At 37.8% G+C, this 1,153,433-nt stretch overlaps 3 protein-coding genes across 8 annotated transcripts; 1 reads left to right on the top strand and 2 right to left on the bottom strand.

Moving 5' to 3' along the window:
• Positions 1-230,593: 230,593 nt before the first annotated feature.
• LOC150089256 (protein FAM219A) lies at positions 230,594-371,554 on the bottom strand. Its single transcript, XM_090389923.1, has 5 exons — positions 370,910-371,554; positions 343,560-343,659; positions 285,492-285,585; positions 264,223-264,303; positions 230,594-230,780 (listed from the first exon to the last, which is right to left on the bottom strand). The coding sequence occupies exons 1-5, from the start codon at positions 371,102-371,104 to the stop codon at positions 230,594-230,596; spliced, it is 657 nt and encodes a 218-aa protein (XP_090246049.1). The 5' UTR covers positions 371,105-371,554.
• A 24,968-nt stretch (positions 371,555-396,522) lies between these two features.
• Positions 396,523-714,369, top strand: LOC150089255 (dynein intermediate chain 2, ciliary). Of its 3 annotated transcripts, XM_090388589.1 has the most exons (21): positions 396,607-396,627; positions 400,254-400,362; positions 417,075-417,118; positions 432,725-432,781; positions 452,902-452,952; positions 453,675-453,722; positions 475,548-475,628; positions 494,799-494,931; positions 512,662-512,885; positions 534,119-534,220; positions 559,298-559,366; positions 584,290-584,374; positions 600,644-600,808; positions 618,574-618,821; positions 623,656-623,745; positions 644,443-644,527; positions 664,911-665,139; positions 676,865-676,964; positions 683,231-683,376; positions 704,933-704,984; positions 714,079-714,369. In XM_090388589.1, the coding sequence occupies exons 3-21, from the start codon at positions 417,092-417,094 to the stop codon at positions 714,172-714,174; spliced, it is 2,088 nt and encodes a 695-aa protein (XP_090244715.1). In that variant the 5' UTR covers positions 396,607-396,627; positions 400,254-400,362; positions 417,075-417,091; the 3' UTR covers positions 714,175-714,369. The 3 variants fall into 3 exon arrangements, with proteins under 3 accessions (XP_090244709.1, XP_090244715.1, XP_090244719.1); XM_090388583.1 differs by lacking the exon at positions 400,254-400,362 and having other exon boundaries at positions 396,523-396,627; XM_090388593.1 differs by lacking the exons at positions 396,607-396,627; positions 400,254-400,362; positions 417,075-417,118; ... (1 more) ...; positions 452,902-452,952; positions 453,675-453,722 and adding an exon at positions 454,107-454,186.
• Positions 705,339-1,055,298, bottom strand: Pi3K59F (phosphatidylinositol 3-kinase 59F). Of its 4 annotated transcripts, none has more exons than XM_090388562.1 (23): positions 1,055,190-1,055,298; positions 1,038,937-1,039,125; positions 1,014,807-1,014,950; positions 1,011,236-1,011,359; positions 999,204-999,386; positions 974,407-974,457; positions 957,742-957,813; positions 945,742-945,846; positions 920,985-921,077; positions 911,603-911,788; positions 885,026-885,174; positions 862,353-862,479; positions 846,513-846,583; positions 821,731-821,833; positions 808,852-808,968; positions 798,854-799,120; positions 793,390-793,459; positions 786,725-786,874; positions 773,783-773,857; positions 748,302-748,470; positions 743,229-743,319; positions 719,584-719,709; positions 705,339-705,365 (listed from the first exon to the last, which is right to left on the bottom strand). In XM_090388562.1, the coding sequence occupies exons 1-23, from the start codon at positions 1,055,276-1,055,278 to the stop codon at positions 705,363-705,365; spliced, it is 2,754 nt and encodes a 917-aa protein (XP_090244688.1). In that variant the 5' UTR covers positions 1,055,279-1,055,298; the 3' UTR covers positions 705,339-705,362. The 4 variants fall into 4 exon arrangements, 3 of the variants coding, with proteins under 3 accessions (XP_090244688.1, XP_090244682.1, XP_090244694.1); XM_090388556.1 differs by lacking the exon at positions 705,339-705,365 and adding an exon at positions 714,689-715,101; XM_090388568.1 differs by lacking the exons at positions 705,339-705,365; positions 974,407-974,457 and adding an exon at positions 714,689-715,101.
• Between the last annotated feature and the right edge of the window lie 98,135 nt (positions 1,055,299-1,153,433).

Raw genomic sequence — 1,153,433 nt, 5'->3', positions numbered from 1 at the left:
TTGAACAGCCTTAGCACATTTATTGGAAAACCAAGGGTTAGATAAAGGACGAGATTTTAAAGTGGACTGTGGGATAAAGGATTCCATTCCTGCAAGAATAATTTCAATGACACGATCTGAGCAAACGTTGACATTAGAAGTTTTGAAATAGTAATCCGACCAATGAAAATAAGAAAAGAAATCTCGCAGGTCATCCCATTTTGCATTCTTGTAATGCCAAATAACACGAGGTTGGGAATTGCCATGAGATAAAGGCTCCATTAGAGAAGAGACAATCACCAAGTTGTGATACGAAGTGCCTAAAGGACCTCTCACTTCGACCGTGTACTTAGAAGGGTTGTTTGTGAGAAAAAGATCAAGCGTGTTGACCGTACGATTAGGATTGTCCGGTATTCTTGTAGGTAAATGAACAATCTGTGGAAGGTCATTAGTAATTGCAAAAGCCTCAGCATCTCGACCAGCTGGATCGGTGTTTCTAGAAAACGGAGGCCAGCTGGAGTTGTGAACATTAAAATCACCAAGGAAAATTACCTCACTGTATGGAAAGTTGGACTGGAGAAAGTCAAGTTGCAAAGAGAGGAAGTCAAAGTGCTCCAAGTGATTAGTGGAGTTGGGAGAACGGTAGAGACAACAGATGAAACTGGCACAATGAGGTAGAGAGATTTTAAGCCACAGAAGATCAAAGAGTGGAGACTCCAAATTGCCAAGCCTGTGACAGGGAATATCAGAACAGACATATGCACAAGTACCACCTTTGTTGGCGAAAGGAATCATACAGCGAATAATTTGGGCATCTGAGATGAGCAATAGTTGAATCAACCGATAACTGAGATTCTGCTAGAAAAAGTACATGGTGTTTCGAAGACTACAAGTGGAAATGGACATCGTTGAGATTAGAATTGAGACCACGTATATTTGTTAAGTGAATTAGGAAATATTTGGGAGGTTTAGATCTTTTAGCAGATAAGCTTGCTCTATTAGTTTGACAATTCATGGTGTAATCAATAGTAAGAAAAAGTGGGTGGGACATGCTGTATGAAGTAACGAAAATTTTGGATATGGCGTACACACGGTAAGAATATATCCAGATCCTTGATATAACGTGACCTCGACAATGCCCCCCGCATACACACTTCTCGGACTCCCTCCAGTGAGTCCGAGAAGTGTGTATGCACTATCTGGCAGAGTAGAGGTAGCAAGATTATACACTAGCTAATCCGGAAGCCTCCTAGAGAGTTACCAATAGGTTCAGTCCGGTGTACTAACTAGCGGCCGGCCTGCGAACACCGTTTTAGAGCTGTGCCCTGGAAATGTAAGGAATATTGGATCTCGCTACGATGTTCATCATAACCTCAAAGTCATCAATCATACTGCATGATGGAAGAGATGGGGAAAGGGTTGACCGGAACTTAACTCTAGAGACTAAACATGGGTTCCACCACCTCAAGCTTCCAATAAGCAAAGTGGTGGTATTTGACCAGTTGATGAGAATCATCTACCACCTAGTACTGCCTGGTAACATGGAGGGGCGGCATTCCTCCATATGGTGTGGGCGCCACACCTCGGCCCCTGCTTACGTTGGTTCACACTTGGGCGGTCACCCACCATGTACTTGTGCATGGAGGTTATACCCAGGATTACTAACAGTCCCACCATCGTGAAGGTGGAAGCATACGTGCTTTATAAGACTTACAACGCTCATTATTAGTCTTTGGCATGTTGAATTATAAATTGTTTTCCGTCGAAATTTTTTATTAAATACGGTGGAGAATGACGAAAGAAATAGCATGACGCAATCAGGAGGGACACTGGCTGCGACATGCGTCACTGGTGCCTGGTATGTAGTGGTAGAATAGTGGGGGATCAATCATTTCGTTCGCTCGCATTTTCTTGGCGATTTTTGTCAACACATGGACACATTGCATGTGTGTGTGTGCTTTATACGCCTTGTTTGTTTGTTTGTTATTTGGTTTTTAGGAGCATTAGCAACTAAGGCCATATTGCTCCGGGAATATGCGGTGGTCATTTCCTGACCTTTCCGCATCCTCCGTATTTGGTGGTGACGGGCTCGAACCGTATACGCCTTCTCATGCTCACTACAGTGGATCCCCGCTTTACGATTGGTTCACTGTACGATCAAATCACTTTATGATGGACACTCCATAACAAAATACCGTTCACTATACGATATGTAGTAAGCTCCGGTCATGTTATCACGTTTACGAATTTAATTTAAATTCTATTAAGAGCAATTTTAATAATCGAAAATTGGAGGAATATTATCTACAGGATATCTTTATTTTTGTAGATTACACTTTAATACCTTATCAGTTAACAAAATTAAATGATAGGTGAAAATCGGAAGAATATTTTCCACATGTTAACAAAAGAAAAAAAAAAAAAAAGAAAGGAAAGCAACCACCCCTGGTATTTTTTTTTATAAAGAATACCGAGGTTTTAAGGCGAGTTTAACTATATTACGAGATATGGCAAGTGCTAGTTGCTTGATGTTCGAAATTTTATGATTTTAATTGACCCTGGAAAATTTCGGAACGATATGTTTTTTTGAAGGCAGTATATATGGTAAATAAATATGGTAAATTTAGGCCAAGTATCTTAGTGTTAATCTAATGTATTTTTGCACCAAGATGTTCAAAAAATCTTTCATAATTGTGTGTATCGATAGGTTATGCTAGGAAAGGAAGAGAAGTGAATGAAATAGTCAGAAAGAGTTTAAAATATGAATATGATTAGTAAAAGACAGAGCTACGATGCTCAATACGTTCTACGTTGTATTTTAATATTTGTAGAAATACAACGTAATAAAATTTGCGTTCAACTTGTTTTAATTTGTTGATTGATTTTTAATTAATTTTATAACTGTATTAATTTGCGTTAATTTTATTTTCGTTTATTAGCTGAAGAGTGTCATTAGGAAGTGTTGTACGTATCATATTGAGGTAAATTTCTCTTATTCTTCTACAAATATTGAAATACAACGAAGAACGTACTGAGCGTCGTAGCTCTGTCTTATACTAATCATATTGGTTACAACGTATTTCTAGTATATGCTTAATCAAGGCAGCAGAACCAGGAGCTCAAAAAAACTTGTTTATACTCCTGCACGAAAAAGGAGTTTACAAAAAATCATGAATAGAATCCTTAATCGTATTCAGCAGTCACATACTAGAACCACGGTCTACTGCACTCTCTCTCCTGATCACTCGGCTACGTCAGACCTGGATATTCTTTCATTAGAAAGTTAATTTTTTTTAAATTTTTGCTTAGTGGTTAGTTGGCACCTCCTTAGCGTCCTTGTAGAAGTTTCAGCAACCTTAACGTGGTTATATTAGTATTTTAAATATGTTAAATCTATAGATATAGCACTAACTTAGGAAATGCAAGCAAGTACTTTTTTCTCTCAAACTTAATCCATTAATTGATGTTATTACATTATTACAATTTTTTTTTTTCCAACCAGGAAAGCCACGGAGAAGAGAATACAGGTTGAGCTATGAAAAAATCAAGACATGTTAGTTATAATTAATCTGGTGGTCAAAAGCATGCACAAGTGAAAACAGTAAAGCCATTTTTGGAAGCTGTGAGAACAAGCTACAATCCAGTTACAGGCCAACGCCCTTTCTTTCGGATCCTATCTTTAATTAAGTGTCAAAAACTAAAGTATGAGAAGCCTATTAACGCAACCCTTTTAAAAAGTCGATTCGCCGTACTTCGCAGAATATAAGGACAGTGACAACAGCCACATGTTTACTGTTCTGATACGTGGCTACTTCACACTGTAATGTTTCTTGTTTTTTAAAAACGAGGAATCTTCCCATTGAAAGCTACCGGCTTTTAGGCGTGTTTAGCATATAGGTGTATGTATAAACGGCCTTTGTTTTCACCATGTCTGCCTGTATTCGATGACTCGACTCCTAATGATGGATTTTCATAAAATTTTATATTTTGCTTGTTTAGAAAAATTCGTTGAGCCATACCAAATTTCATTAAAATCGGACCACTAGAAATCTGGCAGTTATTATTTCTTTGTCCGTCTATCCCCATATGATAACGACTTTCAGTGGATGGATTTCCATGAAATTTTACATTTGGCCCTTTTAGAAATATTTGTTGAGCCATCCTGAATTTAACTGGAATTGAACCAATATAAATCTGGCAATTATTTCATTGTCCGCCCCCATGTAATAACCGAATTCAGTCAACAATTTTTTTTTTTAATTATATTTGGCTACTTTAGAAAGATTTATCCAGCCTTCCCAAATTTCATTAAAATCAGATCAATAGAAATCCCAGAATAGTTATCTCTTTTTTTTTTAACTTATCACAAATTCACAAATTTAACTTATCACGATATATAAATAGCACTGCTATTTATATATCGCGTATTGTAGCTGAAGCAATGGATATTATTCGCTGTCGTGCACTGTTTGGAGAAATAAATGGTCAATATGACGGATGCTCAGAAACAAAATAATGCACTCGGATACAAACAAAATTCACATAAAAGTCGTTGTCGTTGCTTTTATACATGTGCATATGAAACCCCACACAAAAGTTTAGTTTTTTTACTACCCGCTTAAGATACTATCAAAAAATGAAATAAAACAAAATAAAATGAAACAACATTAATTTTTTTAGGTTAAAATAGAAACTAATTTTTTGTATGTGCAATAATAAATAAATTAATATAGAGAATATACACACATGAGTCGCTCAATGTGAATTTGTGGTTGGGCCTTGTGATTTTTTCTGAACATATATAAAAGACTAATTTCTTTTATCGAAAAATTTATTAATTTTTTTACGGGCAGACTAAATTATTTTATAATAACGAAATAGTTAATTACTAAATACTATTACACAAAGTAAGAGAATCAACATAAATAAGTACTATTACTAAACACGGCGAAAATTCTACGTGCATAAAAGCTTAAAAGTAAAAATTTCCATGACCTGTCACAAAACGAGTTAAGAGGTTTCTAAGGTGTTGACGGTTGAATTATTTTAACGGATTTTTTAGGCAGCGGAAGGAGCACTGCTGAGAAGGTTACAGTACTTAAAACAATTACATGCAGCATATGCTTTCGAGTACCAATACATACCCATATCTCCAGATGTGGATGTTGATAAGCTAAAATTTTAAGAACATTTCGTTTCTAAGCATCCATAATATTAGTATTAGTATTAGCAATGGCCACATGGTGCAAGGAAGCCTATGGCTTATGCTGCAACAGTAAAAAAATAATAATAATAAAAAAATAATAATAAATAAAATAAAATAAAATAATAATAATAAGAAGAAGAAGAAGAAGAAGAAAAATTAAAGATTATTAAATAATTAATAAGAGAAAAGGAAATAGACAACCTATGTGTTTACCTTCTCCCGTAGGTAATTATCAAGCTGATCTTTGAATTTCCCCAAATTCAGCCTCTACCGCCCACGTAACTTATTCCAGTAATTTATAACTCGCTGGCTAAAATAAAACTTCCTGCAATTCCAGTCTAAACATCCCCCCCCCGTAACTTGAAATTATGGCCCCTAGTTCTAGAATTATTTATAACCGTGAAAATTTCGTCCTCATCCATTTTACTTATGCCTCTCAGAGCCTTAAACACCTCAATTAAGTCTTCTATAAGGTGTCTAGTTTCCAAGCTATGCAACCCACATATTCGAAGTCTTTCCTCATATGGACACCCTTTTGCCGATATCACTAAGTGAGTTACCCGTCTTTGGGCCCTTTCAAGAAGCACAATGTATTTCTTTAGGTGCGGTCTCCATACTTGAACAGAGTATTCCAAGTGTGATCTAACAATAGCCTTATATAATAAGATTATGACAGCCTTATCTCTACTATCTGTATTTGTGTATATTTGTGCAGCAGTCTTCCATGTTGCACATGGAAGACTGCTGCACAAATTGGAGCAGTGTGGCATTGGAGGCAAATTGCTGCTATGGTTAAAGGGGTGGTTGAGCGGGAGAAGACAGAGAGTGGTAATCAATGGACACTGCTCATCGTGGACTAATGTTATTAGTGGAGTCCCTCAGGGTTCAGTGTTGGGTCCATTATTGTTTTCTGTCTTTATAAATAATATTGATGATGGTATATCAAGCTTACTGTTCAAGTTTGCAGACGATACAAAGGTTGGCAGGGTTGTTAAGGACACTACTGACGCTATGCTGCTGCAACAGGATCTGGAAAGGTTGAGCAGATGAACTGAGAGGTGGCAAATGAAGTTTAACATTGACAAATGTAAAGTACTACATATGGGAAACAGCAACCCCAGGGCAACATATCAACTCTGTGGTACTACACTGACAGTGGTAGAGAATGAAAAGGACCTGGGGATAATTGTGCAGGAAGATATGAAGTTCTCTGAGCAGTGCAGACGAGCTGAAGAGTAGCTCATGGTGTCTTGTGAATGATATACAGGAATTTTTCTAGCAGGGATAAGGAGATGATTATTCCCTTGCATAAGGCAATGGTCAGGCCACACCTTGAGTACTGTATACAGGTCTGGAGGCCTCATTTCAAGAAGGATGTAGAGCTGCTGGAACGAGTACAGAGAATGGCAATAAGATTAGTGAATGGAACAAAGGGTTGTTCTTACGAAGAAAGGCTTAAGTTCTGCAAATTACAGTGTCTGGAGACTAGGCACCGGCGAGGTTATCTGATAGAGGTGTATAAAGCCTTGAATAGTTTGAGCATGCTCAATGCCGATGGGATTCTTCCTCTTGCTCAGAATAATCACCTGAGAGGGCATAAATTCAGATTGAGGAAAGACAGATGTAGGATAGATGTGCGGAAATTTGCCTTTAGCCAGCGGGTAGTTGGTTGGTGGAAGACTTCCATCCTTTGTTGTGGAAGTTTATAGCCTAAATAAATTTAAGGCTCAGCTGGACAGGTATTTCGAACCAAAGGAAGGGTGAAGTGGAAGTGTTTTTTTTTTTTTTTTGTTTTTTTGGCTGATGTAGCATAAGCTTGCTTTCTTGCATCATATGCCTCTACTAATGCTAATGCTAATGCTAACAATTGTTCGATAAATCATCGATAGGACACCATTGGCCTTCCTTGCAATCTGTCTACAATGCTCGGAGAACTTCATGTCTGACCGTATCGTAACACCCAAATCCCTTTCCTTCACTACCGGCTTTAGTTCAATTCCACCAAGTGTACAAGTTATTTTGGGGTTACTCTTTCCAAAGTATAATACCTTACACTCTGCTGGATTAAAGCATAGCTGTAATTTTTCCGACCATCCATGAAGTGTGTCTAGGTCACTCTGAAGACGTTCTGCTTGGCGGTGATCATTAACTACTCTACCAATCTTTACATCATCTGCAAATTTAGACATCACGCCCTCTACCCCTTCATCGCTGTCATTTATGAAAATTAAAAACAACAGCGGTCCTTGTTGTTGTTGTTGATGGGGTTTTAAGTGCAATGGCTACTTAGGCCATATTGCACCACAGCGGTCCTAATACTGATCATTGGGAAAAACCCACTTTTTACATCAACCTAATCTGAGGAATAACCATTTATCACAATCTGCCTCCTACCCTGAAGCCATCTATCTATCCATCTAAGGATTTTCCCTGTGATTCCAACGTGCTCCAGCTTATAAAGTAACCGCTCATGTGGGACTGAGTCAAATAGTTTGCTGAAATCCAAATAATCTATGTCAAAATTATTCCCTAAGTCCAGCTCTTGAGTGACCTTGTCAAAATATCTATCCAGATTAGTTAGACATGATTTTCCCTTAAAAAAACCATACTGTGTATCCTTCAGAATTCCATTTCTATCTAAATGATCCTGAATTCCACTCTTGATCATCTCCATGATTTTCCATACTACTGAAGTTAGACAGACTGGCCGGTAATTTCCTACTTCACTCTAAGAACTGCCCTTATGTATTGGAGATACTCTGGTACTTTTCCAGTCCAACGGAAGCCTCGATGGTTCAACGCACTCACTTGCCGCCTCCCTTAAGATTATAGGGTAAGTGCCATCAACTCCAGGAGCTTTACTGTCCTCTAGGCTCGAAAGTTTTTTCATTAAATCAACATGTGAAATTTCAATATCATTAGTTACATTTTTTTTAACTTCCCTCCCATAATTTCTCATTGACACAAATAGTTTTTCTTCAGTAAATATCGATGCAAAGTAACTGTTGAGTTCATCTGCAACTTCAGCTGGGGTATCTAATACTATCCCACGTCCATTACATAAGGGTCCGATCTGGTTTGTCCTTCTCTTCTTTGCATTTATATATGTGAAGAATTCCTTATCCCCTCTCTTTGCTCTCTTTGCCAGCGATTTCTCATAATCTGCCTTTGCCAGCCTAACCCTTTCAATGGCATTATTACAGATCAATTTATATCTGCTATAGGCTTCAGTACTTTTTATTGCTCTGTAACTTTGCCATGCCATCTTTTTTTCTGCTCAAGTAATCTAGTAACTTCCTTATTCATCCAACTTGCAATATTCCTCGTGGAGTGTTTTTTTAATGGTATATAAGTATTCAAGGCTTCTGTGAGTAATGGTTTAAAGATATAGCATAATTCAATTGTATTCGCTCTCTGTGAGATATCTACTCAGTTAATAGATGCCATGTAGCATCTTAAGCCGTCGTAATTTACTTTCACTGAAACTCCACATGGGGGTCTGTTTAGTTCCCCATATGGAGTTTCCTTCCACTTTGCTCCAAACAATTAGAGGCAAATTAAAATCACCCATAATAAGACACTCATGCTTACTTGTCCATTTATTTTCACGTACAGGCTCTTATAATAATAATAAGATTCTTTATTAACATAAATTTTATACAATAGTGATTCCTTACACAGAAAGCCAGAGGAACCTTACAATTTCTTGTTTATAAAAGTGATTTTGTTTTATAAAAAAAATAAAATAAATAATAACAATAATAATTAATAGATCAAAGCAAAGATGATAATCAAAATGTAAAAATGAAGTATCATAATCTTCACAATCACCTGGCCTGTAGATGACTCCCACTCTCATTATACCTTTCTTCCAACTATCTCACACCACACAAATTCTATACTAGCATGCGAAACGTCTGAATCCGGAAAAACTTTCGTCGCGCTCAGGCTGCTTTTAATAAGAAGCATGACCCGGTCCCCAGTCTATCTCTTCCCTATCCTTCCTAAATACATTATACATACCGTACTGAAACTCATCATCATCCCCTATCTCCGGGTAGCATCACGTTTCCGTAAGCCCTATTATGTCTGCGTTACTTGTCCTAACCAGCAGCATATTGTCAATTCATTCCTCCTCTCAGCGCACGGCAACGAGCAATATCCAATGCTTCAGTTACAATATACATTACTGTACATGGATAGTCTATATGATATTCATGAAAAAATAATAATAATAAATAAATAATAATTGCCGGTTTTCTCTTGGTTCGATTTGAATGAAATTTGAAAAGACTTGACAACCCTTTCCGAAAGAGACAAATATAAAATTTGGCTCTTTATTATATACTTTATATTAGTGGTGCAGCGGAAAATCGGAAGGTTCCTCCGAAAAACTGATCATCCCGTAATCAGATTTTCCAGGAGGCCTTCCTCTGATCTCTCTCTGCATGCAGATTGAAACCTATCATTATGCTACTGCCTTATACGCTATTTTCCCTAGGAATATTAAATAAAATAATAAATAAAATAAATATCATTCTACTAGTTTCCAATTATCAAATATAGTCAACAGATAAGTAACCTACCCTGTACAGTCACAGCAAGAGAAGTTTACATTTTCAGAATTCTAAAATCACACCTAATTCAATACATGAACACGTACACAATAAGTAATATCACAAATTTGACCTAAATCTCAGAGTAAAATACACTTATATTCAAATTGTTGCTATTATATATAACATTGCACATGGAAACTACACAGTGCAACAACGATAAAAATCATATATTTAGCCCTAACTTTTACTTCTTTTGTATGTTTATTAGTATTGGTATTATAATGGCTAAAGGATACAAGCAAGAGGGCTATTTCTGCATCTGCCAAAAAAAGGGGAAAAATTCTCCACTGCCCACCTCCCCCATCGCCAAAAAAGTGGCTATCCAATTCATCCTTGAACTTTGCCAAAATCTCCACTTGAACCACTATCGCAGACAATTCATTACAATAATCTACAACACGCTGCCTGTAAACTTCGTGAGATCCAGCTTCCATCCTTCAGCACAAATTTTGAATTTGTGCACCCCCCCCCCCATGTTTTTCTCTCTTCTAAAAGTGAAAATATAGTTCCTTCATTCATTTTTCTGAGTCCCTTATATACCTCAATCAGCTGCCCCCACCCACCCAAGATGGCTAGTTGCAAGCTTTGCACTCCGTATCTTCGAAAAAAACCGATATCCATTTGGACATCGATTAGCCATTTGAATGGCCATATGGACGACATCGCCATTTGAACCCTTTATAGAAGTTGTCTTTCCTGAAGTGTGGCTCCTAGCTCATTGACGTTCGCATAGTAGCGAGCTCAATGGAAAATTCAGAGCAGGGCTTACGCTAAATTTTACAAGTACCTACTGAGGTACAAACATCCTAATCTACAACAGCTTACACTACGTGGAAAATTTCATGTCTGACTTAATCGTAAGTCTTTTTCGTTCTGGACTACACTACCCAAAAACTTGGATTCAGAAGCATTAAACTTCATAATTAAGAATTTACACTTAGTAGTATTAAATTTCGGTTGCCATTTTTCAGAACATTTGTGCTGATCTAAGTCATTTGGAAGAAAAATGGCCTGATTCTAGTCGTTAACCATCCTTCCTACCTTTAAATCATCAGCATGTTTTGACTGCTTCCGCTGCACTACATCATCAATGTCATTAAAAGAAGATAAGAAACAGAAGTGGCATCAATACTGATCTCGAGGGCAATCACTTGCAACACTATTCCACCCTGAGGAATGTCCATTTATAACAACACTCCATCTCCTATTTTTTAGCCAGCCTTTGATCGAATGAAGGTGCTTACCAAAATCCCAATTTGCTTCAGCTTATATATATAATATCCTTCATGAAAACCGTATCAAAAGGTTTACTGAAGTCAAGGTGTCCCAATTTGAAACTCAAGCTAATTGACCTTCATTGTAGCGACAAGCTTAATGTAAAAAAATTCAAGAGTCCTCGCTAAATTTTAAGTGCTTAGAACAAATATCGTAATGTACACTAGAAGGCAGCACTGTGTAACTATTGTTGTTGTTATTATTATTGTTGGGTGCTTTTAGGTGCATCGGCAACTAAAACCCAAAAACAAGTGTCTGGAAGTATATACACTGACCTAATAGCGAGTAGGTCCCGCCCTAGTCCTCAGAACAACCTAGATTCGTCGTGGCATGGACTAAACAAGATGTTGAAGTTGTTTAGTCCATGGTGAAACAAAGTTTCGCAACTGTCCAATTTGTCGTTGCAAATTACGGATCTCTGCTCCGAAGTGTTCGTTCCACCTCATCGCACGGATTCTCAACGAATCGATATCTTGTGACTGGGAAGGACATTGAAGTTGACTAAATTCACTCTCATGTTCCTGGAACCAGTTCTGGCGTTGTGACATGGCTCGTTATTCTGTTGAAAGAGGCAATTCGCAAATGGGTATACTGCAGCCAGGAAGGGATAGTGTGGTTGGAAACAATTTTGATAACCTGAACCACCCAAATGTTGCTCCAGTGGTATCAAGGGACCAAGCGTGTGCCAGGAAAACACTCCCTACGCCATTACTCCGCACCTACCATCTGCGTGTTTTGTTGACATCTGACAAGATGACTCCACAGAGTTATGCTTTTCGTCATATTCTAACAAGGCAACGTTTTTCCAATGCTCCAATGTCCAGTGTTGCTTTTCCTGAGCCCGCTGTAACCGTACCTTCTTGTTTTTTGCTTGCTGATAGGAGTGGAACCCGCTTCCGTCGTCGGGTGTGAACCCCATCCGTGACAAGATATGGAAATTTGTGCATTCTGAAATACCTCTTTGGTTACCACTATTGTACTGTGTTGTTATTTGACTGACTGTAGTCTATCTCTTACCCTGCACAAGTCTCAAATTTTCTGTCTGTACTCCGGAAAAACCATACAAGGTCAGGGTTCACAAGATAAAGATAGAGAATACAATAACATCATCATATTTAGTAGTCATGTAAGCTTGAACCACAGTCACTTAAACGACTGCTAATGGAGCAAAAAATAAATTTTCTGCTTATACTCTGGAAGATCATATTAGGTCAGGAAAGTTCACAATGTAGAAAGAGAGAGAGTGAGCGAGAGAAAATAAATACAAGAACATCACCCTATTTAGTAGTCACGAGAGCTTGAACCACGGTCACTCAAGCACGTGTACTTACATAACCTTTCGCTTAACCACTCGACTACAAAGTCATGGGTCTCCGTTGGCGCCTCGCATCAACGAGCTGTTCCTGCCTACAGGATTGCCAATAACCTAATAACATCTAAATGGTAAAACATGGAAATGTTATGTTATGTTTTGATACGTTATGTGCGTTACGCTCGAGAAATTAAGCTATTAAGCGTCAATATATCGTCTCTAATTGCATGTTTTGCTGGACGAAAAACTGAGTTTCTAGGAGAAGAACTCATGCAACCATCCTCTGAGAAGAACTAAAACTCATCCGCGTTGTTTGTGTTTGCTTATGGGACAAATCATGATATAACAGAGATACAACTGAAAACCACAACAGGGTTTCCGTTTCTGAAATTCTCATTCTCATAATAATAATAATAATAATAATAATAATAATAATAATAATAATAAGAAGAAGAAGAAGAAGAAGAAGAAGAAGAAGAAGAAGAAAATGCTACCTACCTGATTGACATAGCGGTGCCGAACACTAGCAATGTCCAGAAAACCCATGAGGAAAAAATTAGGAAGTACACGAACCTGAGACATGAGATCAAGAAGATGTGGGATATGCAAGAAGTATCAACCATTCCAATCATCGTGTCAACAGCCAGTATGGTACCAAAGTCTCTACATAGCAGCCTAGCAGCAATAGGTCTCACAGAGAACACCTACAGGGAACTCCAGAAAGTCGCAATCCTGAATACCTGTAGGATAGTCAGAGATTTCCTCGACCGACAGTAACACCAGACATTACAACCACCCTGTGTACTTAGTAGCAGTACCTGTCACGGAGTGGAGTCCCCCAATCAGGGAGAAATAATATAAGAGGAATAATAATAATAGGAAATCAGAGAATAGGAGAGTACTTGAACACAATGAAGCAGAACCTCCTTGCACTCAACAAGAGACTACGCCGATACAAAGAGAGCTCCCAGAGGAAAATAAATAACCGAATCTTCGATGAGGATCAAAGAGGATTCTACAGGAGTCTCGGAGAAGGCGGGAAAGAAGGGAACGGACCACCCGCGCAGATATCCAGGGAAGTAAGACATAACAGCCAAGCCCCCTGGATAGAACTAGAACGCAAGAAAACCAAGGACGTACAAGAAATGAGAGGGTGGGAAATTCGGGAAGAAGAAGTAACAGACGATCAAGAACTCTCACAACTGGCGAACTCCAGGAATAGATAACGTCCACAACTACTGGTACAAGAAGCTCACTTGCACACACAAGCAACTGGCAGAGCAGCTCACCCGAATGATAAGGCACCCAGACACAGTCCCAAAGTTTCTCACTCAAGGAATCACATATCTGAAGCCTAAAGCACAAGGAAATATAGGCCAATCACCTGCCTACCAACAATATACGAGATCCTGACCAGCTGCATAACCAGGAAGATATCAGAACACTTGGACAGCCAGAACATAATGGCCGACAGCAGAAAGGATGTAAGCAGCTGAGCAAAGGATGCAAAGAGCAATTAACCATAGCGCCGCAGTTATAGAGCAAGCCTACAGGAAGCGCTGCACCATGTACACAGCCTACATCGATTACCGCAAGACCTTCGACTCCGTGCCTCATAGCTGGCTAATAGAGGCGCTGAACATTTATAAAGACAATCCGATAGCTACAAACTTCCTAGGAGAAACTATGGCGAAATGGAGTACCACCATTAAGGTCGAAAACGTCACAACCAGGCCAATCCCCATCAGGAGAGAAATCTTTCAGGGAGATGCCCCCACTGAGCCCATTGTTGTTCTGTCTAGCGCTTAACCCGCTATCCACCAAGCACAACAGTAGCAAGTTCGGATATAACCTCAAAGAAGAAAGCAAGAGCCTGTACACCCTCACCCACCTGATGTACATATGTACATGGATGACATCAAGCTCTACGCGGAAACCGAGAAACACCTCCAGCAAGTACTCCAGATCACCGAAGAATTCAGCAATGATATTAGGATGGAAATTCGTCTAGACAAATGAAAGACTCACAGATTGCACCAGGGAAAATTAGTCAACCGAAATTACCAGCTGCAGACTGGTAAAGACATCGAAGCTATGGCAGAGGGAGAGGCTTACAAATACTTGGGGATGATGCAGGCTCAGCAGTTACAGCACAAGGAAATTAAGGCCTGCCTGACCGAAAATACCATCAGAGACTCAGAAGTCTGCTGAAAGCAGAGCTGAACGGAGGGAACACAGTTAAAGCCATAAACCTATGTTTTTTGCTAACATACTTCTTCGGGGTCATAGATTGCACTAACACCGAGCTGGAGGATATCACGAGAAAGATAAGGACAATGATGACCAAGAGCCGCCAACACCACCCGAAATCTGTCGTGGAGAGACTGACAATTGCCCGGAAAGAAGGAGGAAGGGGCCTGACAGACCTCATTGAGTAACAGAAGACAGCAATAGTTAACCTGAAGGATTACTTTCAGAAACACACAGCAGTACTCCATCAGGCCATAAGGAAGGTAGACAAGCGGTATACCCACTCAACCTAAGCGAGGAGTACCCCCCAACCAGGAGACACAAACGAAGCTAGAAAGATGGGCAAAGAAGACACTCCATGACAGACACTACAATGATCACCATCATGATCCATTGATAAAATTGCTTCCAATGCATGGCTCACGAGCGGGACGCTCTTCCCCTAGACTGAAGGATTCATGCTCGCCATCCACACCAGAAACTATAGAAAATATATCTCCAAGGAGCCCGGAGTGTCCGATGATACATGTCGACGATGCCACCTGACCTCAGAAACGATCCAACACATCATCGCGGGATGCGAGATGATCACCCAAACTGAGTACATTCATAGACACGACCAAGTAGCCAGGATAATACATCAGAAACAAGCGAGGAAATTCCAGTTGACCAAAGAAAGTGTACCGTACTACAAGTACGAACCCCAGGCAGTACTAAAGACCCCAACCCACATGCTGCACTGGGGCCGCGCCATAATAACGGATAGGACAATCCCGTACAACAGACCGGACATAACCCTTGTGGACAAGAAGGAAAAGGCTACCTATTTGATTGACATAGCGATGCCCATCACTGGCAACCTACAGAAAACCCATGGGGGGAAAATAAGTAAGTACACGAATCTAAGAAATTACTGAAATTTGTAAATATTTCATATTTATGGCTGTTATTTATGTAAGTTGACCGATTGTTAAAACTGATTTATATTTATCATATATAATGTAAACTTGTTTGTTTATATGGAATGTAAATAATTAATTGTATTAATTATTTGGTTGAATGGCCGTGTAAGGGGTGCAGACCATATTTATAGGGTCAATAAACTAATTTAATAAATAAATAAATAAGACAGGAGATCAAAGATATGTGACATATGCAACAAGTAACAACCATTCCGATCAGCGTGTCGACCACAGGTCTGGTGCCAAAGACCCTACATATCAGCCTAGCAGCAATAGGTCTCCCCGCGAAGACCTACAAGGAACTCCAGAAAGTCGCAATCCTGAACATCTGTAGGATAGTCAGAGAGTTCTTCGACCAGCAGTAACACCAGACATAAAAACAACCACCCTGCGTACTTGGTAGCAATACCCGTCACGAGGTGGAACCCCCAATCAGGGAGAAATAACATACGAGAAATAATAATAATAATACCAACGAGTCTGGCGCCGACTGCTATGCCACATCAAAGTCACTTAAATGTATATATGGTTTTGCCCATTCTCGCCGTGAATTGCGCGCACACACACAGCAACCCTACGTTTCAGCCTCATGTCATATGGTACGAACACGAGATGCTGCTTCAGAAGAAACGCCTTGTTTCATGAAAAGGATAAGTGTACCTAATAAAGTAGCTATTCAATGTATATCTGCGTAGGCTTTCTCAGTGATTAATCGAGTGGTCAAAGCAAAAACGAAGCAGTACGCGCTTTTGTGTTGACCGTAGTTACATTCTACATGACCATTAACCACGGTTGGTGATAATTACCTGTCAAATAACTAGTTCTAAAATATTCTGATCGATGTGGTCATTCCGAAGCATAAATTAAACATTTTTTTAAAACTTTTAAACTGATTCGATATTGTACTGTTTAAAAAATTGTGCATCCATTTATTAGAGAGGTTGCTTTCTACAAGCCGTGAACTTGATAAATAGAGAACATTATTTGTATTACTGAGTAAAATAAAGCAGTGAATTAACAATATAAAGAAGGAATAATTCTTCTTACATATAGACTACACACTACTAAGAAAGAATTCGGACACGTCTGTTTTCCATAGTCCACTGGCTCTTTTTTTCTCCGGCGAGATGATATCTCTGCCGCTTGTTAACCCCTGGCTTAGTGCCATGAAGGGTTTGTAAAGGTAGGGTACCTGCGTGTACCTAGGAACCTTACAATAAAGATCATATATATATATATATATATATATATATATATATATATATATATATAAAAGTGACTCAGACCCGTACACAAGAAAGGCGGCGGCTGTTTTTTATAATATGGCCATGGTGGTTGTACGGGGAATCATGACACAGACGTTTGTCATAATATTTTGAATAATTCCATGTTCCCTGCGATAGATGGAATAGCTCCTTTTTCTGTAGATGGAATTCTACCGAAAAAGGAGCTATTATCAAAAAATTCGTTTGGGAACAAAACGGCCAGAAACAACTAAACAATACAACAACACACACACACACACTGCACAAACATAACATTACACACATTTCTGGCCTATTACAGTGCTCTGTAACCCATCACAGTGTACAAAAACGGAGTTGAACTTTCGTTCAGTTGCCGTACTACATAAGATACTATACATGTCTACATGTTCCCTGCGATGTGGTAGTTCTATCCTACATATTTGTTTCAACTGGTTAATGTCCCATGCCATATTGTTCGAGAGCAGTTCATGGACATTAGCATTAGTAGAGGCATATGATGCAAGAAAGCAAGCTTATACAGCATCAGCAAAAAAAAAAAAAAAAAAAAAAACTTCCCATTACACGCCCATCCATTCGCTCCAAACGTTTGTCCAGTTCTTTCTTGAATTTATTTAAGCTATGAACTTCCACAACGACCGATAGAAGTCTGTTCCAACAATGAACCACCCGCTGGCTAAAGGCAAATTTCCGAACATCTGTTCTACAACTGTCTTTTCTCCATTTGAATTTATACCCCTTCAGATGCGTAATCTGAGCAAGAGGAAGAATCCCATCAGCGTTGGGCTTGCTAAAACCCTTCAAGACGTTATACATCTCAATCAGATCACCTCGTAAGTGCCTAGTCTCCAGACGCTGGAATTTGCAGACTTAAGCCTTTCTTGGTAAGAGCAACATGAATGTACAAAAGTTGAGAGCGCCGATTTTAACTATAGAACAGTCTTTGAGATGAACTGGAACGTCGGTGAAGGTCAGACCAACACGTTCCATATCGGTAGCTCTACTGGTCACTGTTCTGTAGGAAACATGGAGAACTGTACCTGCTACAATCTATCCTTTGTTTGTGAAGAGCCTACCGAGAGGACTAACGTTAGTGGAATGACGTCAATGTGAAGCGATGTGCGTCCGGATACATTGTGGAGGTATCGTATGTGTATTCCTCTGCAGCGATATGCATGTGCATCATGGACTCCTCCAATACGGCACTTCCTTCAATCTTATTCCGCGAAGGAAAAGGTTAAGAGCACCTATGGGCAAGATCACATTTTCGAGTGATTGGGCACCTGATCTCAGAAAGATTAGTATGGCCTCAAAAGAAAACAAAAAATTCTTGCAAATGAACAAAGAACAAAAGGCAAAAATCCTACAGTATACTAATTGGATGTAGATACGTGTTAGAACGAAATCGAAGATCATAATGAGACATTTATTTCAATTTTCTCCTTTTCGGTTTATTCGTAGTGCGCGTGCTGCTTGAAAAGTAAGGTACCATACATATATATTGTTGAAAATACAAATGAAGAAAATTGTTGAAAAGAGATTAATGACACATAAATAAAAGCAAATTAGTGCACTACTTTTCGACATAGTCGCCAGTAACTTTTACGCACCTACACCGTGTTCGTGCGCAGTCAAATTGAGGGACTTTTCCATTCAATGAGATGTTTCGAGGTACTGTTTAGCTTCACCGCTATCACCAAATCGGTTCCCTGACAGATATTTTTTCAAAACTGGAACAGATAAAATTCGGAAAAGGTTATGTTAGGTTAGGTAAGTGGGTGTGCGTTAAGCGCCAAAGCAGCTAAGGCTATGAGGCGTCAATATATTATGTCTGTAATTGCATGTATCTTTGGTTCACCTTCTGAACGAAAAACACGAGTTTCCGAAAGCCAAGAAATCGTCGCCTAAGCCGACTAACGCAGCCACGCTGTGAAACAAGCCCATAAAAATTCCCAGCCTCATAGACGGGATTTGAATCGGCCTTTTCTGACATTACCATCGAAGGCGTCAGAAAAGGGGAAAGTTCGGGATTGTGGTCGATGAGCAAGCACCCACCATCCACAAGTACAAATAGCAGCATTGTTTGTTTGAACTGACTGTATCAAAAGCAGATTTATTTACATTTCATTTAGAACAGCCATTTTGATTTAGTCAACAAAGATGTACAGCGCCTTACAAGAAAAAAAAAGAAAAGGTACATATGTGCCTGTATTCGTGTAACATTTAACCACTGGAAATACACAGTTTTTCTCCAAACATCTTTGAACTGTTTCTAACAGTCCTAGTATGGATGGTGTGACACTTGCACCAGACATTGTTATCATGCTTCTTGGTATATTTGCAGATGCTGAAGGTTATTCTTCTCTGCTGAAGGGTGTAATAAAGATTTATGGTTTTATAAAGTAAAACATCTCAAAATTCCTTGTAATACCTTGCTTCGTGAAGTGCTGTAATGTGCTGTAATAGAGAGGTTAGCCTTATGTTTACAGTTATTTTTTCCCTATTTTATACTAATTCATAATCTAATTTCTTACTATGCACTGTTTTTCATTTAAATTTATTATTTTCGTATTATTATACATGGAGGAAGGGGTGGTTGTTTTATGCTCTGTTTGCGTTCCTTGTTTGAGCGCTTTAGATTTTGGGCCAATACAACTAAGACCATGAGGAGCATTTGTGTGTGTAAACTTGCGTGTACTGCACTGTCAATTTTCCTGAGTAATGGAATGAAAAACATGAGTTTCCAGATAAAAGAACCATCCATCCTGTGCAAAATATGTGCATCCATCCCACAAAAGTTCATCCTGTCTAGACAGGACTCAATTCTAGGTCTTCTTCATTTGGTGTGGGGTCAGCAGCTGTAACCACTGCGCTAGCCACAACAGCATTCGGCACGTAGTCTCACATATAATAGCGCAGCCGAAAACGATTGTATATTTCTAATCCGCCATGTTTGTCTGTCTTCCATCAAAAGGAATAATTTCTGTCTTAATTCTCTTCCATAAATTAGGGAATTTATGGAAGAGAATAACCTTCCATAAATTTCTATAACAATAGAAATTTATGGAAGGTTATTCTCTTTGATCTTGTGTTATAGCTGTACGTTAAATCAGAATCAAATGGAAAATTAAAACATATTTCTTCCCACAGGAGCGATACGGTGTGGCTCACGGAAGTGATGATAAAAGCGCCTCGGAACAAGAGCATGTGGCTCATGTTGCAGAAGTCTGCCGACTCAAAACACCTTCGAAAGTGCCAAATATGAAGGCTTGACACAACTTTATCATTAAAATGTAAAATTAATTTGTCACAAAAAACGATGAATTTTTGAATAATACATTATTACCGACGAAATTTCATTACTTTCGGGAGAAATCACGTCTTTCTATAAGTTGAAGTATTTGCTTTAAATAATAAATCCATTAAGAATGTAAGTGCGACTTTTGAAAGCATAGATTAACGTTGATTTAATGTACTTCACGATCTTGGAGAAGCAATTACTCGAATGAATATCTGAGCTGGATTCCAATAAGCGCTCTTTCGGCAGCGTTCGGCTATAAAGCATTTCGCTTCATTTACTTCAACTGCACTAGCGTAATGCTATTAGGGAACTCGCACAGTTAGAAAGGTCTCAGCGATGGAAGTGGATAGTTGAGTAACGAGAAAAACGTCTGATCATTGCTAGAACTTTCTCTCTTCATGCATTATTAATTGAATCGATTCATTTCAATGAGAAAGGTGTCCATTCCACAATTTCCATGTTTCCTTCGCTATACCCTAACAGAACTGAATGACACGCCTGCACATACAACGTAATTCATACAATGTATTTTGGCGAAGACTGGTTTTCTATTTCCAAATCAACATTGCTGAACTTGAAAAATAAACATAATTTAATCCCACGTATTAATTAAGGCCTGGTAAAGTTGAGATTATGAATCTCAACGGGAAACCATCGTTAAGCCCAAAGACATCATTTAGGATAATAATCATTGTATTCACTGCCTTATTAGAGGAGATGGTAGTACATCCAGACCGTACACGAACCTCCAAGCGCACTGGATGTTGCTGAATTTTCGCGTCGCTTCAGAGAAAATCATCCATTACCTTAATTACTTAATGTAACTAAGGTGAAGAAACAGCTACTAATGAAACAGAATGACGTCTGATGAATATTAATTTTACTATTTTACGACATTCTGAATACCGTTATTCTCTCCAAAAACAAACACTCAAATTATATTAATATTTTAATTACTTTTATCACGAGTGCTTTTTGTATTTAACTACTTTGAAATTTCAATTTACCAACTTCGCGGTTCATCAGTCTCATAACAAACTTTATTTATTTTCCTGTAGTTATATATAAAATAAACTTAATAATATAATCTATGCAGCATTCTAGAATAAAAGAGATAACGAATTCAGAGTGGTAGCAGTTAAATGTATAAGTAAACTGAGTATTTCATAAAACTGGCTTAATTTTAAACTCGTTTTACTCTCTCAATCGGTTCACTCTTTCCATTAATTGAATTAAATAAATATTTACAGTTCATTCAAGAAGTTAACTTTCAGTATAAAAAAATGGTGTTTTTTTTTAATCTAAGACAAATTAAAGATTTCTTAAATCAAACAAACTTTCCAGTTCGCAGCTATCTTTATTCAGAACTCCTGTACTTGTACGCTGGGTTTGCTACCAAGACTCTTTCCCAAAAAAGAAAAAATTTGAACCGTTTTCCATTCAAGAAAAACGGCAAACTTTTCTTCTGTGAAACTGATCTTCGCAGCAAATCTATAGTAGAGAAAGGGGGGAAAATCCAGAAAAACCAAGCGGTCTTCTTGGCCGCCACTAATCCAGAGAACGGATACTTCACTAGTTCATGGAAACAGTGCTTGTTTTTTATAAAATTCCCAAACACGAAAGGTATTAGAACCTACAGTACTTAGTACCGTGCATGGATTATCTCCCCCCCCCCTCTTACATGTTCCCGAATGCCAGGCAGTTCTTGAGAGCAAACTGGTTTCCCTCTCTGGAAAAACTTTTGTGGAATATCAAGACTAGTCAGTACAACTGCAGAATTCGCATGTTGCGTATTTGAATCCAATTTATACCACAAAATAAATACGGTAATGTTCTTTATGTCTATCTTGCAAATTTCTCTGGCTATCTGGAGTATAAAATAGGAATTATATGCAGGTATTCGCAGATTGCACAACCACTATCTCTGATTATCTAGTACACTGTATCCTCTCATTATAACAACTTGAATCACCTGAGTTAGCTTTTTTATCGAGATAACACTCCAACCAATATTATCCTATAACCACAACACCTAAATTATAGGCAGAAGCTCCATACCAAGACTCTTTCCAGCTCATTCTGCTGCCAGGTCAGAAACGACTACGCTCTAAGATGATAGTTATGATAGTGACAATGAAATAGCCACCAAAGTATCACTGAGGCCATACCACCAAGAACTTGCCACAACACATACAGAGCATTCTGAATATTTGTAATGTGAAAACCACTTAAAAGAGTAACTTGCACAATTCAAATTACTGTAATTTTATTTTTTTAAATGTAGTTTCGTTTAACCAAATCTAATATGCAAGTGTCTAAAGTTATATGTTATTTCTTATAACTCTCCAATAGAATTCAGAGAAGGCATAGTGTGGCCAGTTGATAAACAGTAACCTACAAAAAGTATTCTAACACCATCACGCCTGGAAAAACGATTGGATTCACGAATTTTAGTGAAAAAATTAACGAAGTGTAGACCCACCTTTGATGGTAATCGATTCGTCGTGGAACGCTTTCGGCAACTTCTTGTATATGCTGGGAACTTCTGCCATTCCTCCTTCAGTATACTTACCAGTTCAGTTTCAGAAGAGGGTATTTTGTCCGTGCCCTGAGCCAAAGTTCAAACTCATCCAAAAAATGTTCGATCAAATTCAGGTCTCGAGTCTGGGACGAGCAACGAGTTGTTGGACTTTCGTGTCCTATAACCAGATTTTTACAGTGATTGCTCTATCAGATGGAGCATTAAGCTTAATCTAGTGGATATTCCTATTTAAGACACTTCAGTACCAAAAGCGGGCTCTCACAAAGATTTGCAAGTAATTTTTAACAAGAATCTCTCCTTTTCTTGTCACCATGCATATTTGTCAAAAAATCGGAGAACCAAAATGGCTGATCAACCAAGAAACAATTATTAAAGGCAACACAAAAGTCATCACGAAACAAGAATGGCGATGCATCTAACCCATCAATACACACGGAGCAGAAATATTGTCAGGAGACCCACGAACTACATGCATAAAATTCCTCTCCCCTGAATACTGAGTCCTCAGATAGCTAATTCGCAAATTAAGATTTCCATTCACAATATCCAGACATCAAATATACCTGAACCTCAAGCTCAAGCCTTACATCTACTGAAAAAAACAGGCGAATATAGTTCCTGTCCAAGTACTCTCTTAAGTAGCTGTTTCTCCCAGCATCATAACTAGTCACCGTCCATACAGAACATAAGAATCAAGAATTCTACATTTCTAAATTGAACAGGCTGTAACATATGGACAGGTTTTTTCCCATTCCTGCAGGTCGAGTAATTAATTAATATAGAATCGACTGTCATAAACTTGCTGCTAGAAAATCCTAGAGAAATGAAATAGTCAACCTGACCCACAACAGATGAAGGGCTTCATCACTCCAAGTTCTTTCAGAGAAGTGTCACCTCAATCATAATTGCCAGCGATAGCCAACAACAACTGTCTATATGTGAACTTTCGTTCATTAATAAACAATGAACATTTGAAAGTCACTTCAGTTAATAAATAATATTAATCAAAGTTAAGCTAAATATGCAACTAAATGCATATATAAAATATTGCCTTCAAAGTCAATTAAGGTAGAGGAAAAATTATAAATTCTGCTATCCTCCAAGTTGCGAAGCCTCCACGTGATCTTTAAAATCTTTAACAGCCATACAAATCCGGTCGTACTTCCCCTTCCCGCATGATCCTCGGGGTCCTCCGCAGTACAATACCATTTAGGTAGCAAAGATTGCTCATTTGTCATTAATCCATGATCCTGTTTATAGCATATGCAAATTTTGTGAATTCCAGTCCCTGGCCACAAGGATTGCCTGCATTTTTGGCAATAAATGAGTATTTGTTTATTACCGCATTTAGCAGTGACGTAGCTCGAACCACAGTCCGGGTATACTACTGCACTCTCACCAATGATACTTGGAATGATACTTGGCTATGTCAGGCCTTGTAGTATCATTCAGTGTTATTCTAGATAAGTGAATAATTACATAGATCAGCGTTTCCCAAACTGGGGTCCGCGAAATGTTCAGAAGGTATCAAATGATATGTGTTTATTTTCTTAAAATATATATTGATAGAATCACAACGAACTTCATCATAGAACATTACTTATTTTCGATAATATTAGTGTATATAATTGTATACATATTTCAAATTATTCATTCTATGTATAGCAAACTGATGATAAATAAAGTTATTAATATGTATCTGTACAAAAATAAGAATAAAGTTGAGTTATTTCACACATTAAACTTTGAATTTTCTTTTCAGAAAACACAGTGTTCATACTGGGTTTTCTTTTTTGAAGGGGTCTGTAAATCTCAGTAGTTTGATATTTAGTTATCACTTCTATCTAACAGAAAGACTTGCCCTAAAGAGTAGTATAAGCGGGACGCTATTTGAAGGCAATTTTTCATATTTTGCTAATATTTGGCATAACACTGATTTTTCAGTTTTTAGGCGGTTTGTCTGTCAGAATGTCAGCACATAACAACTCGACTCCCAGTAGACGGATTTTCACGTAATCAAGACTTGCGAACATGGTGTCGCTTGTGAAGAATTGCATCACAATACTGAGAGAAAAGAGATTTAAACTAGGCTGGCAAATATTATACAGTTGTAATTAAACTGAAGCTAAGTTTAGAGAACATAAAATGTATAGAGAATTTTTTTTATTTATTAAGTGTTCTATAATGCTATAATCTTAATAATTAACTGATAAGGAAATAACTATATTTAGTTATCACTTCTATCAATCACAGAAAACGAAAAAAAAAAAAAAATCAGTTAATTTAATTTTAAAAATTGAAGGCGCCTGAAATGTAACGCACTGCATACATTAACTTGTTTTTGTAGTGTTTATATGAAGCAATGATTAATATGTAATCCTAATATACGCACTTATGTACCGGGCTTCATTTTTGGCATTTTCAACCTTTTTTTTACATGCTGTTAAAAAGAATAGAAATTTTTAAAAAGGTTTTATGAAATTAATAGGTATTATAGACATGATAAAGCTTGTATTAGCATAATGTCATGTCAATAAAATTTATTGATGGCACGTTGAACCAACACAAAAAATATACCGATTACTATATCATTAAAAAAAAAAAAAAAACGGAGAAGAGCATGCGGATGCACAGATTTGAGGGATCCCCACAGAAAGAAATCAAGCCTCGATAAATCAGGTGAGCGTGGGGGCCACCACGGCCAATCCATCAACGCCCAAAATGCCTGTTCAAATGGTCACGAACACACCTTCCATAATGGGCAGGCACCCCGTCATGTTGAAACCAAATGTTGCGTCTCACATTTGCTGGAACATCGTCAAGTAACCCTGGTAGAACTTGTTCAAGAAAGATCCGATATTTAGCGGAGTTCATGCGGAATGGTAACAGGTATGGGCCGACTAAGCAGTCACAGACCATACCTGCCCACACATTTATTGTGAAGCGATGTTGTGCCGCATGGGAGCGCACACTGTGTGGGTTGTCGTGAGCCCACACATGAGCATTGTGCTGATTAAATAAGCCTTCCCGAGTGAAATAAGCCTCATCCGTGACCAAAACATAGGCTGGAAAATTCAAGTCTTGAACACTTTCTTGGAGAAACCACTGCGCAAAAGCTACACGTGCAGGATGATCTTGGGGGAGCAGTAACTGAACCCTTTGGAGATGAAAGGGGTGTAAGGAATCATCGTGCCAGACACGCTGTACACTGCAACGAGACACTCCTAAGGCAGAGTGTGCTGGTAGTAGGATTATTTTGGACGGCATTCAACACACTTTCTTCCGTGGCGGGAGTTCGCGTCGAACGTGGTCTGCCCGCACTACTCATGTTACCTCTAAATGACCCATAATCGCACAAATTTTGATGCACACGCGCAAACAAACGGTGGTCCGGTACATGTATGTCTGGGAAGCGTTCTCCATAAATTCGTTGAGCGGCTCGTCCATTGCCCTCTGCTAATCCATATACTAGGTGCATGTCTGCCAGCTAACAGTTCGTATATCGATGCATGCTCTTCGTGCGGCGACTACTGCTTGAATGAGTAAACTAGAAATTTTCCCTCTTGTGAACTGATGAACAGCGTCGTCTACCGACTTACGGTGACGTTTCCGGTTATGGGTTCCTATGCGATTCACATTCCTTTAGATGTTACCTACCTCTCCTAAACGTTTGTACCAATATTTTTGAGACACCCTGTATAAGAGTGAAAATTTCACCTTCATTCATTTTAATAATCCCTCTCATAGCCTCATAAACCTCAATCAGGTCATCACTGAGGTGCCTAGATGCCAAGCTCTGTAGCCCACATAATCGCGGTCTTTCCTTGTACGATCGTCCTTTTACCGATCTGACCATTCGAGTTACCCGTCTTTGGACCCTTTCAAGAAGCCCAATGTCTTTTTTCAGATGAGGCCTCCATACTTGAACACAGTATTTTAAATGGGGTCTTACCATTGCCTTATACAGTGGGACTACGATCTCCAAATATCTACAGGATAACGTTCGATAAATCATCGACAGGACACAATGGGCTTTCCTGGATGCTTGTTTACACTGCTTAAAAAACTTAATATCTGCCAGTATTGTAACTCCCAGATCCCTTTCCTCCTCAACTGTTTTTAATTCAATCCCACCAAGTGCATCATTTATTTTGGGTTGCTATTTCCCAAGTGTATGACCTTGCATTTAGCAGCATTAAAACATAGCTGCCACTTCCCAGCCCACCTTGGAGTCTGTTCAAATCATCATGATGGAGCGCTGCTTGACACTGATCATTAACGACTCTACCAATCTTTACATCGTCTGAAAATTTTGACATCTTGCCTTCTATCCCTTCATCGATGTCATTTATGAAATGAGAAACAACAGTGGTCCAAGAACCGATCCTCGAGGAATCCCACTCCTGACGTTACACCAATCTAAAAAAAATATCCATCAATCACAATCCCCTGCCTTCTACCATGCAGCCTCCCAGCAATCCACCGTACAACCTTACCAGTAATCCCAACCTGTTTAAACTTATACAGTAACCTCTCATGAGGGACGGAGTCAAATGCTTTGCTAAAAATTCAAATAAACTATGTTGAAATTGTTCCCTACATTCACCTGATGAATACCTGTGTCAAAATAGCCTACTAAGTTAGTTAAATATGATTTTCCTTTAACAAAGCCATGTTGTATGTCCACAATGCCAAATCTATCTAAATGTCCCTGGATTGGAACTCTTAATCACTGCCTCTAAGATTTTTCCTACAACTGAAGTCAGACTAACTGGTCTGTAGTTACCAACTTCACTCTTAGAACCGCCTTTATGTATTGGCGATACGTTATCATTTCTCCAATCCAAAGGAATCTCCCCTAATGTCATTTATGTCGATCCTTAGGGAAGTCCAAAGATGCCCTCATAATTAACTTCGCTGGAACTAAGAAACCCTGTCTATGCACTAACAAATGTGAGACCTAAGTGAAACTGACAAATCTACTAACCGAAGATAGCGAACCAAAGACAAAGACATTCAACCTGGACGGAACACTGTCCCACGAGAGACTCTACTACCGGACATGATCTTATATGACTACACTACGACTGCTGCAGCCTCGCTGCCATGTAACCAAATGGCGATCTATACCAGCTCCCTTGCCTGGTACCTTTTTTTCCTCTCCCCGGCAGGGGGAGGATGTTTGTTTGTTGTTTGGTTTTTAGGAGCATTAGCAACTAAGGCCATATTGCTCCAGGATATGCGGTGGTCATTCCCTGACCTTTCCGCATCCTCCGTATTTGGTGGTGACGGGCTCGAACCCCGGTCTAATCAAGAAGCGTGTGCTACGCACTACTGCTCCTTCCCACCTGGCTACAGAGGCGCCACAGGGGGAGGAGGAGACAGTCTTCCTGTCTCCTCCCTCCCCTGCCACCCCATATACTTCGCCCGGTGAGGCATGGGCATGCCTTACTGACCACCTGGGGGTGCTCTCCCTATCGACCTCATACTTCTGTCTTCCCCCAGTCTTCAGTCTCTTTCCCCCATACTCTGACTAATACGCCAGCGTAAACCCCACACAACTAATCAAAATTAACGATTTCTAAATCGAAACCTCAACCACATCGCTTTTTCTAAACTAGGTGGCAAGACCTGCCAGATTGAAAACTTAAAATTAGGTGGTACCTGGTCTGCCTCCAGAGGCATAGTGTGGACAACGTTGGGCTCCAGCAGGGGTCTAGCGGCTAAATGGCCAGAGTAACAACGATACATAACACTACACTTACAAAATCTATACACTTTCAAATCTCTGGCTTTTACACTGAACTGTTACACCTACAATGAAAGCAACGCGGAGATGGGGGAAACTCCTGGTGCCGTTAGACACGAACACACTATAGACTATAATTAACTTCGTTGCCTTCATTGTGGCGACAAGTTGCCACTCCTGGCAACCCAAAGGTGTATAGTGTATAGGGTGTTTAGGGTCTAAGCACCAGGGAGTTCCCCCATCTTCGCGTAGTATACATTGTGGTGTGATACAGAACACTGTAGAGACCAGAGGTTTAAAAGTGTATGGATATTGCGATGTGTAATGTTTTGTACCGTTGTTCATCTGGTCTTTTAGCTGTTGGGTCCTAATGAGCCCACCGTTGCCCACACTATACCTCGTGGAGGCAGACCAGATACATCAGTATTTTAGAGATTTACTATTTACTCTGGCAGATCCTGCCACCTAATTAGTATTTAGTATTAGTAACGGCCGCATGGTGCAAGAAAGCCTATGGCTTATGCTGCACCAGCCAAAAAAAAAAAAAAAAAAAAAAAATCCGAACAAAACAATGATAAAAACAAAAAAATAAATAAATAAATAAATAACTAAATAATAATAATTAATAAATAAAAAAAATAATAATAAAATAAAAAATAAATAAAAAGGAAATTAAACCTATCATCCTATGCGCTTCCCTTACCCGAAAGTACTATCCAGATGACCTTTGAATTTCCCCAAACTGTCGGCCTCTACCACCCATGAAGGCAACTTATTCCAGTAATTTATAACTCGCTGGCTAAAATAGAACTTCCTGCAGTCCAATCTAAACATTTCCCCCCGTAACTTGAATTTATGTCCCCTAGTTCTAGCATCATTTATAATCTTGAAAATTTTATCCTCATTCATTTTACTGATGCCTCTCAGAGCCTTAAACACCTCAATCAAATCTCCTCTAAGGTGTCTAGTTTCCAAACTCTGCAACCCACATATTCGAAGTCTTTCTTCATAAGGACGCCCTTTTGCCGATCTCACCAGGCGAGTTACCCTTCTTTGCACCCTTTCAAGAAGCTCGATGTCTTTCTTCAGGTGCGGTCTCCATACTTGAACACAGTATTCCAAGTGTGGTCTAACATAAGCCTTATATAATGGGATTATCACGTCCCTATCTCTACTTGCAAAAGTTCGATAGATCATCGATAGGACACCATGGGCCTTCCTTGCAACCTGTTTACAATGCTCAGAGAATTTCATGTCTGACCGTATCGTAACACCCAAGTCCATTTCCTCCAGTACTGGGTTTAGTTGAACTCCACCAAGTGAATAAGTTTTTTTGGGATTACTGTTTCCCAGGTGTAATACCTTACACTTTGTTGGATTAAAGCACAGCTGCCATTTTTCTGACCATTCCTGAAGTCTATCTAGGTCTCTCTGAAGAAGCTCAGCTTGACAGTGATCATTAACTACTCTTCCAATTTTAACATCATCTGCAAATTTAGACATCACGCCCTCTATCCCTTCATCAATGTCGTTTATGAAAATTAAAAACAACAGTGGTCCTAATACTGATCCTTGGGGAACCCCACTTCTTACCTCAACCCTGAGGAATAGCCATTTATCACCACCCTCTGCCTCCTGCCCTGAAGCCATCCTTCTATCCATCTAAGGATTTTCCCAGTGATTCCAACCTGTTCCAGCTTATAAAGCAACCGCTCATGTGGGACTGAGTCAAAAGCTTTGCTGAAATCTAAATAAACAATGTCGAAATTATTCCCTAAATCCAGCTCGTGAGTGACCCTTTCGAAATAGCGAACCAGATTTGTTAAACATGATTTTCCCTTTACGAAACCATGCTGAGTATCCTTGAGAATTTCAATTCGATCCAAATGATCCTGAATTCCACCCTTGATCATTGCCTCCATGATTTTCCCTACTACTAAAGTCAGACTGACAGGTCGATAATTTCCAACTTCACTTTTAGAGCCACCCTTATGTATGGGAGATACATTTGCACTTTTCCAATCCAAGGGAATCTCCCCAGAGTCTAATGATGCTCGCATAATTAGCCTCAATGGTTCAATGCACTCGCTTGCCGCCTCTCTTAAGATTATAGGGTATATTCCATCAACTCCAGGAGCTTTACTGGTCTGTAATTTCCTGAGATTTCAGTGTTGGGCTTTCAGTGTTGAGATTTCAGTGTTAGGACCTTTAAAAAAATGTGGGGGGGGGGGCGAAACGCTAGAAATTGGGTCAGGCCGAAAGAGATATAAGTTATGCGGGGTAGAGTTATTTTTTATTATTATTTTTTTTTAATGTGGGGCTTGTGCAGTTTTGACAAGGATGAAACGCTAGTCGCAAGATAGCTAGAAAGTGAAGAGAGACTAAAGATTGGGGTGGGGGGTGAAAGACAGAAATATGGGCTCAATAGTGAAGATAATCTCAAAAGTCGGTGGGGCAGGCCCATGCCTCACCAGGTGAAGATAGGGGTGGCATGAGGGAGGGTACAGAGTAACCATCCTCTTGCCAAGGGAAGGGATGGAAAGTGAACCGAGTGAGGGTATCCGGTTCAGATCACCTAATGATGTTTCGGCAGCAAACTGCGCAATGTCTTTGTCGGGTCTTCCTATGCCATTCCTGGGACATGTTGTCCCGTCCGTGTGAGTGGTCAAGTCCAGATAATGACTCCAGTTTAAGCCAGTGGTCAGTTCCAGGTTAAGTTAATGATCAGTTGTTCTTCAGATTGTAGCTGTTAGGTTTTTGTTTGGTTGACGCATCTAAGGATCTTTATTATGGATAACGAGTGGTTGGTTTGTAGGAAAATTCCTATTAAGGTTGTGGGTATGTCCTTCTTCTAGTAAAAAGATCCTGCGCAAACTGCGTTAAGGCTTTATAATTGTCTTCGCTCTCCAAGAGATATTGTTCTTGGTTTATTGGCGAGAAATGTATTCTGGTTATTAAGAGGCAGCGGAGTTCTTCGTATAGTTGGCAGTGGTGCATGAGGTGCTCCCACGTCTCTGGCTGTCCAGTGGCAGAGAGGGGTGTCATTCAAACCGAAACTGGAGAGTTTTGCTCTTATTGCGCCGTGTCGCCTGAGTATGTAAGGTATCAGCAGTCCCGGTGAAAACCAGTTTGGGCTTTTGGGAAACACTAGTTGATTGTCCGGTATGAATCTTCGGGTGACTTCCCCTTTTGTCGAAGTCGTCTAGAGGGTTTGCCAGGCCTGCTGCAGGTGGGTGAGAAGACGTTTTTTTTCTCGAGTCTACGATCGTTCGCCTGATCACTTGTGTAGTCTAGGCAGGTGATTACTCTGCCTTTCGATAGTTGATAAAGCAACCCACAGCGTACGATCTCTAGGTCCAGGGGGAGAGCGCCCAAGAGGACCTGGAGGGCGTGGCAGGGAGGGCGAGACCAGCAGGCTCTCCAGATTGTCAGTAGGATTGAACGCTGAATGGTCTCTAGCTTCCTTTTGTTTACTGCTGTTACCGCCTTGTGGAACCAGACTCCTGATGCGTATGTTATTGCTGGTAAGAAGACTGCTTATAGAAGAGGGCTAGGGTCCTCTTCTTAAGCCCCTAGTCGCGACGAGTAACGCTATCTATTAGTGCGGAATATTTTTTGATTTTGCTTCGGATGTAAGTAAGATGGAGTGTGAATGACAGATTTTTATCTAGCAGAATACCAAGATATTTAATTTCGGTGGAAAGCTTAATTGTTGTTTCCTGAATCTTTATCTGGGAAGGCCTTCTGATATTGAGAGAACCTTTAAGTAGGATGGAGCAGGTTTTCGTTGGGGATATCTTTAAGTGGTTTTGGGTGGCCCAGTCTTGAAGGATATTTATAGCACGGTTTGCAGAGGTCTCTAGTTGAGCTCTTGAGTCTGCCGCCAGCATCAGGATTAGGTCATCTGCGTAGGCCTGTGACCTCACATCACCAAGGTCGAGGTTTAGAAAGCTGTCGAACATCACGTTCCAGAGAAGTGGTCCAAGTACTGAGCCTTGTGGGCATCCTCTATAGACTGGTCGGGTGACTGAGCAGTACGGGGCACTGACAGTGACTGTTTGAGAGATAGGTTTTTATACAATTGTACAAATTAGCTGGTAGTTTTGCTTTCCGGAGTCTGCCGAGGACGCTTGGCCACCAGAGGGAGTCAAACGCCCCGGCAAAATCTACTGAAATGACAAGGAAGTATTTGACTGGTAGCGGTAAAGTGTATAGTGTGTTTAGGGTCAAGCGGCACCAGGGGTTTCCCCCATCTCCGCGTAGTTAACATTGTGGGTGAACCAGTTGACTGGAAAAGCCAGAGATTCAAAAGTGTATGGACTTTGTATATATGTGATGCCTTGTACCGTTGTTCATCTGGTCATTTAGCCGCCAGACCCCTACTGAGGCCCGACGTTGTCTCACTTTCGCCCCGTGGAGGCAGACCAGGTACTCACTAGTATATAGTTCACTCTGGCAGGTCCTGCCACCTAATTTCCTGAGATTTCAGTGGCTAGGACCTAAAAAATATATATATATATATATATATATATATATATATATATATATATATATATATATCGCGTACGCGTCGCGGGGAGCGCTAGAAGTCCAAAATGTTGGGCAAAATTAATTTAGATTGGTGATTTTAGATTGTCTGGGGCATGTTCACGTTGCTGTCAGATAGAGTGGGGTGAAGGCTGAAGACTGGGGGGAAGGCTGAAAACTGGTAGCGGTAAGTGTAAAGTGTAAAGTGTATTTAGGGTCATACGGCACCAGGGGTTTCCCCCATCTCCGTGTTGTTTACATTGTGATGGGTGTGCCAGTTTGCTGGAAATGCCAGAGATTTAAAAGTGTATGGATATTGTTCATATGTAGTGTCGTGTACCGTTGTTCATCTGGTCATTTAGCCGCTGGACCCCTACTGAGGCCCAAACGTTGCCCCACTTTCGCCCCGTGGAGGCAGACCAGGTACACCAGTATTATAATTAATATACTCTGGCAGGTCCTGCCACCTAATTTCCTGAGATTTCAGTGGCTAGGACCTAAAAAAAAAAAAAAAAAATTCGCACGTTGTATGTTGATCACATACATGTTTCCCGGTTTGAAGGGGTTGCATTTGAAAGTTTAATGGCCGAGGAGAGGGCGAAATAATTTAGAGAAGCTAGAATTTTGGTGTGGGTCTTGCGCTGGCATAGAGATAGAGAGGGGAGGAGACTGAAGGCTAGGGGGGGGAATAGCTAGGAAAGACTGGGATCAATAGAGTAGACGACCCCAGCATGTGCCAGTGGGGCATGCCCATGCTCCACCAGAGAGAAAGATGTGGGATGGCAGGGGGGAGGCAACAAGAAGGCTGTCGCCTCCCCCTCTGCCAGGGAAGGGAGGAAAGTGTGCCCGGCAAGGGAGCCGGCACAGGTCACCATATGGCCTGGCGGCTGCATGTCTGCTTGAGTCAGGTCCTTGTTGTCCCATCCGTGTGTAGGCTCCTGTCTGTGGTTGTCACTTGGCAGCAGGACAGGTGCCTTAGTCAGGTCCGTAGTTGTGGGTATTTAGTCCAGTCTGTACTTATGTCTCTATCTGGAGTGATGGTCATTAGTTATTGGATCCTGGGTCCATTTGTTGGATCCGAGTTTGTCGAGTCCGGCTGTTTTTTTTTTTTTTTATGCTGTTTCTTCCTGGGATGCAATCCCTTTGTGGATTGTCTTGATGGTGACTGTCCGTGCACCTTATATGGTTGTTTGCAAAGTGATATACTGTGGGCCTGAGAAACGCTATTGTGGCTGTGGGGGCGGAAGAGTATGCCTTCTGTGAAAAAGATCTTGTGCAAAGTTTGCCAGTGCTTTGTAGCTGTGCTCCTCCTCCAATAAGCGTTCCTCTTGATTCTCTGGTACATAATGTAATTCTGTAATTAGTCGGCATCGGAGGTCTTCATAAAGCTTGCAGTGGTACATTAAATGCTCCCACGTTTCCACTAAGCCACAATGACAGAGGGCAGTGTTGCTCAGTCCAAAGGTCATTAGTTTGAATCTGATGGCGCCGTGGCCAGTTAGGAGGTACGTGGCCAGCAATCCTGGGGAGAGCCAGCTTGGGTATTTTGGGTATACGGCCGAGACAGTTGGGAGGAATTTTCGCGTTATTTGCCCTTTTGTTGAGTTTTGCCACCGTGTTTGCCAGGTTTGCTGAAGATGTACAGTTAGTCTTCTTTTCTCTATTTTCGGTTCGCTGGCTACATTTAATGTGAAATTTAGGCAGGTATCCGGTATGCCTCTGGAAAGGCTGTAGAGGAGTCCACTGCGTATCACTTCCAGGTCCAAGGGGAGGGCACCCGTGAGCACCTGAAGCGCGTGTGTACTCACTGTTTTGCAAGCTCGTGAGATAGTCAGTAAGATGTACCTCTGTATGGTTTCTAGTTTTCTTTTATTAGTTGCAGTGGTTGCTTTCTTGTACCAGACACCGGAGGCATAGAGGATGACTGGTAGCGGTAGCTGCTTTTACGAAATTCTCTAAGGCGTCCACCGTGGAGCATCTAAGGCCGTATTGGTTTTCAGAGTGAAGGCAACTCAAAGGTCGCGGGTTCGAATCCCGCCTCGGGCTTGGATCAGAGTAAAATGCGAAAACTTTGGGAGGTGCAGGTGCATTATGGCCACAGAAGCCGATGCGCCAACAACAACAAAAAAAAAAAAAAAAGTTGCCACTTCTCCAATTCCAAGGAATCTCCATCAATGTAATTTATGTCGATCCTTAAGGAGTCCAAAAATGCCCTCATAATTAATTTCAATGGTTCAATACACTCCCTTGCGGTCTCCCTCAAAAATATCGGGTATATGCCCTCAACTAAGGGAGCCTTGTTGCCTTATGCTCAAAAGTTTTTTTCTAATAAACAATCTTCTGTAATTATGCTCCTCACAACTCTACAACTTAACCTGCAACTACTTTCTCCACCGTTCTGTACAAGTCATTTCTGGAACTCAGCAACTTAGTCGTTCTGTCTTTCGAGGATACCCACAAGTTTCGGTGCTTGGTCCACTCGTCTGGGATTTGGTTCTAGATGAGTGGCTTCTCCCTTCAACTCCCAATGCTTCTAAAATAGCATATGCCGATGATCTAACCTTTCTTGTCCTTGGTAATTCTCGTGCTTCTTTGGAAAGTACTGCCAGTAACATTATGAATGATCTGTGCTCTTGGTCTGCATAGACGGACATCTAAGCTTGTCCGGCTTTCGCATCAATCCTGGGGTATTAACCGTCATACCCTTCGTCTTTTGTACAAAATGGTGTTGGTTCCGATGGCGCTGGTTTTGGTATTCTAAGAAGATTGCCATCCAAAAGAAACTCTCCTCTATCCAAAGATGTATGCTCTTAATGATGAGTCGTAGCTGTCGCACTGTATTAAACGGTTGCCTACCTCTGGATCTCCAAATCGCTTATCGAGGTTTTTGCTATTACCTTAGACATGCCATTCCAGTTGACTTTTTAGACATCACTGTTAATATCCACTGCGATCCTAAAACCGAAAAAAACTCGTTGCTGGAACCACCTGGTTCAACTCTGGCAAGATCGGTGGTCTTCTTCTTCAAAAGGTATGGTCACAAGAAAATTTATTCCATCTGTGTCCTTTGCCTTACAAAATTCTATTCTAAAATGGTTCAGTCCGAGTCTCCGCACTCTTTTTCTTCTAACTGGCCATGGTTCCCTTCGTGCTAAACTTACTATGTTTAACCTGTCTGATTCATCCCTCTGTAACTGTGGCAGCCCAGAAGACTGGCAGCACGTTCTTTTCACCTGTTCGTATTACTTGGATCTTCATCAGCCTCTGTCTACTCTGTGTCAACCATTCTCCCCAGGCAATGAGTCTTCTCTTTTGGACTCCAAAGAAAAATTTAATCTTCTGCAAGATTTTGCACATAAAGCCTTTGCCAGACGTGGACAAATCATCAGTAGTGCCCCAATTTCAGGAACTACTCCTATTCCAGCTCTACCTCCAGTCCAGACCAGCATCTCTGTCATCGCCATCTCGTGATACCACCACCATTGTCACTACTACCATTTTTTTTTAAGCTCAAGTACCATCTTAACCACCATCTTCGACTTGGACAGTTGGTTAACAAACATGTATGACGCCGAGTGACATCACTGTCTTTTTGACTTCTATTTCCTGCTAACCTCAGGCTGGTCCTGAGGCGGGATCTGCATCCTTACACTGGTGCAGGATGATTTTTTATTTTTTATTTATTTTTTATTATTTTTTTTTCCATTTTATTAACTTATTTTTATCTTTATATTTATTGAATTTTATTTTATTTATTTATTTTTTTACTTATTTTTATCTTTAATTTTCTGATTATTTTATTATTATTATATATTTTTTAATTTATTGTTAAAATTAACTTTATTTGCTCATACTTTGAATGATTTCGACATTCAGTACGTGACACTCAAGGTTTGCTGCAGTTCGCGCTCAGTTTTGGCCCGCCTCCTCGTTGCGTAGACGGGTATCAGGACGCACCACCCTGGTACTTGCTGCTTCCTGATAGCAAAGCGGCCAGAAACAACTAAACAACATAACAAACACAAGGCACTAACATACACATACACGGCATAACACGCATTTCTGGCCTTTCTGCAGAGTTTTTGTAACATCACAGTGTACCACGGCGGAGTTGAACTAGCGTTTGGGACCCGCCTTACATAAGATACTATACATGTCTACATGTCTTCTGTAATTATGAAATCACTAATTTCATATGGCTCAGCCTTACTCGCACAGCCTCTTCTACATAAAGGGTCTTTCATCAGTAAAGACTGATGCAAAGTACCTATTCAATTAATCCGCGACATTAACTGGGTTATCTAAGACTTTTCCACACCGAGTGCACAAGGCTCCGATCTGATTAGCTTTCTTCTTCATTGTATTCGCATTCATGAAGCCCTCGTGGGTAGTACAGATGGTAGGATCGCTGTCCTTCCCACACCGGAAGGACAGCGATCCGAAAAGACCTGAGTTCGAGTACCATCGATGACAGGAGAAATTTTTATGGACCTTTTTTTCACAAAGTGTCTGAGTTAGTCGGTCTCAGGCAAGGGTATAATGGTTTTCCTCCGGAAACGCGGGTTTTTCATCCATATAATAAAAAACCGTCCTCAGAACATTCAATTTACAGACTATATATTGGAACCAATATATGCTCTTAGTCGCTGATGCTCCTAAAAACCATACTGCTACTACTACTACTACTACAAACATGAAAAATGCCTTTCCCCATTCTTCTCTCTCTCTCTCTCTCTCTCTCTCTCTCTCTCTCTCTCTCTCTCTCTCTCTTAGCCAATGCTTCCTCATACGCAGCCTTGGCCTCCATAACCATATTTGTGGTACTATTACAGATCAACTTGTATCTCTCTGATTTTCTTGGCTAGGATCGTACTGCTTGGCCATTTTATTTCATTTAAGAAATACTTTACCCTAACAAAAATAAATCGGCAATGACGGGATCGTGCACTTCACTTGTTGGTATTCCACACTTTTGCTGATATGTCATATATTATGTCTGTTTATACGGCGTATTTACACGTGACTGGTTTTTTGTGTGAAACATCTGAGTTTCCGAGAAGAAAATAAAACCACGAAACAGCAATCCGGGAGCAGCTAACACGGCCACGAAGTAGGTTAAGTAGGGAGGGGTAATGGTTACTGCACCAATGGGGCGTAGCCTGGACTTCGGTCAGTAACTGAGAATCGAACCCAGGTCTTTCTCTATGCGCTGTGAGAGAGGAAACGTTCATTAGGACAACCACATTACCAAAGCCTCTGTTTAAGAGTTCCACTAAAGTGATACATCAAACAGCAGCATCCCTTTTGGCATAAATTTTAAAATAACGTACAATGTAGTTAGCGATACTCAAAGATCGTTCCATCCCATCGTCCAAATATTAATATTTTGTTAGCAATTTTTTTAATGTAAACTAGAATTTGCTACTATTTCAATATACAGGTAACCCTCGTATAACACGGTTATTAGGTTCCTGTAAAATATCGTGTTGTGCGAAATCGTGTTATACAGGACTAAGAAAAAGTACAAAAAGGGGAGTTACGTTCCAAAAGCTAACAAAAATACACCATTCTAGATTTCGTGTATCTTCTTCTCTCTTTAAAAAATCAGTAATCTGGGTTTGTTTGCTTTTGCTTGTAGATCTTTGTAAATTACATGGTATGGAACTAAGCATTTTTGAAGCTCCCTTTTGAACTTTCGGCTCCTTTCATTTAAAAATAAGATTCTAATTGTTCGGCTAACTTTATGCCTTCCCCTATGCTTTTTAGTGTAAAATTTGGAAGTTTAGAATTTTTATCTGCGATATCATCATCTGAATTGATTTGATTTTACCTCCAATGTCATCTGCACCCTTATCCTCTACGCCGATTGTTTTTCTACCAGTAATTCTTGAACGTCTTCAGTAATGATATCTTTTTTTAATTTTTTTTAGGAGCATCGGCGACTAAGGCCATGTTACTCTGTGTATATTTTCTATAAATTGCGTGTGTCCTGAGCTCAATTTTCTGTTTTGCTGGACGAAAAACGGGAGTTTCCGGGAGAAAAAACCATGCTTTCCTCACTGAGCCCGACTAACTCAGCCACGTTATGAAAAATACCCATAAAAATTCCTCCCGTCGTCGACGGGATTCGAACTCAGGTCTTTTCCACCCGGTGTGGGGGAGGACGGCGATTCTATCAACTGTGCTACCCACGAGGGCTTCAGTATTCATATCATCAAAACCTTCCCCTCCTACCGATATAACAAGTTCTACTATCGCACCGATTCCGTTTTCTGCCCGTTCGATCATATTTCCTGAATGAACTGACTCTGGCCATACATTTTCCCAAACGCATTTAACGTTGACGGTTTTACTTCTTTCAGCGATGAAGCTATGATTCTGATACAGTCCACAATTGAGAAATGTTTCCATTTCTTCAATAGATTCGGAATCATTTTTTTTTTTTTACCAAAATCCACTGTAACGATTTTCTGCTAGAATGAGATTTAAAGGTGGATATAATGCCTTGATCTAACGGCTGAATGAAAGAAGTTGTATTAACCTAGTACAATTGTGGTGGTAGGAACATAACTTCAACGTTTGGATGACTTAAATCTTTTGGATGGCCTAGTGTGCTATCCAATAGTAATAAAAAATTTGAAATCTAGATTTTTCCACAAGTTCAACAAGCACAAGTTCAATAGCACAGAACGTAACACGGGGATTTCCCAACAAAATAAAATACAGGGATTTCTCAATAATTTTTTTTTGAATAGCGAGTCAACAGCGGGTATTCAAAATGAGTGGAAACGTTGAAAAATTACATCCAACATAATGGCAGGGTTTTCCCCCCCACAAAAGCTTAAAAATAGCCTGTTATGCGAGATTTACCGAAATTCTCTAACCGTGTTAGAGCGAAACCGTGTTGTAGAAGTACCGTGTTATACGGGGGTTACCTGTACTGTATTGTTTAAATTTTTGTAATAATCATTATATTTCCATATTTTTAAATACGGTACGTATTTTTTGTGGATTGCTGCAATTTTAATCACTTTAGCAACTATTTATTTAAATATCATCTACAGTGAATATGCATTCGCAAGTGAATTGTTTTTGTCGTACAATTTCATCTTGTAAAAGAATTATGATTAAATTTTGTTGCTTCAGTTTTGTTTACCGTAAAAGTTGCAGGCACAGACATCCTTTTATTATACAGTATTTCTTTCGAACTATACTTTCTTGGTATTTTTCGCAATTTCAATTGCTACAGTTTTGATTTATTCTCCTTTAAATGGAAGTTCTCCTAACCAAATCCAGCGCAGAATTCTAAAGTTTCAGATTAATTCGAATTATTCCGCTCAGTGGAAGCCCGAGAAGGTGTGCAGTTCGCGTGAAGCTGGCTTGCCTGCAGAAAACTCGATTGCCTTCTACCTATTGATTTCATAGCTGTCAGCACTGCTATTTATGTACACGAAGTCGGCAGCGTGTCCGCTAATCAGCAGCCGGTATTAGTCGGGCAGTTGGGTGTCATTGTTATGGTAAAACATTGTAGTTTGGGTGGGTAATGTAACATTGGGAAGAAACGGTCTCGTACTTGTGCGCAGTTTTAGATGGAGCGCCCAGGTGACACAGGAGCGAGTTGCACTTTACAAAAGAGTAATGTTTATGAATGACAGAAGGAAACAAAAACGCACTTTAAACACACGAGCGCATTCCTAGTCGGAACGAAAATGATAAACGACCGGCCTTAATGGGCTATTTGTGAAATGAAAGGGGTCGATAAAAGCAGTCGAGACAGCGGCAACTGATAACAACAGGCAGAATGATAGCAGACTTTTCCCGAAGTATAAGTTCCTTATTAAAGGAGAAGCACAAGATGTTTGTTTCCTCAGTAATTAGACCCTGAAGGTTTCGGGTTTAGCTACTGGGGGTGGGAAGTCTGCTTTACTTATTTTTTGCTTTCCTCTTCTTCTTTAGACATTTAACTCGTGAGACGAGGTCCAGGAGCAGCTCCATTTCCAGAGGGTTATCGATATGCTTAATCGATTCCAGCGCAGAGATTGTTTGCGAGTGTGGAGAGGTAATGGTGTTCAATTGCTGTGCATCTTTAGACAAAGCCGAAGGCAAGGTAATGCTTTTAGAAGAAGCATACAATGAAAGATAACGATCTGGTCGTTTTATTTCTTTCTTCTTGCTATTATTTTTACAGTTAATTTGCAAAACCCTAAGGCTAAAACTGAAAAGCAACGCGTATTGATTTACAATAAGTTAGTGGACGGGAAGATACAATGAAATTACACCGCGCGAATAAAGAGTTACAAAAAATTATGAAGTCGGCTAATAAACTGCTTCAGAAAAATTCCCAGCTAAAGTTACTTCTCCTTGCTCCTGTTCTCTGTGAATACCTGTTACCATCTTTAAATCGCCTGAAAAATTAATATATTTTACAATTCAGAACACAGATTTGAAAGAAAGAATACAGAAACAAGAAATAACATTTGTTTCGGAAATCCAGTATCACAAGATCAAAACACACATTTCACCGTCTGCTTTCGAACCAGCTTTCTTAGGAGATTAAAGAAACTTTCTTATTTATCAGCGGTTCTTTGTGCAGTAACACGTTTATAAGTTCCCACAGGTTGAAAACCAAAAGGACAAATAAACAAGATCAGCAACTTTTATTTATGATCAAGGGTCACGATCTCGTACAATATTCATTTACATCCGTATTTGTCATCTAACTTCCACTGTTGTGTCTTCAAAAAACAAGCAAACTTGTAGTTCACCACAGAAATAGAACTTCTCTCAATCTGCCTTCCAACTATTTTATCCCATTAATAACGTTCTTAGAAGGAAAATCTGTTGTTGTAGTAGGGTTTCCGGAACATGAGCGACTAAGTCTATATTGCTCCGTATATACTGTCTGTAAATTGCGTATGTTCTGCGGTCGGTTTTCTGGATGAAAAACACGAGTTTCCGGGAGGGAAAACCCATCTTAACCTCTCCTGATACCGACTAACTCAGCCACATACAATTTGCGAAAGAGGCCCATAAAATACCTCACGTCATCGACGGGACTTGAACTCAGGTCTTTTTCACCCGGTGTAGGGAGGACGGCGATTCTTCCAACTGTGCTACCCACAAAGTCAGTAGAGAAAGCACGGTTGGTTTGGAATGAATTTTATTCGCTCTCGTTTTGTCTGCCATACAAAAAAAAAATATATATATATAATAAATAAAATAAAATAAAATAAACTATACGGTGGAAGTGCTCTTTGCTAGTTAAAAATGTGTTGTTCACAAACAACTGTAAGTATTCAGGCACTAAAAAACATTTCTAATTCCTTTTGATTGCAGAATTAGTACTTCAAGTACCTATTATCATCTGGATTGGATTAAGGGTTCTGTAACTTCTACGCACTGTGAACTTCTACGCACTGTGAATAAATTACCGTATGTGTCACATGCGCAGTAGTAATACTCTAGCAGACGCCCGGTGTGTATTAATCACCAAGGCAACTGAGGCTATGAAGCATCACTATATTATTTTTGTAAATTGCGTGTGTGCTGTGGTTGATTTGCCTCTCTGCTGTATGAAACACTCGCGCTTCCGGAAGAAATATCGATGCAACCCTGGCCTGACTAACCGACTAACTCATCCACATTGTGAAAAGAGTCCATAAAAATTCCTCTCGTCATCGACCGGATTCGATCTCAGGCTTTTACCACTCGGTGCGAGGACGGTGACATACCAACTTCAACTTGAATACTATACTAACCTAACAATGCCAAATAACGGAAAAAAATGGTGCGTAAAATTATAATGCAGGAAAAAAAATATTTATATTAACATATTTATTCTCTGAACTTTTCATAGGTCTTATTTTTCTTGAGCCCTATGCGCAGCAGTTATTGTATCTATGAAGTTTGGGACAGATGCAGAGAAAAAAATATCAATTAAGAATTGAGACCAAATTATGAATCGTATGTTAAAACCCTGATATCGTATGCCGTAAAGAATGACGGTTGAAGGACTGCAGAAACGTTGTGGGACTGAAAGTCTACAGTTTTAAGAATGTAGTGTTTTTCCGTTTCTACACTAAGCGTACCGTTTTACCGCTTCTACGCTTAGCGTAGAAACGGTAAAACACACTCCGTGTTGAAAAGACTTGACTTCGAATCCCGTCAATGACACAAAGAATTTTTATGGGTCTTTTACACAACGTGGCTGAGTTAGTCGGTCTCAGGCGAGGGTAGTATGGTTTCCTTTCCGGAAACTGTGGTTTTTCGTCCAGCAAACAAATCTACCACAGAACACACGCAATTCATAGACATGTTATATACAAAGGCCTAAGCTGCTGATGCACGTAAACCCTACAGCAACAACCTACATGTATTTCAACAGAACGATCATCACTAAATATAACTTGATCACAAAGGCATTATTTATTTTCATAAATTCCTTCGCCCATGGCGATATTTTATTTCTTCGCTTACTATTTAAACATAGGCTTTTTCTTTGGAATACAGGTTCGAAATCCAAATTATTTTCTATTTCATGTACAGTAAAGCCATTTTATGAAGTTCCAGTCATTTTCAATTCTGAGGTTGAAAAACGAACAGGAACTTCCATTTTTATTGATTCGGGGGTGATATCTAACTTCTTCCTATGTACAGAAATAATTTGATGCTGAAGACTGTGAAAAATGGAGGCTTTGAGTTCGTTCGGATTCCACCCACTTTGATAAAGCAGGATAAATTTTTTATTAAACTTAAAGGACAAACATTTTCCCTGTCCATTTTTAGACTGCTTCACTGTTCTTCCTTTACTACCTGGTAGACAAATAACAGTCGCTTTGATACATTGAGTTAATTCTATATACATTATAGAATTTTATTATAGAATTATAATTCTATATTAATTCTATATACATTATATACATTGAGTTAATTCTGGAGCTTAAAAACATCCAATAAATATTCTAAATATATGACACAACATTTTATTTTCGCATTTTCGTAAAAATTAATTAAAATTATCTATTTTATTTACGTATTGTTCCAAAACCTTATATGAAAGATATCTGTATTACAGCATTTTCTAATATTTCCAGTATTTTCAACGAACTTCAAATATTTTTAGTAACATTAAAATTTTTGGGACGGAACTGTATAATTATTTGCTTGCTTTAGCTGTCGTGGGATTCGATACTCTTTTTGTGTACTCTGAATTGTATTTGTAAATAAAGGAATAATAATAATAATAATAATAATAATAATAAGTTATTCGTATTTAACTAAAGTTACAGTGTTCCTTGAGCTAACATAACGTTTCAGACAATTTACCTAAACCTGGATGGCATGTAAGCACCACTAGTACTACTGTCCTGGACAATCCACGTTCCCGACTTAGGCGCACACTTGGAATTATATTCTATAGCTCACTAAGCAGTTAACAGTCGTCTAAGTCAGATTATCCGGTCATCAGCCCATTATTTTCCACACATCTGTGGTTCTGTTCGTTTGGTGCCTCTGCTTATTATGCTGCGCTGACTGCTCTGTCCAAAATATGATTTCTACAAAAACAATCGTACAGTATATATATAAACTTGCAATTCGAGTACAGTTAAGGGGAAAAAAAAACTGAAAATATATTCAAACCCCACAGCGAACTAACACAATATGCTATCGCACTGATTTACGTAATTCCTTTCCAAGTAGCTACCGGACTAATAATGCATTAAACAAGTGCAGTAAAGCCCAAACATGCATTAAGTCGATTATATATTCATAAATGCTCATTCAAAAAGCATTATTGGTTTCTATCGAAACATTAGTTCATTGCATATTCAGGAAACACAGTTAAAGCACATTTTTAGAAGATTTTCCGCACATAACTTCCGTCTGCTCTAATCTAGTGACCTTTTAATGATTGAAAAAGAAAGCATTAGTATAGGTTGTGCCAAATAAAAAATACATTAGAAAGAATGAGTAGCTGGAATGAGCTGGTTGAACTGCATTATCGAATTATTTATACTTACGATATAAACTCATGAATAAAACTAGTGGCGAGATTCTATCGAATGAATTAATGGCAGGAAATAGAATTTTATAAAGAAAATTTTATAATATGCTTGCAGTTTGGACATGTAACATTTATGGAGAGCGGATGCTAACTGGATTTTAAAATAAAAACATGCAATTCGAGAATAGTGGAGACTGGTTTTCCCATTTGAGATCAATAACCAACATACTTTTTAGTAATCAGAAAAAAAAATTTTTTTTCCACTACGTGGGGTGAGCTCAAAATAGATTTTGCCATGTGCACATGCACATGACGTTTGAATAAATATAATGACATAAGTACCTCCCGATGTAGTTCAGGCTAAGTTCCGATCAGTACATGTTAAAAAAATTCAAAACAACACTCCAGAATGAACGGTAATTGCTTAAATTAAATACGACACATCAAACGAAAAGTACTGTAATCTTGTAGGAACAGTTTTTGTCACCACTCTAGATGGCATGTGCAAGGACAGCGACTTCAGAAGGTATATGGCCCTAGGCAATCGTCAGACATATTTAAAAACTGTGATGGATCAATAAAATCAAGATATGGAAGAGTTGTTGCGGAATCAGTCGCCACTCTTGTGTACGGGCTGTTTCCATCTGATTAAGTGACGCTAAACAGTACAGTCCAGGAGAGCTACAATGTCTTCCTGGAGGGTTCCGGACGTGCCTGATGGGATTCAGATCAGGGATCAGACAGGCCAATACGCTTATCTTCCAACGTGTTGGAAGATGCCCTATGGGGTTACATGTTATCGTTTATCAGAAAACTTTTCGCTTACAGCAAAAAAGCATAGGAAATGGCCATGGGTCGCAGGATCTCATTTCAGTGTCTGCTTGCAGTCACGATCCGGTTCCTGATGAGTCAGGTCTGTACGGCCAGACAGAAAATTATCACACCATAATTTTCACTGTGAGCGCAAGGACTTATCTGAGCATCGTTACAGTTCAGGTACACTCCAATGTTGCATGTTTATCCTATGGACAAGAGCGCCTTCAAGATGACAATACAACCATATACTGCTTTAAATGTAGGAAACAGTAGTTTGAGAAATAGGGAGAGGACCTCAAGCATCTGTCCTCACAAGTCCAGTTCTCGAATCTCAATCCCAGCAAATATCTGTCGGTCGAATAGGAAAGTCGTGTTCTTCAGCAAAATCATCTGCCCACGCCACTCTGAGAATTGGAGAGTTTGTTACATGGCTTTTCATTTATTCTCGTGTTACATTTCAACCCCTTGTCGACTCCTTACCGCATCGTATCGGAGCACTGATTCGGACCAACGGCAGTCCAACATAATATTAGCTCACGGTCCTAAGAAAGTTACCAGACAGTGTACACTGGTGTTCAAAGAAAGTGCATCGCCCCTTAAAATTGTAATTGTCGTCCGAATAACGTAAGTATATGATAATATTTCTTGCAGATTGCATCAGATAAGATTGACATGCGCAGGTGATGACGTAATATTGCATCAGCTGTTACTTTCAGCTATATAAGCACGCTCTGCAAGAGTTGCAGTCATTCCTTGTTTGTGTCAGGATAGCGAGTTACGTGCAGTTGACGCCACGAAGAAAGAGTGCTATTGTTGCTTTACGTGAGGAAGGCTGTTCTTCCCGAATATTGCTTATAGAGTGTCTGTAACCAGTCGACAGAGAGTAGATTTCTTTCCAAACTCAAGAATATTGGTTCTGCTGATAAGAAAAAAAGGAACCGGACGCAAACGAGTCTCTACGCCAAAACAGGATCGCGTTTTGAAGCGCTTATGCCTTAAAATCTAAAGTCTGAGCTGAAAAGAGAATGGGAAGAACATACAGGAGTGGTAGCAAGTGCAGTAACAGTCCGAAGACGAAATGCACTTGTAGCTCACCCGTCGTCCTAAGAAGAAGCCCCTCCTCACACAAAAAATGAAAAAGGCCCGATTAATTTGGTGTAAGGAACATGTCAAATGTATCCCCAAGCAGTGGAAGTCCGTTATTTTCTCGGATGAGAAGAAATCCAACCTAAAACATTTAGGTGTTGGCGTGTCGGATTAAAGATAAAAATTTCGGTCATACTAGGCATGCATTAATAATTACGCAGGAAGGTACTCTATTGCTTAATAATAATAAATATCAATATTAATAATGATTTTAATATCTTTATTCATATGCAGTCTTCGCTTCGTATCAATTTTCAAAGCGAAAAGTAGCCATTCACTTCGTCATGCCTGTCACTCGCTTGGAAATTTTTTTTCAGTACACATACTCCATCCGATATCGTCGTAATTTAATTTCCCATGCTTAAATTTCTCTACTGACAACCTTCGGTGTTCTGGCGAAACTAAGAGTTCTGAAATTTAAATGTGTGGAATTGAAAACTGAGGATCTTCCCGCCATATATGGGCATACCACATCGCAACGAAAGCTCATTCGGTGTATGCTAAATTAACGCTGACCTTACTTTCGCTATAGTATACACGAGGAACAACCCCAGCTTTATGCAGTACACTGTACTGTATTTGTTCGGTCTCCCCCTGCAATTTTCCGCATGACTTCCATGCACAACTCTGGAGCATTACCCAGCACGCCTCTTCGTTACATGCTTCCAGATGCAGGTCGCAATGTGGTGATTTGCTTCAGACATTAAGAATCGTCTGTTCCGTGCTACGCTTCTGTTTATAGCACCAATGTTCCCTTAAACAACGCTGTTGGACTTCGACGTGCTCACACACAGGGCGCCTCCGTAGCCAGGTGGGCAGGAGCAGCAGTGCGTAGCACACGCTTCTTGATTAGAGCGGGGTTCGAGCCCGTGACCACCAAATAAGGAGGATGCGGAAAGGTCAAAAAATGACCACCGCATATCCCCGGAGCAATATGGCCTTAGTTGCTAATGCGCCTAAAAACCAAATAACAACATAACAACAACGTCCTCACATCTACTACAGTCGCTATAATCGCAGGCATTATTATGAATCGCTGTGTGATTACTTTCATCTGAGGCCTCTGTGCACTAGAAGAGTTACTGCTGACATCGCCCTTCTAGCCAAAGTAATCACTGGAATTTACGAAGCATCTGATATCCTGAGTAAAATAAACTTCAATGCTCCTTGTAGACAAGTCAGGAACCTTACACCGTTTCGCCTTGACTCTGCCAACACGGACTTAATGAAGTTCAGTCCACTGAACAGAATCAGCAAATCAGCAAATGACTCTCGCATTGACTTCTTTGACAACTCCCAATCACTGATGAACTCCATCCACAAGTTTGCCTCTTCACTTAAACTGCAAAGTGACTAGCTCACATCTAATTATTGTAGCTTTTTATTTGTTATATTATTTTTCTATTCTCTAACGGATTAATTATTACTTGTTTTACCGGTAACTTAACTTAATACAATCCTCTTTTGTACATATGCTTTTATTGTTTGAATCTATATCAATGTTTATCGTCCTGTTGGATTTCATATTATTGTTATTATGTTTATTGATCTGATCTCAGATACACTGTTAATGGTTACCTGTTGTGTATCTTGTTATTAATAAAATAAAAAAAAATAATAAAAAAAATAAAATTCCCCACTGTGTGGAAAAGGTCTGGACTCTAGTCTTGTCTCGGGAGGAGGCACTTTACACACTTTTTTTTTCCCACATTGTCACCAAGTTAAATCAGTCTCGAGGTCTGCGTGGTTTTACCCTCAGGGGAAACTCAGGTCTTTCATTTAGAAAAACATGAAAACCAACAGCAGAATACACGCTATTTAAAAATAACAACGCCACAAGGTCTTGGTTACCTCGGCACAAATTGAAAATAACCACCTAACCTTCAACATCTAACACGACACCCGCCTTGATTCCGATGGTAACTGTTTTGGTTACAAAACCTCGACTGGCGTTTAACACCTTTTTGGCGCATGCCGTGAATTTACAACTGTCCTACTCCCAAAGATTTTAACACTTTACAAAGTTCCGAGTCGACCGAATATATTTTCCACAGGTTACAAGTACGGCTTGATCATATACTGAAAGTAAGATGAGCATGTCTGTAATCTTTGTTAGAAGCAGAAAGTAACTAAAGGCCGGGTCAACACTGAACATTCACGAAGGATAATGCGTATTTTGGCAACGAAAAAGAGGATGACGTAGTCGATTGGCCAAGCGCGGGGGCACAGTGCACTTGCGTTTGAGTTAACCGTGATCGAAAACACGTGACTGCTAAATACGATTAACGATTGTGTTCGGTCTGCGAATGATTACATGCAAACTTATCTGACCTAGTGGTCGTAACAGAATGTAAACAAAAATTTCAAACTGATCGTGTTGTTAGGAAAAACCGTATCCGGCTGCCAAATAATTAAAAAAAAAAAAAAAACGTACAAAAGCAGCTGTTAAGTAGGGCGTTGCATCAACAGAAATTCTACGAACGAACTGCTGTATATCAATCTTTCCTCACGGAAGTCAACGCAAAACGATATTTGGCTATTTTTGGCAACATGTACTACATACGCTGTTACAACAGATTTGTCTTAACTGATATTGCATAAAATGGGGCATGCAATGGCAGATATTCGTTATAAATCGCATTAATAATGATAGGCTTTTATTGCATTAGTACAATAGTAATACAGCACTGGTTGTTGCAGGCTACCGTACTGCTGTTGTACCTCTATAGCCTTAAATGGGACTTTTTTAAATTCTGATAGAATGATCGCTAAGACAGAAATGACACAACACATACATACTATTTCGCTCTAAAACTCCGACTGTGCTAATTTACAGACTATTCACAAGTTACGTAGTGTAGCACTAATTTGAACGTTTTGTTCTTCCCTCTCCCCCATAATGCTTTATAATAATAACATACCCTATTATATTTTTATTAGTTTTTTTTATATATCGTAATGGTTGTACATGCTATTCTGAGTTTGGAAAACTAACAGAAGATAATTATCATTTTTAGTGAAGGAAAATATAATTGAATTACGGCTACTAAATTATAGAATGAATGAAAAAATGTCATTTATAGCTAGATGTACAACAGGTCTTTTGTCATGGCTACTGATCAGAGTATCATTATAGAATGTTCTTTAAAGGAATCCACATACAAAGGCGTGTCTAAAGCAAAGAAATTATTTTGGAGATGTTCTTTGAATCAAAGGAGACAATAAAGAATCTAAAATTAATGAGAAAACTCTAAGGAATCTTTAGATACTTTACAAGGTTCTATGCAGAATTTTTTTTTAACATCTCAGAATGACGAAGAGCTTGTAATAGCAGCTTCATTACCAGATATTTTATCCAACGTGGAGAAGAATATGTTTAAAAATACTGCAAAAAGTACATTAATTTGACTTACTTAATGATATGGCAGATAAGAAACCTAATGTTAATCAGTTATGTTCTTCGAAACATTTCGTGGATGATAAAAGTAAATCCATTTCTTTCCTTTCATCATCTTTTGATTCAATGCAGCAGAACATACACTGCCCTTCCATTAATATCCGGACACCTGTATATCTACAAATAACTTTTAATCTACAGGAAAACTATAACGTGTGCTGAGCCCTGAACACTACCAACAGTTTTTTTAGGAAATCTCTGGCTATATTTTCCGCCATTTCATTCGGCCTTCAAATAGGCGACCAGTTCACCTCTGCTTTTTGAGCTGCCTCTTGTCAATGGCACCTGACGATCTAATTCATCCTAGTGGTCCCCTATGGGATTACGGTCAGGGTTTTGGTCCGTGGCTGAGTTAGTTGGTCTCAGCAAGGTTTACCCCCAGAAACTGGGGGTTTTCGTCCAGAAAAACAGACAAATCGACCATAGAACACATGCAATTAACAGGCATAAGACACACAGCACTACATCTGAATTTAAATATTCAGGTATCCTAATATAATCGTTTGTTTGTATTTTTTTTTTTTTTTTTTTGGTTAGGGTTTTGGGCTGACCAGTCCAACTTTTCGACGCTCATGTCCTAAAACCAGTCTTTTTTTTTTTTTTTTTTTTTCTCGGTAGTTGTTGGCGCATCGGCTTCTGTGGCCATAATGCACCTCCCAAGGTTTTTGCAGTACTTTGATCCAAGCCCGAGGCGGGATTCGAACCCGCGACCTTTGGGTTGCTAGGCAGGTACTTTACCCACCCGGCTAGCCCGGTCGGCCTAAAAACCAGTCTGTCACAGCGCGAGCAGTATGACATGGAGCGTGCGTTGTCCTATTGATACAGCTATGAGCCTTCCCCGACGTGCTGCTACAACGTAAGTAACGCATTATTGTCCAGGACGTCTAGATATTCATGGTTTTGTCCAAAACAACTAACGGTCCCAGGCCAAACCATGAAAAACAGCCCCAGACCATGTCGCTACCGCCGGCAAACTTCATTGTCGGGACTATACATTTTGACAAGTAGCTTTCTACAGGCATCAACCACACCAAAGCACGATCATCAGACTGGTAGGGCATGTACTGTGAATCGTCACTCCAAAGCACAGCTTTCCATTGGGATACAATCCAACAATGACCGTGATAACTGATATCATATAGAGTCCTGCGCACTGTACTGGACGTTGACATGTATCCCAATCGTCTCACTGAGGATCTATGTGTGATGCGACAACGTCGACCTGAGCTCCGAATGCATGATTCTTTGCAAGGCTCTCCTAATACTTTCCGGCAGCTTCGGAAGTATTCCAAGTAGCTTCGTGACAGTTTTAGCACTGGTCCGCCTCCAGTGCTAAAACTTTGCGGCCAAGCAGCTTTGCGGCTGCTTGGCCACAAAGCCACCTTCAAAACCAAATTATGATATTAGGGTAACCCGTAAATGACTACATCTACCCATGTATTTATTTTGTCTGTAAATTGCGTGTGTTCTCTGGTCGATTTGCCCGTTTTGCTGGACGGAAAATACCCCAGTTCCTGAGGGGAAAAATCTTGATATTTACGCCTGAGACCGACTCACTTAGCGACAGAGTGAAAAAAGCCCATTAAAGTTCCTCGCTTCATGGAAGGGAGCAAGGCCCCTTCAGTCGATCTAGGAATCTTCAGTGCCGTTGAAATATCATGTACAGATCAACTGCCATGTGGCGCGCGCCGGTGCCTGTTAACTCCGCATCTTGCATTTACAATCAGACTACTGTCTTCTCGAAGACCTATGAGACTATTTATAGTTGGTTCTAACACGTGATGCTTAGATAAGAAGTCATCAACTATCAACGGAAGCGTGTCCAGATATTAATGGTGGGGCAATGTAAGTTAATTGCCAGATTGTTACATATCTGAATAAAAACAAAATATGCATGATCTTGCATTCAAAAGCATGATGAAAGGATCATGACTACTGATCAAAAACTAGATTCTTGAGCAGGATCAATTGATTGTCTGGTAATTTACAGGATTTGGAAGGCTTTATTGTTAGTTGGCTACCTTTCCCATTGCACCTCATAGACATCTTCAAAGGAATAATAAGAATACAAATAATTGTTCTGTGATTTTTCAGTTCAGAAACTATTCTTTGAAGAAACGATAGCTCATTAAGGCAAAAGAATCAAGGATTACTAACAATGATATTCTATACAATTTATACTAATGAACATCTTTCCTTGGCTAATTAAGAAAATATTATGAAATACAAGATAATTTGGGCAATAGATACAAGATAAAAGTTATATGGGTAGCAGGAAGAATTTATATTAAAAAGAATGGACAATCTGGTATAATTAGGATCTACAGGGTGTCTCAAAAATATTGGTACAAATGTTTAGGGGGGGGGAAGGTAGGTAACATCTAAAGGAATGTGAATCGCATAGGAACCCATAACCGGAAACGCCACCGTAAGTCGATACACGGCGCTGTTCATCAGTTCGCGAGGGAAAAATTCTGGTTTACTCATTCAAGCATTAGTCGCCGCACGAAGAGCATGCATCGATATACGAACTGTGAGCTGGCAGACATGCACCTAGTGTATGGATTAGCAGTACGGTGTGCGCCCCCATGCAGCACAACATCGCTTCGCAATAAATGTGTGGGCAGGTATGGTCGGTGACTGCTTATTCGGCCCATACCTGTTACCATCCCACATGAACTCCGCTAAATATCGGATCTTTCTTGAACAAGTTCTACCAGGGTTACTTGACGATGTTCCAGCAATGTGAGACGCAACATTTGGTTTCAACATGACGGAGCGCCTGCCCATTATGGAAGGTGTGTTCGTGACCATTTGAAAAGGCATTTTGGGCGTCGATGGATTGGCCGTGGTGGACCCGTTGCCTAGCCCACACGCTCACCTGATTTATCGAGCCTTGATTTCTTTCTGTGGGGAGGGGGCTCAAATCTATCGTGTATGAATCGCCTTTGGAGACGGAAATGGATCTCGTGGCGAGACTCGCCTGCGCTGCTGCTACTGTCAAAGAAATTCCAGATGTGTTCGACCGTGTCCGCCAATCCATGCTGCGTCGGTGTCACGCATGCATCGCGTCTCATGGTGGAACCTTCGAGCATCTGTTGTAACATCATGAAATGCACCCATCTCGTACTCCATTATTAATATTATGTCAAATAAAGTTTGCCACTAATTACTGTCTTGTGTCATTTCTGCTTCTTGTGCCTCTGCTACTACTTTCCCGTGACGTTTCCGGTTATGGGTTCCTATGCGATTCACATTCCTTTAGATGTTACCTACCTCCCCTAATCGTTTGTACCAATATTTTTGAGACACCCTGTATAATCAGCCAGAGTTTGATAAGATGAAATGGGTTGATTTACGGGTGCTGTAACTATAAGCTGTGGTTACTGAGTGTATCAATCTATATTATCTCGTGGATTTAATGGATCGTTTGCATTTTCAAACTATTTTCACATCTTATTAATAATGAAGAATTTAAACAAATAATTTGGTACAGGCCATTTTAAAATATTGCTCTTAATATAAGATCTGTAAAAATGAGGTGGTTTTCTTTCTTGGATAGCATTTCTTGTGTCAAAGATACGATTGACTACATTGTACTACTTAGGGTTAATATACATGCATATGAAATTTGTAAATAAACAATTGATAGCTTTGTAGTTGAATTTAATCTTAGAGAGAGAGAGTAGAAGAGGTGGTGGATTTATTATATTTTACAGATTATGTTATGGTGCATTAGATTAATCTCGAACACTGCATACTGTGAAAATATATGTAATTAGGCTTGCAGGTCATAATGACAATATGCCAGTTACAGTGTTTGTTGTGTATTGAAGTCCCTGGTTATCATTTATGAGATTTTATTCATGAATTGGAAAACAGAATCTGAATAAACGAAAATTCAGCTTATTCTAAAGGTATTTTGATTGGAGATTTTAATATTCACTTATTTATTTATGTGACAGGAATGCAGAATTATTATATTGTGTTAAATGCTCATAGATATGAACATTATTTGTGGTACTACAAGAAAAACTGGCACAGGTTCACACCCTAACTCTGGTTTGGATCACAGAAATTTAATTTAAATTTCTATGATCCATATATTTATATTTGATCAATTTAAAATTGGATAATGTTACTTCTGTACTTCTTACAATAGAGTTCTCTGGTCGTAATCTCATAGCTTCTATAATTCATTAAGATAAAATCTTAAATACATCAGATGCTCACAGCATTAAATTGAATTATACATCTATTGGAAAATTAAACTCACCAAAGTTAGAGCTTAAATAAATAGGGTATTATCAAAATATAATGGTAATAACAGCAGTATAACATTTGTGACTTAATTAATAGAACACACCAGGCACTTAGAAATGAAAGACAGAGACAGAGAAACTCTGTTGTCAATGTAAGTAGTGGTACAGAAAACTTGAATGTTGATCGAGTTAAGCTCTGGACAAATAATAATACTATTAATACAGTGGTGTCTCAATAAGCTTTTGAAACAGTTTAAAAATCGTCCAGCAGTGAAGTCACACTACAATAAATACGAGATTTTAAAAATAAAATTAATGAAATCATTGTCACACAAAAAATCTTTTTCGTAAAATCTAAATGGCACACGATCAATAAGATTACGAATAAAAAAGAAGGGCCAGCAAATGCATTAAATTAAAAAGCACTTTTAAGAGATGCTTGTGATGAATGCTTTTCTTTAGCTCAGAATTTTGTTCTGCCTTTTAACTTGGATAGATCTGAAGCTTTCAGTTGCGAGTTGACTGTGGGGAAACCTAGTTTGCATACTTGTGTGCCACCAATTCACCTTGTCTCAGTGCAACCTCTCTTAATGAAATTAAAAGTATCATAAAGAACCGTAAGAAAAGAAATCCTTGGGGGTGTAAACAACTTTAACGATTAAAAATTATGTGGATATATTTTGCTAAAAATACTTATACATAGGTTGCGTACTCAATGTCTGGAAAACAGAAGAGTACTGTTAACGTCAGAAATGCAGATATACTCTCTAACTGGTCCTGCATTTTGTAACCTACATAACCGATGTTAAAATAAAATCGCACGCTGATGTGTTGTCGTTATATATTATTAGCCCAAACTTAATATCATGGTAAACTTAATGCAAAAGCATTTTTTTTTTTTTTTTTTTTGGAACTGCAGTATCTCGGGATAATAACCTAGTTACGAACTAAGCTAATGCTAATTAAACTTTCTCACACTTCTTTGACTACTGTTTCTAGCATAATATTTCGTAATCATAAGTGTTTAAATACTAATATACCGTATTAACACAGCACACCTGTGAATCTGTTCAAATTGTCAACTTAAAAATATCGTGGTGAACCACACTTTTGATTGACCCACGCATATAATTATTGGATTTTAAAGGTTACATTTTTGTTTACTTATTTGCTTATCATAATTACGAATAAGTTTCAATGTTACAACTAAAGTCAAGTCACTATATAAAAGTAACTTTAGAGATTTTCTATTAAATTATGCTGCTAACACTTAGACCAAGACTAATCAGTCTGGGCTTAACTTGATTAACTCTTTATTACAGAGAATACTGAAACTCATTATGAGTGAGTAGACATGGCATAACGCTCAAACTCGAAAAGCATTTTTATTTAAATATAAACTGCTATTACTGAAGCAGAACCTAAAGTATAACTTAGTCTTCTCTAATCTACCTCACATCAGAACAAAACTGACTAATTCGGCTTGAAGAAAGCAGAGAACTAGTTTCTATGATTATCCTTTGATTTGGAATAACTTTGGGAAATTACATTATTTGGTAATACTGTATAACCTTGTGATAATGGAATTTTGGATAATTTGAATTTTTGTTGAGATCAAGTTACAAATACTGTACGATATACAAAATGGAGACACAAAAGCACCAATCATCAAAATCCGGCAATCACTTCATTAAGGGCGCGTAATGGTGTAAAAAATGTAATGTCAGTTATACTAAGAAATATACGAATATAACAAACATGCCGCTCCGACATTTTCGATATTTTCACGTAGAAAAATCTGTCAAAATGATCGAGAACAACCATGAAATATGCTGAAATGTAAAAATTATTAAATTTAAAATATATCAAGGTTCCAAAATAAATTGAATAACAACGGTGTCAACAGAAATAGCTGAAACCATGCCACTTGAAAATATGCATGTTAATTAGAACTGATCGACCAATAAGCTGACTAATTAGTTAGTCACGCGGTGCGTAACCAATTATATACATTTCGTTTTGCATAAGAAGGTGACGTAATTACATGTGACGCCTAATAGCGAACAGGGAATATATACAGGGCATTTATGCGGATAAATTAAGTTAAGTATACCGGATTCGATATGCCCGTTCTGCTTTCCATTTGGTAAAGTGGAGCAAACTAACGATGGCATATTTCATATAATTCAATTAGCTAAAATATGTGTAATAGTTTGTCTATTAACACCTGTAGACTGGCTCTATATATAACTAAAACTGCCTACTAAAATGGAAGGCTCACAATTGAACAAATTTTGCCTTTACCACGTGTTGTATTAGTGTTTTAAAGATATGGCTAAGCCGACAAGTTAATATGACTTTTATTTAATTAAGAAGGCATTAGTATGACAGTATGACTCGGGACCCTAGTGGTCCATAATCAGGCAGCAAATGGTATCTAGTGCATACAGTGCATGTCATCTTAATAAATTGCAGATTATAACGTTTCAGAGCTGTGCTTCGTGCTTAGCATACGGAATTAAACCGAATAATGGGAGATCAGTTGAGTCACGCCTACAAATAATAAATAAAAATAAATGTATGATGTTATGTGATTCAGTGAACAGCAGATTTACTAAATCACATTACACTTTTGGCGATACAATTTATTTAAAAGTAGTGCAATACCAATTCCAAGGCAACCAGTGATAAAATACGAAGTTAGTTCTGCCATGAATATTTAAAGCCATTTTTATTTACTAATTTAAATCAGGCAGCTGGAAAAAAAATCGCGAGAAGACGAGAAGGTCCTCCTACTGTTTAAATATATTTTATTATTATTTCATTTTTTTATTCGTTTTCTTTTTTTGTTATTTATTTATTTATGATTATATTAACTTATTATATTATTATATTTATTTATTTATTATTGTATTATTACAATTCGATCACAGCATTTGATAAACTAATTTGAACCATTCACGTGGTATAAGAGTATTTCATTACATTAATTAATCTAATTAATGTATCGTCATTTACAAATTAAATTAAATAATATCATTATTATTCTGCTTATTGAAAGTATATTGATTTATCGAGAACGCAGAGGCGAAACTGGGATATAACGAATGCGGCATCAGCAATAAGCATCGAATAGAGTTAAAGACTTAGAATAACTGAATTTATAATTTATTTTAAAAATATGATAATTGTTATTATCCATATAGATCTATTTATCTAAATTTATTAGTATTTACAATTATCATATTAGATTATATTTATTTTATCATATTAAAACAAAATATAATTTTAGGAAATTTATATCATTTTATAATGAATAAAATTTTATTGTAAAAGTGTATAAAAAAGTCGCTTTATATAAAAGGAACATCTTCTGGATAAAATTTTAATAATTATTTTTATAATTCAATTAATCTTATAATTAATTAAAAGTTAATCGATATAATTTAATTACATTTATGAAAAAAGCGCATTTCGGATATTTGGCCATCAGAATTCCTAGTTTTGCAGAGAGATGTATTTATTTATTAACAGGCTTTTATCTCTGATCATACGGACAGTTTCCACCAAAATAAACAACAAAAACTGCGAATGAATCAGCTTAGATACATTACTAAATCAGAAATATTTAATGTTAAATAAAATAATAGTTTTGCAATAAATAAACTTTCTTACCTATCCTATTAAATATTGGTTTCCTGCCTATGATTCCCCATCTTCGGTCGAGCTGTTAATGTAGAAGTAGATGTTACTCCCGCTGTCAATATTCCATAATCTTCCATAGTAATATTTGCGTTAGAATCACAGAAGACATTCAAAATAACCTCTCTTACTTGAGAATAAAATATTTTTCCTTGTGTAGCTAATTTAGTTGAAGCTCTACCAGTCAGAATGACGCCAGCCAGAAATTATAAGCAATCAGTTTTGCCCATATAAGGAATGCTGACATCACGTTCATCTTTCAGCAAATGTGCTTTCGTTAAGTTTAGAGACTCGTTCCAGCATCGTCTGCTCACACAAAAATTCTCTAAGACTAATCCGTAATCTATAGCCGGTTGAAACGAAGGACGTCAGTTGTAATTATACAAAGTTAACGTTACAAAGAAGAATAAAATATAAAATGAGCTGTACGTTAAAGTATTCAACAGTACGCAACGGAGGTAAAACTGATTAAAGTGAATAAACTAAAATAACCAAAATAAAATGGAAACCTCATTAGCCATAACCACATTACGCACTGAATGATGTTTACAGACGTATCTACTGGCACAGCTCGTTAACCAATCAGCGATTTTCACTACATATATGATTATAGTGCCCTCTGCGTAAAATTAAATAAATTAATATAATTTTATAAGTATCTATATGGAATGTATATATAAGATAAATAAATGCTTAAAATGCATTAGTAATAACACAAAAATTTAAATTCATTTTTTGAAGATTCATTAAGTTCTTTTTAAAAAATGCAAAATAATTTACAAAATTTGTTAAATAGTAATTTTTTTGTGTGGATTGTCCAAAAAATACTTAAATTCTAAACACAAACAGATGTATACCAAGTTCTAGCGATGAAGATAAAAACAAAATTCAGTTTTGACTTTTAACTCACTCAACTGTTAAATTTCCGTTTATACTCCACTTCAGTCTGGTGGGGTATAAACTGAAAATTTTCAGGAAAATCGAACAGATTTCGGCTTCGGTTATCCGACAATTTCGTTTATCCCTAATTTCCTATTTACTGTTTTGCGTGATCGTATCAATCACTTCAAAGTAGATGTTTTCAAAGCATAAAACAATTTCAGTTTTAACTACTAGTGAAGTGAAAACAATCTAACCCATTTTGAAGTGGGTTAAATTGTTTTGCGTCGACGCAAATTACCGAAATTTGTTAATGAGGTTTAGACACGTTTGAAAGAATACACTACGCAAATAGATCATTATAATTTATTTGAGCGGAAACTTCTAAATTACACACTTCTATGAATATCTCTACCACGAGCAAACCTACAACCGTACGCCTACTTCTGTATTCGTTCGCTCCTAACGTTGCCTTAACCTTTGTTCTTTTAAAAAATTCCATTTAGTCGAAGTTTAACAGAACTCTTTTCTTAATAAATATTTTTAATTGTCGGTCGCATCATTTAAATCAGCGTTTCCCAGTCTGTGGGACGACGATAAAACAGCTTTTTTTCGGTAGATAGCAATCCTATAAAAATTGATGGCAAGCCGTACCTGTAACAACCTGCTTCTTTTTTTTTTTTTTTTTTTTGGTAGTAGTTGTTGGCGCATCGGCTTCTGTGGCCATAATGCACCTCCCAAGGTTTTTGCAGTACTTTTATCCAAGCCCGAGGCGGGATTCGAAGCCACGACCTTTGGGTTGCTAGGTAGGCACTTTACCCACCCGGCGTAACAATCTTCTTTGCATATGCTTACTACATATGCTAAGCAGTACTGCACATATTATATTAATGTATTTAAAAAATAGTTATTAATATATTTTCGCAATGTAATTTTAAATTTTTGTTGACCTTGGCGTCTGTCTGAAATATAAAAGTGGGGGAGAAAATGGTTGGAAAAACTGATGTACACTGGTGTGCAAAACTTAAGGACCAACGCTATTTCTAAAGGTTACAACCACAAAATCTTTACTGATGAGAGTAGATTCAGTCTCAGCAGCGATTCTGGACGTCAGCTAATCTGGCGAGAGGTTGGCTCACGGTATCACCCCGCAAACATCACTTAAAGGGATCGATATGGCGGTCGAGGTGTTCTCGTCTTTGGAGGCATTATCTCGGATGAACGTACACAACTTTAGATACTGAAAGGCCGTACTGTAACCGGTGATCGATACTGTACTGAGGTAATCCTTCCCCATGTGCGTCTGTTCCGAGGTGCCATTGGCCCCAAGTTCGTGTTTATGGATGATAACGCCACACCCCATTGCACTGCAGCTGTGATATGCTTTTGGAAAGTGAGGACATTGTTCGTACGGATTGGCCTGCCCGTTCAACCGATCTAAATCCCATCGAACACATATGGGACGCTCTGGGTAAACGCCTCGCGGCACGTCCACACCTACCAGAAAATGTTCACCAGCTGAAGATGGCACTGACAGAGGAATGGACGATGTTACCGCAAGGACTTATCAACAACATTGTCCTAAGTATGGACAGGCGGTGCAAATCCTGCATCGACAGTAGGGGTGGCCATATCTCCTACTGAGGATCACCTCTTTCCTTTGTTCCATCTTTGGCAGTGATGCATCTGTATCATGACAGCTAGTGCTATGTTGTCATTTTTAAATAAAGTCGCTCTGTACCGTTGTTTCCTTTGTTGTGTCCTTCAACATTTCTGTACCTCACGAAGTTCCTTTGGTACGCTTTTCCCACATCCAGGACACTCCTATGAGAAGCTACAGGTGAAAACCTGGTCCTTAAATTTTGCACACCAGTGTAGCTGTTCTGATTTAGATATCTGAATGAGCGGAAAATTATAGGATAAGATTAAGACCTCCATAGCAGCCTATTCGGCATGATACATCGCCGTTTGCATTTTTTTGGAGAGTTCTGAGTTCGATTCCCTTCGACGACTGTGGGAATTTCTAAAGTTCTCTTCATTCGAAGCTGCAGTTAGCTGATCACAGGCGGAGGGTGTAGGATTTTTCACAATGAGTTTGTCTGAGTTTTTCATCCCGAAAAGCATGCAAATCGGCCAGTAAATACACACAGGCGCGCGCGCGCACACACACACACACACACACACCTGCAGACATAGTACACTTACGGTTGTGAGCGTAAGTGTACTATTGTGACCCGTTAATACCATTTAAAAAAATATAAAGGATAAAAATCAGATTAACTGTTTATACACACACATGCATTGCGAAAGCCTGGACCCTATGTTTATTGGCAAACTTTGATTGCCTCTACTTCGATTGTCTTTTCATATTTTTGGGTTGCAAATTAGCTGTAATTAAAATTCCACCTTTTTTTTATGCTGACCCAATTTTGGGGGACGATCTATCTAGCCCTAGTGTTCCAGGGCGGCATTTCCTCGCTGATACCATTCGTTTGGGCTACCAGTAGTACGGGATTGCCAGCATCCACAGATTATTAGCTTCTGCCTTTCAATGAATGAAGGATTATAGACTAGTCCTCATGGACTGTTCATTATGCGTACACTCTCGTGGGTAGCACAGTTGATAGGATCGCCGTCCTGCCCACACCGGTTGAAAAATACCTGAGTTCGAATCCCGTCGATGACGGGGAGGATTTTTATGGGTATTTTTTCACAACGTGCCTGAGTTAGTCGGTCTCAGGCGAGGATAGCATGGTTTTTTCTCCCGGGAACTCTGGTTTTTCGTCCAGAAAACAGAAAATCGACCTCAGAACACACGCAATTTACACACAATATACATGGGGCATGGGCTTAGTCGCCGACGCTCCTAAAACCCAACACAAGAACAACAAGAATTATGCGTACAGTTGTTGCCCACTAGGGTACTGAGAAACAGCTTTCCTGCTGATCGTTGCCTCTGGTAACAAAGAGGCCAGAATCAATTAAACAACACATACACACACAAACACAGCACCACATTTATATCTGGCCATTTTACAACAGTGTCATGAATCCTCACAATGCACAAACAACAGTGTCATGTCTTATCACAATGGAGCTGAACTAATGTTCAGAAACCGTCCAAAACAGGACACAGTACATGTCCATAAGATAAAGTTAGAATAGATGACGCACTTTTTCAAAGAAAAAATATTTATTCAAGAACGGAAATTTTAACAAATTAATTTTCACACTATGAGATTTTATGTAGCAATATAATAATAATAAGCGTTGAAAATAATATTCATTTTCAACAAAAAAAGTAAATAAATAAATAAAATCTCGACAAAGCCGATTTAGCAGTTTATGAAATATATAATTTGTACATATTTTAGCAATAAAATCATTCAAGTATATTCAAGCGAATTATATATCAATAAATATTTACGCTATGCATAATATATCAAGGAGCAAAGCGTGATCTATTCGAAACGCCAAATGACGAACAGCAGTTCCGTTTTCGCATATGAATTCTGACGACAAACTTTTCTAAAACCCACAGTTTTTATTCTGCTGTATTTTTTGAGACTCTCAATGAAATAGGTATGATGTAGACTTCCACGTCTATCTGCTTCAGTTAAAGCCAGAGGTATAAAAAGCGGAAAAAGTGAGTCCAGTTCAAAGTAACAGTTTCAACTGGACTCACTTTTTTCCTCAATTATAGCGAGGCTTTAAACTGCAGCAACAGTGTAATTTTTCTCATACATGTTTTGCAAATACATGTCTTTAATTTTAATTGCTGTTCACCCTACTGTGCACGTGCTACTAATGTCTTAAAAGTTATGGAAAAGTTTATATGACGGCAACGTGAGAAATTGAATTTGTGACCACTTTTGCTGGTCGGAAGTTAGAATTTAGTTGTGATTGTGCACTTGGTGGTTGCGTAGTGAAGTATCCACTTGGAAAAGCGAGGCAATTGCTACTAATTCTTACACTAAGAAGTTAACAGCTTTTTGTGCCTACCTTCACAGTGTGAAAATTGGATCTGATCAAATACCACCGGGGTGAAATGAGATCACAGAACAGGGTGCGACCAGTACGTCCTTCTTCTGAAGTCGAACTGGCCACTGTACTGAAGAAAGAATGCATACAAATTCCTGCTATCTACTACAAGGAACTGGTCGAAAGCGTTCCACGACGGATCGATGCTGTCGCTGGTGCCAAAGGTGGGCCTACACCTTATTAATTTGTTCATCAAAACTCGTGCTTCCAAACGAGATGATGCCTGAGTACTTTTGGCAGCGTAAAGAACTCTGAAAAAAGTGAAATTTAAAATTAAAAGTGAAATTCTAAACTGGATTCTGCCTAAATATCAGATCCCAAACTGGAATTTAGAAATCTATACAAGTATATAGTTTCCAAAAAATAATTCCTTGTAGCTATTTTTCTTCATGAATAACATTTAATAAATTATTATTTTTTTTAAATTACGAGGTAATCTAAACATGGGTATACTCCCCCCCCCCCCCCAAAAAAATCAACTTTCGATCAGAAATTTTGAAAAGCAGTAACTCTAAGTGTAACTCACTCGCGTAGTTTCTTAGGTTTGAAAATAAAAATAAAAGATAATTAGTGTAATATTAATAATCCTCGCTTAAATGTTGAAAATTAACACAATTCGAGTTCTAGTAGAAATGCAGACTTTTTCTACGGCGTAAATGCCTCAGTACCCCTCTAATTCTTAACTTTGTAGCTACATATCAGCACTAATTCTCCTGCAGTAGATTGTCTGTCTACATAGAAATGGCACGTCTCTGTTTTGATGTACTACTTAATGAAGCTCTATATTTTCTTTCGAATTCCCCGGGAGGCATATCTTTCGTCGATGGCAGCCACGGAATCTACAATTTCCGCCTAATTCTGCTTGGTCTCTAGACCCTAATTAGTCTCTATTTATCACAAAGCTTTACCTTCTCTGTTATTATCGTGGCAAGTTTTACTTAATCTTTGATATCGAACGTCACTGGCCTAGCTGCAGAAACCTCATTGGACTCGTGAGAACTGTCATTATCGTTGTTCAGTTATAAATGATAACAGTGAGGTGGTGTGGAGGAAGGCTAAGCTTTAATTTGACTTGGACAACGAAATGTTTGAAAATAAACTCGAACATAACCCAGACAGCGAAATTATTCATGTTTAATGGAACGAGAATTCTTTTTTGCTCTGTAAAATACACATAATACCATAAAAAGACGCGTTCATTGTCGTTCTACAAAGTTTCCATTATCTGTTACTCTGCTGTTTTACTGCAAGTTCATATTCATCATGGTAGTAGCGGTAGGAGAACTGCGCCATCAGCAACAGTAAACGCTCTTTCACGTGCGTTATAGACAGCCCTCTTTGTATATCTCTTTCTTTAAAATGTCGGCTTTTGCTTCTTCAAAATACCACTCCTAAACTCCCCTGATACCAGATGGGCATTGGAAAACAAGTGAGGCATGTAAACGGCTTCTTGGCCTGTTAAATTTCCTATGAATCCTGAGAAAATGAGCATCCAAATAGCGCCGCATCTATAAACTCCCGGAATATCGGTCGCTACGAACGATTTTCCTCTACAGACTATTTGCGACGTTATCGATATTTATTCTCCAGTCAACGCGAATGCACGTTTCCCTAAGCAAGAGACAACCGATCAGCACTAATTTGCGACGCTGTCGCTTTTATGCGGATAATAAATATTTCACACGAATCCCGAACACCAAATATTAACTTTACCTTTAAAAATCACGTGCGTAATAACCCGTTACAATACGTATCCGCTACATCGATGGGATTTTTAAAGCGTTCATGAAATGCTTCTAAAGATCCGTTTTGTCATTTCTCCTCTACATCATAGATTATTTCAATACTGCTTCGAATAATATTATTTTATGATTTTACGCCAACACATTTATAGAGGTGTACACAATTTTGGTTATAAATAAAGCACAAGGGTTTTTTTTTATTATTATTTAATTCGGGGCCAATAAAACGGAATTTCGTGTTTTTCCATTGTATAATCGAAAATAACCGGTTTTTATTCTTAATTTGGAAGCCATGATGAGACACAGATGAGAATCTCGTTTTAAAATTAACACGCTGCTTATAAGTAAAGCAAACGATATAAAATTTAATGATACAAAGCAGGCCAAAGTTATATATCAAAATGTTGCCATACAACGCCTTTGTACAGTACTTAACTCTCCCGGTCTAACTTAGAGAAAACAGCAATAACGAATAAGCAAATAATATACACGTTGTCATAAATAAATAGGGCATACAAAAGGTAACGTTCCACATTGATCTGTGGGGGGCGGGGTAACGTTTATTACTTATGGGGTTATTTTTTTTGTATATCTTCCTTTTGTATTAATATTTTAATTTTTTTTAATACTTATATCCCCTCTTTATATATGTATATCCCCGTAGTCCAATCCTCCCACTTAGCATCTGACTTGTTTGTTCTCAGAAGATTACCTGACTCGTAGGGGACCTTAATTATTTTAAGTATTTCTCCACAGGATTGGCTGAGTTTCGGAATGACAGACTCCAACACATGAATGTAAAATAAAACAATGTTTATTAACATATCATACAGAAACTAATAATAGTGACTTGTTATTTCATTAACCTTTATATGTGTAAATATCTTGTTCAAACTCAAATGTTTCATCATCAGATATCCTATTCTAATACACATTATTATTTATTATGCTATGGTGTCTCTTCATGTTCTTCACAGGGACTTCGATAGGTCGTGGCATACACTTTACATAGATTCTTCCAACTCTTCTTCTGAACAGTCTATATAATACACCAACAACTACCAGCCAATGAACTGGCTCACAAAAACCTTCAGAGTTCGTGTCTCAATTTGTAAGAAAATTTCATTTATTCAATTAGACACCTTTACTGCAATCAGGTTAACAGGAAATATTAATCAATTCAATTTAACATTACCCTTCAGGACCGTTAATCCCCTATACCTTTATATATATCACTTTTAATTAGCCCCTACTCAAATCAGAAATACTCTCCACAAATCAACTCATTATAAATCAAAATTTCAACCTTTAACTTCATATATAATATAAAGAAACTTTCCCAACCTTAAACAATTCTCAGTTATCTATTATACCCTCTCCTTCCATCAAGCATTATTATGAGGAGCTTCACTTCAAATTATAGGCTACGTCCGTCTTAAATACATTACACTTTTATACATATATTCATTGCTTAAATCCCCCTCTTTAATTATATATACATATTTCTCCTAAAGTCCTCTCCTTAATAAATTAAGTACACCTATTTCGGTAGACTCTATAGCACTTACATGTTTGGCCTGGAACTTTCCTCTCTGCTCGGCTTCCTTTCATATAGGTCATTCAGGTACTGGAATGCGGGGGCGCTCTTTTGGGGATCTCGGTGATTTATGGTGTCTCCCTACCGGATACTGCACGGCTGGAATCAATCAGGGTCGCATACCCTTTACCGGTCAGCATTTCTTCTTCCGTGGATAGAGGAGTTGTCTAGTAGGTCAATGGTTCGACCACTCATTAGACTGGCTTTGCCTATATAATTCTCAGGGTGTGATTCTTCCTTGCTACGGCCTCCATGCTTACGGGTGAACATTCCTACGGGCTGTCGGGATACGCAGAATTTCTATCGTTGCTTCCATCTACCTCAGGGCTGCAGCTATCACCCAAAGTAGACTACTGCTCTGCTTTGTATCGTTCTCCAACTCATTCAAATCATTCTCCAGACCGCTCCGAGAACTTCTTCCGACTCCTCCGAAAACTTCTTCCGAATGCCCCGAAACTTCTTCCGAATGCCACGAAAGCTTCTCCCTGAATGCCACGAAAACTTCTTCCTAATCTCCCTCTCAAAATTCCCTCCACTTTCTTCCTGGCCAATAGGAGATCTGCGCATCCCTTTACCTGTGCTCTCATTTGTCTCCTCTCATCTTCCGTGGGCGGGTCTTCTTCCCAACTTCCGTGGCCTAGAATATACGAGAACCATCTAGAACGAGAGGCGGAAGTTCAGGTTAACTGAGAAACGTCACAGCTCTTCCCGTGACCTCACGCGCGCACACCTGGTGACGTCGCCCACCTCTAATGGCGTTCCACTGTGAAATTTCTAAGAGAGCCAACTTAAGTGCTCTTGGCCCTTACTATGGTGCATCTGCCTCTGTCTTAATGGGGATTTGTCACGGTTATTTACTTTTACTGACTCGTCAAAGAATTTCCATACAAACAAACTACAACTAAACAGGGAGTGACTGGAAGGTATTTTTGAATTCCAGTGCTACTTAACTGATGTTGTTTTTACCAGAAAACCACTATTCATATTACAGTTAAATTCTCATAATATTTAACAATTTTTATTAATTAATGTAAGGACGGGTCCTTACATAGCATTCCTCTTCCCCTAAAAAAATTTATATTCCATATATAAATTTTTTTCTTTTCTGTCCTCAGACGGATTTTCCTTTATCCCAGATCCACTTAATCGACAGCCAATCTCCTCTAATTGCCTTTTTATATTTTCTAATTACACTTATATACCAGACATTACTTAAACTTATATTAAGCTTCATTAACTACTCCCATCCCATATTTTCGTCGAATACTGCTCCTAGATACATTTGCTGCATCCTGTTTATTTCCTTCAGTTTGTGTGCCTTCTCCTCACTGGAAGCTTCAGTTCTGTAATTTCCTAATCCTTCGATTCCTTTAATTTCTGTTGCTCCATTTAATTTGCGATCCTTCTCATCACAGCCATTCTCTCCCCCTTCATGTGTTTTCTCTCCCGAATGTAAACCGACCCTTTCTCTCGTTTCCAAAATTCCTACGTGTAACACCCTCCCCTTCTCTTGGCACCTTCCCTCATTATTCCTATTTGTTTTGGTGTTCATATTTAATTCCCATTTGTTTTGTGTAACCAGAACTTTATTATCTGTGCTTGCCTTACACCCTTCTAATTCTTTCCCACTAGCTTCCTTTGAAGTTTCCCCTTTCTCTGGCTCATACTGGGCTCTGCCGCCTGCCTTTCGCCTCCTGTCTACCTTTGGACTCGCCTGGGTATTACTGCCGAAGGTAATGCGGCCATTTCTCACATCTATCTTGGCTCTTAACTTCCTTAGGAGGTCCGTGCCTAGTATTGCGTCGTGTCGACGACTGTTTATTCTGTTTGCCACAAAATATGAATGGGCCACCAAGTTATCACACCCCTGTATTCTTACCTTGTCTCTGACAATGTAATCGGTGTGAATTTCTCCAGCACCTACCCCCTCCACAAGAAAATCGCGGCAACATCTTATATCTCCCTTACTCGGCCTTTTGCAGTATTTAATGAGGTAGTCCCACATTAAAATAGACCTCGAGGCTCCTGTGTCCACCAGAAACTTACCTGGTACCCCTCCTAAGCTGCCTCTCACATATAACAGGTCGTTTCTACTGCCCTTAGCACTTACCGCACCTAAAGATATGGCCTTTCCTTTGGCGGTGTTTAAGTGTAATGATGGCCTCCCGCAGCGGGCATGTCTAAAAGATCCATGTCTCTTGACTACGGCATTGTTGATGCGCTCTTGTTCATTCCGATACCCCCCTTGTTTTGCGCAATGCCTTTCCTCCCTGTGCTTGTCCATGTTTCTGGGGTTTTTTACGTGTGGGTACCTGTCTCGTTCCCAATACTCTTCTCTTTCCCAGCTTTCTTTAGCACCCTGTTTCACTTTGCAGTAGCGGGTCCAATGGTCTGAGTCCTGGCACTTATAACACCATTTACGACCGCTATCCTTGTCTCCCCCCTCGTATGTTCGTGAAACTGTACCCAATCTTTGTTTCACTTCCGTTTGTTGCTGATTTTCTCTAGCATCATTGCTTAAAGAGAGCCTTTCCATCATCCACTCCATCTTTCTTTCGATGCTATTTAAATGTTTAGCTAACCCTTCGATTTCGCTTCTCCCAAAATTTTCGCAGTCCTCGCCGCGTTTCCTACCCTTTCTTGGCATTTTCTTATTTTATATCTATTAATCTCTAGCTATCAACTTTAACTAATCAATATGTCTGCCGATTAATCTTTCTACAATTCTTTAACTATATTAGATAATCCAATTCAATCTATCATTAACATTTACCTGCTTGATCAATAATCAATTAGTAAAATTTCAACACCCAATAATTATAAAACTTATTAATTTTTTACCTATCTATCCTTGAAGTTTCCCTGTCCGGTCTCACTAATTAATTCAATTGTACATAAATAATAATTTCCAGTTCAACACTAAATCAATACTTGCCTCTAAAATCCACCATTATTTACTTGTTCAATCTAAATTCATTCAACAATAATCAACTCAGTAATACATATATAATTCTAACTTACGCTTTCTGGCTCGCCAGCTGAATTTTTTCTATCAGTTTCAGCAACTGGATTGCATGTATATATACATGTATATATATTTTCCTGTCGTTCTGAACTCAGCCTTCCGTTGTGCAGAATTATCCTGGCTGGCTCGCCAATTGTGGGGGGCGGGGTAACGTTTATTACTTATGGGGTTATTTTTTTTGTATATCTTCCTTTTGTATTAATATTTTAATTTTTTTTAATACTTATATCCCCTCTTTATATATGTATATCCCCGTAGTCCAATCCTCCCACTTAGCATCTGACTTGTTTGTTCTCAGAAGATTACCTGACTCGTAGGGGACCTTAATTATTTTAAGTATTTCTCCACAGGATTGGCTGAGTTTCGGAATGACAGACTCCAACACATGAATGTAAAATAAAACAATGTTTATTAACATATCATACAGAAACTAATAATAGTGACTTGTTATTTCATTAACCTTTATATGTGTAAATATCTTGTTCAAACTCAAATGTTTCATCATCAGATATCCTATTCTAATACACATTATTATTTATTATGCTATGGTGTCTCTTCATGTTCTTCACAGGGACTTCGATAGGTCGTGGCATACACTTTACATAGATTCTTCCAACTCTTCTTCTGAACAGTCTATATAATACACCAACAACTACCAGCCAATGAACTGGCTCACAAAAACCTTCAGAGTTCGTGTCTCAATTTGTAAGAAAATTTCATTTATTCAATTAGACACCTTTACTGCAATCAGGTTAACAGGAAATATTAATCAATTCAATTTAACATTACCCTTCAGGACCGTTAATCCCCTATACCTTTATATATATCACTTTTAATTAGCCCCTACTCAAATCAGAAATACTCTCCACAAATCAACTCATTATAAATCAAAATTTCAACCTTTAACTTCATATATAATATAAAGAAACTTTCCCAACCTTAAACAATTCTCAGTTATCTATTATACCCTCTCCTTCCATCAAGCATTATTATGAGGAGCTTCACTTCAAATTATAGGCTACGTCCGTCTTAAATACATTACACTTTTATACATATATTCATTGCTTAAATCCCCCTCTTTAATTATATATACATATTTCTCCTAAAGTCCTCTCCTTAATAAATTAAGTACACCTATTTCGGTAGACTCTATAGCACTTACATGTTTGGCCTGGAACTTTCCTCTCTGCTCGGCTTCCTTTCATATAGGTCATTCAGGTACTGGAATGCGGGGGCGCTCTTTTGGGGATCTCGGTGATTTATGGTGTCTCCCTACCGGATACTGCACGGCTGGAATCAATCAGGGTCGCATACCCTTTACCGGTCAGCATTTCTTCTTCCGTGGATAGAGGAGTTGTCTAGTAGGTCAATGGTTCGACCACTCATTAGACTGGCTTTGCCTATATAATTCTCAGGGTGTGATTCTTCCTTGCTACGGCCTCCATGCTTACGGGTGAACATTCCTACGGGCTGTCGGGATACGCAGAATTTCTATCGTTGCTTCCATCTACCTCAGGGCTGCAGCTATCACCCAAAGTAGACTACTGCTCTGCTTTGTATCGTTCTCCAACTCATTCAAATCATTCTCCAGACCGCTCCGAGAACTTCTTCCGACTCCTCCGAAAACTTCTTCCGAATGCCCCGAAACTTCTTCCGAATGCCACGAAAGCTTCTCCCTGAATGCCACGAAAACTTCTTCCTAATCTCCCTCTCAAAATTCCCTCCACTTTCTTCCTGGCCAATAGGAGATCTGCGCATCCCTTTACCTGTGCTCTCATTTGTCTCCTCTCATCTTCCGTGGGCGGGTCTTCTTCCCAACTTCCGTGGCCTAGAATATACGAGAACCATCTAGAACGAGAGGCGGAAGTTCAGGTTAACTGAGAAACGTCACAGCTCTTCCCGTGACCTCACGCGCGCACACCTGGTGACGTCGCCCACCTCTAATGGCGTTCCACTGTGAAATTTCTAAGAGAGCCAACTTAAGTGCTCTTGGCCCTTACTATGGTGCATCTGCCTCTGTCTTAATGGGGATTTGTCACGGTTATTTACTTTTACTGACTCGTCAAAGAATTTCCATACAAACAAACTACAACTAAACAGGGAGTGACTGGAAGGTATTTTTGAATTCCAGTGCTACTTAACTGATGTTGTTTTTACCAGAAAACCACTATTCATATTACAGTTAAATTCTCATAATATTTAACAATTTTTATTAATTAATGTAAGGACGGGTCCTTACAGATCCGTGTGTCAACATAGAATGAGAATTTAACATTCACTTCATCACCACTTTCCACGCGTGCTGGAAAGTGGTTGGTGATGAAGAAAGAAAAAGACACACGTGTGCAGCAAGCACTGTGAAAGATACGCCAAAAATCACGAGCATTTCGAATGAAAAGTTAATGCCCCACTATCATCAAGAGATGCATCTGAGAGATGGTCATCGGTGGCAGAGAGCTATAGAGCAAAAGTGTTCTTCATAGAATACTGGATTCTTGAGATGGCCGAACTGGATTTGTGGCCTCCCAGTTACCATTTCAAGACCAATATTTCTTACGAATCTCGATCTCCAGCCCTGGAAGCATAAGACAATGGTGAAAATATCCTCAAACTTCTCACGGGAAAGTTGAATGCTCCTCGACATCAAAAGCCATCAAGACACCCAAAACAAACAGTAAACAACATTCGTTTAATACTCACTTGCCACTTTATTTCATCTCTTCAAATCTCGCTGTTATAAAAGAAATGCTCCCAGCAAATATATTATCAGTGGGTGGTCGACCTCTATACGTACGCACAGGACAATAAATACAGAAAAGAAATTCAGGAAAACATGTTCAAGTACGTTGCGCCCTCAAAAGTCATAGAATGACTTAGATCTTTGCCATATTCATAGAACTTTTGGAACATCTCGTGAACAAATGATCTCACAGCAAGACTACCAGGTTCCGTTAGTATTAATACAATTTAACACGAGCTTACACATGTGAGTAATATAATATCATTAAAAAAAACTTTAAGCATTTTTGACATATTTTAGCAGGAGGTAAGTGAAACAAAACAGTAATCCAATGGTCTTAGTGTTAATTTAATCGTACACTTAGGAAATATGTCCAATATATATTTATACTACAGATCACATTTTTGTTGTTCATACCATTGAGCAAGTCGAAAAATAATCATTCTGTTTACAGCGTGTTGAGTGTTCGTTATTCTCATGACCTCAGTTGATCAGGTCACGCTGGTGATTCTGAAGATGTCTCTTCCTTGTTAGTGACCTGGGTTCAATTCCAGTTCTGCGTTGCACTTTATTAGGCTTAGTTGTGTTAGGTTTGACACTCCTCCAATTGCCCATTCGTTGACCCTTCACTATCAAAGCCGAAGAGGTTTCTTTTTTAAGAGTTTTTTTGCTATTGACAAGGATCTGCAGAGTGAAAGAAAACTTTGTTTTCATGACAACAACGTTGCTTGCTTGATTAAGCCTATTTGACTTTCACCTCGAGGCCCAGGCGATTAGTTATAAAGTGGTGAGAGCCTTTCTTTCTTCCCGGTTACTTTCTAAGTTGGTAAAAAATGACTTTAAGGTTGTTTGAGGATTATAGTTCTGTCTGTGGAGGAAGTTTTGCTCACTGTCTTCCTCCTGTCTATTACATGCTGAAGAATTTGTTGGCTTCTATTTTCAGGACATTATAGATTTCTGTTTTAGCGGAGAAAAAATCTTAAGACTATTTAGGTTGTAGAGTGTGCTGTGCAGGAGAATGTTGTGATCTTAAAGATGCCTTTCCGTTGCGCACGGATCCAACTTTGTAATATTTTCATATTAGGAGAGATTACGAATGTATGGGTTACAGAGCTCTGAAACAAACCATCTCAGGAGCCGATTGGGGTGTAAATAAGACACGAGAGAGATGGGAAGAAAATTGAATCAAATGAGACGCAAAAATCAGGGGGCATAAATATAAACTAAACTTCAAGAACTTTACGTTTCGTTAGTCGACTATTGAAGTAAACTGCGTTTCTAGGTGGTTGAAGTTATCATTAATGATGAGATTTAGGGGATGACTGGATCGGTACCTTCTAGCGGTGGGACGAGTTTGATAAAAGGGACACATGCTGTGTACAAAGAGTTTTTTTTTTTCTTTTGGGCTGATGCGCCTAGTTTTTACGTATCTTTTATCATTTAATAATATTGAGGAACCTGTCCAAACAAGCTAACTAGGCAGTTGTCTAGGACGCCAGAAAACTTTAGCATACATCTGCCCTTGAAGTTTAGGCGAGGGGGAGGTGCTGACTGCATGGCTCGTCTAGAGCGCCAGTTGCTGGAGACTACTTTATGATCGTATTTGCTAATACTAATACTAACTATCACAGTTACATAGATAAGCTAGCACACAACTTCAAGAACATAAGTCTATTTTTGACAGTGTTGTGAACAGTTAGACATGTTCATTTCCTCAGAAATTGATCGGATCTTTACTCCCCTGGACCACCAAGAATGCTCTACTCAATGTGTTCAATGCTGCGATCTGTGTTGCTTGTAGAGGATCCTCCATTTATTGGTTCATCTGCAAAGTTGTTCATCCTTCTTCGAACTGGTTGAATCAATAACACTTGTTTCTTGGATGTAACTCCTGAACGTACACAGCTAGGAGTTGCTAATTTGTGTGGGCTTAGTCCCCTGTGATATGCAGAAATCGAACAACTGCAAGCTGTTCTTCTTTTTCCCATATTTCAAGCAGCCATTTTGGTTTAGCCACCTAATATTAATAAAAGTACACCGGGTTCTGTAACAAGAAGAGATTTGTGTGCCTTTATTCCCGGTTCTTTATACTACTGGGGAAAACCAAACTTCTGTTACCTTACTTTTCAAACAGCTCTCAATAGCGTGTGCTCTATTGGCGGTGTTTTCAAGTTCTCCTGACTTTTGGTTCATAACTGCATTTGTATGAAGGTGCGAGACCTAAATGCAGGTGATAGAACTGGATTTTGTAATTCCTCTAGAAGCAAATAATTTTAGAGGATGAAACAAGCAATATCCATCAAGCCTCTTCACTTTCTTAAATGTAGGGCTCGCCGTTAGCACAAAATTTTCCTTGTAATATAGAAATGGTATATACCCTTGAGGCAAGGGGTCTACTTGCCTCATCCCATGTTTATGAATCCGTCAAGTCTGGATTGGATTCTGAATGTGGCTACACTACAGTTTCATCTTCTGGTTTCCAGGGTTTAATTATTAAGCTTAATTATTCCCGTGTAATAAAAAGTTGGAGAAAGATTTTTACTGAATATATCTTATGCGAACTACAGATAAACTGTTGGTAAAAAAAATAGAAAAAAAAACCTTACATAATAGCAGAACTTCTGCAAACAGTTGGAGTGCATACAAAATCGTGTGATATTAATTTCCTGAAGCCAAACAATGCTTCTAATCAAGTGTCAACGTGTACAAAAGAAAATAAGGTAGCAGTTTCACTTGCGATTCCAGAGAAGGAAAAATTTATCACTTCTGTTAATTACCTTTCAAAAACAGAATTGGACACAACTTTTGCAATTTTTAAAATTTCTTCTATTTGCACTATAAATAGGGTGAAAAAATATAGGGGGTGTCACCATAAAATATGAACGTGCTCAGAGAAAGGGGGTGATAAATCACTTGGAAAGTCCAACAGCAGAGCAGAAATGGCTCCGTAGCAGGTGCAACTTATTTCTGTGATTAAGGGCAGATGTTTCCTTCTCTTGCAACGAATGTGTGACATGGAGAAATGAAGGAAAAAACTCGCTTCATATTTGCTGAGTGCGCCATGAATCCACCGGACATCTCCCACGGTACATAACGTGGAAAATAAGTTTTTGCATGAAAACTCACAAAACGTAGGCGCGTGCATCCAAACTACTCCAAACCACGCTCCCATTCTCCAAGGTCAAATATTAACGAGCCACGGCATACACGTAGCGTGTCGTGAGGTTATTATTTAAACAGGAAGGAGTAGAGATTTAAACGCGCCTTTTTCTGTCAGCGGTTAAATATCCAAGTTTGTCTCCGAACAGAGCGCGCCTTGCAGCCGGATCCTTGTGAGATTTTCATTTACGGATAAATAATCGTCGGGAATTTCCATCGTCTTACTTGGTAGAAGAGCATTAACAGTTTTCGTCGGTTTTGTTGAGGCGTACCTTCAGAAATCACATTACGCTATGAATTAAAAACTCCGAGAAAAACAAAAATGGACAACATTAAACACCTTTTGAAAAGATGTCATTAATTTTTGAGGTATGCAAGCACATTCAAGAATGGTGTGTGATCAAAAGGCACTTGAATCCGAAGATGCTTGCTCACCACCATAGATGCTTGCTCAGGGCATTACTTAGTATTAGTAATAATAGTGGCAAGTAGTACAAAGAAGCAAACTTATACAATATAAACCAAAAAAACATCGCTTGTTCATTCCCTCCGTTTCCTCCTCCTCCTCCTCTCTCTCTCTCTCTTCTCACTCGATTGGCTGCTATGTTCACTTCTGTTCGGCAAGCTTCTGTAGCTGTGCAGGCACTACGACTGCAGTTGGGTCGCGCCCTTTTCAAGAAACAACCGTTATATTATTATTTTAGGCAAGATCAGTTTACGTTCGTTTCAAAAGAACATCAATGACGTTTTTAGATTAAACAGAGAGAAAGGATAACTCTTTTAAAAAATGAGAAGGGGCAAATTTTAATTTAAAAATCGTGAAATCTAAACAGTAACACTTAGTCTAATTTTAATATTAAATTCAAAATTTCAGCTCAAATATGACAAAGATAAAGGTCCAGACGACAAATAGCTTATATCTGAAAACAAGCGAGGTGTACCCGACGCCTTTTAATTGAACTCAGAGTAGTGGAAAATGAAAAAGACCTAGGGTTAAATGTGCAATCAGATATAAAAATATCTTAGCAGCGCAGACAGTTGCCAGGACAGCACATGGCGCTTTGTCAATGATCTACAGGAATTTTGCTAGCAGGGATAAGGAGATGATTATCCCAATGTATAGGGCCACATCTTGAGTACTGCATACAGGTCTGAAGGCCTCATTTTAGGAAGGATGTAGAACTGCTGAAATGGATGTAGAGAATGGCAACGAGATTGGTGAGTGAAACAAAAGGGTGCTCTTACCAAGAAAGCTTCAGTCCTGCAAATTGCAACGTCTGGAGATTAGACACCTAAGAGGCGATCTGATTGAGGTGTTTAAGGCTTTGAATAGATTGAGCAAGCTCAATGCCGATGGATTCTTCCTCTTTCTCAGATGAAGGGGAATAAATTCAAATTGAGGAAGGATGGTTACAGAATAGATGTGCGGAAATTTGCCTTTAGTCTGACTGCACAGTTATCTCCAGGTCTTTTTTTTATCCTGAGTGTAGTACCACACAGTTGGTACGTTAGTCTGCGATTACTGCTATCCACATGCATACCTTGATTTGTCAATGTTAAACGTATTTGTCATTTCTCCGTCCATCTGCCTAATTTTTCCTGATCTTGTTGCAGCAGCTTACCTTGATTACTGTCATTAACCACCCTGCCAACTTTTGTATCATCTGCAAACTTAGACATTAAGCCTGATATACCTTCATCAATATCATTAATATATACAGAATACAACAATGGGCGCAGCACCGAACCCTGTGGGAACTCCACTAATAACACTATTCCACGAAGAGCAGTGCCCATTGATAACGAATCTGTCTTCTCCCACTCAATCATCCTTTAATCCTTAACGGTAACTTGTCCTTAATGCCACACTTCTGTTTGTGCAGCTGTCTTTTATGTGCAACAGTATATCAAAAGCTTTCCTGAAATCCAAGTATAAGATATTAAAATTATTTTTTTGCATCCAGTTTCTTTGTTACTGAATCATTATATCCGATCATATTAGTCAACGAAATTGGATGCAAAAAAAATAATTTTAATAACACAGCTATTAATAATTACAGCTAACAGGTCTGTAATTATTCTTGTCACCTTTTGATCCCCGTTTGTGAATTGTGGATACATTCGCACATCTCCAGTCTACGGGGACTTCCCTTGAATACGAAGATGGCTCGTAATTGTGGCTAATGGTTTGCTTACCTCCTTTGCTGCCTCCCTAATTATAATTAGATAAGTTAGATGAATTAGAGGGACAAGAATTAAAGGTGGTTCCGGAAGAAAAATATTTAGGAGATTATGATCAGATATGATATGTACTGTGTAGTGTAAGGCGGCGACTAAGAAGAAAGCATTAGTCTGTCTATGGTTTTCAGGACGTGTGCAAATAAGGAGAAGGATTATCCATCTATTTCACACGATGGTCAGACTGCATTTGGTAGATTGTGTTCAGGTTTGGAGGCCACACCCGAAGGTCCTTCGTAAAGGCATTAGTAGCTGCAAATCACGCAATATTTATTATTTTTCGACAATTTTTACTCGTTTAGAGAGGTCTATCTTTGAATTCCGTTATAGACTGGGGGATATCTAAATGCTTCTTCATTTGGAATTTGCCGATCTCAGGAGGAGCGAGTACTGCTTTCCGCCGCTAGTTATTACAGAGTTTTCAGCCCGCCCAACATGCAAATCGTCTCGTGAACATACAGTTGCGCAGACATAATGGTGAAATGTGGCATAAGTTGATGCGCTTAAAAAACGACAACAGCAAAACATCTGATAAAAGATAAAGAGCTGGAGACAGGCGGAACTGGAGGGGTTCAGAGGAAGGCGACCACATTTGTGGGAGGCACTAATTGATGCCTATACGAAGCTACCGTTTGTAGCTTCATATAGACATAGTTTGTAGCGTAGAAGCTACGGATTGCAAGCTTAGCAAGTAGACATCTGAGGGGTGCACCTGACTAGGGTATATAAATTCCTGTCGAGGATCAGTAAAATGAATGAGAGATGTATATCTTCACTTGAAGGAGAAAGACAAGAACCAGGGGACATAAATATAAAACCTTGGGGGTAACAGAACTTCGTGCAGCGTATCGTAGATCATTGGAATAAATCACCTGCTAAGCTGATTTTAATATTTTTGTAAAATTCAGAGCGGAATTAGATAATATATATATATATTTTGTGATGGAGAAATATAAGTAATTTGATTTTTATTTTAAATACAGTAAAAGTGCATCCTTATATCACTTAGCCATTCTAATAACAATACTAAATAATCTAACGATCTTAGAGGGAAGCTTAATTAACCGTAAGGATCAGGCTCAACAAAAATCGGTCTGCACCTTTCTCTAATATAATCACAGAAGATATTACATGCTGATTCATCAGCACCCACCGGTCTTACTCCGCCCTCGTGGATAGCACAGTTGGGAGGATCGCTATCCTCCGACGCCAGGTAGAAAAGACCTGAGTTCGAGTCCCGTCGATGACGGGAATAATTTTTATGGGCCTTTTTCACAACGTGGCTAAGTTAATCGATCTCGGGCTGTAATCGATACACGGAACAATATGGCCTTAGTCGCTGATGCTCCTAAAACTATACTATAACAACAACAAGTCGTACTCCAGCAGATGTCCGTAAGGTCTTAACTCTCAAGAACAAATCAAGAAAATATTTAAGAACCAACTAATTCTGTCTCGCATAATTCGTGCGGTCATTTATAATGAAAAATCAGCAACAGTCAAATTGCAACAAAATTCGTAAGCGTAACATTACAAAAGGAACTACGTGCAAACTGTACAAGATTAATTACAGTTCTACCGCAATATGTTAAACACAGATGGCAAAAAAGCATTCGACCTAACGCGAAGAATTTTTTTTTTTATTTTTATTTTGGCATACTACCAGTTGAAATCACTCGGATACTACTGGTTTACATGATGAATAAATTAAAACAAGAGGGTTCAAATCTCCATACCGAAAAGCATGTGCTCAATATTGCATTTACACATTGGGAGGGTTATTAAGCTGTCCATTTAAGCAAATATTTTAGTGGAACCAAACTTCGAGAGGTAGTCATTCCAAATACCCCATATAGGATTAACGTGGTTTTCCATAACAGGTATTAGCTCCTGTTCCATGTTTAGTAACCTCCCCCCACTTCACTGTTCTTGAAATAATTCCAACCGATAAATAAATAAAATTATGTATTTCCAGAAGCCCGTCGAGGCATTCCACTTAGGAATGTGCCGAGAGATTTTGTGATGGTTTGAAGAAAGATATCGCTAGCCGCACGTAAACAGGTGGCTTATAATGCTTTGTTCCGTTCTCAATTTCCGATGTTCATTAGTGAATGTTTTGCGGGTTTTTGAAAATATTCAATTTTATGTGTTTTTATGGTTGTGCCCTCTGACCTTATCCAGAATACGTTGCGTGTCTCATGAAGATAAAAGTTAAATCCCTGTTATATCTTGAGTACTGCACACAGGTTAGGAAGCGTCATTTTAGGAATGACGTGGATACGTTGGGATGGATACAGAGAAGAGCAACGAGATTAGTGAGAGGAGCAAAAGGTGCTTTTACCAGGAAAGGCTTCAGTTCTACAAATTGCAGAGTCTGGAGGCTAGGCACCTCAAGATCTGAATGCGGTATTTTAGGCTTTGAATGGATTGTCGTAGCAAACTTCCATCTGATGGTTATATAAGTGGTAGTTTGAATAATTTCAAGGAAGAACTAGACAAACGATTAGAAGGGATGGACAGATGATATGGGAAGATGCTATACGAGCTTGCTTTCTTGCATCATTTCCAATACTAATACTAGCCAACACCATGAACTGTGTGGTTTATTGAATAGAGTCGACTATTAAAAACACGCTTGGCTCTGGTTGTTTAGAAAAGACATCGAGGCAATTAAGACCACGAGGAATCTATATTTCGTCTATAAATTGCGTGTGTTTCTATGTTTGGTTTGCCTGTTTTTCCGATAAATTATTACTCTACCCTCGTCCGGCTAATTAGTTTACGGAATATTAAAAAAGTTCTCCTTAAAAGTTCCTCCCTTCTCGACGGCAATATTCTTCATATTACGCCTGCAAGGGGTATCGAATCCAGGACTTTTAAACACAGTCTGAGGGAGCAGAAATACATTCAGCCAAAAAGTTTAGAAATACATTCAGGTGAGGAGAAATTGTTATGGGCTTTCTCACGTTCGTGGCCAAGTTATTCCGTCTCGAGCGAGAGTTACATGAATTCTCTACCTGAAACCAGGGCTTTTATTTAGCAAATTTGATAAACTGGATCTTAGAATAAACGCAACCACATTAGCACAAATTCAAGAGCAGGGACCAGCAAACCAATCTTTAGTAAATTTGGAACATATAAAGAACGTGTCCCAAAGAATAATTTCAGTAGCCCTAAGGACATCCTCCTTAACGATCAGAAAGCTACAGATCTTCCATGCCGTGCGATGTGCGATTAATGTTGTTTCCTGCACGGAAAATATCTGCAGAATTCTGGAGATTTTTGGACGGCAGCAAAATGTGTTTTTCATAAAGTGAACTTTTCGCACATGTGACCAATTCTTAACGGTTTCAGAGCTATGGCAGTTTGAATTTAAAAAAAATAAAATTGGTGTGGAGATTAAGTGGTAAAGAAAAATAAAATAATAAATATGAGTTAAGTAGATACTTACCTATACGTTTGTTTATCCTATTTTTTTATTATTTTAATTATTTCTGCCGTTGAAAACTCCTCATCCATTTTTCAACAGCCAAAGTTCAAAATCAGACAGATTTATTGAAACTTTTTTATTGTTTTCTGCCACTGAATCGATTCTGAAATTTCGGCCCACATGTTATGAAAACACCCCGAATAACGTAATATATGCATAAAAAAATACTAACATATGCAAATACGTGTACGTGACAGTATGATCAATAGCCAGCAATCTAAAAATATGGCGGTTTCCTTTTTTTTTTTTTGAGAAATTTGTTACAATTTTCCCCGTTTTTCTTTCAATTTCCTTTTCTTTTTAATGAAAAGCAACACCCATTACACCTGTAGACCAGTTATGTGAAAATCATGTTTCGATTCACTTCAACGTAAAGTTCAAGTAGCGGTTAAGATTAACGTCGTTCGTTAAATATTACCATAAAAACCAAATTAGGTAGAGGAAATACGAAAATATTCTACTGTCACGAAGACGCAAATGATATACTCGCGTTCGTGTTATTTAACCGTAATTAGGGCCCCCAGCTGCGTGTTCATCGTAAACAGGCGTAAGTCGTTTATTATGCGCAGATACATCCCGAAGTTCCCAACCCGTTTGGACTCCAGCGATCACCCGCTTAATCTCAGAGCGAAGTAAATTTTCAAAGGACACTTGGAGTACGATGAGGGGTAGACCCACAGAAAACAGCGCATTTATTTAAACCTCTTAGAATTCGAATTCAGCTCAAATCAAAGTGCAATGCATGCTATCGCTCAGGGTTGCTGGTTAAGCGCACGATGATCCACAGCGTGCGTGCGCTGTCAATTTAATTGCATTAAATACTACTCTCCGAAGCTCTGTGTTTTGTAATGGAAAGCAAATCTAGCGCACTGGCATAAAAACATGTACATAAAAGCCATAAAAACGATCTGCTTTCAAGAGACAAACCAAGTGCTCTCTGGGAGAAAACAATGAAGACTTTTCGTTAGGGAAAGTTCTTTAACCAGTGTGCAAAAATATAAGGCAGCGTTATCCAGTTTCCATGATTGGAAGACAGTTTTACTCCCTTTATAAGAGAATTGCAGTGTATCTGGAACCTCTTGGCTGCGAACGATTGTGCACTGCCATCTAACACTTCAATGCAAGTCGGTTTTAGCCGCATTAGCCACTAAGACTATATTGCGAGGATGCAGTAGCGCACATGCGTTTAAATGAACCGTGGTTCAGGCTCGCGTGATTGCTAAATACTGTACTGTTAATGATTGTATTCATTGTCGAATTAATCGTAAATTCCTCTGATGTGGTGGTGGTGGTTGTACCGGAGTAGAAATAAGAACATTTTACTGCCATAAAATTTCAAATATTTCTGCGTGACACGCTTGACACAGTGCCACGAGTGACTAATGTTGACATCGCCACGAGGTCGCGCTGTGACGTCTGGCAATCAAAGACCTGCCTCACAACGCGTAAAAAATTGCTTATGACACGAAGTATTAGTAGACACTGTGGGTTCAAAATGCATTTTATTGTGAGTATAATGCGATTGGCACTGTTTTATAATTATGTAAAAGGGTTATACGATTATAATACTCTAAAATAATTATTAAACGATTTCATTAATCGCATTAAATGCAAATATACATTTTATTACGAGTATAATGAGAATGGACTTCTGTATAGCATTACATATATTGTACACTAGGTGATCACTGATTTATAACCACCTACCTAATACTTCGTAGGCCCTCCTTTTGCTCTCAGTACAGCAGCTATCTGACGTGGCATTGATTCAACAAGATGTCGGAAGCGTTCGGGAGGTATGGCCAACCAAGCTGTGTAATGCGGTCGGCAATGCAGGTATGGAAGTGATTGGTTATCCAGACGCCTGATATGCCTTTCCACAGTGTCCCACAAGTGCTCTATGGGATTGATATCGGGGAAGTTCGGAGGCCAATCGATATGCTGGAAGTCAGAACTGTGTTCCTCAAACCATTCCTGCACAACAAGTGCCCGATGTCATCTTGGAAGACACCATCGCCATTCGGGAAAAAGTGTAACATAGCGGGGTGTACACAGTCAGCAAGCAGTTGACCATAGCGGAGACCACTGATACGTTGTTTCACATGCACAAGGGGTCCAAGTTCCTGCCAGTGAAACATGTCTCACGCCATACAACCACCTCCCCCGGCCTGCACTTTGATACCATGCATGATGGATGAAGACCGTCATGTTGTTGATGCCATATCCGTACACGACCATCCACGGTGTGGAATAAATAACATGATTCATCCGACCAGCACACCTTCTTCCAGTCTTCTAACGTCCAACTTGCATGCTCTTTGCACCAGGTGAGTCTTTTACACTGATGAACCTTGGTTAGGAGAGGATGCCGTTGGGGTCGTCTGCTGGTATAGCCCATACGTGGGAGCGTGTGACACATGTTGTATTGGGTAGTCAACTCTTCAACAGTGCTGCGCCTCTTCGCCTGTACGAGTCGTCGGACCTGGCGCTCGCCTCTAACATCAACCTTTCGTTGACCTTTGCAGTTTTGCTGTCGGGTCGTTGTTTGACCATTTTGACGCCAATCCTGATACACTTTAACAACGGCGGCTCACGAACACCCCACCAGTTCAGCCGTTTGGGAAATCGAGGCACCAACTCGTCGAGCACCCGCAATCTGTCCTTTATCAAAGTCCGATAAATCCTTCCTTTTATCCATCACGCTCGGAATTTTACTACCTACTGAACCACTGACACCTTATCTATGCTAAGGTGTCAGTGGTTCAATTGGTCGACTAACTCCGCACTTGCGTCCCTGACGTGGTGAACGGGTCGCATTCACTTTTCATAGGGGAGTCATAATTTAGCGATCATTCAGTATATACTGTACTCATAGTGAGCATTATATTCACAGGGATTAAAGAAAAAAAAAAAAAACCTCTCCCGAAGAGTACTGATATTGAAGTGGGCCCCCTTCTTAAACATCACAATCCTCCCTTACTAACAAAATGGTGGGACAGATACAGCTACTATGCTACCAACCACCATGAACATCAGAATGGCTCCCAGGTGGGAAGGAGCAGCAGTGCGTACCACACGCTTCTTGACTAGACCGGGGTTCGAGCCCGTCACCACCAAATACGGAGGATGCGGAAAGGTCAGGGAATGACCACCGCATTTCCCGGAGCAATATGGCCTTAGTTGCTAATGCTCCTAAAAACCAAATAACAAACAAACGAACAGAATGGCTCCAACTACCACCAAGCTGTTCACTGGCGTCATTTCAACCCAAAACTTTTGGGTTCTCTGTACCCAATACATCCCTGCACAATTCTTTAGATCAATCCCAATGCTCAGTGACAGGTTCACACCTGTGCAGTTTCTAAAAAAAACTACCAAACTATTATATTTAAGCCACCCGAATAATTAAATTCATCTGCCGTGCTGTCTCTTATGTCTGTTAATTGCGTGCGTTCTATGGTCGATTGGTCTGTTTGCTGGACGGAAAACCCCAATTTCTGGGGAAAGAACCTTGCTGTCCACGCCTGAGAGAGACCGACTAACTCAGCCACGGAGTGAAAAAAGCCAATTAAAGAATCGAATGACGTGGACATTGGCAAATTTGCAACCAACTCCACATGTAGATGTCGAATTGCAGAGAAGGTCCGCCATTCTCAATAAATGAATGTCTCGGAATATCTGATGTAAACACCGAATGTTCTCGTCAGATACTCTGATCAGATTCTAGTGATGATAATCTATATCGAAACACTGCTCACCAAAATATCATGCTTGGAGGTGTCCCACAGGTTGTAAAACTGTTGCCCGAAAAACTAAGTGTCTAATACTTCTCAGCAGTACAAAATGCTCAAGTGGAAAACTAACAATAACTGAGATGGACTGCAACATTTAGTTTGCATTTCAAATGAAAAATCTTGACTATGTTGTTTGGCTCTAATGAGCATTATAATTGCATTTATGACTGTTGTATCAGTTGGTACCGATTTTTTACGGATATATTTAAACTCCTATCCCTATATGCCATTGAATGGATGTTGTAGGGTTTGGGGTGCATCAGGAACTCAGGTCATATCGCGGCGTATATAACGACTGTAAATTGAGTGTGTTCTGTGGTCAGTTTGCGTTTCCGGGTGATAAAACTACGCTACTCTCGCCTGAGAAAAAGGACATGAAATAATTTCTACGCGTCATTGACGGGGTTCGAACTCAGGTCTTTTCCAGCGTGTGGGGAGAGAACAATGATTATACCAACTGTACTGCCTACGAGGGCCCACCTCCTGTATTTATTGCCCACTAGTTGTGCGCAACCAAAAGATTATTTATTTTCGACGATGACCCAGAAACTTCTACATGCCTTTTAGTCGATCATCGGCGGAGGGGTGGGCCTTTTTCCCGACAGTTCGGTTTGTTCATCACGCAAAATAAACCGATCAAAGATTACACGCAATTTACAGCCATAAAGCACTGACGCCTCACAACCTTGGTTGTTTTGGCACAAAAACAAAAGAACATACCATCTGAATACGTTCCGGCTTAATTTGAAATTTCGTCAGGAAATGAGGAAGGAGCAGAAAACTTATCTCATCTCTTTAAGCATTTCTGTATTCCATGTGGTGATAAAGCGGCTGACCGAGAATGCCGAGAAGTGCACATAACACAATCAGTTAATACAAGACCAACTTTTTGGCCATATCTAATACACACTGCACTATCATTAATAACTGGACACCTGCATATCTACAAATATCCTGTATATGCGAGGTCAAGACTCTAGACTGGGCAGTCCAACTTTTCGGTGCCATGGCATCAGACCAGTCCGTCACAACAAGAGCAATATGACATGAAGCGTTGTCTTTCTAATAGAGGTATGACCTTCCCCGACTTGCTGCCACAACGCGAGATGCATTATTGTTCAGGACGTCTCGACGACCTCAGCATTCATGGTTTTGTCCAAAACAATCAATGGCTCCGGGCGAAACCGTGAAAAACAGACTCATCCGTCCCGCTCGAAATAACTGGAAACGGGACTCATCGGACCAGGAGACCCATCTCCAGTCATCCAAGGTCCAATGCCGATGTTCTTTCGTCCAATTGAGGCGTAGAGTCCTGTGTCGTGGTGTTAGCAATGGGACTCTGGTGGGTCGGTGGCTCCCATAACCTATTGCGGCTAATGATTGCATGATAGTCTTGGTGTACACGTTTGTGGCACCACCCTCGTTGAAGTCGGTGGTGATTTGTGCCACTGTCGCTCTCCAGTTGGCTGAAACAATGCAAGATAGACGTCGACGGCCACGTTCATCCATCACCTTTCTCCGCCCACCGCGCTGTCCACAATGAGATGTATTCCGGAAATGGCGTATTCCCGATACATCCTTGATACTGTCGAACGGGGATAGTGCAATTTCTGTACCACCTCCGCGACAGAGTGACCCATGCATCGGGCACTTACCATCAAAGTCAGTTAAGTCACGACGTTTATCCATACTGACATCAAATTACCGTCTACGTGATTGCAGCGTATCTATATACCTGCCAAGCGGTGGGTTCGTTCACTAGCGAGAGGGGTGACAGCGTCGCGTTGCCCAGGAACCAGATATCTCATGAATTCTGTCATTTCAGTGCAGATGGGCAATACAGAAATCCTCGTACCGATTCAACTAAATAGTCTGATCTTTTACTAACCGATTTAAAAAATTCTTAATTAAAATGTTTGTGTGGAAATTCGGATGCTCTGATCTGTACGAGGATATCTCTTCCGAGGCGGAGTCTTGTGAAAGTTTTTTTTTTTTAGTTTTTTATCTCTTGGAGCAAATACTTTCGAACATGATTTACTGGTCGAAAAGTGGACTGTGCAGACTCTTTCATTTTCGAGTTTATCAAAAATAAGGTTTTTTTTTTCTTCGATATTTTTGCTGCAATTACTCGCTCTCTTGTCTACTCTTTCTTTGCCTTTGAAGGAAGATTTCTTCCCACATGACTGGACTTCTAACATCGCATTCGAAGCTGACGTAGTTCACTGACGGTGCGATTGATCTAGGATTTCTTCGGTCTGAATAGATAGCCTTATCAATAATTTGTTTCGAAAATAGCTCGAGAAAAGTTTCTCTATTTGTGCGCTGCCTGAAGAAAATTTAATGATGTTAGGATTCGTTTATCAATCTGAACAGGTGCATTTCATCCGAATGCAGAAGGGATGTCTCTGGGAGGCCTTCGCGCAGAGATAGATATCGTGTGTCAGTTCGACGAGTTCGCTTAATTTACAAACGAGTCCAAAGAGATTTTGTTGCCATTTCCATCGGATAAAAAAACTTGTGTTCGGAATAATGCAAACAGCAGACATACAATTTCAACTTTTTCGTGTTTTTATTTGTGGAAACTTCAGGCTACCGGCAGTTAAACGGTTGCTCAACACACCTCCAAATGACTGTATGGAGATAAGCACATGTTACCAAAAGTAATAGGACATTAAATAATAAGAGCAACTGGGCAAAGGGGAAAAGGCGTCAATCCATGATGAAATTATCTCAGCGAATTTAAACATGGACAGGTGGAAAGGCACCATTTGCTCATATTCGCAGTAGTGACGAGACGTCTCTACTCTTCATGTTAGCAATCTCTGAAATCCCGACAGGTTACCAAATATCACAGAACTATTTATTTTTATTTGTAAAGTATTCATTTTTTTTTCTATCATGTAAGTTTAAAGTTATAAAGCTTTTCCATAATAATACAAAAATAATACATAATTATTATTATTGTTAAAGGAAATATAACGGAAAACTTACAAAGGAAGAATATTGATATTGACTGAATATTCATCGGCCTTTATCCTGACTTTCTTTGTCAAATCTGGTTTTTGTTCTCCTGAAAGCTGCGTTTTTCTGCTTTTCTTTGCGATGTTGTTATTTGGCATTTTATGACACAAAAGCGGCTTTGCTATTTTTCACTTTTGCTGCCTTTCTTTTTTATTACTCTTGGAGTAATAGCAAAAAGAATTCAACAACATTCAGTCATCATACCGTTGTTTCACCATTCCTGACACCTTCTCTCCATTTCCGTGATTTAGGTCCTTGTTATTTCCTAAAAATGCGTTAATGAGTTAGGAAATCCATGTTTATCTTCCTTTAAGTCTTCATTATTCTTTCGAATTGTTCATCCAAAGTCATCCTTATGTGAGGCCTACAAAAAATCCCTTTAAGTTTTTAAAAGACCAGGGAAATACCACAACAAAAACCTGGAACAGTTTCCATCTTTTACTAACACTTTTTAACTGCCTTAGACAAAGATTTCCCTCTTCCAGTCTTCCGATCTCTCCTCCGAGCGCTTGGAGACTTGTCGGAATATTGTAGACCGGAGTCACAATGCCAAGTTGCGGAAAATGGACTGTTGTGTCACAGTATCATTAGCAGATTCTGGAATTGGTTCCAAGAAACCCAGACTGTTCGTCGACGTCCAAGTTAGAGTTGTAGACTATCAATAACGCCGATACAAGATCGCTCTCCCCTCCCCCCATTGGTCATCACAATCGACAGATGAACGTATGGAGATAAGCACCTGTCGTTGCTGTCAGTAGTCCAGCCACTCGGACTACTGACAGCAACGACAGGGATATGGGTGCCAACTCAAACCATCCAAAATCATCTGCACAAACAGAATTTATGCGAGAAGACCTAAGGCGGGTGTTCCATTGAGTGTCGACATTGCAGGGCCGGAGAAATGTGGACACTGGAACATAGTACGACTGATGAGGAACAAGCCGTGTGGTTTTTATGGATGAGTCCAAATATTGCTTGCAGTCGGATTTTCTTAGGTTCCTAGGGTGGCGCGAAAGAGGAACCCGAAACCTTGTCTATGTACAGGAACGCAAGTTCGGTGGAGTTAGGTTGCTGGTATGGGGGCCGCACTATTCTCTGTAGTCATACAGACCTCCATATCATCAGAAACAAGACCATGACTGCAGGCAGGTATTGAGATGAAATCCTGCGACCCATGGTAGGAAACTAGCATAGGAAACTCCTTTCCTTTGCGTGCTATAGGCAAAGGGTTCGTTCGGATTGACAACAACGCTTAACCCAGTAGGATGCATTTGGTCAGTAGTATGTCGGAAAACGAGGGCATCGTCCTTATGGATTTTCCTGCTTGTTTCCGAACCTGAATCCCGTTGAGCACGCCCGAGACGCTCTAAGCAGACATAATGCAGCTCGCTGTGAATATACAGTTTGGTGTTGCTTAAGAAGCTGGAAACAGCAGTTACACAGGAGTGGAAACTGATTCCACAACAACTCATCCATATCTTGAAGTTATCGATATATCGTAAATACAAAGCATTTATATCGGTGGCTACGACCCATTCACCATAATAAAGCATTTGTGCACATTTGTTCACAGAAGGTAACAAGAACTGCTCTTAGAAGCTTACCATTCTTTCCTTATGATGTGTCATGTGCCAATAAAGCCGCAATTACTGTTCATTGTAGACTTTATTTGAAAGATATCGACATATCATCAAACGTTTTACGTATATCGTCATATTTATGCAAATATCGTTTGCATATGATCTCGTAATTATTTTGACTACTGTATATGCGCTACTGAGCTTTGTGACCAAGTATCGTAAAAGGACCTTATTGACATATATACAGATCTGAGAGGGGATAATAAAAATGAACGAAGGTGAAAATTTCGAAGTTATAAATGATACTAGGGACCACAAATTTAAATTAGGGAGGAAGTTTTAAATGGATTGTAGCAAGTTTTCTTTTAGCTAGAGAATTGTTAATTACTGGAATAAGTTATCTCCATGGGTAGTTGATGAGCACACCTGAGCTATATGAAGAGTGAGACATATAGGTGATTTTTCTTTCTTTTTTTTTACTTTTTGGCTGGTGCAGCAGAAGCGTGGTTGCTTTCTTTAACCACTAATGCTAATATCAACTTTGTATAACTGGATCGCTGATTCAGCAATCCATATCTGTTACACTTATCTTTTATTTTTATTATTGTAGTGGTTTTTAAGCCAATAGCTGTTGCCCTTAAAAATCTAAAGATTCGGTAAAAATAAAATACAAAAAGCTGTGGAAGAGGTGCACTGCTCGCGATAGTGCAGTTGGTAGTGACACCAGGATTCGAGTCCATAACAGGTGGAATCGAATCCCGTCTCCAGCTTGGAAATATTTCTGGTCAGGACTGGAGGAAATTGTGGAATTTTTTCCATTTCGAAGGCGAGTTATTCTGTCTCTGGTGAGGATTGCATAATTTTCTCCTGTGCTTATAAAAAAACAGATTTTTTTATGTTTCCTGTTATGCTGGATTGAACCAGTAGCACAACATGCAAATTGACAAAGGAATACGTGTAGTTTATGGGTATATTATGCCGATATCTCATGGAATTAGCGACCACACAACTTAATCTAAAACAGAAAAAAACAACATGGTGTCTCGGCCCTTTGGATATCCCCCCTTCTTTTTATTACATCATTCGCATAATAGTCCTACATAAAATAAATAAATTTATTTTATGTAGGATTATTTGGATGTCAGATTCACTCTGGACTGGGAATATCTGATGCCAGTGGTGAATATTTGAAATCGAAGATATGTGTAAGTTAAATATCTTGCGAACTCCTCTGATCGTCTTGGAGTATAGACAATTTATTTGTTTGTTTGTTTTAAATAACTACTTGCTGTTATTTTGCAAAAATCGATGCACACCGCGTGCATAGGATTCGGCGGTTGACATACATATGGGGAACTTCATTTTAAATTTAAATTGGAACAGTGTCTCCTTGTCTACCTTCGTTATCACTTTTATAGCAATGTCGTTTTGATAGGACTAAATGAAATTGTCTCGTGGTACCATTCGGTCGGTCTCTGGGTCCTCCTTTGGCACCAGAAGATGTGTTGAATATACTTGTATGTTTGCTTACAATTGTATTCTCGAGGTTTACATCGAAAAAAGACATCATATGTCATTCAAAAGACCTTGATGAGAACCGAATTTATGGTAGTAACTAGAACTCAATACATTAATTTTTAATTAATAAATTACACGATTGACTAATCCTTTTTTATTGCCAAGTTAGGCTGCTTCACTAATGTGGCGTGTCATGAGATCTCAACGTACTATGGCATAATGAGTTATATGCGTTGCCCTCCTTTCTTTGTACATTGATGAAATCCAACTAGGGACGACGAATGTTTCCTGTTTTTTACTCTTTTGATAGAAATAAAAAAAAATCAAGGGATATAAATAGATACAGTGATAAAGCTTATCACAAGAACGAAGTTTACGGATTAAATATGTTAACCACCGAACGCTATAAGTTTCTTGCATTCTAATAACCAAAGTAATACTGGAAATGAGATCTGTTTGTTTTATATTTCTGAAGAAAACATCCTAAAACTAACCTACATAGCATTTCGAAAGCGAGGACGATAACTTTTATATCTTGAAATAGCTTTAAGAACTGTTCAATAATAAAGTTAAAGCTACAAACCTCCTACCTTTCGTTTCAGCGGATTTTTGGCATTTGCTTCAGATTACCTGTTTGGAAAGAACGTTTTTGTTATCATATTCCATGTTTGAGTGACATCGTCATGAAAAGGCTACAGAAATGGGTACAGAAGCAGCCAACATACTGATGGCGGGTGAAAAACTGCAGTTGTCGAAACCAGATATCGATATCAGGTGCCTCTCAAGTGAGGGCTTCAGCTCTCGTGACAGCCTGTTTCGATCGTCATTCAGAAATGTGCAAATAAATGCAGAAGACGTTAACGATCAGAAGGAAGATGCAGGAAAAGGAGAGAAGTAACAAAAGCCCTAAGCAATGTAGTTATCGAGACAGTTGAATATCGGAAAACTTTGTTGAAATCTCCTTTGATCAAGGTGTAAAAAAGATACAGATGTGGTTGCAAAAGGAAATTGCCGCCTTTTCTGCATGAATTGTACTCCACCTGATTTAGGAACCTACTAATTTGCTTCTTACCTTAATCTCTCACAGTTTGGACGTTTTATATAGAAGAAAGGCCACGAGATTTAATCTCAAGGCAATACCGCCGACAATAAATGTTCTCCTTTAATCAGATTAGCAAATAAATACACTTAAATATTAATTAGAAGAAATATTTTACTTGTTAGTGGATAAGTAAGAAAGCTTCGTCAATCAATGGTGCCAACCGCAGTTGCTTTTTAATGTTGCCGACTTCTGGTTATTAAGGTTTACATTAATAACATCATTTCAGCATAGAGGCTTCGCTATCTGCTATCCATTGGAAACTTCAGTGCATTATGTACGTAATTGTGTGTGTGTGTGTGTTCTTACTAAAGAATACACACACGCAATGTGTGTGTGTGTAAATTGCGTGTGTTCTGAGGTCAAGTTTCTGTTTTCTGTTTGCACGAAAAGTCCGAGTTTCCGAGAGAAATAACCATGCTACCTCACCTGAGACCGACTAACTCAGCCACGTTGTGAAAAGGACCCATAAAAATTCTTCCCGCCATCGACGGGATTCGAACCAGTGGGCGCCAGAAAAAATCCCACACCCATAGCCGCCGAGGGTACAAAAAAAAGTATATATAGTATAAAGAAATGTACATATAATAAAAAAGAAAAAAAAAAAGGTGCGTGTGCCGAGCACTCGCGGTAGATAGCTTTCTGGCAAACATCCGTGAGTATTTTAACAATGGAATGTAACAAAAATGCGAGACGAAAATAAAAAAGAAATTATTGACAAATACTTGTATTGTTGCAATCATACTATTCAACAAATGGCTGCAATCCAATGGCTAATTAGGCTATTGGCTTGGTTATTTAAGTAACCTCTTCCAAACTAAGGATGCTATCATATAAAATAAAACATCTTTCGTGCGTACAAGATACACATGTGGTTTGAAAGAGGTCGGTAAAATCCAAGCCAATGGCCTAATTACCCATTTCCTAATTACTTTTTTCGTCAAACTGCATGTCTAATGCAGGTCGACGAAATTCAAACGAATGGCGTTTGAATTTTGTAAATCGGTTCAGTAGAGCTCGAGATATCCTACCGGTCACGAAAAATGAGTCACGCACTCTAATCACACTACTAGTGAGTGGTTGGCATAGACTAGTGGTTGGAACGTGGGGAGCGCCTCTGGCGGAAGCCGTGGATGATGTCACTTTCGTGACATATTTTTCGTAACCAATCCGATTTACTCGGTTGTAGGTGACCCCAAGGATGTTTTATATCAAAAATTTATATATAATTTAAAATATACGAACTGCCAGGATTTCGGACATCATCATCATAACTTGAATACCAGACTAAGAAGTGAAACATCCACACAGAGATGGGACCAGATCAAGTGGTGAATTCAAAGTTCAACATTTAAGATCATCAGTAGGAATTTATCCAAGATTTAAGAGAACATCAGCAGACGCATTTTAATAAATGGTCATACTTAGGCGCGGAACATCCAGTAAACTATGGCACGAAATAGAGTCACCATGGCAAAAAGTATATATAAGCATCATAATCATCATAAACAGATAATAAGCACCATAAAACATGGTGAAGTAATTGAGATTTTAAAATCCAGAAAAGGATCTTGCAGTCGTAGCTTGAATTTGTGTTCTAAAAGTACCAGGAAGCAGTAATTTCCGTTTGTTGGAAACTTCAGTAGAAAATTGCTGTAGGGCTTGAAAGTATGCAGCGTTTTCAATAAAAACTGATTCATTACCTTCAGAATAACCTATCACCGAGTTCCTTTAATTATTACTTGAATCAGAATAACTGTTGCACTGATACAATATATGAGATCATGTTTCTTCTTCTTCTTCACCACAAGAGCATAAATTAGTGTTGACGAGGCCTAATTGGAATAACTTAAAGTTTATGTACCCGTGTCCTGTTAACAGATAGGTGGTGGTTAGATTTGGAGAGAACCAGCAGTTTACATTTTTATTTGTTGCAAAGGTGACTTGCGAGATAAATGAGCGTGTAACCTGTCTTGTACTAGTCTCCCAAAGGAATTTTCCAAAAGTTAACTAGTTCATTCCAGATGCGACGTTTTTCGCTTTTAATATCGACCGTTACACCGCAAGTAATGCCTAAAATTTCAGTTGGAATTGAATGCTTTAATCTGTAGGAAAGGCCTTTACATATTACATGGAGGTCGAGAGGTAAAATTCGGCTGTGAGTTCAGCAAAACTGTGAGTAAAACTCCGGCTGTATGTTGTGAGTGAAAAGCCCATTAAATTCCTTGAGTCATTGATGGGATTTTAACTCTGGCCTTTTCTACGCAGTGTAGGAGGACGGCGATTTTAACCACTGTGCTACCTGAGAGGGCCATTTGGAAAATGTTCAATCGAGAGGGAAATAGGAATGGTTAATAGAAACAGAAATCATTCTTAGTTAGCGTTAGCCGTAGAAATACGTTCTGTCAGGTGGAGAGGAGGAGGATGAGGAGTTTTTATATGTTTTTCATACCATTACCGAGTTAATTAATCTCAGTCGACGGTTCCATGGATTTTTGTCACGGGAGCTCAGGTTTTTCATCCCAATAAACAACCAACTCAATCGCAGAATACGCAGTTTACTGTACAGACACGATATATTGACGCCTCATATCCTTATTTACATTGCCGTATATTCTTAAATAAACATCAGACTCCAGGCCATTTCCTGGATGTTCTTAAGAATCATTTTCCTAAAAATTCACCGGTGCTCGAAAGCTAAGGAACAGACAGAAAACACGGATACAAATAATTTTTAAATATAAATTTAATACTTTTTTAAATAGTTATAAATTTTTAAGTACAAATGAAAATAGAACCAATAGTTGTCATTTGTGAAAGAAAACCGTCTTTGTCTAACCCTGTAAACAAAGTTGTGCACAACCCATTATAAGAACTTTGCAAATAGAAAAAAAAAAAAAGACACAAAAGTTTGTTTTCGATAGCTCTCTATTTCTCATTTATTGCCTGCACTGTCCATTTCGAGATAGCCATAATTTGAAAACCACACAAAAGACTGTTTGGTGATTCGTTGAGGTGGAGAGCAATAGAAAGAAGGGCGGCAGATAGAACCAGTTCCGCAACTCCCAAACTGTTTCTCGAAGACCGAAGTCATCTTCATGTCATCTCCATGTAATATGACCGTTATCTCTCTCTATCTCTAACATCCAGGAAGCTCTGAAAACGTTGACATGTTGAAGAGCATGGTGCCTCGAAGTTAGAGATAGAGAGAGATAACGGTCATATTACATGGAGATGACATGAAGATGACTTCGGTCTTCGAGAAACAGTTTGGGAGTTTCGGAACTGGTTCTATCTGCCGCCCTTCTTTCTTCGACCATTTCCAGTGACTCAAGCCAACACCAGGAGGGCTTGTAACCAGGCATACTGACTACAAAAGACTTCATTAAAGGATCTGTATGCACGATGACCAACTATTGGTGTTGGCTTGAGTCACTGGAAATGGTCGAATATCTCCATGTGTTCCTCTAAAGAGTTTCACGATTTTCTTCTGTGGAGATAGGATCTGTTATCCATATTGTTTATGTTTATGCATGAGCAGTTTGTACAGACTTTCTTTTAATAAACAGAAGACAATGCATGTTATTATAGAGTATCCCTGGTGAATCAACACCTTCAGAGGAAGATGCCTGTAAGATCCCCCCACACGCACACATCAATCCAACCAAAAATGCCTAGGATGCTCTTGGTTGTTGTTGTTGTAATAGGGTTTTAGGAGCATCGGGAACTAAGACCATAGTGCTCAGTATATGCTGTCTGTAAATGGCGTGTGTTCTTTGGTCGATTTTGTTTGCTGGACGAAAAACCCAAGTTTCCAGGAGAAAAAACCATGTTACCCTCGCCTGAGACAAATTAACTCAGCCACGTTGTGAAAAAGTCCCGTAAAAATTCCTCCCGTTATTGACTCGACCCGAACCCCGATGTGGGGGAGGACGGTAATTCTACCAACTGTGCTACTCACGCGGGCGATGCTCTAGGTATGAGGGTTTTTGGAAAGGGATCTGTATTTGGCTCCCTCCCAAAATCCTCACGACATTGAGTCAGTCCTTATAAGACACTGGGAGTTAACATCTTGAACACCAGTTAACAGAACAATAGGGAAAATGAAGGCAGGAGGTTTACAGGAATCAACGTCACACATCTGTATGGCTATTCATGGAGGTCACGCGTCTTATCAGGGTAATTTTTCATGTATTATAGACACTCAATTGTTGTCTGTTCATGAGCTCATTTGCGTGATTCTGTAATATCAGACATGTTTCTCCAGTCTTTGTGCATGATTAAAACATTAAAAGTAATATTTCAAGAACGTTTTGTTGTAATCAGGTGTTTGATTTATTTACGTTTTCGTGTGTATCAATTTTGAGCACCAGCATATGTCGCTAAATGCTTTTGTGCCATTTACAGAACAGACTTTAATACTTTGTGTCCAGGAGGGGAGGGGAGAAAACGCCCACAAGCATGTACTCCGTCTCCACCTCTTCCATGCAACGATTATGTCAAACCTGATACCGGAATTAATGAGTTTTCGGAAGGCTCTAAACAAAAATAAAAATTACAAGAAGTGAATGGCAAGAAGGATGCAGAAGAAAAAAATAAATAAATTTGTTATTACAAGACACGGCAAAAAAGGCGTAAATTTGATACTTGTGAATTTAAAATGGAAATGTCAGTGTTGTACATATACATATGCATTAACAAAGCCATTTCGTCGCAGATATAGTTTCAGACATTATGCAGGCGCCACATAAGTTTGAGAACTTTTCAGACATGCGCATTGAAACGGCTTATCACTTTTCAATTATGATATTGGCTGGCCATATCCATGATGTGATGTCTAGAGGTCTCATTTTAGGAAGGATATGGAGCTGCTGGAACGAGTACAGAGAAGGGCAACGAGATTGGTGAGAAGAACAAAGGGATGCTCTTATCAAGAAGGCGTCATTCAGTTCTGCAAATTGCAGCGACTGGAGACGAGGCACCTGCGAGGTGATTTGACTGAGGTGTTTAAGGCTGGGCATGGATTGAGCAAGCTCAATGCTGATGGGATTCTTCCAATTTCTCAGACTACGCACATGAGGTGGGCTTAGATTAAAATTGAAGAAAGACATTTGTAGAATAGATGTGTGGAAGTTTGCCTTTAGCTAGCGAGTGGTTCATTGTTCGAAAAAACTCCCATCTGTCGTTGTGGAAGTTGATAGCTTAAATAGATTCAAGGAAGAACTGGACAAGCTATAGGAGTGAACGGATAGATGCAATGGGAAGTGTTTTTTTTTTTGTTTTTTTTTGTTGTTGCTGTATGAGCTTGATTTCATGCATCATTTGTCATTACTAATGCTGCACTTCTTCGAACGGAAGCAGTTGGTAAGGTGACAACAAACAAGCATAAGTTGTTTAAAATTGATAAGCATATCAAGGTAGTTAGGCTACAGAAATTGAACTGTTACGTGTACGAGAAAAAATATACCTTCAGTGAACTCCAACCCACTGTCGCAGCGCTCTGCTGACAATTCTTGGACATAATGGGATTTCAAAGTCTTCCACTTCGGGCTTTTAGTTTTACTCTTCAGGGCAGAATGATACTTCCCTTCCCCTTTCTCACACATTGCTTTATGGATTTCTAGGCCATCTTCCGAACGCCACTTCAGCCGCCCCAGTATATTCTGTAGAATGTGAATAGTCGTCCAATGCGTTTAGCATCAGTGACTGATCCTGTTGTCATTAATTTTCTTGACATCCCTTAATGGTTTTTTGGTCCAGTGTTTTATGAAGAAGGACGCGTTCTGTACGCCACCATCTCTACACAGCTATTCCACAATCCCATATTTCATATCTGCAGCAGTTCGGGCTCTTTCACTTATGTTATATCTATTGGGCATTTTTTGCGTAGAATGAAAGAGTAAAAGGAAATTTAGCATTGTACTTATGGCGTGAAACGCTATACTTAGTGCACAGTGAACGATGGCTTTATCTTGCATACTAAACAAGTAGGAGAAGCTTTCAAATAGGCAGTGATTTTCCAATTACTCTACACACACGTACTTTTCAAAAACATCATGTAGTCATGAACAAAACAGGTGACAGTTCGAAGAAATTAGTGGGTTGTTGACCTTTCAGAGCCTCATGGAAGATTCTGCTAATTTCTGGCTGGTGGTATTGTGCTCAACTCTACTCCTTCGAAGCATTCATGAGTTCTACTGACAAGGGGACTTGGCTCAGCCCTAATTTTCAGTTCCAGTTCGCACCAACAATATTCTGTTAGGCTGAATCTGACTCTGGGCTGAAACCTCAAAGTCCCGATGTTATTTTCTTCAAACCACGCGCTCACAACCGTTGCTTTGTGATGTGGAGCGTTATTCTGTTATCAGGGCGTGCAAAAGAGGGGGAGTTCGAAGCGTTTCTTAAATGGTATAACAGCTATAACAAAAGAAAGTGGCCACCACAAACCAACCATGTATCCGGGCTCCCGGATACCATTGCACATTACAGCTTGTTGTAAGATGTAAGGGACGATATACGAGAAGTTGAGGTTAAGACCTGTTTGAAGAATTAAAGCAGTGTTTCACCTGCATCTATAATTTAATGGGATGCCACACGAATAAAATTCACTTTCGAAAAGGCAGAATCCTTACACACTGCTCGACAAAATTAACAGAACATGTAGTAAACGTGGTGTGATTCGTACAGCTTGCAATGAAGGGGGGGGACAAAATTTGGTACGGTGGTGTAATAAGGAATAATGATAAAATGAGGAGACAGCTAGAAACTTTGGACAGGTATAAGGGACATTTATAGGAGTTGCATAAGAATTACCACAAGGTGCTCTAAAATATGGTCACATGACATCAGTATGGCGTATGATCCCCTCCAACGGCTAAACAGGCCTGACAGCGTATCTATAAGATTCTGTGGCAAAAAATCACATTCCGCTTACCTTAATAGACTCCACCCAAAGAACCATACTACTGTCCATCACCCGTGCGTGCAGTACTGTCAGTACCCACGCCTCCAAGTCATTGCAGGAGTACTCCCACTGGACCTGGAAATAGTCAGACGAGGACTTCTATTCCACCATACCAAGGGCATCTCAAAAACCTGCCTGGACTTCACAACAGACCAGGACGCTAATCAGAAAACAGAGAAGAAGAGACTGAACGCGCACCTAATACAGGTGTGACAGGAGAGTTGGCAAAATCCAGTACTGGGGACATCACGAGAAAATTCATACCTAATGTGACTCGGGTATACCCCACGTCACCAAACTGGTTCTCCCCTGGCTTACAATCAATCTATCTATTCACAGGCCATGGGGCCATTAATGCAAAGTTATCACTCCTTGGGATCCAAGACGACCCCACCTGTGTTTGTGGAGGATTAGAGAGCTGGCAGGTAGCACCTCATGTATGACTGCCAGCCTAATCACTAAGATCAGATATTTACCAAGAGGCCTTGAACAACATCTCCTGGACACCAAAGATGAATACCTAACGTTCACTGATTTTGCCCATAAATTGTTTGCAAGACGGAGCGCCAACTACGCCATCGCCCGCAACTGACAACACTCCCAAGATAAATTCAATCCTGACTAAAGTAACTGGATCAGGATAAATCTAAGCCCCAAGGCACTGTTTAAAAATATGGACAGTAACCGACGAGAAAAGCCTGGAACTAATCAGGCGAAATGAAAAGGAAACCCCAGTGTCCTATCACAGACGACCCCGACTGAGGACAAATGCCAATTTACAAAGCAGGCGAACAGCCTTCTACTATAAACACAACAAAAGAACAAATAAACACTGGGGGATTGCCCGCAAGGACCAAACTCCGACTAAAAAGAAACAAACCGAACTGGACCATAGGAACATCGACTGTGACAACGAAGAAGGAGGAACAAGAAGTGAACTTAATAATGAACATCCACGAGGTACACGACTAGTCGCCTACAACCACAAGCAGAGCCTGAGAACATTCACGTAGCTGGAACAAAGGGATCCTTGCTCCTGTTCCAGGACAAATACCGGACGGACAACTCAGACGGAGTTGACGTGTGTGACATGCAGCTCAGCTGCCGACGCCACATGGCGATCTGAGCCGAGCAACCTAGCCCGACTCTCCTTAAATCCTGGGGTGGGAGGGGGGGGAGGGTCACACCCCACCCCTCCTTTCCTTCTGGTGAGGCATGTGCATGCCTCACTGATCAACTGGGGTCGCCTACTCTATTGTCCCCATACTTCTGCCTTACTCTCCCCCCCAGTCTGCAGTCTCCTCCCCTCTATATTTACGCAAGCGTATGTCCCCACACCAAAACCTTAAACAACTCCAAATTAACCACGCCCACTTTCGGCCTTTTTACATCTAAGCGATATTTTCCCACGCAATTGAAGACACGCACATATGTACATATACACACACATATATATTTTATATGTACGTGTGTATATGTATATATTTATACATTTATATATATATATATATATATTTTTTTTTTTTTTTTTTTTTTTAGGTCCTAGCCGCTGAAATCTCAGAAAATTAGGCGGCAGGACCTGCCAGAGTAAAAATAGTCTACTAGGTTCTTGGTCTGCCTCCACGGGGCGTAAGTGGGGCAACGTTGGGCCTCAGCATGGGTCTAGCGGCTAAACGACCAGCTGAACAACGGTACACGACATAACACAAATTCCATACCCACACACTTTTAAATCTCTGGCTTTTCCAGCAAACTGGCACACCCACAATGTAAGCAACGCGGAGATGGGGGAAACCCCTGGTGCCGCTAGACATCAACACACTTTACACTTTACCTTAGCTCACCAAGTGACGGAGCAGTTGGCTGTTGGCGTGCAATGAGACAAAAGTTTAAGTTGAAGGAAGTCCCACACATTTCGATCGATTTAAGTGTGAGATCGTGCTGGCCACGGCAGTCGTTGGTTATCTTCAGTTTCAAGATATTCCTCCACCACTTGAGCTCTGTATGTGCAGTGGCATTATCGTGCATGAAAAGAAAATCTAGTCCAACTGTACCCCCTAAAATGTCGCACATAGGGTTCCGGGATCTGTTCTCGGTACCTCTGCGCAGTTACGGTATTCCTATCAAACCGCATGAAGAAGGGTGCAGCCGTTGATCATTATTCCACTCCACACGAGAACATCGCCTCCACTCAAGCGTCCATTTCTCTGATGGAGGGATGGTACCGCATTTCTCGTTGTCTCCAGATGAAATAACGTATAGAATCTGTTTGTAGGCTAAAACGGGACTCATCGGAGAACCGAGCTACACCATGTTTTCTGTTAATTTTCTCGAGCAGTGTACGCAAGGCTCGTGAGGTCCTTAATGTTTTTCAGCTTTTTTTCTGTTCCATTCGCATAGTTTTTTTTGCTTACTGAGTGCCAAGTATTCGCAATAAATCACACAGCACACACGCAGTTCCCGAAGGCATTATAATTATCTGATTCCTTTGTTCTGGGCTAATATAACGGAAGCGAAGCAAAGGCCTTTTACAACGTACCAACGTGTAAAGAACAAACAGCCAAACGAGTGAAGTCTCCTTATTCTCGATCCTCTTGTACCTTCTTTCTTACACAGTTCGTAAAAGTTTAAGTTGAACTTTTTACGTATTCATTGGAGACTAAAACGCACGTAGTACAATCAAAACGTTGTTCGCGACAGGAATAAAACGCAAAAAAAACCTACTCGCGCACAGATAGTTAGATTAAAGGAGAAAACACGCGGCTCTTATCAGAAGAAACGCAATAAGTAGTTTACGGTTACGTAAAATACAATTATCGTAATTTCGTTTTTCTCCTTTCGTTTTGTTTCCTTTAATCTCTGCCCGCCAATAGTTTACTAGAAACAAAACGGAACTCGATTCGAAACTCGGTAATAACGGACTAAGTGGCAAGTTCAGTTTAAGTGCATCGCGGCCCCGTTGTGACGAATTGCTTTTAAAACAATGCATTCGTCTAATGAGAAACCACACATATCCATTAACACTTATAATTCCCCGAATGGCTGCATATTAGAAACAGGTGGGAATGAAGTCATAAACACAACTGCGAACATCGATTACTGCCTTTCGCTGTTTTCGAAAGCGCCACCTAATTTAGCCAATTCCCACAGCGTCAATCCCGAGCTTTTACGTAATTTGTAGTTCATTGTGCGCGCATTAACACCGAATTCACCAGACACTTCCTGTCCTTCTTTCGTTCTGCTACGAACGAACGAAAGTTGCATTGTATTATAACTTAAAGGGCGATCGTGTGTGATTTTAAAAGTCCGTAATTCGTTTATTCCGTAGTTGTTAATAATTAATGACGCCGGCGAACGTCTACACCGAGAAGAAAATGTTCGCGCACTACGAATTTCTTTCGTGCGGTAAATAATCGTGGCGAAGTAATTACGCAAGATGCGATCTACAAGTCATTACTGCTCCACTTTGTCTTGCCTAAGAACGATCGATTTGCCATCAGATTCATCTTTGAACCTTCGCCAGCAGCTGGAGAAGTGACAAACGGTGGTTCTTTGAACGGGTCGTGCCCCGATGGAAAAAAACAAACAAATAGTTCGATAAAAGGCTATGAGGTAACTTGTGAGGTACCGCGAGAGAAATATAGCAGATCATAGGTACACATGCTCTCACATAATATCTTTATAACCCTCATGAAGCGCGTTATTAAAAGTGATAATCTGAATTGAAGTTTAGTGCTATAATCGAACGATTTTCCATAATCGAATGAATGGCATGAGTATAATGGAAATAATTGATTAAGACCTCTCGGTTACGCCCATCACTAGATTATACCTGCAGAAGGCACTAAACTTATAAACCTTGAAAAATAAATAAATAATAATATGCGAATAATAAACCTTGTTTTATTTATTGATTATTCTCACGGATTTATCAAGGGTCGTTCCACCTGCACAGATATGATTTCGTTTGTCTCGAGTATATCTCAGGCGCTTGACGAAGGAGAACAAGTCGACTCCATCTTCCTTGACTTAAGCAAAACCTTCGACAAGGTAGTTCATCAGAGACTAATTAATAAACTGCATCGCTAAGGCCTCCAGAGGACAGGCGCTAAACTGGATTGCAAACTACTTGGAAGGTAGAGAAATGTCGATGACATTTAAAGGCAAAATATCATATCCTTTTAAACCTGAAATTGGTGTCCCACAGGGTTCATCCTTAGGCCCGATATTATTTCTTATCTACATCAAAGACCTGCCAAGTATCCTTGGCGACCACCAAATCAAATTAACAAATTTGCAGACGACATAAAAATTTATAAAGCAATTCGCAATACATCCTAAACGAAGCTCTTCAACGAGTTATTCATTGGCTGAAGGAGAACAAAATGGTAGTCAATGAAAATAAGTGCGAGCTGCTGAGTTCTGGAAATGTACACAAAAAAAAAAAAAAAACAATTTTTCTTATTCTATTAACAACAAGGCAATCAAAAAAAAGTTAGTACAACCATAAATTTAGGTATCTTTCTATGCATTAAAATAATTTTTATCTTAGTGATATTTATTCAGCCAATGGAAGAAGAGAGATGCAGGTTACGTGGTAATACGTAACAAATACTAAAATACGTAACAGAAGCTTGTTTTACTGTGGTAAAACAAGCTTCTGTTACGTATTTTAGTATTGTATTTAGTTTTACCACAGTAAAACAAGCTTTTGTTTAAGCATGATCACGCGCTATGTTTATCTAACATGACCACGTGGTACCATGCTTGATTCCATATATAACGTATTTATGTATTCATAGCAAAGAGACACACACACAGTGTCGAAAGCTTCTATAAGTATTTTATTTTACTTTATCAAAAGAAGCGAGCGCACCCCTAGTCTTTATTAAAGAATCGCTTTCATTTGATGTTCATGTCTCAAACATTGTGAAGGCAGCTAGCAAAAAACTAGGTTTCCTTAAAAGAATTAATCGAGACTGCAATCACTTTTTCAATTGGCACTTTTCATCTTTCTTTACAAAATCTATGTTAGGCCAGCCCTAGAATTTGCCTCACGGGTCTGGTCCCCACATGCACCTTATCAAAAATTAGAAATATTCAAAAAAGAAGAATACAGTACGTTTGCTTTAAAAGTGGCCTTGAATACAATGAGAAATCTTACCAAGAGTGGTCGGTATGCTTTGGACTTAAAACACTAGAAGAAAGAAGAGATAAAGCCGACTTACTCCTTTTTAACCAGCTGTTAAATGGTACCCTGAATTGCCCTCATCTCGTCTCACAAATAACTTCAACGCACCGACAAGAGCTTTAAGAAACCATCCACTGCTAAAACCATCCTATGCAAATTATCGATACTACAACTTCTATAACAGGGCTGCAAGATAAATCAACAAAGCAAATCTGGAGATATTTGACACCCCTGGACACTTCAAGAGGAAACTGAAATTGCTGACCTCATCCGTTATCTGAACCTTAAAATTGACTCTTCTTGCAAGTTTTAAGACTCTGATTCTGTAATGTGTGTGAAGAAAGACCAGTGCTCAACCTATCTCCTATCTGTTCACTTAAATCTGACTGATCGCTCTCTTATTTATTTAGTTTTATTTTTATCTGTACATTTAAATTTACTGTTTTGTGTTCTCTTTATGTACATTTACTTTGCTCTCTATTTTGGAAATTTATACTCCAAGCTTCAGCTTTGGAGCTGTGTAATAATGATTTGTAGTTGCACCCTCAGGCATATTTGATTGTTGTTTTTGTAGCTGTTATTAATAATAATAATAATAATAATAATAATAATAACTAGGGGCTTCGCCCCCTACTCGCTTTGCTCGCTCATCCCCGCGTGCGCTTTTCTACGTAAAATGTAGAAGTATACGGAGTAAGTTAAATCTTTTATACGTAAAAGACACACGTGTCGAAACGCACTGGTCTATATCTAATCAGGAAATGACCTATGTAATTATTTACCTGTCCATTTGTAGTGCGCGGCATTCTCAAGGTCGAATAAATATCACGATAAACTCCAGAACAGTGTACACCCTCCAACATGGCGGCAGGCATAACAGTGGGAAAGCAGTGATTGACAAGTTGTGACTCCCATATTTCGACAAACGGGCAGGAACAAAGCAGTGATTGGCAGATGCCACTGCTTTTACTGCCCATTCTAGGTTGATATGCATAGGGTGCTTTTCCCCACATTCGCCACTGTTTTTAAATTGGGAACTCGTTTTTCCATTTTAAAACAGCAGGATGGAGAGATAAACATCCTACCTAAGCTAAGCCCTCCCTCCTTGACGACACAAAACAATCAGAAAAGTGAGGTGCCTTCGTCTGTCAATTATCGCCGTCTTCCTCGCTTTCATCGAACTACCTGCCTGTGTATACCATGCTGGACTTCAGCCAATATCACTATGCAGTTATTTACCTGCGTTTACCTAGGTCACTTAGGAAAAGGCCTTTTGCTTCGGGTTTCATAATGCATGAGAAATATTGTTGCATCCCAAAGAGCAGGACTAAAATATTTAACTGAAATATTTGCAAAATACGAAACCACAGTATTTACAAATATACAAAAAAACGTTACAATGGAACATCAAATGTTAGACAGCGAATCACGTGCACGAGGTTGGTGAACGTTATGGAGGCAGTTGTCAATAATTAATTGCATTTGTAGTGACGTAATTGCCTCGCCTTCTTCTCCCATTGGCTCGAATAAATATCACTAGGAGAAAGACTTTTTTTAATGTATGCATAGATAATAATCAGAAAACATAGAATGAATATTTAATCTTAATTATATTTTTCCAGTATCGTAAAAGCGATAGTAATTAATCCTTATTAATGAAGTTACAGGCTTCGGTAGCCATGTTAACAAGAGCGCAAGGCTGTACTGAGTGGAATGTGAGGAGTTCGAGTCAGTAATCGTGGATTTCCTCCACAGTATCTTGAATTAGTCAGTCTCAAGGCCGGGTGTTATTTGCAAGTCAAATCCAAGGATCCTGACTAGAAAATGCATTCGAAATAAATGAAGTTACAACCGAAAGCCAGGTGCGACCGATCACGCCATTTAGCTTCTTTTGTGAGGTGCTTCAAGTATGTGCAGTGGCAGACATCAATGATCTAAAGACACGAATGACGGCAGCGATACGGACTAAGAGTCTGCCAGGAGGTTGACACTAATCCGGTTGGAGATCATTTCTCTTTTAGAAGTGCATGTCGAATGCTTTTAACGTATAATAAATCAGTTGGTGCTTTTCTACACAATGGGACAACCTGTTTTTCTCTGTCTCATCTGCGTTACTTTTTAAAATCTAGCAACGAAGCCGTAAAAATAATTGTGCTCACCCCTATACTTTTAATCATTCTTTCTCCCCTCAGATTGTTCCGTTTTTCGCACCATTCAAAACTCAGAATTGTCTGCAGCGATTCTCCTCGGCTCATTCAAACATAAAATCACGATCCACTATCTGGAAATCTGTTCCTCCCCCTCCCCCCAGATCTTTCTCACTTTAAAACATCAGATGGCAGCGTCCCTCTTTCTCTCCGCACACCGTTCTACCTAGTAAATCCGCCGTGAAAGGCTAACTCATCAATCTGTTACTCGCTCTGCCTAATCTACGGCTTTGAACACACAAATGTTATTATGGGAGTTAAACAATAAAAGAAAAAGGAATAAAAAAGTGTTAAAATATGGCCGTGGAAAATCGAACTGCTCTTCGACGTGCTGATGTGTGGAAAGGCCTCAGAAGGCAACCAAAGTGTTTCTTTTGTGCATTTCTGAATGTAATCGATCTGCTTAAAGAGAAGATACGGTCGTGCCTGCAGAAAGGAAACAAAGAGGGAGCAGCAATATGTTTCTTTGCGTTTTAATTTATTATTTCCGTGTCTGCGTGCAGTTTCTGTCAACAACTGCGAACTTCTTCTGGAGTCTCCCATCAGCAAAGTCATCAAAAGAAAGCTTTCTTCGGAAGAATCGAAATCCCACCGTTAATTCATTAGCGTGGGAGCATCGCGCAGCCAGAAATGACAGACGAAAAAGGCGCAATGATACGTTATTTTTATGGAAATCAAAATTCATGTAGCCATTTCATTTTCTCCTATTATCATCAATCTCTCTGACAACTCCGCTTCCGTGAACTCTGCATCTTCTCCGCCGGAACATTAGATTCATCTTGACAGGGGTGCCCATCAACTTCAGTTAATATCAGCTTACACACACTTCGCACTTTTACCATTCTATTCGAGTCATTATCCGTATTACTGCGCGTGTATTTTTTTCCTCGCGCATCATTAAAATATTTTGTTTCTGCTCCTTGTCGATATGCTGATTTTTGCCGAGCAGAGGAAAAAGTGGGTTTACAAAATCTTAAAAATAAAAAGGAAGAAAATCAGAATGGGATGGGGGATGATGTATTATTGCAAACACGGTGGAAAGAAAGTGGCGCAAGAAAGAGGGCAACAGTAACTCAAATGCTTAAGAAGAAATTAAAATTAAATCCACTTGAAAAAAAAGTATAGTAATATTCAGTTATCATCCCCTGGTATGCATTAATTTCCCTCTTAACGCGAAAAATATGTATTTATCTGATAGGAACATTTTCATTTAATGAGAAACACACTGGTTACGAGTGGTCGTTGCCAAAATGATTCCTTCTGCGCTGATCTTTGATGGCTTTCATAACTTACTCAATGTAAGTTGCATAAGCCAGCTGTCTCTTTGTCTATCAGTCACTTCCATCATGTAATGCAAAGCAGTGTTTTGTTAAATCTGGTTGTATTATCATTCTTTATCTCATAATGAACCGTTTCCTGTAATACTAAAGAAGCCATATCGTTGCATCATTGCAGGGCTGAATGCAATATTTTAAAACGGATCCTGAAACATTATGGATTATGAAAAAGATCGATAGAAAAGGAAATAAATCGATAGAAAAGGAAATAGATCTGACCAGGAATTTATAGGCTCCGAGATAAATTTATGGTAAAGAGACCCGGGTATAGAGGCCCAAGTTCAGGTCCTGGCAACTTATTCCAATGTTCTACAACATGAATGTAAATTTCGCTGTGCCCGCTGATTGTTATCGCACTCACCAGTGAGAATGTCCCTTCCTCATTCATTTTACTAAGCCCCCACAGAGACTTATACACTGCAATCTACTCTTCCCTCAAAGTGACTAGATGTAAGATCTGCACACCGCATCTTCTAAGCCGTTCCTTGTAGGGACAATGCTTCACGCTCTTTACCAATCTGGTCTCCCGTCTTTGCACCTTGTCCAGAAGTTCTATATCTTTCTTTAGATGTTCTTCAGACATGTATAGTCTTTGTGGGTAGCACAACGGGTAGGATCGCCATTCTCCTCACACGGGGTGGAAAAGACCTGAGTTCGATTCCTGTCGATGACTTGAGGAATTTTTATGGGCCTTTTTCACAACGTGGCAGAGTTAGTCGGTCTCAGGCGAGACAGCATGGTTTCTTCTCCCGGAAACTTGGGTTTCTCATCCAGCAAACAGAAGATCGACCCCAGAACACATGCAATTTACCGACAATATACACAGAGCAATATGACCTTAGTCGCTGATACTCCTAAAAGCCCTATTACAACAACAACAGACATATATACATGTACGGATGTCCCATGTGCCATGGCTCCATCTTCTCATAGAGAAGGACAATGACCTACTCTCCACTTCTAGAATTCTGATGGATCATAGAGAGAGAACACCAGGTATCCTCCTTGCCACCTGATTGCACTGCATTCTGAACTTCATGTAATTCCCAAATATTTCTCATCCTGAACAATCACTTAATCCTCTCCGTGCAGTCTATAAACTAAATCTGGGTTTCTGTTCCTTGAGTACAATATAATATCTTTCATTTGGAAGCATTACACTTTAGTTTATATTTTTTAGATCATGCTTGCAATCGGTCCAAATCCCTTTTTGAAGCAGCATAGCTCGGTTTCGATCCTAATCACCTTTCCAACCTTTAGATCATCAGCCAACTTTGATAGCTTCCCTTGTATTTCCTCATCAATGTCATTCAGGAACGTGAGAAATAAAAGAGGTCCAAGCATTGATCCTTGTGGTACGCCCAGTTGATACTCCAGTCCACTCTGAAGAATGCTCATTTATGACCACCCCGTTACCTCTCCTTCAACCAACCTCTAATCCACTGGTGGATCTTCCCTGCTATTGTGATCTGCTTCGATTTATACGATAACATTTCATGAGGAACCGCATCAAAAGCCTTATTAAAATATAATATGAAAGCTCTTTCACACATCCTACTGCTTTATAACCTCGTCATAGTAATTTAGCAGATTAGTCAGGCATGACCCCTTCACGAAATTTAGGACTCATCTAGGAGGTTATTCTTATGAAGAGGGTTCTGTATAGCGTCTTTAACCATATACTCAGTCTTACCAATCGCTGACCACTCACTAGTCTCTAATTGGCCATCGCTTCTTTAATTCCTACTTAATGGATTGGGAGGACGTAGGCACTTTTTCAATCCAAGGGAATAATCCTTGAATCTAATGATGTTTTCGTTTGGGATGAAACAAGAATAGACAGGCCCTGGAGCAAGAAAGCGTGTCCGTCTGCGCCAAATGTATTTTAATTTAATATTACTTTTAATATTATATTAATTTAATTTAATTTTAATAATAGGTTTAATTGTTGTTAAAGGCGTAAGAAAAAGTCCGTTCACCGTTGGATTATTAATCTTGTTCCAGCATAACAATAGACAATAACATGACTTCCTAACAAAGTTGCCCATGTTATATGTTATAAAAGAATTATTTGGGACTTGAAAGTGTTTAGGATGGTGACGTAAGAACTTTTATGACGCTGAGATGAAATCTCTGCCCGCGTATTGCATTCAAGGGTATTATAAAAATGGTGTGTTTGTATAACAGTGTGCGTGCGTACTTCTTTTCATTTTATGGCTTTTTGTTTTATTAAGTGCAATAGTATTGATTTCTATTATTTTTCATTGTAAATGAAACATAACAAACAGAACCCTATAGTAGTATTTTAACCAGGGATCATTTTAGGGGTGTAGAGGGCTCCCAGTAGGATAGAAGAAGACCCCAAAATGTATTTATATTACAATTCATTTACATATTCCATGTAATTTAAATTTCATGGAATATGTAAATTCGGGTTAGTAAATTCAATTTCATGAGAAACGTCCACCAACATTGTTTCTTTAGGAAAATGCATTCAGAACAATCAACTTAGGAAGAGCTTTTGAGACAGAACCCGTTCATAATCGTGGTATGTCAAATGTAATAAATTGTGATATCCAAGCTAGAATAAAATTCCAGAATAAGAATAATAATTTCAGCCAAATAGCTCTTTCTATTCTTCCCTTTTTACTGGCCACATGTAAAGTACAGATCCCCGGATGCTCCATCTAGTTCCTGTTAACATTGCTGATGTTTGGATGCGCTCACTTTTGCTCCTTCAGTATAACTGGATGTACACATTTATGCTCTTTCAGTCTCGGTACCTTTTCAGATTGGCGCTTCTCTGATATCATTTTGTCACTCATTTTACAACGCTTCAACTGGACTTCATGATTCCTTCGTGGTACCAATATTGTTTCACTAGTTAAGAATTTGTAATATACTGGATCAGCTCGGCCAGATCGTCGATTATACCACCTCTTTGATTGACCTTGTGAGCGGCCTATCAAATTTGTTCTAAGCATTTTTTTCATCCATCCACATGTGAATAGAACTGCATTTTCTGGTTCTTAGCTTTCTTTGTCAGCGATTTTCCACACTCTTCTTTTGCAAGTCTTACCCTTAAGACTTGCAAAAGCGTTGTAGTCGTAAAATTAGCAAAAGGTATACTCTATGAATATTGCGAAAATCAGAGAGGACATACTGTGCATACGAGGCTTTTTAATCGAATTTGGCATATATATAATAAAACTATAAGTATTGCCTAATAGTCAAATTCTAATAAATTTGTTTTTTAAGTTTTAGTAAATATTTTAATAATATTTGTTTCTTGAAGTCTTTTAAAAACAAGAAGATATACGCTATTCAGCTAACAAAATCCAGAGGATATACAGCGTATACCCTCCACTACAGCCCTGCCCCTAAGTGACTTTATTACATGTCTGCTTATAGTTATCGTATGAAGCATTTTCACACGATAGCCTATAACCACCCCGTGTTTCTTTTTTATTTTTTGCTCAAATTAAGTCTTTCAGCTCACATGGTTTCCATTTTGGCATCTTTCTTTTCCGGTACTTCTCAGCCAACAGGAATGTGTTTGTGACCTCCAGGATAAATCCATTTAACACTTCCAGGATTCATTAACATCAAATAACGTAATTCATTAAACGTAAGGTTAAGAAACCTTACGTTTCTTAACCAAGTCGTCAGTTCGCTTTTGAGTCTGTAAGTGCGGGATTCAATGCAGTCAGACCGTTGTCACAGCCATCAAACCGGCCCCGACGACAAAAAAACCATTATGAATAATGTAAAAGACCTCCTCAGTGTCATGCGTGTAGCTTAGAAATTCGGATTGAAGGTCTCTGCTACGTTCATTAGAAATAGGGCGCCACCCTTTTAATTTCAGATACAACTAATTTTTTTTTTTTTAATAGGAAATGTACCGAGCATGTACATTATTCCTAAATATCATTAGTGTGATGCAAAATATAAGACTGGAATGAAAGAAAAGGAGCCGGACTAATCTTTCGCACAATTTCATAGACAGGTGTTGTTCTGCTTTCAGTGATTTCGGCCGTTAAACCTGCATCGTCTCTCTCTTTACTTTCCACCCCTTTAAATCAGTAATTCGGAAGCTTGGACAGCTAGATTCGTTCGTGTTTCGCCATGGAAAAAAGAACTTCAGTCATTCTTTGTTCTCGAGACATCGATGAAGAGTGTTTTCTTCGTGTGGATAAGTTTGCTTATTATGAACTGAGACTGTGTTAAAGTGAACTTGAATCTATGAAGATGTGACTTTGTGGTCAAGTAAAGGCCGGTCGCAAACTGCAAGAATTTGTTAGTAAGTACAGAGTTCTAGACTTTTGCTGACGTAATCTAAATAACTATGCTTATTATCGTTAGGTGTTTATTATTCTGTAACAGGAACCAGTGGTATGCAGCTGTGTGCCACAGGGGGATTACTTATAGTCCAGAGTGCAAGGGACACGTGCACTACGGGTTACATTACATGCAGAGCACATGAGGGCTCGACCCAGAACAGATATTTAATTTTTGGATGCGAAAAATGTTTTTGTTATCAATTTATTAATCCAATAGGATTCATCCTTGGACAACCACAGGAGGGTGATTTAAGGTTCGCGGCTCATTTTAGTTCCTCATTCGTTAACCACATGAGAAACGCTACATAGTCGAACGCTTCGCTGACCATACTTTTGAACCATAAAGTGGTATTGGAATGACTCTTTTTAAAATGTACTCCGCGGCTAGAAAATATTTCCTAATTCCCACCGGCTCCTGGTGTAATTTAGTAATTTTAAACTATTATTATTATTTAATAATTAAATTCAGTTATTTAATCACTAATTAAATAATTTAATAAAAATTAATTCTAAATGTAATCAAGGTATTGTACCCTGGTCTTATTAATGACGCCTGCATTCAACAGGTATGCCGGGATTCTCCGGAAAGTGGGGGACTGCAATAATTTCATGCATGCGCACCCTCATGTTCTTGGCGCTAAGTTGCATCTATCGCTTTGATGTGGTACATAATTTCAGGTCTTATCCTTTGGAGAGGCAGCTCATTTGCAGTGATTTGTACCCTTCCACTCTTTGATGCTGTTTGCTACCACTTTAGTGAAGTACAAAAGTTAAACGTAAAGGTCCCTACGGTACAAAAAAAGAAAAAGCCACATCGGGCTGCTGAAGAAGGGGAAAAAAATCCGAATATGGGAACTTGGTGAAAGAATAAAGACAACATCGAAATTTTAACTTTTAGTAATTCTCCGAGGTACCCTCTGCCAACAAAGAATACTCGTTCTCCTTACTGTTGAAATCCCGATAGCTGCGATTGAGAAAATGTTCTCTTTCTCCGCCTCCATTTTGAAAGCCACCGGCGAAGTAGCGCAAATACTTGATTTATCTCTTCCATTCCCATCGTCTCCTCTAGCCACCCCAGCTTAACGGCAGACAGGAAGGCGAGATAGAAATGAAAGGAAGAATCTGTGAAGACATCAGAAAATCCCGCTGATTTCTCAAAATGTTTCTCGCGAAAAGAAGGGTTGCCGAAGGATGACAAGTGTACAGGCAGCCGTCTACGTATTAACGAATACTTCTCCTTCGGTTACTCGGAAAAGTTTAATTTTTATAGCGAAAGCGGTGGAAGTAATGCGTCCAAATAAATCTCAAGTGAAAAGGAACTCACGTTTAGAAAGATAAATTCGAGAAAGAAAAACAAAGCGGTCCAATAATTGCGAGCCAAGTGAGCTCTGTCATCAGAGGGAACAATTCGGTCCCCAAATATGAAACTACATCCACTACATTTACCTTTTTCTTCGAGCTTGCATTACATGATTGCAATTACGAACAAAGGAGACCAGCAAAATAGAAGTAACTGGGCTTCCTCCCAACAAAGAATGGACGACTACCTGAATTACTTGTTCATCCATCGGATGTTTGTATTTGATTGTATTTCTTCGATGGTAACGAATTGTTAAGCGCAGATTTCGACTGCGTACAAAAACGTTTCACTTTCAGTTATTAATTTCAGCAACAGTCCGCTCGAACGAAACTTAACATGCACCATACGGCCTTTGGTACACATTTATCTTTTACCTCTGACTGACTGACTACTCGTGCGTGCACCGGGCTCTGTTTCAACAGAAGGAGAGGCACCGGGAGACAAATGGAGTTTCCATATTCATTTCGTTAAAATATAGTCGCTCTCATTAGCCAACAAGGCTGCATTAGCGTGGAATTACAAGGTGATGACGACACAGAGTAAGATGAATGATAACGCAACAGAGTTCAAACAGGCAGTTATAACGAGGCTAAGTTAATTTTCGTAATGGTAATACGTAAGGTTTAGTTCTAAAAAGCGTGGACGTTTTTGTACAGCTTCCAATGCTAATGTGCCATGGCGAAATACTTTCGCTCACTGAATTATACAAATAGGATTTTCGGCAGTTAGGGGCTGACTTATTTTTTATGTGGAACCGTTTACAAATAACGTAAAGCGATTTGGTAAATTTAACTCCCACCCTCTGCAACAACTTTGACTCCTTTTCCTATTATCACGCGAAGAAATACTCCAAATTATTCGTACTTTTTAACGAAAAGATCTCTTACGTAACGCTGTACGATGGCATCATTTTTTTTTACCCTTATCTCCTCGCGTTACGTAATTTGTAAATGACTCCATAATGGAGATAATCCAAGGAGAAAAATGGGTGAGAAAGTAGATGGGAAATTCAAACAGTAATTGAAATCTCAAACTTCATTACGGCATCCGAGTTGATTCGTGCAGGAAACGTAACGCAGAAAAGGCGATCATTTCAGCTCTAGGAGCACTTCAGTGAATTGGCCTTCTTGATATTGACAGGAATTTGTTCCACAATTTGTGATTCTGAATTTTCTGTCTGCTGTCCGATGGCTTTTCTGAAAAGCAGAGTCATGAGGCCTGCTTGCTTTCTTAAGTTGTAGGCTATTTCTTCTTCTGTTGTGAAAAAGGATCTCAAAAGAGGAGGGAAGTTTGGTATTTTCAGAGAATTGTAGACAAAGACAGCCTCAGCTTTGTGAAGCAGTTGGTACAACTCCTACTTGCTTGTACTAATGCTCACTGACGCACTAATTTCAGGGGCTGCCTGAAATTCAACGCACATATCTGCTAAGAATGAAGTTGATCCTTGCAAAGTTGCAGATGGCTTCCCCAAGAGATTATTCCATGGGTGAGGTGGGGTGGGGCTGAATTAAGGATAGAAAGACCAGTCTGAGAAATGAAGGATCTACCCAGGCAGAGGCTAGGATAAAGATTCCTACAAGTGATGAAGTTTTGTTGCGTATGGTAATTTGTTTATCTCAGCTTGGCTCTCGAGTTGCTTTTCCTTACGGATCATCTCTAAATCAGTATTTACTAGTTTGTTTTTAGTTCTAAAGACAGTAATTTGAATTTTTCCATATTAAGAATGAACTGATTTTTATGAAGACAACTATGCATTGTGGAGAGCAAGGCGCATATTTGGAGTTGGTTAGGATTAGAGTGAAAATCTTACTTGTGATTAGAGTGAAAATCTCACCAGGAGAAGAAGAATATGGATAAATTTATTGATGGAAAGAATAAATAGGGTAGATCCGAAAAACTAGCCTTCAGGTACTTTCCTGGAGAAATAACAAATATCTGAATTTTTTTTATTTTTTACAACAAATGGACGAGCGATAAGGTAATCATCAAGAACAAAGTTAATTTTTGACTCTCAGGCCAAGATTACTGAATTTGTTGAGGAGCAGATTATGCGATCGAACGCTTTAGACAAGCCTGGAAACTGCCATTGCGTAGTGGCTGTTTTCAACGCTCAATACTTTGGAGCAAAAGACACAAAGCCATTGGTTCTTTTTGAATGGCAGGCATACTGTTGTTGATGGATGACCTGATTAATTTAAAGGAAATACAAAATTCTGCCATGAAGTTTTTAAAATAATTTTGCAAAAACTGAAATAAGATGAGAGTTATTGAGAGAGTTGCTATGTTGCACCCTTTAAAACAGAAACGATGACTGCCATTTTAAACTGAGCGAGAGATTTACCAGATTGAAAGGAGAGATTGAATATATATTTAAGGGACAACAGAATTGAGATAAGGATCCTTTTATTTCAGCGCAGAAGCAGATATTTCTCCAGAGCCAGGGATTTCCCTTTTTCTTTTAATTGATGCCCTGATTCTATAAATCTCCAGATGGAAGAGTGGAGCAAGGGAAAAAAGTTCTGATTGAGTGTTTAGCAGATTCCCTTATGTCACTATCTGGTGTTAACTTCACCATCTCCAATGAAGTTCTTAGATTTCATTTTCCTTCCAGGCTTAATAGCTTGCTCAAAACTGTCCATTTTTTCCTTGCTTGTTATGATGTTTGTAAGCTGGGATTAAAGGCAAACCCAAATTTTCCATAATGAGCCTAGTGTCTTCACCATGCCCATTCGTCCTTCCTAATGCAATAATTCGGCTCCCAATGAATGGATTTTCATGAAATTTTATATTTTGGTCTTTTAGAACGATTTACCGAGCCCTCCCAAATTCTAATTGGACCAGTAGAAACCTGAGAATAATTTACTTTTTTTTCCATAAATATTATACATAGGCTATCCATATACTGTATATATATTGTAGACGAACCACTGGATATTACTTTCCTTAACATTTTCTTGTTCTCGGAATGAATGAGCAATTTGGCAGATACGTAGAAACTTTCTCGGTTCGTATAAAAGTCAATGCTTTTTTCTGATATATCATGAATGATTACTATTTGCTAACTCGATAAATGTAACTCAGTACATTAACTAATATTTCCCCCCCCCAGATGAACTGGAACGTGTATTATCTATGTGGGATAAATTTCAGGCCTTGTGAAATCTTAAATGGTGCTGTAAGAAATTCACTTCACTGTGAATCGTCTTATTTGACCCATTTAGTCACTGTGCGGAAGACGGCATCCAAAACAGCTAAATGAAAAACCTCTCAGTAGCAGCTTAGCGACCCTAACAGACCCCGGGTATCTGACCAGCATCCGTTTTCCGAATGAAATCATGCTTCACAAGAAATGACATTCGGAATATTTGGACAAAGGAAACTCATATATGGTCAAAAGACACCCGCATCAGTTCTCCATGAATGTGAGTTTGTTTTTCGATTGGTCGTCTGATTGGGCCCAACTTGTTTGGGCTTCCGTACAACAGCGCTAGAAAAGAATCCTATTGGTCGTGCATCTACGTTTCACTCATGCATGAAGGATCACCGTCACATTGTCACCAGGTGTGCACAAATTCGCACCTGGACCTTCACTTTTCTCAACGGCGGTGGATTGGCTGGTAGGAAAGGGGTGCACAAGGCATGACCAGCTCGTTCCAGACGTTAAATCCGGTGGGCGTTCGCTGCTTAGTAACTGGAAAGGCATTGTACATGTCAGAGAAGTTAACGCCGAGGCGTACCTCGAATGCAGAATGCTACATTACAATTCACTCGAAATCAAAAAAGAACAGGAGCAAGTTCTAAAACCCCACACTTCGGCGAAGTGTGCGTAGGGTTTAATTTGTTCTTTGCAAAATATACAAGCACGGGTTCCCGCAGTGGAGATGGGAGAGGATGGTTACAACTAATTTACAGCCAAAAACTTAATTAGGGGACCTAGACAATCATCTTATTTGTTTAGGGATAAGTTCGCCACAGTATTTTAAAGCTATACGTTGAATTAAAAATAATGCGAATAAGACGCCGTGATGGACAGCCTGTGTTCGTTGACTACATCAAGTGGACAAACCCTTGTGCACAGAAATGATGTATTTGAGGGGGTTCAATTTCGACTCGATTATCTCTCAGTGTATCTGCTCAGATGTCATTTTCTGAACTTGGCTTTCTCGCAACCCTGAATTAATATTTCTTTGCCTTTCCCCATGTGTATAAGTATTGCAGGTTCGACTTTTATAGAAAATAATTTCAGAAAATTGAATTCATGATAGCGCATTTAACTGAGCGAATATAGTAAGCCCATCCAAGTCGTTAATTTAAGTCATTTTTTAATATAATCATTAGAGATTGAAAGTGTAAATTTTGTTGTCTTGAAAACAACGCTAATTTAGTTAAATGTTAGTTAGAATTTTGAAAGTTTAGCGTTTTCGCCTGTTTTAGTTAGTTTGCATTAAAAATGAAATTAATAAAAATATTTTTTTGTTGTTGTTTTATTCTAACAGTTCGTGTTCTCTTAATTTCTTGCGCTGTACAGTTTAGGAAGCGCTGCACTAAATGAATGTATAGTGAAGAATTGCCGCGTGTACAGACTTTGAGTGGTGGGCAAATAAATGCATAGAACGGCGAGATTGGACAGCAGTTGGTGTCTAACAAATGACTGACCCTACCGGGGATCTGTAATTGAGAAAGTGAGTGCACTTAACCGAAGCCTCTGAAAGAGGTTTCGCATGTCTGATCCCAGTGCTACGATCAGACATTTTGCCGTCTGAGATATGTGAATATGGCGTCTTTAAACATCAACATGGCAGGTAGACTAAGTGGAAAACTTTCCACCAATTTTTAGCGAGTTTTGCCATTCCTCATGCAAACTCTTTTTTTCTTTTTTTTTACGCAGCTTGTAAAGTTGCCTTCCTGGTCTATTTCGTACAGAGACACCCCACACCCCTTGGGTAGTTAGTAGAATAGCCGTCCTTCCCCACACAAGTCCTGAGTTCAAATCCCACCAATGACGCGACGAATTTTAAGGTAATTTTTCACAACGTGCTTAAGTTAGTCGGTCTAAGTGAGGACAGCATAGTTTTTCCTTTCGAAACAGTTTTCGAAAGGAAAACTGTTTCGAAACAGTTTTCCTTTCAGCAAATTAACAGCAAATCGGCTATGGAACACGCGCAGTTTATAGGTATATTATATACGGTGCAGTATGGCCTAAGTTGCTGATGCGCCTAAAACCCCACAACAAAACCAAGCGCAATTGGGGGTTCACATTAATCTTTAAAGCTGGTCATTCCACTGGTGGCACGATGTTCCCTTCAAACAGGTCCTCATACGCGGATAGCACGGTAGTTGCAATTACCATTATTCCGCACTGTATGGGAAAACGCCTGGTTGTGAATCTAGTCTCAACAAGAGGAACCTTTTGCCGATTAATTATGAAACACTTATAGCACATTAGTAGCAGAGTGCGTATAATCAGCCTGGTGAGAAATGTCTGGGCTCGAATTACGTTATCGATACCAAGAATTTTTATGGGCTGTTTCACAATGTAGCTCAGTTAGTTGGTCTCAGGCGAGGGGTACGTTGTTTTTCATCCAGCAAACAGACAAACCGACCACAAAATATACGCAATTTATAGAATATACTCTCTCCAGATAGTCTTAGTTGCTTTGGTGACACGTCTGAGATCTATGCACATAATATGTACCACCTTCTGCCCTCAGATCATCATATTCGCAGAGAACAGTTCAAATCGATTAAAAAATCTGTAACAGGTTCGTTCTGAATGAAGCTCTCTATCGATTCAAATACTCTTCAGCCTTGAAATTTATCTCGAGAAGATGGCAACTGACACTCGCTATAAAAGAACTATTGTTGGAGGTTTACAAAAATCTCTGAGGCGTAGTACCATACTTACGTGCAAACTCTTACTATCAAGAATGAAATTGATGCTTTGTCCATCCAAATTTCTAACTGTTCTTACCCCTCCTCCTCCCCAACTGTTATAAGTTCCCCTAACTACAGGGTAGCTTACAGATGAGAAGTTCTTTATGCAGAGGGACGTTTCCTCTCCGTGTTCGAAGTTTGGATATCAGTCTGAGTTGCTGGAACAATCGATAGACTTGAATGCAACCAAACGTCTGCAGTTCAGCTTTGATTGCGACCAGCGACTAAGTCTTGATTGACATTTCTGGAGTTTGCACTGTTAGTAGATTGCAATCTGCGAGTCCGGACGATGTAAACTGTGACAGTGTGTAATTGGACGTAGTCGTCTACCGTAGCGCAAATAAATTTAAGTCATTATTTGCTCTGTAATAGGAAATAAAAGACATTTCTCGCTTTTGAATCTTTGTTGTTCCCTTAGTGGAAGTGTGCCCGAGAATGCAGTGCAAAGAGATGCATTCAGTCATCTATCGCAATACTCAGGAAAACTAGTACTTATTAATCCCTCTGAAGTTTTTTGTACTGTGCTTTTTGAGCAATCGATCAGTCCCATGTACGGATGGAGCTATTTGACGATGCGACAATTATAAAAGCGTTTTTCACTTTTATAATTGCCGTAATTTTCTATGAATAGCAATTTTTCTTGGACAGCAGCCCCCTTAGAAGACATAGAAGCAGGAAGATCCCCCCCCCCACCAAACAAATGCACTTACTCAGTGAATTTCGTTTTCTTTCGGGACGTTCCATTTTTAAAATATAATAAGTCGGTCAACCACTGAGGTTTTTTTTTTTTTTTTTTGGTAGTTGTTGGCGCATCGGCTTCTGTGGCCATAATGCAACTCCCAAGGTTTTTGCAATACTCTGATCCAAGCCAGAGGTGGGATTCGAACCCCCGACCTTTGGGTTGCCAGGCGGGCACTTTACCCACCCGGCTAGCCCGGTCGGCAACTACTGAGTGCTGGGCACTCAGAATGAAAGGTACGTAGTCACGAATGGTCGTTATTGTAGTATCTCAAATAGAGAGCTTTATGGTAACTGAAAAAAAAAGGTTTCTGGTACCCCCCCGGCTTGGCCTAAAACTGAGGAACTAACGAAAACGTTGTCCATTTGAGTCTTTCCGGTTGTTGCGAATGACAAGGGTGGGAGAAGCGACTCCGACTTCTTCCTGAAGAAGCGACTGGCAGGTGAAGGCCGTGCAAGACTCCGCTCAGGCGCCTCCCCACCGCCTCGACAGTGGCTCTCTGAGTACCTCCTTGCCAGGACAACTCCAGCTTTGAAAATTGTTAAAAAATACTTCTCATCGCAAAATTTATAAATTACCTTTATAGAATTATTAACTTACTATTTAGCAGCCTTTTTGTCAACAAAAGGAGAGTTACTTAGTACAAAGAAGCGCGCTATCGAAGTGCAATAAAAATTGTTTTTTTTTTTTTTAATTTTAACACAAAAAGTAAATGATAGCTTTCAATCGGAATAGCTTTCCCTTGATAAGCATCGAATAACGCATAGCTAATATTATATTTAAATTTTTAGCTCCATTAACGACGGAAATAGAGGGGGGACACGAAAATTACTCACATTTTCCTGTTTGTCGCCGCCATTTTTAATTTTTTAAATATTTTAAAATTATATTTTAACCCTATTCGTTGAGCTCTTTCCAACGGTGTATAATAAGCTATAGGTTGTCGACAACATTTTACTCCCCACCCCATTTCTCAGACAAATTTTTGTTAACAACGATCAATATGGCGTTATGTTGGCCCACATGATGTACAAACCCACGCAAAATTTCAAGTTAATGGGTTGAGTGGTTCCAGAGATACAATGCTGTGACAAACGGACAGACAGACAACCGAGTTAAATTTTTTTTAAAAAATTTTTAGGGTCCTTCGTTAGACTAGGACCCTAAAAACTGACGTTCGTTTTCTGAGTCATGAATTTTAATAATGCCAAAAGGGTAACCTCAGAAATATCGCAACTTTAAATTCTCTATTTTGACCCCATTTGAGATAAAGGCGTTACTACAAGCTGTGCGGTGCTGAATGTGAGGAGATATTTGTTCGTAGTTTCGCCTCTTCTAATTATACAAATCTACTGTTATAGGTCGGCTTTGCAAATGTTTGGATATATGTCAGCAACACAGCTTTTGTTCACGAGCGGTCATTATTCCTACACGAGGCACAGTCCCTCCCATTCCCGCTCCCTGTTCCTGTCACTTGGTCACACTATTTGGCACTTGAACGTGCGAGATTAACGATACATGGAAATGCAACTTCGTTTGCACGCCGGAGGATTAGAAACAGAGTATTTCCCACAAAATGAAACATTAGTTTCAGTCTGGAAGTGAACTCTTCCAGTGTTGTGTGCAGCGTTGCAATTACGGATATCCGATTGTACAACATTTTCCAATATCCTGCAGAAGATTGATTTAAAATGCTCTTTGAATAAGTTGGATCGTACTGTAAGTACTGTCGTAAGAGTTCTTAGTTGTTTCGCCTATTACAGCTCATCAGCATTGACCTTTCGTTTAGTAATAACCTGGTTAGCGAAAAGCTGCCTGACAGTTCTTTGAAGAACAGCATCAAGATGGCAATGCACGAGTGCTACTTGGAAAGCGGAAGACAGTCTGAATCGAATTAATGGAGCCCATTTCAAGTGTTTTATATGGCAGATCGAAACAGATCCTGGCCTATTCTAGGATCGCCTATACTCTACTCGAATTTGAGTTTTAAATGACTTAACAGCTTGAGTAGCGATGGTTTCAAATAAAAATATTCCTCTCAGACTACCCTGAGGCCGAATCACAGGCTTTTGTCAGACTATTTATCAGTCTCGGCCTTAACGTTTGTGGGGGTCCAGGGCAGCACGCTGACAACGTTTTCTTACTGAAAGGTAAAACAATGTATATCAATCCCAATTGACCTCGTCGTCCTACCGCACTATCACTTGCAATGGAGGAGGTTTGCTTGACAATTTTATTTTTAACAAAAACTTAGTTTAAAATGAGCGAAAACATTGAATTTTTGGAGTAGGTGTGGATCAAGGAAGGACAATGATTGACTAATTCCAAAAAAAAAAAAAAAAAGTAATAATTTAAAGCTTCTTAAAACTGGTACTGATATTCTAACTCAGGGCTAGTCTGTGTCAATAAATACAGCCAGCTACCCGAATATGACACAGGTTCAGTGAGGATGAACCTGACCCCGCGTTCAGGAGGAGAGGCATACGCCTACACTCACAAGGCATTAACAGCCACTGCTAGGCATGCTTTTATGCTGTGGCTATTATGCACTCACCCTTGAACAAATGGCGCCACAGAATAGCGTGCAATACTCTACCATTGTGATTTGCTCCCGCTATTTGTCCTCCTTGTGCCTTCAAAGCAGACGCTATCTCAGAGCATGTGATCCTGCGTCCCCTCAAAGAGGTTGCCTTCTCTGTCTCACCCACTGACCAACCTCAACTGTAACTGCCTTCAACCAACCAGACTTCTCTTCATACAATTTTTAAGGGCTTGCCTACTGGAACCTCAGTGTCCAGAGGGCACCCGAGTACAGAACCTCACTGATCGGAATAGAGGGCCCACATACACGTGGCATGAGATGGTGAGCTCGCCAGGGAATTTCCAGGTAAACTTGTGCTGGCTGACTGCTAAAAGAGGTAATACATAACGCTAAACACAGAACTGGCTATACGGAAATGCTGCAACACGTAGGGTTGTAGGGGAACACTTGGGAATCATCAAGACAGTAAATGCATGTCTCATGTGAACTCGCATCAAAACAACAAACTAGTAGGTAGTGGAGAGAAACTACGTAAAAATACGTGGAGGCGATTTTCCCCATGATCGACAATAATAGGTATTCACATCACCGCTTAGCCAGAAATGAGCTTCATCAGTCCACGAGATGGCCCAATATCACGTGTCATCCACTGCCATTCTAGCCAGAAAGCATAGAATGAAGTTGATGCCTTATTGGGGATCGAGTGGAGTTATCTGGTGCAGTGCATGACTCTTGTAAGGACAGCATTGTCTGAGGGATTGAAGCAGTTGGCGGTGAAGATACCACTGTGTGGTATTGTCACCGCCCTCCCCACACCGGGTGGAAAAGGTCCGGGTTGGGACGGGTTATTTTGACTGGTTGAACCAAAGTGAAGGCTGCTTTCATCTATATTCTGTGGTTCTATGTGACCAGTCCCCTTTTGACACTCAACATTTTGACTATCAAAAAGTGAGGAGTTAGCTCTGTTTTGTGTTCTTTCCATATCACTGGTCTGATTTCCTGGTAGAAGAAGAAGAATCTTTATTGCAACAATAATAATAAGATACAAAATACAGTTTGTATTTTATTGATCAAATTCATTGATCCCTGAACATGTAAACCCCTGAACAGGGGTTTACATGTTCGGGGATCAATGAATTTGAATTATAAATGAAGAGGTAAAGGGTATTTACAAATATAATATACAAAGCGGCTAATATTTAAATAGGATTGAAATAAATAGGATAATTTAATAGGTTTGAAAAACAAGCAATGAATGAAAAAGACTGTCCACCTCTTCAGGTTGAAATTTCACTCGTCTGTTTAACAAAGTATAAACTTAAGAGCTTGTTTTTAGACCTGAGACAACTTCAGTAATCAACGGATTTGTTAAATAACATATGTCCACACTACTGCAAAGCAAGGCACAGTTTTAAATTTTGATTTAAAACGAAATCCTCGCCGATTTAAATTTTAAATCGGCGAGGATTCCGTTCTGTATCTTTTATTGTTGACCACTTTTTTGGAGGTCACTGTCGATCGCTTGCAATGAGGGCAGCATTTGCTTTGGCAGGAATCTGTCGGTAAGTACTAGCCAGTTACGGTCGGCTAGCAGCTGTGCTGAAGACCGGAGATAAGGGGGAGGAATGCGTCGAGAGCAGTGATCCCAGAAATTCGACTCTGTAATTTTTACTGGTAGCCATCTTGATCGTGAATAGCAGCCTTCTTTCTCCGATGTAAGATCGGAACCTGCGCAGTTGGACATCTGCTAACTGTGTTGATCTGTGAGCTGGGAGGAAGGTGGAGTTTGGTGTTGCCCCATTTTAGAAGCCAGAATTCGTCAACAAATATCCTTTTAAGCTTGGATTCGGCAGCCAAGGCCCATATCTCTGAAGCATACAGTACTGTCGGGTATAGATTGGATATGATATACCTTTTTATCAAGTGTGGGTCGTTAGTGTGGGGCAGCTGTTGCTTGGCAACCCAGCGTATTGAAGTCAGCCTAGTATGTATAAGGTTAACGTGATCGGTGAAGGACAGCTTGGAGGAAAATGACTGCATCTTTGTGCGTTTGAACACTTGGAACTGAGGAGCTATTGAGCGCAGGATCCAGCATTGTTGGACTACCCTTTAGTGAGAAAATGATTTGTGCCGATTTCAGAGGATTAATCTGGAGGTTGAATGCGTTGAGGTAGTCAGCTATGTTCTGTAGTTTCCTGTTGATTTGCTGAGTAGTTTCGGCTTCTGAATCCGGTATTCTAGTACATCGTTAGGCTTGACATCGTTAGGGTCGTATTATGCAACTGCATTTGTTGGGCACAAACGGCACCATGATTTCCGTGAAGAGAACGCCGGTCAGGACCTCTCATTGAGGCACACCACCAGTTATCTGACTCATGAAGGTCTTCATTCCGATCTTTCCAAGGGTCCTTTTGGACAGAAGAGATTCTAGGAACCAGAGAACATCGCCGCGGAAATTGAAATAGCTTTCAAACAGATTTAGGAGTTAGGGTATATAGATGACGTCAAATGCAAAATTGATGTCAAGGAATATAATTGTCTTTGTTCTAAGGCTTGTAAAATGTGCAGTGTGGTCCTTGCAAGATTACTTATAGTTTATCTTCCTTTGGCGGATTAAAGCTGTATAGGTGTTACCTCCACCTCTGGCTGCGGCCATGATCTCCTTGCTCTTTGGAAAGTTTTTCTTTTACTATTTACCTCTCTGCAGAGGCGCTACAGCACTGGGGACCAACAGGGAACAGCGCTGGGGAGCGGATTTTTTCGTTTAAAGGTTGTTGTACCGGCGTTTGTAATGATCCTGGTAACAGTTTTTTCTGGTGCACTTCTGGGAGTTGCATAACAGAGTCCCCCGCTGGGAGTTGCATAATAGAGATATCCAGAGCTGCTAAGAAGTTGTCCCAGTTAGCATTTTCTATTTTAAATCTGTTCAGTGTGGGTTTGGGATTCAATGGTTGCTGTTGGATTCTAGACATTTGGAAGGTTATGGCCCGGTGGTCCCAGTCTCCTGGACACACGAGCCAAGGCGCCTCCGTAGCCAGGTGGGAAGGAGCAGCAGTGCGTAGCACACGCTTCTTGATTAGACCGGGGTTCGAGCCCGTGACCACCAAATACGGAGGATGCGGAAAGGTCAGGGAATGACCACCGTATATCCCGGAGCAATATGGCCTTAGTTGCTAATGCTCCTAAAAACAAAATAACAACAATAACACACCAGCCAGAGATGTAGCCAGCTATCTGTCTGCTAGCCAGGGTGATATCAATATTTGATTCCCAGAGAGTGGATGAGAATGTTGGAAAATTGTGTGATCTATTTAATATGGTAAGCTGTGAATTGGAGATAAACTCTTCCAATCGCTGCCCATTGCGGGTGCCACTATGGTCATCGGACCCCCAAACCAAGCAGGAGAGGGGCAGTTTACATCCGCCCCCACGATAATTTTCTCATTGGGAAAGAGGGTCGCTATGTTTTCCAGATAGTTTATTGTTGGTAGAATATCCTCTCCAGGTCTGTTATATATAGAAATCACATAAAAGGTTCCAAGAGGACCTATGACATGCAGACACAATGTCCATGATGTGCAGAGACTTAATATTTTGGTGGTGGTGGTGAGTTCTGGGTTTCTGTGTTGGAAAGTAATGATCTTCAAGGGATCTGTTATATAGGTTGAGGAGTGAAGATCGATGATGAAGACACTTAAGCATTTGATGATGAAATGGGGCATGCCATCGTCACCCGTGGTTGCTGTGAGTGAGAGAGAGAGAGAGAGAGAGAGAGAGAGAGAGAGAGAGAGAGCATTAATGGCCTGTATCAGTTGTTTCTTGGAAATTCGGATTTTAACGTGACCATCAGTGGGATCAAAGTGACTGAAGCCTGTCAGGGACGTAGTCGAGCCACTCAACCCGGTCGATGTTATTGGGAGGACTAGCCTTCGTTTTGTAGAACGGTTCCCCTTTTTTAGGGTTCTTTCGAGGTACTCCTTGATTGCCGCTGATTTGTGTCTGTTGAATTCGACTCTAGCTCTGGATAATGCAATGTGATCTTGGATGTCGCCGGAGTGTAGTGATTGTTTGGAGTGGAAACTTTGGTTGAGTTGGGGAGTCTACCATGTTCTGGAGCGAGGGGGTGATGGTCGCGGTGTGACGGGCGATAGTATTGACCCATCTGGTCATTAGATCAATTGCGAGATTCAGTTCACAACCATCTAAGATGTTCCATGGGACAGTAGATGCAACTTCAATACGGCACACTGGGTTCAGTAATTTGGGGCGGTGACCTTGCGCAGAGATTTGGTTTTGGGGATATTACATATACATTTTTTTTGTTTGTTTGTTTAGGAGAGCTGTAAATATGATTGGCTGGTAGACATGATCTGACTACAGTTCATGTCTACCATAGACTGGTAGACACGTACTGTCGTTTAAGTAATGGAATACTCTGCTGTTCGCAAGAATGTCTGTACTGAACCATAAAAATACTAACAAAGCACGATCTTTTATTAGCAGTACCATGCCGACTTTTTTGCGACTTTGTTACATCTGCTTTTACCACATTTAAAACATAGTTGTCGCCAGTCATGCCATAAGCTTTACTTTGTATACTTACTGCGTGCAGCGCCATGCGCACTTGGTGTTGCTTTTCGGAACAAATTACTTTTGCCTTTCTTAGCAGTCTAGACACTGTCTGTTCCCAATTTCATCTGTGGGCGATTCACGATTTCCCACCTACTGGCGACCAAAGTGGCGTGTTTTAATTATAACCACCTCGGACACACACACAGTGTGTTTCAATTAAAAAGCAGCACTGGAGTCTGCTTATCTTATTTTTAGAGGCTATTTTGAGACAACAGCGTGTCGTGTCTGAAAATACCGTGGTCTGTTTGCCATTTTGTGGAAAAGTCAGAGTTGCCAGGAGGTGAAAACTCTCTCCCTTTCCTTGAGACCAACGAACTCAGTTATCCTGTTGAAAATCTGAGAAATTTTTGTTACCGTGAGTCATAATTCCAGTATGGCGATCAGGAGTCGAACCCACACATTTTGAATTGACCACTAGCTGTGAAGCTATCAGAACACTTGTTATTTTTTGTATTCAACATTTCTTTTATTCGCAGATTTTCTCTTCGATTCCGGCGAAAGTAATTTTAAAGAAAACAACGAAAAGAAAACTTTACTGTTATTTATAAGAGTTTAAAAAAATTGTAGAGACAGATTGCGCAAACGCATTTTGTATTATCAAGAAAGATTATTATTATTAGCGATTTCGCCCACTTCATTTAAATACTTTCTATTACTGCTGCCTGGTAATTATTCAAAATCTGCACCTCGCTCTGCTAATCCGAACCACGTGGAATACAATTTGAAACACGTAAACTACGACACGAGGCATTTCTTGGTAAAAAGCGTAGCCGAATGATCGCCATTGATTATCCCCTCAAGTGTAGAACGGCCTAAATAATTAGGGAGCATCGCCGTTACAAATTACATTCATCCATCATGGAAACAGGTGGCCAGAATTTGAGGTCGAGGACGCAGGCAAACGAAGGGCTTTATGGAAACGGAAAAAAAATAATAAACTAAATTACACCTGAAGGATCTGATGACGGCTTAAAGAACACCATTATCTGCCGATTTCCTCTTCCTCTTCGGGATTAAATCGTTTATTGTATAAAATAATTACGCGCAGGTAAATTAGCGTGTATGACAAGCGCGAGAATACGAAATGCCCAGCACTCGCCACGCAGGCTAATTTACCTGTACGGTTTACAATGAGGCCATGAAAACCTCTGAAGGTTAAAATGTCCCTCGATATAAAGTAATTAGATTCTGAGAGTGACAGGCAACAGCAGCCCAATTAAAAGACTAAAAAAGAAAGGGAGTAACGTTGTTGCAACATGAGGACCGATGAAATTACGTTTCTTCATTTAAATACGAGGGCGGATCCACCATACCGCAAACTTCGCCAGACTCACAATCGAAACGAACTCGTCCATTAACATCCTAAAATTTATTTCACTCAATCGCATCTGAACCCCTCCTCTTTCTTTAATTTCCCTTCCGAAATGTCAAACTTTATGCAATATACTGCGCGCATTTCTGCTATTAACAAGCGAAATAATTTCACTTTTTGTTAAAGATTTTGGTATTAAAAAGAAGTAATATCGAGGAAGAGGTTTATGTGTCGAACGAAGTTATCCTCATAAAGTTATTCCAAAGAGTATTGTAGCGTGTTTTGTTTTATTTTTGTCAAATAAAAATCGACTTGGAAGAAACACGATTTATTTTACCCGATTTTTGAAAGCAGAATTAGTATACACATTGAAATTCATCTTAAGATAGTTAGCTTGGATTGTGAAAACTGCTTTTCACAAAGGGAAGTGTATGAATGTATCCGAAATTTTAAAAATGGGCTTCGGATCCGGAGGGTTCTAATTGAGCTGGACCATCTAACGGAATTGCATTTCTGATGTCGAAACTTTCAATGGTAGAAATTGGCACATTGAGATGAAGGACACTGCATCTCAATGTGCCATGACATGTTTCACGTTGGCCATAACGAGTTGAAATTCGATAAATTGGGATAAATTCGAAGCAATCATAAGTGTTCTGTATTAAAACTGAAGTTAGTCAGGGAAGTGATGTCCAAAAAGCAGTGCGGGAGTAGTTTAGCAATCCAAAGAAACTGTTCTCTGACTGTATCCAGACATCAGTCTTCGCAATGGAAGACATATTGCAAGAGGAGGAGATTTTTAAAACAGTGAATTTCCTTACTGTTCGTTTCAAATAAAGAATTACTTAACTTTTGCTCTCTTCAGAAACAGCAAAATTGATAGAAGCACCTTCTGAGGTAAATCAATGATTTGTATTACTATTTCGCCTCATTTGAAACAGAGGCAGACTCTGTCTGTCTAGCCAAGAAACTATCCAATATGAATTTTTCAAAATTTGAGCCTAACGGATAATTTTCCATCTGACATCTTTTAACTCTTTATCGGGTTTGTTTAATTTTCACTGGCTATGTAATATTGTTCTGGGGATTCTGGATTGACAAAATATTTCCAGAGAAATTTTTTCCGTCCCTTCCCCCTCAACTTCTCATTTATGTCCGATTTCACAAGAAAAAGCTCAGTAGTCGATGGTAACGAGTCCCTACGTTTTCTTTCTCTCGTCATAAAACCAGCCAATAGATTCGCCGCCGAAGGACACCACGTCCCGTCCTGTGTCATCCCAGAGCCATAAAATTGGATCCGTGTGTGCTCTGTGTTCCACCTGCGATCATGCAATCACGAAAACAGGTATTCATCCGCATCAGGGATAATGTTCGTTTAACATTTTGTCCTGTCCTCCTTATCCTTCCAAGATTTGTAATTTTTACTGATTTGTCCGACGAACATCCTTATTGCGATCTTCGCTACTCCTTGCAGTTACTTTTGTAGTAAACGTTTTTTGTCTCCCATCAATATACTGTGTGGAAAATGTGAAAAACAAAACGCCGGTTGACCGGAGAATTCGTATTGACATGGATTGTGACTTAAAACAATTTAAAGTAGTAAACTAAAGTCCGTCTATATAGAAAATAATAAGAAGAAAAGAAGGAGAATGCTAAACACCAGTGAAATTGGCAGTGGAATTATTTCAATTTATACTTCCAGCCGTTGGTGCCGCCTTTAAAGTACCACAGAATAAGAAGTCGATTTGTCAAAGGCAGTTGGAGTGTTTAAAGCCACCTGCAGAAACTTTAAGCCAGTACAAACTTTCGCTGCTAAAGACGGAGTAGTTTTCTTTTTTTCCCCTTAAATATCGGAAAGGAAAGAAGAAAAAACACTTCGATGAACTTTGTGTTGACTTGAGATTATCAGTCAATAAAGCCAAGCTCTCGAGATTATATATTTCTTCGGCCGTTAGATCAAAAGAACTCTCTTGCGCTTTCACATTTCTACGTGACGTAGGCAGTAAGCCTACCTTTCCGTTTCTTCGCAATTTGGCGTCGGGGGTGATGAAGAACTTACTCAGAAAACCGAACAGCTGCAACATAAATGGAGGAATGATACGCCACCGAGTTTCTCTTTAGAAATCTTACTCGAAGTGAAAATTAAGATTGCCAACACCTGAGATTTGATGAATTTGCATTTGATGACACGCCGCATTTAGAGTCCAGTTTCGCAGATGTTTCAGCAGTTCTTTTTAAGCTTTCTCAGCTTGGCCTGTCGCGACACGAGAATACTCGTTTTCAAAATTGAAATTTTGTATAAAAGAGCCACCTCGGCAACGGAGAGACTTCAGCTTCTTCAGATAGTTGTCAGTGATGGCGATAAGCGCAGTCGCTGCTTCAATGGACACCACAAGTTTAATCGGAGATTTTAGCGAGGCAAGGGCAGGGAGGAGGAGAAGGGTTTCTTTCGTGCCTGCAATTTCTAGAGATAAGCTTACTTGGCATCGGCAGCACTGTTTAATATTCACAGCTGATAATTTTATTCATGTATTCGCCGGTTAACTTCGATATGTGACATAATTTGCCACGAAGCATATGGATCGACATGCGACTGTTTTTTGGTTTTTTTTTTTTTTATATCCAAAAAAAGTTTTGGTCCCTCAAACTCTGAAATTTCGCCCTTACATAACTTTCTATAATGAAATGGTGGAATAAATTATTAATTTAATGCTCTTTCTGTACCATTAATTTGGCCATTTACATTCGACCATTCCATGCTGAAAGCTCTATTTTTCTTAACGTCTTACTAAAAGGGTGATCTCGTGACGAACTCAACGTTCTGCTTCTCGTTCCTGGCGTTCCAAATTGGTTAAAAACTTGTTTGCATAATACCTGCGGAAAAAATAACGTCATAATCCTCCACCTTAATGACAGTACAGTACAGTGGTCTCGTCATTCGTTTGGAGACTGATGGAGGAATAAATTGTTAATCCGGCATTAGTGTAGTGGAAGTGGAAAAATGTAACAGCATTGTTTATTTTCCATTAAAGTTTTAGAAGCCAAAGACGTATACTGTGAACAAAAATATTTTTTATATCAATTAGTACGAAGTGATATTCATTTTCCAAAATGAATGTAGATATTTTTAAATGCAGTCTTTCTTCAAAGAAAAACAAGTGGATTAAAAATTGACAGCGTAATAGAAAGATCGTTTAACTTAAGAAGTAACAAATAAATACTTAATGGGAATGTTTTTCCCTTGAAAAGCAGCGAAAATTTTAAGCATGCTCAAGAAAAGAAAAATAAAACGAGTACTTGCAGCCATATTTATTTTTTGTTCTTGGTTCTGTCACAAAAGTTTTAGTAGCTCATCTTGTGGCTTTCTCTTCAAGCAACTATTTTTTTCTTTTCTTTTTTCTTTTCTGTTGTAAATTGAAAGCGATCTCCATCGAAAGGGATACTTATGTTCCACCTTTTCCTCTTCACCTGCAGAATCACTAGAAATTTTGGCCGATCATTATTTGGCAGAAATATTTTTCTCATAAAAAGTGATCCTCATCACCCCTTATGAGAAAAATAATTCTGCTTCGCCTTCAGCTTATTTCGAAAAAGACAAAAGATGTTTTCTTTCCTCGTATAGAAATTTTGACAGCGACCACGTGTTTAGAATGGAAAAATATCTACCAAATAGACAGCTTAAAAATCTGAACCGAAAAACGCTCGTAAATGTCAAATTTCCCTGCCAGTTACAACGCTTCCTTGATGTACGTTGATGTTGAGGGACGTGACATGTCCCAAAGAAGTTTGGACCTTTTTGATTTTCTAAAAAAGCATCCCGAGTGTGATTTTTCTTGGGAAACTGTTCTGTTTCCCGAGTTAACTGGATTTTTCGGGTTAGGCTTTGCTGGAAACAGTTACTTTCTGCATTAAACTCACGAGCAGCACTCTCAAATAACTAATCAAGTTAGTTAAACAAGATTTTCTCCCTTGAGTACCATTTCTGCTTAGGTATTCCTGTATTGCAATTACTTAATTGCTTCCATGATTTTCCAATGACTGAAGTCGGACTGACTGATCTGTATTTGCCCACTTCGTTCTTAGAACCAACTTAATGGTTGTCGATACGTTATCGCTTCTCCAATCCAAAGGAAGCTTCCCCTGAGTCCAATGACTCTTTCATAAGTGATCTTAATGATTAAAATTTCTCAATCTCATGAGAATACATTGGTCACGTTAAACCCAAGAAACGAGGTAAACTTTTAAGTAACGGGTGGAATCAGTTACGCAGTTTCTCGATAGTCACCGTCATAACAACAAAGAATCGGTATCTGTCTGTGTGTTAATCGGCAAAGCAACTAAGGCTATGAGGCGGCAGTATATTGTGCCCTCAAATGGCTCGTATTCTGTTGTCGATTTGCCTCTTGCTGGATGAAAAATCGAGTTTCTGGGAGAAAACCATGCCCCTCTCGCCTGAGACCGACTGACGTTGTGAAATCCCAGAATTCCTCGCGTCATTTATGGGATTCTAACCCGGGAATTTTTCCATCTGGTGTTGGATGGACGGTGATTATATTCACTGTGCTATCCGCGAGAGTGGTATGTGTGGAAGACTGACTTTCCAGACAGGAAGCTTGTAATAAAGGACGTGTGACCGCTTCCGTGGCATCTCGTCACTGATGCATAATGCTCAGCTCAACCAAATAATTGACTTCGTTCTCTAAGTAAACAGCCCGAAATACTTCGGTCTCCATTTGTAGAGCACTGGCTTTAGTTTGCTTATATCAACGGAGCATTAATAATATAGGTAAAGTATGTACATTGTTCATAGCAATATAAATATCATAATATTACTAAATTCAAGATTTTAGGTATATTCGAAGTCCAAAGATTTTGTCGATGTTTCCCACTGGAAACATAACTTCGGCTTTTCGCGCGAAGCATGACATGATTCGCATTATCATCTTTTTTTTTTTTTTTTAATTGACGTAAGAATAATGTTAATAAACACAAGTGAATCGTTATAAAGTGAATTTTATTGTGTTCAGTGGGCAACAGTTTACTATTCGTAAGCTGAAACTCTAGCACACAGTCCAACCCCTTACAGTTGGTGACGTTTCTGAATTCCATACTGAATTGGGCCCGATGAAAGAATTGAACATGAAACCCAGAAAAGCCCCCAGCTGTTAAGTAGTTGTATTGTGAGAGAGTTTGAGTTTACTGATGGTAAACGGTAATCCTCTGAACACAATAAAATTCACTTTGTAACAGTTCGTGACGTATAAATAGTGTCAGTCTTACATCCCATTAAATCCTTTATGAAATCACGTAATGTTCATCTCAATTTTTGTTTCCTTTTTTCCCATTAACACAAAACTCTGGAGTAATCTGAACAGCAGTTAGAAAGATATTGCATAGATCTACACTACCAACTAGCTTTACCATTGGTTAATTTAATAATTATAAATTGAAAACCCGCTTCAGTCATTAATTAGTTGGCCTTCTTAATGTGAAGAATATCCAGTTCTCATACGACAAGATAAAAACTATTACTCTCTTCTGTCTTCAGATAGTTTAGCTTCACTAAATATTGGTTCTCTATACACTAAGCCAACTTCGATATTTCAAGCCCGTTGGATTTCATTAATGACTTACTCATTAGCGATCTTTCTTAAAATTTTTGTGATAGGCTTAATCTTGCAAATGTTAGGGATCTAATCAATATGTGGCTCATCAAAGTTCTTTCAAAACTAAGTCTACATGAATGTATATAGTTTATCAATATCTCTCATCTCATTGTTTACTGAGGCCCTTCCTTGCGCTATGCACAGATTGTTATGGTCCTACCCATAGGAGTATCTGGGTCGACAAGAGATACCGGCAAGTTTGCTGATAATCCTGAATATGAAAGTCCTAAGGGAGCATTCTCGATTATCTGTTTAAAGGGACGTATCTCGGATCAGCACTGATCCTTTTCTAAGGTTTTACCCAGCTTAAAAGTTAGTGGGCCTCAAACAGATCGTACAGTTTATCCATCGGAGAGACTCCGACTTCTTGTAAAACAGATAAAACGATCTTTAGAACTTGTTGAGTTTGCAGTAGGGTTCGAGATGGACCAGAACACTTTGTTCATCACATGCATCGCTAATGTTATATACAGTATGGTCCAGAATAAAGTATACAGAAACGAATAGAGAAGAATTACCGATGTTTGAATTATCTGAAGCAAAACAAATCACATTACAAATTTCTAACAAATACATGATGCAGACATGCGCTATCATGCTCCAGGCATGTATCATATCAACGTTGCATGGTAGCATTTTTCTTAATGCAATCCTTTGAAATTGACTGCAGCACCAGTCTTATGTCTTTCAACTGCATAACGGTTTTTCCCGGATAATTGTTACATTTTGCCAAACACACTCTGCCCCGCACACTCATGGTGTGCGTGGAAGTCCGTTTTCGTCCACATTTGTTTTTACTGGGTCACAAAATCGAACCCGTCTGTCTAAATTTACTGACCAAAAGCAACACTGTTCGCTTGATTGATGGATCTTTATTGAATTCTTCTTGGAAACGTTAGTGTACAATTTTCACACTAGGTTTAACTGCTCAGCTTACTCCTTATGAAAGGAAATAATGCTCTGCAGTAAATACCTTTTCTGGAACAGTGAGCGCTATCACTGGTAAACTGGCGCACTATGGCCACAGAGCCGATGCGCCTAATAAATCCCCAAACAAACAGCACTGGTAAACAAACATCACAAAGTTTCTCAGCAATAACCATGGTGAGATTAACACAGCGCTTCCGGTGTCTGGGTGCCAACAACAACAACTAACACAAGGTTGCGAAACTTCGGCATACTTTATTTTGGGCCATAATGAACATACGTGATTATTAACTAAGGTGATTATTTTGCATAAACTAATACTTGATTATTAAAAATAATAGGATATTTTATAAACAAGCGTTACGCCTCGTAAAATTTTCCATTTCGACCCCTGGTTTGTAGAGTTGCCTTTGAGTCAATCCACGACCCACCCATAAGCATTATCCAATATTCCTTTAGTTCTCTCGATAAAAAAAGTAAATAAAAAAATTTCTGTTTATACTTCGGGACGACCGCATGGGGTTTGGAGTTTTACAGAATACACAAACATTTTAGCTGTCAAGAGTACAATGGTACTACACATGTACCATTGTACTCTTGTCTTCTGAAACATTGTCTTTTGAGATAACCCCAATGATTAAAATCTCGTTGGTTTTAATCAGGTGTCATTGGAGTCCACGCAACTCCTTTGTATATACTTCAGGGTAGAGGTTAGAAACCATCCTGTCGTTAAAAATTCATTCGGGAAAACAGCTGGAGAGTATTCAGTGTTACCGACCAAATCTTCGTTATTTCAGATATCAGATGTGTGTGAAACGAGTACATTACGTACAAACAGTCGAAATTCTGAAAGAAAACTATGAACCACTACCAAGAGAGAAAAACTTCTGCTCAGACTACTACCAAGTCAAAAATTACCATTTTGCGATAGACAATTATTACGAATCATCTTTTTGTTGAGGATGTTGTTCTATTCGCCTATTTATGAAAACTCATCAAGCATATTCTCGTTATGTGAAGGTAAGAGAAAAATGTACTCGATTATATAAGTGATTTAACCTACGGACTCATGAGATCAATTTTCGACAGAAAGTTAACCACCCGATCTACTCGCGCAGCCTTTTATCTCCCTCAAATCCCATAACGACATACCCTTCACGCTCCCGCAGTACCAACCAGACAGATCGTGTTTCAAATCCCCAAACAAAACCTCCAGATGAGTTGCCATGGTTTCATTCAGACGGTCATGTAATCAATTCCTTGAATCTGTGCTTCAGTTTTTAACAAGTTTTTTTTTTTTTTAACCGACTCGCTACTCGTAAAAAATCACAATGTGCTGTCTCGATAAACTTCAATCTTATATTGTGGGCCTCAGCGTCCGAGACCCGCTAATAAACATAAGGAACACGACAAATGATTGTCCATGTTATTCAAGATGACTAGTAATCAAATATGGAAATTTCCGCCACTTCCCAATTGGCCAACTGGCATCCATGGTTTAGTTTAATTTACTTTTATTGTTCACAGATTACACTAGTTTAGCAAATGAAACCGTTTTTTTTTTTTCATCAAAGATGTAAACATATTTTCAAAACCAATTTTGGTCACCTAGAGGACAGCCAAAGACTTTAATTTATTAACGTTGTGATGTGTTTAGGAGATACTGAGCACACATCAGAATTTAAGATGATTTTTACGTGTTTCAATAGTCTTACCTGAAAAATTTATAATTAAATTATGAAATAGCGAGGAATAAATAATAATTATATTCATGTAGGTTTGCTGAATAGATGAATAGTATAATGTGTTTAGGGTCTAACGGCACCAGGGGTTTCCCCATCTCCGCCCGTAGAGTATACATTGTCGTGTGATACAGAACACTGTAGAGTAGTGTAGCGTTGTGTACCGTTGTTCATCTGACCTTTTAGCTGTTGGGCCCTTGGTAGGGCCCACCGTTTGCTACACTATACCCCTGGAAGGCAGGTCAGGTACAAAGTAATTTTTTTATAGTATTCTGGCAGGTCCTGCCACCTAGTTTCCTGAGATTTCAGTGGCTAGGACCTAAAAAAGAAAAGGGAAACACTAGGATTGGGTTTTGGCGAAAGGAATATAGATACGTAAGTTATGTGATTTAGATTAAAATTTTGGGTGTTGGGCTAGGTAAATTTTGACATGGGTTGACGCTAGTTGTGAAGCTAGAGAGGGAGGGGAGACTGAAGGCTTAGGGGGAAAGACAGAAATGTGGGGGGGCAATAGAGAAGATAACGCCAGGAGTCAATGGGGCATGCCCATGCCCCACCACTAGAGGGAAAAGAAGGGATGGCGGGGGGAGGAGATAAGGAACCGTCTCCTCCCTCCGCATTGGCAGGAGCTGCAAGGTCATAGTTAGGTCTTGAGGTGTCACAGATCCCGGAACAGGTGCCATCCGGGAAAATTGGTGTAAGGACTAAATCAGGTAGGTTCTGTGATGGTGGTAGAGTTCTATGCAGAGGTCTTGGGCGAATTTGGAAAATGCAGCAAAGGTTTCCTCTGATTCCAGGAGATATTGTTCCCGGAGTCTCGGATGAATGGTATAATCAGCCTCATGTTCCTATTGCTAATAATTTATAATCCGACAGTTTTTTTTTTTTTTTTTTTATAACCCTCTCCTACTGCTTTGTACACCTAAATCGCCCTCTTTTTATCTTTTCACTATGTTGGCTACGGCTGACCTTGCGAGGTCCAGGTGTGTGGCTGTTGCACGCACTGACATTGCTGATTGACATTTGATGATGAGCCTCTGAAACTTGGGGAGCTCCTTGCGTACGCTTTTTTGTAGGACATTGGTTATCAGAGTAGTTTTAATATCATTGGAGTATTCTTTAATGATTTAGTCAGAACATCGGGAGGACCTTACCTTCTCAATGGAACACATGGATTTATAGCCATGTGTTCCATAAGATAAAGAGTATTTATCATTTTATATTGCTATTTTATGTTTAAGTAGCCACTGTCGATAAGTATTATTTTAAATGTTCAAAATATGTATCTCATGAATCGGAAGAAAACATTCTGTAGAATATTATCCATATGTTTGAATTTAGTGTGCAATGGGGATGGACGATATTTCCATCCCATTGTAGTAACAGAGATGTCGTCGTACTGATGAGGTATTCGGCGAAGTCAATGTCCGGAAAATCGAGATTCGGAACAGTCTGTTTCAGTGGTCATGGCTCGTAAAACAAGAAATGTGACGAATTTTGTTTGATATCCCCATTATAAGAAATGTAGTAGGTAATTGTGACTAGCTTAGAATCCTACAACTCCAAGCTGGTCGGAAAATCGAATAATATATGAAAGTGCTGTGCCGAGTTAACGAAGTATTGACTTTGCGAAGAACAATAACTCAGAACCAGGAAAGATTTGACAGAAATCGCAGTTAGTGGTGCACGTGCACGAATTAAAGACAGAGAATGGACAAATGTGAGAATACAATGCAATTCCAGTACAAGAGAAACTGTTTATTTTATATCTAGAATACGTCGAGAATGTTAATGATAATGAAAAGTTTGGAAAACAAATGACCGAAACAAGAAAGCCAGATTTATCAACCCAATGCGGTGAAGCTTTCTTTATTGATCTTTACGGATATAAAGAAAGAAAACAAAGCGGTGATAAATTGACATTTGTTTTTTACTTTGTATTTGCTACTGTCATTTCTAGAAACTGATTCAGCTCGAGCTGTTAATCTTTGTCGGACCTACATTCGACCACTTCGGTATCTCTGTGCAATTATCCGCCTAATCTTTGTATTCCACCCTGGCAATATTTAGAAGTATCAAAACGTTGAGGTCTTCGTTGATTGACTCTCTCTTTTTTGGAAGGTTGCTCTTTTTTCCACGTCATCTCTGCTCCAGACTAGGTCGATCGCCGTTAGTTAATTTGTCTGAATCTTCGGATTCGTTTACAAAATCTTCTTTATAAGTGTTACTTGCAATTCTTGAATAAACTCTGGAACGCCTGTGATTAATGGAAAATGGCTATTATTACCTTTTAGAAAAGTTTTCACCGACTATTAATACAGATATTTTAACGAGATTTAATTACCGTTTGTCATCAGTTTTACTATGTGAAGTACAGTTAAGAATCCAACGGGCCATTGAAGTTATTTCAACAGTCCTTTACAGGTACAGTAATCACGTATATTACTTGGAGTTTTAAATCTCCCCATCCAGGGAAGGAATAATTAAAATATGTTATGGTTCGGTAGAAGATAATCGTCCAATTTTCGTATAAAAAGATTTTGGTACATTAGGAAACTTAATTGGAAATCTATTTTCTCAGGCTATCATACATTTCGATTATTTCTCAGACGCGCTCTTAAAACGTTAAACAGGATCATTTCTAGGTAGAGATGAAGTATTGCCGTAGGCTCTTAAGCAGACTGACGTAAATCTCCAAGAGATTTCAGTAAAATCTTGGAAATTAATTGCGGCGAGATTCTTAAATTTCTAATGAAGAAATGTGGCAGTTCCACCTTTTTTGTTTTCTTAGTTATAAAACAAAGACGGCGATATCTTTTCATTAGCGAAGAAAAATTGCCTTAACTATTGCATGAAATCGAAATTATCTGTCCGTTGGGACGCCCTCATAAAGTTGAACGAGTTTTTATAACATTAAAGTACAGCCACAGAGGTTGGCGTTGTTTTATCCACCTGGTTGGAGTCCAATCCTGGGTGGATTTCGTTCAACTATTCTTTCTGAATTAAGACTAGTGCTAACAAGGTCATCCCCCCCCTCTATCTAACTTAATCATAAAATGCAATCGCTTATTAAAAAAAATATCGGATGTGGATCCAACCCCCCACTGGGTTGGATCCACATCCAAATTATTTCCTTGTCGTGATTTTCAACCACAGAGTGTTTCTCTGAAAAATATTCAGATATTTTATGCAAATTGCAACGGTGAAATTATTTGTCACTTCATTCTACGAAAAAAAGAATTTGCTTGAGTTAAATGTATCATTCTACGTATCAAAGACCATATTATCATCGGATCCAATACTCTTCCTTTAATTTTATTTAAAAAGAGTCAAATATCCTTGGCTTCTGTATTCCCCTACCTTTTTTAATCAATGTTTGTCTCGTAGTTCTTTTATTTTTCTCGAAATCCTCATAATATCGGCCAATATCTATTATTAATGTTATGGCCAGAATCTTTGAATCAGCTATTTTTAAAAAATTAAGTTTAGTTTTACAACCTTTTATGTACGAATTTCCGTTTGGTTTTATGCTTATGAAAGGCTTCATTTCTGTAAATTGCAGCGCCGGAATAACATTCTTCCTCTTGCTCAGACAACACGCACATGAGGGGGTATAAATTCAAATTGAGGAAGAATGGTGTGAAGCCTGTTCCAACAACCAATCATCCCCCTGGCTGAAGGCCAGGGGGATGATTGGTTGTTGGAACAGGCTTCCATCTCTTGTTGCGGAAGTAGGTAGTTTGAATAAGAGTAGATATTTTGTGCGCTAAATCGCCTACGAGCTACCGAAACCATGCAAACAAATCCAAGGCGTGCTTGGTAATGTCCGCTGAAAGGCAGCAGTTTCAGGAACATTTTCTCCCTAAAATTTTGTTTACTTTGACACATACAGTCTTTACATATTTACTTGCTGCATATTTATTCATATCTAACCTGAGATGCGTGATAATCTTTTGTTTCTTTTCATGCAATCTGAATTTTTAATGTGTACATTGAGAAAGTGTCAATATCCTGCATCTCATCATGTTTTGAAAGTCATTCGCTGTGTATAACGTTGCAGCTGCTGAAATGTACACTACCTGGTCAGAATAAAATGAACACCCAATCAGTTTAGAAACTTGGTAGTAACTTGGTATGGAGTGTTGCAGTTGAGATATTCCTCTATTTGTTCTTGAGCGGGTGTTTTTGGCTAGCATCAAGAACCTACAAAGCGACCAATACCGGTCGAGACGTCCTCCTAAACGTGAAGAAACAGCGCTTACCTGTGACTCACGCGATCTCGCGGCTATAACAAACTCTTCTGAAACTATGGAAGAGCTGATGTAGCTAAGTAGTGAAAAACTACTCCCGCTTTCTACTCCACAGTGGTTCGTGGCCATATGACCACTAAATACAGTAATGGTCTTGGGTTCTTGCAAGCTCCCTTGATCCTACGTGGGCATCCCAGCGTATAAACAAAAAAATTATTAATTGAAAACAAACGCTTCAAAGCATTATCTCACAGGTGATTGTTGTTGTTGATATGGAGGTTTGATGGCGCATAGGCTACTTTGGCCATAATGCGCCCTCACAGGTGATTAAAACTCTTAAATACTTTTGACAGTTTCTACTGATAAGCTTTTTCCAGCGATCGCTACCATCGAGTATGGGCTGGTAAACGTCAAATACTTTCAAATCTGCTCATTTGCATAGTGTTAGGGTCGGGCGCCACCTGTGGTTTCCCACATCTGCGTCATATGTACGCTGCGAAGAAATATAGAACCCTGTAAATGCCAGAAAAGTGTTGCGTGTTGAATGGGTAGTATTATGTTGGGTTTTGTTGTGTCCTGGCATTTGGCCGCAGGGCCCCCTGATGGGACCTCATGTTGACTGCACACACCACTAGGAGGTAGCCAGACTGCCTATTATTCTCTGGCAGGTCTCTATCAGGGTCGTCTGAGCTTCCTGACAGGACGTGCTACTAATTACTAAAATATATGTGATTTGGTACTGTATTTTAGAGTGAAAAACTAATTTGTAATTGTTGTTCACTTTATTCTGACTGGGCACTGTATGCGTAAGTGAAAAAAGATTAAGATTTGGATGAAAGCAGAAAAAAATCCTCTTAAAAAAAAAATAAGATCATTGTCTGTTTTGAAGTAAGGTAAAACCGGCGAGAGTAGTCTTGCATGTCTGCGAAAAAGCTGCGTTATTCGTGAAAAATAACCCAAAACTCATTACTCGTGATGGCAGTCAGAAAGTGTCGAATATCAAAATTCTGTCCTTTTCTTCGCTTGAAAAGGACGGGCAATGGAACGCTAACACTGCAACGAAAAATTCTTTCTTTGAACATAAAAGAAATCGCAAAAAAAATGCAGGAGTTGTAAAAGACGGCAAAAAAGAAATGGATAGAGAAAGAAGCTTCGCGTTAAACTGCCCAGAGACCGGAAATCAGAGAGAGAGACTGGTTCTGCCATCTGGTGTTCGAAAGCGTTACCATTTCTCGAAGCTAGACAGTTAAGCTAGCGCTCGATTAATAGAGGAAATCCAAATCTAATTCTAATGCAAATTTTTATTTTTTGTAATAGTTGAAACGTGATCACTTTGAGTAACATTAACTTCATTAAAAGAGGAAAAACAGGGTTTAAATAACACGGAATAATTCACTCGCCAGTTTGACACTGTTCATTTTAATTAATATCGAAGCAAAATTTAGTGTGTTAATGACGACTTTTCCCCTGTTGGATTTTTTTTTTTTTTTTTCGGTAAACTGCGCGAAGTAGAAGCTGAAAAAACTCATTTATTAATGGATAAAATGCGTAAAAAAAGGAAAATGATAATTAATCACAGTTAGCACTGCTGTCAGCCTGCATCTAGCAATTAATACTCTTGCCCTTGCATCACCTTCAAAAGCGCTTAAAACTAAAATTTTTATTAGTTTCATTTGAATTTTTGTATCTACAAAATATTTTTGTAAATATTATTATAAGAATATCTACAAAAACATTACTATAAAATATCACTATAAGAATATCTGCAAAAACATTTTAACGTGACTTCTGGAGCATTGTGAAGAAGGACACGATGTCACATAGCATTTCCGAGAACATCTTCGCTGAGAGATAAATAAGCGGAACCAATATCTTGGAAGTGAAGTTAAGAGGAGAGCTGTCCGAGCGATGCGCACAATCCCGTCACGTGTTGTGCTTCTAAAACAGAGATGAAGTACCGCAGCGAACGTGATAACTTTGATGGGCCGTATCCCCGAAGAAAGAGAACGCGGAAGCCGTTTAAAAGGGCATTGAGAACCCGAGTGATATTGACAATGTCAATGTGTGTTGGCTGGCTTTCATATCACTGTAGGGCGTTCTTGTTGCTCTGGACAGCGAGTGCTCGTGTCATTGATAGTGGCGGAATGGAAGATGTAGGTTAGAGCATTAAACTCTATCTGGCATTCCAACGTACAAGAAACGGATAATGCAATGAAGGCCTCCGTTAATGAGTCACGACACGAGGATCGAATTAAAGTGAACTTCCTTGCGTACTACAAATCAAGCTCTGAAGGAAACCATCGAGATCTTCGCCGGATTCTTTATATAATCGGTTAAACAAAAGGAAATATTTCTCCCGTTTTTGTACTCCAAAACACGAAAAGTCGTTGAAACCAGTAATATGTGGATGAGTAGTGAGAGAGAGAGCTGTTTAAATTCAGATTTATCGGTGGTAATTTTCTGGAATTCATTGGGAGGGTGGATGTTTTAAAGAATGTAAGTAAGAGGAAGAGAAGTTCTTTCGGTGAGGAATTTAAATTGGAATTCGATGGTGGTCGGTTGATGCAGGTCTTCGGACTAGTTTTAAAGAAAGTGGAGGAGTGCTACCCATGTACAGGAAAGAAAACTTAAGGCAGGCTGGTAGGGAGTGGCGCATGGGTATACGTTGCTACATTGAATTTGTTCGAATCTACACAACCTCGCAAAATATGCGATCCTTTGTTACCTGCAAGTAACGTATGTAAATCGCTGCACTGGTCCCTTGTTTGAAAAACTAAAATGAATGCTGTGTGGGTGCGAAGAACTTAGTTTGTATGGATTGGGGTAAGGGAAGGCATTAGTTAGCCGATGTAATTTCATGTTCAGCTCAACTTGTAGTCCTTTTTCGCTGTAATTACTACTACATTAATTTTTACATTTTGACTATTATCTTTGCTTTGATCTATTAATTATTATTTAGTTATTATTATTATTTTATTTATTTATTATTTTTTTTTTTATAAATCAAAATCACTTGTATAAACAACTAATTGTAAGATTCCTCTGGCTTTCTGTGTAAGGAATCACTAGTGTATAAAATTTATGTTAATAAAGAATCTTATTATTAATTATTTCCAATGCTCTCTTTTGGACAGAGTCGAGGACTGTTAGCTATTTAGGGCACCTCACCAATATCGCAATAACCATCCTTTAATACGACAGATTTAGGATTTTTACAATGTTCATAGAGGCTCAGAGAAAAATAACTGGAACGAAAAATAAATGCCAGTTTTCCAGATATCGAAGAAGCTGCAGATGTGATATTCTTTGCCAAGGAAAGTTAAATTTAATCCAAGTGGACAAATCTGTTCCTGTTTATTGACCATGGTATTATCCAAAGCAATGTCTGGTGGCGATTACTTTTGGATGGTTCCTATTTCTCACATGACTTACTTTCTGGAAAAATAAAACGAGATTAGTATCATTGGAAAATGTTTCAGTTCAGGTTAACTAAAATGATGACCACAAGAAAATGCGTTCAGTGTGTTAAAGTGCGTTGAAGAACCCAAAATTTTAAGAAAGAATATACGTTTGGTCAAAAAGTTCCGTGAATGCTCATATAATTCTTGAACGCATAATTGTAGCTAAAAGATTTGAACAGGGCTTTTGCAACATCTTTTGAGTGTGCGCACACCAAGTTTTAACTTGTTATGCGCCAGGCTAGAGGGAAAACTGCTTTGAGTGAGAACCTGTTTTTCTCATTGTCGTGGATACTGCACCCATTTTTTCGACGGACAAGTGTGTGGTTGAAGAATATTAACAATATAAACGTTTTATCATTGAAAAAAAAAAAAACCTTTTCTGCAACATCCAGCCACGACAGGACTTAAGTTGAACCTCATCGTTATACCCTATAGGATGTAACAATGAAGTCCAACGTAGGTTAACTAAATACTTTGGTCTTATGGCACTATAGGTATACTTTTACTCTGAATTCCATAGTGTAATATATATATAATTTTGCAATAAGCGTTACTCGAGTGGAGGCCCGGAAACAGATAATGCTACCGTGAAAACAGAAACCTGAATTTCCTTCTAGAGTGGTATTTATGCACTTCGAAAAAATACGTTTTATAATCTGGAATCACTGAGAATAGTATCAGTAGTCTCAAAAGTGCCTAGATGTATTTTTAAGACATAAGAGGATAAAAGCTGCTCTTCCATCTTCAGAATTACTGTCAAATGTTGCGTTTCATAACGGTGTAAACACCCGACTACTAGGAAAAGCTCGTGCAGTCCAGAGTGAAATATATGATTGAAGATTATTAGAATTGAAGAGCGTTGCTCTTTGACTGAATAGGAGGACCTGGATTCGATTCCATAACGCTATTTGGAAGTTATCTGTCTTCTTTCAGTCGGCTTCGGTGTAGATTCGAGGTTTTCCTCCGAGTACTCTTGTGTTCTTTCATATAAAATTAACCACAGAACACTCAGAGTTACAGACCCCTGCATAGTTTCTTAAATTCAGTACACCTGGTTTGGCTGTAATGAATTCTGAAGGAATCAAACGGACTAACTTCGCCCTGTAGAGGGTAGTTCCTTTCCCCAACGAAAACAAAAATTCCGATTTATTCCTTAAAGTTCCGTTGATTGCACTACTTCACCTGACTGGATAATATTCAAATATTTCAAATTTCATCTTAAACACCAGGAGCCAAAGAATTCCATTATAGGTAAAAGGATCAGTATAATTGCGTAAAATTCAATACAGGAGTGATTGAATATTTAGGAAAAGTCTCGATTCTAACATAAAATTTTGTATATTTGCATATTTTAATATACAATTTAATAGTAATATACACTAATATACAAATTAAAGTAGTAACACTGAATAAATAATCGGAATGTTAAAAAGAAAAGTTGACTCATTGTTGAGGGTGTATCAAAACCTATTAGTAGCTGCTACCCAATTGCTGTAAGCTATTTAGACAAGCGAATTGCAAGGCAAAGATGATTCGCAATGGTGGTAGTGGGTTGCCACTAAAGAAAAAAAGTATACTTCCTTGTAACAGGCTTTGATTCAAAAGTCGCAGTGTTATTGTCATGAGTTGTCCTCCGATACAATTTATTTGCAGCATTACACGTAATAAGTTACTATATATTTATAATCTGACCCCCTTCTCCCCCTCAAAACAGCCGCTTCGGTGGTTATTTTCACCTTGTTGGCCAGAGGCAGGAGCCACCTTACGATGATTTAAATCACAAGATGCTGTCACCTCCCCAAGAAGAAACGCTTTAACCACACCCGAGTTCTTCGCCCCCCCCCCGCCCCAAAACATATTTCAGAACTCATTACAGACACATTAGTGGACCTCCCCTTCCCGTCTCTGAAATTTACACTTCGTAGTTGGTTATGTATTCATAGCACACTTCTCTCTAAACGATGTTTTTGGATGGGTAGGGGAAAGAGATCTTACCAGTTCCATGTGGAGGCACCAATATGTTTTGCAGCGATCGAGAAACTCGGGTGTAGCTAAACGTATTTCTTACGCGCGTGGGAGGGGTTCTTTAAAACGTATTAACCAGTTAGTTTTTTAAATAAGAATTTAGGATCCTGATTAATTAATATTGCATTAAATATTAGTTTGAGACTCCTTCCAGCCCTCTAATAACTGTTCAACTACCGATTCGACATTCACCTTCGAGACGATCATGGAATCAGCGACGTATTTCAACCCTAATTACAGACTATACAATTTCAGTAGCGGAAGTTTTGTTTTCAAAAGCGAGACGGGAGACGAGACACTTCTCAATTTACAAAGCGAAAGGTGGCAACAGAGGAGGGTTGGAATAAGAGGCCGTTATAATCATCAGATCACTGTCAATCTGACGATTTAAGTTCGATTATAGGTGTCGGTTCTTTCAACCTTAGGGAAGCAAGATGGAAAACAGACTCGGTCTTTTTCCTCGCGTTTAATCAGAACGTTCCAAATTTTCCAGATATTCTATTGTGGGGATCCATTGAAATAAGATTTTAAAAAAATAGTGACTAGTCTTATGAGATCACAGGAAGGAACTGAAATCGCAAATTCGAATTCAACTTTAAAACTGAAAAATGTTTCGTTTCCTTTTTTTATATACATCGTCTTCCCACGTGACACTCCATCCTTCGCTCCCTAATCTGTTTCCCGTATCTAGCGGATTAATTCGCCCATCAGTATCACGCTAATCCAAGTTTCAGTGTACATGGCGTTGCAGGTCTCCCTCTCAATCTCTACATATTCATTAGCTTTCGCATCAAGGAACTCAATGTAATTTGCTGTCGCAAGCATTTGCAACTTTAATCTCGACGCGGTCGTATACGTCTTGCGTGCAGCAGTTTCATTAATTAAGTTAGGAAATCTCATCGCAAGAGGGAACCACTGCGCAATGGGTTTCCATAAAGTAAGTTTATTACACGTTCATTATCAGTTCTAGTTATGGCGCATTCGACAGAATAAACAAAATTTGTTAAAGAATACACACATCGACAAAATATCAGAGTTTTTAGAAATAACGTTAATATTTGAGAAGCCTGTTCGAATAAAACTGTGGCATTTCTCCAAAGATCTGGCATTACCTCGTAAATTTTATTTTTAGCAATTCGCTAAATTGCAAATAGATGCGAGAAACTACAGCGTAAATTTATTTTTATACAACACAAAAATAACGCAAACAATACGCTAGCAACAAGAACTTGAAATAAATGCTCTTAAAAAAAAATCCAACGCTGTCTCAATATGAGATTGAAAAACTCAGAAACAGATAAAAGCTGACCTAATCTGCAATAGTTCTTGACTTAAAACTGATTCCTTTCGTGTCACTTGAAGAAGAAAACAATATCGAGCACTTTTAATACAGAACAGTGATCCTTTGAAAAAAATTTTAATAGCTTAAGATTGTCTGATAAGTTTTAAGGAATTATTTCAGCTTCCCAAGCTACATGTTGAAATAAAAAATTCAGGAAGGCACTTTAAAAACTGGAAAAATACCATTTACGACGGTGGTACCGGTATTGGTTACATTGAGCATACTCATGATACCGGTACTGGTTACATTCGAGACAATTACGCACTTGAAAAAAAATTATGCTTTTTCTAGTAAAGAAAAACATTTCCAAGTAATTCCACAACTGCGACTTTTTATATGTATATTAAAAAAACTGCTGACTGAGATATCAGCTGAACCAAGAAGCGAAGTCACTGTTGCAGAAAACGAAAAATAATCATACAGTAAGTGAAAAAGTAAAGAATAGATGTCAATATACGATTGGAATTCTGGGTTTTGTTTTACTAGTATTGTTTGTCTTGACTCTTTCTTGTGTTCTCCCATCGCCTTCTTTTTTTACAGTGTTCAGTGAATTAAGACAAAACCGGAACAATGACCATTTTATAGTTATCAACGAAATTAGGAGATGATCTTAATGTCAGCCAGTGTGCATACCACGCATACCTATGCAGAGGTTTACAAAGGGCAGTGCACTTTTTTTTTTTTTTGAGTATGCTCAAGTTATTGGATGGAATGAAGAGCTACAACACATCGCTTTCGGTAGGGCTGAAATGTAGCGATCGTGTTTGCCAAAAACTGTATGGGCGATTCTTCCTCTTGTACTTCTGCCACCCAACGACCTGTGTGGAAGAGGACCATTTTCTGTTTACACTCGAGTACGAGGAGTTCAGTTTTCCTAACACCGCTATGGATTTCCCTTAAGAATAAATGGCGATCGGTGCGCTCAGCCACATAAATTGACTAATTCCAAGTTCAAGTCGGACCACCTTCCAATAGTTTGAATCTGCACAGGCACCTGCAACTTCAGTGAGCAAATCCGTGGACCCGATGCGTAGTGTAACTATGTTCTCAACTAATCTGATCAAGCAAATGTTATCCTTACCGAACTTAAAAGTATTCAATTGGAACAACCTCTACTCCAAACCTGTGGACGAAGCAATAAATGCTCTTTTTAATGAATTGAAACACAGCTCTCATTGGTGAGTCGAAGGCATCTAAAATCTCCTCAAAAACCAAGCGATGGTTCTGCCCTGAGGTAAAACATGCTTTCAATCTAAAACAAAAAGCCTACAGAACATGGAAAAGGTCTGGATCTCCGCAAGAACACATCAATTACAGCAAACAAAGAGTGAATTTCCTGCGAGTAAGGAGGAGGGCCCAACTTCAGTATATTCAAAGAAGACTCACGCATTCTAAACATATTGCTTCCTACACGTGGACGTCAGGTGGTAATGGATGAAGAATCCTTCAAACAGTGGGTACAGTCAACCTTCCACCCTGATCCTTCACTCCCTGTAGCGGCCATAACAGATACAACCAGGACCTCACTTTCGCATGTTACGATCTCGCGAGATATGATAACAAACGCAATTAACAGCCTACCCAACAAACCTACAGTTGGTCCTGATGGATTTCCGCTCTTTATTCTCAAAATTTGCACTGTCTGCGTGATCGACGTTTTGCATGACATATATTCAACCGCATAATCCAGTCTGGTTTCACACCGACAATGTGGAATACCTATCACTCCCTACCAGTACTCAAAACTAACAAACTGAATGTCCTAAAAAACTACAGAGCAATCTCTATAACCTGCGGGCTGCTAAAAGTTTTTGAAAAAACGATCCAGCCCATCTTAGTTGAACACAGTTTTAACGGACGACCACAGCATCTCCATACTGTTATTCCTAGAAGGTCCACACTGTCTAATCTCTTAATGACCAGCTGGGCAATCCAAAAAGCCCTAAATGATAAGAAACAACTCGAAATGGTTTTCCTGGATATACAAGCAGCTTTTGACACACTTTGCACAAGAGAGCTGGTTCAAATTTTGAAATATTACTTCAGAATCGAAGGAAATCTACTTGCTGTTCCAAACCAACTCCTTAACAACAGAAAAATTATTATCAAATATAACCATACATTGGAGAGCACCATTACGACTTCTGTCGGCATCGACAGAAGTCGTAATGGTGCTCTCCAATGTATGGTTATATTTGATATGATTTGGGGGGGAGTTCTTTCCTCGTGGTTCTTTGCCACTGCTTTAGAGCCCTTCCTTGCGAAGCACCCAAACTTCCTCTCATATGCTGAAGATCTCAAGATGCTCGTCACATTAGATAATCCAGCAAAAATAGATGCAGTCGCCTTTGAAACACAGAACGTCCTGGTTGAACTTCAGGAATATTTAACGATGTCTCGGGCTAAAGTTAAATCCTCAGAAAGAAGCCCAGATGACCTTCACGAAAAGGAAGACAAAGAATGAAATTACACTAAAAATCAACGGGACCGTCATTGAAAAGGTTAACCCTCACACCGATTTGGGGTTGAAGTGGGATGACAGACCACTTCAAAGACCACCCCAAATGGCCAGGCAGAAAACGCTTGCTGCTCTCTGGGCAATCCGACAGAAGCTGGTCGGTCTTGGGCCTCGAGGGTTCCTTTTGGATTACGTCCAAAGAAATTTGATCCCCGTACCGCTCTATGTATCTGTGCTTTTGTCAGGGGCCTCCCTGCCCAACTCAAGAGATTCCTTGGGACCAAGTACAGGTTAACTCCTGAGATGGTTAAACAGGGTGGTGGGCCACCCTTTTACCATCCCTCGGAGCGTTCTCTATGCAAACCTCGGCCTGAAACGATAATGAAGGAGAGGAACCTGCACACATGGCTCAACTCCTTTGTGGCCGAATGGATTCGTCCGACATCTGGGAAGTGACGACAAACTCTCGGACCATCCAACGAACCCAGTGCAGTGCATCACCTTGTCCCACGATCTTCTCTACAAAACCTCCAATACCTTGGATCAGTGTTTCTTGCAAATACGGTCAGACCGTATAACTCCTTCGGAATCGATGCCTCAGCTTTCTGCAGCTCGAAGCACTACACACAGGATACCCTGAAAGAACTGTACAAAGTAGAATTATCGACTGTACCACCTTCACATTTTTAAACTTCAGTGTTACTTTATGTCAGCTTACTTGTAAATACAATGTGTTTTCCTATTTTTTTAAACTCAATGTAACCTGTAATCGTCTTAAATATTTATTATATACACCCTTCTAGCCGAAATAGGCTGTTCATTTTATTTCCACATCAGTGGAAATAAAATGATGTTAATAATAATAATAAATGTCTGCTCACACCATCACCTCAGTTTTTGCCAAGTTTTAACAATATTTTCGGGGTTAGCTACTTGCGCAAATTATTCCTTCCTGATACGAACGTATGTGGAATTACATGCAGAAGGCTGAATCTAAACTCATCATTTGAGGTAAGGTCCAGGAGAGAGAGAGAGAGAGAGAGAGAGAGAGAGAGAGAGAGAGAGAGATGGCCTGGGTCCCAAAATAAATATTTGTTCTTTGACGGGGAACAAAATATGAGTTGCAGTGCATAATAGCTTATCAAAATCTTTAGTACATTGTTTTAAGTTGAAAACAGCACACAAGGATCCGTAATCATAGAAATCCAGTTTCTTCTGTATCAATCTGTAAATGTCATAACTGTCTTAAGGTTTTACAGTATTTCCATATATTCTACTGCCAAGGGATTTCTACCAAAGCCTGCAAAAACGTTTAGGTTTGTTTGAGTTCGTCTGAGAGCCTCTGATTGCTTATTTTGCTTCAGGATCCATCTGATCCGATATAGTGCAGCCATGTTTTGGCAACCTTTATCTATAGGGTAGGTCAAAAAGTTCGGGTACCCGTCATATTGTAAGATGTTATTCCTTTTCGTGTTTCCCCTCCTCCATTGATACTTTTTTTTTTCCTTGTCATATTAATTAAAGTCAAGGATAGAGGATTTCGGCAATTTTTTCTTTTAGGCCTCCGTAGCCGAGTGATCAGGAGTGGGAGTGCAGTATGTTGTTTGGTTTTTAGGAGCATTAGCAACTAAGGCCATATTGCTCCGGGGATATGCGGAGGTCATTCCCTGACCTTTCTGCATCCTCCGTATTTGGTGGTCACGGGCTCGAACCTCGGTCTAATTAAGAAGCGGGTGCCATGCACTACTGCTCCTGCCCACCTGGCTACGGAGGCGCCAGGGAGTGCAGTAGCACATGCTCTTTGAGTAGATCTGCGTTCAAGCCCCTGATTTCTAAATACGGTCGATCTGCCAACCCACACTGGACCAGCGTGGCAGATTATGGTCCATTTTTCTCAACATGAATTGTTGAGGAGGCTTCCATCCTGAAGTGGCTGCTACTTATCTTACCTTACCTTTATAACCTTTTTTACCTTGCCTTATAATTTTTTATGCGTCTGCGTCATATAGTAACATTTCTGAAACTAGAACGAAACTAGCTGCACTCAAGGCAAACCAAGAAATGGAAAACCATCCACAAGTTATGAAAGAAGTGTTGTAGTCGAAAATCGGTTGGAAGAGTGCCATTGAATTCGTCAATAGTGATATGAAACATTTAACTATCGACCGGAATGAATTCAAGAGCTTACAATCACTTCAACAAGCAAATTGTTCAAGACTTTTGATTTTACATTGAGGAGTGATGAGTAATCTTCAGTGCACTTTATTGGAATATGGTCAGCAGAGTTCTTCTTTGGATTATTCCGTTTTAATAATAAAAGCACTTTGGATAAGTACTACTTGGTATTTGTACATTAAGAAATAAATAATTTATTATTGTACCGGTACCTCTTTTTGTGAAACTCTACATAGCTGGTACTTCAGTGAAATTAAGTAGCGAAAAGAATGATTTCGAGAGTTTCAGTAGTTTGCAACATGAAACATTTTGTTGGGGGGGGGGAGATGCTGATAAGTTACAGAAGACCTCATAGAGTCAACACGACATGTAAAGAGTCAATACGACAAAAAAAGTGTCAATATGTCGTAAAGAGTTTTTACCAACACTTCCATATTGACTAATGGATAAGTTGGATTAGGAATTTGGAAGCGAAACTTGAGTTTGCTACCACAAAGCTCATTTTTTATCTGCACTTAACTTAGGGTTTTATTTAATAAAACGTGATCCAAGAAATGGAGGAAACTAAGGGAGATTTCAAAGAGAAGATTGTTTGTTCGCAATGAACCACCCGTTGGCTGAAGGCGAACTTCCATACATCTGTTCTGCAACCATCCTTCCTTAATTTGAATTTATGCCCCCCCCACCATGTGTGTAATCTGAACAAGAGGAAGAATACCATCAGTATTGAGCTTGTTCGATGTATTCAAAGCCTTAAAACATCTCAATCAGATTACCTCGCAGCTACCTAGTCTCTGAACGCTTTTATTTGCAGAAATGAAGACATTCTAGGTAAGAGCACGACCCCTTTGTTCCCCTCACCAGTCTTGTTGCCCTTTTCTGTACCCGTTCCAGCAGTTCTACATCTTTCCTAAATTGAAGCCTCCAGACCTGTATGCAGCTCAAGATGTGGCCATCAGTTAAATATAATGAAATCTGCATGGAGATGTTCTTTTTATACTCTGATGATATCAGATATTACAATTAATCATTGCGATAATGATTATTATCCTTTGCTTCAGAGCTTCACTTTTTGTTATTCTTCATTGTTTACGTAACATCGGCCATATGTAGCAGTTCACTCGGGTTTGAATCCACGGTCCACTCAAACGCTTATGCTGTGCCCTCTCGCCCTTAGTTTCAACTAATGCTTACTTGTTTTCGCAATTTGGAAAAAATAGGAAGTAGTTTATCACTATCAAAGTAATGTTACTTTACCCAAACCCGGGGGGAAGGGGAATCCGAAACGCCACGTGAACAGGCTTCATAGCAAAAATACCTTTTGTTATAACAACTTAAACGTTTGAAGAGGCAAGTTCTTTCTGTGCGGAGAAACACAAGTGCTTCGTACCCCATAACTCCCCTCCTCCTCCTTTCGCGATCATTCTAGACCTTGGCCGTCGAGAGACCTATATTGTACTGATTACTTTCTCGCCAGAGTGGGAGTCCAAGAGGTTAGTGGGAACCACAGTTCAGGCTATAACACATAACGTATGCAATACCGTACTTGTGCTTCGCCACGAGGCCACGACCTGCATTAAGAAATGATAATGAACATGGCCCATTATTATATATATTTTTTTATTATTTCCAGTTAAACAAAAACCATACATCATACTTCCCCTTATAACACTCAGGAGGTTCAGAATAAACGGTCGAATAATGACAGAAACAAATGAACGCTGAAGAACCTTGCAGTCATCAGATTAAACAACGATTGCTCTTTTCTGCGACTGGGTAATCGAAGAAGTATTACCTTGGATTCTGACCCCGGCCACATTAATCATTTCACTGGAGGGTGTGAGGATGTATTTCAGTAGAAGCAAATGGAAACAGGTGCCTTGGAGCTACTTGTGGCAGGCGAAAGAGGGCACAGGAAACGAATGGAACGAACGACAGAAATTAACAAAGAGATTAAGTGCACATTATAAGCTTAGCACGTTGAGACGGAGTGGAGGCAGTAAATTTATACTTCCCTCGCAAAATAAAATGTCTTCCATAGTGACAAATGGCCAAACGTTAAAAATGGAAAGCTTGAATATTTCCACGAGACAAATGCTGAACAAATAAGTAGCGTGATAGATGATGGAATCATTTAACAAACACAGATAAATGATGATTAGAAAATCTGCAGGGGAAACGTTTCATGTACGCAACATATGGAATTTTATATGAAGTAAATTAACTCGAAAATAAATGAATAGGAAAGGCCAACAGAAAAAAATCTGATTGCAAACTATTATGTATTCGGAGAGCAGCACCTGAGACAACTTTGAGCGAATTGGTCTATTATTTTTAAAAAATAACTGCCGGCTCTGCCTTAAATTTTTATAGAGGATATAATATCTTCTACCTTATTAAAACCGGAAATAATAGAGAAGCTTTTAAAATAAAATTTTGTGGCAATATTGTCTAATTTAAAAATTTTAAACAGACTTATAAACGTCACTCTATTATAATTAACTTCGGTTAACTTACTTCGTATAGACATGATGCAGTTGCACTAACTTGTGTGTCATCTAATAAATTATTCTTTATTCTGTTTTCTTAAGCCTGAAAAACGTTGTATAAATTTCGATGTATTTCCGTAATTCTAACTTCCTTACTCGAGTACACAACTCCATTTGTCTTTATGATAACATTACTTTTTTATGGACTTAACACGCTCCGTTGTATTTTATTTTGATGTGCTCTTTTGCAAAGTTTGTTTCCTCTGTCCCATTCTTTTGTTTAGTTGATCAACCTTTGGGCCTTCATTTTTTTAAATTTAACCAGTCATTTGGTTTGCGTTAATTATGGTTATTTTAAACATTTATTTGTGTTTGGTATACAACATATACAATGTTGAAGAAAGGAGACAGCAGTCTCCGAAAGCTTCAGGTTTTATCGCTTTTAATCCAGTTTATTTTAGATAATTTTATTGCTTCGGTATTTTTAACTATATTTTTAACGTTTTTATCGTAGTTTATTTTATCGTAATTTGTTGTAATATTTTAGTCTTCCGATAGTGTATCACAGTATTTCATTATATTTTATTTCTGTATATTTTATTTTTATAGTAAAATTTTTAATTCCTTGGCTGGTGTTTGTCTTTAATTATTGCAATATGGAATTTCCCAGCCCCATAGGCCTGTGTTGATCTGCTAGCATCCTATTTTTCTTCAAACTCATGTATTAATGATCTTGGTAAAACTCCCACCATTCCCAACACGCTGTATTCAATGCCTCCTGTGGTCTTCCGCCAAAAAGATATAAGAAGTATTTTGACGAATCTTAATACTTGCTAAGAAAGCTCCAGGTCCTGATGGTATTTCTCCACTTGTTCTCAAAATCTGTGCTCCTGAACTCACTCCTGTTCTTTGCAGCCTTTTTTCACTTTCTTATTCCAAAGGTGTTTTTCCTTCTGCTTGGAAATTTGCTCATATCCAGCCAGTTCCTAAAAAGGGTGACAAATCCCTCCCATCCAATTATCGTTCCATTGCAATTACTTCTACTCTTTCTAAAGTAATGGAGAAATCAATTAACCGCCAACTCTTAAACTACCTAGAAACCTTCCGTCTGATCAACGATCGCCAGTATGGATTCCGTCAGTGTTGATCCACTGATGATGTTCTGGCTTATGTTACCCATTTATGGACAAATTCAATGGAAAAGTTTGGTGAAACACAAGCAGTTGCTCTTGGCATTCCAAAGGGTATCGATCGTGTTTGGCATAAAAGTCTTCTAAAGAAGCTTCCATGTTATAGATTGCCAACTGTTTTTTTCTAATTGGTTATCCAGTTTTCTCTTTGACCGCTCACTGCGGTTGATGGCTCTGTCCTGTAACTTCTCCACTAATGCTAGTGTCCCCCAAGGTTCAGTTCTTTCCCCCACTCTTTTCCTCTTGTATATCAATGACCTTCTTCCATTGACTGGAAATCCTATCCATAGTTTTGCTGATGATAGCACATTGCATTCCACTTTCCAGTTTGAGAAACCTTGCCCTGCTCAATCAGCTTCAACTTCTTGAATATCCACTACCAATTCCTTAAATGCCGATCTACAGGTAATTCTCCAGTGGGGCAAAGAAAATTTCTTTAATTTCAACCATTCTAAAACTCAGTCCTGTCTTATATCTCGCAAAAAGGATTCTTCATCTCCTATGCTTACCTTTGGTGACACTCCGATTTCTAGGCAAGATGATATCTCTTTTGGGCATTACCCTGACTTCTAATCAGTAGCGTAGCTACCCTTTTTCGGGCCCCTACTTAATTAATGAAAATTGCAAAAACAGGAGACAGCCAAAGACGCCGGGCCCCTAAAGGGCCCGACCCGGAAGCAATTGCCTTGCCTGCCTGCATGGTATCTATGCCACTGCTTCTAATCTCTCTCTTGGCACAAGCACATTACAAATATTGCATCCTCTGCTTCTAAAAAACTTGGTTTTCTCTTTCGTTCTCGGCGTTACTTTTGTTTCAAAGAGCTGTTCACTCTGTACAAATTGCAAATCCGCCCTACCATGGAATGTTGTTCCCACATCTGGGGCGGTGCCCCAAAAACCTCTCTCAGGCTTCTAGATTCCATTCAGAAAAGGGCAGTTAGGCTAATTAATGACTCATCTGTAACAGAGTCTCTCCACTTGCTGTCTCGTAGACGTACTGTGTCTGCTGCATGCCTTTTCTACAGATACTTCCATGGGCACTGTTCTTCTGAATTGGCTTCTATAATTCCCGCTCTCTCTTTCAAAATAATCCGAACACATGCTGTCACCAGCCAATATCCTCTTACTGTCCAACTTAACTCACAGAACGAACTTTTCATCTTCCTCGTTTATTCATTCGCTGCTGTTTTCTGAAACAACCTTCCTTCATACGTATTTCCTGAAAATTGCAGTCTACAGAAGTTCAAGTCTAATGTCAACAAATATCTTCTTTCATCTTCTCAGCCTCTAACCCAAGCACGGTGCTTAGTACTATAGGTTCTAATACCTCTCGTGTTTGGGGTTTTCATTAAAAAAAAAAAAAAAAAAAAAAGTTACTGAGTCGTAATTCGAGAGACTCAGGCCAGAGTGTTCGCACTTTGCCTACAAATTAATTTCGGAGAACGGGATTAGCAAACGGGTCTGCACGCTAGTAATTAGAGTGTAGTACACTGCAATTACTGTTGGAATGAAAGTTTACGTTTTTCGAATTAGTAATGTTTGACTTTAAATGAATAATACTGAAAAGTTTAAATGCCTTCATTTATGTTTGCTTTAATGAACAGTCTTTTTTATAGAAAAGTGGAAAGAAATGTTTGTTTTACTTTCATAATCAGGCCTGAGGTAGTCAATGGTCAGAGGTGTGAATGTCCATGCTCTTTGATTGGACCGGGGTTCAAGCTCGTGACTGCTAAATACGATTAACAGTTGTATTGATTGATTTATTGTAAACTCCAATGACCTGGTGGTCGTGCCGGAATATAAACAAGAACATTTTGAAGGAATTTCAAATAGGTGTATTGCTTCTCTACCAGAAAGGATCAGTGCTTTTTGTTTAAGTGTATCATACTCTTATGTTAATTAAAATCTTTTCCTTTTCTCCTTGGAAAGATGAGCGTTTAATGTCTCCAGGTCACATCAAAGGGAAGTTATTGCGCCGTTAGAAAAATAACTTGCCAGTTAAATGTATTGAGGCCATCAACCTCCATTAGCTCTCTTCCAACCCATTTCATATTTTTTGATTCCTGTCGCTAGCTAAACGTAAAAAAGCATCACAGTAGTCTGTTTTTTCCGGATACTTGGACTTTTTTTTTTATCTTGATGACCTTCCCATTAAGACTATCTCTTTATGGTTGCTGCTCAGCAAATCGCCGAGCTACAAACAAAAAAAAAAAAAAAACCTCTTTGGCAAGACTAGGAAAAATTTTATATTAGGGCAAAAAAAATGTATCAACATTTGTTATTACACAGAAGGCTGTGTAAAATTTAACTAGTTCGCGTCTCGTTTGAATTCTATTTCTCTACATTGGTAGGTGTATTTTTTATTTATTTATTTTTTGTTCAGCCTTACTTAAAAAGTGCTATCCCAATGCCTGTAGATCGTGGCCGAGTGGTCAACGACAGGGTGCCTAAATACAGGTGCCTTGAGCGACCGAGGTTCAAGCCCCTGACTGCTGAATACGGTGCTGTTTGTTGTATTCTTCCTGTCTTGTGAACTCCTCTGACCGTGTGGTCGTCCAGGAGTATAAACAGAAAATTTATCTATCTATCTTTTAAAAGACGGTGGTTTTCAAGTCGTAAACAGCGAAATAATGACTGTACATAATTTGGAACTTCTTCAAATGTAGGTTGATACTTATCGGAGAAAATTAGCCATGATGTGGAATCGGTAATTAGGTTAACGTTGAAATATTTTTGTATGGAATATTAAATAAAAGTATAATAATAAACAAACAGTATATAAAGTGAAGAAGTCGCGTAACGTAGGATATGTGTTGCATTTTGCGCATATTCTATTTTAACAATTTTTTGTAATTACTTTCATTTAATTGGTATTAGTTATATTTGGAGTATATATTTCAAGGAAGCTGCAGAAAAAAAAAAAAAATAAAAGTTATTTAGAATTCTAAACAGATGTATTGAGAAATTTAGTGAAAATACATGAAATATAACTGGAGACATTTATTAAAAAATTGTCAGTTTTCTAACCATAAAGGAAATTACGTGCAGTCTTAAATAATGTAATTTAAGAGGAAACTTCCTTTTTCATTTGGATAAAGCATCAAGATCAGAAAGACAGGTTCGGGTTTATTTAGCAATTGCAAATGGGAAGCAATCTATGCTTCTATAGAAGCTACTATGCTTTCTATACCAACTAAGAGATCTTGTTCAAGGTTTAGACCTAAATGGATGTCAGGTGAACCGAAGAGACCAGTAACGCAAAGATTATTGCAGAGCAATAATCCCAGAATAATATACCAGTTCGATGGTATCATACTCAGGGTAGTAGCCAACGAAAAAGATGCAGGGATAATTGCAGTCTGACGTGGAGTCCTCTGAGAAGTTGCAGGCAGGCTGTTAAAATAGCTTATGGGGTTCTGTCAATAATATACAGGAATTTTGCTAGCAGAAACAAGAGGTGATCATCCTGTTCCATTAGGTAATGGTTTGGGGCCGCACCTTGAGTACTATATACAGTACTGGAAACATTATTTTAGGATTTGTTGAAACGGGCGAAGAGAAGAGCAGTACAATTAGTGAGGGACACAAAAGGATACTATTATCAAGAAAGACCAGTTCTGCAAATTACAGTGCCTGGAAACCAGGCACCTGCGGGGAACCTGATTAAATTTTTTAAAGGTTTTAAACACTTCAATCAGGACGAGACACATAGGGGGATATATTTTTAAATTGAAAAAGGATAGTTGCAGGATGGGTGTGTGCAAATTTCTTCTCTGATTTTGTGTAAGCTAGTAATTTGAATAAATATAAGGGTGAATTAAAAGAAATAATAGAGGGGATAGTGAAATGATGTATTTATAATGTTCCGTTTTGCTTTATCTGCCTCCTCTTCCAAACTCGGATCATGCTTCAGTCATTTGTTTCTGAATTTCTTCCTCCACCACAATGAGGTCGACCACGCCGCAATATCAACTGCCCTGACCGAAGTCCATTACTTGTTCTGTGCACAAGGGCCCCATTCATTTGCTGATTTGAATAACTACTTATATTTTATGTATGATATCATATTCATTATTGTGCAGCTCTGTCCCATTCATTAACTCGTATATCGATAACAGGTTCCCTCGTTGGATGTCAGCTAACTTGATTGCGAGTATTAAAGACAAGAATCAGTTACATATAAACGACTTGTCTCATCCAAATCTCCTGACTTGTACTTCTTCTTTTCAGAGTTTAGACATTTTGCGAATATGGAAACTAAATTTCAGTATGCCGCTACATTCAACACATTGGCTTTGCTCAAGAGTTCATTTTCAATCAGACTTTTCTGGGGTCAAGAAAGAAAGGAAGTTTAAAAAAATCAACTCTAATACCAACCCTAGTTTCAAAAAGGCAATATGCCCTGCATCAATTCGAATTACAAACTTATTGCACTAGCCACTACTTCTGACAAGGTATCCCTCCTCCTAATCCTTTTTTACCTAACAGTAATGAACTTCTATGACACCATTGTATCAGTAATATCACCCTCACCAATGAGAGGTCATTAATTCTTCTTAATACAATCCCGTTGGAAATGTTCTCACATGTGGCCGCAGCAACTTCAAGAGATATTTGATGACAGGACATCGTAGGTTTCCGTATTGCTGTTAGAGCCAGATAGCGGTCTGTACATTCTGGTTGACGTAGCCCTTGGTCAGCTATTCTTGTAAGGGTTCCTGTCTCCTGAAACTACTTCCATAGTGCCGAGACGACACTGCGTGACACATTAAGGCGACTGCTCGGCTTAAAGTCGTGCAGCGGCGAGCCATCTCAAAGGATCACCTAAACGGCAATGACTTGCCAAGATGTTGTATATTTCTGAGTACTGGAAATGTGGCTATCCTTCTGAGCAAGCCAAACACGTGAATGAAGTGATAGAAACCAGTGTTTTTATAGGCATGAATAGTTTGAATAATGTGCGGCTCTGTAAGATGGTAGATTTATTTTATTGGATACTCGGAATTCGCATGCCAGGATGAGGATGCCTATTATATCAAATATTCGCCCTCAGCGACACTGTTCACAATAAAATATTCATGAAAAACATTTTGTTTTGTTACTTTTGAGAGCAGTGTATTATATTAATCATTATATTTGTAAAACTTTTTATGGTCCTTTTTCTGAGCTCAGGTGATTTTACAATTCCCTCTAAACTGCTCACATGTGCAGTGGTTTTGGAAATACCGCGCACTAAATTTTTTGAGGGCACACCTGAGTTCCAGACTGCTAGGGATTTCTCAAGAAGGGATTGCATATTTCTATTACTGGAATACAACCTTTATAGTTATAAATTATATGTCCCTACGTAATAAAAGATTTAAATAAGATCGTGAGCGAATTGGTTTCTTCTAAAGTCTTTGGATAGTGTTTATAGTTTCTTCTAAAGTCTTTGGAAAACTCAGTATGTTAAAAAAAAAATCTTCAGGCTGAAGCTTTTTTTTTTTTTTTTAACATACTGAGTTTTCTTTTAACGTACACATGTGTATAAATTACAGTGATTTCTATATACATTGATTCCCCCTTCTCTTCCTGGCATATTATTCTTCTTAAAGAAAGATACTTACATAAGCGATCTATGTGTAGTCCCACCTGTTTATCTTGGGAGGTGCAATATGGCCACAGAAGCCGATGCGCCAACAACTACCAAATCAAATCAAATCAAACCACCTGTTTATCAGTGATGACAAAGGTGATCTTCCGGGAATTATCGACCAATTTATGGTAGTGAGTGGTAGATATTTCGTTTCACTCCTTACAAGAGTTAAAATAGGGAGAAAAACAATGGACAACTCATTATCACTCGCTTGGCGAGTAATCTTGAGTCGTCCGTACTAACGCTGGAAGAGAAGGTCTAGTGAGTCACTTTAAGATTGCAGTATCTGAACAGGAACAGTTGCTACTTTATAATGCAGGACGCATTGCAAAGTACATTAGAAAATACACACGATACATTTCGCTTATAATTTTATTTAAATTTACATCTAATATAAGAGTGGAGGTAAAAAAAGTCAAGTTCCTTTTTTTTTGCAAGTATTTTGCACTGAATTGCATATTTCGTTGATAAAAATGCATCCTTAAACGATTCAGCAAAGTCGTCAAACCTTTTCAGGCATATCAACTTGTTAAAGCAATGGTGGTAGAGTGATGCAGCCTGATACCATAACAATCGTCTGACCTGTGGGACGGCTTCATCCAATGGGAAGCGGTTCCCTCGCAGATGTTTGTTTAAATGTGGCAGTCAGACGGCACCAATATCTGAACGTGTCCTTGGCACATTTTGATGGACGCCCACTCCTGTTGTTTGTCGTCAATTGTGTTCATCTGACCACTGGCAAACTCACGACTCCCTCACATATTGCATCGAAACGACATGGGTGGGGGATATAGATTTCCTGGTGAATTTCTATGGGTGGGGATATGTTTTCCATACACAAACGAAATTTCTGCTCGTACCTCAACTCAACTCAACTCACCTCACCTCTATCGGCTTACACACATTCAGTACAGCCGCTAATGTTGAGTCGGTGCACGGACTAAACTGCGTGTCCAGTTTCCTGCCATCCACTGGCGTGACCACATACTAATGAATCACCAAGTTACAGCGTACTACGATTGTTAGTAACTGAGGCTGAAATAGGGTAACTTCATTTTGATTTAATATTAGTATTGGGCAGTGCTGTTCAGGAAGGACAATAGTTCTTTTGCTGCGCTAGGCAAAAAAAAAAAAATAAATAAAAAATAATAATAAATAAATAAATAAATTCTGTAGGTACCAATCCAATACGCCTTTAAATTTCTCCAATCCATTGGCCGCAAGTGTCATGGGGTAAACCTATTTCAATGGCTAACTCGTAGGCTAGACGAATACGTCTGCAATCCATTCTGATTCTTCTTCTTAGTTTAAATTTATGCTTCCTGATTCTACCATGAAGATTTCTTTCTCTGTAATTCTTTTTACTCTCCTCTCTAAGATATCTAGCTAACTGAACTCTAACACAAACATTCGACTCATCTGATCATCCCTGAAGACGATCAGATAACTTCTCATCTACCACTGTCACCAACTACAAATCATGATGGCATCATGCTTTGTATCCTTTCGTCAATGTCATTTAAGAAAATCAGATATAGGAGCGGTTTGAGAACCGATCGTTAAAAGACCCCACTTTCAACTCTAGCCCATTTGAAAGAGAAACCATTAATTACATTCCCTCGTAGAATAGCCAAACAATGATCCCAATATGTTCCAGCTTATATGCCAATCTCCTGCTAGGCCGAATCAAATGTTTTTCTAAAATCCAAATTAGCAATATCAGAGTTATTTCCTGCATCCAATTCATTAATGGCATTGCCATAATATTTTACCAAGTTCTTTAAAAAATTGCTGATTTTCTTTGTAACTTTTCATGTATTTGAATTGGGAATTTCTACCTTAATGCAAAAGATGTTTCCTGAACCATTTGAAAGGGAAATACGTTACGCAAGCATATCCGAAGTGTTAAATTCCACTTTCTTGATAAGATAAAATCGAGAAGGGGAAAACCTGTATTTGGAAAGTATTTCCTGAGAAATATTAGAAATTCTCGAAGTATTCTTGTTGATGAACACGTTTTGGTGTACACATACAGGAGGATATAAACCATACAAGCTTAATCTTTCACCTGTCCCGAGAAACTTCTGATATTACTCCAAATATCACAAAGACACCGTCTGTGAAATTTCCGAAATTCTTATGATCATCAGATAAGCATTAAAGACTATTGCTGGCAAGACATTACAATGCTAAACGCTTGGAAATGGATAGAAAAACAACGCTCTTCTGTCATTTTTCTCTGTCTTTAGTGTAGCGGACATACACGACTACGAACTACCCTGTTTGTGTGATTGATTGCGCACGAGATTTTGCCCATCTATCATTTTGTCATGTGTCAGTTGCGAAGTGTCTTGAACATCGGTTGCAGATGTAAAAAGTGATCGCGCTTGGACGGAATGTATTGGCGTCAGTCACGCCAGAATAAGGTACTCTTCTCTAAACAGATGTAAAGTGCTCTCATTAATGCTCAACTTCATAATCTGTTGCTAGGAGACGGACTCGTATTTTCAACCTGAGGACTTTATACACATGTACTAATATACTGTTGACTACGTTAAAAGCCTCAAGGTCTCTTGTGATTCTTTCTGCTGTTTTTAGCGTCGTTATACTTGCTGCACTTTATTTAGTATTGACAGTAACACTTCCACTTGTGAATGAACTGGATTTAATGCAGTATTCGCAAATTAACTAAAATATTAGTGGTGTGGGAGAACGTATAAAATTAGGCTGTTACAACATTTCTTTTTAACCAAATCCAGTACGTTAAAATGATTAAAGAAAATGGTAGTAAGTTAGTCTTTTTACTCGTAAGAAAACTGCTGGATTAAAAGGTTGAGGGTAATGAGAAAATTTTTCGGTTTTGTAACTGGATTTATGTATATGAGTGCTCGCTTAATTATTTATGAAGCATTTGCTGATTCCACAAAAGAATAGACATTTGTTACATAAGAAGGATTTAGTGGTGTTAGAGTTGAGTAATCCACTGCTTGCAAATAATTTCATCCATTAGTGTCTCGGGCCCTAAGTGAACCTTCCATCCCAATAATTCACTATTTTATTTTTTTTAAACTCTGCATAAAGGAGAACATGATACTAACTGTATCTTCAGAGGAATGTACACATGTAAATGTTTGTATTAGGAGGAATGCAATAGTTTCCCCATTTCAAAACATTAGAATCTAGAGTTTTACTTCCATTTGGTGAATGTAGAGATGCATTTTTTTTTCGGATCAACTTTTTATAAGTTGTTGTTGTAGCAGGGTTTTAGGTGTATCAGTGACTTAGACCGTATTGCGCCTTATATGATGTGTGTAAGTTAAAAATGCTCTGTAGTCGATTTGTTGGACGAAAAGTCCAAGTTTTGGAGAGGACAAAAAAAAAAAAAAAAAAATCATGCTACTCTTGAATGAGATTAACTAATCCAACCACGTTGTAGAAAGGGCCCATAAAAGTTCCTCCCGTCATTGACTTGAATTGAACTCGAGTCTTTTCCATCCAGTGATTGTACAGAGTCCAGTCACAATATTATGACCACACCAATGCAGACATCACACACGCCTAGCGAATCATACAGTACACGTGTCAAGTTCACATACCGCAAGCATATAAGGCTTGATGTTCGGCATCCTTGAACACAGTAACAGCCTGTCATGGGCAAAGCACGCTACCTATCAGACCTGATAAAAGGCATGATCATCGGCTATCAGGCCAGGGGTGCCAGCATTTACGAAACAGCGGACTTTGTGAAATTCTCACGTGTTGCAGTGGTGAAAGTGTATCAAGACTGGACGAATGGGACAGTTTGGACGACCCGACGTATCATTTGTAGACCCCCATGCGCCGTTGATCCCAGAGGTGAACGTCGGCTGAAATGGTTGGTCAGGACCGATCGGCGCGCTAATGTTGATCAACTGGCCATCCAAATGAACCTGGGGTCACCAGAAAGGTCTCCAACACGACAGTGCAGTGAACCCTGTTGCGCATTAGTCTCCGGAGCAGAGGCTAGGTGACAGCATCCATGCTGACGGCCGTTCATCGCAAATAATTCCGTCAGTTTGCACAGCAATACCGACACTGGATCCTGGCCGAGTGGCAACGGGTGACCTTCTCTGATGAGTCACGGTTTCTGCTCCACCGAGTGGTGGCGTATTAGGCGTGAAACCTCTGAGAACAGACATCCAGACACGATTGTTGGCAGAAGGCAGGCTGGTGGGGGCGGCTTTATGGTCTGGGGAATGTTTTCATGGCATGGCTTCGGTCCAGTGATACCTCTGGAGGACACCCTGAGCGCAAATGGTTACCTATCGATCATAGCCGATCAGGTACACCCGTACATGCTGACCGTGTTCCCTGGGGGTGATGGTATCTATGAGCAAGACAATGCACCATGCCATGCCATGTCACCAGAATTGTCCGTGAGTGGTTTGAGAAGCACGACGAAGACTTCAAGTTACTCTCTTGGCTGCCGAATTCCTCGGATCTTAACCCAATTGAAAATCTATGGGACCACCTCGATCGACACATCAGATAAATTAAATGGATCCTCCACCAAGGAACCTACAGGAACACTAGGATGCACTGCAGTCTGTATTGTCACAGATACCCGTAGCATCCTTCCACGGACTTATTCAGTCCCTCCCACGGCGGCTGGTTGCGAAAAAAAAGTGCATGCTGCGAAAGGCGCATATTCTGGATACCAGGTAGGTGGTCATAATAATGTGACTGGACCCTGTATATACTGACTGTGCTATCCACGAGGGCACTATTTTTGTGAAAATTCATGTTGTAATGGCATGTTGTTGGGGTTTGATGGTGCATAAGCTGCTTTGGCTATAATGCACCTTGTACTGGCATGGTGGATAGTGGAGAGCTTTCGTGCATCATTGAAGAAAGAGTATGAGGTTGAAGTGTGACACGAAACTTTATATCAGATGTTACCTTTGCCACAGGAAGAGATGTTAAGAAATGGTTCAGCCCTAGTCTGCACTCTTCATGCTTAATCACTGGTCACGGATCTCTAAATTCAAAATTATTTCGATTCGGCCTTGTCAACTCACAGCTTTGCTCCTGCGGGTCCGAGGAAACTTGGGCTCATGTGATTTATCATTGCTCCAACTATAATGACCAAAGATCAACAATAAAATCTTATCATAATAATTTTGCTGAGGGAAATGAAGCTATATTCGTGGAAAATGGAGAATCCTTTCAGACATTTCAAAGATTTGCACTAGAAGTATTCACAAAAAGAAAAGAGATGTTGACTGCTCCATCTCCTGCTCCTTCTTCAACTGTCGTACCGCTGGCAAATAAACCTACGCCATCTACAACAACTCTTAAACTTCCGACCTCTACCTTACGTGAACGTTAACTGTACAATAGGCTTTTTGCATTTATCTAGAAATGTATCCTAAAGTTCAAACAATAGAGAAGAAGAAAAAAAAAAAAAAAAAACCTACGCTGATACCTGATTACGCTCTTGGACTCTATTGAAACAAATACTTCGTATTCAGCGCACCTATCACGGTTATATTTTAAAATGGACCTACTTACCTGACAGGACGTACCTAAGATAGAATACTTGCTATGATATTTCTCTTTTCCCAGAAGAACTAATTTCAAACCAGAATGACTTTTCGATAGGACTCATCCGACTGGACTACCTGATTGGACTTTACTGGCTGCACTTACCTGACAATACGAACTTGCCTTCTCCTTCCATGGATCGGAGTTTTTATTTTCTGTTTCTCCACAATTTCTGCCCCTTTAGGGGCAGAAACTGTGGCCTCACGAGGCGAACTCTTTTGCTGGTACCCAGGATTTGGGTCTCCTGTGGTACGGGATTGCTGGCACTCACCACTTTCTCCATATGGATGCGAGATTAATTTTTTTTTTTTTTTTTTTTTTTTTTTGCTGTCACCCAAGGACTCATTACTATCTGTGGGTGCGGGATTTTGTTGGTGCCTGAGGTTGGGCTCCCTAGGTACGGGATCGTAGCATCCACTAGTCTTGCACTTAACCAGTGGACTTTGGATTTTTTTTTCTTTTTTTTTATCTTAATTATTCATTTATTGTTATTATTTATTTATTTATTTATTATTTTTTTTTTTATTATTATTATTTTTTTTTTGCTGGCACCCATTGCCTATGGGTGCGTGATTTCTTTTTTCCTAACCTCTTGCCCTTCTCTAGAGGCGGGAATTTGCTGATGCCTGGGTTTGGGCTCCCTAGGTATGGGATCGTAGCAACTAGTCTTGCACTTAACCAGTGGACTTTGGATGTCTTTTATTATTATTATTATTATTATTTATTTTATTACATTTCTTTTTTCTCTTTGAATGATCCCAAACTCGTTTTGGGCATTCAGTACGAACTACTCGAGGTCCGCCACATTACATGCGTAGTTGTGGCCCACCTCCCCGTGGTGAATACGGACATTGGGCAGGCTTTCCAGGTGATCGCCTGCCTGGTGACAAATAGGCCAGAAACAACTAAATTACACAACGTTACACATTTCTGAACAACAGAACATCAAAACATCTAAACAACATTACACACATTTCTGGCCTGTTACAGTGATCTGTAACCATCAGTGTACAAAGGCGGAGTTGAATTCACGTTCAGGTGCCGTCCCACATAAGATACTATACATGTCTACATGAGGTTGAAGTCTGTTTTTTATTATTATTATTATTATTATTAAAATCCGTTTATTAAAATAGCAAGTGTTTGCTTTCACCCCTTATACACAGCCGACCGGCTAGAAGGGTGTACAAAATGCAAGAATTGCAATTATATACAATATAAAAAGGGTGTACAAAAAGCAAAAATTACAATTATTTACAGTATTTACAATATAAGAAGAGTGTACAAAATGCACGAATGCAATTATTTACAATAATTTACACAAGTGTGTATATTTACAATATTGTTTACAAATTCACTCATTGTCAAGATTATAGTTGAAGTAAGCAGTGCGCTTCTGAGATGCTCTTCACTCTGTACTGCTTGCTTTCGGAGTATTTCACAGGGTCTATTGTCAATGAGTTGAAAAGGTTCACTGCGTTGTTTGGGAAGAAGTTCTTCAGACAGCACAGGTTGGATAGTGTAGAATGCAGTGGTAGGTAGGGACTGTCATTACTGCGTCCAGCACGTGGAGTAGAGATAAGTCCTCGAAGACTGGGGGCGTCAATCACACCGGTAAGCATCTGAGAAAGAAGAAGAATATTCCTGGATGCAATGTGAACTCTCCAGGGAGTGATATTTAAGTTGGTATATAACACAGCCCTGGAGATGGTGAAAGCATTGCCCGTGACCCTGTTCATCCATCGCATTACCCAGTACTCGACTGCGAGGAATCTATTTATATACGACGTCGGGGCAGAAGACCAGATTGATTGCTGATTCATACAGTGCGATAGGTTGTAGGCACCGCTGAACGTATCCTCCGACTACATCTACGTTCAGTAACCCCGTCAGCTCTTGTCGAATTGCCCACATCGCCGAGAAGGTCTTCGTTTTCATGGTCGAGAAATGGGTCTGAAAAGTGAGGCCCTCGTCCCAAGTCAAGCCGAGGTCGGTGTGAGACTTCACTTTCCTTATCTGCACTCCATTGTGATAGGCTGTGATGTCATTTTTTATTCTCTTTTTTGTGAAGGTAAGTTGAGCTGACTTTGATGCATTTATTTCCAGACCTATCTGCAGTAGATATGCTACAAGGCTGTCGATTAGGACTGAGACTCGCTGATTAGTCAGGTGAGTTTGTTCAGCTTCTTTAGACGTTATGTATAATTTGAGGTCGTCTGCATACGATGAAAAATCAGTATACCTTGCGAGGAAGGGTTCAAGGGCAGCGGCGAACAGTACACAGGATAGGACACCTCCCTGTGGGACTCCTCTCGTTATAATGCACTCCCGTTGGAAGGATTTATAGCTGATGATGAGTTGTCTTGGTGTAAGGATGCGGTTGATGGTTTTTAGCAGGCTTACAGTAATGCCAAAATACTTTTCCAGAATGTAGATTAGAGCGGGAATTGAGAGCTTATCATAAGCAGATGAAATATCCAGGAAGATGACGTCTAGCTGCGATTTACTGTTGAGAGTAGTTTGAATTTTAAATAGGGTATCCAGTAGGTTTGTATATGTAGATCTTTTGGGGATCACGGTATGCAGATGTTTCGGTCTATGAGAGAAGCATTGGTCAATCAGTGCTGATAAGATAGCTTTCTCAAACACTTTTAATAGAGAGCAACCCACTGAGATCGGTCTCAAGTCCTTAGGTTCCTTTGGGTTTCTTCTTTTGGGTATGGGTTGTACCCTGTAGTGATTCCACATTGTCGGGATTGATCCGGACTTCAATATGCGATTAAAGATTACAAGAAGGGGCTCCACAATGAAGGCACTACACACTTTAACCATGAAGAGAGGGAAGCCGTCAGGACCAATTGTATATTTATTAGGAAGTCTATTGATGGTATTTATGAGTTGTTGTTTTGTTAGCGTTATGGTTGAAAGGGGCTGTCTGGAGTGCATGATGAAATCACTTAGGTTTGGGGTTTTTGGGTCTAATGGCAACTCGTTGAAAGTCAAAGATAACCATTCCTGAAATACCTTCTCATCGATATGGAAATCTTTGTTGCATTTGGATGTAATACGTTTCGAGTGGTTTATTCTGTTGAGTGCCAGCTGCCGGATTGCATTTCGTTTACATTTGAGGAAGGTTGCCCGCTCTTTCTTGTACATCTGGTAGTCAGCTGAGTTATAGTACTTTTTCCATATTCTGAATGCTTTTTGTTTCTTCTTGAATGCTACCTGGACTTCGGCATTGAACCATGTATTGGATCTATCAGAGAGTTATAATTGTTTGGAAGCTCCTTGGGAGGCAATTTCAAGCAGCTGGTTAGCCAGGTTAGATATAGCAGTGTCTATTGATTCCTGCTGTAGATCCTTCCAGTTTATTTCTGCGAGACGTGCAAGGATGATCTCTGGGTTTAAATATTTAATGGAGAATACTGTTTTGGTAATCTTCTTGTTCCTGAGAGCTTCATCAGTGTTTGAGTTTACAGTGACGTTGAACTCAAACGTGATGGGAGAGTGATCGGAGGGGAAGCTGTGGTGTTCAGCGGTCAGACCTAGGTGTGGAAGATTGTGGAATAATAGATCCAGCATCTGGTTTCCCCTGGTAGGAGGTGTGGTTTGTTGAAATAAACCAAATGTGCCAATGGCTGATATGAGATCCTCAGTGGCCTCATCATGTCGAGGCGTAGGCATGTTGAAATCGCCTATAATGAAGGTGGGGATATTGGGGACTAGGTTGGCTGCTATCCATGCTATCAGTTCATTTCGTGAATCTTCTGTGTGGTCAGGGGGTAGATATACAAGACAAATTTGTAGTTGCATGGCATCCTTTCTTAATGTGGCACATAGGGCTTCGAATTTATCTGATTTGGTCACCTGAAATCTGGACTGCTTGAAACTGGATGAGTACAGTAACGCAACACCTCCACCGCGTCTGCTATCCCTGGAATTATGGAGGCTGAGGTAATCAAGAGGCTGACCTATGACATCCAGTTGCCTTCCGTGAGATAACCAGGTTTCAGTCAAGCAGATGAACTGATATTCAGCTAGTAACATGATGGTTTGTAGGGGGTGTAGTTTATTGCTGATACTGCGCACATTTTGGTAGAAGCATTTAAGGGGAGTTATTGAGACAGGTTGGCATGAGGCTGACATTGGTTGCTATCCCTGTATTATTGTCGATCTTGTGCGGTAGGACGCGGAAGATGTCCGTTCTTTGTACATTTTTACTAGAGTTCCTGGCGGCCAGGTGCTGGTATCTAGCACTTTTAGTTCATCCTGTTTTTCGCAAGTAATTGTGAATGAAGAATAGGAGGGATATCTTGTTTTCACAGGTCTCACAGCCACCTTGATCCCTATTTGTTCCTCAAAGAATTTAGATATATTTGCATCGGTTGTGGACGGTCCAAGTCTCGATATGAAGATTTTCGATTTTGTTTGGATGGATGTTATATTGTACAATTTCTCCAATACGTTGGATTGGTTGACTGGTTTGGCTTTGTTGGGGTATGCTGGTGATGTTTCTTGAGTGGGACCGGCCCCCTGGGCTACCAATCTATTTACAGAACTATCTTGGTGAGAAGTTGGATCGTTGACCGTTAATGACACTTCCGAAGGGGAATTAGGTCGCGATCGTTTGACAGATGACTGCTGTGAGACAATATGTGCATAAGTGGGTTTTTTATTGGTGTCACCACTCATGCTTGAGTGTAGGCATGGAGCATTTTGAGAAGGTTCATTGTGAGAAACGGTTGCTTCAGATATATAATCGATATCACACCTAGGTTCACAAGGGTGCTCTGATACAGGTAATTGACTTAAATCGATTGGGGTAGGCAAGTCGCTGTGTTTCCTATTAGTTAAAGATTGTTTTTCTTTAGTACTGCTGGTTTGAGGTTTAGTGGGTTTCTTCATACTTTGATGACTATCACGATAAGCTGGTATCATGTATTCATTTGATGTAGCTCCTTTGACATTTCGATGGTTTTGTTCTATGACAGAAGGCTGGTTCACAACGGTGAAGTTATTTCTAATTACTTCTGCCTTTAGTAGTTGTACTTCTTCAAGCAGGCTTGAGTTTTGTGCTTTAATTTGCTTAATCTCATTAATGAGAGTATTCAGCTGACTGTTTATGAGAATCACATAATCATTACTTATCCGGGGGTAGTTTTCCCCTTGTATCGAAGTTGTTGCCGTTTGGCAATATTTAGTGGCCGAGGTAGCTACGTCATGCATAACTTCTTCAGGGTGGCATTCAATTGCCCTGTAGTGCAACAGAGAAGTGGAGACAGCATCGTCATCTGTGGGGTATTGATTGTCGCCCTCGGCGATTTGTACCTGTTCATCGGTAGTTTCAGGTGTAGTGCTTCTGCTAGGGTATGGTAGGATAGTGTTTTTTTCCTGTGCAGATGATATAGTTTCAGTCGATGTGCAGGGTATCCCATCACGTTGGGAAAGTGCCCTTAATCCCTCATTGTCAGGTATTTCCTTGCATGAAACACAAGAAAAATTGCGTCTCCGTTGCTTATTCATCTTTTTTAGGTCGATTTTGAGGCATGACCCACAAAAAGTAGAGCAGCACGTAACACAGATTATGCATAGCTCCGTGTTTAATTTGCATAATTTGCATTCGGCTATGGTAAAGACTTCATTCAATTCAGTCATGTTTGAATGTCTGTAGGAGAAAAAACAAATGCTCGTGTTTGAAGGTTTTAACAGGCTAAAACGACGGTATTTGGTTCGGCAAGCTTGACACCTATCTTAGGAATGCAGTTAATCCGTTTGCGTGGGACGTGAATCTCCGGGGATTAGTGATTGACGTGTATCACTAGGGCAATTGACTTTGATCTGTAGCTGGCAGCGATAATACAGCTTGTTAGTGTCCGCTTATGAGATTCTGCAATATGAGAAAGAAAAAAAAAACTGCAAATAATAAATACCTGGGAGCCTTGATCGCCTTAAAGTTGATGTCTTCCTTTTCAGAGTCACTTGACGAGCATAACAACACTAAAATCACCGTATACACTTAGGCATAACTACATTAATATTCATGCTTATTGAGAGCAACGTACATACGTGACCGTACCGTCCGACGCCTGAGAAAAGAAGTTTCTTTATGTAATTTTTAAAAATAGTTCATCCAATTATTTTGTTGGCCCCTAATTTTAAATCCATTCCTAATTATGCGTTCGAAAACGCATTTAAAAAAATGTATCGATGCATTACAATTTCCTGGAGTATTATTGTCTATTAAATGTTCAATCTATGGTGATAGTGCAAATTTTTCACGATTTATTTTAAATATTCCTGTCTGATTTGAACTTTTCATGTAATATATATTTTTTGGAGGTGTCAGACGACATGCAGTAGCACGTCATCTGTCACTTCCCGATCCTGAATGTTACCAACTTCAAATTCTAAATGGGAAGTAGTTGTAGTTTTGTATGCCAACTAAGAGATATCGTGCACAGTTTAGACCTAAATGGATGTTAGATGAACCTAGTGGCAGAGGGTATATATATTTTTTATTTTTATTTAATTCAGATAAAGTAAAAGTTACATTCACCCCTAGACAGCAATCAAATGCTAGGAGGGTAAACAAAACCCTAACATAGCAATACAAAATCTATATTTGGTAATATAAAATATACAAATATAAAATATACAAAGGTACAAGGCGAAGACAGATTATGTTCGACATAAATGCTCAATATATATAGTCAGCGTCTGTCCAAGCAGAATGCGGGGCTGCTGTAGGCTGGCTGCTACAGGAGAAGAAGCACAAATCATCCTCAATTACAGAAGCCACGTAGGTCAATGGTGAAATGAAGGTCTAAACTTGCAATATAGCGTAGGTATCTGCAAAAACTTTTGTTCTGTAGGCCTTGTCAACACAAATTGCCTCAGGGTTGATGTTTAAGTCGTTGAGAAGTCCAATCGTCTTTGCTGGGAACATATGACTGAACGAGCTGATTTAGTTGAGGGCAGGTCGGATCACAGATGTTTGCCGATTACTTATTCTTCTGTTATTCTTGGGCGGGATGATGGCTATCTATGCTGCGAGCGTCTAGTTACCGGAAATGAGCTTAGAAAGGGTAATTACATTCCGAGTAGTGATGATTTGCTTCCAAGGGGTTATTCCATGCAGCGAATGTAGCATATCCCTTTCGATCTTTGAGATAATAAGGGGATGTCTTGAACTCCTATTGAGGGATCGAAGAAGCCAATACTCAAGTCCCAAGAACTGCAGCAGGTAGGTTGGAGCGGCAGAGGACCAGATTTCCGATGCGTAGAGAGCCACTGGTACTGTACAAGATCGGATATACTTAGTTGTCAGCTTGCTATTGCGGTAATACATTCACGCCTAAAGAAGGTTTTGGAGATATGAATTTATTCTCGAAAACAACCAAGGACAGCAAAATGTGTTAGTGGGCTGGTATACTTTAAAGTTGAATAAATAAGTTATAAGTGGGAGCTAAATAATTTTATGATAATTGAGAGGAAAATGGGAAAGATTATTGAAGCTAAAAGTAAACAAGGTACTGGGCTGACGAAATCTGTCCAATTATATTAAAAGAAACAGCAAATATTTGGCCATAACTAGCGAGCGAACAAAGAGTGAGTTATTACTGACCGTAAGTTTGACTTCTGTTCCGGAGGGGGAAAAAATCAGCAGTTAAAGAAACAATGCGTAATGCGGAAATTACAGCGCAGATTTATTAAGGGGAGATCTTGTCTGACCAATCTGTTGGGATACTATGATGCAGCAAAAAAGGAGCTGAAAAAGAGTGAAATTTTTTATTAAGATGTTCCAGGCCTAGACATCAAGGCCTAGGGAGCGAAATGAGAAGACAAATATGATTGAAGAGATTTTTTCGATGAACGCAATCCATATGTGTAACTTATTAAACATTCTTCCAGACAAATTCTGTAAGGAAATAACTTCTGTGACGAATCAAAAAGTCCCACTGTGAAATAATGACTATTTTTATATCTGGAGCTTGTGAGCAACCACGAACATAGTGGACTCTCTCTTGACGACGAATGGTCATGTGACACTCAGGATAGTAGCTATGATTAATGAGAAAGGCAGCTTTTAATGTCTGAGAGTTACGAGTGTTGAATTGCGCAGCAGGAAGAATATTTGGATCGCTTCTTAACTACTTATACATAAGTAAGGAAGTATAGAAAAATGAAAATCAACAACATATTTTTCCAAATAAGGCCTTAAGGCAGAGTTTCTCAAAGTGTGGTGTGCCTGTTGTTTTTATGAAGCATTTTTTAACGAAATATGGACAAACCATCCCAGTTACGAAATTTACTTTTTTCAATCTTTGGGATTACATATATTGAAGTATACATTAATTAATAAAAGTATGTTTACTCATAACTAAATTCTTAAGTGAAATCATATTTCAGAACAAGTGCAAGTTTTTATTATCATTAGTCATATGGTGCAAGAAAGCCTGAAGCTTTTGCTGCACCAGGCAAAAAAAAAAAAAAAAAAACTTTCTAAGTTACCCTGTGAGAGAGCGAGTACAAGAGTCAAAAGCAGAAGGGGATCACCACGAAAGAAAAGAATGATGATATCCAGCTCCTGGACCCTGGGTGTGCCAAGCCCATACTCACCAGATGTTGAGTCTCTAGGGTTTTTTATTTGCATTTGTTTTAAAAGATGGAGGAGGGCGAAAAGTATAAAAGTTTGGGAATATCTGCTTTAAACATTTCACAAAGTGCAGTCTAGAATATTCTTGGATTTTAATTTTTAAAAATTCACGTCGGCTACGCACATTTCGAAAAGAGGATTACTTATTTGATTGGATTATTACTCAGAAAAACCTTGCGGGAATGGGGACATATCCCCCCCCCTTCCTCCATGCCCTTTTTTTAAAATTCGGAAAAGCAAATGAATCCTAAATGTGGAGAGCATTTTTAAAATTGTCATTGCTTCGTTTTCACTTTTCAATTACTATTATCCAACAACCCGAAATTTCGGGAAAAGTTTTCCCTCCCGAATTATAAGTTGTTAATTTTAAGATTAGGAATTAGATAAACAAACCATGCTCATTGTTCAGGAATAGTGAAATGAGAAAAAAAAGAAAAAAACAAAATGATGATATCTAATCACTGTAATATGTAATTCTATTGGATATCAAGTTACACATATACTGAAAGGACAGAATTAATGGTGTTCCTGGGCAACGCGACGCTGTCACCGCTCGCTATTAGACGAACCCACCGCTTGGTAGCTGTATAGGTACATTGCATCACTGCATTCAGGTAGACGGTAATTCGATGTCATTATGGATAAACGTCGTCAGTTAAACCGATTTTGAAAGAGAGATGATAGCGGATGCCCGACGCATGGGTTACTCGATCGCGGAGGTGGTACAGAAATTGCACTATCCCCGTTCGACAGTATCAAGAATATATCAGGAATACGCCATTTCCGGAATAACATCTCATCGTGGACAGCGCTGTGGGCGGAAAAGGGTGGTGGATGAACGTGGCCTTCGACGTCTGTCACGTATTGTTTCGGCCAATCGGAGAGCGACAATGGCACAAATCACCGCCGACTTCAACGAGAGAGGTGCCAGAAACGTCTCCACCAAGACCATCAGGCGATCATTAGCCGCAATATGTTATCGGGAGCCGCCGACACACAAAGAGTCCCATTGCTAACACCACGACACACGACTCTACGCGTAAACTGGGAGAAAGAACATAGGCACTGGACCTTGGATGTTTGGAGACGTGTCTTCTGGTCTGATGAGTCCAGTTTCCAGCTATTTCGGGCAGACGAAGCTATGCACCCGTCATGTCAACAAGGAACTGTGTTCAGGCATGTGTACGGTCAGTAATGGTCTGGGGCGTGTTCAACTGGCACACTTTGGGACCTCTGGTACGTTTAGACGCATCTCTGAACGGTCCAGGCTACTTGTCCATCCTTGCAAACCATCTGTATCCCTTCATAGTCATCGTACACCCACAGGGAAATGGACTCTTCCAGCAGGACATTGCGCCTCTCCACAGAGCCGTGGTGACTAGAACATGTTTGTTTGTTATTTGGTTTTTAGGAGCATTAGCAACTAAGGCCATATTGCTGTGGTCATTCCCTGACCTTTCCGCATCCTCCATATTTGGTGGTGACGGGCTCGAACCCCGGTCTAATCAAGAAGCGTGTGCTACGCACTGCTCCTTCCCACCTGGCTACGGAGGCGCCATTAGAACATGTTTCAAAGAGCATTTCGCAGATTTTACAACAATGGAATGGCCTCCCTGTTCACCGGACACGAACTCTGTGGAAAGATTCCTTCTAGCTTTGATCCTCCACCCAGTAATGCGACTGAATTATGGACAGCGGTGCAGCAAGCATGGATGGATGGAAATACCCGTGGAACGCTTTCGTGAACAAGTGGATTCAATGCCTCGCCGTGGGACTGCCGTTATTCTGGTTAAGGTGGGCCTACCCGTTACTAGGTAGATATTCCATGATTTCTGTCCACTCAGCGTGTAGGTTTACTTGATAAGAAGCAAGTATATGTTAATGTACTGGATGCGAAAAATACCTGTATATCCTGTCTTGTGGGGACTTCCTGCCGTATGAACCTTGTAATATATGTGAGGTTCACTTTTCTGGGATGGGGGCTCCTTGATTATTATTTTGAAGCCTGGTTTTGCTTGTACGTATGATGTTGTGTTTTATTGAAATTTTAGTTTTGATGAGGGTTTGATCTCTTGTTGAAAGAAATCGTTATGTAATGTTTCCTAACACCCAAGGTCTTTTTTTTAGTGTTGGAAGAAGTTGGCTAGAGAGCTGGCCAAGGACCAGTTTTATGTAGTGTTTGGCAAAACTCAAGGAGGAATTAGATAGGAACTTTTTGACGATGATAATAATAGGTGAGGTATTTTAATACCATTTTAATAATAGTCGACGATGTAATATACCCTTATAATCTTCCAGCAGTGGTCCCAATTTTCCTTGTTTGGGATAAAATTAATTTATTATTCTTTAGCGTCAGGGTGAAAACAATAAAATTCTGCCCTTAAACATCAAGTTCCATGTTCGTTTTGCCTACTTCCCTGAGCTGGCGCTTGGACGCGGTAGCTTCTAGGCAACCATATTAGCACGGTTCTGTACTGAACATGGTTCATCCTTGTTTGAGTACTGCCATGTGATCTGCGAACTACCAAATTAGTTCCGCTTTTTTCTTTCTCCCTTTTTTTCCCCCTTTGGAGATGAGGAAAGAGCATTCTACCTTTTAATAAATTAGGGTTTTTTTTTTTTTTTTTTTTTTCAATCGTATTTTTAACTAGGGGTAGTCCCAGGTGCTAAAGCAGTGTTGGGAGAATCATTGAGTTTTCATCATCGTGTAACAGTAAAAAACGCGTTATTTTGATCATAAAGAGTGGGGCTATAGCTCCTAGCTAAGGCCGCCACTGTTTCTAACTGCTGTATTAACAAATACCAAGATGAATGGCCCCTGGTGCCAAGCGTTTTCCGTGGCCAAGCGATTCTCGTGTGTTTAAAGAGCGTCTTTCTCTACTGCGACTGAGTTTTCATTGTTTTTCTCTCTTACTCAATCAACTTTTCTGTTAAGTAGCTCTCTACTTCCTTAAAAGCGTTAAGAAGTGAGCCCAGAAGAAGGAAAGTCCCCTTTCTTTAATTTAGTACACTTACTAATTGTACTAACCTCTATGCTTGGCCACCAAGCGGCACTGCTCTTGCCTCCCCATGACTGGGCCGGTCACCTGGGTGGTAAAAATAAACCCCCAGGGCCAAAAGGAGCCAACATAGATACAAATAATTACCCATCTATAGAGCCAACGAGCTCAAGATAAGAACCTTCAGACGTAGACCATGAATCCAATCAACCCAAAAGATTTCGAATAGAAACAGTGTCATCACGATCTACCAAATTTCCTGGTGATACATTCACTATCCACCCAACCAGTTGTTGTTGTTATGCAAATTTCACGACAGAAGGGCAACTATGGCCAGTATGTGTCTGTCAGAGTCGCTAAGTTCATTTTAATGATTTAAGGATGGATATATCAAAGTGTATTTATTATTATTCCAAGATGTTTAATATATATAAAGATGTTTAATATATATATATATATATATATATCACTTAGGTTTGCTTTATCACCAAGTATATGAAAGAGGGTTAGAGGAGCTTGCAAGTTTGCTAATGATTGGAAGGAAGTGGTTCGAATGGCTGAATAGGATGGACAATCAGGACATCAATCAGGATGTGCCTTACTTTACGTAAGTTGTATCTGCCAGACAGAGCAGAGCGTGAGATTTTCTCTCAGAAGTAAATGTTTGTGAGTGATGAAGGTATGCCCAATGCGCAGTCTTGTCAATACAACATCCTCCTGTCTATTTGTACGTGAGCTCGATCGCCATGAACATAGATCTTTTTTTATTCTGCGGAGTTTATTGCACGGTTGATCCCTCCAAAGTTGTTTCCAAATGGAAGTATATTTTGGTACGAAATACATCCCTATAATCTGTAAATGGTACAAACTGAAAGTTATCTTGTATATTAAGATCTGGATTTTTTGCGGCTTGGTCTGCATGATTATTTCCTGGGATTCCAACATGGCTCAGCCCAACCTGTAGGCATCCCATTAGTTATCCCATTCTTAATCCAAAAAACTTTAGAATCTATTGCTAGATCACCAAAAATGGTGAAAAGACTGCAATCTGGAGACCTCCTGAAACAGCCACGGCAAAACACTCTGAGTGGCTGTTAAAGACCAAAACATTTGCTAGCTTGACAGTACAATTACTCCCCACAAAACCTTAAATTAACCAAAAGGTGTCATCAGCGAGTGGGACCTAATTACAGTGTCCGAAGAACTACTGCAGGAACTCTGCAATAAAAAAGTAATAGATGTGAAAAGGATTATGACGAAAAAAGATGGAAATCTCAATCCAACTAGATCCATCATACTGACATTCAGCACTCAGATTTACCATCCTCAATTAAAGCTGGCTATCTATACTGTCGGATTCGACCTTACATTCCGAATCCTGCTCGCTGCTTTAAATGTCAGAAATATGGTCATTCGCAGCAGGCATGTAGAGGTCCCATCTGCGGCTCAAAAGATCACACTCAAGTGGATTGCTCAGTCATAATCCCCTCAGTCAAAACAAACTGCAAAGGAAGCCATTCAGCCTTTTCCGAAACTTGTGACTATGGATAATAGGAAAGAAAATACAAAACAGAAAATAAAGTGACGTTTCCTGAGGTAAGTAAACAAGTTATGTCGAGCGTGCCTAGTAGTCGTTCTTATGCAGCTCGCACTTGAAACTTTGTTTCTACTGCAACTCAAACAGATGTATCAGTTCCACCTAACACCTCTCTAGCGAATTGGCTTAAATCTACACTTTCAACCTGTAAAAAAGATAATCCTCCAGAAAAAACTAGCGAAGCCACAAATACTCCAATCAGCATCCTTACTCATACCCCATCGGTCCCAGTTGAAAAAGAACAATTAAAATCTGATTCAGGCTCTAAAAAAATGGAATCTCCCACCAACAGTATGGATGTAAATGAGCTGCTAGATAATGAGGAGTCCATTCTAGAACTCCATGCAGATGACACCATGGATATTGGACGCCTCACATTCCCAAAAAAAAAAAAGACCGTAAAAAATGTCCCGCGTACAAAAAACAGTCAGAGGAATCATGCTCAGATAAACCTAAATAATGCATAATATCACACAGTGGATTGCAGAGGACTAAGCAGTCATTCTAATGACTTAAGATATTTACGAGCTCAATTGAATCCCATAAGTGTATGCTTACAAAAAATATCCTTGTCACCTCATGTTTCGGCAAAATTTCCAAATTATACCATGTACAGACGATGTAGGAACTCAGAATCACCTGCACGTGGAAGAGTAGCTATTCTTGTTAACGCTAACATACCATCCAGGCCGATCCAACTGAGAACTACCCTAGAAGCTGTGGCAGCTCGCATTGCAGTTGGTACATCATTTACCATTGTTTCCATTTATATTCCGCCATCTGCACCACTTCTGCTTTCAGAACTTGACAACCTCCTTGCACAACTCTCAAATCCAATTATCTTTTTGGTGACTTTAATGGACACCATCCATTGTGGAGGTCTGCTACAATGCAGAGGTAAATTGATGGAGGAATTCATGAATTATAATGATCTTAATTTATTAAATTCTGGATCTCCTACCTACATCCACCTACCAACCGGATCTGCTTCTGTAGATCCAGTTATAGACTTGTCAGTTTGTTCACCATTCATATTTCCAATCATGACATGGTCGGTATTAACCGATCCCTTTCCAATTATTTGCTCACTGCAAAACAGGAGTAACTCCACATCCTGATCAACGATCCGCTTGGCAGTTAAAAAAGGCGAACTAAGGTGGTTATTCTGCCCAAATACTCTTAGACAGATTTTTTATGTTCAAAAACAACATATTGATGATGTAAACACTTACATAACCAATCAGATTCTGACTGCACCTAAGGTCTCCATTCCAAAATCCACGCCATATCGGAAACACAGAAATTACTGGTGGAATACAGATTGTTTAATTGACAAACAGGGAAAAAACTGTGCTTGGAATAATTTCCGCAAGTATCCCAATTGCTTTTAAAAGACTGAAAGCAAAAGCTAGACAAGTTAGGCGGAAAGCGAAACGGGATTCATGGATTGCTTTTGCTTCAACCATCACCAAAGACACTGATACACAGGCCATCTGGAAAAGAATACAGGCGTTAAATGGCAAATTTGTTCGGCTGCGCTGCCCTCTCCGATACTTCATCGGAAAGAGAAAGACATTTCTACTCCTGAAGAAGTTACTAATGCACTAGCAGAATCATTTGTAAAAATCTCAACCTCTACATTCCAGAAGATCAAAGCAGGTGCAGAACGGTATAAAATCAACTTATTCACGCGCCGTTCTTTCCAGAACAACTAACCCTTTACATTAATAGAACTTCAAGAATCATTAAACAGTTCTTCCAGTAGCGCCGCAGGTCCAGATGGAGTTCATTACGTTATGCTAAAGCATTTACTTGAAGAAGACTTGAGAACCCAATTAATTTTTTATAATAGGATCTTCTCTGAAAATGCCTATCCTTCTTCCTGGCATCATTCGTTCATTATCGCCTTACCAACACCAGGAAAAGATCCTTCCTGTATTCAAAATTACAGGCCAATATCTCTTACCAGCTGCATGGGAAAAATTTTCAAAAGAATGGTTCATACTAGGCTCACTTACATCCTGGAGTCAGAGAATCTCCTTCCAGGTCATCAGTACGGCTTTCGAAAAAAATGATCAACCCTAGACGTGCTCCTCAAAGCCGAATCTCATATCCGCAATGCCTTTGTCATGGTAAATTTAGATCTTGAAAAGGCATTTGATACTACATGGCATCATGATATTATTATGGACCTTTACCATCTGGGGCTTAGGCGCCATTTGCCGGAAATAATTCAAAATTTCCTGCAATTGCGTTCTTTTCAGGTCCGGTATAAAAACGTACTCTATACAATTCAGGAAGAGGGAGTCCCGCAGGGATCAATATTTAGTCCAACACTATTTTCAATCCGAGTTAGCAGCATGACACGAGATATCCCAAAAACCGGTCAAACTTATATGTATGCAGACGACCTTACCATTTCCTGTCAACCTCAAAGTATGAATACCAGCGAACGGCAGTTCCAACTTGCCATAACCAAAATAGAATCCTGGACTTCACAGAATGGCTACCGAGTGTCAGAAACGAAATGCACTGTCACTCACTTTTGCAAGAAATGAGCTCTCCATCCCGAACCTGAACTACAAATAAACAATACTCCAATCCCGCTTGTTAATACCGTTAAATTTCTTGGACTAATATTTAGACCGCAAACTAAATTTCTAAGCACACATCACTTATTTGAGAACTTCTTGTATAAATCATTTGAATATACTTCGATCGGTCTTATCGATGTCATGGGGAGCTGATCAGTATACTTTGCTGCATCTTTATAGAAGTTTAATCCGTTCACGCCTAGATTATGTTTGTCCAGCGTATGATACTGCCAGGAGCACTACTTTAAAACGGCTAAATATAATCCATCATAGTGCTCTGAGGACTGCGCTGGGAGCTTTCAGGACTTCTCCGATCCAGTCTATATATTGAAGCGCATCATCCCTCATTACACCTGTGCAGAAAAACAGTACTTCTCCACTACCCTGCTAAAATCGCATCCAAGCCCCTCGACGTGGGTACCTGTACGTGGTGAGGGGACCTCCCAGTGGTGATGCTGCTGGGCTTCCAGATTAGCATCACTGGGATCTAACGCCCATACCTTGGTTCCAGGGTTACATCTTTGGAATCCGGCGTGTGCAGCCGTGGGCCGCGACCCATGGAATTCGGAAAGGGGGATCCTGGTGGTTGAGGGGACCAGCCTTAATACACCACTTTGGCCCCTGCTTCGACAACAGGTGGTCCCGGACGGGCCCGACTGGGATCAATCGGCGGGTGGTTCTTATTGCTAGGGTCAACTGCGTTCCAATAAGTCTCCCTCCCTCTGGTTCTGGGATGGGAAATGTGCTTATTGGAAACGTGGGTATGGTGCTCCTAAGCGAACTTGGCGTCCCATTCGTGTACACAGTACCTACTAGTTCATGAGTGGGCGTCCCCTCCTAGGGCTCCGTAGTGGATGAGGTACTTAGAGCATCTGAAATTTTTATCTTACTCCTATGAGTAATTTAAATCCTTCCTCAAAGGCCCCTACCTAATCGATCATCAGATGATAATGACACCAATTCTGTTAAAAGAGCCAGAACTGAGGAGAAAACCCCATCTGTGACACCTTTTCCTCATTCTCCATTCCACCGGAGAGCAGTCAATTGGGAAAATGTCACGTTTCTTTATCGAGAAAGGATTAGAAGGGATGACAGGTTCACCTAACTCGGTAAAACGGCTGCGTTCTGGAGATATTTTAGTCGAAGCATCAAATACAAAGCATGCTGAAAAAATTTTTAAAGCCACATCTATAGGGAAATACCCATCATCGTAACCTCTCACAAAACTCTGAAATCGTCACGAGGTGTCATATCAGAGAGGGATCTTCTTCACTTTTCTGAAGAAGAGATCTGCTCTGAATTAAAAGAACAAGAAGTGACAGCTGTGAAGCGAATATCCATGCTAAAGGATGGAATCTCGTCCCTACCCAAGTTCTCATCCTAACATTTAACACCCCATGGCCTCCAAGTTCCATCAAGCAGGGTATTTAAACTGCCCAGTGAGAATTTACGTTCCAATGAGGTGTTTTAAATGTCAAAAGTACGGCCACTCACAAACAGCTTGTCGCGGTAACCCTGCCTGTGCTCGATGTGGTGCTAAAGATCATGAGAGCAAGGAATGTCTAGCGCCTAAGCCTAATTGTACTAACTGCCAAGGAGAGCACACTGCATACTCTCGAGCATGCCAGTAGTGGAAGGACGAAAAGGAGATTCAAAAATTAAAAACTGAGCTGAACATCTCCTACCCAGAGGCCAGAAAACGCATCCAACCAATAAATAGCGGGAAGACGTCATACGCCCAGAAAGTTTCTGGTAAAATTACCATTGGGACCCAAACTTATATGATTGTTCCCCCAAGGGACTCTTTTTTTTACTCCCATTGCCCGCTACTTATTGAGTTCACTAAAGCCCACCCAAAAATCGCAGTCAGCTGCCACTCCAATATCTGTATCTCCCAGTGCTCCAGCATTAACAACAGCGAGTACCAAATTAACATCACAGAAAAGTGAACTGCCCACTTCAGGGCAAGAAATAATGGATGTCGAGACCAAGGAGGTACATGATGAGTCAGCCTTGGAACTCTTTGCGGAGGAAGAAATGGACACAGGACGGCATCCATACTTCCCCAGGAAAGATAAATCCAAGACTGACAAATTTAAGCCCTCAGCACCTGGGAAGCCGCCTGATGGACCCACCAAGTCCAAATAATGGCTAAATTCCTACAGTGGAATTGTCGTGGATTCCGGCAAAATACTGATGACATCAAGGCACTCCTGCAAAAGCACAAACCAGCTTGCTTTTGCATACAGGAGACTTATTTAAAGGCAAATGATGACCCCGCCATGCATAACATTACCATCATTCGTAAGGATAGATTTTTGTGGATGGTCCTGCTCATGGAGGAGTCGCAATCCTCGTCGGCAACCAGATCCCATTTCAGCCTTTGCAGCTTACAACTAGCATTGAGGCTGTAGCAATTCGCCTTACAATAGGGTTCTTATTAACTGTCTGCTCTGTTTATTTGCCACCTGGGAATGACATCCACCAGAATGACCTTGATGATCTTATCATGCAATTACCTTCCCCTTGTTTAATTTTTGGGGATTTCAATGGACATAACACTCTGTGGGGTAGTGCTAACATCAATGGAAAGGGACGCGTCATAGAGCATATGCTCACTGACAATTACCTCTCCCTCCTAAATGTGGGAACAAACACCTTCTTCCACATGCCTACCCGTACATTTTCTGCCATTGATCTTTCTATCTGCTCCCCTTCCTTCACTTACTTGGGAGGTAGAAGAAAACCCATATGGAAGCGATCACTTCCCCGTGATAACTACCCTAACTAGTGGTAGACCGTGTCTGCCACTTAGTTTACCGCGGTGGAAGATTGATCAGGCTGACTGGAATGCCTTTCAACATCTGGGAAATCTTGACATCGCTACAGTCTGTCAGGAGCCAATCAATGATGCAGTCATGTATGTCACAGAAACGATTGTCCAAGCAGCTGCAATTGCAATCCCAAAATCATCCAGCCGGTTCCCACTATTTCCCAAACCTTGGTGGAATTCAGAATGCACAGCAGCAAAAAAAGCACAAAACAAAGCCTGGGGGAAATTCCGCCGATATCCCACGACTGAAAATTTAATATCATTTAAACGTGCACGTGCGAAAGCGCATTATGTACGACATCAGAGCCAAAGGAAATCTTGGATTCGTTTTACATAGGCGCCTCCGTAGCCAGGTGGGAAGGAGCAGCAGTGTGTAGCACACGCTTCTTGATTAGACCGGGATTCGAGCCCGTCATCACCAAATATGGAGGATGCGGAAAATTCAGGGAATGGCCACCGCATATCCCGGAGCAATATGGCCTTAGTTGCTAATGCTCCTAAAAACCAAATAAACAAACAATCGTTTTACATCTTCCATAACTCAGGCTGCTAGCTCAAAACTAGTCTAGGATAAGATCCGGAAAATGAAGGGAAAATATCCACCATGCCCTTCAGTGATCCTCGAGCACAACAGATGTCCAATTGCAGATCGAACTGCAGTTGAAATACTCTAGGGGAAACATTTGCAAAAATCTCTGCAATAGCATCTTTTCCTGCAGAGTTTTTGGCCCTGAAAAAGAAAAGTGAGAAAAACCCACTGAACTTCTATTCAAAAGGGCTTGAATCGTATAACAAGCCCTTTTCACAGGAAGAGTTAAATGCAGCACTCTTTTTCATGCATGCAAGTACTGTGGGGCCAGATGACATCCACTACGAAATGTTAAAACACCTCTCACCACAATCTAAGGATCACCTTTTAATTTTGTTTAACAAAATTTTTATTAACAAACAATTTCCGGATTCCTGGCGAAAGGCTATTGTTCTGGCTTTCCCAAAACCAGGAAAGGATCCTAGAAATCCAAGTAACTATCGTCCTATCGCTCTGACAAGCTGTTTGTGCTAAGTCCTGGAAAGAATGGTTAATGCACGCCTTGTATGGTATTTCGAAATAAATGGTCAGCTTTCCAGGACTCAGTGCGGCTTCCGAAGAAATAGAGCCACTTTGGATCATTTAATTCGATTGGAAACGTCCATTCGTGATGCTTTTATTAAATCCGAGCATCTGGTAGCAGCCTTCTTTGATATTCATAAACCGTACGACACAGCCTGGCGATTTGGAATATTAAAAGACCTCTATAACTTTGGTCTTAGAGGTAATCTTCCTCTTTTTATTAAAAACTTTCTTGAAATCGCCAATTTCAAGTTCGTTTAGGATCCACCCTCTCGCGCGTGTTCTCTCATGAAGAGGGAGTCCCACAAGAATCCGTTCTAAGTGTCACGCTTTTCGCAATCAAAATAAACTCCATCACAGAACAACTTCCACCCGCAGCTAACAATGCCCTCTATGTTGACGATTTTGCTATATTTTGTCATTCATGCAATATGAGGGTCATTCAAAGGCAACTGCAGAAAACCATTGATCATCTTACAGCTTGGTCTTTGGCTAATGGGTTCAGATTTTCATCACAGAAGACTGTGTACACTTCTGTCACAAACGTAATCTTCATCCTGACCCAGAATTAAGGCTTGGGCAAAACAACATCCCAGTTGTAGCAGAATTCAAATTCCTTGGACTTATTTTCGACAAGAAGCTGACATTTTTACAACATATTCGTCAGCTTAGGACACGGTGTGTTAAAGGGCTTAACATCTTTCGTGCCCTTTCGTCAACTCCGTGGGGCACAGATCGTATTAACCTTCTTCGTCTTTACCGAGCACTTGTCTGTTCCAAACACGATTATGGGTCTCAGGTTTATGGTTCTGCTAGAGAGTGTACTTCGGTGGTTAGATCCAATCCGCCACGCAGCCAGTCACTGGAGCATTTCGCACATCTCCTGTCCAAAGCCTTACCGTTGACGCTAATGAACCATCTCTAGCTCTTTGACGTAAGCAGTTGTCCTTACGGTATGCCTTCAAATTGAAATCCCTGCCCGATCATCCCATGTGGGCATCCGTTTTTGAGCCACGCTGGAAAAACCTCTACAACACCCGTCGGACTGCCAACAAACCTTTTGTTATTTGGATTCAAGGGCTGTTGAATGAACTAGACATGACGGTAGACGTTGCCCAGTCACCCAGGCAATTCCTTCCATTCTGGCGTGCCTATTTTCTAACTTGTGACTTCTCCCTTAAGATCTGGGAGGCTACTCTACTGCCATCTGTCTACCAGCAACTCCTTGCATCACATAGACAGCAGTATTCTTTCTGCCAGTCTATACAGATGGCTCAAAGTTAGAATGTTATGTGGAATCCGCTGTTGTTCCCTCACAAAACGTTATCCAATAAGATCCCACAAGAAACTAGCATTTATACTGAAGAGTTGCATGCAATAGAAACAGCCCTAGATCACATAAAAAATCGCTACTGCCAGAGGTATATGATTTATTGTGATTCATTAAGCGTGTTACAGTCTCTAGTATCGGTGAGGTATAACCCTCATCCAATCCTGTCCAGGATCTGGCATTCTTTTTTCTCTCATGGAATTAGAATTTGATATTCGCTTTTGCTGGATCCCAAGCCACATCGGAATCCGGGAAAATGAAACCGCTGCCAAATCAGCCATTTCCCTGGATAATCATTGCCTCTCGGTCCCCTATACAGACTACAGGCAAATAATACATTCTAAATTATATTCCCAATGGCAAGATTCTTGGCACGGACAGGCCACAAATAAACTACATCACATAAAGCCTGTAATTAGCAATGGCAGTCCAGTCTACGCAGGGTTCGAAGAGAGGAAGTTGTTCTTGCTCTGTTGCACATAGTTCATAGTCATCTAACCCATTCCTATTTGCTGAGGGCGAATGACCCACTATGTGCGAGATGTGTAACGTTATTTTAACCGTCAGTCATATTTTTATAGAATGTCGTTTTTATAGAAGCACGACGCTTGTTTTACCGCTTTTAATAATTTGACTGAACCATTTACTCAGTCAGATAATAGGTGACAGAGACAATATGTCTGACGTTTTTAACTTTTTACACTCTATTAATTTGTATACAAATATCTGAGTCTTATATTTTATATGCTTTTACTTATACCTTTTTTTTACATAATAGTTAATTGCTTGATGTGGTAGCCTAGGCTACCAAAATGTTTAGTAGCCTTTTAAATTTGACTTGCGCCATTAAAAACCAAACCAAATCAAACGCATCCGCATCCAAGTTGGGAGTATTTTTATAATACTCGGTGAGAATCCTTCTATGAAAATAGACCTGCCTTGCTCAGGATCAAAGAGCTTGTTCAGAGTTGGAATGTCAATTAAAATGAAAATTTTCAAGAGCTGCATCTGTTCCACCTTGGACACGTGTCTGTCTTTCAAGATATACTTTCTCTTGTGGGGGAAAAATATTATACCTCCCTGCAATATCAGACAGTGACATTCAGCTCATGCTACTGTGAACAACCATGCCTGTAAAATTTATACAATGGTTCCAAAACTGACAATATGGTAGGTGCTGCGGCAGTTTTTCCTTTATGTACAATTTCAGTCACACTACCGCTAGCTGGCGGGGCCTTCACAGCTGAATTATATGCCATTAACGCTTAGTAAGATTATTGAGCTTTCCATCTCATCTGCCATAATTTACACAGACTCCCTCAGTGCTGTCTCTGCCATAAGGAAGAATTTCTCTTCTCATCCTACATTGAAACAGATTCGTTCTCAGCTATTCTCTTGCAGTGTGTTCAATCAGTTTTTGCTGGATCCATGGCCATTCTGGCATTCCAGGAAATGAAAGTGCTGACTTTGCCGCTAAACATCCTCAAGTTCCTTACACTGCTATATGTCTGTCATATGCAAAGCGTGCTACGATAAATGGGCACAGATCTGGAAAAGTAACACCAACAATAAACTTTACCAGATAAAAGATCCAAAGCTGCGACTCTCTGGCTTCCGACAAAACAGACGAGAGGAATTGGTACTAGCAACTCTGAATTGGACACTCTTTATACTCATCTCTTCCTATTAATGGGACAAAACCGATCTCAGTGTTCATCCTATCAGACGCAACTTACGGTCCGTCATTTTCTGGTTGATTGTTGCCAACATTCAACCATCGGGTCAAACACTTTTCAGTCTCTTTCCACTTTGAATATATCACCTGATTTATCTCATTTCTTAGGAAATGAAGCAAATATTGAAAAACTTTTATTGATCTAAAACATATTGGCTTGTACAGAAGCATATAATTTAAAATCTCTAACGATATGCTTATTGTGAATAAACAGACACGATTTGGCCTTAAGTAGCCCTTGTCGTTAAATCTGATACCAACGACCACCAAGATGAATAACTCGAGTTTGAAGCAACAGAAACACTTATGGCTATTTTATACATTGCCTTCCCTTTTTGTTATAGACGTCAGCGTTTCGATATCCTCGCACCTCCCATTGTATTCAAATGAAATAATGTGTGATGAGATAACTGTCAAAGCCCTCGTGGTAGCACAGTTCATATCACCATCTGCACACCAAGTAGAAAAAAACCTGAATTCGAATCCCGTCGATGACGTGAGAAATTTTTGTGACCTTTTGTTACATCCTGGCTGGATTAGCCAGTCTCTCCAGCGAGGGTAGCATGGTTGCTGGAAACTTTTAAAAGTTTCTCTTTCAGCAATTCGATCATACAATACATGCAATTTACAGACATGCTGGAGTTCAACTAACGTTTGGGTGCCACTGTACATAACACATTGCGCTGTGCATATCACATCTGTGATATGCACGGCACAATGTGGCATAAGTCGCCAATGTGCTTGAAATCCTATACCAACATTACTTTGCGTCCGTTAATCCACATAGTTGAAATGCTCCTAGGCAACTAAAAATAGACCAATGGAAACATCATCGAAGACTACCATTACATTGATGGCTTTGTACGATAAGAAAACCCGACATAAAAGGTGTTGACCCATTCACTTACTAGGACCTATTTACCATAGCCAAACAAGGCAATTGTCTAGTGCTCGTAAAATCATAGGAACTCGGTCCCCTCAAATCATAAAAAAAAATTATTTACAATTAAAAAAAACCAAAATTCTACCATAGTGTTCTCTGTGCTGCAAGGACCTTAAAACTACAGATAAGGAGACTCCATTTGTTCTTCCTCGGCGATTACGGCTGCACAAAACGCCTTCTTCCGGAAACTTTCAGTTACTTTCGTATTCATTCAGCACAACTTTGCTTTAGCCATCGGTGAGTCCACTGGAGTCTAGATAAGCGCGCGAACCGAATTATTGCTACGTACGTGAGTACTTGTATACACCGGTGGCATTATTGGACTTTAGCCCAGGGGTTCCAACCCCAAAATTATACACAACAATCACACGCGACCCCATATATTTGCCTTTGAATGCGCCATTGAAGCGACTTCGCATAATGACACCAAACCTATCCATTTATCATCATTAATTCATAAACATTTTTACAGGGACCCCAAAATTACTTTTGCCTAGGGTCCGCATATCCTCAAGTTTGGCCCTGCCACCTACGTGTAATACTAATCTCTAGGCCCCGGGTTTACGTTATGTATTTGTGCCGAATGCACAAGTCCTGCACCCACCGGATGTAGTGCATTCTTACGTAAAATAGTTTTCCAATTTTAAAAATCCAGGAATTGCATGTGTTTGGACACACAATTCTTATAATCCTTCTATTTAGGAATGAAGAAACTATTCTAAATACTTAAAAAAAAAAAAAAAAAAAAAAAATTGAGATCCTCATATGGTATAATGAACATCTATGTCAAAAGACTCATTCCTGACTAACTTGGAAATGTGACTTTTATATTTTAAACAAATAAGATGTACATTGTATACAAAATAAAAATTATTATAACAGATCTGTTAGTAACAAAATTAAATTGATATATTTTAGAAATTTGCAGTCATCTGTTTATCCAAACTTACAGCAGGGGTGATATAATTTTATTGGACACTGACTGAAAATTAAGCTTGAATTTATATAATATACATACAACTTAATATCATAAATATTTTAAAGCTATAGGAGTGGGCTATGCCCCCCCCCACTATAGATTTAAAACTTTGCATTGAAAACACAGACATTTCCTTTGGCTGTTTCAGGTCATTCTGCAGATTTAGTAAAGTGACACTGTATGAAGCCTGATTTCTAAGTGAATTGCTGTTGGTAGTTCTCCCAAGCTAAAGCATTCCTGAAACTAATTTCACAGACTACTGCTACTCTAGTCTGAGGCATGATTTTAGTCTAAATACCTTGTTGGTTGTTGCTTTTAAAAGCTACCGAAGTGGGACGTATGAGCCCCTCTCTCCTAAAACAAAATTTCTGGTTGTCCCTATGATTCCCCAAATAAGTGAATGTTTTTTTATGAAATGCTGGAAAAACAACTTATGTGCATAAGTTCAGCATAAGAAAATAAGGATAACAGCTGGGAATATATTTATCCCTTCTCTTCTATCTACAAGCGGTGCAGATTTTGGGTTAATTGTAAAATATTTGTAGAATTAATTTACAATCTGTGCCGCAATCTCTATTGATCTTGATGATGCAGTATTATTTTCTATTGATCTTGAAGGATACAGTATTATTTTCATTTCAAGTTTTTTTTATTATTATTACTAGCTATATAGTGCAAGAAAGCCTAAGCCTTATGCAGCACCAGCTAAAAAAAAAAAATTTCCGAGTTACCCTGGAAGAGAGAGAGTCAGAAGTAGTAGCAGTAGTGGCATGTGATGCAAGAAAGCAAGTGAGCTTATGCAGCATTAGCCAAAAAAAAAAAAAAATTGCACCATTCCCTCCAAATGCCTGTCCAGTTCCTCAAATTTATTTAACCCATCAACTTCCACGACAGATGGAAGTTTGTTCCAGCAATTAACCACCTGCTGGCTAAAGGCAAATTTCTGCACATCTATTCTACATCTGTCTTTTTTTAATTTGAATTTATGCCCCCTTAGGTTCGTAATCTGAACAAGTGGAAGGATCCCATCAGAATTCAGCGTGCTCAATCAGATCACCGTGCAGGTGCCTAGTCTCCAGCCACTGCAATTTGCAGAACTTAAGCCTCTCTTGGTAAGAGGATCCCTTCATTCCCCTTCTCTGTACACGTTCAAGCAAATCTACATCCTTCCTAAAATGAGGCCTCCAGACCTGTAGGCAGTACTCAAGGCATGATCTGACCATTGCCTTATACATGAGCTGCCCTGGCAGCCTGTCTGCATTGCTCAGAAAACTTCATATCTGACTGCACAATTACTCTCAGGTCTTTTTCATTTTTATTTCTACCCATATACAGTACTTTGAATTTGTCAAGATTAAACTTCAGTTGACACTTCTTGGCCCATTTGCCCAAATTCTCTAAATCCTGTTACAGTAGCACACTACCATTACTGTCATTAACAACCCTGCCAACCTTTGTATCATCTGCAAACTTCGACACTAAGCCTGATATACCTACACCAATATCATTGATGTAGGTATATCAATGGACCCAACATCAATATCATTGATGTAGGTATATCAAGGTATATCAGAGGACCCAACACCGAACCCTATGGGACTCCACTAATAACATTAGTCCACGAAGAGCAGCAACCATTGATTACCACCCTCTGTCTTCTCCCACTCAACCATCCTTTTATCCATTGTAGCAACGTACCCTTAATACCATTCTGCTCCAATTTGTACAATAGTCTTCCATGTGCAACAGTGTCAAAAGCTTTCCTGAAATCCAAATATATGATATCAAAATTATTTCTTGTATCCAGTTCCTTTGTAACCACATCATAATATCCTATCCTTAACAAACCCATGCTGTGTCTGAATTATTGCTGCAATCTTGTCTAGATGATCCTGAAATGCATCTTTCACCAGTGATTGGTTGGTTGGTTGGTTTAGATTTTATTGGTGCATTAGCAACTTAGGCTATAATGCACCAAGACCATCTTTCACCAGTGACTCCATTATTTTATCCGGAACAGAAGTTAAACTAACTGGTCTGTAATTGCTTGTGTCACCCTTTGATCCCCCTTTGTGAATTGGGGATACATTTGCACATCTCCAGTCTGTGGGGACCTCCCATGAGTCCAAGGATGCTCTCATAATTATGGCTAAACGTTTGCTTAGTTGCTTTGCCGCCTCCTTTAATATAACTGGATAGATCCCAAGGTGTCTTTCTTATGTTTAACTTCAACAATTTCTCCTCCACTTTGCTTTCAGTTATTACAAAATCATTAAGCACCCTGCTACAATTTAATAACCTTCTGCCATTTTCAAAGCTTAGCTCCTCATGTGTGAATGTAGATGCAAAATACTCATTCAGTTTATTTGCTATCTGAGCAGGATATCTGAACAGTCAAACCATCGATATCTAGTGGACCAATCAGATTCATCCCCTTCCTTTTAGAGTTTATATAAGTAAAGAAATCCTTGCTGTTTTTCTTAGCATCCTTTGCCAAAGATTTCTCGTAATCTGTCTTCGCCTGCCTAACCTCCTTTGAGACCTGATTACAGACTAGCTTATATCTACCATAGGCTTCTGAGTCACTTGATAATTTATATGCATCCCATGCATTTTTCTTATCTGTCACAAGTCTCATTAGTTCATTTGATAACCATTTAGGCCTAAACCTTGAACAATATTTCTTAATAGGTATGAAACTTTTAGTAGCTTCCACGATTAATTCCTTGAATGCTTCCCACTGTACAGAATTTATGAACTGTCCGAGACCACTGTACTCACCTTTACGGAAGCAAAAACCCTTTCCTTTACCCCTGATGGTCATTATTCTTTAAGTAAATCCCACATCAGTGCACTATGATCACTGCCACCTAGTGGTTCCTTTATCTGCAAATTCTTAATACATGAATGATCACACTGATAACCAGATCAACAGTATTACTGTCTCTGGTTGCCTCTCGAACATGTTGCTGCAGAAAACAATCATCCAATAAATCCACAAAAGTCTTACTAGTGTGTGAGTGACCAACCCACAAGTTCCAGTCAATATCTGGGAAGTTAAATTCCCCCATTATAAGACATTCCGATTTACTAGCCACTCTATTTGTCTGTACAATTGTTCATTATACTCATTAGGCCTATAACACACTCCTACTCTTATTTTTGATTTCGCAATGCTTATGTCACACCAAACTGACTCAACAGTACACTGTTCCATCTTTATCAACTGGATGCACTTCTTTTGATTTTATGTTTTTCTTAATTAACAGCATAATACCTCCTCCCTTCCTATCCTTTCTGTACACATTGTACTCCCCAAATTCCATGCATTCCTAATGTCAGTGTGACACCACGTCTCCGATATCCCAACAATATCTGCCTTTGAAGTCTTGACCAACACTTCAAATTCATCAAATTTATTTACTATACTTCTAGGATTGGTATACATGCACCTATTCCTATTCACCCTGACACATTCCCTCGATAGAAGGCAATCACCAAGAAAGAGAAAAATGATGATATCCAGCTCAGGACCCCGGGTGTGCTATGCCCATACCTACCAGACGTGAACCCCTGGGATTAGTTTGTTGAAAATCTTTGGAAGATGACACATTCAAAAGTTCATTATTTTTTCTTGCAGAAGAAAAATTGCTGAAATTTTTTTTTTTTTTTTTTTTTTTTAACTGCTTACTTTCATATTATCATACTCAATGAAAAAAAAATAATAATAATTGTATTACAGAGGTTATGTCGATTAGACGTTCAAAATGCTGAAATTATGCATTTTAGAAAAATTTTGTTCTCTTTAACTGCTTGCAAAAACCTAGCATAACGGGCTGAACACACTGTAAATTTGGATTTATGGAATGGAGGATGTACAATATTAGTGATATGGACTTTCAAATTGATGAAAGCTATTTAGTTTAATTTTCTTTCAGAGCTGACTGGTTTAATAAACCTTGTTATTGTAAGTGGTCATTTTTTTTTCGAAATATGTATTTCAAGACCATACTTTGGAAAATGAATAAACATGTGGCTAATTGTTTTTCATTCGGCACAATAGAAATGTTAACAGATGGATAAAGCCCTTCTTATGTAAATTTAATGGGTAAATACTTTTCTAAGATGATTAAAATAAGATCTGAACAGGAAGAAGTTCAAAATATATAATTCGATAGAACCTTTGGTTCCTTTCTGTTATTGCAGTGCTGCTTATATACTTTTGAGAAAATATATTAATGTAATTATTTTCTAAGTATGCCAGGTTCAGGTAATATTCGCTGTATAAATGAAAAAGGAATCTTTCTAATTGTCCCAGGTGTAGATCAGCATCAGGTGCAATTTGGCACGGTGTGCATGTTGGATGAAAACCACACTTCGTCCAACCCTGACTGGAGGAATTTTTAGAGGCTTCGTTCCACAAAAAGTGGGAAGATCCCTATACTATCATGAAGGGTAACTGTAGCAGAAGAGAATGGCTTGAGCAAGTAAAATACTATAAACGTAACAAAAAATATAATACATATATTAATATGCAACATCAAGCACAGTACAGAACCATAATTAACTTGAACATCTTATTAGACCATTACCAGCATACAGTAAAAGAGACTAATTAAGATTGAAAGAGTGATAAAGCTCGATATGTCCTACTAATATTACTATTATAAACTATAAAAGGAAACCTCCTACCTTTATGTAGGAACAGAATTCTCTTAACACTCACATTAGAAGGATTATGTGATTATATAATTATACGAATAAATGTCCCATATTTAATATTATAATGGGACATTTATTCGTATAATCCTTCTAACATGAGTGTTGAGAGAATTCTGTTCCTACATAAAGGTATGAGGTTTCCTTTTATAGTTTATAATAGTAAAAGAGACGCATTCAGTAGGTACTGATGATTCCTTTCCGCCCGAAATATCAAAAATAAGTAACTAATAAATGAGAACTTTTACTAATTAATTTTCTGGAGTATAACTGCACACTGTATAATACTGCCTAAATTGCTGATGCACCTAAAAAAACAACAGAACAATTATATTTTAGTTTACACCACTAGATGTGGATGAGAGAACATAAATTTGCATTCGAATTTAAAAAACAAACTTAAGAGTTGGCATGTGTCCCTATTCTTACACATTCTCTATTCATGATGGAGAAAGATTTTTTTTTTTAAAGACATAACTACTCTCAGGGTAAAGGCTGCTGCTTTTGTTATGGTAACTAGAGCAAAGAAGCAAGCTTATGTAGCATTAGCGAAAAAAAAAAAAAAATTAAAAACTGAGAAGTTTTTAAATTCAATGCAGTGGAACTGTCTGATTTTGTCAACAGCAAATTCTAAATGGGAAACCTTCAGGGAAGTAATGATAGATGCTATTAGGCATTTCATACCAACTAAAAAATACTGTTCCAGACTTAGATCTAAATGGATGTATAAAAATTATCAGGTGATACTGTAGATATAAACCAATCTGTAATCAAAGATCAGGTCCTTGAAGTTGTCACAGGCATTCTCCCAGATATGGCACACAAGCTGTACTAGCTACCTGGGAGTCTAAAACGCTGATGGAACTGATATTCGGATGACATTCAAGTCAAGTGGACCCAATTTCAGTGAAGTCCGGACAGTCTGTGACAGCCAAATCCTCTGCTTGCACCTTCACGATGGTGGGACTGTTAGTAATTATGGGTATAACCTCCATGCACAAGCACACTGTGGGTGACCACCCAGGTATGAACCAACGTAAGCAGGAGTCGAGGTGTGGCATCCACACCACACGGAGGAATGCCACCTCATCAACAGAGCAATACCACCACTTTACTTACTGGAGGCTGGAAGTGGTGGAACCCATGTTTAGTCTCCAGAGCTAAGTTCTAGTCAACCCTTTCTCCATCTCTTCCATCATGCAGTATGACTGAACATCATGGCGAGATCCAATCTTCCTTACATTTGAGGGTACAGCTCTAAAACAGTGTTCGCAGGCCAGCCACTAGTTAGTACATCGGACTCAACCTATTGGTAACTCTTTAGGAGGCTTCCGGATCAGCTAGTGATCTTGCTACCTCTACTCTGCCAGATAGTGACTGGAGGGAGTCCGAGTAGTGTGTATGCGGGTGGGCATTGTCGTGCCACGTTATGTCAAGGATCTGGGTATATTCTTACCATGTATATGCCATATCCAAAAATTTCATTACTTCATATAGCATGTTCCCCTGCCACTTTTTCTTATTACTGAATACACAATGAATTGTGAAACTAATAGAGTAAGCTTATCTGAGAAAAGATCTAAACTTCCCAAACACTTTTTAGTTCATTTCACAAATATATGTGGTCTCAATTCGAATCTCAACGACATCCATTTCCACTTGCAGTCTGCCAAACCCCATGTACTTTTTCTGATAGGATCTCAGTTATCGGTTGATTCAACTACTGCTTATCTCAGTTTCCCAAATTATTTGCTGTATGATTCCTTTCGCCTCAAAGGTGGTACTTGTGCATATGCCCATTTCAATATTCCCTGTCAGAGACTTGGTAATTTGGAATCTCCTCTTTTCGATTTTCTCTGGCTTAAATTCCCTCTACCTCATTGTGTCAAATTCATCTGTTGTTTCTGGCGTTCTCCCAACTCCACTAGTCACATGGAGCTCTTTGACTTCCTCTCTCTTTGCAACTTGACTTTCTTTAGTCCAACTTTCCTAACGGTGAGGTAATTTTCCTTGGTGATTTTAATGTTCACAACTCCAGCTGACTTCCATTTTCTCGTCACACAGACTCAGCTAGTCGAGATGCTGAGGCTTTTGCAATTACTAAAGACATTGCACAGATTGTTCATTTACCTACAAGGAAACCAGACCCTCCTAATATACAGCCAACACGCTTGATCTTTTTCTCACAAACAACCCTTCTAAGTACACGGTCGAAGTGCGTTGTCCATTAGGCACTTCAGATTACAACTTGGTAATTGTTTCTTCTCCAATGGAGCCTTTATCTCATGGCTATTCCCAACCTCGTATTATTTGGGATTACAAGAATGCAAAATGGGATGACCTGCGAGATTTCTTCTTTTCCTTGGTCGGATTACTGTTTCAAAACTTCTGATGTCAACGTTTGCTCAGATCATGTCAGTGAAATTATTCTTGTAGGAATGGAATCTTTTATTCCACACTCCACTTTAAAATCTCGTCCATTATCTAAACCTTAGTTTTCCAATAAATGTGTTAAGGCTGTTCAAGAGAAGAACGTTGTATATCGTAATTGGCTTGTTTCCAATTCTTCCGTTTCATTTTCTGCCTACACCAAAGCTTGCAACAATTGTAAAGCAATTATTAATCAGTCCAAACTAGATTTTGAACAGGCTAAGAGTAGAAAACTTGCTTCTTGCCCTAATAGCCGAGCATTCTGGTCTCTTGCCAAAGCCACTGGCCACAACTTTTTCACATCTCTGCTCCCACCTCTGTCAAAACCAGATGGTTCTGTTGTCACTACAGCTAAGGATAAAGCTGACCTGCTAGCATCCCATTTTTCTTTCAACTCGTGTATTAATGATCTTGGTAAAACACCTCCCACCATTCCCAACATGCTTGATTCAATGCCTCCTGTGGTCTTCCATCAAAAGGATGTCAGAAGGATTTTGACGAATCTTGATGCAAAGAAAGCTCCAGGTCCTGATGGTATTTCTCCACTTACTCCTGTTCTTTGCCACTGTTTATCACTTTCTTATTCCAAAGGTGTTTTTCCTTCTGCTTGGAAATTTGCTCATATCCAGTCAGTTCCTAAAAAGGGTGACAAATCCCTCCCATCCAATTATCATCCTATTGCAATTACTTCTACTCTTTCTAAAGTAATGGAGAAATCAATTAACCACCAACTTTTAAACTACCTAGAAACCTTCCGTCTGATCAACGATCGCCAGTATGGATTCCGTCACTGTCGATCCACAGGTGATATTCTGGCTTATGTTACTCATTTATAGACAAATTCAAACACAAGCAGTTGCTCTTGACATCCAGGCTTTCGATCGTGTTTGGCATAAAGATCTTCTAAACAAGCTTCCATCTTATAGTTTACCAACTGTTTTTTGTAATTGGTTATCCTGCTTTCTCTCTGATTGCATGCTGAGGGTGATGGTAGATGGCTCTCTGTCTTCTAACTTCTCCACTAATGCCTGTGTCCCCCAAGGTTGTTCTTTCCCCCCACCCTTTTCCTCTTGTATATTAATGACCTTCTTCCATTGACTGGAAATCCTATCCACAGTTTTGCCGATGATAGCACATTGCATTCCACTTTCAATTTTGAAAAACCTTGCCCTGCTCAGTCAGCTTCAACTTCTTGAATACCCGCTATCAATTCCTTAAATGCCGATCTCCAGGTAATTCTCAAGCAGTGCAAAGACAACTTAGTTGATTTCAATCCTTCCAAAACTCAGTCTTGTCTTATATATTGCAAAAAGGATTCTTCTGCTCCTATGCTTATCTTTGGTGACACTCCGATTTCTAGGCAAAATGATATATCTCTTTTGGGGATTACCCTGACTTCTAATGTCTCTTGGCACAAGCACATTAGAAATATTGCTTCCTCTGTATCTAAAAAACTTGGTTTTCTCTTTTGCTCTCGGCGTTACTTTTCTTCCAAACTCTGTTCACTCTGTACAAATCGCAAATCCGCCCTACTATGGAATATTGTTTCCACATCTGTAGCAGTACCCCCAAAACCTCTCTCAGGCTTCTAGATTCCATTCAGAAGAGGGCAGTTAGGTTAATTAATGACTCCTCTCTAACAGAGTCTCTCCACTTGCTGTCTCATAGACGTACTGTTTCCGATGCATGCCTTTTCTATGGATACTTCCACGGGCAATGTTCTTCTGAATTGGCTTCTATAATTCCTGCTCTCTCTTTCAAAACAGTCCGAACCTGTGCCGCCAACATCCATTTACTATCCAAATTCACAGAACCAACTTTTCACTTCCTCGTTTATTCATTCAACTGCTATTTTCTGGAACAATTTCCCTTCATATGTATTTCCTGAAAATTACAGTCTACAGAAGTTCAAGTCTAATGTGAACAAATATCTTATTTCATCTTCTCAACCTCAGTACTAAGTACTATAGGTTCTAATACTTCTCGTGTTTGGGGTTTTCAAAAAAAAAAAAAAAAAAAAAAGTTAAGGAAATTACGAGAGGGCCAAAAAATGCAGAAAAAACATTTACTTATATTAACAGCAGAAGGAAGTGGTTGAATCAAATTAGATCCACGTGCTAATGGTCTTGCTCAAATTCTTACAAACTGAATAGATTTTTTTAAAATCTACATTCACACATGAGTTCTTTAGGGATTGCAATTGCAGTTTATCAAAATCAAACAAGAAGCTAAATTATCTTGTGATAATTGAGAGGAAAGTGGAAGAGTTATTATTGAAGCTTAACATAAAAAAAAAGGCACCTGGAGCTATCCAATTATATTAAGAGAGGCAGCAAGAGGTAACCAAGCCCTTAGCCATACTTATGAGATGTGCTCATACCATAACATCTTTGGGTTCAGGAGAGGGCCCTCTGGACTGGAGATGTGCAAATGTATCCCCAAAGGGTGACGTGTGTAATTATAGACCTGTTAGCTTAATTTTCTGTGCTGTAAAAAATAATGGGGGCTCTGGTTAAAGAAGTGTTGCATTTATACTGCAGTCACAGCATGGATTTGGTAGGGGGCAATCTTGTCTTCCCAATCTAATTGGATATTATGCAGTAACTAACAATTTTGACATCATAGACTTGGATTTTAGGAAAGCTTTTGATATTGTAGCAGTGTGGCATTAAGGGCAAGTTATTGCTCTGGATAAAGGTGATGGTTGACTGGTTATAATTGGAGTACCCCTGGGTTCAGTGCTGGGCTCATTGTGGTTTTCTGTATTCATTAGTGAAATATATCAGGCTTAATGTCTAAGTTTGCAGATGATAGTAGGGTGGTTAATGACAGTAATCAGGGTAAGCTGCTGCAACAAAATCTAAATAAATTAGGCAGATGGGCTGAGAAATGGATAGTAGTAAACCCAGTTTAATGTACTGTGTGGTACTATATTCAGGCTAGTGGCAAATGAAAAAGACCTGTGGTAATTGTGGAGTCAGATATGAAGTTCTCTGAGCAATGCATATGGGCTGTCAGGACAGCTCATGGGGTTTTTAGCTATGATAAATAGAAACTTTGCCAACAGGGACAAGGAAGTGATTATTCTGTTGCATAAAGCAATGGTCAGGCACATCTTGAGTACTGCATACAGGTCTGGCAGCCTCATTTTACAGTTGCAGATCTGCTTCACCAATCTCATTGCCCTCCTCTGTGGGTGCAGAGAAGGGTGGTTTTACCAAGACAGGTTTCAGTTCTGCAAATTGCAGTAGCTGGAGACTAGGCACCTGTGCAGTGATCTGATTAGGCTAAGCCAGCTCAATGCTGATGGGATTCATGCTCAGACTATACATGAGGGGGCATAAATTAGAATTGCAAAAAAAAATTTCAGCAAAAATGACTGAGATTACCTGTTTGATTATAGATTCATAACTGCAGCACCTTCAAGTTTTAAGTGAATAACAGAGTCACCTCAAGCACTGGTGTCCCCAGACAGTAGCATTGTTTTCCCAAGCCATCAAACAGATGTTTTCTTCACCCAAGAAAGAGAGGTTAACACAGGCTTGGGAAGGATGATATGGAAATTTAAAGGTAATTCTTGGTTCTTATAATAGCCATGAATTGCTTATGGTGTCCAACCTTTTTCTTTAAAGAGACTGGATAAAAAAAAAAAAAAACAAAAAAAAAAAAAAAAATTATCGTTATTATGCAAGGCAAAGTAAAATTGGAGATTTACGTGTGTATACTCTAGGGCAGCAGTTTTCAAATGTTTTGGTCTCAGGACCCCTTTACACTCTAAAAAAATTAAAGACCCCAAAGTCTTAGTTTTATTATTATGAAAATAGTTTTGACCTCAGGAATCCTCAGGGGTACACGCACCATACTTTGAGAACCACTACTGTAGGGATACACAAAATATCCAAATCCTACAAATGTGATGTGGCTTACATTGTTGATTTCCTTTTAAATAATGGCTGAATAAGGAGGCAAAGAAGATACCTGGTCAGGTCATCCCTAAAGGTGAACTCAAGCTGTGGTTGATTAAGGTTTTTCCAACTGCTTTTAAGCAATTGAAATGATAAGATGTATTAAAGTGGCAGCCCAAGGGTTACTTTTACAAGTCTAAGTTAGCTATATTAGAAAAAAAAAAACAATTGGAATAGTATTTTATTTATTATCAGTTCTGTTCATGAATATTCTTTAATTATATGGAGTATATGTAACAGATTAGTGCATTAGCATCGTTTGTATGTACCAAAAATGGGAAACTGACATAGTTTTTATATCTCATATTGTGAATACCTTCACAAGTTGCCCAATATTGCACTACCTCGAATAAGTAACACTTCTCAGTGGACACTACCACACAGATGGCCATTTCAAAAAATTTGTGGGATAAACTCTATTATCCACAGAAAAGGTGTCGAAAAAGGAAAGGGGCAGTTACTCACACTCACTCAACTAGTTCGCTCATAAATCCCTCAGATAGGTAATGCTTCCCCAGTAGTGAAGACTATTCTCAGTAACAATGGAAAACATGATGGATGAGAAGAGATTTGAATGAAAAGAGATTTGTCACCCTTTTAAGGATGCATAAGAGAAAATTTCCAGTGGAATATGAAAACATAAAAATATGACACAGAACAGGAGCATATGTTTTCAGAACAAGTGGAGAAATGCTATCAAGACAGATCCTTCTTGACACCAAATTTATCAGAATTATTCTAACATCCTTCTGCTGGAAGACCATGGGAGACACTGAGTGGAGTGTATAGTAGGAGATCATTTATCAGAAAAGGATGCAAGAGACCAGAATTTTCAATTACCATTTGGATGAGAAGAATTCTGTCCTTAGCCTATCTTACAATTATTGTAGACTGAAAATGAAACTAGAGATTTGGATATAAGCCAATTGCAATGGGTTACACATTTATTAGCAAAGAGATAAAGAATTTCGTTCCTGCAAAATATAATTTCAGTCACATGATCCAAGAAAACATTTGGATCAGAATATTTAAAACAGTATTCCATCCAAGGAAAAAGAAGAATACAAATTATGCAGATCAACCCATTTCACATTCCTTTAATGTCAAATTGCGTGCGGCTGAGAGTGGTCATCGGCAGGTTATGATCTGAGGTGTTTGGAGCAGCATTTCGCAACTAAAAACTAGTGGGCGGACCGGTAAGTTTAGCAAACTATAATCATAATTGTAAAATGAAAGATAAAAAAGACGATTTAAGAATTGTTTTAATGTAATTATTAATAAAATTGACAGAATTTAATGTCAATCAGGCATCTTCTGACAGTTATCTGACTTAGGATGACAATGGAGGTAAACATTCCGCTGTGGTCAAACAGGTAAGGGGTGCTTTCTTTGTTCTGCTTTCAAGTACAGGACTTCAGAGTAGTTCTGTAGACAATACCTGTGGCTGAGAAACACAGGTCTACAGGACCACTAACACTGCATATTCTGAAGGGTTTTTTTTAGCAAGGAAAAAAAGATCAAAAATATATCAGGTATGTAGTTAGGATTCTTAAATGGAAAAAAAATTAGTAACTTTGCTAATTATCCTTACAAAAATACCATCTGTAATTTAGAAATATGCTTATAAACTTATGACACATCAGATATATACTGATTGTTTATGTTAATGCTCTACACAGGTTAAAAGTGAGCACATTCAACCTGCTGTTAATTAATTTCAATATCAATGATCTTATTTGTTTAGAAACAAATGAGGATTTATTAATAATGCTGCAGAATTTATAGCATAAAAACGGTGTATACAAAAAAAAACATACGATCACACAACTATTGTTACATTGCCTTGCAGTCATTATAAAGACAGAGAGACATTTTAACCTTAATAAACTTCCATTTCAACACTGTTACCAGTGAAATGCCAGTGTAGGATTTTTTTATTTATTTTTTTATTGCTCATTTAGGGAAGGCAGGTTCACTGCATTGACTAAGTAGACTGATATCCAGATATATATATATTTTGCCCAGCACTTCAATTGTAAGACAGTGTAAGTTATGATTTTATCCTCTGTGTTTAATTTAGGGACAAATCAATGTTCCATACAGCAATAGCACTAACTGGTAACTCCAGGTTTGAATTTATTTCACAATAACCATTTCTTGTTCTTATTCTGTGTAAAAAAAAAAAAATAATAAGCTTTATGTATAACAAATTGCTATCTGCATAGAACACAGTATCCTGCTTTAATTTTACAAACTAATGTGAATATTTAAATGTTAGCATCTTATTTAGTTTCTTTTAACCTCATTTTTTTTAATACTTTAGGAAGGATGTATATCTGCTCGAACAGGTGCAGAGAATGGGAACAAAAGGGTAATCTTACCAAAAAAGGCTTCAGTTTTGCAAAGCTCACTGAGGTGTATAAGGCCTTGAATAGATTGAGTAAGCTAAATGTTGATAGTATTCTTCTTGCTGGACTATATACAAATGAGAGAGCACAAATTCAAGTTGATGAAGGATGGTTGCTAGATAGATGTGCAGAGGTTTGCCTTCAGCCAGTGGGTGGAAGTGTGAGTTTTTTTTTTTTTTTTTTATGCTGATGCTATATAAGCTTATTTTCTTGTATCATTTGCCAGTACTATGTCATCTCTGCTCTTGTCTCCATTGGTCTTCGAAATTGTAACTGAAGAGGAAGTTACATCTCATATTTCTAAACTCTATCAGTAATGAAGTTGGGAGATAAAAATGCATAATTTTTTCTTTGAAAATCAATTATTAGTTTTTAATGGAGTAATCTTTATTTCTTTCTAAATTGATAAAGGATATTATTTGTGGGCTGTATGATATGTGTTGCATTGAAAATGAAAACCTACAGAATGAAGTGTTTTTTTTTTTTATGGCTATATTTGTTAACAAAATTAAGAAAAGAATTCACAGAATTTTTTTAAACTTCAGATTTTAATGCAGTTTTCCTACTTTTTTGTGAAACAACAAAATCTATGGTACCGACGGTAGTATAATAAAGAAAGAGTCAAAAAATGACTGATTTCCCTACCATCAATCTGGAAAGTTTTCAGCTATGTCTAAAGAACAAGACCAATTAATATCACACTTAGTAGAAGTACCAACTGCAATTGTCCCTCACCCAAAACTTGAACAGGCTATTTAGAGCTATGGTTCCTAGTGTGATATATGTAAACAGTGTTGTGCATGTTGTGAGATGGAGCCTGTGTGCGACTCATTTCTTGTCCACTTATACTTCTGAACCTGCCAATTCTTATAAACACCTGCAAGCAATAGCAGATGATGTACGGAAACTACTACTATTATTTTGTGAACATAATAGCAGCAGAGAAAGCAGATAAGTTGAGATTTCTGAAAGGCGTTTAACCAACTTCATGTGTAACATAGGCATTCCTGTTTGTTTGTTTTCAGACTTTTGTGGCAGAGCCTTGAAATGATTAAATAATACTGTCTTGTTAGCTACTTCAGGTAGTCTTATGCAACCCTTGTCAATTGGTGCTGTAGGTAGTAAAGGCAAACCTACTGGGTCACCTTAAATGAAAGAACAAATTACTCAGGCTCTTGCTATTTCAAAATTTTGCAGTATACATGATAAGAGTTATAAAGGGCATTCATATCACATTGATGCACCCATAAAATATACTTGACACCTTTTGTGCTCTGCAACACAACTTATTCCACTGTTATACCTCACTCGTTTATATACAGTAGACTCAATTTTCCGGGATAGAGGGTAAAAAAACAAATCCTGGATAATCGATTTCCCAGTTAATCCAAAAATACAGAAGTCCCCGACATATGTAAGAGATACATTCCAGGACTTCTTACTTCCTTGAGTTTTACGTAATTCGGGAATGGCTAATAACATAAATCTTATTGACAAATCTGAATTCAGCCAGATAATTGTTAATGTTGGACCATTTTCAGACATTCTTAGTTTAATTTTCTGATCCAAATCGGTCGCTTTCTTTTCCTTGGTAGATTTACTAGTAGCGCTGTCACTTATTCTCTTAGTCGGCACCATGATAACAGTCAAAATTAAATTTTCTTAAAAGAACTGCACAGGGTTAAGGCGAAAACTCACTATCATCACCCCGCGCGAGCTCACATTTTTACTAGAGCACATTTCTGAAGATCAACAAAAAACAATTTGCACTTTCCGTTTTATCGGGCGTTTCTGTTAGCGCAATCTATTATAAATGGGTAGTTTGTTATTGTTATTTGGTTTTTTTAGGAGCATTAGCAACTAAGACCATATTGCTCCAGGATATGCGGTGGTCATTCCCTTGACCTTTCCGCATCCTCCGTATTTGGTGGTGACGGGCTCGAACCCCGGTCTAATCAAGAAGTGTGTGCTACGCACTGCTGCTCCTTCCCACCTGGCTACGGAGGCGCCTAAATGGGTAGTGAACTCGATCTTATTGCATTTGTGATAATACCAATAGCTGGAATTCTGTGGGTTTTTACGTTATTATGGTGAAATGTGTGTCCCCTTCACTGAAATCTTCAGTCATATAAATAAAAAACCATAAATAATTGTTAAGAACCTTCTTTCCTTTTTTTTTTTGCTTGTTACTCCAATCTCACAAATATTATTTTTTTGTTGTTTTAAATTTTACAACCTAAAAAAAAAAAAAAAAAAAAAAATTGAGTGAAAACAAATTTACGTAAGTCAGGGACACTATTGAAAAATGTTCAGCAACCAACGTAAAAAATATGGCGATAGATAAAAAACTTACCATGTACTACTCGTGTGTCCAATACAATACTTCCCTTCATTTTTTTACAATGTCACGTATGGTTTGGTCAACCAACATTATAACAGTTCATTAGAGATTTAATTAACGGATGCACCGTTTTCAAACTTTTGAATAATTTCATGTCTTTGTTTAACTGAAAGTGCAACTCTTTTGCATTTATCCATCATTTTCATGATTTCTAAACAAAAAAAAAAAAAATATTTACTATAAAAAAAAATTTCGACATCCCCAATATAAATAACGAAACAAAATTTGTCTTTTTGCAGTGCAACGGAACACAACAATCGAAGCGACGCACTAAATCATACTAAACATTTGGTCTCGGTTTTTTCCCTTTTTTTGAGCAGAGGGTGTGAAGACAGTGGGGGGGGGTTGCAATAATCTCCCAATGATGACTTATAACACCACTTCTTTTCCCTTATTTACGACTTGCAAAATATCTGTTTATACCTATTCTAGTTATTACTTGAATTTTATGTTTTGGTTGGTTTTTTTTTTTTTTTTTTAATTTGGAGTCTTGAAGTGTCCCAGTTAATCCGATCCCGGTAAATTGAGAGTCTGCTGTATATGTGAAATCTCATTGACAATATTTTGATAACACTGTTAACTGACAAAATATAAATGGAAGGCAATTATATATTTTAGTATTATCAAAATTCCACTAAAAACAACTTACTGTTGCCGTTAGATTGATACTTTAAGATACTTAATTGTCGTTTTATACCTTAGCAAAGAATATTGCAGACAACAATGTTGTGGATTTATTTTATAACTATCAATAAAAGCAGACTATGCAGAATGGGTACAAGAGGTCCTTTCGAGGGTTATGATGGCATACAAAATTCAATTTGTTAAAAAATTACCTATATTGTATATGACATTTTTTTTTTCACTATTGCAACTTTACTTATACATATCTTAAACAGTTAACACTTCTAATATTTAAGCAAAACTCACCTCCAATGGAGGTAAATTTTGCCTAAATCTATATTGTATGTATTTTTGTGTTACTTTGCCATTTACCATCATTCAACAAATACCACTTTTGCTTTTGGAAGTGAATAAAAGTTTTTGCCAGTATCTAAGTCGCACTATATTATTGAACAGAATGTTGGTAATTAAGTTCTCTCTGTTATGTGTCTTCTACTGGCTGCTGCTGTTAGCAAAGGGAAAATTTACACTTAGCACTTGTTTTCAAAAACTTCTAGGCATAAAATTTGATTTCGGACATAAGAATACATCGTCGAAGTGTCCAGTACAGGCAAACCCCACCCCCTTACAACACGGTTTCACTCTAACACGACTGATAAATTGCGGCAATCCTTGCACAACATGGTACTTCTACAACAAGGTATCGCTCTTCTTCATAAAAAAAAAAAAAAGCTCTTTCTGTTATGTCTTCTATTGGCCGCTGATGTTAGCAAAGGGAAAATTTACACTTAGCGCTTGCTTATAAAAAATTATAACAGAGACTCTTTTCAAAAACTTCTAGGCATAAAATTTGATTTCATAGGAATACATCAAAGTGTCCAGTACAGACAACCCCCCCCCCCATAAAACACTACTTCTACAACACGATTTTGCTCTAACATGACTGATAAATTGCAGCAATCCTTGCACAACACGGTACTTCTACAACAAGGTTTCACTCTAACACGGTTTGAGAATTGCTGGATTGGTCCTTGAGGTTGTCACAGACATTCTCTCAGATATGCCAGACAAGCTGTACTTGCTACCTGGGAGTCTAAATGCTGATGGAACCGATATTCGGGTGACATTCAAATCAAGTAGATCCAATTTCGGCGAAGGCCGGATGGTCTGTGATAGCCAAATCCTCTGTTTGCACCTTCACGATGGCAGGACTGTTAGTAATCCTAGGTATAACCTCCATGCACAAGCACACTGTGGGTGACCACCCAGGTATGAACCAACATAAGCAGGGGACGTTGTGTGGCGTTCACACCACATGGAGGAATGCCGCCCCTCTGTGTTACCAGGCAATACTAGGTGGTAAATGACTCTCATCAACCGATGCAATACCACCACTTTGTGTATTGGAGGCTGAAGGGGGTGGAACCCTTGTTTAGTCTCCAAGGCTAAGTTCCGGTTAACCCTTTCCCATCTCTTCCATCATGCAGTATGATTGATGACTTTTGAGGTTATGATGAACATCATGGCGAGATCCAATCTTTCTTACATTTCGAGGGTATAGCTCTAAAACAGTGTTTGCAGGCCGGCCACACCGGACCGAACCTAATGGTAATTGTTTAGGAGGCTTCCAGATCAGCTAGTGTATAATCTTGCTACCTCTACTCTGCCAGACAGTGACTGGAGGGAGTCCGAGTAATGTGCATGCTGGGGGCATTGTTGAGGCCACGTTATGTCAAGGATCTGGGTATATTCTTACCATGTGTATGCCATATCCGAAATTTCATTACTTCATACAGCATGTCCCCCCACCTTTTCTTACTATTGAATACACCATGAATTGCCAAACTAATAGAGTAAGCTTATCTGCAAAAAGATCTAAACCTCCCAAACACTTCCTAGTTCATTTCATAAATATATGTGGTCTCAATTCTAATCTCAATGATGTCCATTTCCACTTGCTGTCAAATCCCATGTACTTTTCCTAACTGAATCTCAGTTATCTGCTGATTCAACTACTGCTCATCTCAACTGCCCAAATTATTCACTGTATGATTCCTTTCGCCTCAAAGGTGGTACATGTGCATATGTCCATTCCAATATTCCCTGTCAGGGAATTGGTAATTTGGAATCTTCTCTCTTCGATCTTCTCTGGCTTAAAATCTCTCTACCTCATTGTGTCAAATTCATCTGTTGTCTCTACCGTTCTCCGAACTCCACTAATCGCTTGGAGCTCTTTGACTTCCTCTCTTTGCAACTTGACTTTCTCCAGTCTAACTTTCCTAACAGTGAGGTAATTTTACTTGGTGAATTTAATGTTCACAACTCCTGCTGGCTTCCGTTTTATAGACACACCGACCCAGCAGGTCAAGATGCTGAGGCTTTTGCAATTTCTAATGACCTTACACAGATTGTTCATTTACCTACAAGAATACCGGACAATCCTAATCATACAGCCAATACGCTTGATCTCTTTCTCACAAACAACCCTTCTAAGTACATGGTTGAAGTGAGTGGTCCTTTAGGTACTTCAGATCACAACTTGGTGATTTTCTCTTTTCCAATGGAGCCTTTATCTCATGGCTATTCCCAACCTCATATTGTTTGGCATTACAAGAATGCAAAATAGGATGACCTGCGAGATTTCTTCTTTTCCTTGGTCGGATTACTGTCTCCAAACTTCTAATGGCAACATTTCCCCAGACGTGTCAGTGAAATAATTTTTGTAGGAATGGAATCCTTTATTCTGCACTCCACTTTAAAATCTCATCCTTTATCTAAACCTTGGTTTTCCAATAAATGTGCTAAGGCTGTTCAAGAGAAGAATGTTGCATGTTATAATTGGATTGTTTCCAATTCTTCAGTTTCATTTTCTGCCTACACCAAAACTCGCAACAATTGTAAAGCAGCTATTAATCAGTCCAAATTAGATTTTGAACAGGCTAAGAGTAGAAAACTTGCTTCTTGCCCTAATGGTAGCCGAGCATTCTGGTCTCTTGCCAAAGCTATTGGTCACAACTTTTGCCCATCTCTGCTCCCACCTCTGTCAAAACCAGATGGTTCTGTTGTCACTTCAGCCAAGGATAAAGCTGACCACCTAGAATCTCATTTTTCTTCCAACTCATGTATTAATGATCTTGGTAAAACACCTCCTAGCATTCTCCATTGAATGCCTTCTGTGGTCTTCCGTCAAAAGGATGTCAGAAGGATTTTGACGAATCTTGATACTAATATTATTTCTCCACTTGTTCTCAAAACCTGTGCTCCTGAACTTTCTTATTCAAAGGTGTTTTTCCTTCTGCTTGGAAGTTTGCTCATATCCAGCCAGTTCCTAAAAAGGTTGACAAATCCCTCCCATCCAATTATCGTCCCATTACAATTACTTCTACTGTTTCTAAAGTAATGGAGAAATCAATTAACTGCCAACTCTTAAACTACCTAGAAACCTTCCGTCTAATCAATGATCGCCAGTATGGATTCCGTCAGTGTCGATCCACTGGTGATATTCTGGCTTATGTTATCCATTTATGGACAAATTCAATGGAAAATTTTGGTGAAACATAAGCAGTTGCTCTTGACCTCTCAAAGGCTTTCGATCGTGTTTGGCCTAAAGGTCTCTAAACAAGCTTCCATCTTATGGTTTACCAACTGTTTTTTGTAATTGGTTATCCAGCTTTATCTCCGATTGCTCTCTGTCTTCTAACTTCTCCACTAATGCTGATGTCCCCCAAGATTGTTCTTTCTCCCACTCTTTTCCTCTTGTATATTAATGGCCTTCTTCCAATGACTGGAAATCTTATCCACAGTTTTGCCGATGATAGCACATTTAATTCCACTCTCCATTTTGAAAAACCTTGACCTGTTCAGTCAGCTTCAACTTCTCGAATATTCATTATCAATTCCTTAAATGCCGATCTCAAGGTAATTCTCAGTGGGGCAAAGACAACTTAGTTGATTTCAATCCTTCTAAAACTCAGTCTTGTCTTATATCTCGCAAAAAGGATTCTTCTGCTCCTATGCTTATCTTTGGCGACACTCTGATTTCTAGGCAAAATGATATCTCTTTTGGGGATTAACCTGACTTCTAATCTCTCTTGGCAGAAGCACATTAGAAATATTGCTTCCTCTGCATCTAAAAAACTTGGTTTTCTCTTTCGCTCTCGGTGTAACTTTTCTTCTAAACAGCTGTTCACTCTGTACAAATTGCAAATCTGCCCCACCATGGAATATTGTTCCCACATCTGGGGTGGTGCCCCCAAAACCTCGCTCAGGCTTCTAGATTCCATTCAGAAGAAGGCAGTTAGGTTAATTAATGACTCCTCTCTAACAGAGTCTCTCCACTCTCTGTCTCATAGATGCACTGTTTCTGCTGCATGCCTTTTCTACAGATACTGCCATGGGCACTGTTCTTCTGAATTGGCTTCTATAATTCCCACTTTCTCTCTATTTCAAAACAGTCCGAACACGTGCCGCAAACATCCATTTACTGTCCAACTTCAAACACACACAGAACCAACTTTTCATCTTCCTCATTTATTCATTCAATTTCCGTTTTCTGGAACAACCTTCCTTCATATGTATTTCCTGAAAATTACAGTCTACAGAAGTTCAAGTCTGATGTGAACAAATATCTTCTTTCATCTTCTCAACCTTCAACTCAAGCACGGTACTAAGTACTATAGGTTGTAATACCTCTGGTGTTTGGGGTTTCCATAAAAAAAAATTTAAAAAAAACTCTCTCGTATATGTCTTCTATTGGCTGCTGCTGTTAGCAAAAGGAAAATTTTTTTTTGCTTATAAAAAATTATAACAGAGACTCTTTTCAAAAACTTCTAAGCATAAAATTTGATTTCTAGTATAAGAATACATCATCGAAGTGTTCAGTACAAGCAACCCCCCCCCCCCCCGTAAAACATGGTTTCGCTCTAACACGACTGATAACTTGCGGTAATCTTTGCACAACAAGGTTTCGTTCTAACACAGTTTGAGAATTGCTGGAAATCTCACATAACACGGCATTTTTGAGCTTTTGTGCTGGGAAAACCCTGCTATTATGTTAGATGTAATTTTCAATGTTTCCATTCCTTTTTGTGAATCCCTGCTATTGACTCGGTAGTTATTATTGCCTTTGTGATATTTTTCTAAAGCACATTTCTGAAGATCACTACCGTAAAACAATAAAAACAATTTGCAGTTTCCGGCTTATTGATCTTTTCTGTTAATGTAATCAATTATAAGTGGGTAGTAAACTTGATATTCTTGCATTTGCTATTGTATCGGTAGCTGGAATTCTGTGGATTTTCACGTTATTATGGTGAAATGTGTTTCCCCTTCCATGAAATATTCAATCATATAAAAAACATTAAATAAATTTTCAGAAACTCATTAGTGTCCTTATCTCAATTGTGCATATAGTGTTTGTAGCAACTTGTGCGTGCCTAATTCTTTATTATTAATTGCTTATTTTTAAAATTTTACAACAAAAAAAAATATATATATATCATTAAGTATGTACGTAAGCGTAAATTTATTTTTATTTTGCTAACTGGAAAATATTCTTCAGGTTTTCACATCATTTAAAGTGGGGGTCCACTGTATTTTGTTGGGAGATCCCTGGGTTTTGCACTTGTTTGAGACCATAAAAAATAATTGTGACTTCAAAGAGTGCAGAAGGTACACAAAATCTAGATGCTGCAGAAGAGATTGTGCTTAACAGCAATGAAGAGGAAGGAAATTAAATGAACTTACATTATCCCACATATAAGTACCACAGTTTGTAAGGTAAGGCATTTGTTTGTTCGATTATTACTACTTAAGTTACAATATTAAGTTATTACTACTATGCAAATTAAGTTTCCAAAAGTTATTTAAACATAACCCCCCTTTTTGTACTGGTTCTTAGTCCTGTATAACATGGTTTCACATTACATGAGATTTTGTTGGAACTAGGCTCCCATGTTATACAAGGGTTACCTATACTATCATACCACAAGTTTGATAGATGCAGCAAACATGTTGCTTTGGGGGTACAAAAGAAACCTGGTAAGGTGCTTTTTTTTAACCCACAAAGTGGGTAAAAAACCCACTTACCTGGTGTAGCATTCTACACTTAAACATCACGAAAGATGAGTTAACAAAGCAGGAATCTAAATAAAACTGATTTGTTGATTTATGGGGAGGAGGTAGAAAGGGCAAAGACACAATTTAAAGTTTTAGTAATGCTAAGAGTAACTAACACCTTTATTGAGAGAAAATCGAGAACTGATAGGAAGAGAAGACCATGGAAGAATGTTTTATAACTGTGTAAATAATTAATTTGGAGAAAGGAAGTGCTCTATAGAGATATTATGTACCAATAATAACCTATGGATTGGAATTTTGGGTAACGTACAAGGATATTATCAGAATGCAAGCAACGGAAATGAAGTTTCTGAAGTGTTTGTGGAAAGACTAGGAGAGAGCCAGATAAATGTGACCATTTGGGAGAAGAGCTTTACAGGAAAAGATTCAAAGGAACAGACTAAGATAGTCTCAACATGTAAAGATAATGGAGGGTAGAAGATACAGTTAAATGGAGGACTAGTTTCCTTATTGACCTGATAAGCTGAAACTTAAGTAAGTAAATAAAATATAATAATAAATAAGAACACAAGGCTACCAATGCAGTAATGTCATACAGAGAATGTACTTCATTCTCTATAAGGCTGATATGTATTTTAAAAACACAACCAAAAAAAAAAATTAGTACTAGAACAAATCATTGGAGTTCATTCCAGTGTGCAACAGTTTGGTTCTTACAAACCCCACTCATATTATTCAGGAATATTAACATTTCAGGAATGCATCTACTGTGTAAACTGAGAAATGACTGTACTTAAAAAAAAACAAAAAAAAACAGCGGCTTTCTTTTTGATAAATGTCAACTTAACATTTAATTATTATGTGAAAGACATTAGCTAGTTAGCACTAAAATCTTTGAGAGAAAGTTTATCAATGCAGCAGGTAGTTAGTTAATTCTTGAGAAATTATTCATAGGAGTAAAAAATACAAAAATTCCTTTCCAGTTAGATATATACTTTTAAAAGTAGCAAGTGTAATAAATTCTTAGGAATACGTATTCCATATTAGCTATAAAAATGACAAAAAGCAGTATTTAAAACACTGAAACAAATAATTAAACTGTAACTTTTAATCCCAATACATAGCCACCTCATTATAAGAATTATTTCATGTTATAATGTACTAATGGCATAAAGTAAAAGAACAGCACCACATTTTGGTGCTAACATGAACAATACATAAATCAAGACAGTCAAAAAAATTTGATTTCTTCCTACAATTACGAAGAAATTTAATACATTTCGGAAATAACACTTTACAGTAGCCTTGCATGGCAACATTCTTTAATTTGCTAATAATGCATCTGTCTCTGAACAAAGAAAACAAAATTAAAATACACAGCATTTTGTTTAAGGGATAAACTACATACTTAATATATTTTAAGCATAGTAGAGCCCACAAATTTAAACTGCTAGTAGCAGCAATTAAAAAGTTCCCTTCTCATTAACATATGAGCAGCTCAGAAATAAACAATGATTGTTGTACACATACACAAGTAGATTATATATTAATTTATTCAAAATACATTATGCTACATAAAATTAAACTGCTGCTTTTTTGAAATGTTTTAATTTTAAAATATTAGTGTCAAGTTGGGCATGAGAATGTTTATTATGCAGGACCTAATAATACATTTATAAACCCCAATATTTGAATTTCTTCACATCCAAACTCCCAAGTGTTTTAAGTTTTCCTTAGCAAGATGGTTCTCCCCCCACTTCTAGTTATGGGCTGTTACATTTTATCTAGGAGACACCTGGCAAAAGCAGTTTTGGTAAATCTACGGGACCGGTATCATTCATTCACCCTACATGAACTGTTCCAGTCAAAAGCTGTTTTCAAATGTATATAACAATAATGAAACATTCTGATTATTTGAGAGGTTTCTTAAGTGAAATAAATATCAAGCCTGATGTGTTGACTGCCTTTGTGTGGGGGGGGGGTGTATTCCAAATTCTTTTACATTAGGGGCTTCTGGATTTACCAGCGGATGTGATAAAACGCTAACATAACATACATCTCAGATGAGTGCATTACTAAGGAAATTCGTTCTGGAATTTCATACAACCACCTGTGATAAAAAATGGCATCCACTGTATTACCAGATAGCAAGGATACAAAACAATATATGAAAAAGATTTTGCCATCATTAATGAATTTCAAATTATAGTTGCTTAAAATGTCATTACTGGGGGGGGGGGAGTGACTCTAATGCCTGCTTTGCTCTGTAAAACACTTAATGAATAATGTATTTTGAATCTTGATGAATGATTTTCAGTGAATTCTGTATGCAGGAGGAGGAATTAAATGAATAATAATTAAAACTGCAGAAGTAAAATGGTATATTAACCTACTTACCTTTCTTACCTTGTAGATATACACAATACTGCAAATTGTACTAGCCTCTGTGAGACGTTTGGCACCGGCATTTTGAATTTTAATGCTGGCCACAGAACCTATATACTGACCATAAACAAAGATTGGTTTCTTCTAGTCTATGTGAAGATCAACATGATTGAAAGCCAACTATTTTATACTAAGAACAAAAGGTAAATCGTGACTTTCCTTTGTATTCAGCATTATATGGAAAATAATGTCCTGTTCAATCTTAACTGATAAGACAGTACCCTGTGTCTTATCAGTTAAGACTGAACAGTAAATAATCAATTTGTTTACTTACCAATGAAGTTAGGCCTGTCACAAACTGTCATCAATACAGATATTTCCTATCAACAACAATGGATCTAATTTTCAATTTCAGTCCTTATAAGCCAAAGTGTGAAGGAAAGGCCAGGTATGCAGGTTGATAGTGCAACATCATTGCTTGGCCCATCCTGATTCACTGTCAGCAACAAGTTACTAACAACCCACTTTCCTGATTTGTTTGTAGCTCACACTGCTGAAACTTCACCTGTGCCTCAATGTTAGTTATTCATGCATTAAGAAAATTATAAAGTCATTAGTTCTGCTACAATTTTCCAAGGCACCTCTGTAGCCAGGTGGGCAGGAGCAGCAGCAGTGCGTAGCACACGCTTCTTGATTATACCGGATTCAAGCCCGTGTTTATGTTTATCTTCAACAATTTCTCCTCCACTTTCCTCTCAGTTATTACAAAATCATCAAATACGAAGGATGCGGAAAGGTCAGGGAATGTTTAACCGCTTATCCCCGGAGCAATATGGCCTTAGTTGCTAATGCTCCTAAAAACCAAATAACAAACAAACAATTTTCCAAAGAGAGAGAGATTCAATTTGAGATTTTTAAGATCATGAGAGCTGGAAGAATATTAAAAAATCCCACTCTAAATGTATAAAAATAAATGTTTAACCATACAACTACTTAAGCACTTGTAAAAATTAAGTCTTACATTCATGAATGTTCTGGAAGACAAATTTAATGTGTACTAAAGGTATTTAGGCTCATCAAATCAGTAATGTCGCAAACGGTATAGAATGAAGCTATTATGGTTTAAAACTGTGTTGCAGTAATTATAAAAGATGTTACAGCCTTAATTTTTTTTAGTATGTCTTCATAATGTTCATTGTGTAAATCAGTAAATCCACATTATGATAATCACCTTGCTAATAACTTGTTCTGAAAAAAAAAAAAAAAAAGTAAATAAAATTAAGTATTCTTAAACCAATATTAATAAAAAAAAATTGTCTTTTACAAGCCTTTAAAAAAGATGATGCACAAACTATCTTTTATTCATATATATCTTAGTCAACAGTAAAATTAACCTAATGCAGTCAAATGTCTCCATATATTAAGTAAGGACAAAAACAAATGAAACAGAACCTGGGGATATACTAATATTGTAATATGTGCACTTATAATTATTATGGTAGAAAGGAAGTTGAAACTGCTAGAAATGGCACAACAGAGGCACTAGTGACAATTAAATTTGCAAATGTTGGAATAAAACAAATGTTGAATGTCTTATAATGGGAGATTTTAACTTTCCCCCAGTTATTACCCCCACAATTACCCCCAGGTCCTTTTCATTCTCTATCACTGTCAGTGTAGTACCACACAGTTGATACATTACTCTGGGGTTACTGCTTCCCATATGCAGTACTTTACATTTGTCAATGTTAAACTTCAGTTGCCACCTCTCAGCTTTTCTAGGTCCTGTTGCAGCAGCATACTGTCATTAGAGTCATTAACAACCATGCCAACTTTCGGATCATCTGCAAACTTGGACACTAAGCTTGATATACCATCATCAATATCATTTATAAATACAGAAAATAACAATGGACCCAACATTGAACCCTGAGGGACTCCACTAATAACATTAGTCCACAATGAGCAGTGTCCATTGATTACCACTCTGTCTTCTCCCACTCAACCATCCCTTTATCCATAGCAGCAATTTGCTCAGCAGTCTTCCATGTGCAAACAGTATCAAAAGCCTTTCTAAGATCCAAATATATGATATCAAAGTTATTCCCTGCATCCAGTTCCTTTGTGACCACATCATAGTATCCAATCAAATTGGTCAGGCAAAATTTTCCCTTAACAAAACCATGCTGTGTCCAAGCTATAACTGAAGTCTTGTCTAGATGATCCTGCAGTGCCTCTATTAATTTTCCTGGAACAGAATTTAAACTAACAGGTCTATAATTACTTGTGTTGCCCTTTGATCCTGCTTTGTGAATTGGGGTCACATTTGCACATCTCCAGTCTATGAGTACCTCCCCTGAGTCCAAAGAAGCTCTCATAATTATGGCTACGGGTTTGCTTACTTCCTTTGCTGCCTCATTTAATATAACTAGATAGATCCCATCCACTCTGCATGCCTTTTATGTTTATCTTCAACAATTTCTCCTCCACTTTCCTCTCAATTATTACAAAATCATCTAGCTCACTGCCAGAGTTTACTTCACCTCTGGCATTCCCCTCCCTGAATAACTCCTCATGTGTGAATGTAGATGCAAAATACTCATTTAGTTTGTTAGCCACCTGAGCAGGATCATCAACGGTTGAACCAATCTGATTCATCCCTTTCCTTCTAGAGTGTGGAAGGATGGATATAGGGAGGGGGATAGCTCATGCCATAAGATTTGCTATTGCATGACATGTTCCCATATCTTTTATTTAAAAATACATAGTACATTGCAAATTACATAGTGCAATGTGTTGATTTTTATACGAAAAAAATTATTACATTATGAATATATAAAGGACTGTAGCAGTTGTAGTTTATATTGTTATGTTTTTAAGGTGAGTTAATTGTTATAAAAATAATATAAATATCATATAATAGGGAAGATCAGCATTTTTACATTCCGTCCAGTCAACCACACAGAATGTGTGGGGGGTAGGTGTATAAGGAATGTATTGTCATCATGAAAATTTTTGAAGTCGAGTTTTTTTTACGTATTAATTAGTAAAAATTAATAAATAAAAATATGTGGGCGGATCTACTGATCCAGATTTTTTTTTTATGTAAAACCAAAAACATTTAGTATTATTTAATATTTTGTTAAAGAAGGTAAAATATTAAAAATTAAACATTTTTTTTTTTAATAATGCATTAAAAATTTGTGATTTTCCTAATATTTTATAATAACTTCATTTACAAAATACAGAGAATTAATAAAATTCTTTAATTTTAAAATTTTTCAGATAGAAAATGTCCGAAAGAAAAACTGAAGGCATAAATACTGTACATAAAAAAACTTACAAAACATTTAAAAAGGATTGGCTTTTAAAACAAAAAGCAAAGCCTAAAACTAGGAGATATGAAGAAAATGGTGTCCTCTTGTGTACTTTCTGTGCAGAAACAAAAGTTGCGGGAGAATTTAGTACAGGAAGAAAATGAGAAGAATGGAAACTAGATTATTTAAAACGGCATCTAAGTCAGAAGATACATATAGATGCAGTTATCAAGTTACGTAATCTGAAAAAAGGTGGAATTTTAAGTATTTTTACAGAAACTGTAGAAGTAATGTAACATAAAAAAAGGAAAGAAATGAACGATTGAAATCAAATTTTGATATGGTTAAGGTTTTAATTAATGATGTGATATTAGCCATAGAAATGAATGCATCAATGAACTCTGTACAAGACATCCATGAATGCATGGAAAAATTTATAGATATACCTAAAAATTGGAGAAGCAAAAATTATTCATTTGAATGTGTAAATTCTGTTCTCATAAAAAATATCCCAAACAAAATAAGAGAATCTACTTTCCACATGTTAATTGTAGACGAAAGTACTGATATTTCAGTAAAAAAAAAAGTATTAATTTTGTATTTTAAATTTCGAGTGAAAAATTAAACATATTACAAAACAGTATTTGGAAGTATTCTGAAGCTTACACAAACTGTAACAGCTGTCCATTTTAGAAAAAAATAAATTTTTACGACAAATATAATCTTGATATTCAAAAGATGGTAATGTTCACATCAGATGGAGCAAGTGTTATGCTTGGAAGGAAAAATGGAGTAGCAGCAATTCTCAAAAAGGAAATATTACATATCTCAACAACATTGTGTTGCACACCAAGAAGATTTAGGATTGGACAACGCATGAAAAAATGTATCTATTATGCAAGATATAGACTGTTTAGAGCTGTATATACACAATGTTTAGCATGTCTAGCATAAAAAAAGGAAAATTAGAAGAACTAGCCCAGGTTACAGAACATCTTTTAGACCATTAAAGGAAGTCAGATGGTTATCCAAATATTTTTCAGTTGATGCTTTAGTAAAAAATTATGAAATATTAATCAAATATTGCAATGAGCAGGTTAACGAATGTAATGATCCTATTAGTAAATACTGTTTACAAATTTTGGCAAATTCACAATATCATGGCATTAATTGTACTCTATATATTAGGAGAGCTTGCATCACTTTGCAAATATCTACAAAAAAGTTGTTTAAACATTATTGATGCACATCAATAATGTTAAAGCTAAAATAAACAAATTAAGAAGCCAATATCTTGGAAAAAATATTTTCTGGAGTGAAAATGTGAAAGAAGTATTATCAAAATTTCAAAGTGATGTTGACACTGCAGCTATAATTCGCTTTATCAAACGTGTATGACTTAGATAACAGATTTCCTGATGATGAATTAAACGATTGGAAAGTATCTGATATTAATGCTATCACAAATGAAAGCAATAATTTTTGACTTTGGGAAACTTAATGTGATACGCCCTGCAAAAAAATATTCACGATTTATTACACATAATGAAAGTGATGTTATTTCTAAAATATCAGAAGAATATTTGGAATTAAAATTTATAATTGCCGAAAAAACTAAAACTGTAACATTTAAAAATTTCAGTGACACTTTAAATTTTGTACTTACAAATTTAGTTTGTAAAATATCCATTCTCTATGATATTATGGAAACATTTCAAGGATCGAGTGCAGACTGCAAGCGAGGATTTAGCACTACGAATTCAATGAAAACAAAAAATCGAAATAGAATACATGAAGATCATTTAAGTGACCTTATGAGAATCAAATTGCATTTAGCTAATGGTGCAACAATAAATGTAGATGATGTCTACAAAAAACAGAAGAGAAAAATTCCAAGAAAAATAAATAACTGTAAAGTGTAAATTTATTGTTAACATTTTTTTTTTATTATTATATATATAATATAATATACTTATAATTAAAACAATCTGTAAAAATATTGCACATATTTAACCTTGTCTGAAATTTTTTTACTCAGGTGCATTTCTACACCGCACAGGCAGATAAGAAAAATTAGAGGGAACATTGGTCTGAGGCCTCGTTTTAGGAACGATGCAGAGAAGGGCAACAAGATTAATGAAGAGAACAAAAGGGTGGTCTTATCAAGACAGGCTTCATTTCTGAAAATTGCTACTGGAAACCAGGCACATATGAGGTGATCCGATTGATGTGTTTAAACTGGAATGGATTGAGCAAGCTTAATGCTGTTGACATTCTTCCTCTTGCTCAGACTACACACAAGGGAACATAAATTCAAATTGAGATAGGATGGTTGTGCATAGGTTTCCCATCATGTTTTGGATAGATGTGCAGAAGTTTCCGTTCAGCCAGTGGGTGGTTGATTGTTAGAACAAACTTCCATCTGTTATTGTGGAATGGCAGTTTGAATAAATTCAACAAAGAACCAGACAGAACCTTGGAAGGGGAGATTGACAGGTGATGTGGGAGTTTTTTTTTGATTGATACTATAAAAGCTTCATATACCACAACTACTAATAATAATAAACTGGAAAAAGTTAGTTTTTTTTGCATATCTAGTTGTAGTTCTTAATGAACATGAAATAAATAATAGAATATATACAGAAGGTACTGTAGGAAGATCTTAGACAAATTTATCTATAGCAAAATTAGCTATTCATAATTCCAGTTTTCAAGCCTATTTTAACTTAAAATAAAATAGGCTTAAAAACTAAAAGCTGAAAAGAAATAAAGGGATTAATCAAAAATTAGAATCTTCAGAAATGAGAACTATGAAAAATAAATGGAACTAACAGATGGAAACAATGGCAAGCCCATATTACAAATAAGGAAATAAAAAAGCTCAGTATAACAGATGTCTAATCAAAAGTGAAGCAAATTTAAGATTGTATGTGCTTGTAGAAAGGATGACAGAAGGTGGTTGTTGTTGTTTGGTTTTTAGGAGCATTAGCAACTAAGGCCATATTGCTCCGGGAATATGCGGTGGTCATTCCCTTGACCTTTCCGCATCCTCCGTATTTGGTGATGACAGAAGGGAGATTGGCTAAACAGATATGTGGCAATAGGCCCCAGGGCCGACCAGTAAGAAAGTGGACTGCTGGTTCAAGCAAGTAGAAGAAAGATGGCTTAATTTATCCAGAGCTAAAATATCAAATAGGAAAAGAGCATAATAGAGAATGGGAGGGTTAATTCAGAAATAGTAGTAGTAATAGAGGCATGTGATGCAAGAAAGCAAGCATATGAGCTTATGCAGCATCATAAAAAAAAAAAAAAATTCACACAACCATTCCCTCTAAAAGTTTGTCCAGTTCCTCCTTGAATTTATTTAAGCTATCAACTTCCACAACGACAGATGGAAGTTTGTTCCAGAAATTAACCACCCGCTAGCTAAAGGCAAATTTCCACACAGCTATTCTACAACTGTCTTTCCTCAATTTTAATTTATGCCCCCTCAGGTTCGTAATCTAAGCAAGTTGAAGAATCCTATCGGAATTCAGCATGCTCAACCCATTCAAGGCCTTATACACCTCAATCAGATCACCTTGCAGGTGCCTAGTCTCCAGCCACTACAATTTGCAGAACTTAAGCATTTCTTGGTAAGAGAGGCCCCTTTGTTCCACTCACCAATCTTGTTGCCCTTCTCTATATTACCTTAGTGGCCTGTATACCTACTGATATAATAAATATGGACGATGATGAACTGACTTCTATTTAATCATTGTACAAATATATATGTGTTTTGCATGGATGGGCTCACTTCAGTATGCACAATTTTTTTAAAAAGTTTAAAAATAGATGTTGGTGTACACAAGTAAAAGGAAATTTTGGTATTGCTTTGATAATATGGTAACCTTGAAAATCTGAGTATAGATACTACCGCAAGTCACCATTTTACTCATGGAAATTTCATGACAATGTGGGCTATAGTGTGGGATTATTATTAAAATCAAAAATTTTAATAATAATCTCAATAGCATTTCAACGAATGCTAGAATATTAAATCAAAATAATAATAAATTTTTATTTAAAAGCATTTATATAGGTACCCCCAATGTTAGGAAACTTGCCTGTATGCTTTAGTTTTAAATACATTGTTCAGCTTTCACTTTATTCCAAAGTTCACGAGCATCACTAACACCAACAGGAGTGCCTTTGTTCCATATTTCATCTTCCTTTGTATTTTAATAGCATTATATCTGCTAGATTATAAAAATAATGGTAAATATATATATTATAATTTAATATTGGTGTTATGTAACTTTTGCTCAAATCCTTTCAAGCAAAAGTTAGTTACATCAATAATTAATTATTTACATTCATTGTCCACTATTCATTTTGCTGTAACATGCAATACCTTAAAAGGGCAATTTTTACTCATGGTTTCTTTATTTAAAAAATAGGGTCAAGATGGTCCTGATGTGCAAATGCTACCTGACTTAAGGTGAGTGATGCACGTATTAGTTTAATACTTAACAATATTTATAATCATTAGCAGGCTTATGATTATAAATATTGTTTTAATTAAAATAATGTATTGCATTACTTTTCACAAATTAGCACCAGTTAATGGACCATAGTCTTTTGACTATAATGAGAGTCAGAGGACTATTCGCTCAATATTCTATTTATATATAATTTAATAAACTAAATGCACACTTTTGCAACCTATGACTGATTACAAATACTTTAAATGTTATAGAGAAGAGCCTTAATAATCTGAGGTAAACAGGACAAGAGCCAACTTGAATTATAAGGATCGACAAAAGATAAGTGTATTTTGTAATTGTACTTCATAAAATTAATAAAAAAAAAAAAACTTTAAATTGATGAAAGAAATGATAATAAAATTATACAATTAAACTCACTCTCTCTCTCTCTCCAAAGCAACTTAAGAAGTTTTCAAAATCTTTTCAACTGATGTTTAATACAATGGCAGTCATCTGAAATATATAAGATATTGCCAAATTTATGGGGTCACATTTTTACCCTGACCAATATAAAAGAACTAATTGTAATTGTAGAGGAACCAAAAAAATTAACTTGGAAAGAGTTTGTTACCCCAGATAAGTCAATGAAGAGGGGAAAAATGGAGGTAGGGGGAGGCCTAGGTTCAAATCCCACATTAGGTATGAAAAACTGGTCTCAGGCAGGACTGTATATCTCCTCCACGGGAAAGTGCTGTGTTTTTATTTCTATCTCTCCCCTCCCCCAAGAAAAGAAGCCAACTGGCTTAAATGTAGTTAAAATATGATCCTGAAGTTTATTTTTCTTTCAATAATAAATTCTCAAGGTTGAAGCAAAAATCATAACACTGACGGTATGCAAAACACTAAATAGGAAATCGTGGCCAATGGTTCAATAAGTACATTCAAATTTCACTTGGAAGTGAATAGAACATAGCATATTTGAACGAACAATTCCTGCTTAGGGAGAATAGCAATCTGAATTTCATGGGGCCATAATTCCCTATGTATATACAGTCATAGTGAATATGCTAACTTAAAAATAGCATGATCAGATAAATTAAAGAATTATCATAGCATTTTAATTAAAAGGTAAAATTACTTTAATGAATTCATTATTAAATTACTTATATCTGAATAATTATAACTTATTTTTAAAGTAAAAATTTAAGAAGTTTAGGCTCTCATTAAACAATTGCAAAAAATTATATTTAAGAAAAGTGTTTTTCAATGAGTTGTGTTTCTCTAATTCTTTTCAATACCTTTCCTTTATACTGAAAGAAAAATATTTTTGGCCATGGTTTACCAAACTTTACTTCAAAGTTGGTTAATGGTAATTGGAAAAAAAAAAAAACTAATGTCCTTTGTGGCACCAATCACAGATAAATTATGGAAAGCTGTAATTTTACTTAAACATACATAAACTTTTGTCTTTCTTCAGGAATATGACTAGAAAAAGGCAGAACATCAAAAAAACTATACCAAGAGCACCTTTTAAACAGGTTTATCCAGACTAAATTTTAATAAGTTCTTTATTGTCGTATATCTGTAATATGCTGATTGAGAAGCATTATTGTTTTCATGATGCAGATACAGGAAATTTGTGTATGAAAACATGCTCTGCATTCTTGTCTCAGAAATCAAATTTATTTATTTAAGGATAACTTAGAGGTTTTAGAAATTACAGTAGTTAGGCCTTTCGTTATATTAATTTTGTCCACCTTGTCCATTTTTAAATAAATTCTAATCACACTAATGCTGCTGTACTGTGAATAGCATTACCAGGCATATGATGCAAGAAAGCAAGCTTATACAGCATCAGCCAAAAAAAAAAAAAAAAAAAAAAAAAAAAAAAACTCTTCCCATTTCACCCATCCATTCGCTCCAAATGTTTGTCTAGTAAGCCTTGAATTTATTTAAGTTGTTGACTTTCACTACAACAGATGGAAATTTGTTCCAACTATCAACCACCCACTGGCTAAATGCAAATTTCTGCACATTTAAAGCATATGAATAAAGCATTTCTAGTTGATCTGGGCTGAGAGGACTGTGGAATCTGACTAATTAAGTAGTATACTTTTAATATATAATACATATTCCTCAATGCTTCTGTTCTCCTCTTCAAAAAGTATTTAAAAAGAATAAATTTTTAGATATTCTGCTTGAATAGCAAACAAATTAGGCTAAGATAAAGAAAACCAACACGAGAACCACTGGAAACGGCTAACTTACCCGGAAACTGCACTCTAGCGATGAATGGTAAACAGATGATAGTAGCGATGAATCTTTTAAGGATGGAAGAAATTGGTAAGGAAAATAAAACATTGCTTGATTTTTTGATGAAAACTAAATTAATAAGATTGAACTTGTACTGTTTTAAGTGCAATGATTATTTTAAATTAATTGAATCACAGAGTGATGTGGAAAGTTCTGGTATTGTAAAATATGGTCTGTGCAAGTTTCTTTATTAAAACATAGTTTTATGGAAAATACAAAACTTATATATTAAAACTACAACAGCATTCCATCTGGAGATTTCGAAAGTAACAGCAATTAAATTTTATAACAAACTAAGAGATATTTGTGAATTGCAGTTGTTAAAAAAAACCCATTAAGTTGAGTGGATTGGGGAAAACTGTAGAAGCAGATGAAACTGTATTGGTAAAATCAAAACATCACAGAGGATGAAATTTAACTGCTAAGAAGAAATGGGTGTTTGGAGTACAGATCGATCGTCACTAATCCGGCAGCGTTGGGACTTGTGGGGTGCTGGATTAGTGAGTTTGCCGGATCACCGGTGGTTATTTTAGCACATACAGTTTACCCAACAGCTAACCACCTCCTTCTACCTTTAACACGTTGACTGCCAAGCCAGTTTAAGAAAAAAATTCCACAGGGGCCAAAAAATATTTAGCAAATAATTTGATCAGTAATTCTAAAATAAATATTGTAATGTCAGTGTTGTCGTTTTTTCGCTTAAAATATATATAAAAAAAGAGAGACTTTTTTTTTTTTATGTCGCATATATGTGGCCGACGTGGCCCAGTAGGTTACTTTATTTCTTGAGAAGCCGTGTCGGCCACATACGTGTGATGCTATTACGGCATACATATGAAGGTCGTTTGTGATTAGTTTATTGAGAGCGCTGCATATCACGCCATGTCACCATATTTGTTTACATCAGTCGGTAAAAGATCGCTTCTTAGTTTCACCGTAAACAGTATCGAAGGATAATAAAAGGGTTATTATTTTTTCCAAAATATGTGGCCAAAACTAGGGTGCGTCTTGTATGCCCGTGCGTCTTATAAGCTGGAAAATACGGTATATGATTTGTATTCATGAATGTTTTTTTTTTCTGAAAAAGTTCCGTTCTGTTCATTTTTATGTTCTTCATTATGTTTTTTTCTCATTATTAAAAGCAGATTTTTCGAGTTCATGAGTGTTTTTACTATATTATTTATTTAGGTTTGGTTACGAAAAAGGAAAGCTTTCTTTACTTTTTGTTTTATTTCATAACCTGACCTTAAATGGTAGGTTAGGAAATAATAGGAAAAGAAAGGTTCTTTATATATATATATATATATATATATATATAGTGAATAGCTATTGATGTATTGATTGACGTTATGATATGTTTGTATCTGCACGAGTGTCTTTAAAAATAAAAATACAGTAATAAAAATATTATTTTTGTTAATAAACAATTTATGCACTAGTCCGCCCATGATTCTAAAGAAAAAAGGTCAGGTAACCCCCTCCACTTCGAGAGGCTTTCAAGCTTCCATGGGATTCAAGTGGAGGTAACCTGACCTTTTTTCACCATTATGAAAAGCGTTCATTAGGTCATGTGGAATTAAGGCAAGTGACTATTAGTGCTTCTGAGATTAGGGCAAGTGATACTAAACCGATGTTATCATCTGTTGTGTTCACACACCAATCAGCTCATTGTTTGCCATGCTTATCTGTCAATCAATATATTGTTGTCGACTTCTGCTCCACACTGATAACACCTACCGTCTGTTTACCAAGTGAGCAGTGCTAGAGTGCGGTATCGGGAAACTAATTTTCCGCACAAGTTAGCCAATGTTTCCCATGGTTCTTGTGTTGGCTTTCTTTACCTTCGCCACAAATTACAATCAAGATTTCTTCAAAAGAAATTCAATAAAATTAGAAAGACCAATTTGAACATATTATTACAGAAATGCTCAAATAAAAGATGCCAGATCATCGGTATGACTTTCGTAAAAGGCTGAAATGATTTAGTTTTTTTCAGAGGCATGTACTTATGTAAGTGAAGCACAAAAATCCCAAGCTCAAAAACACAGATTGGATTTTCTGAAGCTATACATACAGAAATAAACAGTTTGTCAGATGTCATTTTATGTAATAATAAAAAAATAAAGTACTGAACAAGGGCCTACTTAAAAGAGTGTACATATTCACAAAGATTATGTCTTCAAATACACAGTATATAACAAAGTAAAATATTCTCACTGATGCTTTGCAAACATTTATCAAAATTATTAAAGTAAATGACTAGAAGTTAATAGGAAAACATTTCTAAAACAGAAACTAGCAAATATTTTTAAATGACTAGAGCTTTGGAATGTATTTTTGATGGACATTTTCATGTTAATCCTAATGTTTAAAACTGATGTACAGTTTAAATCTATATTACCAAAAATTAAAACTTATGCTCAGCATAATGTACTTAAGGTATGAATTAAATGTGATTTTATCAACTAATAATGTTTAAAATTAAACTCAGTAAATTAAACACTTTTATACCATGTAAATCCCATTGTGCTCCCTTGGGTGAGTAGTGGCTATTGCTTATTAATTTGATTTTCAAATATTTTATTCTATTTTATTTTGTAATTTCATAGTTTTTGTTCATCTGTTTGTTTGAATTGTTTAGCTGCAGGTACCATTCCTGGTGCCGTCAGACAACTAACACTTACCAAGTCTCAAGTATTTCTTTTTAGCATTTAGCAGCAATTTTCATACATGGTATATAAAAATGTTTAATATGAAAGAGCACTTTTCACGGGCATGGAAATAATATGGTCATCTTTTCTGAGCATAATTCACACCTCTTTCTTTTAAGAGATAAAAATTATTTCAAGAATATAGCAATTGTATACCATCACATCATGCTTTAAAACAATTGTACAGAGAAAAGTGATATGCTACTGAATGGCACATAAATAACTCACACTACAACAAGTGCATCGTTGACTTAATGGTTTAGGTGGGATGAGGTCCAAATCTTCATCATCAGGTGTCAGATCTAAATTATAACCATCTTTAATCAATTGCTGGGTAATTTCCCGTGCCGCTGACTTAGACATTGGATGAAATTCAAATTCATCTTCACTGAAATAATATTAAAAAAAAAAAAAATAAATAAATTTAAAAAAAAAATATATATATATATAGTGCACACGCATATACAGGTTGGATACAATTATGCATCACTTTGAAAGCCCACAGACAGAAAATGGCTAATTGCACAGAAAGGAAATTTAGAAAAGATCAGGAAACAAAAATAAATACTGTACATTACTGCAGGAGTCAGCAGCTTTGCAACACATTCATTCATATTGCAAATAGTACCCATGTCAGGAATTGATATTTTGGAACTGCTCAATATAATGTCCACATATTAGCATGAGTGTAGTCCAACTGTGTAGTACTACACTCAGGGTAGTAGAAAATGAAAAAGACCTGGGGGTAATTGTGTTGTTGTTTGAGAGCTATTGGCACAAGAGCAGCTTAGGCTATAATGTGCCTAGTCTGGCTTACAGAGTTTTATACTTCAATAATTTTATTTTTTCTTGATGTTGTTTAGAAGGAAGCTAAGATTTTCCTTTATAATTATGTAGCTTTTTCATAAAAGTTATACCATTAATTTTTATGTTTTGGTAGTATCCGATTATCTTAAGGAAAAAGAAAACATCATTAATATTTGGCTGGTTATCTAAAATTGTTCAAGCATTAGGTTGTTTTGTGCATTCATTATTGTTTGAAAAGCTCTTATTATTATATAACATTTCTCTGTTAAATTTTGGACAGTTCACCATGAAGTGTTGTACAGTGAGCGGAACTCGGCAGTTTTGGCATTGAGGAGGGTCTTCATTTCTGAGTAGGTAAGAATGAGTCATGTGTATGCCCAATTCGTAATCGGGCAAGGATCACTTCTTCATGTCTGCTGGAGCGGCAGCAAGTAGTCCATGGTCGAAGTGTTTGTTTAATTACACAAAGTTTGTTGTTAGTTTCATCTTGCCAGTGTTGTTGCCATTGTTTTGAACTGCTTTGGTGGATTAAGGATGTAATCGGTATATGGTAATGAGAAAAATGCATAGTCAGAGGTAGCAGCTTCTCTTGCCACTTTGTCTGTTCTTTCATTTCCAGTTATTCCTGTGTGGCCTAGGATCTAGTCAGATATGAAGTTCTCTGAGCAGTGCAGATGGGATACCAGGACAGCTCACAGGGTTTAGTCAATGATATAAAGGAATTTTGCTAGCAGGGATAAGAATGTGATTATTCTGTTGTATAAGGCAATGGTCGGGCCATACGTCTTGAGTACTACACAAGTCTGGAGGCCTCATTTTAGGAAGGTTACAGGATAAAGGCAAACTTCTGCACAATAAATTCTGCAACTGTTCTTCCTCAATTTGAATTTGTGCCCCCTCGTGTGTGGTCTGAGCAAGAGAAAGAATCCCATCAGCACTGAGTTTGCTCAACCCAGTCAGTCTTAAACACCTCAATCAGATCACCTTGCAGGTGCCTAGTCTCCAGATGCTGTAATCATAGAGCCATACTGTCAATTATGGCTCATAACATTTATCACACCGTTCCCAGTCTTATGTTCCAGGGTTTCAGTGTTGTCTTGGTACACTTTATTCTCTAAATAATCCTGAAATCAAAAATTGTGAACTAAAGTCAGATAAGTGAGGTCACTGAAAAGTTGAAACAATTTGGAAATTATGTGGTTATCCAGTGAACAAAACAATCAGGTCACTGGGCACGCAATATGCAATGGTGCAATATAACACAAAAGATAGCCCAATGTGGCATGTTGGGAACTTCTGTTGTCCCCAGGCAAACATTCATCTGGGCCCCCCCCCCCCTGCAAAAATTAAAGGTGGAATTCGTAAAATTGAAAAAATATAGGAAACACCCAAAAATTATTCAAATCATAATTATTTATTTAAACTCTAACAACTAGTACATTATTCATATAAACTTATAAATATATTTTCCCCATCATTACCTTACGATATTTACTTGATATAAATTTGTCTTAATGTCTTATGTTTTTATATCTTTTAGTACATCTTGTTCTATTGACATAATAGCCAATCCATTAATTCTTTCTTGGTCAATTGCTGCTCGTGAATATGTTTAATCATGTTAAGTCTTGAAAAACTCCTCTCTCCTGCAACTGCAATTCGTGACATAAATTTTCAAAAAGGATGGTTCATACAAGGCTCACTTGGTTCCTTGACTAACAGAATCTTCTGCCAGATCATCGGTATGATTTTCGTAAAAACAGATCAACTATATGATCACTGGGCTGTATTTAGGGAATAATTTCTACATAGTTTATTTGGATCTTAGCAAAGCATTTGACTTGGTCCCACATGAGAGGTTTATAAGCTTGAACAGGTTGGGATTACTGGTAAGATTCTAAGATGGATCTGGGAGGCTGCAGTGTAGAAGGCAGAGGGTTGTGATTAATGGAAATTGTTCACATTGGTGTAACATCAGGAGTGGGGTCCCTCAAGGATCGGTTCTTGGACCACTGCTGTTTCTCCTTTTCATAAATGATATAGACAAAGGGAGAGAAGACGTTATAATAAAATTTGTAGATGGTAGCTATGTTTTAATGCTGCTAAATGAAAGGTCTTGCACTTGGGAATAGCAATCCCCAAATGAATTATACACTTGGTGGGATTGAATTAAAAACAGCGGAGGAAAGGGATCTGGGAATTATGATATGAAGTTTTCCGAACAGTGTAAACAGGCAACTGGGTAAGTACATGGCGGCCTATCGATGATTTATGGAACGCTATCCTGTAGAGATAGGGAGGACATAATCCCACTGTATAAGGCAATTATAAGATCACATTTGGAATAATGTATTCAAGTATGGAAGCCTCATCTGAAAAAAGACCAAGTTCTTGAAAGGGTCCAAAGACAGGCAACACAAATGGTGAGATCAGCAGAAGGACGGCTGTATGAGGAAAGACCCTGATTATCTGGGCTACAGATACCTCAGAGGTGACCTGACAGGTTTATAAGGCTCCAAGAGAGATTAGTAAAATTCTAATTCCAGAACTAGGGGTCATAAATTCAAATTACAATGGTTGAGGTTTAGATTAAATTGTAGGAAGTTTTTTTTTTAGGCAGCGAGTAGTTGACAGCTGGAACAAATTGCCCTCACAGGTAGCTGAGGCTGACAGTTTGAATAAATTCAAAGGTCTACTGAATACTAACCTGTGTGAGAAGGGAAGCATATAATTTGTGTTTTCTTATCTAATTGGTTAGATTTTTTTTTTTTTTTCTTGGCAGTGCAGCAAAAAGCCTGTGGCTTCCTTGCACTGTGTGGCAAATACTATTACTATGTTAATAATATCGGAAAAGAAATGGTGACGGGATATAATTGAACTAAGTTTTTTTTCTTGAATAAATATCAATAATTCTAAGCAACCAATTGTTTTTTTTCTCATTTTAAAACATGCTGCATTGATTGAATTTCTTGACATAACTCTTTGGTATCAATGTTGCTGCTCCTGTGTTCGCCAGTGAGAATTCCTTCAAGGTGTTGACATTTCGTTTCTATTGTACTTTCTAATAAATTCATAAAGTTTTCTGATTTCCAACTCAGTTGCAATGTCTATCCGTACACAGTTTAAATCCTGATGTTCTAAATTCATTCAGTTGACTAAGAGCACTTGCTATCAATATAATTCCACTGTTCATATCAATTGTACTACTTTGCATGGCTTTACTTACTTTATTGATAATACTTAATATTTCATACCAAACAACTACACTTAGAATAAATTTAAAATAAGTGATTTCTGTTAACATAAATTACTTTCTCTTATTTCAAACTGCAATTGTACATCTTTTTCTTTGACCTATTCCTTGATTTCATTTAATGAAGTTGTAATATCCCATAACTCATATCGTACTGTTTCAACAGCTTTTATCTTTTTTTTTTTTTTTTTTTTTTTAATCTTTCCTTCCCATCTTGTTTCTGGTAGAGATTTCACAGTAATTTTTATGTGCCTTTTTAAAATATCCCTCCTACTTGGCGAAGCAGTGCAAATCACGTATAATCTTTGTAATTTACAAAAAATAATTCTGCTGTTGTTGAAGAATGTCTGCATCAGATACAACTAAATTTAAATTATGAGCGACATATGGAGCATAAAAAGCCCCTTCTATTTTCTTGTAAAATTCTTGCTTGTATGCCATTATATTTACCTTTCATGTTGCTACCATTATCATACCCTTGCCCATGGCAGTTATTTAGGTCGATGTTGTTTGTTTCTAACATTTTTTAGTATAGATTCTGTTAGCCATTCCTGATACTTCAGGAAAATGACTAAGTATCCCAAGAAATGTTCACAAATTTTTAAATGTGAATCTGCATTATTGTGGGGTTCTGTTGCACTAAAAATAGGTTTAAATAATAAAAATAATCAAAAATTAATTACTTTTAACATCTGATTATAAAATAAATAAATGTATTGTAATAAGTCAATACTGAATTTTTTTTTTGTATAATTAGTGTTATATTAAGAAAAAACCATTTTTTTTATATTTAAAAAAAAAAAAAAAATTCAAATATCATCAGAATTCGGGCCCCCCTACATTCCAGGGCTGTGTGCGACCACCCGGTTCACCCATACCTAAGTACAACACTGGTTATAAGCAGCAGTTAATGTGGTTCCACAATTCTATCATATTGCTACATCACACTAGACAACCTGATGGACATTATTTTCTGACATGAGTACTGCTTGAGATCCAAATAAACCTGCTGCATAGCTGTTAACTCTTACATAATGTATAGTGGCATTCATCTCTGATGGCACTTTATAATATGGTGTTTTTCCATGTCCTTCTTTTCCCACATCACCTGATATTCCATTCTAAATTTCTGCTGTGAGGATTGGTCATTTGCTATAGCCCTTCAGTGTTATACAGTTTAATTATAACTACCAAATAGATGCACACAGCACCTCTATATTTTGTGGAATTTAGTTTTTAATAATCTTTAACTTAAACTCTGTTTGATTTTTTTCTACATTTGTTACTTCACTCATTATATTAATTTAGAACAGTGTTTGCCACAATTTTTTAGTCAGAGAACACTTTTTATCTTATAGTATATTTACCAAACACTTAATCACTTTTGTGGCTATTTGGTTTTTTAAAATAAAAAATAATTAATTAATGCTCAAATATATATATATATATATATATATATATTTTTTTTTTTTTTGAAAAGAAAATCAAAATAAAAACAAAATATCGTTGATTCACAATTTATATCAGGAAAAAACACACAAAGTATTATAAAAATCCAATCAAAATTAGCAACTGTGTTCTAGATAAAAAAAAAAGTTATATACATACAAACGTGTTGAGTGAATATGTCATATCCAGTACATGATCTATCAATAACCAGAAAAAATAATGTTAAACTTTACTCATACAAAAAGTGTTTTATGCTTCAGATATGCAAAATTTAAACTGGGGGGGGGGGGATTTTTTTATTAATTATGATTTTTTCACTAAACTCAGTTTGGGAAACACTGCTCAAGATATAACAGTGCTGAACCCAGTTCAACAGCAAATTAAAGTTAAATATTAAAATATCTATTACATTTACATTAGTATTAAATTTATTACACCTCTGATATGGTCTTCAAATTTCAATCTGCATCACTGATTACTTTTAAAATGAAGAAGTACAGCCTTAAAAAATTTGAGACTATAAGGGGCCATAATTTGAATTTATGGCCCCTGGTTCTGGAATTCTTTATAAGAGTGAAAATTTTGTCTTCATTCATTTAACTAACCCCTCTTAGAGCCTTATAAACCTCGATGAGTTGCTAAGGTGCATGGATGCTAAAGTCTGTAGCCAACATAACTGAAATCTTTACTTGTAGAGTCACCCTTTTGCTGATCTCATCATGCCAGCTGCCCATATTTGGACTTTACAAGAAGCTCAATCTCCTTTTTTCAGATAAGTCTCCTTACTTGGACAGAGTATTCCAAGTGTGGTCTTACAGTGGTATTATAACCTCACTATCTCTACAGGCTACTGTTCAATAAATCATTGACACTACACCATGTGCTAGCCTAGCCACCTGTTTACACTGCCCAGAAAAATTCACTGTCTGCACCATAATTCCCAGATCAATTTCTTCCTCTACTGTTTTATACTGAACGTATAAAAAGTAATGCCTCCTCTTTTGCTTTTAAATGCGGTGCCGTAGATCATTTCACATGTCACTGGGTGGTCACTAGAGGTCTCTAGTTTCACCATACTGATTAGTACTGTGATTGACCTTGGGAGTGCAGCACACTGATAGTTCAAAATGGTGGATGTTAGAGATATACGTATCAAGCAAAGGGTGGTGATTGAATTACTTACCAAGGAAGAAGTGATGCCTATTGAAATCCATGTGTCTCAAAAATGTTTATGGTGACAATACTGTAGATGTGAGTACAGTTAGATGTTGTTGGGTAAGACACTTTAAGATTGGGGAAAGTGACATTGTCAACAAGCCCCAAAGTGGCCAGCCAGTAGAGTCAGTGACAACATGAGTTGGATTGACACACTGATCAAAGAGGACTGCCGCAATTCGACATGTGAATTGTGCGATGCAGTAGGTATAGGGAAACTATAACCATCACAAAGGAACTAGGCTACAACAAGGTTTACAGTGAGTCCAGAAAGCTGACACATGAGCACAAAGAAGCCCGGAAAGTCATCTGTACGGAATTTCTCCAGCACTACAAGAGTGAAGGAGAAGTTTTTCTTTCACACATAGTCACAGGTGATAAAACCTGGGTCCACCATTATGACAGTGAAACAAAGAGACAGTTGATGGTGTGGCATCAGAAAAATTCACTGCGCAAGAAGTTGAAAAGACAGCCTTCTGTCGGTAAAGACATGGCGACAGTGTTTTGGGACAAAGATTGGGTCTTGCTTATGGACTTCTTGGAGCATGGCACCACAATCAACTCAGACTGATATATGGAAACATCGAAAGCCCACATTTGTAGAGTTTGACTGGACAAAAACCTTAATGAGGTTCTTCTCCATGACAATAAACAATCCTACATCAGACTGTGCACAATGGAGATCATTGCAAAACTGGGGTGCGCTGCTCTTCCTCACCCCTTCCGACTATTACCTCTTCAGCCCGCTGAAGGATGAACTCTGCAGAACCCATTTTGCAGAAGACGACCAGCTCAAGCACAGTGTTCGTGAAGCTCTCCTGAGCAAGAATAAGGACATTTACAGTACTGGAATACAGCGTCTGACTCAGAGGTGGTGCAAGTACACAGAAAATGGTGACTTTGTAGAAAAACTAACAGTGTTTATTAATGATTGGGGATTAATTGATGTAAAAGGCATAGTTGTAGGAATTAAAAAAAAATTTGTGAGGAAAAAAATAGGAGGCATTACTTTCGTACCGCTCCTCGTATTTTGGAGTTGCTATTCCCTAAGTGCAAGAACTTACATTTTTGCTGCATTAAAACACAAGCTCTTTTCTAACCATAGTTGAAGCCAGTTCAAATCATTCTGAAGGAGCTCTGCTTGGTACTAATTACTAACGAATCTCCCTTTACATCATCTGAAAATTTTAACATCACACCCTTTATCTCATCTTTGATGTTGTTTATGAAAATCAGAAACAAGTGTGCTAAGAACCGATTTTTCGATGATCCCACTTGTGACGTTACACCAATCTGAAGAACATAAAAAATATCATAACAAATACATGGGCTGTGTTAGGGTTTCTAAGAGTTAAAACAGTTGCAGGTACACTCATATGTAAACTAATGCTAGGAGCATAATAAATAAATTTGAAGTACTGATCAAATCATCAAATGAGAACATTGTGGGGATATCAAATACAAGGGATTTGAATGTGGGGAATATAATGTGAACATAAAGGACAGACAGGACAAAAAGGGGGAGGATTATGGTCTTAGTTAAGAAACACAATCTATGACAGTGCATCTATAGGACATGGGAGCCAGTGCAATGTTGAGCAAGTTTGGTGTGGCATAAGCACTGAGAAAACAAAAATGAGAGGAGGAGTGTGTTATAGGGCTAATGGTTATTATGAGTATAACAACCAACCATACAGTTATACAGAGCAGGCCAATAAATCAGAGTATTAGCGATATTAACATTGCAGATACTGATTGGACCGTGTGGGTTGATCACTCACATGGCAGCAAGACTTTGTAGATTTAATGGATGATGTTTCCTGCACCAGCATGTTAGAGGGAAATAAAAGAAAGCTGAGCTGATCTGATTATAAGCACTGATCCCTCAGGCATTAAAAATGTGGGGTTAAAAGAACAAACTACATGGCAGTCATCACAATATGTTGATGAGGGAGTTATTTAATGATGTAACTACTGTCAAAGGCAAGGGAATGGTTTTTAAATTCTATGACAGTGCATAGAAAGCACAGTGAGACCAACTGATAAAGTTACCAACAGCAAATTAACAAATGGGAAGCATTCAAAAATGTTACCATAGAAGCCATTATTTTTATACACCAAATAAGAAATACAGTTCAAGGAATAAATTTTAATGATGTCAGATGAACTGATTAGAATCGTGGCACTGAAGAAAAATGCATTGGATGCATAAAAATTATATGCATCCTATGCATGTAAATTATCCGGTGATGTAGATGCTTACAGTAGATATAAACTAGTCTGCAATCAAGTCACAAACATAGTTAGACAAGCTAAGGCAGATTAAAAAGAGTCTCTGGCAAAGAAAAGCAGCAAATACTTCTTTACTTATGTAAATAGAAGGAAGGGACTGAATCACATTGGTCCACTAGGTATGAAGAGATTAGCTGTTGATGATGCTGCTTAGGTTGTGGTCAAACTGAATTTGCATTTTGCATTGACATTCACACACAAGGAATTTATTGAGGATGGGATGCCAGAAGTGAGTAAAATTCTGGCAAGAAGCTGAATGATTTTGTGATAATTGAGAGGAAAGTGGAGGAGAAATCGTTGAAGCTAAATGTTAAATGGCAACTAGGGTGGATGGGATTCAAGGAGGCAGCAAAAGAGGAAAGCAAACCTTTAGGTATGATTATGGGAGCATTCCTGGATCCAGGGAACGCTCCTATAGACTAGAGATGTACAATTGCATCCCCAATTCACAAAGAAGAATTAAAGGGAGACACGAGTAATTGCAGACCTGTTAACTTGACTCCTGTTCCAAATTATATAATGGAGTCACTGGTTAAAGAAGTAATGCAGGATCACCTAGAGAGAATGCAGTTATACTGTAGCCACAGCACAGATCTATTGAGGGGATGATCTTGTCTGACTAAACTGGATATTAGGATACAGAAACAAGGGAACTAGATGCAAAAAAAATTTGTACATTGTATACTTATATTTCAAAGAGCTTTTCATACTGCTGTACATGAAAGACTGATATACAAATTTGAGCAGTGTAGCATTAATGGCAAGTTTCTGCTTTGGATAAAAGGATGTTTGTTTGACAACAGAGAGCAGTTATCAATGAACACTGCTCTTCTTGGACTAATGTTATTAGAGGAGTTCCCCAGGGTTCGGTGTGCTGGGCCAATTGTTGTTTTCTATATATACAGGGTTGTTAAAATTAAAGTATCCCTATGTAGAGGGCTCTGGAGCGAGTTCTAAGGCTTGTACTGAAGAGAAATTTGGCCAACAGGTACAATAAAGAATGTGCTTGCCATTTATTGGGAAAAAAAATTAGTTATGAAATTTGTCACTGTATGGCGCGTAACTATCTTAGTTACGATTATGCAAATAACTTACGTTATTATGAAAACTTACGTTATGACTATTTTTTTTTTCTTTATGTAAACCTCAAACACGAGAATTATTAGAACCTATAGTACTTAGTACCGTGCTTGAATTGGAGGTTGAGAAGACGAAAGAAGATATTTGTTGACATTGGACTTTAACTTCTGTAGACTGTAATTTTCAGGTAATACGTATGAAGGAAGGTTGTTCAAGAAAACGGCAGTTGAATGAATAAACGAGGAAGATGAAAAGTTGGTTCTGTGAGTTTGAAGTTGGACAATAAATGGATGTTGGCTGGTGGCGGTATGTGTTCGGACTGTTTTGAAAGAGAGAGCGGGAATTATAGAAGCCAATTCAGAAGAATGGTGCCCATGGAAGTATCTGTAGAAGAGGCATGCAGCAGAAACAGTACGTCTATGAGACAGCGAGTGGAGAGACTCTGTTAGAGATGAATCATTAATTAACCTAACTGCCCTCTTTTGAATGAAATCAAGAAGCCTGAGAGAGGTTTTGGGGGGGCACCACCCCAGATGTGGAAACAATATTCCATGGCAGGGCGGATTTGCAATTTATACAGAGTGAGCAGCTGTTTGGAAGAAAAGTAACGCCGAGAGCGAAAACCACGTTTTTTAGATGCAGAGGAAACAATATTTGTAATGTGCTTGTGCCAAGAGAGATTAGAAGTCAGGGTAATCCCCAAAAGAGATATATCATTTTGCCTAGAAATCAGAGTGTCACTAAAGATAAGCATAGGAGCAGAGAAATCCTTTTTGTGAGATATAAGACAAGACTGAGTTTTCGCAGGGTTGAAATCAACTAAGTTGTTTTTGCCCCACTGGAGAATTACCTGAAGATCGACATTTAAGAAATTGGTAGCAGATTTTCGAGAAATTTATGCTGATTGAGCAGGACAAGGTTTCTCAAAATGGAAAGTAGAATGCAATGTGCTATCATCGGCAAAAATATGGATAGGATTTCCAGTCAATGGAAGAAGGTCATTAATATACAAGAGGAAAAGAGTGGGGGAAAGAACTGAACCTTAGGGGACACCAACATTATTGGAGAAGTTAGAAGACAGAGAGCCATCTACCATCACCCTCAGTGAGCGATCAGAGAGAAAACTGGATAACCAATTACTAAAATCAGTTGGCAAACCATACGATGGAAGCTTCTTTAGAAGACCTTTATGCCAAACACGATCGAAAGTCTTTGAGATGTCAAGAGCAACTACTTGTGTTTCCCCGAACCTTTCCATTGAATTAGTCCATAAATGGGTAACATAAGCCAGAATATCACCAGTGGATCAACACTGACTGAATCCATACTGGTGATCATTGATCAGACGGAAGGTTTCTAGGTAGTTTAAGAGTTGGCGGTTAATTGATTTCTCCATTACTTTAGAAAGAGTAGAAGTAATTGCAATGGGACGATAATTGGATGGGAGGGATTTGTCACCCTTTTTAGGAACTGGCTGGATATGAGCAAATTTCCAAATAGAGGGAAAACACCTTTGGAATAAGAAAGTGAAAAAATTCAGCAAAGAATAGGAGTAAGTTCAGGAGCACAGGTTTTGAGAACAAGTGGAGAAATACCATCGGGACCTGGAGCTTGCTTAGCATCAAGATTCTTCAAAATCCTTCTGACATCCTTTTGAAGGAAGACCACAGGAGGCAATGAATGGAGTGTGTTAGGAATGGTGGGAGGTGTTTTTCCAAGATCATTAATACATGGGTTGGAAGAAAAATGGGATGCTAGCAGGTCAGCTTTATCCTTGGCTGAAGTGACAATAGAAATCTGGTTTGGACAGAGGTGGGAGCAGAGATGGGCAACAGTTGCAGCCAATAGCTTTGGCAAGAGACCAGAATGCTGGGCTACCATTAGGGCAAGAAGCAAGTTTTCTACTCTTAGCCTGTTCAAACTCTAGTTTGGACTGATTAATAACTGCTTTACAATTGTTGCGAGCTTTGGTGTAGGCAGAAAATGAAACTGGAGAATTAGAAACAAGCCAATTACGATATGCAATATTCTTCTCTTAAACAGCCTTAGCACATTTATTGGAAAACCAAGGTTTAGATAAAGGACAAGATTTTAAAGTGGAGTGTGGTTTAGGATTCCATTCCTGCAAGAATAATTTCACTGACACGATCTGAGCAAACGTTGACATCAGAAGTTTTGAAACAGTAATCCAACCAAGGAAAAGAAGTCTCGCAGGTCATCCCATTTTGCATTCTTGTAATGCCAAACAACACGAGGTTGGGAATAGCCATGAGATAAAGGTTCCATTGGAGAAGAGACAATCACCAAGTTGTGATCTGAAGTGCCTGAAGGACCTCTCACTTCGACCGTTTACTTAGAAGGGTTGTTTGTTTGTTTGTTATTTGTTTGTTATTTGGTTTTTAGGAGCATTAGCAACTAAGGCCATATTGCTCCGGGATATGCGGTGGTCATTCCTTGACCTTTCTGCATACTCCGTATTTGGTGGTGACGGGCTCGAACCCCGGTCTAATCAAGAAGCATGTGCTATGCACTGCTGCTCCTTCCCACCTGGCTATGGAGGCGCCAGGGTTGTTTGTGAGAAAAAGATCAAGCGTATTGGCTGTATGATTTGGATTGTCCGGTATTCTTGTAGGTAAATGAACAATCTGTGCAAGGTCATTAGTAGTTGCAAAAGCCTCAGCATCTCGACCAGCTGGGTCGGGGTGACTAGAAAACGGAAGCCAGCTGGAGTTGTGAACATTAAAATCACCAAGGAAAATTACCTCACTGTTAGGAAAGTTGGACTGGAGAAAGTCAAGTTGCAAAGAGAAGAAGTCAAAGACTATTCAAATAACTTATGTTATTTGCATAATCATAAGTTATTGCCACAGTGACACTCTCAGCTCTACTGTACTGTATAAAAGCAGAGCAGTCTCTTCAAAATCATACAGTAGATGTTTGCCTGCACTACAGCACTAATGCCCAAAACGTTGCAGGAAAAGGAGCTATTAGCAAAGCTGTACTATCAGAACAGCAACAATGCAGTTGCAGCTATCAGAGAATTCCGGCATCAGAAGCGCATAAGGCCCATGTGGACCTATGACTGTTTGTGCTGTCTGCAAATTGATTGCGAAATTTGAAGCGACAGGACATCTTGGTGTTCAACCAGGTAGTGGTTTAAAACGAGTGGACTCCTCTCGTGTTGAAGATGTGGCTATGGCTGTCGTGGATTTATCAAGTCAATCTCCATATGGTAGCATAAGTGTGCCAGCTGTTTCTCATGAAATGGACATGCTGTATTCCACTGTAAGGCTAGTAATGCATCATGTGTTGCAGTACTATCCTTACAAGATGCTCATGCTACAGCAGCTAAAGCAGGGTGATGCTGATATTCATTTCACATACATACTTCAATTTCTGGTGCGAATGACAGTGGATATTACTTGGCCATGGAACATCCTTTGGAGTGATGAAGACCACTTCTGCTTAAATGGACAGTGAATATGCACAACTGTCGCATTTGGGCAACAGAAAAGCCTCAAGTTATCCAAGAGGTCCCGTTACATTCTCCAAAAGTGACAGTGTGGTGTGGATTTACGGCCACATTCGTGATTGGGCCATTATTTTTTAACAGGTAACACCGATTGGACCCCGCAGCTATTCCGTCATTGGACAGCGATATTATGAAATGTTGGCAAATTTTGCAATACCAGAGCTGCAACAACGTGGGTGCCTTCAGGATACCATATTCATGCAAGATGGTGTGCCACCCCTCATCCACTGTTGTGTCCAAAGATTGCTAAGGCAACACTTTACAGACGAATGGGTCACAGCCGTTGTTTCCAGACATCATGGCCACCCCGATCACCGGACCTCACCCAATGTGGCTTCTGGTTGTGGGGTTTTTTGAAGAACCAGGTGTATCGGGAAGGATGTCAAACTCTGGAAGATCTGAAGACCAGCATTAGACGCCATGTGCTGGCTATTCCAAGTTGACATATTACATTCTGCTGTAGAAAATGCTGTTCTTCGAATGGAAACTGTTGTTGACCAAAATGGAGGACACATTGAACAATTGTAGTGCTGATTGATTGAACAATCGTAGCCCCATATAGTGACAAATTTGTAAGTAATATTTTTTTCCCAATAAATGGCAAGCGCATTCTTTATTGTACCTGTTTTCCAAATTTCTCTTCAGTACGAGCCTTAGAACTTGCTCCTCTACATAGGGATATTCAAATTTTAACAACCCTGTATTAATGACACTGATGAAGGCATATCAGGCTTAAGGTTTGCAAACGATACAAACGTTGGCAGAATTATTAATCACAGTAATGGGGGTATGCTAATAGAACAAGATCTACACAAATTAGGAGGATGGGCTGAGAAGTGGTAATTGAAGTTCAATATTGTCAAATGCAAGGTACTTCATATGGGAGAGCAGCAATCCCAGATTAACTTATCACACTCAGGGCAAGTGAGAATGAAAAATACCTGGGGATAATTGTGCAATCAGATATGAAGTTCTCTGAGCAGTGCAGAAAAGCTGCCAGGACAGCTAATCAGGTTTTTTCAATGTTATACAGGAATTTTTCTGGCAGGGATAAGGAGGCGATTTTCCCATTGCATAAAGCAATATCTTAGGTACTGCATACTGGTCTGAAAGCCTAGTTTAGGACAGATGTAGATCTTTTGGGAAGGATGCAGAGAAGAGCAACAAGATTGGTGAGGGAAGCAAAAGGGTGCTCTTACCAGGAAAAGCTTCAGTTTTGCAAACTGCACTTGGAGACTAGGCACGTATGGGAAGATCTGAGTGACGTGTTTAAGGTTTTGAATGGTTTGAGTAAGTTATATGCTGATGGAATCCTTCCTTTTGTTCAGAGAACACACATGAAGGGGCATAAATTCATGTTGAGAAAGGATGGTTGCAGGTTGTAATGTGCTGAAATTTGCCTTCAGCCAGAGGTGGTGTCTAATTGTTGGAACAACCTCACAGATGGTGTTGTAGTGGGTAGTTTGAATGAATTTGAGGAAGAACTGGATAACTTCTAAGAGGGGATGGACTGGGGAGTAAGTTAAAAAAAAAAAAAAAAAAAGGATTTTTTTTTTTTTTTTGCTGATGCTATATAAGTTTCCTTTCTTCCATTTGTCACTATTACTAGTAATAATAATACCCATTAATCACAACCCTCTCGACAAGTTCCAGCTTATATAATATCTTCTTGTGAGGGACCAAGTCCTCAAAATTTTTGGTCTCTTAGCCAATGATTTCCCATACTCTGCCTTGGCTGCCTTAACCTTTTCTGTGGTATTATTACAGATGAACTTGTAGCTGTTGTAGGCTTCAGTACTTTTCATTGCTTTTCCATCTGATCTTTTTCTGCTCTATTAGGTTGGCCAACTGTGTATTCATCCATCTCAACATCATCCTCATGCTATATTTTCTTGATGGCATATATGGCTTCTATGATTATTGCTTTAAAGGTATTTCATAATCCTAATATATTCCCCTGCCCAATTATTAGATTCATTGTAATGCTAGTTCCCTTTTGCTGAAATTAAAACCTGTGGCTTTACCTCTAACTACTGCAAACTTCCAACTAATGATTGCGTGATGACTACCTGCCTATAACAGATGGTTCCTATAACAGAGGTGGTGAACCTATGGCACACATGCGAATTTTTATGGCACAAGGAATTTAGATCATACCAAAAAAATTGAGTCGAGTCAAGAACTATTGAATAGTTTTCTTCAAGATTTGCAAGTTCAGAGAATTGGAAGAAACTGCAAAATTCATTATTAAGTTTGCAGACAGTGTAAAACTAGCCAAACTGAACCTGAAAATGTTTCAGTGGATCAACCTGAATGATTTTAAGATGCAATTGACTGATTTTCAGAGCAGCTCAGTTTGGAGGAAAAAATTTATCGACCTCAGAGCTGATTTAGAAAATATTGAAAGGGAATGATTAGTAATGAGATTAGCAAAGAAAACTGCAAAAAATGAGGTATTAAAAGTTTGGAATTCCATTCCTGAATCTTTTGTCTGTTTAAAAAATCTGGCAACAGCATTACTAACAATTTTCTCATCAATATATTCTTGAGTCGTTGTTCTTAGTGATGAACTTTAAGTCTAGTCATAGGAGTAATCTAACAGATGAAACTAGTGCTGCATGCATAGCTCTAAAAGTTAAAGTATAAGTCTGATGTAAAGTATCTGTCGTCAATGGTGCAGCAACAGAAGTCTCACTGATTTTTTATAGTTATAATATTAGAGGTTTCTCATTTTATATTAAATTTGTTCTGTAAGCTAAAAGTTACATTTTTGTTATGAAGGATTTTATTTTAATACCTTTACAAAGGGTACTAGGAAAGTTTTGCAATATGACGCAACAATGAATCACAGGAAGCTGCTTGTTGCTGCACGTTGAAACATGTTCATGCGTGCATAGTAGCCGCCGCGCCAAGTTGATGGGCTCAGTTATTCATTAGTAGTGAGAGTGTAAAGTGTTTGCGATGGCATCGTGGTCACGAAATGAGATAAGGACAGTTTTGTGGTATAATTTCGTGCGTGGTTTAACCATAGACCAGTGCTTAGAAGAAATGACTCTTGCACTAGATGATGATTGTCCACATCGTACAACGATATTCAGGTGGTATAGAGAATTCCAAAGGGGAAATTTCACTCTGGAGGATTCTGAGAGGCCGGGAAGGCCACGAATGTCAGTTACGGAGGAAAACGTTACTGCTGTGAGGAAAATGCTTGACGAAAACAGGCGAGTGACCTACCAACAGATAGAGGATACTTTGGGCCTAAATGCACCAGCAATTCGTTCGATTCTGCAAGATCATTTGCACGTGAAGAAACTTTGTTCTCTCTGGGTGCCGCATCAACTGACTGAAGAGCAGATGACACGACGTGTGACTTGGTGCCGGGAGATGTTAAAAAAGTTTGATAAGGAACAATCTCGGTATGTGAACAACATCGTGACAGGTGACGAGACTTGCCTGTACTATTACGATCTGCCGACCAAGGTTCAAAACAAAGTTTGGGTCTTTGATGATGACGACACACCCGTAATTGTCAGAAAATCCCGATCTGTAAAGAAGAAAATGATAGCTGTATTTTTCAAATCGAGTGGGACTGTGGAATGTGTCGTTTTGGACACGCAGAAGACAGTCACAGCTAAGTGGTATACTGAACAATGCCTGCCTAAAGTCATTGGATCTATGAGGAACCTGCGGCCAAAGTCAAGAATGGACACCTGGTACCTCCATCACGATAATGCTGCAGCTCACCGCGCCAAAGCCTGCACCGAATATTTGACCACAACAGGACTGAAACTTCTCGAGCACCCTCCCTACAGTCCAGACCTTGCTCCCTGCGACTTTGCACTGTTCCCGCATGTGAAAATGAAGCTAAAAGGGAGGCGGTTTTCCAGTGATGAGGACCTTCTACGGGCTTGGGACAACAAGTGTGCTTTACTCCCTAGTGAAACTTGGCAGAACTGGTTTCAAGATTGGTTTCGGAGGATGGAGAGGTGTATTGAATGTAGAGGAAATTACTTTGAAAAAATTAAATAAACAAAGCTGTATTGCAAAACTTTCCTAGTACCCTTTGTATTAAAGCATCTTTGAAATAATGTCTATTATTTCATTCTTTTTTTGGTTACGATTTTGTCAAGTAAAACGGGTATAAAAAAAAATAACAATACAGTATAGAATGCTGATTATCCGAACTAATTGGGACCAAGGTTGGTTCGGTTAATGAAACGTGTGAGAATACCCGGTTTATACGAAACATGGTGTAATTAGGCCTACAATTAAATTATTGTATGCACGGTATTTTTAAGTATGAAGTATTATAAAAATTAATTGATTTAGGAAATGGTTTTGTAAATAATAACCAAAACGTTTTGAAAAAACAATGTATATTATATTTATTTTGAACTTACCTAATCGTTTTACATGGTTTCAACTATAAACCACACTTTTTTTTTTACATAAATAGAAATAAACAAAGAAAAGTAATTGCACACAAATAAGAGTATAATGAATCTTGGGAAGGTTTATTTTTTAAAATAAAAATGTGTAATCTTGAATTTTTCTTTGAACCATGCAAGATTGTCTTTTTTTTTTTGAGGCGAGATCTCTCATTCTCTTTAACCCGATTCACATCCTAGCAGTATCTCCGTATAACTGCATTCACACTGTTACTCACACCATGCCATTGCGGTTTCTAGCACAGTGAAGGTCTCTGCATGAGTGGTCCTTCAAATGCATTAAGCGGTAGGAGTAATATTTCAGCATAACAACCAGCACACTAAAAGCAAATACTGTAATTTGGGGAGGGGGAACAACGGTGGTTCGGATAATCGACGTTCTACTGTACTTTGCAAAATTCCAAGTAGCACACGAGGGTAGTTTTTTTTAAAAAGATTTAGCTGATTTTGGCACGCACCCTTAAAAAGGTTTACCACCCCTGCCCTACGATATCACCTGATCCATGAGTAATAGGTCTAGAATTTTCTTACCCCCAGTATTATTTTCTAACATGCTGGTACAAAAAAAAAAATTATAATAATCATCTAATTTATTTAAAAATTGTTCCCCATGGTGAGTTTCTCTCCCACTTATTCCAATCAATTAGGGACAAACTTAAATCACCCATAATAAGACATTCACACTTGCTTGCCCATTCCATCTGCACATAGGGACTAGTCATATTCTTCACAATCTTCTGATCTGTAAATTATTCCCACTCTCATTATATCTTTACTTCAAACTAACTCACATCACACATATCCTATGCTGGCAAGTTTAACTTCTAACTCAGCAAAAGCTTTTTTTGTATTCATGCTTTTGATAAGAAGTATATCACCCCTTCTATTTTCCCTCTCCTTCCTAAATGCATTGTACATACCATAGTGGAACTCATCATCCCCCACTTTGGGTAGCACCACATTTCTGTTAGCTCTAATGTGTCAGCATTAATTCGAATTCATCCATTTTATTGACAACTCTCCTGACATTACTGTAAAAACAGTTGACTAAGTATTCTTCTACAGTTTTATCACCCTGGCACACCTCTAGCTTTATATTCCTGTTCACGTGAAACTTTGCTGCCCTCAGGACATCTTGCTAATGTTGGCTGTTGCAGAAATAAACAAGAATTCTTGAGATGTGTGCAAGCATATTGTCATACAAATGTATATCTGTATTACCTTTCTCTCCCCTAACCACAATTTTCCCTGAACCCTAAAGGTATCCTTAATAATACAAAAACCCTTGACCATCTTTGTTTAAACAAATATCATCTCTGCAAAATAGATTCCTTCTACCTACAAGTGTGGGTCACAATGATAAAAATTTTCCTCCAAAATCCTTGCAGAGTCCTTCAAGTTTTAAGTTAATCCACAAGGCTTTCAGCATATAATCCCTCCTATCGTGTCTGGGCAGAACTGCAGACAAATTCTGACCTAACTCAGCATTTTTTTCCCATGTTCTTCCATTTATCCAACAAATTATCAGGTCATGATTGTTTAATATCATTAATCCCCATATGAATAATAATGCTCACTTTAGCCTTCTAAAAATCTGACAACTGTTGATATCATCATCAATTGTTACTCCAGACAAATGCCTATCTTTATTGCAAAAAATGTTACCTGTTTCTCTGACAATTAAATTTCCCAATAAAACTAAATCTTCAACCATAGAAGTATTCACTTACTCCACTCTTGGACCCAAATCGGGGTTGCATCACATGGCAGGTCATGACTCAAATCCGTGGCAAGCTCCCAGTTACATTTGTTTCTAAAGCAAGTACCCATTTCTTCAGTGACTCAAATTCTAGTAATGCACCAAGTTTTAATTTGAGTTTCTGGATAAGATGAGATGAACAAGAAGTGAACATTGGGAAAGGAAACTGTAGTCACCAAGACAGTCTCTGATATCAAGTTCAAAGAATATTAAAGAGGGACCACTAGTAGATCAAAAAAAAAAATTCTATTACCTCTTCTGCATATAAAGCTAGATTTAATGAAACTGTCTGTCCAAGTCCTAAATAAAGCAGGAAACTGTTTCAAGTATGCTTACACTAAATTCCTATCACTTACATATTCTTTGAAAAAACAATCAAAGAAAGAATTTTTGTTGCACCTCAAATCCTCAAGCTGCTGCTAAACTCTATATTTGAAGAATCCCTGAACCAAACTGAAAGAGATGCTTGGACTGGCTTTAAAAATGTAGTACACAATTTTTTTGAGAAACAAGAAACATCTAGTTTATGAGATGATCATGTGTGACATGCTGGAGAAGTTCAGAAAACTAGGCTGCAATGAGTGTTAAAATATACTTGTACTCTCATCTCAACTATTTCCCAGAAAAGTTAAGCAGTTTAAGGAAGAGCAGGGAGAAAGATTCCATCAGGATACAAAAGAAATGGAATGTCAATATGATGGTTGACTACTGCCGGATACTATAAAGAAGTAAAGAAGAACACCCACTGAAGCTAGCTGCAAGTTAAATACAGGCTAGTATATAAGAAATCCAATTTGTGGATCAATGCTCAACAGGAAGTGCTTTGGGATTTCTGTTTTTATATTTTATCCGTATATTTGTAAAATGTATAAAAATACAAAATAAACCAGAAGAATCTCTGCAAATATTTTTGTTGGCTTTATTTGTAAAAAAATTCTGACAGGCAAATTTCAAGTAGCTTTCACAATTTGCATTAAAAATGTTAATTCAGATTACTAAGTATCAGAAAAACTGTTTGTAAAATGTGATCAGACTAGGTGATAACTGCCTGGAAATACTCAAAAAAAAATCACCATTCAGTATGTATGTTAGGCTTTGGCAATAAAACAAGATGAACAACTCATTTACTGTATATTCTGACTGCATATTTTAATCCGCTAGGGCACTGTACATGTACGATATAGCTTAAATCACAGGTACATGTTCATAAACCTATGGTACAATCTGTACTGCAGGAACAATATGTAGGCTTGTTAGTTAGTTTGTTTATTTGGATTTTAGGAGCATTAGCAACTAAGGCCATATTGCTCTGGGGATATGCGGTGGTCATTCTCTGACCTTTCCGCATCCTCCGTATTTAGTGGTCCCGGGCTCGAACCCCGGTCTAATCAAGAAGAGTGTGCTACGCACTGCTGCTCCTGCCCACCTGGCTACGGAGGCATCTACAATATGTAGGCAATATCTTAGATGCTACTCACAGGGACAACCACACCTGCCAACTTACAGAAATTGAAAACAGAAGACTTGTTTTTACGGACATCTGACTGTAAATGGTTGTTGTTGTTGTTCGGTTTTTACGAGCATTAGCAACTAAGGCCATATTGCTCCAGGGATATGCGGTGGTCATTCCCTGACCTTTCCGCATCCTCCATATTTGGTGGTCACGGGCTCGAACCCCGGTCTAATCAAGAAGCGTGTGCTATGCACTGCTGCTCCTGGCTACGGAGGCGCCGACTGTAAATGGAATGCTGGAACTGTGTTCTGGTGCTGTTCAAATGGCTTCCTGGACTTCCCCCGCCCAAAAATGTATCTACAATGTAGGAGGTAAATTATGCACGTTGCCATAAAATGCAATAAACTCTATTTTAAAAGTTCTTTGCTTCATTCATTTATTTTTATTACTATTATTTTTAAACATTCTGTTCAATTAGATTGCACAGGCTAATGCAAGAGTTTTACATTCCATGACCTGGCCAAAGGTGACAAGAGTGCACCATACCAACTTATGTGAATAGACTTAATGCTACTTATTGGGGGCTACTGAAATTAAGATATAAACTCTTTCTGCAATACATATGCAAATTTAAGATTTGTGAAAAATGTTCATAAATTTATGTGTTGCAAGATTTTCATATACAGTTCAATAATGCATTCATTAACATACAAATCTAATAGTAGACATAGTTTATAGATGACAGCATGAAAATAGCTTTGAAAATCAAAGGAGGGCATTGTTGTTGAACACTGTTGTCCATTAAAAGCCAAAATTCTCTGGAATTCAGATCTAGAAATTAAATGATAAATAGACAGGATTTTATTGCATTAAAAAATAACAACTAAGTTTTTTTTTTATAATTTTTTAAAAAACTTTGTCTTCATTTTTGGCAATAATTTCACTCTATTTATCATCAAAATAAGAAAAAAATTAACATTTAAAATAATTTAGGTGCTAAGTTTTAATTTTTACGAGTTTTAAAAATTTCATGAAAAACTTCACATGGCCAGCAATAGCAGAAACCTAACTACTATGAACTCAAAGACACATTTGGCAAATTCAATAACAAAATGATTGAAATAAAAATCTTATTATAAAAAATTAACTCTCAAAATATATACAAAGTACAGATAAGTTTTATGTTATGAGCACATACTGACACACTTGATTAGCTTGTGTTTAGTCAAAGTTCAGGCTAAACATGAGCAGTGCAACCTAATGTTGACTTTTAAGAGCATATTAAATTCAATAGGTTTAATGCATAAATGAAATTATGCATTAAACCTACTGAATTTAATATGCCCAATTTAATATTTGCCAATAAAAAAAAATAAATAACAAATCTGAATATTTAAAAATTAAGACTAACTTAATGAAAATCTCATTCTTGCCCTGGCTTCCAAAGAGTGAAGATGTCTCTTTATATGCACTTCACAAACCAGTTTCTGAGAGAACATGTATGTCACTGAGTGCAGTTTATTTAAGTTTTAATTATTGTGAAATTTAATATTATAAACATTCTAGTATAAGGTATTTTAAAAGATAATATCATTGAATTATTTGTAATGTATTGAGTATATTATTATATTCTATAATTTTAGGTTTCTTAGATATTGGCTAGGCATAAGTATATCTGTTTCTAGGGAATTAGTTTCTAGACTTGATTTCAAAAGTACGTTACTAGGAATTATCTTTTAGTTTTGATTTTAAAAGCAGACCTCTCACTCTCTCATTGGTAGGTGACTCAACAAGTTGACCTTGACAGAACTTACCAGAACTAAATTTTAACCTTACACAGTATATTACAAAAATTTTTCTAATATACTTAAGCATAATTATCGTTTCAACTGACAAAGGTATGCATAACATATCATAGGATGTAGCGTCATCGGATGTCATGACTGATAAGAGAAATATCATTAACAATTCATCTGTTAGTTACAGTCTCTTTCCTTGTACTTTCGCACATACACAGAACTTTCTCTAGCTGATGGCGATTCATTTTTGTATGCTAGATGTAGGGTGTGTGACAACCTTAAATTATAACTCCGTGTACTGTTATCAGAGATTAGGTCTCAACATGAATTTTTGCCCTAGAGAAAAATTGAACTAGGGGGCTTGACGATGCAGTAAATGCTTTCCCACGTCTAGCCCAAAGACTGAATCTTTTGGTACAGAAGTCTCTAGTTCCACAGAATGTAATCTCACTGGGGAATTCAACTGTAAGGGAAAACGGATAATACAGGGTGTCTCAAAAATATTGGTACTATTGGTACAAACATTTAGGGGATGTTACCTACCTCTAAAGGAATGTGAATCGCATAGGAACCCATAACCGGAAACGTCACCGTAAGTCGGTACACGGCGCTGTTCATCAGTTCGCGAGAGGGAAAATTTCTGGTTTACTCATTCAAGCAGTAGTCGCTGATGAAGAGCATGCATCGATATACGAACTGTGAGCTGGCAGACATACACCTAGTGTATGGATTAGCAGAGGGCAATGGACAAGCCGCTTGACGAATTTATGGAGGACATGTACTGGACCACCGTTTGTTTGCATGTGTGCATCAAAATTTGTGCGATTATGGGTCATTTAGAGGTAACAGGAGTAGTTATTATTAAATTACAGTTGCTCAGAGTGAAACGGATATAAAAATAGATTGTGACAAGTTTAATAATAGGAAAATATACATACAAATAAAAGCTTTCGGTTGTTTAGACAACCTTCCTCAGTTAAACTGACAGTTAAGAATGGAGCACGAGGATGTGTACTGCCAATCTTGTACGTGAAGTGGGTGATTGATTGTTGGATGTTGAAGCATGTGGCTGTGATGTATGCGGACGTGGCCAGCATTTGTCGGTGGACAGGATTGCTGTTTCGGTGATAGGGTGGACTTGACATCCACTGTTCCTGTTCACTGAGGTATTGGAGCATTTGATGTTTAATGATTCCAACCAGGCGCGTTGCTGATAGTGGCGAGACTTATCCACAATCACGACATCGCGGTGTGGGTCAATGTCGTGGTGGGTTGCCCAAATGTGTTCAGCAATAGCTGAGTGCTCCACATCCGCTAAGCGGATTGTTCTTTGCTCGGAAAGGTGTTTTTCGAGCCGTCTCCCAGTTTCCCCGATGTAGCAGCTAGTGCAGTCATGGCAAGAGATGCGGTAGACCAATCCGCTTTGTAGTAGGGTGGGGACAGGTGTTTTTACCTTAGAGATGAGGGATCGTAATTTTCTGCCTGGGAGTTGTATGCATTTTATCCCATGTGATTTTAAGATTCTACAAACCTGTTGCGGGTTTGGGTAGTATGGGATAAAGGTAAGATCCGTACGAGGTGTGGCCATCCCATCAATACCCTTGACAGGTGTGACCTACAGATACGTGGCCATGTAGCGACCAACAGAAACATCCAAGGTGATGACTACTCAGCACCACGTGATGACCACGAGCGCCTGTAAAAAAAAAAAAGAATCTGGGAGACAGCTCGAAAAACCCCTTTCCGAACACAAAAGAGCAATCCGCTTAGCGGATGTGGAGCACTCAGCTATTGCCGAACAAGTTTGGACAACCCACACTGCAATGTCGTGATTGTGGATAAGTCCCGCCACTATCGGCGATGCGCCTGGTTGGAGTCATTAAACATCAAATGCTCCAATACCTCAGTGAACAGGAACAGTGGATGTCAAATCCACCCTATCACTGAAACAGCAATCCTGTCCATTGACAAACGCTGGCCACGTCCGCATACATCACAGCCACATGCTTCAACATCCAACAATCAATCATGCACTTCACGTACAAGATTGGCAGTACACGTCCTCATGCTCTATTCTTAACTGTCAGTTTAACTGAGGAAGGTTGTCTAAACAACCGAAAGCTTTTATTTGCATGTATCTAATCTAATATATGTATATTTTCCTATTATTAAATTTGTCACAATATATTTTTGTATCTGTTTTGCTCTGAGCAACTGTAATTTAATAATAATAATGAATCCAGCGCGCACAGGCCTCTTTAATGTAACAGGAGTAGTGCGGGCAGACCACGTTCGACACGAACTCCCGCCATGGAAAAAAGTGTGTTGAATGCTGTCCAGAATAATTCTACTACTAGCACACGTGCCGTTGCCTCTGCCTTAGGAGTGTCTCGTTGCAGTGTACAGCATGTCTGGCAAGACAATTCCTTACACCCCTTTCATCTCCAAAGGGTTCAGTTACTGCTCCCCCAAGATCATCCTGCACATGTGGCTTTTGTGCAGTGGTTTCTCCAAGAAAGTGTTCAAGACTTGAATTTTCCAGCCTACGTTTTGTTAACGGATGAGGCTTATTTCACTCGGGAAGGCTTATTCAATCAGCACAATGCTCATGTGTGGGCATTGTGCTGATTTCACCTTCCTCGCTGAAGCTGGCTCACAACAACCCACACGGTGTACACCCCCATGCGGAACAACATCGCTTTGCAATAAATGTGTGGGCAGGTATGGTCAGTGACCGCTTAGTCAGCCCATACCTGTTACCATCCCGCATGAACTCCGCTAAATATCGGATCTTTCTTGAACAAGTTCTACCAGGGTTACTTGACGATGTTCCAGCAAATGTGAGACGCAACATTTGGTTTCGACATGACGGGGCACCTGCCCATTATGGAATGTGTGTTCGTGACCATGTGAACAGGCGTTTTGGGCGTCGATGGATTGGCCGTGGTGGACCCGTTGCCTGGCCCCCACGCTCACCTGATTTATCGAGCCTTGATTTCTTTCTGTGGGGGGGCCCTCAAATCTATCGTGTATGAATCGCCTGTGGAGACGGAATGGATCTCGGAGTGAGACTCGTCTGCGCTGCTGCTACTGTCAAAGAAACTCCAGGTGTGCTTGACCGTGTCCACCAATCCATGTTGGGTCGGTGTCATGCATGCATCGTGTCTCATGTTGGAACCTTCGAGCATCTGTTGTAACATCATGAAATGCATCCATCTCGTACTCCATTGTTAATATTATGTCAAATAAATGTTTGCCACTAATTACTGTCTTGTGTCATTTCTGCTTCTTGTGCCTCAGCTACTACTTTCCCGTGACGTTTCCGGTTATGAGTTCCTATGCGATTCACATTCCTTTAGATGTTACCTACCTCCCCTAAATGTTTGTACCAATATTTTTGAGACACCCTGTATATTCTCTAATAAATACAGACAGGTCGGTATCATCAGAATATGTCTGCCAGGTGCAAAAAATAAATGTTTGCCACTAATTACTGTCTTGTGTCATTTCTGCTTCTTGTGCCTCAGCTACTACTTTCCCGTGACGTTTCCGGTTATGAGTTCCTATGCGATTCACATTCCTTTAGATGTTACCTACCTCCCCTAAATGTTTGTACCAATATTTTTGAGACACCCTGTATATTCTCTAATAAATACAGACAGGTCGGTATCATCAGAATATGTCTGCCAGGTGCAAAAAAGTGGTGACGATGATTTACTAAACTGTTATTAGTTTTTAAGGGTACTAAATGATGTACAGTGATACATGTGGGTACTAATCACTTAAAACATAAATTAATTGATGACTTGGCCAATAAAATAAGCAAAAAATATAAATATATACATATTTATATTTTATATAAATATGTTGTGAGAAAGGATAAAATGCAATTTGGCTAGACATGACAGGAGGGAATATATGATGATAACCTTGTGGATTAACTCTATAACCAGAGGGACTGAGCAATGCTTATGAGTGAAATCTTTTTCAGTGTGACTGCCCAAGTTAACAGAAGAAATTTGTTTTTTAAAGTTGTAATTAATTCAAACGGAGGAGGTGCAAAGCTTCCACAGTTCACAACCTCTGTCACAAAGGATACTTTATGGTTTGAATGAAGCAGGTTGATGACATGGGCTAAAATCACATTTGCATCCTCTCTGTAAGTACTTGTGTCTGACCTGTAATTACCTTATGAATAGAAGGAAACAATGAAGTAGGTTCAAAAACCACTACTGCTGGTAAACTGTATGCTCTCAATCATTAGCTTTCCTAGAATTTTTTGTCTTTGGATTTCTGATTGGGTGGTTTGTTAGATATTAACTGATTATGATTGCTTCAAGAAAGGTATTTGCAGAATTTTTTCTCTTCAGAGACATTTCACAAAAATGATCCTACTGTCTAGACTTGGCTATCAGCATTTCCAAAGGTTCACCAGAAATACAATATCTGAACCTCATTTTTGTTTTTCTAACCTGGATGAATCCCACTCAGCACTGCTATGAGTAACTGTTAAAATGCCAAGCACGACTTAAGATAACATGTTATATTTCAAGCTTCCTTGTGCACTGATTACTTTCACAAACAAGGACCACTGTACATCAATTTTTGGACACCAAGAATTACTGGAAAACTGTCCAAAAATTTTCAAATTTGAAAATAATGCATCACCAATTGATGAAATACATTGCGCTCTTGGCATTAATAAGAACATCTTTCAATGCGAACTTGCACATGATGTAATCATATGCAGCAAAAAAGTACTTTGTAACTGAACAAAAGAACAGTCTTCTCCATGACCTTGGCACAAGAAATGTCTGTGACTAAGCCAGACTAAATCAGAATCATTCTTCTAGTTTTGTCTGATATGGGTGATCAACTTCAAAATGGAATGGAAAGATTTAAAAACCTCCAGGTATAATAAATTTGCACTAACATCCTGGTACATGGATATCGTGAGGTACACCAGAGTGAAGCCACTACATTCAGATTTTCAAATGTTGGCATAACATTTAAAATACATAAGCAAATTGCTTTTTTTAAACCAGAAAAAAGGAACATAAACAGACTTTCCACATAAACAAGGAAAACATGCTTAGAATTATCAGCTTATTTGATGAAATACAATCCTGAAATACATTCAGGATTGCTTTCACCATACATTTGTGATTAATAAATTATTTTTTTTTGGAGAATGCATTAAATTGGTTTCTTTCAAAGTTTCCTTTGTATCAGAAATTGGGTTTGTATGAGTCAGTTCTACTTACTAGTGACTGCTTGTTGTACTTTTCAATTTGAAAAGTACAACAAGCAGTACTTTTCAACTTGCTGTAGATATAGATAACTTGCACTGATGTAGATAACTACTGCAATTTGAAAAGTACAGCAAGTGCTCATATGGATATTCTCACCACCTCTAACTTTCTTCTTTAAACAGGTTTGTCAACAGTTGACCCTGTTCTACCAGTTCAGTTACACATTTGCCATAGCAGGTGCATTATGACACTAAGTGCCAAACAGTTTGTTTGAAGGAATCTCACATACTTTCTGGTTGTTCAGAAGAATATGTCAAATGATGAACCATGTAGAAACACCTTCCAGTGTTGGCAGTGAGAGCAAGCTACTTTTGATTTGATAATGTTTCTTATTAGAAATAGTTACCATAATGGGATATAGCTTGGACTCACTTTGATTGTTGCAATCTGTAGCAATTGAAAATGGTACATTTTTCAGAACCATCACTACCTCTTCTTTGCCTATCCATGAAATTTCACTTACAATGCCCATTGTTTTTGTTTTCCACAACAGTTTCTATTTTTTTGATATTTTGCTATGCCAAATATATTTCTGAACAATGTGCCTGAATAATCAGAACAACTTAGAAGAATATTATGTTCTATGACAAAAGAAGCAAACATTCAGTACACATGATATCATTATTACTATGAAATTCTACATCTATTTTTGCATTTCTTTCTATGCACTTTCACACTCTCTTTATGCTTATTTGTTTGCAAATGTTTTATTATATTGCATTTCTTGCCACTTGAAATTGAATAATCACATCTTGTATAGAGAGAGAGTACAAAAAGCAACCATGTTACCCTTCTCGGGTTTTACAACACTTGGAAAATCCCCATGTGTCTTCAGTCTTATGCCGTATTTCTTTGGCATATTACTGAAGGATGTTGCTAATTAAATATGCATGCATTATACAAGTAGTATGAAATTACTGCACATAACAGAGAGCAATGCTATTATCCAAAGTTTCTGTTTTGCAATGTAGACTACTACAGTACACCTGGCAACCAATTTGTTAATGAAAATAAGAAATTTGTTAATGAAAATAAGAAATTTTAAAATTCCAATTTTAATGTAGTTTTATTATTTTTTTTTTGGGAAAATAATAGAAAAACTGAGTTTTTATAAAGATACAGAGAAACTCTTTGTTACCAACTATATTACAATGGTGCTATACAGAACAGTCAAATAGAGTAAAAAAGATGGATCCTTCATAACAAATCAAGAGAGTTGGCAACTATAGGTTAAGGTTATAATAGAAGATCATTCGGACAAGATGATATCCTTAATGGACCATAGCATGGGTTCATGAGGGAAAATTCTTGGCTTATTTAATCATTATGATGAAGTTATCAAACAGTTGGATGCAATAAATAACTCTGACATTATTTACGTTTGATGTAGATAATTACTGCATCTAAGCTTGTCAGAGGGCCCTGGATACAACAGCCATCAACATTACTGCATTTTGAACATAATGCAAGCAATAAAATCACATCTTGAAGGATCTAATGCAATAACTGTAAAAACACATTTTTGATTTTCTGAAACACATTTGGATGCAATGGTCGTCATTTTTTGTTCCTTGCTTTCTTTGTCCTATATCTATTTTCCTTTTGTGGTTGGTTTATCATATCATATTAGTGATATTCCACATTTTTTTTTTTTTTGTCTAGGGAGAGTCAGGTGGCACCAGTCTAAATTTATTATTTTTTGGCTTACAACTTTGGCTGTATTTGCCCCATACTTAATATTTTCCAAAATTTTTAGATATATATTCCTTCTACTCTCCTTCCTGTTCTACTCTTATCTTTGTTATTTATTTCTTCACTCATTTTGCACCTTTTTTTTTCTCCACATTGCCTTTACACACACATATATGTTTGCATTACATTTGAAATGCAGTACTGTTCATGGCTGTTTTATCCAGGGGGACCCTCTGATGAGATTGGATGCAATAGTCATTTATTCTTGTTCCTTATTTTGTTTGTCCTATATCTATTTTTCTTTTGTGGTTGGTTTATTGTGTCATTTTGGTGATATTTCACATTTTTTGGCCTCAGCATTATTTCAATTCAGCACCAGTCTAAATTTATTATTTACTGGCTTAAAATTTGGGCTATATTTGCCCTATACTTAATATTTTTCTAAATTTTTTCGACACATATTCCTAACACACATCTTGTTTCCACCTCTGTATTTGTACAGAAGTGAAGAGGTAAGTACTGAAATAATAAGCTTTTGCTGGAAATTTGATGAATAAATCAGCAGCATTTCAGTTGTAAAATTATATAATTTCTGTATTTATTATTTATTCATTTATTTGTTTCTTCACTCATTTTCTGCTTTATATATATATATATATATATATATATATATAGCTTCTATATATATATACTCACACATATATAAATACACTGAGTGGACAGAAATCATGGAATACCTACCTAGTAAAGGGTAGGCCCACCTTTTGCCTGGATAAGGGCAGTAACATGGCAAGGCATTGAGTCCACTAGTTCATGAAAGCATTCCACAGTTATTTCCATCCGTGCTTACTGCACTGCTGTCCATAATTCCATCGCATTCCTGGGTGGAGGAACCAAAGCTCAAACAGACCTTTCCACAGCATCCCAAAGATGCTTCTGGGGGTTGAGATCCAGTGAATGGGGAGACGATTCCATGGTGGTAAAATCTGCAGAATGCTCTTCAAACCATGTTCTGGTCACCACGGCTCTGTAGGGAGGCGCATTGTCCTGCTGGAAGAGTCCATTGCCCTGTGCGTTCATGATGACCATGAAGGGATGCAGATGGTCTGCAAGGATGGACACACAACCTAGCCCATTCCGAGATGCATCTAGATGTACCAAAGGTCCCAACGTGTGCCAATTAAGCATGCACCAGACCATTACCGACCATCCACCTGCCTGAACAGTTCCTTGCTGACGTGACAAGTGCATAGCTTCGTGCGGTTTCCGCCAGATATGCGCCCTCCCGTACGCTCGAAATAACTGTTTGTTTGTTTGTTATTTGGTTTTTAGGAGCATTAGCAACTAAGGCCATATTGCTCCGGGATATGCGGTGGTCATTCCCTGACCTTTCCACATCCTCTGTATTTGGTGGTGACGGGCTCGAACCCCGGTCTAATCAAGAAGCGTGTGCTACGCACTGCTGCTCCTTCCCACCTGGCTACGGAGGCGCCTTCGAAATAACTGGAAACAGGACTCATCAGACCAGGAAAACCCATCTCCAATCACCCAAGGTCCAGTGCTGATGTTCTTTCGCCCAGTTCAGGTGTAGAGTCCTGTGTCGTGGTGTTAGCAATGGGACTCTAGTGGGTTAGTGGCTCCCATAACCTATTGTGGCTAATGGCAGCCTCATGGTCTTGGTTTAAACCTCTCTCTGGCACCTTCCTCGCTGAAGTTGGCAGTGATTTGTGCACTGTTACTCTGCGGTTAGCTGAAACAATGAGAGACAGAAGTTGACGGCCATGTTCATCCACCACCTTTCTCCGCCCACAGCGTTGTCCACGATGAGATGTTAATCTGGAAATGCTGTATTCCCGATACATTCTTGATACTGTTGAATGGGATAGTGCAATTTCTGTACCACCTCCGCGATAGAGTGACCCATGCATCGGGCACCCACTATCATCCCTCTTTCAAAGTTGGTTAACTCCACAATGTTTATCCATAATGATATCGAATTACCGTCTATGTGAATGCACTGTACCTATATACCTGCAAAGTGGTGGGTTTGTCCACTAGCAAGAGTGACAGCATTGCATTGCTGGGGAACCAGGTATCCCACAAATTCTGTCCTTTCAGTGTGTGTGTGTGTATATATATATATATATATATATATACAGGCTGGCCTCAATTAACACAATTAATTTGTCCTGCAATCGCATCGCGCAAAACGGAAACGCGTTAATTGAATATAATAATCAATAGGAAAAATTATAATTGGTCCTTGACCTTCTGGAATGTCCATAAAGAATTTTAAAAATACCTTTTAAATAACTTTTTAACTGTATACAACGTAAAAGATAATGAAAATAATTATGGAATTAAATGTTTATTGCATAAAACAGCGGTTCCCAAACTGTGCGCCGCGGAATATTTTAAATTTTCGAGGGAAACACAGCGATACTCGACATCTGTCGGACACCGAGCGAACTACTAGCTCGAGGTAGTTCACAGTTTCAGCATTTCTTATTAAGTTGTTTGGACCTAACTACTAAACGGAACTGTTAGATATTTCTTTTGGTCTAGGTGCGCCTTGAAAAAATTACTGAGACACTAAAGGCGCCGTGAACCGAGAAAGTTTGGGAACCTCTGACATAAAATACACAATGAAGAAATGACTGTTGCAGAAATATTTGAACAGTGTTGACTTTCTCTTTTCATCAATCAATTTCCGATAGCCGACAACAATCTTCTCTGGGCCCTGGCGAAATAAATATCGCAGAGAACCTCAAACCTTTTGTTTGAGGTTCTATGCGATACGAAAGATTTCATCTAATTCTTTTATCGTTATCTCCTTCGCGATAACATTTTCATTTGGCTCATTTAAAAATTTGAATTTTTATGCAAGTGTGCATTGACTTTATTAGCAGGAGACAAACAAGTAACAAGTCTTCTTCCGATGGTTGATGGAACACACCGAGGCGGGCAGCAGGCAAACGTTTGTTTATTGACCGTATGACTCGCGGTAAGCTTAATGCGCGATTCAAATCTCTTTCAACTATCGCATAAAAAAAAAAAAAAAAAAAAAATCACATTAACTGAAAATTTGCATCATGTAAAGTGAAAAGTGGTATAATTTTTCAAATAGGGTTAACTGAAAATCACATTAATCGAACTTGCATTATGCGAGGCCTAGCTGTATATATATATATATATATATATATATAGAGAGAGAGAGAGAGAGAGAGAGAAGAGACTTAAAATAAAAAAAAGAGAGGGAGTGTGCAAGAGACAGAGAAGAGACTTAAAATTTAAAAAAAAGAGAGAGAGAGTGCGAGAGAGAGAAGACTTAGAAAAAAAAAAAGAGAGAGAGCGAGAGAGAGAAGAGACTTAGAAAAAAAAAAAAGAGAGAGAGTGAGAGAGATTGTATAGGAGAAAGGAATAAATATTAAAATATTATACAGTTAAACTGAACAGGTAAGTTAAGAGAACGTAAAACTATAGTTTTATTTAGTGTTGAATAAAGTTATAATCTTAGTAATCAACTGATAAGGAAATAATCATATTTACTTTTCACTTCTATTAATCACAGGGAAAAAAAAAAAAAAAAATTGAAGGTCCTTAAATGAGTATGGATGGGTAAAGAAGTGAGTAGTGTTTTTTTTTTTTTTTTTGGGCTGATGCTATACAAGCTTGCTTTCTTGCCACTACTAGTAATGTAATTTACTGATACATTAACTAACTTGTTTTATATACCTACCTGTCACTCTCCCAAGTAACTAATGGATGTTCATCTGCTTTAGTAACAACAGGAGCAAGAGATTTTGTAGGCACTTTCAGTCTAGAATGTCAAAATAATTAAGAAATACAGAGTATTATAATTAGTGTAAAAAGTAAATACAAGGGTGGGGTCAATAAGTAGGTCTATAGGCTGTAACATCTTTATTATCCGAGATATTGTACCATACTTCACATATATAAAATACAATTTTTCAGCTTTGTATAAATATCACTCAATGAAAGAAACCATCATACTTGCTGCATTTTCTCCACCCTTCTTTCCATGTAGTAAATTCACTTTAGTAAAAAAATCAGGAGGCTGGCATTCACACCAATGTTTAATGTCAGAAATGAGTTCCATATCACTCTCAAACACCTTACCATGCACATATGTCTTCAATCTACAAAACAAAAAAAAAAAAAAAAAAAAAACCTGGTAGGGCAAGGTAAGGGATATAGGGTGAGTGAGGCATTATGCTCTACCCCAGCTGGGCAGTCCTTGGCAGTGCAGCCTTCCCTTATCCTAATGAGCTTGATGTCCTATCAGTTCAGTCTATTGGTTTTCAAAGCTCGATTAAGATTTTTTAGGGATAAGCAGTGTTTTTCTTTGTTGATGGTTGTTTCACTTTCCAAAAAATTGACCAAAATGATGCAGTTTTGATCCCAGAAGGTAGCCATAACATGTGTCGATGATTTGGAAAGTTTTGCCTTTTTGTTTACAGGTGATGTCAGATGTGCCCATTTCATGCATTGTCATTTGGTTTGTGGGTCATAAATGGAAGAGCGATGTTTCATCATATGTGCTGACCCCTTTAAGCAATCAGGACCAGCAGCACCAAACCACTCCAGATCTTCACAGATCTCTTTCCTCACAACCGTTGTCATTTTGAATGAGCTGGTCAATGAGGTCTTCATTTTCACTGTTTGTGTCTGTCACAAACAGTGAAAACAGATTTTGTAGGCAGTTTCAGTCTAGAATGTCAAGTTTGTGTCTTCCAGCTCACGATTTGTCCTTGATGTCAAAATCACTTTCCCAAAACCATTGGAGCCATCTCTGGACATTAGTTCGATCAACTGTCTGGTCCCCATAGACTAGTAGGGATTTTCAATGGATAGATGTAGCCAACTTGATCACCAGATTTGAACAGGAATTCCATCACGCAGCATTGCTGGAAATAGCTGTCACACTGTCCATCCATATCTTCAGATATAAAAACACCAGAAGAATACTAGGTGTGTTAAAGGGTAACTAGTAGTACAACAAGTGTACATCATAAATTACCCCCCTTCCACGTGCATGCACGTGTGTGTCAGTAATTGTGCATTACTTATTGACCTGCCCTTGTATATACTTCATTGGGTGATACCTTATTTTTGAACTAAAAAAAGGATGAATATCTGTGGTCTAACATTTATTACAGTTTGTTCAGGAGAAACAAGCTTTCACTTAACAAAGAATACTCAAATTTCACTGCAAGAGGTAAGGAAAGGTAACAGAAAATCCATGTGAAGAAATTAGTATTTAATTTTAAAAAATTCAATGGAATCTCATTATGAGAATTGGGTTGGTTTGAATTTACAGCAAGGAACAACACACCATCAGTGAGCCACACCACCAGTCCATTCTGTCTTCAACAAGAGAAAACCTGGAAAAATCCTGATTGAGGCTGGCTAACGCAATCCTACTAGAAAATATGTCATCTACATTTTTGCCATCGATGAAATTAAACTAAGATTTATATAACAGGTAGTGTGTTAATCTGCTTAGAAGCTTCATTATTATGAAAACTACATGATATCACTAAATAGATAAATGAAATATACTGATATAATTAACACAAGTAATTTTCTATTTAAGTTTATTGAAATTAAAAGCAAAATAAACTGCTCCAAGGCAAAGCCTTAAACTAAAGTAATCAAGCCTGAATATAGCTAATTAACATTTCAAACAACTTTGAACGCCATTTGCAAGACAAAGGAAGCTATTAACAACAAGACTGATTCAACTGATGGATCAAGTTTTCACTGTAATGTTCTTTTACACCCACTGCACAGTTGCGAAAATGCTCAACCAAATGGAGAGAGAGAGATATACACTGGTGTTCAAAAAGAAAGTGCATCACCCCTTAAAATTGTAATTGTCATCCGAATAACTTAAGTATATGGCAATATTTCTTACAGATTGCATCAGATAAGATTGACACGTGTAGGTGATGATGTAATATTGCATCAGCTGTTACTTTCAGCTATATAAGCATGCTCTGCAAAAGTTGCAGTCATTCCCTGCTTGTGCCAGGATGACAAGTTACATGAAGTTGATGCCACGAAGAAAGAGTGCTACTTTTGCTTTATGTGAGGAAGCAACAGTAGCGTTCTTCCGGTCATATTGCTTATAGAGTGTCTTGTAATCAGTCAACAATGAGTAGATTTCTTTCCAAACTCAAGAATACTGGTTCTACTGCTGATAGGAAAAAATGAACCACATGTAAACGAGTCTCTATGCCAAAACAGGACCGCATTTTGAAACACTTATGCCTTAAAAACTGTAAAGCTTCTTCATCTGAGCTTAAAAGAGAATTGGAAGAACGAACATACAGGAGTGGTAGCAAGTGCAGTAACAGTCAGAAGACGCCTCTTCAAAAATGGACTTGTAGCCCGTCGTCCTAAGGAGAAACCCCTCCTCACACAAAAAATGAAAAAGGCCCAATTAATTTGGTGTAAGTAAAGAGCATGTCAAATGGACCACCGAGCAGTGAAAGTCAGTTGTTTTCTTGGATGAGAAGAAATTCAACCTGCATGGCTCTGATGGGAGACAAACGATTTGCCGTAGACATGGTTAAGAATACCATCCAGACTTTATGGTGTATACAGTAAAATTCCCTGCCAGCCAAATGATATGGGAGTGCATTTCATATCGCGGAGTTGACAAAAAGTTCTGTAAATGCCAATGGATACCTGGCTATATTGGAAGGCAAATTGCTGGATGTCATAATTTTTCTCTTGGTGATTCCCTTCCCTTCTACTTCTGACTCTTATTCTCTCTCTCAGTAATTCAATTTTTTTTTTTTTTTTTGGCAGGTGCAATATAAGCCTCAGGCTTCCTTGCACTATATAGCTAATAATAATAATTAGAGACCATTTCAACCTGCCAAGAAACTGCATCTTTCAGGACAACTCTGCTCCTTGTCATTGGGCGAAAAGTGTAAGTAGGCACTTCTGTAGTTACTTTAATTCATTTCTACATTAGAGGTTTGACAGTAATGTTACAGGTGAAAAAATGGTTGGAAGAATGGTCCATTACAACTCTTAGCAGGCCAGGAAACAACCTGGACCTCAATCTTATAGAGAACTGTTGGCATAGTGTGGAATCTGCAGTTGCGAGAAAGAAACCAAAGACAAGACCCTTCGTGAACTTCAGGAAGCCATAATTCCTCTTTGGAACCACGAACTATCAGTTGATTATCTTCAGAAATTGATGTTGTCAATGCCTTGATAGTGTGCTGCTGACATCAGGCCAGAGGCGGTTCAAATAAATATTAGTTTGTACCTGGTGAAGTTTTCATTTTGTTTTCCATTTAAAATGATAAACTGAAAGAAACTGAGGGCTTCTGATAACATTTCAGCAATAATTGTCATGTTTACTAAAACTGTTGTATAAAGGTTTCAAATGATCATTTTGGAATATTTTTAAAGCACCTGTCAAATATTACTTAGCTTTGCCTTAACTATTAATAAATATCTTTTGTTTATATTTATATTTGTGATGCTAGTCATTAATGTAACCTACCATCACAACAAAGGGTTAGAAATGTGAAATTCCTAGGTGATGCACTTTCTTTGAACACCAGTGTAACTTGATATCAATCACAGACTGCTAGAAAACGTACAATATTACTGACTGTATAACAAATATAAAGCAATCTCTAGACAAAATCAAACCACTGACTTGGAATACTGGAAAAAGCTTTTGCTTGATGTAGTAAAAACCCAAAAAGCATCATTTAAAATTCAAATAGGAGAAGAAGTGGCAACTGCAACCCTTCACAAGGAGACCTACAGGGATTTACAAACTAAAATGAGTAATTTTGGACAAAATCCTCCATTCCCATTAAAAATGAACTTGAAACAAAGTTAAAGAAAAGGGCAACCATATATATATATATAAAAATTTTGCAGAAGTTTGTTTCTAACTGATTTGCATGCTTGAGAAAATTAGCCCTGCAACAGTGTAAGGCTTCTAATCAAAGATTACCCTTAATAAATTAATTTGAAACTAGTTAGGGAAATAAAGCATTTTGAAGCTTACCTAACTGAAATTAGGGCAGATAAAGGACACTTAAGTCCCTCGGCAAGTAATTATTCAAGACAAGATTCAGTTGCATTCCATTAGTCGAAAAAACACTGTGGCTCTTTTTGAACCTAATGGTAAAGAACCATTAAGATAAAAGGTCTTTTTCTTGAGTGAAGATGATCAATAATAAACAGTGGAAAAACTAGCAGCTGTGGGCATTATATGCATTGAGAGTGTTAAATTCAGAGCTTACTGATCGAAGACAAGAAATAAGCAGACTTTGTTCTAAAAAAATCACACTGGAAAATATTTTAATTTGAAGTTATTCTAAGGTAACTTTGGTTCCACTGTGGTTGAAAGATTGCATATGCTCAATTCAAAATAACAGTAAAAGTATCTTGAATGAAAACTAATTATGACATGAAATGTGGCTTTATTATATTACTAGAAATTATTTTCTTTGCAAAATGATTATTGTGCTTTATCGCTCTATCTATATAAATTTGAATGTTGTGTTTTACCCACATGCATGAATTCTGTCAGCAGTACAATATAAATAATAGTATATCACATGTTGTTATAAAATGAAGTTGTCATAAAATATGCATATACCATTTTTCATTCCAGGCTATAGTTTTAGACAATTTAAATAATCAAAGCTATATACACAAAATGAGCCTGCAATTCTAGACAGGCATGATAGGAGAGAATATAAGCTGAAAGCCTTGTGGATTAACTCAAGCCTTGGGGGAACCTGAAAGGCTGTGGGGAGCCTTGGTCCAAACTTGTAGGTAGAAGGCATCTATTTTTTAAAAATGGTGGTGCAAAGGTTTTTGTCAGTATCATTGAGAATGTCCCCAAAGATAATATAGTAGTTCTGCCACTTGTTTGGAGAGGGCCAGTCCCTTCACAACTGGAGGAATTTCTAAAGTCCTCTTCAACTGAGGCTGATCTTAAGTGGAAGGAATAGGTTCCCCCTGTGAGTTTTTCAGCCAGCACCACAAACAAATCAGCCCATGAACACACAAGAATTTGGGTAATGCCTGGGGACCATTAAAATAATTATTATTATCATGAAGACACCTTAAGAGCCCTGAGAAACTGCTATGGGGGTGGTATAAGTAATACAGATACGTGTTTATCTGATGATATGGGCCAAAGCAACACTTGTCACACGCACGCATCTCAAGAATTCTTGTTTACTGCAATAAACAAAAACACTGGCATAATTGGAGGGTAATATTTCAAGTGAGTTGGAAGCTCATCCTAAGGAAAATCTTAAATAACTTCAAGGGATGTGTCTAGGTAGTGGAATGTTGTCAATAAAATGAATAAATTCAAACACCAGATTAGGACAACTAATGCTACTTAACAGGACTAATGGAAACCATGGTGCTACCCAGAAATAGGGGATGATGAGTTTCACTATATCATGTACAGTGTATTTAGGAAGAACAGGGAAAAGAGATTGAGGGAGGGGGATCATGCTTCTTATTAAAGATAGCCTGAGCTCGACAAAAAAGCTGTCCCAGGTTCAGAAGTCATGCATTCTAGTACAGAAAATGTGTAAAATGAGTTGGCTGGAAGCAAAGGTATAACAAGAGGAGTAATGTACAGATCAGAGGATTGTGAAGGTTATGGTGAGAACCTCTTCAAGCAAATGGAGTGGGCAACTGTGAATGTCATATTATGGGCAATTTCAATTTGTCTCTAATTGATTGGAGCAAACTGGAGGGGGAAACACACCATTGGGAAAACAAATTTTATATCAATTAGATGATTTTTATTTGTGTCTGCATATTAAGGAAAGTACTTGGGGGAAAAATATTCTAGGCCTGATCATCTCCCATGAACCTGATGAAATCACAGGACTGACAGTCCATCAATCAATAGCAGGTTAAAGGCAAAGGAAAGGGTTTCAATTTGAGTAAAGCAGTAAGGAGATTATTACAGCGTAAGGTGCTATGTGGTCTATCAACAATAACTCAGAGAGTGCAAATACATTAGAATCATGGTATAACTCTAAAGCTACTGTCACAGAAACCTTGAAAGCATATCAGCATTAAGAAAAAATATAACACGAGGATTCTGATATGGATGATATAATGATCTACCAGTTCAACAAAGCAGAAAAAAAGTCAGAGTGATAAAAAGTACTGATGGCTGAAACAGGAACAAATTGATCTATAATAATACAACAGAAAAGGTTATGCTAGACAGATGAGAAATCATTGGCTAAAACATGAAAGAATGGGGACAAGGAGTTCTATGTGAATATTAAGAAGAAAAGAGTGAATCAATCTGCACCTTTGCATAACGGATATGGGGAAGTAATAGAAAACCCTACTGATGTTTCAGATGAACTGTACTTTGCATCAATAGTTACTGAAGAAAGACTCCATGGTTAGGAGAAACTATGCAAGTGAAGCTGGAAAGCATGAAATTAGCAACAATATTAAAATTTCAGAAGATTTATTAGAAAAACTTTCAAGACTAAAGGCAAGTAAGTTTGGAATTGATGCATATACCAAGTAATTTTGAGGGAGGCAGCAAGAGAGTAGATTGAACCATTGAGGCTAATTATGAGATTGTCACTAGACGCAAGAATTATTCCCTTGGATGGGAGAAGTATCAATGTATTGCCAATACATAGAGGTGGAACTAACAGTGAAGTGGGTAACTACTGACCAGTCAATCAGTCTGACTTCAGTGGTATGAAAAATCATGGAGATAATAATAAAGAGTGCATTATATGATTGTTTAGATAGAAATATAATTCTAAAGGAAGCAAGAGTATGGCTTGGTAATGGGAAAACCATGTCTAATCAATCTGGTTAGCTGTTTTGAGAGTCACTCAGGGCTAGATGTAGGAAATTATTTCGACACTGTTCATTTAGATTTCAGCAAAGCATTTGACTCAGTCCCACATGAGAAGTTACTACATAAGCTGGAACATATTGGAATCACAGGGAAAATCCTCAGAGATAGATTGCAGGATGGCACCAGGGAAAGAGGCAGAGGGTTGTCATTAACATTTATTCTTCAGATTGGGTTAACATAATATATGGGATACACCAAGGATTGGTACTAGGACCACTCTTGTTTTTGATTTTCTAAAATGATATTGATGAAAGGGATAGAGGGCATGATATAAAAATTTGCAAACAATATCAAGATCAGCAGAGTATTTAATGATTAGTGACAAACAAAGCAGCAGACTTAGACTTCGGAGAAGGATCAGAAAAATGGCAGCTATCTTTTAATACAACAAAAATGCAAGGTTTCTTGGTTGGGGTTGAACTAAAATCATTAGACAAAGAAAAAGATTTGGGAGTTACGATACAGTCAGGCATGAAGGTCTCCAAGCAGTGCAGACAGGTGGCAAGGAGTACCTATATTGTCCTATTGATGATTTATCAAACATTTGCTTGTAGTGATAAGACGGTTGTAATACTGCTGTATAAGACAATTGTGAGACCACACTTGGCATACTGCATAACCAAGTATTGAAGTTGTACCTAAAAATAGACATGAAGTTTCTTGAAAGATCCCAAAGATGGGCAATGTGCCTAGTGAGATAAGCAAAATGGTGTCCATGTGAGGAAAGACTTAAAATATTGGGCTGCACATCTTCACACTGTAGAGGAGATTTGATTAAGGTGAAAATAAAATGAACAAGGGCAAAATTTTCTGTTATAAATGCTTGCAGAACCAGAGGGTCATAATTCAAATTATGGTGGGAGGAGAGGTTTAGACTGGATTGCAAGAAGTTTTCTTTCAGCCAGCAAGTTGTTAATTATTGAAATAAGTTGCCAACGTGGATAGTTGAGGCTAACAGCATAGGGAAATTCATAGCTCAGTTGAATAGATACATACATGAGGAAGTCAAATAGGTATTTATTATTATAATTTTTTTTTTTTTGGACAGTGCAGCAAAAGTGTGAGGTTTCCTTGCTAATAATAATAATGACTTTCAAGGTGAAGAAAAATTTTCAATTTAATTATTTAATCAAGTTCCTGTTACTGTATTATTAAGGAAGTTTAACTTGTCTGTTTCAAAGCAATTAAATTCATGCATTTTCCTCTTTATATAATGTTGATATATTGATATAAAATTGAATGTCTGCCACCATCTTGTCATTTGTTGATTCTTATTCAATGACATTATTTTATTATATCTAATAATCAAATGAGTTTCCATTATTACATTTTCCATTTAATAGATAATTGTAATTACATATTCAAGAGCCTCTTTAGAAGCTTTAGCTTAGGACCTCAGAATGTTTAAATTAGACCCTGGACACATTTACATGGAAGGCAAGCTAAGGAAGTTTAAATACAGGTTTAGTTACTTTAAGCCTCCATTAAGGAAGGTAGTGGTACTGCATTACACCTCAATCCCTGCCCATGCTACTTCTTACTTGGGAGGTTATCTCCATAACAACATACAGTAGTAACTTAGCCTTTTCCATAGTGAGAAGAAAACACCCAGGGTACTAACACTGTTGCCAGAATGATGGTATACAGAGAAGATTTTGTAAAGACAGAATAACTGGCCTTGATTGAAATTTTATTTCTGTGGTTCACAAATGGCAGTGGTGTTCAGTCCTCCATGGCTATCATCATCGCTGAACAATGTCTACAACTTTCTTCGCCTACAAGAAACTTATACTGATTAATTTAATTTATTTCAGTCTTTCTTTTAAAAGAACTGAGGCTCTGGATTCAATGGTGCAAAAACAATTTGGATGGCTGGACTATAAAAGTACTGCCGGTCAAACATTTATTGCCAATGTTAATTATACAAGTAATTAACTTTGTAGATAGCTGAAATGCAACTTGACACAGTTATAAGATTTATGGTCAAGTACAAAAAAAAAATAATAAATAAATAAATAATAATAAAAAGATTAGGTGTCTTCATATTTATCCACAATAAATATTACAAATGGAACAAAGAACAAATTCAAGTAACTGACTGACAATTTTTGTTTACAAAATATCAGTGTGCAGAAAACTACTCAAAAGCTTATCAAGAGGATCACTTAAAATAACTACACAAAAAAAAAGAAACAGAAAAATGTCTGTAATTGAAAATGTATTACATATTATATAATTAATATTTATTTAAATTTTAGTAATGAAATTATCTGTTTTACCTAGCAAGCTATTTAACACTTTCAATGCCACTTAATGTGAGAACTCATCCAATGTGCCGTAATTTTTGGACTTAAAAAAAAAAATCAACATTCCAACATTATCAGCATTCTAAAAGTTCATACATAATGATTAAAAATTAAAAATTTTGAATTCATTGCTAAAAGTGAACACATACTTTAGTGCAGAGCTGCCAATCAGAAAAAAATCTTAAAAATTTTATAAGTTTATTCATATACATAAACTAACGTCAACACAAGCAAAATATTAAACTGTGACACGTCTATAAAACAAACACAAAGTCCTACTGCAAAGCATTCACAATCAGTGTATCAATACTGAGTAGCTGTTAATTTCATGTGTCTTTACATTTACAACACTCGTTGGTTGACCGCTTAAAGGTGTTATAGTACCTACAAGATACATTTGGGTGTATCTTGAACACATTTGTGCAATGCAGCAAAAGGCTCAGACTGCTGTGTTATGAGGCAATGAATGTGTTAAATGCAGCTATGCTTAAAGGACTAATACATAATGGAATAATATAATACATCTACACTATAAAAGTTATTTACCTGAATATCAAGGAACACATGTAGAGAAGTCAAGCAAGTTATAATATTTTTCTGTGCATGTATAAACATTTTAAGTGAAAGTATTTGGCATTTAATATGTTAGTACCATATTAATAAAATGAAGAAAGGAAGCAAAAAGCCTATGCAATATCAGCTTTAAAGACAATAAAATAAAAAAGCTATTAATTGTAACCAAATTTTTATCTATTTCATTTTAATATTTATTTCATCCTCTTTATAGTTATAATCTTTCTAGTTCTAAAAGATTAGCTACCAGTTTATTCCAGCAGCCTAAATTCCTCCTTCACTAAAGACAAATTTTCTTATATCTAATCTTGTTCATCTTCTGTGTACTGCTTGAGAAAGAGAAGATAATCTAAGTGTTACTTTTAATGTCTTCAACACATCAATCAATTCACTATGCAGATGAGTTTCTAAACATGGTAATTTAGAGAAACTGTCTTCTTATTGTTGTTCCCTGTGCCTCTTTGAAAAGATCCAGTCTTGAAGTGCATTTCCAAAACTACATGCAATGCTCAGTTTAGCAGCACTTCATGCATTATACCAGGGGTATGCAAAGTGTGGGGCATGTTCCCCCCCACAAGGCGTAAAAAATTGGGGAGGAGGGGGGGGTGGACAAATTTTAAAACAAAACATAATATTAGAGAGTACAGTACTATTATTTTAACAGTCCCATTTTAGTGATTAAATTTTTTTTTTTTTTTCCCTTTTGTAAATATATGATTCCGTGTAAGCAGGTACTTACACAGAATTATATATCGTATCAACAAATGAATAAACATAATAAATGCATATATAGTTCCAGAATTTAACTGGTCAGTATATCATAAACTAAGAGTTAATAAATGTCTTACTTGTGAACTTGAAATGAACAATTTTTGAATTCTAACAGCAAGTAATTGTGAAATAAGTATTCATATTTATCCTGTAATGGATTTTCAAAACCATTACCGGGTGTGTATACACTGGTGTTCAAAGAAAGTGCATCATCTAGGAATTTCACATTCCTAATCCTTTTTTGCAATGGTATGTTACATTAACTTATAATGACTAGTATCACAAATAGAAATATAAACAAAAGATATTTATTAATAGTTAAGGCAAAGCTATGTAAATTTGACAGGTTCTCTCAAAATATTCCAAAATGAGCATTTGCAATCTTTATAAAACAGTTTTGGTAAACAAGACAATTATGGCTGAAATGTTATCAGAAGCCCTCAATTTGCTTCAAGTTTATCATTTTAAATGGAAAACAAAATGAAAAGTTCACCAGGTGCAAACTAATATTTAGTTGAACCACCTCTGGCTCTGATGACAGCAGCACACTATCAAGACTATCAAGACAAATTGACAACATCAATTTCTGAAGATAATCAACTGATAGTCCATGGTTCCAAACAGGAATTATGGCTTTCTGAAGTTTCATGAAGGGTCTTTGGTTTCTTTCTGGCAACTGCAGATGCCACACGATGCCAACAGTTCTCTATAGGAGTCAGGTCCGGGCTGTTTCCTGGCCAGGTAACAGTTGTAATGGATCGTTCTTCCAACCATTTTTTCACCTGTAACAAATGTAAACACATTGCTGCCGAACCTCTAATGCAGAAATGAATCTAAAGTAACTACAGAAGTTATTACTTATACTTTTCACCCGATAACAAGGAGCAAAGTTGTCCTGAAAGATGCAGTTACTTGGCCCGCTGAAATGGTCTTTAATGGTTGGTAGCAATTTGCCTTCCAATATAGCCAGGTATCCATTGGCATTTATGGAACCTTTTATAAACTGCAGGTGACCTACTCCAGGATACGAAATGCACCCACATATCATTTGGCTGTAGGGAATTTCACTGTATACACCATACAGTCTAGATGGTATTCTTCACCATGTCTACGGCAATTCATTTGCCACCCATCAGAGCCATGCAGGTTGAATTTCTTCTCATCTGAGAAAACAACTAACTTCCACTGCTTGGGGGTCCATTTGATATACTCCTTACACCAAATTAATCAGGCCTTTTTCATTTTTTGTGAGGAGGGGCTCCTTCTTAGGACTTAGGATGAGGAGCTACAAGTCCATTTTTGAAGAGGAGTCTTCTGACTGTTACTGCACTTGCTACCACTTCTGTATGTTCTTCCAATTCTCTTTTTTTCAGCTCAGATGAAGCAGCTTTACGGTTTTTAAGGCATAAGCACTTCAAACTGCAGTCCTGTTCTGGCGTAGAGACTTGTTTGCATCCAGTTCCATTTTTTCCTATCAGCAGAACCAGTATTCTTGAGTTTGGAAAGAAATCTACTCACTGTTGACTGACATTATAAGCAATATAATGGGAAGAACATCCTTCCTCACGTAAAGCAACAATAGCATTCTTTCTTCGTGGCATCAACTGCACGTAACTCGCCATCCTGACACAAGCAAGGAATGACTGCAACTCTTGCAGAGCGTGCTTATATAGCTGAAAGTAACAGCTGATGCAATATTACGTAATCACTACGTGTGCCAATCTTATCTGATGCAATATGTAAGAAATATTGCCATATGTGTACGTTATTCGGATGACAATTACAATTTTAAAAGGTGATGCATTTTCTTTGAACACCAGTGTATATATTAGATATATTTCAAATTAGTGGGTTTAAAAACTTTAAATGTCTATTTTTATTATTTTAATTATAACCAGTATTTGTGATATATGTTTATATTTTTAATATAATGGCCAAAAATGCTACCATGTGATATTATTCATTTATTATTGTAAGTGATTTCATTTCTTTTGTACTGTTATACACTGTTATTTAATTACTACATACACTGATGACAAAACATTATGACCAGCGAGTCGTTATGCAAATCGAAGCAACTGCAGGTGAACTACAGAGTGTCTGCGGGTCGGGACATGGTATAAAAAACACCTGATACTGAGCTCTGTTAATCAGTGTTACTCTTGTTGTTCAGATGGGAAAGGCAGCAGACTTAGGCGAGTTAGAAAAGGCCAAATTGTAATGGCTCGATGCTGGGTCAGAGCATATCTGAAATGGCACGGCTGGTGGGATGCTCACAGTCAGTCATGGTTAGTACCTAACGAAAGTGGTCCGAGGAGGGGAAACCCACTAACTTAATTACTAGTCCAACACCTCACCGGTCCACCACGGCTCATCAATGCTCAAGGTGAATGCTGGTGACAGGAGTAATGTGTCACAACACACAGTATACCAAACCCTGCTGAAAATGGGGCTGCATAGCCGCATGCCACTCCGAGTGCCCATGCTAACCACAGTTGACCGGCGACAGCGCCTACAATGGGCATGCGAGCATTGAAACTGGACAGTGAGTGATTGGAAGAAGGTCAAATGGTCTGATGAATCACGTTTCCTGTTGCACCATGTGGACGGCTGGGTACGTGTGCGTCGTTTACCTGGGGAAGTGATGGTGCCTGGATGAACCATGGGACGAAAACAAGCCGGTGTCATGCTTTGGGCTATGTTCTGTTGGGATATCCTGGGTCCAGTCATCCATGTGCCAGGCACTCTGACATCTACCACTTACCTAAACATCATTGCTGACCAGGTACACCCTTTAATGGCAATGGTCTTCCCTTCTGGCAGTGCCGTCTTTCAGCAGGATAATGCGGCATGCCACACTGAACGGATTGCTCGAGACTGGCCCGTGGAACATGAGGAAGACTTCCAGGTATTCCTCTGGCCTCCAAATTCCCTAGACATCAATCCCACCAAACATCTGTGGTTTGTGTTGGAATGGCAACTCTGATTTGCAGTGTCTCAACCATGGACTTTACAGGAGTTAAAGGATCTGCTGGTTACATGTTGGTACAAGATACCACAAGACACATTTAGAAATCTTGTAGCATCCATGCCTCGCTGGGTACGAGCTGTTTGGGCTGCACGTGGAGGACCAACATCATATTAGGTAGGTGGTCATAATGTTTTGGCTCATCGGTGTATATTGTTAGTTAGTAAACTAGCCAACAGGATTTTCACCACAAACAACTTAAATGCTGTTTTTAACCATTTTTTATGCATAGATTTTGAAAATCACCATGATAGTTTCACATCACGTCACAGTTATTAAATATAGAAGGAGTTATGTTTACCAAAATATGCCAATTTCACATAAGGTAGCCAGTAATGTAAGACATACTGATTTATTTTAACAGTATAAGCTAATTCTCTTAATTTAAGCAATTGATTCTGGCCGCAGTTTTCTTGTGATAAACATAATCAGACTTCTTCCTATGGTTCTTAGGTTCAAATTCCAATGCAACAATTTAATTCTCTTAATTTTAGCAATTGATTCTGGCCGCAGTTTTTTTGTGATAAACATAATCAGACTTCTTCCTATGGTTCTTAGGTTCAAATTCCAATGCAACAATTTACAATTTGAAGAGAGCACACTTAGTATTTTTGGTGAGGATTTTTGTAGGCTGCACCAAGGTTTTCCAAGTATTAACTGATCATGACATGTTCTCAGGGTTGTAAATCTATCCTCCAAACATAAACAGCCCCTCGAGAGTAGGAGGGTGTGGCCCGCAACCCATGCGGTAGCAATAAAATAATTTCAGGCTCTACCTGCCAATTTGCAAATATTTTTCCTTTCAGTGTTTTCACACAAGTAGAACTAGTAGGTTGCAACGTCTGTGCTGTGCAGTGATAAAAATTGAATTTATGTTGTTTTTATATTGTAGTGTTCAAAACTGAATTTACGTTTCCAGAAATTCATTTAGTGCTACAATGAATAAACAGACACATATGAAGTGTATCAATCGTCCAGACAATTTTTGCTATGTTTGTGGATGGTTTACCCCAGCGATTCCCAAACTGTGTGCTGCAGCGAACTCACAGGGGCATCGCGGGATATTTTAAATTTTCAAGGGAAACACAGTGATACTCGACATCTTTCAGACACCGTGCGAACTACTAGCTCGAGGTAGTTCCAATTTCAACATTACTTATTATATTGTTTGGATCTAACTACTTAATAAACTGAACTGTTAGATATTTCTTTTGGCCTGGGGCACTGTGAAAAAATTACTGAAACACTAAGGGTGCCACAAACAGAGAAAGTTTGGGAACCTCTGGTTTACCTCAAAGAAAAAATATCTATGACATTACAAAACTTTTGTATTCTTTTTATTTTGGATGTAAAATTTGTGATCAAGACAAACCTTGGGTGCCTCACATGTATTTTATTACCTGTACGACAAACTTGAGGAAGTGGTTACAGGACAAACTCAAAGCATTAAGTTTTGCAGTCCCTATGGTTTGGCGATCATTTAAGGTGGTAGTATATGGTTTTTCGGATAATAGGAAAGAAGAAAACTATGAAATGTTGATGTCTAATTTACTGGAGTGCTACAAAAAATGTTGTTGAAAATTCGTTTCCTTCATTCCCAATCTTCAATTTTTCCCTGAAAATCCGGGAGATGTCAGTGATGAACAAGGGGAGCAAGTTTCATCAAGATATTTCCACAATGGAAAAGCAGTACCAAGGTTGCTGGGATCCTGTAATGATGGGGGATTACTACTGGTTAATTGTGAGGGCGAGTAAGCAGAAATACAAGAGAAAATCCCTTAGTAGCAAATATTTTTAAGGACAATTACAGGTATGCTGATTATATATTATTGAAATACAACTATTTCACAATGATTTATGATATTTTTTCCGAAGTTAAATAGAGAACGTATAATATTTTTTTACACTTGTATTACAAACTTAAATTATATGAATATATTCCTTTATTTTAACATTAAACATTGGTACGACTTTTGATGTAGACATGATAGAGACTTTTTATGGTGATTTTCGGAATTGCCGTGTTTATTTCCTCCAGAAGCACATTTTCATTGCAGAGGTATGCAAAAATTTTTTTTTGTTGGCTAGTGTTATTATTTATTTACAGATAAACCAGTTATCTTGTTTATCTGTAGGCCGCCGTAGCCTAGTGGTCAGGCGCGCGGGTGCATAAGTACACGTGCCTTGAGCGACCGGGGTTCAAGCCTGTGACTGCTGAATACGGTGCTGTTTCTTGTATTCCATCTATCTTGTGAACTCCTCTGATCATTTGGTCATCCCGGAGTATAAACAGAAAATTTATTTATTTTATTTGTTTATATGTATATAAATAATCAATAAACAATAGAATGGTTAAATGTTTTTCAAATTGTAAACAGTTATTTTCATAATACATCAGGAATTGTTTCATTATTTACTTTATATTTTTAAAGTAAACATAATCAAAATGTGTCAAATTTGAATTCAAACAGGTATGTTTGGGGGGAGGGGATTACTAATTTCAACAATGGAAAGTGGGGTACAGTTTGCTCACCGCTGCTTTGAACAGAATGATCGCTTTGTCTCTATAGTTTCAGCATATATTATTGATATCAACCTCATATTACTACCCAAGAAGCCCATCTGCATGCTGAAGATTAAATTAATAAATTTAACCTTCATCATTAATTTAATCTTACAACAAGTTGTAGGATTTTAATAAATGTGAAACACCAATCAGTAATTGAATTTTACTACGAGAATGGAATAATTCTTAAATAACTCACAAGAACGTGCAAAATTATCTCACACTAGCAAGGCTTTTGTAGATTTACTGGATGATTGTTTTCTACAGCAGCATGTTTGGGAGACAACTAGACAACTTTGGGAGACAACTAAAGGAAACACTAGGTGGCAGTGATCACAGTGTACTGAAGTGGGATTTACTCAACGGGGTAACTACCATCAGGGGTAAAGGGAAGGGTTTTTGCTTTCGTAAAGGCGACTGTGGTCTGAGACAGTATTTAAATTCTATACGGTGAGACCAACTAATGATGTTACCAACAGCAAATTCAAAATTTGAGATACAGATAAATTAATGGGTGACATGAAAGCCTATGATAGATATAAGCTGGTCTGTAAACAAGTCCCAAAGGAGGTTAAGCAGGCAAAGGCAGATTACAAGAAATCTTTGGCAAAGGATGCAAAGAAAAACAGCAAAGAGTTCTTTACTTATAAACTCTAGAAGGAAGGGGGTGAATCAGATTGATCCACTGGATATTGATGGTTCAACTGTTGATGATCCTGCTCAGGTATCTAATAAACTAAATGAGTATTTTGCATTACATTCACACATGAGGAGTTATTCAGGAAGGGGAATGCCAGGGCTGAATTAAACTCCTGGCAGTGAGCTAGATGATTTTGTAATAACTGGGAGCAAAGTGGAGGAGAAATTGTTGAAGATAAACATAAGAAAGGCACCTGGGGTGAATGGGATCTATCCAGTTATATTAAAGGAGGCAGCAAAGGAAGTAAGGAAACCCTTAGCCATAATTATAAGAGCTTCCTTGGATTTAGGGGAGGTACCAATGGACTGCAGATGTGCAAAAAAAAAAAAATGTGCAAATGTAACCCCAATTTACAAAGGAGGATCAAAGGGGTGACAAGTAATTACAGACCTGTTAGTTTAACTTCTGTTCCAGGGAAATTAATGGAGGCACTTGTTAAAGAAGCACTGCAGGATCATCTAGACAAGACTTCATTCAGTTATAGCTCGGACAGAGCATGGGTTTGTTAAGGGGAAGTCTTGTCTGACCAATTTGATTGGATACTATATGGTCACAAAGGAACTGGATGCAGGGAATAACTTTGATATCATATATTTGGATCTTAGTAAGGCTTTTGATATTGTTGCACATGGAAGACTGCTACACAAATTGGAGCTGTGTGACATTGGAGGCAAATTGCTGCTATGGATAAAAGGATGGTTGAATGGGAGAAGACAGAGTGGTAATCAATGGACACTGCTCTTCATGGACTAATGTTATTAGTGGAGCCCTCAAGGTTCAGTGTTGGGTCCATTGTTGTTTTCTGTATTTATCAATGATACTGATGATGGTATATCAGGCTTAATGTCCAAGTTTGCAGACGATATGAAGGTTGGCAGGGTTGTTAATGACCCTAATAACAGTAGATATTGTTGCACATGGAACATGGAATTCTGCAACAGAATCTAGAAAATTTGAGATGGGCTGAGAGGTGGCAACTGAAGTTTAACATTTACAAATGTAAAGTACTGCATATGGGAAGCAGTAACCCCAGAGTAATGTATCAACTGTGTGGTACTACACTGACAGTGGTAGAGAACGAAAAGGACCTGGGGATGATTATGCAGGCAGATATGAATTTTTTCTGAGCAGTGCAGACGATCTGCAAGAGTAGCTCATGGTGTCTTGTTCCATGATATACAGAAATTTTTCTAGCAGGGATAAGGAGGCGATTATCTCCTCGTATAAGGCAATGGTCAGGCCACACCTTGAGTACAGGTAGTTCTTGCTTTACGAGTTCCAGGGTTTATGAGGTTTTTTTTGTTTTTTTTCAAATTACAAGTGTCAACAAAATTGAAAATATGAACGTTAATTGCAAAAAAATGAATGTTAAACATTCATAAATACTGCATTTCAAACCACGCGCCTAGCCATACAATTCAGTGTACGATATTAATCCGTTACCATCGTAATGTGAACCCAAATAACACATTGTTTTTTGGTAATTCATTCCACGATCTCGAAAGTTCAAATTTTCGCTATATAACTCCCTAAAAGGTCGTTTTTATAATGTAAATTGTATTAATCACCAATTCAAATCATTAAACACACTAAACTTTCAATGCTATCATATGTTATAAGAACCAATTTTGAAAGGCTTTGTGATATCTTTCTAAAGCACATTTCTGGAAGTCACGACCATAAAACAATTTGCACTTTCCGGTTTATTGGGCTTTTCTGTTACTGCAAGCAATTATAAATGGGCAGTAAACTCTATGTTATTGAATTTGTCAAAATACTAATAGCTGGAATTGTGTGGGATTTTACGTTATTATGGTGAAATGTGTTTGCCCTTTACTGAAATCTTCAATCGTATAAAAAACAAATAAATTTTCAGTATCTTCTCTTCATTCTTTTTTTTTTTTTTTTTTCCTGCTTCGTAAACTTGTTACTCCATGTAAATCATGTTAGTTGCAATTTGTGCATTCCGTTAAAATATGCTTATGCATGCTATTGAAATTTATAAAGAAAAGAGAAGATTATTTTGGAAATAAACACCTCTTGAAGCATTTCTGAAGATGACTCCTTGTGCAACAAACCAACGAGTGCCGAGCCAATAATGAGTGATCAACAAGTGTGCATTTAGTCGATGAAGAATAAACATTCTTTAACATTTGTAAGTCATATATAATTTGCTTGATTTTACAGGCTACGTTTTCATTTCTTTGGATAAATCAATCATTGTTTAAATATAAACTAATTAGCTAACTAATTTCATTGTTGATAATGTAACCCTAATTTTTAACATTAGGTCTATGGGAAATAAATTCCCGCTTTACGAGTTTTCGCTTTACATGCACACACTAGGAACAAATTAACTCGTAAAGTTGAGAACTACCTGTACTGTATGCAGGTCTGGAGGTCTCATTTTAGGAAGGATGTAGAGCTGCTGGAGCGAGTGCAGAGCAGGGCAACAAGTTTAGTGAATGGAACAAAGGGTTGCTCTTACGAAGAAAGGCTTAAGTTTTGCAAATTACAGTGTCTGGAGACTAGGCACCTGCGAGGTGATCTGATTATTATTATCATCAGCCATATGGTGCAAGGAAGCCTGATGCTTATGCTTCACCAGTCAAAAAAAAAATTCCTGAGTTACCGAGAGAGAGAGAGAGAGAGAGAGAGAGAGAGAGAGAGAGAGAGAGAGAGAGAGAATCAGAAGTAGAAAGGAGTCACCAAGAAGAGAAGAATGATACCTGGCTCAGGAACCTTGTGCCGAGGCCATACTCACAAGATGTGAGCCCCTGGGGTTGAAGTGTATGAAGCTTTGAATGGTTTAAGCATGCTCAATGCTGATGGGATTCTTTTCTTGCACAGAATAATCGCCTGAGAGGACATAAATTCAAATTGAGGAAAGATAGTTGTAGGATAGATGTGCGGAAGTTTGCCTTTAGCCAGCGTGTGGTTGATTGCTGGAACAAACTTCCATCTGTCATTGTAAATAGATTCAAGGCAGAACTAAACAAATATTTGGAGAGAGTGGATGGGTGAATTTAGAAGATTTGTGGTTTTTTTTTTTTTGGCTGATGCTCTATAAGCTTGCTTTCTTGCATCATGTGCCTTTACTAATGCTAATGCTATTTCCTATTCACGTCTTTTTTAAATTTTTAAATAAATTTTGGACTAAGCAATGCAAACAAGAAAGCAACTCAAGTGAGAATAGTACTTGATCTGAACAACCTGTGCACACAACCCCAATCAACCTAAACTAGGTGTGCATGACAGATGTATGAAAAGTGTCTATACTTGCGAGAAAACACAGCCTAGTCAAACAGCGTCTGGTAAATTTTAAAAGGAGAAAAGCCAAATCACATTAAACTTTCTGAGTGCTGACTCATTTCAGGAATGTCAAATCTATACTACTGTATTAAAAATCCAAGCATCTGACTGGGACTATAGCAAACTGTTGCTAGCAGTGAGACAAAAATGTAAACATTACATAAAACAGTTGTATAAATGTGCACCCACCAACAGCTAACAAACAGTATGTGATACATGAATACATCAACATGGAACAAATTAAACATGGCAAAGTAAATACTGATTTTCAAATCCCACAGAATGCAGTGTTTATTGAATAGAATCATGTCTTTCATTCCCTGTACAACATGTCTTTTAAACAATACATTAGAATGACATTTTCTATTTGGCTCCTTTATGCTAGTGAATCATTCCAAATTCAACAATTGGACAAATACATTAAAGCTCGTCTCTTACATCAGTTGCATTGCTGGAAGAATGTCTTCCAGCAATGACAGTTAGCACTGCTTGGGAGTCTAAAATGCTGATGGAGCTGACATTAATGTCCCACTTGTGAGTAGAGTCAGCTGAATTTAAGAAAAGTCTGATTGTTCTGCAACAACAAACTTCTTTGCTTGCACCTTCATGATGAGATGTTATAACCCATGTTTATCCCCATATGTAAGGTCAAAAACACTGCACCTAGTATACGGGAGGGGACCACTCCAGTGTGAACCAATGTAAGTATGAGCTTGGGGGGGGGGGGTAAACTAAAATAAAATAAAAAATTAGTTTCTACAGTTCCATATTTTTTGTATTCAAGTAGACAACTTTTCTAGCACTTCTCATATATTTCTCTACCTGTTTCGAGGGATCAGAGATTTCTTTGGCTGCAAGTCAATCACACCAACCTGTGCATGTTGCCTGATTTTCTTGGCTTCTTGAATTTGTTTCTCTGAAAGCATGGTTAGATTGCATTAATTTAAAGTGGATAAAAATTATATGTAAATTTCAATTGACAATGATTTCATTAAAAAAGGTAAGCTCTGAACATCAGCAAGGTCATTCCATATACTAGACTAACATATTGGTTTAAAATGTTTTCCCAACAAGGATACATTTCTATTTTGACATACTTATTTACTGTGCAACCCTTTAGCATTTCATACATTGTGTTTGCAAACATTAATAGAAAAAATGATGCTGTATTGCATGACAGACCTTTTCACCGAAGGAAGGAATATCGGGAAAAATAAAAATAGCAATATTTGTGATTGTTAAATTTTTTTTTGTAGCAGTAAAGTACAGGACACTTGTAATTTACAACTGGGTTGAGTTCCTGGAATGCGTGTGTAAACAAAGATTCACGCATATTAAGACCCATTATCCCACAGATTCTGTGAAAACTTAAATAATCACCAACATAAAAATTTTTGGGCTTATTTTATGCAGATAAATTAAAATTAATAGAATTTTTTTTAGTTAATTTTTTTAGAATTTCTAGAATTTTTTTTAATTATAGAATTTTTTAAATTAACATAAACAAGATAGAATTAAATGAAATATATAACAAAAAATTTCATATAGTGTATGCAGAAAAAACTAATTTTGTAAAAAATTCAAGTTACCTGTTATAGCAGTAAAAATATACCAGCAAGGTGAACATAAAAAACTAAAATGAAAAACATTGTACTTGCTTAAATATAAAAGAACTTCACTGACTGTGTTCTTTTGATTCCTTGAGTTAGCAATCAATTTTGTAAATGTTTTTTTTTTAATCCTGCATGAACACTGTTATTTTAACTTTTGTGTATAAGGTTTATTTTACTATTATTATCTATATTACAAGAGTGCATTATTTCAAATTCATACAAAATAAGACTGCATAAATCACCACTGTATTGTATTCATTTGTTATAGTAAGTAGAGATTTTAAAAATACATAGTACCAGTGCTTTTTTTGTATAAAAATAGATGCCGGTACTCATTCTTTGCTATGAGGAAAATTTAAAATTAAAAAGGATATGAAAAGTACTCTGAAAACTTTTTTTTTCCTGATATTGTTACTTTAGTAGTAATGTTTTAGGATTAAGAACAACAAATTTAGTATATTAACAGTTTATTACGCATAAATTTATTATTCAAGTATATAAAAAAAGAATTAAATGTGAGTAAAATAAGTAAATAAATCGGTCAACTACTGAGTGCCGGGCACTCCGGATGAAAGGATCCATAGTCACGAATGGTCGTTAGTGTAGTATCTCAAATAGAGAGCTTTATGATAATAAAGCTCTCTATTTGATAATAAAGCTCTCTCTATTCACGAAAAAAAAGTTTCCAGTACCCCGGCTTGGCTTAAAACCAAGGAACTAATGAAAATGTTGTCTATTAGAGAATTTCCAGTTGTGAATGACAAGGGTGGGAGAAGCGACTCCGACTTCTTCCTGGAGAAGCGATTAAACTCTTGGGGGAGAAGGTGAGGGCTATGCAAGGCTCCGCGCAGGTGCCTACCGACCACCGGCACCTCAATGCTGGCTCTGAGTACCTCCTTGCCGGGACAACTCTGGCTTTGAAAATTTTTAAAAAATACTTTTCTTCTCAAAATTTATAAATGACCTTTATAGAATTATTAACTAACTATTTAGCAACCTTTTTGTCATCAAAAGGAGAGTTACTTAGTACAAAGAAGCTCGCTATCAAAGTGCAATAATTTTTTTTTTAAATTTTAACAAAAAAAGTAAATGATCGATTTCAATTGGAATAGTTTTCCCTTGATAAGCATTGAATAATGCATAGCTAATGTGATTTTTAAATTTTTAGCTCCATAGGGACGGAAATAGGGGAGGACACGAAAATTACTCACATTTTCCTGTCTGGCGCTGCCATTTTTAATTTTAAATTACATTTTAAACCTACTTGTTGAGCTCTTTCCAACGGTGTATAATAAATAAGCTATAGGTTGTTGACAACATTTTTATCCCCCCACATTTTACCCCTCCATTTCTCAGACAAATTTTTGTCAACAACAATCAATATGGCATTATGTTGGCCTACATGATGTACAAACCCATGCAAAATTTCGAGTCAATAGGTTGAGTGGTTCCAGAGATACAATGCTGCGACGGACAGACAGACAACCGAGTGACATTATAAGGTTCTTTCGTTAGACTATGGACCCTAAAAATAATAAGTAAAAATAAATAACATAAGTAAAATTAATTTCATAAAGTTTTTGTAGAATATTCCAAATTTTTATTAAGTTCTCATCCGACACCCTATGCCGACTTCTTTTCTTCCTCTTTGTGTGTCGGTTGCTGAATGACGTTTCTGAAGCAGCCACGAATTGACATATTTTGCTGGATCAAAGCAGGTCAGCGGTTTCTTAAAATTGCAGGTCAGGAGGCCTGCAATTTTAAGAAACAGTAGTGAAGAAACTATTTTTGTCATCAACGAAGCTCTTGTTGGGCTGGCGATAAGATTCATTTGTGAAAATCCTCGTTTACATTGACTCGATGAAATTGGTATCGTACTCAGAGCATCCATCAAATGCAATTAGGTATTCCCGAAATCCACGAATTGTATCTCTTTCATTTAACTGTAACCTAATTAGGTATTCCCGAAATCCACGAATTGTATCTCTTTCATTTAACTGTAACCTAATTGACAACTTTCTAACTTCATTTTCACCAAATGGCAACAATTCTTGTTTAGAAGGTTTAAACCTCCGTTGTCCTTGTTTTCCTTTTCTCGTCAACAATGTTTTCATTCGTTCCTAAATTTGAAAATTTTCTTCTTTCTTTTTTTTTTTTTTTTTTGAAACTGTCCAAAATGTTAGTGTCATTCGGATATTCAGGTACTGTGATCATGTAAACAGAGATAAGGAAAATTTACAGAAAAATGTCGATAATGCACATCCGCAAAAGAACAGATGATTATTTTTCAGGGTAAAAGAAAATTGCTCTCTCCTAATTCTCGAATGGGGCACTTACAATTGATTCGCAGCGGTGTCCAACCTACAGCCTGCCCGGAAAGTCAACTAAATCAGCATAAAGAAATCTACCTTTGAATATGGCCCCAGTACAGGAAACGTTTGAACACCACTGCACTAGGTGGGCCAGAGCCCATTGGGAATACTCCTTGATCTGCTCACTGTTGACCAGCACGAATTCTCCATACGTAGGACAGGTGGTCCGATAGGTTTTACCAGGTATCACTAAGTTGCAGAATCGTAATCACTTTAGCTCTCTTAATTCGCACAGCAGCACTAATTGCCTAAATTGCCCGAAGGCCAGAAATGCAAACAGTGCATAGCGAGTTAATTCTCTCCTAATCTGTTCACTATATGAAAATTTTCTTCGCTCAACAGAAACTGTTTTAAACGTTATTTCCAAGGGGAATTCAAAATAATTCGCTATAAAAGGACTTCGTTAAACAGAGGTCTGACTAATTTATAATTATGAAAAAGGTTATACAGTTTTATGTAGAAAATATCTTAACAACAGACAGTGAAAAATGCAAATTTAGTTAAATAATTTTAAGCCTATTTGAATAGTAGCATTAGCATTAGTAGAGGCATTTGATGCAAGAAAGCAAGCTTATGCAGCATCAGCAAAAAAAAAAAAAAAGTAAAATAAATAAATAAAAAATAACCACTTCCACTTCACCCCTCTGTTCATTCGAAATACCTGTCCAGCTGAGCCTTAAACTTATTTAGGCTATCAACTTCCACGACAAGGGATGGAAGTCTGTTCCACCTACCAACCACCCGCTGGCTAAAGGCAAATTTCCGCACATCTATCCTACATCTGTCTTTCCTCAATTTGAATTTATGCCCTCTCAGGTGATTATTCTGAGCAAGAGGAAGAATCCCATCAGCATTGAGCATGCTCAAACCATTCAAGGCTTTGTACACCTCTATCAGATAACCTCGCTGGTGCCTAGTCTGCAGACACTGTAATTCGCAAAACTTAAGCCTTTCTTCGTAAGAGCACCCCTTTGTTCCATTCACTAATCTTGTTGCCCTTCTCTGTACTCGTTCCAGCAGCTCTACATCCTTCTTGAAATGAGGCCTCCAGGCCTGTATACAGTACTCTAGGTGTGGCCTGACCATTGCCTTATACAAGGGAATAATCACCTCCTTAACCCTGCTAGAAAAATTCCTATATATCATTGACAATACACCATGAGCTACTCTTGCAGCCCGTCTGCACTGCTCAGAGAACTTCATATCTGCCTGCACAACCACCCCCAGGTCCCTTTCATTCTCTACCACTGTCAGTGTAGTACCACAGAGTTGATACGTTGCTCTGGGGTTGCTGTTTCCCATGTGTAGTACTTTACATTTGTCAATGTTAAACTTCATTTGCCACCTCTCAGCCCATCTGCTCAACCTTTCCAGATCCTGTTGCAGCAGCATAGTGTCAGTAGTGTCCTTGACAACCCTTATAATATCAAAGTATATTATAAGGGTTGACAACCCTTATAATATCAAAGTTATTCCCTGCATCCAGTTCTTTTGTGACTGCATCATAGTATCCAATCAAATTGGTCAGGCAAGACTTCCCCTTAACAAAACCATGCTGTGTCCGAGCTATAACTGAAGTCTTGTCTAGATGATCCTGCAGTGCTTCTTTCACCAGTGCCTCCATTAAATTTCCGGGAACAGAAGTTAAACTCACAGGTCTATAATTACTTGTGTCAGCCTTTGATCCTCCTTTGTGAATTGGGGTCACATTTGCACATCTCCAGTCCATGGGTACCTCCCCTGAGTCCAAGGAAGCTCTCATAATTATGGCTAAGGGTTTGCTTACTTCCTTTGCTGCCTCCTTTAATATAACTGGATAGATCCCATCCACCCCAGGTGCCTTTCTTGTGTTTATCTTCAACAATTTCTCCTCCACTTTACTCTCAGTTATTACAATGTTCTCTAGCTTACTGCCAGAGTTGAATACACCTCTGGCATTCCCCTCGCTGAATAACTCCTCATGTGTGAATGTCGATCCAAAATATTCATTTAGTTTGTTAGCTACCTGAGCAGGATCATCAACAGTTGACCCATTGATATCAAGTGGACCAATCTGATTCATCCCCCTCCTTCTAGAGTTTACATAAGTAAAGAACTCTTTGCTGTTTTTCTTCGCATCCCTGGCCAAGGATTTCTCGTAATCTGCCTTCGCCTGCCTAACCTCCTTTGTAACTTGGTTACAGATCAACTTGTATCTATCATAGGCTTCTGTGTCATGTGTTAATTTATATGTATCCCATGCATTTTTCTTCTCTGCCATATGCCTCATTAGTTCATCTAACATCCATTTAGGCCTAAACCTTGAAAAATATTTCTTAGTTGGTATGTAAAGCCTAGTAGCTTCCAAAATAAGTTCTTTGAATGCTTCCCATTTTGAATTTGCTGTTGGTAACATCATCAGTTGATCCCACTGTATAGAATTTAAATACTGTCTCAGTCCATCGTAGTCGCCTTTAAAAGCAATACCCCTTCCCTTTACCCCTAATGGTAGTTACCTCTTTGAGTAAATCCCACTTCAGAACACTGTGATCACCACCACCTAATGGTTCATTTATCTGCAGATTCTTAATGCATGAAGAATCACTACTGATAATCAAATCAAGAGTATTACTCCCTCTAGTTGCCTCCCGAACATGCTGATGTAGAAAACAATCATCCAATAAATCCACAAAAGTCTTGCTAGTGTGTGAGTGACCAGCCCCCAAATTCCAGTCAATATCTGGGAAATTAAAATCCCCCATTATAAGACTCTCTGATTTACTGGCCCACTATTTCTCTGTACAGTTTCTTATTATACTCATCAGAGTCATTAGGCCTATAGCACACTCCTACTCTCAATTTTGATCTCCCAATGCTTATGTCACACCAAACTGACTCGACACTGCACTGTCCAGCGATGTCCACTGGCTTCACTTCCTTGGATTTTATGTGTTTCTTAACTAATAGCATAACCCCTCCTCCCTTCCCATCCTGTCTATCCTTTCTGTAGACATTGTACTCCCAAATTCCAGTTCTGCATTCCTTATATCTGTGTGACACCACGTCTCTGATATCCCAACAATATCTGCCTTTGATGTTTTGAGCAATACCTCAAATTCATCAAATTTATTTACTAAACTCCTAGCATTGGTGTACACGCAAGTATACATGCACTTGCTCTTCCTCTTAGCCACCCTAACACAACCCATGTGTTTACTTGTACCCACATGATTCCCAGCAGTCTCTGAAATATCCTGCATCTTATTTTCCAGGCTGCTGCTCATTCCAATAGAAGCAGTGCAAGAATCACTTTCTTCTCTGCCAGTGGCTACTGTTAATCTATTAGTCCTTGTATCCCACCAATCTAGCAGTTGTCCGACCCACCTAACACTGCCTCGATAGCATCAGCAAACATTCCTGCACCCTTTCTATTTAAGTGTATCCCATCCCTGTAGAAGCAGTCTCTCCTGTTAACAAGTACAGACCAGGCTGAAAAAAATTCTACCCCTTGAGCCCAGCACAATCTTTCCAAGGCCGAATTGATCGACAGGGCTCTCATCATATACTCCCTCCTATCGTGTCTGGGCAGAATTGCAGACACTTTCAAATTCAACCCTAATTTACGGCTTTTTTTCATCAGTGACCTGTACTTGTTAAGTAATTCCGCTGGTCTCCTACTCTTAATATCATTAGTGCCAACGTGTACAACTATATCACCTTTTGTGCCCTTAAAAGATGATATCTGCTCTACAACGTCATCAACCTTTGCCCCTGGCAGACATACCCCTGGTCCTGTTCCACCTATCCTTTTTACAGAGCATGTTCCCCGTTTCCCTGACAATAGAGTCACCAACAACTACTAGTTCCTTTGGGACCAGTGCATTCTGCCTTGGGGGTTGCCGCTGTGTTGCGCGATGACCAAGTGCAATCTCTGGCATTGGTGTGGGCAGCTGAGAGCTTGATGGGCCCCTCACTTGTAATCCTTCGAGGGCATCCACCCTGTCCTTCAAGCTCTCATATAGGCCCATAATGCTGAGTTGTCGCCTGATTTCCTTACACTCCTTGCATCGCGCACATACAAAGACATCCCCCATGGCAGTATCATGTCCCATACCTGACTGCTCCGCAAACATCAAGCAAATAGTGCATCTTAAAAGGCTGTGATTCAGAGGGCAACTGCCCCCCTCAGTTCTCCCCTGAGCCACAGCATTCCCATTAGCTTGAGCCTTTTGCTTTGCTGCTCTGGTTTGAGTCATGATTTCGATTTACTTTCAATAAAATTTCAATTTCAGTACAAAATTAAATCCTAAACTTGTATCCCAACACAGTTATAACGCTATATTTATGTTTCAGTAACGAGTGTTATCTACAAAATCTACGAGTGTTATCTACAAAATCTACGAGTGTTATCTACGAAATATTTATGTTTCAGTAACGAGTGTTATCTACGAAATATGTATGTTTCAGTAACGAGTTATCTACGAAATCCCTTTATATAACTTCCGTATCAAGTTATGTATTAATTATTTATTTTTACTAATTATTTATGTTACGTAACCTAAGTGGTTATATGTATAGTTAAAAGTACAATTTAATTGCCAATGAAGTTCGACAAGATTAATAGATTTTGCTGATTAATTTTCGCGTAACAATGGCGGCTATTTACGAACGGTAAAAACGTGGATTTGATACCCTTTCCGATACTAAGTAATACCTACAAAACCTCTATCTAAGTTACTTTAAACTTAAGTACCGTAAATAGGAATATAAAGCTACTCTAGAAAATAAATCAGAAAAAACTTCTCTGTTCCAAGAGCGGCAGAAAGGCACATCCGCACAGGCAACTCTCGTCCTCAAAACTCATGTGAAAGGTAAACTCATGTGAAATGAAGTAGGTAAACATGTGAAAAAAAATTTACGGAATATTACAAATTTCAAAGTGCACTGCATCCAAATGTCACTGTTAATAAAGGTGCCAGTATGCCGTACCGTTCAAAAAAAAGCACTGCATAGTATACACAATATACATACGACCAGATATGGCACAAGCCTCACCACAGGATGACTAAATGCAGCTAATGGGGAGAAACCCTGGGATCTGCAACAAATACACAAAGAGTACTTGTCCTTTCTGTACAATCTTGTAATTTACAGTAGTACAATGCATGAAAGTGTGATTGATGTAACAATGGCCACAAATGCTATTGCACACAAGTTCATAAATTGAAGGGTGCAGGAAACCTGGACCAAGTCCAACCCACTGTGCAATCACTTTCCAAATGGTTCATCAGTTAGATCTGATTCCCCATCCCCAAGTATGTGATATTGTCAGGTATAATATTAATGAGGCAAAGTGGAACAAATTTACTGAAGCACTGAATTCTAGCTTTCAAAGAATCTCCCTATAACATAATAATTGATTAAACCATGATGAACAGGTGTCTAAATTTAATAAACTAATTATAAAGGCTATTGATGCCACCTTTAGAAAGCAAAGGCCAGAACAAATGCAGTGCCCTGGTGGTGTCCTGAACTGGAAAACCTCTGGTGAATGGTGCACCAGGCAAGGAAGCATTTTCTAAGATCTAGATCTAGTTGGCCTCCAGCTGAGATAATGTCCAAAGGGAAACATATTGCTCCCTGAGAAATAACTATACGCAACTAATAAGACAAAAGAAACATGGAGGGCTCTTGTCGGTACCTCCAGTAATGTGGACCTCTGGGGTGTGATTTTTGATTTGATTTGGTAGTTGTTGGCGCATCGGCTTCTGTGGCCATATTGCACCTCCCAAGGTTTTTGCAGTACTTTGATCCAAGCCCGAGGCGGGAATCGAACCCACGACCTTTGGGTTGCCGGGCAGGTACTTTACCCACTCAGCTAGCCCGGTCGGCCCTCTGGGGTGTTGTATACTGCATAGATACCAACAAGCTGCCAAAAGGTGATGTAGTTCACACCAGTGATACTATGACAGGACTGTCAATATATACTTGGGATGGAACAGTCAATAATATCCTTGATTCTCTGTTCCCAGATAATGACCAAGCACTCACATATGAACAAATCAACATCTGCAATGAGAATGAGGTCTATGTATCTCCAGATATAGAACCCCCCCCCCCTTCACAATAGTAGAACTAACAAACAATCATAATAGAACCAAGGTAAAGAAATGCTCTGGCCACAACTGAATTTAACCTAAATGATAAAAATTCATGCCAAAGGTCAGTCTCAACATTTACTCTTGTTGTTGTTGTTTTTGGTTTTTAGGAGCATTAGCAACTAAGGCCATATTGCTCCGGGATATGCGGTGGTCATTCCCTGACTTTTCCGCATCTTCCGTATTTGGTGGTGACGGGCTCGAACCCCGGTCTAATCAAGAAGCGTGTGCTACGCACTGCTGCTCCTTCCCACCTGGCTACGGAGGCTCAACATTTACTCCAACTATTTAATAACTGTCTAAGTAAAATTATATTTCCCACCACATGGAAACTGGCAAACCTGAGATTAATCTTAAAGAATCAGAAAAACCTCCAAACTGATTCCTAAATCATACAGGCCAATAGCCTTGTTACCAGTTCTGGGTAAAGTATTGGAACGGCTCAGTATACCGCTTAGAAACACATTATCTGAATGCAGACTTCCAGTCGGACAGATAGTTTGGCTTCAAACTAGGATGTTTGACTGAAGATGAAATGAGCAAACTAATGAGTGCAGCTCAAACCACCCATGAAACTTATATGCTGGCCATTTCAATTGACCTTTTCTGGTGTCTTTGATACCTTATGGTGGTCCAGCATCCTCAGGAGAATACACCATACTAGTATTCCATTAGATTTCAATGTATACAGTGAAATGTTACTCGTGGATGCCCTCGGGGTTCAGTGCTGGGTCCCTGTTTTTGGAACCTGGTGCTGGACAAGTTCCTGGACACTGACACAGGCAAAGGTCACCTTTGCAGATGACCTTGTTCTCCTTGTGAAGGGTAATACTAGAAAGGCTCTGGAAGACCAGGCAAATCATGCCTTGAACCTTCTACAGAACTGGGCACAAACCTATAAGATGGTATTTTCTAGTACAAAAACTAAATCCATCCTACTAAAAGGCATATTAAGAAGATCACTTCTGATAGAGATTTCAGGAAAAACAACAGCCCTAACAACAGAACCATAATACTTTGGAATCATCTTTGACTCCAAGCTAACATTTCACCCTCATCTAACAAATGTTGGCAAAAAAGTGAGAAGGTATGCTGGCAGTTATGCCAGCATAAGTAGAGCCAGCTGAAATTTAAAAAGGAAAACTTTAGCTCTCATTTATAAGGCTATCTTCCTCCCAGTAATTACTTACAGGGCTGGCGTCTGGTTCCATAGAATGTTATTAGTCAACAATAGAGCTAAACTAGGATCCATCCAGTGTGTCATCCTACTTACAATTACAATTACCACACGATCAGCATCCTTGCCCTGCAGGCTCTGACTACCATTATATAAATAATTCGAAGAGGCCTCAACTTAGACGGCAGATCCCTACTGATGTCATAAGCCTAACAGAACATATCCTACTAAACAGGTAACCCTAGTCTCCCCTATTTGCTCCCTGAATGCAAAACTATGTCAACTTGGCCTCACACATGACTCAAATTGTACCTGTGGTGCTACTTAGACGGCAGATCCCTACTGATGTCATAGGGATCAACATAAGCCTAACAGAACATATCCTACTAAACAGGTAACCCTATTCTCCCCTATTTGCTCCCTGAATGCAAAACTATGTCAACTTGGCCTCACACACGACTCAAATTGTACCTGTGGTGCTAATGAGGATTAGGCCCATGTCTTATACAACGGCCCCAATTATCATCCCCACAGATGTATACTTGTGACAAAAATAAGACCTATAAGCCGCAGAGATGAACAACTTCTCATCTCTGATGAGATGCATTATATGACTATTTCTGAATTTGCTCAAAAAGCTTTTGAGACTAGGAGAAGCAACCATGCAGTGATAACGTATACTGTGACACCCACCTCTACCTTGAAAAGTTCCTCTCCCTGACTGTGACAACTATTGATAATGACTGGCCAGCTATAATATGTTTCCCACCCAGTGCAAATATGAAAGGAAATGTTTTTTGAGTGAATGTACGTAATAGTGTAAGCAGTGTTGATATGTGTAACTGGCTGGGTGGGAAATGAGTCCACTTAACCTGGGGAGGAAAAATCTATAAAATGTGTGTGTTATGTCTATTCAGGATAGTGTTATAAAAGGGACTGCTGGGTGTGAATTATAAGTGAATGAGAATGTTCAATATATATATATATAATTTCTTTCCAAGTTAGAATGTACAAGTGAGAGTGCAAGTAAACCCATCTGTGTAAACTGTGCAGTGGCCGAGTAAATGTAGTTGTGATGAGTCAGAAAAAAGAAAAGTGTGGAAGTCTTGACAGTTGTGTTTATTTAGGTGGTACCTGTGTCCTGTCTCTGAGTGTATGATGATGTATGAAAGGAGGCATATAAGTGAGTGATTGTTGTCACCTAACAATCTGCCCCTAAATGAGTAAAAAAAAAAAAAAAAAAAAAAAAAAGAAAGAAGTGTGCACACCTGTGTATCTGTAAGAGAAGGTATGCGGAAGGTTTGAACTTATATAGTGTGTGTGTAGTGTTCTGGCAATCCCCTTACTTGGACTACAGTGAGGGTAATCCACAGGGAACCACCCTTGCCTTGCTGATGAAACCATGCATCTTTTCTTTAGGGGAACTTCAGACATTGGCTACAGCTAGTTGGGCACGTGTGAGATTTCATGGAGAGCTGCACTGTGTATCCACAGAGCAGACTCCCTCCCCCACATAGGGCACTCTGACCCAATGACTTCTTCCCCCACACTCTCATCTCCCCTTTCCTCATTTCCCATTCCTAAGGTGGATCCTACCAACACAAACCTTTTACTTTTCCTTAACAGTCCCCGCCCCCCCCTCCTCGTGTGAGAATCTCCTCCCACAAGGGTGTCCCCCTCTATTCTTTTAACTTCCTATTTCCAAGTAGACAGCCTTCCTATTGTCCACCTTAATCTTCTTTGTCTGTTTCTTTCCTCTTCACTGTCATTCCCTTTCATGCTTTCCTCTTCTAGAGGTTCCCCCCCCCAAGGTCTCTCTGACAAGCTCAGGTGCAGTCCAGGGTTCATCACTGCCAAAAAAAGTTCTACCCATACTACACCCAGCTGCCTCCCTGAGGCAAGGACAAGCAATGTGGGGCCCCATGCTAAATGTTGGAGGAACAACAGGTCAACAAAAACCTACACTATGCAAACTAACACTAAAACTATCTCGGGCATTTACAGAGTTATGTGGTTATACATATAATATGTGGTTTGTAGGGGAAACCCCAGGTGCCACCTGACAATATACACAATATCCTTTCTATACACACTCTTACTCCCCAAATTCAAATTCTGCATTCCTTATATCAGTGTGGCACCATGTCTCTAATATCCCAACAATATCTGCCTTTGAGCCATGACCAGCACTTCAAATTCATTAAATTTATTTATCATACTCCTAGCATTGGTGTACATGCAAGTATGCCTGTTCTTACTCTTATTTACCCTAACACAGCCCATGTATTTACTTGTTCAACAATGACTCCCAGCAGTTCTTGAAATCCCCAGCAACTTGCTTTCCAGGCCACTGCTCATTCCAATATAATCAATGCAAGAATCACTTTCACCTCTGCCTGTGGCTATTGTTAATCTATTATTCTGTATATCCCCCCAAGCTAGCAGTTTTCCGACCCACCTAACACTGCCTCGATAGCATCAGCAAATATTCTTATACCCTTTCTATTTAAGTGTATCCCATCCCTGTAGAAGCCGTCTCTTCTGTTAAGCACAGACCATGCTGAGAAAAAGTCTATCCTACGAGTCTTGCACAATATCTCCAGGGCCAAATTGACTGACAAGGCTCTCATCATATACTCCCTCCTATTGTGTCTGGGCAGAATTATAGACACTTTTCTAACTCACAACTTTTTTTTTCAACATTGACTTGTGCTTATTAAGTAAGTCTGCAGATCCCCTACTCCTAATGTCATTAGTGTCAACATGTACAACAGTATCACCTTTTGTGCCCTTAAAAAATTGTCTGCTCTACAATGTTATCAACTTTTGCCCCTGGCAGATATATCCTTGCCTATTCCACCTATCCTTTTTGCACAATTTATTTCCCACTTCCCTGACAATAGAGTCACTGACAACAATTAGCTCCTATAGGGAACAGCGCATTCTGCCTTGGGGATTGCCGCTCTGTTGCCTGATGATTATGTGCAAGCTCTGGCATTGATGTGGGCAGCTGAGAACTTGATGAGCCCCCAATTTAAATCCTTTGAGGGCATCCACCATGTTCTTCAAGCTCTGATAAAGTCCCATAACATCGCTGAGTTGGCGCCTAACCTCCCCACACTCTTTACATCAAGCACACATACAAAAAGATATCCCCCTTCGGCAACATCACATCCCATTCCCGATAAATCCGCAAACATCAAACGAGCAGTACATTTCATAAGGTTGTGATTCAGAGGACAGCCACCCTCCTCAATTATCTCCCAAACCACAGCACTCCCACTACCTTGAGCTTTTTGCTTTGCTGCTCTGGTCTGAGGCATGATTTCAGTGAAAATTTAATATAATTAAAAATACTACACTAAACTTATATCCTAATGCAGTAAGAGCACTATGCACTGGTTATGCTATGAAGTTTGTTTTTGAATATATATATTTCAATATCGAACTTACGGTATATGCATTTCACATCTCCTACCAAGTTTTGTTATATGTATTATGTTATTACATTACATTTGTAAATTCTAAGTAGTTATAACAGATAATAAATTTAACTATCTATTGCCAAATTACATGATTTGAACTCTCGAGCGACCTATTTGCGATACTAATCTACGCATATTAGTGTTGTACATTATGGACTATGTGATAAAGTTAAGTTATTAAAAAAAGTGTGTAGTGTTATAAATTATAGTTTATAAGCCTCTTCTGATACAAGCTACGTACAAACTTCCAGTATCTCCTATATCAATACCACACAATGGTGGCAGAATTGAAACAACACAATGCTGGCAGAAATTGACTGTGGATTCTAAGCAATTACAAAGGCCAAGCAAAGAACAAATATACCAAATTAATCAGGAAATCACAAACAAATACTACACTTAAACCAAAAGTTGGAGAAAAACAATAATTGCAAATCAATAAATAAAGTTCCAACTAGCAACTCTCAAAAAAACATGTAGTTCGCTTCAAGAAATACATAAGATAAAAGTTTTTTCTTCCTAATTACAGTATACCTAAATATAACCATGCTGAAAAAAATTAGAAATGTGTATATTTAATAAAAATGACAATTTTTATTAAATATATTTTTTATTAAAAAATACAATGAATATATAATATTTTTAAATATATTATATCCCTTTAGTGAGGACATATATATACATAACTTGGTGGATATAACGAAAGAGAGCAGGAAATAAGCTAGCAAAAAGAATTGGATCTACGGAAGACACAGAAGGTACAAAATATAATAAAAAATAAAAGTATTTAATGATGAAAATCCTATGATTAAAGGAAAGACAGCAAGAAGCAAGGCCTCTCTTTCTGACATGAAATATACGTAGCACGTGGAGGAATCGATAAAGCAATTTTGAAACTAGCGGAAGCGGAGGTTAGGCCTAAATGTAGTGATCAGAGTAAAGCGTACGTATATTTCATGGCTGACCCGACAAAGGCGGAAAGCAAGAAAGAAAGGTCAAAATCAAATAGGAATAAAGTTAAGGACACTACTGACGCTATGCTGCTGCAACAGGATCTGGAAAGGTTGAGCAGATGGGCGGAGAGGTGGCAAATGAAGTTTAATATTGACAAATGTAAAGTACTACATATGGGAAACAGTAATCCCAGAGTAATGTATCAACTCTGTGGTACTACACTGACAGTGGTAGAGAATGAAAAGGACCTGGGGGTAATTGTGACGGCAGATGTGGAGTTTTCTAAGCAGTGCAGATGGGCTGCAAGAGTAGCTCATGGTGTCTTGTCAATGATATACAGGAATTTTTCTAGCCAGGATAAGGAGGTGATTATTCCCTTGTATAAGGAAATGGTCAGGCCACACCTTGAGTACTGTATACACGTCTGAAGGCCTCATTTCAAGAAGGATGTAGAACTGCTGGAACGAGTACAGAGAATGGCAACAAGATTAGTGAATGGAACAAAGGGTTGCTCTTACAAAGAAAGGCTTAAGTTTTGCAAATTACAGTGTCTGGAGACTAGGCACTGGCGAGGTGATCTGATAGAGGTGTATAAAGCTTTGAATGGTTTGAGCATGCTCAATGCCGATGGGATTCTTCCTCTTGCTCAGAATAATCACCTGAGAGAGCATAAATTCAGATTGAGGAAAGACAGATGTAGGATGGATGTGCGGAAATTTGCCTTTAGCCAGCGGGTAGTTGGTTGGGGGAACAGACTTCCATCCCTTGTTGTGGAAGTTGATAGCCTAAATAAATTTAAGGCTCAGTTGGACAGGTATTTTGAACGAACAGAAGGGTGAAATGGGAGTGGTTTTTTTTTTTTTTTTTTTTGGCTGATGCTGCATAAGCTTGCTTTTTTTGCATCATATGCCTCTACTAATGCTAATACTAACTTACCGAAGTCGGGAAGGTATACAGACTGAGGAGGGTATCCGTACTACAGAGTTATGAAGCCAAAAGATCTGATGAAGCCAAGTCAGTGTTTTATAGTATACCATAACAACCCTGTGTGTCAGAATTTGGAGACCATAAGTTAAACAAAAATTAAAAATTACAAATGTATGTTGAGAAATCAGCATGAAGTAGTACATCCCAGGATAGAAAAGAAATAATAAACTTACAAAGTAGCGATAAATAATTGCTAAACTGTGTAGGCGAGTGAAGTGTATTATAGTAGAAAAACAGCATCTCGATACTGCGTTTGGTAAACTAATGGCTCACAAGAAATAAAAATATAGAGCAGTAGGAAAGTGAAAAGAGTTCAGAATAAGAGGGAAATAGGTTTGGCTCGGGCACTCTGGCGTTGCATATCCCGTTCCTGTAGTTACGTAGTTCGGGAAGTATACTTCATGTGTTTAAGTCAGTTATGTATAAAAGGTATAAACCAAATTAAGATAAAATGAAACAATTAATAAATATAAAAAACTACACTCCTTTGACAGCTGTTATTGTTGTTATTATTTGGTTTTTAGGAGCATTAGCAACTAAGGCCATATTGCTCCGGGGATATGCGGTGGTCATTTCCTGACCTTTCCGCATCCTCCGTATTTGGTGGTGACAGGCTCGAACCCCGGTCTAATCAAGAAGCGTGTGCTACGCACTGCTGCTCCTTCCCACCTGGCTACAGAGGCGCCCCTTTGACAGCCAATCGGTGGGTACAAGTTTTCTAGACTGTAAGACACCAAAAGAGGCTGGGAGTACAATCTGTACAGCCTCTTACAGCTTGCTATTATATTATTGATATCAATCATGTTGTCAGTCATCTTTTTGTCAGCCTTCTGAAATGGTAATAAAGGTAAGCTGGTGGAAACCGGTTGTCTAGAAGCTTGTGGTAGAGATTTTCTGGTGTTATGGATTATCAATGTGTTGCTATTGCATATAGTGGCTATCCTGATGCATTGTGACAGAATGATGTTAGAACATACCTTTTTTGAAATGTTAGAGTGGGTGAAATTAACCACATTGAAGTTGAAGGCATCACGTTTATTGTATATATTTATTATAGTTTGCGAGTTATTAAGATCGATATCCAAATCTAGTTAATTAGCAGTAAGGTTATTGCTGTTGGTTCTTACCAGGGTGAGTTCCGGAAGATATATATTAGCATAATCCTGTAGGAAAGTGGAGCAGTTTCCTACAAAAAAATCATCAGGGTGCTAGTGGTAGTGAGGTTTCTGACCAGTATAGGTAGAAGTTAGCAATGACACAGCTAGCAGGGCTATCCATAGGAGTTCCTATGGTTTACTGGTAAACAGTAGTGTTCTCCCCAGAAAAGTTTGCCAACCGAGTGGGGAAGTGTAATACTTCACAATATTATAAAATTTTCTGTTATTTATAAATGTGACTTAAGTGATCCAGAGCAAAAATTAATTGTATAATTTAACATTACATCCTCCTGTCACATTGACCTCGATTGCATAGCATATTCGAACTAATATTGATTGAGATCAGGGAGCAGTACCGTATGGTACCGCGAAAATCACTTAAATTTTAGCTGAGCGGTCAGTTAACTTCACCGGGTGGTGGTGTGCCCATTCGATAGGTCCTGGGGAAAACATTGCAGTATTACTATCAAAAATGATGTTATTGGAGATACAAAGATTAATTAAATTATTCCAATATCCGATGATTTGCAGTTTATAATATGTTTGTATTTATTGTACAAGTTACTTAAAACAGAGTTCAAATTAATTTGATTAATACTGTGGAATCTCGTAAACACAAAGTTCAAGGGATCTAAATTTTCACATTTTGTAATAACGAGGTCCCCCAAATGTGTCAAAATTTTACCGTTATTTATTATTATTATTATTTTTTGGTACATACTGTATATCTAAGAATAATAATAATATCAAAAATAAATTAATAAAAACAAAAGCCTTGTTTAACAATACAGCAATAGGAATAACATATTTTATTTGTATGATAAACTAAGAGAAAAGCAATATTAACGGAAATGAAAATATTGTACAGTATATATTTTGATATATACAATATTTTAGTATCACAGTAAAAATAATTACAATAATTATAAAAGGAGACATACAAACCATTAACTTTTTAATAAATTAATCTAATTTAAAGAAAGAATCCAATGTTGTTTGCACAGTTTTTGTCCTATATGCATTTCTAACTACAGCACAGGCGTTAAAAAATGCAATAGTAGTTTCTTTATCAATGTTACTGCAGGCCAAGACATTCCCTATTATGCTTAATGCATTTTGGGCATCTTTTTTAGATGGCAGTGTGCGTGCATCTTCACTTTTGCTGTCGCTGGTAACAAAAACAGCATCGTTTTGTTTGGTACCCAGCAGATCTTCTGGTGTTGGCGTTGCAGTGGCAGCAACTTCATCATCCACCTTCACAAACTCTTCAAATTCACCAACAAAATTCATATGCTCCTTCAAATTCCTCCATTCCTCACTGTTGCTATCACATTTGTCTGCTGGACCATGTTTTTCGATGATGTTCTCTCCAAAACCACTCTTTCTGAAGCAGTTGATTATAATACTTGATGTAATACTTTCGCAAGCAATAACAAGATTACGGATAGCATCCAAGACATTTCAATTTGGCTGCAAACTGTTCCCTCCTTCTATGTTGCGGATCAAGTACCTTATCAGGCAGGCTCTATATGCTATCTTGAGGTTATAAATAATGACTTGATCCAGTGGTTGCATTAAACTGGTGGTATTGGGGGTAAAAACAATAGCGTATATTTGTCAACTTAAGTGTCTCTGCAGTACGTGCTGTACAACAGTCTAGAATTATCAAAATGTTCCTTTTTTCTGAAGCCATTCTTCTGTCAATTTTGATAACCAAGACTGAAAAATTTTGACTGTAAGCCAAGCACTTCTATTGGCCTCATAATCACAGGGAAGTTGGTTAACTGCTTTAAAACATCTTGGCTTGGAAAACTTATCAACCACAAGTGGGCATAGTTTTGTACGCCATCTGAATTGCAGCATAACAGAACAGTGAGTCTTTGTTTACTTAATTTTCCACCATGACAAGACTCTCCTCGAACAGCAAATGTTTTGTTTGGCAGCAAATTATAAAATAAACCTGTCTCGTCGAGATTAAAAATATCTTTTGCCTCATATTTTTCAAGGATGGACCGTACAGAACACAACCAGTCTGTAGCCCTTTCTTTGTCGACTAATCCAGACTCACTGCAAACATTTCGCGAAACCGTTATTCCTGTTTTTAAATCTTTGGAGCCAGCCACTGCTGCATTTGAAGCCACTAATCCCATGTTGCTGAGCTAGATAATTTGCTTTTTCTTTCAAAATCGGACCTGATATTAGCAAATTAGATGCTCGCATTTGTTGGTACCACTCGAAAAGTTTTGTTTCAAGCTCTTTGTGCTTTGCACCATGAATTTGTTTCCTGTTTTTCATCGCTGCTCCAGTGTCATGCACTACTTCAAGTCTTTTTCGGTTTTTCAATATTGTAGATAAAGTAGGTAAAGGGATGTTGTATTCCTTTGCAATGGCTGTTTTGCTTCTTTCCATCCTATCAGCCTCTTGTATAATTTTTAGTTTAATTTCAAGGCTTAATTCTGTCTGTCTGTCTACGTTTTGTCGCCATAATACTGCTAGATAACATTTAATATAAACAAATTTTAAAATAATTTAAAGACACAAGTTCCAAAAAAGATATTAGCACAGATAAAATGGCACAAAAAATAGATTGCTGTACACGATAGCAAAAGACTCTTTGAACTTTTTTTTTTTTTTTTGATTTGGTAGTTGTTGGCGCATCGGCTTCTGTGGCCATATTGCACCTCCCAAGGTTTTTGCAGTACTTTGATCCAAGCCCGAGGGGGGAAAAGAAACCCGCGACCTTTGGGTTGCCGGGCAGGTACTTTACCCACTCGGCTAGCCCGGTCGGCCACTCTTTGAACTGGGGTAACAATTGCAACTGACCTTATTCCTGTGGAGAGCGAGGTAGTGCGTGTAAACAACTTGGAAAAACTTTTTATTCTTTTGTTAATTTAACAACTCATCTTAGAGAAAGATGTTTTTCAGAGTGCACCTGATGTTGTAACTACCATAAATTGCTTTTTGTTTACACAAAACTAATTTCTAACAAGTCAGTACCATCCTTCGAGAAGTAGGGAGCCAGGTGGCCAGGGAAAATAATTGGATCGCTCTGCTAGGATTTGTATTAAACATACAAAATGACAATATTTATTTCTCATGGGGTGAAAAAGAACTTTGTAATACATATTAACCGAATTTTGTAATAAACGAATATATTTACATAGAAAAGCCTATCCTTTCGCAGGGGAATGGTATGTGCTTCATATAAATAAGTACTTTGTATAAACCGAGTTTGTATTAATGAGATTTTACTGTACTAGTGAATAGACTAAGGAAATCAAAGGTTTGTATGTGAGATAAATTACTATTATGCAGGGCTTCTAATACAGGTAAATTATTAGTTATAATCCAACTGTCAGGTAGAATATTCATAATAGGTTTGAGTAACTAATGATATCAAGAGTAGGAGACCGGCAGAACTGCTTAACAAGTACAGGTCACTGTTGAAAAAAAGCCGTGAAATAGGGTTGAATTTGAAAGTGTCTGCAATTCTGCCCAGACATGATAGGAGGGAGTATATGATGAGAGCCTTGTCGATCAATTCGGCCCTGGAAAGATTGTGCAAGGCTCAAGGGGTAGAATTTTTTTCAGCCTGGACTGTACTTCTTAACAGGAGAGATTGCTTCTACAGGTATGGGATACACTTAAATAGAAAGGGTGCAAGAACATTTGCTGATGCTATCGAGGCAGTGTTAGGTGGGTCGGAAAACTGCTAGCTTGGGGGGAGACAAAGACGAATAGATTAACAGTAGCCACTGGCAGAGGTGAAAGAGATTCTTGCACTGCTTCTATTGGAATGAGCAGAAGCCTGAAAAACAAGATGCAGGATATATCAGAGACTGCTGGGAGTCATTGCGGTACAAGTAAACACATGGGTTGTGTTAGGGTAGCTAAGAATAGAAATAGGTGCATGTATACTTGCGTGTACACCAATGCTAGGAGTTTAGTAAATAAATTTGATGAATTTGAGGTATTGCTCAAAACATCAAAGGCAGATATTGTTGGGATATCAGAGACGTGGTGTCACACAGATATAAGGAATGCAGAACTGGAATTTGGGAGTACAATGTCTACAGAAAGGATAGACAGGATGGGAAGGGAGGAGGGGTTATGCTATTAGTTAAGAAACACATAAAATCCAAGGAAGCGAAGCCAGTGGACATCGCTGGACAGTGCAGTGTCGAGTCAGTTTGGTGTGACATAAGCATTGGGAGATCAAAATTGAGAGTAGGAGTGTGCTATAGGCCTAATGACTCTGATGAGTATAATAAGAAACTGTACAGGGAAATAGAGTGGACCAGTAAATCAGAGAGTCTTATAATGGGAGATTTTAATTTCCCAGATATTGACTGGAATTTGGGGGCTGGTCACTCACACACTAGCAAGGCTTTTGTGGATTTATTGGATGATTGTTTTCTACATCAGCATGTTCGGGAGGCAACTAGAGGGAGGAACACTCTTGATTTGATTATCAGCAGTGATTCTTCATGCATTAAGAATCTGCAGATAAATGAACCACTAGGTGGCAGTGATCACAGTGTGCTGAAGTGGGATTTACTCAAAGAGGTAACTACCATTAGGGGTAAAGGGAAGGGTTATTGCTTTCGTAAAGGCGACTACGATGGACTGAGACAGTATTTAAATTCTATACAGTGGGACCAACTGATGATGTTACCAACAGCAAATGCAAAATGGGAAGCATTCAAAGAACTTATCTTGGAAGCTACTAGGCTTTACATACCAACTAAGAAATATTGTTCAAGGTTTAGGCCTAAATGGATGTCAGATGAACTGATGAGGCATATGGCAGAGAAGAAACATGCATGGGATACATACAAATTAACACATGACACAGAAGCCTATGATAGATACAAGATGATCTGTAACCAAGTTACAAAGGAGGTTAGGCAGCGAAGGCAGATTACGAGAAATCTTTGGCAAGGGATGCAAAGAAAAACAGCAAAGAGTTCTTTACTTATGTAAACTCTAGAAGGAAGGGGATGAATCAGTTTGGGCCACTTGATATCGATGGGTCAACTGTTGATGATCCTGCTCAGGTAGCTAACAAACTAAATGAATATTTTGCATCGACATTCACACATGAGGAGTTATTTAGCGAGGGGAAAGCCAGAGGTGTATTCAACTCTAGTAGTAAGCTAGAGAATCTTGTAATAACTGAGAGTAAAGTGGAGGAGAAATTGTTGAAGATAAACACAAGAAAGGCACCCGGGGTGGATGGGATCTATCCAGTTATATTAAAGGAGGCAGCAGAGGAAGTAAGCAAACCCATAATTATGAGAGTTTCCTTGGACTCAGGAGAGGTACCCACAGACTGGAGATGTGCAAATGTGACCCCAATTCACAAAGGATTATCAAAGGCTGACACAAGTAATTATAGACCTGTGAGTTTAACTTCTGTTCCAGGAAAATTGATGGAGGCACTAGTTAAAGAAGCACTGCAGGATCATTTAGACAAGACTTCAGTTATAGCTTTGACACAGCATGATTCTGTTAAGGGGAAGTCTTGCCTGACCAATCTGATTGGATACTATGATGCAGTCACAAAGGAACTGGATGCAGGGAATAACTTTGATATTATATACTTGGATCTTAGAAAGGCTTTTGATACTGTTGCACATGGAAGACTGCTGCACAAATTGGAGCAGTGTGGCATTGGAGGCAAGTTGCTGCTGTGGATAAAGGGGTGGCTGAGGGGGAGAAGACAGAGAGTGGTAATCAATGGACACTGCTCGTCTTGGCTAGTGTTATCAGTGGAGTCCCTCAGGGCTCAGTGTTGGGTCCATTATTGTTTTCTGTATTCATAAATGACATTGATGATGGTATATCAAGCTTAATGTCAAAGTTTGCAGACGATACAAAGGTAGGCAGGGTTGTCAAGGACACTACTGACGCTATGCTGCTGCAACCGGATCTGGAAAGGTTGAGCAGATGGGCTGAGAGGTGGCAAATCAAGTTTTACATTGACAAATGTAATGTACTACACATGGGAAACAGCAACCCCAGAGCAACGTATCAACTCTGTGGTACTACACTGACAGTGGTAGAGAATGAAAGGGACCTGGGGGTGGTTGTGCAGGCAGATATGAAGTTCTCTGAGCAGTGCAGATGGGCTGCAAGAGTAGCTCATGGTGTATTGTCACTGATATATAGGAATTTTTCTAGCAGGGATAAGGATGTGATTATTCCCTTGTATAAGGCAATGGTCAGGCCACACCTAGAGTACTGTATACAGGTCTGGAGGCCTCAATTCAAGAAGGATGTAGAGCTGCTGGAATGAGTACAGAGAAGGGCAACAAGATTAGTGAATGGAACAAAGGGGTGCTCTTACGAAGAAAGGCTTAAGTTTTGCAAATTACAGTGTCTGGAGACTAGGCACCAGCGAGGTGATCTGATAGAGGTGTATAAAGCCTTGAATGGTTTGAGCATGCTCAGTGCTGATGGGATTCTTCCTCTCGCTCAGAATAATCACCTGAGAGGGCATAAATTCAAATTGAGGAAAGACAGATGTAGGATAGACGTGAGGAAATTTGCCTTTAGCCAGCGGGTGGTTGGTTGGTGGAACAGACTTCCATCCCTTGTCGTGGAAGTTGATAGCCTAAATAAGTTTAAGGCTCAGCTGGACAGGTATTTCGAATGAACAGAGGGGTGAAGCGGAAGTGGTTCTTTATTTTTTTATTATTTTTTTATTTTTTTTTTATATTTTTTTTGGCTGATGCTGCATAAGCTTGCTTTCTTGCATCAAATGCCTCTACTAATGCTAATGCTAAACTGTTCCAAGATTTATGTGCATAGCTGTTTTTACAAGAAGTGATAAATCTGAAGCCAATGGGATTCTTATGATAATTAGGTATGAAATATATGAAAGGAAATCTATAATTATTGATATTAAGCTTTAATTTTTTGTTGAAAGCTATTTTTTTTGTCACAATATTAGGTTAATACAAGATAAGTTTGTTTCCAGGAATTCCCTTTTGAAGGTGTTTCTTTAAATGATATTGATCATATGCAAGTTACAGTTTAGTTTGAAGCACAAGTGAAGGGTGCATATAATGTTATCTCCTTGATCTGTTACAAAAATTAACTTGGAGAGAATGTCTGGGTGATGACCTAATTCACAAGCCTGAGATGCAACTCTTCTGATATGTGACAGTTTTATAATTGTCAGGAAATTCACAAGTGAACAGTACTTTATGCCAATTATCAATTTTTTGATAATTGGCATAAAGTACTCCAATTACTCCAATTGGCATAAAGTTTCCAATTATCATCAATATAGTGCAACATTAATGTTACTTGGGATATTTATTATTATTGCTCTTATATTATTTCTCCCTGACTGGGTATTCCACCTCGTGATAGGTATTACTACCAAGTACACAGGATGGTTGTCTTAATCTCTTGTGTTACTGTTGGTTGAGGAACTCTATTACTAACCTACAGGTGTTCAGGATTGTGACTCTCTGGAGTTCCTTGTAGGTGTTCGCTGGGAGACCTATTGCTGCTAGGCTGTTATGTAGGTCTTTGGCACCATAGCATTAGCAGAGGCATTTGATGCAAGAAAGAAAGCTTATGCAGCATCAGCCAAAAAAGAAAAAACCCACTTCCACTTCACCCCTCTGTTCGTTTAAAATACCTGTCCAGCTGAGCCTTAAACTTATTTAGGCTATCAACCTCCACCACAAGGGATGGAAGTCTGTTCCACCAACCAACCACCCGCTGGCTAAAGGCAAATTTCCGCACGTCTATCCTACATCTGTCTTTCCTCAATTTGAATTTATGCCCTCTCAGGTGATTTTTCTGAGCTAGAGGAAGAATCCCATCAGCATTGAGCATGCTTAAACCATTCAAGGCTTTATACACCTCTATCAGATCACCTCGCTGGTGCCTAGTCTCCAGACACTGTAATTTGCAAAACTTAAGCCTTTCTTCGTAAGAGCACCCCTTTGTTCCATTCACTAATCTTGTTGCCCTTCTCTGTACTCGTTCCAGCAGCTCTACATCCTTCTTCAAATGAGGCCTCCAGACCTGTATACAGTACTCTAGGTGTGGCCTGACCATTGCCTTATACAATGGCATAATCACCTCCTTATCCCTGCTGGAAAAGTTCCTGTATATCATTGACAATACTCCATGAGCTACTCTTGCAGCCCGTCTGCACTGCTCAGAGAACTTCATATCTGCCTGCACAACCACCCCCAAGTCCCTTTCATTCTCTACCACTGTCAGTGTAGTACCACAGAGTTGATACGTTGCTCTGGGGTTGCTGTTTCCCATGTGTAGTACTTTACATTTGTCAATGTTAAACTTCATTTGCCACCTCTCAGCCCATCTGCTCAACCTTTCCAGATCCTGTTGCAGCAGCATAGTGTCAGTAGTGTCCTCGACAACCCTGCCAACCTTTGTATCGTCTGCAAACTTGGACATTAAACTTGATATACCATCATCAATATCATTTATAAATACAGAAAACAATAATGGACCCAACACTGAGCCCTGAGGGACTCCACTAATAACATTAGTCCACGATGAGCAGTGTCCATTGATTACCACTCTCTGTCTTCTCCCCCTCAACCACCCCATACCTATTGTTGATCAGGATGGTCGTTACTTGTTGCATATGCCACATCTCTTTGATCTCCTGTCTTAGGTTCGCATACTTCCTGATTTTTTCCTCATGGGTTTTCTGCACGTTGCCAGTGTTGGGTACCGCTATGTCAATCAGATAGGTAGACTTTTCCTTCTTGTCCACAAGGGTTATGTCCGGTCTGTTGTGCGGGACTGTCCTATCCATTATTATGGCATGGTCCCAGTACAGCTTGTGGGTTGGGGTCTCTAGTACTACCTTGGGTTTGTACTCTTAGTACGGTACACTTTCTTCGACCAACTGGTATTTCCTTGCTAGCTTCTGATGTATTATCCTGGCTACCTGGTCGTGTCTATGAGTGTACTCAGTCTGGGTGATCACCTTGCTTCCCGCAGTGATGTGTTGGATCGTTTCTGAGGCCAGGTGGCATCGCTTACATGCGTCATCTGGGATTCCGGGCTCCTTTGCGATGTATTTTCTATAGTTCCTGGCATTGATTACCTGGTCATGGATGGCGAGCATGAATCCTTCAGTCTAGGGGAAGAGAGTCCCACTCGTGAGCCATGCATTGGAAGCAATTTTATCTATGTGATCTTGATGGAGATCATTGTAGTGTCTGCCATGGAGTGTCTTCTCTGCCCATCTTTCTAGCTTCGTTTGTACTTCCTGATTGGGGGGGGGTCTCCTCACTTAGGTTGAGTGGGGTATACCGCTTGTCTATCTTCCTTATGGCCTGGTGGAGTGCTGCTGTGTGCTTCTGGAAGTAATCCTTCAGGTTAACTATCAATGTCTTCTGTTGCTCAATGAGGTCTATCAGACCCCACTTCCTCCTCCTTCCCGGACAATTGTCAGTCTTTCCATGGCTGATTTTGGCGGCTCTTGGTCATCATTGTCCTTGTCTTTCTCATGATATCCTCCAGCCCAGTGTTAGTCCAATCTATGACCCCGAAGGAATATGTTAGCACTGGGACTGCATAGGTGTTTATGGCTTTAACTGTGTTCCCTCTGTTCAGCTTTGCTTTCGGCAGGCTTCTGAATCTCTGATGGTATTTTTCAGTCAGGCAGGCCTTAATTTTCTTGTGCTGTAACTGCTGAGCCTGCATCATCCCCAAGTATTTGTAGGCCTCTCCCTCTGCCATAGCTTCGATCTCTTTACCACTTTGCAGCTGGTAGTTTCGGATGACTAATTTTCCCTGGCGCAATCCGTGGGTCTTGCATTTGTCTAGACCAAATTCCATCCTAATATCATTGCTGAATTCTTTGGTGATCTGGAGTAGTTGCTGAAGGTGCTTCTCGGTTCCCGTGTAGAGCTTGATGTTATCCATGTACATCAGGTGGGTGAGGGTGTACAGGTTCTTCCTTCCTTCTTTGAGGTTATATCCGTACTTGCTACTCTTGAGCATGGTAGATAGCGGGTTAATGGCTAGACAGAACCACAATGGGCTCAGTGCATCTCCCTGAAAGATTCCACTCCTGATGGGGATTGGCCTGGTTGTGATGTTTTCAACCTTAACGGTGATAATCCATTTCGCCATCGTTTCTCCTAGGAAGTTTGTCACTATCGGATTGACTTTGTAGATGTTCGGTGCCTCTATTAGCCACTCTTATTATTATTAGCCATATGGTGCAAGGAAGCCTGAGGCTTATGCTGCACCAGCCAAAAAAAAAAAAAAAAAAATTCCCAAGTTACCCTGAGAGAGAGAGAGAGAGAGAGAGAGAGAGAGAGAGAGAGAGAGAGAGAGAGAGAGAGAGAGAGAGAGAGAGAGAGAGAAGAAAGAGAGAGAGAGAGAAGTAGAAAGGAATCACCAAGAAAGAGAAGAATGATGATATCCAGCTCAGGACCCTGGGTTTGCCAAGTCTTCACCAGATCCTTGGTCCTTGAGGTTGTCACAGACATTCTCTCAGATATGCCAGACAAGCTGTACTTGCTACCTGGAAGTCTAAAACGCTGATGGAACTGATATTCGGGTGAATATCAGTTCCATCAGTGTTTGGACCCAATTTCGGCGAAGTCCGGGCGGTCTGTGACAGCCAAATCCTCTGCTTGCACCTTCACGATGGTGGGACTGTTAGTAATCCTGGGTATAACCTCCATGCACAAGTACATGGTGGGTGACCACCCAGGTGTGAACCAACGTAAGCAGGGGTCGAGGTGTGGCGCCCACACCACATGTTACCAGGCAGTACTAGGTGGTAGATGACTCTCATCAACCGGTGAAATACCACCACTTTGTTTATTGGAGGCTTGAAGTGGTGGAACCCATGTTTAGTCTCTAGAGCTAAGTTCCGGCCAACCCTTCCCTATCTCTTCCATCATGCAGTATGATTGATGACTTTTGAGGTTATGATGAATGTCGTGGTGAGATCCAATATTCCTTACATTTCGAGGGTACAGCCCTAAAACGGTGTTCGCAGGCCGGCCGCTAGTTAGCACACCGGACCAAACCTATTGGTAACTCTCTAAGAGGCTTCCGGATCAGCTAGTGTATAATCTTGCTACCTCTACTCTGCCAGATAGTGACTGGAGGGAGTCCGAGTAGTGTGTATGCCGGGAGCATTGTCGAGGCCACATTATGTCAAGGATTTGGGTATATTCTTACCACATGTATGCCCTATCCAAATATTCCATTACTTCATACAGCATGTCCCACCCACTTTTTCTTACTATTGAATACACCATGAATTGTCAAACTAATAGAGCAAGCTTATCTGCGAAAAGATCTAAACCTCCCAAGGACTTCCTAATTCATTTCACAAATATACATGGTCTCAATTCTAATCTCAACGATGTCCATTTCCACTTGCAGTCTTCCAAACCCCATGTACTTTTTCTGACTGAATCTCAGTTATCGGTTGATTCAACTACTGCTCATCTCAGATGTCCAAATTATTCACTGTATGATTCCTTTCACCTCAAAGGTGGTACTTGTGCATATGTCCGTTCTGATATTCCCTGTCAGAGACTTGGCAATTTGGAATCTCCTCTCTTTGATCTTCTCTGGCTTAAAATCTCTCTACCTCATTGTGTCAAATTCATCTGTTGTCTCTCCCATTCTCCCAACTCCACTAATCACTTGGAGCTCTTTGACTTCCTCTCTTTGCAACTTGACTTTCTCCGGTCCAACTTTCCTAACAGTGAGGTAATTTTCCTTGGTGATTTTAATGTTCACAACTCCAGCTGGCTTCCGTTTTCTACTCACACCGACCCAGCAGGTCGAGATGCTGAGGCTTTTGCAATTACTAATGACCTAGCACAGATTGTTCATTTACCTACAAGAATACCGGACAATCCTAATCATACAGCCAATACGCTTGATCTTTTTCTCACAAACAACCCTTCTAAGTACACGATCGAAGTGAGAGGTCATTTAGGTACTTCAGATCACAACTTGATGATTGTCTCTTCTCCAATGGAACCTTTATCTCATAGCTATTCCCAACCTCGTGTTGTTTGGCATTACAAGAATGCAAAATGGGATGACCTGCGAGACTTCTTTTCTTCTTTTCCTTGGTCGGATTACTGTTTCAAAACTTCTGATGTCAACGTTTGCTCAGATCGTGTCAGTGAAATTATTCTTGCAGGAATGGAATCCTTTATCCCACACTCCACTTTAAAATCTTCCTTTATCTAAACCTTGGTTTTCCAATAAATGTGCTAAGGCTGTCCAAGAGAAGAATGTTGCATATTGTAATTGGCTTGTTTCTAATTCTTCAGTTTCATTTTCTGCCTACACCAAAGCACGCAACAATTGTAAAGCAGTTATTAATCAGTCCAAACTAGAGTTTGAACAGGCTAAGAGTAGAAAACTTGCTTCTTGCCCTAATGGTAGCCGAGCATTCTGGTCTCTTGCCAAAGCTATTGGCCGCAACTTTTGCCCATCTCTACTCCCACCTCTGTCCAAACAAGATGGTTCTGTTGTCACTATAGCCAATGATAAAGCTGACCTGCTAGCATCCCATTTTTCTTCCAGCTCATGTATTAATGATCTTGGTAAAACACCTCCCACCATTCCTAACATGCTCCATTCAATGCCTCCTGTGGTCTTCCGTCAAAAGGATATCAGAAGGATTTTGATGAATCTTGATGCTAAGAAAGCTCCAGGTCCTGATGGTATTTCTCCACTTGTTCTCAAAACCTGTGCTCCTGAACTTACTCCTATTCTCTGCCGCCTTTTTTCACTTTCTTATTCCAAAGGTGTTTTTCCTTCTGCTTGGAAATTTGCTCATATCCAGCCAGTTCCTAAAAAGGGTGACAAATCCCTCCCATCCAATTATCGTCCCATTGCAATTACTTCTACTCTTTCTAAAGTAATGGAGAAATCAATTAACCGCCAACTCCTAAACTACCTAGAAACCTTCTGTCTGATCAACGATCGCCAGTATGGATTCCGTCAGTGTCGGTCCACTTGTGATATTCTTCTGGCTTATGTTACCCATTTATGGGCTAATTCAATGGAAAGATTCGGTGAAACACAAGTAGTTGCTCTTGACATCTCAAAGGCTTTTGATCGTGTTTGACATAAAGGTCTTCTAAACAAGCTTCCATCTTATGGTTTGCCAACTGTTTTTAGTAATTGGTTATCCAGTTTTCTCTCTGATCGCTCACTGAGGGTGATGGTAGATGGCTCTCTGTCTTCTAACTTCTCTACTAATGCCGGTGTCCCCCAAGGTTCAGTTCTTTCCCCCACTCTTTTCCTCTTGTATATCAATGACCTTCTTCCATTGACTGGAAATCCTATCCATAGTTTTGCCGATGATAGCACACTGCATTCAACTTTCCATTTTAAGAAACCTTGTCCTGCTCAATCAGCTTCAACTTCTAGAAAATCTGCTACCAATTCCTTAAATGCCGATCTTCAGGTAATTCTCCAGTGGGGCAAAGACAACTTAGTTGATTTCAACCCTTCTAAAACTCAGTCTTGTCTTATATCTCGCAAAAAGGATTCTTCTGCTCCTATGCTTATCTTTAGTGACACTCCGATTTCTAGGCAAAAGGATATATCTCTTTTGGGGATTACCCTGACTTCTAATCTCTCTTGGCACAAGCACATTACAAATATTGCTTCCTCTGCATCTAAAAAACTTGGTTTTCTCTTTCGCTCTCGGCATTACTTTTCTTCCAAAAAGCTGCTCACTCTGTATAAATTGCAAATCCGCCCTGCCATGGAATATTGTTCCCACATCTGGGGTGGTGCCCCCAAAACCTCTCTCAGGCTTCTTGATTCCATTCAGAAGAGGGCAGTTAGGTTAATTAATGATTCATCTCTAACAGTTTCTCTCCACTCGCTGTCTCATAGATGCACTGTTTCTGCTGCATGCCTCTTCTACAGATACTTCCATGGGCACTGTTCTTCTGAATTGGCTTCTATAATTCCTGCTCTCTCTTTCAAAACAGTCCGAACACGTGCCACCACCAGCCAACATCCATTTACTGTCCAACTTCAAACACACAGAACCAACTTTTCATCTTCTTCATTTATTCATTCAACTGCCATTTTCTGGAACAACCTTCCTTCATACGTATTTCCTGAAAATTACAATCTACAGAAGTTCAAGTCCAATGTCAACAAATATCTTCTTTCGTCTTCTCAACCTTCGACACAAGCACGGTACTAAGTACTATAGGTTCTAATACCTCTCGTGTTTGGGGTTCACATAAAAAAAAAAAAAAAAAAAACAGAAAGTTTCCAAATGAAATTTTATAACATTAAAAATATACAAAAGTTATATATACAAAAAAATAAACATTTCTGTTTCATTCACATATCCTTCTGTTGCAACAGGAGTCAGAGAACAATCAGAAGGAACTGCTGTGGATATAACAGTAGCGAGTTATGAACATGTTGCGATTGGTCTAATCTTGTGCAAATCAGTTCCTGGTATTTCATATGAACAGCAGTTTGTTTCTAACTTCTTAAAGCCTTTCTAATTGTTAACTCACTTCACAAATCCCCTACAATTTGTGACTTGCTTCCATGGTCAACTATGGCAGTTCATGCCTACACATACCCGAACTCTACTTCTTCAATGCAACTAAGGAGAAAGGAAGCCCGAATTATCATGCTAATTTGTTTCTGTTATGATACTCTCATTTCATGGCCAAGTTCAACTTGATTGCATTTCATTGCAAAACCAATTCCCCATTTCAACGCGTTTTATTTCGCTCAAATGAAGTTTGCATAAATGTTAGAGTTAGACCAAGAACTTTCGCATCTAGCGATAATCAGGCAGAACTAATTAACTACTAAATGGTTAATACAGTATCTTAGGATATTTAGGATAAATTACCAAAACCATACTCATTCCGAACCCACGCTAATTAAAGGGCCATAAGAGCTCAAAGAACACGATAATCACAGGATGTGTTTACCCAAAATGAACTAATTAGGCGAAAGGAAGGAGAGCAGGAGACTCTGGCTTCTCATGCCAACCGAGGTGCTTAAAGTTACTTTTGTGGCACAGTGGAGACAGAATACAGAGACAATATGGCGAGTCAGTTACCAAAAATAGGTAATACGATGTGTTTTTGAACACTGGTGCCAGAAGCATCATTACAGGCCGGAAATTGGCAATTATCCCCCTTCTTATGGTCGGATAAGGAGGGAGTTTCTCTGGAAAGAGCCAGGACCCACAGAATATATAAAGGGTCTGAAGAGCACCAAGGAGGGGGGGAGAGAAGTGCCCTTGCGATGTGTAGAGGAAGCTTGTGGTCGACATCGTTCCAGAGGGTCGCAGTAGCTGAAGTGGTAAGGGAGAACGAGAAGCTGAAAGAAAGTCTCGAGGCTCAGAGAAGACAACGCCCTAGTATGCCACTGAAGGGTAGGAAGATTGATAACCTGCTCTGGAGGAAAGCAACTGAGCCTGATACACAAATCGTTTATTTTGTTTAAATGGAAATGACTGAGATAGCATGAATAGACTAAACTAAATGCTTGTTTCCTAAAAACTAAAATCCTTCTGAATTCAATAATGTATGGGAATTACTCAGAAGGTTGTTTTGTGAACATTGTAGTTTATTCAGTTTATGGTAATTCAGTAAATAACAAAGTCAATGAATGCATAGTTTCAGAAGGTAGAATATAGAATACAGTAAACCCCCGCTATTCGCGGTCGCTGATTTAATGTAAAATGAAACCTAAAAAAATGTGAATTTTAAAGCGCCGTGAACATTTTCCACCATAAAAAAACATGAGCGTGGCTAAAATTATCTTTCTGGGTCAAAACAGCACTCAGTGGGTGGGGGGAGAGCGGTGACAAAATCGCGATCGTAGATATTTCTCGCTAATCCTTGTTCAGTATGTGTTATGCGCTTGTCGTGGAAGGTTTCGTCGTTTGCTTTTAATTTATATGCTTAAAAATTAAATAAATTTATAAATTGATATGCTTACAAAAGTGATAAATCTACCGTTTTGCAGTGTAAAACAGACTTTTTCGAGTGTGTTAACGGAAGAAAGTGACTTTATTGTGGACAAGTTCTTTCTAACCCGTACAAAAATATGGCTACGAATAACAAGAGAAATGTGAAAATATGAAAGAAGGTGATGACATTAGCGAATAAAATTGAGTTATTAGACAAAATTTCTAATGGTGAAAGTGTCTCCTCAGTGGCAAAACATTATAAAATCAATGAGTCAACGGTACGATCAATCAAGAAATTGGAAGAAAAAATCCGCCGTAGTGTCCGTGAAAACGCACTAATTGCTTCAAAAGTTTGCTCTGTAACTCGTGATGTTAAATTAGAAAAAATGGAAAAAGCTTTAAATCTGTGGAGAGAAGACCGAACTCAAAATAAAGTTCCGTTAAGTTCACTCATCATTCGTGAAAAGGCAAAACTCCTTTATCAACACTTTAGCGAAACTGGTGATAGCACTGGCGGGATAAGTTTTTTAGCTAGCAAAGGCGCTGGTTTGAAATTTCTAATAAATATTACATTTAATATTAAATTGTTTCTTATTTTCATTTCGATGCCATATGCTTGCATTTCACTATGTACTGTCTATGTACATAGTCATATTATGAAGGTACATATAATACATAAATAGACAACATTTTAGACTAGTTTTTCTTATATATTTCATACTTTGGAACGGAACCCCTTTATTACTATGGGAGCCATAACTCAGTATTCGCGACATTTCTCAGGAACGTAACCCCCGCTATTCGTGGGGGTTTACTGTACTATACAGATACTTGATTATATGGTATTATAACCATAATTAAATTCATGCTGTTATTATGAGCTTAAACTTGGAAGCAACGTATATCTTATTAAATTAATAACTAGATGGGATGCAAGTGTACTGTATACATGGTTCTTTTCTTTAATAAATGTTGTGTTATTTCATGTCTCGTCCTCTCTGCCAATATCTAAATACACACCAGAAGAAACAATTGGAAATAGAAAAAGGGTTATGCGGGGGTCGAATAACCCAAAGTGATTGCTCAACCTAAAAACACAATGCAAATCGATAACTGCAGTGATCAAGTGTCTAGAAACCCTTGGTTGCTGAGGGCTTAGATTTCATCCTAACCAGATGATTATCTCATGCAGTATAGATACCACAGACGAAAACCCCAAAAAGGGGGCGACACAAAATAATATGGGACTTCCCCTTTCTCTAGTACCAATCGGGTATTCCTTGTCCATGTATTGTTCTCGACTGCATTATAAACAGTGCCAGATAACTTTATGATCTATGTTTCCTCTATCCCATATAATAATACAAATATTTTTTTTTTTAAATAAAAAATGACTTCAGGAAGTTTGAAATAATTAACGTTTTATAAAATTTTGAACTCAAATATTACTTGACTGTACCTGAACCTAAATGTTATCTGTGCTACTCTATTCCCACCTGAGCCCATATAGATCTCTAGCATCTTTCACTATTGATATGCCAAGATGGTAACAATGCAATAACTCATCCTAGGTGAAAGAAATTGCGACACTTCAGGCTAAAAACTCATGATCTACAACTTTTCTTCCTTTAATTTTTTTGCATTTTTCCATATAACCTAACTCTCCTATGCAGATTCATAACCTTGTGTGCGTGTGGGTGCATAAATAGAGTAGAACTTAATAAATCCTGCAATCTCAAAACTTAGCACATGCCAGACTTGAAAATTTCAGTTTTTTGAAGGTCATACATATGGCCTAAGTATTTAGGGGTAATTCGTTATTTTTATTAGCTAATACAGTAGCTCCGATCCTTATAATCTCTACATCACAATACTGCAAAGCATTAAGCCAAAATGAACCCATACTGCCAGGTTCAATAGGTAACTTACTTGACTAAGAAATAAAGTCCACGAGTTCGAATGCTACTTCCAGTATGGGTGTTGCAATTCTCCAATATTTTTTCTAATATTGGGTATATATAGTGCAATATGATTTCAGAAATTGAAACAACTTAAAAACGAAATATATACTACTGCACTATAAAGTACTATACTGTGAACTAATATTGAATGTCTCACAAAATACACTGCAAATATATTAGATAGTATGAATCAGAGCTGTAATACTCAATATGTTCTATGTTGATAATAATATTAGTAAATTAATAAGGGGAGTTTACCTCAATATAGTACGTACTATATTGAGGTAAACTCCTCTTATTAATTTACTAATACTGCAAATATATAGAGACAATGACATATGTTATAGGAAATATATAAAACAGAAAGAATGAATTATGTTCTAATAATAATTTGGAGATTATTATTAGAACATAACAAATAAATCCACTGTGGTGCTTTTTTGCCCAGCTAGCCTATTTCCCCCCACCTTGTACAGTTGACTACCCTCAGAGAAATATTCAAAAAGTGCCAGATTTTTGAAGTTCTATACAATTTTCACATATGGACTCTGTGCAGTACCTATGTATATACAGGATGCAGAACAAAGCACAGCTACATTAAGTTTGAAAACTGTGCACTAAACATAACCATGTGTAAAGGTCAAAAACAAAAGTAGGATCTTGTATTGTTTCTTGCCATTTTGTACCACTCTGTGAAGGATCAGTGGGCAGTGCAACCACGCACTGCTTGTGTTGAATTATTTCTGAAGAAAGATTCCCTAATAAAAACTTAAAGGTTTCGTCATCAGTTTCAAATCAGCAATACCACTTCCCATCATTCCGTATTAATTATTAACTTGGGTTATGAAATGAAGAATGATGGATTCAGTGAGAGAGATATATTCCACGTGTGTCCTATGACATCATGAGAAAATATAAGGAGAGTTACTGATGTAATTCAGTGGTTCCCAAACTACTGAGATCTATGGACTCCTTCAAAAATAAAAAAGTTTGAGGACCCTATATATAGTTTGGGTCTATATATATATATATATATATCTGAAAAAATATATATATATTCTGAAAAGAATATATATATATATTTTCTGAAAAGGTTTTCTGAAAAGAAAATTCAAAGTTTTATGTTTAAAACTTTCAATTTTCGCAACTTTATTCTTATATTTTGCAGACCCTTGGAACTGGCCCAGGTGTTCGCGGACCCCAGTTTGGGAAACGCTGCAATAATTCATAGCTCATTCAGATCAATTAGATGCCATGCTGCAGAACTTAACATTCTGAACAGGATATGTTCGAAGAATATTACAGAAGAGCAGGTTCCATCAATACAAATATTTGTTGTACAAGAATTGTCAGAACATGAAAATCTTATACCTTTACAGTTCAGTAGACAAATTTTGGAACTGAAACAAATACAGTACTAAAACATCCCAAATGAACTAATATTATCTGATGAGGCTCATGTTAACTTTTTAGTGTTCATAAATAAATAGAACTGCCATCATTAGGCAGAAGAAATGCACCATGCTTCTTTTTATTTAAGATAACCTCTTTAAAATACTAAAAGGAGTTTAGGGCTGAAAGCCTCTGCCTAGATGAACAAGATAGTGCAAAGCTGGCTTTGCACTAATTTGTTCATCAAGTAGATAACCTCTTTACTAAGAAAACTTCATTCATCCGAGATATGTTTTTTCATTTGCTGTAATTCTGTTGTACTTTTCTGAAAAAATAATGCATTACAATGTCTTGGCAAGTGAGTATATATTTGGTTTCAATACGATGGAGCAACTTCCCACATGGCTTGAGTGATAGCTATGTGATCATTATAAAATCTGTTTCCAAGATTCCTTATTTTTCAATCAGGAGACATTTCTTGACCTTTACACTCCCCAGATTTTTAGCATTAGTAGAGGCATATGATGCAAGAAGCAAGCTTATGCAGCATCAGCCAAAAAAAAAAAAAAAAAAAAACTGCTCCCATTTCACCCCTCCATTCGTTCCAAATACCTGTCCAGATCAGTCTTAAATTTATTTAGGCTATCAACTTCCACAACAAAGGATGGAAGTCTGTTCCACCAACCAACTACCTGCTGGCTAAAAGCAAACTTCCACACATCTATCCTACATCTGTCTTTCCTCAATTTGGATTTATGCCCTCTCAGGTGATTATTCTCAGCAAGAGGAAGAATCCCATCAGCATTGAGCATGCTCAAACCATTCAAGGCTTTATACACCTCAATCAGATCACCTCACACGTCCCTAGTCTCCAGACACTGTAATTAACAAAACTTAAGCCTTTCTTCATAAGAGCAACCCTTTGTTCCATTCACTAATCTTGTTGCCCTTCTCTGTACTCGTTCCAACTGCTCTACATTCTTCTTAAAATGAGGGCTCCAGACCTGTATACAGTACTCAAGGTGTGGCCTGACCATTGCCTTATACAAGGGGATAATCACCTCCTTCTCTCTGCTAGAAAAATTCCTGTATATCACTGACAAGACACCATGAGCTACACTTGCAGACTGTCTGCACTGCTCAGAAAACTTCATATCTGCCTGCACAATTACCCCCAGGTCCTTTTCGTTCTCTACCACTGTCAGTGTAGTACCACAGAGTTGATACGTTACTCTGGGGTTACTGCTTCACATATGTAGTACTTTACATTTGTCAATGTTAAATTTGATTTGCCACCTCTCAGCCAATCTGCTCAACTTTTCTAGCTCCTGTTGCAGCAGCGTACTGTCATTAGTGTCCTTAACAACCCTGCCAGCCTTCGTATCATCTGCAAACTTGGACATTAAGCTTGATATACCATTATCAATATCATTTATAAATACAGAAAACAACAACAGACCCAACACTGAACTCTGAGGGACTCCACTAATAACATTAGTCCACAATGAGTAGTGTCCGTTGATTACCACTCTGTCTTCTCCCACTCAACCATCCCTTTATCCCTAGCAGCAATTTGCCTCCAATGCCACACGGCTCCAATTTGTTCAGCAGTCTTCCATGTGCAACAGTATCAAAAGCCTTTCTAAGATCCAAATATATGATATCAAAGTTATTCCCTACATCCAATTCCTTTGTGACCAAATCATAGTATCCAATCAAATTGGTCATGCAAGACTTTCCCTTAACAAATTTGTCAGCACCTGTTTTTTTTTAAATGTTGAAATGCAAAGTTTTATCAGTTACATCTGATCCTGATTGAGAATTTAAAAATCAAAATCAAAGAAGAATAGTTGAAAGAATAGTGGCTGTCTCAGCCACTATTCTTCAACAGATGCTACATAAGGCAATGTCTAGTGTTATGTCACATGTGATGAGTGTCACCTTAATGGCAGTCTTCAAGACACAAGAAGGCTAGCTTATAATATTTTCCACTATTTTTAGTATATGATTATAAATGGATGCTTTTTTGTTGAGGGAATGCACACATATTAAAATATAAAATGTTTCCATACTTTTTTGGAACACCATGTATCTTTTATTTTAAGGGTTATTTAAAATAATGTCTCCTTAATGTAAAACTTACCATAAAATCTTCAAGTAAATGCTGCCACCACTTAAATATTAAATACACACTGAAATATTAAATGTGCTTCCAAGTAGTTGAGGACAGTTTATAATTGATTTATAAACTGTCTTCAACCAAATCCATGCCAGGATATCTGTTATGTTATTTTTTATTTTATTAACTGCCATTTCTAACTCCTCTGTTACCTGGTTCTCATTTCCCATGCCAGAATAGTTCTCATTAAGCAACATCATATCTTCATATGCTGAAATATTATTTTCATTCTCATTGTGGTGGTTCACATCTCCCACCAAATAATCCACTATTAGTGTGATACTCTCTTCCAAAGTACAAGTCATACTTCCTGCAGCCTAAACTGAATGCATAATATTCCCAGCAGGGTGCCACAATTTGTTACTACACAGTTTGTATACCATTCCTCAGGGGTTGTCATTTCCATGTTTGTAGTAGGCTCTTCCATGCATTATATTTTCTGTCTTCCTCTCCTCTATTCATTTTCAAGAGATTGTGTTTAATTGCCTCCACTATGCTTACAATTCTGATACAATTTCCTTGCATTCATGGTTTTTCTTATGGAGAGATGTCAGTCTGATATCCACCACTTTATTGGAGCATGTATTATCTGGGTGCATCTCGTGGCCTTTGCAGACACCTATGGTAACCAATCCTGTAATAATTGGGCAGCTGAATAATTGAATGTCTCAGGTAGTGCACCAATCTCATCCAGCATCACTGCTCCAGTTTTGGAATGGAATTGCTTCCAGTTTTATAGCTCCAATTTTAATGAAAATTTACGTAATTCACTGTGTTCCTAGGTTCACAACAGGACGTCAGTTTCAACTGAAACTTGATTACTCTGCAATCACTGGATACCCAGCCCAGTTTCATAGCTCAAATAGTGATTAAATCAGATGTTTGAATAGTTGATGTCACATCAATATTGGGTTCTCTGTTTACTGTCCAAAATGTGCTGTGTTCAGATTGATGGTTGTGAACAAACAAGTCATACTGAGTAATTAACTCCTAAAACAATCGTCCCCATTATGCAAGTGGTCCAGAAAGCTTTCAATGTAATTCAAGTGTAATGCAATGTCACCATCATGATGAAATAAATGCCACAGATGCACGCGGCATCAAAAGTACAATATTGATGGAGCAAGGTAACAGACAACTTGTGATTAAAAACAAGAACTGCTGCATGTAAATTGTTCTGGATGCATGAGGCATTTCTGGTGCCAAGTGAATAGCCCATGATTCTGCTGTTGAGTTCGTATGGTTCCTGAATATAGGCAAGGTAATTCTTTCACAACTGAAGGCTATTAATAATTCTTTCACAACTGAAGGCTATTAACACAATTCAGCTGCAACATTTCTTGAGATTTGCCCATTAAGTTATATTATGTATGTTAACAGTCCTGTTAACTGTCATTCCATTTTGTGCTATGGATTGCTGCATACCAATATGCCGCATGTTCCTAAGTCCCCTGTTATGTTTATTCCACTGCTACATTATTGTAAGGAGTAATCCATTTGTTCAATTATAAGTTACCACACCTTTTCATATCACTTTTTATCCCTAACCGAGCGGCTTGACAGATTCCCTCTCAATATATATGCAATTGTATATATATTGTATATATAAATACAAATATATACAATATATACATGTGGGCAGTTTATGGATATTAGGATGGTTATGGTATAAGTGTCCATCCTTAGTGCAATGACTGCAGAATGGTTCGCAAAGTCTACACATTTCAAAATGTGTAGGATGATTGTAACAGATGGTTATGAGATGGAATGGATTTACTCTGTACATCATTTGAGGTCATAATCCCACTGTATAAGGCAATTGTAAGACTACATTTGGAATACTGCGTTCAAGTATGGCGACCTCATATGAAAAAGGAAACTGAGCTTCTTGAATGGGTCCAAAGACAGACAACTCGAATAGTGAGATCGGCAAAAGGATGACTGTACAAACACTCAGATTACATGGGCTACAAAGCTTGGCAACCAGGCACCTCAGAGATCACCTGATTGAAGTTTATAAGGCTCTGAAAAGGATTAATAAAATGAATGAAGATAGAATTTTCACTTATAAAGAATTCCAGAACTAGGAGCCACAAATTCAAATTACAGGGATTGAGGTTTAGATTAGATTGTAGGAAGTAGTTGAGGCTGACAGTTTGAATAAATTCAAAGGTCAACTGGATTACCTTTGAAGTTACTGAAGTTACCTGTGTGGGCAGGGAAGCATATAATTTGTATCTTCTTATCTTATCTACTTGATGTTTTTTTTTTTTTTTTCCAGTGCAGCAAAAGCCAGTGGCTTCTTTTCTCTATATGGTGAATACTATTACTATTCCTAAGTACACTGGATTCCGGTTATTTGGACCACCGGTTAACTGGGGGAGCCGTTTATTTGGGGTAAATCTAAAAAAACAGAACACAATCGAGAAAATAGTCAGGGTTTACTTCGCTTAATTGGCACAACATGCTGTTTAATCGGGGCAGGAGACCTCAGCACTGGAGATTACCCTACGATTGTCTCCAACCGTACTATGTGGTTCGGTCGGATTTCTGGAGGTCACAACCATATAACAATAAAAACAATTAGCAGTCACCTGTTTATTGGGCTTTTCTGTTAGTGCAATCTATCATAAACGGATAGTAAACTCGATCTTATTGAATTTGCGATAATACTGACAGCTGGAATTCTGTGAGTTATCATGGTGAAATGTGTTTACACTTCCACGAAATCTTCAATCATATAAAAAAATTAATTTTCATAATCTTTCATAATCTTCATTCCTGTTTTTAAAGCTTCCTAACTTGTTACTCTGTTCTCACTTGCGAGTATCGTATTACTTGAAATTTGTGTGTGTGTGCAGCGTTCTTTGTTATTGATTGCTTATCTTTTTACTGTTTTAAATTTTAACCCCCACCCACAAATGTCAGTGAACAACACAAGACTGTGAATCACTGGAAAATGGACTAGACACCATCACCCGATGGATCACAAAAAATGGTCTAACACTAAACTTAAACAAATGTTGCACCATGTCTGTCGCAGACTATCACAAAAAACACAAGATTAATTATCCCTATAAAGCTAATAATCATGAGCTATTGAGAATACATGAGGTTTCAGATTTGGGAGTATGGTTTTCTGACAAGGGAAACTTCAACACACATGTAAATAAAACTACAGCTAAGGCCTCCAAATCCCTTGGACTGCTTAAAAGAATCTGCTTCGATTTCACCAACGTACAGCTCATAAAAACAGCTTGCATAATGATAATCAACCCAATTCTAGAATATGCCTCACAACTCTGGAATCCTCACACCAAAATTCTTATAAAACAACTGGAACGTATTCAGAAATCCATAGTCAGATTCCTGTTGTACAAATCTAGGTTGGAATTATACACAAAATCCTACGATGAATGGTGCATTCACTTCGGGATTGTACCACTCTACCAAAGAAGAGCTGCGGCAGACTGCAAATTCCTAATGCATCTCGTGGCTGGAAAGTTGGATGCCCCCGAGCTGCTCTACCTCATCAACTTCAGCTGTCCTCCAAGAGCCTTGAGAAGACAAAATATGCTGGCGCAAGAGCCATTCAGAACTGATCAACTCAGATTCCATTACTTCAACAGAACTGCAAAATTACTAAATGAAAACATTAATATCAAAAAAGAGCTACAAAGGTTTTACAATCAAACTACTAGAGAATGAAAATAAATGACTAATTTAATAATAACAACAATAATAATACTATAAAGATAGGTATACTTAGCTTTAACAAAAAAAAAAAAAAAATTTTTTTTTCAATGAACAAAGATAACAAATAACAATTAGGAAAAAAAAAAAAGGGATAACAATAAGAATAATAACACAAATCATTTCTTGCATCGTATGCCTCTACTAATGCTAACTGTCAAAATAAAATTTTAACTCTTATAGTCTATATAGTTACCAATTTCCTGAAATGAAATATCCCTAGCAGAATTTCACTTCTGTTATATCCATATATTAATCATGCTTTTTAAGACTTCATTACCAGGAATAAATTATCAGCTTAAATCGCAGCACAAAGTTATTTGACTTTACTTTTTAAATGCCATACAGCACCCCTATTGGTTGCAGAACTGATATGCAGAAATTTGATTTCAGCCAGAGTGTAGTTGGTGTTTCAGCAAACTTCCATCTGGTGCTGCAGGAAGTTTTTTTTTTTTTGGGCTGATAATGTATAATCTTGTTTTCTTGCATCATTCATTTGTCAATACTAATTCAAATCCAGTTGACACCCTTCTGTAGGGTGTAGCACTGACATTTCAGTCTTCATACAATGCTAATAACACTAACCATCATTAAAATTAGTATCTTCAACTCTTTCCCAACCTAGAAAGATTGACTGCACAGTGGAAAGGCATTGGCTTGCGTGCACACACACACACACACAGTTTCAATTAAAACGTACCATGGTCTACCTTGCTTATTTTCAGTTTTGGGCTATTTGTTATCTAGACCTTTTATGGCATATTTCTGCCAAATTTTTTTAAATTTGATTTTAAAAATATGAATTACCATTTTAATTTTACAAAAACTGCTTTTTTCTCAATGTAAGAGTTGTTCCTGTCATCTGTTTAGTCTAAAAAACATCATCTCTGTATACTTCTGAAATGAATGTAAACCAATTTCATTTAAAAACAAACAACTGCTGTACAACATTTGCCCTTCAGCATGAGCATTTAGCTGTAAACATCTGACAAGCACAGTTCTGTATCCTCACACTAAAACCATTGGATTTGTTTTTATTTTTGTTTAAAATAAAATTGGGTGGCATTCATTTTTGGAATACAGCAATGATGTTTTTAAACTAAAAAAAAAAATTTTATTTTAAATTGAATATAGGGAACCACTTTTCTACTATGATGAAAAACAGTTAATCAGGCAAAATTTTAATTTAGGAATCATAAAATCTAAACAGTAATACTTAAGTCTAATTTTAAGATCAAATTCAAAAATTTTAGCCCAAACATGCCAAAAGAGGTACAGACAACAAATAGTGTAAACCTAATTAAAAATTAGTAAAAGTGTTCCTAATGCCTTGTGTATGGGTATATATACACATGCATATAATTCCCTCCCCAATTAATGCACTAACCTCATGAAAAGGTTACCTGTAAAGTGTGTGCTTGCACACAAATACAAGCATACACGCACACGAGGAATGGAGAATGAATGCATGTAGGAGTGAACTTGCTGAACAAAACTTGATATTAGGAGCAGCTATTAAACACAGCTAAACAAAAGCAACTGTAAGGACAAACCAGAAGCCCTCACCAAAAGTAGCTTTTTTTTCTAATGCAATACTTAGAAGAGACAAAGGCAAGATAAAAGAAAACAGACTGGGAATATAACATTTAGCATCTTGAGCACAGAGATCAAGACCAGTTAGATCCAACCAGGCCAGGTAGAGTGCAGCCTAATACTAAAATTTGGCATGGGTCAATGGGGAAGCATGTGCGCAGTCATACAGCTTGAGCTATAGAATAGCATTCAGCGCACGATTTTAGTTCCATGCCAAGCCCATCCCCTTCCAGGATTTGCCTTATGTCTCAAACCTAATCTAATCCTAACTATAACTATCTCCTCTCCTCTTATCAACCCACATTCCTCTCATACATTTTTTGCTTTTTTAAATTTAAATTTTTGTTATTTTTATTTACTATTATTTAATTTATTTTATTATTTTTATTGTTATTTTTTCATTTATTTTTATTAGAGCTCAGCCTGTAGAACTCTTCGGGGGCCCAGAGAGCAGAGTACGATGGCCTCCCTCCTCATGACAAGTGACAGGAAAACCAGCCAGAATATTATATACAACACAACACTAAACACTCAAGCCTGTATAACACATGGCTGGCTTTGCAAAGATTCTATGACACAGATGACATTAGTAGACTGTAGGGTGATCGCACAGAACTGCTTTCATAGAAATGCATATATACATGCATGCATGTCTTTTCTGTAAAAGAATAAGACACATTTACCTCAATATGATACGTAGAACACTTCTGTATGATACTCCAGAAATTAAAATGAAAACAATTAAAAAATCAAAAATCTTACATTACAGTAAGAAATAATTAACAATTAAAAATCAATTTAACCAATTAAAATTAAGTAAAAAATTAATTTAACAAAAATTGCAAAACGATTTTCCTTCCCGAAACTGATAATGCTTTTCAACCATATGTCATGATCACAGGAATGAGAATTACCGAATAGGGGGAGCATGGAACTTTAAATAGGGATTATTTGTCTTCGCGCATGCGTGTAAAGGACCACGAGTCGGAGATTAGATATGGCTGGAGAACATTAATAGAATTCTCATGCAATTTAATTTCGACGGTTTCTGCAATTAATAGTCTTGTATAATTACATTGGACACTAAGTATTTTGGCCTCATTAAATAAAGTATGTTTTTCATTAACAGCATGAAAGGCTAATTCTGATGCTGCTAAACGAGAAGCACGAACTGAGGCCACGTGTTGATTAACACGAAAATTCAGAGGAAACCGTGTAGAACCTGATAAGACGAGTCGCAATCACCACATGAAATGCTGTATACTAGGTCATTTATTTGTGTTGCGAACGAGGAAAGGACTGAGCCATTGTTCGGTATAGTGTGTAATTTCTGTATTGGCCTGGCTACAATTTTAAATTCGGTATCTTTAAAGAATCTGCTAAGTTGTTTGTGCCGCTGTTCAATGTATGGGACAGAAATAAAGTATTTTTTGATATTACTATTGTTGGTTGGTGTATTTTTTTGTATTCTATCCTTAGCTTGTACCCTAATTCTGTCTATTGTAGCAAGTGGGTAACCCCTGTTTAAGAATCTGCTGGTTAATATTCATATTTCTGAGCCCAAAGCAGATTCCGTCGTTGAATATTTATAAGCATTGAGAAATTGATTAAAGATAATCGATCTTTTGTAGGTTAATGGGTGATAGCTGTTATAATGTAAAAGCATACCGGTGTTTGTAAGTTTATGATAGATGTTAAATTGGATTTCATTTGCATCCCGAGTAAGTGTGAAATTTAGAAAATTTAATGACTTAGTATCCATATTCTCCCTCTCCAATGTAAATTTGAGTCTAGAATGAATATTATTGAATGAATGTAAAATTTCTTGGATAGTGCTACTATCGGTAATGACTAGAACATCGTCTAAATACCTCCAATAGTATGTAATACGGGGTAGAAAAGGTGTCAAATGTATATGTTCAATCGTTGAGAGACAGGTCTCCGATATTAGGCCACTCAGGCTTAATCTCATTGGAAAACGAAAAATTTGTTTGTATCCTTTGTCTTGAAAGGTTCCTATTAAGGAAATTTTTCTTAAGCGAAAAATTTCCTTAATAGGAAGCTTCGTATAATTAATCGGCATCGAGTTATTATTTAACATATCCCAAAGAATATATAATGTGTATTCAACATTTACATTCGTATATAACGAGGTAACATCTAGTGAGAATAAATTATCATTACTGCCAAGTCTACAGTCCTTAAATAGTGTATTGTAATTCTTAATCCCAAATTGTATCACCTGTCTAAAGGGTTTTATAATGCTATATACATGGGTGGCCAAAGATGAAAATGCCGAGTTTCTGTAGAAAACAATAGGCCGAATAGGAAAAATCCGGTCTTATGTAATTTTACCTGACCGAAAAGTGCAGGAATATTGTATGTTCTGGCCTTCAATTCCTTTAACTGAGCAATGTAGTTGATTTTTTGATACTCAGTTAACGTTTTATTGTATTGATTGACCAAATTGGCAAATAGTGCCGGGTCTACTTCAAGATAAGTGGAGGTATCTGATACAAATGACTAACTTATTAATATACAGCAGGCCCCCGTTATAACGCAGTTCGCTTTACACTGATTCGCTATAACACTGTGTTTATATTATAACCCATATCTGACTATAAGGCTGTCACAGATCACTATAACGTTCTTTTACAGATTGCATTTTTGGCATATTTAACGAAATCGTTTCATTTGATGGAGTCGATAGCTTGAAAATGAATAGCAAAACAGCATTAAAACGTTTCCCACGCTCACTGAAATTTTCTCGCACACTAATTTAATTGTAGTACCGTGACTTGTTACGTATTCCGAGATCAACATTTTAAAAAATGATCAAGTATATTGCTTGTAATATTTGCGTTATATGCATTTATCCGAAGTCTAGTCATCACACTGTACAGTATTAGACATCGTGCGTAACGGACAGTTTACTTGAAAATTGTATCTTAATTAATGCAACCAATGCAGTTACATTTTCGAAGAGTTAATAATGGCCGATAAGAATGAAAAAGCAACATCTGGGTGCAGTACGAAGACTATAAATTTAAGAAAAAGACTGAAAATTAAATTAGACGTTTTGAAGCGAATCGATTCCGGTCCAAGACAAGTGGATGTGTGCCATAATTTAGGACTTGCAAATTTAACTGTAAGAACAATTATAAAAAGATAAAGAATTAACTTTAGCAGCGGGAAAGATAGCTGTTCCAATGCAAGCAACTAGGGCTAGGCCGGTTATTAGGATTGAAATGGAAAGACTTTAACTAATTTTATTGAAGATAATATCCAATGCAGAATTCAGTTTAGTTAAATATTATATTAAAAAAGAGAGAGATTAGCCAATATGATGATATGAAGAAAATTCACCTAAAGAAAAAAAAAATGTGGAACCATTCAAACTGGTAACGGCTGGTTGAATAGATTTAAAATCTAGAGAGAAGCAGCAAGTGCAGATCAAGGAGCTGAAACTTTCAAAAAAGAACTTGTTAAAATTATTGAAGAGGGGTATTGTGTGTTATACTTCTCAACAAGTTTATAACATAGATGGACTTTTGTGGAAACAAATGCCTAAAAGAAGTTTCATATTGAAAGAAGGAAAAAACATGCCAGGTTTCAAAGCGGCGAAGGATCGGGTGACTTTATTGTTGGGTGGTAACGCTGCGGGGGATTTAAAATTAATACCCCTTTTAGTTTATTTAGAAGAGGGCCAAAGTTCAAACCAAAATCAACACATTTTTCATGATTAAATTCATCAATTAAAATTGCAGATAAATTAAATTCATGATTTTAATTGGAATTTTAAGTTTAATTTTGATACGTAAGTAGCTACCACATAATTATATACGTATGTAATGCAGAATATTTTATATGAACAAATATTTGAATATTAAATATTTTGACCGACATTTGTGCATCTTTTTACTACCAAAAGAGGCACCGACCGCAACTTACAAATACATATGTTACTTTATGGGAATGCGAAGCTTGGTTAGCGCAGATTCACTTAGCGCTCTGTTTTTCCGGAACGAATTATCAGCGTTAACCGGGGGTCACCTGTAATCGGGTTTATTGAGTATCACCACTGTATCTCCTTTATCAGCTCTCTGAATAATAATGTCTTTTATTTTCCCAAAGCTGAACTGTCATGTGTATTCAATTTAGAAAGTTGCGTTTCTTTTATGCTTTTCACCACCTGGTTAATTTATTGAATAAATAAATCTTTTTGTGGAACATTACGAAGTCCAAATTCAATATCAATTAGGCACTGCTTTTTAGGTAGTTTTCGAAGTGGTAAACTGTAATTTAATCCTTTGGATAAAAGTGAAATATGGTCCTGCGATAGCGTATACGAGGAAAGATTTGTAACCTGTTGATATGTCAGTTCGTTGAATGTTGGGCAAGGGGGTGTTCGCGAACTAGCTGAAGTATTCTGCGTATGTGGAGGGGGGTCATCACGCAACATATGCATTTGGTCGCAAGCTCGCAACAATGTGTTAGACCTTGTATGAACGTGTCTTGACCTTCTCGATAATGTATTAAATTTGTTAACGTGTGTCTATTTTTTTATTTCTGAGGGCTGTGCTTCACGACGCATATCTCTGGAGGTCTTCAATACAAACCAATCGTTAGGATGCAGATAATTTTTTAATTTGTCGCAAAGTTTCCTAACTTGGGAAAGGTATTTTTTTTTATTAGAATACCGAGATCTTAAGGCAAGCTTAACTATATTACACAATGTGGCAAGTGCTAGTTGCTTAAAGCCCAAAATTTTATGATTTAAACTGACCCTAGCAAACTTTGGAATGATGTTGTTTTGAAGGCAATACTTTAGAAAAGAAATATGGTAACTTTGGGCTGAGTATCTTAGTGTTAATCTAATGTAATTTTGCACCAAGGTAGTCAAAAAATCGCCCATAATTGTGTGTATCGATACGTTATAGGTTATACTAGGTTATTCTTTTACAAATATTGATATCAGAGTAGAACGTATTGAGCATTATAGCTCTGGTTCATACTATCAAATGTTTTTTCTGTACACATTTTACTTCACATATTAAAATTTTGCATCCCCTATGTCTCAGTGGCACCATGTTTTTAATATCCATATAATATTCACGTCATGGTTTAGTCAATACTTAAAATTCATTAACTTTATTTACTATGCTCCAACATTTAGTGTATAAGCAAGTGTATGTATGACCATTTTTGCTCTAAGTAACCCTAACACATCACACAGATTTGCTTTTCTCATGAGAACCCCTACCCCAAAAGCCTTGTAATCCTCACACCTTGCTTTTTCAGGTTTCTGCATTATCCAAAAAGAAGAAATGTAAGTATCAATTTCCCCTTTGTTTGCAGTTGTCATTAGTCTGGATATCCCTCAAACTAGCAGTTTGTCAGCCCACCTAACACTGACTCAATAGCATCAGCAAACATTCTTACACCCTAAAAAAAGCAAATAAAGCCTGGCAATACAGCAACGTTGCTTCAAAACTACAGTGCACAAGCTCAATGACTCTTGCAACATTGGCAAGAATTTCATCAGGTTTTAGGAGTTTTGTGTTTTAGGGTTTTAGGAGCATCAGCGACCAAGGCCATAATGCTCTATATGTATTGTCTGTAAACTGTGTTCTGTGGTTGATTTTCTGTTTGCTGGAGAAAAATCCAAGTTTCTGGGAGAAAAAACCATGCTACCCTCACATGAGACTGATTAACTTAGCCAAGTTGTGAAAAAGGCCCATAAAAATTTCTCATGTCACTGATGGAACTCAAACTCAGGTCTTTTCTACCCAATGTGGGGAGGGCAGCGATTCTACTAAGTGTGCTACACACGAGGACACAACTGTTTCTAAATCTTTCCTATTGTTAGATGTGGCTTCAAGAAACTTTTATTTTCTTTTTTTTTTTTTGTTCCTGAAAAAGGACAATAAATATGACCCTAATGAAAATGATAAAGTAGCCATAAATGGATGGATGGGCTCTCGTCCAAAGTTTTACATAAATAGTATACAGAAACTTAAGTGTTGAATGAAATGCATCAATGTATTATTAGCATCAAGTTAGGTGGAGAGTATGTAGTAAATTTATAAATCAAACTAAAGACAACTTTCTCTAGTCCAAGTACTTTCTTTATCTAAAATTACACTTTTTTTACCCCCTTCTTGATTTATCTCTATCCCTTCAAATGTGCAATAAGAAGCATTAATTTTCATTCCATCCTCACATAACAATATACCGGTTAAATTTCATTAAAATGAAACTCTTGGGATTAAACAAATTACTTCATTATACTGGAAGAAAAGAAAACAAATATAAATCCATTTTATTTTAAATTAGTCATACAAATGCAAATAATCATTAAAAAATTTTATTGTTTGATCAAGAAGTCCATTATATCAATTATCTCATATTTTTAGCAGTGCCATTAAAAATGAAATTTGTGATACCATTTAACTGCTGAAAAATATTTTTGGAACATCAGTAGTAGAAGACAACTATCCATGAATTTTTTTCCAGGCTGTTCAAAGCTTCTGAGAGTGAAATTTCTTCATCAGGTGACTCAAAACATTTTCACTGTCACCTTCACTCTCAAATCTCATGTAGGCATTACAGAGATACCTGTACATTTTCATTAATTTCCTGGTCTGTCAACTCGCTTGCAGTCAATAAATTGTCATAATTAATGTATTTGAAATTTCTGTGGCAGCAACCACAGAATTCCACATTTCTGTAATCTCATGTCCCACTTCCATTCCAGTCGTCTATATTAAGTTGTTTGTATTTCAAGATCACTATTTACAATAACTGAAGTCTTCCTCCAACACTTCAATATGGTTGACCTTTTATGGACTACCATGGTGCAAATGCTTCTTTAACATCTATTTTTTCATTATCCTCGGAAACTAATTTTAGTAATAGTATTTTGAAAGTTTGAGTCCTGTAATGCATTTTGTCCACGTGATTTCTAAGTTCAAAGGTTGGAGAACTGTTGTACAATTTGGAGGTAAAAATTCAACTTTAATGTGTTCTAATACATATGTCAAATTATGTGCTGAGCAGTTATCAATTAAGAGGATTTTTCTTGTTTCGTCTTTTCATTTGGGCATACAAATTTTTTAGTTATTTGTAAAATATTGCTTGTCATACAAGCACGTTTGGTTGCACAATAATCGCAGGTAAGTTATAACATTCTTAAAACGTTGTGGATTTGCATATTTTCCAATGATAAATCGTTTCAGCTTTTCTGTTCCAGAACAAGACAGCTAAACAGTGTTCTCTCCTCTGCATAGATCTCCCTTAATGGTAAATATATGATGTGGAGGTAACTGATAGAACATCCCAATCTCATCAGCATTAAAAAATATCAATATTGATCCTGTAGTGTATCATTCTCTTCTCCACAGACTGCACTGGAAGCTATTCCAATTGTTCTTGAAACCCATTGAGCCATCCAACACTTGCTTAAAAATTATGCCCTAAAAGCTTCTCAAAATCTAATGCCTTTTTGTGTATTACTGGACCACTAATTGGGACATTTCTTCATCAAACATTTTGTAAACAAGAAAAAAACAACTTTATCAATGTCATCACATAAAGCACTTCAAATCTTTCTGTGAGGTCCCAAGGCTCTCTCTTTAATTTTGTATGCAATCTTTTAAAATTGTAGACAATGTAGAAGAAGCAATGCCAAATTCTTTTGCAATTTCACTTTTCTTTTTCCAAGAATCTATTTTTGCCAAAATTGATAATTTTTCTTTTAATATGAATTGGCATTGTTTTTTTTTGTACACTTTAATGGTCACCAAAATAAAAAAATTAACTCACTTTATAATCTGCATAATTCTAACTACACGTGGTTCAGTATACAATACACTTGAGAACAGAAGACTGAACAATTCTGCATCAGAGTAACTCTGATTAATGCAAAAAAAATGGCAACGAAGTTGAATTTTCTTCCTTTCAAATTTTGTTTCCTAAAATCTGTCTTATTGATTATTTGTTCATTTCATAATGAATTTGCTAAAACTTTGGGTGACACCTAAACATCATTCAGCAATGTCATTGAACCCAAAACTAGCCAAATTTAGTTGAAGTAGGTAACCTACCTATCTACAGCAAAGATAAATACAATCAATTTGTTTTTGCATAAGTATGGAATTAATTTTATTTTTATTGGAAATAAAAATTTGTTATATTGAAATTTTGATTTCGTTATAAAGAGATCTGTTTAATATACAGTTGTGCCCCCGTATCCGCTGATTCAGTTACCTGCGGTTAACCACGGGAAAAAAACGAAAACACTTAACACGTACTACTCGCGTGTCCAATACGATGCTTCCCTTTATTTTTTATTATGTTGATTTTAAATCGAATAGTTTCCCTTTATTTTTTTACAATGTCGCATATGGTTTGATCACCAACATTATAATAGTTCTTTAAAGTTTTAATGAATGTACCGTTTTCAAACCTTTGAATAATTTCAAGTTTTTGTTTAATTTGAAAGCACAACCCTTGTGTTTTTCTATCATTTTCGCTATTTCTAAATAAAAAAAATTACTATAAAAAAAAAAAATTCCGACATCCCTGCCATAAATAACGAAACAAAATTTTTCCTTTTGCGATGCGACAGAACACAACAACTGACGCTACGCACTAAATCAAACTAAACATTCGGTCTCTCTATTTTTTTGTTTTGAGCAGTAGATGTGAAGACAGTGGGGACTGCAAGATAATAGGTACACTAATCTCCCAATGACGACTTATAACACCGATTCTTGTTGATTATTTACGACTTGCAAAATATCTGTTTATACCTATTCTAGTTATTACTTGAATTTTATGATTTCTGGTTGATTTTTTTTTTTTTTTTTTTTTTTTTTTAATTTGGAGTCTTGAAGTGTACCAGTTAATCCAATCCCAGTAAGTCGAGAGTCTGCTGTACTTTATTATTACCATATTTAATGTTGGTAATATCTCACTGTGTGTTTCATTCATTAATTAAACTTTATTATACGTATGTATGTACAAGAAAATCACGTTATATATGGGGTCAGCAGGTGTTTGCTTATATCCGTGGTTTCAGCCATCCACAGTAGGTCTTGGATTGTATCCCCCGCGGATATGGAGATCTTACTGTATTTCAAGTTACTTCAAACACAAGAAAATTGTTCATTATTCTGACATGGTATTGTGTGGGTGCAGCACTGGAATTTTCGTTACTGCAAATTTCATTATACTGGAATCTGCCTGTATATCCCACATAAAGATGCTATTGCATGATATTTACAGCTAGCCATTCATATAATATATAAATTAAATATATATAGTGAAACGTTGAGAGCTATTAAGAGTTAATATTGAATGAATATTTATACAGAGTTGTTATTAAGAAGTATGAGTAGGTTCAACTATTTAAATTAACCTCACCAGTTCTCTACCACATTATAGAAACTAGCAGATACAAGACCTTTTTATAAATTTACCTATTTCTGAGTTAATCAGTGAAAAAAATAAATGTATACTTATAATATAAGCTGTTAGTCTCTTATAGAGACTAGGGCAACAATAGATGTTCTGGCTTATTTTCTGATACGTAAGAAAGATACGTACCTATGTACCAAAGCACTTACAGGCATGCTGGTAGGTAGGTAGGTATCTTTCTTCAAGCATTTGTTGCCTGTACATCTTATCAACAGAGAATTTATCTGGATTTAATAACCAAGGCTGTTGATATATTGGAGAGTATTTCCTTGGAAACATGCTCTTCACAGACGAGTTTGTAGGTATCACATATCCAGGAGGAAGCACCATTTTAATTAGTCATTCTTTGAATTTTTGTCTAAGACAATGATGTTTAACAGAGGTGGAATCTATCCTGTAGCAGTTTTGCAAGGGTGAATTCTTGGTAAAAATAATGAACCTTCAGGACATCATATTTATGTTTGTCTGTAAGATAGGTCTGTAAATGGTGAATAGATTAACTGTCCTGTGGTTCAGCCATCAGAGAATCTAGTATTCCATTTAAAGGAAACTGTTGTGGTATTATGTGGGTGCACTGGACTAATTTCAGAAGAATAGTGTGGTATAGTTGCAAGACATCTCTTCATATACTGGCTTATTAGCATCAAGACCTGGCAACCGTTAGCTCTTGGTAGATGTCCCAGAAGGCAGTATGTGTTTTCTTCTTACACTGCAAGAAGTGTTCCTGAAAAATGAGGCCTTCATTCCAGATAAGACCCTTTGAATTGTTTTCCCATTTATGATGGTTTTGATATCGTTCCTTGTTTGTCTCTTTGATTTGGGTTGCCAGTTGTTAATTTACTACTTCTGTGTATGCCAAGGGTACTTCAAAGTCACAAATAATTTTATATCTTCAGCACATAAGCTGAAAGGTACACTGCTTGGAACAGTTCTAAACTTGAGGGTAAATGATATATGATTACTAACAACGACTGCTGTCTAACAAGACCCATGCAAGTAAGTCGAGTGAGGAGTTAGATGTTATGAGGTATTATTTCAAGGTAAAGATAAGAGGATGGAATTGATACATGCCAAAATGTTATTTGAGGTAAAAGAAAATAAGATATAACTGGAATTTGTTATTCAGGATTTGGTGGATCCTAAAGAGAGTGGCTAGTAAATCTGAAGTGATGGATTCCTGCAGTAGAAATGAATGAAGATGACAAGGGCATTATTCACAATTTAAAAAAATAATAATAAACCATTAAATGCAATTAAAAAAAATAAAAGTTCTACAACCTGTTTACCCCCTACTCTAACTATTCAAAAATATGACTGCAAACAAGTAGCTCTAGAAATTCACCATCACAAACTTGAAATTTGAGCTGTGTAGTGCTACCTTTTTATATAAAATCAAAAGAAAATATAAATATTATTTAAACCTTGAAGTGTAACACAACTCGGCAGAATTAATAAAAGTGTTATATTGAACAAATATAACACCTTGCTTTTGAAATAAAAAAATTACTTTTCTAATCTCATTCTGATTTGCTCTCTAGTCTTTTATGTGTAAAATGGAAGGCATAAGAAATGTTAACTCAGGAGGCATATATAAGGTATTATGAAGTCTATATCATTTTCTTTTTTGTTCTTCAATGTTCACAAACATTAATTGTATATATTAAGACTCATATCATTTAGAAATGAACTATCTTGAACTAAATTTCAAGATAATTCATATATTTTAAATGGACACATTTTAAATGACCCTCAAAATATTTATACACATTAACATCATAGAGAACACTACATGTAATCATATATATAATGTGTACCTAAATTACACTGACAAAGGGTAGTTTTAAGTACCAAAAGAGTAAAACATTTCGAATGTTCATGAAACTATGGGAGTTTAAATTTAAAATAATTTGAATTTGACATACAGTGTGGGCCACTGTATGTCAAATAAAATTTAGAAAATATGCAACATTCAAATTACACTCTTATCTAAAATAGTGCACATTATTAAACTGCTGAAACTCTTCTCCTGGGGGGGGGGGGGGGAGAGAGAGAGAGAGAGAGAGAGAGAGAGAGAGAGAGGAAAAGGGAAAAAAAAACAACCATATAACAAATGGGAAGAGAACAGCAATCATTTGCAAGGGACAATTACAACTTATACTTTCTTACAAATGACTGTATTCTTGAATTAAATTAATTTGGTGAATGTAAAATTAATAAAAGCCGACACGAGAAGCACAGCAAACTTCAGATAATTTACCGTACAAACTGGTTTCCTGCTACCGCAGTTTCTCCCCACATTCTCGGTAAACAGATGGTGCATGTTATCAGTAGTGGCAGCAGAAGTCAATAACGATGTACTGATTAATTTTTTCTCATTATTAAAAGCAGATTATTGGAGTTCATGAGTGTAATGCCTTCGCGGCTGAAATTTACTTACTGGTAACACCCTCCAGATTGCCTCAGTCTTAGGGTGTTTATCCCCCCTTCCCACTGTTTTAAAATAGGAAAATGACTTCTAGAGATGGTGAGTGTTATCGATAATGGCAGTAGAAGTCGTTTTCCTATTTTAAAACAGCAGAAAAGGGGGGGATAAACACCCTAAGATTGAGGCAACCTGAAGGGTGTACTCATAAGTAAATTTCAACCACGAAAAAAAAAAAAAAAACACTCACGAACTCCAATAATCTGCTTTTAATAATGAGAAAAACTGATCAATACATCATTATCAACTTCTACTGCCACTACCAATAGCACGCACCACCATCTGTTTACTGAGAATGAAGGGAGATTCTGCAGAAGCGGGAAACCATTTTGTCCGGTCAGTTTCCTGAAGTTTGCCGTGGTTCTCATGTTGGCTTTCTTTACCTTAGCCATTAATTCAAGTATTTATGTAATGTTTCCCTGCTCCTATGTAACCGTGCAGTTTCCAAACTTATGCAGGTCTGAAATTACTTTAAAGAAAACACAGAGCATTTTTCAAAAACAAATCACTATTCAGATAAAAAAAAAAAAAAAAAAAAAATGGATAAATATATTTCCTTTTTTTTTTTTTTTGCTTCATTAAATATTGTCTTAGTATCTTTTCACACACAATAACAGAGACTGAAATCTCTAATAACCTATAACCTACAATTATGGTGGCCATCACTTTTGATGTTAATATTCTTTAACTACAAATTAGACCAAATGGCTTATCACTAATTTTTAAAGTTTACATTGTTTGTAATGTAAACATTACAAACAATGAGTTTGCCTTTTCCTCTTCCTTCCTTAACAAAAATTAATTCAGTCATAACAAATGCCTCTAAACAGAGGCCTTTGCTATGACTGGTTTAATTTGGATGGAAAATATCAGAGCATTTTAAACAAAATTCTGTGATATTTTCTTTAGTTATCCTTTGTAGGATGAATAATGGTCCAATGGCATCTTGGTCTGGGTGGCCAAGCAGTATTGGTAAAGAATACTCTGATTTGCTTCACAGTTCACTTAATACAATTGCAAAGGGACCATTAAACTATTTTCTTTTCTTCAGAAGTGACCTTTTATGTTTTTAGAACAACATTATCACTTTGAAAATTCTTCATAGCTAAACCAAAATAATCAAAATCAGTCTTTTAAACTTCTTTAGTACCATACTCTACTTCATATTTTCTGCCATTACTTTATAAACCCCTTGAATATTTTGTTGTCAAGTTCTCATGCTCTTTGACAAGCACTGCAAGCAACAAAGGCAATGGAAGAGTGAAAAGGAACTCTCTTTTGTAATATAACACACTCTGTGAAGCAAGCTAACAGTTACAAAGAACAGAAATGTGAAAATATTTTTTTTCATTGGCAATTAAACAATTCTCTAATAAACTTGCTTTATCAAGGCATGTTCTTACCTCACTCTATCAAACACAAATGAAAAATAGTAATGGTTACAATGCATAAGAAATAATCAGAAAAGTCCCAAAAAATTTTTTTTTAAAATGTCCTTTTACAAAGAAAAGTTTAGTTTTTAGAAGATTTAAGGAATTTCTGCTAAAAATATATTAATGAACACTGTTCTCATTATTGAAAGTAACTGTCCTTATGATAAAATAATAAATAAAAAGCAGACGCATACAAAATAATAATAAAATAAGCAGACATATCTAGTATGAATAAACATTTTAATATTTTTTTCAATTCAAAACTCCACAGCCATTTTTTGAAATTCAAACAGCCATAGCTTTGCAACTGTTCAGAATATAATATATTTATATGAACTTTTTTAATTATTTTGGTATGAAGAACTACCTCTATAACTTTGTCAGTATATTTACAAACATTCTGCATTATATACATACCCTTTACAGGGTTAAACCACCATTTCTTTTTGATTCCTGACCACTTAAGCATGGAATGACCTAGCTTCAAAGCTTTCCTTCTGAGATAATAAAACTGATAATTACAATTTTCTGCTTTCAGAATTTACATTCTGTATTATATACATACCCTTTACAGGGTTAAACCACCATTTCTTTTTGATTCCTGACCACTTAAGCATGGAATGACCTAGCTTCAAAGCTTTCCTTCTGAGATAATAAAACTGATAATTGCATTTTTCTGCTTTCAGAATGCACTTTAATACAAAATCTATACATGTTTTTGATTTTAATTATTTTTTGTAATTTTTCAATTAGATAAAATGTCTGTCTAACCTAGCCGTCTCTGTAGCTGAGCAGAAGAAAGTAATTTTGCTGATGGGATTTGAGGACTACCGTTACTAGTACTGCTGTTCCCAGAATGACTACAGGAAGCCTATTCAAAATAAAAGTTAAAAAATTTCCTCTTAATAATTAATGTGAACATAGCAATCTTTCAAAGAGTATGTTAATTATGAAATCTCAGTCAACCTTATACAAAAGTAATTTACTTAAACTTAGGGATGTCAAACAAACAAACGAAAATAAAATTACTCAGCTAATAGTTTATTAGCTGAATAATTTTATTGGTATAGGAACGTTGGAATAAAGCTAACATTTCATAGAAACATATTAAGGCAATGATCAGGTAACACCTTGAGTACTGTGTACAGGTATGGAAGGCCTCATTTTAGAAAGGATGTAGAGTTGCTAGAACAAGTACAGAAAAGGGCAACAAGATTGGTGAGAGGAACAAAGGGATGCTCTTACCAAGAGAGGCTTAAATTCTGCAAATTGCAGCATCTGGAGACTAGGCACCTGTGAGGCGATCTGATTGAGGTGTAAAAAGCCTTGAATGGTTTGAGCAGGCTCAATGCTGATGGGATACTTCCGCTTGTTCAGATTAAGAACCTGAGGGGGCATAGATTCAAATTGAGGAAAGACAGTTGTAGAATAGATGTGTGGAAGTTTGCCTTTAGCCAGCAGTTAGTTGATTGCTGGAACAGACTTCCATCTGTTGTGGAAGTTGATAGCTTAAATAAATTTAAAGCTGAACTAGACAAACATTTGGAGTGACCGGATGGGTAAAATGGGAAGGTGTTTTTTTTTTTTTTTTTTTTGCTGATGGTATATAAATTTGCTTTCTTGCATCATATGCTTTAACTAATGCTAAGAGACATATTGTTATTTGGTTTTTAGGAGCATTAGCAACTAAGGCCATATTGCTCCGGGAATATACAGTGGTCATTCCCTGACCTTTCCGCATCCTCCGTATTTGGTGGTGACGGGCTCGAACCCCGGTCTAATCAAAAAGCATGTGCTACGCACTGCTGCTCCTTCCCACCTGGCTACAGAGGCGTCTACATAGTAATTACATACATATGCCTAAGGAATGGAGGCAGGTATCTAATGCATATAATGAAATTGTTAAAATTTTCACAGGCTTGGTTTGTCCCATTTTAACTCTTAAGAAACATTAATTGGAGGGATATACACTTGTTTACTATTTTTATTAATGACAAAAGGTGGAAATCTTTTGCCATTAATAAAAAGAAATTCTTACACAGGCAACAAATTACTAATACAGTCGATTCCAGTTATTTGGGACACATTGGGACTAGTGCATTTTGGCCCGATTAAGCGGCTGCCCCAATTATCTGAAGTTTCACGTAAACAGTTAAAAATACAATGCCCTCCCCCTTTTACAATTGGTTCACTGTACAATCAAATCACGTTACGACGAACTCACCATAGTAAAGTACCGTTCACTATACGATGTGTAATAAGCCCCGGTCATTGTGATCATGTTTGTGAATTGACTTTGCATTTGAATTTCTCGCAGTCTGAGGCATAAGCCCTTATGCATTATAGCCTTAATTCATCTTATACACCATCAGGCATCCCTCATATTGTGGAGTTATACTTCATAACTGTTTTGCCATCATTACATCACTTGGGTACCTATCCACCCACCGAAGAAGGGCCAAACAGCCCTGAAACGGTGCCGTCTGGGTGGTGGTATCCACTGAGAATAAGTAACAATAGTCTTCTCCTTTAGGTGAAGCGTTACTTATTCGAAGTAGTGCAATGTCATGGCAACTCGTCGTGAAGGTATTCACAATATGGGATATGACTTAAACGATACCGCTTTTGCAAATAATCTGCTAATCTAGAATTGGCTGTGTACTAATATGATGCATTTGAACTAACTTGTACAATTCCTACAGTATTGTTGATAAGAAAAACTGAAGTGTCAGAAATCGTTCAGAGTCGTATTATTAGCCTTTAAAACATGGGATGTGAAAAATTAGTCAATGAAACTACTATGCAATATGAATACTATGAAAGACAAAAAAAGCAATAATGACATTATGGATAACATATTATTTTTAGGATCATAAATTATCATATTAAATCAAAGTTCACACCTTAGGCATATCTGTCTGTGAAACCTGCTAATAAACATAAGTATCACCAAATTAATCTATGTTATTAACCCTTTCAGGAGTATATTATGTGGATCGATGTTTTACATTTTTCATGTTTGGACTGGGGGAAGTACATATGTAGATCTACTTTTGAAAGCAACATAAAATAACCCCAGGGACTTACATCAGGTGAGTATGGGCTTGGCACACCCAGGTTCCTAGGTGATATAATCATTCTACTTCTCTCTCTCTCTCTCTCTGAGTAATTCAAAAAAAATTTTTTTTGACCGGTGCAGCATAAGCCTCAGGCTTCCTTGCACCATATGGCTAATAATAATAATAAATAAGTTTAATTTGTTAAACTACTAAAGCACCGAAAGATATATGCTCCCAGAAGGGCCTCCCATGGCGGAAAGGTTTCGGTGGAGATGTCAGACGAAACCCGTTTCAAAAGGTCCACACACGACCATTTCAACTAAATTGTGATCCAAGAAAGCAACGGGAAACTACTTGGATTATCCTTCCCTTGAAAACTTCAATGATAGCAAGCAAAATAAACCACGGCCCCGAGTCTCGCGTCCCTTGAATGGGACAGGGGTGCTAAGAATCTCCGAGCTTGCGTCGAAGAATTTTCTGAAACTAGCTACATGGAACGTTAGAAGCCTACTACAACCAGGAAAACTAGCCAATGCTTTACAAGAAATGGAACGCATTAACATCAACATACTTGGGCTAAGTGAAACCAAATGGCCTGGAACAAAGAAGTTTATATCAAACGACCACCACGTCTTCTGTTCCGGAGGAGAAGAGAACACCAAGCAGACGTACGGCGTCGCTTTCGTTGTCCACAAACAACTGGCCAACAAAGTCACCAGTTTCACCCCAATATCGGAACGAATCGCACTACTACAGCTAGCAGGCAACAAGATCAACCTGAATGTGCTCCAGGTCTACGCACCAACAGCGGACAAAGACGATCAAGAAATTGAATTGTTCTACGACAAGCTAAGCAACACTTTAAAGTCGCTGAAGAATCACGACATGACGGTCATCCTCGGTGACTTTAATGCCAAAATCGGTCAAGGAAAGCTACAAAACATAGTCGGAGAACATGGCTTGGGGACACGGAATGAACGAGGCGACAGACTCGTCCAGTTCTGCCAAGAAGAAAAATTTAGCATTGCCAACACTTGGTTCAAACTACCACCTCGACGACTATACACCTGGACCTCACCACAAGACTCTGACAACAATATCGTCAGGAACCAAATTGACTACATCTTAATCAACATCAGATATAAGTCAAGTGTCCTCAAGGCAAAAACTTACCCCGGAGCTGACATATCATCAGACCATAACCCAGTAATAGCAACACTACGTCTCAAATTACGAGCAGTCAAACGCACAAGCACAACAAAAAGAATCGACCTGGAGAAACTGAAGAACAACGCCAACAGGCGACAAGTACAGCTTCATCTCAACACTACAATCCGATCGATCGAAGCAGTAACAACAGACGTGCAAGCATTCGGGCGTTCACTCAAACAGTGCATCAATGAAACAGCAGAAACCCTGCTAGGACATCAGGCGTCGAAAAAGAAACAACGGTGGATGACCCAGCACATACTAGACCTAATGGATGAACGGAGAATATTCAAAAGCAACAGCAACCGGGAAAAATACAAAGAAATACAACAAAAGATCAAACAGGAAATCCGGAAGGTGAAGGAAAAATGGATGGAAGATCAGTGTGCAGAAATCGAAGACCTAATCAAGAAAAATGACAACTATAACCTGCACAAGAAGCTTAAAGAAGCTGGAAACATCTACAAACCAGCTCCTATCCCAAGTTTATATACGGACAACAATCAACCTATACTAAGCAAACAAGCCAAACTCGACACCTGGAAGAGCTATATATACAATCTGTTCGGCACCAACAGAAAACCGGCAGAAACGCAACAACAAACACAGGAAGACAATCTCCACATATTAACATCTGAAGTGGAACATGCCATCCGAATAACAAAGCCAGGCAAGGCCTGTGGACCTGATCAGATTCATGTGGAACTGCTGAAACAACTAGACTACAGCAACATCCAACAACTAACGAAATGGTTCAATCGAATCTACAACAACAACGACATTCCATCCGAATGGCTCCAATCCATCTTTGTGGCCCTACCAAAAAAGGCTACCAGCCAGAAATGCGAAGACTTCAGGCTGATCAGTCTAATGAACCAGGTGCTAAAAGTCTTCCTCAAGGTGATTCAGCAAAGGATAAGATGTAAGTGCGAAAGTGCACTAGGAAACACACAGTTCGGATTCTGCAGGGGACTAGGCACCAGAGAAGCAATTTTCTGTTTACAAATATTGCTACAAAGGTGCTATGAACATCAAAAAGACGTGTATATATGTTTTATTGACTACGAGAAAGCCTTCGATTCAGTAGATCACGACCGCCTAATTGACCGACTGAGAAAACTTGGGCTTGAAAACAATGATATCAACTTTATTACAACTCTCTACTGGAATCAAACAGCCCGGCTTCGCTATGACAACGACCTGACAGACCCAATTCCAATAAAAAAAAGGTGTCCGGCAAGGCTGTCCATTATCTCCCATTCTTTTTAACATCTATTCGGAAATGATCTTCGACCAAACACTGGCTGACAAGAACATCGGCATAAAAGTTAACGGACACTACATCAATAACTTAAGATATGCCGATGACACAGCACTAATAGCGGATTCAGAACAAGATTTACAGACCATCTTGAATGAAGTGGACATAGAAAGCCAAGCATGGGGGCTACGAATCAACAAAAAGAAAACAAAGGTGATGAAGGTCAGCAGGCAAAAGCAAACTGCAAGCAAAATCACGATCAAACTAAACAACGAAAAATTAGAGCAAATACACCGCTTCAAGTATCTCGGAGTACTCATTGATGACCAGCTGAACCATGAGGCCGAAATCAAAAGCAGAATTGAACAAGCCAGGCAGGCATTCACCAAATGGAGAACCCTCCTCACCGACAGAAGCTTGAACATCATGCTCAAATTACGCACATTGAAATGCTACATCTGGCCAATACTGCTCTACGGTGTAGAAACCTGGACTCTAACATCAGCCACTATAAAAAAGCTCCAGGCCTTCAAAATGTGGCTCTACCGAAGAATGCTGAAAATTCCGTGGACAGCCAAGATAACCAACGCACAGGTCCTGCAGGACATGCACACGGAAAGGGACCTGCTCAAAACCATCATCAGCAGGAAATGCAAATACCTAGGTCACATCACTAGGAACCAACAAAAATATCACCTACTACCACTCATCCTGGAGGGAAAGATCGAAGGCAAGAAACGCCCAGGCAGACCGAAAATGGCATGGCTAGATAACATCAACACCTGGCTTCACATGACAACAGCACAAATTCTACACGCAGCGCTAGACAGAGAACAATATCAAAACGAAGTCGCAAACGCCATTCGGCAGCATTAAAGAAGAAGAAGAAATAATGTGAATGTTATTGTATGAATTGTCTTGAAATTTTTTTGGTGCATATAGTTTATAATAGATGGAAGTATGAAAATAGCTTTGAAAATCAGAGGAGGATGAGATTGCACTTGCTGGTCTTAGTTGCCAGTTCAGGCTTAAGGCCAAAATTAAAGAAATTCAGACTGGGAATTTGATTAAACAGAATCATGTAATATGTAAATTGATGCAGAGGATATTACTGCATCATAAAGTGGGGGGGGGGGATAAAGATGACTGGAGATGGATGGGGAATGATGATTTTACTTACAATTTTTTTATCAATTTCTTACAATTTTTAAAAATTCTAATCAAATTTTTGACAATTTTATTCTACTGTTGACCAATAAAATCAGAATAAGAACATATTAATATTTTAAAGAATTTTACTTACAGAAGTGCTAAGTGGCAAAATCACTTAAGAAAAGGCTAAAAGATTAGTAGGGGGCATATGATCCAAGAAAAGAGCTTATGTAGCATCAGCCAAAAAAAAAAAAACCATTTCACACATCCATTCCCTCTAAAAGTTTCTCCAGTTCCTCCTTGAATTCATTTAAGCTATCATCTTACACAACGACAGATGGAAGTTCGTTTCAGCAATCAACTACCCGCTGGCTAAAAGCAAATTTTCGAACATCTATTCTATAACTGTCTTTCCTCAATTTGAATTTATGTCCCCTCAGGTTCATAAACTGAGCAAGAGGAAGAATCCCATCAGAATTGAGACTGCTCAACCCATTGAAGACCTTATGCACCTCAATCAGATCACCTCCCAGGTGCCTAGTCTCCAGATGCTGCAATTTGCAAAACTTAAGCCTTTCTTGGTTCCCTTCACCACCTTGTAGCCCTTCTCTGTACTCACTCAAGCAACTCTATATCCTACCTAAAATGAGGCCTCCAGACCTGTGTGCAGTACTCAAGGTATGGCCTGACCATTGCCTTATACAAAGGGTTATCACCTTTTCCCTACTAGCAAAATTCCTGTATATTGTTGACAATACCCCATGACCTGCTCTTGCAGACAGGCTGCCAGAGCACTTCATATCTGACTATTTTACAATTACGAAGATCACTGCCACTTCCCATATGGTTGTTTCAGTGCTAAGTGATACCTCATCAATAGGAAGTCAGACATTTAAAGGATTCAGGCATCATTAGGAAGTCAAGCATTTAAAGGATTGAAATAAAACAAACCAAAAACTTACATATTCACATTATGCTGGACAAAATCATTCAAACATTGGGCTAACCAGTTAAATTCATTTAAAGCAAGCATGTCCAACCAACCCAATGCCTATTTCATCACATAGTGTGGCCTGGGGCTACCGTCTTAAACAATCATAAGTGTTATGCTTGCTCCCCCTATCCAAATTAAAAACTAGCCTACCACAAAATACAGTTTCACAATGACTTTTTAACATCTATTTTTAGTATTATTCAATTTTTGTATTGCTTTCTTGCGATGTTAGTATTGGCTGAAGCAAGAATGCAAGCTTATACACCATCAGCAAAAAAAAAAAAAAAAAAACACTTCAACCATCCATCCTCTCCACTAGTTTGTCTAGGTCTTCCTTGAATTTCTCTAAGCTACCAACTTATCAGCAGCAGCAAATGATACAAGCAAGCAAATTTATAAAGCATCAACCTAAAAAAAAAAAGAGGGAAAAAAACTTCCCACATCACCTATCCAATCCCTACTAATAATTTCTCTAGTTCTTCCTAATATTTGTTCAAACTACTCACTTCAACAATAACAGACGGTAGTTTGTTCCAATAATCAACCACCTACTGGTTGAGGAAAACCTTCCGCACATATATCCTACAGCCATCCTTCCTCAAGAATTTTGAATTTATATCTCCTCATGTGTAGTCTGAAGCAAGAGGAAGAATGCCATCGGAAGAATGCCATCAGCATTGCACTTCATCAATCCATTCAAAGCCTTAAACACCTCAATCAGATCACTTCGCAGATGCTTAGTATGTTTTATGTATCTTCCTCAATATTCAACAATATTATTACAACTATGTAATAATAATGTTATTAGTGTCATATAATAATAGTGCTGAATTTCATTATTTAATTATTACATGTAAAATATTAAACTGTAAATAAAGCAATGATCAACAAAAGTTTTTGTATGAGGCCTCGGAAGAGCAAGAGCCTTCTGATGGTGGGAAGATGTTCTGATGGCAGAGATATTCCAAATAAATATGAAGTAAAATTCCTGGAAAAAGTAATCCTATAAGCAACTACATGAAATGTAGTTGCTTATAGGATTGAGAGTAGGAGTGTGCTATAGGCCTAATGACTCTGATGAGTATAATAAGAAACTGTACAGGGAAATAGAGTGGGCCAGTAAATCAGAGAGTCTTATAATGGGGGATTTTAATTTCCCACATATTGACTGGAATTTGGGGGCTGGTCACTCACACACACTAGCAAGGCTTTTGTGGATTTATTGGATGATTGTTTTCTACATCAGCATGTTCGGGAGGCAACTAGAGGGGGAAATACTCTTGATTTGATTATCAGTAGTGATTCTTCATGCATTAAGAATCTGCAGGTAAATGAACCACTAGGTGGCAGTGATCACAGTGTGCTGAAGTGGGATTTACTCAAAGAGGTAACTACCATTAGGGGTAAAGGGAAGGGTTATTGCTTCCGTAAAGGTGACTACTATGGACTGATACAGTATTTAAATTCTATACAGTGGGACCAACTGATGATGTTACCAACAGCAAATTCAAAATGGGAAGCATTCAAAGAACTTATCTTGGAAGCTACTAGGCTTTACATACCAACTAAGAAATATTGTTCAAGGTTTAGGCCAAAATGGATGTCAGATGAACTAATGAGACATATGGCAGAGAAGAAAAATGCATGGGATACATACAAATTAACGTGACACAGAAGCCTATGATAGATACAAGTTGATCTGTAACCAAGTTACAAAGGAGGTTAGGCAGGCGAAGGCAGATTACGAGAAATCTTTGGCAAGGGATGCAAAGAAAAACAACAAAGAGTTCTTTACTTATGTAAACTCTAGAAGGAGGGGGATGAATCAGATTGGTCCACTTGATATTGATGGGTCAACTGTTGATGATCCTGCTCAGGTAGCTAACAAACTGAATGAATATTTTGCATCAACATTCACACATGAGGAGTTATTCAGCGAGGGGAATGCCAGAGGTGTAGTCAACTCTGGCAGTAAGGTAGAGAATCTTGTAATAACTGAGAGTAAAGTGGAGGAGAAATTGTTGAAGATAAATACAAGAAAAGCACCTGGGGTGGATGGGATCTATCCAGTTATATTAAAGGAGGCAGCAAAGGAAGTAAGCAAACGCTTAGCCATAATTATGAGAGCGTCCTTGGACTCAGGGAAAGTACCCATGGACTGGAGATGTGCAAATGTGACCCCAATTCACAAAGGAGGATCAAAGGGCGACATAAGTAATTATAGACCTGTTAGTTTAACTTCTGTTCCTGGAAAATTAATGGAGGCACTGGTTAAAGAAGCACTGCAGGATCATCTAGACAAGACTTCAGTTATAGCTCAGACACAGCATGATTTTGTTAAGGGGAAGTCTTGCCTGACCAATTTGATTGGATACTATGATGCAGTCACAAAAGAACTGGATGCAGGGAATAGCTTTGATATTATATACTTGGATCTTAGAAAGGCTTTTGGTACTGTTGCACATGGAAGACTGCTGCACAAATTGGAGCAGTGTGGCATTGGAGGCAAATTGCTGCTATGGATAAAGGGGTGGTTGAGAGGGAGAAGACAGAGTGGTAATCAATGGACACTGCTCATCGTGGACTAATGTTATTAGTGGAGTCCCTCAGGGTTCAGTATTGTTTTCTGTATTTATAAATGATATTGATGATGGTATATCAAGCTTGATGTCCAAGTTTGCAGACGATACGAAGGTTGGCAGGGTTGTCAAGGACACTACTGAAACTATGCTGCTGCAACAGGATCTGGAAAGGTTGAGCAGATGGGCTGAGAGGTGGCAAATCAAGTTTTACATTGACAAATGTAAAGTACTACACATGGGAAACAGCAACCCCAGAGCAACGTATCAACTCTGTGGTACTACACTGACAGTGGTAGAAAATGAAAGGAAACTGGGGGTGGTTGTGCCGGCAGATATGAAGTTTTCTGAGCAGTGCAGATGGACTGCAAGAGTAGCTCATGGTGTATTGTCGATGATATATAGGAATTTTTCTAGCAGGGATAAGGAGGTGATTATTCCTTGTATAAAGCAATGGTCAGGCCACACCTAGAGTACTGTATACAGGTCTGGAGACCTCATTTCAAGAAGGATGTAGAGATGCTGGAACGAGTACAGAGAAGGGCAACAAGATTAGTGAATGGAACAAAGGGGTGCTCTTGCGAAGAAAGGCTTAAGTTTTGCAAATTACAGTGTCTGGGGACTAGGCACCAGCGAGGTGATCTGATAGAGGTGTATAAAGCCTTGAATGGTTTGAGCATGCTCAGTGCTGATGGGATTCTTGCTCAGAATAATCACCTGAGAGGGCATAAATTCAAATTGAGAAAAGACAGATGTAGGATAGACGTGAGGAAATTTGCCTTTAGCCAGCGGGTGGTTGGTTGGTGGAATAGACTTCCATCCCTTGTCGTGGAAGTTGATAGCCTAAATAAGTTTAAGGCTCAGCTGGACTGGTATTTCGAACGAACAGAGGGGTGAAGTGGAAGTGGTTATTTTTTATTTATTCATTTTTTTTTTTTTTTTTTGGCTGATGCTGCATAAGCTTGCTTTCTTGCATCAAATGCCTCTACTAATGCTAATGCGTTAAAATTACAATGAATATAAAAAGGCAGTCCGTCAGATGTTTGTACACTATACTTTGAATACTAAAGACAGTTAATAAATCTGAAGTATTCGCTAAGTCAATAAATGCACACGTCACAGGCATATCAAAAACAGTGTCCTTCTGATATACTACATGCCAAAGTTAAGTACGGCAGATAGAGCAGCAGACAAAAAACTGTATCACCTTAAAAAAAGTAACATTTGTAGTGAAATGTATAAGATATTGTTTGATTACAGTCGTTTTGTTTGTCGCAAAGCAAACCTTAAGCAAAACAAAACCAAAAGGTATTGCATCGGATAACACTTCTATTGCATCAGACAGTAATTGCAAGGTATTGCATCAGCCATTTCTATAAATATGGCACTGGAAGGGTATACACGCTCATTAGTATCCTGTTTTGTGGAGGTGTAAGCATGGCTCCATATGCGCAGTTGACACCAAGAAAAAAAAAAAGCATGGCTTTTTTTTCTTGGTGTCAGCTGCCCCAGGAAGGGCTTTCTATACGTGCTATCGCTGATAAAATAGGCTGCCATCAGTCAACAGTATCCCAGGTGCTAAAATTAAAGCGGGAAACCTGTGATGTGAAGAGAAGACCTGGATCAGGCCGTAAGAGTGACTACGCCTTCCCAAGATCGACATTTCAAACAGCTATGCCTTTGTAATCACCATGGTAGCGCCCTTGATCTAAAACTGGACTTTGAGATGGCCTCTGGTGTTGAAACAAGTGCACAAACCATCCAAAGACAGCTTTCAGAATGAGGTCTGCATGCCAATCGGCCCAAGAAGAAACCTTTGTTGACCCAACAAATGAGGAAAAAGTGACTTGCTTGGGCTGAAATGCATGTTTCATGGACAAAAGAGCAATGGGACACCATCTTTTCTGACGAATTGAAACTCAACCTGCATGGCTCGGATGGGAAGCAATATGTCAGAAGACGAAAATTGGAGGCATACCATCCTGACTGTATAACACGGACTGTAAAGTTCCCCACTGGTCAGATGGTCTGAGGATGCATAACAAGCAAAGGGGTGGGGCGAATAAAGTTTATTAACAGAACAGTGAATGCAGAAACCTACACTGCTATCTTGGAGGAGTGTCTGAAACCCGTTATTAGGAATCACCACACAGACGTCCAAAACTGCATTTTCAACAGGACTCAGCGCCTTGCTACACAGCAAAATTGGTAAGTTTTATGCTATTTAGATTTAATGAGTTTGTCTTCTTGTCTCAAGGCTTAAAACATACACCAATGTTTTCCCTCGTTTTTCTCCCTTAAGGTGCAGTCATACCTCAGAAATGCTGACATTACAGTGTTGGACTGGCCTGGCAAGTCCAGATTTGAATCCTATTGAAAATTGCTGGTACATAATATTGTCTAAAATTGCTTAGAAGAAACCAACAAGTAAAATTCAGCTGCAGGGTGTGGTACCACGAAATTGGGCAACCGTATATATATCCAGAAGTTGATTAACTTTATGCCAGATCGTTGCAAGGCTGTAACTACAGCTCGAGGAGGAACAACAAAATATTGAGGACTTATTTTGCTGATTTACAGTACATAATACTATTACGTTAACTTGTCATTTCAGTTTGTACACGTAAATGCAATAAAATGTATGTTTGGTTGTCATGATTGCCACTTGCATGATTTCTCATATTTCCATTAATTAAGCATTTTACCCTTTGGGAAGATATTTATGGCAATTAGGTATATCGGTGGAGTCTTTTTATTGGATTTCAATCACAGAGATATATATATCCCAACTAACAAATGCATTTTGAACATTTCTGCAACCCACAATACAGCACAAAACACATTTGCAAATTTCACAAGTGATGCAGTTTCTTTGTCCACCGCTGTATATGGTGTACAGAAGGAATATATATGACAGAAGGGGGGGGGAATGCTCTTAATTGCTAAACATATCCAATTTTAGGTTTAGGTTTTATCAATTAAGGCTATAATATGCCAAAACCAAGTCATAGAAAAAGTACAGTTAAAAGATTTCAATGACCTAAAATTAGGTCACTAGGTCAAACAGTATAATGATTTTATACCACTGATAAGGGTATATCAATGGTATAAAATATATTTTTTTAAATAAGACTAAAAATGTTTAAAGACTTAAGTTTATTAATGGAACATAGGAGAGTCATCTCCTATGTGCGAGAAATGTGAAGGGCAGCAAGTTTAGTGAATGGAACAAAGGGTTGCTCTTACGAAGAAAGGCTTAAGTTTTGCAAATTGTGATTAGGCACCTGCAAGGTGATCTAATTGAGGTGTATAAGGCCTTGAATGGTCTGAGCAAGCTCAATGCTGATGGGATTCTTCCTCTTGCCTAGATTAATCACCTAATGGGACAAATTCAAATTGAGGAAAAACAGTTGTAGAATAGATGTGTGGAAATTTGCCTTTAGCTAGCGCGTGGTTGATTGCTGGAACAAACTTCCATCTGTCATAGAAGTTGATAGTTTAAATAAATTCAAGGCAGAACTAGACAAACATTTGGAGCGAATGAATGGATGAAATCGGAAGGGTTTTATAATGCTAATTGTGGCAAGCACAAACATCTTCCTCTCTTCGGCTCTTGCAGACTAGACTGCCAGTGTTGGATTACAGGCTTTATCTGATAGAGTGTTCATGACTTGCCCATGCCAAGATTGTTGCCACTGGGAGAATAGTCTGGAGTGTATTAGCTAAGCATATCCAATAGTAACTATATTGAATCAATATGGTGTGATATAAGCACTGGGGAAACAAAAATGAAAGTAGGAGTGTGTTACAGATCCAACAACTATGATGAATATTTCAATTAAATATTCCAATGTAAATATTTCAAGTTTAATGTCCAAGTTTGCTATGATACAAAGGTGGGAATGATATATAATAGCAGTAATTAGGGTATGCTACTTCAACAAGACTCAGATAAATTATTTAAATAAGATGAGAAACGGCGGCTGACATTTAATACTGGAAAATGCAAGACTTTGCATAAAGGTAACAGCCTAGAGTAACATACTACAAGGATACCAAGAATCTCAAGAGTGTGTATAAAGAAAGGGACTTGAGAATAACTGTACAATCTGACATGTAGTTTTCTGAACAATAAGGACAGGCTGCCAGGTCAGCTCATAGCATTTTATCAATGACATACAGGAATTTTGAAGGAGAGATAGAGGTCATTATTCCAGCATATAAAACAATGCACATACAATATTAGGAATGATATGGAACTGTTGGAAATGGTACAGTGAAGTGCAATGAGAGTGGTTACAAAGGCATAGTTTTATTTGAGCTTCAGTTGTGTAAGCTGCAGTATTTGGAAAACCAAATTTCTATGGGGGTGAACTGATTAGTGTTTAGGGCCTCAAAAGATGTGAGTTACCTAAATACAAAAGAATTAAGATTAGTTATGTGATATACACAAGGAAAGGTAAGCAGAAATTTAAATTGTGAGAGGATAACAGCAAACTGCAAACCAAAACTTCCCTTCAGTAAAAGAGGACCTGACTTCAGGAATAAACTCCCACCTACTCTTATGGAGATTAGAAGTTTACCTAAATTTAAAGAGGGATTGGACAAATATTTGAAAGAAGAAATATGTAAATGAAAGGAGGGAAGGTAGCACTGGTTACTGGCTATTAAAAATAAATTTTAAATTTAATTTAAATTTGGTTTATTTTGATTTAGCTTGCTTCCTTGCATAATTTTTTTCAGATACCAATACTAATACTAAAATTAAATCCTATTTATAAAAAAAAATGTATAATTGGTGCTAAAGTTTCTGTGGCCTGTGACTTGCTGCCCATCTATATCTATTTTGGCCTCTAGCCAAAAAAAAAAAAAAAACATTGGAAAGGCCCTGATTTAAAATATGCAGGAAGGGGGAGAGAGATTACAAGTTAACCCTCCAGAGTATACATTGAAAAAAAAAAATCATGCCAGTGGGTGGATTGGAGTACTGTACAAACTTTACCAATCACATTTTTTTTTTCCCCCAGAATAAACAGCAAGACTGCTAAAAATAGGAAACTTTAAAACTTTATCCTTAAGGCTAAAAAAATCTATTTCTCTGGCTACCTTAAGAATAAACTCTGTGGTGACAAAGTGAGCAAAATCAAGGGTACATTAAAATTAACAGCATAGTAGAGCAGCGCCCTTTTTATTACTACAAAAAGATCCTTGAAGAAGCTTTTTATAGCTATGCTTTTTCAATTAAAAAATAATACCACAGTTGAGGAGTACTAAAATCACACGAATTGGTCTGTTTGTGGTTGTTCATTTTCACCAATGTTCAATGGTGAAAATGAAGCAAAAAAAAAAAAACAAGAAAATGACAACAGAAAAACTCCTTTAGCAAGAAGAGCCTTTAAGGGCAGAAAAAGTGAGACAACTGCCTTCAACTCCAGTTAAAAAAAAAAAAAAAAAAAAAATTTAGATATGCAACTTACCAGAGAGCAATCTGACCAAAAAAAAAAATATACACAAAATAATAACAGAAAGTTAAAGAGAAATAGAACTAAATTTCATGGTTAGTATAGCTTACAGCAGACTCAGTCTTTCCTAAAGGAAATGCACTTGTACATGTGGTCCATAAACTGAAATGTTTATTAATAGAGTGCTTTCAGAATTATTCTGATTTTTTCCTCTTGCTTTGAAATTTGGGGAAAGGTTTTTTTTTTAAACAAAAAAAAATAAACTCAAACAACTTGGCTATTTTGTTAACTGAATATGACATTGCTAGCAAACTGGACTGCAATGGAATTACAGCTGATTTTACATTAAATAAATGCTCATAACATTTCTTTATAAGTTATTATAAACAAATATATAGTTCATAAGTTAGAGTATCATACTATGCAGACTTTTATACATTCCAGCTTTAAAAAGTATTAAATTATTGTTTAATTTTTTTTTTTTTTTTTTTTTTTTTTTGTGGAATTAGTCATTCATTATTCTGCTGTGGTTCTTGGTTATTCCAAGAAGTTCAATGTTTTCAATTTTAAAGGCATTTTCTTTTTTTTGCCAAATTTTCTCTCATTTTAACTTTAATAGCATGCAGATAGTGGCCCCCCCCCACCACCAGTGGCCATAGTTTTCCCATGTCAGTTATTATAGCTTTTTCAGCCAGCACAAAATGCAAATTGACATGTGACTTCACACTTCCACAGACATAATACGCATATATGGATTTGAGCAACAAGCTCAGAGCCATTAAAATAGTAACTTGAAACTGACAGCTGAACATCTCCCCATTTTAGTTAACCTGAAGCCACTACCCTTGATGAGTGGTGCACTATGGCCATAGTTGCCAATGTGCCTAATAAATCCCTAAACAAACAAAAAACCCTTGATGAGAACTGTTCAGGGGAAGAGGTGTGATCAAGTGTAATTTATAAATAAAAAAACGGTGCATGTGCCGAGCATGCACAGTAGATGGTTTTCGTAAAACATCCTTGGCTTGGAAGAAGTTAGTGAAATCCAAGCCAATAACATAATTACCCATTTGAATGGCTACAATAAAATGGCAGCTGCAGGAAGTATAATTGCAATTATACAAGTATTTGATTTTTCTTTCTTTCTTTTTTTTTTTATGAAAACCCCAAACACAAGAGGTATTAGAACCTATAGTAATTGTACCATGCATGGGTTGGCAGTTGATGATGGGAAGATGATGAGAAGTTGAGATGATGAAAGAATGAAAGATATGTTGACTTGAACTTCTGCAGATTATAATTTTCAGGAAATGCATATGAAGGAAGGTTGTTCCAAAAAACAGAAGTTGAATGAATAAATGATGAAGAGGAAAAGTTGGTTCTGTGAGTTCGTAGTTGGACATTAAAAGGATGTCGACTGATTGCAGCACACATTCGGACTGCTTTTGAAAGGGGGAGTGGGAATTATAGAAGTCAATTCTAGAAGAATTGACTTCTTCTAGAATTGAAGAATAATTATAGAAGAACGGTGCCCATGGAAGTATCCACGGAAAAGGCATGCAGCAGATACAGAATGCCTATAAGACAGGGAGTGGAAAGACTGTTAGAAATGAGTCATTAATTAACCTAACTGCTCTCTTTTGAATGGAATCTAGAAGCCTGAGAGAAGTTTTAGGAGAACCGCCCCAGATGTGGGAACAATATTCCATGGTAGTGTAGATTTGTGATCTGTACAGAGTGAACAGCTGTTAGGAAGCAAAGTAATGCAGTGAAAGAGAAAACCCAGTTTTTTAGATGCAGAGGAAGCAATATGTGATCTGCTTATGCCAAGAGAGATTAGAAGTCAGGGTAATCCCCAATAGAGATATATGATCTTGCCTAGAAATCGGAGTGTCATCGAAGATAAGCATAGGAGCAGAAAAATCCTTTTTGTGAGATATAAGACAGGACTGAGTTTTAGAAGGGTTGAAATCAACTAAGTTATCTTTACCTCACTGGAGAATTACCTAGAGATCAGCATTTAAGGAATTGGTAGGGGATATTCAAGGAATTGAAGCTGTTTCAGGAGGACAAGGTAAGGTTACTCGAACTGGTGGAATGCAATGTTCAATCATCAGTAAAACTTTGGATGGGATTTTCCAGTCAACAGAAGGTCATTAATATACAAGAGGAAAAGAGTGGGAGAAATACCTGAACCCTGAGGAACACCAACATTAGTGGAGAAGTTAGAAGACAGAGAGCCAGCTACCATCACCCACAGTGAGCAGTCAGGGGAAGAAAACTGGATACCCAATTACATAAAACAGTTCGCAAACCATAAGACAGAAGCTTATTTAGAAGACCTTTATGCCAAACACGATCAAGCCTTTGAAATGTCAAGAGCAACTGCCTGAGTTTCACCAAACTTTTCCATTGAATTTGTCCATAGATGGATAACATAAGCCAAAATATCACCAGTCAGTGGCAGATTCAGGGTAGGGGCACGTGCCCCCCTGTCGTTTTTTGGAAAATATACACTAATCTTTTAAATTCCCTTTAGCTACAAAAACATTTTTTTTTTTTCATTGTTAACATAGGATTTTATCTATTTTTGCATTGTGGCTCCGCTTTTTTCAACTGACTACAGTTGGCAACACTGATACTAATGTGATTGCCATTGTAGTGCACAAAATGGTCCCCTCTGTCATTTTTTTTCTAGATCTGCCACTGTCACCAGTGTAGCGCATTGACACTGATGGAATCCCTACTGGCGATCGTTGATCAGATGGAAGGTTTCTAGATGGTTTAAGAAAATTGATTTCCATTACTTTAGAAAGAATAGAAGTAATTGCAATGGGACAATAATTGGATGGGAGGGTTTGTCACCCTTTTTAGGAACTGGCTGGATATGAGCAAATTTCCAAGCAGGATAAACACCTTTGGAATAAGAAAGTGAAAAAACGCAACACAGAACAGCAGTAAGTTCAGGAGCATACTGGTGGGAGGTGGTTTAATACAAGAGTTGGAAGAAAAATAGGATGCTAGCAGGTCAGCTTTATCCTTGACTGAATGGGCAAAAGAACCACCTGGTTTTGACAGAGGTGGGAATTATGGGCAAAAGTTGTATCCAATAGCTTTGGAAAGTGACCAGAATACTTGGCTACCATTTGGACAAGTAGCGAGTTTTCTGCTCTTAACCTGTTTGAAATCTAGTTTGGACTGATTAATAACTGCTTTACAATTGTTGAGAGCTTTGGTGTAGGCAGAAAATGAAACTGGTGATTTGGAAACAAGCCAATTACGATAAGAAACACTTATCTTGAACAGCTTTAGCACATTTATTGGAAAACCAAGGTTTAGACAACATTCTTACATTGACCCGAGACCATGTATATTTGTGAAATGAACAAGGAAGCGTTTGGGAGGTGTAGATGTTTTTGCAGATAAGTTTGCTCTATTAGTTTGACAATTTATGGTGCATTCAATAGTAAGAAAAAGTGAGGGGGGGGGGGGACATGCTGTATGAAGTAATGAAATTTTTGGATATGGCTTACACATGGCAAGAATATACCCAGCTCCTTGACATAACGTGTCCTTGACAATGATCCTGCATACACACTCCCTCCAGGAAGTGTGTATGCAGGGGCTTTATATGCATACATAGAGGGTCTATGTATGTATAGGACCAGCAGAGTAGAGGCAGTGAGATTATACACTAGCTGATCCGGAAGCCGCCTAGAGAGCTGCCAATAGGTTCAGTCCAGTGTACTAACTACCGGCTGGCCTGCGAACACTGTTTTAGAGTTTAGAGCTGTACCCTTGAATTGTAAGGAAGATTGGATAGTGCCATGATATCCATCATAACCTCAAAAGACATCAATCATACTGCATAATGAAAGAAATGGGGAAGGGTTTACCGAGCTTTACTCTGGAGACTAAACATGGGTTGCACCACTTCAAGCCTCCAATAAACAAAGTGGTGGTATTGCATCGGTTGATGAGTCATCTACCACCTAGGTATTGCCTGGTAATATAGAGGGGCATCATTCCTCTGTGTGGTGTGGGAGCCACACCTCAACCCCTGCTTATGTTGGTTTGCACCTCGTTGATCACCCACTGTGTGCCAGGTACCATATTTCTGGACTTGCACATGGGGGTTATACCCAGGGTTACTAACAGTCCCACCATCATGAAGGTGCAAGCAGCGTTTTAGACTCTTTAAGTAGCAAGCAACACCTTGGCATATCTGAGAGAATGGCTGTGACACCTTCAAGGACCAAATTTGATTGTGGCAGGGCCAGTATTTGATTACAAATACTTGTATTGTTTCAATCATACAAGTATGATTGCAACAATATAAGTTACGATAATTTGCCTCTGGCGGAAGCTGCAGATGACGTCACTTCTGCGCGAATCGACAAATTTTTTGTGACCAATCAGATTTACTCAGTTGAGGTGCCCCAAGGATGTTTCACATCAAAAAGAATATATGACATATGGATAGCCTGAGTGATATGTATGAAAAAAAGAAATAATTGCCAGATTCCTACTGGTTCAATTTTAATGAAATTTTGAGTGGCTAGACAAATTTTTCTAAAAGTGTCAAATATAAAATTTCATGGAAATTCATTAAGGAATCCAGTTATTACATAAAAACAAATAACTGCCAATCAATCACTCTCTCACTCTCTTTTTTCTCTCTCTCTCTCTCTCTCTCTCTCTCTTCGTGGGTAGTACAGTGGTTATAATCCTACTTTTTATAGAACTGACTTTAATGAAATTTGGGATGGCTCAACAAATCGCCCTGAAAGATCGAAATATGAAATATGAGAATCCATCCACCAAGAGTTAACTTTTACATGAGGATGGATATGAAGACAAAAGGTGCTTTAAACATATATGCTAATGTGCTTAAAAAAAAGCAGAACAATGAAAATAAATGTCAAGTATGCTGAATTTATCAACAGCAGTGGAAGCTGCAATAAAAGGCTTGCTGTTGATCAAAGATAAGAAGTTGGAATGGTAGCAATGTGATACTTGCCAAAAAACTATTTTTGCCAATATATTTTAACATCCATTTGAAATTGTTTTGAAATACTGTATTTGAAATTGATGATACTAAACAAAAAAAAAAAAAAAAAAAAAAAAAAATGCATCTAAGGTGGATTGCATCTATTCAATTATATTAAAGGAGGCAACAAATCCTTAGCCTTAACTATGAGAGCATCTTTGGATTCAAGAGAGGTAGCTGTGGATTGGAGATGTGCAAATGTATTCCCAGTTCACAAAGGAGGATAAAGGGTGACATGAGCAATTATAGACCTGTTAGCTTAACTTCTGTTAAAGGGAAAGTCACTAGTTAAGAGTAATGTGGGACTATCAAGACAGGAATGCATTATACTGCAGTCACAGCATGTATTTGGCTTGTGTGAACAAGCTGATTGGATACTATGATACAATAACAAAGGAACTGGATGAAAAAAATAATTTTGATATCATATACTTAGATTTCAGTAAAGCTTTTGATACTGTTTTACATAATAGATTGTTGTACAAATTGGAGCAGTGTGACATTAAAGTAAAGTGACCAGACATCCTGGATTATGCGGGACAGTCCCAGATTTCAGTCGTTTGCCCCGTACTGCAAACTGTCCCGGAATGGACATGTAGCCTTCATACAAAATAATTGGTTCCCGGCAAACATAATGCAAATCATTTGCATTATGTTTGCCGGGAACCAATGGTACAACGGAAACAGTTTTTTCAATAGTAAATAAGCTGTGGACGTCTACAAAATCTTTCAAGCTGACCATAGAAATGCTGAAAGCAATACTAAAAGTTAGGTGTAATTTTTCTAATTCTTGTGAAGAATTCTATGTAGAAATAGCAAGTAATGAAGAATTATTTGGAAAAATTCACTCAGCAGAAAAATATATTTAATTATATTATTTAATTTCTCGTTTTTATTGTTAAAAGAAGTATGCATTTTTATTATTATTTCACAGAAAAAAAAAAAACAACCTTTTTTTTCACTAGGCAAAATGAAAATCAATTAAAAACATGACCCGACGTTCACATTCTTCACATAACCTTCTATTCGTTACGAAGCATGACACACGAGGGGTACCATATACTGAATTTCAGCCTTTCTGTGGGGGGGAGGAACTATATATATATATATATATAATATATATATACACACACACACACACACAGTGGATTCCGGTTATTTGGGCCACCGGTTAATCGGGGCAGCCATTTATTTGCGGCAAATCTTGAAAAACCGAATCCAATCGAGAAAATAGCCAGGATTTACTTCGCTTAATTGAGACAACATGCCGTTTAATTGGGGCAGGAGATCGCAGCACTGGAGATTACCCTACGATTTTCTCGGACCATACCACGTAGTTCGGTCGGATAACTGGAGGTCACAACCATAAAACAATAAAAACAATTAGCAGTCACCTGTTTATTGGGCTTTTCTGTTAGTGCAATCTACCATAAATAGATAGTAAACTCAAACTTATTGAATTTTAGATAATACCGACAGCTGGAATTCTGTGGGTTATTATGGTGAAATGTGTTTACACTTCCATGAAATCTTCAATCATATAAAAAAATTAATTTTCAGAATCTTCTCTTCATTCCTATTTTTAAAGCTTCGTAACTTGTTACTCCGTTCTCACTTGCGTGTATCGTGTTACTTGCAATTTGTGTGTGTGCCTTTTCTTTGTTATTGACTGCTTATCTTTTTACTGCTTTAAATTTTAACCCCCACCCACAAATGTCGGTGAACAGAAATGTCAACTAGTTAGTATGTACATATTACAGTATGCATTAATTATTCAGATTAGCACGTATATTCTTCCGATTTTTTAATTTTTTAATTGGTAAGGTAATAAAGGGTAAATTTGTGGTTAATATATCTACTTTTATAGCCTGTGATGGATAATATTCCTCCTACTTTTGCTGATTAGAATTGCTGTTTAATAGAATTAAAATTCAATTCACAAATTGGTATAGTACTGTTCTCTATACTACATCGTATAGAGAACAGTACTTTACTATGGTGAGTCCTTGTAACGTGATTTGATTGTACAGTGAACCAATTGTAAAGCAGGAAGTCCATTGTATTTTTAACTATTCACCTGAAACTTCGAATAATTGGGGCAGCCGCTTAATTGGGCCAAAATGCACTAGTCCTGATGTGTCCTAAATAACCAGAATATATATATATATTGGAGTTGTGTCTGAAGACACAATTATTAGGTAGTGTTATTGGAGTGTGTATGAAATTAAGTAGTGTTATTAGAGTATGTTAACGGGTATGTATGAAACATTCTTCTAGTTTGGCTATGTGTCTGCTCAAAGCCCCTGAGGAAGTAGCAGATATATGGCCAAGAGGGAAAATGTTAATTTTCTTTAATTTTTGTCAATTTTCTTTAAATTTTTGTTTAATTTACATTAATTTCTATGTTTTGTAATTATATATTTATATGCATCTATGGTACATTAGGCTATCCATTACAGGGCTAGTTTATATATAACTAATGAGTTGGTTGGGATCACCACAAACCTGATGCTTCCATGTAGAATAAAATTTAATAAGAAATGTAATTTAGTACATATATATACGCTTTATATATACATTTTTTTTTTTTTTTTAAGAAGTTTGATATGTTATTTTATAAGTTTAGTTCAAAGAAGTCAATGTATTTAATTTGTATTTTTTATGTGAATATTTTTTATATATAAAAAATTTTAAAAAATTTGTATATTATTTCTGGGGGTAGGGACATCTTGAATTCCCATATTGACTTAAATAGACACATTTAAATAGGGATACACTTAAATAGAAAGGGTGCAAGGATATTTGCTGATGCTATCGAGGCAGCGTTAGGTGGGTCGGAAAACTGCTAGCTTGGGGGGAGACAGAGACCAATAGATTGACAGTAGCCACTGGCAGAGGTGAAAGAGATTCTTGCACTGCTTCTATTAGAATGAGCAGAAGCCTGAAAAACAAGATGCATGATATTTCAGAGACTGCTGGGAATCATTGCGGTACACGTAAACACATGGGTTGTGTTACGGTAGCTAAGAATAGAAACAGGTGCAGGTATACTTGCGTGTACACCAATGCTAGGAGTTTAGTAAACAAATTTGATGAATTTGAGGTATTGCTCAAAACATCAAAGGCAGATATTGTTGGGATATCAGAGACGTGGTGTCACACAGATATAAGGGATGCAGAACTGGAATTTGGGGAGTACAACATCTACAGAAAGGATAGACAGGATAGGAAGGGGGGAGGGGTTATGCTATTAGTTAAGAAACACATAAAAACCAAGTAAGTGAAGCCAGTCGACATCGCTGGACAGTGCAGTGTTGAGTCAGTTTGGTGTGACATAAGCATTGGGAGATCAAAATTGAGAGTAGGAGTGTGCTATAGGCCTAATGACTCTGATGAGTATAATAAGAAACTGTACAGGGAAATAGAATGGGACAGTAAATCAGAGAGTCTTATAATGGGAGATTTTAATTTCCCAGATATTGACTGGAATTTGGGGGCTGGTCACTCACACACTAGCAGGGCTTTTGTGGATTTATTGGATGATTGTTTTCTACATCAGCATGTTCGGGAGGCAACTAGAGGGAGGAATACTCTTGATTTGATCATCAGCAGTGATTCTTCATGCATTAAGAATCTGCAGATAAATGAACCACTAGGTGGCAGTGATCACAGTGTGCTGAAGTGGGATTTACTCAAAGAGGTAACTACCATTAGGGGTAAAGGGAAGGGTTATTGCTTTCGTAAAGGCGACTACGATGGACTGAGACAGTATTTAAATTCTATACAGTGGGCCCAACTGATGATGTTACCAACAGCAAATTCAAAATGGGAAGCATTCAAAGAACTTATCTTGGAAGCTACTAGACTTTACATACCAACTAAGAAATATTGTTCAAGGTTTAGGCCAAAATGGATGTCAGATGAACTAATGAGGCATATGGCAGAGAAGAAAAATGCATGGGATACTTACAAATTAACACATGACACAGAAGCCTATGATAGATACAAGTTGATATGCAACCAAGTTACAAAGGAGGTTAGGCAGGCGAAGGCAGATTATGAGAAATCCTTGGCAAGGGATGCAAAGAAAAACAGCAAAGAGTTCTTTACTTATGTAAACTCTAGAAGGAAGGGGATGAATCAGATTGGTCCACTTGATATTGATGGGTCAACTGTTGATGATCCTGCTCAGGTAGCTAACAAACTAAATGAATATTTTGCATCGACATTCACACATGAGGAGTTATTCAGCGAGGGGAATGCCAGAGGTGTATTCAACTCTAGCAGTAAGCTACAGAATCTTGAAATAACTGGGAGTAAAGTGGAGGAGAAACTGTTGAAGATAAACACAAGAAAGGCACCCAGGGTGGATGGGATCTATCCAGTTATATTAAAGGAGGCAGCAAAGGAAGAAAGCAAACGCTTAGCCATAATTATGAGAGCTTCCTTGGACTCAGGGGAGGTACCCATAGATTGGAAATGTGCAAATGTGACCCCAATTCACAAAGGAGGATCAAAGGCTGACACAAGTAATTATAGACCTGTGAGCTTAACTTCTGTTCCAGGAAAATTAATGGAGGCACTGGTTAAAGAAGCACTGCAGGATCATTTAGACAAGACTTCAGTTATAGCTCGGACACAGCATGGTTTTGTTAAGGGGAAGTCTTGCCTGACCAATTTGATTGGATACTATGATGCAGTCACAAAAGAACTGGATGCAGGGAATAGCTTTGATATTATATACTTGGATCTTAGAAAGGCTTTTGATACTGTTGCACATGGAAGACTGCTGCACAAATTGGAGCAGTGTGGCATTGGAGGCAAGTTGCTGCTGTGGATAAAGGGGTGGCTGAGGGGGAGAAGACAGAGAGTGGTAATCAATGGACCCTGCTCATCGTGGACTAATGTTATTAGTGGAGTCCCTCGGGGCTCAGTGTTGGGTCCATTATTGTTTTCTGTAGTTATAAATGATATTGATGATGGTATATCAAACTTAATGTCCAAGTTTGCAGACGATACAAAGGTTGGCAGGGTTGTCAAGGACACTACTGACACTATGCTGCTGCAACAGGATCTGGAAAGGTTGAGCAGATGGGCTGAGAGGTGGCAAATGAAGTTTAACATTGACAAATGTAAAGTACTACACATGGGAAACAGCAACCCCAGAGCAACTTATCAACTCTGTGGTACTACACTGACAGTGGTAGAGAATGAAAGGGACTTGGGGGTGGTTGTGCAGGCAGATATGAAGTTCTCTGAGCAGTGCAGACGGGCGGCAAGAGTAGCTCATGGAATATTGTCAATGATATACAGGAATTTTTCCAGCAGGGATAAGGAGGTGATTATTCCCTTGTATAAGGCAATGGTCAGGCCACACCTAGAGTACTGTATACAGGTCTGGAGGCCTCATTTCAAGAAGGATGTAGAGCTGCTGGAACGAGTACAGAGAAGGGCAACAAGATTAGTGAATGGAACAAAGGGGTGCTCTTACGAAGAAAGGCTTAAGTTTTGCAAATTAGAGTGTCTGGAGACTAGGCACCAGCGAGGTGATCTGATAGAGGTGTATAAAGCCTTGAATGGTTTGAGCATGCTCAATGCTGATGGGATTCTTCCTCTAGCTCAGAATAATCACCTGAGAGGGCATAAATTCAAATTGAGGAAAGACAGATGTAGGATAGACATGCGGAAATTTGCCTTTAGCCAGAGGGTGGTTGGTTGGTGGAACAGACTTCCATCCCTTGTAGTGGAGGTTGATAGCCTAAATAAGTTTAAGGCTCAGCTGGACAGTTATTTTGAATGAACAGAGGGGTGAAGTGGAAGTGGGTTTTTTTTTTTTTTTTTGGCTGATGCTGCATAAGCTTGCTTTTTTGCATCAAATGCCTCTACTAATTCTAATGCTAATTGGAATGCTAAGGATCTGGTCACTTTACATTAAAGGCAAGTTAATGCTATGAATAAAGTGATGGTGAGTGGTTATCAATGGACACTGCTCTTCATGGACTAATGTTATTAGTGGCATTGCCTAGGATTCGGTGCTGGGGTCCAATGCTGTTTTTTGTATTTATTAATGATACTGATGCAGGTATATCAGGCTTAATGTCTAAGTTTGCAGATGATTCAAAGGTTGGCAGGGTAATTAATGACACTAATGATGGTATGCTACTGCAACAAGATCTAGAAAAATTGGCAGATAGGCTGAGAAATGGCAACTGAAGTTTTTAACATTGACAAATGCAAAGGTACTACATATGGGTAGCAGTAACCCCAGAGTAACGTACTGTATGGGACAACACACAGAGTAGTGGAGAATACAAAAGACCCAAGGATAAGTGTGCAGTCAGATATGAAGTTTTTAGAGCAGTGTAGACAGGCTGCCAGAGCAGCTCATGGGGTCTTGTCAATGATATACAACAAATTTTACTAGCAGGGATAAGGAGGTGATTATCCCTTTTTATAAGGTAATGGTCAGGCCACACCTTGAGTACTGCATACAGGTCTGGATTCCTCATTTTAGGTAGGATGTAGAGTTGCTAGAACAAGCACAGAGAAGGGCAACAAGATTGGTGAGGGGGAACAAAGGGGTGCTCTTACCAAGAAAGGCTCTGCAAATAGCAGCTTCTGGAGACTATGCAACTGCAAGGCATTCGGATTGAGCTGTATAAGGACTTGAAAGGTTTGAGCAGGCTCAATGCCGATAAGATTCTTCCTCTTGCTCAGATTACAAAACTGAAGGGGCATAAATTCAAATTGAAGAAAGACAATTGTAGAACAGATGTGCAGAAATTTGCTTTTAACTAGCGGGTAGTTGATAGCTGGAACAAACTTCCATCTATTGTTGTGAAAGTTGATAGCATGAATAAATTCAAGGAAGAACTGGATAAATTCAAGGAGTGAATGGATGGGTGAAATGGGAAGTTTTTTTTGGCTGATGCTGTATAAGCTTGCATTCTTGCATTATATGCCTCTACTAATACTAATGCATTAAAGTCTAATTCCATTCTGTAAAACTTACATATCTAAATGAATGGATTTTGAATCTGACTACAATGGAATCAAATATTAAAATGATATTCTCAAATATGAAAACTCATCTACCATTAACAGAAAATATGAAAGAATATGAATGTAAATTACCATAAAATAATTTTTCATTAATACTATATATTCAATCTGACTGTTTTTTTTTATTAAAAATTCTTTATCTTAGCAAGGCAATTTTGGCAAGTACATGTTCCTGTGTGGTATTGAAGAATTTATGTAACAATGATACATAAGATATAAAAAATTTAGGAAATGCTGGACAGCAAAAAACAAACCACGCTATTATCATACTGACATTTAAATAGCATACTAACCTCAGAGTTTTTACTGATGTCAGTATTATCTTCAAAATGCACTTCTTTGTTAAGAGAAATATCTTCTTCTACAGCGTTCAGTATACAGTTCTTCTTGTGTTCATTGTGGAAACTGTGCCCACTTCCGTAAATTGATGAATTCGATCCATTACAATTTGATTTAGAATCGCTATCAATTCCACTGTCTTCCATCATAACAAAGATATAACTTCATATGCTGTCGAAACATATATTACCGAATACATGAAACACTTATAAATGTGCGAGTATGTATAGGGGCAAATATACAAATATCAATAATGATATTTATCGAAATCACAAGGTGTAGCACTGTCACAGAAATCTATACCTGTCATTATTACGAAGCACCTTTTAAGCGACATTTGACCGCATTCTAACGTTACGCATGGCTAGAACAAAATAAACACATTCAGCTATCAAATCTAATTAAAATAGGCCTTAATACAATAGTTCGTATGCAAAAATCGTCAAATTTCTCCATTGTCATTATAAAAATGAATCTATCCGCATCTAAAAAGTTTAAATCCGCTTGCATAAAACCTTAAATATTTATCTCTGCCATATTGCATGGTTCAAGTGTCCGCATTCTATAAACTTACATTTTCTCTACATTTCGCGAATTCTATATAGATTCTTATAAATATTTCCCCTCCCCCTTTTCTTTTCTTTTTTTTTTTTTTTTTTTTTTCTCAATATCCAAAAGTTATGTCAGAAATTTCTGAACTACGTCCCATTATTTCCAAACGTTTCTGAAAAATGATCGTCATGCGCCACCTCGCAAAATTAAATGAAATTAAAAGAGGCGTCACTAAATTGCGTTTACTGATAAAATTGAATTCACAGCAACAAAAATCTGAATAATTGATGTCACGCGCACTGACAAATGAGAAGTGGTTATCAGAAACATTCAAAAAAATTAAACAAAATATTTTTAAAAAAGAATGTATGTGCTATGAATATAGTTTTCCTTTATTATTATTTTACGTTACAGCATTATACAGGGTGATTCACTACCAGTGAGACAACTTGCAGGAGGTGTAGGGGGGAACAAAGAAGAATCGGAATCACATAGCATTGCAGCGTTCGCAATGCCTTCGTCATGCGGGAGGTCGGGTAAACAAAGAAGCAAAGAAAAAGAACAGAAACAGCAACTCGTTCGTGTAACAGAAATCATTTTAATGACAAGTTTTACATTGGCAAAAAGCCATGCTACAGAAGGTGTTCGAAAGTTCGACCAGAAGCAGTCACACAGGCTTCACAGCGCCGCGGCATGGAATCCCTAACGTTCTGGAAGATTTCTGCCGTGTCTCGAATCTCCACAGCAGCTACAGAGATGTGAGCGACGAGATCTTCAACTGAATCAACGGGGGCCTCGTACATCAATGTCTTCATTTGACCCCAGCAGAAGAATTCCAGGCATGATAGGTCCGGCGATCTAGTAGGCGAATGAAGCTGACCACCACGACCTATCCAGTGCTGTCCAAATGTAACTTTAGGTGTTGGCGGACGTCACTGGTGTAATGTGGGGGAGCCCCATCATGCTGGAACCACATTGAGCGGCGCAATGACTGAGGAACATGTGTTCTTCAATAACTTCGGGCAGGACTTGCTGTAGGAAGATCAAGTATGCCCTACCGTCCAGACGAGGAGGCAGAAGGTATGGTCCAATTAGGTGGTCTCCAACAATGCCGGCCCAAACATTGACAGAGAAACGTTGAGTTGCACGTGTTCGCGTACCATGGGGGTTCTCCGAAGCCCACAAATGGGCGTTATGTTGATTGAAGGTTCCCTCTCTTGTGAAACTTGCCTCATCCGTGAACAATACGGACGCAGCAAATGCGCTGTCTGCCGCACTCTGTTGAAGAAACCAAGTAGCAAAAGTCCTCCGGAGTGGATAATCAGCAGGCTCCAATGATTGGACGCGTTGCAGATGGCATGAACTCATTTGGTTTGTTGACCGTATCCTCCATACAGTGGACTGGGAAATACCCAATCGTTGGCCTATCGCTCGGGTACTCGTACTCGGATTGCCTTCTGCAAGACGTAGGACATTCTCTTCATTGTCTGGCGTCCTCATCGTTCGCTCTCGATTCATGGTACCTCTCGTGCAACAACCAGTCTCACGTAACCTTCTGTGCACACGTGCAAAATCGTATGATTACGAGCACGCCTGTGCGGGAAACGTTCCTGGTACAAGCGCAGAGCGGCGCGCCCGTTACAGTCCCCAGCTCCATACACGAGGTGTATGTCGGCCAGTTCAACGTTTCAATACTGGTCCATCCTACTGCCTCGGGAACCAGTTCGCAAATGCTGACTTCCAGCGGGATCGCTGTTCACACGACCTACCGTTCAACGTCCTCTACCGCATGACGAAGGCATTTCGGACCCTGCAATGCTACGTGATTCCGATTCGTCTTTGGCCCCCTACATCTTCTGCAATTTTGTCACACTGGTAGTGAATCACCCTGTATACAGTAGTGGAGGATACACACTACGATGTTGTTGTAAGGTTTTCAGCGTCAGCAACTTAGGCCATATTGTGCTGTATATTATAATTATTAGCCATATGGTGCAAGGAAGCATAAGCATGAGGCTTTTGCTGCACTAGCCAAAAAAAAAAAAATTCTCAGTTACCCTGAGTAAGAGAAAGAGAGAGAGAGAGAGAGAGAGAGTGTCAGAAGCGATCACCAAGAAAGAGAAGAATGATGATATCTAGCTCAGGACCCTGATTGTGCCGAGCCCATACTCACCAGATGTGAGCCCCTGGGGTTATAATATGTCTTGAGATATCAAAAGTAGATAATATGATAAACGACATAAAACAGTATAAGAAAAAAATGGATCAGTCACATAGAAAGAATGAACCCAAAACGGATGGCGAGATCAAGAGCTACAAGAACAGGTCTTAAAAGATCTAAGCTGGATTAAGTTAATGATGATGATGATCAGTGGCGTATCCAGGTATCATCGTAAGGGGGGCATGGCAGCCAGATGCAGGTAACATCGTAAGGGACGGCATGGCGACAGGACGTTTGAGTGTTTTTTAGAACGCCTCCTGCGTTCTGTTTCGTTAATTCCAAATTTTTGGCTAAGAGGAGGGCATAGTCTCTCTCTGCCCACCCCTGAATACGCCCCTGATGATGAAAATATGTGCGAAAATTGCGAATGTTCTGTTGCTCAATGAAAAAAACCGGGTTTCCGAGAGAAAAATCATGCTGAGATCGCCTGAGACCAACAAACTCATCCACGTTGTAATAATATACCCATAAAAATCGCTCGCATTATTGACGGGATTCGCACTCAAGCCTTTTCAAACGGGTGTTGGAAGGACGGTGATTACACTGACTGTGCTTCACAAGAGAGCTTTGTGTTTATAAAGAAAACACGAATTGAAAGCGTAATGACCTACTGTTGTTGCGAAAATTGGTTCAGCGGTGTCGTCTAATTGTATTTCTCTCCTTCGAAGCATAGGTCAGTTTTACAGGCCAACTTGCTTCAATACAAAAGGTATCGTAACTGCTTAGGCAGTTCTTTGCTACAATTTGCAGGATATAATTTTTTGCCTTTAGCCAGCGGGTGGTTGGTTGGTGGAACAGACTTCCATCCCTTGTCGTGGAGGTTGATAGCCTAAATAAGTTTAAGGCTCAGCTGGACAGGTATTTTGAATGAACAGAGGGGTGAAGTAGTAGTGGGTTTTTTTTTTTTTTTTTTTGGCTGATGCTGCATAAGCTTGCTTTCTTGCATCAAATGCCTCTACTAATGCTAATGCTAATGCTAATGCTAATAATACAACCAGTTTATGATGAGGCTTCTTGGCACACGATGTTGGATAAAATGATACAATCGTAATTCACTTATTTGTACTCATTGATTACTGCACCACATACTGAGTTTAGAACAGAACCAACTTATGTGCGATGACAATTATTATATGGGACTGCAGTGAATCAGAATATACAGTAGATGTAGAGCACTATTGGTATTGGCCTTATTCTATACATTAATGTATATAAAAAAGCGTGTTGCGTTTGCAATAGCCTTGCTACACTGTGCTGCCTCTTTATTAGGTGTACCTACCTACTAGTGTGTTGAGCCTGCTTTAGCCTTCAAAACAGCCTGAATTCGTCTAGGCATGGATTAAACAAGATGCTGAAAACGTTGTGCAGGAATGGATTACCATGCAGACATGAGGGTGTTCCGCAGTTCCTTGAGATTCGACGGAGGTGTAGGCCTGCAGCGAACAGCCCTTTCCAGTCCATCCCGAAGATGTTCAATAGGATTGAGATCCACGGACTGAGATCGCCACTTCAGTAAAGAAAATCATTTTCATGTTCCTGGAACTATTCCATAGTGATTCGGGCTTTGTGCACGGGAGCATTATCCTGCTGGAAGTGATCATCTGACTGAGAATAAACTCTCAACATGAACGGATGCACTTGGTCAGCAACGATGTTTAGGTAGGATGTGCAAGGTGCCCCCACCACCTTGCAAAGTAGAGTAGTCAGACAAGACGAGTCCGTGGATTCATGTTGTTTTCGCCAAATTCTGAGCCTTCCATCAACATGATGCACCAGGAACTTCGACTCGTCAGACCAAGCAACTGTTTCAATCCTCGATAGTCCAGTGCTGGTGTTGCTGTGCCCACAAGATGTGTGCTCTCTTGCTCTTCATTGATAAAAAAGATACGCGATGTGGCCATCGGCTGTTGTAGCCCTTTCGCGACAAAGTGAGACTAGTGGTCCATTGGGATATTCTGTTCTGAGCACCAAGTTTGTATTCTAAAGTGATGTGCAACATTGTGGCCGTCTGTTTGCTTGCACAATTCTAGCCATTCTCCTCTGACCTCTCTCATCAACAAACGATTTTTCTTCCACAGGAGTGCCGTTCAGAGTATATTTTCTGCTCGTTGCACCATTCTCATTACACCATTGAAACTGTGTTGCGTGAAAATTTCAGGAGAACTGCCGTTTCAGAGATACTTTGTCAAGCACGTCTTGCACCTACTACCATGCCACGTTCGAAGTCCGTTAGATCACTCCTTTTCCCCATTCTTGCTACGATTTGTACGCTTAACCGATACTAGAAAGGTTGTTCTGTTGCATTTATATCGACAACTATGGTCATGTGACTTGCAATGTTGTGGGATAAACTATTTGTGTAAGCAGCAGGGATGTACCTAATAAAGTGGCAGCACAGTTTAAAAACGGCCCTAATTCAAGAAATTTAAAAAAAAACCATTTTGGCCTTTCCCTAATTCTCTTTCACTTCATCCGAAAGATATTCAACTCCGCTAAATCTGGAGGCTCTGTGCTAGTTCAGCTCTTTCCTTTAGTTTATTACTGTTCTTGTGTCATTGGATGGCGACAGATGAATGAGTTTTTCCCGCAGATTTGGCCACGGTACAGATCTCCGGAGAAAACCGTCTTACTGCCACAAATGCACGCAAGAAATTTCAGGATAAAAATAATAGGAATTGTGTCCCACGTTAAACTATGTGTGTGTAAGTAAAAACTATAGATTGATCAGTTGTAACTTGTAACTATCACAGTTCAAAGCCAAACTAGTTTTTGCAGCAGGCACATTTCTCTGTAATATTTTGAATATGGGTAATAGCTACATTTCGTAGGTAACTTCGTTGACATAAATGCCATGTATCTATATCAGTAAAATAGACTGAACACGTAGGAAACATGGTTTAACTTGTGCGGCTTGCAATGAAGCAGGACAAAATTTGGTATGGTGGGGTACCAAAGAACAACAATGAATGAGGAAACAGCGAGAAACTTCGCATCGGTATAGGGGAAATTAATAGGGATTGTATAAGATTTACCAAAAAAGGTCACATTACAGAAGTCGATACAATTTTCTCGAAAATATGCTCACATGACATCTGTAGAACGTATGTTTCCTCCAACGACAAAACATGCCTGAGAGTGTTGAACCATGTTCGACATAAAGGTGTCTATAAGATTCTGTGACAACAAATCCTATTCTTCCATCAGCACAGACCTTAGCTCACAAGTGACCGAGGAGTTGGCTATCGGTGTTCAATGCCCAAGGGCATCCCATACATTTCGATCGGATTTAAATGATCGTTCTGGCCACGGAAGGCTGTGGATATCTTCAGTTTCAAGATATTCCTTCACTACTTAAGCTCTATATGCAGTTGCGTTGTTTTGCATGAAAAGAAAATCTAAACCAACCGCATTCCCCTAAAAAGTCATACTAGGGTTTGAGATCTGTTTTCGGTACTGCTTTGCAGATACGGTACCCATATCAAAAACATGAAGGGGGGCGTCGTTGATCACTATTCCGCCCCACACGAGAACATCGCTTATACCTTACTTTCTTTGGTGCTGTAGGGATGATACCACATTCCTCATTGTCTCCAGATGGAATAAGTTCTAGACTCTGTTTGTAGGCTAAAATAGGACTAACCACAGAGGCGAATTTAACGGCGGGCGCGCGCCCTGGGCCCCGACTTCTGAAGGGCCCCTCAAAACCCCAACTTTACACTTTTTTCACATATGACACCAAGTTTGGTTTCATATGTGCAATTTTAATTACGTACAACTTTACAATCGGAGGTAAAACGTGATAGTATGTTTATATTTGCTTATTTTCTTTATTTCATTACTACGCTGCATACTATACAAATACTACACTGCATAGGTCCCACACGACTGCGCTACCGCTCATGGAACAATAGAATCGTATTTGCTCCTTTGTACTTACAAAGGTTCTCCTGCAGTGCAGACTTACGATATATGCAAATACGCGTATATGTGTTATATTAAGTAAATTAATAAGAGGAGTATACCTCAATATAAATTTAATTCCTGTTGTTACATCAGCGCCTCCATTTTCGTAGTTTATGAATAATTTTTGAATATTAATTAATCATTAATTTATTGCACTATAACGAAAAATCTCTTCTCTAGTATTCTAATCATTCAGACTGTTAAATTTTATATTTTTCTTTTCATTGATGGGCTACCAATGGTAGCTAGAAAAATGAAATGACATCTATCAGGGGCTGAAAAAAGACAAATTAAAAAAAGACGCGAATATACTATAATACATATATTGTATTTAAATTTTATTGGAAATAAAACATTAATAGTACATAATATTTTTTTATTTATTTTAAAAAATGGTTAACATGTATTTTTATTTTCCCTGTCTCCCTCTTTTTTTTAAGGGGCCAAATATTTTCTTCTGCACCCGGGGCCTCAACCGACCCTAATCCGCTTCTGACTAACCAGAGAAAAGAACTGTACTCCATTTGTCAGGACTACAAGTCACATGTTCGTGGCACCAGTTTCGATCAGCTCTGCAAATTCAAATTCAAATTATTGTACACTGGTGTGCAAAACTTAAGGAACAACACTATTTCTAAAGGTTACAACCAAAAAAATCAAACGAAACAGCTTATGGCGATTTGCATTACTGTGGCCGTTCAGTGGAAAGCTGATTCACGTGCAAAAATTTGAATCGTGATGAGAGAGCTCACATAAACCGAAAAAAGCAGCAGTTCAACAATTATGTGCAAATCACCGAATTGTGACCACGATTGTTACAGACGTTCGATTGGTTTCATACAGCGTTACAGACAACGAAATGGCCAGTAGATAATATCTGCATAATTCTACCCGGGGTTGAATAATTGGGAAGCTCGAGGAACGTCGAAGTGCGAGGAGTGTGGCTGCAGAGTTCGGTCTCGCCCATAGCAATGCCTCACATGCGTGGCCGGCCTTCAGAACGACAGGTACAGCTGATCGAAGGACCAGTGGTGGTCGTCCATGGAAAAGAACGGTCAATGATGACCGCTTTATACACCTACAGGCCAAGAGGGACCGACACCAGACAGCGGGATCCATTGCAAACCAGCTGCACAGGAGCACAAGACGCAGGGTATCGGGGTTTACTGTGGCCAGGCGACTCCTCAAAGGTGTATGGTTTGCCCGACGGCCAATTCGCTGTGTCCCTTTAACACCTGCTCATCGGAGACACCATTCACAGTGGTACATCGAACACAAGCACTGGACAGCAGCACAATGGGGTAAGGTACTGTTTACTGATGAGAGTAGATTCAGTCTTAGTAGCGATTCTGGATGTCAGCTAATCTGGGAAGAGAGTGGCATACGGTATCACCCCGTAAACTTCACTGAAAGGGATTGATATGGCGGTCGAGCTGTTCTCGTCTGGAGAGGTGTTATCTTGGATGGACGTACAAAACTCTAAATACTGGAAGGCGGTACTGTAACCGATGCACGCCACTGTACAGAAGTAATCCTTCCTCATGTTCGCCTATTCCGAGGTGCTATTCGCCCCAGTTCATGTTTATGGATGATAATGCCACACTCCATCACACGGAAGGAAGCTGTTGATATGCTTTTGGAAAGTGAGAACATTGTTCGTATGGATTGACCTGCCCATTTCCGCCGATCTAAATATCATCGAACATATATGGAACGCTCTGGGGAGACACTTAGTAGCAAGACCACACCCAGCAGAAAATTTTCACCAGCTGAAAATGGCGCTGACAGAGGAATGGACGATGTTACCACAAGAACTTATCATCAACATCGTTATAAGTATAGATAGGTGGAGCATAGCCTGCATCGACATTAGGGGTGGCAATATCTCCTACTGTGGACCACCTCTTCCCTCTGTTCCATCTTTGGCAGTGATGCATCTGTATCATGGCAGCCAGTGCTATGTTGCCATTTTTGAATAAAGTCCCTCTGTACCATGTTGTTTCCTTCATCATTTCTGTACCTCATGAGGTTCCTATGGTATGCTATTCACATATCCAGTCCACTTCTATAAGAAGCTACAGGTGAAAACCTGATTGGTCCTTACGTTTTGCACACCAGTGTATTAGGGCCACCTGTAATTTCTTTCATAAACCTTGTATGTATTATGTCTGTAAATTGCATGCATTCTCTGGTCGATTTTCGTTTTGCTGGAAGAAAAACCCCAGTTACTGAGAGAAAAAACCTTGCTATCTTCGCCTGAGACCAACTAACTCAGTGACGGAATGAAAAACGCCCATTAAAGTTCATTGCATCACCAATGGGATTTGAACCTGGGCGTTCTCCATCCCATGTAGGGAGGACTGTGATGATACTGTCATCGCACAGATGATAACGAACTCTGCAGTGGATGGGGATTGATGAGTTGTAGACATGTACACATCTATAGTATCTTCTGCATGGTGCTCCAGGAACATTATGTCAACTCTGCCATACTCTGTGATGATACAAAATCCTAGAACGGTCAGAATGTGTACAGTGTTATGTTTGCGTAGAGTGTCTGCACGTATAGCACAGTGGTATTGTGACAGTGCTCCCCACACTGGGTTTGAATCCCGTAGATAACGCAAAGAGCTTTAATGGGCTTTTTATCACCCAGAAGAAATTCTGGGTGATTCTAATAAAATAATTTGAATTTGTATTTGTTTGCATTGAGTATGTGTTGTCTGGTTGTTTCTGCTCTCTTTGCCACCGAGAAGGCGATCACCTGGAAAGCATACCCATTGTCTATCTACACCAGGAAATGGGCCACAACTAGATGTGTCCCCTAATACCCCTGTCTCCCCTGAAGAGGGCGAAGTCCGCACCAACCGGAGGTAGTTCAATACCAGTAAAATTCCATACCCAAGGCTAACAAAGGAAAATAAATAAGTGAAATGAAAATGAGATAAAATACGATAAAAAAAAATTATAAACAGAAGTAATAAAAGAAAGATTAAATAATAATAGTAAATGTAGAAAAAAATAAAAGGAAAATGATAAATAAAATAAAATCATACCCACTATTCCCCAGACTGGAGTACCGGCTAAAAAAAAAGTTGGTTTTCTATAGCATCTAAATCATTTAACAACTCAATCTGCTATACGATGTTGAGCTGTATCTTTAGTTTTAATATATGCAGCATCATGTTTCTTACAGCTTTCGTCAACTCTATTAATTCCTTTATCTCCTCTAGCTAATCTCTCTTTTAATTTTGTAAAAGGACCGTAGTAGTTATATATTTTTCTACTTTTTTAATACTCCAGGCAACAGCAAAAATCCCAGATTCCTTCTATTTAACTAAAGAGGGAATACTTTATCATTACACTTGATCTGACCATGGAGCTACGCGAGAAGAGCCCATCGAACAACTGGTGGTCCTAGCTAGTCTGAAGACAGAAGTGTTAAAGACATGCCATGATAATGTTCTCAGTGGGGGACAATTGGCATTGCAGAAAACGTTAGAGAAATTGAGAAAAAATTTCTTTTGGATTGGGATGTACTGTGATGTCAAGAACCATGTTGAGTCATGTCCATCTTGTATGGAGCGTAAGGGTTATAATCCTAAGGCCAAAGCGGCTCTGATGAGAGTTCCCGTTGAAAATTCACCTTGGGTACGAGTGTCCTTGGACCTTGTAGGACCTCTTCCAATGACTTTGAGAGAACACAAATATCTATTGTTAGCAGTAGATAATTTCACCCGTTACGCTGAAGTAATTCCACTCCAAACTCAGAAGGCCGATGAAGTGGCCACAGCTTTTATCAACAATGTAATATCCAGACATGGAATAGCTAAATACATTCTCACTGATCAAGGTATGAACTTCATGTCTTCCTTAGTCCAACAAGGGTGTGAACAACTGAATATTCATCAGCTTCACACTTCATCTTTCCATCCTGAGTGCAACGCTAAAGTCGAACGTTTGAATTGCACTTTAGCAAATATTTTGTCCCATGTGGTTAATGAGACCCAGTCAGATTGGGATGTCACAGTCCCACTTGCAGTCTCAGTGTATCATGCTGTCACACATAGCGCAATACAGGAAACCCCAATTTTTTTAATATACGACAGAGATTTAGTGTTACCTTCAGACTTATGGCATTCAAAGGAGAGGCAAACTTATGCATCATTGGAGAATTATTCAGAACAGATATGTGCATGACTAAGGAGAACTTATGAAATTGTCTCCGATCATTTAGAAAGGGCTGTGCAGAAACAGGATCAACGGAGAGCAGCAGTGGCTGTGGATAAAGATATTCGTGTAGGAAATCTTGTTTATCTTTTTACCCTAAATTGAAAGCCTTGTCTTAGCTCAGGTCCCTACCGTGTGATCAGTCTGAGTTCACCAGTAAACTATGAAATACAGAATATAAATAACCAGAAAGACAAGCAGATAGTGCATGTGGACAGATTGACGAAAGTGGTGGATCGAAAAGTTTTTCCCGAACTTAGATTGGAAGAGTCAGAAAACTCAGAGGATAGTGATGTACAAGATCAACCTTGTACCGAGACAGTGCCTAAAGAGACCTGGATTTTTGATGAACCCATAGTTGAGGAATGTGCTTTGATCCCACCCATACACCTCCATCCTGTATATTTTCAGCCAACTAGAACTGCACCTATTTCAGAACGTTTGACGACATCTCCAAAAGAGAGTCGGAATAGACCATCCATGGTAAAACAGTCTGAGGAGTAAGTTGAGTCCACCTGTAGACCAGCACAGACACATGACTACAATTTGCATACTCGTAATCGAGTGACTCAGATCCCACATGTGGTAACCCTGATTCCTACAACACAAAATGAAGTGTTAGTCCCTGAGTCAGTTCCGGTTAGAAGAGAGGAAGCAGAACAAAATAATCCCACCATAGGAATGGAGGTTCAGAGGAGCGAACCTTCAGATCAAAATAGTGTAGAAGAAGGAAGTGCAGACCCAGTCGAACAGCCCAGTGGTATTGATAGGACGATTCAGTGGATGCTTGGAGCTCCACTTGCCACAAGGTTTAATGCACCAAGTAATGACAAAGGCTTTGATTTGGCAGGTCTTACCAGAGATGCGTGGAGAGATTGAAAAAAAAAAAAAAAGGAATCGTAAGGTCGAAAATTATAAGAATGACAAAACAGTATAAAGGGAAGTTTCATTATTTTGTTTCCTCTATCTGGAAGGAAACGACTCTATTTGGGAAAACAGGAGAAGCACATGAAAGTGACATTTCTTTGTCTGCGTTTAAATTGAGCGTAATCAGCAGTTGTGTAAATGGATAACTGAACGAGTGCAGGTTATGAAATGGCACAGGTGAAAAAAAAATAAATAAAATAAATCTCATGCAGAACTTAATGAATCAAAAAAAAAAAAAAAAAAAAACAGAGATTTACTGACAGAATTCTATTCAAAGATAATCATTGAGTTAATACTGTTAAAGCAAATACTTTCATCACACAAATATATCTTGGGTATATAAACTTTGCTTTAATTATGCAGAATGAAATGCAAAGAAGAAGGATGCATTTGGTGGCATGGCCAGTAAGCCCCTAGTCACTTTTTGTTTTCTCTCTCTCATTGCATAGCAAAAATTTGAGTACAAGGGTTAGGATCCAGAGTGAAAGAAAAACAAGTAATATAAAAAAAAAATTTAAAGTCAATTCCTACTTAGGTCAACAAAGAAAAATTTTATTTTAGTTACTTTTATTAAATAATTACAATTAATATAAATATGTATATACATATGACAGAATCACAATATTAAGTGGCAAAATAGAAAGCGAATTTAATTGCAATTTTCCATTTTCCTTTCTATATATGGTGTTGGACTATTATTTTTATTCACATGTTTCATTTTCCAATTTGTTCCCTCCTTGACTCAGACTAGAACCCAGAATGAAAAAAGAATCTGAAAAAGAAATTTTTTTCCAGCGATCTACACGCTCGCTTCGCCACTGACGGTATTTATTCCTAAATTTATATCCTGCTAAATATCTTATACAAAGAGAAATTTTTTTCTCCCATATAAAACTAAAATTAATTAATATTTGAAAAAACTGTATTAACATCAAGTGTCATCCACTACAAGTTTAAAAAAATGTATTTGAACTTGAGTGGATGAATAACAAAAATTTATCAAAAAATTATCGCATTCTTCACCTTCACGTGAAAAATACTGAAATCCTTGCATTTTACCGATTGAGCTACTGCCTGTTGATTTCAATTTTATTCCTAAATTTATATCCTGCTAAATATCTCATATAAGAGAAATTTTTTTCTCCCATATAAAACTAAAATTAATTAATTAAATTTAATTAATGAATTAATATTTGAAAAAACTGTATTGACATCAAGTTTCATCCACTACAAGTTTAAAAAAATTTATTTGAACTTGAGTGGATGAATAAAAAGTATTTTATTAACGATTGAAAATTTGAACAAGATATATAATAAATATATATAGGGAGAGTGTGAACTAATAGTAGGAATTAAAAAAAAAACATTGTTACACTATAGTGATAAAAAGGACATTACACCTCTTAACTCATGTGAAAATATACTTTGTTGTATGTGATTGTGCTTAAAGTCTAAGAGAGACCAGTATGTCTGTTCAACCAAGGTAAGATTGTTGGATGTCAAAATTTACACAAATATTGTCATTATTTATTACCAGATGACTAAGGAGATACAAAATTATGAAGTCAACCTATTATTGTTTTTTTAATATTATGTGTCTAGTTAAGATCAATTTAGCTATATAAGAGAAGAGATGTTTGTTTCTACCTCCCCCACCAGCGTAAGATTTCATGTTTCCACGGTTAAATTAAAAAAAAATTAATATAAATTTCGATAATGTGTAAATTTCTTTCCCCCCTTGCTCGAAATTTATGGCCGTAGACGGAAGGAGTGTTAAAGTGTTAAAAAATGCTATCATTTTTTATCCCTTTCACCTGCTTTTAAGAAGCGTTTATTCTTCAAGGTGTCCAATACTTTTTCCATGGTTTATACAACTAATCTGATAGAATGAACGTCGTTTAACTTTCGATTTCGTGGCTGCAGTCAGCCGCCGCCGTAAGGGAAAGTTGTTGTTGAAACGATATACCACGTTTAGTGCCCAGAGCAATTATATGACGTAAGTCACCCCTCTCCCCGATGGTCACGGGCAGTCCACGTATTGCATAATTGCCTCAGGAACGAAAGAGCAGATTGCGACTTGTGACAGAGGAGAGTGAAAAATTAGAACATGAGACATAATTCTTTACGAGATCGAATCTAATAAACACAATGACTGTCATTCTGAAATTCGTAAAAGTATATCGATTTATGATTTATGTTCGATGACCATGATTTTAAAACAAAAGAAACTGCCTTACACAAACATGGGATTTCCTTTCTTCTTACAATATTTCATTTTTAGTTGCGTAAAATTCCAAAGTTGACAGTCCCCAAGTTATTTCCTTGCCCCACATTATTGACCCGTGAGATCAGAATAGGTAGGGGAATGCAGAGGTATTTATATTGAAAAGGGGAAAGAAAAGAGAGGGTTTTGGCAGTCTTTACGTAGATTTCGGAGTTGGAGAAGTGAGAGTGAGATCTGAGAAACTTAGAGAGCAGTTGAAGATTTCCAAGAGGTTTTTCCAGTATCTTGTATAGTTTTTCTAGAGCCGAAAGTAGTGAAGAGAGAGTTGAAGATCAGCAGATAAAGAAAATCGAGGAAGATAGCCCAAAGTCGTAATTATGGATCAAACAGTAGTACCAAGGAGTGCCGAGAAAGAAAGACAGTTGTCAGTAAGTGATTAGCCTTTTTCTGAAATAACAGAACCTCAACCATTAGAAGTTAATTATACTTTCCCCTTGCCTTAAATTCAACACACACACACACCAACCTCTCTTCTCATAAAAAATCATTCTAACAAATGTGTATCTACTCTTCATAGTTAGAATTTAACAGTTAACGCGACCTGACCAATTAGTTGCTATAATGCCCATTGTAATTGTTAGGTTGACAGATGTATTCTTATTCTAATAATGGAACAATTGTATGACATGACTGTCATCAGTGATTGTGAATTTTCGCAAGAGAAATAGTGGAAAAGCACATGAAGAACATTCCAAACTTCCATACTGCTAACAGTAACATAATGCTTGTTATTCAGTTAATTTACCCAGCAACCACATACCAATTATTCTAAAGCTTTGACCAGTTCAGTTCAATTGTACTCATGTATATGACTTATATGTTTAATAAATCTTGTTTTGTTGATCATTTTCCCTCGTGACAATTCTCTGTTACACATAATTCACATAATTTATTGAGTAGATTTTGAGTTGGAGTTATGCGGGCTCAAAGTTCAACTTAAGGAGAACCTTTGAGTTAATCACAATGCGATCTTGATGCTGCAGGCTTACTCTTATTTAAGTCTGAGTGGGCTTGAGGGTGCAAGATTTTTGTCCTAATCCAACTACTGGACTATCATATAAAACCCAGGTCTTCTGGAAACACATATTAGCATGCAGCCTTGTCGGAAGCCGAGTGATTCATAGAGAACATTATATAGGCAAGCAGGCACACTAAAACAGAAGGAAACCTGTGGAATACAACCAACTAACTATATCACCTCCTACTAATTTCTCATTAAAATCACCAGGTTTTTGAGTAAATAAACAATGAATTATCGGGTAATAGAGGTAACAAAAATTGAAGTATGCCTCCAGTTTGTTGTAATATTTACTTAAAGTAATATTACATCCTTTTTGTGACCATAAGGTGACTTATTCTTATTTCTAAGTTTAATGTATTTCATACAATCATAACCGCACAAAGTTGCATTTGATTTTTTGTAATTGACTTGAGTTTCTTTATTTGAAGTTTTAAATATTTTTTAAAACTATTTTTAAAGCAAATCTACATATTTTGAGTTTTTATTGTAATAACATACACAGTGAATACGCATTCTTGTAATTGAATCCAGACTAATAATACTGCTTTCAATTTTTATTTATTTTATTAGGTAAAGTACTTTAGAGAACATACCTAGAAAATCTTTAACATTTTTCATGTATTTTGCTATATGAAAATTGCTTAAAAGTTTTTTACATAATTTAGCACATTTAATTGATTGATCTCTAATAAAATTTCTTTTACTACTTAATTTATCTATAACTTGCTAAGCTCTATACTTCCTAATGCAACTATGGCTACTATACGTTAGCTATATCAGGTAATAGAGGTAAAAAAAATGAAGAATGCCTCCAGCGTGTTGTTACTGATATGTACTTAAAGTAATATTACATCCTTTTTGTGACTTATTAATGTGATTGTGAGTATGGGCTTGGCACACCCAGAGTCCTGAGCTGGATATCATCATTCTTACCTTTCTTGGTGATTCCTCTCTCTCTCTCTCTCTCTCAGGGTAACTCGGGAATTTTTTTTGGCTCTGCAACATAAGCTTCTGGCTTCTTTGCACCGTCCAGTGTTACTGCTGGTCGGTTCCTCGACCAACAGTAACACCAGACATAACAACAACCACCCTGTGTACTTGGTAGCAATACCAGTCACGAAGTGGAACCCCTAATCAGGGAGATATAATATAATAATTAATATAGGCCATACTCCAATATACGGTGCCCCCTTGTAATTGGCTGTTAGAACGGGGGAAGAAGTGATTGACAGGGTTTGACCTCGCCTACTGACTGCATCCCCTCTTCGTTTCACGCGGTTGTCACGTGATACGACGTCACTGGAGCGGTAAATGCGAAATTCGTTGCGTGTTCTTTCTTTTGAATGCTGGCGTTTGTTGCGTAAGGTGCTAATTGTTGGTTTTAGTTTGTCGTTCTGGTTATTGCCTCGTGGTTTTCTGGTTATTGCCTAATTTGTCGTTATCCCGTTCCATCCTGCGGGTAAACTGTTTCTTTGTTTTTTGCTGCTGTGTGCTGCCGTCACATTTTCTTGTTTTTTTTATTTCTTTGTTTCTTTTTGTATTTTTTGTCTGTTTTGTGTTTTTTTTCTGCCTGTTTAGTCCCAATGGAGCGAGTGAGTGTGAGAATGTTGCATGGTTTAGAAAGGGACGGATGTAAGGCTGTGATTGAATGGTGTATGAGTGTGAATTTGATTGCTTCTGAATATAAGTGTTTTCGGTGTGGATGTGTGATGAGATTGGCCGAGCGAAAGGACATTAGGGGTGTATTTGAGTGGGTGTGCAGAAAGAAAGGGGCCAATTCTCATCACGTTAAAAGGTCTGTACGAAAGGGATCGTGGTTTGCTGAAAGTAAATTAAGAATGATTGAAGTCCTTCTTCTCACCCATTATTGGGCGGAGAAGGTACCATGTGAATATGTTTTGAGTGAGATGGGTGTGAGTCAAACCACGGTGAGTGACTGGCGTAGTTTTTGTCGAGAAGTGTGTGTGCAGCTGTTTTTGAGTGAAAGGAGTATGATAGGCGGCGAGGGTGTTGTGGTTGAAATTGATGAGAGCAAGTTTGGCAAGAGAAAGTATAATAGAGGAAAAAGAGTGAATGGGCACTGGGTGTTTGGTGGGATTGAATGAGGCACATCACGGTGTTTTTTCAGGGTTGTTGAAAGTAGGAGTAAAGAAGTCCTCCTTGACATCATTAAGACTTCCATTTTGCCCGGAACTACTATTGTTTCGGACTGCTGGAAGTCTTATGATTGTCTGCAGGATGAAAGTTTTAAGCATATTGCGGTAAACCACTCGCTTCATTTTACCGACCCTGAAACTGGAGCAAACACCAACAGTATCGAGGGAACGTGGAGTGCCATTAAACGGCAACTGCCATCTAGAACAGTGGATGGTCAGTTCGACTCGTACCTCGGAGAATATATGTGGCGGCGTATGCACTCTGGCAGCGAAAATCGGACCATGGCTTTCCTGCAGGGGGTTCGGGAGGTATATAAGCCAACAGGCCAGGACTGATGAGGTGAGTTTAGTTTGATTTGTATTTCTGTGTTATTTTCACGTGTCATTAACCTAGTATTGTCGGTTGCGTTGTTTTCGGAAAAAAAAAAATTCTATGTTGCCGTTTTGTGCTTATGCAAAGACAAATTTTATTATTCGTGCACGTCTTAATTGACTTTCGTTTCTGTTTAGGAAAAAAAGGTTAGGTTTTTACGCGACTTCGGGAAGGATTCAAGCAAAAACCAGTCGTTGGACGAAAAAAAAAATAGAATGACAGTTACGTTTTTAATTGTCTTTCGTTTGTGTTTAATTAAAAATGGTAGGTTACCTTTTTGCGGGACTTCCCCAGTTATTTGTCGAAAATTGGTCGTTTGCTGCATCTCATTATGTTTTTTTTTTCGTTTTGAAGAACGTTTATGAATTGGGAATTACGTTTTTAATTGTGTTTCGTTTGTGTTTAATTAAAAATGGTAGGTTACCTTTTTGTGGGACTTCGCCAGTTATTTGTCGAAAATTGGTCGTTTGCTGCGTCTCATTATTATTTTTTTTGTTTTGAAGAACGAAATTAGTGTGTTTAATTTGCAATTATTTTGCCTGCTGCTTCGAAAAAATTACTGTTGCCGATAATTTCGTTCTTTTTCGGTTCCGCCATACTATTATGTCGCGTGACATTCGCCGCGTGCAGTTGTCGAGAAGAAGAGGGGGAACGCAGTGAGTGGGCGGAGTTACGAACCGTACGTCACTGCTTTCCCCCTCTTCTTCTCGACGTAATTGTCAAAGGGGCACCGTGTTCTGGAGTATTACCTTAATATATATTATTATAATATATTGTAATATATTATTGTTATTGTTATAATATATTGTTATAATATATTGTAATAATAATAATAGACTCTACATAGCAGCAATACAAACTTTGTAGGTCTCCCAGAGAACAGCTACAAGGAACTCCAGAAAGTCGCAATCCTGAACACCTGTAGGTTAGTCAGAAATTTCCTCGACCAACAGTAACACCAGACATTAAAACCACCCTGTGTACTTGGTAGCATTACCCGTCACGGAGTGGAATCCCTCAATCAGGGAGAAATAATATAAGAGCAACAATAATAATAAATTAAATTTGCGGGTTAAGTTTTATCAATACTTATTCCACATTTTTGTATGCTTAGCAAATTTTTTCTTTAGAATATCGGACAGATTTACATTATAAGATTTATATGTCATTTATTTAAATTAATTTTATTTAAGATATAATTCATACGATCGTCTATGTTCATCTTAGTGAATTCATTATTTTGCAAGAAAATATTTAAAATTTCTACAAATTGGAATTCTTAACTCAGTGTTATTATTTCCAGCTATCTTTGATGCAACATTCATTTCTAATTTTTCGTAGAGTTTATCTATGTTTGAGAATTCTAATCCTGATCCTTTATATTCTATGCTGTTGGTATTAAGCTAATAGCTTTCTTATATTTTCATTAATGTTCCATTTTCTTGATTGATGAGATTCTTGTCACTAGGAGATTTAATCCATCTTTTCTTTCCACCTAAAGATTTTAGTTTTTCAATTATGGCTTTATTTAGTTCTTCTGTTTCAGCTGTTGTTAGTGTTAGTATTAATTCACTAAGGAGCTTTAATTCATTAGCTTCTACATATTCTCTATCTAAACCTTTATCAGTATCTAGCATGAGAAACTCAATGTATTTAATTGCTTAATTGTTTTACCTTCTATGGTAGATAAGCTATTCTTATATAGTTAGAAAACGACATTACATCGTTGTTTTCTATGAAAATTAATTACTATAATTAATAACCACTCTTATACCACGTGAAATTAATAATATAGTTTATTAAGCTTATAGCCCAGACCACCGTACATTTAAGGTGACGAGTCAAGCATCTTATCGATACTGATCGTCAGACCATGCTCCTGTCAGACTCCTGCTTGCTGATGCTTCCAAAACAAAGAGTATGCACATCAGGTTTTGGAAGCATCGGCAAGCAGGAGTCTGAAACGTCACTTTAAGTGTATAAAATGTTTAGGGTTTAATGGCACCAGGGGTTCCCCCCCATCTGCGTTATATACTCTGTTTTTGTGTCACAGAACTCTGATAAGGCTAGAGATATTTCAAAAAGTATAGTCGTATTCTTCTGTTGTGTAATGTCGTGGTATGTTGTTTCTCTGACCTTTTCGCCATTGGGCCTCTGTTGGGACACTCCGTTGCCCACACTTTGACACGATGAGGGAGGTCAGGCACCCAGTAGTGGTTTATATTATTAATACTGTGGCAGGCCCTGCCACCTAGTTTCCGAAGATTTCGGTGGTTAGGTGCAAAAGAAAAAAAAATAGTTTGGCGCTAGTAGATTAGAATAAGGTCAAATGACGTTGAAACGAAGGTTAGGTTGAGTTTGAACATTAGTGGAATTAAATGCATAGTGGTTTGGGCTGTAAGCTTAATAAACTATATATACAGGGTGATTCACTACCAGTGCGACAAACTTTCAGGAGGTGTAGGAGGCACAAAGACGAATCGGAATCACATAGCATTGCAGCGTCCGAAAAGCCTTCGTCATGCAGTAGAGGACGTTGAATGGGAGGTCGCGTGAACAGCGATCCCGCTAGAAGTCAGGATTTGCGAACTGGTTGCTGAGGCAGTAGGATGGACGAGTATTCAAACGTTGAACTGGCCGACATGCACCTCGCGTATGGAGCTGCGGACTGTAACGGGCGCGCCGCTCTGCGCTTGTACCAGGAACGTTTCCCGCACAGGCGTGCTCGTAATCATACGATTTTGCACGTGTGCACAGAAGGTTACGTGAGACTGGTTGTTGCACGAGAGGTACCATGAATCGAGAGCGAACGACGAGGACGCCAGACAATGAGGAGAATATCCTACGTCTTGCAGAAGGCAATCCGAGTACGAGTACTCGAGCGATAGGCCAACGATTGGGTATTTCCCAATCCACTGTATGGAGGATACTGTCAACAAACCAAATGAGTTCATACCATCTGCAACGCGTCCAATCATTGGAGCCTGCGGATTATCCACTCCGGAGGACTTTTGCTACTTGGTTTCTTCAACAGAAAGGGTTCGCAAATGCTGACTTCCAGCGGGATCGCTGTTCACGCGACCTCCGTTCAACATCCTCTACCGCATGACGAAGGCATTTCGGACCCTGCAATGCTATGTGATTCCGATCCGTCTTTGTGCCCCCTACATCTTCTGCAAGTTTATCGCACCTGTAGTGAATCACCCTGTATATATACAGGAATTTGGCTAGCAGGGAAAAGGAGATGATTATCCCTTTGTATAAGGCAATAGTCACGCAACGCCTTGAGTACTGTATGCAGGTCTGGAGGCCTCATTTTAGGAAGGATGTAGATTTGCTCGAGCGTGTACAGAGAATGGCAACAAGATTGGTGAGGGGAAGGAAGGGGTTCTCTTACCAAGAAAAGTTTAAGTTCTGCAAATTGCAGCGGCTGGAGACTAGGCACCTGCGAGGTGACCTGATTGAAGTATTTAAGGCCGTGAATTGGTTGAGCACGCTGAATTCCGATGGGATTCTTCCGCTTGCTCAGATTACGAATCGAAGGGGGCATAAATTCAAATTGAGGAAAGACAGCTGTAGAATAGATGTGGGGAAATGTGCCTTTAGCCAGAGGGTGGTTAATTGCTGGAACAAGCTTCCATCTGTTGTTGTGGAAGTTGACAGGTTAAATGAATTCAAGGAGGAACCGGACAAACTTTTAGAGGTAATGGTTGTGTGAATTTTTTTTTTTTTTTTTTTTTGGCTGATGCACATGAGCTCATACGCTTGCTTTCTTGCATCACATGCCTCTATTACTATTACTATATTAATTTCAAGCGATATAAGAGTGGTTATTAATTATAGTAATTAATTTCATAAGCCATCTTTAGCTATAGCTAAGCTATACTGAGACATATCTTCAATAGTTTTAGCTATGCTCGTAGGTATAGCGTCTAACTTTTCTGTAACTGGTTTCTCAAATTTCATAATAACTCTAATAGAAGTTCTTTTTCTAGAAATTTGTTTTTATTATGAGCTTTAAAATTATTTTGCTTCTGTGCAATAGATTTTAGAATTTTGAATATATCATGATGATTATTCATTTATAAAAAAGTTATAAAATGAACACCGCACTCTTTACTACGTGAATATTTAGGTAGTTTATTTAGCTATTAACTAAGGTAACGTTTCGGGAACCTTGGCAGAACCCATCATCAGACCATACATACACTGAATTCCGATTGAACCTACACTGCAGATTGTAACTGCAGATGTTCGCAGTGCGCAGTCGAAATTGAAACATTCGGCTAGCAGAAGAATGGCAATAGCCTATGTATGATCAGATGATGGTTCTGGAAAAGTTCTCAAAACGTTACTTTAATGTATATTGATTTAGTTACTACTTAAATAAACTATCTTAATATTCACGTGGTATAAGCGTGGTCATTAGAAATTTAGATTCCATGGAAAACCGCCTTGTAATTTCCTTCTCCAACTATATTAAAAAGCAATGTTACTTATTCTCAGTGGATACCACCCCCCGAAAGACACCAATTCGAAGCATGTTGACCTCTCATCGGTGAGCAGTTAGGTACCACTGTGAAACAATTAAGGCGGAAACACACTATTATCACGTCACGGGATTCTCGTCATGTCCCTGTCACAGAGTAGTCCCTGTTTAGTGTAAACTGCGAAATCGGTCGGAAAATAAACGTCACTGTAACATAAGGTGGCCAGATTAAAAATTTGATCTCGAGGTACTCATGCTTATGTTTGAGGTATTCATTCTTCGTTTAGGGATACTCGCATTATATCTTAAGAAAACCCAACAATTTTAATAACAACCATTTTATTTCTATATTTTGTTGATTTTTTCAAGTTCGTGGAATGAAAATTAGTCAAATTTTAATAAAATTAACCGAATTATAGCCGGTGCTTTAATTCTTATAATTTTATTGCAAAAGTTATAAACACTTAAGGAAACTCATAAATATTAACATATTTGATGTTAATATGTTTTACATAATTGTTTACAATACACATTTAATAAACCTGATTTATTTTATCAAAAAGAAAATATTTATCTAGCAATACTTTTCATTTGAGCGAATTCTCTTTGACAGTTTTTCATTTTTTAGTACATAATGCATAAAATTCTTTGCATGACATATTGTGATTGGTTTTCTGCAACAGTTCTCCTTCAACATTCTTTAGGGCTAATTTATTTCTATCCTTTATCCATGCGTTAAACATTGAGCTAAATCTCGCTCATTAATTGCATTTGAATGAGGCAAAGCAAAAACAAAATTAATATTTTTTTCTGTATTACATACTTCGTACGCATTTAAAATTTTTATCCAAACATCTGTGGTATTTTTGAGGTCTTTTGTCTCAATATTTCTACGGAATGATTTCAACAGAACATATATACAGCAAATCGATATTGATATTGGGAATTTTAAATAAAAAAAGTTTGTTGCCTGAGCCTTAAAACCATTACAACGAAATAAAAAAGAAGTCAAGTAGAATGTAAAAGTTACAAAGTTAGCATAATATACATATTCTACAACCGTCTTTGTAAATAGGACAGAATGTCGTATTTGATCTTTAAGGGTGCATTTCAACAACAGCTTTATCGTCAGTTAATTCTTTCTTCCTAAATAATCATTTCAACAGGGTGTTTTATGATTTCTGCTTTTTTTTCAAATGTTCAAAAAGGGGTATCTTGGAAATTTTATAATACTTCCAAAAGGGGTACGTCTGGCAACCTGTAACGTTGTATATGTGTCATTCTCTTTGAGGAAAGCTGAAGCGAAATGAATTGCCAGTTCATCCTCCTCTTCAAATTTTGAAGAAGATTTAGAAAATGTATGAGCCGAATATAGCGGAATTTTCTTATAGCCGAATGGATACACGACATCAACTGGAAGAGAACAGAAAAAGACGAATTCCATCATTTACTGCAGGACTTAGAAGAAGATGAAAATCGTTTCAAGATGTACAAAGGGTACTAGGAAAGTTTTGCAATACAGCTTTGTTTATTTAATTTTTTCAAAGTAATTTCCTCTACATTCAATACACCTCTCCATCCTCCGAAACCAATCTTTAAACCAGTTCTGCCAAGTTTCACTAGGGAGTAAAGCACACTCGTTGTCCCAAGCCCGTAGAAGGTCCTCATCACTGGAAAACCGCCTCCCTTTTAGCTTCATTTTCACATGCGGGAACAGTGCAAAGTCGCAGGGAGCAAGGTCTGGACTGTACGGAGGGTGCTCGAGAAGTTTCAGTCCTGTCGTGGTCAAATATTCGGTGCAGGCTTTGGCGCGGTGAGCTGGAGCATTTTCGTGATGGAGGTACAGGTGTCCATTCTTGACTTTGGCCGCAGGTTCTTCATAGATCCAATGACTTTAGGCAGGCATTGTTCAGTATACCACTTAGCTGTGACTGTCTTCTGCGTGTCCAAAACGACACGTTCCACAATTCCACTCGATTTGAAAAATACAGCTATCATTTTCTTCTTTACAGATCGGGATTTTCTGACAATTACGGGTGTGTCGTCATCATCAAAGACCCAAACTTTGTTTTGAGCCTTGGTCGGCAGATCGTAATAGTACAGGCAAGTCTCGTCACCTGTCACGATGTTGTTCACATACCGAGATTGTCCCTTATCAAGCTTTTTTAACATCTCCCGGCACCAAGTCACGCGTCGTGTCATCTGCTCTTCAGTCAGTTGATGCGGCACCCAGAGAGAACAAAGTTTCTTCACGTGCAAATGATCTTGCAGACTCGAACGAATTGCTGGTGCATCTAGGCCCAAAGTATCCTCTATCTGTTGGTAGGTCACTCGCCTGTTTTCGTCAAGCATTTTCCTCACAGCAGTAACGTTTTCCTCCGTAACTGACGTTCGTGGCCTTCCCGGCCTCTCAGAATCCTCCAGAGTGAAATTTCCCCTTTGGAATTCTCTATACCACCTGAATATCGTTGTACGATGTGGACAATCATCATCTAGTGCAAGAGTCATTTCTTCTAAGCACTGGTCTATGGTTAAACCACGCACGAAATTATACCGCAAAACTGTCCTTATCTCGTTTCGTGAACACGATGCCATCGCAAGCACTTTACACTCTCACTACTAATGAATAACTGAGCCCATCGACTTGGCGCGGCGGCTACTATGCACGTATGAACATGTCTCAACATGCAGCAACAAGCAGCTTCCTGTGATTCATTGTTGCGTCATATTGCAAAACTTTCCTAGTACCCTTTGTACTTATCATTTCAAGGGTACTTACGGATTAATAAAGAAGAATTTAATTTCTATATAATCCAATTAAGGATGACATTCAAAGGCAAAATACGCAATTTCGAAATTCAATCAGAGCTAAGGAAAAATTAGTTATATGTTAAAGGAAAGTTAAAATACTGCAAGTTTAATTTTGAATAAGGACTTATACGAAAAATACGAAACAAAAATTTTTAATGAAATATAATTAATTAAAAGACAGCCTTTTATAGAGCGGTTCAACAGTTAAAACCGACAGCGACCCCTACTTTAAAAAAGTCGTACCATTGCTAGTTGTCATTCAGAAATTATTCTAACATTACAGCCGGGAAATTACTGTACTTCTTAATTGATTCTTTACTTCCCATAATACGCTTAGAGAATTGGGCTAATTATGAATTGAGTCAATGAAACTCTCCTCCTGGCTCATCGTAATTAAATATGAAAACATTGAAATAACGTAATGGATTGCAGCCGTTAGTTGTGTCATTTTGAATTGAGAGCACTGTCATGGCGCTTGTAAAAACATGACTTGGATCTTTCATACTATTTAAATTACTATTTTAATACGATGTGAATTTTTGAAAGCCTTTAATTCCTGTCTACCCTTGGGATTTTACAGGAATTTTGTAGATATAATTTCAAAATAGCATAATTTAATAAATTATACTATTTGAAAGTAACGAGGTGCGTAGGCATTTTATGTATGCGTTTCATTTTATATTTTTAATATATAATATCGGTGTTTAGATACACCATAGATAACTCTTAAGAAACTACAAAGTAGCTGTGGTAGGCATCATTTGCTTTTTCTCATATTGTGCTCTGCCTTCACGACGAGTTGCCATGATATTGCACTACACTACTTCGAATAAGTAACGCTTCACTAATAGCGAAGACTATTGTTACTTATTCTCGGTTGAGTACCACCACCCAGTTATTCTCGGTACTACCACCAGGTACCACCCAGTACTACCACCACTTATTCTCGGTTGAGTACCACCCTAAAGTATTATGCCTTGTGCATTTATTTATTTAAAATATTCACATCTACACCTCTTGGCATCTCTCATATTGTGCGATTAACTTCACAACTGGGTCGTCATGTCTGCAATACCAGGGTACCTGCCCACCCACTGATGATCGGCCAATAGCCGTGAAACAGTGCTGTCTGGGTGGTGGTACTCAACCGAGAATAAGTAACAATAGTCTTCGCTATTAGTGAAGCGTTACTTATTCGAAGTAGTGCAATATCATGGCAACTAGTCGTGAAGGCAGAGCACAATATGAGAAAAAGCAAATGATGCCTACCACAGCTACTTTGTAGTTTCTTAAGAGTTATCTATGGTGTATCTAAACACCGATATTATATAGATACCAAACTCTTAAAGTATTATGCCTTGTGCATTTATTTATTTAAAATATTCACATCTGCACCTCTTGGCATCTCTCATATTGTGCGATTAACTTCACAACTGGGTCGTCATGTCTGCAATACCAGGGTACCTGCCCACCCACTGATGATCGGCCAATAGCCGTGAAACAGTGCTGTCTGGGTGGTGGTACTCAACCGAGAATAAGTAACAATAGTCTTCGCTATTAGTGAAGCGTTACTTATTCGAAGTAGTGCAATATCATGGCAACTCGTCGTGAAGGCAGAGCACAATATGAGAAAAAGCAAATGATGCCTACCACAGCTACTTTGTAGTTTCTTAAGAGTTATCTATGGTGTATCTAAACACCGATATTTATATAGATACCAAACTCTTAAAGTATTATGCCTTGTGCATTTATTTATTTAAAATTTAATATATTTTTAATATACTTACACCTATATACTTGCCATTTTCGAAGATTTTCAGTTTCTGAAAGGGGGCCGTTTGGAAAGGCCTAGTCTTTCCTTTCCATCTCCATTCTGAAGGGGTTCACAAAGGGGGATCGAGAGGTAACATGGATATTACTATCGTAAGGGAGGGAATGACGACCAGGTTTTGAATGTTTTTTTAGATAGACCTAGGGCTATCTTTATAAGGTTTGTGGGGGGGGGGGTTGATGACCAGCTTTTTGAGTATTTTTTTTTTTTTTTAGATGGACCTAGGAACTATGCATGGTTAAGGGGGGGGTCATATGCTACCTCCCCTGAAAATGCCCCTGCTAGACATGAATTCAGTTATAACGGAGTCACAGCATGCATTTAATTAGAGGCAATCTTGCCCAACCAATCTGATTGGATACTATGATACAATAACAGAGCAACTGGATGCAAAAAATAATTTTGATTTCAAGGAAGCATTTGATGCTGTTGTGCATAAAAGACTGCTGTACAGATTGGAGCAGTGTGGCATTAATAACCACTCTGTCTTCTTCCACCCAACCATAGCAATAGCTTTCCCCTTAATGGACACTGCCCATTGTGGAGTAATGTTATGAGTGGAATTCCCCAGGTTTAAGTGTTGGGGCCCATTGTTTTCTGTATTTGATATTGATAAAGATATACATTCTTAATGTAGAAGTTTGCAGATGATACAACGGGCGACATTATTTAATCACAGTAATCAAGGTAAGCTACTGCAATAAGATCTAAAAAAATTAGATGGGTTAAGAAATGACAAAGTACTGCATATGGGTAGCAGTAATCAAAGATTAATATACCAACTGTGTGGTACTACACTCAGCATAGTGGAAATGAAAAAATAACTGGGGGTCAGTTGTGTAGCTGGATACAAAGTTCTCTGAGCAGTGCAGATGGGTTGTTAGGACACCTCATTGGGTGTTGTTAATGATATGTAGAAACTTTGCTAGCAGGGATAAGGAGGTGATTACCTCATTGTACAGGGCAATGATTGGCTGCAACTTGATTTCTGCATACAGATCTGGAGACCTCATTTTAGGAAGAATGTAGAGCTGCTGAAATGGATGTGGAGAAGGGCAATGGGATTGGTGAAAGGAACTAAAGGGTGCTCTTACCAAAAAAGACTTCAGTTTTGGAAATTACAGGATTTGGAGACTAGGCACCTGCAAGGTGATCTGTGGTGTTTAAGGCTTTGAATTGATTGAGCAAGCTCAGTGTTGATGGCATTTTACCTCTTGTTCAGATTACACACAAGGAGGCATAAATTGAAATTGAGGAAGCATGGCTGTAGGGTAGATGTACAGAACTTTGTCTTCAGGCAGTGGGTGGTTGATTGTTGGAACAAATTTCCATCAGTGGAAGTGGTAGTTTGAATAAATTCAAGGAAGAACTAGACAAGCTATTGGAGAGAATGGTCAGGCGATATTAGTTTTTATCTTGTGTAAACTACAATATTGGTAAATCAGCTAAATCTGATTAGCTTGATCATGCTTCCCATGATTTAATTCACCAATGGAAATTTCCTAGACTTCACGTTAAGAAACAGCACATTCATCAAGAACTAAATGGAACTAATGGAGCCTGCTTTATGGTTGAAGTGACATTTGGTAATAAACTAGTTTTAGGATAACCTCTAATCACCTACCAAATTTATTGTTTTTATTAGACTAAATGTTGCCACTTTCATGGTGCATATAATTTGAGTGGTTGCTAATCCACTTCAAGTTGGTAGATCAAGATAAGAACACTCTCCCACTCATGAAGTGATTGAACATCTTTGGTCTGTTTGACATACAATAAAATTTGGTTTTGAATGGAAAGTGATCAGCACCTAGTCGTGTAGTTCAGAGATTTATACTCCTTGTAGAGGTACCTGTACTACACTATTGAAAATATATTTTTGGAGTGATATAGAAGGATTTCTTGTATAGCCCCTCCACTACTTTTCTGTAGGCAGTCCATATGTGGATATTTTTTCTAGGGCCAGCCAGAAAATTGATAAAAAGCCTTACTCTACTCTCTGTTAGTGCAGATTTCTCTATTGCTGTGCTGTTTATTTTTTTGTCATTTCTGTGTGAAGAAAAGGATCCCAAACAAATTTGCTAGCATATCAGCCAAAAAATTCTTAACATTTATTAGTAAAAGTTGCAGCATTATATATCAGTGCAGACTTTGGAATTGTTCAGAAACAACGCATTACTGCATTCAATTTCTGTCAGTAACATTTTAGCCTCTCCAGCGACAGTTGAATGGCTTTGATATAATAGGAAAATTGGGTAGAATCTGAAAATTTTCCAAAATGGAATGCTCTTTAATAAAGTATATTTTTAATTATATGACATTTTTGAATGCCTACAGTGAACTGGAATAGTATTTTGGTGTGCTGTGGTTCATGCTCAGCCCCAAACATTTTATATTTGGATTTAAAACTCTGTTTTCATTCCATCTATTTTCATTGTAGTTGCAGGACTGCATATGCACTTCTTGCACCAGCCTTGAGAACGAGGTTGAAGGCAGCTCATCTCATCGTTTGAGAAATGTATTGCTACTGGATCAGTGACCATTCACAGGTTTCAGTCTATTTTTGTAATATTTAAGGATCCCATAATAAGTTACTCTTATCTATATGCCTACTCTATGTATCTACATAAATATATAAATGATTATTCTGTTCTGATACATAAATAATTATTCTATTCTGATACATAAAGGTTTTTGTTCTGTTCATCATTGGTAAAAAGTAAAGTGCAGCCATTATCAACCCACTGCAGGATGGAAGCCTCCTCAACAATTCATGCTGAGGGAAATGGACTATAATCTGCCACGCTGGTCCAGTGCGGGTTGGCAGATCGACCGTATTCAGCAGTCAGGGGCTTGAACCCCGGTCTACTCAAAGAGCGTGTGCTACTGCACTCCCGCTCCTGCCCACTCGGCTACGGAGGCCGTCTTTGTTATGCACTCCCTAATCTAATTTTCTCACTTCATCAACTCACTCCATTGTCACTGAATATGTCTTACTAAGCTGACTCAATACTAGCTTATCCATTCTTATCCTCTTAGAACTGTTTGCTTCCTCATAAAAAGTATACCCTGCATCCCATTTCTGACATCTTTTTTCTCTGAATACATGCACATGGGACCAGGACTAGAGTATGTCTACCCCTGCCAAAAGTTGATGACATTGTAGAGCAGATATCGTCTTTTAAGGGCACAAAAGGTGATATTGTTGTACATGTTGGCACCAATGATATTAAGAGTAGGAGAACGGTGGCATTACTTAACAAGTACAGGTCAATGTTGAAAAAAAGCCTCCAATTAGGGTTGAATTTGAATGTGTCTGCAATTCTGCCCAGACACGATAGGAAGGAGTATATGATGAAAGCCTTGTCAATCAATTCAGCCCTGGAGAGAGAGATTGTGCAAGGCTCATGGGGTAGAATTTTTCTCAGCCTGGTCTGTGCCTGTTAATAGGAGAGACTGCTTCTACAGGAATGGGATATACTTAAATGGAAAGGGTGCAAAAATATTTGCTGATGCTATCGAGGCAGTGTTAGGTGGGTCGGAAAACAGCTAGAGTGAAGGAATACACGGACTGATAGATTAACAGTAGCCGCTGGCAAAGGTGAAAGTGATTCTTGCATTGCTTCTGTTGGAATGAGCAGCAGCCTGGAAAACAAGGTGTGGGTGATTTCAGCGACTGCTGGGAGTCATCGCGGAACAAGTAAATACATGGGCTGTGTTTGTGTAGCTAAGAATAAGAACAGGAGAATGTATACTTGCATGTACACCAATGCTAGGAGTTTAGTAAATAAATTTGATGATATTGAGGAGTTGGTCAAAACATCAAAGGCAGATATTGTTGGGATATCAGAGACATGGTGTCACATGGATATAAAGAATGCAGAATTGGAATTTGGGGAGTACGTGTACAGAAAGAATAGACAGAATAGGAAAGGAGGAGGGGATATAGATATTAGTTAAGAGAGACATAAAATCTAAGAAAGTGCAGCCAGTTGACATGGGTGGACAGTGCAGTGTTGAGTCAGTTTGGTGTGACATAAGCACTGGGAAAGCAAAATTAAGAGTAGGAATGTGTTATAGGTCTGATGAGTATAATGAACAACTGTACAGAGAAATAAAGTGGGCCAGTAAATCAGATTGTCTTATAATGGGGAATTTTAATTTCCCAGATATTGTCTGGAACTTGTGGGTTAGTCACTCATACACTAGCAAGGTTTTTGTGGATTTATTGGATGATTGTTTTCTACAGCAGCATATTCGGGGAGGCAACTAGAGGGAGTAATACTCTTGATCTGATTATCAGTAGGGATTCTTCATGCATTAATCTGCAAATAAAGGAACCAATAGGTGGCAGTGATCACAGTGTGCTGATGTGGGATTTACTCAAAGAGGTAACTACCATCATGGGTAAAGGGAAGAGTTTTTGCTTTAGTAAAGGTGACTGCAGTGGTCTGAGACGGTTTTTAAATTCTATACAGTGGGACCAACTGATGATGTTACCAACAGGAAATTCTAAATGGGAAGCATTCAAAGAATTAATCTTGGAAGGTACTAGGCTTTTCATACCAGCTAAGAAATATTGTTCAAGGTTTAGGTCTAAATGGATGTCAGAATAACTAATGAGATATGTGGCAGAGAAGAAAAATGCATGGGATACATATAAATGAAATGGTGACACAAAAGCCTGTGGTAGATATGGTCTGTAATCAAGTCACAAAGGATGTTAGGCAAAGGCAGATTACGAGAAATCATTGGCAAAGGATGCAATCAAAAACAGCAAAGAGTTCTTTACTTATGTAAATTATAGAAGGAAGGGATGAATCAGATTGCGCCACTTGTTATCGATAGTTCAACTGTTGATGATCCTGCTCAGGTAGCTAACAAACTGAATGAGTATTTTGCATCAACATTTACACATGAGTTATTCAGGGAAGGAAATGCATTAAATTCTGGCAGTGTCGCCCAATAATTTATAATTGTGTCGCCTGATAATTTATAATCATCCCATGCATTTTTCTTCTCTGCCATGAGTCTCATTAGTTCATCTGATATCCATTTAGGCCTAAACCTTGAACAATATTTCTTAATTGGTATGAAAAGCCTAGTACCTTCCACGATTAGTTCCTTGAATGCTTCCCACTTAGAATTTGCTGTTTTAAATTCTGTACAGTTGGTCCCACTGTATAGAATTTAAAAACTGTCTGAGATCACCTTTACGGAAGCAAAAACCCTTCCCTTTACCCCTGATGGTAATTATATCTTTAAGTAAGTCCCACATCAGTACACTGTGATCACTGCCACTTAGTGGTTCCTTAATCTGCAAATTCTTAATGCACAGATAATCACCGCTGATAACCAGATCAAGAGTATTAAACTGTCTGGTTGCCTCTTGAACATGCTGCTGCAGAAAACAATCATCCAATAAATCCACGAAAGGCTTGCTAGTGTGCGAGTGACCAAACCACAAGTTCCAGTCAATATCTGGGAAGTAAAAATCTCCCATTATAATACAATCTGATTTACGGCCCTTTCTATTTCTCTGTACAATTGTTCATTATACTCATTAATGCCATTAGGCCTATAACACACTCCTATTCTCATTTTTGCTTTCCCAATGTTTATGTCACACCAAACTGACTCAACATTGTACTGTCCATCTATGCCAACTGGATGCACTTCCTTAGATTTTATGTTTTTCTTAATTAACAGTGGCGCCTCCTTAGCCAGGTGGGCAGGAACAGCAGTGTGTAGTACACGCTTCTTGATTAGATCAGGGTCAAGCCCGTGACCACCAAGACCAATAGATTGACAGTAGCCACTGGCAGAGGTGAAAGAGATTCTTGCACTGCTTCTATTAGAATGAGCAGAAACCTGAAAAACAAGATGCATGGTATTTCAGAGACTGCTGGGAGCCATTGCTGTACAAGTAAACACATGGGTTGTGTTAGGGTAGCTAAGAATAGAAACAGGTGCAGGTATACTTGCGTGTACACCAATGCTAGGAGTTTAGTAAATAACTTTGATGAATTTGAGGTATTGCTCAAAACATCAAAGGCAGATATTGTTGGGATATCAGAGACGTGGTGTCACACAGATATAAGGGATGCAGAACTGCAATTTGGGGAGTACAACGTCTACAGAAAGGATAGACAGGATAGGAAGGGGGGGAAGGGTTATGCTATTAGTTAAGAAACACATAAAAACCAAGGAAGTGAAGCCAGTTGACATCGCTGGACAGTGCAGTGTTGAGTCAGTTTGGTGTGACATAAGCATTGGGAGATCAAAATTGAGAGTAGGAGTGTGCTATAGGCCTATATAATAAGGAACTGTACAGGGAAATAGAGTGGGCCAGTAAATCAGAGAGTCTTATAATGGGAGATTTTAATTTCCCAGATATTGACTGGAATTTGGGTACAAGTTGATATGCAACCAAGTTACAAAGGAGGTTAGGCAGGCGAAGGCAGATTACGAGAAATCTTTGGCAAGGGATGCAAAGAAAAACAGCAAAGAGTTCTTTACTTATGTAAACTCTAGAAGGAAGGGGATGAATCAGATTGGTCCACTTGATATTGATGGGTCAACTGTTGATGATCCTGCTCAGGTAGCTAACAAACTAAATGAATATTTTGCATCGACATTCACACATGAGGAGTTATTCAGCAAGGGGAATGCCAGAGGTGTATTCAACTCTAGCAGTAAGCTACAGAATCTTGAAATAACTGGGAGTAAAGTGGAGGAGAAACTGTTGAAGATAAACACAAGAAAGGCACCCGGGGTGGATGGGATCTATCCAGTTATATTAAAGGAGGCAGCAAAGGAAGTAAGCAAACCCTTAGCTATAATTATGAGAGCTTCCTTGGACTCAGGGGAGGTACCCATAGACTGGAAATGTGCAAATGTGACCCCAATTCACAAAGGAGGATCAAAGGCTGACACAAGTAATTATAGACCTGTGAGCTTAACTTCTGTTCCAGGAAAATTAATGGAGGCACTGGTTAAAGAAGCACTGCAGGATCATTTAGACAAGACTTCAGTTATAGCTCAGACACAGCATGGTTTTGTTAAGGGGAAGTCTTGCCTGACCAATTTGATTGGATACTATGATGCAGTCACAAAAGAACTGGATGCAGGGAATAACTTTGATATTATATACTTGGATCTTAGAAAGGCTTTTGATACTGTTGCACATGGAAGACTGCTACACAAATTGGAGCAGTGTGACATTGGAGGCAAATTGCTGCTATGGATAAAGGGGTGGTTGAGCGGGAGAAGACAGAGAGTGGTAATCAATGGACTCTGCTCATCGTGGACTAATGTTATTAGTGGAGTCCCTCAGGGCTCAGTGTTGGGTCCATTATTGTTTTCTGTATTTATAAATGATATTGATGATGGTATATCAATCTTAATGTCCAAGTTTGCAGATGATACAAAGTTGGCAGGGTTGTCAAGGACACTACTGACACTATGCTGCTGCAACACGATCTGGAAAGGTTGAGCAGATGGGCTGAGAGGTGGCAAATGAAGTTTAACATTGACAAATGTAAAGTACTACACATGGGAAACAGCAACCCCAGAGCAATGTATCAACTCTGTGGTACTACACTGACAGTGGTAGAGAATGAAAGGGACTTGGGGGTGGTTGTGCAGGCAGATATGAAGTTCTCTGAGCAGTGCAGACGGGCTGCAAGAGTAGCTCATGGAGTATTGTCAATGATATACAGGAATTTTTCCAGCAGGGATAAGGAGGTGATTATTCCCTTGTATAAGGCAATGGTCAGGCCACACCTAGAGTACTGTATACAGGTCTGGAGGCCTCATTTCAAGAAGGATGTAGAGCTGCTGGAACGAGTACAGAGAAGGGCAACAAGATTAGTGAATGGAACAAAGGGGTGCTCTTACGAAGAAAGGCTTAAAGTTTGCAAATTACAGTGTCTGGAGACTAGGCACTAGCGAGGTGATCTGATAGAGGTATATAAAGCCTTGAATGGTTTAAGCATGCTCAATGCTGATGGGATTCTTCCTCTTGCTCAGAATAATCACCTGAGAGGGCATAAATTCAAATTGAGAAAAGACAGATGTAGGATAGACGTGAGGAAATTTGCCTTTAGCCAGCGGGTGGTTGGTTGGTGGAACAGACTCCCATCCCTTGTGGTGGAGGTTGATAGCCTAAATAAGTTTAAGGCTCAGCTGGACAGGTATTTTGAATGAACAGAGGGGTGAAGTGGAAGTGGGTTTTTTTTTTTTTTTTGGCTGATGCTGCATAAGCTTGCTTTCTTGCATCAAATGCCTCTACTAATGCTAATGCTAATACGGAGGATGCAGAAAGGTCAGGGAATGACCACTGCATATCCCCGGAGCAATATGGCCTTAGTTGCTAATGCTCTTAAAACCAAATAACAAACAACGAACTTAATTAACAGAATAACTCCTCCTCCCTTCCTATCCTGTCTGTACTTTCTATACATATTGTACTCCCCAAATTCCAATTCTGCATTCCTAATATCTACATGACACCACATCTCTGATATCCCAACAATATCTGCCTTTGATGTCTTGACCAGCACTTCAAATTCAAATTTATTTACTATACTTCTAGCATTAGTATACATGCACATATTCTTATTCTTAGTTACCCTAACACAGCCTATGTATTTATTGGTTTCGTGATGACTTCCACCAGTCCCTGAAAACCCGAGCCACTTGATTTACAGGCTGCTACTCATTCTAATAGAAGCAGTGCAAGAATCATTTTCGCCACTGCCTGTGGCTACTGTTCATCTTTTAGTCTGTGAAAACCCCCTAGCTAGCAGTTTTCTGGCCCACCTAACACGGCCTCATTAGCATTATCAAATATTCTTGCACCCCTTTCTATTTAAGTGTATCCCATACCTGTAGAAGCAGTCTCTCCTGATAACAAGCACAGACCATGCTGAGAAAAATTCTTCCTCATGAGCCTTGCACAGTCCCTTTAGGGCTAAATTGACTGTTAAGGCTCTCATCATATGCTCATCTATCGTGTCTGGGCAGAATTGCAGAAACTTTCAAATTTAACCCTAACTCATGACTTTTTTTCAACATTAACCTATATTTGTTAAGTAAATTTGTAAATCTCCTACTCTTAATGTCATTAGTGCCAGCATGTACAACAATGTCACCCTTTGTGCCCTTAAAAGATGATATTTGTTCTACAACATCAACATTTTTTACCCTGGCAGACATACTCTGGTCCTATTCCACCTATACTTTTTACACAATATATTACCCGTCTCCCTGACAATACAGTCACCCACATAAACTAAAACCTGTGGAACCAGCATATTCTGCCTTGGAGATTGCTGCTGTGTTGCTTTTTGCAAAAGAGTGAGCTCTGGCATTGAGTTGGGCATCTGAGAGCTTGATGGGTTCCCCATTTTAATACCTCCAAGCGTATCTACCCGACTTCTCCAACTCTCATAAGTGCCCATCAGAATGCTGAGTTGGTGCCTAATATCTTGACACTTTCTGCACCTAACACACACACACACACACAAAGACATCCTCCTTGGCTAGATCATGTCCTGTTCCAGAGAGTTCCACAAACATTTCACAAGTTGCACATTTTTTTAGGCTGTGATGTGATAGAGAATTGCCCCCCTCGGTTCTGCCCCGAGTCACAGCACTCCTGCTACTTTGTGCCCATTGCTTTGCTGCTCCAGTCTGGGGCATGATATTGAAATGAACAATGAAAATTAATAAGATTAATAAATTTAATTAATTAATTATCAATACTACACTATCTATTAGATTCCTAAATGCAATGATATGTATTATGTTGTCTAGTTTTACGTTAGTTACCACAATTAAAAATTTGAATTCCTACCAGACACTTTATACAAAAACAATGGCTGCAAGATTCGAACAAAACAACGGTTTTACGTATATTAAGTAGTAACCTATAAAAATTCTATCTAAATTAAAAATAAAAATAACGATTGTAACTAGAACTATAAAGTACAATATAATATGACAATTAAGTAAATAAAATAGCAAACACTTATGCTTTTTTGGAGCTTGTAATTCACAGCTGTAACTTTTAAAGACAGTCGGTGATATCATTTAATATAATACTTGTAGTTCAATAGATTTACAGTTTTATTTTCATTTATTGCATCATTTAATTTTAATATAATATTATTACAGATCTCTTTGAGTAATCTGATGTTATAACAGATCTGTTCTTTCCCCTTTAAGGGATTGGAATGGACAAATGTGCATGGAATGCTTGTGGTTCATCTTATGAATTAGTAATGTATATATATTTGATTATTAAAATGGGATATTTTATTGACAAGTGTTCTGATACAGAAATTTTCCATTTTGATCCTTGCATATAGTTGTTCAGTCATTGACTTGTACAGGGTTTTCTATTGAACTACAGTATAACTGTAGTTCAATAGGTGGAGGTAATTTTTTTTTTGGGAGCTTAGGGAGTTAAGGCAACTACAAATAATTGCCTTAACATTTTGTAGTCACTTCCTCATTATTGGAAACAGTCATATAAGATGTAAAAAAGTATAGGCATTTTATCAAATTCTGGTAAGAAATTTAATGTAATGAAGACAATGTGAATAAATCGAAATTATTCAACAAAAAAGTAAAGTAGCTTATAAAAATCTAGCTTGCATCCAAATCTCCAGCTTCATTTTCTGTCTACACTTAAAGCTCGCAACAGTTGTAAAATAGGTATTAATGAATCCAAACTTCATTTTAAATAGGCCAAGAATAGAAAACTTGATTCTTATTCAAGTGGTAGTAATATCATATATATGTTGAGCATTCTAGTCTCTTGATAGAGTTATTGGTTGCAGCTTCTCTCCAGCTACATTTCCTCCATCTGTAAAAATGTGATGGTTTTATTGCATTGTGAGTTAAAGATGAAGCTAACTTACTAGTATCCTATTTTATTTCTAACTCTTCTATAGATTTTCTTGGTAAACCACATCCTGTCATACCCTCTACTAATGCCAAGAAAACTCTAGGTATTGATGGTATTTTTCTACTTGATGTTGTTTTCAAAACTTGTGCTCCTGAGTTTGCTCCAGTTCTGTGTTGCCTTTTTACACTTTTTTTCCCCCAGTGGTATTTTTCCTTCTGTACTATAAATTTGCTCAAATCCAGTGAGTTCCTAAAAAGGCTGATAAATCTCACCAATCCAATTATTGATCTGTTCTCTTACCTGTACTTTTTCCAAAGTAATGCAGAAATCCATCAATTTTCAATTGTTGAACTATCTTGAATTTCCATCTGATCAACAGTATGGATTTTGCTAGGTGATATATTGGCTTATGTTTACTCACCTCTGGACAAATTCAATGGAAAAGTTTTGTAAAACTCAAGAAGTTGCTCTTATATTTCTAAACTTTTTGATCATGTTTGGCATAAATGTTTCTAAACAAGTTCCTGTCTTATTGATTGCCAACTGTTTTTGTGATTGGGTATCCAGTTTTCTTTCTGGCTGCTTGCTGTGAATGAAAGTAGCTGGCTCTCTGTCTTCAAACTTCACTACTGTTGGTGTTCCTCAAGGTTCAGTTCTTTCTCTGACTCCTTTCTTCTTGTATATTAATGACCTTTATCCACTGACCGACCTCTTTATATCATAGTGCTAATGACAGCACACTACATTCTGCCTTCCAGTTTGAGAAGCCTTTGTCCTGCACAAACAACTTCATCATCTTGAATATCCCCCAATTCAGCCTTAAATGCTTATCTGCATGTAATCCTTTAGTGGGGAAAATAAAACTTTGTTAACTTTAATCCCTCAAAATCAGTCCTGTCTTATTTTTTCACCAAAAAGGGTCTACTGAGTAACGTACCAACTGTGCGGTACTACACTCTACACTATAGTGAAGAATGAAAAAGACCTGGGGGTAATTGTGCAGTTAGATATGAAGTTTTCTGAGCAGAGCAGAGCAGATGGGCTGCAAGGGTAGTACATGGGGGTCTTGTCAATGATATACAGGAATTTTGCTAGCAGGGATAAGAAGGTGATTATCCCCTTGTATAAGGCAAGGGTAAAGACACCTTGAGTACTGCATACAGGTCTGGAGGCCTCATTTTAGGAAAGATATATAGCTGCTGGAATGAGTACAGGGAAGGGCAACAAGATTGGTGAGTGGAACAAAGGGTTGCTGTTACCAAGAAAGTCTTAAGTTCTGCAAATTGCAGAGTCTGGAGACTGGGCACCTGCGAGGTGATCTGATTGAGGTGTATAAGGCCTTGAATGGTGTGAGCAAGCTCACTGCTGATGGGATTCTGTCATGTGCTCAGATTACGCACCTGAGGGGGGGGCCATAGATTCAAATTGAAGAAAGACAGTTATAGAAGAGATGTATGGAAATTTGCCTTTAGCCAATGGGTGGTTGATTGCTGAAACACACTTTCATCTGTCGTGGAAGTTGATAGCTTAAATAAATTCAAGGCAGAACTAGACAAACTTTTTGGAATGAATGACTGGGTAAAATGGGAAGGGTTTTTTTTTTTTTTTTTTTTTTGGCTGATGTTATAAGCTTGCTTTCTTGCATCATATGCCTCTACTAATGCTAATGCTACGTAGCTCATCTTTGATGATACTTGGATTTCTAGACAATTTCTTATATCTCTGCCAGGATTTATCCTAATTTCTAATCTCTCGTGGCATAAGCGTGTCACAAATATTGCTTCCTCTTCATCCAGAAAATGGTTTCCTTTTTTGCTCTTGTCATTACTTTTCTTTTTAACAACTACCCACTCTGTACAAATTTAAAATCCACCCTACTATGGAATATTGTTCCCATATCTCATGTGGTGCCCCCAAAACATTTGTTAAGAGGGTAGTCAGGTTAATTAATGACTCATCTCTTACACTCTCTGTCTCATAGAGGTTCACTTTTTGTTGTTTGCCGTGAGCAGTGTTCTTCTGAATTCTGTTTATTTGTAATTTTCTCACTCTCTTCCATGCCCATGCAGCAAGCAGCACTGTCCAACAAAAAAACTCACAGAACCAACATTTTTTCTCTTTCTTATCCCTTCTTTTTCTTTCTCTTCCCTCATCTCATCCCTTCCACTTTTGTTTTCTGAAGCAGTCTTCCTTCACATGTATTTCATGAAAATTATAATCTACGTAAATTTCCTACAACCCATATACAGTATGAAGAACTATAGATTTTAATATGTTTCATGTTTAGGCATTTCATAAAAAAAAAAAAAAAAAGTGTTCCAGAAAAATTTGTAGCAAAACATTCAAAGTGGCTGCCTTGAACCTTGCTGCAAGATCAATAACATCCAAAACATATGCAGAGTGTTACAGATTTTAAGCAGAGTATGCAACCTGTTAATTGTTTTGTATTTTTATTGCTTTTTCATAAACTTTCTCTTCTGTGTAGCTCCGTGTATAAAAATTGATAGGATTGATATCTGCAAATTGTGATGTGTTTGGTCATTGGACCTCCTAGATCGTTGGATATAGTATAAATTGAGTTGCTTCAATGTCTCAGAAGTAATGGGCAGATTCTCTATTATATTTTAGCCATGTGGCTGTTTGCATGCCCAGAAGATCATTATCTAAGAAAATTGGGGAGCATTACCTTACAAAAAGGTTGCATACAAATATGTATTTAAATGATTTATTAGAACATGTGGACCATTAGTTTGGATTATAAACCTGCATAATCTGCTTGGCCACGTAAGTAGATTATGCAGGTAAGTAATTCTTAGTCGGACCAATTTGGGAATTAATTGGTCTGATCAGAAATTGCTGTCTACCCATGCATGCAGTTTATAAATTTGGAATCATCCACAACTTTGTGCTAAAATCAGTGGCAGAAAGGCTGATTCTTTCCTACCTCCAGATGTGCCAGTCCTTGTAACTGTTTTATGTGATAAGGATGTGACCTTTTTGTATGGACAGAGATTCAGTGAATACTGGTTGAATATTGAATCAACAGTCACTTCATCAAGTCAAGAATATATTCTTCTTCTTTGATGGTACTGTTATCAACAAAACTGTTGTATAAATGTGCCATATTCTCTAGAATTTAATGTGTGCATTGATAAACACAGTTTGATATTGGAGATCTGTTAGCATTGGCATTAGCAGAGGCATATGATGCAAGAAAGCAAGCTTATGCAGCATCAGGCCAAAAAAAGAAAAAGAAAAAACCCCATCCATTCCACTCCAAATGCTTGTCCAGCTCAGCCTTAAATATATTTAAGCTATAAACTTTCAGAACAAGAGATGGAAGTCTGTTCCAGCAATCAACTACCCACTGACTAAAGGAAAATTTCTGCACATGTATTCTACAACTGTGTTTGTAGAATACAAACACAGTTGTAGATCTATGCCCCCTCAGGTTCTTAATCTGAGCAAGAGGAAGAATCCCATCAGCATTGAGCTTGCTCAACCTTTTCAAGGCCTTATACACTTAAATTAGATCACCTCGCATGTACCTAGTCTCCAAGCACTTCAGTTTGCAGAACTTAAGCCTATCTTGGTAAGAGCACCCCTTTGTTCCCCTCACCAATCATGTTGCCTTTCTTTATACTCATTCCAGCAATTCTACATTTTTCCTAAAATGAGGTCTCCAGACCTGTACAGTATTCAAGGTTTGGCCTGACCATTGCCTTGTACAACGGGATAATCACTTCCTCGTCCCTATTAGCAAAATTCCTATATATCATTAACAAGACTCCATGACCTGCTCTGGCAGCCCATCTGCACTGCTCAGCAAACTTCATAGCTGATTGCATACCACACAGTTCGTATGTTTCTCTTGGGTTACTGCTACCCATATGCAGTATTTGTCAATGTTAAACTTCAGTTGCCACTTTTCAGCCCATTTGCCCAACTTTTTCAGATCCAGTTGCAGTAGCATACTGCCTTTACTTTCATTAACAACAATGCCAACTTTGTATCATCTGCAAACTTGGACATTAAGCCTGATATTCCCTCATCAATATCATTGATGAATACACAAAACAACAATGGACCCAGCACTGAACCCTGGGTAACTCCACTAATAACATTAGTCCACAAAGAACAGTGTCCATTGATTGTGACTCTCTGTCATCTTCCACTGAACCACCCCTTTATCCATTTTAGCAACTTCCCCTTAATGCCATACTGCTTCGATTTATACAGCAGTCTTCCATGTGCAACAGTATGAAAAGCTTTCCTAAAATCCAAGTATATGATATCAAAATTAATTTTTGCATCCAGTTCCTTTGTGACCACGTCATAGTATCCAATCAAATTGGTCAGACAAGACTTCCCTTTAACAAACCCATGCTGATTCTTAACTACTATTGCAGTCTTGTCTAGATGATCCTACAATGCTTCTTTAACCAGTGACTTCATTATTTTCCCCACAACACAAGTTAAACTAACAGGTGTACAGTTACTTGTGTCACCTTTTGAACCCCCTTTGTGAATTGGGGATACATTTGCACATCTTTAGTCCTGAGTCTAAGCAAACTTTCATAATTATGGCTAAGGGTTTGCTGCCTCCTTTAATATAACTGGATAGATCCCATCCACCCCAGGTGCCTTCCTTATATTTAACTTCAACAATTTCTCCTGCACTTTGCTCTCAGTTATTACGAAATCACTTAGCTCCCTGTTTGATAAGCTTTTGTCATTCTTCTCCTTGAATAACTCCTCTTGTGCCAATGTAGATGCAAAATACTTATCGGCGCCTCCGTAGCCAGGTGGGAAGGAGCAGCAGTATGTAACACACGCTTCTTGATTAGACCGGGGTTCGATCCCGTCACCACCAAATACGGAGGATGCAGAAAGGTCAGGGAATGACCACCGCATATTCCCGGAGCAATATGGCCTTAGTTGCTAAAGATCCTAAAAACCAAATAACAAAACAAACAAGCAAAATACTTATTCAGTTTATCAGCTACCTGAGCATGATCATCAGTAGTCAAACCAGCTATGTTAAATGGACCAATCTGATTCATCCCTTTCCTTCTAGAGTTTACATAAGTAAAGAACTCTTTGCATACTTTGCCAAAGTTTTCTTGTAATCTGCCTTTGCCTGCCTAACCTTCTTTGTGACTTGATTACAGACAAGCTTATATCTGCAATAGGCTTCTGTGTCGCCTGATAATTTATATGCATCCCGTGCATTTTTCTTCTCTGACATGAGCCTCATTAATTCATCTGATATCCATTTCGGCCTAAACCTTGAACTGTATTTCTTAGTTGGAATGAAAAGCCTAGTAGCCTCCAAGGTTAAGTCCCTGAAGGCTTCCCATTTAGATTTCAATGTTGGGATCATCATCAGTTGATCCCACTGTACAGAATTTAAAAACTGTCTGAGACCCCTGTAGTCACCTTTACAAAAGCAAAAGCCTTTCCCTTTAGCCTTGATGGTAGTTACATCTTTAATTGATACCCATATCAGTACATTGTGATCACTGTCACCCAGTCGTTCCTTTATCTGCAAATTCTTAATGCATGAATAATCACTGCTGATAATCAAATCAAGAGTATTACTCCCTCTGGTCGCCTCTCGAACATGTTGCTGTAGAACACAATCCACATTGTAACCAGGCTCAAAATGGAAAATTTTATGAAACAGTATGCTCATCTGCTTATCAGGATAATACATGTTGATAATACGTCATTAATTTTGTTAATCTTGAAGGCACTTAATGCATATACTTGATATTGCTGATGCATACGATGAACCAGAACAATATTCTAGCATCTGTTCGAAGCCCTTTTTCTACCTGGATTGAGGGATTGTCTTTTTGTTTTTTTATTAGCAATGCATCCTGCCTGTTCAAACTTCAACATCGGTTATATTGTTTGGCCACAAATAATGCTCAAAACATTGTCTTTGTAATCAGTAACAGAGACAAGTCCAATTTATGTAATGAAATTATGAATATTGAAGAAATGCTGAATCTCAGAACATGTCAGCTGTTCAAATAAAACATTGCATTGAGCAAGGACTTTTACTTTTCTTCATCCTCTGTTTTCTTCTTTTATAGCTTTCAAGGGCAGGCAAAGGATGAATGGAATGGCATGTTGTAAAAAGGGTGTTGCTTTGCTAACTATAAATTCCTCTGCTTTTCTTTCCATTCCTTATATGAAAATGAAATGTAGACATTTGCTTTCAGCCAGAGAATAGTTGCTTGTGGAACACTTCCTTATGGCTTTGTGGAAGCGAGTAGTTTAATAAATTTAAGGAAAAATTAGACAAATAATTAGAAGAGATGGATGTGGGAAGTATTTTTTTGGCTGATGCTGTATAACTTACTTTCTTGCTTCATTTTTCATTTCTAACATTAATTGGTGATTTTTACCTTTGGCAGTGTTTTTTATTAATAAGCATACAAGTTAATTTGCATGATGTCGATCAATGTGTTTCTTAATTTGCATCTTTTCATTTTCATCATCTTAAAACTTTGTTATTATGTTTTCTTGTATATGTTTTCTTGATTGATATAAGGTATGTTTCAAAAAGTTTCAGGACAGATTTTTTTTTTTAATTGGTAGCTGTTCATGTAATTTCTGACATGAAGCAGATTTAGTTCCATACTACCGTGCCAGTTTTTATACATTTATTCTAGGCACACTTTCCGATTGTCAGTCTCACACTAGCATGCTTTGGTTAATATTAGTTTGGTGTGACACAGAGATGAATGGGTAAACATTAAATAGTTTTTAGAGAGATGCATAATCTGTTGCAAGAGTTTACATTGTTAAAGCTTTATTGGATTATTATATTTGCAGTTAATTTTTGATTGTTTTCACTATGGAAAGGAGAGTGATGAAGATGATTCAAGGTCCAGGCAACTTTGTACTGCATTCTCTTGAGGGATAAGGTTGTGGCTAATTTATTTACAGTGCAGCTGTTCTTCTTACCAGGGCTCAAAATAGAAAATGTTATGAAACAGAATGATCATAAGGATGAAAACATTGACAGAGCCTAGGAATTTTTGTATCATAATTGCTGGGCTGAAGTCATGTAATTTTCTCATCCAGGCTGACTGAAATTTAACCCAGTTGGCTTGAGAGAATTTTCATTTCCTGCAGGGTTGGGCTAATGGTGGTTATGTAGTGAGCAGATCACAGACAATTGGAAAATGGTTACGAGTTCAGACACTATAGCGAGAAAAAAAAAAAGTGCCACAGAAAAACAGTTGTCACCAAATTTTTATTGAGGATTTGGGAAAAAAAAAAAATACTATACAAAGTTAGCTCCTCATAGCCTGACACCTGAATAAAAGGAATCTTAGTGTGCAGTAAGTGCTGACCTGCAAATTTCACTTAATAAATAAATATTTTCTGTTTAAACTCTGGGATGGCCACATGGTCAGAGAGAGAGCATATAAGAAAATTACCTTATTTAGTAGTCAGAGAGTGAACCACGGTCACTCAAAGCATGTGTGCCTACACTTAATGTTATTGCTGGAGATGAAAGCTAGTCTTTCAATATGAACCTTCACTGAAGCATCCGAGTCAAGACTGGAGGAAAGCTTTATCACCCCCCCACCCCACCATCAAAAAAGGTTTGTGCTGAGAAATCTAAAGTGAAATCTCTGTTGAGTGCTTTTTCTTTTTTCAAGTGTAAAAGGGGTTGTGCATAAGGAGTTTCTTCCTGCTAGTGTGACTTTTAATCAAGACTCTACAAGAATGGTTTACAGTGCTTTCCCATGCTTATTCTTCATTACTGCCCCAGGGTGAGGGAATTATGAAATTGGTTCCTCTTGGATGGAAATGCATACTCACACGCATCACTGTATATCTAACTTTTTTGGCTAAAAGACAAGTCAATGTTTTATCTCATCCACCTTATTTTCTGAATTGCTTACCACTAGATAAACAATATTCCGAAAACTGGCTTATGGAGTTGCTTAAATAGCCTCCAGTGATGTTTGCAACTTTAAATTGAAGAAAAGTGAGACTACTTTGAAGGAAAAAATGGCATTAGTTTGTAAATACCTTCTATTATTTTTTATAAGCTCAGTCCTGGTACTGTTTGGACAAGAGCTGTATATTTTATGTCAAAACATACTTTTACATTTAGTGTAATTGTTAATTGTTTTTCTCTGGAAACCCAGTTGTCTGTCATACTGTAACCATATTTATGTGCTTTATTTCATATGTTCTTTTTTACTGCATCACTCTTTTGGAGAAATATCTAATTATATTTTGTTATTTCATATTAACATTATTGTGCAGCAATACTTTTATGATAAATAAACTAATTTTTATTTATTATCATTCTAGATTAGTTCTGAAGAATAATGCCACCACGTCAACCAAAGCAAAGGGTGTGTATTTTAATAACTGATTTTATTTACTACTTTGTGTTCATCTAGCCAAACATAGGATCAGATCCTCTCTAAAAATGTTTTTTAAAACTCCGTCTTTCCTAACTTCTATTTATGATCATCTTAGTGTGTTAATATCTATTTAGTATCATGTATTCATCTTTTTACTGTCTTTCTCTTGGCCTCATAAATATTAGTATTAGTATTAACAATGACCACACACTGCAAGGAAGCCTATGGCTTATGTTGCACCAGCCAAAAAAAAAAAAATAATGAGAAGAAAATTTAAAAAAAAAAATAAAATAAGAGAAAAGGAAATAGACAACCTATACGTTTCCCTCCTCCCGTAGATAATTAATTATCTAGCTGGCCTTTGAATTTCCCCAAGCTGTCAGCCTCTACCACCCATGTAGGTAACTTATTCCAGTAATTTATAACTCGCTGGCTAAAATAAAACTTCCTGCAATCCAGTTTAAACATCTCCCTCGTAACTTGAAATTATGGCCCCTACTTCTGGAATCTTTTATAACCATGAAAATTTCATCCTCATTCATTTTACTTATTCTTCTCAGAGAGTCTTAAACACCTCAATCAAGTCTCCTCTAAGGTGCCTAGTTTCCAAGCTCTGCAACCCACATATTCGAAGTCTTTCCTCATATGAATGCCTTTTTGCCGATCTCATGAGGTGAGTTACTCATCTTTGGACCCTTTCAAGAAGCTCAATGTCTATTTTTAGGTGTGGTCTCCATACTTGAACACAGTATTCCATTGAAGAGGCCTCTGGAGTCAGGAACTCTATAATTCATCTGTGATGCTACTTAAAAATTTCCAGTTCCAATGCACGAGAAGTGAACCATGCACAGATGCCATAGTTCATGTTGCGGACCTGCTGAGACATATGTATATATATAGATTGTCGGATAGCCTGTAACCATTATTGCTGATGAAGGTGGCTGCTGCTGCCAAAAGCTCCGGTTCTAGTGGTTCTTAGTGATTTTAAACATCTTTTTTAGCGTTTTTAACTTTATATTTTATCGCATTTCAGCCACCTTCATCAGTTTATACGATGAGTACACATATAATTTTACGTTATTTTATATTTTTATTTTTACATTATTATAATAAAGGCATTTTATAGAGTTGTCAATGTTTTTTAGTAGCATCACAGATGAATTACAGTATTCCAAGCGTGGTCTAATAATAGCCTTATATAATGGGATTATGACATCCTTATCTCTGCTGTTCGATAAATCATCGATAGGACACCATGGGTCTTCCTTGCAATCTGTCTACAATGCTTGGAGAACTTAATGTCTGACTGTATCGTAACACCCAAGTCCCTTTCCTCCACTACTGGCTTTAATTCAACTCCAGCAAGTGTATAAGTTATTGGGGTTACCATTCCCCAGGTGTAATACTTTACACTTTGCTGGATTAAAGAATAGCTGCCATTTTTTTTACCATCCCTAAAGTTTATCTAGGTCACTCTGAAGAATCTCTGCTTGGCTGGGTGGTTAAAAAGCATAATTATAAAACAGCACATTCAGTTGACCCAGGTTGGCAGTGTAATGTGCAGTCAGTCTTTTGGGATGTAAACACTGGAAGGAAATGAGGATAAGAGTATGTTATAGGCCAATTGATGTGCAGAGTATGATGAACAAGTATGCAGATAGAGTAGTCCAGTTAATCAGAATGTTTTTAACATGAAGAATTTTTAAATTTCCAGATACTGATTCAAACTTGTGGATTGAGTGCTCACTCCATAGCAGAACATTTATAAATTCACTGGTCAACTTTTCTATACTAGCATGTTAGTGAAAGTATTACTCTTGATATCATTATCAGCAGATATGTATCAGAATACATGATTTTTCATGTATTCTTCAGATTAAGGAACAACTAAGTGGCAATGGTAGTATATTGATGTGTGATTTATTTAAAGATAACTACTCTCAAGGATAAAGGGAGGAGATTTTGCAGTGAAGGTAAAGAAAGCCAACACGAGAACCACAGCAAATTCGGGAAACTTACCAGTCAAACTGGTTTGCTGCTCACTCGGTAAACAGACGGTGAGTGTTTATGTTTGGAATAGAAGTTGAGAACGATATATTGATTGACAGGTAGGTGTGGCAGACAATTTACTAATTGGTGCAAGAATGCAACAGACGATAACATCGGTTTAGTCTCATCGTCATAATCCTTTTCAGGATTTAGGCCAGATGGCCTGTTCCGGCCTGTTCCGTTGAGAAGGCTTCTATCCTGCAGTGGGTTGATAATGGCTGCACTTGACCATTTTTTTTTTTTTTACCTAATTCTTTGTGAATATCAGAATTTTTCTTCTTGTCTAGTAATCTATAGCCACTGCTTCAGCGAATAAATTTCAATTCAGCACTTTCAATCATTTTCTCATCTTTTAATTTAATTGTCTGTGTTTCACTTCCATAGAGTAAAGTCAGTCTTGCTATCACCTTATAAGCTTTTATCCTTGTATGCCCCTTGACCTGGGCACCTGTACGTGGTGAGGGGACCTCCCAGTGATGCTGCTGGGTTTCCAGATTAGCATCACTGGGATCTAACGCCCATACCTTGGTTCCAGGGTTACATTGTTGGAATCCAGCGTGTGCAGCCGTGCGCCGCGACCTGTGGAATGCGGAAAGGGGGATCCTGGTGGTTGAGGGGCCCAGCCTTAATACACCACTTTGGCCCCTGCTTCGACAAGACGGGTGGTCCCGGACCGGCCCGACTGGGATCAATCGGCGGGTGGTTCTTACTGCGAGGGTCAACTGCGTTCCAATAAGTCTCCCTCCCTTTGGTCCTGGGACGGGATAAAGACTTATTGGTAACGTGAGTATGGTGTTCTAAGCGAACTCGGCGTCCCATTCGTGTACGCAGTACCTGCTAGTTCACGAGTGGGCGTCCCCTCGTAGGGCTCCGTGGTGGGTGAGGTACTTAGGCATCAGACATTTTTTCTTTACTCTCATGAGTAATTTAAATCCTTCTTCTGGGCCCCCAACAAGCCCCCTACCTAATCGATCAGATGAGAGTGAGAGCAATTCTGCAAAAAGAGCCAGAACTGAGGATAAAACACCATCTATAACACCGCTTTTCCTCATTCTCCATTCTACTGGAGAGCAGTCAATTGGGAAGATGTCACCCTTCTTTATCCAGAAAGGATTAGAAGGGCTGGCAGGATCACCAAAATCTGTAAAACGGCTGCGTTCTGGCAATCTTTTAATCGAAGCTTCAAGTGCAAAGCAAGCAGAAAGAATCCTGAATGCGACATCCATAGGGGGAATACCGATCAGTGTAACACCCCACAAAACTTTGAACCCTTCGCGAGGAGTCATTTCAGAGTGGGATCTTCTTCATGTCTCTGAAGAAGAGATCTGCTCTGAACTAAAAGACCAAGGAGTGACGGCTGTCAAGAGAATATCAATGAGGAAGGATGGGAATCTCGTCCCTACCCGAGTTCTCATCATAACATTTAACATCCCACGGCCTCCAAGTTCCATCAAGGCAGGCTATTTAAACTGCCCAGTGAGGCTTTACATCCCAAACCCACTGAGGTGTTTTAAATGCCAAAAATACGGTCATTCACAAACGGCTTGTCGTGGTAACCCTGCCTGTGCTCGATGTGGTTCGAAAGATCACGAGAGCAAGGAATGTTCAGCTTCCAAACCGATCTGTATAAATTGCCAAGTAGAGCACCCTGCCTACTCCAGAGCATGCCAGCGGTGGAAGGATGAAAAAGAGATCCAAAAACTAAAAACAGAGCTGAATATCTCCTACCCAGAGGCTATAAAACGCATGCAACCAATAAATAGCGGGAAGCCTTCATATGCCCAGAAGGTTTCTGCGAAGTGCACTATCGGTACACAAACAGAGATGACTGTACCACCAAGAGAGTCATTCACTCCGATTGCACGCTATTTATTGAGTTCATAAAAGCCCACCAAGAAAACTCAGTCAGCTGCCACTCCTATATCCGTACCTCCTAATGCTCCACCACTACCAAAACCAAGTGGTAAAGAGCCAACAATAATAACAGAAACAATGGATGTCGAACACAAGGAGGTACCAGATGAATCAGTCTTGGAACTCTTTGCGGAGGAAGAAATGGACACCGGACAGCGTCCATTCTTCCCCAAAAAAGATAAATCCAAGACTGACAAAATAAAGCCCTCAGCACCTCGGTAGCCGCCTGACAGACCCACCAAGCCAAAATAATGGCTAAATTCCTACAATGGAATTGTCGTGGATTCCGGCGAAATACTGATGACATCAAGGCCCTCCTGCAAAAGCACGAGCCAGTTTGCTTTTGCTTGCAGGAGACTTATCTAAAAGCAAATGATGATCCCACCATGCATAACATCACAATTTTTCGAAAGGATAGAATTGCGGATGGTCCTGCTCATGGAGGAGTGGCTATCCTTGTGGGCAACCAGACCCCAGTTCAGCCCTTGCTAGTTACAACCAGCATAGAGGCTGTTGCAATTCGCCTTTCAGTGGGATTTTTACTAACTGTGTGCTCTATTTATTTGCCACCTGGGACTGACATCTCCCAGGAAGACCTTGATGATCTTGTAACGCAGTTGCCTCCCCCTTTCTTACTTCTCGGGGATTTTAATGGACATAACACTCTGTGGGGTAGTGCTAACATCAATGGAAGGGGACGAGTCATAGAGCGTATGCTAAATGACAATGACCTTTCCCTTCTAAATATTGGAACAAATACCTTCTTCCACATGCCTACCCGTACTTTTTCTGCCATTGATCTCTCTATCTGCTCCCCTTCTCTACTCCCTTCACTCACTTGGGAAGTGGAGGAGAATCCATACGGAAGTGATCACTTCCCTGTGATAACCTTGTTACACAGTGGGAGCCCATGTCTTCCCTCCAGGTTACCACGGTGGTAGATTGATCAGGCTGACTGGACTGCCTTCCAACATCAGGCAAATTTTGACCTTAGTACAGTCAGTCGGGAGCTGATCAATGATGCAGTAATGTACATCACAGAAATTATCGTCCAAGCAGCTTCCAAAAACATCTGTCTGGTTTCCACCATTTCCCAAACCTTGGTGGAATTCACAATGCACAGCAGCAAAAAAGGCTCAAAACAAAGCGTGGGGGATATTCCGCCAATATCCTACCACGACCCACCTTATAGCCTTTAAACGCGCACGAGCCAAAGCATGCTATATCCGCCGTCAAAGTCAAAAGGAATCGTGGATCCGTTTTACATCATCTATTAACCAGTCTACCAACTCTTAAGGTAGTCTGGGATAAAATCCGGAAAATGAAGGGAAAATACACATCCCACCCTTCTTCAATCCTAGATTATAATGGATGCACTATTGCAGATCCAACTGCAATAGCTAATTCTCTTGGGGAAACATTCTCTAACATCTCTGCAACATCTTCGTATTCCCCAGAGTTCCTGGTCCTGAAACATAAACTCGAAAAGCAGGCACTTAATTTTAAGTCTAAGAGCGTCTATCCCTACAACGGAGCATTCACTATTCAGGAACTGAAAAGAGCCCTCACTCTTTCCAAAGCAAGTGCTGTTGGACCAGATGGCATCCATTATGAAATGATTAAACATCTTTCACCAAAATCTATGGATTATCTGCTCCTTCTGTATAACAGAATCTTTATTGAAGGGCAGTTTCCGGATTCCTGGCAAAAGGCAATCGTTCTTGCCTTTGCTAAGCCAGGAAAGGATCCAAAAGTCATCACCAATTATCGTCCAATTGCTCTGACTAGCTGTCTGTGCAAAATCCTGGAGAGAATGGTCAATTCTCGTTTAATATGGTACTTAGAATCAAATGACCTTCTCTCCAATATTCAGTGCGGCTTCCAAAGGAACCGGTCCACTTTGGACCATCTTATTAGACTGGAAACATCCATCCGGGATGCTTTCCTAAAACGCGAACACTTGGTGTCGGTGTTCTTTGACATGGAGAAAGCATATGACACAACTTGGAGATTTGGCATCTTAAAAGATCTGCATAGCCTAGGTCTTAGGGGGAAACTCCCCATATTTATTAAAAACTTTTTAGCCAATCGATCTTTCCAAGTTCGTGTGGGATCCTCACTCTCTTGTTCCTTTAGCCAAGAGGAGGGAGTACCACAAGGATCAGTATTAAGTGTCACGCTTTTTGCCATCAAAGTAAATTCAATCACAGAACAACTTCCTCCAACTGTAAACAGTGCCCTCTATGTTGATGACTTTAGCATTTTTTGTCAGTCATGCAACATGAGGGTTATTGAAAGACAACTGCAGAAAGCCATTGATCGCCTCAACTCCTGGGCACTTGCAAATGGCTTCAGGTTCTCGCCGGAGAAGACCGTTTGCGTACACTTTTGTCGTAAGCGTAATCTTCATCCTGAACCTGAATTAAGGCTCGGACAAAATGCTATTCCAGTAGCAGCGGACACAAAATTCTTGGGACTCGTATTTGATAAAAAGTTGACCTTTCTGGATCACATCCGTCAACTCCGCACAAAGTGCACATGCGGGCTTAATATTCTCCGCTCGCTCTCCTCTCCTCTACATCTTGGGGAGCAGACAGATGCACCCTTCTTCGGCTTTACCGTGCACTTGTGCAATCCAAACTTGATTATGGGTCCCAGATATATTCCTCAGCCAGAGACAGTGTCCTTCGATGGCTGGACCCCGTCCATCATCAGGCCCTACGTATTGCTAATGGAGCATATCGCACATCTCCTGTCCAGAGCTTATACGTCGAAGCAAACGAACCATCGTTATTGCTTCGATGTAAGCAGTTGTCTTTAAAGTATGCTTTAAAACTGAAATCCCTGCCAGACCATCCTTTGTGGCCATTCGTTTTTGAGCCACGACGGGAAAATTTATACAATACCCGTAAGACTGCCAATCGTCCTTTTGGTATTCGTCTCCAAGAGCTACTCAAAGAACTTAATATCAAGGTAGACAAGGTTGCCCAAACATCAAAGCAACCCTTTCCACCCTGGCATGCTCGTGTCCCGGCATGTGACTTGTCTCTTAGAAATTGGGGAAAGTCGGACACTCCATCATGTGTCTACCTGCAGCTTCATTCAGCACACCGAACTGAATATTCCGACTTCGCGCCAGTCTACACAGATGGTTCAAAGACTGAATCATATGTGGGATCTGCTGCTGTCTTTACAGACAACACTATATCAGAGCAGATTCCCTCTGAATGCAGCATATTTACTGCAGAGCTGCACGCTGTAGAGTTAGCCTTGGATCACATTAGTAAATGCCAATACCAACGGTTCATTTTATATTCCGACTCTCTTAGCATGTTACAGGCTTTAATATCTGTGAGATATAATCCTCACCGACCGGGCTAGCCGAGTGGGTAAAGTACCTGCCTGGCAACCCAAAGGTCGCGGGTTCGATTCCCGCCTCGGGCTTGGATCAAAGTACTGCAAAAACCTTGGGAGGTGCAATATGGCCACAGAAGCCGATGCGCCAACAACTACCAAATCAAAAAAAAATATATAATCCTCATCCAGTTCTGTCTAGTATTCAGCAGAAGATTCACTTCCTCCATAGACGTGAATATGATATCCGCTTCTGCTGGATTCCCAGCCACATTGGGATTATGGGAAATGATTTGGCTGACGCCGCAGCCAAATCAGCAATTCCCAATAATAACCGCTGCCTCTCAGTCCCCTATACAGACTACAGGCAAATAATACACGAGAAGATACACTCCCAATGGCAGGATTCGTGGAATAGACAGACTGCGAATAAATTATATCATATAAAGCCTGTAATTGAACCGTGGCAGTCTAGTCTGCACAGGAATCGTAAGGAGGAAGTTGTTCTTGCCCGGACCCGCATAGGACACAGTCATTTAACTCATTCGTTTCTGCTGAGGGCCGATGACCCTCCTATGTGTGTGTCCTGTGGCACAATTTTAACAATCAGACACCTTTTAATTGACTGTCCAGATTTTAGCAGCACCCGTTTTACCGCTTTTAATCATCTGACTGAGCCTTATACACTCAGTCTGATTTTATCCGACAATGACAACGTGTCTGCTGTTTTTAGGTATTTTAAATCAATAAAAGTTTTTAATTGTATTTAAAATTTATGTTATTGATATCTGTTTATTGACTTATTTTTTATATATCTGGACATGGTGGCCTAACTACTTAGGTCACTGAATGTTTTAACTTTTTACGTATGACCGGTATTTGGCGCATTATAGCCTCAGTTGCTGATGCGCCAATAAAACCCAAACCAAACCAAACCAAACCAATCATTGTATACTTTTGAACTTTATTTGGGTTTAGGATATTGTTAATTAAACCTTTCCAATCAAAATAAGAAAGATAACATTCAAGATACTTAAATGAATTTACTTATTCCAGGATGGTATTTTCTATTTCTATTTTTCTTCTGATTGGATAATTACCTTTAAATGCCATAACTTTAGACTTTTCATTTGAAATTCACATTCCAAATGTTTTAGCAATATTATTTAAGATAAAAATTGATCTTTGAAGTTCGTCTTCATTCAGTGCTATTATTATTTGATCAATTGCAAATAATAAAGTATTTCATTTAGTTAGTTGATCAATTTTAAAACCACAGTCAAAGAATGGAAGAAAGTATTCTTCCATTTTTTGACTATTGCATTTATATAAATGCAATTTATATAAATCCAACAGCTCTGCATCCTTCTTAAAATGAGGCCTATAGACCTGTATACAGTACTCAAGGTGTGGCCTGACCATTGCCTTATACAAGGGGATAATCACCTCCTTATCTCTGCTACAAAAAAATTCTTGTATATCATTGACAAGACACCATGAGCTACTCTTGTAGCCCGTCTGCACTGTACAGAGAACATCATATCTGCCTGCACAATTACAATTATCTGCCTCCACCAAGTCTGTTCCAACTACCCGCTGGCTAAAGGCAAACTTCCGCACATCTATTCTATATCTGTCTTTCCACAATTTGAATTTATGCCCTCTCAGGTGATTATTCTGAGCAAGAGGAAGAATCCCATCAATATTGAGCATGCTCAAACCATTCAAGGTTTTATACACCTCAATCAGATCACCTCGCAGGTGCTAGTCTCCAGACACTGTAATTTGCAAAATTTAAGCCTTTCTTCATAAAACCAACCCTTTGTTCCATTCACTAATGGTGTTGCCCTTCTCTGTACTCATTCCAACAGCTCTACATCCTTCTTAAAATGAGGCCAACAGACCTGTATACAGTACTCAAGGTGTGGCCTGACCATTGCCTTATACAAGGGGATAATCACTCTCTTATCCCTGCTAAAAAAATTCCTGTATATCATTGACAAGACACCGTGAGCTACTCTTGCAGATCATCTGCACTGCTCAGAAAACTTCATATCTGCCTGCACAATTACTCCCAGGGCCTTTTCATTCTCTACCACTGTCAGTGTAGTACCACAGAGTTGATACATTACTCTGGGGTTAGGTACCTCTGTAGCCAGGGGGGAAGGAGCAGCAGTGCATAGCACACGCTTCTTGATTACACCGGGGTTTGAGCCCGTCACCACCAAATACGGAGGATGCGGAAAGGTCAGGGATTGACCACCGCATATTCTCGGAGCAATATGGCCTTAGTTGCTAATGCCCCTAAAAACCAAAACAACAACTCTGGGGGTTACTGCTTCCCATATGTAGTACTTTACATTTATCAATGTTAAACTTCATTTGCCACCTCTCAGCCCATCTGCTCAACTTTTCTAGATCCTGTTGCAGCAGCATACTGTCATTAGTGTCCTTAACTACCCTGTCAAACTTTGTATCGTCTGCAAACTTTGACATTAAGCCTGATATACCATCATCAGTATCATTTATAAATACAGAAAACAACAATGGACACAACACTGAACCCTGAAGGACTCCACTAATAACATTAGTCCATGAAAAGCAGTGTCCATTGATTATCACTCTCTGTCTTCTCCCACTCAACCATCCCTTTATCCATAGCAGAAATTTGCCTCCAATGCCACACTGCTCCAATTTGTGCAGCAGGATTTCTAAGGTCCAAATATATGATATCAAAGTTATTCCCTGCATCCAGTTCCTTTGTGACCACATCATAATATCCAATCAAATTGGTCAGACAAGACTTCCCCTTAACAAAACCATGCTGTGTCCGAGCTATAACTGAAGTCTTGTCAAGATGATCCTGCAGTGCCTCCATTAATTTCCCTGGAACAGAAGTTAAACTACAGGTCTATAATTACTTGTCACCCTTTGATCCTGCTTTGTGAATTGTGGTCACATTTGCACATCTCCAGTCCATGGGTACCTCCCCTGAGTCCAAGGAAGCTCTCATAATTATGGCTAAGGGCTCGCTTACTTCCTTTGCTGCATCCTTTAATATAACTGGATAGATCCCATTCACCCCAGGTGCCTTTTTTATGTTTATCTTCAACAATTTCTCCTCCACTTTCCTCTCATTTATTACAAAATCATCTAGCTCACTGCCAGAGTTTAATTCACCTCTGGCATTCCCCTTGCTGAATAACTCCTCATGTATGAATATAGATGCAAAATACTCATTTAGTTTGTTAGCTACCTGAGCAGGATCATCAACAGTTGAACCATCAATATCAAGTGGACCAATCTGATTCATCCCTTTCCTTTTAGAGTTTACACAGGTAAAGAATAATTTTCCTGTTTTTCTTTGCATCCTTTTTGCCAACGATTTCTCATAATCTGCCTTTGCCTGCCTAATCTCCTCTGTGACTTGGTTACAGACCAGCTTATATCTATCATAGACTTCCATGTCACCCATTAATTTATATGTATCCCATGCATTTTTCTTCTCTGCCACATGTCTCATTAGTTCATCTGACATCCATTTAGGCCTAAACTATGAACAATATTTCTTAGTTGGTATGTAAAGCCTAGTAGCTTCCATGATGAATTCTTTGAATGCCTCCCATTTTGAATTTGTTATTGGTAACATTAATAGTTAGTCCTACCGTATAGAATTTAAATACTGTCTCAGACCACCATAGTCACCTTTACGAAAACAAAAACCCTTCCCTTTACCCATTATGGTAGTTACCTCTTTGAGTAAATTCCACTTCAGCACACTGTGATCACTGCCACCTAGTGGGTCCTTTATCTGCAGATTCTTAATGCATGAAAAAGCACTACTGATAATGAGATCAAGAGTATTACTCCCTCTAGTTGCCTCCAGAACATGCTGATATAGAAAACAATCATCCAATAAATCCACAAAAGCCTTGTGTGAGTGACCAACCCACAAATTCCAGTCAATATCTATGAAATTAAATTCCCCCATTATAAGAATCTCTGATTTACTGGCCCACTCTATTTCCCTGTACAGTTTTTTATTATACTCATCAGAGTCATTAGACCTATAACACACTCCTACTCTCAATTTTGATCTCCAAGTGCTTATGTCACACCAAACTGACTCGACACTGCACTGTCCAGTGATGTCAGCTGGGTGCACTTCCTTGGATTTTAACTGTTTCTTGACTAATAGCATAACTCCTCCTCCCTTCCTATCCTGTATATCTTTCCTATACACATTGTACTCCTCAAATTCCAGTTCTGCATTCCTTATATCTGTGTAACACCACGTCTCTGATATCCCAACAATATCTGCCTTTGATGTTTTGAATGTTTTGACCAGCCTCAAATTCATCCAATTTATTTACCAAACTCCTAGAATTGGTATATACCCAAGTATACATGCACCTGTTACTATTCTTAGCTACCCTAACACAGCCTATGTGTTTACTTGTACCGCAATGATTCCCAGCAGTCTCTGAAATACCCTGCATCTTGTTTACCAGGCTGCTGCTCATTCCAATAGAAGCAGTGCAAGAATCACTTTCACCTCTGCCAGCGGCTACTGTTAATCTATTAGTCATTGTATCCCCCCAACCTAGCAGTTTTCCGATCCACCTTACACTGCCTCGATAGCATCAGCAAATATTCTTGCACCCTTTCTATTTAAGTGTATCTCATCACTGTTGAAGCAATCTCTCCTGTTAACAAGTACAGACCAGGCTGAAAAAAATTCTACCCCTTGAGCCTTGCACAATGTTTCCAGGGCCGAATTGATCGACAAGGCTCTCATATACTCCCTCCTATTGTGTCTGGGCAGAATTGCAGACGCTTTCAAATTCAACCCTAATTCACGGCTTTTTTTTTCAACAATGACCTGTGCTTGTTAAGTAATTCCGCCGGTCTCCTACTCTTAATATTATTAGTGCCAACGTGTACAACAATATCACATTTTGTGCCCTTAAAAATGGATGATATCTGCTCTACAACGTCATCAACTTTTGCTCCTGGCAGACATACCCTGGTCCTGTTCCACCTATCCTTTTTACACACTATGTTCCCCGTTTCCCTGACAATAGAGTCACCGACAACTACTAGTTCCTGTGGGATCAGCACATTCTGTCTTGGGGGTTGCCACTGTGTTGCGTGATGACCATTTGATGGGCCCTCACTTTCTTTGATGTTTTCTGACATTTGTTCTATTCTCTTTTTATAACGGGTTCAAATACTTTCTTTATCTAATAGAGTAACTTTGAAAGTTCTAATCAAATTTGATTCATTTTTCTGATTTGATTTTTTCCATCTTGTGGCATCCTTAGCTTTCCTATTAGCAATTGGTTTAGTCTCAGTTGCCCTAATCTCAGAACACTAATGGTCACTTGCCCCGATGATAACTTGCTTTAGTTGCACATGCCCTATTGAATGATTTCCATAATGGTGAAAAAGGTCAGGTTACCCACTCTTGAATCCTGTGGGAGCTTGAACCCCTTCCCAAAGTGGAGGGGATAACCTGACCTGTTTTCTTTAGAATCATAGGGTAGACTAGTAGATAAATTGTTTTTATGTAATATTTGTTTTTATATTGTAGAATGTTTTTATGTTATTTGTGATATTGGAAATATTTCATGTTATTTTTTATTAGCAATATTAAAATTTTATCATGAGAAAAATGTATCCATTATATGTCCCTATTTGTAAAAAAAAGAATAAAAAAATGGCGAGTGTGCCCGGCATACACGGTACATGGATTTATGTGAAGGATGCTTCACAAAGGATTCTTGTGAAAGATGCTTCACGTTCCTTTTAGGTATTTTGATTTGTATGTATTGATTACAAAATAAAAGAGCTTTTGTATTGTAAATATTTTATTGATCATTCACAAATTTCCATAATTTCTGGAAGTCAGGACACAATGGATTATGATAATTAAAGTAAGAGATGTATACTTGTGACTGCAATGTATCTAAATGTCTTTGGAAAACAGCAACGATCGAGGTACCTGATCATGTAGTTGAAACGACATAGGGAACTGTTTGGGGCACCTAACAATGAAATGTAATGAAAATGCAAGATGAAAAAAGAAATTGTTGACAAATATTTGTATTGTTGCAATCATACTTACCGCAGTAGTAACTGCAGGAAGTATGATTGTGATGTCATACTTCCTATTAAAAAATTCTAAAAAGTTAGAACTCGAGATATTGTACCAGTCACATAACATAAAATGCGTCACGTGCTCTAATCACACTACTAGTGAGTGTTTGGCACAGACTAGTGGTGTGAGCGTGGGAAGCACTTCTGGCAGATGTCATGGGTGACGTCACTTCCATGACCAAACAGATTTACCTGGTAGGTACTCCAAGGATGTTTCACATCAAAAAGTCCTCAAAACTGCAAGCCCATTATTAAAATATTCACAGCTCATCACTGGTCGTAGCCTTGACCATGGCACAGATTTATATCTAGTCCATCCTTTTCTAAATTATTCAAAATGTCTTTTGTGATTTCGGCAGCGGTATTTCCAACAATAGGGAAGAAGGAGTCAAAAAATGACTCCTTCACTTCAGCCTTGTCACCTACAATGGGAACATATCTAATTACTTCACACATTTGGTCAGTGTGGCATATGTCTGGTGTACTTCTCAAATAGAATACCAAGATATTCAGATATTTATATTATCGGCTACTATTTTTATCTCTCACATAATTTCCTATTTGAAGGTTCTTTCCTATCAGATGAACATTCAATTCTTAAAATATGCTCTTTCAAATGGGGTCATAATTTGATATCCTCTACCATTTCTCTAAAATTTCCCTTATTTGTAGAAAATATGGATTCATCATGTCCATGAAAAGCAAGATTCTGACAAGCCAGAAATTAGATTACATCTAAAAGCTGATGTAAAACATTTCTCCATTTCTTTCTTTCTTTCTTTATCCAGTACTGTATAATGAATGTGGGCAATAGTTTGTTGAAACTTCAACCGTTAAGGTTTTCCACTTCTCCAAGTCCAAGAGAGATGCTGTTCACTGTTTTCAGTCAGAAACCTTTGGGTTTAATTTCCACCAAGTTTTAAATCCTATAATAAAGTTGGATGTTTCAATTTCTTTATTCTCCAAAGAAAATAGTTTGCAGCAAAAACAAAATAAATTTCCTGATGATGGCGAATAAACCATCCATGTTCTTAAAATATTTTTTTCTCTGTTTGGCAATGTCTTATAAAATCAGGAAGTTGTTAGTTGTCAACATTTCCCTTTAATTTTTTCTCTTGCTCTTTCAACAGTGTCAGAAGGTCCATCCTTATTTTGAAAATATTCATTGCCTTTTTTAATAAAATTAATTCTCAGGTTATCTGGTACTGGGATAGGCCAAAAAACAAATTTAGAATATTTAAAAAATATGTTTACTTCCTCTTCCTTTTCAGAATCTTCTCTCTGCTAAAAGTATTTTCACTAGATTCTTCTCCACTAGTGGATGAATAAGTATCTTCTAGATTCTTCTCCACTAGTGGATGCATAAGCATCTTCTAGATTCTTTCTCTGTTAGATCCTCTTGAGAAGATGACTCTTGTACTTATTCTTTTGATTTATCATGCTGAATATCTATTGCACTAGATTTTGAAGGTGTAACATACTTCCTACTTCAACAGTGATCCAGACATTGCTTGATTAACTTCTCTTGCTTTCTTTGCTTTTCTCTGTTGAAATCTGCTGGGTCGATTTCACTTCATTTTGTACTTATATGTAGGGACCTATATAAAGAAGTTCATTAAAAAATGGAAAATATATGTAAAACATAAAATAATTAGAAATCAAAATTAAAAATGAGTTTTAGGAAACACAAAGGCTCGCCTGTATACTTCACATAAATCCACTCACCAAAAATGTGGTTAGACTAAATGCGTTTGTAAAGGCCTAATATTGTTTTGATCCCCAGTTTTATGTGCCCTAATAACATACCAGAAATTTAAACACAAGTATTAAAGGTGCAGTCAGCTAATATAAAAATCAAAGTATCTCATCTTTAATTAAATTGTGTCAAATAGAACTGTTCAACTAACAACAGTAAATTTAAGGCCATCTTTTTGGCTGGCACCCGAGGTAGACTGCCCTCCCCCTTGCCACCACTGTAACCCACGTAACCCTGTAGCAGAAAATTGGTTCTTGCATATGTTTTATTATTCTGAATAAATGCTTGCTCTCACTTGCATTCATATCTCTTACACTTATCAGGTGTATATTTATTTATTAAGTCTGATTGTTTTCTTACAGGGAGGTAAAAGACAGCCTGCCGGTCAAGAACCTAAAGTTGCATCAGATGCTTCTAAGGTATATTAATAGTATGGCTGTTTCATAGCAATGCAATAATAAAGATGCATAGGTTTTTTTTGTGATATGCTTTCATTGAATTTCCTATTAATCTTATTTACTTTAAATTCTAGTTTTTCATTGAAAATATTAATAGTAGAAAGGCATTTATTGTTTGAAGTGGGTTACTGCAGAAGACATGAGTGTTAAGGAATACTACTGGCTTGCCAAAAAAGCAATTTTTTTAAATTGTCAATAATTTTATTATCTTTATTATTCTTGTGGTAACATTTTACAGAAATACATGTAACTTCATCAGGTATGTATATATGTAACTTTTTGTCTACACTATGGCTTCCTCATCTTTGGTTTTTAAAATAAATTTTGGAAACTGCACATATGTTAATTTTCTTCTCCTATACATTTAAGAGATTGTATAATATTTAAGAAATTGAATGATTGCCTATGATAGAAGAAAATTTGCTTCCCATGTAAATCAGGAATAAATATGTAGAACTTAATCATCTATTTCAACTTTATTTTGCTAATACTAAACCATATTTTTAGGATTATATATAAGGTCATTATTGTTCAGACAAAAATGGTATGTATAATGCACTTTTCACAGATTGACAGTTAGGGGTTTTACAGTGATAGGAGATCTGCAAAGTATTTAGGGAGAAATCTGGAATGAAAGATATTACACAGTACTTCATTTGTATATAAAGGTCAGGATGTGTTCATGATGTTTCTTACAAATTAAAATGGATAATATAGTTCTGGGATCATGTCAATTCATTGCAAGGAAATTCGTTGTACGACAGTTTTGTGCATAACAGTTCGGTATAGAAGATTGAAGATAATTTGGTGAATGATATTTCACTGTACGTGACAACTTGGTAAAAGACAGTTGGTGACTATGACAATTCAGTGAGTACGATGATTTGGTGAATTCTTTGGGTGAATTTGGTGTAGCAGAGCAAGATAGAAAATGCAAACTTTTAACGTGCTGTGTTGTAAATGGTGAATTTAGTAATCATGATACAGTTCTCGATATTTTATATTTTTGATGGAGTGTACTATACATCTTCATTTTTTTAATGTACATTTTACTTTTGTTTTTTTTTTAGGACAACCTTTTAAAAGAGTGCCATGGATAGGTTAAAAATTTAGATGCAAAAGAAACTTGTTTGCACTTTACTTCTCTAAGTTGAATTTTTTTTAGGAAAAACATGGGTGGAGTTGGTCAAGAAACCAAAAGCAAAGATCATTAATGGATGCTGGCTGCATAATGTGCAAATACTGATGTTTGGTTTGCAATCCATGCTAAAGTTTTTAGTGTGGATGGGCTAAAGGTAGGTGGGTAAGTTTCCCTGGAGATTGTGTAGGGATTGGAATTTGAGTCCAAGTCCCCTACATGGAAAAGCACTCTGGCCCAGTGAGGCATTTTTGCCTGTGGCAGTTCTCGACATTCCTGACTAAAGGATGATATGATGGTCTGTTCCTTTAACCTTGTTTCCGCACCTATAATTTTCTTATAGCTTCCCATCCCTCAACTAATTCATGCTCCTGGAAAAACAGGATTCAGTTGAACAGGTGTGTTAAAAAAAATTAATAAATAATCTTATCTGGATTAAAGGTGTTACAATATGGATGGAGTTATGCTGAAATAGGCACATACTCACTTTCTAACTTGCCTATGGGAAGGATGCATGAATCTGTTTTACAAAATCAATGGATAAAAAATATATTATTATCTTTTTTTCTAAATTTTTGCATTCCTCCTTTCTAAGTTGCCAAAATTTCTCGTTTTCTAAACCTTTTACTTCATCGATTTTGTTAATTTCTGATCTCTGTGTAATACACTAAATTGTTGTGCATGCAACAAATTGTATTCATTGAATTGTCATAGCCACCAATTGTCTTTCGCCAAATTGTCTCATACACTGAACTGTCACGCACCAAATTGTTCTATACAATGAATTATCATGCACCGAACTGTCATACATTGTCTTGAACAAATTGACATGGATCCTAAAATTCTTGTGTCCAACTTTTAGAGGTTGCAAATATTATCTCATTAGCAATTATTACAAGGCCCTGGTTGTTATTTATTATATTGATCAAGCAACTCTTTGTGCAATTTTAAAAGCCATTTTCTCAAAACTGGGGTCTTGTTCTTGTTTAGTTTTCAGAGTTTTTCTTTCTTTCACCATAAGCTAGTTTCAGAAAGGAAAACTGGCTTTCTTTCTTTTTTTTTTTTTTTCTTTATTACTAACTGATTAACTTCATATTGCTTGGTCATTCTAGCAGCACTGCTCCTGCCTCTTTGTGGTGCGGTTGGAAATTTAAGAAAAGAAATCTGCTCTTCCAGGGCTAAAATGAGCAGCTATGGACTTCAACACTTTTCCTCCACTAGAGTCCCTGAGCTCACGTTGCCCAAACAGACATGATCATGGCAGCCAAAGAGAATGAGAAAGGCTATTATCTAGCTGTTTTTCCTCCTTTCTTAAAATATAATACATTGTCTGATAAATCAGCTTGTGTGTTGTCCCCATTCCTAATTCAAAAATACTTGGAAAATGTTGCTGAAGCTGCTAAATTGGTAAAAAGATTACAGTGAGGAAACTTACCTGTGGAACTCACAAGATCAATCCATTCAAAGTCTTTGCTAAATCTGACTGCCTTCTGAGAAATTTCTGTAGAATGCATCCCACATTCTACTTCTTTAAATACTTCTAAAAGAATCATAGTGGAATTGGATCTGATTGATATAACTGGAGACAAAATAGTTCGGAATTAAAAGATCCAAAAGTTATTCATGCAAAATGAATCTTGAAAGGATGGAAATCTCAGATGATCTGAAAGGATGGAAATCTCATCCCAGCTCATAACATCATATCTTCAGCACCCCAATTTGCTTAATTCTGTGAAAGCTGATTTTTTTAATTGTTCCATTTCTCTGTTGTCCATTTTTCCAAATTTTTCCAAACTTGTAGTCCGGACACATTCACAGACATGTCGAGGTGACTCAGTTTGTCACTTTGGGCAAACTGACTCACCTTGACAAAAAAACAGACTGTACAACAAAATTTCTATGCAGTCATCCAGCCTACTCTAAAGCTTGTGAAACTGTAAACTTGGTTGTTGTTTATTAGTTGTTGCCACATCCGCTTCTGTGGGCATAATGCACCTCTCTTGGTTTTGCTTTCCTAGTCTAGGAAACTTGATACAAAAATACAGAAATATAAAGTTGAACATAAAGTGATGTATCAAGATGGAATTCAGATAATACCAAAGAATAAATACGCTGTTACCACACAAAAATGTCAATTGGTAGTAATCTAAACAGATGCTTCAGTCATACTGAATGTATCTTTAACTGACTGGGCTTAACTCTCAAGTTAGGCCTAAAGTTACAGTGGTACAAGAACAAAAATAATTTGACCAAGCTAATAATACCCTGGTTTTGTACTGCTCAGTATATAATTTACTCCTCAAAATGTGTCTAAACCCAAAGAATCAGAATTATTGGGAAGAAACTGCAAAATACATTATACATGGACACAGATGACATAAGTAACCAGGAAGAACCTCCTCCACAGATTGATGCAGAGAAAGACATGAATACTGTATACCCCATCTTTCTCAAAAAAGAAAAAGCAAAAAAAAAAAAAAAAAAAAATGACAGTCATAAGCAAACTGCCTCTAAAATACAAACAGACAATCGTTCCTCCTTTAAAACCCAATAATGCAATATATCTTGCACTGGAATTGTAGAGGTCTGTGATTCAGCAAAGACAAATTATATGACCTTATTACGTGTTATGAACCTATGAGCATTTTATTCTACGAAATGAACTTGACACTGCAAGTATCTGCCCTAATTAAAAACTTTACATGTCACAGGCAGGATGGGAACATTGCATTGGGCAGTATTTCCATCTAGCCATTCCCCTTGCAGATGTCATTGTAAGTAGTAGCCATTATAATTGCAATAGGAATTTCAGTAAGCCTTCTCTCAAATCTGAAGTATATTTTTAAAGAACTCGATGCATTTATATTACAATTACCAAGTTGTTTCTAGGAGATTTTAATGGGAATCCTCCTTTATCAGTTTCTTCTCACATGGATAATAGAGGACAGATAATTGAATCTTTATTAGATAAGCACAACCCTATGTTATGGAATAGATAGGATGCTTGCTTTCTTGCATCATATGCCTCTACTAATGCTGATACCATTTTCCATACCTATATGTATTTTTCCACAGGAACCACTTTGCCATAGATCTTTCCATCTGTTTCCCCACTCTATATCTAGTTGTAAATTGGTCTATACTTAATGATCTATATGAAGAATCTGCATATACAAGAACTTTTAGGTGGCAGTGATCAGAGTGTATTTATGTGGGATTTACTTAGAGATGTAACTACCAACAAGGGTATAGGGAAAGGTTTTTTTATTTTGTAAAGGTGACTACAGTGATCTCAGACCATTTTTAAATTCTGTGCAGCGAGACCAACTGATTTTTTTTTTTTTTTTTTAATGAAAACCCCAAACACGAGAGGTATTAGAACCTATTGTACTTAGTTTGTTTGTTATTTGGTTTTAGGAGCATTAGCGACTAAGGCCATATTGCTCTGGGGATATGCAGTGGTCATTCCCTGACCTTTCCGCATCCTCCGTATTTGGTGAGCACGGGCTCGAACCCGGGTCTAATCAAGAAGTGTGTGCTATGCACTGCTGCTCCTGCCCACCTGGCTACGGAGGTGCCGTTGTACTTAGTACGGTGCATGGGTTGGAGATTGAGAAGATGAAAGAAGATATTTGTTGACATTAGACTTGAACTTCTGCAGATTGTAATTTTCAGGAAATACATATGAAGGAAGGTTGTTCCAGAAAACGGAAGTTGAGTGAATAAACGAGGAAGAAGAAAAGTTGGTTCTGTGAGTTTGAAGTTGGAGAGTAAAAAGTGGGGCTGTGTCCCCAGATGTGGGAACAATATTCCATGGTAGAGTGGATTTGTGATCTGTACAGCGTGAACAGCTGTTTTGAAGAAAAGTAATGCAGAGAGCAAAAAAGAAAACCCAGTTTTTTAGATTCAGAGGTTGCATTATTTACAACATCTAGGCATGAACTTGCCTAGAAACAGGAGTGTCAGTGAAGATAAGCATAGGAGCAGATGAATCTTTTTACGAGATATAAGACAGGACTGAGTTTTAGAAGAATTGAAATCAACCAAGTTATCTTTGTTCCACTGTAGAATTACCTGGAGATTCAGCCTTTAAGGAATTGGTAGTGGATATTCGAGAAGTTGAAGCTGTTTTTTGCAGGGCAAGGTTTCTCAAACTGGAAGGTGGAATACAATGTGCTATCATTAGCAAAACTATGCATAGGATTGCCAGTCAATGGAAGAAGTCATTAATATACAAGAAGAATAAGAAAAGAGTGGGAGAAAGAACTGAACCTTGGGGAACGCCAGCATTAGTGGAGAAGTTAGAAGACAGAGAGCCATCTACTCACATGCAGTGAACGGTGTGAGAGAAATCTGGATGCCCAATTACAAAAAACAGTTGGCAAACCATTGGATGGAAGCTTATTCAGAAGACCTTTATGCCAGACATGATCAAAGCCTTTGAAATGTCATGAGCAAATGCATGAGTTCACCAAACTTTTCCATTGAGTTTGCCCTTAGATGGGTAACACAAGCCAGAATATCACCAGTGATTTGACACTGACAGAATATGTACTGGCGATCGTTGATCAGATGGAAGGTTTCTAGATAGTTTGAGATACAAGTTGATATGCAACCAAGTTACAAAGGAGGTTAGGCAGGCAGATTATGAGAAATCCTTGGCAAGGGATGCAAAGAAAAACAGCAAAGAGTTCTTTACTTATGTAAACTCTAGAAGGAAGGGGATGAATCAGATTGGTCCACTTGATATTGATGGGTCAACTGTTGATGATCCTGCTCAGGTAGCTAACAAACTAAATGAATATTTTGCATTGACATTCACACATGAGGAGTTATTCAGCAAGGGGAATGCCAGAGGTGTATTCAACTCTAGCAGTAAGCTACAGAATCTTGAAATAACTGGGAGTAAAGTGGAGGAGAAACTGTTGAAGATAAACACAAGAAAGGCACCCGGGGTGGATGGGATCTATCCAGTTATATTAAAGGAGGCAGCAAAGGAAGTAAGCAAACCCTTAGCTATAATTATGAGAGCTTCCTTGGACTCAGGGGAGGTACCCATAGACTGGAAATGTGCACATGTGACCCCAATTCACAAAGGAGGATCAAAGGCTGACACAAGTAATTATAGACCTGTGAGCTTAACTTCTGTTCGAGGAAAATTAATGGAGGCACTGGTTAAAGAAACACTGCTGGATCATTTAGACAAGACTTCAGTTATAGCTCAGACACAGCATGGTTTTGTTAAGGGGAAGTCTTGCCTAACCAACTTGATTGGATACTATGATGCAGTCACAAAAGAACTGGATGCAGGGAATAACTTTGATATTATATACTTGGATCTTAGAAAGGCTTTTGATACTGTTGCACCTGGAAGACTGCTACACAAATTGGAGCAGTGTGACATTGGAGGCAAATTGCTGCTATGGATAAAGGGGTGGTTGAGGGGGAGAAGACAGAGAGTGGTAATCAATGGACTCTGCTCATCGTGGACTAATGTTATTAGTGGAGTCCCTCAGGGCTCAGTGTTGGGTCCATTATTGTTTTCTGTATTTATAAATGATATTGATGATGATATATCAAGCTTAATGTCCAAGTTTGCAGATGATACAAAGGTTGGCAGGGTTGTCAAGGACACTACTGACACTATGCTGCTGCAACAGGATCTGGAAAGGTTGAGCAGATGGGCTGAGAGGTGGCAAATGAAGTTTAACATTGACAAATGTAAAGTACTACACATGGGAAACAGCAACCCCAGAGCAATGTATCAACTCTGTGGTACTACACTGACAGTGGTAGAGAATGAAAGGGACTTGGGAGTGGTTGTGCAGGCAGATATGAAGTTCTCTGAGCAGTGCAGACGGGCTGCAAGAGTAGCTCATGGAGTATTGTCAATGATATACAGGAATTTTTCCAGCAGGGATAAGGAGGTGATTATTCCATTGTATAAGGCAGTGGTCAGGCCACACCTAGAGTACTGTATACAGGTCTGGAGGCCTCATTTCAAGAAGGATGTAGAGCTGCTGGAACGAGTACAGAGAAGGGCAACAAGATTAGTGAATGGAACAAAGGGGTGCTCTTACGAAGAAAGGCTTAAGTTTTGCAAATTACAGTGTCTGGAGACTAGGCACCAGCGAGGTGATCTGATAGAGGTGTATAAAGCCTTGAATGGTTTAAGCATGCTCAATGCTGATAGGATTCTTCCTCTAGCTCAGGAAAATCACCTGAGAGGGCATAAATTCAAATTGAGGAAAGACAGATGTAGGATAGACGTGTGGAAATTTGCCTTTAGCTAGCAGGTGGTTGGTTGGTGGAACAGACTTCCATCCCTTGTGGTGGAGGTTGATAGCCTAAATAAGTTTAAAGCTCAGCTGGACAGGTATTTTGAACGAACAGAGGGGTGAAGTGGAAGTGGGTTTTTTTTTTTTTTTTTTGGCTGATGCTGCATAAGCTTGCTATCTTGCATCAAATGCCTCTACTAATGCTAATGCTAAGTTAGAAGACAGAGAGCCATCTACTCACATGCAGTGAACGGTGTGAGAGAAAACTGGATGCCCAATTACAAAAAACAGTTGGCAAACCATTGGATGGGAGCTTATTCAGAAGACCTTTATGCCAGACATGATCAAAGCCTTTGAAATGTCATGAGCAAATGCATGAGTTTCACCAAACTTTTCCATTGAGTTTGCCCTTAGATGGGTAACACAAGCCAGAATATCACCAGTGATTTGACACTGACAGAATATGTACTGGCGATCGTTGATCAGATGGAAGGTTTCTAGATAGTTTGAGTAGGCAGTTAATAGATTTCTCCATTACTTTAAAAAAGAGTTAGATAGTATGAATCAGAGCTGTAATACTCAATTAAATTTAAAAAAAAGAGTAGAAGTGATTTTAACACATTAGCATTAGTAGAGGCATGTGATGCAAGAAAGCAAGCTTATACAGCAATATGCAAAAAAAAAAAAATAAAATAATTCCCATTTCACTCATCCATTTGCTCCAAACGTTTGTCCAGTTCTTCCTTGAATTTATTTAAACTATCAACCTCCACAACAGTAGATAGAAGTTTGTTCCAGCTATCAACTACCTGCTGGCTAAAAACACATCTCTTCTACAACTGTCTTTCCTCAATTTGAATTTATGCCTCCTCAGGTTTGTAATTTGAGCAAGAGGAAGTATCCCATCAGCACCGAGCCTGCTAAAACCATTCAAGGTTTTATGAGGCCTCCAGACCTGTATGCAGTATTGAAGGTGTGGCCTGATTATCGTGATGTCAATTGTATTGTCAACCTTATACAAGGGAATAATCACCTCCTTAACCATGCTAGAAAAATTCCTGTATATCATTGACAATACCCCATGAACTGCTCTGGCAACCTGTCTGTACTGCTGAGAAAACTTCATATTTGAATGCACCATCACCCCCAAGGTTTTTTCATTCTTCATTAACCCGAGTTTAGTATCACACAGTTGGTACATTTCTCTGGGGTTACTGCTACCCATGAAAAATGCAAAGTTAAACTTCAGTTGCTACTTCTCAGCCCATCTGCCCAACTTTTTTAGATCCTGTTGCAGTGGCATACTGTCATTAATGTCATTAACAACCCTGCCAACCTTTGTATCATCTGCAAACTTGGACATTAAGCCTGATATATCTTCATTAAAATCATTGATAAATATACAAAGCAACAATGTGCCCAGAACTGAACCCTAGGGGACTCCACTAATAACTTTAGTCCACAAAGAGCAGTATCCATTGATTACCACTCTCTGTCCTGTCCCATTCAACCAATCCATTTATCCATTGTAACTTGCCATTAAAGCTATACTGCTCCAATTTGTACAGCAGTCTTCCATGTGCAACAGTATCAAAAGCTTTCCCTCAATACGATGTATACGATATCAAAATTATTTTTTACATTCAATTCCTTTGTGACCACATCATAGTATCAAATCAGATTGGTCAGACAAGACTTCCCCTTAACAACCCCATGATGTGTCTGAATTATTACTTGTCCTAATGATCCTGCAATGCTTCTTTAACCAGTTATTCCATTATTTTTCCTGGAACAGAAGTTAAACTAACAGGTCTGTAATTATTTTTGCCACCCTTCGATCCCCCCTTTGTGAATTCGAGATAGATTTGCTCATCCCCAGTCCTAGGGAACCTCCCTGAGTCCAAGGATGTTCTCACAATTATGACTAAGGGTTTGCTTGCTTACTTTGCCACATCCTTCAATATCATCATTCTATTCTTCCGTTTGGTATGGGTTGAGTCTCTATTTAGATATTGATTTTCCTTAGACATCTCATTTCAAATGCCATTATTTTTTGCCATGTTTGCCCATCCAATGTTCAGTCTGTGATTAATTTGGTCAATATTACTTGGTTTTCCAGTTATTAGTGAGCCCAGGTATACAAATTTTTGTACTTGTTCTCTCTGTTGATTTTCAATGTTTATGTTTGTGTCTTCTATGTTTTTTCTGATTTGCATTACTTTAGTTTTATTTATATTAATATTAATTCCATAATTGTTGTTTGTTTTATTGATGTTTGTTAATATTTCTTTTAGTTGTTCTTTGGTGTCTGTTAAAATCACAATAAAATCTGATCTGCATATTTTATGTGGTTTATATTTTTTCTATTTATTATTGTGCCTCTTTTTTCTTTAATTGATTTTCATTAGTTCTTCTAGGTAGATATTAAATAGATATGGGGATAAAGGGCATCCCTACATGACTCCTTTCTCTGTTTCAAATTTCTCTGTTTTAAGGTTGTTGAATTTTACTACTGCTATTGTGTTTTTGTAGAAATTGTTTACAAACATGATTATTTCTTGATCAAGTGGAATTTTTTGTAGTTGCTTCATTAAATTTTCTGTTTACAGAGTCAAATGCCTGCTTGAAATCGATGAAGCACAGATAAAGAGGTTTCTTCTGATTCCAGTATTTTTCTGCAATAATGTTTATTGTTGATCTGTCTTTTCTAAATCCTGCTTGTTCTTCCCCTATTGTGTTTTCATATATTTTAAGTATCCTATTTTGTAAGATCCTTATAAATATTTTATATATATGGTTTAAAATGGTTAATAGGTCTATAATTCTGGCAATTTTCTTTATCTCTTTTTTTGTGAACAGGAGCAGCAGTGTGTAGCACACGCTTCATGATTAGGCCGGGGTTCGAGCCCGTGACCACCAAATACGGAGGATGCGGAAAGGTCAAGGAATGACCACTGCATATCCCCGGAGCAATATGGCCTTAGTTGCTAATGCTCCTAAAAACCAAATAACAAACAAACAAACCTTTTTTGTGTATAGGTACTATTATTCCACTTTTCCAGTCTTCTGGTATATGACCTGTGAATAAAATTAGATTAAAGAATTGTGCAAGATGTTTTAACATTGCATGGCCTCTGAATTTCCATAGTTCTGCTTGGATACCATCATTTTTCGGGTATCTTGTTATTCTTCATTTGGCTAATTGCTTTCTAAACTTTTCTTTTGTTGTCGATGGTGTTTTATTTCTTTTATTATCTAAGGTAAGAGCATTTTTTCTTTCCCCTTTGAACAGGGTTTGGTAATATTCTTTCCATATTTTTTTTTATTTCTTACATGTTTCCTTTTTTATATTGTTTTCATTTTTCATCGTCAGTGTTTTCGGGATGTATATTTTAGAGAGTTCTTTTATAACCTGGTAAGTTGTTTTAGAGTAATGGCATTTATTTGCCTCTTTGCACAGCTTTTCTTTATCTTCCAAACATTTCCTTTTAGCAGCTTTATATAGATTGTCTATTTTGTTTTTTAGGATTTTATATTTCTCTCTTTTTTTCTTGACTATTTTCTTTGTTTAGGAGGTTTTTCATATGTCTTTTTTCCATCCATACATCTAAAATTTCTGCTGTAATCCAAGGATTATTTGGTTTTGGTTTAGTTCCAAAGGTTTCTAAAACTGCAGCTTTAGTCATCTGTTTTGTTTTCTCCCATGTGTTCCCATGTATATCTTTTAATTTTTCTTGTAGTGTTTTCCCATAAATTTCCTTTATTTTGTCTTCTTCAAACCTTGATGTATTTAGCGTTGTTCTATTGCTCATTGGCTTCATATTTTTAAATTTCCATTTAATTTTTGCTGCTAGCAGTTCATGGTCATTGTCAAAATCTGTATTTCTAAGAGTTTTAACATTTTTAATGGATGATTTCCAGTTGTTTATTAAAATGTATTCGATGCAGTTTTTTGTATTTCCATCTGGTAATGTCCATGTATATCACCAGATGGAAGTTATTTATTTATATATTTATATCGAGATCTATGGTAGAAAAGTGAGTTGGCAATGAATAGTTTGTTTTCTTTGCAGAAATTCAAGAGTTCTTCTTGCTGATTTCGATCTCCTATCTCGAATTTTCCTTACATGTCACTGAAGTCTGTCAAAAAGCCTCCAACTTTTGCGTTAAAGTCTCCCATTATTATTAAAATATCTTTTCTGTTTGTGTTATCTATGGTTTCTTGTAGGTCTGAATAGAACAAAGCTGTCTCTGTGTCATCATGCAAGGAGTCTAGGGCTTATACCTGGATTATTTTTATGAAGGTTCCTTTTTCTTTGCCTTTTATTCTTAAACTTATTATTCTTGATCTGTGTGGGTGAATTTCTATTATTGAATTTAATAGATATTTCTTTATTATGAAAGCAACTCCTTTACTGTGTATGTTGTCTTTTCTCCCTGAGTAAAATATTCTTCCTTCGGTCATATCCAGTGTTCCTTCCTCTGTTCAATGTGCCTCTGACATTCCTACGATATACCATTTGATCTTTTTAGATTCTTCTTCTAGTTTTATTTTCCCGGGCTTGTAAAGTGATCTTATATTTAGTGTTGAGAGATATATTTGAGTTTCAGCTGACCACATAACTTTCTACACAGCTGTTCTCTGTGGTCTAAGAACAGCTGCATCGGTTACCCTGGATGCGGTAGCATGATTGTTTATCTGACAGTGACTGATATCCATAGGGTTTAGAAGGAAGGCAGATAATGCTGCCAACTTGCCATTCCTCTGCTGCAAAGTCCATAATTTAGATGGGACCAGTATCTTGGAAGAGTGACAGACTTCCACTGTGGCTGAAGATAGATCCTCCATCTTCGCCTGTAACCCAGGCAGGGACCCATCCCAGGTACTGTCAGCTGGAGCCAGCCAAGCCTGGGGGTTTTTTTACGAGTTATGCTTCCCCCTCATTTTTATGTTTAACTTCAATAATTTCTCTTCCACTTTGCTCTCAGTTATTACAAAATAATTTAGCCCCCTGTTACAGTTTAATAAGCTTCTGTCCTCCACTTCCATACAGAATTCCTCATGTGTGAATGTAGATGCAAAATACTCATTCAGTTTGTCAGCTATTTGAACAGAATCATCAACAGTTGAACCATCGATATCAAGTGGACAAATCTGATTCATCCCCCTTCCTTCTAGAGTTTATATAAGTAAAGAAGTCTGCTGTTTTTCTTTGCATCCTTTGCCAAAGATTTCTCATAATCTGCCTTTGTTTGCCTAATCTCCTTTGTGACTTGATTACAGACTAGCTTATATCTACAATCAGGTGATAACACCTGATTATGCATGTATTTTTCTTCTTCGCCATGAGCCTCATTAGTTTATCTGACATCCATTTGGGCCTAAACCTTGAACAGTATTTCTTAGTTGGTATGAAAAGGTATGGAATAGTAACTTAATTAAAATTAATTCCTTGAATGCTTCCGATTTAGAATTTGCTGTTGGTAATGTCATCAGTTGGTCTGACTGTATATAATTTAAAAACTGTCTGAGACCACTGTAGTCAACTTTATGAATGCAAAAACCCTTCCTTTTACCCCTGATTGCAGTTACATTTTAAGTAGATCCCACATTAGTAGTCTGTGATCACTGCCACCCGGTGGTTCCTTTGTCTGCAAATTCTTAATGCATGAGTAATCATAGCTGATAATCAGATCGAGTATTACTCCCTCTGGTTACCTCTCGAACATGCTGCTGTATAAAACAGTCATCCAGTAAATCCACGAGTCTTTCTAGTATTCCAGTGACTGACCAACCCATGAGTTCCAGTCAATATCTGGTCAGTTAAAATCGCCCATTATAAGATAATCTGATTTACTGGCCCACTCTATTTCTTTGTATAGCTGTTCGTTGTACTCATTAGAGTCATTAGGTCTATAACACACTCGTACTCTTTGCTTTCCCAGTGCTTATTTCTCACCACACTGACTCAATGCCAACTGTCCAGCAATGTCAACTGGATTGTACTGTCCACCAATGTCAGCTGGATGCACTGTCTTAGATTTTATGTGTTTCTTAACTAACAGCATAACCTCTCCTCCCTTCTATCCTGTTTATCCTTTCTGTACACATTGTACTCCTCAAATTCCAATTCTGCATTCCCTTATATCTGTGTGATACTACGTCTCTGATATCCCAACAGTATCTGCTTTTTATGTCTTGACCAGCACTTCAAATTCATCAAATTTATTTTCTATACTCCTAGCATTGGTGTACATGCAAGTTTACATGCACCTATTCTTACTCTTAGTTACCCTAACACAAAGGAGACCACTGAAGTGTTTAGTGCTTTCTACTGCCAAGATTGTGGAAGGTTTAAAGCAAGAGGAGAAGATTCTTTTCTTTTACTCAGGGAGAAAATACTTAAGAGCTGCATATGACTACATGGCACACAAGTTCCCATTTAAGAATGGTATTCTCATTAATGCTGGGGTAGAACAAAAAAAAATTTCATTTGTCACTGCCAACTGATGAAATGTGATTAAATTGATTAAATCATTTTCAAATAAAAATTTTTTTTTGTTTATATGACAATATTCCAGTCATTAAAGATAAAGAAATAGGTGAAGCAATGATGTTTTACATCATTCCTGTTAGTTTTAGTATGAGTACATACTAAATGCTATTAGGATGAAGAAGAAAGAATTTATGTTATGTACATTTATGTTATTTCTTGGTTGGGGAACTGACATGTGCACAGAGACGTTTGAAGTATAAAAAATTATCCCAAGTCATGCCTGGCATTTTAACAGTTTCTCATACCAGTGCTGAGTGTGAGAAAATAAATAATGCAGCCTGAGTTCAAATCTCTTTCTGGTGAAGGTTTGGACATGCTCCTGATAACCAGGTCTAGGTGGCAGGGCCATTGTTAGAGAATCATTATCATTTTGACTGCTTATTACTTTTGCTGCTTGCCCTGCACTCGATTTTTTTTTTTTGCAGTGTGTTTAACTCAACATTACTCAACATTTTTGAAAAGGGCAACATGTGCAACAGTATCTTTCTTGAATCAATCAAAATCAGCATAAAGTTGATATTTAGTAGAATATCCAAATAGAAATCCACAGACAGAAAAATGTTAGCTAAGATAATTTTTAAATGCATGTACTGATAAACAATTCTATGGCTGTATTTTAATATAAAATGTGTGTTTTGCCAGTGAAATTTAATTTCCAATGTAGTGTGAACTTAAAAAACCTGCTTTTTTTCAATAATTCTCCTAATTTGAAAGGAGAATTAGAAAAATAGGAGAATTTTTGAAAAAAATCTCTGGTTCTTTCCTGCTTCCAACAGCCTGCTCTCCAGCTTTTTGAAAGTTAAAAGTTGGCAGCTATGAATATATATTATATATTTTTCTTTATTTATTTATTTTTCATGTGTGGCTCTGAGTACATTTATATGCAGGGCTTTTTTTTAAGTTTAAGTTTAAAATATAAACTTCTGGAATGCTGAGGAAGTCTCTCTAGGAGGAGGGGGTATTGGGGTCCTTCATTGGGAAAATTTTTAGAAAATCATGGTACCAAATTTTCAAATTTAGTGGGTTTTTACAAAGTTTTAAACTAAATAGTTTTGAATGATTTTTTTTTTTTTTTTTTTCTGAGATCTCAAGAGAATCATTATCATTTTGGCTGCTTATTACTTTTGCTGCTTGCCCTGCACTCGATTTTTTTTTTTTGCAGTGTGTTTAATAAAGTCATATTTTCCTTTATTTGATACTTCAATTGCACTTACACAATAAAACAGTAGCATTCTTATTCCCCAGTAGTGCTTTTAAATAGTGACATCATAAGTGCTAATTTGATATTTCAAATTACAAAAGAATAGTAAATTGGAAAAAAACTAATTAATAAAACTAATTTAGTAGGTATTTATTTATTATTCAAAATGTTTTTATAAAGATTTCCACAGTAAAGGCATATTATCATATTTCTTATTACGATTTTTTTTAAACTGTTTATGTCTAAGGCTGTATGATGGTCCTGAATAAGCCATACTTTTATTAAGCATTTTAATTATTAATTAAGTATTGTATTTGGTGAATGCTTCAATAGATGAGGCACAAAGTCAAGCTGTGCATCTTTTTTTTTTTTTTTTTTTTTTTTATGTGAACCCCAAACACAAGAGGTATTAGAACCTATAGTACTTAGTACCGTGCTTGTGTTGGAAGTTGAGAAGACGAAAGAAGATATTTGTTGACATTGGACTTGAACTTCTGTAGATTGTAATTTTCAGGAAATACGTATGAAGGAAGGTTGTTCCAGAAAACGGCAGTTGACTGAATAAATGAGGAAGATGAAAAGTTGGTTCTGTGGGTTTGAAGTTGGACAGTAAATGGATGTTGGCTGGGCGGCACGTGTTCAGACTGTTTAGAATGAGAGAGCGGGAATTATAGAAGCCAATTCAGAAGAACAGTGCCCATGGAAGTATCTGTAGAACAGGCATGCAGCAGAAACAGTACGTCTATGAGAAAGCAAGTGGAGAGACTCTGTTACATATGAATCATTAATTAACCTAACTGCCCTCTTCTGAATGGAATCAAGAAGCCTGAGAGAGGTTTTGGGGCGTACCACCCGAGATGTGGGAACAATATTCCATGGCAGGGCGGATTTGCGATTTATACAGAGTGAGCAGCTGTTTGGAAGAAAAGTAACGCCGAGAGCGCAAGAGAAAACCAAGTTTTTTAGATGCAGAGGAAGCAATATTTGTAATGTGCTTGTGCCAAGAGAGATTAGAAGTCAGGGTTATCCCCAAAAGAGATATATCATTTTGCCTAGAAATCGGAGTGTCACTAAAGATAAGCATACGAGCAGAACAATCCTTTTTGCGAGATATAAGACAAGACTGAGTTTTTGAAGGGGTTGAAATCAACTAAGTTTTCTTTGCCCCACTGGAGAATTACCTGATCGGCATTTAAGGAATTGGTAGCAGATTTTCGAGAAGTTGAAGCTGATTGAGCAGGACAAGGTTTCTCAAAACGGAAAGTGGAATGCAATGTGCTATCATCGGCAAAAATATGGATAGGATTTCCAGTCAATGGAAGAAGGTCATTAATATACAAGAGGAAAAGAGTGGGGGGAAAGAACTGAACCTTGGGGGATACTGGCATTAGTGGAGAAGTTAGAAGACAGAGAGCCATCTACCATCATCCTCAGTGAGCGATCAGAAAGAAAACTGGATAACCAATTACTAAAAACAGTTGGCAAACCATAAGATGGAAGCTTGTTTAGAAGACCTTTATGCCAAACACGATCGAAAGCCTTTGAGATGTCAAGAGCAACTACTTGTGTTTCACTGATCCTTTCCATTGAATTAGTCCATAAATGGGTAACATAAGCCAGAATATCACCAGTGGATCGACACTGATGGAATCCATACGTGTGATTGTTGATCAGACGGAAGGTTTCTAGGTAGTTTAAGAGTTGGCGGTTAATTGATTTCTCCATTACTTTAGAAAGAGTAGAAGTAATTGCAATGGGACAATAATTGGATGGGAGGGATTTGTCACCCTTTTTAGGAACTGGCTGGATATGAGCAAACTTCCAAGCAGAAGGAAAGACACCTCTGGAATAAGAAAGTGAAAAAAGACTGCAAAGAATAGGAGTAAATTCAGGAGCACAGGTTTTGAGAACAAGTAGAGAAATACCATCAGGACCTGGAGCTTTCTTAGCATCAAGATTCATCAAAATCCTTCTGATATCCTTTTGACAGAAGACCACAGGAGGCATTAAATGGAGCGTGTTAGGAATGGTGGGAGGTTTTTTACCAAGATCATTAATACATGAGCTGGAAGAAAAATGGGATGCTATCAGGTCAGCTTTATCCTTGGCTGAAGTGACAACAGAACCATCTGGTTTGGACAGAGGTGGGAGCAGAGATGGGCAAAAGTTGCGGCCAATAGCTTTGGCAAGAGACCAGAATGCTCGGCTACCATTAGAGCAAGAAGCAAGTTTTATACTCTTTAGCCTGTTCAAACTCTAGTTTGGACTGATTAATATCTGCTTTACAATTGTTGCGAGCTTTGGTGTAGGCAGAAAATGAAACTGGAGAATTAGAAACAAGCCAATTACGATATGCAACATTCTTCTCTTGAACAGCCTTAGCACATTTATTGGAAAACCAAGGTTTAGATAAAGGATGAGATTTTAAAGTGGAGTGTGGGATAAAGGATTCCATTCCTGCAAGAATAATTTCACTGACACGATCTGAGCAAACGTTGACATCAGAAGTTTTGAAACAGTAATCCGACCAAGGAAAAGAAGAAAAGAAGTCTCGCAGGTCATCCCATTTTGCATTCTTGTAATGCCAAACAACACGAGGTTGGGAATAGCCATGAGATAAAGGTTCCATTGGAGAAGAGACAATCACCAAGTTGTGAACTGAAGTGCCTAAAGGACCTTTCACTTCAACCGTGTACTTAGAAGGGTTGTTTGTGAGAAAAAGATCAAGCGTATTTGGCTATATGATTAGGATTGTCCGGTATTCTTGTAGGTAAATGAACAATCTGTGCTAGGTCATTAGTAATTGCAAAAGCCTCAGCATCTCGACTTGCTGGGTCAGTGTGACTAGAAAACGGAAGCCAGCTGGAGTTGTGAACATTAAAATCTCCAAGGAAAATTAACTCACTGTTAGGAAAGTTGGACTGGAGAAAGTCAAGTTGCAAAGAGAGGAAGTCAAAGAGCTCCAAGTGATTAGTGGAGTTGGAAGAACGGTAGAGACAACAGATGAATTTGACACAATGAGGTAGAGAGATTTTGAGCCAGAGAAGATCAAAGAGAGGAGATTCCAAATTTCCAAGTCTCTGACAGGGAATATCAGAACGGACATATGCACAAGTACCACCTTTGAGGCGAAAGGAATCATACAGCGAATAATTTGGGCATCTGAGATGAGCAGTAGTTGATTCAACCGATAACTGAGATTCTGTCAGAAAAAGTACATGAGGTTTGGCAGACTGCAAGTGGAAATGGACATCGTTGAGACCACGTATATTTGTGAAATGAATTAGTAAGTGCTTGGGAGGTTTAGATCTTTTCGCAGATAAGCTTGCTCTATTAGTTTCACAATTCATGGTGTATTCAATAGTAAGAAAAAGTGGGTGGGACATGCTGTATGAAGTAATGAAATTTTTGGATATGGCGTACACATGGTAAGAATATACCCAGATCCTTGACATAACATGGCCTCGACAATGCTCCCCGCATACACACTACTCGGACTCCCTCCAGTCACTATCTGACAGAGTAGAGGTAGCAAGATTATACACTAGCTGATCCAGAGAGTTACCAATAGGTTCAGTCCAGTGTACTAACTAGCGGCAGGCCTGCGAACACCGTTTTAGAGCTGTACCCTCGAAATGTAAGGAATATTGGATCTTCCCACGATGTTCATCATAACCTCAAAAGTCATCAATCATACTGCATGATGGAAGAGATAGGGAAGGGTTGACTGGAACTTAGCTCTAGAGACTAAACATGGTTTCCACCACTTCAAGCCTCCAATAAGCAAAGTGGTGGTATTTCACCGGTTGATGAGAGTCATCTACCACCTAGTACTGCCTGGTAACATAGAGGGGCAGCGTTCCTCCATGTGGTGTGGGCGCCACACCACACCACACCTCGACCCCTGCTTACGTTGGTTCACACCTGGGTGGTTCACACCTGGGTGGTCACCCACCATGTATTTGTGCATGGAGGGTGACCACCTCCATGCACAAATACATGGATTGCTAACAGTCCCACCATCATGAAGGTGCAAGCAGAGGATTTGGCTGTCACAGACCATCCGGACTTCGCCGAAATTGGGTCCACTTGACTTGGGTGTCACCCGAATATCGGTTCCATCAGCGTTTTAGACTCCCAGGTAGCAAGTACAGCTTGTCTGGCATATCTGAGAGAATGTCTGTGACAACCTCAAGGACCAGCTTAAATCTAGCTTAAATCTCTGCTTGTACACAAGATGCCAACGACATTAGTAATAATAAATATTTATTTTAAAACAAATATTTTTTTCGTTTTAAATATATAATTTTTATTTATTTCTTTTTAACTTCCAGTATGCTGTTCCAGCATGTTCCAGCAGAAAAAAAAGCCCTGTTTTATGTGATTTTCAAGCTAATTTCAAATAATAGTTCAAAATATGTTACAAATTTATTAAAAAAAAAAAAAATTGAGCACTTGAACCACAAAATAAATGCAGAAAATTAGTGCTGCTAATAGGGTAAGCCAAAGTATAATTCTGCTCCTGTGAACCAAACCACCCTATTTCACAATAAACATAAAATTATAAATGTAAAAATAAGTAAAGTAATGAAAAACCCAAAGCAACAATTACCTATGTAGGAATGTGCACATGGCTCCTTGTGCCCAAAGAGAGTTAATAAGTGTTGATGTTCCTTTGAAGAGATGGCTTGTGAACTCTATTTTCTAGTTTGTGGAATTTTATGTTATTATGTAAGTAGTACTCAATTTTTGGTGATGTGGGAGTGTATTTCTTCGTAATGATCCTTCCAATTTTATTATTTGTACATGATGGTAAGATTTGTTAAGATTCATAATCATTTTTCATTAATTGAAAAATTTATTTATTAATAATTATTATTTAGAATAATGTTATGCACATTTTTTAGGCTGCTGAAGAACCGTTAGATGCATTTGATTGGGGTGATGATTTGACAGATGTAAGTATAAGTTTGAATATACATTGGATAACACATGGTACCTTCTATCATTGTGTTATTCTTATTATTTATTAATATTACTTTTTGGCTTTACTCAAATGTTAGTTCATTTTTCTTATTAATGAGTTATTCCATTTGATGCTATGATAAATTAAGATAGGTTTACTATTTTATATATTGTGCACAGGGTAACATTGTAATATATAGTGTATGATCAAAAAAAGTTGAATTGTCTACTGCGATTCAACTTTGAATCACTGTAGGCGATTCAACTGAAAAGTTGATCAATTAGGTGAATTGCCTACAGCCATTCCTTCTTTAGCCATGCAATTAGTGTTTTATTATTCCAGCACTTGTATTAACCGTTACCTTAAACTGTAAAAATAAAAATATACAAATTCAGTACTAATTATAATTCTTAAAACTATCCTTTGTACAATTTATAGAATTGCACACCAATTAAAATTTTTCAAAAAAAATAATAAAAAATTGTGTAATGCCATTTTTCCATACTTCACACACTATACAGTTGATAATGCATGGAATATATAGTGATAATTCACCATAAAAGTGAAACACTGTGTTTCACTTTTATGGAAAAACTACCTGAAGTTTAGCAAATTCTAAGATCCAGTTAGTAATTATGAGGTCCCAAGGGCTTCACAATTTGAGAGGTTTGATTGTTGTGTTTATTATATTAATCATTTTTTATTTTGTTTCAGACAAAAACTTTAATTAAGCCACCAAATCAGATTGAGCTGACAGAAGAGGTACATATTTTTTATATATTTTAACTTTGTGGAAATTTTCACCCTTTTTTTTTTCTGATGATTTGATGATATTTGTTATGATAAAATTTGATCTGTAGTTATACACTAAATGTCCATTACTTTAAATATAACAGAGAAATGCACTTGTTATATTTATTTAATATTAAAATACTGTGCATTCTATGTGATAATTAGTGAACTATATCTTGCTGTGTGAAACCTTTGACTTTTTAAAGTGCTTCAAATTGGTGATAGTGTAATTTAGTTCATACTTGTTTTTGAAAACATGCTATTCCGTATCCATTTAATTTTTCTGATAAGTCTTAATATTTCTGATAAGTTTAGTTTTATTCTGGATTTTTAGTCAAATTTGTGTTATTTTTCAGTTACATACCTATTGAATTTTATGATGTATGCTTAAAATCCAGCATCACGTGGCTCAGTTCACATGGCCCAGAAACAAAGTAAGTAGTTGCTTACTTTTTCTGGACATTTGCAGCACATGATGATTTATGTGAGCAGTTGAATAACTAGGGTATGGTGAATGTAGCCCTGGCCATAGGTGCTGATTTAATATAGGCACCAACCAGATTTAAAGATTTAAGATAACCGATTTATAATTCATTTTAAAAATATGACTTCACTCATTATCTAAATCAACTATTACAAAAGCCTATAGCTTTTATATAAAAGATACAGACTTTTGGATAATAATTTAATAATAATTATTTCATTTTGTAAATTTTAATGTAATTATTATTCAGTTAATTAATTAAAACAGAATTAATGATATTGTAATATACTCATAATTTAATAAAAAAAAACAACAGCAAAAGGTACATTTTTCTGATAATTGGCCATAAGTGTCAAAAATCCTAGTTATGCTACTTTAAGTGAATATTCGGTCATTTACCTGCGAATAAAAAATTTCTCATTTTCACATGTAGAAAAAGTGCTATTTATTTTTGTTTCAAACTGTTTTTCATTACATAATTTCTTACAATTTTTTAAATTGCCTTTGACATTGTTATTGGTACTTTGTGATTGTGAAAGAAGTGAAACTCTAGCTTGTAACAATTAAGGTTTAATATCAAAAAGTTATTATGGTTGCCTCAAACACAAACAATGATGTAAGGTAAGAAATTAAGTATTATTTTCAAGAATTCAGGGATGTTTATACTAGTACGTTCTTCTGTATTTTAAGATCTGGAAAATGAGATAGGTTTTGGATTTTACAGTTTATGCTGATGTAACATTAATCAGCAAAAAAGTGATATTAGTAACCATATTAAGTGCATGAAACACATTAGAAACAAGTGCCAAGAAGGAAAAAAAAAAAAAGTGAAGTTTTTGTTGAAAGGGGAAATGCTGATTAGGATGTTTTATTGGATTTTTTAGAACATAATCTTCCTATGGGCCAGTAAATCAGAATGTCTTATAATGGGGATTATAATTTTCAAGTTATTGACTGGAACTTGTGAGTTGGTCATTCGCACACTAGCAAGACTTTTGTGGATTAATTGGATGACTGTTTTCTACAGCAACACATGTTCGAGAGGCAATAAGAGGGAGTAATACTCTTGATCTGATTATCAGCAGTGATTCTTCATGTGTTAAGAATTTAAGAATCTACAGATAAAGGAACCACTAGGTGTCAGTGATCATGGTGTACTGATGTGGGATTTACTTAAAGATGTAATTACCATCAAGGGTAAAGGGAAGGGCTTTTGCTTTCGTAAAGATGACTACAGTGGACTCAGAAAGTTTTTAAATTCTATACAGTGGGATCAACTGATGTTACCAACAGTGAATTCTAAATGGGAAGCCTTCAGGAACTTAATCTTGGAGGCTACTAAGCTTTTCATACCAACTAAGAAATGCTGTTCAAGGTTTAGGCCTAAATGGATGTCATATGAATTAATGAGGCTCGTGACAGAAAAGGAAACTGCATAGGATGCATATAAATTATCAGGCAACACAGAAGCCTATGGCAAATATAAGCTAGTCTGTAATCAAGTCACAAAGAAGGTTAGGCAGGCAAAGTCAGATTACGAGAAATCTTTGGAAAAGGATGCAAAGAAAAACAGCAAAGAGTTCTTTAATTATATAAACTCTAAAAAGAAAGGGATGAATCAGATTGGTGCACTTAACGTAGCAGGTTTGACTATTAATGATCATGCTCAGGTAGCTGATAAACTGAATGACTGAATGAGTATTTTGCATCTACATTCACACATGAGGAGTTATTAAGGTTTGAAAATGGCAGAAGGTTATCAAATTGTAGCAGGGTGCTTAATGATTTTATAAAAACTGAGAGCAAAGTGGAGGAGAAATTGTTGAAGTTAAATATAAGGAAGGTACTTGGGGGTGGATGGGATCTATCCAGTTATATTAAAGGAGACCACAAAGGAAGTAAGCAAACCCTTAGCCATAATTATGAGAGCTACCTTGGACAAAGGAGGATCAAACGGTGACACAGATAATTACAGACCTGTTAGTCTAACTTCTGTTCCGGGGAATGGGGTCACTGGTTAAGGAAGCGATGCAGGATCATCTAGACAAGACTGCAGTTATAGTTCAGACACAGCATGGGTTTGTTAAGGGGCAGTCTTGTCCGACAAATTTAATTGGATACTATGATGTGGCCAAAAAGGAACTGGATGCAAAGAATAATTTTGATATCATATACTTGGATTTTAGAAAAGCTTTTGATACTGTGACACATGGAAGACTACTACTAATTGGACTATATTAAATTAAGGGCAAGTTGCTACAATGGATAAAAGGATGGTTGAGTGGGAGATTGGTACACTTAACATAGCAGGTTTGACTATTGATGATCATGCTCAGGTAGCTGATAAACTGAATGAGTATTTTGCATTGGACATTGCTCTTCATGGACGCTGCTCTTCATGGACGCTGCTCTTCATGGACTAATGCTATTAGTGGAGTCCCCCAGGATTTGGTGTTTGGCCCATTGTTGTTTTCAGTATTTATCAATTAGCATTAGCATTAGTAATCATTCAGGTTAACTATCGTTGTCTTCTGTTGCTCAATGAGGTCTATCAAGCCCCTTCCTCCTTCTTCCTGGGCAATTGTTAGTCTCTCCATGGCTGATTTTGGATGGTGTTGGCGGCTCTCGGTCATCATTGTCCTTGTCTTTCTCATGATATCCTCCAGCTCGGTGTTAGTCCAATCTATTACCCCAAAAGAGTATGTTAGCACTGGGACTGCATAGGTGTTTATGGCTTTAATTGTTTTACCTCCATTTAGCTTTGCTTTCAGCAGGCTTCTGAGTCTTCTCTGATGGTATTTTTTGGTCAGACAGGCCTTAATTTCCTTGTGCTGTAACTGCTGAGCCTGCATCATTCCAAGTATTTGTAGGTCTCTCCCTCTGCCATAGCTTCGATCTCTTTACCACTCTGCAGCTAGTAGCTTCAGTTGACTAATTTTCCCTGTTGCAATCCATTTGCCTAGACCAAATTCCATCCTAATATCATTGCTGAATTCTTCTGTGATCTGGAGTAGTTGCTGAAGGGGCTTCTCGGTTCCCGCGTAGAGCTTGATGTCATCTGTGTACATTAGGTGGGTGAGGGTGTACAGGTTCTTCCTTCCTTCTTTGAGGTTATATCCGTACTTGCTACTGTTGAGCATGGTAGATAGCGGGTTAAGTGCTAGACAGAACCACAATGAGCTCAGGGCATCTCCCTGAAAGATTCCTCTCCTGATGGGAATTGGCCTCGTTGTGTTGTTTTCGACCTTAATGGTGGTACTCCATTTCACCATCATTTCTCCTAGGAAGTTTGTCATATCGGATTGACTTTGTTGATGTTCAGCACCTCTATTAGCCAGCTATGAGGCACGGAATCGAAAGCCTTACGGTAATCAATGTAGGCTGTGTATATGTTGCAGTGCTTCTTGTAGGCTTGCTCCATAACTGCAGCATCTATGGTTAATTGTTCCTTGCATCTTTTGCTCAGCCGCTTGCGTCCTTTCTGCTGTTTGGCCATTATGTTCTGACTCTTCAAGTGGTCTGATATCTTCCTGCTGATGCAGCTGGTCAGAATCTTGTACATTGTTGGGAGGCAGGTGATTGGCCTATATTTCGCCAGGTTTCTTGTATCTTCACCTTTAGGATTCAGATATGTGATCCCTTGAGTGAGAAACTTCGGGATTGTCTCTGGGTGCCTTATCATTTGGGCGAACTGCTCTGCCAGGTGTTTGTGTGTGCAAGTGAGCTTCTTGTAGCAGTAGTTGTGGAGGTTATCTATTCTTGGAGTTTGCCAGTTGTGAGAGTTCTTGATCGTCTGTTTTACTTCTTCTTCCCGAATCTCCCACCCTCTCATTTTTTGTATGTCCTTGTTTTCTTGTGTTCTAGTTCTGTCCAGGTGACTCAGCTGTTATGTCTTATTTCACTGCACCATATGTTTCCCCAGAACTCCTCAATCGTCTTCTTCTTGGGTGGTCAGTTCCCTTCTTTCCAGTCTTCTCCGAGATTCCTGTAGAAGCCTCCTTGGTCCTCATCAAAGATTCAGTCATTTATTTTCCTCTGGGAGCTCTCTTTTTATCGGTGTTGTCTCTTGCTGAGTGCAAGGAGGTTCTGCTTCAATGTGTTCCAAGTACTCTCCTATTCTCTGATTTTTTGTCTCATGTTTGCTGTGGATGCTGTCTCTCTCTTGAGGATGCTCTTCGCTTTTCCAATTAATTTCTTACTCCTATTGCCCCGCTGGTACTAGGTCAATTGGCCTATTTTGACTCTTAATTCTTCTAACTTCTGCTGAAGTCTTCTTTCCCAAGCTGGTGGTTCCTTCTGTTTTCAGTTCTTCTGCTGCTGCTGGTCTCTCGCTTCTCTTCCATTAATCCTCATGGCTGCTACCGCAGCACAATAATCATCTGTGTGGATGGCCTCCAGTGTTGCACCATTGCTGTTGAGGTAATGTGGTATTATGTGCCGATTGACGTTTGTCTGTGACTCTCCACAAGGTTCTATTTGGCCTCTGCTTCAGTATCACATAGTTCGGTATTATTATTATTATTCATATGGTGCAAGGAAGCCTGAGGCTTATGCTGCACCAGCCAAAAAAAAAAAAATTTCTGAAATACCCCGAGAGAGAGAATCACAAGAAGAAGGGAATCACCAAGAAAAAGAAGTATGATGATATCCAGCTCAGGACCCTGGGTGTGCCAAGCCCATACTCACCAGATGAGAGCCCCTGGGGTTGATTCTATAATTGTCTTTCCTCAGTTTGAATCTGTCGCCCCTCAGGTTCTTAGAGGAAGAGGAAAAATCCTATCAGCATTCAGCTTGCTCAACCCATTCAAGGCTTTATACACCTCAATCAGATCACTTCGCAGGTGCCTACTCTCCAGGCACTGCAATTTGCACAACTTAAGCCTTTCTTGGTAAGATCACCCCTTTGTTCCCCTCACAAATCTTGTTGCCTGTCTTTGTACTTGTTCTAGCAACTACATCTTTTCTAAAATGAGGCCTCCAGACCTGTACATAGTACTCTAGGTGTGGCCTGATCATTGCCTTGTACGATGGGATAATCACTTCCTTGTCCCTATTAGCAAAATTCCTATATATCATTGAGAAGATGGCGCCTCTGTAGCCAGGTGGGCAGGAGTGGCAGTCCGTAGCACACGCTTCTTGATTAGACCGGGGTTCGAGCCCGTGACCACCAAATACGGAGGATGTGGAAAGGTCAGGGAATGACCACTGCTTATCCCCGGAGCAATATGGCCTTAGTTGCTAATGCTCCTAAAAACCAAATAACAACAACAACATTGAGAAGACTCCATGACCTGCCTTGGCAGCTCCTCTGCACTGCTCAGTGAACTTCATATTTGACTGCACAATTATCCTCAGGTGTTTTTCTTTTTCCACTTCCGTGAGTGGACTACCACATAGTTGGTACATTTCTCTTTGGTTATTGCTACCCATATGCAGTACTTTGCATTTGTCAATGTTAAATTTTAGTTGCCACTTTTCAGCCCATTTTCTCAACTTATCTAGATCCAGTTGGAGTAACATACTGTCTTTACTGTCGTTAACAACCCTGCCAACCTTTGTATAATCTGAAAACTTTTACATTAAACCTGATATACCTTTATCAATATCATTGAAAATATACAAAACAACACCGGGCACAACACTGAACCCTGGGGAACTCCACTAATAACATTAGTCCATGAAGAGCAGTGTCAATTGATTACCACTCTCTGTCGTCTCCCACTCAACCATCCCTTTATCCATTGTAGCAACTTACCCTTAATGCCATACCTCTCCAATTTGTACAGCAGTCTTTCATGTGCAACAGTATCAAAAGCTTTCCTGAAATCCAAGTACAGTTGATTCTGGTTATTTGGGACACATCGGACTAGTGCATTTTGGCCTGATTAAGCGGCTGCTCCAATTATCCGAAGTTTCATGTAAAAAAAGTTAAAACTACAATGGATCCCTGCTTTACAATTGGTTCACTGTACAATCAAATCACGTTACGATGGAGTCAACATAGTGAAGTACCGCTCCTTATACGATGTGTAGTAAGCGCCAGTCATTGTGATCACATTTGTGAATTGAATTTTAATTCTATTAAACAGAGATTCTAATTAGAGAAAATAGGAGGAATATTATCCACAGGCTATAAAAGTAAAGATATATTAAGCACAAATTTACCCTTTATTACGTTACCAATTAAAAAATTAAATGATATGTGAAAATCGGAATAATTAATACGTACTGTAATATATAATATTGGTGTAAATACACCATAGTTAACCCATAGATTTGAGCTACGATTGTAGCGTAGAAGGCATCGTTTTAATTGTATCTCATAATGTGGTTGCCTTCACAACAAGATAGCTACTATTGAATTACTTCAAATAAATAACGCTTCTCTAGTAGAGAAGACTACTGTTATTTATTTTCAGCGTACCACCACCCAGATGATCGTTTCGAAGCTTTTTGGCTTCGTCATCAGTGGGCGGGTAGGTAATACAACAAGTCATCTCAGTTGAGAAGTTATATCCACATTATGAGAGATGCCAGAAGGGTGTGGTCGAAACGATCGTCTGGGTGGTGGTACGCTGAAAATAAATAACAGTAGTCTTCTCTACTAGAGAAGTGTTATTTATTTGAAGTAATTCAACAGTAGCTATCTTGTTGTGAAGGCAACCACATTATGAGATACAATTAAAACGATGCCTTCTACGCTACAATCGTAGCTCAAATCTATGGGTTAACTATGGTGTATTTACACCGATATTATATAGTTAATTATCAAAACCCATAAGGATTATGCCTAGTGCATTTAATTTTCCAAGTACTGTAATATGTAATATGTACATACTAACTAGTTGACATTTCTGTTCACTGACATTTGTGGGTGGAGGTTAAAATTTAAAACAGTAAAAAGATAAGCAGTCGATAACAAAGAACACCTCACACACAAATTGTTGTAACAATTTGCAAGTTACAAAACTTAAAAAATAGGAATGAAGAGAAGATTCTGAAAATTAATTTTTTTTATATGATTGAAGATTCCATGGAAGTGTAAAAACATTTCACCATAATAACCCACATAATTTCAGCTGTGTTGGTAATACGCAAATTTAATAAGATCGAGTTTACAATAAACAGGTGACTGCTAATTGTTTTATAGTTGTGACCTCTAGAAATCCAGCCGAACCATGTGGTATGGTTGGAGACAATCATAAGCTAATCTACAGTGCTGCGGTCTCCTGCCCCAATTAAACAGCATGTTGTCCCAATTAAGGGAAGTAAACCCTGGCTATTTTCTCGATTGGGTTCTGGTTTTTAAGGTTTGCCCCAAATAACCTGCTGCCCCAAATAACCGGAATCCATTGTATAAAATTATTTTTGGCATTCAGTTCCATTGTGACCACATCATAGTATCCAATCAAATTGATCAGACAATACCTCCCTTTAACAAGCCCATGCTGTGTCTTAACTATTACTGCAAACTTGTCTAGATGATTCTGCAATGCTTCTTTAACCAGTGATTCCATTATTTTCTCTAGAACACATGTTAAACTAACAGGTCTACAGGGTGTTTCAGTTAAACGTTTCAGAACTTCTAAGAGGGGTAGGGTACATCCTGACAACTCGAAATCATATAGCAATGTGGGGTCGGAAATGCTTTCCTGAAGCGGTGTTGTACACAGAAGCACCATAAAGAAAAAAGACCGTAAGTGAGAAATCGTTTTAATAATACATGAAAAGAAGCAAAAGGTACATGGATTAAAGTAAGTGTTCGAAGTTTCTTCCACGGGCTACAATGCACGCCTCACATCTCCGACGCATGGACATCCGAACATTCTGGAATACTCCAGGCGAATTTCGAATTTCTTCGGCAGCTTCTGCGATTCTTGCAACCAGCTCCTCAGCATTGTCAACAGGGGTGTCATAAACTAGCGATTTCATATGACCCCAGAAATAAAAATCAAGACATGATAGGTCGGGTGACCGAGCAGGCCAACGCACGGGACCACCACGTCCGATCCACTGTTGACCAAATGTGACATCCAGGTAGTTACGAACATCTCCGCTATAATGGGCAGGGGCTCCATCGTGTTGGAACCACATTGTCTGTTGCGTCGATGCAGAAATCTGTTCATCTCTCAAAAGTTGTGGCAATACTTGCTGCAGAAAGATCAAGTAGATAGGTCCGGTTAGACCTATCTACTTGATAATCCATGTACCTACGGTAATCCATGTACCTTTTGCTTCTTTTCATGTATTATATTAAAACGATTTCTCACTTACGGTCTCTTTTCTTTATGGTGCTTCTGTGTACAACACCGCTTCAGGAAAGCATTTCCGACCCCACATTGCTATATGATTTCGAGTTGTCAGGATGTACCCTACCTCTCTTAGAAGTTCTGAAACGTTTAACTGAAACACCCTGTATAGTTACCTGTGTCACCTTTTGAACCTCCTTTGCGAATTCGTGATAAATTTGCACACCTCCAGTCCATGGGGACCTTCCCCGAATCCAAAGAAGCTCTCATAATTATGGCTAAGGGTTTGCTGCCTCCTTTAATATAACTGGATAGATCCCATCCACCCCAGGTGCCTTTTTTATGTTTAACTTCAACAATTTCTTCTCCACTTTACTCTCAGTTATTAAAAAATCACTTAGCACCCTGTTAGAGTTTGATAAACTTCTGGCACTTCCCTAACCTTCATCAATGATATTTATGAGGGTTAATGCCTAAGGTTGCAGATGATACAAAGGTTTGGCAGGGTCGTTAATGACAGTAGTGATAGTATGCTACTGCAACAGGATCTGGAAAAGTTGAGCAGATGGGCTGAGAGGTGTCAACTGAAGTTTAACATTGACAAATGTAAAGTATTTTATATGGGTAGCAGTAACCCAAGAGTAATGTATCAACTGGGTGGTACTACACTCAGACTGGTGGAGAATGAAAAGGACCTGGAGGTAATTGTGCAGTCAGATATGAAGTTTTATGAGCAGTGCAAAAAGGCTGCAAGAGTAGCTCACGGTGTCTTGTCAGTGATATACAGGAATTTTGCTAGCAGGAATAAGGGGGTGATTGTCCTCTTGTATAAGGCAATGGTCACACCACACCTTGAGTACTGTATACAGGTCTGAATGCCTCATTTTAGGAAAGATGTAGAGCTCTTTGAACAAGTACAGAGAAAGGCAACGAGATTGGTGAGTGAGACAAAAAGGTTGATGTTACCAAGGAAGGCTTAAATTCTGCAAATTGCAGCTTCTGGAGACTAAGCACCTGCGAGGTAGTCTAATTGAGGTGTATAAGGCCTTGAATGGATTGAGCAAGCTCAGTGCTAATGGGATTCTTACTCATGCTCAGATTAGTTTTTAAATTCTGTACAGTGGGACCAACTGATGATTTCACCAACATCAAATTCTAAGTGAGAAGCGTTCAAAGACTTAATTGTGGAAGCTAGTAGGCTTTTCTTACTGATTAAGAAATATTGTTCACCGTTTAGGCCTAAATCATGAACTAATGAGACTCGTGGCAGAGAAGAAAAATGCATGGGATGCATGCAACCCCAGGGGGGGGGGTGCTTGGCACACCCAGGGTCCTGAGCTGAATATCATCTTTCTTGATGATTCCCTTCAATTTCTGACTCTCTCTCTCAGGATTACTCTGAAATTTTTTTTGACTGGTGCAGCATAAGCCTCAGTCTTCCTTGCACTATATGATTGATAATAATAATAAAAATAATAATAAATTATCAGGCGACACCGAAGCCTATTGCAGATATAATCACATCTGGTGAGTATGGGCTTGGTACACCCAGGGTCCTGAGCTGGATATCATCATTCTTCTCTTTCTTGGTGATTTTCTTCTACTTCTCTCTCTCTCTCTCTCTCTCCCTCTCCCTCTCTCTCTCTCTCTCTCTCTCTCTCTCTCTCTCTCTCTCTCAGGATAATTCAGAAATTTTTTTTTTTTGGCTGGAGCAGCATAAGCCTCAGGCTTCATTGCACCATTTGGCATGGGGTATTGTCAATGATATACAAGAATTTTGCTAGCAGGGAAAAGGAGGTGATTATCCCTTTGTATAAGGCAAGGCAATGGCCAGGCAACGCCTTGAGTACTGCATACAGGTCTGGAAGCCTAATTTTAGGAAGGATGTTGAGTTGCTAGAACAAGTACAGAGAAGAGCAACAAGACTGGTGAAGGGAACAAAGGTGTGCTCTTATGAAGAAAGGCTTAAGTTCTGCAAATTGCAGCTTCTGGAGACTAGGCACCTGCGAGGCGATCTGATTGAGGTGTATAAGGCCTTGAATGGTTTGAGCAGGCTCAATGCTGATGGGATACTTCAGAATGGTCAAATTTTTCCAAACAGAATCACCACCATAGATGCAATAAAATTATGTTGAAGGTCTAGAAGTTGCAGGACGGATTGTTGATATGATTACCATGCACAGAGAGAGAGAGAGAGAGAGAGAGAGAGAGAGAGAGAGAGAGAGAGAGAGAGAGAGAGAGAGAGAGAGAGAGAGAGTCAGAAGTAGAAGGGAATCGCCAAGAAAGCAAGAAAGAGAAGAATGATGATATCCAGCTCAGGACCTTGGGTTTGCCAAGCCCATACTCACCAGATATGAGTCCCTGGGGATCAGAATGACTTACATCTACGAAATAAGGAACACTAACAGACGTCAGCAGTTATAATGCTCTTATACTTTCAGGAAACTGGACATGGAAGGAATGGAAAGGTATTCTCTGGAGTGATGAATCACTATATGAGTAATGATATGCTTTTTAAATCTGATGAAAGAATCAGGATCTGTGGCAACAGCTTGAGGAACGTGTCCATACAGGCTGTATTATCACAGCTATGAAATACAATGGTGTGAGTGGTGTGGTATTGAACTGCCTACTCAATTTTATTAGACAGTTTTGAATGGTGTTGAATGGATTATTTATTATTATTATTAGCTATATGGTACAAGGAAGCCTGAAGCTTTTGCTGCATCAGCCAAAAAAAACCCCCTCCCATTTCACCCCTCCATTCATTCCAAATTTTGTCTAGTTCAGCCTTAAATTTATTTAGGCTATCAACTTCCACAACAAAAGATGGAAGTCTGTTCCACCAATCAACCACCCACAGGCTAAAAGCAAATTTCCACACATCTGTTCTACAACTGTCTTTCCTCAATTTGAATCTATGCCCCTTCAGGTTCTTAATCTGAGCAAGAGGAAGAATCCCCTCAGCATTTAGCTTTATCAACCCATTCAAGGCCTTATACACCTCAATCAGATCACCTCACAGGTGCCTACTCTCCAGGTGCTGCAATTTGCAGAACTTAAGCCTTTCTTGGTAAGAGCACCCCTTTATTCCCTCTTCAGTCTTCTTGCCCTTCTTTGTACTTATTTTAGCAACTCTACATCCTTCCTAAAATGAGGCCTCCAGACCTCTAGGTTTGGTGTGCCTGACCATTACCTTGTACAATGAGATAATCACCTCCTTGTCCCTTCTAGCAAAATTCCTATTTATCATCGACAAGACTCCATGACCTGTCCTAGCAGCCCATCTGCACTGCTCAGCGAACTTCATATTTGACTACACAATTACCCCCAGATCTTTTTCACTTTCCACTTCCCTGAGTGTAGTACTACACAGCTGGTACGTTTCTCTTAGGTTATTGCAACCCATAATGTACTCTCATCAACATTAAGCCTAAAATACTCTCATCAACATTAAGCCTAAAATACTATCATGAATATACTCGATATATATAGAAAACAACGAGCTCAGCAGCGAATCCTGTGTGGAACTCCACTAATAACATTATTCCACGAAGAGAAGTGTTCATTGATAACCACCCTCTTTCTTAGCATTAACATTAGTAGAGGCATATGATGCAAGAAAGCAAGCTTATTCAGCATCAGCCAAAAAAAAAAAAAAAACCAAAACCACTACTCCCATTTCACCCCTCCGTTCGTTCGAAATACCTGTCCAGCTGAGCCTTAAATTTGTTTAGGCTATCAACTTCAACAACAAGTGATGGAAGTCTATTCCACAAACCAACTCTGCCCGCTAGCTAAAGGCAAATTTCCGCACACCGATCCGACATCCGTCCAGCTGCCGTTGCAGATGAACTCAACAGTTATTTTGCATCGATATTTACAAATGAAAAGCCTTTTGTGGCAATGGGAAATTGTGGGAGCGAAGTTAAAAAATATGTAATTAATGATATTGAAATTTCGCAAGATTATTTAATGAAAAAACTTTCAAGCCTACAGACTAGTAAGGCTCCTGGAGTTGATGGAATATACCCTATAATCTTGAGAGAGGCAGCAAGCGAGTGCATTGAACCACTGAGGCTGGTTATGCGAGCATCACTAGACTCTGGGGAGATTCCCTTGGATTGGAAAAGTGCAAATGTATCTCCCATACATAAGGGTGGCTCTAAAAGTGAAGTGGGAAATTATCGACCTGTCAGTCTGACTTCAGTAGTAGGGAAAATCATGGAGGCATTGATCAAGGGTGGAATTCAGGATCATTTGGATCAAATTGAAATTCTCAAGGATACTCAGCATGGTTTTGTAAAGGGAAAATCATGTTTAACAAATCTGGTTCGCTATTTCGAAAGGGTCACTCACGAGCTGGATTTAGGGAATAATTTCGACATTGTTTATTTAGATTTCAGCAAAGCTTTTGACTCAGTCCCACATGAGCGGTTGCTTTATAAGCTGGAACAGGTTGGAATCACTGGAAAAATCCTTAGATGGATAGAAGGATGGCTTCAGGGCAGGAGGCAGAGGGTTGTGATAAATGGCTATTCCTCAGATTGGGTTGATTTAAGAAGTGGGGTTCCCCAAGGATCAGTATTAGGACCACTGTTGTTTTTAATTTTCATAAACGACATTGATGAAGGGATAGAGGGCGTGATGTCTAAATTTGCAGATGATGTTAAAATTGGTAGAGTAGTTAATGATCACTGTCAAGCTGAGCTTCTTCAGCGAGACCTAGATAGACTTCAAGAATGGTCAGAAAAATGGCAGCTGTGCTTTAATCCAACAAAGTGTAAGGTATTACACCTGGGAAACAGTAATCCCAAAATAACTTATTCACTTGGTGGAGTTCAACTAAACCCAGTACTGGAGGAAAGGGACTTGGGTGTTACGATACGGTCAGACATGAAATTCTCTGAGCATTGTAAACAGGTTGCAAGGAAGGCCCATGGTGTCCTATCGATGATCTATCGAACTTTTGCAAGTAGAGATAGGGACGTGATAATCCCATTATATAAGGCCTATGTTAGACCACACTTGGAATACTGTGTTCAAGTATGGAGACCGCACCTAAAGAAAGACATCGAGCTTCTTGAAAGGGTGCAAAGAAGGGTAACTCGCCTGGTGAGATCGGCAAAAGTGCGTCCGTATGAAGAAAGACTTCGAATATGTGGGTTGCAGAGTTTGGAAACTAGACACCTTAGAGGAGATTTGATTGAGGTGTTTAAGGCTCTGAGAGGCATCAGTAAAATGAATGAGGACAAAATTTTCAAGATTATAAATGATGCTAGAACTAGGGGACATAAATTCAAGTTACGCGGGGAAATGTTTAGATTGGACTGCAGGAAGTTTTATTTTAGCCAGCGAGTTATAAATTACTGGAATAAGTTGCCTTCATGGGTGGTAGAGGCCGACAGTTTGGGGAAATTCAAAGGTCATCTGGATAGTACTTTCGGGTAAGGGAAGCGCATAGGATGATAGGATTAATTTCCTTTTTATTTAATTTTTAATTTCATTTTATTATTTTTATTTATTTATTAATTATTATTATTTACTTAATTTTTGTTTTTATCATTGTTTTGTTCGGATTTTTTTTTTTTTTTTTTGGCTGATGCTGCATAAGCCTAATACTAATACTAATACTAATACTTCCTCAATTTGAATTTATGCCCTCTCAGGTGATTATTCTGAGCAAGAGGAAGAATCCCATCAGCATTGAGCATGCTCAAGCCATTCAAAGCCTTATACACCTCTATCAGATCACGTCGCCGATGCCTAGTCTCCAGACTCTGCAATTTGCAAAACTTAAGCCTTTCTTTGTAAGAGCAACCCTTTGTTCTGTTCACTAATCTTGTTGCCTTTCTCTGTACTCGTTCCAGCAGCTCTACATCCTTCTTGAAATGAGGCCTCCAGAATCACATCCCTATCCCTGCTAGAAAAATTCCTGTATATCATTTACAAGACACCATGAGCTACTCTTGCAGCTCGTCTGCACTGCTCAGAGAACTTCATATCTGCCTGCACAATTACCCCCAGGTCCTTTTCATTCTCTACCACTGTCAGCGTAGTACCACAGAGTTGATACATTGATCAGGGGTTACTGTTTCCCATATGTAGTACTTAACATTTGTCAATGTTAAACTTCATTTGCCACCTCTCAGCCCATCTGCTCAACCTTTTCAGATCCTGTTGCAGCAGCATAGTGTCAGTAGTGTCCTTAACAACCCTGCCAACCTTTGTATCGTCTGCAAACTTGGACATTAAGCTTGATATACCATCATCAATATCATTTATAAATACAGAAAACAATAATGGACCCAACACTGAACCCTGAGAAACTCCACTAATAACATTAGTCCACGTTGAGCAGTGTCCATTGATTACCACTCTGTCTTCTGCCACTCAACCTCCCTTTATCCATAGCAGCAATTTGCCTCCAATGCCACACTGCTCCAATTTGTGCAGCAGTCTTCCATGCGCAACAGTATCAAAAGCCTTTCTAAGATCCAAATATATAATATCAAAGTTATTCCCTGCATCCAGTTCTTTTGTGACTACATCATAGTATCCAATCAAATTGGTCAGACAAGACCTGCCCTTAACAAAACCATTCTGTGTCTGAGCTATAACTGAATTCTTGTCCAGATGATCCTGCAGTGCTTCTTTAACCAGTGCCTCCATTAATTTTCCTGGAACTGAAGTTAAACTAACAGGTCTATAATTACTTGTGTCAGCCTTTGATCCTCCTTGTGAATTGGGGTTACATTTGCACATCTCCAGTCTATGGGTACCTCCCCTGAGTCCAAAGAAGCTCTCATAATTATGGCTAGGGGTTTGCTTACTTCCTTTGCTGCCTCCTTTAATATAACTGGATAGATCCCATCCACCCCGGGTGCCTTTTTTATGTTTATCCTCAACAATTTCTCCTCCACTTTCCTCTCATTTATTAGAAAATTATCTAGCTCACTGCCAATGTTTACTTCACCTACGACATTCCCCTTCCTGAATAACTCCTCATGTGTGAATGTAGATGCAAAATACTCGTTTAGATTGTTAGCCACCTGAGCAGGATCCTCAACTGTTGAACCATCAACATCCAGTGGACCAATCTGATTCATCCCTTTCCTTCTTGAGTTTAAATAGGTAAAGAACTCTTTTCTGTTTTTCTTTGCATCCTTTGCCAAGGATTTCTCATAATCTGCCTTTGCCTGCCTAATCTCCTTTGTGACTTGGAAACAGACCAACTCATATCTATTATAGGCTTCCATGTCACCCATTAATTTGTATGTATCCCAAGCATTTTTCTTCTCTGCCATATGTCTCATTAGTTCATCTGACAACCATTTAGGCCTGAGCCTTGAACAATATTTCTTGGTTGGTATGTAAAGCCTGGTAGCTTCCAAGATTAGTTCCTTGAATGCTTCCCATTTTGAATTTGCTGTTGGTAACATCATCAGTTGGTCCCACTGTATAGAATTTAAATACTGTCTCAGACCATCATAGTCGCCTTTACGAAAGCAAAAACCCTTCCCTTTACCTCTGATGGTAGTTACCTCCTTGAGTAAATCCCACTTGAGCACACTGTGATCACTGCCACCTAGTGGTTCCTTTATCTGCAGATTCTTAATGCATGAAGAATCACTACTGATAATCAGATCAAGAGTATTACTCCCTCTAGTTGCCTCCCGAACATGCTGGTGTAGAAAACAATCATCCAATAAATCCACAAAAGCCTTGCTAGTGTGTGAGTGACCAACCCACAAATTCCAGTCAATATCTGGGAAATTAAAATCTCCCATTATAAGACTCTCTGATTTACTGGCCCATTCTATTTCCCTGTACAGTATCTTATTATACTCATCAGAGTCATTAGGCCTATAGCACACTCCTACTCTCAATTTTGATTTACCTATGCTTATGTCACACCAAACTGACTCGACACTGCCCTGTCCATCGATGTCAACTGGCTTCACTTCCTTGAATTTTATGTGTTTTTTAACTAATAGCATAACCCTTCCTCCCTTCCTATCCTGTCTATCCTTTCTGTAGACGTTGTACTCCCCAAATTCCAGTTCTGCATTCCTTATATGTAGGAATGAGTAGGAAACCGGCAGAATTACTTAACAAGTACAGGTCACTGTTGAACAAAAGCCGAGAATTAGGGTTGAATTTGAAAGTGTCTGCAATTCTGCCCAGACACGATAGGAGGGAGTATATGATGAGAGCCTTGTCGATCAATTTGGCCCTGGAAAGATTGTGCAGGCTCAAGGGGTGGAATTTTTTTCAGACTGGACTGTACTTGTTAACAGGAGAGATTGCTTCTACAGGGATATGGGATACACTTAAATAGAAAGGGTGCAAGAATATTTGCTGATGCTATCGAGGCAGTGTTAGGTGGGTCGGAAAACTGGTAGCTTGGGGGGAGACAAAGACCAATAGATTGACAGTAGCCACTGGCAGAGGTGAAAGAGATTCTTGCACTGCTTCTATTAGAATGAGCAGAAGCCTGAAAAACAAGATGCATGATATTTCAGAGATTGCTGGGAGCCATTGCGGTACAAGTAAACACATGGGTTGTGTTGCGGTAGCTAAGAATAGAAACAGGTGCAGGTATACTTGCGTGTACACCAATGCTAGGAGTTTAGTAAATAAATTTGATGAATTTGAGATATTGCTCAAAAAATCAAAGGCAGATATTGTTGGATATCAGAGACGTGGTGTCACACAGATATAAGGGATGTAGAACTGGAATTTGGGGAGTACAACGTCTACAGAAAGGATAGACAGGATAGGAAGGGGGGAGGGGTTATGCTATTAGTTAAGAAACACATAAAAACCAAGGAAGTGAAGCCAGTCGACATCGCTGGACAGTGCAGTGTTGAGTCAGTTTGGTGTGACATAAGCATTGGGAGATCAAAATTGAGAGTAGGAGTGTGCTATAGGCCTAATGACTCTGATGAGTATAATAAGAAACTGTACAGGGAAATAGAGTGGGCCAGTAAATCAGAGAGTCTTATAATGGGAGATTTTAATTTCCCAGATATTGACTGGAATTTGGGGGCTGGTCACTCACACACTAGCACGGCTTTTGTGGATTTATTGGATGATTGTTTTCTACATCAGCATGTTCGGGAGGCAACTAGAGGGAGTAATACTCTTGATTTGATTATCAGCAGTGATTCTTCATGCATTAAGAATCTGCAGATAAATGAACCACTGGGTGGCAGTGATCACAGTGTGCTGAAGTGGGATTTACTCAAAGAGGTAACTACCATTAGGGGTAAAGGGAAGGGTTATTGCTTCCGTAAAGGCAACTACGATGGACTGAGACAGTATTTAAATTCTATACAGTGGGACCAACTGATGATGTTACCAACAGCAAATTCAAAATGGGAAGCATTCAAAGAATTAATCTTGGAAGCTACTAGGCTTTACATACCAACTAAGAAATATTGTTCAAGGTTTAGGCCAAAATGGATGTCAGATGAACTAATGAGGCATATGGCAAAGAAGAAAAATGCATGGGATACTTACAAATTAACACATGACACAGAAGCCTATGATAGATACAAGTTGATATGCAACCAAGTTACAAAGGAGGTTAGGCAGGCGAAGGCAGATTACGAGAAATCCTTGGCAAGGGATGCAAAGAAAAACAGCAAAGAGTTCTTTACTTATGTAAACTCTAGAAGGAAGGGGATGAATCAGATTGGTCCACTTGATATTGATGGGTCAACTGTTGATGACCCTGCTCAGGTAGCTAACAAACTAAATGAATATTTTGCATCGACATTCACACATGAGGAGTTATTCAGCGAGGGGAATGCCAGAGGTGTATTCAACTCTAGCAGTAAATTAATGGAGGCACTGGTTAAAGAAGCACTGCAGGATCATTTAGACAAGACTTCAGTTATAGCTCGGACACAGCATGGTTTTGTTAAGGGGAAGTCTTGCCTGACCAATTTGATTGGATATTATGATGCTTTCACAAAAGAACTGGATGCAGGGAATAGCATTGATATTATATACTTGGATCTTAGAAAGGCTTTTGATACTGTTGCACATGGAAGACTGCTACACAAATTGGATCAGTATGACATTGGAGGCAAATTGCTGCTATGGATAAAGGGGTGGTTGAGGGGGAGAAGACAGAGAGTGGTAATCAATGGACACTGCTCATCGTGGACTAATGTTATTAGTGGAGTCCCTCAGGGCTCAGTGTTGGGTCCATTATTATTTTCTGTATTTATAAATGATATTGATGATGGTATATCAAGCTTAATGGCCAAGTTTGCAGACGATACAAAGGTTGGCAGGGTTGTCAAGGACACTACTGACACTATGCTGCTGCAACAGAATCTGGAAAGGTTGAGCAGATGGGCTGAGAGGTGTCAAATGAAGTTTAACATTGACAAATGTAAAGTACTACACATGGGAAACAGCAACCCCAGAGCAACGTATCAACTCTGTGGTACTACACTGACAGTGGTAGAGAATGAAAGGGACTTGGGGGTGGTTGTGCAGGCAGATATGAAGTTCTCTGAGCAGTGCAGACGGGCTGCAAGAGTAGCTCATGGAGTATTGTCAATGATATACAGGAATTTTTCCAGTAGGGATAAGGAGGTGATTATTCCCTTGTATAAGGAAATGGTCAGGCCACACCTAGAGTACTGTATACAGGTCTCGAGGCCTCATTTCAAGAAGGATGTAGAGCTGCTGGAACGAGTACAGAGAAGGGCAACAAGATTAGTGAATGGAACAAAGGGGTGCTCTTACGAAGAAAGGCTTAAGTTTTGCAAATTACAGTGTCTAGAGACTAGGCACCAGCAAGGTGATCTGATAGAGGTGTATAAAGCCTTGAATGGTTTGAGCATGCTCAATGCTGATGGGATTCTTCCTCTAGCTCAGAATAATCACCTGAGAGGGCATAAATTCAAATTGAGGAAAGACTGATGTAGGATAGACGTGCGGAAATTTGCCTTTAGCCAGCAGGTAGTTGGTTGGTGGAACAGACTTCCATCCCTTGTGGTGGAGGTTGATAGCCTAAATAAGTTTAAGGCTCAGCTGGACAGGTATTTTGAACGAACAGAGGGGTGAAGTGGAAGTGGGTTTTTTTTTTTTTGGCTGATGCTGCATAAGCTTGCTTTCTTGCATCAAATGCCTCTACTAATGCTAATGCTAATATCTGTGTGATACCACGTCTCTGATATCCCAGCAATATCTGCCTTTGATGTTTTGAGCAATACCTTAAATTCGTCAAATTTATTTACTAAACTCCTAGCATTGGTGTACACGCAAGTATACATGCACCTGTTTCTATTCTTAGCTACCCTAACACAACCCATGTGTTCTTCTACCACTTGACCATCCTTTTACCCATATCAGTAACTTGCCCTTAAATGCCACACTGCTTCAATTTCACACATCATCGTATCCAGTGAAATTGGGTAGACAAGCTCTTCCCTAAACCAACCCATGCTGTCATTGAAGTATAACTGCACTCCTGTGTAGATGGTCCTGCATTACTTCTTTAACCAATGACTCCATTATTTTTCTTAGAACAGAAGTTAAGCCAACAGGTCTGAAATAACTCATGTTACCCTTTGATCTCGCTTTGTGAATTGGGAATACGCTTGCATATCTCCAGTCCATAGGGATTTCCCCTGAAGCCAAAGATGCCCTCATAATTATGGCTAAGGGTTTGCTTACCTCCTTTGCTGACTCCCTTAATATAACTGGATAGATCTCATCCATCCCACGTGCCTTTTTTATGTTTAACTTCAACAATTTCTCTTCCACTTTCCTCCCAGTTATCACAAAACCATTCAGGTCCCTATTAGAGTTTGATAAACTTCTGACATCTCCTTCCTTAAAGAATTCTTCTTATGTGAATGTAGATGGAAAATACCTATTCAGCCTTTCAGCATCCTGAGCAGGATCATTCACAGTTTAACCATTGACATTGAATGCATCAATGTAGGCGCCTCCGTAGCCAGGTGGGAAGGAGCAGCAGTGCGTAGCACACGCTTCTTGATTAGACCGGGGTTCGAGCCTGTCACCACCAAATACAGAGGATGCGGGAAGGTCAGGGAATGACCACCGCATATCCCGGAGCAATATGGCCTTAGTTGCTAATGCTCCTAAAAACCAAATAACAGCATCAATGTGATTCAATCCCTTCCTTTCACTGTTAGTATATGTAAAGAAGTCTTTGCTGCGTTTCTCGTCCTTTGTCAGAGACTTTGCATAATCTGCCTTGGCTTCCCTAACCTCATTTGTGACTTGATTTTAAACTAGTTTATATCTACCATAAACGTCTTTATCAATGGATAATTTATATGCATCCCATGCATTTTTATTCTCTACCATGTGTCATAGTAATTCATTTGAAGTCTATTTAGGTGTAAGCATTGAAGAGTATTTCTTAGTTGGTATTAAAACTTAGTAGCTTCTATGATTATTTCCCTGAATGCTTCCCATTTAGAATTTGTTGTTGGTAACATCATTAGTTGGTCCCACTGTTATAGAATTTAAAAACTGTCTGAGACCGCTATAGTTTCCTTTATGAAAGCAAAAACCCCTCTCTTTACCTTTAATAGTAGTTACATCCTTAAGTAAATTCCACAATCAGTACATTCTGATCACTGCAACGTGGTGGCTCTAATTCTATGTTACAGTGATTTTTATTGTCCCAAATATATATTGACTCCAGGGTCTCACATCTGGTGAGTATGGGCTTGGCACACCCAGGGTCCTGAGCTGGCTGAATATCATCATTCTTCTCTTTCTTGGTGATTCCCTTCTACACTCTCTCTCTCTCTCTCTCTCTCTCTCTCTCTCTCTCTCTCTCTCTCTCTCTCTCTCTCTCTCTCTCTGAGTGACTCAGAAATTTTTTTTTGCCTGATACAGCAGGCTTCCTTGCAACACATGGTTCCTAATAATAATAATATGCAGCTTATTCATATACATAATAATATGCAGATTTTTCATAATTTTGTAATATTTTATATAGAATTTCTTTGGAGAAATTTGATTTATTTGACAGTAATTTATAAATTTTACTTTTTATAGGAATTGAAACAAGATGTAACTTGCTTATTAAAAGCTGATAATCCACACATATCTGAATGTTCTGTTTTGTTTAACTTTAAGGTAAGCATAGTTTCTTTAAATCAGTTTAAAATGTTTCAGTTTTATATAATGTTAATGATTCCATTTTAAGTAATAAAGTGTGATGTTAGTTGTTTAGGTTGCACATTTGTAAACCAATATATGAATCATATTGAAACATGATTGTTTCAATATAATCCATACACATATTGGAATTTCAACCTTAAATTGAAGTCACTTACAAACTTACTATTAATAATCAAATCTGAGGGTTCCCCCCCCCTTGTTTTTTAAAAATTATATTAGAAGAGATTACAAAAATAAATCTACTTTTAATAACTAAACAGTTAATTCAAGTAAAATAGGTGCTTCGAACATATTAAGATTGTTGTTGTTATTTGGTTTTTAGGAGCATCAGCAACTAAGGCCATATTGCTCCGGGGATATGCGGTGGTCATTCCCTGATCTTTCCGCATCCTCCATATTTGGTGGCTCATGGGCTCGAACCCCAGTCTAATCAAAAAGCGTGTGCTACGCACTGCTGCTCCTGCCCACTTGGCTACTGAGGCGCCTAACGTATTAGGACTATGTATGACTAATTATAAAATATATATTATAGGTTACTACTAAACGTTTTCTCCCATCACTGAAACTGTGAGTCTAAGTTATTCCTCAAAAACTACAGTTATGACATGAAAAGTGTCTCATTTAATCTTTCCATTATCCATTCTTTAAAAGACTTTGCCTTTTAAAAAATCTTAAAAGTCTTCTTAGAATGAATGAATGAATTCTATAATGAATTTTTTCTATGATAGCACAAATCATGATCTTTACAATACACTTGCTCATATATATACAGCTAATAATGTTACTAATGCTTTGTTCAGCAGTGCATTATTAATGTTCTGTTGAAAGGGCAATTATTATTTCTGGTTAAAATTTCTAGCACAAGATTAATTAGTATTAGCCTTCTGGGATTTTATTTTATGTCATGCCTTTGACTGTATCCCCCCCCCCCTTTTTTTTCATTATTATACAAAACTTCAGTCCATTGCATTAGCATTAATAAAGGCATATGATGAAAGAAAGCAAGCTTATATAGCATCAGCTGAAAAAAACAAAAAAAAAACTAACCCTTCTCATTTCACCTATCCACTCACTCCAAATTTTTGTCTAGTTCTGTCTTGAATCTATTTAAGCTATCAATTTCTACAACAACAGATGTAAGTTTGTTCCAGCAATCAACCACCCTCTGGCTAAAGGTAAACATCCACACATCTATTCTACAACTGTCTTTCCTCAATTTTAATTTATGCCCTCTCAGGCGATTATTCTGAGCAATAAACTATTTATTAATGATCTTGATGTTGGTATATCAGGCTTAATGTCCAAGTTTGCAGGTGATACAAAGGTTGGCAGGGTTGTTAATGACACCAATGACAGTGCGCTGCTGCAACAGGATCTAGAAAAGTTGAGCAGTTGGGCTGAGAGGTGGCATCTGAAGTTTAACATTGACAAATGTAAAGTACTGCATATTGGAAGCAGGAATCCCGGAGTAATGTATCAACTCTGTGTTACTACACTGACAGTGATAGAGTATGAAAAATACCTGGGGGTAATTGTGAAGGCAGATATGAAGTTTTCTAGCAGTGCAGACAGTCTGCAAGAGTAGCTCATGATGTCTGGTCAATGATATACATGAAATTTTCTATAGCTGGGATAAGGAGGTGATTATCCCCTTGTATAAGGCAATGGTCAGGCCACACCTTGAATACTGTATACAGGTCTGGAGGCCTCATTTTAAGAAGGATGTAGAGCTGCTGGAGTGAGTACAGAGAAGGGCAACAAGATTAGTGAATGGAACAAAGGGTTGTTCTTATGAAGAAAGGCTTAAGTTTTGCAAATTACACTGTCTGGAGACTAGGCACCTGTGAGGTGATCTGATTGAGGTGTATAAAGCCTTGAATGGTTTGAGCATGCTCAATGCTGATGGGATTCTTCCTCTTGCTCAGAATAATCGCCTCATCATCAATAAAGGCTTTGCCTTGTTGCTGCAACCATACATCTCTGTCTTCTGCTGAATGTTTCATTTCCTCATATCCCCTAAAGTTCATTTTCCTCAGCAGGTTTTCCAGAATTTTCTTCCTTGGTCATCCCCTTCCTTTCTTTCTCAATATTTTTTCTTCTGAGATATTCACTAAAAATTTGTTATATCTTAGGGTGTGTCCTAAAAATTTAGATCGTCTTTTTGCCACAGTCGTGAGTAGCTGTCATTTTTCTTGCATCTCGTTCAAGACAGATTAGTTGGATCGTCGCTCGGTCCAGCTAATCCTCAAGATCCTCCTCCAGACCCACATCTCCAAAGCCTCCATTTTCTTGATATCTTGCTTGCATAATGTCCAGGTTTCACTTCCATACAGCAGCACACTCCAAACGAATGACTTAGCAAACTTTTTCCTGGTCTCCCTGTCAATGTGTGTGTGCTGGTTAGAATATTTTGCTCATTACTGAAAGCTTGCTTGGCAAGGATGATTCTTCTTCTGATCTCTTTGGTGCACCGGTTGTGCTGGGTAATGAAATTCCCCAAATAACAAAACTGTTTTACTTGTTCCACTTTGTTGTTCCCCATTTTGATATTTGTTTGAGGTTGTTCATCATTCTTGGTGACAACAAGTATTTTAGTCTTTTGTGCATTTATCTTTAGATGTGAATCTTGTAGCCTTAATGATAGCCTTTCCAGCATCTTACACAGCTCCTGCTCTGAGTCAGCTAATAATGCTATGTCGTCTGCAAATCTGATGCAGTGAATCTGTTGTCCATTAATCTTGATACCCTTTGCTTCCTGCTTAATTTTTGTTATGGATTCCTTGATGAACATGTTTAAAAGGTACATGGATAAAGAGCAACCCTGTCTCACACCTCTCCTGATCCTTGCATCCTTTATGATACCATTAATGTCTATTTCAGTATATTGTGTCTTGTACAGATGCAGGATAAGCCTTCTGTCTCTCAAGTCCAGGCCAAAGTTTTTCATGACTCTGAACAACTTCTTCCAATTTACGGTATCAAAGGCTTTTTGTATATCAAAAAAAGCAACCTTTGTTCTCCTATTCATTTCCATTCTTCTTTCAAGGATTGTTCTCATTGCTAGAAGCGCCTCCCTTGGCCCACATACAGTTCTGAAGCCAAACTGATCTTGATCGATGACCTTTTCAATCCTTTTCTTGATCCTGTTCTTTACTACATTCAAGATGATTTTGGATGCATGGGACAGTAGGGTTATAGTCCCGTAATTGGCACAGTCATTAGCATTTCCTTTCTTTGGAAGAGTGATTGTTCTGCTTTTATTAAAGTCATCTGGGATTTTGCCATTTTCATAAATTTTTGTATCACTTGATAAAGCCTATCTTTCATGTCTCCTCCCATATTCTTGAGTTGTTCCACTTGGACATTGTCTGGTCCTGCTGCTTTCTTGTTTCTTAATTGACTTAATGCTAACTCATCACTCCTTGTAATTGTTGGGCCTTTGGTGTCCTCTTCCACCTTGTCTTCTGTTTCAATATAGTCATTCTCATCAATTGTTTCTTCTCCACAGTAGAGTTCTTCTAGATATTCCTTCTAATGCTCGCCAGTTTCCTCTGGATCCATCAGTAGGTTCCCTTCTTTGTCTTTAATCATCGTGCTCTTCGTTTTGGGATTGTATTGTAATGACTTAATCTTCCTATACGCTTTGTCTGTTCTTCCCTTTGTCAAGTCCTCGTCAATGTCTTCTGCCATTTTATTCATCCAGTCTTGCTTTGCTTCCTGACATTTGGTTGTAATTAGGTTCTTTGTGCATCTATAGTTCTCCTGACCTTCCTCTGTAGATATTTTCCTATATTTGTTACATCTTTGTATGAGTTCTAGTATTTCTTTCGTGATCCATGGTTTCCTTGGACCAAAGCTCCTCCTTCCTAATGTCTCCTGCATTACTGTTAATATATCTTGCTTTATCAAATCCCAGTTGATCTCTCCTGTTATGTTAGCTATGATTTCATTTGTTTTCTCTTCGTAATTCCTCTTATCATGTTCATATTGTAATTTATCCAAATCCCAGCTAGTCCTTCCAATTCGATTGAATTTCTTAAATCTAAGATTGCACTTTGCCATCACTAGACAGTGGTCACTGTCAACTTGTGCTCCAGGATAACTGTGGCTCGACTTAAATTTGGTTGCAGTATCTTGTCTTGACTGGTATGTAATCAATTTGATAGTGTTGTACATCACCTGGAGCTCTTCAGGTGTACTGTTTTCTCTATGGTACTTCAAATAAGGTATTAGTCGTCACCATATCGTACTGTTCACAGAAGTCGAGCAGCCTGTCACCTCTGCTATTCCTATTTCCTAGTCCCAACTCCCAACTCCAACTCTATCATATTGCAATCCAACTACAGCATTGAAGTTGCCCATGATTACAACATTGTCACCATCCTTTGTCAATTTCAAAAGATAGTCTCGATTTTCTCATACATCTCTTCTGTTTCCTGGTCCTCACTGTTAGATGTCTGGAAGTACACCTGGATAATTACTAGGTTTCTCGGTGATGTTTTTATTTTCACCATAGTAGACCACTGTAGTCACCTTTGCAAAAGAAAAAACCCTTCCCTTTACCCTTGATGGTAGTTACCTCTTTGAGTAAATCCCACTTCAGCACACTGTGATCACTGCCACTTAGTGGTTCCTTTATCTGCTGATTCTTAACACATGAAGAATCACTACCGATAATCAGATCAAGAGTATTACTCCCTCTAGTTGATTCCCCAACATGCTGATGTAGAAAACAATCATCCAGTAAATCCACAAAAGCCTTGCAGTCAATATCTGGGAAATTAAAATCCCCCATTATAAGACACTCTGATTTACTGGCCCACTCTGCTTCTCTATACGGCTGTTTATTATACTCATCAGAGTCATTAGGCCTATAACACACTCCTACTCTCAATTTTGCTTTCCCAGTGCTTATGTCACACCAAACTGACTCAGCACTGCACTGTTCAGCCATGTCGACTGGCTGTACCTCCTTGGATTTTATGTGTTTCTTAACTAATCCCTTCCTATCCTGTATATCCTTCCAAGTGCAAGTGAGTAGAAGAAATTTCTCATGATCATTAGCTTCTGTTTGATTCAGTCACGAAATAATAAATCAGAATCAAAATATGTATTATTTTATTAGCCTTGCTAAATATCTGCCAACTCTTCGATTTAGTTGAAAATTTTCCAATAACTGGGTGTCTTCTTAAGTTTTCCCCTGTGTCCACTTCCAATTTTTGGTAAGATTTTTCTTATTTTCTAAATACAGGAATACCTCGCATAGCGTGGTTTCGAACAGTGTGGGTTTCGCTATAGCGCTGTTTACAAATTGAAAAAAAATTAACTGCGTTATCCACCAATACATTTGATATGTATGTATGTATGTATTATAATGCCAGCACATAGGCCAATGCGTTATAGATTCAAGGCCATTCTGACTGTTGTCGAAACTCCCATTATATTCGGACTCTGCTAGTATTCATACATTAGCAAACACTCTAGATTCCCAGCGGCAAGGTCGTTGATTGCACGTAATCTGTACAAATATTTTTCACTGTGTATTTTTATTAAAGATTATTTTTTAAAAACGTTACACCTTTATACACACATATGAGTGGAAAGAAGAAATGTAATGGCGCTGAGTGTTCTTCTAGATCCAAACATTGAACGAGGTATGAAAGTAAGGCAATCGTTGCAAAATGACATTCGATTTTATAAAGAGATGTATGCAGATAAAAAGAAGAAAAAACTGTGCAAACTAAGCTGATCAGTTATTTTTCAAAATAAAAATACAGTACATACTTCACTTATATTCTTTTGGTATGTACATACTGCAATAAAAATCATTTATGTACTGTACTTGTATTTTTCATTTTTATCATTTTAGTTTCTTTTTTTTTGAAAGAACTTTGTGTGCATCAATTTATATTTTATTTCTTTTTTTGTCCATATAAGCTGGCTAAGCTTACATTATGTCGGTGGTGTGGCTCAGCTCTAGAGTGCTGTCTGTTCTATATTTTTTTCTCGCTGCATAAGGACCACTGCTATGCAAATATTCTGCATTTGTGGATTGATCGGAGGAGGAAGGGGTGGTTTGGTCTTTCAATCTATTCACATTTGCAATGATTTGTCTAGCGATTGAAATGCAGTGATTCCATGACCATTATTGGCCTCATGGTCCTCTGTTGATATGGGGCATAATGGTCAGTCTATTATTTTTTGGTGATATTTCACGTCTCTTGGAACTGATACCTTACAAGGGGGGTACTGCTCGATTATTATATAATTGGCATTATTTTAAATTTAAATTGGATTCATTATTATTAATTGGATTTAATTGAACTCCAAATTATTTGGGGACTTCCGGCTACGGTTTATGTCTTGTTACCTTTACTTTCCCCCCTCCCTGTTGATTTAATTTATGTTAATTTTTATGTTTTACTTTTGCTTTATAGTTTTGCCAAGCTACTGGCTTATGTATTATTTTTATATGAATTATCTGTTTTATATATATACTCGTGTATATATATAGAAAATTATTTTAATGTTATGTGCAAATCTTTAATTTAACTTATGCTAATAATGAAAATACCGTGTACCCTGGGAGCGATGTATGTTGAATAAAGGGGGGAAGAACGGAAAAGAGTAACGTTATAAACAAAGTGCGAATTTTGAAAAATGTAAAATTTGAAAAGAACGAAAATAGAAATAGCAGATTATTGAAAAGAACGACCAAAGTAGAAATAGCATTGCAGTATCTTTCATAATTTCTGTGTCTTCTTCAGAGGTCATCCACCTAAATTATGAAAAAGAACAGCAATACTCTTACTTCTGTTTCTGACATGTTCTGTATGTCAAAAAAACACGTGTACGCGGACACGTTGTAAAAAATAATTTAGAATATAAATTTTGAAAAAATAAAATACAAGTTAAGCAAAAATATTATTCCAAAGTATAACATACAGAACATGGATGACCTTACAGAAGTAAGTAACCCGCCAAAAAGAGAAGACAAAGGAAGCGAGTGTCCGATTGACAAGAATGACAAGAATGTCAATAACTTACCGCTACGTGACCGGTCGACAAAAAAGAAAGAGCCGGAGGCTAAACAGTGTATATATGTGAAGAAACGCTAGCGGCACCTAGCGTTAGACGAATTTTGGTGTATGTATATTTTGTAATTTACGTAAGCGGTGGAGCTACGCTAGGTTCAAGTTAAGTACATGATACTCAAACTTTCGGGATAGCAAAGAAATATAATTGCTTACAAAGTAGCAGTAGAGTAGCTAAACTTTGTTAAGGCGAAAAATTATGATTTGGTATAGTAAGAAAAATAGTACTCTGATATTGCTTTCGTTACACTAATCGCTCACAGAGCATAAAATGTAGAATTTAGTAAAGCAAAAAGATGATGAAATTAGGGATATAAAGTTGGGCTAGGGTAGTTCGGGGTTGCAAACCCGTTCCTATAGTTAGGACCCTGAACGACTGTCCGAGAGTAGGTGCACCATGTACTTAAGTCAGTTGTGTTAAAGTGTAAGATATATATAAGTTACAATTAACAAATAAATAGATAAATAAATCAAGATATAATCAAAATTAATTACAAGATAATTACAAGGTAATACACTATGTTAGACCAATCGGTGGGTACAAGTTTTCCAGACCGTAAGACACCAAAGAGGCCTAGTGTATTGTATTTACACTATTTACAAACTTGATGCGTATGGGAGTAATTATTAGTTATAAAGTAATAATGCTGTTTATATTGATATCTATTAAGTTTTTGTGCCTTAATATGTTAAGGGCTTTATTGATATGATGACGCAGGTATTTAATAGGAAAAAGATTTCTGGTCAGTTTACTGTACAATGATCTGATGTTATCAATAACTGTTGTTTTGTCGCTGCATATCGTTGCAATTCTGATGCATTGTGCTAAGATAACGTTAGCATGTACCTGTTTGGAAATATTGGAATTCCATTGTGTATAGTTTACTATGCTAAAGTTGAAAGCTTCACGTTTGTTGTACAAATTGATGGAGGCTATACCATTTTTTATATTGATGTCTAGATCCAAAAATTGGGCTGCTGTGTCAGAATTGTTAGTTCTTTCTAGTACAAGTTCGCTAGGGTATAGATGTGCATAATCCTGGATGAAATTCGGGCAGTTAATTACTATGAGGTCATCTATATATCTAAATAGTATTAGTTCCTGTGGAAATGAGGTTTCTGACCAGTATAGATATAGGTTGGCTATTATGCATGAGGCTGGGCTGCCCATAGGTGTTCCATTGGTTTGGTGATATACTGTATCGCCATCATATATGAAATTATTGGAAATACATAAATTAAGTATGTTGTTCCAGTAATAGGTGTTGCAGGAAATAAAATTCTTATGTTTATCATAGATATCTTTGAGTACCAATTTGAGATTGGTTTGATTGATACTGGTAAATAGGCTATGGAAATCAAAGGTTTGAATATTATTGACTGTATTACTTTGCAAAAATTTTAATACAGGTTGGTTGTTGCCTATGATTTTGCTGTTATGTATCTTATTCATCAGTGGTTGCAGTAGTCGTTCAAGTGTTTTTCCTGATTTGTGTACATAACTATTTTTGCATGAGGTTATGAATCTGAAGCCTATTGGTTTTTTATGAAATTTAGGAATGAAGTAGATGTAAGGTAAGCTGTAATTATTTAAGTTGAGCTTTAGTTTTTTGTTGAAGGCCATTAGTTTTTTTGTAATGATATTACATGTACTGGAAATAGGTTTGTAGGTATTGCTTGAGTTAAGTTCATTAGTTAAAGTATATGTATAAAAATATTTGCAAATGAATGCAAAATTATTGGCTGCTTTATCTACCGGTGTGATTACGAAGTTTTTGTGAAAATCTAGCAGTTTTTGTTTTAATGCAGTCAAGTTATAGTATGTGCCCTGATAATATAAATTTGAACTCTGTAATGCATATTTATGTTTGAATAGGGCGAATGTATGGCTAATCCACATATGGTATGCTTCTATAGGCGTGTTATTTTTGTAGGCTAGATGGAAGCAGTAGTTTAACAGGTCTTGATATAGCTGCTTATTGAAGTTGGTTATGTTTATTTTGGTGGGCGGCCTGAATTTGAATCCTTGTGATAGTACATGTCTTAGCATTGGGTCCGTAACTATGTTTAGATTTCCTGTAATGATGTGTCCATAGTCTGGATCAATATATTGCTGCATGTTGGTTTGTTGACAAACGCAGTTATTGGTGTCTGTTATATGTGATGTTAAACTGGTAGCTATAGATTTGTAGTTGCAAGCTAATAATCCAAAGGGTTTATTATACTTATATCTTACTTTAATATGACTGGGACTAGTATTTGGAAGTAGATGATTATGCTGATTTACAATTTTACTGATATTTATGTTATCCATGATATGGTTGTTGAAGTTCAAAATAATAATAGAATCTTTATCATGTGTTGTCGAGCTTATGTTTTTAAGATTAAATTTACAAATATCATTTATTATATGAAAGAGATGTTTGGATTCGAATTTGAAAGTGCGTATGAATTTGTGCAATGCTTTCAGTATACTGTGTTTAGTACTGAAAAGTAAATTATGTATATCATTTACATTTATAATGTTCTTATCCCAGTTTTTAAGTGTGACTTCGAAATCACCTAAAATATTACTGTGTTTGTTGCTAGTATTTTTAGATTTATGAGTACGTTTGCGAGGGTTCCTATGGAACTTTATTATATTAAATTTGTCATATATACAACAATCTGCTAAGTTATTGGTAATAATTTTATGGTTGAATTTATTATTTAGACCATATGGGTATAATGTTTTTAATTTTAACATAAATATTTCCTCTTGTTTAGTTCTAATATTAGCGTTATTAATCTGTGCTAATATGGATATGTATATATTGTTGAAGTTGTGAGATTGAAAATGCATATATTCTATTTCTTGTTCTATATTGTTAATATTTCTTTTTAAGTAGTTATTGATGTCAGATCTATGCTGATTAATTCTTACGTGTAGCTTATTGCTGGTTTGTCCGACGTATTTTATATTACATGTTTTGCAGGTTATGAGGTATATAACATTACTAGTTTTACAAAAAGTAGGTTTTGATGCATCATTTGTAATATGTTGCGGGTGTATGCAGGGACAGGTTAAACAAAGTTTATTCTTGCAGGTGTTAAATTTAAGTATATGGATCCCATATTTATCTAAGTTAGAAGCATTATATGCTGATGTGCTCTGACTTGTGTGTGTTAAATGTGTATGTTCAGAGTTACATCCGTGTTTCGGAGTACAGTACAGAGCATGTGTACCCGGGGTCAAGTTTATCCTACTCTGCCCATGTAGTATTTTGTCAAAGTTACCTGATTCCATTCATATAAATTGCATAAAAATTACATTAAAATTTTAAGTTACAATAATAATTAAAAGGACAACAAAATAAATAAAGTGTATGCGCAACCAGAAGTAAACTGTATTTTCAATATCGGGATAAGAAGGTGAATATATTGCAAGTGAAAATCGAGTAGAAATATAAAAAATGTAAGTGAAGGTGTATATAAGCTGTTCTAGGCGGCGTGAGCTCAACCTGGATAAAGCTTAGGATAATAATTATGAATAAAAATTAAAATTAAGTAAAGAAAGAAAATGGATTTGAATTTGAATAGAGATAAAATGGAATATCAATAATATGAATTATGGATCAGGGACACTGCAAGAGCAAAGGTACCCTACAAACATAATGTATATATAGAAAATTATTTTAATGTTATGTGCAAATCTTTAATTTAACTTATGCTAATAATGAAAATACCGTGTACCCTGGGAGCGATGTATGTTGAATAAAGGGGGGAAGAACGGAAAAGAGTAACGTTATAAACAAAGTGCGAATTTTGAAAAATGTAAAATTTGAAAAGAACGAAAATAGAAATAGCAGATTATTGAAAAGAACGACCAAAGTAGAAATAGCATTGCAGTATCTTTCATAATTTCTGTGTCTTCTTCAGAGGTCATCCACCTAAATTATGAAAAAGAACAGCAATACTCTTACTTCTGTTTCTGACATGTTCTGTATGTCAAAAAAACACGTGTACGCGGACACGTTGTAAAAAATAATTTAGAATATAAATTTTGAAAAAATAAAATACAAGTTAAGCAAAAATATTATTCCAAAGTATAACATACAGAACATGGATATATATATATCCATGTATATATATATATATACATGGAACTCGTGTATATATATATATATATATATATATTCAGCTCAGGGTCCTACTATAGGAACGGGTTTGCGATCCCGGGCATACCCGAGCCACAACTTATATCTTGTAATGTCTTTAAACTGTCCTACACTCTTTATTTTTATTTCTCCGAAATTATTAGGGCAATCCGAGGACGTAGGAGAAACTATTTCTTATCTATACCACTATTTTTCGCCTTTGTGGAGTTCAGGTTCTATTATTCCTACTCCTTTAGTTTTTCTTCTTACTATCTGCATGTTTCTCTATGCGTTAATTTAATTATTTATTTTTACCATATCCATCACATAGGGGGCACCACATATTATTTTGACGACTATTATATTATGTCCTAGATACGGTCAATATGTAGTATGTATTATATATTTAATCTTATTTTAATCATTAAATTACGTTCTCTGTCAGGTCAACGATGATTAATATATGCTTACATTTATATTTTACTTATATTTCTTACCTTTGATTCTAATATTTCTAAATTTTCTTAACTTTTATCATCATTCGATTTATATTTGGCCTATACTGGTTTATATTTGGTTTAGATTTAAATTACTTAGCATATATTGATCATCACAGAAACAGAGAATCTCTTGTCGTTTTTTACCTTCATTCTGGGCAGTTGGCCCCAGTTGAAGTCATCTAGATTGTCGGTAAAAAGCGATAATAATTTTTTTTTTTTTTTTTTTTGCGTTTTCTTAGGTACCTGATGGTATTATTATTGGATTGATTTACTTGTTCTAATAATTCTTTATATTATCCTTAATATTCTATAGACATTATGGGTGTATTGCATGATTGCTTGGAACTGCATTGACTCATATATATTACATATTAGTTACAGTTATTGTGGTTTTAACTTTCTTTCTTTACTTTTTTATCAATAATTATAAATATATATATATATATATATATATATATATATATATACACTCGTGTATATACAGGGTGTCTCAAAAATACACAGCATAACTTCAGAAATGAGTTCCTCATTCCTGAAGACAATAAAAATATTTTATATCAACATAGTTCCGGAAATGCTTGGTTTCCAAGTTTTGCAAGTCTGTTTATGACACTTAACTGTTCACATCACCTTATAGTAATTGTTCAAAATGTTCACCTTGGTGGAGAGTCATTGGTGGAAGTGGTATTTCACCGGTTGATGAGATGACTCTCATCAACCGGTGAAATACCACCACTTTGCTTATTGGAGGCTTGAAGTGGTGGCACCCATGTTTAGTCTCTAGAGCTAAGTTCCAGTCAACCCTTCCCTATCTCTTCCATCATGCAGTATGATTGATGACTTTTGAGGTTATGATGAACGTCGTGGCGAGATCCAACATTCCTTACATTTCGAGGTTACAGCTCTAAAACAGTGTTCGCAGGCCGGCCGCTAGTTAGTACATCGAACCGAACCTATTGGTAACTCTCTAGGAGGCTTCCGGATCAGCTAGTGTATAATCTTGCTACCTCTACTCTGTCAGATAGTGACTGGAGGGAGTCCAAGTAGTGTGTATGCGGGGAACATTGTCGAGGCCATGTTATGTCAAGGATCTGGGTATATTCTTACCACGTGTACGCCATGTCCAAAAATTTCATTACTTCATACAGCATGGCCCACCCACTTTTTCTTACTATTGAATACACCATGAATTGTGAAACTAATAGAGCAAACTTATCTGCGAAAAGATCTAAACCTCCCAAGCACTTCCTAATTCATTTCACAAATATACGTGGTCTCATTTCTAATCTTAACGATGTCCATTTCCACTTGCAATCTGCCAAACCCCACGTACTTTTTCTGACAGACTCTCAGTTATCGGTTGATTCAACTACTGCTCATCTCAGATGCCCAAATTATTCTCTGTATGATTCCTTTCGCCTCAAAGATGGTACTTGTGCATATGTCCGTTCTGATATTCCCTGTCAGAGACTTGGAAATTTGGAATCTCCTCTCTTTGATCTTCTCTGGCTTAAAATCTCTCTCTACCTCATTATGTCAAATTCATCTGTTGTCTCTACTGTTCTCCCAACTCCACTAATCACTTGGAGCTCTTTGACTTCTTCTCTTTGCAACTTGACTTTCTCCAGTCCAACTTTCCTAACAGTGAGGTAATTTATCTTGGTGATTTTAATGTTCACAACTCCAGCTGGCTTCCTTTTTTCTAGTCACACCGACCCAGCAGGTCGAGATGCTGAGGCTTTTGCAATTACTAATGATCTTGCACAGATTGTTCATTTACCTACAAGAATACCGGACAATCCTAATCATACAGCCAATACGCTTTATCTTTTTCTCACAAACAACCCTTCTAAGTACACGGTCGATGTGAGAGGTCCTTTAGGCACTTTAGATCACAACTTGGTGATTGTCTCTTCTCCAATGGAACCTTTATCTCATGGCTATTCCCAACCTCGTGTTGTTTGGCCTTACAAGAATGCAAAATGGGATGACCTGCGAGACTTCTTTTCCTTGGTCGGATTACTGTTTCAAAACTTCTGATGTCAACGTTTGCTCAGATCGTGTCAGTGAAATTATTCTTGCAGGAATGGAATCCTTTATCCCACACTCCACTTTAAAATCTCGTCCTTTATCTAAACCTTGGTTTTCCAATAAATGTGCTAAGTCTGTTCAAGAGAAGAATGTTGCATATCGTAATTGACTTGTTTCTAATTCTTCAGTTTCATATTCTGCCTACACCGAAGCTCGCAACAATTGTAAAGCAGTTATTAATCAGTCCAAACTAGAGTTTGAACAGGCTAAGAGTAGAAAACTTGCTTCTTGCCCTAATGGTAGCCGAGCATTCTGGTCTCTTGCCAAAGCTATTGGCCGCAACTTTTGCCCATCTCTGCTCCCACCTCTGTCCAAACCAGATGGCTCTGTTGTCACTTCAGCCAAGGATAAAGCTGACCTGCTAGCATCCCATTTTTCTTCCAGCTCATGCATTAATGATCTTGGTAAAACACTGCCCACCATTCCCAACACGCTCCATTCAATGCCTCCTGTGGTCTTCCGTCAAAAGGATATCAGAAGGATTTTGATGAATCTTGATGCTAAGAAAGCTCCAGGTCCTGATGGTATTTCTCCACTTGTTCTCAAAACTTGTGCTCCTGAACTTACTCCTATTCTTTGCCGCCTTTTTTCACTTTCTTATTCCAAAGGTGTTTTTCCTTCTGCTTGGAAATTTGCTCATATCCAGCCAGTTCCTAAAAAGGGTGACAAATCCCTCCCATCCAATTATCGTCCCATTGCAATTACTTCTACTCTTTCTAAAGTAATGGAGAAGTCAATTAACCGCCAACTCTTAAACTACCTAGAAACCTTCCGTCTGATCAACGATCGCCAGTATGGATTCCATCAGTGTCGATCCACTGGTGATATTCTGGCTTATGTTACCCATTTATGGACTAATTAAATGGAAAGGTTCGGTGAAACACAAGTAGTTGTTCTTGACATCTCAAAGGCTTTCGATCGTGTTTGGCATAAAGGTCTTCTAAACAAGCTTCCATCTTATGGTTTGCCAACTGTTTTTAGTAATTGGTTATCCAGTTTTCTTTCTGATCGCTCAGTGAGGATGATGGTAGATGGCTCTCTGTCTTCTAACTTCTCCACTAATGCCGGTGTCCCCCAGGGTTCATTTCTTCCCCCCACTCTTTTCCTCTTGTATATTAATGACCTTCTTCCATTGACTGGAAATCCTATCCATAGTTTTGCCGATGATAGCACATTGCATTCCACTTTCCATTTTGAGAAACCTTGTCCTGCTCAATCAGCTTCAACTTTTCAAAAAATCTGCTACCAATTCCTTAAATGTCGATCTTCAGGTAATTCTCCAGTGGGGCAAAGACAACTTAGTTGATTTCAACCCTTCTAAAACTCAGTCTTGTCTTATATCTCGCAAAAAGGATTCTTCTGCTCCTATGCTTATGTTTAGTGACACTCCGATTTCTAGGCAAAATGATATATCTCTTTTGGGGATTACCCTGACTTCTAATCTCTCTTGGCACAAACACATTACAAATATTGCTTCCTCTGCATCTAAAAAACTTGGTTTTCTCTTTTGCTCTCGGTGTTACTTTTCTTCCGAACAGCTTCTCACTCTGTATAAATTGCAAATCCGCCCTGCCATGGAATATTGTTCCCACATCTGGGGTGGTGCCCCCTAAACCTCTCTCAGGCTTCTTGATTCCATTCCGAAGAGGGCAGTTAGGTTAATTAATGATTCATCTCTAACAGAGTCTCTCCACTTGCTTTCTCATAGACGTACTGTTTCTGCTGCATGCCTCTTCTACAGATACTTCCATGGGAACTGTTCTTCTGAATTGGTTTCTATAATTCCCGCTCTCTCTTTCAAAACAGTCCGAACACGTGCCGCCACCAGCCATCATTCATTTACTGTCCAACTTCAAACCCACAGAACCAACTTTTCATCTTCCTCATTTATTCATTCAACTGCCGTTTTCTGGAACAACCTTCCTTCATACGTATTTCCTGAAAATTATAATCTACAGAAGTTCAAGTCCAATGTCAACAAATATCTTCTTTCATCTTCTCAACCTCCAACCCAAGCATGGTACCAAGTACTATAGGTTCTAATACCTCTCGTGTTTGGGGTTCACATGAAAAAAAAAAAAAAAAAAAAAAAAACCTTCTGCCTGAATACAGGCTGCACATCGACATCTCATGGACTCGCAAAGTCGATGCCAAATTCCTGGCATGTTTCTTATTGTCTCACAACCTGCCACAATTTGATTGCAGAAAGTTTCCACATCAGCTACCTGAGTCGAATACACCAATGACTTTAAATGGCCCCATAAAAAGAGAAATCTAGGGGGTTTAAATAAGGTGAGCATGGAGCCAGGCCGTTGGTTCACACCTCTACTTCAGGAGTCATAGATCTTGGTTGTCCTCTGTCGGCAGCACAAGGTGTAAAGGTCCCATGTTTACAAAGGCAGCAGTGGACACCGTCAAACATTTTCCTTTCTGGATATCTTCGTTCTGGGAACCTTTCATGGTACAAATGACGAGCCTCAAGAGCAGTGCTGTCCGTCAAACTGTACATAAAGTGCATGTCTGCTTGCTCCTGATTTGAGTACATGGTCGGAATGGAAAACCACCAGTTTCTGTCAGTACCTTGTGATGAACAAAATCACCTGCGGGAGATAAAACATTCTGGTTAATAACTCGGAAACCAAGTATTTCCGGAACTATGTTGATATAAAATATTTTTATTGTCTACATATGAGGAACTCATTCCTGAAGTTATGCTGTGTATTTTTGAGACACCCTGTATATATATATATATATAATAACAATATACAAAGGGTACTAGGAAAGTTTTGCAATATGATGCAACAATGAATCACACGAAGCTGCTTGTTGCTGCATGTTGAGACATGTTCATACGTGCATAGTAGCCACCGCGCCAAGTCGATGGGCTCAGTTATTCATTAGTAGTGAGAGTGTAAAGTGCTTGTGATGGCATCGTGGTCACGAAATGAGATAAGGACAGTTTTGCGGTATAATTTCGTGCCTGGTATAACCATAGACCAGTGCTTAGAAGAAATGACTCTTGCACTAGATGATGATTGTCCACATCATACAACGATATTCAGGTGGTATAGAGAATTCCAAAGGGGAAATTTCACTCTGGAGGATTCTGAGAGGCCGCGAAGGCTACGAACGTCAGTTACGGAGGAAAACGTTACTGCTGTGAGGAAAATGCTTGACGAAAACAGGCGAGTGACCTACCAACAGATAGAGGATACTTTGGGCCTAAATGCACCAGCAATTCGTTCGATTCTGCAAGATCATTTGCACGTGAAGAAACTTTGTTCTCTCTGGGTGCCGCATCAACTGACTGAAGAGCAGATGACACGACGTGTGACTTGGTGCCGGGAGATGTTAAAAAAGTTTGATAAGGGACAATCTCGGTATGTGAACAACATCGTGACAGGTGACGAGACTTGGCTGTACTATTACGATCTGCCGACCAAGGCTCAAAACAAAGTTTGGGTCTTTGATGATGACGACACACCCGTAATTGTCAGAAAATCCCGATCTGTAAAGAAGAAAATGATAGCTGTATTTTTCAAATCGAGTGGAATTGTGGAACGTGTTATTTTGGACACGCAGAAGACAGTCACAGCTAAGTGGTATACTGAACAATGCCTGCCTAAAGTCATTGGATCTATGAAGAACCTGCGGCCAAAGTCAAGAATGGACACCTGGTACCTCCATCACGATAATGCTCCAGCTTACCGCGCCAAAGCCTGCACCGAATATTTGACCACGACAGGACTGAAACTTCTCGAGCACCCTCCCTACAGTTCAGACCTTGCTCCCTGCGACTTTGCACTGTTCCCGCATGTGAAAATGAAGCTAAAAGGGAGGCGGTTTTCCAGTGATGAGGACCTTCTACGGGCTTGGGACAACGAGTGTGCTTTACTCCCTAGTGAAACTTGGCAGAACTGGTTTAAAGATTGGTTTCAGAGGATGGAGAGGTGTATTGAATGTAGAGGAAATTACTTTGAAAAAAATTAAATAAACAAAGCTGTATTGCAAAACTTTCCTAGTACCCTTTGTATATATAAATTATAGATGTATGAAATATGAAAAGGTTAGGTGTAGTGGTAATGCATAAATTGCCAATACTATTAGAAATATAAGATAGAAGGAAGAACAAGGAGTAAGTATAAAGTATTTAAAGACCTAATGGATTGCATGTGAAAGAATTAGGTACCAATAAATTATAATTGAATGAACAGTAATAAGAAATTATAACTGAATAGACAGTAATAAAAATTAATAAAGTATTATCATAATAAATAAATTACAAATTGACCTGGTTGCTAGTGGGGTTAGTAATATTAATAGTATTTGCCATATAGTGCAAGGAAGCCACAGGATTTTGCTGTGCTGATTATATGCTTTGCTGTGCTGATTTTGCGGATTTTGCTGTGCTGATTATAAGCAGATATTATATGCTTTGCTCCTCATATAAATAACTATCCAGTTGAATTTTGAATTTATTCAAACTGGCAGCCTCAACTACCTGTGAGAACAACTTGTAACAGCAATCAACAATTCGCTGATTGCTGGAACAGGAACGCTGCCTGCAATCTACTCTAAATGTCTTCTCCCTGTAATTTGAATTGTGTAGCCCCTAGTTTTTTAATTCCTTATAAGAGGGAAAATTTCACATTCATTCATTCATTTTACTAACCTCTCTCAGAGTCTTATAAACCTCAATCAGATCACCTCTGAGGCATAAATTCAAGTTGAGGAAGGATGGTTGCAGGATATATGTGTAGAAGTTTGCCTTCATTCAGCACAGCAGGTGGTTTATTGTTGGAACAGGCTGCCATCTGTTGTTGTTGTGGAAGTAGATGGGTTGATTAAATTCAAGGGAGAACTAGACAAATTCTCAGAGGGTACAAATGGGTGAACTGTTTTTTTTTTTAATTCTATCTATGTTTGCTTTCTTGCATAATTTGCCCTTACTACTACTGCTACTACTATTATTAAAAGGAGATCATGAAAGTTAAAAGTAAAGTGAAGAATAGTATGAAAAGAGCAAGCTAGAGGCATGAAATCCAAAAGATTTAAGAAGAAGATAGGTACATCAAACTTGTTTTTGCACTTGGAAAACAGAGAGATATTTTGCAGGTGTATTTCCATGACTTTTTTTTTTGAATGGATACACATTTTCCAGGTATATTTTTTTTTTTTTTTTTTTTTGGTGCCATTATTAAGACCCTTTGAAAAGTATCCTGAATAAATAAATATAATAATAAAAATAAAGAAAAACACCAGCCAGTTTAGTTTTACTGATATTCTGTTCATTTCTAATTGTAGAAGTTAGCTTATTTGCCTGTTGCCCAGCCTAATCACACAGCAGTGCTATATTGCATAACTGGAAGTGTGTTACATAAAAGTTTAGCAGAAGAGGATAGACCAGAATCTGGTAAAACTCCAGTGTCACAGCAAGGTTGGTAATAATAATTGATTTTGTGCAACACAAAAACTTTTCATTTGTTCCTCAGCTTGAACACATATACTGTAGATTCTTAATAACTCAAAGTTGAAGGGGTAAGAAAAAAACATCAAGTTATTGAAAATTCACCTCATTGAAATTTACTGATTTTATATGAAAAATAAGTTATTGTACAAACAAAATTTAAGAAATACACTAGGCCTTATTGATACCTAGTTTTATATTCAAAAATAAAATAAAAAAAAATAGGTTTTTAACTATAGAACTATGTTATACCATATTAAAAATATACTAATTATATTAAAAAATGTAAATTTAAATTTATGCACTTGGTTTATTTTGAAATATTTTGTGTAGTACATTTTCCGTATGAATTCCAATTCCACAATGTCTTCTGTATGGTTTATTTTAGGGAATTTAATTTCTGTAGCAGGGGAAGACCAATAAATCTGTGCAGTAAACCTTTTGACACAGTCCACCAGTTGCAATCAATGCTTATAAAATAACCAAATGAGACTTCTTTGTTTCTGCCAAAAGCAGAAATGGTAGTATTCTGGCCATCACCTGAACATTTAAATCCTCCTCATTTTCTACAACAGAACTTGTTATTGGAAATCCAGCTAACCTGAAACAGTTTGAACATGCATTTTCAGTAGTAGAGTACTGTGCTTTGCTTCCTGTTTCTTACAGCTTGCAGTAAATTTATTTTAAGACCATTGCTAACCTCAGTCAATAAATAAAATAATTTTACTTTATACAAGGGGATAATCACCTCCTTATCCCTGCTAGCAAAATTCTGTGTACTACTGACAAGACCCCCATGAGCTGCTCTGGCAGCCTTTCTGCACTGTTGAGAAAACTTAATATCTGACAGCACAATTATTCCCAGGTCTTTTTCATTCTCCACTTCCATGAGTGTAGTACTGCACAGTTGATATGTTACTCTGGGGTTACTGCTACTCATATGCAGTACTTTGCATTTGTCAATTTTAAACTTCAGTTGCCACCTCTCAGCCCATCTGCTCTACTTTTCTAGACTCTGTTGTAGTGTAATGTCATTACTGTCATTAACAACCCTGCCAACCTTCATATTGTCTGAAAATTTGGACATTAAGCCTGATATACCTTTGTCACTATCATTGATAAATATAGAAAACAAAAGTGGGCCCAACACTGAACCCTGGGAGGCTCCATTAATAATATTAGTCCACAAAGAGCAGTGTCAATTGTTTACCGCTGTCTGTTTTCTCCCACTTAACTATCCCTTTATCCATAGCAGCAACAGGCCATTAATGCCATACTGCCCCAATTTGTACAGCAGTCTTCCATGTGCAACAGTATCAAAAGCTTTCCTGAAATCGAAGTATATGAAATGAAAACTATTTTTTGCATCCAGTTCCTTTGTGACCACATCATAATGTCCAATCAAATTAGTCAGGAAAGCTTTAACGAACCCATGCTGTGTCTGAAACTGGTTTTCGACCTTTTTTTTATTAATGGCACCCTTAAGTAATTTATTTTATTTTGTGACTCCCCTATTCAATTTTCTGCCTGTTATATCTGATTCTCTGTGTGTGTATGTGTATATATATATATATCTAATATTTAAAAAAATATGTTATATGATAGTTATTATAATAATATAATTATGAACAAAATTACAATTCATAATACAAATTATATATACTTATATAATAATTTTATTCTTTATATAGAGGTTCTAAATAAACATCAGTTATAGATCACCACAAAGTTAAAAAGATACTGCACAATGGATACTGTACACCTTTTTTGTAATGAAAAAAAACTATAAATATAAAAAAGTAATAAGTTTAAGTAACTTAAACACAAATTACATGGCACCTGTGGAATGTTTTTACGGAACCAGGGTTGAAAACCACTGGTCTGAACTATAACTGCAGTCTTGTCTAGCTAAGAGGTCTGTAATTACTCTTCACCCTTTGATCCTCCTTTGTGGATTGGAGATACATTTGCACATCTCCAGTCTGTGGGACCTCCCCTGATCCAAGGATGCTCTCATAATTATGGCTAAAAGTTTGCTTACTTCCTTTGCTGCTAATATAACTGGATAGATCCCATCCATCCCAGGTGCCTTTCTTATGTTCAACTTCAACAATTTCTCCTCCTCTTGGCTCTCGTTTATTACAAAATCATTTAGCTCACTGCCAGAGTTTGGTAAGCTTCTGGCCTCCACTTCCTTACAGACATTCCTCATGTGTCAATGTAGATTAGCATTAGCATTAGTAGAGGCATATGATGCAAGAAAGCAAGCTTATGCAGCATCAGCCAAAATAAAAAAACAACAACAACAACAAAAAAAAAAAAAAACACGTCCATTTCACCCCTTCATTCGTTCGAAATACCTGTCCAGTTGAGCCTTAAATTTTTTTAAGCTATCAACTTCCACAACAAGGGATGGAAGTCTGTTCCACCAACCAACTACCCGCTGGCTAAAGGCAAATTTTCGCACATCCATCCTACATCTGTCTTTCCTCAATCTGAATTTATTCCCTCTCAGGTGATTATTCTGAGCAAGAGGAAGAATCCCATCGGCATTGAGCATGCTCAAACCATTCAAGACTTTATACACCTCTATCAGATCACGTCGCCAGTGCCTAGTTTCCAGACACTGTAATTTTCACAACTTAAGCCTTTCTTTGTAAGAGCAACCCTTTGTTCCATTCACTAATCTTGTTGCCCTTCTCTATACTCGTTCCAGCAGCTCTACATCGTTCTTGAAATGAGGGCTCCAGACCTGTATACAGTATCAAGGTGTGGCCTGACCATTGCCTTATACAAGAGAATAATCACATCCTTATCCCTGCTAGAAAAATTCCTGTATATCATTGACAAGACACCATAAGCTACTCTTGCAGCCCGTCAGCACTGCTCAGAGAACGTCATATCTGCCTGCACAACTACCCCCAGGTCCTTTTCATTCTCTACCACTGTCAGTATAGTACCACAGAGTTGATACATTGCTCTGGGGTTGCTGTTTCCCATATGTAGTACTTTACATTTGTCAATGTTAAATTTCATTTGCCACCTCTCAGCCCATCTGCTCGACCTTTCCAGATCCTGTGGCAGCAGCATAGTGTCAGTAGTGTCCTTAACAACCCTGCCAACCTTTGTATTGTCAACAAACTTGGGCATTAACTTGATATACCATCATCAATATTATTTATAAATACAGAGAACAATAATGGACACAACACTGAACCCTGAGGGACTCCACTAATAACATTAGTCCACGATGAGCAGTGTCCATTGATTACAACTCTCTGTCTTCTCCCCCTCAACCACACCTTTATCCATAGCAGCAAGTTGCCTCCAGTGCCACACTGCTCCAATTTGTGCAGCAGTCTTCCATGTGCAACAGTATCAAAAGCCTTTATAAGGCTTTTGATACTGTTGATACTATCAAAAGCCTATAATTACTTGTGTCAGCCTTTGATCCTCCTCCTTTGTGAATTGGGGTCACATTTACACATCTCCAGTCTATGGGTACCTCCCCTGAGTCCAAGGAAGCTCTCATAATTATGGCTAAGGCTTTGCTTACTTCCTTTTCTGCCTCCTTTAATATAACTGGATAGATCCCATCCACCCCAGGTGCCGTTTTTATGTTTATCTTCAACAATTTCTCCTCCACTTTACTCTCAGTTATTACAAGAATATCTAGCTTAATGCCAGAGTTGAATATACCTCTGGCATTCCCCTCGCTGAATAACTCCTCATGTGTGAATGTCGATGCAAAATATTTGTTTAGTTTGTTAGCTACCTGAGCAGGATCATCAACAGTAGAACCATCAATATCAAGTGGACCAATCTGATTCATCTTCTTCCTTCTAGAGTTTACATAAGTAAAGAACTCTTTGCTGTTTTTCTTTGCATCCTTTGCCAAAGATTTCTCATAATCTGCCTTTGCCTGCCTCACCTCCTTTGTGACTTAGTTACAGACAAGCTTATATCTATCATAGGCTTCTGTGTCACGTTAATTTGTATGTATCCCATGCATTTTTCTTCTCTGCCATATGTCTCATTAGTTCATCTGACATCCACTCAGGCCTAAACCTTGAACAATATTTCTTAGTTGGTATGTAAAGCCTAGTAGCTTCCAAGATAAGTTCTTTGAATGCTTCCCATTTTGAATTTGCTGTTGGTAACATAAGTTGGTCCCACTGTATAGAATTTAAATACTGTCTCAGACCATTGTAGTCGCGTTTACAAAAGCAATAACCCTTCCCTTTACCCCTGATGGTAGTTACCTCTTTGAGTAAATCCCACTTCAGCACACTGTGATCACTGCCACCTAGTGGTTCCTTTATTTGCAAATTCTTAATGCATGAAGAATCACTACTGATAATCAGATCAAGTATATTACTCCGCCTTCTGAACATGCTGATGTAGAAAACAATCATCCAATAAATCCACAAAAGCCTTGCTAGTGTGTGATTGACCAACCCATAAATTCCAGTCAATATCTGGGAAATTAAAATCTCCCATTATAAGACTCTCTGATTTACTGGCCCACTCTATTTCCCTGTACATTTTCTTATTATATTCATCAGAGTCATTAGGCCTATAGCACACTCCTACTCTCAATTTTGATCTCCCAATGCTTATGTCACACCAAACCGACTTGACACTGCACTGTCCAGCGATGTCGACTGGCTTCACTTCCTTGGATTTTATGTGTTTCTTAACTAATAGCATAAACCCTCCTCCCTTCCTATCGTGTCTATCCTTTCTGTAGACGTACTCCCCAAATTCCAGTTCTTCCCTGTTAACAAGTACATCAAATTTTTTTACCAAACTCCCAGCATTGGTGTACACGCAAGTATACATGCACTTGTTCCCATTCTTAGCTACCGTAACACAACCCGTGTGTTAAGGTAGCTAATGGGAAGTTTTTTTTTTTTTTTTTGCTGATGTTGCTGAGATTGCTTTCTCGAATCATTTGCCACAACTACCACTAAATACATGATACAGATATGAGCAATCAGTCATTGCAGTCTCCTATTTTAAAACTTAGTAGTAAATTGCCCTACTTTTCATTAAGTTGAACCTTCTAAAGCATTTAGGGTATAAGCCTCAAGCTATGGGAGAGAGGCCCCGCGTGCCAAGCGAATTCGAGGTCAAGCTATTTTTCTGCTATATATAGAGTGCTCATCAAAAGCAATTAAAGTTATTTCTAATTTCGTACGTTTCTGTTAGCAGCTTTATTTTTATATCGTTCTACACTTAAAAGCCACAAGTTAGAACAGAGAAAGGAAACTCAACTTTCTTTATTTATCCATATATTTCTATTTCCACTAACCAACTAACACTTTAACCACTTGGCCTCCTAGCGGCACTGCTCCTGCCTCCCCGTCGCGGGGCCGGAAATCTTGGCAGGTAAGTCCACTTGCCAAGGGCTAAAAGGAGCAAACATGGCAAACACAGACCATCAGGATATTGAGAATGATAATCCAAAGAGACAAAAGGCTGATCGGATGGAGCAACCTTGCCCATCGTTTTTAATTATCCACTCTCTTACTAGTCAGCCCATTAATAAATTGTCTCCGTTTGTCATACAAAAACATCTGGAGAGTATTGCAGGATCTCCCAAGACAGTGAAGAGACTGCAATCAGGAGACGTATTAGTAGAAACCACCAACCACAGACATTCCGAGAAGCTGTTACAACTTACAAGCTTTGCTGGCATTCCAGTTAAAATATCTCCACACACAACCCTAAATTCATCTAAGGGTGTGATATCCAGTTGGGACTTACTAAACGTCACTGAGGAAGAAATAACCCAAGAGCTGCAGGGACAACACGTAATTGAAGCAAGACGAATAATGATTAAAAAAGATAATGAACTTACACCTACAAGAAATATTATTCTCACCTTCAGTACACCCAACTTACCCTCCTCTGTAAAAGCAGGTTATTTACTTTGTCGCATCCGCCCTTACATTCCAAACCCTTTAAGGTGTTACAAATGCCAAAAGTATGGCCACTCACAAACTGTATGCAGAGGAGTTCCTGCCTGCCCTAATTGTGGATCCTCAGATCACATACAAAGTAACTGTACAGCTACAAAAATGACCTGCCCAAATTGCAAAGGTGACCATCCTGCATATTCAAAGACATGTGAAAAGTGGAAAACCGAGAAGAAAATAGTAAAATACAAGGTTGAGAACAAAGTAAGTTACCCAGAAGTGAGAAAATTACTTGCTCCTTCTATAACCAAAAATATGACCTATGCCAATGCTGTAAAAAAATATCAGACAGTCTCCACTCAAACTGATGTAACAGTTCCCACTAACAAATCAATTTCAGATTGGGCTAGAAATGTTCTTTCTAAGCAACAATCTAAGTTCTCTGACCAGGAAAATAATACTCCTCTGACAATACCAGCGGCATCTCCTACTCCAGTCATAGATACCATATCTCATAGTTCAAACGCAAATGTAGTGAAAAATTTTCAGGACACAACCATGGCAGATGGCACATCCATACAGGAAGATCCCCTTCTAGAAATCCATGCAGAAGAAGAAATGGACACAGGCTGGCCAGTTTTCTCCAAAAAAGATAAATCTAAATTAGAACGACATAAGCCAGTAACCTTCAAAAAGCAAGTCAGATACATCTCCATCAATTAAACACAAATAATGCCTTGTATTTTACAATGGAATTGCAGAGGCTTTCGTTGCAACACAGATGATATCCGTGATCTAATTAACCGATATTCTCCAGCTGCCCTTTGTCTTCAGGAAACTTACCTAACCTCGCAAATTTCTCCTTCAATAAAGAACTATTGTCTTTATCGAAGAGATCGTAATACAGCAAATGCTGCCCATGGTGATGTAGCAATCCTGATAAATTCAAAGATCCCAACTAAACATATTCCACTTCAAACTGAAATAGAAGCTGTTGCTGTTCATATAACTCTCCATATTTCAATAACACTTGTCTCAATATACCTACCACCAAACCATACTTACTGTTTAAAAGATCTTGAAGATCTCTTCATACAGATACCTCCACCTCTCTGTATATTAGGGGATTTTAATGGGCACCACCCCTTATGGGGCGATCCTAAACTAAACACACGTGGTCGACTCGTTGAAAGCTTTCTAGAGTCACAAAACCTCACCTTACTCAGTACTGGTGCGCACACTCACAACTCCCAACTGGACACACCTCAGCAATAGATCTCTCAATTTGTTCTCCAATACTCCTTCCAACCATAGAGTGGTACGTTTTAAATGATCCTATGGGCAGTGACCACCTTCCAATCATATGCAATTTTTTAATATCACAGTTTCCTTCAAACAAACTCCACAGGAAATGGAAATTTGTTCATGCAAACTGGGCAAAATTTTGATCATCAATCCCTCTTGACGAGGAAAAAATCCAGCTCCAGAATATTGATAATGTAACAGATTACATCACATCACATCTCCTAAAAGTGGCCAAGGACACAATACCATTATCAAATCCCCCTGGTCGCAAGCATTATAATTACTGGTGGAATGACGAATGCACAAAAGCAAAGAAAGCAAAAATCAAAGCCTGGAATTTATTTCGGCAATGTCCAGCCACAATCAACCTCATTAATTACAAGAAGCTAAAGGCAAAAGCACGTTTTACACAAAGGCAAGCAAAGAAAGAATCCTGGACCCGTTTTGCATCGACCTTTAACAGAAATACTGATCCCAAAATTATATGGAAAAAAATTAGACAGTTATCTGGTAAGTTTCCTACTATACCTTCTCCAATCCTCTCCTGGAAAGGGCAAGATCTATCCAGTTCCTTAGATATTTCTAATGCTTTGGGCAATACTTTTGCTGAAATATCAGCAGCATCGGCATATTCTGCATCATTCCAACAAATTAAAAACTAGAGAAAAGCATGTCATAAACTTTCAAACTGCCCGTCTTCTTCCATATAACAAACCTCTGCAATACTCTGAACTTTTGCATGCCATTAGAACAGCCCACAATGGTTCTGCCGGGCCAGATGGGATTTATTATGTCATGCTACAACATCCTCGATGACAAAGCTTTACGCCTGCTTCTGGTTTTTTACAATTGTATATTTTTAGAAAATGTTTTTCCAGCTTCTTGTCATCACTCTACTGTTTTGGCATTCCTAAAACCTGGGAAAGATCCAACTAACCCCTATAGCTATAGACCGATCTCTCTCTCTCTCTCTCAAGCTGCCTGAGCAAAATCCTGTCCTAGTATGGATCATTGAGTCACAACATCTAATGAGCCATAGCCAATATGGCTTTTGTAAAAATAGGTCTTGCTTAGATCTTATGGTCAAGGCTGAATTCGCCATTCGAAATGCCTTTGTTAAACACGAACATCTTGTAATGGTTTCAGTAGATATCGAGAAGGCTTTTGACACTACCTGGCGGCATGGCATACTTAGTGATCTTTACTCTCTTGGTCTGAGAGGCGAACTTCCTACGTACTAGATCGTTTCAAGTTCAGTACCAAGATGCCCTCTCCAAAACGTTTATACAGGAAGGAGTACCACAGGGATCAGTACTGAGTGCCACTTTGTTTGCTCTTAGAATAGATTCCATCACCAATCAGCTTCCAAATACAGTTGAGACCTACCTTTATGCAGATGATCTTTCCATCTCCTGCCATTCCCAAAACATGAGGTCTGTTGAACGGCAGCTCCAGATATCACTTAATAAAATACAACAGTGGGCCAGCCTCAATGGCTATCGACTCTCACAGCAGAAAACAGTTGCCATCCATTTTTGTAGACAGTGCAAACTTCATCCGGATCCTGAACTTCAAATTTATAATGTCTCCATCCCGGTCGCTAATAGCATCAGATTTCTAGGATTAACCCTTGATAACAAGTTAAATTTTATAGACCACATTAAAAATGTACGTACTTCCTGTCTAAAAAAGTTAAATATACTCAGAGCTTTATCCTCCCAAACATTGGGCGCAGATCGTACATCTCTGCTTCGGCTATATTGGGCTTTAATCAGATCCCGTCTTGATTATGGAGCTCCCATCTATGATTCAGCCAGATTGAGTGCATTGCGCTGGCTTGAACCAATTCAACACAGTGCTTTGAGACTTTCACTCGGTGCTTTCAGAACATCACCAGCACATAGTCTCTACATTGATGCCCATGAACCCCCACTAACTTCACGTAGGAAAACACTGTTATTGAAGTGCTGTCAAGATACAAAGCTGTGCCATGCATCCGACTCAGTCATACCTGTTCAATCCACCATTCGAAAACCTTTTCAGAAATAAACCAAGCATAGTAAAGCCAGCTGGTCTTCGCCTTCTTGAACTGATGCAAATTTGGAATGTTTCCATCCATTCCGTACAACAGGTAACAACTTGTTCTCAACCACCATGGGTTCCACCTGCTATACCGACCTGTGACACTTACCTCTCTCAATGGGGAAAGAACATTTTACAAAGATACATTGACTTTTCTCCAATTTATACAGACAGCTGTAAATCTAAATCAAACGTTGGAGCAGCTGCAATGTTTCCAAATACCATTATTTCAGCATCCTTGCCATCTGAATTCAGTATCTTCTCAGCTGAATTATATGCAATCAGACTAGCTTTACAAAATCTCTCTTCTGACTGTGCTTTAAAATCTGTTATTTACACTGATTCCCTCAGCTCAATCTTGGCTTTATGTAACCCCATAAGATAAAGTACACTCTGTTCTAGACGAAATAAAAAGCATATTACTACAAATTGAAGAACGCCATCAACTGGTCACCTTCTGTTGGATTCCAGCTCATTCTGGAATTTTGGGCAATGAACTGGCTGATAAAGCTGCAAAAAATCCATCTAGCTTCGACTTAACTAATATCCCTGTTCCGCCATCAGACTATGCATTTACCATTCAGGCTGCATGCCTGTCAAAATGGACAACAATATGGCACTCTCAAATTAATAATAAACTCTTTCAATTTAAACATGATCCAAAAATTTGGCACTCCAGTGTCCGCACATCAAGACGAGAAGAAGTAGTCCTCTCAAGGATAAGAATAGGACATACTTATCTGACCCATCTCTATTTACTCACAGGGAACGACCCGCCACAGTGTCCACTTTGTAATATAAATCTGAGTATTAAACACATTCTCATTGACTGCCCTTACTATGAACAAGACAGAACTTCAACCGTGCTATCACTGGTTAATCTTCATAGATCAATAACTTTAGAGAATCTCATTGGAGATGATGCAGATATTTCCGAATTTTTCAACTTCTTAAAGCAAACTGGACTTTTTAATCAATTCTGAATTTATGAAACTTTCTCATTTCTTTTTTATAATAAATGAATAGGCGCATTATAGCCAAAGTAGCTTATGCGCCATCAAACCCCCATATCAACAACAACAACAACAACTATTGAATACCTTCACAATGAGTTGCCATGATATTGCACTACTTCGAATAAGTAACGCTTCACCTGAGAAGAAGAGTAATGAGGAGAAAACATTAGTCTTCTCCTTAGGTGAAGTGTTACTTATTCGAAGTAGTGCAATATCATGGCAACTCATTATGAAGGTATTCACAATATGAGATATAACTTAAAATGATGCCGTTTTACTAATATTCTGATGTATTCAGATATAGCTATGTATTTCTGATGCGCTTGCACTATATTTATACATAGTTGAACCTTCTTATTAAGCTGAATAGCCAAATACACTATATTGCCAAAAGTAACCAGACACCAGTATGCCTCAAAGAACCTTTAAAGTGCATAATTAAGACCAATGTGTTTGGTCTTAATTATGCACTGTTTTCATGTCTGTAGACCCCTTACCAAGCTTTGATCCATTCTTCCTTTAACACAGTGGTCATTTGGGATACTAACAGTGAACACATTGACCTGGCCCAAAGCCAATGTTCCAGTTCATCCTAAAGGTTTTAAGCAAGATAAAGTTGGAGCTCTGGGTAGGCTAGTGAAGATTTTGCAGATGAATTGCTAATATGGCATCTTATGACAAGTCTCTGTTTGATATCTCTGTGCTCAGCACTTTGACTCTACTGTTTTTTGTTGAGTTGCTTACATCTATTGCGAACACAGTTACTTTTATACTTATTCCTGACACATGGATGGCTGGTATGAGTATACCATACTTTTGGCAGCATTGTATATTTAGTTTTTTTTTTTTCCAGAAAGAATTTGAAAGAAATATCAAAGGTGTACCTTACTATTTGAAGTTGAGATTTACTCATTTTGAAATTGGCTACATTTTATGGCATTACACATGATTTTTGAATATTTGATTATATTCAGAAACCAGTAAAACCAAGAAATTATGATGTTAATAATATCATGATACTGTTTATAAGATCCATGCCAACTTCTTGCTGTTTCACTCTGTCAGCAGTGCCTCATCTTCAATGAATAAAATTATGGCAATTTGATTGTGTATTATTCAACAATTATACAAAATTTGATTATGTATAATTGTTGAATTACACATAATCAAATTTTGATGTCTTTTTTAGTTTTCATTTTGTTATTTATTAAAATTTGAATGGCTTTCTTTTTTCTGGACAATCATAAATTCTTGCTGTGCTTTCATGAAAGTTTTATAGGATTTTGAATTTTTACATTGTGTATTTGTTATATTCTTTCATGGGATTTTTTTTGAAGTTTCATGTTTTTCACATTGACCTTAGAAATGTTTTAGGATTACTTCAGTCCTGTAAATGAACAGATTATATCTGAAGAGAAAGATAAGAATGTACTTACTGATATGCATGGATTGAGAGAGAGAGAGAGAGAGAGAGAGAGAGAGAGAGAGAGAGAGAGAGAGAACGAGCACGAGCACAATCTTATATCTCTCAGCGTGTGTGTGGTGTATGAATAGGCTGCAAAAAGCAGTGCTGTTGTCTATGAAAACTATATACCATGGCACAGCTATTCATCGGTAGCCCAAATTTGCTATTGGTCTGGCAGCGATTGCCATCCCTGGTTGGCTTGGCCATTCTGCTCCTGCTCACTCAGGAAGAGAAAGTAATGAAATGTGTAACTGATTTTTTGATTGATAAAGCTGCTAAGTTCTACTCCGCCCAAGTTAAAAGGTGAATCAGACCTTGTGCTCTATACAAGTGATCTAAAATCTGTTACTGTAAGTGGTTTCAAATGCGATGAAAAGTGTTTTCAATAAGCTTTTGTAAAAGTGTTTCCAGTGCTTATTTGAAAAAAGCAAAAGATTTTATATAAATTAAGTTCAACTGAAAATTCTGATTTCTAATGGGCAGTTTTTACACATAAAGGTGTATCATGGGATCAGAAGGCAGGACATATCAGGTCAATAAAATCTGCTAATCACACTGCTAATGAATAATATCAAAGCCACTTGGTGAGTGTGAACAGTGTTAAACTTTTCACCATCCAAATTTTGGTAAATGTGGATGACTGTGTCAAACAGATCTGACAAAGTCTTATTCATTTATTAATAGCTTATTTATTTAATGTTGTGTAATTCTCCTATTTTGTACAGATAAGTTGTTTGCTTATTCTAGTAATGATGCCTAATTCTACTTTGATTTGTATAAAAGGTATGAGTTCTTTGCATTAGAATTTAAAAGAAATAAAGCCCTACAATTATCCTAATCTGTGCAAGAGTGATTGCCAAGTTAATATTGCATGTTTTAGAGCCAATAAAGGATTGATTAAGTTGCTTGTATTTTAATTGCTTGTGTTATAATTCTTGGATAGATAAAAGAAATTTTATAATTGTTTATATAATTCTTTTTTTTTTAACCAGATAACAAAAACTATTTCAGAAAAATTAAAAAATCTAATAATAGCTAAGATAACCAAATTTTTTTTTTTTTTTTTTTTTTATAATTGTATAACAACCTTCTTGAGTATGATTTAAGGTCTGGTAACATTTTTATTGCCCATTTTCCTACTAATGTTACCAAATCAGTCCAACCATGGGCAGTACCATGGTGAACCAGCATTCTGAAAAAACTTTTTCAGAATGCTGCTTCACCATGGTACTGACATGCTTTAAGCCTAGTATTTTTAGTTTCTTTACATCAGAAAATTTCTAATTTTCACCAATGGATATGGATAGAAGTGAAAGATCTCAATGAAAATTGTGACCTAAATTTGCCTCATGATAGGTTTGGCAGTAAGCACTTGATTGATGAGCTCAGTAGTAATTAAATTATGGTTGATAAAATACTTGAGGTGGTAAATGTTGCACTAGAGAAAACTTGTTAAGAATTGCAAAAAGGGTGGTGCAGGAATGAGTGGAAGTAGAAAAAGAGCCAGAAGTTATTTGTCTGATGATAGGTTTGGCAGTAAGCACATGATTGAAGAGCTCAGTAGTAATTAAATTATGGTTGATAATTTTACTACTTTTTACCCCTTAGGTAAAAAGGTAAGGAAAATAAACTTAGTTTCAGTATGCTGTCTCATTGTTTACTAATATTCTTTTTCTTGCAAAATTAAAAACTTGTTTTTCTGTGCAAGAATGTGTACATCTTTGTTGTCTGATTTCAGTATTCTTAAAAGGTGGGAACACAAGAAAATAAGTGATACTGAGAGAGAAAGAGAGAGAGAGAGAGTGTGAGTCATAATATTATTTGTCCTTCCTGGCTGTCATTGCAGTTTTAACTACTTAAGTAACACTATGACTTTAATACTCAAGATTACACAAACTTCCTTTAACAGTGAATTTTCTAGAGAAGCATTACTTTTGAACAGATCATTTCATTGAAAAGCAGTTTTATTATCAGTAGTTTCTGATATTTGTTTAAAATATCAGAAACTACTATGATAGTCAGTTTCTAGACTTAACAAGTCTGAACACATAATAATTAGTAGATAAGTAGGTGTTGGTGATTAATAAATCTGTGAACAAGTTGATTAATGAAGCAATTCAGTGTGGGTTTCCATCCAACATCAAGAAGATAAAACTTTGACTATGTAATATAGAAAAAATGCTGTGACCTACAAAATAATTATTAAATTTATGATTATCTGTTGCCAACTACCTAGGAAGACAAGAGACGCCTGGTCAGCGTGAAGAGGAAAAGACCAAACCCTCCAGCAATGAGAGCACAACAATACAAATGGCCTTCAGTCCCCAGCAGCTTTCACTCTCCCTCTTATGGCAGCGAGAGGATCAGAGTGGAAGCAGAGGGTGCTAAGAATCTCTGGGTACGACCAGGCTGCCATGCACGGAAATTGAACCTGGCCTGTTATAACGTACGATCACTCATCGGTGAAGACAGGATATTAGAGCTGGAAAAGGAATTAGAAAATGTGAATTGGAATATCATCGGTTTGGCTGAAACAAGAAGAAGAAATGAATCACTTATAAGTTTATCAAGTGGAAATCTGCTGTACACCAATGGAAACAGTGAAAGGAGTGAAGGTGGCGTTGGGTTTCTGGTCCATAAAGATTTTAAAAACAACATTTTGGAATTCAAAAGTACATCACCAAGGGTGTCAAGACTAATACTCAAGATTTCTAAGAGGTACAAGCTAAAGATTATAATGATTTATGCACCAACATCGAGCCATGATGATGAAGAGATTGAAGAAATGTACACTGAAATTGAGAGTCTTCTAGATGAGCAGAAAACCCACTACACTATTATTATGGGGGACTTCAATGCTAAGGTTGGAAAAAGGCAAAACAGCGCAGAAAGAGGAACTATAGGAAATTTTGGAATTGGTGAAAGAAATAAAAGAGGTGAAAGACTTGTGGAATTTGCAGAATCTCAAGGAATGTCAGTAATGAACACTTTTTTCAAGAAAAGGGTGAACAGAAAGTGGACATGGAAGAGTCCAAATGGATTAACAACTAATGAAATCGATTTCATCCTCACTAACAGAAGATATATTGTGAATGATGTTACCGTCCTGAATAAGGCAAATGTTGGAAGTGATCACAGAATGGTAAGATGTACACTTGATATAGATGTAGGAAAGGAAAGGAAAAAACTGACTCGAGTAAATAATACAAAGGTCTTTGAAATAACAGAGGAGGAGAAAAAGCAGTATGTACTGGAACTTAAGAACAAGTTTGAGCTTCTGGAGACTGCTCAGGACCAAGATATCGACGAGGAATATTACAACTTTCTGAAAGTGATAAAGCCCAAGAAACCTATAGGGAAACAGAAATCCAAAGAAGAAAAAATTAGTCAAGAAACACTTGTCATGATGAACCAAAGACGACAAATGAAGAGCAAGAAAAACACTGACAGGGAGAAAATTGAGTATACTGAGTTATGCAAAGCCATTAGAAAGAGACTCAGAGAGGACATAAGAAGATTTAACACAAGAAAAGTAGAACAAGCATTAAGGGAAAACAAAGGATTTAAATCAGCAGCCATGAGCAGTAATACAGAAAGACAAATGATACTGAAACTGAAGAATAGCGATGGTGTACTTATAAACAGCAGAGAAGGCATAATTCAAATAGCAGAAGACTACTATAGAGAATTATACAAGGAGCAAGGGAATGATACCAGCAGTGAGGAAGATGGATTGCAAAGTAGCAACACATACGACATACCCGATATTCTTCCTGATGAGGTAGAACATGCATTGAGAAAATGAAGAATCGGAAAGCCCCGGGGGAAGATGAAGTTACTGTAGAGTTGTTAAAATTGGGAGGAAGAGACATAACACAAAAACTGGCAAGGCTCTTCACAAAGTGCATTAGAAAAGGTGTGATGCCTAAGCAATGGAATAATGCAATCATAGTTTTGCTACATAAGAAAGGAGATAAATCAGAAATTGGAAATTATAGACCAATTAGCTTGTTATCCCATATCTACAAGTTGTTCACAAGGGTCATTACTAACAGATTAGAAAGAATACTTGATGAGAATCAACCGAAAGAGCAAGCTGGCTTTAGGACAGGATTCTCAACTATGGATCACCTTCACGTAATATCACAGCTAATGGAGAAAGCAAATGAATATAAAACACCATTATGCCTGGCATTTGTGGATTATGAAAAGGCATTTGACTCCATACAGCATAAGGCAATGTTTCGAGCACTGGAAAGACAAGGCATAGATACTCCATATATTATGATTTTGAAGAAAATATATGAGAGTGCTACATCCTTTATTAGACTAGACAAAGACAGTAGCAAATTTAAAATCGAGAAAGGAGTTCGACAAGGAGACACAATATCTCCGAAGCTGTTTACTGCTGCCCTTGAGGAAGCTTTCAGAAGATTAGACTGGTCGCAGAAAGGAGTCAATGTGAACGGAGAGTACCTAAACCATTTACGATTTGCAGATGACATTGTGGTCATAAGCCACGATCCCAAAGAATTAGAGGAAAATCTTAATCAGTTATGCACAGTTAGTAAGGATTTTGGACTAAAGATGAATATGGCTAAAACAAAAGTAATGATGAACAAGTATGCCACGGAAAGGGAAATAATTATTGAAGGAGCAGTAATTGAAAAGGTGGAGTCATATACTTATCTGGGACAAGTTATTAGCTGTAATAATGATAAATGGCTGCAAGTCAAGAGAAGAATAAATTTTGGATGGATAGCATTCAGGAAATATAGTCACATACTGAAGAGCAATATCCCAGTTTGTCTGAAACGTAAAATAATGAATCAATGTATACTCCCCACCATGACTTATGGAAGTGAAACTTGGGCACTCACCAAAAGAATGGAAGAGAAGCTAAGAACTACACAGCGAAGAATGGAACAAATTATATTGGGAATCAGACTTTTAGATAAGAAGAGAAACACATGGATTAGGCAGCAAACTCAAGTAAAGGACATTCTTATCAAAACTAAAGAACTAAAATGGTCTTGGGCAGGACACATAGCTCGAAGACATGATGACAGATGGACTAAGAAAATAACAGAATGGTACCCAAGAGGAGCTAGAAGAAAACCTGGAAGACAAAGGCGGAGATGGATAGATGAAATTCATGAGTTTTTGAGTAGTAAATGGATGGCCAGTGCTCAAAACAGAAGGAACTGGAAAGTTGCTGGAGAGGCCTTCATCCTGCAGTGGATTGAAAATGGCTGATGATGATGATGACTTTAATACTCAAGATTACACAAACTTCCTTTAACAGTGAATTTTCTAGAGAAGCATTACTTTTGAACAGATCATTTCATTGAAAAGCAGTTTTATTATCAGTAGTTTCTGATATTTGTTTAAAATATCAGAAACTACTATGATAGTCAGTTTCTAGACTTAACAAGTCTGATCACATAATAATTAGTAGATAAGTAGGTGTTGGTGATTAATAAATCTGTGAACAAGTTGATTAATGAAGCAATTCAGTGTGGGTTTCCATCCAACATCAAGAAGATAAAACTTTGACTATGTAATATAGAAAAAATGCTGTGACCTACAAAATAATTATTAAATTTATGATTATCTGTTGCCAACTACCTAGGAAGACAAAAAAAATAAATTCTACTGATTGCATTGGTAAAAAAGAATTTGATCGATTAACACATATCTAGGTAGAATTCGGCAGTAACTAGAATTTCACCTGCCATAATACCTACTGAATATCCCATTTCTAGATATTTCAAAAATCTAGTAAGTGCTAGGTCCATGTGTTGTTGATTTTATTAGATTTTACTGTATATTTTAACATTTATTGATAACTTATTTAATATCATTAATTATATTAAACAGCATTATGTATTATAAATATATATTTTTTTAGAATTTAAAAGGCAAGGTGCTGTGCAAGAAAGTAAAGATGAGACGTTTTCTTCTGAAGGAGAGATTGATGAATCTAAAGAAGAAGATATTTCCCAACAGGAAATAGAATTCCAAAAGGATGAAACGCTGGATGAAGCAGAACCATTAGATCAAGTTGACCAAAAGCGCAGAAATAAATTTAATTACAACGATCGTTCTATCCAAACATTTACTAATCCTCATAGGGTAAGCTATATTGATTTAAATAGTCATGTTTACATCCAGTGCAAGACTGTTTTTGGTGGAAGAGATCTTACATAACACAATCATAAATAGAGAGTTTCTGTTTTATTTTCTGAATCTGAGTGACCTATCTAAGCCTTATTAGTCATTATTGGGGAGATGCCTGAGGTGCTAATAGTTTATTCTAATGAAGAACCAGAAATGCACTGGCTGTATTTCTGTTGCAATGAGAGTATCTGTTAAGGAAAGAAGGAAAGCTTAATAAAGCATATTTGCTGTTGTAAAGATGAGACGACAACAGCAGAAGATAAGTGAGGTGTGTGTGTGTGTGAGAATAAATAAAAATTAAAAAGCAGTAAAAGAAGGTTGTATAAAAGTGGAAGGAAAAAGCAAATCTGCAGCACATACACAGAAAAAATTTGGATAATGTACAACCTCAGTGTCATTATCAAGAGTCAATCACTGAAATTGCGAGGAACGACAACAGTTCAGCTTCTGTATCTGACCTAAATGGTATACAAGTAAATAGTAATTAGATTTTAAATTTAGAATTTAGCAAATAAAGAAGATTAAAGCCAAAAACAAAATAAAACTACAATTAAAACAAGCATGTGGTTTACAGTTGACTCAACAGAGGAACAAATAGAATAAGCAAAAATAAATGTAAAAAAAAAAAAAAGAACTTGCTGTTTCCAAAGTGAAACATTTATCTAAAAATGTAGGAAGTATTTGATTTAATTGTTTAGAATGACTAAAATAAATTTATAGATTCCTTATGTACTGTTACTTGAAGACAATATAAATTAGCTTAAAGCTTAATATACAGTACTTGCCTCGTATAATCCGTTTAGGTGTGATGAAAATTAAAGAAAAAACATGGTTGTGTGAATCAGAAACTTGAATACTATGAACGGAACACGACTGTTACACGGTTGTAATTATGATTGAATTTAAAATTTAAAAGAATTAAAATACTTGCCCAGGAAAGGGAAGTGCACATCCCATTTCTTGGTTGTCATATATAAAAAACCTGTGTGTTAACACCGATAAAGTTGATAAAAAAGCTAATAGCTGTGAATGGGTGACTTTCGAATTTTTTCGTCTTCAGTTACCATTGTGTGGTAGAGAATGCGAAGTATTTAAAGGGAGTTTATTTTCCATGATGCAGCTCAGCACATGTGATATTGTGTGTGCCGTCTATCCTATAAGTGGTGGTGTCTGAAAGAATGTGTGACATTTTGTCTAAATATGTAGTTTTATCCATAATTGCAACAGTGTCTCCTTTATCCGCTTTCTCTACTATGATACTAGAGTTCTTCATTAGCTTGTGAATATTAACTAATTGTTGTTGGCTGATGTTGGGTTTAAAATTTAATTGGGAATTGAAAATGATATTGGTTTCATGCATAATCCAATATCTGTCAGGATGATTGTATCACAAGACTTAAAAACAAATTAGATGGCATATTAAGGAGACTTAGAGCTGACAAACAAATCAGCCTACACACTCTTCAGCAGATAGGTATCCGTAGTAATGTTCTACCTCATATATTCGGAATTATTAAACTCCACAAACAAGATTACCCATTAAGACTGATCGTTTCTTTTAAAAATTCCGCTTTCGCTAATGTTTCTACATTCCTTGTTAAAATTATATCATCTTTCACTAAACAGGGCCAGGAATGCATAACTTCTGTCTCCATTTCAGATAGTGATATTTTAGCATCATTTGATGTCGTCTTCTCATACACAAATGTACACGTTGAATCCACTTTACAAGCCTTGAGACAGTTACTTATCACCAATGACACTTTAATTAAGCGTACAATAGGATAGGAGGGAGTATATGATGAGAGCCTTGTCGATCAATTCGGCCCTGCAAAGATTGTGCAAGGCTCAAGGGGTAGAATTTTTTTCAGCCTGGTCTGTACTTGTTAACAGGAGAGACTGCTTCTACAGGGATGGGATACACTTAAATAGAAAGGGTGCAAGAATATTTGCTGATGCTATCGAGGCAGTGTTAGGTGGGTCGGAAAACTGCTAGCTTGGAGGGATACAAGGACTAATACGAGGACTAACTGGACTTGCTGAGACATGGTGCCACTCAGAGATACAAGATTAAGAATTCCATTTTGGTGAATATTGTGTGTTTGAGAAAGATAGGGAAGGATGGATGGGATGAAGAAATGATACTTCTGATCAAAAACTACCTGAAGGTAGCAAGAAACTTCTCAGAGTCAGATCAAGGTGACATGTACATTGAGTCAGTGTAATGTGAAATGACTTGCAGTAATTGGAAGATAATAATAAAGGTATTTTATAGGCCAAATGACTTTGAGGAGTATGATAGAAACTTATTTGAGCAATTTGAACGGGTAGCGGTACAACTGTCTCATTATGGGTGACTTCAACCCACCTCTTATAGACTGTAATACATGGATCAGAAATGCACTATATGGTTGCAGGTTTTTTTTCAACGATAGAGGTCATCCCTATCTGTTTCTCTAAATCTGTAAAACTCGGTGACTTGTCATTGTTTCTCCCTTTCACTTCCTGGCTGTGTACGTCGCTCCTCTGCTCTACTTAATGACTCCAGGTAACTTTTAGTTTTGGTTTTGATTTCCCTTCTTCTCTACAAGCCTATGGTATTAACACTCATTTTTACTAACGCTTGCTTATACCAGAACCCTTTCTTTAAGGTTGGGCCTTACACACCCAGTAAGTTCAGTATTTTTAATGGCTTTTTCTACACTTTTTTCTTTATACTGTCTTTTTCTGTTTTTTTCCCGTTTGTAAAACTATTAGTGCAATACGAGGGTGATACGAATGCTCCATCTATCCTAAATCCTATCGCTATTTTCGTCTTCTTTTGAACATCTTTTCTCCCCTTTCCATCTCCAGAATTTACTATTCATTATACCATTTGCTTGTTTATACTTTTTCATGCACTTCACATACATTTGTATTAAATTCCACATTACAATTTTGTAAATTTGTATTTATTTTAATTTACATTTTTTACACTGCATAGGGACTACCTTGTCTACTAGTATTACAATAAAAGGCTGCACATTTGCCCCCCTTTTTCTAATACTACAGATATGTTTGGAAACGCAGTGCCTGATACATAGTCAGGAGTAGTCCCCTGATGAATTTTCTGGCTATGTATCATATTTTCATCTACTATATTCAGATTATGCATATTTGCCATCCCCTAATTCGACCTCTTGCTAAAATTGCCCTCCCATATATGAATATAGTGTTATTTATTTATTTATTTACTTATATATTTTTATTCCCCCCCCTCACTCCCAGTTCATTTTTGCACTAGGTTGTACAAATTCTTTCACCTGTTTAACCACTACTTCACTTCCTCTTTCTACTATCCCTTAGATTTCTCTTAGTTCCGGCACCTTGTGGACTTTTCATTTCCATTTTCACAGACACTTTATTTATTCTACAAACCACACATTATTTATATATATATGTTTTAAAGGAAGCAACAGTTTAAGATATTATTAATAATAAAAATAATAATAATGGATTATGGACCTGGGACACTGCTATATGTAGAAAGTACCCAATGACCATAATTGCTACATAAGTTAGCAGTCATGAAAGGCAATGTGCTAACGTTATAGTACTAGTAACGCTAATTATGGACAAAGGGCGAACGGCACAGAAATCGCTATTACGGTGAACAAAGAAGGGAGCTAAGATAAAGGAGAAGTAATAAGCAATAATACGAATTAATATGAATAACTTAGTGCTGTTCGTCCTGTGACTCAGCGCCTTTTTCGAGGGCCAGCCGCCGAAATCAAAGGAGGAAATGGCAATTAGTTGGTATAGCCTTTGTTTCTGACATGAAATACATGCCGCAACTGGTATACGTGAAAAGTAGGTAAAGTTTGTTTAAGGTAGGTAAAGTCAGTTAAAATAATTTTTTAAATTTATTTTAATTTTCCAGTCTCTGACCCAACAGAGACTGGAAGTAAAGATTAAAAGAATAACAAGAATAAAAAGAATAAAAAACAAGAAATGGGATAACTTACTGGGGTCATGGCGATCTGTACTGCTGTGGAGAAATAAAATTTTTATATTATTTCTGAGGTCACAGAACGAACAGCACTAAGTTATTCTTATTAATTCTTATTATTCCATATTACATCTCCTTTATCTTAGCTCCCTTCTTTATTCACTGTAATAGCGATTTCTGTTCCATTCACCCTTTGTTCTCCATAATTAGCGTTATTAGTACTGCAACGTTAGCACATTGCCCTTCACAGCTACTAACTTATATATATATATATATTCGAATAATGGCTTTAAAAGTTAAAATGAAATGAAATGAAATAAGAAAATAAATAAATATAATGCTATTATTAGAGGCAGCAAAATGCACATCCTCCACATGATGCCCAGTACATAATCAATAATTAATATAAAAATAAAAATCAAATTAATACATATGCCAGTAGCATGGCAAAGCTGTAGAGCGAAAAATTAAATCAACAGGGAGGATGAAAATAAAGGTAACAAGACTGAAATTGTAGCCGAAAGCCGATCCCTGTTGATTTAATTTTTATGTTAATTTTTCACTCTACAGCTTTGCCATGCTACTGGCATATGTATTATTTTTATTTTTATATTAATTATCGATTATATATATATATATATATATATATATATACTATCATTGAATTATATTAAATAAAGTTAAATTATAATAAAATGAATAAATAATTAAGCATTCATTAGAGGCAGCGACATGCAATTCCTCCATATGAAGCTGAAATACATCCATTATTTTAAATTAAATAAAACATAAGCCAGTAGTATGGCAAAAACTGTAGAGCGAAAATTAACATAAAAATAACCCAAATAAACAATCGAACGAAAAGAAAGAATAGATATAAATAGTAGCCCAGAAACCCTAATATAATTTCGATCTTTAAATCCAATTAACAAAAACTATACAAATTTTAGGATAATGCCAATTAGTTATTAATTTAGCGGTACCCCCCGAGAGGTACCAGTTCCGAAAAACGTGAAATATCACCCAAAGAGGGTTAAAGGAACTACCAAACGATAACAAAATCAAAATAAACTAAAATAAAATAGAATAGACTGACCATCATGCCCCATATCGACAGAGGACCACGAGGTCAATAATGGTCATGGAATCGCTGCATTTCAATCGTCATACAAAACATCGCAAAGGCGGAAATATCGAAGAACCAAACCACCCTTCCATTCTCCGATAGATCAACCAATGCAGAGGATTTGCATGGCGGTGGTCCTTATGCAGCGAAAATAAACTAGAACAGACAGCACTCTAAAGCAGAGCCACACTACTGACATACTGTAAGCTGAATCAGCTTATATTGAAGAAAAAAGAAAATAGATGGCGGCACAGGCGTTGCTAAATTAGCATATCGACCCATTACTATTGAATTATATTAAATGTTGACGAAAATTAAATTATAATAAAAAATTAAATTAATTAAGCATTCATTAGAGGCAGCAACTTGCAATTCCTCCATATGAAGCCGAAATATATACTATCATTGAATTATATTAAATAAAGTTAAATTATAATAAAATGAATAAATAATTAAGCATTCATTAGAGGCAGCGACATGCAATTCCTCCATATGAAGCTGAAATACATCCATTATTTTAAATTAAATAAAACATAAGCCAGTAGTATGGCAAAAACTGTAGAGCGAAAATTAACATAAAAATAACCCAAATAAACAATCGAACGAAAAGAAAGAATAGATATAAATAGTAGCCCAGAAACCCTAATATAATTTCGATCTTTAAATCCAATTAACAAAAACTATACAAATTTTAGGATAATGCCAATTAGTTATTAATTTAGCGGTACCCCCCCGAGAGGTACCAGTTCCGAAAAACGTGAAATATCACCCAAAGAGGGTTAAAGGAACTACCAAACGATAACAAAATCAAAATAAACTAAAATAAAATAGAATAGACTGACCATCATGCCCCATATCGACAGAGGACCACGAGGCCAATAATGGTCATGGAATCGCTGCATTTCAATAATGGATATGTATTTGGATATAATGGATATATTGGGATGTATTTGGATATATTGGATATAAATGGATATAATGGATATATATAAAATAATGGATATATATATATATATATATATATATATATATCCAAGTATGTAAAAAGAAAATAGGATTGTTAATTTATATATCTATTTTATAATATTATTTCTAATCTGTAATATTATTTTGTCACAGATCTGATTAATGCCATCAAGAATGATTAAACATTATATCCATCTGTATATTATTTGAGTTAAGTTGTAATGTATAACATGAATAGTTACGTTTTAATACATAACATGGCTAGTATAATAGCTACTCAAGAAAAAACAAAAACCTATACGGGTGCTAAACGTAGCCTGGAAAAAATACATATATGCCAAAAATATAACATAAAATAAGCAATACAAATGTACAATTAAAAAGTTAATTATAGGCAATCAGATATATCGAAAGGGACTTTTTCAAGGGCTAACCCTTTCAATGTATCAACCATAATTAACGAGCTATCCGTTTCTGTAGTCATCGTCCAGCATAACTTGTCCGAATGATAGTTAAAAATTAATGAGATAGAGGGCCATAAATATAAAAGGCATAATTATTGATACATTCAAATTTAGCAGTAAGCTAGCGAGATGACTGTTAGACTGACGGATAGCCAAAATTTTAATTAGAGAAGGAGATATATCCATTTTTAGGCCTATGTGTATAGTTTAAAATATATGCAGTCTAAGCACTTACCAAGTAAAGTAGAAGCTTGTGCTAACTAAGGCGAACGGAAAAGTAAAAGTATAGGTATAGTACCTCAATCCCCCTCGAATACTCTAATAGTTCATGAGGTATGAAAAATAGGGATAAAAAAGAGAAAGCTAAAAAGAATAGAAAAGCTAAATCATAAACTAACTTAGGATACAACCGGGAGCGTAAATTCCCGACCCTTATAGTAAGGGATCCTGGGTATGGCAAGCGATGTAAAGACAATAGAATGTGTTAACATTACGTAGAAAATATAAATGCTTACCACGGTATACCCAAAGTACAAAAAGCCCGCGTGAGCATATATATATATATATATATATTCTCTATTTAATTTTGGATTAATTTGATCATTTTATATATATACAAAGGGTACTAGGAAAGTTTTGCAATACAGCTTTGTTTATTTAATTTTTTCAAAGTAATTTCCTCTACATTCAATACACCTCTCCATCCTCCGAAACCAATCTTTAAACCAGTTCTGCCAAGTTTCACTAGGGAGTAAAGCACACTCGTTGTCCCAAGCCCGTAGAAGGTCCTCATCACTGGAAAACCGCCTCCCTTTTAGCTTCATTTTCACATGCGGGAACAGTGCAAAGTCGCAGGGAGCAAGGTCTGGACTGTAGGGAGGGTGCTCGAGAAGTTTCAGTCCTGTCGTGGTCAAATATTCGGTGCAGGCTTTGGCGCGGTGAGCTGGAGCATTTTCGTGATGGAGGTACCAGGTGTCCATTCTTGACTTTGGCCGCAGGTTCTTCATAGATCCAATGACTTTAGGCAGGCATTGTTCAGTATACCACTTAGCTGTGACTGTCTTCTGCGTGTCCAAAACGACACGTTCCACAATTCCACTCGATTTGAAAAATACAGCTATCATTTTCTTCTTTACAGATCGGGATTTTCTGACAATTACGGGTGTGTCGTCGTCATCAAAGACCCAAACTTTGTTTTGAGCCTTGGTCGGCAGATCGTAATAGTACAGCCAAGTCTCGTCACCTGTCACGATGTTGTTCACATACCGAGATTGTCCCTTATCAAACTTTTTTAACGTCTCCCGGCACCAAGTCACGCGTCGTGTCATCTGCTCTTCAGTCAGTTGATGCGGCACCCAGAGAGAACAAAGTTTCTTCACGTGCAAATGATCTTGCAGAATCGAACGAATTGCTGGTGCATTTAGGCCCAAAGTATCCTCTGTCTGTTGGTAGGTCACTCGCCTGTTTTCTTCAAGCATTTTCCTCACAGCAGTAACGTTTTCCTCCGTAACTGACGTTCGTGGCCTTCCCGGCCTCTAAGAATCCTCCAGAGTGAAATTTCCCCTTTGGAATTCTCTATACCACCTGAATATCGTTGTACGATGTGGACAATCATCATCTAGTGCAAGAGTCATTTCTTCTAAGCACTGGTCTATGGTTAAACCACGCACGAAATTATACCACAAAACTGTCCTTATCTCGTTTCGTGACCACGATGCCATCGCAAGCACTTTACACTCTCACTACTAATGAATAACTGAGCTCATCGACTTGGCGTGGCGGCTATTATGCACGTATGGACATGTCTCAACATGCAGCAACAAGCAGCTTCCTGTGATTCATTGTTGCGTCATATTGCAAAACTTTCCTAGTACCCTTTGTATATTGGATCTCCTATGAAGTTCAGCACAGGAAGTGGGTTGTAACATTGGAATAAACTGTCTCCCATTGTTGTGGAAGCAGTGACTCCAGATAAATTTAAAGCAGAATTAGATGACTACCTTTTGGGAAAGGGAGCAATATAAATATACAAGGACAGTTCAATAAAGAATGATCATAAATTTTTTCCCCCACACCATACCTTTATTAGTCATCCTTATTTTGATGGTCCTTTTCAAGTAGTCCCCATTTGATGAAGTGCACTTATTCCAACATTTCTGCATTTCTTTAAAAACATTGTGGAAGCCATTTTTTGACTTGCATTTTAGAATTGCCTCCAATGTCTTTACAACTTCTTCTGACAACTGGAAACATTTCCCTTGTAGCACCTTTTTTAACTTTGGAAATAAAACGAAAATCGCAGGGTGCAAGATAAGAACTGTAGGGTGCATGAGGAACACATTTGATATTAATGCTGGCCAAGTACTCAATGACAGTATGAGGTCTTGCATTATTGTGATGCAACATTCACCTGCCTGTGCACAGTTGTGGTTGTTTGTGACGAATGAGATCCTGCAAAGTGTGCAGTACACTTCTGTAGTAAGGTCCCTTAACAGTCAACCGGTGCAATATCACCATTTTGCTTATTGCAGGCTTGAAGTGGTGGAATCCATGTTTAGTCTCCAGAGCTAAACATGGTTTGAGGTTATGATGGACATCATTGCGAGATTCAAGCATCCTTACATTTCGAGGGTACAGCTCTAAAATGGTGTTCGCAGGCAGGCCGCTAGTTAGTACACCGGACCGAACCTATTGGTAACTCTTTAGGAGGCTTCCTTATCAGCTAGTGTATACTCTTGCTACCTCTACTCTGCCAGATAGTGACTGGAGGAATCCGAGTAGTGTGTATGCGGGAGGCATTGTCGAGGCCACATTATGCAAGGATCTGGGTATATTCTTACCATGTGTACGCCACATCCGAAAATTTCATTACTTCATACAGCATGTTCCCCCTACTTTTTCTCACTATTCAATACACCATGAATTGTCAAACTAATAGAGTAAACTTATCTGCGAAAACAACTAAACCTCCCAAACACTTCCTAATTCATTTCACAAATATACGTGGTTTCAATTCTAATCTCAAGGATGTCCATTTTCACTTGCAGTCTGCCAGACTCCATGTACTTTTTCTGACAGAATCTCAGTTATTGGTTGATTCAACTACTGCTCATCTCAGTTGCCCAAATTATTCGCTGAAGGATCCCTTTTGCCTCAAAGGTGGTACTTGTGCATATGTCTGTTCCAATATTCCCTGTCAGATACTTGGTAATTTGGAATCTCCTCTTTTTGATCTTCTCTGGTTTAAAATCTCTCTATCCCATTCTGTCAAATTCATCTGTTGTCTCTACCGTTCTCCAAAATTCACTAATCACTTGGAGCTTTTTGACTTCTTCTCTTTGCAGCTTGACTTTCTCCTGTCCAACTTTCCTAACAGTGAGGTAATTTTCCTTGGTGATTTTAATGTTCACAACTCCAGCTGGCTTCTGTTTTCTAGTCACACCGACCCAGCTAGTCAACAAGCTGAGGCTTTTGCAATTACTAATGACCTTGCACAGATTGTTCATTTACTTACAAGAATACCAGACAGTCCTAACCATACAGCCAACACACTTAATCTTTTTCTCACAAACAATCCTTCTAATTACACGGTCGAAGTGAGTCGTCCTTCAGGCACCTCATATCACAACTTGCTGATTGTCTCTTCTCCAATGGAGCCTTTATCTCATGGCTATTCCCAGTCTCGTGTTGTTTGGCATTACAAGAATGCAAAATGGAATGACCTGCGAGATTTCTTTTCTTCTTTTCCTTGGTCGGATTACTGTTTCAAAACTTTTGATGTCAACATTTGCTCAGATCGTGTCAGTGAAATTATTCTTGTAGGAATGGAATCCTTTATCCCACACTCCACTTTAAAATCTTGTCCTTTTTCTAAACCTTGGTTTTCCAATAAATGTGCTAAGACCGTTCAAGAGAAGAATGTTGCTTATCATAATTGGCTTGATTCCAATTTTTCAGTTTCATTTTCTGGCTACACCTCCCACCATTCCCATCGTGCTCCATTTAATGCCGCCTGTGGTCTTCCATCAAAAGGATGTCATTAGGATTTTGATGAATCTCGATGCTAAGAAAGCTCCAGGTCCTGATGGTATATCTCCACTTGTTCTCAAAACCTGTGATCCTGAACTTACTCCTGTTTTTTGCCACTTTTTTTTCACTTTCTTATTCCAAAGGTGTTTTTCCTTTGCTTGGAAATTTGCTCATATCCAGCCAGTTCCTAAAAAGGGTGACAAATCCCTCCCATCGAATTACCATCCCATTGCAATTACTTCTACTCTCTCTAAAGTAATGGAGAAATCAGTTAACCGCCAACTCCTAAACTACCTAGAACCCTTCCATCTGATCAATGATTGCCAGTATGGCTTCCGTCTGATCAGTGATCTCCAGTATGCCTTCTGTCTGATCAACGATCACCAGTATGGATTCCGTCATTGTCGATCCATTGGTGATATTTTGGCTTATGTCACCCATTTATGGACAATTTCAATGGAAAAAAATCGGTGAAACACAAACAGTTGCTCTTGACATCTCAAAGGCTTTCAGTCATGTTTGGCATAAAGATCTTCTAAACATGCTTCCATCTTATGGTTTGCCAATGGTTTTTTGTAATGGTTATCCAGTTTTCTTTCTGATCGCTCACTGAGGGTGATTTTAGATGTGTCTCTGCCTTCTAACTTCTCCACTAATGCTAGTGTCCCCCAAGGTTTAGTTCTTTCCCCCATTTTTTTCCTCTTGTATATTAATGACCTTCTTCCATTGACTGGAAATCCTATCCGTAGGTTTGACATGATAGCACATTCCATTCCACTTTCCATTTTGAGAAACCTTGCCCCGCTCAATCTGCTTCAACTTCTCGAATATCTGCTACCAATTCTTTAAATGCCGATCTCCAGGTAATTCTCCAGTGGGGCAAAGACAACTTAGTTGATTTCAGTCCTTCTAAACTCAGTCTTGTCTGATATCTCACAAAAAGGATTCTTCTGCTCCTATGCTTATCTTTGATGACGCTCCGATTTCTAGGCAAAATGAGATATCTCTTTTGGGGATTACCCTGACTTCTAATCTCTCTTGGTACAAGCACATTACAAATATTGCTTCCTCTGCATCTAAAAAGCTCGATTTTCTCTTTCGCTCTCGGCATTACTTCTCTTCCAAACAGCTGTTCACTCTGTACAAATCGCAAATCCGCCCTACCATGGAGTATTGTAACCACATCTAGGACGGTGCCCCCAAAACCTCTCTCAGGTTTCTAGATTTCATTCAGAAGAGGGCAGTTAGGTTAATTAATGACTCATCTCTAACAGCACATGCCTTAACACAGCATGCCTTTTCTACAGATACTTCCACGGGCTTCCAAAAACATACTTCTTCTGAATTGGCTTCTATAATTCTCGCTCTCTCTGTAAAAACAGTCCGAACATGTGCCACCACCAGTCAACATCCATTTACTGTCCAACTTCAAACTCACAGAACCAGCTTTTCATCTTCTTCGTTTATTCATTCAACTGCTGTGTTCTGGAACAACTTTCCTTCATACATATTTCTTGAAAATTACGGTCTTCAGAAGTTTAAGTCCAATGTCAACAATTATCTTCTCTCATTTTCTCAACCTCCAACCCAAGCACTGTATTAAGTACTAGTTTCTAATACCTCTCGTGGTTGGGGTTTTCATAAAAAAAAAAAAAAATGATATGACACAACATGCTGGTAAGCCATTCCTGGAATGTCAAAACAAGAGATGACCATAACCTTTCCTGCAGAAGCCACAACCTTTTCCTTTTTTTGGAGTTGATAATGACATAAGACTTTCAAACAGAGCTTTGTTACGTACTCTCTTGGTTGAAATGATGAAGCCAAGTCTTATCTGCTGTTATCACCTTGTGCAGATCCTCGCCATCTTCAGTAACCATTGATCGCATCTCCTGAAAAACCTCCATATGAACTTGCTGTTGCTCGTTTGTGAAGTGTGAGTAGTCGTGAAACCCAGGGTGCACAAACATGTTGTTGTTGTTGTTATTTGGTTTTTAGGAGCATTAGCAACTAAGGCCATATTGCTCCAAGAATATGCGGTGGTCATTCCCCAACCTTTCCGCATCCTCCATATTTGGTGGTGACGGGCTTGAACCCCGGTCTAATCAAGAAGCGTGTGCTACGCACTGCTGCTCCTTCCCACCTAGCTATGGAGGCGCCTCACAAACATGTGTTGTATGCAAATGATCATGGAGAATACCATGCATGTTTCCTACTGACATTCTTAACATATCTGCTAGTTGTTTCAACTGTTATACAGTGCCCTTCCCTCCCAATTACAGAAGCAGTGTTTTAAATATCCCTACTGTATTTACAAAGGAGTGAATAAAAGAGCAAAGTGAATAATTATAGACCCATTCGTTATCTTGACTTCTGTCCAAGGGAAAATAATTTAGTCCATATTAAGGAAGTATTATAGAATCATCTTGATAGGAATGCAGTTATATACAAATGCAGCTTGGGTTTCTTAAGGGGGAGATCTTATCTGACCAATCCGATTAGCTACTGTGATGGAATAACAAAGGAACTAGATGCAAAAAATTATTTTAACATCATATACTTAGATTTCAGTAACTCTTTTGACATTGTGTAAATTAGAGTACTGTGGCACTGGATACAGTTAGCTACAGATAAAGGAATTTTTGAGTGGTAGAAGCTAAATGTTCTTATAAAAATAGTTATAGCTCTTTTTGGACTAATGTTATTAGTGGATTCACTTGGGGTTCAATGATAGGTCCCATTACTCTTTTCATTATTTTTTAACGATATTGATGAAGGCAGGGGTAACTGTATAGGCTGGCATGGCATTCTCTGAGCAGTGCACATGGGCTGCTAGAACAGCCAAAGGGGTTTTGTCAGTGATATACAGGAAATTTGCCAGGAGGGATGAGGAGGTGAGTAAGGCAATGGTTAAATCACATCTTGAATACTTCATACAGGTGTGGAAGCCTTAAATATGGATGTGTAATTTCAGGAAGATTCTGGATTTGTTGGAATGAGTACAGAGGAGAACAACAAGATTAGTCATGGACACTAAAGGGTACTCTTACCATGAAAGACTTTGGTTTTGCATATTGCAGCACTTAGAAACTAAGCACCTGCAAAGGTACCTGATTGAATTGTTTAAGGCTGTAAATGGATTGATTAAGCTAAATGTTGATGGCATCCTAATTCTTTCTTGAACAACAAATTGAAATACAATTTAGGTTTATGTGGCAATTGATGCAAACAAGCAATCTTATATAAAATCACCTAAAAAAGCAAAAATTATTTTTTTTATAAATCCGTATAATAAATAATACAAAAAATAATTCCATACATTATTTTTGTATGGAATTATTTTTTGAATCCTTATACTTATGGACAGAAATCAACAAATTTCAGTTGGTTGTACTACCTTAGATTTTATGTGCGACTTAACCAAGAGTAACTTCTCTTCTCCTGTTCAGCCTGACTTTTTTTTATATGCATTGTACTCATTGTGTTCAAATTCTATATCCTGTATGTCAGATTGGCACCATGTTTTTGATATTTCCATAATGTGTACATTTTATCACTTAACTAGTACTTCAAATTTATTTTTACTTGCTATTGTGATCAGTGCAAGTACATTGAGTGGACAGAAATCATGGGATACCTAATAATGGGTAGATCCACCTTTCGCCTGGATAAGGGCCGTCACACAGCGAGGCATTGAGTCCACTAGTTCACGAAAGCATTCCACAGGTATTTCCATCCATGCTTGCTGCACTGCTGTCCATAATTCTGTCGTATTCCTGAGTGGGGGATCCAAAGCTCAATTGGATCTTTCCACAGCATTTTAAAGATGCTCTACAAGGTTCATCTCTGGTGACTGGGGTGGTCATTCCATGGTGGTAAAATCTGCAAAATGCTCTTTGAACCATGTTCTAGTAACTATGGCTCTGTGGGGAGGCGCATTGTCCTGCTGGAAGTGTCCGTTGCCCTGTGGGTGCACAATGACCATGAAGGGATGCAGATGGTCTGCAAGGATGAACACGTAACCTGGACCATCTCTGAATGGTCCAGTTATGTGCCCTGTACCATTCAGAGATGCATCTAGATTTACTAGAGGTCCCAACGTGTGTCAGTTGAATGTGCCCAGACCATTACTGACTGTCCACCTGAACAGTTCCTTGTTGACATGATGGGTGCATCGCTTCATGCGGTTTTTGCCAGATACACAACCTCCTGTCCACTCGAAATAACTGGAAATGGACTCATCGGACCAGGAGACGTCTCCAATCATCCAAGATCCAATGCCAGTGTTCTTTTCCCCAGTTAAGGCGTAGAGTCCTGTGTTGTGGTGTTGGGACTCTGGTGGGTCGGTGGCTCCCATAATCTATTTTGGCTAATGATCGCCTGATGGTCTCAGTGGAGACGTTTCTGGCACTTCTCTCGTTGAAGTCGATGGTGGTTTGTGCCACTGTCGCTCTCCAGCTGGCTGAAACAATGCAGAACAAATATCGACGGCTACGTTCATCCACCACCTTCCTCTGCCCACAGCACCGTCCACGATGAGACCGGAAATGTAATATTCCTGATACACCCTTGATACTGTCGAATGGGGATAGTGCTTTTTCTGTACCACTTCCATGATAGAGTGACCCATGCGTCAGGCACCCACTATAATTCCTCTTTCACAAGACACAAACTCAGTTTATACAAAGCACTCATTTATATGAAGCACATACCATTCTACTGTGAAAGGATAGGCTTTTCTATGTAAATATATTCGTTTATTACAAAATTTGGTTAATATGTAGTACAAAGTTCATTTTCACCCTATGAGAAATAAATATTGTTATTTTGTATGTTTAATACAAATCTTGACATAGTTGTCCGATTATTGCCTCTGTTATTGCATCTGGCCACCTGGTTACCTGCTTCCCGAAGGATGGCACTGACTTGTTAGAATTTACTTTTGTGTAAACAAAATCAATTTATGGTAGCTATAACATAAGTGCACTCTGTAAAACATCATTGTGAAGGATGAGCTGTTAAATTAATAAAATAATAAAAACAGTTTTTATAAGTTTTTTACATACACTCCCTTGCTCTCCACAGGATTAAGCTCAGTTGCAATTGTTATGCCAGTTCAAAGAGTCTTGCTATAGTACAGTATAATCTAATTTTTGTACCATTTTATCTGAGCTGATGTCTTTTTTGAAACTTGTGTCTTTAAATTAATTTAAAGTTTGTTTATATTAAATCTCATCTAGCAGTGTTATGGCGACAAAATGTAAACAAGCAGAATTAAGCCTGGAAATTAAACTGAAAATTATACAAGAGGCGGATAGGATGGAACAAAGCAAAATAGACATTGCAAAGGAATACATCCCTTTACCTACTTTATCTAAAATACCGAAAAACTGAAAATAACTAGGAGAAGTGTGTGACACTGGAGCAGTGATAAAAAAACGCGAAAGAGCTTGAAACAAAACTTTTCAAGTGATACCAACAAATGCTTGCATCTAATTTGCCAATATCGAGTCTGATTTTTGCAAGAAAAGGCAAATTATCTAGCTCAGCAACATGGAATTAATGACTTCAAATGCAGCAGTGGCTGGCTCCAAAGATTTAAAGGAGTGGATTAGTCAACAATGAAAAGGCTACAGACTGGTTGCATTCTGTATGGTCAATTCTTGAAAAATATGAGGCAAAGGATATTTTTAATCTTGATGACACAGGTTTATTTTATAATTTGCTGCCAAACAAAACAAAGACTCACTGTTCTGTTGTGCTGCAATTCAGATGGCAGTACAAAACTATGCCCACTTGTGATTGGTAAGTTTTCCAAGCCAAGATGTTTTAAAGAAGTTAACCAACTTCCCTGTGATTATGAGGCCAATAGAAGTGCTTGGCTTACAGTCAACAATTTTCAGTCTTAGTTATCAGAAGTGGACAGAAGAATGGCTTCAGAAAAAAGGAACATTTTGATGATTCTAGATTTAGCATTGTACAGCACATTCTGCTGAGACACTTAAGTTGAAAATATATGGCTGTTGTTTTTACCTCCAATATCACCAGTTTTATGCAGCCACTGGATCATGGCACCATTTATAACCTAAAGAGAGCAAAGAGAGCAAATTGCTTGGGACAGTGTTGCATCAAGTGTAATAATCAGCTGTTTCAGAAAGAGTGGCTTTAGAGAGAATATCATCGAAAAACATGATCCAGCAGACAAATGTGATAGCAACATTGAGAAATGGGGGAATTTTAAGGAGAATATGAATTTTGTTGGCAAATTTGAAGAGTTTGTGAAGGTGGATGATGAATTTGCTACCACAGCAATGCCAAACCAGAAAAATGCATATAGGGCAAACTGTGCAAACAATGTTGGATTCCTTCTTTAAATTAGATTAATTTATTAGAAAGTTAATTGTTTGTATGTCTCCTTTTATATTGAGATTGTAATTCTTTTTTACTGTGATACTAAAATATTGTATACATCAAAATATATACTGTACAATATTTTCATTTCCATTAATTGCTTTTCTCTTAGTTTATCTTACAAATAAAATAAAATCTTTAAAAAATGTGTTATTCCTATTACGGTATTCTTAGACAAAGCTTTTGTTTTTATTACTTTTTATTTTTATTATTTTATTTTATTCATTTAAATTAATTTATTTTTTCATTTATTTTTGATATTATTATTATTATTATTTATTATTATTCTTAGATATATAGTATGTACCAAAAAAAAAAAATGAATGAATGAAACGGTAAAATTTCGACTTTTGCGGACCTTGTTATTACAAACCTCATTATTACAAAACGTGAAAATTTAGGTCCCTTTGTATTAAGGAGATTCAACTGCAGTTAGTAAGGCTCTTACAATGTGCTGTCTTATCATTCCTGGGCAAAATTTCAGACATTTTCAAGTGTAAAAACACCTCAGTACAGTGGTAGCATTTGATACTTGTACTGGTATGTGTACACTGACTATCATACATCATTCAGTCACTCTTAGGTCATAATGTTTACTCATTCACTCACTGATTTGCACACTTGTGCTGTCCTTTTGAATTTGATTGCCTGCTCTGTATGTGCTGGTAAGGACATATGATGCTGTTTGCGACAGCAGAGTTGATACCTTGGATGATGGTATGTGTATCTGATTAACTGGTATATTCACTATCATTGCTTTATAAATTTTCAGTAAATACAGTAGAATTCTAGTTATCCAGATATCACTTATTTTATTTGAAATTTAAATTATCCAATTTTTTTTTGCTTTTATTTTTTTTTCCTAATTTCACTAAAAGAAATTAATGCACTTAATGTTTAACTGCAAGAAATAAACTATCATAAGAATATAATAAAATCATGATTACACTTATATAATGTGTTACAAATGACGCAAAGAAGAATAAATTTTATCTCTGTCACTTCTGTATAATACTGACTAAGTGATATGAAGCATAAAAGCTTCGACTTCAAACCTTTGGTTTAAAAAAAAAGTCTACAAATAGCTACAAATTCATTATTACATAAAGTACTACAAATCACATAAATAATTTGAAGTACCTAGTTCATTAAATTTTTATTTGTACAAGACCTCAGTTTTAACTTTCCATAAACAGGCACTTTCCTCTATGCAGAGTGATGAATTCTATTATACGATGTGCAGATTTGTACAGTAAATCCTCGTATAACACATGTTTACACTACACAAATTCGATCATACATGATTTATAAATAGGGGAACAATGTCGCATATAACACGAACGTAATTCGCTTATGCACAATTCGCCTTTGTGTTTACAAGAAATGGTAGTCGAACGCGGTGGAATCACCCCAACTGAACACAACACAGTAGGAATGAAGAGAAGATTCTGAAAATTTATTTGTTTTTATGATTTCGTGGAAGGGGAAACATATTTAACATAATAACTGTAAAAATCCACAGAATTCCAGCTATCGGTATTATCGCAAATGTAATTAGATCAACTTTTACTACCCGTTTATAACAGACTCCACTAGCAGAAACCACCAATAAACCGTAAACTGCAAATTATTTTTATTGTTTTATGGTAGTGATCTCCAGAAATGTGGTTTAGTAAAACATAAGCATGTAATATGTGAGAATAGCATGTTTCTGCCTTTAATGCATTGTTTATTCAGTTTCTACATGGGCGCTGTGTCGTTTATTCAGTTGCTACTTGTTCACTGTGCGTTTATGTATAACAAGCTTGCCTCCTCACTTTTGTTCATTTTATAATTGTGCTCTATTCTCAAAAAAATGAGTAAAATACTTGAAAAAAGTGTGAAAAGGAAGCGTTCTGGTAAAAATACTTCAGAGAGAAAAAGAAAAGCAATATCAATAGAAGAAAAATATGAAATTGTGAAACGCTTTGACTGGAATGAAAGAACATGCAATATTGTGCATGCTACAGGCCTAAATGAGGGAACGCTGAGAACAATTAGAAAGAATGCAGAAAAAATAAAAGTAATTTTCATACCAGGAACAACACAAAGTGTAACAAAATCAGTTAGATCAAGACACAAAGAATTGGAAGAGATGGAACGTCTTTTATCTGTTTGGATAGAAGATCAAACAAAGAAGAGATCAGGAACAAATTTGCTTACGATAAAAGCAAAGGCATTGGCAATATTTGAAGACCTCAGAAATAAAGCTGAAAACCCTCAAGAAGTGCCTCCCTTTACTGCCAGTAGTGGCTGGTTCAATAATTTCAGGAAACGTCACGCTTTCCATGATGTGAAATTATCAGGTGAAGCTGTGAGTGCAGATGAAGCAGCAGCAACAGCATTTCCGCCGATACTGAAAAAACTAATTGAGGAAGAGGGCGGGCTATACACTGGACCAAATTTTCAACTTTGATGAAACTGGACTGTATTGGAAAAAAATGCCATCACGAACATATATCTCAAGAGAGGAAGCACGAGCTCCAGGCTTCAAGGCTGCTAAGGATAGGTTGACCGTTATGTTAGGAGCAAATGCAAGTGGCGACTTGAAACTGAAGCCTGTTGTTGTTTATCATGCAGCCAATCCACGGGCGTTAAAAGGGATCGTGAGGACTACCCTGGGTGTTTACTTTGGGGGACAGCAGAAGAGGGTGAATGACAGGGTAGATCTTCACTGACCTTCTACTAGAAGTGTTTAAGGATGTGTTTCGAAGCTACTGCAAAAAGAAAAATTTGGATTTTAAGATTTTAATTATTTTGGACAATGCACCAAGTCACCCTCCAACCCTTGCTGAACTGTCACCAAATATCAAAATCCTGTTTTTACCACCTAACACAACATTTCTTATCCAGCCACTTTACTAAGGAGTAATTGCTGCTTTTAAGCACTATTACACAAGATGCACATTTAAGATGCTGATAGCAGAAACAGAGGGTGAAAATGCACCAACAGTTAAAGACTTCTGGAAGCGATTCAATATAAAAAATGCAATTTACATAATTGTGGAGGCTTGGAATGAAGTGACAAAAGAATGCTTACATGGTGTTTGGTGGCCTCCTTTACCAGATTTTATTCGTGATTTTAAAGGCTTTGACTAGCTTCCTAAATTAAAAGCACATTGTGTTGCCCTCGCAAAGCAGGTTTGCTTTGAGGAATTGGAGGAAGATGATTTAGAAGAGTTGCTTCAGTCTCATGAAGAAGAACTTTCAACTGAAGAACTGCAACAACTTGTTGCTGGAGGGCAGGTGGAAGATGAGGAAGATGACGAAGTTGAATGCCTGAACGCCACCATAAAACCACTTTCTACTTCAGAGTTATCTTCAGTTTTAAATTCATTTGAGAAAAGTATACAATGGCTAGAAGATAACGATTATAATGCAGAAAGAAGCAGAAGAGCACTTCATACAATTCGGTCTGCTTTGTGAAAGAAGGAAGATTGCGAAACAACAGAAACTAGATGTCTTTTTTTATGAAAACACCGAAGAAAGAGACAGAAAATGAGCCACAGCCCTGTAGTTCTGGTGTGACCACATTTCGTCCAAAGTCCTCATCGGCATCTCCTCCACCTCCCAGTTCCGATAATGATGACAACCTGCCGCCACTTTCCCCATAATTCCGCTGCTTCAACCCTTTCTCAAGCCTTTTCCTTCAAGCTGTCTTCATTTATTTTTAAGGTAAGAAATCTAAATTTAAATGATTAAATTATTAATTTTACATTTTTCAACTGTGTAAGTGTTTTATTACAATTATTTATTGTGTTTGGTAATGTTTTGGTTACAAATGTGTGTCCAATCTTGGGTGGTCGGCACCTAACCCTATTTTTGCCATAGGGCCTGTTGTTTATATTGCACGATTTTGCATTGCACGAGGGTTTCTAGGAACACAACTATCGTGTTATACGAGGACTGACTCTATTTATCTAAGTTTTATTTGCAAATTACTATAATTTTTTTTCCTGCTTTACTGTTATTGTGTAGATGGATTATATTAAAAATCGACTACCTGAAAAATAGACTGCCTAAAATTAGATTGGTTTCAGTTGTTTCACATGATCAGTTATTTACTGTATATGAAAATGTCTAGAATTGAAATTAGATTTCAAGAATAGCATAACATTTTTAAATTGAGTTTTTATATATTTAAAAACATTTTGTTAACATACAGGATCATGATCTGCAAACGGTACTTCCATCAAGAGTTACTTTTTCAACCCTTGTAACACAATGGGAAATATTTGATGTATATGAAGCTGATATAATAAAACAGGTAATGACGTTCAGTTATATTTATTTTTATATTACATGCTAAAAATTGTTCAGATGCGCTTCACTGCTTATGGGTAAAGTTTAAATAATGCTTGTATTATAAAATAACAACCAGAATGCCAGTGATTTAACTATATGTTAAAAATATTTTTTTATATTTTTTCTTTTTAGTTTAGCCATTGCATGCTTTGAACTTAATTTAAAAAAGTAAATTTATCAGCCTGAACAGTGGCCTAATTCTAGTGTTCAAATAGATTTTTTAGGTTCTATACAGTGGGACCAACTGATGATGTTACAAACAACTAATTCTGAATGGAAAGCATTCAAGGAAGTAATTTTGGAAGCTACTAGGCTTTTTGTTTTAACTAAGAAATACTGTTCTAGGTGTAGAACCAGATGGATGTCAGATGAACTAATGAGACTCATAGCAGAGAACAAAAATCCATGGGATGCACATAAATTTTCAGGCTACACAGAAGCCTTGGGAGATACAAGCTAGTCTGCAATCAAGTCACAAAAGAGGTTAGGCAAGCGGAGGTAGATAATGAAAAATCTTTGGCAAAGGAAAAACAGCAAATACTTAAGACTTATATAAACTCTGAAAGGAAGGAGATGAATCAGTTTGGTCCACTTGATATCAATAGTTTGACTGTAGATGATCATTCTCAGATAGCTGCCGAACTAAATGAGTATTTTGCATCTACATTCACACATGAGGAATTATTCAAGGAGGAGAGGGCCAGATGTTTATCAAACTGTAATAGGGATTTAAATGATTTTGTAATAACTGAGAGCAAAGCGGAGGAGAAATTGTTGAAGTCAAACATAAGAAAAGCACGTGGGGTAGATGGAATCTATCCAGTATTTTAAAGGAGGTGGCAAAGGAAGTAAGCAAACCCTTAGCCATAATTATGAGAGCATCCTTGGACTCGGGGGAAGTCCCCACGGACTGGAGATGTGCAAATGTATCTCCAAAGGGTGACACGAGAGTAATTACAGACCTGTTAGCTTGACTTCTGTTTCAGGGAAAATAATGGAGTCACTGGTTAAAGAAGCATTGCAGGATCATTTAGACAAGACAGCAGTAATAATTCAGACCCAGCATGGGTTTCTCAAGGGGAAGTCTTGTCCAACCAGTTTGATTGGATACTATGATGTAGTCACAAAGGAACTGAATGTCAAAAATAATTTTTATCTCTTATACTTGGATTTCAGGAAAGCTTTTGATACTCTTGTACATGGAAGACTACTGAACGAATTGGAGCAGTATGGTATTAAGGGCAAGTTGCTACACTGGATAAAAGGTGGTTGAGTGGGAGAAGACAGAGAGTGTTAATCAATGGATACTGCTGTATGTGGACTAATGTTATTAGTGGTGTCTCTCAGGGTTTGTTGTTGGGCCCATTGTTGTCTTATATATTTATCAATGATATTGATGAAGTTTAATGCCAAAGTTTGCAGATGGTACAAAGGTTGGCTGGGTTGTTATTGACAGTATGCTGCTGCAACAGGATCTGGTAAAGTTGGGCAGATGGGCTGAGAAGTTTAACATTGACAGTTGTGAAGTACTGCATATAGGTAGCAGTAACCATCCAAAGAAATCTACTACCAGTGAGTGTAACTCATGTTACACTCATGAAAGAGACCTGGGGGTAATTGTGCAATCAGATATGAAGTTTTCTGAGCAGTGTAGACAAGCTGGCAGAATATGTCATAGGGTCTTGTCAATGATATATAGGAATTTTGCGAGCAGGGATAAGGAGGTGATTATCCTCTTGTATAAGGCAGTGGTAAGGCCATACCTTGAATACTGTGTACAGGTTTGGAAGTCTCATTTTAGGAAGGATGTAGAGTTGCTGGAACGAGTACAGAGAAGGGCAGCTAGACTGGTGAAGTGAAGAAAGGGGTGCTCTTATGTAGAAAGGCTTAAGTTCTGCAAGTTGCGGCTTCTGGAGACTAGGTACCTATGAGGCGATCTATTTGAGGTGTATAGGGTCTTGAATGGATTGAGCAGGCTCAATGTTGACGAGGTTCTTCGTCTTACTCAGATTACAAACCTGAAGGGGGCATAGATTCAAGCTGAGAAAAGACAGTTGTAGAATAGATGAGCAGAAGTTTTCCTTTAGCCAGTGGGTAGTTGATTACTGGAACAAACTTCCATCTGTTGTTGTGGAAGTTGATAGCTGAAATAATTTCAAGACAGAACTAGAGAAACATTTGGAATGAATGGATCAGTGAAATGGGAAGTGTTTTTTTTTTTTTTTTGTGGCTGATGCTGTATAAGCTTGCTTTCTTGCATCATGTACTTCTGCTAATGCTAATATTATATTTACAATACATATATAATATGTTCAAATGCATTTTGTCTACATTAGATATAAGATATTCAAATTCATATTATCTACATTAGTTATAACATAGTCAACATCTGTTTTTTATTGATAGGCATACCTAGAATTTCCATCTGAGAGTGTGGCAATGTTTCAAACTTTTTTTATTTTCAAATACCATTAGTTTTTATGAACTAAGAAGGATTTTATTTGTCATAAAATTTGTTTTTCACATTTTTAAGGTGATAGAATGATGGGGGATTAAATTCCCCAATCATTCTATCACTTTAAACCCCACAGTTATGCCCCTACTTATATCTGTATTTCACCTTTTGCATGCATATATGTACAATGGATTCTGCTATAACATGCAACATGTTTCAAAAAAATAATGTGTAGTAGAAATGCATTCTGTAGTACGCACATTTTTATAAAACATTCAGAGATAAGTCACCAAATGTGGAGGATGTGGAAAGGTCAGGAAATGACCACCGCATATCCCCAGAGCAATATGGCCTTAGTTGCTAATGCTCCTAAAAAAAAAAAAAAAAGAAACCAGCAATAACTTCCATAAAAGCTATAAATTGTGAATAGTTACCCATTTATCAGACTTATTTTTATTGATGCTTATTATGCTATGATTGGTAAATATACTAAAACTCAAAGTTTATTAATAATATTTGCATTTTAATATGTTTTAAAACTCAAAATAAAAATTTATTGAAATAAAACATGTATGGGTACTACTGTTTCATTTTTGATGGCTAATGTTTTTTCAGTTGGATGAGGGTTTGGTAGGAAATCTTCTTTTGGGCTGTTTTTTTTTAAAGAATGAAAGAAGACTGGTTGCTTAGCTTGCTTTTCTTTTTTATTCTAAAATAATTCTGTAACTGCTCATCAACCAGTTTTCTTTTGAATTTTTAGCTTCTTTCTATGTCCAAAGCCACATAGAAAATCATTCCTGCTTTAAAACTTCCATTTTTATTTCAATATTTAATGCTTTCCATTTTTATTTTTTGAAAGACTATTATCTTTTCTTTGCACTCATTTGGTTATAGCATGGTAGTAAGAATATATATATATAGATAGATAGATATACAGGCACTCCCCGTCTTACGTAATACTCAACTTACGGAAATTCGACTTTACGTAAGTTTTTGCCGGCAGGTGCAAACTTAAAAAAAATTGTGGAAATGTATTTTGCATCCCGTAGGAATAAATGGAGGTATCGTGAAAATATCATCATGTGAACCCAATAACACACTGTTTTTTTTTTTTTTTTTGTTCCAAACGTTCCAAGTCCTTGGAAGTTGAAAATTTCACTATATTACTAAGCTATTTATCTCTCTAAAAGATCATTTTTATAATGGAAATTGCACTACACTTTCATCATTATCATATGTTCTGTTATAAGAATAAATTTTAAACGCCTTTGTGATATATTTTTTAGCACATTTCTAGAGGTCATGACCATAAAACAAAAACAATTTACACTGTCCGGTTTATTGGGCTTTTCTGTTAGTGAAATTTATTATACTTGATCTTATTGCATTTGCGATAATACTGATAACTGGAATTGTGTGGGTTTTTACATTATTTTGGTAAAATCTGTTCCCCTTCATTGAAATCTTCAATCATATAAAAAACATAAATAAATTTTCAGAATCTCTTCATTCCTATTTATATATTACAATGAAGAAGGCAAAGCGACCAATGAAAAGTGTAAGTGATGGTAGTGCCAGGAACAAAACAAAATTGATTTAGAAATGAAGATTAAAATGATTAAGAAGTATGAAGCTGGACAAAGTTTGTCATCTATTATGAGGGAATTAGGTCTCGCTGCTTCAACAGAGAATACTATTTCAAAGGACAGTGCACATATAAAAGGACGTGTCAAAGGATCAACGCACTTAAGATCAACAGTGATCACAAAACAGCATTCAGGTGCTATATTGAAGATGGAACAGCTGTTAATAATATGAATGGAAAATCAGATTCAGAAGCGAGTTCCCCTAAATCTAATGACCATTCAAGCAAAAGCAAGAATTATTTATGAAGATGTTAAGGATAAGTATGGCGAACCCCAACCCAAGTTCGTGGCAAGCAATGGGTGGTTTAATAGGTTCCAGCATCGTGCTGGTTTCCACAATGTTAAAGTATGCGGTGAAGTTGCTAGTGCCGATTCTGCAGCTGCAGAGAAATTTTGTGATGTGTTTGAAAAATATTATTGATGAAGGCAGTTAAAAATTTGTTGCATTTTTAAATTTTTAACGTTGACGAGGCTGCTCTGTATTGGAAAAAAATGCGGGATCGAACATACATCGACAAAGAGGAAAATACAATGTCAAGTTTCAAGGTGTCAAAAGATAGGGCCACACTTTTGCTTGGAGTTTATGCAGCGGGAGATTACAGATTAAAACCACTGCTTGTGTAGCATTCTGGAAATCCTCGTGCATTTAAGGGCATCAATAAAGACACCCTACACGTGCATTTCTGATCGAACCAGAGAGCATGGATAATAGTATCTCTCTCTTTGAGGATTGGTTTAAATGCTGCTTCATTCCCAAGTTTGAAAAATATTGTAAAGACAACGACATTCCTTTCAAGATTTTGCTTCTATTTGATAATGCTCCTTGACATCCCAGTCATCTAGATGATTTCAATTCAAACATGAAAGTCATATTTCTACTGCCAAACACGACTTCACTCATCCAACCTATGGATCAGGGTGTTATTTCGAATTTAAAAGCATACTATTTACGCACAACATTTCTTCAGGCATTGTCTGCAGTAGATGATGAGAAAAATTTTACGTTAAGAGACTTGGAAATCTTACAATATTTCCCATGCCATCTTAAACATTAATAAGGCCCTGGCGGAAACTACTAAAAGTTGTTTTTCATACGAAGAGGTTACAAATAAGATTGTAAAGGTTGCAAAGCTGCTTCAGTTGGAAGTTGATGCCAAAGATGTGGAGGAGTTAATAGAGGAAGAAGAGAAGGAAATATCTAACGAAGAACTTATTGACTTGCAGGCAGCAATAGTGAAAGAAGAAAATGCTGACAAAGCTCAAGATGAACCAAATGAGGAGCCGAGATGCTTACTCACCAGAGAGATGGCAATGGCATTTTGTGAAATTGCATCGGCAATGGCAAGGTTTGAGAAGATGGATCCTAACAGTGAACGATTCTTAAAAGTTAACAGAGGGGTGAATGATATGCTTGCTTGCTACAAAGAAATCAATGATGAAAAGAAAAAAGCCAGCGTCCAGTCATCCATTAATATGTTCTTTCATAAGGTTGAGCTGCTGACCCTTCTAAATCTCCACAGCTCCCAACCTCTGCAGTGGCATGCTTATCAGTTGAAGATGTTGATTCTGGCAATGATGCTCGAGAGGTAAAACTTACTAATGTTATGCCTGTCTCCTCTCTTTTTTTGTAATTTTATAATTATGAAATTTTTTAAATTGCATGCTTTTGTAATTTTTCCTGTGCATAAGATAAAAAATTTAATAAATACAATAAATAATTTTATTTACATGTTCATTGAACATTTCTTTTTTGATTCAATCAATTCGGTGAGCACAGCTGCGAGTGCTGCACAAGCATGGGGGAAATTGCAACTTATATAAAATCTGACTTACATAGCGTTCCACAGAACGCAACCCTTACGTAAGTTGGGGAGTTCCTGTAGTAAATTAAATTACAAATGTAAAATGGGGGTATGTATTAAACATATGAAGTAATGAATCCCAGGATAGAAAGGAATAACAAGCTTGCAAAGTAGCAGTAAATAGTCGCTAAACTTTGTTTAGGCGAGAAAAGTGTTTTAAAGCAGAAAAGGAGCATTTTGAATATTGCGTTCGATAAACTAATGGCTCATGAGAAATCAAAATATTGGAGTGGGGGTAGGAAAGCATAAGAATACTGAAGAAGACAAAAAAAAGATCGTGCTTGGGCAGTTCGGGGTTGCTATTCCCATTAGGACCCTGAACGTAGCTCTGTGAGCATACTTCCAGTGTTTAAGTATGGTATATAAAGATAATAATAAATAAAAATAAAATAAAAAAATTAAAATATAAAAAAAAAAGTGTCCCTGGTCCATATACCATTATTTGATAATATTTTATACAGATGCAGTCTTATAAAAACTTTATAGATAGATATAGATAGATATATGTATTTATTGTATATGATATACACTGAGTGATCACTGAATTATGACCACCTACCTAATACTTCATAGGTCTTCCTTTTGCCCTCAGTACAGAAGCTATCCGACGTGGCATTGATTCAACAAGGTGTCGGAAGCGTTCGGGAAGTATGGCCAACCAAGCTGTGTGTAATGTGGTCAGCAATGCAGGTATAGAGGTGATTTGTGTATCCAGATGCCTTATATGCCTTTCCATAGTGTCCCACCTCTTGCTCTATGGGATTGATATCGGTGGAGTTCGGAAGCCAGTCGATATGCTGAAAGTCAGAACTGTGTTCCTCAAACCATTCCTTCCTGCACAAGGGGTCCAAGTTCCTGCCAGTGAAACATGCCCTACACCATACAACCGTCTCCACCAGTCTGCACTTTTGATACCATGCATGACAGATCAAGAGCCTCATGTTGTTGACGCCAAATCCGTACACGACCATCCACGGTTGGAGTAAATAATGTGACTGATCTGACCAGCACAGCACATCTTCTTCCTATCTTCTAACGTCCAACTTTCATGCCCTTTTCACCAGGCGAGTCTTTTATGCTGATGAACCTTGGTTAGGAGAGGATGCCATAGTGGTTGGTTGTCTGCTGGTATAGCCATTACATGCGAGCATGGTCACGCCAGATATTGTTCTGGGTTGACCCATGTTGTATTTGGTAGTCAACTCTTCAACAGTGCTGCGCCTGTTTGGCTGCACGAGCCATCAGACCAGGCGCTCACCTCTAACATCAACCTTTCCCTGACCTTTGCAGTTTTTGCCGTCGGGTCATTGTTTGACCATTTTAACACCAGTCCTGCTATACTTTAACTATGGCGGCTCTTGAACACCCCACCAGGTCAGCTGTTTGGAAAATCGAGGCACCAGCTCGTTGAGCACCCACAATCTATCCTTTATCAAAGTCCGATAAATCCTTCCTTTTACCCATCACACTCGGAATTTTACTACCTGCTGAACCATTGACACCTTATAAACGCGTAGGTTGACTAACTCCACATTCTCATACCTCACATGGTCAACGGGTTCACTTTCAGTTTTCATAGGGGTGATCACTCACTGTATTTCATCCCCTTAATGGAAATCCTTATTTATCTCAACTAAACTATCAACTAGGGATTGCAGATTTACCGGTAATTTGGTAATTGTATTTAAATTTGCCATTTTGCAAGAATTTACTGGGAATTTACAAATACAAACATTTTACAATAAAACTAAATTATTGAAAGAGTGAATGAGTAATCATTTCTTTTTGAAAGTTATTTTTATTTTTTTTATGTAAACCCCAAACACGAGAGGTATTAGAACCTATAGTACTTAGTACCGTGCTTGTGTTGGAGGTTTTCTTAAATGAAAGATAAGAAGATATTTGTGGACATTGAACTTCTGTAGACTGTAATTTTCAGGAAATATATATGAAGGAAGGTTGTTCCAGAAAACACTAGTTGAATGAATAAACGAGGAAGATGAAAAGTTGGTTCTGTGAGTTTGAAGTTGGGCAGTAAATGGATGTTGGCTGGTGGTGGCACACGTTCAGACTGTTTTGAAAGAGCGGGAATTATAGAAGCCAATTCAGAAGAACTGTGCCCATGGAAATATCTGTAGAAGAGGCATGCAGATACAGTACGTCTATGAGACAGCGAGTGGAGAGACTCTGTTAGAGATGAATCATTAATTAACCTAACTGCCCTCTTCTGAATGGAATCAAGAAGCCTGAGAGAGGTTTTCGGGGCACCACCCCAGATGTGGGAACAATATTCCATGGTAGGGTGGATTTGCGATTTATACAGAGTGAGCAGCTGTTTGGAAGAAAAGTAACGCCGAGAGCGAAAGAGAAAACCAAGTTTTTTAGATGCAGAGGAAGAAATATTTGTAATGTGCCTGTGCCAAGAGAGATTAGAAGTCAGGGTAATCCCCAAAAGGGATATCTCATTTTGCCTAGAAATCGGAGTGTCACCAAAGATAAGCATAAGAGAAGAAGAATCCTTTTTCCTAGATATAAGATAGGATTGATTTTTAGAAGGATTGAAATCAGCTAAGTTGTCTTTGCCTCACTGGAGAATTTCACCTGGAGATTGGCATTTAAAGAATTGAAATTTGAAATTTAGCGGATTTTCGAAAAGTTGAAGCTGATTGAGCAGGGCAAGGTTTCTCAAAATGAAAAGTGGAAGGCAATGTGCTATCATTGGCAAAACTATAGATAGGATTTTCATTCAATGGAAGAAGGTCATTAATATACAAGAGGAAAAGAGTGGGGGAAAGCACTGAACCTTGAGGGACACCGGCATTAGTGGAGAAGTTAGAAGATAGAGAGCCATCTACCATCACCCTCAGTGAGTGATCAGAGAGAAAACTGGATAACCAATTACAAAAAACAGTTGGCAAACCATAAGATGGAAGCTTGTTTAGAAGACCTTTATGCCAAACACGATCAAAAGCCTTTGAGATGTCAAGAGCAACTTCGTGTGTTTCACCGAACTTTTCTATGGAATTAGTCCATAAACGTGTAACATAAGCCAGAATATCACCAGTGGATCGACACTGACGGAATCAATACTGGCGATTGTTAATCAGAAGGAAGGTTTCTAGGTAGTTTAAGAGTTGGCGGTTAATTGATTTCTCCATTACTGTAGAAAGAGTAGAAGTAATTGCAATGGGAAGATAATTGGATGGGAGGGATCTGTCACCCTTTTTAGGAACTGGCAGACATGAGCAAATTTCCAAGCAGAAGGAAAAACACCTTTGAAATAAGAAAGTGAAAAAGGCGGCAAAGAACAGCAGTAAGTTCAGGAACACAGGTTTTGAGAACAAGTGGAGAAATACCATTGGGACCTGGAGCTTTCTTAGCATCAAGATTCGTCAACATCCTTTTGATGGAAAACCACAGGAGGCATTGAATGGAGCGCGTTGGGAATGGTGGGAAGTGTTTTACCAAGATCATAGGTGCCTCCGTAGCCAAGTGGGAAGGAGCAGCAGTGCGTAGCACATGCTTCTTGATTAGACCGGGGTTCGAGCCCGTCACCACCAAATACAGAGGATGCGGAAAGGTCAGGGAATGACCACCGCATATTCCCAGAGCAATATGGCCTTAGTTGCTATTGCTTCTAAAAACCAAATAACTAACTAACCAAGATCATTAATACAGGAGTTGGAAGAAAAATGGGATGCTAGCAGGGCAGCTTTATCCTTGGCTGAAGTGACAACAGAACTATCTGGTTTGGACAGAGGTGGGAGCAGAGATGGGCAAATGTTGCAGCCAATAGCTTTGGCAAGAGACCAGAATGCTCGGCTACCATTAGGGCAAGAAGCAAGTTTTCTACTCTCTTAGCCCATTCAAACTCTAGTTTGGACTGATTAATAACTGCTTTTCAATTGTTTCAAAGTTTGATGTAGGCAGAAAATAACACTGAAGAATTAAAAACAAGCGAATTACGATATGCAACATTCTTCTCTTGAACAGCCCTAGCACAATTATTGGAAAACCAAGGTTTAGATAAAGGACGAGATTTTAAAGTGGAGTGTGGGATAAAGGATTCCATTCCTGCAAGAATAATTTCAATGACACGATCTGAGCAAATGTTGACATCAAAAGTTTGAAAAAGTAATCCGACCAAGGAAAAGAAGAAAAGAAATCTTGTAGGTCATCCCATTTTGCATTCTTGTAATGCCAAACAGTACGAGGTTGGGAATAGCCATGAGATAATGGCTCCATTGGAGAAGAGACAATCACCAAGTTGTGATCTGAGGTGCCTAAAGGACCTCTCACTTTGACCGTGTACTTAGAAGGGTTTTTTCCGAGGAAAAGATCAAGTGTGTTGGCTGTATGGTTGGGATTGTCTGGTATTCTTGTAGGTAAATGAACAATCTGTGCAAGTTCATTAACAATTGCAAAAGCCTCAGCATCTCGACCAGCTGGGTCAGTGTGACTAGAAAACGGAAGCCAGCTGGAGTTGTGAACATTAAAATCACCAAGGAAAATTACCTCACTGTTAAGAAAGTTGGACTGGAGAAAGTCAAGTTGCAAAGAGAGGAAGTCAAAGAGCTCCAAGTGATTAGTGGAGTTGGGAGAACGATAGAGACAACAGATGAATTTGACACAATGAGGAAGAGAGATTTTAAGCCAGAGAAGATTGAAAAGAGGAGATTCCAAATTGCCAAGTCTCTGACAGGGAATATCAGAATGGACATATGCACAAGTACCACTTTTGAGGCGAAAGGAATCATACAGCGAATAATTTGTGCAACTGAGATGAGCAGTAGTTGAATCAACCGATAACTGAGATTAAGTCAGAAAAGTACATGGGATTTGACAGCAAGTGGAAATGGACATCATTGAGATTAGAATTGAGACCACATGTATTTGTGAAATGAATTAGGAAGTGTGTGTGGGAGGTTTAGATCTTTTCGCAGATAAGCTTACTCTATTAGTTTGACAATTCATGGTCTATTGAATAGTAAGAAAAAGTGGATGACACATGCTATATGAAGTAATGAAATTTTTGGTTATGGCATACACATGGTAAGTATACCCAGATCCTTGACATAACATGGCCTCGAATATGCCCCGTGCATACACACTACTCGGACTCCCTCTAGTCACTATATGGCAGAGTAGAGGTAGCAAGATTATACACTAGCTGATCTGGAAGCCTCCTAGGCAGTTACCAATAGGTTCGGTCTGGCGTACTAACTAGTGGTCGGCCTGCAAACACTGTTTTAGAGCTGTACTCTTGAAATGTAAGATAGATCGAATCTCGCCATGATGTTCATCCTAACCTCAAAAGTCATCAATCATACTGCATGATGGAAGAGTTGACTGGAACTTATTTACCGCCCCTTTGTGTTACTGCCTGGGAGCACAAAGGAGTGGCTTTCCTCCATGTGGTGTGGGTGACACACCTCGACCCCTGCTTACGTTGGTTCACACCTGGGTGGTCACCCACCATGTGCTTGTTCATGGAGATTATACCCAGGATTACTAACAGTCCCACCCTCGTGAAGGTGCAAGCAGAGGATTTGGCTGTCACAGTCCATTCAGACTTCGCCGTACACTTGACTTAAGTGTCACCCAAATATCAGCGTTTTAGACTCCCAGCATTCCATCAGCGTTTTAGACTCCCAGGTAGCAAGTACAGCAAGCTGTACTTGTTACTTGGGAGAATGTCTGTGAGAATCCTTGCTACCTGAGAGAATGTCTGTGACAACCTCAAGGACCAAAATATATAGTAATGTGAAGTACATAATAATGTGAAAAAAGCATTAAATGAGAATTTCCAAAATACAAATTTTACAATAAAAAATAACTTACTGATACAGAGAATGAGCAAACATTTATTTTTGAAAGTTATACATAGAAATGTCTAAGCAGCATTATATGAAAATTATTTCAAAATATCACAACTAAATTTAATAAATACTTAGAATTAATTACTCATTTTTTATTATTAAGAAAATAGCCTCTCATAAAGCATAGTGTATTAAAACTGCCATCGTCTAACCTCGATCTAATTTTAGTGCAAATAGTACCATCATTAGAAATGCTCATTCTGATTCAATGCTAGCTGGATGAATTCTCATTGATGCATCGAAAACTTTTTTCAGAAATTTTCCTTTCAATTTTTGCTCTGTGAAGTAATTTATTTCCTTTTTCACTACGTATTTTCTACTTATCATTTTCTTTACTTTAGTGTGATCAACATTTATGCTGGTTTTATGTTTAATGAATAAATTCAGTTTCTCTTTCATCGTTAAAAGTGTATTTGTAGGGTCTGTGGTTGAATCAGTTGCTGTGGATGAATTGGAAGCTGATGGTGTTGTTCTGAGTGAGTAGCTAACAACATGATCTTCCCTTAATTCTTTATCATTGTCAGATATGTGCTTGAGTAGTTCTACAATTTCAATTTCATTCAACAGTGTACTTTTACTTATAGTATTGAAAATTCCATACTTATCCCCCCTGGTTTAATATTTCTGGGTTATGTAAAAAGCATAAAATATCAGAGTAAATGGTACGTCTTTCTTTCACACGCAAGATAATTTCTTGCTTCAGTTCATTACTTAAAAAGAAATTTTGCTTGGATAGTTCATCTAGCATGAATTCTGTTGTTATATCTACAACATACAAAGTAGTGTTTTCAGAACACAATGATTCTACTGCTACCTTTATAGGCTGTAATATCAATATTGTGTTTGAGAGCAGCACAAGTTCATTTTCAGTAAAGATCACATCTGAATTAATGTCAATGAGACTCTTTCTAATAGAATTTTTTATTTTTGAGAAATGCTCCAACATGGCCAACAAACTGCTTCAACCTGTTTTAGAGTCCAATATCAGAGACAATTCCTTACCCAATTCCTCTGTAATATGCTTCTGAAGAATATAATTTTTTAGGGGTGACTTGCAAAACATTTTGACAACATTTCGTATTTTTGTTATTAAAAAATTCAAATGTTCATCTTGTTGTTGTTATGTTGTTGTTGTTGTTATTTGGTTTTTAGGAGCATCAGCAACTAAGGCCATATTGCTCCAGGGGATATGGCGGTGGTCATTCCCTGACCTTTCCGCATCCTCCGTATTTGGTGGTCACGGGCTCAAATCCTGGTCTAATCAAGAAGTGTGTGCTACGCACTGCTGCTGCTGCTGCTGCTCCTGCCCACCTGGCTACGGAGGTGCCTGTTCATCTTGTAAAACATTCATATCGTAATCACCATCAATAAAACGTTCTTGTGTCACTTTTAAGCCATCGAACACATTTGCAGAGACTTCTGAATCTACATCCTCATTATCAGGTTCAGAATCTATTTGTTCCTCCCTTTCTTGAGAATCACTTTTGTTGTAAAGTATTTTCACTACCACCAACTGAATTCTGTGAGCCATACACAATTGGTTGTTCGCATTAATAATTTTTGCAACTTCCTTCATTTACACATTGACTGCCAAGCTAGTATAAGAAAAAAAATTTCCCCGGAGAATTACTAATCAATAATTTGATTAGTAATTCTAAAATAAATATTGAAATCTCAGTGTTATGTAGTTTTTTTGCTTAAAATATCAAAAAAGAGTATTTTTTTGTGTCACATATATATGGCTAACGTGGCCCAGTAGGTTACTTTATTTCTTTATTTGAGATGCCGTGTTGGCTACATACGTGAGACGCTAATACAGCATACATATGAAGGTTGTTTGTAATTAGTTTATTGCGCTCGCTGCAATAAAATTAATCGCGATAAAATAAACTCTCAAACGTCGCATTACGTTTGTCAGTATTGTTAGAGATTTTGAGAAAACAAGTTCGTTAGTGCACTGTGTTGTGTTTCTCCACAAGTTTCTACAAGTGTGTTGTGAAAAAAAAAAAAAAAAAAAAAATCTAAAAAGCAATGGCTAAAAGAAATTACTAAAAGAAGAGGAACTGAGAGAAATTGCTGAAAATCTTAGTAGTAGTTTTGAAGATGAAAACAATTTTGACTCTGATGATTCGGTAAAAGATCCTGACTGGAATATTTCTTCAAATGAAGAAGGAGATACTGAAATATCAGAAAATGTTGAAGAAGTGCTTGAACACTGGACAGAAGAAGAAAACACGGATGAGCAATTTCTAAAGACTGAAAAACCTGAGATTGAAGCGACTGAAACAAATGAAATGAATTGAATGGACTGAATACAAAGGACGCCAAAAAAGATTTGATTTTACAGGCAAATTGGGACTGCAAATAGACGTATCAAGAAACATTACTCATCTTGAGGCGTTTTCATTATTTTTTGATGAAGAAGTAATAAATCTTATTGTAACGGAAACAAACAGATATGCTGAACAGAAAATTCAGAATACCCGAGCTTTGCGGCATTGTCTAAAAAAGTGGGTTTCGACAACTGCTGATGAGATGAGAAAGTTTTTCGGACTTCTTATATGGATGGGACTAGTAAGATTGGGCAGTATTGCATCTTACTGGTCAACCAAACCTATCTATAAAAATAATTTAGTAACAAAAATTATGTCTCGCAACAGATTTGAATTGTTGTTGCGCCTCATTCACTTTTCAGACAGTGAAGCTGCTATTCCAGGGGACAGGCTCAGTAAGATACAACACCTGATAGATGTTTTGCAGCTGAAATGTCAGAAAATATTTTTCCCTGGTGAAGATTTCGTCATTGATGAAACTCTTATTCCTTAGAGGGGCAGGCTGATATTCCGACAGTATATTCCAAATAAAGCGCACAGGTATGGAATCAAGCTGTTCCAGTTATGTTACACTGAAGGATATACCTGGTCAAGCAAGATCTATTCAGGTAAATTAAAGACATAACTAAATGCTGCAACACAATTTTATCTGAAAAAAACACGTCAAAAAAACAAAAAACAAAAAAAAAAACAACATGATCAACTCCAGATTAATTCTTTATTCGTAAAACTGAAAAATAGTGTAACTTCAATAAGTTTTACTTAACCTTACATTGTGCAACATATAATAAAAAATGTCTAATAAAATAATTTTCTCCTTTTTCAGTTCCTTTATCCATTTTTTTACTATGTACTAGTACATAATAAACATTACTCTATAATATCGGTGTAGGTACACCATAGACAACTCTTAAAGAAAAACTACGGTAGTAGTAGTGTGAAAGGCATAATTTCATGTATCTCATATTGTGCTTATCCTTCACAACGAGTTACCATGTATTGCACTACTGGAATAAGTAACGCTTCACTTAGAGAAGACTATTGTTACTTATTTTCAGTGGGCACCGCTTGCAAAATGGTATGGGATAAGATGCTCTGTTATCTACATACTATCCCTATTAGACTTAGGAAAGCAAAAAGATGTAGGAAAGTGATAGTAGGAGAGGAAGAAATGCTGTTGAAAGAAGAAAGGAACAGTTATTCCCACTCACTGACTGAACTAAATCACTCACAAATTCCTCGAATAGACAACGTTTCCTCATCCTTCACAACGAGTTGCCCATGTATTGCACTATCTTGAATAAGTAACGCTTCACTAATAGAGAAGACTGTTGTTACTTTTTCCCAGTGGGCAGTCACCCAGACGGCATCATTTCAAAGCTAGTTGGCTTTTCATCGGCTTTTCACCAATGAAAAGCCAACTAGCTTTGAAACTGTACCGTCTGGGTGGGTGCCCACCGAGAATAAGTTAAAATAGTCTTCTGTATTAGTAAAAAGCATTACTTATTCAAGGTAGTGCAATGCATGGGCAACTCATTGTGAAGGATAAGCACAATATGAGATACAGATGAAATCATGCCTTTCACACTACTACCGTAGTTTTTCTTTAAGAGTTGTCTGTGGTGTATTTACACTGATGTTATATAGATACAGAATCTTAAACTCTTAAAATATTATGCCTAGTTTCATTTATTCAAATTATAAACATTATGAAAATTTGGTCCCCGTTTTAAGTGGAATTTTCTGGAATCAATTATCCTCAGATAATGAGGATCCCCCTGTATTTGTGAGGTTATCATGCCATGTCATAATACAGATGAGGAACCTGACAGTTCATTCTTTATATGATTTTGTGTTGCTTTATTTGATTTTTTGGTACCTTATTACAAAATTTGCACCTTTTACAAGTGCTAGCTTCAAAGAGGGATGAGAAAGTTTTAGCTAGTTTTGGTTACTTACCTAAGGTTTTTTTTAAATATTTCTTGTGATTTCAGCACAGTGCAGTGTAAATCCTGTACCATATTCTTTTTTTCAGCAGTCTTGAAGCTACAGATATTTATATAAAAGAAACAAAAAAGTGATATTGAATCATCAGGTAGAGATTGTAAAATGGCCTTTTTTAAAGATCTCTTGCAAATATGAAATCCTACAAAAAAAAAAAAAAAAAAAAAAAAAATACAAAAAAAAATTCTAGTAAGTGTATTCTTAGGATGTTAAACAAAAAAGTAGCCAAAACCTTTAAAATTTTCATGGAGCGTGTTTAAATTATATTGATTATAACCAAAATTACCTTGCTATACTTTTTGAAAGGAATCACTTATTGGCAGGATGCCAAGCCTCCTGATAATCAGAGATTCAGTAAGCCAAATAAGGCCTGTTATTGAGCCCCCTGCTGTGCATTTACCTGCTTTTCTTCTCTACATATTCATGTTACATGCCATGTATATTTGATTTAAATGCTGGTAGTAGAATTTGAACACAGTACCATTTTTACCATTGTGCTCCTTTAAGACTACTTTTTTTTTTTTTTTGGTGCATCTGTTTCTGCATGGTTTGGATATCATTAATTCAATTTTTCAGTGCCATTTCTTTAATATGTTTTGTTTTTATGCCTCTGAAACATTTAATATACTTTAATTATTACCATCCTGTATATTTAATTATATGGAATTTTTTAATATTTGTATACTGACATGTGCCTTAGATGATTATCAGGCAGCTTGGATGGTTTATATGAAGTCTTCATTAAGATAGTACTATTTATTTAAGTTACTCTGTAAGCCTTTGTTTAGCATAGCTACAAACAAGAACGTTATTGACTTTTGACCTGAAGTGATTTCCTTGTCATAAAGCTGTTTGTGACCTTGGCATTGTCCCTGCTTGGGTAAAGCCCTGCAGCCCTTTAACAATTTTGCAGTTAGCCACGCCCACCTCGTGTAAGTCTGGAGAAACGCGTGTTTCTCCAGACGTACTCTTCTCTTTGATTTCCTGCTGTGTATGACTGCCCACCTGCTCATTTGTTATATTCTGATTGCTGGTATTCAAAGCCATCCTTAACTCTTCAGCACGCCACCTAAGGAAGCAGTTTCATGCAATGTATGTCAAAAAATAGTACGTAATTAGGTTATCTGTAGAGGAATTTGCAGTATCGTTTTTTGTGATGTGTGTTCTTTAATAATGAACTTTTCTAAGTCATCAAGTGTTTTAAAAAATAATTCAGATGCCCTTCCTGTAAAAGAGCTAACAACGCAAGTTCAAAATTAGTCTCCTTCCAGCCATCATGAGCTGAATTTTCAGGATACCTCAACAGATTCTGATCTCCCTTGCAACTCTGACCATCCTTCATCCCCCACTATCAATTTACTACAGTCTCCTAAGCCCTTGCATCATACAAGGAAGTCAAATAAAGATGCCTCCACCCAAGCAGATGACTCTTCCCACCCAGCCCCTCTGCCTTCAACATCCCCAAACAATTGATTGCTCATTTGCTTCCCTGGAAAAAATGCTGAGGAAACAATTTAGAGAAAATGATGATATTAAACAGCATCTTTTTCAAATAGAAGATCAGCAATGTAAATTCTGTCACATGCTTCTTGAACTAAAGGCTATGGTCGAAAGCCTTCTGCTGCCTCACCCATCTGTTCATCAAGCTGCTGAAGTTCCAGCCCTCAGTTCAGATGCTGAAGAATTTGTTCCAGAAAAAAGCACCAGCACAATCCCTAAAATCTAGCTCTGTCTCTCTCTTTCTGTCCGAGAACACAATCGTGCTTCCTCACAACGTGTTGTTGACACAACTGTGGGTATCAGTTGTGTCAACAACACGTTGTTGACACAACTGATACTGTTGATTAGCAATCAACAGTTTGTATGTGCACTGTCAAAATGATCCTCTGAGCTTTATCCTGAAGTGCCTTCTCATAAAAGCTTGTCTACAAACTCCTCAAGTTTTAAGTTCCCCTGAAAAAGCAACAGATACACTAGCATAATAGGAATGAGAAATATGCAGTCTTGTATTAAAATTAGAAACAGAAATAGTTCGATGTTTAGAAGTAATATTTTTGTTAGCAGGCTTGATCCCAGTACTACCTCTCGGCAGATGGATTAGCTACTATTAGAGCTAGAAATTCCAGGTAGAGCTTTCAAAATAAAAACCAAACATCCCACATACACATCCTTCAGGATTGAGCTAAAGAATTATAACCTCAAAGATTGAGCTAAAGAATTATAACCAGAGTCCTCAGCTCTGGATATCATCATTCTTCGCTTTCTTGGTGATTCCCTTCTACTTCTGACTCTCTCTCTCTCTCTCTCTCTCTCTCTCTCTCTCTCTCTCTCTCTCTCTCTCTCTCTCTCTCTCTCTCTCTCTCTCTCTCAGGGTAATGCAGGATTTTATTTTTTTTTGGCTGGTGCAGCATGGGCCTCTGGCTTCCTTGCACCATATGGCAAATAATAATAATAATAATTATATAGTTAATTTCTACCCATAACATATTATGCCTTGTGCATTTAGTCTTCAACATATTATCATTATCTTCACCATTTGGCATCTTTCATATTGTGGCGCCTCCGTAGCCAGGTGGGAAGGAGCAGCAGTGAAGCACACGCTTCTTGATTAGACCGGGGTTCGAGCCCACACCACCAAATATGGAGGATGCGGAAAGGTCAGGGAATGACCACCGGAGCAATATGGCCTTAGTTGCTAATGCTCCTAAAAACCAAATAACAAACAACAACTTTCATATTGTGGAATTAATTTCGCAACCGTGATGGCATGTCTGCATTATCAGGGCATCTGCTCGCCCACTGATGAGTGAGCCAATAAGCTCCGAAATGCATTTGGGTGGTGGTACCCACTGAGAATAAATAACAGTAGTGTTCTCTACTAGAGAAGTGTTATTTATTTGAAGTAGTGCAATACCTGGTATCTCGTTGTGAAGGTAACCACAATATGAGATAAAATCTAAACGATGCCATTACACTACGTATGTAGTTAAACTTATGGGTAAACTATGGTGTATTTACACTGATATCATATAGTTAATTTCTACCCGTAATGTATTATGCCTTGTGCACTTAGTCTTCAACATATTATCATTATCTTCACCATTTGGCATCTCTCATATTGTGGAATTAACTTCGCAACTGTATTGGAATGTCTGCATTGTCAGGGTACCTGCCCACACACTGATGAGTGAGCCAACAAGCTCCAAAACGTGTCTGGGTGGTGGTGACCACTGAAAATAAATAACAGTAGTCTCCTCTACTAGAGAAGCATTATTTATTTGAAGTAGTGTGATACCTGGTATCTTGTTGTGAAGGTAGCCACAATATGAGATAAAATCAAAATGATGCCATTACACTACGTATGTAGTTAAACTTATGGGTAAACTATGGTGTATTTACACTGATATTGTATAGTTCATTTCTACCCATAACATATTATGCCTTGTGCAGTTAGTCTTCAACATATTATCAAAAATATTCATATACAAAATGCCACCTTTTTCTTATAAAATGGCTCAATGAACTGAAAACAGGATCAGCATCCAAACTGTTAGACTCTTTTCATTCCAAACCTTGGTTCAAATCCCACCTGAAACCATACTTTAAAAGTAAGCAAAAATGCCACAGACAGTGGAAGAAATATGGCACTTCATCAGCACACAAAATATAAAAAGAGCAGAGCATTGTTTCAACTCAAAAAAAATCAGTTGTACAAAAGTTATATTATGTCCACGCTAAAGCACAATAAAAGAGCACTTTTTACAAAAACAACGGCTACCTTACAGCATGAACTAGTTTTAGAATGGATAAAATGCAATATGGAAACAAGCAATTTTTACATCTGCACTGAAGATATGCAAAACAGATTTAAAGAATTCAATTCTTTCAATAGCATGCAACATGAATGCCTCCTGGTCAAGCCCTGCTAAACCAGCTTGTGAACAAGAATACAATTCAACATATAATTAACCAATTACACCTTGATAGTAGCGAAGGCCCTGACAGCATCCTTAGTTTTATTATTAGATTGTCCAGTGCATACATCATTTATTCGTTAGTGCATGTTATTGCCAGGTGCGTTTCCCAGCCATTCCTTCCAAGACAATGGAAGACTTTCAGGATTACGCTGATTCCTAAAAAAGCTTGCAGTAATAACCATACAGGCTATCGACCAATTGCTGTTTTGTCAGTAATTACTAAAATTATTGCAAAAATCATGCTCCCATACCTTCAACATGCAATCTTTGCTAATGCACCTGTCAACGTGCACTTTGGTCCTAGAGGGCACTCCACAATAACTAGCCTAGCTGAAACCATTGTGCGTGCGCATCCAACCTGTGTTTCAAGATAAGGCACAATACAATGTTTTTTACTTAGACATTAAAGGTGCTTTCAACACTGTAGATCTCAAGAAAGCTTTTGAAATACTAAAAAAACCCATTTTCTCATTGACACAATGATTATTTCCTGTCTTCAGTAGCCTAAATCGCAGATTTCTCTTCTTCCTCACTAGTACTGACAATATTCTCGTCACAACCTCAACAGGCATTCCCCAAGGAAGTGTTCTGTCCAGTACTATATTTTCAGCATTTCTACAACCACTTCTACAAGAAAATCCAAATCTACTGGCATATGCCAGTGATTTAAAGTTATTTATTATCTCCAAAGCCAACGATTATATTTGCAAAGTAAGCTAAGATGCGAATTTACAGATTTGTCAAATCATCAAGTATCTGAAAGATCTCAATCTGACTATAAATGCAGGCAAATCTGCTCAAATTACTTATTCCCTTCAGAAACAACCCAACCACATAGAAATAAAAATTGTGGGTGTCCTAATCCCAAATGTCTATGCCCACAAAGACCTTGGAGTTGTTTTTGATAAAAATCTTTCCTTTAATGCGACTATTTATGTTGCTCGAAAAAATTCAAAAAGCAAAATGGCTAATCAAACAAGAAACAGCAGCGATTCAAGACAAAAAAAAAAAAAAAACAATAATTAAGCATGTTCAAGGATACATCTTTCCCATTCTGTCTTATGTTTCCGAAATCTGGTCTGGTGTTCCTCAAGTAACTATTAAAAATTCTTTGCCCTAGAATATTGGGTTCTTAGATGGCTCAATAGTAAGCTTCGTTTTTCCATACAATATCCAGGCAACAGCTTTATGAAAATTTAAAAACAAAGCCTCTGCAACAGATGATCAACGAGTCTGGAGTCATGCTTCTTGCAAAGTTAATTACTTTTGCATGCGATTCACCAAACTTAGCCAAGATAATAGCTGCTCCCAACAGAGAAAATTCAAGAAACCAGCAATTCAAATCCAATCTCACCAGACTCAAACAAATGGACAGAATGTACCCCAATGCATCTCTTCACCTCAAATCATTACACTGTTGATTGCAAAAGGTTACTCAACTCTGAAGCCTACAGGAATCAGATTTCCACTCAAATGAAGGGAAATAAAAACAGCAGCCTGCCTGCAACCCAGTAACTGCAACTGAAAGCCAAATGTGCTGTTCTGCAAAATTTTTATTATTTATTATTATTATTATTATTATTATTATTAGCCATATGGTACAAGGAAGCCTGAGGCTTATGCTGCACCAGCCAAAAAAAAAAAAAAAAAAAAAAAAAAAAAAAAAAAATTCCCGAGTTACCCCCTGAGAAAGAAAGAAGAGAGAGGAGGAGAGAGAGAGAAAGGGAGAGAGAAGTACAAAGGAATCACCAAGAAAGAGAAGAATGATGATATCCAGCTCAGGACCCTGGGTTTGCCAAGCCCATACTCACCAGATGTGAGCCCCCGGGGTTAATTTCTTTGTATAATTCCTACATATTGTTAATATTTATATGAAATCTGCTATGTACTTGATTATTTTATTTCCTTTGTACCATATTATCTGCCCCTAGTCATGTGCTGTAATGGGCTTTCTGTACTTGCAGCAAATGAATATTTATTCATTTATTTTATTTTAATTACAGCTCCTTAAAACCCACATTGTTTGGTTCCAGTGTTGTGCTATATATATACTGAAGAAAAATGCATTCAGCTTATCACTTGATATATGACAGTTAATTATGTTTATGAACAAGTTTTAAATGCCTAGAGTGAAATTTTGGGGGCATATGAATAGAACATATGTTTGTTGATTCAAGGATATATATGCCTAGTGCTGTGCAATGATACACGAAGCTGTTCATTACAGTTAAGATATATGGTAGGCTAAAGTGTCAACACTAACACAAGTGCATTAAAATGTGGAGTAGTCATAACCTGCAGGAAGTGGATGCCAAGAACATCAAAAATTAGTGGTTTTTTTCTGATATATATATATATATATATTTGAAGATTTTAATAATACAGTACTTTAGAAAATAATTTAGTATGCTCTATTTATGTGCGCCAGTAATGCTATTGCTGTTGTATTCAATTAGTCATTATACGCACATAAATTTTGGTATTAAGTATAATTTTTAGGTTAATGCATATTATGGGAAATGTGTCAGATTACATAAACTGCTTAGTTGCACAAAAGCGGATTAAATTTATATGGAGCTGACAAATGACAGGTCTAAAGGCACAATTTAGTAGCAACATTTGCCTATGTTTAATAAACACAACAGCACCCTGTGGTGATGTGGTGGTTTGTTTCCGAGGCCAGGTGGTATCGTCGACATGTGTCATCGGACACTTCGGGCTCCTTAGTGTATTTTCTATAGTTTCTGGTGTTGATTACCTGGTCTTGGATGGCGAGCGTGAATCTTTCAGTCTCGGGGAAGAGCATCCCGCTCGCATCGCATTGGAAGCAATTTTATCTATGTGATCTAGATGGAGATCATTGTAGTGTCTGCCATGGGGTGTCTTCTCTGCCCATCTTTCTAGCTTAGTTTGTGCCTACTGGTAGAGGGGGTGGGACTCCTAGCTTAGGTTGAGTGGGGTATACTGCTTGTCTATCTTCCTTATGGCCTGCTGGAGTGCTGCTGTGTGTTTCTGAAAGTAATCCTTCAGGTTAACTATCACTGTCTTATTATTATTATTGTTGCTCTTATATTATTTCTCCCTGATCGTGGGATTCCACTCCGTGACGGGTACTGCTGCCAAGTACACAGGGTGGTTGTAATGTCTGGTGTTACTGTAGGTCGAGGAAATCTCTGACTATCCTACAGGTGTTCAGGATTGTGACTTTCTGGAGTTCTTTGTAGGTGTTCGCTGGGAGACCTATTGCTGCTAGGCTGTTATGTAGAGTCTTTGGCACCATACCTTTTGTTGACACGGGATGGTCATTACTTGTTGCATATGCCACATCTCTTTGATCTCCTGTCTTAGGTTCGTGTACTTCCTAATTTTTTCCTCATGGGTTTTCTGGACACTGCTATGTCAATCAGATAGGTAGTCTTTTCCATTTTGTCCACAAGGGTTATATTCGGTCTGTTGTGCGGGATGATCTTATCCGTTATTATGGTACGGTCCCAGTACAGCTTGTGGGTTCAGGTCTCTAATACTGCCTGGGGTTCGTACTTGTAGTATAGTACACTTTCTTTGGTCAACTGGTATTTTCTCGCTAGCTTCTGATGTATTATCCTGGCTACCTGGTCGTGTTTATGAGTGTACTCAGTCTGGGTGATCACCTTGCACGCCGCAGTGATGTGTCGGATCGTTTCTGAGGCCAGGTGGCATCGTCGACATGTGTCATCTGATATTCCAGGCTCCTTTGCGATGTATTTTCTATAGTTTCTGGTGTTGATTACCTGGTCTTGGATGGCCAGCATGAATCCTTCAGTCTCGGGGAAGAGCGTTCCGCTTGTGAGCTATGCATTGGAAGTAATGTTATTGATGTGATCTTGATGGAGGTCATTGTGTCTGCCAGTGTCTGCCATGGAGTGTCTTCTTTGCCCAACTTTCTAACTTTGTTTCTTGTGCTGTCTGGGCGGGAAGGGGTTACTCTCTTAGGTTGAGTGGGGTGTACCACTTATCTATGTTCCTTATGGCCTTGTGCTGTGTTGTTCTCTAAGTAATCCTCCAGGTTAACTATTACTGTTTTCTGTTGCCTATTATTATTATTATTTCATCCATTCATCCACATGGACATTCCTCCTCAGGGGCTTTGTGTAGAGAAATAATGAAATGAATGGCTCATGCCTACCTGTCTGTTGTCCCAACAACAGTCATACTAATTACAATACATTTTAGTGCCTTTTAATATGGCCAATTATTTTAAAATTATAATCTATAATTAGTGTGTGAAAATTAATATAGATTAAATTTATCATTAAAGGAGATAATAATGGCATATGGTGCTGACTAACGCTCTATGTGCCTTTAGGCACACCGAGCATTAGTCAGCACCATATAGTCTTAATTTATCTGTAATGAACTGAACAATTCATGTAATTCTCATAATATGCATTAACCTAAAAATTATACTTAATATTGTATATATATATATATATATATATCTTTGATCAGACCAGACCATTTATTTCACATTGTGATATTATCTACCAAGCCTAAACTTTAACATAGTGCATTTGAACTCTAAAATTTGGATTTTATATTTGGACTTTTGCATAGTTTTTTATGTATAAAAGAGAGAACATTTACATTGATTCACCACTTATAGGCCACTCTGTACTTAAGGTTATTTAATTTGGAATTAATGAAGCCATCAGTATTTGGTTTCCAAAACAAGAAATATTATATACCTTGATAAATAGATTTTTATCACTTCAGTGATATCTGAAATTTTTGTGATATTGTGTGTGTTGTTTGTTATAATTCTAAGGATGAAATATGAATTTTGATTTATTAATATTCTTTATTTTGCATGAGACTACTTTAACTTATGTTTTAAATTGTAACAGAAGGAAAAGAAAGAACATGGTAAAAAAGAAGAGGTAAAAAAAAAAAAAGAAAAGCTATTTGATATTCAAGTAAGTCATCTAATATTTTCTAGCTGAATAACTTATATTGTATGTTTGAATTTTTAATCAGTAAAGACATTACTGAATTTTTATTATTTTTGATTTTTCTTCTTATTTGCAAAATTCTCACCATACCGAACCCTTGTGTGTCAATCTTAGCAATATATATGTGTTTGTGGATCAGATCAGGAGTGCATGGATCAATGTTTTACACCCTTTTCTAATTCTTGTTTAGATGTGGGCTACCACCAAACAGTTTTGAATTTTGATGTCATTTATGTTATTCAGTTAAATTGAATAGTGCAACAGTTAATTAGCAGATAATGCCATTATTATATGTTAATCTCTATAATTAATCTCAACGATAATGATTGATAATGAGTTTTAAAGATTTATACAGGGCCATGTGTTACAGTTTACTGAGAAATAATTTGTACAGTTTAAATCTAAGTCAATTTCATCCCCATTGCTTATTGGAGGCTTGAAGTGGTGAAACCCATGTTTAGTCTCTAGAGCAAAGTTTCCGGCAACCTCCCCCCCCCCATACTTCTCTTTCAACCCATGCACGGTACTAAGTACTATAGGTTTTGATACCTTTCGTGTTTGGGGTTTTCATAAAAAAAAAATATATATATATATTATGATATTATTAGTATTAATAATATGAATTGTTCAAATGAAGTGGTGAAACCCATGTTTAGTCTCTAGAGCAAAGTTTCCGGCAACTCCCCCCCTCCCCATACTTCTCTTTCAACCCATGCACGGTACTAAGTACTGTAGGTTTTGATACCTTTCGTGTTTGGGGTTTTCATAAAAAAAAAATATATATATATATATATATATTATATTATGTTATTATTAGTATTAATAATATGAATTGTTCAGACTTCCAGTAATGTACTTATTGATGAATTATATTTCTTCAAACTGACATATCACTCACCCTATATATAAATTTCCATTTTTGTATTCTAGCTGCTGAATGCCTTTAGACAACAATTCAAGTTTACATTGTGATTTGCAGAAATTACAAAAGTTCTTCCCCTGATTAACTGGAGGATTGAGAGAAGCCAGTGGTATTTTGATACATCACATCAATTTGGTGCATGACAATTCATTATGTGACAGTTTTATGTGCGATGGTTTGGAGTGTAATAGCTTGGCATGAGCATGCTACATTATCAACAGAAAATTTACTGTATTTATTCATAATGAACAGGTTGCACGTTGGCAACTCGAAAGTAGAAGAGTAAAATGAAGCTGTTAACGTTATTTTTTTGTTTTTTTTAATGGAAAGTTATTAAAGTATCTGATACTCTGGTAAAATTTTCTACCATTTTTTTTTTCATGAAAACCCCAAACACGAGAGGTATTAGAGCCTATAGTACTTAGTACTGTGCATGGGTTGAAGGTTGAGAAGATGATAGAAGATACTTGTTGACATTAGGCTTGAATTTCTGTAGATTGTAATTCTCAGAAATATGTATAAAGGAAGGTTGTTCCAGAAAATGGAAGTTGATTGAATAAATGAGGAAGAAGAAAAATTAGTTCTATGAGTTTGAAGTTGGACAGTAAAAGGATGTTGACTGGTTGCAGCACGTGTTCGGACTGGTTTTGAAGTGAGACTGGGAGTTATAAAAACTAATTCAGAAGAGCAGTGCCCATGGAATTATCTGTAGAAAAGGCATGCAGCAGAAACAGAACATCTGTGAGACTTTGTTAGAGATGGTCATTCATTAACCGAACTGCCATTCTTTTGAATGGCATTTAGAAGCCTGAGAAAGGTTTTTGGGGCACTGTCCCAGATAAGGGAACAATATTCTATGGTAGAGCGGATTTGTGATTTGTACAGAGTGAACATCTGTTTGAAAGAAAAGTAACACTGGAAGTAGAAGAGAAGTTTTTTAGATGCAGAGAAATCAATATTTGTAATGCTTATGCCAAGAGAGAATAGAAGTCAGGGTAATTCCCAATAGAAATATACGATCTTGCATAGAAATCAAAGTGTCATCAAAGATAAGCATAGGAGCAGAAGAATCTTTTTTGCAAGATATAAGACAGGACTGAGTTTTAGAAGGTAGATAGCTAAGTTATCTTTGCCCCACTGGAGAATTAATTGGAGGTCAGTAGTTAAAGAATTGGTAGTGAATATTCAAAAAGTTGAAGCTGTTTGTGCAAGGCAAGGTTTCTCAAACTGGAAGATGGAATGCAATGTGTTGTCATTAGCAGAACTATTGACAGGTTTTCCAGTCAATGAAAGGAAGTCATTAATATAAAAGAGGAAAAGAGTGGGAGAAAGAACTGAACCTTGGGGAACATCAGCATTAGTGCAGAAGTTAGAAGATAGAGAGCCATTAGCCATCATCCACAGTGAGCAATCAGAGAGAAAACTGGATACCCAATTACAAGAAACAGTTGGCAAAACATAAGATAGAAGTCCTTTATCAAACATGATCAAAAACTTTGAAGTGTCGAGCAACTACTTGAGTTTCCACAGACTTTTCCATTCAATTTGTCCATAGATGGCTAACATAAACCAGAAAATCGCCAGGGATCGACAGCGTTGGAATCCATACTGGTGATCGTTGATCAAATGAAAGGTTTCTAGATAGTTTAAGAGTTGGCAGTTAATTGATTTCCCCATTACTTCAGAAAGAGTAGAAGTAAATCCAACGGGATGATAGTTGGATGATAGGGATTTATCACCCTTTTTAGGTACGAGCTGGATATGAAAAAATTTTCAAGCAGAAGGGAAAACACCTTTGGAATAAGAAAGTGAAAAAAGGCGACACAGAACACAAGTAAGTTCAGGAGCACAGGTTTTGAGAATGAGTGGAGAAATACCATCAGGACCTGGAGCTTTCTTAGCATCAAGATTCATCAAAATCCTTCTGATATCCTTTTGACGGAAGACCACAGGAGGCATTGAATGGAGCGTGTTAGGAATGGTGGGAGGTGTTTTATCAAGATCATTAATACACAAGTTTTTTTTTTATTTTTTTTTATGAGAACCCCAAACACGAGAGGTATTAGAACCTATAGTACTTACTACCGTGTTTGGGTTGGAGGTTGAGAAGACGAAAGAAGATATTTGTTGACATTGGACTTGAACTTCTGTAGATTGTAGTTTTCAGGAAATACGTATGAAGGGAGGTTGTTCCAGAAAACGGCAGTTGAATGAATAAATGAGGAAGATAAAAAGTTAGTTCTGTGGATTTGAAGTTGGACAGTAAATGGATGTTGGCTGGTGGCGGCACGTGTTCGGACTGTTTTGAAAGAGAGAGCGGGAATTATAGAAGCCAATTCAGAAGAACAGTGCCCATGGAAGTATCTGTAGAAGAGGCATGCAGCAGAAACAGTACGTCTATGAGAAAGCGAGTGGAGAGACTCTGTTAGAGATGAATCATTAATTAACCTAACTGCCCTCTTCTGAATGGAATCAAGAAGCCTGAGAGAGGTTTTGGGGGCACCACCCGAGATGTGGGAACAATATTCCATGGCAGGGCGGATTTGCGATTTATACAGAGTGAGCAGCTGTTTGGAAGAAAAGTAACGCCGAGAGCGAAAGAGAAAACCAAGTTTTTTAGATGCAGAGGAAGCAATATTTGTAATATGCTTGTGCCAAGAGAGATTAGAAGTCAGGGTAATCCCCAAAAGAGATATATCATTTTACCTAGAAATCGCAGTGTCACTAAAGATAAGCATAGGAGCAGAAGAATCCTTTTTGCGAGATATAAGACAAGACTGAGTTTTAGAAGGGTTGAAATCAACTAAGTTGTCTTTGCCCCACTGGAGAATTACCTGAAGATCGGCATTTAAGGAATTGGCAGCAGATTTTCGAGAACTTGAAGCTGATTGAGCAGGACAAGATTTCTCAAAATGGAAAGTTGAATGCAATGTGCCATCATTGGCAAAACTATGGATAGGATTTCCAGTCAATGGAAGAAGGTCATTGATATACAAGAGGAAAAGAGTGGGGGAAAGAACTGAACCTTGGGGAACACCGGCATTAATGGAGAAGTCAGAAGACAGAGAGCCATCTACCATCACCCTCAGTGAGCGATCAGAGAGAAAACTGGATAACCAATTACTAAAAACAGATGGCAAACCATAAGATGGAAGCTTATTTAGAAGACTTTGTGCCAAACACGATCAAAAGCCTTTGAGATGTCAAGAGCAACTACTTGTGTTTCACCGAACCTTTCCATTGAATTAGTCCATAAATGGGTAACATAAGCCAGAATATCACCAGTGGATCGACATTGACGGAATCCATACTGGCGATCGTTGATCAGACGGAAGGTTTCTAGGTAGTTTAAGAGTTGGCGGTTAATTGATTTCTCCATTACTTTAGAAAGAGTAGAAGTAATTGCAATGGGACGATAATTGGATGGGAGAGATTTGTCACCCTTTTTAGGAACTGGCTGGATATGAGCAAATTTCCAAGCAGAAGGAAAAACATCTTTGGAATAAGAAAGTGAAAAAAGGCGGCAAAGAATAGGAGTAAGTTCAGGGGCACAGGTTTTGAGAACAAGTGGAGAAATACCATCAGGACCTGGAGCTTTCTTAGCATCAAGATTCATCAAAATCCTTCTGATATCCTTTTGACGGAAGACCACAGGAGGCATTGAATGGAGCGTGTTAGGAATGGTGGGAGGTGTTTTACCAAGATCATTAATACATGAGCTGGAAGAAAAATTGGATGCTAGCAGGTCAGCTTTATCCTTGGCTGAAGTGACAACAGAACCATCTGGTTTGGACAGAGGTGGGAGCAGAGATGGGCAAAAGTTGCGGCCAATAGCTTTGGCAAGAGACCAGAATGCTCGGCTACCATTAGGGCAAGAAGCAAGTTTTCTACTCTTAGCCTGTTCAAACTCTAGTTTGGACTGATTAATAACTGCTTTACAATTGTTGCGAGCTTTGGTGTAGGCAGAAAATGAAACTGAAGAATTAGAAACAAGCCAATTACGATATGCAACATTCTTCTCTTGGACAGCCTTAGCACATTTATTGGAAAACCAAGGTTTAGATAAAGGACGAGATTTTAAAGTGGAGTGTGGGATAAAGGATTCCATTCCTGCAAGAATAATTTCACTGACACGATCTGAGCAAACGTTGACATCAGAAGTTTTGAAACAGTAATCTGACCAAGGAAAAGAAGAAAAGAAGTCTCGCAGGTCATCCCATTTTGCATTCTTGTAATGCCAAACAATACGAGGTTGGGAATAGCCATGAGATAAAGGTTCCATTGGAGAAGAGACAATCACCAAGTTGTGATCTGAAGTGCCTAAAGGACCTCTCACTTCGACCTTGTACTTAGAAGGGTTGTTTGTGAGAAAAAGATCAAGCGTATTGGCTGTATGATTAGGATTGTCCGGCATTCTTGTAGGTAAATGAAAAATCTGTGCTAGGTCATTAGTAATTGCAAAAGCCTCAGCATCTCGACCTCCTGGGTCGGTGTGACTAGAAAATCGAAGCCAGCTGGAGTTGTGAATGTTAAAATCACCAAGGAAAATTACCTCACTGTTAGGAAAGTTTGACTGGAGAAAGTCAAGTTGCAAAGAGAGGATGTCAAAGAGCTCCAAGTGATTAGTGGAGTTGGGAGAATGGTAGAGACAACAGATGAATTTGACACAATGAGGTAGAGAGATTTTAAGCCAGAGAAGATCAAAGAGAGGAGATTCCAAATTGCCAAGTCTCTGACAGGGAATATCAGAACGGACATATACACAAGTACCACCTTTGAGGCGAAAGGAATCATACAGCAAAAAATAATTTGGACATCTGAGATGAGAAGTAGTTGAATCAACTGATAACTGAGATTCAGTCAGAAAAAGTACATGGGGTTTGGAAGACTGCAAGTGGAAATGGACATCGTTGAGATTGGAATTGAGACCACGTATATTTGTGAAATGAATTAGGAAGTCCTTGGGAGGTTTAGATCTTTTCGCAGATAAGCTTGCTCTATTATTTGGACAATTCATGGTGTATTCAATGGTAAGAAAAAGTGGGTGGGACATGCTGTATGAAGTAATGAAATTTTTGGATATGACGTATATGTGGTAAGAATATACCCAGATCCTTGACATAACGTGGCCTCGACAATGCTCCCCGCATACACACTACTCGGACTCCCTCCAGTCACTATCTGGCAGAGTAGAGGTAGCAAGATTATACACTAGCTGATCCGGAAGCCTCCTAGAGAGTTACCAATAGGTTTGGTCCGGTGTACTATCTAGCGGCCGGCCTGCGAACACCGTTTTAGAGCTGAACCCTCGAAATGTAAGGAATATTGGATCTCGCCACGACATTCATCATAACCTCAAAAATCATCAATCATACTTCATGATGGAAGAGATAGGGAAGGGTTGGCCGGAACTTAGCTCTAGAGACTAAACATGGGTTCCACCACTTCAAGCCTCCAATAAGCAAAGTGGTGGTATTTCACCGGTTGATGAGAGTCATCTACCACCTAGTACTGTCTGGTAACATAGAGGGGCAGCGTTCCTCCGTGTGGTGTGGGCGCCACACCTCGACCCCTGCTTACGTTGGTTCACACCTGGGTGGTCACCCACCATGTACTTGTGCATGGAGGTTATACCCAGGATTACTAACAGTCCCACCATCGTGAAGGTGCAAGCAGAGGATTTGGCTGTCATAGACCGTCCGGACTTCACCGAACTTGGGTCCACTTGACTTAAGTGTCACCCAAATATCAGTTCCATCAGCGTTTTAGACTCCCAGGTAGCAAGAACAGCTTGTCTGGCATATCTGAGAGAATGTCTGTGACAACTTCAAGGACGAAAAGTAGGGTGCTAGCAGGTCAGCTTTATCTTTGGCTGAATTGGCAATAGAACCATCTGGTTTTGAAAGAGGTTGGAATAGAGATGGGCAAAAGTTGCGGCCAATAACTTTGGCAAGATACAGAAAAATGACTACCATTTGGACAAGATGTAAGTTTTCTACTCGTAGCCTGTTGGAAATCTAGTGTGAACTGATAAGTGACTGCTTTAACAGTTGTTACAAACTTTGGTGTAAGCAAAAAATGAACCTGGAGATTTGGATACATTTGTTGTGTCTTACGTAAGGCGGCCCCTAAACATTAGTTCATCTCCACCATGATTCTCTGTGATGATATACAAAACTCTGTACACCAAAAACAAGTGTAGTGCTATGTTTGTGTAGTGTTTGTGTTGTTTAGTTGTTTCTGGCTGCTTTGCTACCAGGAATACTGCTTCACAGTACCCGTACACGCCATGAGGAGGCAGGCCCAACTATACATGTACTAAACTAAATGTAATATTTCCGGCACTCATAGGAAGAAGTGCAAGTCCTATGGGTGCAGCAGTCCCCTATAACCATGTATGGTGGTGAATAACACAAAGAATCCTGCATCCACTGAAGAAAGTGTAATAGCAGTGGATGCCAGGAGTTCCCATACCCAGGAAGCCCAAATCTGGATACAATCACGTGAAAATTCTGTCTCTAATAAACTGGAGACAAGTGAATCCTGCTCCTGAGGGGGCTAGCATATAAAAAAAAAAAAAAAAACCGTTCCCACAGGGACTAGCATAATTAAAAATTTTGAAAAATAAAATAAAATAATAATTTTATTGGACAAAATATTATGTTTCAAAAAAAAATAAATAATAACAAAAAATTTAATTAGATAAAATGTTAAAATAATAACTCTCATTATCCCTTGCAAAAATTTCACAATTGGTAGCAGAATTTTTCTCTAGCTGTCCAAAAGAAATGTAGAACCTGTTGTTCATGAGCAGGTAAGCCAGTACACATCAAATCCTTTCTTATTTCTGTAAAATAAAACTATTCTTTCTTTTAATGTAGGCAGTGCTAGCAGAAAAAATTGGCCTGTTCTGTAAAATAAAACTATTCGGATTTTTTACTATTTGGAATTTTTATATTTTCCCATGTTTCTGCGCACCTAGGAAGAAATATCTTCAATTTGAGACCAAATCAGTTAGTCCTATTGTACGCAATGGCTATAGCTAGCTATACCCGTTGTGAAAATTTTGCAATTGCTAACCGAGTTTTTCTCTAGCTGTCCTAAAGAAATGTAGTATCAGTACCCATGCAGTATCAGTATATAGGTGTAAATGTATTCAGGATTGGTCTTTCAAAACGATCTTGAATACATTTTCAGAAACACGGAAAGGTGTGTTTCTCATTTGCCACAAGGTATGTTCAACACGATCAGAGTAGCATTTTAACCGTGACATACTTCTAAATCCTTAAATTACTTACCTTAAATAACCTCAAAAAAATAAAAAAAATAAACTTGAAGTTGATAACGATAAAAGGATGAGTTCTGAATGTATTAAACGTAACGAATGGCAATGAATGTATGAGCTGTGATGGAATCCTAACGATTAGTTCTTTCTTTTAAGGTAGACAGCACTAGGAGAGTATTTCTCAGTTGGTAGCAGAGTTTTATTATTATTATTATTATTATTTTATTTTATTTATTTTATTTTTTTGGAACAAAGGACACAATTGTGCGAATGTGCAAATTGTTAATCAGTTAAATAGTTAAAGTACAAATTGTTAATCCGAAAAAAATGCCTTATCGACTTAGACAACTGTTTGTTTAACAATTAACATCTTCTTGTGGCTCCATCTATGAAGTGAATGTTGAACTATTGTCATTTGTAGTACAAAACTGGCCCATTCCCTAAAATAAAACTATTCAGAATTTTTAAATTTTAATAACTTTGTGCACACCTAGGAAGAAATAGCTTCAATTTGAGACCATTCCCAGCCTGATTGGTTAAGCCTATCATTCACACTGACTGTCGAAAGAAAATGCCTTCTGTATTAAATATATAGATTATTATTAAAGAAAAGAAATAAAATAATTAAGGAAAAAAAAAAAGAGAGAGATAATAAAGCTTAATACTATTCTAGGGAAATAATGATGCTGAACTTCAGCACAGGAAGGTCGTAAAAGTAGTTTTGTTGAGTACAGAGTCAGCTCAGTAATCTGCATCATCTGTTAGAAACGTGTGTAGCAAATTCCTGTAGAGCTGAGAACACATTTTGATTTGCAGTAAGATATCTTTCATTTCCAGGAGAGAAATTATGCACTGTACTAGATAATGTTTGTCTTAAATCTTGGTAAACTGGGAAAAAGAATAAGACATAACTCTAGTCTTCAGAGGCACCGCAGAAACAGGTATCTGATGTAGCTAGATTGAATTTAAGAAGATGATCGTTCAAAGAACCGTGGCCAGTTAGAATGTATGATGTGAGACGGCTTGGGTAGAACTAAACCAAAGCTGATTACTTTTTGAGGAAGTGAATTTAATATCAATTATAAAACATCTGGTCACTACTCCTTTGGTCAAGGAATTCCATCTCACTTGCCATCTTTTATGAAGCTCAGTCCAACATTTTGCTTTTTCATTCTTTGGATCGGCAGTGGATCGTAGGTCAAATTGGAAAAAGTTAAGAGGATATCCTTTATAAATATAGTAGGCAAAGCCTTTGTACGTAAGATACAGATCTAGAGTTAATAAGCCTGCAATAGCTTGTAAAGATACAGTTGAGACTGTTCTACAAGTTCTCAGGAAAGCTAGCAAAAAGGTCTGTTGGACACTGTCTAGTTTGCTTTGAACTGTAATAAGTTTGGTTCTGTGAAATCATATGCTGGCTGCATATGTAATGATCGGAATGAATGCTGTGTAGTATATAATTCTGAGGATTCTCTTTTTCAAACCCCAGTCCTGCCTAGAGATTTTGAATAACATGGCCATAAAACTTTTAACTTTTTTGCAAAGATTCTGAATGTGTGGTAAGAATGACAATTTTTCATCAAAAATTATACCAAGATGCTTATGAGTGATAAAATTATACCAAGATGCTTATGAGTGACTTGTTATGAGTGATAACAAGTGGCAGAGATACTCCATTAAACTTGACAACCCGAGGTCTGTTATGGTCTAGTTTTCTGTGAAATATCATCATCTTGGTTTTAGATGGTGACATTCTTAATTTAGGATTGACACTCCCAATCCAGCAAGTTATTAAGTACAGAGTTAGCCCATTTTTCCAATTGGGACCTGGAGTTACTGTGTACTAAGTTGGAGAGATTGTCGGCAAAGGCAATAATTTGCGCATTGGCCGAGTTGGGAGAAGACAGCCAATCACCAAGGACGAGGTTGCACACAGGGGGGAGGGCAAGAAAAGAACCCTGGAGACACCCTCGAGAAATAGCTTTAGATACCGACTGATGTTTAGTTTGGATGTAGACAGTACATTCAGAAAAGTAACCTTTGAACAGAAGGAAGAGATGTCTAGAACAACATGTGATTCTAAAGCACTGTAGGACACTAAAGCACTCTCCCACCAAACATTGTCGAAGGCTCCTTCAAAATCAATAAAAACTGCCACTATATATTTGTAAGTAGAGCTATCAGTTAACTTTTTCAATTCAAAAAACACATTTTCACCACTATAACCAGGCTTAAATCCATACTGAAGAGAGTAAGATAGATTATTTTCCAAAATAAGTTGATTACATCTGTATGCCATGAGTTTTTCTAGTAACTTGCCTAAGTGGGATAATAAAGCAATAAACCTGTATGCTTTAGGATCACTTGGTGGTTTTCCTGGGTTTGGGATTATTTTAATGAGAGCAGACTTCCAAATAACAGGGAAATTCCCAGTTTCAAGACACTTGTTGAAGAGTTTCGAAAATCCTGGGCATTTGTTATTACTCATAGAAGAAACTGCATTTTTAAGCTCTTCCATAGAAAATAAAGGAGTAGAAATGGGAGAAGCATAATGCTCATTTTCTTTCCCAACTCCAGGGTAGTAGGCAGAATCAAGAGTTCTATTATCATTGAGAAAAAGTCTCTCAAGTATTTGATTGGCAGTTTGCATCCAGTTCAGAGTTTCAGTGTTATTTGAGATTATTGTATTAAAGATATTACCAGTAGTTAATTTATTTCTACTGATTTTATATATAAGACCCAAAGGATCTTGGTTTCTAGTTGTGTACAAAATTCTGCAAAGATTTGACCTTACTATTATATATTGCTTTAGTATATATATCCTCTTCTCATTTTTATAATTTAAGCGTGACCACAAGTAAAGCTATCTATTGTTTTGGTTTTTGATAAAGGCACCTAGCGTGATGAACCTTGCAACGTTGAATCGTTAGCTCATTTGTCCACCACGGGGTAAATTTTGTACTGAAAGCTTTCCTTTTGGTAGATTTTGTGATAGCTGCAAAGATAGTGTTTTTAACAAAATTTGTCAGTTGATTATCGTCAAGATGGTCCACAGAGTCTGTAGAATCAGACAGAAGATCTTTAAAAAATTGATTTATCAAAGTTTTCCTAAATTATATTCCATGGTGAAAATCTGATCAAATTATTAGGTAGAGCTGTAGTAGTTTTAGGAGAACATAGGTCAAAAGATATCAGTCGATGAGTGAAAACTTTCAAATCTGTATGTACGTCCCACTCACAAATTAGAGAAGAGATATTTGCTTGTTGCCAGAGTGACATTGATGTTAGACTGCCCCAGGCTGCTATAAAAGGTAGAAGGCTTATTTGGGAGATTAAGAATGTGCAATTGATGAGCAAAGATTAAATCTTCTAATAACCACCCTCTGTTGTCGGTAGTTGCACTATGCCACAGTGAAGATTTGGAATTTGTATCCATTAGGATAATAACAGGTTCTGGTAAAAGTTTAAGAAGAGCAGTTTCTAGGTACTACAGAAATGGATTAATATCTGAAGATGGCAGACAATATAAAGAAATCAAGTAGAAGGACATAATTTCATTAGTAGCTTGTATACAGGTAGCATGCTGAGAGAAGTAGTAGTAGTAGTAGTAGTGGCATGTGATGCAAGAAAGCAAGTGTTTGAGCTTATGCAGCATTGGCCAGAAAAAAAAAAAAAAAAATCACAGCATTCTCTCCAAATGCCTGTCCAGTTCCTCCTTAAATTTATTTAACCTATCAACTTCCATAACGACAGATGGAAGTTTGTTCCAACAATTAACCACCCGCTGGCTAAAGGCAAATTTCCGCACATCTATTCTACATCTGTCTTTTCTTAATTTGAATTTATGCTCCCTTAGATTCGTAATCTGAACAAGTGGAAGGATCCCATCAGAATTCAACATGCTCAATCCATTCAAGGCCTTATACACCTCGATCAGATCACTGCATAGGTGCCTAGTGTCCAGCCACTGCAATTTGCAGAACTTAAGCCTCTCTTGGTAAGAGGATCCCTTCATTCCCCTCACCAATCTTGTTGCCCTTCTCTGTACACACTCAAGCACATCTACATCCTTCCTAAAATGAGGCCTCCAGACCTGTACGCAGTACTCAAGGCGTGGCCTGACCATTGCCTTATACAGAGGGACAATCACCTCCTTTTCCCTGCTAGCAAAATTCCTATATATCATTGACAAAACCCCATGACCAACCCTAGCAGCCTATCTGCATTGTCAGAAAACTTCATATCTGACTGCACAATTACTCCCAGGTCTTTTTCATTTTCTACCACCTTAAGTGTAGTACCACACAGTTGGTACGTTTCTCTGTGGTTACTTCTACCCGTATGCAGTACTTTGCATTTGTCGAGGTTAAACTTCAGTTGCCACTTCTTAGCCAATCTGCCCAAATTATTTAGATCCTGTTGCAGTAACACACTGCCATTACTGTCATTAACAACCCTGCCAACCTTTGTATCATCTGCAAACTTCGACACTAAGCCTGATATATACCTTCATCAATATCATTGATAAATATACAGAACAACAGAGGACCCAACACCGAACCCTGTGTGACTCCACTAATAACATTAGTCCACGAAGAGCAGCACCCATTAATTACCACCCGCTGTCTTCTCCCACTTAACCTTTTATCCTTTTATCCATTGTAGCAACTTACCCTTAATACTATTCTGCTCCAATTTGTAGAATAGTCTTCCATGCGCAACAGTGTCAAAAGCTTTCCTAAAATCCAAATATATGATATCAAAATTATTTTTTGCATCCAGTTCATTTGTAACCACATCATAATATCCTATCAAATTTGTCAGACAAGACTTTCCCCTAACAAACCCATGCTGTGTCTGAATTATTGCTGCAGTCTTGTCTAGATGATCCTGCAATGCATCTTTAACCAGTGACTCCATTATTTTACCTGGAACAGAAGTTAAACTAACTGGTCTGTAATTACTCGTGTTACTCTTCGATCCCCTTTGTGAATTGGGGATACATTTGCATGTCTCCAGTCCGTGGGGACCTCCCCCGAGTCCAAGGATGCTCTCATAATTATGGCTAAGGGTTTGCTTAGTTGCTTTGCCGCCTCCTTTAATATAACTGGATAGATCCCATCCACCCCAGGTGCCTTTCTTATGTTGAACTTCAACAATTTCTCCTCCACTTTGCTCTCAGTTATTACAAAATCATTAAGCACCCTGCTACAATTCGATAACCTTCTGCCATTTTCAAACTTTAATAACTCCTCATGTGTGAATGTAGATGCAAAATACTCATTCAGTTTGTTTGCTATCTGAGCAGGATCATCAACAGTTGAACCATCGATATCAAGTGGACCAATCAGATTCATCCCCTTCCTTTTAGAGTTTATATAAGTAAAGAAATCCTTGCTGTTTTTCTTAGCATCTTTTGCCAAAGATTTCTCGTAATCTGCCTTCGCCTGGCTAACCTCCTTTGTGACCTGATTACAGACTAGCTTATATCTGCTATAGGCTTCTGAGTCGCTTGATAATTTATATGTATCCCATGCATTTTTCTTCTCTATCACGAGTCTCCTTAGTTCATTTGATAATCATTTAGGCCTAAACTTGAACAATATTTCTTAATAGGTATGAAACTTTTAGTAGCTTCCACGATTAATTCCTTGAATGCTTCCCACTTAGAATTTACTGTTGGTAACATCGTCAGTTGATCCCATGTACAGAATTTAAAAACTGTCTGAGACCACTGTACTCACCTTTATGGAAGCAAAAACCCTTTCCTTTACCCCTGATGGTAATTATATCTTTAAGTAAATCCCACATCAGTACGTGGTGGTGAGAATGCCTAGATTTCTGTTGAATACAATAATAGCTGTTTTTGGATCTTCATGAGGGGATTTTATTATTCTGGTGGATAAAGGATAACCTGCGATTTTACCATGATAGTGATATGGTTCTTGTAAAAAAACAATGTTTGGAGAAAGGATATCTGCAATTCTTCGAATTTCATCAGTTACTGTCTTAGATCTATGGGCTGATTGACTGATTTTTAATTTGGTGGTCAAGGGTAAAAATTCTTCAGCATCATCACTGTTATGATCATTAGGACTGGATGGGAATAGTTCTTTGTCTTACTGTTTCCACAGCTCTCTGGTATGTTGGACACAAGACATCTCTAACAGAGTGATTGGCTGTCTTCTTCTTTCGTTTACAATTGGCACATACTGGAGGGTCACTTTTGTTGGGACACTGGAAAAATATGCCCTGAATGAGCACAGTGTCTGCAAGTCGGTGCTTTATTTTTGCAAGAGTTAGATGTGTGTCCATATGATAAACAACAGAAGCATTTGGTAACTATCGTAAAGATCCTAAATTTATGAGACATTAAGCCTATAAATATCCTGTCTACAGTGAAGATTTGTGAAAAAGTACGTGAGTGGGGAAAGAGCAAGCACCCAGTTTGATGTACACTTAGGCCTTGATTTCATTTTGAATTTAAATACAATTTCATTTTCTATCTGGTCACATGTAAATCCAAGATCTTTTAAATTTTTGAAATACAAAACTTCTTCCTTAGTTAAATCGTTATCTAGATCATAAACAAGTGTTGTAGGCTTTAGTTCCTTCAGTGCCTCTGAAGACAGACCAGCTTCAGAAATAAATTTAGAGGATGCAATAGCATTTGTATCCTCCTTAGAGTTTGTCTTTATTATTATCCCATTGTTCTTGACAGCTCAAAGTGCCTTGATTTAAACCTCTTTTGGAGATTTGGATACAAGCCAATTACAATATGCAACATCTTGAACATCATTGCTATGAGCTTTGGTGTAAGCAGAAAATGAACCTGGAGATTTGGATACAAGCCAATTGCAATATGCAACAAATTGAACAGCCTTAGCACAATTTTTTGGAAAACCGAGGTTTAGACAAAGGACGAGATTTTAAAGTGGAGTGTGAAATGAAGGATTTCATTCCTACATGAATAATTTCACTGACATGATTTGAGTAAATGTTGCTGAGGAAAAGAAGAAAAGAAATCTCACAGGTCATCCTGTTTTGTTCCAATGGGAAAACAACATGAGGTTAAGAATGGCCATGAGAGAAAGACTCCATTAGAGAAGAGACCATCATCAAGTTGTGATCTGAGGTGCCTAGAGGACCACTCACCTCTATTGTATATTTAGAAGGATTGTTTGTGAAAAAAAGATCAAGTGCATGGCTAGGATTGTCTGGTATTCTGGTAGGTAAATGAACAATCTGTGCAAAGTCATTAGTAATTGCAAAAGCCTCAGCATCTTGACCAGCTGAGTCTGTGTGACTAGAAAATGGAAGCCAGCTGGAGTTGTGAACATTAAAATCACCAAGGAAAATTTCCTTACTGTCAGGAAATTTGGACTGGAGAAAGTCAAGTTTCAAAGAGTTCCAAGTGATTAGTGGAGTTAGAGGCAACAGATGAATTTACATAGTGTGGTAGAGAAATTTTAGGCCAGAGAAGATTGAAAAGTAGAGATTCCAAATTGCTGTCTCTGACAGGGAATATCAGAACGGACATATGCACAAGTACCATCTTTGAAGTGAAAGGAATCAAACAGCGAATAATTCGGACACTTAAGATGAGCAGTGGTTGAATCAACAGATAATTGCGACTCTGTCAGAAAAAGTAAGTGAGGTTTGGCAGACTAAGTGGAAATGGATTACTGAGATTAGAACTGAGACCACATATATTTGTGAAATGAATTAGGAAGTTCTTTGGAGGTTTAGATCTTTTCACAGATAGTTTGACAATTGATGGTGTCATGAAGTAATGAAATTTTTGGATATGGCCTATACTTGGCAAGAATATAGCCAGCTCCTTAACATAATGTGGCCTCGACAGTGCCCCTGCATACATATTACTCGGACTCCCTCCAGTCACACTCTGGCAGAGGCAGCAAGATTACACACTAGCTGATCCAGAAGTCTCCTAGAGAGTTACCAATAGGTTTGGTCCAGTGGACTATCTAGTGGCTGGCCTGCGAACACTTAATTGTAAAATGCACCTGCAGACACATAATTGTAATTTCTAAGTGGACAACATTCAGGGAAGTAACTGGGAAGCCACTAAGCTTTTTATACCAAGAGATATTGTTCAAGGTATAGACCTAAATGGATGTCAGCTGAACTGATTAGACTGGCAGCAGAGAAGAAAATGTATGGGATGATTATAAATTATCAGGGGATACAGAAAATTATAGTGAATATAAAATAGTGCAATAAAGTCACTAAGGGGATTAGGCATGCCAATGCAGATTAATGGAGATATTTGGCTAAGAATGCAAAGAAAAGTAGGGAAGAATTCTTTGCTACTTTTCTTTGATTTTTGAAACTAAAAGGAAAGGATGAACCATGTTGGTCCACTGTATATGAAATAAATGCTTAATCATTGATGATTCTGTTTCGGTTACTGACAAATGGAATAAATATTTTGTATCTACATTCATAGTGGAAGAACTTTTTGGGGATAATAATGACAGAAGTATAAATGATGGGAATTAAATGATTTTGTGGTAACTGAGAGGAATTGAAATAGAAATTATTGAAGCTAAATGTGAATAAGACTCCTCAGGCTGATGGAATATATCTAATTATATTAAAAGAAGCAGCAAAAGAGATAAACAAATCTTTACATAACTGCGAGAACATCCTTTTTTTGGAGATATTCAAAAATTTCTGCCCTATTTGCCAAAGGGATCAAAGGGTGAAGTGATTAATTGCATATACCTGTAAACTTGACTTCTGGTTCAAGTTAAATAATGGAGTTACAGATAAAAGAAATAATGCAGGATCGTTTTGATAGGAGTACAGTTATTCGACAAGCGCAGCACAGATTTGTTAAGGGGATCTTGTCTGTCCAATCTGATTAACTATAATGCAGCAACAAAGCAGCTGGACACAAAAAAATATTTGTGACATTATATACTTAAATTTAAATAAAGGTTTTGATGCTGTTCCAGTGAAAAAACTGCCATCCAAATTGGAGCAGTGTGACAACATAAAATTTACTAACTATACTTGCACATTTGGCTTTTTGGTTGACTTTGGTTAATATGGAAATTTACATTTCTTCTTTTCAGATGGTTTGATTTACTTCCTGATTATTGAATTAAACATATTTAATACTTTTTTTCTGTTCAGTCAATCTCGATTTCTTGCTTAGGGACATGGACGGTTCTTTTGTTGTTAGTGGTCCATGATAGAAATTTGAGAGTTTTAGAAATTTCCACAGGTCTGATGCCTCCTTGAAATGATTACTGCAGTTCCCCTAAACTTTCCTGTGTTTTTTTTCTTATGTGGATGTTTGTATCCACCAACATAAGAAGAAAAACACAGGAAAGTGTTTACCCATTTGGTTAGGTGAAGTTGGGGGGGGGGGAATTTTCTTGCTGCAATTCACCATTTGTCATGCAGGAGACTGCCTCTGTGCTTTCCTGGGTGAGTGTGGGGCCCTTGTTTATCTGTTGTATATTTTTTAAAATTTATTAATTTATTAGTTTGATTTTTAAATTTTTGTATGAATGAAGGTGGCAGTTGGCACTTCTTCAGCAATGCCTGTTGCAGTTTGCAAGTCCTTCAACGTAGTATAATAGTGTATAATTTTGTAAATCATTATTTGATAATACTCTGCTTTCATTTATGTTTTTGGATATAATATTAAAATTATATAACATTTTTAAAATTATTTGAAATTGATTTATTATAAATTTTAGTTTTAAAATTTATTTAAAACTAAAATTAGTTTTTTGTATTCTATGAAGAAAACTTATAAATCTGTTTAAAATTAATTAAAATTAATTTAAATTTAATCTGCTGCTTACATTTTATGTTGTAAGAAACTTAGATGCCATTTGCTATATGTATACTCTCTTTGTTATAACCTAAAATATTTTTTCTAGACAATATAACTTTTTATGTTAAGAAACTGTTTTTATTGAAAGTTACATTTGATATAAACCCAAAATAGTAATCATGGTACCCTGACTTGTGTTTGTAATGAGGGAAGCATAAATACCTTTTTATTTATTTAAAGTTAAAAGGGAGTGTAATGAGGTCAAACTGTCTTATCTTATATGACTGATTGTGGGAAATTTTAATTACTTGATAACAAATACAGAAATAATACCAACCACTAAAACCTACCCACAAATCTATTGTGATATCTTGATTTATTTTAATGACACTTATTGGAAAAGATTCTATGGTAAAGTTTAGAGAAACTCATGCAGTTGCTTTCGGTATTGCGAAGACTTTTGATCATGTTTGGCATAATGGTCTTCCAAATGAGTTTCTCTCTTGTGGTCTACCGTCTGTTTTTTCAGTTGAGTAGCCAGTTTTCTTTTTGATCATTTGTTTCATGTAATGATAGTTTTCTCTGTCTTTTGACTTCCCAACTAATGCTGGAATTCTGCAAGGTTATGGTCTACCACCTACTCATTACCTCCTGTGGGAGGATTAACAAATCTTCCATTGACTGAAAATTCTGGTAGACATTCCACTTTACAGTTCAACAAACCCTGCTGTGCACTCAGCACTGGCCTTAAGTTGAAGTGAGTCTTAGTTCAAGTTGCTAATCATGGGGCCCATTTTTCTATGTAGTAAATCAGTATCAATACAAATCTGTATAGACAGTATTATGACACAGCATGTGTAAGACAATTTGGAGTATATTTTTTCTAGACAATACAACTTTTTATGTTAAGAAACTGTTTTTATTGAAAGTTACATTTGATATAAACCCAAAATACAAAGTAATCATGGTACCCTGACTTGTGTTTGTAACGAGGGAAGTATAAATACCTTTTTATTTATTTAAAGTTAAAAGGGAGTGTAATGAGATTGTGCAGAAATGCACAATTCAGTGCATTTCTGCTTACCTCCCTGTGGGAAAAACCAATAAAAAAAGTTACTTAGTTTTAAAAGTTATTTGGAACTACATGAGATATCTCAGGATAAAAGCAAACAATAATACCTTCAAATTTAGGATTGAAATGTATTTTCTTGGGCATTTGTCTGGCTAATTTTGCATTAGCCAGATAAATCCCAAGATTTCTTGGGATTTTCTAATGCTTGGCAGCAGATGACTGGCTTTCATTTTATTTATATTGTACAGCAAGGTCAGAATGTAGTTAGTTCACGATTATTGCTTGTGGCAGGAGGTTACTGCTTGTGTGTTCCACTTGATTTTTTCAATTTATTTATATAATGAGTAGTGAAGAAGAGATTAGTGGTGATTTATATTGTGAATTGGATTCAGATGAATCTGTTTCAGGTTTTGATTCAAATGAAGAAAATGGTGATGTCAGTGTTTTAGACGCTAGACAGTGGTTAAAAATTGACTGCACTAAAAAACTCCCCCCACCACCTCCAAGATTTCCATTTGCTGCACAGTCAGGTTTGTGCATTGAAAGCAATACAGATGCTGAAATGACTCCATAGACTTTTTTTGCTTTATTTTTTGATGAAGAACTAATCAATCTAGTGTGCTCTGAGACTAATAAATTTGCAGAACAAAGTGGCGTTCATGATTCAAGTTGGACTCCAGTGATACATGCTGAATTGAGAGTATTTTTTTCTTTGAAAATGCTGCAAGGTATTGTGAAAAAGCCTGAAGAATATATGCACTGGTTAAAAAAAAGCCATTAATTGAGACACCAGTGTTTCAAACTATGATGACCCTTAGGCGTTATAAAAAGATAAAACAATACCTTCATTTCTCAGATAATCAGTCATTAGCATTAGCATTAGTAGAGGCATACGATGCAAGAAAGCAGGCTTATGCAGCATTAGCCAAAAAAAAAAAAAAAAAAAAAAAAAAAAAAAAACCTTCCCATTTCACCCCTCTATTCGTTCCAAATGCCTGTCCAGCTCAGCCTTAAATTTATTTAGGCTATCAACTTCCATAACAAAAGATGGAAGTCTGTTCAACCACCCCGCTGGCTAAAGGCAAATTTCTGTCTTTCCTCAACTTGAATCTATGCCCCTCAGGTTCTTAATCTGAGCAATAAGAAGAATCCCATCAGCATTCAGCTTGCTCAACCCATTCAAGGCCTTATACACCTCAATCAGATCACCTCACAGGTGCCTACACTCCAGGTGCTGCAATTTGCAGAACTTAAGCCTTTCTTGGTAAGAGCACCCCTTTGTTCCCCTCACCAATCTTGTTGCCCTTCTTTGTATCGTTCTAGCAACTGTACATCCTTCCTAAAATGAGGCCTCCAGACCCGTACACAGTGCTCTAGGTGTGGCCTGACCATTGTCTTGTACAACAGGATAATCACTTCCCTGTCCCTGCTAGCAAAATTCTTATATATCATTGACAAGACTCCATGACCTGCACTGGCAATCAGTCTGCACTGCTCAGCAAACTCCATATTTGACTGCACAATCACCCCCGGGTCTTTTTCACTTTTCACTTCCCTGAGTGTAGTACCACACAGTGGGTACATTTCTCTTGAGTTATTGCTACCCATATGCAGTACTTTGCATTTGTCAATGTTAAACTTCAGTTGCCACTTCTCAGCCCATTTTCCCAACTTGTCTAGATCCAGTTGGAGTAGCATACAGTCTTTACTGTCGTTAATAACCCTGCCAACTTTTGTATCATCTGCAAACTTGGACATTAATCCTGATATACCTTCATCAATAGCATTGGTGAATTTACAAAACAACAATGGGCCCAGCACCGAACCTTGGGGCACTCCACTAATAATATTTTTCCATGAAGAGCAGTGTCCATTGATTGCCACTCTGTGTCGTTTCCCACTGAACCATCCGTTTACCCATTGTAGCAACTTACCTTTAATGCCATGCCTCTCTAATTTGTACAGCAATCTTCTATGTACAACAGTATCAAAAACTTTCCTGAAATCCAAGTATATGATATCAAGATTATTTTTGACATTCAGTTCCTTTGTAATCACATCATGGTATCCAATCAAATTGGTCAGACAAGAAATTTAGTCACATACTGAAGAGCAATATCCCAGTTTGTCTGAAACGTAAAATAATGAATCAATGTATACTCCCCACCATGACTTATGGAAGTGAAACTTGGGCACTCACCAAAAGAATGGAAGAGAAGCTAAGAACTACACAGCGAAGAATGGAACGAATTATATTGGGAATCAGACTGTTAGATAAGAAGAGAAACACATGGATTAGGCAGCAAACTCAAGTAAAGGACATTCTTATCAAAACTAAAGAACTAAAATGGTCTTGGGCAGGACACATAGCTCGAAGACATGATGACAGATGGACTAAGAAAATAACAGAATGGTACCCAAGAGGAGCTAGAAGAAAACCTGGAAGACAAAGGCGGAGATGGATAGATGAAATTCATGAGTTTTTGAGTAGTAAATGGATGGCCAGTGCTGAAAACAGAAGGAACTGGAAAGTTGCTGGAGAGGCCTTCATCCTGCAGTGGATTGAAAATGGCTGATGATGATGATGATGATGTTCCTAAAAGAGACATAACAATAGATGAAAGCTCGATGCTGTACAAAGGAAGACTCGGTTTGGTGCAGTCCATGCCACTGAAGTGCCCAAGGTTTGGCATAAAGTATTATATGCTGTGTGAATCTGAAAGTGGCTATGTTTGGACTTTCATAATATATGTAGGAAAAGGTACAGAAATAGATCCAGACTTTATTGGTCTTCCAATGTCTACGCAAGTGGTTTTGACTCTCATAACGCCTCTGTTTGGAAAAGGATATTGCCTCACAGTTGACAATTATTATACCAGTCCCCAATTATCTGATATTCTCATCACAAAGAAAACTGATGTTTATGGTACAGTGAGACTAAACAGAAAGGAAATGCCCAAAATGCTGAAGAAGGAAAAGCTGAAAAGGCAAGAGGTCATGGGCATCCACAGAGGGGGGGGGGGGCAAATGGGGCATTTGCCCCTCCCTGAGATCAAGTAAAAAATTCCACAAATTATAATCGTAAAAGTGATTGAGATATGTAACCTTACACCCTCGACCATGGGACGCTTTGTCTGCCTTAAAATTTTATTACGGGTTGGCCAGTTTCGGCCCTCGGCGGGATAACCATAGAATACGTGTTTCATCTATTGCAGCAATAAAACAGAGTTCCTGTTTTTGGTTCATCAACTGATATTCCCCAAACTTTACCAGAAGTTTTGGGACATTGCAACTATTTCCCTTCTATTAATTCGGCATTAACTATTGGTATGACATTACCTGTTATGACCTGTACCATTGAAAGAAGTTTCAGCACCTTGAGACATGTGACAACATGTTTAAGATGTCCACTATCTCAGAAACTTGCCTATAAGTTTATGTAGGATTAGTGTGCACAGGAAGAAACTAGAAGAGGAAGCGGTAAAGAAGAAATTTATTGAAAATGTCATCAATAGGTTTGCAAGCGATTGACGGAGAATTCAATTTTTATACGATACATGATTATTGAAATTATTATCATCTATATATATATACAAAGTTATGTAAAAGAATATAAGAAATAGAAAAGGAGAAAGAATGACAGAACAGATTAATGCCATCAAATTTATGATTGTACATTACATCTGTCTGTATATAACAATTTTTTAGTTAATTGTAATACCAACTAGATAAATTGGAAAATTTAGCATAAATGTATTAGGGGTGCAAACTATACTCATTAGTTCAAAGGGCCAAGTTTGAGCAACCTAAGTTGGACTTCTTTGTTGTACCCTGTAAATAAACACATAAAATAAAATAAGATAAAATAGTAAAATTAAAATGATAATATATCTATAAACATTGAATGGATACATCGAATGGAACGTTTATGGATACGTTGAATGGAACGTTAAGTTCCATTCAATGTATCCATATATCCAATGTATCCATAAATGTTGAATGGCAAACAGAAATGAGTATAGTTTGCATCCCTAATACTTTTATGCTAAATTCTCCAATTTATCTAGTTGGTATTATAATTAACTAAAAAAAACTGTTATATATATATATATTAATTCTTGTTTACTTTATATTGTAAATTTATATACATTATGTATGTGTTTTTGTATTGATGCAATACTGTATTCTATAATCTACTTGTTTAATTAAATAATTATTTAAAAAATTAAATAAAAATTTATTGATGTAATTATTTGTCTCCAAGCTTTGACCCCCCCCCCCAGAAAATTTTCTGTGGACGTCCGTGCAAGAGGTTGCTGCTTTTCAAAGAGGAAAAGTCATGGCCTTACGTTGGAAAGATAAAAAAGATGTAGTGTTGTTATCTACGGTCCATAATTCTTCTCAGGAAGAAATAGAAACTCGAACAGGAGTAGTGAAGAGACCCAAAGTTGTTTGTGACTATAACTTTTCCATGGGAGGTGTAGATAAAGTTGACCAGCATTTTGGTGAACTATCCCCTAGCCAGGAAACGGATTAAAAAATACTACAGGAAGGTTTTATTTCACCTAATGGACTAGCTGTGTGGAATTCATTTCTACTGTATAAAACCACAATTTCAAATGGCCAAAAAGCTCTTTCACTCTTGAATTTCAGATTGGACCTGATTGATGAACTTATCAAGAAATATCACCAACAAATTCCACCAGTTAGAAAGGGGAAGACCATCCTCAACATCCCACCCAACTCGCTATTCACCAGGCCATTACCCCATTGATATTCCACCAACTGAGAAGAAGAACTTTCCAACTAGAACTTTCTGGGTATGCTCCAAAAAAGTGGAACATGGCAAGAAAATTTGAAAGAGAAAAGCTACCTGTGTGAAACATGTGAAATTGGCCTTTTCATCACTCCTTGCTTCAAGACCTATCACACCAAGTAAAATTACTGTTTGTTTTTCATGAAATGGCATTTTTTTTTATGGAATTCAATTTGTCTGTCAGGGAATAAAGTAAGTTTGCACTTTTTTGTTCCTTTCTTTTAGCTCAAGCGCTAATTTATTTAAAAAATCTCTATAATTTGCACTTTTTTTTTGGCATACACAAGATAACTCGGGATAGCCCAAATGGGTTAATTACTCCCATGTATTTTCTACTAAAAAATTTATAAAAAACAAAAAAACTATACAATGAGTATTCACATACTTTTAATCTGTAAAATAAAATAAAAAATTATGCATACTTTTAATCTGTAAAATAAAAAAAAGTCGATCTGTTATGGGACATTTTCATGTTTTTCCATGAAGAGCAGTGCCCATTGAGTACCACTCTCTGTCGTCTCCTACTGAACCATCCGTTTATCCATTGTTATTTATTTTTTTTTTTTAGGAGCATTAGCAACTAAGGCCATATTGCTGCGGGGATATGCGGTGGTCATTCCCCGACCTTTCCGCATCCTCCGTATTTGGTGGTCACGGGCTCGAACCCCGGTCTAATCAAGAAGCGTGTGCTACGCACTGCTGCTCCTGCTCATCTGGCTACGGAGGCGCCTGTTTATCCATTGTAGCAACTTTAGGAAAAAAATGTTCTGGGAAGGGGTTGAAACAGCAGGTAAAAATTTCTTGGCCAATGATTTTTTTTTTGCTTGCCTTATTCAGAAGTGTATTAAGTTGCTCTTTTCATAAGTTCTTTTGAATAAGTGAATGATCATTTATTGCTTCTTTTAATACTTTTATTAAAATTAATTTTCTTTCTTTAGTTTCCATATTTTCAGTTGTCTTTTTTATTTCTTTTAATAGGGTGATGAACTCTCTAAAGTTGGAAATGTGATTAAAATAGTAGAGCGAATGATTAACCAAAATACTTTTGATGATATTGCTTTAGGTAAGATATTTAAACTAAAGAAATTTAATTGAAATATGGTTTTTGTATGGTACTACATGATTTCTCTATGGTAGTGGGATATGAAAAAATCATTGACAAAACCCCGTGAGCTGCCCTATCAGACACGCTGATTGGGCAGCTCATGAGGTTGCCCTATACAGGAATTTTGCTAGCAGGGATAAGGAAGTAATTATCCTATTGTATAAGGGAATGGTCAGTTCGCATCTTGAATACTGCATCCTTCCTGAAACGAGGTCTGGAAGCCTCATTTTAGGAAGGATGTAGAGCTGCTGGAATGGGTACAGAGAAGGACAACGAGATTAGTGAGGAGAACAAAGGGATGCTCTTACCAAGAAAGGCTTCAGTTCTGCAAACTGCAATGCCTGGAGACTAAGAATCTGTGTGATAATCTGACTGAGATGTTTAAGGCTCTGAATGGATTGAGCAAGCTCAGTGCTGATAGGATTCTTCCTCTTGCTCAGACACAAAGAGACATAAATTCAAATTGGAGAAGAACAGTTGCAGAATAGATTTGTGGAAGTTTGCCTTTAGCCAGAAGGTAGTTGATTGCTAGAACAAACTTCCATGTGTTCTTGTGGAAGTGGATAGCTTGAATAAATTCAAGGAAGAACTATACAAACTATTGGAGTGAATGGATGGGTGAAGTGGGAATTTTTTTTTTTTTTTTTTTTGGCTGATGCTATATAAGCTTGCTTTCTTGCATCATATACTAAAGTAAAAATTCAGTTATATTTAGTTGCTATTACTTTAAATATGAATGCTTTAAGTTGCAGTCATTGTTTAAAAAAAAGTTTTAATTTACTAATTACTGTCACATAATTGAACAGGTGCCGACCGGGTTAGCCTGGTAGGTCAAGTGCCTGCCTGGCAACCCAAAGGTCGTGGCTTCGAATCCCACCTCGGGCTTGGATATCACGATGGTGCCACACTATCCGGTTGGATCTCACGGCCACAATACATGAAGGAAGCAGGAAAAACTGGTTCCTTCGTGTATTTCTCACATCATAGATAAAAAAAATATATATATATATATATTAACAGGTATAGTAGACAAAGTCAGAATGGAAAGGCTACATGTATTTGCCACTTCCCATTTCAAACTATCCATAACACCAATCAGTGGTTGCCATTATGCCCCTCCTCCTTTCTTAGCCATAGGGATAGTTTTAAAAGATAGTATTATTTCAAACTAAGTTTTAAAATGTTCAGTGCTAGTCTAGTGGTACTGGAGTCTGATCACACTGCAGTGGGACAGCATTAAATGATTAATGTGTGTCTAATTATATCAGTCTATAAGGATATCCACCAATGTTTGATTGTCTTTTTAAGGTAGGGAGGGAGCTGGCAGTTAGCATACTCCAGCAGTAACATAGTGTGAATTTCAGAAATAAGAATTTTCCAGAAACAGCTAGATGTCATTAGCTTAAAAAACAATTTACATAAGCATTCTCAGCTGAATGGAATTAAGTTTCTGTGTCCTCCCAATAAATTTGATTCATTTAATTTAAATACAAAATCGATTTCACTTTCTCTACAACATTCTCTATGAGTAGCAGTAATCTTAATCCATTACATTCAAACTACAAGTTGTTGGTTTAGGAACCATGAGACCTCAAATGACATAATTCTTCTGATATTCTCAATATTCACTCTACCAACTGACTTTTTCACAAGCTTGAAATCTAAGTTGTATCAAGATTTCTGAATATCCACTTTTGAACTGAACACACCACAGTACATCATGGGTTCCACCTCTATGCTGGGATTACTGCTCATTATTTTTATTTTTAATTTATTTAGAGATTTTGTAGGTTACTACTTTTCGTTTGAATCTTGCCACCATTGTTATAGCATAGAGTGAGTGGTAGGGAATTCAAATATTTAATTGTGGTAAATAGGTAGCTCAATTAAACTAGATAGCGTAATATGTATCACTGCATTTAGGAATCTGTTAGATAATGTAGTACTGATAATTAATTAAATTTATTGATCTTGTTAATCAATAGTATTCAATTGGATATCATGCCCCAGACTAGAGCAGCAAAGCAATGCGCACGGCATAACAGGCATGCTGTGACTCAGGGGGAGAACCAAGGGGAGGTGATTCTCCAATGCATCACAGCCTAAAAAATGTGCAACTTGTGAAATGTTTGCTGACTTTCTGGAATAGGACATGATCTAGCCAAGGAGGATGTCTTTGTGTGTGCTAAATGCAGAGTGTGTCAAGAAATTAGGCAGCACCTCAGCGTTCTGATTTGCACTTATGAGAGTTTTAGGAGTCAGGTAGATGCCCTCGAAGGTATTAACGTGGTGGACCAATCGCGCTCTCAGCTGCCCAACTCAATGGCAAAGCTCACTTTGTGCACAGCGGCAATCTCCAAGCAGAATGTGCTGGTCCCACAGCAGCTAGTTATTGTTGGTAACTATATTGTTAGGGAGATGGTTAATATATTGTATGAAAAGGTTAGATGTAATAGGACCAGGATATGTCTGCCAGGGGCAAAAGTTGATGACGTTGTAGAGCAGACATCATCTTTTAAGGGTACAAATATGGTGATATTGTTGTGCACATTGGCACTAATGACATTAACAATAGGAGATCTACAGATTTACTTAACAAGTACAGGTCAATGTTGAAAAAAAGTCATGAGTTAAGATTAAATTTGAAAGTGTCTGCAATTATATCCAGACACAATAGCAGGCAGTACATGATGAGATCCTTGTCGATCAATTCAGCTCTTGAGAGATTGGGCAAGGCTCATGGGGTAAAATTTTTCTCAGCATGGTCTGTGCTTGTTAGCACGAGAGACTGCTTCTACAGGGATGGGATACACTTAAATAGAAGGGGTGCAAGAGTGTTTGCTGATGCTATTGAGGGTGTGTTAGATGGGTCAGAAAACTTCTAGCTTGGGGGGGGGGATTCACAGACTAAAAGATTAATGGTAGCCACAGGCAGAGGTGAAAGTGATAATTGCACTGCTTCTGTTAGAATGGAGGGTGGGGTGTTGGGGGTTTCAGGGAATGGTGGTCATCATCATGGAATATATAAATACATGGGCTGTTGTTCTTACTCTTAGTTCAGGTGCACGTATACTTGCATGAACACCAGTGCTAGGAATATAGTAAATAAATTGAATGAATTTGAAATGCTGGTCATGTTATTGAAGCCGGGATATCAGAGATGTAGTGTCACACAGATACAAACAGTGTTTTGTGGGGAGTACAATGTGTACAGAAAGGATAGATAGGATAGGAATGGAGGATGGTTCATGCTGTTAGTTAAGAAACACATAAAATCTAAGGAAGTGCATCCAGTTGATATAGATGGACAGCGCCTTGTTAAGTTACTTTGGTGTGACCTATGCACTGAGAAAGCAAAATTGAGAGTAGGAGTGTTATAGGCCTAATGACGCTAATGAGTACAACGAACAATTGTACAGAGAAATAGTATGGGCCAGTAAATCAGAATGTCTTATAATGGGGGATTTTAACTTCCCAGATATTGACTGAAACTTGTGGTTGGTCACTCGCACATTAGCAAGACTTTTGTGGATTTATTGGATAATAGTTTTCTTAAGCAGCATGTTCAAGAGGCAACCAGAGAGTGTAATACTCTTGATCTGGTTATCAGCAGTGATTATTCGTGCATTAAGAATTTGGAGATAAAGGAACTGCTAGGTGGCAATGATCACACTGTACTAATGTGGGATTTACTTAAAAATATAATACCATCAGGGGTAAAGGGAAGAGTGGTCTCAGACAGTTTTTTAAATTCTGTACAGTGGGACCAACTGATGATGTTATCAACAGCAAATTCTAAGTAGGAAGCATTCAAGGAACTAATCGTGGGAGCTACTAGGCTTTTCATACTGATTAAGAAATATTGTTCAAGGTTTAGGCCTAAATGATGTTAGGTGAACTAATGAGACTCGTGGCAGAGAAGAAAAATGCATGGGATGCATATAAATTATCAGGTGATACAGAAGCCTATGGCAGATATAAGCTAGTCAGTAATCAAGTCACAAAAGTGATTAGGCAAGCAAAGGCAGATCACAAGAAATCTTTGGCAAAGGATGCTAAGAAAAACAGCAGGGACTTCTTTATTTATATAAACTCTAGAAGGAAGGAGATGAATCATATTGGTCCACTTGATATGTTTGTTTGACTGTTGATGATCCTGCTCAGATAGCTGACAAGCTGAATGAGTATTTTGCGTCTACGTTCACACATGAGGAATTCTGTAGGGAAGCGGAGGCAGAAGCTTATTAAAGTCTAGTGGTGGGGTTTAATGATTTTGTAATAACTAAGAGCAAGGGGGAGGATAAATTACTGAAGTTAAACATAAGAAAACACCTGATGTGGATGAGATCTGTCGAGTTATATTAAAGGAGGCAGCAAAGGAAGTAAGCAAACCCTTAGTCAAAATTATGAGAGCATCAGCTAAAAAAAAAGTCACTTAACATATTAAACAATCCATAGGCAATAAACCGCCACAAAGGCATACATCTACACCCCATCCTAGAGACAACCGTTTTAATGCTAGATGATCAGTGGAGTAGAAAAGCAGTGCACGTCCGTGCAACAACAATGGCACATGATTAACATGCCTCACTCAGCTCACTGCACTTATCCATTGTATTTTGTATTTGAATTTCAGTTGATGAAGAGACACGGCAGTCTTGAAAGCTACTGCCTGTTAGTATATATTTGTATTTTTACATTAAACTGGATTTATAATTTATACGTGTATGTTATGAGAGCATCCTTGGACTCAGAGGAAGTCCACACGGACTGTAGATGTGCAAATGTATCCCTAATTCACAAAGGGGGATCAAAGAGTGACACGAGTAATTATAACCCTGTTAGTTTAACTTATATTCCAGGGAAAATAATGGAGTCACTGGTTAAAGAAGCATTGTAGGATAATCTAGTTAAGACTGCAGTAATAATCGAGACATAGCAGTGTTTGTTAAGGGAAAGTCTTGTCTGACAAATTTGATTGGATACTATTATGTGGTTACAAAGGAACTGGATGCAAAAAATCGCTAAAAAAAGTTGCTGCAATGGATAAAAGGGTGGTTAAGTGGGAGAAGACAGATAGTGGTAATCAATGGACACTGCTGTTCGGGGATTAATGTTATTAGTGGAGTCCCCTAGGGTTTGGTGTTGGGCCACTGTTGTTTTTTATATTTATCAATGATATTGATGAATGTATATCAGGCTTAATGTCCAAGTTGCAGATGATACAAAGATTGGCAGGGTTGTTAGTGACAGAAATGGCAGTAGCTATTGCAACATGATCTAGAAAGTTGAGCAGATGAGCTGAGAAGTGGCAACTGAAGTTTAACATTGACAAATGCAAAGTATGGTAAAAGTAACCCCAGAGAAACATACGAACTGTGCGGTACTACACTTATGGTGGTAGAAAATGAAAAAGATCTGAGAGTAATTGTGCAGTCAAATATGAAATTTTCTGAGCAGTGCAGACAGGCTCCCAGAGTAGGTCATTGGGTATTGTCAATGATATATAGTAATTTTGCTAGTAGGGAAAAGGAGGTGGTTATCCATTTGTATAAGGTAGGGGTGACCAACTGAATTTGTGATGAGATCTACTGTTTTTCGTCAAAATGTACCACGATCTACCATCTGAAGAATTTCATTGCACATGGTTAAAAAAATTAATCAACACATATTGAAAAATGTTTTTCTAAATTTTAAAATTAAATGCAATTTAGAATTCTTATTTTAAATTCATGTGTATTTAAATTTTTAATTTCTGTGAAGTTTGTCTTCATGTCATCTGCAAGCTTTCAAAATCAGGGATATACTGTGATAAGGCCAACCTTAAAGAATCTTCTGTATGCAAGTCCGTAAGAGTAGAGCAATTCTTCATCTTTTTTGGTTGTTTCAAATACGAAAAGGCCGATTCACATAGATATGTGAAACCAAGACAGGAATTTAAAAGTTCACTGCATTTTTTTTTACGTTTGGGTACTTTTCTCGGCAAACATATTTCGAAAAGTCTTTTTCTGATGATCTGACTTTTAGGAAGATGTTGTTTTGCAATGTAATAATTTCATTTTCAAGTATTATTTTCTCCATGCGAAAAATCTCAGCAATTTTCTCTGCAATTTTTTTCTTATCTAAGTCAACATTAAATGGATAAGAAATAAATTGAACAATGTCTTTAATTGTTTTAAAATCACTGAATCTGGTTTCAAAATCATCCACAAGTACGCCGAAGTGCCTTTCTAAAAATCCTTTGTTTGGGTATAGCCACAGAAGCATTGCAAATCAAACAACAACATTTTTCTTTTATCATTACAAAAATGTATTTTAGTTCCCACTCTTGATGAAAATGATATGTTTTATTCTTTTTCATAGTATTCATTTTAAATCACAGGGTATTAAATTGACATATAAGTACTATTCAGTTATTAATATTAAGTAAGCTAAATAAGAATCCGACATATACACTATGCTCTCCGCAATGTAACTGTGTGAATTTTCACAAAAGAAGCCTAGCAGCTGCGTGGCAACAAGAGTAGTCACGTAGTTCAACGGATTTGTAAAAGGCATATGCAGTGGGACGCATAATAATAATAACATTTAGATTTTGACTAATCTGTTTTTTATATATATATTTAAAATTTGTTGTGATCGACTGAAATTAAAGCCGCAATTGGCTTGTTGGCTATCCCTGGTATAAGACAATTGTCAGTTCACGCCTTGAGTACTGCGTACAGGTCTGGAGACCTCATTTTAGGAAGGATGTAGGTTGCTTGATGGAGTATTCAGAAGGGCAACAAGATTGGTTAGGGGAACGAAGGGGTCCTCTTACCAAGAAAGGCTTAAGTTCTGAAAATTGCGGCATCTGGAGACTAGGCATCTGTGAGGCGAGCTGATTGAAGTGTATAAGTCCTTGAATGGGTTGAGCTGGCTCATTTCTGATGGGATTCTTCCTCTTGCTCAGTTTACGCATCTGGGGAGGCATAAATTCAAATTAAATTCCTTTAATGCCACATTGTTCCACTTTGTACACAGTCTATCATGTGCAACAGTATCAAAAGCTTTCCTGAAATCCAAGTATATAATATTAAAATTACATTTTGGATCCAGTTCCTTGGTGATTGCATCATGCTATTCAACAAATTAATCAGACAAGATTTCCCCATTAACAAACCCATGCTGTGATCGAAGTATAATTTCACTCCTGTCTAGATGGTCTTTCATTTCTTCTTTAATCAGCGACTTATTTTCCTTGGAACAGAAGTTAAGCTAACAGGTCTATAATTACCCATGTCACCCTTTGATATTCCCCCTTTGTGAATCGGGGATACATTCACACATCTCCAGTCCATGGGAACTTCCCCTGAATTCAAAGATGCTCTTGTAATTATGGCTGATGGTTTGCTTGCCTTCTTTGCTCACTCCTTTGGGATAGATCCCATCCATTCCAGGTACTCTTTTTCTTTAACAGAGAGCTAAATGATTTTGTAAGAACTAAGAGGAAAGTGGAAGAGAAGTTTTCAACAACTTCTCTTCCACTTTCCTCTTAGTTCTTACAAAATCATTTAGCTCTCTGTTAAAGTTTGATAAACTACTGACATCCACTTTCCAAAAGAATTCCTCATGTGTGAATGTAGATTCAAAATACTTATTCAGTTTGTTATCAACCTAAGCATTTGGCAAATTTAAACAAGCAACATATAAAGAGAAAGAAGAGGATGATTATAAAATAAGAGTCAGGGTTTAAGGAATCTTAAAATTACATCTCTCAAAGTATGAGTACTTGTTGGAAAGAGTTTAAATTTTGGAATATTTCTTTATTGGGTATGCATTCAAATAATATTCAGCATTACTTTTGATAATATCACAGTTTGAGTTTGTGCCACCAACTGGAGGATGACATTCAAATTTAAAGCAATAAAAACTAGAATAGAAGCATTATTATTAGTAATGGAAAACATGAAAGAAAGCAAGGTTATGCAGCATCTGAAAAAAAAAAAAAACCCACTTCCCATTTCACCTATCCATCTTCTCCAGTAGTTTGTCTAGTTCTTCCTCGAATCCATTCAAGGAAAAACTAGACATCCACCTCCATAGCTTCTCAACCTTGTTTCTATATAGTAACCTGTAATGTCCACAAATAGGCTGTCTATAGCTGATCATACACTTGCAGATAGCCGGTAAAGGTCTGGGATTGAATCCTGTCTGGACAAGAGGGATGTTTTCGACTTTCACACCAGTACTGTGCTGCACAGTTTTCCCTCCATGATTAGATGGTATTTCATTTGTTCTTTAATGAGCGACTTATTTTTCTTGGAACAGAAGTTAAGCTAACAGGTCTATAATTATCCATGTCACCCTTTGATATTCCCCCTTTGTGAATCGGGAATACATTCACACATCTCCAGTCCATGGGAACTTCCCCTGAATTCATTATTTGCCTATTTTCAGACAGAATACACTTATGCTGTACAATTATGCAAATTTTAGCACCCTTGAGCACGTGCCTAATATAGGAATATTCCAAAATTTCTAGAGATATAAGGTCTGAAACATTACTGTTTAAAAGATATTAAGTCTCAAGTGGCAGATATGTTTTATAATCACCCTATACATAGAAATTTAACAGTGTTGATTAGATTAAGAATTATATATACACCATCTGCATATATATAGTCAGTTCTGGTATAAAGTGCATTTTTGCAATGCGAATTTGCTCCAACTCGACTGATATATTAGGGAACAATGCAAGTACAGGCAGCCCCCGGTATCTGAGTCCCCGCAGTTAGCATTAGCATTAGTACAGGCATATGATGCAAGAAAGCAAGTTTATGCAACATCAGCCAAAAAAAAAAAAAAAAAAAAAACCCACTCCCATTTCACCCCTCCGTTCATTCGAAATACCTGTCCAGCTGAGCCTTAAATTTATTTAGGCTATTAACTTCCACAACAAGGGATGGAAGTCTGTTCCACCAACCAACTATCCGCTGGCTAAAGGCAAATTTCCGCACATCTATTCTACATCTGTCTTTCCTCAATTTGAATTTATGCCCTCTCAGGTGATTATTCTGACCAAGAGGAAGAATCCCATCAGCATTGAGCATGCTCAAACCATTCAAGGCTTTATACACGTCAATCAGATCACCTCACAGGTGCATAGTCTCCAGACACTGTAATTTGCAAAACTTAAGCCTTTCTTTGTAAGAGCAACCCTTTGTTCCATTCACCAATCTTGTTGCCCTTCTCTGTACTCGTTCCAGCAGCTCTAACCTTTCTTGAAATGAGGCCTAAAGACCTGTATACAGTACTCAAGGTGTGGCCTGACCATTGCCTTATACAAGGGAATAATCACCTCCTTATCCGGCTAGAAAAATTCATGTATATCATTGACAAGACACCATGAGCTACTCTTGCAGCCCATCTGCACTGATCAGAAAACTTCATATCTGCCTGCACAATTACCCCCAGGTCCTTTTCATTCTCTACCACTGTCAGTGTAGTACCACAGAGTTGATACTTTGCTCTGCGGTTACTGTTGCTCCATATGTAGTACTTTACATTTGTTAATGTTAAACTTCATTTGCCACCTCTCCACCCATCTGCTCAACCTTTCCAGATCCTGTTGCAGCAGTATACTGTCAGTAGTGTCCTTAACAACCCTGCCAACCTTTGTATCGTCTGTAAACTTGGACATTAAGCTTGATATACCATCATCAATATCATTATTTATAAATACAGAAAACAACAATGGACCCAGCACTGAACCCTGAGGGACTCCACTAATAACATTAGTCCACGATGAGCAATGTCTATTGATTACCACTCTCTGTCTTCTCCCCCTCAACCATCCCTTTATCCATAGCAGCAATTTGCTTCTAATGCCACACTGCTCCAATTTGTTCAGCAGTCTTCATGTGCAACAGTATCAAAAGCCTTTCTAAGATACAAATATATAATATCAAAGTTATTCCCTGCATCCAGTTCTTTTGTGACTGCATCATAGTACCTAATCAAGTTGGTCAGACAAGACTTTCCCTTAACAAAACCATGCTGTGTCTGAGCTATAACTGAAGTCTTGTCTAGATGATCCTGCAGTGCTTCTTTAAACAGTGCCTCCATTCAGCGATGTTGACTGGCTTCACTTCCTTGGATTTTATGTTTCTTAACTAATAGCATAACCCCCTCCTCCCTTCCTATCCTGTCTATCCTTTCTGTACACATTGTACTCCCCAGATTCCAGTACTGCATTCCTTATATCTGTGTGACACAACCTAAAGTATCAGTTATGAGGATTTGAAATGTAAAGAATTCCAGCTTTTTCCTTTGAGAAAATTGACCAAGCACTTCAATATTTTTTGTGAGAACGATCTTCTTCATGATCGTGCAACAAATGTTAATTGCGAAGTTAAAGACATAACTGAAAGCTACAACACAATTTTATCTGAAAAAATATGACAAATTTGGTCCTTGAAGTTGTCACAGACATTCTCTCAGATATGCCAGACAAGCTGTACTTGCTACCTGTGAGTCTAAAACGCTGATGGAACTGATATTCGGGTAACACTTAAGTCAAGTGGACCCAATTTTGGCAAAGTCCGGATGGTCTGTGACAGCCTTATCCTCTGCTTGCATCTTCACGATGGTGGGACTGTTAGTAATACTGGGTATAACCTCCATGCACAAGTACATGGTGGGTGACCACCCAGGTGTGAACCAACGTAAGCAGGGGTCGAGGTGTGGCGCCCACACCACAAGGAGGAACGCTGCCCCTTTATGTTACCAGGCAGTACTAGGTGGATGACTCTCATCAACCGGTGAAATACCACCACTTTGCTTATTGGAGGCTTGAAGTGGTGGAACCCATTTTTAGTCTCTAGAACTAAGTTCCGGTCAATCCTTCCCTATCTCTTCCATCATGCAGTATGATTGATGACTTTTGAGGTTATGATGAATGTCATGGCGAGATCCAATATTCTTTACATTTCGAGGGTACAGCTTTAAAACAGTGTTCGCAGGCCGCCCACTAGTTAGTACACCGGACCGAACCTATTGGTAACTCTCTAGGAGGCTTCCGGATCAGCTAGTGTATAATCTTGCTACCTCTACTCTGCCAGATAGTGACTGGAGGGAGTCCCAGTAGTGTGTATGCTAGGAGCATTGTCAAGGCCACGTTATGTCAAGGATCTGGGTATATTCTTACCACGTGTACGCCATATCAAAAATTTCATTACTTCATACAGCATGTCCCACCCACTTTTTCTTACTATTGAATACACCATGAATTGTCAAACTAATAGAGCAAGCTTATCTGCGAAAAGATCTAAACCTCCCAAGCACTTCCTAAATCATTTCACAAATATACGTGGTCTCAATTCTAATCTCAGCGATGTCCATTTCCACTTGCATTCTGCCAAACCCCATGTACTTTTTCTCACAGAATCTCAGTTATCGGTTGATTCAACTACTGCTCATCTCAGATGCCCAAATTATTCGCTGTATGATTCTTTTCGCCTCAAAGGTGGTACTCGTGCATATGTCCATTCTGATATTCCCTGTCAGAGACTTGGCAATTTGGAATCTCCTCTCTTTGAGCTTCTCTGGCTTAAAATCTCTCTACCTCATTGTGTCAAAGTCATCTGTTGTCTCTACTGTTCTCCCAACTCCACTAATCACTTGGAGCTCTTTGACTTCCTCTCTTTACAACTTGACTTTCTCAAGTACTACTTTGCTAACAGTGAGGTAATTTTCCTTGGTGATTTTAATGTTCACTACTCCAGCTGGCTTCTGTTTTCTAGTCACACTGACCCAGCTGGTCGAGATGCTGAGGCTTTTGCAATTACTAATGATCTTGCACAGATTGTTCATTTACCTACAAGAATACCGGACAATCCTAATCATACAGCCAAATACACTTGATCTTTTTCTCACAAACAACCCTTCTAAGTATACGGTTGAAGTGAAAGGTCCTTTAGGCACTTCAGTTCACAACTTGGTGATTGTCTCTTCTCCAATGGAACATTTATCTCATGGCTATTCCCAACCTCGTGTTGTTTGGCATTACAAGAATGCAAAATGGGATGACCTGCGAGACTTCTTTTCTTCTTTTCCTTGGTCGGGTTACTGTTTCAAAAGTTCTTATGTCAACGTTTGCTCAGATCGTGTCAGTGAAATTATTCTTGCAGGAATGGAATCCTTTATCCCACACTCCACTTTAAAATCTCGTCCTTTATCTAAACCTTGGTTTTCCAATAAATGTGCTAAGGCTGTTCAAGAGAAGAATGTTGCATATCCTAATTGGCTTGTTTCTAATTCTTCAGTTTCATTTTCTGCCTACACCAAAGCTCGCAACAATTGTAAAGCAGTTATTAACCAGTCCAAACTAGAGTTTGAACAGGCTAAGAGTAGAAAACTTGCTTCTTGCCCTAATGGTAGCCGAGCATTCTGGTCTCTTGCCAAAGCTATTGGCCGCAACGTTTGCCCATCTCTGCTCCCACCTCTGTCCAAACCAGATGGCTCTGTTGTCACTTCAGCCAAGGATAAAGCTGACCTGCTAGCATCCCATTTTTCTTTCAACTCATGCATTAACGATCTTGGTAAAACACCTCCCACTATTCCCAACATGTTCCATTCAATGCCTCCTGTGGTCTTCCATCAAAAGGATGTCAGAAGGATTTTGATGAATCTTGATGCTAAGAAAGCTCGAGGTCCCGATGGTATTTCTCCACTTGTTCTCAACACCTGTGCTCCTGAACTTTCTCCTATTCTTTGCCACCTTTTTTCACTTTCTTATTCCAAAGGTGTTTTTCCTTCTGCTTGGAAATTTGCTCATTTCCAACCAGTTCCTAAAAAGGGTGACAAATCCCTCCCATCCAATTATCGTCCCATTGCAATTACCTCTTCTCTTTCTAAAGTAATGGAGAAATCAATTAACCGCCAAGTTTCAAACTACCTAGAAACCTTCCATCTGATCAACGATCGCCAGTATGGATTCCGTCAGTGTTGATCCACTGGTGATATTCTGGCTTATGTTACCCATTTATAGACTGATTCAATGGAAAGGTTCTGTGAAACACAAGTAGTTGCTCTTGACATCTCAAAGGCTTTCGATCGTGTTTGGCATAAAGGTCTTCTAAACAAGCTTCCATCTTATGGTTTTCCAACTGTTTTTTGTAATTGGTTATCTAGTTTTCTCTCTGATCACTCACAGAGGGTGATGGTAGATGGCTCTCTGTCTTCTAACGTCTCCACTAATGTTGGTGGCCCTCAAGGTTCAGTTCCTTCCCCCACTCTTTTCCTCTTGTATATTAATGACCTTTTTCCATTGACTGGAATTCCTATTCATAGTTTTGCCGATGATAGCACATTGCATTCCACTTTCCATTTTGAGAAACAATGTATTTCCCCACCATGAAATCTTCAATCATTTATTTATGAAAAATGTAAATAAATTTTCAGAATCTTATCTTCATTCGTATTTTTTAAGCTTCATAAACTTGTTACTTCGTTTCTCACATGTCAAAATCAGCTTCAACTTCGCGAAAATCTGCTACCAATTCCTTAAATGCCGATCTTCAGGTAATTCTCCAGTGGAGCAAAGACAACTTAGTTGATTTCAACCTTTCTAAAACTCAGTCTTGTCTTATATCTCGCAAAAAGGATTGTTCTGCTCCTATGCTTATCTTTAGTGATACTCCGATTTCTAGGCAAAATGATATATCTCTTTTGGGGATTACCCTGACTTCTAATCTCTCTTGGCACAAGCACATTACAAATATTGCTTCTTCTGCATCTAAAAAACTTGGTTTTCCATTTCGCTCTCTATGTTACTTTTCTTCCAAACATTTGCTCACTCTGCATAAATCGCAAATCTGCCCTGCCATAAATATTGTTCCCACCCCCAAAACCTCTCCCAGGCTTCTTGATTCCATTCAGAAGAGGGCAGTTAGGTTAATTAATGACTCCTCTCTAACAGAGTCTCTGCACTCGCTGTCTCATAGACGTACTATTTCTGCTGCATGCCTCTTCTACAGATACTTCCATGGGCACTGTTCTTCTGAATTAGCTTCTAGAATTTCTGCTCCCTCTTTCAAAACAGTCCGAACACGTGCTGCCACCAGCCAACATCCATTTGCTGTCCAACTTCAAACCCACAGAGTCAACTTTTCATCTTCCTCATTTATTCATTCAACTGCTGCTTTCTGGAACAACCTTCCTTCATACGTATTTCCTGAAAATTACAGTCTACAGAAGTTTAAGTTCAATGTCAACAAATATCTTCTTTCGTCTTCTCAACCTCCAATCCAAGCACGGTACTAAGTTCTATAGGTTCTAACACCTCTTGTGTTTGGGATTTACATAAAAAAAAAAAAAAAAAAAGGTCTCTGGATGCATTCTTTATTCGTACAACTGAAAAATAGTGTAACTTCAATAAACCTTACTTAATCTTACATTGTGTAACATATTGTAATAAAAAATGTCTAAGAAAATAATTTTCTCATTTTTCAGTTCCTTCATCCATTTTTTACTATGTGTACAAGTACATAATAAACATTACTATATAATATCAGTGTAGATGCACCATATCTACTCATCCCTCATAATGATTTGCCCATGTATTGCTACCTTGAATAAAAAACACTTCAGTTACGATACCAGGGTACATGCCCACCCACCGATGAAACCCAACTAGCTTTGAAACTGTGCCATATCTGTGGTGGCGCCCACCGAGAATAAGTAACAATAGTCGTTTCTATTAGTGAAGCATTCCTTATTTGAGGTAGTGCAATACATGGGCAAAATCCTTTCTACACACACACACACACACACACACACACACACACACACACACACACACACACACACACACACACACACACACACTCTCTCTCTCTCTCTCAGGGTAACGCGGGGAATTTTTTTTGGCTGGTGCAGCACAAGCCTCAGGCTTCCTTGCACCATATGGCTAAAATAAACCTTATAAACGGGTAGTAAACTCAATCTTGTTGCATTTGTGATAATACCGATAGCTGGAATTCTGTGGGTTTTTACATTATTATGGTGAAATGTATTTCCCCTTCCATGAAATCTTCAATCATTTATTTATGAAAAATGTAAATAAATTTTCAGAATCTTATCTTCATTCGTATTTTTTAAGCTTCGTAAACTTGTTACTTCGTATCTCACATGTGCAATTTGTGCATCCCGTGTTCATTGTTATTGATTGCTTATCTCTTTTACTGTTTTAAATTTTATAATAAAAAAAAAATCAGTGAATAGAAATATCAATTAGTATGTATATATTACATTGCTATATTTACTGTAATATTTATTTATTTATTAGAAATTTAAGATGTTTAAACCAGTGTTAGCAATTTTATTGGGTTTCTAACTTGTTTTAGTGTTTTAATTACCAAACTGAACATTTTTTTTTTTTTTTTTTTTGAGTGCTATGCCCCTATCCATATTTTTTCCATAAGCCCTGTTGTTTTTAATGTGCGAAATACCATAATGCAATGGTTTTCAGGAATACATGTAGTGCATTATAGCAGAACTGACTGTATATATATATATATATATAAATGCTTTTATTGTGATTTTTTTAAAAATTAAATGGAGATTATCATTACCCTTGAAGACCTGTGATTTTACATTTGTTTTGAACTTGGTTTCATATGATTGTTAAAACTTACATATAATACAGTCTGCATACAGAAGTTGATCGTGATATAAATCAGGTGAGAATAATAGGAGTATTATAATCTTATATAGAATGTTGCTTCTGTGTATGGAAATGTGCATTTTGTGTTGCAAAATAATTAACATCATTAAGCTTTTCTTTTAACACATTTGATTATTCTAATTTTTTTTTCAAAATTGCTAAAACCTTCACAAAAATTATGTATGTCTTTTTTTTTCTTCTAATGAAACATATCAGCAGTTTTAATATACTGTTTATTGTTATAGGCATTAGGTAAATTCTACCAAATCCCCTAGTATATGGTAGAATTTACTAAATACTAAAAGATTTTGTAGAATCTAATATTTTAATTCACATAAAGCTAATTTCTAATATTTCAGATAAAGCTAATTTCTTCAAATATAGGGAATTTATATAACTTTTATAAGAACAAACATATAATTTCCTAATTTTATTGCAAATAAATGTTGTAGTTATTTATATTTTATTTGAAAGAATATAAAATAAAATTAAAAGTTATAAAAGTCTCTCAATTCTTTTAGACTTCAGGTACTGGGAAGATCCTTCTGATGAATTTCGAGACCGCGGTGCTGGTTCTTTACTACCACTTTGGAAATTTTCATATAAGCCTATTAAACAAATGACTGTGACTTCACTTAGTTGGAATCCACAGTATACTGATATGTTTGCAGTTGGATTTGGATCTTGTGAGTAATGTAGTAATTAATTAGTTATTGTGTAACTGCAGTATGCTAAATAAGCATTTTATATGCTGATTTACTCTATATTGCAATTATCATCATTTAGGTCTTAAAGACTAAGCAGTTATTGCAGTCCTTAGCATTCAATATTTTCAGAGAATGCTAAATTTTAACTTTCATTTTAGTGCATTACTGTAGAAGAGTCTGCACCTTTTATATTATTTTATATGTTGATGCTAATTTATATTTCATAGTAGAGAAATTATCATAAGAGATCAAGTCTGCCTATAAAATTAGCAACATACCTGACTGCTGCTACTGCCATAAGTTCAGAAAAATATTAATCTAGAAATAGGGATAGTGTATTCAGATAAAGCTACTCATCTTTGAGAGATGTACTTTAATAAATTGTTAGAATGAGAAGTTTGTTTTAAAATTTTGAAGTGTATTCTGTGTAAAAGAATTGTTGTTTGCATTAGCATTAGCATTAGCATTAGTAAAGGCACATGATGCAAGAAAGAAAGCTTATATAGCATCATCCAAAAAAAAAAAAAAAAAAAAACCCAAATATTCTAATTTCACCCATCCACTCACTCAAACTGTTTGTCTAGTTCTGCCTTGAATCTATTTAAACTATCAACTTCTACAACAACAGATGGAAGTTTTTTCCATCAGTCAACCATATGCTCGCTAAAGGCAAACTTCCGCACATCTATCCTACAACTGCTTTTTCCTCCATTTGAATTTATGCCCTCTCAGGTGATTATTCTGAGCAAGAGGAAGAATCCCATCAGCATTGGTCATGCTTAAACCATTCAAGGCTTTATACACCTCAATCAGATCACCTCACAGGTGCCTAGTCTCCAGACACTGAATTTGCAAAACTTAAGCCTTTCTTCGTAATAGCAACCCTTTGTTCTATTCACTAATCTTGTTGCCCTTCTCTGCACTCACTCCAGCAGCTCTACATCCTTCCTAAAATGAGACCTCCAGACCTGTATACAGTACTCAAGGTGTGGCCTGACCATTGCCTTATACAAGGGCATAATCACCTCCTTATCCGTGCTAGAAAAATTCCTGTTTATTATTGACAAGACAACATGAGCTACTCTTGCAGACCATCTGCACTGCTCAGAAAACTTCATATCTGCCTGCACAATTACCCCCAGGTCCTTTTCATTCTCTACCACTGTCAGTGTAGTACCACACAGTTGATACGTTACTCTGGGGTTATTGCTTCCCATATGCAGTACTTTGCATTTGTCAATGTTAAACTTCACTTGGCACTTCTCAGCTCATCTGCTCAACTTTTCTAGATCCTGTTGCAGCAGCGTATTGTCATTAACAACCCTGCCAACCTTTGTATCATCTGCAACTTGGACATTAAGCCTGATATGCCATCATCAATATCATTAATAAATACAGAAAACAACACTGGACCCAACACAGAATCCTGAGAGACTCCACTAATAACATTAGTCCACGAAGAGCAGTGTCCATTGATTACCACTCTTTGTCTTCTCCCACTCAATCATCCCTTTATACATTAGCAGCAATTTGCCTCCAATGCCATACTGCTCCAATTTGTCTTCCATACGCAACAGTATCAAAAGCCTTTCTAAGATCCAAATATATGATATCAAAGTTATTCCCTGCATCCAGTTCCTTTGTGACCACATCATAGTATCCAATCAAATTGGTCAGACAAGACTTTCCCTTTTGAATGCACTTTGCATGTAAAGTCTTCACTAGGCATACATAAAATGGTGCCTAACTAAAGTCATAGTACACAAGTTCCAGCAATTGCATCATTCTCTGTGTAAATGATGTAAATGCTGGCCATGGTCGTAATAGAGATTTAAAAAACAAGAATGGAGAGATGTTTTTGAGAGAGAGAGAAATAGGATTTTTTAAAGTTCTTTTCATCAGTTGTTTTCCACAAAAATGCTAGTGGGTAGGGATTCACAGAGTAATAGTTTAATGGCAGCTTCCAGCAGAAATTAAATTGATTCTTGCTCTGTTTCTAACCAGACATGCTACAGTCTAAAAAACAAGGTGTGGGATGTGACAAGGCCTGTTGGGGATCCTCATAGGATAAGCAAATATGTGGACTGGTTAGGACTACTGAAAGCAAAATCAAGCACAAATGTCTAGCACAAATTAGTGCTTTACACTAATCCTAGGAGTATAATAAATAAATTTTGCAAATTTAAAGTATTGATTAAGTCATCAAATGCAAACATTTTAGGGATATCAGAAATCTGGAGCCACTCAGACATAGGAAATGCAGAACGTGAATACATGTACAGAAGGACATAAAAATATAGGAAATGTATAATATGCATATAATTGTAAGTGTGTTATGTCTGTAGAAGTGTGTGTTCATAGGCCAAGTTACCTATTTCGTGGGCTGAAAATCCCAGAATAACTAATGGGAAAAACACCAAACCCTCTGTGAGCTCAGTTATCTACATACTCAGTTGAAGAGGACTTTAGAAATTCCTTCAATAATCAATTTGAATTGAACCCAGGCATCTCCATGTGTGCCAGATGGCACTGCCATGAAGGGCCATCCTAAACAGGACAGACGGGGGGGGGGGGGTATGCCCTTAGTTAAGAAGCACCGAAAATCTAATGTAGTGCATCTGGTTCATGTTTGTTGTGAGTGAAATGTTGAGTCAGTTTTGTGTGACATAAACACTGGGAAAACAAAATTGAAAGCAGGAGTATGCTATAGGTCAATGACCATCATCAGCATAATGCATAGCTGTACAGGCAAATGAATGGGCTAGTAAATCAAGATATCTCATAATGGAGGATTTAACTTCCTGATATTGACTGGAACTTGAGGATTGGTCATGCATGTTGGAAAGTTAGCAAGGTACAGCAATATTTTACCCCAGGGGCTCACATCTGGTGAGTATGGGCTTGGCACACCCAGGGTCCTGAGCTGGATATCATCATTCTTCTCTTTCTTGGTGATTCCTTTCTACTTCTCTCTCTCTCTCTCTCTCTCTCTCTCTCTCTCTCTCTCTCTCTCTCTCTCTCTCTCTCTCTCTCTCTCTCTCTCTCAGGGTAATAGGAAAATTTTTTTTTTTTTGGCCGGTGCAGCATAAGCCTCAGGCTTCCTTGCACCATATGGCTATTAATAATGATAATGATAATGATTCTCTTTATAGCAATGCTTATTATAATATAAAAACACATGAATGCATATCTTATTAAGAGGATGTCTTTTCTCCTTTTGTTGCTAAGAGTATAAGGAGACAAAGGGCATGGCATTCTGATGGGTGAATATGAAAGCCTGAAGAACAGGACTGAAGGTATTAAAATGAGGAATCCATCAAGCACTCAGTTGCCCAATTCAATTCTAGTCTACACTCAAGCATTAGAGGACACAGAAACAATCATCCCAGAGGCAGAATGTGTTGTTTCCACAGGAGATAATTATTATCAGTGATCCTATTGTAACCCTAAGATGTTGATCTCTGCACCAATCTCAACCTCTATGTACAGAATGTACAAAACTTTAACAATAAATTTCTTACCCTACTGGCAGCGTTGAACACCAGCCATATCATTTGTCTTGTCAAAAAACAGACAAATTATGAGCTCGAGGACACTGCTTCTGCTCCGCCAACTCAACTATTCTTCCTTCCTAACTTCACAAATCTTTCTGGTATTTTGAAGGTATCACTGTTATTGTGCAAGTCAATCGCTCTGCTCTGGAGATCTTCAATATCTACTGCCCACCCAGTGTGAAGATATCATCAGTGAAATCCTCAATTGGATCACTTCCATACATAAAGGAGGAAGGAATGTAATCTGTTGATTTCAACTTATCACTCCCCAGATTCAAAACATGCTTACATCTCTTGAAAATTCCCTCTCCAGCCTTGGAATTTATAGAACTAACACTCCATATACCAGAGGTAACCAAATTCTTGAGCTTATCTGTGCAAATATCACAGTATATTCAATACAGATCTCTACTATCAAAAATTGGATCACAACCAGTTTGAACTTCAAGCCATCTTACCACCTATCAAAAGAAGCCCTTTAGTTAAACAGAAGTTAATTACATCATCAAAATTTTTTAATAAAGACAAAATGCTGAAGCTCTTAAAATTCTATCCCTGGGATTCTCTGAACAACTGGCCATTGATTAAGCAAGGCAAATCCTAATAAAATGGCTTGGGTAAAAAACTTTAACCAAGTTTGCAGCACCCAAAGAAGTCACTATAGAAGTCTCTAGCACTATACCATGGTTCACACCTGATTTAAAGTTATATTTCCGAAGCAAACAGAAAAGTCACAAGAAATGGAAGAAAAGACGAATTTCCACCATATTACGAAACTTCAAGAAAAACAGAGCCCTCGTCCAACTCGAAAAAACACAGGTTGAATGTTGAATTTTACTACACTATTCCGATCAGATTAATGGAGGATGATTGGAAAGTGCCTTATACTAGTAATGAAGTTTGGAGGTAGGATTATGATGTGGAGGTGTTTCTTGTGGTGTGGCCTAGAGTCTTTGGCAATTGTGCAAGGAATCGTGACACCGCTGCAGGCCTTAAAAGTTTTGGACTATTTTATGCTCTTTACGATATGGCAGTTCTTTAGCTTAGAACCATGTTTGCTTCAACAGGATAATGCTCTATGCCATACTACTGGTGCAGTTCAAGAATAGTTGATGGACACAAATGTGCAAAATTTTGGTTGGCAGGTACAGAGTTCCAATTTGAATACTATGGAGCACTTACATGGAGTGTAATATGGCCTAAGTTGCTGATGCACCTGAAGCCCTACAACAACCAAACAACTACTTATATGAAAAATTGGAACATCAGGTTAGAGTCAGCCAAACACTTTCCCACATTGGTAGTTCAACTGGTCACTTTTCTGCAGGATGAATGGAGGACCCTATCTGCTGCAGTCTTTCATTCATTATTGGAAAGCCTACCCAGGAGGATGGAGTGTGTTACACTGGCCAAAGAGGATAATAGTGAGATCTCTAGCATGAGCTTAATCCCTACATCTTGATAGATGACTTTCACTTTCCTTTCCCCCCTCCATCATTGGAGGGACCATATCATAGCCAAAGATGGAAAATGAATGTAGAACTGCATATGATTTTCAGGTTACTTCAGTGTTCCCATAAAATTATAACCTTGTAACATTTATTGTTGAACTCTGTAGGGAAAACACAGCTCATCATTAGGGGTGAAAAGTGTATAACTTCTCTGTTATTATATTTGGAAGGATTTTCTTCCGTATATTTGTTTGGTTTCTCACTTACAAATTCTTCAAGTTTTGCTTTTTTATATTTTTGTTTTTAAATATATATTTAAAAATTTTATTTTTTTTGCTTTTGTTTGTTTTATATTTATACAGCCACTCCCCGGCTCGATTTATGGAAATTTGACTTTACGTAGGTTTTTGCCGGCCATTGCAAACTTAAAAAAATCGTGGAAGCGTATTTTGCATCTTGTAGGAATAAATGGAGGTATTGTGAAAATATCATAATGTGAACTCAATAACACATTGTTTTATTTTTTGTTAATTTGTTCCAAGACCTTGGAAGTTGAAATTTTTGCTGTATAACTAAGCTATTTATCTCTCTAAAAGGTCAATGGAAATTGCACTACACTTTCGTCATTATTATACGTTCCATTATACAAATCAATTTTAAATGCCTTTGTGATATTTTTCTTAAACACATTTCTGGAGGTCACTACCATAAAACAATAAAAACAATTTGCACTTTCTGGTTTATTGAGCTTTTCTGTTAGTGCAGTCTATTATAAACAGGTAGTAAACTCGGTTTTATTGCATTTGCGATAATACCAATAACTGGAATTCTGTGAGTTTTTACGTTACGGTATTATGACGAAATGGGTTCCTCTTCACTGAAATCTTTGATCATATAAAAAACAAATAAATTTTCAGAATCTTCTCTTTATTCCTATTTACTTATTACAATGGTGAGAGAAAGGGACCAACGGAAAGTGCAAGTGGTGGCAGTACAAGGAAATGAAACAAAATTGATTTAGAAATTAAGATGATTAATTAAGAAGTACGAAGCAGAACAAAGTTTGTCATTTATTGCAAGGAATTAGGTCTCGCTGCTTCAACAGTGAATACTATTTTAAGGGACAGTGTGCATGTATAAAAGAACATGTTAAAAGATCAAAGCATTTAAGATCAACAATGATCACAACACAGCATTCAGGTGCAATATCGAAGATGGAAAAGCTATTAATAATATGGATGGAAAATCAGATTCAGAAACAAGTGCCTCTGAGTCCAACGCCATTCAAGCAAAAGAAAGAAGTATTTATGACGATATTAAGGATAAATACAGTGAATCCCGAACCAAGTTTGTGGCAAGCAACCAGTGGTTTAATAGGTTCAAGCATCACGCTGATTTCCAAAACATTAAAGTTGAAGTTGCCAGTGCTGATTCTGCAGCTGCAGGGAAATTTTGTGATGCGTTGGAAAAAATGCCTTCTAAATCTCCACAGCCCTCAACTTCCACAGTGGTGTGCTTATCAGCTGGAAAGTTAATTCTGGCAATGATGCTCAAAAGGTAAAACTTGCTGATGTTATGCCTATCTCCTCTCTCTTTTTGTGATTTCATAATTTTGTAATTTTTCCTGTGCATGAGATAAAAAAATTGAATAAATAATTCTATTTAGATGTTTGTCGAACATTTATTTTTTGCTTCAATCAAATCCAACCAAATTTGCAAGTGCTGCATAAACATTTAGGTAAATTCCAACTTACATAGAGTTCCGCAGAACGCAACCCTTACATAAGTCGGGGAGTGGCTGCATATTTTTGTTAGCATATGTTCATAATGCACCTTTTGTCTTCACCATGTCTGTTCACATGTAACAATTCGACTCCCAGCAGACAGATTTTTTCATGAAATTTTATATTTGACCCTTTTAAAAATATTTGCAAAGCCAGATTTCTATATCTGGAAAAATTTGCAAAAATAGAAATCTCGCTGTTGTTATTTTTTCCCCTCATACAATTTTGTGTATAAAAAAGAAATTCATGTATGAGATACATTCAGAAAGTTCCCAGCTCATCAGAATTTTGCAATAAAAGTTTATTGAGTGAACAGTTGGGCATACTAACCTAATCACCTTCAAATTACCTTCCTTCTGCACACACACACACACACGCACACACACACACGCGCATTCACACACACACACACACACACACACACACACACACACACACACACACACACACACACACACACACACACCTACCCTCTCGACGTGGGCACCTGTATGTGGTGAAGGGAGAACCTCCCAGTGATGCTGCTGGCTTTCTAGATTAGCATTAGTGGGATCCAACACCTGTACTTTGGTTCCAGGGTTACATCATTGGAATCCAGTGTGTACAGTCATGCACTTTGATTTGCGGAAACTTGGAAAAGGTGAACATGGTGAGTGAGGAGCCTATCCTGATACACCACTTTGTCCCTTGCTTCAACAAGACAGGAGGTCCTGGACCAGCCCAACTGGAATCAATCAGTGGGTGGTTCTTACTGCTAGGGTCAACTGCATTCCAATAGATCTCCTTTCCTTTGGTCCTGGGACAGGATGAAAACCTATTGGAAATTTGGATATGATGCTCCAAGTGAAGTTGGCGTCCCATTCGCTTACACAGTACCTGCTAGTTCGCAAATGGTATTACCTCATAGGGCTCCATTGTGGGAGGTCCTGGACCAGCCCAACTGGAATCAATCAGTGGGTGGTTCTTACTGCTAGGGTCAACTGCATTCCAATAGATCTCCTTTCCTTTGGTCCTGGGACAGGATGAAAACCTATTGGAAATTTGGATATGATGCTCCAAGTGAAGTTGGCGTCCCATTCGCTTACACAGTACCTGCTAGTTCGCAAATGGTATTACCTCATATGGCTCCATTGTGGGAGGTCCTGGACCAGCCCAACTGGAATCAATCAGTGGGTGGTTCTTACTGCTAGGGTCAACTGCATTCCAATAGATCTCTTTCCCTTTGGTCCTGGGACAGGATGAAAACCTATTGGAAATTTGGATATGATGCTCCAAGTGAAGTTGGCGTCCCATTCACTTACACAGTACCTGCTAGTTTGCAAATGGTATTACCTCGTAGGGCTCCATGGTGGGGTGAGGTACTTATGGCATCAGAAATTTTTATTTTACTCCTATGAGTAATTTAAATCCCTCAGTCTGGTTCCAAAGACCAAAAGGAGTGTTCAGCTTCTATGGTAATTTGTGCACATTGCCTAGGAGTGCACCCTGATTAATCTACTGATCAGTAGTAGAAAGAGGAAAAAGAAATCCAAAAACTAAAAACAGAGCTGAGTATCTCCTATCAAGAGGCCAGAAAATGCATCTAACCAATAAATAGTAGAAGCCTTTGTACACACAGAAGGCTTTGGTGAAGTTTCCATCAATGTTAAGGTGACTTCAATAAATGGTGGGTAAGAGGAGTGAATGACTGATGGTCAGTCATTCGCTCCTCTTGGCCACCATTTATTGATTTCATTAAAACCAATTCAAAAGAGCCAATCAACTACACTAGCTCCTCCAAAAGAGATTGGCTCTTCCAAAAGAGAAGTAAAATCTAGTGCCTTCTCAACCTCAAGAACAAATTGATCTAGAATAGGAGGAGGAGACAGAAGACTTGAGTCTTGGAATTTTTTGCAGAGGAAGGGGTGGACACAGGAGAGTGTCTATACTTCTCCTAAAAAAGATAAATCCAAGGCTGAAAAAATAAAGCCCTCAGCAATTCAGAAGTCTACTGATTAATCTCCCAAGTCCAAGTAATGGCTAAATTCTTACAGTGGAATTGTCGTGGATTCTGGTGAAATACTGATGATATCAAGCCCTCTAGCAAAAGCATGAACCAGTTTGCTTTTGATTGCAGGAGACATATTTGAAGGCAAATGAAAACCCTTCCTTTCACAATGCTGTATGTAAGGAGAAAACTAGGGATGGACCTGCCCATGGAGGAATTGCTACATCAAACTCATTTCAACCTGTGCTGCTTTCTACCAGCATAGAAGTGGTAGTAGTTTGCCTTATGGTAGGATTTTTTATTAATAGTCTGATTTATTTGAACATTTTGATGACTTCATTGTGCAGTTGTCTTTCCCCTGGTCTACTTCTCAGGGATTTCAGCACTACCCCACATAAAACCCTCTGGGGTAGTGATGACATTAATAGAAGGGGTTATGGACATATCATAGAATGTATGCTCACTGGTAATAACCTTTTCCTTCTAAATGCAGGAACTAACACCTTTTTCTATGCCTTAGATTCTGACAAAATACTGATGCCATCGTGGCACTCCTGCAAAAGCATAAGCCAGTTTGCATTTGCTTGCAGGAGACATTTGAAGACATGAAAACCTTCCTTTCATGATGCTGCTGCTGTCTTACATGTGCAGAACTGGGGATGGACTTGCCTATGAAGGAGTTGCTATCCTCATGAGCAACTAGCTCCATTTCAACCTGTGCTGCTTTTCACCAACCTTCCCAGCATTAGAAGCATTAGCAATTCACCCTACGGTAGGGTTTTTATTAACAGTCTGTTCGATTTATTTGCTGTGTGGGGCCAACATCTTCCAGACAGATCTTGATAGCCTCTTTGTGCAGCTGCCCCCTCCATTCTACTTCTGGGATTTCAGTGGTGGGCAAGAGGAGTATTATGCTGACATTAATGGAAGGGGGGATACATCATAGAGATTATTGTCATAGAGGTTATGGTCAATGAGCACGTGCTTATTGACAATAACCTCTCTTTCTAAATATGGGAACAAATATCTTCTACATACCTACTTTTCTATCTGCTTCCCTTCACTTATTTGTAAGGTGGAGGAGAACCCATATGGAAGTGATCACTTCCCTGTGATAACCACCTTAATTAGTGGGACACTGTCTTCCTTTTCGGTTACCACAGTGCAAGATTGATCAGGCGAAATTTAACATCACTACAGACAGTTAACTGCGTATCTAGTAGTAGTAGTAGCAAGTGATGCAAGAAAGCAAGTGTATGAGCTTATTAGCATCAGCCAAAAAAAAAAAAAAAAAAAAAAATCACACCATTCCCTCCAAATGCCTGTCCAGTTCCTCCTTAAATTTATTCAACCTATCAACTTCCACGACGACAGATGGAAGTTTGTTCCAGAAATTAACCACCTGCTGGCTAAAGGAAAATTTCCACACATCTGTTCTACATCTGTCCTTTCTTAATTTGAATTTATGCCCCCTTAGGTTCATAATCTGAACAAGTGGAAGGATCCCATCAGAATTCAGCGTGCTCAGCCCATTCAAGGCCTTATACACCTCAGTCAGATCATCACCGCGCAGGTGCCTAGTCTCCAGCCACTGCAATTTGCAGAACTTAAGCCTCCCTTGGTAAGAGGATCCCTTCATCCCCCTCACCAATCTTGTTGCCCTTTTCTGTACATGCTCAAGCAAATCTACATTCTTCCTAAAATGAGGCCTCCAGACCTGTACGCAGTACTCAAGGCGTGGCCTGACCATTGCCTTATACAGAGAGACAATCACCTCCTTTTCCCTGCAAGCAAAATTCCTATATATCATTATATGATATATTATCTATATATCATATAATCAGCCTGTCTGCATTGCTCAGAAAACTTCATATCTGACTGCACAATTACTCAAAGGTCTTTTTCATTTTCTACCACCTTAAGTGTAGTACCACACAGTTGGTACGTTTATCTGGGATTACTTCTACCCATATGCAGTACTTTGCATTTGTCAAGGTTAAACTTCAGTTGCCACTTCTTAGCCCATCTGCCCAAATTATTTAGATCCTGTTGTAATAGCACACTACCATTGCTGTCATTAACAACCCTGCCAACTTTGTATCATCTACAAACTTCGACATTTAGCCTGATATACCTTCCTCAATATCGTTGATAAATATACAAAACAACAATGGACCCAACACCAAACCCTGTGGGACTCCACTAATAACATTAGTCCACGAAGAGCAGCACCCATTGATTACCACCATCTGTCTTCTCCCACTTAACCATCCATTTATCCATTGTAGCAACTTACCCTTAATACCATTCTGCTCCAATTTGTACAATAGTCTTCCATGTGCAACAGTGTCAAAAGCTTTCCTGAAATCCAAATATATGATATCAAAATTATTTTTTGCATCTAGTTCCTTTGTAACCACATCATAATATCCTATCAAATTTTTCAGACAAGACTTTCCCTTAACAAACCCATGCTGTGTCTGAATTATTGCTGCAGTCTTGTCTAGATGATCCTGCAATGCATCTTTAACCAGTGACTCCATTATTTTACCCGGACCAGAAGTTAAACTAACTGGTCTGTAATTACTCATGTCACCCTTCGATCCCCCTTTGTGAATTGGGGATACATTTGTACATCTCCAGTCCGTGGGAACCTCTCCTGAGTCCAAGGATGCTCTCATAATTATGGCTAAGGGTTTGCTTAGTTGCTTTGCCGCCTCCTTTAATATAACTGGATAGATCCCATCCACCCCAGGTGCTTTTCTTATGTTTAATTTCAATATCTCCTCCACTTTGCTCTCAGTTATTACAAAATCATTAAGTATCCTGCTACAATTTGATAACCTTCTGCCATTTTCAAACCATAATAATTCCTCATGTGTGCAAAATACTCATTCAGTTTGTTTGCTATCTGAGCAGAATCATCAACAGTCGAACCATCGATGTCAAGTGGACCAATCAGATTCATCCCCTTCCTTTTAGAGTATATATAAGTAAAGACATCCTTGCTGTTTTTCTTACCATCTTTTACCAAGGATTTCTCGTAATCTGCCTTCGCCTGCCTAACCTCCTTTGTGACCTGATTACAGACTAGCTTATATCTGCCATAGGCTTCTGAGTTGCTTGATAATTTATATGCATCCCATGCATTTTCCTTATCTGTCACGAGTCTCATTAGTTCATTTGATAACCATTTAGGCCTAAACCTTGAACAATATTTCTTAATAGGTATGAAACTTTTAGTAGCTTCCACGATTAATTCCTTGAATGCTTCCCACTTAGAATTTACTGTTGGTAACATCATCAGTTGATCCCACTGTACAGAATTTAAGAACTGTCTGAGACCACTGTACTCACCTTTCCAAAAACCCTTTCCTTTACCCCTGATGGTAAGTAAATCCCACATCAGTGCACTGTGATCACTGCCACCTAGTGGTTCCTTTATCTGCAAATTCTTAATACATAAATGATCACTGCTGATAACCAGATCAACAGTATTACCGTCTCTGGTTGCCTCTCGAACATGTTGCTGCAGAAAACAATCATCCAATAAATCCACAAAAAGTCTTACTAGTGTGTGAGTGACCAACCCACAAGTTCCAGTCAATATCTGGGAAGTTAAATTCCCCCATTATAAGACATTCCGATTTACTAGCTCTATTTCTCTGTACAATTGTTCATTATACTCATTAGGCCTATAACACACTCCTACTCTTATTTTTGATTTCGCAATGCTTATGTCACACAAAACTGACTCAACAGTGCACTGTTCATCTATATCAACTGGGTGCACTTCTTTTGATTTTATGTTTTTCTTAATTAACAGCATAACACCAACTCCCTTTCTATCCTATCTATCCTTTCTGTACACATTGTACTCCCCAAATTCCAGTTCTGCATTCCTTATATCTGTGTCACACCACGTCTGCTATCCCAACAATATCCACCTTTGATGTCTTGACCAACACTTCAAATTCATCAAATTTATTTACTATACTTCTAGCATTGGTATACATGCAAGCATACATGCTCCTATTCCTAGTTACTCTAACACATCCCATATACCCACCTATTTCATGATGACTGCCATCCATCCCTGAAACCCCCAACACCCCACACTCCAGGTCGCTACTTATTCTAATAGAAGTTGTGCAAGAATCACCTTGACCTCTGCCTGCAGCTATTGTTAAACTATTAGTACTTGTATCCCCCCCCAAGCTAGCAGTTTTCCGACCCGCCTAACACTGCCTCAATAGCATCAGCAAATATTCTTGCACTCCTTCTATTTAAGTGTATCCCATCCCTGTAGAAGCAGTCTCTCCTGTTAACAAGTACAGACCAGGCTGAAAAAAATTTTATCCCTTGTGCCTTGCACAATCTTTCCAGTGCCGAATTGATCGAACAAGGCTCTCATCATACACTCCCTTCTATCATGTCTGGGCAGAATTGCAGACACTTTCAAATTCAACCCTAATTCCTGGCTTTTTTTCAACAGTGACCTGTACTTTTAAGTAATTCTGCCGGTCTCCTACTCTTAATATCATTAGCATTAGCATTAGTAGGGGCATATGATGCAAGAAAGCAAGCTTATTCAGCATCAGCCAAAAAAAAAAAAAAAAAAACACACACCACTCCCATTTCACCCCTCCGTTCGTTCGAAATACCTGTCCAGTTGAGCTTTAAATTTGTTTAGGCTATCAACTTCAACAACAAGTGATGGAAGTCGGTTCCACCAACCAACCACCCGCTGGCCAAAGGCAAATTTCCGCACATCTATCCGACATCCGTCCTTCCTCAATTTGAATTTATGCCCTCTGAGGTTATTATTCTGAGCAAGATGAAGAATCCCATTGGCATTGAGCATGCTCAAACCATTCAAAGCCTTATACACCTCTATCAGATCACCTCGCCGGTGCCTAGTCTCCAGACTCTGTAATTTGCAAAACTTAAGCCTTTCTTCGTAAGAGCAACCCTTTGTTCCATTCACTAATCTTGTTGCCCTTCTCTGTACCCGTTCCAGCAGCTCTACATCCTTCTTGAAATGAGGCCCCCAGACCTGTATACAGTACTCAAGATGTGGCCTAACCATTGCTTTATACAAGGGAATAATCACCTCCTTATCCCTGCTAGAAAAATTCCTGTATATCATTGACAAGACAACATGAGCTACTCTTGCAGCTCGTCTGCACTGCACAGAGAACTTCATATCTGCCTGCACAATTACCCCCAGGTCCTTTTCATTCTCCACCACTGTCAGTGTAGTACCGCAGAGTTGATACGTTGCTCCGGGGTTACTGTTTCCCATATGTAGTACTTTACAATTGTCAATGTTAAACTTCATTTGCCACCTCTCAGCCCATCTGTTCAACCTTTCCAGATCCTGTTGCAGCAGCATAGCGTCAGTAGTGTCCTTAACAACCCTGCCAACCTTTGTATCATCTGCAAACGTGGACATTAAACTTGATATCCCATCATCAATATCATTCATAAACACCGAAAACAACAACGGACCCAACACTGAACCCTGAAGAACTCCACTAATAACATTAGTCCACGTTGAGCAGTGTCCATTGATTACCACTCTCTGTCTTCTGCCACTCAACCATCCCCTTATCCATAGCAGCAATTTGCCTCCAATGCCACACTGCTCCAATTTGTGCAGAAGTCTTCCATGTGCAACAGTATCAAAAGCCTTTCTAAGATCCAAATATATAATATCAAAGTTATTCCCTGCATCCAGTTCTTTTGTGACTACATCATAGTATCCAATCAAATTGGTCAGGCAAGACCTGCCCTTAACAAAACCATGCTGCGTCTGAGCTATAACTGAATTCTTGTCTAGATGATCCTGCAGTGCTTCTTTAACCAGTGCCTCCATTAATTTACCTGGAACAGAAGTTAAACTAACAGGTCTATAATTACTTGTGTCAGCCTTTGATCCTCCTTTGTGAATTGGGGTTACATTTGCACATCTCCAGTCTATGGGTACCTCCCCTGAGTCCAAAGAAGCTCTCATAATTATGGCTAGGGGTTTGCTTACTTCCTTTGCTGCCTCCTTTAATATAACTGGATAGATTCCATCCACCCGAGGTGCCTTTTTTATGTTTATCCTCAACAATCTCTCCTCCACTTTCCTCTCAGTTATTACAAAATCATCCAGCTCACTGCCAATGTTTACTTTACCTACATCATTCTCCTTCCTGAATAACTCCTCATGCATGAATGTAGATGCAAAATACTCATTTAGATTGTAAAAAGTCATTGTAAAAGGTCTACTACTCTTAATATCATTAGTGCCAACGTGTACAACTATATCACCTTTTGTGCCCTTAAAAGATGCTATCTGCTCTACAACATCATCAACCTTTGCCCCTGGCAGACATGCCCTTGTCCTGTTCCACCTATCCTTTTTACAAAGCATGTTCCCCGTTTCCCTGACAATAGAGTCAACAACTACTAGTTGGCATTCTGCCTTGGGGGTTGCCGCTGTGTTGCGTGATGACCAAATGCAAGCTCTGCCATTGATGTGGGTAGCTGAGAGCTTGATGGGCCCCTCAATTTAGATCCTTTGAGGGCATCCACCCTGTCCTTCAAGCTCTCATATAGGCCCATAACAACGCGGAGTTGTCGCCTGATTTCCTTACACTCCTTACATCATGCACACACAAATACATCCCCCATGGCAATATCATGTTCCGTTCCAGAGAGTTCAGCAAACATTCACAAGTTGCACATTTTTTAAGGCTGTGATGTGTTGGAGAATCGCCGCCCTCAGTTCTCCCCTGAGTCACAGCACTCCTGCCACTTTGTGCCTGTTGCTTTGCTGCTCTAGTTTGGGGCATGACTTTTTAAATTAATAAGATCAATAAATTAAATTAATTAAATGTCAATACTACACTATCTAATAGAAACAGTGAAGCGTTTTACGCTATATAATTATACGCTAGAGCTACGTAGTTACCTCAGTTAAAAATTTGAATTCCCTACCACTATATACAAAAACAATGGCTGCAAGATTCGAACGAAATAACGGTTTTACGTATATTAAGTAGTAATCCACAAAAACACTCTATCTAAATTAAAATAAAAATAACCAGCGTAACTATAAGACTACGTATTAAGTACAATATAAAATAACAATTATGTAAATAAAAAGGCAAACACGTATCGCTTTTTCGGAGCCTGTAACTCACAGCTGTAATTTTTAAAGAGAGTCAATGCCCTCTCTTTCAGTGACATACATCCCAGAAAATATTGTTCATGCAGCTGCAACTGCCATTCCTAAAACATCTACCTACTTTCCACTTTTTCCCACTAAGATTATTTCTCAAGTCTCTTGCCTTTTTTTGGATTACTTGTTTTTTGCTATGTTTTCAAATCTCTGTACCTTAACTTGTATTAGACTGATCTGTTATGCCTCTAGAAATTTCTGTTATCAATTCTAGTTTTAATTTCTCATCTTCATAGTGTCAACTGTAACGTTCACAAGCCATTTCCTAACCCCACCTTTAATCCTTTAATTTTTATTTTGTTTATAAATTTTATTTTCATTTTCATTTATTTTACTAACAGAAATTTTTTTTATTCTCATTTTACATCAGAAATAAGGTTGTTTTTGTTATTTGGTTTTTAGGAGCATTAGCAACTAAGGCCATATTGCTCTGAGGATATGTGGTGGTCATTCCCTGACCTTTCCACATCCTCCATATTTGGTGGTCACAGGCTAGAACCCTGGTCTAATCAAGAAGTGTGTGCTATGCACTGCTGCTCCTGCCGACCTGGCTACAGAGGTGCCCAGAAATGAGGATGCATGTTGCTATTTTGCTTGCAATCCTGGCTGTTGATACCTGATGAAAGGTTGGTTTTTTAAGTTTTGTGGCAACATCTTTATTTTGTCAATTTTGTTATTATTTATTTCTTATTGTGCATATTTTATTTGTTATCATCTGTCTCCCTTTTATCACTTTCTGTCTCCCTCAGTTTCTTTCCTTATTTTATTTATTTATTTATTTATTATTTATTTTTTTCACTTTATTGTCCATACTCTACTTAGGTTTAGCATTTGCTGCCGTTGACTTCAATAGACTACTTCCCCATTTTTCTTATTTCCACTTTCTTGTTATTCCACTCAACACATATATTTAAAGATGAAAGTTTAATTAAAAAAAAAAAAAAAAGTTCAAAAGTTCTAATATGCATCAACTTTTCACAATAATAATATTGCATTTTTAATTAATGTATGCATTGTGATAGATTTTTTAAGGTTAAATAAATTTCTGGACTTTTATATTAGCTGGGCTTGAAATTTTTCAGCCGCAAACCCACCCTTAAGGTGTGAGGCCTTGGGTCTGCTTCACCCATGGCCTTTGCTGCCACTCTTCACTTGCATATCATGAGTGAGTTTTATTTATATTTTAGTGAATCAATGTTATCAATGTTTAGTGAATCAACCTTAATATTTAATGCATTAGAAGTAGTTAACATTGATTTTACTTTTTTTATATTTTAACTGATTTCTCTTTAAAAAAATTGAATTCTTGTAGAGATTTTTACTTTACTTTTTATAAGTTTATAAAAAATCACAACAATTAGCATAATACTTAAAGGCATCAGAAATTTTTTATTTGCTATAAAGGTAAGAGGTAAGCAGCAGCCATTATCAATCCACTATAGGATGGAAGCCTCCTCAAATAATTCATGTTGAGGGAACTGGACTATAATCTACCACGCTAGTCCAGTGCAGGTTGGCAGATCGACCGTATTTAGCAGTCAGGGGCTTGAACCCCCGGTTTACTCAAAGAGCGTGTACTACTGCACTCCTGCTCCTGATCCAATACTATACCATAAATATTTGATTTTATTGATAAATATTGGTTTTAACTTTAATAAATTTTATACTTGGTGATAAAGTATGCATAGGAATTTTTAATATTTTTTCAGGAATTATGAAATTTGTTTTTCTTTTTAGATGATTTTCTTGAACAGAGTCAAGGTAAAGTGTGCCTCTTTTCTTTAAAGTGTCCCTCTCATCCTGAGAGAACATTCAACACTGACGCTGCTGTCTACAGCATTGAGTTTCATTGGCAGCAAGCTCATCTCCTTGCTGCAGGATTATACGATGGTTCAGTTCTAGTATTTAACTTGAAGACTAAGAAAATCCAAGCGGCATTTTGTAGTGTTGATGCTGATACAAAACATTTTGATTCTGTATGGAAGGTGAGATTTATTCTGGTAGTGTAATATCCTCACATTAGTAGAGTGACACAGAATTGTAATTTTTTTTCTAGTAAAGAATAATTGAAATGTAATTTTTTAGTCATTGAAATAGTTGACATTATAAAATAATTCAAACAACACACACTATTAGCAGCAGGAAGTATAGAAGTTTTGGATTTAGCAGCACACAGTTACAGATATAGCACTAAATTTAGGATTTAAAAGCTGAATTTGTAGGGAGTGACACAACCTAAACGTGTAGGTCAGTTGAGATGAGGGAACACGAGCTGCATTTTGACTTTAATGAGAGTAAAATTACTAACTGATCTTTTTTAGTTCTTGCAACTGGAACAGCGGCAGTGAACTCTTTTTAGCTCTGTTTTAAAGAGGTCTGTTGTGAACAGAGCTTTTAATATTTCCAAATTTCACAACTCACTGTATAATGTTTACACAGTTTAGCATTACTAAAGGCACATGATGCAAGAAAGCAAGTTTATATAGCATCAGCCAAAAAAGAATAAACAATCTTCTAATTTCACCCCATCCACTCGCTCCAAATGTTTGTCTAGTTAGTTCTGCCTTGAATCTATTTAAGCTATCAACTTCTACCACAACAAATGGAAGTTTGTTCCAGCAATCAACATGTGGTTGATTGCTGGAGCAAACAGCTCTGCAAACTTCCTCACATCTATCCTACAACTGTCTTTCCTCAATTTGAATTTATGCCTTCTCAGGCGATTATTCTGAGTAAGAGAAAGAATCCCATCAGCATTGAGCATGCTCAAACCATTCAAGGCTTTATACACCTCAATCAGATCACTTCACAGGTGCCTAGCCTCCGGACACTGTAATCTGAAAAACTTAAGCTTTTCTTCATAAAAGCAACCATTTGTTCCATTCTCTAATCTTGTTGCCCTTCTCTGTACTTGTTCCAACAGCTTTACATCCTTCTTAAAAAGAGGCCTCCAGACATGTATACAGTACTTAAGGTATGGCCTGATCATTGCCTTATACAAGGGGATAATCACCCCCTTATCCCTGCTAGAAAAATTCCTGTTTATCATTGACAAGACACCATGAGCTACTCTTGCAGATCATCTGCACTGCTCAGAAAACTTCATATCTGCCTGCACAATTACCCCCAGGTCCTTTTCATTCTCTACCACTGTCAGTGTAGTATCACACAGTTGATATGTAACTCTGGGGTTACTGCTTCCCATATACAGTACTTTACATTTGCCAATGTTAAACTTCAGTTCCCACCTGTCAGCCAGTCTGCTAAACTTTTCTAGATCCTGTTGGAGGAGCAGCATACCGTCATTAACGACCCTGCCGACCTTCGTATTGTCTGCAAACTTGGACATTAAGCCTGATATACCATCATCAATATCATTAATAAATACAGAAAACAACACTGGACCCAACACAGAATCCTGAGGGACTTCACTAATAACATTAGTCCACGAAGGGGGTGGTTGTGCAGGCAGATATGAAGTTCTCTGAGCAGTGCAGACGGGCTGCAAGAGTAGCTCATGGAGTATTGTCAATGATATACAGGAATTTTTCCAGCAGGGATAAGGAGGTGATTATTCCATTGTATAAGGCGATGGTCAGGCCACACCTAGAGTACTGTATACAGGTCTGGAGACCTCATTTCAAGAAGGATGTAGAGATGCTGGAACGAGTACAGAGAAGGGCAACAAGATTAGTGAATGGAACAAAGGGGTGCTCTTACGAAGAAAGGCTTAAGTTTTGCAAATTACAGTGTCTGGAGACTAGGCACCAGCGAGGTGATCTGATAGAGGTGTATAAAGCCTTGAATGGTTTAAGCGTGCTCAATGCTGATGGGATTCTTCCTGTAGTTCAGAAAAATCACCTGAGAGGGCATAAATTCAAATTGAGGAAAGACAGATGTAGGATAGACGTGCGGAAATTTGCCTTTAGCCAGCGGGTGGTTGGTTGGTGGAACAGACTTCCATCCCTTGTGGTGGAGGTTGATAGCCTAAATAAGTTTAAGGCTCAGCTGGACAGGTATTTTGAACGAACAGAGAGGTGAAGTGGAAGTGGGTTTTTTTTTTTTTTTTTTGGCTGATGCTGCATAAGCTTGCTTTCTTGCATCAAATGCCTCTACTAATGCTAATGCTAATGCTAAAAGGGCAGTATCCATTGATTACCACTCTCTGTCTTCTCCCACTCAACCATCCCTTTATCCATAGCAGCAATTTGCCTCCAGTGTCACACTGCTCCAGTTTGTTTAGCAGTCTTCCATGTGCAATAGTATCAGAAGCCTTTCTAAGATTAAAATATATGATATCAAAGTTATTCCCTGCATTCAGTTCCTTTGTGATCACATCATAGTATCCAATCAAATTGGTCAGACAAGACTTCCCCTTAACAAAACCATACTGTGTCCCAGCTATAACTGAATTCTTGTCTAGGTGATCTTGCAGTGTTTCTTTAACCAGTACATCCATTAATTTCTCTGGAACAGAAGTTAAACTAACAGGTCTGTAATTGCTTGTGTCACCCTTTGATCCTCCTTTGTGAATTGGGGTCACATTTGCATATCTCCAGTCCAAGTGTACCACCCCTGAGTTCAAGGAAGCTCTCATAATTATGGCTAAGGGTTTGCTTATTTCCTTTGCTGCCTCCTTTAATATAACTGGATAGATCCCATCCACCCTGGGTGGCTTTTTTTGTTTATCCTCAACAATTTATCCACCACTTTCCCCTCAGTTATTACAAAATCATCTAGCTCACTGCCAGAGTTTAATTCACGTCTGGCATTCCGCTCCCTGAATAACTCCTCATGTCTGAATGTAGAATCAAAATATTCATTTAGTTTGTTAGCTAGCTGTGCAGGATCATCAACAGTTGAACCATCAATATCCAATGGACCAATCTGATTCCTCCCCTTCCTTCTAGAGTTTACATAAGTAAAGAACTCTTTGCTGTTTTTCTTTGCATCCTTTGCGAAAGATTTTTCATAATCTGCCTTTGCCTGCCTAACCTCCTTTGTGACTTGGTTACAGACCAGCTTATATCTATCATAGGCTTTTAGTGTCACCTATTAAATTTTATGTATCCCATGCATTTTTCTTCTCTGCCATATGTCTCGTTAGTTCATATGTCATACATTTAGGCCTAAACCTTGAACAGTATTTCTTATTTGATATGAAAAGCCTAGTAGTTTTCAGGATTAATTCTTTGAATGCTTCCCACTTTAAATTTGCTGTTGGTAACATCATCAGTTGGTCGGCGCCTCCATAGCCAGGTGGGCTAGGAGCAGCAGTGTGTAGCAAATGCTTCTTGATTAGACCGGGGTTCGATCCCGTGACCACCGAATACGGAAGATGCGAAAAGATCAGGGAATGACCACCGCATATCGCTAATGCTTCTAAAATCCAAAAAATAACAATAACAATCAGTTGGTCCCACCGTATAGAATTTAAATACTGTCTCAGACCTCCATAGTCGCCTTTACGAGAGCAAAAACCCTTCCTTTTACCTCTGATGGTAGTTACCTCTTTGAGTAAATTCCACTTCAGCATACTGTGATCACTGCCACCTAGTGGTTCCTTTATCTGCAGATTCGTAATGCATGAAAAATCACTACTGATAATCAGATCAAGGGTATTACTCCCTCTAGTTGCCTCCCGAACATGCTACTTTAGAAATCAATCTTCCAATAAATCCACAAAAGCCTTGCTAGTGTGTGAGTGACTAACCCACAAATTCCATTCAATATCTGGGAAATTAAAATCCCCCATTATAAGTCTCTCTGATTTACTGGCCCAATCTATTTCCCTGTACAGTTGTTTGTTATACTCATCAGAGTTATTGGGCCTATAACACACTCCTACTCTCAATTTTGATTTCCCAGTGCTTATGTCACACCAAACTGACTCGACACTGCACTGTCCAGCCATGTCGACTGGCTGTACTTCCTTGGATTTTATGTGTTTATTAACTAATAGCATAACCCTTCCTCCCTTCCTATACACATTGTACTTCCCAAATTCCATTTCTGCATTCCTTACATCTGTGTGACACCACGTCTCTGATATCCCAACAATATCTGCTTTTGATCTTTTGACCAACACTTCAATTTCATCAAATTTATTTACCAAACTCCTTGCATTGGTGTACATGCAAGTATACATTGCTCCTGTTCCTATTCTTAGCTACCCTAACACAGCCATATATTTACTTGATCTGCAATGACTCCCAACAGTGTTTGAAATCTCCTGCACCTTATCCATCTCCTGTGGGACCAGTGCATTCTGCCTTAAGGGTTGCTATCTCTTTTTCCTGATGCGCAAGTGCATTCTCTGGTGTTGAGATGGGTAGCTGAGAGCTAAATGGGGCACATCTTAATTCCTTCGAGGGCATCTACCCTGTTCTTCAAGCTTTCATAAATGCCCATCGGAACACTGATTTGAAGCCTAATATCCTCACAGTCTTTACATTGAACACACAAAGACATTCCCCTTGTCTATGTCATTTTCCATTTCAGATAGCTCTGCAAACATCAAGCAAGTAGTAAATTTTTTGAGGCCGTGATTTGGATGGACAACAACACTCATTCAGTTCTCCCTTGAGCCACAGCCCTGCCACTTCTTTGAGCCCTTTGCTTTGCTGCTGTGGTCTGAGGAATGATTTCTGTTTAAATTCGGTTTAATTGAGAATACTACACTAAAGTAATACAGTGTATACATAAATGCAGTAATAACACTATGCATCATTTTTCTAGTAGTAATGCTAATACTAATATCAATAATAATCAATTTAAGCCAATTTAAAGCTACTAATATAATTTTTTATTATTTCAAAGGTAAGATGGATTCAAGACAATCTTGATGGACACAATAATTTTTGTTCTATTTCTGCTGATGGAAGAGTGGTTAATTGGGCATTAGTAAAGGTAAAATTCCATTTATTGCAGTAAATTTTGTTTTCATTTAGCAATAGTAAAAGTTAGTGAACATTGGTGTAAATGATCATGAAATAAATTTCAGTTATTCAATTTGTTTATTTAGAATTGCAAACCTTGGAATGATATTTATTGTTAGCACTGTTGGATAGCATTATTCCTTTAGTTTGTTGGAAAGTGCAGAAAAGCATACACAAGATACAGTCAGTCCTCGTATAGCACGATAGTTGTGTTCCTCGAAACCCTCGTGCAATGCAAAATCATGCAATATAAATAACAGGCCCTATTGGAAAAATAGGGTTAGGTGACTACCACCCAAGATTAAACACACATTTGTAACGAAAACATTACCAAACACAATAAATAATCGTAATGAAATACTTACGTATTTTATTACGACTATTACGTAATAAAATATTGCTTATGCTTTTGCTTCTATCGTAAGCAGACTTGTTTTATGTTTGATTTTCTATCCACAGATCACAGCCGTTCCATCTCTTATAATTCTTTGTGTCTTGATCTAATGGATTTTATTACACTTTGAGTTGTTCCTGCTATGAAAGTGTTTTTATTTTCTCTGCATTCTTTTTAATTCTCGGCATTGCCTCATTTAGTACTGTATCACATAATATCACATGTTCTTTCATTTTGCTCCATAGGCCTTACCGGGGAAACCCCGGGGGCCAGAGGCTGTATGATTTTGGCCGTAAACACTAGTATGAGGCCGGTACAAATTTTCCCTGGTAAGAATTTTGACCCAATCCACCTCTGTCTATCCATATTGCTTTTCTCTCTGAATCTGTAGTGTCTTCACCAGGACTTTTGACACCTTTTAAGTATCTTACTCATTTTTAGGGAATAAAGCACAATTACAAAACGAGGAGGCATGCTTGATACACATAAACAAAGCTAGCGCATGTAGCAACTGAATAAACAACACCATAAAGGCCGAGACACACTATTAACACCTCACTAGCCCACATTTTACTAAAGCACATTTCTGGAGGTCACTACCATAAAACAAAAAAAAAAAACAATTTCCAGTTGCGTTTCTGCAAGTGAAATCTGTTATAAACTGGTAGTAAACTTGATCTAATTGCATTTGTGACAATACCGATAGCTGGAATTACGTTTTTACGTTATTATGGTGAAATGTGTTTCCCCTTCACTGATATAAAAAATAAAAATACATTTTCAGAATCTTCACGTCATTCCTATCGTGTTGCGTTCAGTTGGGGGTGATTCCACATTGGACTGCTGTTTCTTGTAAACAAAAAGGCGAATCGTGCATAAACGAATTCAGTTCGTGTTATATATGACATCGTTCCCCTATTTATAAATCATGTATGATCGAATTCGTGTAGTATAAACACGTGTTATACGAGGACTGACTGTATTGCCAACTTTGCAGTGCATTTTCACTTATCCAATAGAGACCTTATGATTCTTTATTGAATAAAAATGTTCTAAGTTAATCCGGAATGAACATATTGTTTTCAAGTTAAATCAGAACAAAATATCAAAAAACAAAATGGAGAGGGGATCCAAAATGATCTGCCACATAATTACCTGACAAGTAATCAAATTGCAGGTCATATCCCTTCAATTAGAGAATAATGAGTGACACATCAGTTATTTACACAGCAGCCTTACAATGGTGAGACATGACCTAGCAGATCATCTGAAAGAGCATGACACTATCATCAGAAAAATGGGCTTTTAGAAATCTGAGTAAATGCGCATATATGTACTTAACTCTTCACATTTGAGTAGTAAGGGGCTTCCGTAGCTAGGTGGAAAGGAGCAGCAGTGCGTAGCACATGCTTCTTGATTAGACCGGGGTTCGAGCCCGTCACCACCAAATACGGAGGATGCGGAAAGGTCAGGGAATAACCACCGCATATTCGCAGAGCAACATGGCCTTAGTTGCTAATGCTCCTAAAAAGCAAATAACAACAACAACAATTGAGGAGTTAAGCACATATATGCCATGTTGTGTCATATTTATCAAAGTTCATTTGCTCACAGGAAGCGAATAAAAACATTGTTTATGAACGGGCTACCCTAATCTATTTTGGTGCGCTGGATGGGAAGGCATTCCTGCCAGTTTTCCAATTAGGAAAAAAAAAAAAAAGTTTTAAGGCTTTCATTGTGATAATAAATTTATGTTTGTGATTAATAAATAAAACAATTATAATAAGAAACAATTATAATAAGAAATGTATACAGCATGAATATAATTGGTAAATTTCATTTCACTACGTTACATTAAAACTACATAAAAAAATTTAAGAATTTTTGCTTCATATATAGGATTAGAATTACTGCATTTAAGAAGTAAATTAATGTATTAATGAAAAAAAAAAAAAAATATATATATATATATATACAGGGTGATTTACTACCAGTGCGACAAACTTGCAGGAGGTGTAGGGGGCACAGAGACGAATCGGAATCACATAGCATTGCAGGGTCCGAAATACCTTCATCATGCGGTACAGGACGTTGAACGGGCGGTCGCGTGAACAGCGATCCTGTTGGAAGTCAGCATTTGCAAACCGGTTCCCGAGGCAGTAGGATGGACGAGTATTCAAACGTTGAACTGGCCGACATGCACCTCGCGTATGGAGCTGCGGACTGTAACTGACGCACCGCTCTGCGCTTGTATCAGGAACGTTTCCCGCACAGGCGTGCTCCTCATCATACGATTTTCGCACGTGTGCACATAAGGTTACGTGAGACTGGTTGTTTCACGAGAGGTACCATGAATTGAGAGCGAATGAAGAGGACGCCAGACAATGAGAAGAATGTCCTACATCTTGCAGAAGGCAATCCAAGTACGAGTGCTCGAGTGATATGCCAACGATTGGGTCTTTCCCAATCCATTGTATGGAAGATACTGTCAACAAACCAAATGAGTTCATACCATCTGCAACGTGTCCAATCATTGGAGCCTGCAGATTGTCCACTCCGGAGGACTTTTGCTACTTGGTTTCTTCAACAGAAATGGTTCACAAAATGCTGACTTCCAGCGGGATCGCTGTTCACGCGACCTCCCATTCAACGTCCTCTGCCGCATGATGAAGGCATTTCGGACCCTGCAATGCTATGTGATTCCAATTCGTCTTTGTGCCCCCTACACCTCCTGCAAGTTTGTTCGCACTGGTAGTGAATCACCCTGTATATATATATATAATGACATTGAAAAACAAACAAAACCTACATATGAATTCAAAATGCTTCTGCATGGATTTTAGTGAAAATTATGCTTAATTTCTAATTTTACTGACTGTGAAATGTGGACATAACATTCAGCATTACTGGAACTTGAAATTGTGAGATTTAGTCTGTGGACATTATAGACCAGTGGTTCCCAACTGGTCTGTGGTGTCCATTAGTGGTGTGCCAGGTCTGTGGCATCCATTAGTGGTGTGCCAGTTCTGTGGCCTGGTATGGTATAACCATTTTCAAGTGTGCTGTGAAATTAGGAAAAACTCCATTGAGTTCAATGGCAATCACTATTTAGGTGTGCCATGAATTTGTCTTCTAACTTCAAGTGACAAAATATTAGGAACCACTGCAATAGACAATAACTGGCATTAGTGAAAGCATTATGAGTTGAGGTTGAATTTTGAAACACAGACTCACCTATGCAACAATGAGGCTAGCAATTCTCCTAGATTTTGACTTTGACATATTTGAATAATACCTTATTGTCCCTTTCACACAATTTTGTTGCTTTCTGAACTCCTGCGAAGCTGTTGTTTGTGAAAAGCTTTATAGTAATTTGTCAGAATGACTCTGAACTTCATTTAATCCCGACAAAATTCAAGCCCAGAAACATTTCTTTTATAATTTATTTCTTGATCATGATTTATAGTTAGGCATTGAAATCCCAACGAACTATAAAATATTTTAAGAAATTTAGTAGTGGTGTGGGAGAATTTCTGCCTCAAAATTAAACATGTAAATTAAAAATCTCTGAACAGAATAATCAGTAAATTAGAAATAAGTGGTTATAACCAATTCCTCTAGTCATCAATGGTAATCAAACTCATACCTCTCCAAAATATCTGCTACTTGTTTGGAGAGATGCAGGTTTCAGTTTTCATTGATGACTGGAGGAATTTTTGAAGTCCTCTTCAGTTGAGGCTGTAGTTAGTTGATCTTGATTGGAGGGAATAGGCATCCCCCCATTCTAGATGTTGCAGCCCACATAACATTTAAAACTATCTGTGAACACAGATAGGCATAATATACAGTATATACATATAATAATTATTCAAATTATTATTAAAATAATAATTTGAATTTGACCTTCATGTATAGAAGAAAGGCGGGAGGGTAATCAAGAATGACAATTAAAATTTTGGTATAAAAAAGGATGTCATAAAAATTAAATGTGGTTGGATATTTTTTCCTTTCATGCCACCACTCACTGGTTAAAATTAAAATCTTCACTGCCATTTCACTTTTATTATTTACATTTTCCTTTAAATTATAATCGCTGTTACTGTTAATTTCCTTGTTAACTTTAACTTTGACAACATAACATATTTATTCTAAAGGTCAAGTGATTTTCTTGTATTATTTGTGCCTCTTATGAGTTTACTTCATTTTCAGCATGAAGATATGGTAATTTTCATGCATTTAAAAATACATTAAAATAAAATAATTAATTAAAATGATGCTAATAATTTTCATGTATTTAAAAATACATAAATTACAACATTTAAACTAGAGCAGCGGCCCCGAGTGCCAAGCGATATTAGTGACCACAGCGCCTTTTCATAGTGATTATCTGATACGCTTTACTGTAAATACGTTTCTCCTGAGTTTCGCAAGTCCGTTAACTCTTGAGCATTATAATTAAATAGATCTCTCAATTTATATAACCCAGGAAGGAAAGCACCTTTCTTTAACCCCCTTTTTTATCTTTCGTTAATACTAACCTTCTCTTCGCTTGGGTCACTAGGCGGCACCGCTCTTGCCTCCACGTGGCGGGGCTGGTAACCTGGGAGAAAAAGGAAATCTCCCGGGGCCAAAAAGAGCACGTCATGAGTAAATCAAACTCAGACTTACCTGGGCTGCCAGATGCACCCCAGTCAACAAAAAAGAAAGATAGTTCTATTGCAGGAACTTCAAAACGGCAGAAAACTGACTCTGACATCTACCCTACTCCAACTTTCCTGATCATGCACTCAACTGGTGAAAATGCAATTGGCAAAATCTCGCCATTTAGGGTACAGAAGGAATTAGAAAGCAGAGCTGGAACTCCTAATTCTGTAAAAAGACTTAGGTCAGGAGATATTCTGATCGAGACCTCTAATAGTAAACACTCAGAGCGACTCTTGAATATTAATCTCTTTGCTGGAATACCAGTTACTGTGACACCCCATAGATCACTGAACACCTCTAAAGGAGTGATCTCTGATTGGGATTTAATAGATGTATCCGAAGAGGAGATGCTTGAAGAACTTAAAGAAGAAGGCATTATACAGGTCAAGAGAATTTCCACCAGAAAAGAAGGAGTTCTGACTCCTACACGTAATCTCATTTTGACCTTCAATACACCACATCGCCCAGCATCCATTAAGGCTGGATATCTGGTCTGTAATGTCAGACCTTATATTCCAAATCCCCTACGGTGTTTCCGATGCCAGAAGTACGGACATTCCCAGACAGCTTGCCGGGGAACTCCTGCTTGTGCAAAGTGCGGGTCAGTTGAACACAACTGCGAAGCCTGTACTGCACCCCAACCGATATGCCCAAACTGCAAAAAAGATCATCCCGCTTACGCTAGAACATGTGAACGCTGGAAAACTGAGAAACTTATTCAGATTTATAAAACCAATCATAACGTGTCCTATCAAGAAGCTAAGCGAAATATCTCACCACCAAACCTTACAAATAGATCTACGTATGCCCAAATCACCAAAAAATTCCAATCAACCGCATCGCAAACTGAACTAACAGTACCCCCAAAAGAGTCTTTCTCGGACTATGTAAAAACACTGTTCAATACAACTCAAACTCAGGCAGTCAATACGCCTGTTTCTATACCAATCGAAAATCCCCACCCCCCGGATGAAGGGCACAAAGAAAAACGAATCGTGACTTCTGCTCACCAACAGGAAATGGATACTAAGGTAATACCCACAGATGACCCTGTCCTACACATTTTTGTAGAAGAAGAAATGGAAACAGAAAGGCCCTACTTTCGAAAGAAAGATAAAAACAAGAGTGAAAAACAGAGAACCTCAGCACCAAGAAAACGCTCGGAAAGTCTAACTAGAGATAAACAATGAACACAATAATTCAGTGGAATTGTCGTGGTTTCCGTGCCAATATTAATGACCTGTACGACCTTACCTATAAATATACACCAATATGTCTCTGCCTTCAAGAGACATATTTCAAACCTCAAGACACACCAAAACTGTCTCATTACAATATCTTTAGAAAAGATAGAACCGTTCAAAATACTGCACATGGTGGCGTAGCTGTTATAACGAACCCACATGTTCCCGTCAAACAGGTCTTACTGAACTCTCCCTTCGAGGCAATAGCGGTCCGTGTTGCTGCTGACATCCATATTACAATCTGCTCCCTATATATTCCACCAAGCCTTTCCATCCAACAAAATGATCTAAACAACCTCATAGCTCAACTCCCCACACCTTTCCTCATTCTGGGAGACTTAAATGGTCATCACACACTATGGGGTAACAACAATATTGACCAAAGAGGAAAGCTAATTGAAAAAGTTTTAGATGATAACAACCTTCTCCTTCTAAATGACGGGTCACCTACTTATGTTCACCTTCCTTCTGGAACATATACTGCAATAGACCTGTCTATCTGTTCTGCAACTTTGTATCCTACCCTAAAGTGGACGGCAAACAATGATCCACTGCATAGTGATCACTTTCCCATTACAATTGAATTACTAAATAAACCCTCTTATCATCTTACTAGAATTCCTCGGTGGCTAATTGATAAAGCAGACTGGGAGATGTATAAAAAATTAGCTAAACTGGACCCTGAAATTATACAAAAATTCCCAACCAGGGAAGCGGTTGAGTATGTCACAGAAACTATACTACACGCAGCAGGACAAGCTATACCAAAATCCTCCCCAAAATTACCTGTACACCCAAAAATATGGTGGAATGATGAATGCCGTGCAGCAAAAAGAGACCAAAATAAAGCTTGGAATACTTTTAGGCGCTATCCAACCACAGCTAATCTCATTCAGTTTAAACGCGTTAGAGCAAGTGCCAGGTATGTTAGACGCAGTAATAAAAAGGCCGCTTGGATTCGCTTCACTTCAACCATCAATCAAGCAACTCCCACACATAAAATTTGGAAAACAATCAGGAAAATGAGTGGTAAATATCAAACGACACCTCAGCCTATCATGGAATGGAGAGGGCAGAACATTTCTGACCCTACCCAAATTGCCAATATACTAGGAGAAACTTTTGCCAAAACATCAGCAACAGAAAGTTACATACCAGCCTTCAGAAGATTCAAAGCAAATTCAGAAAAACAAAAGTTAAACTTTTCTTCAAAAGCAGAAGAACAATATAACTTACCATTCACTATCCACGAACTACATAGAGCCTTGTCAACATCTAGGCGTAGCGCTGTAGGACCAGATAATATCCATTATTCGATGATACAGGAACTAAGTGCTGAATCACTGCAGTCACTTCTTGATCTGTTCAATAGGCTCTACCGGGAAGACACATTCCCTGAACAATGGCACCACGCTACAGTCCTTGCATTCCTTAAACCAGGAAAAGACCCGACAAACCCTACTAGCTATAGACCCATTGCCTTGACCAGTTGCCTTTGCAAAATTCTGGAAAAGATGGTGAACCGTCGACTGATATGGTACCTGGAAAATTTCAATCTCTTACATTCTGCACAATTCGGCATTCGACAGAACAGATCAACACTAGATATACTAGTAAAACTAGAGAATTCCATTCGGAATGCATTCCTTAGATCGGAACACCATGTAATGGTTTGCTTTGACATCAGCAAGGCCTATGATTCCACGTGGAAGTATGGAATACTCCGCGAATTACACCGCCATGGACTTCGGGGCCATCTCCCGATTTTCATACGCAACTTCCTAGACAAGCGAACTTTCCAGGTTCGATTTAAAACTTCACTGTCAGAACTATTTTTTCAAGAAGAAGGAGTTCCCCAGGGCTCTGTACTTAGTGCTACACTCTTTATAATTGCAATAAACACCATTGCTGAACAACTTCCAAACACTATCGATAAGGCACTGTTCGTAGATGACCTTAGTATTTCTTGCCATGCGAAAAACATGAATACGATCGAGAGACAGTTACAAGGGGCAATAAATAAGATCAGTACATGGGCACAAACCAATGGTTTTCAGCTTTGTTCTCAAAAAACGTTGTGTATCCATTTTTGCCGACAACGTAAATTGCACCTACACCCGGAACTCCAACTGAACGGAAAACCAATAGCAGTTCAACCCAGCATACGATTCTTAGGAATCACCTTAGATCATAAACTTACATTCCTGGAACATATTAAAAGACTAAGAACATCCTGCCAACAAAAATTAAATATCATCCGGGTTCTCTCAGCAACAAAGTGGGGAGCTGATCGCCTTACCTTATTACGGCTATACAGATCTTTAATAAGATCAAAACTTGATTATGGGGCCCCAGTATATAGCTCAGCAAAGCCTAGTGTCCTTCGCTGGCTTGATCCTCTCCATCATAGTGCAATACGCATTGCTCTAGGAGCATATCGCACGTCTCCAATACATAGTCTATATGCCGAAGCTCACGAACCCCCTCTCTCTATCAGAAGGCAACAACTTATATTACGCTATGCATATAAAATAAGATCTATGCCTGAACACCCAAATTGGGAATTACTTTTCACTCCCCAATACAGCATGTTATACCATAACCGCCTTACTGCTAACAGACCGTTAGGTATAAGAATAAGACATCTCCTAGAAGAACTTAATCTGAGTTTTGATAATATCGCAAATACCCCTCGACTACTCCTTCCACCGTGGAGAATTACTCCACCTTTATGTGATAAATACCTTCATAAATGGGATAAATCTGCACTACATAAAGAAAATTTCTTGCAATTGTACCTTGCAGTGGTGGAGCAGTTTCCAAACTTCATTGTAGTTCATACAGATGGGTCAAAGAATGACGCCCACGTTGGAATCGCCGCAGTTTTTCCGAACATAACATTAGCCTACAAACTGCCACATGAGTTCAGTATCTTTTCTGCTGAACTAATGGCAATTCAGGTTGCACTGAAGCATATCGAGTCCTCCAATATTGAAAGCAGTATAATATTCTCTGATTCTCTAAGTGCACTTCAAGCCATGGAAAACACCATGAACATCACCCACCCAGTCGTTAAAGAAATAACAAACTCTTTATATACCTTATCTGAGCTTGGAAAAACCATACACTTCTGTTGGGTCCCAGGACATATGGGAATTCCAGAAAATGAATTAGCGGACAATGCCGCAAAAGCGGCCGACATACCACCTGATGTACAGTGGAGAGTTCCATATCAAGATTATAGACGAATAATACAGGAAAAATGCATGTACCAGTGGCAATCAACATGGCAAAACCAACTTGAAAATAAGCTTCAAAGTATCAAGCCAAATCTTGGGCAATGGCCTTCAAGCCTCAGTGTAATTCGACAGCAGGAGGTAATACTAGCTCGTCTCCGAATAGGTCACACTAATATTACTCATGGCTATCTTTTAAGAGGAGAGAATCACCCTCAGTGTGCTCACTGTAAAACAGCGCTTTCAGTGAAACATATCCTTGTGGAATGCACAAAATTTGCAATAGAACGCCAAAATATCTTCACTCCAGCCACAACTGAAGACCCACTAACGCTTATTTCACTTTTGGGCAATAAAACCAATGTCTCAAAGATTTTTACCTTTCTCAAAGCGATCAATATATACCACCTCATATAGCTAGTCAAAAATCAGTTTCCTGACTCTCGATGCATAAATACTAACCTATGTATGGCGCACTATGGCCATAGATGCCCATGCGCCAAAAAAATCCCCAACCAAACAAACAAACAAACTAGAGCAGCAAAGCAACATCACAAAGTAGTGGGAGTGCTGTGGCTCAGGGGAGAACCGAAGAGGGAGATTCTCCAACGCATTACAGCCTAAAGAAATGTGCAACTTGTGAATGTTTGCAGACCTTTCTGGGACAGGACACGATGTTGCCAAGGGGAATATCTCTGTGTGTGCTTGATGTGAGCAGTGTGAAGACGTTAGGTGCCAGCTCAGCATTGTTATAGGACTTTATGAGAGCTTGAAGGATACGGTAGATGCCCTCGAAGGACTTAAATTGGGGGACCCACCAAGCTCTCATCTGCTCACATCAGTGCCAGAGCTTGCACTTGATCATCAGACAACACAGCGGCAACCTTCAAGGCAGAATATGCTGGTCCCACAGGAGCTCTTTATTGTTGGTGACTCTATTGTCAGAGAGACTGGAAATATATTGTGCAAAAAAGTAGAATAGGACCAGGGTATGTCTGCCAGGGGCAAAACTTGATGCTGTAGAGCAGATATCATCTTTAAAGGGTACAAAGAGTGATATTGTTGTACACATTGGCCCTAATGACGTTAAGAGTAGGAGATCTGTGGACTTACTTAAATCAGTAGTGATTCTTCATGCATTAAGAATCTACAGATAAAGGAACCACTAGGTGGCAATGATCACAGTGTGCTGAAGTGGGATTTACTCAAAGAGGTAACTGCCATCAGGAGTAAAGGGAAGGGTTTTTGCTTTCGTAAAGGCAACTACGATGGTCTGAGACAGTATTTAAATTCTATACAGTGGGACCAACTGATGATGTTACCAACAACAAATTCAAAATGGGAGGCATTCAAAGTATTAATCTTGGAAGCTACTAGGCTTTACATACCAACTAAGAAATATTGTTCAAGGTTTAGGCCCAAATGGATGTCAGATGAACTAATGAGATGTGTGGCAGAGAAAAGAAATGCATGGGATACATATAAATTAACAGTTGACACTAAAAGCCTATGATAGATATAAGCTGGTCTGTAACCAAGTCACAAAGTAGATTATTCAGGCAAAGGCAGATTATGAGAAATCTTTGGCAAAGGATGCAAAGAAAAACAGCAAAGAGTTCTTTACCTATGTAAACTCTGGAAGGAAAGGGATGAATCAGATTGGTCCACTGGATATTGATGGTTCAACTGTTGATGATACTGCTCAGGTGGCTAACAAACTAAATGAGTATTTTGCATCGACATTCACACATGAGGAGTTAATCAGGGAGGGGAATGCCAGAGGCGAATTAAACTCTAGCAGTGAGCTAGATGATTTTGTAATAACTGAGAGGAAAGTGGAGGAGAGGTTGTTGAGGATAAACATAAAAAAGGCACGCGGAGTGGATGGGATTTATCCAGTTATATTAAAGGAGGCAGCAAAGGAAGTAAGAAAACCCTTAGCCATTATTATGAAAGCTTCCTTGGACTCAGGGGAGGTACCCATGGATTGGAGATGTGCAAATGTGACCCCAATTCACAAAAGATGATCAAAGGGTGACACAAGTAATTATAGACCTGTTAGTTTAACTTCTGTTCCAGAGAAATTAATGGAGGCACTGGTTAAAGAAGCACTGCAGGATCATCTAGACAAGACTTCAGTTATAGCTGGGACACAGCATGGTTTTGTTAAGAGGAAGTCTTGTCTGACCAATTTGATTGGATACTATGATGTGGTCACAAAGGAACAGGATGCAGGGAATAACTTTGATATCATATATTTTAATCTTAGAAAGACTTTTGATATTTTTGCACATGGAAGACTGCTGCACAAATTGGAGCCATGTGGCATTGGAGGCAAATTGCTGCTATGGATAAAGGGATGGTTGAGTGGGAGAAGACAGAGAGTGGTAATCAATGGACACTGCTCTTCATGGACTAATGTTATTAGTGGAGTCCCTCAGGGTTCAGTGTTGGGTCCATTGTTGTTTTCTGTATTTATAAATGATATTGATGATAGTTTATCAGGCTTAATGTCCAAGTTTGCAGATGATATGAATGTTGGCATGGTTGTTATGGACACTAATGACAGTATGCTGCTGCAACAGGATACAGAAAAGCTGAGCAGATGGGCTGAGAGGTGGCAAATGAAGTTTAACATTGACAAATGTAAAATACTACATATGGGAAGCAGTAACCACAGAGTAAAGTATCAACTCTGTGGTACTACAGTGACAGTGGTAGAGAACAAAAAGGACCTGGGGTTTATTGTGCAGGCAAATATGAAGTTTTCTGAGCAGTGCAGATGATCTGCAAGAGTAGCTCATGGTGTCTTGTCAGTGGGATTTACTCAAAGAGGTAACTACCATCGGGGTAAAGGGAAGGGTTTTTGCTTTCTTAAAGGCAACTACGATGGTCTGAGACAGTATTTAAATTCTATACAGTGGGACCAATACAGGAATTGTCCCAATACAGTGGGACCAATACAGGACCAATATACAGCAACTTTTCTTGCAGGGATAAGGGAGTGATTATCCCCTTGTATAAGGCAATGGTCAGGCCACACCTTGAGTACTGTATACAGGTCTGGAGGCCTCATTTTAAGAAGGATGTAGAGCTGTTGGAATGAGTACAGAGAAGGGCAACAAGGTTAGTGAATGGAACAAAGGGTTGGTTTTATGTTTTGCAAATTACAGTGTCTGGAGACTAGGCACCTGTGAGGTGATCTGATTGAGGTGCATAAAACCTTGAATAGTTTGAGCATGCTCAATACTGATGGGATTCTTCCTCTTGCTCAGAATAATCATCTGAGAGGGCATAAATTCAAATTGAGGAAAGACAGATGTGCGGAAGTTTGCCTTTAGCTAGCAGGTAGTTGGAACAGACTTGGTGGAATAGACTTCCATTCTTTGTTGTGGAAGTTGATAGCCTAAATAAATTTAAAGCTGAGCTGGACAGGTATTTCGATCGAACGGAGGAGTGAAATGGGAGCGGTTTTTTTTTATTTTTTTGCTGTGGTACAAACGCTTGCTTTCTTGCATCATATGCCTCTGCTAATGTTAATGTTAAAAATGATGTCAGAAGGATTTTGACAAACCTTGATGCTAAGAAAGCTCCAGGTTCTGATGGTATTTCTCCACTTGTTCCCAAAACCTGCACTCCTGAACTTACTCCTGTTCTTTGCCACCTGTTTTCAGTTTCTTATTCCAAAGTTGTCTTTCCTCCTTCTTGGAAATTAGCTCATATCCAGCCAGTTGCTGAAAAGGGTGACAAATCCCTCCCATCCAATTATTGTCCGATTGCAATTACTGTTACTCTTTCTAAAGTAATGGAGGAATCAATTAACCACCAATTCCCAAACAATCTTGAAACCTTCCATCTGATCAATGATCACTAGTATGGATTCTGTCAGTATCGATCCACTGGTGATATTCTGGCTTATGTTACCCATTTATGGACAAATTCAATGGAAAAGTTCGCTGAAACACAAGCAGTTGCTCTTGACATATCAAAGGCTTTTGATCCTGTTTAGCATAAAGCTTCTATCTTATGGTTTACCAACTGTGTTTTGTAATAGGTCATCCAACTTTCTCTCTGACAGCTCACTGAGGGTGATTTTAGATGGCTCTCTCTCTTCTAACTTCTCCACTAATGCTAGTGTCCCCCAAGGTTCAATTTTTTCCCCTACTCATTTCTTCTTGCATATTAATGACCTTCTTCCATTGACCAGAAATCCTATCCATAGTTTTGCTAATGATAGCACATTGCATTCCGCTTTCCAGTTTGAGAAACCTCGCCCTGCTCAATCAGTGGCGCCTCTGTAGCCAGGTGGGCAAATACCGAGGATGCGGAAAGGTTGGGGAATGACCACCGCATATCTCCGGAGAAATATGGCCTTAGTTGCTAATGCTCCTAAAAACCAAATAACAACAACCACCTGCTCAATTAGCTTCACCTTCTGGAATATCCACTACCAATTCCTTAAATTCTGATCTCCAGGTAATTTTCCAGTGGGGCAAAGATAACTTAGTTGATTTCAATCCAATCCTTCTAAAGCTGAATTCTGTCTTATATCTTTGCAAAAAGGATTCTTCTGCTCCTCTGCTTATTTTTTAATACACTCCGATTTGTAGGCAAGATGATATATCTCTTTTGGGGATTACTCTGACTTCTAATGTCTCTCTTGGCACAAGCACATTACAAATATTGCTTCCTCTGCATCTAAAAAACTTGGTTTTCTCTTTCGCTCTCAGCATTACTTTTCTTCCAAACAGCTGTTCACTCCGTACAAATTGCAAATCCATCGAACCATGGAATATTGTTCCCATATCTGGGGTGGTATCCCAAAAAGCTAATATTACTGTGGAGGCTCTGGAAGAGGACATTAATATTAGCATTAGTAAAGGCATACGATGCAAGAACGCAAGCTTTTATACAGTGTTGAAAAAATTCGCGAGTTAGGGTTAAATTTGAATGTGTCTGCATTTCTGCCCAGACACGATAGGAAGGAGTATATGATGAGAGAGTTATTAATCAATTCGGCCATGGAGAGATTGTGCAAGGCTCATGAGGTAGAATTTTTTTTCAGTGTTGGTCTGTGCTTGTTAACATGGGAGACTGCTTCTACAGGGTTGGGATACACGTAAATAGAAAGGGTGCAAGAATATTTGCTGATTCTATTGAGGCTGTGCTAGATGGGACAGAAAACTGCTAGCTGGGGGGGGGGGTTGATTCACAGACTACAAGATGAACAGTAGCCACAGGCAGCAATGAAAGTGATTCTTGCACTGCTTCTATTAGAATGAGCAGCAGCCCGTAAAGCAAGTTAATGGGGTTTTCAGGGGTTGTGTGGAGTCATCATAGAACAAGTAAATACGTGGGCTGTGTTAGGGTAACTAAGAGTAAGTACAGGTGGATACCAATGCTAGGAGTATTGCAAATAAATTTAATGAATTTGAAGTGCTCATCAAGACATCAAAGGCAGATATTGTTTGGATAATAGAGATGAATACAGATATAAGCAGTGCAGAATTGGAATTTGAGGAGTACTGTGTCTACAGAAAAGACAGATAAGGAGGAGGAGTGGTTATGCTGTAGTTAAGAAACACAAAAACTAAGGAAGTGCATCCAGTTGATATAAATGGACAGTGCAATGTTGAGTCAGTTTGGTGTGACGTAAGCACTGGAAAAACAAAAATGAGTGGAGGAGTGTGTTATATATTCTTAATGACTCTAATAACCAACAATTTTACAGAGAAATAGTGGGCCAGTAAATATGAATGCCTTATAATGGGGATTTTAACTTCCCAGATAGTGACTCTAACTTGTGGGTTAGTCACTTGCACACTAGCAAGACTTTTCTGGATTTATTGGATGATTTTTTTTCCACATTAGTATGTTCGAGAGGCAACCAGAGGGAATAATACTCTTGAACTAATTATCAACAGTGATTATTCGTGCATTAAGAATTTGCAGATAAGTGTACCACTAGGTAGCAGAGATCACAGTGAATTGATGTGGGATTTACTTAAAGCTGTCACTACCGTCAGAGATAAAGGGAAGGGTTTTTGCTTTCGTGAAAGTGGCTACAGTGGTCTCAGAACAGTTTTTAAATTCTATACAGTGATGCCAACTGATGATGTTACCAGCAGCAAATTTTAAATGGGAAGCATTCAAGGAATTAATGTAGGAAGCTACTAGGCTTTTCATACAACTAAGAAATACTTTTGAAGGTTTAGGCCTAAATGGATGTCAGATGAACTAATGAGACTCGTGGCAGAGAGAAAAATGCATGGAATGCATATAAATTATCAAGGACACAGAAGCCTATGGTAGATTTAAGTTAGTCTGTAATCAAGTCACAAAGGAGGTTATCCAAGCGAAGGCAGATTACAAAAAATCTCTGGTAAAGGATGCAAAGATTTCTTTACTTATATAAACTCTAGAAGTAAGAGGATGAATCTGATTGGTCCACTTGGTATCGGTGGTTTGACTGTTGATGATCCTGCTCAGATAGCTGATAAACTGAAAGAGTATTTTGCATCGGAATTTGAAATGCACATAAGGAATTCTGTAGAGAAGGGGAGGACAAAAGCTTATTAAACTCTAACATTAAGCTAAATTATTTTGTAATAACTGAGAGTGAAGTGGAGGAGAAATTGTTGAAGTTAAACATAAGAAAGGTACCTGGGGGTGGACACGATCTATCCAATTATATTAAAGGAGGTTGCAAGGGAAGTAAGCAAATCCTTAGCCATAATTATGAGAGTATCCTTGGACTCAAGGGAGGTCCCCACACAGTGGAGATGTGCAAATGTATCCCCAGTTCACAAAGAGGGATCAAAGGGTGACACGTTAATTACAGACCTGTTAGTTTAACTTCTGTTTTGGGGAAAATAATGAAGCCACTGGTTAAAGAAGCATTGCAGGATCATCTAGACAAGACTGCACTAATAATTCAGACACAGCATGGGTTTGTTAAGAGGAAGTCTTGTCTGACAAATTTGATTGGATACTATGATGTGGTCACAAAGGAACTGGATGCAAAAAAGAATTTTGATATCATATACTTGGATTTCAGGAAAGCTTTTGATACTGTAATGCATGGAAGACTACTGTACAGATTGGAGCAGTATGGTATTAAGCACAAGTTTCTGCAATGGATAAAAGGATAGTTGAGTGGGAGAAGACTGAGAGTGGTAATCAGTGGATGCTCTTTGTGGACTGATGTTATTAGTGGAGTCCTCTAGGGTTTGGCCCACCATTGTTTTTTATATGATACTGATGATGGTATAGCAGGCTTAATTAATTATTATTATTATTAATTATTATTAATATTCATATGATGCAAGGAAGCCTGAGGCTTATTGCTGCACCAGGAAAAAAAACAGAAAGTTCCCGAGTAACCCTGAGAGAGAGAGAGAGAGAGAGAGAGAGAGAGAGAGAGAGAGAGAGAGAGAGAGAGAGAGAGAGAAAAGTAGAAGGGAATCACCAAGAAAGAGAAGAATGATGATATCCAGCTCAGGACCCTGGGTGTGCCAAGCCCATACTCACCAGATGTGAGCCCCCGGGGTTAATGTCCAAGTTTGCGGATGATACAAAGATTGGCAAGGTTGTTAATGATAGTAGTGACAGTATGGTACTGCAACAGGATCTAGAAAAGTAGGCGTGATGATCTGAGAGGTGGCAACTGAAGTTTAATGTTGATAAATGCAAAGCACTGCATATGGGATGGGTAGCAGTAACCCCAGAGAAATGTACCAATTCTGTGATACTACACTCAGGGTGGTAGAGAATGAAAAAGTCCTGGGAGTAATTCTGCAGTCAGAATTTATTTAAGCTGCCAACTTCCACAATGACAGATGATAAATTTGTTCCAGCAATCAACTAGCTGCTGGCTAAAGGCAAATATCTGCAAATCTATTCTACAACAGTCGTTCCTCAATTTGAATTTATGCCTCCTCAGGTGTGTAATCTGAGCAAGAAATAGAATCCCATCAGAATTGAGCCTGCTCAAACCATTCAAGGCATTATACAGCTGAGTGAGATTACCTCGCAGGTGTCTAGTCTCCAGATGTTGCAAATTGCAGAACGTAAGACTTTCTTGGCAAGTGCAACCCGCTGTTCTACTCACCAATCTCGTTGCCCTTCTCTGTACTCATTTCAGCAGCTCTACATCCTTCCTAAAATGAGGCCTCCAGACTTGTATGAAGTACTCAAGGTTTGGCCTGACTATTGCTTTATAAAATGATATAATCACCTCCTTATCCTGCTAGCAAAATTCCTGTGTATCATTGACAAGATCCCATGAACTTATCTTGCCGCCTGTCTGCACTGCTCAGAAAACTTCATATCTGGCTGCACCATTACCCCAGGTCTTTTTTATTCTTCACTACCCTGAGTGTATTACCGCACACTTCGTATGTTACTCTGTGTTTACTGCTACCCATATGCCGTTCTTTGCATTTGTCAGTGTTAAACTTCAGTTGCCACCTCTCAGCCCATTGCTGAACTTTTCTAGATCCCATTGCATTGCTTGCTGTCATTACCAATCTTGCCAACCTTCGTATCATCTGCAAACTTGAGCCTGATATACCTTCATCACTATCATCGATAAATACAGAAAACAGCACAGAACCCTGGGCACAGAACCCTGGGCATAATTTTTGACTTACCATATTTTTTTGACTTCCTCAGTGTGAGTTAGGTTCTGGCAAAGGTTATATGGTCACAAGTGCTGCTCCTTCAATATCTCAATTCCTTGCACTCTTATATCTCTTTTACTATGGAGTTTGAGGTAGATAATGCTCATGCATTGAACCAAGACATCCAGGAATAGGATGTCTTGGTTCACTGTGTGGGTTCCCACCTGATGACCTCAATATATAGAAAATCAGTATGCAATGGACAGTTCACTAGGTATGAGTCGATTCAGCCCTCATTCATCTGCACAGCACTGCATGAGCTATATATAGTTGAGCATGTTCCTACTGTTGTTCCACTGCTCACAGGGATGCCAGTCTCATAGATCCCATGTTCTGGATAGATTCCAGTTGTGCAAGAATAATTTTGTTTCTCAGTAGTGATCTAATTGCTACTGGTTATATTCCTCACTATCTAGATTTTTTGCCTGTCTTGTTAGTGTGTTGCAACACTGCTGCACATAAAAGACTACTGTACAAACTGGAGTAATGTGTCATTAAGGCCACTTTACTGCTATGGATAAAGGATTTTTAAGTGGAAGATGACAGAGAGTGTTTATCAGTGGACACTGCTCTTTGTGAATTAATATTATTAGTGGAGTTCCCCAGGGTTTGGTGTTGGGCTCATTGTTTTTTCAATATTTATTAATGATATTGCTGAAGGTATATTAGGTTTAATGTCTAAATTTGCAGATGATACAAAGGTTGACAGGATGGTTAATGACAGTAATGAAAGTATGCTACTGCATTAAGATCTAGAAAAATTAGGTCAATGGCAGTAAAGTTTAACATTTAAAAATGCAAGGTACTACATATGGGTAGCAGTAAGATAGATATGTGGAAGTCTGCTTTCAGCCAGCCGGTGATTGATTGTTAGTACAGGCTTCCATCTGTTGTTGTGTAAGTGAATTGTTTGAATAAATTCAAGGAAGAACTAGACAAGTTCTTGGAGGAGTATGGATGGGTGAAGTGTGTGGGTTTTTAGTTGATACTATATAAGCTTGCTCTTTTTCATTATTTGCACTACTACTACTGCCACATTGGCTGTATGCAGTTCTGTGGAAGAAAGTTGCAGTGAATAGTTTTTAGAGTTAAATCTATCATTCCCTTGCTGTATTGTGCAGATGCCATTTATTGGATCACTTGCTCAGATTGTGGATGTGATGAGATAGATTTATAGGCTTTGCCATAATATCCCAGAGTGTGAGCGGTGCTATTCATTGAGTCATTTTCTCATGTCATGCTGCCTCTGAGAATTATTTGTGTAAGCAGCATATTAATGGTAATCCGTGTTCCAATGCCAAAATTTTGAACTGCACACAATTGGCATTGTAGCTGTTAGTTAGAGACACTATATAGGTCTGAAAGATCCCAACATTAATTGCAGTAGAGAAACTTGCATACATCCTATTATTGAGACAATTATTTTGCAACTTGATGAATGATAGTGAACTTGTAACATGGCTGATACATGTCCTACTTCCACAGAGTCTGACAGCTGACATTCTCTCCCCCCTTCTCCATTTCTATCTTTTTTAATCACCATTCACAATCCTTGTTGGTCTGTTGATAGCATTTTGTGTCACGTTTTCCAGTCTTCTGCAATATAATGATGGCATGCCTTACTACTTTTATTTAAAGTTAATAAAGGAGCACGTCACTCTGAAAGCTTCTCAATGTGTATTTTGTTTTTATCACTTTTAATACTTTTATCAGTTTTGTTATTTATCTGTATACTATTATTGTTTTTATTATTTATCTGTATATTATTATTGCTTTTATTCTATAATATTTTTTTGTTATACTGTATTTTACTTTTAACTATATTTTAATACAGTTTTATTTTACGTTTCTTTTGTGGTTGCGAGATTTATTTTAGTATAAAATTCACGATGCAAAAACTTACAATTTTAATTGTCAATGCTTGCAAGCAGTTGCAGCAGTTCATTTTTATTATGTTTGCATTATTTGTGTGGAACTTATTGTTCTGTCCACTCCTTTGACAGAAATGAAATATAAGTTCGTTCATCCCAGAATACAATGAGCCTTTCTAAAATAAAAGCTTTTTAAACAGCTTTCTAAACAGCTAATGTGTTTGGGTGTGATGGTTTTGCTCTGTAAGTTATGATTTTTTCAGTTCAGAATTTTCCTCTTTTGATTCCTGAGCTATTATAATTGTATGCATCAATATTTTATGCCCATTTCAGGGAATTAGAATATTTCTGTAAAAATCTTTATCTTTCTGATATTAAATGATTGTGTGAAGGATAAACCATCATTTAAATAATGTTTTATGTATACATCTATGTTTAAAATAAAATAAAAAGTACACATTTATTAACATACCTCTAATTAAGTACACAGTTATTAGCACACCTATAATTAACGATGGATTTATTTATTTTATTTCAGAATGAACTTGTTGCAACAGAAATGATTAAATTAAGAAAAGAAAACATGATTGAAGCACCAGAAGGAATACAACTTGATGCAACCAGTAAGTGAAGTATACTCATTTGTAATTTTTTTTTTTCCCTCAATGCTGAGGATGGATAAGGATGGATTTTCTATCTTTATTGGAAAATCTTGATGAAGTTTTACTCATTCATGTGTTCGGAGGACTTCAGACATTTAACAAGATATGTTTACTTGGCATTTATATTTTAAGGAAGGTGACAGGTTTCCTATACTTTTTTCACCTGTGGAGTAAATAATTGTTAGTGCTATCAGTGGACAAGCATCTGTTTTTAGCCTTTTTGCCGTGTTAGTTGTTGTTGTTATTTGGTTTTTAGGAGCATTAGCAACTAAGGCTATATTGCTCCAGGTATATGCGGTGGTCATTCCCTGACCTTTCCGCATCCTCCGTATTTGGTGGTCACGGGCTCGAACCCCGGTCTAATCAAGAAGTGTGTGCTATGCACTGCTGCTCCTGCTCACCTGGCTACGGAGGCGCCTTTAGTTCTTGTGATCTCCTGTTTGTATGGACTGTTAAAATTAGCTGTCTGCAGATTTTTTGTCATCCCTTGTTGCTCCTTTTAGCTCCAGGAGTGAGGGCAAAAGCTCTTAGTCCTGGGGTGGGTACCGCTCCTACTTCCCCATTATGGAGAGGCTGGAGCAATGTCGCTTGGTTGCCAAGTGTAGTAAAGTAATATTTTACTACACATTGTTAGTGTAGTAAATTATTACTACACTAACAAGCAAGGTGCTGTCTTAGTACTTTTAAGAAAGTAGAGCTATTTGGCTTTAATCACGTTTTTAAATTAGATGTTTTTTTTTTGTTTTTTTTGCAGGTGTTATCTATCTGGAAATAGACTGTTTGCACACTTGGTACACCACAATAAATAATTTTAATAAGTGCACATCACATTATAAACCCTTTAACAGGTTCTTGTTCACATGCATAATGAATCAGAAAAAGGATTATAATTGGCCTTTCTGTAATTGCTAGCATCATATTGTATGAGGCTCTCCAATCCATTGTCTGGGTTCTCACAGCCTCTCATTTCTTAACAATCCTACCATGCTACGTTAGTAATGAAACTTAATCTTCCTACTTAATTTTACTGTTGAAAAGCGCATTCTGTTCCTCTATATTTTTCCTCTTGTTTTGTTTAAAGCTGCAAGGCTAAATTTCTTAATGTAAAAGGCTTCTTTTATTTTCGTTTTTCAAAATCTCTTTCCCTTCATACCACAAAGTTCCTATTGCTGTATTCCTGAATGCATTCCAACGCATGTTCTACCAATTCTGATTCTTTAATGTTTCCTTTGCTATGTGTTTATTGTATTGTTCTACCAATTCTGATTCTTTAATGTTTCTTTTGCTATGTGTTTATTGTGTTCATCTATGTGTGTGTTGTCCTCATGGGTAGCACAGTTGGTAGGATCGCATCCTCCCCACACGAGGTAGAAAAGACTTGAGTTCAAATCCTGTCGATGACATGCGGGATTTTTATGGGCCTTTTTCACAACATGACTGAGTTATTTGATCTCAGGTGAGGGTAGCATGGTTTTTTTCTCCCAGAAAGTTGGGTTTTTCATCCAGCAAACAGAAAATCGACCACTGAACATATGCAATTTACAGACAATTGCATACAGAGCAATATAGCCTTAGTTGCTGATGCTCCTACAACCCTACTACTATGGATGTTTGAAATTTTCTTATGGTCTTGCCATATGTATAAATGCATATGGATAAGCACAACAAGCACGTTTCCTAAGGAAACATTAAAGAATCAGAATTGGCAGAACATGTGTTGAAATGCATTCAGGAATATAATAATAGGAACTTTACAGTAATAGAAGGAAAAGAGACTTCAAAAAAATAAAAATAAAAGAAGCCTTTTGCATTAAGAAATTTAGTCAGGTGGCTTTAAAGAGAAACAAGTGGAGAAATACAGAGGAACCATGGAATGGGCTTTTCAATGAAAAAAAAAAAAACTGTCATATTAGTGCCTCCCAAGAACTGACTTATATGCCCATGTGTATTATGTCCATAAATTTCATGTGTTCTTTGGTCAATTTGCCTATTTTTGTTGGACAAAAGTGCAAGGGGGGGGCATGCTACCATCATCTGAGACCAACTAACTCAGTCACCTAGTGAAAATAGAGACTAATGGAGCATAGCAGTGGGATGTGAGAAACAAACTGCTTGAGAACATAGACACTGGATTGGAGACACTTCATCAGTTAGAGAAAGGCCAGTTTGTAATCTTGGTTCTGATTCATTATGCATGTGAACAAAATCTCAGTAAAGGTTTACAACATAATACTCATTTATTAAAATTATTTATCATGGTGTGCAAAGTGTGTGAATGGTTTATTTCTGAAAAGTGGAGCTACTTAAAAGAAGATTTATAACTGTCAGAAAAAATAAGGAAAGCCATGGAAACACTTTTTTATGCTTAGCTTTATTTTAAATTTTTGTTCAAATGATGGTGGTGGTGGTGGTGATGATGATGATGAGTGGCTGCAACATTTGATTTGAAAGAGAATATTTTATCAAGTTAAAACTTGATTCAGTTTCGGAATTAGTATATATTGTTCATCAACCTTTAACTACAGACTACTTTGAGACAAGTGCAATTTATTTTTTAATGTCCATTCTCTTTATTGGTTGGTTTTTTGAGTTGAGTCTTTAGTACCTTCACATGGCATTGAGCTATATTGTTTCCAATTACTTGTGAGGTAATGCAGATTATGTGAGTGGTAGGTATAAAGAAGTTTGTTTAGTTGCCTCTGAGATGAATGGTTTCTGTTTATGTAAGTTTTGAGCATTCTTTTAAATCTGTATTTTTTTTTTAATATTTCTTCTGGATTTTTCAGAAGACAAATGGATCCTCAAACTGGAATCATAAAATTGGCGTACAGTGCACCCATACAACATTGACTAGATGATCCTGACTAAGCCAAAAAAGTCTATAGGATCTATGCAGGCTATGCATTAGCCCCATAAATTTCATGTCATTTCACCCATATAATTTTGCTAAAAGTAACATAATTTTTTTAAAATATGTATATAATCATAATAGATTGTTTCACTACTTCTAGTACTAACATAATATGTGGTGTGTATTTTTTGGCATTTCATTAAATAAAAATTGTATTGCAAGGGACATTTGAGAAGTTCATGGCATGAACTTTTCAAATGCCCCTGAAGAGTTTATTTGAGGAGTCTGGTTACATTTCAACATCATCCCCTTTGCAGTCAATACAATTACAATTTTACCCTGCAATGCATTGATTTCAGCTGTGAAGAATGCTTTCTTTTGGCCTCCAGGAAAGAATGCATCTACTGCAGCAGTGACATCACTGTTGATGGGAAAATGGATGCAGCCAGGTAGTTTTTTTTAAATTAGGAAATAGGTGAAAGTCTGATGGTGCCAGATCTGGTAATAGGGGGAATGGTCTGAGATTTCAAAGCCACACTCATGCAGTGCAGTCATGGCAAATGACAGACTTGTGAGCAGGCATATTGTTCTTGTTGGAAAAGACTCTAAGGTCTGTGTAATATGCTTGTGTGACAGTCTGCTCATTCTGAATCCACTAGCAACACTCAGCATTCTAAAATCATCACCTTGTCAACAGAAGTAATCACCTAGGCTTTCTTTGGAGGGGAGAAGAAGAAGAAGAAGAGTTGTTTCCACTGTTTGGACTGCTCCTTTGTCTCCTTTGCAAGGAAATTTCCTGGATCTGCTTGAAAATGATGCAAATGTTCTTCACAACTTGTGTGCGCTTTTGATCTGGTGTGTCAACAACTCTGAGAATCATCATGCTGAGACCTTTTTTATAGCTAGAAACTGTTATTATTTGGTACACATGTTCAGATGAGATGCTCAAGATGCTGGCAATATACTAAACTGTCACTTGTCAATCACTCATCACTAGATCAACAACTTTTTGAGTGGACATTGCAGGTCATAGAGTGGGTCATCTTCCAGGCTCTCCATCCGTTGTTTAAATTCTGCTGCCCACTTCTTAACCATGCAGTAGGAAGGGGCATCATCCTCTACTGTTGTAGCCATAACCTCATGAATTGTCTTTGGCATTAGTCCCATTTTTCCCAAATATTGGATGACTGCATGGTGACTGGTTTCTACCAATCTTTCTCATTCAGACAACTTCAGGACCTGTAATTTAAAAAATGATGTTATTGTTGTTGTTATTTGGTTTTTAGGAGCATTAGCAACTAAGGCCATATTGCTCCAGGGATATGCGGTGGTCATTCTTTCCCTGACCTTTCCACATCCTCCGTATTTGGTGGTCACGGACTCGAACCTCCATCTAATCAAGAAACGTGTGCTACGCACTGCTGCTCCTGCCCACCTGGCTACGGAGGCGCCATAGTGTTATTGAAACTGTATTATACTTGGCTGTACAAATGGGCAAGTGTTACCCATTCATACTCAGGCTACGAACTTTTCAAACCCCCTCTCTTAAAAAAATTGAGGTTGACTTTTATGTATATTTTTTATTTTTAATGACTTTGAAAATGATGCCATAGTAATGACTTGTTTAATAAATTTTCTATTCCAAACATGATTCTGTTCAGCAGGATAGATAGCAAACACAGATTATTAGTTTTTAAGGTTTGAGCACACACACACACACACACACACACACACACACACACACACACACACACACACACACACACACACACACACACACACACACACACACACACACACATATATTTATATATATTTATATATATTTATATATTTACATATATTTATATATTTATATATTTATATATATTTATATATATTTATATATATATATGCAAATGTTTATATTCAGTGTATAGGGAAGGGATGTTGACCTGTCAATTGTAATTACCATGATAAAATTGGGAAGGCCTGTAAGGTGAAGGAGATAACCTTCACCTTATAGGCCTTATGTTAATCAAATAAATTGATTAACATAAAAATAGAAATAATAATGAAGATAACAATGTTACCTAAAGTAGTGGGTCCTAAAGCTTTAACTACTTCTTCATAGGGTCGGCAGCCAAAACCATAGGAACCACAACAATAAGCAGGGTCTCTGTTTCTGTTATGATGTATACATGCAAAATGTATAACTCACAGCCGACCCGACAGAGACCAAAAAGAAAAGAGTGAAATTTCAAAAAAAAAAAAAAAAAAAATTTGAAGTCAAAAGGATAGATACATTACAAAAATTACTTCAACTTACTGTGTGTTTGGAACGGAATCTGTGAAATTGTTGCCTGTGGTGTTTACAAAGTAACGTTGGAGAACCAAGGATGAAGCCGATAGATCGCTGTCCAGAGTATTTATATCAGTTGCAGCAACCACATGAGGGGGAGGACGTGGAGTCGTCAAAGTGAAATGTCCCATTTATGGGGAAGTAAGTAAATAAACAAATGAGGCACAGTGCCAGCAGAGGGAGATTATTAATGACTGACAAAGTAGTGTAGAAAGTATCTCGATATTACTTTCGGCCACCCTAATTGCACATGAGAAATAAAATGTAGTTATTAAGGAAAGCAGAAAGTAATTTGAAGAAGAGTAATATAGTTGTGCTGGGTTGTCCGGGGTTGCTGAACCTGTACCATAGTTGGTCCCTGGACAGATGTCTGAACAAATGCCCCATATGTTTAAGTCAGTATTGTTATTGTCATTGTAAAAAAAAAAAGGGACATAACAGAACACGATACCCCCATGTATTGCCAATCCATGGCCACAAGCTTTCTACACCGTGAGCCATGACAAAGGCTAGGGGGGTATATGACTATACATTATGTAAAAGCCTAAAAGTAATATGTAATCAAACAGTAAATATGTTGTCTATATCCAAGTTGTAGTTTATAAGTTTTTTGAATTTTATATTTACCACTTTTTTGAAATGATGGTAAAGGAATGCTGCAGGGAAATTATTGCACCCGCCAATTTATCATGGAGCTGTTTAACATTGTCTGCAAAGAGACTCATTACTGAATATTGTTGCAATTTTGATGCATTGGGAGAGTATTATAATTAGCATGTACTTTTTTAGAAATGTTAGAGTGCCAGTGGGTAAAGCTTACTACATTAAAATTAAAAGCATCTCTTTTATTGTATATGTTGATTGTGGTATGAGAGCTGTTAATATTAATATCTAAGTCTAAGTAATTGGCTAAAGAATCATTATTATTTGTTTTTTTCCAGAGTAAGTTCTAAAGGATAAATACCAGAAAAGTCATGTATAAATGTAGGGTAGTTGAATACCAATAAGTCATCAATATATCTGTAAAGTTTAATATCTAAGGGTAGAGAGGTCTCAGACCAGTATATATATAGGTTAGCTAAGATACAACTAGCGGGACTACCCATGGGGGTACCTTTAGTTTGCAAGTATACAGATTAGTCATCAAAAATGTAGTTATTGGAGACAAAAAGATTAATGAGATTGTTCCAAAAAACTGAATTACAACCAATAATATGTTTGTATTTATTATAAATTTCATTCAGGACCAATTTTAAGTTAGTTAGGTCTATGCTGGTGAATAGACTGTTGAAATCAAAAATTGGCACATGAGAAATGTTGTCAGTACTCGGGGCATTAATGACTGGAATGTTGTTATTAATTATTCTACTATTAGGAACGATGTCCATAAACTCGGCAAAACTTTTCTAAAGTTTAAGGGTTTAGGGGCGTAACTGTATTTGCAGGATGTAATAAACCTAAATCCTGTAGGGTTTTTATGGAACTTAGGTATGAAATAAATGTAAGGAAAGTTGTAGTTATTGAAGTTGACTTTTAGTTTCTTGCTGAAAGCAATTAACTTCTTTGTGAGGATACTCCTGTTGTTAGTGATGGACTTATAGGTGGCACTGGAATTTAGTTTTGTATTTAATGTTTGGAAATAAAAGGCTTTACAGATAATGGCGTAATTGCAAGCGGCTTTATCAATAGGGGTGATTATAAAATGTTTATGCAGGCCCTCCAATTGTTGTTTTAATGAAATTTTAGACCTGTTGATGGTTTTACTTGTGACAGTGATGGCTTACAATGCTGTAGCATTGTAAGGAACCTATAACCTTAGGTTGCCTGTTAAGATATGGCCAAAATGTGTATCAATAAATGGTTGAAAATTGGCTTGATGGCAAATACTTACATTAGAATTAGGTTCAAGGTTAAATTTATCTAAGTTAGTTGCTAGGTGTTTATAATTGCAAACCTTGAGCCCAAAAGGTTTAGTATATCTGAATCTGGAAATAATGTTCAAGTTTTGGTAGCCATCTGGAAGTAGGTAAGTAGATTTATTGATGCAATCATTAATGTTAAAATTGTCCAGGCAAATATTATAATTAAAAATGATGGTGATATTATTATTTTGGCTGGTCAGCTTGCTGTAAGATTTTAATTTAAATTTACAGATATCTAATTTAAATTTACAGATAAGGTCAAGTAAATGTTTAGATCTGAAATTGAAGCTGAGTATAAATATGTAAAGGGCTTTTAAGATGCTTTTTTAGTACAAAAGAGTAAATCATGAATCTTCTGTACACTGAACTGACCATTGTCCCAGTCAGAGATAGTCTGTTTGTCACCTAACTTGTATTTATGCATAGTAATATTGCTACTTTTGGGTTTATATTTCCTATAAGGTCTGGATGTATTTAGGCCTTTAGTAACTTGGAATTTCTTATATATGCACATATCTGTAATATTGATTGAATTTATTGTTGAGTCCATGTGGATAGAGAGTTTTAATTTTAACATGAATAATTCTTTCTGTTGATTTCTGGCATTAGGTTCCAATACTTGTGCTAGTTCTAAGGCTCGTACTGAAGAGAAATTTGGACAACAGGTACAATAAAGAATGATTTTGCCATTTATTGGAAAAAAAAAAAAAAAAATAGTTACAAAATTTGACATTGTATGTCACTGTATGGTGTGTAACTATCTTAGTTACAATTATGCAAATAACTTAAGTTATTGCCACAGCGCCAGCTCTACTGTACTGTATAAAACCAAAGCAGTCTCTTCAAAATCATACAATAGATGTTTGCCTGCACTACAGCAGCAATGCCAACAATGTTGCAAGAAAAGGTGATGATGGTAAGAGAAGTGAAGCTGTACTATCAGAACAGCAATAATGCAGCTGTGGCTATCAGAGAATTCCAGCGGCAGAAGTGCAAAAGGCGTGGACCTATGACTGTTTGTGCTGTCCACAAAATGATTGCAAAATTTGAAATGACAGGACATCTTGGTGTTCAACGTAGATTCGTGCACAAGTTGTCGAGCAGGTAAGACGTGTAGAGGTTCTTCCTCTTGCTCAGAATAATCACCTGAGAGGGCATAAATTCAAATTGAGGAAAGACAGATGTAGGATAGGTGTGTGGAAATTTGCCTTTAGCCAGTGGGTAGTTGGTTGGTGGAACAGACTTCTATCCCTTGTTGTGGAAGTTGATAGCCTAAATAAATTTAAGGCTCAGCTGGACAGGTATTTCGAACGAACGGAGGGGTGAAATGGGAGTGGTTTTTTTTTGGCTGATGCTGCATAAGCTTGCTTTCTTGCATCATATGTCTCTACTAATGCTAATTTGCTGATGCAATTGAGGTGAGCAGCACTTGATTGTTTTGGAGGAAGGCATTCCCAATAATCCACGTTTAGATTTTTTTAGAATTGGCATTTTCCAACATGGACCAGAGGAAACTAAAGGTAAGTATTTATGACTGCAGTTGAAAAATCACAGGTAAGTGTTTTTCTTGTTATAATATTAGCCTATTTACACATTTCTGACCCGTCTGCATTGCTTCGCGATCGCCATATCGCTAGCTGTAGCAATTGCGCAGTAACTACCTACTATTTTGTTAAGGCTCAGAACTGTAGAAATAATAGAAATATTACTATTATAAATGGTGAAATAGAGCTTATCTATCATATAGAGTACATTAATATACTTTATTCGGGGATTTTACACAAAATTAAAATAGTTTTCTTTGTTATAGAACTAGGAATTCCAGAAACCCCATCCCCCACACAACTTTAAATGCTAATATCTCTAGTTATTCTTTGAATTTTAGCATAACTTTAGTATCTCTGGAAAGCTCTCGATGTCTTCTAACATCTTATAAGCTATTAAGGTACAGAAACTCCAAACAAATGCAAAAAAATGCACAAAAATATGCAAGATGCTGATTTCGAAACCGGAACTAAAAATGCACTAGAAACAGACATCGCTCTCGAAACGCAGGAAAACACCCTCGCAGGTGAAACTAATGGCGAAATAGAAAAATGCCCACCTGGGCCTCTTAGTGCTAAGGGAAATAGATAGCCAAAAACTCAAGAAGCAATTGAAATGCATGAAATCCTGGGCAAAGAAGTTGTAGAAAAGCTGGCCTCTATTGCAAACATTAAGGACCTAGTAAGCCAAACAGTAGCTACCGAACTACATTCGGAAGACCTCATGGCTGCTAGCAGAATCACAGTTGCAGTACGCTTACAAATAGTCCAATACTGGACGATATTAGAGAGCACAGTGAACAAAGTGTTAAAAGCCAGGGTTGAGGCTTTGAAAAGGAAGCATATAAAACCATAAATGTAAAAAAACTCATGCACAGGCTGTTAGAGCTGTCACAAACAAAGATCAAACTCAACCTAAAGAGATAATAATAACAAGGACAAAAAAGACTGAACCTCCCAAAAAGGATGCAAATGAAATAATATTAAAGGTTACAGAGAAATCCTCATTAAAAAGTAGTGAAGAAGTCAAAGAAACAGTACTGACTAAATTGAAACCTCACTTGAAGGAAGTGAAAGTTAATAGCTTTAGGAAAACCAGAAACAGTGGTCTTCTGATTTAAGCAGCCACTAAAGAGGATGTAGAAACTGTACAGGGACATCCTGAAATCCAAAAACTAGGATTACAAGCTGAAAAGCCAAAGGGTAGAAACCCAAATATTATTATCTTTGACATGCCTAAGGCTACCCCCATGAGAGAGGTCATGATGGATTTTATTATAAAAATTTCAGTGAGCAATTAATCTTAGATGAAATGGCTAGGGAATTCCAAATCAAACGTGGAACAACAAATAAAAAAAATGGCCAATTAAATGCCATTGTGGAACTTTCTTCAAGGGCATGGACAATCCTAAAAAATCAGCAGAGAATCTATGCTGGCTGGACCAGCCATAGATTCAGGGAATATTTTCCAGTTAAAAATGTTACACCACTGCCACAGATTTAGTCATACAGCCAGGCAGTGCCAGCAAAAAGACCCGATCTGTGGCCACTTCGCGGTCACTGGTCATGACTATAAAAATTGTAACAGTAGAACCACACAACCTACATGTAAGTTGGCCAAAATAGACTCACCTTAGTCTTAGGGACAATAATTGTCCCAGCTATCGAAAAATGGTAAAACAGCTTAAACTGAGAACCAATTATGGGCCTTAATTTAAACCGGACTTGTGACAGGGCTCTAAAGTTCATCAAATTAAATGCTCACAGAGCACATACAGTTGTGGATCAAATCAAGCTTAAAGCAGAGGACAATAATATAGATATCGGGCGCCTCCGTAGCCAGGTGGGAAGGAGCAGCAGTGCCTAGCACACGCTTCTTGATTAGACCGAGGTTCGAACCCGTCACCACCAAATACGGAGGATGCGGGAAGGTCAGGGAATGACCACCGCATATCCCGGAGCAATATGGCCTTAGTTGCTAATGCTCCTAAAAAAAAAACCAAATAACAAATAACAATAACAATATAGATATCCTGATAATCCAAGAGCCATCATCAGGGATACCCTAGAACATACAGAATAATAGAATCTTCACATGAAACCTCACTAACAGCAATAGTAATTAGAAATCCTTCTTTTACAGTTACAAAGGTTAACTCTCTCTGTGTCCCATTAGCAGTTTGTGCACAAATAATTAGTCAAACAGGATCCTTTCATGTTGTATCCCTCTACTATAGGTCAGGAGAGGATATAAATCCCAGCATTCATTATCTACAAAATGTACTGACAGTTCTTCCAAATTCTAAGATAATAGTCTCCATGGATGCTAACTGTCGGTCAAGCCTTTGGTACAGCCGTACAATTGACAGACCAGGAACACATAACGGCCAACTCCTAACAGACTACAAAGCTACTTTTACCCTATAGGTAATAAATAGACCCCACAACCTACCTACCTACAGTAGTACACTAAGGTGTGTTAGTTGTCTGGCGGCACCGGGGGTTCCCCCATCTCCGCATTGTATTCTTTGTAAGTGACACAGAACTCTGTGGAGGCCAAAGATTTAAAAAGTGTGGGGGAGCGGTCTGTTGTTTTTTGACCATTTAGCCTTTGGGCTCCTATTGGGACCCACCGTTGCCCACACTTTGCTACGAGGGGGCAGATCAGCCACCCAGTAGATTATTTAAGCACTCTGGAAGTTCCTGCCACCTATTTTCCGAGGATTTCAGTGGCAAGGTCTAAAAAAAAAAAAATGTGTGGTGGGGGTGAGCACTAGAATTTGGAAAGGCCAAAAGAGGTTTACGAGAAAGCAGTTGAATTTTTTGATGCTGATTAGAATTTGGCTGCATTGTTAGGGGGCATACTCAGTTGGTTTAGTTAGAGTGGGGGTAGACTGGGGGAAACAGGTAGAAGAATAGGGACGATAGAGTAGGCAAAGTATGGGGGAGGCAGGGAGGAGAGGAGACAGAGACCTGTCTCCTCTCCTCCCTGCCTGGGGATGGGGTTTTAAAGGGAACCAAGTTAGAGTACCCAGTTCAGTTCGCCAAATGGCATGTTGGCAGCAAAGCTGTGGTATGTCTTCATTGGTGATAGTTGTCTGGTCCATGTCTTGTAGAATCTGGTAGGAAGGTCAAATTGCCCATCCCACTCTAGGGGTGGGACATGTTAACCATCAGTGGGGGAACGCACCAGGCGGGGGTGGGGGAAGAAACACATTTACTTCATTCATAATCTGCATTCTCATTCTACTTGCATTCTATTTTTATACTTTCTTTTTTTTGTTTTATAGTTTATAATAATTCTTTTTTTTTCTTTTAGATTATATATATATATATATATATATTTTTTTTTTTTTTCGCTCACTCATTCATCTCTTTCTCACACACCAGGAGGGGGATTAAACTAAATAAGAAAGAATATAAAAGATTAAAACTAGGGTTAGTGTGAACTTAACTTTAACATTTATGGTTTGTGTTCTTTTTCTCACACATTTACACTCTCATTCATTCTTCTGGCTTTCATTTCATTTGTTCGACTCTCACACTTTCTGCACTGCACTCTCTGGGCACCTCAACTTACTGTTATTCTTCAGTTGTGGTGCAGGAGCCAATCAGGCTAGCCGGGTGGATAAAGTACCTGCCTGGCAACCCTAAGGTCGCGGGTTCGAATCCCGCCTCGGGCTTGGATTAAAGTACTGCAAAAACCTTGGGAGGTGCATTATGGCCACAGATGCTGATGCGCCAACAACTACCAAAAAAAAAAGTGGTGCAGGCTTAGCCACAAGTTTTTTGCAGGCCAGGGGAGAATGCAGTCATAGTGTTGTTAGTAAATGTTTGTTAGTATATATATAAAGTAGTGTAAGTTATTATTAACTTTGTATTCTTTCAGCCAGCTGCAATTGCTCTTCCACTTATTCCCATTCACCATAAAACTCATTCACTTTCTTTCCCTCGTGCTGAGTCGGTTTTTCTTTCACCAAAACTGACATTTATTCCCTTTTACCATAATTCCTAATTCACTCTTTCACTCAGTAATCAGCCTATTCATTCTGTCTTTCATTCTACTTGCATCCCCTTGCTACCATCTTACTGATATTTTTCAGCTAATCTGCTTCCCTGGCTGCCTTTGGTACAGCCGTACAATTGACAGACCAGGAACACATAACGGCCAACTCCTAACAGACTACAAAGCTACTTTTACCCTATAGGTAATAAATAGACCCCACAACCTACCTACCTACAGTAGTACACATCTCCCTCCCCCACATGGTTACTTATTTGGTGTGGGGCCCCAGGTTCCTACACATGGCAGGGTAATCCTAGGGGGGTACCCAGGTCAATCCGGTTTTGTCATGTCAGGGCATAGAATACTGCTGTCCTGACAGTTATTAGGTCATTGTCTGGGCGTGGTTTGGAGACGTGGGCAATTTTAACTGTTGATTATTATTTAATTTCCGGGGACTGAATTGCCATTCTTTGGATAGTTCTGTGCATTTCAAATACTTTCTGTGTGAAGGTTGTAAAGGCTTTATAATTTTCCTCTTCTATAATGAATAGATGTTCTTCTCCCCCTTGGAAGGGGGCCAATCTGTGCTATTAGCTGTGTTCTGGGGATGTCATAAATTATACATTCATATAGAATGTGTGTCCAGTCTTCACTCTCGCCACAGGTGCAATTTGGATCATCAGTCAGCCCTAGGGAGGTTAGTTTTGCCTTTAGGGAGCCATGACCTGTCAATATGAATGTTGTAAAAAGTCCGGGGGCATACCACTTAGGCGACTTTGGGCTGACCATTGCCACCTGTGGCAGAAACCTTTTGGTAACTAGACCTCTGGTTTCCTGCTCCCATTTTGTTTGCCATAGCTCATGGAGCTTTGTGGCTATTCTTTTTCTTTCAGCATTGAAGGTGCTGGCTGTATCAAGGGCTATCCCCAGAAATTCTATGGGTATGCCATTTTTAAGGGTTTGCATTTTCATAATACATGCCTCTTTTGGTTACTTCCAGGTAAAGTGGGAGAGCTCCAGCCAGCAAATGTAGCGCAGTTGTGCTCACTGTGTGACATGCTCTGGTAATGGTGAGAAGTATTGTCCTTTGTATCGATTCTAATTTATTCCTGTTTCTTACTATGGCCGAGCGGATGAACCACACACTGGCTCCATAGGTGGTAACAGGTAGGAACATTGCATGGTATATGACTGCCAGGATCTTTCTTTTGAGCCTCCAGTCTGATCGACTGATCCTGGCAATCATACCTGCATAATTTCTCACTTTCTTCGCCAAATAGGTCAAATGGGGATAAAAAGTTAATTTAGAATCAAAGACCACTCCAAGATATTTTAGTTCTGTAACTATTTTTATAGTAGTTGTGTTAATTTTAATTTGTGGACGTCTTCTTATGTCCAAATTGCCTTTTAGAAGTATTTCTTTGGTTTTTTCAGGTGATATTTTGAGCATGTGCATTTGTGCCCACTTCTGTAGCTACAAGAGGGCAGCATTTGATCTTTGCTCTACAACTACTCGCATGTTACCTTTTATAAGGAAATCATGTCATCTGCAAAGGCCAGGCTTTCACAGGGCCCAGATCCAAGGCCAGAAATTCGTCCAGAACAATATTCCAGAAGAAAGGGCAAGGATTGAACCTTGCGGGCAGCCTTTATTCACAGGGCGTCAATTCCTGGAACCTTGTGTGCTCTGAGACACTATTGTCTGTGAGATAGCTGTTTATTACCTTATATAAGTTTTTTGGGGCATTTGCCTGGCGGAGTCTCCTAAGGACACTATGCCACCAGAGTGAGTCAAATGCCCTAGCAAAGTCAATAGAGATTGCCAGCTTATATTTCTCCTCTGAGTTTTTAACTGTTGTCAGTAGGTGGTGCATGGCATCCTCTGTAGAGTTGCCCTGCTTAAAACCATACTGATTGTTGGAATGTAAACTGATTCTGTGTAGTATTGAGTTAATCTGCTATATATTAGTCTTTCGATATTTTCCCTAGTACAGGGGTAGGGCTATTGGTCTATATGATTTGGGATCAGTAAGGGGTTTCTCGGGGTTTTTTAGAACTAATTTTAATACAGCTTTTTTCCATATTTTTGGGAATATACCTTCTGTCATACAGTTATTATATAGTGCTATTAATTTGTCTGGTGCTATTTCTGCTAATTGTTTGATAATCTCAACCTCTAAGAGGTCAAAATCTGGGCATTTATTGTTTTTGGTTTTAGATAGTGCTATTTCTAAGTCTTGTATAGTAAACAGAGATTCAATATTGGCATTGTCATATTCAATGTTTTCTTTTATAATGTCCAGCTGGGTAGGGGAATGATCCCCAGTTTCGGTCTGAATAATACTGTCTAGGATGTTATTTACAGAGTCTGCCCAACACAAGGTTGGGTTCCATCTGGTTTGACAGTAGTTTCTAATACATCTCCTCTTGGCAGTGTGTTGGTCCCTATTCTGTAGACAACTCCCCAAGGGTTATTGTTTCCATTGGTTCCCACCAAGTGCCTCCAGCATTCCTTTTACTTGTCTCTTATGAGGGCTGATTCCTGCGAGTTCTATAAGAATCTCTCAGTGTATCCACCTCATTTTGTGGCCAAGATGTTCTGGCTCTTTGAAAATTTCTCCTCGCCTGGTGCACCCTTCTCCTGAGTACAGTCAGTTCAGGGCACCACCAGGGAACTGCCTGCTTCCTCGGTTTTTTCCATGAGATAGACAGTTTTTGTTAAAATGTTTGTCATAGTCAGGCTTGCATGATCTAGACCACTCATTTTCCTCTTTTTGCAGTTGAGCTGCTGTATGTTCTGCAAAAATCTGCCAGTTTGCCTTTTTCAGGTTATACCTTTTGATATCCAACAAGGAGTGTTGGGGTGTTTGTAATTGCCTGTTTAGTTTGAAGGTGATGGCTCTATGATCCGATGTGGTCCAGACCGGCTGGACACACCAGTCTGTAATTTTATAAGCTATTGAATTGGTGGCAAGAGTAACATCAATGTCACTCTCCCACATAGTACTGCTAAAAGTTGGAGGGTTATTTGGTTGGTGCACTTGAAAGGGTGAGGTGGCTATATAGTCTGAAAGTATCTGACCGTTGTGTGTGTGCCTGCCCTGTCTTCCATACGGCTATGCCATAAGGCTGATCGGCAGCTGACATCAGCACACACTATGATATTTGCAGCAGGTAGCAAGTCTATGACTGCTTGTAGGTATTCAATAGCTGGATTTATATCTTCACCTGGTTCAGAATATAGTGAAATAATGTAAAACTGTCCTACAGCACTGGTGATATGGGCACACACTGCCACTGGAGAGCAGAGGTGACCCACTTTTGTGAATGTAAGGTCAGTATTTTTAACTACTGTTACTGTAGAAGGGACACCTGAGGTGTATTCTATTATTTTATAGTAGTAGTACACTGTGGGAAAGTGATATAGATATAACTTTGACCACTGCTTCCATATCTACCAAATTACAGATTGGATGGTCCAAGAAGCTTGGACCACCTCAGACCATAGGGCTATAACTTTTACCTTAAAGAGACAAATAGACAGCCAGATACAGCCACCTCAAGATATAATCAGATACAACTTAAATAAAGCCAACTGGCAGACCTTCAGATGAAATCCAAAACCAAATAGAACAGCAGCAGACTCAGATCCATAACAACTATAGCCCAGATGAACACAACCTAAATGTCACAATTAAGCTTCAAAAAGCATCCAATCTAGCAATACCCAAAAGAAAACCGAAGAAAAATGCTATTCCTTAGTGGTGCCCTGAACTTGATATACTCCGGCAATGGGTGCACCAGGCCAGAAAACACTTCCAGAAAGCAAGGGCAACTTGGCCCCAGACTGAGGTTAATGCTCTGAGAGATTCCTATAGGAATCTCAGAAACTCATATACTGCTCTAATAAGGATAAAAAAGAAGGAATGTGCAGGCCTTGGCGTGGATATCCGGTAACGCCAACCCTTGGGGGTTGGCATTACCGGATGTCCAACTCGACAGGATTGTCACCAACAAACAGTCAAGAGGTGATGCGGTGAACTCTACAATTAAGGCAGATGGAACTGCAACTCATACTTGGGCAGACTCCTTAAATAACATATTAGATCATTTATTCCAGTCTGAGAACCAGGGGTTAACCCAGGCTCAGAGTGACATAATGGTCAGTAACGAAAATTATAGCAATATGTCAATAGAACCACCCTTAACCATGGAAGAACTTCAAGCAGCACTCTTAAAAACCAAAAACAATAAGTGCCCTGGACCTGACTTAATTGAAATAGAAACCATTTAAAAGTTAGCAGAAATTTCTCCTGATACTCTACTGAACTTATTTAATCACTGCTTGGCTGAGGGTTTGTTCCCACAAGCATGGAAACTGGCTATAATTAGATTAATCTTAAAGAATACAGGAAAAAAATCCTACTGAACCTAAATCATACAGACCTATAGCTTTATTGCCTGTTCTAGGAAAAATAATGGAACGCCTATAGACTCCATAGACTTGATTTTTATTATACTGAAGCCAACCTAAATACTGAACAGCAATTTGGTTTCAAGCAAGGATCCTCAATGAGGATCCTTGCTTGAAACCAAAGGATACTTGGCCACCCTCTGGTGGCCAAATATCCTCAGAAGACTCCGCCAGACAAATGTACCAAAAAATCTATATCAGTGTATAAACACGTATCTTGGTAACAGACGTGTAGTAGTTTGCACACAGTTCCAAGAAATAAAATTCCCAGTTACAAAAGGTTGCCCACAGGATTCAGTACTAGGTCCATTCTTTTGGAACCTGTAGACTTGATGAATTCCTGACAAAAGATTTAGGCCCTACAGAACAGGGTCATCTCTGCTGATGACCTTGTCTTATTGGTAAAAGGTAACACTAGAAGGGTGGTGGAAGAAAGGGTAAACGTGGCACTCAAAAATTGCAGGAATGGGCACTAACCCACATGCTCAAAATCTCCGCATAAAAATCTAAGTGTATCCTACTGAAAGGAAATCTAAATATAACACGGTGTTGAGGTTTACCTATAAAAATAGGTAAACCTCAACACCTGGGATACAACAACCAGCACAGCTCAGCTGCTGCCATTAGACATTCCTAGCCATGCTCCCTTTCATGGTCCTTTGCCTCCACTCCCTGGCCAAGAGAGGAGGTTACCCCTGGTCACCTTGCCACCCCTCTTTCCCTTCTGGTGGGGCATGGATCTGCTCCACTGATTTGGGGATCATCTTCTCTATGGACCCGTTATCTGTCTTTTCCCCCAGCCTTCAGTCCCCCCCCCCCAACTTCCAACTATTAGCATTCAGATCTTTGTTAAATTGCTTGAGTCCTACACCCAAAAACTTAATGACATGAAATCGCATAACTAGTACTCCTTTTGGCTGACCCCCATCTGGGTTTTTTTTTTTTTTTTTTTTTAAGTTTCTAGCCACTGAAATCTCAGGAAATTAGGTGGCAGGACCTGCTAGAGTAAATAACTATAATACCAGTGTACTGGTCTGCCTCCACAGGGCGGAATGTGGGCAACATTGGGTCCCATTAGGGGCCCAGCAGCCAAATGACCAGAGGAACAACGGTACACGACACTACACATATACAAGCCCGGCGCCTCTGTAGCCAGGTGGTCAGGAGCAGCAGTGCATAGCACACGCTTCTTGATTAGACCGGGGTTCAAGCCCGTGACCACCAAATACGGAGGATGCGGAAAGGTCAGGGAATGACCACCGCATATCTCCGGAGCAATATGGCCTTAGTTGCTAATGCTCCTAAAAACCAAATAACAAACATATACAAGATCCATACACTTTTAAACCTCTGGCATTGACAGTGTTCTGTTTCATACCGACAATGCATACTATGCAGAGATGTGGGAAACCACTGGTGCTGTTTGACACTAAACACACTCTACACTCTGTTCAACCAGGTAGAGGAAAACAAGTGGACTCCCCGTGTTGAAGATGTGGCTCTGGCTGTCGTGGATTTATCAAGTCAATCTCCATGTGGTAGCGCAAGTGTGCCAGCTGTTTTTTTTGCAGTGCACGTGCATATTCCACTGTAAGGCTAGTAATGTGTCAGGTGTTGAGGTACTATCCTTACAAGATGCACGTGTTACAGCAGTCCCACATCCACTGTTGTGTCCAAAAATTGCTAAGGCAATGCTTTACAGACGAAGGGGTCATCAGGCGTTATTTCCAGACATCTTGGCCACCTGATCACTGGACCTCACCCCATGCGACTTCTGGTTGTGGGGGTTTTTTGAAGAACCAGGCATATCGGGAGGGATGCCAAACTCTGGCAGATCTGAAGGACAGCATTAGATGTCATGTGCTGGCTATTCCAGTTGACGTTACATTCTGCTGTAGAAAATGCTCTTCTTCGAATGGAAACTGTTGTTGACCAAAATGGAGGACACATTGAACAATTTTGGTGCTGTTCAAGTGATTGGAATTGCCACGGTGCCATATAGTGACAAATTTTATAACTAATTTTTTTTTTCCAATAAATGGCAAGCACATTCTTTATTGTACCTGTTGTCCAAATTTATCTTCAGTACGAGCCTTAGAACTCACTTCAGAGCCCTCTACATAGGGATACTTTAATTTTAACAGCCCTGTATTATAAACGGGTAGTAAACTCGATTTTATTGCATTTGCAATAATACCAATAGCTGGAATTCTGTGGGTTTGTATGTTATTATGGTGAAATGTTTCCCCTTCCACGAAAAGTTTCATTCATATGAAGAACAAAAATAAATTTTCAGAATCTTCTCTTCATTCCTATTTTTTAAGCTTTGTAAACTCTTTACTCCATATCTCACTTGCACGTATCATGTTACATAGTTGTAATTTGTACATGCCATGTTCTTTGTTATTGATTGCTTATCTTTTTTGCTGTTTTAAATTTTACAATCCCTGCGCCCATTGGTTGGCTGGGACCACTTTAACTAATAAATGTCAATATCAATTACCCCCCCCCAAAAAAAAAAGTCAGTAAACAGAAATATCAATTAGTTAGTATGTATATATTACAGTATTAATTAAGCTATGTATGTAAGCTTAAATTTATTTGTATTTTGCTAAAATGTGGAAAATATTCTTCCGATTTTCGTGTATAATTTAATTTTGTTAATTGGTAAGGTAATAAAGTGTAAATTTGTGCTTTTTATCTTTACTTTTATAGCCTGTGGATAATATTTCTCTTATTTTCGCTCATTAGAATCTTAGTTTAATAGAATATTCACAAATGTGATCAGAATCACAGTATTGTATAGTGAATGGTATTTTATTATGGAGAGTCCATCGTAAAGTGATTTGATCTTACAGTGAACCAGTCGTAAAGCGGGGGTCCACTGTATATATATATATATATATATATATATATATAATAAAATGGAGTGGTGAAAAGCTCAGGTAATCTGTAAGATGAGTTAGTGTTTTTAGTGTCACAAATCAGTACTGAAGTTTTTTTGTTTTTTTTTGTATAAATTAAAGAACTTAGCTTTTATTTTTCTAAAAGTACTGCTAAAAATCAACACTCAGCTTTGAAACTTAAGAAAAATCTAACTTTTTATTGGACTTGCATTAGCCCAATGATCAACTTAAGAGTTAAATAAGATATTCATTACCTCCATATATGGTAACAATATATTATATAATTATTTCATTTGTTAGGCTGTGGCAGTGCATTGTCATTTAATCGGGAAAACCCTAAATTGTTTCTGGTTGGAACAGAAGATGGATTAATTCACAAATGCTCTACTGTATATGCAAGCCAATATTTGTCAACGTATAGAGGTCATAGTCTTGCAGTGTATAATGTAGAATGGAATCATTATCACCCCCGAGTATTTATTTCATGCAGTGCTGATTGGAAAGTTTGTGTATGGGATCACACTCTTCTGTAAGTGACTTTTGCCATATCATTTTACACTATACGCCGATCAGCCAAAACATTATGACCACCTACCTAATATAATTTTGGTCCTCCACATGCAGCCAAAACAGCTCGTAGCTGCGAGGCATGGACACTACAAGATTTCTAAATGTGTCTTGTGGTGTCTGGTACCAACATGTAACCAGCAGATACTTGAACTCCTGTAAGGTCCGTGGTTGAGATGCCACAGATCGGAGTTGCTGTTCCAACACAAACCAAAGGGTGCCTCCGTAGCCAGGTGGGCAGGAGCAGCAGTGCATAGCACACACTTCTTGATTAGACTGGGGTTCGAGCCCGTGCCCACCAAATACGGAGGATGCGGAAAGGTCAAGGAATGACCACCGCATATCCCCGGAACAATATGGCCTTATTTGCTAATACTCCTAAAAACCAAATAACAAACAAACCACAGATGCTTGATGGGATTAATGTCTAAGGAATTTTGGAGGCAGGGCAATACCTGGAAGTCCTCGTGTTCCGCAAACCCGTCTGGAACAATCCTGGTGGTGTGGCATGCTGCATTAACCTGCTGAAAGACAGCACCACCAGAGGGGAAGACTATTGCAATGAAAGGATGTACCTGGTTCAGCAATGATATTTAGGTAGGTGGTAGACATCAGATTGCCCGGCACATGGATGACTGGACCCAGGGTATCCCAGCAGAACATCGCCCAAAGTATCACACCGCTGCCACTGGCTTGTTTTCTTCCCATGGTGCATCCAGGCGGCATCACTTCCCCAGGTAAATGATGCACACGTACCCAGCTGTCCACATGGTGCAACAGGAAACGTGATTCATCGGACCAGACTACCGATCACTCAAGTCCAATCTTCTTCTTCCAATCACTCAAGTTTCAGTTTCGATGCTCGCATGCCCATTATAGACACTGTCACTGGTGAACCGTGGTTAGCATGGGCACTCGGAACAGCCTTCAGCTATGCAGCCCCATTTTCAGCAGGGCTCGATGTACTGTGTGTGTTGTGACACATTACTTCCGTCACCAGCATTGCAATTACTGGAAAGTTGCATCACAGTCGCCCTTCTGTTGCCACGTACCATCTGGGAGAGCCTTCGCTCACTTCGTGCATTGATGAGCGGTGGTCGTTCAGCATCTCACCGGCGGTTCGTGGATTCCCCCTCCTCAGACCACTTTCGGTAGGTACTAACCATGGCTGACCATGAGCATTTCACCAGCTGTGCCATTTCGGATATGCTTTGATCCAGTTGTCTGGCCATTACAATTTGGCCTTCATCAAACTCGCTTAAGTCTACTGCCTTTCCCATCTAAAGAACAAGAGTAACACTGATTAACGGAGCTCAGTATCAGGTGTTTTTTATACCATGTCCCAACCTGCGCATGTGCCGTAGTTCACCTACAGTTGCTTTAATTTGCATTACAACTCACTAATGTTTTGGCTCATCGGTGTATATCTGTTGTAAATTACATATTGAATTTTGTGAAGATGTTTATTTTGATATACCAGTTATCTCCAAGCACATGCTTCCTGTGCAAATATAAAATCATTTGATGGTGCAAAGTCAAAATTATCGTACCTTGTTTTCAGACAGATGGTTTCACAAATCACCTTCAGTTAACTCTCTTGTTTTTCCCTTCAGATCCTCCACACACCTTTTACACAGTTACTGGTACATGTGTTTCAACTCCTCTAACATTACTTTCATCAAGAGAGAGTATATTAAATGCAGTTATAAAGTAATGAGTGACTTTTTAATAAATATACTTGAAATATTCAAAAGTAAGTGGTGTTCTTTTAAAAGTTGAAGTTAGTTACCGTTTCAAGTTATACAACTTCCAGTAGTGCTGCCATTACACAAAGCATATTGAAAATTTTCTTTTGCAACTGACTTCAGAGCCTATGCTACATTCAATCTTTTGAGTGTAGTGGTAACTGTTCGTCATATGAGGTTGGAATTTTTTTTTTAGCAGCAAAAAAATTCAGGCCAAAGCATGTAAAACAGTCCCAGACCATCATGCTTCCTCTGCTAAACTTTATTGTTGGGATGATACAGTTTGGCATGTTGCTTTCTCTGAGCATATACCATACACATACCCATACCCATCAGACTGGTAGACCATGTATTGTGACTTGACATTGCAATGCACAGCTTTCCATTAGTCTGTGGTCCAAGAATAGTAGACCTTGCACCAAGCTAGATGGTGTCTGGTTAGTCAGAGTGACTTGTGGATAGCTGCATGATAACCAATACCTTTTAGTGTCCTTTGCTAGTGCCAACATGTATCCCTCTTGTCCCACTGAGTGCCTGTGTGTGTGTGTATACTGCAACATGGACCTGATTTCCAAGCAGGTGAGTCTTTGAAGTGCTTTCTTCTCATGTTCCATTAGCCTTGGAGGTTTTATGGGTCAATTCACGATTGTTTCAGCACCAATCCTCTTCCATTTTCAGATCTCATGACCCTAGGGATCTTCAGTGCTGTCAAATGTAATGTACAGACCAATTGACTGTGGCATCGTATCAATCAGTGGAGTTGTCTTCATGCTGGAAGACTCAACTCCATTGATTACAGCATCCTGTATTTACAGTCATACTGCTGTCTCCTTGAAGGACTATGAGCATATTTATAAATGGAAGGGTGTCCAGATATTAGCATTAGTAGCAGCAAAGGATGTAAGAAAGCAAGCTTATACAGCATCAGAAAAAAAAAAAAAAACCTTCCATCCATATCACCTGTCCACTCCTCTAATAGTGTCTAATTTCTCCATCAGTTTATTCAAACTACTGACTTCTACAATACCGGATGGAAAGTTGTTCCAACAATCGACTACCTTCTGGACAAAGGCAAATTACCATACATCTATCCTACTTGTATTGGTCAAATACAGATAGGATAGATGGATAAATAGGATAGGATAAATGTATTAAAAATTTGAATTTATGTTCCCTAGTGTGTAATCTCAGCAGGAGGAAGGACTCCATCAGTGTTGAGATTACTCAATCCATTCAAAGCCTTAAGCATCTCAATCAGATCACCTCAGAGGTTCCTAGTCTCTAGATACTCCAGTTTGCAGAGCTAAAACCTTTCTAGGTAAGAAATGTTTTGTTCTTCTCACTAATATCATTACTCTTCTCTGTACTCATTCCAACAGATCCACATCCTTTCTAAAATGAAGTTTCCAGACCTGTGCCGCATTCAATGCAGTACTCAAGATGTGGCCTAACCATTGCCTTTTACAATGGGATAATCACCTCCTTATCCCTGCTGGCAAAATTCCTGTATATCATTGACAAAACCCCATGAGCTGTCCTGGCAGCCTGTCTGCCCTGCTCAGAGAACCAACTATCTCATTGCATAGTTATCCCCAGGTCTTTTTCATTCCACTAACCTGAGTGTGGGACCACACGGTATGTACATTAATCTGGGATCACTGCTATCCATATGCAGTACCATACATTTGACAATGTTAAATTTCAATTGTCGTTTCTCAGTCCGTCTGCTTAATTTTTCTAGATATGTTGCAGTTGCATACTCTGCTTACTGTCATTAACCACCCTGCCAACCATCATCTTTATCATCTAAACTTGGACATTAAGCCTGATATGCCTTCATCAGTATCATTAATCAATATAGCAAAAAACAGTGGGCCCATCACTGACTCCTCATGATACCCTAACATATTAATGGAGGACAGTGTAGATCTGTTGCAAAAGTGCAGAGAAGAACAACAGGTTGGAATTTCAAAAGGGTGGGCTTACCAAAAAAATATCGGGTAAAAATTTACCATGTAAATTGCAACATGTGCATGGAGAGCTGATGAAGTGTTTAGGGCTTGAAATGGGTTGAATAAACTCAATGCCTATGGTATCCTTATTCTTTCTTGGATGACTCAAATAAGGGAACATAAATTAAAATTGGAAAATGATGGTTGCAGGACACATGCAGAAATTTTCCTTCAGCCAAAGAGTATTAGTGTTAGCCATATAGTGCAAGGAGACCATAGGCTTTTGCTGCAAAGAAACCATAGGCTTATCTATTTTTTTTCCTTTTTTTTTTTGGCATTTGGCCAAAAAAAAAAAAAATAATAAGAAGAAAATACAAAATATAATACTTCCCTCCTTATGTAGGTAACTATCCAACTGACATTTGAATTTCTTCAAACTGTCAGTCTCAACTACCTGCAAAGATAACTTGCTCTAGTAATCAACAACTCATTGGCAAAAAGAAAACTTCAACCTCTTCCCCCTGTAATTTGAGTTTATGGCCTCTAGTTCTGTAATTCTTTATAACAGTGAAAATTCCACTTTCGTTTTACTAACTCCACTCAGGGGGGGTTAGTAAACCTCAACGAGGTCCCCACTAAGGTGTTTAGTTACCAAGCTCTGCAGCCCACATAATCAAGGTCTTTCCTTATACGGTTGCCCGTTTTCTGATCTCACCTGTCTCTGAGTTGCCTGTCTTTGGACCATTTCAAGAAGCTCAATGCCTTTTTTTCAGATGAGGTCTCCTTACTTGACACAATATTCCAAATGTGTCTTATAATTGCCTTATGCAATGGAATTATGACCTGCTATCTGTACAGGATATTGTTTGATAAATTGTCAATAGGACACTGTGGACTTCACAGTGTCCTATTTACACTGCTCAAGAAATGAAAATTCATGTCTGCTTGTTCAAAACTCTCACATCTCTTTCTTCTTCTACTGTTTTTAATTCAACCCCACCAAATGTATAAGTTAATTTGAGATTGCTATTCCCCAGATTAAGTGATTGTTGGAATAAACTTCCAACTAGTGTTGTGTAAGTAGGTAGTTTTAATAAATTAAAGAAGGATTAGGCAAATTATTAAAATGGATGGACAAACAGAAGGGATAATCTTTTATGGCTAAAGATCTATTAGCTTCTTTCTCTGCTTCATTTTGCCACTATTAATGATGATACTAATAGCTTTGTTTCTCTACCATGTGTTTCCTCAGAGCTAGCCCTCTAATTTCTTTTTGTTTCCAAGATGAAAATTTAAACTCAAAGGGAAGAGATTTAGTGACAATTGAGTTTCAACAAAATTCAAAAGATTCACTGCAGAAGATGACAGAATAGGATTCTGGCAAGGTCAAAATTACGAACAAGCCGTATTATCTAAAATAGAAGTGGACTATTGTGGAAAGTTGTGGAATAGCCAGTAATGTAATTTTTTTTATTACAGTGCAAAAATGTTTTGGGATCACCTTATATGTGGAATTCATTTGTTGTCATTATTTATGCTTAAAGCAGGACCCAGTTCTGTCTTCCCTTTATAGTTTCTGTTATTCAGCAAACAGCATAGAAATGAAACTTCTCAATTTCTGTTTTAGACTTAGATGCAAGCATTTTTTCCAACACTTAAAAAAAAAAAAAATTGCATTACTCATAATTCTCTTCTAAGTCTTCACTACTTATAAGGCATTGTTTTTTTTTTTCTCCTTCTAATCTTAACATCCTGAAATGCTTGCTGTATACTTCCATGTGTGCTCACTTGTACATTCTCTGCATATCTAACCAATATATCCCAATACAAGGTGTTTCTGAAGTGTATACAAAAATTTTGAGATATACTGATGAGTCAAAAATAAGAAAAAAATAAAAAAACTGTATAAACCTGCCCAAATCTGAATTTTGATTTAAGCTATGCCTATTTGAATTAAAAAAAAAAAAAAAATTGTGGTTGTGGAGTGTTGAATGATAAAAATAATAAAGTAACGAAAAATAAATGAGAATAAGTAGACACTTACTTATTAAAATATTTATTCACACTAAATATATATCTGTTTATATTCTTATTTAGTTTTTTTATTATTTTTTAATAATTCTCATTTACGTTGCATTTTAGGCCAAAAGCCTCAAGTTGCGTAGTGAGTTAACATGCTTACAAGTTAGTGCAAATGCATCAGATCTGCTCGCAGCTAACTAGTAAATAGTTATATATTGGCATTATTATGTACATCTCATATTATGTTAACTCATTATGCAACTTGAAGCTTTTGCCCTAAAATGTGATGTAATTCAAATTACTACATACCATCAGGCGCCTCTCATATTGTGGAGTTATACTTCACAACTGCCTTGCCATCATTGCAACGCCAAGGTGCCTGCCCACTCACCAAAGAGGAGCTAATGAGCTCCGAAATTGTGCCATGTGGATGGTGGCATCCGCTGAGAATAAGTAACAATAGTCCTCTCCTATGGTGAAAAGTTACTTATTCGAGGTAATGCAATATCGTGGCAGCTCGTTGTGAAGGTATTCACAATATGAGTTATACAAATAATGATGCCAATCTTATAACTATTTAGTAGTTAGCTGCAAGCAGATCTGATGCATTTGCACTAACTTGTAGGCATAATTCTCATTTATTATTTTTTAAAAACCCATTCAAAACTATGTATACAGGGTGATTCACTACCAGTGCGACAAACTTGCAGGAGGTGTAGGGGTCACAAAGACGAATCAGAATCACATAGCATTGCAGGGTCTGAAATGCCTTCGTCGTGCGGTAGAGGACGTTGAATGGGAGGTCGCGTGAACAGCGATCCCGCTGGAAGTCAGCATTTGCAAACCAGTTCCCAAGGCAGTAGGATGGACGAGTATTCAAACGTTGAACTGGCCGACATGCACCTCGCGTATGGAGCTGCGGACTGTAATGGGCGCACCGCTCTGCGCTTGTACCAGGAACGTTTCACGCACAGGCATGCTCCTCATCATACGATTTTCGCACGTGTGCACAGAAGGTTACGTGAGACTGGTTGTTTCACGAGAGGTACCATGAATCGAGAGCGAATGATGAGGAGACACCAGACAATGAGGAGAATGTCCTACGTCTTGCAGAAGGCAATCCGAGTATGAGTACTCGAGCGATAGGCCAACGATTGGGTATTTCCCAATCCACTGTATGGAGGATACTGTCAACAAACCAAATGAGTTCATACCATCTGCAATGCATCCAATCATTGGAGCCTGTGGATTATCCACTCCAGAGGATTTTTGCTACTTTGTTTCTTCAACAGAAACGGTTCACAAATGCTGACTTCCAGCGGGATCGCTGTTCACGCGACCTCCCGTTCAATGTCCTCTACCGCATGACAAAGGCATTTCGAAACCTGCAATGCTATGTGATTCCGATTCGTCTTTGTGCCCCCTACACCTCCTGCAAGTTTATTGCACTGGTAGTGAATCACCCTGTATATCTATTAAAATGTTTATTCATACTAAGTGCGCATATCTATTTATATTCTTATTTAGTTTTTTATTATTTTTTTAATAATTCTTATTCATCATCATCATCATTCTACTCTTCCATTTGGCGCAGGTTGAGTCCCTATTTAGATATTGGCCTCCATTGTTGTCGATCTCTTGAATCTTGCATCATTTGTTGATAATTCTGAAAGCCTGTTTTCCTTTAGGCATTGAAGCCATTCTCTTTTGGGTCTTCCTGGTGGTCTCTTATCTCCAATTCTTCCTGTCAGTACTACATTAGGCAGCCTGTGTTGTTTCATCCGGTTCACATGTCCAAACCACTGAAGTTGTTTTTTTTTTTAGATCTGCTCTATTATTCTGGGTTCAAAATTTAGATCTCTCCTTACTTGTTCATTAGTTTTATGTTCTCTCCAATTTGTTTTGGTTTTCCTCATTTCAAATGACATTATTTTTTGCCTTTCTTTCTTATTTATTCTCCAATTCTCTGATCCATAAGTTGCTGTGGTTAAGACGACATTTTCATATAGTTTAATTTTTAGACTATTTGAGATTTTATTGCTCTTCCATATGTTTTTGAGTTTGTTAATGTTTGTCCATCTGATATTCAGTCTGTGATTAATTTGGTCAATATTACTTAAGTTTCCAGTTATTAGAGCCCAGGTAGGCACCTCTGTAGCCAGGTGGGCAGGAGCAGCAGTGCATAGCACACGCTTCTTGATTAGACCGAGGTTCGAGCCCGTGATCCACCAAATACGGAGGATGCAGAAAGGTCAGGGAATGACCACTGCATATCCCCCGAGAAATATGGCCTTAGTTGCTAATGCTCTTAAACACCAAATAACAATTAGAACCCAGGTATACAAATTTTTGTACTTGTTCTATTTGTTGATTTTGGATGCTTATGTTTATGTCTTCTATGTTTTTTTCTGATTTGCATTACTTTATTGTTGCTTGCTTTATCGATGTTTGTTAATATTTCTTTTGTTGTTCTTTGGTTTCTGTTAAATATCATCTGCATATTTTATATGATTTATATTTTTTCCATTTATTATTGTGCCTCTTTTTTCTTCAATTTATTACATTAGTTCTTCTAGGTAGATATTAAATAGATATGGAATAAAGGGCATCCCTGCATGACTCCTTTCTCTATTTCAAATTTCTGTTTTAAGGTTGTTGAATTTTACTATTGCTGTTGTATTTTTGTTGAAATTGTTTACAAACATGATTATTTCTTGATCAAGTGGAATTTTTTGTAGTTGCTTCATTAAATTTTCTGTTTACAGAGTCAAATGCCTGCTTGAAATCAATGAAGCACAGATAGAGGTTTCTTCTTATTCCAATATTTTTCTGCAGTGATGTTTAGTGTGAATATTTGGTCTATTGTTGATCTGTCTTTTCTAAATCCTGCTTGTTCTTCCCCTATTGTTTCTTCATGTTTTAAGTATCCTATTTTGTAAGATCCTTATAAATATTTTATATATCTGGTTTAAAAGGATAATGGGTCTATAATCCTGATAATTTTCTTTATCTCCTTTTTTTTTTTGTGTATAGTTACTATTATTCCACTTTTCCAGTCTTCTGGTATATCACCCGTTAATAAAATTAGATTAAACAATTGTACAAGGTGTTTTAACATTGCATTGCCTCCGAATTTCCATAGTTCTGCTTGGATACCATAATTTCCGAGTGCCTTGTCATTCTTCATTTGGCTAATTGCTTTCTGAACTTCTTCTTTTGTTATTGAGGGTGCTTTATCTCTTCTATTATCTAAGGCAAGAGCATTTTTTCTTTCCCCTTTAATTTTTAGACTATTTGAACAGGGTTTGGTAATATTCTTTCCATATTTTTTTAATTTCTTGCATGTTTCCTGTTTTTATATTGTTTTTATTTTTCGTCGTCAGTGTTTTCATCATGTATGTTTTAGAGAGTTCCTTTATGACCTGGTAAGTTGTTTTAGAGTCATGACGTTTATTTGCCCCTTCGCACTTCTTTGCTTTGTCTTCCAACCATTTCCTTTTAGCAGCTTTACATAGGTTGTCTATTTTGTTTTTAGGGTTTTATATTTTTCCCTTTTTTCTTGACTATTTTCTTTGTTTAAGAGGTTTTTCATTTTTCTTTTTTCATCCATACATCTAAAATTTCTGCTGTAATCCAAGGATTATTTGGTTTTGGTTTTTTTCCCAGGGTTTCTAAGGCTGCATCTTTAGTCATTTGTTTAGTTTTCTCCCATATATTTTCCACAGATAATGAATAGTTTATATCTTTTAATTTTTCTTGTAGTGTTTTCCCATGAATTTCCTTTATTTTGTCTTCTTCAAATCATGATATATTTAATGTTGCTCTATTGTTCTTTGGCTTCATATTTTTAAATTTCCATTTAATTGTTGTTGCTAGCAGTTCATGGTTGGTTTCAAAATCTGTACTTCTAGGAGTTTTAACATTTTGAATGGATGATTTCTAGTTATTTATTAAAATGTAGTCGATACAGTTTTTTGACTGTTTATCTTACAATGACTGAGATCCATAGGGTTTAAGGCAGATAATGCAGCCGGCTTGCCAATCCTATGCAGTATCTTGGAAGATACTGCATAGTCCACATGTATCTTCCAAGATACTGCATAGTCCTTGGAAGAGTGATAGACTTCCACTGTTATTGAAGATAGCTTCTCCATTTTCACCTGTAACCCAGGCAGGGGGCCCATCCCAGATAGTGTTGGCCGGAGCCAGCTGAGCCCGGGTTTTTTTTACATGAGGTATGCTCCTCCCTCTCCTCCGGGCTTGGGACCAGCAATGGCAGAGTTTAATAATAAAATAATAATTCTTATTTATTATTTTATTATATTTAAAAACCATTCAAAACTAGACACTTATCTATTAAAATGTTTATTCGTACTAAGTACATATCTGTTTATATTCTTATTTAGTTTTTTATTATTTTTTTAAATAATTCTTATTTATTATTTTATAAAAAACATCAAAACCTGACAGATATATTTTAAGATTAATTCAAGCTGCCACAGATGCTCCATAACTGTTTAGAATTTTAAATGTTTTTTCCTTCTTAATTTTGACCCTAAAATATCCCAAAATTTTTCTTGCACATACTGTTGAAACATTATATATATGTCAAGTAGATCCAAACTCTTAATAGGTTTTTGATTACTATCAGCAATTTCATTGTTGGTAATTCCCAGGTAAATAAGCAGGTAATTTCCATGCTTCCTATGAGTCCATAGGAAGCATGGGAATTACCTGCAAACCATGGTGGAACTACATATTTTCTAATGTGGACCAAGAAGGAATTCTTGGTCCAGATTAGAAAATATGCATTTAATGTAGAAAATATGTATGGGGAATATGTTCCTTGAAATTACTGTGTTTTCATATAAAAAATAGGACCTTGGGGAAAAACAACAACTCTGCCAATAAAATATATGAAGAAAATAGTGTAGTAAATTTCGTTCTTCATTTATATGATGATAAAGATGACAATACAGTAAGAAAGAAAACAAATTAAAAACAAGGTGACACACACACACACACATCGAAGGCGTAATAAAGGATAAAATATCCTTCCAGACTTCCAGTGATTTTTCACGGACCACAAGTAATCTGAACCTAATTGAGTAAGTTGTGCATAAAATAATATAATAGTAATTATTTTGGTCTTGCATTTTTGTAAGTTCCTTTAATTTGATGCATAACATTTAAAAAAATCAATCACATGTTCATATCAAATGCACCTTTCTTTGTGTTGTAATAAAAATATGTTGCCATACATTTATTTGATGTTTTATTAATTTTTTGCCAAAAAGTGACCTGGACCATGATGAATTACATTTTTACAAATACAGACCACAGTGAACTGCATATTTTCTAATGTGGACTAAGAAGAAAATTGATCCCTGGTATATATATGGTACTGACAGGTGAGGACTTACATTGTGAGAGTAGAATATAAACATATCCACTCCGTCTGTATCAATCTAGAAAAGTAGATTTATTGAGGATGCAGTAGCGTGGTTTCTCCAGAGTTAAGGTCACAGAGAATCCCAAGCCAGGAGACTTCCTCCCATGACCTTGTTTTAGGCCCTCTAAAAATATATGTACCAAGGTCCCAGACTACCTAAATTCTGCATTGCCCCTAGACCCACCCTGATAATTATTCCTCCTGTATTGCAGACAGGAGCAATAATTATCAGTTTTTTTTTTTTGTTTGAGACTGATTTGAAGCATGAATTATAAAATTTTGGTATATAAATATAAAACCATGGTTGACAAACTCATGGTTTGGAAGAGACTCCTGTATACAAGTATCAGAAACATTTATACTTTTTTCTTTTTTTTTTTCTTTTTATTGCTTGCTTTGAAAATTCTTAAGTCAAACTGATCATTAAAATTAACTGAATTGGAATTGTGTTAAATACATTTCTAGTCATATACTGTGATTGCTACCATTTGTATAAACTTTTCTTGTATTTCTCAGAGATCCAGTGTTTGTTTTTGACCTTAATCAAGAAGTAGCTGATGTAAAATGGGCACCATATTCAGCAACAGTTTTTGCAGCTGTAACTGCAGACTGCAAGGTATGTATTTATTATTGAATTTTAATTTATCATTGTACATTTTTTTTAAAGTTAATTATTACATATCTCAAATGGGCACCATTGGTTGTCTTTGTACACCAAAAAAATAAATATAAATAAATAACAATAATTAAAGTATTGTCCCTTTGGTTTAATTTTTACTTTCAATTAGCATCATTAATTGAATTAGTATTTGAAAAATATGGACATAAAAAATCAGATCTCTCACTTTTAATGAAGCTAGTCTTCCTGAAAAAAGTTACATGAGCTGGTATTTTGGCATACAAAGGGCACCACACCCAGTAAAATTGAGCAAATAAAATTTTTCCAGATATCAAGTTTGAGATATTTAACTGTTATTCAAAATGATAAGTCCTACTCAGTTGACACTGGTAAATACACTGAGTGGCCACTTAATTAGGTACACCTAACTACCTATTAGGGAGTAGGTCCCTTTTAGCCCTCAGAACAGCCTGAATGTGGAGAAAAGACCTTTAAAAATTGCTCCATCTTCCAATGGAATTCAAACTCAGACCCTCCAAACTAGAAAGTTGTAAAACCACTGTACTCCCGCAGCAAACTTAATTCTCGGATTGACAATGAAGCACAGCTGGTTGTGCAGATGGAGATTTTCACTTCAGCTGTAAGTTTTTTTTGTTGTTCCAATGAATCAAGAAACTTGCAGGCTAGGAATTGTCTATTGCTATTTCTGAACAAGATTAGTGATAAGAAGCAATGGATTACTCAAAAAATCTGAGTTTCATGATCTGTTGCACATGAAGCATTGGTTGTCATTGATTGGGTAACATCTTGCTGAATATTTACTGTGAATGTTTTTGCTAGAACTTTTGATCATTTGATTTGTAAACAGCATCAGCACAGCAACTTTCATCCATGTGTTGCCTGGCACCTCCGTAGCCAGGTGGGCAGGAGCAGCAGTGCGTAGCACAATCTTCTTGATTAGATCGGGGTTCGAGCCCATGACCACCAAATACAGGGGATGCGAAAAGGTCGGGAAATGACCACCGCATACCCTGGAGCAATATGGCCTTAGTTGCTAATGCTCCTAAAAACCAAATAACAACAACAGCAATGTGTTGCCTAAAAGAAGATTAAGTCGCTCAGAGAATTGTGGCTGTTCAAAAGGCATACACAAATTATTGTCTGTTGTGGTAAAATCTGTATTGTCAAAGATTCCTGATGCTAAGACTTTGTTGAAGTGAAAACGTTTTGTTGAATTAATGAAAAACAAAGGTACATTTCTGATGTTTTGGTAGGGGCACCAAAAATCCCAGTTACATCACAATGTAAGAACAACAAGTAACAATTATTTCCCCTTCCAAAATATTTTCTACTGTCTATAATATATTTTGGAAGGGGAAATAATTTTATTTTTATTTTACTGCACAATGTGCGTTGTAGAGGGTGTTCATTTTAAAAGTAAACCCACATTATTTGTATTAAGTACAGTGCTACTAAGTAATGTTCACTAGTGCAATTGTGTAAGGGCGTTAGTGAAGCATGTTACATAACTGGAAGAAATGACAGTTTTGCATTTCAAATGTTCATTTTTTCACAATCCAAGTCACATGCATCAGTACTGGTGAATAAATTTCATGTCATGTACCATTGGGTAACATGTTTTTTTAGTGGAATTTTACTTAGAAACAGTCTTCACAGTGAATTTCAACAAAAGTTTGTTGAAAAATTCCCTAACACTAACCATCCAAGCAAAGCTGCAATTCTCAAAGTAATAAACAAGTTTTGTGAGTGTGGATCAGATGGGAATAAGGAACCTGAAAGGAGGAGTATTCATATATGTGACATTTTAAACAACATTAGATGACTTTTTTCATATTGAATCTACAGAATGCATGAACATCAATTTCAGGATAACGTTAAAAGATTACAATACTATCTCTGGTTTAAAAGTTGACTTCACTATGAAGGTATTGAAATTTTGAATAAAATTTATTTCACTGACAAAGGTTTCACCCTAGGGTTTAAGTCAACAGTCAGAATTGGAGAATATGGAGCCCTGAAAATCTGCACTTTTTTTTTTGTGAAAACACCTTTCATGTGCAAAAAATCAGCCCATATTTTTTGAACAAACCATCATATATAATATTTACCGAGGCATCATAATTCAGTTTATTGTACTACTAAAAGAAAATGAAAGAAATATCTGGCTCCAACAGGACAGGAAAACATGTCATACTGCACACACAACTATTGAAATGTGTTGCAAGAGTTTTTAGGGGATCAGATCGTGAGAACTTAAGCCACCTTAGTTAAGTCTTCTGATTTAACATTGTCAACTTTCTTTTTTGTGGGTGTTATTAAATTTGAAAGCTTATCAGTACAATCTAAGAAGCATTCAGCAGCTCAAAGCAAGCATTGAAAGTACAGTCTGGAGTGTATTAACACAAACTTTGTTACATCACTCAAAACATGATCGAAACAGTCAATTTATATATTGCTAACAACAGAGGACACTTCCAGCATTGTTTATAAATTTATTTGTTAATTATTGTGATACTAAATTATATTTTCCTTTGATCATTAGTATTAATAGCGGCAAATGATGCAAAAAGCAAGCTTATAAAGCATCAGCCAAAAAAAACTTCCCGCATCACCTGCCCATACGCTCCAGTAGTTTATCTATGAGGGGGTATCAAAAAGTTCAGTAGGAATCAGTAGAATCAGTTTCAGTAGAAAAGTTCAGTAGGAAGATGCCATTTTTAATATAAGTTGTCTACATATTCAATAACTAACAAGTGAAATTTCATTCCCATAGGTGATGTTACACCAGAGGTGGAACCCGGAATCTGAGGAAGGACGCTATGGTTGACAAAGTGGAGTATCGAGCAGTGATGAAGTTACTGCATTTGCAGGGCAAGGAAGCTCAGGAAATTGACAAAGAAATGAACGCTGTGTATGGGCAGAATTTTCCATCGTATGACACTGTAAAAAATGTAAACAGGAGTTCCAGTGCAGTTGTACAAGTGTTTTTGACAAACCAAGAGAATGAAGGCCATCAACATCCATAGTGAGACTGTTGCAAAGGTTGAGCAGTTGGTGCTGAGTGACAGACATGTGACAATTTATTTCATCGCAAAAGCAGTGGGAATTAGTTATGGGTCTGCTCACAGCATTTTACTTGACCATCAGACTTCTTGTTTTGAGAAATGAAGAAACCTTGCATGGATGCTGCTTTGATTCATCTCAGGAAGTCATCAGTGAAGTGGAATCGTGGTTTCAGGCAAAAAGTGCAGATTCTATGATCAAGGCATTAAACAACTGATCCAAAATGGGAGAAATGTGTTACTATACATGAAGAGTACATAGAAAAGGATTAAAGTTCCTGTGAAGTTTCACCTTTCTAGGGCTATTATTTCTAGGTAAGGGTACGAACATTTTGATACCCCCTCATAGTTCATCTTTTGAATTTATTAAAAATAAACATACACAACAATGGATGGAAGTTTTCATAGTCAAGAACTTACTGAAGTCAAACTTCCACACATCTGCCTTGCAATCATCCTTCATCAGTCTGAATTTATGCTTTCCCCCCATTAGTACAAACTAGGCAATAGGAAGAATCCTATCAGCATTGACTTGCTCAATCCATTCAAAACCTTAAACGCCTCAGTCACTTTGCAGGTACCTGGTCTCCAGATGTTGTAATTTGAAGAACTGAAGCTTTTCTCGGTAAGACCATCCTTATGTTTCCCTCACCAATCTCATTGCCCTCCATTGCACCCACACCAGCAGCTCCACATCCTTCTTAAAATGAGGCCTGCAGACCTGTGTATATTACTCAAGGTGTGGCATAACATTTGCCTTGTATAATGGGATAATCAACTCCTTATCCCTGCTAGAAAAGTTCCTGTGTATTATTGACAAAATCCCATGAACTTTCTTGGCAGCCTGCCTGCACTGCTCAGAGAACTTCATATCTGACTGCACAATTATCCCCAGGTCTTTTTCATTTTTCGCTACTCTAAGTATAATATCACACAGTTGGTATTAATCTGGCATTACTGCTTTTCATATGCAGTACCTTCCATTTGTCAATGTTAAAGTTCAACTGCCATTTCTCAGTCCACGTGTCTAATTTGTCTAGGACTTGCAGTAGTCTTGTCCTGATTACTATGATTACTGCAAACCTTCGTATCATCTGCAGACTTAGACATTACACCGGATATGCCTTCATCAACTTCATTAATAAATATAGAAAACAACCATGGGGCCCAGCACTGAACCCTGGGAAAATTAGCTGATAACATTAGTCCACGAAAAGCAGTGTCCATTAATAACAACTCTTTGTCTTCTTTCACTCAACCTCTCTTTACATAGCAGTAACTTGCCCTTAATGCCATGCAACTTGTACCGAAGTCTTTTATGTGAACAGTATAAAAAGCTTTCTTGAAATCCAACCTATATGATGTCAAAATTATTTTTTGCATCCAGTTCCTATGTTACTGCATCATAGTGTCCAGTCAGATTGGTCAGACAAGATCACCCTTTGACTCCTGCTGTGACTGAAGTATAACCACACTCCTATCTCTGGTCCTGCTTTACTTCTTTAACCAGTGATTCCATTATTTTTCTAAAACAGCAGTTGAGCTAACAGATCTGTAGTTACTGATATCACATTTTGATCCCCCCTGCTATGTGAATTGGGAATACATTCACACATCTGCAGTCTATAGGGATCGACCCTGAATCCAGAGATGCTCTCATAATTATGGCAAATGCTTAACTCTTTTGTTGCCTCTCTTAATATACTGAGATATATCCCATCCACTTTGGTTGCCTTTTTCTCTTTCTTCCATATTCTCACCCTTGAACTAAGCAAATGGGTGAAAAAACCATTTGAGGTTTAAATTTGATAAACCAGTTGGATGGCACAAACTCAAGGTAGTTGATAATGAAAAATACCTACAAATGATTGTACAGTAGAAACATACTTTTAAATGTTTATGTAGTTCTTTCAGTGATGTACAGAAATTTTGAAAGCAGGGACAAAGAGATGATTACCACATCTGGAATATACTGCATGCAGGTTTGGGAATCTTATTTTGGGAAGGGCATAGACCTACTGGAAATGATCCAGAGAGGAGCAGCAAGTTGAGGACACAAAAAAGATATTCTTACCAAGAAAGCCTGGAGTTCTATTAATTGTAATATCTGGAAACTAGGCATTTGTGTGGTGACCTAATTGAAGTGTATAATGCATTAAAAGGGTTGAGGAAACTAAATGCTGATGGTATCTTTACTTTTTCTTAGATGACCTATATAAGGGATATAAATGCGAAAAAGGATGGTTGCAAAATAGATGTGCAGCAATATGCATTGGTCAGAGAATAATTGATTGTTGAAATAAACTTCCACCTATTGTTGTAGTAGTTGATTTTGATATTAGAAGCCAGAGACAAAGGAAATGGATAATTCTTTTGTTTTTTTGTTGTTTTTGGCTGGTGCTGTATGTTTTGCTTCCTTGGATCAAGTTGCCAATACTAATAATAAGTATTTAAATAATTATAATAGTAAAGTATTTTCACTGCAGAACTTGTGTGTGATTTACTGATAAATATCTTATAGGGAAAAAAAAATAATAGTCTTCTTGAATTTCTGAACAAGAATGCAAACAAGCTATATTCTCCTGCCATTTCAATTGGAGCAGATGGTTAATGACCAGAATCATGCAATGCAGTTTCAAAATATCATGGATCAGATACAAATATGTATTGAAAAATGGCAAGTGAGGTTTCACAATACTAAAGTCTTCTAGCTGGGAACAGAAACCTAGAAGTAACTCATAAACTAGAAAGAAAAGTAATTAAAGATGATTTTGAATTAGTTCAGAGGTTATAATATAAAAATTACAAACAAACAATTTTCCATGCAGCATAAACCGTCATCCACGTGTTGGGTCCTATCTGTGATTTAACAGATCTTTTCAAATAGAGATAAATAAATTGTTATTTTTCTGTAAAAGATATTGTGTGATTGCACTTGGAATATCATATTCAGGTCTGGAAGCCACATCTAAAAATGAGAACTTCTAGAGAGATGATTCAAAATAGGGCAGCCAGATTAGGCAAAAAACACTACGCATTGGTCTTATATAAATAGATATAAATTGCATAAATAAATAGTTTCAAAATTAATACACCTCACTTTCTTTAAGTTAATAAGGTGATTAAAATTTTTAGCTTCTATTTTATGTAGATTTATAACTTTTCATTTCATATTTAAAGGTACACATATTTGACTTAATTATGAATCAAAATGAAGAAGTATGTAAACATGAACTGAGCCAGAAGAAGACCAGCAAAGTTTCCCGCAAACCTACTCGTGTGGCTTTTAATTTTGAACATGCAGTTATTATAATTGGTGATGACAGGTGCGATATTTATTGTTGTACATTTTTATACTTTGGTGTTTATTTTTAAATTAAAGAGTTTTAAATGAAATTTTCAGAAGTACCCTTAAAATGTTTCTATCATATATAATTTTCAGAAGCATACTTTGAAAAATGTTGTCATGATGATAGGACAAAGCAATCAGGTTCCATACTGGCTGGGATGTTAACTAGGTCAAGAAGGCCCCCACTGCTTGATGGGGAACCAGGAAATGATGCTAAATATGGTGCTGGAATAACTACCATTGTTATAAGCATAAATAGTAAAGAAGTGGAATTAGAAGAACTAGGTTGATAAAATATCAGAATAGCAGATATCATAGAAACCGATAATTTGAATATAGGTGAGCTGCACCTGAATAATAATAGATAAATTTATTTTGGAAGTAAAATACAGTACAAGGAAGATGCAACAGTAGTTTTTAAAATTAGTTGCCTGGGAAACGTTGTCCGGTTGAGTTACAAAGGCAAAATTTAAGATAGAATGTTGAGTAATGAAATTATTTGGCCAGTTGAAGGATCAACAAAAGGTGAAATAGAAGAATTCTTTAATATTTTAGAAAGAGCAATAGAAACTAAAGACAAAAGGGAAAAAAAAAAAAAAGAAAGAATAATAATCATTTGAGAAGATGACAATTATATCTGTACATATTTTAGGAATTTTTTTTCCCCTAAAATATGTGTGCAGTAATTATGGTAATAGGTAATAATAACAATAATGGTAAAAGGCTACTAAAATTTAGTGCAAGTGCTGCACTCTTAATTACACAATATTTTGTTGTTGTTGACGTGGAATTTATTGGTGCAAGGGCTGCTATGGCCAAAATGCGCCTACACAATATTTTAGCATAAAGGTAACTGCAAGTTTATGAAGGAAGCATAATATAAACAAGAAAAGCATAACTGGGTATATTATTATAGAAATGGATTGTAAACAATTAGTTGAAGATATAAGTGTATATAGAGCTTTTGAGATTGGCGATAACCATTTTCTGTTGAAAAAATTGAAAATGATATCTGGCCAATATGATTTTTACTTCTACTAATATATCAGCTGTTTGCAGTCAATTTTTATGCATAGATTTTGATGATATTTTACATTTATAATAATTATTTTCTACAAATATTGATTATGCCATTCTGCATGGTTTTGATGTTTGTAAATAGCTGTTTTTAACTCAGTTTTTTTATGATGATTTCACAAACGTTGTTAGTTTTTTCCTATCATATACTGTTTTTTCACAATTCACTTAAGTTGATATCATGAATTGTATTATTGAATGTTTTAAGTTAGGAGTAAATGCTAGTAATCTGTAAACTAAATCTTCGCATGTTGGTAGCACTGCCTTCAGGCTTGTTTCTTGACCTTGAGCATTCCATGCAGCAGTTTTATCAGTGTGAGCTTAGTTTATTTTTGAGGTTATCATGTCAAACTTATGCTGAAATATGAGTAAAATGTCTTCACAAAAGTGTTTGAACAATCCAAACTTATTTTGTTGTATTTTTGGAAGTTATGTAATCCTCAAGCAAAGACAAGATACTATAGAATTTGCAAAAAAATATGCATTGTGCTTATTTTAGAGTAAACCTCTAACAGTGGGCATAATGAAATAAATATTGCTTCTACTGACGAAACACAGTCAAAATAAGTGAAGTTTATTAATCATGGCTGGATATTTATTAATCATGTTTATTAATCATGCCCTCCATATTAGGGCTTACAATACCGGTCAAAATCTTAATACCGGTATTTTGGCATTTTTAATTTATGAAACCGGGATACCGGTATTCCAAAAACAAACATTTTTCTCAATAAATTTTAATCACAATTAGGTGCAATAAAGTAAAGAAAAAAAAACAAGTACTGTAATTACTTGAATTCATGTTTTAAATAAACTTTTATTGCAATAATAAATATTCTGAAAAAAATCATTAAAATACTGTTATTCTAAAAACAAAAAAATACATATTGTTACTGCAACGTTTAGTTATGTTTAAGCATCCACACTACTTGTCCGAATAAAGTGAGCTCATAAGCAATCAATAGTATGATTGTTTAAAATGGATCTAATTTTGGTATATACAATATTTGATTAGCGGCAGAAAATGCCCTTTCGGATTCTATTCTGGTACTGAGATAATCGTAGACAATCTCAGTCCATATTTTCTAGGCTTTCAACTTTTTTAGCAAAAATAGATAGTTAAAAGTATTTCATTAATTTCCGACTCAAGTTCATCTTTTAAAATCTCATTGGAGTCAGGCAATTTCTTATTTTGGAAAGAATTTGCAGAACACTGATGATCTGTTCCATGTAGGTCTTCCATGGTTGAATTATGTTCATCATTTTCTGAAGGAGAAAGACGTTTTATTAAGTGAAGTATAATTTTCACTATAGTATCTTTACTGAGTCTGGGAGAGAGCAAAGAGTGGGGATAAGGAATAAAGAAGAGAGCAAAGAGTGCAGTTAAGGATTTCTTCACATATATAAATCAAAGAACAGAAGGACAAATCAGATTGGACCCTTATGTAATGGATGTGGGTTAGTAGTAGATAACATAGCTGAAGTTGCAGATAAACTCAACAGTTACTTTGCATCGATATTTACATAAAAAAACCCCTTTGTGTCAATGAGATATTATGGAAGTGAAGTTGAAAAAAATATAATTAACGATGTTGAAATTTCAAATGATTATTTAATGACAACTTTCGTGCCTACAGGCGAGTAAGGCTCCTGTGGTTGATGGCATATACCCTACAATCTTAAAGGAGGCAGGCACCCAGGCAGAGGATTGTGATAAATGGTTATTCCTCAGATTAGGTTAATGTAAGAAGTGGGGTTCCCCAAGGATCAGTATTGGGACCACTGTTGTTTTTGATTATCTTAAATGACATCTATGAAGGAATGTAGGGTGTAAGGTCTAAACTTGCAGATGATGTAAAGATCAGTAGAATAGTTAATGATCGCCGCCAAGCAGAGCTTCTTCAGAGTGACCTAGATAGACTTCCGGGATGGTCAGAAAAGTGGCAGCTATGCTTTAATTCAGGAAAATGCAAGGTCTTACACCTGGGGAACAGCAACCCCAAAATAACTTATACACTTGGTGGAGCTGAACTAAAGTCAGTAGTAGAGGAACGGAATTTGGGAGTTACGATATGGTCAGACATGAAGTTGTCCAAGAATTGTGGACAGGTTGCAATGTTGTATGGTGTCCTATCGATGATTTATTGAACATTTGCTAGTAGAGATAACGACGTCATAATCACATAAAGGTGATTTTATAATCTTTATGTGAGTAAATTATAACCAATTATTTTTTTAAAATTAGTACCGAAAAACTGATATTTTTTGTATCAATACCGGAAAAAAATGACTGGGATCCTGGTATTGTAAGCCCTACTCCATATAGCTGTGGTGGGTTCCCCATCAAGCACAGTGGGGGCCTTCTTGACCTAGTTGACACGTTATTAATCGCGGGTCTGGCCCAAAATCCTGACGGCCAAAATCCCGACAGCCCAGAATCCTGACAATATCTATTATATTGTAAAAATATATGAATATAATTCTATATATTTATTAGTTTTTTAATAAGTAAAAATTTACCTTATTAGATTAATTTTGTATAGAAAGAATATAAAATATAACAAACATTTTAATGACAAATACCTCTCTCAATTTGAAGATCATGTTTTCTGTTACAGAAACAAACAGTTTTAAAATACTGTCAGCAAATAAAAACGACTTAATTAATTTTATTTTATTAGGTAATTCTTCAAGTCAAATTTTGGTATTTGTATAGGGCATTTGAACAATAATTATAGGTATAGTATTGAAATGCTAAAGATAAAAAACTTGAAATAAGAATACTTTCGGAATATGAAAATTAGAGTAATGTATTTGGCAGCTGCGTAACATTGTCATAAATATCATTAACATAACTAAAACTGTAATTATACAGGTATTTGTTATTAGCTGTACTTTCACAAATTTCTTTGACAAATACATTTGGCAGACCATAGGTACTGGCAAGATATTTTGAAAGGGGTAACAGGAAAAAATATCCTCAAAAAAAAATCCCATTTTCTTCTTATTATAATACTTAAGATTATTATAATACTTAAACGTTTGATTATAATTTGTATGATTTTTTTTTGCAAATTTTGATATCATTAAACTGTGATTATTGTCAGTAATGTGGTTTTTGTGAACTGATTGTGTATATATATATATATATATAAGTGTGTGTTCTTTATTCATTAATATGACATAAAATATTAACATTATCATATACTGTTTGCATAACTGCAATGTACATGTTCCATGTGTTCAAATAAAATTTTAATGTTTTTTTTTTGGCCGTTTTGATTACATTAAAAACATTTTTTGTTGCAAAAACAGTTTCTGAGATATAGACTAACTTTGTTTTTTTAAATACAGTCTGTATGTCGGGATTTTGGGCGGCACCGATTAATCACAGTGATGGGACCACATACATCCTATTATGGAAGCAGTTATTCTACATTGTGATGAGAAGATGGTGGGTTAATAACAGGGCAAGTGTATGCCACACCATTCTCCAGAGTCTATGATTGAGTATTTCATTGTTCCCCATCCCCTACCTCTTTTCCTTCTTTTTGCCACACATGATCCACACCTGTTGACGTTGCATTTGGTATTTGTATAGGGCATTTGAACAATAATTATAGGTATAGCATTGAAATGCTAAAGATAAAAAACTTGAAATAAGAATATTTTCGGAATATGAAAATTTAGAGTAATGTATTTTGTCATACATCTGTCATAAATATCATTAGCATAACTAAAACTATGTAAGTTGATAAAGGGGCTCATCACCTTGAAAGCTTTTTCATGTATATTTTATCACTTTTATTCTTTTTATATAAATTTTTTTATTATTATTATTTATCGGCTGTATATAATTTTGGTTTTAATTTGTATACAGTGTATTTATTTTATATTGTATTTTATGTATCAGTGTCCATGTACTTAATTTATTTTTAATTAACTTTACTTATTTTGACTGTGTTTCATAAGTTGAAACAACATTTATTCCATTTTAAGTATTCCTGGTGCTTAGAGCCTCTTCTCTAATATAAACAATGGGCTCCACATAAAGTTTGCTGAAGTTGTGTTGAAGCATTGAGATTGTGGAAAAATGGTAAAAGAAGGCTATGCCATTTTCAGTTCTCATGATTTTGCGGAAGCCTACAAACCACTGTGACCACTGTTACTTTTACTTAGTTACTGTAGAGGAATATAATGCAAATAGTAAGAAGAGTATTGTGTTTCCTAATACCAAGATCTAGAAAAGTTAGGCAGATGGGCTGAGAAGTGGCAACTGACCTTTAACATTGACAAATGAAAAGTACTGCATATGGGTAGCAGTAACCCAAGAGAAACATACCAACTGTGTGGTACTACACTCAGGGAGGGGAATAATTGTACAGTCAGATATGAAGTTCTCTGAGTAGTGCAGATGGGCTGCCAGAGAAGGTCATGCAGTTTTGTCAATGATATATAGGAATTTTGCTAGCAGGGACAAGGAGGTGATTATCCCTCGAAGGTCATGCAGTTTTGTCAATGATATATAGGAATTTTGCTAGCAGAGACAAGGAGGGCAATGGTCAGGCCACACCTTGAGTACTGTGTACAGAGAAGGGAAACAAAATTGATGAGAGGAACAAAGGGGTGCCCTTACGAAGAAATGCTTAAGTTCTGCAAGTTGCAGCATCTAAATGCTAGGCACCTGCGGGGTGATCTGATTGAGGTGTTTAAGGCATTGAATGGTTTGAACAGGCTGACAGGATACTTCCACTTGCTCAGAATAAGAACCTGAGGGGCATAGATTCAAATTGAGGAAAGACAGTTGTAGAATAGATGTGCAGGATTTGCCTTTAGCCAGTGGGTAGTTGATTGCTGGAACAGACTTCCATCTGTTGTTGTGGAAGTTGATAGCTGAAATAAATTTAAGGCTGAGGTAGACAAACATTTGGAGTGACCAGATGGTTGAAATGGGAAGGGGTTTTTTTTTTTTTTTTTTTTTTTTGGCTGATGCTGTATAAGCTTGCTTTCTTGCATCATATGCCTCAACTAATGCTAATATTCCCTCTGCCATTAGACCAGCCCCATGTGGAGATAACCTGCTGATTCCATGCCTTCCACTTATATTGGAGAAGGTAGCAGCAGAGAGTGCAGAAAGTGAAGCTTCTGAAAATGAAACTGAAGGCTACACACCTGAAGACAGAGTGCAGCCCTAAACTGTTTTCACAGCAGTGACATATCCAGGTATCATCATAAGGGGAGGCATGGCAACCAAGTTCAGGTAACGTTGTAAGGGGGAGGGATGAATGGCAACCAGGCTTTTGACTTTTTCCTTTGAATGCCCTGCATTTTGTTTTTTTAATTTCAAATTTTTGATTAAGGGGAGCATATCCCTCTCTGCCCACCTCTGAATATGCCCCTGTTTCATAGCATGAACTCAAAATGATCTGGTAAGAGATATAAATTTTACAAAAGGAATCTGCAGGACTCCTTGGTTCTAGACTGAAGTCAAAAAATCTAGAACATCGATGCATTTCTCATGGAACCGACACAGAGAACTGGAACTAGTTCCCTATTTTTCTGAGGATGATTCTATGGTTTTTCAGAAATATAAATGACTTAATGAACTATTTAGGACTCATAATAAGATTGGATTAAATTTTGTATAAAAGTATACAAATAAAATAAAATACAATAAAATGATAGATAAAAATAAAATAAAATAAAATATGAAATTACATTACACTATACGGAATTAAAAGTGGTAAAAGCGATAAAAACAACCATAGCTTTCAGAGGTGACTGCCTACTTTATCAACAGTAAGTCTTAACTGTCACAGTACATCCGTAAATAACTCCAGAGGCCTATTTGAATAGGCCTCTGCGGGAATAACTAATTCCCACAAAATGTAGGATTATAACTAATTCCCAAATAATTATTTGGGAATTAGTTATAATCCTTTCAGACTCCCCTTTGACTCATCAAAGGGGAGTCTCAAAGGTGTGTTGCTCCACAATGGAAATAAATATAGGTCAATCTCAGTAGCTCACTCTGTGCATATGAAAGAAACATATGAGAACTCGAAGAAGTTGTTGACAAATATTAAGTATGTTGGGCTGTGCTGACTCTCAAGTGATAAGTATGTTACTTGGACAGCAATCTGGCTGCACAAAAATGCCTTGCTTTTTGTGTGAGTGGGGCATCTGGGCAAAGAAGGGCAGTTTGTTGTCCGGATCAAAGAACATAGTTTGTAAACCACACCCCAGAACTGTCCTCCTTCCACTTTTGCATACTGCATTAATGAAACAGTTTGTGAAATTTTACCTCAGTAAGGTCTTGCTTCAACTACTTTTGTACTAAAAACTACTCTTGTACTAAATTCCCACCGATGACCCAAGAGAAGCTAAAACAAGGTATTTTTTATTGGACCTCAAATTCGCAAACTGATGAGGGACTGAGATTTTGAGAAAACTATGAACTTCTTAGGGAACAACAAGGATCCAGAATATAGTTGAAAATATGTTGACAAACTTCAAAAAGATGGGTTGCAATAAGAGTCAAGGTACATTTCACTCCCACATTGACTAGAAAATCTAGGAAGCATTAGTGAAGAACAGGTTGAGTGGTTTCACCACGACATTAAAGACATGGAGATGGGGAGATGGAATGTCAACATAATAGCTGACTATTGCTGGATGCTGAAGTGTTTAGTGGATTTTTTACCACACTGCCCTCTTTAATAGTGTTTTCAACATGTATTTAAATATAAAAGTGGTAAAAGTACATTTTGTTATAATTTCAGTGTACAAATTCTGCCAAAATTAATAAAAAAATTGTGAATTTTAATGTTAAGTGAATTTTCTGCAAGTTTTGTGAATTTCTATGAATTCTATGTCTGAGTTTTCGGTGAATTTTAATAGTAAGTCTTGTTCTGTGCATGTGTGTGTTTTTTGTATGGTGTGAACATGTCTATACACAGTAAATTAACCAGAGCTATTATAGTGGCATCATTTCATTACATCTCATATTGTGTTGCCTTCACAATGAGTTGCCTATTTGGTTATACTTAAAATTGGGTTGGTAGGTACCCTGATGGTATAGCAGCTATCCAGAAAAGGTTATACATTTGTTTTATGTACTGTCTGTAGTTGTGATTTTAAAATTTCAAGTGGCAGGAAACACGATGCAATGAGATATTTGCAGTATCTAGAAAGAAATGCAAAAATATAGTATTTCAAAGTGAAGATGATGCTGTAATATGTGCTGAATGCTTATTTACATTGTTTATTATAGTTTATCTTCAATGTTTATCTTTCTTTTGAGCTATGCTAATTATGCAGATGAATTTTTCAGAAATATGTTTCCAAATAGTGAATTAGCAAAAAAAAAAAAATGGATGTGAAACAACAAAAATAGCAAGCATTGTTAGTGAAATTGCAGAGAGAGAGAGAGAGAGAGAGAGAGAGAGGAGTTAGTGATGGTGAGTATATCAGTCTTATCTTTACATGAAACAGTAGGATCAGCAGAGTGTAAAAGAGATTAAGTAAAGAGTGGGTAGTTTTGCTGTTTCCTGTCCACACGTGGCAGACATAAAGAACTCTTGACAAAGCTTCCCATGAAAAATATCATGGAGCATCTTGGAGGTCTGTAGATCTGTTTTACAGTTGTACTCTCAAAATGTAAAGGATTGTCATCTTACCATGGCATTCATCATAACCTCCAGTAGTATAACTTAAGCTTTTCTGAAGCCCAAGTATGGTTTCCCCCACCTCAGTCATCCAGTAAACAGATAGTGATCATCTAAGAAATTTGATATCCAAGAAAGTAGTGAAGAATGAAGAAAGTACAAGGAGGGTTTGAAAAGTTGGTGTCCTGAGTATGATATGGTAGTAGTACAGTATTAAAAATTTCTGTACTTAATGAATAATACTTCAAATAGTAACCCGCCAAGTTTCATGCAGTTTTGATAACGTATTTTTTTAATTAACGTATTTTTTTAAAATTTTTTTAATTACATGAAGTCAACAGGGTTGTGTGAATGAGGAAAGATGGACAAATATAGTCCCTGTGCAGTCATCCAGTATTTGTGGAAAAGGGACTAATGGCAAAGGCAATGCACGAGGATATGGTTACAACTTTGGGAGAGGATGGTGCTTTCCTATTCCATAGTTAAGAAGTGGGTAGCAGAATTTAAACGAGGGAGGAAGCTGCTTGGAAGATGACACCCACTGATGAAAATCTGCGACGTCCATCACTCTAGAAGTTGTTGTCAGTGTGCATGATCTGGTGATGAGGGATCAATGAGGAGTTCGGTACATTTCCAGCATCTTGAGCATTTCGTCTGAATGTGCCTACTACATAAATACCGTTTCTCACTATTAAAAAAAGTGTCAGCACAATGGATTTCAAAGTTGTTGACAGCAGATCAAAAACACGAGATATAAAATCAAGTGAATATTTGCATTGTTTTCAAGCAGATCCAACAAATTTCCTTGCAAGCTTTGTGACCATGAATGATATATGGGTCCACACTTTCAGCCAGCAATAAAGGAGCCCTCCAAACCGTGGAAACACAGTTCCTCTTCTTCTTCCCCTCCAGAGAAAGTCAAGTCAATTCCTTCTGCTGGCAAGGTGATGGATCAGTTTTTTGGGATGCTTACAGAGTGTTGTTAGTGGATTACCCAGAGAAAGGGCAAACTGTCACAGGGTCATATTGTGTAGGTCTTGAGAGGCATTTGTGTGAAAATATCCATAAATTCTCAGCAAAGGAGTGTTGTCCCACCAGGGCAGTGTGTCTGTTCACAAGTATGTTATTTGCCATGGTTTTGGAATCTCAGAATATCCCCTATACTTACCAAATCTTCAGCCATTGGACTTTCACCTATTTTCCTAATTTGAAAAGATATCTGGCTTTTATAATATCCAATATTCCTACTGAGCGACATCATTGCTGCAGTGGACGCATTCCTGGAAGCCCAAGAGAAAATTTTCTTCACAGCTGGAATCAACGCATTGCAGCATCGGTGGAAAAAGTATACTGACCCAAAAGAGGACGATTGAAAAGTAACGTGTTACCAGACTCTTCAAATAAACCCTTCATACTAAGGCCACAAACATTTTAAATGCTTCTCATAAAAGGCTGATGAAGTACGTATACATACTGACTTTTGTGTCATTATGATTTCCTTATTAGCTCAAGAAAGGTCAACTAACCATGTATCAGAACTCTTCCACTAAGCAATAGATGCTCTCTTCTGCTGGGAACTTGGGAGCCTTTTACAACCATTAACTCTTCTATTATACAGTCAGTCCTTACAAGCTGAGTTTAGCTCCAGATCAAAAATGGCAGAAATATGCAAGGAAGCAATGATTATGAGCTATCTGCTGTAAAAATGAATAAATGATAATTTTAAAAATCAATAAAATATAAATGAGGTAAAATATTTCATACTTGAATTTTTCTTATCTATCTGCTTCATCAGATATTAGTATTAGTAATGGCCGCATGGTGCAAGAAAGCCTATGGCTTATTCTGCACAAGCCAAAAAAAAAAAAAAAAAAACAAATAAAAAAATGATAATAAAATAAAAATATAAATAATAAAAGAAAAGGAAATTTACCTATCGTCCTATGCGCTTCCCTGACCCGAAGGTACTATCCAGATGACCTTTGAATTTCCCCAAACTGTCAGCCTCTACCACCCACGTAGGCAACTTATTCCAGTAATTTATAACTCGCTGGCTAAAATAAAACTTCCTGCAGTCCAATCCCCCCCGTACATCCCCCCCCCGTAACTTGAATCTATGTTCCCTAGTTCTAGCATCATTTATAATCTTGAAAATTGCATCCTCATTCATTTTACTGATGCCTCTCAACACCTCAATCAAATCTCCTCTAAGGTGTCTAGTTTCCAAACTGTCCAACCCACATATTCAAAGTCTTTCTTCATAAGGATGCCCTTTTGCCGATCTCACCAAGCGAGTTACCAGTCTTTGCACCCTTTCAAGAAGCTCAATGTCTTTCTTTAGGTGCGGTCTCCATACTTGAACACAGTATTCCAAGTGTGGTGTAACAAAAGTTTTATATAATGGGATTATCACGTCCCTATCTCTACTTGCAAAAGTTCGATAGATCATCAATAGAACACCATGGGCCTTCATTGCAACCTGTTTACAATGCTCAGAGAATTTCATGTCTGACCATATCATAACACCTAAGTCCCTTTCCTCCAGTTTAGTTGAACTCCATCAATTGAATAAGTTATTTTGGGATTACTGTTTCCCAGGTGTAATACCTTACACTTTGTTGGATTAAAGCATAGCTGCCATTTTTCTGACCATTCCTGAAGTCTATCCAGGTCTCTCTGAAGAAGCTCAGCTTGACAGTGATCATTAACTACTCTATCAATTTTAACATCATCTGCAAATTTAGACATCACGCCCTCTATCCCTTCATAGATGTTGTTTATGAAAATTAAAAACAACAGTGGTCCTAATACTGATCCTTGGGAAACCCCACTTCTTACACCAACCCAATCTGAGGAATAGCCATTTATCACAACCCTCTGCCTCCTGCCCTGAATCCATCTTGCTATCCATCTAAGAATTTTCCCCGTGATTCCAACCTGTTCCAGCTTATAAAGCAACCGCTCATGTGGGACTGAGTCAAAAGCTTTACTGAAATCTAAATAAACAATGTTGAAATTATTTCCTAAATCCAGCTCGTGAGTGACCTTTCAAAATAGCGAACCAGATTTGTTAAACATGATTTTCCCTTTACAAAACCATGCTGAGTATCCTTCAAATGATCCTTAATTCCACCCTTGATCATCACCTCCATGATTTTCCCTACCACTGAAGTCAGACTGACAGGTCGATAATTTCCCACTTCATTCTTAGAGCCACCCTTATGTATGGGAGATACATTGGCACTTTTCCAATCCAATGGAATCTCCCCAGAGTCTAGTGATGCTCACATAATTAGCCTCAATGGTTCAATGCACTCACTTGCCACCTACCTTAAGATTATAGGGTATATTCCATCAACTCCAGAGGCTCGAAAGTTTTTTCATTAAATAATCTTGCGAAATTTCAATATCATTAATTACATATTTTTCAACTTCACTCCCACAATTTCCCATTGCCACAAAAGGTTTTTCATTTGTAAATATCGATGCAAAATAATTGTTGAGTTCAGTTTCCGGATGGCACCATGTTTCCGTAAGCCCTATATGTCCGCGTTACTTGTTTTAACCAGCAGCTCGAATTCGCTCATTTTGTTGACGACACTTCTAACATTAATATATAAACAATTAAGACTTACTGTTCTTGTATATTTAACAACCCTAACACAACCCTTGAAGTTTTTTAGTCTCTCTTTCCTGGCATTAGCTACCTGCTCCCTCGAAACCTTTCTGTCCCCAGAACACCTAGATAATATGTCCAGTTGGGGTAACAGATAAGAACTCTTGCGGTATATGCAAGAGTTACTTTGACCAATATTATTAGATAAATGCGTGTCAGTATTACCCACATTCCCCCCTAACTAGCAGTTTCCCTGAACCTTTAAGGTATCCTCAATAATACTGGCAAAAACTTTTGCACCACTTTTGTTTAAGTGTATCCCGTCTCTACAAAACAAATTCCTTCTACCTACAAGTGTGGGCCATGCTGATAGAAATTTCCCCCCTAAAGCCTTGCAGAGTCCTTCAAGTCTTGAGTTAATCCACAAGGCTTTTAACATATAATCCCTCCTATCATGTCTCTGCCAAATTGCAGACACATAGACATTGTGGCCTAGCTCGCAGCATTTTCTCAGCATGGTCCTGTATTTTCCCAACAAATCGTCAGATCGTGTATGTTTAATGTCATTAAATTTATCTAATTTGTTTTTTAAATCAGTGGAAGCTCACAGATTTACACAGTTAGGTGTCAATTATGTGACAATTTTTGTCAATAGTTGATTAATCATTGATTAAAGATTAGTTTTTTTTTATATTAGTTTATAATTATTTCTTTAATTTTAAAAAATCGATATATCCCCTTATTTGTATCATCCTAGGAAAAGAAAATGTAATTCAGCACTCTATTTCAACCCATTTAAGACATCCAATGCGGCTTCCAAAGGAACCAGTCCACGTTGGACCATCTTATTAGACTGGAAACATCCATCCGGGATGCTTTCCTAAAACATGAACATTTGGTGTCTGTGTTCTTTGACATGGAGAAAGTGTATGACACAACATGGAGATTTGGCATCTTAAAAGATTTGCATGGCCTTGGTCTTAGAGGGCATCTCCCCATTTTTATTAAAAACTTTTTAGCCAATCGATCTTTCCAAGTTCGTGTGGGATCCTCACTCTCTCGTTCCTTTAGCCAAGAGGAGGGAGTACCACAAGGATCAGTTTTAAGGGTCACGCTTTTCGCTATCAAAGTAAATTCCATCACAGAACAACTTCCTCCAACTGTAAACAGTGCCCTCTATGTTGATGACTTTAGCATATTTTGTCAGTCATGCAACATGAGGGTTATTGAAAGACAACTGCAAAAAGCCATCGATCCTAAATTCGTGGGCACTGTCTAATGGATTCAGGTTCTTGCTGCAGAAGACCGTTTGCGTACACTTTTGTTGTAAGCGTAATCTTCATCCTGAACCTGAATTAAGGCTTGGACAAAATGCTATTCCAGTAGCGGCGGACACAAAATTTTTGGGACTCATATTTGATAAAGAGCTGACCTTTCTGGATCACGTCCATCAACTCCGCACAAAGTGCACAAGAGGCCTGAATATTCTGCGCTCTCTTTCCTCTACATCTTGGGGTGCAGATCGATGCTCCCTACTACGCATCTACCATGCACTTGTACGATCCAGACTAGGATTATGGGTCCCTGGTATACAATTCGGCCAGAGACAGTGTACTTCGATGGCTGGATCCTGTCCATCATCGGGCTCTCCGTATCGCTATTGGAGCATATCGAACATCTCCTGTCCAGAGCTTATACATCGAAGCAAACAAACCACTGTTATCGCTTCGACGTAAGCAGTTGTCTCTAAAGTACACTTTAAAACTGAAATCCCTGCCAGGCCATCCTACGTGGCCATTAATTTTTGAGCCACGATGGGAAAATTTGTACAACACCCATAAGACTGCCAATCGTCCTTTTGGTATTCGTCTCCAAGAGCTACTCAAAGAACTTAAGATCAAGGTAGACAAGGTTGCCCAAACACCAAAGCAACCCCTTCCACCCTGGCATGCTCATGTTCCAGCATGTGACTTGTCCCTTAGAAATTGGGGAAAGTCGGACACTCCATCATCTCCATCACCTGCAGCTTCATCAACCGGTGAAATACCACCACTTTGCTTATTGGAGGCTTGAAGTGGTGAAACCCATGTTTAGTCTCTAGAGCAAAGTTTCCGCCCTCCCCCCATACATCTCCTTCTACCCATGCACGGTACTAAGTACTATAGGTTTTGATACCTTTCATGTTTGGGGTTTTCATTAAAAAAAAAAAAACACCGAGTTGAACATTCTGACTTTGCGCCAGTTTACAAAGACGGTTTGAAGTCGGAATCATATGTGGGATCTGCTGCTGTCTTTACAGACACCACTACATTGGAGCAGATTCTCTCTGAATGCAGCATATTTACTGCAGAGCTACACGCTATAGAGTTAGCCTTGGATCACATTAGTAAATGCCAATAGCAATGGTTCATTTTATATTCCGATTCTCTCAGCATGTTACAGGCTTTAATAACTGTGAGATATAATTCTTATCCAGTTCTGTCTTGCATTCAGCAGAAGATTCACTTTCTCCATGAATAGCAGTATGATATCCGCTTCTGCTGGATTCCCAGCCACATTGGGATTAGGGGAAATGATTTGGCTGACACTGCAGCCAAATCAGCAATTCCCAATAATAATCGCTGCCTGTCAGTCCCCTATACAGACTACAAGCAAATAATACACCAGAAGATACACTCCCAATGGCAGGATTCGTGGAATAGACAGACTACAAATAAATTATATCGTATAAAGCCTGTAATTGAACCGTGGTAGTCTAGTCTGCACAGGAATCGTAAAGAGGAAGTTGTTCTTGCCCGGACCCGCATAGGACATAGTCATTTGACTCATTCTTATTTGCTGAGGGCTGATGATCCTTCTATGTGTGAGTCCTGTGGCACAATTTTATCAATCAGACACATTTTAATTGATTGTCCAGATTTTAGCAATATCCGTTTTACCGCTTTTAATCATCTGACTGAGCTGTATACACTCAGTCAGATTTTATCCGACGATGACAATGTGTCTGCTGTTTTTAGCTATTTTAAATCAATAAAGGTTTTTACTTGTATTTAAAATTGACATGTTATTGTTATTTCTTTATTGATTTATCTTTTCTACATTTTATACCTTTGTTATCTTGACATGGTGACCTAAGTAATTAGGTCAGCGAAAGTTTAAATTTTTATATATCACCTGGTTTTGGCCATTATGTCTTAGAAGTCTTTACAGTGGAAGAAATGCACACAGTGCCCATTTCTTCCCCAAAATAAGTTAAATCTAAGGCCAAGAAAAACAAGCCTTCAGCAGTTCACAGAAGCTGACCTACAGATTCACCAAGTATTTCACCAGAATACTTGGTGAAATACTGACAACCTCAAGGCCCTCCTACAAAAGTATCAGCTAGTTTGCTTTTGCTTGCAGGAGAAATATTTAAAGGCAAATGAAAACTGTTCCAAGTATAATATTAAGATCATATGTAAGGACAGAACTGGAGATAGACCTGCCTCAAAAGAGGCAATCTGTTGCCACACCTTTATCAATAACTCCTGCTGCACCAACTCCTCCAAAAGAGAACATCAAGGAAAAGCAGTAAAAATTGCCTACATCTCAATCACAAGAAAAAATGGATGTTGAGGAGAAAGAATTACAGAAGAATTAGTCTTGGATCTTTTTTTGGAGGAAATGGACACAGGACAATGTCCATACTTCCCCAAAAAAGATAAACCCAAAACTGAGAAAATCAAGACCTCAGCAATTTGGAAGCCAATCGGTGGATCCACCAAGCCCAAGTAATGGCTAAATTCCTAAAGTGGAATTGTCATGGCTTCTGGTGATATCAAGGCCCCCCTCCTGCAAAGCATGCATAATATTACTATCATATGTAAGGAAAGAACCGAGGATAGACCTTTCTCAAAAGAGCCAATAAGTTTCCACATCTATCATACTGCACCAACTCCTCCAAAAGAGAACAGCAAGAAAAAATAGTAAAAAATGAAAAAATAAAGCCCTCTGCAATTTAGAAGCCTGTCGAAAAATCCACCCAGTCCAAGTAATGACTAAATTCCTACAGTGGAATTGTCATGGATTCTGTTGAAATATTGATGATATCAAGACCCTCCAGCAAAAGCATGAGCCAGTTTGCTTTTGTTTGCAGGAGACATATTTGAAGGCAAATGAAAACTCTTCCTTTCACAGTGCCACTATATGTAAGGAGAAAACTAGGGATGGATTTGCCCATGGAGGAGTTGCTATATGAAACTCATTTTGACCTGTACTGCTTTCCACTAGCATAGAAGCCATAGCAGTTTGCCTTATGGTAGGGTTTTTATTAACAGTCTGATTTATTTGACCTCATTGTGTGACTGTCTTTCCCCTGTTCTACTTCTCAGGGATTTCAGTACTACTCCACATAAAACCATCTGGGGCAGTGATGACATTAATAGAAGGGGTCATGGACATGTCATAGAATGTATGCTCACTAGAATAACCTGTTCCTTCTAAAGGCAGGAACTAACACCTCCTTCCTTGCCTACCCATACGTTTTCTGGCGTTGATCTTTCTATCTGCCCCCTTCTCTCTTCCCTTTACTTATTTGGAAGGTGGAGGAAAAGACTTATGTAAGTGATCACTTCCCTTGATAACCATCCTAATTAGTAGGAGAATGTGTTTTCCTTTTAGGTTACCGTAGTAGAAGATTGATCAGGCTTACTGGAATGCCTTCTAACATCTTGCAGTACTTAATATCACTAAAGGCAGTCAGTGATGCAGTAGTGTACATCACAGTAAGCATTGTCTATGCAGCTGCAATCATAGTTCAGAAAACATTTAACCTCTTAGCCTTTAAACATGCATGCACGCACCAAAGCACACTACATTCACCACAAGATCCAAAATGAATTGTAGATCCACATTACATTCACTATCACCCAGTTGACCAGCACTAATGCTGTCTGAGAGACAGAATCCAGGAAATTAAGGGAAAATACACATCCCACCCTTCTGAAATATGAAGAGTGCACTGTTGAGACCTAACTACAATAGCAATGCTCTTGCAAGACTTATCTGCAAGAGCATTGCTATTCAAAATTCTTCACTTTTTTAAAGCCAGCTTTATTTTCATTCTATTATGAAACACAACTATGAAATATCCATTTTCTTTATATTGAAAACATATACAGGAATTCCTCGACTTATGTAAGGGTTGCGTTCCCCGGAACACTACGTAAGTCGGATTTTACAAAAGTCAAAATTTCTGCCATGCTTGTGCAGCACTCACAACTGTGCTCGCTGAATTGATTGAATCAAAAAAGAAATGTTCGACGAACATGTGAACAGAATTATTTATTGTATTTATTCAATTTTTATCTCATGAGCAGGAAAAATTACAAAAGCGTGCAATTTCAAAATTATAAAATTACAAAAAAAGAGAGGAGACAGGTATAACATCAGTAAGTTTTATCTCTTGAGCATCGTTGCCAGAATCAACGGATGACTGGATGGTGGTTTTTTCTTTTCATAATAGATTTCTTTGTAGCAAGCAAGCAAGCATATCATTCACCCCTCTGTTAACTTTTAAGAATCATTCGCTGTCAGGATCCATCTTCTCAAACCTCGCCATTGCCATCTATCTTGTGATGAAGCGTCTCGGCTCCTCATTTGGTTCGTCAGCATTTTCTTCTTTCACTATCACTGCCTGCAATCAATAAGTTCTTTGTTAGATAATTCCTTCTCTTCTTCCTCTATTAACTCTTCCACATCTTTGGCATCAACCTGCAACCTTTACAGTCTTATCTGTAACCTCTTCATATGATTTGTCTTTTTCAAAAGACAAATCATATGAAGAGGTTACCTTTTACGTGCCATGGGCATATTTTCTTCCATGCGCCATTTAAATAACTTTTAGTAATTTCTGCCCAGGCCTTATTAATTGTTTAAGATGGCATGGTAAATATTGTAAGATTTCCAAAAGTCTCTTAATGTAGATTTTTTCTCATCGTCTACTGCAGACAATGCCTGAGCAAATATTGTGCATAAATAATATGCTTTTAAATTCAAAATAACACCCTGATTCCATAGGTTGGATGAGTGACATCATGTTTGGTGGTAGGAATATGACTCTCATGTTCGAATTGAAGTCATCTAGATACGTAGGATGTCCAGGAGCATTATCTAATAGAAGCAAAATCTTGAAAGGAACGTCGTTGCCTTTACAATATTTTTCAACCTCGGGAATGAAGCAGCATTTAAACAAATCCTCAAAGAGAGAAATTGTTATCCATGCTCTCTGGTTTAATCGGAAATGCACGGGTAGGGTATTGATACCCTTAAATGCACGAGGATTTCCAGAATGGTACACAAGCAATGGTTTAATCTGTAATCTCCCACTGCGTTAGCACCAAGCAAGAGCGTCGCCCTATCTTTTGAAGTCTTGAAACCTGGCATTGTCTTTTCCTCTTTGGTATTGTATGTTCAACCAGGCATTTTTTTTTTTTTTTCCAATACAGAGCAGTCTCATCAACATTAAAAATTTGTTGCATTGAATAGCCAACTTCATCAATAATATTTTTCAAACACATCACAAAATTTCTCTGCAGCTGCAGAATCGGCACTGGTGACTCCACCACATACTTTAACATTGTGGAAACAAGCACGATACTTGAACCTATTAAACCACCCATTGCTTGCCACAAACTCAGGTTGGGGTTCACCGTACTTATCCTTAATATCTTTATAAATACTTTTTGCTTTTGCTTGAATGGTCATTAGACTCAAGGAGCACTTGCTTCTGAATCTGATTTTCCATTCATATTATTAATAGCTGTTCCATCTTCGATATAGCACCTGAATGTTGTTTTGTGATCATTGTTGATCATAGGTGTCTTTTATACACGCACTGTCCTTTAAAATAGTATTCACTGTTGAAGCAGCGAGACCAAATTTCCTTGCAATAGGAAATGACAAGCTTTGTCCTGCTTCATACTTCTTAATCATTTTCACCTTCATTTCTAAATCAATTCTGTTTCGTTTCCTGGCACTGCCACCACTTGCACTTTCCGTTGGTTGCTTTCCCTTCACCATTGTAATATGTAAATAGGAATGAAGAGAAAATTTTTCATAACAATCATGTAAAAAAAAATTCCACAAAATTTGTTTTTTATATGATTGAAGATTTCAGTGAAGGGAAACACATTTCACCATAATAGCGTAAAAACCCACACATTGAAGTTATCGGTATAAATGCAGCAATAAGATCGAGTTTACTACCTGTTTATAATTAGATGCATTAACAAAAAAGCCCAATAAACTGGAAAGTGCATATTGTGTTTTGGTCTCACAAATGCGTTCAAAGTTGATTCTTAAAACGGGAACATATGATAATGATGAAAGGGTAGCGCAATTTCCAATAAAAAAATGACCTTTTAGAGAGATAAATAGCTTAGTTATATAGCAAAAATTTCAAAGTTCCAAAATCTTGGAACGAATTACCAAAAAAAAAAAAAAAAAAGTGTTATTGGATTCACAATATTTTCACGATACCTACAGGATGCAAAATATGTTTCCATGATTTTTTTAAGTTTGCACCTGCCGGCAAAAACGTAAAGTCGAATTTCTGTAAGTCAAGTATTACGTAAGTCAAGGAGTTTTTGTATTTTTAATTATTTTTTTAAAATAAAACCCCACTGTTTTAAAATTAAAACCCCACATTTTTTATGCACTTTACATGTTTTTATAACTTGTTTATTACTGTCCACCTATGGTGGAGATTATCTTTGTTGCTTTTGTTTAAGTAAATTATATACTTAGATTTCAGTAAAACTTTTGATTACTGTTTACCATGAATCCTGATAATTTAAATTCTTCTAGGACCTCAACAGTCCCTACTGTCATGCCACTGAAACAGATAATGTCACATTCGTGATGAGGCCCAGAACTGAAAGTTATCAGGTCCCACACCCAGATACCTGATAATCAGCTTTGCATAAGCCACAGTTATCTCTCACATTCTTTTCTGCTGAGGGCTTTAACATTAAGCCTGATATGCCTTCATCAATATCATTAAAGATGATATACATTAGTAAATAAAAGTAGATGATTTACATTAGTAAGGTATTTATTTACGTTAAAATAACTGGGTAAAAAAATGGTAAAATTTTTGTTGGCTATAATGCACTTTGCTTATAACACAAGTATTAAATTTGTCACCTGACACTCATTATGAAATTAACTTTACAGAATTTAAATCGACAAAATATTACATTAATTATGCAGTTATATAAACTTTATCTATTGTGAACTTACAAACTTAGGCTTAGAAGATACCAAAAACAATGTAACTTAGTAGAATTAGTTTTAGAAAAGGTCAAGAATTAAATATATAAATATTGACTGGAAATAAGGTCAGAAAATTACCTTAATTATATTCATAAAATTAAAGAAAGAAATGAATAATAAAAGATATTTAAACATAATAAGGAAAAACAAAAATTTGTCAGCTGATCTCTTAATCTGGTCTTCTGCTGAGCTCACTATTTACTCTCTCTCTTGCTGCTAACTGGCTGCCAACCAAGCATTCTACCAGCAAGTTTTTGAATGTTTATTATTATTATTAGCTATATGGTGCAAGGAAGCCTGAAGCTTATGCTGCACCACCCAAAAAAAATTCTGAAAAAAAAATTCCCATCCAAGAGTCAAAAGTAGAAGGGAATCATAAAGAGAGAAGAATGATGATATCCAGCTCAGGACCCTGGGTGTGCCAAGCCTATACTCACCAGATGTGAACCCCTGGGGTTATTATGGCAATGCTTTGATTAAAAAAAGGATGTCTTTCATTATTTCAGTGAATTTAGCATCCTGACAATACATCTTTCTGCTCAGTTCTTCATTAAGGCAATTCTTAGTCAAAAAAAGTATAGTACTGGAGAATATCCACTACAATCACCTGATCTTGTCCTGTCCAACTCTTCCTGTTCCCAGAACTGAAAAACTCTTTTCAAAGAGTTTTTCAGTTTTGGTCTTTTTTCTTAGAATATTTTAAGTGACAGCACCCACTAATAGTTAAAAAAAAAAAAAATAAAAAAAAAAAAATATTAATCTTTATATTCACAACTATAATTTTATAGCAAGAATTTTGGTTTAGACCCATTTTATATTCAAAATAATAAAGTTTAAAATTTAATTTGTTATTTTTGTAGGGGGAAGATAGCATGTTTCAAAATGTCACCAAATTTACGGATATCACTAAAGGTATGTGTGAATATTGTATATAAGTTATAGAGAAGAAAAACTTTCCTATCTGAATATTGAACACTTGGAAAATTTGTTTCATTGCCCTGACAGATATATCTGAAGCTAATCAAAACACTTTTTCCAAAAAATATGGTGCATTTAATAGAAAAGAGCACAAGCTGTTTTTTTTTTTTCTTACACACTGTATGAAAAAAAAAATTATTAAGATTCCCATACATTATTTGCTGGTTACACAAGCCGTTTCAGTGAGCTAAATGTGTTGAAAATCAGGAATTTTCGACACAGGTAGATAGGGTAGAAAATATTTTAAGGGATACCTAATTGAGACATACCTGGAAAAGACTGAACTCCGTTTCTCCCACAAAACAGCAATTTTTACTGGAAAATTTGAAAAAAATAAAAAAAAATTTAAAAAAATATGGGATTTTTCATATTTTTTTTTTTTTTTTTTTGAAAAAAAAAAAAAAAAAAAAATGAAAAATATGTGTTCAAGAAATACAAATTACTTGCATAAAGCAAGTATTTAACTTTTGGAACTGTTTTTCTACCTCAACTGATAAAACAGTTGTTCTACCGTTTATCTTTATACTTATCCATAATCTCTGAAAATGCTATAACATGCAAAGTCTCCATTGTTTTGCCGTGTAGAATAGCATTAGCATTAGTAGAAGCATATGATGCAAGAAAGCAAGCTTATGCAGCATCAGCCCGGGGAGGGGGGACCCTCACACTTCACCCCTCCATTCGTTCCAAATGCCTGTCCAGCTCAGCCTTAAATTCATTTAGGCTATAAACTTCCACAATAAAAGGTGGATGTCTGTTCAACCAATCTACCTGCTGGCTAAATTCAAATTTCTGCACATCTATTCTACAACAGTCTTTCCTCAATTTGAACTGTGCCCCCTCAGGTTTTTAATCCCATCAGCATTCAGCTTGCTCAACCCATTCAAGGCCTTATACATCTCAATCAGATCACTTCGCAGGTGTCTACTCTCCAGGCTCTGCAATTTGCAGAACTTATGCCTTTCTTGGTAAGAGTACCCCTTTGTTCCCTCACCAATCTTGTTGCCTTTCTTTGTACTCGTTTTAGCAATAAAATGAGTCCTCCAGGCCTTAACAAATCAATGCTGTGTCCGAGATATAACTGAAGTCTTGTCTAGATGATCCTGCAATGCTTCTTTAACCAGTGACTCCATTATTTTTCCTGGAACAGAAGTCAAACTAACAGGTCTGTAATTACTTGTTACCCTTTGATCCCCCTTTTTGAAGTGTAGATACATTTGCACATCTCCAGTCTGTGAGAACTTCCCCTGAGTCCAAGGATGCTCTCTGAATTATGGTTATGGATTTGCTTATGTCCTTTGCTGCCTCCTTTAATGTAACTGAATAGATCCAATCCACCCCAGGTGCCTTTCTTATGTTTATCTTCAACAATTTCTCCTCCACTTTGCTCTCAGTTATTACAAAATCATTTAACTCCCTGTCTGGGTGTGATAAACATATGGCCCTCTCCTCCTTGAATAACTCATGTGTGAATGTAGATGGAAACTACTCATTTTGTTCAGTAGATATCTGAGAATGATCATCTACAGTCAAGCCATGATATCAAGTGATTCTGATTCATTCCCTTCCTTTTAGAGTTTACATAAGTAAAGAACTCTTTGCTGTTTTTCTTTGCATCCTATGCCAAAGATTTCTCATAATCTGCCTTTGCCTGACTGACCCCTTTGTGACTTGGTTACACACCAGCTTATATCTATCAGAGGCTTCTGTGTCACCTGTTAATTTATATATATCCCACACATTTTTCTTCTCTGCCACATGTCTAATTAGTTCATCTTACATCCACTTAGACCTAAATCTTGAACAATGTTCCTTTGTTGGTATGAAAAGCCCAGTAGCTTCTAAGATTATTTCTTTGAATGCTTCCCATTTTGAATTTGCTGTTGGTAATATCATCAGTTGGTCCCACCGTATAGACTTTAAAACTATCTCGGACCTCCGTAGTTACTTTTACGAAAGCAAAAACCCTTCCCTTTACCCCTGATGGTAGTTACCTCTTTGAGTAAATCCCACTTCAGCACACTGTGATCACTGCCACCTAGTGGTTCCTTTATCTGTAGATTCTTAATGCATGAAGAATCACTGCTGATAATCAGATCAAGAGTATTACTCCCTCTAGTTGCCTCCCGAACATGCTGCTGTAAAAAACAATCATCCAAGAAATCCACAAAAGCCTTGCTAGTGTGTGAGTGACCGACCCACAAATTCCAGTCAATCTCTAGGAAATTAAAATCCCCCATTATAAGACACTCTGACTTACTGGCCCACTCTATTTCTCTGCACTTTTGCTCATTATACTTACCAGATTCATTAGGCCTATAACACACACCTACTCTCATTTTTCCTTTCCCAGTGCTTATGTCACATCAGACAGACTCAACATTGCATTGTCCACCAACATCAATTGTATGCACTTCCTTAGATTTTGTGTTTCTCAACTAACAGCATAACCCCTCCTCCCTTTCTGTCCTGTCTATCCTTTCTGTACACATCCCCAAATTCCAATTCTGCACTGCTTATGTCTGTGTGATACCACGTCTCTGATATCCCAACAATATCTGCCTTTGATGTCTTGAATAGCACTTCAAGCTCATCAAATTTATTAACTATACTCCTAGCATTGATGTACATGCAAGTATACAGGGTGATTCACTACCAGTGCGACAAACTTGCAGGAGGTGTAGGGGGCACAAAGACGAATCTGAATCACATAGCATTGCAGGGTCCGAAACGCCTTCGTCATGCGGTAGAGGACGTTGAACGGGAGGTCGTGTGAACAGCAATCCCGCTGGAAGTCAGCATTTGCGAACCGGTTCCCGAGGCAGTAGGATGGACGAGTATTCAAACATTGAACTGGCTGACATGCACCTCGCGTATGGAGCTGCGGACTGTAATGGGCACGCCGCTCTGCGCTTGTACTAGGAACGTTTCCCGCACAGGCATGCTCCTCATCATACGATTTTTGCACGTGTGCACAGAAGGTTACGTGAGACTGGTTGTTTTACAAGAGTACCATGAATCGAGAGCGAACAACGAGGATGCCAGACAATGAGGAGAATGTCCTACGTCTTGCAGAAGGCAATCCGAGTACTCGAGCGATAGGCCAACAATTGGGTATTTCCCAATCCATGGATGTATGGAGGATAATGTCAACAAACCAAATGAGTTCATACCATCTGCAATGCGTCCAGTCATTGGAGCCTGCGGATTATCCACTCCGGAGGACTTTTGCTACTTGATTCTGATTCGTCTTTGTGCCCCCCTACACCTCCTGCAAGTTTGTCGCACTGGTAGTGAATCACCCTGTACATGCACCTGTTTCTACTCTTAGTTACCCTAACACAGCCCATGTATTTACTTGTTCCACTATGACTCCCAGCAGTCCTGGAAATCCCCATTGCCTTGCTTTCCAGGTTGCTGCTCAATTGCATTTCAATAGTAGCAGTGCAAGAATCACTTTCACCTCTGCCAGCGGCTACTATTAATCTATTAGTCCGTGTATACCCCCAAGCTAGCAGTTTTCCGACCCACCTAACTCTGCCTCGATAGCATCAGCAAATATTCTTGCACCCTTTCTGTTTAAGTGCATCCCATCCCTGTAGAAGCAGTGTCTCCTGTTAACAAGCATAGACCAGGCTGAGAAAAATTCTACCACTTGAGCCTTGCACAATCTCTCCAGGGCCGAATTGATCAACAAGGGTCTCATTTATGAAGAGGAATATGAATGATATTTTTCACTCTAAGAGAAATAAAGAAGCAATATAATTGGATCAACAGATTCCAATTTTTTAAATAAAAAAAAAAAAAAAAAAAAAACATTATGATTGGTCTCCATTCAGTTCAATTTATAGTTAAACATTTAAATTCAATTTTGTTTTCAATAAAACATTTTCATAAAATTTTCTTTTTCCTCTAATATCATTAAGTTAACATGAGTTGCTGGATAGTGAATAATTTCTTTATGAATGAAACTTGAAAAAATATATATATACATATAATTATATTTACTAATTCAGATTAATCTCACCACTAATGGGAATTACCAAGCTGGTAGTGCTATTTGTGAAGCAAAACAAATAAACAAAAATTATACAAAGATACTACTCCAGGCTTAGGTGATGAACTGATGATACTTGTAGCAGAGAGAAAAAAAAAAAAAAAAATCTGAAATTCAAGATTTCTGATCCAGAAATTTCAGTAAATGATAACATTTATTTACTGTATTAAAAATAATACCCATGATTTTTTAAAAACTTTTGATTTTTTACAATAAAAAAAAATTCTGATTTGATTTTGGGCAATAATTTTACTCTAATGTTGGATAATCAAGTAAAAGTAAGATAAGGTTAAACCAAGTAAGGTAACAAAAAATTAATATTTAGAAGCATTTACATATAAAGTTTTAATTTTTTTTAAATTTCCACAAAATATTCTCTCTACAGAGTTGACTATAGCTGTTCAGCAAACTCACAAAGGAAAGGGTTAAAAGATGAGTCAGGTAGCAGGTGGTCTCTAGTGATGATACTCAGACAGTACAATAAAGAAGTTGTGTGATGTGAGCTGCCATGCATTAAATGAAATTAGAGCAGAGAAGAGTTTGGAGGATTATTTTGTCCCCTTGTGTTTTTTTTTTTTTTTCTCTTCTAGCAGAATTTAAGCTGCTTAGGTAATGCTGTCAGGTTGCGTGTGCGCGCACCATCCGTAGGTATACAGAAATTTTGACCAGTCTGGAAGTCTTCTGTCAGCTCAAGAACAGCCACTGTGCAAGTACAACCAGCAGTGCATGATCACACAGTGAATGAGCTACTATTGACAGAATCCAGTTTCAGGGTGGCTGATGCTTTTGCATTCTTTGTTCAGCTCTGATCTCTCACCCCAAATCATTGCTCCACCAAAGAGCCCTCTGATCAGCATTTGATAAGAATAAAATTGGGTTACATAATTGGCTGCACAATGTCAGTCTAGGCTGACATTGTGCAGCTATTGTAACATTGAGAAACTTGTCTCATTGAGATAAAAAAGATTGAGTGCTTTGGTGACTATGTTTAAAATTAGTGAATCCAATGCTTTTTATTTTGCATATGACTTGGAGTTATATTTTTCTCATAATAAATCATTTGCAGACTTTTCAGTCATGCCTTTTGTTTTGAATATAACTCCTCCTTTTCAAATTTTTGGGTGATTGGTGTTCCTCAGATAAGAGGCTATTCTCTAGCAGGAGCTGTTTTAACTAAGCAGGTCTAACTTTATAACTGCATTCAGTGCCTTGTTATTCACTACTGAGCCAAAATATTAGAAACCAAAGCTCATAGAAACTGCTTATGTCTGAATTCATCTAGTAGCTTAAAGTTGTGTTGTGTAATTTCGAGCCAGAGCTGTAGCTATAATTACTCTAATTTCCTACTGCATGACCATAAACCATATTTACAAAGGATGGAGTCACATTTTCTTGAAATGGTTGACTTCTTTCTGATGATGCATTTCTTAAAATTTGTTGCCCTTACACAGTGATCCTTGTTAGCTGTTCTTGGGAATTTTTTTGTACATTAACTTTTATGGTACTCAACTCATACAGTTCATTTGTGTACTATGTCTATACCAATGTGTATTCATGGACCAGTTTGCATGTTGCACAAGCTAGAAACTCCTACTTTCTGCATTTGAAATCAGCTTAGCTGCAGCCCTGATTGGTGACCTTGTACGAATTCTCCAGTCTCCAACAAGAGACCTGGAGGAATTCTTAAAACTTAGTTGGTTGGACAAAACAATTATACTGTTTCACTGCATTCTAATCGATGCCACAAAATCATTCCATCTTTTGCAGCTTTTTATAGTAGAGTTTGGTTTATTGTTTTATGTCCCATTGGCAACGAAGGCTATTATAATATGCCAAATCAAAATACACATCAAAAATATATTTGGTAAACTTAAAGGTTACCATGTCAAAAGATGGAAATATATATCAAAATACAAAACTGTAAATTCATATAAGTCTATATGAGCTTAATGGACTGTAAAAAGTTAAAAACACTAGACATACTGTATCTGTCATTTAAAATCTGGCTGAGTGTAAATGGTTCAGCCTGAGTAATAAAAGCTGTAAAATATGAACGATGTGCAGTGGTAAAAAGTGGACATTCAATAAAAATATGAATAATGGTTAAAACAGTTACGGTTCTCACACATAGGTGGGTCATCTGCTCTCAGCAAATAGTGTATCAGATGACTGTGACCTATGTGGAGCTAAGCAAGAACAACTTCCTCTTGTCAGACCCTGCGTAGACCAGACTGCCATTGCCGGATTAATCTGATTTGGTTTATTTTTGCCTGTCCATTCTAAGAATCTTGACACTGGGAATACAATTTAGAACATATCATTTGCCTGTAGTCTGTACAGGAGACTGACAGGCAATAATTATCCAGGGAGTTGCTATTTAGCAGCAGTATCAGCTAATTCATTTTCCCCAATACCAATGTGGCTTGGGATCCAGCAGAAGGGAATGTCAAATTTGTGCTCAAGGAAAAAAGCATCTGCCAAATCTAGGACAGGACTGGATGAGGGTTATACCTCACCAGTAATAGAGCCTGTAATTGTATATCATATAATTTTAGTAATGGCTATTTTTAATGTGCTCAAGGGCAATTTCTATTGTATGCAACTGTGCAGTATATATGCTAGTTTCTTGTGTAATCTTGCATACTGTTTTGTGTGGAAGGACTACAGCTGACCAACTTTGATCCAGCTGTGTAGACTGGCAGTAAATCAGAATACTGCACTCTATGTGATGGTTAAAACAGTTACGGTTAAAACTGGTGGTGTGTTAGCTTTCTCCCAAATCTTGAAGGAGAAGTTGGAAGATGGGCATGCCAGGGTGCAGAGTGCTAGGTCAGGTTAGATGATCTGAAGTGGATCTACTTCTTTGGCTTGGTGGCTGGACAACATTGTCTACCATAACGTTTAGTTCACTTAATAACCGTCGAGGTCAAATACTAAAAGGTCAGTTAGCAGTACAGTGGGTATTGTAGAGATTTTCCCATCATGATTCAAAACTGATGCCCATGTGGGATTGAGACAGATTTTAATTTAATAATGTATTGTAAGGCCAACTCCTTACATCAAAGAGACAGAGAGGGTTCATTTGCTTCAACATAGACAATGTTGAGACAGATGTGCAAAATTCTCCAGTGGTGGTGGTGGACTGGATCTAACCATCAGAGTGTACTGTCTCTAGCAGATGCTTGAGAACTGTAATCAAGTTTAGAATGGACAAAAGCCTGGCAGAGTGATCTGCACTCCAGGAAGTTGATGAAAAGGTCCATAGAATATTTAAGCCCCTTAGCACACCTTGTCCATATCTGATGAATATGTCATAGAAATGTCAGCTTTTTTTGTCAAAAATAAATCCTAAGAATTTGGATTCTGCTGAAGTGGGATTTTGTTTTGTCCAAGCCTTAATTCTGGGTCAGGATGAAAATTACGTTTGCAACAAAAGTGTACAAAAAGGGTTTTCTTTGATGAAAATCCGAACCCATTTTCCAAAGACCAAGATTATATATATAATAATATTCTATATAATATATCTATATAATATTGGTGTGATATTGCACTACTACTTATTTGAAGTAGTGCAATACCATGGCAACTCATTGTGAAGGATGAGCACAATGTGAGATACAAAGGAAATGATGCCTCCCACACTGATATTATATAGATATAAAACTCTTACTCTTAACATATTATGCCTTGTTGCATTTAATTATTTTAAATATTACTATATAAACCTATTAGCATCTCTCATATTGTGTGATTATCTTCACAACTGGATCGTCGTGTCTGCAATACCAGAGTACCTGCCCACCCACCGATGATAGGCCAATAGCTTTGAAACTGCCGTTTGCGTGGTGGTGGTGGTGCCCACCGATAACAATGGTCGGTGGGCACCACCAATTAGTGAATATTAGTGACGCGTTACTTCTCTATTAGTGAAGCATTACTCATTTGAAGTAGTGCAATACCATGGCAACTTGTTGTGAAGGATGAGCACAATATGAGATAGAGGAAATGATGCCTCCCATACTACTATCATAGTTTTTTCTTAAGAGATTTATGGTGTACTCACACCGATATTATATAGATACAACTATCTTATAAATTTTGGATATTACAGCTTCAACAGTTTTAGCTAATGGTGTTGCTTACAAACCAAAATAAATCCAGTTTAGAAATCAGAGTTTTGCCTATTTCTACACTGAGTTTTAGTCATTTACTTATGCTGACAGTATTAAAAGCTTTGTGATTCCCCATTTGAATATACTTCCTTTGCAAATGACACAAGGTTTCTCGTATTTCAATCAGCAGGCATGGCACTCATATTCAAAGGGTTTATGAGTTAGCATTCTGGCATCCATTTTAGCATTTTGAATAAGTTTATTTTGAGATAAATTTGCATTTACTATAATTTTCAAAAACTTGAAAAATTAATATGCAGTAAAACCTTGATTTAATGGCCTGTGCAGGGGATCCAAATCTTCATTAAATTTGGAAAAAAAGTACATACACCAAAGTTGGTTAAATGTAATGAAGAAGTGTTATACTATGAAATAAATGTTAAATATTGTAATACTGTATTTTTGTAGCTCTTATTCAACCTTTTCTACATTGGAGTAAAAGAGCTTTAAATTCTGCTGTATCATATGGGGGAAACTGATTAAAGCTTATTCAGAGTCTGAAGAGCTCTGGAGCAACCTCAGATGATTCCTTACTGATCTCTGACAGTTGGCTGATGGAAGGTGATGGTGAGAAAAGTCCTGGCTGTCTGGTATTCTGCTTTATTGGGAAAATATTTTAGCTGATGGAATATTTTAGCCCATGTTTATATTAACAAAAATATAAACTAGGTCCTGTGTTTACGTACAGTGGTGCTGTCCATTAAAGCGAGAGTTTATTGTTCTAACTTTGCAAATTGAACAGTTCAAGTAAATTACATTTAATATCTTGTGCTAATTTTAGAATTTTTTTTTTTAACAGCACATGAGGATTACAGAAAGAGAAACATTTAAAGCATCTGAAATAGGCAAAATGGATAAATTACTACGTTTAGCTAAAGATCCAGAAAAACAGTGATTTCGGGAGGGGAGGAACTGATAACTTTGAAAAAAATCAATATGATCTTTATCTTGAGTATTCATCTAATCAAAAAATGCTCACAATTTTGGTTGGACTGCTGATACTGGAACTCAGAACAAATATTGAAATTTTTTTGTTATCCAAATTATATCTTGTTTTGTTGTTATTTCCATACATATAATACATAGAAAATCTGGCAAATATAATTAGTTTCTTGATTTATAAATAAGGAAAGATGTTATTTACATTTCATATTGTCATAAAAAGAGTTAATTGATATATTAACTTTGTAAGAATAAATCTTAAAACACATTTAAAAAAGCTGTAATTTTATTTATCTTTTTTATATTCAAATTTAAATTAATACAAGGCACATGTCAATGAAGATTAATACAACAAAGTACAAATATAAAAGTACATTTAAATTAATGAATTTGTATTACCCACTTTATATCTTTGGTACATTATATATCTCCTTCAATAAAAGTATTTTTCCTGCAAAAGTCTGTTATAAACAAGAACATTCATACAGTGCAAGTCTTTACAATGCAAGTAAGAGAAACATTCTCTTCAACTCATTTCTAACACTAGTGTGATTATATTACAGAGTATTTACATTATATAACAATATGTAGGTTATTTTACAAGCTTAATTGGAATGCATACATTTTTCTTCACAATTCTAATGAAGAATTCTGTTCATGCACCTGACTCAAAGATTTAGGGGGTGGGAGGGATGAACTGCCACATTATAAGGTTATTCATATTAACACAAATATTGGACATTTTTTTTTTTTCACTGATAACTATCATTAATCACAATTTCATTTGACTCTGTACAGAACTGGCATTGGCTGAATATAGCTGCTTTCAATAAAGTATTTAGTGCTGCTTTAAACATTTAATATTTCATTTCCTCCAGTACTGAAAGAAAACAAACAGTAATTAGAAAAACTTAAATAATTATTTTTATAATATGGGAAAGTCTCAATTAACAGTTATGCCATGCACTTAGTCATGCAGCCCAAAATTAATTTTTTTCATTATTCCCATTTTTTTTTTACAATACAAGACATTTCGTGTCTTGTATGGTAAAAAAAAAAAAAAAAAAGTTGATCCCTAGTTTGATGATTGGACATTTCATGTCCAAAAACGAGAGAATTGAAGGTGTCCCACATTAAGATATTTGCCCCTTAAGATAGGTCAAATTTGACTTTCAAATTTTGAGTCAATCTTTGAAGGAAAATATCTCAGCCAGAAAACAAGTATAAGAGCTGATATTTAGTTAGGCTGAATTCATGCAGTTGGTAAGTCAAATGTCCAAAGAAGATGGTTTTTATTTCCAAAGAAGATGGTTTTTATTTCAAAGTTATAACTTTCAAAAGTCTTGCTTAAATATGTCGTGACAAATTTTTGGTGCCAGTTTTAGACCACACTGTAAAAAATGTGAACGTTTTTATGCCTGGACACAAAGTGTTGCATTCTCTGCCAAAAGTTAACTAGGTATACCAAGTTTCAGAGCACTACCTCTCACCATTGTGCAACAGTGCAACTTAACTTTGAAATTTTTTTGTGATTTATTGCTGAAATTTTGCACAGCTTCATTTGGAACCTATTTAAACATCAACACCAAGTTTCAACAAAATTGAAGATGGTCAAGCAGGGACCCCTAGGCCACTTGACATGGAATGACCCATTTATAATATTCATATACACCAATTACTTATTTATAAAGACTGGTGTATATCAAATCTTATTTAACCCCTCAGCATGCGCAAAAGGATTGTCTTTCCTCTAACTTCAAAAGGTGACTTAGACCCCATACACCTACATTTGAAAAATCAGCTAAAATAATTAAAACTTTTCACTTATTTGATGCCACCTTTATTTTCAGTCTTTTCTGAACAAAACTGAAAATTCCATTTTTTATATTAAAACAATATTTTGAATTAATTTAGAAATCAAAACCCCCTTTATACCTGTCAGCTATCGCAATGCAAATTAAAAACCATGTGCTTCAACTAATGCCTGAGACTGGGTGCCATCCTGTCAGTAACAGGAGTGCACACTGCATGAAGCATGAGGCAATAAAGCCAACTTTAACAAAGTTGGCTTTATTGCCTCAATAACAAAATAATAGATGCCAATCAACACATGTGTATGACTATATTTAATTCATGAATTTTTCCTGTGTGGATTAATGGATTTCTGGAATGGAGAAATTAAGAAAACGTTTTCAAAAATAATTATAACTATCAGCTCTGTAAATGGAGTAGAAGAGCACGGATTGCTGAAATATAGCTAAAATAGTTAGTCTGCATTTATCTTGCATACCAATTGGGCAATTTGGGATATGCAGGGTAACTGAAAGGATATGAAAGAATCTCCCTTTTTATTAAATAAAGCTAAATTTACATAGTATGGAATGCCTATTACATGATCTGTTTTAGAAGGTTTAGATGTATTGACGTCTATAATTGCTAGTAAAAGAACATTTTTGAAATGTTTGTAATGACTGGTTTATCTAAATCTTATTTAAAACAGTTTCACTTTCTACATTTATTTGCATATTGTAAAGAATACAGATGACCAAATTCATTTGGACTCACTGTACAAAGGGTGGATAAAATTACAGAATTCAGTTATTTTGATAGATTAAGATTTTATAAAATAACATTAAAAAAATATGTTACTATCTCATGTAGTTTATACACTGAGTGGACAGAAATCACGGAATACCTACCTAGTAACGGGTAGGCCCATATTTTGCCCGAATAACAGCAGTCACACAGCGAGGGATTGAGTCCACTAGTTCATGAGAGCTTTCCACAGCATCCTAAAGATGTTCTATAGGGTTTATGTCCAGTGAAAGGGGAGGCCATTCCATGGTGGTAAAATCTGCAGAATGCTCTTTGAACCATGTTCTAGTCACCACAGCGCTGTGGGGAGTGCATTGTTCTGCTGGAAGAGTCCAGTGCCCTGTGGGTGCACAATGATCACAAAGGAATGCAGATGGTCTGCAAGGATGGACACGTAACCCGGACCTGGACCGTTCAGAGATGAATCTAGACTTACCAGAGGTCCCAACGTGTGCCAGTTGAACACGCCCCAGACCATTTACCGACTGTCCATTGCCAGAACAGTTCCTTGTTGACATGATGGGTGCATAGCTTCATGTGGTTTCCACTAGATTTGCACCATCCCGTCCGCTCGAAATAACTGGAAACGAGACCCACCTCCAATCAACCAAGGTCCAGTGCGAATGTTCTTTTGCATGCTTGAGGCATAGAGTCCTGTGTCGTGGTGTTAGCAATGGGACTCTGGTGGGTCGACAGTTCCCACAACCTATTGTGACTAATGATTGCCTTGGTGGAGACATTTCTAGCACCTCCCTCATTGAAGTCTGTGGTGATTTGTGCCACTGTCGCTCTCTAGTTGGCTGAAACAATAAGAGACAAATGTCGATGGCCATGTTCATCCACCGCCTTTCTCTGCCCACAGCACTGTCCACAATGAAATGTTATTCTGGAAATGGTGTATTCCCGATACACGTTTGATACTGTCGAATGGGGGATAGTGCAACTTCTGTACCATCTTCATGATAGTGACCCACGTTGGGCATCCACTATCATTCCTCTTTCAAAGTCAGTTAACTCCATAATGACATCAAATTATCATCTATGTGAATGCAGTGTATCTATATACCTGCCAAGCGGCAGGTATACAGATAAACTGTTTTGTCCACTAGCATTGCCCAGGATCCAGGTATCCCATGAATTCTGTCCTTTCAGCGTAAAATTTAATTTATGTTGTTAGGTAGAAGCAGAATGAATATTCAGCAATCAAATTTTGGACCAAAGAGGGCTAGAAATGCTAGAGAAATCAACAAAAGAATGAGTCAGTTGAGGATAATCCAATGTATAGCTGGTCATTTGAAGCAATCAATTCTGAAACAGTTGCCATTGTTGAAGAAAAAAAAAAAAATTTACAAAACAGAAGAATTAAAATGTCTGAACTTTAACAATTTTAGCAATAAGACATGAGCAATTAGGAACATCTCATGTTTGGGTAAGATGGTTTCTCAGAAACCTCCCATTCGTGACAAACATCACCAAAAGATAATTTAAAAATAATTCTTACTAATCCAGATAGATTTTTATTCTGTTTGGTGACTGATAATGAAAGTTTTATATTTTTTAAAAATACATTTTTATGATCCTGAATCCAAATTAGAAAGCATGCAGTGGAAGCACAAGGGATCTCCAACCTTTAAAAAAGTTTTCAACCCAATCATCAAGCTGAAAAACCATTGGCCTGAATTTTCCAATGCAAAAGGATTGTTGTTAATTGATTATCTTGCACCTAAAATCACAATAACATGGAAATAATATGCCAAAGATAAAAGTTGCAATTCGGGGGGGGGGGGGGTCTCCATGAGAAAGCCTGGGTTGCACAGGCTAAAATTCACGAATATGGATTTGCTGAAGAATGTTTTTTGAAAGGATTAATTCTTTGCTGATTGAATACGAGTGTATTGAACTTTGTGGGGAATACTTTGAAAAATAAGATAACTTAATTTTCTACCCATGTCATTTATACTCCATTCTCAACTTTCAGAGAGGATTTTTAAAATCAAAAACCTAATATATATAGCAAGGACACCTTTGGCTTGTACTATAGTCTCAACCTTCCTGGACATACTTAAGAGATACTGTTCAAGGCTTAGACCAAAATGGATACACACATTTCTGGCCTTTTTGCAGAGTTTCTGTATAATCACAGTGTGAAGTTGAACCAGCATTTGGAGTCACCCTACATAAGATCTATCTTTTGGCTAGCTCAGTAAAGGTACCTTGTGATTTCCTCTTACCATATCTTTCAACTAGTGACATGCTCTGGGGATCATTAACGGTAGCCTGCCTAGTTAGGGATAAATAGGCACATGAGCTTGTCTTTCACTGCAATACAATGTTTTTAATAGTTGGTTCTGGGCATTCCACTCTTTCTGCTATCTGGTAGTATGATAACCTACCATGCTTTCTCTTGTGAAGGGATCTGGGTCCTTTTCTCATCCATTCTGTTCATCTACCTGTCATGGAATATGTGTACCTTTTATATCCTACTTTTAATTGGCCCTCCCATCTATTTGTCACATGATCACTGGAATTAACCATTACTATCCAGAAGAGAAGTATCCCCAATACATATACCAGAGGATAATATGCTTTTAATGATGCACAAATATACAACACTGATGCTCACTTATCACATACAAGTATGCAAATTTTCATTTGTATAATTTAAATTTCTTTTCCATATAAAAAAGTATTTATCTTTCATTCATATTAATCTACTTCTCTCTTTTAAAAAAAAAAAAATTTATTTTATATTTAAATAATTTCTCACCTGGGCAATTTTATGAATTTGTTCCACCAAGGCAGGCATTACTGCTGTAACACTGACATCTATAATGTTTTGCACATAATGGACTGCTTCTTCATCAGTTAAGTCAAGACGGAACTTATCTAAAACCTAATGAATATAAAGTTACAAATTAGATTATCTCTTAAATATAATATTAGTATTAGCAACAAGACAACCTAATCTAACCTACTTCTTTTGTCCATTTTTGACAAACTTCGTTGAACCTTTTTTAATTTATCAAAACTGAAGCAGTGCTTCCACAACAGTAGGTGTAAGTTAATTTCAACAATCAATTACTCTTTGGCATTCAGCCAAAGAGTAATTGATTGTTGAAAAAAAAAAAAATAATTTTCCATTTATTTTCTTGTGAGAAAGAGTAAAAATGCCATTAGTATTTAGTTTACTTACCCTTTTAAACCTTATACACTTCAATTAGGTCACCATATAATTGCCCAGTTTCCAGATATTGCAATTTATAGAATACAGTCTTTCTTGTTAAGAATATCCTTTTGTGCTCCCAACTTATCTTTTTGCTCTTCTGTACATTCTTTCCAAAAGATATATGTCCTTCAGAAAATGAAGTTTCCAAACCTGTATGCAGCATTCCAGATATGGCCTAACCCTTGCTTTTATAAGATAGCATAATTACCTCTTTGTCCCTAGTAGCAAAGTTTGTGTATATATCACTGACAGAATGGGTCCATTATTGTTTTCTGTATTTATAAATGATATTGATGATGGTATATCAAGCTTAATGTCCAAGTTTGCAGACGATACAAAGGTTGGCAGGGTTGTCAAGGACACTACTGACACTATGCTGCTGCAACAGGATCTGGAAAGGTTGAGCAGATGGGCTGAGAGGTGGCAAATGAAGTTTAACATTGACAAATGTAAAGTACTACACATGGGAAACAGCAACCCCAGAGCAATGTATCAACTCTGTGGTACTACACTGACAGTGGTAGAGAATGAAAGGGACTTGGGGGTGGTTGTGCAGGCAGATATGAAGTTCTCTAAGCAGTGCAGACGGGTGGCAAGAGTAGCTCATGGAATATTGTCAATGATATACAGGAATTTTTCCAGCAGGGATAAGAAGGTGATTATTCCCTTGTATAAGGCAATGGTCAGGCCACACCTAGAGTACTGTATACAGGTCTGGAGGCCTCATTTCAAGAAGGATGTAGAGCTGCTGGAACGAGTACAGAGAAGGGCAACAAGATTAGTGAATGGAACAAAGGGGTGCTCTTACGAAGAAAGGCTTAAGTTTTGCAAATTACAGTGTCTGGAGACTAGGCACCAGCGAGGTGATCTGATAGAGGTGTATAAAGCCTTGAATGGTTTAAGCATGCTCAATGCTGATGGGATTCTTCCTCTAGCTCAGAAAAATCACCTGAGAGGGCATAAATTCAAATTGAGGAAAGACAGATGTAGGATAGACGTGCGGAAATTTGCCTTTAGCCAGCGGATGGTTGGTGGAACAGACTTCCATCCCTTGTGGTGGAGGTTGATAGCCTAAATAAGTTTAAGGCTCAGCTGGACAGGTATTTTGAACGAACAGAGGGGTGAAGTGGAAGTGGGTTTTTTTTTTTTTTTTTGACTGATGCTGCATAAGCTTTCTTTCTTGCATCAAATGCCTCTACTAATGCTAATGCAATGGACTGTCATAGTAATCTGTCTGTGCTTCTCAGAGAACTTTGTCAGATTGTACAATTACAGTTAGGTCTCTTAGGTTTCCACTACCTTCAGTGTCGTACAACTGACTGTTGTACCACACTAAACTAGATGTTGTACCAGATGTTATTCTGGGATTACTGCTGCCCATATGCAATACCTTGCATTTATCAATGTTAAACCTCAACTGCCACTTTTCAGCCCATCTGCCTAATTTTTCTACATCATTTTGTAATAGTACACCCTGATTCTTGTCATTAACCACTTGCCAACTGTCACCTGCAAACTTAGATATTAAGTCTGATATGGCTTATTCAATATCATTAATAAATATTGGTAACAATAAAGGCCCTAGAACTAAACCATGAGGGATGTCACTAATAACATTAGTCCAAGAACAGTGCCCATTTATAACCACCCACTGTCTTCTACCACTCAATCATCCTTTTATCCAATAGTAATTTTTTCCTAATGCTCTATTGCATCAATTTATAAAATAATTTTATTTGTGGTACAGTATCAAAGTTACTGGAATCTATGCATATGATATCAATATAATTCTTTTTGACAACCACATAGTAGTTAATCACAGTGTAGAGCTACCACTGAAATTAGTCTATTGGATATAATTTCATAACTATTGATGATCTTGAAGAGACTGCTGATTGGTCAGGCATGACTACCGTTAACAAATCTACGTTGTGATTGTCTTCTGGCTGCACTCCTATTAAGACAGCCCTGTATTACTTCTTTAACTATTGGCTTCATTATTTTCCCTGGCACAAAGGTCAAACGTACAACTCTGTAGTTAGCCAGCTCACCCTTTGAACAATTTTTGTGAATAGGAGATACATTTCCCCTAGGAACTTCTAAATCTAAGAATGCTCTTATTAGCATTAACATTAGTAGAGGCACATGATGCAAGAAAGCAAGCTTATACAGCATCAGCCCAAAAAAAAAAAACCCTTCCCATTTCACTGATCCATTCATTCCAAATGCTTGCCCAGTTCTGCCTTGAATTTATTTATATATTTAAGCTATCAACTTCCAAATATATATTTTCTACAACTGTCTTTCCTCAGTTTGAATCTCTGCTAGGTTAATAATCTCAGCACGAGGAAGAATTGCCTCACAGGTGCCTAAGTCTCCAGAAGCTGCAATTTGCAGGACTTAAGCCTTTCTTCATAAGAGCACCCCTTTGTTCCCTTCATCATTGTTGCCCTTCTCTGTACTCATTCTAGCAACTCTACATCTTTCCTAAAATGAGACTTCCAGACCTGTACGCAGTACTCAAGGTGTGGCCTGACCATTGCCTTATACAAGGGGATAATCACTTCCTTATCCCCGTATATCATTGACAATACCCCATGACCTACTCTGGCAGCCTGACTGCACTGCTCAGAAAACTTCATATTTGACTACACAATTACCCCCAGGTCTCTTTCATTCTCCTCTACCCTGAGTGTAACACCACAAAGTTGGTACATTTCTCTGGGGTTACTGCTGCCCATATGCAGTACTTTGCATTTGTCAATGTTAAACTTCAGTTGCCACTTCTCAGCCCATCTACCCAGTATCAGTCCTTGAGGTTGTCACAGACCTTCTCTCAGATATGCCAGACAAGCTGTACTTGCTACCTGGGAGTCTAAAACGCTAATGGAACTGATATTCGGGTGACACTCAAGTCAAGTGGACCCAATTTCAGCGAAGTCCGAACAGTCTGTGACAGCCAAATCCTCTGCTTGTACCTTCACGATGGTGGGACTGTTAGTAATCCTGGGTATAACCTCCATGCACAAGTACATAGTGGGTGACCACCCAGGTGTGAACCAACGTAAGCAGGGGTCGAATTGTGGTGCCCACACCATATGGAGGAATGCCGCCCCTCTATGTTACCAGGCAGTACTAGGTGGTAAATGAATCTCATCAACCGGTAAAATACCACCACTTTGCTTATTGGAGGCTTGAAGTGGTGGAACCCATGTTTAGTCTCTAGAGCTAAGTTCGGGTCAACCCTTCCCTATCTCTTCCATCATACAGTATGATTGATGACTTTTGAGGTTATGATGAACGTCGTGGCAAGATCCAATATTCCTTACATTTCGAGGGTACAGCTCTAAAACGGTGTTCACAGGCCGGCCGCTAGTTAGTACACCGGACTGAACCTATTGGTAACTCTCTAGAAGGCTTCCGGATCAGCTAGTGTATAATCTTGCTACCTCTACTCTGCCAGATAGTGACTGGAGGGAGTCCGAGTAGTATGTATGCGGGGAGCATTGTCGAGGCCACGTTATGTCAAGGATCTGGGTATATTCTTACCACATGTACCCCATATCCAAAAATTTCATTACTTAATACAGCATGTCCCACCCACTTTTTCTTACTATTGAATGCACCATGAACTGTCAAACTAATAGAGCAAGCTTATCTGCGAAAAGATCTAAACCTCCCAAGCACTTCCTAATTCATTTCACAAATATACGTGGTCTCATTTCTAATCTCAACGATGTCCATTTCCACTTGCAGTCTGCCAAACCCCATGTACTTTTTCTGAGAGAATCTCAGTTATCAGTTGATTCAACTACTGCTCATCTCAGATGCCCAAATTATTCGCTGTAAGATTCCTTTCGCCTCAAAGGTGGTACTTGTGCATATGTCTGTTCTGATATTCCCTGTCAGAGACTTGGCAATTTGGAATCTCCTCTCTTTGATTGTTGTCTCTACTGTTCTCCCAACTCCTTTAATCACTTGGAGCTCTTTGACTTTCTCCAGTCCAACTTTCCTAACAGTGAGGTAATTTTCCTTGGTGATTTTAACTTCACAACTCCAGCTGGCTTCTGTTTTCTAGTCACACCGACCCAGCAGGTCGAGATGCTGAGGCTTTTGCAATTACTAATGACCTTGCACAGATTGTTCATCTACCTACAAGAATACCAGACAATCCTAATCATACAGCCAATACGCTTGATCTTTTTCTCACAAACAACCTTTCTAAGTACAATGCTGAAGTGAGAGGTCCTTTAGGCACATCAGATCACAACTTGGTGATTGTTTCTTCTCCAATGGAACCTTTATCTAATGGCTATTCCCAACCTCATGTTGTTTGGCATTACAAGAATGCAAAATGGGATGACCTGCGAGACTTATTTTCTTCTTTTCCTTGGTCGGATTACTGTTTCAAAACTTCTGATGTCAATGTTTGCTCAGATCGTGTCAGTGAAATTATTCTTGCAGGAATGGAATCCTTTATCCCACACTCCACTTTAAAATCTCGTCCTTTATCTAAACCGTGGTTTTCCAATAAATGTGCTAAGGCTGTTCAAGAGAAGAATGTTGCATATCGTAATTGGCTTGTTTCTAATTCTTCAGTTTCATTTTCTGCCTACACCAAAGCTCGTAACAATTGTAAAGCAGTTATTAATCAGTCCAAACTAGAGTTTGAACAGGCTAAGAGTAGAAAACTTGCTTCTTGCCCTAATGGTAGCCGAGCATTCTGGTCTCTTGCCAAAGCTACTGGCCACAACTTTTGCCCATCTCTGCTCCCACCTCTGTCCAAACCAGATGGTTCTGTTTTCACTTCAGTCAAGGATAAAGCTGACCTGCAGCATCCCATTTTTCTTCCAGCTCATGTATTAATGATCTTGGTAAAACACCTCCCACCATTCCCAACACACTCCATTCAATGCCTCCTGTGGTCTTCCATCAAAAGGATATCAGAAGGATTTTGATGAATCTTGATGCTAAGAAAGCTCCAGGTCCTGATGGTATTTCTCCACTTGTTCTCAAAATCTGTGCTCCTGAACTTACTCCTATTCTTTGCCGCCTTTTTTGACTTTCTTATTCCAAAGGTGTTTTTCCTTCTGCTTGGAAATTTGCTCATATCCAGCCAGTTCCTAAAAAGGGTGACAAATCCCTCCCATCCAATTATCGTCCCATTGCAATTACTTCTACTCTTTCTAAAGTAATGGAGAAATCAATTAACAATCAATTAACCGCCAACTCTTAAACTACCTAGAAACCTTCCGTCTGATCAACGATCGCCAGTATGGATTCCGTCAATGTCGATCCACTGGTGATATTCTGGCTTATGTTACCCATTTATGGACTAATTCAATGGAAAGGTTCGGTGAAACACAAGTAGTTGCTCTTGACATCTCAAAGGCTTTTGATCGTGTTTGGCACAAAGTCTTCTAAATAAGCTTCCATCTTATGGTTTGCCATCTGTTTTTAGTAATTGGTTATCCAGTTTTCTCTCTGATCGCTCACTGAGGGTGATGGTAGATGGCTCTCTGTCTTCTAACTTCTCCACTAATGTTGGTGTCCCCCAAGGTTCAGTTCTTTCCCCCACTCTTTTCCTCTTGTATATTAATGACCTTCTTCCATTGACTGGAAATCCTATCCATAGTTTTGCCGATGATAGCACATTGCATTCCACTTTCCATTTTGATAAACCTTGTCCTGCTCAATCAGCTTCAACTTCTCGAAAATCTGCTACCAATTCCTTAAATGCCGATCTTCAGGTAATTCTCCAATGGGGCAAAGACAACTTAGTTGATTTCAACCCTTCTAAAATTCAGTCTTGTCTTATATCTCACAAAACGGATTCTTCTGCTCCTATGCTTATCTTTAGTGACACTCCGATTTCTAGGCAAAATGATATATCTCTTTTGGGGATTACCCTGACTTCTAATCTCTCTTGGCACAAGCACGGATATGGATTTTATTGGAGCATTAGCAACTAAGGCTATGGCACAAGCACATTACAAATATTGCTTCCTCTGCATCTAAAAAACTTGGTTTTCTCTTTCACTCTCGGCGTTACTTTTCTTCCAAGCAGCTGCCCACTCTATAAATCGCAAATCTGCCCTGCCATGGAATATTGTTCCCACATCTGGGGTGGTGCCCCCAAAACCTCTCTCAGGCTTCTTGATTCCATTCAGAAGAGGGCAGTTAGGTTAATTAATGATTCATCTATAACAGAGTCTCTCCACTCACTTTCTCATAGATGTACTGTTTCTGCTGCATGCCTCTTCTACAGATACTTCCATGGGCTCTGTTCTTCTGAATTGGCTTCTATAATTCCTGCTCTCTCTTTCAAAACAGTCCGAACACGTGCCGCCACCAGCCAACATCAATTTACTGTTCAACTTCAAACCCACAGAACCAACTTTTCATCTTCCTCATTTATTCATTCAACTGCCATTTTTTAGAACAACCTTCCTTCATACGTATTTCCTGAAAATTACAATCTACAGAAGTTCAAGTCCAATGTCAACAAATATCTTCTTTCGTCTTCTCAACCTCCAACCCAAGAACGGTACTAAGTACTATAGATTCTAATACCTCTCGTGTTTGGGATTCACATAAAAAAAAAAAAAAAAAAAAAAAAATGCGGCAGCATACTGTTATTAACAACCTTGTCAATCTTTGTATCATCTGGAAACTTTGCCATTAAGCTTGATATACCTTCATTGATAAATATACAAAACACCAATGGGCCCAACACCGAACCCTGAGGGACACAACTAATAACATTAGTCCACCTAGCAGTCCACATGGACTAATAACATTAGTCCACCCATTGACCACCACCACTGTCTTCTCCCACTCAACCATCCTTTTATCCATTGTAGCAACTTTCACTTAATGCCATACTGCTCAGATTTGTAGAGTAGTCTTCCATGTGCAACAGTATCAAAAGCTTTCCTGAAATCCAATTTTATGATATCAAAATTATTTTTTTGTATCCAGTTCCTTTGTGACCACATCATAATATCCAATCAAATTGGTCAGAGACTTCCACTCGACAAACCCATGCTGTTTCTGAATTATTTCTGCTGTCTTGTCTAAATGATCCTGCAATGCTTCTTTAACCAGTGACTCCATTATTTTTCCTGGAACAGAAGTCAAACTAACAGGTCTGTAATTACTTGTGATCCCCTTTGTGAATTGGAGACATTTGCACATCTCCAGTCCGTGAGGACTTCCCAAGTCCAAGGATGCTCTCTTAATTATATCTATGAGTTTGCTTATGTCCTTTGCTGCCTCCTTTAATGTAACTGAATAGATCCCACCCCAGGTGCCTTTCTTATGTTTAACTTCAACAATTTCTCCACTTTGCTCTCAGTTATTATAAAATCATTTAACTCCCTGTTTGAGTTTGATAAACATCTGGCCCTCTCCTCCTTGAATAACTCCTCACGTGTGAATGTAGATGAAAAATATTCGTTTAGTTCAACAGCTATCTGAGTATGATCATCTACAGTCAAGCCATTGTTATCATCCCCTTCCTTTTAGAGTTTATATAAGTGAAGAAGTCTTTGCTGTTTTTATTTGCATCCTTTGCCAAAGATTTTTCATAATCTGCTGTCGCTTGCCTAACCTCCTTTGTGACTTGATTACAGACTAGCTTGTATCTACTATGCGCATCCTATGCATTTTTCTTCTCTGCCACAAGTCTCATTAGTTCATTTGGCATCTATTTTTGCCTGAACCTAAAGCAGTATTTCTTAGTTGGAACAAAAAGCCTAGTGGCTTCAAAGATTACTTCCTTGAATTCTTCCCATTTAGAATTTGCTGTTGGTAACATCATCAGTTGGTCCCACTGTATAGAACCTAAAAAATCTGAAACCACTGTAGTCACCTTTACGAAAGAAAAAACAATTCCCTTTACCCCTGATGGCAGTTACATCTTTAAGTAAATCCCATATCAGTACACTGTGATCACTGCCACCCAGTGATTAACTAAATTTTCTTTATCTCTAAATTCTTAATGCATGAATAATCACTGCTGATAATCAGATCAAGAGTGTTACTCCTTCTTGTTGCCTCTCCAACATGCTGCTGTAGAAAACAATCATCCAATAAATCCACAAAAGCCTTGTCTGTGTACAAGTGACCAACCTACAAGTTCCAATTTATATCTGGGAAATTAAAATCTCCCATTATAAGACACTCTGATTTACTGGCCGACTATTTCTCTGTATAATTGTTCACTGCACTCATCAGAGTCATTAGGCCTATAACAAACTCCTACATTCATTTTTGCTTTTCCAGTGCTTATATCACCAAACTGACTCAACATTGCACTCTCCATCTGTGTCAACTGGATGCACTTCCTTAGATTTTACGTTTTTTTAACCAACAGCATAACCCCTCCTCCCTTAATTACCTGTCTATCCTTGCTGTACCCATTATACTCCTCAAATTCCAATTGTGCATCCCTTATATCTGAGTGGCACAAAGTCTCTGATATCCCAACAATATCCACCTTGGATGTCTTAACCAGCATTTCAAATTCATCAAATTTGTTTACTATACACCTAGCATTGGTGTACATGCAAGTATACACAGCCCATGTATTTACTACATGGGCTGTGTAAAGGCCCCCAGCAGTTACTGAAATTCCCAGCAACTAGTTTTCTGGACTGTTCTTCATTCCAATAGAAGCAGTGCAAGAATCATTTCCACCTCTGGCTCTGGCTACTGTTAACTTATTAGTCTGTGAAATCCCCCCAATTTATCAGTTTTCCGACCCACCTAACATTGCCTCGATAGCATGAGCAAATATTCTTGCACCCTTTCTGTTTAAGCGTATCTCATCCCTGTAGAAGCAATATCTCCTGTTAACAAGCACAGACTACGGTGAGAAAAATTCTACCCCACGAGCCCTGCACAATCTCTACAGAGCCGAATTGACTGACAAGGCTCTCATCATATACTCCCTCTTATTGTGTCTGGGCAGGATTGCAGACCCTTTCAAATTTAACCCTAACTCGGGACTTTTTTTTCAGCATCGACCCGTACTTGCTTAGTAAATCTGCAGATCTCCTACACTTGGTCATTAGTGCTAACATGTACAACAATATCATCTTTTGCCCCATTGGCAGACATACCCTGGTCCTATTCCACTAATTATTATCACTAAAGGTTTAACTTCCCCTTTTTCAACTTCTCTTAATAGATATAATGGGAGAGAGTCCATCACTTCCAAGTGCTTTACTTGCTTTTAGCAGCAGAAGTTTTTATTCCACCTTGCTTTCTCTTGATAAGAGAATTATTTTAATAATTCTTTTATTACAGAGAAATATTTTAATAAGAAAATTAAATATTTCAAAATGCTATTTTTTTTTTACACATTTTTAAAAAAAATAAATATATTAATTCTATTGAAGGCAAAAAAGTTACAACCATAAAATATAAACATGAAAGTAGTCTCTTCCAGTAATTTTGCATATATATGTGCTTATTAACTATATAGTATCGGTGTAAATACACCATAGTTAACCCATATATTTGAACTACGTATGTAGCGTAGAGGGCATCGTTTTAATTGTATCTCATAATGTGGTTGCCTTCACAACGAGATAGCTGCTATTGCATTACTTCAAATAAATAACGCTTCTCTAGTGGAGAAGACTACTGTTATTTATTTTAAGCGGAACCACCACCACCCAAGATGATAGTTTCAAAGCTGTGCAGCTTCATCATCAGTGAGCGGGCAGGTACCCAGGTAATACAACAAGCCATCACAGTTGCGAAGTTATATCCACATTATGAGAGATGCCAAAAGGGTGTGGTGGTAATGTATTTGGAAAACTAAATGCAAAGGGCATAATCCTTATGGGTTTTGATAATTAACTATATAGTATCGGTGTAAATACACCATAGTTAACCCATATATTTGAACTACGTATGTAGCGTAGAGGGCATCATTTTAATTGTATCTCATAATGTGGTTGCCTTCACATTGGGGTACAAATAAACACACAGGTTGTGTTAGGGTAGCTAAGAAAAAGAACAGGTGCATGTATACTTGCGTGTACACCAATGCTAGGAGTTTAGTAAATAAATTTGATGAATTTGAGCTATTGCTCAAAACATCAAAGGCAGATATTGTGGGGATTTCAGAGACGTGGTGACACACAGATATAAGGAATGCAGAACTGGAATTTGGGGAGTACAATGTCTACAGAAAGGATAGACAGGATAGGAAGGGAGGAGGGGTTATGCTATTAGTTAAGAAATACATAAAATCCAAGGAAGTGAAGCCAGTTGACATTGCTGGACAGTGCAGTGTCGAGTCAGTTTGGTGTGACATAAGCATTGGGAGATCAAAATTGAGAGTAGGAGTGTGCTATAGGCCTAATGACTCTGATGAGTATAATAAGAAACTGTACAGGGAAATAGAGTGGGCCAGTAAATCAGAGTGTCTTATAATGGGGGATTTTAATTTCCCAGATATTGAGTGGAATTTGGGGGCTGGTCACTCACACACTAGCAAGGCTTTTGTGGATTTATTGGATGATTGTTTTCTACATCAGCATGTTCGGGAGGCAACTAGAGGGAGTAATACTCTTGATTTAATTATCAGTAGTGATTCTTCATGCATTAAGAATCTGCAGGTAAATGAACCACTAGGTGGCAGTGATCACAGTGTGCTGAAGTGGGATTTACTCAAAGAGGTAACTACCATTAGGGGTAAAGGGAAGGGTTATTGCTTTCGTAAAGGCGACTACGATGGACTGAGACAGTATTTAAATTCTATACAGTGGGACCAACTGATGATGTTACCAACAGCAAATTCAAAATGGGAAGCATTCAAAGAACTTATCTTGAAAGCTACTAGGCTTTACATACCAACTAAGAAATATTGTTCAAGGTTTAGGCCTAAGTGGATGTCAGATGAACTAATGAGACATATGGCAGAGAAGAAAAATGCATGGGATACATACAAATTAACTATATAATATCGGTGTAAATACACCATAGTTAACCCATAGATTTGAGCTACGATTGTAGCGTAGAAGGCATCGTTTAATTGTATCTCATAATGTGGTTGCCTTCACAACAAGATAGCTACTATTGAATTACTTCAAATAAATAACTTCTCTAGTAGAGAAGACTACTGTTATTTATTTTCAGTGGTACCACCACCCAGACGATCGTTTCGAAGCTTTTTGGCTTCGTCATCAGTGGGCGGGCAGGTACCCAGGTAATAACAACAAGCCATCTCAGTTGCGAAGTTATATCCACATTATGAGAGATGCCAGAAGGGTGTGGTGGTAATGTTACCACCACACGCTTGAGGTGGTAATGTTACCACCACACCCTTGTGGTAATGCCCGCCCACTATGACGAAGCCAAAAAGCTTCGAAACGATCGTCTGGGTGGTGGTACCGCTGAAAATAAATAACAGTAGTCTTCTCTACTAGAGAAGCGTTATTTATTTGAAGTAATTCAATAGTAGCTATCTTGTTGTGAAGGCAACCACATTATGAGATACAATTAAAACGATGCCTTCTACGCTACAATCGTAGCTCAAATCTATGGGTTAACTATGGTGTATTTACACCGATATTATATAGTTAATTATCAAAACCCATAAGGATTATGCCTAGTGCATTTAATTTTCCAAATACAAATTAACACGTGACACAGAAGCCTATGATAGATACATATCAGAAGCCTATGATCTGTAACCAAGTTACAAAGGAGGTTAGGCAGGCAAAGGCAGATTACGAGAAATCTTTGGCAAGGGATGCAAAGAAAAACAGCAAAGAGTTCTTTACTTATGTAAACTCTAGAAGGAAGGGGATGAATCAGATTGGTCCACTTGATATCGATGGATCAACTGTTGATGATCCTGCTCAGGTAGCTAACAAACTGAATGAATATTTTGCATCGACATTCACATATGAGGAGTAATTCAGCGAGGGGAATGCCAGAGGTGTATTCAACTCTGGCAGTAAGCTAGAGAATCTTGTAATAACTGAAAGTAAAGTGGAGGAGAAATTGTTGAAGATAAATACAAGAAAGGCACCTGGGGTGGATGGGATCTATCCAGTTATATTAAAGGAGGCAGCAAAGGAAGTAAGCAAACCCTTAGCCATAATTATGATAGCTTCCTTGGACTCAGGGGAAGTACCCATGGACTGGAGATGTGCAAATGTGACCCCAATTCACAAAGGAGGATCAAAGGGCGACACAAGTAATTATAGACCTGTGAGTTTAACTTCTGTTCCAGGAAAATTAATGGAGGCACTGGTTAAAGAAGCACTGCAGGATCATTTAGACAAGACTTCAGTTATAGCTCGGACACAGCATGGTTTTGTTAAGGGGAAGTCTTGCCTGACCAATTTGATTGGATACTATGATGCAGTCACAAAAGAACTGGATGCAGGGAATAACTTTGATATTATATACTTGGATCTTAGAAAGGCTTTTGATACTGTTGCACATGGAAGACTGCTGCACAAATTGGAGCAGTGTGGCATTGGAGGCAAAAATGCTGCTATGGATAAAGGGGTGGTTGAGGGGGAGAAGACAGAGAGTGGTAATCAATGGACACTGCTCAACGTGGACTAATGTTATTAGTGGAGTTCTTCAGGGTTCAGTGTTGGGTCCGTTGTTGTTTTCGGTGTTTATGAATGATATTGATGATGGGATATCAAGTTTAATGTCCACGTTTGCAGATGATACAAAGGTAGGCAAGGTTGTCAAGGACACTACTGACACTATGCTGCTGCAACAGGATCTGGAAAGGTTGAGCAGATGGGCTGAGAGGTGGCAAATGAAGTTTAACATTGACAAATGTAGAGTACTACATATGGGAAACAGCAACCCCAGAGCAACGTATCAACTCTGTGGTACTATACTGGCAGTGGTAGAGAATGAAAGGGACCTGGGGGTGGTTGTGCAGACAGATATGAAGTTTTCTGAGCAGTGCAGACGGGCTGCAAGAGTAGCTCATGGTGTATTGTCGTGATATATAGGAATTTTTCTAGCAGGGATAAGGAGGTGATTATTCCCTTGTATAAGGCAATGGTCTCGCCACACCTAGAGTACTGTATACAGGTCTGGAGGCCTCATTTCAAGAAGGATGTAGAGATGCTGGAATGAGTACAGAGAAGGGCAACAAGATTAGTGAATGGAACAAAGGGGTGCTCTTACGAAGAAAGGCTTAAGTTTTGCCAATTACAGTGTCTGGGGACTAGGCACCAGCGAGGTGATCTGATAGAGGTGTATAAAGCCCTGAATGGTTTGAGCATGGTCAATGCTGATGGGATTCTTCCTCTTGCTCAGAATAATCACCTGAGAGGGCATAAATTCAAATTGAGAAAAGACAGATGTAGGATAGACGTGAGGAAATTTGCCTTTAGCCAGCGGGTGGTTGGTTGGTGGAATAGACTTCCATCCCTTGTCGTGGAAGTTGATAGCCTAAATAAGTTTAAGGCTCAGCTGGACAGATATTTCAAACGAACAGAGCGGTGAAGTGGAAATGGTTATTTTTTATTTATTTATTATTATTATTATTATTTTTTTTTTTGGCTGATGCTGCATAAGCTTGCTTTCTTGCATCAAATGTCTCTACTAATGCTAATTTTATTTCTGTGCAGTTGTCAGATTAAAAAAAAAAACCTGCAACATTAAGATAATGTGATAAGAAAACTGTTCTGCAGTGTAGTGCCTCAGTGTTATTGGTTTTGTCTAATATTTTTTATTCAGTGAAGAGGAATGTAAAGATCTAGTTGAGTTTCCAGTAGGAAAACAGATCATTTGGTAGCCCTAATTTAGTCACACAAACTCTCCACAATATGCCTATATAAACTATAAACCACAAACATTAAGTGGCTAATAAAAGTTAATTGTTTTATGGGGCTTCCAGTCTTTTCAACTCACATAAATTAAATAACCCCCATACTTTGAAAGGAGCAGTCTCAAACTGAGATCTTGATGGTTCTGAAGAAATGCTAAATGAACATTAACAATAAGGGATAGGAGAGAATAAGAGAATCTCTAGAATTTAAATACTGTCTCAGTCCATCGTAGTCGCCTTTACGAAAGCAATAACCCTTCCCTTTACACCTAATGGTAGTTACCTCTTTGAGTAAATCCCACTTCAGCACACTGTGATCACTGCCACCTAGTGGTTCATTTACCTGCAGATTCTTAATGCATGAAGAATCACTACTGATAATTAAATCAAGAGTATTACTCCCTCTAGTTGCCTCCCGAACATGCTGATGTAGAAAACAATCATCCAATAAATCCACAAAAGCCTTGCTAGTGTGTGAGTGACCAGCCCCCAAATTCCACTCAATATCTGGGAAATTAAAATCCCTCATTATAAGACACTCTGATTTACTGGCCCACTCTATTTCCCTGTACAGTTTCTTATTATACTCATCAGAGTCATTAGGCCTATAGCACACTCCTACTCTCAATTTTCATCTCCCAATGCTTATGTCACACCAAACTGACTCGACACTGCACTGTCCAGCAATGTCAACTGGCTTCACTTCCTTGGATTTTATGTATTTCTTAACTAATAGCATAACCCCTCCTCCCTTCCTATCCTGTCTATCCTTTCTGTAGACATTGTACTCCCCAAATTCCAGTTCTGCATTCCTTATATCTGTGTGACACCACGTCTCTGAAATCCCCACAATATCTGCCTTTGATGTTTTGAGCAATACCTCAAATTCATCAAATTTATTTACTAAACTCCTAGCATTGGTGTACACGCAAGTATACATGCACCTGTTCTTTTTCTTAGCTACCCTAACACAACCTATGTGTTTATTTGTACCCCAATGATTCCCAGCAGTCTCTGAAATATCCTGCATCTTATTTTCCAGGCTGCGGCTCATTCTAATAGAAGCAGTGCAAGAATCACTTTCACCTCTGCCAGTGGCTACTGTTAATCTATTAGTCCTTGTATCCCCCCCCCCCAATCTAGCAGTTTTCCGACCCACCTAACACTGCCTCGATAGCATCAGCAAACGTTCTTGCACCGTTTCTATTTAAGTTTATCCCATCCCTGTAGAAGCAGTCTCTCCTGTTAACAATTACAGACCAGGCTGAAAAAAATTCTACCCCTTGAGCCTTGCACAATCTTTCCAGGGCCGAACTGATCGACAGGGCTTTCATCATATACTCCCTCCTATCGTGTCTGGGCAGAATTGCAGACACTTTCAAATTCAACCCTAATTCATGGCTTTTTTTTTTTTTTTTTTTTCAACAGTGACCTGTACTTGTTAAGTAATTCCGTCGGTCTCCTACTCTTAATATTATTAGTGCCAAAGTGTACAACTATATCACCTTTTGTGCCCTTAAAAGATGATATCCGCTCTACAACGTCATCAACCTTTGCCCCTGGCAGACATACCCTGGTCCTGTTCCACCTATCCTTTTTAGAAAGCAAGTTTCCCATTTCTCTGACAATAGAGTCACCAACAACTACTAGTTCCTTTGGGACCAGCGCATTCTGCCTTGGGGGCTGCCGCTGTGTTGCGTGATGACCAAGTGCAAGCTCTGACATTGGTGTGGGCGGCTGAGAGCTTGATGGGCCCCTCACTTTTAATCCTTCGAGGGCATCCACCCTGTCCTTCAAGCTCTCATATAGGCCCATAACAATGTTGAGTTGTCGCCTGATTTCTTTACACTCCTTGCATCGCGCGCGCACACAAAGACATCCCCCATGGCAGTGTCATGTCCCGTACCTGACTGCTCCACAAACATCAAGCAAGTAGTCCATTTTAATAAGCTGTGATTCAGAGGGCAACTGCCCCCCTCAGTTCTCCCCTGAGCCACAGCACTCCCATTAGCTTGAGCCTTTTGCTTTGCTGCTCTGGTCAGAGTCATGATTTCAATTTAATTTCAATAAAATTTCAATTTCAGTACAAAATTAAAACCCTAAACTTATATCCCAACACAGTTATAACGCTATATTTATGTTTCAGTATCGAGTGTTATCTACGAAATCCCTTTATATAACTTCCGTATCAAGTTAAGTATTAATTATTTATTTTTTACTAATTATTTATTTTACGTAATCCAAGTCGTTATATGTATAGTTAAAGGTACAATTTAATTGACAATGAAGTTCAACAAGATTAATTATCTGATTAATTGACAATATTATGTACTATACTATATTAAGCTTATGCTATCTATTTCGAGATATTATGTATCGCGTAACAATGGCGGCTATTTACGAACGGTAAACACATGGATTTGATACTCTTTCCGATAATAAGTAATACCTACAAAATCTCTATCTAAGTTACTTTAATCTAAATATCGTAAATAGGAATATAAAGTTACTCTAGAAAATAAGTTAATATGCCAATTTAAGCTAATAAAACAGAAAATAAATCAGAAAAAAACTTCTCTGTTCCAGGAGCGGCAAAAATGTACGTCCGCACAGGCTACCCTTGTTCTCAAACTCCAAAATAATAATAATAAGCTAACCATTGAGAGTTCATTCCTTCCAGTGAGCTGCTAGTGTAATTAGATGGCTGGGTTTGCCTAATACAGGGGTCAGCAACCTTTCTGAGTGAAGAGCCATTTTTGATCTAATTAAAAAAAAGAGAGAGAATCCGAAGAGCCACACTTCAGCTCAAGCTGGGGGGGGGGGGAGTTTAAGAAATGGATTAGAGTGGGAACGTGTTTTATTAAAAAAATATATATTTTGAAATATTATTTATTAACAATATTTCTAATTAATGTGACTTTTGCCTCTGAACTTCAGCGAGTCTCTCAACATCAGGGAAGTATGCCGTAATTTTCATCTTTAAACAAGCCAAGAGACTTGCATTGTTCAAACGGTTTCTTGATTTATTTTTAATATAGTTCGTGTTTGAAAATATTTGCCCACAGAAATACGTCGAACCAAAAACTGAGAGAAGTCGAAGCGCAAATATTTTCAAATACGTGTCCGGTAAGCTACACCACGCATCGAACACAATTTGGTCTTGCTTTTTCAACTCATCTATCGGCATCGATTTATGTAGAATTCAAGGGCAGCCTTTTGCCTCTCCAAATCTTCAATTTCAGTTTTAAGGCATTTTAGTCTTGCACTCCACATGTCCTTGACTTTTAAGTCCTCTAATGCCATTTCTAACTTTGCTTCATGTGGGCTAAAAGTTAAAGAGCCGCAGGTTGCCGATCCCTGCCCTAATAGATGCAGATCCTGAAATTCTGTATTGCATCTTTAATTTGGAAGATTTAAAATTTACAGTTAAGTAATGACTAAAAGTTTAATGACTTAAAGTAGTACTTGTAGCTACTACAAGTGACTTGAATTGCATTTGTTAGGCAAGTATGTAACTGTTCACTTGTTGGTTTTGATTGAGAATGTGATTTCACCAAACAAAGTAGCACGAGTGTGAATTATGAAGTTGCAAGAGCATAACTGTAGATAAAACGGAATAGTTGAAAAAAAAAAAAAAAAAAAACTAAAAAGTTCAGAAGTTTAATAGAGCTATAAAAAAGTTTACATTTCGATTGGAGTGCACTATCATTTTGTCTTAAAAGTTGAATATGTTAAAAGGACAAAGGCGAAATACAGTTATAAGTTTATATGGTAGATATAGAAGAATATTAGAAAAAAAAGAAGTTTTTTACTTTTTTTTTTATGATTTTTTTGCTATTTTAAAAATTTTGGTTTGGTTTTATTAAATAATTTCACATTAATATTGTGGCAACCAAGCCAAAATAATAAATTAATATTTAAAAGCATTTATGCATGAAGTTTTAAATTTAAAAATTTTTCAAAATTTCATGGGGAAAAAAATTGCTGTTCAAGATCCATTCAGTGCTCGAACTTACTAAGGAAACAGTTAATATACAAGAGGAAAAGAGTAGAGAAAGAAACTAACCTTGGAGAATGTCAGTATTAGCCGAGGTAGTAGTGGTGGTGGTGGTGGTGGTGGTGACATGTGATGCAAGAAAGCAAGTGTATGAGCTTATGCAGCATAAGCCAAAAGATAAATAAAAATAAATAAATTTACAAAACAAGAAGGCAGAGCCATGTACCATTACCTGCAGTGAGCAGTCAGGGAGAAAACTAGCTACCAAGTTGCAAAAAAGCAGAAGACAAACCATTAAATGGAAGCATGTTTAGAGGATCTCCATGCCAAACATGATAAAAAGCTCAAGACAGACAACACTGCTTGAGTTTTAAACTTATTCACCAAATTTGTCCATAAGCATTGGCAGTTGAATTTCTCCATTACTCTGGAAAAAGAAGAGTTAAGTGCAATGGGACAATAGTTGTAAGGGAAGGATATGTCACGTTTCCCCCCCCCCCCCAAAGAGTCTTACCAGTATAGTAAGACCATTCCAGCTGGCTAGTAAGAGTCAATTTCCATGCACAAGGAAGAACACTAGTGGAATAAGAGTGTAAAAAGTTTAAACACAACAGAGAAGCTCTAGACCACAGGTTTTGAGACAAGTGGTGAAATACCATCATTACCTGAAGAGTGAGTGGATGTGCACTGAGTGGAGTGTGCCTGCTATAGTAGGAGGTGATTTACCAAGACTGTTGAGGCAAGGGTTGGAGGAAAAGTATGAGTCAGCTTATCATTAGTTGAGGATGCAACAAAATCATAAAGGTAGAAGTATGGAGAGATAGAAGTTGTGGTCAACTGACCAGAAACAAAATGCTTGACTACCATTTTGACAAGAAAACGTTTCTTGATCTTAGCCTGTTCAAAATCCAGTTCAGATCAATTAATAACTACTTTATAACTGTTGCAAGTTGTAATGTAGGCAGAAAATAAAACTTGAAACTTCAATACAAGCTAATTACGAGTCCTTATTGGAAAACCAATGTATAAATAAAATATGCAATTTTAGGGTGGAATGAGGAATAAAAAACTACAAGCATAATATCACTCATGATCTGAGAAAACTTCAGGATTAAGATTTAAAACAATAATCCAAACAAAGGAAAAAAGGAACAAAAACATCCCATTTTGCATTCTTGTGATGCCAAATGACACAAGACTCAATGGCCTTGAGAGAAAGGCTTCACTGGAGACAAGAACATCACAAAATTGTGATCTGAGGTACCTAGAAGACCACTAACATTAACTGTGTACTTCAAAGTGAGTTGGTGAGAAAAGGAGTATTTGGTGGGTGGTTAGGATTGTGAAGTATTCTAGTAGGTAAATAAATAAGACATATGTAACTAGAAAGATGAAGCCAGCTGTAGTGGTGAAAATTAAAATCACCAGGTGGGATACTTTATTGTTAGGGAAGGTAGGTTGAATAAAAAGTTTCAAAGAAAGGAAGTCAAAGAGCTCTGAGTGGTTTTTAGAGCTGGGAGAATGATACAGGTAATACATATATTTGACAGAATTACCGCACCTCTAAATAAATGATGCTCCTGTGTAGTAGCAGTTGCCAGAAATAGCAATATGTACCTTCAAGAAGTACCATGGTAACCTTTCGGTTTCTTTACTGTGGCTCCAGGTGATGCTGGCTTCTTTTGTATAACTGGCTCACAGTTATACAGATGACAATTATTCACAGCCTGGGCAGCGAATAATTTTCACTCTACGACTCATGGTAAAAATTTCAGCCAGAAGAGTGGGGGGGGATATAAGTTGTCCGTTTCAAGGACCTTCTTTTGAAAATCTATAGAACTTGAATTAAGCTTGTCCAATATTAGCATTAGTAGAGGCATATGATGCATGAAAGCAAGCTTTTACAGCATCAGCCAAAAAAAAACCTTTCCCATTTCACCCATCCATTCACTCCAAATCTTTGTTAGTTCTGCCTTTTGAATTTATTTAAGTTGTCAACTTCCACAACAGATGGACGTTTGTTCCAGCAATCAACCATCTGCTGGCTAAAGGCAAATATCTGCACATCTATTCTACAACTGTCTTTCCTCAATTTGAATTTATGTCCCTTCATGCAGTTAATCTGGGCAAGAAGAAAAATCATTCACACTGAGCTTGTTCAAACCATTCATGGCCTTATAAGCCTCCCATACATGCTCAGTTAAAATGTGCAGTTTAACAGTGTGACATCATAACTGAAGGAAAAACTGAGTAACTTGTGCATTTTATGCAGGGAATAGCACAGTTCGTAGAACTAAGCAAGCAAGTCATGATTCATGCAGTTAAATGTGCAGATATTTCAGGAAAATACAGTTTGCACCCAGGTTTCATAATGGAATATACAAATAAAAAGGAGAATTCTAGATATTATTGAGTGCTACAGAAGTTTACCAGTACTGTGGGACATGGAACTTGTTTTTTACAGTAACTGAGTGAAAAAAGCACTGGTGTATGATAAACTCGTAGACAAATCAATCACTCATTTTCAAATACCATAGCTTACTCATTATTCTTCTTTTCTGATGTTAATAAAGCCGAGCTCACAAGCAAACAAATGATGTTTTTTCTATTCGTGCAACCCTGAATTCACAAAAACACTGAACAAAATGACAAAACTGATGTGAAACTAGTGCCATGTATGAGAGCATGCTCAATTCAGTTTCTCATTCAGTTTTTTTTTTTTTTTTTTTTTTTACAGTTAAACTGCACATTAACTGAGCATGTATGATAGGCAATACACCTCAATCAGATCACCTCACAGGTGTCTTGTCTCCAGACACTGCAATTTTCGAAACTTAAGCCTTTCTTCGTAAGTATCATAGTTGTTGTTTGGTTTTTAGGAGCATTAGCACACTAAGGCCATATTGCTCTGGGATATGCGGTGACTATTCCCTGACCTTTCCGAATCCTCTGTATTTGGTGGTGATGGGCTCGAACCCCGGTCTAATTAAGAAGTGTGTGCTACACACTGCTGCTCCTTCCCACCTGGCTATGGAGGCGCCAAGTATCATAGTATTCAATCAAATTAGTCAGATTCCCCTTAACAAAACCATCATTTGTCTGAACTATAACTGCAATCTTGTCTAAATGATCCTGCAGTGCTTCTATAACCAGTGCTTCCATTAATTTCCCTGGAACAGAAGTTTAATAGATCTGTAATTACCTGTGTCACCCTTTGAAACCCCTTTGTGAATTTGGGGCAAAACACATTTACACAGCTCCAGTCCATTGGGACTTCCATTAAGTCCAAGGAAGCTCTCATAATTATGGTTAAGGGTTTGCTTACTTCCTTTGCTGCCTCTTTTAATATAACTGGATAGATCCCGTCCACCCTAGGTGCCTTTTTTTTTTTATGTTTAACTTCAACAATTTCTCCTCCACTTTGCTCTCAGTTATTACAAAATCAGTTAGCTCTCTGCCAGAGTTTGATAAACTTCTGGCATTCCCTTCCCTGAATAACATCTCATGTGTGAATGTAGATGCAAAATATTCATTCAGTTTGTCAATTACCTGAGCAGAATCAACAGCCAAACCATCGATGTATCAAGTGGACCAATCTGGTTCAACCCCTTCCTTCTAGGGTTTACATAAGTAAAGAACTCTTTGATGTTTTTCTTTGCATCTTTTGCAAAGGATTTCTCGTAATCTACCTTCGGCTATCTAATCTCTTTTGTGACTTGATTACAGACCAGTTTATATCTACTACAGGCTTCTGAGTCACCTGATAGGTTATATGCATCCCCTGCATTTTTCTTCTCTGCCACGAGTTTCATTAGTTCATCTGACATCCACTTAGTCCTAAACCTTGAACAATATTTCTTAATTGGTATGAAAAGCCTAGTAGCTTCCAAGGTTAATTATTTGAATGCTTCCTATTTAGAATTTGCTGTTGGTAACATCATCAACTGGTCCCACTGTTTAGAATTTAAAAACAGTCTGAGACCACCGTAGTCACCTTTACAAAAGCAAAAATGCTTCCCTTTACCCGTGATGGTAGTTACAACCTTGAGTAAATCCCACATCAGCACACTGCACTGTGTTAAGTGTCACTTAATGGTTCCTTTATCTGCAGATCCTTAATGCATGAAGAATCACTGCTGATAATTAGATCATGAATATTACTCCTGGTTGCCCCTCAAACATTCTGCTGTAAAAAAACAGTCATTCAATAAATCCACAAAATTCTTGTTAGCATGCAAGTGACCAACCCACAAGTTCCAGTCAATATCTGGGAAGTTAAAATCCTCCATTATAAGACAATCTGATTTACTGGCCTAGTCTACTTCTCTGTACAGTTGTTCATTGCACTCATCAGAATCATTAAGCCTATTACACACTTGCTTTCCCAGTGCTTAAGTCACACCAAACTGAATCAACATTGCACTGGCCACCCATGTCAACTGAATGCACTTCCTTAGCTTTTATGCATTTAACTAACAGCATAACCTCTCCTCCCTTCCTACCCTATCTGTACATATGTACATAACTCCCTAAATTCCAATTCCACATTCCTTATATCTGGGTTTATCCCCACAATAAATGCCTTTGATGTTTTGACCAGCACCTCAAATTCATCAAATTTATTTACTAAACCCCTTGCATTGTTGTACATGCAAGTATAAATGCACCTGTACTTACCTTTAATTTCCCATACAGCCCACGTATTTACTTGTTCTTGTTGTTTTTGTTTGGTTTTTTAGGAGCATTAGCAGCTAAGGCCATATTGCTCCGGGGATATGCGGTGGTCATTCTCTGACCTTTCTGCATCTTCCGTATTTGGTGGTCACGGGCTCGAACCCCGGTCTAATCAAGAAGCGTGTGCTACGCACTGCCGCTCCTGCCCACCTTGCTATGGAGGTGCCACATATTTACTTGTTCCACGATGACTCCCAGCACCCCGAGCACCTTTTTTTTCCAGGCTACTGCTTATTCCAATAGAAGCAGTGCAAGAATTACTTTCACCTCTGCTAGTGGCTACTGTTAATCTATTAGTCTGTGTATCTCTCCAAGCTAGTAGTCTTCTGATCCACCTAACACTGCCTTGATAGCATCAGCAAATATTCTTGCACCCTTTCTGTTTAAGTGCATCCCATAAGTGCATCCTCTCCTGTTAATTAGATTTATAATGCCCAAAATATCCTCTGTGAGCAGAGCATAAGATGGCCATTGTAGTATGCCAGGCATATTTCAACTTTTAATTACCACACTGCACAGCAAAATGCTCTCTGCACAACATATCCAAGAACATTCAATAAAAAGGAAATTTTATTGATCAACTAAACAAATGAAAAAAAATAATAATAAAAATAAAGAAAGGCTTACCTTTTTCACTGTTTTATCTGGTTCTAGAGCTATGTCTGGAACACTAGCATCCACCATCAGAGCAAAGAGGTTTAATATAAGGTTGGCATGCCTATATAAGTAAAAAAAAAAAAATAGTTCAAAAAATTTTAAAAGGATCATGAAAGGACAGAGAGGTCATAACCTCTTTAATTGTAATGAAGTCCTGGTATTTGGATGCTTAAATTAAAGTTAATTTCATGGTTAGCCTCGCGTAATTTAGTTCAACTTTGGCTCAACTTTGCTTGATTCAGTTGTTCATGGTTCAACCTTGTATGGCATAAATGCAGAATTCCAAGGGATTTTCTAACCAATCATTGGAAACAATGTGCATGGGAATGAACATAATGAGACACTCTTTTCCCTTAAGTTGGTGTCTCATGGTCATGCATAGCAGTTCATGGTGCTGCCTGATATGGATCCAAGCTGGTTGTGATTCTATTTATTTTGATGGAAAATAGCATGGCACCCAGGACAGATCCTTAATTCTAACCTGAAGTCTTCATGAAATTTTGGATGAATAGAGGTAAATATCCTCTGAGTCCCGCATTGTAGAAGTCTTATTATTATTATTAGTAGTAGTAGTACAGGAAAACGATGCAAGCCAGCAAGCTTATACAGCATCACAAAAAATAAAAAAGTAAATAAAAATACATTATTCATCTCATCTATCCATCCCCTCTAATAATATATCTGATTCTTCCTTAATTTTATTCCAACTATCCACTTCAATGATACCAGATAGTAATTTGTTCTAACAATCACTATCTGGCTGAAAGAAAATCATCAGCCAGCTATCCTTTTTTAATTTAAGTCCTCTCTCTCTCTCTTGTCTGAGAAGTTAGAATACCTTCATCATTAAGTTTAATCAATCCATTTAAAGCCTTAAACACTCCAATTAGATCTTTCAAAGCACTTAGCTTCAAAGCACTGCAATTTTCAGAACAGAAGTCTTTTGTGGTGAGAGTAGCCCTTTATGTTTTTAACTAATCTGGTTCTCTGTAACCATTACAAGACACCCACATCTTTCCCAAAATGAGGCTTCCAGACCAGTATGCAGTACTCAAGATGTGGCCTAACCATTGCCTTATACATTTCTTGTAGGATACTGTATCTCCATGCTATGTCACAGGCTTGCTCAAAACATATAGTCTAAACAGATCCCGTTTCGAGCTTATAAATGCATTTCTAATGTCCGCTTCTATTCTTATTAGGCGATGTAATCTGGTTTTGTTGCATATAAATCCACACTGCATACTGGTAAACCAGATGGTTGACTCTACAAAGCACACTATGTTTGTTGATAATTTTCTCCAAACTTTAAATAGCTAGCGAGGGCCACAAGTTGTTTGAGCTGTTCTGATCTTTACTGGGTTTTGGAAAAGCTTATACTATTTTATGTGATGCCATGCAAAAACATCATATTGGTTCTCTAGGAAAATGTGTTTATACAATTTGAAGTTTCTTTTAGATGTTGAAGCATGTAAGTTTATATGGTCTGGTCTTACTATACTTGGTTTTGCTTGTGTTATTGCTTCAAGTAATTCATGTAGTGTAATTAGTTCATTATGTAGTTAAATTTTTAATTTATAAAAATTAATTAAACTCTTCTCAGTTTTCTCCTTATAGGTCAAAAATTCTGTATTGTACAATTGTTTTTGATATTTTGGCAAAGGTTTCTCCCAATATATTAGCAATATTTCATGGGTCACTGCTTTTTCCATTCCAGTGTAAATGGTTGGTTCCTATATTTCCCAATCATTTTTTTCATATGTAATTTCTTCCACATGATTGCATGTTTGTTGTCCTGTTTATTGAAGATGTAAAATGGGTCCAGGAAGTTTTTCTGGCCTGTTTTTGGTATACCTAGCTTTTGTTCATGCTTGTTTATATATTAGGAGATTATCTTCAGAAGTTACTCAAAACTATTTTGTTGTCTCCTTGTTTTCCTGCAGTCTGCATTCCACTAGCATTTTAGATGCAGTTGAAAATGAGTCGAGGTTGTAGGTATTGTTTGCTCAGCTGCTTAATCACACTGGATAAGTTTGATCACATGCTGACAGTGGGAACAATATGGTAAAAAGGTTATGCATTGTTGTATGGATTTTTTTGTTTTTTCACTGTTGATTGGCAAAAGCCTAACATTCTTCCATCTTGCAGATTATACTAATTACAGTAATCACTGCATACCTCTGCACAATTTCTGGACAGAGGACAAAATCAATCCAAGTGATGTTTGTATTATTGGTTGCTTTTATAGTTTTAAACAAATCAGCAACTCAGATCATAATGTGCCATTTTGTATTATGTTTGTTTGTGTGTTAATGGGCTGATTTGCATGTTGTGTGGGATGAAAAGCTACTTGTGAGATTTCTTCAACTATCAAATACCAACAAAATACACAACATTTTGTTGGTATTTGGAATCACTAACAAAATGTTTTTACCTTTAGAAGATTTAATTAGAGAGTTGTCTAAGTTATGTTAGAAATGATTTTTAGTATTTTGTTGTGCTTAATATGTTTGTCTCAGTATGCATTCAGTTTTAACTCCATGTTTATGCTTTATAAGCATCATATTCTAATTATAAGTTTGGTATTGCATCACACATACAAAGTAAAAAACTGTAAAATTGATAAATACGAGGGCTGTTCAATGAAGAATGATCATAATTTTTCACAAACAACTATCCTGCTTGCTATTTCTAGCTGAGCTGCAGAATTTAAGACCAACCAAATGCCAAACTGCATCACATAGCAACTGCACAGTTGACTCGCTTATGCACAAAGTGTGACCTTAGCAGTCATTTATGCCTGTTCAGTTTTGCTTAAGTAACAATGTGTACGCTTTGGCTTACTAAAAAAAAAAAAAAAATAATAAATAAATAAAATAACAATAATAATACATTCATTTAACATTGGGTATTATTCCTGAATATAGTTTGCTATATTTAACAGTCATTTAAATTAATATGCCAGCTATTTGGACAAAATAGAAACGGGTATTTAATCGCTTAAGAAGGTACGAAAGGGCAAAGAGAAATTTGCAGAAAAGGAGAGAACTTTGACCCAAAGTAGGTCATGACCATTTTTCCTGGAAAAAAGGATTAAGGGAAAACAGGGTGCTGCATAGATATATAAGGAGAAGGGCGCAAAACTGGGGAGTCCTTTTTGCTTTTTTCGTTGTGTAGAGGTGTCGGGTGGTAGGTAGAGAAGTGAGGGTTGTGCACGTAGAAGTTTTTGGTACAGAAATGGTATAAAACGTGAGGAAGGGATCCCCGCTTTTGGGAATTAAAGCCGAAATTCGTTAAAGAAAAGGTTTCCAGGAGAAGGTACAAGAGAATAGATATCCAGAGAATAGAAATTAATTTGGCTGATGAATATTTAACAAGTGGATCTGGAAGTAAGTGGCCAAATTTTCTTTTATAATGTCTCCCGCACAAAATTATTTGAACTAGAAGGAATTAGTATTAACTGGAACTCCCAGAAGGCATTCAGTGTTCTTAAGGAATAATACATGTTACATAAGACGATTGGTAAGGAATACTATAGGTTCATCAGACTATTGTTAAGGATGAATATATTAACTCATTAGAGCGCGGAGTTTGTATGAGTTTTATACTTGGAGTGTACGAGATATTTTAATATGGAGTTGTTGTAATATCCATATTTATTCAGGAAGACTGTATTGTAAAATGTATATGTTACCGATGAGGACTGTGTCTTATAAAGAAAATGTATGATCAAGGCCTAGCAATATTATTATTTGTATATTAAATTGTTCTTTGATAGTAAAGTGTGTCTGGAGTAAAATTTGTCTTCACTCTACTCTGTATCCTAAAAGTATTCTGAAGGGACATGGAGATTTTCCCTGCAGTCAGAGGTCCTATCATATATAAAATGAAGTAGGACAGCAAATATTACACAGCAGTCCTTGCGTAAGTTGTAATAGGTAAAAGTTGGCTTTAATCAGCCAGAACAAACAAGCCCTACAAATGGGTGTGACACATGAGGAACAGTATGCTACTCTCTCAAATTTCGTTTCCATCCCAACAAAACATAATCTAAAGTGTATGAGAGGCTTATGGTGAATCTATGCTTCCTTACAGCACAGCCTGCAGGTGATTTACTATGTTTAAAGGTGAATGTGATTCAATCACAAAAATCAGCAATCCTGGACCTCCAACCATGCTGTCATCACAGAAACCATAAACACTGCTTTTGTAATTGTGAGGATCGTTGTAAGACAACTGGCTGCATCATGACAATGTTGAAAATTTCGATAAGAAGGACGCACAGTATTCTCTGTGACCATTTGCATATGACAAATTTGTTCATGCTGGGTTCCAAGACTACTCACACCTGAGAAACAGCAAGTTCACATGAAGATTTGTCAGGAGCTACAACAGATGGTGATGCTCTGCACAAGGTATTAATGGCAGACAAGGCATAGTTTCATCATTTTTACCCAGAGAGTAAGCAACAAAGCTGTGTTTGGGTTTGGAAGTCTACATTGTTGCCAATTGAAAAAAATTGTGGTCATTCCTTTTTTTTTTTTGACATCCAAGGAATAGTTTATCAGCATGTTGTGCCACGTCATATGACTATTAGAGGACCTTACTACAGAACTGTACTGTACATTTTGTGGGATCACATTTATCGCAAATGACCACAACTATACACAGATGAGTGGGTGCTGCATCATGACAATGCAAGACCTCACATTGCTCATAGTGTCATGAAGTGCCCAGCCAGCATTAAAGTCAAATGTGTTCCTCATCCACCCTACAGCCTTGACCATGCAACCTGGTTTATTTTTTTTTTCCAAGGTTAAAAAAAGGAGCTGCAAGGAAAACATTTCCAGTCATCAGAAGAAGTTGTTAAGACAAAGACTATTCTCAAAATGCATGTCAAAAAATGGCTTCAACCATGTTGAAGCCATTTTTTTACATTTTTGAAGAATCACAAAAATACTGAATTAAGTGCATTTCATCAAATGGGAACTACTTTGAAAAGGATCAACATACCTTTATTTACCTGTGTATGTAAATATTTACCTGCGGAGATGAAGAAAAGCTGTGTAACACTGTGTCCTGAACTCCTGATAGTAATCTGAATTTATGCCCCCCATAGCCTCTACCATTTCCTTACTGAGTTTCATGGGGGGAGGAAGAGGCTTTGGATCTCTTCCAAGTATATAGCCAAAGTCGATATGAAACAACTTTCCTTTGAAGAGAAAAATAATCATATATGATGCATAATTTATAAATGGAAAACACAAATAAGTAAATTAATTTATGATTTGATTTAATTTTTTATGGTGCATTGGTAACTCAGGAAATGGTGTGCTATGTTGAAAAGTAAAAAGATTAAGTGACTTGGGTAAACTATAAAAAGGTCATGACAAAATATAAACAAAAATGTAATAAACATTAATAAAAAAAGTATGAGTATACAATACAAATATTATGAAAAATAATAAAAAATAATAATTGTTTATATGAATTAGGAAAAATTTACAGTTAATATAAATTTCAGATATGGTGACAGATGTTTAAATTAAAGACATTTCTGTCAGATTTTATCTGACAAAAATGTCAGGATTTTAGTCGCAAATGACAGATTGTATCAGATTTCAGAAAAATGTCAGATTTTATCTGACAGTATATATAAGGCTCAGTCAGGTGGCTAAAATGTGCTAAAAACTCTGTGCATGTTTTTAGTGAATTCTTTCACTCAATAAAAACATAACTAATGGTAAAAATATTGTCTGCACATAGGAAGGTCAACAGCCTTCAACAGAAAAAAATGCTTAAGGTGACTGTATCTATGTGGATTGGAGCAAGAACAAATTCCTCTTTTTGATTCCTGAGCAGGGTAGAGAGCCACAGTTTGATTGTTACTGTATCCCAAATGACATGAACCCTGTCATTGGAAATACAGTTTCTTTCACATTACTTGCTTGTAGTCTGTGGGAAGGGTGGTGGCAGCGAAAATAGTTATCCACAGTCTTTGATGATTTAGCTGCATTGCTAAACGAATTTTCCATGGATGAGATATGACCAAATATAGAAGCATTTGGAAAGACAATAGAGATCCCTCAGATAATTCACACTCTGAACCATCACACTTTATTCACACAATAATCCATCTTGCAGAAATCAGAGTATTTGATTCAATTGGTAAAATATAATTGCTGGTAGGCAGAAGATGGACTAAGAGACCTGTCTTGATTTTTAAGGGAGAAGCACAAATTGGCATAAATATTAGTAATTGAAAGATTTAAATAATCAAAATAATTTTACTAAGCAATTATTTAATTATATTTAGTAATAACAATTTAATAATAAACAGCTACTTTACTCTACACAATCTCTCAAATCTGCTTTACCATGGAATATTGCTCGTGCTCCAAATGCATCTCTTGAACTTCGAGACTATACAAAAGGCAACCAGGTTAATTAATGTCCCATCAAAAAATCTCTCCACTATCTCATAGATATTCAGTTTCTGCTGCTTGATTACTTCCATGGCACTGTTCTAAAATTGGCACCTATAATTCCACCACTCCTCTAAACCAGTCCAAACCCATGCTAAAACCAGTCAACAACCAGTTACTGTCCAACTCTAAACTCACAGAACTAATATTTCCTCATTTATCCCTTCTGTTCTCTGAAATGACCTTCGTTCACATGCATTTCTCAAAAATTACAATCTACAGAAACTCAAGCCTAACCTCAAGAACTAACTTTCTTCTCAACCTTTAACCCATGCACAGTACCAAGTATTCATGGTTCTAATACCATTTGTGTTAGGTTCCAAAACAATAAAAATAATAATAATAAAATAATTGTTTAATAAAATTCATCACCAAGTTCATTAGAAATATGAATTAGAGAGATTTTGGCTGGTTTAGTTAAAACAACATACAAAAAAATTCTCTATAAAAGGGTTAGATATATAATAAAACTGAAAGTATAGAAAAATGAATTTTTATAATAATTAATAGAGCATTAAAATCTGTATTAAAAAATAAAATTATGCACAAAAATGTACACCTCCCTATTCCAACAACATTAGTTCCTTATAAATGAATTTTTTCCACATCCAGGAAAATAATGAGTGAAGCAAGAAATCTATTTTATTCCAAACATTTACACAATATTAATTTTTTCCCCTATTTTTAAAACTAATACAGGTTGAGCATCACTAATCCGGCAGTGTTAGGACCTGTGGGGTGCCAGATTAGTGAGTTTGCCAGATCACTGGTGGTTATTTTAGCACATACATTTTACCCAACAGCTAACCACCTCCTTCGACCTTTAACACGTTGACTGCCAAGCTAGTTGAAGAAAAAAAATTCCCCAGGGGCCAAAAATAATTTGATTAGTAATTCTAAAATAAATATTGTAATGTCAGTGTTGTCATTTTTTTCGCTTAAAATGTAAAAAAAAAAAAAAAAAAGTTTTTTTTATGTTGCATATATGTTGGTTACTTTATTTACTTCTTGAGAAGCCATGTCGGCCACATACGTGTGACGCTATTACAGCATACACATGAAGGTCGTTTGTGATTAGTTTATTGCAAGCACTGCAATAAAACTAATTGCCATAATATAAAATCTCAAACGTCGCAATAAGTTTGTCAGTGCGCTGTATTATCTATCATACTGTGTTGTGTTTTTCCACAAGTTTGTACAAGTGTATTGTAAAAAGTAAAAAAAATCTAAAAAGGAATGGCTAAAAGAAAATTACTAAAATAAGAGGAACTGAGAGAAATTGCTGGAATTTACAATTAAGCAGAGTTAAATTTCTCACAGACACACCACTGTCGAGTTTTTTCAGAAGTTCAACTTTATCTGCTATGGACAATGTACGGGAGGCACTTCCTTTATGCACTGGAACCATGGCTGGGGCTAAATGTGAACAGGTTATAATAATATGATGCTGCAACCAACGCCACCAAAACAGTAGCAGCAGGTTGGTGTGCCGACATAGGAAATTTGAAATTACGTTCGCGGAAATTATGTCCGAATTAGCGGTGGAACTGGATTAGTGATGGTCGACCTGTACTTAATTTTTTTAATTCTTTATTTTTATGAGAAACAAAAAATTAGATTTCAACAAAAACTATGGGCGACAGATTTTTTTTTTTTGCAATTTGCATACAATTTAGGCAATTTATGCAAATTTTACATTTTAGGTGCATTCAATGATCAAATACCAAGAAGTACTTAATGTGGCTACCAATCACATGAAAATCACCGTGTGCTGCTTATTTGATGGATAGCTGTAAGATAGGATTTGTGTAACACTTTTTTTTTTTTTTTTTTTTAGGTGGGGGATGCAGGAGATATGTGCCAACCTGTTAATGTCAAATTACATACAAAGGTCCATTAGAATATCTAAATAAGTTCTGAAGTTTTCCAAAGAATTAGAAAAGTAATTCCAAATTTACTGCACTGATTCAATGAAGGGATGGAAGGCTAGGAGTTCTATGGAATCAAAATCACTCTGAAAAGCTTCCAAGGCAGAGGTGTGCAACCCAGGGGTCCTGACAGAAGTTCAAGGGGCTGTGAGGGAGGATTGCCAATTAAGAAATGTTGAAAAAGAAATTTATTATGTTGTGTGATATTGTAGTTCCTACAATGTCACACAATATAATAAAAGTAATATGTATTCTAGGAACTACAATGTCATGCTAAATGATAAACGTTTTATGTTTGGGTCATTTCTTTACAAAATTCCTTAACTGGCAACACTCATGACCGCACTGTAGTTCTACAATGCCTTGCAATATTTTAATCTTGCAAACTACTAGGCTTTCATACCAACTAAGAAATACTGTTCAGGCTTGAATGGATGTCAGATGAACTAATGAGATTCACGGCAGAGAAAAAAAATGCATGAGATGCATATAACTTATCATACAACCCAGAAGCCCATGGTAGATATAAGCTAGTCTGTAATCAAGTCACAAAGGAGGTTAGGAAGGCCTTGACAGTGCCCCTGCAAGTATGCAGGGGCACTGTCAAGGACAAGTTATGTCAAGGAGTTAGGTATATTCTTGCTGTGTGTACACCATATCCAAAAATTTCATTATTTCATACAACATAACACAATTCAAGGATTATGCCTAAATGGATGTCAGATAAACTAATGAGATTCGTGGCAGAAAAGAAAAGTGCATGGGATGCATATAAATTATCAGAAGACTTCTATGCCTATGGTAGATAGAAGTCTGTAATGCTAGTCTGTAATCAAGTCACAAAACAGGTTGGGCATGCAAGCAAAGGCAGATTACGAGAAATCTTTGGCAAAGGATGCAAAAAAAAAAAAAAAAAAAAACCAGCAAAGAGTTCTTTTATGTAAACTCTAGAAGGAAGGGGATGAATCAGATTGGTCCACTTGATATCAATGGTTCAATTATTGATAATCCTACTCATATAGCTGACAAACTGAATGAGTATTTTACATCTACCTTCACATATGAGGAATTCTGTAGGGAAATGGAGGCCTGAAGTTTATCAAACTCTAACAGGGAACTATATGATTTTGTAATAACTAACAAACCTGTTAGATTAACTTCTGTTAAGCTAACAGGTCTGTAAACCTCCTTTGTGACTTGATTACAGACCAATTTATATCTACCATAGGTTTCTGTATCACCTGATAATTTATATGCATCTCATGCACTTTTCTTATCTGCCATGTGTCTCAATAGGTCATCTAACACCCATTTAGGTCATTTAGGCCTCGAACAGTATTTCTTTGTTGGTATGAAAAGCCTAGTTGCTTCTTTGATTACTTCCCATTTAGAATTTGCTGTTGGTAACATCATCTGCTGGTCTCACTGCACACAATTTAAAAACTGTCTGATACCTTTCTAGTCACCCTTATGAAGGCAAAAGCATTTCTCTTTACTGTTGACAGTAGTTGTCTTTAATTAAATTCCACATTAGTAGACTGTGATTGTTGCCACCCAGTGGGTCTTTTACCTGCAGATTCTTAATGCATGAAGAATCACTGCTGATTACCAGATTAAGAATATTGCTTCCTCTCTAACATGCTGTTGTAGAAAACAGTCATCTAAGAAATCCACAAGTCTTGCTCGTGTGTGAATGACCAATCCACAAATTCCAGTCAACATCTGGAAAGTTAAAATCCCCATTATGAGACATTCTGATTTGTTGGCTCAATCTATTTCTCTGTGTGGTTGTTTGGTATACTCATTACAGTCATTAGGCCTATATCATGCTCCTACTCTCAATTTTGTTTTCCCAGCGATTATATCACACTAAACTGACTCGACATTGCACTCGTCACCCAAGTCAACTGGATGTACTCCCTTAGATTTAATATTCTTCTTAACTAAGAGCATAACTGCTCCACCTCTTCTGTCTTGTCTGTCCTTTCTGTATACATTGTACTCCCCATATTCCAATTCACCATCACTTATGTCTGAGTGACACCACATCTCTGCTCTTACTGCAATGTCTGCATTTTGCAAATTAATCAGTACTTCAAATTCGTCAAATTTATTTACAATGCCCCTAATAATTACAGTAAATGCAAGTATACATGCATGAGTTTTTACTCTTGGTTATTCTAACACAGCCCATATATTCATTTGTTACATGATGACCCACAGCAGGACCTGAAATCCCAGACTCCTTGCTTTCCAGGCTGCTGCATGTACCAATACTAGCAATACCAGAATCACTTTCACCTCTGTCTGCAGCTCTAGTTAAACTATTAGTCTGTGTATCCCCCAAACTAGCAGTTTTCTGTACCACCTATCACTGCCTCAATAAATAGTCTTGCACCCCCTTCTATTCAAGTGTATCCCATCTCTCTAAAAGCAGTCTCTCCTCTTAACAAGCACAGAATGCTGAGAAAAATTCTACCCTGTAGGCTTGCATAGTCTCTCCAGGGGTGAACTGATTGACAAGGCTCTCAACATATACACCCTCCTATCATGTCTGGGCAGAATTGCAGACACTTTCAAATTCAATCCTAACTCGTGACTTTTTGGCACTGTTGCCCCGTTTCTTATTAAGTTCTCAGATCTCTTACTCTTAATATCATCAGTGCCAACACGTACAACATCATCTTTTGTGCCCTTAAAAGATATTTGCTCTACGTCATCTACTTTTACCCCTGGCAGACATATCCTGGTCCTATTCCACTTATCCCTCTTGAACAACATATTTTCCATTTCACTGAAATTGAGTCACCAACAATAACTAACTGCTGTGGAACGAGTGCATTCTGCCTTGAAAATTGATTGCCACTGTGTTGTCTGATGCACAAAAGTGGGCTTTGGCATTGAGTTGGGCAACTGAGAGCTTGATGAGCCCCCCATTTTAATTCCTTCAAGTGCATCTACCCTACTCTTCAAATTCTCATAAACACCCTATAGAATGCAGAGTTGAAACCTACGTTATCACCACCTGACTGAATGCATTTATTACACCATTCTAAAAGTCTCTGAAGAGTCAATGAAGGTATCCAAAGTGGTGATGTCAGTTTGGCAGTTATGATTTTCTTTACATCCTCAATATCCTAAAATTCTTTCCTTTGAGGGTAGTTTTCACCTTGGGAAAGAAGAGGAAGTCCGCTGATGCTAGATCGAGACAGTACAGTGGATGGTTATTTTGTACAATGTTTTGTCAGAAATATCTTCACAACAAGAGCAGAATGGTTTGGGACATTGTTGTGCAACAAGAACCAGATGCTTTCCTCTCAAAATTGCAGCTTCTCCTAGGAAATGCACTTCAACAGTTTTGAAGTGTTTGTACACAGAACACAGCATTGACTCTCTCCCCTTTAGGTAAACATTCCTTCTGATGAGTCACACCCTGTTTGTCAAAAAACATTAGCATTAGCAAGGGCACATGATGCAAGAAAGCAAGCTTATATAGCATTAGCCAAAAAAACAAACACGGCCCCCCCTTCTCATATCACTCATCCACCTGCTCCGAATGTTTGTCTAGTTCTGCCTTGAATCTGTTTAAGCTATCAACTTCTACAACAGCAGATGGAAGTTTGTTCCAGCAATCAACCACCTGCTGGCTTAAGGAAAACTTCCACACATCTATCCTACAACTGTTTTTCCTCAATTTGAATTTATGCCCTCTCAGGCGATTATTTTGAGCAAGAGGAAGAATCCCATCAGCATTGAACATGCTAAAACCATTCAAGGCTTTATACACCTCAAATCAGATCATCATGATCAGCAACAGACAATACTTTCTAGGCCTTGATGATGACTTTTTTTTCCCACTCTATGCTCCAATGCTTTCCCTTTTCATCATTGAAACATCCAATGCTCCAGTGAACAATACAGTCGAGACAATTAGGATTGCCTTGAGAAGTCTTCACATAATGACACTGTTGCTTCTGCTCATCTGTGAATCTATGTGGCTCAAATTTTGCACACATCTTTTGTTTTCCTAAATCTTCATGCAGAATTTGATAAATCATCTCCTTATCCAACTCATCAGCCATCATTCTGAGGGTCAAATGATGATCCCTTGCCACAATTTCCCAAACGTTTGCAACAATGTCCTCGTTTTGAGAAGTTGATGGATGCCCACTTCTTGGGTCATCAGGAACATCCTCATGTCCATTGTTGAACCTGGTTCAACAAAGGACATGAGACAAAAATTGTCACACTATCAAACATACTTATACGACTTAATGTTTCATCACCATAAACATCTTTTAACATTTCATATGTTTCTGTTGCATATTTTCCCAGTTTAAAGCAAAATTTGATATTTGTTTGTTGCTCCATTGCAAAATGGAGCAACAAATGAATTTGGTTGTTACCAGTAACCTGTTGGCCTACCAGACAATCTCTCTACCACTATCTGTTGGAGGAAGTCTTAACTATAACATACCACCTCCATTTATTTTCAAACCTCATCAAACATGACTGCAACAGCACTAGTCTAGGTTCTTCATTACCACTTCTCTTATCCTTCTTGTGTGTATGCCATATTCAAAAATTTCATTAATTCATACATCCCCCCTTCCCAAACTTAATTTATCTACTAAATGCATCATAAATAGTTCAAACTAATAAAAAAAAAACCTTATCTACAAAAAGATCTAAATCCTCACCCCCAAAGACTTCCATTTCAAATATACTTACTTGGTCGTAATCTCGATGTCCATTTCCACTTATTTTTTCTGACCAAGTCTCAGTTATCAGTTGCCTCAACCATTACTTACCTTAGTTGTCTTAACTATTTACTCTATGCTTTCTTTCCCTTTGTAGGTGGTATTTGTTCTTATGTATGCCATGATATTCTTTGTCATAGACCTCCTAATTTGAAATCTCCTATTTTTGATCTAATCCAGCTTAAAATCTCTCTGGCCCATTGTGTTAAATTCACCTGTTGCCTCTATCATTTTCCCAACTCTACTAATCACTGAACTTTTTGACTTCCTCTCTTTTGAAACTCAACTTTCCTAATAGTGGAGTAATTTTCCTTTGTCATTTTAAGGTTCCCAACTCAAGCTGACTTCAATTTTCTAGTAACATGTATGCAGCAGGTCAAAATTATTACATTTTTTTCAATCATTAATGACCTGTGTGTGGTCATTACCTCACTCTTGTCATCCAACACTCTTGATTTTTTTCTCCCCAACAACCCTTCAAAGTATATGGTATATGTTAGTAGTCCTCTCGGCACTTCAGACCACAACTGGATAATGACCTCTCTCTCTCTCTCTCTCTCTCTCTCTCTCTCTCTCTCTCTCTCTCTCTCTCTCTCTCTCTCTCTCTCTCTGTATCTCATATCATTTGGCATTTAATTACAGAAATGCAAAACCAGATGATCTGTGCAATTTTTCGTTATTTTTTTCTTGGCTTGATTAGTTTTAAATCATTTGATGTCAAGATTTGGCAATATATTGTCAATAAAATTATTTTTGTAGAGATGAAATCCTTTACTCCATCCTAATATCTCATATATGATATAAACACCTTGGTTTTCCAATAAATGACCTAAGGCTATTCACGATAAGAATGTGGTTTATTCCAACTAGCTTGCATTTAAATCTCCAGCTTCATTTTCTGCCTACAGTAAAACTTGCAACAATTGTAAAACAGTTATTAATTCAAACTTTATTCTAAACAGGAATAGAGTAGCAAATTGTTTCTTGTCCAAATGGTAATCCAGCATTCTGTTTCATTCTCAGCCAAAGTTGACTTAATGGCAATCCTACTTTTCTTCTACCTCATATATCAATGACCTTGATAAATCACCTTCTACCATATCTAATACACTTCACCCAATGCCTCTCATGATCTTCCAATCGAAGGAGATGTTAAAAGAACAATCTCAATGCAGAGAAAGCTCCACGATGACATTTCTCCACTTCTTGTCAAAACCTGTGCTTGCTCTTGTTCTGCATCACCTTATTACACTTGCTGCATTATTATTCATCCTTCTGGTTGGAAATTCGCTCATAACCAGCCAGTTCCTAAAGAGGGATAACAAATCCCTCCCATCCAATTATTTTGTTATTGCACTTCTCTATTCTTTCTAAAGGAATGCAAAAATGCATCAACTGCCAACTCAAACTATATCAAAACCATTTATCTGATCAATAATTGCAAATATAGATTGTATTAGTGTCAGTCCACTGGTGATATATTGCTTTTTGTTACTCCGCTTTGGAAAAATTAAACAGAAAAGTTTGGTAAAACTCACAAACAGTTGCTTTTGATTTTTCTAAAGCTTTTGATTATATTTCACATAAAGGTCTTCTAAAAAAAAATTCCATCTTATGAACTGCCGAATATTTTTTGCCATTGGATATCCAGTTCTCTGTGGACAACAGCTCTCTGTCAGTGAATGTAGATGGCTCTCTAACTTCTCTACTAATGATGGTGGTGGTCCCCAAGATTCAGTTCTTTCTCCCACTCTTTTTCTGTTGTATATTAATAAACGTCTGCTGGCTGAAAATCCTTTCCATAGCATTTTCTGATGACAGCATATTACATTCATCTTCCAGTTTGAAAAACCCTGCCATGCACAAACAGATTCAACTTCTTAAATGAATCCCCAGACAATTCTCCAAAGGGATAAAGAAAACTTACTCCAATCTTTCTAAAACACAGACCTGTCTAATTTCTGCAAAAAAGGAGTGTGTTGCTCCCATGTTCATCTTCAACAGAACAGATTTCTAGATGTGATCACACATCCCTACTGGAGATTACCCTGACTTCTAATCTCTCTTGGCATAAGCATGTCACAAATATTGCTTCCTCTGCTTAAAAAAAATAAAAAGTTCTCTTTATTTTGTTTTCAGCATTACATTTCTTCTAAACAACTACTCAACTCTGCATAAATCTCAAATCTGCCCATACCATGGAGTACTGTTCCCAAAACTGGGGTGGTGAATCAATTCCTGCTGTATGCCTTTTCTATAGATATTTCCCCAGTAAGTAACAGTTCTGTAATTCTCACACTCTTCCAAACCAGTTTGAAGAACCTGTGCCACGACCATTTAGCACCCATTCACTATCCAACTGCAAACTCTCAAAACCAACCCTTTCTCATTTATCCTTTCTACTTCTGTTTTCTAGAACAATTATCCTCCACATGTATTTCCTAAAAATTACAATCTACAGAAATTCAAGTCAAATGTTAATATGTATCTGTCTGTTCAGCCCTCATCCTCATGCTAAGTGCCATAAGTTCTAATATCTTTTGTGCTTTCCAAAAAAAAAATAAATAAATAAAATAATACAGCCAGTCCAAACAAACTACTGATGCACCAAATCAGAATAGGCAAAACTCATATGCATACTGGCAGGCACACAGTGATAAAACCAAGAAACTCATGATTCACCTGCAGATCAGATGGGCTTTTTGTCTCATTCAGATGTCCCCCACTATCAAGCCACATGGGAGCTCATCTTTAAATGAAAAACAAAACACTGATTGCTGGTAGAATTTATCAAGTTAAATTGGAGTCTGAATAATCTGAGACTTTTCTGTGAGCAGGGCCAGCGGAAGAGGGTGTGCAAGGTGTGCGTTGCAGGTGGGCACCAAGCGGGGGGCTTCCAAAAAGTTCGGCTATAAATGTATCATATTTAATAAATAATAAAACATACTAAATTGTGTCCACTAATTATACTATAGTTCAATTATGTGCACTTAGGAACATTGGATTTCTATGAATCAATTTATGGTCTTAGCAACAATTGGTAACAGCAGGGCCATACTTATAAATAGGCGCATGAGGTGCTAGCTTCGGGGCTCGCGATAGAGGGGGGCCTTGTGGGACCCCTATAAACTCAAATTTTTAAAGCAATTTCTTTTTTTAATGCCATGATCTAAACTAGGGCCAAACAAGTAAATAGAGACAGTACTTAAACAATAGACTCCCGATATTTATCAGGACTGAAAATTAACCAGGACACTTCACGACTCCAAAGTAGAAAAAAAAAAATAATAATAATAAATATATATATATTCGCTGGAAATCAAAATTGAAATAAATAGAATAGGTATAAACAGATGTTTTGCAAGTCGTAAATGAGCAACAAGAAGTGGCGTTAAAAGTCGAGATGGGAGATGAACGCACCTATTATCTAACAATCCCTGCTGTCTTCACAACCGCCGCTCAAATAAACAACGGAAAGAGAACAAATGTTTAGTCTGTTTTAGGGCTTAGCATGCATCGAAAAAGACAAATTTCATTTCAGTATTTGTCTGGCGTGTTGAAATTTTTTTATAGTAAATATTTTTTTGTTTAGAAATCGCAAAAGTGATGGGTAAATGCAAAAGAGTTGTTTTCAATTGAACAAAAACTTGAAAATATTCAAAAGTTTGAAAACAGTGCATCTGTTAAATCTTTACTAAACCATTATAATGTTCTTGACCAAACCATATGCACATTGTAAAAAAAAAAAAGTGAAGCTATTGGATTTAAAATCAACATCTTAAAAATTAAGGAAAGCATCCTACTGGACACGTGTAGTGGGTCGTAATTTTTTTTTTTTTTCTTCGTCTTTTATCTGTCATATAAAAATATGACGATAGATAAAAATTTTTGGGTACATTTTTCAATCTTTTGGATTAACTGGGAATTCGATTATCCAGGATTTTATTTTTACCATCTATCCTGGAAAATCGAGGGTGTACTTTGAATTTTTATTATTTTTAAACACTTTTATTAAAATGTGCACACAAACTAGTAATATTCTTTAATTTCTCGCCCAGAGATTTGTTTTAGTTTTGTAGTCAGTTAGTATTGTCACCTATCAAAATGTAAGTGCATTCACGGGGTTTCCTGAACTCCTGTTTCATAAGATGAAAAGATACTATAAAACAGAGCTATGATGCTGGATACAGTCTACATTATGTCTATGGCATTCTGAAAGTGATAAGTACAATGAGACAGACCCCTCTCGTAATTAGCGTTTATCCCTTGGTGTTTAGAGAGCGAATAAACAATTACCAGGCAGAGTACAGCGTTTCTACTTCATTTCGCTCCAAAGCATGCAGTTTGGTTAAATTTATGGCTTTAAAGTTCATTTATGCTTTTTACAACAACATGAGGATACAGACTTTGTCCCTGGCCATGAATAAAAATGTTATAATCCATTTGTATGTATCTGTTATGTTCAGATACATACAAACAGATAAAATACCCACCACTAAAAACAGTGAGTATTTTGGAATATTTTTTAAAAACAATTGGTATTTTGGAGTCTAAAATTTGGAGATTTTCAGTCTAAAAATTTAATTAAAAAATGGAATCGAAGAAGTTATAGGGTGCCCAGAATCGTAAGTGTAAGGCCGCAAATAAAAGTGAAGAATACTGCTGACTTAGACTGTATCCAACTTGACACATCATCAGAACCAATTGTTGATGAAGAGACATCCAATCCAAGTTCATCAGCCAGATTAAATGAGAATATTACAACTAATCAAAACCATGAAGAATTAATTGGTGATCCAGATCTCGAGGTAATTAAATTCTTTAAATCATGACATGGAAAACATCTTAAGTGAAGAATCGTTTTGAGATAATTTGGAGCAAGACATTATTGAAAATGAAAAATCATTATTTAATGCAAATTTAGAAGACCCAGAAAAATGGCCAAATATTGATGAAAAATTACGAATAGTTTTATCCGAAATGGGACCTATTCAAAAGGAAAATTTAATATATCCGAGAGATACAAATGGATGTAAATTTAGCAACATGGACATGGCTTATTTATTTGTTAACTGCAAAATTCTGTTTTGTGTTTTTGTTGTAAGCTTTTAACACCTGCTGAGAGTAGTAGCCTCATAAAAGGATATGATGACTGAGGAAACATATCCAAAACTTTACACAGACACGAGGCCAGTACGACTCGCATGAATTTTTTTTTTTTAAAATGGAAGGAACTTGAGAAGAATCTGAAAAATAAAACAACTGTTGACTTTCAAACACAAAACATGTACGAAATGGAAAAAAAAACATTGGTCAAATGTTTTAGAAAGATTGATTGAAATAGTAAAATTTATTGGCCAACATTTAGCATTTCGAGGATCATATGTCGCTATTTGGTTTTTAGGAACATTAGCAACTAAGGCCATATTGCTCCGGGAATATGCGATGGTCATTCCCTGACCTTTCCGCATCCTCCGTATTTGGTGGTGACGGGCTTGAACCCCGGTCTAATCAAGAAGCGTGTGCTACGCACTGCTGCTCTTTCCCACCTGGCTACGGAGGCGCCTACATTTCGAGAATCATCAGATACATTATATCAAAAGGATAACGGAAACTTTTTAAAATTAGTCGAACTGTTTGCTAAGTTTGACCCGATTATGGAAACCCATGTAGAAAGAGCTCTACAGCAAAAAGGTTGCATTCACTATTTAAGCAAAGACAGTCAAAATTAAATATTGCAAATTTTAAGCGATGGAATAAGGGATAAAATTTTATTATCAATTTGAAAGGCTAAATACTATTCAATTATCTTGGACTGCACACCTGATACAAGTAAAAAAGAACAGATGAGCATTTTCATACATTTTGTTTGCTACACCGATGGAAAAGTTGAAATCAGGGAAAACTTTTTAGGTTTTGGGGAAGTTGATAACTCTACAGGCTATGGTTTATACGAAACCATAATTAAACTATTGGAAAAATGGAACATTCCAATTGAGGATATAAGTGGTCAAAGGTACGTCAACAGAGCGAATATGAAAAGGAAAGAAATGGACTTCAAAGTATGCTCTTAAACACAACTCCTTTTACATCCCTCGTGCTGCTCATACTCTAAATTTAACGATAAATGAAGCAGCAAAAGTTAATGCAGACACAATTAGTTTTTTACAATTGTGCAAGAATTATATTTCTTTTCATCTCTGAAGCGATGGAGAATTCATTTAAAGAACATCTCACATTTAACATTAAAGCAGCTTTCAGACGCCCAATGGGAAAGTAGAATTGAAGTAATCCAGCCTCCACAATATCAACTAGAAGAAATTTATGACACGCACTATGAAATTATGGAACATGACAACTTGAATAAAGAAATACAACACGAAGCACAAAGTTTGTGTTAAAATAAAAGATTATAAATTTATTTGCTCCTTGATAATTTGGCATGTTGTTGTTATTTGGTTTTTAGGAGCATTAGCAACTAAGACCATATTGCTCCGGGATATGAGGTGGTCATTCTCTGACCTTTCCGCATCCTCCGTATTTGGTGGTGACGGGCTCGAACCCCGGTCTAATCAAGAAGCGTGTGCTATGCACTGCTGCTCCTTCCCACCTGGATAATTTGGCACGATATGCTTAACAGAATAAATTCTGTTCGTAAACAACTTCAAGATAAAAATATGTACATTGCACTTGTCTTAGAATCCATCAGCAATTTAAAAACATTCATATTAAAATATCGATCAGATTCAAATTACAAGAATCTTCTTGAAACATCAAAAAAACTTAGTGAAGATGTGGATGGAGAACCAGAATTTAAATCTATAGTCGAAGTTCACCGAAGGGAAAAAACATGTCAATTTCAGTATGATCATCATGACGAATCACCGCAAATGCCAGAAGATAGATTCAGAGTCATTGTTTTTTTATACGATTTTGGATACTGCTTGGGCATCGTTGAATGAACGTTTTGAACAACTGGAAATCCATAGTGAGCATTTCAGTTTCTTACATAATTTTTCAGAAACTGATAATGAAAATCTAAGAAAAAACTGTAATGATTTGGAGAATCTTTTAAAACATGGTGACAACAAAGATATAAATGGTATAGAACCCTATGACAAGATATTTGCTTATAAAGACATTTTCAGTAAAGATAAATTAAAAATCCTTTTGATGTTCTTCAGTTTATTGTATCTAATAATTTATCCTTTCCTAACTTAACAATTGTTTTAAGAATATTATTGACCATTCCTGTTAGTGCAGCAAGGAGTGAATGTTCATTTTCTAAATTAAATTTAATTAAGGCATATTTATGAACGAGTCACAAGAGAGGTTGTAACCTTGCATTAATAGCAATTGAAAATGATGTATGTGCTGAATTAGATGTAAAGGAAATTATTTCTAATTTTGTAAATATGAAATCAAGAAAAATAAAAATTTTGTGAATAAAGTTTAAATAAAATTTCATATTTAGCATTTTGCATAAATAAATATTTAGCATATTTATTTATTTATTCTAATATTCTGTTCATGTTACAATAAAACGTGCAACATATATTTTTCGACTTTTTTTTTTGTAATGGGACAATCACAGCTATTTTGCAGACAGGTGCTGAACAACTTAGCACCAGACTTGTCTATGAGGTTGTCATAAAACAACAGGATGCAAAGAATAAATCTGGAAATCTATTTAAATGATAGTAAGCAAATCAGTACTGAATCTTATGGAACTCCAAACCTATGACCCTAGTTCACTTAGCGTAACAGATATGACCACTATTTTTGCTTCTGCAATTTAGCTATCCTTTTCTCCCCTGGCATATATTTCCATCATGAGTGCATTATTACAAAAGGCACTTAGGTATATATCAAAAGATTTATTAAAATTCATATATAGATTTTCTAAATTTTTCTTTGATATCAAATTGATAACCTTGTATCATTAGCAAAATATCAAATTTTTCTAACAATACAAAGGTTGAGATAGTGTTTAACAATATCTTATGGAACTCCAAAGTAAATGGGTTATGCTGCCAAAGACCCACATAAGTCATTCAAACAGTTTGAAAAATGGCAGTTAATGATGCTGATAAAGCTAAGGTTCTGCATTTGGATAGCATTAATCCTAGATAAATTTATTTGTGATTCAACGGACATACAATAGATGACAAAAAAGTTTTTGGGATAGTCGGGCTGCCAGGAAACTGTTGCTATTTGGAGGTTTATTAGGATGAGGGAACCTATAGATGTGACCACCATATTGTTTTCTACGTAATATAGAATTTCATTGCAAGTCATGATATATAAACTCCAGTTACAGTGCTTTCTAGGAGCTTAGTCCTGAAGTGCACTGAAAGTGACTTCCAAATGCTTTTTACCCCCTTTTTAATATTGTTGTTGGATTTTAAGTGCATCAGTATCTTAAGACCATATTGTGCCATGGTGTATTATGTCTGTACAAGGGCCAATTTTCATGCTGTGCAGGCCGAAATCTAGAGGATATATATACCTGAACAACAAAAGGTGGTTGTAAGAGCAGATATAAAAAAACTTTTATGAAATGAACCACTGGTAGGAACTGCCCTCTAATGCTATAAAACTATATAGCATATGGTAAATCTGGAGAAGCATTGCATCTTAAAGAAAAGTTTTATCTTGTTAAAAGGAGAGAGTGTTTTTACAGGAATGGGATACATTTAAATACAATGGGTGTAAGAATATTTGCTGATACTATCGAGCAGTATTAGGTGGGTCAGAACACTGTCGTCTTGGAGGAGATGGAGGGAGTACACAGACTAATAGATTGACAGCAGCAGCTGCAGCGAGAGGTGAAGGTGATTCTTGTACTGCTTATATTGGAAAATACTGCAGCCTGATAAGCAAGGTGTCATATTACAATGCCTGCTGTGGGGGGGGGGGAGGTTATCATGCAACAAACAAATACATGGGCTGTGTTAAAGTTAATAAGAGCAAAAACAGGCACATATATACAGGTAACCCTAGTATAACACAGTAGTTAGATTCCTATAAAATCTCATGTAGTCCGAAACCATGTTATACAGGATTAAGAACCAGTATAAACGAGGGGGGGGTTACGTTCCAAAATGCTAATAAAACTATGCCATTTTTTTTATAGCTATCAGAAACTTAACTGTTATTAAAAATAGTAATAACTGAACAAATGTCTTACAAACTGTGATACTTATGTCAGATAATCTACGTCCATTTAATTTTCTTCCTCTCCATCGCTGCTAAACACAATCAAATGTTTTCTCTGTTGCAGAATATCTTCACCTTTTGAACTTTCTTCTGCAGCACTTAGATTTTGTGTATCTTCTGCTCTCTTTAAAAAATCAGTAATCTGAGTGTATTATCGATCTTTGTAAATTATTTGGTATGGAACTAACCAGGTTTGAAGCTCCCCTTTGGACTTAGTGCTCCTTTCAGTCAAAGGATCTGCATTCAAAAAATAAGATTCTAATCACTTGGCTAAGTTTATATGCCTTCCCGTATGCTTTTTAGTGTAAAATTTGGACCTTCAGAATTTTCAATCTGAGTTATCGTCTTCTGAATTTATTTGGTTTATCTCGGATGCCATTTCCACCAAATCCACTTCAGCTTCTTTTTCTACCAGTAATTCTTGAACATCTTCAGTAGTCATGTCATCAAAACCTTCCCCTCCTACTGACTTAGCAAGTTCTACTATCGCACCGATTCAGTTTTCTGCCAGTTCGACCATATTTCCTGAACGAACTGACTCTGGCCATACACTTTTCCAACACTCATTTAATGTTAATGGTTTTACTTCTTTGAGTGATAATGCTATGATTCCGATTCAGTCCACAATTGAAAAATGTCTTTGAGCATTGCTTTTTTACTTTCCTTAGGCATAATTTAAGGCTGGAATTTAATTCACAACAAAAAAATTGTTCCAATACAGTTCTTAAAACCAAAGTTTAGTATATACATACCCAGAGAAATTTATAAATGATCAAATAAAAACCAAAATCTTACAAAAACCTTAAAAGTCATGAACTGCACTCCTTGAAGTCACAATGCAATTTTTTATGGTCTCAAACAAGCACAAGTTCAATAGCACAGAACCTAACACGGGGATTTCTCAACAAAATAAAATATTGGCCACTTTATTTTTTTGCTTAGCCACTAGCAAGTCAACAGCAGGTATTCACAAAAAAGAATAGTAATTTTCAAAAATTACATCCAACATAACAGGGTTTTCTCCACACAAAAGTTCAAAAATATCATGTTATGTGAGGTGCCACAATTCTCTAACCGTTTTAGAGTGAAACGGTGTTATATAAGAGTACCGTGTTGTGCGAGGATTGCCACAATTTATCAATCGTGTTAGAGCGAAACCGTGTTGTGGAAGTACCATGTTATATGGAGGGTTGCCTGTACTTGCTTGTACACTAATACTAGGAGTATAGTAAATAAATTTGATGAACATAGTAAGGATATCAGAAACACATTGCCAGTCAGACACATTCAATGCAAAATTTGAATATGGATGGGTGGGGGGGTTAATGCACATAGAATCTAAAGCAATGCTCATGTGAGTGACCAGTACAATGCTGGTTCAGTTTGGAGTGACCAAATGACAATAGGGGTGCTATAAACCAAATGACTGTGTTGAGTGTAATGAACAACTACACAGACAGGTCAAGTGGGCCAGTATATTGAGATGTCTTATAATGAGGGGACTTTAACTTTACAGACATTGACTGGAATTTGTGGATTGGTGAAATAGTGAAATTTTCTGGACTTATTGGATGGCTGTTTCCTACAGCAGCATGTCAGAGAGGCAACAAAAGAAAGCAGTAATCTTGATCTGATTATCAGCAGTGACTCCTGCATTAAGAATATCCAGATAAAGGAACCACTAGGTGGCAGTGATCATAATATATTGATGTGGGATATAATTAAAAATAACTATTGTCAAAAGTAAAGGGAAGGGAATTTTGCTTTCAGAAAGGAGACTACAGTGGTCACAGTTTTTAATTAATTTCAGTGGGAGAACCACATGATGACATTACCAAATGCAAATGAGAGGCATTCAGGAAATGCATTCGGAGATATAGTTCGGGCTTATGAGACTAGTGGCCAAGAAGAAAAATTGTGTGGGATGATTATAAAATGGCGGGGGATATGGAATCCTACAATAAGTAAAAACTAGTCTGTGATCAGATCTTCATTAAGGAGGTTAGGCAAGCTAAGGAAGATTGTGAAAAGTCCTTGGCTAAAAGTGCAAAGAAAAGTAGCAAAGAATTCATTGCTTATATTAACAATAGAAGGGATGAACAAAATTGGCCCATTAGATGGCATACCTAATGATGATCCTGTTCAGATTGCTGATAAACTAAATAAACATTTTGCATCCACATCCATGCATGTAAAGAAATTTTTAGGGTTGGAAATGCCAAAGGTATACCAAGTTATAACTGAAAGATAAATAATTTTGTTATAAGTCATAAGTGGAAGAGAAATTGCTTCAGCTAAAAATAAATAAGGCACCTGCGACTGATAAAATCTAAATAGTTATATTACAAGAAACACAAAAGAAGTAAGGAAACCCTCGTCCATAATTATGACAGATCCTTGGATTCAGGAGAGGTCCCTATAGATTGGAGATGTATTGCATATTTTTAAGTCATGGGGGGGATAAAAGGGCAACATGAGCAGTTAAAGACCTATAAGCTTGACTTCTGTTTCAGGGAAATAATGGAGTCCGTGGTTAAACAGGTACCACAGGATCACCTAAGAGGGATGGAATTATCACAGCATGGGTTTGTTAAAACCAGGAGGGGGGGAATCCTGTCTAACTAATGTGATTAAGTACTGCGATGCAGTAACAAAGGAAGTAGATGCAAAGAATAATGTTGATATTATATATTTAGAGTAAACTTAACACTGTTTCACATGAAACACCGCTGTACAAATTGGAGCAATTTGGTGTTAGGGGCAAATCACTGCTATGGGCAAAGGAATGTTTGAGAGGCAGAATACAGAAGGTGATAATAAACTGGCGGAGCTTGAATTTGACTAATGTCATTAGTGGGGTGTCCCCTCAGGATTCAGTGCTGAGTCCCCTTACTGTTTACAGTATTTATAATTGATACTGATGAAAGCATATCAAACTTATCTGAATTTGCAGTTAATACAAAGGTTGGCAGGGTGGCTAATGACAGAAATAAAAGCATACTACTACTACAGCATGACAGATAAATTAGCCAAATAGGCTGAGAAGTAGCAATTGAGGTTTAACCATTGTTAAATGCAAGGTAATGCATATAAGCAGCAGTAATCCCAGAATAACATACCACTTATGACACAAGTGGAGGACAAGAAATGAGACCTAGGGATAATTGTATAGTCTGACAAAGTTCTCTGATCGGTGGTTTTTTTTTTTTTTTTTTTTTGTTAGTGCATCAGCTTCTGTGGCCACAATGCACCTCCCAAACTTTTTGCATTTTACTCTGATCCAAGCCGGAAGCGGGATTCGAACCCGCGACCTTTGGGTTGCCAGGCAGACACTTTACCCACCTGGCTAGCCCGGTCGGCCTGATCGGTGTACACAGGCTGCTAGAAGAGTGCATGGGGTTCTGTTAATGATATAGGAACTTAACCAACAGGGACAAGGAGGTGATTATCTTGTACACTGAGTGATCACTGAATTATGACCACCTAACTAATACTTCATAGGTCCTCCTTTTGCCTTCAGTATAGCAGCTATCTGACGTGGCATTGATTCAACAAGATGTCGGAAGTGTTCGCGAGGTAGGGCCAACCAAGCTGTGCGTGATGTGGTCAGCAATGCAGGTATGGAGGTGATTGGTGTATCCAGATGCCTGATATGCCTTTCCATAGTGTTCCACAAGTGCTCTATGGGATTGATATTGGGGGAGTTCGGAGGCCAATCGATATGCTAAGTCAGAACTGTGTTCCTCAAACCGTACCTGCCCAACAAGTGCCTGATGGCTTGGCGCATTGTCATCTTGGAAGACACCATCGGCATTCGGAAAAAAGTGTAACATCGTGGGGTGTTCACAGGCAGCAAGCAGTTGATGATAGCAGAGACCACTGACACATTGTTCCACATGCACCAGGGGTCCAAGTTCCTGCCAGTGAAACATGCCCCACACCATACAACCGTCTCCACAGACCTGCACTTTTGATACCATGCATGATGGATCAAGAGCCTCATGTTGTTGATGCCAAATCCGTACATGACCATCCACAGCATGGAGTGAATAATGTGACTTGTCTGACCAGCACACCTTCTTCCAATCTTCTAATGTCCAACTTGCATGCTCTTTGCACCAGGTGAGTCCTTTTATGCCAACGAACCTTGGTTAGAAGAGGATGCTGTAGGGGTTGTCTGCTGGTATAGCCCATATGTGCGAGTGTGCGATGCATGGTCATGCCAGATATTGTTCCGGGTTGGCCCATGTTGTATTGGCTAGTCAACTCTTCAACAGTGCTGCGCCTGTTTTGCTTGTACGAGCCATCGGACCCAGTGCTCACCTTTAACATCAACCTTTCACTGACCTTTGCAGTTGTGGAGATGGGAGAAATCCCAGGTGCCGTCTGACACGAACATACCTTATGACCTTTGCAGTTACACAATAAGGAAATGAACAAACCTCGAAGGAAATCGTCCCGCGGAAGACACCTGGAACCCAATGGCCTCCGATAATCAAGGCACTAAACCCTGAAGTGGACCTAAAGTCGAATCAATGAGAAATGACTCTATGAACAACATTGACGGAAACACCACGTGGATGGGAAATGAAACAAGAAAGACCCCACAAATGCCGACAAGCAAACCCGGACCTTTTGATGGTAAAGACTGCAGAACGGACGGGAACCACACCATGAACGATCACGCTTCGGTCTGATCACTCCTGGGAACGGACTAGGACCACCAGCAGCTCCGCTGCCAAATGCTATATGGCGAGCTGAATGGAGTACCTTACCCTATTCACCTTAAATTCCCTATCCCCGGCAGGAGGGAGAGGAGACATGCTCTGTTTCCTCCTTCCCCTGCCGACCCATCTCTTCGCCTGGTGAAGCATGGGCCTGCCTCACTGACCACTTGGGGTCGCCTTCTCTATCATCCCCATGCTTCTGCCTTTCACCCCTCCAGTCTTCAGCCTCTTCCCTGTATACCTTATCCATGGCAGGAGATAACTCTTCTTCATCTCCCCCCCCCACCATCCAAACTTCCCTCTGGTGTGGCATGGGCATGCCATACTGCCTAGCAGGGGTCATCTCCTCTAACAACCCCTTACTTCTACCCCCCAGTCTTGAGCCTTCCCTCCCTCCCACTTTTATCTTTCATCTAACATATAGCCCACACATCTAAATTTAATAACAAAATATTGCCCTACCTATTAGGCCTTTTATCACATCTCTAGCGTTCAGCCCCAACCAGCGATTTGCTAACAGCAATCTTATTAAGAATTAACATCAAACGCATATATATATTTTTTTTCTTTTTTTTTTTCAGGTCCTAGCCACTGAAATCCCAGGAAACTAGGTGGCAGGACCTGCGGGAGCAACTTGTCATGATTCTGGACACCTGGCTAGCCTCCACGTGGCGAGGTATGGGCAACGTCGGGCCCCACTAGGGGCCTGGCTGCCAATTAGATGGACAAACAATGGGCACAACACATCACACTGCACAGACATGGCCCACACACTTTCAAGTCTCTGGCTTGACAATGTACTGTCCTCGATACAGCGAACACACGCGCGGAGATGGGAGAAATCCCAGGTACAGTCTGACACGAACATACCTTATGACCTTTGCAGTTTTGCCATTGGGTCATTCTTTGACCATTTTGACGCCAGTCCTGGTACACTTTAAGTACAGCGGCACTCGAACACCCAACCAGTTCAGCCATTTGGGAAATCGAGGCATCAGATCGTCGAGCACCCACAATCTGTCCTTTATCAAAGTCTGATAATTCACGTCTGTCTGACCAATTGCATCCTTCGTTTTACTCATCACGCTCGGAATTTTACTACCTACTAAACCACTTACACCTTATCTATGCTACGCAGGTCGACTAACTGGAGATACAGTGGTAATACTAGATAAACCGGATTATATTAATAAGTTAGATTCAGTTGTTTCAGATACCTCCACTTATCTTGAAGTAGACCCAGCACTGTTTACCAATTTGGTCAATCAATATAATAAAACGTTAACCATGTATCGAAAAAAATGACTACATTACTATGGTCCAGTTAAAGGAATTGAAGGTCAGAACGTACAATATTCCTGTACTTTTCGGTCAGGTAAAATTACACAAGACTGGATTTCCTATTCGACCTTTTGTTTCCTACAGGAACTCGGCATTTTCATCCTTAGCCACACATGTATATAACATTATAAAACCCTTTAGACAGGTAATACAATTTGGGATTAAGAACTACGATACATTATTTAATAATCTTAAAGACTAGACTCGGCGACAATGACAATTTATTCTCACTAGATGTTACCTCGTTATATACGAATGTAAACGTTGAATACACATTAGATATTATTTGGGATATGTTAAATAAAAACTCGACACCGATTAATCATACCAAGCTACCTATTAAGGAAATTTTTCACTTTATTAAACTGTTAGTTGAGACCAACTACATCACCTTTCGAGACAAGGTGTACAAACAAATTTTTGGATTACCAATGGGTTTGAGCCTGAGCGGCTTAATGTCAGAGGTCTATCTCTCAACAATTGAACAGATACATTTGACACCTTTTCGACCCCGTATCACATACTATGGGAGGTATTTAGACAATGTTCTAGTTATTACTGATAGTAGTACTATCCAAGACATTTTACATTTGTTTAATAATATTCATTCTAGACTCAAATTTACATTGGAAAGGAAGGATACGGATACAAAGTCATTAAACTTTCTAAATTTCATGCTTACCCGGGACTCGAATAAAATACAATTTAGCATCTATCGAAAACCTACAAACACCGGTATGCTTCTACATTATAATAGCTATCACCCATTCACCTACAAAAGATCAATTATCTTTAATCAATTTCTAAATGCCTATAAATATTCAACGACGGAATCTGCTTTGGACTCAGAAATACAAATATTAACTAGCAGGTTCTTAAACAGGGGTTATTCCATTACCACAATAAATCGAATTAGGGTACAGGCTAAGGATGGGATACAAAATACTACACCAACCAACAATAGTAATATCAAAAAATTCTTTATTTCTGTCCCATATGTTGAACAGTGTGGCACAAACAGCTTAATAGATTCTCTAAAGATACTGAATTTAAAATTGTAGCCAGGCCAATACGGAATTTACGCATTATACTGAACAATTGCTCGGTTCTTTCCGCGTTTGCAACAAATTAATGATCTGATATACAACATTTCTTGCGGTGATTGCAACTCGTCTTACCAAGGTTCAACGCGATTTTCTCTTAATATTTGTGTAAATCAACACGAAGCCTCAGTTCGTGCTTCTTGTTCAGCAGCGTCAGAATTAGCCTTTCATGCCATTAACGAAAAACATACTTTTTTATTTAACGAGGCCAAAATACTTAATGTTCAACGTAATTATACACGACTATTAATTGCAGAAACCATAGAAATTAAATCACACGAGAATTCTGTTAATGTTCGGCAGCCATATTTGATCTCCAATGCGTGGACCTTTACGCACATGCGTGAAGACAAATAATCACTATAAGTTTCAGGTTTAACCTGATTCGGTAATTTTCATTCCTGTGATCACGACATACAGTCGAAAAGCGTTGTCAGCTTCAGGAAGGAAAATCATTTGGAATATTTTCATTAGATTCTTTTAATTGCGTTAATTTGATTTTTAATTGTTTTAAATTGATTTGAATTGTGTTAAATTGGTTTTTTAATTATTTATATTTTACTCTAATGTACCAGTAAGTTGTCGATTTTTTCGTTTTTTTCCATTTTAATTTCTGGAGGGTATCATACGGAAGTGTTCTACGTACTATATTGAGGTAAACTCCTCTTATTATTTTACAAATATTAGATGAATATATGAAATATTCAATAAAGAAGAAAAGTCTATTAGTTTAACAGAAAACCAAGCATTCTAGCCTTTAAAAACTGCTCCAGCCATCTGCAGATTTTATTCCAGACATTCCCTGAACACGTAACAAGTAAAGCAGAACTGCTTTACTCTTGACATTCAAAAGTATTTTTAAATTGTTAGTAAATCAACCAATTTAAAACAGCTTGCAATATATTACAATAGCAAAAATACTAAAAAGATGTAAGGTTTAATACAAAATTAATTTACCCACCTGTTTTAGTTAGCAGAAGATTATCTAGATGTCTGTCTCCAACTCCCAACAAATAAGTTATAATACAGTAGCCAGCTGGAGAGAGAAGGAAAAGCAAATAAAAAAAAGATATATGTTTTGCATATGTGAGAGAGACAGATAGTGTAATGTGCAAAACTTGCAGTTTTCAAAAGAAAATGTAGTAGAACCTATGGTGTCAAAATTTAAAGGAATCAAGTTTTGAAAGATCTCATGCTTTCAGTCTGTCATTTGTTTCTTCTTTTTTTTTTTTTTTGCACAGTGTATGCTGCAACATACACTGCGCTGCCACTTTATTAGGTACACTCTGCTGTGCACACAAATGGTTTGCCCCACAATGTTGCAAGTCACAAGTAGTATTGAAACCATTACTAGATGTTCATGTTTGACAAAAGCATTACGGCAAATTCCGCCTTGACCATAAGATCTATATATGACCTGTTTTGACGAAAGCCACATTGACTATGGCTCATTAGTTGTTCTGACTCAATGATCCAGACGAGCCTTCTGTGGATAATTTTCTCAAGGATTTTACTGAGGCAGCTTGAGAGATATGGGTCTATAGCTATAGGGGTTGGATGGATCTTTTCCAGGTTTCAGGAATGCCAAAACTGTAGAGCGATGCCAAGAAGCTGGAAAAACATTTTCTAAAAATATGCAATTGTAAAAGACTAGGAGGCGGCGCAAAGCTTTGTCATTAAGATGTTGTAGCATGACATAATAAATCCCATCTGGTCCAGCAGCACCATTGCGGGCTGTTCTAATGACATGTAACAGTTCAGAATATTACAGAGGTTTATTATATGGGAGAAGGTGGGAAGTTTCAAAATTAATACCATGCTTTTCTTTAGTGTTTTTAATTCTTTGGAATGAGGTAGTATAGGCTGATGTTGCGGAGATTTCTGCAAAAACATTGCCCAAAGCATTGGCTATATCTACAGGATTAGATAGATCTTTCCCATTCCAGGAGAGGATTGGAGAAGGTATGGTAGGAAACTTACCAGACAGCTGTCTAATTTTTTTCCATATTATTTTGGGATCAGTATTTCTGTGAAAACTGGATGCAAAACGGGTCCAGGATTCTTTCTTTGCTTGCTTTTGTATGAAGCGTGCATTTGCCCTTAATTTCTTATAATTAATGAGATTGACTGTGCTCGGGCACTGCCGAAAAAAATTCCCAGCTTTATTTTTTGCTCTCTTTGCTGTGGTGCATTTGTCATTCCACCAGTAATTATAATGCTTTCGGCCCGGCGGATTTGATAGTGGTATCGTGTCTTTAGCCACATTTAGAAGATGTGACATGATGTAATCTGTCACATTATCAATGCTGGAGGCGAATTTTTTCCTCATCAAGGTCGATTGATGACTGAAATTTTGCCCAGTCTGCTCAGACAAATTTACACTTTCTGCAGGGTTGAATTGAAGGAGTCTTTGCTTTCAGAAAGTTGCACACTATTGGGAAGTGGTCACTGCCCATGGAATTGTTTATTACATACCACTCTATGGTTGGGACTAGTACTGGTGAACAAATTGAGAAATCTATTGCTGAGGTGTGTCCTGCTGGGAGCTGTACGTGTGTCGGTGCACCTGTATTGAGTATAGTAAGATTAAGTGCCTCCAAAAAACTTTCAATTAGTCAGCCTCGTCTATCCATTTTAGGAGAGCCCCATAATGGGTGGTGCCCGTTAAAGTCCCCTTTAAGAGAGGTGGAGGTATCTGTATAAAGAGGTCTTTAAGATCTTTTAAAGAGTAAGTACAGTTTGGTGGTAGGTAGATTGAGACTAGTGTTATTGCACCATGCAGAGTTATACGAACAGCAACAGCTTCTATTTCAGTTTGGAGTGGGATATGTTTAGTTGGGATCTTTGAATTTACTAGGATTGCCACACCACCCACCATGGGCAGCGTTAGCAGTATTTTGATCTCTTCGATAAATGCAATAGTTCTTTATCGAAGAAGAAATTAAGTATTGAATATTGTCTGTGTTGGAACGAAAGCCTCTGCAATTCCATTGTAAGATGCTGTGGTTCATTTTGGTTTAGTTGAGGATGATTGAGGAGGATTTTTTTTCCGGGAAGGTAGGGCTTCCGGTATCCATAGTGTCACTTGCGTGAAGTTCTAGTAATGGTTCTTCATGATCTGGGTTTACATCTACTTCCATACTACTGGTGGATGATTCAGGTTTATTGTTGTTTTTAGTTTTTTCTTTGTCATGCGGGACTGTCCGAGTCTCAATTGGGATACTAATTGGAGTGTTGGTCGATTCACTGATTTTAATTTGATGCGTGTCTTTTACAGAGTTTGATAATGTGTTTTTAGCTAGAGATGTGCTGGGAGGTATTGAAACATCTGTTTGAGCTGCTGTTGAATTAAAGCTTCGAGTGTGAGATGCATATGAACATAAAAACCAAGGTTATGTCGACCATAAAAACATGGTCGACATAACCTGTCTGCGTGCCTCAGGGTATGTAACTTTGTGCTCTATTTTATATTTTTGGATTTTCTTCCCTGTTTTCCACATTTCACAAGATTTGGAAAAGGCTGGGTGACTTTCTTTGCAGTTTGGGCAAATGGGACTTGGGGCTGAACAGTCTGCTTGTGTATGCTCCTTGGAACCACAAATTGGACAAATGGCATCACCTCTACATGCTTGTTGTGAGTGTCCATATTTTTGGCATTTAAAGCAATGCAGGGGATTAGGTATATAAGGCCGTATGCAGCAGTTTAAATAGCCAGCTTTTACTGAGGATGGTAAATCTGGGGTGCTGAATGTTAAAATTATGGATCAGGTTGGAACAAGATTTCCATCTTTTTTGGTCTTTATACGTTTTGCACTAATTACTTTTTGATTGCCCAGTTCCTGCACTAATTCCTTTTCAGATACTGTAATCAGGTCCCACTCTGTGATGACACCTTTTGACAAATTTAACGTATTGTGGGGAGTGATAGATACCGGTAGCCCAGCAAAAGTTGTTGTTTTAAGCAACTCTGAATGTTTTGAGGAGGCTGTTTCGATTAGGAGGTCTCCGGATTGCAGTCGTTTAACCATTTTCGGTGTTCCAGCAATGGATTCCAAAAATCTTTGGATGACAAATGGTGATAATTTGCCGACAGGCTGGTTGGAGAGCGAATGTATTACAAGGAAGTTTGGCATCTCATTGCACAGCACTTCTCTTCGGAGCCTTTTTGGTTGGTTCAGGTCATCATTTCGTTTGTCTGGCCTTGAATTTGAAGGCTCTAGTGGTGGATAGTCATTTATATCCATCATTACTCCTTTTCGCCCTGGAGGGTAACTTTTCCCCCAGGTTACCGGCCCCGCCACAAGAATGGTGCAACAAACAGAAAACATCCTCTCAACGGCACTCCTGTGGAAGAAAATTGCTTGTTGATGAGAGAGGTCAGAGGAGGATGGCTAGAATTGTGCAAGCAAACAGATGGGCTACAACGTTGCACATCATGTCAGAATGCAACCTTGGTGGGCAGAACAAAATATCGCAATGGACCACTAGTCGCACTTTGTTGCGAATGGGCTACAACAGTCGACGACCACATCGCGTACCTTTGTTATCAATGAAGAACAAGAGAGCACACCTCCTGTGGGCACAGCAACACCAGCACTGGACTATCGAGGATTGAAAAACAGTTGCTTGATCTGACGAGTCGAAGTTCATGTTGACAGTTTATCCTCAGACAGATGGTTACTTCCAGCAGGATAATGCACCGGTGCACAAAGCCCGAATCACTATGGAATGGTTCCAGAAACATGACAATGACTTTTCTTTGCTGCAGTGGCCCACTCAATCCACAGATCTCAATCTGTATTGAACATCTTTGGGATGAGTTGGAAAGGGCTGTTCGCTGCAGACCTACACCTATGTCCAATCTTAAGGAAGTGCGTGACACACTCATGTCTGCATGGTACTCCATTCCTGCAGAACATTTTGAGCATCTTGTTCAATCCATGTCTAAACGAATTCAGGCTGTTTTGAAGGCTAAAGGAGGCTCACTTTATTAGGTAGGTGTACCTAATAAAGTGGCAGCACAGTGTAGGTAGGTTGGCACTGCAATTCATGATATGCATGCAATATGTAGGTTTTGGGGGTCTACGTTCAAATGTTTAGTAAAACTGTCATAGTTTAGCCTTACTCCACATTTTGTTTAATCAATGTATTATTGTAAGTTAGCTTATCCCAGACAGTAACAAGTGCTCAACACTTCAGTCTGCCTAGACAGATTATTTAATTAAACATGATGATTTAATTCACCAGATTGAGAGATACCAAAATTTTGTTTTCAAAGTTCCAGAACAAATTATACAGAAATATTATTAATTACATTGAAGCAAATATGCAATATCTATATAAAAAAAAAAAAAGCAAGGTGCAGGATGTCTTCAGAATCTGAAAAACGAACGAACAATATTTCTATAAAAACAAACACAAGGTGCAAGTTTTCATCAAAATCTGAGGTGGCATCCCTCATCCTGTAAGTTACGTTGTCATCATTATGATGAGATACTTCAGTTATGTATATATGCCTTGTCACCTCCCACCAATGACATGCCAATAAACACCAAAAGTTCAGGGAGCAAGACATCATCATCACAGTAAAAACAAGATATTATAGGGATTGTGATATTTTTTTTTTTTTTTTTTTTTTTATGTGAACCCCAAACACGAGAGGTATTAGAACCTATAGTACTTAGTACCGTGCTTGGGTTGGAGGTTGAGAAGACGAAAGAAGATATTTGTTGACATTGGACTTGAACTTCTGTAGATTGTAATTTTCAGGAAATACATATGAAGGAAGGTTGTTCCAGAAAAGAGCAGTTGAATGAATAAATGAGGAAGATGAAAAGTTGGTTCTGTGGGTTTGAAGTTGGACATTAAATGGATGTTGGCTGGTGGCGGCACGTGTTCGGACTGTTTTGAAAGAGAGAGCGGGAATTATAGAAGCCAATTCAGAAGAACAGAGCCCATGGAAGTATCTGTAGAAGAGGCATGCAACAGAAACAGTACATCTATAAGAAAGTGAGTGGAGAAACTCTGTTAGAGATGAATCATTAATTAACCTAACTGCCCTCTTCTGAATGGAATCAAGAAGCCTGAGAGAGGTTTTGGGGGCACCACCCCAGATGTGGGAACAATATTCCATGGCAAGGCGGATTTGCGATTTATACAAAGTGAGCAGCTGTTTGGAAGAAAAGTAACGCCGAGAGCAAAAGTGAAAACCAAGTTTTTTAGATGCAGAGGAAGCAATATTTGTAATGTGCTTGTGCCATAGCCTTGGCACATTATAGCCTTAGTTGCTAATGCTCCAATAAAATCCATATCCGTGCTTGTGCCAAGAGAGATTAGAAGTCAGGGTAATCCCCAAAAGAGATATATCATTTTGCCTAGAAATCGGAGTGTCACTAAAGATAAGCATAGGAGCAGAAGAATCCTTTTTGCGAGATATAAGACAAGACTGAGTTTCAGAAGGGTTGAAATCAACTAAGTTGTCTTTGCCCCACTGGAGAATTGCCTGAAGATCGGCATTTAAGGAATTGGTAGCAAATTTTCAAGAAATTGAAGCTGACTGAGCAGGACAAGGTTTCTCAAAATGAAAAGTGGAATGCAATGTGCTATCATCGGCAAAACTATGGATTGGATTTCCAGTCAATGGAAGGAGGTCATTAATATACAAGAGGAAAAGAGTGGGGGGAAAGAACTGAACCTTGGGGGACACCGGCATTAGTGGAGAAGTTAGAAGACAGAGAGCCATCTACCATCACCTTCAGTGAGCGATCAAAGAGAAAACTGAATAACCAATTTCTAAAAACAGTTGGCAAACCATAAGATGGAAGCTCGTTTAGAAGACCTTTATGCCAAACACGATCAAAAGCCTTTGAGATGTCAAGAGCAACTACTTGTGTTTCACCGAACCTTTCCATTGAATTAGTCCATAAATGGGTAAAATAAGCCAGAATATCACCAGTGGATCAACACTGATGGAATCCATACTGGCGATCGTTGATCAGACAGAAGGTTTCTAGGTAGTTTAAGAGTTAGCGGTTAATTGATTTCTCCATTACTTTAGAAAGAGTAGAAGTAATTGCAATGGGACGATAATTGGATGGGAGGGATTTGTCACCCTTTTTAGGAACTGGCTGGATATGAGCAAATTTCCAAGCAGAAGGAAAAACACCTTTGGAATAAGAAAGTCAAAAAAGGCGGCAAAGAATAGGATAAAGTTCAGGAGCACAGGTTTTGAGAACAAGTGGAGAAATACCATCGGGACCTGGAGCTTTCTTAGCATCAAGATTCATCAAAATCCTTCTGATATCCTTTTGACGTAAGACCACAGGAGGTATTGAATGGAGCGGGTTGGGAATGGTGGGAGGTGTTTTACCAAGATCCTTAATACATGAGCTGGAAGAAAAATGGGATGCTCGCAGGTCAGCTTTATCCTTGGCTGAAGTGACAACAGAGCCATCTGGTTTGGACAGAGGTGGGAGCAGAGATGGGCAAAAGATGCGGCAATAGCTTTGGCAAGAGACCAGAATGCTCGCTACCATTAGGGCAAGAAGCAAGTTTTCTACTCTTAGCCTGTTCAAATTCTAGTTTGGACTGATTAATAACAGCTTTACAATTGTTGCGAACTTTGGTAAAGGCAGAAAATGAAACTGAAGAATTAGAAACAAGCCAATTACCATTCTTCCCTTGAACAGCCTTAGCACATTTATTGGAAAACCAAGGTTTAGATAAAGGACGAGATTTTAAAGTGGAGTGTGGGATAAAGGATTCCATTCCTGCAAGAATAATTTCACTGACACGATCTGAGCAAACGTTGACATCAGAAGTTTTGAAACAGTAATCCGACCAAGGAAAAGAAGAAAAGAAGTCTTGCAGGTCATCCCATTTTGCATTCTTGTAATGCCAAACAATACGAGGTTGGGAATAGCCATGAGATAAAGGTTCCATTGGAGAAGAGACAATCACCAAGTTGTGATCTGAAGTGCCTAAAGGACCTCTTCACTTCGACCGTGTACTTAGAAGGGTTGTTTGTGAGAAAAAGATCAAGCGTGTTGGCTGTATGATTAGGATTGTCTGGTATTCTTATAGGTAGATGAACAATCTGTGCAAAGTCATTAGTAATTGCAAAAGCCTCAGCATCTTGACCAGCTGGGTCGGTGTGACTAGAAAACAGAAGCCAGCTGAAGTTGTGAACGTTAAAATCACCAAGGAAAATGATTAGTGGAGTTGGGAGAATGGTAGAGACAACAGATGAATTTGACTCAATGAGGTAGAGAGATTTTAAGCCAGAGAAGATCAAAGAGAGGAGATTCCAAATTGCCAAGTCTCTGACAGGGAATATCAGAACGGACATTGCACATGTACTACCTTTGAGGCGAATGGAATCATACAGCGAATAATTTGGGCATCTGACATGAGCAGTAGTTGAATCAACCGATAACTGAGATTCTCTCAGAAAAAGTACATGGGGTTTGGCAGACTGCAAGTGGAAATGGAAATCGTTGAGATTAGAATTGAGACCACGTATATTTGTGAAATGAATTAGGAAGTGCTTGGAAGGTTTAGATCTTTTCGCAGATAAGCTTGCTCTATTAGTTTGACAATTCAGGGTGTATTCAACAGTAAGAAAAAGTGGGTGGGACATGCTGTATGAAGTAATGAAATTTTTGGATATGGCGTACACGTGGTAAGAATATACCCAGATCCTTGACATAACGTGGCCTCGACAATGCTCCCTGCATACACACTACTCGGACTCCCTCCAGTCACTATCTGGTAGAGTAGAGGTAGCAAGATTATACACTAGCTGACCCGGAAGCCTCCTAGAGAGTTAACAATAGGTTCGGTCCGGTGTACTAACTAGCGGCCGGCTTGTGAACACCGTTTTAGAGCTGTACCCTCGAAATGTAAGGAATATTGGATCTCGCCACGACGTTCATCATAACCTCAAAAGTCATCAATCATACTGCATGATGGAAGAGATAGGGAAGGGTTGACCGGAACTTAGCTCTAGAGACTAAACATGGGTTCCACCACTTCAAGCCTCCAATAAGCAAAGTGGTGGTATTTCACCGTTTGATGAGAGGCATCTACCACATAGTACTGCCTGGTAACATAGAGGGGCGGCGTTCCTCCATGTGGTGTGGGCACCACACCTCGACCCCTGCTTACATTGGTTCACACCTGGGTGGTCACCCACAATGTACTTGTGCATGGAGATTATACCCAGGATTACTAACAGTCCCACCATCGTGAAGGTGCAAGCAGAGGATTTGGCTGTCACAGACCATCCAGACTTTGCCGAAATTGGGTCCACTTGACTTGAGTGTCACCCGAATATCAGTTCCATCAGCGTTTTAGACTCCCAGGTAGCAAGTACAGCTTGTCTGGCATATCTGAGAGAATGTCTGTGACAACCTCAAGGACCAAGTGATGCTAATATATGTAAACTACTCTTATCTAAGTTAAGTTCAGCTGAATTTTTAATTCCTCCCCTATCAGGGGGCAAGCTCTCAAATTAGATATAAAGTGATGATTTATAAATTAAAAAATAATTAAATAAAAATTAATTCAGAATTAACTTTAAAAAAATAACACAAAAATCATCTAAACTCTAAATAATCAATATTATAGCACATATAAGAATTTCATGCTAAGAATATAAGTTCTGCTAACCAAAAATTAATAACACCATGACTTCCACAGAATGAATGTCATTCTGTGGAAGTCATGGTGTTCACAGAATGAATGTCTCTCTCTCTCTCTCTCTCTCTCACACACACACACACACACACACACACACACACACACACACACACACACACACACACACACACACACTAATAACGATGTGCCACTTGCAAAATATGAAATATTTCAAAATGCACAAAACAAAGGTTGTAGATAAGAACAGCTCTACACAAAGTCAGGGGTATGCATTCATTCAAGGTATGTTTTGAGGTAGAACAGTTTGTGCTGTTTCGTTGAATAAAAATTTAGTGTGCCAAACAGTTTGGGGCACACTACATAAAGAGGGCAGTCAATAATGATGTACTGGACAATCTGATTATAACAGCAAGGACAGAAAGGGTGGGTCTAAGGCAGTAAGGATATAAAAGTGAATGGGCTAATTGAATTCTTGCAAGTTAAGCAGAAATTGGATGTGCAAGACTGAAGGAGTTTAATCTGTAAGAGTTTGTTGCCACCTTGAGATTGGCAGATGTCCAGCCAGTGGTGCACAGATTACAAGCAACTCTCAGTTTATGAACATTACTAGCAACTAGGTCATTACAAGCAACTCTCAGTTTATGAACATTCACTATAACAAACTTCACAATTCATTCAAAATTTCTTAAAGTTGCCAGTAGATAGTTCCTTAAAAAACGAAATGCCAAACTTATAGTGAACATAATTGTATGATTTAAATAAATAAACTTTTAAAAAATTTATTTATTACAATAATATTAGAAAATTATATGATAATTATACTGAACTGTTCTTGGTTAATAAAACTAATCTAGCCAGTAAAAAACATTGGTTTACGTGCCACGCCACGTAGAATGTTTTCTCGTGGGGAAAATAAAAAGGTATTGTGCATCTAAAAATTTACTATTCCAAACTTTATTACTGCTTGATAATGCCCCTCGCCATCCATCCTACATAGCTGATTTCAATGATAAAATTAAGATTGTTTTTTGCTTCCTAATACAACCTCTATTATTCAGCCGATGGACCAAGGTCTCCTTGGTCCATTGGCTGAATAATCGAGGTTGTATTAGGAAGAGGTCTCTTATAGCCTCCTTTAAGGCATATTACCTAAGGCAGACCTTTTCTCAAGCCATTGCTTTTATAGACAGAGAGGAGAACTTAAGGTATTTCTGGAAGGCATACATTTATAATGCATTGCAAAACATTGCTGGTGCCTGAGGGGATATGAAGGAAACAAATTTAAGTGGTGTGTGAGTTAAATTGTCCACAGTTTGTGAATAATTTAAGTGATTTTGAGGAGCCAGTAGAACCAGTGACAAGACGTTGAACTGGGCAATAAAATGGACCCCGAACTTGATGTGACTGATGTGAAAGAGCTTTTGGACTCTCATTGTGGAATTAACAACCGATGAAATAATTGAAATAGAGACATCTAAATTCTGAAGTAACAGAATAACCTGATATTCCACAACTTCCCTCCCAGAACATTTACAAGGCAGAAAACAGCTACAGCTTTTAAATCAATTTCTGAGGGGTTGGCAATCTTTGAAGAAGACGACGCAAATATGGAAAGAATTGCAAAAGTGAAAAGAGGCATTTATGACTGTCTAGCAATGCCACAGTGAGATTTTTGAAGAAAAAAGTAACTAACTGTGCAATCTTCTATAAAAACATTTTAAAAAAGTGGAAAACCCAGCTGTTTCTTCATTATCAGATGTTCTTTCATCTACCTCATCTGCACCTAGTGTCACTTACGTGGAAAATATTGAACTCTGGTGAAAATATTGACAAGTAAAAATTTAATACATATGTATAGTACATATATATTATGTTGGTATTGTACTCATTTTCTTTATTTCTATTTTGTAACTCTTATGTTTTGTAACTCTTAATTAAAATTAAGAAGTATGATATCTTGTTTTTTTATTCTTTTCTTATTTTAAGTTATGTATCGTATAGATCATTCGATGTTTAGTACATGGTTTTAATACTTTAAAATGGCTTCTAACGTATATGATACATATTGTAAAAGCTCAGGAATGCAAGATACACATAACGAACAAAACGTATAACAAACAATGTCTTGGAACGGAACTCGTTCGTAAACTGAGAGTTGCCTGTATTAGACTCTTATAATCCATAAAAAGAACTGTGAGAGTAGTAACAAATTGGCTCTTCAGCAGAGCTGGCAACACAATCAGCCTTTTCATTGACATGTATGTCAATGGAGCTAGAGATTCAACAAAATTTCACAACTTGCATTTTCTTGGTAACACTGATCAGCATTTTCCATCAGCATGATGGAGCTAGAACTTTTATTCATCACCCCAAGTAACTGTATTCCAGTTATACAATGTCAGCAACAGTACTCCTATGCCCACTGCAGGCAGAGGTATTGATGACATGAGCACATGATCAGGTTGCCTATTCTGCAAGCCACAATAGGATGATTTAGTCAGAATTATTTATTCCACAACAGGATGATTTACTCAGAAACATTTCTCTGTGCACATTGGTTGTAATCTGCCAGTAATTGAAAAATGTATTTGTCCCAGCCAGACAGCATGTGCCAACCACCATTTACTTTGACTGTAAACTAGTGGTGGTCTCCTTGTCACAGCACGTTGGATGGTTGTGTGTTCCTCTTTAAACTATTCCCCCCCCCCATACACACACACAGTTTCATCATGGCAGCTCTCAAAGAGCCAATAATGCCTGCAGTTGCTGAAATGCTAGTTCCTGCCTTCCTAGTGCAGCAAATCATACCCCATTTAAACTCCATAAGGTCTTCCCTTTCCCCATTGCACACACACACTCCATACTGAAGAACTGACAGGCACTACTCGTGCTGTTGCTACATATGCTGCACTGGTCGGTGACATCACTCCTAAGTGATGTGGGATGAGTCTAATCATGGAGACGGGGGTGATAATTTTTTGGCTTATGAGTGTAGACTTGTCAATGATTGCCACTGTTCTACTGGTCTCATTCCACAGTTAACCAAAGGCATTCAACGTGTGGAGATACATACTTCAAATCTTTACTTCAGACAGTAAATGTCTACAAAGTATTCACCTTCATGAGTAAATGACTACAAAGTATTACCTTCATGGGAAAGCATGCAGCTCCCTTTTCAGCACACGAATTAATAAGATAACAAAGACAGCCTATTACCACTAAGTACTCAATCTCTTCTCTTAATACAATTGCTATTACAGTTTTTATGCCTACCGTAACAGCTGCATTATCAACTGCATTATCAAAATGTCACAGTTTTTTTTGAAGGAATCCTACATGCTTTCAAGCTATATGGCAAAGTATAAAATTTTAATAGACCACACATTCAGAAATACATACATTAGCTATTTCCCCCCCCCCCATATGTTTTTCATTTGATTTCAGCATTTTTAAACAATTCTCCCTAGAAAAAAGTAACTAAGTCATCACACAATTTTTTTTTGGTCAAAATGTGCTGATACACAACACCACTGCATAATTTGGAAGGGGGGGGGGTATTTCAGCAATCATTCAAAAAATGGAAAGTGTAGTAGAGTGTGACATACCAAATCCCTTTCCCCCATCTTTTCTAATTACCATTTTTTATTCAAGTGCATACTTCAACAGATGTATTATAATATGGGTATGCCATCATAATTTTATAAGTTTTTAAATTCTCTTCTACATAAAAGTTAGAGGTTCACACAAGATATAAATGATACAAGAACATCACCATATTTAGCAGTCATGTGAGCTTGAACAATGGTAACCAAAGTTCATGTACTTCTGAACCCTTGAGCTTGACCAATCAGCTATGGTGGCCATTTTTCCTTCATTGTAAAGGAATACATTTTAGGCATAAATGAACTTTGAAAATAGTTCTGGTGAAATACAAGTCATCTGGGACCTGGAAATACTTTCTTCATAGTGAAATTTTCAGTGAAATGATATTTGCCAGAATGGCATTTTACTTATCTGGCCACCTAACTATTGTTTGAATTCAATTCTTTATTTCAAATATCATGATAAAAATATTTAAACAACACTATAATAAATAAATAATGATCTAACAAAACTGATCAAACTTTTACACAAAGAAAATGGGAAGGGGAAGTCCTTTTCAAACTGTACTGTTACCCATGGACAATCAGTGAACAACATTTTCAAATGATTTATACCATATCAGCTGTAAATGTCACCTTACCACATGACTTAACGTAGGTATCCATGACTTCAGGAGAAATTCCATAGGGACCATTTTCTGAAGGTGAATACTTCCGAAAGAAGTTCTGGATGCTACCTTCTGTTGCTAAAACTTCAGCCACAGCAGCTGACTCAATATACTGCACAAATCCTATTTAAATAATTTATACATTACTGAACAATAAAGTAATAAATATAAATGATGGGTATTATTAAAACTAAATTTCTTTTAAGATCTTTGTAGAAAAATACTTGCATAATGATGATTTTTAGTATATTTACTAACCAAAAAGATGAGGATAATGAGAGGAACAATTATATTTCTACTTTCTAACACATAGAAACTGATATTTATCATTCAGTATCTTTCACCATAATATTGGCCACAGTGTACTATGGCCAATATCATGGTGAAATCCATTCATTGTATTTTCAACACTGTAGAACAGCATACACTCTTGGATGTAAGATCTGCCAGGCTGCTCACAATGATATGCTACATGTCAGTCAACTTACATAGAAGACTTTTTTCTTTCCTTTTTTTAATGCTCAGAAGACTTTTTTTCTTCCTTTTTTTAATATTATGGTAGATAACTGGACCATAATATAAAGCACCACTAAAAAAAAAATAAATATTGGAACATAATATACACAATCTACTCGCAATTTAAATGACATCAAGCTAAGTGTGTGAAAAACATTTTAACTTGATATTATTTAACTCAGAGTTGATTCCTAAAATATTTAAAAATATAATCATCCAAAACTGTTGTAACCAATACCAATTAAGAAGGATAAATTAATTTAGAAGTATATGTTTATATATATACATAAACTAAAATAGAATATATGCCAGTAGCATAGCAAACCAGTAGAGTGAAAACGAACTTAACTAAAAATAACAGAAAAATAAGGGTGGGGGGAGAATTAAATAAGATGAGGGTAATATTGAAGCAACGTTCCTCAAATAATTTAGAAAATTCAAGCCAATTCAAAAGAAATTTAGTGGCGCCCCTAGTAGGCACCAGTTTCTGAATTATGTGAAATCTCACTAAGGTGGAAACGTGGACTAGCAACATTATGTGACCAAATAAACTGAAAATAATTAATAAAATGAAATAAAACAGACTGACCATTATGCCCCATCTTGACAGTTGGTTACTTTTAATTTTTGGGCTAATTATTGGATTATAAATATATATATATAAAATACTTTTGTGATACTAGGAAGTCAGTGGGCCAGCATCTCAGCAATGGTTATATATATATATATATATATATATATATATATATATATATATATAAAAAACCATACAAATAAATTAGAATAAGGATTAAAAAAAATAATAAAAAATAAAAATAAATAAATAAATATTGCCAGCAGCATGGCAAGACAAGAGTGAAAAGTCAAAATTAAACCTAAATTAAATCAAACCAAGCAGGGATGGAAGAGAGGGGTAACAAGAGTAAAAATATTGCAGCAGAAACTCTCTGAAATAATTTAGAAAATCTAAATGCACGAATAATAATTCATTGAGTTTTAAAAGCCAATTTTAAATAGAAATGACGGGCACCAGGTCCAAATTTATGTGAAATATCACCAACAGAGATGTAAACCACTACAATAAAACAAAACAAAAATAAACCAAAAATAGACTGACCATTACGCCCATCTCGACCTGGTGCCCATCAGAGGGGGGCACCGTTAAATTTCTATTTAATTGGCTTTTAAAACTCAATGAATTATTATTCGTACATTTAGATTTTCTAAATTATTTCAGAGTTTCTGCTGCAATATTTTTACTCTTGTTACCTCTCTCTTCCATCTCTGCTTGGTTTGATTTAATTTCCCATGTTTAATTTTGACTTTTCACTCTTGTCTTGCCATACTGCTGGCAATATTTATTTATTTATTTTTATTTTTTATTTATTTTTTTAATCCTTATTCTAATTTATTTGTATGGTTATATTTCAAGCATCATGTAGAGGAATATGCTTTTTGCTGCCTCTGATGTATACTGTACCCCCTTTTTTATTTTTATTATCGAAGATTCCATTTCCAACTATATTTAAACGTTATTCAAATATATATATATATATATATATATATATAGGCTCATGAGCCAAAACATTATGACCACCCATCTCCATGAGTAGATGTATCCCTCAGCACCTTGAAGTTACATCACCAACCAGTACAACATATGCATATGATGGCATGGATAGTGCCTGTACATTTGTCAGTAAAGCCTGTGCAATGAAGAAAGGCAAGGACCTGATGAAGTTTGAACAGGGCATGATTTGTGATACTAGGAAGTCAGTGGGCCAGCATCTCAGCAACCACAGGCACTGTTGGCTGTTCAAGGGCCACTATAATGAAGGTGTGCCAGGAATAGTCCAAAGAGTGACACACAACCACCCATCATGCCAGGACTGGAAGGCCACCACTGGTTAACCGAGGTAGGATCTGGCAGCAAAGGTGTGCTCAGTGTGAATGAAAGGATCCAGTGGTGTTCATGAAAACATTCTACAAACCATGATACCACTGCTGCCAGCTAGTTTTTCTCCAACTGTACAGTATGGTTACAGCTTGCAGGTGAACTGCTGTAACCATATATGTACTCATTCATTGGCAGACAAGGTGGACGCACTTAGCATGTGCTGTCTGGGCAACAGATGGCTCATGATCCCTTGGGTAATGGCAAACTACAACCATGGTGCACATAGAAATGTTTCTGAGCATACCACCCAGTAAATAGGCTTACACAGCAGCAGGTGACCTGTTCATGTGCCCACGTTCACCAACTGTCATCAACACCTCCACCTTCAGTAAGCACGGAAACAAAATTCCTGGAAACTGGATGACTGGGAAAGTATTGCCAGGTCTGATGAATCAAGGTTTCAGCTCCAGGATGCCGATGAACAAGTATGTATTTGACTGCAAGCAGGTGAACAGCTGCAACCATACTCTACAGCTGGACAAAAACTAGCTGGCAGCAGTGGTATCATGGTTTGGAGGAAGTTTTCAGGGACACCACTTGGTCTTTCATTCCCATTGAGCACACCTTCCCTGCCAGACCCTACCTCGGCATTGTTTTGAACAAAGTTCTGCCCTATATGTGACCATTTATCCAGATTGCACTGGACTCTTTCAACAAGACAACACCCCATGTCACAATCCCTGCATTGTGGAGTAATGGTTCAAGGATCATATCCGAGCATTTTGTGTACGTTCCTGGGTGCCAAGTTCCCCTGAAACCAATCCACCAAACATTTGTGTTTGGTGAATTGGTTTCATGGGAACATTTGTGGGATGCATCATTCAACAGTCCACATCAGTGCCTACCTCCACATATTGGAGATAGGCACTGATGTCCTTTTGTCTGGCTGGTCCAGGATACCTGAGGACACCCTCCATAGTCTCATGTAGGGCTTAACAATACCAAGATTACAGTCGTTTTTTTCTGGTATTCAGATCCCGGTATTCATACAAAAATACTGGTTTCTCGGTACTAATTTAAAAATTAATTGTTTATCATTTATTCACTTAAGGTTATAAAATTGACAACAATAAATCATTAATACTGCTGAATTTGCAAATGAGGGATTGTTATATAGAGTACAAATGCAATGGAAACCAGAAAAACATCATGAAACTAAGACAGATTCTTACAAATATATTTCTCTTAGTAAGTAGAGTGCACGTGTGTGGAAGTAAAGCACTTAAGGAATAACAAAAATATCATTACGGAAATATTTCCATTAGTCGCAATAGGCCTGGTAGGGCAATTACGGAATATGGTGAACAATGGTATGGTGGGTGTGAAAGGGGTAAAATTAAAAGCTTCTGAACAATAGTTTATCCCTCTATTACACTGCTACTTCAGGATCTGACACTTAGTGCATTTTGGGAAAGGGTGTCGGTATGGAGCAGTTAAAAGGTATTGTGAACAGGTGATGTAGAGGTAAAAGATGAAAGCGTTTCATTGTGTGGGAAAAATATTTTGTTTTTCCCACCAAAGGAAGAAGATGAGTTTAAAGAATAACATCGTGATTGGCTCAGGTTTAAATTAGATAGGGGGAAATACGTAAATGTGAAATACATAAATGAAAACCCTTCTGGAGTTTGCACATAAGCTTGCGTATAAAAAAGTAGTACAAAGGGGTAATTGTAACTTGCAATCAATTCAATAAATAAATAAATGACAAATTTTATCATAATCAATCAAGTCAGATTTTCTAAATGATTCAAAAGTAGCTTTCCAACTCTGTCAGTTCAACTCTACTGATTCTGTGATTACAAAAATGAAAGTAGTGTTTACATATTGTCAATATAGTGAAGTTTTTGTCATATTTTTACTTCAAGGTGTTATCAACAGGGAGTGCTGATAGAATGTAAACAAAGATGACACACTAGTGACTTATGGCATATTGTATTAAAGGACAACAAATACGGAGAAATTCAGTTATGAGAGGGTGCAATGCATTTTTCTTTTTAAAGAATTCAAGTTTGCAGTGACAATTCAACATATATTTTGTACACACATATGAAAAGAACCTCCCAGTGGATATTCAAACTACAATCATGACAATTCTGTTGAAACCAGTTGTTCTCTATGAGATGACAAGAAAAGAAAACTGCTCTGGTTAAGGGAAGAACCAGTTGAATGTGCAATGAACTTGGAATGCCTTAGTTCACAGCACAGAGAATTTTAAGTAAGTGTTTTGTGTCTCAAATCTTACTTATTTCAAATGCTGCAAGCAGTAACAGTATATGAGAGATCAGGAATTTTGGACAAAAACGCTGGCTCAGATAAAAAAGAACAAAGTTGTATACATGATCTTGCATGATAAGCATATATTCCACTTACGTGGCAAAATAAATAAACAAAATTTAAGAACAGTGGCAAACCGTTATACTGCCAGATCTGGCAGTATAACAGTTTGACACTAAACAGTGACTCAAGGAGTCAGAGGCCCAATGGCTAATTTTATATGGTTTTTAAATATCACAAGAGTCAGTCATTGGACAATTAAATGGAGGGGGGTACCTATAACTTATAGTTTCACTCTTCACTCTGTGTATAAATATGGAAAGATTAAATCCTTAATCAATTTACAGATCATATACAATGTCATTCCAAATTGAATGTATTTTGTGCTCTTAGCTACACTAAAAATTGCAGTCCATTTTTAATTTTGTAGAAAAAATCTTTAGATTGATGTCAAAAGACATGCTAAAAAAATTTCTTCTACAATTAATCCAAGATGACTGAAAAAGAAAAATCATTTTCCAAAAGGATATAATATCTCCTCAGGCATGTTTTTGATTTCATGGATATCAAATTTCACAGCTGGTGGACTGAATGTGATGGTCTAATGGCCTGGCCTCCCTGAAGTTTGGGCTTGACACCTATAAATCTCTTCTTTCTAATGGATCCTTAAGGATAAAGTTTATAACACACTACTTTTACCAACAGACTTGAATCACAACAGTGCCTGAAAGAGTGAAACTTCAGCATGCCAAAAAGTGTGCAAAAAAATTGACTTCCATTGGCATCTGAAGAATGACTGGTAGCAGCCATATTAAGATATCATGAAAAAAACTTGTAACATCCTAAATCCTGTACTACTTTCATTTCTGGAAGCAGAGAATAGAGTTACATATGAAAGAAGTTATGAAAATACTTTATATATATATACTATCATTAAATGTTATTAAATAAAGTTAAATTATAATGAAATGAATAAATAATTAAGCATTCATTAGAGGCAGCGACATGCAATTCCTCCATATGAAGCTGAAATACATCCAATATTTTAAATTAAATAAAATAAAACATAAGCCAGTAGTATGGCAAAAACTGTAGAGCGAAAATTAACATAAAAATAACCAAATAAACAATTTTTAATATAATTTAACTTTCGTCAACATTTAATATAATTCAATAGTAATGGATCGATATGCTAATTTAGCAACGCCTGTGCCGCCATCTATTTTCCTTTTTTCTTCAATATAAGCTGATTCAGTTTACAGTATGTCAGTGGTGTGGCTCTGCTTTAGAGTGCTGTCTGTTCTATATTTTATTTTCGCTGCATAAGGACCACCGCCATGCAAATCCTCTGCATTGGTTGATCTATCGGAGAATGGAAGGGTGGTTTGGTTCTTCGATATTTCCGCCTTTGCGATGTTTTGTATGACGATTGAAATGCAGCGATTCCATGACCATTATTGGCCTCGTGGTCCTCTGTCGATATGGGGCATGATGGTCAGTCTATTCTATTTTATTTTAGTTTATTTTGATTTTGTTATCGTTTGGTAGTTCCTTTAACCCTCTTTTGGTGATATTTCACGTCTTTCGGAACTGGTACCTCTCGGGGGGTACCGCTAAATTAATAACTAATTGGCATTATCCTAAATTTTGTATAGTTTTTGTTAATTGGATTTAAAGATCGAAATTATACTAGGGTTTCTGGGCTACTATTTATATCTATTCTTTCTTTATGTTTGATTGTTTATTTGGGTTATTTTTATGTTAATTTTCGCTCTACAGTTTTTGCCATACTACTGGCTTATGTTTTATTTTATTTAATTTAAAATATTGGATATATATATATATATATATATATATATATGACAACAAAATTTGTCTAATGAATAATTACCATGTCTGCTGCTGCTTGCTAGTACTCTGTATGGTGTTAACTTCAGATCCAAATTTTCTCGCCTTAACAACTAAAGAGACAATTTTAATTCATTAGTATAATTAGCAGGTATACAGTTTAATATAAACAGTTACAACCTGTTCTCACACATTGAGGGTTTAGTGTCAAACAATGTTAACTACAAAATTGCATTTTTGTTTTGAGACAACTTTAGTTTTACTTTATACATAAAACAATGCATATCATGTCATGTCATAGAATTGTATCTCTCTAGTACTTTACAAGTTAGCTTAGGCTATAAGCACATTTCCAGTAAACCAAGAAAATGTCAAATGACTTGCTTAATTACAAAAATGTTTACTACAAAATGATTTTGTAGTTAACACTGTTTGACACTAAATCCATGACATGTATTCACACTTCCTTGACAAGTCCGACTACATGCAGCCTGAATACAAATACTTTGTCATATTTTTACCATTGACTTTACAGACAAAACAGGGGGCGCCTCCATAGCCAGGTGGGCAGGAACAGCAGTGTGTAGCACATGCTCCTGATTAGACCGGGGTTCGAGCCCGTGACCACCAAATACGGAGGATGCGGAAGGTCAGGGGATGACCACCGCATATCCCCAGCCTGGATAAAGCGTTGGCGTCAGGAAGGGCATCCGGCAGTAAAAATTGTATGCCAGAACAGTAAAAACGCTGACCTCATATATATAATGGGAAAAAGGCGAGGACAAAAAAAAAATTTAACAGACAAAACAGACTTTGGATTTCACTGGCACCAGAGTGTATTTTGAGCATTCTCACAAGAGGGGAAAAACTGGAACTCATGTGTCATGACAGGCAAAAGCAAGCATCCCACCCTGTTTATGGATATACTCACTATCATATCAATGATTGCTCAAATGTGTCTTGTTTCTTTATTATAATCTCACAGTGTATCATCATGGGCCACAAAAAAAAAAAAAAAAAAAAAAAAAAGACAGAAGAGAAATCATGTGCATCCGAGTGTTGCACAGAAATTACAGCTGTTACAGAAGTTAGATGCTAATAATTCCTGCTTCCGTGAGGAATATGGCACGGAGGGGGAAAAAAATAATAATAAGCTGTGTCGGATATTGTAAAAAGTAAGCCTAAGCTTAAAGAATTTAAGGAATTCTCTGAAGATTCAACAGTACCTTAATTAACCCTGAATAATGTTTTTCCAGGCACCATTAGATGGTCATAGTAAATTATCCTGTACACGTACCAACCATGTACTATGCATCAACCAATAAGGTCAAGTTAAATAAAAAAAAAAAGCTTGTTTTTGATTGTTTAATTTTGTTTCAGTATTTTTAGTAGATACATAGAGTAACTGTTTAAATTTTCAATTATCTATGAGGTACAAATGACCTAAAAAAATTATTTAACGGGCATTCCACAATAATGGACACCACCTCCTCTAGTTCATAAAATTGAGGGTTTACTATACCAAAATTTGTTGAAAAACAAAGAAACTGAATAAGGAATTCAATTCAACTGATAAAATATATATATTTTTTTAAATATTTCTTATCTATATTTTAAAAAAATTTTCCAAAAGTTGTCAATAATAACGGCATTTACAATATTTACCAAGCTCAGAGAGTACTGACCATAAACAGTTTAACTACATAGGGAAAAAAATCACTTTTTAAGGAATTAAATATCACACTTATTAGGGAAGAATTCAATTAATTCTTTTTTGGCATGCATATATTCAAACAAATGAAAGAAATGGTGCTAAAGTCAAATGGCATGGAGAAAATACATATCTGAATATTTTTTTTAACATTCTCTTAACAGCAATGCATTTTTTTTTTTTTATATAAAATATATTTTAAAAAATACAGTACTAAAATAGTCATGTTGAATTTATTTATCAAATACTTAATAGTTTTGTTTAGCAGCAATGCTCAAAGCATAACTATGTAAAGTTATGAGCTAACCCTAGAGCAAGTTCAGATTAAGTATGCCAACAATTTATTTTAACTGTCAAGTAATTTGTAATGAAAGTGATCATTAGAATCTGAAAATGATATGAATATGTGCACTTGCCTATTTATTACTTTTTACACCTCATATAATGGCAGGCTAATGGTAATTTCAACTGAAATGATCTTTATATTACAAGAAATAGAGCATACTGCATCTACCTAGTTTTAAATGCAAATAAGAGAACCAGATGTGTTGTGTTGGAGGCAGATGAAACACTAGAAAAATAACAAGAGAATAGTTCTAGAAGTCATTACAGAAAGTAAGTGTATTAAGATTATAACATACTAGTTTGTGTCTTCCTTTGGTTTGTGTTATTTTCAGGTTAAGTAACATCAATTTCAAGAAGATAATTTGGTTAATCTGTGCACAATTAATTTCAAAGTGTTTAAAGTAATTCATAAACTGTTAAAAGAAAATGTGCTTTATTTCCTAAAGAAAATACATTTCACACAAATAAATTAAAATACACACATTGGTTTAACATTAGTGGAGTGTTCTCTATTTTGAAATGAATTGACATGAGATCAAATTTAGTTGTTCTTAAATAAAGGAGAAGCAGAGTGTAAGTTTGAGGCTAGATCCATAACAATATTTGACTTTAGTCAAATGTTTATTACAAACATTTTGGTACTTTAGTTAGATGAATATGCGTTTTTAGGTTTGAGTGTTTCTGAAGCAGATGTTTTTATTCTGTGATACAAAGAAAGGAAAGTTGATTTTGGATATTGTTATTTAGTGATATGTTTATGTATTGTATTTTGTCAATATGTCTACCACATCTTATTTATTGCTTCAAAGTAGTAGTTGGTTATTTACTTGAACAGTTATGACAACTTTGCACTTCATATATTTGCACATAACACTGCTGAATACCAATTTGAATTGCCAATCAAGTTTTTATTTGCCAACTGGAAAGTGTGCTCTACAGTAGATGGCAGTATAATTGTAAAATAGTTATCATAGCAGAAATTACTAACCTTGAGAGGGTGCAGTACATATATTGGTTGAATGAATGAGTTTCAGTCTACCATCACTATTACGCATAAATTTCAAATACAGTTTAAAAGAAAGCCACTGAGTAGACCTACATTTCTGCAATGGTACAAAAAATTCATAAAGGATGGCCTGTTTGTGCAATCATCCTGGCAGAGGTGGTGGCTGAACAAAGGTCAGTGAGGGAGCAGTAGACCTGGTTTGAAGTTTTATGCAAAGCCCAAGAAAATCCATGTGATGTACCAGTCATGAGCTTAACGTGTCAGGGTCAAAGTGTGTTTACATATTATGTTGCTGTCTGAGGATGAAACCATACAAGTTCAGCTTGTATAGAAGCCACTGATCAATCACAAAACTGAGAGGGTGGAATTTTGCCGTCAAATTTATCCAAGATTAGTTTTTTGATTGTGCTGCCATATGCACATTACGTGATTATTCTGCCATATACACATTTGTGATTATGCTGCCAGAGAAGTCACTGATCAATGACAATCATTATGCACATTATGTGATTATGCTGCCATATGTGATTATGCTGCCATAGACGCCACTGATCAATCACAAAACTGAGAGGGTGGAATTTTGCCATTAAATTTATCCAAGATTAGTTTTGTGATTATGCTGCCATATGCACATTTTTTGATTGGCGAATAAAAATATGAAGATCTTCTATCACTTGGAAGTGGATTCAAATTTGTATCGTGCACCCTACTCACAATGTTTTAGTTTTGTGAAGGAGGTTTATGGACAACCCATACATTCAACATTCCTATATATTAGATAAAAACACTATGTGATGCTTAATATTATTTTCAAAACTGCTTCAGCAACAGTCCAGCTGTTTGTCTGATGAACGATGACAATTTTTCAGTGCTATCATATACCATTTTCACTTTGCAATGAGAAATGGTGGTTGTTTAAAGAAGTTTGTTCCTGAATGCAATTTTCCCTTGGAAATTTTCATTGATTGCATGCTTAATTTTTAAGAAATTAAATTTCTTGCTGTATACAGCAATTTAAAAAGGGAGAGTTTTGACTCATTAGAGGGTACATCCTATTACATTAAAAAAAAAATGTTAAGTAAGCAAAAACAATGAATATGGAATAAAACTATTAAGTTATCTAATGAAATTGTCATACGAAAATTAAATGCTCTAAAGAAAGCCGATTATATTAATTTTACTAAAAGTTTTTTTTTTTTTTTTTTTTTTTTGATTTGGTAGTTGTTGGCGCATCGGCTTCTGTGGCCATATTGCACCTCCCAAGGTTTTTTTGCAGTACTTTGATCCAAGCCCGAGGCGGGAATCGAACCCGCGACCTTTGGGTTGCCGGGTAGGTACTTTACCCACTCGGCTAGCCCGGTCGGCACTAAAAGTTGTGTTATTTATTAAAAGTTAATTAATTGAAACACATGTTACAATAATGATAATAATAATAAAAAAAATTCTGAATGAACAACCAATTACAGTGAATTTCATTTTTCTAAATGACTGAAACTGGATGCACGGACCTCTGCAAAGGAAACACCTCCCTATAATGGACACCACCTCCAACGTTGCCTGTTTTAAGGAGATTTCACTGTACAGCGGACCCCCATGTGTGTGTGTGTAAGATACAATATGAATTATGTGCTATTACAAGGTTTTGCCTCAGGTGCCACAAACGCTACTGCCAGCAGTACTGTTCTTTACCCATTTAACGGCATTGCACAATTCAGACATGGGTGTTGTGGGGGTTAACAAGCAGAACTGAAGTTCCAATTGTATTTTTATGCCTGGGCTTTATACATTTGAAGGACTATTTCTTATGTAATTAAAACTGAAAGCGACTCATCTAAACACTTGAAAAATTTCTGCTGTTTTCCAACATATATTTTCTTTGCTTCAGTTTTATTTTGCTCTAGCAAAGGAAGCCTAAATTGAATTCTAAAACATAAGATTATCAATAGGCTTACTCAATTGTGTTAGACATTGGGATAAATTTTTCTTTCTTTTTTTTTTTTTTTTTGTGTGTATTTTGACCATTTAAACTCACAATAAATGAATTACATAAAATGTGATGCATAAGTGTTTCCTTAATTTAATTTAAATGTTAACAGCCCACATTATGGCTTTCACACGACACATTAAACTGCGCAAATCTTTGAAAGCTAATAATTTTCTAGAAATCTGTGTCAATAAATACAATTTGCAGATTTAAGAGACTTTCGAGAGATTGGCTAACACAATATGAATTTAAACAGCAGTTATAGCGTTGGTGTAAAAAAAATCTGAGTAAAAACTTTTAATGTAATACATGAAATATGTTATTTCATTAGGATATGTAAGTATAGAGAACAGAAGCAAACTCTGCTGTTTAAAGTTCATATAGCCATATTTATATTTTACTATATAAAGGTGTACACCACTAATAATTATTGAAAATAAAACAAAATCATCTTCATTTACCTTATCCATTAAAGTTATTGTTTGTAGTATTAATTGATCTTGTCTTAAATCATCTCCATGTTTAAATATGGCTACATACTCTGAGTTGTCTGTTGTTAAAAATGTCACTCTGCATGGCATGTGTGCACTTTTGAATAAGGTAGCTTTCTCTGGAATTATACCTTTAATTTTAACTTCAGGATCAAGAGGAAGAGGTAATGGTTCAAAACTGGAAAAGTTTTTCTTATTGGCTTCAGTATCTGATAATAAAGCTTGCAACCTTTCAATCTAAAGTGGAAAAGAAAATTTCCTTTTATAAAGAATTAACATAGGGTAATAACAACAACAGCAATTAAAAACAATGATTTTTAACTCTGCAGCTAGGGTAAGCTGAGGAGCTGCTAGTGAAATATGCTCCTAAAATGTATAATTATAATGGTATACTTACTGTTGTCTGTGACTTAGATTAAAATGGCTCCAACAAATAGATAACAAGTGGATTATGAGATTTAGAGTTCATATGTCTAATGTAATTGTGGTCCCTGGAGTTTAGCTGCCATAGCTTTGTGATGAGGCTGTTAGCCAAATCAGTCAGGTAATTAGCATTGGTTTGATGTTGTGCAATATTGTTTTGTTGTAGTGTCAACTGGCACTTGGCTTAACATGAAGCAGTGATCACCTGGAAGGTTCTTGTTGGTATAAATGTCGGCAGCAAGGAAGCAGTACCCATCTACTGGGTACTCTTGGTTCTTTCAATTGTTGTAGAATAAATCACCAGAAGAAGGTTCAAAGTGTTGGCATTATCCAACCCTGGGAAGAGTCCCCAGGGTCAACAAGTTGGGTTCATAGGAGGTGTGAAGATATTGGACTCAAACAAGTAATGGTGAAATTCAGGACAGTCAGCAGCTTGAAGTGTAGTCCTTCCTTTGAAGGACTTATCTGCAAATCAAGCAAAGGCCATGAAGTTATGCCTGGATGTCAGAAGGACTGCTACCTGTCCTCTATCTAGAACACCAGTAACAGTGTCTAGATCATGGCAAAGTTCAGTGTAATAGATGTTCAGTGTAATACAGTGACATCTACTAGATATGCAAACTATGTAATTTTTATTCAGGATCACAATCCATAAAAAGGTATGTATGTTTGATGAACTGGGACTCCTATTGTTATTTACTGTTGTTATACTGGTATACTCAGACTAATACCATAACAGCAGCTACAAGCAGATGCAATGCAAAACTTATTTTTGCATTGCATCTGCTTATTATTTTTAGGACATGCAGCAATCTTGAAAGCAAGGTGCAGGTGGCAGGGGGAATTAAAGGCCTCCTGATATTTCTCATGTGATAAACAAATATATATGAGTTACATTAACAATAATAGTAAGAGTAAAAACAGGCATACAAATACATAATAGTACAGACATTTCTGGCCTTTTTACAGAGTTCTGTGTCATCACAAAGTACCTTGGCAAAGTTTAACTAATATTTTGGTGACATTATACATAACATATTATAGCATTAGCAAAGGCACATGATGCAAGAAAGCAAGCTTATATAGCATCAGCCAAAAAAAAAAAAAAACACACATGCCCCCTTTTCTAATTTCACCCATACACTTACTCCAAATGTTTGTCGAGTTCTGCATTGAATCAATTTAAGCTATCAACTTCTACAACGACAGATGCAAGTTTGTTCCAACAATCAACCACACACTGGCTAAAGGCAAACTTCTGCACATCTATCCTACAACTGTCTTTCCTCAATTTGAATTTGTGCCCTATCAGGTGATTATTCTGAGCAAGAGAAAGAATCCAATCAACATTGAGCATGCTCAAACCATTCAAGGCTTTAGATGCCTCAATCAGATCACCTCACAGTGCCTAGTCTCCAGACACTGTAATTTGCAAAACTTAAGCCTTTCTTTGAAAGAGCAACCCTTTGTTCCATTCAGTAATCTTGTTGCCCTTTTCTGCACTTGCTCCAGCAGCTCTACATCAAGGTGTGGCCTGACCATCGCCTTATAGAAGGGAATAATCACCTTCTTATCCCTGCTCGAAAAATTCCTGTATATCATTGACAAGACACCATGAGCTACTCTTGCAGACTGTCTGCACTGCTCAGAAAACTTCATATATGCCTGCAAAATTACCCCCAGGTCCTTTTCTACCATTCTCTACCACTGTCAGTGTAGTACCACACAGTTGATACATTACTCTGGGGTTACTGCTTCCCACATGCAATACTTTACATTTGTCAATGTTAAACTTCAGTTGCCACCTCTCTGCCCATCTGCTCAACTTTTCTAGATCCTGTTGCAGCAGCATACTGTCAGTGTCATTAACAACCCTGCCGAACTTAGTATCATCTGCAAACAGACATTAAGTCTGATATCCCATCACCAATATCAATAATAAATACAGAAAACAACAATGGACCCAACATTGAACCCAGAGGGACACCAGTAATAACATTAGTCCACAAAGAGCAGCGTCTATTGATTACCACTCTGTCTTCTCCCACTCAACCATCCCTTTATCCATAGCAGCAATTTGCCTCCAGTGCCACACTGCTCCAATTTGTTCAGCAGTCTTCCATGTGCAACAGTATCTAAAGCCTTTCTAAGATCCCAATATATGATATCAAATTTATTACCCTCCATCCAGTTCTTTGTGACCACATCATAGTATCCAATCAAATTGGTCAGACAAGACTTCCTCTTAACAAACCCATGCTGTGTCCGAGCTATAACTGAAGTCTTGTCTAGATGATCCTGCAATGCTTCTTTAACCAGTGCCTCCATTAATTTCCCTGGAACAGAAGTTAAACTAATAGGTCTGTAATTACTTGTGTCACCCTTTGATCTTCCTTTGGGGAAATGGGTCACATTTGAACATGTCCAATCCATAGGTACCTCCCCTGACTCCAAGGAAGCGTTCATAATTATGGCTAAGGGTTTGCTTACTTCCTTTGCTGCCTCCTTTAATATAACTGGATAGATCCCATCCACCCTAGGTGCCTTTCATATGTTTATCTTAAACAATTTCTCCTTCATTTTTTGCTCTCAGTTATTAAAAAATCATCTAGCTCACTGCCCACAGTTTAATTCACCTCCAGCATTCCCCCTCCCTGAATAATTTCATGTGTGAATGCAGATGAAAAATACTCATTTAGTTTGTTAGCTACCTGAGCAGGATCATCAACAGTTGAAGTATTGATGGCCAGTAGACCAATCTGATTCACCCCTTCCTTCTAGAGTTTAATAAGTAAAGAGGGCGCCTCCGTAGCCAGGTGGGCAGGAGCAGCAGTGCGGAGCACATGCTTCTTGATTAGACTGGGGTTCGAGCCCGTGACCACCAAATACGGAGGATGCGGAAAGGTCAGGGAATGACAACCACACATCCCCGGAGCAATATGGCCTCAGTTGCTAATGCTCCTAAAAAAAATAATAAAATAACAAATAATAACAGTAAGTAAAGAACTCTTTGCTGTTTTTTTTTTGCATCCTTTGCCAAAGGTTTTTCTCGTAATCTATCTTTGCCTGCCTAACCTCCTTTTTGACTTGGTTACAGACCAGCTTATATCTATCATAGGCTTCTGTGTCACCCATTAATTTATATGTATCCCATGCATTTTTATTCTCTGCCACATGTATCATTAGTTCATCCGACATACATTTAGGCCTAAACCTTTAACAATATTTCTTAGTTGGTATGAAAAGCCTAGTAGCTTCCAAGATTAATTCTTTGAATGCTTCCCATTTTGAATTTGCTGTTGGTAACATCATCAGTTGATCCCACCGTAAAGAATTGAAATACTGTCTCAGCCTCCGTAGTCGCCTTTACGAAAACAAAAACTCTTCCATTTACCCCTGAGTAGTTACCTCTTTGAGTAAATCCCACTGTGATCACTGCCACTTTTATCTGCAGTTTCTTAATGCATGAAGAAACACTATTGATAATCAGATCAAGAGTATTACTCCCTCTAGTTGCCTCCTGAACATGCTACTGTAGAAAACAATCATCCAACAAATCCACAGAAGCCTTGCTAGTGTGTGAGTGACCATCCCACAAATTCATGTCATACATACACATGTTAATCACCTGTCCATCCCCTCTAATTGGCCTAATTCCCCCTTACATTTATTCAAACTGCCCACTTCAACCAATACCAGATGGAAGTTTATTTAAAGCAAATTTCCGAAAATCTACCCACAACCACCCCTTCACATGTGTTGCCTGAGACAGTAAGAATGCCATCAATATTCAGATTATTCAATCTATTCAGAGCCTTAGATACTTCAAATCAGATCTCCTCTCAGGCACCTAAGTTTCCAGGCACTGCAATTTACAGAACTGAATTCTTTCTTGTTAAGGGTACCCTCTGTTCCCCCTCACTAATACCATTATTCTTCTCTGCACCCATCCAAACAGATCCAAATACTTCCTAAAGCAGGCTGGTATGCAGTGCTCAAGATATGGTCTAACCATTGCCTTAAACGACAAGGATAATCACTTTGTCTCTGCTGGCAAAATTCTTGTATATCATCAACAAAACCCCCCATGATCTCTCCTAGCAGCCCATCCACACTGCTTAGAGAACTTCATGTCTGACTGTCCAATTATCTCAAATCTTTTATCATTCTCTATCACCTTCATTGTAGTACAAATAGTGCCTCAGCTTGCTGCTGCTTATAATGCAGTACCTAGTGTTTCTCGATGTTAAACTTAGATTGCCACTTCTCAGCCCATCTGCCTAATTTTTCTCGGTTTTGTTACAGTAATACATCTTGATTCCAGTGTCCATTTTTATAATCGCCGCTTGGCTTATCCCACTCAACTGTCCCTTTATCCATGGTAGTAACTTGCCCCTAATGCCACAGTGCTCTAATTTGTACACAAGTCTTTCATATAGAATAGTGTCAAAAGCTTTACTAAAATCTAATTAGATGTCAAAATAAATTTTTGCACCAGTTTCTCTGTTATTGTTCGCATCAGATAATCAAACTGGTCAGACAGGATCTCACCTTAACAAATCCATGGTGAGAATGCTGTATAACTGAATTTCTGTCTAGATGGCCCTGCATTACTTCTTTAACCAGTGTCTATTATTTTCCCTGGAACAGAAGTCAAACAATTTACTGGTCTGTAATTACTCACTTTGGCTTTTGGTCCACTGTGCTTTGGTTATACTGTGCCTGTTCAAATCTTGCTATTACTGGTTATGTTGTTACTGATGTTAGTTGCATTAGATGCAGTTAAGGTTTATTAACTTCAAGAAAGTAAAGGACTCAGTTATGTCTGATTGGTTTCCCAGAATAAGCTGAAGAGTTAATCATTCATGTGCATGTGATCTTAAAGCTGATTGGTGAGCCATTTGTAACGTGAGCACTCTATGATTAGGTGCTTTACTATAAGTTGGGAATGACAATAAGAACACTGTGGAGAATCAGCTTTCATTAGGAGATAATTGCATTAAATGTGTATCCAATATGAAGCTGAGCAAGGGGAACCTCTTTGTGTCCATCAATCGAAAACTTGTTTTCTAGCATTTTTGCTGTTATTTGATCTGGTATAATTTGTTGCTTGTTTGAGATTGCCTGGTTTGAATCCATATGTTTTTAGAGGCTTTTCTAATGACAGCAATAAAGTCATTTTAAGGAACTTTTATGCATGAGAGAGAGTATGTTCTGATGCATGTTCTGCAACTTTATCAGCACATTCATCACCCAGTATTCCAGAATGTTCGAGAATCCAAATGAATCAATTTTTTGTTTTGCTCTCAGGTGAGATAAACAAGAAATTTTCTCAGATACGGATGGGTAGGGTGATCTTCTACCTGTACATTTGCATACACTTTGGATGCCATCTGTGTACATGTATGAATAGTTCGTAAACTGAATTACATAAAAGAAGGTAACTACTCAATATGTTGGTTTGGGATGGAGTTTTGTTTCCATTGTGCAAGGTCCATGTCACAATCAACTGAACTGACTTCCCATTGTAGAAAGGGGGACTATTTAGAAGATTTTATACAAACTTAAGTTCCACTGTGAAATTAACTTGTTTTCTTTGGATACTAACTGATTTGCATATACCAGCTTTGTTATTATATAAGGTTTCCCATTTTGGATTATACAGATATTGCCATCGTTTGGATGAATGGGGAAGGCACTGAATTTTTTGCAGTATAGTTTAGCAGTAGAACTTGTCTGCAAAGAACAAGTGGGAGTCAATTGACTCTGTATATAAACTGTACTGAGGTGATGTACAAAATGTTCCTGAAACAAGAAGTAAAGCACTATGATGAATATGATCTAACCAATTTAAGAATGCACGTTTTTTAGCTGAAGGGTTGAGGGGGAAACCATAATCTAATCTAGATCTTATCATCACATTATAAATGTGTAGAGGTGAATAACAATTAGCTCAACATGGTAGATATTTCTCATGACAGATACTGCTCGAAAAAGTTTCAATTTATCTAGACAGACTGTATGTAGATATTCTGTGTTCTAAGAAAGTTGTTTTGTCATCCATGTTTAATCCGAGATATTTGAATGGAATTTGTTGATTGCTCATTCTTAGTTCTGGATCAGGATGCATTTTCTGTTTTCTACAGAAGTGTATTGCCACTGTCTTTTGTATCGTGATTCAATATCCATTATAGATGGTCCATGGCTATTTTATTTATAGCACCTTAGAGCTGTCTCTATATTATGCACATATTCTGCGAGATATGAAATGATAAGATCGTAAGAATATAGATATGTTTCAATGGTTTCTGGAATAACTTCTTTCATAGGACTGATTTTGATTATAAACAGGGTTGCAATTGAGGACTGAGACTTGGGGTACTCCCTATCCTCGATTGTATGTTTGAGATAGGATATGATGGTAATGGACCTGAAAGGTTCTTTTGGGTAAGAAGGATGGCCTTGCATTCCTAGCTTGTGCAATTCATGTAGAACACCAGAAATGCAAACTGACAGTTCATTTTGTATCTAGTATCATACCTAGAAATTCAGTTTCATTACTCTTAATCAATTTTTCATTTATTTATAAAAACATCAAGATGCTTAACTTTTCCAACTGAAAAAAAATTAGGTATTTAATTTTTGAAATAATGCAGTCAAATTCAAGTGACTGAGTTTAGGCAATAAACATTTGCAATACAGTAATATTTTTTTACTCTTATTCATATATGGATACGGCTCTATGTGGATTAATGTTGTTAGTGGTGTCACTCAGAGTTCGGTGTTGGGCCCATTGTTGTTTTGTATATTTATCAATGATATTGATGAAGGTATATCAAGCTTAATGTCAAAGTTTGCAGATGATACAAAGGTTGGCAGGGCTGTTAATAACATTAATGACAGTATGCTGCTGCAAAAGGATCTGGAAAAGTTGGACAGATGGGCTGAGAAGTGGCAACTGAAGTTTAAAATTGACAAATGCAAAGTACTGCATATGGGTAACAGTAACACCAGAGAAATGTACCAAATGGGTAGTGTTACATTCAGGACAGTAGAGAATGAAAGAGACCTAGGGGTAATTGTGCAGTCTGATATGAAGTTTTCTGAGCAGTGCAGACAGGCTGCCAGAGTAGGTCATGGGGTCTTGTCAATGATATACAGGAATTTTGCAAGCAGGGATAAGGAGGTGATTACCCCCTTGGTATAAGGCAATGGTCAGGACACACTTGGAGTACTATGTACAGGTGTGGAAGCCTCATTTTAAGAAGGATGTAGATTTTCCAGAACGAATACAGAGAAGGGCAACAAGGCTGGTGAGGTGAACTAAGGGGTGCTCTTATAAAGAAAGGCTTAAGTTCTTCAAATTGCAGCTTCTGGAGACTAGGCACCTCTGAGGCAATCTGCACGAGGTGTATAAGGCCTAGAATGGATTGAGCAGACTCAGTGCTGATGGGATTCTTCCTGTTGCTCAGATTACAAACTTGAGGGGCACAGATTATAGATTCAACCTGAGGAAAGACAGTTGTAGAATAAATGTGCAGAAATTTGCCTTTAGCCAGAGAGTAGTTGATTGCTAGAACAAACTTCCATCTGTTGTTGTGAAAGTTGATAGCTTAAATAAATTCAAGGCAGAACTAGACAAACATGTGGAATGAATGGATCAGTGAAATGGGAAGGATTTTTTTTTTTTTTTTGGCTGATGCTGTATAAGCTTGTTTTCTTGCATCATATGCCTCTGCTAATGCTAATATAATATTAATCAACTAATACATAATGTGCATATTTAAACATATCAAAATATAATAAAAGGCTGTCTACATATTTCATTTCTTAAGCTGATAAGGTTCTAATGCTGCTAATGCTCTAAAAATACAAAATTCCCCTATCCAATGCTTTTTTCATATAATATGCCACATACTCACCTTAAGAATAAAAAAAATCATAGTTAAAGTCTTTTAAACTTGAGCAACCTCAATGCATGCTGCCTTGTTTTTTTTTTAAATTTGTAGTAGCTATTAAAAAATTTATAAAAAAACTTCATAATACAAATTATAACATAATCACATATGAATATTTTGATTCTCCTGGTTAGCTGTACTACCACCACTACAAAAGTAAAACAACCTGATGTATATCACAATATTTCTTTCTCAGTTCATCTCACCATTCCACCTTTGCATGTTTATAATGTAGCTTCTAATAAATATTTTAGATGGAATTTCATCCCTGTGAAATGGTATAACAATGTACTCACCAAAATGATAGTCTAGAAGGCACAGAATTTTTTCCCCTTGGCTATAACAAGGTAAGGAATTTTCATTGGAATTGAAAGAAAATTGAAAGCAGTTACCTTTAACATTCACCAGAGAGAGCTATCATTAAGCATTATGTCCCTGTAGCAGAGGAGATGACAATTAGGATTTTTCCAAAACTATGAAATAGTTTTTAAAAAAAATGAGGAACGAGACAATATGCACATGAACAGTTAAAGTGGGGGGGTGAGAGTGCTGATATAAGCACATCTATCTATCCTGATATAAACATATTATCCTATGTATAATCATACCTACATATGGTCACATGAATCATATACAGTATGATTTTTCATTAAGGAAAAATTAATGAAATAAATAATCTTCTCTGAAAGGGAAAGGGTTCCTAACAGTTTTTACGTTGCTAAATCACACTAAACTGAAATAATGCTTTTTTTCAAATAGAAATTTAAAAAATATGAAATACAAGTTCAAAAGTTCCTGTACTGTCTGTGACATCAGAATTAAAATTTTATTGCTAACTTTAGGTAATACCGGCAGTTTCAAACAGACTTTCATTTTTACACATGCAGAAGAAAGGTACTGTCTTAAGAATGGTATTATCTTCAGATAGTGACAAATACAGAAGTATTACTAAAATTTACACATTCAGAACATCACTGCATATAAGCATTCGATGATAACTCATAATGCATACTGCATCTTAAGTAGTCAATATGAGTAGTGTAAAAGTAAAGGCAAAAATGAACTGTTTGATTCTATCAGAACATTGCTTAATTCCAGAGAAATGAGCTATTAGCATTTTTTTTGTAACTTGGTATGCACTTTTATTTGTTTTTTTTTTTTTGTTTGGGTTGAAGTTAGTTTATGTATAAAGAAGAAACTTTCAATAAAATTTTGAGTTTTGTTCTGATTTACAGCCCTAAGCACAAACACGTGTTCACTTTTAGCTATCAATTCTAGACCCTCTTTTCAACTATTATTTAAAAATTTTCAGAATGTTGCAGATTTGCAGCATTAATTACCAGCCAAATTTGCAGCCAAAAATTACAGCACATTGAATGGGCCTCTCAAATACATGTTAATCATCCGGAGCAGATACATAACTTGATCCTAGAAATAAACCAAGCCTGCTATTATGAATGGTTTCAAAAGTTTGTAAACCTCACAAATTGTACTAAATACATCTAAAAGAAGAAAAGGGATAAAGGAGAAAATGCAGTTAGAATAATTTTTACATTTAAGGCTTTAATATAAATGCTAACAGCTTACCTTTTTTTGACGATTACCACTTTCTCTGGCCACTGTCTTCATCAATATTACAAGCTTCTCAACAAAAGCCTGCTGTCTGGCCAAAAGTGAACGACGCAATTTGTATTCTCGACCGCCCTAAAAAATAAATGCATGGATATAAAAAAAAATTCAAAGGTTAATTTTTTAAAAGTTCTGTTGATGTGAATGGCTGGTTGTATGGGTTTTCCCTACTTGGGGTGCCATAGTAGAGAAATTGATTTTATCTTGTTTTACAGATGCCTTAATTTGTTGAAAGACTGGGTTGTAAGTAGATACTGGCAAATGATTTCGCAAAAATGTTTGCTATTTCTGCAGGAGAAGACAACTTCTACCCTTTCTGCATATATTTTCCATTAAGTGCTTGAATTTAGGAGTGTGAGGAAATCAGGCACCAACTCAGCGTTGTTATGGGCCTATATGAGAGCTTGAAAGGCAGGGTGGATGCCCTCAAAGGATTTAAATTGAGGGTCCCATCAAGCTCTCAGCTGCCCACATCAATGCTAGAGATTGCACTTGAACATCATACAACACAGCAGCAACCCCCAAAGGCAGAATGCACTGGTCCCAAAGGAACTAGTTGTTGTTGGTGACTCTATTGTCAGGGAAACAGGGCAAATATTGTGCAAAAAAGGATAGGTGAAACAGGACCAGGGTATGTCTGCCAGAGGCAAAGGTTGATGACATTGTAGAGCAGATATCTTTTAAGGGCACAAAGGGTGATATTAGCATTAGCATTAGTAGAGGCATATGATGCAAGAAAGCAAGCTTATTCAGCATCAGCCAAAAAAAAAAAAAAAACAACCACTACTCCCATTTCACCCCTCAATTCGTTCGAAATACCTGTCCAGCTGAGCCTTAAATTTGTTTAGGCTATCAACTTCAACAACAAGCGATGGAAGTCTATTCCACAAACCAACTGCCCGCTGGTACCATCTGCCAACTCCCAACTGCCCGTTGGGAGTTGGCAGATATTGTTGTACATGTTGGCACTAATGATATTAAGAGTAGGAAACCAGCGGAACTACTTAACAAGTACAGGTCAATGTTGAAAAAAAGCCATGAGTTAGGGTTGAATTTGAAAGTATCTGCAATTCTCCCCAGATGCAATAGCAGGAAGTATATGATGAGAGCATTGTCGATCAATTCAGCCATGGAGAAATTGTGCAAGGCTCAAGAGGTAGAATTTTTCTTGGCATGGTCTGTGCTTGTTAACAGGAGAGACTGCTTCTACAGGGATAGAATACACCTAAATAGAAAGGGTGCAAGAATATTTGCTGATGCTATCGAGGCAGAGTTAGGTGGGTCGGAAAACTGCTAGTTGGGGGGTGGATACACAGACTAATAGATTAACAGTAACCGCTGGCAGAGGAGAAAGTGATTCTTGCACTGCTTCTATTGAAATGCAATTGAGCAGCAGCCTGGAAAGCAAGGCAATGGGGATTTCCAGTACTGCTGGGAGTGATAGTGAACAAGTAAATACATGGGCTGTGTTACCCTATACATGCACCTGTAACTAAGAGTAGAAACAGGTGCATGTATACTCGCATGTACACAATTGCTAGGAGTGTAGTTAATAAATTTGATGAGCTTGAAGTGCTGGTCAAGATATCAAGGGCAGATATCGTTGGGATATCAGAGACGTGGTATCACGCAGACATACGCAGTGAAGAATTGGAATTTGGGGATGAGTACAGAAAGGATAGACAGGATAGGAAGGGAGGAGGGGTTATGCTGTTAGTCAAGAAACACAATCTAAGGAAGTACATCCAATTGATGTTGGGGGACAATGCAATGTTGAGTCTGTTTGGTGTGACATATGCACTGGGAAAGGAAAAATGAGAGTAGGTGTATGTGTGTTATAGGCCTAATGAATCCGATGAGTATAATGAGCAAAAGTGCAGAAAAATAGACTGGGCCAGTAAATCAGAGTGTCTTACAATGGGGGATTTTAATTTCCCAAAGATTGACTGGAATTTTTGGGTTGGTCACTCACACACTAGAAAGGCTTTTGCGGATTTATTGGATGATTGTTTTCTACTGCAGCACGTTCAGGATGCAACTAGAGGGAGTAATACTCTTGATCTGATTATCACTAGTGATTCTTCATGCATTAAGAATCTGCAGATAAAGGAACCACTAGGTGGCAGTGATCACAGTGTGCTGAAGTGGGATTCACTCAAAGAGGTAACTACTCAGGGGTAAATGGAAGGGTTTTTGCTTTCATAAAGGTGACTATGGAGGCTGAAACAGTATTTAAATTCTTTACGGTGGGATCAATAGATAATGTTACCAACAGCAAATTCAAAATGGGAAGCATTCAAAGAATTAATCTTGGAAGCTACTAGACTTTTCATACCAACTAAGAAATATTGTTAAAGGTTTAGGCCTAAATGGATGTCGGATGAACTAATGATACATGTGTCAGGGAAGAAAAATGCATGGGATATGTATAAATTAATGGTGACACAGAAAGCCTATGATAGATATAAGCTGGTCTGTAACGAAGTCACAAAGGAGGTTAAGGCAGGCAAAGGCAGATTATGAGAAATCTTTGGCAAAGGATGCAAAGAAAAACAGCAAAGAGTTCTTTACTTATGTAAACTCTAGAAGGAAAGAGATGAATCAGATTGGTCCACTTGATATTGATGGTTCTACTGTTGATGATCCTGCTCAGGTAGCTAACAAACTAATTGAATATTTTGCATCTACATTCACATACGAGGAGTTATTCAGAGAGGGGAATGCCAGAGGTGTATTAAACTCTGGCAGTAAACTAGATAATCTTGTAATAACTGAGAGTAAATTGGAGGAGAAATTGTTGAAGATAAACATAAGAAAGGCACCTGGGGTGGATGGAATCTATCCATCCACCCAAGGGAAGTGAGAATGGCTCTCAGTGTTCAATTTTATTACTTCATTTATCCTGCTCAGGTAGCTAACAAACTAATTGAATATTTTGCATCTACATTCACATACGAGGAGTTATTCAGAGAGGGGAATGCCAGAGGTGTATTAAACTCTGGCAGTAAACTAGATAATCTTGTAATAACTGAGAGTAAATTGGAGGAGAAATTGTTGAAGATAAACATAAGAAAGGCACCTGGGGTGGATGGAATCTATCCAGTTATATTAAAGAAGGCAGCAAAGGAAGTAAGTAAACCCTTAGCCATAATTATGAGAGCTTCCATGGACTGGAGATGTGCAAATGTGATCCCAATCCACAAAGGAGAACAAAGGAATCAAAGGGAGAGATAATTACAGACCTGTTAGTTTAATTTCTGTTCCAGGAATATTAATGGAGACATTGGTTAAAGAAGCACTGCAGGATCATCTAGACAAGACTTTAGTTATAGCTCGGACACAGCATGGGTTTGTTAAGGGGAAGTCTTGTCTGACCAATTTGATTGGATACTATGATGTAGTCACAAAGGAACTGGATGCAAAGAAGAATTTTGATATCATATACTTGGATCTTAGAAAGGCTTTTGATACTGTTGCATATGGAAGACTGCTGCACATATTGGAGCAGAGTGGCACTGGATGCAAATTGCTGCTATGGATAAAGGGATGGTTAAGTGGGAGAAGAGGCCTCCGTAGCCGAGTGGGCAGGAGCGGGAGTGCAGTAGCACACACTCTTTGAGTAGACTGGGGTTCAAGCCCCTGACAGCTGAATACGGTCAATCTGCCAACCCGCACTGGACCAGCGTGGCAGATTATGGTCCATTTCCCTCAGCATGAATTGTTGAGGAGGCTTCCATCCTGCAGTGGGTTGATAATGGCTGCACTTTACTTTTTTTTTAAGTGGGAGAAGACAGAGTCGTAATCAATGGACACTGCTGATCATGAACTAATGTTATTAGTGGAGTCACCCAGTGTTCAGTATTTGGTCCATTGTTGTTTTCTATATTCATTAATGATATTTATGATGGTATATCAGGCTTAATGTCCAAGTTTGCAGACGATAAAAAGGTCGGCAGAGTTGTTAATGACACTAATGACAGTACACTGCTGCAACAGGATCTAGAAAAGTTGAGCAGATGGGCTGAGAGGTTGCAACTGAAGTTTAATATTAACAAATGTACAGTACTACATATGGTAATGTGTAGAGTAATGTATCAACTCTGTGGTACTACACTGACAGTGGTAGAGAACGAAAAGGACCTGGGGGTAATTGCGCAGGCAGATATGAAGTTTTCTGAGCAGTGCAGACAGTCTGCAACAGTAGCTCATGGTGTCTTGTCAATGATATACAGGAATTTTTCTAGCAGGGATAAGGAGGTGATTATCCCCTTGTACAAGGCAATGGTCAGGTCACACCTTGAGTACTGTATACTGGTCTGGAGGCCTCGTTTTAAGAAGGATATAGAGCTGTTGGAACGAGTACAGAGAAGGGCAACAAGATTAGTGAATGGAAGAAAGGGCTGCTCTTATGAAGAAAAGCTTAAATTTTGCAAATTACAGTGCCTGGAGACGATGCACCTGCGAGGTGATCTGATTGAAGTGTATAAAGCCTTGAATGGTTTGAGCATGCTCAATGCTGATGGGATTCTTCCTCTTGCTCAGAATAATCGCCTGATAGGGCATAAATTCAAATTGAGGAGACAGTTGTAGGATAGATGTGCAGAAGTTTGCTTTTTGCCAGCGGGTGGTTGATTGCTGGAACAAACTTCCATCTGTCTTTGTAGAAGTTGATAGCTTAAACAGATTTAAGGCAGAACTAAATAAACATTTGGAGCAAATGGATGGGTGAAATGAGGAGGGTGAGGGTGTGTGTGTGTGTGTGTGTGTTTTGGGTGATGCTATATAAGCTTGCTTTCTTGCATCATGTGCCCATGCTAATTTTCCTCCATATTAGTATTAGTAACGGCTGCATGGTGCAAGAAAGCCTATGGCTTATGCTGCAAAAGATAAAAAAAAAAAAAAAAAAAGATAAAAAAAAAATAATAATAATAATAAATAAAATAAAAAAATAATAATAATAATAAATAACTAAATAATAATAATTAATAAAAAAAAAGGAAATTAAACCTATCATCCTATGTGCTTCCCTTACTCAAAAGTACTATCCAGATGACCTTTGAATTTCCCCAAACTCTCGGCCTCTACCACCCATGAAGGCAACTTATTCCAGTAACTTATAACTCGCTGGCTAAAATAAAACTTCCTGCAGTTCAATCTAAACATTTCCCCCCCCCATAACTTGAATTTATGTCCCCTAGTTCTAGCATCATTTATAATCTTGAAAATTTCATCCTCATTCATTTTACTGATGCCTCTCAGAGCCTTAAACACCTCAATCAAATCTCCTCTAAGGTGTCTAGTTTCCAAACTCTGCAACCCACATATTCGAAGTCTTTCTTCATAAGGACGCCCTTTTGCCGATCTCACCAGGCGAGTTACCCGTCTTTGCACCCTTTCAAGAAGCTTGATGTCTTTCTTTAGGTGCAGTCTACATACTTGAACACAGTATTCCAAGTGTGGTCTAACATAAGCCTTATACAAATTTGTATAATGGGATTATCACGTCCCTATCTCTACTTGCAAAAGTTCGATAGATCATCGATAGGACACCATGGGCCTTCCTTGCAACCTGTTTACAATGCTCAGAGAATTTCATGTCTGACCGTATCGTAACACCCAAGTCCCTTTCCTCCAGTACTGGGTTTAATTGAACTCCACCAAGTGAATAAGTTATTTTCGGATTACTATTTCCCAGGTGTAATACCTTACACTTTGTTGGATTAAAGCATAGCTGCCATTTTTCTGACCATTCCTGAAGTCTATCTAGGTCTCACTGAAGAGACCTAGATAGACTTCAGATCCAAGACACCTTTCTTTGCTTTTCTTCTTATTTGACAGAACTTGCTTGCCTTTTAAAGTTAATGAAGTTACTAGTTGTATGGAACTTGTGAAATGAAATGAAACTTTTTTTCCTGTTTAGCGTGTATGCATTCCTGATTCCGCCCAGTAATTGCTGTTGTATTTTACTGGGAACGATTTTGGTATTACAGAGGTAGCAGCTTGTAAAATCTGTTTAGTTGTATGACATTATCTATGATCTGGGATTAGACTATATCATCATCAAACTGAATGCAAGAGGCATATTCATTCCAGTGTGCCCTACAAAATGTTCATGTGGTGTGATGCATTGGATGTGAGTTTACCTGTTTGGAGCTTGCAGGGAATCAGTAAACGGTCACTATTTAGTGGGTTATCAAGAACTGACCACTCCATATACATGGATCCTAAAGAAACAATGGATATAGGTAGACCCACCAGCAACAGGGTATGCTGATAAGCATCAAGCAGTGATTTCATTTAACTTATGTTTTTTGTAAATCCCCACAGCAGATAATGAGCATTGAAATCCCCGAGTAAGCAAAATGGATGTGGCAGCTGATCTATTATATTTTTGAGGTAATCTGAAGGGAATGAAGAATTCGGATTGTTTCTTTAGTGGTTTTATGGCGCATAAGCATATTATGCCAAGTCTAAAGGGAATAAAATATAAAAATACAAGAGGAATTATATAGAAGCTTTTGTAAGAGTGATACCAATTATAATATGCACTGCCACTACTCTTAAAGGAATAGGAAAGGAAATATGTTTAGCTGGAACACTGTTTCTAACAAGAATCACCACCCCTCCATGGACTAGCAAATATTCCTATCTTATCTAAAGATAGTATAATTTTTAATGATAGAATACACTTATGAATTTAAGTAAGTTTCCTCTAAGGGTATACCTGCTGGTGAATATCGATGGATAAGATGAGTAAATCATGCATTCTGAAAGCCACTTCAATTCCATCAAAGGATTCTTTACATTCTTGTACTGATCTATTTTTGTTTAGTCTTGCTTGGAAAGAAGGGTCATGTTATGTCCATCCCATCATTCACACTAGAGTTCTAAATTCCATCAGCTGGGTCATTCTGTTAATCAATATCCATTCCAGTGGAGTGCAATGATCGCTGTCACTTCTGATTTTGTCATCAGAGGAATGTTGGCTGGAATGGTGATGTGGTATTAATTGGCTTGTTCACTTGTTTGTTGCAAAAAACACAGTTTGAAATTAGAATGAGGAATGTGCACAATTAAGAACAGATATATCTGGAAGAACTGATATATCTGTCTGAATACCTAATGGCTGAAAATGTTGAGCCATTGTGACATTATTACAGCTAGACTTTGTTCTCCACCATTATTTTTATTTTTAAGTGGTAAATATGCAATCAGATTGTTTGTGTTCCTTTGTTCCACAATTAGGACATATTGCCTCACAGCAACATCCAGTTTGGGAGTTGCTGAATTTTTGCCACTTGTAGAACCTGATGGAGTTTGTGATGCAAGGCCATACACAGCAGATAGTCTGCTAGTCTGCTTTGGCAGATATTGGTAAGTTTAGAGAGCTAAAAGTGAGGATTATGCTCCATGTTGGAACAAGACTGCCACCCTTTCAAGTCATCATTCTCTTTGCTTGGATGAATTTGTTTATGTAGCTCTTGGACAATTTCCTCCTCTGATACAGTTAATAAATCCCATTACATTACTCCCTTTGAGGAATTTAGGGAGCAACTTTTATTGAGTGTCCACAAAAGGTTGCCAACTTTAATAACTTTCAGAATGTTCGGATTGAGTAATCTACCAGAAGATTAGCAAACCTGAGTTGCCTTACTGATTTCAGTGAGCCTGCAATAGACAATGGATTTCTGTACAAGGAAGGGAGATAATTTACTCAGAGGCTTGTCTGATTCGAGTGCAAAATGAGTAATGCTCGTATCCCCTCTTGAGGGGTTGTTTTCAACCTTTTTGGGTTGAGAAAAGTCATTTTTGGTGTCATTTGTCTCAGATCTTGAGCTCATGGATTATTATCCATCTCTGCTCCCTTCAGCCTGGGAGAATGGATTTCTTCTCCCAGGATTCCCACCCTGCCACAGGGAAGCAGGAGCAATACCAGTAGTGTGATCAAGTAGTATTAAAGTTAGTGTATTAGTTTAAAGGGGGGGGGGGGGGGGGAAGGTTGTTTTCCTTTCTAAAACTTACAATTTGTAAGATTAAGAAACACAAGAAAAATTTAACTGAACAAGAACTGTAGCTTTGAGAAAATTCTCTATAAATTGCTCAGAGAATTGCTTGTCCAAATAACACATAGCCCCTGAAGCTAACTTTCTTTGTGACTTGATTCAAGATTACTTTGTCTACTGTAGGCTCCTGTATCATTTAATTTATATGCATTGTATGCATTTTTCTTCTCTGCCACGAGTGTTGTCAGTTCATCTGATATCCATTAAGGTCTAAGCCTTGAACAGTATCTCTTAGTCCAAAAAACACCTGGCGGCTTCTGTGATTACTTCCCTGAATGCTTTCCATTTAGAATTTGCTCTTGGTAATATCAGAATTTAAAAACTGTCTGAAACCATTGTATTCACATTTACATAAGAAAATGATCATTAATGAACTGATTGACAAGGCTCTCAAGTAGCTTGTAGTAGTTTGGTTGATAATTTTATTTTGCATATTTGCATCTGTGTGTTTCGACTCTGTTGATTCACGAATGATATACTGAAAAATTTCGATTTCGTATGTTCGGTTCTTTAAATTAGTTTTACAAAGGACTGCCAAATTTAAGTACATGTTTTTACAAAGAAAACATGATTTATTTGTTCTTTTTCCATTCAGTACAAATTACTTAAAATTTGATTATTTTAACTGATATTTCAAATTTTTGAATGAGGCTAATAGAGACATTAGCTCAGAATATGTCAATCTGAAGAAAGAAGTGAGCTCATCTAATTCATGAAATAATTAATTATAAAAATACTTAATTACGATTAAGGTCTTCTTGCATACCATAGGCAGCAGTATCATGCCAACGTTGCAGGAAGGCTGAGGGGCTTTTCCCCACTGTGAGAGCAGTTATTGTTGTTGTAATATGGTTTTAGGAGCATCAGCAACTAAGGCCATATTCCTCCTTTTTATATACTGTCTGTAAATTACACATGTTCTGTGGTCAATAAAAAACGATTCTACCCTCGCCTGCAACCAACTAGATCAGCCACGTTGTGAAAAAGGCCCATGAATTCCTCACATCATCGATAGGACTTAAAACTCTGGTCTTTTCTACCCGGTGTGGAGAGGAAGGCAATTATGCCAACTGTGCTACTTACAAGGGAAGTGAGAATGGCTCTCAGTGTTCAATTTTATTACTTCATTTATTTATTATTTTTTTTTTTATGTGAACCCCAAACACGAGAGGTATTAGAACCTATAGTACTTAGTACCGTGCTTGGGTTGGAGGTTGAGAAGACGAAAGAAGATATTTGTTGACATTGGACTTAAATTTCTGTAGATTGTAATTTTCAGGAAATACGTATGAAGGAAGGTTGTTCCAGAAAGCGGCAGTTGAATGAATAAACGAGGAAGATGAAAAGTTGGTTCTGTGGGTTTGAAGTTGGACAGTAAATGGATGTTGGCTGGTGGTGGCATGTGTTCAGACTGATTTGAAAGAGAAAGCGGGAATTATAGAAGCCAATTCAGAAGAACAGTGCCCATGGAAGTATCTGTAGAAGAGGCATGCAGCAGAAACAGTATGTCTAAGAGAAAGGAAGTGGAGAGACTCTGTTAGAGATGAATCATTAACCTAACTGCCCTCTTCTGAATGGAATCAAGAAGCCTGAGAGAGGTTTTGGGGGCACCACCCCAGATGTGGGAACAATATTCCATGGCAGGGCAGATTTGCGATTTATACAGAGTAAGAAGCTGTTTGGAAGAAAAGTAACGCCGAGAGCGAAAGAGAAAACGAAGTTTTTTAGATGCAGAGGAAGCAATATTTGTAATCTGCTTGTGCCAAGAGAGATTAGAAGTCAGGGTAATCCCCAAAAGAGATATCATTTTGCCTAGAAATTTGAGTGTCACTAAAGATAAGCATAGGAGCAGAAGAATCCTTTTTACGAGGTGTAAGACAAGACTGAGTTTCAGAAGGATTGAAATCAACTAAGTTGTCTTTGCCTCACTGGAGAATTACCTGAAGATCGGCATTTAAGGAATTGGTAGCAGATTTTCGAGAAGTTGAAGATCATTGAGCAGGACAAGTTTTCTCAAAATGGAAAGTGAAATGCAATGTGCTATCATCGGCAAAACTATGGATAGGATTTCCAGTCAATGGAAGAAGGTCATTAATATACAAGAGGAAAAGAGTGGGGGAAAGAACTGAACCTTGGGGGACACCGGCATTAGTGGAGAAGTTAGAAGACAGAGAGCCATCTACCATCACCCTCAGTGAGCGATCAGAGAGAAAACTGAATAACCAATTACAAAAAACAGTTGGCAAACCATAAGATGGAAGCTTGTTTAGAAGACTTTATGCCAAACACGATCAAAAGCCTTTGAGATGTCAAGAGCAACTACTTGTGTTTCACCGAACCTTTCCATTGAATTAGTCCTATTAGTAAAATAATAAGAGGAGTTTACCTCAATATAGTGCGTAGAACACTTCCGTATGATACCCTCCAGAAATTAAAACGGAAAAAACGAAAAAAATCGACAACTTACCGGTACATTTGAGTAAAATATAAATAATTAAAAAAAATCAATTTAACACAATTCAAATCAATTTAAAACAATTAAAAATCAAATTAACGCAATTAAAAGAATCAAACGAAAAAATTCAAACGATTTTTCGTTTGATTCTTTTAATTGCGTTAATTTGATTTTTAATTGTTTTAAATTGATTTGAATTGTGTTAAATTGCTTTTTTTTTAAATTATTTATATTTTACTCAAATGTACCGGTAAGTTGTCGATTTTTTCGTTTTTTCCGTTTTTAATTTCTGGAGGGTATCGTACGGAAGTGTTCTACGCACTATACTGAGGTAAACTCCTCTTATTATTTTACTAATATTATTATCAACGTAGAACATATTGAGTAGTACAACTCTGATTTGATATGAGCAAATTTCCAAGCAGAAGGAAAAACACCTTTGGAATAAGAAAGCAAAAAAAAAAGCGGCAAAGAATAGGAGTAAGTTCAGGAGCACAGGTTTTGAGAACAAGTGGAGAAATACCATCGGGACCTGGAGCTTTCTTAGCATCAAGATTCATCAAAATCCTTCTGATATCCTTTTGACGTAAGACCACAGGAGGCATTGAATGGAGCGTGTTGGGAATGGTGGGAGGTGTTTTACCAAGATCATTAATACATGAGCTAGAAGAAAAATGGGATGTTAGCAGGTCAGCTTTAACCTTGGCTGAAGTGACAACAGAACCATCTGGTTTGGACAGAGGTGGGAGCAGAGATGGGCAAAAGTTGCGGCCAATAGCTTTGGCAAGAGACCAGAATGCTCTGCTACCATTAGGGCAAGAAGCAAGTTTTCTACTCTTAGCCTGTTCAAATTCTAGTTTGGACTGATTAATAACTGCTTTACAATTGTTGCGGGCTTTGGTGTAGGCAGAAAATGAAACTGAAGAATTAGAAACAAGCCAATTACTATATGCAACATTCTTTTCTTGAACAGCCTTAGCACATTTATTGGAAAACCAAGGTTTAGATAAAGGACGAGATATTAAAGTGGAGTGTGGGATAAAGGATTCCATTCCTGCAAGAATAATTTCACTGACACGATCTGAGCAAACGTTGACATCAGAAGTTTTGAAACAGTAATCCGACCAAGGAAAAGAAGAAAAGAAGTCTCGCAGGTCATCCCATTTTGCATTCTTGTAATGCCAAACAACACGAGGTTGGGAATATCGAATAGATAAAGGTTCCATTGGAGAAGAGACAATCACCAAGTTGTGATCTGAAGTGCCTAAAGGACCTCTCACTTCGACCGTGTACTTAGAAGTGTTTTTTGAGAAAAAGATCAAGAGTATTGGCTGTATGATTAGGATTGTCCGGTATTCTTGTAGGTAAATGAACAATCTCTGCTGGGTCATCAGTAATTGCAAAAGCCTCAGCATCTCGACCTGCTGGGTCGGTGTGACTAGAAAACGGAAGCCAGCTAGTGTTGTGAACATTAAAATCACCAAGGAAAATTACCTCACTGTTTGGAAAGTTGGACTGGAGAAAGTCAAGTTGCAAAGAGAGGAAGTCAAAGAGCTCCATGTAATTAGTGGAGTTGGGAGAACGGTTGAGACAACAGATGAATTTGACGCAATGAGATAGAGAGATTTTAAGCCAGAGAAGATCAAAGAGAGGAGATTCCAAATTTCCAAGTCTCTGACAGGGAATATCAGAATGGACATATGCACAAGTACCACGTTTGAGGCGAAAGGAATCATACAGCGAATAATTTGGGCATCTGAGATGAGCAGTAGTTGAATCAACTGATAACTGAGATTCTGTCAGAAAAAGTACATGGGGTTTGGCAGACTGCAAGTGGAAATGGACATCGTTGAGATTGGAATTGAGACCATGTATATTTGTGAAATGAATTAGGAAGTGCTTAGTGTAGGATTTGTCATTTGCTAAAGTTTTTTTTATTTATTATGGTAACAGTAATAGTTACCTAAATATACAATGTGCTATACTTTCGGCATTATTTCACATGGCATAGTTCAACAGTGATTCATTTAATTTAACTGTTTATTTATTGATGATACCATGATTTTACATTTTGTTAACTAATATAAAGTACTAGTTTTGGTAAAATAAGGCAAGAAACTTATTCAACACTCAATTAAAAAAAAAAAAAAAAAAAAATCTTTCTCTTAACTGTAACCATCGTATCCTTCATTTATTGATATTCAGATCATCTTTTACCCTATTTCTCTATAAATTTACAGAACTCCATAAATTTACAAATTAGATGAAAGTTAATTTAAAGTTATAAATAACTATGATGAATGGATAATTAGACCTAACCTTAAAAAGAACTTGACTAAATCTCTTTAAGACACTAATGTACATCTTCGAAATTCGGCTTTCTTTGGTTTTATCTTGGTCTTCACACTCTACCATTAGGTACCTAATATATGAAATAAAAATAAAATTCATAACTGCATTATAATAAAATTATCTTTGTTATTCTGAGGAATCTCTAAACATATGTATGTGCATTAAATAAAAAGATGTTCGAAATTAAGTACAAGTCTTAATTTAGATTTTCTTTCTGGAGGTGATGACCTCAGAAAGCAAATCTGAATCAAAATTCCTAATAAACAAGGGCCATCAGAGGTTCAATGGTCAGATGATAAGCTTCTTGTGACACCAACAGCAATAGTGAGAGCACCAGTTCTTATAATATTAATAAATGGACTGTATTTTATTTGTTCACATTTTCACAGGTTAATTTGCATGTTCCGAGGGCTCAAAAGCACAGAATGGACAGTAACTGACTAAAAGCAATTTCCCTTATATCTAGTCTACAGTTATGCTTCAATAGTCATTGTCAGATGATTTTTTGCAAAGAAAAAGGATGCTATTTCAACATGGGCATTGAAACAGTTCGAGAAAGTAACTCAACACTAGTTATGTTTTTCTGTTTGAGTGTCTAGGGACATTTTTGTCCTTGCAATGACAGTGAACAAGCTTGGCTTCTACTTGTATATGCTACTTTCGTACAGAAGCTGGATGGACATTATTTTATGTGGAAGGACAGCAGCTGACGCCACATAGGATTCTGACTTAGAACCACTCGTTTATACTAGCAGAGATTCAGAATATTTCGTTATACATGCTGCAAAGAGTTGCTGGTAGACAGCCTTCTCCCAGATCTTGAGGGGAAGCCACAAGTTGGAAGGTGGGAACGCCAGGGTGGAAGGAATTGCCCTGGGGACTGGGCAGTGTTGTCTAACATTCATATTTAGTTCACTTAATTCAACATCTATTCAACAACTGTCTTTCCTCAATTTGAATTTATGTCCCCTCAGGTGCAGAATCTGAGCAAGAGGAAAAATCCCATCAGCACTGGACCTGCTCAAACCATTGAAGGCCTTATACACCTCAATCAGATCACCTCGCAGGTGCCTAGTCTCCAGACAATTTGCAGAACTTAAGCCTATCTTCATAACAGAACACTGTTCCACTCACTAATCTCACTGCCTGTCTCTGTACTCGTTCTAGTAGCCCAATATCTTTCTTAAAATGATGCCTCCAGATCTGTATGCAGTACTCAAGGTGTGGCCTGTCCATTTCCTTATACAAGGGGATAATCACCTCCTTATCCCTGCTAGCAAAATTCCTATATATCATTGACAAGACCCCATGAGGTACTCTTGCAGCCTGTCGGCGCTCTCAAAAAACTTCATATCTGACTGCACAATTATCCACAGGTCTTTCATTCTCCACTACCCTGAGTGTAGTACTATACATTGGTATATTACTCTGGGGTTACTGCTACCTATATGCAGTACTTTGCATTTGTCAATGTTAAACTTCAGTTGCCACCTCTCAAGCCCATCTGCTCAGATTTTCTAGATTCTGTTGCAGTAGCATAGTGTCCTTACCGTCATTGACAACCCTACCAACTTTGAATCATCTGCAAACCTGGACATTAAGCCTGATATAACTTCATCAATATCATTGATAAATACAGAAAACAACAATGGACCTAGCATGGACCCCTGGGGAACTCCACTAATAACGTTAGTCCATGAAGAGCAGTGCCCATTGGTTACCACTCTGTCTTCTCCCACTCAACGATCCTTTTATCCATTGTAGCAACTTGTCCTTAATGCCATACTGCTCCAACTTGTAAAGTAATCTTCCACGTGCAACAATATCAAAAGCTTTCCTAAAATTCAAGTATATGATATCAAAATTATTTTTGTATCCAGTTCCTTTGTGAACACATCATAGTATTCAATCAAATTGGTCAGACAAGACCTCCCTTTAACAAACCCATCTTAACTACTACTGCAGCTTGTCTAGATGATCCTGCAGTGCTTCTTTAACCAGTGACTCCATTATTTTTGCCAGAACAGAAGTTAAACTAATTTAGTCTGTTAAACTAAATTAAACTAATTTGGAATGTGGCAAAAAATAATTATAGGTCTAATTATTTGTGCCACCCTTCATTCCTCCTTTGTGAATTGGGGAAACATTTGCATATCTCTAGTCAGGGGGGGAACTCCCTTGAGTCCAAGGATGCCCTCATTATAATGGCTAAGGCAGAGGTTCCCAACCTTTCTCGGTTCACGGTACCCTTAGTGTCCCAGTAATTTTTTCAGGGCACCCCTAAGCCAAAAGAAATACCTAACACAGTGGTTTTCGACCTTTTAATATATACCTATATAATAATTTTATTCTTTATATAGAGGTACTAAATAAAGATCAATTATAGATCGCCACAAAATTAAAAAGATACGGTACAATGGATATTGTACCTTACCCTTTATATTGTACCCTTTTATAATGAAATAAATATATAAATTTCAAAATAATAATAATAACTTTAAGTAGCTTAAACCCAAATTACACGGCATCCCAAGATGGTTCTTGCGGCACCCCGGTTGAAAACCACTGGGCTAAGGGCTTGCTTACTTCCTTTGCCACCTCCTTTAATAGAACTGGATAGATATCCACCCCAGGTGCCTTCCTTATGTTTAACTTCAGCAATTTCTCCTCCACTTTGCTCTGCTATTACAAAATCATTTAGTTCTCTGCCAGAGTTTGATAAACTTCTGGTATTCCCCTCCCTGAATAACTCCTCATGTGTGAATGTAGATGCAAAATACTGATTCAGTTTTTCAGCTACCTGAGCAGAATCATCAACAATCGAAACATCGATGTCAAGTGGATCCCCAATCTGATTCATCCCTTTCCTTCTAGAGTTTGTATAAGTAGTCTTTACTGTTTTTCTTTGCATCCTTTGCCCAAGATTTCTTGTAATCTGCCTTGCTTGCCTAACCTTCTTTGTCACTTGATTACAGACCATCTTATAACTACCATAGGCATCTGTCTCCCCTGATAATTTATATGCATCCCATGCATTTTTATTCTCTGCCACAAGTCTCATTAGTTCATCTGACATCCGTTTAGGCCTAAACCTTGAACAATATTTCTTATATTTCATACCAACAATATTTCTTGGTATGAAAAGCCTAGTAGCTTCCAAGATTAATTCCTTGAATGCTTCCTATTTAGGATTTGCTATTGGTAACATCATCAGTTGGTCTCACTGTTTAGAATGAGACCACTGTAGTCATCTTTACAAAAGCAAAAACCCTTCCCTCTACCTCTGGTGATTACATACTGTGATCACTGCTATCTATTGGTTCTTTATCTGTAGATTCTTAAGGCAATAATTAAGAGTGAATGCAATTCAGGGACATTTAGATAGATATGGCATTCTGAATAACACACAACATAGTTTTGTTAAGGGAAAATGACGTTTGACTAACTTAGTATGCTATTTTTACACAGTTACTTATGAGCTGGATGTAGGGAACAATTTTAACTTAAGTTTATTTGAATTTTAGCAAGGCATTTGACTCAGTCCCTGAGAGATTACCATATAAGCTGGAACAAGTTGGGATTACTGGAAAACTGCTAAGATGGATTGCTGGGTGGCTGCAGGACAGAAAGTAGAGGGTTGTGATTAATGGATATTCTTCAGATCAGTGTAAAGTCAGAAGTTGGAGGGTCCCCAAGGATCAGTTCTTGGTCCACTGTATCTGATTTTCATAAGGGATAGAAGGCATGATGTCAAAATTTACAGACAATGTGAAGATTGGTAGAGTAGTTAATGATCAGTACCAAGAAGCACTGCTTCAGGATGACTTGAACAGCTGTAAGGATGGTCAGAAAAGTAGCAATATGTTTTAATGCAGCAAGATGCAAGTCCTTACACTTGAGATATAGCAACCCCAAAATATAATATACACTTATGGAGTTGACAGACACCTCAGAGGTACCATGATTGAGGTTTATAAGGCTCTGAGAGGGGTTAGTAAAATGAATGAAGGTGGAATTTTCATTATTATAGAAAATTTCACAACTTGGGGACAAATTCAAATTACAAGGGAAGGTTTAGGCTAGATTGCAGCAAGTTTTCTTTTAGCCAGTGAGTCGTTAATTGCTGAAACAGGTTGCCTTTGCAGATAGCTGAGGCTGACAGTTTTGAATCACTTCAATGGTTAACTGGATAGTTAACTATGTGAGGAGAGAAACAAATAATTGTTGTAAACTCGTTTACAAGTTTACAACACGTTTAATATTAATAAACTTAAAAATAAACTTGATGGGATCAAAAGGAAACTCAGAGCTAATAAACAAATTAATTTACATACCCTCCAACAGATAGGTATTCGCAGTAATATGCTTCCACATTTTTGGAATAGTTAAACTTCATAAACAAGATTACCCTTTGAGACCTATTGTTTCCTTTAAAAAGTCCGTTATGCTAATCTATCCATATTCCTCGTTAAAATTATTTCACCTCTAATGAGATTTTCTCCGTCCATGGTATAACAACATTAAGCAGATACACGAATGTATAACTTCCGTGACCATATCTGAAAATGATATTCTCGCATCTTTCGACGTCATCTCCCTATATACAAATGTGCATGTTGAAACCATGCTACTAGCTCTTAAAGAACTATTAATTAAAGATGACACTTTGACAAAACGTACTGATTTAAATGTTAATGACATTTTAGAGCTCAACGTCACTGTTACTCGATGCCAAGCAATTTAGATTTCAAAATAATAGATATGAACAAATTTTTGGCCTTCCTATGGGCCTCTGTATCTCAGCCCTTTTATCCGAAATCTACCGTGCTTCTATTGAAGAAAAAGTACCTCAACCTTTACCTCTTGGTATCAAATTGTATATGAGATATGCAGACATCTTTTTAATAGGTAATAAAACAACTATTGACACTTTATTTAATACATTTAATAAAACACATGAGACTCAAATTTACCCTCTAAGTAGAAACCGATAATAAAATAAATTTTCTAAATCTCACTAGATATAAAATCGGTACAGTTTTAGGCACCAAAATATACAGGAAGAACACACATACAGAGAAGTTCTTACCTTACTACTCACACCATCCTCCATACATAAAAAAAAGCAGTTCTTTATAATCAGATATATAATGCTATTAAATATAGTCACACACAAGCAGATCTATCCACAGAATTGCAATACCTCGCTAAAAAAATTTAGCGATAGGAAATATCCATTACAACTAATAAAAGAAACCATTACTAAAGTCTATGATAGTATTAATAGTTCTGACAACATTAATAACCATTTGAATAAGATACACAGAATCCTTATCATCCTTCCATAACATCAACAATATGCTAGACGGCTTCGACAAATTTTTAAGAATACAGATATCAAGTTAATATTTACATCTTATAATAAATAAGGTTCTAAATTTAATTCATACAGGACAACATATGAGTATACGACACAGGATTATAATAACATTATATATTTGATTAGATGTCAATCAGATTGTCAAGCATGTTACATTGGTAGTACAACAGCTAAATTTGGGACTTCAAAAGTTTCTAACACACGTGCCTACTACCACTTTAATAACTTCAAATCTAATTTATCGGGTACAGAATTAACACAACATGTTCAATCTTGTAATCATAACCAACGCATTGATTCGGCTATTACAGTAGCTACACTGAATTCCAGTTATAAAATTCTTAAAGAGACACTTAAACCATCTTGTTATTGAGTGGTTTAAGTGCCACACATCATTCAACATATTAAACATAAAAGTTCCAATCAATTTCTCCCCTCTTTGGAATTTAGCATGTATAAAGTTTCCAGGTGCACTAAAATGCATTTTGGGAACTTAACCAGTATATAACATACTTTGCGTATTCTTCTCTTTCCACTAAAGCTAACTGAGGATGGTTTCAAAAGTTGCTTGTGCGTGGCTATTAGCTTTTATCTTGTTTTAATTTTTAATAACACAACTATAGAATGGAATGTGCACTTTCTTTTCTTAGGCAAATTTTAACATGTTTTAAAGCTCTTTTTTTTTTTTTAATTCATAATTACACTAAGTTATGAATAGCTACTAATCAGAATTTAAGTTTTATAACTACTATGTATCTGTTATAAGTTTCATCAAACCAAGAGGATTACTATGAAGTGAGTGCTGAAAATTAATATACTTATGAGCTAGACATCAACTTCCACAACAAGGAGGTAAGCAAATCCTTAGCCATGATTATGAGAGCATCCTTAAGGGGAGATCCCTATGGACTGGAGAAGTGAGAACATATTCCCAATTCAATAAGGGGGATCAAAAGGCAACATAATTATTACAAACTTGTTAGCTTAACATCTGTTCCGTGGAAAATAATGGAATCACTGAACTATTTGGACAGGCATGCAATTATACTGTAATCATAGCATGGATTTGTCAAGGGGCAGTCTTGCCTAATGAACTTGATAGGTTACTTTGATGCAGTGACTAAGGAACTGGATGCATAAAATAATTTTGACATCATATATTGATATTTCAGGAAGGCTTTTGATACTGCTGCATATAAAAACTTCTGTACAAACTGAAGCAATGTGGCATTAAGGGCAAGTTTCTGCTATGGATAAAGGGATGGTTAAGTAGAAAAAGACAGAGTGGTTATCAGTGGGCACTGCTCTTCATGGACTAATGTTATTAGTGAAGTTCCCCAGGTTGATGGTCTGAGAGATGGCAATTGAAGTTTACATTGACAAATGGAAGGCACTGCACATGGGTAGCAATAATCGCAGAGTAATTTATCAACTGTTTGGTACTACACTCGGGTAGTGGAGAATGAAAAATACCTGTCGGTAATTGTGTAGTCAGACATGAAATTTTATGAGCAGTGCAGAGATGCTACCAGGACAGCTAATGGGGTTTTGTCAATGATATACAGAAATTTTGTTAGCAGGGATAAGGAGGTAATTATCCCTTCGTATAAGGGTATAGTTAGGCTACATCTTACGTACTGTATACAGGTCTGGAGGCCTCACATTAGGAAGTGATGCAGATGTGCTGGAACAGGTGTAGAGAAGGGCAACCAGACTGGTGAAGGATTTCTTATCTCTTACCTAGAAAGGCTTCAGTTCTGCAAATTGAAGCATCTTGAGAGCAGACACCTATGGGAAGATCTGATTGAGGCATTTAAAGCCTTGACTGGATTGAGTAAGCTGAATGTTAATAGTATTCTTCCACTTGCTGAGACTACACACATGGGGGGGCACAATTCAAGTTGAGGAAGGTAGGTTGGTTGGTTGGTTGGTTATTGGAAGTTTAATGGCGCATCAGCATGTAAGGCTATCGTGCGCCAACAAGTTGAGGAAGGATGGTTGCAAGATAGATGTGCAGAAGTTTCCCTTCAGTCAGCGAGGTGGTTGATTGTTGGAACAGGCTTCCATCCGTCGTTGTGGAAGTGGATGGGTTGAAGAAATTCAAGAGAGAACTAGGCAAAATCTTGAAGGTGGAGGATGTGTGAATGAGTTTGTGATTACTAACGTGATAACCAAAATAACATAATCAGCCATTGAAAACAAACAAGACATGAAGATATCTGGGGGAGTGGGAACACTAATATATTTCATTCTTAGGAATGAAATACAGGGTGTTTCAAAAGTGATGGTCAATAATTTAAAGGTGAACTGTACAGACTACAATATGCAAAAAAAGGATAGTAAACAAGGGTCCTTAAGTGAATCATTTGAGATATTGCACATTTCTAGTTGGGATCCACCACTGACTTGTTTGTTTAGGTTAGGTTATGCTCATTCTCTTCCTTTCTCCTCTCTCAATGCTCAGAGATGTAGCAGGCATAGTACTTATCAAAGGATAGTCAACATGGAAAGAGGTTACAGCAACGAAGAGTATGCGGACATGCACTTCACGTATGGCAAAACCAACAGCAGTGCACTCGAGGCTGCACATTTGTACCAAGAAGCATTTCCCGCCAAAGGCAGCTCAACAGGTACACATTCATCAGGGTAGATCAATGCCTTAGAGAACATGGGCACTTCGCATATGGAGTACGAGCAGGTGGGCCCAGAAGCATAACACCTGATGTTGAGGGAAGGGTGTTAGAAAGAATAGAACAAAATTCAGGAATTTCGACAAGGAAGGTTGCTCTGCAAGAGTGTCTGAGCCGTAGCAGTGTGTGGCGAATTTTACATTAGCCAATTGCTGTACCCCTACCATATCCAGCGTGTAGAAGGTCTCAGCAATATAGACTATCCCCCCTCCCAAGAGTGCTCCCATAGTCGGTGGTGGATCTTAACAGAAAATGTGCATTATCTCAAACGGTTCATTTGCGGCCCGATGTTCACTGAGACTTTTTTGCTTATTTTAGTTTGTACTTTTCACCTTTAAATTATTGACCATATCTGGAACACCCTGTATATTAGTGTAAGCTTCAAAAATTGCCAGCTTAAAAAAAAAAAAAAAAAAAAATTCTGGTTAAAGGTAGGCTAGGCAATATCTAATTCTTTCTTTGACAAGAAACTGAATAAGCCAAGCTTCCATTCTTAACAAACCAATTGATAAATGTGAAATTTCTATTCCTGCTCTGAAATAGCATTTAGCCTTTATGATAAAGATATTTTACTTCTATGTCAATTGCCTTGTAGCTGATATTTTACTGGCTTAATGTTTTTATTGAAGTACAAGGAATTTTTATTAAACCTTACTTTATGAACGCTGATTATAACTGACCTAGGATTTGCCTTCTTGCATCTGTTTACTGGATAACCTTGATACCAAAAGTCATTGGAAATAGACTGTTTCCATATTAAAATTCATATACCTATTATTATATTGATTCAAATCTTAATACATTCTGCCAATCACTGTAAAACACTAAAAAAAAACACTTTTTTTTTCTCATTTCCTTCGCAATTCCGACTAATGATCACTTTTAAAACCAAAAATTCATACATTCAAGCATTCTACACAACAGCTGTTTCCCTTCCAAATGCCTTCTTTCCTTCCTTCCTCTCTATCTCTCTGTCTGTCTGCAATATCACTTTTTTTTACAGTATGACAATGAACCATGGTTTCATCAAACCTTATTTTGTGGAAGATTAACAGGGAAGATGTGTTACTGCAACCCAGGAAAGATACCACCAGCTGATTGTCTTCCTCTTTGTTCAAGCACGGTCTGTGCTTGTTAACAGGAGAGACTGCTTCTGCAGGGATGGGATGCACTTGAATAGAAGGGGCGCAAGAGTGTTCGCTGATGCTATAGAGGCAGTGTTAGGTGGGTTGGAAAACTGCTAGCTTAGGGAACTTCAGAGACAAAGATTTACAGTAGCTACAGGCAGAGGGAGAAGTGATTCTTGCACTGCTTATATTAGAATGGAAGGCAGGGTGCTGGGGTTTTCAGTGACTGCTGGGAGTCATCATGGAACAAATAAATACATGGGGTGTTAGGATAACTAAGAGTAAGAAGAGGTGCATGTACACCAATGCTAGGAGTATAGTAAATAAATTTGATGAATTTGAAGTGCTGGTCAAAACTTCACAGGCAGATATTGATGGGATATCAGAGATACGGTGTCACACAGATATAAGCAGTACAGAATTCGAATTTGGAGAGTACAATGTGTACAGGAAGGATGGATAAGAATGGAGAAGGAGGGATTATGCTATTAGTTAAGAAACACAAAATCTAAGGAAGTGCATCCAGTTTACATATCTGGACAGTGCAGTGTTGAATCAGTTTGGTGTGACAAAAGCATTGGGAAAGCAAACTTGAGAGTAGGAGTGTGCTATAGGCCTAATGACTCAGATGAGTATAATGAAGAGCTGTACAGAGAAATAGAGTGGGTCAGTAAATCAGACTGTCTTATAATGGGAGATTTTAATTTACCAGATATTGACTGGAACTTGTGAGGTGGTCATTCACACATTAGCAAGGCTTTTGTGGATTTATTGGATGATTGTTTTCTACAGCAGCATGTTCGGAAAGCAACCAGAGGGAGCAATACTCTTGATCTGATTATCAGTAGTGATTATTCATGCATTAAGAATCTGCAGATAAAGGAACCACTAGGTGGCAGTGATCACAGTGTGCTGATGTGGGATTTACTCAAAGAGGTAATTACCATCAGGGGTAAAGGGAAGGGTTTTTGCTTTCGTAAAGGTAACTATGGAGGTCTGACACCGTTTTTAAAGTCTATACAGTGGGATCAACTGATGATGTTACCAACAGCAAATTCAAAATGGGAAGCATTCAAAGAATTAATTTTGGAAGCTACCAGGCTTTTCATACCAACTAAGAAATACTGTTCAAGTTTTAGGCCTAAATGCATGTCAGATGAACTAAGGAAACATGCAGCAGAGAAGAAAAATGTACATGATACATGTAAATTAGCAAATGACACAGAAACCTATAGAAGATATAAGCTGGTCTGTAATCAAGTCACAAAAGAGGTTAGGCAGGCAAAGGCAGATTACAAGAAATCTTGGGCAAAGGATGCAAAGAAAAACAGCAAAGAGTTCTTTACTAATGTAAACTCTAGAAGGAAGGGGATGAATCTGATTTGTTCCACTTGATAATGATGATTCAACTGTTGATGATCCTGCTCAAGTAACTGACAAACTGAATTAGTATTTTGCATCTACATTTACAAATGAGGAGTTATTCATGGAGGGAATACCAGAGGTGTATTAAACTATAGTAGTGAGATAAATGATATTTTAATAACTGAGAGCAAAGCGGGGGAGAAATTGTTGAAGATAAACATAAAAAACGCACCTGGGGTGGATGGGATCTATCGGGTTATATTAAAGAAGGCAGCAAAGGAAGTAAGTAAGCAAACCCTTAGCCACAATTTTAGAGCTTCCTTGGACTCATGGACTGGAGATATGCAAATGTGACCCCAATTCACAGAGGAGGATCAAAGGGTGACAGAAGTAATTACAAACCTGTTAGCTTAACTTCTGTTCCAGGGAAATTAATGAAGGCACTGGAGAATCATCTAAAAAGGAGTTTCCCAATTAAATTTAGTCACGGAACCCTTTCATATTTTGTGTAACATAACGGAACCCCTTAAATATTTTTAGCGTTGCATACAAAAAAATAAATGCAGCACAGGCAAAAAATTTTCTTAATTCAAGGTCAAATACCTTTAAATTGAAAGTTACATTTTTCCAGGGGGAAGGCAACTACACGTTTTGTTCTCTCATGTCCCATAAATAAATGCAGCTGCCCTGTATACGTGGCTATCAGGGAAAAAAGTTATCAGGTTTTACTCTTAATTAAATGATAATTATGGTATCAGATTCTTTGTTTATTTTGTATTATTATACAAAATTTTGTAGTAGTATACAAAAAAACAAAAAACATCAACGTACATTTTAATGAGCAGAGTGTAATATTTTAAAATCCGGTTTAATTGTTGACAATTGTATTCATGTCTGGAGCCACATCAAGTCAGTTTCGATACTTCGTTTGGTTTTGGTTCCAGAGTATAGCGAGAATCCAGTTTAGCACAAGTACGTGCTGGCGTATGGCAACAGTACTTTGATTGCCTGCCGCAACAACTCAGGGTATTCTTTGCATAAATCGCCCCAAAAAGCAATAAGAGAAACTTCTTTAAATTTTTGTGTTAGTTGACTATCAGAAGTAATATCGACCAGATTTTCAAAGTCTACGTCAGAAAACCTGGCTGGTTTATCTTGTACAATTTTTTTTTTTTTGGTAGTTGTTGGCGCATAGGCTTTTGTGGCCATAATGCACCTCCCAAGGTTTTTGCAGTACTTTGATCCAAGCCCGAGGCGGGAATCAAACCCGCGACCTTTGGGTTGCCAGGCAGGCACTTTACCCACCCGGCTAGCCCGGTCGGCATCTTGTACAAATGGATTTTGAATCATTATTTTTTTCATTCAAGGAGAGTTTACACACAATAATATTGTGTGTAAATTGCGAAGATGATCCACAATGTCACTGCAAATTTCTTCTTCAAGTTTGGATTCTTCAAGAAAATCCTTAAGTGTTAGAAAAGAGTCCAAATTATTTTGCTCCACAGCTGAGATCCAAAATTGCAACTTACGAGACAGTGAAAATATTTTCTCTCTCGCAATAAAAATGTTTACGTTTTTTCCTTGGAATGATAAACATACTTCATTTAATTTTGTGAATATGTTGGCAAGATATGCAATTTTGAATAACTACGATTTTGTTAATCGATCAGATAATTGAAATTTATGATCCAGAAAATATGCCAACAAATCTTGCCACAATTCAAACATTCCAACGAGGACTTTACCTTGTGATAGTCACCAGACTTCTGAATGCAAAAGTAGGGCTGAGTGGAGATTACCCATATCTTCACATATAATTTTATGTAATTGTGACTGTAATGGTTGAATTTTAATAAAATTAATAATCTGGACCGCTTCCTCTAGCACAGTTTTAAGTGTGATTGAAATATTTTTAGCTACCAGTGAATGTCTGTGAAGAACACAGTGACTATTGATGCAGTTTTTTGCTACATTTTTTATTTGTGTCACAGCGCCTGCCACTTTTCCCACCATTGCTTTGGCACCATCACTGCACACATCAACACATTTGTCCCAACTTATACTGTGTGTTTCATAAAATTATGGATACAGTTAAAGATGTTCTCACCAGTGGAATGAGTTTGTAAATTTTCACATAGAAGCAAGTCTTCTTCAATCCTTTGTCAAAATCATATTTTACAAAAGGCAGCAAAATTGCAACACCTGCAAATCAGTGACCTCGTCTAATTACAGTGCATACCCATCACATTGATGCAGCTGAGAAATGAGTTCTGTCAGGATGTTATCAGCAACATTACGAATACAATGCAAAACTGTTTTTGGAAAGTGGCACAGCAACTTTATTACACAACAACTCCTTAAAATACAAGAGGCTATATCTTTTGCACATGGTTTTATTAGCGATTCCCCAATTGTGTGTACTGCTCCAGCGAGTACCATGCCTCTGTAGCATTTTCGTTTTCAGTTTTAAATTTTTTTGTCATGAATCATTTAGCCTTGTCATATTCTTCAAACTTTTGCTTAAAATAGGCAATGTCTTTATCTTTGTACTCCAAGTAGATAGGTGTGATAGTATTCAGTCAATGTAATGTGCAGGTTCTGTATTACAATTACAAAGGCATTTTAGTACACAAGCTGTGCAGTAAAAGCAACCTGACCCAAATATTGTCTCGTCCACCAGATATAAAACGTACCTATAATATTTTTAACTTTAAATTAATAAAATTAAAAAAAAAATTTTTTTTTTTCGCTGAATGCTTAATTTTCCCTCACGGAACCCCATTTTGGAAACGCTGATCTAGACAACACTTCGGTTATAGTTCAGCCACAGCATGGGTTTGTTAAGGGGAAGTCTTGTCAGACCAATTTGATTGGATACTATTATATGGTCACAAAGGAACTGGATGCAAAAATAATATTGATATCACATACTTGGATCTTAGGAAGTGTGCATTGATACCGTTGCACATGGAAGACTACCGTACAAATTGGAACAGTATGGCATTAAGGGCAAAATGCTGCTACAGATAAAGGGATGGTTGAGTGGGAAAAGACAGAGAGTGGTAATCAATGGACATTGCTCTTCATAGTCTAATATTATTAGTGGAGTACCCCAGAATTCAGCGTTGGGTCCATTGTTGTTTTCTGTATTTATTAATGATACTGATGGGGATATATCAGGCTTAATGTTTAAGTCTGCAGACAATACAAAGGTGGCAGGGTTGTTAATGACACTAATAACATTATGCTACTGCAACAGGTCTAGAAACGTTGAGCAGATGAGCTGAGGGGTAGCAACTGAAGTTTAACATTGACAAATGTAAAGTTTTTTTTTTTTTTTGGTAGTTGTTGGCGCATCGGCTTCTGTGGCCATAGTGCACCTCCCAAGGTTTTTGCAGTACTGACAAATGTAAAGTACTGGACATGGGTAGCAGTAACCCCAGAGTAATGTATCAATTGTGTTGTAGTACACTCAGAATGGATTAGGCAGCAAACTCAAGTAAAGGACATTCTTATCAAAACTAAAATGGTCTTGGGCAGGACACATAACTCGAAAAAATGATGACAGATGGACTAAGAAAATAACAGAATGGTACCCAAGAGGAACTAGAAGAAAACCTGGAAGACAATGACGGAGATGGACAGATGAATTTCATGAGTTTGTGGGTAGTAAATGGATGGCCATTGCACAAAACAATACAAACTTGCCAGTTCCTTCACAAAACAGAAGGAACAGGAAAGTTGCTGGAGAGGCCTTCATCCTACAGTGGATTGAAAATGGCTGATGATAATGACACTCAGGATGGCAGAGAATGAAAAGGACCTAGGGGTAATTGTGCAGTCAGATATGAAGTTTCTGAACAGTGCAGACAGTCTGCAAGAGTAGCTCATGTCATCTTGTTAGTAATATACAAGAATTTTTATAGCAGGGATAAGGAGGTGATTATCTCCTTGTATAATGCAATGGTCAGAACACTACTTGAGTACTGTATACAGGTCTGGAGGCCTCATTTTAGGAAGAGTGTAGAGCTGGTGGAATGAGTAAAAAGAAGGGCAACAAGATTAGTGAATGGAACAAAGGGTTGCTCTTACGAAAAATGGTTTAAGATTTACAAATTACACTATCTGGTGACTAGGCACTTGCAAGGTGAACTGATTGAGGTGTATAAGGCCTTGAATGGTTTGAGCAAGCTCAATGCTGATGGGATTCTTGCTCTTGCCCAAACTAATTGCCTAGGGGGGGGACATAAATTCAAATTGGGGAAAGACAGTTGTACAGAAATTGTCTTTAGCCAGCTGGTGGTTGATTGCTGGAACAAGCTTCCATCTGTTGTTGTAGAAGTTGACAGCTTAAATAAATTTAAAGCAGAACTAGACAAACATTTGGTAGCATTTAGATAGGTGAAATGGGAAGGTTTTTTTTTTTTTTTTGCTGATGCTGTATCAGCTTGCTTTCTTGCATCATATGCCTCTACTAATGCTAAAATGCTAATATTTTTCAGCTAATTTGCTTCCCTGGCTGCCTGTTCATCTCCCTCCCCTACATGGTTACTTGGTGTGGGGTTCCCAGGTCCTACAAATAGCAGGGTAGCCCTGAGGTTACCCTGGTCAATCTGGTTTAGTCTTACCAGGTTACTGTCGGGGTGCCAAATTCAGCTATTCTGACAGTTTTTTTAAAGTCATCATCTGAGCATGGTGGGAGACATAGGCATTTTTGGCTATTGACTGATGTTTAACAGCTGGGAGCTGAACTGCCCTTCTTTGGATAGACCTATGCATTTCGAATACTTTCTGCATGAAGGTTGTGAATGCTTTATAATTTTCTTCTTTCATTAAGAATGGATGTTCTTTTTCCCCTGGGAAGGGGACCAATCTGTGCTATTACCTAGTTTTAGGAATGTAATAAATTATACATTCATATAAAATGTGTATCCTATCTTCACTCTCTCCTTAGGGCTGACCAATGACTGCTTGAGTCATTTGTCAGCCCTAAGGAGATTAATTTTGACTTTAGGGAGACATGCCCTGTCAATATAAAAGTAGTAAAGAGTCCAGGGGCATATCACTTTGGTGGATTTGGACTAACCATTGCCATCTGTGGGAGAAACAGTTTGGTAACAAGACTTATGGTTTGCTGCTCCCAATTTGTTCACCCTAGCTCATGTAACTTTGTGGCTATTCCTTTCCTTGATGGTGTTCGTTGTATCAAGGGCTATCCCTCAGAAATTCTGTAGAAATGCCCTTTTTAAGTCTATAATGTAAGCCTTTTCTGGCTACTTCCAAGTAAAGTGGGAGAGCACTAGCCAGCACCTGCAATGCAGGTAACCTTACAGTAGTACTAGTAGTGGCATGTGATGCAAGAAAGTAAGGGCATTTTTTTTTTGGCCGATGCTGCACAAGAACTTATGCAGAATCTGCCAAAAAAAAATTACAAAACAATTCCCTCCAAATGTCCATCCAGCTCCTCCTTAAATTTATTCAACCTATCAACCTCCACAATGGCAAATGGAAGCTTGTTCCAGCAATTAACCACCCACTGACTAAAGGCAAATTTTTGCACATCTATTATACATCTGTCTTTCCTCAATTTGAATTTATGACCCCTTAGGTTTGTAATCTGAACAAGTGGAAGAATCCCATCAGAATTCAGCAAGCTCAACTCATTCAAGGCCTTATACACCTCAATCAGATCACCTCATAGGTGCCTAGTCTCCAGTCACTGCAATTTGCAGAACTTAAGCCTCTCTTGATAAGAGAATTCCCTTCATTCCTCTCACCAATCTTGTTGCCCTTTTCTGTACATGCTCAAGCAAATCTACATCCTTCCTAAAATGAGACCTCCAGACCTGTACGCAGTAATCAAGACATGGCCTGACCATTGTCTTATACAGAGGGACAATCACCTCCTTTTCCCTGCTAGCAAAATTCCTGTATATCATTCACAAAACCCCATGACCTGCCTGGCAGCCGGTCTGCATTGCTCAGAGAACTTCATATCTGACTGCACAATTACCCCCAGGTCTTTTTCATTCTCCACCTCCCTGAGTGTAGCACCACACAGTTGGTATGTTTCTCTGGGGTTACTTCTACCCATAGCAGTACTTTGCATTTGGCAATGTTAAACTTCAGTTGCCACTTCTCAGCCCATCGGCCCAAATTTTCTAGATTCTGTGCAGTAGCACACTGCCATTACTGTCATTAACATCCCTGCCAACCTTTGTATTATCTGCAAACTTCGACACTAAGCCTGATATACCTTCATCAATATCATTGATAAATATACAAAACAACAGTGGACTCAACACCGAACCCTGTCGGACTCCCCTAATAACATTAGTCCACAAAGAGCAGCACCCATTGATTACGACCCTCTGTCTTCTCCCAAACAACCGTCCTTTTATTCATTGTAGCAACTTACCCTTAATACCATTCTGCTCCAATTGGTACTGTAGTCTTCCATGCACAACAGTGTCAACAGCAATAATTCCAGGTATCCATTTCCTGGAATTATTGCTGCAGTTTTGTCTAGATGATCCTGCAATGCATCTTTAACCAGTGACTCCATTATTTTACCCAGAACAGAAGTTAAACTAATTGGTATGTAATTACTCGTGTCACCCTTCGATCCCCCTTTGTGAATTGGGACTACATTTGCACATCTCCAGTCCATGGAGACCTTCCTTGAATCCAAGGATGCTCTCATAATTATGGCTAAGGGTTTGCTTACTTACTTTGCCGCCTCCTTTAATATAACTGGATAGATCCCATCCACCCCAGGTGCCTTTCTGGTGATAGTGAGAAGTATATTCCTCTGTATTGATTCTAACTTATTCCTGTTTCTTACTAATGCCGAGTGAGTGGATCACAACCAGCTCCATAGGTTATAACAGGTAGGAACACTGCACAGTATATGGTTGCCAGGGTCTTTCTTTTAAGCCTCCAATTCTGCTCGACTGATCCTGGCAATCATGGCTGCATAATTTCTCACATTCTTTGCCAAGTAAGCCAGATGGGGAAAAAAGTTAATTTTGAGTCATAGGCAACTCCAAAATATTTTTAATTCTTTTACCATTTTGATAGTAGGTGTGTTTATTTTAATTTGTAGACATATTCCGTCAGGATTGTGTTTTAGAAGTATTTGTCTTTTAGAATTAAATTAGAAGTATATTGAATTAGAATTAATATTAAATTAGATTGCTTTTTAGAAGTATATTAAATGTTACCCTTTAAAAGGAACAGAGGGAGGCAATGAGATTATACATTAGCTGATCCAGAAGCATCCCAGGGAGTTATCAATAGGTTTAGTCTGGTGTAATAAGTAGCGGCCAGTGAACACTGTTTTAGAGCTGTACCCTCAAAATGTAAGGAAGATTGGATTTTGCCAAGATGTCCATCATAACCTCAAAAGTCTGCCAGGGGCAAAGGATGATGACGTTGTAGAGCGGATATCATCTTTTAAGGGCACAAAAGGTGATATAGTTGTACACGTTGGCACTAATGATATTAAGAGTAGGAGACCAGCGGAATTACTTAACAAGTACAGGTCACTGTTGAAAAAAAGCCGTGAAGTAGGGTTGAATATGAAAGTGTCTGCAATTCTGCCCAGACACGATAGGAGGGAGTATATGATGAGAGAGCCTTGTCGATCAATTCATCACTGGAAAGATTGTGCAAGGCTCAAGGGGTAGAATTTTTTTCAGCCTGGAATGTACTTGTTAACAGGAGAGATTGCTTCTACAGGGATGGGATACACTTAAATAGAAAGGGTGCAAGAATATTTGCTGATGCAATCAAGGCAGTGTTAGGTGGGTCGGAAAACTGCTAGCTTGGGGGGAGACAAATACTAATAGATTAACAGCAGCCACTGGCAGAGGTGAAAGAGATTCTTGCACTGCTTCTACTGGAATGAGCAGAAGCCTGAAAAACAATATGCAGGATATTTCAGAGACTGCTGGAAGTCACTGCGGTACAAGTAAACACATGGGTTGTGTTAGGGTAGCTAAGAATAGAAACAGGTGAATGTATACTTGCGTGTACACCAATGCTAGGAGTTTAGTAAATAAATTTGATGAATTTGATGTTTTGCTCAAAACATCAAAGGCAGATATTGTTGGGATATCAGAGACATGGTGTCACACAGATATAAGGAATGCAGAACTGGAATTTGGGGAGTACAACGTCTACAGAAAGGATAGACAGGATAGGAAGGGAGGAGGGGTTATGCTATTAGTTAAAAAACACATAAAATCGAAGGAAGTGAAGCCAGTCGACATCGATGGACAGGGCAGTGTCGAGTCAGTTTGGTGTGACATAAGCATGGTAAATCAAAATTGAGAATAGGAGTGTGCTATAGGCCTAATGACTCTGATAAGTATAATAAGATACTGTAAAGGGAAAATAGAATGGGCCAGTAAATCAGAGAGTCTTATAATGGGGGATTTTAATTTCCCAGATATTGACTGGAATTTCTGGGTTGGTCACTCACACACTAGCAAGGCTTTTGTGGATTTATTGGATGATTGTTTTCTACACCAGCATGTTCGGGAGGCAACTAGAGGGAGTAATACTCTTGATCTGATTATCAGTAGTGATTCTTCATGCATTAAGAATCTGCAGATAAAGGAACCACTAGGTGGCAGTGATCACAGTGTGCTGAAGTGGGATTTACTCAAGGAGGTAACTACCATCAGAGGTAAAGGGAAGGGTTTTTGCTTTCGTAAAGGCGACTATGATGGGCTCAGACAGCATTTAAATTCTATACAGTGGGACCAACTGATGATGTACCAACAGCAAATTCAAAATGGGAAGCATTCAAGGAACTAATCTTGGAAGCTACCAGGCTTTACATACCAACCAAGAAATATCGTTCAAGGTTCAGGCCTAAATGGTTGTCAGATGAACTAATGAGACATATGGCAGAGAAGAAAAATGCATGGGATACATACAAATTAATGGGTGACATGGAAGCCTATGATAGATATAAGTTGGTCTCTAACCAAGTCACAAAGGAGATTAGGCAGGCAAAGGCAGATTATGAGAAATCCTTGGCAAAGGATGCAAAGAAAAACAGAAAAGAGTTCTTTACCTATTTAAACTCAAGAAAGAAAGGGATGAATCAGATTGGTCCACTGGATGTTGATGGTTCAACAGTTGAGGATCCTGCTCAGGTGGCTAACAATCTAAACGAGTATTTTGCATCAACATTCACACATGAGGAGTTATTCAGGAAGGGGAATGTCGTAGGTGAAGTAAACATTGGCAGTGAGCTAGATGATTTTCTAATAACTGAGAGGAAAGTGGAGGAGAAATTGTTGAGGATAAACATAAAAAAGGCACCCGGGGCAGATGGGATCTATCCAGTTATATTAAAGGAGGCAGCAAAGGAAGTAAGCAAACCCTTAGCCATAATTATGAGAGCTTCTTTGGACTCAGGCGAGGTACCCATAGACTGGAGATGTGCAAATGTAACCCCAATTCACAAAGGAGGATCAAAGGCTGACACAAGTAATTATAGACTAGGTGACAGTGATCACAGTGTGCTGAAGTGGGATTTACTCAAAGAGGTAACTACCATTAGGGGTAAAGGGAAGGGTTATTGCTTCCGTAAAGGCGACTACGAGGGACTGAGACAGTATTTAAATTCTATACAGTGGGACCAACTGATGATGTTACCAACAGCAAATTCAAAATGGGAAGCATTCAAAGAACTTATCTTGGAAGCTACTAGGCTTTACATACCAACTAAGAAATACTGTTCAAGGTTTACTGTTCATTAGTTCATCTGACATCCATTAGGCAAAAATGGATGTCAGATGAACTAATGAGGCATATGGCAGAGAAGAAAAATGCATGGGATACTTACAAATTAACACATGACACAGAAGCCTATGATAGATACAAGTTGATATGCAACCAAGTTACAAAGGAGGTTAGGCAGGCGAAGGCAGATTACGAGAAATCCTTGGCAAGGGATGCAAAGAAAAACAGCAAAGAGTTCTTTACTTAAGTAAACTCTAGAAGGAAGGGGATGAATCAGATTGGTCCACTTGATATTGATAGGTCAACTGTTGATGGTCCTGCTCAGGTAGCTAACAAACTAAATGAATATTTTGCATCGACATTCACACATGAGGAGTTATTCAGCAAGGGGAATGCCAGAGGTGTATTCAACTCTAGCAGTAAGCTACAGAATCTTGAAATAACTGGGAGTAAAGTGGAGGAGAAACTGTTGAAGATAAACACAAGAAAGGCACCCGGGGTGGATGGGATCTATCCAGTTATATTAAAGGAGGCAGCAAAGGAAGTAAGCAAACCCTTAGCCATAATTATGAGAGCTTCCTTGGACTCAGGGGAGGTACCCATAGACTGGAAATGTGCAAATGTGACCCCAATTCACAAAGGAGGATCAAAGACTGACACAAGTAATTATAGACCTGTGAGCTTAACTTCTGTTCCAGGAAAATTAATGGAGGCACTGGTTAAAGAAGCAATACAGGATCATTTAGACAAGACTTCAGTTATAGCTCAGACACAGCATAGTTTTGTTAAGGGGAAGTCTTGCCTGACCAACTTGATTGGATACTATGATGCAGTCACAAAAGAACTGGATGCAGGGAATAACTTTGATATTATATACTTGGATCTTAGAAAGGCTTTTGATTCTGTTGCACATGGAAGACTGCTACACAAATTGGAGCAGTGTGACATTGGAGGCAAATTGCTGCTATGGATAAAGGGGTGGTTGAGGGGGAGAAGACAGAGAGTGGTAATCAATGGACACTGCTCATCGTGGACTAATGTTATTAGTGGAGTCCCTCAGGGCTCAGTGTTGGGTCCATTATTGTTTTCTGTATTTATAAATGATACTGATGATGGTATATCAAGCTTAATGTCCAAGTTTGCAGACGATACAAAGGTTGGCAGGGTTGTCAAGGACACTACTGACACTATGCTACTGCAACAGGATCTGGAAAGGTTGAGCAGATGGGCTGAGCGGTGGCAAATGAAGTTTAACATTGACAAATGTAAAGTACTACACATGGGAAACAGTAACCCCAGAGCAACGTATCAACTCTGTGGTACTACACTGACAGTGGTAGAGAATGAAAGGGACTTGGGGGTGGTTGCGCAGGCAGATATGAAGTTCTCTGAGCAGTGCAGACGGGCTGCAAGAGTAGCTCATGGAGTATTGTCAATGATATACAGGAATTTTTCCAGCAGGGATAAGGAGGTGATTATTCCATTGTATAAGGCAATGGTCAGGCCACACCTAGAGTACTGTATACAGGTCTGGAGGCCTCATTTCAAGAAGGATGTAGAGCTGCTAGAACGAGTACAGAGAAGGGCAATAAGATTAGTGAATGGAACAAAGGGGGTGCTCTTATGAAGAAAGGCTTAAGTTTTGCAAATTACAGTGTCTGGAGACTAGGCACCAGTGAGGTGATCTGATAGAGGTGTATAAAGCCTTGAATGGTTTAAGCATGCTCAATGCTGATGGGATTCTTCCTTTAGCTCAGAAAAATCACCTGAGAGGGCATAAATTCAAATTGAGGAAAGACAGATGTAGGATAGACGTGCAGAAATTTGCCTTTAGCCAGCGGGTGGTTGGTTGGTGGAACAGACTTCCATCCCTTGTGGTGGAGGTTGATAGCTTAAATAAGTTTAAGGCTCAGCTGGACAGGTATTTTGAACGAACGGAGGGGTGAAATGGGAGTCGTGGTTGTGCTTTTTTTTTTTTTTTTTTTTTTTTGGCTGATGCTGCATAAGCTTGCTTTCTTGCATCAAATGCCTCTACTAATGCTAATGCTAGACCTGTTAGTTTAACTTCGATTCCAGGAAAATTAATGGAGGCACTGGTTAAAGAAGCACTGCAGGATTGTCTAGACAAGAATTCAGTTATAGCTCAGACATAGCATGGTTTTGTTAAGGGCAGGTCTTGTCTGACCAATTTGATTGGATACTATGATGTAGTAACAAAAGAACTGGATGCAGGGAATAACTTTGATATTATATATTTGGATCTTAGAAAGGCTTTTGATACTGTTGCGCATGGAAGACTGCTGCACAAATTGGAGCAGTGTGGCATTGGAGGCAAATTGCTGCTATGGATAAAGGGATGGTTGAGTGGCAGAAGACAGAGTGGTAATCAATGGACACTGCTCAACGTGGACTAATGTTATTAATGGAGTTCCTCAGGGTTCAGTGTTGGGTCCATTGTTGTTTTCTGTATTTATAAATGATATAGATGATGGTATATCAAGCTTAATGTCCAAGTTTGCAGACGATACAAAGGTTGGCAGGGTTGTTAAGGACACTACTGATGCTATGCTGCTGCAACAGGATCTGGAAAGGTTGAGCAGATGGGCTGAGAGATGGCAAATGAAGTTTAACATTGACAAATGTAAAGTACTACATATGGGAAACAGTAACCCCAGATCAACGTATCAACTCTGTGGTACTACGCTGACAGTGGTAGAGAATGAAAAGGACATGGGGGTAATTGTGCAGGCAGATATGAAGTTCTCTGAGCAGTGCAGACGAGCTGCAAGAGTAGCTCATGGTGTCTTGTCAATGATATACAGGAATTTTTCTAGCAGGGATAGGGATGTGATTATTCCCTTGTATAAGGCATTGGTCAGGCCACACCTTGAGTACTGTATACAGGTCTGGAGACCTCATTTCAAGAAGGATGTAGAGCTGCTGGAACGAGTACAGAGAAGGGCAACAAGATTAGTGAATGGAACCAAGGGTTGCTCTTACGAAGAAAGGCTTAAGTTTTGCAAATTACAGAGTCTGGAGACTAGGCATCGGCGAGGTGATCTGATAGAGGTGTATAAGGCTTTGAATGGCTTGAGCATGCTCAATGCCGATGAAATTCTTCCTCTTGCTCGAATAATCACCTGAGAGGGCATAAATTCAAATTGAGGAAGGACGGATGTCGGATAGATGTGCGGAAATTTGCCTTTGCCTTTAGCCAGCGGGCAGTTGGTTTGTGGAATAGACTTCCATCACTTGTTGTTGAAGTTGATAGCCTAAACAAATTTAAGGATCAGCTGGACAGGTATTTCGAACGAACGGAGGGGTGAAATGGGAGTAGTGGTTGTGCTTTTTTTTTTTTTTTTTTTTGCTTTTTTTTTTTGCTGATGCTGAATAAGCTTGCTTTCTTGCATCATATGCCTCTACTAATGCTAAAGACATCAATCATACTGCATGATGGAAGAGATCAGGGAGGATTTGCTGGAGCTTTGCTCTGGAGACTAAACAAGGGTAACACCACTTCAAGCCTCCAAAAAACAAAGTGGTGGTATTGCACCAGTTGATGAGAGTCATCTACTACACCTTAACCCCTGCTTATGTTGTTTCACACCTGGGTGGTCACCCTCAGAAAATTTTGGTCACCCACACTGAGAATTTTCCTCAGCATGCTAGGTGCCATATTTCAGGACTTGTACATGGGGTTATACCCTGGGTTACTAATAGTCTCACTATCATGAATGTGCAAGCAGAGGATTTGGCTGTCACAGACTGACTGGACTTTGCCAAAATTAGGTCCATTTGACTTGAATGTTAGTGTTTTAGACTCCGGGTAGCAAGCACAGCTTGGCAAATCTGAGAAAATGTCTGCAACATCCTCAAGTTCATGGTGTTGTCAATTATATCAAGGAATTTTTACAGCAGGGATGATTATTCCAAAGAGGTGATTATTCAATTGTGTAAGGCACCGTGTATTCCATTGAATTGCTCCACATGTTGCATATTTCATGCAGGTTTGGAAGCCTTATTTTAGGAAGAATGTATATTTGTTGGAATGGTAGCAGAGCAGAATGACAAGATTAGTTTGGGGTGCAAACGAGTACCTTTACCAAGAAAGACTTCACTTATGAAGCTGCAACATGTGGAAACTGGAAATCTGTCTGTGAAAAGATATGATTGAAGTGCTTAAAGCTTTAAATGGTGTGAGTGAAATAAATGTTGATGTCATCCTTACTCTTTCTGGGATGACACATACAAGAGAAAACACATTCAAATTGAAAAGGATAACTGTAAGATAAATGAGGAAAATTTTGCTTTCTCCCAGAGACTGATTTATTTTATTTTTTTGGTTGTATAAGCTTACTTCCTTGCATCATTCTATCACTAGTATTAATAATAAAATAATTATCACAGAAAAAATTTTGTTCAACTTACCAAGAAAAATAATTGGCAAGGGTGTCATTGGCACAAGCTCTTTTAATGAGGAAAGTAGCTAGATCACATTGCTGCAATGCATATACATACCTCTTAATAAAATGTTTTATTTCAGAATGTATTTTAAATAGATGACATTATGTACCCACATTTAAAGAAAACTGATAATAATTCAATGCAAAAGAATATACAAATAATATACAGTTCACTGTGTATAAGAGGTAAACACGAATTTAATGGCTGATTGCTAGATTACAATTCAGAATATGCAATGACCGAATGTATATGATACCGGTGCAGCAGTCTCTCTCTACTCTACCAAAGTTTAAAGAAAAATAAATTTATTTCAAAATTGCAATTGAGTTATTAACTGCCTTTTTAACTAATTTATACAGTGAAGAATATGCATTAATCATACTATCAAGAATACATAAAACAATGCCTTATGTGATTCTTACATACATGAAAAGCACTTATTTGACACTCTGTGAACTGAAACACTTTCTGGTACAATTTAATAGAAAATAAAATTTAAATTTAGTGTTATGTACTAAAATACTGAAGCCCAAATTTCATGTCTGTAAAGCAATTTACAAATATAAAAATTGACTAATCGACTTTCTCATTCCCACCTGCAAATTGTGGCATGAACAGAAATATTGTCAAAAAAATAAGCTACCGATGAAGATTAATAAAGAGACTGGACTCTAAAAAATTTGCATAACATCTTTCAAGGTTATTGTTGTTGTTTTTGGTTTTTGGGAGCATTAGCAACTAAGGCCATATTGCTCCAGGATATGCGGTGGTCATTCCCTGACCTTTCCGCATCCTCCATATTTGGTGGTGACGGGCTCGAACCCCGGTCTAATCAAGAAGCTTATGCTACGCACTGCTGCTCCTTCCCACCTGGCTACGGAGGCGCCCGCACACCTTTCAAGACATTAAGTTGAGGATATGTCAACACACATATGTATTTGACTAAAGGGAAGAGAATGCTTAGGAAAAATTCATAATTTCAGTTAAACAGGGAGAAAATATTAGAAATAAAACAAAAATAAAGGATATAATCAAAAGAAAACAAAATGAAAACAAATACAGGAGTACATGTACAGTACAGTAACATTTCAGTTTATTCTCTAGATCAGGTGTTGGAAAATGTTTTCTGTAAAGGGCCATACTTATATAATAAATACTTATATAATAAGAGAGAAAACAAATTTCCACAAATTTTTTATTGACGAAATTCAAAATATTTTGAATATATAAAATATATTAATTTAATGAACTCACCATCAGTAAACAGCTTTCCTTGCTTAGCTAACAAATGAGCACTCGGAAACTTACTTTGGTTGCAGCCTCATTTTCATTTTTTATTTTTGCAAAGAAATTCTGCTGTGATGAGATATTCCATTTTAAATTTTCTAATTTTTGCTTTCCTGTGAGTTGGAAATATTGTGATGAGTGCTTAGTTTGGTAATTTTGATGTATATTGTATTCTTTTAGCACTGCTACAGTGTAATTGCATAATAAACCCAATGCTTTGTCATTTAATTCAATAACAAAATAATTCACACTCCACAGAGCATTAAATGTGCAACATTCAAAGTCCACTTATCTCTTCTTTTCTTGTTTTGACATGACGGGTACACACTGGTAATAAAATAAAATGTTGCAGTATGGTGAAACAAGTGGCACTTGAAACTGTCAAGTTATCACTGTGATTGTAGTGCAATGAGCAGCAGTGTGAAGAAATGAGAGCACCCCATACGGTCTCTGTCACAACTACTCAACTTTGCCGTTGTAGTGCGAAAGCAGCCATAGACAATACGTAAACAAATCAGCATGGCTGTGTTCCAATAAAAAACTTTATTCATACACACTGAAATTTGAATTTCATAAAATTTTCATGTTGTCACAAAATATTATTCTTCTTTTGATTATTTTTCAACCATTTAAAAATGTAAAAACCATCCTTAGCTCACGGGCTGTACAAAGACAGGCAAAGGGCCAGATTTGGCCCGTGGGCCGTCGTTTGCCAGATACTGCTCTAGATAGCCACAGTTTTCAGTAATGTCATGCTGCAATTTACAGGCATAGGACAACTTCACTAGTTCACTTATGTCAGTTCTGGCTATGCCCTAGGTCCGAAAACATCAGTTATATCAGCAAACAAGCAAGTGGGAGCATTATAGATAAAAATCAAAGTGACAGAAGATGTCTGGAAAGTTAAGAAATCCTTCGTATTAAGACATTCTAATTTTCTGGCCCACTCTGTCTTTTGGCTTATAACGGACTCCTACTATCATTTTTGTTTTCTCAGTGTTTGTCACACCAGACTGATTCTATATTACACTGGCAGCATCTGTGGACTGGTTTTATTATTTTAAACTGTGCTTAACCAAAAGCATCATTCCCCTCCCTCATTATATCTCTCCTTCCTGTACACATTATAGTCACTAAATTCGAATTCTGCATTGACACGACATTTCTGTTATACCTTGTAATCTCCCATGCTCCTACTTTTCAATCACCTATATGTCAAAATAGAAGCAGTGAAGAATCACTTGTCTTACTCCTATTGCACACCACAGTGGCACTTATTGGTAATTTATAAATTATTTATTATATTAGAAGTTACATTATTGCACTTGGTATTATGTACATAATGGATATAGAGCCACATGAGAGAAATGCCTACTGCATTTTGTAGATAGCTTTTATATCAATAAGAAATGGTATTAATATTAAACATAATACCATTTGTTGGTTATGCTCCAGTTAAGAATTGCTTAAGGTAATCAAGCCAATAATCTGAAAATAGAGTCTTAATTCTGATCTTTAAATGTTTTCTTTCCTTAGTGGTAACACTTTTGGGAACATTGTATATTACTAGTGGCACTTTTTCATGAAAGTTACTCAGAGGTGAGTAATGTAAGTGAGGGGGATTCCTTGTTTGTAGACACCAAATTAATTCATATTCACTATCAACAATCAGATAAATGGTTTCAAGATAGTGCTGAAATTGAATAGCTATCGCTTCAGAAATCATTAAATTAAGGATTTAGAATAGAACTTGGATTTCATCATTTCTTAGGAATTGACTAGATATTGAATAATTTTCACACAGAAGCAGAATCACCACAGGGATACAAGAGGGATAGAAAAGTTAAATAACAGGAATAAAATCTATAGCACAGATTTTAAGAACAAATGAAATGTGATCAGAACCTTGAGATTTACAGTAAAACCTCCCTAAGATGACCACTTGACAGTCTGACAAAAATTGGCTATTGGCAGAATCTCCATGAATCACACTCCCCTAGTGTGATTCATGATACTATTACTGCTAGCTATGTGCAGTGCCTGAAGCCACGAGCACTGGTGGTAATCATGTGAATAGTCAATGATTTCAATATTCTGTCGGGGATCAAAAATTCTGCTATATTATTTTTCTTGAAATAATTGACTTTATGGGGATTACAGAAATTAGAATTAAATAATGTACAGAAATTTATTTTTTAAATATTATAAGCAATAAGTAATGAATGAATTAAATATTGTCAATGATTACTATTTATTTTTACAACTGCACTTAACATTAAAAAGTAATTGGAATAATTTAAGGTCAGTGATTAAAATAACCTTTTAAAATCAGCTGTTTTGTTTGGGATCTGGAAAAGTTGCCCCTCGCATTTCGCCCCCAGTAGATAATGAATAGGCTCAAGAAATGTAAATAATACATTTACATATATATTAATAGAATGAATCAATCAAAGGTAATCAATTATAGAATAAATGCACATTATTATTGTTTAAAACTCTAAGTTGTATGCAATGCCTCTAAGGTAATCAATCACATTACGATTTTGAAAATCTTGGACTATTCTTTTGATTCTAGCAGAAATTGCAGCATACTTCTTGTTCCATCAGAAAACCACTCCTGGCTACGCACCAATAACTGAAGATTGTTACTGGTGGAAAAAATAAGCATGCGACCCGGGAGCAGTTCGTCCTGAGAATCAGACATTAAAAACTGTTTGATAGATTTGATAATTGAGAGCTATTAAGTGCTCGATAATTCCTATACAGGCAGGCCTCGATTAACGCAATTAATTCGTCCCGCGAGTGCATCGCGCAAAATGGAAACGCGTTAATCGAATATCATAACCAATAGGAAAAATTATAATTGGTCCTTGACCTTCTGGAATGTCCATAAAGAATTTTAAAAATACCTTTTAAATAACTTTTTAACTGTATATAATGTAAAAGATAATGAAAATAATTATGGAATTAAATGTTTATTGCATAAAACAGCGGTTCTTAAACTGTGCGCCGTGGAACATTTTAAATTTTCGAGGGAAACACAGCGATACTCGACATCTGTTGGACACCGTGCGAACTACTAGCTCGAGGTAGTTCAAAGTTTCAGCATTTCTTATTAAGTTGTTTGGACCTAACTACTAAACGAAACTGTTAGGTATTTCTTTTGGTCTGGGTGCGCTTTGAAAAAATTACTGAGACATTAAATGCACCATGAACCGAGAAACTTTGGGAACCTCTGACATAAAATACACAATGAAGAAATTACTGTTGCAGAAATATTTGAACAGTGTTGACTTTCTCTTTTCAATAATCAATTTCCGATAGCCGACAACAATCTTCTCTGGGCCCTGGCGAAATAAATATCGCAGAGAACATCAAACCTTTTGTTTGAGGTTCTATGCAATACGAAAGATTTCATCTAATTCTTTTACCATTATCTCCTTCGCGGTAACATTTTCATCTGGCTCATTTAAAAATTTGAATTTTTAAATGCAAGTCTGCATTGACTTTATTAGCAGGACACAAACACGTCTTCTTCCGATGGTTGATGGAACACACCGAGGCGGGCAGTAGGCAAACGTTTGTATTGACCGTGCGACTCGTGGTAAGCTTAACGCGTGATTCAAATCTTTTTCAACTATCGCATAAAAAAAAAAGATTGCGTTAACGGGAAATTTACATCGTGTAAAGTGAAAAGTGGTATCATTTTTCAAATAGCGTTAAATGAATATCGCGTTAATCGAATTCGCATTATGCGAGGCCTAGCTGTATTCTATTATATTATAAATCTACAGGGATTACCTTTATTTTAGATATAGGAAGCTTCTTTTCCAGCTCTCCTAGTCCAACTCGCTAATAATTCTTGAGGATGGTGATATCAATTTTGCAAAACAGGTGGGACATCTTCCCCACTGTCAGAACCGTAGCGTTCAGACTGTGCAGTCTCAACAATGAGCGCTCAAGACTTCTGTCTTCAAACACCATACCTCTGGCAGCAAGGAAACCATTACGTGGATTGGCATAAAATTAGATTTTTGAAGGTCTAAACTGTTTAATAAATATGGACCGATTATTTCTTTTGGTCCTGTAGCTGGACTTTAGAGTTAAATTTAGGGATCTACTCATTATCTACTGGGGGCGAAATGTGCGAGGCGAAATGCACAGGGGAGGGGGGGGGGCAAATGTGCCAGGGGCGAAATGTTGGAGGTGAAATGCAGGGGGCCACTTTTCCGTAAACCGTTTTGTTTGAGCAATTTTTTTTTTCAAACTGTATTCTATTTGAAATAATAAATTTAAAGTTTCTTCTTCTTCTTGGATTTCTCCACTGTATCGACGGTTATCCACAACCTAAATTTTTTTTTTTTTTTTTTTTTTTCATTGATAAAGCTTTTAATCCATCAATGGCTGTGAAACTTTCACTCAGTGGTGTTACTGTTTCACTCCTCGTCTCATAATCACTATAACTTGTTCCCTTGTCTGCAGGCATCTGATTCCATATCTTGGGACCAGATGGTAAAATTTAAGATCATCATCACATGTTGGTAGCTTTCCCTCAAAAGTTAAGTTTTCCACTTTTCCTAGATGCACTAATACCATCACTTTTCAAGGGATGGTATCTCCTGTATGTCATTTTCTATATTTCCCTTATTAATTCCACAATTTTATAAACACTTTTTTGATAATGTCTTTTGAAACTGCTTACCATACCTCTTTGATATATATCCAACATCAGAGAAATTAATTTACTTTATAAGTTCTAAATATAAGTTGCTGGAGAGGCCTTCATCCTGCAGTGGATTGAAAATGGCTAATGATGATGAAGTTCTAAATTTTCTTCCGAGTATTTTCACCACTGCTGTTGTCAAAATCATTTAAACTACATTGTTTCCTACGATGTAGTTTAAATGTTTGAATGACAGCTTGGTTCAAACGTTGTAGGGCACTTGAAGTATTAGCTGTTTAAATGCCAACTGAATATTTGACAATCTGACATTTTTTGGATGGCATGGTGCATTACAATATCTAAGGAAAGTAACAATTCCCTATTTTCCCTGTTCTTAATCATCTTGTCAGTTTTCTAGCCACTAAATGAAAATTTTACTACTCATCCAAACCTCTTCATATGCATGTCATTCAAACCTGAGTTTGGACATGTTTTTTAAGCAGCTTGACCTTATCACATAGTTTATAATCAGTGGTTTTTCTTTTTTGCATAGTATACTTGCACACAAGAAAATTGAGTCTCTTAAAATATTTCTTAAAGCTTTGAATCCCTTTTAGAATCAATGATTTTGTGGGCAAGGTTAATTAAAAAAAAAAAAAAAGAAGAAAAGTGCAGTTTCATCTACATGGAAAATGTCTTTTGGTTTGTGCCTCATTATCACATCCATTAACATTGAAATCCAGTCTTCAATTGTATCTTGATTATTGGATGCACTTTCACCACAAACAGATTTGAACACAATACTGTTTTGATTACAAAACTTTTCAAGACACCCATAACTAGCTGTATAATTTTCCGTGTTCAGTATCCTAGTAAAATATGTTGCTTCCTCTTTTAATATTGGTCCACTTATCAGAAAATTCCTTGCACAAATTTCTTGTTGTTGGTATCTTTAAAGGTTTGATAAGAGTCCCTCTAGGGATTCAGTTGGCATTGTTAAACTATTTAAACTCACTGGTTGGCAGCTCTCAGTAGCAGAACATGTGATTTGCCTCTCTAACATGTTACGGTAGCAATAGGAGAAAGCAATAGTTATGATCTGGTTATCAGCATTGAATCATCTAGGTCAGTGATCTGGTTTCCAAACTGTGCTCTGCAGATTCCTTGGGATCCACAAACAGTTCCCAGGGGATCCATGGATAATTTCTGTAATGGCTACTTTGAATTTTATTTATTTTTTAAACAAAATCTAAACATCATTACAAACTGATGTTGCACCCAACGTGAGAATTCATGTTGTCTACAATCAATCCCAACTTTAAAACGTTAAAATAACAACGTTAAAAATAACACCATTCTTCACACTAGTAGCCTCTGAGGTGCGTTTGATTGTATAATGAATAGTAACAGTTTATTATTCAGTTATTTTTTTGAGTCAATCTGAAAAGGGTAGAATGTAAACATATAATAAATCAGTTCTGAGATATAAATTTTTAATTTTGGATACCAATTGTCCAGAAACCCCATATTTAAATGAGCTAGAACATTAGGATCTGTGGTTATTTTTCAAAGCCAAAAGGGATCCACAAGCAAAAAAGTTTTTGAACACTGATCTAGGTAATCTGTATTAAAAATTCAATACAAATTTCGCCATATATGTATATGAATGTATGTCCATCCGTCGGGCCACATGTAATAACTCTTCTCCTGATGGACAGATTTTCATAAAATCTTATATTTTACTTTTTCAGGGAGATTTGTTGAACTTCCCCAATTTTCATTAAAACTGTCCATTAGAAATCTGGACATTATTTTGTTTTTACATATATACCACACAGGCTAACCTATAAGCTAACTGGAGCAATGATGAATGGGCAATATGACATATGCACAGAAATGAAATGTTCTTGGTTCATGCATAAAAAAGTCTGTGTGTGTATGTGTTGTTTTTTTATTTTTTTGTTATAATTCATGAATAATCATTTGCTCATTTTGATTTAGCGGATTTATCAAATAAATTCTGCTTTTTAATTTTTACTTATTTTATTTATTTAATCACTATATCCTCCAACTGCCCACACAAAATGGTAAGAAACATGATTCATCAAAAAAGCATGGTCTTTCCAGCTGTCAATGATGATATGCTGTTCAAATTTGTTCATCACTGAACTGATGATGCTGTTCAAATGCAAACTTTAGGCATTGCCAGCAATGAGTGGCCATAAACATGGGTACCTTAACTGGGCCCCTATCCCAGAGGCCCATACAAAGGAGAATTTGTCAGATTGTGATACTGGAAACACCACTGGTATCTCCTCTGCACATCATGGCAAGAACTAGTAAATGTTATACTGGCCAAATGCTACAACACGGGGGGTGGTCACAACATTTTGATTCGTGTGTGTGTGTGTGTGTGTGTGTGTGTGTGTGTGTGTTATTATACTAGTTTTTTATGGTTGGTAAGTAATTAAACATGAATGAATACAGTTTATGGACTAAGGTTACTGCTGAATTAATTAAACTTCACAAACCAAATTAATATATAGTTGGGCAAGAATACAGGATAGAAGACTGTATGAAAAATATTTGTGATGATATAATAGCAAATTTAAAATTTGCTATGATATTGCTAAGATATCACAAGAAATTATGGAGTACTTTTTTTTATTTATTTAAAAACTTAATTTTAAATTAAAATTATTATTATTGCATGACATAGTTTGCTACAAAAAGAATACATCCACATTGATGCCTTTCCACTTGATTTTAGTGGCTGATCTAGGAAAACTTCATGATAATTGTTTAATTACAACAATATTATATGCTTTGTACATTGACATAAATTTTTTCTGTACTCTAAACATAAATCTAAAAGAAGGAGACAAGTTCTGTAGTGTACTCAAAATTGGAAATGGAGAATAAGGGAGTTAGAAGGGCAAGCTGGGTTAGGCCCCTGTAGAACCACTTTCATCAATACCTACTTTGCCAATATACACGTATCAATACATACTTTAACCCAGTCAAGGTGGAAAACAAAACACAGCTGCACTAACAGTGGCACTACACCTGACAGGTGCCAATTTTATTTTTAATTTCTGTAAAAATCTTTTGGATGTTTTTGAATTCTGCTCAGAAAATACCACTATTTCATCTTTTTTCAATGGAAATTAAGATATTTATTGTATGTAACTTATTTTTTTTTAAAATAATATTTATTTCCAAAAAATTAAAAATATTAATCCTTCTGAAAATTAAAAAGCCATATTAAACAAAATGGTTTCGTGAATCTATTAGCCCGGCCCATTTTCCAGTTGAAAAGACCATTATGCGTGCAAAATTTTAAGCATGCATCACTGATCACTGAATTATTATCATCTCATCCATAATGGACTATGCCGCAGAGTTTTGCAGTATAAAAAGTTGAACAGCTTTGTGTGCCAGAGCAGTGGTAATTTGCATCTGGTCATGCAAGTCAGAGTGATGAAGTAGCAGTTATGGAACATAATAAAGACATCACAGAGCTTCAAAAGGGTATGACGGTGGTAGCTTGTATGTCAGGTACTTCCATATAGGAAATGGCATGTCTCGTCGGTTGCTCATGTCCCACTGTGGTTAAGGCATACAAAGAATAATGCCAAATGGGTAAAACCACCTCTTGCCGACAAAACTATAAAAGATTGCACAAAGGGGAAGTTCATGGCGAGCAAAGGGTGCAGCATGTTGTACTCAATGGCAGGACATTGTGCAATGGTTTACATTACAATACAATATGGAGAATGCAAGAACAATACCCCAAATGCCACTGTGCTGTAAACTCAGACATATAGAGTTCGACAGCAGACGACTCAAGGGACACCCCCCTCCTCACCACTGATCAGTGTTGACAGCAAATACTATGGATGTCAAAAACACGCTGGTCGGACACTGGAAATGAGTGTGCTAGTCGGATGAGTCCAACCTGATTCAACATGGCAATGGATACCATGTGTGGTTCAAGCAACTTAAGTCTGTGGACCCATCATGCATGGTGCCTACTATACAGGCAGGTGGTGGTGATTGCTTAATATGGGCCAAATTTTGCTGGCAAGAACTAGGGCCCTTGTTGCATATGGATCAATGTTTCACTGGTTAGCTCTACTGGCAGTTCTTAGGAGACCATGTGCACCCTGCCATGTATCATTTTTTCCCAGGCAGTAATAGGATCTTCCAAGATGAAAATGTCATTGGGCCTGCACTGTGCAGGCCCAATGACTGTGCCTTGAGGTTTGAGGAACACAGTGAAGGTATCACCCATCTTGATTGGCCTCCAAATTCACCTGACCCCTTGCTGTTTTGGAATGGGAAGTGAGGCATATATGAACATACACTGTCTTCTTTTCTGACACTGTGGAAAGCCTTGCAGGCATCAAGGCTTACAGATACCTACACTTGTTGTTATTTGGTTTTTAGGAGCATTAGCAACTAAGGCCATATTGCTCCGGGGATATACAGAGGTCATTCCCTGACCTTCCGCATCCTCCATATTTGGTAGTCACAGGCTCACATCCCAGTCTAATCAAGAAGCGTGTGCTACGCACTGCTGCTCCTGCCCATCTGGCTACGGAGGTGCCCTTACACTTGTATTCAGGCATCTAGTGGAATCGATGCCTAGGCGAATAGTAGCTGTTATCTATGCATCCAGACAGCAAGACTTGCAGATCTCTACAGGATGTCTTCGGACATCTAGTGGAGATAATGCTTAGGTGAATGGCAGCTGATATCCATTCAAATGGTAGCACAACGCAGTATTAGGTGCTAGCATTTAATTACTCTGAGAAAACCACAAAAAACAATTCAGGAACCTTTGTAGTTAAACTGTGACTCAAAAAATTTCAAATTTTTAAACATTAATTAAAGGGTAATGTGGAGTGTTATTTTTGAGAGGCACCTGTCAAGTCCCCTGCCACTATTGCCAATGGTGGCAGGGGAACTTGACAGGTGCATAATATACAGTTTTGGAAGAACAAAGTTCAGTACCCACAAGAACAAGGTTACAAAATTTTCTAGAGAAGACCAACAAACTGAGTTAAAATAAATTTATTGAAATAAATAAATAATATACAGGGTGTTTCAGTTAAACGTTTCAGAACTTCTAAGAGAGGTAGGGTACATCCTGACAACTCGAAATCATATAGCAATGTGGGGTCGGAAATGCTTTCCTGAAGCGGTGTTGTACACAGAAGCACCATAAAGAAAAGAGACCGTAAGTGAGAAATCGTTTTAATAATACATGAAAAGAAGCAAAAGGTACATGGATTACCGTAGGTACATGGATTATCAAGTAGATAGGTCTAGCCGGACCTATCTACTTGATCTTTCTGCAGCACGTATTGCCACAACTTTTGAGAGATGAACAGATTTCTGCATCGATGCAACAGACAATGTGGTTCCAACACGATGGAGCCCCTGCCCATTATAGCGGAGATGTTCGTAACTACCTGGATGTCACATTTGGTCAACAGTGGATCGGACGTGGTGGTCCCGTGCGTTGGTCTGCTCAGTCACCCGACCTATCATGTCTTGATTTTTATTTCTGGGGTCATATGAAATCGCTAGTTTATGACACCCCTGTTGACAATGCTGAGGAGCTGGTTGCAAGAATTGCAGTAGCTGCCGAAGAAATTCGAAATTCGAAGGGAGTATTCCAGAATGTTCGGATGTCCATGCGTCGGAGATGTGAGGCGTGCATTGTAGCCCGTGGAAGAAACTTCGAACACTTACTTTAATCCATGTACCTTTTGCTTCTTTTCATGTATTATTAAAACGATTTCTCACTTACGGTCTCTTTTCTTTATGGTGTTTCTGTGTACAACACCGCTTCAGGAAAGCATTTCCGACCCCACATTGCTATATGATTTCGAGTTGTCAGGATGTACCCTACCCCTCTTAGAAGTTCTGAAACGTTTAACTGAAACACCCTGTATACATAAAATACTAAAACAAAGATAAGATAAAAGTGTTAAAATACACAGTAGCTTTCAAGACGAAGCACCTCTTCATCAGCTTAGTCAGTGAATGGTGTACCCCAGTATATATTGTTGGTTACAACAGCAAAAGTCAGCTGAGCATGATCATGCATCATGAGTCTGGTGTCGGTAGAACAGCATTACATACACGTGATGATTGGCAGCTCTCATTGCACTGCAAAACAGTAGATTCCACATAATGGGTGCAAGTGCACTCCCCTAGTGTGATTCATGGTACTATTACTGCTAGCTATGTGCAGTACCTGAAGCTATGAGCACTGGTGGTAATCATGTGAATAGTCAATGATTTCAATATTCTGTCGGGGATCAAAATTGTGCTGCTCAACCCAAAAATGCTCAGCGACCACAGAGCGTTCAAAATTAGCAGTTCAAATAGCCACCTCATGTTCAGAAAACCGATCTTTCAATCTTCTGACAGACTCACCTACATAACACCCCTCACGATCTAGACACGTAATGTGGCATACGGAACCACTCCATAGGAAAACAGGAATGGGTGTTTTCACCTTAGAAATAATAGACTGTAATTCCCTCTCCAGAAGTTGAAGGCATCGTATATGATGAAGATACAAAATCCTAACAAAACATTCTGATATGCCTGGATAATAGGGGATGTAAGCAGTACAAATAAATTCACCGACGCAAGGAGGGTTAGATTGCGCAACAAATTCGTGAGCCTGTAGCTCACATCTATCTAGAACCTGAGGTGGATAACCACAATTTGAAAGCTCTGCCCTAATTTTGGAAATAGTAGTAGTAGTGGCATGTGATGCAAGAAAGCAAGTGTATGAGCTTATGCAGCATCAGCCAAAAAAAAAAAACACACCATTCCCTCCAAATGCCTGTCCAGTTCCTCCTTAAATTTATTCAACCTATCAACTTCCACAACGACAGATGGAAGTTTGTTCCAGCAATTAACCACCCGCTGGCTAAAGGCAAATTTCCGCACGTCTATCCTACATCTGTCTTTCCTCAATTTGAATTTATGCCCTCTCAGGTGATTTTTCTGAGCTAGAGGAAGAATCCCATCAGCATTGAGCATGCTTAAACCATTCAAGGCTTTATACACCTCTATCAGATCACCTCGCTGGTGCCTAGTCTCCAGACACTGTAATTTGCAAAACTTAAGCCTTTCTTCGTAAGAGCACCCCTTTGTTCCATTCACTAATCTTGTTGCCCTTCTCTGTACTCGTTCCAGCAGCTCTACATCCTTCTTCAAATGAGGCCTCCAGACCTGTATACAGTACTCTAGGTGTGGCCTGACCATCGCCTTATACAATGGAATAATCACCTCCTTATCCCTGCTGGAAAAATTCCTGTATATCATTGACAATACTCCATGAGCTACTCTTGCAGCCCTTCTGCACTGCTCAGAGAACTTCATATCTGCCTGCACAACCACCCCCAAGTCCCTTTCATTCTCTACCACTGTCAGTGTAGTACCACAGAGTTGATACGTTGCTCTGGGGTTGCTGTTTCCCATGTGTAGTACTTTACATTTATCAATGTTAAACTTCATTTGCCACCTCTCAGCCCATCTGCTCAACCTTTCCAGATCCTGTTGCAGCAGCATAGTGTCAGTAGTGTCCTTGACAACCCTGCCAACCTTTGTATCGTCTGCAAACTTGGACATTAAGCCCGATATATTATTTATTTATTTCAATCAATTTATTTTAACTCATTTTGTCGGTCTTTGCTAGAAAATTTGTGATGTGCACCCCAATGCTCAAAGCCTGTTTTCCAAGAACAATGTTACCCTTTCTGTAAACTGCAAAGATAAACATCAAAAGGGTGACAGCTTCATGAGAACATCAAAACATCAAACAAACAGTTTATCATTCTCAAACCATAAATCCATTTACACATACCTCAACAGAGGAAGCAGTTCAAGAAGGAAGTACTAAAATTAAGCACAACTTAATAGAGCCACATAATTCAGAATTTCATTTACCGTATTTCCCATGTATAAGATGCCCCTTAATTTTGGGGCCCGAAATTTGGAAAAAAATATATTACATAAAGTTATTGAACTCAAGTTTTATTCATCATAAAATTCATACAACTCCTCATCACTGTCAAAACTCCCATCCATTAGCTTGTCCTCATCTGTGTCTGATGACGAATCAGTGTCTTCATATACTGCCTCGTCCTCAGTTCCATCTATGGCATTTGAAATTCCACACTTCTTAAATGACTTGACAATGATCTCAATCTTGATGTTATCCCAGGATCTTTTCACCCAGGTACAAACTTCTCCCATAGTTGGTTTCTTCACTCTTCCTGCTGGTGTCAAATTTTCCCCAGAAGACTTCATCCATTGGTACCATTCGTCTCTCATGGCAGCTTTGAAGGGTTTGTTAATGCTGACATCAAGTGGTTGGAGCTGGGATGTCAAGCCTCCAGGTATGACGGCAAGTTTTGCTTTTTTGCTCTGCAGCAATCTTCTTTGTGTTTTTTGTTATGTGTGCCCTTAACTGATCAAGCACCAATAGGGCAGGTTTGCGTAAAAGCCCACCTGGTCTCCTGCTCCAAACTTTCTCAAACCAGATCTTCATCCCATCCTGATCCATCCAACCCTTGTCATGAACGTGGACAATCACTTTTCAAGGAATGTCTTCTTTTGGCATTGTTTTGCGTTTGAAAATCAGCATAAGAGGCAGCTTGGTTCCATCGACAAAACAAGCTATAACAACTGTATAATGGCTCTTTTCATGTCCACTTGTCTTCACAGTTACAGTTTTCACCCCCTTCTTATCAACAGTTCTGTTACTTTGGACATCAAATTGAAGGGGGACTTCGTCCATATTTGCAATCTGATGTGTCCTCCGACATTGAATAACAAAACGATGAAATTCAAGGTCCTTCTGCTCATAGCTTTCAGGAATCTTTTGAGCAAAGGCTGGTGCATGTAAGCATGGTTAGTCCATTCTGTTTCATGAACCTGAAGCACCAATTGTGTCCTCCTTTGAAATCAGTAACTTCTTTTTCATCAGCAATTCTTCTTGCCTCATCCTGAACCATCTTTGTGGACACAGGAATTCCAATTGCCCTTTGCTCTTCAATCCATATCTTCGATTCCCTTTCTAAATCAGGCCATTTTGCTGACTTGCCTCTCGTGGCCTTCTGCAGTGGTGTTTTCAGTAGGGTTTCTTCTTCCCGTAGCCAGTCTCGGATTGTTTTCTAAGTTGGAGGAGGACCAAACTTACATTCAGCAGCACGATTTCCATTCAGTTTTGCAAACTGGATCACTTTTAACTTGAATTCAGCACTGTACGAAAATCTTTTCTGAGCCATTTCTGGGCAGAACGCGGCAAAACGTAACCTAATATATCAGTAAGAAGTGCGAAACAATGAGCGCAAAGACAACAAGCACGAAAAAGTGAGAAATGCAAGTAAAAAAATCTACAACCACTGTATAAGACGCACCCAGTTTTTAGACCGCATATTTTTCGAAAAAGGGTGTGTCTTATACATGGGGAAATACAGTAACTGTACTATAGGAATTTGAATGCTACAGGAATGCTGTTACTGTCATTTTATCCAATATCAACAAAACATCATTAGCCTCATTTAATCTTAGAGTGGTGTTATGTTGAAAACAAAAAAAAAAAAAAAAATTGAATTTATTAGAATCATCGAAACATCACTGGTTTACTTAATCTGGAAATCTGTTTATATCAAGCATTGCAATATGAAAGTGTTTGAAAATTAGAAATAATTAGTACGAAACTGCAAATATGACTTTGAATAAAATCCAACTCAAATAACAACCATTTTAAAATGACTTGTTTCTTTTAATGTTAACAAAAACTCAAATAAGAAAATTACTTCTTCTGTAAATGAAGGTGCTGGATCAGCAGAAAGAATATCACTTGTATTAGTAGTATTTCCTGGATCTTTCAGAGTTTCTATAAAAGAATCATTCCTAGAATGAATATCCGTGTTGCTTATGGCCCTAAAGCAATAAAAAAAAATAATTAACTACAGCAAAAATCACACAGCTTTAAAAATTAAAACAACAACTATATGTAGAATTTTCAGGACAAAATGACGTGCAAATCATATAATAGGTTTTTGAGTTCCCCCATTTATTTTTGTTGCATAAGATAAGCTTTCTACTTGCTTACTTTACCTTTAGCTGAATTTAGATATGCACAGCTAGGCAGACCTCTAAGTATGGATGTTTTCTTTATAAGATATGTAACTGGATCTAAGAAAACATTCCTTATAGTAACATATCATTGCACTTAACATTTATGATCTGCTTTTGAGTATGTGTAATCAGCTGATGTAATGTCTGATCGTTTTGAAGTAGTTTCAGTTCAACTGTGTTTAAAATAAATCCTGAATTCAAACATGTATTACTGTTTAAATGTTTATCTGGAGCCAGTCCTGGTGGGTATTAGCAACAGGACAGTTTCAACGTCTATATATTAAATATATAAATATACTTTGGGCTTAGGAATATTTCCTTACACTTACTTCATTTTATAATTAATGCAGATAACATACCACACTAGTATCATGGGTTAAACTGTGCTATGGACAATAGTTTGGCCATGGGTGGTCTGATAAGTGCATTATGAATTCTCCAAAGTCATCTAGACATTAACAATAAAAGTTTATACCTTATACTGGTGATCTGTATTACCAACTAAACAAACAATATGTAATAAAATTCAGAACCAGTGGCAAAAAACGTATGAAACCTGCTCATTTATACATTCTTGCATATTACAGATATGCTGTAATTTACCTACATTCTGTAACACAAATGGAGTTATTTAGCTCACAACATGCAGGAGTTGGTACAACTATGTAGGACAATCAGGAAAATGAGCTGTAATAAACCTGCACAGATTACAAATAACATTTAGTTCAACGAGGAACAGTTAGCTCACACAACAGTGCTTTATTAATGAAACTGAATTACAGCATTTTCCAATTCATAACTTTTCCCACTTTTAATTTGTTTTAACTGTGTAGTAAACAGCACTAATGGAAGACCTATTTATTTTAGTGAACAATTAATTATACTCATATGGTAAAAATCATATTCGACAGGCAATGTTTTGCTTACCATATTAGAAAAACAATGTCTTATTCAAATTTTCAGTTAACATGTGTAAAAATATAAAATAAATGCAACATAACAGGTAACAATAACAGAAATAATAATTTAATAAAATTTTACTGATCAATTCATTTTCTGCCTATATCAAGGGAACATTCAGTAATGAAGGCTTAGCATGATGTATGCCAATCCAGCGCTGTTGGCCCATATCATAACTATGTATTGGAATGTCTATTGGAATGAGCCGCAGCCTGGAAAATAAGATGCAGGATATTTCAGAGATTGCTGGGAATCATTGGGGTACAAGTAAACACATGGGTTGTGTTAGGGTAGCTAAGAAAAAGAACAGGTGCATGTATACTTGTGTGTACACCAATGCTAGGAGTTTAGTAAATAAATTTTGATGAATTTGAGGTATTGCTCAAAACATCAAAGGCAGATATTGTGGGGATTTCAGAGACGTGGTGTCACACAGATATAAGAAATGCAGAACTGGAATTTGGGGAGTACAATGTCTACAGAAAGGATAGACAGGATAGGAAGGGAGGAGGGGTTATGCTATTAGTTAAAAAACACATAAAATCCAAGGAAGTGAAGCCAGTCGACATCGCTGGACAGTGCAGTGTCGAGTCAGTTTGGTGTGACATAAGCATTGGGAGATCAAAATTGAGAGTAGGAGTGTGCTATAGGCCTAATGACTCTGATGAGTACAATAAGAAACTGTTCGGAGAAATAGAGTGGGCCAGTAAATCAGAGAGTCTTATAATGGGGGATTTTAATTTCCCAGATATTGACTGGAATTTGGGGGCTGGTCACTCACACAGTAGCAAGGCTTTTGTGGATTTATTGGATGATTGTTTTCTACATCAGCATGTTCGGGAGGCAACTAGAGGGAGTAATACTCTTGATTTGATTATCAGTAGTGATTCTTCATGCATTAAGAATCTGCAGATAAATGAACCACTTGGTGGCAGTGATCACAGTGTGCTGAAGTGGGAGTTACTCAAAGAGGTAACTACCATTAGGGGTAAAGGGAAGGGGTATTGCTTTCGTAAAGGCGACTACAATGGACTGAGACAGTATTTAAATTCTATACAGTGGGATCAACTGATGATTTTGCCAACAGCAAATTCAAAATGGGAAGCATTCAAAGAACTTATCGTGGAAGCTACTAGGCTTTACATACCAACTAAGAAATATTGTTCAAGGTTTAGGCCTCAATGGTTGTCAGATGAACTAATGAGGCATATGGCAGAGAAGAAAAATGCATGGGATACATACAAATTAACACGTGACACGGACGCCTATGATAGATACAAGTTGATCTGTAACCAAGTTACAAAGGAGGTTAGGCAGGCGAAGGCAGATTACGAGAGATCCTTGGCAAGGGATGCGAAGAAAAACAGCAAAGAGTTCTTTACTTATGTAAACTCTAGAAGGAAGGGGATGAATCAGATTGGTCCACTTGAGATCGATGGGTCAACTGTTGATGACCCTGCTCGGGTAGCTAACAAACTAAATGAATATTTTGCATCGACATTCACACATGAGGAGTTATTCAGCGAGGGGAATGCCAGAGGTGTATTCAACTTTAGCAGTAAGCTAGAGAATCTTGTAATAACTGAGAGCAAAGTGGAGGAGAAATTGTTGAAGATAAACACAAGAAAGGCACCTGGGGTGGATGGGATCTATCCAGTTATATTAAAGGAGGCAGCAAAGGAGGTAAGCAAACCCTTAGCCATAATTATGAGAGCTTCCTTGGACTCAGGGGAGGTACCCATTGACTGGAGATGTGCAAATGTGACCCCAATTCACAAAGGGGGATCAAAGGCTGACACAAGTAATTATAGACCTGTGAGTTTAACTTCTGTTCCCGGAAAATTAATGGAGGCACTGGTGAAAGAAGCACTGCAGGATCATCTAGACAAGACTTCAGTTATAGCTAGGACACAGCATGGTTTTGTTAAGGGGAAGTCTTGCCTGACCAATTTGATTGGATACTATGATGCAGTCACAAAAGAACTGGATGCAGGGAATAACTTTGATATTATATACTTGGATCTTAGAAAGGCTTTTGATACTGTTGCACATGGAAGACTGCTGCACAAATTGGAGCAGTGTGGCATTGGAGGCAAGTTGCTGCTATGGATAAAGGGGTGGTTGAGGGGGAGAAGACAGAGAGTGGTAATCAATGGACACTGCTCATCGTGGACTAATGTTATTAGTGGAGTCCCTCAGGGTTCAGTATTGGGGCCTTTATTGTTTTCTGTATTTATAAATGATATTGATGATGGTATATCAGGCTTAATGTCCAAGTTTGCAGACGATACGAAGGTTGGCAGGGTTGTCAAGGACACTACTGACACTATGCTGCTGCAACAGGATTTGGAAAGGTTGAGCAGATGGGCTTCGAGGTGGCAAATGAAGTTTAACATTGACAAATGTAAAGTACTACATATGGGAAACAGCAACCCCAGAGCAACGTATCAACTCTGTGGTACTACACTGACAGTGGTAGAGAATGAAAGGGACCTGGGGGTGGTGGTGCAGGCAGATATGAAGTTCTCTGAGCAGTGCAGACGAGCTGCAAGAGTAGCTCATGGTGTATTGTCAATGATATATAGGAATTTTTCTAGCAGGGATAAGGAGGTGATTATTCCCTTGTATAAGGCAATGGTCAGGCCACACCTAGAGTACTGTATACAGGCCTGGAGGCCTCATTTCAGGAAGGATGTAGAGCTGCTGGAACGAGTACAGAGAAGGGCAACTAGATTGGTGAATGGGACAAAGGGGTTCTTTTACGAAGAAAGGCTTAAGTTTTGCAAATTACAGTGTCTGGAAACTAGGCACCAGTGGGGTGATCTGATAGAGGTGTACAAAGCCTTGAATGGTTTGAGCATGCTCAATGCTGATGGGATTCTTCCTCTAGCTCAGAAAAATCACCTGAGAGGGCATAAATTCAAATTGAGGAAAGACAGATGTAGGATAGATGTGCGGAAATTTGCCTTTAGCCAGCGGGTGGTTGGTGGGTGGAAAAGACTTCCATCCCTTGTCGTGGAAGTTGATAGCCTAAATAAGTTTAAGGCTCAGCTGGACAGGTATTTCGAACGAACAGAGGGGTGAAGTGGAAGTGGTTATTTTTATTTATTTATGTTACTTTTTTTTTTTTTTTTTTGGCTGATGCTGCATAAGCTTGCTTTCTTGCATCAAATGCCTCTACTAATGCTAATGTAGTACATATACATCATGAAATTCAAGAAGTCAAGAAATGCAATGAAACTAGGATTTAAATTTAGGCTAAGTATCATATGTAAACTAGATAAGGTAAAAGCAGCCATAGCCTGATCTCTTTAAATCTAACATAAAATTAGCAAACATATATAACAGCTGTGGAAGCATCCAATAAATGGTCAGCATTTGCATACAATTATCTGGTCAGCATTTGCATACAATTATCTGGTCAGCATTTGCATACAATTATCTGGTCAGCATTTGCATATAATTATCTGGTCAATACATTAGTATCTGAGACAGACTTTAATTTAAACTATGGAAACAACAGATAAAAGGTTCCTCTGAATATTTCATATTAAGTACAACCTTTTTCCCAAAAATTCCAGAACTGGCCTTAAAAAAAAAGTTTATGGAAGGTACCTAAACTAGTGCTGCTTTTTCTAATTGAAAGTAGTCTCCCTCTGCATCAATGTAGCATTTCCTCCAATGTTGCCAAAGTTGCTGAAGCAACACCAGAAGTAATTTTCAAGAAATATTTTAGAATGCCCTCATAAGCAAGCATGAAGCAATGGCCTTTCATAGCTATTTTTAGCTGTGCAAACAGAAAGAAAGAAATCCTGTGGTGACAAATCTGTTATGTATGGTTGATGTCTAGCTAAAGCAGGTTTTTTAAGGTGGGGCAAATACAGTTCCCCTTCACTCTTGATCATCACTGCAAGGCCACAGTGGAAGCACCAACTTTTATTTCAAGCATAAAAAGAAGTAGTGAATGTGCTGCCATTAAGTGAAGTTTTCTGAAGTCATAGTTGCAGACAGTTTCTCTTTATTCTAGTGTCAGGATGTGTGTGGACCCAACCTCATATCCAATAAATATTCTCCCCCCCCCCCCAAATGATCAGTTAAATTCAGTGATTACTCTTTTTGCTAATGGTCAACTTGTGTGTGTGTGTGTGTGTGTGTGTGTGTGTGTGTGTGTGTGTGTGTGTGTGTGTGTGTGTGTGACTCAGAAATAATGTTGCTAAAAATTCCTGAACCCTATTGAAGTTTATATCCGAACATGCAATAGAAAGGAAGCCCAATGTGGGATCTCCTTCAAAACTTCCCCTTCCATCATGAAAACAACCATATCACTCAAAAACATGAGAATGAGATAACATTTCATCTCATATTGTTGTTATTTGGTTTTTAGGAGCATTAGCAACTAAGGCCATATTGCTCCGGGAATATGCGGTGGTCATTCCTTGACCTTTCCACATCCTCTGTATTTGGTGGTGATGGGCTTGAACCCTGGTCTAATCAAGAAGCGTGTGCTACGCACTGCTGCTCCTTCCCACCTGGCTACGGGAGTCGCCAACATTTCATCATTGTATACTTCATACAACAGCCTTATATCTCCCTGTAGCACTTTTTGCTAAGTTTAAAATAAAATTATGTTCACCCTTCACTCATCCATCTCAGCAGAGTACCAGAATAATACTGACCAAAACTGGCTAGTACAAATATGTCAACAGGAAAGCATGCTGAGCAACAGGTATGAACATGCAACAATTTCCATATTCATACCTGGAAATAGGGAACTCAGTCTCATTCACATTCACAAAAGGAATAACATGAACAGCTACCAATTAAAAAAAGAAGGAAAAAAAATCAGTCCTTCAACATGCCTTGGACAACAGAAAGTGGCAACCACCTTAAAATTTGCAATACCTATAAGTTGGCAATAAAACTAAGTGCTAGTACTAAAAAATTATTACTCATGCATAAAATCTAAAAAGTTACAATACCATATTTCTACCCATTTATTGGATTCCAAAATTACATAAAACTCTGGTTAGTTTTAGATCCATTACTTTTGATAAAAACAGTTCACAAATGCTCTAAAATCCCAACTAAAATTTAATGGATAATACTGACACCTCTAAATTTATTCTTAGTGTTACAATGCATTTTCATCAAAGATTAGCATTAGTAGAGGCATATGATGCAAGAAAGCAAGCTTATGCAGCATCAACCAAAAAAAAAAAAAAAAAACTCCCATTTCACCCCTCCATTCGTTCCAAATGCCTGTCCAGCTCAGCCTTAAATTTATTTAGGTTATCAACTTCAACAACAAAAGATGGGAGTCTGTTCCACCAATCGACTACTGACTGGCTAAAGGCAAATTTCTGCACATCTATCTACAACTGTCTTTCCTCAATTTGAATCTGTGCCCCCTCAAGTTCTTAATTTGAACAAGAGGAAGAATCCCATCAGCATTCCGTTTGCTCAAGCAATTCAAGGCCTTATACACCTCAATCAGATCACCTCACAGGTGCCTCCAGGCAGTGCAATTTGCAGAACTTAAGCCTTTCTTGGTAAGAGCACCTCTTTGTTCCCCTCACCAATCTTGTTGCCCTTCTTTGTACTTGTTCTACCAACTCTACATCCTTTCTAAAATGAGGCCTCCAGACCTGTACACAGTACTCTAGGTGTGGCTTGACCATTGCCTTATATAACGGGATAATAACATCCCTGTCCCTGCTAGCAAAATTCCTATATATCGACAAGACTCCATGACCTGCCCTGGCAGCTCGTCTGCACTGCAAAGTGAACTTCATATTTGACTGTACAACTATCCCCAGGTCTTTTTCACTTTCCACTTCCTTGAGTGTAGTACCACACAGTTGGAACGTTTCTTTTTGGTTATTGACACACAAGTATGCAGTACTTTGCATTTGTCAATGTTAAATTTCAGTTGCCACCTATCAGCTCAACATTTATAGATTCTGTTGCAGTAGCTTACTGTTATCAGTGTGATTAACAACCCTGCCAAACTTTGTCTGAAACCTCAGACATTAAGCCTGATACACCCTCATCAATATCATTGATAAATATACAAAACAACGTGCCCAACAACAAAATCTGGGGAGCTCCACTAATAACATTTGTCCATGAAGAGCAGTGTCCATAGCAAACCCTTAGCCATAATTATGAGAGCTTCCTTGGACTCAGAGAAGGTCCCCATGGACAAGGTGTGCAAATGTATCACCAATTCACAAAGGGGGTTCACAAAAGGTGGCACAAGTAACTATAGTCCTGTTAGTTTAACTCGTGTGTTCCAGGGAAAAAAATGGAATCGCTGGTTAAAGAAGTATTGCAGGATCATCTAGACAAGACTGCAATAATAGTTAAGACACAGCATGAGTTTGTTAAAGGGAGGTCTTGTCTGATTTGATTGGATTGGATTCTATGATGTGGTCACAAAGGAACTGAATGCCAAAAATAATTCTGATATCATACACTTGGATTTCAGAAAAGCTTTTGATAATGTTGCACATGGAAGACTGCTGTACAAATTGGAAAGGTATGGCATTAAGGGTGTTGCTACAATGGTTGTTGTTGTTTTTTGGTTTCGGGATATGCGGTGGTCATTCCCCGACCTTTCCACATCCTCCGTATTTGGTGGTGACGGGCTCGAACCCCGGTCTAATCAAGAAGCGTGTGCTACGCACTGCTGCTCCTTCCCACCTGGCTACGGAGGCGCCTTGCTACAATGGATAAAAGAATGGTTGAGTGGGAGATGACAGAGTGGTAATCTAACTTCTACAATTTCTCCTCCACTTTGCTCTCAGTTATTACAAAATCACTTAGCTCCCTGTTAGAGCTTGATGAACTTCTGGCACTCACCTCATTGAATAACTCCTCATGTGTGAATGTAGATGCAAAATACTCATCCAATTTATCAGCTACCTTAGCATGATCATCAATAGTCAATCCATTTATGTTGAGCGGTCCAATCTGATTCATCCCTTTCCTTCCAGAGTTTACATAAGTAAAGAACTCTTTGCTGTTTTTCTTTGCATCCTTTGCAAAGTATTTCTCATAATCTGCCTTCGCCTGCCTAACCTGCTTTGTGACTTGATTACAGACTAGTTATATCTGCCATAGGCTTCTCTGTCAGCTGATACTTTAAATGCATCCATATATTTTTCTTCTCTGCCACGAGTCTCATTAGTTCATCTGACATCCATTTAGGCCTAAACATTGAACAGTATTTCTTAAATGGAATGAAAAGACTAGTAGCCTCCAAAATTAAGTCCCTGAAGGCTTCCCATTTAGAATTCAACGTTGGTAACATCATCAGTTTATCCCACTGTACAGAATTGAAAAACTGTCTGAGATCCCTATAATCACCTTTACGAAAGCAAAAGCCCTTCCCTTTAGCCTTGATGGTAGTTACATCTTTAAGTAATTCCCACATCAGTACATTGTGATCACTGTCACCCAATGGTTCCGTTATTTGCATATTCTTAATGCATGAAGAATCACTGCTGATAAGCAGATCAAGAGTATTACTCTCTCTGGTTGCCTCTCGAACTTGCTGCTGTAGAAAACAGTCATCAAATAAATCCACAGAAGTCTTGCTAGTGTGTGAGTAACCAACCCACAAATTCCAGTCAATATCTGGAAAGTTAAAATCCCCCATTATAAGGCATTCTGATTTACTGGCCCACTATTTCTCTGCACAATTGCTCATTATACTCATCAGATTCATCAGGCCTATAACACACACACACACACACACACACACACACACACACACACACACACACACACACACACACACACACACACCTACTCTCATTTTTTATTTCCCAGTACTTATGTCACACCAAACAGACTCATTGTCCACCAATATCAATTGGATGCACTTTGTTGCATTGTCCACCAACATCAATTGGATGCACTACCTTAGATTTTATGCGTTTCTTAACTAACAGCATAATCCCTTCTCCCTCCCTTCCTGTCCTGTCTATCCTTTCTGTACACTTTGTACTCCCCAAATTCCAATTCTGCACTGCTTATGTCTGTGTGACACCACATCTCTGATATCCCAACAATATCTGCTTTTGATGTCTTGAGTAGCACTTCAAGCTCATCAAATTTATTAACTATACTCCTAACATTGGTGTACATGGAAGTATGTATGCTGTTTGTTTGTTTATTTGGTTTTTAGGAGCATTAGCAACTAAGGCCATATTGCTCCGGGATATGCGGTGGTCATTCCCTGACATTTCCACACCCTCCATATTTTGGTGGTAACGGGCTCGAACCCAGGTCTAATCAAGAAGCATGTGCTACACACTGCTGCTCCTTCCCACCTGACTACGGTATGATTGCACCTGTTTCTTCTCTTAGTTACTCTAAACACAGCCCATATTTTTATTTGTTCCACTATGACTCGCAGCAGTCCTAGAAATCTCCAGCAACTTGCTTTCCAGGCTGCTGCTCATTCTAATAGAAGCAGTGCAAAAATCACTTTCACCTTTGCCAGCAGCTACTGTTAATCTATTAGTCCATGTATCCCCTCAAGCTAGCAGTTTTTCAACCCACCTAACTCTGCCTCGATAGCATCAGCAAATATTCTTGCACCCTTTCTGTTTAAGTGCATCCCATCCCTGTAGAAGCAGTGTCTCCTGTTAACAAGCACAGACCAGGCTGAGAAAAATTCTACCACTTGAGCCTTGCACAATCTCTCCAGGGCCAAATTGATCGACAAGGCTCTCATCATATACTCCCTCCTATTGCATCTGGGCAGAATTGCAGACACTTTCACATTCAACCCTAACTTGCAACATTCTTTCAACATTGACCTGTACTTGTTGAGTATATCTGCAGATTTCTTACTCTTAATGTCATTAGTTCCAACGTGCACAATAATATCAGCTTTTGTGCCTTGGCTACATCATGTCCTGTTTTAGAATGGTTGGCAAACATTTCACATTTTGCACATTTTTTGAGACTGTGATGCGTTGGAGAATTGTTTCTCTTCGTTTCTCCCCCGAGTCACTGTACTCTCACTAGTCTGTGATCTTTGCCCTGCAGCTCTTGTCTGGGTCATGATTGCATTTAAATACAATTTAATTAACAATGAAATTTAATAAGATTAATATTTTTGATTAATTGATAATACTATAATAAGCTAACAGATTCCTATCTAGTTTTACTTTATACCTTACGCTATCAGTTTGAGATATATATATACATTACGCTATTTCTTATCAACACCAGGAGTCGTAACTTCCAAAAATCTCTAGTTAAATTCAAAATAAGAAGCTAACAAATGCTACTAAACCTATTTAATATCTCTGTAAAACACAATGTATGTAAATGTATGTAATGTTAATTAACAAAGAATACGGTAAAAATTAAAAATACTTAGCCCTTTACAGCAGCCAAAAATCCACCGACTGTTCTCTTCCGCGACTAGAGCGACCTCCCTCCCTCCCTCTAGATTTGGCTGCAACAAAAAATATTGCAATGATCTGCTAGCACAGAGTGTGTTCAGTGTCAAACAGCACCAGGGCTTTCCCCCATCTCCGCATTGTATACATTATAGGTGTGAAAGAACACTATCAATGCCTGAGGTTAAAATGTGTATGGATGCTGTATATGTGTAGTGTCGGGTACCATTGTTCCTCTGGTCATTTGGCCGATGGGCTCATAATGGGACCCAATGTTGCCCTCACTCTACCCCATGGAGTCAGACCAGGTACACCAGTATTATATAATTATTTACTCTGGCAGGTCCTGCCACCTAATTTCCTGAGATTTCAGTGGCAAGGACTTTAAAAAATATAATAAATAAATAAAAAACCACGTTATAGATAGGGGTCAGCCAAAAGGAGTACTAGTTATGCAATTTGATGTTATTAAGTTTTTGGGTGTAGGACTCAAGCAATTTAACAATGATTCGAACACTAGTAGTTGGAAGTTAGAGGGGGGAGAGAGACTGAAGGCTGGGGGGAAAAGACATAAGGGGTCCATAGAGAAGATGATCCCCAAATCAGTGGAGCAGACCCATGCCCCACCAGAAGGGAAAGAGGGATGGTGAGGAGACCAGGGATAACCTCCCCTCCTGCCCGGGGAGTGGAGGCAAAGGACCATGAAAGGGAGCGTGGCTAGGAAGGCCTAATGGCAGCAGCTGAGCTGAGCTGTGCTGGTGGTTGTGCCACACCTGGGACAGCATTCCACAGAATGCCAGCTAGGAACAGCCACCAGCATGGATGACCTTGTGGTCCATAAGGTTCCCATGGCCATCCATCCATCTGGTGGAGAGGCTGGAATAGAACATGCAATTTATATCGTTTGCTCACACACCATTTTTTTTTTTCTCCCCCTACTAGCACAGTGTCTCTTCAAAAACTACACTTACTTGTACAATGATTCATGCATCTTTTTTTTTAGCAATGGGAGCAGTAGTTCCCGCAATGTAGCCATTCTGCATCTGAACTATTTTTTTTTGGGGGTCCATAGAGAAGATGATCCCCAAATCAGTGGAGCAGACCCATGCCCCACCAGAAGGGAAAGAGGGATGGTGAGGAGACCAGGGATAACCTCCCCTCCTGGGGGACTAGACATACCAATTTCGATGTTATTTCATTGTTGATTCAAGCCAACAGGATTTGAACAATTAGTAAAATGCATTCATCCTTCACATTCATGCAATGAAAAACAAAGTCAGAAACTGCACATAGCAATGAAAAAAAAGTCAGGTCAAAACTAATAAACAAATTTGCTATTACAGGCATACCTCGGTTAACGTTACCTCTGATAACGAAGCTTCGATATAACGAAGTCCGCAATTTCAAGCCCGATTAACATAAAAAAAATATATTCCAGTTTAATCACCTGAAATCTAAACAAACTGAAGAAATTACGGAAACCTTTGGGGCTTCTCGTGGTTGGTTCGAGAAATTTAAAAAACGGGCCAGGATTCATAGTTTAAAATTAACAGGAGAAGCTGCAAATAAGTTTCCAGAAAAACTAAAGGAAATAATTGAACGTGAAAATTTTCCAAATTTGGTGTTCAATGTTGACGAAAGCAGTTTGTTCTGGAAACGGCACCAACAAAAAGCTTCATTTCTATTGAAGAAAAATCAGCTGCTGGGTTCAAAGCAGCCAAAGACCGTTTATAGTTACTCTTTGGATCAAATGCCTCTGGCGATTATAAATTAAAATTGTTATTAGTTTACCATTCAGAAAATCCGAGGACGTTAAAAGGTAACATAAAAATGAATTTACCTGTAATATGGAAAGCAAATAGAAAAGCGTGGGTTACCAAGGAGTTATTTACTGATTGGTTTGTTAACCACTTTTGTCCTGGAGTAAAACGGTATTGTCAAAAAAACAACTTTGAAGAAAAAGCTCTTTTGTTGTTAGACAATGCTCCGGGACATCCTACTGATCTTAACACGTTGGACACATGCATTCCTGTCAAAGTTGTGTTTCTTCCAGCAAACACAACTTCCCTGATTCAACCATTGGATCAGGGAGTAATAGCATCATTTAAAGCTTATTATCTGCGTCGAACATTAAGCAATTTAACTGAACTAGAGGATAAAGAGGAAATGACAGTTAAAACTTTTTGGAAAAACTACACCATTAAAAACGCAATTGAAAACATTGATAGTTCTTGGAAAGAAGTCCCTAAGAAATGCTTAAATGGAGTTTGGCGCAAAATATGGCCAGAAGTTGTACTAGAAGAAGAAAATAACATCCAAGAAATTGGAAATGAAGTTATCCAGATGGCTCAATCAATAGGTTTCGAAAATGTCGATGAAGAGGATGTTAGAAATTTATTGAATGCAGAAGATAATGGTTTTTCAGTGGAAGATTTAGAAAACCTTGTTAGCAATGAAGACGAAGTTAAAGAAGTTCCTGCCGAAAAATGTTAACAACCAAAGATTTAAAAAAGGTGCTTAAATGACATTGAAAACGTTTTAAATTTTTTTATTGAAAATGATCCTGATTTAGGAAGAAGTTTTATTGTTAAGCGATCAGTGTTAAATGCAATAACTCCGTATAGGCAATTGTTAAATGAAAGAGAAAAAGAGCATAAACAATCAACTTTAGAGTCGTATTTTAAAATGTGATTTCACTTTGTATGTAAGTTGACTATTTATTTAATAAAACTTTTCTTTGTCCGAAAAAAAAAAGCTTTTCATTTTCTTTACGTAAGAACGTATCCCTATTCTGGCCATAGTATTTTTACCTCTGAAAACGAAGTTTCGCTTAACGAAGTAATTTCGTGGAACGCATCCTGTTCGTTATTCGAGGTATGCCTGTAGTTTCATTAGATTTCATACCTTAGATTTCATACCTATGATTTCAAAAAAGTAAAAAAAAAAAATCTCCGAAAATATTTTGAACAACAATCTAAAATACGTTTTCAATTATTTATAAGATGAAGTTTTAGTTGAGCAATATTAAAAACTGGCACAGCAATGTTCTGAATAGTAGGTTAATCTAATAAATATGGTACCACACATAAGCTAAGTTTCTTTACAAAAAGTTCCTTCATTAGAGGAACCAATTATCCTTCTTTTTTTTTTTAATGTGTGTGCAGGGTGGGGCAATTACCTATTTATTTTTTGCATGTGTAGGGTGCTAGAATTCATAAACTATATAGAGCTTTTCCACTTCATTTTACAAGAGATGCACAAAGTATTCTCCAATGATATTATGCCTATATGATTCTGAAAGATGTAAATGTCAAAAGTAAACATGCTTATTGTAAGCTTGGTTGTATATATATATATATATTGTAAATATGGGATATATTAAATTATTAAAGAATAATTCAGAATAAGATTTCAATTATTCAAAGAATGATCAGAGAGTTACTTATATGTCTTAAACTTTGCTACAGCATATCTAACCACTCACTGGTCATTTAGTATTAGCAAGGACCAGTAGGGTAATTTTCATTAGTATTATCAGTAGTGGCAAATGATGCAAGAAAGCAAGCTTATATAGCATCAGTTTAAAAAAAAAAAAAAACCTCCTCATATCACCTGTCCATCCTCTCTAGCAGCTTGTCTAGTTCTTCCTTGAGAAGAACTAGACAAGCTGCTAGAGGGGATGGACAGGTGATATGTTCCTTGAGAAGAACTAGACAAACCCTGCACCTCCAAAATACCAAACAGATTTTGTTCTAACTACCCATTGGCTGAAAGCCAATTTGCACATCTCTTGCAACCATCCTTGCTAAATTTAAATTTATTCCCCCTCGTGTGTAGTCTGAGCAAGAGGAAGGATTCCATCTCTTGAATGGATTGAGTAAGCTCAATCCATTCAAAATCTTAAATGTAATTTGTGGCATTTTCTGCAAATTGCAGAACTAAAGCCCTTCCTTATAAGAGCAGCTTTTACTACCCTCACTAACCTTTTTGCTCATCTCTGAATCTGTTCCAACAAATCCACATCCTTTCTAAAATGAGATTTCCAGACCTGTATATGGCCTAACCATTTCCTTGTATAATGGGATAATCGTCTCCTTATCCATGCTGGAAAAATTACTGTACATCACTGACAAAACACCATGAACTGTCCTGGCAGTCTATATACACTGCTAAGAACTTCTTATCTAACTGCACAATTACCCAGTTTTTTTCATTTCTTACTAACCTAGCTATCCACATGTAGTACCTTGCATTTGCAAATGTTAAACATTAACTGCCATTTATTAGCTCATTTGCCTAATTTTTCTAATTTCATTTTTGTAGCTTACCCTGATTACTGTCATTAACCACCCTGCTAACCTTTGTATTATCTGTAATACTTAGACATTAAGCTTGATATACCTTCATCAATATCATTAATAAATATAGAAAATAAAGGGGTCCAGCACTGAATCCTGTCTGACTCCACCACTAACGTTAGTCCATGAAGAGCAGTACCCATTAATAACCACTCTATCTTCTCCCACTCAATGATTCCTTTATCTAGAACAGTAACTTGCTCTTAATGCCACAATTCTCCAATTTGTACAGCAGTCTTTTATGTGTAACAGTATCAAAAACTTTCCTGAAATCCAAGTATATGATATCAGAATTATATTTTGCATCCAGTTCCTTTGTTACTACATCATAGTACCAAATCAGATTGGTCAGACAAGATGTCCCATGGTGACTGCAGTTATTCTGCAGTCATCATGCTGTAACTGCAGAATAACTGCATTACTGTCTAGATGTGGTCCTGCATTACTTTTTTAACCAGAGACTCCATTATTTTCTCCAGGAACATAAGTTAAGCTAACAGATCTGTAATTACTCGTGTCACCTTTTGATCCTCCTTTATCAATTGTAGATACATTCACACATCCTCAGTCCACAGATAGACTATGGACTAATAATGGACTCCACCCATGCACTAGTAATGTGCGATTTTAAAAACTAACTTCAAGGACAAGGTTTCCTGCGAGTGGGAATCATAGATGAATTTACAAGTAATGTGTAATTAAACTAATCATAGTAACAATCCAAAAAATAACTTTGTAATCAAGCTACCACAACCAGCTGCTCCACTGTCCACAGTCACACTAGAAGTGATAGAAAGTACCAAGAAATGGCTGAGAATAATTTGCATACCTTTAAGAAATCAAAGGCAGACCACACTCTACGCAAGTTGAAATGCTTATTTTCTCACCAATTTCACTTTCTTTTTTTTTTTTTTTTTTTTTTTGATTGACCTACGTACTATGCTGCTAAAAGAACATCTGAAGTATATATTCACCTGTAGAAAATAAGATTTGGTGTGGGGATAAGCTATATTTTTAACAATTTTACAGCAAACTTAATCTTTAAGAAAAGAAATATTATTACATTACAGATAGGGTGGTCACTAAATTATGACCAGTCCATCTGTAATGGACTATGCTGCATAGTTCAGTGTAAAATGCCAAACAGTTTCATACACTAGACCAGTGGTAATTTGCATTTGGTCATGCAAGTCAAAGTGATAAAGTAACAGTTATGGAACATAATAAAGATATCACATAGTTTCAAAGTGTTGGGTACTTCCATATCATAAATTGCACATATCATTAGTTGCTAATTATCCACTGTGGTTAAGGTGCATAAAGAATGATGTCAAACAGGACAAACCACCTCCTGCCAACAGAACTGTAAATGATTACACAAAGTGGGAGTTCATGGTGAGCAAAGGGTGCAGTGCATTGTATGGGCTCAACAGCAATTCACTGTGCAACAGTTGACATTGCAATACAATATGAGAAATGGAAGAACAATAACCCAAATGACAATGACACCACACAATGTATGGGGTTCCACAGCAGACAATCCAAGAGATACCCTCTCCTCACTGCTACTGATCATCATCAACAGTGAATCCTGTGGTGTCAACAACATGCTGGTTGGACACTGGAGGACTGTAAATGAGCGTGCTGGTCGGATGAGTCCAAATATCTGATGCAACATGCCAATGGACAGCACCTTGTGTGGTGCAAGCAACCACGAATGTGCTCACTATCCAGGCAGATCAACTAGTGTTGCTTAATATGGGGCATGTTTTGCTGGCAAGAACTAGGACCCTTTGTGTATATGGATCAATGTTTCACTGGTGAGGTCTACTGGCAGCTCTTAGTAGACCACGTGTACTCTGCCATGTTGCATTTTTTCCCGGACAGCAACAGGACCTTCCAAGACAATGTACTGTGTTATCGGGCCTGCACTGCACACAAGTGGTTTGAGGAACATAGTAAAGGTATCACAAGGAACACCTGTGGAATATTTTGGAATGGGAAGTGAAGTGTATGAACACACAACCATCATCTATTCTCACACTGTGGAAAGCCTTGAAGGCAGCATGGCTGCAGATCCCTATGGATGTCTTCAAGCATCTAAAGAAGGCAATGCCTAGGTGAATAGCAGCTGCTATCCATGTGGTCATAATTCAGTGATTACTCAATGTGAGTGTGCATGTGTTTGCTGCCAGTGTTATTAATTCTAAAGATGAAAAGTTGACAATTTATTAGAGAATGTTTTCTGCACGTGCATGTTAGAGAGGCAAAGAGGAGGCAATGAAAGCAATAATCCTGATCTGTTTATCAGCAGAGACTCTTCATACATTAAGAATCTTCAGGGAAAGGAACTGCTGAGCAGGAACTACTAAACTGTGTACTGATGTGGGAGTTATATAAAGATAGAATTACTGGGAGGGTAAAGGGAAGGTATTTTCCTTTTGTAAAGGTTATTATAATGGTCTCAGAATATTTCTGAATTCTTTTCAGCAAACTCATGATGTTACAAACTGCAAATTCAAAATGGGTTGCATTCAGGGAAGTAATAATACCAAGCATTTCATACTAACTAAGAGATACTGTTTAAGGTTTAGACCTAAATGGATGACAAATGAAATGATAAGACTACTGGCTGAGAATAAAAATGCATAGGATGATTTTAAATTATAAGCAGTGCAGAAACCTATAGTAAGTATAAACTAGTCTGAAATCAAGTCAATAAAGCTGTGGGGAGGAGACATTAAGCAAGCTAAGGCAGATTATGAGTCTTTGGCTAAGAATGCAAAGAATTCTTTGCTTATGTTAGAAGGAAAGGGATGAAGCAGATTGGACCACTAGATATGAATGGCTGCACTATTGAAGATTCTGTATATTGAAGATATTGCTGGCAAATTGAAGTTTTTAGCGCTGGGAATAGCAGATGTCCATCTAAAACTGATTTGAGTGTTAAATGATTTTAGGAAACTAGAAGAGAAATTGAAGCAGCTGAAAATGAACAAAGCAACTGGACATCGAACCTATCTAATTTTAGAAAAAGAAGCAGCAAAAGAGGTCCTAAACCATTTAGAAATAACACAAAGCATCTCCTTGAATTCACGGGAAATCCCTACAGACTGGAGATGTGTTAATATCTTTTCTATTATTTTCCTTACGTGATATAGAAAATAATGGAGTTAACAAGGTTTTGTTAACATTCTGTGTCATAAAGCACAGGCAGTCAAATTCTGTGCCATACAGGCAGTCATTAAGTGTGTCCACTTTTCATACCAACATGAAATGAACTGCTCAATTCTATCAGCACACTGATTGAACTGATATTAGCATCAACGATCCATTTTTGTTTACAGCTTGGTAACATATTCACTTTTTTGCTTATTTAAGTTATTTTATGTACACTTTCAATATAATAAACTTTAAATAAAATTGAGTTTTTTTCCATTTCAGCACTCGGCCCAAAAGTAAGTGTTTGCTTTTAGCTATGAATTCTAGTCCTTTACTTTCTGACAAATATTTATAAACTTTTATTTCTAAACATTTCAAAAATCACAGAACAGTGAAGGGGCCTCTCAAATATAGATGGCAGAGAATGTGTTAACAATTAACAAAGTAACATGGGATTAACTTCAACAGAAGACTTATTCAGATTCAGCATAGATTTGCTGTAGGCAGATCACACCTGACCAATTTGACTAGCTACTCTGAGACCATCACAAAGGAACTGGATGCAAAGTATAATTTTGACATCATATGTGTAGATTTCACTAAAGCTTTTGATACTGCTCCACATAAAAGATTGTATAACTTGAGCAATGTGGTATTGGGGCAAGTTATTAATATGGATAAAGGGATGGTAGGAGACAGAGTGGTAAAAATGGCCACTACTCTTCATGGACAAGTTTTATGAATGGAGTATAACTATAGGGTTCAGTATTAAATATTTTAAACTTTATTAATGATATCAACATAGGTATTTCAAGCTTAAATGCCCAAGTCTGCTGATAATATAAATGTGAGCAGGGTGGTTCCTTAATTACCTTTCTGAAAAGCGATGAGGTGTAACACAGATAAATGCAAGGTGCCACATTTTGGTAGTAGTAATTTCAGCATAACATACCACTAATAAGGTAAAAAGACCTAGGAGTAAATGTGGATTCTGATATTAACCCAGCAGTGGCTGCATAAGACTTGACACCACTCCAAAATAGCTACTGTACATTAGTTGTTGGGCAAGATGCTAAAACTTGTAGTACCTTCATAAATAGTTCTATTTGAGCAGTTTTGAAAGTGAAAACTTATTACTTGCAATTGTGTGTAAAGGGCCTGTCAGTGCCACTTTCTGTTTCTGCATAGCATAAACAAATGTTTCTTGCCCACTGGTTTATGTTTCTCATAAATCAGATACTCTGTATTTTTGTTTAATTATTGTGCAAAAAAGCATTGTCTCTCTTATTATTAATTATCTGTTTACCCTTTTATTTATTTGAGAAAACATTAATATATGTGCATGCCTAAGTTTGAATTTCCATCACTTAAGGATTTTCTTGACTGGAAGCGACTAACAGCTTCATATTTATATTTTACAACTAAAATACTTTTTTTTCCCCATTTTCATCAAAATGAAAGTTTTGTTGAAAATAATATACAAAAAACATTAACATTTAATTGTTTCAGTAAAAGAGTGAAAAAAATCTCATTTAATAAATGATATGATCAGAGGTATGGCCACAACCAGTTCTCACAGCTCACAGGATTCTGTCAACGATATACATGAACTTTGCAAGCACAGATAAAGGTGTTTATCTCACTGTATAAAATAATGGTCACACCAAATCTGGAATGCTCCATACAGGTTTGAAAACCTCATTTTAGGAAGGGCACAGATCTGTTTAAAAAGGTGCAAAGAGAAGCAACAAGATTAATGGGAGGCAATGGTAGTTATGAAGTGCCATTGAAGCATAATATTGCCAGAGTAACACTAATATGGATAAATAATCTTTTCACTAGTATTTTTTTTTTTTTTTCTTTGTTTGTGAAAAACAAAGTTTTTTTTTTTTTTTGTGTGTTTATTACTGATTTGTGTTTATTCTGTATTTAGAACTGATGATATAATTAAACATTAAATAATGTACTCTTATTTGTAAATTAAGAGCATTAATAATTAAAAAATTAAAAGTGAATATGCCACTCTAAAACTGGCTCTTGTTGCTTATATAGGGTGTTTCAAAAATGACGGTCAATAATTTAAAGGTGAAAAGTACAAACTAAAATTAAGAAAAAAGTCCCAGTGAACATCGGGCCGCAAATGAACCGTTTTCAAGAATGCATATTTTTTTTAAGATCCGCCACTGACTACGAGGACACTAGTTTAGCAAAAAGCTGCGAATCCTTTGCTAAGAGTGGTTTTATTAAACATAAGATAATATATTTTTAATTTTTGGTTTAATAAGTTTCAACACTACAGGATTTTACAGATGTTACATGTTACAGGATGTTACAAAAGGTGTTCAAAATGCTGTCCTTGCATCCGTACATAGCTTTATAGTCTTCTCTGCATTGAGTTGCAAATCTCAGGCATTCCTGGATCATTTCTGATTTGCTGCAAGGCTCCTTCAACCCAACGCTGCAATTCTTCAACTGTGTTAATGTCAGAAGTGTACACCAAGCTTTTTAAATTACCCCAGATACAAAAATCCATAGAATTTAAGTCTGGTGATCTGGGAGACCACATTAGAGACCCACCTCTACCTATCCACAGTTGACCATACCTTCTAGTTAGATACCGAGTCACAACTCGAGCAAAATGTGCCAGTGCACCATCATGCATAAACCACATGTTCTGGTATTGCTGAAGTGGAACATTATCATCATCAAGGAAGTCTGTAAGAACAATCTGCAGGAACTGAAGGCACAGCTGTATCGTTAGTGTGTCTTGCAGAAAGTGTGATCCAATTAGACTGTGTCCTAGTAGTCCTGCCCAGACATTCAACAAGAAACATTGCTGATGTCGTGACTCGTGAACTGAATTAGGATTTTTAACGGACCAAACATGACAGTTATGAAAATTAAAAATACCACCACGAGTAAACCCAGCTTCAACAGTGAACAAAATGTTGTTTTAAAATGGGGGTTAAGGACACACACTGCTGTTGCATCCACTGGCAGAAGTTCACTCTAGGAGGGTAGTCTGTATTGCTGAGACCCTGTACATGCTGGATATGGTAGGGTATAGTAACTGGCAATGTAAAATTCACCACACACTGCTATGACTCAGTACACGCTCTTGCAGAGCAACCCTCCTTGTCAAAATTCCTGGATTTTGTTCTATTCTTTCTAACACCCTTTCCTCAACATCAGGTGTTATTGCTTCTGGGCCTACCTGCTCATATGTGCAAAGCACCCATGTTCTCTGATGAATGTGCACCTGTTGGGCTGCCTTCAGCGTGGAAATGCTTCTTGGTACAAACGTGCGCTGCTGTTGGCTTTACCATACATGAAGTGCATGTCAGCATAGTGTTTGTTGCTGTAACCTCTTTTCATGTTGACCATCCTTTGATAAGTACTAGTGTCTGCTACATCTCAGAGCATTGAAAGAGGGGAAAGGGAGAGAATGAGCATAACCTAACCGAAACAAACAAGTCAGTGGTGGATCCCAAATCTGTACAGTTCACATCAGTGGTGGATCCCAACTAGAAATGTGCAATATCTCAAAAACAATTCACTTAAGGACCCATGTTTACTAGGCTTTTTTTGCATATTGTAGTCTGTACAGTTCACCTTTAAAATCGACCATCACTTTTGAAACACCCTGCATATAGCAAATAAGCATGCATGCTTTGGAACTCTTCTACCAGCAGAATGATTTCTATGCAATATTGTCCCCAGTTTCTAGTCTTTTTTTTTTTTTTTTTTTTTATTCACAATAAATGAGATAATTTATTTTAAAAATGAAAACCTCTTCATCTCTGTCACATGATATATTTTGAACTAACAGTTGAAATCATCAGCATTTGCTACTGATTTGGAGGTAAAAATTAATTTGAGCAACAAATACTAAGGGTTCTGTAAATTGCAATTTGAAAATGATGCATCTCCATGATGATCTAATTGAAGCATTTAAATCTTTAAAATAAATTAAACAAAGTAAATGATGGTAACATCTTTACTGAGACAACACATACAAGGGGACATAAATTTAAACTGAAGAAGGATGGTTGCAGAACAGATGTGCAGAAAGTTAATTGATTGATAGAATGAAGTTATTAGAGATGTTTAAGTGGGTAGTTTGAATAAATTTAATTGTGCAAATTATTAGAAGGGTTGCCCAAATGAAGTGGGTAAAATTTTATTTTTGGCTAATGCCAAATAAACTGCTTCCTTGCATCATTCTGCCAATACTGATACTAGCTGCTTATTTCAGTGCAGTCTTAACAGGTCTATAAATAAATTTCACAGTACACAACATTATCAGATGTCTAATTACTGAAAAGATATAAAATAAATTACTATAAAAGTATGCTGACAATTTTTAATCACCTTTGTATATTTTCAAAAGGTAAACATAGGAATAACTATATGATGAATTTCTTTATCAAATATTTATTTTAAATTTACCTTTCTTTCTCTAACTTGTTTTCCAAACCTAATTCTCCTGAACAAACTGAGCTACTGGGTTCTCTACGAATTTCAACTCCGGCCATAATTTCATCAAAGTTCTCATATTTCAGAGCTTGTACGAGTTGAAGTAAGTAAAGCAACAAATCCTATCAAGATTTATTACTACAGTTACTATAACAATAATGTATTTTCATTAATTATATGCCATTTGGCAACAGTAAAATAAAAACACTAGAATTCAAAACAAAATGTAGGTGGGATATTTATTAATGTAGAATTTAAGTAAAATCCACAAGAAGCCTTATGTTTTGACAGCTTTTTGCTACCTTATTCAGAGGTCAAAACATGTTTAAAACAATAGATAAAGTTATGACTTGAGCCAAAGAGGACTACACAACAAACTCTCGTAAAAAAATAAACTACAGAAGCAAGCAACAGTGCCCAATTGTTCTTATCATTTACTGTGCAAAGAGCTTCTACCAAAAACCTGAACAGTGGAAACCAATCTCCCTGTTATCTGCTGGGAGGACTTTTCTGGTTGGACTGAACTCAGCATCTTTTGTCCTAGGATAGAAGTAGGTTCACTGATTGAAATGGATTGCTATGAGAGAACTGATGTCTGAGTGGAGAGATCTTGATTGTTTGAATCCATTGTGTATGCATGTATTTAGTTCCAGCAACAGTTGCACCACCTTGTCCGAGACTCTGGAGTTGTGCTTTCTGTCATGAGTATCAGCTTTCAATTTTTCTTGGTTTTTTTGATCTTTCAATTCCTTTTACTTTTTTTTTTTTTTTTTTATATTCAGTCTGCTCAATTACAGCATGCTTGCTGTTATGTTGTTATTTGGTTTTTAGGAGCATTAGCAACTAAGGCCATATTGCTCCGGGATATGCGGTGGTCACTCTCTGACCTTTCCGCATCCTCCATATTTGGTGGTGATGGGCTCGAACCCCGGTCTAATCAAGAAGCGTGTGCTATGCACTGCTGCTCCTTCCCACCTGGCTATGGAGACGCCACGGCATGCTTGCATTTAAATGTAGCACCTCACTATCAATAATGGGAATTACAATTTTTATTAATTTAATAAACCCATTTTAATTAATATGGGTTAGTTACAATTCTTTAGGTGTGTAACCATTAATAATTCTAGTACAGGAACTCCCTGGCTTACGTAAGGGTTGAGTTCCACGGAACGCTACGCAAGTCGGAATTTCCCCCAATGCTTGTGCAGCACTCTCGACTGTGCTCGCTGAATTGATTGAATCAAAAAAATAAATGTTCGACAAACATAAATAGAATTATTTATTGTATTTATTCAATTTTTTATCTCATGCACAGGAAAAATTACAAAAGCATGCAATTTAAAAAAATTTCAAAATTATAAAATTACAAAAAAAGAGAGGAGACAGGCATAGCGTCAGTAAGTTTTACCTCTCGAGCATCATTGCCAGATTCGACGTCTTCAGCTGAAGTATGCCACTGCGGAGATTTAGAAGGGGTCGGCCACTCAATCTTACGAAAGAGCATATTAATGGATGACTGAACAATGGCTTTTTTCTTTTCATCATAGATTTCTTTGTAGCAAGCAAGCATATCATTGACCCCTCTATTAAATTTTAAGAATCGTTCGCTGTTGGGATCCACCTTCTCAAACCGTGGCATTGCCGATGCAATTTCACAAAATTCCACTGCCATCTCTGGGAATGAAGTGTGTCAGCTCCTCATCTGGTTCATTTTGAGCTTCATCATCATTTTCTTCTTTCACTATTGCTGCCTGCAAATCAATAAGTTCTTCGTTAGATAATTGCTTCTCTTCTTAGTCTATTAACTCCACGTCTTTGGCATCAACTTCCAACTGAAAGAGCTCTGCAACTTTACAATCTTATCTGTAACCTCTTCACATAATTAATCTTTTTCAAACCCTTCAAAGCCTTTTACATGCAGGAGCACATTTTCTTCCATGCACAATTAAACAACTTTTAGTAATTTCTGCCCAGGCCTTATTAATGTTTAAGATGGCGTGGTAAATATTGTAAGATTTCCAAAAGTCTCTTAACGTAAAATTTTTCTCATCGTCTACTGCAGACAATGCCTGAGCAAAGGTTGTGCGTAAACGGTATGCTTTTAAATTCAAAATAACACACTGATCCATAGGTTGGAGAATTTTTTTTTTTTTTTTGGTAGTTGTTGGCGCATAAGCTTCTGTGGCCATAATGCACCTCACAAGGTTTTTGCAGTACTTTGATCCAAGCCCGAGGCGGGAATCGAACCCGCAACCTTTGGGTTGCCAGGCAGGCACTTAAGCCACCCGGCTAGCCCGGTCGGCAGGTTGGATGAGTGAAGTCATGTCATGTTTGGCTGTAGAAATATGACTCTCACGTTCAAATTGAAATCATCTAAATGCGTAGGATGTCCAGGAGCATTATCTAATAGAAGTGCTTGAAATAAAATCTTGAAAGGAATGTCGTTGTCTTTACAATTTTTTCAACCTCGGGAATGAAGCAGCATTTAAACCAATCCTCAGAGAGAGATATTGTTATCCATGCTGTCTGGTTCGATCAGAAATGCACCGGTAGGGTGGCTTTATTGATGAAGCCCTTAAATGCACGAGGATTTCCAGAATGGTACACAAACAGTGGTTTTAATCTGTAATATCACACTGCATTAGCACCAAGCAAGAGTGTGGCCCTATCTTTTGACACCTTGAAACTTGCCGTTGTATTTTTCTCTTTGGCAATGTATGTTCGATCCGGCATTTTTTTTCCAATACAGAGCAGTCCCGCCAACGTTAAAAATTTGCTACGTTGAATAGCCGCCTTCATCAATAAATTTTTTCAACACGTCACAAAATTTCTCTGCAGCTGCAGAATCTGCACTGGCAACTTCATTGCATACTTTAACGTAGTGGAAACTAGCACGATGCTTGAACCTATTAAACCACCCATTGCTTGCCAAGAACTTGTGTTGGGGTTCACCGTACTTATCCTTAATATCTTTATAAATACTTGCTAGTTTTGCTTGAATGGTCATTAGACTCAGGGGCACTCGCTTCTGAATCTGATTTTCCATCCATATTATTAACAGCTATTCATCTTCGATATAGCACCTGAACACTGTTTTGTGATCACTGTTGATCTTATGTGCATTGATCCTTTGACATGTTCTTTTATATGCACACTGTCCTTTAAAATAGTATTCACTGTTGAAGCAGCGAGAGCTAATTCCCTTGCAATAGATGACAAACTTTGTCCTGCTTCATACTTCTTAATTTTCATCTTCATTTCCTAAATCTATTTTGTTTCATTTTCTGGCACTACCACCACTTGCACTACTCGTTGGTCGCTTTCCCTTCATCATTGTATTACATAAATAGGAATGAAGAAAAGTTTCTGAAAATTTGTTTTTTGTATGATTAAAGATTTCAGTGAAGGGGAACACATTTCACCATAATAGCATAAAACCCCCACAACTGCAGTTATGAGGATTATTGCAAATGCAAAAAGATTGAGTTTGCTACCTGTTTATAACAGATTGTGCTAACAGAAAAGCCCAATAAACCAGAAAGTGCAAACTGTTTTTGTTTTATGGTCATGACCTCTAGAAACGTGCTAAAAAATATCACAAAGGCATTTAAAAATTGATTCTTATAATGGAACATATGATAACGATGAAAGTGTAGTGCAATTTCCATTTAAAAATGATCTTTTAGAGAGATAAATAGCTTAGTAATATAGCGAAATATTCAACTTCCAAGGAATTGGAACGTATTACAAAAAAAAAAAAAAAAAACAATGTGTTATTGGGTTCACGTTACAATATTTTCATGATACCTCCATTTATTCCTACAGGATGCAAAATACGTTTCCACAATTTTTTAAAGTTTGCACCGGCCAGCAAAAACTTACGTAAAGTCAAATTTCCATGTTGAGTATTACATAAGTCGGGAAGTTCCTGTATTTGCTGATCTGTTTTCATTTATTCTGATCCTTTTATCATAGCATCCATTACTCACAGCTTTGATGACCTTTTTGTCAAATCTATAAATATGATTAGTGTATTGCTTAACGAAGTTAATAGCATCATGCACTGATCTAAAATTTCTTGTGTGCCAGTTTTAATATTAACAACTGAGATTTGTTAAGTATCAACATCTGATTCATTCATTTTATCACTTTTATTACCGCTACCAATGGTCTCTTTTCTATTCACATTAGGTGTTGTGAACTGTGGCATTAAACTGAAACCTTTCAAATATCATCCTACATACTGATATTAATACACTGAACAAGATCTGCAATTTTTCTGCCTGTTAGTGAAGCTAAAGTTGCTCAATAAAGTTTGATGAAATGTACTCACTCCAACATTTCTACCAAACTTCAAAAACACAGTGGAAGCCATTTTTTGACATGCATGTCAGAATTGCCTCCGATGCCTTTATAACTTCTTCTGACTATAAACGTTTTCCTTGCAAATGCTTCTTTAACTATGAAAGTAAAAAAGAAAATCCCAGGGTACAAGATCAGAGCTGTTTAACGTTAATGCTGGCTATGTACAGCTGTAGAGCTGTTCATAGCCAGCATTAATGTTAAATGTGGAACAACTTTAACATTAATGCTGGCTATGTACTCGATGACAGCATGAGCAATGTGAAGTCTCGCACTGTCGTGATGCAGCATCCACTTACCTATATGCTGTTGTGGTCGTTTGTGACAAATATGATCCCACAAAGTGTGCAGTTCAGTTATGTCATAAGAGCCAATAATAGTTGTATGACATGGCACATGCTGCCATGTGCCATGTCATACAACCCTTTCTTGAATGTTAAAAAAAGAAGTCAACATAAATCTTTAGTCTGATAATGGGAGATTTTAATTTCCCAGATATTGACTGGAATTTGGGGGCTCGTCACTCACACACTAGCAGGGCTTTTGTGGATTTATTGGATGATTGTTTTCTACATCAGCATGTTCGGGAGGCAACTAGAGGGAGTAATACTCTTGATTTGATTATCAGCAGTGATTCTTCATGCATTAAGAATCTGCAGATAAATGAACCACTAGGTGGCAGTGATCACAGTGTGCTGAAGTGGGATTTACTCAAAGAGGTAACTACCATTAGGGGTAAAGGGAAGGGTTATTGTTTCCGTAAAGGCGACTACGATGGACTGAGACAGTATTTAAATTCTATACAGTGGGACCAACTGATGATGTTACCAACAGCAAATTCAAAATGAGAAGCATTCAAAGAACTTATCTTGGAAGCTACTAGGCTTTACATACCAACTAAGAAATATTGTTCAAGGTTTAGGCCAAAATGGATGTCAGATGAACTAATGAGGCATATGGCAGAGAAGAAAAATGCATGGGATACTTACAAATTAACACAGGACACAGAAGCCTATGATAGATACAAGTTGATATGCAACCAAGCTACACAGGAGGTTAGGCAGGCGAAGGCAGATTACAAGAAATCCTTGGCAAGGGATGCAAAGAAAAACAGCAAAGAGTTCTTTACTTATGTAAACTCTAGAAGGAAGAGGATGAATCAGATTGGTCCACTTGATATTGATGGGTCAACTGTTGATGATCCTGCTCAGGTAGCTAACAAACTAAATGAATATTTTGCATCGACATTCACACATGAGGAGTTATTCAGCGAGGGGAATGCCAGAGGTGTATTCAACTCTAGCAGTAAGCTACAGAATCTTGAAATAACTGGGAGTAAAGTGGAGGAGAAACTGTTGAAGATAAACACAAGAAAGGCACCCGGGGTGGATGGGATCTACCCAGTTATATTAACGGAGGCAGCAAAGGAAGTAAGCAAACTCTTAGCCATAATTATGAGAGCTTCCTTGGACTCAGGGGAGGTACCCATAGACTGGAAATGTGCAAATGTGACCCCAATTCACAAAGGAGGATCAAAGGCTGACACAAGTAATTATAGACCTGTGAGCTTAACTTCTGTTCCAGGAAAATTAATGGAGGCACTCGTTAAAGAAGCACTGCAGGATCATTTAGACAAGACTTCAGTTATAGCTCGGACACAGCATGGTTTTGTTAAGGGGAAGTTTTGCCTGACCAATTTGATTGGATACTATGAGGCAGTCACAAAAGAACTGGATGCAGGGAATAGCTTTGATATTATATACTTGGATCTTAGAAAGGCTTTTGATACTGTTGCACATGGAAGACTGCTACACAAATTGGAGCAGTGTGACATTGGAGGCAAATTGCTGCTATGGATAAAGGGGTGGTTGAGGGGAAGAAGACAGAGAGTGGTAATCAATGGACACTGCTCATCGTGGACTAATGTTATTAGTGGAGTCCCTCAGGGCTCAGTGTTGGGTCCATTATTGTTTTCTGTATTTATAAATGATATTGATGATGGTATATCAGGCTTAATGTCCAAGTTTGCAGACGATACAAAGGTTGGCAGGGTTGTCAAGGACACTACTGACACTATGCTGCTGCAACAGGATCTGGAAAGGTTGAGCAGATGGGCTGAGAGGTGGCAAATGAAGTTTAACATTGACAAATGTAAAGTACTACAGATGGGAAACAGCAACCCCAGAGCAACGTATCAACTCTGTGGTACTACACTGACAGTGGTAGAGAATGAAAGGGACTTGGGGGTGGTTGTGCAGGCAGATATGAAGTTCTCTGAGCAGTGCAGACAGGCTGCAAGAGTAGCTCATGGAATATTGTCAATGATATACAGGAATTTTTCCAGCAGGGATAAGGAGGCGATTATTCCCTTGTATAAGGCAATGGTCAGGCCACACCTAGAGTACTGTATACAGGTCTGGAGGCCTCATTTCAAGAAGGATGTAGAGCTGCTGGAACGAGTACAGAGAAGGGCAACAAGATTAGTGAATGGAACAAAGGGGTGCTCTTACGAAGAAAGGCTTAAGTTTTGCAAATTACAGTGTCTGGAGACTAGGCACCAGCGAGGTGATCTGATAGAGGTGTATAAAGCCTTGAATGGTTTGAGCATGCTCAATGCTGATGGGATTCTTCCTCTAGCTCAGAATAATCACCCGAGAGGGCATAAATTCAAATTGAGGAAAGACAGATGTAGGATAGATGTGCGGAAATTTGCCTTTAGCCAGCGGGTGGTTGGTTGGTTGGTGGAACAGACTTCCATCCCTTGTAGTGGAGGTTGATAGCCTAAATAAGTTTAAGGCTCAGCTGAACAGGTATTTTGAACGAACAGAGGGGTGAAGTGGATGTGGGGGTTTTTTTTTTTTTTTTTTTTGGCTGATGCTGCATAAGCTTGCTTTCTTGCATCAAATGCCTCTACTAATGCTAATCAGTGTTGGCTATGACATAGACTTCCAAAGGGCTTTGTTGCTTACTCTCTGGGTCAAAATGATGAAGCCACATCTCATCTGCCATTATCACCTTGTGCAGAACCTCGCCATCTACAGTAACCATCCATTACAGTTCCAGACAAATGTTCATGCAAACTTGCTGTTGTTCAAGAGCAAGTAGTCTTGGAGCCCGGCATGAACAAACACGCATCATATGTAAACAGTTATGGAGAATACCACATGCAATTCCTACTGACACTCTCAACATCTCTGCCAGTTGCCTTACTGTTATACAAAGATTGTCTCTTACGATTACAGAAGCAGTGTTTATGGTTTCTGTGGTGACAGCAGTGATTAGAGCTCCAGGACTGCCAATTTTTGATTGAATCATGTCTAACTTTAAACATTCTAAACAACCTCTAAACAACTTGTGCCATATGGAAGCAAAGATTCGCCATAAGCCTCTTTTAACCTTTCGTATGCTTCAGCAGATGTTTTCTTGAGATCAACATACTGTTCTTCATGTGTCACATCCATTGTTACATAGGTGAAACTGAACAGGCATAAACTTGACCAACCAGCAAGGTCACACCATGCACATGAGTCAATTTCACAGTTGCTATGTGAGCAGCTTGGTTTGGTCTTAAATTCCACAACTCAGCTATGGTTGTTTGTGAAAAATTATCATTGTTTTTTGAGTAGTCCTTACATATACAGGGTGTTTCAGTTAAATGTTTCAGAACTTCTAAGAGAGGTAGGGTACATCCTGACAACTCGAAATCATATAGCAATGTGGGGTCGGAAATGCTTTCCTGAAGCGGTGTTGTACACAGAAGCACCATAAAGAAAAGAGACCGTAAGTGAGAAATCGTTTTAATAATACATGAAAAGAAGCAAAAGGTACATGGATTAAAGTAAGTGTTCGAAGTTTCTTCCACGGGCTACAATGCACGCCTCACATCTCCGACGCATGGACATCCGAACATTCTGGAATACTCCAGGCGAATTTCGAATTTCTTGAACAAGAACGCCAAGTTAGTAGGATGGATGATTACACGAACGCAGAGTTAGCCGATATGCATTTGGCGTACGGGGCTGCAAATTGTAGTGGGCCAGCCGCACTGCGTTTGTACGCGGAACGATATCCGACGAGGCGTATTCCCATAATTTCTTTGCAAGACTGCACCAGAGGTTAGCTGAGAGAGGTTCATTTGAAAGAGCTGACAGGGGCAGGGTAAGAGCAGCACGGACTCCAGCCGTCAAACAGAATGTGCTGCAGCATGTACAGGGGAATCCAAGAACGAGTACACGAAGTCTAGCAAACGCAGTCGGGGTTTCCCATTGCAGCGTCTGGAGGATTCTCCGAGAACAAGACATGCATCCGTTTCACGTGCAGCGTGTCCAGACACAGCAACCGGAGGATTATGCACCTCGTATTGCTTTCGCACAGTGGTACCTTGGAAAATGTGCTACAAATCCCCTTTTTCCTGCTGAAGTGTTGTTTTCGGATGAGGCATCCTTCACAAGGGAAGGAATTTTCAACACGCATAACGACCATATCTGGGCGGTCGAGAACCCGCATGCAATACGACGTCGTGCAGCACAGATTCGATTTTCGGTCAATGTATGGGCCGGTATTATGGGAGATCACCTCATCGGACCTTACCTGTTACCGTGTCGTCTAACCGGACCTATCTACTTGATCTTTCTGCAGCAAGTATTGCCACAACTTTTGAGAGATGAACAGATTTCTGCATCGACGCAACAGACAATTTGGTTCCAACACGATGGAGCCCCTGCCCATTATAGCGGAGATGTTCGTAACTACCTGGATGTCACATTTGGTCAACAGTGGATCGGACGTGGTGGTCCCGTGCGTTGGCCTGCTCGGTCACCCGACCTATCATGTCTTGATTTTTATTTCTGGGGTCATATGAAATCGCTAGTTTATGACACCCCTGTTGACAATGCTGAGGAGCTGGTTGCAAGAATCGCAGTAGCTGCCGAAGAAATTCGAAATTCGCCTGGAGTATTCCAGAATGTTCGGATGTCCATGCGTCGGAGATGTGAGGCGTGCATTGTAGCCCGTGGAAGAAACTTCGAACACTTACTTTAATCCATGTACCTTTTGCTTCTTTTCATGTATTATTAAAACGATTTCTCACTTACGGTCTCTTTTCTTTATGGTGCTTCTGTGTACAACACCGCTTCAGGAAAGCATTTCCGACCCCACATTGCTATATGATTTCGAGTTGTCAGGATGTACCCTACCCCTCTTAGAAGTTCTGAAACGTTTAACTGAAACACCCTGTATATATATATATATATATATATATATATATATATACAAAGGGTACTAGGAAAGTTTTGCAATATGACGCAACAATGAATCACAGGAAGCTGCTTGTTGCTGCATGTTGAGACATGTTCATACGTGCATAGTAGCCGCCGCGCCAAGTCGATGGGCTCAGTTATTCATTAGTAGTGAGAGTGTAAAGTTCTTGCGATGGCATCGTGGTCACAAAATGAGATAAGGACAGTTTTGCGGTATAATTTCGTGCGTGGTTTAACCATAGACCAGTGCTTAGAAGAAATGACTCTTGCACTAGATGATGATTGTCCACATCGTACAACGATATTCAGGTGGTATAGAGAATTCCAAAGGGGAAATTTCACTCTGGAGGATTCTGAGAGGCCGGGAAGGCCACGAACGTCAGTTACGGAGGAAAACGTTACTGCTGTGAGGAAAATGCTTGACGAAAACAGGCGAGTGACCTACCAACAGATAGAGGATACTTTGGGCCTAAATGCACCAGAAATTCGTTCGATTCTGCAAGATCATTTGCACGTGAAGAAACTTTGTTCTCTCTGGGTGCCGCATCAACTGACTGAAGAGCAGATGACACGACGTGTGACTTGGTGCCGGGAGATGTTAAAAAAGTTTGATAAGGGACAATCTCGGTATGTGAACAACATCGTGACAGGTGACGAGACTTGGCTGTACTATTACGATCTGCCGACCAAGGCTCAAAACAAAGTTTGGGTCTTTGATGATGACGACACACCCGTAATTGTCAGAAAATCCCGATCTGTAAAGAAGAAAATGATAGCTGTATTTTTCAAATCGAGTGGAATTGTGGAACGTGTCGTTTTGGACACGCAGAAGACAGTCACAGCTAAGTGGTATACTGAACAATGCCTGCCTAAAGTCATTGGATCTATGAAGAACCTGCGGCCAAAGTCAAGAATGGACACCTGGTACCTCCATCACGATAATGCTGCAGCTCACCGCGCCAAAGCCTGCACCGAATATTTGACCACGACAGGACTGAAACTTCTCGAGCACCCTCCCTACAGTCCAGACCTTGCTCCCTGCGACTTTGCACTGTTCCCGCATGTGAAAATGAAGCTAAAAGGGAGGCGGTTTTCCAGTGATGAGGACCTTCTACGGGCTTGGGACAACGAGTGTGCTTTACTCCCTAGTGAAACTTGGCAGAATTGGTTTAAAGATTGGTTTCGGAGGATGGAGAAGTGTATTGAATGTAGAGGAAATTACTTTGAAAAAATTAAATAAACAAAGCTGTATTGCAAAACTTTCCTAGTACCCTTTGTATATATATAAAATGATCAAATTAATCCAAAATTAAATAGAGAAATTACTAAAATATACTGAAATACAGAAAAGCACAATCCACTACATGTTGCGTATAATAAGCTAAATTAAAATAGGATATTGCCAGTAGCATAGCAAACCAGTAGTGAAAATGAACTAAACCAAATAAAATAACAGTAACAAAAAAATATAGGGGGGGAGGGTAAAGAAGAAAAAGGTAGTGTTGAAGCAATCAACATTCCTAAAATAATTTACAAATTAAGCCAATTAAAAGAAATTTAGCGGTGCCCCTAGTAAGCACAATGTTTCCAAATTATGTGAAATATCACTAGGTGGAAACAAACTAACAACATTACATGACCAAATAAACTGAAAATTAATAAAATAAAATAGACTGACCATTATGCCCCATCTCGACAGAGGACCATGAGGCCAATAATAGTCAGGGAATCACTGCATTTCGAACGCTAAACAAATCCATGCAATGATATTAAGATCAAACCGCCAATGCAATAGATTTGCAAAGCAGTGGTCCTTATGCAGTGAAAAATAATTAAACAAAGCCTAGTACTCGCATGGCCAAACCACACCACTGACAAAACAATAATTGAACTGAAAATATATAGAAGCAAATTAGGCTATAGATGGCGGTACGAACGCAGCATTAGCACATTGTCACGCTAGCACCATTTAAATATGATCAAATTAATCCAAAATTAAATAGAGAAATTACTGAAATATATATTAAAAAATAAATAAGAAAAATAATAATAGAAAAGCTATATATATATACACACACATCATTCACACATTTTGTTAGAACATTGTTTTTCTATGATATTTAAATCAGACAGAAGACTGCCTATTGTTTAATTTAAAGTTTAATCACATCACAGAAATTTTTTTTTAAAATTATTATTATTTTAATACATTCTCTTAATTGTTGCAAATCAGCACTAACAAAAGCTCATGAGACTAGAAACCTGGCTCCGGTTTCTAGTCTCATCTTGGTCTGGTACATTCATTCATCCTTTGAATAAATGTAAAAGACAAGAGTTCCAAACATTTCAATGGGCATGCATGGTTATTTGCTGTATCCACCAAAAAAAAACAGGTTTAGAGTAGCATTTTGCTTTAGTAAAATCACTTTTAACTGTTATCCTACAAACAGATTGTGTTAAGTAACATTTAAATCATTTATAGTATTAGTGGTCTTAATAAAATAAGCACATCAGTAATAAAAACAAAAAATACAGAAGATATTTACTTTTTTTTTCAGTGTACTGCACACAGATGTAATGCACTGTGTGTATATCTGTGCTAAATATAAATACCTTTAGAGGATGCACTGCAATGTCATCATGGAGCACTTTTTACTTTCAATCTAGAATCGCTGTCCAAGGTTAGATTCCCTTTATTTTTTGGAAGATTTTGTAATGGCATTAACATAATTATGACTCGAATGTTAATGATGACACTAACTATTAGGAATGCCCAATTTTTAACTTATAAGACTAGATAACTAGCTATTCATCAAAGCATGTGGTTTGTTGTAGAAATGTTCCTGTTATATTCCATCTGATTACTTATCAACTAGTTTGCCTATTTCCATCTTTATCAATCACATTTAGAAGAATATAGTAGAGGCATGTGAGATGCTAGAAAGTGAGCTTATGCAGCATCAGCCAAAAAAAAAAAAAAAAAAAAAAAAAAATTTCACACATCCATTCCCTTTAAATATTTCTCCAGTTCCTCCTTGAATTTATTTAAGCTTTCAACTTCCACAATGACAGATAGAAGTTTGTTCCGGCAATCAACTACTTGCTGGCTAAAGGCAAATTTCTGCACATATAGTATATAAGTGTCTTTCCTCAATTTAAATTTATGCCCCCTCAGCTTCGTAATCTGAGAAAAAGAAAGAATCCCATCAAAATTGAGCCTGCGCAACCAATTCAAGGCCTTATAAACCTCAATCATATCACCTCGCAGGTGCCTAAGTCTCCAGATCACCCCTTCGTTCCCCTCACCAATCTTGTTGCCTTTCTCTGTACTCACTCAAGAAACTCTACATCCTTCCTAAAATGAGGCCTCCAGATCGGTACGCAGTACTCAATGACCATTGCCTTAAACAAAGGGATAATCACCTTTTCCCTACTAGCAAAATTCCTGTATATCAGCATTAGCAGAGGCATATGATGCAAAAAAAGCAGTCTTATGCAGCATCAGCAAAAAAAAAAAAAAAAAAAAAAACATCCTCCCATTTCACTCCAAATGCTTCTCTAGCTCAGCCTTAAATTTATTTAAGCTATCAACTTCCACAACAGATGGAAGTCTGTTCCAGCAATCAACTACCCGCTGGCTAAAGGCAAATTTCCACACATCTATTCTACAACTGCCTTTCCTCAGTTTGAATCTATGCCCCCACAGGTTCTTAATCTGAGCAAGAAGAAGAATCCCATCAGCAACGATGCTTGCTCAACCTGTTCATGGACTTATACATCTCAGTCAGATCACCTCGCATGTGTTTAGTCTCCAAGTGCTGCAATTTGAAGAACTTAAGCCTATCTTGATAAGAGCACCCCTTTGTTCCCTTTGCCAATCTTGTTGCCCTTCTTTGTATTCATTCTAGCAACTTCCTCATTTTAGGAAGATGTAGACCTTCCTAAAATGAGGCCTCCAGACCTGTACACAGTAATCAACGTGGCTTGACCATTGCCTCGTACAACTGGATAATCACCTGCTTGTCCCTGCTAGCAAAATTCCTACATATCATTGACAAGAGTCCATGATCTGCTCTGGCTGCCTGTCTCCACTGCTCAGCGAACTTCAATATCTAACTGCACAATTACCTCCAGGTCGTTTTCACTCTCCCGGGTTACTGCTACCAATGGGCAGTACTTTGAATTTGTCAATGTTAAACTTCAGTTGTCACTTTCAGCCCATTTGCCCAACTTATCTAGATCCAGTTGCAGTAGCATACTGTCATTAACAACCCTACCAACCTTTGTATCATCTGCAAACTTGGACATTAAGCCTGATATACCCTCATCAGTATCAATGATGAATACACAAAACAAAAATGTGCCCAGCACCAAACCCTGCGGAACTCCACTAATAACATTAGTCCACAAAGAGCTGTGTCCATTAATTACCACTCTCTGTCATCTTCCACTGAACTACCCCTTGATCCATTGAAGCAACTTGCCCTTAAGCCATACCACTACAATTTGTACAGTAGTCTTCCATATGCAACAGTATCAAAAGCTTACCTGAAATCCATGTATTTGATATCCATGTATATCAAAATTATTTTTTTAACATCCAGTTCCTTTGTGACCACATCATAGTATCCAATCATATTGGTCAGACAAGACCTCCCTTTAACAAACCCATGTCTTAACTACAATTGCAGTCTCGTCTAAATGATCCTGCAATGCTTCTTTAACCAGTTACTCCATTATTTCCCCTAAATAGAAGTTAAGCTGACATGTCTCTAATTACTCATGTCACTTTTTGATCCTCTTTTGTGAATTTACATAAATAAAGAACTCTTTGCTGTTTTTCTTTGCATCCTTTGCCAAAGATTTCTCATAATGTGCCTTCGCCTGCCTAACCTCCTTTGTGACTTGTTTACAGACTAGCTTACATCTATCATAGGCTTCTGTGTCGACTGATAATTTATATGCATCCAATGCATTTTTCTTCTCTGCCACAAGCCTCATTAATTCATCTGACATCCATTTAGGCTGAAACCTTGAAGAGTACTATATTTCTTAGTTGGTATGAAAAGCTTGGTAGCCTCCAAGATTAAGTCCCTGAAGGCTTACCAATGGTGAATTCATTTAGAATTCACCATTGGTAACATCATCAGTTGATCCCCCTGTATAGAATTTAAAAACTGTCTGAGACCACTGTAGTCAACTTTACGAAAGCAAAAGCCCATCCCTTTACCCTTGATGGTCGTTACATTAGCAGAGGCTTTGATGCAAGAAAGAAAGCTTATGCAGCATCAGCCAAAAAAAAAAAAAAAAAAAGGGTTCCACTTCACCCCTGTGTTCGTTCGAAATACCTGTCCAGCTGAGCCTTAAACTTATTTAGGCTATCAACTTCCACAACAAGGGATGGAAATCTGTTCCACCAACCAACCACCCACCCGCTGGCTAATGGCAAATTTCCACATGTCTATCCTACATCTGTCATTCCTCAATTTGAATTTATGCCCTCTCAGGTGATTATTTTGAGCAAGAGGAAGAATCCCATCAGCATTGAGCATGCTCAAACCATTCAAGGCTTTATACACCTCTATCAGATCACCTCGCCGGTGCCTAGTCTCCAGACACTGTAATTTGCAAAACTTAAGCCTTTCTTTGCAAGAGCACCCATTTGTTCCATTCACTAATCGTGTTGCCCTTCTCTGTACTCGTTCCAGCAGCTCTACATCCTTCTTGAAATGAGACCTCCAGACCTGTATACAGTACTCTAGGTGTGGCCTGACCATTGCCTTATACAAGGGAATAATCACCTCCTTATCCCTGCAGGAAAAATTCCTATATATCATTGACAATAAACCAGGAGCTACTCTTGCAGCCCATCTGCACTGCTCAGATAACTTCATATCTGCCTGCACAACCACCCCAGGTCCCTTTCATTCTCTACCACTGTCAGTGTAGTACCACAGATTTGATACGTTGCTCTGGGGTTGCTTTTTCCCATGTGTAGTACTTTACATTTATCAATGTTAAACTTCATTTGCCACCTCTCAGCCCATCTGCTCAACCTTTCCAGATCCTGTTGCAGCAGCAGCATAGTGTCAGAAGTGTCCTTGACAACCCTGCCAACCTTCATATCGTCTGCAAACATGGATATTAAGTTTGATATTCCATCATCAATATCATTTATAAATACAGAAAACAATAATGGACCCAACACTGAACCCTGAAGGATTCCACTAATAACATTAGTCCACGATGAGCAGTGTCCATTGATTACCACTCTGTCTTCTCCCCCTCAACCACCCCTTTATCCATACCAGCAATTTGCCTCCAATGCCACACTGCTCCAATTTGTGCAGCAGTCTTCCATGTGCAACAGTATCAAAAGCCTTTCTAAGATCCAACTACATAATATCAAATATGCATCCAGTTCTTCTGTGACAGCATCATTGTATCCAATCAAATTGGTCAGGCAAAGACTTCCCCTTAACAAAACCATGCTGTGTCCGAGCTATAACTGAAGTCTTGTCTAGATGATCCTGCAAGTGCTTCTTTAACCAGTGCCTCCATTAATTTTCCTGGAACAGAAGTTAAACTCACACGTCTATAATTACTTGTGTCAGACTTTGATCCTCCTTTGTGAATTGGGGTCACATTTTCACATCTCCAGTCTGTGGGTACCTCCCCTGAGTCCCTAAGCAAACCCTTAGCCATAATTATGGCTAAGGGTTTGCTTACTTCCTTTGCTGCCTCCTTTAATATAACTGGATAGATCCCATCCACCCCAGGTCCCTTTCTTGTGTTTATCTTCAACAATTTCTCCTCCACTTTACTCTCAGTTATTACAAGATTCTCTACCTTACTGCCAGAGTTGAATGCACCTCTGGCATCCCCCATCGCTGAATAACTCCTCATGTGTGAATGTCGATGCAAAATATTCATTTAGATTGTTAGCTACCTGAGCAGGATCATCATCAGTTGACCCATCGATATCAAGTGACCAATCTGATTCATCCCCTTCCTTCTAGAGTTTACATAAGTAAAGAATTCTTTGCTGTTTTTCTTTGCATCCCTTGCCAAAGATTTCTCGTAATCTGCCTTCGCCTGCCTAACCTCCTTTGTAAGTTGGTTACAGATCAACTTGTATCTATCATAGGCTTCTGTGTCACGTGTTAATTTGTATGTATCCCATGCATTTTTCTTCTCTGCCATATATCTCATTAGTTCATCTGACATCCATTTTGGCCTAAACCTTGAACAATATTTCTTAGTTGGTATGTAAAGCCTAGTAGCTTCCAAGATAAGTTCTTTGAATGCTTCCCATTTTGAATTTGCTGTTGGTAACATCATCAGTTGGTCCAACTGTACAGAATTTAAATACTGTCTCAGTCCATCGTAGTTGCCTTTACGAAAGCAATAACTCTTCCCTTTACCCCTAATGGTAGTTACCTCTTTGAGTAAATCCCACTTCAGCACACTGTGATCACTGCCACCTAGTGGTTCATTTATCTGCAGATTCTTAATGCATGAAGAATCACTACTGATAATCTTGATCAAATCAAGATTATTACTCCCTCTAGTTGCCTCCCGAACATGCTGATGTAAAAAACAACCATCCAATAAATCCACAAAAGCCTTGCTAGTGTGTGAGTGACCAGCCCCCAAATTCCAGTCAATATCTGGGAAATTAAAATCTCCCATTATAAGACTCTCTGATTTACTGGCCCACTCTATTTCCCTGTACAGTTTCTTATTATACCCGTATCCCTGTACAATTTCTTATTATATCCCCGATTTTGAAAGCTCGGGAGATGACACGAAGATAAACTTCACATAAATTAAAAATTTTAATATGTATGATTTTAAAATAAGAATTCTGAATTGTATTTAATTTTAAAATTTAGAAACAACATTTTTCAATGTGTGTTGATTAACTTTTTTAACCATGTGCAATTTCATTGCACATGGTTAAAAAAGTTAATTATTTAGATGGTAGATTGGCTGAAAATTTTGAAGAAATAAGAGTAGATCGCATCATAAATTCAGTTAGTGACCCTTCTGATATATAATACTGAATACAATATAATATTAAATTATATATAATATTTGACTACAATATAATATTATATATAATATTGAATATAATATAATATAAATATATGTGTATTATTATTTTTCCCCTTTTCTCTTTTCTTTCTTACTCCTTTTATCTCCACAACCCTTATTTTTTATTTACTTACACACACACACACACACACACACACACACACACTGTATATACATTTTCAGTATTTGTGTATATCAACCTGCCTATCTTGCAACTGGCTGCAAAGGTAGAGCTTGTTAATATAACTTATATACACTTTTCTGTGTACATGTTGTTTTGTAGTTATAGGAAATTGTAGAGTGGTTTAGCTAACAGGAGGCAAAATTAGGAAAATAATTAGGATAGCAATAGACATTCCTGCCTTTGTATTACACTTACAGCCCAGGGTGTAGAAAATTTTAGTTGTAGGAAAGTGAATAATATAAGACTGAAGAATATAAAGTTAGTGCTCAGGTTATCCAGGAGCACGATTTCCCATCTGTGCTAATAATGGCCCTGGAAATGGTAGATGTGTGTATCTGTAAGCAGTTGTAGATATACAAATATGTAATCAACTTATAATTAATCTTCCACTTAACAATACTGCCTTATGCATAAACTTATGCTATCATAATCTCAAACTTGTAGGTAACTGGCTGATATATGTGAAACAGTATCTCTTCAGGATGCTATACCATTTCACTATTTCAGCAAAATATTCTGCATATGAAATATTCCATATATACAGCCTATAATGTTTCGATAGTTTCCTATATATATACCCTTGTAGTGTAGCCAATAAATTCAGTTTAATTTTAAATTAAACAAATTTTTATTTATTTATTTTTTATATGTACAGGTAACTGTGGCATCTATGTTATGTTACCTTTAACTTTATACCATAAGATTTTATTGAAAATGTTATACTGTTGGGAAACGGTTTACCAACTGTTAATTAATAGTTATTAACAAAAAGATTAATTAATAGTTATTAATTTAAAAAAATAAGCCATAGCGAGGACTTACCATGCTGAATGTGTGGCATGGTAAGTCCTTGCTACGGCTTATTGTTTGGTAAAAGCAAACATGAGGTTGCTTTCACCACATTTGGTGAAAGCAAAACAAGGCCATGGCAACTGTATGCACTATTGGTATTCCAGCAGACTGTAAGCAGTAGTGTTATGATTTGGGACTGTCCTTGTAGATTGCCCTGGATCCTCTGATCACTGCTAATCAATGGCTCAATGGGAACGCATATCATTCTATTGTTGCCGACCAAGTACATCCCTCCACAATGACAGTGTAATGAGACAAATCCAGCACCCATCAACAAGACAACATGCCATGCCATGCCACAAGGCCTGGCATGTCACTAACTAGTTTCATGAACATGACAGTGAATACTCCATCCTCCCAAAACCGCTCGATTCACTTGAATTCACCCAACTGAGCATATTTGGGATCCACTGGAAAAGAATATTTGATGCTGAAACCATCCACCTGACAATGCGTGGACATTACTAGATATATTGTGCAACATAACGTAACACTACCACACCCTGCACCATTTTATGGAGTCTGTGCCAAGATGTGCGCATGTGTGTGTGTTCAGCTACTGACCAATTCAATTATTCAGCCTGTCCCTTTGTTATTACCCATATTTTATTATATTTTCTTCAAAATTGTAAACAGCCCATATTGCGTCCAATAGTGCCAGTATAACATGGTGTTCAGCACAGTGGGTGCCAATCTAATGTACAGGAGAATTTTCTCTGTGTGCAGAGGTACTAGAATTTAAATGAGGGAGGAAGAGCTTGGAAGACAACCATGCGATAGAAGACTTGCAGCATTTAACACTCCAGAAATTGTTGACAGCATGCATGATCTAGTGAGGAGTGATCAACCAGTGACAGTTCAGTATATTGCCAGTGTTTTGAGCATTTCATCTGAACATGACATTCACACTATGAAAAAGGTGTCAACATGATGGGTTCCAAAGTTGTTGATAACACATCAAAAACACACAAAGAGTTTTAAGTAGTGAACATTTGCATCATTTTCAAGCAGATGCAGCATATTTCCTTACAAGGTTTGTGACCATGTTTGAGACACAGGTCCATTACTTTCAACCAGAGAAAAAAAAGAGTAGTCCAAACAGTGGAAACAACTTTTCTCACCCCCCCCCCCCCGATCCAAAGAAAGCCAAGTAGATTCTTTCTGCTGGGAAGGTGACGCATTAATTTTTTTCAGATGCTGATGTAGTAGTGCTGGTGGATTACCTTCAAAATGTCCAGACAGTCACAAGGGCATATTATGCAGACCTCGAAGCATAAAAAGATCAAAGACAAACACTGAGGAAAACTCAGCAAAGGTGCCTTGTTCCACTAGGACAATACACTGCTCACAAGTCTGTTGGTGCCATGGCTGCACTTCATGGGTGCAGCTTTGAAATCTTGGACCATCCTCCATATTCAACAAATATAGCACCATCAGACTTTCACCTATTTCCTAATTTGAAAAAATACCTGGCTGGCATCCATTTTTCCACTGACAGTGATGTCACTGCTGCAGTGGATACATTCCTGAAGGTCCAAGAAAAAAAATTTCTTTGCAGCTAAAATCAACACATTATAGCACTGGTGGCTAAAGTGTATTCACTCCAAAAGGTACTATGTTACCAGACTCCTCAAATAAACCCTTCATACAACAAACCTTTAAAATGCCTCTCTTATTTCCTCACTAGAGATGGATCTGCAATGTGTAGCAGTTGCTGCTTGGGATGCACTGTAATTAGTAGATCTGGATTTGAGTTTATCAATGTTCTTTTGTAAATGGGAGATTTATTAGTTCAAGGGCTACTATGGCCAAACTGTACCTGTAATTTTGCAATTATGATCAGTATTTAAAGAATATAACTTAAAAGAATATAACTTAAAAATAACTTAACTTATATCTTAGAAAGGCTTTTGATTCTGTTGCACATGGAAGACTGCTACACAAATTGGAGCAGTGTGACATTGGAGGCAAATTGCTGCTATGGATAAAGGGGTGGTTGAGGGGGAGAAGACAGAGAGTGGTAATCAATGGACACTGCTCATCGTGGACTAATGTTATTAGTGGAGTCCCTCAGGGCTCAGTGTTGGGTCCATTATTGTTTTCTGTATTTATAAATGATATTGATGATGGTATATCAAGCTTAATGTCCAAGTTTGCAGATGATACAAAGGTTGGCAGGGTTGTCAAGGACACTACTGACACTATGCTGCTGCAACAGGATCTGGAAAGGTTGAGCAGATGGGCTGAGAGGTGGCAAATGAAGTTTAACATTGACAAATGTAAAGTACTACACATGGGAAAAAGCAACCCCAGAGCAACGTATCAACTCTGTGGTACCACACTGACAGTGGTAGAGAATGAAAGGGACTTGGGGGTGATTGTGCAGGCAGATATGAAGTTCTCTGAGCAGTGCAGACGGGCTGCAAGAGTAGCTCATGGAGTATTGTCAATGATATACAGGAATTTTTCCAGCAGGGATAAGGAGGTGATTATTCCATTGTATAAGGCAATGGTCAGGCCACACCTAGAGTACTGTATACAGGTCTGGAGGCCTCATTTCAAGAAGATTGTAGAGCTGCTGGAACGAGTACAGAGAAGGGCAACAAGATTAGTGAATGGAACAAAGGGGTGCTCTTACGAAGAAAGGCTTAAGTTTTGAAAATTACAGTGTCTGGAGACTAGGCACCAGCGAGGTGATCTGATAGAGGTGTATAAAGCCTTGAATGGTTTAAGCATGCTCAATGCTGATGGGATTCTTCCTCTAGCTCAGAAAAATCACCTGAGAGGGCATAAATTCAAATTGAGGAAAGACAGATGTAGGATAGACGTGCGGAAATTTGCCTTTAGCCAGCGGGTGGTTGGTTGGTGGAACAGACTGCCATCCCTTGTGGTGGAGGTTGATAGCCTAAATAAGTTTAAGGCTCAGCTGGACAGGTATTTTGAACGAACAGAGGGGTGAAGTGGAAGTGGGTTTTTTTTTTTTTTGGCTGATGCTGCATAAGCTTGCTTTCTTGCATCAAATGGCCTCTACTAATGCTAATGCTATAGGCCTAATGACTCTGATGAGTATAATAAAAAAGTAGTTATATAAATTAACTGCCTTTATACAGCTCATTTAAATTGGCATCATTTACAATAATGTGGCTTAGGTTCAGACATTCTGTTAAGTCAGAAAGAGATCGGAAGGAAGAAATAAATTCTGGCAGAAAGATTTTTTTTTTTTTTTATGTGAACCCCAAACACGAGAGGTATTAGAACCTATAGTACTTAGTACCGTGCTTGGGTTGGAGGTTGGGAAGACGAAAGAAGATATTTGTTGACATTGGACTTGAACTTCTGTAGATTGTAATTTTCAGGAAATACGTATGAAGGAAGGTTGTTCCAGAAAACAGCAGTTGAATGAATAAATGAGGAAGAAGAAAAGTTGGTTCTGTGGGTTTGAAGTTGGACAGTAAATGGATATTGGCTGGTGGCGGCACATGTTCGGACTGTTTTGAAAGAGAGAGGGGGAATTATAGAAGCCAATTCAGAAGAACAGTGCCCATGGAAATATCTGTAGAAGAGCCATGCAGCAGAAATAGTAAGTCTATGAGAAAGCGAGTGGAGAGACTCTGTTAGAGATGAATCATCAATTAACCTAACTGCCCTCTTCTGAATGGAATCAAGAAACCATGAGCACATTCCAAAAAGATATGTTTTAATTGGAAAACAGCATTAACAATTTATGATCATCTCTGAGCAATAAAAAAAGATACGTAAAATGAGTGTGACCAATTCTCCTTCTCACCAGTACAATGAATCTCTTCATGCCTATTCTACTGGAAGTTGCATTTCTGCAGTTGCGGTGTCTGCTTTATTTGTAATAATTTGTTATATTATTTAATACCCAACAGTTAAGCCCAGTGTTTATTGAATAGTCACTGTATGAGTATCAGTGGAAGGAACTGGAATAGAGCCAATATTTATGTCTTGTTGCCTGATCTCTAACCTCTAAAGGAATACTGGAAAAAAAAGGGTCAGAAATCCAGCAAAATGCAATGGTCTGTTTATTATCATTCAGTTGAAGTATTTGTAATCTGATTTGTCACAATAGTGGATGTGAAGGTAATCCACTGTGCTAAGAGTCCATATGAATTATAGCCTGCAGGGTCATGAAGGTTCAAAGCTGTTTAATAGCATAAAGTCTGGCTGTGAAAACAATGCATTCATAAAGTATTGAGATTGCGAGAGTAGATGTTGGGAGGACAACAGCAGCTAATTACTAGTGCATCTACAGCACGTTTTCACTGGCTGAGGTGTGAGCTGCAGGTAGCTTTCAAAAAATTTCATTTGCTTGGGAATGCTTACTTCACTAAAGTAGGCCACAGGAAAGTGTGCAATTGCCAGGAGGGTGTAGTACATTTAAGCCTTGATAGATGTCGTCCAGATGGATATTCCAATGCTGCATTAGTTCTAAGAACTGTATTCCTTCAGATTTGTTTCTGAAGCTTATATATTGAGGATTAAAGAAATATCCAGATGGGGAGGAGGAGGACTACAGACTAACTGCAGGAGCAGCATCTTTCTCAGATGCAGAGGAGATTCATTTGACATCTATAAACAGACTTTGGTTTGCCGATGTTATAAAAGCTCCAACAGCAATTGCGAAACAACTGTTTTTTGTTTTTTTTTTATGTAAGCCCCAAACACGAGAGGTGTTAGAACCTATAATACTTAGTACCATGCTTGGGTTGGAGGGTGAGAAGATGAAAGAAGATATTTGTTGACACTGGACTTGAACTTCTGTAGACTGTAATTTTCAGGAAATACATATGAAGGAAGGTTGTTCCAGAAAACAGCAGTTGAATGAATAAACGAGGATGATGAAAAGTTGGTTCTGTGAGTTTGAAGTTGGACAGTAAATGGATGTTGACTGGTGGTGGCATGTGTTCGGACTGTTTTGAAAGAGAGAGCGGGAATTATAGAAGCCAATTCAGAACAGTGCCCATGGAAATATCTGTAGAAGAGGCATGCAGCAGAAACAGTACGTCTATGAGACAGCGAGTGGAGAGACTCTGTTAGAGATGAATCATTAATTAACCTAACTGCCCTCTTCTGAATGGAATCAAGAAGCCTGAGAGAGGTTTTGGGAGCACCACCCCAGATGTGGGAACAATATTCCATGGCAGGGCAGATTTGCGATTTATACAGAGTGGGCAGCTGTTTGGAAGAAAAGTAACTCCGAGAACGAAAGAGAAAACCAAGTTTTTTTGATGCAGAAGAAGCAATATTTGTAATGTGCTTGTGCTTGTGCACAAGAGAGATTAGAAGTCAGGGTAATCCCCAAAAGAGATATCATTTTGCCTAGAAATCAGAGTGTCACTAAAGATAAGCATAGGAGCAGAAGAATCCTTTTTGCGAGATATAAGACAAGACTGAGTTTTAGAAGGGTTGAAATCAACTAAGTTGCCTTTGCCCCACTAGAGAATTACATGAAGATCGGCATTTAAGGAATTGGTAGCAGATTTTCGGGAACTTGAAGCTGATTGAGCAGGACAAGGTTTTTCAAAATGGAAAGTGGAATGCAATCTGCTATCATCACAAGACTATGGATAGGATTTCCAGTCAATGGAAGAAGGTCATTAATATACAAGAGGAAAAGAGTGGGGGAAAGAACTGAACCTTGGGGGACACCAGCATTAGTGGAGAAGTTAGAAGACAGAGAGCCATCTACCATCACCCTCAGTGAGCAATCAGAGAGAAAACTGGATAACCAGTTACTAAAAACAGTTGGCAAACCATAAGATGGAAGCTTGTTAAGAAGACCTTTATGCCAAACACGATCGAAAGCCTTTGAGATGTCAAGAGCAACTACTTGTGTTTCACCGAACCTTTCCATTGAATTAGTCCATAAATGGGTAACTTTCTTTTTTTTTTTTGTAGTTGTTGGCGCATCGGCTTCTGTGGCCATAATGCACCTCCAAAGGTTTTTGCAGTACTCTGATCCAAGCCCGAGGCGGGATTCGAACCCGCAACCTTTGGGTTGCCAGGCAAGCACTTTACACACCTGGCTAGCCCGGTCGGCCATAAATGGGTAACATAAGCCAGAATATCACCAGTGGATCGAAGCTGATGGAATCCATACTGGCGATCATTGATCAGATGGAAGGTTTCTAGGTAGTTTAAGAGTTGGCGGTTAATTGATTTCTCCATTACTTTAGAAAGAGTAGAAGTAATTGCAATGGGACGATAATTGGATGGGAGGGATTTGTCACCCTTTTTAGGAATTGGCTGGATATGAACAAATTTCAAAGCAGAAGGAAAAACACCTTTGGAATAAGAAAGCGAAAAAAGGCGGCAAAGAATAGGAGTAAGTTCAGGAGCACAGGTTTTCAGAACAAGTGGAGAAATACCATTGGGACCTGGAGCTTTCTCAGCATCAAGATTCGTCAAAATCCTTCTGACATCCTTTTGACAGAAGACCACAGGAGGCATTGAATGGAGCGTGATGGGAATGGTGGGAGGTGTTTTACCAAGATCATTAATACATGGGTTGGAAGAAAAATGGGATGCTAGCAAGTCAGCTTTATTCTTGGCTGAAGTGACAACAGAACCATCTGGTTTGGACAGAGGTGGGAGCAGAGATGGGCAAAAGTTGCGGCCAATAGCTTTGGCAAGAGACCAGAATGCTCGGCTACCATTAGGGCAGGAAGCAAGTTTTCTACTCTTAGCCTGTTCAAACTCTAGTTTGGACTGATTAATAACTGCTTTATAATTGTTGCGAGCTTTGGTGTAGGCAGAAAATGAAACTGAAGAATTAGAAACAAGCCAATTACGATATGCAATATTCTTCTCTTGAACAGCCTTAGCACATTTATTGGAAAACCAAGGTTTAGATAAAGGACGAGATTTTAAAGTGGAGTGTGGGATAAAGGATTCCATTCCTGCAAGAATAATTTCACTGACACGATCTGAGCAAACGTTGACATAAGAAGTTTTGAAACAGTAATCCGACCAGTGTTGGACTAGATTGAGACAGGCTAGTGTGGACTTTATTCCAGAGTTTTTAAACTGAAGCTCTATGGCACAATCAGGATCTAATTAAAGCTGACATAATTTTAAAGATGTTTAGTTTCATCAAATAGAGTTCGTGTTTGAAATGTGTTTTTGAAATGTAAGTTTATTGTTGAATATTATTGCTAAGAAGCAAATACTGTTGATATCAGTATTTGTATCAGTTGACTTCCCAGACAGTTCAGATTCTAAAGGCAGATGATTTTTTTTTTTTTTTTTTTTTTTTTTTTTAAATTGCCAAGCTGTGATTTTTGATAATGATGGCCAGTAAGGTTACTGGCTATCATTATCAAAAAATATTCTTTAGTAAGAATATCTAATAGTCTAATACCATTACTAAGAAGTCCTGTTATTCAAACATTAAACCATTTTCTATCTCACAATCAAATCTCAAGGACACATACCAAAGCCCAAACCAAAACTCCATAAATAATTAGAGGAAGGGATGTGGTGCATTTCTTGTGCAAACACAAATGCTGTAAAGAATTTACACTTATACTTCTCTATAAGTGTTTTATAATTAAAAAAAACACAGATCAAAACTGAAGCTCATACTTAAACAATAGTAAAATTCATACCCAAGAAATAGTTTTAATTTCTGGTTGCATAAGTACCTAACGATGAGCCTGCTAAAGGAGATAAAAATTTATACAAGTTTGAGTTTGTTGTTTCATATAATAATAATAATAATGAATAAGTAATTATTCAGTTAAGTAAATGGATATTTCATATTCTATGTTATACCTCATCTGGAGCTTGCTGAAGTCTTGTTACTGCATATCTTCGAACAGCAGGATGTGTATATTGTGGAGTAAGTAGCTCTAAAGCATCTTCCACATCCATAGCTTGCCAACTGTTTAGCAAGTCTAATGCTTGCTTGGCTTCTCCAGCTAGATTCCAGTTAACACACTTCAAGAACTTAGTTAAGGCCTAATTTTAAAAACAGATTAAAAACAGTATTCGAACTATGGTAAAATGACTATTCAGGTATCAGAAACAAACTATGATTAATAATATCATAAAAATATTCAAACAGACATTCAAATTACTTCTTTATGTGTTAATTTATAGCATTATTTTTGTAACATTTTATGTTAAGCAACAACTTTTAAAATATTAAAAACCAATGGATGAAAATCTTTGATCTTATTTCCAAGAATACAGTAAATTAAAAAGTTTCAATCCTTGAAAATTTGGATTCTCATGCTACCCAAACTTTGCCTTCTAAAAACCTACCTCGGTATGAAGATTTGGTATTCATTTCTTAAAAAAGTTTTTGAACTTAATTATGTCTTTTGGTAATTTAGGTGAGTTAATTCCATCAAGTATGCCAGCTAAAATCTTGCTGATATTACAATATGACACATCACAGGATCTATAACAATCTCTTGGTCACATACAATTCCTCTTGATATCAGTAGAGAAAGAACAGTTGCATGGTGACCAAGTGATTGACACAAATTCTGATTCTATACCATTTATTCTTGCATTGTAAATCTTCACAAATTAAAATTACTAAGGCAATTCAAAAAAGTAATAACTTATTTAATGTTAATGTTCTATGTTAATTAAAATTAATAATCAAAAATACCATAATATTTTGAAATCAGTGTTAAACTGCCCACAGGAAGTGCAACTAATTTATGAACATGTAGTTTCCCCAGCAAGATCATGCCGCATTCAGTAATTTGTTTTAAAATGCTGAAGAATTAAAAACTTCCCAAATTTAATGACAAAAGGAAGCAGAATAATGAGGCCAGTACTCTCATTACAGTAGTTTATGAATTATGAATGAATACAAATCTAAGTGAATAAATCCACACCACACCATTCCACCTGAGGTGTAGGAAGAAACAATGGCTGACAGTAGCACCGCTCACTGTGGACTTTTTGAAAGAGTTCACTGTTTCCTATACAACTCAATTGGAGTGGTATGAAAGAGTTCCACAATGTGAAGGGTCTCTTATCAGAACCAGCATTAAATGTGGAACATGTGTGGCTGCATCAGTCCTCCTGCTTTCAGGGGACCTCACACAGTCAAAACTCTATGAAGTGGAAATACAGGCACTCCCTGAAAGACAAATGTCAGTACATACAAAAAAGGCTGCATAAAGTATTATTTTAGTACCATACCACTTTTGATTTTTATGAAAGCCTCTATAAACATTCTTTAAAATATGACAATGTAAAAAATACGTATTGGGTCAGTTTATATCTTCATGCAAGGACTGCCAGGCTAAGAAACTTCCCATTGTTAATTATCAATGGTTCACTAATCTTGCTAAATTTTATGACTCTGAGGCAACTTCATCTTGTACAATCAATAAAGGGTAAAATGGCAAATATTTGTTATTGGGAACAGTGAGTGAGTTGAATGCAGAGTTAAGTGTGGAAGAAAAATTGAAAATGATATCTGAAATTAGAAAGGGAAAAAGACTGCCTTTGCTATGAGTTTCATTTGGTCACCTCACGTACCCATATAAATTTTGGAAAACAGCTGCAGATAAGCTTAATGGGTGGAATGAAAACAAAGGGATGTGATCAATTTCTCAGAATGAACATTCATTGAGAGTTAAAGAATTTTATTTAACTATTTAATCTTTATAACAAAGACTATATTCATTGTCCATTAATGAGCAATAAATGTAAAGTACAATATAAACTTCCTGTAAATTACAATAATGTTTGCATTATTTCTAAGGGAAAACATGTCATGAGTTCTGAACAGCCAATTTATGAACAAACCTTTGGAACAATCCTTTCAAAAATTTTTATTTTTGCTATATAAGTTTCATTATGAATTTTAGCAGATATATTTAATAAATCAGGGAATAATCCCACAATAAATAATGTTTCATATTTACAAAATTCTAAGTCTAATTTAGCTATAAAACAAGTTGGTTAATGTACACAAAGCATTATCAAATAGCAATAATTCACGATTTATAACAAAAAATAAAACAGCAAAGAAGTAATGACTTTTATGCACAAACCAAGAGCATTTTGTTTCTGTGCATCCACTATATTTGCCCATTCATTCCTCCAATCATTGCACAGCAAAAACAATATCCAGTGCTTCAGCTATAATAGACAATGTATGAAAAGAAATAATAATTACCAGATTTCTATTAGTCTGATTTTAATGAAATTTAGGATGGCTTGACAAACTGCTCTTAAAAAAGCCAAATATAAAATTTCACAAAAATCGATCTGCTGAGGGTTGAGTAATTACATGTGGGAAAAAAAAAAACTGCTGTATTTCTATTAGCCTTATTTTAATGAAATTTGGGATGGCTCAACAAATTTTTCTAAAAGAACAAAATGCAGCAGATGGATGACAGACAGACATGGCAAAAGCAACAGGTGCTTTATGCATATGCTAGAGCAACTAAAATATCTACAAATTCCAATGTTTTAGAAACTATGCTTAAAATAAAACTGCAGCTACATTTTAAACTCTTTTGTGCTATATATGGCACAAAAAAATTATTTGGGAACCAGCAGCTTGGCTGGAAGCATAAACTGGCTTCATAAAAAAAAAATAAAAAAATAAAAATAATTGCTAAAAAAGTGTATAAATCAATTAATTAAATTAAATAAACTAAAGCACGACAGTCAGAATGGTCAGTGCAATTACTACATTTTGGATGGATGCAACATTCTAAAAAAGAATACAATCTAATTTAATCATCCATAGATGACTAATTGAAAACATACATATTCCATCCATTTCTCAGCAGATAAAGAGGTTCACTATAACGCTGTTCTAAAATATCACTAGAACAGTGTAGTTCAATGATTTTATCAATGGCTAAGATAAGTAAACAATTACTGAAAGGCTGTAGCATTTCGGTTGTAGGTGACTTATAAAGGTTAATTTTCTTCTTTTTTTTTTTTTTTTAAATTAGATCACTAGTTTTTTGATTTTGAAGAAAGTCTTCAAAATAACTTTCTTCTAGTGAACTGTGAACTATAAATGGCTATGGACTCTGCTTTTGGTTTCATTTGCAACTGAACTCAGAGCCATACCTTAAAATTTAATGCAAATTATGTAGAGTGGATTTTGGTTATTTGGGACAAATCTTAAAGAACAGAACCTAATCAAGAAAATAGTCAGGGTTTTCTTCACTTAATTGGCAAGACTGAGTTTTAGAAGGATTGAAGACAACTTAGTTGCTTTCAATTCTTCTAAAATTTAGTCTTGTCATATCTTGCAAAAAGGATTCTTCTGCTCCTATGCTTATCTTTGGTAACACTCTGATTTCTAGGCAAGTTGATATCTCTTTTTGGGGATATTACCCTGACTTCTAATCTCTCTTGGCAGAAGCACATTACAAATATTGCTTCCTCTGTATCTAAAAAACTTGGTTTTCTCTTTCGCTCTGGGCATTACTTTTCTTCCAAACAGCTTTTCCTCTGTACAAATCGCAAATCTGCCCTACCGCGGAATATTGTTCCCACATATGTGAGAGAGGTTTTGGGGGCACTGCCCCCAAAACCTCTCTCAGGCTTCTAGATTCCATTCAGAAGAGGGCAGTTAGGGTAATTAACGACTCATCTCTAACAGAGTCTCTCCACTCGCTGTCTCATAGACGTACTGTTTCCACTGCATGCCTTTTCTACAGACACTTCCATGGGCACTGTTCTTCTGAATTAGCTTCTATAATTCCCACTCTCTCTTTTAAAACAGACCGAACACGTGCCACCACCAGCCAACATCCATTTACTGTTCAACTTCAAACTCACAGGACCAACTTTTCATCTTCCTCATTTATTTGTTCAACTGCCATTTTCTGAAACAACCTTCCTACATATGTATTTCCTGAAAATTACAGTTTACAGAAGTTGAAGTCTAATGTCAACAAATATCTTCTCTCGTCTTCAACCTCCAACCCAAGCATGGTACTAAGTACTATAGGTTCTAATACCTCTCATGTTTGGGGTTTTTATAATAAAAAAAAAAAAAAAAGGGACAACATGCCATTTAATTGGGGCAGGAGACTGCAGCACTCGAGATTACCCTACAATTGTCTGACCATACCACATGGTCCGGTCGGATTTCTGCTCTTTTCTGATCTTATTATAAACGGATAGCAAACTCGATTTTACTGAATTTGTAATAATACCGACACCACCTGGAATTCTGTTGGTTTTATGTTATTATGGTGAAATGTGTTTCCCCTTCCATGAAATCTTCAATCATACAAAAAAACAAATAAATTTCCAGAATCTTCTCTTCATTCCTATTTTTAAGTTTTGTAACTTGTTACTCCATTCTCACTTGCACATATCATGTTAGTTGCAATTTGTGCATGCAGTCTTCTTTGTTATTGATTGCTTACTCTTTTTTACTATTTTAAATTTAAACTCCCCCATCCAAAATGTCAGTGAACAGAAATATATCAAGCAGTTAGTATGTACATATTACAGTACATACTAATTAAGTTATGCATGTAAACATAAATTTATTTTTACTTTGGAAAATAAAAATAAATTTACCTGTGGAATATATTCTTCCGATTTTCACGTATCATTTAATTTTTTAATTGGTAACGTAAAAAAGTGCAAATTTGTGCTCAATATATCTTTACTTTTATAGCCTGTGGATAATATTCCTCCTATTTTTGATTATTAAAATCACTGTTTAATAGAATTAAAATTCAATTCACAAATGTGATCACAATGACCGGCACTTACTACATATCGTATGGCGAATGTACTTTACTATGGCAAGTCCATCGTAACATGATTTGATCATACAGAGAATCAATCGTAAAGTGGGGATCCACTGTTTTAACTATTTATGTGAAATCGCATAATTGGGGCAGCCACTTATTCGGGCCAAAATGCACTATCCCGGTGTGTCCCAAATAACCAGAATCCACTGTATTATCAACAGAACTTAACTTATAGTGAAGAATTCATCATGATTATAAAGATACATTTGCCTGTATCTTTGTAATCATCATTAGAAAGCAAGCAATAAAAGCATGGAGTAGAAACAAATACCATCCTCAAAAGAACAAGAAATTCCAAAGTATTAAGTGGCTTCTGTCAAAGTCATGTTGACATTTGGAATTTGACTTTGACACTGGGCCTATTCTGGTTTGTTTGTTTGGGAATTTTTTTGGCGCATCGGCATCTATAGCCATAGTGCGCCAGCCTATTCTCGAACATAGGGAGACTGTCAATAGTAAAAGATATTGCACCATTGGAAAAGAAATGTAACCCTGCTATAAGCAGGAAAATGCAAGGGGGGCTTCTGTCAAAGTCATGTTGACATTTGGAATTTGACTTTGACACTGGGCCTATTCTGGTTTGTTTGTTTGGGAATTTTTTTGGCGCATCGGCATCTATAGCCATAGTGCGCCAGCCTATTCTCGAACATAGGGAGACTGTCAATAGTAAAAGATATTGTGCCATTGGAAAAGAAATGTAACCCTGCTATAAGCAGGAAAATGCAAGGGGGGGGGGGGTTGCTGACAAATGGTGTTCTGTTGAAACATGACAACCATGGATCTCAGTTAGCCATTGCAATCATTAATGATTTAAAAAAAAAAACTTCACTTTGAAGTTTACCCTCACCAAGACCTTGCTCCTCTTTGATATAAAAAAAAAAAAAAAAAAAAAAAAAAAAAACTGAAAACTAAAAATGCAGCAAACCAGTTACAAAAACAATTGGAATTGGCATAATCATACGAACTCTCTGTAATGTGTTTATTTTATTTTAAGGTTAATTTTTTAATAGTTTTCTCCATAATTAAAATTCTTTCGAAATAATTTTATATAAGTGGGCACATGGCACATAGTTTGATAATGATCAGTGCATATTTGTTAGTTGATTTTCAATTGGGTTAGCTTATGATTTCTCCAAATAGGCCTACATGGCTGGGACAATTCATATTGAGCAATTAGACTTCACACCAGCCGGTAGTTAAATAAACAAATTTCAATCCTGCAACTAAAACACTTTATTTACAATAAAATAAAATAAAATTATAAGTATATAGGATAAAAATATAATAATCTAAAACTGATGTGGTTTAATTTACAATAAAATAAGAAATGTAAAATAAGATATGACGATAAAAACAGTAAAATAAAATACCGAAACAACTGTAGCTTTCAGAGACAGTGGTCTCCTTTCTCAACAGCATACTTCTGCCATGCGGCACATCCTTAAATAGCAGATCCACGGCTCTCGTCACATGGTTCCTCAGGAATATGGTTGGAATTTCCCCTTTGTGCACCAGAACCGGAAATGGCTCGGGAGCACGCTAGCTGAAACCGTTCATCTCGTCCAAGAACAACGGTTTCAAAGAGGGGATGTAAGCGTACACCCCTGTCTCTATTAATGGAATTGCTAGCTGCCCCAACACGTAAACTCTCAAGCCATTTACGGTCCCAGAACCTTGTGCATGATCCGTGATGACAGCATCCTCTGGGGAAATTTGATGTTGCTTCTCCCAGTAGTGTTCTGCCACGACAGACTTCCCATAGTTTGCAGACTTTATTGCATTCATATGCCCCCCCCCCCAGACGGTCTTTCAGTCGCCGCCCTGTTTCCCCCACATAACACACCCTAAAATCCTGGCATTTAATTTCGTATATCACCCCACTGTTGGCTTCTTTCGTTATGGGGTCTTTAACACAGGATATCACTGTGTGCAACCTCCGTCCCGGGAGTTGCACACAGCATATCTGACACCCCCAAATTATTCATGCAATGTGGTCTGAAAGGCCCGGATAATAGGGAATGTATGCAGTGCTCACAGAGGCGAACGGCTCATTATGGGTGGACTCTGCTCCTCTAATAAATCTGTCCAACACCCTCTGGGGGTAGCCGCATTTCTTGAGGTCTGCTGTGACAGGAATAATTTCATTATCTTTATCCTCGGTGGTGCTACAGTGGGACCACACCCTATCTATTAAAGCCTTGACAACACTATCCTTGTGTTGGCTGGCTTGTGCTGAGGTATAGTGGGTATAATGACCCCGGCACATGAGCTTTCTAAACACCTTGGTCTTGAGCCTACAACCATCCCTAATTACCAACACGTCAAGGAATGGTAGAGCCCTCTGCTTCCACCTCCAAAGTAAATTTAATAAAAGGGGAGAAACTATTAAGTACATCAAGTACCTGATCCTCCCTCCCCTTTTGTATAATGGTGAATGTGTCATCAACAAATCTTTTCCATTTGTTCATGGGAAATTCTAAACCCTCAAAAATTCTGAATTCCAACTCTTCCATAGCTAAGTTAGCCACTATGGCACTAATGGGGAACCCATGGCTGTGCCATGGACCTGCCTATACATGACGTCTTGGAAAACCATGGTGGTACTGGATAAACAAAACTCCACACCTTCACAAATATCATTAACACTTAGAGGAGACCTAATACTTAACAATACATCCTTTTCTAATGCCATTCTAACACATTGGACTCCAAATTTGATAGGGATACAAGGTATATACCCACAATACCTCGGCACAAGCCAGCCAACACAAGGATAGTGTTGTCAAGGCTTTAATAGATAGGGTGTGGTACCACTGTAGCACCTCTGAGGATAAAGATAATGAAATTATTCGTGTTACGGCAGACCTCAAAAAATGCAGTTACCCCCAGAGGGTGTTGGACAGATTTATTAGAGGAGCAGAGTCCACCCATAATGAGCCGTTCGCCTCTGTGAGCACTGCATACATTCCCTATTATCCGGGCCTTTCAGACCACATTGCATGAATAATTTGGGAGTGTCAGATATGCTGTGTGCAACTCCCGGGATGGAGGTTGCACACAGCGATATCCCGTGTTAAAGACCTCATAACGAAAGAAGCCAACAGTGGGGTGGTATACGAAATTAAATGCCTGGATTGTGGGGTGTGTTGTGGGGGAGACAGGGCGGCGACTGAAAGACCATCTGGGGAAGCATATGAATGCAATAAAGTCCGCAAAGTCTGCCAGGGCAGAACACTACTGGGAGAAGCAACATCAAATTTCCCCAGAGGATGCTGTCATCACGGATCATGCACAGGGGTTCTGGGACCGTAAATGGCTTGAGAGTTTACGTATTGGGGCAGCTAGCATTCCATTAATAGAGACAGGGGTGTACGCTTACATCCCCTCTTTGAAACTATTGTTCTTGGACGAGATGAACGGTTTCAGCTAGCACGTTCCCGAGCCATTTCCGGTTCCGGTGCACAAAGGGGAAATTCCAACCATATTCCTGAGGAACCATGTGACGAGTGCCGTGGATCTGCTATTTAAGGATGTGCCGCATGGCAGAAGTATGCTGTTGAGAAAGGAGACCGCTGTCTCCGAAAGCTACATTGTTTCGGTATTTTAGTATTTTATTTTACTGTTTTTATCATCATATTTTATTTTACATTTCTTATTTTATTGTAAATTAAACCACATCAGTTTTAGATTATTATATTTTTACCCTATATACTTGTAATTTTATTTTATTGTAAATAAAGTGTTTTAGTTGCAGGATTGAAATTTGTTTATTTAAATACCGGCTGGTGTGAAGTCTAATTGCTCAATATAGCTTATGATTATAAAAACCATGGATCCCTACAAACATGTTAGTAGCGATAGCACTGCTTGGTTTTAAAATACTCTATGTAGCTACTTCTTTATCACTTTTACAAATTTTGAGTAATCATATGCAAGGTATGGCTATTAAAAAAAACCACATAATGCATATTTTAGGTAACAATTAAAATCAATTAAACTCACAATACCAATTATCCAATGGACTGTAAAACAACAGCAAAATCTTAGATAACTGTTGTTTTCAGACTATTTATAATGAAATCATCATAAACAGCTGCTCCTTTAACCAATAATATCAGTGGTGCAAACAGTTTACATCTGTAGTGGTGTGCACGTAATCATCTGAACCATCTTCAACAGAGGGGCAAAGTTCAAAATACCTTTTTCGTGTGTGAATAAAAAAATAAAAAAATCTATAAAGCAATATTATAGAAAATACTAAGCACTATTATAAAAATTTTAGATGCCATAGTGACCTGGAACTTAGGAGTGTTGTATCCTGATTATAACTATGGCAGACTTATGATCAATTTCAAAAGAACAAAATTTTCCACTGATATATCACTTACTTTTTTCTGGTTTGTTAAGTAAAATCTGAATTTCCAAACTAAATCTTGCTCTTCAGTTGAAAGTCCCTTTGTAGGAGGATAATTAACTATTACCTATGGATCAATAACAACCATAACAAAAAAAAATTCAATATACAATTAACAAAAAAAAATCAAATGATAACCAGATTATTTAGTTAAATCATAAATATAAGTTCAATAGCAAAGCTTAATTAATATACAGTACTCACCTTAGATGATCTGTAGTGGTTACTTGAGAAGGGTTGGAAGAATAATTTTGGGGTTTAAATAATTTAGAGTTTACATGGGTTAATCAGTAAAGATACGAGATTAAATTGATTAAAAATTAAAACTGAATTAAAATATGTGCAAGGAAGTAGAAGTGCACGACTCCGTCCTTGGTTATCATTGAAGAATTAATTGTATTAAGAACTCTAAAGTATGTGAAAACTGGTGGGCCAAAAGTCATAACAGTTGACTTTCGTTTTTTTTTAACGTCATCAGTTGGCAATATTAAGCGAGGAGAGAACAATGTATTGTATTTAAAAGAATTTCTATGTTCCTGTGGTGCTCTTTGTGACATAGGTATAGGTATGTTGAGGGTCTGACGGCTCCGGGGATTTCTCCCATCTCCGCGTATGTTCTTTGTATCGAGTGACAGTACCCTGTCTATGCCAGAGGTTTAAAATTAATGTATGGGTCATGTGGCATGTAGTTTGTTGTGCCCATTGTTCATCCGGCCTGTTGGCCGCCGGGCCCCCAGTGGGACCCGGCGTTACCATACCTAGCGACGGGGACGCCGGCCGGGTGTACCAAGAGACTAATTATACTCTGGCAGGTCCTGCCACTTACTTTCCTGGGATTTCGGTGACGAGGACCTAAAATAAAGGTTGGAGTTATCGCTAAGTTGGAGTTATCAGTTTAAGTAAAATTGCATTTAGAAAGCGCTGCGTGGGATTTTACGCTGAAAGAACTATTTCTAGAGAGCCTAAAAGGTCGGGCAAAATTTGATGTGATTTAAATTTGGACATGTGGGGCAGTCGCTGTACAAGAGAAAGTGTTGGGAGGGGAGGGTGAAGACTGGGTGGATGAAATAGGAAGAAGAGGGGTCGGATAAAGAGGTGACCCCCCATTATCAGTGGGGCATGCCCATGCCCCACCAGAGTGAAAATATGGGGAGGCGAGGAGAGGAGAAGAGCAAATACCCCCTCCCCCTCCCCGGAAAAAAAAAAAAAACCGCACAAGGGAGTGCAGTTTTGGGTCGACAGTAGGCCATTCAAATCATCCTAAAGTCTTGTCTTTCTGTGGTATGGTGAGTTTTTTGCTTGTGTTTTTTTATTTTTTATTTTTTTTATTTTTACCTGTTTGACCTCCTGCATTCTTTCTAGTTGGGTTGCCTTTGGTATATTTCTATCATTGTTTTCCTTCTAGAAAATAGATCCTGGGCATATTGACTGAGTGCCTTGTAGTCCTCTTGAGTGTCTAGCAGTCTGGGTTCTTGGTTGTCTGGGATATATTGGATTGACGCAGGTCATTTGTAGTCGCAGGTCGTCATACAAATCGCACTCAAACATCAAGTGTCTCCAGGACTCCGGGTTGCCACAGGGACAGTCCGCGTTATTTATGATACCAAGTTGGTGTAGTTTAGCTTTAAACGGGCCGTGTCCTGTAAGGAGGAAGGTGGTATTTCGACCAGGGTGAAACCACACTGGCGCCTTAGGGTACAGCTTGGTGACAGTGGGGAGGAATCTTCTGGTCACTGCACCTTTTTCTGTGTTGCTCCATCTCCTCTGCCAAATCTGGATGAGGTGGTCGGTGATTCTTCTCTTCTCATAGTTGCGGTCATTAGTGACCGCATCTTTGTGACATGTGGGAATCTTAAGTGTGTGAAATTCCAGACCAGGGAAAGGTTGGAGGGTAGTTTCACATTCATGATGTTTAATTTAGAGTGATGGCGGAACCATTCTATAACGAGTGCTTCATATTGAAGAATTTTGTAACTAGTTTTTAATTTTATAATGGTAATAGCTGAATCAACTAGAGGGGTGTGGTTGTGGGAATGTACGTGAAGAGTAAGTTCAGTACTGAATTGCCCTGTTCTGAAACTGTTGTAGTGGTAGTAAGATCTTGAGTTAGACCTTTTTGTGGAACCGAACTTGGTAGTGGTGATGTAGCAGGCATGCAGTTTTGCTGGCATTTAATTAAATATATGATATTATTCATGTCACCTATCGGGTATTTATATGTTTCTTTGTATGTGTTGAATAATGAACCGAGTTTGTTATATGAAGAAAATATCAGAGTAATGTCAGTGGCCGTGAACACCCGACGGAGTTGGGTGTTCATGGGCACTGACATTCTCCCTTATCATGGAGACTACCGTGATAAGGGAGAATGATGCATGTGCTCCCTTTTGTGTTATGTTTGGATGAATTATTGGTGTTGTTTTTAGCAGTGGAAATAGTGTGTTGAATTAATTGAAATGGGTATTTTCTGGATATGAACTTTTTTGTGAGATATTGTAGTTCAATAGATAAGTCATCTTGTGATGATCTGTATTTTATAGCGTTGTGGATTTGGTTATAAAGAACAGTTTTTTTTGTATTAAGTGGGTGGTGTGATGCAAAGTATAGATATTTTCCTGTGTGTGTGTGTGTGTGTGTGTGTGTGTGTGTGTGTGTGTGTGTGTGTGTGCGCGCGCGCGTGCGTTTTCTAAAAATCTTGGTTCCCAGTTTGGTGCCTGTTTTGTATATTGTAAGGTTAAGGAAGTTGATTTGTTTATTAACTTCTGTTTCAAGTGTATATTTCATTCTATCATGTATTGAGTTAAACTTAATAAAAAGATTGTCAATTGTAGTTCTATTTCCTATTATAAGTCTGCATAATGTATATATAGTTTAATCCCCGAAGGGTAAGGCTATAGTATTTGGTTTTCTATAGTTGCTAAATAAATTTCAGATAAGGGGGTGGAAATTCCTAGACCTATGTGTAGGCCGAATGTTTGTTGAAATATTTGGTTTTGAAACCTAAAGCGTCTAGCATCCAGTAAAAACGAAGTAAGTTCTAAGATATTGCTGATGGGGAGGTACGGTTGATTAAAGTATTATCTATCATTAGGTATTCTCATAAGGCTTGAAATGAATGGTAAGTGTACATTTGTATATAAAAACACAACATCAAAGGACCCTAAAATGTCTAAACTGGAAATTCTGGTGGTACTTATTTTTTCAAAGGCTTGATTAGTGTTACTAATCTTGAATTTTGAGAATCTTGTAAGGGGGGATATAATTTTTACTAAAAAGGTGGATAGGTTGGCAAAGGCAGATTTGCTAAAGGAAATTATTGGTCTTAGGGGATGGTCGGGTTTGTGTAATTTGGTGATACCAAACGTGTGGGAGAATGTTATTATGTATGCTGATTTGCTGTAATGTGTGTAAATTAATTTCTTTGTTTGATCTTAGTCTTCTTAGGATAACATTGAGTTTGTTTTTGAGTTTGGAAATGTATGAATTATCAGTTTTGTATGTGTCTTGATCAGAAAGGAAGTGTTCCATTTTTTCAATGTAGATGTTTTTGTCTAGTATTACAATTGTGTCGCCTTTGTCAGCTTTTTGTATAATAATGTCTGGAATATTCCATAGTTTTTGTATGTCTAATAACTGTTGTTTTTTCATATTGAGTTGGAGGGGGGGTGTAAGTTTTGAATTAATAATGGCGTTTGTTTGATGTATAATTCACTATTTTTCGGGGTTGTTTTTGAGTTTTGTTTGTAGTTCTATGATGGGATAATGGTGGTCCCTTATGACTAAGTTAATCCCATGTTCCAGTCCTGCAAGTTCAGTGGTAGTGAAAGTTTTTGATGGAATATTAATGGTGGAAATTTGTGGGGAGGGTTTGTGTTTTGTGTGCGAGTGTATTCCATTTTTTAATGTCTTCGTTCCACGTCTTTGAGCGCAGCATTGATGCGTCATTGAGGTTAGTAAATTCTATCCAAGTTTGGGGTGTCATTTCTTTTTTAAGATTAAATCTTAATTGATGTATTTGATTTAGTAATTGATATTTTTTGTTAAACCTTTTATGTAATTCTTCCCATATAATGGCAATAGATGTTTGGTGTATAATGTGTGGATATCTTTTGCAAGTGTTTTTGGGAAAAATACGAGCGAAAAAACACGTCACAAAGAGCATCACGGGAACACAGAAATTCTTTTAAATACAATACGCATTCTCTCCTTGATTAATATTGCCAACTGACGACGTTAAAAAAAATGAAAGTCAACCGTTGATTTTTGGCCCACCAGTTTTCACATATTTTAGAGTTCTTAATACAATTAATTCTTCAATGACAACCAAGGATGGAGTCGTGCACTTCTACTTCCTTGCGCATATTTTAATTCCGTTTTAATTTAATTTTTAATCAATTTAATCCCGTATCCTTACTGATTAACTCATATAAACTCTAAATTATTTAAACCCCAAAATTATTCTTCCAACCCTCCTCAAGTAACCACTGCAGATCATCTAAGGTGAGTACCGCATAATTAAGCTTTGCTATTGAACTTAGTCCAATCACAGCGGTATTTAAGATATTCTATAACTTATCTAATTATCATAAATATAAGTAAATCTTATATGTGGCCATTACATGATTGTTCTTAAATAAATCTAGTTAAATGAAACACTAATGACATGAACAATATTTCAAACAAAATTTTTGTTAAAATTGAGTTACAGATAACAAGAATGCATCTGAGTAAATGCATTCTTGTTATCTGTAACTCATGCACAATCAACTTACTTAACTGCAGTTTCACATTTCTAGATAACCATATTCAATCCAAAAATGTTTTCATAGCCAAAATAATGAAAGCATCTTTGGATTCAGGAGAGATCCCTATGGACTGGAGATGTGCAAATGCATCCACAATTCATAAAGGGGGATCAAAAGGAAACATGAGTAATTAGAGACCTTTTAGCCTAACTTCTGTTTCAGGGAAAATAATGGAGTCACTGGTTAAAGAAGTAATGCAGGACCATCTAGACAAGAATACAGTAAACCCCCGCTATTCGAGGGGGTTACGTTCCTGAGAAATGTCGCGAATACCGAAAACGCGAATACTGAGTCATGGCTCCCATAGTAATAAAGGGGTTCTGTTCCAAAGTATGAAATATATAAGAAAAACTAGTCTAAAATTTTGTCTATGTATGTATTATATGTACCTTCATAATACGACTATGTACATAGACAGTACATAGTGAAATGCAAGCATAAGGTATCGAAATGAAAATAAGAAACAATTTAATATTAAATGTAATATTTATTAGAAATTTCAAACAAATCTTTCAAACCAGCACCTTTGCTAGCAAAAAAACTTATCTCACCAGTGCTATCACCAGTTTTGCTAAAGTGTTGATAAAGGAGTTTTGCCTTTTCACGAATGATGAGTGAACTTAACAGAATTTTATTTTGAGTTCGGTCTTCTATCCACAGATTTAAAGCTTTTTCCATTTTTTTTCTAATTTAACATCACGAGTTACAGAGCAAATTTTTGAAGCAATTAGCGCGTTTTCACGGACACTACGGCAAATTTTTTCTTCCGATTTTTTGATTGATCGTATCATTGACTCATTGATTTTATAACGTTTTGCCACTGAAGAGACACTTTCACCATTAGAAATTTTCTCTAATAACTCAATTTTATTCGCCAATGTCATCACCTTCTTTGATAATTTCCCTTGTTATTCGTAGCCATATTTTTGTACGGGTAAAAAAGAACTTGTCCACAATAAAGGCACTTTCTTCCGTTAACACACTCGAAAAAGTCTGTTTTACACTGCAAAACAGTTGATTTATCACTTTTTTAAGCATATCAATTTATAAGCATATAAATTAAAAGCAAACGACCAAACCTTCCATGACAAGCACATAACACATACTGAACAAGGATTAGCGAGAAACATCCACGCTCGCGATTTTGTCACCCCTCTCCCCCACCCACTGAACGCTGTTTTGACCGGGAAAGATAATTTTAGCCACGCCCATGTTTTTTTTATGGCGGAAAATATTCACGGCGCTTTAAAATTCACATTTTTAAAGTTTCATTTTATATTAAATCAGCGATCGCGAATACGCGAAACCGTGAATACAGATACCACGAATAGCGGGGGTTTACTGTACAATTATAATGAAGTCATATAGCATGGATTCATTAAGGGGTGATTTTATCTGACAAAAGTGATTGGATACTATGATACAGTATGTATCTACCCCAGAACTTTGGCTTGAAAGGCTATTTTTCTACAGTGAGATTATGACTTCCCTATCTCTACACATATTTTATTGACGAATTATCAAACAGGATACTGTTCGATAATTCATCAATATAGTACCATGGGCTTTCCTGGCAATCTGTTTACGCTACTCAAAAAAACTTCCATATCTGTTCATATCCTAACTCCCAGATCCCTTTCTTCCTTTACTGTTTTTAAATCAACCCCACCAAGTAGATAATTTATTCTGGGGGTGTTTACAGTATACAGTTGTGTGTCTCACTTTCCCTTCACACAGCTTCTGTGATTAATCTTTTTCCCTAAATAACTTATTTACATGCACGTGTGCACACACACACACACGCACGCATGCACACTAACACACACAAAATCAATTTAATTCGACAACCAAGAAAAAAAAAAATTGCAACTGTAATCAAACAGTTTTTCAGCTGTACTCAGACAATTACCATTTTCTATGTACCACTCTCAGCTGTTTTAAAGAGATATCAAACTGGTCACCAAATCATATAAGAGCAGCAGTTTACACCTAGTTACAAATTTTACTGCTTCCAGTAAAATTCATAACTACATGTAAACTGCTGCTGCTCTTTCCTGCATGGATTGCAAATATTAAACGATAACATCCCAAAATGTCGATTCCCCCCCACCTCTCTCTCTCTCTCTCTCTCTCTCTCTCTCTCTCTCTCTCTCTCTCTCTCTCTCTCTCTCTCTGAAGTATGTACAATTATAAATAATAAACATTACTTATTTTAACATACACTCATGAGCAAACGTTATGACCACGTACTAATAACATGTTGGCTGCCTTCCACCGTAATAAGTGCTTGCACCTGGCAGAGCATCAACTCTACGTGTCTCACTTTCCATTCACACAGCTTCTGTGATTAATCTTTTTCCCTAAATAACTTATTTACATGCACTTGTGTGCACACACACACACACACACACACACACACACACACACACACACACACACACACACACACACACACACACACACACACACGCACGCACACACACGCACACTAACACACACAAAATCAATTTAATTCGACAACCAAGAAAAAAAAAATTGCAACTGTAATCAAACAGTTTTTCAGCTGTACTCAGACAATTACCATTTTCTATGTACCACTCTCAGCTGTTTTAAAGAGATATCAAACTGGTCACCAAATCGTATAAGAGCAGCAGTTTACACCTAGTTACAAATTTTACTGCTTCCAGTAAAATTCATAACTACATGTAAACTGCTGCTGCTCTTTCCTGCATGGATTGCAAATATTAAACAATAACATCCCAAAATGTGGATTCCCCCCACCTCTCTCTCTCTCTCTCTCTCTCTCTCTCTCTCTCTCTCTCTCTGAAGTATGTACAATTATAAATAATAAACATTACTTATTTTAACATACACTCGTGAGCAAACGTTATGACCATGTACTAATAACATGTTGGCTGCCTTCCACCGTAATAAGTGCTTGCACCTGGCAGAGCATCAACTCCACGAGGCTGCAGGAAGTGTTCTCAGGTATCGTGGACCAGCTGGACAGAAGGGCATCCTGGAGTTCAGCAATGGAGCACAGCACCAGTATGGACTGAGAAATGCCACTTTCCACTGCATCCCTCAAATGTTTGGTGGGATTTATGTAGAGGGAATTTGGAGGCCAGGGGAACACACAAAATGCTTGGAAATGATCCTCAAACCATTCCTGAACAATACTGGCCTTGTAACATGGGACACTGTCTTGTTGAAAGAGTACAGTGCCATCTGGATACGCAGTTATCATGCAGGGCAAAACTTAGTCCAAAACAATGCTGAGATAGGATCTGGCAGCAAGAGTGTTTAATGGGAATGAGGGGCCCAGTGATGTCCATGAAAACATTTCCCTAACCATGATACCACTGGCATGTTTTCATCCAACCATGCAGTCTGGTTGCAGCTATTCACCTGCTCACAAAGAAATACACACCCATCACTATACATGCAGCATGATGGAGCTGGAACCTTGATTCATCAGCCCTCATGACTCTTTTCGTTATCCAATGTCCAGGAACAGTGCTCCCATGCCCACTGCAAGCAGAGATATTAATGATGGTAGGTCAACCAACATGGGCACATGAACAGGTTGCTTACTCTGCAAGCCTATCCACATGAACAGCCACTAGATAGTGTGCTCAGAAGCATTTCTCTATGCACTCTTGTTGTAACCTTTCATTAATTGAGGGTTTTTGAGGCATCTGTTATCCCAGACAGCATGTGCCAACCACCATTCACCTTGACTGTCAACCAGTGGTGGTCTCTCCATCCTGGCATGTTGGGCTGCTGTATGTCCCTCTTTGGACATTTCTGCTACACCTTCACTATGGCAGCTCTGGAACAGCCAACAATGCCTGGGTTGCTGAGATGTTCACCCAAACCTTCCTAGCACCACAAATCATTCCCTGTTCAAACTCCATCAAGTCCTTCCCTTTCCCAATTGCAGAGATTTTATACTGACATAGTGGTAGGCAATACGCACACTATCACTATATATGCTGCACCAATCAGTGATGTCACTCGCAGGTGTTGTGGAAAGCATCCAACTCATGGAGATGGGTGGTCAAAATGTTTTGACTTATGAGCATATAGCTCATGTACATTGAACTGCATGACCCATAATGGCAGCAATAACAAAACTTAGCAATCTTGTTATCACATGACATTTATTGAATTTCTTCACAGTATAATTATTATCCTTCTCATGTTGACTAAGTTACATTCACCATCTACTGACAAATGTCTACTACAAAACTATGAAATTAATATTCTAATGAGAATTAAGAAAATTCAGCATAGTGTTAACAAAAGTATCTGATTAAAAATTTCTCTTCATCACTTAATACTCATATTTTCTGAACATGTACAGACACTTCACATACATTAAACTGAAACAGATATATTTTTCTCCCTTGAACTTCAAATTAATCAATTTTTATCGTACATATAAATTATACATTTCCTGTGAATAAGTTTTCAATTTCTTTTGTAGCTGATTACACACACCTGTACTATATATATATTGTGAATTTTCTGTGAATAAATTGTACTTTTTCTTATTAACCACATTTTCTGATTAACTAGTGGCACTAATAATTAGCAGTAATAATCAAAATTCCACTTTATATGAAAGTTTTGTTTTTTTTTCCCCGGTGGTTTTGGGATAAAGATTTCCTTTTTTGTTGAAAATTACTTTTTTTGGAAATTTAATTGTTACATAATTTTTATTCAATGTACAAGTTTGTGCAAATGTAGCATTTTAGTATGCAGAAATTCTACAAAAAGCTAAAAATGGCATCATTAGCATTAGCAGAGGCATTTGATGCAAGAAAGCAAGCTTATGCAGCATCAGCCAAAAAAAAAAAAAAAAAAAAAACCACTTCCACTTCACCCCTCTGTTCGTTCAAAATACCTGTCCAGCTGAGCCTTAAACTTATTTAGGCTATCAACCTCCACCACAAGGGATGGGAGTCTGTTCCACCAACCAACCACCCGCTGGCTAAAGGCAAATTTCCGCACGTCTATCCTACATCTGTCTTTCCTCAATTTGAATTTATGCCCTCTCAGGTGATTTTTCTGAGCTAGAGGAAGAATCCCATCAGCATTGAGCATGCTTAAACCATTCAAGGCTTTATACACCTCTATCAGATCACCTCGCTGGTGCCTAGTCTCCAGACACTGTAATTTGCAAAACTTAAGCCTTTCTTCGTAAGAGCACCCCTTTGTTCCATTCACTAATCTTGTTGCCCTTCTCTGTACTCGTTCCAGCAGCTCTACATCCTTCTTGAAATGAGGCCTCCAGACCTGTATACAGTACTCTAGGTGTGGCCTGACCATTGCCTTATACAATGGAATAATCACCTCCTTATCCCTGCTGGAAAAATTCCTGTATATCATTGACAATACTCCATGAGCTACTCTTGCAGCCCGTCTGCACTGCTCAGAGAACTTCATATCTGTCTGCACAACCACCCCCAAGTCCCTTTCATTCTCTACCACTGTCAGTGTAATACCACAGAGTTGATACTTTGCTCTGGGGTTGCTGTTTCCCATGTGTAGTACTTTACTACACATGGCATCATTTCAGTTATATGTCATATTGTGAATACCTTCACAGTATGCCTTCACAACGAGTTGCCATGTAATGCACTACTTTGAATAAGTAACACTTCACCGAGAAGACTATTGTTACTTATTCTCATCAGATACCACCATCCAGATGGCACCATTTCAGGACTATTTGGCCCTTCTTCGGTGGGTAGGTGGGTAGATAACCTGGTGATGACAAGAGTTATGAAGTATAACTCCACAATATGAGAGATGCCTGATGGTGTATAAAATGAATTAGACTAAAGCAGTTTTAAGGACTTAAGCCTCAAGCCCTCAAAGTGCTTTAGTCTAATTTGCTTTATACACCATCGGGCATCTCTTGTGGAGTTACATTTCACAACTGTTTTGTCATCATTGCATCACCGGGTACCTACCCACCCACCCACCGAAGAAGGGCCAAATAGTCCTGAAATGGTGCCATCTGGATGGTGGTATCTGATGAGAATAAGTAACAATAGTCTTCTCTATTGGTGAAGTGTTACTTATTCAAAGTAGTGCAATATCATGGCAACTCGTTGTGAAGGTATTCACAATATGAGTTATAACTGAAACGATGCCATTTTTAGCTTTTTGTAGAATTGCTGCATATAATATGCTGCATTTGCACAAACTTGTACATTGTCTAATTCTTTCACAGCATGAAGCTTAAGGCCGCAAAGTGCTTTAGTCTAATTCACTTTATACACATCAGGCATCTCTCATACTGTAAATTTATACTTCATAACTGTTTTGTCATCACTGCATCACCAGGGTGCCAGCTCACCCACCAAAGAAGGGTTAAAAAGCCCTGAAAAAGTGCATTCTGGTTGGTGGTATCCGATGAGAATAGGTAACAATAATCTTCTCCATTGGTGAAGTGTTCGAAGTAGTGCAATATCATGGCAGCTGGTTAGCATTACCATTAGTAGAGGCATATGATGCAAGAAAGAAAGCTTATGCAGCATCAACAAAAAAAAAAAAAAACGCTCCCATTTCACCCCTCCATTCATTCCAAATACCTGTCCAGCTCAGGTTTAAATTTATTTAGGCTATCAACTTCCACAACAAGAGATGGAAGTCTGTTCCACCAAACAACTACCTGCTGGCTAAAGGCAAACTTCCACACATCTACCTTACATCTGTCTTTCCTCATTTTGAATTTATGCACTCTCAGGTGATTATTCTGAGAAAGAGGAAGGATCCCATCAGCACTGAGCATGCTCAAACCATTCAAGGCTTTATACATCCCAATCAGATCACCTCGCAGGTGCCTAGTCTCCAGACAATGTAATTTGCAAAACTTAAGCCTTTCTTCGTAAGAGCAACCCTTTGTTCCATTCACTAATCTTGTTGCCCTTCTTTGTACTCATTCCAACAGCTCTACATCCTTCTTAAAATGAGGCCTCCAGACTTCTATACAGTACTCAAAGTGTGGCCTGACCATTGCCTTATACAAGGGGATAATCACCTACCTATCCCAGCTACAAAAATAACTGTATATCACTGACAAGACACCATGAGCTACATCTGCACTGCTCAGAAAACTTCATATCTGCCTGCACAATTACCCCCAGGTTCTTTTCATTCTCTACCACTGTAGTACCACAAAGTTGATATGTTACTCTGGGGTTACTGCTTCCCATATGTAGTACTTTACATTTGTCAATGTTAAACTTCAGTTGCCACCTCTCAGCCCATCTGCTCAACTTTTCTAGATCCTGCTGCAGCAACATACTGTCATTAGTGTCCTTAACAACCCTGCCAACCTTCGTATAGTCTGCAAACTTGGACATTAAGCTTGATATAACATCATCAATATCATTTTTAAATACAGAAAACAACAATGGACCCAACACTGAACCCTGACGGACTCCACTAATAACATTAGTCCACAATGAGCAGTGTCCATTGATTACCACTCTGTCTTCTCCCACTCAACCATCCCTTTATCCATAGCAGCAATTTGCCTCCAATGCAACACTGCTCCAATTTGTTCAGCAGTCTTCCATGTGCAACAGTATCAAAAGCCTTTCTAAGATCCAAATATATGATATCAAAGTAATTCCCTGCATCCAGTTCCTTTGTGACTACATCATGGTATCCAATCAAATTGGTCAGACACGACTTCCTCTTAACAAAACCATGCTGTGTCCAAGCTATAACTGATCTTGTCTAAATGATCCTGCAGTGCTTCTTTAACCAGTGCCTCCATTAATTTTCCTGGAACAGAAGACTGGGGTCTCATTTGCACTTCTCCAGTCCATGGGTACCTCCCCTGAGTCCAAAGAAGCTCTCATAATTATGGCTAAGAGGTTGCTTACTTCCTTTGCTGCCTCATTTAATATAACTGCAGAGATCCCATACACCCAGGGTGCCTGTTTTATGTTTATCTTCAACAATTTCTCTTGCACATTCCTCTCAGTTATTACAAAATCATCTAGCTCATTGCCACAGTTTAATTCACCTCCCTGAATAACTCCTCATGTGTGAATGTAGATGCAAAATACTCATTTAGTTTGTTAGCCACCTGAGCAGTATCATTGGCAGTTGAACCATGAATATCCAATGGACCAATCTGATTCATCCCTTTCTTTCTAGAGTTTACATAGGTAAAGAACTCTTTGCTGTTTTTCTTTGCATCCTTTGCCAAAGATTTTCATAATCTGCCTTTGCCTGCCTAATCTCCTTTGTGACATGGTTACAGACCAGCTTATATCTATCATAGGCTTCCATGTCACCCATTAATTTATATGTATCCCATGCATTTTTCTTCTCTGCCATATGTCTCATTAGTTCATGACATCCATTTAGGCCTAAACCTTGAACAATATTTCTTAGTTGGTATGTAAAGCCTAGTAACTTTCAAGATAAATTCTTTGAATGCTTCCCATTTTGAATTTGCTGTTTGTAACATATCAGTTGGTCCCACTGTATAGAATTTAAGTAGTCTCGGACCACCGTAGTCTCCTTTACGATAGCAAAAACCCTTTCCTTTACCACTAATGGTAGTTACCTCTTTCAGTAAATCCCACTTCAGCACACTGTGATCACAGCCACCTAGTGGTTCCTTTATCTACAGATTCTTAATGCATGAAGAATCACTACTGATAATCAGATCAAGAGTATTACTCCCTCTAGTTGCCTCCCGAACATGCTGAAGTAGAAAACAATCATCCAATAAATCCACAGAAGCCTTGCTAGCGTGTGAGTGATCAACCAACAAATTCCAGTCAATATCTGAGAAATTAAAATCCCCCATTATAAGACTCTGATTTACTGGCCCACTATTTTCCTGTACACTTTCTTATTATTAGGCCTATAACACACTCCTACTCTCAATTTTGATCTCCCACTGCTTATGTCACACGAAACTGACTCGACTCTGCACTGTCCTGCGATGTCAACTGGCTTCACTTCCTTGGATTTTGTGTGTTTCTTAACTAATAGCATAACCCCTCCTCCCTTCTATCCTTCCTGTACACATTGTACTCCCTAAATTCCAGTTCTGCATTCCTTATATCTGTGTGACACCACGTCTCTGATATCCCAACAATATCTGCCTTTGATGTTTTGAGCAATACCTCAAATTCATCAAATTTGCTTACCGAACTCTTAGCATTAGTGTATACGCAAGAATACATGCACCTGTTCCTATTCTTATCTACCCTAACACAACCCATGTGCTTACTTGTACCACAATGTCTCCCAGCAGTCTCTGAAATACTCTGCATCTTGTTTTCCAGGCTGCTGCTCATTCCAATAGAAGCAGTGCAAGAATCACTTTCACCTCTGCCAGTGGCTACTGTTAATCTATTACTCCTTGTATCCCCACAAGCTAGCAGTTTTCCAACCCACCTAACATTGCCTCGATAGCATCAGCAAATATTCTTGCACCCTTTCTATTTAAGTGTATCCCATCCCTGTAGAAGCAGTCTCTCCTGTTAACAAGTACAGACCAGGCTGAAAAAAAAATTCTACCCCTTGAGTCTTGCACAATCTTTCTAGGGCCGAATTGGTCGACAAGGCTCTCATCATATACTCCCTCCTATCATGTCTGGGCAGAATTGCAGACACTTTCAAATTCAACCCTAATTCACAGCTTTTTTCAACAATGGCCTGTACTTGTTAAATAATTCCACCAGTCTCCTACTCTTAATACCATTAGTGCCAACATGCACAACAATATCAGCTTTTGTGCCCTTAAAAGATGATATCCACCCTACGTCAGCAACCTTTGCCCCTGGAAGACACACCCTAGTCCTGTTCCACCTATCCTTTTTATATACCATGTTCCCCATTTCCCTGACAATAGAGTCACCAATAACTACTAGTTCCTGTGGGACCAGCGCATTCTGCTTTGTGGGTTGCCGCTGTGTTGCATGATGATCACATGCAAACTCTGGCATTGGTGTGGGCGGCTGACAGCTTGATGGGCTCCTCAATTTAGATTCTTCGAGGGCAACCAACCTCTCCTTCAAGCTCTCATATAGGCCCATAACAATGCTGAGTTGTCGCCTGATTTCCTCATACTCCTTACATCGTGCACACTCTCTTTAGAAAATACAGCTGCGAGTTACAGGCTCTGAAAAAAAATGATAAGTGTTGCTTTTTATTTACATAATTGTTATTTTATATTGTACTTAATACGTAGTCTTTAGTTTTAATTACGCTGGTTATTTTTATTTTAATTTATATAAACAGTTTTTGTAGATATACGTAATACTTTATAAAACCGTTATTTCGTTCGAATATTGCAGACATTGTTTTTGTATATAGTGATAGGGAATTCAAATTTTTAATTGAGATAGCTAGGTAGATCTAACGTATAATTATAGAAATAGTAATACACTTCACTGTTTCTATTAGATAGCGTAGTATTGACATTTAATTAATTTAATTTATTGATTTTATTAATTTAAAGTATCATGCCCCAAACTAGAGCAGCAAAGCAACGGGCACAAAGTGGCAGGAGTGCTGTGACTTGGGGGGGAAACTGAGGGGGGCGATTCTCCAATGCATCACAGCCTAAAAAAATGTGCAACTTGTGAAATGTTTGCCGAACCATCTGGAACGAAACATGATATTGCCATGGGGGATGTCTTTGTGTGTGCGCGATGTAAGGAGTGTAAGGAAATCAGGCGACAACTCAGCATTGTTATGGGCCTATATGAGAGTTTGAAGGACAGGGTGGATGCCCTCGAAAGATCTAAATTGAGGGGGCCATCAGGCTCTCAGCTGCCCACATCAACTCCAGATGTGGGCAGCTGAGAGCCTGATGTCATCACGCAACACAGCGGCAACCCCCAAGGCAGAATGCGCTGGTCCCTCAGGAACTAGTAGTTGTTGGTGACTCTATTGTCAGGAAAACGGGAAACATCCTTTGTAAAAAGGATAGGTGGAACAGGACCAGGGTATGTCTGCCAGGGGCAAAGGTTGATGACGTTGTAGAGCAGATATCATCTTTTAAGGGCACAAAAGGTGATATAGTTGTACACGTTGGCACTAATGATATCAAGAGTAGGAGACCGGCAGAATTACTTAACAAGTACAAGTCACTGATGAAAAAAAGCCGTGAATTAGGGTTGAATTTGAAAGTGTCTGCAATTCTGCCCAGACACGACAGGGGGGAGTATATGATGAGAGCCTTGTCGATCAATTCGGGCCTGGAAAGATTGTGCAAGGCTCAAGGGATAGAATTTTTTTCAGCCTGGACTGTACTTGTTAACAGGAGAGACTGCTTCTACAGGGATGGGATACACTTAAATAGAAAGGGTGCAAGAATATTTGCTGATGCTATCGAGGCAGTGTTGGGTGGGTCGGAAAACTGATAGCTTGGGGGGGATACAAGGACTAATAGTTTAACGGTAGCCGTAGGCAGAGGTGAAGGTGATTCTTGCACAACTTCTATTAGAATAAGTAGCGACGACCTGGAACGTGGGGTGTTGGGGCTTTCAGGGACGGGTGGCGGTCATCGTGGAACGGGTGGGTATATGGGATGTGTTAGGGTAACAAAGAATAGGAGTAGGAGCATGTATGCTTGCATGTATACCAATGCTAAAAGTATAGTAAATAAATTTGAAGAATTTGAAGTGTTGGTCAAGACATCAAAGGCGGATATTGTTGGGATATCAGAGACATGGTGTCACACTGATATAAGGAATGCCGAACTGGAATTTGGGGAGTATAATGTGTACAGAAAGGATAGACAGGATAGGAAGGGAGGAGGTGTTATGCTGTTAATTAAGAAAAACATAAAATCAAAAGAAGTGCATCCAGTTGATATAGATGAACAGTGCACTGTTGAGTCAGTTTGGTGTGACATAAGCACTGGGAAAGCAAAAATAAGAGGAGGAGGAGTGTGTTAGAGGCCTAAGGACTCGAATGAGTACAATGAACAATTGTACAGAGAAATAGAGTGGGCTAGTAAATCGGAATGTCTTATAATGGGGGATTTCAACTTCCCAGATATTGACTGGAACTTGTGGGTTGGGCACTCACACACTAGTCAGACATTTGTGGATTTATTGGATGATTGTTTTCTGCAGCAGCATGTTCGAGAGGCAACCAGAGAAAGTAATACTCTTGATCTGGTTATCAGCAGTGATCATTCATGTATTAGGAATTTGCAGATAAAAGAAAGAACCACTAGGTGGCAGTGATCACAGTGTACTGACGTGGGATTTTACTTAAAGATTTAATTACCATCAGGGGTAAAGGAAAGAGTTTTTGCTTCTGTAAAGGCGAGTACAGTGGTCTCCGACAGTTTTTAAATTCTGTACAGTGGAATCAACCGATGATGTTACCAACAGTAAATTCTAAGTGGGAAGCATTCAAGGAATTAATCATGGATGCTACTAAAAGTTTCATACCTATTAAGAAATATTGTTCAAGGTTTAGGCCTAAATGGTTGTCAACTAATTAGACTCGTAACAGAGAAGAAAAATGCATGGGATGCATACAAATTAACACGTGACACAGAAGCTTATGATAGCTACAAGTTGATCTGTAACCAAGTTACAAAGGAGGTTAGGCAGGCGAAGGCAGATTACGAGAAATCCTTGGCAAAAGATGCTAGGAAAAACAGCAAGGATTTCTTTACTTATATAAAGTCTAAAAGGAAGGGGATGAATCTGATTGGTCCACTTGACATCGATGGTTCGACTGTTGATGATCCTGCTCAGATAGCAAACAAACTGAATGAGTATTTTGCATCTACATTCACACGTGAGGAATTATTAAGGTTTGAAAATAGCAGAAGGTTATCAAATTGTAGCAGGATACTTAATGATTTTGTAATAACTGAGAGCAAAGTGGAAGAGAAACTGTTGAAGTTAAACGTTAGAAAAGCACCTGGGGTGGATGGGATCTATCCAGTTATATTAAAGGAGGCGGCAAAGCAACTAAGCAAACCCTTAGCCATAATTATGAGAGCATCCTTGGACTCAGGGGAGGTTCCCACGGACTGGAGATGTGCAAATGTATCCCCAATTCGCAAAGGGGGATCGAAGGGTGACACGAGTAATTACAGACCAGTTAGTTTAACTTCTGTTCCAGGTAAAATAATGGAGTCACTGGTTAAAGATGCATTGCAGGATCATCTAGACAAGACTGCAGCAATAATTCAGACACAGCATGGGTTTGTTAAGGGAAAGTCTTGTCTGACAAATTTGATAGGATATTATGATGTGGTTACAAAGGAACTGGATGCAAAAAATAATTTTGATATCATATATTTGGATTTCAGGAAAGCTTTTGACACTGTTGTGCATGGAAGACTATTGTACAAATTGGAGCAGAATGGTATTAAGGGTAAGTTGCTACAATGGATAAAAAGGATGGTTAAGTGGGAGAAGACAGAGGGTGGTAATCAATGGGTGCTGCTCTTCTTGGACTAATGTTATTAGTGGAGTCCCACAGGGTTCAGTGTTGGGTCCACTGTTGTTTTGTTTATTTATCAATGATATTGATGAAGGTATATCAGGCTTAGTGTCGAAGTTTGCAGATGACTGGAACAGGACTAGGGTGTGTCTTCCAGGGGCAAAGGTTGCTGACGTAGGGTGGATATCATCTTTTAAGGGCACAAAAGCTGATATTGTTGTGCATGTTGGCACTAATGGTATTAAGAGTAGGAGACTGGTGGAATTATTTAACAAGTACAGGCCATTGTTGAAAAAAAGCTGTGAATTAGGGTTGAATTTGAAAGTGTCTGCAATTCTGCCCAGACATGATAGGAGGGAGTATATGATGAGAGCCTTGTCGATCAATTCGGCCCTGGAAAGATTGTGCAAGGCTCAAGGGGTAGAATTTTTTTCAGCCTGGACTGTACTTGTTAACAGGAGAGATTGCTTCTACAGGGATGGGATACACTTAAATAGAAAGGGTGCAAGAATATTTGCTGATGCTATCGAGGCAGTGTTAGGTGGGTCGGAAAACTGCTAGCTTGGGGGGAGACAAAGACCAATAGATTGACAGTAGCCACTGGCAGAGGTGAAAGAGATTCTTGCACTGCTTCTATTAGAATGAGCAGAAGCCTGAAAAACAAGATGCATGGTATTTCAGAGACTGCTGGGAGCCATTGTGGTACAAGTAAACACATGGGTTGTGTTAGGGTAGCTAAGAATAGAAACAGGTGCAGGTATACTTGCGTGTACACCAATGCTAGGAGTTTAGTAAATAAATTTGATGAATTTGAGTTTTGCTTAAAACATCGAAGGCAGATATTGTTGGGATATCAGAGACGTGGTGTCACACAGATATAAGGGATGCGGAACTGCAATTTGGGGAGTACAACGTCTACAGAAAGGATAGACAGGATGGGAAGGGGGGGGGAGGTGTTATGCTATTAGTTAAGAAACACATAAAAACCAAGGAAGTGAAGCCAGTCGACATCGCTGGACAGTGCAGTGTGGAGTCAGTTTGGTGTGACATAAACATTGGGAGATCAAAATTGAGAGTAGGAGTGTGCTATAGGCCTAATGACTCTGATGAGTATAATAAGGAACTGTACAGGGAAATAGAGTGGGCCAGTAAATCAGAGTGTCTTATAATGGGAGATTTTAATTTCCCAGATATTGACTGGAATTTGGGGGCTGGATACTCACACACTAGCAGGGCTTTTGTGGATTCATTGGATGATTGTTTTCTACATCAGCATGTTCGGGAGGCAACTAGAGGGAGTAATACTCTTGATTTGATTATCAGCAGTGATTCTTCATGCATTAAGAATCTGCAGATAAATGAACCACTAGGTGGCAGTGATCACAGTGTGCTGAAGTGGGATTTACTCAAAGAGGTAACTACCATTAGGGGTAAAGGGAAGGGTTATTGCTTCCGTAAAGGCGACTACGATGGACTGAGACAGTATTTAAATTCTATACAGTGGGACCAACTGATGATGTTACCAACAGCAAATTCAAAATGGGAAGCATTCAAAGAACTTATCTTGGAAGCTACTAGGCTTTACATACCAACTAAGAAATATTGTTCAAGGTTTAGGCCAAAATGGATGTCAGATGAACTAATGAGGCATATGGCAGAGAAGAAAAATGCATGGGATACTTACAAATTAACACATGACACAGAAGCCTATGATAGATACAAGTTGATATGCAACCAAGTTACAAAGGAGGTTAGGCAGGCGAAGGCAGATTACGAGAAATCCTTGGCAAGGGATGCAAAGAAAAACAGCAAAGAGTTCTTTACTTATGTAAACTCTAGAAGGAAAGGGATGAATCAGATTGGTCCACTTGATATTGATGGGTCAAGTGTTGATGATCCTGCTCAGGTGGCTAACAAACTAAATGAATATTTTGCATCGACATTCACACATGAGGAGTTATTCAGCGAGGGGAATGCCAGAGGTGTATTCAACTCTAGCAGTAAGTTACAGAATCTTGAAATAACTGGGAGTAAAGTGGAGGAGAAACTGTTGAAGATAAACACAAGAAAGGCACCCGGGGTGGATGGGATCTATCCAGTTATATTAAAGGAGGCAGCAAAGGAAGTAAGCAAACCCTTAGCCATAATTATGAGAGCTTCCTTGGACTCAGGGGAGGTACCCATAGACTGGAAATGTGCAAATGTGACCCCAATTCACAAAGGAGGATCAAAGGCTGACACAAGTAATTATAGACCTGTGAGCTTGACTTCTGTTCCAGGAAAATTAATGGAGGCACTGGTTAAAGACGCACTACAGGATCATTTAGACAAGACTTCAGTTATAGCTCAGACACAGCATGGTTTTGTTAAGGGGAAGTCTTGCCTGACCAACTTGATTGGATACTATGATGCAGTCACAAAGGAACTGGATGCAGGGAATAACTTTGATATTATATACTTGGATCTTAGAAAGGCTTTTGATACTGTTGCACATGCAAGACTGCTACACAAATTGGAGCAGTGTGACATTGGAGGCAAATTGCTGCTATGGATAAAGGGGTGGTTGAGGGGGAGAAGACAGAGAGTGGTAATCAATGGACACTGCTCATCGTGGACTGATGTTATTAGTGGAGTCCCTCAGGGCTCAGTGTTGGGTCCATTATTGTTTTCTGTATTTATAAATGATATTGATGATGGTATATCGGGATTAATGTCCAAGTTTGCAGACGATACAAAGGTTGGCAGGGTTGTCAAGGACATTACTGACACTATGCTTCTGCAACAGGATCTGGAAAGGTTGAGCAGATGGGCTGAGAGGTGGCAAATGAAGTTTAACATTGACAAATGTAAAGTACTACACATGGGAAACAGCAACCCCAGAGCAACGTATCAACTCTATGGTACAACACTGACAGTGGTAGAGAATGAAAGGGACTTGGGGGTGGTTGTGCAGGCAGATATGAAGTTCTCTGAGCAGTGCAGACGGGCTGCAAGAGTAGCTCATGGAGTATTGTCAATGATATACAGGAATTTTTCCAGCAGGGATAAGGAGGTGATTATTCCATTGTATAAGGCGATGGTCAGGCCACACCTAGAGTACTGTATACAGGTCTGGAGGCCTCATTTCAAGAAGGATGTAGAGCTGCTGGAACGAGTACAGAGAAGGGCAACAAGATTAGTGAATGGAACAAAGGGGTGCTCTTACGAAGAAAGGCTTAAGTTTTGCAAATTACAGTGTCTGGAGACTAGGCACCAGCGAGGTGATCTGATAGAGGTGTATAAAGCCTTGAATGGTTTAAGCATGCTCAATGCTGATGGGATTCTTCCTCTAGCTCAGAATAATCACCTGAGAGGGCATAAATTCAAATTGAGGAAAGACAGATGTAGGATAGACGTGCGGAAATTTGCCTTTAGCCAGCGGGTGGTTGGTTGGTGGAACAGACTTCCATCCCTTGTGGTGGAGGTTGATAGCCTAAATAAGTTTAAGGCTCAGCTGGACAGGTATTTTGAACGAACAGAGGGGTGAAGTGGAAGTGGTTTTTTTTTTTTTTTTTTTTGGCTGATGCTGCATAAGCTTGCTTTCTTGCATCAAATGCCTCTACTAATGCTAATGCTAATGATACGAAGGTTGGCAGGGTTGTTAATGGCAGTAATGGCAGTGTGCTACTGTAACAGGATCTAGATAATTTGGGCAGATGGGCTAAGAAGTGGCAACTGAAGTTTAACCTTGACAAATGCAAAGTACTGCACATGGGTAGAAGTAACCCCAGAGAAACATACTAACTGTGTGGTACTACACTTAAGGTGGTAGGAAATGAAAAAGACCTGGGAGTTTTTTTTTGATTTGGTAGTTGTTGGCGCATCGGCTTCTGTGGCCATATTGCACCTCCCAATTTTTGCAGTACTTTGATCCAAGCCCGAGGCGGGAATCGAACCCGCGACCTTTGGGTTGCCGGGTTTGTACTTTACCCACTCGGCTAGCCCGGTCGGCAACCTGGGAGTAATTGTGCAGTCAGATATGAAGTTTTCTGAGCAATGCAGACAGGCTGCCAGGGTAGGTCATGGGGTTTTGTCAATGATATATAGGAATTTTGCTAGCAGGGAAAAGGAGGTGATTATCCCTCTGTATAAGGCAATGGTCAGGCCACGCCTTGAGTACTCCGTACAGGTCTGGAGGCCTCATTTTAGGAAGGATGTAGATTTACTTGAGCGTGTACAGAGAAGGGCAACAAGATTGGTGAGGAGAATGAAGGGATCCTCTTATCAAGAGAGGCTTAAGCTCTGCAAATTGCAGTGGCTGGGGACTAGGCACCTGTGCGGTGATCTGATTGAGGTGTATAAGGCCTTGAATGGGTTCAGCACGCTGAATTCTGATGGGATCCTTCCACTTGTTCAGATTACGAACCTAAGGAGGCATAAATTCAAATTAAGAAAAGACAGATGTAGATTAGAAGTGCGGAAATTTGCCTTTAGCCAGTGGGTGGTTAATTGCTGGAACAAACTTCCATCTGTCGTTGTGGAAGTTGATAGGTTGAATAAATTTAAGGAGGAACTGGACAGGCATTTGGAGGGAATGGTGTGATTTTTTTTTTTTTTTTTTTGGCTGATGCTGCATAAGCTCATACATTTGCTTTCTTGCATCACATGCCACCACTACTACTACTACTACTACAATGACATCCCCCTTGGCAATATCATGTCCCGTACCTGATTGCTCCACAAACGTCAAGCAAGCAGTGCATTTTAAAAGGCTGTGATTCAGAGGGCAACTGTCCCCCTCAGTTCTCCCCTGAGCCACAACACTCCCATTAGCTTGACCCTTTTGCTTTGGTGCTCTGGTCTGAGTCATGATTTCGATTCAATTTCAATAAAATTTCAATTTCAGTACAAAATTATAACCCTAAACTTGTATTCCAATGCAGTTATTTTATTTATTTATTTTTTTTTTCTTGTTAGTTGTTGGCGCATCAGCTTCTCTGGCCATAATGCACCTCCCAAAGTTTTTGCATTTTACTGTGACCCAAGCCCAAGGTGGGAAAAAAATACCCCGCGACCTTTGGGTTGCCAGGCATGCACTTTACCTACCTGGCTAGCCCGGTCGGCCCCAATGCAGTTATAACACTATATATCTATATATATATTTTCAGTATCGAATATTATCTCCAAGTTCCATTATATAACTTCCGTATCAAGTTATATATTAATTAATTATGTTACGTTTGTAAAATCTAAGTCATTATATGTATTTAGTTAAAAAGTACAATTTAATTGACAATGAAGTTTAACAAAATTAATAAATTTTACTGATTTATCGATAATACTATCGTAACTTGCCGCCATTGTTATACAATATAACGTTATATCCCATACTAGATAGCGTTAGCTTAGTATAGTACGAACCATAAATCTACAGACACTTAAGTATTAATTAACTTCCAAAATCTCACTGTCTCAATTCAGAATAAACCAAGGATCTTGACTAGATCTATAAGCTACTTATAGAAAATAATTTAATATAACAATTTGTCAATAAAGCAGCTAAATATAGCTAAAAAAAAAAAAAAAAACACTTTCCGTTCACCGGAGCTGCAAAACTTGTAAAACACAACGAATGTGGATTCGATACCCTTACCAATACTAAGTAATAACCTACAAAATCTCTATCCTAGTTAAAATTCAAACTAAGTATCGTAACTAGGAATATAAAGCTATTCTAGAAAATAAGTTAATAGGCTAATTTAAGTTAATAAAACAGAAAAAACTTCTCTATTTTCCGGGGCCATAAAAACTTCGTTATGAAGTATTCATAACGCCATTTTTAGCTTTTTATAGAATCGCTGCGTACTAATATGCTGCATTTGCACAAACTTGCACATTGTCTAATTCTTTCACAGCCCGAGGCTTAATCCCTTAAAGCGCTTTAGACAAATTTTTATTCTTAAAGCTTTTTTACAGTTTTCACTCTTACAGTATACTGTATAGTTATACCTATGTTATGTAACTGCAGAACTATATCACACATATCATTAACAATGGGGAAAGAGAAACAAGCATGTTTTTTTTTTTTTTTCATGATTATTCATAAGATAATTGTCCCAGTAAAATTCTTAGAGTTAATTGTCAATTTCCCAAAAATTTTATGGAACGAACTTTGTCCCAATTATTTTTCTTACCATAATTTCACATTGCTTGAAGAAATAAAAAGTTCTCTGTAACTCAAGCCACATATTAAAAGGAATGGACCAAAATAACATAAATCAGAGAAATTTGGAGTTCCTCCACAAAGAAAAATGGACAACAAGTTAAGGCAACAGTGTAATGAATTACAAAAAAAGAAAATAATTACAATATTAATTAATAATTATATTCTAATGGTACAAGCATGTGCTCATTTTTAATAAAAATGAATTATAACTAAAGAAAAATCAAGTAAAAGAAATGTGATTCCAATAAGATACTTACATTAAGTTGATCTCTTATTGTTGCATTAGGCTTAAGATCTCTATCACTCAAACCACTACGAACACTTCTAGCCAACTTGTGATGTTTACTTTCGACCAAATTTTCCTTAAAATAAAAAATTCAGTAAGATTAATGGATTTATCATGAGAAATTACAATATAAGTAATATCTACTTCTAAGTAGAAGGTTTTTTTGATTAAAAGAGGTTTGATGCATGACAGTTCTCAGCAGGTTGGAAGAAATGGACAGATGTATGCATAAGCCAACAAATATTTCCATTTAACAGATGTATGCATAAGCCAACAAACTGGTAGCCAAAATTTACCTACCAAGTTTAAATCTTTATTTCTCCATGACAATTGAGAGTACACAGTTTATTCAAACAGCATGCAAATCAAGTACTCACAGAATTTATTTATTTTTTTTATTGCAGGTGATGATTGCAAAATGGCCTCATACATCATGGAATAGCAGATATTCATAACTGGGTAATATTTCCATTTAGCAGAGAGCCCTAAGACTATCGCAAAAGAGTTGCAAAAGAAATTCAGGGTAGGGTAGGATCATTAAAGTTGTGCAGAAGTTTCGGAAGACAGGATACGTTCTGGATGATTACTCTTAACATGGCCAGCCAAAAACCACAAGAACTGAGATAAACATTCCAGTAAAGCCAAAAACCACAGAAATGAGATAAACATTCCAGCAAAGCCCAAAAAAGTCAACCAGGAAAGCTTCTCAAGAACTGGGTATCAAAGCACACCACTCTGCAACACATCAAGTCTGACCTGCATCTGTTTCCATACAAGATCCACACATTGTAACACCTCACAGAGGGCAATGCTACTGCAAGACTGGACTTTGCTAAAACACTATGCTAGACAAACTGGCTCTACCCTAATCTGGTCTGACAAAGCACATTTTGTCTACCCCAAAGCACGTTACTTTTAGTGTACTCTTTTGACTTATGAAATTTGTGGGCCAATTTTCACAGAGGAAAATGTCACCTTGCTCAGCTAGGGATGCTTGCTCGAAAATGTATTCCCTTAATGCAGGATTTCCATGGCTCTGAACATAGAAGCCATTACTTTATACAAAATGGAGCCCAACCCCATCATTCACAGGTGATTTCTGATCTCCTGAATGAACATTTCAGAAAGAATGTCACTGCTTTGGTGGCTGGAATTAATGCCACTTCCACATCTACGGAAGTGGCATTGATTGGCCTACCTACCTATCTATTCCCCAGATCTAAATCCATGTGACTTCTTTCTGTGTGGATACATCAAAGATAGAGCTTAACAGAGCAACCCAAGGACCGTGTGAAACCATCAGAACAAGTGAAACCAAGGAACAAGTGAAATCATCAATTTGATATTACATTTTTGATATTTCGACAGACGTTTGCCAAAATTACAAGACAAATTTTAGAGTAAGCTGAGAAAAATTGAAGTGGAGGGACACTAGATCAAACACAGTCATAAATTCCATGAGTGGCTAATTTGCATAACATTTGAATAGATGTTGGAGAAACAGATTTAAACTTGGTAGGTACTTTTCTGGGATACCTAGTATATCAGCATGCTGGTTTATAATAAGACCTGCTCTGTTTCATTTGTCTTCGTGGTTGTGTAATTTTTATATGCTATTTCAAATAGAAGGTGCATCCAAAATGAATCAGCATGCAGTAAATTCAATTTTTAACTGCTGAAGGACAAGATTGGAAAGAAATTCATAACAAAATGTAGGTTGTATATGATGAAGGCTGTTACCGAAAAACTAATGCTGCACAGTGAAGAAAGTTTCAAGAATCTTTTAGGAAGGAAGAGAAAAGACACACAATTTGCAGCATTCAAGACACCCTGCCATATGAAATCCACTAAAAATATTGTACTTTTGGAAACTGCACAAGACAATAACATGTGTATAACAAATAAAGACTTTTCATAATTCTGAACATCAACATAGTAAATGCCTACTCTGTTATTCATGATCTTGGTTAATGTAAACTTCCAGCTCAGCAAAATCAAGATTACTGCAAGAACCAAACTTGCAAATTACATTATCATTTGAGTACTTATGCTATCACATTCATAAAGTCATATGTGATATGACTTTATGAATGAGATTGTGGTAGGATATGAGTCTCACTCACAGCATTCTGAACTAGGTTTTTAGTATGATGATGAAAGCATCCTCACTCTTCAAGAGTGATAAATAAAAAGCTTATCTCAGATTTCTGCAAGAAGAGTTATAACTATTTTCTTCAAACACCATCTATTTTGTTAATAGTTTTCAAAGAACTTATGCCAACATTAACTCAGAATGCTATAATAAAATTCTGAGCTGCCTATGCCTCAGCACCAAAAGCAAATAACTGAGACAACTGAAAAAAGGGATCATCCTATTTCATGATAATGCATTCCCGTACATTACCACACAGTTCAGCACTTTATTCAAAAAAGTGAGCTGGGATGCACTCCAGTACACCTTTCATTATAGACCAGATCTGTCACCAATCTGACTTCTGTGTTTTTGGTGAACTGAAGAAAGAAAGAAAGAAAGAAAGAAAGAAAGAAGCTTCACAAAGGATGGTGTTTCAATTCAAATGCTGCAGTAAAAACAACTTTCAAAGAATTGCAGGGTTTTACTTTTTTTTTTAAATAAATATATAAAATAGTAAAGCAATGAGACTTTAAATGATAAAGGCGACTTTTAATAAAAATTTTTAAAAACTTTTTTAGTAGCATTAAACTATTTAGAGGTTATCGAGTTAGAATTTTACACTAAAATAGTGCTTGTGCAGTGGCCCTTTGTGATAAAAATAAATCAGGTTTACCTTCAAACAAGTTGGTTGGGTGTTTGGGGATTTTTCTATTTATAAACTACTTTGGTCAGCTCATAGTGTGGCAGTTCATATATGTGTGTGTGTGCACGTGTTAACATCCTGATTTGCATGTTGTGGAAAAACACTATAACAATGCCACTGCTTCTCCTGATATTACCTCACTATAGCTTCAACTGGAGAAGTTCTAATCTCCAAAATGAAATTAATTTGTGCCACTCACCAGTGTTAAAGCCAAAAGTTCCCTAATTCAGACAGTTGTTGTTGTAGGGTTTTTGGAGCATCAGCGACTAAGGCCATATTGCTCTGCATTCTGACAGTGTGACTGAAAACATCAACTATGCTAAAGCAGAGAAGTCTATCAGTACTAACTGTTTTAAAGGTTTAAACTAACTCTGAAACAGCAACAAAAAATTCACAAAACTTATGATGAATTCCCTAAAAATACCCCAACTTTCTTCCCATAAGGTCTGTTATACTCATATCCAGCTACTTTGGTTTGAAGCAGCTACTTTGGTCTTTATATGAATACATCACTCAGTCCAAAAAGAATTAAGACTACTGAAAGCTGCAAAAAAAAATACATTAATTAAAAAAGAATCACCTTGAAATGAACTAAAATTGCAATGTGACATACGGCCTCACAAAATTTGCCAAATAAAAAAAATTGCTTTCATCCTGCAAAAGACTGAACAGTATACCCACTGATTAAATACATCTTTAAGCTATGCAATATTTACTTGAGTAAATTGGTTTCATTTATAAACCTTCTGAGAAAAATTTTCTGTATAAGTGCTTCTAAAATTCATTTCACATTGATGTGAAATGAATTTTAGAAGTGTTAAATGAGCACGTTCATAATTTCTGTGTGGCTATTCCTTAATTTTTTTGAGAAATAACTCATTTCTCAAAGTACAGTAATGCCTCACTAATCCTCTATAATTTTATACAGAATGGAGGTTTTTCATAAAAGAGAAAATTTCACAATCACTTTGTAAAAGAAATAAAAGCATTCAAAAGGAAAAAATTAAATGAAAATGGAAACATTAAGGTATTTTTATCGTTGGATAATAAAAATGACTGCACATTCTCCAGTTAAATCTTATCAATGTGACGATGTATTCAAGTGACAACAGGAATAGAATTCCTTCTTGTACATCCATATTTGTATATTGAAGGAAACTAAAAAGTTTCCTTTTTAAAGAACATTTGCCTAATATGCCTAACATATATGCCTAACTTCTAACAGAAGGATTTTCATAAAAATTATATATGCCTTTGTTTAGATTTTTTTTTTTTTTTTTTTTTGTTGAGCCATTCCAAATTTCATTAAAATTGGACCAATAGAAATCCAACAATTACACTGGACAACACGTCCACTAATATTAGCTATGTGCAGTCGATTTTTATGCTTAAATTTCGAACACAATTCTTAATTCCATTCATGTCGCAATTGCTACATCTACAGGCTTTACCAATAATATGCATATTTTACCATAATTTAGGAAAGTAGTTATGACAGTAATCTGTTGTACTCCCTGTAAATAATGTTTGCATGTACTTATAGAAACAAGTAATATTGGGGAAAGTTAACATGTTCAAACCAATATGTCTCCCCCCACCTCTCTCCATAATGAGAAAAATTCTAGTGTTTGTTGTTGTTTGTTGTTTGGTTTTTAGGAGCATTAGCAACTAAGGCCATATTGCTCCGGGATATGCGGTGGTCATTCCCTGACCTTTCCGCATCCTCTGTATTTGGTGGTGATGGGCTCGAACAAAAATTCTAGTGTAAGTATGCACACAGTTTATCTACTGCATATTGTTTGTTTCTTCTCTACTGCATATCTACTGCATATTGTTTGTTTCTTCTGTGTTTTGCTTAACATTGTGATGTTAATATATTTAAGCAGAAATAAAATGTCTAAATCATCCTGACAATTTCTGCTATATGTCTGGATGGTTTGTAACAAAAACTCAGACAAAGAAATCTACAGTATTACTAAATGCACATATTCTCATACTTTAGTCACAAGATCAGTGATCGGGATAAAAATAATTGGGCTCGACATGTGCCATATTATCTTCAATACAAATCTGATGTGGCTAACTGAAGAAATTAAAAGCATGCTTAAAAAAAAAAAAAAAAAAATGCAGATTCTAAAGGAAACTGTTCCATGATTCCAAAAATAACAAAATCATGACTATCATGTCTTCATTGAAAGATATACTGAAACTTAAATACCTCAATGAATGAACAATTTCAAATATCATACAATAATACATATACTATCTTAAAAATGAGTCATTCATTTTAAAATACAGGGTGGCCATAATTAAAGCATCCCTATTCAGAGCTCTCTGTAGCTCTAAGTAATAAGCAGAATGCCACCAAAATTGGTAAGTGAACTATTCAAGGCATGGGGGAAAAAGTTCCCGTGGGAAAAAAAAAAAAATTGGTACCAAAATCTGCTGATAGGGGATAATATGGCACTGTACAAGAGGAAAGACATGACAAAGTACCAACAAATAAATAACTAAGACAAACCTTAATGAAATTACAAATTTTTATTTGTGCTCTTTGCAAAAAAACAGAAAGAAACTGAACTATACAGTGTCAGAGGAAATGGTTTCACAGCTCCAAACTCACTCACAGTTTACTTCCTATGGCTGATGGTGGAGTTGGTTTTCGATGATTACCATTGTTCTGGACCAGAAATTGCATTCAATGCACAGTGTGCTCGACTGCAGAATGCAACATCTCTGGAGTAATGTTCTGCACATGCTGATTTACATTGTCCTTTAAGAAAGCCAGGTTAGGGACACTTCCTCGATAGACATTAGCCTTGAGGTGACCCCACAGCCAAAAATCACATGGTGTAAGGGCAGGCGAACGTGGTGGCCATGCAATGGGAAACAAACGACTAATGACTCTTTCTGCAGTAAAGTGATGCCAGAGAAGCTGCTATACTGATATAACATCAGGTATATCAGAGGGCATGATATACCATCATCAATGATATTGATGATGGTATATCAAGCTTAATGTCCAAGTTTGCAGACGATACAAAGGTTGGCAGGATTGTCAAGGACACTACTGACACTATGCTGCTGCAACAGGATCTGGAAAGGTTGAGCAGATGGGCTGAGAGGTGGCAAATGAAGTTTAACATTGACAAATGTAAAGTACTACACATGGGAAACAGCAACCCCAGAGCAACGTATCAACTCTGTGGTACTACACTGACAGTGGTAGAGAATGAAAGGGACTTGGGGGTGGTTGTGCAGGCAGATATGAAGTTCTCTGAGCAGTGCAGACGGGCTGCAAGAGTAGCTCATGGAGTATTGTCAATGATATACAGGAATTTTTCCAGCAGGGATAAGGAGGTGATTATTCCATTGTATAAGGCAATGGTCAGGCCACACCTAGAGTACTGTATACAGGTCTGGAGGCCTCACTTCAAGAAGGATGTAGAGCTGCTGGAACGAGTACAGAGAAGGGCAACAAGATTAGTGAATGGAACAAAGGGGTGCTCTTACGAAGAAAGGCTTAAGTTTTGCAAATTACAGTGTCTGGAGACTAGGCACCAGCGAGGTGATCTGATAGAGGTGTATAAAGCCTTGAATGGTTTAAGCATGCTCAATGCTGATGGGATTCTTCCTCTAGCTCAGAAAAATCACCTGAGAGGGCATAAATTCAAATTGAGGAAAGACAGATGTAGGATAGACGTGCGGAAATTTGCCTTTAGCCAGCGGGTGGTTGGTTGGTGGAACAGACTTCCATCCCTTGTGGTGGAGGTTGATAGCCTAAATAAGTTTAAGGCTCAGCTGGACAGGTATTTTGAACGAACAGAGGGGTGAAGTGGAAGTGGGTTTTTTTTTTTTTTTTTTGGCTGATGCTGCATAAGCTTGCTTTCTTGCATCAAATGCCTCTACTAATGCTAATACTGGTCACGCGATATGAGAAGCCCCATCTTGCATAAAAATAATGAACCTGCTCAGCATGTGATGATATCTTTGTGCTGTAATGGAACAGATGGCTGCTCCCGATGGGTGCAATTCCTCGGAAAAGTATGGCCCTAGGATGAAATTTGATGTCACACCACACCAGACGGTGATTTTTGGCGAGTGCAATGGGATTTTCTGAAGTCCACATTCGGCAGTTTTGAGTGTTACAGTCCCATCGAGATAAAAATGGACCTCATCTCCCCAAAGAATGTTCCATGGCCAGGCATCTTCCACCTCAATTCTGGCCAAAAAACGTTAGAACAAATGCCATTCATTTTTCAAGATGATCTCTTTACAGCTGCTGCTGGTGACTGATCTTGCATGGATAATAGTAGATTAGTTTCCAAAGGATTTTCCACAGAGTGGAATATGGGACATCCAATTGCCTCACTACATCCTGTGCACTGCTACTAGTCCCAGCAGCTGCATCCATGGATCGGTCAACGATAGCCGTTGCAACTTCCTCTGCTACCTGAGGTAAAACAGGATTCCTTCCTCTTCCAGGCTTAATACCAAAGGACCCAGTTTCTTTAAATTTGTTAATCATCCTTCTAATTGCCACAGCTGATAAAGGACCTTGACGTAAGTTCTTACAGCATCTAAATTCACGCAGAGCAGTTGTTGCATTGCATCCATTAACGTAGAACTTGCAATTAAAACGCGATCAGGCAGAGTGAGACGCATTGTTAACAGTAAACTTACAGAATATGCTTGCAATGTTCGCATTGTGCCTTTATAGCTCTTTGCTGTTGGGAAAATTAAATTAACTCAGACTTATGCAAATTTTCTACTCTCTTAGGTGTTTTATTTTTTAGTTTGGATTTATAACTTTGGTGCAATTCTGTATTTTTTTTTTTTCTGTTTTTTTACAAAGAGCACAAATAAAAAATTGTAATTTCATTAAGGTTTGTCTTATTTATTTGTTGGTACTTTGTCACGTCTTTTCCCTTGTACAGCGCCATATTATCCCTATTTGGCAGATTTCGGAACTTTTTTTTTTTTTCACAGGCTCCTGTTTCCCATGCCTTGAATAGTTTACTTACTAATTTTGGTGGCATTCTGCTTAATACTTAGAGCTACAGTGAGCTCTGAATAGGGATACTTTAATTATGGCCACCCTGTACTTTAATAAAACGTAATACTACATACAACTTACTGCATACATTTCACTTTATTTACTTAGAAAGGTTTGCTACTTAGAATTTTTCTTATAGTCCATTTTGCTCTACAGAGGCCAACCAGCAATAATCTCCCATCATGGCAGTATCCTAGTGGCCTTGGTATTACTTTTCCATCATGAAAATGTCCTGAAGAAAGCAATACCTTTGCTCACCACTTACATCTCCCAAATTTTAAGAAAAAAAACTGAGATGGGAATAAAGAAAATGAATTTAAGAATTTTCTAAGACAGCTATTGGCAGCCCATATCTTAATAACACTGCAGTAAAGTTGACAACGGAATCATAATTATCTTCTTTCATTCTTCCAAGAAACCCTGCTTTAAATGATCTCCAAGATTCTAGTTCAGTATCCTGTAGCTTTGTTTGAAATACTTCATCTTTGAGAAGTTTATTTTAGGGACTTCATTTGAAGACTCAATCTGAAGCATAAAAATGTTGAAAATTCCTTCTTTCACTGTTAAATTGGGATCTGTTAGATTGACATCTGCTAAATTGGGAAACACCTTTGGTTCAACTAGTGAAATATATTTTATATTACTTCTCCCAAGTAAAAATTCCTCTCTTTTCCTACTGCTGCATAATATAATATTTTTCTGTTGTACAACTGTCCCACAAACATAGAAAAGAATAGTATCTTGTGAAACTTTTTGTAGACCAGTAAATAATCCAATTACCTTAAGATCACACACAGACATTCCAAGCAAAGTCATGGTATTTTATTGCACTCATGATCTTGGATATAATTTCACGTGTTTCTTTGAAGCCAAAAGCAGGAAATAGAGGAACTGACAGAATGCATTTCCATTGTACAAATTTTTGCTGACTCCACAAAATTAATTTTGAGGCATCAGCAAATACACACCATTCATTAGGATTGTGTTCAATGCCTATTTCATTCAGACCACCAATACCTTTACAGAAATGCATATCACCTTTCATAACAAAATATTTTGAGAACACTTTATGACATTATCAATATAATACAATTTTAGTTCCTGCTTCAAGTAACTTCTACTCTTGTAAACTAGAGTCAAGGAGTTTTTGCTCTTTAGATAAGTTTAAATCACAGACTAAGTTTCAACTCTTCTTGCTCAATTAAGTGCAGCACATTATTATTTTCTAGTTGGGTCTAGTCCAAAGTCTGCAACATAGGATCATTGCTATATTCATTTCATTCTTTTCTTTATCCTATTATTTTGCAAGATATGGTATCGACAGGTTTTCATTATATATGGAATAGGGTTTTAATGAAGATGATATATTAGAATATTTGGTGCTATGCTTTCTTTTTTCTGGACATCACTGATATTTTTTGTCATGCAGAAATAGCAATCATGAATGTGATTGTGCGGTTCTCACCAGACCACAGGAATGGTAAAGGGTACACTTAACTTTCCTAGCTAGCCACATCCTCAAATTTGTGGTATATGTATTACAGCATATATGTGGAGAAATAATTTTCATGTGATCACTAAATCTTACTATCAGAGTGCAAAGAATATGTATGTTTAGTAATATCACAGATTTTCATCCTCCTAGTTTTAAACTGTCCATACACACATAGCCGAAATTGATAGGGTGATTCATACACTTCCTTTGATTTACTTAATAATTAACAATTCAATGCTAACCAAAAACACAGAAGAAACAAACAACATGCAAGAGATACGCAGATAAACTGTACATACACTCACACTAGTGAGTGTGTATACAAACCATGGGTGAACACCAAAACTTGTATATGTAAAAACTGTGATGTGAAGCGAAAGTAAGAATCATTTCCAAAATTATGCGTAAAAATTAACTGCTAATAGCTGATATATTAATGGAGTTAAAAATCATTTTGGCCAGTGTAATTGGGCCAAATGAGATAAATGGTGGTTGGGACAACCAATAATTGAGATTGTCAGAAAAATTGCTACAGATGAGTAGCAACTGGTTCAAGCAGTAAGTATACACACTAACAGACTTTCTGCAATCGCAGAAGGCAAAGTAGAGAGCAAGATTATATATTAGCTAAACCAGAGGCCTCCAAAGCATTACGAAAGGTTTGGTTTAATAAACTTATGGCCAGCCTGCAATAAAAACATTTTAAAGCTGTGCCTTGAAAATCTAAAGATCATTTGATCTCACGTGATGTTATCATAAGCTCAAAAGACAACTAGTGCTGCATGACAAATGAAAGAGAGATGCAAAAACTTTGATCAGAGACCAAACAAGGACTTGGCAACTTCAAGTCCCCATTAAGCAAAGATTCTCATCACCTTCGCTCAAATTCCATTCACTTTATTTGCAAATGCAACCTGAACATCAGCTCCAACGATGTTTTAACCTTTCAAGTGGCAGGTTTAGCTTTCATCCCTGGAAGAAAGTCCTTGAGAAACCTAAGGAATCTCAATATTAATTAACTATGGAAAAGATACAATGAAAAGGAACAAGGACTGAAACATTTTTATCAGGGTGGGGGATAGAGATAGAGAGTAAAACTTTTATAAGTAACAGTCTATAAATAAGAGATATTAATCCTTTGCAGTCTGATATCACATCCACCACAACATCATAAAATTTCACTTCCAGTCTGATGTCACGGCCAGCATGCCCGTTGGTATGTCTGATTACAGAATTTGTTTTCCCATTGTGCTGACATAACTATTGTACTACCAACTATTTACATTTCATATAATGAATCTGAAAAGCTAAATCAATGTTTATTGATTTAGCTTTTCATACTGCCATCTATTTTTAATGCCATCTTTATACTTCACACAAACAATCTGAAAAACTAAATCAATGTTTACATTCAATTGTTAATGGTAGGCTGTGTTTTCCCCCCCCTTTCCTGAAGTCCGATGTGAAAACTGGCATGACTGTCGGCATTTCTGATTATAAAATGTGTTTTCACATGCCAGGAAAGCTGGCTGGGACCGCCTAATACAATAAATAAATAAACAAAATGTACTACCATTTATACTTCATATAAAAAACTGAAAACTAAGACAATATTTACTCATGTTCATATTCAATTCTTAACAGCAAGCGGCTGTTGATTGTTTTCATGTCAGTAAGTAATTTATACTCTGTGTTAGCATGAAGTATTTAGATATGCCATCAAGATCTCATAAAGCCTCACTTATACTCTGTGTTAGCATGAAGTATTTAAATATGTCATCAAGATCTCATAAAGCCTTTCTCATAGCAAAATTGAGAATTGTTAGACCTTTCTGAAAAAAATTTGAGGTAAAAAGAATTAAACACTTACAAATAGATAGTTTCCGACTGTTCCATATGATGTGATTGTGTTTTGGTTTCACTAAATGAACTTTATCTAGAGTTATAAACTTGGGACTAAATGAAATAAACTGATATAAAGAAATATTGGTCTGATGAATTAAAAATTTAAACAAATTTTTATAAATTTATATGAATTAAGAATTTAAAAACACCTTCAGATTCTAACTTGTAGATGTCTTATTTCCAGGCTGATACTTATAAAAGTAGAAGAAGAAAGCTTTGTGAATATTTTCTTCCAAGAAGAAATATTGCATTACAGCTTTTAAACTTTTAAAAAATTTAAGTGTTTTATCATGCTGTTTTATATATTAGCTCATGTAAACCCTAAAAAAAAATAACATTTCAACTAGTTTTTTTTTTTTTTTTTTATTGTTAGAGACTGACTGCATAGGAAAGAAGTGAAAATAATGCTGGACTGCAATGGGTTAAAGTACAGCTGCAAACTACATATAAGAAATTTCATTAGCCAAAGAATAATTAGCTGCTGGAAGAAACTGCCACTAACCCCACAAAAGTAGAAATTTGTATAAATTTAAAGAAGGATCAGATAAATGTATGAAAGTAAGTGACAAGGAAATGAATGGGTTACAACATACTTTTTTAAAGCTGATTTGATTCTTTATAAGCTTGACTTCCTTATATCATTTTGCTTCATCTACTAAAAGATGCTACAGTACCTACCATTGATATTTCAGGATCAGGAACAATAACAATTTCTGCTTGGGAATTATGTTGGCATATTTCTTCTCCATCCTGAAAGAATTCAAAATATAACTCAGAATGAAAATGTTCATAATTTTTCCATTTGATGATACCTTAGCACCTAATTTTGTAAGATTAAAAAAAAACATTACTGAACCTAAATTGTCCAAGCTCCTATCTTCTGAATCAAGGATTATATGAAGTAATTTGCAAATCTGGGGAGAGGAGTGAACAGAACCTTAACTCTAAAAAGAAAATAACTTTCCTGCTATATTTCAACCAAAGAAAATTGGAATCATATCCTTGTAGCTATCATTCCAATTTTCTTTGCTTTCTATTGATATGGTAGGCTGATGATTCTCAATATGACAAAATAAATTACCTCAAAAATTATCAATCTTTTAATAAGTTAATATTATATTCATCAATATATTATCTTAGACATAACAAAACCATGCTTAACATTAGAAAACTGAAGACTTAATTAGTTCAGGGAATATGTACCATTAAATGAGTGAATAAGTACTAATCAACTCCATTTCACCATAGCATAAATGTGTTTAATTCATTATTTAATTTTCAATAAATTATTTAACTCAGCCTCCTTTTGCTAAATTAGTTATCTTGGATCTTGGTAAATTGTTCAGTTAATTAAATGTACAAATAATGAAATAAATATTAACTGATCATTTAATCATTTCCCACTCTTTGCGGGGTAGGAAAACTATCAGGTCATGGGCCATTAATGAAATAGTAAAGAATTTTGTCATAAGTCAAATGCAAATATGACTTATGACAAATAGTATTAATGATTTATGAAATATTATGAATTATGAATGATTAATAATGTAAACATACATTATTAATCATATTACACTATAATATGATTGAGTGGCAACTGAAGTTTAACACTGACAAATGCATGGTGCTACATGTGGGTGGCAGTAATCCCAGAGTAACATACCAACTGCATGGTATCACGCTCAAAGCAGTAGAGAACAAAAAAGACCCAAAAGGGTGAAGTCAGACATGAAGTTCTGAGCAGGAAACCTGCTAGGCCAACTCACTGGGTTTTGTCAATGATATAGAGGAATTTTGCCAGCAGGGATAAGGTGATTATTCCATTGTATAAGGCTGTTGTTGTTATTTGGTTTTTAGAAGCATTAGCAACTAAGGCCATATTGCTCCGGGAATATGCAGTGGTCATTCCCTGACCTTTCCGCATCCTCCGTATTTGGTGGTGACGGGTTCGAACCCCGGTCTAATCAACAAGCGTGTGCTACGCACTGCTGCTCCTTCCCACCTGGCTACGGAGGCGCCTCCATTGTATAAGGCAAAGGTTAAGCCACATCTTGAGTACTGCAATACAGGTCTGGAAACTTCATTTTAGAAAGGATGTGATTCTATTGGATTGGGCACAGAGAAGAACAACAAAAATTAGTGAAGGGGAACAAAAGGGTACTCTTACCAAGAAAGACTTCAAGCTCTATATATATTGTAGTGTCTGCAAACTAGATGTGTAGCTGAGAGATGTTACTGAGGCGTTTACGGCTTTTTGAGGAAGGATGGCTGTATGATAGATATGCAGAAATTTACTTTCAATCAGAGGGTAGTTCATTGTTGGAACAAACTTCCATCCGGTGTTGTGGAAGTGGGTAGTATGAAGAAATTTTAAAGAATAATTTGGCAAAGCATCAGAGAAAATGGATGGATGATGTGGAAAGGGTTGTGTTTTTTTTTTTTTTTTTTTTTTTTGTGTAAGCTTGCTGCCTTGCATCATTTGCCACTCCTAATAATGTTTCTACAGCACTGGAAAGAGGGGCTGTCTAAGTCTAATCAAGAAGGGATCTAGCTGCAAGATTACTTTTCAATGTAGTCTCCTTGTAACTCCACACACTTAGCCCAGCAATGTAGAAGTGTTTCTATCCCAGCTATGCTTCTATCAAGATCATTCAAATGTTAGTCCACTGTAGCCATAATCTTATCATTAGTGACAAAATGAAAACCTGCAAATTTTTGAGGTTGGAAACAAATGAAAGTCAGAGGTAGAGCCAGACTGGAATAGTAAGTGGGATACAAAAGTAACTGACAACTGCACTTTCAGATTGTTGCCATGACAACGATGAATGCATGACTCTGTGCACTGCCCTAGTTTCAAGCAGTGAGTTTTCTTGATTTCACCTAGTAGTTCAATCAAGATTGAAAGGATATGCTCTGGTTTTTTCCTTTTGGAGAAATTCAACCAGCACTACCCCTCAACAGCAGCATAGAGAGGTAAGTGTCCAGATGAGTTTGGAAGAGAGTGGTAGAATTACAGATGCAAAATGCATATAGCAGAAATTGAAAACTAAGATATAGCAGAAATGTATATTTTAATGCACTTGCATCATTTATACACAGCCAATTATAGATTAGCAAAAACTTAGATATAGCAGAAACTAAGAGAAGGATAGTAGTTAATTAACCTGACATCTTTTGGATAGAGTTGAAAAGTCAGAGAGGTTTAGGGGGAATTGCCCATTACAGATGTAACAAAAACATGGGTCACATATAGAAGATGCAGAATTTGTATGCGACAATTAAAACATGTACAGAAAGGCAGACATAACAGTCAAGTTATGTCTGCCTTACTGTACATGTTTCCAGATACAACAGGATTATAATGAACAACTAGATAGACAAACAGATTGTGCCAGCAAATCAGAATGTCATGGGGATTTTAACTTTCCAGATACTGATTAGAACTAATGGGTTGACAGCTCACTCAGAACACATCTTGAATTGCTGGATGACCATTTTCTACAGCAACATGGAGAAGTAACAAGAGATATTAGCAAAATTCTTGATCTGGTTAGCAGTGATTAATCGTGTATTAAAAGTCTTCAAGTAAAGGAACTGCTAGGTGGTAGTGAACATAGTCTATTTATGTGGGATTTATTAAAGAGAAAATTACTGTCGATGGTAATTAGAAAATTTTGTTTTTGCAAACATCATAATATGCTCGTACATTTTTTAACCTCTGTTCAGTGGAAATGTGTTATTGTTTAGAGAGACCACTAAGCATTTTATACTAAGAGATACTGTTCAATGTTTTTAAACCAAAATGTATAACAGATAAACTTAGTTACAGAGAATAAAAATGCACTGGATGATTAAACTGTCAGGGATACAAATGAGGAGGAAAAAAATAATAAGGACAAACTAGTCTGTAGTCAAGTTACTCAGGGGATTAGGCAGGCTAAGGAAGATTATGAGAAATCTCTAAGATTGCAAAGAAAAGTAGCAAGGAATCCTCTGTACATATTAACAGCAGAACAAAAGGGATGAATCAGATTTATCCTCTGGACATGAATGATGTAACTACTGATCCTATACAAATTGCTGAGAAATTGAATAAATATTTTGCATCTATGGTCTCACATGGAAAACTTTTTAATGATGAGGTTAGCAGAGGTCTATCAAATTGACAGTTAAATGATTTTACTAATGGACTGGGAGTTAAAGGAAACTACTTCAGCTAAAAAGTGAACAAAGCACCTTGGGCAGCATCTATTCAATTACATTAAAATAAGCTGGAAAAGTAGCTAAACCTTTGGCCATAATAATAAGTGAATCCTTGGAATCAAAAGTCCCTACAGATTAGAGGTATGCAAACGTATCTCCAGTTCAAATGGGTAAAGTGCAACCTCCGTACCAGAAAAAAAAATAATGAACTCAATACCTAAGAAAGTAATCCAAGGTCATCTTGAGAGGAATATAATATGTAACCCACAAGGCAATTGCAATATGAATTAATCTGTACTGCAGTAGGGAGATCATGCCTGACCTACCTGGTTGGCTGGTATGACTCTCACAAAAAAAATTGGAAAGAAAGAATAATTTTACCATCATACACAAATTTCAGTATAATAAAACCTTTCATAACTGTACCACATATATGATTGTTATATAAATTGGAGCAACGTGGCATTGGGAGAATATTATTATGTATAAAGAGACTGTTATAAATGGTCATCACATTATCCCATGAAGTCACTACTCTTCATGGGATAATGTGATGAGTAGGAGACCATACGGGTCAGTGTTGCTTCCACTACTGTTTTTAAATTTATTAATGTTTGTTTGTTTATTGTTTGGAAATTTATTAGGTGCATCAGCATCTGTGGCCATAGTGTACTAATTTATTAATGATACTGCTAATGTTACTGTATAACATCTATAATAACCACTTCTATAATTCATCTTTGCACCATTGTTGGCAACACTTCTCCTGAATTTAAAATTAATTTTGTTTATATCTTTCATGGTTAATATCATGTGAGTAGTCTACATTAACATTTTTACCATATTTCATTTTTATTATTTATATCATATTTTATTTGATTTCATCATTTCTCCAGCAGGCCTTCTCTTGAACTTTATTATGAAATTTATACCTTAGCTAGAATTTAAGAACACTTTTCACAATTCAGAAGGAGCAACATCTATTCAATGTCAAAAGCATAAAAAATGAGAATGAGATTAAAGACTAAGAGAATGAAATACAGATAGACCAGTTAAGTAACAATTAAGATAAAAAAAACAAGCTTTTGGAATGAAACGAGCAGAATGGTAAGGACAAATTGTAGGATAACAATAGACTCTAGACAGTGGAAAATAAGTAGCTTAATTAATACTAAGCGTTGTAAAGCATATATCTTTTAAGGGCACAAAAGGTGATATTGTTGTACATATTGGCACAAATGACATTAAGAGTAGGAGATCTGTAGATTTACTTAACAAGTACAGGTCAATATTGCAAGAAAGTTGTTTGTTTGTTTGTTATTTGGATTTCAGGAACATTAGCAACTAAGGCCATATTGCTCCAGGATATGCGGTGGTCATTCCCTGACCTTTCTGCCGTATTTGGTGTTGACGGGCTCGAACCCCGGTCTAATCAAGAAGCATGTGCTACACACTGCTGCTCCTTCCCAAGAAAGTTGTGAGTTAGAGTTAAAATTGAAAGTGTCTGCAATTCTGCCCAGACACAATAGGAGGGAGTATATGATGAGAGCCTTGTAATTCAATTTGGACCTGGAGGGAATGTGCAAGGCTCAAGGGGTAGAATTTTTTCAGCATGTTCTGTGCTTATTAACAGAAGAGACTGCTTCTACAGGGATGGAGTACACTTTGCAAGAATATTTGCTGATGCTATCGAGGCAGCGTTAGGTGGATCAGAAAACTGCTAGCTTGTGGGGGTATTCACAGACTAAAAGGTTAAAAGTAACTGACGGCAGAGGTGAAGGCGATTCTTGCACTACTTCTATTAGAATAAGCAGCGGCCTGGAGCATGGGGTGTTGGGGGTTTCAGAGACTGATGGCAGTCATCATGAAACAGGTGGGTAAATGGGATGTTTTAGGGTAACTAAGAATAGGTGCATGTATACCAATGCTAGAAGTATAGTAAATAAATTTGATGAATTTGAAGTGTTGGTCAAGACATCAAAGGCGGATATTGATGGGATATCAGAGACGTGGTGTCACACAGATATTAGGAATGCAGAATTGGAATTTGGAGAGTACAATGTGTACAGAAAGGGTAGACAGGATAGGAAGGGAGGTGTTAAGTTGTTAATTAAGAAAAACATAAAATCAAAAGAAGTGCATCCAGTTGATATAGATGAACAGCACACTGTTGAGTCAGTTTGGTGTGACATAAGCACTGCAAAAGCAAAAATAAGAGTAGGAGTGGGTTATAGGCCTAATGCGTACAATAAACAATTGTACAGAGAAATAGAGTGGGCTAGTAAATCAGAATGTCCTATAATAGGGGATTTTAACTTCCCAGATATTGACTGGAACTTGTGGGTTGGTCACTCGCACACTAGTAAGACTTTTCTGGATTTATTGGATGATTGTTTTCTGCACCAACATGTTTGAGAGGCAACCAGAGAGGATAATACTCTTGATCTGGTTATCAGCAGTGATCATTCGTGTATTAAGAATTTGCAGATAAAGGAACCACTAAGTGTCAGCGATCACAGTATACTGATGTGGGATTTACTTAAAGATATACCATATTTCCCCATGTATAAGACGCACCTTAATTTTGGGGCCTGAAATTTGAAAAAAATTGTATCTATTGAACTAAGTTTTCTTTATCATAAAGTTCATACAACTCATCACTGTCAAAACTCCCATCCATTAGCTTGTCCTCATCTGTGTCTGATGACGAATCACTGTCTTCATATATTGCCTTGTCCTCAGTTCCATCTATGGCATTTGAAATGCCACACTTCTTAAATGACTTGACAACGATCTCAATCTTGATGTTATCCCAGGATCTTTTCACCCAGGTACAAACTTCTCCTATAGATGGATTCTTCACTCTTCCTGCTGGTGTCAAATTGTCCCCAGAAGGCTTCATCCATTGGTTCCATTCATCTCTCATGTCAGCTTTGAAGGGTTTGTTAATGCTGACATCAAATGGTTGGAGCTGGGATGTCAAGGTATGACTGCAAGTTTTGCTTTTTGCTCTGCAGCAATCTTCTTTGTATTTTTTGTTGTGTGCCCTGAACTAATCAAGCACCAATAGGGCAGGTTTGCATAAGAGCCCACCTGGTCTACTGCTCCAAACTTTTTCAAACCAAATCTTCATCCCATCCTGATCCATCCAACCCTTGTCATGAACATGGACAATCACTCCTCAGCGAATGTCTTCTTTTGGCATTGTTTTGCGTTTGAAAATCAGCATAGGAGGCAGCTTGGTTCCGTCATTACAACAAGCTAGAACAACTGTATAATGGCTCTTTTCATGTCCACTTTTCTTCACAGTTACAGTTTTCATCCCTTCTTATCAACAGTTCTGTTACTTGGGACATCAAATTGAAGGGAGACTTTGTCCATATTTGCAATCTGTCCCAACTCAAACTGATGTGTCTTCCGACATTGAATGACAAAACGATGAAATTCAAGGACCTTCTGCTCCTAGCTTTCGGGCATCTTTTGGGCAAGTCTGGTGCGACATTGAATGACAAAACGATGAAATTGAAGAACCTTCTGCTCATAGCTTTCGGGCAAGTCTGGTGCATGTACGCATGCTTAGTCCATTCCGTTTCATGAACCTGAAGCACCAATTGTATCCTCATTTGAAATCAGTAACTTCTTTTTCATCAGCAATTCTTCTTGCCTCATGCTGAACCATCTTTGTGGACACAGGAATTCTAATTGCCCTTTGCTCCTCACGATCTATATCCTCAATTCCCTCTCTAAATTAGGCCATTTTGCTGACTTGCCTCTAATGCTTCTGCCGTGGCGTTTTCAGTAGGGTTTCTTCTTCCCGTAGCCAGTCTCAGATTATTTTCTCAGTTGGAGGAGGACCAAACGTACGTTCAGCTGCACGATTTCCATTCACTTTTGCAAACTGGATCACTTTTAACTTGAATTCAGCACTGTACGAAAATCTTTTCTGAGCCATTTCTGGGCAGAACGTGGCAAAGCGTAACTTAATATACCGGTAACAAGTGCGAAACAATGAACGCAAAGAAAACAAACATGAAGAAGCGGGAAATGCAAGTAAAAAAAAAATCTACAAACACTGTATAAGACGCACCCAGTTTTTAGACCCCAAATTTTTCGGAAAAAGGTGCGTCTTATACATGGGGAAATACGGTAATTACCATCAGGGGTAAAGGAAAGGGTTTTTGCTTCTGTAAAGTTTATAAATTCTGTACAGTGGGATCAACTGACGTTACCAACAGAAAATTCTAAGTGGGAAGCATTCAAGGAATTAATCGTGGAAGCTACTAAAAGTTTCATACCTATTAAGGAATACTGTTCAATGTTTAGGCCTAAATGGTTGTCAAATAAACTAATGAGACTCGTGGCAAAGAATAAAAAATACATGGGATGCATATAAATTATCAGGCGACTCAGAAGCCTATGGCAAATATAAGCTAGTCTGTAATCAAGTCACAAAGGAGGTTAGGCAGGCAAAGGCAGATTATGAGAAATCTTTAGCAAACGATGCTAAGAAAAACAGCAAGGATATCTTTACTTATATAAACTCTAAAAGGAATGGGATGAATCTGATTGGTCCACTTGATATTGATGGTTGACTGTTGTGATGCTGCTCATATAGCAAACAAACTGAATGAGTATTTTGCATCTACATTCACACATGAGGAGTAAGGTTTGAAAATGACAGGTTATCAAATTGTAGCAGAGTGCTTAATGATTTTGTAATAACTGAGAACAAAGTGGAGGAGAAATTGTTGAAGTTAAAACATAAGAAAGGCACCTGGGGTGGATGGGATCTATCCAGTTATATTAAAGGAGACGGGAAAGGAAGTAAGCAAACCCTTAGCCATAATTATGACAGCATCCTTGGATTCAGAGGAGGTCCCCAAGGACTGGAGATGGGCAAATGTATCCCCAATTCACAAAGGGGAATCGAAGGGTGACACGAGTAATTACAGACCAGTTAGTTTAACTTCTGTACCGAGTAAAATAATGGAGTCACTGGTTAAAGATGCATTGCAAGATTATCTAAGACAAGACTGCAGCATTAATTCAGACACAGCATGGGGTTTGTTAAGGGAAAGTCTTGTCTGACAAATTTGATTGGTTATTATGATGTTGTTACAAAGGAACTGGATGCAAAAAATAATTTTGATATCATATACTTGGATTTCAGGAAAGCTTTTGACACTGTTGCGCATGGAAGACTACTGTACAAATTGGAGCAGAATGGTATTAAGGGTAAGCTGCTACAATGGATAAAAGGATGGTTGAGTGGGAGAAGACAGAGGGTGGTAATCAATGGGTGCTGCTCTTCGTGGACTAATGTTATTAGTGGAGTCCCACAGGGTTCGGTGTTGGGTCCACTGTTGTTTTGTATATTTATCAATGATATTGATGAAGGTATATCAGGCTTAGCATCGAAGTTTGCAGATGATACAAAGGTTGGCAGAATTGTTAATGACAGTAATGGCAGTGTGCTACTGCGACAGGATCTAGAAAATTTGGGGAGATGGGCAACTGAAGTTTAACCTTGACAAATGCAAAGTACTGCATATGGGTAGAAGTAACCCCAGAGAAACGTACCAACTGTGCGGTACTACACTTAAGGTGGTAGAAACTGAAAAAGACCTGGGAGTAATTGTGCAGTCAGATATGAAGTTTTCTGAGCAATGCAGACAGGCTACCAGGGCAGGTCATGGGGTTTTGTTAATGATATATAGGAATTTTGCTAGCAGGGAAAAGGAGGTGTTGTCCCCCTGTATAAGGCAATGGTCAGGCCACGCCTTGAGTACTGCGTACAAGTCTGGAGGCCTCATTTTAGGAAGGATGTAGATTTGCTTGAGCATGTACAGAGAAGGGCAACAAAGATTGGTGAGGGGAATGAAGGGATTCTCTTACCAAGAGAGGCTTAAGTTCTGCAAAATTGCAGTGGCTGGAGACTAGGCATCTGCGCAATGATCTGATTGAGGTGTATAAGGCCTTTAATGGGTTGAGCACGCTGAATTCTGATGGGATTCTTCCACTTGTTCAGATTACAAACCTAAGGGGGCATAAATTCAAATTAAGGAAAGACAGATGTAGAATAGATGTGCGGAAATTTTCCTTTAGCCATCAGGTGGTTATTTGTTGGAACAAACTTCCATCTGTCATTCTGGAAGTTGATAGTTTAAATAAATTTAAGGAGGAACTGGACAAACATTTAGAGGGAATGGTTGTATGAAATTTTTTTTTTGGCTGATGCTGCATAAGCTCATACACTTGCTTTCTTGCATCACATGCCACTACTACTACTACTTCTTCTACTAGATATAATTTTAGTTGTGTGTGTCCCAGAGAAAGGAGTGCCCTTAACTGGAATGAATCATAAAGAATGGAAATTGAGAGCTTTGGGAAGTGTTTCCAGTGAGAAAGGCAGGGAAGGAAATTTACTTAGCTTAAAGAGCTGACAAATAAATTTGTATAAATGTAATAATTAAACAAAGGCAAGGAGAAATGAAGCAAAATAAACAGAGAAGGATTTGATTGGCCAGTTGTGACGTGTAGAAAGGGGAAATGGTTCACAGAAGAAATATAATGTATTTCTTCCACTCCAATCATAAGGAATTTATGGAATATTATGTGGAATTTTGGCAAGAAGAAGAGAGTGGTGTCTGAAAAAGGAGAGCATAAAAGGATCAAGAGAGTCCAGCTGCTAACCGGGGAGTTGAGCCCAGTTGGCAGCTGGACTCTCTTGATCCTTCTCTTTTTACATTTACCTTATGCAATATAGCCAAGTTTTTTTAATGAGGGAGATAACAGAAAGTAAAAATCGGAGTAAATATGGATTCTGGCAGTGCTACAGGAGCCACCAGATGCATTGGAAAATGTAATATAACCATTAAGAAGAAGACATTTCCTTCCATCACGGCTGGAGCGATCTTAATTCAGGTCCTTTCACACCATTTGTAGGAGTCATATCGAGAGTAAACAGAAGAACTTATGGAAAGGAAGAATGTACATTTAGGATTTGTTGTTTTATTTTCTGCCGCAAGGGCTACTTAGGCCATATTGCACCTCCCAAATCAATTGATTTTCTATATAAAAATTGCTTGAGCAGCAGTTAGAAATGGTCATACATTTTTATGTTTTAAATAGAAAAAGAATTCAGAGAGATTTGCTTCTTTATCTATTATGCTATAGAGAGAGAGTTGTTGTTGTTGTTATTTGGTTTTTTAGGAGCATTAGCAACTAAGGCCATATTGCTCCGGTGCGGTGGTCATTCCCTGACCTTTCTGCATGTTCCGTATTTGGTGGTGACGGGCTCGAACCCCGGTCTAATCAAGAAGGGTGTGCTACGCACTGCTGCTCCTTCCCACCTGGCTACGGAGGCGCCTATAGAGAGAGAGAGAGCGAGAGAGAGAGAGAGAGAGAGAGAGAGCGAGCGAGAATGAGAGAGAGCGCGAGAGGTTGCTGTAGATCTGAAATCAAACTAAAAGACGTTCGTCAGGCATTGTTGAACCAGATACATTCAAGCAGTATATGTTTTACTGTAAGTGGTTGTGAGCAGTGCACACACTGCAGAAGATCATTTCCTGTAAGCAGATAGAGATGTGTGAGGTGAGTATGACCTATATGGGTTCTGGCTAAGATTACTTTTCTATTTTTGTGAAGGCTAGAAGTCCATAATTGTGGTTCAGGTTTTATTTGAAATGGCTTGTATTTGCTTGCATTTTCCACAGAAGTGTCCATTGTTCCACAGATGTTCTTCGTATATTATGTCTATAATCAAGATATGGGACTAGGTCATTTGTTGGAAGGATGCTTTGCAGCATTATCTGCACATTCATTACCTGGAATACAACTGTGGCCAGGGATCCATGAAAAGATAAGTTTTCTGATGCTCATGAAGACACATCAGCTTATGTCTTATGAGCTTTAATAAAAGGATTGTTAGGTGAGGAAGTGCATTTCAAAGCTAAAATAGCACTTTGTGAATCAGTATATATTATGCTTTTATTTATTGACAGGAGTGAGATGTTTTTCAAAGCAGCTTAATGGCATGAAGCTCAGCGGTATAACTGCTGCATTTGGCTGGAAGTGAAAACAAGACAGTTGAATTAGGTATGACAGCAGCTGCGCCCACTTGATTGTCAGACTTTGAACCATCAGTATAGATCTTGGTAAATTGGGGGTACTTTTATGTATGAGCAAAATGAAGTTGTTGGATGTTAATCTTTGCTATGGAACCTTTACCCCATTGTTGAAAGTATTCATCAGAAGAAAATGTGAAGGTAGTTCACGGGGGATCTGGATCTTTTAATTCTCTGAGGATATTATCAAACAATGTTCCAGCTTTCTGTTACATTCTACAGTCTAATACCAGTAGTTAGAATTATTCTGGGTTTATTTGGATAGTGGGTTTTCCACTGAGGATCATGAAGTAGTAGCCAAACAGGATGAGTAGGCAGGCTTTTAATTTTAGCTGAATAATTCATCAGCAACATCTTCCTTCTGATGCTAAGGGGGAAGTTTGTGAGCCTCAATGTAAAGACTTTGAACTGGAGATGTTCTGTATGCACCTAGGGCTATCCTAAGAGAAGAGAGTGTTGGATGGGCACAAGATGGGGTAAGGTGCTCTCCCTAGCTGAGTCATAAACAGGTGCTCTGTAGTCTAGCCGAGATCTAATTAGGGACTTATATAAGTGGAGCAGGGTATAATGATCTGCACCCCAAGATGTACTGGAGTATATTCATTTTCTTTGCAGAAGTGGTTCTTAGATATTTTATGTGCTCCTGGAAGTTTAACTTCTTATCAAAAATTAGCCCTAGGAGGCGAACTGTTCACGATTGGTAGAGGGTGATTGGCCAAGTGTAACTCAGGTTCAGGATGCATTCTGTGCTTTGTGCAGATATGTATGGCTGTAGATTTGTGGCTTGACAGTCTGTATCCATTTTGTGCCATCCCTAATTTAATGTTATTTATGGATATTTGTAGATGCCTCTGGATATAGTTCATATTCTGGGAATGGCAGGATATGGTAAGGTCATCTGCATAGAGATATGAGTCAACAGTGTTTGGAATGCAGTTTGTGATATTGTTTATTCGTATTGAAAACAGTGGCACTAAAAACAGAGCCCTGTGGAATTCCTTCTTCTTGTATATATGTTTGAGATAAAACCTGCCTGTACCTAACTTGGAAAGATCTGTGTCAACAGAAGCACTGAATAAAATATGGTAAATGCCCTCTCATATGAATATAATGGATCTCTTAGGACATATCGCCATGTGGTATCAAAAGCCTTCTCTATATCAAGGCATATCATGATGAGATGTTGATTTCTGATGAATGCATTTCTTATGTTTGATTCAGCTTTTGTCATGAGATCTAGGGAAAATCTATTCGTTTGGAAACCAAACTGATTATTACTGATTGTTTTGGGATTCAAGATACCAGATGAGTCGATGGTGAACCATTTTTTCCAAAGTCTTGACCAATTATAGACCAATTTCTCTAACCAAGCAGCTGGTTAGAGAAATTGGTCTATAATTGTGAGGAATCGAATGATTTTTTCCAGGTTATTGTATAGCTATTATATAAGAATGTTGCCAGGAAATGGGGAGTATATGTTCTCAGAATATTCGATTGTAAAATTTTAGCAACAACGATAGTGATTTCTGATTGAGATGTTGAAGCATCATATAATAAATTCTGTCAGGGCCAGGAGCACTGTTTCTTGTATATATAGATTCTTTCAGTTCAAATATTGTGAGTGGTTGGTTATATGGTAAATAGCTTTGAAGTTAAGTTTCCTTTTCTCAATTTTGGCTTTAATTTTTTGGAAAGATGGTTGATATGTGCTTGTGGCAGACAGTTCACAGAACACAGTTCCTAAGGCATTGGCAATCTCTCCAGGTAAGGAGATCTCCTTCCCATTCCAGTTAATAATAAGAGAAGGTGATATATGATATTTCCTGCTTAGCTTCTTTATTTTTTTCCAGATTATTCAGGTATCAGTATCTTTGTTGACTGAGGAGGCAAATTTTACCCATAAATCTTTTTTGGTCTTTTGCCGGATGAAACGAGCTTTGGCTCTCAGTCCCTTGAAGTTAATAAGGTTGGCAGTGGTGGAATATTTGCGGAAGGCATTCCATGCTGCATTTTGTTTCCCTTTTCACTTTGTTGCAGTCACCATTCCACCAGCAATTGATATGCCAATGGTTTCTTATTTGAGACTGTGGGATGGCAGCTGTTAGTATCTGTGTTGTGATATGATCGGTGGCAGTGTCAATAGCAGAAGACTCAATGATATCCTCATCAAAAGATACATGATTAGTAAATTTTGCCCAGTTCGCTTTGGAAAATTTCCATTTCATTTTTGTTTCTGTTTGTTTGGACTGGGTGGTTTGAATGCTACAAATCAGCGGAAAATGATCGCTGTTTAGGGGATTGTCGTATACTACCCACTCTATAGTTGTGAAGAGGATCACAGAGCAGACTGAGAGATCTATAGCAGTGCTTGACCAAGTAGGAAAATGGATGTAAGTGGGTAAGCCAGTGTTCAATAATGTCAAATTCTCTCTCTGTCAAGTAGCATTTCAATAAGTTCACCATGTCCATCTGAGACCAGAGAACCCCACAATGGGGTTCTCTGGTCTCATAGGAGACAGTAATTGGGAAATAAGGTTTTCCAGATCCTGAAATGTGCATAGATGGTTTAGCGGAAGATATATCGAGACCACTGTCAATGTGATATCAATAACTATGTGTAGCAACAGCTTCTAATGGTGTTTTCAAAGGAATGTGCCTGGAAGGGACTCGTGATTCCACAAGTACAGCTACTCCTCCATGGGACTGTTAGTTTCTGATTGATCTTTTCTGAAGATGGTATAATTTTTGACTGAAACGGAGATTTTTGGTGTTAAATTCGTTTCTTGTAGGCACATGGCAGCATGACTGAAATGGTGAATTAATTCATAGATATCATCAATATTGCTGCGAAAACCTCTGAAATTCCATTGTATGATTTGTTCCATTATTTAGTTTTGTGAGTGGAAGATGAGTGTCTGTTTTTTGTGGGTGACTTGTTTACATCTATCGAGTTTTGATTTTTCTTTTCTCGAAAAATTAAGGCATCCTGAGTCATTGCTTTCTTCCATATCGTAATCTGCATGTATTTCAAGCAGATCTTGGTTGGTTGTATCATCTGTGTCCATGCTTGATAGATGAGATTGCTTCACCTCAACGGAATCTGATTTCTGCAAATTATCCACTGCTTGACAACAGGGAAGTCTCTGAGATGGAACTGTCAGTGGTGTATTATTGCATTGGTCTACTACATTTGGTGGAGATGGACGCTGGACCGAGAGGACTGATCGAGTCCAGTTTGAAATCGATGTCTGGAGGGATGGTCGCTTCCATCTGACATATTACTGATTGGTGCTGTAAGTAGCAGAAGCATAGGTGCATTTTGGCATACTTAATTTTACTTGTTTTCTTGACTCTTGGTAGGAAACCTTATTTTCAATTTTATATTTTCGTAATTTTTTCTGCAACTTCCAGAGGTCTTTGGAATATGCCGGATGGTTGCCCTTGCAATTTGGACACTGTGGAGTTGATGCCTTACATTCTGTTTGTGTGAGTTTTACACCCACAGTTTGAACCTCCATGGCATGCTGTATGAGAATGGCCACATTTCTGGCATTTAAAACATCTTAGAGGGTTCGGGATATAGGGCCGACCACTACAGTTTAAATATCCTGCCTTGACTGAAGTTGGTAGGTTTGGGGAACTGAAAATTAAAATTATACTCCAGGTAGGTACTAAACTGCCATCTTTTCGGATCATAATCCTTTTTGCCTGAATGATTTTTTGATCTTTAAGTTCCTGAACTATTTCATCTTCAGGAACATTCAGTTTACTCCATTCAGCGTTCACTCCCTTTGAAGGATTGAGGGTTGTATGTGGTGTGATTTGAACTGGGATTCCACTCAAGGATGTCAGACATAATAATAGTTCAGAGTGTCGAGAACTGGTGGTCTCTATTGACAAATCTCCAGATTGGAGACGCTTCGTTTTTGGTGAACCTGCAGCATGTTCGAGGCATCTCTGAATGATGAATGGGAAGAGTTTGCCCACATGTTGTGTTGACAAAGAATGTATATTCAGGAATGGTGGTAAGTCCTGTGTCTTTCAGTGTCTTTCTTATTTCTCTTTGAAATAGAGAAGTCATGGTCAGTATCATGATTGTCACTTTGTTGAGAGCTCTTTGGCTCTAAATGTGGAAATTCATTTGTTTCCATCTCTGCTCTTTTTAGCCTGAGGATTGTCTTATCCCCCAAGTTACTTGACCCGCCACGGGGAGGGAGGAGCGGTGCCACCAGTGACCAAGCAGTTGTTGAAGTAGAGGATCAGTAATGAATATATAGAAAAAAAAAAAAGAAAGGTGGATTTCCCTTCTAGGTTCTTACTTTTGACCTTTAAAGTACAGAACCACTTCAAGTAAACAAAAGAACAGGCCACACTAGAAAAAAAACAAAGCTATATCACTTTGGGAGAGCGCTATATATTCACAGGAAGAAAATCGCTTGTCACTCGGGGCCTATCTTCAGGAATGGACCTTCTTAAAAGAATTAATATAAGTTCTATTAATCTCTTTTCAGGATAATTTTATGTTGAACTAAGTCAAGAAATTAATAGTACAAAGGAGGGCATTAAAATTATTATTATTATTATTATTAGCAATAAAAGTTATTAGGATGATAAACCATAGAGATACATTGCAGCTTAAAATAATATAAGAGAATGTTTAAAATAGTACATTAGAAAGGAGCAATATATGAAACATAAGTTGTATTTATCACCATTAAAGTTTGAAAAATTTATTGTGACAAAGGACTGAATCAAGAGACTGTATTTAACTTTTTGATGAGTGGGCAATTTTAGTATTAAATTAAGAGTGTTTCATTTGAAAAGGAGGAAGAGAGAAACCTTGTAAACTTTTTGAATGAAATATTATGAAATGCTTGCTCATTTGTAAAAATGTGTAAAATTTTGTGTTAATAATAGATGTTTTGTTGATCATCATTGGTGTCCTCGTAATTTCTCAAGTTATTGATATACATATTTTCCCCAAAAAAGAAAAGTAGTAAATGACATTTATTACCCAAATATCCTGGACCTTCTGATCGTACAAATCAGTCAGGTAGCTTGTGGGCTGTGGTAAAAGGGTTATAAAAAATTATAACTAATAAAAAACAAAGGCAGAATAAAGTAAAATAAAATTAAATATAAAGTAAAGCATTGCCAACAAAAGAAACCACATTTCCTACAATTCCTTATAATTAGTTTACCATCTTGCAGTATATCGTGTTAAATACGTTTTCCATACTAATTTTTTTTTATTCTCAAAGACCATTGTTATGAATAATTTTATTTTATTACGTAATATTGCTTATAAAAACGTAGTACTGGTTTTTGTATTTTATAATAAAAATTCAAAACTATTATACGATTTTAGAGAATATAGGCTTAGGGGTTCACAATAAAAATATTATGTTGAAAGGGGTTTGCGAGTTGTTGTTTGTTTTTAGGAGCATTAGCAACTAAAGCCATATTGCTCCGGGAATATGCGGTGGTCATTCCCTTGACCTTTCCACATCCTCCGTATTTGGTGGTGACGGGCTCGAACCCCGGTCTAATCAAGAAGCGTATGCTATGCACTGCTGCTCCTTCCCACCTGGCTACGGAGGCGCCTGGGGTTTGCGAGTCAAAAAAAAAGTTTGGGAACCCTGGACTAGACAAATATGGTAGCAAATTTAAAATTGAGAAAGGAGTTTGACAAGGAGACAATATCTCTGAAGTTGTTTACTGCTGCCCTTAAAGAAGCTTTCAGAAGTTTGGACTGGTCGCAGGAAGTAATGGAGAGTATCTAAACCAGTTACGGTTTGCAGATGACATTAGCATAGGCATATGATGCAAGAAAGGAAGCTTATGCAGCATCAGCCAAAAAAAAAAAAAACACTCCCATTTCACCCCTCAGTTCATTCGAAATACCTGTCCAGCTGAGCCTTAAATTTATTTACGCTATCAACTTCCACGACAAGGGATGGAAGTCTGTTCCACCAACCAACTACCCGCTGGCTAATGGCAAATTTCCGCACATCTATCCTACATGTCTTTCTTCAATTTGAATTATGCCCTCTCAGGTGATTATTCTGAGCAAGAGGAAGAATCCCATCAGCATTGAGCATGCTCAAACCTTTATACACCTCTATCAGATCACCTTGCCAGTGCCTAGTCTCCAGACACTGTAATTTGCAAAACTTAAGCCTTTCTTTGTAAGAGCAACCCTTTGTTCCATTCACTAATCTTGTTGCCCTTCTCTGTACTCGTTCCAGCAGCTCTATATCCTTCTTGAAATGAGGCCTCCAGGCCGGTATACAGTACTCAAGGTGTGGTCTGATCATTGCCTTATACAAGGGAATAATCACCTCCTTATCCCTGCTAGAAAAATTCCTGTATATCATTGACAAGACACCATGAGCTACTCTTGCAGCCCATCTGCACTGCTCAGAGAACTTCATATCTGCCTGCACAATTACCCCCAGGTCCTTTTCATTCTCTACCACTGTCACTGTAGTAACACAGAGTTGATACCTTGCTCTGGGGGTTACTGTTTCCTCATATGTTCCCCACCTCAGCCCATCTGCTCAACAATTTCCAGATTGTTGAGCAGATGGGCTGAGGTGGGGAACCAGATCCCCACCTCAGCCTGATCCTGTTGCAGCAGCATAGCATCAGTAGTGTCCTTAACAACCCTGCCAAACTTCGTATCATCTGCAAACTTGGACATTAAGCTTGATATACCATCATCAATATCATTTATAAATACAGAAACAACAAGGGACCCAACACTGAACACTGAGGAACTCCTCTAATAACATTGTGATCATAAGCTATGATCCCAAATAATTACAGTAAAATCTTAATCAGTTATGCAGAGTTAGTAAGGATTTTGGACTAAAGATGAATATGGCTAAAACAAAAGTAATAATGAAGAAGTATACTGCAGGAAGGGATATAATCACTGTAGGAGCAGTAATTGAAAAGTAATTGAAATATTCATATACTTATCTGGAACAAGTCATTAGCTGTAATAATGATAAATGACTGGAAGTCAAGAGAAGAATAAATTTCGGATGGATAGCATTCAGGAAATAGTCACATACTGAGAAGCAATATCACAATTTGCCTGAAACAAAATAATAAACCAATGTGTACTCCCCACTATGACTTAAAAAGTGAAACTTAGCCACTCACCAAAAGAATGGAAGAGAAGCTGGAAACTACACAAAGAAGAATGGAATGAATTATATAGGAATCAGATTGTTGAATAAGAACAGAAACATGGATTAGGCAGCAAACTCAAGTAAAAGACATTCTTATCAAAACTAAAGAACTGAAATGGACTTAGGCAGGATGCACAACTCGAAGACATAATGAAAGATGGAATAAGAAAATAACAGAATGGTTACCCAAGAGGAGCTAAAAAAAAAAAAAAACCTGGAAGACAACAATGGAGATGGACAGATGAAATTCATGAGTTCGTGGGTAGTAAGTGAATGGCCATTGCACAAAACAGAAGGAACTGGAAAGTTGCTGGAGAGGCCTTCATCCTGTGGATTGAAAATGGCTGATGATGATGTACCCACAAATAAATTACACTTTGCATGGTTGAATTAAAAGAGTGGAGGAGGAAAGGGATCTTGGAGTTACAATATGTGCAGATATGAAGTTTTCTGAAATGTGTTAACAGGCGGCTAGAAAAGCCCATGATATCCTGTTAACGATTTATTGAAAGCTATCCTATAGAGATAAGGTCATAATCCCACTGTATAAGGCAACTGTAAAACCACATTTGGAATACTGTGTTCAAATATGGAGACTTCATCTGAAAAAAGACAGAGCTTCTTGAAAGGGCCCAAAGACAGGCAACTCGAATGGTCAGTTCAGCAGAAGGACAACCATATGAGGAAAGACTCCGATTATATGGGCGGGCTAGAGCTTGGCAACTAGATACCTCAGAGGTGACCTGATTGGGCTTTATAAGGTTCTGGAGAGAGATTAGTAAAATGAATGAAGGTGGAATTCTCACTGCATGGCACACACTGCTTGTGCAGTCCTGGGAAGGTCCCTTCAGCCAACTCTATGCCATATCCATTTATATGCAATGCAGTCAGGCAGCCCATCAAACTGTACCTGAACTACCTGGAGGAGGCCCTGCACAGACCGGCGGGGAGGAAGGTAATTATGACAGATGCCAATGCCCCTCCACCCTTTGGAATAGCCCCGAAACAGACTCGAAAGGTGAACTTCTAGATGAACTTGTGCAGGCAAACAGATTAATGGTATGTAATACACCTGGACACTCTCCCACCTTTGTCTCAGCAACAGGGCAATCATTCAGAGACCTGACCATAACAAACCAACCAGCAAGACATAGCATCAAATACTGGCAGATCAGAACTTCATGGACCGGGAGTGATCACAACACGATAACTTTTGAATACCAGCCCTCACAAACAACAGCCCCCACCAGACTGTCGAGCAACTTCCCCAGGTATAAGATACAATATGCCAACTGGTAAAGATTTGATGTGAACCTCAAAGAAAGGGTCATACTGGAAAATATGGATACGATTGCCTCACTTCCTGCAAATGTCCAAGCTGAAGAGGTCCAAAAGCTTATCAGTTCCATATGTGAAGACATTCAAAAAGAAGACAAGAAGAAGGAACCATTACCTTGGCAGACCCAGTGACTAACTCGACTGAGAAATACCACAAGAATGGCCTGAAGGGACTACCAAAAAGTCAAAAGAATAAACAGACCACTGAAGGAGACAACCCAACTGCAAGCCATTTATAAAAATCACAGAAGAGAGTACCACAACACAATATACAAAGAAAAGAAAACAGCCTGGGATAAGTTTGTTAAGAACTCCCAAGATTCTGACCCTTGGGGCATTGCCTATCGAATCATTACTGGAAAAATACACCCTGGAGAGATACACTCCTCTATAGGTGAAGAGACCATCTCCTGGGTGGAATCAATTAATGCCATCCTAGATGAAATCATACATGAAGACAAAATTCAATAAGAGACTCCTCAATAAACTGAGATCAGAAGAAATAATCTAACGTATATTGGCCATACAGAGGAGGAATCAGTCATTCATCGAGAAGTGGTAAAATCAATGAAGAGGAGAAAATGCCCCAGCCATGACCTGGTGGAGGTGTTGAAGAGGGTCTAGTCTGTGAGGCCCTAACTCATCCAAAACATTCTAAATACTTGTCTACAAGATGGATGCTTCCCAAAAACTTGGAAAAATGTGAACCTTAAAATTCTGTTAAAGAATCCAGATAAGCCAGAACAATCACCTGCCTCATATAGATCCATAGCCCTGCTGCCCATAATAGGGAAGTACTCAAGAAAATAATTGCCACTAAATTCCAAACAGCATACACAGGTAAGGGACTAGGATACACCAATCAGTTTGGCTTTACAAAGGGAAGATCCACTGTAGATGCCATTAGGATGGTAGTAGATACGGCCTCAACTGGCAATACCAAATATGTCATCAGCCTCTTCATGGACTTCAAAGTGGTTTTCGACCCCCTTTGGTGGCAAAGCATCCTGGAGAGGGTCTCAGCCCAGATTTATGGATTAATTACTAGCTACTTCAAGGAATGGTCCCTTGCTGTAACCACAGGGACCAGCACAGTCACCAGAGGCTGCCCTCAGGGATCCGTTCTAGGCCCTCTCTGCTGGAATGCAGTCTTTAATAGGTGGCTGGAGAAGCAGGAAAATGTCATCAAAGTGGACGCTATGGATATCCTGTTCTTGACAGCTCAAGGAGGGATTTGGAGGACCTTGTGAAAGATATCCTGGACCATCTTTCCGGCTGGTGCACTGTTCACAAGCTTAACATCTCTATTCCCAAAACAAAGCAAGTGCTACTTAGGAGGAACCCTAAACAGACCATCAACAACCAAAGTCAATGATCAGGCCATCAAGATAGAGACCACGTATAAATATCTTGGCATTTTGCCGGACAGCAAGTTGAGCTTCATCCCATACACCAAGTATATAGTAAAAAAGATTAAGCAGATTACAGGAAAACTGATCAGGATAACTAGGACAGTCTGGGGCATCAAGCCTTCGACCCTCAGACTGTATTATGAATGCATTTTCATCCCCATTGCTTGTTACGCTGCAGGTGCCTGGGGCCACAAAATCACCAACAGCCTTGTGAAGAAATACCTACTGCAGGCCCAAAGATTTTTTCTGCTTGCAATCTCAAGAGCCTGCAGAACAGTGTCCACAGTTGCACTCCAGATCATATGCAGCAAGCTACTGATCCAACATGAAGTAGCCTCCCCACAAGAAACCTGAACATGTTGACTAAAGGCGATAACAAGAGAATAATCAAAGAAATAATGGATGAGTGGAAAAGGGAGTGACTGGCTTGGCGCTAGGAAGAATCAGATATGAATTCCTACCAAAAGCTAAAATCAGTTTGGCTTTACAAAGCCAAACTGTCGACAGACAATACGGGCATGGTTCAGGCCTGGGCTTCACCTATCGTTTTTGCTAACCGGACATGGCAGTATAAACTCAAAGCTGGACTCCCTTGGACTAACAGACACCTCTTTGCCCCTGCAGATCACCAGAGACAGTCAATCACTTAATTTCCAATGCCACATTTATCAGGGACTAAGAGCTCAACTACAAATAATCACTGAAGTAGATGATCAAGAAAATGTCAAAAATCTCATCTCGACTCCTCAAAGATTCACCTTGTTCGCTGATGGCCTCTTCAAACGCAAGAGAAGAATCCTTACTACTCTGAATAGAACCCAGATGCAGATGGACACCGGTTTGGACACTCACTAACAATGACAAAGACCACAGCATGATGCCAAGCTGACCTAAGGGTTTCACTGTTCTAACTACTTTTCTCAAGGGGATGCCTCTCTTTTCCATCCCCTATTGCCTAAAACTTTACTCCTCCCTTCCCTGAAACCTGATTTCTCCCAGTGACATACAATCTTCCTTTCACTTTCACTTTTTTTGGGGGAGGCTCTCTGGTTTTTTCTGGGCATACTGTCAATGCAATGTGAACCCTGGCATGCCTCCACGTAGCGAAGGATGGGAGGTGGGGGGGGGGGGCAGTGAACAAACTCATTCTATGAGTTTCTTCACAGCAAAGTGAACAAACCCATGCCTGCAAAGACACCAGGAGCAGGCAAACACACAACAGAACAAACGCACACCCTATATATACACACACACACACACACACACACACACACACACACACACACACACACACACACACACACACACACACACACACACACACACACCATGCTGCTGGCATTGGCACGTCTCATACAGATGCTACAGCGGCTAATGGGGGTAAACAGTGGAGACTGCCATGAAAAATAAACACATTTTGACATTTCGTTCTAAACAAAAAATTTTTCAAGGTAATTGAAAAATTAGATTTTGTGGTAAAGTATTACAATAATATAATTTATTTCATTATCTTGAAAAATTTATTGTGCCGAACACCTGTTCATGCCTTGAACTGAATGGACGTTAATTGCTGGACTAGAACATTTAAACTGTAATAGTTCCATCCCCCCCCCCCTTTTTTTCTGAATATGTAATTTTTTTTTCTCTTTTTTTTTTGTATAATTATTTGCATATTTGTTTAATTCTGTATATCTTTGTATATTCTGTATCTGTATAACTTTGCATATTCTGATTTCGCATAACTAAATTTTTTGTATAATTCCTTCTCTTGCAAACAGTTGAGTGGTTAACTATTTCAGGTTATCTCTAATTGGTTCCCGTAATTTTTAGAGAAAGTCTCGCCTCTAAACAAAATTTTCTTCAATTTGAATTCCTAATGTAACCTGAAGTGGTTTCCTTCGTGTTTACTTTGCTATTATACCTACAGGCATCTCCTCCTCCATCACCACAGCTGTTGTTATTTGGTTTTTAGGAGCATTAGCAACTAAGGCCATATTGCTCCTGGGATATGTGGTGGTCATTCCCTGACCTTTCCGCATCCTCCGTATTTGGTGGTCATGGGCTCGAACCCCAGTCTAATCAAGAAGCATGTGCTACGCACTGCTGCTCCTGCCCACCTGGCTTCGGAGGCGCCATCACCACAGCAAAACACAGTGGAGTTGAACTGACGCTCCAGGTGCTGCCATTCATCAGACACATACTATACTACTGTGTTCTAAACAATAGACTTTAGTGGCACTGCAGTCGCAGAGGTTAACTGTCACATCTGCACAAAGCTCTGTTTGATTGTAGATGACATTGCTGGATTTTGGATTTCCTCAGGCTATAACATGGTTTTTGAGTTTGAAGAGTATCACAGATGAAGGTAAGTAAATTCTGTCAGGTAAGAATAGCTTTTGTGATTGTATTTATCTATTTTTGCTCCTCTGAGTGTTTTTGCTCAGTGCAATCGCTACAGCACTAGCAGTCCCACTGGCATAATCACTGGTGTGGCTGCTTCTGAAAAGCCCAAAAATGCAGAGTATATTGTTCTTAAAACTGTTTGCAATAAGGTTATTTTGGATGGTAAATAAAATGCTAGTGCAGAATTAACCTATAATTAGTTTTAGGATAGTTTTGTCTACTGGCAATTTCCCACCAAAATCAAAAAGTTGCTTTTCTTGGGTTGTAATACGTTAATAAATAACATATCAATCGATAGATTAGAGCGAGTACTAAACAGATATAATAAGGAAAGTAAAGAAGATGTAGACATAATGCCTGGAAAATCAATGAAAGAAATGGAAACTGAAAACAATGATGTGCCAGACCTTCCTGAGCTGGAAGTATGAAAACTCGGAGAGAAAATCCCTAACAGTGAAAATAATAATAGCAAGGAGTTAGATAGTGGCCCCCTCAGCAAAAAGAAGGCAAAGAAAGAGAAATTTGGAAGAAAACAGAGATAATATAGAGACAGAGCAGGAAAACACAGAACCATATAAAAAAAAAAAAAAAAAAAGAGGAAAAAAAAAAGAAATTTGGGAGCTTGGCAAATATCACTGATCCTGCTAAGCAATCCAAAGAAGTTACTTTTTTAAAGGTGTAAGGGCATAACCAAACAAATAGGATAACCTCTTCCATAACCACAGGGGCTCATATCTGGTGAGTATGGGCTTAGCACACCCAAGGTCCTGAGCTGGATATCATCATTCTTCTCTTTCTAGGTGATTCCTTTCTTCTTTTTCTTCTCTCTCTCTCTCTCTCTCTCTCTCTCTCTCTCATACAGTGGACCCCCACTTTACAACTGGTTCACTGTACGATCAAATCACTTTACAATGGACTCTCCATAATAAAATACCATTCACTATATAAGCAGTAAGTGCCAGTCATTGTGATCATGTTTGAGAATTGAATTTTAATTCTATTAAACGGCAATTCTAATAAGCAAAAATTGGTAGGAATATTATCCACAAGCTATAAAAGTAAAGCTCACAAATTTACACTTTATTACATTACCAATTAGCAAAATTAAATTATATGCAAAAATCTGAAGAATATTTTCCACAGGTTAGCAAAATAAAAATAAATTTACGCTTGTGTACAGAGCGTAATTAGTACTGTAATATGTACAGTACATACTAACTAACCGATATTTCTGTTCACTGATTTTTTTTTTTTTTTTTGGGGAAGGGTATAAAATTTAAAACCATAAAAAAGATAAGCAACCAATAACAAAGAATACAGCATGCACAAATTGCAAATAACACGACATGCGCAAGTGAGATACAGTGCTTAATATACGAAGCTTAAAAAGTAGGGATGAAGAGAAATTTCTGAAAATTTGTTTTTTACATGGTTGAAGAGGAAGGGGAAACACATTTCACCATAATAAAGTAAAATCCCACAGAATTCCAGTTTTCAGTATTATCGCAAATTTAATAAGATTGAGTTTGCTACCCATTTATAATAGATTGGACTAATAGAAAAGCCCAATAAACCAGAAACTGCAAATTGTTTTTATTGTTTTATGGTGGTGACCTCCAGAAATGTGCTCTAGAAAAATATCACAAAGGCATTCAAAATCGATTCTTATAACCGAGCATGTGTGTGTGTGTGTTATGGAGGTTTAATGGCACATAAGCTGCTGAGGCTATAGTGCGCCTAACCGAGAATGTGATATCGATGAAAGCATAGTGCATTTTAATGATTTGAACTGTTTTTTTTTAAATTAAAGTGGCTGATTCCACTAACTAGGAATGAGCTTATGATTGTCTTTGACCGGAACATGTGGACCTTCCTCTCAGCTAATAGCAGTGTTTCTAAACATGTTGGCCACATGTTTTGTTTTTGCATCCTTTAGTTGAAGTGATTTGTTGTGCTTTAATGAATATATTAGTTTTAATCAATTTTTTTTAATCAACATGTAAAATTTTCATTATAAAAATCGCCTTTTAGAGATATAAACAGCTTAGTTATATATAGAAAAAATTTCAATTTCCAAGGTCTTGGAACGAATTACCAAAAAATAACGTGCTACTGAGTTCAACATTACGATATTTTCATGATACAACAGTATCGCTGGAATGGATCTTAAAGCAGGGGTTCACTGTACTTCCCTCCTCACACAGGTAACTATTCAGTTGACTTTTGAATTTATTCGAACTGTCAGCCTCAAACTACCTGCAAGGGCAACTTGTTCTGGCAATCAATGACTTGCTGGCTAAAAAACTTTCTACAATCTAATCTAAACTTCAACCCCTGTAATTTGAATTTATGATCCCTAGTTTTGAAATTCTTTATAACAGTGAGAATTCCTCATTTATTTTATTAATCCCTCTTAGAGCCTTATAAACCTCAATGAGGTGCCTGGTTGCCAAACAATCACAGTCTTTCCTCGTGTGGTCGTCCTACTGCCGATCTCACCATTCGTGTTTGTCTTTGAACCATTTCAAGAAGTGCAATGTCTTTTTTCAGATGAGGTCTCCATACTTGAACACAGTATTTCAAATGTGGTCTTACAATTGCCTTATACAGTTTCATTATGACCTCCCTATCTCTACAGGATAGCGTTCGATAAATCATTGATAGGACATCATGGGCTTTCCTGGCTGCCTGTTTACACTGTTCAGAAAACTTCATATCTGCCCATATTGTAACTCCCAGATCCCTTTCCTCCTCCGCTGTTTTTAATTCAACCCCAATCACACTATTGAATATCTGCAAGTAGTTACAGATTTGCTACCTAATGTTAACATTATTGTGTCTGCTATGTCAACTGAAGGTCAGCCTTATGGCATAGCCATTCAAAAGACAAAACAGGCGCGCGCACACACACACGCACGCACGCGCACACACACACACACACACACACACACACACACACACACACACACAATGGCCAGATACTGAGTACATGGCCACCTCCACATTTCAAGTATTAAAATCAGCCAAATAACCTGCCAACTTATAGTAGCACCATGTGGGAGAGTGACATTATCAGCCTGGACAACACCAAATCATAGAGCAATTACTTTTAAACTAAATAAAGTTACAAAAAGCTCAACAATCCCTGCTGGATATCTTTTGATATCCAGCAGGGATTGTTGACATAAAGAAAGCAAATTGGAATATATTAGCAAAACTTACAACAGCTGAGCTGCAAAAGCAAGAAAATGAGTGGTCTATATCAAACAACAATTATAGTTTGGACAACCATGCAATGATTAAGACAAATGCTTTAATAAAAATATCAAACCTGTCTATCCAAAAGAAAAAACCGATGAAGCAGGCAGTTCCCTGGTGGTGCCCCCAAAGTGACTATACTCAGGAGAAGGGTACACCAGGTGAGAAGACATTTTCAAAGAGCCAGAACATCTTGGCCACAAAATGAAGTTGATGCACTGGGAGATTCTTACAGAATCTCTCAGGAACCAATATTTCCATTAGAAAAAAGAATCCTGGCAGCACTTGGTGGGAACTTTTGGAAACGCTGACTCCTGTGGAGTTGTCTACAGAATAGTGACCAAAGTTGCCAAGAGGAGATGTAATGGGAACTACAGTTAAACCAGATGGAACCCCAACCCAGTGCTGGGCAGAGTCTGCGAACTATTATGAACCTTTGACACTATTATCCGGACTGAGGCTGGGGATTACTCCTACTCAGATTGACTTTATAAAGGAAAACATTGAATACGAAAATTACAACAAGAGCCTCCTTGTACAACAGAAGAATTAGAAGTGGCTCTAACCAAAACAAGTCTGGTTTCAACCTCCTAGAAGTTGAAATCATCAAAAAATTAGCTAAAATAGCAACTAAATAAACTAATAGCCTTATACAACCACTGTACGGCAGAGGGAACTTTCTCTAAAATCTGGAAAAGGGCAATACTAAGATTAATCCTGAGGGACCCAGAGGAAACCTGCCACTGATCCAAAATCAAACAGACCAATAGCTCTGCTCCCAGTACTAGAGAAAATATATGAAAGAATAATTTACAATAGGATATCTGTATATTATACAGAAGCAGGCTTTCACTCAAATAATCAGTATGGTTTTAAGCAGGGTACCACCTACTAACAACAGTAAAAAATACAAGGTGTGTCAAGGTGTGTTTGTTTTAATTGTGGTCTCCAGGGTTTCCCTATATACCGCTGTAGCATCTGAAAAAGCAAAAGGAGGCCAAGGCCAGCAAGTGTATAATTATGTGGGTTATGTTGAGTGTTTGGTGCCCTCACCTGGTTCCCTGACTCCCAACCTTGGCCAAGAGAAGGTGTGCCAGAGACTACTATACAGGAGGTGACACGTAGGGGGAAGATTTCAGAAAATTCTGAAAAACCCCAATAAGAATAGGAGCAAGACAATAGCTTGAGAAGTATGAGAAGTGGGGAGGGAAGGAAAGAAATAAGAAGGGGATAAAGAAGGAGGCATCCCCTGGAAGATGAAGAGAGAAGATCAAAAGTAAGCTAAAAGAAGAGGACTAGTGGACAGAGATGTCTCTATCCAGTTACATATATTACAGCGTAACAACTAAACAAAAACAGCTCTGAAAGCTCATCAGAACCTAAACTAAACAATTAACTAAGCTTTAAATCAGTAACCATCAACACCTTTGACAAATCCCAAACCTAATACAGTCGATTCCGGCTATTTGGGACACATCGGGACTAGTGCATTTTGGCCCGATTAAGCAGCTGCCCCAATTATCCGAAGTTTCACATAAATAGTTAAAAATACAATGGAACTCAGCTTTAAAATTGGTTCACTGTACAATCAAATCACGTTACAATGGAGTCACCATGGTAAAGTACTGTTCACTATATGATGTGTGGTAAGCGCCAGTCATTGTGATCACATTTGTGAATTGAATTTTAATTCCATTAAACAGCGATTCTAATTAGCAAAAATAGAAGGAATATTATCAAAAGGCTATAAAAGTAAAGATATATTAAGCACAAATTTACCTTTTATTACCTTACCAATTAAAAAATTAAATGATATGTGAAAATCAGAAGAATATACGTGATAATTGGAATAATTAATATGTACTGTAATATGTACATACTAACTAGTTGACATTTCTGTTCACTGACATTTGTGGGTGGGGGTTAAAATTTAAAACAGTAAAAAGATAAGCAATCAATAACAAAGAACACAGTACACACAAATTGCAAGTAACATTATACGTGCCAGTGAGAACAAAGTAACAAATTACGAAGCTTTAAAAATAGGAATGAAGAGAAGATTCTGAAAATTAATTTTTTTATATGATTGAACATTCCATGGAAGTGTAAAAACAATTCACCATAATAACCCACAGAATTCCAGCTGTCGGTATTATCGCAAATTCAATAAGATAGAGTTTACAATCCGTTTATATAGATCGCACTAACAGAAAAGCCCAATAGACAGGTGACTGCTAATTGTTTTATGGTTGTGACCGACAGAAATCCGACCGAACCACTTGGTATGGTCGGAGACAACCATACGGTAATCTCCAGTGCAGCGGTCTCCTGTCCCGATTAAACGGCATGTTGTCCCAATTAAGCGAAGTAAACCCTGGCTATTTTCTCGATTGGGTTCTGTTTTTTAAGATTTGGCCCAAATAAACAGCTGCCTCGATTAACTGATGGCCCAAATAACCGGAATCCACTGTATTTAACCCCAACAATAATTATTTACAATAAATTAACAATATACCTCAGAATTAGACAACATAAAATACAAGATAAAGTAAAAAATTAGTATTAGCATTAGCATTAGTAGAGGCATTTGATGCAAGAAAGCAAGCCTATGCAGCATCAGCCAAAAAAAAAAAAAAAAAAAAAAAAAAAAAAAAAAACAAACCCCACTTCCACTTCACCCCTCTGTTCGTTCAAAATATCTGTCCAGCTGAGCCTTAAACTTATTTAGGCTATCAACCTCCACCACAAGGGATGGAAGTCTGTTCCACCAACCAACCACCCGCTGGCTAAAGGCAAATTTCCGCACGTCTATCCTACATCTGTCTTTCCTCAATTTGAATTTATGCCCTCTCAGGTGATTTTTCTGAGCTAGAGGAAGAATCCCATCAGCATTGAGCATGCTTAAACCATTCAAGGCTTTATACACCTCTATCAGATCACCTCGCTGGTGCCTAGTCTCTAGACACTGTAATTTGCAAAACTTGAGCCTTTCTTCGTAAGAGCACCCCTTTGTTCCATTCACTAATCTTGTTGCCCTTCTCTGTACTTGTTCCAGCAGCTCTACATCCTTCTTGAAATGAGGCCTCCAGACCTGTATACAGTACTCTAGGTGTGGCCTGACCATTGCCTTATACAATGGAATAATCACCTCCTTATCCCTGCTGGAAAAATTCCTGTATATCATTGACAATACTCCATGAGCTACTCTTGCAGCCCATCTGCACTGCTCAGAGAACTTCATATCTGCCTGCACAACCACCCCCAAGTCCCTTTCATTCTCTACCACTGTCAGTGTAGTACCACAGAGTTGATACGTTGCTCTGGGGTTGCTGTTTCCCATCTGTAGTACTTTACATTTGTCAATGTTAAACTTCATTTGCCACCTCTCAGCCCATCTGCTCAACCTTTCCAGATCCTGTTGCAGCAGCATAGTGTCAGTAGTGTCCTTGACAACCCTGCCAACCTTTGTATCGTCTGCAAACTTGGACATTAAGCCCGATATACCATCATCAATATCATTTATAAATACAGAAAACAATAATGGACCCAACACTGAGCCCTGAGGGACTCCACTAATAACATTAGTCCACGATGAGCAGTGTCCATTGATTACCACTCTCTCTGTCTTCTCCCCCTCAACCACCCCTTTATCCACAGCAGCAATTTGCCTCCAATGTCACACTGCTCCAATTTGTGTAGCAGTCTTCCATGTGCAACAGTATCAAAAGCCTTTCTAAGATCCAAGTATATAATATCAAAGTTATTCCCTGCATCCAGTTCTTTTGTGACTGCATCATAGTATCCAATCAAGTTGGTCAGGCAAGACTTCCCCTTTAACAAAACCATGCTGTGTCTGAGCTATAACTGAAGTCTTGTCTAAATGATCCTGCAGTGCTTCTTTAACCAGCGCCTCCATTAATTTTCCTGGAAGAGAAGTTAAGCTCACAGGTCTATAATTACTTGTGTCAGCCTTTGATCCTCCTTTGTGAATTGGGGTCACATTTGCACATTTCCAGTCTATGGGTACCTCCCCTGAGTCCAAGGAAGCTCTCATAATTATGGCTAAGGGTTTGCTTACTTCCTTTGCTGCCTCCTTTAATATAACTGGATAGATTCCATCCACCCCGGGTGCCTTTCTTGTGTTTATCTTCAACAGTTTCTCCTCCACTTTACTCCCAGTTATTTCAAGATTCTGTAGCTTACTGCTAGGGTTGAATACACCTCTGGCATTCCCCTTGCTGAATAATTCCTCATGTGTGAATGTCGATGCAAAATATTCATTTAGTTTGTTAGCTACCTGAGCAGGATCATCAACAGTTGACCCATCAATATCAAGTGGACCAATCTGATTCATCCCCTTCCTTCTAGAGTTTACATAAGTAAAGAACTCTTTGCTGTTTTTCTTTGCATCCCTTGCCAAGGATTTCTCGTAATCTGCCTTAGCCTGCCTAACCTCCTTTGTAACTTGGTTGCATATCAACTTGTATCTATCATAGGCTTCTGTGTCATGTGTTAATTTGTAAGTGTCCCATGCATTTTTCTTCTCTGCCATATGCCTCATTAGTTCATCTGACATCCATTTTGGCCTAAACCTTGAACAATATTTCTTAGTTGGTATGTAAAGCCTAGTAGCTTCCAAGATAAGTTCTTTGAATGCTTCCCATTTTGAATTTGCTGTTGGTAACATCATCAGTTGGTCCCACAGTATAGAATTTAAATACTGTCTCAGTCCATAGTAGTCGCCTTTACGGAAGCAATAACCCTTCCCTTTATCCCTAATGGTAGTTACCTCTTTGAGTAAATCCCACTTCAGTACACTGTGATCACTGCCACCTAGTGGTTCATTTATCTGCAGATTCGTAATGCATGAAGAATCACTGATGATAATCAAATCAAGAGTATTACTCCCTCTAGTTGCCTCCCAAACATGCTGATGTAGAAAACAATCATCCAATAAATCCACAAAAGCCCTGCTAGTGTGTGAGTGACCAGCCCCCAAATTCCAGTCAATATCCGGGAAATTAAAATCTCCCATTATAAGACTCTCTGATTTACTGGCCCACTCTATTTCCCTGTACAGTTCCTTATTATACTCATCAGAGTCATTAGGCCTATAGCACACTCCTACTCTCAATTTTGATCTCCCAATGCTTATATCACACCAAACTGACTCAACACTGCGCTGTCCAGCGATGTCGACTGGCTTCACTTCCTTGGTTTTTATGTTTCTTAACTAATAAGAATACCTTGAATACAAAGTATTCAAGGTATTCTTGTAAATAATGGCAGTAACCAGGGTTCCCCCCCCCCCAATGCCGACATAACATCTAATAATGTTGTGCCAAGGAAGCAAAAAAACAAAAAACAAATTTAAACATCTAATTGAATGTATGTACCTTAAATGAGTGTATGTATTGTTGTATGCCAGTGTCTGGCATTTCGCAGTCAGAGGGCAGGAAACAGAACATTTCCTACCCCCTGACTCCCATCCCTAGCCCCATGAAGGCAGCCAGGTTCTACTATCACGTTTGGGGTAAATCTTAAAAAACTCTTACTGGGGTTTCCAAAACTTGGAAACCTCAAAGGTTAATTGAGAACGGATGGGAACTAGTAGGAGAAGTATGGGATGGGGGTTAAGGGAAAAGAAGAGGAAGACTAAGACAGGAGATGTCCTCGGAAAAAGAAGAATCAGAAAGATATGGATAGTATAAGTACATTTATAAATAATTTCATTTAAGTAATGTGTATGTTTTCATGTCAATCGATGAAGCCAGTAGCCCAAAGAACAAAATTATAGTTATAATTCTAAGTTAAAACTTCAACATCCATGCAGACAGGGGGAGAACCCCAGGGCAACCACATGGAAAGAAATTTTAATTTTTGATTATCCACCAGATTCAGGGCCAATTAAGTAAAACTATTAGCACATGTACATTACTATTAAAGAATTTAAATATGCAACCAAAACAAACTGTATAAAGCATGATGAGAACAACCAAATTGGTGTCTCAAAATATACCAGGTCCATAGCATAAGGACCCACAAGAAATCAATAATATAGAGACGAAAAAATTATTTTACACTATGTATAACAACCCACCTCAATCAACAACATATTTAGGGAGGGTGGACCAAAACTATTATGTTCAAGTATATACAAAATATATCACAGTCAAAATAAATGTAAACTTAACCCAATGCAAAAACAAAACTGAGATAAACCAAACCAAAACATGGACTCAAGAGAACCATCTTGAGTCCCCCAAACAGATCAGGTCATATATACATAACTTCAATTAATCAACAAACACAAAAACAAAGATTTTTCTGTTAATGATTTTTTAAACTAAGATACACTCAGAACCCCCCACCAGGTCAGCATTAGGCAACCTAAATCTAGGCAGCCACAACAAAAAGCTGTCAATCAATTGACACCATAAGTAAAAAGTATAAAATTGAGACACAGTTCAATAAATATATGTAATAAGAGTCTCGTCCGAACAGGATTTGTTCGGATACACTACCGAACAAACGAATGGGTCCAAATTCAGCCCAAAATACCAAACAGTAATATTAGCATTAGAAAGGCACATGATGCAAGAAAGCAAGCTTATATAACATCAGCCAAACAAAAAAAAAAAAAAAAAAAAAAACCACCCCTTCTCATTTCACCCATTCACTCGCTCCAAATGTTTGTCCAGTTCTGCCTTGAATCTGTTTAAGCTATCAACTTCAACAACAGATGGAAGTTTGTTCCAGCAATCAACCACCCACTGGCTAAAGGCAAACTTCCGCACACCTATCCTACAACTGTCTTTCCTCAATTTTAATTTATGCCCTTGCAGGCATAAATCATTCTGAGCAAGAGGAAGAATCCCATCAGCACTGAGCATGCTCAAACCATTCAAGGCTTTATATCAGATCACTTCAATCAGATCACCTCGCAGGTGCCTAGTCTCCAGACACTGTAATCTTTTGATTCTGTCTGGATGATTTACCACGATGATGCTGCTGCTGCTGCCCTAAACACAGACCATAATCAAGTCACTATCGTCAACCAAAACTTCCAACCTACCGCTTATTGAAGATCCTTTTACTGAAGAGGAAGGGGCAATGGCCATCAACTAGATCAAGTATGGCAAGGCTCGTGGTCAGGACCTCATCAAGGGGGAATCTGTCAAACGTCTTTGGACTGTCACTCCTGCAATCCTCATTCAGCTTTTCAAAACCTGCCTGAAAGATGGCATATTTCCATTACTCTGCCAGATAGTGACTGGAAGGAGTCCAAGTAGTGTGTATGCAGGGGGCACTGTCAAAGCCACGTTATATCAAGGATCTGGGTATATTCTTACCATGTGTGTGCCATATCCAAAAATTTCATTACTTCATACAGCAGGTCTACCCCCACTTTTTCTTACTATTGAATACACCATGAATTGTCAAACTAATTTTTTTTTTTTTTTTTTTTTTTTTTTTTTATGAAAACCCCAAACACGAAAGGTATCAAAACCTATAGTACTTAGTACGGTGCATGGGTTGAAAGAGAAGTATGGGGAGAGGGGGATGCCGGAAACTTTGCTCTAGAGACTAAACATGGGTTTCACCATTTCAAGCCTCCAATAAGCAAAGTGGTGGTATTTCACCGGTTGATGAAAGTCATGCGAAAAGATCTAGACCTCCCAAACACATCCTAGTTAATTTCACAAATATACGTGGTCTCAATTCTAATCTCAATGATGCCCATTTCCACTTGCAGTCTGCCAAACCCCATGTACTTTTTCTGACAGTATCTGTTATCGGTTGATTCAACTACTGCTCATCTCAGTTATCGGTTGATTCAACTACTGCTCATCTCAGTTGCCCAAATTATTCGCTGTGTGATTCCTTTCACCTAAAAGGTGGTACTTGTGCATATGTCCATTCCGATATTCCCTGTCAGAGACTTGGTAATTTGGAATCTCCTCTCTTCGATCTTCTTTGGCTTAAAATCTCTCAACCTCATTGCATCAAATTCATCTGTTGTCTCTACCGTTCTCCCAACTCCACTAATCACTTGGAACTCTTTGACTTCCTCTCTTTGCAACTTGACTTTCTCCAGTCAAACTTTCCTAACAGTGGGGTAATTTTCCTTGGTGATTTTAATGTTCACAACTCCAGCTGGCTTCCGTTTTCTAGTCACACCGACCCAGCTGGTTGAGATGCTGAGGCTTCTGCAATTACTAATCACCTTGCACAGATTGTTCATTTACCTAAAAGAATACCGGACAATCCTAACCATACAGCCAACACGCTTGATCTTTTTCTCACAAACAACCCTTCTAAGTACACGGTCGAAGCGAGTGGTCCTTTAGGCACCTCAGATCACAACTTGGTGATTGTTTCTTCTCCAATGGAGCCTTTATCTCATGGCTATTCCCAACCTCATGTTGTTTGGCATTACAAGAATGTGAAATGGGATGACCTGCGAGATTTCTTTTCTTCTTTTTCTTGGTCGGATTAGTGTTTCAAAACTTCTGATGTCAACGTTTGCTCAGATCGTGTCAGTGAAATTATTCTTGTAGGAATGGAATCCTTCATTCCACACTCCACCTTAAAATCTCGTCCTTTATCTAAACCTTGGTTTTCCAATAAATGTGCTAAGGCTGTTCAAGAGAAGAACGTTGCATATCGTAATTGGCTTGTTTCCAATTCTTCAGTTTCATTTTCTGCCTACACCAAAGCTCGCAACAATTGTAAAGCAGTTATCAATCAGTCCAAACTAGATTTTGAACAGGCTAAGAGTAGAAAACTTGCTTCTTGCCCTAATGGTAGTCAAGCATTCTGGTCTCTTGCCAAAGCTATTGCCCATCGCAACTTTTGCCCATCTCTGCTCCCACCTCTGTCAAAACCAGATAGTTCTGTTGTCACTTCAGCCAAGGATAAAGCTAATCTGCAAGCATCCCATTTTTCTTCCAACTCCTGTATTAATGATCTTGGTAAAACACCTCCCACCATTCCCAAGACACTCCATTCAATGCCTCCTGTGGTCTTCCATTAAAAGGATGTCAAAAGGATTTTGACGAATCTTCATGCTAAAAAAGTTCCGGGTCCTGATGGTATTTCTCCACTTGTTCTCAAAACCTGTGCTCCTGAACTTACTTCCTGTTCTTTGCCGCCTTTTTCACTTTCTTATTCCAAAGGTGTTTTTCCTTCTGCTTGGAAATTTGCTCATGTCCAGCCAGTTCCTAAAAAGGGTGACAAATCCCTCCCATCCAATTATTGTCCCATTTCAATTACTTCTACTCTTTCTAAAGTAATGGAGAAATCAATTAACCGCCAACTCTTAAACTACCTAGAAACCTTCCGTCTGATCAACGATCACCAGTATGGATTCCGTCAGTGTCGATCCACTGGTGATATTCTGGCTTACGTTACCCCTTTATGGACAAATTCAATGGAAAAGTTCGGTGAAACACAAGTAGTTGCTCTTGACATCTCAAAATTCTTTCGATCGTGTTTGGCATAAAGGTCTTCTAAACAAGCTTCTATCTTATGGTTTGCCAACTGTTTTTTTGTAATTGGTTATCCAGTTTTCTCTCTGATCGCTCACTGAGAGTTATGGTAGATGGCTCTCTATCTTCTAACTTCTCCACTAATGCTGGTGTCTCCCAAGGTTCAGTTCTTCGCCCACTCTTTTCCTCTTGTATATTAATGACCTTTTCCATTGACTGGAAATCCTATCCATAGTTTTGCCGATGACAGCACATTGCATTCTAACTTGGCCTCTCTCCTCTCTTTCTTTGCAAGTGGGGGAGAGAGAGCCCGTCAGGCATTCCTTCTACCTTCCTGGCCCGGCTCCTCTCACCGGTGGATGGATGCTGAACGGCTCCTTCAATGGTGAGAGCTTCCCAGTAACTAATAGGGCAGTCAAACAATACAAACAACACACTACTCACACATAACCCACACTGACTGGCCTTGCAATGTTGTGAATATATCACAGAGTACTCAATGCAGATTTGTAGGGAACCACAGGAATCGCTTGACAAAAACACTGTCCACTATGTTCCAATGCATAAAGAAAGAGCCTCTCGTGGTGTAAAGTGCAAACACCATATATTGTCCATAACAGATAAAGTTGAACTTCTGAAAAAACTCGACAGCAGTGTGTCTGTGAGAAGTTTAACTCTGCTTAAGTGTAAATTCCAGCAATTTCTCTCAGTTCCTCTTATTTTAGTAATTTTCTTTTAGCCATTCCTTTTTAGATTTTTTTTTTTTTTTTTTTTTTTTTTTACAACACACTTGTACAAACTTGCAGAAAAACACAAAACAACATGATGGATAATACAGCTCGCTAACAAACTTGTTCTCGCAAAATCTCTAACAATACTGACAAACTTATTGCAACATTTGAGAGTTTATTTTATTGTAGCACTCTCTGTGCGTGCAATAAACTAATCACAAATGACCTTCATGTGTACGCAGTAATAGTGTCACATGTATGTGGTCATCACGGCTTCTCAAGAAATAAAGTAACCTACTGGGCCACGTCGGCCACATATGCGACATAAAAAAAAATACTTTTTTCTTTTTTTTTTTTTATATTTTAAGTGAAAAAATGACAACACTGACATTACAATGTTTTTAGAATTATTAATCAAATTATTTGCTAAATATTTTTGGCCCCTGGGGAATTTTTTTCTTAAACTAGCTTGGCAATCAACATGTTAAAATTAGGATGATGTGGTTAGCTGTTGAGTAAACTGTATGTGCTAAAATAACCACCGGTGATCTGGCAAACTCACTAATCCGGCACCCCACAGGTCCCAACACTGCTTGTTTGTTATTTGGTTTTTAGGAGCATTAGCAACTAAGGCCATATTGCTCTGGGAATATGCGGTGGTCATACCATGACCTCTCCGCATTCTCTGTATTTGGTAGTGACGGGCTCGAACCTCGGTCTAATCAAGAAGCGTGTGTGCTACGCACTGCTGCTCCTTCCCACCTGGCTACGGAAGTGGCCCCAACACTGCCGGATTAGTGACGGTTGACCTGTAGTAAGTTTAAATGCCTGGAGGAGAGCAGTGCAGTAAGAAAGAACTGAGTAAATGAGACAAATGCCAGCAGAATAATGAGCATATGTGTGTGAGTATGAAAGAGTGCAAACCACATATTGATTAAGATAAGTATTTAAGTATTTACTAACTGTTAGTCTCTAGCTACTTAATTTTAATTATTAGATATTTAGTATAAGTAAGTACACTACACACCATTGCATTCCCCCCGTGGTGTGAGAAAGAAGACAGATGTGTGGGGGGGGGGAATTATAACCTAACAGAAAATAAGAAAAAAGGCACAATAACAATATAAAATGTAAGAAAAAAAATTATAAAACCAGAATGAAAGCAGAGAGTGAATAAGGATTCTGAGTGGTTAAAATTGCCTGCTTCTACCCCCTCCACCAGATGGATGATGGGCAGACAGCCATAGTGGCTCCCTGCCTATCCAAGCAGACATCATGCCATTGCTAGTTAGCCGGCATGGTGTGGGAAGCTGACACTGGCCAACAGTGCTTGCTCCTTGGCCAGTGTGGGAAAGAGCACCAACAGATGTGCTCCAACATAGGCTCTTTCCCTATGATCCTTCATTCCTACCACCTGGGTTGGTTTTCTCTCACTTCTCCCCATCCCCCCCAACCTGGATGGTCCCCTCCCTCTTTGCCTGGTGGGTAAATCCACTGCCACCTGTCAACACCCACTCCCGGGGCAGGATGGGCATTTACCCCAGGGGAGACTTCTGTCCTCCCTTTCAACTAGGTGAGCACCTTTACTACTGCTCCTCTTTCTCTCTACCACTTTAACCCCTTTCCACTATCACCCTTCATTTTTTTTATTATTATTATTATTAGGCTTTCCCTGTCTGTAGCTTTGGCTACCACAAGGTTCACCCCACCAGTGCTTTTATACTCCCTACTGCCATGCCCGCCTCCTTGTGGCGCTGTACAGTAAACTAGTGGTTTTTGCATGAAAACACAACAGGCCCTCTAGGCTAAGAGGGCTTAACAGAGTTGGGGGAAACTGCCAGAGAACTTTATAATCAACACTATACACTATGTTCTAAACAATTCCACAACTAGGAGTCATAAATTCAAATTACAGGGCTTGATGTTTAGATTAGATTGTAGGAAGTTTTCTATCAGCCAGCAATTTATTGATAGATAGAACAAGTTGCCCTTGCAGGTCGTTGAGGCTGACAGTTTGAATAAATTCAAAGGTCAACTGGATACTTAACTGTGTGAGGAGGTAAGCAAATAATTTACATTTTCTTATTTACTTGGTTGGGATTTTTTTTTTTTTTTTTTTTGTCAGTGCAGTAAAAGCTTGTGGCTTCCTTGCACTATATGGTGAATACTATTACTTTTACTATAAAAAAGCTTGCAAAAAATACATTTCCCTACTACTGAGAAGCTACCCACTTCCCAGCACTCTACTGCAAGCTATCCACTTCTACAACATGAAATGGAAAATAAATTCCATCTGGTACTGTGGTAATGGGTACTCTAAACAAATTTAATGGATGAGCAAGTGAAGTGAGTAAGTTTTTTTGTTTTTTTTGTGATGCTGCATAAGCTTGCTTTTTTTAGATAATTTTACCTTTACTAATACTAACTAATTGTATTCAGTATTACATAAAATAAGTATGTAGACTTTAAAAAAATAAACAAAATAATACTGTTGTAAATGAAAATAAAATTATTCACCATTTCAAAATATGCCCCACTACATTTGCTATTTTTCAGATGCAGCAAAGCAAATAGATCAATACAATCATCTTACTTAAGTCCCAATATCAAGTGTCTTTAAAAATATAATTATTTCCACACTGGACGCAGACCTGCATATGCATTCTAAAAGGTCACAGCCCTCAGGGCTACTTGACTTTCTTTTAAATATTTCTTGAATGAAAGCACACGTGAGTATTTTTTTATAAGTTAAAAAAAAAAAAAAAAAAAGAATAGGTTTCACTGCACAAATGTTGAAAAAGAATTTTTTGTATTGGTTCTGAGTAATTTTACAAGAGAAATTCAATTAAATCAACAATCTTGCACAATTATGACAACAGTGTCAATGTTGAGTTAATTGGACCTCTTTTGTAATACACCATTTACTTAGTAATTACTTAAAACCAATAAATGAAGAATTTTGCTACCTTGTATGAGTAAATACAGGTGGATAAAAGTTGCAGTGTCGACACATTTTACAATCGATAAGCCCAAAGCTACAAAAACATTCATTAAACAGTAAACATGTTTAATGAATTGTTACCTCAGGCTATTGCTCCACATGCAAATCATGAAACTGAGTAATTCACTGCTTATTATCAACAAGTCACTAATCTTCTTCACAAATGATAATTAGACAATCCAAATTTCTCAATGTCATAGGAGCATGGTAAAAAACTTATCTGAGGTGAACTCTCCATGCTGCAGTAATGGATAACTAATCCAAGAACTACATTTGTCAATTTTTATGTGATTTGCTGATTTGTCAATTTTCCTAAATGCAGCCAAAAAATGGATGATGTCAGATAATGGATTACAGTCGTAGTTTTGATTTCAGTCATAGTTACTGTCACATCATAACAATATTACATTAATAAAGTAATTATATTTCATTAATTCTGAAGACAATTTAAAGTCATAGTGATCCAGACAAAAATGACAGAAGATCAGAAATTCCTTCATTTGAACTCAGTGCAAATTAGAATTTCTTTTTTCAAAAATTAAATTTTATATCAGTTTACATTTATTGATGATGAATCTATGGTAATTGCAAAATCCTATTATGCACATCAAAACAGACTACCTTTTATTATTTGACTTAATATGGTGTACATATTTATCAAAAAAGCCAGCTCTTTTTTAACGTATTTTTTCCGGCTGGATTTTGAATCTGTACTGCAATTCAACTATAAAATAAAACAGGATAGTACAACGGTATTATGTGACCTTTGTATGCTATTCATACTATCTTATATAAAGAAAGATTAAGTTGCGATATAATACATTGAGAATATAGCGTGAGTGTCCTATACCTCCAAATACCAGTGCTATTTTCAGAATACATAACATATTACATGTACTTACAGCTCATCTACATAAAAATTATCAAAAATAGTAGATCAAAAAATTTTTTAAATTATCCATGCATAAATATACAGACCTTTTCAAAATATACCACTGTGTATTCTCTATCACCATCAACAATTCGGGGAAATTCGATCATCAAGAACATGAAGTTAGAATTTCTCTTTTCTTGCTCATTAATCAGTTCTATTTCACGAAAAGTCAAACGATCGAGCCAATCAATTTTCACCATGCGTCCATTCCTATGTTTTTTACTTAACTGGGGGGGGGGGGGGGAAAGAGTATTAAATAAAACCATTTTAAATAAATTTATATAATACATTACTGATACAATAATAATAAATTATCAACAACAGTTATTGCAAGTTAACAACAATCATCCTTGCAAAGTAAAATACAAAGAGCCAAAAACACATCAAGTATAGCAATGAGGAGAAAAGAATTACATAAAGAAATATGCAGAAGTTCAACCTGTTGGGGCACATACAAAGTTTTAAAACAGTTGGGTACGTAGGTAATGCTTATAGCATGACCAATTCCACAGACTATCTATAAATAAGATATTACATGCATGACACAAGTGGACCTAATTTCGGCGAAGTCCGGTCAGTTTGTGACAGCCAAATTCTCTGCTTGCACCTTCACAATGGTGCAAACAGAGAAACTGGTATAAGCCTCATGTGCAGGTCCAGAAATATGGCACCTAGCATATTGGAATTCCTACATGTGGTGCACCTACACAAAACAGAGGAATGCTGCCCATGTTACCAGGCAATACTAGGTGGTAGCTGACTCATCGAATGGTGCAACGCCACCACTTTGCTTAATGGAGGCTTGAAGTGGTGGAACCCCGTGTTTAGTCTCCAGAGCAAAGCTCCAGCAAAGCCCCCATCTTTACTATCATGCAGCATGATTGATGTTTTTTGAGGTTATGATGGACAGCTGGCAAGTTCCAATCTTCCTTACATTTCAAGGGTACAGCTCCAAAACAGTGTTTGCAAGCCAGTCCTGCTAGATAGTCCACTGGATCGAACCTCTGTAATTCTCTAGAAGGTTTCCAGATCAGCTAGTGTATAATCTCATTGCTTCTACTGAACCAGACATTGACTGGAGGGAGTCCAAATAGTGTGTTTGCAGATTTCATTTCATTTCTTATGGAACAAAAACGACAAGGTTATAGTGCGCCACGACAAGCGTATGCAGGGGACATTGTGAGACCATTCAAGGAGCTGGGTATGCTATATCCAAAAATTTCATAACTTCATAAAGCATGTGCTCCCCACCTTTTTCTTACTACTGAATACATCATGAATTGTTAAATTAATAGAAAAACTTATATACAAAAAATCTAAACCTCCCAAACACTTCCTTATTCATTTTACAAATATACGTGATCTCAGTTCTAATCTCAATGATGTCCATTTCCACTTGAAGTCTGCCAAATCCCATGTACTTTTCTGAACAGAATCCCAGTTCCCAACAACCACTGCTCATCTCATTGTCCTAACTATTCCTGTATAATTCATTTCACTTCAAACATGTTAATTGTGCATATGTACTCTCTGATATTCCCTGTCAGAGATGTCTTAATTTGGAATCTCTCCTTTTTGATCTCCTCTGGCTTAAAATCTCTCTACCACATTCTGTTAAATTCATCTGCTGCTACTATCATTCTCTCAGCTCCTAATCACTTGGAAATCTTTGACTTTCTCTCTTAAAACTTGGTTTCTGAAGTCCAACTTTCCTAACAGAGAGATAATTTTAATTTGTGATTTTAATGTTCACAACTCCAGCTGGCTTCCATTTTCTAGTCATATGGACCCAATCTCAGCATTACTTTTCTTCCAAACAGCTGTTCACTCAATAAACTTCCACCTACTCTTGTGAGGATATCAACCCTTTTGCCTATAGTAATAATATATATAGATTTCTGTAAGGTAAACAAGTTGCAGATTTCTATTGGGCTGATTTTAATTAAGTTTGGGATGGGTTTGACAAATCTTTCTACAAGACCTGAGTATTACCAAAATTATCTGGGCACTCTGAAATTTGAGAAAAATGAATCATTATCCATATGTCAGGAATAGACATAAAAGCAACTGCATTCGTGCTAGAATGCAAGCAGATAAAACAATTGATGGTTCAAGGCTTTGAGCTTAGTAACTTTCAACAGGAAGTCATCATAGGGATACTGTATTGGTAATCAATCTGTTCACTCTATTGCAGCAAAACTGCAACACCCCAAATCAGCAGTGGCTTACATAACCACCAAACAGAAATGCCATGTGCTATTACAGCTGAAAAACATTTGAAAGGCTGCAGATATTGACAGAAAGAGACTAATTAATAACTCATCTCATGAATGCTCAGAGGAATGGTACATATATCCTGTCAATCTTCATCAAATACTGTCAAGCAGGAATTCTGGAAGACCACTAGAACTGATGTCAGTACAAAGAAGATACTTAGTGGGCTGTACAACAGACTTTAAGGAAGATGCTGCAACACACAAAACCAAGAATAGGATTTCCAACCCGATCAGTGTTTTTGCATTCCACAATACCCATGAATGTTATTTACCAGAGTGTATTGTACCAACTAAGAATTTTGGTGGAGGTGCTATCATTGTTACTTGGTGAACAATTCCACTCTTCCTACACTTGTGGAAGAAGCATAAGGAGGCCACTTTTCTGTTTCCCCATAACAATGCATACTCTATATGCCTGTAGGTGGCCTGCTTTGAAGACATGGGTAGCCGGCACAGAGGTCTGACCCTAGCTCCACTGAACACTTTTTGAAATGAATTGAAACATCAGCTTTGGACCAAGCCAACATGCCTGCAATCAGTAGCTGAACTGACCATTGTGTTAAAAGATGAATGAACCAAATTACTGCCTTCCTGTTATCAAAAACTGGTTTTGAATCTACAAATGAAGATAAAGAGTAACTGAGGCCAAAGGTGGGCCAACAGACTTAAATATTGAATAAATAAAAGCTTCTTTGAAACATGTGGGTGCTCAGTTACTCTAAGCAATATAGTGTATAACTTCATGAAACTCTTCTACAGGGAGAAATTTATTACATTCTGATGGACAAATAGGTTCTTTTATACATTTTGAATGCAAAAATATAACAGCAATCAAATAAAAGGACAAAATTGCATCATAAAACAGGAATTCACTGAAGCAACAGATTTGAGTACAAGAGAAATGCCAACAAAACCTGAAGAATACTTAGCACTGAAATTGTTCAGGATTCTTCTAATCTCCATCTGTAAATCCAAGGAAGCAGTGAATGAAATGGCAGCATTGTATGAGAGATATTCAGAAAAATCTCAATGCAATAGTATAGTTAAAAGAAGTACAATGCTAATGAGTTTACTTTACCTTTAGATGAAGATAAAAGAAGAGAACCATTAGAATGTAAGGAGGCAGAAGTATGGACAGACAGAAGTTCCAGTCAATGGCTCTAACAAGGGACAAGATCCATTTACCATTCAGACAAGAGGCAAGTGTTTTACTCTTGAATTTCAATTTTTAGTGCACAAAGAAAATTAAACTACACTTTATGACAATCATCAAGCCAATTGTGATATGCTATATTCTTGAACATCCTTGGCACATTTTCTGGGAAATCACCACATAAAAACACCTGACCGCCTCCTGGTCATGGAAGAGCCTACACAACAGCATTATTCAATTCCTTTTTTTATTTATTTATAAGACTTAATCCCTACACAAATAATTTTAGTGTCATGATCTAACTACATAAGTTCAGAATGCTGATAATATTAAAATCAAGGAAAGAAATTTAAAAAAAATACACAGATCACATTCCATTTGGCATGCACTGTTATAATCCCAAATGACACAAGTCATGAAAGTGCCCATTAAACAGAGGCCGCACTGGCCTCTGTCCAATGAACAATTGTTAGCTATCAAGGTGATAGCTAACATTAACAGTTGACTTTGAGAGGTTGTTGGTGAGTGAATATTTAAGTGCCAGATGTGGTAGATAGATGTACATGCTGTGAAAGGTTATTAAAAAACAGTAAATACCTTAGCATCTCTTCTGGCTCAGTCCATAAAATTTGGAAATGGAAACCATCTGGAGTTATAAAAACATTTAAATCACCAATAAAATTACTCTACTAATAGGAAAGTTAGATTGATTAATGTTTAATTTCAAAGAAAGAAAATAAAGTTCCAAATGATTTGCAGAGTTGGACGAAAGATCAAGGCAGCAAAAGAATCTAAGAGAGTAGAATAGAGATTTGAGCCAAGCCAAACAAGATCAAAGAGAGAAGATTATAGATTAAGAAATGTCTGACAAGAAATACCACTGAGGATGCATAAGTACACTTAATTTGATACTCAAGTGTGGCAATATGATAGCACGGACACAAAATTAGAAGTATAATGTTACATAGCATTTAACGAGTAGTGCAATGGAACACTAGGGTTTAATTGCGATAAATAAGTAGCTTGAAGGTTCTAATCGCTTGTTGGACATATACCTTTTTGTGTTTAACTAAGGAATTTCACTTTTTAATAACGATATAACTAATTTAATACTGCGATAATAAGAGTAGAGAGTAATGTATATCATGAATTTAATAGTATAACGTATAAAGTAAAAGTCTATGGTGCAATATACACTGTGCTGCCACTTTATTAGATACACTTACCTAGTACCGTGTTGAGCCTCTTTTAGCCTTCAAAACAGCCTGAATTCGTCTAGGCATGGATTAAACAAGATGCTGAAAACGTTGTGCAGGAATAGAGTACCATGCAGCCATGAGCGTGTCACGCAGTTCCTTGAGATTCAATAGAGGTGTAGGCCTGCAGCAAACAGCCCTTTCCAGCTCATCCCAAAGATGTTCAATAGGATTGAGATCTTGGGAATGAGCAGCAAAGAAAAGTCATTGCAGAGCCACTGCAGCAAAGAAAAGTCATTGCCATGTTCCTGGAACCATTCCACAGTGATTCAGGCTTTGTGCACCGGTGCATTATCCTGCTGGAAGTAACCATCTGACTGAGGATAAACTGTCAACATGAACGGCTGCAATTGGTCAGCAACGATGTTTAGGTATGATGTGGCATTCAGACGTGAATCTATGGGTATCAATGGACCCAACGTGTGCCAAGAAAATATTCCCTACACCATAACACTGCCCCCACCACCTTGCACAGTAGTTGTCCGACATGACAGGTCTATGGATTCATGTTTTCTTCAAATTCTGAGCCTTCCATCAACATGATGAACCAGGAACTTCGAATCATCAGACCAAGTGGCTGTTTTCCAATCCTCGATAGTCTAGTGCTGGTGTTGCTGTGCCCACAGGAGACTTGCTTCCTTGTTCTTCATTGATAACAAAGGTACGCGATGTTGCCATTGGCTGTTGTAGCTCATTCGCGACAAAGTGCGACTAGTGGTCCGTTGCAATATTTTGTTCTGTGCACTAAAGTTGAATTCTGGCATGATGTGCGACATTGTGGCCCGTCTGTTTGCTTGCACAATTCCAGCCATCCTCCTCTGACCTCTCTCATCAACAAGCGATTTTCTTCCACAGGAGTGCTGTTGAGAGGATGTTTTCTGTTCGTTGCACCATTTTCAATACACCCTTGAAACTGGGTGTGTGAAAAGTTCAGGAGAACTGCCGTCTCAGAGATGCTTTGTCCAGCAACGTCTTGCACCTACTACCATGCCACGTTCGAAGTCCGTTAGATCACTCCTTTTCCCCATTCTTGCTACGGTGTGTACGCTTAACTGATACTAGAAAGGTTGTTCTGCTGCATTTATATCCACAACTGTGGTCATGTTACTTGCAACGTTATGGGACAAGCCATTTGTGCACACAGCAGGGTTGTACCTAATAAAGTGGCAGCACAGTATATATCACTGCATTTAGAACAATGTAGTATTGTCAATTAATCAAATAAATTTATTAATTTTCATTGCTAATCAATTAAATTGTATTCAAACAAAGCATACCCTAGACTAGAGCTGCAAAGCAATGGGCACAAAGTACCGAGAGTGCCGTGACTCAAGGGAAAAGTGAAGGGGCGATTCTCCAAAGTATCAAAGCCTAACAAAAATATGCAACTTGTGAAATGTTTGCAGACCTTTCTGAAACAGGACATGATTCAGCCAAGGGGAATGTGAAGGGAGTGTGAAGATATTAGGTGCCAGCTCAGCATTCTAATGGGCATTTATGAGAGTTTGAAGACTAGTGTAGATGCCTGTGAAGGAATTAAAATGGAGAGGCCCATCAGATGCCCAACTTAATACCAGAGCTTACACTTGTGCATCAGACAACACAGCAATCTCCAAGGCAGAATGTGCTGTTCCCACAGAAGGTGGTTAGTGTTGGAGACTCCATTGTCAGAGAAACGGGAAATATGTTGCACAAGAAGGATAGATGGAATAGGACCAAGATATGTCTGCCAGTGGCAAAAGTTAATGATATTACAGAGAAGATATCTTTTAAGGGCACAAAAGGTAATATTGTTATACACATTGTCACTAATGACATTAAGAGTAGATCTGAAGACGTACTTAATATGTACAGAGCAGTGCTGACAAAAAAAGTCGTGAGTTAGGATTAAATTTGAAAGTGTCTACAATTCTGCCTAGACACAATAGGAGGGATTATATGTTGAGAACCTTGTCAATCAATTCAGCCTTGGATTGTGTGTGAGAGATTGTGGGGTATAATTTTTTTTTATCGGCAAGGTCTGTGCTTGTAGACAGGAGAGTGTTTTTACAGGGACGAGATACACTTGAATAGAAGGGATGCAAGAATATTTGCTAATGCTATCGAGGCAGTGATAGGCTGAAGTGATATACAAAATAACAGCTCAACTAGAGGCAAGAGTGATTTTTACACTGCTATTGTTGGTACATGCAGAAGCCTGGAAAGAAAGGTGTCTGGGATTTCAGGGCCTGCTATGGGTCATCATGGAACAAATTAATATATGAGCTGGGTTAGGGTAAATAAAAATAAGACCATGTGCATGTATGTATACTTGCATGTACATTAATGCAGGGCGCACTGTAAAGAAATTTGACGAATTTAAAGCACTCATTAAGTCGTCAAATGCAGACATTGTAGGAATAGCGGAGACATGGTTTCACTCAGACATAAGTGATGCAGAATTTGAATATGGGGAGTACAATGTATACGGGACAGACAGATAGGACAGAAGAGGTGGAGGGGTTATGCTCTTAATTAAGAAGAATATTAAATCTAAGGCAGTGCATCCAGTTGGACTTGGGTGAAAAGTGCAATGTTGAGTCAGTTTGGTGTGATATAAGCACTGGGAAAACAAAATTGGGAGGAGTGAGTTTTAGGCCTAACAACTGTGATGAGTATACCAAAGAGCTATACAGAGAAATAGAGTGGGCCAGTTACAAACCTTTAAAAAAACACCAAATAAAATTACTTTACTGATAGGAAAGTTAGATTGATTAATATTGAATTTCAAAGAAGGAAAATAAAGTTCCAAATGATTTGCAGTGTTGGACAAGGGATCAAGGCAGCAAATGAATCCAAATGAATGGGGTAGAGATTTGAGCCAAAGGAGATTAGAGAGAGAGAGAGAGAGAGAGAGAGAGAGAGAGAGAGAGAGAGAGAGAGAGAGAGAGAGAGAGAGAGAGAGAGAGAGAGAGAGAGAGAGAGGGGGGGGGGGGGGAGATTATAGATTAAGAAGTGTCTGACAAGAAATATCACTGAGGATGCATAAGTAAACTTAATTTGCTACTCAAATGTAGCAATAATAACTTTCCAGATGACTGGAATTTGTGGTTGGTCACTCACACACTAGCAAGACTTTTGTAGATTTCTTGGATGACTGTTTTCTACAGCAGCATGTTAGAGAGACAACAAGAAGAAGCAATAGACTATCTGGTTATCAAGCAATGATTCAAGGATGTGCAAGTAAACGACACACTGGGTGGCAGCAATCACAGTGTACTAATGTGGAATCTAATTAAAGATATACTACTCCCAAGGGTAGAGGGAAAGACTTTTGCTTTTGTAAGGGTAACTACAGTGGTCTCAGACGGTTTTTAAATTCTGTGCAGTTGAACCAAATGATTATGTTACCAATAGCAAATTCTAAATGGGAAGTATTCAGGGAAGTAATCAAAGAAGCTACTACACTTTTCATACCAATGAATAAATACTGTTGAAGGCTTAGACCTAAATGGATGTCAGATGAACTATTGAGACATGGCAGAGAAGAAAAGTGCATGGGATGGGATGCATATAAATTATCAGGCAATACAGAAAGATATGGTAGATATAAATTAGTCTGTAATCAAGTCACAGAGGAAGTTAGGCAAGCTAAGGTAAGATTATGAAAAGTCTGTGGCAAAGAATGTAATGAAAAACAGCAAAGACTTCTATAGTTATATTAACAGTAGAAGAAAGGGATTGAATCATATTGGGCCACTCGATGACTGTGGTGTTAACTGTTGATGATCCTACTCAGGTTATGGACAAATTGAATAGATATTTTGTATCTACATTCACACAATGAGCAATATGTTAGGGAAAGGAATGACAGAAGTTTATCAAAATGTAACAAAGAGCTAAATGACTGTGATAACTGAAAGGAAAGTGGAGGAGAAATGGTTGAAAATGGAAATAAAAAAAGCACCTGAGGGAGATGGAATCCATCCAATTATATTAAGAGAGGCAGCAAAGGTAAGCAACCCTTTAGCCATAATTATGAGAGCATCCTTTGATTCAATTGAGGTCAATATGGACTGGAGATGTGCGAATGTATCCCCAATTCATAAAAGGTGATCAAAAACATGAGTAATTACAAATCTGCTAGCTTAACATCTGTACCAGGGAAAATAATGGAATCACTGGTTAAAGAAGTAATGCAGGACCATCTGAACAGGCATGCAATTATACTGCAATTACAGCATGTATCTGTTAAGGGGCAGTCTTGTATAACCAACCTGATAGGTTACTATGACGCAGTGACCAAGGAAGTGGATGCTAAAAATAATTTCCACAACATACATTGGGATTTTAGAAAGGCTTTTGATACTATTTGCCATAAAACACTGCTGTACAAACTGGGGCAATGTGGCATTAAGGACAAGTTACTGCTATGGGTAAAGGGATGGTTAAAAGGGCACTGCTCTATGTATACTAATATTACTAGTAGAGTTCCCCATGGTTCAAGTGCTGGGTCCATTGTTGTTTTCAATATTTATCAGTGATATTGCAGAAGGTATATTAGGCTTAATCTCTAAGTTTGCAAATGATACAAAGTTTGGTAGGGTGATTAATAACACTCATCAGGTTGAGCTACTACAACAAGATCTAGGAAAATCAGGTCATTGGGCTAAGAAATAGCAACTGAAATTTAACATTGACAAATGCAAGGATAACTTATCCATTTGTCACCCCTGAATAACTTATCAATTGTGCGATACGACACTCAGGGTAGTGGAGAATGAAAAGACCTGGGGTAATTGTGCAGTCAGACATGACATTCTCTGAGCAGTGCAGACATGCTTCCGGGACAACTCATGTAGTTTTGTCAATGATATACAGAAACTTTTCTGGCAGGGATAAGGAGGTGATTATTCCATTGTATAAGGCCATGGTTAGGCCGCATCATGAGTACTGCATACATGTCTGAAGAACCCACTTTAGGAAGGATGTAGATCTGCAGAGAATAGGTGAAAGAAACAAAAGGGTGCTCTTACTTAATCGTTCAGTTCTGCAAATTGCAGTCTTGAAACTAGGCACCTGAGTGGGAGATCTGACTGAAATGTTTAAAAGCCTTGAATGGACTTTTTTCTTTCTTTTTTTTTATGAAAACCCCAAACACGAAAGGTATCAAAACCTATAGCACTTAGTACCGTGCATGGGTTGAAGGAGAAGTATGGGGGGGGGGATGCCGGAAACTTTGCTCTAGAGACTAAACATGGGTTTCACCACTGAGTAAGCTGAACATTAATTGCATTCTTCCACTTTCTGAGGCTACACACACACACATGAGGGGGTATAAATTCAAGATGAGGAAGGATGGTTGCAGAATAGATGTGCAGAAATTTGCCTTCCGCCAGCATGTTTTGGTTGTGGGAACAGGCTTTCATCTGTTGGTGTGGAAGTGGATGGGTTGAATAAATTCAAGGAAGAACTAAACAAATACTTGAAGGGTATGGATGGGGTGGGTGGACTTTGTAGGTTTTTTTTTTTTGTTGCTGCTATATAAGTTTGCTTTCTTGCATCATTTGCCATTATTACTACTACTACCAGCTTTAAAGTGGAACTACAAAGCAATAAATCAAAACAAATGAGATAAGTGGCGATAAAAGAAACCAATAACTCTATCTCAGAAAGAATGGTCAGGAATATCAGTGATAGATGAGAAGGGTTATCACTGATTAGAAATGGTAGCAGGTATAGTTTTGTTTAATTAATTGAAGTTCAGTTCTTTTAATAGATAAGTCTGTCAGTTTAACTATTCATGATGTATGTGAAGCAAAAGTAATGAGGGGGGTGTCAAATACGAAATAAAATTTTAATAGTTATGCCATACAAATAGTATGATGTACTCAACTACTTAACACAGTAGCCTCAGAAGTGACCCTGCCACTGCAAAAATACTATTCAGACTCCTTCCAATCACAGCTGCAGAAGAGGTAGCAAGATTAAACAGCAGGTGATCAGGAAGCATTCCAAAGCATTACCAATAAGTTAAGTCTGGTAGACAACCTTACAATTGACATGTGACAACCATTTTAAAGTTATCTTCAAAATGTAAAAAATGCTGTATCACTGTGATTTCCCATAATCTCAAAAGTTTTAGCAACATATGCACTTTGGAACCTTGAGAGAGAAAGAGAGAAAGACTGCATCTCTCTTTATCAGGGAATTGCTGTACCACTTACAATACTTTTGTAAGAATGTTTCACTCCATCTGAACATCTTTTCTTCTGGAAGTACTGAATTAAAAGATACTGACAAGATATTCAATTGGCCTGATGATATCTTTCTGAAATCCATTCACTTGAATATTCCCAGTCTAAACCCTAAAAATTTTAAATGAAACTGGTATGGCTTATAAAGAAACATAGAAAACATTCTAATATCACAAGATATCTATAGAGCAATAATAGTGCTAAATATTTGAAGTATTCAGACATACCAGTGCATCATGAAGCAGATACCACATATACTTTAACACATTAACTGCTTTTACAGATATAGGCATCAAAAGGCACTAGAAGTGATGTGCCATCACATATATAAGTTCAAAAGACACCCATGCACTGTGCTATAATGCATATCAGCAGTCATTCTTAAGTGGTCAATAAAACAAGTGCCATAATAGCACATGAAATTAACAACTACTCAAATACACACAGATTGAAGTCTTCAAAGCAATGCTTGATTTTTGCTTATAGATTTGGCACAGTTTTTGTAATAATAATAATAAATTCTTTATTGCTGATAAGTACAGAACATGTACTAGAGACAATAATACTCATCACGGCGACATGGCCAGGAGTTTTTTTGTTCATTGCTTGTGTTGATGTTAGTTTATGTACATGAATAAACTTTTTATCAAATTTTGAAATTTGTTCTGATTTACAGCTCAGCACAAAAAGTAAGTATTCACTTTAAGCGATGAATTCCAAACTTTTACTTTACAACTATTATTTATGAATTAATGAAACGTTGTTACTTCACAACATTCAAAAAATTATGATGCTTTGAACAGGCTCTCTGAAATAATAGATGGCAACAAACATGTTAAGGACATCATTACACCTGGGGATGATGCAGGAGACAGATGAAACTAACAGCAGACATGGCTATCAAGGATCAGATGAAAACCAATGAATTCACTGTTTTTCATACACTGAGATAATTGTTGTAGAATACACAATTCTAGAAATGTTAATCAGTACTCAATGTCTCCGGCATATGATTAAACAGAAAACAGAATCCATGTTGATACAAAACATTTACAGCCAATCTAACAAAGCAAGGATGTTACCAGATTTAGTAATAACATTTAAAATCCAAGTTTTTCATCAAAAATTAATTAATAACAATTAAGGAAATTATACCTTTGCAAGTCGACTCATTTGCTCCTTTGTTCCATCAGATTTTCCTGGTGTTAAAGTTGATGAATTTCCATCTGCTTGAACACTAGGCCATAATTTTAAATCATGCATTCCTTGTCTTATTGCCCTATGGTTATAAATAGCCTTTTATAAACAAGAATCAGGAACAATTTTTTTTAATGATATATAGCTTTAAATTTAAAATACCCTATATAATTTATGAAGGGGAAATTAACTGAACATCATATTTTGAACTGTTTTTTTGTATAATAACAGTCTGATTCACAAACTTTCAAGATAAACAAGAATTTTTGAATCACAAATTCAACTTACACCCCAAACAATCTTCTGAACTTATTCTCAACTGCAGCAAACTCCATACACATCAACATTTAAAAATAAAATGGGTAACAATAAAATTTTCAACAGTTATGAAAATAACATATACTATACATGCATGCACAATAAGATACAATGGGATTCATAAAATATTTGTATTCACCCAGAAGTAGTTGTGATAAAAGGTTGAAACAAATACCATGTATTACACTTTTATCAACATAGTCACAAGACAAAATGTCATTTTTGCCACCTTTGAAATACATTACCAAAAGCCAGTTTTGTAGAAATCCTCTAACTCAGACTCAGCAGTAGCAGAAATCACCTCATCATCAACAGCTAAGTCTTTTCCATGTAGAAAGGACTTCAGGACAGAAAAGAGGAAGAAATCAGAGGGTGCAAGGTCAGGGAAATAAACAGGATGTGGCAATATATTTCAAACCCACGTTAGTGGGCACACCTCACTGCAGTATGCGAGGAATGTACAGGGCCTTTATCATGGAGCAGGTGCACACTTTTGACAGCTTTCCCTATTTTAAAGTTATTTTTCTTTTATAACAACGTGTAGCTTTAGGAGGAGGCTGGACTAATACTTTGCCATCATGGTATGGTCCTTTTAAAGGTAATCTGTTACTATAACACCATGCTGATCCCAAAAAAAACTGACAGCACCACTTCGCCAGTACTTTATAGCACCTTTGCCTTTTTTTGGGGGGGGGGGGAATAAGGTATGTTCATGTCAGACGGAACCTGGGATTTCTCCCATCTCCGTGTGTGTGTGTGTGTGTGTGTGTGTGTGTGTGTGTGTGTGTGTGTGTGTGTGTGTGTGTGTGTGTGTGTGTTCGCTGTATCAAGGACAGTACACTGTCAAACCAGAGACTTGAAAGTGTGTGTGGGCTGTGTCTGTGCAGTGTGATGTGTTGTTCCCATTGTTTGTCCACCTTATTGGCTGCCAGGCCCCTAGTGGGGCCCGACTTTGCCCATACCTTGCAGTGTGGAGGCTAGCTTGTTTGTTAGGTTTTTAGGAGCATTAGCAACTAAGGCCATATTGCTCCGGGATATGCGGTGGTCATTCCCTGACCTTTCCGCATCCTCCGTATTTGGTGGTGATGGGTTCGAACCCCGGTCTAATCAAGAAGCATGTACTACGCACTGCTGCTCCTTCCCACCTGGCTACGGAGGCGCCGGAGGCTAGCCAAGTGTGCCCAGTATCAACAACAAGTTGCTCTGGCAGGTCCTGCCACCCAGTTTTCTGGAATTTCAGTGACTAGGACCTAGAAAAAAAAAAAAAAAAAAAATTTACAAGCAATTGCCATTAATGCTCAATGACACTGCTGTTAAGAAATCGCTGGTTGGGGTTGAACGCTAGAGAGGTGTTGAAAGGCCTAATAGGTTGGGCAAAATTTAGATTTTATTAAATTTAGACATGTGGGACTATACGCTAGATGAAAGATAATAGCGGGAGGGAGGGGGGACTGAAGACTGGGGGTAGAAGTAGAAGTAAGGGGGTCGATAGAAGAGATGACCCCTGCTAGGCAGCGTGGCATGCCCATGCCACACCAGAGAGGAGTTTGGATGGCAGGTGGGGGAAGCAACGAAAAGTCACTTCCCCCCACCAGGGATAGGGGTTGGCGTCCAGCCTGGGTCACCGTATGGTTTAGACAGTGATCAGCTGCAGTCCTAGTCTTAGTTCCAATATCTTGGTTGTCCTTTTCTTGTGGTGCTGGTCAGTTTGTCACATCCATGTGTTTGGTCAAGTATGATTGTCCTTTCTTTAAGATCAATTTCCTTTTATCTCATCTCTGGTTTAAGTCGTGTGCAGTGCCAGTTGGTTGTGGTCATTTTTGGTTGTTGAGTGAACTGTTGGAACAGTATACCCCTGTTCAGGTGTATTTTGGTCTTTTGGGGGGGTTAGTACCATTTGAATATGGCATCCAAATGGTACTAACCGTCTCTCTCCAGTTGGTGGCCATATGTTCTTGGGATGTCCTCACCAAGGTAACAACCTCACCCTGTGGCATCTTATTCATTGTAATCCAGTACACAGTTCCCCATGAATCGTGGTTTTCCACCAAGGAGACAAGATGCTTCCAGGACAGCTTCTTCTGCTGCCTGATCATTGCAGTGTAGGCATTTCTTGTCTCCCAGTATTGCTGCTTAAGTGCTTCAACATCCTGAGGGGACCCCTGTATGCCTTGCCTGTTGGATGGCTTGTCTTCTACTTTGCACTTGATTGCATAGAGCATCTAGCTCTCTCGACCACAATGGCACTGCTCCCAGTTTTGGGTTTTTCTTTTTTATGTCTTGATTGGCCGCATTTATAATCTCTTTGGTCGCTGCACACTGGTGAGCGTCAGGATTTCTTGTCCAAGTACCATCCTGGTGTAGGTTCTGCATATTTATTATGATTTGCTCTTTGAACTGATTCCATCTGGCATGATCCACCACAAACCTGTGCTGCTTGAAGTTGGCTATTTGAATTCCCCCCCTATGGTGCAAGGAAGCCTGAGGCTTGAGCATTAGCAGAGGCATATGATGCAAGAAAGCAAGCTTTTGCTGCACCAGCCAAAAAAAATTTTCTGAGTTAACCCTGAGAGAGAGAGAGAGAGAGAAGGGAATCATCAAGAAAGAGAAGAATGATGATATCCAGCTCAGGACCCTAGGTATGCCAAGCCCATACTCCTCCAGATTCACGTGAACCCCTGGGACCATCAATCAATATTGGAAACTAATAAAGACTGCCAATACTAATGTTCACTGAAATGCAGTTGGCCACTATGACTGGTTATATGCACACAAAAATAGATAAAATGCAAAGCTAATAGGCACTAATAAATTGCTGTGCAAAGAAATGAAAAGGAGACCTGAAAAGGTTAAAGTAGGATCATTTGTTATTTTTTCTCTCAGAAAAATATCTTAGCAAACTAACTGAAGCTGTTTCAACAGTTTGAATTAAACCTTACTTAGGCACTTCTGTCAAACACTAATGTAACAGCTTCTGCATTGATTGATACAAACAATGTGTCAGGATTTTTATTCTATTTTGTAGGGTACACTAAAACCTTTAGTTAAAAAATAAAATAAAAGTAAGTGTCTTATTAATAATTTTTTTAATTTTAAAACAAATGATGCCTAAGTACAGTGCCTTTCTTTAACAGAATTTACAGGGTATTTTCTTTCAATGAAAATGATATCAGTTAAATAACATCAAAACTGTGTCAACTGTTGTTCTTACCCATGTTTTCCAAAAATAGAAACCGTAGTTCCTCCAACTGGAATAGCCTTGTGCGGACTGTACACATCCCACACAGTAAGAGCAAGGACTGCATTACGGGGAATATCACTAAATTTTAAGGGCAAGTTCAACCATTCATTCCAACTAAAAAAAAAAAAAAAATGACTAAAGTAAAGAAAGTCCTTTACAGACAACCTGAAAATAATAGTGAAGGTTAAGAAATTTACATTGGGCATTACAAACTCTTAATGGATCTCTTTTGACACTAAAGTCATAACTTAAGAACAAGTTAATATTGAATATTATATACTTTTCACTATATAAATTCTGATTTTTTAAATTATATCTATGTAACTAATTTTCAAACAAATATCAGCATTCTACAGTAAAGCATAAAGCAGTTTTATGCTTTACTAATAAAACAAAACATAAAATGAATGCTCATACCAATACATAAGAAATCACATCAGCTCAATACATTTAATAAAAGAAACAAATCAAAAAAATGAAATAAAAGTCAGTCCATTACTTAAAACAAAGTTAAGCCTAGATGAGAAAATTTTTCACAAATTCAGATAACAAAAAAAAACAAAAAAAAAACACATACCTGAATTATAAAAGTGATATCAAATGATCAAGTCTGGCTCTTAAAACGTTGCATTATAATAAAAGAACAGTCAATGAAACATTTCAACGCTAACCTCATATCTGCCATAATGTGGCCTCGACAATCCCCCCCCCACACACATACACACTACTTGGACTCCCTCCAGTCACTATCTGACAGAGTAGAGGCAGAAAGATTAAACCAAGGGCTCACATCTGGTGAGTATGGGCTTGGCACACCCAGAGTCCTGAGCTGAATATCATCATTCTTCTCTTTCTTGGTGATTTCCTTTACTTTTGACTGACTCTCTCTCTCTCTCAGAAATTTTTTTTTAGCTGGTGCACCATAAGCCTCAGGCTTCCTTGCACTTTATGGCTAGTAATAATAATAAATCAAAGATTTCATTAAAATTCATTTAAGCAAATAGATAGGAAGCTTGCTTCTGCAATCAGATGGAATATTTAGCTTACAACAAATATGAAAATAGCTTTCATCCTCCTAATTTAAATCCAGATAATGAGGAGGTATTAAAGGTCACACATCATCACTGGGATGGATGGCACTTTTAAAATTTTGGGTATGTGCTTTTTAGATGAATTCGTATTTAATTTAGATTTGATTTTATATTCTAATTATTTTTTAGTAGATACTTTACAATCCAAATTGCAAACAAGGTTTCTGTTTAAAATTCATAGCAACAGTCTGTAGTTTAATGTTTTCCCCTTCCCTTATCTGTTACATCCCATTTTGACTGGCATATTCTCATCAGTTTATTATTTAGTATTTTCTTCTTTTACATAACTGACAAACTATAGAACTATCCAAGGAGAATCTAACACAGAACAGGTGAAATGAAATATCCAGAAGATCTGAAGGAGCCTTTCTGCAATTGCCTGCAAGACCTCCACAGAAACTGTATAAGAAGCCCAGGTGTTATATTATTATTTAGTTTTTAGGAGCATTAGCAACTAAGGCCATATTGCTCCGGGATATGTGGTGGTCATTCCCTGAGCTTTCCGCATCCTCCGTATTTGGTGGTGACGGGCTCGAACCCCAGTCTAATCAAGAAGCGTGTGTTACGCACTGCTGCTGCTCCTTCCCACCTGGCTACGGAGGTGCCAAGCCCAGGTGTAACAGAAGAGCAAGCCTCTGAGCAACAAAACAAACTTTTTAATAATGAAATTTGCAATTCTTTTACACCAAGCCCTGAATCATATTGAGTATAGGGACAAAAAGATTTGAATAACAGACCGAGTACTCCACTTAATAACTCTAGAGCTTGGCATACAAAAACATTTTGTAAAATTTTAGTATGCATAGATGCTCAGTTAAAAATAAGCAATCTTTTAAGACACAACCCCAATATTTCACTTTGGTCACATGCCCTCAGTAAAACTCCAGAGAGCCTTTTACTGGTAGCCTATTCCAGCTAACCTTACCCTTCAGCAGCATGTTCACTGCCTTAGACCTTGACAACTTTCCAGTTATGACTGAAACTTGTGGGTTGGTCATTACAGGCTAGCAAAACTTTTGGGAAATTATTCAATGCTTTCTACAGCAGCATGCAAGAGATGCAACAAGAGGGAGTAATGCTCTTGATCTGATTATCAGCAGTGATTATTTATATAATAGGAATCTATGCATAAAAGAATCACTAGGTGGTAGTGATCACAGTGTGTTGATGTGGCATTTACTTAAAGATGTAACTACCATCAAGGGTAAAGGGAAGGGCTTTTACTTTCTTAAAGATAACTACAGTGGTCTCAGATAGTTTTTAAATTTTATACAGTGGAACTAACTAATGATTTTACCATCAGCAAAATCTAAATCTGAAGCATTCAAGGAATTAATCATAGGAGCTACTAGGCTTTTCATAACAACTAAGAAATACTCTTCAAGATATAAGCCTAAATGGATGTCAGATGAACTGATGAGACTCGTGACAAAGAAGAAAAATGCATGGGATGCTGCTGTTGTTATTTTGGTTTTTAGGAGCATTAGCAACTAAGGCCATAATGCTCCCGGGATATGCGGTGGTCATTCCCTGACCTTTCTGCATCCTCCGCATTTGGTGCATGGGATGCATATAAATTATCAAGAGACAGAGAAACCTAGGGTATATAAGCTAGTCTGTAATCAAGTCATAAAGGAGGACAGGCAAGAGAAGGCAGATTACGAGAAATCTTTGGCAAAGGATGCAAAGAGAAAAAGCAAAACCTTCTTCACTTATGTAAACACTAGAAGGAAAGAGATGAATCAAATTCACACAGTCGGTTCAACTGCTGATAATCTTGCTCAGGTTACTGACAAACTGAATGAGTATTTTGCATCTATATTCACACAAGGTATTCTTTTGAGAAGGGAATGCAAGAAGTTTATCATGCTCTAACAGGGAGAAAAATTAATTTGTAATAACTTACAGGAAACTGGAAGAGAAATTGTTGAAGTTAAACATAAGGCACCTGTGGTGGATGGGATCTCTCCAGTTATATTAAGGGGGGGACAGTGAAGAAAGCAAACAAACCATTAGCCATAATTATGACAACATCCTTTAATTCAGGGGAGGTTCCTGTGGACTGGAGATGTAAGAATGTCTCCACAGTTCACAAAGCTTCAAAGGGCAATGCAAGTAATTACAGCCCTGTTAGCTTAACTTTTTTTTTTTTTTTTTTTTTGGTTGTTGGCACATCAGCTTCTGTGGCCATAATGCACCTCCCAAGATTTTTGCCTTTTACTGTGATCCAAGTCCGAGGCGGGATTCGAACCCGCGACCTTTGGGTTGCCAGGCAGGCACTTTACCCACCTGGCTAGCCCAGTCGGCATTAGCTTAACTCTTGTTCCAGAGAAAATAATGGAATCACTGGAAAAAGAAATATAGGATCATGTAGACAAGCCAGCAATTATACTGCAAACACATCGTGGGTTTGTTAAGGGGAAATCTTGTTTGACAATTTAATTAGTTACTAAGATGTGCTCACAAAGACACAGCTCACAAAGACAACAAAGACTTTTTTAATGAAACACTTTCCCACTATTCTATTTCTTAAAAAACTCCCCCCCCCCTCCTCCTCCTAGCTTGGGCTGAGGCTCTTTGGATTCTCTCTCTTTTTTTTTTTTAATTAGATCAAAAATGGCTCTTCACTCAAAAAAGGTTGCTGATCCCTGCTATAAGGCAATGGTCAGGTCATATCTCGAGTGATGCATATTGGTCTGAAGGCCTCATTTTAGGAAGGATGTAGAGTTGCTGGAACAAGTACAAAGAAGGTCAGCGAGATTGTTGAGGGAACAAAGGGTGCTTTTAGCAAGAAAGGTTTCAGTTCTGCAAATTGTACATCTAGAGGCTAGGCACCTGAAAGGTGATATGATTGAGGTGTTAAAGGCTTTGAATAGATTGAGCAAGCTCAATGCTGATGAGATTCTTCCTCTTGCTCATACCACACACACACACACATGAGAAGTCACATACTGAAATTGAGGAAGGACGTTTGCATAATAGATGTGCAGAAGTCTGTCTTTAGTCAACAAGTGGTTGATTGTTGGAACAAATTTCCATCTGTTGTTGGGGAAGTTGACAGTTTAAATAAAATTCAAAGTATAAGCTTGCTTTCTTGCAAATATTTGCCAATGCTAATTCAAGCTTGTTTAATTTACTTCACACAACTACAGATGCTCTATTCTGAATTTATCACCTAGCCACATCCTTGCTAATATGGGGCTTCCAAACCTGTATGCAGTACTCAAGATATATCCTAACCATTGGACATAATCACTTCTTTGTCCCAGCTGAAAAATTCCCGAATTTCATTGATAGAATTCCATGAACTGTTCTAGCAACCTGGGGGCATTGTTCAGAGAACTTCATGCGAGACTGTACAATTACCCTCATTCTCCCCCCCCATTTACAAGTACCTTCAATGCAGTACTATTCAATTGGTATACAATCCTGGAATTATCACTACACAAATACAGCATGCTTTTACAACATTAAACAACGTTTTACAATGTTAAAATTCCACCGCCACTTTATAGCCCATCTACCTAATTTAGCCAGGTCTTGTTGGGTATCATAACCTAATTTATTGTCATTAACCACTAGGGTTTATATAAAAAACGACTTTTGAATTCCAGTATTTCAAAAAAAAAAAAAAAAAAAAAAACGTTAAACCGGTTTTCGAATTTTTACAAAAAAAAAAAAAAAAAATATATATATATACACACACACAGGGCGTCTCAAAAATATTGGTACAAACGTTTAGGGGAGGTAGGTAACATCTAAAGGAATGTGAATCGCATTGGAACCCATAACCGGAAACTTCACAGGGAAAGTAGTAGCAGAGGCACAAGAAGCAGAAATGACACAAGACAGTAATTAGTGGAAAACATTTATTTGACATGATATTAACAATGGAGTATGAGATGGATGCATTTCATGATGTTACAACAGATGCTCGAAGGTTCCACCATGAGACACGATGATGCATGACACCGACACAGCATAGATTGGCAGACACGGTCGAACACACCTGGAGTTTCTTTGACAGTAGCAGCAGCGCAGACGAGTCTCGCCACGAGATCCATTTCTGTCTCCACAGGCGACTCATACACGATAGATTTGAAGGCCCCCCACAGAAAGAAATCAAGGCTCGATAAATCAGGTGAACGCGGGGGCCAGGCTACGGGTCCACCACGGCCAATCCATCGACGCCCAAAACACCTGTTCAAATGGTCACGAACACACCTTCCATAATGGGCAGGCGCCCAGTCATGTTGAAACCAAATGTTGCATCTCACATTTGCTGGAACATCGTCAAGTAACCCTGGTAGAACTTGTTCAAGAAAGATCCGATATTTAGCAGAGTTCATGCGGGATGGTAACAGGTATGGGCCGACTAAGCTGTCACCGACAATACCTGCCCACACATTTATTGCAAAGCGATGTTGTGCCACATGGGGGCACACACCATGTGGGTTGTCGTGAGCCCACACATGAGCATTGTGCCGATTGAATAAGCCTTCCCGAGTGAAATAAGCCTCATCCGTGAACAAAACATAGGATGGAAAATTCAAGTCTCAAACACTTTCTTGGAGAAACCACTGCACAAAAGCCACACATGCAGGATGATCTTGGGGGGCAGTAACTGAACCCTTTGGAGATGAAAGGGGTGTAAGGAATCGTCGTGCCAGACACGCTGTACAATGCAACAAGACACTCCTAAGGCAGAGGCAACGGCACATGTGCTGGTAGTAGGATTATTCTGGACGGCATTCAAAACACTTTCTTCCATGGCAGAAGTTTGCGTCGAACGTGGTCTGCCCGCACTACTCCTGTTACCTCTAAATGACCCATAATCGCACAAATTTTGATGCACACGCCCAAACAAATGGTGATCCGGTACATGTCTGTCTGGGATGCGTTCTCCATAAATTCATTGAGCGGCTCGTCCATTGCCCTCTGCTAATCCATACACTAGGTGCATGTCTGCCAGCTCACAGTTGGTATATCGATGCATGCTCTTCATGCGGCGACTACTGCTTGAATAAGTAAACCAGAAATTTTCCCTCTCGCGAACTGATGAACAGCGCGGCGTGTACCGACTTACGGTGACGTTTCCAGTTATGGGTTCCTATGCGATTCACATTCCTTTAAATGTTACCTACCTCCCCTAAACGTTTGTACCAATATTTTTGAGACACCTTGTATATAATTAAAACAATAAAAAAATTTATACTTATTTTAAAATTTTTCAGTTTATTTAATATTTATGGAACTACAAAAATATAACAAAATGAAATATACTCTAAACAAAACCAAATAAATTTTAAAAAATTAAAATAACTAAAATCCGTACAATCTTTCAATTTATCTAATATTTATGGAACTACAAAAATATAACAAAATAAAATATACTCCACACAAAACCAAATAAAAAAACTAAAATAACTAAAATCCGTACAAAATATAAATTATAAATTTTTATTTCATTTAGTATTTTTCTTCAGGAAATATGATTTCAAAAAACAAAATGTCCACTGAATGATTACTTAATCTTGTTCTTATTCTAGATACAAAATTGTCTGAAACAGAAAATACTCTCTCACTGGCTACTGAACTTGGTTTTGTCATTTTCAGGGCATTAAATAATAAATCTAAATTCTTTGTTTTTTTATTGGTTGCCTCAAATACTGAAAATTTGGCCTTCAGTGCCTTCGGATCTGATATTATTTCTTCAGGTTCCTCAAGAAACCTATGAATTGATTTTTCCTATGGCTTCTTTTAGAGCATTGCCCTGATTAATAGTTTCTCCGTCGCCGATATATTCATCATCGGAATCTGTTTCCATACAAGAATTGATATATTCTAGACAATATTTTTCAAGATAACTTAATAATATCGAATTTTGAAACTAGTGGAAATACACTAGATTTCTTTGTTGAAATGGGTTTAGTGTCAAACAACGTTAACTGCAAAATTACATTTTTTTTTTGGGATAACTTTAGTTTTACTTGCACAAATAACAAGGTATATCGTGTTATAGAGCTGTTTCTCTCTCTGATTAGTACTTTTACAAGTTAGCTTGAGCTGTAAGTACATTTCCGGTAAAACAAGAAAATGTCAAATGATATCGATAGTTCAATTGTTGATGATTCTGCTCAGCTAGCTGACAAACAATGAGTATTTTGAATCTACATTTACATGAGGAGTTATTCAGGAATGGGAATGCCAGAGGTTTATTAAACTCTGGCAGAAAGCTAAATTATTTAGTAATAACTGAAAGCAAAGTGGAGGAGAAATTGTTAAAGTTAAACATAAGAAAGGCATCTCGGGTAGATGGTATCTATCCAGTTATATTAAAGGAGGCAGCAAAGGAAGTAAGCAAACCTTTAGCTATAATTAAGAGAGCTTCCTTGGACTCAGGTGAGGTCCCCATGGCTTGGAGATGTGAAAATGTGACCCCAATTCACAAAGGAGAATCAAAGAGTGACAGAAGTAATTACAGACCTCTTAGTTTAACTTCTGTTCCAGGAAAATTAATGGAGGCACTGGTTAAAGAAGCACTGCAGGATCACCTAAACAAGACTTCAGTTACAGTTCAGACACAGCATGGGTTTGTTAAGGGGAAGTCTTGTCTGACCAATTTGATTGGATACTATGATGTGGTCACAAAAGAACTGGATACAAAAAATAATTTTGATATCATATCAAAAAAGTTTTTGATACTGTCACACATGGAAGCCTACTGTACAAATTAGAACAGTATGGTATTAAGGGTAAATTGCTGGTATGGATACAGGGAAGGTTGAGTGGGAGAAGAGAGTGGTAATCGATGGACACTGCTCTTCGTGGACTAATGTTATTTCCCAGAGTTCAGTGTTCGGTCCATTGTTATTTTCTGTATTTATTAATGATATTGATGAGGGTATATATCAGGCTAAATGTATAAGTTAATGTTGTTAATGACAGTACGCTACATGCAACAGGATCTAGAATAGTTGAGCAGATGGGCTGAGATGTGGCAACTGAAGTTTAACATTGACAAATGTAAAGTACTGCATATGGGAAGCAGTAACCCCAGAGTAGCGTATCAACTGTGTGGTACTACACTGACAGTGGTAGAGAGTGAAGAGGACCTGGGGGTAATTGTGCAGGTAGACATGAAGTTTTCTGAGCAGTGCAGATGGTCTGCAAGAGTAGCTCATGGTCTTGTCAATGATATACAGGAATTTTTCTAGCAGGGATAAGGAGGTGATTAGCTCCTTGTATAAGGCAATGGTCAGGCCAAACCTTCAGTACAATATATATACAAATCTGGAGGCCTCATTTTAAGAATGATGTAGAGCTGCTAGAATGAGTACAAAGGGCAACAAGATTAATGAATAGAAGAAAGGGTTGCTCTTATGAAGAAAGGCTTAAGTTTTGCAAATTACAGTGTCTGGAGACTAAGCACCTGTGAGGTGATCTGATAGAGGTATATATTAGGCCTTGAATGGTTTGAGAAAGCTCAATGCTGATGGAATTCCTCCTCTTGCCCAGATTAATCACCTGAGGGGAAATAAATTCAAATTGAGGAAAGACAGTTGTAGGATAAATGAATGGAAATTTTGCCTTTAGCCAGCGGGTGGTTGATTGTTGGAACAAACTTTCATCTGTCATTGTAGAATTTGATAGCTTAAATAAATTCAAGGCAGAACTAGACAAACATTTGGGGCGAATGGCTTGGTGAAATGGGAAGGGTTTTTTTTTGTTTTTTTTTTGGCTGATGCTGTATAAGCTTGCTTTCTTGCATCATATGCCTCTACTAATGCTAATTAATTTTCCTTGGTTAACTGCAAAACATTAACTACAAAATGATTTTGTTGTTAATGTTGTCAGTCGCTAAACCCTCGAATTATGATCAAGAGGTTAAGTGGTATGGTGATTAACTGTGGTCTTTTTGTGGAGTTGCTGTAGTGGGGCATGATATTGCCAAGAATCTTTGTGTGCTATCACTGTAGAGTGCGAGGATCTTAGGTGTGAAGTCAGTGTTCTCATGGGCTTACATAAGGGCTTGAGAAACACGGTTAATACCCTCAAAGAAATTTAAAAAGCTGAGACCCTTACGAATTATTAATATATATCATAAACCACTCTCATACCATGTGGAGTTACTAATATATTTTATTTAAGCATTAGCCTAATCTAATATACATTGGGTAACATTTCAGGTATCCAATGTATATTAGATTAGGCTAATGCTTAAATAAAATATATTAGTAACTCCACGTGTATGAGAGTGGTTTATGATATATATTAATAATTCGTAATGAATAATAACCACATAAGGTGAGACCCTTCAAGCACTCATCTGCCCAGCACAATGCCAGAGACAATGCTCATGTAACCCAAGACAAAATCTTCCATGACAAAGTGAGCTGGTCCCACAGGAGATAGCTATGTCCGTGACTATTATCAATGAAAGAGGAAATATGCTTTGTTAAAAGGAAAGGTGGAATATGACCAGGGTATGTCAAACTGAAGAAAAATTTGATGATCATATACATCATCAGCCTGGTACAGTAGCTATAGTCTTAAAGCTCAAAAAGTGATATTGTTGGACATATTGGTACTAATGATATTAGGAGTAGGAGATCTGAGAATTTAAGTTAACAAGTACAGAGCAATGTTGAGAAAAAGTCACAAGTTAGGACTGAATTAAAAGTATCTGTAATTCTGCCCAGATATGAGAAGAGGGATTAAATAGACTATAGACATACTGTGCAAGATTTGTGGATTAAAATTTTTCATAGCATGGTCTATGCTTGTTAAAAGCAAGACTACTTTTATATTGAATAGATACATTTAAATATAAAGGGGCTGGTTGGTTGGTTGGTTCTTGGCACATTAGCAGCTAAGGCTATAATGCACTACAACCAGGTGATATATAAAAATTTTTGTTTCACTGACCTAATTACTTAGGTCACCATGTCAAAATATAAAATAACAAAGGTATAGAATGCAAAAAGATAAATCAATAAAGAAATAACAATAACAAGTAAATATTAAATACAAGTAAAAACCTTTATTGATTTATAAAAGCTAAAAATAGCAGACACATGGTCATTGTCAGATAAAATCTGACTGAGTGTATACGGCTCAGTCAGATGATTAAAAGCGGTAAAACGGATATTGCTAAAATCTGGACAGTCAACTAAAATGTGTCTTATTGTTAAAATTGTGCCACAGGACTCACACATAGGGGGGTCAACAGCCCTCAGCAAAAACGAATGAGTCAGATGACTATGTCCTATGTGGGTCCGGGCAAGAACAACTTCCTCCTTACGATTCCTGCACAGACTAGACTGCCACGGTTCAATTACAGGCTTTATACGATATAGTTTATTCCCAGTCTGTCTATTCCACGAATCCTGCCATTGGGAATGTATCTTTTGGTGTATTATTTGCATGTAGTCTGTATAGGGGACTGACAGGCACCGATTATTATTGGGAATTGCTGATTTGGCTGCGGTGTCAGCCAAATCATTTCCCTTAATCCCAATGTGGCTGGGAATCCAGCAGAAGCGGATATCATATTCACGTTCACGGAGGAAGTGAATCTTCTGCTGAATGCAAGACAGAAGTGGATGAGAATTATATCCCACACTTATTAAAGCCTGTAACACGCTGAGAGAGTCGGAATATAAAATGAACCGTTGATATTGGCATTCACTATCGTGATCCAAGGCTAACCCTATAGCGTGCAGCTCTGCAGTAAAAATGCTGCATTCAGATGGAATCTGCTCCGATGTAGTGCTGTCTGTAAAGACAGCAGCAGATCCCACATATGATTCCGACTTCGAGCCATCTGTGTAAACTGGCGCGAAGTCAGAATGTTCAGCTTGGTGTGCTGAATAAAGCTGCAGGTAGACAGACGATGGAGTGTCCGACTTACCCCAATTTCTAAGGGACAAGTCACATGCCGGTACATGAGCGGGTGGAAGGGTTTGCTTTGGTGTTTGGGCAACCTTGTCTACCTTGATATTAAGTTCTTTGAGTAGCTCTTGGAGACGAATACCAAAAGGTCGGTTGGCAGTCTTACGGGTGTTGTACAAATTTTCCCATCGTGGCTCAAAAACGGATGGCCACGTAGGATGGTCTGGCAGGGATTTCAGTTTTAAAGCGTAGTTTAGAGACAACTGCTTACGTCGAAGTGATAACGGTGGTTCGTTTCCTTCGACGTATAAGCTCTGGATTGGAGATGTTCAATATGCTCCAATAGCAGTACGGATCCAGCCAACAGGTACAGGATCCAGCCAACGAAGTATACTGTCTCTGGCCGAATTGTATACCAGGGACCCATAATCTAGTCTGGATCGTACAAGTGCATGGTAGATGCGTAGTAGGGTGCATCGATCCGCACCCCAAGATGTAGAGGAAAGAGAGCGCAGAATATTCAGCCCTCTATAAAGGGGCAAGAATATTAGCAAGGTATTATCATATGAGTGGAGAAACTCCTGGTTTGGGAAGAGAATACACAAACTAATAGTTTAACAACAGCTGCAGGCAGAGGTGAAAATCATTCTTGCACTGCTTCTATTAAAACATGCAGCAGCCTGGAAAGTAAGGTATCTTGGACTTTTGGACTTCAGGGCTTACGGGGATGGGGGTTCTCACGAAACAAGCAAACACACGGACTGTGTTAGGATTACAAAGAGTAAAAAGAATTGCATATATACTTCCATGTAGACTAATGCTAAGAGCATGTTAATTAATTTTATGAATTTAATGCTGGTCAGCTCAGCAAATGTGGATATAGGTTTATCAGAGATATGAATTCAAATTCTGAATCTTTTATATCACTAGGACATAAAAGATTTAGAATTTGAATTTTTTTATGTCCTGGGAGTATAACATGTAAAGAAAGGACAATGGGGGGGGGGGTTATGCTCTTAGTTAAGTGCACAAAATGCAAAGTGGTGCTTCCAGCAAACATGGGTGACCAATTCAGTGTTGAGTAAGTTTAATATGACATAAGAATAGGAAAAACAAAAATTAGCAGTGTGTGTGTGTTTAGGCCTAATGACTGTTATGAATATAACTAACAACTGTAGAGACAAACAGAGTGGCTAAATTAATGTCTTACAATGAGGTATTTTAATTTTTAGGATATTGATTAGAACTTGAGGGCTGGTCACTCACAATAAGCAAGACTTTTATGAATTTATTGGATGATATTTTCTACACCAGCATGTTAGAGAGGCAATGAGAGAAAGCAACACTCTTGACTTGATCACCAATAGCAACTCTTCATACATTAACAATCTGTAGATAAAAGATTCACTAGTTGAGTGATGATGTGGGATTTACTTCAAGATGTAAAGTCTGTCAAAAACAAAGGACTTTTATTTTCGTAAAGATGACTACAATGCAGCGGGACATTCTGATGTTAACAACAGCAAATATTAAATGGGAAATATTTAAGAAAGTAATTTTATAAGCTACTAAGCGTTACATACCAACTAAGAGATAGTGTTCAAAGGACAGATCTAAATGGATGCCAGATGAACTGATCAGATTTGTGACAGAGATATTTAGTCTTGATTGCAGGCTAGATATACTCATCTGCTTTAGACAGACAGAGTATAGAGAGTGAATACAGAAATGACTTGGATATTAACCAACGAGCACCCTGCATTTATCGCTTAGTTGTGGTGAACTATTTCCAGCTTCTTCCTTGTTTGTCATTCAATAATGTACTCTCACTCAGACTTAGAGCATGTAAAGACTTAAAAAGGTTTTAGGCTACAGAAAATTCACTAATCAAACAAGTTAGTGCACAGCATCATGTTAGTTTATAGTAAATCACTGAAGTAGGTGAAATGACATCATTTTTTGTTATATCTCATATTGTGAATGAGATATAACAAAAACCCAGTTATGAACCCCATAGGTGGGTTGTCACTTATTGTAATACCAGGTACCCAGTTATGAGATTCATAACTGGGTTGTCACCTATGGTAACACCAGAGTACCTACCCACCCACCAATTAGAGGCCAAAAAAGCCTTAAAACAGTGCCATCTGTATGGTGGTATCTGCCAAGAATAAATAACATTCTCCACTGGTGAAGTGCTGTTTATTTGAGATAGTGCACAGAGAAATTCATTGTAAAGGCATTCACAATATGATATATAACAAAAATGATGCCATTTCACCTATTTTGGTGATTAACTATGAACTAACATGATGCTGTGCACTAACTTGTTTGATTCCGGTTATTTGGGCCACCGGTTAATCGGGGCAGCCGTTTATTTGGGGCAAATCTTAAAAAACAGAACCCAATCGAGAAAATAGCCAGGGTTTACTTCGCTTAATTGGGACAAAATGCCGTTTAATCGGGGCAGGAGACCTCAGTACTGGCGATTACCCTGCGATTGTCTCCGACCGTACCACGTAGTTCGGTCAGATTTCTGGAGGTCACAACCATAAAACAATAAAAACAATTAGCAGTCACCTGTTTATTGGGCTTTTGTGTTAGTGAAATCTATCATAAACGGACAGTAAACTCGATCTTACTGAATTTGCGATAATACCGACAGCTGGAATTCTGTGGGTTATTATGGTGAAATGTGTTTACACTTCCATGGAATCTTCAATCATATAAAAAAATTAATTTTCAGAATCTTCTCTTCATTCCTATTTTTAAAGCATTGTAACTCGTTACTCCGTTCTCACTTGAGGCGCATGTTGTGTTACTTGCAATTTATGTGTGCCGTGTTTTTTGTTATTGATTGCTTATCTTTTTACTGTTTTAAATTTTAACCCCCACCCACAAATGTCAGTGAACAGAAATGTCAACTAGTTTAGTTAGTATGTACATATTCCGAGTTTCACGTATATTCTTCCAAATTTCACGCATCATTTAATTTTTTAATTGGTAAGGTAATAAAGAGTAAATTTGTGCTTAATATCCTATTTTCGCTAATTAGAATCGCTGTTTAATTGAATTAAAATTCAATTCACGAACGTGATCACAATGACCGGCGCTTTATACACATCGTATTGTGAACGGTACTTTACTGTGGTGAGTTCGTCGTAACGTGATTTGATTGTACAATGAACTAATTGTAAAGGGGGGGGGGGATAAATTGTATTTTTAACTATTTACGTGAAACTTCGGATAATTGGGGCAGCCACTTAATCGGGCCAAAATGCACTAGTCCCGATGTGCCCCAAATAACCGGAATCGACTGTATATATATAATAATTTTATTCTTTATATAAAGGTACTAAAAAAAAGCATCAATTATAGATTACATAAAAAGATACTATACACCTTTTTATAATGAAATAAATATATAAATTAAAAAATAATAGTAAGTTTAAGTAACTTAAACCCAAATAACGTGGCACTCCTGGAATGTTGTTGTGGCACCCAGGTTGAAAATCACTGGTTTAATATGTATACACACATTATTTTAAATTTGCGTAATTTAAACATGCATAAAGTAAGAAGTCACTGTACTTGTATCCACAAGCCTGTTGTACCATCTGCATCATGTATTAGTGAATGTAATGGTATGATTCCACATTGTTCCATTGATACATTGTTCTGAGTGGTTGATTTGTATACATTGTTCTGAGCAATTGAATTTGCACACATTGTTCTGATCAACTGACTGATATTTATTTTTGCGTGCACATGTGTGTGTTGATAAACTATAATTAGTATTATACTTATAGTGCAAGGAAGTCAGACTTTTGCTGCACTAGACAAAAATAATAATAATAATTAATCAAAAAATAATAAAATAAATAAACTTAAAATCTCTAACTGCTACCTATATACAAATATAAATTAACTATAATCTCTACCAAAGTGCATTATCATCACAGCTCTGGTGCAACATTTTTATGAAACTATAATTTTAGTCTTTCCCTTTTGTCCCAACCCACCTTTATGCCCCCAGTGTTCGGGGCTCCTCTCCTGCAGCTGCACCATTAGATGACACTATGCTATTACATTGTACTACCATGTAAATGAACCAGTTTGATTTTTATATAAAGGCCCTTACTACCATAAAATGCCATAAAAATCCCTTACTGCCATATCTCACTGTTAATTGGAAAGGATCATGAGAGAATATATCATTTGAATACCAAAACAAAAACTTAAATGAATTAAAAGATTCAAATTTTCATAAAAAGGCAGCATACAAGTGAAATTCTCCAACCCACCTGCTCCACATCTTGCTGTAAACAAATCAAAATTGGATATAAAAGGTTATATCATTCATGCTGCTGCTGGAATGATAACCGAAGTGAATCAGTTTGATTTTCATGCTAGGGCACAGGCAAGAAATAGTACTTCCCCATATCTTGCTGTTAAGAAATCAGAAATTAATTTTAAAAAGTTATTCTTTTACATTATATGCTGCCCATATCTCATTGTTAGCTAATCAGTAAATTATATAAAAGGAAATGATACACTGTTGAAAAATATATTCATTATAGCCAGTACAGTTATTTTTCCCACAAGCCATTTTTAAAATATCAGCAACCGTAATTACTTAGGTTGCTATTTCAGCATTCAAAACACATAAGATCCTTTCATATCCCTATACAATTCAAGTCACAATATGGGGGGAAAGGAATTTCAAATTATTTTTAACAAAAGAACTTATAGCTCATATCTGTGTTTCTGTGTTATATATTTGTAGAAGTGTGTTCACAGGCCTGTGTGATGCTGTGCAAGCTGAAAAACTTAAAATAACTTAATGGAGGGAGAAGTCCTACTCTCTCCATCTGAGATCAAGTAATTACCAGCCTTGGCTGAAGAGGCCAGACCTCTTCAAACAAGTGATGTATTGTGCCAACAAACTTTAGTGAAGACACCGAAGTATTGTGCCAACTAAGCTACCACAGAAGAAAAATATGCGGTAGTATTTCCATAATATGTCTGTCTCTCTATAGAATCAGAAAGGTGAAATACTCATCTGGCATGCTAATTCAGATTCCTATATTTACACCAGTCCAATTAAATAATTATGACCTTAGGCTGATTTGAATTGTGTCATGTTATTTCATTATGTTTGTTGTGAAAACTGTTGATATTTCACAATAGCACATTCTCCTGTTAAGCACAGTGGATCTGCCAACCTGCACTGGACCAGCATGGCAGATTATGGCCCATTCCCTCAACATGACTTGTTTGGGAGGCTTCCATCCTGCAGTGGATTGACAAAGGCTGCAAATTTATTTTATATGTATATAAAATGGATCATGCCAGGCATCCCACAAATAGATGCATGTTTTACGTTAGGATAAAGATTTTTTTTTTTATTACTGGTGCAGATCAGAATCAAATCACAGCCTACATTGGAATTCCTCACAAGCACCATTACAATTAAATGACAATATAGAAATTTAACTATTACTCTGAACATAACAAAAGAAAAAAAAAAACAGTACAAAGTACAGTAAAACAATTTAGATTTCTTACAGCTGCATTTCTGTTGCTAGCCTATCTATTACTAACCGTTTTGACTAATTTTACTTTTCAAATCTGGGTACCCTCAAGTTCTATGAAATGAATATAGCACTTACTAAAAAAACTTAAACTTACAAAAAATATCTCTCTATACCAGAGGTTCTCAATCAGGGGGGAATTTTCAGGTTTGGGTGGGGAGGGGGAATTGGGACCACAGATTGACAGACTCAAATTGTTGGAATATTGATCTTTCTACAAACTACAATTCTACAGATTGTACATAATCTACAAGACATTACATTTTATTGGATGTCACATATTAAATTAAAAATAAAGATAAATATTTCACTTTTTTATCTGTGGAAATATTCCATTTATAGTTATATTTGACTTTTTCTTGTTTTTTTATGCACAGATTTTGGAGCCTTTTGAGTCAGACAATCTTGGAAAGGGGGGATTGACATTCTTACATATGGTGAAAAGGGTGCATGGAGCAAAAAAAGGGCTAGTGATATTTATTTGAGCTAATGGGAGAAGAGGGCAGGGCAATTACGTCACTGCAAATGCGTAGGTATGATGTGTCGAAAAGTTCTAGTCCGACTTAAGGAATGGAGAGAATAATCGCCCCATATTCATTAAGCTTTTTAGACCCCTAAATTTTAATTTTAATGTCAATCTACAGGAATGAAAAGAATGATCACTCCATATTTATTAAGCTTTTTAGACCTTCAAAATTTAATTTTAATGTCAATCTATGTAATGCTTTCTTTGCTTGCAGAGGTATGGTGTTTGAAGACAGAAGTTGGGTTGAGCGCTCAATACTGAGACCAAGGGGTCTGAACACTACGGTTCTGGCAGTGGGGAAGATGTTTCACATTTTTTGTAAAATTTATATTGCCTTCACAAAGAATTGTTAGCGCATTAAACTAGGAGAGTTTGTTGGAAAAGAAGCATCCAATATCAAAAATAAAGGTAATCCCTGTTGTTTTCAGAGTAAATAATTACATAGGTAATTTTGTTGGCCACAAATTACATGGCCAACAATGACAGTTAGCTGTGATGATTGCTTTTATGTGTGCTCTTGCTAAATAGTTTATACATATGGTTTTAAGGTGTTTATTTTAAATTCTTTTGCGAAACTCGAGTATAGTGTGATAAGGTTCATCAGGTTTGACTATTTATAATCATGGAAAGATAATATTTATGCTAAATTCTGTTTTGGCCATTAGAGCATTTTGTTCTAACTGTCAATTCCAGCTGACTATGCTTTAGCATAGCACTGTTATTTGAAAGTTTGAAGAGCTGCTTTTTAAATTCTACAAGTTATGGAAACAGGGGACTTTAACTAGGTGGAGGGGGTTTGTCAACTAATTGTTTAGTTGTATCTAATTTTGGGACAAAATATCACCTTATCAGAAAAGATATAGATTTTTAAAGAATGAGTTTTAATTAGTAGGCCTAAACAGCCATATAATAGTGCCACAGTTGGAGAAAGACATGGTAACCTACTCCAGTACTTTTCACTGGAAAATTTTATGAATGAGCTCAAGAATCTCAGAAACATCATCACGGGAAGCCAAGATCACTAAGCTACAATTGGTGTATTTCAGTCACGTAATGCGATCCAATTCATTGGAAATATCAATAATGCTAGGAAAGGTCAGTGGAACAAGGAGAAGAGGTTGACAAAGAACAAGCTGGCTCAACACCATCAAGAGCTACACTGGCATAAGCATGAAGGACTTGAAGAAGGTGTTAAAGATGGGAAGCTGTTGAAGACAGCATGGAGGCAGCTCACCCATAAAGTCTCCAAAAGTCGGCTGCAATTGAACGGATGAAAACAACAAAGAATAATGTTATTATTATACAAATAATAACAAACTATACAAATATTTACAAAAAACTAAAATATTTAGTTTTTTGTAAATATGAAGACGATTACTCTATGAAGATGACTGGTTCCTTCATCAGCTGCCAATAAATAATAACAAAACTATACAAATATTTACAAAAAACTAAAATATTTAGTTTTTTGTAAATATGAAGACGATTACTCTATGAAGATGACTGGTTCCTTCATCAGCTGACATTAATATACAAAAAATGTTACAATGGAACATCAAATGATGCGGGCATGGTCATGTTTTTTTTCCTGGTAGTTGTTGGCACATCAGCTTCTGTGTCCATAATGCACCTTCCAAAGTTTTCACATTTTTACTCTGATCCAAGCCCGATGCGGGATTCGAACCGCGACCTTTGGGTTGTCAGGGAGACACTTTACCCACCTGGCTAGCCCGATCGGCCATGGTCATGTATTAGACAGTGAGGCACGTGCACGAAGTTGGTGAATGTTAAATGAAAGGAACACAAATGGGTTACTGTGCAGAATCAAACACTTGCTGTTGATAATGTAAAGCACGTACGTGGGCCGCATCCAACATTTTTTGCATTGCAAGACAATTGCCTCCATAACGTTCACCAACCTTGTGCCAGTGCTTCACTGTCTAATGCATGACCACACCCAGCAGTGATGCTGGGTGTGGTCCATTGATGTTCCATTGTAATGTTTTACTTTATTAATGTCAGCTGATGAAGAGACCCATCATCCTGACATAGTTTGTACATTTGTAAATAGTTTAGTATTTTGTATGTATTTAATTTAATATATGTGTGTTTTCCAATTAATATTAAACTTGTCATTATTTATTCTGTCTCCATTTCACTCTGTGCATGCAGTAATTCACAATAATAATAATTTAGTATTTTGTAACTATTTTAAATATTTGTATAGTTTGTAAATATTTTAGTTCTGCTCTTTCAGATGCAGCAATATGCCTCATGCATTATGGATCCCGAAGCAGAAGGCCTTTTCCTAAGTGGCCTATGTAAACACAAGTAAATAATTACAATGATATTCAGTGTTCTCCCCGAGGACCTACTGAATGGTCACACTGCCCGATGACCAGGCAGTGTGACCATTAACTGACCGCCTGGCTAAAATTTAAGCGATTCCTGCCGAACCATATGGTATTACTTACTGATCCCAATCAATATTAATTCGAACATACTATGCAACTGAGACCAATGCAACAGGATCGTATAATGTTAAATTATGCAATTAATTTTTGCTCTGGATCACTTAAGTCACATTTATAAATAACAGAAAATTTTATAATATTGTGAAGTATTACACTTCCCCCATCCAGCTACTTCATAATGCCACCCAGCTGGCAAAATTTTCTGGTATTTATTTTACCTTGAGAATGCTGCGTGGCAGGGGTGGGGTAGCCAATAGGAGAAGAGGGATATGGGTCATGTGGTACAAGTGAGCGAGGCAATTATATCACTACAAACGCACCGGTAAATAATTACATAGTCATTTCCTGAGTAGATATCGATCAATGTGTTTCGATGGCATCTTTTACATAGAAAAGATTTGACTTACTCTCTCTCATACCTCTATATTTTACGTAGAAAAGCATGTGTAGGGATTGGCGAGCAAAGTGAGCTGGGGGCAAAGCTCCCTAGTTCCCATTATAAACATATAATGCTCGTGTTATAATGTTACTAATGTTACATCAAAAAACAATACATATGATTCAGTTGCCATGCATACAACATGGTTGAGCTATAAGTGAATGTGATGAAGTGACCAATTTTCAAGTCTGGAACTTACATAACATATATGCATTATAAGTGAACTAGTAAATGGACCTATCATTATAAGTAATGAGAGGTCCATTTGCTAGATCAGCAAATCTGATCCCCTTACTTATACTACATGATAGAAGATGCTGAAAAAAGCCAAAAAACTTATTCTCTAGTGTTCACACAATTTTTGAATGCTGCTAATTACATGAGAATTATCTACCCTAATGTAGTTAACCAGAAAATTCAAGTTGCCATTTTGCCAAAAGAAACAACATTTTTATCCTTTGCCTGTTCAAAACTGAACAGGCAAAGAATAGGAAAATGTTGAAGACTTTAGATTAAGCAGAAAATAAAACTGAATATTCAGATATAAGCCACTTTCAATATACTAGGTTCTTAACTTGAATGACTTAGCACATTATTGAAAGATGAAAGGTTAGATAAACAACTAGCATTTAGGGTGGAATGAAGAATAAAGGATTTCATAATTTCAAATATAATTTCATTGATTATAAAAAACAACAAGGATTTAAAATACCAGCTACAGAAATCACAGTAATCCCATTTCTCATGCTTGCAAATGCCAAACATGAGGTTGTAAAGGGCCATGGAAAGGAAGGAAAAGCAAGAAGTTTCAGTGCAAAACAAAACAACATAAAAAATGACTATATGTCTGTATGTCTATAGTAACAAGGGAACAACTAGCATTAACTCTATACTTTTAAGAATTAGTCAGGAAAATACATTACACATGCAGTTAGAACTGTCTGGTGCCTAAAAGGTAGATGAACAAGTTGTGCAAGATCCAGGGGTGTTCCTAGGGTGTGTGATGGCCCTCTTTAAAATTTTACTTCGTATGTGTATGTAAGGTTCAGATTTTCAGGTGCCCCCTGGTTTGTTTAGTTTTTAGGAGCATTAGCAACTAAGGCCATATTACTCCAGGATATGCGGTGGTCATTCCCTGACCTTTCCGCATCCTCGTATTTGGTGGTGACGGGCTCGAACCCCGGTCTAATCAAGAAGCGTGTACTACGCACTGCTGCTCCTTCCCACCTGGCTACGGAGGCGCCAGGTGCCCCTGGAATGTTGGCACCCGGGTGAAGTGTACCTCTTGCAACCTCAGTATAGCCCACCCCTGGCAAGATCATTAGTAATGGCAAAATGCCACAACCTAACTAACAGGCAAGTCTGTGAAACTAAAAAAATGAAGACAGATAGAAATGTCACCATTAAAATCACCAAGGAAAATTATTTCAATCAGAAAAAAGTAAAAATGAAAAAATTTTTTTTAAAATAAGAGTTCAGCAATTTGTAAAGTTAAGCCAATAACAGAGGCAACAAATAAATGTGGCAGAATGAGGTAAACAGATTTAAAGACAGAGAAGATCAAAAAAGATGAAATTCCAGATTGGGAAGTTATGAAAAGGAAAATCATACAGAAATATAAACAATGAATTGCAGAGCAAATAATAGAGAAAAGGATGAGTGATAGTTGAAGCAAATGATAACAGATTCTGCCAGGAAAAGTGACTAGAACTTGGCAAAATAAACACCACTGAGGTTTGAACTGAGAACACATCTTTGTGAAATTAATTTAAAGACAAAGTTCAGTTCTTTTTGCAGATAAGTTTTCTGAACTATGGGTAGTCTGCCCTATCAGAGATAAATTAACACAGTAAAGTAAAAGTTGTTGGGAACAGGTTTTCACATCCCCCAACTTTGCAGAAGAAGTATAAATAAATAGATCTTACGTAAAATTTGGCTACGAGAAGAAATGTTTTATGAATTAATATGTACTTCAATACATTTAATCTCCAAGACTGAAATAAAATGTTTCATATCTGGATTAATGGGGCAGTTTGTCAAAATTCAGTAAAAATGGGGTTTAAAAAAACACTTGCCCCAGGTGGGGGAGAGGAAGTTCATCCCACACTTAGAGAATCTCTGCAGTTGATACGTTTGTTCCGGAGGTCAGTGGTGAGTCGGCGAAAACCATTATATATAGCTGTAACCACAAAATACAGGTAACCCTCGTATAACACGGTAGTTAGGTTCCTATAAAATGTCGTGTTTGTGCGAAACCGTGTTATAAGGGACTAAGAAAAATTACAAAAAGGGTGGTTACATTCCAAAAGCTAACAAAAATACACCATTCTAGATTTCGTCTATCTTCTGCTCTCTTTAAAAAATCAGTAATCTGGATTTGTTTGCTTTTGCTTGATAAAGCTTTGTGAATTTCATCATTTAGAACTAAGCATTTCTGAAGATCTCTTTTGAACTTTGGGCCCCTTTCATTCAAGAATCTGCATTCAAAAAATAAGATTCTAGTTGCTCGGCTAGTGTAAATGCTTTTTAGTGTAAATTTTTGGAAGTTTAGAATTTTCATCAGCTATCAATCTTCTGAATTGATTTGGTTTTACCTCCAATGCCATTTCCACCAAATCCACTTCACCAGCCTCTTTTTCTACCAGCAATTCTTGAACGTCTTCAGTAATCGTCTTTTGTTTTTTTTTTTTTTTTTAAGGAGCATCGGCGACTAAGGCCATGTTGCTCTGCATATATTGTCTATAAATTGTGTATCCCAAGGTCGATTTTCTGTTTTGGTGGACAAAAACCCAAGTTTCCGGGAGAAAAAACCATGCTACCCTCGCCTGAGCCCGACTAACTCAGCCACGCTGTGAAAAAGACCCATAAAAATTCCTCCCTTCATCAACAGGATTCAAACTCGGGTCTTTTTGACCTGTTGTGAGGAGGAGGGTGATTCTATCAACTGTGTTACCCATGAGGGCTTCAGTAGTCATATCATCAAAACCTTCCCCTCCTACCAACGAAGCAAGTTCTACTATCGCACCAATTCCATTTTCTGCCAGTTCAACCATATTTCCTGAATGAACTGACTCTGGCCATACATTTTTCCACACGCATTTAACGTTGACAATTTTACTTCTTTGAGCGATAGCGCTATGATTCTGATACAGTCCACAACTGAGAAATGTTTCCATGCCTCCATTACTTCAATAAATTCAGAATCAATTTTTTCCAAAATCCATTGTAACTATTTTCTGATATAATTAGTTTTAAAGGTGGATATAATGCCTTGATCTAATGGCTAAATGAAAGAAGTTGTATTAACCTAGTACAACTTTGGTGGTAGAAATATAACTTCGATGTCTGGATGACTTAAATCTTTTGGATGGCCTGGATTGCTATCCAACAGTAATAAAATTTTAAAATCTAGAATTATCCACAAATTCAACAAGCACAAGTTCAATAGCACAGAACATAACACAGGGATTTCCCAACAAAATAAAATACAGAGATTTCTCAATAATTTTTTTTGACTAGCAAGTCAACAGCGGGGATTCAAAAAAAAGAGTGGAAATGTTGAAAAATTACATCCAACATAATAGGGGTTTCCCCTGCACAAAAGCTCAAAAATAACCTTATACAAGGTTTGCCAAAATCCTCTAACCGTGTTATATAAGTACCATGCTGTGCAAGGATTGCCACAATTTATCAATCGTGTTAGAGCGAAACTGTGTTGTAGCAGTAATGTGTTATATTGGGGTTGCCTGTACAAGGAATACTGAATCTCACCAAGATGCCCTCCACAAACTTGAAAGATATGACTCACATCACATGACATAAGAGGTAGGGAGATGCAAGAGCTTTGCTCTGAATATTGCCACTTCCGTCTGGTGATGTTTTGGAAATGAGTAGTTTGGGGAATTAAACAAATTATTAAAGGGAATGGACGGGTTATGTGGGATTTTATTTTTGCAAACCTCTTCATCATTTGCCAATACTGTACTAATACTTAATACAAGAAGAAACAAAAAAAAAAAAAAAAAAAAAAAAATTCTGATACTATTTATTATTAAGAAAAAGATAAATTAAATATTACTCACTTCCATCGAGTACTAAATGGCTTGAAAGAAGTCTGAACAGGTAGAGCCAATGCTTTTCCATCAGAAAATACTTGACATGTTACATACATATCAGAACATTCATCTTGACAAAGTCCAGAGAATTTTAACAGTGGATCATTTATCAATGCCCGAAAACTAGGCTTCTCTCTTTTACCCTCTAAGGTACCTCTACAAACATGGCAAAATAATTATAAAATTTAGATTAAAAAACATTTTAAAAATTATAATAATTATAACATTGTTTATATTCAAAATACAGAGAATGGCTGTTTTAACTGTCTATTTAACTCCCACTTCAAATTCTGATTCACTGCCTCTTCATTAAACATCTTCTAGTCGTTTTAACAGAGCCAAAGTAGGATCATAGTGAGGTAGGATGGGATCCTAGCTCTGTATTGGCCAGGCACACAGCCTCAAAATAGATAACCCTGAGACTGAGTTTAAAGTCTCCAGTTTTGGGATTTAAGTTTTCAAACAAATCCCAAAAGTAATTAATAAACCGTGAGTCAAGTCTTCTGTACTGTGTGGTTGGCCTTTGTGAGGATTGCCTGGCAGGCAATCCCCCACAAATGATATTGTGATGTTACCCATTAATCAATGATTAAAATTAAATTTTTTCTACCTTGCTAAATATTAGCATTAGTAGAGGCATATGATGCAAGAAAGCAAGCTTACATAGCATCAGCCAAAAAAAAAAAACGTTCCCATTTCACACGTCCATTCTTGTCTTTCCTCAATTTTAATTTATGCCCCCTCAGGTGAGTATCCTGAGCAAGAGAATCCCATTAGCACTGAGCTTGCTCAATCCATTCAAGGTCTTATACACCTCAATAAGATCATCTCGTAGGTGCCTAGTCTCCAGAAGCTGCAATTTGCAGAACTTTAGCCTTTCTTGGTACCACCAACCTTTTGTTCCACTCACCAATCTTGTTGCCCTTCTCTGTGAAACCAGCAACTATCTCTTTCCTAAAATGAGGCCACCAGACCTGTATGCAGTACTCAAGGTATGGCCTAACCATTGCCTTATACAAACCTTTACTGTAATTGTTCCCAAAGTGACTTTTTTTTTTTAAATGGTTTTCATAAACTGTTTGGCTTTTTGCTAAGAGTGGTATGGTACCAAATAAACACAAATTCTGCATTTGTTTATGGTTTCATGTTACTTGTTTTTTCTTCTCCCACTAATTCAAAAACTACCTACAGTCTTACCTCGGTTGTTTTTAAAGATATATTGTTTTCACATAGTAACAACGAGAAAACAAAACTAAATATTCACTCAGGATGGGCACTACTCTGCAGGAAGCGACTACATAATTTCAAATTCCGTGCACTGCCAAGTGTGACAAATTTGAAATAAATTTTGTAATAAACCTGAAAATGGAACTAATACTAATAGTATCAAATAAATGTTTCTTTTTATTTTTTTTTAAATAAATATTATATACATAAGCTGAAATATATTAACATTAAGCTTACTGCTCTTTCAAACTGAAAAATAGAAGGGACTAAGATACTTGACAGCTATATTTTATGTCTAAAATGTTTTTGTTTTTTTTGTAATTTTCTTTTCTTTAATATATTAGAAAGAAAAGAATTAATATATTCTTTTCTTTCTTTTTTTTTAAATAAAAAGGTGTAAAACACAGCATGTTTTAAACTTTAATGTTTTTAATTAAAACAAGGTACATACAGTAAGTATTGCAAAGAAAGAGAGAGTACAGCCTTAAATGTAGAAAACTAATTGTGCCTTTTAGGCAAATGTATACAATTCATAAAGATATCACATCTGGTGAGTATGGACTTGGCACACCCAAGTGCTGGATATCATCATTCTTCTCTTTCTTGGTGATTCCCTTCTACTTCTCTCAGGGTAACTCAGAATTTTTTTTTTTTTTTTTGGCTGGTGCAACATAAGCCTCAGGCTTCCTTGCACCATAGGGCTAATATAATAATGATAATAATAATAATATCATGGAATAGTGATAATAATGGATAATAATAATGATAATAATGGAATAGTGTTGTGTGCAATTCAAATTATACAAAAATATGGTACAGAACTGATAATTAAGTAAATAACATTACTCAGGAAAAAACTCACAAAAATAGTTACATTATGAGTTTACATAAATTTTTAGTATCACTGTATTAAATTATTTGGAACTGCACCTCAACCACAAACTACGAAATTACTGAAGATTCGACTCATAAATTGATCTGTAATGCGTGTAACCTGCAGTTTTTTGCAAGTACCCAACCTAATGCAAACCTCTAACATACAGTCAAAAGAAACATGAATAGTCAAGTTCATACAACTATAAATGCAAAAAAAAAAAAAAGAACACAAGTCTTCATTTACTCACAGAAACATATTTTTGTGAGTAAGAAAAGTGAATAAATGTCATCAATATTCCTTATAAGTCGTGAAGCATGTAGAATATATCTCAGATGGCAGAAAAACAATCTGCACTGTGAATGAAACTTCCTAATTTCTGTAAATAAATTTACTTCAGCAATCAGTAACCAACAGATAATTATCGATTGGCTGCCATGAATTTTCTAGCTAAAGTAAAAATTTTGTTCCCCATACTCAAGTTTTCCTTCCTAGTTGCTCCAACCGACAGTGGGCAGACTGACAGCTTCCACATGTACTCATGCTTGCTTGCTTGCCTAGTCCACCTGCAGCACATAAAAACTCAATTAAGAATGACAACATTGAACCAAGTCATATTTAGTGAAACTTTTGCAGATATTATTTTGGGAAGGTAGTTAAATAATATACTTAATAAATGATGATTATTTCTGAATGGTAGAGCACATTAAGAAATGATCTGACAGCTAATGGAGAGCTGTTTGTCAGAATACAAGTACAGAGTTTGCAATGACATGGAAATATTGTTAAACATTAAGAAATGATCTGACAGCTAATGGAGAGCTGTCTGTCAGGTTATGAGTACAGAGTTTGCAGTGACATGGAAATATTAAAATATATCAGTTAAAACACATTTGATTGTAAAGAAATATTACAGTAATGCAGAGATGCAAGGCCAATAATTTATCTAGTTTAAAAACTTAGGTCCTGGCTGAGTATTGTCTTTTCTACCAAAAAAGTCATTGAGTGGTTGTTCAAGGGATTTGTATGCACATTACTGCCATTAGTTGCCCTTACCTAACGCTTGCCTGATAGTGTAACTGTAATAAAATTAGCAAGTATTTGGTGTGGTGGTGATGCACCATGTTTGTTCATTACTGTGAATTAATTCTACAAGATTGTCACATAAAAAAAAATAAATCTTTAATACTGCATATCTTGTAGTTTGCACAGTTTTAAAAACAACATCACAGACAGCTAGTGTGTTCATTCTTAACATGTGGCAATATTGTCATCAGCAGGTCTAGTTGATTTATCTAGCTGCATTTCAAGTAATTTTTTTTAAATGCAATAACGTTTGTTTAAATTCCTTACTACTGAGAACTCCTGCTTTGATTAAAAGAAGATGGAAATAGTATTAGTCTCACCACCTCTACTCTTCCAGAATGATCTCACCGCCTCTACTCTGCCCGATAGTGACTAGAGGGAGTCCAAGTAGTGTGCATGCAGGGGCATTGTCAAATCCACATTATGTCAAGGAGCTGAGTATATTCTTGCCAAAAGTTCCCCATATCCAAAAATTTCATTACTTCATACAGCATGTCCTCCCAACCTCTTCTTACTACTGCATACATCATAAATTGTGAACCTAACAGAACAAACCTACCTGCAAAAATATCTAAACCTTCCAAACACTTCCTCATTCATTTCACAAATATACATGATCTCAATGATGTCAGTTTCCACTTAGTCTGCCGAGGAAACGTGTACTTTTTCTGACAGAATCCAAATTATTAGTTGATTCAATCACTGCTCATCTCAGTTGTTCTATTCTTGTACAATTCATTTTGCTTCAAAAGGTGTTACTTGTGCATATGCTCTCTCTGATATTCCCTGTCAGAGACATCTTAATTTGGAATCTTCTCTTTTTGATCTCCTCTGGCTTAAAATCTCTCTACCCCATTCTGTCAAATTCATATGTAGCCTCTATCACTCTCCAACTCCACTAATAGCTAGCTAGCATCCTATTTTCCTTCCAACTCATGTATTGATAATCTAGGTAAACCATCTCCCACCATTCCAAGTACACTCATTTCAATGCCTCCTGTGATCTTCCATCAAAAGGACGTCAGAAGGATTTTGATCCATCTTAATGGTAAAAAGCTGTAGGTCCTGATGGTATTTCTCCACTTGTTTTCAAAACCTGGCTCCTGAAATTACTAGTTCTGTGTGGCCTTTTTTCAGTTTCTTATTCCAAAGGTGTTTTTCCTTCTGCTTGGAAATTTGCTAATATCCAGCAGGTTCCTAAAAAGGGTGACAAATCTCTCCCATCCAATTATCATCCCACTGCACTTACTTCTACTCTTTCTAATGTAATGTAAAAATCAATTAACTGCCAACTCAAACTATCTAGAAAACACTATCTGATTGATGATTGGCAGTATGGATTCCATCAGTGTCGATCCACTGGTGACATTCTGGCTGATGTTACCCATCTATGGACAACTTCAATGGCAAAGTTTGGTGAAACTCAAACAGTTTCTCTTGACATTTCAAAGGCTTTTTATCATATTTGGCATAAAGGTGTTCTAAATAAGTTTCCACCTTATGGTTTGCCAACTGTTTTTTGTAATTGGATATCCAATTTTCTTTCTCTAACCATCTACTATCACTGCAGATGATAGTAGATGGCCCTCTATCTTTAAATTCTTCACTAATGCTGGTGTCCCCAAGGTCAAGTTCTTTCTCCCACTCTTTTCCTCTTGTATATTAAAGATCTTCCATTGACCGTGGAGAAATCCTATCCATAGTTTTGCTGATGACAGCACATTGCATTCCACCTTCCAGTTTCAAACAGCTTCAACTTCTTGAATATCCACTACCAATTCCTTAAATGCTGATCTCCAGATAATTCTCCACTGGGGAAAAGATAACTTACTTGATTTCAATCTTTCTAAAACTCAGTCCTGTCTTCTGTTTCTATGCTTATCTTCGATGACACTCTGATTTCTAGGCAAGATCATATATCTCTACTGAGGATTACTCTGAGTTCTAATCTTCCTTGGCATAAGCACATTACAAATATTGCTTCCTCTGCATCTAAAAAACTGGGTTTACTTTTCTTCCAAACAGCTGTTCACTCTGTACAAACCTCAAATCTGCCTGACCATATTCCATGGTCAGGCAGATTTGAGCCACATCTGAAGCAGTGCCACCAAAACCTCTCTCAGGTTTCTAGATTCCAATCAAAAGAGGGCAGTTAGGTTAATTAATGACTCATTTCTATCAAAGTCTGTCCACTCTTTCTCATAGACATTCTGTTTCTGCTACATGCCTTTTCTATAGATATGTCCACGGGCACTGTCCTTCTGAATTGGCTTCTATAATTCCCACTGTCTCTTCCAAACCAGTCCAAACACATCACAACTAGTAACCCCAGGGGCTCAACATCTGGTAAGTATGGGCTTGGCATACCCAGGGTCCTGAGCTGGATATCATCATTTTTCTCTTCTTGGCGATTCTCTTCTACTTTTGACTCTCTCTCTCTCTCTCTCTCTCTCTCTCTCTCTCTCTCTCTCTCTCTCTCTCTCTCTCTCAGGGTAACTCGGGAATTTTTTTTTCCTGGTGCAGCATAAGCCTCAGGCTTCCTTGCACCATATGGCTATTAATAATAATAACATCCTTACTGTCCAACTTCAAAAACACACAGAGCTAAATTTTCTTCTTTCTCATTTATTCACTTAACTTCCATTTTCTGGAACAAACTCCCTTTATACGTATTTCCTGAAAATTACAAACAACAGAAATTTGTGTCTAATGTCAACAAATATCTTTCATCTTCTCGGCCTTCTTCAATGCATGCATGGTACTAAATGCTACAGGTTCTAATACTTCTTGTGCTTGGAATTTCCTAAAAAAAATGTTGTCATGAAAAAAATATTCCTTTCAAATCTTATTGATTCTTGATAATATCCCTAGCCACCCTCCACACTTAGGTCTACACTCAAATATAAATTTTTTTACCACCTAAAACCACAAGCTTAATATAGCCATACATTAGGAAGTGCTACCTGCAAAGCTCATTATTTAACAATTACTTTTACACAGGCAATTGCTGTAACAGAAAAAGAATGGACATTAAGAGAATTCTGTAAGAACTATAACATTCTTCACAGAATAAAGAACATTACAAAATCATGGGCTGAATTAACTACCAAATGCATGAATGGTATATGGAAAAATCTCTTTAAAAGTTGTGATAACAATTTAATCTTTGAAAAAGCAAATGAAATTGGAAAGATTATTAAATATATTGTAATGTTTGCTGAACAATTTGATCTTGGCATTGAAAATTAAGATATCAATCAATTTGATGAAAATGATATGGAGGCGCTCACCAATGAAGACTTGAGAGCTTAGGACAAGGCAAGTTACACAAGATGGAGAGCTAGAAGAACAAAAAGAAGTACCTCCTAAAAAGTCTGTGCTCAAAGAAATGATGAAACGCAAAAATTTGAATATATGGACTCAAATACTGAAAGATTCTCAAAGCTAAATTGCTTAATTCAAGCTCTTGAATGTTATAGAGAAATTTATAATGAAAAGAAAAAGCAAACTGTTCAGATAAAACTGAACATGTTCTTAAAAAACTTAACACTTCTACCTCCCTTGCTGATAAACTTCAAGATAGCCAATGTCTCTTTCAAGAGAAAATATGGAGGATGAAGATGCCTTTTCCAGTTATTTTATGTGTGCATACATTTTTATATGGCACCTCCGTAACCAGGTGGGGCAGGAGCAGCAGTGCGTAGCACATGCTTCTTGATTAGACTGGGGTTCGAGCCCGTGACCACCAAATACGGAAAGGTCGGGGAATGACCACCGCACATCCCCGGAGCAATATGGCCTTAGTTGCTAATGCTCCTAAAAAAAAAAAAAAAAAAAACCCAAAACAAACATTTTTATATGAAACTTTAAAAGAAATAAAGTCCATTAACATTTAAGTAATTTATGTTTTATTATTTTTTGTTATGTATTTGTATGCTCTTAATACTTTGTATTAAATTCAGCTTATGAACAAAGTGATGGAACAGAACCCCATCACAAGTCGAGGGATACCTGTATACATTTTTATGATTCCCTGCCTTGACCAACTTTTTAAATTTAACCAGCCAACTACTGCTCCCATACTTTTGTGGAAGTGTTTTATACTGTTGCTATGAAATCAATCACATCTAATAATGAAAAAGGAACTTAAAGTTCCATTTCATCAGTGACACTGCCATTCAATAAATTTGGCCTGTTCCTATGTTAAATGCGAGGCAAGATATAATTTGGTATGCAGATAGTGAAGCTAATTACCTATATTGGCTCCATAGAAAACACAAATCATCACAGCCAATCTATCTACCAAACAATTAATCAAGGAACTATTATATTATCTCCTATCACTTTAGGGCCTAGGTTCTGTCCTAATTCCATGTCAGACTGCTCAGCTGGTACCATTCTGTGTTTATTATGGTTATCCAGAATTTTATTCCTAAATTATCTTTTTTGTTTATTGGGCATCCTTGTTGCCTAATGCTACCTTGATATTGCGACTGTACAAACTGAAGATTTTTTCACTACAATAAATGGCTTTAGTGAGTTTTTTATGTAAGTATAAATTTTTAACATTGTAAATAATTCCTACTTACTTGATAACTCCTAATACAAGCATTCTCTGCTAAAGGTCTACTAAGAGCCCACTTAAATCTACGTATAGAATATTTGATATCTAAAATATTTGCTTCATGACTACGGTAAATTTTTTGCACTGTAATAGCATTTCTATGAATTATACTGATTCTGAAAAACTCATTGAATGTTACTGAATATGCAATGCCAACTGATGATACTGGTTATACATTTCAATCTATTATTATTGCTTCAATTTTCCTAAATCATAACTAATATATTCAGTAATAAAATATACTAACTACAATATCTCCTGATGAAAAGGACACTGAATATCTCTATTTCAGCTCCCTCTTTACTAGTAATTTATTATATTAATCCTCCAGCTACATATCTGGCCACAGAGGGAGCTTCGCAGCCTGCATATTTTCATACCTTGCATCATTTGTGAAAACTAATACTAATATCTTCTGCAATAGTTATTTTAAATTATGCAATAAAAAGCAAGCTGATCACATCAGAGATTACACTGGTCAACACCAAAAATGTTTCTGGCTTGAAAATAGTCAATTCTTCTTAATTTCAGCATGAGAAAAACAAATATAACATTTAAAACTCTTAGTTAGCTTTCAGTCCCATGATATTGCTCCTCTTATGATTTTGGGGAATCTTGGTGAATACTAAGGAATTTTGGAGTCTAGAGAATAGATAGGTTGATAAGACTGAAACAGGAACTGATACACCATGTTTTTTTTTTTTTGGTTGTTGTGTTTTTTTTTTTTTTTTGTTTTTTATTTCTGTGTATCATTTACCTTTCCAGGTTTATGGACAAAAATTACGTAAAAAGCCAGGATGCCACATAAATGTGTTAACAATTTTTGCTATGTGTGTGTGGTGATGTGACATTTTCCACTCAGAAATGCCAATTGACTCCACTTGTGAAAACAGCCTACTACCATTATTTTGGATGTAAGGTAGGGGATGAAGACAAACCCTGGGCACCTCATATTTGCTGCAACACATGTGCTAGGCCCTGTAAATCTTTGTGGATGGTTGAATAACAAAGGACGTTCAATGCCTTTTGCCATCCCAAAGATTTGGAGGGAGCCTTCAAATCATGTAAATGACATTTCTGCATGGTGCCTCCTCTTCAGCATGGCATATCAAAAAAAAAAAAAAAAGTGGACTGTGGAATACCCTAACATCAGGTCAGCTATCCGACCAGTGGCACATGGGGATGGTCTGCCTGTACCTCACCCTCCGTGGAGTCTGATGAAGATGGGGACAGTGTGAAGAATGATGGTCAACCTGGGCCTTCAACATCACAGGATCCTGATTGTGCCAGAACCTGAGTCGCCGAGTGAGTCACACAGAATCACTCAAGGTGAACTAAGTGATCTAATTCAAGACCTAAAGCTATCGAAAGATAAAGCAGAGCTTCTGGGATCAAGGCTCCAACAGTGGAATCTTCTGCAACCAAATGTCAAGGTGTCCGTGTACAGGAGTAGGCAGAATGCTTTGACTCCATATTTTAAAGTGAAAACAACCTTGTTGCCTACTGTGATGTCAATGGTTTGATGACAGCTTTGAATATGGAGCACAGCCCACAGGACTGAAGGCTATTCATATATTCCGCAAAGCTAAGTTTAAAAGATGTTATGCTCCACAATGGTAACGCTCTTCCTTCAATTCCTCTAGGCCATGCTGTCCACATGAAGGGTCTGCACGGGTGGCACAGTTGTATCATCACCATCCTCCCCACACCGGGTGGAAAAGGCCCGGGTTAAAATCCCGTTGATAACGCGAGGGACTTTAATGGGCTTTTTTCACTCCGTGGCTGAGTTAGTTGGTCTCAGGCATAGATAGCAAGGTTTTTCTCCCAGAAACCGGTGTTTTTTTTCGTCCAGCAAAACAGGAAAATCAACCAGTGGACAAATGCAGCGTGTGTGGCCAATCCTGTCAGATCCATTTGATTGGATACTATGACATAATAACAAAGGATCTGGATGCAGAAAACAAATTTGACATCACATATTTAGATTTCAGAAAAGCTTTTGATACTGTTGCACACAAAAGACTGATGTACAAACTGGAGCAGTGTGGCATTATGGATAACTTAATGCTATAATAAAGGGATGCAACAGTGAATAAATACAGTATTTATTAACAGGCACAGCTCTTCTTGGACCTAATGTTATTAATAGAGTTCCCCAGAGTTCAATGCTGGGCATGTATTCTATATTTATTATTAATGATACTGATCAAGGCATATCAAGCTTAGTGTCCAAGTTCACAGATGATACAAAGGCTGGCAGGATGGTTAATGACTGTAATCAGTTATGCTACTGAAAAACGATCTAGAAAAATTAGGAATATGTAGATGGGCTGAGAAGTGCCAATTAAAATTTTACATTGACAAATGAAGGTACTGCACAGAGGTAACAGTTATCCCACATAAAAAATATGGTACCCAACTCATGGTAGTGAAGAATAAAAAAGATGGGGGGGGGGTTAATTGTACCATCAGATGTGATGTTCTGTGCAATAAACAGGCTGCCAGGAGAGCTCATAGGGTTTTGTCAGTGATATACAGAAATTTTTCCATCAGGGACAAGGTGATTACCCAATTTATAAGATTCTAATTTATTAAATTTGGTCCAGGAAAATTCTTAAACTTAGTTGTTGTTATTTGGTTTTTAGGAGCATTAGCAACTAAGGCCATATTGCTCCGGGATATGCGGTGGTCAATCCCTGACCTTTCCGCATCCTTCATATTTGGTGGTGATGGACTCGAACCCCGGTCTAATCAAGAAGCATGTGCTACGCACTGCTGCTCCTTCCCACCTGGCTACGGAGGTGCCCTTAAACTTAGTAAAGCTGGTTACAGATTGGATGTCAGGAAATTTTCTTATGGTGATTATCAACAGTTTGTCCTAGTGGATCAAACTACCACCTACACTTGTTGGGGAAAAAGTGTTTTAAATTCAGAGGACTTAGAGAGATTGCTAGTGAAATTAGACAACTTCTCACCCCCTCCCACAAGGCTGAAACCACTACTTCCATCTTTTTAAAAATACTACCAATAATCATTGTTGAACAAACAAATAGAATCATCATATTTTGCAAAAAGAAATTTATCACACATGTTTAGTACATTAAAAATTTGTGTAGTACAGTAGAAATTTATCACACATCCAATGTACATTAAAAAAATGAAACTAGTGATCCTGAAATGTGTGATATATATAAAGATACAGTCAGTTATACATAAATTGAAGCATTTTTCCTAAATATAAATTAATGAAATAAGATAAAGATAAATGAGCACACTACATCATAAATTTAATTTGAATATCGCCCGTTAGCCTTAAAGATATAAATGCTCTTACACAACATTGCAGTATTGACTACAGTGGTCTCACACAGTTTTTAAATTCTATACAGTGGAACCAATTTACAAGGCTTTTCATATTAAATAAGAAATATTCTTCAAAGTATAGGCTTAAATGGATATCAGATGAACTAATGAAACATGTGACTGAAAAGAAAATGCATGGAATGCATATAAAATATTAGGTGACAGAACCTATGGTAGATATAAAGTAGTTTGTAATCAAGCCACAAAGGAGGTTAGGCAAGCGAGGGCAGATTACAATAAATCTTTGGCAAAGGTTGCAAAGACTTCTTCACTTATGTAAACACTAGAAGAAAGGAGATGAATCAAATTGGCACACGATATCAGTGGTTCAACTATTGATTTGTAATAACTAAGAGGGAAGTGGAAGAGAAATTGTTGAAGTTAAACATAAGAAAGGCACCTGGGGTAGATGGGATCTATCCAGTTATATTAAAGGAGGTGGCAAAGTATGAGAGCCACAATTATGAGAGCCTCCTTGGATTCAGTGGAGGTCCCCAGACTAGAGATGTTTGAATGTGTTCCCAATTCACAAATGGGGGCTCAAGGGTGACAAGTAATTACAGACCTGTTAACTTTTGTTCCAGGGAAAATAATGGAGTCACTGTTTAAAGAAGTAATGCAGAATCGTCTAGACCAGTGCTACTAAAAAAAATTAGTCAAGAAACACTTGTCATGATGAACCGAAGACAACAAATGAAAAGCAAGAAAAACACTGACAGGGAGAAAATTGAGTATACTGAGTTATGCAAAGCCATTAGAAAGAGACTCAGAGAGGACATAAGAAGATTTAACACAAGAAAAGTAGAACAAGCATTAAGGAAAAACAAAGGATTTAAATCAGCAGCCATGAGCAGTAATACAGAAAGACAAATGATACTGAAACTGAAGAATAGCGATGGTGTACTTATAAACAGCAGAGAAGGCATAATTCAAATAGCAGAAGACTACTATAGAGAATTATACAAGGAGAAGGGGAATGATGCCAGCAGTGGAGAAGATGGATTGCAAAGTAGCAACAAATACGACATACCCAATATTCTTCCTGATGAGGTAGAACATGCATTTAAGAAAATGAAGAATCAGAAAGCCCCGGGGGAAGATGAAGTTACTGTAGAGTTGTTAAAATTGGGAGAAAGAGACATAACACAAAAACTGGCAAGGCTCTTCACAAAGTGCATTAGAAAAGGTGTGACGCCTAAGCAGTGGAATAATGCAATCATAGTTTTGCTGCATAAGAAAGAGGATAAATCAGAAATTATAGACCAATTAGCTTGTTATCCCACATCTACAAGTTGTTCACAAGGGTCATTACTAACAGATTAGAAAGAATACTTGATGAGAATCAACCGAAAGAGTAAGCTGGCTTTAGGACAGGATTCTCAACTATGGATCACCTTCACGTAATATCACAGCTAATGGAGAAAGCAAATGAATATAAAACACCATTATGCCTGGCATTTGTGGATTATGAAAAGGCATTTGACTCCATACAGCATAAGGCAATGTTTCGGGCACTGGAAAGACAAGGCATTGATACCCCATATATTATGATTTTGAAGAAAATATACGAGAGTGCTACCTCCTTTATTAGACTAGACAAAGACAGTAGGAAATTTAAAATCGAGAAAGGAGTTCGACAAGGAGACACAATATCTCCGAAGCTGTTTACTGCTGCCCTTGAGAAAGCTTTCAGAAAATTAGACTGGTCGCAGAAAGGAGTCAATGTGAACGGAGAGTACCTAAACCATTTACGATTTGCAGATGACATTGTGGTCATAAGCCACGATCCCAAAGAATTAGAGGAAAATCTTAATCAGTTATGCACAGCTAGTAAGGATTTTGGACTAAAGATGAATATGGCTAAAAGAAAAGTAATGATGAACAAGTATGCCACAGAAAGGGAAATAATAATTGAAGGAGCAGTAATTGAAAAGGTGGAGTCATATACTTATCTGGGACAAGTTATTAGCTGTAATAATGATAAATGGCTGGAAGTCAAGAGAAGAATAAATTCTGGATGGATAGCATTCAGGAAATATAGTCACATACTGAAGAGCAATATCCCAGTTTGTCTGAAACGTAAAATAATGAACCAATGTATACTCTCCACCATGACTTATGGAAGTGAAACTTGGGCACTCACCAAAAGAATGGAAGAGAAGCTGAGAACTACACAGCGAAGAATGGAACGAATTATATTGGGAATCAGACTGTTAGATAAGAAGAGAAACACATGGATTAGGCAACAAACTCAAGTAAAGGACATTCTTATCAGAACTAAAGAACTAAAATGGTCTTGGGCAGGACACATAGCTCGAAGACATGATGACAGATGGACTAAGAAAATAACAGAATGGTATCCAAGAGGAGCTACAAGAAAACTTGGAAGACAAAGGCGGAGATGGATAGATGAAATTCATGAGTTTGCGGGTAGTAAATGGATGTCCAGTGCTCAAAACAGAAGGAACTGGAAAGTTGCTGGAGAGGCCTTCATCCTGCAGTGGATTGAAAATGGCTGATGATGATGATGACTAAAAGTGTGGTCTGCGGACCGGCATTCTACAAACTGTTTGTTAAAGGTCCACAGCAAATTGGAAATTGGTTGCTGACGTTACTGGTCTGCGAAATTTGTATTTTACAAAAGTACCAGAGTCCACGACAGATGGAAATTAAAGAAACCGGTCCTTCACCAGATATAGTTTGAGAAGTACTGGTTTAGACAAGACTGCAATTATACCTCAGCCACAGCATGGGTTTTTAAGGGAGAAATCCTGTCTGACCAATTTGATTGGATACTACAATGTGGCCACAAAGGAACTGGAAGCAAAAATAATTTTGATACCATAGAGCTGGATTTCAGGAAAGCTTCTGATACTGCTGCACATGGAAGACTGCTGTACAAATTGGAGCAGTGTGGCATTAAGAGCAAGCTGCTGCTAAGGTTTACATAAAGAACAAGATTTTAAGGTAGGGTGTGGAATAAAGGATTTCATTTCTACAAGAATAATTTCACTGACACGATCTTAGCAAACATTGACATCAGCAGATTTAAAACTGTAATCGAATCATGGAAAAGAAGAATAGAAATCTTGCAGGTCATGCCACTTTGCATTATTAACACTATGCTGAGAATGGATATGATAGAAAGGCTCCATTAAAGAAGAGCTCAACACAAAGTTGTGATCAGAGGTGCCTATGGGACCACTCACCTTGACCATGTACTTGCAAGAGTTGTTTGTGAAAAAAAGATCAAGGCTGTTTGACTGTGTGGTTAAGTTTGTCTGGTAAGTAAATGAACAATCTGTGAAAGGTCTTTATTATTATTAGCTATATGGTGCAAGGAAGCCTGAGGCTTCATTAGTAATTACAAAAGACATTGCCTGTTCTTGACCATTAAGGTCCATATGACTAGAAAACTTAAGCTAGTTGGAATTGCAACCATTAAAATTGCCAAGGAAAATTACTCCACTGTTAGGAAAGCTAGAATGGAGAAAATTGAGCTTCAAAGAGAAAAGTCAAAGAGTTGCAAATGACTAATGGAATTTAGAGATAGAGTCAACAAATGGATTTAACAAAATGGGGTAGAGAGATTTTAAGCTATAGAAGATCAAAATGGGGAGATTCCAAATTACTAAGGCTCTGACAGGGAATTTCAGATCAGACATATACACAAGTACCACCTTTCAAGCAAAAGGAATTGGACAACTAATAATCAGGACAACTGAAATCAGCAGTGGTTGAATCAACCAATACTTGGGATTCTGTCAGAAATAGTAAGTGGGGCTTGGCAGACTAAGTGGAAACAGACATTATTGGGATTGGATATGAGACCACTTAATATCCGTGAAATGAATGAGTAAGTGTTTGGCAGGTTTAGATCTTTTTGCGGACAAGTTTATTCTACTAGTTTGCCTATTCGTGATGTATCAATAGCCAAGAAAAGATTGGGGGGGGGGGGGCACGTATGAAATAATGAAATTTTTGGATATAGCACAGAGAAAGCAAGAATATACCCTGATCCTTGACATAATGTGGCCTCGACAATGCCCCCCAGAAACACACTACTCTACTCTGACTCCCTCCAGTCACCGTCTAGCAGAGTAGAGGCAGCAAGATTATATACTAGCTGATCCAGATCACTTTACTTCCAAAATATCTCTCATTCTAACTTCTGGAAAGACCCTGGTATCAACAAATACTACAGCAAAAGCATGTAAAACTATGCTGTTTTTAAAATTGCAGGCTAACTATGATTGCATGTTAATTCTACTATAATAATCACTGTATGAATGCCTCTTGTAATATTCTACTATCTTATTCATAAACAAAAATTTATTAAAAATATCAGGACCCATATATAAACTGACTGCTTTAAAATATACAGTTCATTATAAGGCTACAATGTGGCTATTTATACAAGGCCATGATTTAAAAAAAAAAAAAATACACAATTTCTGAATCGTGCACCTCTTTTTTTTTTTTATAAAAATATATTTAAAAAAAAAACAATTGGCAATTTTCTCTAAGTCAAATCAGCAGTTCTAATCTTAGCTCCCTCTTCTCCCAGAAATGCTATTATTAATATATATATATTAATAATAGCATTCCTGGACATTCTCGAAACGATGTATTAATTTCAATACAATAACTGCTTTACACATTATATTTCGGCTATTATGTCGTAATAAAACTTGTCCACTTTCTTTTAGTATGCAATTTTATGGTGAACAACTGAGCCTATCAAATACAGGCCAATTATCGGTTCTGACGAAACTTGGGATGGAGTGCGGAAAGTCTGTGAAATACAGAATAGTCCTTTACAGGCCATCTGGCAACCCTAGCACGGATTTCATTAACACTGATGAGCAAATAAATTCAAGAATTCACTGTCAATATGGACTGAGTTTATACATAGGAAAACTAAATTTACATAGGAAAAATGCAGCATGAATATTTCCCGGTAACAACATCATAAATGATGATCATCTGAATTTGATTCAACATCTTTCATGCTTATTGTTGTCAATATCATTTTAGTATACTTACATTTTTATTTTAAAATTTAAATTTAAATCACAGCTATAGACATACTGAAACGTGTGACCGTGGTCATTCGTAATGCCCGAAGCAGTCATGTTTAACCAAAGCTCAACTATCTCCTACAAAATACAACATTGTAAGATAATAAACCCAAACACCTGTTTCTACTAGTATGAGTGTTTGAGTAGCGCAGAAAATAAAAACCTAGTACGAATCTCTTATGTGACGATAACTGCGCCTCACGCGGCACAAAGCGTAGCCTAAAATGTGAAATAATGCGTCAGTGCAATTGAAATAAACTTTTATCGCTATTTACATATCAGAAATGTTTACATGTCGTAAAACTCATTACAGTAAACCCCCGCTATTCGCGGGGGTTTACTGTAATGAACGTAACCCCCGCGAATAGCGGGGGTTACGTTCCTGAGAAATGCAGCGAATACCGAAAACGCGAATACTGAGTTATGGCTCCCATAGTAATAAAGGGGTTCCGTTCCAAAATATGAAATATAAGAAAAACTAGTCTAAAATTTTGTCTATGTATGTATTATATGTACCTTCATAATATGTACATTTCACTATGTACATAGACAGTACAGGACAGTAGACAGTACATAGTGAAATGGAAGCATATGCCATCGAAATGAAAATATGAAATAATTAAATATTAAATGTAATATTTATTAGAAATTTCAAACAAATCTTTCAAACCAGCACCTTTGCTAACTAAAAAACTTATCACGTCAGTGCTATCACCTGTTTCGCTAAAGTGTTGATAAAGGAGTTTTGCCTTTTCACGAATGATGAGTGAACTTAACGGAATTTTATTTTGAGTTCGGTCTTCTATCCACAGATTTAAAGCTTTTTCCATTATTTCTAATTTAACATCACGAGTTACAGAGCAAATTTTTTAAGCAATTAGCGCGTTTTCACGGACACTACGGCGGATTTTTTCTTCCGATTTTTTGATTGATCGTACCGTTGACTCATTGATTTTATAATGTTTTGCCACTGAAGAGACACTTTCACCATTAGAAATTTTATCTAATAACTCAAATTTATTCGCTAATGTCATCACCTTCTTTGATCTTTTTACATTTCCCTTGTTATTCGTAGCCATATTTTTGTACGGGTTAGGAAGAACTTGTCCACAATAAAGGCACTTTCTTCAGTTAACACACTCGAAAAATTCTGTTTTAAACTGCAAAACGGTAGATTTATCACTTTTGTAAGCATATCAATTTATAAATTGATAAATTTATTCAATTTATAAGCGTATAAATTAAAAGCAAACGACGAAACCTTCCATGACAAGCGCATAATACATATTGAACAAGGATTAGCGAGAAACATCCACGCTCGCGATTTTGTCCCAACTGAGCGCTGTTTTGACCGGGAAAGATAATTTTAGCCACGCCCATGTTTTTTTATGGCGGAAAATGTTCACGACGCTTTAAAATTCACATTTTTTTATGTTTCATTTTATATTAAATCAGCAACCGCGGATACGCGAAACCGTGAATACAGATACCACGAATAGCGGGGGTTTACTGTATATTCACCAGCAGGATATCTAGGTGCAGTGGTACTAATGCAACCAAATGGATTCTCGTTGTACTGGCTGGTCAATACTCCCTGAACACAGCACGCATAAAGGATACAACCCTCAGTTAAATCACCTCAGGACCGACGCTACCGGAAAGCATCCATGTTTTCAGCACAGGCACCAAATAGCCAGAAGTAGCATAACATTTGTTTCTGAGTAACGAACTGCTGTGTAATTGTTAGTGTCTGCGCGTGTAACACAGTGGTATCGTCACCGCCCCCCCCCCCACATACCTGGAGGAAAAGGCCAGGTTTGGATCCCGTCGATGACGCGATGAACTTTTATGGGCTTTTTTCATTCCGTCACTAAGTTCGTCTGTCTCAGGCGTAGATAGCAAAGATTTTACCCCAGAGACTGGGGTTTTTCGTCGAGCAAAACAAGCAAATCGACAAGAAAACACATGCAATTTACAGAAATAACATACATATGGGGGCTCACATCTGATGAGTATGGGCTTGGCACACCCAGAGTCCCGAGCTGGATATCATCATTCTTCTCTTTCTAGGTGATTCCTCTCTCTCTCTCTCTCTCTCTCTCTCTCTCTCTCTCTCTCTCTCTCTCTCTCTCTCTCTCTCTCTCTCAGGGTAATTCAGAATTTTTTTTTTTTAGCTGGTGCAGCATAAGCCTCAGGCTTCCTTGCCCTATATGGCTAATAATAATAATAACTTACCAGGTGCGTGTGTATTATTAATTTATTATTATTTTATTTATTTTTCTTTTCTATATGATGGTACTCTTAGTTTGGGTAGCTATGGGTACGGAATTTGCTGGCACTCACTGGTATAGCACTACCTCCGGTGCGTGCGGGACTTCGCCCTCTTCAGGACAGACAAAGATTGTAATAGTTTATCTGCACTTGGCTAGGGACATATCTAGTTGTGGCCCACCTCCTCGTGGTGTAGACGGGCATGGGGCACGCGTTTCAGGGGATTGCTTGCCCGGTGGCAAAGAGGCCAGAAACAACTAAACAACACATAATCTACGCAAACATAAAAAAAAAAAAAAAGTATGATATGGGGTCCCCCGTAAATGATTACCCATATATTTATTTGTATGTAAATTGCGTGTGTTCTCTGGTCGATTTGCAGGTTTGCTGGACGAACCCCCCCCCCCCCATTTCTGGGGGAAACCTTGCTATCTACGCCTGAGACCGACTAACTCAGCCACGGAGTGAAAAAAACCGTATCGTCACCGTCCTGCCCACACGGGTGGCCTTTTCCATCCGGTGAGGATGGTGACGATACCACTGAATTTGTCCATGCAAAAATGACACTACACACGTTTCTGGCCATTCTACAGAGTTTTCTATCATCACAGAGTAACATGGCAGGGATGAACTAATGCTCCTGGAGCCACCGTACAGAAAATACAAAACATGTCTTCATCTACCAAATCATCAAATCGCATCAATGATATAAAGATTTTTATCGGCTCTTTTCAGAAAGTGACCGAGTTAATCGGTTTTGGGACGTCGAGTAATTTTATTTAAAAAAACAAATTTCGATTTTTTTTATCCAGAAAATAGGCAGAACAATCCCAGAATACACAAAATTTACACACACAGTGTGCTCTCACTTCATTGTTTTAGATGCTCTGGATTTAACACACAACCACACAAAAAATTTTCTAACTACTGGGAATCGGACCCAGGTTTACATAGTATTTTTCAGGAACGTCCTTCCACAAGACTAAACAAAGAACTTTCAAATTGTTGCAGAAGGGTTTGTTAGAGAAATGTGAACTATGCATTTCCTTTGCTCATATTAATTTTAAGAATGAAAAGCAACCTGCACTCCGAGTGTATGTTCCTAATACGGCTGTTAAGGGGAGGAGGACTTTTTGTGATACCAGTTCTAATACTATCTTTGACTTTCATTTAAATTAAATGGGTGAATAATTTTGTTCATTATTGTCTGTCTCGAAAGAAAAGTTTAAAAGGTAATTTATTCCCTAAGACATAATTCAATTGGATTCGAGTGAATTCCAAGTACAGTAGAACTCGGATAAGAAATTTTCCAAGGGACGGGAGGTTTAGAACTTCTTACGCGAGAAAACTTCTTCCAAGGGAAAATGACCTTAAGGGTATGAATTATTAACTACACAAATGAAAATGAAAAGATACGCATACATAAGTTAAAGATCATTTTTAAGTACTATTTTAGAATTTATAAATATTTTACTCTATCTATGGGAAAATTTTTAAACTGAGGATTTCAAATTGCTTAATATTCTGTTCATTAAACTCATTACTAAATACTCGTTGCTAAGCAGGAAGTATGAGCTCCTTTGGAGTTTCGACATACCTTAAAAGGTCACAATTACAATCAGAAAAATCAGAACTTAACGGCAAATGTTTCACTGTGCTTCATGTGGTCGAAGCTATCCAATTATGGATATCGATGAACACAATTGCAATATTTCACTTATATATATCAAAATTTTTATACTAAATAGGTTTCAAGGCTGAAAGCATCAGACTACGGAAAATTGACCAATCGAACTAGTATAATTTTAGTTCGTAGTAAATCACCGAAGTAGGTAGCATCTTTTTTGTGATTCTCATATTGTGAATGCCTTCACAACGAGTTGCCCTAATATTATTATTATTATTATTATTGCTCTTATATTATTTCTCCCTGATTGGGGGATTCCACTCAGTGACGGGTACTGCTACCAAGTACACAGGGTGGTTGTAATGTCTGGTGTAATGTGTTGGTCGAGGAAATCTCTGACTGTCCTATAGGTGTTCAAGATTGCGACTTTCTGGAGTTCCTTGTAGGTATTCTCTGGGAGACCTATTGCTGCTAGGCTGCTACGTGGAGTCTTCGGTACCATGCCGGTGGTTGACACGATGATCGGGATGGTTGATACTTCTTGCATATGCCACATCTCCTTGACCTCATGTCTCAGGTTCGTGTACTTCCTAATTTTTTCCTCATGTGTTTACTGGACATTGCTAGGGTTGGGCACCGCTATATCAATCAGGTAGGGAGCCTTTTTCATCTTGTCCACAAGGGTTATGTCCGGTCTGTTGTGCGGGATGGTCTTATCCGTTATTATGGCGCAGTCCCTGTACAGCTTTTGAGTTCGGGTCTCTAGTACTGCCTGGGGTTCGTACTTGTATGGTACACTTTCTTTGGTCAATTGGTATTTCCTCACTAGCTTCTGATGTATTATCCTGGCTACCTGGTCGTGTCTATGAGTGTACTCTGTATGGGTGATCACATTACACCCCGCGGTGATGTGTTGGATCGTTTCTGACGCCAAGTGCAATCGTCGACATGTGTCATCTGACATTCCGGGTTCCTTTGCGATGTATTTTCTATAGTTTCCGGTGTTGATTACCTGGTCTTCGATGGCCAGCACAAATCCTTCGGTCTCGGGGAAGAGCGTCCCACTTGTGAGCCATGCATTGGAAGCAATGTTATCGATGTGATCTTGATGGAGGTCATTGTTGTGTCTGCCGTAGAGTGTCTTTGCCCATCTTTCTAACTTCGTTTCTTGTACCGTCTGGGCGGGAGGGGTTTCCTCGCTTTGGTTCAGTGGGGTATACCCCACTCGCTTTTGTTCTCGAAGTAATCCTTCAGGTCAACTTTGCTGTTTTCTGTTGTTCTATCAGGTCTATCAGGCCCCTTCCTCCCTCTTTCCGAGGTATTGTTATTCTCTCCACTGCTGACTTGGGGTGGTGTTGGCGACACTTGGTCATTGTCTTTGTCGTTTCATGATATATTCTAGCTCGCTGTTAGTCCAATCTATGACCCCGATTGTTCATGTTAGTACTGGAGCTGCATAAGTGTTTATGGCTTTAACGGTGTTCCCTCCATTCAATTTTGCTTTCAGCAGGCTTCTGAATCTCTGATGATATTTTTCGGTCAGGCATTTCTTGATTTCCTTGTGTTCTAACTGCTCAGCCTGCATCATCCCTAGGTATTTGTAGATCTCTCCTTCTGTTATAGCTTCGATCTGTTTACCAGTCAGCAGCTGTTTTTTTTCGGCCAACTAATTTTTCTGGGTCTTGCATTTTTCTAGACCAAATTCCATCTTCATGTCCTTGCTGAATTCTTCGGTGATCCTGAGCAGTTGCTGGAGTTGCTTCTCGGTTGCCGCGTAGAGCTTGATGTCATCCCTGTACATCAGGTGGGGGGTGAGGGTGTAGAGGTTGTTTCTTCCTTCTTTGAGGTTATATCCATATTTGCTGCCGTTGAGCATGGCGGATAGCGGGTTGAGTGCTAGAAAGAACAATAGTGGGCTCAGAGCATCTCCCTGAAAGTTTCCTCTTCTAATGGGAATTGGCCTGGTTGTGATGTTCTCAACTTTAATAATACTCCATTTCGCGATTGTTGCTCCTAGGAAGTCTATCACTATTGGATTGATCCTGTTGACATTCACGATCTCTATTAGCCAGCTATGAGGTACAGAGTCTTGCGGTAATCGACTAAGGTGTGTATAGATTGTGGTGCTTCTTGAAGGCTTGCTCCATAACTGTGGCATCTATGCTTAATTGCTCATTGCATCCTTTGCTCCTCAGCTTGCATCCTTTCTGCTGTTCGGCCATTATGTTCTGACCCTCTAAGTGGTCTGATATCTTCTTAGTTATGCAGCTGGTCAGGATCTTGTACATCGTTGGGAGGCATGTGATTGGTCTATATTTCGCCGGTTTCTTGTATCTTCGTCTTTAGGCTTCAGACATGTGACTCCTTCAGTCAGAATCTTCGGGATTGTCTCCGGGTGCCTTATCATTGGAGTGAACTGCTCTGCTAGGTGCTTTGGGTGTGCAGGTGAGCTTCTTGTACCAGTAGTTGTGGATGTTATCAATTCCCAGGGTTCGCCAGTTCTGGGTGTTCCTGGTCGATTGTTTTACTTCTTTTTCTCGAATCTCCCACTCTCTCATCTCCCTGATGTATGTCCTTCATTTTCTTCCGTTCTACTTCTATCCAGAGTGCTCTGCTGTTATGTCTTACTTCACTGCTCCAGATATTTCCCCAGAATTCTTCGATCGTCTTCTTCTCGGGTGGTCCGTTTCCTGCTTTCTCATCTTCACCCAGTTTTCTGTAGAAGGCTCTTTGGTCCTCACCGAAAATTCGGTTGTTTATTTTCCTCTGCGAGCTCTCTTTGTATCGGTGTAGTCTCTTGCTGAGAGCGAGGAGGTTCTGCTTCAGTGTGTCCAAGTATTCTCCTATTCTCTGATTTCTAGTCTCATGTTTGCTGTGGACGCTGTCTCTCTTGAGGATGCTCTTCACCTTTCCAATCAATTTCTTACTTCTATTATCCTGTTGGTATTGGGTCAATTGACCTATCTTGATTCTTAATTCTTCTATCTTCTGCTGAAGTCTTCTTTCCCAAACTGGCGGTTCCTTCTGTTTTCGGTTCTTCTGCTGCTGCTGGTTTCTCGTTTCTTTTCCATCAATATTAGTAGCTGCTATGGCAGCACAGTATACAGCTGTGTGGATAGCCTCCAGCATTGTACCATTGTTGTCAAGGTAATGTGGAATTATCTGCCGATTGAGGTGGTCTGTTATTGCTCTCCATAGGATTTTATTTGACCTCTGCTTATGTATCACGTGGGGTTCATTCCTTCGAATTCTGTTATGGCCTTCTTCGACTCATCTTCTATTCTTGATAGCATAACTTTGTCTCTTTCCACTTCAGCTACTCTGGATTGTATTTCTTCTTGCTGTTCCTCCTCTGGTTCCATGGTATGCTGTTCCCCCTCTGGTTCCATATTGACCATATTCCTTGTGCTTTGTAGCAGATCGCTGACATCCTGCTTGATTTTTTCCAAGATGGCAGGAGCTATCGGGTTCTTCGTGGCGATGGTCCTTCTTTGGTCTGCTAATCGCTGTTTGGTGACCTGAATATCCGGGTATCGTTCCAACCACTTAGTATGTAGTCGCGATCTGTACATTGTCATAACGGTCTCTAGCCTGGTTATTTCATAGTATGCTCGCATGATGTATGTATTCATTTCAATGCTCCACTTTATGCGTTAGCGTTTTCTTCCTTCTTGGGTGGTCACTGGCGCAGTTACACAGGAAACACCTCCAGTTGGTGGGGCTGGATGGTCTTGCCCTTTTCTTGTGGTAGTCTTATGAGGGAACAGCGCCACTTGCTGCACTGTCTTGATGGGGAGCCAATCTCCAACTTTTCGAACCGACTCCTCTATCTGAGGCCTGAACGCGAGTGACTTTATCCTGCGCCAACTCGATGCAGTATGAATAATATTTATCTGCGACATCATCCATCTATGGAGGTGGGCTTATTTAGTTTCGGCTTATGTCCAGTGGTTTATTTAGTTCTCGCGAGAGACACCGGATGGCGCCACTATCTGCCTCACCCGTCACTCCGACCTTGGGGAAGGCAAGTACAATGGGGTAACTTTCGCGATGTTTTTTTTTTTTTTTAATATTATTAGTATATATCGGTCTCCCAGCATAATAGAGCCGCGCTCTCTTCCACCAATGCGGGATTCGAACCCGGATCCATCAGGCTGGTAGTCCAATGTCTTAACCACTGGGCATCGCGCCCTCTTATTATTATTATTAGTAGTAATAGCTACATGGTGCAAGGAAGCATAAGGCTTATGGTACACCAGATAAAAAAAAAAAAAAATTCCCGAGCTACACTGAGAGAGAGAAATTGAACTACTGTACCTAGAATAAGCAAGCTTATTCTAGGTACAGTAGTTCAAACTTATTCTAAAGGGGTAGAATTTTTTTCAGCCTGGTCTGTAATTGTTAACAGGAGAGACTGCTTCTACAGGGATGGGATACACTTAAATAGAAAGGGTGCAAGAATGTTTGCTGATGCTATCGAGGCAATGTTAGGTGGGTCGGAAAACTGCTAGATTGGGGGGATACAAGGACTAATAGATTAACAGTAGCCACTGGCAGAGGTGAAAGTGATTCTTGCACTGCTTCTATTGGAATGAGCCGCAGCCTGGAAAATAAGATGCAGGATATTTCAGAGACTGCTGGGAATCATTGGGGTACAAGTAAACACATGGGTTGTGTTAGGGTAGCTAAGAAAACGAACAGGTGCATGTATACCTGTGTGTACACCAATGCTAGGAGTTTAGTAAATAAATTTGATGAATTTGAGGTATTGCTCAAAACATCAAAGGCAGATATTGTGGGGATATCAGAGACGTGGTGTCACACAGATATAAGAAATGCAGAACTGGAATTTGGGGAGTACAATGTCTACAGAAAGGATAGACAGGATAGGAAGGGAGGAGGGGTTATGCTATTAGTTAAAAAACACATAAAATCCAAGGAAGTGAAGCCAGTCGACATCGCTGGACAGTGCAGTGTCGAGTCAGTTTGGTGTGACATAAGCATTGGGAGATCAAAATTGAGAGTAGGAGTGTGCTATAGGATTAATGACTCTGATGAGTATAATAAGAAACTGTTCGGAGAAATAGAGTGGGCCAGTAAATCAGAGAGTCTTATAATGGGGGATTTTAATTTCCCAGATATTGACTGGAATTTGGGGGCTGGTCACTCACACAGTAGCAAGGCTTTTGTGGATTTATTGGATGATTGTTTTCTACATCAGCATGTTCGGGAGGCAACTAGAGGGAGTAATACTCTTGATTTGATTATCAGTAGTGATTCTTCATGCATTAAGAATCTGCAGATAAATGAACCACTTGGTGGCAGTGATCACAGTGTGCTGAAGTGGGAGTTACTCAAAGAGGTAACTACCATTAGGGGTAAAGGGAAGGGGTATTGCTTTCGTAAAGGCGACTACAATGGACTGAGACAGTATTTAAATTCTATACAGTGGGATCAACTGATGATATTGCCAACAGCAAATTCAAAATGGGAAGCATTCAAAGAACTTATCGTGGAAGCTACTAGGCTTTACATACCAACTAAGAAATATTGTTCAAGGTTTAGGCCTAAATGGTTGTCAGATGAACTAATGAGGCATATGGCAGAGAAGAAAAATGCATGGGATACATACAAATTAACACGTGACACGGACGCCTATGATAGATACAAGTTGATCTGTAACCAAGTTACAAAGGAGGTTAGGCAGGCGAAGGCAGATTACGAGAGATCCTTGGCAAGGGATGCGAAGAAAAACAGCAAAGAGTTCTTTACTTATGTAAACTCTAGAAGGAAGGGGATGAATCAGATTGGTCCACTTGAGATCGATGGGTCAACTGTTGATGACCCTTCTCGGGTAGCTAACAAACTAAATGAATATTTTGCATCGACATTCACACATGAGGAGTTATTCAGCGAGGGGAATGCCAGAGGTGTATTCAATTCTAGCAGTAAGCTAGAGAATCTTGTAATAACTGAGAGCAAAGTGGAGGAGAAATTGTTGAAGATAAATACAAGAAAGGCACCTGGGGTGGATGGGATCTATCCAGTTATATTAAAGGAGGCAGCAAAGGAGGTAAGCAAACCCTTAGCCATAATTATGAGAGCTTCCTTGGACTCAGGGGAGGTACCCATTGACTGGAGATTTGCAAATGTGACCCCAATTCACAAAGGGGGATCAAAGGCTGACACAAGTAATTATAGACCTGTGAGTTTAACTTCTGTTCCCGGAAAATTAATGGAGGCACTGGTGAAAGAAGCACTGCAGGATCATCTAGACAAGACTTCAGTTATAGCTAGGACACAGCATGGTTTTGTTAAGGGGAAGTCTTGCCTGACCAATTTGATTGGATACTATGATGCAGTCACAAAAGAACTGGATGCAGGGAATAACTTTGATATTATATACTTGGATCTTAGAAAGGCTTTTGATACTGTTGCACATGGAAGACTGCTGCACAAATTGGAGCAGTGTGGCATTGGAGGCAAGTTGCTGCTATGGATAAAGGGGTGGTTGAGGGGGAGAAGACAGAGAGTGGTAATCAATGGACACTGCTCATCGTGGACTAATGTTATTAGTGGAGTCCCTCAGGGTTCAGTATTGGGGCCTTTATTGTTTTCTGTATTTATAAATGATATTGATGATGGTATATCAGGCTTAATGTCCAAGTTTGCAGACGATACGAAGGTTGGCAGGGTTGTCAAGGACACTACTGACACTATGCTGCTGCAACAGGATTTGGAAAGGTTGAGCAGATGGGCTTCGAGGTGGCAAATGAAGTTTAACATTGACAAATGTAAAGTACTACATATGGGAAACAGCAACCCCAGAGCAGCGTATCAACTCTGTGGTACTACACTGACAGTGGTAGAGAATGAAAGGGACCTGGGGGTGGTGGTGCAGGCAGATATGAAGTTCTCTGAGCAGTGCAGACGAGCTGCAAGAGTAGCTCATGGTGTATTGTCAATGATATATAGGAATTTTTCTAGCAGGGATAAGGAGGTGATTATTCCCTTGTATAAGGCAATGGTCAGGCCACACCTAGAGTACTGTATACAGCCTGGAGGCCTCATTTCAGGAAGGATGTAGAGCTGCTGGAACGAGTACAGAGAAGGGCAACTAGATTGGTGAATGGGACAAAGGGGTTCTCTTACGAAGAAAGGCTTAAGTTTTGCAAATTACAGTGTCTGGAAACTAGGCTCCAGCGGGGTGATCTGATAGAGGTGTATACAAAGCCTTGAATGGTTTGAGCATGCTCAATGCTGATGGGATTCTTCCTCTAGCTCAGAAAAATCACCTGAGAGGGCATAAATTCAAATTGAGGAAAGACAGATGTAGGATAGATGTGCGGAAATTTGACTTTAGCCAGCGGGTGGTTGGTGGGCGGAACAGACTTCCATCCCTTGTCGTGGAAGTTGATAGCCTAAATAAGTTTAAGGCTCAGCTGGACAGGTATTTCGAACGAACAGAGGGGTGAAGTGGAAGTGGTTATTTTTATTTATTTATGTTACTTTTTTTTTTTTTTTTTTGGCTGATGCTGCATAAGCTTGCTTTCTAGCATCAAATGCCTCTACTAATGCTAATGCTAATGCTAATGCTAAACTTACACTTCGCCAGTGGATTATCGGCGGATACCACTAAACCTGTGTAGTGGTATCCACCGAGAATAGTAGTATTGTGGCATGTGATGCAAGAAAGCAAGTTTATGAACTTATGCAGCATCAGCCAAAAAAAAAAAAAAAATTACGAAAAATTCCCTCTAAATATTTGTTTAGTTCCTCCTTAAATTTATTTAACCTATCAACTTCCACAACGACAGATGGAATTTTGTTCCAGCAATTAACCACCCGCTGGCTAATGGCCAATTTCCGCACATCTGTCTTTCCTCAATTTGAATTTATGCCCCCTTAGGTTCGTAATCTGAACAAGTGGAAGAATCACATCACCTCGCAGGTGCCTAGTCCCTAGTCGCTGCTATTTGCAGAACTTAAGCTTCTCTTGGAAAGAGGATCCCATCACAAATCTTGTTGCCCTTCTCTGTACACCCTCAAGAAAATCTACATCCTTCCTAAAATGAGGCCTCCAGACCTGTACGCAGTACTCAAGGCGTGGCCTGACCATTGCCTTATACAGAGAGTCAATCACCTCATTTTCCTTGCTAGCAAAATTCCTGTATATCATTGACAAAATCATGACCTGTAATGGTAGTCTGCCTGCATTGCTCAGAAAACTTCATATCTATTACCCCCAGATCTTTTTCATTTTCTATCACCTTAAGTTTAGAGCCACACAGTTGGTACGTTTCTCTGGGGCTACTTCTACCCATATGCAGTACTTTGCATTTGTCAATGTTAAACTTCAGTTGCCACTTCTCAGCCCATCTGCCCAAACTTTCTAGATCCTGTTGCAGTAGCACACTGCCATTACTGTCATTAACAACCCTGCCAACCTTTGTATCATCTGCAAACTTCGACACTAAGCCTGATATACCTTCATCAAAATCATTGATAAATATACAAAACAATAGTGGACCTAACACCGAACCCTGTGGGACTCCACTAATAACATTAGTCCACGAAGAGCAGCACCCATTGATTACCACCCTCTGTCTTCTCCCACTCAACTATCCTTTTAACAATTAGACCAACTCATGCTTAATACCATTCTGTTCCAATTTGTACAGTAGTCTTCCATGCGCAACAGTGTCAAAAGCTTTCATGAAATCCAAGTATATGATATCAAAATTATTTTTTGCATCCAGTTCCTTTGTAACCACATCATAATATCCAATCAAATTTGTCAGACAAGACTTTGCCTTAACAAACCCATGCAGTTTTGTCTAGATGATCCTGCAATCTTTAACCCTTGACTCCATTATTTAACCCCGGAACAGAGTTTAAACTAACTGGTCTGTAATTACTCGTGTCACCTTTAGATCCCCTTTGTGAATTGGGGCTACATTTGCACATCTCCAGTCCGTGGGGACATCCCCTGAATCCAAAAATGCTCTCATAATTATGGCTAACGGTTTGCTTACTTCCTTTGCCGCCTCCTTTAATATAACCGGATAGATCCCTTCCACCCCAGGTGTCTTTCTTATGTTTAACTTCAACAATTTCTCCTCCACTTTGTTCTCAGTTATTACAAAATCATTAAGCACCCTGTTTCAATTTGATAACCTTCTGGCATTTTCAAATCTTAATAACACCCCATGTGTGAATGTAGATGCAAAATACTATCTGAGCAGGATCATTAACAGTCGAACGATTGATATCAAGTGGACCAATCAGATTCATCCCCTTCCTTTTAGAGTTTATATAAGTAAAGAAATCCTTGCTGTTCTTCTTGGCATCCTTTGTCAAAGGTTTCTCGTAATCTGCCTTCGCCTGCCTAACCTCCTTTGTTACTTGATTACAGACTAGCTTATATCTGTCATAGGCTTCTGTGTCACCTGATAATTTATATGCATCCCATGCATTTTTCTTCTCTGCCATGAGTCTCATTAGTTCATTTAACAACCACTTAGGCCTAAACCTTGAACAATCTTTCTTAATAGGGATGAAACTTTTAGTAGCTTCCACAATTAATTCCTTGAATGATTGCCACTTAGAATTTGCTGTTGGTAACATTATCAGTTGATCCCACTGTACAGAATTTAAAAACCGTCTGAGACCACTGTAGATCTACATCCTTCCTAAAATGAGGCCTCCAGACCTGTACGCAGTACTCAAGACGTGGAGTGACCATTGCCTTATACAGAGGGAACAATCACCTCCTCCCTGCTAGCAAAATTCCTATATATCATTGACAAAACCCCATGACCTGCTCTGGCAGCCTGTCTGCATTGCTCAGAAAACTTCATATCTGACTGCACAATTACTCCCAGGTCTTTTTCATTTTCTACCACCTTAATTGTAGTACCACACAGTTGGTACGTTTCTCTGGGGTTACTTCTACCCATATGCAGTACTTTGTATTTGTCAAGGTTAAACTTCAGTTGCCCCATCTGCCCAAATTATCTAGATCCTGTTGCAGTAGCACACTGCCATTACTGTCATTAATAACCCTGCCAACCTTTGTATGATATGCAAACTTCGACACTAAGCCTGATATACCTTCATCAATATTATTGATAAATATACAAAACAACAGAGGACCCAACACTAAAAAAAATCTCTGTGGGACTCCACTAATAACATCCATGAAGAGTAGCACCCATTGATTACCACCCTCTATCTTCTCCCACTCAACCATCCTTTTATCCATTGTAGCAACCAATTTGTACAATAGTCTTCCATGCACAACAGTGTCAAAAGCTTTCCTGAAATCCAAATATATGATATCAAAATTATTTTTTGCAACCAGTTCCTTTGTTACCACATCATAATATCCTATCAAATTTGTCATACAAGACTTTCTCTTAACAAACCCATGCTGTGTCTGAATTATTGCTGCAGTCTTGTCTAGATGATCCTGCAATGCATCTTTACCCAGTGACTCCATTATTTTACCCGGAACAGAAATTAAACTAACTGGTCTGTAATTACTCGTGTCACCCTTCGATCCCCCTTTGTGAATTGGGAATACATTTGCACATCTCCAGTCCGTGGGGACCTCCCCTGAGTCCAAGGATGCTCTCATAATTATGGCTTAAGGGTTTGCTTACTTCCTTTGCTGCCTCCTTTAATATAACTGGATAGATCCCATCCACTCCATGTGCCTTTCTTATGTTTAACTTCAACAATTTCTCCTCCACTTTGCTCTTAGTTATTACAAAATCATTAAACACCCTGCTACAATTTGATAACCTTCTGCCATTTTCGAACCTTAATAACCCCTCATGTGTGAATGTAGATGCAAAATACTCATTCAGTTTGTTTGCTATATGAGCAGGATCATCAACAGTCGAACCATGATATCAAGTGGACCAATCAGATTCATCCCCTTCCTTTTAGAGTTTATATAAGTAAAGAAATCCTTGCTGTTTTTCTTAGTATCTTTTGCCAAAGATTTCTCATAATCTGCCTTCACCTGCCTAACCTCCTTTGTGACCTGATTACAGACTAGCTTATATCTGCCATAGGCTTCTGAGTCGCTTGATAATTTATATGCATCCCATGCATTTTTCTTCTCTGTCATGAGTCTCATTAGTTCATTTGATAACCATTTAGGCCTAAACCTTGAACAATATTTCTTAATAGGTATGAAACTTTAATAGCATCCACGATTAATTCCTTGAATGCTTCCCACTTAAAATTTACTGTTGGTAACATCGTCAGTTGATCCCACTGTACAGAATTTAAAAACTGTCTGAGACCACTGTACTCACTTTTACAGAAGCAAAAACCCTTTCCTTTACCCCTGATGGTAATTATATCTTAAAGCAAATCCCACATCAGTACACTGTGATCACTGCCACCTAATGGTTCCTTTATCTGCAAATTCTTAATACACGAATGATCAGTGCTGATTACCAGATCAAGAGTGTTACCCTCTCTGGTTGCCTCTCGAACATGCTGCTTCAGAAAACAATCATCCAATAAATCCATAAAAAGTCTTACTAGTGTATGAGTGACCAACCCACCAGTTCCAGTCAATATCTGGGAAGTTAAAATCCCCCGTTATAAGACATTCTGATTTCCTAGCCCACTATTTCTCTGTACAATTGTTCATTGTACTTATTCGAGTTATTATGCCTATAACACACTCCTACTCCAATGAGAAGATTAATAAGTAACATTAATCTTCTCATTGGTGAAGCGTTGCTAATTGGAGGAAACGCAATATCAGGGTAACTCTTTGTGAAGGCATTCACATTATGAGACGTAAAATACGATGCCATTTCACCTACTTCGATGATTTACTATGAACTAAAATGATGCATGGCAATAACTTGTTCGATTACCAAATGTTTATATTGTTTAATTTTAAAAATAAAGTATTTCTATATTGAAAAAACGTATTAAGTGGGAAAACGTCATTATAGAAATACACAGTGTACTCTTTATCACGAACTTTTTACCGGGGAAACTTCTTATGCGGTCTTATTTTCCGTCATTATTTGCCGTCTTATTTTCCATTATTCTCTTGCTTTTCTTTAATTGCAGTGCCAATTTATTATCTCATACAGGTGTGTGTGTTATTCGATTAGTTGCAATTTTTGCGTTGACTAACATGCAAATTAAGTCATTTCCTGAATATTTATCTAATTTTGGTCTTCTGATAAATTCAACGGAGTCTTACGTCAAATTTTCTTTACCTTCACTATTTGATAGTTTTAATGTTCAGATTAATTCAGTAAATATTCCTCCATCAGATGCCATTATTGTGTGTGTCACACACACACACACACAATTAAATTTCTTGAAATTTGTTTAGACTTCATGTTTTTCATTGCTTTTCATGGTTCACAACTTCCAGTAAAGATCTTGAAAGAATTCTAGCTTCTTAAATTGGATTTGTTTTTAATTTCCCATTTTAAAACGGTTGTAAATGCGCGCTAAAGCCAATCTTAGCAATAGAGTATTTCTGTTTAAAGAGGTTGAATCACGTTAAAACCTCCTGTTTTGAACAGGCACAAATTATGTAAGCACTTGAAAATCAATCCAGTGTTAACACAATGGACAATTAAAACAATAGACTGGCTGATGAAGCATTGAAGTAATCACTGTGAATGATTCTTCCTTTTATAGGATGGGGAATTATGGAACTTGGATCATGTACCCCACATGATTTCTCGCGTTGGTACAGTGGTTATAATCACCGGCCTTCCCACACGAGATAATAAACGCCTTAGTTCTAATCCCGCCAATGATGTGAGGGCCTTCTATGGACCTTTTTTTTTTCCTTCTCCCATTCCATGGTAAACGTAGCTACCTAGCCATAGCTGTAAAGGGGTGCCCGTTTTTCAGCTCAGTGAGAAGCGACGGGCGGAACAACTGTGAAGAGATGGGTCACGTCTTATAATCTGTCACTGTGATTTCAGTTATATCCGTTATATTTGATTTTTTATTTTCATTGATTAGAAGTGTTTTTACAGAGTATAATTAATACATTGATTCATTATTTTATAATTAATAGGTAGTTGTTGATGCATTTTATTTTTAATAAAGTGACTAAAATGATTGCGCTTCGCCATAGCCGAGTTATCCGTGGTTCAAGTTCTACGGTCAGTGACCCATGTTCCCAAGAGCCAAGTTCTGATTCAAGTTCATCTATCTGTTAAATATTGCAATATTCTTTGTATTCTCTCTATCTTGTGATTATTATTATTATTATTACAGTATTATTATTATTATTATTATTAGCCATATGGTACAAGGAAGCCTGAAGCTTATGCTGCACCAGTCAAAAAAAAAAAAAAAAAAAAATTCCCAAGTTACCCTGAGAGAGAGAGAGAGAGGAATCACCAATAAAGAGAAGAATGATGTTATCCAGCTCAGGACCCTGGGTTTGCCAAGCCCATACTTACCAGACGTGAGCCCCGTGATTTCTCCTAATGAGAAAATATATTTATTTATTATATTGCATACGTTCGTTTCCGTAATTTTTCTCAAAATATAATGGAAACGAACGCAAAATATAACATTCAGAAATCTTATTTTTCATACTTATGTACAGAACACAGAATTAGTGGGTAACGGGAAACGATCACTAACAAATTTACTTAATAAATATTGTAATTACTCTTTTAATTGCAACGACGATTGTAATTATTGTAAACGGAGTAAACTCTATTTATTATACAATAAATGTCTAATTTTCATTTTGTTCTTCCTTCCTCACTTTGCTCTAAAATTCCCAACGTCTCCAATACCGAGTTCCTAGGTTCCTCTGTGAACCTAGAGTACTCTGTTCTGTGAACGAGTTAGTGACCAGCAGCGCTATCAAATAAATGATCAACAGCACAAATCACACAACAGCATTTGCAGTCTTTCAGAACGAAGTTATGTCGGATAATCTGCTGAATTTCTTTCAGAAAGAACTTTTACGGAAATTAATTGTATGTTCTTTTGTGTACTTTCTAACTTATCTATTTTTGAACTTTAGTACTGTGACATAAAGTTTGAATCGATCAAATAATTTACAGAATTTTAATATAAAAATTCATAACTTAAATTATTATTATATGTGGTAATTGACGTTAGGTTTTGTACGATTCGTGTTTCATTTCTGGCATTTCGACTTGATTTTCTTAATTGAGTTTTACTATTTTCTGTGTTTATTAAGGGTGGAAAACAAATAACAAGTAATATATAAAAGTAACTCTGATAAAAATTACTGTTATTTTTATAACATTATTGGGTGGATTGAAAACTTTTAACTGCATGCAGTAGCGTAACTAAAATTTTAGGACTATATCATGTATATTGATGTGATATAAGTGACTTCTGCTTTCATTTATTTTTATTAATAAATCACCTTAATTTTATGTTATTTAGTCATTAAGTGATAATTGAATAAAATAATTATAATATTAAGACTTAATTTAATTTTTTTTCGACATAATATTTAATTCACGTAGCGTTTTTTTTTTTTATTTTGTTAATTGTTTGGCGCATCTTCTGTGGCCATAATGCACCTCCTAAAGGTTTTTGCATTTATTCTGATCCCAGCCTGAGGCGCGATTCGAACCCGCGACCTTGGGTTGCCAGGCAAGCACTTTACCTACCTGGCTACGCGGTCGGCTCATGTAGCGTACAGGTTAGTGCAATTGCATCATTCCTGTACATAGCCAACTACTTAAGTAGATATGAATTGTATTATATAATTATTTATTAGATAGTATGAATCAGAGCTGTAATACTCAATATGTTCTACGTTGATAATAATATTAGTAAAATAATAAGAGGAGTTTACCTCAATACAGTACGTAGAACACTTCCGTATGATACCCTCCAGAAATTAAAACGGAAAAAACCGACAACTTTTGAATATTTTCGTTAGATTCTTTTAATTGCGTTAATTTGATTTTTAATTGTTTTAAATTGATTTTGAATTGTGTTAAATTGATTATTTAATTATTTATATTTTAATATACCGGTAAGTTGCCGATTTTTTCGTTTTTTCCGTTTTAATTTCTGGAGGGTATCAATACGGAAGTGTTCTACGTACTATATTGAGGAAAACTCCTATTATTATTTTACTAATAATTATTTATTATATTGCATACGTTCTTTCCATAATTTTTCTCAAAATATAATGGAAACGAACGCAAAATATAACATTCAAATATACGCATAATATAAAATATAACAAAATATAACATATTGTGAATACTGTAGGGATATGCCTTTGTACTGTTCTATACTGTATATATATAATTATTTAATTAATTTATATACTGTATGTATATATTTACCACCTACTGTTATTTTATTTAAGTAACTATATGCTACCCTTGGGCCTCTAAGTGCATATACAAGTCCAGGGATTTTGGGTTAGCTACAATAGAGTGAGACAAACTGACACATACACATATATAATCGCAACATTGTTTAATATAAGGGTTCAAATTTAGGTACATACACTATTGTAATTAATAATAAGGGTTAATTTTACAACTAATTGTCCAGTACAAGTTTATACTAAATCTCATGTACTACGAGGAATAATTACAGTTAGTAGCTTTAAAGACATCAGTTGGGTGTTCTCCTTCCATCGTATAGGTTAATCAAGTCATTCGCAGATAGGAACACAAAGTGCCTTATTTTGTCATTCTCTTTAGTTCCAACATTACGTTACTTCTCTCCCGAACTATATCTTGGACTAGGTTTAATAATGATAAAGAGTACTTACAATTAATTGTCCCCAGGTTGGGCCAGCTCCTTGGGTTTAGGATGATTTCCATTCGGATTTTGATTTTCGGATTCCTTTGTTCTGTACTTCCTCTTCCCACTTTTTACTATCATATCGAAATCCAGTGTTAACGGACTATCTGGTTTTCGTCATCTTTCGCGTATCCTAAATTCAGCTATTCGGACTCCACTCAAAATTCCCTCCTTGCCTATACTGCTCCTTCTGTACAGTGGGGTCAACTGACGATGTTACCAACAGTAAATTCTAAGTGGGAAGCATTCAAGGAATTAATATTGGAAACTACTAAAAGTTTCATACCCATTAAGAAATATTGTTCAAGAAGAAAAATGCATAGGATGCATATAAATAATCAAGCGACTCAGAAGCCTATGGCAGATATAAGCTAGTCTGTAATCAGGTCACAAAGGAGGTTAGCCAAGCGAAGGAAAATTACGAGAAATCTTTGGCAAAAGATGCTAAGAAAAACAGCAAGGATTTCTTTACTTATATAAACTCTAAATGGAAGGGGATGAATTGGTCCACTTATTATCGATAGTTCGGCTGTTGATGATCCTGCTCAGATAGCAAACAAACTGAATGAGTATTTTGCATCTACATTCACACATGAGTTTAGCATTAGCATTAGCATTAGCATTAGTAGAGGCATTTGATGCAAGAAAGCAAGCTTATGCAGCATTAGCCAAAAAAAAAAAAAAAAAAACCATTTTCACTTCACCCCTCTGTTCGTTCAAAATACCTGTCCAGCTGAGCCTTAAACTTATTTAGGCTATCAACCTCCACCACAAGGGATGGAAGTCTGTTCCACCAACCAACCACCCGCTGGCAAAAGGCAAATTTCCGCACGTCTATCCTACATCTGTCTTTCCTCAATTTGAATTTATGCCCTCTCAGATGATTATTCTGAGCTAGAGGAAGAATCCCATCAGCATTGAGCATGCTCATACCATTCAAGGCTTTATACACCTCTATCAGATCACCTCGCTGGTGCCTAGTCTCCAGACACTGTAATTTGCAAAACTTAAGCCTTTCTTCGTAAGAGCACCCCTTTGTTCCATTCACTCATCTTGTTGCCCTTCTCTGTACTCGTTCCAGCAGCTCTACATCCTTCTTGAAATGAGGCCTCCAGACCTGTATACAGTACTCTAGGTGTGGCCTGACCATTGCCTTATACAAGGGAATAATCACCTCCTTATCCGTGCTGGAAAAATTCCTGTATATCATTGACAATACTCCATACTCCATGAGCTACTCTTGCACCCGTCTGCACTGCTCAGAGAACTTCATATCTGCCTGCACAACCACCCCCAAGTCCCTTTCACTCTCTACCACTGTCAGTGTAGTACCACAGAGTTGATACGTTGCTCTGGGGTTGCTGTTTCCCATGTGTAGTACTTTACATTTGTCAATGTTAAACTTCATTTGCCACCTCTCAGCCCATCTGCTCAACCTTTCCAGATCCTGTTGCAGCAGCATAGTGTCAGTAGTGTCCTTGACAACCCTGCCAACCTTTGTATCGTCTGCAAACTTGGACATTAAGCTTGATATACCATCATCAATATCATTTATAAATACAGAAAACAATAATGGACCCAACACTGAGCCCAGAGGGACTCCACTAATAACACTAGGCCACGATGAGCAGTGTCCATTGATTACCACTCTCTGTCTTCTCCCCCTCAACCACCCCTTTATCCATAGCAGCAATTTGCCTCCAATGTCACACTGCTCCAGTTTGTGTAGCAGTCTTCCATGTGCAACAGTATCAAAAGCATTTTTAAGATCAAAGTATATAATATCAAAGCTATTCCCTGCATCCAGTTCTTTTGTGACTGCATCATAATATCCAATCAAATTGGACAGGCAAGACTTCCCCTTAACAAAACCATGCTGTGTCCGAGCTATAACTGATGTCTTGTCTAAATGATCCTGCAGTGCTTCTTTAACCAGTGCCTCCATTAATTTTCCTGGAACAGAAGTTAAGCTCACAGGTCTATAATTACTTGTGTCAGCCTTTGATCCTCCTTTGTGAATTGGGGTCACATTTGCACATTTCCAGTCTATGGGTACCTCCCCTGAGTCCAAGGAAGCTCTCATAATTATGGCTAAGAGTTTGCTTACTTCCTTTGCTGCCTCCTTTAATATAACTGGGTAGATTCCATCCACCCCGGGTGCCTTTCTTGTGTTTATCTTCAACAGTTTCTCCTCCACTTTACTCCCAGTTATTTCAAGATTCTGTAGCTTACTGCTAGAGTTGAATACATCTCTGACATTCCCCTCGCTGAATAACTCCTCATGTGTGAATGTCGATGCAAAATATTCATTTAGTTTGTTAGCTACCTGAGCAGGGTCATCAACAGTTGACCCATCAATATCAAGTGGACCAATCTGATTCATCCCCTTCCTTCTAGAGTTTACATAAGTAAAGAACTCTTTGCTGTTTTTCTTTGCATCCCTTGCCAAGGATTTCTCGTAATCTGCCTTCGCCTGCCTAACCTCCTTTGTAACTTGGTTACAGATCAACTTGTATCTATCATAGGCTTCTGTGTCATGTGTTAATTTGTAAGTATCCCATGCATTTTTCTTCTCTGCCATATGTCTCATTAGTTCATCTGACATCCATTTTGGCCTAAACCTTGAACAATATTTCTTAGTTGGTATGTAAAGCCTAGTAGCTTCCAAGATTAATTCTTTGAATGCTTCCCATTTTGAATTTGCTGTTGGTAACATCATCAGTTGGTCCCACTGTATAAAATTTAAATACTGTCTCAGTCCATCGTAGTCGCCTTTACGGAAGCAATAACCCTTCCCTTTACCCCTAATGGTAGTTACCTCTTTGAGTAAATCCCACTTCAGCACACTGTGATCACTGCCACCTAGTGGTTCATTTATCTGCAGATTCTTAATGCATGAAGAATCACTGCTGATAATCAAATCAAGAGTATTACTTCCTCTAGTTGCCTCCCGAACATGCTGATGTAGATAACAATCATCCAATAAATCCACAAAAGCCCTGCTAGTGTGTGAGTGACCAGCCCCCAAATTCCAGTCAATATCTGGGAAATTAAAATCTCCCATTATAAGACTCTCTGATTTACTGGCCCACTCTATTTAACTGTACAGTTTCTTATTATACTCATCAGAATCATTAGGCTTATAGCACACTCCTGCTCTCAATTTTGATCTCCCAATGCTTATGTGACACCAAACTGACTCAACACTGCACTGTCCAGCGATGTCGACTGGCTTCACTTCCTTGGTTTTTATGTGTTTCTTAACTAATAACATAACCCCTCCCCCCTTCCTATCCTGTCTATCCTTTCTGTAGACTTTGTACTCCCCAAATTCCAGTTCTGCATCCCTTATATCTGTGTGACACCACGTCTCTGATATCCCAACAATATCTGCCTTTGATGTTTTGAGCAATACCTCAAATTCATCAAATTTATTTACTAAATTCCTAGCATTGGTGTACACGCAAGTATACCTGCACCTGTTTCTATTCTTAGCTACCCTAACACAACCCATGTGTTTACTTGTACCGCAATGGCTCCCAGCAGTCTCTGAAATATCATGCATCTTGTTTTTCAGGCTTCTGCTCATTCTAATAGAAGCAGTGCAAGAATCTCTTTCACCTCTGCCAGTGGCTACTGTTAATCTATTAGTCCTTGTATCCCTCCCCCCAAGCTAGCAGTTTTTCGACCCATCTAACACTGCCTCGATAGCATTAGCAAATATTCTTGCACCCTTTCTATTTAAGTGTATCCCATCCCTGTAGAAGCAATCTCTCCTGTTAACAAGTACAGTCCAGGCTGAAAAAAATTCTACCCCTTGAGCTTTGCACAATCTTTCCAGGGCCGAATTGATCGACAAGGCTCTCATCATATACTCCCTCCTATTAGTTATTAAGGTTTGAAAATGGCAGAAGGTTATCAAATTGAAACAGGGTGTTTAATGATTTTGTAATAACTGAGAGCAAAGTGGAGGAGAAATTGTTGAAGTTAAACATAAGAAAGGCACCTGGGGTGGATAGGATCTATCCAGTTATATTAAAGGAGGCAGCAAAGCAACTGAGCAAACCCTTAGCCATAATTATGAGAGTATGCGTGGACTAAGGGGATGTCCCCACAGACAGGAGATGTGCAAATGTGTCTCCGATTCACAAAGGGGGGATCGATGGGTGACACGAGTAATTACAGACCAGTTAGTTTAACTTCTGTTCCGGGTAAAATAATGGAGTCACTGGATAAAGATGTATTGCAGGATCATCTAGGCAAGACTGCAGCAATAATTCAGACACAGCATGGGTTTGTTAAGGGGAAAGGATATTATGATGTGGTTACAAAGGAACTGGATGCAAAAAATAATTTTGATATCATTGGATTTCGGTAAAACTTTTGACACTTGCGCATGGAAGACTATTGTATAAATTGGAGCAGAATGGTATTAAGGGTAAGTTGCTACAATGGATACAAGGATGGTTGAGTGGGAGAAGACAGAGGGTGGTAATCAATGGGTGCTGTTCTTCGTGTACTAATGTTATTAGTGGAGTCCCACAGGGTTTGGTGTTGGATCTGTTGTTTTTTATATTTATCAATGATATTGATGAAGCCATATCAGGCTTAGTGTCGAAGTTTGCAGGTGATACAAATGTTGGCAGGGTTATTAATGATGGGACAGGTTGGCAGGGTTGTTGAAAGATGCAGTTACTTGGCAGGTTGAAATGGTCTCTAATGGTTGGCAGAAATTTTCCTTCAAATATAGCCAGGTATCCATTGGCATTTACGGAACCTTTTATAAACCTACTACTCTGCGATACGAAATGCATCCCCATATCATTTGGCTAGTAGGGAATTTCACTGTAGACACCATACAGTCGGGGTAGTATTCTTCACCACGTCTACGGCGAATCGTTTGTCCCCATTAGAGCCATGCAGGTTGAATTTCTTCTCATCCGAGAAAATAACTGACTTCCACTGCTCGGGGTTTCATTTGACATGCTCCTTACACCAAATTAATCGGGCCTTTTTCGTTTTTTATGTGAGGAGGGGCTTCTCAGAACGACGGACTACAAGTCCATTTTTGAAGAGGCGTCTTCTGACTGTTACTGTACTTCCTACCACCCCTGTATGTTCTTCCCATTTTCTTTTCAGCTCAGACGAAGCTTTACGGTTTTTAAGGCATAAGCGCTTCAAAACGCGGTCGTGTTTTTGCGTAGAGACTAGTTTGCGTCCGGTTCCTTTTTCCTATCAGCAGAACCAATATTCTTGAGTTTGGAAAGGAATCTACTCACTGTCGACTGGTTACCAGACACTCTATAAGCAGTGTGACTAGAAGAACATCCTTTCTCACGTAAAGCAACAATATCACTCTTCCTTCGTGGCGTCAACTACACGTAACTCGCCATCCTGACACAGGCAAGGAATGACTGCAACTTTTGGAGCGTGCTTATATAACTGAAAGTAACATTACATCATCACCTACGCGTGTCAATCTTATCTGATGCAATCTGTGAAGAAATATTGCCATATACTTACGTTATTCGGAAGACAATTACAATTTTAAGGGGTGATGCACTTTCTTTGAACACCAGTGTATGTATGTATATATAGTTTTTTGTTGCCTCATTGTTCTGCTGTTTTTGGTGTCCCTTAAAGGATGCCCCCCCCTCGGGAATGGGCCTGCTAGCCTGTACCTTAAACCGGTATTGTCACGATCATTTCTTGAATAGCCTTTCGCCTATTTCCTTCTTTGGTGAGAAACTTGATGACTGAGCGATGCTCCAATTTCAGCAAATCCATAATTTGATTCCCCTGTCTTCCTTATTTCTGTTATAGCAGCACAACCTAAAACCATAGTGGGATCAAATTTAATATGATTTAAGTTGAGTTTTGTAGGAACATGATGAATCATTGAAATATAACTATGGGAAGTACCTTAGGTAGATTATTTATTGAACGTTCCTTCCCCAGATTCACTAAATTAAAGTCAAAGGCCGTGCGTGACATATCGGCTGTAATGTATGGCTATTTCTTCTTCCTCCTCCTCCTCCTACTTCAGTCCATCAATTCTTGTTTATAAATATTGGAAATTTATTCATATTAATTATTCTTCTGTCTCATATCAAGCACTATATTAATGCCAATGCTACTGTTCAACTTTGCTTTTCAAAAAATTTTTAGAGTGCGGCATTTACCATATAACTAAATTTTTCTTATAAGCAAATTATAAGTCATGCAAAGTGCTATTTTGATTTCAAAACTCAGTTTTGTGTACTACTTACGTGTGAAAGAATACAATGCTTCAATTCAGAGCGACATTATAAATTTTGGGCTCCGCTCAAAAAAACACAAAAAACAAACTATTATTTTTAGCCCCCCCCCCCCCGAATATTTAAATTCACCTGCCGTGCTGTGTGTCTTATGTCTGTTAATTGCGTGTTCTTTGGTCGATTTGTCTGTTTTGTTGAACGAAAAAACCTAGTTTTTTGGGGAAAACCTTATCTACGTCTGAGACCGACTAACCCAGCTGCGGGGTGAAAAAAGCCCATTAAAGTTCCTCGTGTCATCGATGGGATTCGAAAACGGGAACTCCACTCAAGATTGCCAAATGGCTCTCACGTTAACCTGCCGTCGTCCCCTCCACCTTCTCTCGGAGTGTGAACTAGTTGGCTATGATAATTTCGCCAACTAGTTTCAACTCATGTTCTATAATTAATAATTTAAAGCAATAATGTATAATTGATAAAGTACTGCTACGCAAGCAAACGAACCACAGTCAGTCCTAAGCATACTCCCACGGTGGCTGTTCAACCGTGGTAGTATGCGATTCAAGAGCAGCAATCACAAAAGTGAAAAAAAAAAAACTGTTTACAAATATATAAACTGTGACCAAAGAAGCAAGAGTTTCCACCATGAAAGAGGGAGCACAGGACAGATGTTGGTGATAAAAAGGAGTGTGACATCCTGTTAAAGAAGTACTGAATTTTATGCCGTTTCAGAAAGAACAATACTAAGAGTTTTTAAGGAATGGTGTTATTCGAAATCAAACTGAATTAAGCAGCAGAATTGGCGTCGGAATTCTGTGCTAAGCGATCGGCGAGGAATACAACAATTTCAACAAGACAAGAACTGTTGCAAACAGTAAACGAATGACTTAATCAATAGATTAGTGAGGGGACACGGCAAAGAAAATTAGGATCCCCACCAAAAAAACACAAAGGTTGACAGCTACGCATACCCATTGTAATGTACTTTACTTTTCGCAGTCCCCGCCACTGAGTTGAGATCCAAGATGCAGACGCTAGGATGATACGACACTAGAGGGCTGCGCAGGCCTACATTTTTTATTTTTATCCGGCCCGAAGTCTAGACGGCCCAACCGACCCGAAACCGAAGTATAGACAGCGCGGCCCAACCTCACCCGAGCCAGAATTTGTTTTTCAAATTCGTTTTCCCCCAGAACTGATTTTTACCCCACCCCGATTGGAACATTTTATATAAATAAAATCGCTAGCATTACTTTGAAGTTTCATAATATTAAAAATAATACATTTTCAGAATCAAAATTAAATATTAATAATTATATAACAATAATAATTATCCAAAATAATTATCAATATTAATTATATAAAAAAGAAAATGTAATAAATTTAAAATTTACCATATTTAATATAATTACAAAACGAATATCCACCTCTACTTAAAAAATATAAAAAAGCAGTTAGAAAGTGTTACAAATGAATGTTTTTAGAACTGAAAGTAGGTCAACCCAAAATCTCCAATGTAGTAGAATTGGGATTAGTGATTAGCATTAGAACTAGGGATTAGCATTAGTTCATGCATATGATGCAAGAAAGCAAGCAAGCATATACACCATCAGCCAAAAAAAAAAAAACAGAAAAACTTCCCATTTCACCAATCTGGTCACGCCAAATGTTTGTTATGTTCAGCCTTAAATTTACTTAAGCTATCAACTTCCACAACAACAGATGGAAGTCTGTTCCAGCAATCAACGATACACTGGCTAAAGGCAAACTTTCGTATTTGAATCTATTCCCCCTCAGGTTCTTAAATTGAGCAAGTGGAAGTGTCCCATCAGTATTGAGCCTGCTCAAACCATTCAAGGGCTCACATCTGGTGAGTATGGGCTTTGGCATACCCAGGGTCCTGAGCTGGATATCATCATTCTTCTCTTTCTTAGTGATTCCCTTCTACCTCTCTCTCTTATTCAGGGTAACTCAGGAATTTTTTTTTTTTTTGGCTGGTGCAGCATAAGCCTCAGGCTCCCTTGCACCACATAGATAATAATAATAAGGCCTTATACACCTCAATCAGATTATCCTGCAAGTGCCTAGTCTCCAGATGCTGCAACTTGCAGAACTTTAGCCTTTCATCATAAGCACACCCCTTTATTCCTCTTGAAGTCGCCTCGTTCTAGCAACTCTACATCATTCCTGAAATGAGGCAACTTCAAGACCTGTATACAGTACTCAAAGTGTGGACTGACCATTGCCTTATACAAAGGGATAATCACCTCCTTGTCTCTGCTAGCAAAATTCCTATATATCATTGACAAAACTCCATGACCTGCTTTAGCAGCCTGTCTGCACTGCTCAGAGCAGTTGCAGATTTAGCACTCGAGGGGCCCCAGGCGCAATTCAGTTTTGAGGCCCCAGGCACAATTCAATTTGGAGGTCCCCCTCTAAATATTTTCAGTACCACTACAGTGTACATTCTACGCGCACGTTTTTACTGTAGCACGCGCTCTAGATTTGGTGTTGCGGTTTTAATCATTTTGGTTGCGCAATTCTTTCATATATATTTTAACTAATGTTTAAATGAAAAATTGGCACAACTAAGCATTAATGATAATATGTATTCTACTTCAGATTCACTTAGTTCGCATAGATATTTCATATAATATGTAGGGATATTCGCATAAGAGTTTACTAACTTCTCATATTAAATTATAGTTTTATTCAGTAACAGTAATAATGATGAGTGTAAAAATTAAAAATGAAACAATTTTATTTTTTTTTTTGTGACCTGAGATTTGAGACCCCCTCTATTTAAGAGGCCCCAGGCGTGCCTGTGCGGAAATCTGCCACTGGCTCAGAGAACTTCATATCTGACTGCAGAATTTCCCCCAAGTCATTTTCATTCTCCACCTCCCTGAGTGTAGTACCACAGAGTTGGTACATTTCTCTTGGGTTACTGCTACCCATATGGAGTACTTGGCATTTGTCAGTGTTAAACTTAAGTTGCCACTTCTCAGCCCACATGCCTAACTTTTCTAGATCCTGTTGAAGTAGCATACTGTCTTTAGTGTCATTAACAATCCTGCCAACTATTGTATCATCTGCAAACTTGGACATTAAGCCTGATATACCTTCATTGATATCATTGATAAATACACAAAACAACAATAGGCCAAGCATTGAACCCTGGGGGTCTCTACTAACATTAGTCCACGTAGAGCAGCGTCCATTTATTACCACTCTCTGTTTTCTCCCACTCAACCATCCCTTTATCCATTGCAGCAACTTGCCCTTAACATACCGCTCCAATTTGTACAGAAGTCTTCCATGTGCAACAGTATCAAAGCTTTCCTGAAATACAAGTATATGATATCAAAATTATTTTTTACATCCAGTTCCTTTGTGACCACACCATAGTATCCAATCAAACTGGTCAGACAAAACTTCCCCTTAATAGTTCAAACACAGCAATCCCATGCTGTGTTTGAACTATTACTGCAGTCTTGTCTAGGTGATCCTTTATCACCTCCTTAACCAGCGATTCCATTATTTTCTCCGGAACAGAAGTTAAACTAACAGGTCTATAATTATTTTCCACACTTTGAACTCCGTTTTGTGAATTGGGGATACATATGCACTTCTCCAATCTGCGGGGACCTCCCCTGAATCTAAGGATAGTCTCATAATTATGGCTAAGGGTTTGCTAACTTCCCTTGCTGCCTCCTTCAATATAACTGGATAGATTCCATCCACCCAGGTGCCTTTTTTTTTTGTTTAACTTCAACAGTTTCTCCTCCACTTTGCTCTACATTAATACAAAATCACTTAGCTCCCTGTTAGAGTTTTGGCATTCCCCCTTGAATAACTCATATGTGAATGTAGATGCAAAATATTTATTCAGATTATCTGAGATTCAGATTAGCATTAGTAGACGCATATGATGCAAGAAAGCAAGCTTATGCAGCATCAGCCAAAAAAAAAAAAAAAAAAACACTTCCAATTCACCCCTCCGTTTGTTTGAAATACCTGTCCAGCTGAGCCTTAAACTTATTTAGGCTATCAACTTCCACAACAAGGGATGGAAGTCTGTTCCACCAACCAACTACCCGCTGGCTAAATGCAAATTTCTGCACTTCTATCCTATATCAAAGTTTCCTCAATTTGAATTTATGCCCTCTCAGGTGATTATTCTGAGCAAGAGGAAGAATCCCATCAGCATTGAGAATGCTCAAACCATTCAAGGCTTTATACACCTCTCTCAGATCACCTCGCCGGTGCCTAGTCTCCAGACAATGTAATTTGCAAAACTTAAGCCTTTCTTCGTAAGAGCAACCCTTTGTTCCATTCACTAATCTTGTTGCCCTTCTCCGTACTCGTTCCAGCAGCTCTACATCCTTCTTGAAATGAGGCCTCCAGATCTGTATACAGTACTCAAGGTGTGGACCATTGCCTTATACAAGGGAATAATCACCTCCTTATCCCTGCTAGAAAAATTCCTGTATATCATTGACAAGACACCATGAGCTACTCTTGCAGCCTGTCTGCACTGTCAGAGAACTTCATATCTGCCTGCACAATTACCCCCTGATTCTTTTCATTCTCTACCACTGTCAGTGTAGTACCACAGAGTTGATACGTTGCTGTTTCCCATATGTAGTACTTTACATTTGTCAATGTTATCCTTCATTTGCCGCCTCTCAGTCCACTGCTCAACCCTTCCAAATTCTGTTGCAACAGCATAGCATCAGCAGTGTCCTTAACAACCCTGCCAACCTTTGTATCATCTGCAAACTTGGACATTAACCTTGATATACCATCATCAATATTATTTATAAATACAGTAAACAAAATGGACCCAATTAGTGAGGGACTCCACTAATAACATTAGTCCACGATAAGCAGTGTCCATTGATTACCACTCTCTGTCTTCTCCCCCCCTCAATCACCCCTTTATCCATAGCAGCAATTTGCCTCCAAGCCACACTGCTCTAATTTGTGCAGCAGTCTTCCATGTGCAACAGTATCAAAAGCCTTTCTAAGATCCAAGTATATAATATGAAAGTTATTCCCTGTATCCAGTTCTTTTGTGACTGCATCATAGTATCCAATCAAATTGGTCAGGCAAGACTTTCCCTTAACAAAACCATGCTGTGTCTGAGCTATAACTTAAGTCTTGTGTAGATGATCCTGCAGTGCTTCTATACTAGTGCCTCCATTAATTTTCCCGGAACAGAAGTTAGACTCACAGGTCTATAATTACTTGTGTCAGCCTTTGATCCTCCTTTGTAAATTGGGGTCACATTTGCACATCTCCAGTCTATGGGTACCTCCCGTGAGTCCAAAGAAGCTCTCATAATTATGGCTAAGGGTTTGCTTACTTCCTTTGCTGCCTCCGTTAATATAACTGGATAGATCCCATCCACCCCATGTGCCTTTCTTGTGTTTATCGTCAACAATTTCTCCTCCACTTTACTCTCAGTTATTACAAGATTATCTAGCTTACTGCCAGAGTTGAATTCTGGCATTCCCCTCGCCGAATAACTCCTCATGTGTGAATGTCGATGCAAAATATTCATTTAGTTTGTTAGCTACCTGAGCAGGATCATCTTGAACCATCGATAACAAGTGGATCAATCTGATTCATCCCCTTCCTTCTAGAGTTTACATAAGTAAAGAACTCTTTGCTGTTTTTCTTTGCATCCTTTGCCAAAGATTTCTCATAATCTGCCTTCGCCTGCCTAACCTCCTTGGTAACTTGGTTACAGATCAACTTATATCTATCATAGGCTTCTGTGTCACATTGTATCCTATGCATTTTTCTTCTCAGCCATGTCTCATTAGTTCATCTGACATCCATTTAGGCCTAAACCTTGTACAATATTTCTTAGTTAGTATGTAAAACCTAGTAGCTTCCATAAGTTCTTTGAATGCTTCCCATTTTGAATTTGCTGTTGGTAACATCATCAGTTGGTCCCACTGTATAGAATTTAAATAGTCTGAGACCATCGTAGTCGTCTTTACGAAAGCAAAACCCTTCCCTTTACCCCTGATGGTAGTTACCTCTTTGTGTAAATCCCACTTAAGCACACTGTGATCGCTGCTACTTAGTGGTTCCTTTATCTACAGATTCTTAATGCATGAAGAATCACTACTGATAATCAAATCAAGAGTATTACTCCCTCTAGTTGCCTCCCGAACATGCTGATGTAGAAAACAATCAACCAATAAATCCACAAAAGCCTTGCTAGTGTGTGAGTGACCAACCCACAAATTCCAGTCAATATCTGGAAAATTAAAATCCCCCATTATAAGACTCTCTGATTTACTGGCCCACTCTATTTCCCTGTACAGTTTCTTATTATACTCATCAGAGTCATTAGGCCTATGGCACACTCCTACTCTCAATTTTGATCTCCCATTGCTTATGTAACACCAAACTGACTCGACACTGCACTGTCCAGCGATGTCGACTGGCTTCACTTCCTTGGATTTTATGTATTTCTTAACTAATAGCATAACCCCTCCTCCCTTCCTATCCTTTCTGTACACATTGTACTCCCCAAATTCCAGTTATGCATTCCTTATATTTGTGTGACACCACGTCTCTGATATCCCAACAATATCTGCCTTTGATGTTTTGAGCAATACCTCAAATTCATCAAATTTATTTACCAAACTCCTAGCATTGGTGTACACGCAAGTATACATGCACCTGTTCCTATTCTTAGCTACCCTAACACAACCGATGTGGTTACTTGTACTGCAGTGACTCCCAGCAGTCTCTGAAATATCCTGCATCTTGTTTTCCAGGCTGATGCTCATTCCAATAGAAGCAGTGCAAGAATCACTTTCACCTCTGCCACTGGCTACTGTTAATCTGTTAGTCCTTGTATCCCCCCCCAAGCTAGCAGTTTTCCGACCCACCTAACACTGCCTCGATAGCATCAGCAAATATTCTTGCACCCTTTCTATTTAAGTTTATCCCATCCCTGTAGAAGCAGTCTCTCCTTTTAACAAGTACAGACCAGGTTGAAAAAATTCTACCCCTTGAGCCTTGCACAATCTTTCTAGGGCTGAACTGATCGACAAAGCTCTTATCATATATTCGCTCCTATTGTATCTGGGCAGAATTGCAGACAAATTCAAATTCAATTCTAATTCACGGCTTTTTTTCAACAGTGATTTTTTCTCAGATTATCTGAGAAGGATCATCAACAGTCAAACCATCGATATCAAGTGGACCAATTTGATTCATCCTCTTCCTTCTAGAGTTTATAGAAGCATCTAATGCTTGTTCTACTTTTCTTGTGTTAAATCTTCTTATGTCCTCTCTGAGTCTCTTTCTAATGGCTTTGCATAACTCAGTCTTCTTTGCCACGAGCCTCATTAATTCATCTGACCTCTATTTAGGCCCGAACCCTGAACAGTATTTCTATGTTGATATGAAAAGTCTAGTAGTCTCCAAGATTAAGTCCTTGCAAGCTTCCCATTTAGAATTCACTGTTGGTAACATCATCACTTTATCCCACTGTATAGAATTTAAAAACTGTCTGATGCCACTGTAGTCACCTTTACGAAAGCAAAAACCCTTCCCTTTACCCTTGATGGTAGTTACATCCTTAAGTAAATCCCATATCAGTACATTCTGACCACTGACAATGGTCAGAATGTACTGATATGGTTCCTTTATCTTCAAATTCTTAATGCATGAATAATCATTACTGGCAGTCAGATCAAGAGTAGTTCCCTCTGGTCGCCCCTTGAACATGTTGCTGTAGAAAACAATCCTCCAATAAATCCACAAAAGTCTTGCTGGCATGCGAGTGACCAATCCACAAGTTCCAGCCAATATCTGGAAAGTTAAATTCCACCATTACAAGACATTCTGATTTATTGGCCCACTCTATTTCTCTGCACAACTGTTTGTTGAACTCATCAGAGTCATTAGGCCTATAACACACTCCTACTCTCATTTTCCCTTTCCCAGTGTTTATGTCACACCAAACAGACTCAACTTTGCACTGTCAACTGGATGCACTTCTTTAGATTTTATGTTTCCTAACTAACAGCATAACCCCTCCTCCTTTCCTACCCCATCTATGCTTTCTGTACACATTGTACTTCCCAAATTCCAATATCTGTGTGACGCCGTGTCTCTGATATGCCAACACTATCTGCCTTTGATGCCTTGATCAGCACTTCAAATTCGTGAAATTTATTTACTATACTTATAGCAAAGTTTGCAGATGATACAAAGGTTCGCAGTGTTGTTAATAACAATAATGACAGTATGCTGCTGCAACTGGATCTGGAAAAGTTGGGCAGATGGGCTGAGAGATAGCAACTGAAGTTTAACTTTGGCAAATGCAAAGTATTGCATATTGGTAACAGTAACCCCAGAGAAATGTACCAACTAGGTGGTGTTACAGTCAGGGTAGTGGAGAATGAAAAAGACCTGGGGGTAATCGTGCAGTCAGATATGAAATTTTCTGAGCAGTGCAGACAAGCTTCCAGAGTAGGGACTTGGGGTCTTGTCAATGATATACAGAAATTTTGCGAGCAGGGATAAGGAGGTGATTATCCCCTTGTATAAAGCAATGGTCAGGCCACACCTTGAGTACTGCATACTCGTCTGGAAGCCTCATTTTTAGGAAGGGTGTAGAGTTACTAGAACAAGTACAGAAAAGGGCAACAAGACTGGTGAGGGGAACAAAGGGGGGTGATCTTACAAAGAAAGGCTTAAGTTCTGCAAGAAGTTAAGGAGACGTCTGGAGACTAGGTACCTGCGAAGTGATCTAATTGAGGTGTATAAGGCCTTGAATGGATTCAGCAGGCTCAATCTTGATAGGATTCTTCATCTTGCTGAGATTACAAACCTTAGGAGGCATAGATTCAAACTGAGGAAAGATAGTTATAGACTAGATGTGCAGAAATTTGTCTTTAGCCAGCAGGTAGTTGATTGCTGGAACAAACTTCCATCTGTTGTTGTTGTGGAATTTGATAGTTTAAATAAATTCAAGGCAGAACTAGACAAATGTTTGGAATGAATGGATCAGTGAAATGTGAAGGGTTTTTTTTTGTTTGGCCAATGATTAATTAAATGAATTAAATGCCCTTAATTCTCATGCATTAATAGAACCCGAAGGAAAAGGCCTTTTAAGTTTAATGCAGGTAAATAATTATATAGTGATATTTAATCGATCTTGAGAATGCTACTTGGTAGGGTAGCCAATGGGAGAAGAGGGATGCCGGTCACATGGTACAAGTGGGAGGGGTAATTTCATCACTACAAATGCACAGATAAATAATTACATAGGTCATTTCCTAATTAGATATCGATCAATGCGTTTCGACAGTCATTTCTATGTCTTTTACATAGAAAAGATTTGACTTCCTCCATCATACATCCACGGGGTTTGGCGAGCAAAACGAGCAGGGCCGGAGCCCCTAGTTATTATTATCTAGTTAAATCTTATTACCTTCTTATGGAATTTTCCCATCCTGTGACAGGTACTGGTACCAGATGAATAGGGTGGTTATTATGTCTGATTATTATTATTTGTCGAGGAACTCTCTGACTATCCTACAGGTGTTCAGGTTTGTGGCTTTTTTTTGGAATTCCATGTAAGTGTTCTCTGGGAGACTTATTGCTGCTAGGTTCTTATTAAGGCCCTTTGAAATCCTGCCATGATTGACATGGTGATCGGGATGGTCATTACTTGCTCCATATGTCTCATTTATTTCAGTTCTTGTTTTAGGTCTGTATATTTCCTAATCTTTTCCTAGTAGGTTTTTGGGAGGTTGCTGGTGTTGGGCACTGCTACGTCAATCTGGTAGGTAGCCATTTCCTCCTTGAAGAAATGAGGGTTATGTCTGGTCTATACAGGATCATCTTGTGCATTATTATGGTGCAGTGCCAGTATAGTTTGTACGTAGGGATTTCTAATATGGCCTGGGGTTCATACTAGTAGTACAGTACACTGCCTTTGATCAACTGGTATTCATGTGCCAGTTTCTGACATATTATCTTGTTGACCTAGCCATGTCTATCAATGTACTCCATCTGTGTGATAACCCTGCATCCAGCGCTGATGTGCTGGATCGTTTCTGGGACTAGGTGGCATTGTCAACATGTGTCATCTATCACTCTTCAGGCCTAGGCAATGTTTTACCTACAGTTCCTGGTGTTGATTACCCTGTCTTGGATGGGAAGCATAAATCCTTTGATCTTGGGAAAGAGCATCCCACTGAGCCATGCATTTGAATCCATCTTATCTATGTAGTCTTGATGGTTGTCATTGTAGTCTTCCATGGAGTATCTTTTTCATCCATCTTTCTGTCATTGTTTCTTCTGTCAGTATGTGTGGAGCTGGCAGAAAAGCAGAATACAGAAGACTAGGAAATTTGACCTTCATTCGTAGTAGAAGTTTAACCATTTTCTTAAATATGAGAGGCTATTACTGTATACATAAGATTACATTAGTGTATGTATGTTTTTTTTTATAGACACCATTTTTTGCCTGAATCCATCCATCCCAAATTGGAACGTAAACTAACTTAACTTTTTTTAACTAGTACTGTACATTGACGATTACAGACACCGGTTTACGCACAAATTCATTGAGCACGAATTCATTGAGATTTGTAAGAGTAAACTGACCTATTCTTTTTTCACTGGTTGAAATAAATGTTTCTTAAAAATCTGCTACAAACAAAGGTGAGGTTTCCCGATCTGTCCAGCATATTCTGCCAGCTCTACACATTTGTAGAATGGTATTCATTCTAATACAAAGTCACATTGATTAGCATAGAATAGAACAGAATCTTTAATTGCGGTATAAGCTACTTACAATTAATCCCTCACATCATGCCAGGGGTTTACAATACATATTTACATCCACATCCATACAGACATAAGAAATTCATTCATAAATGCATATTACATAATATAGATCCATACATATAAATATACAAATACATAAATAATTTAACCCCAGAGGCACACATCTGGTGAGTATGGGCTTGGCACACCCAAGGTCCTGAGCTGGATATCATCATTCTTCTCTTTTTTGGTGATTCCGTTCTACTTCTGACTTGTACTCTCTTGCTCTCTCAGGGTAATTCAGAATTTTTTTTTTTTTGGCTGGTGCAGCATCAGCCTCAGGCTTTCTTGCATCATATAGCTAATAATAATAATAATAATAATAATTAAATCATTACATTAACCATAACCTGGGGCGTTGCTAGGGTATGAAAAATTAAAAAATTTTCTTCGTACGTGTATGTCAGTTTCAGGTTTTCAGGTGCCCTTGAATGTTGGCTCTCTGGTGCCATGCAGTGCATCCCTTGCATCTTCGAGACCGCTCGCCCCTGACCATAACCACATAAATTAGAAATGAGATGCTATCAAAGTGGTGAGCTGGACAAGCATGGTCGAATAGGGTCACAAGTGCAGGCGGTGTTTAGAATTATCGAGGACACATCTGTGGTGGTCATTGGGTGTCGCTATAGGAAGGCAGAAGTGCAGTTCTAAATTTTTAGCATAGCAAGGATCACTTTCTTTTGTTTACCACTTCTTGGAGGTAGCAGTAATAGTAGAGGCATGTGATGCAAGAAAGCAAGCTTATGTAGTATCAGCCCAAAAAAAAAAAAAAAAAACAATTTCACACATCCATTCCCTCCAAACGATTGTTCAGTTCCTACTTGAATTTATTTAAGCTATGAACTTCCACAAGGACAGACAGAAGTTTGTTCCAACTAACCGCTGGTTAAAGGCAAATTTCCGCACATCAATTCTATAACTCTCTTTCCTCAATTTGAATTTATGCCCCCTCGAGTTCGTAATCTGAGCAAGAGGAAGAAACCCATCAGAATTGAGCCTGCTCAACCCATTCAAGGCCTTGTACACCTTAATCAGATCACCTCGCAGGTGCCTAGTCTCTAGATGCTGCAGTTTGTAGAACTCAAGCCTTTCTTGGGAAGACCACCCCTTCGCTCCCCTCACCAATCTTGTTGCCATTCTCAGTACTCGCTCAAGAAACTCTACATCCTTCCTAAAATGAGGCCTCCAGACCTGTACGCAGTACTCAAGGCTTGGTTGACCATTGCCTTATACAAAGGGATAATCACCTCCTTTTCCCTATTATCAAAATTCCTCTATATCATTGACAATACCCCATTACCTGCTCTGGCAGCCTGTCTGCACTGCACAGAAACTTTCATATCTGACTGCTCAATTACTCTTTTTCATTTTCTACACCCTAATTGTAGTATCACACGGTTGGTTTGCTTCTCTGCGATTACTTCTACCCATATGTAGTACTTTACATTTGTCAATCTTAAACTTCAGTTGCCACTCCTTATCACATCTGCCAAACTTTTCTAGATCCTATTGCAGTAGCACTCTGCCATTACTGTCATTAACAACCCTGCCAACCTCTGTATCATCTGCAAACTTCCACATTAAGCCTGATATACCTTCATCAATATCACTGATAAATATACAAAACAACAGTGGGCGCAACACCGAACCCTGGGAGACTCCATTAATAACATTAGTCCACAAAGAGCAGCATCCATTGATTACCACTTTCTGTCTCTCCCATTTTTTTTTTTTTTTTTTTTAGTAGTTGTTGGCGCATAGGCTTCTGTGGCCATAATGCACCTCCCAAGGTTTTTGCAGTACTTTGATCCAAGCCCGAGGTGGGAATCGAACCCGCGACCTTTGGGTTGCCAGACAAGCACTTTACCCACCCGGCTAGCCCGGTCAGCGTCTTCTCCCACTCAACCACCCATTTACCCATTGTAGCAATGTGCCCTTAATACCATACTGCTTCAATTTGTACAGCTGCATTCCATGCGCAACACAATTATTTTTTGAATATCAAAATTATTTTTTGCATCCAGTTCCTTTGTGACCACATCACAGTATACGATCAAATTTGACAGACAACATTTTCCATTAAAAAAACCTATGCTGTGTCTGAATTATTACTGCAGTCTTATCTAGATGATCCTGCAATGCTTTTTTAACTAGTGACTCCATTATTTTCCATGGAACAGAAGTTAAACCTGCTTGAATTACTCGTGTCACTCTTAGATGCCCCTTTGGGAATTGGAGATACATTTGCACATCTCCAGTCTGTGGAGACTTCCCCCAAGTCTAATGATGCTCTCAAAATTATGACTTAAGGGTTTGCTTACTTCCTTTGCAGCCTCCTTTAATATAACTGGATAGATCCCATCTACCCCAGGTGCCTTTCTTATGTTAAACTTCATCAATTTCTCCTCCACCTTGCTCTCAGTTATTACAAAATCATTAAGCACCCCGATAAACACAGTTTGATTAACTTCTGGCATTGTCCTCCCTTAATAACTTCTCACATGTGAATGTAGATGTAGAATACTCATTCAGATTGTCAGCTATCTGAGAAGGATCATCAACAGTTCGAATTATCGATATCAAGTGGACCAAATTGATTCATCCTCTTCCTTCTAGAGTTTATATAACTAAAGAAGTTCTTGCTATTTTTCTTAGCATCCTTTGCCTAAGATTTCTCGTAACCGGCTTTAACTTGCCTAACCTCCTTTGTGATTTGATTTCATACTAGCTTATATCTGTCATAGGCTTCTGTGTCACCTGATAATTTATATGCATCCCATGCATTTTTCTTCTCTGCCACGAATGTCATTAGTTTATCTGACATCCATTTAGGCCTAAACCTTGAACAGTATTTTTTAATCAGTATGAAAACCCTAGTAGCTTCCAAGAGTAATTCTTTGAATGCTTCCCATTTAGAATTTGCTGTTGGTAACATTAGCATTAGCATTAGCATTAGTAGAGGCATTTGATGCAAGAAAGCAAGCTTATGCAGCATCAGCCAAAAAAAAAAAAAAAAAAAAAGTAACATAAATAAATAAAAATAACCACTTCCACTTCACCCCTCTGTTCGTTCGAAATACCTGTCCAGCTGAGCCTTAAACTTATTTAGGCTATCAACTTCCACGACAAGGGATGGAAGTCTGTTCCACCCACCAACCACCCGCTGGCTAAAGGCAAATTTCCGCACATCTATCCTACATCTGTCTTTCCTCAATTTGAATTTATGCCCTCTCAGGTGATTTTTCTGAGCTAGAGGAAGAATCCCATCAGCATTGAGCATGCTCAAACCATTCAAGGCTTTGTACACCTCTATCAGATCACCCCGCTGGTGCCTAGTTTCCAGACACTGTAATTTGCAAAACTTAAGCCTTTCTTCGTAAGAGAACCCCTTTGTCCCATTCACCAATCTAGTTGCCCTTCTCTGTACTCGTTCCAGCAGCTCTACATCCTTCCTGAAATGAGGCCTCCAGGCCTGTATACAGTACTCTAGGTGTGGCCTGACCATTGCCTTATACAAGGGAATAATCACCTCCTTATCCCTGCTAGAAAAATTCCTATATATCATTGACAATACACCATGAGCTACTCTTGCAGCTCGTCTGCACTGCTCAGAGAACTTCATATCTGCCTGCACCACCACCCCCAGGTCCCTTTCATTCTCTACCACTGTCAGTGTAGTACCACAGAGTTGATACGTTGCTCTGGGGTTGCTGTTTCCCATATGTAGTACTTTACATTTGTCAATGTTAAACTTCATTTGCCACCTCGAAGCCCATCTGCTCAACCTTTCCAAATCCTGTTGTAGCAGCATAGTGTCAGTAGTGTCCTTGACAACCCTGCCAACCTTCGTATCGTCTGCAAACTTGGACATTAAGCCTGATATACCATCATCAATATCATTTATAAATACAGAAAACAATAAAGGCCCCAATACTGAACCCTGAGGGACTCCACTAATAACATTAGTCCACGATGAGCAGTGTCCATTGATTACCACTCTCTGTCTTCTCCCCCTCAACCACCCCTTTATCCATAGCAGCAACTTGCCTCCAATGCCACACTGCTCCAATTTGTGCAGCAGTCTTCCATGTGCAACAGTATCAAAAGCCTTTCTAAGATCCAAGTATATAATATCAAAGTTATTCCCTGCATCCAGTTCTTTTGTGACTGCATCGTAGTATCCAATCAAATTGGTCAGGCAAGACTTCCCCTTAACAAAACCATGCTGTGTCCTAGCTATAACTGAAGTCTTGTCTAGATGATCCTGCAGTGCTTCTTTCACCAGTGCCTCCATTAATTTTCCGGGAACAGAAGTTAAACTCACAGGTCTATAATTACTTGTGTCAGCCTTTGATCCCCCTTTGTGAATTGGGGTCACATTTGCACATCTCCAGTCAATGGGTACCTCCCCTGAGTCCAAGGAAGCTCTCATAATTATGGCTAAGGGTTTGCTTACCTCCTTTGCTGCCTCCTTTAATATAACTGGATAGATCCCATCCACCCCAGGTGCCTTTCTTGTGTTTATCTTCAACAATTTCTCCTCCACTTTGCTCTCAGTTATTACAAGATTCTCTAGCTTACTGCTAGAGTTGAATACACCTCTGGCATTCCCCTCGCTGAATAACTCCTCATGTGTGAATGTCGATGCAAAATATTCATTTAGTTTGTTAGCTACCCGAGCAGGGTCATCAACAGTTGACCCATCGATCTCAAGTGGACCAATCTGATTCATCCCCTTCCTTCTAGAGTTTACATAAGTAAAGAACTCTTTGCTGTTTTTCTTCGCATCCCTTGCCAAGGATCTCTCGTAATCTGCCTTCGCCTGCCTAACCTCCTTTGTAACTTGGTTACAGATCAACTTGTATCTATCATAGGCGTCCGTGTCACGTGTTAATTTGTATGTATCCCATGCATTTTTCTTCTCTGCCATATGCCTCATTAGTTCATCTGACAACCATTTAGGCCTAAACCTTGAACAATATTTCTTAGTTGGTATGTAAAGCCTAGTAGCTTCCACGATAAGTTCTTTGAATGCTTCCCATTTTGAATTTGCTGTTGGCAATATCATCAGTTGATCCCACTGTATAGAATTTAAATACTGTCTCAGTCCATTGTAGTCGCCTTTACGAAAGCAATCAAATGGTCCCTCAAAGCAGTTAACAGATTAACATCATCAAATGGTCCACTGTACAGAATTTAAAAAACTGTGTGAAACCACTGTAGTCACCTGACTACAGTGGTTTCAAGCAAAATCCATTCCTTTAAGGATTTTGCTTGAAAGCAAAATCCCTTCCCTTTACCCCTGATGGTAGTAAATCCCATATCAGTACATTGTGATCACTGCCACATAGTGGTTCCTTTATCTGCAAATTCTTAATGCACAAAAAATCACTGCTGATTACCAGAATTGGTAATTATGGTACATTTGCTTGTTTGCATAACTATCCAGCATAACATGGAACTCATCAGGAAGGTACTGTGGAGAAAAAAGGTATTGTGTATATTTTCTTATACATCTGCAAGACTGTGGGGACAGAACAAATGTTCCAAATCCTGTACTTGTAGCTGATGCTTACATATGATATCAAAAAGCAGTTAACAGATTAATCATTATTTCAACCAGATGTTCTTTTCATACAGAGTTTGTTTCCTACAAGTTGCTTCCGTTTCCCTGGCTGGCACTCACACACAGTGATCACTGAATTGTAACCACCATAATGTACTATACTGCATAAAATGCCAAACAACTTCATACACTAGAGCAGTGGTAATTTGCATTTGGTTGTCAAAGTGATAAATTATTAGTTATGGGACATAGTAAAGATATCACAGAGTTTAAAATGGGCATGATTGTGGGAGCTTGTGTGGTGGGTGCTTCCATATTAGAAACAGCACTTCTTATTGGTTGCTCATAGTCCACTGTGGTTAAGGTGTACAAAGAATGGTGTTGGATGAGTCACACGACCATCTTGTCCATGTAATCAAGGTACAGCACGGAGGACCATTTATGATAGAGGAGGACGCTGAGGTATTTTAAAGACATTGGATGACAGGCAGCATTTTGGTTTGATCAACAGCATTTTGGTTTGATTAAGGAAACAGTAAGTTTATGGGTCTCGGCCCATTCAGAAAGAGCATTCAGTATGGAGTTGGCTTGCAGTGGGATTCTTGAAATGTGGTGGTCTGGTTGAAGTTTTTGGATGTTGTTGTTATTTGGTTTTTAGGAGCATTATTAACTAAGGCCATGTTGCTCCGGGGATATGCGGTGGTCATTCCCTGATCTTTTCGCATCCTCGGTATTTGGTGGTCACATGCTCAACCCCGGTCTAATCAAGAAGCATGTGCTACGCACTGCTGCTCCTGCCCACCTGGCTACGGAGGCGCCGAAGTTTTTGGAGAGCTGCTCATTCAACATTGTTGCTGGGTCAAAGACGGAATCCTGGGGGGGGGGGACAAAGAGAGAAACAGACAGATAGTGTTTGATTTTATTTGATTTTTAATGGTTATTGGCAGCTTAGGCCATAATGTGCCAAGTTTTTACTGTATTTGATGCATACAGTATCAAATACTGTAATGTGTGTGATACTATATGCATCAAATACTGTAATGTGTGTGATACTATATGCATCAAATACAGTAATGACTTTGAACCAAACTGTTGGAGCACAGAAAATAGCACTACAGCTTTAAGGTGCTGGCAAGTTCGACCAAAGCAGTACTTCTTACTCTTAGTTACCTTAGTCGAGCTTTGGTCGAACTTTTGTAAATATACAAAATATTACTTTTGTAAATATAAATTTATAATTCCTGTATATAAAAAAAAAAGCATAAAGTTATAGTTATTTACCATTTTATACTTTGGACTGCATCATTTCAGTAATCCAAATTTTATTCACCACAGAAAAATGGCATTTAGTTAAAATAAGAAACATAAGAGAAACAATGGCACAAAGGGTACGGCAGGGTTCATGCAAAATCAGTTTTACTCATCATTTTAGACTCTATTGGTCCAAAACTGAAGATGAATCTTCCTGTTGGTGTTGGTGATGGATCCATTTTTATCCATGAAAGGAACTGATGCAGGAACATCTGAGATAGTGTTAGCTGTCTGACTGCACCAGGGGTTCCCCCATCTCCCCAACATGAGATAAGACCAGTGAAAATTATAATCAACAGTGTTAGTGGACTGAAGGCCATTGAAATATGCATAACCCTTGGTATGAAAGAGAAAATTTGCTGCCCACACCCTATCTCCTAAAAAAAGAGTTGACCGTTCAGCTATGGCAAAACTACCATGCTCCCAAGTCTCCTACACCACATGGGTCCAAAAAAGTGAGGGGGGTGCAATAGTTGATTCAGAATAGTTTTTAAAAAGTGCACCATGATCTATTTGAGAATCTCATGGGGACTCAGAATTTGTAGTTTAACTTCTGTTTAGGGATTTTTAGCATTGACTCAGCAATGGATGGTTAATTTTATTAGCAGACAATAAGCATATATCACTATTAACATTCTTAAATTTCAAAAAATTCTTTTTTTATATAACTTAATAAATCATTATTGTAGTTATTAGCAATTGTTCAATAAAATCAAAAACATTTTCAACAAATTATTATTTTTAGATGTTCCAGCACATATGCATAAAAGGCTTATTGTCTTCACAATGTTCATTTGTCTGTGTGTCCTAGTGTAATAAATTGATTCCCAATGAATAGATTTTCATGAAATTTATATTTGTCTCTTTCAGATTTGTTGAGCCATCCCAAATTTCATTAAAATTGGACCAATAGAAATTCAGTATGTTCAAAGTGTAGTGACCTGCATTCCATAACCTCTCCTACCCAAATGCCAACCTCACCTTCTTGTGGCGAATTGACCCGTTTCTACAGATGAGGCTCTGGCAACAGAGTCACAGCAGTATAACTGTCCCATCACATACAGAGGAAATGCTGTACCTTAAGCCTATATAGAGGCTATAAGGTGGCAGCTCCACCACTAGACTTACCCCACAAAAGGCTGCTAACCTATTGGGGGGGGGGACATTCCAAGTGCTCGAAATAAGTTCAGAGGAAAAAACTGGACAGATCTCAAGGATAACGACCTAGGCAATGGATACTACGATTAAGGACGTTAAAGTAGCAACTTAGAACATTTGGAGAATAAATCATGAATTGGATGAATTAATCATGGAATTAGAAAAATAGAAATATTGATATAACAGTCATTACTGAAACAAAAAAAGAACAAAGGATCCAAGAAATGGGTAACTTCATAATGATAAACTCAGGCGTACCAAATGAAATGTGGGCATCATTGGGAGTTGAGTTATAATAAGGAAAGAATGGAAAAACAAAATATTAGATTACTCTTGGTTAACAACCAGAATGCTGAAATTAATACTAAAAATCCTATCATATACAATAACAATCATTGGCATCTACACACCAGTAAAAGGCAACATTGATGAAACTAGAATTTTAAGACAAATTACAAGTGATCGTAGACCAAACTAACAAAAATGAATACCTCCTACTAGCAGAAGATTTTGATGCAAGAGTTGGTGCTCAATCAATAGACAAATGTATAGGATCAGAAGACGAACCCGTGGTCAATGATAATGGAAGATGCTTGATAGACTTCTGCATTTTTAATATAAATTTAAAATCACAAATACTTTTTTCAGACACAAGAATATCCATAAATTCACATGGGAAGCAAGAAACACAAAGGCTATAATAGATTATATTATCATTAATGAAAATTTAAATAACAAAATTAGAGACAGAGTATTCACAGGCAGTGAAATTGATAGCAATCACTACCTACTTGAAAGCATTTTCAAAATAAAAATACATTTGTTGGAAGATAAAAGCACTAAAATTTGTGTATGAAAGTCGATTGAAAGATAAACTCAAGTCAGATGAGAGTGATAATGTTGAAGGAATCTGGTCAAACATGAAAAAATCAATTCTGGGAGCTGCTGAAGAAAGTCTTGGATATAAACCTATAAAAACTAAAAACTGGCTAAGAACTTGGAATGATGAATTGAAACAAACAATTGATAGAAAAAAAAAGGCCTATAAACTGTTCCTACAAACTAAAGACCTACATCTACACATAAAATATAAAAAGCTTAGAACAGAAGTTAGAAAACTAACCAGAAGAATCCAACGAGATGACTGGAATAAATTTTTTAAATCCTTAGAAAGTGATATCACGGGCTCACAGAGAAGAGGTTTCAAAATTTTTAAGAAATTACAACACAAATGATCAAATAAAAACCAACTCCATCTCTCAAGCAGAATGGAGGCAACACTATTCCAAACTATGGTATAGCCCTTGCACTAGGGAATGAGAAGATGAAGCTGTGGTAACCGAAGATGAAGAAAATATAACAATGGAAGAACTACAGTTAATATTACAAAAATCAAAAAACCGAAAAAGCCCAGGCACAGACAATTTGAATGTAGAACTATTTAAATATGGTGGCACATTATTAAAAATGCACTACTAAAATTATTTAACATCATATGGCATAAGCAACAGATACCCAAAGATTGGGAAACACAATAGATGCCATTTTCTCATTACAACGAATTTTTGAAAAAAGAAGAGAATTTAACATACCAACAATTCTGCTTTTCGTTGATTATGAAAAAGTATATGACAATGTAAACAAGGAAAAACTTTGGCAGATTTTACATGAAGAAAATATCCCAACCCAACTACGGAAAGCAATACAAAGCCTCTATAAAAACTCAAAAGTCTGCATAAAATATTATAACAGCCAACTATCAGACCCAATTAACACCAATAAAGGAGACAAACAAGGATATGGAGTATCACCAAATTTATTTAATATCTACATGAATAAAATTATTACAGAATGGAAACAAACAATTAACAATGGAATACAGTTGAATAAAATCCAAACTATGTTATATGCTGATGATCAATTTATAATTGCAAAATCGGAAGATGGACTACAGATAGCATTTAATGAACTGAATAAAATAGGCAAAAATGAAAATCTCCACTTCAAAAACAAAATCAATGGGATTATGTGGAAAAAACATACAGAGTAAAAATTGTCATTAATGACAAAATAATAGAAGAAATATCTGATTTCACCTATTTGGGAAATTTAATATCAAATGAAGGGAAAGACATCCACAATAAATTACAAAAAAAAATATATAATAAGATGAACAGAACGATTAAATGCTACTGCAGAAAACAAATGACAACTGAAACAAAATTATGACTGCACAACATCATTTCAAAATCAGCGCTCTTCTACAGCTGAGGCTTGGGTAATAAATAAGAAAGATGCACAAAAACTAGAAGCAGTATGCATCAAATACTGCATACTGCTTCTAGTGTTCACAAAGCAGTGTTCACAAATGAGATTTTTAAAACCATTATTAGGCTTTACGACACTAGATTATCAAAGAAATCTTGATATTCATGAGAAATTAAAAGTAAATAACATAATAAATGACATAAAACAGTATCAGAAACATATGGATCAGCCACATAGAAAGAATGAACCCCAACCGGATCCCAAAATTAGCCTTTAACCTCAAACCTACAGGCGAGAGAGATGTGGGTCGATCAAGACAGTGATGGCGAGATCAAGTCCACTTCCAAGAGCTACAACAGAACAGGTCTTAAAAGACACCTAAGCTGGATCAAGTTCATGATGATGATGAAATTCAGTAGTTGTTATTTTTCTGTCCATTTCCATTTCCAGTGGATTTTCGTGAAATTTTATACATCTCTCTTAAGAACAATTTGCCAACCTTTCCCAAATTTCATTAAAAATGGACCAATAGAAATGTGGCAGTTATTATTTATTTTTTCATACATATCATGTAGGCTGTCCATATGCCATATATTTTAGCTGAAGCACTGGTTATGTTATCATATGCTGGTTGGTGAATTGATGAGCAATATGGCAGATGTGCAGAAACAAAATTTTCTTGGTTTGCACATAAAAGTCATTTCTTTTTGTTATAAATCAATTAATAATTATTACTATTTGCTAATTAAACCTAAAATGTAATGTACTGTATACATTAACTAACTTGTTTCTTCAGTGTGTGGAATGAGTATCTCTTACATCATGTTGTTGCACAGCTGATTACTATACAAAAATAATTAATGTTATACTCATTAAAAACTGTGTGATTTTTTTTATGTGAATTGGAAAATAAAATTAAATAGATTTTACAAATATAAAATTAGTTTTATGAAACCATTCCTGACAATTTTAACAAATTTTATAAACCAAAGAGTAAACATTCAAAAATTAATCCTATATCTCACCTACACCCCTCATTGTGAGTAAGGCAGTGCAATCTCATATTGGTGAGGGTTAGGACATATATTTTTGTTGAAAAATAATTTCTTTGAATTGTGTGTTGTGATTCTTCCCAGTTTTCCCACACTTATGATTCTTAACAGACATAAAGCATAATTTGTATTCCAGTAACAGAAATATGCAAACCCTTTATGAGGGTCCTTGGCAGGCTATGACTCAGGTGCAGTCATGTTACATTCGTAACTTGCCGCCATTGTTATATGAGACAGAATAGTGTAAGGTTTAACGTAAAACTAGACAGATTTCTAATACATTAGAAATCTGTTAGATTAGTATAATATTATCAATTAATCAGTAAAATTTATTAATCTTATTAAAGTTCATTGTTAATTAACTTATACTTAACGGAATCATGACCCAGACTAGAGCAGCAAAGCAGTGTTCACAGAATAGCCAGAGTGCTGTGGCTCGCAGGAGAACCAAAGGGGACGATTCTTCAACGCATCGCAGTCTAAACAATGTGCAAAATGTGAAATGTTTGAAGACCTGTCTAGAACAGGACATGATCTAGCCAAGGAGGATGTCTTTGTGTGTGTGCTAGGCGCAGAGACTGCGAAGAAATTAGGTGCCAACTCAGCATTCTGATGGGCGTCTATGAGAGTTTGAGATGTGGGGTAAATGCCCATCAAGCTCTCAGTTGCCCAACTCAATGCCAGAGCCCACTCTTGTGCATCAGGCAACACAGTGGCAATCTCCAAGGCAGAATGCACTGGTCCCACAGGAACTAGTTATTCTTGGTGACTTTATTGTCAGGAAGATGGCGAATGTATTATGTAAAAAGGATAGGTGGAAAAGGCCTTTTAAGGCCTTTTCCACCTTTTAAGGGCACAAAAAGTGATATTGTTGTACACTTGGCACTAATGACCTTAAAAGTAAGAGATCTGCAGATTTATTTAACAAGTACAGGTCAATGCTGGAAAAAAGTTGCGAGTTAGGGTTAAATATGAAAGTGTCTGCAATTCTGCCCAGACACGAAAGGAGGGAGTATATGATGAGAGCCTTGTCAATCAATTCGGCCCATGCACAGAGATTGTGCAAGGCTCACAGGATAGAAATTTTTTCAGAGTGGTCTGTGCTTGCTAACAGGAGAGACTGCTTCTAAAAGGATGGGATACTCTTAAATAAAGGGTGCAAGAATGTTTGCTGATGCTATCGAGGCAGTGTTAGGTGGGTCGGAAAACTGCTAGATTGGGGGATCCACAGACTAAAAGATTAATGGTAGGCAGAGGCGAAAGTGATTCTTGCACTGCTTCTATTGTAATGAGCAGCAGCCTAAAGAGAAAGTTGCTGGAGACTTCAAGAGCTGCTGGGAGTCATCATGGAACAAGTAAATACATAGGCTGTGTTAGGGTAACTAAGAGTAAGAACAAGTGCATGTATACTTGCACATATACTAATGCTACAAGTATAGTAAATAAAATTGATGAATTTGAAGTGCTGATCAAGACATCAGTGGCAGAAACGTTGGGATATCACAGACATGGTGTCACACAAATATTAGCAGTGCAGAATTGGAATTTGGGGAGTATAATGTTTACAGAAAGAGCAGACAGGAAGGGAAGAGGGGTTATGCTGTTAGTTAAGAAACACAAAATCTAAGGAAGTGCATCCAGTTGACATGGGTGGACAGTGCAATATTGAGTCTATTTGGTGTGACATAAACACTGGGAAGGGAAAATGAGAGTGGGAGTATATTATAGGCCTAATGATTCTGATGAGTACAATAAACAGTTGTGCAGAGATATAGCATGGGCCAGTAAATCAGAATGTCTTGTAATGGGGGATTTTAACTTTCCAGATATTGACTGGAACTCGTGTGTTGGTCACTCGCACAATATCAAGATAGCAAGGTTTTTATGGATTTATTGAAGGATTGTTTTCTACAGAAACATGTTCGAGGGGCAACCAGAGAGAGTAATACCCTTGATCTGATTATCAGCAGTAATTATTCATGCATCAAGAATTTGCAGGTAAATTTATTATTTATTTTTATTTTTATGAAAACCCCAAACACGAAGGAACCACTAGGTGACACTGATCACATGTGGGATTTACTTAAAGATGTAACTACCATCAGGGGTAAGGGGAAGGGTTTTTGCTTTCGTAAAGCTGACGGTGGCCTCAGACAGTTTTTAAATTCTATACAGTGGAATAAACTGATGATGTTACCAATGGTGAATTCTAAATGGGAAGCCTTCAGGGACTTAATCTTGGAGGCTACTAGGCAACTAAGAAATACTGTTCAAGGTTCAGGCCTAAATGGATGTCAGACGAATTAATGAGGCTTGTGGCAGGGAAGAAAAATGCAGGGGATGCATATAAATTATCAGGAGACACAGAAGCCTATGGTAGATATAAGCTAGTCTGTAATCAAGTCACAAAGGAGGTTGGGCAGGCAAAGGCAGATTACGAGAAATCTTTGGCAAAGGATGCAAAGAAAGACAGCTAAGGGTTCTTTACTTATGTAAACTCTAGAAGGAAGGGGATGAATCAGATTGGTCCACTTAACATAGATGGTTCGACTATTGATGATCCTGCTCAAGTAGCTGATAAACTGAATGAGTATTTTGCGTCTACATTCACACATGACGAGTTATTCAAGGAGAGGAATGCTAGAAGTTAATGAAACTATAATAGGGAGCTAAGTGATTTTGTAATAACTGAGAGCAAAGTGGAGGAGAAATTGTTGAAGTTGAACATAAAAAAGGCACCTGGGGCAGATGAAATCTATCCAGTTATAATGGAGGCAGCAAGGGAAGTAAGCAAACTCTCAGCCATAATTACGAGAGCTGATTACCAGAAAATTGGGGATACATTTATCATAATAATCATTTAATTATGATAAATGTATCCCCAATTTTTAAAGGGGGTTCAAAGGGTGACACAAATAATTACAGACCTGTTAGTTTAACTTCTATTCCGGGGAAAATAATGGAGTCACTGGTTAAAGAGGTGATACAGGATCACCTAGGCACATCAGTAATAGCTCAGACACAGCATGGGTTTGTTAAGGGGAAGTCTTGTCTGACCAAGTTGACTGGTCAGATAAGACTTCCCCTTATATGATACCAAGACTTCCCAAGTATATGATATCAAAAAATAATTTTGATATCATATACTTGGATTTCAGGAAAGCTTTTGATACTGTTGCACATGGAAGACTGCTATACAAATTGGAGTGGTATGGTATTAAGGGCAAGTTACTGCAATGGATAAAGGGATGGTTGAGTGGGAGACGGCAGAGAGTGGTAATAAATGGACACTACTCTACATAGACTAATGTTATTATAGGAGTCCTCCAGGGTTCGGTGCTGGACGCACTGTTGTTTTGTGTATTTATCAATGATATTGATAAAGGTATATCAGGCTTAATGATATGGTTACAAATGATACAAAGGTTGGCAGGGTTGTTAATGATAGTAAAGACAGTATGCTACTGCAACAGGGGCTCACATCTGGTGAGTATGGGCTTGGCACTCACAGGGTCCCCAGCTGGATATCATCATTCTTCTCTTTCTTGGTGATTCCCTTCTACTTCTCTCTCTATTGGGGTAATTCAGAATTTTTTTTTTTTTTTTTTTTTTGGCTGGTGCAGCATAAGCCTCAGGCTTCCTTACACCTTATGGCTAATAATAATAATAATAACAGGATCTAGAAAAGTTAGGCAGATGGGCTGAGAAGTTGCAACTGAAGTTTAACATTGACAAATGCAAAGTACTCCATATGGGTAGCAGTAACCCAAAAGAAACATACCAACTGTGTGGTACTACACTCAGGGAGGTGGAGAATGAAAACGATCTGGGGATAATTGTGCAGTCAGATATTGTTATTGTTATTTAGTTTTTTTTAGGAGCATTATTTCAACTAAGGCCATATTGCTCTGGGGATACACGGTGCTCATTCCCTGACTTTTCCGCATCCTCCATATTTGGTGGTCACAGGCTCGAAACCCAGTCTAATCAAGAAGCATGTGCTATGCACTGTTGCTCCTGCCCACCTGGATATGGAGGCGTCGCAGATATATGAGATATGAAGCAGTGCTTCATATATGAACTTCATATATCAGATAGCAGCAGTGCAGACAGGGTGCCAGAGCAGGTCATGTAATTTTGCCAATGATATATAGGAATTTTGCTGGCACAGACAAGGAGGTGATTATCCCTTTGTATAAGGCAATGGGTACTCTGTATTGAGTACTGTATACAGGTCTGGAGGCCTCATTTTAGGAAGAATGTAGAGTTTCTAGAATGAGTACAGAGAATGGCAATAAGATTGGTGAGAGGAACAAAGGGTGCGCTTAAGAAGAAAGGCTTTAAGTTCTACAAAGTGCAGCATCTGGAGACTAGGCACCTGCAAGGTGATCTGATCAAGGTGTATAAAGCCCTGAATGGTTTGAGCAGGCTCAATGCTGACGGGATACTTCCACTTGCTCAAATTAAGAACATGAGAGGGCATAGATTCAAACTGAGTAAAGACAGTTGTAGAATAGATGTGCCGAAGTTTGCCTTTAGCCAGCGGGTAGTTGATTGCTGGAACTGACTTCTAGCTATTGTTTTGGGAAGTTGATAGCCTTAAATAAATTTAAGGCTGAACTAGAGACAAACATTTGGAGTGACCAGATGGATGAAATGGGAAGGGTGTTTTTTTTTTTTTTTTTTTTTGGCTGATGCTCTATAAGCTTGCTTCTTGCATCATATGCATCAACTAATGCTAATGCTTGGCTGTATTCCAGAACATAGTGTGTGCTCAAAAAATTTAATGCAAAACACTTCCAAAATTGTTGTGCAGCTTCAGAATAGTCATTAGACTATTCTGAAGCTTACTGCCCTCTTTTTAAAAAATACAGTAGTTCCATTATTCATAAGTATAGTGTATGAGAAATGTCTTACAGTGTTACTAATAATGGATAAGGATAAATCTTGAGATAATTAGAGAACTTTCTAATTTTGGAAAATTTTCAGAGCATACTCTCATATCAGGAAATTTCCTACTTCATAAAAATTTCTTATTTCAGCTATAACTTCAGGCAGAAAGATAAGCTTAAGAATAGAACAATACTGTCCTTAATCTGTATTTCTGACCTGCTGACTGATGTTTATATTAAAGAGAAGTCTTTTCATGTGGCCTTATTTTCCTTATACCAGATCCATCTCCTCATTCACAATGAATTTTCTTGGTATTGCACTCATTTCAAATAAATACCCCTTTCTAAAAGGGAAGTGTTATTAATTTGAAAGGTATTGCTACCATCTTACCAGAGGACTATTATAATCAGTATAAACTTTGAAATACAATTGAGAAAAGAAGGGTTGCAAATATTAATATAAACTGCAGTCAGTTTATATTGACATAGTAGGCCAAGAATAGAAAAAATAATTGACCCAGTAAAATACCTATTAAACCATGATGGCATTTTAACCTGTGGGGGAGGGTTTTTTAGAAAATATGTTTCAGATTCAACAAAAGTCATCACTAGAAATAACAGCAGGCATACAATTTTTCTGTTAATTTTTTTTTTCCAGGAGAACATGAAGACAGATGACATAGAATATTTAAATTCACACCCAGAAGTGAACTTTTTAATTTTTTCTTTTATCAAGTAAGTCTTTTAATTATCGATAATATAGATCTTAAATTATAAATTGTGAGTAAAGTTCATTTTGGAGGCAGTTAAATCACCAAAACTCAAAATTCTAATAGATTAGAATGGTAAGTTTATTAAAACACCGACAGACAGAAAATGGCAACAAATCAAAATGCTGACTGCTCCAAAATGCCAAAAGATTAATAATCAGTAAATTCAAATTGCTGATACATCAAAAAGGCAATTTGCTCATAATTTAAACAATTGTTTAAATTTTGTGAAAACGTTGATAGGTCAAAATGTCAATGGTCTATAACAGATTAAAGTGAAAACATGTCACAATGTTATGTACTTACATTGTGCTATTAACACATCAGCAGGTTTTTCAACCTGCTGATGAGAGGATTGTTCTTCCTCTAACTGCCTGGGTCATTTAGAACCCACATATGTACATTTAGAAAATCAGCAAAAATAATTGAAAATTGTTAATTTTTTTGGTGCCACCTATATTTTCAATCTATTTCTGAACACAACTGTGAAAAATCCATTTTTTATATTAAAAACATATTTTTAATTAATTTTTGAAATTAAAACACCCTTTAGACCTGATGGTGAATGAAATGCAAATTTAAAAACCATGCACTTCAGCCAACTCCTACAACTGGATACTGGCCTGTCAGTAACAGGAGCATTTGCTGCATGAAACATGAAGTATGTGATTCAACAGTTAGATACCAGATGATATGTCATTGTCACAAAACTAGAGAATGTTAACAACTGGATGAAAGTGTGCAGCAGTAAACATAACTTGCTATCAATAATTGAAAGTGACAGGTAACATATACATCAGTCAACATGTGTATATGTTTGGTTTAATTCACAAATTTTTCCTAATTGTGCAATAATTAAAAGAAATTTCTGATATTTTGAGTGGAGAAATCAAAGAAAACATTTTCAAAAACAGCTATTAGGAGTTTCAGCTGCATGGAAGGGGTAGCTGAAGAGCACAAATTGCCGAAATATTTTTTGGGGTTGAATCGACCCCATACTCTTAAAACTCTTAAATAGTCTCAGGCCAAGTTATATGGTTTTTTCTCATAAAAACCCTGCTTCATCCAGCAAAACAGACTGTAGAAAATATGCAATTTACAGACAGGATGTATTAACAGCTCATAACCTTAGTTTCCTCAGTGAAAATTCAAATTAGCAACCCATCATTACCTTTAATGATATGCCACACAGTACCAACAAAACCTAACATGTGAAGAGGACAGGATCCAGGTAGCTTGCCTCTGCACAGAAGAAAATTGTTCCATATAAATCTGATAGAATAATTGAAACTGTTTTACTGCTATATAGCACTTCTGTAACCAACAAATATGTAGTAGACAAATAATAATAACAATAATGTGAATTATAACTATTACTGTTGGTGATACTTATAAGGTTTTTTTTTGTTTTCTTTTGTTTTTCTAATGGTGACACCAAAAAAGAAAGGTATGAGACCATTAGTACTATGTTTAGATTGAGAAAATAGAAACAATTTGTTGATATTGAACTTAAATTTCTGCAGATCGTAATTTTCAGGAAAATATAATCGCTAAATTCAATGTGATCTTAAGGGCAAGTTACTGCTATGGCTAAAGAGATGATTGGGTGGGAGAAGACAGAGTGGTTGTCAATGGGTACTGCTCTTCAAGGAGTAATGTTATTAGTGGAAGCCATCATGGTTCAGTGCTGGGCCCATTGTTTTTCAGTGTTTATTAATGACACTCATAAAGGTATATCAGGCTTAATGTCTACGTTTGCAGATGATACAAAAGTTGGCAGGGTGGTTAATGGCAGTAATCCGGGTGAGCTTTGATGTAACCGTGTGGTCAGGAGCGAGAGTGCAATAGCACGTGCTGTTTGAGTGGACCGGGGTTCAAGACCATGACTAATAAATACAATTGTTTGTACTGATGATTTATTGTAAATTCCACTGACCTGGTGGTCATGTTGGGGTATAAACAAGAAGATCTAGGAATATTAGGTCAATGGGCTGAGAAATGGCAGTTGAATTTAAACATTGATGGGTGCAAGGTAATAGTATTTGCCATATTGTGTATGGAAGCCACAGGTTTTGTAGCACTGGCTATAAAAAAAAAAAAGCAGATAAGAAAACACAAATTATGTGCTTCCCTCCTCACACAGGTAAATATCCAGCTGGCCTTTGAATTTAATCTAACTGTCAGCCTCAACTACCAGCGAAAGCAACTTGTTCGAGCAATCAACGACTAGCTGGCTAAAAGAAAACTTCCTACAATCTGATGTAAACCTCAGTAGTGTAGATACAGTTGTCAACACCTGGGGGCAACATGTCTTCCTGGCGCCACTGAGTGTCATAATGTCATAGACTTGTCCTTCAGTTTGTGCCCCTGATGCTTGGCACCAAGGGGCAACTACACCCCTCTGTACTCCCCTTGCTACGCCTCTGCTAAATCTCAAGCGCTGTAGTCTGAATTCAGCATTAGCGTTACTATTAGCATTAGTAGAGGCATATGATGCAAGAAAGAAAGCATATGCAACATCAGCCAAAAAAAAAAAAACACGCTCCCATTTCACCCCTCCGTTCGTTCCAAATACCTGTCCAGCTCAGTCTTAAATTTATTTAGGCTATCAACTTCCACAACAAAGGATGGTAGTCTTTTACACCGACCAACCACCCGCTGGCTAAAGGCAAACTTCCACACATCTAACCTACATCTGTCTTTTCTCAATTTCAATTTATGCCCTCTCAAATGATTATTCTGAGCAAGAGGAAGAATTCCATCAGCATTGAGCATGCTCAAACCATTCAAGGCTTTATACACCTCAATCAGATCACCTCGCAGGTTTCCTAGTCTCCAGACACTGTAATTTGCAAAATTTAAGCCTTTCTTCGTAAGAGCACCCCTTTGTTCCATTCACTAATCTTGTTGCCCATCTCTGTACTCGTTCCAGCAGCTCTACATCATTCTTGAAATGAGGTCTCCAGACCTGTATACAGTACTCTAGGTGTGGCCTGACCATTGCCTTATATAAAGGGATAATCACCTCCTTATGCCTGCTAGAAAAATTCCTGTATATCATTGACAAGACACTATGAGCTACTCTTCAGCCCATCTGCACTGCTCAGAAAACTTCATACCTGTCTGCACAATTATCCCCAGGTCCTTTTCGTTCTCTACCACTCAGTGTAGTTCCACAGAGTTGATACGTCACTCTAGGGTTGCTGCCTCCCATATGTAGTACTTTACATTTGTCAATGTTAAACTTCATTTGCCACCTCTCAGCCCATCTGCTAAACCTTTCCAGATCCTGTTGCAGCCGCATAGCGTCAGTAGTGTCCTTAACAACCCTGCCAACCTTCGTATTATCTGCAAACTTGGACATTAAGCTTGATATACCATCATCAATATCATTTACAAATACAGAAAACAACAGTGGACCCAATACTGAACCCTGAGGGACTCTACTAATAACCTTAGTCCACAATGAGCAGTGTCCATTGATTACCACTCTCTGTCTTCTCCACCTCAACCATCCCTTTATCCATAGCAGCAATTTGCCTCCAATGCCACACTGCTCCAATTTGTGCAGCAGTCTACCATGTGCAACAGTATCAAAAGCCTTTCTAAGATCCAAGTATATAATATCAAAGTTACTCCCTGCATCCAGTTCTTTTGTGACTGCATCATTGTATCCAATCAAATTGGTCAGGCAAGACTTTCCCTTAACAAAACCACACTGTGTCCGAGCTATAACTGAAGTCTTGTCTAGATGATCCTGCAGTGCTTCTTTAACCAGTGCCTCCATTAATTTTCCTGGAACACAAGTTAAACTCACAGGTCTATAATTACTTCTGTCAGCCTTTGATCCTCCTTTGTGAATTGGGGTCACATTTGCACATCTCCAGTCTATGGGTACCTCCCCTGAGTCCAAAGAAGCTCTCATAATTATGACTAAGGGCTTGCTTACTTGCTTTGCTGACTCCTTTAATATAACTGAATAGATCCCATCCACCCAAGGTGCCTTTTTTATGTTTATCATCAACAATTTCTCCTCCACTTTCCTCTCAGTTATTACAAAATCATCTAGCTCATTGCCAGATTTTACTTCACCGCTGTCATTCCCCTTCCTGAATAACTCCTCATGTGTGAATGTAGATACAAAATACTCGTTTAGTTTGTTAGCCACCTGAGCAGGATCCTCAACTGTTGAACCATCAATATCCAGTGGACCAATCTGATTCATCCCTTTCCTTCTAGAGTTTACATAGGTAAAGAACTCTTTTCTGTTTTTCTTTGCATCCTTTGCCAAGGATTTCTCATAATCAGCCTTTGTCTGCCTAATCTCCTTTGTGACTTGGTTACAGACCAGCTTATATCTATCATAGGCTTCCTTGTCACCCATTAATTTACATTTATCCCATGCATTTTTCTTCTCTGCCATATGTCTCATTAGTTCATCTGACATCCATTTAGGCCTAAACCTTGAACAATATTTCTTAGTTGGTATGTAAAGCCTAGTAACTTCCAAGATAAATTCTTTGAATGCTTCCCATTTTGAATTTGCTGTTGGTAACATCAGTTGGTCCCACTATATAGAATTTAAATACTGTCTCAGACCATCGTAGTTGCCTTTATGAAAGCAAAAATCCTTCCCTTTTCCCCTGATGGTAGTTACTTCTTTGAGTAAATCCCACTTCGGCACACTGTGATCACTGCCACCTAGTGGTTCCTTTATCTGCAGATTCTTAATGCATGAAGAATCACTACTGATAATCAGATCAAGAGTATTACTCCCTCTAGTTGCCTCATGAACATGCTGATGCAGAAAACAATCATCCATTAAATCCACAAAAGCCTTGCTAGTGTGTGAGTGACCAACCCACAAATTCCAGTCAGTATCTGGGAAATTAAAATCCTCCATTATGAGTCTCTGATTTACTGGCCCACTCTATTTCCCTGTACAGTTTCTTATTATACTCATTAGTCATTTGGCCTTTAGCACACTCCTAATCTCAGTTTTGATCTCCCAATGCTTATGTCTCACCAAACTGACTCAACACTGCACTGTCCAGCGATGTCGACTGGCTTCACTTCCTTGGATTTTGTGTGTTTCTTAACTAATAGCATAATCCCTCCTCCCTTCCTATCCTATGTATCATTTCTGTACACATTGGAATTTGGGGAGTACAGTTCTGCATTCCTTATATCTGTGACACCATGTCTCTGATATCCCAACAATATCTGCCTTTGATGTTTTGAGCAATACCTCAAATTCATAAAATTTATTTACCAATCTCCTAGCATTGGTGTACATGCAAGTATACATGCACCTGTTCCATTTCTTAGCTACTCTAACACAACCCATGTGTTTACTTGTACTGCAATGACTTCCAGCAATCTCTGAAATATCCTGAATCTTGTTTTCCAGGCTGCTGCTCATTCCAATAGAAGCAGTGCAAGAATCACTTTCACCTCTGCCAGTGGCTACTGTTAATCTATTAGTCATTGTATTGTACTATACAGGGTGATTCACTACCAGTGCGACAAACTTGCAGGAGGTGTAGGGGGCACAAAGACGAATCGGAATCACATAGCATTGCAGGGTCCGAAATGCCTTCGTCATGCGGTAGAGGACGTAGAACGGGAGGTTGCGTGAACAGCGATCCCGCTGGAAGTCAGCATTTGCGAACCGTTTCTGTTGAAGAAATCAAGTAGCAAAAGTCCTCCGGAGTGGATAATCCGCAGACTCCAATGATTGGACACGTTGCAGATGGTATGAACTCATTTGGTTTGTTGAAAGTATCCTCTATACAGTGGATTGGGAAATACTCATTCGTTGGCCTATCGCTCGAGTACTCGTACTCGGATTGCCTTCTGCAAGACGTAGGACATTCTCCTCACTGCTTGCCGTCCTCGTCGTTCGCTCTCGATTTATGGTACCTCTCGTGAAACAACCAGTCTCACGTAACCTTCTGTGCACATGTGCAAAAATCATATGATGAGGAACACGCCTGTGTAGGAAATGTTGCTGTACAAGCGCAGAGCGGCACGGCCGTTACAGTCTGCAGCTCAATACGCAAGGTGCATGTCGGCAGTTCAACGTTTGAATACTCGTCCATCCCACTGCCTCAGGAACCAATTTGCAATGCTGACTTCCAGCGGGATCGCTGTTCATGCGACCTCCCGTTCAACGTCCTCTACCGAATGACGAAGGCATTTCGGACCCTGCAATGCTATGTGATTCCGATTCGTCTTTGTGCCCCCTACACCTCCTGCAAGTTTGTCGCACTGGTAGTGAATCACCCTGTATATAGTACTTGTATATTGTACTATAAAAAAATTCTACCCCTTGAGCCTTGCATAATCTTTCCAGAGCTGAATTAATCGAAAAGGTTCTCATCATATACTCCCTCCTATCGTGTCTGGGCAGAATTGCAGACACTTTCAAATTCAACCCTAATTCACGGCTTTTTTTTCAACAGTGAGCTGTACTTGATAAGTAATTCTGCCGGTCTCCTATTCTTAATATCATTAGTGCCAACGTGTACAACAGTATCACCCTTTGTGCCCTTAAAAGATGATATCTGCTCTACAACATCATCAACCTTTGCCTCTGGCAGACATACCCTGGTCCTGTTCCACCTATCCTTTTTACATAGGATGTTCCCAGTGGTGGGATTCAGCCGGCTTGCACCGGTTCGGCAGAACCGATACCTAATTTTTTGTTGAGTTCGGCGAACCGGTTGTTAAAATGGCACTTGTGATCAGGGTTCTCTCTAAGGTGGGCGCCTGGTATTCTATGCCATTTATTAATTCAGCAAGAAATTTTCGTTTTGTATATAAAATGAAGAAAATGTATGTTCTGACTGATGTTTATCAATGGTATAAGCATAGTACTTTGTTTATAAAAGTTTATGATATGACCACACATGGACAGAACCAGTAAAAATATTCAAATATATTGGCACATATCCATTCCTGCTCTATAATATATTAAAATAAAACATTTTTAAAATTTTTTGCAGTAGCCCTTAAAAGGATGAAAAGGCAACAGAGTTTGACAGATTTTTTTCAATAAGAAACCAAAATCAGAATTTGTTGTTATTATTAGAATTGGCCTTGGATTCAGTTACATCACCAACAATTTTCGTTGAACTAGTTGAATTGGAAAAACAAGATGCAGAGACAATATGTTCTTCAGTTATGGAAAGTTTAAATAATGTTGGGCTAGGTAGTTAAATAATGTTAACTACCTAGAAAAAAATTTAATAGGATTTTTGCTCCGATGGTGCCAGCGTTATGCTTGGGAGAAAATCTGGAGTGAGCACAAGGATTGCAAAAGAGTTTCCAAACATTTTGGAAATAATATGGCACTGTTTAAATCATCGCCTCCATCTTGTTTTAGATGATTCGATAAAGGAAATAAAGCAAGTAAATCATTTTAAAATATTTATTGATAAGATATATGCTATTTTTCATCAATCCAATAAGAACCAAATTGAACTTTCCAAAATATCCGAACAACTTGGAATTGAAATTATAAAGATTGGTAGAGTCTTGGGACCAAGATGGGCTGCCTGTAGTTTAAGGTCAACCCTAGCTGTGTGGTGCACTTATCCAGCATTACATCACTATTTTTATTCAAATAAAAAGTACTTAGGTATGGCTGCCAGTCTTGAAAATATATATTTTGTAACTGATTTGGCATTGATGATTGATATTTTAAACGAAATTTCTCTTCTTTCAAATGCACTGCAAGCAAGAAATATAGACTGAAAAACTCGTGATAAGATCTATTAAAGCATTTCAAATGCTTGGAAATGAAAAGGGTCCATACGAAAAAAAAGTTGATGAATTAATTACTTCAGAAACCTTCAAAAATATAAAATTTGTAGGAAATCATCGATTTGTCTCGGGCTTCCTCGGGAAAGACTTTTAGAAAACATAGTAACGAATTTGAAAAAAAAAAAGACTACTGGATTGTGAACATTTAAAAGCAAGTTGTAGCCAATTTCAATATAGGAATAAATTACAATTTCTCAATTTCTTGGAGCCAGATTACTGGAATATTGAAGAAGTACTAGTTCCATTGAAAGCAGCTGAAGAACAATTGCTCGTATTTAATGACATTTTTAATTACCAAATTGATATTAATGATTATCGAGATTTTGTGGAAAACATTTTAAAAAATTCATTCCCAGAATTATGCAATTCCTGAAAGTGTTCAAAGAGCTAAAAATATTGTCAGAACAATTGCTGTAAGTTCAGCAGAAGCGGAAAAGGGTTTTTCAAAGATGAACATAATATGTTCAGAAAAGAGAAGTCGCCTAACTGTTTCTAATATATCAAACACAATGACTATTAGTCTAATTGGCCTACCTCTAAAGGAACGGGATCCTACTCCTACAGTGGTTAAGGATAAATCACTCAGTCGATGATGCTCGGATAAAAGCGAAGAAAATTGCAAGCAACAATAACAGTTTTATTGTTTTTTGTCAAGTATTATTTAATATTTTTTCATTAATATTTTAACTCTTTCTTATAACATAATCTAGTTTTGTGGAGCTATTTTACTGTTCTTATTTAAGTATTAACTGCATGAAATAATAAACTACCTTTCGGTATATAGTTTTTTTTTATACTTAGAACGGTCATTAGGGCAGCGAACCAGTTGTTAAATTATTTGAATCCCACCACTGGATGTTCCCCTTTTCTCTGACAATAGAGTCACCAACAACTGCTAGTTCCTGTGGGACCAGCGCATTCTGCCTTGGGGGTTTCCGCTGTGTTGCGTGATGATCAAGTGCAAACTCTGACGTTGATGTGGGCAGCTCAGAGCTTGATGGGCCCCCTCAATTTAGATCCTTCGAGGGCATCCACTCTGTCCTTCAAGCTTTCATATAGGCCCATAACAGCGCTGAGTTGTCGCCTCATTTCCTCAGAAAGTAGTAGAGGCATACGATGCAAGAAAGCAAGCTTATACAGCATCAGCCAAAAAAAAAAAAAAAACCCTTTCCATTTTACCCACCCATTCGCTCCAAAAGTTTGTCCAGTTCTTTATTGAATTCAAACTACAGGAAAATTTCTGCACATCTATTCTACAACTGTCTTTAATTTCAGTTGATGCCCCCTCAGGTTTATAATCTTAGCAAGAGGAAAGAATCCCATCAGCATTGTGCTTACTCAAACCATTCAAGGCCTTATACATCTCAATCAGATCATCTCGCAGATGCCTAGATTCCATATGCTGCAATTTGTAAGATTTAAGACTTTCTTAGTAAAGCAAAACTTTGTTTCCCCCACCAATCTCATTGCCATTCTCTGTACTCATTTCAGCAGCTCTGCATCCTTCCTAAAATGAGGCTGACAGACCTGCATGCAGTACTAAAGGTGTTGCCAGACCATTGCCTTATACAAAGGGATAAATCACCTCCTTTATCCCTGCTAGCATAATTCATGTTTATCATTGACAAGATACCATGAGCTACTCTTGCAGCCTGTCTTCACTGCTCAGAAAACTTCATATCTGATTGCACTATTACCCCCAGGTCTTTTTCATTTTCCACTACTCTGAGTGTAGTACCACACAGTTGGTATGTTACTCTGGGGTGACTACTACACATATGCAGTACTTTGCATTTATTAATATTAAACTTTAGTTGCCACCTCTAAGCCCATCTGCCCAACTTATCTAGATCCTCTTGCATCAGCATACTGTCATTAACAACTCTGCCAACCTTCATGTTGTCTGCTAACTTGGACATGAAGTCTTATATACCTTCATCGATATCATTGAAAAATACAGAAAAAATATAGGAAACAACAATGGGCCCAAAACCGAACCCTGGGGACTCCACTAATAACATTAGTCCGTGATCAGCAGTGTTCACTGATTATCATCCTCTGTCTTCTCCCACTCAACCATCCCTTTATCCATTGCAGCAACTTGCCCTCAATGCCATACTGCTCCAATTTGTAGATTAATCATCTACATGCAACAGTTGACTGCTAATTATGACCCCTAGAATTTCTGGAATTCATTATAATAATGAGAATTGCACCTTCTTTCATTTTACTAATTTCCTTCGCACCAGTGGCGTGTCCAGGTATCATCATAAGCGGGGGGAATGGTGATCAGGTGTTTGAATGTTTTTTTTTTTTTTAGATAGACCTAGGAACACTTATACATGCACATAATGTTTTATTGATCATTATCGTTATTTGAATATTAGGAAAGCATGTGAATAATATGTATTAATCACAAAAAATTAAAATATATTATTTCCAACCATTTGGCAATATAACACACGGAACAAACATGTTTTTTATGTAATATATAAGAAAATTATAAAAGGAAAGAATAATAGAAGTACGTGCTGAGGTGGATTTACAGTGAAGCTAATGAAGCTTAAGCTTCAGGGTTGCTCACTTGCATGGGCCCCTTCAACCCTGGGAGAGACCCTAGCAATATGTTCCCATGGCCATATGTTTTTGTAAGGTTTACAAAAGTAAGATATTTTAACCACAATCAGTTAACACCACTGTCTCTTTTCATTCTGACTTCCCCTCTGCCACACTTTCATGTCTGGTGGCTTTGGAGTCATGGGTGCCGGCAGAATATTTTGCAAGGTGGTGCATGTGGGAATAAATTTTTTGTTCGCCAAATTTTCGAATACATGCAATATTTTAATTAAGTCAAGTCTGACTGATTTGCACGTACAGGCAAGCCAACATTTCATGATCAGTGAGAGAAAGGACTTGTGTTTTGAAAGAAAGAATTTGTATGTTTTAATGTTTCAATAAATTAATGAAAATATTAAAAACTCTGTATTACTTCCAAATCCAAAGGTGGTGCACTTGTACCATTCTGCCAGCATCCATGGTTTGAGTGGACACCAGTTTTAAGAAAAATACAGAGAAATTTTGTATTCTTTTTCTTAAAGAGGGCCCCTAAAATTGTATAAGTTTGAAGCCCCACAAAACCTCCATCCCCCTATGAAAAATGCTTTGCTGCTTTTTGCCATTGCACGTTCTGTATCGCCAATTTTCTTGAATGGCAATACTCCCTGATGCTGAAAACTAAAGAGCTCTTTGGCTTTCTTGTTCTTCGTTTGTATTATGATATCTTTCAATATCATTTAATTCGGCCGTGAGTGTGCATTTACAGTATTTACAAAAGCATTTTAAATAATCACTGGGCCAGTTCTTATATTTAACGTCTTTGAGCTATTGATCACGAAGGTGTTGACTACTTTTTTGCTCATTTTCAAAAAGGGCAAAAATTGCACGCTATAGTTTAATTTGAAATTCATAAGCGGGGGAAAAAAAAAAAAGAAAATTAGTTACCTACTCAAAGTTATAGAATCATTACAAACGAAAAAGGGCAAGTTTTCGTCAACCTATTCAGAAGTGGTTTTGCATGCGGAAACGATTTAAGTTACTGCATCTACATTTTGGGCAGTCTACTCCAGTAATCTGAAAAGTGAACCAGCATAAAGCGACCCACCCTCTATGTTAGGAAAGTTTGACTGCAGAAAGTTGAATTTCAAAGAAAGGAGTTGAGTTCTGAGTGATTGGTGGAAATTCATATTACAATATCTTTCTCTAATCTATAAATGATCCAGTGACAAAGTTTCAATAAAAAAAAAAAAAAAATTACTGACATCACTCATAAAATTACAAATCGTTCTGTCAAATTGTAACAAAATGCAAAGAATAGTAAATAAAAATATATCTAGGGCAATGGGTAACATCTATTAGTATCAAAACTGTACGTTTGACGATCGCCGACGTAATGGACCAATCATAATTTATGAATGGCCCATCATGTAAACTTATGAAAACTGGAATAATAAATTCATTTACATGAATGTTGCCATAGCCGTGTGATCAGGCACGAGGGTACATAAGTATATGTACCTTGAGTGACCAGGTTTCAACCCTGTGACCATGGGTGCCAGCAGCATGGTGCAAGTGCACCACCTTTGGTGAAACTGCATGCTTTGCAGTGACAAGTTGGACAGACTAATTGTGTGATCGAGACCTGCTAATTTTGGGGTGACTGAAGTAGACATTTTACGCTTCCTTGTCATTGTTTAATCCATTGTCTGAACACCACAGGACAAATGCTACTTGCATGAAGGGTTCCCCCAATGCACCAATAACTTACAGAACGTCATCGACATACGAGAGGATAAAAGGCAATTTAGATGTGTCTCTAGTTAGCATAGTTATAACTCATTTGTTGTTGTTGTTGATATGGAGGTTTGATGCCACATAAGCTACTTTGGCTATAATGCGCCTCTATAACTCATTTGTAGTAGTCCTTGCAGTTTTTTTGTTTCAGATAAAAAAAAAAAAGGGAAAGGGAAAAAAAAGGGCCAAATTTAGAGTTCAGCTATGGCCAGTGTTGCCATCTAAAATGGCAACACTGGCCATAGCTGAACTGTTATGTGACAAATTTATGTATTGTAAAATAAAACATATTGCCCTCTGACAACAGTGTACCGACACACAAAAAAAATGTAAAATAAATTCAATGCTAGAATAAAATCGGATGTAATGTACACTGTGTTCAAAGAAAGTGCCTCACCCCTTAAAACTGTGATTGTCATCTGAATAACATAAGTATATGACAATATTTCTTACAGATTGAATCAGATAGATTGACACGCGTAAGTGATGATGTAACATTGCATCAGCTGATACTTTCAGTAATATAAGCATGCTCTGCAAGAGTTGCAGTCCTTCTTTGCTTGTGTCAGAATGGCGAGTTACATGCAGTAGGTGCCACGAAGAAAGAGTGCATTGGTTGCTTTACGTGGGAAGGAAGTTCTTCCCGTCATATTGCTTACAGAGTGTCTTGTAATCAGTCGACAGTGAGTAGATTACTTTCCAAACTCAAGAATACTGGTTCTGCTGATAGGAAAAAAGGAACCAGATGCAAACGAGTCTCTACGCCAAAGCAGGACTGTGTTTTGAAGCACTTATGCCTTAAAAACCATAAAGCTTCTTCGTCTGAGCTGAAAAGAGAATGGGAAGAACATACAGGAGTTGTGGCAAGTGCAGTAACAGTCAGAAGATGCCGCTTCAAAAATGGACTTGTAGCCCGTTGTCCTAAGAAGCCCATCCTCACACAAAAAATGAAAAAGGCCCGATTAATTTGGTGTAAGGAGCACGTCAAATGGACCCCCCCAAGCAGTGGAAGTTAGTTATTTTCTCGGCTGAGAAGAAATTCAACCTGCATGGCTCTGATGGGAGACAAATGATTTGCCGTAGACATGGTGAAGAATACCATCCAGACTGTATGGTGTCTACAACAAAACTCCCTACCAGCCAAATGATATGGGGGTACATCTCGTATCGCAGAGTAGGTGACCTGCAGTTTATAAAAGGTTCCGTAATTGCCATTGGATACCTGGCTATATTGGAAGGCAAATTTTTGCCAACAATTAAGAGACCATTTCAACCTGCCAAGTAACTGCATCTTTCAGGACGACTCTACTCCTTGTCATCAGGCAAAAAGTGTAAGTAGGCACTTCTGTAGTTACTTTAGCTTCATTTCTGCATTAGAGATTCGACAATGTGTTTACATTTGTTACAGATGAAAAAAATGGTTGGAAGAATGGTCCATTATAACTCTCAGCTGGCAAGGAAACAGCCTGGACCTGAATCCTATAGAGAACTGTTGCCATCTTGTGGAATCTGCAGTTGCCAGAAAGAAATCAAAGACCCTTTGTGAACTTCAGGAAGCCGTAATTCGTGTTTGGAACCATGAACTATCAGTTGGTTATCTTCAGAAATTGATCTTGTCAATGCCTCAACGGTGTACTGCTGTCATCAGGGCCAGAGGCGGTTCAACTAAATATTAGTTTGCACCTGGTGTACTTTTCTTTTTGTTTTCCATTTAAAATGATAAACTGAAGCAAATTGAGGGCTTCTGATAACATTTCAGCCATAATTATCGTGTTTACCAAAACTGTTGTGTAAAGGTTGCAAATGCTCATTTTGGAATATTTTGAGAGCACTTGTCAAATATTACTTAGCTTTGCCTTAACTATTAATAAATATCTTTTGTTTATATTTCTATTTGTGATGCTAGTCATTAATGTAACATACCATTGCGAAAAAAGGGTTAGAAATGTGAAATTCCTAGGTGATGCACTTTCTTTGAACACCAGTGTATATCTATATTTGGCACTGGTTTTGATGAATATTTCACAAATATCTTTTATTTTCTATTATTTCAATAAGCATGTGAAAACAATACTCGGACGAGCAGTCGCTGTGCTGATAAGAATGTTACATTTAATTTTAAAAAATGCTTGTTTATTAATGAAATTCGTTAATTGTCTTGAGAAATGAATCTGTCTTCCAAATTTCATGGGCCCCTTTCAAGCTCGGACCCAAATGCAGCTGCATTGGCATAGTTATGCAACTGAACAAAATCACTGGTTTTTCTGGAGATTTCAGTGTACTTAAGGGAGGGCATATTCCCCTCCCTTAAGTACGCTGAAAACCCATTGAGAGAATAGAGAAGAAGCGAAACACCTCCTGCGTTCTTTTTCTTTCATTTCAAATTTTTTGTTAAGGGAGGGCATATCCCCCCCCCCTCGAATACGCCCCTGATTCTCACAACCTTGTAAACCTCAGTCAGGTCACTTCTGAGGTGCCTGGTTGTGCTCGGTAGCTCACATAATCTGAGGTTTTAGTCATATGGTGATCCTTCTGCTCACCTCACCATCCTTGAACACACTATTCCAAATGTAGTCACGTTAGTTAGTTAGTTAGTTATTTGGTTTTTAGGAGCATTAGCAACTAAGGCCATATTGCTCCGGGATATGCGGTGGTCATTCCCTGACCTTTCCGCATCCTCTGTATTTGGTGGTGACGGGCTCGAACCCCGGTCTTATCAAGAAGCATGTGCTATGCACTGCTGCTCCTTATCACCTGGCTACGGAGGTGCCGTAGTCTTACGATTGCCTTATAGTTTCATTATAACCTCCCTATGTCTACAGGATAGCATTCAATAAATCATTCATACACCATGAGCTTTCCTGGCTGTCTGTTTACACTGTTCAGAAAACATCATATCTGCCTATATTGTAACTCCCAGATCCCTTTTCTCCTCCACTGTTTGTTTATAATTCAACCCCACCAAATGTATAATTTATTTGTAGGTTGCTATTTCACAAGGGTAAGACTTTCAGCATTAAACACAGCTGCCACTTCTCTGACCATCTTTGAAGACTGTTCTAGTCATCCTGACGGAGCACTGCTTGGCATTGATCCTTAATGATTCTGCCAATCTTTACAACTGCATATTTTGACATCATGCCTTCTATCCTGTTATTGATGTCATTTACGAAAATGAGAAACAACAGTGGTCCAAGAACCAATCCTTGAGGGAGCCCCACTCCCGACATTACATCAATCTGTAGAATTTCCATTTAATAACAACTCTGCTTTCTGCCCTGGAGAATCTAACAATACATTTTAGAATCTTACCAGTAATCCCAACCTGTTCAAGCTCATACAGTAACCTCTCATGAGGAACTGAGTGAAATGCTTTACTAAAATCCAAATAAACTACGTCAAATTTATTCCCGAAATCTATCTAATGAGTAACTGTGTCAAAATAGCCTATTAAGTTATTTAAGCATGATTTACCTTTAACAAAGCCAAGTTGTGTGTCCCTCAGAATGCCAATCTATCTAAATATCCCTGGATTGCATTCTTATTCACTACGTCTAAGATTTTTCATTTCACCGAAGTCAGGCTAACTGGTCTGTAGTTACCAACTTCACTCTTAGAACCACTTTTATGTATTGATGATACAATGGCACTTCTCCAATCCAAAGGATTCTCCCTTGAGTCCAAAGATGCCATCATAATTAACCTCAATGGTTTAATACATTCCCTCATGATCTCCCTCAAACCTACAGGGTATATGCCATCAACTCCAGGAGCTTTACTTGCCTTTATGCTCAAAAGTTTTTCTAATAAACAATCATCTGTAAATATGACATCACTAATTTCATATGGCTCTGCCACACTTGCCTCTTCTCAGCATGAAGGATCTTTTGTCAGTATAAGACCAATGCAAAGTACATATTCAATTCATCTGCAACGTCAGCTGGGTTATCTAAGGATTTCCTACATCCAATGCACAGGGGTCCGATCTGATTAGCTTTCTTCTTTCTTCTTTGTTGTATTCACATATATGAAAAATTCTTGTCCTAATTCTTTGCTCTTTTAGCCAATGCTTTCTCAAATGCAGCCTTAGCCTCCCTCATTATTTCTGGTACTATTACAGATCAACTCATACCTGTTGTAGGCTTCAGTAGTTTTCATCGCTCTGTAACTGTCCCATGCTATCTTTTTCTGCTCTATTTTACCAGCCAGCTCTGCAATCATCCATTTCAGCATCCTTCCACTGCAGCATTTTCTTAAAATATGTATACATTCATGGCTTCCGTGATTTTTGCTTTAAAAGTATTCTATAATTCAAATGTATTCGCCATCCCTCAGTTATCTAAAACTGTCAAACTTCCCTCTTTCTTCTGAAGTTAAAACTTCACTTTACTTTTAATTACTGCAACATCTTTCTTCATTTTCAAACTGACAATGGTTCTTGTACGTTAAGCTCTGTGATGTTGTCTGATTTGTTAGTAATGATGAGGTCAAGAGTATTCTCGTCCCTAGTACTTTCTCTAACATGCTGGTAGAAATAATCATCTAGTTTATTTAAAAACGTTTTTTCCCATCGTGAGTTTCCCTCCCACTTATTCCAATCAATCTGGGGCAGATTAAAGTCACCCATAATAAGACATTTATGCTTCCTTGCCCATTCCATCTGCATTTAAAGACTCTCGTCACATTCTTTACAATCTTGTGGTCTGTATATTACTCCCACTCTCATTGTTCTTTTGCATCCAACTAACTCACACCACACAGATTCTATGCTGGCAGACGTAACTTCAGACTCAGCAAAAGCTCTTCTCGCCCTCAGGCTGCTTTTGATAAGAAGCATGACCCCTCCACCCCCTTGTCTTCCCTAAATACATTATACATACCATAGTGGAACTTGTCATCGCCAATTTTCGGGTGGCACCATGTTTCTGTTAGGCCTATTATGTCAGCATTAGTTGTCCTAACCAGAAGTTCAAATTCAGCCATTTTATTAACAACACTCCTGACATTACTGTAGACACGGTTGAGACTAAGTAATCTTCTATAGTTTACTACCCTGACACACCCCATGAAGTTATTTAGGTTTGTATCCCAAGTCAGGTGGGCAAGAGCAGCAGTGCGTAGCACACGCTTCTTGATTAGATGGGGGTTTGAGCCCATGACCACCAAATACAGAGGATGCAGAAAGGTCAGGGAATGACAACCGCATATCCCCGGAGCAATATGGCCTTAGTTGCTAATGCTCCTAAAAAAAAAAAAAACCAGCCCTCTCATTTGAAACATTGCTACCCTCAAAACATCTTATCAACATCAGCTTTTGTGGCAAAAAAAAAAAAAAAATTTATAGATGAGTGCAAGCATTACTTTGACCCATATCATCAGATAAACACAGATCTAAATTACCCTTAAAAATAGTAACATCAAAAAATACTTTATTTTTGTCCCATACGTTGAACAGACACTGGCACAAACAGCTTAACATATTCTTTAAAGGTACCAAATTTAAGGTTGTGGCCAGACCAATACCGAAATTACAAGCTAAACTAAACAATCATTGTCCTTTCCTCTATCACAATACAAATAAATGACCTGGTATAAAGCAAAAGGTTGAAGGTAGTAGGAGAACTGAGGGGGTGGTGGTTGTCCTCTGAATCACAACCTTTTGAAATGTACTGCTTGTCTGATGTTTGTGAACTATCAGGAAGTGGACATGATATTGCCAAGGGGATTGTCTTTGTGTGTGCTCAAAAATCATTTTTGAAAATTAACATTAAATGTTAAAAAAATTTTTTTTGTGTTCAATTGATTTTTTAATTGTTTTCAATATATTTTTTACTGTAATCATTTTACATTAATTTTATATTTTTAATTTCTGGAGAGCATCATACAGAAGTGTTCTACATATCATATTGAGGTAAATTTCTCTTATTCTTCTAGACTTATTGGAAAATGTAATCTTAATACAAATGCCATCTAGTCTACATTCAGATTATACTCTTTATGTACTACAGTCAATATTTGTATTTAATACAAATGCTGACCATACTACATAAAAGAAATGGTAGGCATAAATGCAGCAACATGATTTGGATGGAAATGCCTTACAATTTTGATGCTCATGACAGGTATAGTACTTGTATTACAGAAACCACTGATTTTCATAAGCTTTGCAACTATATATATGAATAATCAAATGTATATGAATTAGTGACTCATGAGAATATTTTTTGGTTTGAAGGGAAGCATTTTGTAAAAAGCCAAGCAATATGGATGACTTTGCTAAAGGTAATACTTTCTAATTTAGTTTGATTTAGGTCATTACACATTAAATTAACGATTAAAGGTATAATTTTCAACCTAAACCTTTAATTTATGTATTCATAGAGCAATTAACAATCAAGTATTTCAGATTTTTATATTGAATGGCTTTTGAACTACAAGGTCAAAAAACTGAAAAATACCGAAATTTTATTTGACCTCAATTCATATGGCATCATATAGAACTCATTTTTTAGCCTTGCATCACGCATGTTCTCAATTTAACAAAGATGCTTGTAAGGAAACTGATACATTCCTTTTTGTTGTAAAAAATTAATTTTTAGCTTTTTTACTGAATTAAAAATGGTTATCCATTCAATATGATTTGCTAAATGCAATTTAAAAATATCAACCAAAACTAATAATAATAAAGATTTTATGAATTTTTTTTACAATTTAAGGTCACTCATCCTCCAGACTGAAACAGACATTCACATGGCAACTGGCAGACTCAACTTGAATATCTGTATTTTTGTCAGCTGTTTGCATTTATATGGCAAAACCAAAGCTTTATGACAAGAATTAGTTGAATGCAAAACAAAAAATTATTTGTAATTCATAGTATATCAAAAGGAAAACTGAAAATACTGTATAATCAGTTAGAGAACACTGGGCAGAAGTACATGGGAGGATTTGATTTCATTTACAAATTAAAAAAAAATGAAAAATGAAAAAGTAGCATCTGTCAGATGCCATACTAGCAGAGTTAGATTAAAGTACTTTTTATAGGCTTTCATTTGATAGGTTAATATCATTTTTGATTTTCAAGGTCAGCCAAAATTTTATTTGATTTATTAAGCGCACACATCCTAAATTACCAATGATCATTTTTTCAAATGCTACAAAACCAACCATATCTTTTCAATTGTATTCTTTCTTTGTTGTAATTTCTTCTCTATAGCTTTCAGGGAGCTGTTGAATTTGTTGAATATAAGCCGTAAGTAATACTTTTTGCCTATTTAGAAGGATAAAAGAATGGAGGACCAATTATGGCTCTAGCTGATATTCTTTCCTTTAAAATAGTTCTCTTATTTGTACTTGTCTGTTGTTTGCAAATTAGAAATAGAATGCAATGATTTCAACTCAGTTATAAAGTAATGGGGAGTCAATCTGATCAGAGTATAAAAGGTAAAGACTAACCCGTTAAAAAAATTGTTTTCCATGCTATGTGGCAAAAAAAAGGGGGGGGGGGCACTCTGCCTTTATATCACAATCTGTCTCTTGCAAACAAATATTGAGAAATTTCAATATTTAATTATTATATTAGATGGCATGAATCAGAGCTGTACTACTCAATATGTTCTACGTTGATAATAATATTAGTAAATCCTCTTATTATTTTACTAATATTAATTATTATATTGTGATGTGGCACTATCAAAGGCTAGTGACATTACATATTTTCACTGTATTAAAAATTTGTTTTGTGCTCCAAAAATGGGGTATTGATTTTTCAAATGCATTAATGAAAAAATTCAATTTCAGATTTGTTAAATTTGAAAGTTCATAAAACAAGGAGTTAGTATATTCATTTTCTGAAGTTTTCTCTCTTAGATGTCTTAAAAAACATGACTACTGGGTAACAGAAAAATGGCAAAGCAGTGTTAGGAGCCTTTTAGTTTCAAGTGTTATTCTTTTGTCTACTTACATCCACTACTTAAAATATTACATTTTCTGTATTCTTTGAGCTGATCCGATCCAAGGTAATTGCTGCATTTCCAAACTGGTGATAGATTGTTATCAGTTATTTCCTTAAAACCAATTTTTATACTGTGCCATCATTAACACGACACTTTGATGAATGGTACTAACACACACATGCATGAGAGTACCAAATGTTTTTGTTGAGGCTCATTAAATTTTGAAAATCTTGTTTTATGTGGATATCTTTTTTGAGGAGGATAAAACTTAATGTAAATTATGTATGATTAATTTGTTGTACATGGCAAGTTTTCAATCTATTTTAATGGATGCACTATCTTCTTTTCCTTGGCATTTAGTAACTTATTTCTTCATTCCTATAAAAGTTTCATCAATAGACCAGTTTAAGAGCTCTGGATCAGGAAAAGAAATTATATATATTTTTTGAATTTTCCCATTAAAATGCACATATCAATTTTATTTATCATTCCACTGGGCAGTTTTACTTATCATTCTACAGCAGCCTCCATAGCTGAGTGATCAGGAGCGGCAGTGCAGTAGCACACGCTCTTTGAGTAGACCGGGGTTCAAGCCCCTGACTGATAAATATGGTCGATCTGCCAACCCGCACTGGACCAGCATGGCAGATTATGGTCCATTTCCCTCAGCATGAATTGTTGAGGAGGCTTCCATCCTGCAGTGGTTTGATAATGGCTGCAGTTAACTTTAACTACTGGGCAGTATTGTTAATATCTGCATCTCACATTTTTATTTTTTGTAAAATCAAATTTTTCATTTATTTCTTTTCTAATCTCCAAATCAATTCTTGTTTCAATTTGTGTTTATTGGCGCAAAAACAACTAAGGTTATACTGCGCCAAGAAACGATTAAAATAACAATAAAGATAAATTCTGGTAACCTTTAAAAAAGGTTACCTCGTCAAATTGTTATTTATATATGTGGGTATATATTAATAGCTTTTAAAAATTTAAAAACTGCCGACACGTGGTCGTTGTCTGATAAAATCCGACTGAGTGTATAAGGCTCAGTCGGATGAGTAAAAGCGGTAAAATGTATATTGCGAACATGGGTAAAATGAACGCAATCTATTAAAATATGCTTTAGAGTTAAAACGGTGTCGCAAGCCTCGCACATAGGAGGGTCATCCGCCCTCAGCAGAAAAGAATGTGTCAGATGACTGTGACCTATGCGGAGTCGAGCAAGAACAACTTCCTCGCTCCGATTCCTGCGCAGACTAGACTGCCAAGTTTGTATTACAGGCTTTATTTGATATAATTTATTTGTTCTCTGTCTGTGCCATAGTTCTTGCCATTGGGAATATATCTTTTTGCGTATTATTTGCCTGTAGTCTGTATAGGGGACTGACAGGCAACGATTATGAGTGGGTGTTGCTGATTTGGCTGCAGCTCAGCCAAATCATTTCCCTTTATCCCAATGTGGCTAGGAATCCAGCAGAAGCGGATATCAAACTTGCATTCATGAAGAGAATGTCTCTTCTGCTGAACCCGACAAAGAACTGGATGAGAATTATGTCTTGTAGATAATAAAGCCTGTAATACACTCAAAGAATCGGAATATATTATTGACCTTTGGAACTGACAAGTTCGAATGTGATCCAAGGCTAGCTCTATAGCATACAGCTCTGCAGTGTATATGCTGGATTCGGGAGGAATCTGCTGAGATATTATAGTGTCCGGAAAGACAGCAGCAGATCCTACGCACGATTCAGACTTCGAACCGTCTGTGTAAACGGGCAGGAAGTCTGAGTACTCAGCTTGGTGTGCAGAGTAGAGCTGCTGGTAGACAGATGATGAGGTCTCAGACTTTACCCATTTCTTAAGGGAAAAGTCGCACGGTGGGGGATGAACATGCCAGGGTGGAGGAGTTTCTTTTGGTGTTTGTGCCACCTTGTCTACCATGATGTTAAACTCTCTGATTAGCTCTTGGACACGAATACCAAAAGGTCGGTTGGCAGTCTGACGGGTATTGTACAAGTTTTCCCAACGTGGTTCAAAAACGGATGCCCACGTAGGATGGTCTGGCAGGGATTTCAACTTTAAAGCATAGTTTAAAGACAACTGCTTACGTCGAAGGGATAACGATGGTTCGTTTGCTTCGACGTATAAGCTCTGGACAGGAGATGTTCGAAAAGATCCAGTAGCAATATGGATAGTCTGATGGTGGACAGGGTCCAGCCATCGGAGGACACTATCTCTAGCTGAAGAGTATACCTGGGACCCGTAGTCTAATTTAGGTCATACAAGTGCACGGTAAAGCCATAGTAGGGTGCATCGATCTGCTCCCCAACGCGTTGAGGAGAGAGAGCGGAGGATATTGAGTCCCCTTGTGCATTTTGTACGAAGTTGACAAATATGTTCGAGAAAGGTCAACTTTTTATCAAACACAAGTCCCAGGAATTTTGTGTCTGACACTACTGGAATAACATTTTGTCCGAGCCTTAATTCAGATTCAGGATGAAGATTACGCTTGCGACAAAAGTGTATGCAAACGGTCTTCTCCGGCGAGAACCTGAAGCCATTAGCATGTGCCCAGGAATTAAGGCGATCAATGGCTTTCTGCAGTTGTCTTTCAATAACCCTCATGTTGCATGACTGACAAAATATGCTAAAGTCATCAACATAGAGGGCACAGTTTACAGTTGGAGGAAGTTGTTCTGTGATGGAATTGACTTTGATGGCAAAAAGCGTGACACTTAATACTGATCCTTGTGGTACTCCCTCCTCTTGGCTGAAGGGACGAGAGAGTGAGGATCCCACACGTACTTGGAAAGTTCGATTGGCTAAAAAGTTTTTAATAAAAATGGGGAGTTGCCCCCTAAGGCCAAGGCTATGCAGATCTTTTAAGATGCCAAATCTCCAAGTTGTGTCATACGCTTTCTCCATGTCAAAGAACACCGACACCAAGTGTTCGCGTTTTAGGAAAGCATCCCGGATGGATGCTTCCAATCTAATAAGATGGTCCAAAGTGGACCGGTTCCTTCGGAAGCCGCACTGTATGTTGGAGAGAAGGTAATTTGATTCTAAGTACCATATTAAACGAGAATTAACCATTCTCTCCAGGATTTTGCACAGACAGCTAGTCAGAGCAATAGGACGATAGTTGGTGGTGACTTTTGGATCCTTTCCTGGCTTAGGGAAGGCAAGAACGATTGCCTTTCGCCAGGAGTCCGGAAACTGGCCTTCAATAAAGATTCTGTTATACAGAAGGAGCATACAATCCATAGATTTTGGTGAAAGATGTTTAATCATGTCATAATGGATGCCATCTGGTCCAACAGCACTTGCTTTGGAAAGAGCGAGGGCTCTTTTCAGTTCTTGAATAGTAAAATCCCCGTTTTAGGGATAGAGGCCCTTGGACTTAAAATTAAGTGCTTCTCTTTCCAGTTTATGTTTCAGGACCAGGAACTCTGGGGAGTACGAGGATGTTGTAGAGATGTTAGAGAATGTTTCCCCAAGAGCATTGGCTATTGCAGTTGGATCTGCAATAGCGCATCCATTATAATCTAGGATTGAAGAAGGGTGTGATATATATTTTCCCTTCATTTTCCGGATTTTATCCCAGACTACCTTAGAGTTGGTAGACTGGTTAATAGATGATGTAAAATGGATCCATGATTCCTTTTGACTCTGACGATGGATATATCGTGCTTTGGCTCGTGCACGTTTAAAGGCTATAAGGTTAGACGTGGTAGGATATCGGCGGAATATCCCCCACGCTTTTTTGCTGCTGTGCATTGTGAATTCCACCAAGGTTTGGGAAATGGTGGAAACCGGGCAGATGTTTTTGGACCTGTATTCGCAGCTGCTTGGACAATATTTTCTGTGATGTACTTAACTGCATCATTGATAGGCTCTTGACTGACTGTGCTAAGATCAAAATTTGCCTGATGTTGGAAGGCAGTCCAGTCAGCCTGATCAAACTTCCACCGTGGTAACCTGAAGGGAAAACATGGTCTCCCACTGTGTAACAAGGTTATCACGGGGAAGTGATCACTTCCATATGGATTCTCCTCCACTTCCCAAGTGAGTGAAGGGAGCAGAGAAGGGGAGCAGATAGAGATCAATGGCAGAAAAGGTACGGGTAGGCATGTGGAAGAAGGTGTTTGTTCCAGTATTTAGAAGGGAAAGGTCATTGTCATTGAGCATACGCTCTATGACTCGTCCCCTTCCGTTGATGTTAGCACTACCCCACAGGGTGTTATGTCCATTAAAATCCCCGAGAAGTAAGAAAGGGGGTGGCAACTGCGTTAGAAGATCATCAAGGTCTTCCTGGGAGATGTCAGTCCCAGGTGGCAAATAGACAGAGCAGACGGTTAATAAAAATCCCACTGTAAGGCGAATTGCAACAGCTTCTATGCTAGTTCTAATTAGCAAGGGCTGCACTGGGGTCTGGTTTCCCACAAGGATAGCCACTCCTCCATGAGCAGGACCATCCGCAATTCTATCCTTACGAAAAATTGTGGTGTTATGCATTGTGGGATCATCATTTGCCTTTAGGTAAGTCTCCTGCAAGCAAAAGCAAACTGACTCGTGCTTTTGCAGGAGGGCCTTGATGTCATCAGTATTTTGCCGGAATCCACGACAATTCCACTGTAGGAATTTAGCCATTATTTTGGCTTGGTGGGTCCATCAGGCGGCTTCCGAGGTGCTGAGGGCTTACTTTTATCAGTCTTGGGTTTATCTTTTTTGGGGAAGAATGGACACTGTCCCGTGTCCATTTCCTCCTCCGCAAAGAGTTCCAAGACTGAATCTTCGGGTACCTCCTTCTGCTCGACATCCATGTTTACTTGGGTAGTAGGGGAGACTTCCCCTTTCTTATTCTTTTCTTTCATAATTACCTTTGTTATTTGTGGGGCATTAGGAGGTACCGATATAGGAGTGGCAGCTGATTGGTCCTTCTGTGCAGGTTTTTGAGAATTTAAGAGATAACGCGCGATGGGAGTGAAAGACTCCTTTGGAGGAATGGTCATGTCCGTCTGAGTTCTGACGGAACATCTCCCTGCTACCTTCTGGGCGTAGGTAGGTCTGTTGATATTCAGGGGTTTGACCGATTTCCTTGCCTCCTGGTATGATATGTTTAGCTCTGCCTTCAGCCGTTGAATTTCTTTTTCTTCTTTCCACCTCCGGCATGCTCGTGAGTAGGCCGGGTGTTCACCTTCACAGTTAATACAGGTGGGTTTTGCGGCTGAACATGCTGTTGTTTCGTGGTCCTTTGCACCGCATCGAGCACATGCAAGGACTCCACGGCAGGCCATTTGAGAATGTCCATACTTCTGGCATTTAAAGCACCGTAAAGGGTTCGGAATGTATGGACGCACTGAACAATTGATGTATCCAGCGTTAATCTCGTCAGGAGGTTTAGGAGAGTTAAAAGTCAGGATAACGCTCTTCTGGATAAAAAAGGGCGACATTTTACCAATCGGTTTTTCACCAGTGGAGTGTATTATTAGGAACCTTGGAACAGGCCCAGATGGTACTTCTGTTCGCTGCCTCTTTTTAGCAATAATGCTATCTGGATCTTTCTCTATGCTTTCAGATAGGGACCGGGTTGGGGCCCCTGAAGAAATAAGTTTATCAGGATTCATATAGGTTTTTAAATTGTTCAGTGCCCGAGCTCCCCACCCACCACGGAGCCCAAAGGGACGCCCACTACCCGGCATGCAATAAATGCGCTCGGGAGTGGGACGCCAGGGCTACCCAGACACTATACCCGCACCGTCGCCAGCCTGAATCCTGTCCCTCGGACCATGAGGGTAGGGGCGTGGCATTGTCACGGTTGACCCTTGCAGGCGAGCCTACTAACCGATTAATCCTAGCCGGGCCTTCCAGGACCACCCGTCTTGTCGAAGCAGGGGCCAAAGTGGTGTATTGAAGTTGGGCCCCTCAACCACCAAGATCCCCCTTTCCGAATTTCCACGGGTCGCAGCGCACGGCAAACACGCCGGATTCCATTGATGTAAGCCTGGAACCTGGGCTGTGGGCGTTGGATCCCAGTGATGCTAGTCTGGAAGTCCAGCAGCGTCACTGGGAGGTCCCCTCACCACGTACAGGTGCCCACGTCGAGGGGTGTGTTAACTGAGAAATCAGATTTAACAGCTTACTACAGAAAGGTTTGATGCCTTTTTCATTTTTGCTTCGGGGTGCATTTTCTCGCTTAAACATATCACCCACCCCACCCAAGTGATTTACCAAGCTCGAAACTTCTGTTAAGAGCTTCATCTTTTACAGGCATGGGTTACTGCCAAGCTTTCTTTAGCAGATTAATCAACACAGCAGCCTGGAAAATAAGATGCAGAATATTACAGAGATTGCTGGGAATCATGGGGGTACAAGTAAACACATGGGTTGTGTTAGGGTGGCTAAGAGGAAGCGCAGGTGCATGTATACTTGCGTGTACACCAATGCTAGGAGTTTAGTAAATAAATTTGATGAATTTGAGTTATTGCTCAAAACATCAAAGGCAGATATTGTTGGGATATCAGAGACGTGGTGTCACACAGATATAAGTAATGCAGAACTGGAATTTGGGGAGTACAATGTCTACAGAAAGGATAGACAAGATAGGAAGGGAGGAGGGGTTATGCTATTAGTTAAGAAACACATAAAATCCAAGGAAGTGAAGCCAGTCGACATCACTCGACAGTGCAGTGTCGAGTCAGTTTGGTGTGACATAAGCATTGGGAGATCAAAATTGAGAGTAGGAGTGTGCTATAGGCCTAATGACTCTGATGACTATAATAAGAAACTGTACAGAGAAATAGAGTGGGCCAGTAAATCAGAGAGTCTTATAATGGGGGATTTTAATTTCCCAAATATTGACTGGAATTTGGAGGCTGGTCACTCACACACTAGCAAGGCTTTTGCAGATTTATTGGATGATTGTTTTCTACATCAGCATGTTCGGGAGGCAACTAGAGGAAATAATACTCTTGATTTGATTATCAGTAGTGATTCTTCATGCATTAAGAATCTGCAGATAAATGAACCACTAGGTGGCAGTGATCACAGTGTTCTGAAGTGGGAGTTACTCAAAGTTGTTGTTGTTATTTGGTTTTTAGGAGCATTAGCAACTAAGGCCATATTGCTCCTTGATATGCGGTGGTCATTCCCTGACCTTTCCGCATCCCCGTATTTGGTGGTGACGGGCTCGAACCCCGGTCTAATCAAGAAGCGTGTGCTACGCACTGCTGCTCCTTCCCACCTGGCTACGGAGGCGCGTTACTCAAAGAGGTAACTACCATTAGGGGTAAAGGGAAGGGGTATTGCTTTCGTAAAGGCGACTACGATGGACTGAGACAGTATTTAAATTCTATACAGTGGGATCAACTGATGATGTTACCAAGAGCAAATTCAAAATGGGAAGCATTCAAAGAACTTATCTTGCAAGCTACTAGGCTTTACATACCAACTAAGAAATATTGTTCAAGGTTTAGGCCTAAATAGATGTCAGATGAACTAATGAGGCATATGGCAGAGAAGAAAAATGCATGGGATACATACAAATTAACACGGGACACAGAAGCCTATGATAGATACAAGTTGATCTGTAATCAAGTTACAAAGGAGGTTAGGCAGGCGAAGGCAGATTACGAGAGATCCTTGGCAAGGGATGCGAAGAAAAACAGCAAAGAGTTCTTTACTTATGTAAATTCTAGAAGGAAGGGGATGGATCAGATTGGTCCACTTGATATCAATGGGTAAACTGTTGATGATCCTGCTCAGGTAGCTAACAAACTAAATGAATATTTTGCATCGACATTCACACATGAGGAGTTATTCAGCGAGGGGAATGCCAGAGGTGTATTCAACTCTAGCAGTAAGCTAGAGAATCTTGTAATAACTGAGAGTAAAGTGGAGGAGAAATTGTTGAAGATAAACACAAGAAAACAAGAAAGACACCTGGGGTGGATGGGATCTATCCAGTTATATTAAAGGAGGCAGCAAAGGAAGTAAGCAAACCCTTAGCCATAATTATGAGAGCTTCCTTGGACTCAGGGGAGGTACCCATGGACTGGAGAAGTGCAAATGTGACCCCAATTCACAAGGGAGGATCAAAGGCTGACACAAGTAATTATAGACCTGTGAGTTTAACTTCTGTTCCCGGAAAATTAATGGAGGCACTGGTTAAAGAAGCACTGCAGGATCATCTAGACAAGACTTCAGTTATAGCTCATTCACAGCATGGTTTTGTTAAGGGGAAGTCTTGCCTGACCAATTTGATTGGATTCTATGATGCAGTCACAAAAGAACTGGATGCAGGGAATAACTTCGATATTATATACTTGGATCTTAGAAAGTCTTTTGATACTGTTGCACATGGAAGACTGCTGCACAAATTGGAGCAGTGTGGCATTGGAAGCAAATTGCTGCTATGGATAAAGGGGTGGTTGAGGGGGAGAAGACAGAGAGTGGTAATCAATGGACACTGCTCATCATGGACTAATGTTATTAGTGGAGTCCCTCAGGGTTCAGTATTGGGTCCTTTATTGTTCTCTGTATTTATAAATTATTATTATTATTATTATTATTATTAGCCATATGGTACAAGGAAGCCTGAGGCTTATGCTGCACCAGCCAAAAAAAAAATTTCCGAGTTTAGCATTAGTAGAGGCATTTGATGCAAGAAAGAAGCTTATGCAGCATCAGCCAAAAAAAAAAAAAAAAAAAAAAACCACTTCCACTTCACCCCTCTGTTCGTTCAAAATACCTGTCCAGCTGAGCCTTAAACTTATTTAGGCTATCAACCTCCACCACAAGGGATGGAAGTCTGTTCCACCAACCAACCACCCGCTGGCTAAAGGCAAATTTCCGCACGTCTATCCTACATCTGTCTTTCCTCAATTTGAATTTATGCCCTCTCAGGTGATTTTTCTGAGCTAGAGGAAGAATCCCATCAGCATTGAGCATGCTTAAACCATTCAAGGCTTTATACACCTCTATCAGATCACCTCGCTGGTGCCTAGTCTCCAGACACTGTAATTTGCAAAACTTAAGCCTTTCTTCGTAAGAGCACCCCTTTGTTCCATTCACTAGTCTTGTTGCCCTTTTCTGTACTCGTTCCAACAGCTCCACATCCTTCTTGAAATGAGGCCTCCAGACCTGTATACAGTACTCTAGGTGTGGCCTGACCATTGCCTTATACAATGGAATAATCACCTCCTTATCCCTGCTGGAAAAATTCCTGTATATCATTGACAATACTCCATGAGCTACTCTTGCAGTCCATCTGCACTGCTCAGAAAACTTCATATCTGCCTGCACAACCACCCCCAGGTCCCTTTCATTCTCTACCACTGTCAGTGCAGTACCACAGAGTTGATACGTTGCTCTGGGGTTGCTGTTTCCCATGTGTAGTACTTTACATTTGTTAATGTTAAACTTCATTTGCCACCTCTCCGCCCATCTGCTCAACCTTTCCAGATCCTGTTGCAGCAGCAGCATAGTGTCAGTAGTGTCCTTGACAACCCTGCCAACCTTTGTATCGTCTGCAAACTTGGACATTAAGCTTGATATACCATCATCCATATCATTTATAAATACAGAAAACAATAATGGACCCAACACTGAGCCCTGAGGGTCTCCACTAATAACATTAGTCCATGATGAGCAGTGTCCATTGATTACCACTCTCTGTCTTCTAGGTGTGAGAAAGAGAATGGATGTATGGAAAAAGAAAACACAATTTAACAAAAAAAAAAAAAAAAAAAAAATCATAATGTGTAAAATGTAAGAAAAAAGCTTAAAATCCAGAATGGAAGCAGTGTGAATGAGAATTGAGTGTATTAAATTGTGTCACTCCTACCCCAACCCCAAATTGGGGGAAGAAGTGACAGATGGCCCTTTTATGGTCCCCTGCCCATCCAAGCAGACACTATAACAGAGGTCTAAAGATAGTTTCATAATATAGGACTCTTGTGGTCTGGAATGAAATATAACAGGTCAGTGGGACTTGACTCTTGACCCGTGTGTGACAGAGCACCAGACAGGCACTTCAACGTGGGGATCCCTTTCCCTATGATCTTTCACCCCTACTACCTGAGTTGGTTGCTCTCTCACTCCCCTTTCCCCCCTCTTTGCCTGGTAGGTCACCCCACTTCCAGCTATCATCTCCCCCCCCCCAGGAGCAGGATGGGCATCCTGACCTGGGGCCCTCTTCTGTCCTCCCTTTCAGCCAGGTGGGTGCCTTCACTACTGTCCCCCCTTCTCTCTGTACAACTTGAATCCTATCTCACTTCCTATCTCCCCACTATTCTCTCCCTGTCTGTAGGCTTGGCTACCACAGCTGTCACTCCGCCGGTGCATCATATGGGTAGTAGGGATACTGCCCAGCCCACCTCCTCGTGGAACTGGACCATAAACTAGAGGTTTCTGTGTGTAAACACAAGCTCCTAGGCTAAAAATTTAATAAGAATTTAGAACATAAGTATTAAGGGTGAAAACTATACCCATGAGGCCAAAGGGCCAATTTATGTAACCTAAGTTGAACTTCATTGTTGTACTCTATAAATAAACACATAGATTATAATAAAAGAGTAAAATTAAAATGATGATGTAGGTAATTATTGATAATTGGATACATTGAATGGAACGTTAACAAAGGCTAGGTCCACTCAATATATCCCATCAATAATTGGCAGAGGCTATCTGTTTCTTTTTGCCATTTGCCAGTTTGTCTAGGTTCAAATATACTGAGAATATAATTTCAATATAGTTTAATTACTTTAATAATACATTAATATACGTTAAATTTAGAAGAAAACTGGCAGAATAAACACTAATCCGAGATTGCTGTGAAAATTAATAAAAATAATGGAAGTGAATCAAGAATAATAAAAGTGAGTGCCAACTATTAATTAGTGCAATTTATTTATGTAGTGAAAAGGAAAGGCTTATGCCAAAATTAAGGCGAATAGGAGGAGGAATAAGGATAGCAATAGACCTCAGTCTCCCTCGAATTGCTCTAATAGATTTTGAGCTATAAAAATTTAGAGTTAGCAAGCTGAAAGCAAAAGCATAAACCAGCATATTATATAGATACTTTGGATTTACTGGGAGCGTAACTGCCTGATCTTTTAGTAAGGATCCTGGAATTACAGTATGTAGTGATATTTGATGTAAATTAGAAGAAATTTTAGAATACCCAATGTTTCATAAATCCAATAATGAATAAAAAAAATTAAAAAAAAAAAAAATTTTTTTATGAAAACCCCAAACATGAGAGGTATTAGAACCTATAGTACTTGGTACCGTGCTTGGGTTGGAGGTTGAGAAGATGAAAGAAGATATTTGTTGACATTAGACTTGAACTTCTGTAGACTGTAATTTTCAGGAAATACATATGAAGAAAGGTTGTTCCAGAAAACAGCAGTTGAATGAATAAATGAGGAAGATGAAAAGTTGGTTCTGTCGGTTTGAAGTGGCCAGTAAATGGATGTTGGCTGGTGGCGGCACATGTTCGGACTGTTTTGAAAGAGAGAGCGGGAAATATAGAAGCCAATTCAGAAGAACAGTGCCCATGGAGGTATCTGTAGAAGAGGCATGCAGCAGAAACAGTACATCTATGAGACAGCGAGCGGAGAGTGTTATAGAGGAGTCATAAATTGACCTAATTGCCCTCTTCTGAATGGAATCTAGAAGCCTGAGAGAGGTTTTGGGGGCACTACCCCAGATGTTGGAACAATATTCCATGTAGGGCAGATTTGTGATTTGTACAGAGTGAACAGCTGTTTGGAAGAAAAGTAACACCAAGAGCGAAAGAGAGAACCAAGTTTTTTAGATACAGAGGAAGCAATATTTGTGATGTGCTTGTGTCAAGAGAGATTAGAAGTCAGGGTAATCCCCAAAAGAGATACATCAACTTGCCTAGAAATCGGTGTCACCAAAGATAAACATAGGAGCAGAAGAATCCTTTTTGCGAGATATAAGACAAACTGAGTTTTAGAAGGATCAAAGTCAACTAAGTTGTCTTTGCCCCACTGGAGAATTACCTGGAGATCGGCATTTAAGGAATTGGTAGCAGATATTCGAAAAGTTGAGGCTGATTGAGCAGGGCAAGGTTTCTCAAAATGGAAAGTCGAATGCAATGTGCTATCATCAGCAAAACTATGAATAGGATTTCCAGTCAATGGAAGAAGGTCATTAAAATACAAGAGGAAAAGAGTGGGGAAAGAACTGAACCTTGGGAGACACAGCATTAGTGAAGAAGTTAGAAGACAGAGAGCCATCTGCCATCTACCCTCAGTGAGTTATCAGAGAGAAAACTGGATAACCAATTACAAAAAACAGTTGGCAAACCATAAGATGGAAGCTTGTTTAGAAGACCTTTATACCAAACATGATTGAAAGTCTTTGTGTCAAGAGCAACTGCTTGTATTTCACCAAACTTTTCCATTGAATTTAGCCATAAATGGGTAACATAAGCCAGAATATCACCAGTGGATCGACACTGACGGAATCCATACTGACAATCATTGATCAGATGGAAGGTTTCTAGGCAGTTTAGGAGATGGCGATTAATTGATTTCTCCATTACTTTAGAAAGAGTAGAAGTAATTGCAATCGGACGATAATTGGATGGAAGGAATTTGTCACCCTTTTTAGAAACTGGCTGGACATGAGCAAATTTCCAAACAGAAGGAAAATCACCTTTGGAATAAGAAAGTGAAAAAAGGTGGCAAATAACAGGAGTAAGTTCAGTTCAGGGGCACAGGTTTTGAGAACAAGTGGAGAAATGCCATCAGGACCTGGAGCTTTCTTAGCATCAAGATTTGTCAAAATCCTTCTGATCTCTTTTTGATGAAAGACCACAGGAGGCATTGAATGGAGTGCACTGGGAATGATGGGAGGTGTTTTACCAAGATCATAAATACATGAATAGGAAGAAAAATGGGATGCTAGCAAGTCAGCTTTATTCCTTGGCTGAAGTGGCAACGGAACCATCTGGGTTTGACAGAGGTGGGAGCAGAGATGGGCAAAAATTTGCCGTCAATAGCTTTGGCACATGGCCAGATTGCTCGGCTATCATTACGGCAGGAAGCAAGTTTTCTGCTCTTAGCCTGTTCAAAATCTAGTTTGGACTGATTAATAATTGCTTGACAATTGTTGCGAGCTTTGATGTAGGCAGAAAATGAAACTGAAGAATTGGAAACAAGCCAATTACGATATGCAACGTTCTTCTCTTCAACAGCTGTAGCACATTTATTGGAAAACCAAGGTTTAGATAAAGGACGGGATTTTAAAGTGGAGTTTGGAATAATGGATTCCATTCCTACAAGAATAATTTCACTGACATGATCTGAGCAAACATTGGCATCAGAAGTTTTGAAACAGTAATCCAACCAAGGAAAAGAAGAAAAGAAATCTTGCAGGGCATCCCATTTTGCATTCTTGCAATGCCAAACAACACGAGGTTGGGAGTAGCCGTGAGATAAAGACTCCACTGGAGAAGAGACAATCACCAAGTTGTGATCTGAAGTCCCTAAAGGACCACTCACTTCGACCGTGTACTTAGAAGGGTTGTTTGTGAGAAAAAGATCAAGCGTGTTGGCTGTATGGTTAGGATTGTCCGGTATTCTTGTAGAAAAATGAACAATCTGTGCAAGGTCATTAGTAATTGCAAAAGCCTCAGCATCTCGACCAGCTGTGTCGGTGTGACAAGAAAACAGAAGCCAGCTGGAGTTGTGAACATTAAAATCACCAAGGAAAATTACCTCACTGTTAGGAAAGTTGGACTGGAGAAAGTCAAGTTGCAAAGAGAGGAAGTCAAAGAGTTCCAAGTGATTAGTGGATTTGGGAGAATGGTAGAGACAACAGATGAATTTGACACAGTGAGGTGGAGAGAGTGATTTTGGGCCAGAGAAGATCGAAGAGAGGAGATTCCAAATTACCGTGTCTCTGACAGGGAATATCGGAATGGACATATGCACAAGTACCACCTTTGAGGCGAAAGGATTAGAATTGAGACCACGTATATTTGTGAAATGAAGTAGGAAGTGTTTGGGAGGTATAGATCTTTTTGCAGATAAGTTTACTCTATTAGTTTGACAATTCATGGTGTATTCAATAGTAAGAAAAAGTGGAGGGGGGTTGTATGAAGTAATGAAATTTTTGGATATGGCATACACATGGTAAGAATATACCCAGATCTTTGACATAATGTGACCTCGACAATAACCCTCGCATAAACACTACTTGGACTCCCTCCAGTCACTATCTGGCAGAGTTAGCAATAGGTTTCGTCCGGTGAACTAACTAGCAGCAGGCCTGCAAACACCATTTTAGAGCTGTGCCCTCGAAATGTAAGGAAGATTGGATATCGTCTTGATGTTCATCATAACCTCAAAAGTTATCAGTCATACTTCATGATGGAAGAGATGGGGAAGGGTTGACTGGAACTTAGCTCTGGAGAGTCTAAACATGGGTTCCACCACTTCAAGCCTGCAATAAGCAAAGTGGTGGTATTGCACTGGTTGATGAGAGTCATCTACCACCTAGTATTGCCTCGTAACACAGAGGGGATTCCTCCATGTGGGCCGACCGGATAGCCAGGTGGGTAAAGTGCCTGACTGGAAACCCAAAGGTCACGAGTTCGAATCCCGCTTAGGGCTTGGATCAGAGTAAAAATGCAAAAACTTTGGGAGGTGCATTATGGCCACAGAAGCCGATGCACCAACAACTAACACCTCCATGTCGTGTGGGCACCACACCTCGACCCTTGGTTACGTTGGTTCACACCTGGATGGTCATGCACAGTGCTTGTGCATGGAGTTATACCCAGGATTACTAGCAGTCCCATCATCATGAAGGTGCATGCAGAGGATTTGGTTGTCACAGACTGTCTGGACTTCGCCAAAATTGGGTCTACTTGACTTGAATGTTACTCGAATATCAGTTCCATCAGCGTTTTAGACTCACAGGTATGCTGCACTTGCTTGTCTGGTATATTCTCTCAGAAATGCCAGGCCAATTACCCAATATGATAGAAGTTTTATGAATTAGATAAAAATAATATAAAATAAAATACTGAATAGAAAATATCTGATATAATTTAAGTTTTATGAATAAGATAAAAATATAATAGAAGTTTTTTGGGAAATAAGAATAAATCACTCAGCATTTACTGAAATAGCAGATGAAATAGAAAATCAAAATTAGTTTTCTGTAAAGATATTAAATAAATAGAAAATGAACAATACCTTCTTGCTGTGTCAACAGCAGAAGGTATTGTTCATTTTATATTTATTTAATTTCTGTTTCTATTAATCTGTTCTGATACTCTTTTTCTATTTCTATTCCTCAAATTCCATATTCTTCTACATAATTTCGCACACCACATATATATATATATATATATTTATTTTATTTATTTATTTTTTTTTTTTGGCCAGTGTTATATAAACAAATCAAATTCTATGGATTAATGAGTCATGCTAAGAAATATTTTGGTTAGCAAGTTGAGTAGAGGTCTAAAGATAGTTTCATAATATAGGACTCTTTTGGTCTGCAATGAAATCATGTACCTTACGATTTACAATTTGGCAATTATCTTTAGCTTTTCTCAAACAACACTGCAGAATTGATCTAGCCAGTATAGAGTTCTAAACTGAATCCCATCGAGCATATTTGTGATGCACTGAAATAATTGGCCAGACTATGGGCAGTAGAACCCTCTAATTGTGCAGAATATTGGCTGTGTGTCAGGATAAATAAATTGAACCACAGCTTTTCTGAGAGGACTTATGCCGTCACCTTATAATCATGACTGTCATAAAGTTGAGTCAATATACTCATTTCTAGAAGGCAAATTTGTATTCTCGAAAAGTAATGGCATCAAATACTTTTGCGTATATCTCATTATTAAGTTTCACAATTTAAATTTTTTAATGTTTATATTATGGGTGAAAAGAGGGGTTTTTTTTGGTTTTTTTTGGCTGATGCTATATAAGCTTGCTTGCTTTCTTGCATTATATTGCCTCTACTAATGCTATGAAATCTCTGGGTACGACCAGGCTGCCATGCACAGAAACTGAACTTGGCCTGTTATAACGTAAGATCACTCATTGGTGAAGACAGGATATTAGAGCTGGAAAAGAAATTAGAAAATGTGAATTGGAATATCATTGGTTTGGCTGAAACAAGAAGAAGAAGAAGAAGAAATGAATCACTTATAAGTTTATCAAGTGGACATCTGCTGTACACCAATGGAAACAGTGAAAGGAGTGAAGGTGGAGTTGGGTTTCCCGTCCATAAAGATTTTAAAAACAACATTTTGGAATTCAAAAGTATATCACCAAGGGTGTCAAGACTAATACTCAAGATTTCTAAGAGGTACAAGCTAAAGATTATAATGATTTATGCACCAACATCAAGCCATAATGATGATGAAGAGGTTGAAGAAATGTACACCGAAATTGAGTCTTTTAGATGAGCAGAAAACCCACTACACTATTATTATGGGAGACTTCAATGCTAAGGTTGGAAAAAGACAAAACAGTGCAGAAAGGAGAACTATAGGAAATTTTGGAATTGTTGAAAGAAATGAAAGAGGTGAAAGACTTATGGAATTTGCAGAATCTCAAGGACTGTCAGTAACGAACACTTTTTTCAAGAAAAGGGTGAACAGAAAGTGGACATGGAAGAGTCCAAATGGATTAACTACTAATGAAATCGATTTCATCCTCACTAACAGAAGATATATTGTGAATGATGTTACAGTCCTGAATAAGGTAAATGTTGGAAGTGATCACAGAATGGTAAGATGTACACTTGATATAGATGTAGGAAAGGAAAAAACTGACACGAGTAAATAATACAAAGGTCTTTGAGATAACAGAAGAGGGGAAAAAGCAGTATGTACTGGAACTTAAGAACAAGTTTGAGCTTCTGCAGACTGCTCAGGACAAAGATATCGACGAGGAATATTACAACTTTTTGAAAGTGATAAAGCCCAAGAAACCTATAGGGAAAAAGAAATTCAAAGAAGAAAAAATTAGTCAAGAAACACTTGTCATGATGAACCGAAGACGACAAATGAAAAGCAAGAAAAACACTGACAGGGAGAAAATTGAGTAAACTGAGTTATGCAGAGCCATTAGAAAGAGACTCAGAGAGGACATAAGAAGATTTAACACAAGAAAAGTAGAACAAGCATTAAGGAAAAACAAAGGATTTAAATCAGCAGCCATGAGCAGTAATACAGAAAGACAAATGATACTGAAACTGAAGAATAGCGATGGTGTACTTATAAACAGCAGAGAAGGCATAATTGAAATAGCAGAAGACTACTATAGAGAATTATACAAGGAGCAGGGGAATGATGACAGCAGTGAGGAAGATGGATTGCAAAGTAGCAACACATACGACATACCCGATATTCTTCCTGATGAGGTAGAACATGCATTGAAGAAAATGAAGAATCAGAAAGCCCCGGGGGAAGATGAAGTTATTGTAGAGTTGTTAAAATTGGGAGGAAGAGACATAACACAAAAACTGGCTAGGCTCTTCACAAAGTGCATTAGAAAAGGTGTGACGCCTAAGCAGTGGAATAATGCAATATTAGTTCTGCTGCATAAGAAAGGAGATAAATCAGAAATTGGAAATTATAGACCAATTAGCTTGTTATCCCACATCTACAAGTTGTTCACAAGGGTCATTACTAACAGATTAGAAAGAATACTTGATGAGAATCAACCGAAAGAGCAAGCTGGCTTTAGGACAGGATTCTCAACTATGGATCACCTTCACGTAATATCACAGCTAATGGAGAAAGCAAATGAATATAAAACACCATTATGCCTGGCATTTGTGGATTATGAAAAGGCATTTGACTCCATACAGCATAAGGCAATGTTTCTGGCACTGGAAAGACAAGGCATTGATACCCCATATATTATGATTTTGAAGAAAATATATGAGAGTGCTACCTCCTTTATTAGACTAGACAAAGACAGTAGGAAATTTAAAATTGAGAAAGGAGTTCGACAAGGAGACACAATATCTCCGAAGCTGTTTACTGCTGCCCTTGAGAAAGCTTTCAGAAAATTAGACTGGTCGCAGAAAGGAGTCAATGTGAACGGAGAGTACCTAAACCATTTACGATTTGCAGATGACATTGTGGTCATAAGCCACGATCCCAAAGAATTAGAGGAAAATCTTAATCAGTTATGCACAGCTAGTAAGGATTTTGGACTAAAGATGAATATGACTAAAACAAAAGTAATGATGAACAAGTATGCCACAGAAAGGGAAATAATGATTGAAGGAGCAGTAATTGAAAAGGTGGAGTCATATACTTATCTGGGACAAGTTATTAGCTGTAATAATGATAAATGGCTGGAAGTCAAGAGAAGAATAAATTTTGGGTGGATAGCATTCAGGAAATATAGTCACATACTGAAGAGCAATATCCCAGTTTGTCTGAAACGTAAAATAATGAACCAATGTATACTCCCCACCATGACTTATGGAAGTGAAACTTCGGCACTCACCAAAAGAATGGAAGAGAAGCTGAGAACTACACAGCGAAGAATGGAAAGAATCATATTGGGAATCAGACTGTTAGATAAGAAGAGAAACACATGGATTAGGCAGCAAACTCAAGTAAAGGACATTCTTATCAAAACTAAAGAACTAAAATGGTCTTGGGCAGGACACATAGCTCGAAGACATGATGACAGATGGACTAAGAAAATAACAGAATGGTATCCAAGAGGAGCTAGAAGAAAACCTGGAAGACAAAGGCGGAGATGGATAGATGAAATTCATGTGTTTGTGGGTAGTAAATAGATGGCCAGTGCTCAAAACAGAAGGAACTGGAAAGTTGCTGGAGAGGCCTTCATCCTGCAGTGGATTGAAAATGGCTGATGATGATGATGATGATGTATATTTGAATTTTCTTATAAGTTTGAAAAACCAATGTATAAGATATATGTATTTAAATCTTCTAGATTCTAATACAGTACCTCTGCAATTCAAACTAATAGTGTGAAGGGGTAGTCCGAATTAGTGAAAAGTTCAATTATAAAATATAATGTGAATATTTCCAAGTTGCAGTTCATTAACAAGCAGATGTATTAAAAATTGAGCAAGACATGTTAATTTAGATGGCAATGAGAAACAAATATGATAAAGAAATGAAAAATGGCAATCTCAACAAATGAGTAACACGAAGCACTTTGTGAAGTAAAAAGTCAAAACTATAGATTATTTCATTGCACTTGTCTTTTTCACACATACAAAATGCCAGTTGTTCAACAACCCTGTTAACTTTTAAGAAAAAGTTTATATCTAAAATGAAATTGAATATAAACAGTATTAAATGCAATAGAACACAAATTCACTTTTTTTAAACATGAGGACTGTAAATTTTAATGTATTTAATTTTAATAACTGTAAATTCAATCAGATGCAGATGGTCCCTCCCCAGTAATATTGCAATTTAAGAAGGTTTTTTTTTTTTTTTTTTTGGTAGTTGTTGGTGCATAGGCTTCTTTGGCCATAATGCACCTCCCAAGGTTTTTGTAGTACTCTGATGCATGCCCAAGGCGGGAATTGAACCCACGACCTTTGGGTTGCCATTAAGAAGTATTGAGGCAACTTCTGGTTTCATGTAATTTAGCAGTTACTTCTGCTTTCTTCTTTACTTTCTGCTTCATCTACAGACTGCAACCCCCCCCCGCTGAAGTATTGTTGCAATTTTCTTCCATTACCATAAGATATCCAGTCTCTCCTTCCATTTCCTTTTCACTAGGTGGAACAGGACTAGGGTATGTCTGCCAGGGGCAAAGGTTGATGACGTTGTAGAGCGGATATCATCTTTTAAGGGCACAAAATTGTTTGTTTGTTTGTTATTTGGTTTTTTTAGGAGCATTAGCAACTAAGGCCATATTGCTCCGGGATATGCGGTGGTCATTCCCTGACCTTTCCGAATCCTCGTATTTGGTGGTGACGGGCTCGAACCCCGGTCTAATCAAGAAGCGTGTGCTACGCAGTGTTGCTGCTGCTCCTGGCTACGGAGGTGCCTAAGGGCACAAAAGGTGATATAGTTGTACACATTGGCACTAATGATATTAAGAATAGGAGACCGGCAGAATTACTTATCAAGTACAGCTCACTGTTGAAAAAAAAGCCGTGAATTAGGGTTGAATTTGAAAGTGTCTGCAATTCTGCCCAGACACGATAGAAGGAAGTATACGATGAGAGCCTTGTTGATCACTTTGATCAATTCGGCCCTGGAAAGATTTTGCAAGGCTCAAGGGGATAGAATTTTTTTCAGCCTGGTCTGTACTTGTTAACAGGAGAGACTGCTTCTACAGGGATGGGATACACTTAAACAGAAAGGGTGCAAGAATATTTGCTGATGCTATTGAGGCAGTGTTAGGTGGGTCAGAAAACTGCTAGCTTGGGGGGGGGGATACAAGGACTAATAGTTTAACAGTAGCCGCAGGCAGAGGTGAAGGTGATTCTTGCACAACTTCTATTAGAATAAGTAGCGACCTGGAGCGAGGGGTGTTGGGGGGTTTCAGGTACGGATGGCAGCCATCGTAAAATAGGTGGGTATATGGGATGTGTTAGGTTAACTAGGAATAGGAGCATGTATGCTTGCAGGTATACCAATGCTAGAAGTATAGTAAATAAATTTGATGAATTTGAAGTGTTGGTCAAGACATCAAAGGCGGATATTGCTGGGATAGCAGAGACGTGGTGTCACACAGATATAAGGAATGCAGAACTGGAATTTGGGGAGTACAATGTGTATAGAAAGGATAGACAGGATAGAAAGGGAGGAGATGTTATGTTGTTAATTAAGAAAAACATAAAAATCAAAAGAAGTGCACCCAGTTGATACAGATGAACAGTGCACTGTTGAGTCAGTTTTATGTGACATAAGCACTGCGAAAGCAAAAAAAAGAGTAGGAGTGTGTTATAGGCCTAATGACTCGAATGAGTACAATGAACAATTGTACAGAGAAACAGAGTGGGCTTGTAAATCAGAATATCTTATAATATGGGATTTTAACTTCCCAGATATTGAATGGAACTTGTGGGTTGGTCACTCACACACTAGACAGACTTTTGTGGATTTATTGGATGACTGTTTTGTGCAGCAGCAGCATGTTCAAGAGGCAACCAGAGAAAGTAATACTCTTGATCTAGTTATCAGCAGTGATCATTCGTGCATTAAGAATTTGCAGATAAAGGAACCACTAGGTGACAGTGATCACAGTGTACTGATGTGGGATTTACTTAAAGATTTAATTACCATCAGGGGTAAAGGAAAGGGTTTCTGCTTCCGTAAAAGTGAGTACAGTGGTCTCAGAAAGTTTTTAAATTCTGTACAGTGGGATCAACTGACCATGTTACCAACAGTAAATTCTAACTGGGAAGCATTCAAGGAATTAATCGTGGATGTTACTAAAAGTTTTTTCCTATTAAGAAATATTGTTCAAGGTTTAGGCCTAAATGGTTATCTAATGAACTAATGAGACTCATAACAGAGAAGAAAAATGCATGGGATGCATATAAATTATCAAGGGACTCAAAAGCCTATGGCAGATATAAGCTAGTCTGTAATCAGGTCACAAAGGAGGTTAGGCAGGCGAAGGCAGATTGCGAGAAATCCTTGGCTAAAGATGCTAAGAAAAACAGCAAGGATTTCTTTACTTATATAAACTCTAAAAGGAAGGGGATGAATCTGATTGGTCCATTTGACATCGATGGTTCGACTGTCGATGATCCTGCTCAGTAGCAAACAAACTGAATGAGTATTTTGCATCTACATTCACACATGAGCAATTATTAAGGTTTGAAAATGGCAGAAGGTTATCAAATTGTAGCAGGATACTTAATGATTTTGTAATAACTGAGAGCAAAGTGGAGGAGAAATTGTCGAAGTTAAATATAAGAAAAGCACCTGGGGTGGATGGGATCTATCCAGTTATATTAAAGAAGGAACTAAGCAAAGCAACTAAGCAAACCCTTAGCCATAATTATGAGAGCATCCTTGGACTCAGGGGAGGTTCCCACGGACTGGAGATGTGCAAATGTAACTCCAATTCACAAAGTGGGGATCGAAGGGTGACATGAGTATTAGCATTAGCATTAGTAGAGGCATTTGATGCAAGAAAGCAAGCTTATGCAGCATCAGCCAAAAAAAAAAAAAAAAACCCACTTCACCCCTCTGTTCGTTCAAAATACCTGTCCAGCTGAGCCTTAAACTTATTTAGGCTATCAACCTCCACCACAAGGGATGGAAGTCTGTTCCACCAACCAACCACAATTACAGACCAGTAATTACAGACCAGTTAGTTTAACTTCTGTTCCAGGTAAAATAATGGAGTCACTGGTTAAAGATGCATTGCAGGATCATCTAGACAAGACTGCAGCAATAATTCAGACACAGCATGGGTTTGTTAAGGGAAAGTCTTGTCTGACAAATTTGATAGGATATTATGATGTGGTTACAAAGGAACTGGATGCAAAAAATAATTTTGATATCATATATTTGGATTTCAGGAAAGCTTTTGACACTGTTGCGCATGGAAGACTATTGTACAAATTGGAGCAGAATGGTATTAAGGGTAAATTGCTAGAATGGATAAAAGGATGGTTGAGTGGGAGAAGACAGAGGATGGTAATTAATGGGTGCTGCTCTTCGTGGACTAATGTTATCAGTGGAGTCCCACAGGGTTTGGTTTTGGGTCCACTGTTATTTTGTATATTTATCAATGATATTGATGAAGGTATATCAGGCTTAATGTCAACGTCTGCAGATGATACAAAGGTTGGCAGGGTTGTTAATGACAGTAATGGCAGTGTGCTACTGCAACAGGATCTAGATAATTTGGACAGATAGGCTAAGAAGTGGCAACTGAAATTTAACCTTGACAAATGCAAAGTACTGCATATGGGTAGAAGTAACCCCAGAGAAACGTACCAACTGTGTGGTTCTACACTTAAGGTGGTAGAAAATGAAAAAGACCTGGGAGTAATTGTGCAGGCAGATATGAAGTTTTCTGAGCAATGCAGACAGGCTGCCAGGGCAGGTCATGGGGTTTTGTCAATGATATATAGGAATTTTGCTAGCAGGGAAAACGAGGTAATTGTCCCTCTGTGTAAGGCAATGGTCAGGCCATGCCTTGAGTACTGCGTACAGATAATTTTAGGAAGGATGTAGATTTGCTTGAGCGTGTACAGAGAAGGGCAACAAGATTGGTGAGGGGAATGAAGGGATCCTCTTACCAAGAGAGGCTTAAGTTCTGCCTATTGCAGTGGCTGGAGACTAGGCACCTGCACGGTGTTCTGATTGAGGTGTATAAGGCCTTGAATGTGTTGAGCACGCTGAATTCTGATGGGATCCTTCCACTTGTTCAGATTACGAACCTAAGGGGGCATAAATTCAAATTAAGAAAGGACAGATGTAGATTAGATGTGTGGATATTTGCCTTTAGCCAGTGGGTGGTTAATTGCTGGAACAAACTTCCATCTGTCGTTGTGGAAGTTGATAGGTTGAATAAATTTAAGGAGGAACTGGACTGGCATTTGGAGGGAATGGTGTGATTTTTTTTTTTTTGGCTGATGCTGCCTAAGCTCATACACTTGCTTTCTTGCATCATATACCACTACTACTACTACTGTTATGGTACATTTTGACACCATTCTTGATTTTGTTTAAATCAATAAGAACATTGTCAAAAAAAAAAAAAAAAAACCACTTTCAGTTTTCTTTGATACAAACATTTACAAATGATTTCCTGTGACACTGCATCATTGCTGGATAAAGCTTCAGTGAAATGATATGCAAGGCACTATCTAACATTACTGTTCTCCAATATTAATATTTTCATTTGTATTTCATTTTTCTTTTTGAAGAGTTTTACTTCTTTCAGAAAGTGATCATAAAACCATTCTAATTTTAGTATTAAATTCTCATTTAGATAAAGCTATTCTGCATAAATAAAAAAATATATATATATAAAAAGAAGGCGATCCAAATTAGTGAGGTTTTACTGTATTTTCTTTCAGTGTTTTTCTCAAGAAGTGACTTACAAGAAATGTTTGAAAAGCAGAAAAGCATGACAAATGATTATCCTGTCGAGAAATGAAATTCATGATAGCATGCCAGAAAATAAGTTTACTAGTAGAAGTAGCAGAAAGAGGAAAAAAAAA

Source organism: Mastigoproctus giganteus, chromosome 2, assembly GCF_048544385.1.
Source record: "Mastigoproctus giganteus isolate SK-2022 chromosome 2, ASM4854438v1, whole genome shotgun sequence".
NCBI lineage: Eukaryota > Metazoa > Arthropoda > Arachnida > Uropygi > Thelyphonidae > Mastigoproctus > Mastigoproctus giganteus.
The sequence above is the reverse complement of the archived record's forward strand: the minus strand, read 5'-3'. Positions and strand labels throughout refer to the sequence as shown.

What these genes read in the sequence shown, in the direction of transcription:
- LOC150089256 (XM_090389923.1), bottom strand. Translation starts at nt 371,104, where the DNA reads ATGATGGAAGACAGTGGAATTGATAGCGATTCTAAATCAAATTGTAAT. An exon ending in ACATCAGTAAAAACTCTGAG is followed by an intron (nt 343,660 to 370,909) that starts GTTAGTATGCTA and finishes TATTTTGAATAG; the next exon opens with GCTTCCTGTAGTCATTCTGG. An exon ending in TCAGCTACAGAGACGGCTAG is followed by an intron (nt 285,586 to 343,559) that starts GTTAGACAGACA and finishes CCATGCTTTCAG; the next exon opens with AGAAACAAATTCAAGAAGCC.
- LOC150089255 (XM_090388583.1), top strand. Translation starts at nt 417,092, where the DNA reads ATGCCACCACGTCAACCAAAGCAAAGG. An exon ending in TGCAGTTGGATTTGGATCTT is followed by an intron (nt 600,809 to 618,573) that starts GTGAGTAATGTA and finishes TTTTCTTTTTAG; the next exon opens with ATGATTTTCTTGAACAGAGT. An exon ending in GTATGGGATCACACTCTTCT is followed by an intron (nt 665,140 to 676,864) that starts GTAAGTGACTTT and finishes TGTATTTCTCAG; the next exon opens with AGATCCAGTGTTTGTTTTTG.
- Pi3K59F (XM_090388556.1), bottom strand. Translation starts at nt 1,055,278, where the DNA reads ATGACTGCTTCGGGCATTACGAATGACCACGGTCACACGTTTCAGTAT. An exon ending in AACAAGTTAGAGAAAGAAAG is followed by an intron (nt 862,480 to 885,025) that starts GTAAATTTAAAA and finishes TTATTGCTTTAG; the next exon opens with GGCCATAAGCAACACGGATA. An exon ending in CAATAACTTTAATGGATAAG is followed by an intron (nt 793,460 to 798,853) that starts GTAAATGAAGAT and finishes TTGTCTCTTTAG; the next exon opens with TTGTTAAGGCGAGAAAATTT.